The 957,039-nt window shown below is 45.4% G+C and overlaps 5 protein-coding genes and 1 pseudogene across 6 annotated transcripts; 3 read left to right on the plus strand and 3 right to left on the minus strand.

The window, feature by feature from the left end:
* Positions 1-14,296: 14,296 nt before the first annotated feature.
* On the plus strand, positions 14,297-36,533 carry CRB2 (crumbs cell polarity complex component 2). The gene is made up of 13 exons (XM_065879613.1): positions 14,297-14,390; positions 20,715-21,038; positions 23,415-23,610; positions 23,741-23,880; positions 24,376-24,561; positions 24,736-24,849; positions 28,924-29,796; positions 29,886-30,394; positions 30,973-31,138; positions 31,921-32,704; positions 33,489-33,605; positions 34,234-34,351; positions 36,309-36,533. The coding sequence occupies exons 1-13, from the start codon at positions 14,297-14,299 to the stop codon at positions 36,531-36,533; spliced, it is 3,846 nt and encodes a 1,281-aa protein (XP_065735685.1).
* Positions 36,534-40,822: 4,289 nt separating this feature from the next.
* On the minus strand, positions 40,823-529,160 carry DENND1A (DENN domain containing 1A). The gene is made up of 23 exons (XM_065879948.1): positions 529,043-529,160; positions 432,715-432,758; positions 409,341-409,390; positions 398,464-398,583; positions 320,843-320,912; positions 300,727-300,807; positions 296,734-296,787; positions 281,408-281,518; positions 261,568-261,668; positions 244,748-244,793; positions 221,109-221,210; positions 189,854-189,979; positions 107,258-107,362; positions 106,798-106,885; positions 104,833-104,873; positions 102,399-102,470; positions 101,121-101,177; positions 92,444-92,575; positions 66,521-66,577; positions 60,141-60,229; positions 46,117-46,245; positions 43,124-43,379; positions 40,823-42,013 (listed from the first exon to the last, which is right to left on the minus strand). Exons 1-23 carry the CDS (start codon positions 529,158-529,160, stop codon positions 40,823-40,825), a joined length of 3,240 nt encoding a protein of 1,079 aa, XP_065736020.1.
* On the minus strand, positions 209,575-210,417 carry LOC136124859 (mitochondrial fission regulator 1-like pseudogene; annotated as a pseudogene).
* Positions 529,161-635,388: 106,228 nt separating the features above from the next.
* Positions 635,389-654,780, plus strand: LHX2 (LIM homeobox 2). The gene is made up of 5 exons (XM_065879026.1): positions 635,389-635,602; positions 637,139-637,341; positions 638,309-638,712; positions 644,352-644,557; positions 653,907-654,780. The coding sequence occupies exons 1-5, from the start codon at positions 635,483-635,485 to the stop codon at positions 654,192-654,194; spliced, it is 1,221 nt and encodes a 406-aa protein (XP_065735098.1). The 5' UTR covers positions 635,389-635,482; the 3' UTR covers positions 654,195-654,780.
* A 144,911-nt stretch (positions 654,781-799,691) lies between these two features.
* On the plus strand, positions 799,692-885,172 carry NEK6 (NIMA related kinase 6). Of its 2 annotated transcripts, none has more exons than XM_065878449.1 (10): positions 799,692-799,801; positions 842,684-842,802; positions 852,472-852,612; positions 854,047-854,109; positions 857,234-857,344; positions 861,760-861,868; positions 862,916-863,023; positions 873,668-873,762; positions 880,222-880,335; positions 883,598-885,172. In XM_065878449.1, the coding sequence occupies exons 2-10, from the start codon at positions 842,713-842,715 to the stop codon at positions 883,706-883,708; spliced, it is 942 nt and encodes a 313-aa protein (XP_065734521.1). In that variant the 5' UTR covers positions 799,692-799,801; positions 842,684-842,712; the 3' UTR covers positions 883,709-885,172. The 2 variants fall into 2 exon arrangements, with proteins under 2 accessions (XP_065734521.1, XP_065734522.1); XM_065878450.1 differs by lacking the exon at positions 799,692-799,801 and adding an exon at positions 833,986-834,046.
* A 1,280-nt stretch (positions 885,173-886,452) lies between these two features.
* Positions 886,453-945,103, minus strand: PSMB7 (proteasome 20S subunit beta 7). The gene is made up of 8 exons (XM_065878619.1): positions 945,030-945,103; positions 944,504-944,597; positions 943,414-943,511; positions 941,830-941,970; positions 936,184-936,299; positions 916,722-916,780; positions 889,263-889,414; positions 886,453-886,679 (listed from the first exon to the last, which is right to left on the minus strand). Exons 1-8 carry the CDS (start codon positions 945,089-945,091, stop codon positions 886,568-886,570), a joined length of 834 nt encoding a protein of 277 aa, XP_065734691.1. The 5' UTR covers positions 945,092-945,103; the 3' UTR covers positions 886,453-886,567.
* Positions 945,104-957,039: the final 11,936 nt, after the last annotated feature.

The following is a 957,039-nucleotide window of genomic DNA, read 5'->3' on the forward strand; positions in this document are numbered from 1 at the left end:
GAAGCTGGCTCTCTCTTCTTCAGAAAGTTGGCCCTTTTGCAGGACTTGTTGGAATCCCAGCTCCACTGCTTCCCAAGGTCCACTGCTGTGTGACCTTGGCCAGATGACGTACCTCTCTGCGCTTCAGTTTCCTTATCTGTGAATCGGGGTGACAGTGGTGATTCTCTGAGACGGTTTTTGTGAAGACCGAGAGATGTGCCGCTTGTGAAGCGCTTGGCACAAAGTAGGTCCACACGTGGTTGTCCGCTTTCCCGTTCCCTCCCCTGAGTTCCCACCCCACCTGTCAAACTCCATGCCCCCGCTCCTCAGGCAGCAGGAAGCAGGATTGCAGGAACGTTTCCGCGCCCGTCAGAGTATTTATAGCTGTGTTCTGTCAGCTCTTTGTTTTTCGGTTGCATATATATTTTTACATTCTCCTCCGTCACACATGGTTTCTCAACGTGGCTGAGAAACAGTGTGGGTGGATGGATACACAGGGTGGAGGTGTAGGAGGTGGAGACAGATGGCCTGGACAGCACCTGGGCACCTGAGGACCTAGCCTGGGTCATTTCTCTCCAGCTTAGAAACCATCAATGGCTCCCCAGCACCCTCTGCACAGAGTCAGCCCCTTCCCTGTGGCATGAGGAGGCCCCCGGGCCCCACGGCATTTCTCTCCCCTTGCCCTCTTTGCTCCACTCCTCTGAGCCGCTTGCTTCCCTGGAAGTGCACAATGCAGGAGAAAGTGCGCTGGACTTAGCTCTGCCATTCACCGGCTGTGCCACCTGGAGCAAGTGCCTTACCCTCTCTGAGCCAAGTTTCCTGTCCTGTGAAATGGGAGCAGTACTCCCAGCCTCATGGAGTTGCTGTGAGGGTTAAAGGCAAACGTGAATGAACAGTAGCTGTCGTTGAATGGGCTCCAGTCTCGTGCCTCCAGGCCTTTGCACGGGCTGTTCCCCCGCCCCGCTCCCTGCCAGGAATTCTCTCCTCCTTCTGACCCCCATCTCCACTTGGAAAAGTCTTTCAGGGCCCACCTCTTCAGGGAGCCCTCCAGGGTTCCCACAGGGCAACCCATCCTCTCTTGGAGAGGAACTCTGAGAGTTCTTTGCCCCAGTATTCTTTGTCCTCTAGAGCTAGTTTACACACTCCTTGCTTATAAAAATAACCCGTCCCCTCCCAGTGCAAAGCCTTCCCGTGCCGGTCCTATCCTCGTACCATCCCTCTGGGAAGCAGGCACCGTATCCCCATTCTGCAGATGAGGAAGTGGATTCAGGAGGGAAAGTGAGTCATCCAAGATCTCCTCCAATCAGGACTTCCAACTCAAGGTGCGTGGTCATTGCCATGAGCAGTCTTGGGCATCTCCACCTGCCCTGTGCCAGGCAGATGCCCTCAGAATAAAGGTTGGTCTAAACAGCCCTTCCCCACGGGACTCAGGGCTCTTCTCCCAGTCTTGAAGCCCACCCAGGCCCACCTCTCCGGCCTCTGAGCTTCCTTTCCCCAGCCCGGGACCCCACCTGCCAGGGCCCCAGCCCCACAGCTCTGGCTGACTGAAGTGGGGTGGGGCTGGGGGCGGGGGGGTGGGGCGTGGGGCGGTAACGAGGGCACCGTTGCTGGGCAACAGCGCGGAAAGGCTTCAAGCCTCCCTGAGAGGAGGGGAATGGGGCCTTTTCCTGGAAGCTGGAGGTGGAACAGCGGTGATGGCCTCCACTTCTGCTCCACTCTGCAAGACCAACCTCTCACCCTGGCTACTCCGTCACTCCTTCAAAACCTCACATGCTTGCTCACCTTTTCTCTCCTTTATTCCCTCATCCTGGCTCACGCTCATTTGTTCATCAGTTAGTTCATTAATTTATGCACTTACTTGCTGCCCGGTGAATCACGGCTTCACCACTTCCCAGCTGTGTCTCAGTTTTCCTATCTGTGAAATGGGGGTAATAATAGTACCTACCTCAAAGGCTTGTGGTCACATGGTGAGCACTTTATGAGTGTCTGCTCTTAGGATGATTATTCATTCACAGTATTTTCTAAGCACCAATTCTGTTCCTCGTGTCATGTGGTGACAGAGGTAAAGAAGCTCTCTGTTTAGGGCAAGAGATGGACAAGACCACAGGTGGAGCCAGTGTGGGCCTTGCCCACCCTGTGTCTGGATTTCCTCCCTTTGTTTCCAGGGCACGACAGGTGAGGGTTAAGGGCATGGGCTAATCCTTTACTTGCTAACTCTGTGCTCTTAGGTGACAGATTGCACCCCTCCTGACCTCAGTTTTTCTTTTTTTAATTTAATTTAATTTAATTTAATTTAATTTAATTATTTATCTTTATTTTTTGGCTGTGAGGTGCGGCATGTGGGATCTTAGTTTGCCGACCAGGGATCAAAGCTGCGCCCCCTGCATTGAAAGTGCAGAGTCCTAACCACCGGATCCCCAGGGAACGCACCATGACCTCAGTTTTTCCATCTGTAAAGAGGGACCTAGCAGTAACCACCTTACTGGATCTAGTGAGGAGGAAATGAGATCCAGCGTGGCCCGCCTTGGGCACACAGTAGTCAGCTTTCAACAACAGCAACAGTTACTGTTACTGGTGTCCGGTGGGACCCGAGGCTCCCCGAGGGCCGAGACCCAGTTTCCCACCGCCTTTCCTCTCCTTGCTGCACTGTCCCAGGTCTGCCTACTGTTTCCCACCTCCGTGCCGATGTTCATGCCGTTCCTTCTTCCTGAAGTAACCTTTCTCCTGTCTCCTAAAGCTCTGATACAGTTCTTGGAGGCTTCAGGCCCCAGCTGGCATGGTTTGCAAAGCAAATCTTGGGGGGGAGATTTTCAAAAGGCCCCCACCCACCACTCACCTCCTGACTTACTTCCTGCTGCAGCCAAGCCCCCAGGACCCTACCTGCTGGAGGAGCCAGGTGGGCTGGCTACAGCCTCACCAAGCCAGCTGGCTCAGCTGGGGCATTATTCACACTTTTCTGGGAGCTTCTGTCCCCTGAGGCCAAGCCTACAGGGCCATCTCAGCAGGTTTCCTGCCTACCAGCTCCCTGAGGCCCAGGAAACACTCCCAGGAGAGATGGTCCCTGTTACACCCACTCACAGCGTCCTGGGCTGCTTCTTCCCAGCACTTAGCACAATGGTGATGCATTCGTTTTTTGTGAGTGTGTTTGTTTAATATGTGGCTCCTTTGCCAGCCTGTACATGCCACAAAGGGTAGGCCCTGCCCACCCTGTCCCCACACCCAGCCCAGACCTGGTACCTAGAGGATGCTCACTGCACAGCTGTGGATGGATGGGTGGATGCATGGATAGATGCATGGACGGAGGCATGGATGGATGCATGGATGGGTGGATAGATGGATGGAAGAATCAACAGTGTGGAACAGATGGGGAAAGTGGCTGCCTTAGCCACTTAGTCCATTCAGGCAGCTATAAAAAAATCCCACAGATTGAGTGCCTTTAAACAGCAGAACTTTTTCTCATAGTTCTGGAAGCTGAGAAGTCCAGGATCAAGGTGGTACCAGATTCAGTGTGTGGTAAGAGCTCACTTCCTGGTTCAGCCATCTTTTTGCTATAACCTCACAGGTGGAAGGAGCCAGGGATCTCTCTGGGGCTCCTTTTATAAGAGCACTAATCCCATTCTTGAGGGCTCCAGTCTTAAGACCTCATCACCTCCCAAAAGTCCCACCTCTAAATACCCTCACATTGGGGGTTAGGTTTCAGCATACGAATTTTGGAGGATCCAGACATTCACTCTGTTGGCTATGGCCTTCATTCTTCCATATAGGTGAACAGAGGATGGAAGACTGAGTATCAGGAATTCTCAAAGTGAATCCCAGCTCTGCGAACCTGGGCAGGCGGTGTCCCCTCCCTGGGCCTGTTTCCTCATCTGTGCCATACCTATAACCATCGTGCCTACCTCAAGGAGATGGGTGTGGGAACCAGAGCAGATGAATCGGAGGGCCCTGAGAGGAGCGGGGGCCTGCCTGAAGTTGGGGTTGATTGCAGTTACACAGATTCACAGACTGCCCACCACTCTGTTCCTCACTGCCCTGCTGCCCTGGGCAGGCTCGGGGATATGGGGGCCTTTCTTTGGGAGACCAGTTCCTGCCTGAGCCTAGATCCCACAGAAGCAAAGAATGGTCCAGGGTTTGAATGCTGGTTCTGCCACAGCTGAGGCTTCCTCATCTGTCAAATGGGCGACAAGAGAACCCCACGTGGTTGTCCTGAGGAGACAGCAGGGTCGTGATGTATGATTCCGTGGTGCCCAGGACACTCCCTGCTTGAGAAAGGGCAGTGATTGTGATGTTGCTTATCATTCCTGCTTCGTATTTTTGTTTCACGAAGAAGATCCTGGTTAGCTGTTTCTGAAAATACCTCTCTGGGAAGTGAGATTCTGTGACTCCGCCGTCATGGCTGACGGGGTTGTCAGTCGGTCTCCTCCGGTGAGGTTTACTCTGGTCCTACCCTCGGTCTCAGCCAGACTCCAGTCCCTTCCTACCTCCCACTTACTGTCCCGTAGTTCTGTCTTAAGTGTCCTCTGACTTCCACGGGCTACTTGGGCTCAGCCTCCGTTCAGGCTCAGGGTTGAATCTGGAACCAGGATCAGGGCTCAGCCTAGGATCAGGGCTCAGCCTGGGACCAGGTCTATGGTTAAAGTCAGGGCTCAGACTGCGACAGACAGCAGGGCTCAGTCTGGGACCAGGATCAGAGTGTGGACCGGGGCAGGACATAGGCTCAGCCTGTAAGCAGTACTGAGTATTGGTGACCTGGATTGGGTCTCATTCAATGTTGAGGTTGGGCTCTGTCTGTGACAAGTACCTTAGGCTGGGTTCCTGGAAAGCGACTCCGAGCTGGAGGACTGTGTGCAGGTTTACTGGGGCGTGTCCACCTGGAAGGAAACGGGAAGGCAGGGCCGGGCAGAGAGAGAGAGAGGCTGACCGGTGATGAGGTTACAACAGAGACCCCTGCAGGGTTCACAGTTGTCCCAGTCTCAACTGGGAGCTGGGCCTTTGTACCCTCACATCAGTCAGGCACTGGCCTCCAGCTGCCCCGGGCAGGGGGCGTAACCCCGTGAGCCATCAGCAGCTGGGGTGGGTAATCGGCCCTGAAGGGGACTCTGGAGCCTCCAGGATCCCCTACAACCCGCCTCAGGGCTCTGGGTCAGACCAGGGTCTTAGCCGGATACTGAGAGTAGAAGGATGACACATGGAGATTGGACGTCCCCACAGGACAGGATCTCTGTCCCCAGCCTCCAGCACAGGGCCTGGCTGAGCAACACAGGCCTCAGCTCACAAAAGCAGGGAGAAGAGAAAGTGTGAAGTGGGGCCAGCTGGTCAGCCTTCCCCAGAGGCTCAGAGAGGGTAGGCCACCTGCCTGAGGTCACACAGCTGCTTAGGGCAGAGCCAGGCCTGCAATCCAGGACTGCCTGAGTCCAGAGCTTCTGTTCTCTTGACAACACCAGGCTATGAGCTTATTAGAAAGCAAAGGCTGGGAATGGGAGGAGGAAAGACGCTCTGCCCAGTTCCTGGTGCAGTGCCCCGGCGTTCGCCAACTCTGGCGACCTCTGGCTGGCCCACCAGGACCCATGCCCAGAGGAGGGAGTGGCATCTTGTGGGCGGGTGGCCCTTCTTGGGTAATGAGGCCCAGCCAGCGGTTTGAAGGCCTTACAATGTGAATAATTCATTTGCAACCAAGTCTGGGAATTAGAAACTGTTACTGGATGATTTATTTACCAGGGGCTGCTGCTGGGGAGAGGGGAGGAGGACTTTGAACTACGAGAGGAAAGTGCATGCCTTGTAGACAGATTTAGAGAGGCCTACAGACCTGGCTTCCAATTCCAGTTCTGCCTCCTACCAGCTGTGTGACCTTGAATAAGTGACTTGACCTCTCTGTGCCTCAGTTTCCTCAGTTGTAAAACAGGGATGATAGAGTTGTTAGAAGGATTAAATGAGGCAGAATTTGGAGACTGCTTCAAATCATGTCTGGCTCATAGTAGGTGCTAGTAGGTGACCAAATAAAGGAAAGCTGATACATAATAATAGGAACTAACTTAATGACCACTTGTTTTGTGCCAGGCCTCATGCCAAAAATTTTACAGGCACTATCCCACAGCACTCATATAAAGTGGGCATTCTTATTATACCTATGTTACAGGTGAGAAAGTAGGAGCTCAGAGAGGTTAAGTAACCTGCTCAAGCTCACAGAGCTAGTCCTGGAAAAGCAGGGATTTGAACCCAGCCAGGCCTCTCTGACTCCAGGGCCTGTGCACTTATCCACATTCCCATATCATGGGCCTGGCACACAGCTGGTGTCTAATAAACATCCAACTCTTATTTTACTGAAACTTCCCCTTTCTCCCCACATCCACTATTGAATTTTATTCTAATAACAAATCCAACAGGTGGTCAGGGAGATCGTGGTCCCCATTTCTCCGATGAGGAATCTGAGGCTCAGAGAAGGACGTGAATCGCTCAGTGTCCCACAGCCCCAGATGGAACCCAGGTCTCTCTGGGGCCTCGCAGCCATCGTCACAATTGTAATGTAGCAACAGCTCAGCTCTGGGTGTGCCTGCTCACCCCTGGGCAGCACTCCTGGGTGCAGAGGCTACATCTTGTTTTTGCCTGATTCACAGAAGGTCCTCATTAAATATCAGATGGAGGGAGGGAGGGAAGGAATCCTAAACCCAGGTGTGGTAGATGAGCTCTCTCCTTCCACTGTTACAGTGCCCTGCCCCGCCCCCATAGAACACACTGGAACACACCCGCTCACGCGCTCCTTTGGGGTGAGGAGGGGGTGGGGGCGGAGCCGGAGCTGGGGGCAGAGCTGCCTGCGCGCTTGCAGTGAACCACCCTGGCTCTTCCGAAGGGTGTGGTCCTTGGGCTCCCCCAGCGGGCAGCAGTTTGCCCATCTCAGTTTCCCAGGCCCTTGCCCAGGCAAGGCGTGGTCTCTGGACACTCCACGTTGACCCTGATGTGAGCATGGGATATGGCTGTTTAGCCCAGAGTGTCGGCCTGTGGCCATAGGACTGTGTGTGTCTGTGGACGAATGGGAGTCTGTGTGTCTGTTATGTGTGAGTGGTGTGTTTGTAGATGTGCGTTGAAGGATAGTTCTGAATCTTGTGTCTATCTGTAGCTATCTGCAGGGGGCGGTGTGTGTTCCATGTGGGTGTCTATACATATCTGAGCTTTAGATTTGGAATGATCAGAGGTAAATGTGTGAGCACCTGTGTATGAAGGTGAGCATGTTCCTGTATATTTTGGGGTGCCCTTGGGGGGCACTATGGGGACGTCTGCACACTTCTATCCAGGCAGGTGTAGGTCTATGTGAGTGAATCTGTGAGCTTGTGGGATCTTGCATCCGTCCAGGTATTTGCGTATCTGAGTTTGTAGAGCATTTCCTGTGGGGGGTGTGTGTGTGTGTGTTTGGTGTGTGATGTGTGCAGACACACAGGAGTGTACAGAGAGAGACCCAAGCTTGGGAGTCAGGAGTCTTTGTTCCAGGTCCAGCTCTGTTGTGTGACCTCATATAGACCCCGCCCCATCTAAGCCTCAGTCTCCCCTTGGGAAGCTTTGTTGCTCATGAGGCCTCGGATTCCGGATTCCAGGCTCCTGGCTCAGCCCACGAGGCAGCTGGAAGTGAGCTCTGATGGTGTTGTGGGCAGGTTTTGTTACAGGTTATTAAAATCCTGTTAGCGTTATTTTGGGCTTCGATTTGCTCTTTCCATCAGATTCAAAAGTAAATGGATTTCCTGTTTCAGTGTCTCCATTTGTTATTCATTCTTTGTTTTCATAAAAGTTTAAAAGATTGTACTATTTAGACTCAACTGGAGAGGCTGATCACTTTTCCAAAAATTGTAATTCTGCCACTCCCTTGCCTGCAGCCGGAGCGATCCTTTCACCCATCGCAAATGCCCAGCTGTCCTGGCATTGCCACCGAGGCTCCCTCCTGCTCCCTGGCGGCACCCAGCCTCCCTAATGGTGACCCATCCTCCCGGTCGCCTCTGGGCCACCCCTGCTCCCTGCAATTCTGCTACATTGCCTTCTGCCCTACTCCTGGAAACTGCAGCCTCCCCCTTCCTCCGTGCCTCTGCCCACGGACCCCCTCTGCCTGGAATGCTGTCTCCCCTGCCTCTGGGGGTCCCAGGTGATGTGGGAGGTGGCTCACGGGACCCTTCTCCAACCCCAGGATTTTGTAGGAAGGGTGGGGGGTAGACAAGTGGCTTGTACTCTTCTAGTTCCCGAGCTGCTCTGACCTGGGGAGCTCTGGTCCATTCCCATCCTCTAACTGCTGTGACAGTGGTGTGACCTTGGATGGGTCGCTCCCCTACTCCCATGGGGAGAAGGAGATGGGGCACAGAGTGCGACCGGGACGGGCTGTCAGTCCTTCTTGCTTGCAATCCCCAACCTCTGTCTCCACCTGCCCACCCTTGCAAGATGGCCCCCCACCCCTGCAAGCCAGTGGCTGGAGGACGAGGCAGGCCCGAGACTGTGAGCCACTGGGCTTGGTCCAGGCCCTGGCAGGAACCCCAGAGGCTACATCTGGGCCGTGGGGCGGGTCCCGTGCCCCTCTGAGAAGCGGGTGGAGGCTGGCGGCTGGTGGGAGAGGGGCCTGGCCTATCCTGGAGCTCCCTCTAGTGTCTCCAGAGGGGCCTGCAGCCTGTCCTTTAGAGTGGAGAGAGGACGGGGGTCTGGATCCCCCTCCCCGAGGCATCCTGCACACTCCAGCCTTCTCCCTCTTTCTCAGCCCCGGAAGACACCATATTCTGTTTTCTTCTGCCACTCAAATGCCCACTCTCATCCCTGTCCTCTACTTTCCTCCCTGTCCTAATTCAGACCCTGTGACCTTTCCCTGGAATATTTCTACTCTTGCCCTCCTGCAGTGCGTCTGCCACACTCCTCCCAGAGGACACTCTGCCACATGCAAACCTGATCATGTCACCCCCCTTCTTTAACCCCTTCTATGGCTCCCCAGTACCCCCGGCACAAAACCCAACCTCCTTGGTACCTCACAAGCTCTTCATGAGCTGTCCTCTGCTGACTCACCAGCCTCACCTCTGATCACAGCCCCTCCACATCTGACCTCGGGCAATATTCACCCGTCTGCTGTCCTGAAGGTACGATGGCACAATGCCTTCTCCCACACCTGACCTTTGCCCACGCTGGGTCTCCAGCCAGATATGTCTTCTGCCTCCCCTCTACCTGGAAAACTCCTGCCTCCTCTGGGAAGTTGCCCTCCGACATCTGGCCTCTCTGTCCTTAGGGCTCTCACCAGGCTCTGAGCAACCACCTTCCAGCATTGTCTGTGCGTCTGTCTCTCTACTAGATGTGAGCTCCCCAAGGGCAAGGGCTCAATGGACCTTGCTTGTGTATTAACCACCTACTACGTGCCCTTGCTCAGGAGGGTACAGACGTCTATACTGGCAACTAGAACACGGCATGGTCAATCAGTCCTGGGGGCTTCGATCAAAGCCGTGGGGTCTGTGGGAGCACAGAAGAGGCCCTAACCAAGCTTGAGGGTAACCAAGACTGCTCTGAGGAAGTGATGCCAGGTCTTAAAGGATCAGCCAGATGTCAGCACAGCATTCAACCAGGGTGGGCTTTCCAGGGAGCAGAGCCCAAGAGCAAAGACTAGTCAACCAAAAGCCAGCCAGGGAGTGAGTGTGTGTGCGCGTGTGCGTGTGTGTGCGCGCGTGTGCGTGCGTGTGTGTGTGTTCAGTTGGGGTTGGGGACATGGCACAGCTGGGTGTAGGGTGGTATGCTGGTGGTATGGGGTCCGCATCTGTGGAGGTAAGCCGGCAGCTGCATGATGAGGATTTGGGCATCGGGTTCAGGAATTTGGACTTGGCCTGAGGGTAACTGGGAGTCGACAGTCTGGGATTTGGAAAAGTCCCTCTGGCAGCTGGTGTAGAACCCAGGAGCCTCCTGAGCGCCATTTGGGGAATTTGTGGGGGGTGCATTCAGTTTTCATGACTGGGGGCCCCACTGGCATTTAGTGGGTGGGCCCTGGATGCTGGCTGCCCTGCAACGTGCAGGACATTCCACACCATGGAGAAAGTTCCACGTGCCTTTTGACTTTTGAATGTCCTGCCAGACGTTCACATGAAGGAAAAACACTTGTGTCTGAGCCCAGAACCCAGCTCTGGCTTGCACAGAAATAAGAGCACTTTTGCATGAATGCTCTGAGCTTTAACATACACTGAATTTGCCAGAAATACAGCTTCCATGTAAATTGAAGGAAGATTGCTCTTTATTTTGTTCAGAACCTTACCCAGGGTTGCCACCATTTGGGAAAATTACCTACTTAATTTCAACAGTGCTTGTGGTACTTGAGTTGCCAACACCTCACTCTGCATAGGTCTGCATTTGGGGCTGTTGCATTCAGGGGGGTTCTATGAATAGGTGCAAGCTTCTCATTATTTTATCATGTCTTCTAGTGTAGTCAGTAAGAGTATTTACAACTTGAAAGACCTATCATCTTAAATTTAACCAACACTCATTCAGCTTGTAACATACACCAGGCACTGTTCTAAATGCTTCGTGAATAATTACTCATTTAATCCTGATAACAAGTCTATGCAGTAAAGTGCTGCACAGAGAAAAAAAAAAAACAAAAAACTTTTTGACTGGGGAGGTAACTGAGCACAGAGAAGTTAGGTAACTTACCTAAGGTCACACAGCTGGGAAGTGGAGAAGCCAGGATTTGAACCAGTGTCTGTGCACTTCACCGCTAGCCTACAATGGCTCGCTCTGATATTTCAGTCCGGGCATTGGGATCATTTTCTGTTGGGGAATTGTATGCATACGCACGTCATTTCATTTCGGGGTAATAAGGAGTGATACAAGATATTTGTTACCAAGGGGGAGTGGAAACAGGGTTAAGAACCACAGGTAGAGGGCTCGTGAGAGAGCTGGGTTGGTCAGGAAGTTCACCCGGGGAGGGTCGTTTGAGAAGGGTAGGGGGCTGGGAGCAGACCCAGACACACCCCAACATTCTGGGGGGAAAGCGAGCAAGGAACAGCCAGGCAGGTAGGAGGGAAGCCAGGGGAGAGGGTTCCCAGAAGGAGGGAGTGGTTGACAGTGGAGAAGGAAGGCTTCGGAGAGACCCGGCCAGGTCAGGGCTGAAGGTGGCCCCGCGGCTGGCCACAGAGAGAACAGCATTACCTGAGCAGTGAGAGCTGAAGCAACAGAGGGGCCTCAGCTGCAGCTGTAGTCAGCGGTGCACCCAGTGCAGGAAGAAAGAGCGGCGGGAGCCCTCCCTGCTCCTGCTGCCTCCCCCTCCCGGGGAAGGGAGCCGTGAGGAAGGCCAGAGGATCAGCAGGGCAGAGAGGGAAGAGGGTGGATCTGGCTGGGGAGCGGGGGACAGACAGAATAATCACACAGGCCCTGAGAAGGGAGATGCAGGACCCTGGTGGGGGCATCCAGGGCAGAGGTCACCTTGGAAGGGTCTGGAGGCTTCTCCTGAGTGGGAAGCAGCCCCGCGTCACCATCCTCTCCCCCACCTGGGCCCTGCGGGCAGCAGCCCACTCATCACAGAACTCTGAGGTTGATACTGGTATTACCCCAATTTACAGATGGGGAAGCTAAGGTTCAGAAAAGTAAAGACAGACCAACAAAACCTCTGTGCCTAAGGGCACAGAGCAGAATCAGGATTCAAATCAAGGGGACTGATGCCAAAGCAGGCATTACCAAACCACTAAACTTTACTGTCACATCTCCATAAGGCTGGTGGGCACCTGCCCCAGGGCTGGCTGCCCTTGACCAGGGAGCAGGCAGCAAATAATTCCTGAGTTGAATGGAGCACAGTTAGTCAACCTACAGTCAGAGGCTGGGGAGGGAAAAGGGGTGGCATTGGGCAGCCCCCAGGTCGAATCCCACCCCTGCACTGATTAGCTGTGGGACCCTGAGCAGCCAATCTCACCTCCCCCAACCTCAGTTTCCTCATCTGTAAAATGGGGTCAATGCTGACCTTGCAGCGTCGTTGAGGAGGTAAGATGAGATTATGCTGGCTTCCTTTCCACTTCCTCAGCCCCACCCCCAGGTCGGGAGGACGGGGGAAGTGGACTCTCCTGAGGGACCACCTTCTCAGAGGGGCTGGCCCACTCTTACTGTCTCTTCTCCAGATCCAGGCTGGGAGGTGCGTCAGGATGATCGGCCCTGTCTAACCTCAGTCCTGCCTGCCGCCCACCTGACTCCCGGGCCCCTCCTTCCCGCTCACTTGTTTCCTCCTGCGGATGCAGTTTAGTTCCCGCATCCCTCCCTCAGTGTCCTCATCGCTCGCCTGGGTGCCCCACAGACCTCGCAGGACACTCCCAGTTCTGGCCACAAGGTGGCGCGTGGCGGCTGCAGGACCCGGGCAGGGGGCAGGGGGCGGGGCTTGGAAGGAGAGCTCAGGCGCCCTTCTGACCTCGGAGCTCATTGTAAAAACGTGGGTGTTTGTGTCTGTGTATCCAGAGACCCAGGGGGCTGTGGGAGCCTCGTGGTCCTCCTGTTTTCCGCTTGGGGCTGCCTGGATCTCTGAGAAGCAGAATAAAGAGAACTTGCACTGCTGCTTAAACTCATCATCACCCCCACGTTACAGATGAGGAAAGTGAGGCCCAGAAAAGGGATTCACGTGCTGGAGTCACTCCCTAGTCAGTGGTGGAGCTGGGCTCAAACCTGGATCTATTCGGCTGATGAGACTGTGCTTTTCCCAACAGAGTGGCGAGGGGCCGCCACGTGGAGGGGGATGGGCTCCTGGTATATGTGAGAGGCAGGGAATTAAAGGTGATTTGGGAGTATGGGGAGCTCCAGAAACCAAGAAGCAACTCCTACCCCAGAAGGACCAAGACTGGAGGGTGGAGATGGAGCAGGGATGTGGACAAGGGGTCCACCCAGGCCTTTGGTGTCCTCTCTGAGCACTTCCCCAGCATTGGAGAACCAGCGCCGCTGCCTATGCCCTGTGTGACGCCCACTCTTCCCTTCCTGGAAGTTCCACGGGCCGTTGCCCATCCCTCAAGCTCAGCCTGGAGCTCCACCAATTTACTCAGTTCTGTCTCTCCAGACTGTGCCCTCGAGGTGTCAGGGACACATCCAGAGCCCAGCATAGGGCCTGGGTGGCCTGAGTCCATGGTCACTGAATTGTGCCAAACAGGCACAGGGGCCAGCTGCTCATTTCAGGAAGTCCTTTCAGCAAGGGGATTCTCCTTTCACTGGAGCTGAGGGCAGTGGAAGAATGGGCTGTTTTTTGATGTTGTAGTGCCTTTGAGATGACCTAGATTCCTGGGCCCAGGTCCCCGCAAGAACTCCTCCTCTCCGCCCAAACAACATTTCCCTCTCCAGCCTGGAGCAAGCAAACATCAAGTGCAGCAGGAGACTGTAAGGTTAGACAACAAGAAGGACTTCCCAGCCAGCGGAGAGGGAAAGCTTGCTGCTTAGTGAGAGCTGCCAGTTCCATAGAATGGGCTGCCTTGGATCGTTATGAGGTTTTTGGAGTTGTAAACAGCAAAGGCAGAAGATCTAGGCCAAAGGGGAGAAGTAGAAGAGACTCAGTTTGGCGGTTGAAGGGATGGTGAGGGTCGGGGGAGCCGGGGGGCCTCATCCTGAGGGCGGGGGTGAGAGGGGCTGTGTGGGGCAGTGTGGGGCCCGTGGGAGTGAAGAGGTGGGGTGGGACTGAGGGACATGGAGGTGAGGAGCAGCCAGGAGCTCGCAGTGGATTGAACGTGGGGAGTGGGGAGCGAGGCGTCAGCTGCAGGGGGTGCTGGAGGGGGTTTGCGGGGGAGGCGGGATGCCTTCTCAGGTGGGCAGCCCTGGGAGGGAGCAGGCAGGGAGGAACAAGCTGAGTGGGAGGGGCTGGGGCTTCCAGTAGAGAGGAGGTGGGAGGGGAGCTCGGGCTGGGCTGGGGAGGGAGGCCTGGGCTAAGAGAAGATGGGGGTGGGCAGGGTGGGATCACGGACGACTTGGGAGTGGCTGGTATCATCTGGTGAGAAGAACAGCCCCCAGAACAGAAATGTCTATGAGGAGGCTGAGGCAGCAGGACCTGAGAGGTGGGAGGAAAAGGGGGGGAGGTCAGGAGGGAGAGAAGGGTGGGCCCTTGGACAAGGTCAGACACATGGGGGCCCCCAAGGCCTCATCTGGAGTCTGGAGCCCTGGGCTTGGGGAGCGGGCTGGGTCAGACCCCTCCTCTAGACCCTACTCAAGGTGGAGCCGCCTGGGAGGGCGGGGTGGGGAGGGGGAGGGGAGGGGGAGGGGCAGGCGGGAGGGGCCGGGCCTCTGTCCACGGCATTAGTGCTGGTTGGAGGGAGACGGGGGTGTGGAGCCAGCCAGGCCGCCCGTTCCCACAGCCGCCGAGCAAAGCGCTGCCATGGCGCTGGCCCGGCCTGGGACCCGGGACCCCAGGCCCCCGGCCCCTCTCCTGCTGCTGCTGCTCGGGGGCTCTGCCCTCGCCCTCCCGGTCGGTGAGTTGGGGGCCGAGCCTTGGGGGACCCAGGGCAGCACCCCAGGCCGTGGGGTGTCCGTGTGGGTGCCGGGCCCGACTGCAGGGTGCAGGGGGGTGCGCATCTGGGGGCCACTGGAGCTTGCGTGGTCACGGGGGACTTTGTGGGGGGACCGCCACCGGCCGGGGTCCGGGTAATGGGTGGGCCGTGTGTCTTGGAGGGGTGTTGGGCTGGGCTGTTCTGGCCTGTGAGGCCCGAGTCTGGGGGCTCTCATGTGAGTTGTGGGCAGGTTATGGGCTGTGGGCTGTAGGCACGTCTAAGCTGTGAGGCTGGGCAGCTGTCCCGCGCGAGCCAGGGGTTGTGTCTGAGGCTCTGTGCGTGTGGTGGGCTATATCCCAGCGCGAGTTGCGGGGTGCAACTTACTGAGTGGGTTGAACTGTGTCCTTGCTCTCGACACGGGGACGTGGGGTGGGGGCAGCAGACCCCAGCCCAGTGGATTGGGGTGGAGAAGAGGGAAGGAGACCCAGGGCTTCTGCCTGCATCCCCTCCGTTTGGCGATCACCCTGCCTGCACTGCGGGGCTGGGGGTGCTCTGGCGCCCCTGGGGAGTGGCTGGGCATCTGGGAACACATGTGTCCACCGCTGCCCCCTCCCCGCCCCCCAGCGTTCCCAGATCAAGCTGAAAGGGCTTCGTGAAGCCAGACCCCGTTCACCAAGAGGTTTTTGCTTTTGTCCAAGTGGATTCACGTGTGCGCCGGCCTGGAATTCTTCCTGGGGGGTCTGGGGATGCTTTGTCTTGGTCACTATAGCTACGGGGCCAGGCCTGGGAAGTCCTGTGCAGGAGGGCGGCCTGGGCCCCGCTGCAGCGGGGGAGCCCCCACCTCCTCAGAGTCCCAGGATGTGGGTCCAACCTCTCAGGCCCCTCCCTGGGGCCTTCCTCAGCCTCTCGCGTGGCCCGGCTCACAAAACCTTCGTCTCCTCTCCGCAGGGCCCTTGTGGAGGACAAGGCCCCTGTTTTGCAAGGGAGGAAACTGAGGCTCAGGGAAGGATGGGGGCTTACAAGCTGGGCCCCTGAGGCAAACCAAAGAGGAGCTGGGGGCCTGCTCTCTGCACAAGGGGCATGAAACCCTTGTGCAGCGCTGTCCCCTACTGTACAGTGCACACACACGTGCACTGCCCCCACACCAGCACAGTGGTGTGGCCTGTACAAGGGCACACAGAGGCGCGTGTAGACCCGCCACACACGCACTCGAGCACACACACCTAGCTGTACGTGACACGGGCCTGCACACAGGTGTGCACTCACACTCAGATGTACCTTCACATGAACCTGTGGCAAAGTGAACACCAAGTAGACGGATGCTACCGAAGGGAGCGGACGCTGATGTACACACTCACCCGCCCGCAGCCCTGCTGGGATTCCCAGGACCAGCCTTTCCCCCTGCAATGTTGGCACAGGGAGCCCCCTCCCTGGGGATCCCCGAAAGCTGGGGTGCGGTGCTATGGGTATGAACATTTCTGGATGCCAGGACCCAAGCCCTGACTGCCCAGAGGAGTTGGGCCAGGGATGATGTCACTTGAAAAGTAATTTCCATTCCAGAGGGGATGGGGGTTCTGGATGCCCTGGGCCCCTGGCTCTGCTGCCCACCCCTGCCAGGCCCTGAGCGGGGCCCCTCCCTCCTGGGCCTAGTCTGCCACAAAGGCCCGGCTGGTTGCTAGGAGAGCGCCAAGCATCTTGGAGCACAATGGGGCACTTCGGGGCTCTCACATCCTTCCCGGCCGCCTGCACACCAGGGAGCCCAGCTGACAAAGGGGCAGCAAGTCCAGCCCCCAAGTCCGGCCCCTCCTCCAGCCAGAGCTGGGTGGGGGCTTGCAGGACAGAGGCAGGGAGCAGGGAGCCACACACAAATGCTCTAACGTCAGGATTTGTTGGATAGTCAGTGTTTGCCCCAAGTAAAGATCTGTTGGCAAGTGAATAATACCATCAGCCTGTACGTGCTGCTCCTGGACTAACATGGTCGAACTTAATTCTCACAACAGCCCTATGAAGTCGACTCTGATACCCCCAGCTTACAGAGGAGGAAAGCGAGGCCCAGAGAGGGTCAGTAACTTGCCCAGAGTCACAGCTTGTGTGTGGCAGGGCCAGGATTTCACAGGCGCCTATGGGACCAGCCTATGTAAAGTCACATCTCCTCTCTGTGCTTCTGTCTAAAGGGGGCAAACCAGCTCACTCTGAGGGCTGCTACAAGAATCCGATACGAAAATGCAGCAGTTCTCCAACTTAGGTTTGGCATGGAATCCCGTTTCAAAGGAAATTTTAGAAAGGAGCCGGAAGCCACTAATAGTTAAAAGTGGCCTGCTGGGGTGGCAGGCCTGGGAACCCATCTGCCCGGTCTCACGCCCATTCCAGGAAGTGCCTCCATGGCCCCAGCCCTCTGAGACCATGGTCTGGAAACATTGGAATTTGCCAACGCCAGGCAAAGGGTAGGCAGTGGATCCGCGACAGCTATTGTGGGGCTTACCAAAATTATGTCTTTTAACCTCAGGTGATAAACATTTTTGTGAAAGACTATTCCAAACTCTGCTGCCTTATTAGAGGCATGTTAGCCCCTTCCCGATGGCTCTGCCCCAGCTGTGCTGCATTGATATTCAGTCCTACCCTTGGGGCCTCGTGCTATTAGGTGGGCAGTTTTTTCCCTATGCCAGAAGCACATCTTATGGGATCTTGGGTGGCTTCTCAGATGTATTCTCTTTTTTGCCTTGTCAAGATGAGAAGCTTTACAAAATCCACCCTCAGCAAACACTTCTCATTAGTCGTTGGCAGTTCTCATTAGGCCTGTTACAAGTGCAAATAAAGTAGGAGTAACTAGGCACGGAGTGAAGCCTGAAGCACCGTGCAACTGCTAGCAGCTGGATCTGGATAGACATAGAAGACTGCCCGCTCTGCCCAGGCTGACATTGGAACCTTCACTCTCAGGCAAGCCTTCTGAGAGACTCATTCAGTGCCTGGGGGAGGCTGGGCTAGAATGCTCTAAAATGACAATACATGGGTGGCAATTTAGAGTTTGCAAAGTGGGAATTTCACATGCATTGGGAGATGTGGACTTCACAGAAGTCTGGAAATGATCTGCTTCTTAGTTTTTTGAGGAATGATCCTGGGCAAGTTTATCAACCTCTCTGAGTTAGAGAAACAGTTTTCTTACTGGCACCCACCTTTTCCAGTTTGAATCAAACACAATAATGTAATAATAGATGCAAGATGTGTAGCACAGCTACACGTGCACTCACGAAATGGTTCCTGTTATTATAATCCTGTCCTTTCCATGAAGAAAATTCTCTTGCCGGAGGTGGGTTCTGGGCCTTCCCAGGGCAGGGCAGCAGGTCCAAGGGGAGGGGCGGGTGTCCGTTAATCCTTCCCCCGCCAGGTCGTCCCAGGCAGCCTGAGAGGTCAGGAGGGATTTGTAAAGATAAGCACAGGCCCCTCGTCACCCTGGCAACAGGCCACGCCCCTCCAGCCAGGCTGGGAAGGCCCCTTCTCCATCCTGCCATCTTCACCTCTCCTCCCCTCAGCCCTGGGCTAGCCAGGCCTCCTGGGCTCGCTCCCTGGAGGCAGAGAGCCCAAGGTCAGTGCTTGTTCCCAGGCCTCAACGTGCAAAGGAGTCCCCAGGGAGCATGTTGCAATGCAGATTCTTGGGCCCCACGCCCAAGTGTTCTGCATCTCTGGGTCTGGAGTGGGGCCCAGGAATCCGTATCCTTTATATAGGTCCTGGGGTGATTCTGGAACCCCCAGAGTGGAGGCTCTGGAGCAGTGAGACCTGGGTTTGGATTCCAGCCCCTCCTAGGGAACTGTGAAGTCGCTTATCTCTGAGCCTCACTTTCCTCAACTGTAAAAAATGAATGATAGCTCTATCCACCCCCTAAGGTAACTGTGAAGACAGAGATTACACAAGAGAGACGGCTGTGCCTCCCATGCAGGCTTCTGGCACCACTGCAGGCCTCCTAGGGCAGACAGCTCCCTCCCTCTCTGCCTGCAGGAACTCCTTCCTCCAATGGGGCTGGGCTCGGCCTCCTGGGGCTCCATCCTACAGGGTCATGGCCCACCTGCTCCCACAGTGATGAAGCACCTTCCCCTGTCCCCACAAGTGCTGCCTCCTCAGCCTGCTCTGAATCAGGGGCAAAGCTCCAGACTGGGGTGGGGTCCCTCGGGTCACACAGATGAGGGGTGGCGCTTGCTGGGATTAAACGAAGGGCCTGTTGGCATAGGACCCAACAGCCAGGGCCCTTCAAGTGGGAGCTGTGGCCACTGTGCTGCCCCTCCCGAGTGTGCTGGGTCCAGGGACCCTGACTGTAATGGCCAGAGCCCTCACTGAAGGCCCGCTGGTGCCAGGGCTTCACTCACGTTCCCTCAGTGGCCCCTCACAACACTCACAAGGCGGGCACTGTTCACACCCCAGATACAAGCCGGGTCTGATGCCCAAAACTGTGTCCTTTCCCAAGGAAGCCTGATCCACTCACCCCCATCAGAGCATCTCCCCCTCCCAATCAGACCATCTTCCCACCCACATCGGACTATTTAGCCCTGGAGGACCAGGCTCTATACTGGTCCGCCACCATGGCTCAGGGTGGGAAGAAGAAAGACAAGCTGCCCATAAGCCCCTCAGAGAGGCCCAGATGGCCCCTGCCCTCACTGATGAGACCAGGCTTGGGGGAGGGGAGCTGTGGGCAGAGAGGGTCTGTGGAGCCCAGAGCCCTAGAAGGTTATCTTGGCCTGACAGTGTTTCAGACCCTCTGTCCCCTTGCCACACACCTGGCCCTGGGTGGGTGCTTGCCCCGACCCCCTCTTGGTGAGAATCTTGGAGAGTGAGCCCATGTTGAGCTGTACCAGGTGCTTTGGGAGCTGAGTGGTGGGGCTGACAGCTGGGCTCTCTCCCTGGGTCCATCGGTCGGTCGGTACCTCTGTCTCCCTGTCCCCCATCCTGCTTGGCCCTGGCTGGCAAGGGTGGGGGCTGGCTGGTGGACAGCCCTGCCTGGTGGAATGTGGATGACGCCTGAGAGGCTGTCGAGCCTTATCTGGGGGGGGGGTCTTCGCTGGGTGGGGGAGGGGAGGCACAGGGCCCGAAGCTGTTCCGGGGCCTGGTTAGTGTCTGGTTGACAACCTGGGTGGGGGAGGGGCACCTCTCGGAGCCCCAGGTCCGTCTGAGGTGCCTCCTTCTCGCGGGCGGCTCCCGTTCCTCCATCACTTACTGAGTTCCTACCCCGAGTGGGCACTTGACTGCCGTCCCTGAGGCTCTCAATCCTTCCGTATCCTACGAGGCACATACTATTATTAACCCTCTTCAGATTGGGGAACGAAGCCTCAGTAGGAGAAATGACTTGCCCAAGGTCTCATAGCTTGTTGGCCGAGTGGGGATTTGAACCCAGGGCTGTCTGACTTCAAGGCTTCAAAAGTTCTTACGCTGGCATGACACTGACAGGCTCTTAACAAGGGAGGGTGGGAGGGAGGTGGGCTCCAGATCAGGAGATGACCCTTTAAGTGAGGGAGCTCTGCCTTGTGGAGATGTCGCAGTGGCTGGAGCCGGGAGTTCAGTCGGCTGGTCTCAATACCTGCCCTGAACCCTGTGACCCCGGCCAGTCTGGCCACTCACACTTGCTGATGGCGGCGGATACTGTGAGGGCCAGGGATCCTCTGAGAAGTTCCCAGGCCAGCAGGGCCAGGAGGGGAGGAGGGGTGGAGGGGAGAGAGGGGCCTTTGAAGTCCTCCATCTCCAGTTTCACGCAGGGATGGAGTTACCAGACCCCCAGCGGAAGCAGTGGAGTGGGCAGTGGGAGGAGACACCCTCCTGGGAGGGAGCAGGCCGGGGATCCCCTCCCCAGGTGGGGCTGGAGCACACAGACAGACCCTGAGGGCTAAGCCAGCACGAACTTGCTGTGTGACCTCAGGCAAGTCCTCACTTTCACTCTGGAGCCTGGATCCGCTCTCTTGTAAAATGGGCCTGACAGGGCCTGCTTCCGAGGGGCGCTGCGCGGGGCTGCACTGACACCGTGGAGCGAAAAGCTCACAGGGTTAGTGGGCGTCTGCTCACTAATCCCTCCCCGGGGAGCCAGGCATCCCGGGTCCTATTTCCCTGCTTTGGAGGCACCCCTGAAACCATTCCCAGTTCTGGGTGCAGATGCATGCAGCCTGCTGGCACCTGGTGTGTAGACCCCCTGGCGCTCCCTGCGTCCTCCTGAGTACTGACGGAGCCCTGCTGCTGACTCTGGGGTCTGGGGATGGGCCTGGGTGTGGGGAGGCGAGTGTCCTGGTAGCCCCCGTCCACCCTGCCCAGCCAGTTTCCTCTCTCTACAGGAACGGCGCCTTCGGACCCCCCGGGTGCCTGTGCCTCAGACCCATGTGCTCCAGGGACCGAGTGCCAGGCTACAGAGAACGGTGGCTACACCTGCGGGCCCCTGGAGCCCCGGGGCTGTGCCAGTCAGCCATGCCACCACGGCGCTCTGTGTGTGCCCCAGGCTCCAGACCCCAGTGGCTTCCGCTGCTACTGCGTGCCCGGATTCCAGGGCCCACGCTGTGAGCTGGACATCGATGAGTGTGCGTCCCGGCCCTGCCACCACGGGGCCACCTGCCACAACCTGGCCGATCGCTACGAGTGCCACTGCCCCCTCGGCTATGCGGGTAATGGCCCCAGCTCTTCCCAGAAGCGTGTGTGATGTCGACCCCATCAGTGGCTCAGAGTTGTCAAATCACGAATTCAGCTTTGACCTTAGAGGAGAGACACCCCCAGGCATCCTGGCAGCTCTAGGGTGTACCCACTCTTGGGCATGCTGCGGAATTAATGCTTCTCGGGCTAACCTGGCAGCTCTGGATAAGAGTGTGATGAGCGAGCGCTGGCACGGCGCCTGGCACACTACAGACACTGGACAAGTGTCATTTCAGTCCCTTGTAGGGTTCAGGTGGTGCTGGTAGTGGAGACACCCCTCAGGCATCTCTGGGACTAGAGTGTAGATATGCCTGGCTTGGCTTTAACGAGGACACATCTAGATAGACAGTACTTCTAGCATCGACTCACTCCAGACCCGTCAGGCTGTAGCACAGACATCCTCTGGTGGCTCGTCTGATGGTTCTGGAGCACGATACCCCGGTATGGTTCAGGTTGTCAGGTGGACCCTCTCCCCTGGGGGGCGGGAGCCCCCAGAGTTCCTGCATAGAGACACTGGTGGACTTGCTCAAATTGTAACGTAGATGTACCCCCAGGGATCTCTGCTGTCTTGAGGGGGACAGTTCCCTCCTCCAGGGTATGGCCCTGTCCCAGTCCCATCCACCCTCCAAGGCGAGAGCATCCTGGAGCAACTGCCTGGAAGTCAGGAAGGAGGGCGCAGCTAGGGACAGGTCTGGGAGCGAGGCTAGGTCTAGGGCAGCTGGGAGCCTGCAGTGTGGACACTCCAGGTTCTATTCAACCCTGAATTCAGATGACTCTCTCTGAGGGCAGAGGGCAGTCTGAGGTCACCTCAGAGTAAGAGGTACAGACTTGGGGGCTGGGCTCCAGGAGAGGGGGCATAGAGTGGAGAGATGGATCTCAGCACACAGATGAAAATGAACTTTGGAAACGGGTTCCATGTACCTTTCTCATCATTTGAGAGTTCAGGTGTCTGGATAGATTAGTTGTGGATGTGTGAGTAGGTCACGTAAAGGCCTCTGTGTCTGCCAGTATCCACGGGTGTCTGGGATCCCTGAATGCGTTTGTGGGAAAGTCTGTGTGTGGGTGCCAGCAGGTGTGTGCGTGCCCAGATGTGCGGTGCTCAGACACTTTGGGTAATGCTTTCTGGGTGAGTTGTGGATGTGAGTGGGGGCAGCGTCTGCTGTGATTCATTTCCTCCTCCTTCCCTTCCTAGCCAGGCGGGGGAGGTTGGGATTCCAGGCGGCCTGGGCCTGGCTCCCCCTGGCACAGAGGGTGGGAGTGGGGCTGGGTCACAGGAAGGAGGGCCCCTGTTTTGTGCTCACTGAGCCAGGAAGGGGGGAAGGTTCCAGCTGGAGCCAGCTGGGTCCCCAGACCCCCACGACCAATCCCACTTAGGGGGTAGAGGCAGGGCCACTGGAGTGTACAATGACAAGCGGGCTCCACGATGTGCTCGGGCAGTACATTTCCAAACCCTGAGATCCTCCATCTTCCTTCATCTCCACAGCCCCTCCCCTGAGAGCCTTCCAACCGTCTTAGTTTTACCCAGGACTGAGAGGGTTCCCAAGACACAGGACTTCCAGTTGTAAAAGCAAGACAGTGCAGGGAAAGCCTGAAGGAGTTGGCTACCTTGGTCCAGCATCTCCCACCGGGTATGCCCCTCCTTGCTGGGGTCCCTCCTTACACCCTCCACAAAAAGCCAGCAGAGAGAAATGTAGAGAGGACTATATATCAGCTGCTTAAAACTTTTAGGATAAGCTCGGATTGTGTTACTTGGCCCCCAAGGCTTGACACTCCCCACTCCTGACCCACCTACTTCACTCTCCCCTTTGCTCCCGGACCCTCCATGCACCCCTGCCCTAGGGCATCATGCCCCTGCCCCAAGCAGGTCTTCACCAATAGTCTCTCTGGAGAGACTTACAGTCTCTCTGGAATCCAACTGCCCACACAGCCCCCTATCCTAGTCTAGCGAATGCCCCCTCATCCTTCAAGTCTCTTCTTCCAAGAAGCCTTCCCTGACTCTCAATACCCCAGGCTAAGACCCTGCCTCTTGCTGTCACAGCATCTAGCACGTACCCACTGCTGAGCTTATCAAAAGTAAAAATCAGTCCTCATTTACGTAATATTGACCTAATCCCCATCTCCTGGGCTAGACTGGTATGAGCTCAAGGGGGCAGGGATGTCTGTGTTGTTTCAACCCCACTGTTATTGCTGGCGCAAGAAACACCTGCTCTGGATGAATGGAACAACGGATTCTCTCTTTGGATCCTGACGTTCCGCTTCTGGTCAGTCTGGAGCAGGTTTCGGGTCAGCCTGGCTCGGCCTCATTCGCGCTCCCTCTGGGCGGCCATCTCTCTGTCTCGGTCCCTGTCCAGGCGTGACCTGCGAGGCGGAGGTGGACGAGTGTGCCTCGGCGCCCTGCCTGCACGGGGGCTCGTGCTTGGACGGCTTGGGCTCCTACCGCTGCGTGTGCGCGCCGGGCTTCGGGGGCGCCAGCTGCCAGCTGGACCTGGACGAGTGCCAGAGCCAGCCGTGCGTGCACGGGGGCGTATGCCACGACCTGGTCAACGGGTGAGCGGGCGCCCGGGTGCCGTCAAGCGGTGAGGCTGCGCGGTGGGCGGCGGGGTGGGGGGCGCGATGGAGACAGAGGGAGCTGGAGGTTCGGGCACGTGCTCAGCTCCGGTCGCGCGCCCCCCTGCAGGTTCCGGTGCGACTGCGCGGACACGGGCTACGAGGGCGCGCGCTGCGAGCAGGAGGTGCTGGAGTGCGCGTCGGCGCCCTGCGCGAACAACGCGTCCTGCCTCGAGGGCCTCGGGAGCTTCCGCTGCCTCTGCTGGCCAGGTGTGTGTGCGCGTGCGCGAGAGCGTGTGCGCGTGCGCGCCCGCACGCCCAGGGGGGCGGGGGCTCAGGCTAAGGAGGGCTGCCCTGGGACAACCTGGCCGTGGGCACACACCCTGAGTGGACTAAGCCAAGTGTGTGCCTGTGACTGCAACTTCTCTGAGCCTCAGTTTCCTGATCTGCTAAACAGGGCTAATCACAGCACCTGCTCCTGGGCTGTTCTGAGGAGAGTAAGAAGGTGTAGCGCCCATCAAGCCTTGGTACAGGGCCCCGCACGTGCAGAGCGCTCAGTAATGCTAGTAATAACAGTAACACGATGCTGACGCTGGTGAAGCCTGCACTGGTCGTTCCTACCCCCTCAGTGTGTCCCTCCCTCGGAATATCCGTGACCATATCTGAGCTGTTGTCCCCGCCTGGCCCTGGGTTGGCCTGGCAGCAGTGGAGGGGTGCTGCTTGGTGACCCCCTGTGACCTGACGCCCACCTGTGTGCGTCCCCAGGCTACAGCGGCGAGCGGTGCGAGGTGGATGAGGATGAATGTGCGGTGGGCCCCTGTCAGCACGGGGGCCAGTGCCTGCAGCGCTCCGACCCAACCCTCTATGGGGGCATCCAGGCCGCCTTCCCAGGAGCCTTCAGCTTCCGCCATGCTGCTGGCTTCCTGTGCCGCTGCCCTCTGGGCTTTGAGGGTGAGCTCCCTTCCCGGGAAGCAGGTCTGTAGTGTCCAGATGCGCGGGAGGGATGCCGAAGCTGGGTTCAAGCACCTCTCTCTGGCCTCAGTCTCCCTAGCTATAAGATGGGCCCTTTCCAGTTCCAGTCTGGCTCTGAGGGAGCTGTGGGAACCACAGCTGGGCTTCTTGCAGGGGACGACTGCAGTGTGGACGTGGACGAGTGTGCCTCACGGCCATGCCTCAGTGGAGGCCTCTGCCAGGACCTGCCCAATGGCTTCCAGTGCCACTGTTCAGATGGCTACACAGGTGCCTGGGGTGCGGTGGGCACTGGGGCAGGGCAAGGTCAGATGTGGTGGACCTGGGGCGAGAAGGTTCCTTCTGGCTGATGTGTGGAGGCTGGATTGATGGGGTCAAGGACATTAGGGAGGAGGTGGGTGTAGTGGCCAGGTGACAGGTAAGAGGACTGAGCTGGGACCTGGGCTTTGGAGGTGGGAGTGGGGGGAAAACCTTCTGGAGTGGAGGTTGAGAAATATTTATGAGGGGCACGCTACAGGCCCTGAGGGTTTTTCCAGGTGTGAGTGGGAGGTGTCAGGGATGCTGGCCGAGTTTCTGCCCTGGGTGACATTGGGTAGAGGATGGTGAGCTCAGCCTTGTCCATACTGAGCCTGACTGCCTGTGGAGCACCTACAGGGAGGAGCCTGGGTAGGGGCTGGTGATCTGGGGTCTGTGGCCCAGGAGAGGGGCCTGAGACTGGGGGTCCTGCAGCTGGAGTCTCAGGCAGCCAAGGTTATCCAGGAGAAAGTGTGGAGTGTTGGGCAGAGAGAGCCCTAGACACCTGACATCAAAGGGCTGGGCAGAGGCCGAGGGGCCTGCAGGGAGGACAGGGCAATTCGGCCAGGACAGAGGAGGTAAAAACGGTGGGTGTGTGGTGGAGGGAGTGTGATGGGGGTGTGTGTGGTGGAGGTGGAGGAAGTGTGGGGGGGGTGTGTGTAGTGGAGGTGGAGGGAGTATGGTTGGGGGTGTGTGGTGGAGGTGGAGGGAGTGTGGTGGGGGGTGGGGGGTGTGTGGTGGAGGGAGTGTGGTGGGGTGTGTGTGGTGGAGGTGGGGGGAGTGTGGTGGGGGGTGTGTGGTGGAGGTGGGGGGTGAGGTGGAGGGAGTGTAGTGGGGGGTGTGTGGTGTGTGGTGGAGGGAGTGTGGTGGGGGGAGTGTGGTGGAGGTGGGGGGAGTGTGGTGGTGGGGGCTGTGGTGGAGGTGGGGGGTGTGTGGTGGATTATGGGGGAGTGTGGTGGGGGGGTGTGGTGGAGGTGGAGGGAGTGTGGTGGGGGGTGTGTGGTGGAGGTGGGGGGTGAGGTGGAGGGAGTGTGGTAGGGGGTGTGTGGTGGAGGTGGGGGCAGTGTGGTTGGGGGTGTGTGGTGGAGGTGGGGGGAGTGTGGTGGGGGGGTGCAGTGGAGGTGGAGGAAGTGTGGTGGGGGGTGTGTAGTGGAGGTGGAGGGAGTATGGTTGGGGGTGTGTGGTGGAGGTGGGGGGTGAGGTGGAGGGAGTGTAGTGGGGGGTGTGTGGTGTGTGGTGGAGGGAGTGTGGTGGGGGGAGTGTGGTGGAGGTGGGGGGAGTGTGGTGGTGGGGGCTGTGGTGGAGGTGGGGGGTGTGTGGTGGATTATGGGGGAGTGTGGTGGGGGGTGTGGTGGAGGTGGAGGGAGTGTGGTGGGGGGTGTGTGGTGGAGGTGGGGGGTGAGGTGGAGGGAGTGTGGTGGGGGGTGTGTGGTGGAGGTGGGGGGAGTGTGGTTGGGGGTGTGTGGTGGAGGTGGAGGGAGTGTGGTCGGGGGTGTGTGGTGTGTGGTGGAGGGAGTGTGGTGGAGGTGGGGGGAGTGTGGTGGGGGGTGTGTGGTGTGTGGTGGAGGGAGTGTGGTGGGGGGTGTGTGGTGGAGGTTGGGGGTGTGTGTGGTGGGGTGTGTGGTGGAGGTGGAGGGAGTGTGGTAGGGGGAGTGTGGTGGAGGTAGGGGGAGTGTGGTGGTGGGGGCTGTGGTGGAGGTGGGGGGAGTGTGGTGGGGGGGAGTGTGGTGGAGGTGGGGGGAGTGTGGTGGAGGTGGGGGGAGTGTGGTGGTGGGGGCTGTGGTGGAGGTGGGGGGGTGTGGTGGATTATGGGGGAGTGTGGTGGACGGCGGGGGCTGTTATGGAAACCTGTGGGCAGTGTCTGGAGAAGGATGAGCTTGACCTTTGGAGAGCTGGGCACACCTTTGGGGTGTGCTGGGCAGGAGCTGGGCCTGTAGAAAGCCTCTCCCTGCCTTGGGTACAGAGGATGCGGAGACACACAGACACCCTTCCCTGCGGATACTGATGAACCCGAGGACCTCCTCACACAGCACGTAGTGTCCCTGCCCCCGCTGGAATGCCTGTGACGCTTCCCCCACACCCGCCCGCATTCCTGCTCCGACAAGCTGCCTCCTCTCCCTGGCACGGCTGCTGGGCACAGGCTCCCCTGCCTGGGGGAAGGAGGTGGTGATCACCACCGTCCCTTCCACGCTCACCCCCCAAAGGTGCTGGGGGCTCAGCATCCCACTTCTGGGTGGCCAAAACCTCTGGGCACCCTGAAAACCCATCTCCTGCCCCCATGGGCTGAGGTTCCTTGAGTCCTTGCCCACTCCCAGGCACAGTGCCCCAGAAACAGTGGCCTCGTGGGTGCCTGGCACACACTGGGCCCACTGCAGCATGCCCTGCATCTGCAGAGTATTCTCTGCATTGTTTTCCTCCTCACCAAAGCCCCACGAGGTAGGGTTCTAAATCCCCATCTTACAGATGAAGCCATAGAGGCTTTAGAGAGGGCGTGTCATCCCCCCAGGTTCGACAGTGTTGGCGGGAGCCCAGCTCCTCTCCAAGCTGAGCTCAGCTGATGGGTGGCAGGGAGGTCAGACCTCTGAGGTCAAGGACCTGGAGGGGGAACCCCGGCTGTGGGGCTGGTCCGCCCCCATCCTCCCTTGGGGTTGTGCTGGGCGAGGGGGAGGCCAGTGCCTGGCATTCCTGAGCCAGCTCTGAAGGAGGCGGCTGGCCAGGCGGGGAGCTCTGCTCCCCAGCCTTGGTGCCTGCCCACCACTCTCAGCCTGTCTGTGGGGAAATGCAATGGGGCTGCGGGCTCTGCGGACCTTCCTGGGGGTGTTGTGGCTCCTGGCAGGTATGCAGGGCTGGGGCCTTGGGCAGGGGGAGGTGGGACTGGCCGTTGGCAGGGGGAGGTGGGACTGGCCATCCCCAGAAGGAGGCGGTGGTGTTTGTGGGCTGACTGGGGCCAGGATTCAAATCCTGGTGGCTTCTCTGGGCTTGGGTTCCCCTGGCTGGGTTACATGGGCAGGGCTGGCCTCAGTGGTCTTGTGGAGGCTCTGGCTGAGCAGGGGTTGGGCTGTAGCCTCTTGACCCATGCTGGGGCCAGAGCACCTGGCGTGGGAGCCCCTGGAGGGGAGGGTGACCTCACAGCCAGTGCCAGGGCCCCAGGGCAGAGGGATGGGGGTGGGGGGTTAGAACCAGGGGCTACTCGAGTGCCACAGATGCATACATCCATCCCCACTCCCTCCTCCATTTCATCTCTCTGTCCACAAAGGCCATGCCAAGTCCTTTTCTGGGCACCAATGACATATCCAGGCCCCTGGAGGAGATCTCAGCTGAGTAAACAGATATTTTCAATACTGGGTTCTGGGGAGCTGTGCCTGGGAGTGGGCAAGGAGTTGGGAGTGACACAGCAGCTTGGAGTTGGGAGTCAGAGAAAGCCTTCTAGGGTACTGGCCATTTGAAGTTGGGCTTTGCAGGATGAGTCGGAGTTTGAAAGGCAGGATTAGGGAGAAGGAGGCATTCCAGAGAGAGCACTGAGAGCAAAGCCCCAGAGGCAGGACTTCCCAGGAAATGTCTGGAGGAACAGGCAGCTCAAGGTTTGCAGGGAGCAGGGCTGACATATGAACTCCTGGTAGGACCCAGGCCACGAGGAATCTCGAGTGCCAGGGTTAGTGATCGGACCTTAAGTAGCAGAGGAACCTGGCCAGGTGATGCTTTAGAAAGAGATCTCTGGCTACTTGTAGAGATGGATGATGGGGGCTGGTGAACTAGAGGACACTAGACTATGGCCTAGAGAGCTGGTGAGGCAGGGGAGGTGAGGTGGGAGGAAAGGGGGCATTGGAGAGTATTTAGGGGATTGAATCGACTCACAAGATATGGTAAAGGAAGGAGTACCTTGGATTCCAGCCTCTGGGGACTTCAGGGGACCTTGAGAAATCCTTTGGAAATTGGGAATGGGTTTGGTTGATAGATACTGAGGTCCCCGTCCCAAGAGGCAGCTAAGCTCTGGGTCAAGACTGTGCTTTTGGCCTTGGGTGCTGAGCCTTGGCCTGGTTTCTCCTGAAGGCCTGACATGTCAGGAAGATGTGGACGAATGCCTGTCGGAGCCCTGCCTCCATGGCGGGACCTGCGAAGACACCGTGGCGGGCTACATCTGTTGGTGCCCAGAGGCCTGGGGTGGACGTGACTGTTCCGTGCAGCTCATTGGCTGCCAAGGCCACACTTGTCCGCTGGCTGCCACCTGCATCCCCACCTTCCGGTCAGGGGTCCACAGTTACGCTTGCCGCTGCCCACCTGGTACCCATGGACCTTTCTGTGGCCAGAATACCACCTTCTCCGTTGTGGCTGGGAACCCTGTGCGGGCTTCGGTGCCAGCTGGTGGCTCCCCGAGTCTGGCACTGAGGTTTCGTACTACGATACCTGCTGGTGCTTTGGCCACTCGCTCTGATACTCAGGGCAGCTTGGAGCTGGCACTGGTGGAGACCACGCTTCAGGCCACACTCTGGAGCCACGGCAACAATGTGTGCATCTTGAGGCTGCTGGACCTGCCCCTAAACGACGGCCACTGGCACCGAGTGGAGGTGATGCTCCGCTCTGGGGTCCTGGAGATGCGGCTCTGGCACGAGGGCTGCCCTGCCCACCTCTGTGTGGCCTCCAGTCCTGTGGCCCCGCCTCCTACGGCTTCCCTGGCCCCGACGCCTGCTGGGTTCTGCTCCACGCAGCTGGGTGGTGTGGCCTTTACGGGCTGCCTCCAGGACGTGCACGTGGACGGGCACCTCCTCCTGCCCGAGGATCTCGGCGAGAATGTCCTCCTGGGCTGCGGGCGCCAGGAGCAGTGTCAGCCTCCGCCTTGTGCCCACGCAGGGGTCTGCGTGGACCTGTGGACTCACTTCCACTGTGACTGCCCCCGGCCCTATAGCGGTCCCACATGTGCTGATGGTGAGGAACGAGCCAGGTGGGCCCCAGGGCAGGGGCTGTGCCTGCACCCAGCCCACAGGCCTCATGCCCGGCACCCTCTCTCCCTGCAGAGGTTCCTGCTGCCACCTTTGGCTTGGGGGGCACCCTGAGCTCTGCCTCCTTCCTGCTCGACCAGCTGCCAGGCCCCAACCTCACCATGTCCTTCCTCCTCCGCACCCGAGAACGTGCTGGCCTTCTGCTCCAACTTGCCAACGATTCAGTAGCTGGCCTGACAGTGTTCCTGCGTGAGGGCCAGATCCGGGCTGAGGTGCTGGGCAGTCCTGCCCTGGTGCTTCCCGGGCGCTGGGATGATGGGCTCCGCCACCTGGTGACGCTCAGCTTTGGGCCTGATCAGCTGCAGGGCTTGGGGCAGCAGGTGCATGTGGGCGGGAGGCTCCTCCCTGCTGACGCCCAGCCCTGGGGTGGGCCCTTCCGAGGCTGCATTCAGGACCTGCGACTCAACAGCCTCCACCTCCCCTTCTTTCCACCGTTGCTGGAGAACTCCAGCCTGCCCAGTGTGCCGGGCAGCAGGCGGTCCTGGAACCTCACCATGGGCTGTGTCTCCGAGGACACGTGCAGTGTGAGTGCCACGGGGAAAGGGTGGGTCCTTTTTCCGGGATCCATCCTGCTTCGCTGGAGGTTAGCATGTCCTTCTACTGGTCAGGTCGGCACCAGGAGGTAGAGTGCCCACCCAAGGTCCCAGTGCTGGAAAGAGACAGAGCAGGGTTCACTTTCATCTCCTCTCTGGCCAGCTGCTCTTGCCCTATGGTAGTCTCCATACCTCTCCTCTCAGTCCTAATCTGAGACAGACACCCTGACCCAGGCAGAGGGCTGCCCAAGCCTTTCTGCGGGAGTTGCTTGGGGCACAGGGACACCCAGGTTCATGAACAAAGCACCAACCAGCTCTAGGATTGGAATAGCCTGGGTGTGAACTCTGGCTCCTCTATTTACTGGCTAGGTGACTCAGCAAGTGATTTCTCCTCTCTGAGCCTCAGTTTCCTCATCTGTAAAATGGGAACGCTAGTTACTTTTCTGTTTGTTTGTGAGGAGGTAATGTATCTGTACTAGGTGCTCAGTGAAGAACCGCTGCAAGGATGGTTATGGTGGGGCGATGCTAGCCCCAGGCCTGAGCCAGTCCCTGCCCTGATTCTCCTGCAGCCTCAGCCCTGTCTCAATGGTGGGACTTGCCTTGTCTCCTGGAATGACTTCCACTGCACCTGCCCTGTTAACTTCACTGGGCCCACATGTGCCCAGCAGCTGTGGTGTCCTGGCCAGCCCTGTCTCCCGCCTGCCACCTGTGAGGAGGTCCCTGATGGCTTTGTCTGTGAGTGCCTGCCCTGGAAAGCCCACATGCTGGGTGCTGGACACTCAAGCTGGGTTAGATCCCACCCCTGCCTTCAGGACTCAGAGACAGTGGACCAGGATGCCAACAGCCCCAGCCCAGTGTGGTTGGGCCACCGCATCCAGAAGGACAGGCTTTTTGGAGGAAGAGAGCACTTGCTAGGTTTTCAAGGACAAATAAGACTCTGACAGGGCACAGGGAAGGACATTTCAGGAAGGGGGCAAAGCATGTGCAAAGGCATAAGGTTTATAAGAACTGAAACACAAGTAGAGGTATCAGCGTTGCTAGGGTCCTTGAATGCTAGGCCAGGCAGCTTGGGACTTTTTGCCAAGGGCAATGGGGAGCCATGGGAGGACCAGCAGGAGAAGACCATGGTCAGCAGTTTTAAAAGATGACTGTGTTATAATATTAAATTGATTGCAGTGAAGAGTGAGCCACGGTGATGACACAGGGCCACTTCACTAAGGAGAGAAGGAGGCAGATTTTCCAAGGTGTTATCATTGCCTGGTCTGTGACCTGGAGGGCAGGGTGGGCACAGGAGGGTAGGTCTCCCCAGCCTGGAGCTGGTTCTTTGGCGGTAGAGAGTTATGAGGTGGGGGGAACGGTTCCTGGGATTAGATGATAGGTGGGTGTGTGTGCCCCCGCCCCCAGACCGCGGAGGTGGGGGGAACGGGGGTTGGCAGGCTGGTCCCCGCATCACCCAGGTGTGCTTGGGCTGGGCTGGGTACCGATAGGCCGTCCTCTGACTCTCTCTCTCCCTGCAGGTGTGGCTGAGGCCACGTTCCGCGAGGGACCCCCGGCGGAATTCAGCGGGCACAACGCGTCATCCGGGCGCGCGCTCAGCGGCCTCTCTCTGGCCTTCCGCACGCGCGACCCCGAGGCCGCGCTATTGCGCGCCGCGGGCGCCCCCAACACCGTCTGGCTGGCCGTACGCAACGGCTCGCTGGCGGCCGGCGTGCGCAGTGGCCCCGGCCTGCCCGGGGCGGTGCTGCCGGCGCCCGGGCCGCGCGTGGCCGACGGCGCCTGGCACCGCGTGCGCCTGGCCATGGAGCGCCCCGCGGCCTCCGCGTCGCGCTGGCTGCTGTGGCTGGACGGCGCGGCGACGCCCGTGGCGCTGCGGGGCCTGGCCAGCGACCTGGACTTCCTGCGCGGCCCGGGCGGCGCGCGCGTCCTGCTGGCCGAGAACTTCACGGGCTGCCTGGGCCGCGTGGCGCTCGGCGGCCTCCCGCTGCCCCTGGCAGGCCCGCGGCCCGACGCGGCCCCCGGCTTCCGGGAGCCCTTCTCGGCCTGGCCCGGAGCGCCGGTTCCGCGCCTTGGCTGCCGCGGTGCGCCCGTGTGTGTCCCCTCGCCCTGCCTGCATGGCGGCGTCTGCCGCGACCTCTTCGACGCCTTCGCCTGCGCCTGCGGCCTGGGCTGGGAGGGTCCGCGCTGCGAGGCCCGCGCCGACCCGTGTCGCTCAGCGCCCTGTGCCCGCGGCCGCTGCCTCACGCGCCCAGACGGCCGCTTCGAGTGCCGCTGCCCGCCTGGCTTCGCGGGCCCGCGCTGCCGGTGCGCACGGCCGGCCGGGGGGCGGCCTGGGTCCGAGGGGTCCGGCGTTTACGGGGCAGGGGTGGGGATCCCAGGGGCGGGGGGTGGGTCAGACTAGTCCGGAAGCCCGGGTGCGGATGTGCTGGTTCCGTGGGCCAGCCACGTCCCTTCTCTGAGCCACCGCGCTGTTATCTGTAACTTCGGAACAGCAGCCCCCTAGACTTGCCAGAAAAAATACAGGACACCCGGGTAAATTTGAATTTGAGATAACGCTGTCGTCTGGGGGTCGGGGTGGGGGAACCCCGAGCTAGTGTCGGAAGAAAGCCTAGAGGCTCTCCTGCTGAGCTGCCCACCACGGATGCCCTCCTTCGTCAGTCCCGTGGGATGGGGACAGGCAGAGATGGTCCGCGTCTTGACTGCTTCCCTTATTCAGTCTGGTCATGACTCCCCACTCCTTTCGGAGCCAAGCTTACGGAGTGGCAGAGGCCTGAATCCCCCTCTCTACGCAAAGAATGTCAGAATGTCAGGCTGCTCTTGCCCCCGGGGAGACTACTTACATTTCATCAGCTCCTCGGAGGACTCAGCCTCGAGGGTAGGGCTGGAGTCACAGAGTGGCAGCCCTATGTCCCACCCCTTCCACCCTAGAAACGGCTTCCAGGACTGACGGCAGGGTCTCCAGGAAGTGGCTCTTAATTCCTTGGATGACAATGCAGAGGCTCAGGTCACCTGAGTGACCCACGGGCGTGGGGGTGGGCCAGGTCCTAGGTGTCCTGTCCCCAGGCCAGCCTCTGTGCTTTCTCCTCAGGTTGCCTGTCCTGCCAGAGGAGTGCAGCCTGAATGTCACCTGCCTCAATGGTGGCCCGTGTGAGGGTGGGCCCCAGGGTGCCAACTGCAGCTGCCAGGAGAGCTTTGCTGGCCAGAGGTGGGTCTGGGGTCCAGGGGCCTGGGAGGTGGGCTGCTGAGTGTGGAGAGTCGGGCAGGGCGGGCCTCTGGATCCCCTCCAGCCAGGGCAGGTGAAGTGGGGTATGGATCCTTGCTCACCTTCTCAGCCCTCACTGTCGTCACAGTGCCAGACAGTGCACCTCTCTTGCTTAAATTCTTTCCCTTTGGGGCTTCCAAGACCATCCTGTGTTATGCAGACACCTGCTGGGAAGTAGTTGCCTGGTGGTGTTTCTTAGAGCTCCGTGCTCAGCCCACCTCGCACTCCTCCACCTGGGGAGACTGTAAAAATGCAGGTTCTGGGCCCACTCCAGACAGAGTCAGCATCCCTGGGCAGGTGGCTTTACACAGGCTCCCCCCGTGCTTCTGGTGGAGTGACAGTCATTCTGTCATGAATGCTGGGGTGAAGGGGCGTGGTAGGTGATGGAGATCGCTTTCAGCATCAGTCACCTGGCAGGGCCCAGCCAGGTAGGGACAGTGGATGAATGAGCTTTGATGCCAGTGTGTGTAGGGGGTGGGGGAGGGTTTGAGGAAGTAAACGAGCTGGGGGAACAAGAGGCAGCCTGGGAGGGAGCAGCTTTCTCAGCCCCACCCTTGTCCCTGCCTCCCAGGTGTCAGATCCCCTGTGAAGCCAACCCCTGCTTGAATGGCGGCACCTGCAGGACAGCTGGTGGGGTATATGAATGTATCTGCAGTGCAAGCTTCTCAGGCCAGTTCTGCGAAGTGGTGGTGAGTGATGCCCGAGGGGGTGGGTGCCCTGTTTTGGACTTTAGTGAGATGATGTTACGGGGGAGCGTATACAGCACCTGTGGAGCTGTTCCTGGGCCAGGCCTGTCACGGGGTCGGGGGGAGCAGGGAAAGGAGACTCAGGCTGCTTCCACACTCTCACACAGGAGGGGCCCCCAGCATTCCTCTGGGGGCTGCAGTGAAACAGCTGGGCTTTGCCAAGTCTGATCTGGGCCAGGATTCAGGGCCCACAGGATCTTGGAATTCTGGGATTTACGTTGGTGAATACGAGAGCCTGTAATTTCTCTTCTCTGGTGGTTTCTGAGCCACCAGAGAAGGAAGGAAGCTCCTAGAAGGAAGGATTCTAGAGTAGGAAGATGTGGGGAGCCCGGGATTCTGAGCCAGAGAAGGCTTGGGAAGGCTTGGCTGCCGTGAACGTAGCCCCTGACCCCAGGGAAGCTCAGCTGAGGAGGGGTCCGAATAGATGGGGGCCAGCCGGAAGCTTAAGCTTGAACCTCCCTCTGGCCCCCTCCCCACTAAGGGGCAGAACAGACTCTGCAGGCCCAGCGGGAAGTGAGCCCAGAGTGGGCGCAGCAGCAAGGAACGAAGCCTGGGGAGGAGCCTTGATCTCCACAGGCTTCTGGCGGCCTGGGTCATAAACCCTAAACCTCTCTGCTTCTGGGGAATGTTTCCTTTCAAGTTGAACTTTACAGCCGCTGGCACACATCACCCCCCCCCCGCCCCCCACCCCGTCCCCCGCCACCCTCCTCCTAGGGAGGAAATGACTTTACAGCTCCTCCTGAAGTGCCCAGGGCCGGAGCCTGGGGAGGGCCCATTCAGGGCTGGGATGAATTTTTCTCTACAGTCTTGGGCACCTTCCTCAGGGCTGGGGGCTGAGACTTGGGACCCAGGTCACAGTGGGCTGAGAAGTCTCATGGGACAGAGGGAGGGCCAGTGAATCTGAGGCCCTGGGCCTCTGCCCCCTGGAAGTCTATGATTCTGGAGCTTCAGAACTCCAGGTCTGTAGAAGCTTTGATGGGGGCATCCCGGTGTCTGTGACGAGCCAGAGAGGTGGTTTCCTGGGCCCCCAGAGCCTGGTCTGAGTGTCCGGGGTGGGTGGGGGCCCGCCCTGGTGGATTCTGAGCTCGCCAGCAGCCAGGTCGGCCTGCTGCAGCTCATGCCCTGCACGGGCCCCCTGGCTGGGGAGCCTCTCCTGCTACTGCCTGAGATGCCTCCCACTTGGGGGTTGAGCATGGTCTCCACAGACACTTAAAAACCCAGACTGCCCTTTGAGTTTGGGAGGGATCAGGTCCCATCACTTCAGATTGGGTGTTTATTGAGAGAGGCAGGGTGGCAGGGCTGGGCACTGAGGCCCACCTTGGCCAGTTGAAGGAAGGACCTTCAGCTGGAATTTGGGACTGAAGAATGGTGGTGTGAGCTGGGCATGGGCATGGCGTTGGGGGCGGACAGAGGGCAGTGCCAGTCCCGGCTTGACACCCACTAGTCATGTGTCTGGGGGGATCTGGGCAAAGCCTCTGTTTTCTCCTCTAATATTTATCGAGCGCCTACTGAACAGGCTCTGCTGTGCGTTTTGGGATACACGGGCAAACAAAATAAACCAAAGGTTCCTGTCCTCACGGAAGAAAGGGGGTGTCCTCGCTTCCGCTTCATCAGGTCATGTAAGGTTTACATGAATCCCACACTCGGTGCTGAGCTCCTAGTAGGCATTCAATAAATGTGTTTTCTCTCCTCCTAGCCAGAACCCCTTTGCTGTACAGGAATCCCCTTGTGGTGCCTCTAATAGGTAGCTCCCAGGCACTTGCTTGCATACCTCTGGGGCCAGGTCTCTCACTACCTCACAGGGAAGCCTCTGCTCAGCGATGCTTTTTCCTCTCCTCTGAAGGAACTGGGGGGTCTCCCCGCCCCCATGGTCTTAGGCGTGTTACTGCATCTCTTCCAGAAGGGCCTATCGCTGCCGCCGCCGTTCCCGCTGCTGGAGGTGGCAGTGCCTGCGGCCTGCGCCTGCCTCCTCCTCCTCCTCTTGGGGCTCCTCTCAGGGATCCTGGCGGCCAGAAAGCGCCGCCAGTCAGAGGGCACCTACAGCCCGAGCCAGCAGGAGGTGGCCGGAGCCCGGCTGGAGATGGACAGTGTCCTCAAGGTGCCACCCGAGGAGAGACTCATCTAGGCCCACCTGGCTGTGGCTCCAGCACCTGGGAGGTCCTCACCTTCTACCTGGAGACCGAAGGAGGCCACCTTCGGGAGCCTCCCGGGCCTCGGGGAGCTGCTGCCGGGCCCAGGATACCTGCTGGGGAAGTGGCCCCTTTGCTGGGGGCCCTTGCCCCGTCCTGGACTGAGGGGAAGGGGCGCGCTCAGGGAAGCAGAGAGAGGCCTGGCGAGGTTGTGGACATGCTCCATCCAACCGCCCGGTCTTAACCTTGGCAGGCACACGGCTGTGCCGGGAGGAGCACCTGCGGGTGCACACGTGTTCAGGAGTGTGTGAGTGCGCGCGTGCACGTGTGTTTGTACCTGGGCCTGTTGATCTGCAGGGACCAGTGAGTGTTGCGGATGGGGCTCACGGGCACGCCCACGTCTTTGCTGTTTGTGCACGTCACTGTGTAGTGAGTGCAGGTGACCCCGCGGAGGGGCAGCTGGGCAGTGGAGACCACCTTCTCAGCCCCGGGGCAGGGGCAGCCCAGGGCCACGAGTTCTCCTGGAGGCCAGGCCAGGGCTTGCCCAACGACCAAAGCCCCGGCTCCCGCAACTTCTCCCACCTCCGAAGGCTGCCCTGGCCCTGGAGGCAGCTGGAAATCAGTGGGGTGGGGGGCATGAGCCAGAGGTTAATGTGTGAGCTCCTGGCTCCCCAAACAAGTGCTCCCTGAGGCAGGTCTGTCTCTGCCCTCTGCGGCAGCCAGGCACCCGCTGGGATGCAGGACTGAGGGGCAGACCTGCAGGAGCGGAGGGGTGGGGGGAGGGTGTCTGGGCCACTGCAGTCTTCCTCCTGCAGGCCTGTCACTTACAGAATGGGGAAAGCAGCCCTTGCCTACCTCACGGGGCTGCTGTGAGGATGGGCAGGGCAACAGTGGGGAAGGAGCTCTGGAATTCGTTAAAGTCCAGTCCGCTGTGAGGGCTGCCCGGGTCATCCCAAGGTGTCGGGAAGGGAGAGGGTGAGAGCGGGGAAGGGGCCTCCCTGAGGGGTAGCAAGGGGGCCAGAGGGCGATGATGACAGAGGAGCAACCCTCCCTGCCCACCTTGTGGTTCTCCAGCCCCTCCGGCATCAGCGCTCTCCTCTCCAGGCTGCCTGGCGAGTCCGCTCTTTCACCTGCAGACCAGTCACCTCTCTAATGGCCGCTGGGAGGACTCGAGGAGGGCCTCGCAGGAAGCCCTCAGGGTTGTTTGCTGAGGCAGGTGCTTGGCAAATGTTGGCACTGTCTCTGGGTCGGGGCTGGTCCTGCGGACAGACACAGATGAAGGGAAGAACTGGCCGCTTTGCTTCCAGTCCCTTCCCTGGTGATGCCATCACACTGGGATCTCTGATCTCTTCTCTGAGGGGCACTTGCCTGAGGGCCTGGCCTCTGAGCTTCAGAGTCCCTTGGTCCCTGACCTGGAGATGTGCCCTTCGGTCCTTCCCATTTCCCAGGCCAGCACCCGCTGTGCCAAGGCCAGGAGACCCCTTTCCACTTCTCGACTGGAGGTGGACTTTACCCATCTCCCCTAGGGGTCTCAGCCAGCTTCCAGAGGCACAGGAGTCAAATGTGAGGTGGAGGCACGTGGTGATGGAGGCAAGGGAAGGGGTGAGCGGGCTGAGACTGGGATGGGAAGGGCCCTGAACACTAGGTTACGGGGCTTGCTTGGTCCTTATCCTGTAGGAGGTGGGACCACCTTTTCCCCCATCTTTCTCCCTGACTCCTGGAAAAGTGGGGGAGAAAACATCTGGTAGCAACAACTTAGCCCCAGCTGGTGCCTTGGTTAGTTTTTTAAGTCAGAGATTTGGCAAACCTGTGTTCTTGCAGACTCCTAAGACAAGACATTCTGGGTGGAACCCCAATATATAAAAGCTGGGCTGTTCTTCTTTGTCCTTCTCTTGCTTCTAAGCGTTCTGGGTACCTGTCATTTTCAAGCGCAGCCCAGGGAGGGGGACACAGCCCAGGGAGCCGAGTGAAGGGCAGATAGGGGAACGGGGTGTGTCTAACACCCTCTCTGGGTGCTTGGTCCAGGTGTCCCTCCCCAGCACAGCCAATAGAGGTGCAGACTCCAGGCTCTCCCCTTGTTACTGAGAGGTCTGTGGGAGTAAAGCTCCAGGTGTCCCCTTGAACTTCCTTCCTGGAGCCTGGGTGCCTTAAACATCGTTGGTGACCTGCAGCCCTGCTCCGTGGACCCGGCAGGCCTGTGCACACCTGTAACCAGTCCAGCCCCTGGGTCCTGCTTGTAAGAAGAAGGGGCTAAGCTGAGCTCAGAGGCCCGAATGGTAACAGGCTTAGGAGTGGGCCGGGCGTCAAAGCCTCCCCTGACTGCTCCAAGCCCCGCCTCTACCTCTACAAACAGGGATGCTGAAGACGCCTGAGGCCTGGCCTCCCCGCAGAGCTTCCTCAGGACACAGGGATACCAGCCTTCTCCCCAAGAAGATTTTATTGAACGCACACACACAATTCATCCTTGGATTTTCACATTCAATCCAGCAAGTGGAGAGACAGCAGTGCTCATGTGAACATGGAGCACTTGCCACCAGGCCCCAGCAAGCCAGGGAGACCAGGGGGTGGGCTCCGCTTCCCTGGGGCCACCTGGTACCTCTTGCCTTAGACTCTGCCCACTGGGTGGGCTACCCTATACCTGATGGGGCTCAGGGGTCCGCCCAGGGTGGGTGGATCTGGAATCTCTACTGAAACACCTGAGTGTCCTAGAGGTGCCCACATGGCCCAGACATGACACGGCTCCCCCTCTTCCAGAAGCCAGAGGACACTGCCGAGATTTAGACAGAAGACTTGCCCGAGGGGCTATGACTGACGGAGGAAGGGGCTGCGTGCTGGGCCAGCAGCTCTTCACACCCCACGTCAGAGCAAACCTGAGGGGGTGGTCTCCTAGCCCCTCAGATGCTGACCAGGCTCCCCGGGGTTACGAGGTCTCCAGGAACTCCCCTGCCCCGCCAGACACCCGAGACTGTATGTCTGACCATTCACAAATAGGAAATGAGAAATGAGGTCAAAATGCTCACAATTTCCTGCATGTCTCAGATGGTTGTTTTCTTAAATGGTTGGGCCACATTTTAACTTGGTTTATTGAAACTAGTCAATTTCAAGATTCATCAAATCAATAAAGTAAAAAGGAAAAGAAAGATAAAAGAAACAATAACAAAACGTTTCAACTTAGCTTTGGGGATGCTGGCCTCCGGGGAAATAGGGAGGGGCGGCTCCAAGCCCTTCTCCTGCCTCCAGGCTGCAACAAGTGCAAGAGGCCAGGCCCGCCCACTCCCCAGGGGCCTGGAGAGGGGCTCGGTGCCCTCCTGCCCCAAGCTGCCAGGCAGCTGGGACTCCTGCACCTCTGTGGTGCTAATCCTGGTCTTCCAGTGGGAATGTGGGTGTCTGCTCCTCAGCTCTGCCCCCTTAGACCCACTCAGCAAGAGGCCGAGTCCCACTTGAGAGTAACTCAAGACCAGGAGAACCTGTGGGGACCAGAGGGAGAGTGCGGGGCGGCAGCCTGACCCCTCCTGGTGCTCTCAGATTTACCTGTTGCCGTTTTTGTCGTCTACAGATCAGAGTTGCTGGTGCTCTCGGGCCCCACGCAGGCCTGTCTGGGGCTTGCTTTGGCTACCGGGAGGGATTGCAAGGATGCCTCAGCCCCCAAATCCCTACCAAGCCAGAAAAACGAAGTTTGGGGGTTGGGGTGAAGACTCAGGAAAGAACGAGTGTGCATATTGCTAGAGAGGATTTGGAAATGCCTTGCCAGGTAGCTCCTCCAGCCTGGGACGGGGGTTCCTTACTGCAAACTCCAAACCATGTGCGTCTCGTGCAGACGAGCTCATGCCGAGGGTACTGCCAACGCCTGCGCCCATCAAGGTGGGGTGTGCAGGGCTGGGCTGCAGTTGGGGCAGGAGAACAGGGCTCAGGAGGACACATCCTGAGGTGGCGTGGGGCTCCTGGTGGGCAGTTTCCAGAGGGAAGCTAGGTAGGATGGGGTCTGGGGCAATCATCGGCCCAGATGACCTCTCTAGTGCAAAACCCAATCAGGGGTGCAGGGGACGGGTGGTGGCAGGGCGGGACAAGTGCCCAGGAGCTGGGTTGATTCCCAGGCTGGAACTGGTGCCATTCTCCAGAGATGGGCAGTGTGGAGAGGAGGAGGGGCAGCAGAGAGGGCTCCCAACCCTTCCCACCAGTAGAACCTGGACAGAAACAGAGCAGCAGGGGAAGCAGGGCCGGCCAGCCGCAGAGCTGCCGCGGTGGGCAGCCGGGCCTCAGCTCGCCCCCAGCACTCAGCGCCCGCTCACTCGAAGGTCTCCCACTGCTTCCTGAGCTGCTCCACTGAGCCAGGGGCTGGGGCCGGGCTCACATCTTGCTTGGTTTTCCGTAACAAATCCTCAAAGGGGTCTCTGGCCTCTCGTGGAGCAGATGGCTGCAGCGCTGGCTCCAGGCCCTGGGGGGCTCTGGGAGGAAGGAGTGGGGTGTCTCCAGGCCTTAGCGCCAGCCCTTGCTTGGCCTCGGCGGCCCTGGCACTTGAGCGGGCCAGGGGCAATGTTCGGATCCTTGAAGGGGCGACTGCTGGGGGACCCAGGGGCTGCAGGGAGTGGGCACCCATGGGCATCTGGCCAAAGAGGTTGGGCATGGAGAGGGCAGACAGGTTGGGCTGAGATCTCTGTGGGGCACAGAAGCCAGAACTGGACAGCAGGAGGCTGGGGGCAAAAGCAGGCCCCAGGGAAGCAGGAGGGGCCCCAAAAGGCCCAGCTGGTGTGGAGACCAGGGGCATGGCAGGCAGTGTCGCTGGCACAGATGGGACAAAGGGGTTGAGTGATGGCTGTGGAAATGGGGTGGGGGTCCCCATGGGGGGGAAGCTAAACTGGGGAGTAAATGGGGTGGCTACATTTGGGGCTGTAGGACCTGGTGGAAGGGTACTGCCTGACCAGGCTGTGCTAAGTGGGTCCAGGAGGGCCAGCAGAGCATCACTGCCTGTGCCCGCAGCCCCCGGGGCCAGGCTGAGTGGCTGGAGCAGTTCGGTGGGGTCTTGGGGGGCAGCGCTGGGGTGGAGCCCGGGGATCGCGGCTGAGCCCAGGGCAGCCCACCTTTCCCGCTCCGCCTGCAGCCGCTCTGAGGAGAAGTCGCCGAGGGCAGTGCCGGCAGCCTGGAGCTTGGCCGGGCGGGCAGTGGGGGGCGGGGGCACGATGCCCAGCTCTGGGGTCTTCCTGCCCTGGGGCCGGGGGATGGTGATGCTGCCCAGAGTGGGGGTGGGCACCTCCTCCTTGTCGGTGGGGTTCAGGATGCCGTCCCGGTTCTGGGGCCTGCTGGGCAGGGCCGGGGATTTCCCAAGCAGGGCCGAGGGCTTCTCGGGGGAGGTGGCAGGAGGCTTGCTGGGGACGGCCATGTCGTCCTGGCCCAGGCTCCAGAGCTTGCTGTGTGGGTGGGCGAGCTTCAAGGCTCCTGGCATTCCACGGCTCCTCTCACTCCTGCCTAGGTCCAGCCTCTGTTAGAGGGAATGAGGGAGGCAATGACCACAGGCTGACCTGAGACAGACTGGCAGGCAGCATGTGCCCCTCCCCCCCGCCCTCCTGTGTGCCAGGTGGACAGACACTGGGACTGTGGTCCCGGGAGTGTGGCTGACTAGTCCCTGGGACCCAGAGCAGTTGGGGGCTCGGCCCAGGTCAGCGGCAGAAAGCAAGCCCAGGTCTGTCTGCACTCGAGGCCGGGATTCTCTCACTGGGTGGCACAAAGGGCCTCCAGAGAAAGCTCTGTCTTTTCAAACCAGTGCTGCCAAGTAATTTTAGGAAAAGGACTCCACCTACTAACCCTCTACTGGGGTGGCCCATTTTACTTTTCAAAGCGTGCGGGCACTTTCAACCACCCATTAGCCCAAGAGGGCAAGTGAGGCTTGGGGCCTGGGTGAAGGCACACTGGCTGGGAAGGAAATAGGAGGGCTGGGCTCAAGTCCCAGCTCTGCCACCTATAGGGCCCACGACCTGGGCGTCACATCCCTTCTCCTGGCCTGAGCTCCCTCGTGGTCAGCCTGGGAATAGCAATTTCCTGCAGAGGGGCAAGCGTGAATCATCAGATACGTGGGAGCTTTGTGAATTCCACACTGTGACCCAAGGACTGCAGAGTCAGCAGCCCCCAGTCACAAGTGAGGAAACCGAGGCACAGAGAGGAGGTGTGCCTGACTGAAAGTCACAAGGAAGGTCAGGGGTCACACGCTAATGTCCAGAGCCCAGGAACTTTGATTCACAGGCTCTCCAAGGAGCCTTGGTGGGGTTGGGATCATTAATCCCAGTTCCACCAGGGGTCATAGCCCTGCCCACCTCTGATGCATAAGCAGAAGTGGGGGGGCAGATTTCCATCAGGCTCCAGCATCTTCTCCAGTGATCCCTGTGAGCGGGGTGGGGGGTGGGGGGGGCGGGTCTGGCCATTGGCCGGCCTGGCAGGATTTGCAGTCAGAGTGACTCTGAGTGTTGGCTGAGGACCTCAGAAAAGTCGCTGTTTCTCCCTTGGTGTCTTTGACTGTCACATGGGGAAATCTACCTCATGTGCAGAAAGTGCCCCCAGCCAGCGCCCCCCGCACCCCGCCCCCGCCACAGCATACCTGATAGTCAAAGGTCCCCGGCTGCTCCCTCAGGTCTTTGGGGGGCCGAAGGTCCTCCAAGCTTTTGGCCTGGCCCAGCGGCTGCAGTGGGACCTCCATGTCGAGGCTGCTGAAGACGTCCTCCAGGAGGTCGATGCTGGCAGCCCGGTCGGGCGGAGCTGGGGTGGGGCCCACAGGCTCCCGCGCTCGCTGCTCAGGGCTCTCCGCCTCGTCTCCGGCGCTGTCTGACTCCTTGAGTGTCCGATATGGCTGCGGCCTGGGAGGAGGCAGAGCAGGCTGGATTCTCCTACTCAGAGCCTCCCCGGGAGGAGCAAGCAGCCCTCACCCCCGAGAACTTCCAGGCCTCGGGGAGCACACCCGGGAGCCTTGGGAGAGGAGAGCTGTCCTGGGTCCCTGAGAGTGTAGGCGTCTGGGCAGCGGCACTCTGACAGACCTGGGCTGAACATGGCTTCTGTTCGCTCAGGGACCTTGGGCAAGTTGCTCTGGCTCTAGCTTGCACTGGGGGGCCCACTTAGTTTCCTCCAAACCACAGGACCCACCGCAGAACTGGCTAGTGGGCTCACACGCCATTCACACAAGGCGTGAGGAATAGGACACGTCTGGAGAGGGAACAGGCAGGAAGACTCAATCCTGAGCCCACTGTCTGCACTCCCACCCCTGCAGCAGGTCCTGGGAACAGCTTGTGGGAACTGAGCTGGGAGAACTCTCCCCAGTGCACCCTAGGATCCTCAGTGGGGAACCATCTGGGCCTCAGCCTGTGCAGACCTCAGTTCCAGACCTGGTGCCATCTCTTCCTGTGGGACCTTGGGTAAATCACAACCTCTCTGAGCCTCATACGCTCCCCCATTCCAGACTGCACTCCCCTGCAGCTGGTGGTGGAGACTACATGAGCAAATACAGTGCCTGGTGCCCAGCAGGCATGCTGAGGCTGTTAGCAGCATTCATGCACCAAAACCTTGCAGTCAACCAGGTGCAGGTGACACAGGGTACCTCTTGCTATCCCTTCTCACAAGCCTGAGCCCCGGAGTACCTGGAGAACGGTGCCCAGACCTCTAGTGGAGCACGGGCCAGAGCAGCATCCCACCTCCTCCAACCATGAGGCTCTGGCTCCTGGGTCAGGCAGAAACTGCCCACGGCTCTGGTAAAGTGGGGGAAGGGTGCCACCTGCTGGTCCCGGAGGCCCACTTGCACGGACCTGGGCAGGGGACAGTTGGCAGAGGGAAGGGGCTCAACTAACAGCCCTGACTCTTGGCAAGGACTGCATCAGACTGTACTAACTCCCTGAAGCCACACAGGCAGCCCACGAAGTAGGACTCACACCCCCCACTTTATAGATGAGGAAACTGAAGCTCAGAGAGGCTAAGTAATGGAACGTATGTCACACAGCACCTGGCAAGAGATGGAAATGGAAGCCAAGTATGAGAGACTTCTAAAGCCCCTCACTTGTTCTGACTAAGCCATCTGACCAAGCTCCTTTAACCAAGTTTGAACACAGTGAAGGAGATAAAGAAAAGCCAGTGTGCTTCGTAGTTAAGGAAGTAGAGTTCTTTAGAAGGAACCCATTTTGCTTTAAGATGGCCACTTCCCTTTTAAACACACAAAGCCTATGCTTTTCATAGATCATGGCTCAGGAAGTGAGCATTATTTTAAATAATTAAGGCATCAATTAATTTAAAAAGAACGTGACCTGCTGGACTCCTTGGTGGGAGAGTCCATGGACATTACCTGTGTGGGTGCCTTTACCTGCAAGGTGATTTTAAGTTGATACATGGATGAACTTTTCTTATTCCAATGATGCTATCTTTACTTTAATTAATAATAGAAATAACATATATTAAGCCTATGATACCCTGAATATTATTGCTTAGGACAAGGCTTCTCTTCTAGTTTTAAAGAATAAGATTCACTGTACAGACCAGGTGGCATTCCAAGCTTGGGCAACACTGGCTTAGGCCACTGCTCTAGGTGAGGACATCAGGAGGGGACTGACTTGCCCATGGTCACAGGTGAGCTGGTGGCAGAAAGGGCCAGGACCCTCCTCCCCTGGGGGGCGGGCAGTGGCAGGAGCAGAGCTGTTGGGTTTATCAGGTGCCCCGAGGAACTCACAGGCCCAGCCTCGGGGGAGAGACTGGGAGCAGGGAGATGGTGAAGGGGGCTGGGAGGGGGAAGGTGGGGGAAGAGTCCTTCTATAATCTGGCTGTAACGGTTTACTCCCCGAAGGGTCGCTGTGTGTGTTCAGCAATGGGCAGTTCCCTTCCCCTAGAGGCTTCCATTAAAAACACCATGCAAACAAATACACACAGAACCAAAGCTGTCCCTTTGCTCAGTCCCAGCCCTGAAAAGCCTGTGCGTGGAGAGGCAGGAATTGCAAAGAAAGGGCGGCCACCAAAGCCCAATTCCAGGGGCGGCTGGATCGTGGTGAACCTTCTTTTTCTTTCTTTCTTTATTGCAATTTGTAATTAGAAGAAGGCTTAGGCTATAAATAACAATGATAAAAATTATCTTAAAGTCAGGCAGGTCAGTAAAATCTTTGGACATGCCAGCATTAATATATACATTCCTCATCGGTAACGTTGTTTGAAAACTTAAAATCTGACGCTCCATCTCCATGGCTTTCCAAGATGTGCTGAGATAAAGGAAGACTCGGGCAGCAACAACCAGGCCAACTGTAGCTGAAACCGCAGCCACCAATTCCGTTAACAGCCAAGTGCATTTTCCCCAAAGGAATGAGACCCATGCTCCTGTCTCACACCTCTAGAGCCCAGTCACTCTTGTCACCTCACCCCATGGTCACAGCCCCCATGGGGCTGGCACAATGACGCCCTGAGAGGAGGCACACAGAGGGGGCGTCCGTCCTGCAAGCTGGCACCGGAAGGCAGCAGCCCCAGACCCCCTCCCCACACACAAGCGCAAGCTGGCCACCCCCAGCCCTCCAAGTGGCCCCGGAGAGTCACCAAGCCGAGCTCAGGGAAATGGAAGAAGGAAGGAGAGACCATTCAAAGGGAGCGGAGAAGAAAAAGCTTTCGGTGAAGCCAGAGCTCGGGCCCTCTTCCCGCTGGCATTCATCGTCAGAGGAGTCTTCGGAGAGGAAGACAGCATAGTGTCGCAAGGGCTTTACGAGGCTGGGGCGGAGGAAGACAAGAGAGAAAACAGTTAGGAGGCACCTCGGGACTCCATGTGGCGGGGTGGGAAGGAGGCCTGAGGCTCCGCACCTGACCCTGGCCTCCCTCTGCCGGCCGGGGAGGAGGCTGCCTGGAGAAGGCCTGACGGGCCCCACACTGAGGAAGCTGGTCCCAAACAGAAAAGAAACTGTGGGTTTGCCACCTGTGTCAAGAGCCTTAAATACATCTATGACCTTGTGATTCCATTTCCATTTAGATAACCCCAATGTAGCAACAAATTATGCACAAAGATGTTCATTACTGCTATGTTTATAAAACATGAGACAACCTGAACTTCCGCGGTAGGAATCTGGTGAGGTGAATTATGGCATGGTTGGCTGAAGAGTATCCTCCCATTAACTATAATGTTTATAAAGAAAAATCTAGAAGCCAGTGTGCAGAATTGCAGTTATACTGCATTCTCTCTCATCTGCTTATGGAAAAATGCACAGAAAAAAGACTGGAAAGGTATGTGTCTAAATGTCAACAAAAGCTAGGGGACCCATGTCCCCTGCATTGGAGAAGCCACTGCAGTGAGAAGCCCACGCACCACAACGAAGAGTAGCCCCCGCTCGCCGCAACTAGGGAAAGCCCACTCGCAGCAACGAAGACCCAAAGCAGCCCCCAAAAATAAATAAATAAATTTAAAAAGCTAGTGGATTATGGATTTTTTCCCCTCTGCCAAATTTTATTTTTGTGTCTTCTCCGTTTTCTGCAATGTGCATATCTACTTCAATAATCAGGAAAAAATAAAAAATAAAAAAGGTAAAGAAGAAAGTGAGCCACGTGGAAGTGCACTCGCGAGAAGGCCCTTTTCTGATTAGCGGCCGCTCTCTGGAGTCTCCCTCAGATGCCTCTTCAGAGAGTCTTTTTCATCTGTGATGTGGAAATTAAATATTCATTGTTATAAAAAATACATCTCCCTTGTCAGCCACCTGTGAGCTCTACCTCTATAAACACAAACACATACACAGCCCAGAGAAACTCCACGCCAGCTTTTATGAATTATACACTGACCAGGGCCCGCGAGAGGTGTGTGCTTGGGAGAGGGGAGCTGGACCCCACAGCCCCTGGTTCAAATCCCGGCCCCACGGCTGCTGCTCCGGCACGCGGCTGGGGAGCAGGCAGCCCACGCCTCTGCCCTGTACAGCGGGCTGGACGCACACCGAGGATCCCAGGGGCAATGGTGGACTTTGGGGAGGTGGGTGGGGTAGGAGACACAGGGGTACCTGATGGGGGTCTATCTCCTCTCCCCTCCACCCCCAACCAGAGCAGTCTCCTTTCTTTGCCTTATATGATGCAATTCCTTTCCGGTTTCATTTCAGGAAGAGGGAACATGTCCAAAAAAGTGCATGGGAACCAGGGCTGGAGAGTAAGTGAGGGACAGCAGCTATCCCTGTGGGGATTGGGAGAGTGGATTGTGATCGGCTGCTGCTATGGTCCACCATCACCAGTCATAAGCCAGTTGTTACCCAAATATATGCTGCCCTTTTAAAAGTGGAACCAAAGCTGGCGCCCAGGGCTGTGAGTTCCCCAGCACTGTCACACCTGAACCCTTCATTTCCTCGCATTGTCCCTGGAAGTTAGCCAGGCAAAGACTTTTGTCCTCTTACTGAAGGGGAGGTTGAGGCTCAGAGAGGGGAAGCCACTTGCCCGGGGGCTGCACAGGGAGGTCACAGCGTTCCTCTCCTCTCCCAGGCTGCCTTGCTGCGTGTCAGGGACAAGACGTATCTCACCCTGTCCTGGACTGGTGGGAGCATGGCCTAGGAGGCTCATTCTCCTCTGAACTCAGGAGAGAGGGTGGGAGGATCTGACTTGCAGAAATGTGCCCTGGCCAGCACAGGGGCTAGGCTGCCCAGTTCCTGCCTCGTCCACTGGAGGGCCACTGGAATCCTGTTCTGAATCACAGGCCTGACCTCGTCACTCTCCCGCTTCACACCTGCAAGCCTGCTGCTCTGAACTGCGGCTCCATGCGGTGGGTAAAATGTCAGCGACACTAATGTTCAGGTGTGTCTGGAACGACTTACGCGTCTGTTTAAAAGTTTGGGGGACCCGCTCTCACTCGCCAGCACTGCACTGTTCTCCCGAGCAGGGGGGCAGGCACCCCGCCTCAGGCTGCATTCTGGGGAGCTCGTGGAACACACTGGGTGGGCGGGGTGAGGGCCGCCAAGTCCAAGCTCCAAGCAGGGCAGACACCGTGCTTTGCGCCTGGCCCCGCCCACCTCTGTGTTCCTTCCCTGCCACCTCCTGCCACCTGCCCTTGCCTTTGCCTGGTGCACTGATTGCCCTTGGCCCGCAAGACTCAGCTCAAACCGCACTCCTACAAAGCTTTCCTGGAGCTCCCAGCAGAGTTTTCTCCCTAGACAGAGCTGGCTTCTCCCTGGGCTGCGTGGTTTAGCGCTTCGTTAATACAGTTGAACCTCTCGCAATTCTACTTCTGAGTGAAGGTCCTCGAGGGCAGGGGCCCTGGCACGTTCTTCTTTCTCTCCCCACCCATAGCACAGCGTTAGTGCAGAGGAAAGTTTGCTAAGGGAATGACTGGAAGCCAGCGTACTGGAGAGACTAGACCCCGCACACACCAGCTTCACCCCTCTTCTGGATCCCCCGCCAGGCACATGCCCCTTTCCTCAGCTCGTGGCTGCAGTATAAGAGGGTCCCCTCTCTGGTGTGGAGAAAAGGGAACCCTCCTACACTGTTGGTGGGAACGTAAATTGGTGCAGCCATTATGGAGAATGTTATGGAGGTTCCTTAAAAAACTAGAGTTGTCAAAAAAAACCACAAAAAAACTAGAGTTGTCATGTGATCCTGCAATCCCACTCCTGGGTATACATCCAGAGAAAACTCTAATGTGAAAGGACACATGCACCCCAATGTACATAGCAGCACTATTCACAATAGCCCAAGACATGGAAGCAACCTAAATGTCCATCGATAAATGAATGGATAAAGAAGATGTGATACATATATACAATGGAATATTACTCAGCCATACGAAGGAATGAAATGATGCCATTTGCAGCAACATGGATGGGCCTAGAGATTATCGTACTAAGTGAAGTAAATCAGACAGAGAAAGACAAATATCACATGATATCACTTATATGTGGAACCTAAAATATGATACAAATGAACTTATTTACAAAACAGAAACAGACTCACAGACATAGAAAAACTTATGGTTACCAAAGGGGAAAGGGGGGTATAAATCAGGAGTTTGGGATCAGCAGATACAAACTACTACATATAAAACAGATAAACAACAAGGTCCTACTGTAGAGCACAGGGAACTATATTTAATATCTTGTAATAAACCATAATGGAATAGAACATGAAAAAGAATATAGACCTGTAGAACGGGACCACGTCTGGGGGTGAGCGTGTTAGGTATATTGGGGCAGGTGGGAGTCTCAGAAAAATGCTTAATATCCACAAGTAGGCACTGTGCCACGGGCTTTACACAGGTTATGTCTACCACTCCCCCCAGCAGGAAGCAGAAAGGCGTCGCTGTACAGATTTTACAGAGGATGAGGCTGTCATTAGTCCATCCATCCACCTGTCCGTCTGTTCATCCACGCACCCAACCGAGAGGCACCTCCCGCGTGCTTGCAGTGAGCACTTCATGGTGAAGAGGAGAGGTGTGACCAAGCCACCCAGCCAGGAAGTGATGAGCAGGGATTCCAGTCCAGGGCCCTCTCTTTCCTGTCCTCTGGGCTGGTCGTAGATGTGTATGAGGGGGACCCACACCTCTGCTTGGGTCAAACTGAATGAGGCTTTGGGTGGCCCTCAAATCCATCTTGAATGCCTTTCCAACACCCATCCAAGCACAGCCCCCTCCTCCGGCTTTGACAAGTAAGCAGAGAGCACAGCGTGGCACATTAGCCGAATGCCAGGAATGTCTGGATTCACACAAGGGCAAAGAGCCTTTGTGCTGGACTGGACCTTGGCTTCATCAGCTCAGGCTGCTGTACCTCCCATCACTTTCAAAATCCAGTGCCTCCCACATGCGAGATCACGGAGGGCGCTTGTGGGTGAGGTGGGGGGAGACAGGGAGCCTCACTTTACAGCGCACCATTTTCCTCTCCAGACAGCTCTTCTGGCCAGGCCAGGCTGGTCGGGCAGTCTTGACTTCAAGAAGAGGTCCAGGGTGTCTCCTGGATACACCATCTGTCTCTCAAGAGTGATGGAACACCCAGATGAGAACTCTGCCATGTGGTTTGATCAGAGTTTCTTCAGGTCCAGGCTTTGGACCACACGGATAAGGATGATGACACCAGCAGTATTTCCAAGTGTTGGGCTAAATGCTCTCCGTACAGTTTCTGATTAATTACTCATCACATCCTCATTTTTCAGATAAAGCAGCCAAGGCTCAGAGAGGGGGAGTCACTTGCCCAGTGTCACACAGAAGTTAAGGGTAGAGCATGGAATCCAGATATGCCTAACTCTGAACCACTCTGCGATCCTGCCTCTTCAGTTCTGTGGACCCGAAACGGTGAAATAGGGTGTTTCCTCTTCCGCTTTTGATAAAAGGTGAGATTTCAAAATAAACTTATTTAAATTCAGCTGCTCATGTTCTCCCGTGAAACATACAGTCAGATATTTGTCAGAGATAAAGGACGAACCATCGAATATGTCCAGGTTTAAATTCTTTATTACTTAAGGCAGAATATGAAAAAAAAAAAGCGCGTACCTCTTCCCTCATTAACCCAATTCAGCTACTACCCTGCAGTCTGCCACCCACCACTTGCCTGGATTTTATTATACACAAAGAGCTGTGAAAAGGCAGGTCGTGGCGAACTTGGCTACCCAGCAAGGACTGCCGGAGTCTCGGCGAGAAAGAAAGGCCCGCTGTCCATCACATTCAGACCCCATCACCTCCCACGGCTGCTCCCGCCTCTGCCCACCTCATCTCGGCACGGAGTTCCCATGCAGATGACTCCCCGAACCCTTTCTAATGTTTGGTTTAACGTGTCGCCGGCTAGCGTGCGCGTGTGACAGTGGTGACAGGCGCGGCTGTTCCTTTTTAAATACCATGTCAGAGACACGGCGTCAGGAAGCGGGGACGTGCTCTGTGGCTCTCTGCCGTGCCGGGATCGCACAGGCTTATTTTTTAATGAGGAAGATCTGCATCTCGAGAGTTTTTTTCATGTGTCACATCGCGTGGACAAATCAGCAGCACGTCACGCTGGCCCAAAATGAAATGCTGACAAATGTAGATATTTCAAATTTAATTGACATTTAAATGTACTTGAGATAAAGAAGGGGAAAAAGTCAGCAGGGACTTGGTCTCCAGAGGTAACGAGGGGAGCTGGCGATCCTTTTTGAAAGGATCATTTCACCCCTGCACAAAGGATCTTTACTTTTAAATGTCTTGGCCGCTCGGCATCCCTTGATTACAGGGCTCCTGTGGGGCTGACAGGCAGGAACAGGCCCCTGGACGAGGCCCGTCTGTCCAGCCTTCCACCAATCCCCACGTGCCAGCCAGATGACCTCAGGAAAGTCATTGTACCTCCCTGAACCTTAGTTTCTTAGCTGCAAAATGGGGATTCTATAGCCCTCCAGTTAGTCTTACCACAAAAGTTGGATGAAAATATTCGTAAAGGGCTTTGCACAGTGCCCAGTGCCTGTTCAGTTACTACCCAGATGCCACAGTCACCTGCCAACAAAAAAATTCTGGGCCTCTTCACCCTGAGCAGAGTCTCCCCTAGGTGTTCAAGGACAAATAGGGTGGTCCCTGCTTTCAAAGACCTTCCCAGTCAAAGTCACCGGTCCCCAGCTGGGCATGTCACAGCACATCAGAATGATCTGCGAGCACCCCCCGCCTAGCGACGCCGCCATGCCTCACCTCCAGCACCATTACACAGGGCTGACACTCTAGAGCACACCTTAGCATGTGCATGGGTTAAAAACAGAGAAAAAGCCTCTGAAGCAAGTCAGAGGGGTCTCTGGGGGAAACAAGCTTGGTGCAGGACCCACGGGGGACGCTCCGGAACTTGCACTGGAGCTATTCCCTGTGTGGCCTGGGGCCAGGCTGGGACTGTTCCCAGGGAGGAAGGACTGATGACAGATATGGGAACCTGTTGGACATGGGATCTTTGTACTCAGCAGTATGTGAATATCTACTTAAGAACAGTAATGAGAGAGTCACGGCTGTAATGAGTCGTGATCACCAATGAGAAGGCGTCTTCCTGTCACATGGACTGGTCCAGAGGGGACGGGTGAGTATGAGGCCAGGTCCTGCCCACCCTGTTAGGGACTTGCTCTGCCAGAGTGCAGTGGTGGGCGTGCCTGGCTCAGGGGCTGCTGGACAAGCCTCCATTTGGGAGGTGACACGAGGCTTTTAATGTGAGTCCAGTAGAGGCCGCACAATGGCCTGGAGGTGTCTCTGTGGAGGAGGGGGCACAGGGGCTTGAGGCTGGGGTGGGGTTTCAAGAGAAGAGGCAGGCAGGGTTGGCAGGGACCAGCTGGAGGAGGGCCTCCCCCCAGCGTGAGGGCTGAAGGCCACGTGCGAGGTCAGGGGGTGATGGGGGGCTCAGCTGCCCTGATCTCTGTCTCTTGGATTGGTGGTGCCCTTTGCCTTTGCAACCTTCGTTCATCTATCCATTTATTTATCAACCCATCTCTGTCTGTCTATCTTCCTTCCTTCCACAGAGATCACTAGTGTCGACTCTCCCTGTCCACACCCACGCCCAGCAGGCTGAGAAGCCTTTCCCAGGCGCTGGGTGGACACTCACGTAGGCGCAGAGGTCTGGCTTCACTTTCCCACCCTTCATGCCCTTTGCTGGAGGGAAGACGGGGAAGGGGACACCTTGGGGGCACTTTCCCTACCTGGAAGAGCAATTGTGTAGATTGTGAGGAACTGCCCCTCACCCCGAGGACAGCCTCTGCCTGCTGAGAGCCAAAGTCTTTTCTAGGGACCGTGGCAGCAGTCGGTGGGGGCGGCTGGTGAGAAAGCAGTAGACACGGACATGGGACCCAGCAGACCCTGGTATCTGTGCTGGACCCAGGGCAGGTCACGGCACCTGTCAGAGCCTTGGTTCCCCCGTGGCTGAATGGGCTAACAGTGCCTTCACTATGAAGACTTTTGGGGAGCAGGGGGAGGTTCACCAAGATGACATATATTGAAGTACCGGGCCTGAAACAGGCACTTGGGAAATGGTGACGTGAAATCTGGAATGGGGAGGGTGCTTGTTGGGGTGGCGAAGCCTTTCGGAGGAGAATGAGCTCAATGACACCTTGAGGATGGGGCACCTCTTCTGAGGGCTTCCTAAAGGCTTGGCTTTTCAGCTGGAACTAACTCGCCCTACTGTGACAGCTCCTGGGAGAGTCCCTCCTTCCAAGCGGCAGGCAGAAGTGGTGGAGACGAGGAGGTCCTGTGTTTTCCTGGGCGGCTGCACATCCCCGGAGGCTCTGCGGCAGCTCCTGCTTTTCCAGTCTGAGCTCAGGCTCCACGCCTGGCCTCTGGCTTGGCTTTGTCTCCGGGGCCCGAACCCCACCGTTGGAGAGGGGAGGGGGCCCGAGTCAGGTCAGGAGCCTCTCACCTTGTTAACTGGGTCTGCGCCCTTCTGCTTGGTGTCCTGGCGGCTTGCCAGGGGGTAGTGCCCAGACAGCTGCCCCTACCCCCTGGGGCTCAGGGCCCAGCTGGCATCTTGGAGATTTGCTCCCGGGGCTGATCACAGTTTCTGGCTCTCACAGGGCCAGGCTGGGCAGGTGCTGGTAGCTTCAGATTCACATCCTGATCACACTTGGCTCATAGTAGGTGCTCTTTACATACTTGCGGTTGTTAACTGATACCCTCCCCCAACTCCAGGACGCTGGGCTGTAAGCTGCTCTCAGTGATTCCTTTGTTCACTCATTCAATAAATATCCCTGAGCAGAGCTGGGCCAGGCTCTGGTCGGGGAGTCGAAGAGTCAAAGCTGAAGGTCACACAACCCTGCCCTGCTCATAGGCTAGCGGGGTGGGCAAGCGTGTGTGGGTGCATGCGGGTGACTCACAACACGGCAGGTCACGGTTATGCCAGAAGTCCCAGGCACGGTGACCCTGTGAGGAGGGAGCGTGCGGCTCGTGGGGGAGGTGCTGGGGGGAGGGTCAGACTGGTGAGGCCGCCGCACCCACTGCTGCTGGGGATGCCAGCGTGGCTCCTGTGGGCAGTTTCCCAAATTGTGTTCTTCGAGATGTTAACAGGCATTGCGTTAAAAAAAAAAAAAAAAAAAAAAAGGAAGGCAAAGAGACTTGCCCACGGTCTCAGACTGGCATCTGGTGGGCCAGGGTGCTGCCCAGATCTGCGGACGCCCAGCCAGGCCTGCGCACCAGGCCCCCACCCTCGGGCAGCTCTGGGTCTGTGCAGGAGGGAGAGGGGTCCGGCTGTGACCCCCCAGCCAGGGGGCTGTGCTGAGCGCAGGTCTCGAGGAGGTACCACTGCAAAGTGTTCTGAGACCTGGTCTCTGGGCAGAGCTCCCACTAAGTGCTTCTGGCAGCTCCTTCTGATCTTATTTTAATCTTCTGGGGCTCTGGGTGCTGGGGTCACGCAGTGCAATTCAGATGCAGAGCCGATTCTCCAATTCCTGAGGAGCGTGGGCTGGCCGTTTGGTGCGCACACAGCCTGCCCAGGCAGTGCAACCTGCAGGCGTTCTCCTGGGCCAGAAGGATTTCTAATGCCAGCCACACGTTCCTCTGGGTCTCCCAGACCCAGATTCCCAGGGAGTCCACAGTTCTGATGGGAGTGTGAAGTGGTACAATTCTTTCAGAAAGTTATTTAGTAACACGGAGCAGAAATCTGCCTATAAGACGTTAAGGGTTGGCCTTTGGCGTTAGAGGCGTTGGAAGCTCAGCTCTGCCACTAACTAGTTGTGTGACCAAGGGCGGTGACCACCTCTCAGAGTGGCAGCTGCTTCTATAAAATAGAGCTAATGACACCTACCCCCGCCCTCAGAGTTCTTGTGAGGATTTAATGAAACAACATACGTAAAGTGCTCAGTTAATGGTAGTTGTTCTTACAGTAATATAAAACTAGAAAAAACTTGGAGAACAAGGACATTCACTTTGGCATTCTTCACATTTGTGAAAACCTGGAACAATCTACAAATCCCATAAGAGGAGCGTGGTCAGGCAGACCACACACATACACACAGTGAGATCTTCCGTGGTCACCACCAATGGGGCTTAGAGGGACATGAGGCAAGTCTGTACTGTGGGATATTGCAAGGAAGCTGGCAGCTCTGCAAAATATATCTAGAAAGAAGACTGGACAGGAATCTGCAGAAATGCTCGTACATTGTTGAGCTGAAGTAGTGGGATTCAGAATGAACTTGTCTCTTCTCCCTAACTTCCAGCCTGCCTATAAGGCTATTGGGTTATTTTTAAAAACAAACAAAATTACTGGAAAAGAGCATGTTTTTGCGTGGATCTGGCCAATGAGGTGACAGGGCAGTGGCTTACGGGCCCCTGGTGGCTGAATCTGGACCTTTCTCACTTAGTACAACGGACTCCAAATAACCAGCCCGCAGCCAGTCAGGACGCGGGTGACTGGAGGGTGTTCTGTGCGCCACCTTTAGAGGACGAGGTGTGCATTGCAAGAGCTTGGGCTCTGCAGCGGGCTGGGACTGGGCAACGTCTCAGATCCACACTGAGTACAAGCCCCGTCACCATTAGGACTTGGAAGACAGCCCTACCCTTCTGGGTTATTGCGAAGATTAAAGAAGGTGGAGGCTGCTTGTGACTATCTCCCTCCCAACTCTCACGGCAGTGAAAGAGTGAAAGAGAGAGGCACCTGGGGACCAGTAGGTCACCCCCCACCCCCCGCCCCCGCCTTTGGCCTCTGTCTGCTCGCTGTGTGTGGTCCTGAGGGGCGGGCAGTACTTAGCACAGCACTGCCTTTTAGGGCTTGCTGTCGGCTCTTTCAAAGTCTCACATTCGATGAAATATAGGGAAATTGCCCTATATCTAGCAAGCCGAAGGGAAGATAAGCTAGGGCCTGGCAGCCATGCACGCTCCCGCTGAAATAACCAAAGCCCACCTTTAACAGGTGGGGAGCTGTGACCTCATCGTGCCTGCTGCAGCCGCCATCATCCTCACCACTCAGAGTAGCTCATAGTCATGATTAGGTTCTTAACAAAAAGCCTGGATGCTGAAGAAGAAAGGGCCAGGCCCTCCCCACTTTCCAGTCCTGAGACCTTGGGCAAGTTATGGAAAGTCTCTCTCTGAGCCTCAGTTTCCCCATCTGTTAAATGGTAAAGCTACCACCTACCCTTCATGATCTTAAGCGATGTTCAGTAAATGTTACTTCTCTTTCCTTCCCCAGATAGGAACACTCAGGCACCAGGGAACACTGCCTCCTTGGCAGGAAGAGGACTGAACAGCTCTGGTTCCCGACCCCAGGGAACCTTCCCCAGAGAGGAAGGTGGTGTGCGGGGCAAGTCATCTCAGGACACAAAGCTGTCTCCCTGGGCAAAGCCAGGAGAACAACGGACCCCCATGGACAGCAGAGTGCAATGGAGAGAATGAAACTGAGCAGCATTTGGAGTCCTGGCCATGCCGCTTTCTAACTGGATGACCCTGGAACACTGGTCAATACATTTTCTGAGCCAGCGTTCCTGTTCTGTGGAAGGGACGCCTAAGAGGACCTAGGACACATGAGGTGCTCCACTGAACTCACTGCTACCTGGCTTCTGACCCACAGCCCGAGCTGTCTGATTCCTCCTAACCCCAACTCTTACCCCAGGGGATCCTCGGGGCGTACCATCAGCCCTGTTCTGAATAATAATGTAAGTAGCTAACACTTCTTGAGGAGAAGTAGTCACTGAATATTAATTAGCTAATGTTAACAGAAAAACAGAGGGAATGTTTTCCCCAGAAGTCTTTGTAAATTGTTCTTCCGATTGCTATCACATGGTTTTGAGGGGCTAGGACACCTACCGTCCACTGGGGAAGAAAATTTGACATGGGAAAAATTTCTTTCTGGGAAAATGCAAGTCAAAAGAAGTGGGCACTGGGATTCCCTTTGGGGCCTCCTTTAAAAGTCCTAAGAAGCTCACACCTAGTAGGTTTTAGAAGATATTTGCTGAATGAATGGATGCAAGAATGGACGTGAGCTAGAAAGCAAAAAACGGACCTCAATGGGTGGAGTGGTCTTAGAGCTGCTGGCGACGCTACTGGGCTTCGACGAACTCCAGATGCTGAGCTGCTGCAGGAGGCCGTGGAGACTGTCTAATTCTTAATCAGCTCCGTTTTGCTGTCCACAAAGTTAATTACTTAATGTGCTTCTTTGGAAGTGAGAGCTGGGGCAAGAAGTCGGGAGGACTGAATCCTTCCCTCAACTTCAAAGATCCTGTGTCTCTTTCTGCCGCCCAAATCCTCTAAGTTTCCGATGCACTTTGATATTCCCAGTGGAGACAAAGATCTGTGATTCAAGAAAATCCAGGCCAGATTAAAGGGCCAGGCACCGAGTCCGTGTGCCCAACACTGAACCACCAGCAACAAAGGCCCATTAGGATGTGGCTCCTGCCCGCCAGCTTGTCTTCTTGTGTCTCCCGACACAATGCTGACAGATTGGTGGGGCTGGTTTCTTCCTCCCCAAAACAATATTTTATGAGGAGTCTGTTTTATTAAAATATTTTCCGCTGGATGCTTCCTGTGTTTCAAGAAGTTGGTCTTGCCAGCTGGAGCTGATGACAGTTGAGAAAAACACATCCAAGTGCTGTTGTGACATGGCATTTGGAAGTGGAGGAGCACAACGGGGGATGGGCGGGGGGAGAAGGCAGCATGGGAAGAGACGCAGGAAAACATCGGGGTTGCACCAGAAATGTCACTGGCATTATGGGAGAACAGCTCTGCCGGCCCCCCATGCCCCCCCCATCACATTAAAAAAATGTGAACAGAAACTCTCGGAATGATGTTCTAAAACATACCTCCCTATCTCCTGGTGGACCCGGGTCACTGTTAGGTACGATCACAGAGAACCTGTCATTTGTTTTCTATCACTGCCAATTTGCAAACCCACTAAACTAGCCACCGCTGCTCCCTCTGGTTCATTTCAACCCCAAATGTTTCCCAAAAAGAAATCTAAAACAAGGTGTACTGCAAAAAAAAAAAAAAAAAACCCAAAACAAAAAAACCCACAAAAAGTGGTACTGACATAGTTCTGGTAATCTCCAGAATGATGGGGTTACCAGACACTGTCTCTCTGCATATACTGATGAAGCAATTCCCTATCACTGGGCTGGAAAAGCAACAGTGTAAATAAACGTGGTGAGGGAGTCGGAGCTCTAATTGGGAACCGGCCACAAAATGGGTAATGCTTTTCTGTAGAATGGGAAGTATTGTTGGTCCAGGGTGTTTTTGGTGCAAAGCAAGGATATTCTGGATTTGCATTTCAATGTCTACAGGACCATGACCCTGTATCCCAGTACAGTGTCTAAAATATTTAGTCCAGTTTTAAAGAGATGGCTCTAAAGAAAAGTGACTAAATTCATTCCCCTAAGGAGAAATCTTTGGGGTCTGAGGCACTCTGAAGACATGCAGCATTTTCTCCACAAGGGGGCAATCATAATCCATGGCAGGGAAATAGTCCTCAAGATTCCCACCGTCCTATTGTGCACAGCAAAAGTTAAGCCTACACCCAACTTCTGGAGTCCGACTTCCAAATTCTGCATCACCAAGCATCTCCCAAGACACGCGGACACACACAGGTTTGAGGGCTGTCTAGGTAGGCTGGTTCTGTAACAACGTGACAGTCTCAAGTGATACCATCCTATAAACCAGAGAACCCGGGAAGAGCTGAAGTGGACTGCAACCCGAGCTAGGCCACAGGCTGACATTTGGGAATTATTTCTTCCTTTTGGCTCCTTTTCTGGCTAGGACGTGCCATCTCCCATCTCCCTTAACTTCCTTCCCTGAGAACTTTTCTGAAAATAAGGCAGACACGAGGAGCATTCCCCTCTTCACCCAAGGGACCTCAGGGTCCCAGGGGCAAATTTTTTTTGGTTCCCCCAACAACCCCAGACCAAGACGGTTTCATGCACTTTTTCAAGGCATCACTGGAAGCCAGTGTGTAGCTGCTGAGCTGTCTGGGCAGAAACCACCGGCCGTTTGCCTTGGGGATGGAGGCACATTCCTCTGATGGAAGCAGTGCTACCTTCTCCAGCTGGCTCTGAAGTCGGGGCCGTAAGCAGCTTTAAGCCTCCCACATTCAGACAGCTCCGCCTCTGGCCACTGCTTGCCCACCTGCCTCGTCATTCCCCTCATCTACCCAATGTCTACCCAGCAAGTGATTCTAAGCTGGGCCCTATGCTTGGTACTGGGCATAAAACCCAGCACCTGTCCCGTGGAGCTCTGGGCCCAAGGGGTGGTAGGAAAGCAGAGTCATAATAAAATAAATGCTAAGGCACAGGTGAGCAAAGGTACTGGTGGGGGAGGGGCAGTGGATGAGGATAGTCCTGTGTATAAATCTGAGCTCTGGAGACCCGGAGCAGCCCAGGCCTAGGAAGGTGATGGCCCTCGTTAAGTAGGTTGCCTCCTCGACCAGGTTCCTAACTCTCTTTTTCTGACCAGCTATCTTCAGCATAATAAAAGGCCTAGAATCTTTTTCTGAGCTTGTTTGAGTACCCCTTGGGCGTCACCACTCAAAACCCAGCCCGGGTGCCCGGCTCCCTGGCCTCTGGGGCCTCCTGCTGGCTGTGACAACTGCTAGCAGAACTGACACTGAAGATCAAGCCGTGTTCCCCGACCGACCTCTTTGTGAAACACCCGCTCGGGGCTCCAGGGAAGCCTTTCAAAGGCCGGGGCTGCCACATGGTCTCCACAAAGCGCTGGCCCCGCTGGGCTCCTGCAGACACAGGGGAGGGGAGAACAGGGTACTCACTGTTCGGGGCTCGAGACGGACGTCCTCCGGCCTTCCACTGCGATGTTGCTCTTTGGTCTCTTAATGACGTGTGGCCGGGGAGGGCGCACCTAGAATGGGCACAGGGGGAAATCCCCAAGAAGGGCTCAGTTGGAAAAGCCACATAGGAACATTCTCAAGATGCAGATAAGTGGCCCTAAAACAAACGCTGAGGAATTTTCACAGCATAGGTTCAAAGGCTCTGCTTATCACGGAGACACGGCCGTTGAATTTGCAGCCGACCTGGGAACTGGAATTCTGTGACCTACTCAAAGGGGAAATGTTCTTCTGAAGGGCTGGGTGCCTCATCTGCAGGTCGGGGGTGGTACCACCTGCCTCCTCTCAGGGCTGCCGCGAGGGTTCAGTGAGACACTGTCTGTGCAGGACCCGGAACAAAGAGGCTCTCATTAATGACGAGCCCCTCTTGCCTTCTCCTGGAACCCGGAAACCAGTTTGGTAGAACAAAAAGGTTTCACTTAGACTTTGTTTTTGGGGTACATATGCCTATTTTGTTCTTTTTACAACTGAATTACAGGAGGCCTATTTTCCTCTCTAAGTGGGAGTGGGGAGACGCAAATACTAACAGCTTTAGAGCGCCAATAAAAGTCCCTGGGCATCCCTGCGTAGTCCTCCTGAGCAGGGCTCGGCCTGGAAGCCACACAGCCTGTGTGGGCACTGCACTCACCACGCGGACCTAGCTCAAGGGCTGGAGGTGGGCGTATTGACAGTGAAGTACACAGCTTCCCTGTCCACAACCAGGCTGCAGCGGCAAGGTAGTTTTTTTCTGACCTGAGGCCTCCGAAAGCCAAGATGAGGGATCATATAAAAAGACACTCCCTTCTCCCACCAGAGCCCATGATGAGAGTTAGGCTAAGAATTTCTAGGCGTCCTTAGAAGGAAACTCATTTGGTCCAGTCAACATTAGCTGGCTTTAACTCCGGCACCATCATCTGAACACCAACCGGAGAAGGACTGGAGAAAGCGAAGAAAGCCTGTCTGTGAATTTTGCTGCCAATAAGTAAGAATGAGCAGCCCAGTGCGGGGGCCGCTTTCTCTCTGCAGATGAGGGACCACGGCGGGAAACGCCACGGACGCTGAGCTTAGCAGGCAAGACAGGGAACAGGAGCACATACTCACTCCAATCCCTGCCGCCCTCTTCCCTGAACCCACCCTCCCACCAGCCCCCAACCCAGCACTGGTGGGCGACACAACACAATGGCTTCGGAACACAGATCACAGAAGTTGGCTGTGTAAGAGACACGTCTTTAATAATCTCATCAAGCCCTCACGTCTCCACGTGTCTGACCTAACCAGAGTTTTTCCTGTGGAACGGCCAGTCTGATCTCAGCCTGGTCTGGCAAATCAGAGACGTGGTAAGAGCCAAGTGCGTTCCACCAAACTTGCTGTCTGCTCTGGGATTACTGTGAAGATCCAATGAGGGGATGCGGGGAAAGTGCCGGCACGGGGCCTGGCACACAGTGGGGGCTCAATAAACGCTCACCTTGTTTCTCTGTGACCTTATCAGTAACAAAAAGAAGACGGGGTGTGGGTGTCTCCAAATTAGAAGATGGATCTATGGTGGCCTACCCTTGCCTAGCACGGTGCTCACTGCCTGGTTTACAGTGACCCCTCAGCAAGATTTTTAGAAATGGATGTTGCTGCCTGGAACCTAAGAAGTGCGTAATAATGTTGCTATTATGATAACTGTTATTAGAACAGTGCCTGCCACAAAGCAGACATCCAGTCACTGGCTGCTGAATAAACGAATGGATCCGTCCCCGACTCGTGCGAACCCTGAACCGGTTTCCCGGCCTAGAGCCGGACTCCTCTTGCAGCTGGTAAACAGGATCACCTGGTTTGCACCTGACTTTGCACCACAAAGGCGGGGTGCGGTCAGGGCAGCGCTGCCCTGTCCCGGAGGTCCCGGGGTGGGGCTTTGGGAAGGTCAGACATTAAGGCCCATTCGCCTGTCCTCGCCCACAGCTGCTCCTTGTACAATAGAGGCAGGTTAGGAATGTGAACTTGTGGCTGAAATGGGGGGATTAAGTTTGTGGCAACTTCAACTGAACTTGCAACGTGGTGAAACATGGGGAAAAAGAACAACAGAGCTAATTAGACGAGCTGAGCTGTCAGAGCGCCGCTGAATGGCTCAGCGCCAACAAACAAAAGGAATGGGTTGGCAATCAGCAGGATCGATGGAGAAGACTGCTTCATTAGGGATGATAAACCAGACAGAGCAGGAAGGGGGGGCCGGAGGGGGAGGGAGGCGGCAAAGCAGGGGAGGGAGAAAGGCACGGCGGACCCAGAGACAGTCGCCCGCGTGGCTGCAGACACACCCAGAGTCACACACACATCTGACTGGTGTGGACAAAGCAGACACAAAATAGCAGACACAAAATTATACTCATGGACAGACAACCACCCAGAGACACGCACAGGCCTCGAGATACCAACATGCCCAGTTTCACAAATACACACTCACAGAGGCACACACAGGAGGAGAAGGCACACGCACAAATCTCTCTCTCTTTCACACACACACACACACACACACACACACACACACACACGGCCGCAGACGTACAGCTAGAGCCGTAACCAGGCACAGACACACACAGACAAAATGGTTTAATTAAGCCCGAATCACAAGACGATACAGACAACTGGCCTGTCATATTTCAGCGATCACATCCGTCTTTCCGGGGTGCTTAGGAAGGGCGGGGGCTGGGGATGAGGGAAGAAACCACATGCACACACAACTACGACCGGCCCCACCAGTGCTAGGATCCCAGCAGCGCTGGGGGAGAAAATGCTAAACAGGGATTTGGAGCTCTGTTCAAGGGGGACTTGAGGGGAAAGTTGGGAAACCAGCCAATTCCCCACTGGATTTAAAACCTGAGAAATCTAAGTCGGCAGGGTTAAATGTGTATTGAATACAAAAGCACCGAGTACATTTGATTTTAATGGTGAGCAAGAAATAATAAATACAGAGCTTATAAAGCGCTTCACATGCAGCCGACCACAGCCTGCCTCTCCCCTGCACGCCCCGGCCCACTCCCCTGGGCCCACCAGACACTGGCAAGGCTTTCTTCTGCTTTTTCCTTTTTCTTCTTTTTAAAAAGAAAATGTAAATCCTCTGGTCACATCTGAACTCCAGCCACAGGTGCCAGGCTACAAGGCTCCTTCCAGAAAGGCTGAATGGCTAGCCCCCATGCTCCCACTACCCTGGGCCGATGGCCACACTTCTGCCCAGAATGTCTGCAGCTAAGTGACCCGGCAAAGCCTGGCTATGGGCCAGTGGCTCCTGACATGGGAGCTTGTCAGGCCATCTTCTTTGAGGCCCTTGAGGGGTTCCATAGCCCACGGGCCCCAGGTTCACCCCTAGTGTGCAGTGGTGCCCACTGGAAATGCTTGCGTGAATGCACTCGGAGTGAACAGACCCTGGCGCACTGGGGAACGCAAGGCCGAGAAAGCACAGAACTTCTACGGCTCCCAAATTAGTCCCATAGTGACCCTGCTTGGCAGAAGGTGTTTGGGTTGGCAGAACTGGGGTACGTGTACCCACCTCTTGCCAGGGACTGTGCTAGGTGCTACACATATATGACCTCATACCCCACCAGGTAGGTGTAGCAAGCCATTCTACAGATCATGAAACTACAGCTCAGAGAAGGTATGCGTCTGGCCTAACATCACACAGTCAAGAAGTGTCCAAGCTGTGATTCAAACCAGGACAGGCCTCTCTGACTTCCAGGCCCAGGAGAATCAGTTCTGCTAGGTACCTGCCTCTTCAAAGTCTCACAACCCAAGGGGGGTGCAGCCCTGCGTGCCGGGCTGGTCACCTCCTGCACCAGGGCGGTGGCAGAGGTAGCTGCTGCTCAGGCTTTGCTCAGGGCAATACTTGCCTTTCCAAGTCCTCAGTCGCCAACGGATATGGCTGAATTCCAGCCCCCTCGCCTCCCAGTCTATACGAGTCCCCACACTGGTGACACAACGTGAGCCCACAGTAGCTGTCTCCAGTACCTGAGTTCTTCCAAGGGGAGCAATCCTGCCCTGGATCACACTTTCTAAGGGACTCCCTGCCTGTCTTGGATCCTAGGTCTCTCCAAGGACTTCTGAGAGCTACCCTCTGGATGACTTTGGCTTGGGAGAAGCTGCTTGGTGAGGAGTGGGGAGAGGCAGGGCAGAGAGGCAGGCCTGGGCTCAAGGGCCAGCGTGGGCTCTCATCATCTCTGTGGTCTCGGCTGCCACTTGGGGAAACAGCATCTACCTCCTCCAGGCTGTTGTGAGGACGAAGGAGCAGTCTAGGCACGTAAAAGGTGCTCAGGAAATGCCAATCCCCTTCACCTCTGCATGCCTGCCAGGATCTAACGCTGCCGTAGAGATTCCACAGGAAGCCCCAGCCGGCTGCTGATGAACTTTTTCTCACCTGAAGGCTCTGCCCCAGTCCTTTCTACTCCGTGGAGATGGAGATGAAGGGTCTGGGGAGCTTGGTATGCTGAAAAGACCATGTGTTCTAGAGTGTGGTGACCCCTTTGTGTAGTTGAGGGACTTGGGGTAAGTCACTGGGCTTCGGTTTTCTCATCTCTAAAACAGGTGGAGGCAATGCCTACTTCATAGCGTTACTGTGAGGCTCAGCTGGGTTGATGTGGCCAAGAATGATTTGCTGACTATGAAAATCCTAGGTGAATGATGATTATTAAGAAACTGGATCATTCCTTAGAAGCTGTAAGATTTAGAAACCTGTTAAGAAGAGTAAGAACTGCTACTGTGTGCCAGGCACTGTGCTAGGTGCTTTACAAATGTCATCTATATCATGCTCACTAAAACCTCCATGAATGAGGGTGTATTCGAGAGAGAGGAGAGAGGCTCAGAGAGCTTCAGGACCTGCCCAGAGTCACACAACTTTGGTCTCAGGCCTGGCTCTGTCTACTCTCCAAAGCCATGTTGCTAATGACTGTACTGAAATTCTCACTAAATCACACAAGTTTTGACCCAGTAGCTGGCTTCCTGTCCCCCAAAGCACTTTCTTTTTGCTGTTTGTGACTTCCTTCCAATGACAGCGAGCAGAAACATTCCAGCCCCTCGACAGCAGTGCTGATCACGGTTGGACTGGGGTACAGGATGGATCTGTCACACGTGGTTGGAACTGCAGTGTCACGGCTGCCTCCACCCCAGCCCTCTAACTCCCACATGCGGTAGGGAAGGGAAGGGAAACAGTGCCACAGAACTTTCCAATATCCGTGCAGAGAGCGGCCGCCCAACCGATGCTGGGTACGTGCGCCTAGGATTCAAAACAGACACAGTTCGAGAGCGCTCCTAACCACTTCCGGTTTGGTGCTGCCTGATTCGAATCAATTTTTGCTCAAATAAACTCTTAAATTAAAAAAAAAAAAAAAGCAACAGATACAGTTCCGCCTAGTCAGCTGCACCCCTGGGCCACCACACCTTTCGAGATGGACGCGGACACCGCAGTGGGGCGGCGGGAGGGAGTGGGACTCGGGCTCATGGGGAAGTCTGAGGGCCGCTTTTGCTGGACTGCAAGAGTGGTGGCCGCTTTGAACAAGAAACAGAAACTCTTCTCTTGGTAAACAGCCCTCACTCAGTGGTCCCGGCAAGTTTCCTTCCCACTTTAAGGGAACCTGCTAGAGTTATCAGGTCTCTCAGCACGACCAAAGTCAGCCCACAAGAAAAAGGACGTCACCGATGCTGAACATGGGACCCACACCCCGTATGTTCCCAAGGTATGTTCTCTTGAGAAAACACGGGTGGGTCTCTTTCCCTTGCCCACCCAATCCCAGGCGTTGGTGGGTTTATCACATCTCATCCTGCTTTTCTGCCCTTACTTGGAGCTTCGCGTGGGAGGGTGGAGGCCCACGTGAGGCCCAGGAGATGAGGCGACCCGGTCTCCATCTGAGCCGGTTCAATATTCTCTGGGCGTAGCCTCTACCCCCCAGGAAGGGATATCAAATGCATCTGCAAACCGAGATCTGGCGGAACAGACCCCTGCTGCCAGATTTCTGCTTCCTTTGTGAGGAAGAGGCAGCTGCAGCCTTTAAAGCTCATTGGCTAGCAACGTGGCTCAACCCAGGAGATGCGCTCGAACGATGCACACACGGCAAAAACACCACACAGCGACCCTGCTGCCTACAGCTCTGACCTGCGAGTCACCAAACTGATTCAGAAAAAGGAGAGAGAAGCCCAGAAAGTGCAAGTCCAGGGACATGCCACACAGAGGGAAGCTGAATAACCCACTTCATGGCTTTCTTTGGCAAGGCAGCTGAGTTCAGACCCCCGAGGTTTAGTCAGGCGGGGAGACGGCTCAGGCAGTGTTAGGCGGGAGGGCAGTACCACCGGCTACTCACGGGCCTCGAGCGCTGTATCTTGGGAGGCGGCGGGCGAGTGGGATGGAGTCTCTGCGGCTGCATTAAAGTGGAAACTTAAGGAATCAGTACACACGGAGATGATCTGATGCATTTCCCCACACGGCTCCAAGCATTCAGCCCCCAAGGCGGGAGCCCAAGGGCCGTCCTCGACGCCTCCTGCTGTCTCGGCCGGTCACCGGCTCCTGCACATCCCGTGTCCGAGGCCCTCCTCTCCACTTTGAGCCTGGATCACTGTAATCACCTCCAAACAGGCCCCCCGCCGCCGGATCTCCTCAGCCATTCTCCACACAGGCCAAGGGGGATCTCCTAAAACGCAATGTGACCCCGCCGCACCCCAGCTTCGAGACCTCTGCTGTCCCCTCCTGTCCTGGGGCCACACACAGTTCAACAAGGCCCTGGGCCCTGCCTTCGCGCAGGTCAGATGCTGCCTTCAGTGCTCTGACTCGTCGCTCACTACCACCACGTATCTTCCCCTCCCCACCCCCCATTCTCCTTCAGATGTTCATTTCCTTAAGGGATTCATCCCTGTGCCTCGGGAAAAAATATCTGCTCAGTAAATGTCTGAGGAACAAATAAAATTTTTGCACAAAATGCTTGACTTTTGAACTCAGGACTTGAATAAAAATCAACAGAGCACAGACCTCTTAGCTCGCTCCTCAAACCCTTTATCTCGAAAGTCAAGCTTTGTTCTGTCAATGGCCTGCCCATCTAGATGCCCTGGACAGTGGGGCGGATGGGCAGACAGAGTAAGGAGAGGAAAGGTCCACACTAGACCAAGGTCACAGACGCTCGGTGAGCCCTGGGAGGCTTCCAGTTGGGTCCTCTGTGACCCTCGCGGTTCACAGAGGTCCATCAGTACGCCACAAAGTCCAGACCTGCGCCGCCCACTACAGGAGCCAGTGGCCACACCTGACGAGTCCAAATTAAGACGCGCTGTAAGTGTAAAATGCACGCTGGATTTCAGAGACTTAGTTTGAAAAGAGAATGCAAAATACCTCAATAATTTTTTATATTGATTATATGTTGACATGAAAATGTTTTGGATATTTCAGTTAAATATATTATTAAAATTAATCTCATCTGTTTCTTTTTACTTTTTAAATGCAGTTACTAAAAAATTTAGAATTCCGTATGTGGCTTGCATGTGTGGCTCCTGTTACGTTTCTCGTGGACAGCACTTCAGAGCTTCACTTGGTTGGAGTGGTCCTCCAGGTAGTAAACTTGGCTCAGAACTCATTCTCTACAACCGGCTCCCGGAGAGACGGGCCGTGTTTCAGGCGTCCCTGGATCCCTGGTGTCAGCAAAGGGCCTGTCAGAGCGGCCTATGGAGAAAATTGGCCGACTGACTTGGTGGAGAATTGGGGTCCCTCATGGCACATCGAGAGCATATGTGGATGGAAATAAAGTCTGGCTTCCCAGATCCTGTGCCGTTAGGAGTGTAGGCCAACCCGTGCTCGGTGACCCTTCTTCATCTGGAGGCTATCTGGGGTTAGGATGCCACCCAACGAGATGAGCATGGCCACCCACAAGTGCATAGGCTGCTGCCCTTGTCCCAACCCCCCGACTCTCACACACAAGCCCCACTTCCCCCATCACCCTCAGCTTCCCTTGTCCTCGGCCACTCTGCTTCTGGGTGACCTCCTTCTCTAGCCCCAGAGCCCTCACCACTAGTCACCTCTGACCTGCATTTCTGTCCCTGCTGGCGGGGGTGGCAGCGTTCAGGAGGTGACCTCTGGGGTCAATCTCAGACTGAACCCCATCCCTCCACTCATCCTGTGGCCCAAGATTTAACCATCAAGCCTTACTTTCCTCATTTGTAAATGCAGGTAATGGCACTACCTACCCAAGGGGGCTGTTAGGAAGTTTCAATGAGAAGATGTTCGCCAAGATCTTTAGCCCGTAGACGCCAGCAACTATCATCATTATCAGGTTTGCCTGCCTCCAGCCTCTCCCCTTCCCAATCTATCTTCCATGCTTATTCCAGAGTGGACTTAAAAAAATACACGCCCAATTATGTCATTTGCTAGCCTAAAGCATCTCAGTGGAAGGCTGGCATCTCCCAAGGTGTCTTCTGAGAAACCATCCTGGGAGATGCATTGTATGAAAGAAGAAGAGGGGGTTCTCCAGCCAGACAAGTCTGGGAAGTGCTGTGTCTTGCTCCATTTGGGGATTCACAATGCTGGTTAGCACAGCAAAGGCTGCCAACCCTTACAATAAAACACCTTACCGTGAACAGGCAAAACACTATTAACTCCTTTTTTTTTTTGTAAAAGACCCATTTCCCACATTTATTTGGATATAGACTCACTTCTCCTATAACACCCGTTAATATCCCCTGGAAAATGTTAACTGAAGTGCTCAAAGCCCTCCGGATTCTGGGCCCCACCCATAAGCCTCTGCAATCTCATCTCTGGTGCATCTCCCCCACCAACCCCGCCCCTCTCTCAGCCCCTTGCTCTCCCTGAAAGCTCAGGTGTTTTTTAAATTTTTATTTACTTTTGGCTGTGCTGCGTCTTCGTTGCTGTGCACGGGCTTTCTCTAGTTGTGGCGAGCGGGGGCTACTCTTTGTTGCGGTGCGTGGGCTTCTCATCGCAGTGGCTTCTCTTGCTGCGGAGCACCGGCTCTAGGCGCAAGGGCTTCAGTAGTTGCAGCACGCGAGCCCTAGAGCGTGCGGGCTTCAGTAGTTGTGGCGTGTGGGCTCAGTAGTTGTGGTGCGTGGGCTCAGTAGTTGTGGCTCGCGGGCTCTAGAGCACAGGCTCAGTAGTTGTGGCGCATGGTCTTAGATGCTCCGCGGCGTGTGGGATCTTCCCGGACCAGGGCTCGAACCCGTGTCCCCTGCATTGGCAGGCGGATTCTTAAACACCTTGCATCTCCTTTTGTCACACTCTTGGTGCCTCTTATTTGTCCTTCACTGTCTGGCTCAAGCACTGCCTCCCCCAGGAGGCCCTCCCTGCCCTTCCCTGAGGAGCATGGGTCAGGTGCTCTGCCCCCCATGTATTCACAGAACAAAGGTTGTAATTATCAGCTCACTCATTGCATTTCTCTGTTTATCTAGTATGGTACTGGCTAAATAGGTGCTCAGCAAAGATTTTTGGCTGAAGCTTCCTGGCACATGTAGAAACTCAACACGTTAGTTCTCTAGATTCTGTGATTAATTTATTTTGCTTTGATTGTCATCAGGAAGTGCTAGTTCTTTTGCAACTGAATTTATAAACGGTGGAAGGAAAGCAGCCTCTTGACCACATCTAACCTAGAAGCTAGTAAACCAGGGGAGTTTATAGACACTAAGAAATGGTAACGTGGTACAACTGTCCTGAGTGTGGCTGTGAGGACCCACTGCAGGGATGCCGGGTATATCACGGCAGCTCCCTCAGGGCAAGGCACACAGTGGATACGCTGCTAAGAAGCTTCTGCTTCTTGGAGGGGAGGAAGTAGTAGGGCCGTTGGGTCATGGTGGTTGCAGTTTCCCAAATGTGCTGGGTGGCATGAGAGTGGGGGACACAGCTTGCGGAGAGCTGAGTACTCTGGGCACAGTTAGAACAGCCCATAAGGGTGGAATGGTGGTAACTTGGACGGGAGGAGGGGGTGAAGAGAGAAGCTAGGGGAGAATCAACTCAACATACCGTTTTCTAGAACGTGGCTCCAGTGCTGGGGAAGCTGAATCAGGGAGTAACTGAATATGGGGCTGTAACAGGGTGAGGTGAGGTCCGACACGACTGCAGAGCTGGCCAGATACAGTGAAAGTCACTTCCGTGAGCCGGGGTCCCCACCCCCGGCCGCACTCCTTGAGGGCCAGGGCCAGTGCGCGCTTGTCTGTCTCTTTCCACGGCTCTGGTGCCAGGAGCTTATCCTTCCACGGACAAGGAGACAGACTGGAGGGGGGGAAAGTGACCTGCTCCCAGGCCACCTGACTGCCAACCCAGGGCTCCTCCCACTGCTGGAGGAAGAGGAGACAAAACCAGAGGAGCCTTGGAGCTGACAATCAAGAGGTCTGGGCACTTTTGCAGAGAAATCATGTCACGTGTGATCCTCAGTACCCTAGATACGCTGACTGCTGATTCTTAAGCGAGCTCAGAAAGGCTGAGCCTTTGGCCATCTTTGGCTAATAAGGGTTCTGTTCAACAATTCATCTGGCACTTCGTGAGCTGAGCTGTGGCAGGAGGGATGGGGCGCCGGCACATGCCTTCCTGAGGGTCACGTGTAGTCGGGAAGAAGACTCACTCTCCCATGCAGAGTGAGGGAAAAACTACCTGGGGCCAGGCCCTGGGGATTCAGGAGACTAAGACAGACACAGCCTGTCCTTAAGGGGTGTATGGTCTAATGGAATCTGACCCACATCACGGAAAAATACCCTTCTTAGAGTACAAAGAGCATTTGGGCTAAAACCCCAAGACACATACTTTGGTGGAAAGACTCACGTGCGTGTCTTGACTCTGTCATTTTCTAGTTGAGTTCAATACTGGCTCTGCCATTTGGCAAGTTATTTAATCTAAGCCTCAGTTAACCCTTCTGTAAAATGGAAATAACTCCTGAGTCACAAGCACTGGTGTGAGGGTGCTACAGGAGTGCATTACAGCTGTGGGAGGCTCTGGTCTGGCAACCTGCTGATGAAACAAGACCATCCAATCCTCTGTCCTTCCCTTAAACCCACCAGTCTTCCCAGAAGAGTCCTGTGAATGTGAGGACCTTGGTTTTTCAAGGGAGTGTGCTGTGAGCAGGGCGCTGTTGAAAGGGACTGGATTTTACTAATCTCTTCTATTTACATGATGCGTTTTCCTTTCAAAGCATTTCTACTTCCCTTCTTTCCTTTGAGCCTCACATTCCCTGGTGAGGCAAGTTAGAGGAGCGTTATTTCCCTGTAACAGAGGCAAGAAACAGGAGGCCCAGAGAGGCTAAGTGACTAGTATGAGGTCACAGAGCTAGTAGCAGGAACTAAAACAAGCAGGCATCCTTAGTCCATTGTGCTATCCTTGTCAACCAAAATTTCCAAAGTCATCTGGAATCCTTTCTGACTCGGTTCTTCTAACCCATATCCCTTCTGAAGTTGCACTATGTTGTTAAGAGATCTGTGCCTTAGAGAAAAGGCTGGTGAAAGAATGACTGACATCCTCCCTTTCCTTCCTTACTTGAGCATCTCTTTCCAGTGCTTTCCAAAGGAGATTCACGTGTTGATTCATTGAACAAACAATGCAGTATGCTTCGTACAGGCAAGAGGCACACCAGTGAATAAGACCCAGTCCTGCCCTCAGAGGGCTCCCACTCTGATGGTGGGGTTATAATACAGGTGGAAAGAGGTCTGTGGAGGCACCAAGGAGGGGCTCTTCTACCCGATGGGGGTGGTACAGAATTTAGGTGCGTGAGATAGGAACCCCAGTGATCCAACAAAACCAAGTGAGGGTGAATATGAGGATGGGGCAGGCCAGGAGGAACGGCTGGTGGGTGGGGTCACATAATACAAGGCCTTGACTGTCAGCCTAAGAAGTGTGGATTTCCTCCTGAGTGTAGTGGGAGGGATTTAGGCAGGGAGGGACATATCAGAGGCCTTGGAGTCAAAGATGGATGGGCTCCTGAGGACAGACACTCCCTTCCGGCCAAGGGGGCCCGCCCAGACCTCCATGCTGTCAACTCGCCAGCTGGCATGTGACTGCTGGGAGATGTGAACGTGAGAGGGTAAGCCCCAAAGTGTGATTGACGTGGAAGTCCCAGAGAAGAGAGGAACTCTTCTGGCCTCTGACGGTCTCTGCCTGACCCTCGGCGTTTGTATCTGTCAGCCGTGTGGACCAGGTGAGTATGCTCATTGGATATGAAACCCACATTTATGAGGACAGCATCTGATTTGCAGTTAATTTGTTGATGCAGCAAAACACATTGTTTCCAAAAGGTCAGGGGGGGAAGCCGTGTTGGAATATCAACTTAATTACCTGGGTGGCATGAATGAACGGGCGCCCTACACGGGGCTGCAGGGCGGAAAATGCTTCACGGCCAGGCGTGGACGTGGGGCAGAGTGAAGCGGGGTTACAGGTGGGGGCAGCCTGCGAGGTGGGCAGAACCGAAGCTCCGGTGGCCCGCTGTCTTCTAACGCCTAACCAGCGCATTTGCTGTCCCGGGAATGAGGGTTATTATTCCATTTCACAGATGCGGGGAGGCAAAGACTTGCCCAGGGTCACACCAAGCAGTGGATGACAGGCCTTCAGAAGAGGGTCGAAGAGCTCCTCTCAAGTTAATTGTGCACTGGGGCAGGAGTCCTGTGATGGACGTGGGAGGGGCCGGCTGTTTGGGAACCAGTGCACGGATTTCCTCAGTCCCCATGGAGGACACACCTCGGACTATCCCTTTAACATCCCTTTAAGGTCAGAATCAGCCTCCCCTTTTCACGGCTGGTAAAGCAGACTCAGGGAGGGCAAACAGGCGCTACCTAAGGCCACACAGAAAGTGAAATGTCAAAGTCAGTGGGCGGACAGGCCAGACCCCAAGCGGGGACTGGTGGTGAGGGGAAGGGGGCAGAAGATGGGAGATGCCCGAGGCCACAGGGATCAAGCAGCTTCATTGAAGGCCGAGGTCTATGCATGCAAAGCTTGGGGTGGGGAGGCAACCTGCTTGAGGTGGCAGCCAGAGCCCCTGCCATTACCCTTTCTGAGGGCCAGAGAAGGTGGGGCATGCCCGATGGCGGCTGGAGGCATGAGAACGGTGGCCTCCAAGGTCAGCCTCAAAGGGGGTCTCAGGTCCTTTGGGTCTGAATGGTATTCTGAACTGTCCCTTTTCTGTCAGACTCCCATCTAGCTCACCTGGAAGAGGCCCTGGCATCCCCAAACGGGAGGCTGGGTAGATGCTGCGGGCTTTTCTGTGCCAGGGATGTGCCCCAACCAGATACGCTTCCAGGAATGGAGAGGGTAAAAGAGAAAATTCACAATTAAACCCTGTTACTGTTTAACGAGGGAAGAGTTCACCTGGTTAATTTTCCTGGCTAGTAGCCACATCAATGCTCTGACCTGTGCATGAAACGGCCCTGGTTGGGAGAGGAAGACAAAGCTTTCTGTGGCTCTACAAAGGGCCTCTGGGCTGAGAGCAAGGCTCCTCTACTCCTCGGGAAGGGAGAGCCGCTATTATGCAAGGTATGAAAATAAAAGAGGGCTTCTTTTGATAGGCCTCCAAAAAGGAGTGTATTGAAGCTATATTTGTGTGGAGTGTCTCCTTTGAAATGCCCAACCAGCTCTCTCAGGCACAGCTCTCGCCTGTCCCCCAACTCCTGTCATTATCTTGAATCCTCCCGTCCACACTTGATAGAGCTGATCCTGCTTGTTGGGGAGGATCAAATGCTTGCCTCCGCTTCAGAGTGTCAGCAAGGATGCTGGAGAAGACTGAGTGCTGGTGTCCTACAGCACTCGCTCTGTGCCAACAGCACTGGGCAGGCCCTGGGCCCCCACAGGGGACCCTGGGGTCCTCGGGCCCTGCAGCATCCGCAGAGGTAACTCTCAGCTCCAGGCTGTCATCTGGGAGGGATGCTCATGGAAAGACACTGCAGGATGGACTTCTGCATCAGAGCTGAGGAAGAAGTTTCCATCCTGCCCGTACACGATGACAAGGTGCTTCTTATTGGGAAAGGGAGGCTGGGAGGGGCCTCATCCTGGAGCACCCTCAACGGGCCAGGTGTTACCCAGTATATCTCAGTCAGTCCTAAACCTCTGGATAGAAGCCCTGCCATAATCCCTCCAGCCCAAATTCGCACAATACATTAGGAAGCTGGCTGTCAGACTCCGGGGAGAGGTTCCCACATGCCTGCAACTCGCCTTCCTGAGGCACCCTCTGCAGGGGTGCTGGGGACTGAAGGTGGCCCTTGAAGAAAAGCTGTAGCACCTGCTGTCGGCTCTGTACGCCGTTGTCTCTGGAGAGGGGCTGCCGGGGACTCAGCCCCCTCAACAAGTCACCTTTCGAGGCCACTCTCCCTGCTGGGCCCAGGCACTCTTTGCGGCAGTGAGAGCTGAGCCGAGAGACGGTTCCTCCCGGTCCTGGGAGCAGTGCATTCTTCCCCGATGTTGACAGGAGTAGTATTTTGTAGCGGTGCTGGTTAATTTGTAGTGGCATTTGTGGTTTGAAGCCTTGTCAAGATCCCTGATTACTTCCCGTGCAAGGAGCTCGGCTGATGGGGAAGTTCACATGCTGAACAAAAGCAGCAAGGCAGCTGTGAGGGAAGGCTGCGAGGGGGCCGGGTGACCCCAGGCCGCTTGGGGGACAGAGGCGGGGGGAGGGAGGGGGACAGCAGTGGGGCGGGGGAGGGGAGCCCTTTGTTTTTAGTCAGGTGCAGCTGCTCGGTCTGAATAGGTGGCATCCCATTGGCGGCCCGAGGTCAGGCAGCAGATGCGGGCCGTGGCTGGGCAGGGGCAGGGAGCCTTGCTGACGCGTGCCATTCTCTGCCCAGACAGAAACAGGAGGCGGGGGCTTCGCTGCTACCTACATGGGGGCAGCCATCTGGGATGCCATCAAGGGTGCCTGGATGACATTCCCAGGAGGTGGGGGATGCCAGGAGGGGCTTCCAGATGTTGGGAGAGAGAATCCCCCTCTGACAGAGGCAGGGGAGCTGTTTTGAGGCACTTGCTATGTTCCAGGTTCTGTACTAGAAGCTCTACCTGTAAGGTCTCTAATGATCCCAACAACCCTGCAGAGAAGGTAAAACCCCCATTTGGGAGTTGAAGAAACTGAGTCTGCATGGCTCAGTGACTTGCCCAGGCCTCACCGCTAACAGGTGGCCGAACCAGGCTCCAGACCCAGGTAAGTCTGACCCCAAAGAAGCCCACACTCCTTCCATCAGACCCGATACACAAACGGCAGAAGGAAGATGCTGAATCTTATCCCCTTGAGAATGAGGGTGCTCCCCTCTCCCTGGGGAGTTCCTCCCCCCAATATCCTCTGAGTTTTTTGTCTTGCTAAGTCCATTCTGACCACACAGAAAGGTTTGTCTTTGCAGCCGCCTACATTTCACCAGGCCTGTGTCCTGACTTGGGGAGGGTTTGCTCGGTGCATTTAAGGGCTGGGGCCAGCTCAGCAAAACCAAGGCTAATTTATCATCTCTGGAATGGTGTCCACCCCAAGCAGTACTACCACTAGGAAATTAAAATAAAGATCTTCTCCCGATTTTGCAGTTGTACAGATAGGATCGCACAGCACCTTCCAGAAAGGGAGTCTGGTGATTACGACAGCTTCCACGCTGCTCTCCCTGCCACCAGCTCCCCCCACTCCGGTCCACCCGCAGCTCGGGGAGCTGGTCGTGTCCTGCAGACAGTTCTCGGCAGGCCATTCGAGACCCAGTCTCTGGCCCACCCACCCCATATTCCACCCTACCACAAGCAGCCCATTTTTCCAGCCCTGCAAAGACATGCCCTGCCACTCATGTGCCACAGCCCTTCACGATGCATGTGCTCGTCCTGGCTGCCCTTCCTGCACCTGCCTACCTGGTGGGTTCAGCTCATCCCTCAAGCCTCTGTCCCTTCCCTGGAAGCTACCCCTCTCTTCCTGGCTGGATAGAGCCCGGCTTCTCTCTTCTGTCCCTCCCCTAAAGACGAGGGGTTCCTCGAGAGTGCTGTGGCGTCTTGGTCACATCTGAATCCTGGGCTCTAGGCACAAGGCCTGCACGCAGTCAGTTCAAAGTAAATGCTCGCCCAAGACTGTGGGACTAGACTCAAATGATCAGTAAGGCCGTTGCCCAGCATTCGACTAATGTGAACCAACTAGCTGTCATCCTATCACTGAGTCGCACTGTCCACAAGGCTGGCAATATTTCTGATCAGGAATGGCATGCTTCTGAACAGGAAAAAACTCCCAACCTAGAGATATCCTGGTCTAACAGGTTGAGCCCAAGGCCACCCTGAAGAGCAAGAGACTTTTCGAGGAGAATGCAAAGGTGGGAAGCTTAGATGTGAAATATCCCCAAATTTCCCCAGTGTCTGTTAAAGACAGTCAGGTTCGCCAGACAGAGGCTTTTTTTTTTTTTCCTTCCCTCAGAACAAATGGATGGAGAACCTGTTTTTAAAATTCCTGGACCCTGGCATACATTTCTATCTGTGTCAAAGTCTAGCCCTCCACCGCCTCAGCAGAGTTTAAAATCCTAGCTAATAGGTTAACAACTGTTTTTCTTCAGCTTCAAATGAAGAATATCAGAAGGCTGGGGGGGAATGCAGCTCTCCAATTTGTACGGACTGCACACAGCTCCCTGCAACGTGTGTTTGACAGGACTGACATTCTGTACCGCTGTGAGATGGGAAAACGTGTGACATTTTTATTCATGGTGGCGTACGCCCTTGTAATGATCAGCTCTGGTCGATGTGCTTACCGCAGCAGCCCCAGAGCCCTCCGAGAACAAACAGGAACCCAAGGTGCCAGCAGTTCGACTGCCTTATTAAACACCGCCAGGATCCTAACGAAGACCAACTGCTGGAAAATCTCACTGTCAAATCCTCAAGGACGTTGTCAGTGCACAGCTAACTGCATATATTTTTCATTTAAAATACTGAAATCCAGCATTGTGCCATTACAACCGAGGGGAGGGGCACCCACTCCAGCGGCCATTCTGTCGGCTGCCTCTTCGGAGCTCCAGATGCCCAGTGGGGTTCAGGGCTGAAAAAGGGGTGGTGGAGATGGGAAACTGACTTTCTGAAAACCCAGCCCAACCTTCAGGGTGAAAGGCTGAAAGTTACAGGGCTCTGGTGAGAGTCATTTTAACTTGGAAAGTCGATCCACTGGCTCCCTCCTAAGTCTGAGAGAATCTGCATAATGAGAAAATCCGTTTCCCCCAGCGGCCCTCTTCCTGTAGGTGCAACCCATCGCATCCTGCACCTCGGTGCTAATCAGCCTGCTGCTTGGCGGCAGACCTTCAGACATCTGCAGGAACACATGGCCGTGGTAGGTTTCACACCTTGGCAGCAAAGCTCTGGGTCAGGGTGCCCACCTGCAATCTCACCACTCGCCTCGATTCCAAGGCCTCAAGGTCAGTGTGCAGGAGGACCCCTCCCTTCGGCGGTCATTTTGAATCCGCATGCACACTGATGGATGGAAGCCAATCACATGGTAGACCCTGGAGCTTATCGTGGTTGTTACGTGGGGTGGTTTGGTTATGGCTGCACATGCTAACGTACTGTGTATTTACCTTGTAAACATGTATTATTTATGCAGTGCCTCTATTTCCATACTCCAGCCCTGATGCACCAAGACATACTCTGCTATTTATTTATGGGGTCCTTGGCATAACGGGCCTAACAAGATGCCCATGTGTGGTTCTTGCAGGTTTGCAACAAACCGTAAGTGGTTGGCTAAACAACTGGATGTTCTCCATCCATCACAGACAGAGGCTTGCATTTTAAGGGGCTGTCCGTAAAGCTGGTTTAGCATAATACTGTACATCATCCTTGGCAGAAATGCCCTGGGACGCTGAAGAGCTGGCAACCCAGCGAGAAGGAGCCCTAACCTTTCCTACCCTGGGATGGGGCATGGGGTAGATTAAGCCGTGGTTACCCTGGTTACAGGTCCCAGAGCAAGGGGGGAAAGGAAGGAGGATGGTAGACAGCCCCAGGGCAAAAGCAGGACAACGAGGGTAGAGGTGCCCTGTTCCTCTCAGCTGGCCATTCTGTCCTTCTGCAGAGCCTTTCCGCATTGACCCCGTATATCCCAACAGACACTCCTTTCATCACGGGCTGTGCCTCAAATCTCATTAAAGCATGCTGGTTAGAGGAAGAGAAATTCAGCCTGCGTCCAGCCCTGTGCCATTCCAAGGTGAACCTCAACAGTTCCCACGGAGGGCATCCGGCGGACCACGGCGTCCTGTCCCTTTGGTCCCCTGGACCTCTCTCCCATCGTTCCCTCATCCTCACATCCCACGAGCTCTCGTCTGAATGCTGGCAGCATTGTTAGTGGTCTCCTGGCCTCACCTGCTTCCACCCCTTCTAGCAGTGGCCCAGAGTGAATGTTCCCAGATGCCATTCTCTTGAATATAATCCCTCACTGGCTCCTGACACCCACAAGATATGATTCAAGCTCCCCCAGGGCCTGGCCCCTGTCTACCTCCGCCTACCTCACCAGCTGCCTCTACTAGCATTTCTCTTTCTGTATGGTTTGTTCACTGTGTCTCCCAGACAAAGAGTGCCATGAAGGCAGGACACACATCTCATTCCTTCGCGACCCTGGGGACTTGGACAGGGCTTGGAGTTCAACGTGCCTCCTAATATGTTGGATAAGTGAAGGAAGAATTAATGAAGGCATAAAAAAGTAACTCAGAGTTCTGCCTGGCAAAATACTCCAAGGCATCAGGATTTTTAATCACAAAAAGCAGGGGAAGAATTCTTAGCTGGTCATCATGGTTTGGACAATGGAAAGTGTTTGGTAGATAGCTCTGGGGTGAAAGTGGCCCTCTGTCCCACCCTGTCTCTGTGGAGAGAACCATCCCCTGGTCAGCACACCTGGAGAGCCACCATCTCTGCTGATCGCTTCACTCCACCTGGCCTCCCGAGGCGCCGTCTTGCCAAGGCTCTATCTACTGCCCCTCTGGAAACATTCTCTATCAACCTCTCCAGAAAGTGCAAACAGGGATCCATCTAGAAGGCGTTAGGGAGTAGGGCATCCCTAGGAGGGCTGAGAGGTAGCTGTAACCATGGAACCATACCATGGTTATGGGCAGTAACATCTCAGAAATTCAGTTTAGACTGCTGCCAGGCAATGTTAATCGCCCATCACATTTTGCATGTTAAGTGGGATATAATCAGCGATCCCTTGGGAGAAGTCCCTTTTATACATTCTCTTTCAGTACTTTTATTACATTTTAAAATTCTTTGCAGTATGAACTAAATGTGATTCAATATTCTAGAAGACATGGAACTAAGCACACTGACAATAAAACTAAGCTGGCAAAAACAGTGACCCAAATTAGGGACACGGTCAGTGCCATCTCAGATCCAGTGTGCAGGAGGCTGGCAAGACAGCCTTTGCTGCCAGCGAGCTGCCGTCACCACCAAGCTGCCCCAGGTCAGCTGAGCTGGGCGGTATGATGGGAGAAGCCAGGGTTTTGAACCTGAATCCATCCTACCAGCCAGAGGATTAGGGCTGGACCCTAGTGAAAAGTGGGGCACTCGTGGTCCCTCCTGCATCAGCCTGGGGAAGATAACGTGAGAAAATGCAAACACCTGCTGAGCATTCTGCACAGCCCCCAGCAGGCGCTCAGAAGGGTAGCACCACTGTTGTTCTTACCCCTGGGTTAAGGAATCCAGAGCTCTGTTAGGCTTACTCTGGGGAGGAAGCAAAGTCTCAAATCCAGGAAGTAGCCATCAACCTTAGCCAGGAGTGGGGGAGAAGCAGAACAGTGACCTTGACCTCCCTAGCCACCCTAAGCCGTACTGCTGGAGTCGAAGCGTGCCCCAAACCACTGGCAGCCACAACCAGATACCCCAGGAACCAGAAGGAACTGAGGCAGAAGGCTCGATGAGAGGGGTACAGTGAGGGGAGGGCCTGGGGTCCAGCATCAGGTAGACCTGGTATGGAAATCTTGCTCTGCCACTTACTGTGTGACCTTGGGCAAGTTGCTTAACTTCTCTGATCATCAGCTTTCTCGGGAAAATAATAACTGTATCAGTCTCACAGGGTTGTTGGGAAGATGCAGTGAGATGATACTTGTGGAGGGGTTTGCATGAGAATGAAAACTGACCCGACCCATCCGATGCCTCCTCAGCCTGCCACTTCTCAGGTAGTCCTTGACACCCCTTCCCCCAGGCACGGCCAGGTTAATCATTTACCTCGTCCACAGCAGGGCTCAGGGACTGATGGGGGACAATGTGACAGGCAGCTCCGGGCACAGCGCTCCCGTGGCCACAGGGCGGGGACTCCCCACACCGGCAGCGACACTGAGTTGATTCTCCCGGAGGATTGTGCTTGTGGGATAGAATTTATTTTCAATATTTTATGTTTTATTTCCCCTTCCCTACTGGGATAAACTCTCCACCTTTGGCACATAGAATTCTAATCTGAGAAAATGCCTCCTCTGGTCTCGCTGAATCAGATTTCCTGCTCTTGTCCCGCTGGGCTCAATCTCTCCCTGGCAGGGAGCTGCATTCCGAGCTGCTCCAGCACAGACCTTAAAAGAAATGCTGTTTTTAGGCTCTGGTCAGTCCTCTGGCAAAGAGACCCTGCTGTCACACTGCTGAACGTAGACAGGCTTGGGGGACGCAGGAGGCCTGTCACGCACACACGGCACCGCACGCAGGGGTCCTCAAGTGAACTCAGGCCTGCAGACCAAGAGCCACCTCCCTTTTTTGATTTCTCCTGCTCTGAACTGACTGGTGGCTCAAGGGCAAGGGGAGTGCACAGAGCTGCCCTCACCCCCCACGACCCACCGCCTTCCGTGTATTCACCGCTCACCACTCGGTCGCTCCCCAGACTCACTGGGCAACTCATCTGCACCAGGCCCTGCAAGGGTGCTAAGGTCACGGAGATGAGGCCGACACGCTCCCTGTCTGGGGACAGTGCGTCAGGTGCGGGACGGTGCTGGCCCAGAGCGGGGACGGATGGCTCTGCTTGGAGGAGTCGGGGAGGGCTCGTGGGGCAAGAGGCGCTTGAGCGGGCCCTGAAAGGTTGACGGCATTTTGTCAGCTGGAGCAGAAGAGGAAGGCCATTCCTGGCACTGGAGACAGTAGGAGCCCATTCATCTCTGGGTTCCCCCAGCGCCCAGCACGAGGCCTGGCCTGGTGCAGACGCCCATGAGGAGCTGGTGAAGGAGTGAACACGGAATTGTGCTGGGCACTAGAGGAGAGGAAGGGACTCTGCCTGGGGTGGGGACACTTAGCAGAGTCTCACAGGGTGAGAAGGAACTGGCCAGATGTCAAGGACTGCAGGTAGCTCCAGCCCAGCAGGCCCAGCCGTGGGCAGGGGGCTGGGAGGGGGCCCTGGTGGCTGGGTAAATTCTCCTGATCATCCAGCAAGTCTGCGCCCCGGGGAGAGAATCCTGGAGAGGGACCCACATTGTGGAGGGCTGACGGGCCCTGCTATCTCACTACTTGCTGATGTCTTCTGATGCCCCTTGTGCCTCACAGACCAGTGGAGGAGAGCGACGGGTGACCCGAGGAATTTGAGGGATGTACGGGTGCGGTGCGGCGGACATCCAAGGGCAACTGGGGTGGGGCAAGTCTGGGGAAGGCCAAGGACAGACTAAGACATTGCAGCAAGTGGAGCTCATGAGGCAGGGCTGGATGAAAAGCGGACACTGGAGCTGCCAGAGCAAAGGTGGTGCTGGAAACCACAGGGGTAGCCGAGCTCCCCACTGAGTGGAGAGTCAGAGGGGACAGGCCAGAGCTGGGGAAGAGCTCTGTCCAAGGGAAGGAGGACCAAAGACAGCTCCCTTGGTGCAAAGTCCAGTTCAGACCTCCTGCCCTGCTGGACTCGACACTTCATCCATCCACCAGGCTCCCGCCGGCCAGCCCAATTTCCATGCCTTGATGTATTTTACTTGGACCTTTCTGGAGACTCTACCTTGGGCCAAAGGAGTGATTTAGAAGGCAAGAATTCTCTACTGCAACCAGCCAGAGAAAGCCATGGGGCAAGGTGCAGGGAATTCCACCTGAAGTCAGTTGCCACCCCATCCTAGAACAGGCTAGAACAGCAGCTCTGTTTGGTCTCTCAGGTTCAGAACCATCATCAGGTATCTGAGACACAGCCTGGAGAGGCTGCTCCCACCTGAACGAGGACAATGGGCTCTCTACCTAGTCCCTGAAGCTGACGGAGAGCAAGGGCAATAATTAAACATTGCATCTACTCTGCAGTGATCTCCAGCAAGTCAGCAGTGACGAGGTGACGGGCACCTCCTGAGCATGCTGGTGGGGAATCACCCCGAGGACCAAACTGGTTGGAGTTTAAAACAAACGAAAAGGGACTTTGAGATGCTCTGTGGCATGGTCATACAGCACAGGTCTGTACCTTTCAAAACCACCAGAGGGATCCTGTCCACCAGGATTAAGCTGAACCACTCACTGTGACACCGTGGTCTCCCTGAAGGCAGGGGCCTTGCGATCGTCACCGTTTTCACAGATGTGGCACAGAACAGGTATCCGTGATTATCTGCTGAACAAGTGACCTAGGTTCTTGGCTCTTTCTCCACCTCTGGGCCCTGGGTTGCAGCTGACTTGGCACACTCCACTCCCCAGAAGCTGTCACAGGCAACTGTGCCCATCTCTGTAACCTGCAAGCCCTGATTCGTACCTCCCTGCCATGCACTCACCTGTCCCCTCTCTATCTGGTGCCCTGGGTGACCTCTGACCTTGGCCCTCCACCATGTATACTCTTGATTTCAAGATCCCCACCACTCTGGGTGTGAACCTTTCTCTGCCATCAGACAAGAGGACAAGGGCCTGGGGCAATGTCTCCTGTTTGGCTTCTGTGCACATTTATCTGTTTTCCCTTCTTTTGATAATAGCCCCCTTATTTCCCTTCCAGGAACTACCCCTCCTGTGCTTCTTAGGTATGTGTTTCAGGTAGAGCCTTACTCGTGGCCAACAGAAAACCCTTGGCCACAATGATGGGTTCTAAGACAGGCAATATGATCAAAGTTGGTTCAATGAGTGAACCCATGTGGCAGTCACTAGGAAGCGACACCCTCCTGCTGGTCTCACCCCTGGAAGGATACAGTCTGGAGTTGCTGCAGCCAGGGAAAGCCTCCCTGAGAATGGTACCAGCAGAGGAGGCCAAGCCGGGAGAATGCAACAAAAAACTGGGTCTGACTGACATGATTTAATGCCTGGATCAAGTCATACTTGAAGCTGGTATGAGTGAACAATTGTTTTTTTTTTGGTCTCTTGCAATCCAAAGTAACCTAATTGATGGAGACTCCTAGTATAAGCCCTGCCCCTGGTCTCTGGGGGCTGGGCTGGCCCCTGACACCCCCAATACTAACTCCTACACATGCCCAGTTTCTATCCTGCATTCTAATCCCTCACACATACGAAGAGAGCACCCAGCGTGCCTCTGGTGTCTAGTGGTGGGTTTGGTGGGCAGAGTCTACGCTGGGAGCAGAGTACTAACTTTCTTGTCTTGGTGCCAAACCGAGGCCCAGAAATGTTAAGGGAGGCCTGGGATCTGGAGGGAAGCCAGAAACAAGGCCTTACCTGTGCTCCAACATCCTGGGACCCTGGGCCACCTGCCAAGGCGCTGCACTGGCCCCATCACTGCGAGCTCAGCAGGGAACTGCCATGTTCTTAGCACAGAGCTGGAGCGTGAAGCTGGGGTCTAGTAACAGACAACATGGCTTTGAATCCTGACTGTTGCTCCTGAGCTGTAAACCTTGGCTAAGCCCCCAATCTCTCTCAGCCTGTCTCCTCTGCAAGAGGAGGTGATACCTGAGACCCAGTAGGCTGGTTAAAAGGACTCAGTGGACTCACTCGTGGGAACTGGCGTTGGAACACAGACCCCCTTTTCCAGGTCTCAGCACGGTGCCTGGCATGTGGTGAGCAATTCAGCCTCATGGCCCCCCTCCCCTCCCTCACTGCTCTTCGACCATAAGACGTGCTCAAACTGCTGTGAAGGTGCCCAAGACCTAGCAGGAGGGGGCTGGACTATGGTCCTTGGCCCTTTGCAGTCCTCCTTAACTTGTGCTGAATGGAGGTCAGGTGGTGGAGCTTAGAAAGCAAATTGCTATTTTGAACCTGGATTTTCATTTGGCCGCTGACATTTCTCAGCCCTTCCATGGCACATCAGGAGCCCCTGAGCTACCTGTGGCATCCTAGCTGAGAAGGCAACAACACACGCTTAATCAGAAATCGCCTGGATTTTTCAACCCAATCCTTATAACTTCCAGAATCTGATTTCTCTGTTTTTGACTGGCAAGTTTTTCCTCTTGAAATCGAACATGTCTGCTCTGCGGAGCAAAGCCTGGCCTTGTTAACCTGGCATCAGAAAGCTGTCTCTGGGCTACTTGGGCTATGAGAAAGTGAGGTCACCTGGAAAGACAGGATCAGCCAGCCACGCCCGCCAGAAGACCTGACAAACCCACTACCAGTTAGGGACCACACTGCTTCGGTATCAGCAGGGCACGAGTCAGAACAACTCTGCACAGCCACCAGCCTGCACTGAAGGCGGAGCTGCCTGCTGGCCACCCTGTAGGCGCACGCGGGAGCTGGAGGGAATGGAGCGGGAGGCCACCCCTGTCGTGCTCACTTTCTCACGCAAAAATCTGGTTGAAAGAGTGGAAAAAGGGGCAATGGAAAAGGGGGCAATACGGTTTGAAAACAACAGGGCTTGAAGGAGCATCGTGCAGAGAGCTCTGCCTTGTGGCCTGTGAAGGCACAGCTGATAAGTTAGGCCAAGAAAACGACTTCGGATGGCAGACCACGACACTCACCTGCTCACTCACGCCTGGTGCCCCAACCTGCCCCCTGGCCCCTTCCCCTCACGTGTGTGAGTCAGACTTGGGCACCATCTCCCTGCCATACCCCCAGTGCCTCTCCCCCTGCCCCACGATGCCAGCCCTCCTCGGTTCAGGTGTTGACTTTCCCACAAGAGCTGTAGGCATGAGGGTCAGTTACACGTGTGCACGTGCAGGGGGGCTGCCACTGAGGGGTGTGTGTTCCGAGAGCCGCGGCGTGATGGGCGCTGGGAAGACAGGCTGACTGGGAGGCCATGTCAGTGGGTGACCGACATCTGGCTCTGCTTTTGCTCCACTGGAGAAAGAGACTGATGTTTACCGAGCGCCCATGTGTAGCGCTGATCCAGACAGACAGTACCTCACTCAATCCTTATAAAGACCTATGACGTGAGTATTATTATCCCCACCCTAAAGCTGAGAGAACTGATTTCACTAAGGTTAAGTTACGTAGTGAAGGTTACCAGCTTGTTAGTGCCAGAACTGAAATTTAAGGCCACGGCTGCCTGATGCTAAAAGCTGTGCTTTACCCTCAACCACACTGCTTTCATCAGCTGATCAGCCTCTGCCTTTCAGCAGCTCCATACTTGGGGGGATGGGGGCTGTATTTGCTTCCTCTCTCTGTGAATGGCTGTTACATATGTGCGTGCCTGTGCATGTGTGTAGTTTTTTGGCCATACCATTTGAAAGCAAGTTTCAGACATCACCTAAATACTGCAGTGTGTACCCCTGAGGCATAAAGATAAGCCCCTAAAAGCCATGACATACATCAACAATAGCTCTAACATATCACCTAACACCCCAGCCCATCTTCAGATCTTCCAACTTTCCCAAGGATATCTTGGAAGCTTTTAAAAAAAAAAAAATCCAAGTTCATACCTTGCATTTGGTTATATAGCTCAGTCTCTTTTACAGATAAAATCTTTACTTTTTTGATAGAATTCAAGGGACACCGGGCCTTTCCTTCCCTTGCCTGCTCTCTTCCCAACTTTCTTCCTTTCCAGGTCGACCCATCCTGGAAGTCTGGGGGTGTCCCAGTGCTCGCCTCTCTCCCCTCCCCTCCGTTCCTGGGGCATTTAGGACTAGACCTTAGGAGCTCATAAAAACACAGAATAAGACAGGATCTAAATTCCTATAATACAAATCTGTTTCTACTCGGAAACAGAACCCTTATTTATGGAAAGTGATTTGGAAGTAGATTTTGACCACTAATGGAATATTCATTTTCCTTTTTCAAATGAATGGAATTACAAGCATAGCAATGGAAATAAAACCAAGTAACCTGGACACACAACAAGTACTTAAACAATAATCAATTAATTATTAAGCAATTTGAAAATCCACATCAATAATGAAACCCCAAGACATCTACTGACTGCCAGGTCAGTGCCAAGCCCTATGGTGGATGTTCCAGGCTCACATTCTCATGGGCCTAAAGGTATAATTACAAGGCTGCGTGAGATGCACTGCATGTGCCAAGTTCTGGGGCAGCACAAACACAGGAGCGACCAAATCAGTCGGGAAGATTTACCAAAGGGACATGCTCTGAGGGTGGACAGGCAGATCACCCCGGGCCTCGCGGGCTCTGCCAAGGGTGAAGGTGGAATCTTCGGGGGAGACGGGAAGCAGGGAGGTGGCACGGCCACTTGTGTGTGAGGCTGTGTGGGGAATGCAGTGTGGGGGAGTCTGGAGGCCCGGAGGCCAGTTAGGAAGCTCTGAAGCGGTCCAGGTGAGTGATAATGCAGCCTGAACCAAAGCTGTCAGAGGCGCTGGAGAGGAGAGGGACTGGGCGGTGGCAGAGGGCAGAAGGGAGAGGCTCTGGGGCGTGGGGAGTGGACCTGAGCTTGTGGATGGACCTCGCTGTGGTGGGAGATGGAGGAGGGGGGTGAATGTGGCGCGAGTGCACATTCAGACTGCAGGCCTGTGGTGTGAGGTGTCTGGAAACATGTGAACATCTGTCTGAGGTGTTTGGGAGGCAACGGCTGAGTTGAAGGGAATCGTGTGTGACTTCCAGACTCTTTGGGACAGAAGGGGTTTCTCAGGTCGCTCAGAGCTGAGGGTGCTGAGAAGGCATTCGCTGGTTGGGCAGCTTCTCCAAAGCAGCACGAGACTGGCACTAAGTGACCCAGCTCACGCTTATAAAGCAGAACTCTCCGTATGCACAGATAAGCAGGCAACCGTATTCCAAGAGCTGCTTCTGGGGGTGTATCCAAACCACTCTGCCCCAGGTCCTGGAAGCCTGGTAGCGCTTAGTTTGAGCTTTGGTTTAACTGGCTTTTCAAACTTTATGTTAAAGAGGTTTAGAGAGCTTTGCTTAACCGGGAGAATAGACACCTTTCAATGCACACTTTTTGGAATCTAGCAGATTGGAAGACAGGCAATTACTTTGCTTGTAGGATCAACTCGGGGGGAACACAACGAAGGGGGTCTTGGAGTGGGTTTGCCCTGTCCTCCCACCTCCTGAGAAGGCCCAGCCCCTGGCCGAGGCCCACAGCATGTGGCAGCACGTGTGCAGGACTAGAATCCAGTGTCACTGGGTGCCACTGCCAGTCCAGTACCTCAAGCCAGGGAGGGAGAGCTGCACTCAGCCGAGAGAAGCAGGGGTGCTGCTGGTGGTAGAGTATGAATTAGCTCCTAAATCAAGTAAATGTCTTCTGGGCCTGTTTCCCCAGCCGTACAATGGATATGAGGCCTTCTTCCTTACCAGCTAATGTCGATTCGATTAAACGAGTACAGAAGTGAAAGCGCCTGTCCTGTCCACTTATTAAACGCAGGGAGCAGAGCAGTTTCCATGGGGGTGCTGCCTCTTCTGATTTCTCACATGGGGAAGGGTCAAGCCAAGACATCTGGCTGAGGGGCGCCCAGACCCTGCTGGGGAGGGCAGGGCTTCCTCACTCCTTCCCCAGCCACAGACTAGAGAGAATGTCCACTTCCCTGCCCAGGAGAGAAAAGTGTGGGGGGAGCCCTTAGCTTCTCTCTGTGCCCTCTTGCTCTCGGCTGCCCAGGGGAGGAGGAGTGCTTCCCTCTGACTTTGGGAGAAGGAACTGAGCAGGCTCTGTGCTCCCGGTGGTCCCGCCCCCACCCATCAGTCAGTCCACAGGCACCCTGGGCGCTGCCTGCAATTGTCCACGTCTCCTGTGGGGAGTAGCTCAGTCTTTTCAATTTGGAGGTGAGGTTTCAGCAAGCCCATTTGGCCTCAGGTCTAAAGCAGTATTCTCCTTTTAGCCTATTGGTAAAAAAGCTGGCATTTTTATTTCATTTGACTGTCTCCTGGGCCTTATTTCTCATTTGATTCTGAATTTGGGAGAATAAAAAAAGTTATTTATAGGGGGCTTCCCTGGTGGCGCGGTGGTTAAGAATCCGCCTGCCAACGCAGGGGACACGGGTTCGATCCCTGGTCCGGGAAGATCCCACATAACCGCGGAGCAACTAAGCCCGTGAGCCACAACAACTGAGCCTGCGCTCTAGAGCCCGAGAGCGCCGCAGCTGCTGAAGCTCGTGCACCTAGAGCCCGTGCTCCACAAGAGAAGCCACCGCGATGAGAAGCCCAAACACATTAGCAACCAAGAGTAGCCCTGCTCGCTGCAACTAGAGAAAGCCCGCGTGCAGCAACGAAGACCCAACGCACCCAAAAATAAATAAAAATTTAAAAATACCAAAAACACTGCTTAAAAAAAATAACAAAGAAAGCTATTTACAGCCTCCTAAACATTTTCCAAGGTAGGAACAGGTATTCTCAAGTCAGAGACTTTTTTTAAAAAAATTATTTATTTATTTATTTATTTATTTGTCTGCACCGGGTCTTAGCTGCAGCATGCAGTATCTTTTAGTTGTAGCATGTGGGATCTTTAGTTGTGACATGTGGGATCTAGTTCTCTGACCAGGGATCAAACCCGGGCCCCCTGCACTGGTAGTGCAGAATCTTAACCACTGGACCACCAGGGAAGTCCCTCAAGTCAGAGACTTTTGAACTCTTTAAAGAAATCAGACATGATAAGGATGTAGAGGCCAACTAAAAATCCCTTTATTTGCCCTTGTCTGGAACTATTGACATGGCTCACGATGAGGTCTGAGGGGCGTTACGTATGTCTGCTTTAGAAAACAAATGAAATGCTAGTGAGTTCAGTTTGTTGACAAAATATCTTTCAGTTATAGGGTTCAGCTTAGGTCTACAGACAGTGGTCCTGCAGGTGAAGAGGCTGCCCCTGTGGGGCCCTCAGAGTGCCCTGAGCTTACCTCTCTCACTGTTGTCATCACTCTGAGTTGGGCTGTCCACTTGCTATTCTGTCCCCCTTATAATGCCCCACAAGTACTTTTTTTTTTTTTTTTAAGCACATGGTAGGTCTCAATACATGGATGAATAGATGCAGAATTAAAGGGAGGAATGGTCATAGCCTTGAAAGAGGAAGCTCTGGTGCAGTAGAGGCAAGAGAGCACCTTTTCTCCCCCAGGGGGTCTGAAAAGGCCTCCCCTGGGCTCCCTGCCACCCTGCCAAACGTCTTCATGGAGTCCCCTGGCTGGCTCCATGGGCACTAGCTTTGCAAGGTGGAGGGATTAATGTAATAAAGACCTCAACAGTCTCTGCCCCGGTGGAAAGCTAACCGTTCTTAGGGAATGAAATCCATGGGAGCACAGACTCAAGGCGAGGGTCTTTCTGAGGGATTAATGTAATAAAGATCTCAACAGTCTCTGCCCCGGTGGAAAGCTAACCGTTCTTAGAGAATGAAATCCGTGGGCACACAGACTCAAGGCGAGGGTCCTTCTGAGGTTAGTGTGCACTGTCTGGCTGGCTGAAATTATTTTTCCAGGACACATTAGTTTTACTAGACATTTCAAACAGAAGCTGATGTCTCTGCTTGGTGACGGACCTGAAATGGGTTCTGAAGGTGAACTGTCCTGGGTTTCTGTGCTGGCAATGTGGCCCTGGGAAGGTCCCTGAGCTCTGGCTCTGGGTCCATAAAATACAGCTAATGATTCCTTCCTCAAAGGACTATGGCAGAGATGACACATGTTTTCCAAGAGGAGAATATGTACTGCTGGGGCTACATGAGTAGTTTAGGTGATACATGGATGGACACTTAAAAAAGTTGTTTTGGATACACCTTTGGAAAAAACTGGACCAGTACATCAAACTATGGTTTTACCAACAATCATTGCATAAGATGAGGGTAAAGTTGGTATAAATGTCAGGTTGGAGTCTGTTTAAAGAAAAATATCAAGTAAAAAAAATGGTACAGTTGGAGTACAGAGGAGAGTGTGGCAAAAAATTCTGAAATGGAACTCGAAGGACTTCTTTGAGAATACCTAGCCCCTAAAACTCATGTCTGCCGGTAGTAGGTGCTCTAGAAACGCTGCGTGTTCCGGTCAATGGCCCATCAAAGCAGGCGCCCAGGGAAGGACTGAAGGACAAGCTAGTACCAGGGCAAAGCTGGAAAGAGTTAAAAGAAAGAGGTCTGCGGTTTCTGTGGCCCATCCCCCCTGCAGCTAATCTGTCACCTAATGAAGAAGCGGCCGGCACAAGTGAGCTGGCTGGCAGTTCACTTACAGCAAACTGATTAAGAATGTTCAACCAACAGCAGACTGTAGACCTTTCCAGAGAAAATAAATAGAGTGTAGACTGTATGCAAATGTGTTTGTCACTTTGACAGCACGTCTCAATTAAGGCATCTCGCGGCTGTGGGTAGGCTCTGCGGCTGCAGCTGTAAGGGAGAGCCCGCTGCATGGCTGATACTTGGGGCTTGACCTTAATCCACATGCATGCATTAAAAAAAACCCTGCCTTCCTGTACACTTGCATAATGCTGGCAGCCACGTGAGGGAAGTGACAAACTGGGGAAAAAAAGCCACTTTCATCCTCTCCAGTTTACAGACCTGTGAAGGCACAGACAGCTCTTATTTCAACAGAGTTTGGGGTGGCTTTTTTAATTGTTTATCCCCCACCCGTGCGCACACACGCTCTTATTCTGCATTTAGCTGGGAATGACATTAAAGCATCTCTACTTCTCGCTGAAATGGAAAGAAGGTCTTTCTCCATTTCAAATAGGGCCTCCTTTTTTGTGTTTCGAAAACGGAATGTTTAACACCATGAAATCCCTCCCCCCCCCCGCCCCCTCTTTCTCTGTAATGGGCTCCAAACTCCAGAGAGGGGCTCTTTTCATGGGAAGGTTAGTGTGTGCAGGAATGAGGACAAAGGAAAGCAGGAAGCTGGCTCTGGAATGCCATGCTGGCGACGACCGAGGCTGTGCTTTCAGCAAACACAGCCAGGGAACTGGGGCGCAGATTTCTCCAGCCAGGCCTGAGCCCCAGGAGAAGGCAGCTCCTCAGGGGTGCAAACACTGACGCAATTTGAAGATAATCATTAATCAGATGAGCACTGCCCTGTGGACGTTTCTTTCTTGGGCTACATTTCAATTTTTATAACATCCCTTTTAAGTGTAAAATCAGAAAAGGGGGATGGATGTCCCCAAGTTTAAGACGTATGAATGTATTATCTAAAAATATCGATTACAGAGGAAGATTCTAATGTTTCAACAAACTCATCCCTCACAATAATAACCCACAGCAACAATTTCATTAGTTCCCTTCATTTCTAAATAGCTCAAAGCCTGGTACATAGCAGGCACTTGATAAATGTCTGCTAAAAGCAGGAACGTTTTAAATGCATGCTTCTAGATCATTTAGGTGATAAAATAGCATCATATTTAAGATAAAACCATGAAGATTATTTTAATCATGGGGATGGAATTCATCATCTAATAAATGGTTAAAGAATCAGGTGATTTAAGAATGAATAACCTTGCAAATTCTTGTTACAGTCATAGCTTGCTAACAGAGCCATTTCTCACAAATAAAAAAATTATGACTTTTGCTAATCAAGAGAGTTAATTCAAGAGTAGAGGAGGGTATACAACCTTTTTCAACCAAAAATATAACCACTGATAGGAAATGGATAAGAAAATTTTCAGTTTCTATATGTTTTACTTAAGAGCAAAAAATCAAACAACTGGACAATTTTTAAACGCTCAGGTCGAAAACAGTTGGTTACAGAATCGGATCATGAGAATCGTAGCGTGAGTGTTTACTCTGAGAAGCACGACACCCAGAATTGATTTTCAGGAAGTACATTAATAAAGAACTCCTAATTGATTTTTTTTAAGACTTTGCTTGTTACCTTTTATTTGAAGGTGCAAAGAAGGGCCTGGGATGCTAAAGTGTTCTAATGAGATGCTTAGCTAACAGAGGCACCTTAAACGGAGTATCTTGGAGTGGGGAGGCAGCAGCTGCATTTAATGACTTCATTCAACAGTTCAGCTGGTTTACGACCAGAGCCATGCTGTCTCCTCAAAATTTCTGAAAATTCACCTTTTTGAAACATGTTTGCACCAAGCGAACTTTTGAGATGTGCAAAACTCCATGGAGTTGTTTTGTTTTGCCAGAGAGAGCCGAAATGAAAAACTGTTACATGTGCTATATCGTCTGCTGAAACATAACAAAAAGCCCAGATGGAAGGGCCAGGGTACATACCTGTCCAAAGTGGACTGTGATTGGCCTCCGGTCTTCTCGGAACTTGGGGTCCTTGGCCTCCACCAGTGGGGACGGCGCAGTCTTTGGCAGCTGCTCTTCTGTGGTGGGGACACAGCCATTCTCGGTGATGTCCTGCAGGGAGAAGCCCGGTCAGGGGGTTGGTGTCAGGGTCATGACCCCTGCCATGAGCACAGGGGCTCCATCCAACCCCATCGCTAAGAGGCCAGCCAGGGAACTCCCTCTGGGACATTCTGAGCCTATCCCCCCCCCCGCTAAAGATGAAGGAAACGGAAGGCTAACTTGGCCCTTTGACTTTTAAGGAGTAGAGAAACCAAAATCATGCATATTAAATTACAAAGATAACAATTCACAATAGTGTGTGGGGGGGAATGTTTCATCCTACTACCTTACATGGTTATTTTAATTTTTAAATATTCACTCTGTCCACATGCAGACATTTAAAAATTACTTGCAATCATAGCTCGTGCATAGTTTTACATTCTGTTTTTTTCTACTATAAGCATCTCCACGGTGCTCCATAGTCATTAGAATGATAATTAATGGATGCATAATATTTCACTGAGCAGATACTCAATAATTTAATAAACCATTCTTACTACTATTGGGCATTTAGATTGTTCCTAATTTTTTTTTAACTTTCTAAACATCTAAACATCACAGTGATAAACACTGCAGTCTTTCTTTCTTTTGTATTATTTCTCTTACAGAAATCCCTAGGAATGAAACTGCTTGATCAAAAGATATAAACATTTTTAAGGCTTTTTATTCATTCTACCAAACTGCTTTCCAATTTACACCAACCACCAGCAATGGATGTGTTATCCGTTTCACCGTGCGTGTTAGCCTCATCGTTTTAAAAATGTATTGCTAATTTAAGAGGTGAAAAATCAGACCTCATTGTTGTTTTAATTTGCATTACTTTGATTATTTGTGAGTGTGGACATTTTCTCCACATTTGTTTACTGATGATGTTACTGTTTGTGAAAACGATGTGTTTCTGCTCCCTCTTTCTTAGCCCTAGTCTTTCTGGCAGAGAATGAAGAAAGAGACCGAAGTCTAAGTTAGGATTCTATGACCTGGAGAGTATTTAGGGAGCCAATGTCATTTTTTTTAAATCAGAAATTTACATTTAATCTGTCCTTGTGATGAATGACATCAAATTTTAAGGTAAAGAAAAATCCCAATGTGCCAAAGGCAGGTAATGGCTCCTTTGCCTAACGCTGGCAGCTGACTATACCCATGGGTTCTCTGGGACATGGATGATGCCGAGTTGTGCAATATGGATCATATGGCTTTATTCAAGTCATGAAACTTGCTTAAATCTTCATTTAAGCAAGGCAGAGATTAAATGTACACGTAAAAAACATTTAAATCATTGTTTTTTTCTAAGTGAAAATAACAGCTAGAATAAAATAATAAATACAGTTTCCAATTATTTTCATTGCAAAAACAAATACACACTTTGGTCAACAAAACACACACCCTTAGTACTCATTAAATTCTGCACATAAAAGACAATTGGCTGTTCTTACTTAGTCAAATAGAGAGAACTGTGACACATGGATGAAAGTGATCCCTTACTAAATAATAATGCATTAAGGAAGAAACACATGTAACATCTTTGAGCCTCAGTCTCCTCATCTGTAAAATGGAGCTATGGCAGCTATGGGGAGTAAAGGAGATTAAACAACAGACGTGTCTTGAACATTTTTACTCAGTAGTGTCCTATATACAGGACTCAATAATAATAACTGAGTACCTACTAATAAGGGATTCAATAAACTATAGGGAGTAAATCAACTACACTTTAATAATAAAAATAAATAAACGATAGGGATCCCTCCCCCACCCCTCTTCTCTATATGTTCAACTCCACACACCCAGCTGAGTCTCTGCACTGCTTGGTAACAACACAGGGAAATGGTGACCTCTTGGTTGTGCGGGGAGGGCTTGCATCAAGTGGCCCACCGAGTCTTAGCCTGGCTGAGGCTCAGTGATGAGAGAAGTTGCCGCCAGCCAATTAGAAACAGCTTTCTTGGAAAGGGGCTGCCCTAAGGTGCTCAGGTCAAGTGGAACAAAGACGGGGAGGGGCTCCTTCTGTGTCAGAAAATAACAAAGGGCAAAAGAGGCATTTTGGATCCAGTGGGGTTACCGAGAGGACAGACATAAGAGGTTGAGTAAAGCCAAACAGAAAAAAAAATTAAAAAAATAAAAAAAATTCACTTTTAGTTCAGGGAAAGTATTGCATGTGTGTATGATTGGTTGGGGGAAAAAATAAAGATGTGAAGCAGTAGGGTAATCTAGAAAGAAAATATTGATAGTAATGAAAACTATAAGATGATAACTATTTTTAAAAATGTCTGTGGTAGTTTTGGGAAAAATGTCTTAGTTTAAGTTTTTAAGTTAAAATTTTAAGTAAAAATTTCTTAGGTTTTGTTTTTATCATTTAACTACCTGTCTGATCTTTCCAATTCACTCAACCTCTCTGCACCTATTTCTTTATTTTTGCAATGGACACCATCTGCTTGGCGAACTTCAAAGCTACTAAGAGAATGGGTTAAATGAGATGAGATGTGAGGAAGCGTTGAAAAATGTCGAAGTCCTGCACAAACTGAACGTTAGAGCCTTATTCCCTGCAAAATGGAAAAAGCACCATCTAAAAGGAAGAGCTTCCCTGTGCTGAGTGTCTACTACTTGAAGTCACTTTTCCAGACCCTTGACCTTCACTATCACACTTAGTTTCCAGAAGAACCACAAGGTAAATAGGATTATCGCTCTTTTATAGGTGACGAAACAGGGCTCAGAGAGGGCAAGTTACCCAAGGCTACACGGCTAGAAAGTGGAGGAACCCAGAGCAATGTGATTTCTGGCATTTATACCTTATCGACCCATGACCATAGCACAAGAGAAGGTGCTCAACAAATCATCAGGTGTGACCTCGTCCTCAGAAACCCCTTTGTCACACTGACCCCAAGCTGCCGTGCTGTGTGCTATCTGCACACTTATCTTATCCCTATAGACTGAATGCCTTGGGGTTCGGGTTCTCTGCCCCAGCGCCTGGAATATAGTACATGCTTTCTGACGAATCTTTGTTGAATTGAACATTTGGAGGGCAAATGTGTCCAATATACACACGTGCTTGTGCATCAGTAAGCAGCGCTGCATGCTAATTTTCTTTAGTTACAAGAGCCAAAGGTGCCCAAGGCTTCTTACAAAGTCCTGTAGCTCGCCCCACCAGTCTGTTAACTTCTTCACTATTTCCTCCACCTGGGGAAGGATGGCTGCTTCTTCCCAGGGTCCTAGAGAGCAGGGTGGGAGGAGCCCTAGTCAGGAAAGAAATAGGGCCCGTTTACGCCCTCTACTGTAGGTACCAGTAGAGACCTTACACACTGTAGGGATCCAAAACCACAACTCCTGGCGCTCACGATTAAAGAAATTGTGTTCCAAGAATTAACTAAGATGCCATCAGCAAAGAGTATGGGAGAACGGGCACTCTCATACCCTTCTGGTAGGAACACAAACTGCAATTCCTATCAAAACCCTAAAAGAGGTAAAGGGCCTTCGGCCCACTAATTCCACTTCCAGAAATTTATCTGGATGAAATAATTAAGAATTCCCGCATGGATTTACCTATGAAGACGTTTGCCTAGAAAAAATGGGAACTAAAGTGTCCAATAATGGGATTAATGAATGTATGTATGTCCATCAGATAAAATTATATGTAGCCATTTAAAACAACAACATGTGCAGGAAACATTTAGTGGTCTGAGAAATGGTCAGGATACAGTTAGTGAAAATGCAGGTTATAAAATGAGGTTATTTTATTTTTACTTGCCGGATTTGTTGAATTTTCTCCAACAAACACGTTTTTCATTTGTAAATGTTCAAAGTGTCATTAAAAAAAAAAAACCAAGGGCTTCCCTGGTGGCGCAGTGGTTGAGAATCTGCCTGCCAATGCAGGGGACACGGGTTCGAGCCCGGGTCTGGGAAGATCCCACATGCCACGGAGCAACTAGGCCCGTGAGCCACAACTACTGAGCCTGCGCATCTGGAGCTTGTGCTCTGCAACAAGAGAGGCCGCAACAGTGAGAGGCCCGCACACCGCGATGAAGAGTGGCCCCCGCTCGCCGCAACTAGAGAAAGCCCTCGCACAGAAACGAAGACCCAACACAGCCAAAAATAAATAACTTAATTAAATTAAATTAAAATTAAAACAAAAAACAAAAAGAAACAAAAGCATGAATCTGGTGGGAAGTGTAAATCTGTTCCTTCCTGAAGAGTCACACAGGAGGAAGACACTAGACAGAGCTGCAGATCAGAGGCCACTGCAGGGCGGCCGATTTCTTCCCAGGAGCCTCCACAGCTCGGCTCAGAGCTGGGACACTATTAGTTCCCATCCCTCGGTAAAGCAAAGGAGTCAGAAAATAATCTGATTCGTATCACCTTCCCCAAGCTGGAATAAAAAATCATGACTGGGATCTAATTTCCACCTGTCTGCGGAGAAGGCAGGGCCAGAGTCCCCAGGAGAAGCCTGGAGGCAGGAACCCAGAGAAGGAAGGGGGCTCTGTGTGGCCTTGGGTGGGAGCTGGGGTGAAGGAGCTGAGGATGTGACTTCATGAGGCAGAGGTTCCAAGAGAATATTCCTGGCCCAGGGGAGGTAGGGAGCAGGGTGCCTGGAAGACTACTCTGTGTGTGGAGGACCAAAAGGGAGAGGATCCCACGCCAGCCATGTTCTCAAGGTTTGTGCCCACAGGTGTGTGGACAGATTGGTTGCTCCAGGTGTGGGATGTGAGAGGACAGATTGGATGGTAACTCCCACTTGCCGAGTGGCTACTACGTGTTGCTGTTTAAATCCATTACCTCTTCTAATCCTTACAACAATCCAGTAAAAATCTGTATTTCCCCTACTTACAAATGAGAAAAACTAAGTTCAGAGAGGTCTAGTAACTTACTCAATGTCACACAGTTAATATCCTACACAACCAGCACTGAACTCGGTTCATCCATCTGCCTCAGAAGCCTAAACACTACTCCACATTGCAGGGGGGAGCTTTAAAGCCTCCTGGGAGGCCGAGGCCTCCCATCTCTGACTCAGCTTGCTGGTCTCCATGTTCGGATTTGTGCAGTGCCCTTCTTTTCCAGTCTACTTCACACGACAGCAAATGCAAATTACAATATGAATATTGATATCGAAATAGTATCCAGAGTTGGAATGTCTGTGATTGAGGTTGCAGCGGAGACAGGGAGCTGACAGTTGTGTGATACGGTGTGAAAACGTCTGTTCTACAAGAGTCTACCAGGATCTCCCTGCCCCACACGTGCTTCCTCACTCTCTTCAATACACTAAGAAATGTTTAGCCGGAAACTCAAGCCTTCACTAACCCAACTGTGAGTTTGCTCCTTTCAATCACACAGACTCTAAATCAACAAGCTCAATTTATCTTTAAAAGATCAAAGATTTAAAGAGGGCTGTGAGGGAATTGCCTGGTGGTCCAATGGTTAAGACTTCGTCGGCCCTTTCACTGCTGTGGCCCGGGTTCAATCCCTGGTCTGGCAACTGAGATACTGCAAGCTGTGTGGTGCGGCCAAAAAAAAAAATGGGGGGCTGTGAAATGGACACAGTTGATTCAGTCATTTTGATTTTGATACTGAAGAAAAGAGATAATTTTTTAGGGGTTCCCCGACAGGCAAAAGAATGACATCCTTATGTAAATATCTTAACCTTTCCTGTAGGTGAGAAAGAATGTGTGTGCAGCCACTGCTTTTAAAACAGGGCATTCTGGTGCCAGCTGCGTACGGCGCTGCAATAGAATGCGATTTGTTGAGAGCCGCAAGCCCAGCCACACAGCATCCTCCTGCAGGCCAGCTCTGGCAGGGAGGTGCTCTGGACAAAAGCACTGCATTCTCCCTTTAGAAAGCGACGGCTGGGTAGCATTCTTTGCCATTTCTTCTTCTTCCTAATTTTGAGCAAGTTAAACTTCAAAGAAGGCCAAGCTATAGAAGAACTTGACCACCTTGTTCCATTTATCCAGAGAAATGTGTTATCCCTCCTTCTTTTTTTGTTGTTGGGCCGAAGCAGAGCAGGTATGGAATAAAGCCACACTACAGTCTCTATTAACAATTATTTGCCAATGGTCACACGGATACCCTGAAAGCGCCTCTTTCAGACGCTTTGAAAGTCTGCAGCACAAATGAACGAGGGATGGAGAAGGGGCCCTGCTCAGTCGTATTAGAGATGGACCCTCCACACACCATGGTGACCTCTCCACAGGTCAGCCCCACATTTTCTATTTGCAATTCAAACCCAAGGCGAGAGTGAAGAGGGCAAGGTTGGGTTCTTGATTATACCTGAGGGGTCACCATTGCTATGCAGAGTGAGAGGAGGCCAGGCGGCAACCCAGTACATTTGAAAATTGGGTCTTTGTTGGAAATTGCCTCAATTTCATAGCAGAAACCAAACTTGAGATGTCTGTATTGGACGCATCTAGGGAGCCACACAGATATGTTGCCACGTAAAGGGGAAGGGGCAGAGGAGAGGAACAAAAAAGCCAAGGAAATATTTTCTACCGCACTGAGAGAGGTCAGACAAAGCCAAATCCTAAATTAGCTCAGGAAGGGGAGCTGCAGCACTGTGGAAGACCTGGTCCCATCTGTCCCAAACAATGCTAGAGTTTCAATTACAAAATAGCTCTTCCAAGAACAACTGCAAAATATCAAGTCTGAAGAAATCTGTAAAACCGAAGGGGGGGAAAAGTGAAAATTGAAAAGGGTGCACTAATAGATCTGTCAACAGTCCGATGGTGACAAGCCACATTTCTATGAAATGCCTTCACCATTTGTGTCACCTGAAATGTACTGACACTCTCTATAGAACATTATCTCCTGAAGCTATTCTTGAAAAGACTGGCAGGGGGAAGAGGAGAAGGGGGGAAAAGGCTCTGCCTCAGATACCATCAAGGAAAGGAAAGGGGGATGGCGTGAAGGAGAGTGATCTAGATTGTTTAAGTGAACCTTTGAACAACATCAAAAACCTGAGCTTAACTGGTTATCTGCAGAAATGTTACACATCATAAAAAGGGGATTTTCTTAAGGCCCGATGCTTACTCATACGAGGAGGGAGGCAATGGCCTGCAGAGAGTGGATCTGACCAAGGAGGCACACGTGTCCTCTGCTTGAGGAGGGACCCTTTCTTTGCTTACTTTAGGTAATATTCTAATACTAGCCCGATGCAGTTATCAAGGAGGGAAAACCTGGTGAGAGCTCCGCCCTCCCTGCCCCTCCATTTTATATCAGCAGTCCAATTCAGTTACATGTGACTGGGATAGGAGATAAAAAGGTATATTTAGGGACTTAAATAACATCCAAGTAAAGAATTCCACCTGCCAGTCTCTGGCAGGGTGCAACAGATCACAGTTAAGGTCTATGTGAATTTACATTAGCAAGATTTTAATTTCAGGACTTGAATCTCAGCTGCTAAAAATTCACTCTCAGCTGAAACTAAGCATTTGAAGCTTAGTCAGAACAAATTATTTTGCAATTAAAGTTAAGGAATCAATTCCTTTGACCATTTCAAGTTAATGAGAGGTCCTTTCTGACTTCCTAAAATTAAAACTGCTTTCAATTTTTAAAAAACTGCCGAGGCAGACGAAGGCCCTTATTAGCCTGGTAAATTTCGGGGGTGTGGGAATAATGAAATAAGTGATCTCAAACACCTTTTGGAAAACAAAACACTTGTTTCAGGAAGGCAGTATGAAATACTATAGTGGTAAGAGCAAACACTGAGGTAGATGGATCTGGAATCGAATCCCGGCTCTGCCAGGCTCGAACAGCATGACCTTGGGCAAATTACTCCACCTTTGAACCGTGGTCCCCTTACACATGAAATGAGAATAAGACCCCCCAGTGTTGTTCTATGGATTAAATGTGAAAGCTCCTGGCCTGGACCATCCTTAGAAAGTGCTTAACGAAGGCTGGCAATGCTATTAATGACGATGATATTCATAACAATATAAAGATGCCCTCTCTGTTGTATGAACCTCTCTGTACAAGTCCAGAGAATCAGGTAGGGGGACTCTTAGTCAGGATGTAGTTTGTATGATTTTATACGATTTTACTGATGGTCCGAGAAGACAATCAGAGCCTCTCCCTGCCCCTCTGAGTCTCACACATGAACTGTGAGTAGAGCCCGAAGTGTCCTCCTCAAACCCACCCTCTGTGCCCTGTTCTGTGTGGCGGCCACGTGCATGCCAGAACCACAGCAGTCATTTCCTGGAGATGCTTCTTGGTTTTGGTTACAGTCAGCCCCAGAGCAGAGGTCAGCTGTAGGAGGTGGTGGTGCCGGGATGGGGAGGCCGAGCCAATTTGTATGGACCCTGGTGAAGCTCAGGCCCGGTGGGGCGGGCAGGGGACAGACTGACAGTGGTAACTCTGAACTTGCTTGCCTTTATGGGTTTAAGCCAGTCTTAATGTTATTTGAAGACAGTTTTTTGTCTGTGAATATTTATAACAGTGTGAAAACTCCCGGACAGCTGGTAATGCATTTTGAAGTGTGCTAACAACACTGTATCAAACAGCCTCTATTGATCACATCGTACTTTTTTGTGGCCACGCATTTCATACATGGTGCTTATACATTTTGAATAAGAACTTCAAGTACCTTTTGCTTCAAGCGGTTTTTCACCTCTTTTATTCCCATTTTTGCATGATCTTTTGCCTGCATGAAAAATTAATTTAAGTTAAGATTCCCTCTCTGTTTCCAGCAGGGACTATGCTTGATTTCAGTCCATCGTGAATCACCTTCTCTGATTACTAGAAAAAGGAAGGAAAAATGGGATCATCAAGTTGAAAACATAATGGCTATGAAAACAAATACAGTGTTGAAAGGTTAAAAAAAAAAATCCCTTAAAGAGGCTACAGAGATTTTATTTTCTGCATTTTGATGGGACTGATTTTTTTTCCCCTCCGAAGCCCTTCTTCTGCTCTCTGTAATTATTTATCTCCGCAGCCTGGTGACAGCTACCAGTAAGAGGAGAGCAGAAGCTTCTTCAGCTGCAAGATTCAGAATAGCTATTACACTTCACCAGGGCAGGGCCTCAGGACCAATTTTCTGTCCAGGCTGAACAGACACATCGCTGGGTTTCTCTGGTGCCATTTCTTAAATCTCATTTCGGCAGACACCCTGGCTTTTATTTTCTGTCATTCTAAGACCTGTGTGGTTCTCTTGGCAGCCACCCGCCCCATTAAAATAGCTACAATTTAAGCACAGAAAGGACTAACAAAATTAAAAATGGAAATAAAACAAAACCACCCCAGTTAAGTGGCTCAGAGTCAAATTAGCAAGCAAGAGAAATCATGAGAAAAAATACTTGAGGCCCGTAAAAGATGGAGCACCGGGAACTGGTGTGTTCTCTTATTTTCACTCTGCTGTGGGCACGAGTTTCACAAACAATGCATTTCCTATATAGGGCAGTGATGAGAGAGATGATGAAGAATTTGGGACAAAAATTCGGGGGTGTGTCCCACCAGGAGCACTCTTCAGTAACCTGTAAAGGAGCTGCTTTATTCTACCATTCTAACAAGGATACGTGTAGGAAAGGTCTGCCAGAACACCTGAGAGACCACACCTCTGGTTCTCAGGGATGCAGGCGTGGAGCAGCCTGAACTTTAGCCACCCTGTCTACATTTTAAAAGCTAAAACCAGTAGCCTCCCTTTTCTCTATTGCAGCAACTGTGTGTAGAAACATTTTAAATTAAAAATGTCACTGACCTGGTCATAAAACATCAATGCCAAATAATTCTAAGAGCATTGAGAGCTTTAGGAAATTACACAGCAGCCCCCGAATCATCTCTGCAACATAGGATCAGGTCTATTGAAGAGTTTCGTCATGCGAAGGAACAGATTTGTTGGGATCCTGAGACCAAGACCAGTACTTACGAACTTATAGACAGTCTTCATGGCTGGGTTTGCTTTCGTTTTTACAGTATTCAGAATTGCTCCACTTCCTTTCTATAATAAAAACGCCAGTTAGCAATTTGGACTGAAGATATAGTAGGCCAACACCAACAAAGACCTCTTCTCTTTAATCAAGTTAAGCCACATTTTGTAAGTGTGTAACTTAATTAGAGAAACAGCCCTAGATGGTGACTGGTCCCGGGCAATTAAGTTACGGCCACGGCGGAATCCCTCTGGGGGGGTATGGGAGCGGGTGGCGAATGAGGATGGAGATAAACTAGCTGAGTGGGGAGACCCCAGGCTCAGTAGTTTGCTTGGCGCCTGTCTGCTGGCTGGGAGGAAAGCTCGTCACAGGCTCTCTGAGGCAAGGGTTTCCTCAGAGTGATCTACAGCTTCTCAAGAAGTTCCAGTTACCACGGACAACATTAAGGGAAGTTTAATAACAATGGACTCTAACTAACACCGAGCCAGGGCAGGAAACTGGGGGCCCACTTGGGCAAGATTATCTGGCTACTGTGGCTACCTTAAGCCATGAACCCTTCTTTCCTCACCCTGGTTTTCTGTGTTGTTTTTTAAAAATCACTCTGGTAGGCTGCCTCCCTAACACGCACATCTTGACAAAGGGAAAGAATGAATAGCCACAGATGTTCATTGTTTATACTTTAGTATAAATCCAACACACCGATTCTTTGGCTCTGTTTTTTCAGGAGAGCAGGGGAGCAAAAGGAGGAGGGAAGGCTTTCCCAGTACACAGAGGAGGCAACGAATGTGTATGAAGCGCACAGGCTCTAGACGTTTTGTGAGGGCTCACTGTGGGGACGTCCTGGCTTAGGCTCTGAGGGTACCGAGCCACCAGAGGACCGGTCTCTGCCTTCAAAGACCTCCAGTCTGGGGGGTAAACAAGTGCAACCCAAGATGGTGAGAGCCGCACTGGCCGAGTGCACAAGGAGGGTGGTGGCAGCTCACTGTGTGGAAGGGCGGAGAAGGCTTTCGAGGATGAAATATTTGGTCCATGAAGGATGAGTAGGAGCTCATGGTGGGGAGAGGAAGGATAAGAACATTCTAGGGACAGGAAACAGCACATAAATAAGTGCAGAAGCTGCAAAGCCATGGTGTGTTCTGTGAGTAACAAGGGCCGTGCATCACGGGAGGACTGGCAAGTGGGGCCGAGAGCCAGACAGGGTCAGCCCACAGAGGGCCAGCACAAGGAGTCCACACTCCAGAAGATTTTTAACCAGATGCATCACACGATCAGATCTGTGGTAATTCCAACTGATTTGAATGGAGAGAGAGACCTGATCCAGTGCGTATACAACAGAGTAAGATACGCTATGTAATTATTAGGATTAACTTTTAGCACAATTTTTGGTAACTGCCTGCATTAGAAAATTTGAGCTTTAATTAAGAACTTCAAAATCTGACCTAGAAAGCATTCTCTGTTGTAGGATAATAGGAAATTTTCACCCACTCACATATTCCACACTGCTTTCCAAAATTACTCAGTATCCTATTTCAATGGTCCTTTAGAGTATTAAAACTCCCTTTATCAATCAATCAACAAGTCCTTATTGCTTGTCTGTGATTTGCCAAGTGCCATGTTTGGCCATATGAGAGGAACAAAAGAAGCCTTTCATTGAGGAATTGCTTACTCTCGGCCCACTGCAGACACTTCCAAGGAACCTGCCTTGGCAGTAGCACACTTGGCCCACAAGCAGGAGAGAATACTCGTCACACTATGTCGGAGCTGCCCGTCTACGTGCCTGCCTCCCCAGTAAGGCCGGGAGCTCCCCCAGGGCAGGGCCTGCGTCCTGCTCTCCACTGTCTCCCCAGCACCCAGCGTGGCGCCCAGCACGGCGCCCAGCACACAGCAAGCCCTTTGGTACACACTCACTAATGAACCCACGTAAAGGAAAGGCAAGCATCTGAATTCTTTAGTGGCTTCTGAAGCCCTAAGCACCTGGCTTCCAACACAATAAAAAACTGTTCACAACAACAGCGAGGGGATGAAAACTCTCAGGGATGCGCTTTCCATCCTCTCAGGAGCCTTTGCGGTGAAACACATTCAGAGCATCAAGAGGGACGAATTTTTGGTTTTCCCATGAAGAGTTCCCAATTGGTCTGGCCCTAGAAGGAGACCCCGCAAAATGCTCTAAGATGGCAACATCCTTTCAACACGCCTTGGCCTGCTTCCTGAGACACGGAAGCTTCTCCTGGCTCTCATCATCCTCACCGAGGGATGGCTTTGGACAGTCTCATCCTTGGCCCCAGAACGGCCTGGCTTTACAAACAAAAGCATGTTCAGCTGGGAGAACAGAGTGCCCTGGGCCGAATGACAGCCTGGCGGGTGGCAGGGGAAGAGGAGGGCTGCCAGGAGGCTAAGGAGGGGCCCAGGTGGCTCTGCGGGGGTGACACTTACCCGGACTGTGGAGAGCCACTGGTGGTACAGTTTATCGCTCCCTGGGGAAGGAAGAAGCAGAGAAGCTGGTATTTAAGGAAGTCATGTGTATGCCCTCAGGAGTTCCTCAAGTTGCTTTCAGCATGCAGGACTTGGAAAGTTCAAAATCTAGAGAATCACGTGGAGGCTCCCATGTACCACTCCCCGAAGGAGTTGCTGCCACAGGTTTTCTTTCTCAAAGTGAGATCTGATCCTATCAGTGCCCCGAGTACAAACCCAAATCCTCCTCCTTGCCTACTGGATAGAGGTCGGGCCCCTTAGCAACCCTGCTCTCTTCCCCTGTCCTGTCTTGGCACTACCCACCCTCTGCCTCTCCATCCTGTGCTTCCATCCTGCACAACCTCAGGCTCCCTGGCCATACCTCCTCCAAGCCGTCCATGCCCTCGCAAATGCTGTTCCCCTTGCCTGGCCACCGTTCCCTGCTCTCTCTGCTGCAGGGACCAGCTCAGTCATTTCTTCTGTAAGTTTCTCTTACTCCTTCCTCTCAACAGCCCTCTAGAATAGGTAACACCCATTCAGAGGTCCACGTTCTCTAAAGTTCTGTGAGCCACGCCAGGGCAGGAACCACAGGGCCGTGTGTCCAGTGTAAGCACACTGCTGGACACACACTCGGCCCTTCTCATGCTTAAGCAGTGACAGGGAAAGAAAAAGGAGGTGCTGTGAGGAACTGATTCATTTTATCTGGTGGGATAAGTAGGTCTTATCAGCAGACAGCTTTTCTAGGAGTCCGAACGACTAGACTTAGTTTAGCAACACATAAAGCCTGTCTTCTCCCCAGAACCCACATTCAACTGTTAGAATGCTACTCAAAACCCGCCTCCTTTGTGAAGCCCTCATGTTACAGAGTGAGCATTAATAGAGCCCTACTCTACCTGCACAAAACCCCGTGTCTGCTCCTTTTCCTGCAGTGGCTTAGTCTGTATTTGTCTTTAGTTATGAGCTCTCCCCCATCAGTCTAAAAGTTCCCTGAAGGCAGAACTGGGCCCCCCGTTCTTACTGTACAGGACTGTGGACACAGTAGATGTCCAGGAAATGCTCATCAACGACTCACACACCAGTTTTATTGATTACTGTGCTCTCCATGCAGCACAGGCTGGTAGGGCCTGACAAAGGGGTCTGTAGGTGAGATCACCCCTGGCTCTATGAGTTTATGGACTGCCAGTTGGATTATCAGCACAGTCGAGACCAGACACACGCCCAGCAGTAAGAGGGGGCTAGTACTGTGATTATTATTGCTTTGCATTTAGTTTTACTTTGCTGACAGAGACTGAGGCTTTGGGTCTTGGAAAGGCAGCCAGATTGGGATTCAGGAGGCAGGGTCAGCCACTAACATTTCTCTGGGCCTCAGATGCCTCCTTTGAAAAATGAGAGGATGATTCCTCTGGTTCTAAAGGCCTGCAGAGACAGGACACCCGCCATGATCTTCACATTTTAAAGAAACATCTTCTAAGCCGCGATCCTCTGCCAGGGTCTGTCCTGGGCGACTGCACAAACCTTTCCTTGGGGGTCTCTGATTTAATCTCAACAGGACTCCTGTGAGGTAGGCACTGTCACACTCCGTGCACAGATAAGAACACTTCAGCTGAAAGAGGTGAAGTGACTCGACCAAGTTCTCACTGCTGGGCAGTGAATCCTGGTCTCCTAATTCGATTCCTCATGTGCTTTCCACTGCATCGTGCAGGCCACTACGTTACCTAGACTTCGCCCACCCAGGAGAAGCAAGTGACCCCAGAACAGAGGACTTCAGATGGGCCAATGTGCCTCTCATCAGAACATGAAGAGGAATTCCAACACTTCAAGGCCAAGGTTGCAATCAGTCTCTCTAATCCCCGGTGAAGGAAAAAAGAAGTCATTGCCACTCCTAGCGAACACACCCCAATCCCACAGACAGCCCACAGCTCAGAAAGAAAAACGAAATGCCCTCACCAGCATACTCGCCCATGTTGATCTCCTCTTCAAAAACATCACTGAAGCCCTCACCGGAATTGAGAAGGTCTAATCTACCATCGATAAACTATACAAAGAAAGAACAAAAGCATAACAGCTAGTGCAAAGGAACGGGGAAAGGACGTTCAGCTGGGCTCCTCAGTAGATGACCAAAGAACCAAGATAGGAAAGGGTCTTTGGAATTGTGAGCTTAAAAAGGCGAGTTTCTGAAAAACTCGCTGCGTGTTTATGATAACTTATAAACCTGCACGGCATATTTGCAAAGGCTCCGTCTGGTGGCTGAGCTCCCTTCTCACCCGATCTCCCTCCCCAGACTCTGGGCCTCTCTGGGCTGAGGCCTGCGTTCCCCCCATGCCTGCAGCCTCAGTGCTTAGAGTGGAGGCAGCTGCAGAAACCCCACCAGGGACCCAGGTGCAGAACAGGCGAGGGTGCCGGGCACCTGTTTGAAGAGCTGCAGCTGTGTGGCGTTCTGCAGGAACTGCCTCATGGCTCCGGAGCGATAGTGGGACACGAAGGCTTCCTCGCAAAAGGTGATTGGCTCCTCCTGGGAGACAGAGATGAGACGGGGAGAGGAGGGTTAGAGGGATGGAGTGAGAGAGATCAGTGCTTGAACTCTGTTAGGTGGCACTTCTATATCTGCTGATTTATCTAATTCTCACTTACCTGTGAAGTGGCTGTTATGCTCGATGGCATTCTACTCTGGATGAGGAAGTTATTTCAGAGAGGAAAAGACATCTCCCAAGGTCGTAGGGTAAGAGGCAGGGTGGGAACCAAGGGCAGTATTCCAAACCCTGCCCTGCCCCTTCCATATTACCCACAGGCACACTCCAACAGCAAGTTAGTGGGATGTGCCCTTCGCGGGGGGCGGGGGATGATTTCCAAACTCTTCTTTTCACTTTTAGGAGAGGAACTCTTTCTCTGGACAGCACCTTAGGCAGAAGGAGACCTGCCGCATTCAACAGCCCAGCTGCTCTGGGAGGGCTGGGGGCAGGAATGGAGGCTCAGCTCTCCTTGCTGGATGGTACCCCGCCCCCCACTTGCCCCTTTGCAGTCCCTGAGGCACCAGCCGTGGAACGCGGTGTGGAAACTATTTACAGAGTGAGCTTAACCAGTAGCGAGTTATAATTTTAAAATAATTAATTATATTAAAAACCAGGGATGATCAAAAATAAGAGTTATCATCCAGTCAACTTTGTGCTTATGCTGCTTGATGAGGACTACATTTTATGAGTCAAGAAGAGACACCCTAAGCTTAAAAAACCACCCATCTTTGTAGTCAGCACCTCACTCCTTCTTTGAAGGTATGTGGAGTACTCATCTACACAGACAAGTCTTTAATTTCAACAGTGTATTCTCAATTCTGAAAGATCAGACTTTTACATGTTGAACTAAATTAAAGGTACCTCTCCCTTCACAGACTTGGTGGCAAACACAGATGTTTGAAGCTCTACTTTTATCCTGCTTTAATGAGTTAGGTGAGTGTTAAAGTTACTGTGTAGCGGCTGTAAATTCCAAGAGTCCCTCCTGCTTAAATCCAGCCAATATTAGCTCAGCAACTGGGCAGACCTACTGCTCAAGGGTGATAAGGATGACCCTAAAATACTAGGGTGAGGGGAATGTTTATTTTTATACAGTTACACCTCACCTAATTTTACAAAGAATCTGAGGCAGCTTACATGAGCACCTAAAACAAAGAAAAAAAATCAGCACTGGAGAATACATAAATATGTAAAACGTATTTATTTGGGAAAATAGTATCTGGATATGCAGATCCTATATGGTTTCTAAAATTCAGCTACAAAATTAGCTCTGAGCTTCCTGGCGGCCACCGAAGCAAGAAGGGAACAATGCAAATGTTATATTGTCTGTGAGGAAAAAACACATACCAGTTCCTCAGGAAAAAGGGTTTTCATGACATTTATTACTTTGGCATGGATTTATACCTTCCTTGCTGAACAGTGGAAAGATCAGCTGGTGAGAACCAACAGAAGCCCACCTGGAATTCCATTCCTGTGGCCTGGAAGTGTCGCTCCTCACCCTTGGAACCACAGCAGGGCAATTAATTCTCTCTCCAGGAGGCCTCATCCACGAGCACAGTGTCACCCATACACTGATCACTCCTGATAAACACTGTCAGCTCAGACGTCTCTTGTTCCAAACCCATAGGTCTCAATCCCCACCTGAATGGCCCACCAGAACCTCAAACTCAGAATGGCCAAAACTCCCAATTACTATCCCATCTGGACTGCACTCTAAATCTTTTTTTCTTTCTGAAGTTATCATTATCCATAGCTACTCACAGCAGACCTATCAATTCCCTAGTCTTTCCCATTTCCCCACTGCAACGTCTCATCTGTCTGTCCCCTGCTCTCTATCCCTTGGCAGGGGCCTGACTGCCATGGTGGACGTTCAGCTTCATGTCCCTCTCTTGTTTCGTTCCTCCCCGTCCACTTCAATCCTTCTGGCCAGAGTGATTTCTAAAATGCATATTGGATCACGTCACTATCCTATTCAAGAACTTTGATGGTGGAGATGTTACATTTGTGTGATTATTTAATTCTTGCACTAGACTATCAGCTTCATGGGGGCAGGAAACAGTCCCCGTTTGTCTAACAGCAAGTGTCACACACGCGAGCTCCTGTGCGGGGGAGGAAAGAACAAGTCCTTGCTCCTTAGTCAGGCAAACAAACCTTTCCTAAGCTGAGAGAGTCCTTGCTTTTCCAGAGTCCTTTTGTGTCACTTTCCTATGCTCCCCCGTACACCTTACGCTTCAGAGGTATCTCCTAATCACAGGCCATGTCCTTTCCCACTTTCTTCCGTGCTTCTGCCAGTTCTACTCCTTCCACCTGGACTGTCATGCTTTAAACACAGGCCTGTGTGCGGCAGTCACTTACCCATGCTCAGTGCTCCCACAGTGCCTTGTGCACCCTGGGTGCTGGGTAATCTTCACTGGTGTCCCTGTGACCAGAAGCTCGAGAGGGCAGAGGCCCTGCTGGATGCATCACTATACCCCCTGGGGACAGTGCAGCAGCCAGCCCCCAGGGAGAAGCTCGAGGATGTTGGTTAAAGAGCTGCAGAACGTGCTTGGCCTGGCTCCTGTCACATGAGCCCTGTGATCTCTGTGTGGCTGAGACACCGCTTAGTCTGATGGTGGAGAGGTCTCAGAGTACGAGGCCAGGCTGAGTGACGCTTATGTCCAGGGAGTTTAGAGCTGCTCAGAGGAAGTGCTCATTGGAGCTGTTAGCATTCACTCCTGGAGCTTTGGCCCAGTGTTGCCAGGAAGGAGAAATCTGCCGAGGGACCAATAAATTCAAGAGAGTTTGCAACCAAATTTGCATGGAAGAGTAGCCTGAGGCAGGCTTTAGCTGTAGGAGAGCAGAAAGAATCTCATCTTTGGGGAGACAAGAACATTTTGGGGCCTGTTGTCTACTTAATGGAGATGACATCCCCTGGTCAGATGTCTGCGCCATAAAAACGAACAGAAGGACATGGGCACGGATGGGAAAGACTCAGGGGAAACGTCGACAAGGGGGGCTCTTTCCACAGAGAGCTTAAAGAACAACATCAGCAGTGTCAGTTGGACATGGAAACGAGTACTGGCTACAGTGTTGTGCTGCTGGGCTGGGTGGCAAAATACGCACTGGAGTCAGAGAGGAAAAGGCTGGTCCTTGCAGGGCAGCAGGTGCGGACATATGACGAGAAGTCGGCACGTTCAGTGGAGTCTGGAAGGGTGAGTCAGTTAGGAGAGCCATTCCCACCCATTCAGGGCAACTGCTCTACCCTAACCCTGCACTGTCACTCAGAGTCACGTATAAAGGTCTGACCAGCAGCAGGCACAGAGGGCGCGTTCCCCTGCAGTACTCACCTTCTAAGGAAATGACAATGATCACGGCTCACCTGATCCTTACAGAACAGCAGGTAGGGTACCTTGCCTGAGGTCACATGACCCGCACATGGCAGAGTCGGGGTTTAATACGAGGTGGCCTCCAAAGCTCAGCCGTCTCATGCATGGTCTGCTATAGACTTGGGTTTTCTCTGAGGCCTCAGCTTTGTTTGCTCTTGGACACCTGCTGGGGAGCACAAGCGTTCTCTTTAAAGTGGGAGCCCCTCATGTTCTCCTAGTGGACACTCAAGAGTACCAGCCCCTCAGAGACAAACAACTCCCGGGAGGGAGCAGGCGAGGCGTCGTGAAGGAGGTGCTCCTTCTGTCATGGAACCAACTGGACACCTAACCATCTGCACCCACTTGTCCACCTCCTCCTGCGGTTGAAATGGCTGCCCGCACTCTGCTCTCTGCAGCGGAGGGGAGAAGGCAAGGTGTCTCGTTAATTCCCTCCTTTACAAGAAGTGCTGATTTAGTTCTCCTGTTAGGCTCCTGTTAGGATTAAACCTTTTGTCTTCTTGGGCGACACTCTAGGCGCTGGGGTTACTGACTGATAGCGACATTAATTCAGGCAAGTCAGGCCGTGAGCGTTCAAGCTCAGATCGCATTAGTAGAGTTTTCCATCTATGACCCGAAGGACAGTTAAACACAGCTGCTTAACCCTATCAAGGACTTTGTTACGGAAAGACAAGTTTTACTCTTGGTTTATCCTCTTGACACATGGAATCAATTGGAAATTCCATTATTAATGAGTCCATCTACGTTAACAGGTGAAGTTGGTGATTCCAAAGGTTTTTGATACTTCCAGAAATAAACGGCTTTTATCCACAGCATTGTGGGTACTGGCATAAAAATAAAATCTCCCATCAGATTCCTTGGCATCTTTCCTTGTTCTGCTGATCCATACTCAAAGTATCAAATTCTTATTTTCCTTCACAAATTTAATTTTTATCAAAAATTTATGTGCACATTTACCCGGAAATTCTAAGGAAAAAAGGAGGTGTCCACTCTTTATGGACCTTGCTTAAATTTAAAAAAAATGATAATTTTGGAAGATTCATCCATCCAAACATTTTTAAAACACCTATTGTGTGCCAGGCTCTGAGTTAGGGGAATACAAAGATGAATAAAATACAGTTCCTACAAGTAATACCAATAATCAAATAACGGGTGGGAGTAGATGAAGGTATGTAGAGATGATACGAGAATGGCAGAATGTTATGTTTACAGCAGCATTATTCACAAAAGCCAAATGATGGATGCAATCCGAATGTCTACAGATGAATGGATAAACAAAATATACATAAAATGAAATATTATTCAGCCTTCAAAAGGAAGGAATTTATGGCACAGGCCACAATATGAATGAAACTTGAAGGCATTACGCTAAGTGAAATAAGCCAGCAACAAAAGGGCAAATACTGTCTGATTCCACTTATCTCTAGAGTTGTCAACTTCATAGGGACCGAAAGTAGAATGGTGGTTGCCAGGGGCTGGCGGGAGAGACAGGGAGCTGTTGCTTAAAGGGTACACACTTCCAGTTTTGCAAGATGAAAAAAGTTCTAGAGATGGATGGTGGTGATGGTTGTACAACAGTGCGAATGTACTTCATGCCACTGAGCTGTCCACCTAAAAATGGTTGAAGTGGTAAAATTTATGTTACGTATATTTTACCATAATTAAAAAATTTTTAAATGATAGAATGTTTATGGTTGTAGAAGCTGGGCAGTGGATACATAGTTTATTTATTTTGTATATATTTGAATTTTCCGTAACAAAAATAAAAAAGAAAAGCTCCTGTTACCAAGGAACCTTGCTTAATTCAGGGAACAAATAAGTACAGTACAGCGTGACAACTGGCACACCAGAGAGCTGGTTTTGGTTTTTTTGGGGTAAAGTCATCTTTAAAAAATTTAAAAAAGAACTCTGATCCATCTGAGGTAACACAACATGGTGGGGAGAGAACATGTCTTGGGGTGAGAAAGACCTGGACTTGAACCTGGACTCTGATGATACTGGCCACGTGGTCTCAAGTGACTTGTTTTCCCTCATCTGCAACAATTACTCAAGGCTGGCCCACCTCTTAGGGTTGCTTAGAAGATTAAGACAGATGACAGCAAATAAATTTTGCACAAATAACCATTTCTTGAGGGCAGAGATTGAGTTTTACTGAGGCTGGTAACATAATTTAGGGGACCCAGTGCAAAATGAATATGCAGGAAAAAAGCACTGTTGAGTACTAAAATATGAAGCTTTCTTCTTTTTTTATGGTCTCTTTCTAGACCCTTTATGGTGTTTTTTAAGTTTGCTATTTAATGTCATTCCATGTAAAGAAAAAATAAGAATTTAAATTATTAGCATAGCTTTTATTGTTCAGCTTTTATCGTGCAATGCCAGTTCTGAATGCTAACATATGTGGAATCGTATTTTGTAAATCATATATGCATTTGTATTTTGTTCTTACCAGACAGTGGAAATGCTGCGCAAAACTAACTCAACTGTTTTAATTTCAGTTCTTGATATACGCACATTTTATTAACACTCTCTGTCTTCGGCTTACTGATGAGAAAGGAAAAGGGACCACGGTTTCTCCACCTTTTCCTCTCCTTCCATGTCATCATTTTCGCAAGAAGCGGTTGGCTAACACAAGGATGAGTAAGGAATGTGATAGATTTCCGTGGTCATTGGTGCTTCCTAGAACACCACTGCCTTCTCTCAGTGTGAAGAAGTTCTGGTTCTGACGCAGAGTGAGGCCTCTGGGGGCTGTCAGTGCCCCGTGCCTCGGCCACAGACACTGATGCACTTACCCTGCAAGTGAGCTCCACTCACACTGGGTGGGCTGGAGCAGCTCTGTGAGAGGAGGAAGGCAAGGCTCCTAGGAGGGTGTCTGTGCAGATCTCTGCTCCTGCACATGCTCTACTGTTCCATCGGACTTCATTCACAAAGCACGAGTTTGAAGGTAAAATTACTAAAAATTTCGAGACAGTGATGGCAGAGCATAAACCAGGCACGGGCCTTTCTGAGCGTGGGGCCCCAGTCGCACACCATACACCAGTGAGGCCCACCTGGCCTCACATTTCTCTTCTCCCCTCTCCCTTCAGAGGCTAATACTCCCTAGGAGCTCTGGTTATTGACTCTGTTTGCCATCTGATTGCGCAGGATAGAACAGCTTCAGGCAAGTTTGTGGGCTGATGGAGGTGGGGTTTCTACACTCCTGAGCATGACACTCAAGGTTCTTTGTGACCTTCCCCAGCTGATGTTTTTTTTGCTTACGACGCTGTCCACCTTTCTCCACATAACTCATTCCCTTCCAGAAATTCTGGACTGTCGATCACCCCCCAACCACTTTACACACTCTCACTCCTCTGGCTTCCTTCTTCACGTTACTTCCTGTGAGAACCTTACCTGATGCCCTCAGGTGAAGAGGGCCCCCGCCCCCCGTTCCTCCTCCAAGCCTCCACACCAACACCACCTGTGCCTGTTGGCCACTCCCAGCCCACTGCAGACTCCTGGAGGCTCTGATCTACTCCCCATGGCTGGCATGCAACGGACAACAGCTGAGTCACTCCAGGAAGAGGCAGATGGGGGAGTGGGACACAGAGCTGGGTTCCAGTCCCAGCTCTGCCCCTGTGTGCAAACAGCTGCACCTCTCAGATCCCCATTCTCACCACTTGTCACATGGGAATAGCTGGGGGGGTTAAACAGGGATGAATGTGATAGTGTATTTAGCAATGCTCAACCTTGGCCATGCATTAGAATCACCCGGGGCACTTTTTCAGTAGTTTCTAAAACTCCCCAGGTGACTCTAATGTAGCCAAGGTTGAGAACCACGGGTGTAGGTGAAAGTGACCTGCACAGCACCCAGACCAATCAACACTCATATTTTAAGAATAAAGAAATATTATAAAGAAAGCCAGAGAATCTGGCCCCATTTATCACCAGCAGTCCCAACCCAACTGCATTTTATTTTTTTATACAGCAGGTTCTTATTAGTTATCCATTTTATACGCATCAGTGTATACATGTCAATCCCAATCGCCCAATTCATCACACCCCCATCCCCCCCAGCCACTCTCCCCGCTTGGTGTCCATATGTTTGTTCTCTACATCTGTGTCTCTATTTCTGCCCTGCAAACTGGTTCATCTGTACCATTTTTCTAGGTTCCACATATATGCGTTAATATACGATATTTGTTTTTCTCTTTCTGACTTACTTCACTCTGAATGATAGTCTCTAGATCCATCCACGTCTCTACAAATGACCCAATTTCGTTCTTTTTTATGGCTGAGTAATATTCCATTGTATATATGTACCACATCTTCTTTATACATTTGTCTGTCGATGGGCATTTAGGTTGCTTGCAGGACCTGGCTATTGTAAATAGTGCTGCAGTGAACGCTGGGGTGCACGGGTCTTTCTGAATTACGGTTTTCTCTGGGTATATGCCCAGTAGTGGGATTGCAGGGTCATATGGTAATTCTACTTTTAGTTTTTTAAGGAATCTCCATACTGTTCTCCATAGTGGCTGTATCAATTTACATTCCATCACCAACAGTGCAAGAGGGTTCCCTTTTCTCCACACCCTCTCCAGTATTTGTTGTTTGTAGATTTTCTGATGATGCCCATTCTAACTGGTGTGAGGTGATACCTCACTGTAGTTTTGATCTGCATTTCTCTAATAATTAGTGATGTTGAGCCACTTCTCATGTGCTTCTTGGCCATCTGTATGTCTTCTTTGGAGAAATGTCCATTTTTCCATTGGGTTGTTTGTTTTTTTAGTATTGAGCTGCATGAGCTATTTGTATATTTTGGAGATTAATCCTTTGCCCATTGATTTGTTTGCAAATATTTTCTCGCATTCTGAGGGCTATCTTTTCGTCTTATTTGTAGTTTCCTTTGCTTTGCAAAGGCTTTTAAGTTTCATTAGGTCCCATTTGTTTATTTTTGTTCTTATTTTCATTACTCTAGGAGGTGGGTCAAAAAAGATCCTGCTGTGATTTATGTCAAAGAGTGTTCTTCCTATGTTTTCCTCTAAGAGTTTTATAGTGTCCGGTCTTACATTTAGGTCTCTAATCCATTTTGAGTTTGTGTATGCTGTTAGGGAGTGTTCTAATTTCATTCTTTTACATGTAGCTGCCCAGTTTTCCCAGCACCCACTTATTGAAGAGACTGTCTTTTCTCCATTGCATATGCTTGCCTCCTTTGTCACAGATTAGTTGACCATAGGTGTGTGGGTTTATCTCTGGGCTTTCTATCCTGTCCCATTGATCTATACTTCTGTTTCTGTGCCAGTACCATATTGTCTTGATTACTGTAGCTTTGTAGTATAGTCTGAAGTCAGGGAGTCTGATTCCTCCAGCTCCATTTTTTTCCCTCAAGACTGCTTTGGCTATTCGGGGTCTTTTGTGTCTCCATACAAATTTTAAGATTTTGTTTTTGTAGGTCCTTTTCTTCTCTTGTGTTTCGCACTTAGAGAACTTCCTTTAGCATTTGTTGTAGAGCTGGTTTGGTGGTGCTGAATTCTTTTAGCTTTTGCTTGTCTGTAAAGCTTTTGATTTTTCCATCAAATCTGAATGAGATCCTTGCCGGGTAGAGTAATCTTGGTTGTGCGTTCTTCCCTTTCATCACTTTTAATATATCATGCCACTCCCTTCTGGCTTGTAGAGTTTCTGCTGAGAAATCAGCTGTTAACCTTATGGGAGTTCCCTTGTATGTTACTTGTCGTTTTTCCCTTGTTGCTTTCAATAATTTTTCTTTGCCTTTATTTTTTGTCAATTTGATTACTATGTGTCTCGGTGTGTTTCTCCTTGGGTTTATCCTGCCTGGGACTCTCTGCACTTCCTGGACTTGGGTGGCTATTTCCTTTCCCATGTTAGGGAAGTTTTCGACTATAATCTCTTCAAATATTTTCTCAGGTCCTTCCTCTCTCTCTTCTTCTGGGACCCCTATAATGCGAATGTTGTGTGTTTAATGTTGTCCCAGCGGTCTCTTAGGCTGTCTTCATTTCTTTTCATTCTTTTTTCTTTATTCTGTTCTGCGGCAGTGAATTCCACCCCTCTGTCTTCCAGATCACTTATCCGTTCATCTGCCTCAATTATTCTGCTATTGATTCCTTCTAGTGTATTTTTCATTTCACAGTTATTGTATTGTTCATCTCTCTTTGTTTGTTCTTTAATTCTTCTAGGTGTTTGTTCTTTAATTCTTCTAGGTCCTTGTTAAACATTTCTTGCATCTTCTCGATCTTTGCCTCCATTCTTTCTCCAAGGTCCTGGATCATCTTCACTATCATTGTTCTGAATTCTTTTTCTGGAAGGTTGCCTATCTCCACTTCATTTAGTTGTTTTTCTGGGGTTTTATCTTGTTCCTTCATCTGGTACATTGTCCTCTGTCTTTTCATCTTGTCTATATTTCTGTGAATGTGGTTTTTGTTCCACAGGCTGCAGGATTGTAGTTCTTCTTGCTTCTGCTGTCTGCCCTCTCTGCATTTTGTTTAAATACCTCCAAATTCCTAATAAAATACCCAAGTCATTGGCCAAAGTGCGGCATAGCCAAAACCTTGCTCTGAAGTCTGAAGGGTGCTTCTGTAGCCTCCCCTGGGCAGCCAGTACGTCCCTACTGGCTCCTCCTCATGGGGTCAGCTGTGGTGGGGGCCAAGGAACCTGGGTGAGCTCCCAGGCAATAAGGAAAAGGCTTAGTGCGATATCCAGCCTAAAGAATGCCAAATTCTTACTTACTGGAAGGCAGGGAAGGAGGGTGGGAGAGCTGGGACAGCAGGATTAGCAGGATCCAATCACTTCAAGTTAGCCAGAAGCAGGCACGAGTTTAGGGAGAGGGAGCCGATGCCAGCTGAGCACTTGCTCTGGACCAATGTGTACCTTCCCCTCCCTGAACCCTCACCAGAGCTGGGGGCGTCCATAAGTGACTCCCATTTTATAGATGAGGAAAGGACGCTCATGCAAGTGAAATGTTTTGCCCACGGTTCCAGAGCTGGTGGTCTGAATGACTCCCAAGTGCAAGCACGCTCTTCCCCAGCTTCAGAGGCACGCTGTGGTATGTGCTTGAGGGCCGCCAGGGGTACTGGAAGGTGGTCCCTGCATAGCCACGGTCATGGCTCTGGCTGGGTTGCGCTGAGCCACGTTTGGGGATGACAGGGCCAATCTGGCCTTCTGAACCATGGGTGTGGTAGTCCAGGTACACTGGGGATAGCCCCTCAGCCAGGGCCCCTGTGACTATATAATAAGCCCTAAACAAAAAATCAATGTGTCACTGTGAAGGCAGCTCACTATTGGGATGATTTAAGTCGGGGGAAATGTGGGTGCCCGACGAGGGCTGCTCGGATGATTTGCAGGGGCAGGAACAGCCGGGCTGACAGCATTCGCCCATTCAGGCGGGCCAGCCGCTCGGTACTGACAGAAGCCCCCCCACACACTCGCTAGATTACAGTAAAGACATTCAAATCACAGGCGCGGCGGCCCACGCCTGGCTCCTCTGTGCCAGCAGCCCCTTCCTTCTGCATTAACAGAGACAAACGGGGGGAAGTCAGGAAATCCTGATTAGCGCGGGATGGCAGACGAGCGGGGAGGCCGGCAGAAGCCAGCTGAGGAGACACAATGAAGCAGGTTCTCGTGCATACCCGTGGAAGATTTCCTTCCCATAAGAATGCAGATGGAGGCGGCTCGACGGGGAAAGCAAGTGCGGCGATTAAAACAGAGGCTGCTCACTGAGCACCACCTGCCCTGGGTGTTGTCATGTGCATTATCTCGCTGACTCAAGGCAACCTGTGAGGTAGGTATCGCCGCGACCTCCATTTTACAGATACGCTACTGAGGCTCAGAAAGGGGAAGTCACCAGCCTTAGGCTGCAGAGCTGGCCACTGACAGAGCCAGACTTTGAAGCCAAGTCTGACTGGCCCCTGAGGCTCATGTGACACAATGTTATTTAAAAGAAATAACCACGCGATAGTATTTGACCTATCAGCCGCCCCTGGGACTGTCCTAGCAATTCGGAGATGGAGCAGAAGGTGGCGATGAAGAGAGCAGGCTCTGGAGAGATGAGTGGGTTTGGGCTCCACTCCTTGCACGCAGGGGCCACCCATCCTGGAGCCTCCGTTTTCTTACCAATATGCCAGAAATAATCCCTATCGTCATCCTCTGAGCATTCACATCGTTATGTTGGCAGGTCCAGGGAGCAGCGGCTGGCTCAGTGAGAACTGGTGACCACCCCTCACTGCAGCAGAGCGCCGTGCTCTCCCCAGCAGGACACCAAACAGGGACAGGTCGAGATCTCTGTGTCAAACAACCTTTTGCTTGGCCACCAGAGCGTGCCTTGCTGTCACTGAGAGCCAGATTCTGGGTTTTAACACAATGACCCGTGCATTCCAAATCCCAGGAAAGGATGTGCCAAACTGACTAGAGAAGAGGATTTCGTTTCCTGAGAGTGAGGCGAAGACAGTTCGAGAGCGTGTACGGGAGAGCAGGTGGGTTTGGAGGGCCTGGTGGGCCCCTTTGAGAAATGTAAATCAATCTGAAGAGTGACCAGCACGAGAACCAATGTTAGCTGTGGCCATGGGAACACGGGACTCATGGATCGAAAGGTTTTTAAAGGACATGGAGATAAAACTGGAGGAACACAAATTAGTGTGTAGAGAGGAAAAATCCCAACCCCCTAGCTGAGTTAAGTGAGGGGAAAACAGACGGACCTCACGTAAGATACGCAGTCTGCCAGTGCTTGGCGACACGGCTCCGAGGGAGCTCAGCCACAGCACTGTCCACACGCTGGATTATTGAGCTCACTTACTGGGTCACTGATTTATGACCAGCCCTCTCCCGAATGTCACTTATTCAGGGCCAACCTCCAGTGTCTGGATGGGGTGTGTTGCCCAGAAGGCTTTGGCAGCAAGTTTTTAGTCATGAATAAATGGCAGCATTGTGAAGGGGAAAGGGCACAAAGAGAAGAGTTGAAACACTCGACTTGGCCTTGATTCCTTTTCCTTGTCTGGGCCTCAATTTCCTCATCTGTAAGATGGGAAGGTGCTGAGCTAACATGTGCTGTTTCTAGACACCCAACTAGGCCTTTCTAAAAAGGGCCTTTCTCTATGAGGTCACCGACAGCCCCTCACAGAGAATGTGTGCAGAGCCCTCGGTGCAGAGTTGGGAACAGGAAATGAACTCGAGTGGGAATGACCGCTCTGCCACTTACTACCTTGAGAGCACAGTGGAAGGCCCTAAGCCCTCTGAGACAGTTTTCTTATTCCCAAAATGTAAGATATGCTTCTTACCTCCTGGGGCTATGTGGGGATCAATAGGTGATTCATGTACAACAGTTAGCTCAGGGCTTGACTCCTAGAGGGGTAAGAAAAACCTGGTGTTCTACCCCAAATAGTTCTCTGCCCAGAGCATGCTTTCTGTGATTCACATCAAGGCACGTGACGTGCACTACCTGCCCAGGACATGTGTTGGGTCAGTGGAGTCAGGACCATGACGTGGAGCGAGGAGAAAAGGGATCACCGCCGCCCCGCCGCCCCCCCCGCCCCGCCCGCCCAGCTGCCTTCTGTGGATGGCGCCCCTGCCTGGCCGAAGGCTGGATCTGCATAATAACCCTATTAAGAGAAGCTCTTTATCCTCATCTTACAGAGGGACATGACTTGCCCAAGGCCACAGTGCTGCAAAGTGCCAGAGCTGTACTTGAAGCCCCTTCTACCTGCCCCCAAAGCCCAGGCAGGCTCTTCCTACAACACCCCAGGGCACTCTGAGCATGCTCAGTTGCCTGAACTTTTTTTTTTTCCCCTCTGGGTTTCTGGGGGAATTTGAGATACAGAATATGATTTCTCACACAACAAAAATCCTTTCCCACGTACTGCAGCCCCAGCCCAAGGAGTCTGGAGTCTCTAGGTGGGGATTATGTACTGCCCGGGGATTCAAAAGAGGCTCAGTGTAGCCCAGAGCTCCATGAATGGGGAAGCAAGTGAGCCTCTTTGAGCCCCGCTTCCTCATCTGTGAATTGGGGATATTACCTACTCTATATCAGGAGGTTTGAAATGGTATAATATTTGTCCAGGTGCCAATTCTGAGGGGCACACAGCAGGTGCACAATGGCAGTTCAGGTCCTAATAGCACTTTTCAGATGCCCTTTGAGAGCTAGGTGTTTCGTCTTGTGCGGGACCTTCTACCTCTTTCCCTCAACAAATACCTTTGACGGGGTGCTGGGAGAGCACAGACAGGGTGCCTATGCTGTGGCTGGGCGGGCTCCGGGGTGTGGAGTGGGGCGCGGCGCTGATATAAAAACCAAGCTCCAAGGAGGAACAGGCACTAGGTAGATGGAAAAGCGGAGGAGGCCACGAGCAGGGGAGCGGGGCCGTGACGAGGCGGTGCACATTGAGGAGGTGAAGTCCCTGGGGCTCAAGGGGCACGTCACAGATGGGGTGAGTGAGAGAGGTGCTGACTCTCTCCTTCCTTATTTGGGGGCATCTTCCCTGAGAGCCAGAGATCTGAGGAGTGGTGAATGCTGGACCCCTAGAATACACAACTGCCAAGAAAGGTGCAAAAAATAATTACTCAGCACATGCTGGTGGCTCGCCCCTGAGCAACCCACCCAGCCCTGAGCTGAGCTTCCCATGTCCGAGGAGCAGACTTCATTCACAGGGATGAAGGCCTTCATTTTCTCAGAGCCTCATCTTCGAATCTACCCCCTACACGCCAGGCTGCGGAAGTTCCCCCCTCGCCCTTCAAGGATTAACTGGGGGACAGCTGCCCTGGGACACTCCCCCTCGCCTTCCTTCTTCCTGCCTTGGTTGGGTTAGGTGTCCCTGCTCGGGGTTCCGCAGCTCCTGTGCTCGCCTCTGCTATAGCCCTTCCTGCCATTTTTGCACTCCTGGCTGCCCGGGCGTTCCCTCGCTAGATGTGGACTCCGCGTGGGTACAGGCTGAGTCTTACTTGGCTCTGCATCTCCAGTTCCTAGCACAGTGCCTGGGTCAGCTCAGACACTGTCAGGCTTGTTGAATGAATTATTCACTGCAGATAAGGCAACAGGAACATTTCTGAGAAAGACGCCAACGGGGTGGAGAGCAAGACAAACAGACTGAGGATGCGAGGATGAGGGTTAGCAGGAGGAAGGGAAGAGAGAATGCGGTGTGTATGCTGGGAGGGGTAGTGGAGGGAGGCGGGAGGCCGGGAACACCATCTAATTAGACCACATGTGCAGAGCAGCATCTGGCTCAAAGCGCAGCAGTTTACACCGCTCCTGGAGTTGTCGTGGAGACAAGCACATGACCAGCCTGGAGCTGAGACTCAGGGGCAGCGATCCAGATGCACTCCTAACATATTCTGACAGAGAGCAGATGGGCAGCTATTTGCAGGGCCAAAAAATGCCAACTCCGCTCCCCTCCAGACCTGTGTGCCCTCACTGATCATTTTCATCTTGTAAAGTCATTCTTATCTGCCCTGGAACCACCAGTTCCTCCCGTGTAGGAATCAGTGTGAAAGCTGCTATTTCTGTAGTTCTCTGACCATCACAACTTCCAGCCTGCTCCTGTGGGTGAGGAAATGTCGCCACCTTTAATGAAGGGGTCCTCTACGCTGGGCTCCACTGCCGCAAGGCTCCTCCCCCTTCCAATCTCTTTCTTAGTGAAAAGTGTCTAAATTCCTCACTCTTTAGGCCCCACTAGACAGATCCTGGCTCGGGAGCAATGCTGAGCAAGTGTGGGGAGAACACAGGCTTTGTGGCTGAGCTCCTGCTGGGCCGGTACTCACCTGGGGAAGCACTGGGCCTCTCCAAGCTCCGTTTACTTCTCTGTAAAGTGGGCTTTGTAACACCTACTTTCACAGGGTTATTTCAAGGATTAAATTAAATAATCATGGAAGATCCCTGAAAATAATAAAACCTTATATAAAATTTTTACCAGGATAAAAGTTCTTTATAAACTTCATTTTAGGCAGAAAGCTCATTATCATCTGAGGAGCAGAAAAATGACAAAACCTTAGGTTCTATATGACGCTTCATTACCCACGTATACGGCAAATTTCTCATTTATGTCTTTGGCGAGGTGGGAAAGCATCTAGTGTTGGAGAATCAGGTTGGGTTTGAATTCTGGCTCTGATGCTTACTAGCAGTGTGGTCTTTAGGAAGCAACTGAGAATTCTCTAGAGGCTCGGTTTCTTTATCCATTAAATGGGAATCATCATTTTTACCTCCTATGAGCTAATTCCAGTTGGGACAATATATGTAGGCACATAGTAGGCACTCAATAAACGTTTCCCTTCTTCCTGATCATTTAGCAGCATCAAGTAAGACTGAGGGTGAGAAAGAGTGTAGTGAAAAGCGTGGGTTCAGTTAGAGCAGGCTGGAGTCCCACCCCCTGGCTGTGTGGCCTTGGGGAAGCAGTCATCTTTTCTGAGCCTCAGTTTCCTCTTCTGGAAAAGGAGGAGAACAGGACATACCTGTCACGCTGTTGTGTGGTTTAACGGGAACAATGAACTTAAAGCAGTTAGTATCCAATAAAGGTAGTCATGATCCTCTCACTCTTACTGGAGAAATTCTCAACCCTTTTGGGAAAAATTACACCTTTCATGTGGGTCTAGCCTGGGGCCCATATTGCCATGCTATCTCAGGAGAAATGAGTTTCCTTTTCGGTGGACGGGGCATAAAGTGTAGTGAGGACCCGGACTGGAGGTGTTGGCTGCTTCGGGCTCCCATCAGGACGCGTCCCGGCCCAGCCTGCCGCCTGAGTGGCGTGTGGGGAGGGCTTGTCAGGTGCGTGGAGGCTTATTTATAAAGCACCGCAGGGCTTCCTGCTGCCTCACTTGCCTGCCATCGCAGGTGTGGGGAAGACCCGGCTAAAAATATTGCTAACGTGGGTTTAATGTCGCCCAGCAGAGACTAATGATTGTTTTAAGTAAATATTAATTATAAGAGTCACCCAGATAGAGTGCTGGAGTGGCATGAATATTTCTGCATCTACATATGCAGGTGAAGAGCCCATGTGGGGAGATAACTTCTCACACACCTCCTCCAAGGAGTTATTGAATGATGGGAGGACTCTAAATATTTGGGCGATTCCTGGTTAAAAGAGTTGGGAAATGTCTTAATGTGTGAGATATAGGGATTTTCCTATTTGAGAGATGATCTTCTCCAGACCAAATAGCTGATTCAGTTCTACTGGACCCTCTACCATGAAGAATTGTCACAGTGGTGTGGAGAACCCAGATTTGGTTCAAGGCCCAGCACACTGGCCACCCGATCTGGGGCAAGTATCTGCCCAAGAGCCTGGAGGTGGGGGTCACCAGTCTGAGACGGTGTTCTGGTTCTAGTGCTTTACTACCTGTGTCCCCTTGGGCATGCTCCTTCCCTCTCTGAGTCTCAGTTTCATCACCTGTATGGGGAGCTAACATTTGTTGATCACTTTGATCAATGGTTCCTACATCCGGTATTGCAAGAAGACTCACCTAGGGAGGGTCTTTTTAATGCATATTCCTGGGCTGTGGCTCAGACCTTTACAAAGCTGCTCAGATGATTATAACGCATTTGGGAACCTGGGTGGGGAGTGTAGCAGTTAACAAGAGTAGTAGACACTTACACTTGCTTACCAGGTGCCAGGTACCTTTGTAAGCGTTTTACATGTATGCACTTATTTAATCCTCATAACAACCCCGTGAGGTAGATATTGCTGCTGTCCCTGTTTTACAGTTGGGAAATGGAGGCACAGAAATGTGAGTTAACTTTTCTAGGTTCACACAGGCAGGATTTGACCCAGGTGGTCTGGCTCGGGTCTGTGCTTGACCTAGACTGTAAGCGCTAAGGGAACAGCAGCTCTGCTTCTCTTCATCACCACCCTGTCCTCAGTGCCCAGTCTCAACCTCCATTGTCTCAGTTGGGTTATTAAGTCTTTCAAAGGCTTTTGGAGGTTGTCAAGGGGATGAGCATCCAGGGGATGGGCTGAAGTCTGTGCCAGGGGCACCATGGTGGCTGTGACTTCCAGCCATTTCCCTGCCTGAGACCAGTCCACAAAATAAGGACAGTTTGGTTCCCAGGAAATGGCAGGCCCCTCCCAACATGTGGCTAGCAGGTGTCTTACCTTTGGGAATATCAAATCACCATGACTGTCTTTCTTTCCTGAATAATAATAATAATTATAATAATAGTAATAGCAGTAACCATTTACTGAGTGTCTGCTCTTCACAAACAGTATTATTCTAGTTAGCGATTAACAGGCTGAATTGTTTAGGGGAAACTGTACTGATATCCGCAACTTACTCTGAAAATGCATCAAAAAACAGATGCAGGGCTTCCCTGGTGGTGCAGTGGTTGAGAGTCTGCCTGCTGATGCAGGGGACACGGGTTCGTGCCCTGGTCCGGGAAGATCCCACATGCCGCGGAGCAGCTGGGCCCATGAGCCACGGCCGCTGAGCCTGCGCGTCCGGAGCCTGTGCTCCGCAACGGGAGAGGCCACAACAGTGAGAGGCCCGCGTACCGCAAAAAACCCCCCCCCAAAACAAACAAACAAAAAAGATGCAGTGATAGATGGACAGATACGTGATAAAGCAAGCATAGTAGAATGTTAATGGTACAACCTAGTTGGTAGGTATGTAGGTATTCACGGTAAAATTCTTTTGATTTTTCTGTATGCTTGAAACATTTTGCAACAAAATGTTGGGGAAAAAAACCCCACAGGGGGACATGAAATATCAGACTTCAGAGGGGCAAGGGTGGTGGCAGGCAGGATGTATTATTCCACAATCAACTAGTCTTGAGGGGACACCAAACATGACATTGGGTTATCCAATTTACTGCTGACCTAGTGACAGGGAAGTCTTTATTTATTTTGTGCGGTACGCGGGCCTCTCACTGTTGTGGCCTCTCCCGTTGTGGAGCACAGGCTCCGGACGCGCAGGCTCAATGGCCATGGCTCACGGGCCCAGCCGCTCCGTGGCATGTGGGATCTTCCCGGATTGGGGCACGAACCCGTGTCCCCTGCATCGGCAGGTGGATTCTCAACCACTGCGCCGACAGGGAAGCCCGACAGGGAAGTATTAAAAGTGAGTTATAAATGAAAAACAAACTATTTATTGCACATCTACTATGAGCCAGGCACTGGAAGAGTAATGATTAAACTGGTCCGTCTCTCTCCCCTCGGAGAGTGTGGGGAGATTACCTCCCTCCCCGCCCCACTCCCCACCCCGCACACAGACGTGTACGTGACAGGCACGTGAAGGCACCCATCCTCTTTTTACAGATCTGGAAATAAAGCTCTGAAAGGTCAAGTGACTTGCCCAAGACCATGTAACAAGTAGGTGGCGGGTGAGGATTCACATCTAGGCACGTCTAAGTGTAAAGGCTCGGTTCCTTCTGCCACCTTTCAAAAGGTCGCTAACATCATCGAATCTCATCTGCTCTTGATGAGAGGAGCTACACAGAAAACTGACATTCCAAGATCACTTACAAGTTTCATTCCAATTATTCTTTTCAACCCTGCCCCTCATCAGACTGGGTCCCAGATTACCAGCAACCAACTTTTAATTCTCTTCACTTGGGAATTCTTTCGGCTTTTAAGGTGGCTTCCCAATCGTTACCTTATTTAATGCTTATGTGACCCCGAAAGATGACTCTGGAATTCCATTTGACCTGCGACAGGCTGTCTGCTTAGCCCTCCCTTCCCTCTGTCCCAGGGTTAGTGGGGGTCGGTGAGTTTGGCAGAAGGAAAAGAGAAGCTGCCCAAAGAGAGCACGTGGATGACAGAGTTTTGACTGGACAGTTCCAGGCCTTTCACTGCCCACTGGCCTGTCTGCCCCTTCAGGACCCCTAAGGCCTTTTGCCAATAACCTCTTCACAGGGACCAAACAATTCTCCCTCTTGCTCTGGTGGTACACTGGGCGCCTCTCACTTCTTGCTTCCTTTAGAAGATAACTGCAGGGTCATGTGTGGTTCCAGCCAGGGGGACTGTTAAAAGACTATCCCAAGAACCCCTGGAAAGAGCTTTTATTTGGTAATGATGAATGGGGAAAGCAAGTGTCAGCTAAGTTCATTTTACTAGCAATACATTCCCCGTGTCAGGATAGACAGGGAGAAAAGAAAAAAAAAAAAAAAAAAAAAGAGAGCTGGTAATCTGAGGTGCTTATGAACAAAGTTGTGTTAAGAGAAACACAAGATAACAGACTTTCTGCTGCAGGGCTTTACTTCCTAAACATCCCATCCTGCTGACCACCACCCGGAGGTGCACCACTCCCACCATCTGATCACATCACACCCGCTGAAAGCACTGCCCTGCTCCGGCTGCTTCTGTGAGGGCTCCGAGGCTCCTCTCAATCGGGCACGTGCCCAAAGGCACCTCCAGCCACACCTCCTGATACTTCCCCCTGCAGACCAGAAGTCTCAATCACTGCAAGCTGCCCGCAGCTCCCCTGCACCGACCATACTGTTTCGGACCTTCCCGCTCTTCTCTTTCCTCCCTTCTTCATCAGGCTAACTGCTACTCATCCTACAAGGCCAAACTCAGGTGTCATGGTCCGCAGGAGCGGCCCCTGTCCCCAGGGCCCCCCTCTCTGGAACTTCCATGGGCTCCCATGGCACCCTAAGCCGACCTCTATCACCTCATACAGTTCCCTGCTCACCCACCGGCCTCCCCTTTGGGGACGTGAGCTCCTTATGGGTAGGCAGTGAACCGCCTTATTGGCCCACAGTTCCCTTAGAGAGCACACAGCCTGGCACACAAGTGGCACTGAATACCTGTGTGTTAAATGAATGAATAAATGAATGAACCGTCTACAATCATATATGGGAGTGAGTCCCATGAAATGAAGCCGCTTTCTGAAAAGTAAAAGAATACCAAGATAGTTCGAAACAGACCCACACCATCCCAGAATTCTTCCTGGAGCAGACGGCTGCACAGCAAGGCTGCAATTATAGACACGCACACACACACACGAGCACACATTGTTTAAAAAAATTCATAGAATGCACTTAACACTGACTTTTTTTTTCTTATTGGAAACCTGTTTACAATCTTGTCCACTGTCAGTCTTAAATGTCACTTTTCAGAAAGATGGCTGCTGCCAGGAGAAATTTATTTTCAAATGGAATCACAGCATGTTCATGCAGAGAAGCACCTCTTTTGAATCTCTAAATTGGAGGGAATTCAGGGAAGAGAACGCGAGGTGATTAGAATCTGCACAGGCTGATTCAGGAAGAAAAATTATGAGGCTAAAATATGCACGGGTGAGCTAAACAGCAGCTATTAGTTGGTGGAAATGGTGAAGGCAGGACAGCAACTACCTAGAAACCTACCAGAACAGCGAGGATGCACAGGAAGAAGTGGAAATAGGGCTGAGGGAGTGGGAGAATGAAATGGTGGGGGAAGTCTAAGCTTCCTTCAGGAAGGAAGCGCACGTTTACTGATGCCCACCCGTGCCAGGTACTGTGCCAGGTGGCCTTGCTTGTTCAGCCTTTGCCCACTAGCTACGTTATTCCTGTTGTAAAGGTGAAGAGACTGAGCTTCCGAGAGAGGAAGAAACCCAAATAAGGAAGCGGGGGTGTGTGTGTCAGTGTCTACCAGCCACTCTGCCACCAGCTAGTGACTAAGACAAGTTTGCAGTAGGCATCACTGTCCCTGCTATTTGCCAGAGGAGGGTGATCAGGGAGGGCTTCCTGAAGGGGGAACACTTTAGCTGAAGCTGATTATGCTTCTTTGTTGCTGCTCAGAAGAGAGTTGTCAGCTTAGGAAAGTGAGCCGGACCTCAGCAAAGCCTCTTGAGCAGACCCCCACCCTGGGGTGTGTGAAGTACCTGTCCTCCACGGCAGATTCTGTGCCCCTGCTGAGCCAGCCAGCAGGTACTCTGCATCCTGGCTCTTGTACCTTTAAGCCAACTGAACTTGGGCCAATCTGAGCCCAGCTACCTCCCCAAGAAGATGGAGCTGATGCCACCAGCCTCATGGGGATGCTGTGAGGATGAAAGCACTAGCACGTGGTTGGAATCCACTGTGAACACTATTCTTCCTTTTTTTTTTTTTTTTTAAATTTTATTTATTTATGGCTGTGTTGGGTCTTCGTTTCTACTAGAGAAAGCGAGGGCTTTCTCTAGTTGCGGCGAGCGGGGGCCACTCTTCATCGCGGTGCGCGGGCCTCTCACTGTCGCGGCCTCTCTTGTTGCGGAGCACAGGCTCCAGACGCGCAGGCTCAGTAGTTGTGGCTCACGGGCTTAGTTGCTCCGCGGCATGTGGGATCTTCCCAGACCAGGGCTCGAACCCATGGCCCCTGCATTGGCAGGCAGATTCTCAACCACTGCGCCATCAGGGAAGCCCCTATTCTTCCTTTTTAACACAAACATTATACACGTTTTCGATTGTTCCCTTGACCTGGCAATTGTGTACTCATCCATCAGGACCCAGCTCAGAAAACTATGCCTTTAAGAAGCCTGTCCCACACCACTGTAAAGCAATTATACTCCAATAAAGATATTAAAAAAAAAAAAAAGAAGCCTGTCCCAAATTTGCACGGTGCCCCCGCCATTCTGAGAGTCCCGCAGAGGCCTTGAGTCAGGACTATGTTTTGTTCACCACTGAATCCCCAACCCCAAGGGCAGGGCCTGGCACACGGAAGGTGCTCCAGAGCTGCCGGTGAATGCCTGGCTGAGGGGCTCCTCAGCCCCTCCACCTGGCTGCTGATGACCCCCCAAGGCGGCCTCCAGGAACTCAGCGAGCAAAGCCTGGGCCTTGCAATGCCTGCTTCTGCGTGCAGACTCTCTATCTGGAAAGCTGAGGATTCCCAGCCCAGACTCGGGGCTCTGTGGGTTCCCCAGCTTTTAGCTGACCCGATACTTGAAAACTGGTGTTTGTCAGGGTCTGTCCTGCGCTCCATCTGTCGTGAAGGAAGTGCCCTGTATTGACTATGTTCCACTCTGATGGCCTCTGAGGGAGGGTGTGCTCTGGCGGTTCAGGCTCCACAGGGGGCTGGGCGGGGCATCCCGGCTCTGTCACTCACTCTCCATGTGGCTGCAGGAACATTTTTAAGCTAACCAAGCCTCAGTTTGTAAAACGGAAACAATGCAACCTACCTCACAGCGTTGTCATGGGGAACAGACAGTTCCCCAAAGTACTTGACTCAGGGCCAGACATGTAATGGAGACTCATGGTTGGTAGTTGTTATTAATGTCCTATTCATTCCCAGTCTCCTAGGACTGCACAGTAAACGGGTCATCTCCTAGTAATTGTGGTCAACCAATATAAGCTATTAAATATTACTTTATTCATTTAAAAATCTGTCTAAATCTGGTCAGAGTGACTTGGTTGAGTTGGCAGCTCTGGTCTTTGGGAAGCCCGAGTGTCTATCCTAAAAGTTCCCTATTCAGAATCCAGGGAGCCCACGCCAGGAAACTCTTCGTGTCCCCATTCATTTAGTAAACGTCTATCTAGCAGGCCACACGGTGAAGGGAGTGGGCTTGGTTTCTGGAGACAGATGGATCTAGGTTTGAATCCCACCTCGACTCCCTAGCACCTGGGCAGCTTAGAGCAAACCTCTCATGTGGAGGCAAAGGGCAGTGATGAGGCCTTGACCCTCGGATCCCAGTGTCATCTGACCCATCAGAGCATGTGCAGACAGTGCCACCCAGGGATTCTTCCAGCCAGCCCTCTGATACTGTCCCTCCCCTGTCGTTTTTTTTTTTTTTTTTGCTGTGTGTGGGCCTCTCGCTGTTGTGGCCTCTCCCGCTGCGGAGCACAGGCTCCGGACGCGCAGGCTCAGCGGCCATGGCTCACGGGCCCAGCCGCTCCGCGGCATGTGGGATCCTCCCAGACCGGGGCACGAACCCGTGTCCCCTGCATCGGCAGGCGGACTCTCAACCACTGCGCCACCAGGGAAGCCCCCTACCCTGTCTTTAACTTTCAGTGATTGTCCCGCCTTCATGGTGACTGTCCCTCCATTCACCAACACTGATTGACAACCTACTATGTACTGGGTGCTACCTAGGTCCCAGGGAGGGTGCAGTGTCATGAAGTCCGAAGTCTTCACCCTGCATCTGAGGGCTTCCCGCTCTGGCCCCTGCCTGCCCTTCCTGCCTCGCTGCCCCTCGTTCCCTGCTCCGCGGCCGTACTAAGTGCCTTCGGGTCTGTGAATGCGCACAGGGTTGCTCTCACCACTGAGTCTCTGCCCAGGTTCCTTCTGCTTGGATGGTCCTTGCACACATCATCCACCTGCCTGCCTGACTCCTGCCCCCTCTGGGGCCCTCAGTGAATGGTATGGCACGAAAGGGAGACCCTGGGCAAGCGTGGGGAGTCCACCGGCCATAGCGGCCAGCAGACCTGGCCCTGCTCAGCTCCACACCTTCCCACCTGTGGCACCTGGGGCATGTGACATCACCACTCTGCCCCCAATCTCCTCTTCTGTAACACAGAGGTGGTAATGTCTGCCTCAAAGTTTCATTTCAAGGATCACAGGAGACCCGTGCTAGGGGTGTGGTAAATGGCAGCCACTGTTAAGTGTCTCCGTAGTTTCTTGCCTGTCACTCTAAACCCTGAGCTTCCTGAGGGCAGGAGCTGTGCCTCTGCCATCTTGGGACACTCCATGTGAGGGGCAGAGTCTGGCACACTTGAAATGAGCAAGTGACAAGCCTTGGGGAAATGTGTCTCTTGACATCAAAAGCCTCTTTGGTGTTGAAGGAGTTAAGATCTGCTCATGCTTATAAACAAGCCCCACTTCAGCTCAGCACTATCACTGGGTGTGAGTCACAAGGCTTAGCAGGTGTGGGCAATAATTAAAGGCTTCAGCAATCTACCTGGGCAAGGTATTTTTGCCTCTTATTCCAAAGAGGAAACTCTCTCTATGGAGAGCAGAGGAGCTCATTAATGAGACTAATTAGGTGTAAAGGGGGTAGAGGCTGGCATCAGCTGCAGCTTGAAGGAGCTAATCATTAAGCTCTGTAATCTCCTCCACTGAGCACAAGCAGATCAGGCTCAGGGGCTGTGAGCAGGCTCCCACACCTGAGTACCTGACCACGGCCTTTGGAGAGGCTGGAAGGCCTTACCTCTCCCCCTGCCATGCTCCACCAGGAGATCACACACAGACACAGACACAGACACACACACAGATACACACAGACACACACACACCCTGCCCCCGTGGGGTCAGCTTCCAGGGAAAGGGGCCAGCTCATCCAAGAAGAGGCTTTTCTTTCAGTGTTCCCTCACCCCTGAGGAGCATGTGCTGAGAAGTTGTGCCTTGGGTTTTACAAGTTTTCCTGGATATAAGGAATGGATCAAAGAATCTCCTTCTTGGCCTCCACATGTGGAAGATGAAACTCTCATGCCTAGAATTCCAGATTTTCCAGCCACCATGAATGTTTAGCTGGCACTGGGAGGATTTCTCTTTCTGTATCCTTCTCCTCGCTGGCCTGTGAGCTCAGTGATCTGTGGGCCGGGGGCTGCTTCCCTGGGATCTTCAGTGGCTGGCACCCCAAGGTGTCATGGATACATTGGATGCGTGGTGGGATGGACGGCAGGGAGGGCAGTGGGGAGAGAACAGATGGATGGATTGTGGCACTGCCACTTTTCTCAGCTCTGTGGCTTTCGTCAGGTCACAGCCCTGAGCCCTAATTCCCTCATCTGTGAAAGGAGTGTAAGAAGATCATGGGCACAAGAGCATTTTCGAAAGTATAAACCACGTATAAAAGTAGTTCACAGGGCTTCCCTGGTGGCACAGTGGTTGAGAGTCCGCCTAACGATGCAGGGGACATGGGTTCGTGCCCTGGTCGGGGAAGATCCCACATGCCGCGTGGAGTGACTGGGCCCGTGAGCCATGGCCGCTGAGCCTGGGCGTCTGGAGCCTGTGCTCCGCAACGGGAGAGGCCACAACAGTGAGAGGCCCGAGTACTGCAAAAAAAAAAAAAGTAGTTCACGTATAATTATTGTGTGTTTAAAATTTCGGTAAAAGAAGAGAGAGGCTGATCATCAGGGGAGTGGGAAAATAATTCCAATAAAGTCCCCACTCTGGGCTTGAGCTTGCCAAAGGGCAGGGCATCCCTGGGCAGGGCCATAGGGGCACAGAGGCTCTCACCTGGAAAACTGGGCTCTTGGATGCTGGTGCCGAGGAGTGTCTGCACTGTTTACAGAGCTCTCACCGGCTTCGGCCCGGCTGCCAGCCTCCCAGGAGGCTCTCCATCTCAGTGACATGCCCTCAGAGACTCCTGAGAAGCAGGGAAGGAAGCAGCTTGGCTCCTTGTCTCCCCCATGAGACCCACTCCACACAGCCCCCCTTCAACCTTCTACACCTGCAGCCATGTCCAACAGGAGCCCTCAAAGCCAGCGCCAACCAAGCAGCAAGTGTCCAGCCAACACACCCTGAGGGTCAGTTTGCTGGTGACACCCTCCTGGCCCTTAGAACCTCAGTTCTGCTATGAGCACCTTGGTGAAGTCTCCCCTGATATCCAACTCCATCCCTCTCCCAACCAATCTTCTGTAGTCCTTCCATCTTCTGGGCACCCTCCACCCCACCACTGACCACTTGTTCCCATGTTTTTCTCTCCCATTCCATCGTGAATGGGAAGTAAGAAAACTCCTTCTGGGGGCTTCTCTGGTGGTGCAGTGGTTGAGAGTCCACCTGCCGATGCAGGGGACACAGGTTCGTGCCCCGGTCCGGGAAGATCCCACGTGCCGCGGAGCGGCTGGGCCCGTGAGCCATGGCCGCTGAGCCTGCGCTCCGCAACGGGAGAGGCCGCAATAGTGAGAGGCCCGCGTACCGCAAAAAAAAAAAAAAAAAAAAAAAAAAAAAGAAAAGAAAACTCCTTCTTCCTAATGGAGCTGATCTTGCCAACCCCCAACCAGCCAAGGGGCAGGCATGTGACCTGTGTCTGGCCAACTGGAGGCCCCCATCCCCTGGTCAGTGATTGGCTCAGGGTGGCCCAGATGTAGCCAAGCTGGGCTAAGCAGTCTCCTCTGAGAGTTGATGCACAGACACAAGGGGGGAGACTCATTTCAAGCTCTAAGGACCACACAGGCCCTCATGCCTCTACTGCAAAGCAAGAGAACGTCTGAAATAAAAACTAACAGGCAAAGCCAAGCTAGGCCAAGCCAAGCCAAAGAGTGATCGATGAGAGATGAGATAACATCATCTGAGCTCCTGAGTCCAGCCATGGCTGTAGCAAGGGAAGACTTGGGGTTCTCAGCTATGTGAGCCAAGAAATTCTCCCTCCTGACTTTTTTGCCCAAGTTAAAGTTCTACCGTCTACAACCAAGAGAGGCCAAGCCAGGGTTTAACCAGGTCTAGGGCCGTTTTAGTCAGCCTGCAGGGTTTTTTTCCTCCCCAATATTATTGCTGCTATTGTCGTAACTAGAACAGACTCCATATACATTTCTCCCCCTCTTGCCTTTTAGTTATGAGGCAAGATCACAGTTCTAGACCAGAGACAAGCAAAGACATGGCAGGACCCGAGGCTGCTCTCAGACCAACGCCTGCGGCCTCCAAATAGCTCTCCTGGTTGTAGCTATCCTGTGGACATTTTCTGGCTCCACATGCTCCTTACAAAAACCACTGTTTGTTTCTCAGAGTTTTTCCCTGAGATCCCTTAGAATGTTTTCCACCATTTTCTCGGTCTGAACAACAAGTCACGAAAATATCAATAGACACAATGTCCCGTAAAATCAACAGCTTTAAAATAATTGGAATTAAAAAGGGGAGCAGAGGAGCCCAAAACCTGTTCCCAGTAACAGTATATGAAGCACTCTGAAAGGGGTGCTGGTATGTCTGGAGCTCTGGTGCTTTATGTACATATTATAATCCCCATTTCACAGATGAAGAAACTGAGGCTCAGAGAGGGTGAAGTAAGTTGCTTCCCATCACACAGCTTGGCAAATGCCTACTTTTCCCCGTTTATGGCCCAGCTCGAGTGTCGTCTCCCCTGTGACCTGAAGCATTCTTCCTGGCGTCTCCAGCAGAGCTCCCACAGCCCTCCATCCAGCAGTTACCACGGGGTGTCCTCCTCATGGTTACAGGTGGGCCTCCACAGTAGGTAAGATCACGAGGCAGAGACCTTTTCATTCATCTCTACACTCTGTCCATCAGCACAGGCCCTGGCCCTGGGCACGGCTGAAATAAATCTTTGCTGGAGTAAATGAATGGCTGAAAGAGTCGTGATTTGAACCCTGCCTGTTCAACTGTAAGCCAGACAGAGCTTTCCCTCCCCCAGCTGCCTCCGTGACTGCCTCTTGTTCTCCCTGGAGGGAGTCAGGCTGGGTAGGAGAAGTGGTTACAAGACTAGAGGGAGCATGGACAATGGTAATAAATATGTAAAACCCGGAATTCATTACATCCAGCTAATTCCAAATGCAAAAGACACCACATCCTCTGAGACAGACCCAAATGAAGGAGTCTGGTTTCTGGCTGGAGGAGTGGACCAGAATTGTTTGGTCCGACTTAAGAAATCATTCTCTTCTTGATGGGCAAGGTATCCACAAGGCTCTCCATCCTCCACTAATTCTGTGCCCAAGGGATCATGCCCCACCCCATCTCAGTTTCAGTTCTGTAAAAGACCCTCCTTTTGGTCCCTGAGAGGTCTCGCCACCTTATGGCTGTGAACTAGAGACTCTCTGGTCAGGAATCTCAAAATCTGCAAAGTGGAGGATGTTAATTCTCTTAAAGAGACAGTGTTACAGCAAGATGTTAACATTACACAAAGTAAACTCTGTCCTCTGGGGGGAAAATGCTCCATAAACCAGAAATAAAGTGAATATCCCTCATGCAGTGCACTTGAAAATAGGCACCTTCGTGTGGTGCCTGCCTTCATCTGTGAGCCCAAAGAAAGGGAGAAAGGGCCTGGCGAGCCACCCAGGAAAGACAGCTAATGCTTACAATTCAGGCAGGCAGGAGGTCTGCAAACGCTCCCCTCTAGCCTCCCACACTCAAAACATTTCCTATAGTGAGGGCTTCAAAGGTAGAAAGGGGAAAAAAGATTTCCCCTCTGCCCTACGCCAGCCAAGAGAATATCTTTCTGTTCCCTCTGACACACACACACACACACACACACGCACACGCACACGCACACGCACACGCACAGACACAGCTACAGGAGAAAACCAAAACTACACACCTTGCTAGAAAGGAGGGGATTGGGTTTGAGACCACAGATGAAAGTCATGCCCAAAGCACGTGATCTAGAGTGAGAGGTTCAATTCCTATTTCTGAAACTTACTAGGACTAAAGGAGATTAAGCGAGAGTGTGGGAAGAGGCACTCCACGTGAACTGCTAGCACAGCAGTGGGCATACACACCTACAGATCCTGGCACTCACTAGATTGCATTGACTGGGTCTTCACTACCAACTGTAGGAAAGACCATTCTTCAGTAACAACTAATGAGGAAAGTCTTGAGGGGCACTGGACAAGGCCCCATTCCTCCTCCCCTAAGGCCCCAAACTTCTTCCCTATTGACTCTGCCTCAGTGGTATGGCTCCAAATAAAGTTCTCTGTCTGCCTGTAGTACTGAAGGTCCCAGTTAAATGTTGTATGCTCTCTTTTAAGAGACAAAAGTCATGTTCAGCCCCTATTAGTCGCTAACACTTTAGTGAAAATTAGTTAATCCATTTGGTGTCTAAAAGCAGGAGAATAAGTCATATCAGATTTTGTGTTTCTTTTCCTAATAGGTGGTGAGGTAGCTTGGGGGTAAGGCTGGGGCAGAAGGGGAGGCGGCTACTTTAGGTACAATACAGGCTGCAGTTAGTGAGACATTTGGAGAAAATCACGTCTCCATGTGGGCAAAATGGAGAAACATGGGCTGAACAACCACAGCTAAATGGTGGGTTTGTAGCTGTTATCAAAACTGTTGGCCAATGAGCTTTGTGTGTGGTAGAACTCTCTACTTTGTTCTGATGCCAACCAACATCATCAATAGTGACTTAGATAGAAGCACAGAAAACGCTGATCAAATCTGTAAAGGACATGGTGACAGCAAGGATTGAAAAAAATTCTCAGGAGACAGGAACAATGGGCTGAAACTAATAAGTTGAGATGTATTTGGGACAAATGTCATTTCCTACACTTAAGTTCAAAAAATCAACTCTACAAGTACCAGTCAAGGCTGACCCGTTTTAAAAGAAATTTGTATGGCAGGTGTAAAAGTGGCAGAATTTTATGTTCAATACATGTTCAGCAATGGCCGACAGCGTGATATGGTTCAAAAAAAGAATAATGCAACCTGCTACATTCACGGAAGTAGAAAATCTAGAGCTGCACTCAGGGCAATAGAGTCCAATAGAGATACAATGTCAGTCACACATGCAATTTAAAATCCTCTAATTTGGTTCTGGGGCAAATTTCTACCTCATCCTGCGACAAGAGAAATAAACAATTGAAAAGAAAAAAAAAATTCTCTAGTAGCATATTTAAAGAGTAAAAAAAGAAACAGGGGAAATTAATTCTAATAGTGTGTTATATTTTACCCAATAAATAAAGTAATTATAATTTCAACATGTAACTAATATGGAAAATCGAGTTTTACATTCTTTTTTCTTACTAAGTCTCAGAAATCTGTTGTATATTTTGCTCTTACAGCCCATCTCCTTTCGGCTAGTCACATTTCAAGTGTCCGAGGGCCGCCTGTAGCCAGTGGCTACTGTATTGGACACCACACGTCTTGAGTAAGAGTGGGGACAGGCCCACCAAGTTCTCTTCTCAGCAGACTGCATGTGGAATATCTGGTATTTTAGGCATTTAGGAGGGACAACGACAAACTAGAGCCCTCCAGAGACTAGCTGAAGAACTGGGATCAGAAGGCTGAGTGCAGAAGGACTTTTAGGACTGGTAGGAAAATCACAACCAAGTGATACTAGTGTTATGTGGCTACAGAGCATAAAACTAGGACTAGAGGATGAAAACTGTGATCAGAAGATCTGGCTCTTTAAGAGCGAGTTTTTCTGACACCAGGAGTGTGTAAGCACAAGCCAGCTGACCTGCAGAAGAGGATGTACATAGAAGTGGGTATCCTCTAAGGTCCCTGTCAACTCCGAGATCTAAGTGTGACCGTCAAGTAGAATGGCTGGCTGTCTAGCTGACAACCCAGAACGTACACTGCCAAAGCTGTTTTCTCTGGCGAGCAGTCTTCTTGGGGGTATATATTTATTCTGGCTGACCCTCACGGGCTGCCCGTGTGGTTCTGGTTGTCAGATGAAGGCACTGGCGGGCCTGAATTCGCATGGTCCCTGCCATCAAGGAGCTTACAAGTGAGGGTGTGCAGTGAACATTCCTCGTTAATGTTGTCAACTTGCTGGCTCCCAGCTGACTATGGTGAACAGAAGTACCGCCAGAAGGGTCTCTGTGTGAGCACTCCATCTGCCATGTCATGGGAAAAGGACACCTCCAGTTCCCCATGGACACCAAGGCTAGAGAGGCCTCCAGCCCATGGAAGATCCTGGAAAGCCCAGAGCTCTGCTCTGGACGTCTCACTACCCACCGGTCGCCTCTACCTGCATGTACCGTGGACACCCCAACATCAACATGTCCCCAACTCAACGCTTTATCTCCTACCCCCACCCACACCCTATTCCTCTGTGAGCCCAGATTTGGCTGAGTTCTCTGCTGAGCCAGTCGGCTGTCTCTGACCTGGGTACTGGCTCTCACAACCTGGTGGGAGAGGCACACGTAACTCTAATATAAAGCAAACTGGCTGGAAGAGAGGGCTTCCTTTCCTTCCCCTGACGTTCATAGGGGAACGTCTGTCAGCTTTGTACTGGACACTGGGCGCCGCCAAGGACTCTGATGGGGCTTCTGCCCTTGAGGTGACTGCAGCCTCCTGGGAGAGACAGGCACACAAATAAGGGTGCTAAAGGGTTTAGGTGAGGGGACACAGGCTTGCCTGGGCATAGAGAAGGCCTGGAAGAGGAAGGGATGGATCCCACTGGGGCTGTCATGGAAAAGCGACACAGAGGAACAGAGGGTGGGATGTTCATGCTGAGCCTTGAACCTGGTCGGAGGGAGTCTGGAGGGCGTTCCGGGCAAAGAGTGCACGAGCCAGAGCATGGAGCAGAGTAGCCCGGGGCCCAGGGCCCCAAAGAGCAAGTCCCTCCACAAGAGGATATGCGGGAGAGAGGAGAATGTGAAGGGAAGTGAAAAGAGGCAATCACCGGCCAGATCGTGAAGGTCTTAGATGCCAGGCCAAGGAGTTGAGATGCTATCCTCTACAGACTGGGGGGCACAGGAGGGTTTTAAGATCAGATCTGTCAGGAGTAAGTGTACATTTTTTTAATGCAAGAATTTTTTTTGCTCTGCCTTCATTTTAGTAAAAATGAAGCATTATGGAGCTGGCAAATCATCTCTGCATCCCAAAGACAGTGCGACATGTGATAATGACTGTGAAGCGAGGCTGGGCCTGTTAGCAAGAATGACCAGGGAGTGAGAGGCAGGGGTGGTGCATTACCCTCCGCCATAGTCTCTTTGTTTGAGCATCATTAGGAAAGGAGCCATTAGAAAAATACCAGCCAGGTAATAGGAGGGAAATAGGTCTTGGCAGGGCTGTGTTACCCATGGAGAAATTAGCAAATAAAATTCAGAGAAGGCAGGGGCTTCTGTGCTTGCCCATTGAGTTTCTTGGGGAATAACAGCACTGCCACCCGACGAACTCTTGATGAGACCGAGGACTTGCCCGGCATTCTGCAGCAGGCTTCAGGTGGGCAGAAGCAGACTTCCCAGGCAGGGCCGCGAGCCCCAGGGCCCTCCTAAGGGTTGGCCTTTCACCCCCGAACCACTCTCCCAGCCACCAGGTGATGCACCAGGGATGGTGTGATGACCCAGGAAGCTAACACTCCTCGATATGGTGGCATTTGAGCCTTGAGGGAGGCAGGGCGGGCCTGTCATCCCCATTCCACCACTGTGGGCAGTAGGGAGGGAGGGACTCGGGTTAGTCATGCATCCGTTCCCTGTCACTTCGCTGAGCCCCAAGTTCCTCTTGTTGAAGCGATCACTCAGAATACCAAGAGCGTAAAAAAGGGGAGGTGACTCACTGGTCAGAATGAAAACTGAGGGTTGGAGCTGCCAACCCTGTTTGCACGGCAAAGAGGGGTGACCCAGAGGGTGGAGCCATCACAGTGATAACTCTCTTCCCTTCCTAATTCTCTTAAGTTTCAGATACTCCTTCACCCAAGATTTCATGGAGTGCCTGTGTGACAAGCCAGGAGCCAGAGAAGAGTCACAGCCTCTGCCCTACGCCGTACAGTCCAGTGTGGCGCTTCTAACAGGGGTATGCATCCCTGAAGGAATTCAGCGGGGGCCAGGGGCCTGAGTTCTGGGGGTCAAAGTTGGGCATTCTGCCTTAGGGATGCACTGCCTTCTGAGAAGCACTGCTGGGTGATGAGGAACTGCTTAAGGGTTACAGGTGGGAGGAGGACAGGGTGTGGAGAACAGCTTGTGGGGAGAGAGCGGAGGCCGGGGGACTGGAGGGTGACTGCTTCATGAACAGCTTCTGGTTCTCTCTCCTGACAGCAGTTTGAAAGAGAAGCAGACATCTTGGCGGGGGGTGGGGGTGGGGCGGGTAGTTGGGATAATCTGTCTCTGGGACTTTAAAAACATTCTGCAAAGGTTGCTGGGGAAATCCCCTCCACTAAGGGTGCTATATCCCGGGAAAATGAGGATCTTGACATGCAGCCAGGCGCTCTTCCCCTTTCCTGGTGGGATGGTAGAGCGCATTTCTGAGTGGGCCAGGCCTGAGAGTCTCTTAGCTGACAGCTGCTTCAGTGCCAGGAATTTTCGTGTCACCTTGTACTACCTGAAGCAGTTCCAAATATGAGGTTAGGTACCCTAAAGCTTCCTACTTAGCCAATAATACCAACTTTTTACCGCTGCTTCAAAGGAAGCTGGAGCCGCATGGTGGAGGTGGGCCCTGCAGCTGGCCTCATCTGAGTGTGGCTCTTGGCTCTGACACTCCCCAGCAGCTGGGGGAGCCTGGGCAGATAACTGCACCCTCCTTAATCAAACCTGATCCACCCATGAGGCTGGCAGAGTTGGTGGTATCTCAGTTTCATTGATGAGAAAACAGGCCAAGTGACTTTTGGGGGATATACACAGCTTTTAGGGGTAGATTTAGGGCTAGAATCCAAGACTCTTGATACTGAGTTCAAGATTTTTCCATAGCCTCTGGGGAGCCTTGGCAAAGGTGACTCAAGGTTGAAGAACACACCCTCAAGAGAGCAGCTAAGAATACTATTTCAGTTTGGTCCTTGGACAGGTCATCAAGCCAGATCCTCTCTATTAAGGACACACAATCTGACAATCCCATTTCCTAGCCTCTGCATAGCTGCCCTCTCTCTAGAAGCTCCACCTCACCTCCTAACTTGTTAGCAAACGTCTACTTAACTTTTAAGGCCCGCCTCATATGTTACCTTCTCTTCAGACTTCCTTTTTTTTTTTTTTTTATACTTCTTCTATACATCCATCTACTCCAACCCATCACTGGTTTACTCATGTATTTTTTAAAAATGTCTGTTTCCCTCACAGGACTTGAACTCAGGGACAAGGTGCTGCACCCTATTCATCTTTTTACTGCCAACAGCCAGCAGTGCTGACACACAGTAGGAGTCAGCTGAGTGCTTCTCGAATGGACGGTCTTAGTTAGGCTGGGGTTCAGGGAGCTGTAAATAGCCCTAGGAGGACATACTTTCATTAATACCCCGCAGCTCTTCCCTCCACGGGTAGACATTTGAATGGCCCATGTGGCTAAGTCACAACCCCCCAAGACAAGGCCCCTTTTTCTCCTCAAAGGAATAATTTAATAAACTATGGGTGTTCCAAACGGTCACTTTCTCCACTTTATGAGAGACACCTTGAGGAGGGGTGTTGGGGAGGAGGCAAAGGGGAGGGGCAAAATATCAGGTCTGTGTGGTCAAAGACCATGATTTTTACTTACCCTGAAAGAAGCCCGGGCCAATATTAAGCAAGCAGTGTCCCAAGAAAAGGACAATAGGTTAGACTTTTGGATTCTTTCAAAGACAAGCAAAAGTCATGCTATCAGAGACCCCTCCAGTTCCCATCCATTTCTTTCCTTCTAACTTCCCCCTCTGAGCCATCTTGCTGGCCCATGACAAGTATGGAAAGTAACTCTCTGAGAGTTTTTAAGCACTATGTTTCTATTGTTTTAATGGCCCCACTAAGGGCACCATTGTTCCTTAGCGGTATACACGCTTCATTCTATAATTAGCTGTCAGAGAGGACCCAACAGCAGCCTAGTGTTGTCCCCTCAAATCATATTAATGAAATGCAATCCACTCAAATGTCCTGAATGCATATCTGTAATTGCATTAAGCAGAGAGACTGGGGACATCAGGATCAAACTTCAGTCTCTGAACAGACCGCTACGATCAAGCACATTAATCCAATATTTCTTTAGAATCTGACAGCCAATTAATATACCAGGCCTTCATACACCAGGCAAAGGATTGATGTCCCTGTCATGATTTTGTTTTTTAAAAAAATCATTAAAATGACTGTTTGTACTCTGGGATGTCAAAGTAAATGCTGGGTGTAATGTTTCTAATCAAAATCAATTGTTCAAAGGTGGAAAGGTAAGAAACAAACTTTAGAGAAGCACTGTCATCTCTCCCAGAAAAGGAAATTTAAAGATCTGAGAGCCTCACTGCTTTCCCTGGTGTTTTTAACAAAAAAGTAGCTAAAATTAAGTACTAGTCAGAGTTCAAAAAGCTCAGCTTCATCAAGTGATTTTGAACAGGACAAGTTTGGCATGGACTCTTTTTTACTTTTAACGCAAACAGGTCTTCATTTTAAGGATTTCACTAGTATTCACAGCTTAAATGCATAAGTACACAGTGCGAGATGGCCCAGTCCTGAGTTTTCCTGCTTCAGTCCCCACAACACACTTTGTTAATTATCAAAGCTGCCTTACACACATTAGAACTTCTGCCGGACTGGGAAGGCAAAAATGAGAATAAATACCTCTTCAAATCTGCAGAATTGCACAAATGTCCTATGAATCAGACCTACTTGGAAGAGTGTGCAGGTCACTGGTGCATTCAGGACTGTGATAAAATTTAATTAGAAGCTGCTATTAGGACACTGTTACTGATGTGCTAGAGCAAGCAGAGATAAAACTGCAGCCTGTGTATTGCCTGTGCCCTTGGCGAGAACCGTCTTGCTGGGGCTGACTGCACCACGCTGAAATCAAACTCATTCTGGGTTGAGGACCAGAACGTGCACACCCCGCACGCCCCCGCCTCCTCTGGTATGTTCCAGACACACAGCAACCAGTGCTGCTCAGCTCCATGCTGGGTCCCTCTACCAATTTTCTTTGAGCGACAACCTTCAACACTGAGCCCGGCATCCCTTTCTCGAGCCGGGGTTGGTAAGCTTTCTGTGGGGCTCCGTGACCCCATGCTTCCCGCTAGCGCAGCACCTGCCAACACTGTTGTGGGAAGTGCCTGCTCCCAGGCTGACCTCCTTTACCTGAGCGTGCGCAGCTACAGCGTAGAGATGACCACCTAGTGTAGGGCCCCGCATGCAGCAGTGACTCAAGAAAAGCTTGCTGAATCCAACAGAGCCTGAGTATCTTTAAAGCTCTTGATGTAAACTGCCACGCTGCTTCCATGCTCCTCTCAGCAGCACAGCAGGGTGCCTTGTGGGAATTATTTCAATTGTTAAAAACTGGGTGTGCTGACTCTATCTTCTATGGCTCACCTCACAAATACTGGCTGTTTCTAGTTTTATTTCCATAGACCCATCTCCCTTCCACCTAAAACAAACAAACACACAAACACCTCCCCCCCCCCACCAACTCCACCTCTCAAGTTAAGTCTCACCCAAACCTTGGGGAATGGGACACTGGTTTTATAAGCAACACCAAAAAAGTAGCAGTTGCCTCATCAACCCAGACCCCGCGCTGGGAGAGGGAAAGGTGGTAATTACTGTGCAAGGAGCCGTAAGAGTGGACGTGGTATGAAACAGGGTATGAAACAAGATGTGTGCAATTTTAGGGTTCATGTCAGAAAGACACTTTTAATAGAAGAATTTAAATGCTGACAACTAAGAGATGGTTTAAATATGCAAAGCCTTGGGTGAAATAACTGCTGGGAAGTTCTGATTATAAAGAAGAGTTCTGTACAACACAGGAGGGTGGGGAAGGAGAACACACCATTTACGTAGTGGCCACTAGGTGATTTTGCACAGGCTCACGTTACATGCATCTCTCAGTCAGTCTCCACGACCATCCCTGTGAGGCAGGAATGACTGTCCCTGTTTTACTGAGGAGGCTCAAGGAAGTAAAATACCTTGTTTAAGATCCCCAGTGTGCTAGTCAGGGGCAGAGCTGGGATCTGACTTCAGGTCTCCCTTGTTCTAGCCCATCCTTTCTCTCCATGCCACGTCTTAGCAAAGGTCAACGATTTTTCTTTTGTGAAAAGAGTTTTAACCACCATTAAAGCAAAACTACTACTCAAAATATCCAGGAGCTTGGAAGAAGAAGCTACACAGTAAAGATGTGAGCAGAAGCTGTAACGAAGGGGGCCAGGGCTTTGAGGCCCAACAGGTTGGCGTTCAATTCCCAGCTCAGTCACTTACTAGATGCATGGTCTTGGGCAAATCACTTAGCTGTTTCCAGTACTTCGTTTCCTCACCTGAGTTATGGGCATAAAACCACGTGTCATAAGGGGATCCCTATAATTTTATCCAACCACTTTCTCCTGCTTACAGGTTGATGGACGGTGGTAATTCATCCTTCAAGGCTCAGCTCTGTCACCTCCTCAGGAAAATGCCTCAGGGCACTTCTTGCCCACAGTAAACACCTCTGACTCCTCTACTCATCTCTGAGCACCAGGCAAGCATGACCTGGGTCCTCCCTTCTCTGCACCCTCAAAGCCCAGCATAGAGCAAGCATCCTCCCTTCACACCTGGGCAAACAAAAGCCCCACGCTTATATCAGCCACGTAGCCTACATGGGAGGGGAAAGTTTAATTAAAAAGCAGAAAGCCTGAAAATTTACTTATTTTTCCCCTTAGGTTTCATCATTTGTATGATTTTAAATGAAGCAGGTCACCTGGATACACCATGGTCTCTGAATGAATAAACATTTGTAAATGCCACTCAGAGAAGACAGAGGCAGAAGGCCTCTGCAGGTTCCTACATCTCAGGATTCCAATCATGTCAGGTTGGCAGGCAGGGTGGGACTAGATTTTCTTAAAAGCAAATCAAGACACCAAGAGCACCAAGAGTACCAGTTTCAAGCTCTCCATGAATTCTGCTGTTGTTCCTAAGTGGATCATCAACATTCAATCCAAGAGAGAAAAATAAGCTCAGACACGTTCCCCCTTCACAGTTTTGCAAACTCTATTTATCCTTTAAAACCCACTGTAGACACACCTCCTGTGAAACCTACCCTAACCCCTCTTCTGGGTTCCCTGAACAGCCTTCAATAACCACACTTAACATGCCGCGCTGAGAGTCCTCCACGTCTCTCCCACATGACAGTGAGGGCAAAGGCAGGGTTCTGCTCGTGTCCGAGTCTCCAGCTCTGAGCTCAGTGGCAGGACTAGAGTAGGGGCTTGATAACATGTGCTGAATTTAATGTAAAAAGTCTTCACTCAAATCTGGGTTTCTCATCTCCAGCATCAAGGTCAGGATCTAACCATTGGGCTCAACTCAGCTCAGAGCCAGAGTACTGCTGCACCAAAAATAAAGCCTACCAACTTTCTAATATGTCTACAGAGAAATATTTCCGAGCAATTTCTTGAACAACCTCCTCAGAATTATTAAGGAGGAGTAGTGAGCTTTGCAACATCTAGTTGTGACCTTGGCTACTAAGCAAAGCCTTAGTTTGCTCATCGATTAAGCAGGGATAACACCACTTACCTTGTGGCGCTGCTGGGGAGAGTAAATTAAATAGTGCATGCAAGGTGATTTGCACAGTGCCTGGCAGTTGGTCAGGGCTCTTACATGGAGGCTTTCTGGGGCAGGCAGTACAGTTCAGTGTTAAGATCATGGACTTGGGAGTCAATTGGATGGGTTCGAGGCCTATCAGCCACGTGACTTCGGGACAGTCAACCACCCTCTCTCTGCCTCTTTCTCCTTATTCATCAAAGTGGAACAACAGCAATACCTGTCAGATGGTTTCAAGGAATAGTCGGGGAGTGTATGTAAAAGTACCTGGCACAGTCCCTGGCACACAGCAGGCCCCCAACAGATGGCTTCAGGGGACCAGGGAAACCTTCAGCATCAGTCTTTAGCAGAAGTCTTCATCTTCTGCCTCCAACCTCCTAACCCTGAGCCCATCCTGTGTCAGTCACCAATTCTATCTGCGGGCTCTGGCAAGGCTGCTAGGCAGATGACTTTGACTATCACCATCTGGCCAGCCTCCTGCCTGTAGGACTCCCGGAAGGCCCACATCCGTGGAGAAGGTGTGGATTGTATCCAAAGGGGGCTCTCCTTGAAATGCACCTTGAACACCTCCAGGTGTAACCAGGTGTCTAATCAGATACTGGTGATGCTCCCCTGCCATTCTCCCCCAGCTCCAGTCCCTCCTCCAGGTCAGAGTGATCTTTCTAAAATGCTGACCAGATCTTGTATTTCTACCAGCTGCAGCTCTCCGGTGGGACTTCCCATCTCAAGCTCTATGTCCTAAAGTTAGCTCCGCAGCATCAATAGGACTTCTGCCTCAGAAGGGTTTGATGGTTAAAAGTTTGAGAAATACTGGGTTAAACCAAATTCAGTATGGGTCATTGCTGAGCACACATAGAGTCCTTATTGTACACGGTGTACTTCCAAGAGGTGAATCAAGTCAACTGTATTCCCAGAGTCTGATGGTCACAGAACCCTTTTTATTGCAAGAACACCCATTACCACCAGTTTGAAAAACACTGGGCATACTCCTTGGAATGGAACTGCTAAGAGTCTGAGACTTTTCACAAACCTTCCTTTCTATTTTTATCCCTCCCTCTGGCCCTTCCTCAGCCCACCGCCATGTTTCAATACTGCAGAACTCATTGCTTTGCTCCAATATGTTGCACCCTCCCTTCCCTCCTAGAAAGAGTACCCCTTCCCCATTTGGTAAAACTGCACTTGCCTTTCAAGGTCCAGCCCAAATATCCCCCCCTCTGTAACCCGTGCCCCTCCCCACCGAGTATGCTATAGGGATCCCTTTTAACAAAGGGATGACCTCTTTACTTGCTTTTCATACAACCCCCAGCCCCCCACCACAGGAGATAAGCTCCTGCAGGGCAGGGCCATGAATGATACAGCTTTGAACACCTGGCGCCAGGCCTACACAGGATAGGTGCTCAATTATGCTGAGTAAATACTTGCTATTCAGTCAGAAGGAGCCATTGCATGCAAAGTAACAGAATTTTTTTAATGTGGTTTAAGTGCCTTAGGTTTTATAGACTTAGACTTTTTATTTCTCAGAACATAAATCCTTAGCATCTGACTATAAATTCTTAGTGGATTTAAAAGCATCATGTACTTTCTGCTCTACTGAATACAGAATCTGAGAAAGGCAGAGCCAAGGGGCCTTCAGAGATCTGCTGACTCTGCTCTGTCATTTTAAAGATGAAGAAACCGAAGCCCAGAGAAGGGAGGGGCTCTCCCAGGGGCAGCTCTCCTGATGCCCATGCCAGCCCTCTTTCCCTGCAGCTCCGTGGACTATACAGGCAATTCCTTGGGGGTATGGAGGTGACCAATCAGGGTCTCGCAATCCAACTGCCTCCTCATGCCTAGCTGAGCTGAACTTCTCTGTAATGACACCAAAATGTGCTGCCTGGTAATTACGGACTCAACAGTTATGATAAGCTGTGGCACACATAGAAATGGCTACAAAAAAGCAGTGACAGCACGACACAAGAAAAGCCAACCCCCACCCCCGACTCCGCACCTCCAGAAAAGTTGGCTGGTGTTCACTCTTAATGTTAAATGATGGCAGTCACATATTTCTTCAATGTAACTCTGAAGGAACTTTGTGATAATTTGGCATCAATATCCAACTTATGTTACCTAACATATTTTAAGAGCTACAACTCCTTGCATGAGATATTCTATATGGACAGATGTATGGTGATTGGTAAATTACAATATGTACAAGTACAAATGCCTCTAAGGAAACAGAACTTTATGTAAATATGTGATATTTTATACAGAATCCATGCTACCTACATACACAGGTTGCTGTAATAGATGTGTAAACAGACATATGTTGGAGAAGATAATGTTTGTCTTCACCATGACTTGGGATTATTTCTTTAAACAATGGATTGTGAAGTGGGATTTACAAGTACCCTCTACATCGTGAGGCATGTAAGCGACACAGCTTTAAAAGAGTTAACATGTCTCTACCAGAAGTCTTAACAAATTGAATCTTATTTAATTAGATAATGTATTTGGGAGGGGGGGAATGAAAAAATTCTTTCATTAACTAAACCAAACTCCCTTAAAGGCAACAATATGTTCCTCTTTGTCAGGACAGAATGGAATGAAATCTTTATTTTAATTGGGGTCAGATGAGGAGCCATTTGGATTCAGATGCTTTGTTTATCAGCCCTGAGCTTTATGGCTGAACCGGAATGTGAAATATTCCATTACACAACCGTTCCACTTAAAAGCCCACTTTCCCAACGATTTTTCATATGTTAAATGCTGTAAATATAGCCTAAGCTTGCTTTGAAATTTAGAAATAGAATACTTAAAGATTCCCCAGCAACATGATGATCCCAGATGGCCCTGGGTCAGAGGTGCTAGTTCTTCTATCTAGCAATGTGGCTTCCCTTAGACAAGGGCCCTGTGGTGGAGAAGAGTAGGCTAGGAAGCCGTCACTGTGCCACTGCCCCTCAGCGTGCATGAGTGTGTGCCCTTCAGGCACCTGAGCTGACAGGTTCCAGATTTATCAACGAGCATTTACTAAACACGTACTACATGCCAGGCTCTGAGAGACAGCACAGTATGGTGATTAAGAGCTAGGACTCTGGAGCTAGACACTAACACTGTGTGACCTTGGGCAAGTCATTTAGTTAGGCTTTCCACGCTTCAGTTCTCTCATCCGTACAAAAGGAAAAAGAACAGTATTCACCTCACAGGGTTGTTGTGAGGATAAATGATAACATGTGTCAAGTGCTTTAAGAGTGCCTGACACACACACACACACAAAAAAAAAAAAAAAAAAAAAAGAGTGCCTGACACAGAGTAAGTGCTATTATTATGATTACTGTTAATAGATATTTGCCCTCATAACAACTTACTGAGGTAAGGGTAAGCAAGGCCCTTTCACAAATGAGGAAACAGGCTCAGAGAGGGTAAGTTATTTGTCCAGGGTCACATAGCCACTTCAACCCAGGCTTGTCTTAAGTTCAAGGCTCTTTCCACAAAGAGATGTTGCTTTCAGGACAAAGAGAATAAACACACATTCGAACTTTAGAACCCAGAGGTGGCTCGAAATTTCTATATACTCTCTGAAAAGAAACACATACATTTCTGCATGGGTAACTGGGAAGAGGAGAACAAATTTGTAACCACTACGATTTTTTCTTATAACTTGTGTCTCAAAGGGAATTCTAAATAGATATTATTATCTACAAATGATGACCTACGTCATCTAATACAGTAAATGATTCAAATTTAAAAATTGGCATCTTTATTATAACTGAGGATAACATTAGTTATGATTAAGTGTATTAACTCATTCATTATGTGTTTATGTGCAAGGTTCTAGGCTGAGAGCCATTCAAGTTGATTATGTGAGATTATGATTTCCCTCCCCCCAAACAGAGTAAGGCAGGAAAATATTAATATAGAAATACTACTTCTTGTCTTAAAGTAACTTAAAATAATAGTGTTCAGAGAGTCAAAAGACAGTTTCCATTTCCCCTGTGAAGTTTCATTTGGCTTTACTCAGTTCCCCATAAAATGTATTCACTCAGAAAACAACTTGCTTTTCATCTTTTAACTTCTAGCATAGAAATCCAGCTAGAGTTTCAGGATTCTTTTTCAAGCACATTGGCAATGGGTTAATGATGACATTATCTGACAGCTCCCAAATAACACAGGCAGAGAGATGGAACTAATCAAGAAAATACTGCCTCAGCTAGACTTGCCAAGTCCAGAGCCAATGTTACACTCGACAAGGCTCCTAAAATGAAAGTAGCAAAGTTTGGCAAAAGGCACATTTTAAACTTTCATTTTCAGTGTCTGCACCTGATAGGAGCGAGTCAAATTCCAGTATGTCTTTGAAATTTGCATTCATACATGCTTACAGAAAATACAGCTATTTCAAATTAAATGCATCATTCATGGTTCATAAATTCTAAGACGACACCTACGAAGTTCTCTCTCTACATTTTCCCATCTTCTGTGAAATGCTCTGCTGTGGAAAATGAAATAAAATGAGCTGTTTCTGCAACTTCACAGCAGGTAATTTAATTTGATGGCAAATCACTTTCCTTTACTATTTTCATATAATTGTGCCACAATCTTTGGACAAATAAAAAAGATAAGTGGACATCCACATGTATGTAATTCACTAATTGCACATCTTCAGTGAGGGAAAATGTTTATTTTAAAAGTTACTGATTCTCTTAACCAGAGTTCAAAGCGAAGGTGCCATGAACATCTAAATAAATGTCAAGGAAGGGTCAAAGGCAACGAAGGTGGAACCAGGTGAAGTGTGAAGTGCTAAACTGTATCTAAAAAAGTATAAAAGAATAGAGAAAAAAGACTGAATTTCCAATTATCATAATGTTGTCTTATTCCTAGCACATTCTCAAACTTGAAGAAAACACTGAAACCAGAAGAATTCAGAGGAGGGTGCCCCCGGCTGCAACCGACTACTGTAGCGGTAGTAGCAGTGCAGGAGAATGAGGCCCGGCTTCAGCGCAGACCTGGGTCTGGTCCCTGCTTGGCTGCTTACTAGCTCTGAACACTGGGAAAGTCACCTCTTACGTCCAATCCCCAGTTTCTTCAATTGAGGATGTGACCAATACTGGTACTTGCGCCTCCTCCCTGACAGTCGGCTGCATGTGTTAGGAGGGCTTTGTGAACCACAGAGCCCAAGCCAACACCAGTGATGGGTGCTGCAGGGTGAGGCTGGGATGGGGACAGGAGAGGCAGAAGAGCTGCAGTGCAGCTGGGCTGGGGGGCTGGGGGCTGGCTGTGGTTTGGGGTCCTTGGCTCTCACAACAAAACCCAGCAGTTATTGGGGCCTTGTGACTCGAGGGTCTCTGCTTTGCTCGTATGTGGAAGCTGTGTGCGGTCAATCACACGGGAAACCAAAATCAGAGAGGAAAATGACAAAGGGAGAGAGAGAGAAGAATACAGAAGATCGAGGAGGTCAAAGTGTTCCTGGAAAATAAAAGCTCCAAACAAGAGCCAGCAGAATAGCAAAAAGGCAAACAGACGATCAAAAGCAAGAGAACAAAATGCAGGCCGGGAAGTCAGTGCCAAAGAATTGATTAGTCAAACATATGAATCTCTCACGCTGAAGCAGAAATATCACAGCCCTGGCTCCTCACTGTGGAGCCCTCTCGGCATAATGGGAGCTATGAAGAAACCGGGGAATAAAGCAACTTTCATTTTTCCTCTGTGAACGCAGAGGGCCCGGCCCCATGAGGACCTCGCCTTGTGCTGGCTTCGAGGGGGAGCGTGGCCCCTGGCCACGGGAGTGGGGTGCGAGTGAATGGGCCAGCACTCGGCTCACTTCACTTGAAAGCTCGGAGGCCTCTATAGACGCAGATCTCGGGCAAGAACAGCATCCTGGGACGTGGACTTATAGATTCAAATGAGGAAAGGTGAGTGTCCTTCTTAGCACCATGGGGACTAGAGTTCCTTCGCTTCTCTTTTCAGTGCTCCTTCCTTGCTGCACGGGCCCACTGGTTACTCCAGCAGCCGGCAATGACAGAGCGCTGCAGATCTCTACAAAGCAGAAGCCAGAAACGTAGCAGAAATGATGCAACTGGAAGACTCCCAAATGTGTGGGGTGGCCCCAGAAAGGGTGTATATAAGTTTGGTTGGCAACAATAAAGAACTGTAGGCAGCTTGGAACAGTGGAAGGAGCAGCAGATTTGGAGCCAGCAGATGTTGGTTCTAATACTAGCTTTGCCATTAATGGTTATGTGATCTTGGCCAAATTACCTCATCTCTCTGAGACTCGGTTTCCTAAACTGGAAAATGGGGATAACGAATGATACATACCCTAAGGGATGCTGTGAGGATTAAATTAAACGAGATGTGAAGATGCCTCGAAGTGTGTTTGCCTCACTGCTGTGCAATTTACGTAATCTGAAGAAGACTTGCTGCCATATTTTAAAACATTTCTGGTGTTCTGGAAACTAGAGAATGAGCTACATATAACTTGTGGCTCTTCACTGAATGGGCTACAGGAACTTGGATCATTCAAGTTTACATCCATTGAAATGTCACTCTGAGGCCTGTTTACCTTTGGCCTTTCTTCTCTGGTGACCTGTGAGGCGGCCTGGCCTGAACTCTGGGATTGGAAGAGCTCAGGGCTCGCTTCTCTGTTGACTCTGATTCTCATTGCAGCCCAGGCCTCCTTGTTTACTCCACACCCAGAATGAGCCTGGCACAGGGGAAAAAGCTCAGGCTTTGGGGTCAGAGACTCAGGTGGGAAGCCCAAGTCTATCACTGACTCAGTGGTAAAGGTGTTTCTAAGTTGTCTATACACCTTGTATGCATGTGTTACTGGAAAGTTCAAGAAGGAAATACATTTTTTTTTTAGGGTCAGTCCCAATGGGACAAGTGAGATTCAACAGGACTGATGCAAGTGGAAGATTCTTTATACACCTCAGTGCTACACTGTAATTTTCTGTCAAGATCTCCACGTTTTTCCCTGCTTGCCAGGAAGCCAGCTAAGGCCCAGGGTCTGAGGACATCAGAGCTGGAAGAGTCTCTGGACTACATCCAGTCCATCTCTTCCTTTTACTGTTGGAGAAACGGAGGCCCAAAAGGACTAGGCAATTTGCACCCAGGTTACACAAGGAACTGCAAGTACTGCTTTCGGTTGGTGCCGCCCTGAGCTGGCTCCGAAGTCAACACATAGAGCGTTGCCCTTGACCACTGGTAGGAAGGGACTAGCTGGCTGCTTCATGGACAGGATGGGTTGGTCAGTACAGCTGAGCTTGCTGCTGCCTGGAAGGCAAATGACTACAGAGTAGTGGGACACACCCCTGTTGATAATTGCCTGCACTACCCACTAGGGTGTCTGCTTGAGATATATCTTAGATGAAAACTCAAAACCTTCCTCATCTCATTGCAGCCTTGCCCAACACCTACTCCCAAAGCCTCTATTCTCTAGGATGAAAAAGATAGGAAGGAATCAGCTGGGGACAAAGAGTATATATGACACTCAAGAAACTAAATGTCAAGAATCATCTAAAAGATTCCCCGACTGAAAAAAATATTTGTAAACTATATCATAAACAAAAGGCTTATTCAACCCAATACATAAAATGTTCCTAAAAAATCAAGAAGAAAACGAATAATTACCCAATAGAAAATAGACATATAGTTTATAGAACCCCCCCCCCACAAATTACTCTTAAATGTAAGAAAAGATATTCAACCTCACTTGTATAATAGGGATGTATATAAAATTTCACTGAGATATCACTTCTTACCCACCAGATTGGAAATAATCCATAAGTTAGCAATATAGTCTACTGGTGAAGCTGTGGGATAACAGGATAGGAATGGAAAAAAATTACAACCCCTATGGAGGGGAATTTGGCAATATCTAGCAAAATTACATGCGCAATTACCATTTGACCCAACAACCTCACTTCTAGGACCTAACCCAAAGATATACTTAGAAAAATACAAAATGGTATATGTACAAGGTAATTCACTGTGACATCTAATAGCAACGTCCAAACAACATCAACGTGGTACTGGCTGAAAAATACTGTGACACATCCATTCTATGGAGCATTAGGTAGCTGTGAAAAAAGAATGATGACGATCCTTATACACTGTGATGGACTGATTTCCAGAAAAGATTAAGTGCAAAAAAGGTAAGATGCAGAACAATGTATGCAGCAGTTACTTTTTTTAAAGTAACAAATAGAAGTTATGGGGGAGGGAAGTATAAGGGTAGAAGGAATGGGGATGAAAGCCTGATTTCTCTGAATGAATCTTGTTATATATTCTAAATTATGTAAAGAGTTCCTAAGATTAAAAAAAAATTAAATTTAAAAGAATTCCTAAGAATTGAAAAGATACTGAAACAAATGAACCTAACTATATATTACATTGGTGACATAACCACTTGGAGAAAAGAATTACTGCAACAGACCCTACAGATAATATTCTAACTGTATATCCTCAAGGGGCATTCTTTTTTTTTTTTTGCGATATGCGGGCATCTCACTGTTGTGGCCTCTCCCGTTGCAGAGCACAGGCTCCGGATGCACAGGCTCAGCGGCCATGGCTCACGGGCCCAGCTGCTCCGCGGCATGTGGGATCTTCCCAGACCGGGGCATGAACCCATGTCCCCTGCATCGGCAGGTGGACTCTCAACCACTGTGCCACCAGGGAAGCCCAAGGGGCATTCTTTAATGACAATAAGAACCAAAAAAAAAAAAAAAAAAAAAAAAATCATAATTTGAAAATTATTGGCAGCAATAAATTTTATGTTTTAGTTTTAAAACTATTATCTAAATATTGATAAAACAAATAATTACATTGTATGAACATTTTTTAGGAATGAATAATTTCAAGACAGAATAATCATATAAGTATAAAATTTAAAAAGTAAAAATTATGAAATTTTAAATTTGAAAAGAAAATCAGTATGAACTCATTTTTTTCCTTCTTTTAAAAATATACATCTAGGGACTTCCCTGGCAGTCCAGTGGTTAAGACTTCGCCTTCTGGTGCAGGGGATGCGGGTTTGATCTCTGGTTGAGGAGCTAAGATCCCACATGCCTCACGGCCAAAAAACCAAAAGGAAAACAAACATAAATATATATATATATATATATATATATATATATATATATATATATATATACATCTAGACTCTGTCCACTGAAAAGCTCTAGAAGTAATGACAGACCAGTAGCAATGACTACCCCCAGTATTCAGAAAATAGTCTCTAAATGCCACTCCCCACTAATAAGAACCAGGGCTCACTGAAGAAAGGACTGATTCCAGATCTGGGACAGGACATTTACAAGGTGAACCCGAGGCATCCTGTCATGCTGGAATATAGTCATGAGTTAACAATCAGAAAATCCACATTATGGGACATTCTATAAGACAAGTGGCCTGGAATCTTCAAAAATGTCAATGTCACTGAAGACCAAAACAAAACAAACAAAAAGCAAGGGGACCCTACTAGATTCAAGGTCACTAAAGAGACAATAACAACCAAATACAGTTTTGAGCTCAGGTATATAAAAAAAGAAAGACAGTTATAAAAGATTTTGGTGCCAACTGGGAAAACTGAATATAGACTGTATATTTGATAATATTTTTATATCGATGTCACATTTCTTGAGAGTAATAATGACTGTGTAGTTATGGTACAGAATGTACTGCTTCTGAGGAGACAAAGGCTGAAATATTTAGGAGTGAAGTATCATGACATCTGCAACTTACTTTCAAATGATTCAGCAAAAAAATAAACAAGAAGTGAGGTGTGTATACATATTTAGAAAGGTTATGTAAATGTGTAAAACATTAAGTGTTGGTGAACTTAGGTGAAGGGTTAAATGGGTATTCATTGTACTGTTCTTTCAGCTTTCCCACAGGATTGAATTTCTTTTAAATAAAAAAGTTGAGGGAAAAAGAAAATGCCAAATTCTTATTTTTTTTTACAGTGCTTACTAATATAACTTAAAATGAAATACAATACCTGAATTTGTCTTAAAATAGTTCAGCAAAAAGAGTGGGCAGAATAAAAGAGGAAATAAGTGAAAAAAATAAGACAAAATGATGGCTGTTGAAGCTGTGTGATGGATAGATAGATGAGGGATCTGTACTCTGTACTTTTGGGTATATTTGGAAATCTTTACATAAAGAGCTCACGTAAATAAAAAATACAAAACAATGAGAGCTCAGCAGATAAATGGGCAAAAGGCAGGTTTCGTAGCAGAAAAATAAGTATCTGGCTCATACACATGAGCAGAAGTTCAATGTCACTCGTAATCAAAAGAAATGAAAATTAAAACAGAATTCAATTATTTTCACACATTAAATTAACAAAGATAAAAAATAAAGACTCCTAGTTGTAGCCCAGGGTACAGTGTAGATAAGAATGGACAACAGTAAAACATTTATGAAAAGTAATTTGACAAGTATATCAAGAACCTTAAAAATATGCATATCCTTTAATCTGGCATTGAAATTGCTGGGAATTTAGTTTAAGGAAAAACTCAAATGCCAATGAATCTCTCTATATAAAGTTGTTCACATCAAACCACCAACAACAAAGATTTAAATTTCCCTCCAGAGGGGCACAGTTAAGTAAACTGTGGCAAATCTAAGCAAAGGAATTATATAGCCATTTATAAAGACACTATCTCATGGCCTGAGGAAAATCGGTATGATGAGGATCACACGAAAAAAGAAGAAAAAAAATGTACTGACTATATGAGCTCAATTATGTAAAAAGGCATAAAGACATTTGGAAAGAAATGCACCAAAATTTAACGCTGGTTGCCTTAGGGTGGTGGGAATGTGAGTGACATTTTTCCCTCATGTTTTTCTGTTTTTTCCAAATTTTCTAAAATGAAAATACATTACATTGACAATCAGAAAAAACAATATACATTACTATTTTTTGGATGTTGTTTCAACCTGGCCCTTTGCCCTGGTGTAAATTTTTATGGTTGCTACTGTTATTATAACAAGAAGAGAAACATCGTGACATGGGTAGCTCTGAGTGGCATTAGGGATTCACCTTCGTGGGTTGGATTTTATCTAGCACAAAGGACCCTATAAGTAGGAACATTCAAAGTCAATTAGCTGGTAACAATATTATAAATAGAAAAGCAGGCAAATAAATGTTTGCTGGATATCATTAATTTAGTTGTAAAATAGATTCAGTTACTCTGATAACCCCATATAAAGAAGGCACTCATTATAAAGACAGCCATGGGTTAAACAAGAAAATGTTAGATGCAGAGATGGCTCTGCTGTACACAGCTAAGATATTCCCACGGAGACAGCAGTTCTCAAAATATCACCCTCAAAAACAAAAGCTTCATCTAGGAAAACAATCCCAGTGCAATGCTAATTCAGTTGGTCCTGCCTACTTCTCTCAGAATCCAGCTCTCTTCCTCCTCGCTCTGGCTCTGTCTGAATGCTATGACCCAGTGCAGGCCACTTTTTGGAACTTTCTTATTTATAAAGTGGGTATAATAATCTACTTTACAAAAAAAATTTTATTGTATAGGAGTACAGAGAAGACTGGACAGGAGGCATGGGGACGCACCTAGCACATTGCCTGGTAAATAACATTGATCCCATCTCAAAAGAACTCATTCCCCTCCATTCCTACTGCCACCATGCAAGTCCAAGTCACCCCCATCTCCTGCGTGGGCGATCACAGTGACCTTCTAATTGCTCTCTGTGCTTCCGTTAAGGTCCCCCTCCCAGCAGCCAGCATGATTTAAAAAAAAAAAAAAAAAAAAAAGATTGGTTGTGTCACACCTATCTTAAAAACCCTTCACTGGATTTCCACTGACTTTAAATAAAATCCAAACTCCTTTCCATGGCCTCCAAAACCTGTGTGATCTGGCCCTGCCTAAATCTCCAGCTTCAACTCAGGCCACGTGCCTCCTCCACTGCTACATCCTGGGCTCCCTAGTTCCTTCTGGTTCAGTGCAGTGTTAACCCCTTCACTGTGCCTGGAACATTTTCTTGCCCCTACTCAACCTGGTTGGCTGATTCTTACCCTTCACCTCTCAGGTGAAAGGTCAGCTCCAAGAAGACTTCCTCAGCTACTCCATGTGAAGTAGAAGCACTGAAGTACAACTCAGAGGAAACATTTTAAATGATATAGATGTCCATCTCCTTGTTTACTGTGTCCATTTCACTAGACTGTAAGCTTCTTGAGGACATCTATCTCTAGTCACTACTATTGGTTGCCTCACTCCCTCCTCTTCTAACACAAACCCAATTTGTTCATGCCCCCATCCTCCTCCATGAGGACAAGTGTTTCAGGCCCCATCCCAGAGGCAGGGGGTGGGTCCTCACATTTAAGCCAATCCCAGTGGTCTCAATTTCCTTATCAGTGATTGGTTAGGGCATGGGCATATGACTCAATTCTGTTCAATGATGCATGAGAAGTCACCAGGAGAGCTCTGGCAAAGGTTTTCTGAATCTTAAGAGATGCCAGGAAGAGAAGGTCCTTTTGCTGCCTTTTGAGATTGTTGTGAGGATGTAACGCCTGCAAGTGACACAGTCATCTTGAGACCATGAGGGAAGCCATCTGGTGGCATGGCCAGTAGGCTGGAATCAGCAGCCTCAAGAATGAAAGAATGGGGTACTTGATATCATCAATGAGTTGCTCAATTAGCCAGTCACAGAACTGCCTACCTCTGAGCTTTCTATGATCGATAATAAATTTCTTATTATTTCAGCCAGATTTCTGTCACCAGCAGCTGAAAACTTCCTGGTACATCAATCTGTTCTCTCCCGCCCACAATCCAGTGTAGTGTTTAGCACATAGTAGGCCCTCAATAAAACTTATTTGAATGAACGAATGAGAGTGTTTGTTGTAAAGTATTACCAAAAAAAACTCACTTCTCGAGTAGGATTCATACCATTTCTATGAGAAAAGTGTTGTTTTTGTTTTTTCCCTCTCCCACTTTTTTTTTTTAATTAAACAAACTACATTAAAAGAAAAAAGAGACAAAGAAAAAATTTTAAATACAATTCTACCATCCTAATGTAGTATAGGATTGAGCCGTTATAGTAAAGGGTTCCTACCGTAAACATGGACTCCTTGCACCGAGGCAGCTCGCAGAGATGCAGTTCCCCAGTTCCTTTAGGCACTAGTGCAGTGGGAGTTAAAATTTTTTTTACATTTCTCAGGAATAGAAAGAAAGATTTCCATTGGCTATTAAGCTTCCTGGAATATTCACAGGAAAAGTTTTTAATGTATATGGAACATCCATTTCCAAATAAGCAGCCCAGTGGTTAAGAGGCTTTGGAGTGAGACCTGGATTTGAATCCTGGCTCTGCCACCCCAAGTTGTGTGACCTTGTGCAAGTCACTTACCGTCTCTGAGCTTCAACTTCCCCATCTATAAAGTGGGAATAATACCTAATTCATAGTTTGTTTGATTTTTGGTAAGATTAAGTATGATACTCATATAGACCTTAGCTTGGAGTTTAATATATTGTTAGTGCTCAAAATTAGTTATAGTTATGATGAAATTGTTCCTATGATCGTCCTTAAGTTTCATGATTCCTTAAAAGAAGCGCCTTTCATGTTGACACAGGTGTTGCCTAAATGCCATGTGCCACAAGTCAATTGAGATCTGGCTTTCCAGGGTTGCCAAAGGCTGGCCACCTTCCTGGGAGACAGTGTGGCCCACTGAAAAGAGCACAGGCCTTGGAATCAGTGAGAACTGGGCTCCAGTCCTAGCCAAGAACTCAATGGCTATAACCTTAGGTCTGACATGAAATCTCCACTCTTCAGTTTCCTCATCTGTAACTGGGGTCCTACTATTCCCATCCGTACCTCCTGCCCAATGTCTTTGTGGACTGAGTGACAGAGCACATAGAAATTGTCCTGTACCTGGCACACAGGAGGGACACAACACACACTAACTCCCTTCATGTCTTTCAGTATCAGCTCTTCCTAATCAAATTCAGGTTGAAACCAGAAGTTCTCACTACACAATGAACTGGGCCCCCCAGGCAGGAGGGCGCGGGACTGGTAAGTTGGCTTTAAAAAGATGACTAAATTGCCCAACAATGGCACATACGTATAATAAACCTATCCCACAAATGTTTTGTTTGGTTTTAAGGCCCTGCTGTGCCTGCATCCTACTACCCCCTTGAACACAGGGGTCTCTACGGCTCACTCACACAGGGAAAATTGGCAGACTGCTCTCCCCCACCCAGAGCTGCTTCTTGTGCCCTCTACCCGAGGATGGCAATGTCACAGGAGCAAGGGAGCTGCACAATGCTCAGAGATTTATGAAAATACGCATCTGAAAAAGGGAATGCTGTGCAGAGAGTGGTCGTGTGGGCAGGCCTGGTGCATGGGAACAATTAGAGCAGGTCTGCAACAACTCAGGGCTGTTCTATTCGACTGCTTAAAGAATTGCCATAGCAACAGCAGGCACACATAGTAAAGGAGCAGCAAGATGGAGCAAACACTTGAAAAAGACTCTCTTGTTAACCCTCCTCCCCTCCCCAAAATGAGGAAAGGGCCATCCTGTTTCTCTAAAATAGTCCTCCAATCGATGTCCATACTTCATGCCAAAGTGGGTGACTAGGTGCCCATCTTTCTTCTTCTTCTTTCTTTTTTTTGTGTGTGTTAATAACAGCAGCTACCTTTTAATGATCTCCTACTACGTCCTGGGCCCTGGGCTGATGAAAACTTCACCTAATAATTCTAGCAACTGGCATTTACTGAGTGTACACTATATCTGCACTGGGGACGTGAGACGTCCTGGACATTGTCCCCGCCTGCAAGTGAGATGGAGCCATATGCAAATCTGTTTATGAGTTGGGGTGGCATCTGAGCCAAGTCTTGAATGAACACTCAGTGGCCACTCTATGTGCTAGGGATATAGAGATGAATAAGAAACTCTCTTTTTCTTCAAAAACCTCACAATCTAGCGTGGGGGAGAAATATGGAGGTAAAGCATTAATGTGAGGCCACATCTAATTGCTTACATATGGAGTTAGGAGATCACATTCAGTAATTGACAAAACAAAACAGATTTCAGGAGGGGTGTGTGGGGAAGGTTGAGCATTTAGGGAGAGCTGCCTCCTGACAGCTGATGGGCTAGGTCCCTTAGCTACGTTACACATGGACAATATTATAACCCCTTACATGACCGGCAGATCCCCAACTGCAGGCCACGTGCTCTTCCTCGCCCTGTTGATGAGATGCTCCTCACCCAACAAGAACCACGGGAAGCGGTAATTCCAACTTCATGTGTACAATAAGATGTGGAACCAGAGCTCAACTAGCTGTGACTTGCTTTTAGGCTCATACAGCTAGTAAGTTAGAGATTTGAACCCAAGCCATCCTGATTAAAAAACCTGTCCTGTTTACTTGGTATGCTGAATAGATTCAGATTGACAGGTCACTAGTTGGAAAGTTCACAGCTAGTTCTTGGAATAGTAGAGGTTGGTACTGGAACCTAGACAAGTGGAGCAGTCTCTCTGGAGAGATTCTATGTAGAAAGGGGTTCTTTCCCCTGCTCTCAGGGCCGCTGTTAGGCACAACCTGGCCTGCTGGGTTCAATTCACCCTCACTGGTGACTGGGAAGGTGACTAAAGGAAGGAGCATAGCAAGAATTCCAGCCTCATTTTTTGAGGCCTTCCCTGAAATACGTGCTAACCGTCTAAATTCCACGAGAGAAGACACTGTTTGAGAGTTTGCCTCAGTCACCTGTGTACGTAGGTGGGTGGCAGACAAATGCCACAAGCCAGGGGGCAGAGAGAAGACTGCTTTCACCGGATCCTTCTCTTTCCGATCGATAACTCACTGGACAATAATCAGCTGGCATTATGACCCTTCTCCACAGGAGTCACAGAGGAAAAGCATTTAGGAACATCCTCCAAACACAGGACAAAACAGGCAGACCGTGGAAAGTCCACTTCCTCCTCACTAATGGGCAAACCCCCCAGCATTAGGTCAAAGAAAACCATACGCCTTCCAGGTTCACCCAGTGAGTGCTCTCCATCATTCTCTGGTCAAACCTTCTCTCCTCTCTCCAGCTGCTGATCTGTCCCTCTTGTCCCCAACCACTGCCCAACACACACACACACACACACACACACACACACACACGCCTGCCTGAACACTGCAGAGAGAACATCGTAGAGAACGTTAAAACCATCAGATGGACCCCCTTCCCCTCCCCCTCTTCCTTCGCCAGAATCCCCACCCCTCAGGCTTCCTTCCCCACTGATACTCAGGCAGAGGGCCTGTTCTCTGCTCCAAGGCCAACCTAACCACCCTGCTTTGCCAAATTCCTTCCTTTTCAGGGCCTTGGTTCTGTCAAATCCCCTTACCTCCCCTTCCTTTCTCATCAGCATTTCAATGTGCTCATGTTTCTTCCAGTGTTAAAACAAACAAACACTCTCCTCCTTGTCCCCAGTTTTCCCTCCTTCCTATAAAGCCATCTGGCTACCATGATCCCCTCTCTCCACTTCCTACCGGCCAAACTGTCCAGAGGAGTTGTCTAATCTCACCCAAGACTCCCAAGACCTTCTTGTGGCTAAAACCCACAGGAGACTCTCTGTCTTTATCTAATTAACTTCTCTTCAGTGGCTAGACACGTTTACTAAGCACTCTCATCTCTGGGCTTTGCTGTGTTAGCCTGGTTTTATTCTCATCTCTCTGGATGTGCCTTCTCTGGCTCCTTCACTGGCTCCCCTTTTTTTGTTAGCCTCTTACATACAGACGTTCTTTGCCTCATGCTTTCTTTATCTCTTATGCCATATACTTCCCCTGGTTAAATATTTACCACCCACATATTGACATCTCTCAAATCTCTATCTCTATCCCACCCCTCACTTCTCATCTCATGGACGTTTCTTGGATGGATGTCCACTGACAAGTCAAACTCAACATGTATAGAATTAAACTCATTTTCCTTCCCAAACTGGTTCTTCCTTCATCCGAGGGAACAGGAATAGCCATACCCAGTCACCTGGCTCAGCCTTGCTTTTCTTCTCTCTTCTCTCCATTCACTCAATTACCGAGACCTGGGGATTCTACCTCATCATGTTTCTCAAGCCCATCCACTTCTCTCCACCCCTTCAGTCCCTTCCCCAGTCCAGGTCGCCATCATCTTTCCCCTGGGTTATGGTAACAGCCTCCTGGGTGGTCTCTGCCTTTAAGCTTGCCTTCCTATTAATCGGTTCTCTTCTCACACTACCACCACAGTTGCCTTTAAAAAATGCCTGCATAGGGCTTCCCTGGTGGTGCAGTGGTTGAGAGTCCGCCTGCCGAAGCAGGGGACACAGGTTCGTGCCCCGGTCCAGGAAGATCCCACATGCTGTGGAGCGGCTGGGCCCGTGAGCCATGGCCGCTGAGCCTGCGCGTCTGGAGCCTGTGCTCCGCAACGGGAGAGGCCACAACAGTGAGAGGCCCGCGTACCGCAAAAAAAAAAAAAAAAAGCCTGCATATTCATGCAGCTTCCTTGCTTTAACAACTCTTCCATCGCTGCCCCAGTGATACCAGAATTCATTTTAAGCTTCCTGACATGGCTTATAAGGTCCTCCCTGATCTGGCCCAAACCTGCCTTTAAATTTCACTTCTCACCACGCCGCTCCCTGTGCCAGTGTCTGTTACCCTCAGAGGATGCCTCCCTCTCTCCTTTCCCTGGCTAACTCTCACATCTCAAGTCTCAGCTTGGATATCACTTCTCCTGGGGCACCTTCACTGAGCCCTAGTTCCTAGCTGGGTGCCTCTCCTAGGGTCCAACCTCATCCTCTACTTCCCCTTTGGAGCACCCATTAAACTGTATTATAATTGCCTATTTGCTTGTCATTCTTGCCACTCGTCTGTCTCATTCCCTGTTGCTAACCCAGTGCCCAGTGTGATTACTGAGGCATAGGAGGGGCTATTTGTGGTTAAAACAACGAACGGATGAGTGAATAGAGAGCTCAAAGAAAGGTGCATTTGTTTTTTTTTTTGCAGTACGCGGGCCTCTCACTGCTGTGGCCTCTCCCGTTGCGGAGCGCAGGCTCCAGACGCGCAGGCTCAACGGCCATGGCTCACGGGCCCAGCCTCTCCGCAGCATGTGGGATCTTCCCGGACCGGGGCACGAACCCACATCCCCTACATCGGCAGGCGGACTCTCAACCACTGCGCCACCAGGGAAGCCCGCATTTGTTTTTAAAAAAAAAGTTCATGCTGGGGGCTTCCCTGGTGGCGCAGTGGTTGAGAGTCCGCCTGCCGATGCAGGGGACACGGGTTCGTGCCCCGGTCCGGGAAGATCCCACATGCCGCAGAGTGGCTGGGCCTGTGAGCCGTGGCCGCTGAGCCTGCGTGTCCGGAGCCTGTGCTCCGGAATGGGAGAGGCCACAACAGTGAGAGGCCCGCATACCGCAAAAAAAAAAAAAAAAAAAAAAAAAAAAAAAAAAAAAAAAAAAAAAAAAAAAAAAAAGTTCATGCTGTTAAGAGTGGACGGGGCTTCCCTGGTGGCGCAGTGGTTAAGAATCTGCCCGCCAATGCAGGAGACACGGGTTCGAGCCCTGGTCCGGGAAGATCCCACATGCCGTGGAACAACTAAGCCCCTGTGCCACAACTAATAAGCCTGCACTCTAGAGCCCACGAACCACAACTACTGAGCCTGCATGCCACTACTGAAGCCCGCGTGCCTAGAGCCCCTGCTCCGCAACAAGAAGCCACCACAATGAGAAGCCCACGCACCTCAATGAAGAGTAGTCCCTGCTCGCCGCAACTAGAGAGAAAGGCTGTGTGCAGCAACGAAGACCCCATGCAGCCAAAAATAAATAAATAAAAATTTAAAAATAAATTAAAAAAAAAAAAGAGTGGACGGCCATAGGATGGTAGGGAAAAAAACACCAGATTTCTGGTATGAATCAGCTTCTAACCTTGATTCTGCAAGTGACTTGCTTTGTGACCTGGATTGATCGTTTAATGTCTTGGAATCTCAGTTCCTCATCTGTAAAACTGATGTTACCACCTATCTCTCAGGTTGCTGTATTAAATGAGATGACATGTAAAAGCACCTGCCACCACGCAGGGTGCATAACAGGCATCAGAAATGTTTTTTAAAATTAAGTGAATCAGTCTAATTATTCAAAAAGAACATTTCGAGGTACATGACAATAGAGCTGGCTGGTAAGACACATGACCAGCACTCTATCTGCAATGATGAAAGAGAGCTAAAGGCAGGAGTCACGAACCCAATATCAAAGCTATTCTGTGCAAAGGAGTGGATTCCTCCAAAGACGTTAAATTAGAACTAAGCTTCCACACGTTGTTCTCATTACTTTCCTAGCAAGCTGCTGAGAACGTGAAGCCACTTTTCTTGGGCAGCTTCTCTAGTACACTGTTCTTGCAGAAAACCAACGTTGGTGATTTCCTCCAGGATTGGGGGTTGCTTGACAGAAACCAAGATGAAAAGAAATATTTGCCATATTCATTGCTGGAGCCTGATGGTGTGAAAAAACTCTCCATACAGGCTCCCAAGCTGGGAGCCTAGAAGTCACCCTAGATCACTCCCTTTCCAGCTAGCCCTACATTTTTTTTTAAGTCTTTATTGAATTTGTTACAATATTGCTTCTTTTTCGTGTGTGTTTTGGTTATTTGATCACAAGGCATGTGGGATTTTAGCTTCCCGAACAGGGATCGAACCCACATCCCCTGCATTGGAAGGCGAAGTCTTAACCACTGGACTGCCAGGGAAGTCCCCAGCCCTACATTTTTTTGACTGACTGATTCTATCCCTTAACTCTCTCTCAGATTTGTTCTCTTTGCTCCATTTCCACTGCTTTAGAGTTCTGAGTTCAGTTTTTCTTCCCAGAACTATTAACAGCCTTCTCACTAGCCTCTGCTTTGGTCTCATTTCCTTCCAGCCAACTTTCTTGATGCCTTCAGAAATGCAAATATTCCCTGCTTCAAATCCTTAAGTGGCTCCACTGACTGACTGACTGCAGGAGGACACCCAAACCTCAAATGAAGCAGTTAAAGGATTCCACAAACTGGCCCCCGCCTCCTAGCGTTATCATTCAGAGACACACCCTACAACCCAGCCTATGCGCCACGGTGAACCCATGCGTTCCCATGGGTCATGTGGAACAAATAAGTCTTTTCTAAAGGGTTACTACTCTCGCTGTTCCATCTATTTAAAGTAATCTTTTGCTTTCTGGAAAACTCTTTCAAGACCCATTTCAAGTGAGTAATCTACTCCCCTGGGAAGCCACCCTTAACGTATCCTGGCAGAGTTAATCACATCTTCTTTTGTGCCATTCCCTTATCTAGAACTTTCCTTCATGTTACTGCATTACAACTGTTTTTCATGTTTGTTTCCTCATGGGCCTTTGAGTTCCCCTGTCAAATAACATGATTAATATAATATTTTTAAAATGAATGAATGAATGACAAAATAATGTATGTGTCACCCTCATCTTTGGCTGTAATGCCCAAACTGGGTGATTGTGAGCTCCTACAAAATGTTACTGAGCTACTCGAGATAAACAGCAGATACAATATTACAAAGAAATTACAAGTGATGTGATTTGCACATAAAAGAATCTGTGTGAGTTTGGATTCTTCCTTCCCCCACTATAGTGATACTCAACACCCAGCATTCTGTGGGTGCTTAAAAAATGTTGAAAAATAACAATAGACTTTTCTTATTTATAGAATAACATTGTAAACATTTCAGCACTTTCCAGTGGCTGAAAAATTCTAAGTTTAACAACATCTGCCCAATAAAACAAAACCAAAATTCTGCTACTGAGAAGAGATAAGTGGTACACAAACAAACCTTGGTGAACAGTCTATGTAGACAGCCAAAAGAATGGGAAAGATGGAAAATTTTGTGCACCATGAAAGATAAAAAGGAACTAAAGTTTCCTTTCTCAGAAACAACATAGGATGAAAATGGAAAAGAGGCCAAATATAACTCCTGACACTTCTCAGGTCTTCTAGCATGTGGTATCCTGCACAGGCTGAGGCTGAAGTCATATTCATCCTCCCAGTTACATCCACCCACATGACAGGAATAATGCAGTGATCTGAAGCTATTTCACTGTTTTGGGGTTTTAACTTCTGGGATGAACTCATTAATTCACAAATGATTGGACCCAGGTCAGAAGTTACGCAGATCTGGGTTCAAATCCAGACTCTTACCTCTTATTAGTTATTTTACCTAGGGTAAATTCCAATCTCAGTTTTTTAAAAAAAATCCATAAAATTAGGAGAATATCACCTATTCTGGAGATAATACTGAGGAGTTCAGTAGAATAAAGCAGAGAGAGATCAAGAGTAAAAGAAGATGAAAGAGTAGTTGGATAATAGATTGAAAAGTACCAACATATTTATATAGGAGTTTCGAGAATAAAAACCAAAACCAACCAAACAAAAGAAACTCTTGGTTTGGCAGAGAAGTAATATTTAAAAAGATAAGGGCTGAGAATATTCCAGAATTGAAGAAAGATGAGCCCTCAGACTGAAAACTGTGAGTACCAAGGGACATGAATAAACCCATCCCTAGATACGTGATAGTAAAACTGCAGAATATAAGGTGAAAGAAGTTCCCAGAGAGAAAAGATGGATTTTTATAAAAGAATGACAAGTGATTGATCACAGACATTTCACCAATAAAAACAGATGAGAAAAGACAAATTTTTCAAAGGAAGAAGGAAAATTGTCAATGTACAGTTCCATATCCAGATAAACTATCCTTTAAGAGTCACAGCAAAATAAAGATACTTCAGACATACAAAGATGAAAGGGGTTTGAAGATCCTCACTGAACAAAACATTAAAGATACAATTCAGCAAGAAGAAAAGTGAACCCACAGGGAAACAATGGTAAACACAGATGTTGATAAATTGTAAAACTACAGTCTGTTTTACTGTTAATGTTTTTTTTTAAAAAGTTAATATTCTAATAATGTTAAGATTTGTAGATATAGGTGCACGAGTAGTTAGAGTATATTAAAATCCTTATATTGTTTAGGAAGAGAAAAAGGATGCTAAATAATTTAGAATTGTTAATTTATGTAACTTCCATATATGTAGGTTTTTCAGTATTCTGGGCTAGACTCCCAAAAAAATCTTCCTGGAAAAGCAAAATGTCTCCCTTTTCCATTTTGTAGATGTAGTCTTCCTATCATATTTTATAAACAGCTTGCCTTAAACTAAGCTCATGTTTCAAGCTACTCTGTAGAAGTTTTGTTTAGGATCTCTCTCCCCCTCTGCTTTGGTCTTTTTCCCAGCTGAGTCATTTCCCTTCCCTTTTAACTTCCTTCATTTTTCACATTTGAACTTCAATTAAAAAAATAGCTTCCCCAACCCTCTACTCTTTTTTTCTTTTTCAACTTTTTATTTTGACATAATTTCAGATTTACAGAAAAGTTGCAAGAATAGTATAAAGAACTCCTATTTACCCATCACCTAGATTCCCCAAATGTCAATATTTTACCACAATGGCTTCACCTTCTCTCTCTTCCCACACACATCTTATTATATTACATGTATGTTTTATCTGTATAAAATGTTTTTCTGAACCATTTGAGAATAAATTTAAGACATGATGTCCCTTTACCCCTACATACTTAAGTATAGTCAGTTCTGCTATAATGTGACATATATCTTCCTAAAACTCACCATACTTGGGGCACAATGCTCAAAAACTTCATCAGTGATATGTTAGAAATAAGACAGAAACCTGATAAAAACAGTACACCATTTTATACATGTTCAGTGGGTAAGAAATATATAAATACTACAATAAATGTCATCTTTACCTTTAAAAAACCTGAAATTTGCTGTGGAAGTGGGCATCAGAAGGACTACAGCACATGGGTAGATTCTGAAGTGGTGGAAGAAGGATAAAGAACTGAAAGACCACTGTGGACAGAAAGCGTGTGGCTCATCACACACATGGTGAACTGAGGTAGCTGTTAGAGGTGTGTACATGTGTGCATTCTGTGTACTGCTACATGTCTTGGTTAATTTGAAATTTTGGTTAATTTGGGTGCAGTTTTCTGCATTCACCTAGTATTTCTCATGGATATCATGCATAATCAAACATAATTGAACACGTTATGCTCAAATTGTTCCCTAATATATCAACTGCATTCGAACAACCTTGTGTTGTTAAAACAGGCATTACAGGGCTTCCCTGGTGGCGCAGTGGTTAAGAATCCGCCTGCCAATGCAGGGGACACATGTTCGAGCCCTGGTCTGGGAAGATCCCACATGCCGCGGAGCAACTAAGCCCGTGTGCCACAACTACTGAGACTGCGAGCCACAACTACTGAAGCCTGCGAACCTAGAGTCCATGCTCCGCAACGAAAGAAGCCATCGCGATGAGGAGCCCACACACCACAAAGAAGAGTAACCCCCACTCACCGCAACTAGAGAAAGCCCGTGCGCAGCAACGAAGACCCAATGCAGCCAAAAATAAAATAAAAGTGAAAAAATAAATTTATAATAAAAACAGACAAGCATTACAGCAAACTGTATTTCCTAAAATCGAGAACAGTGTCTTATATAACCACAGTATAATGATCAAAATCAGGAAATTAACAATGGTACAGTAAAAATCTAATCTACAGACTTTACTCGGAATTCACCAATTGTCTCAATAATGTCTTTTTACAGCAAAAGAAAATCCTGGCTCATATATTGCATGCAGTTGTCCTGTCTCTTAGTCTCCTTTAATCTAGAATAGTTCTTGGGTCTTTCTTTGTTGCAAGACATTAACATTTTTGAAGAGTACAGGCCAGCTATTTTGTAGAATGTTCCTCAATTCAGGTCAAACCCTCTACTCTAACTTCAATCTATCACTGTTAGCTGAAGCACTATTAACGTCTGAAATCTTCCTGAATGCAATTCAAGTGCGGAGGTAGGGTCTGCGTCTTTTATCGTAGCTCCCTTTGAAAAGTCAAGTAAAATCTGCATTGGGAAACCTAGACAATGGCAGTTATCTAACTGTCCTTAAAATAAAAATCCTTTCTTTTAAGAGAATTAAAAACTAAAAGACACATAGAAAGCCCATCTACCACAGAAGGTAATTGGCTTACCATAATCCGAAGTACAGAAGTACATGTCACTCACCGAACAGTCATTTTTAGAAGTCTGACATTCACACTAATATTTTAAGAAGGCTATTGTGACTGGAGGAGGAAGGTTGGGAACTAACATTTTTTTGAGCATCTACAATGTGGTAATTATACACATTATGGTAATATGCATTTAATCCTCATAACAGCTCTGTAAAATTGGTATTAATGTTCCAGTTTTACCGATAAGGAAACTGAGCCTAGATATGAACTCTTGCCTAAAGGCAGGAGGTATTGACATAAAATCCTACATAAAGGCATTGAGGTAACATCCTCCCCAAAGTTATAAGAAAAATAGGGGAAAGATATGTCCACAAAAATATATACTGAAAGATATGCCCACAAATAGATTAAAACTGCAAAAAATAGATTAAAAGATTTGCAAATGAATCAACAAAGGATTACTCTCCAAAATATATAAACAGCTCATGCAGCTCAATATTAAATAAACAAACAACCCAATCCAAAAATGGGCAGAAGACCTAAATAGACATTTCTCCAAAGAAGACATGCAGATGGCAATGAAGCACATGAAAAGCTGCTCAACATCACTAATTATTAAAGAAATGCACATCAAAACTACAATGAGGTATCACCTCATGCCAGTTAGAATGGGCATCATCAGAAAATCTACAAACAACGGATGCTGGAGAGGGTGTGAAGAAAAGGGAACCCTGTTGCACTGTTGGTGGGAATGTAAATTGATACAGTCACTATGGAGAACAGTATGGAGGTTCCTTAAAAAGCTAAAAATAGAATTACCATATGATCCAGCAATCCCACTACTGGGCATATACACAGAGAAAACCATAATTCAAAAAGACACACGCGGGCTTCCCTGGTGGCACAATGGTTGAGAGTCCGCCTGCTGATGCAGGGGACACGGGTTCGTTCCCCGGTCCGGGAGGATCCCACATGTCACGGAGCGGCTGGGCTCGTGAGCCATGGCCACTGAGCCTGCGCGTCCGGAGCCTGTGCTCCACAGCGGGAGAGGCCACAACAGTGAGAGGCCCACATACAGCAAGAAAAAAAAAAAAAGACACATGCACCCCAATGTTCATTGCAGCACTATTTACAATAGCCAGGTCATGGAAGCAACCTAAATGCCCATCGACAGACGAATGGTTAAAGAAAATGTGGTACATATATACAGTGGAATATTACTCAGCCATAAAAAGGAACGAAATTAAGTCATTTGTAGAGACGTGGATGGATCCAGAGACTGTCACACAGAGTGAAGTAAGTCAGAAAGAGAAAAACAAATATCGTATATTAACGCATATATGTGCAACCTAGAAAAATGGTACAGGTGAACCGGTTTGCAGGGCAGAAATTGAGACACAGATGTAGAGAACAAACATATGGACACCAAGGTGGGAAAGTGGTGTGGGGTGGGGGGGTGGTGGTGTGATGAATTGGGAAATTGGGATTGACATGTATACACTAATGTGTGTAAAATTGATGACTAATAAGAACCTGCTGTATAAGAAAAAAAATTAAATAAAATTCAAAAATTAAAAATAAAATAAAAATTGAGCTATGAAAAACCCCCCTGCAATCTACTATTTCAAAATGAGCTGAAGATGCTAAGAAGATTATACAAAGTATGAAAGAACAACATACATACAAATTATAAAAACTTAGAAATGAGGGGATAGAACTCAGGAAAGAATTAGAAACAAAAGAAAAACTTTTCTGAAATGAAGACTAAACTAGAGGGAATACAAGAGCATATCAACTCAAAAGATGATGCTTTAAGAAAAACAAAAGAAAAAGAGAAAAACTTCAAAAATCAAAAAGAAAGATGAGGGGCTTCCCTGGTGGCACAGTGGTTGAGAGTCCGCCTGCCGATGCGGGGGACGTGGGTTCGTGCCCTGGTCCGGGAGGATCCCACATGCCGCGGAGCGGCTTCGTCCGTGAGCCGCGGCTGCTGGGCCTGCACGTCTGGAGCCTGTGCTCCGCAACGGGAGAGGCCACCGCAGTGAGAGGCCCGCGTACCGCAAAAAAAAAAAATAATAAATAAAATAAAGATGAATTCCATCTCAATAATAATATAAAGTTTAAAAAGCAATTGAGATAAAGAGATTTTAAAGAAAGTGAAAAATATTGAAGATAGGCAAAGAAGATCAAATACACAAATAATTGGAGCCCCTGAAGAAGAAAAATAAAGCAAAAGAATGGAACCAATGCTAGAACCTATCATTCAAGAAAATTTTCTTGGTATTAAAAAAAAGACTTGAAATTGTATGTTTCATATATGTTGAAAGACCACATTATATACCTGAGATGACAGACCCAAAATGACCACCCAAGACAGTCTAATAAAATTACTGGACTTCAGAAGAGAAAAAAATACTTAGGCTCTAATATAAAAAAGAACATGTGATTTATTAAAGAAAGAAAATTAAGGTTATCATCAGACTTTGACAGCAACACTTTTTGCCAAAAGAAAATGTAGTAACACATTTAAGATATTCAAGGAGAGAAAGTATAAGTCAAGGATTTTATATCCAGCAAAACTGGCTCATCTAGAAAGGGCACAGAAAAATTGTTATCAACCTTTAACTACAGAGGGAATATTGTTCTCCTGAGCCTTCCTGAGGAATCTACTAGGGAGCCAGCTTCACACAACCAGAAATGGCCAAAGAGTTATCACCATTAGAACTGGTTACAGTCACCTGAAGCCTGAGACTAAATGAGGGCTGAGAGGGAGACAGTCTAGTGTGTAATGGCTGTGTGTTCTAGCAAAGTAAATACAGTTCAACTAGCCAAAATCTACTGGGAGAATAGGGAGAAAATATGCAAAACAAAGTTAAAAGATAATCTGTAATCATGCTGGTGGTAACATTTGCAGTGTTTACTGAAGCTGCTGTATATGAAAATAAATGAGTAATTATGGGTTATTGTAATTCTATTATCCCCTGTGCCCTTTAGAACCAGAATCCTCAGCACAGAAGAAAGGAAGTACCAATGTAATAGGGAAGAGGTTAAGCAAAAGGTATGTAATTTTGAATTTGGACTGGAGGTAACTATATATATATATATACACATATGCACATGTATACATGTATATGTGTGTGTATCTCCCTCCTCTGTCCATTGAAAACGCCTGGAAACAATGACCAACCCAGTAGCAGTGAGTATCCTAAGCACCCAGGTTTTGGTCTCGAGACATTACTTCTCACTAAAAGAAACCAGTGCTTCCTAAAGAATTGTCTGATTCTAGGTTTGAGGGCAGGAAAGGTACAAGATGGGCCTGGAGCATCTTGTAATTTCAGATAACAAGGGAGCTAGGGTCACGTTAAAAAAAAAAACAACTCAGGGCCAACCTGAAGAAATTCTCACTGACCAAAATGGTACAGTGTGAGTTTCAATAACAATAATAATTGCAATGAACCCAAACCCATAAAATATGTTTAAATCCACCAGGTTATAATAATACACATACAAAAGAACTGTCATGTTTTGAGGGTGTTAGGGAACTAATTCTTATACTAAAAACTGGTAAATATAGGAAAGAATCAAGCATTTATCTTGTCTTTGCTATATGAACTGTGACACTGGGTAAGAACATATATAATAGTAAATGAAGGAAAGTGTCTCTTTATAAAAATATTCCAACCAATAGATGAAAAATAAACAATAAACTGAGAACATCATCATTTTACAACTCCCAATGAATAAAGAGATGTAGGTATCAAGCATCACTGGCTACTAAAAATCACCAAAAAAAAAAAAAAAAAATGCAACCAGACTTAATATGTCTCACATAGACGTACCAAATACCACTTGCAATCTCACCAAAAAGACTGAACCTTAGTCTATCCAATCTCAAAACCCAGTCGCCAATTAGCAGGAAATATAGAGGACAGAGGAACATGGTGAAGAGCACCATGATCACGCAATCAGCATGAAAGGGTGGAGGAGGAACCTATAAGTTAAAAGAGAATTTTAAAAGCCATATACTTTTTCTTAAATGGATAAGGCTAAACTATAGCATCTAGGGATACACATTTGGGTAATAAAACTATTTTTAAAAAATTCTAAAGTCAGGATGGTGGTTACTTTTGGCAGGAGGAAAAGGATTTTGATTGAAGGGGTTTCCGGAGAGGGTGGTAAAACTCCACTTCTGTCCTGGGTAGTGTTGGTCTTTAGTCGTTTAACTGATTAAGGCAGTTTTCTTTATCTGTTTTACAATTTGTTGTACAATAGAAAGATTTTTTAAAATGTATAATGATACCTATCTAGTGGGAAATATTGTAATGATTGAATGTCAACATTTCTTTGTAAATATTGTCGCCATGATGAGAATTCTTACTATCTTTTTCATTAAAATACGCTATCTTGACTTTGAAAAAGAAACTTTCATATCAACTCCACTGTTTTCTCATAGGATAGAATGTAGAGAAAACTCAGCTATAAATTAAAGAGTTATTTTTGTCTACTTAAAAACTATTGTTGATAATGGAGGAAGCTCTGCATGAGTGGGGACAGGAGTTTATATGGGAAATCTCTGTACCTTCCACTTAATTTTTCTGTGAACTAAAACTGCTCTAAAATACAAAGTTTTTTTTAAAAACATGCCTAATATTAAGCTCTTTCCACGTGTGAGGCCCCATGCTGTATTATCTCATTTAATCTTCACAACAATCCTATGAGACAGATTACATTTGTACTCCCCCTTTTACAGATAAGGAAACTAAAGCACAAAGGGGTTAATAAACTTGCTCAGAATTACATCAATAGAAAAGTAGAACCCAGGTCTATATGACTCCTGTGGGCAGGTTCCATATTTGATCCATCTCTTGGTGCCCAGTCTCAACTTTTGGAATTAAACTGACTTACTGAATACTAAAGATCAGGAAACAGATATTAAGGTTACATAGGCTACTACCTATAGCATCACCTCTTGGAAGTGGAGAGAAAAGAGGCATGGGCTCCTTTGAGCCCGGTAGTCACAGAGAACCTCTTCTAGGACAGACTGATCTCCCCAGCACGAGGGCTTGAGTCCAAGCTGGCAAGATGCTTTCTGCATCAAGATTAAATGTGTTTGGGAAACCAGAGAGATGAAAGAAACAGCTCCGTGCTGCTGACAGCAGGGAGTGCAGCGAAAATGTTTTCTGTACCCTAGGAATGCAAAGTCACCACCCTGAGACATTGAATTATCAACTCCAGACTAAGAGGCGAGATGTTAGAGCTCACGTTTCTTCACTAGATGCTGTAAACCATCACCAAAGAGGATCAGAAGCAGCATGGGACCAGTGGAGAAAATGTTGAGTTCTAGAGGCAGACAGCCAGGGCCCCCAATCCTGGCTCCATCTCCTACCAGCATCTACCTCACCTGGGAGCTCTCTTTATCCCTTTCCTTGGCTTTCTTTTTCTGAACAACACTTATCACCACCTGATACAGTATATATTGACTTTCACCTTTGTTTCCTGTCTGTGTCTGCCTAGAATATAAGAGATGTGAGGGCTGGAACTTTATTTTGTTCACTGCTGTGTCTCCGAGCACCCAGAACAGTGTCTGGCATAGTAGGGTCTTGTTAAATGTCTGTTCAAAGTTGTTGGTTTAAATTATTTCAACTCTCTATGCTTTAAGTTCCCTATCAAACCGGGGATACATACCATGCACATTTAACCAAGAAAATATAAGTAAAGGGCAAGAAGTAGGGGCTCAGTAGATAGCGGGTATTCCCTCCCATATTTCTTTTGCCTAACATTCCAAAACGGAGGATAAAACTAATCAACTCAGGAGAAAAGTTCCCTTCAAAGGAATAGATAATGACCTTTTAAGCTGGCAACTGACTTGCTCAGGACACCCTCAAACCCACAGACCATTTTTAATGCTGTGAAGATGAGAGTAAAAGTGCATCACAGTAGGAATATGGGCAGAGAAAAGTCTCAAGCAAATGGCTCATGAATAATGCCAATGAGCTGTGACTGAGGAGAGCAGGGTGAGTGGAGATCTGCCAGGTCACATCACTAACAGGGACCAGCAAACCAAACATAAATAATCTCCAGTTAAAGGCTTTCCAAAATTCCTGCCACACTTCCATGGAATGTGACTGCTGGTGAATTGGGCATTCACTGGATAAAAGGGAAGCTGCCTCCGTAGTCTGTTGTGGATGGTGTGTGGGGGGGGATTAATAGAGAACAAGTGCTTTACATCCACCATCTCATTTAATTCTGAAAGTAATTTTAGGAGGGTGGCATTTTTATCCCCATAAAACAAATTAAAAACCTGTGGTTCAGCAGGGAAGGGCTTCCAGAGGTTTCACATCTCTTAAGTGGTGGCTTTCCTGGAATCGCAACTTTCTTTAGCCTGTACTGAACTGATAACTAACTACAACATATGCGGGGTACCTGGCCAACACTGGAATATTCCACTGCACACTTTAGAAGCTGCCCCCCACTCCAAAGCCCCTAGGAAGTGAATATATTAAGAAATTAGACATCTACGAGATAATAGTTGCTAGCTAACAAAACACCAGCCAATTCACTGAAGTCTGGAGTAGTCAATCAACATGTGCGGATTTCTAATACTCCTGTTAGTTCCAGGCTAAATCCCAAAAGTTTTAAATACCTTGTTCTTGTTTCATTGTAAAATAGGAACCAGCCAGACATATGTCAAAGATGCCCTGTGAAGGTATCATTTATGTAGAGATTCTCCTTCCTATTTTACAATTCAGGAACTAAGCTTCTTGAAAGTATAGTAACTTGCCTAGAGTCACACGGCTGGGAAGAGGCAGAGTCCAGGTTGGCACCAGGTCTAACTAGAAACCAGGTTTTTCTTTAACTTCACCATGTTGTTTATTATTTGCCAGGGGTGGGGGGTGTCACTAAATAGCCTTAATATCCAGGATCTGGGAGTGCTGATTCTGAGCCCGTCTGACCTCAGACCCACTCTCCACTTCTCTCTATTCTGTACAGAGAGCAGGCTGAGTTCCCTGGGCTCCCGAGTCAGCTGGCTTCCTGACTGGTTTGGCACGTGTGAGGTGCTGGTGGGAGATGAAGAGGAGGAGAAGAGGGAGAGGCTGAGTGTTTCTCCTCTCTACCCTGCTGGGGTGGGCTGTCCAGCAGTGGTTCACCTCCTCTCTGACCCAAGCGCCCACAACACGGACCCACAGGTCCCAGCTTTCATCAGGTGACCCTGGCCCTGGACACAGGCCACCACCTCTGCTGTTGCTAATCTCTGGATTACCTCTCTGCTCCCCTGTCAGCTGGATAACCATTTCCTTGTTTTCCCTCCTGTAAACATATGAAGGGGTTCCTGTTGTCCTGGTTAGATCCTGACTGATACACGGATCAAGTAGCTGAACTGAGGGGACAGGGACTGGTGGCCTGCGGCCCTGCGCTGAGAAAGCTGAGTGATGGCTAGGCTCTACGTCGCAAGACCACCTGTTGTCCACAGTCCTCTGTCTGACTAGACAAGAAATGCTTTGGAAAAGGAACATGCATTTTTTCCCTGAGGCTCATGGCAATGAGACTGGGGTGAAATGAATGCATTTGGTATCCTAATTCCATGGCCTAATAGCAAGAAAAATTCATCATCAATCTTTAGCTACAGCAGTGTTTTCCAAACTGTGGTGAGAAGTAGTAGATGCATGGAATGTTAATAGGTAGTCTGTGGGGAAAAGGGTTTTGAAAAATGCTGGGTTAAGCAAAGTTAACCTGATTTCTTTACAGCAGGGCTGTAGTAATGTACATTGTAAATATCTTAAAAAAAAAGTTATAGTATGCAATATGTGACGATCACAAATTTTATGTGATCAGAAAACATATCAATATCTTGTGGATCTAATATTTCAAGGACCACTCTTCTAGAAATGCTGGTTTACGGTATTAATGCTAAACCCCTTTGTGGCCTTCGACAAGGTCTTTCACGGACGACCATGCCATGTAGTTTCAACGCCCCTTGCCTTTGCAAGGGCTACTTTCTGCCCCTGCTCCTGGGGAACTGCTATGCCTCCTGCAAGGCACCATCCCAGGTGCATCCTTCCCTGGGAAGCCTGCCTTCAGCATCCAGGTGGAAGAGACTGGTCGTGCCTTTGGATGTTTACCACCTTGTACAACGTTCCACTATAGCAGTTACCACACTTGGCGCAACTCTCTGCTTACCTTCTATCTCTGCCCCTCACGGCCCTTAAGAACAGAACCGAGTCTTACTTGTCAGTGTGCGCTAGCCAGTGCCCTGGGCAGGTGGTCTCCAGGTCAGGTTTGTGGGGTGAACAAGTACACCAAGATTTTAAATACTTGTAACCACTTCCCGCTAAGGTTTGCTTATAATTGACTTAAAATTCATGTTAAATCAAATAAAAGTTCCATTGTTATGATGACCCATAAAAAATTAACCTTATATTAGTGTAGCCTTTATTATGATGAAAATAATTGATTTTCTTAAAAATCCTAATATCAATTGAAAAACTACCACCATCAGGAATATTTAGCACCTGGATTAACACTGCTACCAGAAAGCTCGCCACTAGGTGTCAGCCAAGGAAAAGAGGAGGAAGGGCTGTACCTAAAAATGTTACTTTTTCATCCAATTATCGCCGTAAATATCAAATATTTAAACAACAAAATATTAGGCAACTAAAATTATCTATTAAAGCGATGTTTTTAAGAATACATCTAAAATTTTGAAATTTCCCCTTTGTAAAATTGTTTATAAATGGTTTTAGTTTACCTGTATTTTCAAGAAACATTTGCACAGATTAGAGACATTGACTCCTAAGAGGAGACCAGCTCAGTATTCTTCTGAAATGACCTCAAATTGTACATAACACAGACTATATGGTAATCACCATTGGGGTGAGCGGCCAGAGGAAAGAGCATGGTTGCTAGAATCAGACAGATGGGAGACAGCCAAATCTTGGCTCTGCCACTTCTTAAAAAAGTGACATAACCTTTCCTAGCCTTGGTTTCTCATCAGTAAAATGGGACCACACCACTTCCTCCATATGAGGACTGTAAAAATCAAATAAGGGAACATATATATAAAGAATGTAGCATAGAACAGATGCTTCATATTGTTTTCTTTTTCTTAGTATTTCAAGTCTCAATGATTTATTTAACAAAACTGTATTTTAGCTCCCAAACTACTAAGGACACTGTAACTAGGGACTATTCTAATTTCATTCACTCCACAGAGAGTTATCAAGCACCTTCTATGTACCAGGCTCCGTGCCAGGGATACATGAGTAATCACGACACTCCACTGTGGCTTCCATTCCTTTGTGAAAGGGTAGCATAAGGCTGAGTGTGACTGTCTATTTCTGAGACTATACCCACACCTCATAGAAGATCAGTGTGGATGCATGTCTGAGGGGTTGCGTGGTGGGGGAAGGAAATCTACAATTTTATCCCCTAATCACCATAAATACCATAATGTCCTCCACAGAAAAAACCCACTATCACTCCTCCTTACGTTACTGAACCTCTACTGTGTGCTGGGCGTATAAGAAGGAATAAGACAAAATCTTGTTCTCAAGAAGCTCACAGTCTAGCTATGCACATGAAGTCATGTAACAGTGCTTCAGGCTCTAAATTGTCAAATGTTGTAACTGCCTGAAAATGGATCAGAAAGGTTTCTTTTTCAGAGTCTCACTGAAAAAGTAAGAGACCCTAAAGCGAGATCATTTGACTTAAAACACTGGTAACAATAACCATTTCTCTTTGCCACTGCTTCCACAGAGATACAGTATTTAAAACTGTAGCTGGCGCAGTGGTTAAGACTCCGGGCTCCCGATGCAGGGGGCCTGGGTTCGATCCCTGGTCAGGGAATTAGATCCCACATGCATGCCACAACTAAGAGTTCGCATGCCGCAACTAAGGAGCCCGCCTGCCGCAACTAAGACCTGGCGCAATCAACCAACCAAATAAATAAATATAAAAACTATGTTAACAAAAATAAAACTGCCAGGATGGATTCAGCTTACTCCATTAATATACTCGCCTTGTGTATTTTCCTAACTAGAACTGAATATTTACTGCACGTGGTGATTTCACAGAGGATGATCCTCTCCAGATCCTAACTGCCTGGGGTTAGCTACCATGCAGATGCTGGTTGTGCTCGTTTTACATTTACATGTTCACGGTGTGGCGTTTGTGTCAGATTCTTCTTCTCATGCTCTACGATGAAGCTGTGGATGGATGATTTTTTAAAACTAAGTATCTATATTGTGCAACACTGAAATATGACCACCAGTCTTTCTGATGCATAGTATGAGGAAAAAGGGTATTATTCATTCATCTGTTCATCCATTTATTCAACAAACATTTAATGAGCACTTACTAAATATTAGACTATGTAAAGGACACCAAGGAGTACCAAACATGGTCCCATCCTATAGGAACAAAGTAAGGAAGGAGCCAGGATTATTAAATGAGATCAAGTTAAAGCCTGGAATTCCTCCTGGATAGTCTAAGATACACTAGCTGTGTTTTATTTTTCAAGTATTTTAGAACATATGGGGATTTCATTTTGATCATATTCAGTGATGCTCTTTGAAATCATACAGTTAAGCTTGATCATTGTGTTGAAGCGGATTTCCTGCCAGTTCTCATCTTCTCTCACCTAAGGACCGACTTCTTACTTGGGCAGTCTACTTCTAGAACAACAGCTCTTAGTTCAGTGAGCATTCACTCTGGGGCTCAGGGTGCCAGGACTCCCAAACTGTGTTCCCAAGCCACATCAGTGTCCCTGGGAAGTAGACAGTGGAGATTTCGTGCCAATATCGAACAAGGGTCATCTCCCAATAGGCAAAAAAGGTTTTGATGAAATAGGAAAAAAGATTCTCAATTATATTTTCTCTTATGCATTTTAGAAATTAATGCATTTCTGAATTTTAAAACCTTGGTACCACCCCTCCCATTTGCCTGTAAGTGCTGGTGAGTAGTATCATGAATTAATAAATATAAAATAAATGCTGAAGGAAATAATTAAACGGGATTTCTTATAAATCCTTTATGCGTTATTTGAGATAAAAGCTGAACTTTCATAGTTAATTCAAAAGACAGGAATAAACGGGCCAGAATCTCGTGTTTCCACTGGTTCCAGGTAGCCTGACACCTGCTGAACAACTATGGCCACCACCACTGTTCTAGAATGTGGCAGTCTCATCTCCTCCCCTTCCTCCTTTACCTTATTGTCACCCAGGAAAGGTCATCCTCATTTAGTTAAAATCTCCTATCAGCAAAAAGCTACATTATTGCTATTTTTCTCAAGAGTCCTACAAGGTAGGCATTATTTCCATTTTACAGATGAGAAAATTGAGACTCAGGTCATCTTCGGGCAGATGACTGAGCCAGGATTAAAACTCAGGTGACTCCAAAGACCACACTCTTTCCATCACACTCAGGAGCCTTCTTAGCCACTCGGAGGCACAGAGCTACAGTGCTGCTCCCCGGAGCCCTGGTGTTGGGAGCCCATCCCCTTAACCCTGCTTCACTCCCAGGACATGATCTTGACTTGGGATGAACACTGAAATGAGAAAAAATGGTAACCAGTAATTCACCAGCCCCTTCTCTAGTCTACCATATACTCCTGTGTCAATGCATCTATTTAGCTGAGGCCTGTAGGTTTTGGCTATAATACCCTACCTACTTGCCTAAAACAAACTGGGAAATAAGAAAATCTTTCACCAACTTTTCCTACAGAACATTCATGGATGGGTACCTATCCATGCTTCACAAGCATACCACTGTCCACTTAAAAATAGCATGGGCTCTGCGTGGAAACAGTTTGGTGGTTCCTCAAAAAGGTAAACATAAAATTACTATATTACCCAGCAATTCCACTCCTAAGTATATACCCCAAAGAATGGAAACCAGGGATTCAGACACTTGTACAGGAATATTCATAGTGGCATTATTCTGAATAGCCAAAAGGTGAAAACAATCCAGTGTCCATTAACAGAAGAATGCATACACAAAGTGTGGTATATACACACTTATGGTGGAATATTATTCAGCTGTAAGAGGGGATGTAGTTCTGACAGATGCTACAATGTGGATGAACCTTGAAAACATTATGCTAGCTGAAATAAGCCAGACACAGAAGGACAAATATGATATAATTTCCTTTATATGAAAATATCTAGAATAGGCAAATTCAGAGAGACAGAAAGTAGATTAGAGGTTACCAAGGGCTGGTGGAATGGGGGAATTGAGAGTTATTGCTTAACGATTCAGAGTTTCTGTTTGCGGTGATAAAAAATTTTGAAAATACATAGTGATTGGTGGATGTACAACATTGTGAATGTAATTAATGCCACTGAATTGTAACTTAACAGTGGTTAAAATGGCAAATTTTGTGTTATTTATGTTTTACCACAGTTTAAAAAAAGAAGAAAAGCAAGGGCTCTGGAGAGACAGACATGGATTTGACTCCCAGTTCGACCATTGCCAAGCTGTGTGGAGAATCTCAGAGCCAGCCCAGGGGCGTGCATATCAGCCCCTTCCAGGCTTCATCTAATTTCTCCTTTCCCTTGGTCACTTCCTTATCTCATCTTGTTTTACTGTACATATTGCTTTAAGGTTCCTCAAGCTTTTTCTTTTTTAGCACAAGATAGAGGCACAGACAAATTAGTAATATCCTTTATATGTGTTCTGGGTATACTCTGCTTGCCTCTGTGGAGGGCAGGGAGCGCACACCATGAAGCATTCTTAATTCTTTCCATTTTGAGCTGCTCCTAGGCTGAGTCAACAGAAATCTGCTTCCTAACCATGTTGTGACAAGTTAGCACCCAAAGTCAGGCTCTTGCATGCAGACTTGTATTTCTTCTACTCAGAAGACATCGAAATAAAGCATATCAAAGCTTTATTCACAAAGATGTTTGGTGGAAATATTAATGATAATCTCAAAAAACTGGGAACGATCTAAAGGTCCGACGTGAGAGAGTGTTTACAGAAATTAAGGCAGCTGTACTTGATAGACTATTCTGCAGCCGTGTAAAAAAGCCTAGGATGTAATAATGTTAAATGGAGGAGAAAAAAACTTTTAACTTAGATTTGAAAGCAACTTTGTAAAAACTTGACATAATGAAAAATAATAAGAATACACAAACTGCAGTTGAGGTAGTTGTGTTAGTTCAGTGGAACTACAGTGATATTTTAATTTTTCTAGTTTGTACATATTTTTCTACTTCTGTTACACTAAAAACATATAAATACAGTTTGGGTTTTTTTTTTTTTTTTTTTAACCATGAGATCAATGGTGTTACTCAACCAGGAGAGAGATATATATAGTATTTTTCTGACCTGCCCCAACATAACCCTGTCCATTCATGCTTGCAAGCCAGGCTATCAATCTGCTTTTATCTTAACTTCTCTCTCTTCAAGGGTTTTGGGTGGATAAATATGACTCAGCAGAATCATGTGACAAATCAGGGGCTGTATGGTGGATGAGGCCAGTGTACCCACAGCTGAATCTGGAAGCCGGGCCTCTTGGGAAGGACTAAGCAAGCAGCACTGGAGAAGCTGGCTGCTGCCTTCACAGCCTCCTTCGCGGTACTGATGTTGACTGCCAGTTTACTGTCCCCACCTCGGCCATCGCCCCCTGTGGGAAGGGCTGGGCTCCATGCATCCTGGGGAAGCCCAGCCAGCACACTGGCCCAGAGAGAGCCACACGAGCTTGTTGAATAAGCAACCCTCACAGTGCTCCATCTATACTGGCCTTTCCACAGCTACTGGCACAGAAGAGGATGCATCTTAAAGCACCAATTCCCATCAGTTTTGCTCTTTGATCTAACATTCACCAGGGACCTGCAATGGGCCAGACATGGGAAAAGCACCTTCACAGGCACTGCCTTAAGATGATTCCACGTAGCCATGAGCTATGAAATAAGAAACTATGGACAGAAAAAAGGATGCAATTAAAGCACACAGTTCTATTTTTGAAAGTTCTTTAAAACTGAGGGCACTGTGTCTTCCAAAGAGAGGGTGGTGGTTTAGTTTTATTCAGATTTCAAGATGATATAATTTTAAACAAAGGAGTGAGGTAAAGTAAGATTCTTTTTAAAATTCATTCGTTCTCCCTAGGAGGGAGAAAGGGGACTCGAGGCAAATTCAAGACCCACACTGCTATACACATCCTCCCAAAGTTGCAATCTTCTACCCAGCAGAGAAAGGATGCTTGGCCTAGCAATTAAAATCATTTGTCTTTTATCCCCTTCCTGCCAAAAAGGACCCCAGCCCTAACTAGTTAATCCCTAACACACACTGCTACTCCCAGAGTTGCCTGGCAACTGCTAGGAGGCGTGTCAGAGAGCAAGAAAGGCCTAAATAAATGAGCTGGAGCCTGGGCTGTCGCTTGACATGGATAAAGGGGGTTTTTCCAAATGGAGCTGCCTGGCTGCTTGTGGTTCTGTCATTTAAGTGGAGAAGAACAAGTTGGCTTGGCCGATATTGTTAAATACCTTGGGCTTTGCACCTGATATTCTCTGAGTGATTGAAAAATGGGTCACATGCCCTTCTGATTTGCCTACACTCTCCCCTCTGCCAGGCAGGACCAATCTCCAAAGCCTAAAGACAGGGCAGGAGCAATGTGTATGTACTGAACAGGGGTCAAGGGCCAAACCCGGCCCCACACACTTCTCTGTTCTTCCATTTCTTTCACTCATCCTTCCAACCACTGTTCCAAAATACATACATTGATGCCTCTGCTATGCTATGACCCATGCCCGGCGCTGGAAATGCAGAGAGAGAGTTGTTAACGTGGAACACCAGGAAACCAGAACAAAGGCAGGCAAGAGGGTGGGGTGGAAGAAACCTGGGTTTTTGAGTCAGGCTGACCTGAGTCCTATTCCTGGCCTCTGCTACTTGCCAGGAAGTCAAGGCAACCTCAGGCCCTCTCCCAAATCTGTAACGCGGACAGCAAGGGGCAGTCACGGGGAATTACTGAGACTACGGATGCAAAGCAACTCAGGGGTGAAGCCTGTTGGAGGCCGCCGAGCAGGTAGGAGACTCGGCTGTGGTTGGACACCCTGGCGTCTCACTTTCTGATCCTCGGGAGGAATAGGTCACTTGGCCCTGAAGAGAGACCCTACCGGGGAGCCCACAAAGGTCCTCTGGCTCTGGGACAGGCACATGGCAGAAGGCACGGACGGAGAAGAGAGCAGCCTGGCACATGGCCGGGCCTCAGCAAGGGGGCCACCTTCCTCTTCTCTTCCAGGCAGGGGAAAGAAAATAAAGCTTGAGACTCCCCAGCCAGCTGCGTTTTAAATTTTTTCCAGTAGGAGAGAAGAAAAAGGCCAAGGAGTTGAAAATCCCAAGTAAGCTCTGGGCCGCGGAGGAGCTGTGGCCCATCTCTGCTTCTTGGGCTGGGGCTGGCTCCTCCTGAGGGGTCCTGCGGGAGCCGAGCAGAAATGAGCACCGTCGAGTCTGCGATGTTTCATGTTTTAAAAAACCCAAACCCTGTGACTTTTCAGTGACCCAGGTCCCATGATGGCAGCCGCTGGCCCAGGTGGGAAAAGCCCCCAGGCTGCACTGTGCGGTGCCCCTGCAGGCAGTCTTCGTCCTCAGCCACGGACTGTTCTCCACTTGACCTGTCCCAGAGTCTCCCCTCAAGGCTACCAACCACTTCTGGCCACCAGCTTTCTCCTTTACTTTATGAATCGAAGGCCTTAAGTGTACTCAGGTCCTTTGACCCAGTAAAACCACGTTGGGGATGCCACCAAGGGAAATAATTCAGACCATGGAATGAAGGTTTATATAAAGATGTTCACCACAGTGTGGTTTAAGATGGTGAAAGGTTACTGACAATCAAAAGGACCAGTGCTGGGATAATGTGGTGGGTCTCGGCACTGGTTTCAGATGGCAAGAACCTGATAAAAATCTCTGTGAGTAGGGCCCAGACATCTGCCTTTTTAAGAGCCCCACAGGTGATTCTGATCCACAGCCAGAGTTGAGACTCACTGGGGTCACCTATGGGAGATGTGCAGCCAATGTTTAAGAAGAGTTTTTAGGGCTTCCCCGGTGGCACAGTGGTTGAGCGTCCGCCTGCCGATGCAGCGGACGTGGGTTCGTGCCCCGGTCCGGGAAGATCCCACATGCCGTGGAGTGGCTGGGCCCGTGAGCCACGGCCGCTGAGCCTGCACTCCGCAACGGGAGAGGCCACAACAGTGAGAGGCCCGCGTACCGCAAAAAAAAAAAAAAAAAAAAAAAGAAGAGTTTTTATATGATATGAAAAAATGCTTACGATACACTAAAAGACAAAACTAAATAACAGGGAACTGGATTTCTTTGCCAGGAATATCTCAACTAACTAAAAGTAAAAAATTAAAACCCCAAACCAAAATGAAACAAAAACAACCCCAATCTTCCAACTTATCCCCCCTCCCCCTTGTATATAGAAGAGATAATAAGGACCTACTGTATAGCACAGGGAATTCTACACAATACTCTGTAATGGCCTATATGGGAAAAGAATCTAAAAAGAGTGGATATATGTATATGTATAACTGAGTCACTTTGCTGTACACCTGAAACTAACACATTATAAATCAACTATACACCAATAAAAATTTTTTAAAAAAGATGAGGAAAACAGGCTCAAAAACAAACAGACAAAACAAAACAAAATAAAACCCCCCCCAAACCCTAGAAGCTTGGTAGAAACAGGTTAACATGTTATCTCAACTCCAGATGGTAGGATTATGGGTATTTTCTCATTTCTAGGCCTGTTGCTTTATTTTATTTTTTAAAAGATTTAATTTAATTTAATTTTTGGCTGCGTTGGGTCTTCATTGCTGCATGCAGGCTTTCTCTAGTTGTGGCGAGCGGGGGCTACTCTTCGTTGCGGTGCACGGACTTCTCATTGTGGTGGCTCCTCTTGTGGAGCGCAGGCTCTAGGCGCGTGGGCTTCAGTAGTTGTGGCACACGGGCTCAGTAGTTGTGGCTTGCGGGCTCTACAGTGCAGGCTCAATAGTTGTTACTGCTCTGTGGCATGTGGGATCTTCCCGGACCAGGGCTTGAACCCGTGTCCCCTGCACTGCAGGTGGATTCTTATCCACTGTGCCACCAGGGAAGTCCCTAGTCCTGTTACTTTAAACCTTTTTTTTTTTTTTTAAAACCAAGAGCAGGGTTTTTTTTTGGTTTTTGGTTTTTTTTAAATAATCAGAGAAACAACTAAAGACAATGTGGTCCCTATGCCCTCAGCACTGTGCTGCCTGTCACCCCAGCAGGCTCACCCAGTCACCGTTCCCCAGGCACCACCCCCACCATGTGGCCTGACTCTAAAACCCCTGACCCCTTCTTGAGCTCACATGCACTGTGCAGTCATTATTTTAATTAATCTCACAATCTGGCATTGGAAGTGTTGTTATTCCATTTTTTAGATGAGGAAAATTGGCTATAATTAAATCTATGGTTTAAAAACCATCTAGATAACATGGTGAGGCTTGGTCAGAAACTTTCAGGCCCTCTGGCTTCCCTCTTGGCCTTACAGAAAAAAGCCATTCTAGTACAGATAAATCAGACCAAAGCACGACAAGTCTGCCTTATTTCACTAATTCTAAGACACAAATTTCTTCACATTTTGACATCTCTGAAATCTGGATGTCTTACAATTGACGGCATCCTTCAATTATAATTGGCAGCACCCTTTCTTAATGATACATGCAATAGTGGTACATCTTATGATGGAATGACAGCTAAAATTCAATGAAATGTACCATGTTTACAACCAAACTCATCAGCCTATCCTCAAAATGCTACTTTTAATGGCTATATAATATTCTATCATATGGATATACTTTAATTTACTTAACCAGTTGTCTATCATTATGGACACTTAGTCCATTCCATGTTTTTATCATTATAAATCTGCTACTGGGGACACCTTTACTTCAAGCTTTCCCTTTTTCTACTATGGGCATCATCATTCTCTTCCTGATCCAAATCTTGGGAGATATTTTGACATTTCTTGCCCCTCATCTCCCATATTTTTTCTATTTCTAGACTCATCTAGCCATTTATTCTTCGTGGTACCTTTTCCTGATGTAACCACTGGAGGGCTTTCTTCTGAGTTCCCCAGCCGTCCCCCAGTCTCTGCTTCCAGTTTCCTTTTCAGTCCAGCACTGGATTACTGGTCAAACATGACTTCAGTCACACGTCATCTCTGCCCACACTCCTAGCCCACCATCCAAAGCTCTGTCAAATCTGGCTCCAACCTTTCCTGCAGCCCCACCTCCCCACCCAAACCCATGACTCCAGACAAAGGGGCCATGAAGGGTCCTGCCTCCAAGCCTTTGCTCACTCAGATAACCCCATGCCCACCACAGGAAGGGATGCTGCTGTCTTTCTTTCTCCAAGTTTCAGCTTTCCTATGAGAGGTTCTATGGCTCACTAGCTCCTTATAACCATCTGGAAATGCAGAATGATAGGTATGCTTATTCTCATTTCACAGTGAAGAAGCTGAAGTTTAGGGAGATTAAGTGCCCAAGTACAGAGCCAGGCTTTAAACTCCAGGACTTCCATCCTTAAATCCGATGCCTTTGAGAGCCAAGTGCAAGTACAACCATAAACGTCTCTGGAGGAGCAACTTTTGCCCGGATCACATACCCAGCAATATGTACCAGACTCAACAGCCTCTGGATTCTAGACGTATACATGACAACAATGATGTCATTGTAAGAGTGGAAATACTTCATGTCTATCAGTTCCCAGCAGCCTAAGGAAAGGACTGGGCCAGTTGTCCCATTCTCACTTTAAAGATGGGAAGAAGACAGAATTTTCCTTGAATTATACCAGCTCTCAAAACAGCACTGAACCTGACTGGTTTGGATGGGCCCAAGGTCAGGACAAAGAATCAGAGCCACCTGTCTTGGAGACAAGCAGGATGTGAGAAACTTGCTTTAAGCTGAAGGGCTTTTTAGGACCTAAGGGAAGTATTTCTTAGGAAGCAAAGAGAGTGCATCCCTTCTATTATGTGACCATGACATTGCCTGAAGCTGAGGCAGCCTAGCGAGTCAGGCCCAAGTGTTGGATGGAAGACAAGGAACAAGGGGGCATTAGGCTGCTGCTCCCTGAGCAGCCACTGCCCCAGCCACTTCACAGAGCATGCGCCCTGGGTGAAGGGAAAACAAGGTGTTTGCTATCACTCTGTGCTTCACTTACACACGCAATGGACTCAAAATAGTGAAAAAGTACTTAGCAAGGTATAACTGTGGCTTATGAGGAAGCATGGTCAAGATTCACTGTCAGAGTCTGCACATGAAATGCACTGCCTGATATCTACTCATCTTCTGTCATTTAATCTAATAAAATGCTATGGGTTAAAACAAAAACAAACATCCTGACCTACAGGCAGTGTGACCTGGGCTGGTCCCTCACAGCCACTGTGACTAGGCTGGGTGTGGCTGCCATCTCCGCCTGTTCAGGATGAATGGAGCTCCGTGCTCCCTAGAGAAAAGGGCTGTCAGCAAGGTCCCCTCCAATGTCCTCTCCTATGCAGCGACCCAGGTCCCTGGGCCAATTTCTCCATTCTCCTTGGCCAAGAGGCTACGAGGAGGCAGATATCCGATGAAAGCTTCTCACTGAAGCTGGGAGAGCTGGTAGCTTCTTTGGTTTTAGGGATGACCTGGTGTCTTCATATCCACACTATAACTAATCACCTCACGGATGAGGCAACAGAGGCTCAGAAAGGTTGACGGGCCATGGAGGCAGAAGACATTTTTCCCCAGTCCTCAGTATACTTTGTAGTCAATACATCAAGACCACTCTGGGAACCTCTAAGAAGTGAGCCCCCTGGATGCCTTGCTTTCTCAAGTGTGGAGTAGAGGTCCCCGTGCAGGAAAAGGGAGCTGAGGCACAGTGGGAAAGCATGGGCACTGGGCCAACCTACCTGGCCCCTCCACTGGTCAGCAAGTCATTGCTTCTGTGAGCCTTGGTTTCCCCATTTGTCAAGTGGAGATGATCACTGCTACCTCAAAGGCTTACTGGACTCCTCAGTGAGAGCAGGTGTGTGTGCAGTGCTGAGCACTGTGACCCACAGAGGGTGCTGCTGACCAGGGAGGGGAGGGGCCCTAACGTTCACAGGAGCAGAGTGCGCTTCACACAGGGCAGCTCGGCTTCCTTGTGCTAAGAGGTAGCTCGAGGGGAGGCCACTCCCCCAGCCCTCCAATACACACACACACACACAGAAACCTCTTTTGGTGAATTCAACAACCAGATGAATAGCAGGTTTCCTGTGGCCCTGACCAAACACGGATTTGTGACATGCCAAGAAGCTACTCACCGGCTCTATTTTCAGAGCGTTTCGGTAGCTGCCGAAGAAAGCGGCCTGGGCCTTGAGGAAGGCTCTGGCCACACCATCGCCAGTTGTTGTGGAGACCTTCTTCAGCCGGTTCTTCAGTGAAGAGATCTGGTGACACAAAGGAGAGAGAGGCTGAGGGCAGGGTCGGAGGAGGATGGCTGGCTACACCCAGCACACACAGAGCTCTAGAGAACCCCCAGGATGGGGATGGATTTGACACATCAACTGCTGGGAGAACAAACACACATTCAGTATTGGGGCAGGTTTTTGAAATTTAAATAAATCTTGCTCCTATTAGGGAGTATCTAATAAAAACAAAAACAAAACCACTTTCTAAGCAGTTTCAATGTGCCAGGTTAATTGCTTTCACATAAATTTTCTTACTTAATTCTTTCAACAATCCTGTAGGAAAGGGATTGTGCTCCCATCTTACAAGGGTGAAACAGTCTCAGAGAGGTAATATTACATGCCTAGTAACAAACCCAAGAAGTGACCAAGTTGGAATATTAATTGAAGTCTTATAATCTGAGCCCAAACTACACAAATTTTTTTAGTTCCAATTCCATTTCCTCTTCAGATTACTGACAAATATTAGAAATAAATGGCTTATTTATAACAGATTATAATATACCTCATACTCTAAATATGTATTTATTAAATGTACTATAAATTATATATTTATTAAATATATAAAGTATATATAATATGTATAATATATTATTTTAAACCTCATATTCTAAAGGAATAGTCATTATATAGACTTACAGAAACACACTTATATAGCTTACAGATATGCCACCCAACAGATTAAAACAAAATAGACAAGAAAGTCACGGCAAAGCAAAAAGGGAAACATGAGAAGTTGTGAGATTCTTTGGGTCCAAAGCAGTTGCACACATGGAAACAAAATTTCCTGAAAGTGAGAATGAAAAGAGATTTTTTCCTGTGAGTCCTCAACGTAGGAAAGACTGTGTGACATGACGGTTGTTGCCCTCAACGTCAGAGACTACATTAAGCTTCCTGGTCTGTTTCCAATATGCCACCCATCTCAGGAAGCCATATTGCACAACTTCTGGGCACACCACTCACACTATGTTCCATGTGAAAAGTGTCCCTGGAATTGTGCAACTTGGTAGCCTTGAGTCAATGGTGATACAATGGTGAGCAAAACCAGACAAGGGTCCTCCCCTCATTAAACTTATATTCTCGTGAAGAAAATACCAATACATATGACATTGCTACCATGACAAGCCTGTGACAGAGCTCACCAAGGAGGTCAAGGAAGGCTCCCCGGAGAGAAACAGGCTTAGACTGAGATCTGAAGGATGAGCTGAAGTAATTAACTTGCAAAGAGGGGAAGGAACAGTGTACCAAACACGGGGATCAGCATTTGCAAAGACACTGTAGTGAGGAGGAGTTCAGAGACTAGGGAGAACTGTGGCTTCAGTGGAGAGAATGGAGAATATGGCTTAAAATGAAGACAGAGGGAAAGGCAGGGGTCAAGAGCTGTGAATACATTAAGAAATTCTTTCCTTCATTTTGAGATAAAGGTAAAGCTAATGACTGTTTTTAAGCATGTAGGTGACATATGAAGAGAACATTTCAGGAATCTGTATGGGGCTTAGATATAGGACTACCGAACGGGCCTGATATTATTTAAGGATAAAATTTAGGGTAAAATTTAAAGATGAAATAGGAAATTAGATGCAGGTGGTCCATGAATCATCTACAAATTTTTAATATGAATGAGTAATGATCATTTTTCTGGGTATAGGCTGTATAGCTATCCTCAGGTTCCTAAAAGTGCCTGCGAACCTAAAAATATTAAGAATCTGGGATGGATTACATATACTCTTTTTTTTTTTTTTTGCGGTATGCGGGCCTCTCACTGTTATGGCCTCTCCCGTTGCGGAGCACAGGCTCCGGACGTGCAGGCTCAGCGGCCATGGCTCACGGGCCCAGCCGCTCCACGGCATGTGGGATCTTCCCAGACCGGGGCACGAACCCGTGTCCCGTGCATCGGTAGGCGGACTCTCAACCACTGCGCCACCAGGGAAGCCCGGATTACATATACTCTTGAAATGCTCCATGGACATTATTTCTTATTACCAAGCTTCTGATAAGGGAGGGGTTTGTGATAGCTTATTAAGATATATTTTACATATCATAAAATTCATTCATTTAAAATCTATAATTCAGTAGTTTTAGTATAGTGACGATGTTGTAGAACTATCACTATAATCTAATTCCAGAACACTTTCATCACCCCAAAAAGAAAACCCATCTTACTGGCAGGTACTTCTCACTCCCCACGAATCCTGCTCCCCTCCTTCCTCACCCCAGTCCTAGGTAACCACTGATCCACTTTCTGTCTCTATGAATTTGCCTATTCTGGACATTTCTTACAAATGGAATCATACAATAGGTGGTCTTTTTTTTGTGACTGGCTTCTTTCACTTAGCATACTGCTCATTATAAACATGTTTCATCCACATTGTAGCACTTATTAGTACTTCCTTCTTTTCCACAGTTGAATAATATTTCATCCTATGGAAAGACCACATTTTATCTCTTCATCAGCTTCATTATTAATAATATTAATTAATAATAATAATTAACGCTGCTAAAAACATTCATGTATATGCTTTTATGTGGAGACAGCAGAGATTCTGAGGCAAGAAACCAAATGGCAAGAATCCTCTGTTACCAGATCTTTTAAAATGAAAATAATCCGTGTTTACTGAGCGTAGGGGAAGAAACCCTGTGCTGCTGCTCAGGGGCGCGCCACATGCTTGGACAATCTAGTGAGTGAAGGTGTGATGATCTACTTCTTGGCTAAGTCAGAAGGGACGGGAACATGCGTTGAGGGGGCAGCCACCCCATCTTCACTCAGACGTGGGCCAAGGAAAACAATTTTCCTCTGGAAGCAGCCTGGAGTCCCGCCCCCCGATTCTGGCACACATGCGCCCCAGCACCACAGTGGTGAGAGCTCACGAGAAGCAGCACAGGCCACTCAGTGCCCTGGCAGTCTGTCACGGACCTCCAACTTGAAATAGCAATGTGAAAAAGAAAATGCTTTATTAAAATGTTAAAAATATTGCCCACTTCCCACCCTCCAAATAATAAAAGTCCTGCCTTTCCCAGGACGAGGGTGACATTTCCATCCTTTGAAACAGTACAAGCCAGTGTCTCTCTTTTGTCTCCTCAAAGCCCTTGGGCCACCTGTGCCGCAGATTATTCCTCACTTAACCTTCCTTGGCCTTTTGCTTTCTTTCGGGAGGTGTTTAATTACCTTGGACTCACAAGGCTGCACTTCAGGTGAGCCTCTCCTAATGGCCTCATTACCATTTTACACAAAGAAGTCGCTGCTGATTGTAACTAAGCAAATAGGAGTGTGTGCCTTCCGGCCTGCCCCAGCTGCTCTGAAACCAGCCAAGTGGTCCTGGGCTCTTGGTGCCCCTGTGACCACTCAGGCCAAGACTTCTGAAGACCTCTCCTCACCCTACAACAAGGAGAAGCTTTTGTCAGCACTTCAAACTTTGAAACTTCAAGTATATGCACAACTGATAACTGGTGATAGCATACTGTCCTTTAAATAAAAGTGAGGAAGGAAAATCTAAGGCTTAAATAACCCACAGTCATACATCTAAAACCCAACTTGCTCTGAGTGCTCCTGGGGGTGCTGGTCAAGTCATTAACATCAGGGATCATCAGGCATAATTTGAGGGGATAGAAAAGCCAGCAAGGGTGGTTTCCTCCTTTAACGAGGTATCAGGAGGGAGACAGAAAACAAAGGGAAGAGAGTACAAAATTGAACCTGTCAGCGTCTTAACTTCCCTCCTCCTCCTCTTTTCCCATCTTGGATACCACAGCATCATCCAGCCAGTCTCCTAGGCTAGATTCAGATGTTAGATTCCATTCTTCTCCTTCCCTTCCTACAACCATTCTCCACATCTTACCACCCTCCTGCCAATATATCCTGAATCTCTCAGTGCCCATGACCTTGGCCCTGTGCTGCTCAGCTCTACCCATCTTCTCTGGCCCAGATCAGTGGAGTAGTTTCCCAGATCAGATAGGCTCTCTGTCTTTAGTTTTCCTTCAATGCCATCTACCCACAGCTGTCCCAGTATTCTTGGAAATATATGAATCTGATCTCTATCAAAATCCTTCAGTGCCCCTACCCTTGGCCATCACCACCTGCAGGAAAACATCCCAACTCCTCCGAGTAGTCTGTGACGCTTTCCTCAGCTGGCCTCGCTTCCCTTGGCCCCCCGTAATGGGTATTTGATTGATACTGAATTGCTATCTAGAAGCATATACTACCCTCCAGGCCAAACACATGCTGACAACTCAGATGGAGTTGTCCCTTGTCCCTTTCTGCCCTACTTGTGAACATCTATTTACCCTTTGAAAGACCATCCAAGTGTCCATGAGTAGGTGCCTATTAAGTAAATTATACCACATCCTTGAAATATTGCATAGCTGCTAAAAAAAAAAAAAAAAGTGGCAGTACTCTGTGAACTAACATGAAAAGATGTCCACACACTACACCCAAATGGGGAGAAAACACAAGTTACAGAGCAATATATATAACGTGAATCATTTAAAAAAATATATATGTATAAAAATCATTTATATATATACGTAGTAAGAATCTAAAATGCCACATATCAAACTTTAACCATGTAGGGATGCTTTCACTTTCTATTTTATGCACTTCTGATTGTTTTGATTATGCTTTATAAAAAAACATGTTACTTTTATAATAAAGAATTTAAATGAGGTATTTTTCTTTAATAGTCAAATTAAACATTGCCTTGGGTGAAGGGAAAGAGGGAATCCAAATGACCCCTCCTTTGTGAAGCATTCCCTGACCACTAAGACAGGCTTAATGACGCCCGGCCTGGGCCGCCTTGGACTGCAAGTTGTCAGTGAATTGTAGTGTCTACTACCTTTCCTGCTAGACTGTGAGTTCCTAGAAGGGCCAGCAGTGGTCTAGCAGTACTTGGCCCAGTGTCATCATTCAGCACTTTTTGCTAAATAAAAGAACAGATGAGTGAGTGTTCTGACATCTTAAAAGGCATTTCCAATGGCCGAGCCTCCGTGCTTGGAGGAAAGTCTAGGATTACATTCTTCAGTGAATGATCATTGGAAGAAACAGTCTCAGCTGGGAAGGACTGGGGGAGAAATTGATACTCATCCATTTCCCTTTTGCAGAGGGTCATCACTAAGATGCAACCAAAACTGCAAGGAAAATGAAGCTCTGGTGGCTGAATGAATTAAAGTGGACAACGGGGCCAGTCTTACACAACACTGCACGTGCCACATGTCCAGTAACATATGCAGCGTTCCCCACCCCGTCCCGCACCCTCTTCCTGTTTGCCCTGGTCACTACAGGCTCTACCTCTGGGGTCTCTTGGCTTCACTTGCTCCTCTATCCCCGCGCACTCCTCAGGCAGTAGAGTGTAGAGCTTGAGTCATAAGCGCCAAGTCTAAGATTAGAAATCAGTCTTCCTTACTTTCTTAACCTTTCTGAGCTTCAGCTTCCTTTGCTGTAAAATGAGGTATTTGTAACATACATACACTGTGAGGATTAAAATATAATGGATGTAAATGGAGAACTGACATAACAAACTGCCTGGCTTTGTGTTTTGTTTAATTAGTACCTGGACTACTGCACCCGTCTTTCAACTGGTGGCCCTTCTCCTGTTTTCTTCCTGGTCTAATCCATCCTTTGCACTTTGAATTATCTTTCTAAAACAAGAGGTTGAATCATATCACTTCCTTCTCCTAAAATTTTCAGTGACTCCATGTTGCTAACATATAAAGTCCAAGTTCCTTAGCACAATATTCAAGGCCTTCTATGGGTCTGGCTCCAGCTCTGTTTCCAACTTTATCTTCTACTCAATCTCAGAGGCCTCAAAACTATCCCTAAGCCTGGGATATTCTTTATCTCATTCTCTAAAAAAACTCTTCTATTAAAAATTTTTTAAAAAGCCGCTGACTTTCTGTGATGCCCTGTCAGAACAAACAGTTCTTTCTCCGGGCACATTAGTTCTGTTACTTTTGTTCATGCCTAATCTTTGCAAGCCCCATGCTGGAGATGTGCTGGGAACAGAGCTGCATATGTTCAGGGCCCAGCTCCTGAGGGCTTGCAGTCAAGCTCCCCCAGACCAGCCACAAGTTAGCTTATTACTACTTCAGAAGGGGCTCTCCCATTGTATTCATCATCATATTTAGCTTTTTTTGTATAACCAGCAGCTTACATATCTTCCTTCCCGCTACGGTGAAGATAACCCTTGCAATTTATACCACTCAACAAGTATAAGATTATTTCTTCATCACTTGGTTGCAACTTGTAGGGGGAGAGGAGAATAAGGACGGCACGCTATTCACCTAGTCACCTCTGAGACACTCCTATCCACCTCTTTCCATCAGTGCTGGCACCTTAAGATCTTTCAGCAGCTTCCCTGTTGCTCTGAGGATAAAGACAGTCCTAGCCTGGCCTGCAAGGCTCCAGCCTTTTTCAGATCCGAGGCTCCTGTACCCCCTCCATGGCGTCAGCCACACCAACCGGGTTCCAGTTGCCCTGGCCTCTCTTATACTCCAGGACCTTTGGATAGGCTAACTCCTCTGTCTGGAGTGCTCTCTCCACCGTCGCCCGCTTGCCTAGCATTCAGCACCGTGCAACAGGCCTTTCCACAGATAATCGGTCACCTGTGTTGTCCAGTGTGGTAGCTGCTATTGAGCACTTGAAATGTAGCTGCTTCGACTGAGGAACTGAATTTTATTTCATTTTAATCAATTTAAATTTAAATAGCCACATGTGGATAGTAGCTACCATACTGGACAACCCAAGGCCCTAGATCAACTACTATTCATCCTTTAGATCTCAGCTCAAATACCACTGCCTCGGCCTGACCCCCTCAGATTAGGCCAAGGTTCCCTTGTCATATACTCTCCCTGTACCTTTCCTTCAGGGACAAACAGCAAAGTGATGATGTATTATGTGGCAGTCCATTAACGTCTGTCTCCTCCATTAGACTGAAGGTTCTAGGGAGGCAGGGACCATGGCCACCCTCAGTGCTGGCACAACACTGCAAGTAGAGGTACAGTTCTTCTCAAAATCTGACTCAAGTCATCCTGGGCAGGGGGTCCACTTGCATTAACTGCTCAGTGTCAGAACTGAAGTTAAAAGTTTTTTTTTTTTTTTGATAAATCAGACACCTGCAGCAGCTGGAAGGGGGGCAATAGAATTACTTTCTCTCCCCCTTTATAAAATAGCCCTTAAGGACTAAGGCAGATTGATTCTTCCTTTCGTGAATAAACTAGACATCAAGGCTTTGTTATAAGATCTCCTGGGGAACGTCTGGGTCTGGAGAGGGGAGGAGGAACTTGCCTTGTTTTCCCATCCTCAGGGGCATGTGTATATTGGCTCCTCTGCTACCTTCACGTGGGCAATGAAATGGCACGGTGCATCTCTCTGTGCCTTAGTTAGTTCTTGCCTAAATTTGAAGCAAAAAGTCTTGATATGTAAGGGCAATCTCACCCCACTCTCTTTCCCAGTAATAGTTTCTGAGAAAACCAGGAATTCATCAGGAAAAAGGAACAGGAACTAGTATTTATCAAGCACTCTACTAGGTACCAATAGCCATGGTAGGTGTTTTCATGCCCAGCACTGTATTAAAATTTCAGAACAAGTGGGCCAGGCAGAGACAGTTATCCCCACTATACAGATGAGAAAAGTGAGCCTCAGCCCCATCTCACACAGATAGTACAGCAAGGGGCAGAGGCTAAAGCCAAGCACAAGTCGGTCTTACTCCAAAGTCTGTGCTATTCCATTAATTCTTACTGCTGCCAGGATTTCTCAGACCAGCAAATTAGATTTGTCCACGATACTGGTTTATTTTTTTCCACAACTTAATATATCTCCATTATTGCCTCCTTTCATTCCTTGCTTTTCTGTTTCTTACTTGAGAACATGGTTGTACCTTGACCTCGGTTGGCTTTAATTGCTTCTTCTGCATCCGATTTTCCCCTCAAAGAGCCTGGTTCTCCATGGGGGAGTGGGGACTGTGCTAGTTACGCGGAGCTCCAAGCTGGGGCCGGCTATGACCCCAGCGGCCCAGGTCTTTGCTCCCTCTGTCTCTCCTGACATCTTATGGGCCGAGTATTAAGTCGGAAAGTTAAGAGGTGAGCATTACAATTCTAAGCAGCTTTTTGTCAGACAAAAGGATCAATTTTCATTATGTGAGTGGCTACTTAACTACATGCTATAATGGCTTTGTTGAGCATCCTGAGAACAAACTATCAAGTCCTCAGGATGACATTCTTGGAGTAAAAAAGTACAATTTAAAAACAAAAAGGTCCATTTCTACTATCTGCCAAATAAAGCTCAGGAGGAGTCTTGCACTCACAGTGCACTCCAGCCCCCTCCCTGCCTGGTTAATCCCAGTACCTCCGCATTGTGAATGGAAACACACAGGAGCAAAGATTTTTGCATTTTCCTATCTATTTGTAATACTCATCTTCCTCCAAACACATTTTTTTTTTTTTGCCCGAAGTGAAACTGTCTTTGTTTTCCCTAAAAAACAATTAGTTTTAACACACCACACACACACACACACACACACACACGCAATTAATGCAGCTGAACACTAAAGAAGGTTACAAGATTTGAGCTCAAAGTAAATGTGTATTTATAATATTAGGTGGTCATTCAATAAAGATTATTGCTATCCATATATGTTCATGCACGTATGCCTGTATATGTATGTTTCCATAGAGTATTTTCAAAGAAGGGTTTTCTCCCCCATACTTCTGGCAGTTTAGGTTTAAAGGTCAGATTTAAACTATCATCATGTTTCACAATGCAATCTGTGCAGTGCTGGGTAATGAAATGGTTCAGTAAAGGTGCTCGTGGAAATTCTTTTAATTAGGTCTAAGGCTTTTCAGTTGTCAACATGAATAAACCAAGAACCAGTCTCTTGCAAACACAAGGCACAAAATACAAATGTAAGTTACCTTTGAAAAGAGAGATACACTCTTGTAAAAGGAAAGTTATAAAGCATGTTTTTTACAACATATACTTCAATTAAAAAAAAAAAAATACCAGCATCTTTCAACAACAAAATGGACTGCAGATCAACAATAAAGCAGTTACTCTATTGCTAATGAACCAGGACACTAATGCTTGCTTCTAATGAAAAGTATTTGGAGGAAGACTAAAATTTTTCATACCTAAAAATTTTTATCAGGAGACTGACTTTCTTCATGAGCAAAAGCCACCTCTCCATTTAACTATCATTAATCCTACAGATCAGCGGTCTTTCACTCAGACATGTGAATGTCCCATAATGACTCCTGCAAATTGAATGATATCAATGAAAAATGCACTAGAATGCACTTTTGCCTTTAGCATTATCTGAGGCCCAAAAGATGAGCATATCACAGTAGGAACATCATCAAGACTCCTGCTTTTCAAAGCTGTGTTGACACACTAAACTATTTAGATTTGGAATTTTCAGCTGTCAGCTCAAAGCTGAATCTAGGGATTGAAATTCACAAGATGAAAACTGCAAGAAAATGGTAGGTTGCTTTGGGAAGTTGGATTGTATTTGCATTGAGCTTGATGGAAAAAGCAAAACTAAATAAATGATTTCAATCACCACCAATAGTTCATATTCAGATGGATACAAAGGTGTTCATAAAAGCCGATCAGCTGGCCTGAGACCTGACGTGGAATGGGACAACCCAAATGGAGCAATGGCTGCATGTAACGAACATGTATAATAAATCCATGCATCGATCAACCAATGAATGTATGTCTAGCAAACCCTGAGTTCAGATTCTGACTCAGCTACTTGCTATTAGCTGGATGTCTTTAGGCATCTTATTTTCTTCTCTTCATTTAACAAAAAAGGGGTAAAGTACCTCCCCTTCCCCTCAGGATTATTATGTAGATTGAATGTCAAGATTTTCAAAGCCTCTCACACAGTACCTGGCACACAGCAGGAGCCTAATAGATGCTGATTATTCTTCCACATTAACCCAACTCCAAAGCCAAAACTACCCAAGCCATTATTTTAGCATAAAAAAGAATAATGGGCTCACAATTAACATTTTCTGGGGCATCAATGACTGAAATGTCACTCATTATGCTAAGCCTAGTGGGTTTATCTAGTGACCCAAACTTATGTGTATTTGGGAGTTAATGAAGTGCTTGGTGTTTACAAAGATAAAAGCAGGATTCGGCTCAGCAACAATCCTGGGCTGAATGGATATAGATTTCCAGGCTTAGGGATGTAGCCAGGCCGGATCCATGGTGGATCACATGGATACATCCACACAGAGTGAGATATCTCCCAAGGGGATCTGGGCATCTCCACCTCCTCAGGGGAGAAAAAAAAAACAAAACAAAACAGGAAGGGGGGTGGTGGGAAGTGTGTATAATAGATGTGTTTCACAGTGTCCCTGCTGTGATGAACAACTTGATCCACTTACAGTTCCAAACACATGATGCATAAAAGAGCTGACAGAAATTCAATTCTTGCAAAGAAAAGCATCTGCTCTCTAGTGGGAACGGCCAAATATTAAGCAGTTTTAAGGCAGGGCAAAGACCTAGAGGAGCACACTTCATTATCTAGATAGCCAGAGTCAAAAACGCAGATCACAAATGAATGAAGAAGTAGCCGAGATTCCAAGCATTAATTACCCAGAGTAAAACGATTCAAGTTAAATCTTTGTTACGACAAATATTAAACCCAGCTGTGTTTATGTAGCAGTTGTGAAAAAGAAGGAAAAAAAGAAATCCGTGTATAATATCTGTGAGCTCTGCCAGTTAATTGAATTCGCTGGCAGCACTTCCTCTATCAGGAGCCAAACATCCTCAAGGATAAAATGTAGCTTTTAAACAGACCTGGGGAAAACGGAATCAAGAAATTTCAACCAATAAAACACAACTCTTAACTGGTATAAAAGTAAAGTAAAATTCAGTAATGAATGGAAGGAAGTCTCTTAAACATTTACTGCATTCCAGAGCTTGGAGTTGCGGTTTATTGCTGAGGTCTCTTCTGATGTCCCACAGTGCTTCTGCTCCAGCATCTTTAATGAAGTCCCATAAACTCCCATAAAATACTCGATTGTTGACAAATCCTACACACACACACTCAGGGCAAGGCACACTGGATCATGATGCTCCTTTCCTTCCTACATGAAATTTAGAAGTCACGGAGTGGACACTGTCATGGAGAGTGGTCCAACACAGAAGAGAGACCTACAGACAATCCCCTAAAGCATGAGGGACGAATGACTGGATAATGGTGATAGGTGATACTGAAAAGAATTCTCTTCAGCAAACTGTCCCCTGACCCAAGTCCAATATCAGATTTGGGGTGGGGAGAGCTTGGCTAGATTCTAGGAACCAGAGAAGCAACAAGAGGTTGGGTCCAACATTCCACCCTTAGTCTAGTCATTACCTGACCTAACTACCTTAGTTGATTCCCCACTGCCCAAAATATGAAGTCCAGACTTGTTTTTATGACAGAAGACCATTTCCCACCTGGTCCTTCCCATCTACTTCTTTGGTCTCATCTTTTGTCCCTCCCAAATACACACCCTGTGCTCCAGCTGGACTAAACTATTTTTCCCTGACCAAACGCATTATACTTTTTTTGTTCACACCTCCAGCCTCAATGCATTCCATTCCCGCTCCCAGTATGCTCATCTCTCCTTTTCCAGGAACAGTGACTGTTTCTTGTACATCTTTATGTTCCTATGGTCCAAGACACTGAGCACACCTCCAGAAAACTTTGGCTGGATAAATAACCTCCAATCCTGAACTGGCTACTGATCTGCCCTTTGGGGACACTCTGAATGGTTCCTGTGGATGGAAACAAAGCTGCTGGTATAAGTGGGTAGGAGAGCGGCAAGAGATGTGCCAGGAGAGGCAGGCAGAGACTAGATTATAAAAGGCCATATTATGGAGCTTGAATTTTACTCAGAAGAAAATGAGGAACCATTAAAGGGTTTTAAGTTGAACAGTGACATTCATGTTCCAGATTATGCCTTCATTTACAGCAACAGAGAATGGTCTGGGATTGCAGAAGTGGGGGCAATACTGGCAGCCCAGCCTTCTGTTACTTCTTTTACTAACCAGCCAGTGACCTCACTGGGAATAAGGTGCATGTCTTAATCATCTCTGCATCCATTATACCCAAAACAAAGCCTGACACATAGTAGGTGCTCAGGGAATGCCTGTTTTGGTTTCTTTTGTCTTTTCTGGCTTTACTGAGGTCTAATTGACAAATAAAATTATACATATTTGAAGTGCACAAGGTGATGATTTGATAAATGTATATATTTTGAAATAATCATCACAATTAAGTTAATTAACATATTCATCACTTCACATAGTTACTTTTTCTTTGTATGTGATAAGGACACTTAAGATCTACTCTCTTAGCAAATTTCAAGCATGCAATAGAGTATTACTAACTACAGTCACCATAATGTACATTAGATCCTTGGAACTTATTCATGTTATAGTTTGTAACCTTTGACCAACATTTCCCCATAGGAAATACCTGTTGAATGAATAAACATTCTATTAGAGAATACTAACAATACATGTTTTACCGTGGCAGAAGGATCAATTCCACAAGGGTACTAAGTCTACAAGGCCTATACACATAAAGAGTTACATAAGATACTCAAGACAATCAGAGCCCGCCCATCTCCCCACTCGGCATTTTTCTTCCTATTGGGATTTTAAGAATGGGTTTTTTGCAAGGTTTACTATTAGTTCAGACATTTCCCGGGCCAGACTACTAAGCCAGACAGCCTGTGATGTCTGCTCCCTTGCTTCTGGGATTAAATGCATTGTTGACTCACAAGGTAGGATGGCACATCAGCACCTAGGAGGCCCTGTAGCAGCATCCCTAGGGTCTGAAGTTTCCGGGCCTTTGGAAAAAATCATGGCATAGAGAAGCTCCAGCCAACAAAGCTGTTAGCAATGGCCTAACAAAGCAAGGCCATCTCTGAGCAGACTGCTCTCTCTCCAACCAGCATTCTAAGCGGGGGTACTCCAGAGAAGAGGCAGCAAGCAGACTCCGGGCTTATTTTTTGTTTTTTGGTTTTTTTTGCGGTACACGGGCCTCTCACTGTTGTGGCCTCTTCCACTGCGGAGCACAGGCTCCGGACACGCAGGCTCAGCGGCCATGGCTCACGGGCCCAGCCGCTCCGCAGCACGTGGGATCTCCCCGGACCGGGGCACAAACCCGTGTCCCCTGCATCAGCAGGCGGACTCTCAACCACTGCGCCACCAGGGAAGCCCTAGACTCCGGGCTTATTTGAATCTGGGCCCTCCTGAACCAAAGTTTTGCCTTTGGACTCCCACAGACAGTCACCTACATGGCATAGCCCAATTTTAATGTGATTTGAACCAGTCCTGAGGTCACAATTAAACAAGATGCTGTCATTCACTCAGTGAAAATTTACTGAGTACATGCTATATATTTAACTCAGGGGTAGATACAAACGTAAAGAAGGAAGAGTTTTTAGTCCCTACCCTAGAGGGGTTGGAAGAGAGGACACAAGAAGCCAAAAATAATTCCGATATAACATGACGAGCGCTGTAACAGAAGGATGTACCATGTGCTTTGAGAATACAAAAGATAGAGCAATCAACTACTGAGGGAGGGTCAAGGAAGACTTTACTCTAGAAAGACCAGAAAACTGATTGGAGTTAGAAGAGACTGAAGACAGGAATGTAATTAGGAAGCCATTGTCCATTTTCCAGTTTCACAGCACAGAAGAGAAGTACAGGGTCCAAGTGACTGCTGGGCCTCACACAGGTGACTGGGATAGCTACACATGCATATAGTTTCCACCAAAAAAAAAATTATATGAATTTTAAACAATTTTTCAAGAATAAGTGTTAACTTTCATGTTACTGATAAAAGTGAAAACTGGTATAATCTTTTGGGGGAGGTGGTGGTATTTAAAAGTATGTATCAAAAGCCTTAAATTTTTATATGATTCAGAAATTCTATTTCCAGCAATTCATGGAATTCAAGTAAATGATATAGAGATTTAGTTACAAATATGTCCATCATACTGCTGTTTAAAAGAATGCAAGGGCTTCCCTGGTGGCGCAGTGGTTGAGAGTCCGCCTGCCCATGCAGGGGACACGGGTTTGTGCCCCGGTCTGGGAGGATCCCACATGCCGCGGAGCGGCTGGGCCTGTGAGCCATGGCTGCTGAGCCTACGTGTCCGGAGCCTGTGCTCCGCAACGGGAGAGGCCACAACAGTGAGAGGCCCGTGTACCGCAAAAAAAAAAAGAAAAAAAAAAAAGAATGCAAAACTTGAGGGACTTCCCTGGTGGCTCAGTGGTTAAGAATCTGCCTGCTAATGCAGGGGACATGGGTTCGAGCCCTGGTCTGGGAAGATCCCACATGCCGCAGAGAAACTAAGCCTGATGCGCCACAACTACTGAGCCTGTGCTCTGGAGCCTGTGAGCCACAACTACTGAAGCCCAAGTGCCTAGAGCTGTGCTCCGCAACAAGAGAAGCCACTGCAATGAGAAGCCCGCACACCGCAACAAAGAGTAGCCCCCGCTCGCTGCAACTAGAGAAAGCCCGTGCGCAGCAACGAAGGCCCAACACAGCCAAAAACAAATAAATAAAGAAATTTATTTTTAAAAAAAAGAATGCAAAACTTGAAATTATCAGGCCGAATATATTATGGTGTATTATCCATACAATGAAATGGTAGCTCACACATTAAAAGGTATGAATTTTAATGATTAAAATGGTCACAATATATCAATAGTTTTCCTTTTTTTTTTTTACTGTGTTGCAGAGTAATGAACGTATTATATTTTGTAAACCAGTATGATATGTATATTACGTATATTTAAGAGTTTCATGAATTGATGCTTACCCATATTATTTGAGATATACTCTGATATTCCTTGTTCAACTCCATTAAAAAAAAAAGCTTGCTGTGACCCACTAAGTTGATTTTATGGTTTCACTAATGGGTGACTACTTGCAATTTGAAGAAATCCATTTTTAGGGTGTAAAGTAAAATCCCAATGGCATTTAGTAATCATGACCAAAGAGTCAAAATGCTTGGCACTCAATTTACCCAGTAAATTGTAGCTGTAATGTACACTGAATTTCTCCTGTCTCTTTTAAAAAGGGAACTCTGATCTTTGCAGATCTTTGCTCTTCCAGATACCTGTACAAAGTGAAGAGTCAAATGTTGAATAAATGAGTTTTCCAAGATCTAGAGTTCAAAGCAGATTGCATATTTTGCTCACTCTTTCATTCATTCACTCATTCCACAAACACTCATTGAATGCCCCAGTGAGTCATGCATTGTGCCAGGGCTGTGTTCACAACCATGTAAAGCCCAAATGCTTAGGAGGGGAAAGAGTTATTATATAGTACATGGTATAAAAGTAGTATGGGAAAAATGTTATGAAATCCCAGTGCCGAGCTGTGGAAGCATCACAGAAGTGACAGGTGAGGAGTGCCCTATAGAGCAAATAGGTTTAGCCAAGTAGAGAAGGAACGGTATCCTAACCAGAGGGAATAGCACGGAAAGAAGCAGAGAGATGTGAAAGAGCATGAGGCCTTGGGGAATGGGATCACTCTCCTAGTGGCTGGGAAACGGGGTATGAGTACTGAAGTGATGCAAGATGAGGCTGAGAGGTTGCCTGGGGTCAGCGTCCAGCTTGTGAAGAAGCTTGGATGCAGCATAGAAGGACTGGAAACTACTCTGGCCTGGGGCACTGCAGGTGCTCTGTAAACAGTATCTTTCTTCCCTTGCCTTCTCCCCCTTCTCACACCAAGGAAGACTGCTCAAGATGGTTTCTCTCTCTTCACATGGTTAGAAACCTCTTGGATATCCCTCAAAAATTCCACCAAGGAAGAACAAGAAGTTTAAGTGATTTAAAACGCATCATTAAGTCATTTGTGATCTTTTTAAAACCAAAGTATATGGAGAAGAAAGAGAAACTACAGTCCTGAAGACATACAAACCATAAAGCCAAAAGCCAAGATTCAAGTGCTTCAGGAAAGAGGAGGAAAGATGAGTTTTCCATCATAAAACTAGTAATAATCGTATCACAGAAAATTTAGAAAATGAGAGAAAAAAATGTTAACTCATAACTTTACTATCCTAATATACCACTGTTGATAATTTGGAAGTTCTTTTAAAAATCTTACTTCTGAGTATCTGGCTGTTTTTCTTAATTGTAGTCATGGTAGATATATCATTCAATATTCTGCTTTTTCCACTGAATTGTATCCTTAGCATTTCCTGTGTTGCCCACATTCTTCATAGCAATCATTTTTAGTGACTGTGTATGGTACACTCCATTGAATAGCAGTGGAATAGATCACCTTAAACAGTCCCCTTAATTTTGGATATTAAGGTTGTTCCCAACTTCAGTTAACATAAACAATGCTATTTGGTTAGGTGGCTTTCTCCATTTAGAAGGATTTGCCAGAAAAAAACCCTTAAAAGTAGAATTATTGAGTCAAAAGGTAATACGTATTTTAAGGTCCTATTACATATATCACCACATAAGAAAGTCTGATTTAGAAGAGCATTGATCAGGTTACAGAAAGCACGAAGTAAAAGAAAGGAGAGTGTAAGCAGATGGTAAAGATCTCCACATACACGTGCATACACAAAAACCTGTGAGTTTCAGGCCAAAGAATATTAGAAAGGGCCCCGACTGAGCTCTGGGAAATCAGTGGTGAGGTGTGGTATGTTCACCTCACTGGAAGCCTGGAAGCGTCTGAGCTCTCTTTTGCCAAGCTTTTAAAAAGCTCTACAAATTTTACCCGTTGGCTAAACAGTGTATACTTAACACTCTTGAAGGAACAAGAGATGTTCTTTAAATTTTAAGAGAGAAACAGATGAAGAGTGCTTGGTTAAATGGCTGTGGAGGAAGGGACATTATGTTTCTGTTCAAAGCATCCACATGGGCTTGAGATAAACATCAGCAACGAAGACCCAATGCAGCCAAAAATAAATAAATAATAAATTTATTTAAAAAAAATGAAGTCTGTAAACAGGCCTTTACACCAATAAAAGATGGACTATTCTTGCCATATTCCTTCCCCCAAATCCACAGCTAGGGAACAATACAATATTGTCAGTGAAAGCAGTACATTGCAAGTTTCATGGAACCCAGCAAAGTACAACAGTATTAACCTTGCCAACTCTTTTTTTTTTTAATGGTACAAAAAGCTAACTAAGATTACAAAATTTAAGACTAAATTGTCTAGGTAACTAGTAGAAAGCCAGAGCCACCCTGCCTCCAAAGTTACCCCTTAACCCATGTTCATAAATCATGTGAAAATCAGCAGAGTTGTTCTGAAAGCTAATCAATATTAGAACTTCCTTTTTAAAATTAATTTCCAAGTCCTCTTCCTTTTTAAAATTTACTTTATCAAGTCATAATTAATATACAATAGAATGCATATATTTTAAAAGTACAGTTCAATGAGTTTTGACAAATATATACATCTGTGTAACCATCACCACAATCAAGAAATAGAACATTTCCTTCACCTCAGAATGTTCCTTCCTGCCCTTTTCAATCAGTTCCTGCCTTCTCCATCCCAGGCCGAGGCAACCACTGGCCTGCTTTCACCCACTCTCTTTTAGATTTTAAGTACATGAAATCATATAGTACATTCTCATGTGTCTGGCTTTTTTTGCTCAGTGTAATATATTCAAGATTCATCCATGTTGTTTTGTGTATCACAAGTATGTTACAATGAATAATGACTCATGTAGTAAAAAGTAGGGATAAAATATAGTGTTTCTCCATCTATCAGCTGATGGACATTAGGTATTGTTTACTGTGAATAAAGCTGCTATAAACACTCGTGTACAAACCTGTTTGGATATATATTTTCATTTCTCTTGGATAAATACCCAGGAGTGGGGTTATTGGGTTATATTGCTGGTGTACATTTAACTTCAGAGAAAACTGCCCAACTGTTTTCCAAAGTGGTTTTCTGTTTTATGCTCCCAATACCAGTGATGAAAGTTTCAGATCAGTTGTTCCACATCCTTCCTAACACTTGTTATTGTCAGTCTTTAAAAAAAATTTTTTTTAAGTCAGGTATGACTTACATATAGTAAAATTTACCACTTTTGGTGGCTAGTTTTATGAATTTTGAAAGATGCACATAGCCATGTAACCATCCCCACAATCAAGATACAGAACAGCTCCGTCACCCCAAATCCCCTCACACCCCTTGATAGTCAGCTGCTCCTCCCAGCCCTGCTCCGGACAACCGCTCATCCGAGTTCTCGCTCAACAGTCTTGCCTATTCCAAAACGTCAAATAAATGGATTATTTCACTTAGCATAATGTGAGATTCATCCATTTTGTTGGATAGATCAGTACTTAGTTTCTTTTGATTGCCAAGTAGTATTCCATTTTACAGGCACACCACTGTCCCTCACCAGTTGAAGGACATCTGGAATGTTTCCAGTTTTTGGCAATTATGAACAAAGCTGCTAAAAACATTCACGTACATGTGTCTGCGCGTACATAAGTTTTCATCTTCTTGCGTGTATACCTAAGACTGAAATTACTTGGTCACAGAGTAAACATTTGTTTAAGATACTCATTTATAAGAAATGCAGTCTTTTTATTTTAGCCATACCAGTGGGTATACAGCAGTACCTTCCTTGTGGTATCAATTTACACCCTCATGGAACATCTTTCCCTGTGCTTACTGGCTATTGTTTTTCTTTTTTCTCTCCAAATCCTTCCTTTAATGTCAGGTAGTGCTTCAACCTAAACACACACAGGATACATACCGTAGAGAAAACGGACCTGAGGGCATCCGAGTCATGGACGGTGTGGTAGGTAAAAACCTTGGCCCAATGCAAAGGAGCAGTCAAGGGCCTGGAAGAAGGATGGTACTCTCTTTCCCCTCTCCATTTCTCTTTCCTACTGGGCTTAAACTAAAGTTTGTGGAAGAGAAAGAGCTTTCAATTAGTGGAACCAATGAGGCCCCAGGGCCTTGGAGGGTAGATTTGGTTGTACAGTATTACAAAATATATTTAAGAAAAAAAAAGCCCAGGCCTCCCAGCAGCCCAAGTGTCAGCTGGTCCAGTGGCCCGACCTCTATATGTAGGTGTTGGACCGGGAAGGGGGAGAGAGTGATTGCTGGACACTGGTGCCAGTTCATGATGGAGCAGCATAAGATTTTCCCTGCTCTGTGAACGTGCACATAAACATAGCCCCCTGCCCTCAGCCCTGCTCTGCTGCAAGGAAGCCACTCAGAGTAAGTGACAGCTGGGCACAAAGCGTTCAGTAAGACCAGTTATGGGGTCTAGTGCAGTGAAGTCAGTCATTCATTTAGGACCTATTTTCACACAGGGGCAAGGAAAAACCAGAAACTTCTATCTCACCCTTTAAACTGGGACATTCCAACCTACACAATTACCTGTAACGTGTCTCAGCTCAAAACAGGCCTTAGTGTCTGCTGAGGTCTGAAGCATGGAAAACATACAGTGCAGCTCTTCTCTTGGTCCAAGATCTAGCTTTCGGCAAGAGTGTTGCCGAAGATTTCTAACTGAGAGGCAGAAGCATCTGTGGTGAGGAAGGCAGCTATTGAAGGAATTCCAGGAGCCTGAGGCTGAGTTTGCAGAGCTGAGTGCTATCAGTTTCCTTTTCTACTGGTATCTTCTTCCTTCAGAGCAAACTTCCTCCTTAGGACCTCAGAGGTAAGCATGGCAGGGTCTTCCTCCTTCAATAAACTCCAGTTCAGGTCTTGGCTCTGCTTCACTTGGTGGAAGTCCTTTAGGATACCCATCATATCTGCAAAGCTGCTGGCCTTGGACAGAGAGACGCAGTCATCTTCTTCAGACGAGCTGCAGGTAGCTTTGTGTTCTGGTTTGCAACATTCAGGGCTGGCAGAACAAAGCAGGGGGACTGATGGAAGCTCAGGGACCTGTACCTTGGTCTCCTTGGTGATGTCACTAATGACAAAGGAAGTTGTAGAGTGGAATGAGGATCCAAAACAAGGTAAGGGAGAAGAGACATTTGAACTTCCTGCATCAGCTGACACTATTTTAGCAATCTGGCTGCGCAGGTGGCTCAGCTCATCCTGCAGCTCTTTGGTGCAGCCAAGGGCGGGCAGGGCTGGCTTCTTCAAGGCCAGAAGCCTCTCCTGCGACCCACGCAGTTTGGGCACTGAGGCATTGTGCTGAATGACGATCAGAGGGCTGGGCTTGCAGGTGTGCCTCAGGGGGCGTGTATGGCTCCTGACCAGGACATAAGTCTCCTCTACATCTGCAGGAATCCAGACGATGTCAGCCAGAGTAGGGACTGGCAGTACATGCCTCAGACACAGGTCAGAGATGTTGGGCAGGGTCTCAAAGGATGCCCGGGGACATGGCTTCAGGGGTAGGTCGGTCCCGATTCTTCTCACTATACTTTGAGCAGCCCCACGCGGCTTGTTTTGTCAGATTGGGATGGTCACATTGGCCTCCATTCCTGACATTTCAACTGGCTCCTGCACTTGAAGCACAAGGCAGCCACAGGGCAGCTCTGGAGGCTTGGAATGGCAGGAGGCGTGAAGCCTTCCTATCAGGCCATTTTAAGAAACATCAGACTTATCTTCCTCAGGGCCCCTCCTGCCACAGCCTTATTGGCCATTTGAATATCTTTTATTGTTGAGTGTCTCTTCAAGTCTTTTGCCTACTTTTTAATTGGGCTGCTGTCTTATTATTCAGTTTAAGGGTTCTTTATATATTCTGGGGAAAAAGTCCTTTTGCAGATATAAGTATCAAGAATATTTTCTCTCAGTCTGTGGCTTGCCCCTTCATTTGTAAAACGGTGACTTTTTATTTTTTTGGCTGCATTGGGTATTCGTTGCTGCGCGCGGGCTTTCTCTAGTTGTGGTGAGTGGGGGCTACTCTCTGTTGCGGTGTGCGGGCTTCATTGCAGTGGCTTCTCTTCTGGCGGAGCACAGGCTCTAGGCGCGCGAGCTTCAGTAGTTGTGGCACATGGGCTCAGTAGTTGTGGCTCGAGGGCTCTAGAGCTTAGGCTCAGTAGTTGTGGTGCATGCGCTTAGTTGCTCCGTGGCATGTGGGATCTTCCAGGACCAGGGCTCGAACCCATGCCCCCTGCACTGGCAGGCAGATTCTTAACCACTGCGCCACCAGGTAAGTCCCTGTGCTTTATGTCTTAACTAAGAAAACTATGCTTACCTTAAGTTCATGAAGATTTTCTCCTATCTTTTCTTCTATTCATTTTATAGTCTTTGCCTCTAAGTTCAGGTCTATAATCCATTTTGGGCTAATACTTGAAAGAGGTAAAAGTCAACACTCATTTTTTTTCCATATAGATATCCAGTTCTTCCAGTAGCATTTGTTGAAGAAAACTATCCTTCCTCAATTGAATTACTTTGGCATGTTTGTTGAAGGTCAATTAACCATTTATGTGTGGGCCTAATTCTGAACTATTTATTCTGTTCTATTGAACTCTATGTTTACCTACAATGTTGATCTACATTTACTAAACTTTACTGGAAGTCTTAAAAGTAGGTAATACAAGTCCTACAACTTTGTTCTTTTTCAACATTGTTTTGGCTATTCTAGATCTTTCGCATATTCATGTGCATGTTAGAATCAGCTCAAGTTGTTTTTTTTTTTAAGCCATCTGGAATTTGGGCTGGGATTATATTGAATCTATAGATCAATTTAGGAAAAATTAACATCTTAAAAATATTGAGTCTTCCAATCCAAAAAGTGGAGTATCTCTCCATTTGTTTAGGTCTTTTAAATTATTTTCTGAGAAATGTTTTATAGCTTTCAGTATACAAATCTTGCACATATTTTGTTAAATGTATTCCTAAGTATTCTGTGTTTTGTATGCTATTTAAAATGGTACTTTAAAATATTTCATTTTTCAATTGCTCATTACTAGTATATAGAAGTACATTTGGTTTTTATATACTAACCTTATCCTGTACCTTTGCTAAATTTGTTTATGCAAATTTATGCAAATGTTTATGAGACCCCCTTTGGATTTTCCATATACATGATCATGTTGTCTGAATAAAGACAATTTTTCTTCCTTCTTTCTAACCTTTAGGGCTTTTATTTCTTTTCCTTGTCTTAGTGAGTGGTTAGAACCTCCAGTACAATGCTGAATAGAAATGGGAAGAGCTAACGTCCGTCCTTTTTTTGTTCTCATTCTCAAGGGGAAAGCATTCAGTCTTTCACCACGAAGTATGTTGGCTGTAAGTTCTTCCTAGATGCTCTTTATCACTATGAGGATACCTAGGTTTGCTAAGAGCTTTTATCAAGGACAGATGTTGAATTTTTCCTAAAATACTTTTTTGGCTTATGTTTTGATATAGTTTTCCTTTTTTAGTCTGTTGATATGGTAAATTACACTGATTTTCAAATATTTAACCAACCTGTACACATTTGATCATGATGTATTATCCTTTCTATATTGCTGGATTCAATTTGCTAATATTTTGTTAAAGGTTTTTACATCTATATTTATTAGCTATATTGATCAATATTTTTTTTTCTTGTAAATTCTTTGTTTGATTTTCATGTCAGGGTAATGCTGACCTCATAAAATAAGGTGGAAGGTGTTCCTTTCCTCTCTATTTTCTTAAAAAGTTAGTGTAAGATGTACCCTAAAATATATGATAGAACTAATCCGTGAAGCTATCTGGGTCTGGAGTTTTCTTTGTGGGAAAGTTTTAATTAATTACAAATTCAAATTTCTTTAATAGAAACAGTACTATTTTTCAACTTTCTATTCCTTCTTCAGAAACCTTATGTTATCTGTGTATTTCAAGGCATTTGTTCATTTCAATCAATTTGTCAAAATTATAGGCATCAAATTGTTCCTAATACTCCCTTAATTCCTTTTTTCTGTTTCTCTTTTTCAAAAATTATACATTTTGGAATATTCTTAGATTCACGGAAAAGTTGCAAAGATAGTAGAGAGAGCGCCCAGATACTCCTCAACGCAGTTTCAGTTTCCCATATCTTACATTACCATGGTGCATTTGTCAAAACTAAGAAACGGACACTGGTACATTATTATTAACTAAACTCCAAACTTTATTGTGATTTCACCCGTTTTTCCATTAATGCGTCTTTTCTATCCTAGAATTCAACCCAGAATTCCAATTAAAAAAAAAATTTTTTGGGGGGGCGGGGCTGCACTGCGCGGCATGCAGTATCTTAGTTCCCCGACCAGGGATTGAATCCGTGCCCCCTGCAGTGGAAGCACCGAGTCTTAACCACTGGACTGCCAATGAAGTCCCTGACCTTGATAGTTTTGAGAAGTACTGGTCAGGTATTTGATAGAACATCCCTAAATTTGAGTTTATCTGAAGGTTCTGTCATGATTTTACTGGGTTTCTGGAAAGAATAACACAAAAGTGACATATCCTCCTCATCACGTCATATCAAGTTTACAGTGATATTCACATGACATCACTTGGTTAAGGTAGTTTCTGCCATTTCTCCACTAAAGTTACTCTTTTTCCCTTTATATACATTAGTTTTGGAAGTGAGACACTAAGTCCAGCCCACACTCAAGTGGTGTGTGTGTGTGTGTGGGGCTGCGGACACAGAGATTAAGCTCCTTCTCCTAGACAGGACAATATCTACAGATATTAATTTGAAATTCTTTTATAAGGAAGATTTGTCTCTTCTCCCCTACCAATTCTCTTCATTAGTGTTTGTATGGTATATCTTCTCTACCCTTTTACTTTTCATCTGACTCTTTAAAGTGGAATTCTTGTAGACAGCATATAATTGGGTCTTACTTTTAAAATATAATTTAATAATCTCCAATAAGTGGAGTATTTAGACCATGTACATTTAATGTAATAATCACTATAGTTGGGTAAATCTATCATCTTGCTAACTTTTCTATTTGTTCCATCTGTGTTTGGTTCCTTTATCCTTCCCGCCTCCAAAATCTTTTGGATCTTCAATCTTGGTTTATTAGCTATATACCACTTTTTTTTTTTCCTTAGCAGCTCTTCTAAGGTTTACAATATACATTTTAAAAAATTTTATTTATTTTTGGCTGCGTTGGATCTTCATTGCTGTGCACGGGCTTTCTCTAGTTGTGTCGAGCGGGGGCTGTTCTTCGTTGCAGTGTGCAGGCTTCTTCTCACTGTGGTGGCTTCTCTTGTTGCGGAGCACAGGCTCTAGGCGCACAGGCTCAGTAGTTGTGGCTCATGGGCTCTAGAGCACAGGCTAAGTAGTCGTGGCACACGGGCTTAGTTGCTCTGTGGCATGTGGTATCTTCCCAGACCAGGGCTCGAACCTGTGTCCCCTGCACTGGCAGGCGGATTCTTAACCACTGTGACACGAGGGAAATCCTACAATATACATTTTTAACTTAATAGTCTACTTTCAAATAATATTATAACAGTTTACATATAATTTAAGAACCTTAAAACAGTATACTTCCATTCTCCCCCTGTCCTTTGTCCTACTGTTGTCATACATTTTACTTCTACGTATAGCACATAATACACTGATATTATTTACTTTAAATACTCATTTATCTTTTTTTTTTTTGCGGTACGCAGGCCTCTCACTGTTGTGGCCTCTCCCGTCGCGGAGCACAGGCTCCGGGCGCGCAGGCTCAGCGGCCATGGCTCACGGGCCCAGCCGCTCCGTGGCATGTGGGATCTTCCCTGACTGGGGCACGAACCCGTGTCCCCTGCATCGGCAGGCGGACTCTCAACCACTGCGCCACCAGGGAAGCCCTTGCCTTTATTTTTGAAGGATATTTACACTGGATATAGATTTCGAGGTTGAAGAAAATTTTCCTTCATTACTTTAAAAGTGTCATTCCATTATCTTCTGGTTCATGTTGTTTCTTACAAGAAGTCTTCCATAATCGCTTTTTTCTTTTACATAATGTGTCTTTCTTCTTTAGCTAATTTTAAACTTTTCTTTGTATCACTTGTTTTGAGTAATTATCATGATGCACCTTTGTGTGGTTTTGTTTGCGTCTATTATGCTCGAGGTTCATTCAGCTTCCTGGAACTGAGTTGATTGTTTTCATCAAAACTGAAAAAAAATTGTCTATAATCTCATTAAATATTTTTTCTGTCTCTCTCTACCCTCCTCTCCTTCTAGGATTCTAATTACATGTATGTTAGTCCTCTTGATATTGTGCTATGGGTCCTCGAGGTTCTGTCAACCTTTTTCAGTCTTTTTCCTTTCTATGCTTCATAATGGATAGTTTTTATTGCTATGTCTTCGAGTTCATTGATCATTTGTGCTGTAGTGTCTAATATCCTTTTAATCCTATCAGTGAAATTTTCATTCCAGGTATTGCATCTTTCACCTCTAGATATTCCTTTTCATTCATTCTTTTTATATCTTCCATTTCTCTCCTCATTTAGTTCAAGTCTTCCTTTAAATTCATGAGCATACTGATAACTTTTATAATGTCTATCTTAAGGTTCTCATCTGCTAATTCCATCATATTGTCATTTTTGAGTTTGTTTCTGTTAACTAATTTTTCTCTTGGTTACGGGTTACATTTTTCCTGATTCTCAACATGTCTAGTATTTTTTTTAACATCTTTATTAGAGTATAATTGCTTTACAATGGTGTGTTAGTTTCTGCTTTATAACAAAGTGAATCAGTTATACATATGTCCCCATATCTCTTCCCTATTGCATCTCCCTCCCTCCCACACTCCCTATCCCACCCCTCTAGGTGGTCACAAAGCACTGAACTGACCTCCCGCTGCTATGCAGCTGCTTCCCACTAGCTAGCTACTTTACGTTTGGTAGTGTATATATGTCCATGCCACTCTCTCACTTTGTCACAGCTTACCCTTCCCCTTCCCCGTATCCTCCGGTCCATTCTCTAGTAGGTCTGCATCTTTATTCCCGTCTTGCCCCTAGGTTTTTCTGACCTGTTTTTTTAGATTCCATATATATGTGTTAGCATACGGTATTTGTTTTTCTTTCTGACTTACTTCATTCTGTATGACAGTCTCTAGGTCCATCCACCTCACTACAAATAACTCAGTTTCATTCTTTTTTATGGCTGAGTAATAGTCTGTTGTATATGTGTGCCACATCTTCTTTATCCAGTCATCTGTTGATGGACACTTAGGTTGCTTCCATGTCCTGGCTATTGTAAATAGAGCTGCAATGAACATTTTGGTACATGACTCTTTTTGAATTATGGTTTTCTCAGGGTATATGCCCAGTAGTGGGTTTGCTGGGTTGTATGGTAGTTCTATTTTTAGTTTTTTAAGGAACCTCCATACTGTTCTCCAAAGTGGCTGTATCAATTTACATTCCCACCTGTCTAGTATTTTTTTTGATAGGATGCTAGATATTGTGAACGTTACATTGTTGGGTGTCAGATTTTTTGTCTTTTTTAAAAGAGGGTTGAAGTTTACTTTGACAGGTTAATTTTCCTGTATATCAGGTTGATCCTGATAAGGCTTAAAAAGAAATGGTTTTGTTTAAAAGTTTTTACTGAAGTTTAACATACATACATAAAAGTACACATATCATTTGTGTACAGCTTGATAAATTCTTGCCCACGTACTTGGCACTCAGATCAAAAGCCAGCACATTACCAGTATCACAGAAGATCTGTCTTGTGTTCCTCAAGGCTTGATTTTAAGCTGTGTTAGGGCAGGGCTAAAATCATCTTTACCCTAGAGCTAATTTAGACTACTACACCAAGGCATGGCCTCTGTGGGTCTCTAACGACTGCCTGAGTGATCAACAAGGTCTTACTCTGGCCAGCTGGAGCTTGCATGGCTCCTACCCTTAGGAGCTCCCCTCTACACACGGGCAGATCAGCCTACAGACTCAATTCAGATTTTTGCTGAGTAGCTCCCTCCTATCTGGTACTCTGACCGACACATTTAAACCACCTCACCCTCAAACTCAGATCTCTACCCCCTTGATTCAGCAAGATGGTGTGCTTTGCTGGGGAGTCCCCTCTGGCAACAGGGTCCAGAAAATGCCTCAAGGCAGAAAGCCAGGGGGATCACAGGCCTCATCTCAATTGCTTCCTTTCTCTCAGGGATTATATTCCTGCACTGCTTGTTGTCCAATACGTGAAAACAGCTGTTTTCATATTTGCCCAGAGTTTTATTTGTAAATGGAGGGAGGAGAAATTCAGTTCCAATTATTCCATCATGGCTAGAAGCAGAACAAAGGCCTCTTTTAATAAAATTTCCAGCATGGATGCCATGTTTTGCAAGATTTCATCTACCAAAATAACCCAATCCACATGTCCCTTCCATCCTTCCATCTATCTATTCAGTGGCTGCTACATCCCTCGGAAACAAAGATGAATAAAACTTGATTCCTGCTCTCAAAGAACTCACAATTAAAAGAGAAAGCCAGAAATGTGTAATAAATTATACCGCTGGATGGTAAGTATAATTTTATAAGCAATATAAGGGTTTGAGAGGACAAAGAGAAAGGTACGGTCAAATCTACTTGGAGAGGTCAGGGAAGGTTTTTACAGACTTAGGTTTAGCCTAAGTTTTGAAAAATGAGTTTCATTTTTCATTAGTGATTGACAGATGGGGTAGGACATTTGGGACAAAAGAAACTGTATGCAAAGTATAAAGTCATGAAACAACATGTAAGCTTGGGAGAACTACTAATTCCAAACACCTATAACATAGGGTTTGAAGCAGGGACAGGAAAGAGCTGAAGTTATGGGGAAAAAATGGGAGGATCCTATCATAAAGGAGGGCCCTGCATGCCACGCTAACCATCATCTGCATCCGTAATTCATCATCATTGACTACCACCTACAGAGCTCATAGGATAACTGCTTTATACATATTATATTCATTACATTTAATTCACACAACCACATATTATAAGGAAACTAAGGCTCAGAGAGCTTACATAATTTTGCCCAAGATCACATGATTAGTAAGTGAAGAAGCCAGAATTTAAACAAAGGTCTGATTCCAAAGCCAACAAAAGGAACTTGCCTCTAATCTGTAGGCACTGGGAAGTTATAGAAGGATGTTTTTGTCTTCAGAACTTGTTTTTCGTTTTAAAAATTATATTGATTGATGAAATGGTTTTCAGTAGGAAGAAATAAAGTTAAATTTATGTTTTGGAAAGGGCTCTCTAGTACATGAGGAAGAAGGGCTGGAGTCTGAAGAACCAGTTCAGAGGCTGCTGGAAACAGTACAGGAGAGAAATAAGAGCTTGGACTAGGTGGTGTTTAGGAGGGATGGAGACAAGGATTTGGGAAAGTTTAAGAAGCAGAATCTGTCAGATGCAGTAAACAAGTAGCTTTGGCAAAAGGGGAGATTGTGAGGTCAACAGTGGACATGCTGATACACTGAAAGGACCTGGTTCTGTACCACGAGCAGAGGATGCAAAGGTGTACCGGACAAGATTTCCCCTCTCAAGGACTTGACAGCTCATGTAGCCTCAATGAAGGCAAGCACCTTTCAACACTAGATGGTGTGGACATCATCAGCGCCCCCTGCTTCAGCCCCAACAGACACTGGCTCTGCTGCCACAGGCCCAGCATCCAGATCTGGGACTTGAAGGGCAAGGTCATGGTAGATGAACTGAAGCAACGAGTTATCAGTACCAGCAGCAAGGCACGGCTGCCCCAGTGTGACTCTCTGGCTTCGTCTGCTGTTGGCCAGACTCTGTTTGCTGGCTACACGGACAATCTGGAACGAGTGTGGCAGGTGACCATAGACACCCACTAGAGATATATGGCAGAGCTTTAAAAATAAAAGACTGGCTTTCTGAGTTAAAAAAAAAAAATCAAATCTATGAATTCCACTGAAACACAGTAAGTACTATATGGACCATATTCCCTCCTCACTACTATCTTGGAATCTTTGATGAGTCTAAAGCCCCAGTCTGGAAACAACTGCTGTGGAACATTCTCAACCCTCCACAAACCAGCTTGCAAATGGGAGGTCCTTTTCATGTGGGCTGAGAACTGTTCGGACATGGAGGGAACCAACTGTCCTCTAACTCTGGCTGTAATTATTGACAATGATTTTATTAAGAACAAATGCAGCACCATTTATCCAACACTGACAAGTGAGCACGGTGTCAAGCACCTGATGAACACCCCCATCTCATTTATCTGCCACAACGATCTAATGACAGGCCTAGCAGTCCTCTTTTGAGGATGGGAAACTGAAGCTCAGAGAGGGAAAATAACTTGCTCAAGTTTCCTTGGTTCCCTGAGGCTACCTCACTGATCACCTGAAAGGCATCTTGGAATGTGCCATCTTCAGGAAGCCTTCATTACCCTCTCCCTGGGCTCCTCTGTGCCTGATTCTTTGTGGCCCCTGTTATGCTATACCCTGAGATATATGTGATTCACATGTCTGTTTCCGCCACTGGAATATGCTCTTTGAAGGAAAAGGACTAGATCTGCTTCATCTTTGCTATTTGATGCCCAGCCCTGGCTCAGAGCACTGCATATGGGATAGTCAGTCCACTCCATGGTTTCTGCGCCATCAGTCACTCATCTTGGGCTGCCTGGGGCCCCTGGCCATTCCTTGTACTTCAAATACCCCAGGCTCACTTGCCACATTTATTCAGCACTTGCAAGGTCCATACCTAAGACACCCATAACTTAAAGGGAGAACTTTTCCACTGAAAGGGAACCGGAATAGAAAGCTCAAATTCCTTGGACCAAAAAGAACTCAAATTACAGCCTAGAGGCCCTGAGACACCAACCACGTACCCTGTCCTGACATGATCAACAGCAAACCTCATAGGGTCTGGCACTTTTATTTTTCCTACGCTGTCATCTCTCTCTGCCTCAGAGTGGGACCGTGTACACGGATTGGAGGCAGCACGGGCTGGGTGTCATCCAGACTAGGCTCCAATCACAGCTCTGCCCCCACCAGCCTTATGATCTGTGGCAAGACACGTGCTCCCTGAGGTTCTTTTCTCCCTCACCTACTCCATGGGGCTAGGATGCCAACTGAGTGAGACCCTGAATGCCGAAGGCACCTAGGGGGTGGCGGGGCTCGGGGGTCTGTGGAGTGACAGAGCTGGGTTCACTTCTTGGCTCCCCCTCTTTTTAGCTCTGTGAGGTAAAGTGAGGATAAGAGAAATACCTTCCTCAGAGTTGTGTGAAGAGTAAATGGGAAGTCAGTGATGAGTGTTTAACACATAGAAGTCAATGAATTGTAGCCACTGTTTAATTATGGCACAAAGGACACATCCTTACAGAACACAAAGGATCCCCCAAAATCTCAGTGAGTTAAGAGCAGAGGAGTCTGAAACCCTGCTGCAAACCATTCACCAACAAGCAGCAATCTCTCCCAGACAGCTAACCCCCAAGTGCCACTGGGACTCCTGGCAGTAATGCAGCGGCAGTGGCCACCTGCCACCACGCAAGCCCAGCCACGCATCAGCACACACGGCCAGGAACACCCACTCCTTCCAGTCTGTAAGCCAGTGTGACTTTACAGACTTTCTCGCAAGCAGAGTTTTGGAGGCCAAACCACAAACATCAGAACTGTACTGCCCAGGGAGCCCCGACCCTCCTCATCCGTGTGAACAATGGGGGAGGCTGGGTCTACGTCGCACAGCCACCCACAAGGCAGCTCTGAGTGGCAACATGAGGCAGGTGTGTGGTCAGATGGCAGTGTGGCAAATGTGGCAGCCAGCTGCTTTTCGCTAAATAGGCCCACCTTCTGTCTAGACCTGAGGTAACTAAGAAAGATTTAGGGCACGTGGAGCCACATTCAGAGCGCTGGCAGTAGACACCCTGCTGCGTGGGAAACAGCTGCGTTTGATGATGGCACAGGAAAAAAAACGTAGGTCTGAAGTGCCCCAAATTGCTCACACTGAAGCCCTTCCACCCGCCTTCAGTGGGGTTACCCCGGGAGGCTGTCCTGCTCTCTGGACACGGCAATGGCAATGAGGATGGCAAGACCCCCAGGCTCCACAGAAAGAGGGGCCGTCTAGACCCTGGAGTCACTTCAGATGAGGGTTATGAGAGCAAAACAAGACTAAAAAAATGAACCACCTCCCAACTTCCTTCACTGAGACAAAGGTTCCAGAGGTAACAGAAACCAACCGCGGTTCTTAGGCTACAGGAAAACCACAGCTGTATCCATCCCTTCTCCTCCCCAAAGGCATGTTCACGTCCACTGCATGAGCTCCCGGGAGTCAGAACTCAAGGGCTCATTACCCACCACGTCATTTGGGAGGCTCTGGAGGTCATCAAAGGGGGTTTCCAGGGTGTTGGTGTCCACATTCAGAATCACGACATCATCCAGGGCCATGTTTCTGACTTTCTGCAAGTAAGAAAAAAATCCAGAAGAGAAAATCATTGAAGCCCCAGACATTTCTCTGGCTTTCTCTGGGAAAGGGGAGTAGGGAAGAAAAGTGACATTTGACAAAGGTATACTCCGTGGCAGGCTCAGTGCCAGGCAGTTCACATGTGTGAGGCCATTTAACTGTGACAAAAACTCTGTGAGCTTGTATGGTCATCCCCAAGCCCCAGGAGTGGAAAGGGTTTCAGAGACTAAGTTAACATGCCCTAGGTCACACAGCTAGGGGGAGAGATCTTTACACCCCAACATGATTTCTTTTCCTATATTTTCAAATTAAAAAAGAAGAAGAAGAAGAAGCTGAAGTCTAAACCTCTGGCTCCAGGAACTCTGATATACAGCTAAGGTCTTATGACAGCCCCATTCAATCCATCCCCTCTCATTTACCAAAGACTACTTGCCCATCTCTGTCGGCTCTTGGCGTTTTGGGGTATGGAATACGTTGTACAGCCTAGTGTTAACACATTAACATTTCTCTTTAACATTAAGTAGAAAGGTCACACTTTCAAACTGGTTCCATTTTCCATAGAAATCCAGCTAGTGAATCACGGCTCCGAGGCTCTGGCCGTAACTCGTTATTCTACTGGTACAGTAGGAGGAAGGGTAAGGGAGACTTGTGCCTACTAGGTGCTCGTGTTTGGTGAGAGGATGAAGGTCCAGTATGGAGAAAAGAAGAGCCCACCATCTGGGAGCAACTGTCCATCGTCTGTAGAAGTATAAGACTGTATGTAAGCTAGTTTTCAATCACACTGTTTACCCACCACTAGAATCCATCTCTACTTCCCTCCTGCCTACCTACCACTTCCAATCTCATTCAATCCTCTTACCCCATCATATATCAAAGCTCATTTCTTTAGAGTCTAGAACTTTCATTTTGTCCTGATTAAGCAGAAATACCCATTTGCTAATGCCCTGGAAATGGACAACAATTAAAGTGTAGTAGATGCCTACTAGTGCTTGCTCTATGTTTTACTTACTAATTCTCATTTAATTCTTATCAAATCCTGCAAAGTGCACACTATTACCTTCATTTTAGGTAACTTGAGGAAAATGAGGTTCAGAGAGGTGAGGTGAGGTGAGTGGCAGAGGTAACGCAGCACCGGCCACCTCCACAGCTCATATTCTTGCACTACACCTCAACCTCTTCGTCATCAGACACCCCCAGTGAAACTGACCTCTGCCATCCTTGTTGCTCTGAGCCCTAGTACCCCTTTGCCTGCCTGCCTCCCCCTGCTGGCTCCAGGAGCCCCCTCCCTCAGGGGCTCATCAGTTTGGTTCAGCACCGCATAATAACCAGCACCCAACAAAATGATTGGCACGGGCTTCCCTGGTGGCGCAGTGGTTGAGAGTCTGCCTGCCCATGCAGGGGGCACGGGTTCGTGTCCCGGTCCGGGAAGATCCCACATGCCGCAGAGCGGCTGGGCCTGTGAGCCATGGCCGCTGAGCCTGCGCGTCCGGAGCCTGTGCTCCGCAACGGGAGAGGCCACAACAGTGAGAGGCCCGCGTACCGCAAAAGAAAAAAAGAAAAAATGATTGGCACTTGGTAAGGGCTCATTAATATTGGTTGATGTTTGTTGTCTCAAATCCCAGCCTCTAGGACAGAATTTTCATACCTAAGTAAACATTTTGAGATTCTTGCCAGCAGGAGGGTTGGAACCATGCTGGTCAGAAGCCTCCTAGGGTTGAAATAACACTCCCAGAGGGCAGGATCCTGGAACCCTTCCGCTCAACAAGACCAGGAGCCTCAAATTTCTTCTGCTGTTGACTTTTCCAGCGGCTAGTCAGTCCACAAACCTATCAATCAATGCATACATTTACTAAATGCTTCCTGTGGGCTGAGAGCCACAGGGGAGGGACAGGTTTGCCTACTTAGAAGTTTATTCTTTCCTCCAAACCCCAAAACTGATATTACCTGACTGCTTTATTCACAGGGTTAAAAAGCTATCAGCAAACAGCATTGATAGCTAGTGTTTCACAAAGCACAATCCCATTTTACAGTTGAGAGCATTAAGCCTCATGGTGAATTGTCCAGGGTTCCTTAGCTGCCTCACTTTGCAGTCCAACAGGTTAAATACTTCGCAGTGCACGAGCAGGAAGTTACAAAACAGCCTCAACAAGAACCTTTTTCACTTACATCACACTTCAGAGCTCTCAGAGTACTTTCACACAGATTCTTTCATTTTCAACAGTAGCTGGAGGTGAGGAATCACCATTTCAGAGACGAAAAACTGAGGCTCAGAGAGGTGAAGTGGCTTGCCCAAGGTTATGTGGCTACTAACTGGCTTCTTCATCTGTAAAATCGAGAAGATAACTGTGACTGCTCACCCCACCCCAGCCCTCTTCCCCGGGGCTGCTGTGCAAATTAGAGGTGGTGTTTGCACAGCACAGGGCACACAGTAGGCCTTACAGTCGCTATTATTATTGCTTTTATAATATACACGTCACCCACGGCCAGTCTGGAAACTGTAGTGGCAGTGGCCTAAGGGCAAAAATCCTCTGGCCCCTCTTGGTAACTGCTGGGCTCTCACTTCAAAGGCTGAGACTGGCACTGGACACGGAATCGGAGAAGGGGCCACGAGGGACTCCGGAACTCAGCCGGTGACTCCAGGCCTTGAGGACTGAGCTGAGGGTCGCTGCACCTCACAATCGCCAATTTTGCCTCATCCGACCTCCAAAGAGCTCCAGAGAGCCCCAAACAGATGGAGGCAAGGGGCCCGGCCATTGGAGAGAAGCCTCGGTCTGAAAGGCCCAGAGACAGGGCTGTTGATTCTGGACCAGAATTGGGTGTTGTTTCTGCGTTCCCAGTGGGGGCCCAGTGACACAGACCAGCCCTTGTGGGCTCTCCACGGCTGGGCTGGAATGGGCTTTTGATTTCTTCCCACTCCTGGTTGGAGGACTTGCCGCTTAAGCTGTGTGGAGTGTTTACTTTTTGAACAATGGCAGCAGGCTGAAGAAGAGGAAAAAACCTGGCTCTTTCTTCTGACTTAGCAGGCCAGGGTCCCCTTAGTAACCAAAATGCCCGTGCACCAGGCTCCAGGAGGAGCTGGGTCAGCACAGTTTCCTCTCATAGGACAATGCTGCCCTCCTGGTGGTAAGGCCTCTTCCAAAGGGGCTGGCGTGGACTCAAGGGCCTTCCTGAAGCTCATGTTCCCAAGGAAAGAATCGGAGGCCAGCTTGGCCGGATGGTGCCCTATCCCTGAAAGGCTCAAGGAAACAAGAGGAATGAAGAAAGGCAAAAAACAAAACAAAACCCCTCAAACTGGGGGATGGAGTGGGCGGTGCTGATGGAGAAGGAAACTGGGCCATTACTGGGTGACCGCATTTAACCCTGACCATGCTATGAGGGAGGTATCACCAGCTCTGTGGTAAGGAGGAGGCTCAGAGAGGTCAAAGAAACTGGTCCAAATCACACAGCTAGGGAGTAGCAGAGTTGACTTCTGAACCCAGTCTGACTCTTCTGAAGATGTCCTCAAACCAGCTGCTCAGACTTCAGAACAAGTGTCTACGTAGGGAGTGCAGCTACACCAGCACCCTGAGGGCTTGCTTTCTCTCACGCAATATGACACGTCTTTTGTACCATAAAAATTACATATGTAAAAAAAAAATGGGAAAGACAAAAAAGTTCAAAGAAGAAAATTGTGGTTATCCTAATCCCTCTACCTGGAGATAATGTTTTGGTGTATTTCCTTCCACAACCCTCTGCCCCAATACCTACTTTTTAAAACACAGTTGAAACAATTCGTAATGTTTCTTTCTGATTTTCTCATTTATTACAATATAAGCAATATTTCACTTCACTAAAAGCTTTGTAAAGATCATTGCTAATTGCTACAAAATGTTCCACTTCATAGAAACAAACCCAATTAAGCCCCTTTTGTTGGCTATTTCCAGTTTTTAAGAAATTATTATAAATAATATTGTTGTGAAATCTGTAGGCATAAAGCCTTGTGCTTTAGCATGGATTCCTAGAAGTGGAATTTCCTTTCCACTTCTTAAAGAAATGTCCCTCTCAAATTCGACTTTGAGAGAGATATCTTTACTTCCAATTATTTTAAAGTCATTTTATCCACAGCTTGTGTTTCCTACTCTAAGTGAAGAAAAATCAGCAAAGACACGAGCAGATGTCAAAATAGTCCTCCAAAAACCCTACCCAATTAAAACACTTACTAGTACCGCAGCACACCGAGACAGCTCTCCGGTAGCTCGTCCCACCAACACATTCCCTCTCTTTTTAGTTACAACATATGCCAAAGCTCCTGCCAGCTGCAAACCCTCCCCCCACCAGACTCTATAGGCTTTTTCTCAGAATGAAAAAAAAAAAAAAAATGATACTGACATGCACACCGGCTTTCCAAATGGCATTTCTTACACAGAGAAACACACAAAAATGGCATCTTCCCATAAATATTATTAATCAAAAATGTCTTTCCCTTTATACTTTGTCACGGACAGACTTAGTCTGACCTCTGCCTTTCGGGACAAGAAAGGGAAAAATCAGAATATGGGAGGTGGTCAGGGCGGCTGAGTGGATACAGGCTCAACCTCATAAATTCTCCAGGTTTTCATCTGTAAAATGGGGATCACGATAGTACCCACCTCATAGAGTTGTCGTGAGGATTAGATAAGTGAATGTACATAGAAGAGTTAGCAAGACTGCCAGGACATCCATAAGAGGCGTTCAACCAACAGCGGCTCTCTTGCCCGTCCGTCCCGTCTCCCTCAATGTTTCTCGGAACCTCAGTGGAGCCTGGCTAACCTTACCCCAAAGGGCCCGAGGGAGCAGAAAGTTTGCCTTTCCCCATGGTAGCCTATGGTTTACTCCCACGACCAGAAAAATACATCAATCTAGAGTCATTAATACAGGCATTTGACTCCTTCCCTGGTCTGTGGGCTTCTTGGGGCCACCAAGACAGATCTCTGTATTCTCAGCTCCCACCTCAATATTTGGCCCACAGCAGGCAATTTATGAATGAATGCATGAATGAACGACAGGAAGTAGAGCCTAGAGAGGGAGCCCACAGGATCCGGAAGCCAGTCTGCCTGAGTTCTCACTTAGCTCCACCACTCACCAGCCGTGTAAACTTGGGTATTTCACTGCATCTCTCTGTGCCTCAGCTTTCTCCTCTGTACACAGTGCTTACACCTCATGCGTGTGATGAGGATTACATGGGTTAACATTTTTAAATCATGTAGACTAGTGATTGGCACACGAGGAGCTCAAGATAAAATAAAATTTAAACGAAAGTGAATGGGGCTTCCGTGGTGGCGCAGTGGTTAAGAATCTGCCTGCCAATGCAGGGGACACGGGTTCAAGCCCTGGCCCGGGAAGATCTCACATGCTGCGGAGCACCTAAGCCCGTGCGCCACAGCTACTGAGCCTGCGCTCTAGAGCCCTTGAGTCACAACTACTGAAGCCCACTCGCCTAGAGCCCGTGCTCCGCAACAAGAGAAGCCACCACAATGAGAAGCCCGCGCACCGCAATGAAGAGTAGCTCCCACTCGCTGCAACTAGAGAAAGCCCGTGTGCAGCGACGAAGACCCAACGCAGCCATAAATAAAATAAATTTATTTTTAAAACCCCAAAACACTGCAACAAAATATTTTTTTTAAAAAAAGGATGGGGCCTCCCTGGTGGCGCAGTGGTTGAGAGTCCACCTGCCGATGCAGGGGACACGGGTTCATGCCCCAGTCTGGGAAGATCCCACATGCCGTGGAGTGGCTGGGCCCGTGAGCCATGGCCACTGAGCCTGCGCATCTGGAGCCTGTGCTCCGCAAGGGGAGAGGCCACAACAGTGAGAGGCCCGCGTACCGCAAAAAAAAAAAAAAAGGTCGTTTGAGGGTGATGGAAATATTCTATATCATTATTGGTAATGGTTTCACGAATGTATAAAACTCAGAATTCATTGAATCGTACTTTAAATGGATGGTTTGCTGTGTATAAATTACAGCACAATGAGTTGATAAACATATTAGTGTTATGTCCAGAACACAAAATAAAGTCATAACAGACAGTGAAAAATAACAACGCATGAATGATGGTGACCAAATGCCACACGACAAGGTAATTCTGCCCTGAACCAACACCAATGTAAATTCTGATTTGCAGCTGTGTTTGGCTCCCTGCTTCCTTCCTTTTTTGTCTAGCCTAAGGTTTTTAAAACTTTTTTTTCTACTCATACCCTTCTAGGATAAATATAGAATCCAATGCCCATGATATACATCCCTATGTAAAAGTGGGGTCCACTTGAGGATCACTATACCTTCGGTGTATCTTCTCGAGTCAAGAAGATTCTACTGAACCTTACTTTCTAAAGTTGGTTGTATGAAAACAATGGGTCCCCTCAACTCCTGCGCTAAAATATAAAGTATCAGCTGTACTTTTTCAAACCACACCAGTCCTCTGCACAGATGGGGCTCACCCTGCCTATCTAGGGAGGGGATTGGGCAGCTAGTGACAAAAGACAGGATTTAGAACCAGGTCATAAAATGAAGAGCAAGGACTCGTGCTGGTGATGCAATCCAGGGGATCCAAAGAATGGTCAGAAGCATGTGCTGTCTCCCTGGCTGAGGAAGCCGGGGGCTGCAGGTGGAGGAAAGAAGCTGGTGCTGGACCTTGAGGAGCAGGGGCCCAGATCCACCTCCGCTGCCTCAGCTGAGAACGGGGGTCCTTATCTTGTATGGGAGTTGTTGGGGGGGGGTTGTCAGTGAGGTGGCATGCATGGAATAAATGAGCCAGCACACGGTGAATCTTTTCTGTTGTCCTTTCACCAGGACCATCGTGAGGGCAGAGCTATGTCTTATTTGTCTCTGCATCCCTAGTGCCCAGCACAGTGCCTGACACAGGGCAAATGCTCATTAATTGGAGAATGAATTAAATATTGTGGCCTCTCACTCTACTGGGAGGCAGGCCTGGCACAGATGTCAATGTGAGCCCAAATGGACAATGTAAGCCCAATGTAAGAGTCTGCACAAGGAAGTGTGATGGGAGTAACAATAATAATGACAATAATCACATAAAATTATCATGATTAACGTGTGTAGAATTAATTCACAGTTGACACAGAAAGTAAGATAGGCATTACCATGGTAGCTTAAGACGTGGGTTCTGGAATGAGACAGCCAGATTCAAGCCTTGCCTCTGCCACAGGGTATCCTTCAGTTAGTTCTTCACTTTTGAGCCTCAGTTTTATCATCTATAAAATGGGGATAATACTACCTACTGTCCAGCTGTGTTTGGAGGTTTAAGCGGGATAATACATGTAAAGAATTTAACACCGTACCTGACTGCAGTAAGTACAATGAATGGGAGGCTCTGAAAAGCGAGTTTCTATCCTTGCGATTTGAAAGTAGGATTAGAGTTCCAAGACTATACGAATTTGAACAACTGATTTTCAGACTAAAGGCAAAGGCTAATGACTCCACTATTATGATTCTGTGCCACTGAAAACTACCACCAACCTATTGTTTTTTCCTGGCTATGTCTCAGGGACATGAGCACATTCTCTGGAGCCAGACTGCCCGAGTCCGAATCCCAACTCCGCCAGTTATAATTGTGTCATTTTGGGCAAACCCTTTAACCTCTTTGTGCCTCAGTTTCTGCATGTGTCTGATGAGATTAAAATAGTACTGACACCCAGGATAATGGTTACTCTTGGGTCAGAGGGAGAATGACTACAAGGAGGCACAAGAGGGGCTTCTGGGGGCTGGTAACATTTTGTTCCTTGATCTGGTGGTGGTTACATGGCATGCCTGCCTTGTAAAAACTCACCCTGTTCTATACTTTGGATGAGTGTACCCTTCCCATAAATCTCATATTTCAGTGAAATGTTTAGGAAAAGCAAATAATGTAGATTTCACTGGATTGTTATGGTGGTTAAATGAGTTAATATATGTATAGTACTTAGAATAGTGTCTGGCATATAATAAGCACTGGGTATTGACTATTATTATTATGAAAACAACATAGCAATAATTCTATGGATAAAAAGGATTCAATCTAGAATATATCTCACTGTCAGAAAATTTGTTTGCAAAGGTAGACCCTTCCTGGACACCTACTGTTTCTCCAATCAGTCCTGTCCCCTTCTCCAGTTGAGGAGCAAAGCAGCAATATTACTGGGTACCTTCCGAGGAACATTTGCAGTCCTGAGTCAGCCTGCTTTGGGAGAGCAGCAGAACTGAGTAGGAGTCAGATTGGGCTTTGAGTTTTATCTTCTTTAATGCCTACTTACAGGACCCAGGGCAGGTTATTTAAACACAGCTGAACCTCAGTTTCTTCCTCTATAAAATGGGGCTATGACCACGTGCTACATAGGGTTGTGACAGGACTAAGTAAAAAGAAAAAAAATGAAAAAATTCATTTTATACCTATGTGGCCATGTTCCCATCTGCCCAGGGTACTGTTCTTGGCTACAGGCAGGCCCGTGCTCAGTCAGGGAGACAGCACATGCTCCTGACCATTCTTTGGATCCCCTGGATTACATCACCAGCCCAAATCCTTGCTCTTCATTTTATACAGGCAGGCCTTCTCCTTGCTGGAGTGACCCCTGAGGCCTGTAAGGAGTCTCCTCTCCTATGGCCGCGCCAGCACCTAAGGCAGCACCTCTGACACCAGCATCTAGACCACCAAGCAAAGGGCACGGGTCTACAATGACTTCCTGCAAAGACACTTTGCTTCAAGAGGAGCATTACGAAGTCCACAGAGTGCTTTGCTTTGGCCCAGAGAAAGTCCAGTGTTTGTTTCTCTCTGAAAAAGGCACACTAATATGGCTCCTGGCATTATAGTTTATGTCTCACTTAAGTATGACTTCTTGGCAGGTTTTTTTTTTTTTAAGTTTTGAAAGGTAGGGAATATGGTTAAAACAAAACCAAAAATTACATCTTCATAGTTTGTCCATTTAAACTTTACCCTAAACGACTATTGCTGGCCTTCACACAGTCACCTCTTAGGCTGCCTATACTCCTGGTTACATGTGGGCTGAGGCACAGCTAACTTCCCAGGGGCCTGCACGGCCCGGAACTGTGTTACACGCTCCGCATCCATCACGTGCCTGACGCCCACAGTAAGAAAATGAGAGCTGCTAGCTGATGTGCTCCTCCCGCAGCCCAGCCCTTACATGCCATACCATTTAACGCAATCCTCACGACACCCTTGTGAAGAGACAAGGAAATGCAGGGGCAGAGAGGTGAAATAACTTGTCCAAAGTCCTATGGCTTAGCAGCAGTGGAGCCATAGCAGTTGAACCCAGATGGACACCAAAAACTGTATTACCCAACGCACCTTACTAATTGCTCTGACACGTTGTTTCCATCACAAACATACTGAGCAACTGTAATTTAATAGATGTTTGTCAGGGACACACCAAGTGGCTTGATGGTTGGTCCGGACTCCATTAAAATTCTCAAGGGAGAGGGTTTCCTATGGAATACTGTACCCATTGGATGGATGAGGACACTGAGGCTAAAGAGATTAAACAGTTTGCCCATGTTCTCACATGCTTGTGAGAGAAAGGATTTGAATCTGGGTTCTCTCCATGTCAACGTTCTTTCTTTCCACTATACAGCCCACATCAAATGTACTCAAATGCATGCGCATGTATATGAGAACATAACAAAGAACAGCACGGGGAGCTGCTGGCCTCCTAGGAGGAAGGGAAAGAGAAATCAGAAGGAAAGTGGAAAGGACAAGAAGAGGAAAGGCAAATATGCAGGTAGTCTAAACTCTCTATTCCCTCTTGAAATCTCAGATACACACAGAGGGAAGAGTGACATTTTCCTTCCCCTCCTCTGGCCCCAAAGGTCACTGAGCTGCCAAGCAGTTGATAAACGTAGTGGCTTTTCTTTGGAGCCAGGAGTCACTGATTTGCTCCTTCCTGCTCTGCAAAATTAAAAATCTAAGCCTGACAGTTCAGAGGACCCCTGAAAACACTGCTGGAATTTCCCAGTGTGCTTTAAACAGAAACAGAAGCTTGGCAGGGGAGGGAAGTGGTGTAAGCGCCTCACAGGTCAGGCCAAATCCACTCCTCACAAGGTAGTAAGCACTGACTCTCATTAACAAGTCCAGAGATTTTCAACCCAGGTCAGCAAAGGGGCTATTTCTTCAATAGTGCTTTCCCTCCTTTCCTGACCATCCATCCATTGGACATTCATTCATTCACCCATTTAGTTAGTCATGTCAAACTGATGGATGACTAAAACATGATCTCTAAACTCAAGGGGCTCCCGGTCCACTTGTGTGTGGGAGTGTGGGTAGGGGTAAATTATAATCAATAAGAAATTATAAATCAATAAGAAAAGGCACAGTCATATGGAGTGGAAAAGATCTCAATCTGGTGGAACATCTCCATTCACACAGAGCTTGCCCAGCTGCCTCCTCAGGATGGTCATGGCCCAGAGCTGCAGAGTCCCAAGGTTGGTGTCCTGGCTCACTCACTCACTAGCCAGGCAGCTTTAGGCAAGGCCCTTTGCCTCCTCTAGCATCAGTTTCCTTCTCTGTGAGACTGGGTCTTGATCCCCACCTTCAGGATTGTTGAGAAGATTAAAAGGAGTTACGGTAGGACATGTGCTTCCTAAAGGGCCAGCCACAGGGCAGAAGCTCAGTCAGTGCCAGCCAGCCTCCCTCTGAGATTTTGGTTCTGCCAGCTCGGCCAGCTCTGGGGCTCACTCTACAAGTCCACCCAACACAGCACCACCATCCACTCTGGCCTCCACTCTGGCCCCCAAAATGGAGGGGTGAGCCCATGTACATGCCTGACACTGCTGGGGTTTTGCCCCAAATTGAAACACCCTTCCTGCTGCTAGAGATTCAGTTTCCTCATGTGTAAAAAGAGGACAAGGAAGGTGTCAACACCTTTCACCACTGCTGCAAAATGCAAACGAGAGATGAGGTGGCAGAGCACTTGGTAAGCTGTGAAGATGGCCCAGACATGGATCACCATGATTATCTCCATCCTGCAAAACCCTGCTCTTCTACGAAACCTTCCTGACTATTCCTGCTCCCACAGCAAGTGGCCTTCTTTGGTTCTAAGCAAGTACAGTGGGCAACACATACTTGGATCCTCAATTAAAACCTGATTAGTGATGTTTCTAATTGGTTCATGTGTACCTGTCACTTTTCCCTTAAAGTAACTGGTTTAGCCATACTATATTTACACACACTGCAGTAACACTCACCACTGTCATCTATAAAATATCGAGTTTGAAAACACTATATTTTTAAATACCTGATTTCATTTGATCCTCATGGAATAGGCGTTATTATTCTCATTTCACAGAAGAGAAAAATGAAGTTCTTGTTCCAGGTCCAGAGTAATAACAGAGCCAGGACTTGAGCTTTGGACTGCCACTCCCCAAAGCCTGGGCCCCTTCTCTCTGTGGAGCCCCGTCTACATTCCTGGTTTAGCAAATACTGAGGACAGTGACCAGATCACATATTTCTTCTGTAACCTCCATACAGAGACTTATCATAGGCTAGATATATAATAACAAAAAGACCCTAAAGGCAGGGTCTTATTATTATTATTTGTACACACTAAAATATTTCATACAACAAAATAATTGGGTTTGAATCCTGGTCCTGCTAATTATTAGCTGTGTGACTTTGGACAAGTTACTTAACCTTTCTGTGCCCAAATTTCATCATCTGTAAAGCAAAGCCACCACTTCTATAGCACAGACTTGTTGTGAAAATTAAATGATGAGTGTAGTGCGTCCAGCAGTATTTCAAAAATAGTATCCATCCAATTTGAAATGACGGAACTTGAATTTAAGAGTTTCACTTGGGGTTTAAGGGGATGTTGATTCCCTAGTCCCAAAATGGTTTGGAGTCACCCTCTCATAAAATAGGGCCTTCCTTCCTCCCCCACAACTGCCACTTGCCATCATTCATTCATCACAAGCACAGCAAACCTGGACTCCCATCTCCACCTGCCTTTTATTTGAAATGTCAACTTTTAAAGAGTGGAGAGGTTGGAAACCCAATTTAACAAGCATGCTGAAACATTGTTTATTGCCCCCATAAACATGGCTTAGTGAGAATTACGGACTTAATCAGAGTGAACTTATCTCCCAGTGAAAAGGAACACTTTAAATTTCAGAAATGGCACCTTCACTGTGAAAATCTCTTAACTTTTCAAACAAACTACAGGGGGTCTTAAACATATGGGCAGTAAAGGGGCAGCCATTACTGTGATTTGTCTTGCCCGAGAGCCAAGGAGCCCTAAAGGTCCATAACAACTTTAAGATCTAGGAAAAATATTTGGAAAATCATATTCAGGAGACATGTCTCTCAAAACACCTGAAAGGTCTGCTGAGTGGGAAGTAATATCTGTATAGTTGCTTGGGGCTGCCTAAAAGAAAGGGCCCTGTGGTCATTAGAACAGGGCCTGTTTAATAAGCAGCAGCACTGGGAAAGCTCACCTCTCATCCTGTTTGTACGATTAAGCATTTAGCAATAGGCAATATTTGGGGACCAGCTTTTCAGAAGAGAGGTGCTACATAAATCCCAAAGGCTGCTAAACAGTTTGTGTGATTTTTTTTTTTCTTTTTAAAAAACATGAGGATGAGGTCCTAGGAACCCCAACTTCCTAATTTGAGGGAGGCTTCATTAAGGCTGCTCTGATCCTTCCAGGAAAGGTTTTCATAAAGATGCCCCATTTTGCAGAGAATGTATCAGCCTGGCTGCCAGAGGCAGGAAAGGCAACAGATATAAAATTTTATTATTTCAATGCCCCAGTAGCAGCCAGGAGGACTTAATGAAATCGCCAAGATTTACAATCTGAAATAGCTATTGCACAGACAGATATGGTTAAGGAAGCTGTGCCTTCTGACCTTTCAACCCTTTGATCCTCACACAGCAGGTGGCCTGGAGCCCCCTCCTGGGCATCTTCCTTCTCTTCCGACACTGCTGAACCTTGATGTGCAATAAGCCTGACCCTACACAGGTGACTCTCACAGTGCTTATCACCAGCAGCTGCTGCTAATGGAATGGCCCAAATCACTTGGCCTCGAGATTCTAACTCAGAGATGAGGGGGAGAGGGATCTGCTGTGCAGTGTCCAAACCGTGCTGAAATGATGCCCAATAGTTCAGCCCCAAGTCCAGTTGTTTGGAAATGCTTAACGATGTCATTACCAAAAACTGTCCTAGAAATGGAACTCTGGTCTCCTCCGATTTATACTTTGAGTTAGAAAAAAAAATCACCTTTTAAAAATAAATCGCAAAGCTCAAAAAAAAAAAAAAAAAAATCAACCCCGAAGTCCCAAATGCATCTCTCAGAACTTCCCTAAAACCATGTGCAGCAAATTTATACCAATGAAAATCAAAACAATTTTTGGAAACCTAAAATTGACTGTTTTCAGTTCCATGAAATTTCATTTAAAAAACCCCATATGCCAAAATGTCCAAATTCTCTTATTTTTAAAAATTGGGATGACTTCCAAAATCATAGCTATCTTTTTCTTCCTTTTTTTTTCTTCTAAAGCTAAGGATGGGTAATGTGCATATGTACTTATCAAGCTTCATAATTTAACCCGTTCGGTCAGTACAAAATACTTTCAATAAAATGCTGAAGAGGCAGGATATAAATTTATTACCACTGCATCTTTTAAAACAATTGACTCCCAGGCACCAGGGTTTAACAGATATTCTGTTTGGTTAAGGACATGTCCAGGAGTCTAGGCAGCCCTAGTTTGAAGCTTTTAGTTTTTGTCAGGTATTTGGGTTTATGGAGGAAAGGATTTTAGGCAGGGCACACAAACCATTCTGTGGGATGTTGATAACGTCCAACTTAACTGCCACTGTTGATCATACTTAGGAAAAGCCCTGAGCCCATGCCTTTGTTTCTAAACAAAAATAGTACGGTGGCCCCATTCCTTACCTGCAATGGCCTGAGCTTAGGTCAAAAATGTCTGAACCCAATGGGCAAAGAAAAAACCCACTTCTTTTGTAGCCTAAATGGCATATATTTTAAATATTCAACTTTAAATTCATTTTGAAATCAGCTGAGAATCAGACAGTATGTAGAGAGAGGTTTATAGGCTCCAATTTTAGTCACATTTTTCTCTATGGATGTTTAAGTTTAGTACGGAGAGCAGTTTATGGAGAAATCAGTTTAGTAAAGGGAAAAAAAAGGAATAGTTACTATATCACAGTTTGACCACTTTGTATAAAATTATTATAAAGTGCTCTTCTTCAGAGATGCTTATTGGAAATACTTTATTAATAATAATAGCTACCATTGGGTGAGGGCCTACTAATGTGCCTGGAACTTTAGCCATATTATTTCTAATTGTCATCACTTTGAGGCAGGTGACCCCATTTTGCAGATGGAGATGTTAAGCATACAGTCACAGATGCTCGGCGACTTGCCCAAGTTACAGAGGGACAGATAGTGGAGCTCGAATTCAAACTCAGGATCACTGCCTGCCTTCTCAGCCCTTGGTCCAGCCACATTTTTCCCAACAAAAGCAAAACAAACAAAACAACAATATGCAATACCTTGTGCAGAAAATGCCAGGTTTCAGCGTGCTTACACATCGCCATGGCCCATTTAAAGGCCTTCCGAATCAATTATTTTAGGTCATTAAGAGGAAGTTTAATTTGGTTGACAAACACCCCTACTGTGGTGACCTCACATATCAACAACAAATGTCTCATGGTCACAAACCTGTACCATGAGTCTGCTGAGCATGGTGTTAAACAAAACCACATGTGCCCTGATTCCAAGTGGGATTTGACTAGGCCAAGGGCACTGCTTTTCAATCATCATGCTGCTGGTCTCTGAGCGCCCACAATGGCCCCACCCCTAATCACTTGCAAGGAGTTTGAAAAGAAGTCACCAGTCCCATGTGGCTGTATTCAGTTGAGAGTGTCTTTAAGCTAATGTTGATTTAGAAAAAGTCACTCAATAAAAACTACAAAAGGAGGCTGAAAAAAAGGGCAGGGCCAATTTTAGGTAGATGTCTCAGCTTATTTTAAAGAAAATTTACCAGTTCTAGACACACATAATACTGATAATCACTTCCAATTACTTGGCGCCTACAACGTGTCAGGTACCGATTTTCTCATTTACTCCTCATTAAAAAACCCCTATGAAGTGGAGAATCTACCCAAGGAGTCTGAAGCTCAGAGACACCTTTACATCCCCATCTGCAAAACAGGAGCACCCCTCACAAAGGCGTGACAATGAAAAATTATACAGCTGAAGTGCCATGTATATTGGTAGAAGCTCATTCAATGGTTGATATTATTATTAAATATTTCCAATAGGCATCTCTTCAGAGGATAACATAATAGTAGTTTTGTACGGAGTGGTCGAACTGTGAGATTTAGTAGCCGTACTTCTCCCGCTGCTAAACTGATTTCTCCTTTAAACAAAGGAGCTTGTTTAAAGTCTCCCAGTAGCGGCGGACCTAGAATTCGAATCCAGGTCCCCACGATTCTAGAGCTCAAGAGCTCTTCCGCTCTGCTCCACAGCCTCCTGCATGCTGCTCCTTGTGTTAATCTGACAGGAATTTGGTTAGTTTAAGCTCCTCTTAGTAACAATTTAGAAACTTTGGGTCTTCTTTGAAGTCAGTTTTAACGTTGCTAAATTGACTGGCTAAGTGATGATAGGAAAATTGGAAAACAAAAGCATCAATGATGGTTTCACATTTTCTACTGGGACTCTCCCTCATAAATTACTCAATTTTTCTAATCTATAACAGAGGGCTATCTCATCTCACAAGAGAACATTTCAGTCACGACAAATTAGACTGAAAATGTACTGACTGCAAGAGATACTTAAATCAGCCAGAAGTACTTGTTCCCTTTGATAACATAAATTACTACTAGGGCTTTAAGTTGTTTCATATTAACTAATTCCAACATTAGGCTAAGTGGCATTTAAGAACCACACATTTTAAAAGCAGACGCCACATGAGGAGGAGAGAGCTTCCAGGGGGAATCCATCAGGCGAAATCCAGAACATTCTTCAGGCCCTAAGTTGAACAGAGCTGCTGAATTTTCACTCTGAATGCACTGGATGTGACAGATTCACATGTGATGATATCGCTTGATAACAGCACGCTAAGGAAATTCCAGCAAGACCAAGCTACTGTCCAAGTACTTTTCTCTTTATATAATTAAGCAGGCGTCAGGGTTTCATTGATCTAAACTTTGTCTCTTGTTTTTACTACTCACTATGAAGAATAATGTTTGGTAGAATTTTTTAAAAAGCTCTTCACATCCATTATATCCGTTAGTATATTATCTGAGATGGATAATATTACCTTAATTTCACTGATTAGAGAATGGAGCCTCGGAGAGGCTAAGTAACCCAGCCCCAGTCGCAAGTGTACTCAGAGCTTTCCTCTGGAGAAATATGAGGCTGCCAGACGTGAGCCCTCCGTCCCCTCACCACAGTGCTCAAGGCATGGCCTGGAGGCCGCGCCGAGAAGGAAGAGCTCAGGCAAAGGTCCTGGGAACCTCTGCCGGGACTGCGGCAGGGTTAGGCGTAACCCACACAGCCTGATCCAGGCTGGGGTCTGACAAACCCAGCACAGCGGAGGGACAGGATGCAAATTACTTTCTCTCTCTGAGCCTCAGCTTCCCCATTTGCAAATATGGATGTCTCCTCCTTGGCAGAGAGATTCTTAGGATGTGCAAAAGTGAGAACAGGTACAGCACTGGGCACTGTGTCTGGCATGGAACAAGGACACAGAAGACGGCAGTTTCTTCCCAACCTTCTCCCTTTCTTGCTAAATCTCTCCCCATGAACCTATGACTGAAACTACCAGGTGGAATTTTTCATGCAAATATCACCGTCTTACAAAGCAGGACTTTGATTACTTATCACTAACAAAGAGATCTCACATGGAGTTTCTCAATTCTCGTGAGAACACATGCACAAGTCACCACCTATACCTGCATATAATTATGGCTGAGAGTTTTGCATGAATCACAGTATTAACAAAGGCAAACTACATCTTATACTGTCTACCTGTGGAGTCCTGTGAAGAAGCAAAATGGTACAATGGTAAACAGGAAACACTCTTCTACACTGACCGTGAAACTTAAAAAAAATAAACATAAAAAAATGAACAAGGGATTAAAGACTTCCTATGCCAGAGAAAAATGAAAAGAAAAAACTAGTTAAAATGGCACCAGTTCAGCTGACAGCAATTCAAGTTCTTTTAGAGGTAAAGGGGAAAAAAAAAAGTTATTTTTCTTTGTCTGTAAATAAGTCAATGCTGTTATTTTGTGTAAAAGCTCCACAGTTAAACCACTGCAGACACAGACAAATATGGCCTCTGGATCCCAGAGACGGAGAGGTGCTTCAGTGTGGACAGGGATGTGTCCCTGGAGTGGTGGCTCAGCGCTGCCCCCAAGCACTTGGTGCATCTGTAAAACCAGGCTTCCATGCGCTCCAGCTGAGCCTTCCTACATAAAGGATGGTGAGGAAGAGAGGAAAGCTGTGAGCTGGGCCTGTCTCCTCATGCCCCCATCACATGTCTCTTGAAATTGCATTGGTGGGAGAGGTAGGTAGACCCCTGTGGTACCTGGATCTCACTCCCCTGTTCCTACTGCCTGGAACTTAGCACTTAGTATATAACCTAAATTTATCCTCTCAAACTGCACTGTAAAAAGATTATCTAATTCATAAAAAGTACTTGGAAACAGAGAGGAAACAAAAATCTAGTTAAAATGGTGCTTGAAACCTCAAAGTAAGTCATCACTACAAACACCTCTGCCACAGTTTGGTAGTTTGGTAGCAAGGAAACCATTCGGAAGCTTGGGTTTGGGACGTTAACACATCTGAATTTTATGTACATGGTTGTGGTGTGTAATTTTTTTTTTTTTTTTTTTGTGGTATGCGGGCCTCTCACTGCTGTGGCCTCTCCCGCCGTGGAGCACAGGCTCCGGACGCGCAGGCCCAGCGGCTATGGCTCACGGGCCCAGCCGCTCCGCGGCATGTGGGATCTTCCCGGACCGGGGCACGAACCTGTGTCCCCTGCATCGGCAGGCGGACTCTCAACCACTGCGCCACCAGGGAAGCCCCTTGTGGTGTGTAATTTTACTTAAGGATTACCTTGATCCTTACAAACAACAATTTATGAACATGGTTAAGCCGTTTCCAAGCATTTTATATGGAAGGACCGTGTTTCTAACGGCCCAGGAGGAGGAGGCCTGACCCTCCCCTATTTACACCCTTCAACGGCTCTCCATTGCCCTGTAAAGTTGAAACTCTTTAACACGGCTTACAAGGCCCTGGATGGCCTGGCCCTTGCCTGCCTGCCTCAGTGCTCCTCTCCCCTTCAGCTCCACGTTCCTGTCAGACACTGAACTGCTCATACTTCCTGGGAAACACCATGGTCTACACTCTAAGTCTTTGTAGATGCTGTTCCCTGTCCTCCTGGTGGAACTCAAATTTATCTGCTAGGTTTCCATTTAGGCATTCCTCTCCTCTGAGAAGCAGAGCCCACAAGGCTCAGTTCACTGTCTTCCCTACCAGAGCCTATAGCCTCTCAAATTCCCTGCAATTACTTTCTCCTTGTCTGCATATGTTCTAGACAGAACTCTGAAGGCACAGATTATGTCACATTCACCATTTTATATAGAATGCCTAGTGTGATACAATGCCTGGTACACAGAAGGCTACCAAAACATTACTATAGAAGGGGATGTGTATTGTGTACCGACCACAGGTCAGACACTGGTATATGCTGGACATATACAGGACTCATTTATTTAATCTTTACCACAATCTTAAGAGATGGGGACTAACCACTCCTATAGATGAAGAAAGTAAGATACAGAGACAAAGTACCACACCTGAAATTACTACTGCAAGGGAGTGGTCAAGCAGGGAACTGGAAGTGCATTTATCAAGTTCCTTAAAAACGCCACTCCCATCCCTGACACACTGCCCCCAGCATTGTCAACCAGAAGAAAACAGCAGGCACAAGCCAATTCTAGTGAAATTCTTTCCCTAGGGAATGAAGGTGATGAGCCCTGGAACCCAAGAGTCCCTAAAACACAATTTCAAAGGCATCAACTTAACAATGTAAACGGCTTTAAGGCCACTGAGGAAATAAAAATGGCAATGGTTGCTGACCTCTGTTGAACTCTTTATGTGCCAGGCACTGTGCTGAGTACCTGATAAGCATTATCTCACTAGATCCCTCAATGATACTATAGGGGGGAGCTATGGCCATTGCCCTTATTTTACAGGTGAGAAAACAGAGGTGCAGAGGTCCATCACCTTGCCCAAGATGAAACAAGCAGGAAGTAGGGGAGCCAGAACCCAGAGCCCACATTCTAACCACCACACTTTACTGCCTCTGTATATAGGTGGAGCTTCATTTGCAGTCTAACCTGAGCCTCTGTCTGCACTGTGTCACTGCTATAACCTTTCCTTCCTCCTTCCTGACCATTCCATCACCAGGAATGATACAAAACACCTTCTGCATGCATCCCTCATGTGGCTCTGAGGTCTGTACACAAAGCATTATTTGTGAGGCTTGGAGAGGAAGGTCTTCATTTATCAAAAAGGAAAAGGAACCCATCTACCAGAACTGACCTGGCACCTGCTACCAGACGTGGCACAGAGGAGGAGCTGCAGAGCATCTCCTGAACTCAACTGAGGTGGAGGGAATGAAAGGAAACAGTCACTGTGTAATCTGGCCGTGTTTTGGTGTTTCCTAGCTGCCAGCTAACATGATCATTCTCTCCAAGAAGAAACTAGGTCTATGCCAAAACCCTTGGCTATCCTGCTAACTTACCACCAGCCTCAAATTAGTGTTTGCTTAAATGAGAGAAAGGATATAAAAAGGCAGTGGAGGTCTAAGAATGACGATCAGCTAGAAACTTGTCACTTTAGAAGGAAGGTATACTCTTTTAGGTGACTAGGTTACCACTTAACAAATAGGACAGCCTATAAGAGCTTGAAGGCTAGAATTAGATCTTCCCCCCAAATAACCTTCTTTCAAATGAGAACAGTAGGTTATAATTTATATTTCTTTTTGTGCAACAAATTTGAGTGTCATAAAAATGGTTAAAAAGTCTTCCTATGGTAGCTTTTTCTAAACTTTTATGAACATCTGCCACATTCATTTGAAGTTTAAAAAATTCTGGCACATATGCAAAGGCATAATAAGGTGCCTATAGCTTTCAAGAAAAAATAACAAGACAGTCAAAAATAAGCCTTTTGCTGAATTGCCAGTAAGAAAACTAGTGTGCGAGAGGAGATGGGCCTTCCCAATCTCCTTCCCTAAAGAGTTTTCCTTTGGCCCCAGGTATGAGCTCCACCCCCAAGCATTATAGCCCATGGTTCCTGGAAGAAATCTTAGGGAACCATCTCTCTCACTTGAAGGTCTAATAGAACCAGATAAGCCCAATCAAAAAGCATGACCGGAGGACTCCGAGTCTGAGATGAAATCCATGGGAGGAGATCAGGAGACTGTACTTCATGACTTGGTAGTTCACAGCTGCCTCACACATGCAGGAAACGCTATTTTGTTTGGAAAGTGTCTTAGCTGGCTTCAAGAGTGGGGTAACTAGTATTTTTGTTTTTCTTTTAGTGCTGACCACATAGTAGTTCAGCATGGCAAACCCTCCCTAATTTAAATCAGCAGGGCTAAGATTTATCTTGGCCAGTGCTTCCCAAACCTTCTCATTTAAAACCCTTCAAAGGCCAAGGAGAGTGGACTTGCACCCATTCACGTAAGTGCAAAACTCTGTCTCAAGTTTTAGCTTCAAAATTTATGCCTGTTGTGCACGGCATGTTTTACTACAAAAAACCCTTGTTTTAAATTACTTACAGTCACATAAAAAGTAAAAAAATTTACTCCCTCCACCTTTAAGTAAAATTATGGTGCTGGGTTCCCTGACAACAGCAATGCCTACTGGAGGGCTCTAAATGTGTTCCAAATTCCAGCTTTCCAAGCACTCACTCAATCCTTCTTTTCAGAACGCACCTGCTGGGTATCCTGCTAGGTGCTGAGGACACCACAGTGAATGAAGCACAGTCCTTGTTCCCAAAGAGCTCCTGCTCCTAGGGCTGAAGGAGAGGGCAGGGAAGCAAACAGCTGTCATCCTGAGCAAGAGGTACATCAAGCAAAGACAACGGCCAACGGGAGGACTTCCTCCAACAGCTGGGGAAGAGAAGGTTTAGCCATGCAGGGGCGTGGGGATGGGGGTGTTTTAGAGACCAGCCAGAGCACTGGCTAACAAGGGACAGCGAGAGGACAGGAGGCTTGACAGCAGCGGGGAGCCTGAGCAGGACTCGGGGGTAGGGCAGAGGAGGCTGGAAGGCAGGCTATTAAAGGCAGAGTGACCAGAATTTCATACTCATCTTCATACCTCCATGACCTAGCAAAACGTTCGGAAAACAAGAGGCCTTGATCCTGCTTCTCGAATGAACGAATAAGGCTTTGCAAAAATCTAAGAAAGCAAGGTAAAATGTCAACAAAGGCAGCGAGGAAGGAACAGGGCGAGAGACATGTCAGAGACTTGGTGACTATTTAGAGAGAAAGAAATGAGAAAGAGGACACTCAGCCATGCTCAGCGTGACCCACTTTGGTGCCTTTTCAGGCAGTGGTGCCACTCACGGGGACCGGGAACAGTGGAAGGGGAGTGGAGTAACTCGACGGGTGTGTGTGTACAGATAATAAGGGGTTTGGGGAAGACTGAGTTTGAGACATCGACAGTACATCTTGGTGACCTTCCACTGGCATTTGCAACTCTGGGCCTTAAGTTCAGAGAGAGGCATGCCAGTGTTAGAATCACAGTTGGGAGTCACTGACATTACCCTGGTGGCAAAAGCAAAAAGCCTTATAAAAGATGGCCAGAGGGCATATGGAAAAGAAAAGCAAGCCAAGACTAGAAACCTGGACAATCCTCAAGGTAAAGGGCTGTGAAACGGAGGCTGAAAAAACCCGTGCTGGAACAGCCTGGAAGGCAGAAGAGGCAGGGAAGAGCCGTGGATGCCGATAGACCAAATGGTCTTTAGATTAGAGTTTCCAACTGTACAACAATTGACACGAAAGTTCTATTAGCAAGTACTCACTTTCAATTTTTCACACAGGAGCTTTGAATACACCCCCAAACTTGACAAACAAAGGTAAAACACAGAAGAAATCTCTTCAAGCTGATCTAAATACACCATCCAAGATAGTCCATAAACTGTGTACTGTATGTGCTCAGGGCTGGGTGATGACAAGGAGGAACTGTTAACAGAATGTAGGAGCCACATGGCCGTCCTGTCAAATTAGAAATTTGAGCAGATTTCTGTGGTCTATTTTGATCAAGATTCTCAATGTCAAACAAACAGGTTTTTCGATAACCAACTTGTTTCATTTTCGTAAGCACAATAGCACAGTGTGCAACAGTGAAGAAGCAGGTGGTCCTCGTCGACGTGAAATGAAGGCAACAGAAGAAGAGAAGTAGCACTTCCTTTAAGACATGCAAAGCATCATCACAGACGGACATGGCTTTAGCTTTTCCCTCTGAGAGCTTATCTCCTGTGCAAAACAGGCAAGCCCCCTACCTCCTGCCCCATTTTGCTCTAGTGCAAATTTCAGCTCTCTCCTGAGGAGGGAAAAGCTTAGGGTTCATGTCTACAAACCAGTGGCACTTACAAAAGCACAGAAAAGTCCCTTAAAAGAACTGCTATCTAACCGGTACAGCCATGCAGAAAGCAATCTGGCCTTAGATTCATAGCTTTGACCAAGCATTTCTACTTTAGGGGTTCTACGCTAAGGAAGTTAAGTCAAGATGCAGACTAAGCCTTATGCATAAAGATGTTCACTGACATGCTATTTATAATAGTGAAATATTATAAACAGCTTTAAGTGTCCAACAGTAATAGGAAAATGGCTAAGTTGTGGCATATCCAAACAGTGGAAGGACCGGTAGCAAATTAAAAATTATTACTGAGAGTAGACAAAAGCATGTAGAAATCCCCATGCCATAATATTAAATGAAATAAAGACATAAAATTCTATACCATATCAGTGAAGTACATTTATACAAAATATATATTCACAGAATAAAGACAAGGGTGAAGAAAAATAAAATGCTAACAGTGGTTGAATCTGGAATAATGGTATTGTGGATAATTTTAATCTTCCTACTTATACTTCTGTATATTTTCTATACCACATTTTCTACAGAGAAAAAATGTAATATAATATTGTTGCAGTGTTTTAGAATAAACATCATTTTGAAAAGTGAATCATTTTCCTTCCCTCGTTCAAACCCTTAAAGAACCCTTTCCTCCTGCCTCTTTGAACCTCACTCCCTCACCCATGAAAATTGACAATCTCCAAACAAAGTGGAAAAACACTGGAAACAAGAGCCCAGTGGAAAGGGTCTAAGCTGAACGCTCCGCTCTGTGCACGAGGCATTGCTCTGACACGCTCCCGTGTGTAGAGCTGTGAATCCAGAGACTGCGTCTTTTCCACTGCCACATAGCAAAACACAACCGCAAACAGAGGTATCTGGGGAGGAGAGGAGCCCACTTACCTCCATTAAACTTAAATGGATTCCTATGAGGTAGGGCATGGGAGCGCTGTGAAGAGAAACAGAGACACACAGCTGCTTTAATGTCTGTTGCTTCTGACAGAAAATTACACATGGTTCACTATTTGGAGAAAAACTGTTTTAATAAACGTATGCACAGTTACATTTCCTTTCACAACAAAAATCCTAATGTGACATTTTGTTCCCAAGCCTAGAAACTTCGGAAGAATTTCAACATGTGGGCAGCCTTAAAAGCATGGGTGGCAGGAAGAGTACTGACCCTGGCGTTAGTCCCTAAGTAGCAGCCATGCGATTGCACAGCCTCAGTTGCCGTATCTTTAAAATGGCACTTTGGAATCTAACTGGCAGCTTGCCATCAGAATGGGAAGATATATGTCGAGTGATTAGCACAGTTCCTGGTACAAATGGGAACCACTGTTGCCATGATTACAACAGAAAAAGCAGTTAACAATGTCAGATGGAGGGCATGATGTGCTTCAAAGAGGAATGATTTTTTATTTGCTGTTTCCTCCTGCCATCAAGAGATGTGATCTAACTGTTCATTCTGATTGGACAAAGTGCATCAAAGCCAGCAAGCATCTCCACCCCAATTGCACACATGCCATCTGATGACACTGTAATTCAAAAAGCCCCTTCCAACTGCTTCATTCCCAGAGCAATGGGCTCCCTTAGTTAGTGACTGAGCAGGAGATGAGAACCCAACTCCAGGGGCTTTAAAACCTGGGCATTATGGATTGACTTCCTTTGGTTTCAGGGGCACACATATAAATTATCATTATGATGCTACTTACCAACGATAAATGGGCTGGCCATTATACAAGGAACTTGAAATTCATCTTTCCTAACCCACACAACCTCACAAGGTAGGTATTATACCCATTTTACAGAGGAGGAAATAGGCCCAGAGAGCTTAAATCACTTCTCTAATGCCATAAAACAAGCGGCAACCCTAGGATTTGACTCCAAACCTTCTTCCTCCGTGCCACACTGAGTTTGTAATATTGGACTTAAAATCCCCAGGCCCGCCTCCCACCCAGTGTTTTTCCTTCAGGTAGGGAGGTCAACGAGTAGAGAGGAAGCAAGACATTGACAATGTTTCCATCTGTCTCTCCAGCACGTGATACATCCTGAGAAAGGTACAAAAAGGTATTTTATGAGCCCAGTGGAAAGATACCTGGCTCAGACTTGAGGTGCCCAGGTACCTTTCCTCTGGGGCAGCTGGTGGCGTGGAAGCGGACCTAGGAGGGTGGCTTTCTTGGGAACAGGGTAGGGAAATGAGGAGTGGTAAGAAATGAAAAAGGAGAGGTTTGCTTTCCACTGAATGCTGAGGAGTTTAGGCTTTATCCTGAAAGCAATGGATGGGCAACGAAGGTTTTTTAAACATCATATGTGCATTTTAAAATTGCTCAAACATTTAAAAATAAGAAAGAGCACAATTCCCTCATTACCATTCAACAAATAAAATTCTTCAAGCAAAAATCCTTCCCCAGAATATAAAATGTTCTCCTTACTACAGACCTCTGCAGTAATATATCTTGGGAGCCTGTAAAACAGTCTTGAATATTAGCAGCACAGTTTGGCAACTATTCTTCTAGAAGATTTTTGTATTTGATAATAGCCAAAGAAAGAATTAGACACAAAACTGCAGTGAAAGTGGAGTTGTCTTTCCTTTCTTCTTCTTCTTCTCTCCTTTTTAAAAAAGGTATCTGCTGTGCACATTCAGCTTCCCTTCGCTTCCAGGGGCAAGGAAATGCCCTATGATATTCTTTCCCCTTAAACTGTAAACCATTAGTTTAGCTGCCAGCTACACAAATGCTCAAACTTCCCAGTGTGCCTGGCTCTGCTGTCCAAGCTTTCTCCAGTGTACATTGAAATGAATGTGTTTCTAATTAAGTAGCTTCAGGAACACGACAGCTTCAATGTCAAAAATACAAAGTCTGAACCCTGGCAGGAAGTCTTAAGACTGCAAATGCCTCATCTAGTGGAACCTTGCCTAATGTAATGAAAGGAAGCAGGAAGAGTGCAGAATTCCAGAAAAATGGCCACTTATTAATGTGTCCAGAAGTACAGCCAAACACATAGAAGGGAGAAAACTCAAATCCATAATATTTAACCAAATCTTATAAACTTTCCCAGCTCCTACCAGCACTGTCATGCAAGTGACAAATGACCCTGAGTTTTAATTAGAATTTCTGAACTGAAACTCCAACAAATGAATTAATGTATAGAAAAGGACATTCAAACAACTGTGAGAAAAAGGTAAAAATAAATACCTACAGCAAAAGCCTCTGTATAATTTAGGCTCTTATCTGAGACTATAGGCTCTTATCTGAAAAAAAAAAATTTCTAGAATTTTAAATATCTAGGTTTTAATGCCATGCCCTTTTGTCCTGCAATAAAAATCAATGAAAGAGAGTAAAAAGGAGTCTTAGAAGTGATGGCAGATGTAGAAAGGGACAAAGTGAGACTCACTCTTCAGGTACCATTAGGTAGGCTATTTTTTCTTTTATTTAAGCCCAATAATTTACCAAAGGGTAATTATGGCCTGTCATAGAAATGTAGTTTCTTAGCCAACTTAGGGCGGCAACAGCTCTGTATTTAGAAAATATTTAAAACACATTTATTCTGAAATCACAGCACACCATGTTTTGTATGAATGCAAATTTGGACAAATACCTTTTACTGTGTCATCATTTGCTTACAAAACCTCAAATGTGTCCCTGAATCTATTGCATTTTTGCTCTGCAAATACAATGATTACAAATTTCAAGTGGGGAGAGGGAGAGAGGAAAAAAAGAAACCCCAGAGACTCCTTAACATCTGAATGTAGCAAATATGTAACTGGGTAATTCTACCTGCATTCTGAAAACAATTTGTATTCTCAATATACCTCAATAGTTTTTGCAGCTACTGAATCATTCTCTATTGTTTGTTTTTTCTTGTTATTGTAAAGAGAAATTTGGGGGGAGGGGACACTCACCCACGATCAAGTCATCTTATCACAACTACTTTTATTTTTGTATTATTCTCCTCCAATATTAACATTAATATTTAAAAATATCTTTGAAATTATAGAGTGCATATATTTTATTGTTTTCTCACTGGCTACATTAACATTTCCCATATTATACTGTAAACTTTGTGATTATTTTAAAGACTATGTAATATTCAACCAAGTATGGATGTCCCTTAATTTGCTGAAGCCTATTGCTAGAGTTAGACATTAAGCCACTTCCAACTTTTCACTGTAAGCAACATCGTAATGAAAATGAACAACTTCATGTGCGTGAATTCCCAAATACGGAATTACCAAGTCAAAGGGCAGGACTGTTTTTAATATCTTTTGTTATATCTTGGCAAAGTGTCTTTTAAAAGGGCAGTACCAGCCCCAGTGGAAATCTTTCAAGATTGTTGCAAGGATTAGAGAGAACCCATGAAGTGCCTAGCACAGGAACAGCACATGGTAGGCTCAGTAAGCTATTATGTCCAAGTGGGTTCTCTTCACAGCCCTGGCGTGGCTGGTATGACTGGACCCATTCTCTTAGTGCCCAAAGAATGGTTTCTTGTTCCTTCCCTGGTTCTGAAGGATACCTGGCAAAGTGTTGGTGAGGACAGTCGAGACTCCGTGATGAGCGTGAGGTGTTTGACATGCATCACCTCTATACATGAGTTTCTGACCCCAAGCACACTCCCTTGTCACTTGTCTACTTACCGAGCTCAGTAGGGTTGTTTATCACTTTCTTCAGAGGGTAACATTTAAACTTGATTTTATGTACCACCCAAAATGCAAAAACCACCAAGTAAACTATGACTCATTACTTGCTTATCACACAGAATGACAAATTTGTAAAACCACTCATCACGCTTTCTTAAAAAGAAAATATAGCAAAAAATTGGTTAAGCTAGTCCTAAAAAACTTCACATTCAGAACCTGACTCTTCTGAATCATTTTCTGATTCAGAGTCATCAATGCCCTTGTTTTATCCAAGGTATGTCAGTAACAAAACATAATACTTTATCTAGATGCTATCTTCATTTGTTAGGTCCCAGAAAGAACCTGTTTATTGCTTATCAAGAAAATATCAACGCAAATACCTGTTTCACCAATAGTAAATGAACACCATGCTTCTCTGCTCTGGTGCCTTTCACCATTCACACTGACTTTACATTTCAGTGCTGAATCTGACTGCAATTTGGAAGACATTTTAAATGGCAATTAGATACAACATGTGCAGAACCAACAGTGCACATGATTAAATTAAAGGGGTGATAATATTAACAGCTACGACCAAGTTCATGCATAGGTGGGCCATCACAACCGTGTCACAACTGCCCTATGGCTGACGGCGATTGTGGGATGCCACTGTACATCTCTGAGTAGCGGGACAGGGTGTATCTGCCCTAGGCCTTTGTTCTCTGGGAATTACGGCACTATCTGACTTCATCACTGTCATCTTGGAAGAGTAAAAGCTATTCTTTCTTCCTTCTCCCCTGAAAAGGAGAGGGGTTATATTGCTAGTGTCAAGGCAGTGACAACATAATGACCTTTACCTGAAAGGTATGTTTACTTTGAATCCTCTTAAGGGGAAAAGGAACTAATATCAATTGAGTTACTATAACCCAGGTGCTTTCGTGCATCACTCATACATAATTCTTAAGGCAACTCTGCAAGGTATCACTGCTATCCACATTTTCAGATTGGGAAACAGGCTTGCTTGGAAAGGTGAAGTAACTTGCCCCAGGGTCACAAAGCTAGAGTGAAGCTGTAATTCAAAGTCAGGGCTGTTGGACTGAAAGCCTATACTGTCCCACAGCACATACTCAGAACTTAAGCCAAAAGAAAAGGCGTGCTGGAAAACCAAGGGGGCTATTCACCCAATCCTCTCACCAACTCCAGACCTGCAATGCAGAGCACTGCTCTTATAGGTAAGTCCTGCAGCATGAGCTCATTCCTAGCAATGGACAGGCATGAATATGGATACTGCAGACTTATTAATGATCCTAGAGTCCCCGTTCATTATTACTGCACTTTCTCAATTTGTTAATTCCTTTCCCCCAGATAACTAGAGCCCTTTTAATTATGTTCCCCTGAGGTGAGCGGCTACTAATTGGAAAAGAGTCAGGTGAAATAAAGGAACACTGGCTGCTCAAATATATAAAAGGCAGCTTCCCAAGACAAAGAGGGAGAGGAGGGGAGGGGAGGTGAGATGAGATGTGAAGAGAGGTAGGAGGGCCCCCACCCCCCCCCCTCCCCAGGAGCAACACCTCTTTGACCTTAGTAAGGATACAGCGTAGAGCTACCCAGGGGTTTGGAAGGTCTACTCTTTTTCTTTTCCCATATTAAAGCATAGTGAGCATTACAGTGTACACATCACAGCACCCATCTCGCCTCTCAGAGGCACTCAACCTTTTTAGCCAAATACCCAGATCTGCAAAGGGAGCCCACAAGTCTTTCCTCAGCTCACTGTCTTTAAAGGAAAGGAAAACTCTTGGTCTTACTCATTTGAGCTTTCCTTCCTTCCTTCCTTCCTTCCTTCCTTCCTTCCTTCCTTCCTTCCTTCCTTCCTTCCTCCCTCCCTCCCTCCCTCCTCTCTCCCTCCCTCCCTCCCCTCCTTCTTTTTTGAAAAGAAACAAACGTGTAAACACAGTTTGTCTTACAGTTTAAAATTCTGCTCTGAAATAACAAAGCCTGGCATTGCTAGAGAGGTTAAAGGACAACAGAATGGGGGAAAGAAAGCGAACAAAGACCATACAACACACCTTGCTGGAGAACACAGATAATCCTAGTCTTCATCTTCCTGAAAGTGGCCAGACAGATGGGCCGCAGGCTAATGCGATGGCCAGTGTCGCACAGGGAGCCAGGAAGAGCCAGTGCCGTTCATGGTGCACTTGCCATAGCCAGCACTAGGCTAAGGGCTTGACAGGCACTTTCTCACTGGACCCTCAGGACAACGGTATGAGGTAGGTACCAGCACCGCCCCCCATACAGATGAGGAAACGAGGGCTGGGAAGCTAAACAACTCACTGAGGTCACACAGCAGCCCTGAGGCTAGAACCCAAGTCTGTCACACTGAGAGAGAGCAAGCTCACTGCTTCCCAGGAGCCCAGCACGTGCCCGGCTGTGGAAGAAAAGTGGAAGGAGGTTCGGAGGTTTGCTCTAACCTGCTCCCTGGGGACCCGCCAGCGGCTGTGCCAAGTCCCGGGCCCCTCCACGTTCTGTCCGAGACTCCGGCCAGCCCCTCACCACAGGAACCCCAACTTGCCTCTGAGCTGAGCCACGAGTGTCCCCGTGGGCCCCAGTCCCCGCCTCCTCTAAGTCCTACTGAACCTGTGCTGTCCGCCAAGCACCACTTCTCAGATCACGCCGGGCTTGCTAACACCTCCCTATTCAGAGGCTTTTGTCTGGGTTGCCCATTTGGCATAAAGCACACGCTGATTTGTATGGTTGTTCCAGACTGTCAGTCACAGGAGAACCAAACTTTGTTTCTGATTCCCTAGAGTCCATGGCGGGGCTGTGTGCAGAGCAGGAGAATAAAGAGGCGGGTATGTGCCGATTGCTCACCAAATACCAAGGGCTGTGTGGGAGCCCTTATCTCATTTAATCCTCAAATAATACAATTTATACCATCCATTTTATAGATTAAAAAAGGGATTCTCAGAAATTTGCCCATGGTCACAGTTAATGGTGATTCCAGCCCATATCCTCCTACTTCAAGAGTCTCTTATACTACTGTTGCTTTACAATAACTTTTTTTTAACCGTTATGTTACACTTAAAAAAAAAATGGGTATTTGATAATTACAGCTGAAAAATAAAATAGCAAGTGGACATTTTGTAGCCAGAATAGAACTACATTTGCCAACTAGCTTAAATGAATTGACACCCTTTCTTGTTCTAAATAGAATTTACGGCAGTTTATAGAAATATGTTCAATACAGCAGCAAAAATAGGAAAAAAAAAATAGGGGCAAAGGGAAAAAGCATAAGCCGGAGTGAGTGAGCACTTCTATGTGTGCCATGAGGTGCTGCACACCTGCTGGGGCGGCCACAGGTTTGGCTCTGAGTCCTCCAGCTGCCAACCCAAAGAGGGAAACAGGGTTGTAATGTGATTCACGGTGTCCATAGAGAAAAATAAACTAGTCTCTCAGGAGCTTCCATTTTAAAAAGGCAAGCGGGGAGGGGAAAGAGAGAAAACGAACAACTTATGGTGCATTTACTATGTGCTCAGTGTTTTCCGTGTGCTGGTCAGTCAGTCAGTAAATATTACTCAGTCAGTAAATATTACTATATGTTGGGCACCACCTTGGGCTGAGGATAGAGGAGAGAAAAAAATAGTTCTGATCCCTACCTATTTGGAGCTTAACAATTAATAGCAGACAGCCAATAAGCATATTCTTGTATGTGTGTAGGCTGCCGTGAGGAGACTTACAAAGTGCTGTGGGGCGGACCTAAGATGACCTCATCTCGTTCCCACAGCAATCTTGAAAGGCTGATCTCCGTAATTCACAGAGGAACCCATGGCTCCAAGAGGTTAAGTGACTTGACAAAGGTCACAGCTGGTGAGAGGCAGAAAATATGACTTGAAAGGTAGAAGGGGTGCGAATGCCATTAGTTAATCGAGGTTTTCTTAGGGGAAAAAGTATTTAACTTCTTGCCTGGTTTCCAACCGGCCCTCCCTGATTTATGAGCAATAGCAGAGGAGGAGGATCCCTACGTACGAGGACAGGAGCAACCCCAGATAAGGAGAGGCGGCACAGACTGCCTCATTTCCATCCGTGGTTTCGGCAGCCAGAGCATGGGGCTCACAGCAGTGGAGGAGCTGGGCGCGCTGGTCACTGGAAATGGCCTGCTAATGCGAGACACGTGTGTATCTGAGCTGAGGGTGAAAGTGGGGAGTGGGGGACGATGCCCTCCTAAGTGTGGCCCTGTGGCTTCCTGGGGTAACCTTGGGGGTTGGGAAAGCGCTCCAAGCCACCAAACCCAACCGAAACAAACACAAAAGTTATAAAGATAACGCCTGGATGAAAACCCAGAGAGGTCAACATCAAAGCCTAGAGTAGTCCGCCCTTCTATGCCTCCTCAGTCCACCGGAAGGAGACAGACTTGGAAAACATCAGGAAGGGCTCCATGGCTAAGACCACTGCAGCAGGAGAAGTTAATCACAGAGGAAAGGTCAGGAGACAGGGCTCTCTATCGCCCCAGAGAGTTCAGTGAGAACCGTTAACAGCCAGAGCCAGGTCGCAAAAGGAAGTCTCAGGTTTGAGCCACCAGCAACCCATGAGACCCTCGTAGAAATCCAGGAAAGAATGATGTACAGAAGAAATAAGAAGAGAAAAAGAGGTTTATGGATAAATAAACCAAGAGAAAGTAACCCCCCAAAAGAGTGTAAACGTTGAAAACCCAAGTGGTAACAAGGGGGAAAAAAATCTCTTCTTGTTTTTCCAGGACTAAGATACGTCACATGCCAAGGTGCGCAGCGTCCAATTACCTTCTTAGCCTAGTCTCTCATTCTTTCAAATATTCACAGGGAAGACAAACCCACATTTGTTGAGAGATAACCCTGAGCCTAGCACTACGCTGGTGCTTCATGGATTCTCACTGTGGGAGAGGTAGCGACACAACCGCAAATCCCTGCCGCAAGGTAATCTCCTCCACAGCTGAAGCTTCTCTGAGGATGACATTACATGGTCTGTGGCTCCCGCTCTACTGGTGACCATGAACATGTGTAGAATGTCTTTGCTGCAGAGACCACTACACTATCTCTTAGAAGTTCCAGAGTTTTCTAAGTGTTGGATTCAAGGCAGGCTCCAGGTCAGGGAGGAGTGAGGAATTACATACAGGATGTATCACAAGAAATGGAAAACCAGGCCAAGGCTTGGTCATACAAGAACAGATAAGAGCCAGCTATGTCCCATGGAGGCCAGGCAGAAACTGGGGCAAGGGAGGCAGGCTGCTGCCCCTTACCACATCAGGCAGCAGAAAGGGGACTGGCAGGGTGGGACTGGCAGGGTGGGTCCAGACACTCAGATGTAGATGCTGCGGCAAAGGATGTGAAGGACCATGGGGCGGTGGGCTGCAGTCAGGAGAGCGCCCGGAAGGGTGGGTGGGCAAGCCAACAACCACCATCCCCGACTGCGGAAGGGTCACTTCCATGGTAAAGGGACACTATGTCTTCTCTAACCCTGCAAGCCTCAGCACCCTCACAGGAATGTCAACGCTGAGGCCGAATGAGCATCGTCACACACTGTACTCTTAGCATCTGTGCCAGCAGGGGCACCTTGGAGGGATCAGATTAAGGGTCTGATGCCAACCATCTACACAGACTACTCATTTTTATAGAACATTTGCTTTTTGCTTCTGAAAGGTTAAAAAGTATTATTTTAACTAATAAGGGTGGATTATTTTAACTAATAAGGGTGGATTACTTTACTAACAACGATAAAAATTAGGTATTAAAAACCTAATGGATCTGGAATTAGTGGTGATGGCTGCACAACCTTGTGAATACACTAAAAACCACTGAAATGTACACTTTTAAAAGGATGAATTTTATGGTATATGAATTACATTTCAGTTTTTTTTTTTCCCGGTACGTGGGCCTCTCACTGTTGTGGCCTCTCCCGTTGTGGAGCACAGGCTCCAGACACGCAGGCTCAGCGGCCATGGCTCACGGGCCCAGCCGCTCCACGGCATGTGGGATCTTCCCAGACCGGGGCATGAACCCGTGTCCCCTGCATCGGCAGGCGGACTCTCAACCACTGCGCCACCAGGGAAGCCCTACATTTCAATCTTTAAAAATCAAATGGAGAACTTGAAAAGGCAGTTTTCCTATAGAACCTATATAGTATAGATATAGATTCCTACAGAATCCACAGCGTAGATAATGCAAAGAGCCATCTCTTCTCTCTCCCATTTTTCCACCAGAGAGACAGTTTACTCAGAAATTGTCCAAAGCTTCCTCCAAAGGCTCCTGGCATTTTCAGTTTTAGGTGCTGCTGAAGAAAATGAAGGTGCATCTCAATATAGGGCTCAGTGACTGTCATCACCTAACAACTTCCTTTTAGGTGCCTACTTGATGCCAGGCTCTTTACGGAGAACTATATTTTTACCTATATTCTGTGGATGAGGAAAGAGAGACTGTGTGATTCACCCACCCAAAGACATAAATTCAGTAGGACCAGAGCCAGGATTTGGACCCAGAGCTTTGACTTCCAAGCCCGAATTATTTTCTACTCCTTACCCTCTCTGCTCAAATCTCAAGATCAAGTTCAGCCAAATCTTACTAAGGGATTTACCCAGGAATCTATAATTTCACTTTGTTCAACCAGCACACATTGTACACTTTCTAACCATCAGGCCCAGCACAGACCCACCTTACCTCCTCCTTCTGTTTCAAACTGAAATCCTGGTCCTTATCCCCTCCTGCCTTCCCAGATGAGTTCCTGTTGCAGTGGTTGTACCCCCAGAGCAATGGATCTATCATGGCCCCTTGATGCCTCTTAGCTTAAAAAAAAAAAAAAAAACCTCCCAACTCTTGCCTGGACACCTGAGTTCTTTTGTGAAGCAGTGCTTCCTCAGATCCGGAACCATCTATAAGTTCCTATTTCCCTATGTCCAATGCCAGGGACATAAAAGGCACTCATAAATACTTGCTGCAAAATGGAAACGACACAGTTTTTACTTATGTGTTAGAATTCAATCTTGAACAAAACTTGCACAGCCCAGAGTTTGATAAATAGAAAAGAATTTCGGTCATACCTGTCTACCTAATCCACTTCCACCCTACCTGGGTCTTGTGAACTTGAATTGGATTGTTGGCTCATTTTTATATATACACATATACAAACACATACACGTTAATATATATTGACTACAAATACATACACATAGTCAGTAATAACAAAAATAGTACCTACTATTTATGGAACACCTGCTTTTTATCAGTAGCTTATTACTATTCACATTCAACAGAAGAGAAAACAGGCTCAGGGGTGTTCAGAGACCTCAAAACCATTAAATGGGGAAGCCAGAACCGAAGCCGGGTTTTCCTGTTTCTACCACACCACACTTTGTTGATTTCTATCACTGCCACCAAGAATATCAACAATCCCACTTACTTTAGCATCAATCTATTCCCTGCGCAAAATTTCATGGCATCAGTGAAGACAGAGATTAGAATGGACCCAGCTCTGATCATCCAGCTGTCACTTCACAGCTGTGTCTGGACTGATGCCCCATCACCCACATGGACTACGCACCCTGTGAAAAGGCATATTAAGACTGTTTGCTAAAAATCCTAGGTGGAATATATGATGCAGCCTGTGGGGGTTGATTCAGAACCCCACATACAGCACAGATAAAGAGGCTAGAACTAGTACGTCTTACAGAGAATCTTCCACTCTGGGTGGAAGAATGGACTCCAGAGGCACCTAGAAATGTCAGAAAATATGAGGTGTTTTACAAAGTCGAATACAAAATCCAAACCTTAATTGTACACACTTGATTTAACTTTTCGGTTCAACCATGCCCTCAGAGAACATCAGGAGTTCGCTACTAACTTGGCTCTTGGCCTGGCTGCCTTTTTTGGGGTAAAATATGAACCTGTCCTGATCTGCTTTGGAAATATTTTATCACATACTTGAAAATATGTTAACAGGTGTCCAGAATAACCCAAATGTACAATTCAATTTGGGAACTGATTTGTGGTCCTCATTTAGGACTACTTCTGAAGGAGCAGGGAGAAAAAAGTATTTACATGGGAAATACCATATGGCTTCTACTGGGACCTTTTATTAGCAACATTTAATTAGCATAGCACAGCATAGTGCCTGGTACATATTAAGTGCTCTATAAATATTTGTTGAACGAATGAATAATGAATGATAACGTAAGTCCGCAATTATTAGCAAGTCATCAAAAAGCCTATGTAAAGGATTTTTTTCACAAAATCTTGGTGATAGGTACAACTTATTCCATAACTCTTTAAAGGATATTACTAAGGAACACTTTAACATGAGATGGCCTTGGATTTCAAGCAGAGGCTCTACCATTTCTTAGTTGTGTCATGGTGGGTAAGTCACTAAACCCCTCTGAGCTTCAATTTTCTAACCTATACAATGGAGCTAGTATTTACCTTACAGTTTGATTTTAAAGATTTGCAATCATGTTTATAAAGAGCTTGACTTGCACGCTGTACTCGATAGATGGTGATTATTATTATGAAAGGGAACACTGATTTTCATCAGCAAGTTAATCCTTTTGTCCCAGAAATGGGAAAGCTCTTCCAACACTGGCCAAGGTCAGGGCTGCCATCAGCCAAGGTAGGGAACATTCTCATTTTCACTTTCAAAATCAAGAGAACGGCACAGATCTAAGTAGAAAGGAACCAGCAGCACATGTTTTTAAATATTCATAAGGGCTGGAAATGTCTTACTCCTTTCGTTTTCTCTGCCATCTGCTTTTGTTTCTTTTCTTTTCATTCTTATGCCACAGCTGCAAATGAAAACAACCATACAATAACCCAAGTTAAATAAAAAAAAAATCAAAATAAAAACAATCTGATGGGTAAAAAGAGAAGATGAATTATAAAGTTTTCCCTTGAGTTCACAAGGCAGCAGAAGCAAGAAGAACGTTTGATGTGAGTTAGACCTTCTGGAAACCAAAATCCATGCCCCATGTTTATAATAACCATAGTAAGAGCAACCACCATTTATTAAATGGCCCCTATGTGCCACTTGATGATCAGTATCTCTAATTCCTAAAGCCACTCTTCAAAGTAGGTAAAGCGAACCCATTTCACAGAAAACGAAATGGCAGATCAGAGAGGTAAAACAGACTTTTAATGGTTACACAGCTAGTAAGAGATGAAACAGATTTGAACTTCGGTGTGTCTGAATACAAAGCCCAGGCACTTTCTTGACCACCCTCTCCAAAAATGGGAAGGAACATGAAAAAAAATTAATTTGGGAAATATTTAGGGCAGACTATTTGTATTTAATGGATTTATTCAGATAGTTAAAATCTGTGATTATAGCTCTAATTAAAGTTAACTTAAATAATTGGTTGTTGTATTTGTGAATGTGCAATTAGTCTTCCACATAATTGCAGGGTTTCAGCATCATACTTTCTATTTATTCACTGCATCCCAGAGCTTTGCTACACTGACTTCTGTTCTACCAAAGGCCGCATTACAGCTCTCGGGGTCTCTGGGTCCAAGGACCACGACCTACGATACCAATAGTAGGGTCTAGGCTCAGCCCCATTTAGCATGTCTTTGTCCAAAAGTCAATGAACACCTCATCTTCAATTGCAATGTAAAAAGCTCTTACAACCTACACTGTTGTCCTGAAAACTCCTAGCACCATGTACCTGAAGAAAAACTGGCAGCAGTGGTCTTCATGTGTTAATTACACTTGCGAAGTCTATTATGCATAGAAAGGGCACCTGCTGGCAGTGAAAATGACTAGAATCTGCCCTTCCTGTGCAGTGAGTAAATTGAGAGTTCATTTCTACAGGAGATAATAGTTTTCAGATTCCATTTCGTGTATCCCCTGCATGGGGACGTACTTAACATTTAAATCATCTGCAGAGGAACAAACCTCCTTCAAATCTACATGTTTCAGGCTCCTAGCACATTATTTAAAATGCTAGTTATCCCTGCTGGCTCTTACCACCAAAGATTAAACTCAACGGTGGTGAAAGTCACCGAGCACAACAGAATAAAGTTATTAGCATTGACTCAAATTTCATGACATTTGTAGTTTCTGACCAAAGCAGTGGTAGTAGGCTGAAGGTGATCAAATCAAGCCTTGAACAGAGGATCTGTTTTTTCTCTTGGGGTCTTTTATTTCATCATTCCTACATCTTGCAGTTAATAAACAGATACCAATCTCCACAGGCCTGTAATCATCCTTATGTCAGATGTCAAAAAGTCCTTTCATGAAAACAAGAGATCAGGAGAGAGACTGCTATCACACAAACAGAAACTGCCAATATGGAGCCTAATCACAAACCCCACTCAGGCTCCAAAAATTACCAGCCTTAACTCTGAGTTTCTGGAGTGAAAGTTTGGGGTGACAAGGGCTTCGCAGCCGTCCTTGCCAAGTCTCCCCTTCTCGGTTAGAGCTGTCAGCACCGTTGCTCTCGGTCAGGCTGGTGACAGTTCTTGAAAGGGTTAGAGTTTGAGAGGAAGTTGAAAAGAGGATCTTGGGTCAGCTTTCACGGGAAAGAGTGAAACAGCTAATAAATCCTCTAAGCAAACAAGAAAGGAGGGCTGCGACCCGAGATGGCAGCTGGAAAGAACAACTGGCCAGAATAAACACTGATTTTTTTTCTTAAATGAAACTTTTCAATTATAAAAAAACTATACTTTTTCATTGTGTCGATAGAAATATTTGAAAGCATGGAAAATAAAGATCGTGTGGAATTCCTCTCCTCCTCCCCAACACAAACCACTGTTAACATTTTGGTGTATTTCCTTTCAGATTTCTGCCTCTCTATATGTATGTATGTATGTATGTGTGTGTGTGTATCTAATTTTTGTGTCATATATACACATACTTTTTGTTTGTTTTTGTAAAAATGGAATCATACATATATAACATCTATTTTAGGGTAAGTTATTAAGCCTCTAGGGGCCTTGGTTTACTGACCTATGAAATGGAACTAACAATACCTGCCTTACAGGGTTGCTGGAAAAATTAAATGAGATCACAGATGTAAGGAGATGGTCCAACGAGTGGGGGCCAAAGGAGAGATTCAGCAGTGGCAACTATTGTTATCACTGATGTTACCGACAGAGCATTTTCTTCTCCATAGTTCTGGGGCTCTAAGCTGCTGGTTTTCAACTAGCTAACAATTTGGCAACTGAAACCTTCCAAATAATGGAAAGTGAAAGCTGTACCATTAGGGAGGCAGAGGGACTCCAATGACTTTCTCAGCTCCACCAATCCCTGCACACAAAAGCCCCTGGGTGTTCCTACCTGAAGCATCAAGACACACAGGTGAGTCTCTTCCAGGGAGAACTCTAAGGTTTCCCTGTAGAGCACATGTCTGGGGTGAGGTGTGTGGGGAACCCTGAGGCACATGTCTGTAGGGAAGGGACCTCTGTCTGTGTGTGTAAGTATGGGGCCATGTATTGCGGAGGCGGGGGGGGGTGGTGCCTGTGAAGGGTGCTGTATGTCAGGGCTGGGGCACTGTGTCAGCAGATCCTCTGTGCTTAAGGGGACTGGGTGTCACTGTGTGAGTCTGTCTTAGGGGACATATGTCCACTTTCCCACCTCTTCTTTCTATCTCCCTTCTACCTTCCCTGGGTATGCTTGTTCTTTCTCTCCCCTTGCCTCTTTCCTCCTCTCTGGCGGCTGTGTCTACCTCTGCCCAGCCCCCCAATCTTTCATTCAAACAGAGAACTGGATAGAGAACACGGTCCTTTCCTTTGAGATACGTGACAGCAGAAAAAACCAATAGAGTTGGTTCAGAAGCTCAAAAGAAGCAACAAATCTATACAGAGAAATTGCCCTTTAATCTCATGAGAGGTAGGAGAAAGGCATGGATAAAGAGAACCACCTTGATAAGAAAGATACACACTAAAGAGAGAAATGAGCCAATTCACTTAGTGCTATGCACTAGAGAGGGCCGCTGATCTTCACTTCACGGCCCTGAGCTACAACTTTGCTGAACCCATGGCTTCTTGGGATGAGGATGAGCCCAACACATAACATGAGAAGGACTCTTGAATACCTTTAAATTCCCAGGATAATTTGGCTACCTGGGTGAACCTTTTCACTGAGAGGACTGCAAAATGGGCTAGAGATCCTGGCAAAAATTATGCCTGACCTGGACTCAGTCTCTCTGAACCAATGGTAAATGTCCTGAATCATCTGTTCTTAAGTAACAGGGCTGTGACCCCTCAAATGGGGCCCTTTCTCCTGAAGCTCTCAATTTCTGGCAGACAGTGCAGAGCCTTTTCTATACATGTGTATCGCTCCCTTATCAACTTCTGCTGACTTGAGCTGTACGGAGATAACGTCTTTAATCATAATACACTGGGGAAAGAAATTATTTATAAGGACATTAGATCACACAGTCTTTTTTGTTAATCTATTGGAGACAGATAGTGATGAAGATGATGATTCTGCAGAAACATTTACTGAGCATCTACTACGAGACAGCTTTTCTACATGGTATCCTTTCACGTTATTTCATTTCATCTTCACATAATTATGTATAGAACAACTTTATTTTGCAGATGAGAAAACAAAGCTTTTAGCCAAGTGACTTACCCAAGTGGTTAGCTGACTCTAAAGCAAGTCAGCCTCCCTCCCTCCCTCCTCCCCTCTCTCCTTCCACTAAAACACATTTCACTGAATAGTGAAATTCCCCTCAAAAGACTTCAGAGAGTTTTGAAGGCTGGTTTGTGCTCTCAAAGCACAGCTGAGGGCAAGTCTTACAAAACATGCCACGGCACGGCTGAAACTTGAAGACCTTGGGGATCTCAATTGTTCTTGACACCAGTTTCCAATGTGTCTTAGGAAAAAAAAGAATCACACAACTCCTTGGTTTCCCTACACTGAGGAATGCAGAAGGTATTATCTATCCACTTGAACTCTTAAGAATGCCATGACATATATGAAAAGCTGTTTGGAAACAAAGAGGCCATGCAATCAGGTGACCTAAAATTCAGATCACTTTGAAGTTAGTATTTTTAATTTAGAGTCACCAACTGCCTTACAAGTTATAGACCTAACTTGCCTGGTCATTCTCTGGAGAAGGAAAAGCAGAGGACAGGGTAAGCAGTGGCCTTACCAGCAGTAGTCCAGCAGATGTGGAGGCAGGACGGGGATGTACACGTGCTGCCAGAACATGGGGTAGAGCATCGCAGCAGACCCATGGATGCAGGCAGTCAACTGCAACGGAAACAAATTAGAGATTCAGAGCTAAACAATTAAAGTCAGGAGACACTGTCATTTGAGTTCAGCAATAAAACTAAATACATACTTATCAATATATTTAAAATTATAAGTTAACTCAATGACCCTAATTCAAATTTAATAAGAGCTTCCTTTTCCAAAAAATGTATTTTTTTCATGATTATGAAGCTAATTCACAATGACGGTAGAAAAATCTAGAAAATGGAGAAAGGGATAAAAGTAAAGTCTTCACCATCTGAAAATAATTTAACATTTTGGGGTATTACATGCATATGGATTTTTCTAATAAAAATCAGGATTACTGTAAAGACAGTGTTGATTTGCCCTTAAGTTAACATTATTTGCCAGCATTTTCCCCATATCTTTAAACATTCTTAGAAAACATGTTTTCATGCCACTCAATGAATTTCCCATACTATATTTAACCACTCTTCCATCATTAATTCATATAATCGGATCAGGTCAATAATTTTTATATATGGTTCCTAGATGCAGAATTTAAAGACAAAGGTTATAAATATTTTAAGGCACTTAATAAATATAATAATTGTATTAGTATAATAAATAGAGAAGGACTGAGGCTCCTTCTACCCCCCCATCCATGTACTGGAATGCTGGCCTCCCTGCACCTCACTGTACCTATCTTCATTTTATTTTTATTTCTCTGATCATGACTGAAGCTGAACATCTTGTTATATGTTCTAAACTATATTTCTTAAGTAAATGGTCTGTTCATATTCTTAGTCCACTTTTTCTAATGAGAACTAGCATTTTTTAATTGATTTAAAAGCAAATACTGGATATGCAAAGCATAGTAATCCTTTGCAATGTTTTTGAAAATAATTTATCCTTATTTAATTTTCTTTGAATTTTTGGCTAAAGAGAAGGCTTAAATAATTACATGGGCAAATATTTTCCTTCTTGATGGTGTCCACTGCTTTTATACTAAGAAAGTCCTCCAAATTTTTCCTCAGCATTTAACTCTTTAATCCAGCTGGAATTAATTTAGGTTTAAGGACTGAGGTGAGAATTTATTTTTTCCATTTAGTTAATCAAGTGCTCCAGCACCGTTTACTGACTAATCCTTCCACTCCCTCCTCTTTTGACTTGTCCCTATTTCATATTTCTTTATTTTCTTAAGAGCTAGACACTTCATACAATCAGTATTTTATATAACAGAAAAATTAGGAAACAAAGATACGATGGAATAAAATTGCTACAAAATTCAATATAGTGAAAGAAGGAAAAAAACCAACACCTTTGGAGATAGGACTATGAAGTGACAAAAGTCAACAGCAAATGTTTCTTTCTGCCTTTTTTCTTTAATGTTTCTTTGGTTTCTGGGAAGCCTGTTCCCCTGAGGACTTTGCTTCTTTTGGAAGCTGTTAACTGGCCTTTGCTGACAGAAGGACATTTACGTGGCAAAAGAGTGACGCGCCAAGGCCCAGTTAAAAGAATCCCAGAGGTTAGTGTAACATGAACAGCTTTAAACTGGATATTCTGCTGACGGTTCACAGTTGTGAGAACTGTGTATTAAATCCAGGGCCTAAATTTCCCCCTCCTTTTCCCTCCAGACCCTGTTCTTTAAATCAGGTACATGCCATGAACAGGAGCTTATCCAACAAGCTCGCAAGAGCAATTCCCAGTGACTCTGCCAAGGCTTGTAGGTTTAATACATTTTTTCTCAACCCATTTCGGTAGGTTACAACATAACGGAGGCTGTCTGTCATAGTATACATGACTAATCTCTTTGGGCTTAGAAGAGATAAAAAATCTTTGCTGGTATTGAGTGAATGGAAAATGAACCAACTTTACTCCAACTCCACCCTCAAGTCAGGCTGGAGGGTTACCCTGGCCTTTGGCCCCAGCTCTTCCTCCCCATCCATTAACCAACTGCCAAAGTACTCTTACTAAAGTGCAGGTCCAGTCATGTAACATCCTGCTCGGAAATGTACTTGGGGGCACACCTGGAACAGGCATGTCTTCATGTCTTCACCAGTTCCCTGTCTACCTGTAGAGAAGCATCTCCAGCCACAATCTCTACTACTTCCTCCAAGTTTATCCTTGGAATAAATCATTTGCAGATTTAGGAGTAGTTATGTACTCCTTTTCCTCCCTTCTGTATTCCCACTGGCCCAGATCTGTGCCCCTAGCAAACTCCTCCTGCCCCGGGTCTCTGTGCACTACCTTCCTCTGCAAAGCCTTGCGTGGCTCCACTGGGCATGTGCCCCCATTATTAATGGGACTATGACTCTATGTTTGTCCTCTCACTGTAAAGTACAGAAAGACCCTGTCTCTCTTTTGCTCAGTGGCACAATATATATATACATATGCATGTATGTATATGTGCTAGATAATGCAATGTTTCTTGAGTAAATAAAAAACAATTCACACTTAGAATATATTCACAATATAAAGATAGTCAGTGGCTTGGCTTTTCATAGTACTGGACCAACATTTTCATTGAGTCTCACAGAGTAGGGTATATATATATATGACTCAAATTCCAAAACGATAACAGCAAGCTTAGAAATACAAATATGCCACTTCTGGAAAATCAAGTCAACGGATTCATCCATCCATTTATTCAATAATATGCCTACTCTGTAACTCTACAACACAATAAATAAATAAATAAAAGCACTTAAAAATCTATATGGTGCCATACAAATGTAAGGTATCATCATCACATGTATTCATTGGTAATTCTCTTTGAAAAAGTCATTCAATAGAATGTTCCTGGTTGAGAGAGAACTTGAATACCTGCCCCTTTTTAGCTTAAATTGGTTTGAGTCAAAATCCTATTTCAAGCGACACAGTGGCAGAGATCTTATCTTCAGACAATGTTCTTTTCATGTCTCCTTAGCCTCAAAAAAAAACCCTAGCAAGCTAAATGACAAGGTTTTAAAATTACTTATCCCTCATAAAAATCAAACTTTTAAGATGACTGATCATCATTTCCATTGTGGGGTTTCTGAGGGCCAAAGCTCTGCAATTGGAGTAAAATGCTTTTACCCATTTGATTAAGAAAACAAACAAGGAGTTGTTTGGCTCTTTTCCAAAATACTAAATAGCACAAACAACGTGCATCATTTCTTGGAAATAGTGGCTAAGTGGACCACAGAAAAGTGTTATGACATACCTATGCTTAATCAGAAATAACATACATCCCATAAATTATCATTAGCCACTTACTTAAAAAAAACACAACAAAACTCTAAAACCAACCCCATTAAGAAAAAAGAAGGCTCCTAAAGGCCTATGCTCATTCCTTACAGAATACAAAATTTAAAAGTAATGAAAGTATACAATTTGGATTGTAGTCAACAAAGGAGTATTGTGAATATTTAACTGAAGTGCAAGTTGAGGAAAATGATCCTATCAAAATCTCACTCAGTGGGAGAATAGAAAGATAGTATGTGTAAAATTTGCCCAAAGTCATTAGTCACAATGAATATTCATCAGAAGCCAATTATCAATCCCATTTAATGACACCCCAAAAGATTTTGCCCTGAAGCAGCTGAATAGTCTAAGACTCCAGACAAAACTAGACAAATTACACAGCCAACAGCCAGTCTAGCCAGGACACAAATTGTAAAGTAAACCACTGGTGGGTTTTTGGACTCACTTTTCGCAAATTCTGTCCTCAATTAAAGGTACATAAGGTCAGTCTGATTTTGGAACTTTCTATATGGCTCCATAGTTTCCTCTGAGGCAAAGGGAGAGAAAGGAGAAGGCAGTGGAGGTAGGACATGAATGGAGAGCCATCAATGATAGGGTTTGAAAAATCACAAAGACACATTTTTTTTTTCAGTTTGAGGTATTACTTAGGGATAATGCCCAGACTGTCACAATCTTACATACCAATTCAGCTGATTCCTCAGAGTAACTCTGCAATTAACATGGGAAAAGAAAAAAAAAAAAGGAATTTCAACAGAGCATGTGCCACGCACCACGCTGGGGGTTAGGATCTTGCAAAGTACTATTTTAGAGTTAGGCGTGTGTGTGTGTGTGTGTGTGTGTGTGTGTGTGTGTGTGTGTGTACGCACATATACACTCAACACCACATTTCACAGATAAGGAAACAGTTTCAGAGGTGAAATAACTTGCCCAAGGCCACACAGCTAGTAAGTGACAGAACTGGGACTCATATCCAGGTCTATCAGACTATAATGGCCATCTCCACAATGCATAAGTTAACTACTGTGTTGAGTGCCTATGCTGTGCCAATACATTATGCCCAGGATTCTGAGCTAAGTGAAATATTGTCCCTGTTCGCATGGCCAAATTATGTAGAAAATTATGTAGAATTTGCCTTGCTGTTAGATGACCAAATATCTAAAGCAAAATGCCAATTAACAGAAAATAATCATTTTAAAACAAACACAGAGCTGATCACTTCCTGAGGATTAGTTACATTTAAGTAAGGTGGTATAGTATCTTTAATCCATAGGAAATTCTAGACAATGAGGTAACGAGTGTTAAAAGGTTTAGATTCCAATGTGGGTGCACCTACTGGAAAGTCTGGCTTTCTGTCATGTTCCTTTTCACATACTTTCATGGAGCTTCCACTAAATCTCTTTTTTTTTTTTTTTTTGTGGTATGTGGGCCTCTCACCGTTGTGGCCTCTCCCATTGCGGAGCACAGGCTCCGGACGCGCAGGCTCAGCGGCCATGGCTCATGGGCCCAGCCGCTCCGTGGCACGTGGGATCTTCCCTGACCGGGGCACGAACCCGTGTCCCCTGCTTCGGCAGGCGGACTCTCAACCACTGAGCCACCAGGGAAGCCCTAAATCTCTTTTTGATCTGAGCAGGTCACTTCCTCTCCTGGGTCTCAATATGGAAAACAAGAGACTGGACTACATGATCCCTGTCCCCCCTTCCAGCTTTGACAACTTTGATCTACAGCAATTGCCATCCTTTGACATAAAGAATTCTCCTCCCCTGCCCCAGCTCCCTTCCTCAGCCATACTTGACTAAGCGTAAGTACAACAGACTCAGTCTCAAAGTTGGTCTTGCTTTCTCATCTCTGCAGTCACAGGGGCGCACCTGAAATTCACGTGCTATCCAGGAACCACCACTGTTCAGCCACCCCATCTCCATCACCTGACTGTGGAGAGCACAGCCTTCCTCCATGCTTGGTCCCTGACACTCTAAGGATCTCAGAGGTAGATAATCTCAGGAGACCAAGGGCATGAGACTAAAGATGTGAGCTCCACAAGGACAGAGACCACATTTGATTCTCTCCTTATCTCTAACTATGCTTGACACAAAGCAGGTGCCGAGTAAATGTTTGGGGAATGCTAGAATGCCTCCAGCCTAACATCATGAGGAATGGTAGACAAGATTATCAGACATTTAACAAATCGCAATTGCTTAACAGATCACAACTAGAAGCTGTAAATTCCGAAGAGGTATGAGATTCCAGGTTCCAAAAGTTGAAAGAGGAAAAAAAAAAAAAAAATCAGAGGTCAGAGTCACTATTCACATCCAAGAACTCAGAATGTTAAAAGATTAAACTGACACCTGCTTCATCACAGGGTTAGAGCCATTTGGATTTCTCCTCTGAAAATAAACATCAGGAAACTGATAAAACAAAGAATATAGAAAGAGTACCACATTATTAACCTTAAAGACGGGTCACTTTTCAATCTACCCATTTCAACAAAAAATAATCTTATGTAGAACAATTGTAGAAAACCATATGTGTCTTAGAGAAGTTGTTAGCTTTCTCAATTTGAGAACTAGATTCTTCTATTTAATCATAAACCACCCTTGTAGTCATAAGGAAATAAATGGTGCCATGATTCAGACAAGTGATTCAAACAGTGTTTTGATTTTTATTTATTCGTACATGTAAAACCCACTATAAGATCAGCAAAAAGTTTTAAGTAAAACCTTCAGGGACTCTGAAAGTTAATGTACTCAACCCTTTGAAGAGTATGAGAAAAACCTTTAATTATAAATGGTTAAAATTGTGTTTACTATAGTTAGTGAGGGAAGAGTTGGCTTTTTAAGAAACTACCAAAGATGCTTTAGCAGAAAGAGAAATTAGAAAGCCTCAGAAATCAAAGGCCTTCAGCTCTTCTAGACAGATGCCGGACATGTGAGTAGAAAGAAGGAATGTCCTGCTTTTTTTAGAAGTTGAAATGTAATGCTTTCTGTATTTATTTTTTGTAGGGTGGGAAGGGCAATCTATCTTCAAGTAGTTTTTCATTCAGTTGGGTGGAACTCATCATACCTCTTGCTTCTCCACTATTCTCTGGGGAAAGGGAAGGAAAAATTCCCACAAAAACCAACACAGCAACATGGAGTCAGTCGAGTGCCCTACACTAAGAGAAAGGTCATCCAGGCAAGAAGGAAGCTTTTCCAGGCAATCACCTGCCTACTCAATCACTTCTCTTTCCGCCTTCTCTTCTTTTTTCTTAAAGCTACCTACTAACTAGAGTAATCAGAGTAAGTTATTAACAAGGGTAACAAGTTTCGTGCCAAGATCTGACACTTCAAAACATCAAAGCAAATAAAACTGCCAGAGAAAAGCTTTAGCTACCAAAGCAGAGGCAGATACTGTGGTATAGTAAACTACAGTGTAAATAAGCCTATAGCACCATACATGAGGAAACTGCAGACTTTTTTTTTTTAAGATGAAAAAGAAAAAGGTAAAATTACATTGGGATTGATAACAATTCATTTAAATACATGGACAGCTACTTCTCCATTCTGTGCCTATGACAGATACTCTGACTGTGGAGTGAGGACATGGCCTGCGGATCCCTCTGAAAGTGCAACCATTGGCAGTGGATCCAAGCTGGCACTCAAGAAGAAATCTATTTTCATCCCCAAGTCTAGTATAAGTGGATATTTACATTTCTTTGAAAATATTTCTAAGATCATAATTTATGTTTAGCTAATTTATATATTGCTTTAATAAAGAATCTCATTTTTTAAAAGAAAGCAAGCATAACTGAACATAGAATCATGAGAACCTATCTGTCAGGCATCCACATGTGAAAAAGAAACTAAGAAACCTTCAAGTGGTAGGAGTTACTAAATTTGAAGGCATAGGGAAAAAAAAAATTTCCCCTGCATAGTTTTGTCAGACAAATCCAACCTCAGAAAGTGACAGTAAACTCAGAAAGATTGAAGCTATAAACAGACACCACCATGACCACTTACTCAGCATTTACTATCTGCCGAGCACTGTTCTAAGTGCTTTACATGTACTATTTAACTCACTTAATCTTCACAGCAACCCTATAAGGTAGGTAGCATTATTGTTCCCATTTACAGATGAGGAAACTAAGATTCCTAGATGTTAAGGACTTTGTGTAAGGTCACAGTAGTGGCAGAAGTAGGCTCTAAACCTAGGGAGTCTAGCTCTGGAGTTCGTGCTCTTAGCTCATAGGAAACTGCCTCAGTGCTATGATCTGTATTAATCCGACAATTACTGAGTATCCACTATGTGTACATGCCACGCCCTCAAGCAATTTAAAATAGAAAAAGATCAAAATGCGAATAATCGATTTCAACACAAACGCATTAGGAAAGAGGTGCTGTAACAGAGGTTCAACTGTGCTAGTGTATAAAGAAGGAATCGTTAATTCTGCCTGGGGCAAGAATCAGGCCTGCTTCCCAGAGAGAGAGGCAGGAGAGCAGAGCCTGGAAAGATGAAGACAGGAAGCGGTTAGTCTTCCTCTCTGGGAGGCTGGTCAGGTGGTAATGCTAGGTCAAGTGAACATAGCAGCTTCTTAGGCCACTCCAGCTCTACGTAGTGATGACTGGAGACTTGAAGAAGAAATGACAATTTAGTCAATGACTATGTGACTAGTGAGAAGTGGGTGGATATGGAAAATCTCATACGAGTTGCCATGACTATTCTCTGTTTTTTGGATTCATTCACCATCCACTCTCACCAGTTGTACTAATTAAATCTTCAGAGCTCTTCCAGGATCTCTATTGCCTTCTTTGCTTCTGAAAGTCAAATCAGACCTTACTGCCCTGACAAGGTAGGATTCAGAGTCAACATTTACTAAATGAGTAGTATGTGCCAGCAGTGGGCTACCTGCTTTCATATCTATGGCCACTGAATCCTTTCAACAACCCTGAGGCGCGTATTACTACTAACCTCTTTTTACAGAAGAGGACAGAGAGTCTCAGAAGGATTAAGTAAATTGCCCAAGGCGACGTGGCTAGGGAGGATTAAGTTACACAGGTAGAAATTGAACAAAACCATCCTGACTTGAAGTCTGGTGCTCTCTCCTTCAGCTCTGCTGTCCTTTTTCTTGGGAAAACACAGCAGAAGCAGGGCTGTCTGAATCATCTAGCTGGGAGAACACACAGATATCGAGATAGCAGAAGAGAAAAAATGTGAACTTTCACAAGGTCTATACTAGCCCCTAACTACCTAGTCTAACCTCACATCACACGACACTTGCTCACCAGTGACCACACTTTCAGTTTGCAGAAGCCATAGGAAATTACGAGTTCTTGTTCTCACTGACTCAGCACATAGTACAGCACAGCTCCAATTCCTTTAACGAAATCCACACAGATGCCTGCCAATGTGAGTGCCATTTAGGGCTTTTGCAAGTATATTAAGATGTCAGTGACTTGAATATTACCTGTTAGTGTTTTTTAGTAGAGATTTGATTCATAAGAGTCATATAAAAAAGCTATCAGTCTTATAATCTGAAGAACATACCATTTGTTTTACAAATTGACCACACTACTAAAATAATAAACAAGATACCCTGCCAATGTTCTCAATGCAATGGCTAAAAAGAAACATCACCTCTCTAGATCTATTTATACACATGTATCTAAAATTACACTGGTGGACTACATCAGCACCCAACATTACTGAGACCTTAAATAGGATATACTTAGCTCTGTCCTGTTCTAGACCTGCCAATGTCAAAACCAGAGGTCTCTCAAAGAGAAATATGGAAACAAAGGATTTTTTAGTGCTAATCTGTACTCACAAATATTTTCTAAACAAACTTAATCAGCCTCTATTACATAGTCTCAAAATGAAAAGAACTCTAATGATGCAAAATAATCAAAGAATAAATACTGTCTTAGAGAACTGTCTATTCACTGGTTCTGAATCTGCTTGTGTATCAATCATTTGGGGAACCTTAAAAAGATAGACATCCCACGGTCCCATGTTAGATCTTTTGAATCAGAATGTCTGGAGGTGGTGCCCAAGAACTTGAATTTTTAACAAATTCTCTGAGTGATTTCTAACACAACTAGCCCATGGATCAGAACTTGGGAATCACTAACAATCTGAATCCTCTGGCTAGTCCAAAACATGTGCTCAATGTGTTGAAGCAAGAGGCAGGAGAGGAAGGTAAGAACTAGTAGGGAGACCATGGCTGGTTGATGTCACAACAATTTTTAAAGTATTGCAAATTAAACTGTTGTTACTCTATATATTACATAGTTTATATAGTCTCCATAACATCAAGGTTCTTCATTCTAGTTACAGTTCAACATGAACAAGAGAAAACGAACTCACACATAATTACGTGGAGAACATAGTTCAAAAAGCAGTTAATTGTATTTACATTTAAAAACCACATAAATAAAACATACCAATCTTTACTCCTATTTCCTGCCAATGGAAGTTCCTTTCATCCATTTCTAAGTTTTTAATATTCTCTGAGCCACAATAAAATTTTATGTGATGGAGATTAGACAGGCTATGCTATTTGAAAGTTTGGCTGCAGAGTCTGTGTTTCATGCCACTTCATTACATTTTGTTAAGGATTTCCCTCTTCACCAAAAGGGATTAGTTTTCTTCTCACTTCTTTGAATACTCTTCTTAGGTTGTTAGTGTGAACTAGGTTAATCTCTCTCTTTTTTAACATATAAAAGATGAACAGACAAAATGTTCGATTTATTTTATTTTTTAAATGGAACACTAAATTTAGTCTTAGAATTCTCTGTTTGGTAAGTTTCCAGTTACAAGGTCTTGGCTTCCCTTGAGCACAGTTTGAAACAAAATAATGCAGTTTGTTCCTACGGCTGGAACATGCAGAGTGGAGTGCACAGGCAAAGAGGCCCTGGCTCTAGTCCAGTATTTCAAACCTTCTTAAACTGCCACTCTCATCTAGGCTTCAAGGGCTGCAGATAAGCAAACAGGATTAGTTACTTCTAGCCCAGAAGAGCTAGGAAAGCCTTACCCACATCATTTAGATACCCAACCCACTACACAGGCTGGGGTAGTCACGGCCAGGTGGAGTTCATCAGGAAAGAAGTAAAGATGAAGCTAAATCTGAAAAACTCCCTAGCCCACAAATTGGCCCTTCTTAGGTCACAAGACCAGGTGGTGATAAGATAGTGGATGCTGTCAGTGGAAGTGGATGGGACATGACTGGAGCAAGGCTGGGAAGTTACTCATCCCTTCACGCCAACACTGAAGTGTCTACTAAGGGTCAGACCTGAGGGCGCGGAGGGTGGGGTGGGTGGGGGAGAGACAAGTATCACCCACCACTCTCCAGGCCACCAATGTCCAAGACCTGCCCAAAGCCCACATTCTCTCGGACTAACAGGAAGACACTGACAGGGAGAAGATATTAGGTTTTTTTTTTTCCTTCTCTACATGACGTACTATCAGAAAAGTAGTAATTATTTTCACAGTTATGGGTACCACACAAATAATTAGGTGTGGAGGCTCAATTAATTAGGTAACAGTCTTGCCACTAAACTGTGCTTCCTTCCTAAGAACTTGTTTTAAAAAGCACCTGCTGAATAAAACAAATACACGTTCCTTTGTAAAGTAAATATGCTTTTGTCATCATTTAACTGGATATTCTTAGTTTTCACTTCTTGCAGCACCCCTATGTCATAGAGGGAGAGATTAGGGCCAAGACACACAGGGGCTGAAAGGAACTGCAGTACACAAAACCTGAAGCCACAGTGAGCTGGGGGAGACATGCCCCAGGGACGCACCAACGCTGGGCTCACAGCAGAGGAGCGGCACAGGTGGGGCTGGGAGAGTCTAACAACATGCAGACAGAGTGGACTGAATCTGAATGGTGCTCATGGAAATGGGGCTTTGGCCAATAGGGTCAGTATGCCAGTTAGAAATTCACATATTGGCCTTCTGCTTCCCTGGTGCCAGGCACATAGAAAATGTTCACTAAATCTGAAGTGAAAAGCTTAGGTGTGCATTCCAAGGCAATATCCAGACTGAAATTCTTTCTGTGATTTCAGATCCATGGTCAACAGAATCATACCAAAAATGTTTCTCTCGGTACAAGTGTCAAAGGGAACTCATGACAAACGAGCTACCAAGGGGGCAGTATGAGATAGTAAGAAGGGGGTTGGCTTGGAGCCAAGAGAAGGGGGTTTTAATCCCATCTCCGCTGCTCATCTTAGACAAGGCACTTCAACTTTCCAACTGCCAATATTCTCATCTGAAAAAGGAAAATAAAACCAACTAGTTCTTAGGGTTCCTGCAAGAACAAATGGGGGGAAAAAAAAAGATTAGCACAGTAACTGGCACATAGTAGGTGGCTCAAAAAGGTTAAGAGAATTTTTAAAGAGTGTGGGGGATAATTGGGGACCTGCCATATAAAATATAGAGCAAATCTAAAGAAGGGTGTCCTACATGCTTAATCTACAGATGCTGTCAATACGCCTTTGGTAGTCTTGGAGCTATGTACAGGCTACATAAGAAGCTTCCCTAAATACTACACAATCAGGATATACCTTTTACCCAAACCAGCCTTACCAGCTCCACCAGCCACATTATCCACCAGCTTTGACTCAGAGTATCTTTTTGGCTGTTTATGAGAACTTTCAGATTCCCTCAAGTGTGACAGATATTCTTAACAATGTGTCTCTGGTTCTTGTGACAGTTCCCACACAAGGATTCTGATGTTCGTTTGAGAGGTGGCACCTGATAAACATAACCTGGTCTCCACAGCAAGCACTTTGAAGGGGCTAAGAGTCATTTGTACATGTAATTATTGCTTGCTTCTCCCTTTCCTGAAGCCGAAGGCTCCCTTCCCCTGACACTGCATCATAATGACCCACCTGCATATCTGTCTCTTCTATGACTAGGACGTGACCTTGGGCAAGTTAACCCATCTCTCTGAGTGGATGGGCCAGTCTGTAAAATGGGATAATATTGCTCTTCTAGGACTTCTGTTGCAATTAGATGATATTATCGCTACAAAGGTCTTATTTTAGACCTACTTGCTATCCAGAAGAGTTATCAAAAAAGCAATATGAGTTAAACTCAGATATGAAAATCTGTAAGAAAAATAGGACCTTTGTGTTAGAAGAAATCTCACTGAAGTATTTACATTAGAGAACAAGATGTAGTTAAGCCTTCCCTATTTATCATTTATAAAGGAAAACGATCAATATACATTAACTGCACAAAAAGAACAAAAACTTAACATTTTTCTTATACAGAATATGACAACATTATTGACCGAGAAAGCCTGAAATGAATATTACCTGACTCTGGACTAAATATGGCTGGGTTTGTCTCTATTGATGCACAGTCATTTTTATGGAAGACGGCACTCTGGGGTGTTCAACAGCTTTTATCTTTCAGATTCTTGATGGCTCTGAGAAGCATTAAGCCTACATCTTATCAAACAAAACTGAGAAAAATCTGGTTTGTCAAGGTATGACAGGCCACATCTGGATCTGTCAAGAGAGGGTCATCAGAAACTTCAGGCTAAAGTAGCCTTTGCATTCTCCTTCATCGAGAAGATAATAAAAAGCCACTATTAAGGAAGTAAAAGACAACAATTAGAAAACTTCTTAATTCTGAAGTTGAAAGGGTCCAGAGGCTTGGATAAAACTGATGTCTGAAAAAAACCAAAAAAAACACAACAACAACAAAAAAACCCTGATGTCTGCTCAGCTACTTATCCCCAGAGAAACTGCACGTAACTGGTCAGGATGCTAATGATCCCATGTGAGGTACAAGGAGACCCCTCCCCTTCCCTAAAGAGATTTCTACCATCAATTAGTAAAACTCAGAACTCAGTTAAGAATCAACTGTTTGTTAAAAAAAATTTTTTTGAGTCAAAGTAATGTGTTTATAGTCTGAAAAACAAAACAAAAACTGCTAAAGGCTTATACTACTGGCAAATAGCAGTCCATCTCATGATTTCTTGATTTAAACTTTTAAACATTAGGGCTTCCGTGGTGACACAGTGGTTAAGAATCTGCCTGCCAATGCAGGGGACACGGGTTCGGGCCCTGGTCCGGGAATATCCCACATGCCGCGGAGCAACTAAGCCTGTGTGCCACGACTACTGAAGCCCGCGTGCCTAGAGCCTGTGCTCCGCAACAAGAGAAGCCACGGCAATGAGAAGTCCGCACACTGCAACAAAGAGTAGCCCCCGCCTGCCGCCACTAGACAAAGCCGCGGGCAGCAATTAAGACCCAATGCAGCCAAAAATAAATAAATTTATTACAAAAAAATGTTTACACATTAACATTTGACTTCCCATTACAGATGTTAATAATTTGTCAAAAACATACACATACACCTTATGCCAGACTCTGTTCTAAGAGTTTTGCAAGTATTAATATCTACTCGTTTTATTTGACATGAGGTCACTGGTGACTGAACAAAAGCCGTTTCAGTGGAGGTGGGGGCTAAATCCTAACACAAGACAGAGGAAAGAATGAGAGGAGAGGAATTAGACAGGAAACAGAAATATCTCTCGAGGAATTTTGTTCTAAAAGGAAGAAAACAAATGGGATAAAAGGAACGTGGTTAAGGATGTTTTGTTTTGAAGTTTGGGAGACACTATACCGTGTTAGCAAGTGCCTAAGAATGTACCAGTAGAGAAGAAAAAAATAATGATGCAGGAGAGAGGAGCTCAGTGCTGGAGGAATTTCCGTTAAGGTAACAGGAAGGACGCTGAAGTGTTACTTTCTCTATGAGGCACTCCTTGGCCATCTATCTGAACTGCAATCCCTGCCACCTCACCAGTCCCTATCCACTCTCCTCCTCTGCTTTACTGTACTCCTTGTACTTAGAACTAGCTACTGTACCATATATTTAATTCACCTCAGTTATTGAAGATCTACCCTACTAGAATGTAAGCTTTATATGAGGACAGGGATTTTTGCCTATTTTGTTCACTGTTGCATCACCAGTACCTATGAAAGTGCCACAAAAAATATTTGTTGAATGAAGTCAGGTGGACAAGCAGAGTGGCTGGCCTAGAAAGGATGGACAGTACATCCACAATAGAGAAGGTGAGTGGAGGACTAGTGACGACAGGAGGTTGACAGGTGTGGTAGGGGCTGGTGCCACTCTCTCCTGAGCACTTCCATTAGATAAGGAGAGAGTTTCAGGTTAGAAATAATTTTCCCTTAGAAGTTTAGACACTGTTTCACTATCTTCTGGTTTCTACAATTGCCATTGCAAAATCTTGTGCAAGTTTGATTCTTAACCTTTGTACAAGAACTATTTTGTCTCTATCCCTGTATTGTAAAATTTCATGATAAAATGGCTTGGTTGGGCTTCCCTGGTGGCGCAGTGGTTGAGCGTCCGCCTGCTGATGTAGGGGACACGAGTTCGTGCCCCGGTCCGGGAAGATCCTACATGCCGCAGAGCGGCTAGGCCCGTGAGCCATGGCCGCTGAGCCTGCGCGTCCGGAGCCTGTGCTCCGCAATGGGAGAGGCCACAACAGTGAGAGGCCCGCGTACTGCAAAAAAACAAAAAAACAAAAAAACAAAAAAAAAATGGGCTTGGTATCTTTTTTAACTTTTCAAGAATTCTAAAAACTATATACATATGAAAGTATGTAGATCATATAAGTGACATTTAAAGGAGAAAAAGTTAACATGCCAAAACCCAGCACCTAGTTCAGGGTTGGCCAACTACAGCCCAAAGGCTAAGTCTGGTGTGCCTCCTATTTTTGTAAATAAAGCTTCTTGGAACACAGTCACACTCACTAGTTTACTGATTGTAAATTACAAGGTCAGAGTCCAGTAGTTGCAATATTGGACCCTTTACAGAAAGGTTTGCTGATCCCTAACCTAGCTCAAGACAGAAAATAATACTTCTGATGTCCCACATATGCCTCTTCCCAACTATACTCCTTTCACTCCCTTTGAGGAAACTACTACCTAAATTTTCTGTTAATCATTTCCCCCCTCCGTAGTTTGTATGCATCCCTAAATAACATACCATTTAGTTTTTCTTACTTGAATTTTATATTGATGCAATCATACTGTATATTCTTCTGTAGCTTGTTTCTTTTACTCAGAGTTCTGTATCAGAGACCCCACCATGCTGACAGTGTAGTTCACCTTCACTTACACAGTGTTCTACTCTATGACTATGTGACAATGAGTTCTCTGTTGATGGTCATGTGGGCTCTTTCCAGGTTTAAAAAACAAAACCCAAAACAATGCTGCTATGAACATGCTCGCACATGTATCCCACTATACATGACCAAAAAGAGCGTGTAGGTATGTGTATGTACACACACACACACACACACACACACACACACACAATTCCACCCAGGAGTGGAACTGCTGAGTGTTGGGCATATGCAAATAGTTCTATGCCACATACTCTTCAAAGAGTAGTACATGAAATTCTCCAATACATCTGCAATATAACACTTGGCTTTATCAGACATCTAATTTTTGCAAACCTAGTGTTTTAATTACTGTAGTTTTAATTTGCTTTTCTGTGGTTACTAATGTGGTTGAGCATCTTTCCATATATTTATTAGCCATTTAGGTTTCTTCTGTGAAATTCCTATTTGTGCTTTTTGCCAATGTTTCTATTGATAGATTTGTCTTCTGCTTTTTTTTTTTTACTGTAGTAGTTCTTTATATATTTCAGATATTAATCCTCTGTCAGTTTTATATATAGCAAATACCTCATCTCAGCCTGTGCCTTGTCTTTCCATTCTCTGAATGGTTTTTTTTTTTTTTTAAGATGTTGGGGGTAGGAGTTTATTAATTAATTTATTTATTTTTGCTGTGTTGGGTCTTCATTTCTGTGCCAGGGCTTTCTCTAGTTGTGGCAAGTGGGGGCCACTCTTCATCGCGGTGCGTGGGCCTCTCACTATTGCGGTCTCTCGTTGCGGAGCACAGGCTCCAGACGTGCAGGCTCAGTAGTTGTGGCTCTGTTGCTAGTTGGGGGCCTAGTTGCTCCGTGGCATATGGGATCCTCCCAGACCAGGGCTCGAACCCGTGTCCCCTGCATTAGCAGGCAGATTCTCAACCACTGCACCACCAGGGAAGCCCCTGAATGGTATTTTTTAATGAACAAAATTCACAATTTTAATCTTTTCCTTTATATGATGCATATTTTGGATTATTTAACTGAATCCATTTCCACTCCAAGATCACAGAGATTATTCTCCTATTTTGTCTTCTAAAGTTTAAAAATTTTGCCTTTGACATTTAAGTCCTTGATCCATTTGGAATTCAGTTTTGCAAGTTGTGTAAGATATAAATTATCTCCCTTTTCTTCCCCATGTGGATTATCAATTATTGAAAAGTCCACCATTCCCCCAGATTTTACAATGCCACCTCTGTTGTATATGAAGAACCCCCACACATGGTCCGTTTTTGCAATCTCTATTCCATTCCATCAGTCTATTTGTGTATCCCTATGCCGTTACTAGCATCTTAGTTACTAGAGGTCTATAAAAAGTCTTGATGTCTGGTAAAGCAAGCTTTATCACCCATTCTTTTTCTTCAAGTATATCTTGGCTCTCCCTTTGGCTTTCCATATTAATTTTAGAATCAGGTTGCTAAGTACTATGTAAAACCCTACTGGGATTTTGAATGGAATTATATATAATCTATAATATACATCATTTATACCTTTAATATAATGAGTCTTCCTATTCATGAACATGGTCATGCTTTTTCTCTATTGAAAATTCATATTGAACATTTGAATTTTCCCTTTCAATATGTTAATGTGGTGAGCTATAGTACCAGATTTTCTGGTATTATCAGCCTTACATTTCTGGAATAAAGTCAACTCAGTTATTATGAATTATATATATATATTTTTTTTGCGGTACGCAGCCACTGCTGTGGCCTCTCCCGTTGTGGAGCACAGGCTCCAGACGCACAGGCTCAGCAGCCAAGGCTCACGGGCCCAGCAGCTCCGTGGCATGTGGGATCTTCCCGGACCGGGGCACGAACCCGTGTCCCCTGCATCAGCAGGCGGACTCTCAACCACTGCGCCACTAGGGAAGCCCTATGAATTATATTTTTTATGTATTTGCTACTGTTTTGTTTAAGATTTTTACAGCTATGTTACTGAGTGAGATTGGCTGATAACTTTTCTTTCTTGTAGTGTCTCTTTGTGTAGTTGAATGTCAAAATTATGTAAGTGTCACAAGAAAAGCTCAGGGGGTATTCCTTCTTTTTTCTGGACTCTTAAGGAGTTTGTCTAAGATTGAAATTACCTGTTCCTTGAGATATTTGATAAAACATACCTGTAAAACCATCCGGGCTGAGTGTTTTGGAAAAAAAAATTATATATCGATTCAATTTCTATAAGTTAAATGACCTATTCAATTTTTATATTTCTTCTTAATTCAATTTTGGTAAATTATATTTTTCTGTTCATTTCACCTTAGTTTTTGAATGTTGGCATAACATTGATAACAGCATTTTCTTAATATCTAAGATTTCTGCTACATCTGCTCTTTGTGCTTGTTGATTTACTCCTTTATTTCATTTTTGTTTTGGGAAGGAGCAGAAATAACTGTGTGTGTTTAATCCCCTACATTTATCTAAACAAAATCACGCAGAAGATACATTCTTCCTTATCTATTACATGGAGAAATAACAGAACCTACTACAAACTGTCGTAGTGACAATTAAATGAGTTAATAGATGAAGAGGGCTTAGCACATTGCCTGGCACATATTAAAGGCTCAAAAACACCATGGGAATTCAATTCCACTGTTATGATGTCCTACTTTTGTTCTACTTAAGTTTAATTCTTCAAAGCAACAGTAACTGGTTAGGGACTAGACTCTTTCAAATGTACTCTTAATCTATCCAGCCTCATAAAGAGGCAATGATAAATCTGGTTGGCAATATTCTCATTCTGAACCTCAGTCTGGGTGTTCAGGCCCTGAGATTACCAACTACACTTCCGAGTTTAAAACCAAATGCAAAACAAAGCAAGAGGTCTATTATGTGCTGTTTTTCCCTTGAGGGCAAGGGCCATGCTTTTATCACCTAGTATGCGTCGTAAGCCTAGCACCTAGCAGGCAATTAAAAAATTGTGCATTCTTGACAAGGAAACAATACCAAAAAAATAATAAAATTACAATGAAAACCATAAAGAAAACTCTAATGGTCTCACTAAGTTTGCATTATTAGGTGCCTTGAATTCATAGGTAAACACATTGGTAAATCATAGGCCTATGATTCTATCCATAGGAACTTCAATAGGGAAATTTCCACCATAAGAAGGTCTTTCTACCCTCTCAAACAGTCAACTTTTCCTAGTCAATATCTTTATGTAAGTTTTACCTCAAAAAGAAAAAAAAAAAAAAAAAAGAAAGAAAAAAAATACTGTAAACAGATATTGAACTTTAGTTAATAACAAGTTAATAACAAACATACGCAATTATTGGGGGGAAGCATAGTGATGTCTGTGATTTACTTTGAAATGCATCAAAAAATAAAATGGCTTGATGGATGGTATGAGGGATGGATAGATGGATAAAGATGTGCCAAAGCAAGCATAGAAATATGTTAATGGCAGAATCTAGATGGAATTACGTGGATGTTCACTGCAAACTGATTTCAATTTTCTGTGTTTGAGAATTTTCATAATAGATACTGGGAAAAATATAAACTCCTATACTTAGCAAGTTAAAAAAACTAACATAAAAAGAATAAGAAAAGTATTTATATTATATAGTAAAAGTTTTTACAATATAAAAAGAGCTCATTCCAATTTATTTTTTTTAAATCAAGAGCCCTATAAGATAAATGAGAAAAGACATTAACAAAATGCAAATGGGGGGGGTGGAAACGCATGGAAAATGCTGTTACCTTTAACCAAAGAAATTAAAAATAAAGCAAACCTGCAATACCATTTTATGCCTATTTTGTTAGGTAAATTAAAGCACATGTCCACGAGCACACACACACAATTCTGGCAAGGTTGCAGTGCAAATGGTACACTCATGCACAGCTGGCAGAATCCACTATAAAAAAGCACAGCCTGTTTGGGAAGCAATTTGGCATCCATAAGTCATAGCACTTATTCAGTCCTTTGACCCAGTGGTCCCAATGCTTAGAATACAAACTGTATCAGTCAAATGCAGCTGAAAGATGTTCACTGCAGTGTTAGCTACTAAAGGATTAAACTACGAACTACCTAAATGGCCATGAAGAGAAAAAAGATTTAGCAAGCGATGACACATCAGTATAATGGAATATGATACAGACATATGACAAATGACAATAATGGAAGAATGTGGAAATATGTAAAGTGTTCATAACACACGATCAAATGGGAAACTATTTATAATTGATTGTGAAACTACAAGAATAAATGAAATGTGCATTGACACTGTGAAGGAACATGAATAATTAATGAAATGACATGTTACTACCTGAGAGGATTGTGGCTGATTTCTTCTTCTAAACTCTCCTTTAATCTTTACGATACATCTTTCAATTGAAGTAAAATTCAAAAGCCCGCCTCGACTGTCTACTCACAGTGCTGAGCTTGCTGCAGATGATGAGGATCCGGCGCTCGCAGAGCATGCTCGCGTACAGATGCAGCATGTTGTTTACATCCACAGCCACGAAGTACTCTGTCAGATTTCTCTAGGAGAAAGAAGAAGGGAGGTTTGGGGATTACTTTGTTTGTTCTTATTAAAAACGGTATCTAACAGAAGCACCCGAAACAGAAAATGATCAGAAAGTATACTCCCCTCTTCCCCAGTCCTATGTTTTCTCCCTGGGAGGCCAAATCTCACTCACATGTAAAGCATGAAACGTAAAGCTGGAAGAGACCTTAGAGATGAAGGAGTCTGAGCAATCACACCTCTGGGTGGTGATTACAGTTTGCAACGTGAAGTCACATGCAGCACTGTGCTTGCTCTTCAGGTCAGCTCCGAAAGGTGAGCTGGACAAGAAGTCTGCGATCTTAAAAATGAGGACACCAAGGCAAGAGAGAGATGCCAAGATCAAAAAACCTAATGAGCAGTGAAGATGAGACCGCAGCTCATATCCTCTGACCCTGGGTCCTAGAACTTTCCCAATGCACTGTGCCATACGTCTAAGCAAAAGAAAGTACCCAGGGACCAAAATGCTTCTGGCACAGAGCCCGTTTCTGTCCAACAGGTCCCACCTGCAAAGGCCAGGCATGCTCCTCTCCTGTCATCACTGCTGGGGTCCCCTCCTCCACAGTTTACATTCTCTAAAATACCTCGGCTGGAAGTAAAGCAATTTCCAAGATCTACAATTTCCAGGTATTTCACTCAAAAGGGGGAAAAAGCCATTGAAGACAAGCAGTAGCAAGTCGTGACAAAGCAGTGTTTTAAACTAGCTTTTGTGTGTAATCCTTTTATTAGTACTGTAGATCGGTACTCTTCAGATTTCAGAAAAAATGTAATGTGTTTCATTTCTGCAACCTTTTCTATACCCACCTGACTTTAACAATACACATGAATATGCTAATTTCTTCAATGCTACAGGTTTTCAATGCCATACAATATAATCCTCTGAAAATGAAGGGGGTTGGAGAGGGAAGGATGGCTATCGCCAGGGGTTGCAGTTTATAATGATGAAAGATCCATAACCCATAAATTCAAGTAAACCAGGTGGATTTTATATGCAAAGTAGCATAAAGTGCTTTTTGACAATATTATGGGTTGGGAATAAGAATGAGCACTTATGATTTATTATTGCTTGATTTGAGTACCAGGTTAACTATCGACCTTTATAAATAAAGCATGAGTGAATTAATAGGTCTGCATACTGACTACCTACCAAGTCCCAGGCACTGGACCAGGTACTCTTAAACGTGTAATTTTAAGCAATCTTCACAAAAATCCGATGAGCTATTATTCTTTCCAACATATAGGTAAACTAAGTTTGGGAGAGATTCAGTAACTGGTACAGTCAGATTTTGGACACAGATGCAACACCATAGCCCTATACGTTCCCTTATATTACATTCTCCCTCTTAAATACTTTTAAATATCTACAATATATGAGGCTTTACATATATTATTTCACTCATCTTGAAGCCACTCCTTGAACAAACATTATCATCTCTATATATAGATAAGAAAACAGAGGCACAGAGAAGTAACTTGACCAAGGTCATATAGTAAGCAGATAAGGCATTGCTCAGTCTTGGGTGGGTTTGTCTTTAAACCTGTGTTGTTGTCGTTGTTGTTTTTCTTTTTTTTAACCACCACTAAAAATAGTAGATAAAACTTGTATTTGGAAAGAACATGCAGGATCAAAGTATGGCAAAAGAAAAAGTGTTTCTGTTAAAAATTGTTATTCCATTTATTGAGTAATCCTTGTGGGCCAGAAAATAGGTACTTTACCTGCGTTCTCTCTAATCTTCTCAACAACCCTGAGGAAGGCATTATCATCTCCATTTTATAGATGGGAAAACTGAGGCTCAGGAAGGTTAAACAGTCTTCCAAAGGTCACCCAGCTGGACAGGGCCAAGTTTCAAAACCAGGTTTCCTGAACCCCAAACTCTTGCTCTAACCGCCACACAAACTTGAAAAACAAAACTGAGCAAACAAGAAAGGCAGTATAAATTAGTCAACAAGTGTACCTCTGGCCCAGTGGGCTGAGGAGTGCTGAGCTAATGAAGTCAGGGTGGGGTTTGTTCTGAAGACAGTGACATGGCAGAGTTATTCTCGCAAACAAAAATACAAGGCCCTCAGCTGAGCATTTCAGTAAAATGCTTAACTGCTGATGAATTACATGAATTTTTCTTTTAGGAGAGGATGGAAGTAAAAAGAAAATAGAAATGAGGAGCTTAAAGAAGGCCAGAAAGCCCATTAGCACTTTTGACAGATCCAAAGATAACTCTGAAGCCACCAAAACGTGGCCTCAAGAGTCTGCCAAGAAGCTTCACGCTGGGTAGAAATATGTTACACAGCTTGCCGTCCAAATAGGGAGACACAGCGTCAGAGACAAATCCTGCGCCTTATTTTGGTGGGAGAAAAAAAAAATCACAAGGATACTTTTGTGGATGGGAAAGGGAACATTTCTGAAATAAAAACACCACTTGGTTGAGGCATAACCCCCAGGCCAACCAGGTTCTGAAGGATTCAGGTGCTTGGTCCAAAAACTCTACACAGGTATGTTAAAAATATGTAACATTTAACCAAATTCTCTCTAAACTGTCATGTACTTTTTTTGGTATTTCTCATCCCATCTGTGCTGATTACCAAGATATTTGTGTCTAAACAGAAGCTGTCTTTCTTATCTGCTTCCTCCCTGCCTCTTTCCTTCTGGGACGCCACCCGCCTAGGCAGTGGGAGTGGGTGGGAATGGACTGGAAACCTCGATCAGCCACAGGAGCACCTGTGGGGCAGAACGGACCCTGGGAACACCTGGAGGGAGCCCCTGCAGCTCCCATCAAGCCTTATCTCAGAAGAAAAGCCCTCAGAGAGAGGGGCCTCCTTCCCCCTGCCTTTAAGAATCTGGTAGCTTAAGCTACAACCACCCTCAATTTCTCAGACCTGCCATGCTTTTCACACCCCCAGGCCTTTACTTCCTCTGTTTCCTCTGCCTAGAAGGCTCTTCTCTTCCTTGAGGACACCCATTTACTTTTCATGACTCAGCTCAAATGTCACCTTCTCCTGAAAGGCTTCCTCAACTCCTCATTTGTCAAGCTGCCCTTTGTGATTCCATGACAATTTGTCTCTATCTTATAATCACTCAGTTACAAGTATGTTTTTGCCACCAGACTGAGATCCCTTTGGGTAAAATGATGTATCCCATCATCTTAGCAGTTTGATGAAAGAGAGAATCAATGAGTGGAGAAAGCAACTGACTGAAGACTACTGCTCGTTAGCGCAGGCGTGAGCAGGGTGGTATAAGAGAAACACGAGGGCCTCGAAGGGGGACAACGTGGTATGTTAGGAAGAATGGACCACTTGACTTCAGAAAACCTGGGTCTGAGTTGGATGAAGTGATTAATTACTTAGTAATGATGAAGGGCCCACAGGAAAAGAACTGACATTGGAGACTCACAAAGTCAGGTAAGGTAGCTGGAGGAGGGAGAGCTTTTAAAGGTATCAGTGGCTACATTCATTTTTGTTTGTTTATTTATTTATTTATTTGGTTGTGTTGGGTCTTAGTTGCAGCAAGCGGGCTCCTTAGTTGCAGCATTCAAACTCTCAGTTGTGGCACGCATATGGGATCTAGTTCCTGGACCAGGGATCGAACCCGGGCCCCCTGCATTGGGAGTGCAGAGTCTTAACCACTGTGCCACCAGGGAAGTCCCTACATGCATTTAAAATGTAAAGAAATAGGTGGTTTGTTCTTCAGGTAACTGGGGCAGGGGGGCAGGGAGAACTGTACACAGAGGCAGGTGTACATTTCACAGAGAGGTCAGGGGACGAGGAATAAGAAGAGAAGGCTTCCATGGCAAGTTGTCCTAAGTTAAGACTGTAGCCAGAACACATTGTGAGCTTATTATTTGTTAAAAAACACAGGTATGCCACTTTCTCCCAGCACTTGGCTTCAGTGGAACTAAGTCTTCAATTTTCCATTTCTGTCTCCTATAATCAGCCAGTCAACAAACACCTGTTTGACTCCTACTAAGTGCTTAGTACCACCCTGGGAGCTAGGCCTGCAGAGATTAACTAAACATGACCCCCATTTTCTAGGAGCAGCGTTAGACCCAGAAACCTCATATGCCAAGAACTGTGATCCAGGCTAGACATGCGCCAGGGCTGGCTGAGAAGGGAAGATTCAACTCTGCCAGATGGATATGGGGGGAAGGCTGGGGAAGACTTGACAGAGGAGAAGATACTTCTCTGGGCCTCCCAACAGGGGCTTCACTTAGGGGACAGGGGGAGAAGCGTGTTCCAGCCAGAGGCAAGGCGGAGAGAGCAGCTCTATGCAGGTCAGTGGAGTGAAGGGCAGGGTGCAGGGGCAGGGGAGCTGAGTTCAGATCCTGTGGGAGCCTAGACTTGATAATAACAGGGAGGTAACAAGGAGCTGCTGAAGAATCAGGATGGTCCTATCGTGTTGCGGAAAGATCTTCCTAGAGGTCCTGTAGAGGATGCACAAGAGAGGGCAAGCAGGAGGCAGGGCAAGCAGCTAATAGGCTATTGCCACATTCAGGGAAAGAATGAGTACAAGCTATTCAGACAAAAGCTTTGAATATGAATGTCACAGATCTCTGTAAAGTGGAATCACAGGACTTGACAATGGATCAGACTCTGAAAGGGGGCAGGAAGCATCTGGGACAGGGCCCAGACTTCCAGGTTCCTGTGCTCCACATCTGTCCACCTGCCCAACAAGTTTTTTTTAAAGGGAGAGTCCAGTCTTTTAATGAAGGATCAATCCTCCTTCTAAAGAACCATCAATCCTGTCAGACATGGTATTGCTGTCCACCTAGTCTTAGGCCCAGTGTCCTGGGTTATAATGCCATCATGGCGAAGCCTAAATAACCATAACCACCCTCTATTCCCTGACAATTACTCCTCCATGTGACTCACTTGCTAAAAAGGAAAACCTTGCTTAGACGGACTACTTCCCAGTGTCCATGCTCAAAAGGGCTCAGTTTTCTCAGTGCTAGTAAGTTTTTAGGCTTAAGGAAGAACATTCCTTTTCTATTCATGGAGTTTAAGCATATTTTCAGTTACATATAGTTATGTGCCTCTGAGCATCCTCCTATATGCCTAGTAATTATTATTTGGGCCCACTCTGTAGGGCTGGGTAGCAGGGACACAAAGCTGACCACTTTCCAGGCCGAACAGGGCTCAAGTCCGAGAAAGGTCTCTGGTTAACAGAGAAAGAGCAGCCCGGAAGTTGAGCTTCAGAAGAGGCACGTACAAGGCTCTCCAGGCTTTTCATTTCTACAAAAGCAACAGCGCGGAAGAACACTTCCAGCTCTAACTCTCCGTGGCTCTAAATCCAGACAAAGAAGAAAGGAAGACACTTGGCAAAACCCCATTTCCCCCAGGAGAAGCCCCATAATGGCTGCTCCCTTTTAGCTGTCCCTGCTGGCTCCTGTGCCGATCCAGGTGGCTGGGGACTTCAGGCTCACTGCGATCCACGCCCCGGGTGAGGAAGCAGGTGGGGGTGGGGGTGGTGATGGGAGGTGGAATGGGCCTCGGAAGGGAGGGGATACAGTGGGGCTCAGAGAAAAAGGGTCTTAGGTTCAGTACCTTAGGGAAATGAGATAATCCCCAAACTAAAGAACTGACTCTAAGCTGGGTACTCCTTGGAGCCTTCGAAACAGATGCTAGTCCGCCCCACGGTCTGTCATTTTATTAGTCTTTGTCACTCTCAGCTTTATACACAGTATAGATGATAAAGACTTACTGTACTGTGTCTGGAGGAGGTTTCTAAGGCAAGAGGCTGGTTTTGTCCATGGGCCTTATTTCCTGAAATAACTCTTGCTCAGATTATTTTACCATAAAGTAAACCTTTAAAATCCTCAATTAATTTTTTAAAATAAGAATTTAGGTCATTTTAGTTGTGTAGGATTCTTAAAAAGAAATTATAAATTTGGATTCTAAAATAATCTGTTTGAGAAAGAATCCCACAAACTCACATAAGCAATCAAATCAGAGAAGTATCTTATAGGAAAGAAAGCAGAGTTTACCCGGAGGTCAACTTCTATCCCTCTGTATGAATGGAAAAACCATTAGAATAAACAATTACCTGACAACTCTTAACAGCAACAATGGAATTCTCTATAATCTCAGTACTTGAAAATAGGTCTTCTACTGCCACTTCAACTTTGTTTATTTTTGAAAGTCATGATGAGTTCATAAATCTTTTCTATATCATGGTGCATCTTTTGACAAAGTGGAGTCTGGGCAATGTTATATGTAACTGTCCATTCTAAATGCTTTCTTCGCATCATTAACCACTTGGTATGACACAGGCCAGATAATTAAGACAGGTTTGTTTAATATTCTAAAAGAAGGTCTATATGATTATCCATTAATCAAAAGTAAACTTCAAACCCTGGACACTAAAGAAAATTCCTTATAGAGCCAGTTTACAATGTAATTATGAATACATATCTGTTCATGATCTGTGACTTTTTTTCTAAATGCAGGTCAACTGTTTATAAAGATTTATGCTCATTTAATTATTGCCTGTATAAAATTCACTCCTACATGTGTTAACTTGATAGACAGAAAAAACCCTGAAGAGCAATTACATAGTGATAGTTTTTCAGTGAAAAAGAAGAAAATATTTTTACACAGAAATTGTAGAAATAATAAGAATTAAGTTCAACAGGGATCTGAAAGTGGAAAGACTTAATTTTCTCCATTTGCTTTTCATTAACATCTTGCAGACCCACTGGCTCAAAAGCCAAGTGAAAGGAACTGTTATTTTTCCTTCTCCTGAGAGTGAGTGCATTGCTAATTCATTCATTCATTCATTCATTCATTCAATCATTCAGTCATTCCGTAAATACATACTGAACATCTACTCTGTTCTAGGTACAGTGCTAATTACGGAGATGCAGTGATGAAAAAATCTGATCCCTATCCTTATGGAAGGAGAACTGATAAAAACAGTCACACAATTAATTCTATAATTTACACTTAGGATGAGTGATTTCTTAGGAAGGTACTGGGAGCCAAGGAGCAGAGGGCCAGGACCCAGCAGCGTCCTGGTGATGGAATCAGACTGACCTGAGCGTGAATGCTGGTTTAGCATTTACTGGCTGGGTGGCTAGGGGTAAGTTACTTCATGTCTCTGGGCTCTATCTCCTCTTCAGATCAGGGATAACAACCATACTGTAAGGCTGCTGTGAAGATTTCATGATATAGCAAATAGTACCTGATCTGATCCACGGTGGGTGTTGAATCAATACCACCTCCTTTCTCTCTCCCACATTAACCCTTCTCTGAAGCTGTCCAGAAGAACGTAATTATCTGCTGACAGAATCAAGTTCCATATCCCAAAGTCCTTTTACCCTTTTCTTTGCTTATTCTCTTAGTTCAGAAGTCCTTAAGAGGAGATAATCAATAAATGTGTACACAACATCTCCCACATGACAGGCACTAGAGTCCTGGACTCTATTTCTTGTACCATTTCCAGTCAATGGTGGCTGCTAAGAGACTTCTGTGGCCAAACATACACTCCATGAAAAGTGTTGCTCTTCACAACCAAAAATGTCAGCAAAAACCAAGAAAAGATAAGCTCCAAGAAGTAATGCTCCCTAGCCCTTGGCCACATCTCAAGAGAGGTTAAGACTAGAATTTTAGGAAAGCTGAAGGACAAAGCGAAAGAAAGGACCATCAAAAGCAGTATCTCTGTGGCACCAGGCATTGAACTTGGAACTTTACATGTAACAGTTCACTTGTTCCTCCCACTTTCCTTTATTAGATAAGGAGGCTTGAGAATATAAGTAAGTATCCCAAGGTCCCAGAGTGGTAGAGCCCAGTGTCTGGCTGTCTCCAAAACTCATGTTCTCTCCACTACAGCAGACTATATCATATTAACAACCCCTTCGTTATTGCTTGTTTCAATTTGCAATGCAGCAATTTAGTCATTTTAAATTAATCCTTGAAAAACTGCCAAGAGATTAAAATGCAAATTTCAACATGGCTAGAGCTCAATAGCGATTCTATGTCAAAAATCACACAAATTGGTCCTACAAAAGTTCAGATTCTCCTTAGAGGAAAAGCTTTCCTGCTTCCTTTCATACTTGAAATATGAAAAATCATTTCTTTTCCTTTTTCCATTCCTCATGAATATCAAAAGTCAACTGTAGGGACGCAGGGGGTTATAATGGAAACAAAATGTTTCGGTTCCTTACAAACCTGGGTCACTACACCCCATTTGGAAGCAGACCTTGTGCTATAACCTCAGGCCTGTGAGCCCTGGGTCCCAACATGTAAAATGAGGCTCACGTCTACCTCTCACAGAATAGCTGTAAGGATTTAAATGGAACCATGTATGTTAGGAGTCTGGCAGATTGTTTTTATTATTCTCACTTAGAAACAAACAAGGCCAGCCTTTTACTGGTCTGCAAAGGAAGATTTAGGGGACAATGGGTCATACACAGGGAATTGGTTCATTAGTGGCAAAACCAGCAGAGGGAATGCAGATTTTTTTTAAATGGCAGGGGCAGGGGAGGTGGCTTACAGTGCAAACAGGAATTGGAGGTGGGGTTATGAAGAAGATACATTTTTTTTTTCCTACACTATTTCTAATCTCAGTAATTGTGGTATTGAAAATTGAGAAACTGTCAGGACTTTCAGGTACCTTAAAGTTCTTGAGTAATCCTCAGTCCTTAAAATTAAAAAATAGAAAGATGGGGCTTCCCTGGTGGCGCAGTGGTTGAGAGTCCGCCTGCCGATGCAGGGGACGCGGGTTCGTGCCCCGGTCTGGGAAGATCCCACGTGCCGCGGAGCGGCTGGGCCCGTGAGCCATGGCTGCTGAGCCTGCGCGTCCGGAGCCTGTCCTCCGCAACGGGAGAGGCCACAACAGTGAGAGGCCCGCGTAACGCATAAAAAAAAAAAAAAAATAGAAAGATGAACTTAACCTAGGCAATAATTGTTATTATAACATTATTATAATAGCAAAACATTAGAGACAATCTAAATGTCTGTTAGTAGGTGAAACACAGTTAAAATATGTGGGGATTTCCAGTAAAATATGGTGGATTAAACATATGTATTTGTTTAATACATATTTTCTCTCTCTTGATACCATGCAATCCTCACCATCCCCTGCCAGGAAAAGTCACAATGAAATAATTTTAAAAGATGTAAACCTCAAAGAACAGGAGAAAAGATAGTAATGGCAGAGAGATGTCAAATTTTTTGGAAGCCAGATGTTATTAAAGAAGTGGTTCTCAACCTGGGTCATTCGCCCCAGTGGACTTCTGGCAATGTCTGAAGAGATTTTTGGTTGTCACGCCTGGGGGGTGGGGGTGGGTACCATCTTACAGTGGGTAGAGAGAGCCCAGGGATGCTGTTAAACACCCCACAACGTACAAAACGATCCTGCACAACAAAGAATGATCTGGTCCCAGGTATCAAGAGTGTCAACCGAAACTTTAGTTGAGAAACTAAAGAAGAATGACTTGGCAGCCCAGAAAAGGCTGGGCCCAGGGCACAGGGCAGCAAGCATCCAACCCAACGCACACCACAGAGCTCCAAAAAAGTTCAGGAACTGGAGACACCGAGCACCTCTAAAGGCTAGGGGAAGGGTGCTAATAAAAAGAAGAGTAATTCGACCCCAAGATTCTCCTCTCCTAGCTTACTCAGCTAGTCAACTGGCCTTTTGGCACCCCTCCTGAGGAAAAACTGTTTACATTCTAGTAACCAGAAAGGTTTGGGAACACTAGGTACAGCTGAGGGCAGGGGATAAAGAATTAAACAAAAAATGGGAGGGGAGCTTAAAGTATACATGCTAAATGTTCATATCCTATAACTTACCAGCCACTCAGCTTCCAGAACACGTGTTATGAAGCTTACAGTCACTGGCAAGAGAAAATTGACTAATCCAAAAGAAAAGATTCTGATATTGACATTTAAAATCCTCCCCTCATCCCCAGTAGCCAGGCCTCTAAGCCATGATCTACAGTAAAGCCCACCAGGTAACAAGCCCCATTCATGAACACAGAGCTTCCAATTAGCTTTTTAAGGCCTAACACAGATAGGATTGGGCAGCTATTTGAGGAAAGGCCTCTACAATCAAAGATACAGAACAAAACAAACAGAAGAGAGGACCTCTAAGGAAGAAAACAATGCAAAGAGAAGAAAAATTTTTTTAATTTATGAATAACAGTGTCAAAGAAATAAGAAGAAATGTTGCACCCATGAAACAAGATGCCATTAAAAAATGAATAATCTATTGTATAACACCAAAAAGCTCTTGGATATTAACAGTGATGGCAGAAGTAAAGAATTCAAAAAGGTGGAAAGATTAGTTGAAGAAAGTAGAAAGAAGACCAAAAGAGACATGGAAAATACAAAAGTTATGAAAATTAAAGGATCAACACTAGGAAGCTTAACATGCCACCATAGAGACCCCAGAGAAAGAAAAGAGAAAAAAATAAAGAATTTTTTCAAAGAAATAATGTGAGAACACTTCCCAGCTCTAAAGGACATGAATTTTCAGACTGTACGGGTCCACCAAATATCCAGCACAGTAGATGAAAATGGACCCATAGCAAGGCAAATCACTGTACAATTTCAAGATACTAGAGACAAATAAAGGATCCAAAAAAAACCCCACCCAAAATAAAAAACAAAAAAAGACCCCAGCAATCAGAATGGATCAAGACTTCTAAGCTTCAACGTGAAATCTAGAAGTCAATGGAGCTATGTCTTCAAAGCTCTGAGGGTAATGCCCAACCCTATCAAGAGTAGAACAAAGTCATTCGCAGTCATGCAAGGTCTAAACATGTTGACCCAACACTGTCAGGAAACTACTGGAAAATGTTTCACCAAAATAAAGGAATAAGATAAGCAGTAAGATGTGAAATCCAGGAACTCTTATTTGACAAATGTATAAGAAAGAAAACATATCATAATCTATCGTATGATTCAGCTTGCTCATTGAAATGTAAACATTAACTTTTGATTTAAATTTTTTCCTGAAGACAGAGAAAGGATGGCGGAGGGGAAACGTGAGTGAGAAAAGGATACTTTATGTATATGTGTGTTTCTGGGGGAGAGGGGATCAGAGGTAATAAAGACCTAAATTCATCTTCCATGAGAAAGTCAATAACTGTTATCTGAAACAGAAAAATTAAGAACAGCAATATGAGCATGTCAGGAAAAAACATGGAGAGAAATACTACAACTGCCAAAAACCTGAAGGTAGCTGCCTCTGGGGAACGGGAATAAAGGAGAATTTGGAAATTTCATCAACAATTATGTGATATTACGTGTTTGTTTAAGCCGTTAATATGTATTACTTTCATAAGAATAAAATACCACTAAACAAAAATATCACTTAACATAGATGAAAGATACGAACAGTTTTGAGAGTACAGTAAAAAAATAAGTTGCCAAACAGTATGAATAGTACTGTTTTATGTCTAAAAAATGTCTACAACACACAAGGATTTATACATTTAACATGTAAATTCATAGAGAAAGGTCTGAAATGACACTCATCAAACTCTGGATGGAGAATGGGATTAGGGCTGGGGGAGGGATGGTGGGGCTGGGATGGTGGTAATGTGGGACCTTTCACTTTTTTTAATATGTACTTCTGAATTGTTTGATTTTTTTTACAACAAAGATATTTGTAAAGAATTTTTCACAGGTAAATGTTCGTAATACATTGTCATAGAAAAAGCAGGTATAAAGGTATATAATTGATATGATCCTCCCCCATTGTGTTTTTTAAAATGTAGCTTCCAAGCTTTAAAAAAATCAAAAGAACCCTTTTATCTCAAACAAAATATTACCGAATTCCCAATTTAAGTAGATAGAAATGAACCTGCTCTGAATAAAGCAGAAGCATCCATGTCCTGGTGGGTCAGCCGTTTAGCTCCCTCAGTCCTTCCCATGTCCCAAAGAACCTCAGGCAGGGCTCCAGGCAGAACAATTTGAAAACTACTACTATCACAGAAATGAAGAAAAGAAAAACTCAGAACATGACTTTCTCAGGGATTACAACGATTTTTTCTTTTGCTTCTTTTTTTTTTTTTTTTTGCGGTACGCAGGTCTCTCACTGCTGTGGCCTCTCCCGTTGCGGAGCACAGGCTCCGGACGCGCAGGCCCAGCGGCCATCGCTCACGGGCCCAGCTGCTCTGCAGCACATAGGATCCTCCCGGACCGGGGCACGAACCCGCGTCCCCTTCATCGGCAGGCGGACTCTCAACCACTGCGCCACCAGGGAAGCCCTCTTTTGCTGCTTATAATACACATATATACATACCATTCCTATGACTTGGAACAGTTTAAACAGTAATAATATCTGTTCCTTACCATGCCTATATAACCAACTAAACCTGACACATTCATAGCAGCGAGGGGTGGAGAAGGTCAATAGAACTCCATTAACCTTTCCAAGTTATGATTCTATACTCATATTTCCTATTTCTTAGGGTGACTTTGATCAGTTACATTTTTCTAGAAAATTTTATATTATCACAATTTTCAAATTTCAAATTGGCTACGTCCAAGATTATTTTGTTGTTTTTAGAAATTTAGTTTTTAAAAAGTCTTTTTTTCAATTTTACTTTAACAATATTTTCTAACTAATTACATTGTAACTTATTGTTCAAGTTTGGATTTTTTTTATTGCTATCCTTCTTCTGGCTTCTTGAATTGCAAGTCAAGTTCATGATTTTCTAAAGTTATTATTTATAATGAAAGCATCCAAAGCTATGAATTTTCACAAGAGTAGTTTTGGCCAAATCTGTTAGGTTTTTGTTGTTCAGTATTCTAATTATTAGATAATTATTATTATCTAAATAATATCCAATTTCAATGTTTTATCTTCTTTGACCCAACCACTCCTTCAAGTAGATGAATCTTTTAAAAATCTTCATTCATCATTAATTTCTAGGTTTATTTCATTGTAATAAAAGACAGTGGCCTGTAAGAGTTTGAATTTTCCTATTTTGAATTCTTCAGTGCAATCTAGCACATAATCAATTTTTTTTTTTTTTTTTTTGTGGTATGCGGGCCTCTCACTGCTGTGGCCTCTCCCATTGCGGAGCACAGGCTCCGGACGCTCAGGGTCAGCAGCCATGGCTCACGGGCCCAGCCGCTCCACAGCATGTGGGATCTTCCCGGACCAGGGCACGAACCTGTGTCCCCTGCATCGGCAGGCGGACTCTCAACCACTGCGCCACCAGGGAAGCCCCATAATCAATTTTTATAAATGTTCCATGCCACAGCCCTGGCTTCTGCTCTTTCTGCAGGACTTTTCCAGTTCTTTTTGGGTTCCTTCATTGTCTACACCTTCTTGACTGCTCAATAACCATCTCCTTTACGTTGCAGAAATTCCTCAAATTTTCTAGCTCATGGTGGCTCCTTCTGCCATTACGTGGACATTTTTCTCCTTAATTTTATAGTTCTCTTATCATTTCAATGGAATTTTTTGAGAGATGAAAGGTAAAATTATGGGCTCAAAGTGTAGCACAATATACGAGAACTCAGTTTCTAGTATCAGAAAGATCAATGTTTGAATTCCAGTTCTACCATTTCTGTGCTGTAGGACCTTGAATATGTTACTTAAGTTTTCAGGACCTCTGTTTCCTTATATAAAATAATAATTAGGGTACTGACTACCTAAGCTTATTACGAGAGGTAAACGAGAAAATACAGGTAAAGCACTGAATACCTTATTTGAAAAGCACTAGTACTCAATGAACATTAGCTATTGTTGTTAAAATGGTAACTGTGGTGTGGATTTTTTTATTACTTAATGTCAAACAAAAAAAAAGCAATATTTTCCACCAGAGCCTAATCACGTAGATAGTAAACTTTGTGAATATCTTCGACAATCCCAGTTTATTAAGACTGTTACCTAATCACAACACTATAGCCTAACTTCATTAATTAAATGTGATTACCTGACTTATTCCAGTACTTTAAAAAAGTAATCAAGTACATACCCAAAAGAATCAAAAGGATTGAACACAAAGTTCAATCTGTACACCAAAGTTCAAAGCAGCATTATTCACAATAGCCTAAAGGTGGAAGCAACCCAAGCGTCCATCGACCGATAAGTGAAATGTAGTATGTTACGTATATATAATGAAATATTATTCAGCCTTAAAAAAAGAAGGAAATTCTGACACATGCTACAACATGGATGAACCACAAAGGCATTATGCTAAGTGAAGTACACCAAACACAAAAGGACAAATATTGTATGATTCTACTTAAATGAGGTGCCTAGAGTAATCAAATTCATAGAGACAGAAAGAATAGTGGTTGCCAGGTGATGATGGGAGGAGGAGGGAAATGAGTTGTTGTTTAAAGGGTTACTTAATGGCCACAGAGTTTCAGTTGGGAAAGATGAAAAAATGGAGATGGGTGTTGGTGACAGTTGCACAACAATGTGAATGTGTTTACCAATGAAATATATACTTAAAGATGGTTAAAACAGTAAATGTTACATTATGTACATTTTGCCACAATTTAAAGAGCAACCAAGTGCCTTAGTGGTGGTGATTCTATATTTAATTCTACGTAGTACTATTTACAATCCGAGTAAAACATTTTGAAAATACGCCTTAAGCCTAGGCTAGATAACGTCATTCGGCTTGTTCAGAGGGCAAATATTACCCTCTGCTCCCTCAGACTCAAGTTCACTGCTAAGTCTTTAAGAGGTGGGGATGGGGGTCCTCACACTTCTACCCACAATTACTTTTACTTTCTTAAAAGTCAATACAGAAATGTAGTAGGAGCATAATTTTACTTGAGTATATCTACCCTAATAAAGAAATCTTTACATGGCAAGTTCTTTACATAGAAGCATTTTATTTACAACAGCAAAAACTAAAAACCCCTAAATTCACAACAGCGAGGAAATAGCTAAATAAGCTACATAGCAAATTGAATATTATGCAGCCAACAAAAATGACTGTGAATGAAATGGCAAAATGCTTATGTAATAGGTGATTCTAACTATGTAAATAATACATTCTCAAAAGACTACAATCAGACATCAATATGTTAATAGGTGATTACCTTTGAAAAGTATGAATAATGATCTTTCCTTGTCTTTATACTTTCTATATTTTTAAAATATTCTCTATTTGGTTTTACTTTCATAATGCATTATTTTTATAATGGGAAAATATATCCTTTTATTTTCTTTCAAAATTAGTAAAAAAAACAAAGAGGAATAAAAATTTAATCCACCCCTGCCCAAGTACTCACATTCTCAGGGATGCTGGGAAGTTCTCTGGTGTCAGGCACAGTAAAATAAGAATGCTGGAAAAGAAAAACAAAAGCTATTTATTTCTGCAAAAGCATGCAACAAGCACATTATTCAGAAATCAGGTAAATGATCTGAAGATAATTCCTCACTCAGATGAAGAAACAGGGTTTCACTCATAGAGAACAGTCTATGGAATATTTCCTTAGGATAATGTTGGATTAAAGCCAGATGCATTAAATCATTCATTTGGTAGATGGAGTTCTTTTCTATGAAAGAGGAACTTCTTTGAGATACAAAAGAACAGCTCAAGGAAGTTAAAGGCCAAATTCTTTTACGATGTTTGCAGGTTTCTGAACACATGAAAGCTACAGACGTCATAATTTACTGTTCAGTGAGGCAAGTGGACACTAGGGACCAAATATCACTAGGTTCACTCAGGAATGGTCTTTACCAACCAAACCTGCCATTTCATTTCAGCACCTGAGATTATATCCATCTACAAGCTGCGGACCAAATCTGCCCCGAAGGCCCAAGGGATGTTAAGGACAGCTCCAGCGGAAGGACTGCTGCCCTGAGACACTGCAGATGGCTAACAGCGGAGAAAGTCTCTCCACTATGCATGCTCTGCAAATAAGCCTCCTGACTTCCAGTGCAAATTCCAGTGAAGGGAGCTGGAGACTCAGTGGAGTCGAAAACCTGACCTGTTCAGAGAACTTTCAAGGAGGCATCTCCATGTTTGTAACAAGCATGTGTCTCTGAGTTAAATGAAAACAGGCTGAACTGATGACACCTCCTCCGTGCTACTAAAGACTCAGAGAACAATGGCAAGCAGGAATGGAAAGAGCCTGGTGCTGCCCAATTAAAGAAGGGATTGTGCAAAGGCCAGGAAGGGTCACATACAGAGAAAGTCAGCTTAGCCATGGCCAAAGTTCAAACCTAGACCCCCAAGTGACATTTCAGGAAGTTCTCCCCACTCCCCATTCTTGGATAATTGCAAAATAAGTAGGTCTCTGGAAAAATGAGTTGTACAGGCTTCCTGAAATGAAAGGCCTGGAGGACAACTGCAATAACGAAAATAGCAACAATAACAGTATAAGCTATTTGTCTAATATTCGGCAGATATTTATGAACACCTGCTGCATGAAAGGCTTTATATCAGGTACTTTATAAATAGTATCTCTAATTTCCACAGCAAAATTTAAGATAGATATTATGTCCATATTACAAATGGGTAAATTAAGGCTTAGAGAGGTAAAGTGACTTAAGGTCATACAGCTAGTAGGTGACAGAACTAGGATTGAAACCAGGTCTGCATAACTAGAGCTATGCTCTTTCCATGATAACAGACTGTTATACCTGTGCTTTTTAATGAGCAAATTATAGCTAAAGCCATTTGAATTAAACTAATAAAACTGAAAAGTAAAAAGAAAAAAAAATTAAAAGATAACTTAAAAAACACCCCCTGCAGTACACTATTCCAAAATCTGTGGGTTTGTGTCAAAACATTATCTATGAAGAATTATGACAGAGATTATGTAGCATATTAGTTATGGGAAACTAACTGGAAACTAGTTAATTAATTCAAGTCAACAATGAGGATTAAAATAATAAAAGCAAAATACAGGTTAAATTTGATGCCATGAGATACCAAATTCTATACCAAATGGCTAGAAGGGAGTCCCAGGAAATGTTCAGTAATGGAAGTCCACATGGTGATGGAGTCACAGAATAAGGATCGGCACAGTGAGGGAGAAAGGACAGGGACCACAGAGTCAGACACTTAATAGTTATGTGATCTTAGGCCACTTCACTTAATAGCTCAGAACCTCAATTTTTTAACCTGTAAATGGGAATTGTAATATCTACTTCAGAACTGTTGTGAAGAATAAATGTTATATATGTGAAGTGCCTAGCATTCCATAAATGGTATTTTAAAAGAAAATTATTATTACTCTCTCAACTGTTAGTTTATATTCCTATTTTTCTCAATCACCTATAGAAGACACACAGAAACATTCTCTCGTGACTCAAGACAGAAAGTCCAAGACTGCATTTTATCAATTTTTCAGGCTCTATAATACAGTTGAGACTAACCCTTCAGAAATGCAACATGGAGAGAGGAATTCCTTGTGAAGAGGAAAGAAGAAAATATCTGCCTTTACAAATGCAACAGATTGTAAATAGTGAGCCTACTCAATCCCAAAACCAACTACTCCCCGGGCTGTCCTTTGAGATTCTGTCTTGCTCCATCGCCCATGAAATGCTGGGACCAGAGGAGGTCAGAAACATTCCTAGAAACCACTGGCATGAAACAGCTGCACGTCCCCCCCCCCCCCCCCCCCCCCGCAACAGTTCTTCCTGCCCCTGCGATGGCTTGTCCTTGAGGCCTGGCAGCCACTCAAAGGAAGGAGAGGCCCTTCCTCCCCAGTAGCTGGTGACCCACCCAGGCTACTCCCCAGCTACCTGTCAGATGTCATTACAGACTGAAACGGTGAGATCAAGCTGCTTAGGAAAAGGGACAGAGACAAAGGCAAAGTTGCTTCGCTATGAGGCAATGACTGGGGCAGGTTTAAAGCTCATTTCTTCATCTTTTCCAGACACTCTTCCTTACACAAATTTCTGGAAAAAGGTTTCTTTCCTTCCTATGCTCCATTAAAATGAGCAAAAACCTCTACCAGTTCCTTCTTTCCTCCCTTTCTTTCAACACTCATGGCCTAGTGGAAAGAACATAGGCTTGGAAGTCAGCCCTGGGTTTAAAAGCCCCGATCTCACTTATTAACCACACGACCTTAGATGGGCAAGAATCTTTTTCTCTCTAAGCCTCAACTATGAAATGAGAATGCTAATATCTATTTGTAGAGTTGTTTTGAACACTAGAGATGCATACTTGGCATAAATTAGGAACTTAGTATATAACAGATCTATTATTAGTTATTGGCAGTAATATTGCTTTCAATGTGATCATCATGAAAAAAAACCCCTATATGTTCATTTTCTTTAAGAGGGAAAATACCAAGTTAATTACCACTGAATACCAACACTGTACCTGGTTCTACTGAAGCTGAAAGACAAAACTTCTTAAACATTCAGACCCCACAACATGGGGGAAATAGCCCCTGGATAATCAATAGCTGGTCAGAGGGGATCCATCTGAGAATTCTGATGAAGGTGGTGACAAGGGTTTGACCTAGAGAATTGCAGTAACTGAAATATGGAAAAGAACTCCTTATCTGATGCCTTATCTGACAGATGAGGAAATTGAGACCCACGAAGTTAAAGGTTTTGATTAAGATCACTCAGGTCATTGGCAAAACTATGACTTGGGGATTGAAATCTCCCAATTTGTAATTCAGAGGCTTTTCCACCCTGGCACACTACAGACCACATAGCACGTACATAGAAGAGTTCAAGGAAACGATCTGGCCAGGAACTGTGCTAGACAGTCTCTATCCCTGTCCCTGAGGGCGTACAGTCCAGTGGCGGAGACAGGAAAACAGGTTGTTCCAACGTGTTTTGTGACTAAGTACTGCAAAGTGTACAAGCTGCTTGGGGCAAAAAAAGAAAACCTTAGCTAAGGGGGGTTACCCTGGTAAACAGGGGAAAGGCGGTGTTGAAGGTTCGGGGGTGGCAGGATGGGCTTCAGTGAAGGGGCAGACACAGCAGTGCTAGGGGGCTAAGCATGAGGCAAGGAGCCCCACAGGGGCTGAGGAGGCAGGGGTCAGCCATCCCATTCCAAGCCCAGCATCTGCCATTCAGGAGATGATAGCGATGGGCTGACAGCCAGGAAGAGAGGAGCCTGGGGGCATTTGGGATCCATTTCTCATGGAATCCCAGAGAAAGAAAGAAATACATCTCCCTGGCCTGTCTTGAGGTCTCAGAGTACTTGGAGGTGGGGAAGGTACGGATGACAGAAGACAATCCCATTTGGCTCTTTCTTACTGTTAATTATGGAAAGGTTTCTCAGTGATTGCTAATATTCTGCCGCCACTTACCACGCTGAGATGAACAGATACTCCTGGGTCAGGGATAGGAAGTTTGTGCAGAGTTTCAAGAAGCTCATTCCACTGACTCTCCTGAAAGAAATAAAAGGCCTAAGTAACAAAGGCAGGGCTGAGCCCTTAGTCAGAGACCTGCAGGGAGGTCTGGGCACACAACAGAAATAGGTTTGATATTCAAGTAGGGTTGGACAAAAGACACTGCTTAGGCTCAATAAAAGAGCCAAACAGATCCACCCACACCAAGTTTGACATTTTCTACCTAGTGAGACACCTACCATGACCGCCTTTTATGGATCATATACCATAAGTTCTCAGCAAATCTATCCTCTCAACTCCATAGCAACAACTTTTAAATGCAAACAACCCCAGCTTACAGGGCGGGGGTGGTAGGGAGAAATAACGATGACACTATAGATCTTGTCTTCATCATCATTACCCTCAATTAATTTTATTGAGTGTTCACTGGATACACAGCAGCCTCCAATTATGGAAAGTTAAAAATGAACTACTACAACAGCATGGAATACAGAATGGTGGCTGTGCATTTTAATTAGTGAAACTGAGCCACAAAGTGAAATGCAAAGCAGTACAAATTCTTCGACGGAAAACAGGTTCACCTTTAAAATGCTCAAAAGAACACTGTTTACGGAATTATCCAAAAGCTATTTCTCCCACCCTGTGGAATTCTCTGTGCTGATAAAACAGTAATAAGCTTACATTTGTACCCATTTGGTAGGTGTTTGAGCCTCACAACTACCTCACTTTACAGGTTGAAAACTAAGGCTCCGAAGGATAAAGGAACTTGACTCAAATCATCCAGCTGGTAAGTTGCACAGCCAGGAGCTAATCACAGGTTTTCTGTGTTCAAACCCAGAGCCCTCTCCGCTCTTCCACAGCTGTCTTTGTTAGTGAATTTAAAGGAGAGGGAAAAGAGGATGGGCCCAAAGTAAAATCCTGTTTCAATCTGAATTCATAAGTTACTCAAATTTCTCAGGGGGTAGAAATGAACGTGTGCAGGTACACAAGTTTAATTTTGCTCTGAAACAATCTCAAATTTACAGAATAATCACACGACAGTACAAAAAAACTTTATTTCCATTTGAGAGTGAGTTACCAACATTATGTCCCAACATCCATAAATAAAAAGGACATTCTCCTACGTAACAACAATTAATCATCAAAATCAGGAAATTAACACTGAAACAACATTACCATCTAATCCTCAGATCCCACCAAGTGTTGCCAACTGTGCCAATAATGTCCTTGAATAGCAAAATTATCCAGTTCAGAAACACATGTTGCCTTCAAATGCTGTGACTCTCTAGTTTTCATCAGTCAGGAACAGTTCCTAAGTCCTGGATTTGTATGAACCTGACAGTGAGACCAACCATTTTGTAAAATAACACTCACTTCTTTGATGTTTTCTATTGATTCAGATTTCAATTCATCCCATTTCTGATGATGTTCACTTTAATCATTTGATTAATTCACCTGAGGTCTCTATTGTGCGATCACTCATTCTCCCTAAAGTGAACCAGCTATACATATACATATATCCCCACTTTTTTGGATTTCCCTCCCATTTAGGTCACCACAGAGCATTGAGTAGAGTTCCCTGTGCATAGGTTCTCATTAGTTATCTATTTTGTACACAGCAGTGTATATATGTCAATCCCAATCTCTCAGTTCATCCCACCATCCCTTCCCCCGCTGGTATCCATTTGTTTGTTCTCTTCATCTGTGTATCTATATTTGCTTTACAAATAAGTTCATCTGTACCATTTTTCTAGATTCCACATATAAGTGATATTATATAATATTTGTTTTTCTATTTCTGACTTACTTCACTCTGTATGAGTCTCTAGGTCCATCCACGTCTCTGCAAATGGCACGATTTCATTCCTTTTTATGGCTAATATTCCACTGTATAAATGTGCCACATCTTCTTTATCCATTCCTCTGTTGATGAACATTTAGGTTGCTTCCATGTCCTGGCTATTGTAAATAGTGCTGCAATGAACACGGGGGTGCATGTATCTATTTTTAGTTTTTTAAGGAACCTCCATACTGTTCTCCATAGTGGCTGTACCAATTTACATTCCCAACAACACTGTAGGAGAGTCCCCTTTTCTCCAAACCCTCTCCAGCACTTACTGTTTGTAGATTTTTTGATGATGGCCATTCTGAATGGTGTGAGGTGATACCTCATTGTAGTATGTATGTATTTATGGCTGTGTTGGGTCTTCGTTGCTGTGCGCGGGCTTTCTCTAGTTGCGGCGAGCAGGGGCTACTCTTCGTTGCGGTGTGCGGGCTTCAGCAGCTGTGGCTCAAAGGCTCTAGAGGGCAGGCTCAGTAGTTGTGGTGCACGGGCTTAGTTGCTCTGTGGCATGTGGGATCTTCTCGGACCAGGGCTCGAACCCATGTCTCCTGCATTGGCAGGGGGATTCTTAACCACTGCGCCACCAGGGAAGCCCCCTCATTGTAGTTTTGACTTGCATTTCTCTAATAATTAGTGATGTCGAGCATCTTTTCATGTGTTTGTTGGCCATCTCTATATCTTCTTTGGAGAAATGTCTATTTAGTTAGGTCTTCTGCCTATTTTTTGATTGGGTTGTTTGTTTTTTTGATATTGAGCTGCATGAGCTGTTTGTAAATTTTGGAGATTAATCCCTGTCAGCTGATTCGTTGGCAAATATCTTCTCCTATTCTGAGGGTTGTCTTTTCGTCTTGTTCATAGTTTTGTGTGCTGTGCAAAAGCTTTTAAGTTTAATTAGGTCCCATTTGTTTATAATTGTTTTTATTTTCATTACTCTAGGAGGTGGGTTGAGAAAGATCTTGCTGTGATTTATGTCAGTGTTCTGCCTATGTTTTCCTCTAAAAGTTTTATAGTTTCTGGCCTTACATTTAGGTCTTTAATCCATTTTGGGTTTATTTTTGTGTATGGAGTTAGGGATCGTTCTAATTACATTCTTTTACATGTAGCTGTCCAGTTTTCCCAGCACCACTTATTGAAGAGGCTGCCTTTGCTCCACTGTTTATTCTGGCCTCCTCTGTCATAGATTGGGTGACCATAAGTATGTGAGTTTATCTCTGGGCTTTCTATCCTGTTCCATTGATCTTTCTTTCTGTTTTTGTGCCAGTTCCATACTGTCTTGATTACTGTAGCTTTGTAGTATAAAGTCGGGGAGCCTGATTCCTCCAGCTCCATTTTTCTTTCTCAAGATTGCTATAGCTATTCGGGGTCTTTTGTGTTTCCATACAAATTGTAAAATTTTTTGTTCTAATTCTGTAAAAAATGGCCTTGGTAATTTGATAGGGATGGTACTGAATCTGTTGATTGCTTTGGGTAGTATAGTCATTTTCACAATATTGATCGTTCCAATCCAAGAACATGGTATATCTCTCCATCTGTTGGTATCATCTTTAATTTCTTTCACAGTGTCTTATACTTTTCTGCATACAGGTCTTTTGTCTCCCTAGGTAGGTTTATTCCTAGATACTTTATTCTTTTTGTTGCAGTGGAAAATGGGAGTGTTTCCTTAACTTCTCTTTCAGATTTTTCATCATTAGTGGATAGGAATGCAAGAGATTTCTGTGCATTAATTTTGTATCCTGCAACTTTACCTAATTCATTGATTAGCTGTAGTAATTTTCTGGTGGCATGTTGAGGATTCTCTATGTATAGTATCATGTCATCTGCAAACAGTGACAGTTTTACTTCTTTTCCAATTTGTAATCCTTTTATTTCTTTTTCTTCCCTGATTGCCGTGGCTAGGACTTCCAAAACTACATTGAATAAGAGTGGCAAGAGTGGACATCCTTGTCTTGTTCCTGATCTAAGAGGAGATGCTTTCAGTTTTTCACCACTGAGAATGATGTTTGCTATGGGTTTGTCATATACGGCCTTTATTATGCTGAGGTAGGTTCCCTTTATGCCCACTTTCTGGAGAGTTTTTATCATAAATGGGTGTTGAATTTTGGCAAAAGATTTTTCTGTATCTATTGAGATGATCATATGGCTTTTATTCTTCACTTTAATATCATGTATCACACTGATTGATTTGTGTATATTGAAGAATCCTTGCAGCCCTTGGATAAATCTCACTTGATCATGGTGCACGATCCTTTTAATGTGTTATTGGATTCTGTTTGCTAGTATTGTGTTGAGGATTTTTGCCTCTATGTTCACCAGAAAATTATGGTCTGTGATTTTCTTTTTGTGTGTGTGATATCTTTGTCTGGTTTTGGTATCAGGGTGATGGTGGCCTCATAGAATGAGCTTGGGAGTGTTCCTCCCTCTGCAATTGTTTGAAAGAGTTTGAGAAGGAAAGGTGTCAGCTCTTTAAATGTTTGATAGAATTCACCAGTGAAGCCATATGGTCCTGGACTTTTGTTTGTTGGAAGATTTTTAAATCACAGTTTCAATTTCATTACTTGTGATTGGTCTGTTCATATTTTCTATTTTGTCCTGGTTCAGCCTTGGAAAGTTGTACCTTTCTAAAAATTTGTCTATTTCTTCCAGGTTATCCATTTCATTGGCGTAGAGTTGCTTGTAGTACTCTCTTATGATACTTTGTATTTCTGTGGTGTCAGTTGTAACTTCTCCTTTTTCACTTCTAATTTTACTGATTTGAGTCCTCTCCCTTTTTTGCTTGATGAGTCTGGCTAACGGTTTATCAATTTTGTTTATCTTCTCAAAGAACAGCTTTTAGTTTCATTGATCTTTGCTATTGCTTTCTTCGTTTCCATTTCATTTATTTCTGTTCTGATCTTTATGATTTCTTTCCTTCTACTACCTTTGGGTTTTGTTTGTTCTTCTTTCTCTAGTTGCTTTAGGTGTAAGGTTAGGTTGTTTGAGATGTTTCTTGTTTCTTGAGGTGGTATTGTATTGCTATAAACTTCTGTCTTAGAACTGCTTTTCCTGCATCCCATAGGTTTTGGGTCATCATGTTTTCACTGTCATTTGTTTCTTTATTTCCTCTTTGATTTCAACAGTGATCCACTGGTTATTTAGTAGCATGTTGTTTAGCATCCATGTGTTTGTATTTTTTACAGTTTTTCTTTTTCCTGTAACTGATTTCTGATCTCACAGTGTTGTGGTCAGAAAAAATGCTTGATACAATTTCAATTTTCTTAAATTTACTGAGGCTTGATTTGTGACCCAAGACGTGATCGATCCTTGAGAATGTCCCATGTGCACTTGAGAAGAATGTGTATTCTGTTGCTTTTGGATGGAATGTGCTATAAATATCAAGTAAGTCTATCTTAATTGGTCTACTGTGTCATTTAAGGCTTGTGTTTCCTTATTAATTTTCTGTCTGGATGATCTGTCCATTGGTGTTAAGTGGGGTGTTAAAGTCCCCCACTATTACTGAGTTACTGTCGATTTCACCTTTTATGACTGTTAGCATCTGCCTTATGTATTGAGGTGCTCCTATGTTGGGTGCATTAATATTTACAATTGTTATATCTTCTTGGATTGATCCCTTGATCACTGCAGAGTGTCCTGCCTCAGCTCTTGTAACAGTCTTTATTTTAAAGTCTATTTTGTCAGATATGAGTATTGCTACTCCAGCTTTCTTTTGATTTCCATGTGCATGGAATATCTTTTTCCATCCCCTCACTTTGTCTGTATGTGTCCCTAGGTCTGAAGTGGGTCTCTTGTAGACAACATATATATGCATCTTGTATTTTTTATCCATTCAGCCAGTCTGTGTCTTTCGGTTGGAGCATTTAATCCATTTACATAATTATCAATATGTACGTTCCTGTTGCCATTTTCTTAATTGTTTTGGGTTTGTTTTTGTAGGTCTTTTTCTTCTCTTGTGTTTCCTGCCTAGAGAAGTTCCTTTACCATTTGTTGTAAAGCTGGTTTGGTGGTGCTGAATTCTTGTAGCTTTTGCTTGTCTGTAAAGCTTTTGATTTCTCTGTCGAATCTGAATGAGAACCTTGCTGGGTAGAGTCATCTAGGTTGTAGGTTTTTCCCTTTCATCACTTTAAATATATCCTGCCACTCCCTTCTGGCCTGCAGAGTTTCTGCTGAAAAATCAGCTGATAACCTTATGGGGATTCCCTTGTACATTATTTTTTGCTTTTCCCTTGTTGCTTTTAGTTTTTCTTTGTATTTAATTTTCGTTAGTTTGAATAATATGTGTCTTGGCGTGTTTCTTCTTGGGTTTATCCTGTTTGGGACTCTCTGTGCTTCCTGGATTTGGGTGACTATTTCCCTTCCCATGTTAGGGAAGTTTTCAACTATAATCTCTTCAAATATTTTCTCAGACCCTCTCTCTTTCTCTTCTTCTCCTGGGATACGTATAATCTGAATGTTCGTTTGTTTAATGTTGTCTCAGAGGTCTCTGAGACTGTCCTCATTTCTTTTCATTCTTTTTTCTTTATTCTGCTCCGTGGCAGTTATTTTCACTACTCTATCTTCCAGTTCACTTACCCATTCTTCTGCCTCAGTTATTCTGCTACTGATTCCTTGTAGTCTGTTTTTCATTTTAGTTATTGTGCTGTTCATCACTGTTTGTTTGTTCTTTAGTTCTTCTAGGTACTTGTTAAGTATTTCTTGTATCATCTCGATCTCTGCCTCCATTCTATTTCTGAGATCTTGGATCATCTTTACTATCATCACTCTGAATTCTTTTTTGGATAGATTGCCTATTTCCTCTTCATTTATTTGGTCCTGTGGGTTTTTACCTTGCTCCTTTGTCTGAAACATATTTCTCTGTCGTCTCATTTTGTCTAACTTACTATGTTTGTGGTCTGCTTTCTACAGGCTGCAGGGTCTTAGCTCTTCTTGTTTCTGTTGTCTGCCCTCTGGTGGGTGAGGTTGGTCCAAGGGCTTGTGTAGGCTTCCTCGAGGGAGGGACTGGTGTCTGAGCTCTGGTGGGTGGAGCTGAGTCTTGTCCCTCTGATGGGCAGGGCTGCGTCAGGGGGTATTTTTTGGGGTGTCTGTGAGCTTAGTACGACTTTAAGCAGGCTGTCTGCTGATGGGTGGGGCTGTGCTCCTGTCTTGGTGGTTGTTTGGCCTGAGGCATCCAGCAGTGGAGCCTGCAGGCAGTTGTGAGATCTTAGATCTTCGTGGAGACCTCGTGAGAGCTCACCCCAATTAATAGTCCCTGGGGCCGGGAATTTTCTGGCAGTCCTGGACTTGGCGCTCCCACCCTAGGGGCTCAGGCCTGACCCCTGGCAGGGAAACTAAGACCCTGCAAGTTGCATGGCGTGGCCCCCCCAAAAAAAAAGGAAAGAAAAAAAGGAAAAGAAGAGAAACAGACAAACAAAACCCAAGACAAATGATAAGCACAAAACCAAACAAAAACAAGCAAAAAAAAAAAAAAGGCCAAAAACCCCCCCAAAACAGGAAAACAACTGAACCCCAAAATGAAAACAATGAAAAAAAAACCTAATAAAAACAGAAAACAAAGAAAAACAAAACCAAAGAAACACAAAAGAGTAAAATATAGAAAAATAAAAAATATATTTTAAAACGTTTTTCTTAAAGAACATATAAAAATAAAAACAGGGAGAGACCTTCAAGATGGCAGAGATGTAAGAGTGGAGATCACCTTCCTCCCCACAAATACAACAGAAATACATCTACACGTGGAACAACTCCTATGGAACACCTACTGAACGCTGGCAGAACACCTCAGACTTCCCAAAAGGCAAGAAACTCTCCACGTATCTGGGTAGGGCAAAAGAAAGAAGAAAAAACAGAGACAGAAGAATAGAGACAGGACCTGCAACTCTGGGAGGGAGCTGTGAAGGAGGAAAAGTTTCCATACACTGGGAAGCCCCTTCACTGGCAGAGACAGGTGGTGGACAGGGGGGAAGCTTCAAAGCCACAGGGGAGAGTGCAGCAATAGGTGTGCACAGGGCAAAGCGAGAAATTCCTGCACAGAGGATTGGTGCTGACCAGCACTCATCAGCCAGACAGGCTTGTCTGTTCACTGGCCAGGGCGGGCGGGGGCTGGGAGCTGAGGCTCTGGCTTCAAAGATCAGATCCCAGGGAGAGGACTGGGGTTGGCTACATGAACACAGCCTGAAGGGGGCTAGTGTGCCACAGCTAGCTCGGAGGGAGTCCGGGAAAAAGTCTGGAACTCCCTAAGAGGCAAGAGACCATTGTTTTGGGGTGGGCTAGGAGAGGGGATACAAAGCACCGCCTAAAGGAGCTCCAGAAATGGGCGCGAGCTGCGGCTATCAGCGCAGACACCAGAGACAGGCATGAAACGCTAAGGCTAGTGCTGCAGCCACCAAGAAGCCTGTGTGCAAGCACAGGTCTCTATCCACACCTCCCCGCCCAGAAGCCTGTGCTCCCTGCCACTGCCAGGGTCGCATGATCTGGGGACAAGTTCCCCGGGAAAACACACAGCATGCCTCAGGCTGTTGCAACATCACGTCGGCCTCTGCTGCCGCACGCTCAGCCCGCGTTCCATACCCCTCCCTCGTTCTGGCCTGAGTGAGCCAGAGCCCCCTAATCGGCTGCTACTTTAACCCTCGCCTGTCTGAGCAAAGAACAGATATGCCCTCAGGTGACCTACATGCAGAGGTGGGGCCAAATCCAAAACTGAACCCCAGAAGCTGTGTGAACAAAGAAGAGAAAGGGAAATTTCTCCCAGAAGCCTCAGGAGCATCAGATTAAATCTCCACAATCAACTTGATGTACCCTGCATCTCTGGAATACCTGAATAGACAAAGAATCATCCCCAAATTGAGGTGGTGGATATTGGGAGCAAATGTAGACTTGGGGTTTGCTTTCTGCATCTAATTTATTTCTGGTTTTATGTTTATCTTAGTTTAGTATTTAGAGTTTATTATCTTTGGTAGATTTGTTTATTGATTTGGTTGCTCTCTTCCTTTTTTTTAATATATATTTTTTCCTTTTTCTCTTTTTGTGAGTATGTGTATGCTTCTTTGTGTGATTTTGTCTGTATCGCTTTGCTTTTAACATTTGTCCTAGGGTTTTTTTTCTGTTTTTTTTTTAGTATAGTTTTTAGCGCTTGTTATCATTGGTGGATTTACTTTTTGATTTGGTTGCTCTCTTCTTTCTGTTTTCTCTTTTCTTTTTTATTACTTTTTAATAATTTTTTAAATTTTAATAATTTAATTTTAATTTTTTTCTTTCTTTCTTTCTCCCTTTTCTTCAGAGCCATGTGGCTGACAGGGTCTTGGTGCTCCAGCCAGGTGTCAGGCCTGTGCCTCTGAGCTGGTAGAGCTGAGTTCAGGACATTGGTCCACCAGAGACCTCCCGGCCCCACATAATATCAAATGGCGAAAGCTCTCCCAGAGATCTCCATCTCAATGCTAAGACCCAGCTCCACTCAAAAACCAGCAAGCTACAGTGCTGGACATCCTATGCCAAACAACTAGCAAGACAGGAACACAACCCCACCTATTAGCAGAGAGACTGCCTAAAATCATAGTAAGGTCACAGACACCCCCAGAACACACCACCGGACACGGTCCTGCCCACCAGAAAGACAAGATCCAGCCTCATCCACCAGAACACAGGCACCAGTCCCCTCCACCAGGAAGCCTACACAACCCACTGAACCAACCTTAGCCACTGGGAGCAGACACCAAAAACAACAGGAACTATGAACCTGCAGCCTGCTAAAAGGAGACCCCAAACACAGTAAGTTAAGCAAAATGAGAAGAGACAGAAACACACAGCAGATGAAGAAGCAAGGTAAAAACCCAGACCAAAGAAATGAAGAGGAAACAGGCAGTCTACCTGAAAAAGAATTTAGAGTAATGATAGTAAAAATGCTCCAAAATCTTGGAAACATAATGGAGAAAATAGACGAAACGTTTAACAAGGACCTAGAAGAACTAAAGAGCAAACAAACAATGATGAATAACATAATAAATGAAATTTAAAATTCTCTAGAAGGAATCAATAGCAGAATAACTGAGTCAGAACGGATAAGTGACCTGGAAGATAACATAGTGGAAATAAGTACTGCAGAGCAGAATAAAGAAAAAACAATGAAAAGAATTGAGGACAATCTCAGAGACCTCTAGGACAATATTAAATGCACCAACATTCAAATTATAAGGGTCCCAGAAGAAGAAGAGAAAAAGAAAGGGACTGAGAAAATATTTCAACAGATTATAGTTCAAAACTTCCCTAATATGGGAAAGGAAACAGTCAAGTCCAGGAAGTATAGCGTCCCATACAGGATAAATCCAAGGAGAAACAGACCAAAACAGATATTAATCAAACTATCAAAAATTAAATTCAAAGAAAAAATATTAAAAGTAGCAAGGGAAAAACAACAAGTAACATACAAGGGAATCCCCATAAGGTTAAAAGCTGATCTTTCAGCAGAAACTCTGCAAGCCAGAAGGGAGTAGCAGGACATATTTAAAGTGACGAAAGGGAAAAACCTACAACCAAGATGACTCTACCCAGCAAGGATCTCATTCATATTCAACGGATAAATCAAAACCTTTACAGACAAGCACAGGCTAAGAGAATTCAGCACTACCAAACCAGCTTTACATCAAATGCTAAAGGAACTTCTCTAGGCAGGAAACACAAGAGGAGGAAATGACCTACAATAACAAACCCAAAACAATTAAGAAAATGGTAATAGGAACATACATATCGATAACTACCTTAAATGTGAATGGATTAAACGCTCCAACCAAGAGCTACAGACTGGCTGAATGGATCAAAAACAAGACCCGTATATATGCTGTCTACAAGAGACCCACTGCAGACCTAGGGACACACACAGACTGAAAGTGAGGGGATGGAAAAAGATATTCCATGCACATGGAAATCAAAAGAAAGCTGGAGTAGCAATTCTCATATCAGACAATATAGGTTTTAAAATAAAGACTATCACAAGAGACAAAGAAGGACACTACATATTGATCAAGGGATCAATCCAAGAAGAAGATATAACAATTGTAAATATTTATGCACCGAACACAGGAGCACCTCAATACATAAGGCAAATGCTAACAGCCATAAAAGGGGAAATTGATAGTAACACAATCATTGTAGGGGACTTTAACACCCCACTTTCACCAATGGACAGATCATGCAAAATGAAAATAAATAAGGAAACACAAGCTTTAAATGATGCATTAAACAAGATGGACTTAGTTGATATTTATAGGACATTTCATCCAAAAGCAACAGAATACACTTTCTTCTCAAGTGCTCATGGGACATTCTCCAGGATAGATCATACCTTGCGTCACAAATCAAGCCTTGGTAAATTTAAGAAAATCGAAACCGTTATCAAGTATCTTTTCCGACCACAATGCTATGAGAGTAGACATCAACTACAGGAAAAAAGAAATCTGTAAAAAAATACAAACACATGAAGGCTAAACAATACACTACTAAATAACCAAGAGATCACTGAAGAAATCAAAGAGGAAATCAAAAAATACCTAGAAACAAATGACAGTGGAAACACGATGACCCAAAACCTATGGGATGCAGCAAAAGCAGTTCTAAGAGGGAAGTTTATAGCAATACAATCCTACCTCAAGAAACAAGAAACCTCTCAAATAAACAACCTAACCTTAAACCTAAAGCAATTAGAGAAAGAAGAAAAAACCCCAAAGTTAGGAGAAGGAAAGAGATCATAAAGATCAGATCAGAAATAAATGAAAAAGAAATGAAGGAAACAATAGCAAAGATCAATAAAACTAAAAGATGGTTCTTTGAGAAGATAAACAAAATTGATAAACCATTAGCCAGACTCATCAAGAAAAAAAGGGAGAAGACTCAAATCAATAGAATTAGAAATGAAGAAGGAAAAGTAACAACTGACACTGCAGAAATACAAAGGATCGTGAGAGATTACTACACGTAACTATATGCCAATAAAATGGAGAACGTGGAAGAAATGGACAAATTCTTAGAAAAGCACAACCTTCTGAGACTGAACCAGTAAGAAATAGAAAATGTGAACAGACCAATCACAAGCACTGAAATTGAGACTGTGATTAAAAATCTTCCAACAAACAAAAGCCCAGGACCAGATGGCTTCACAGGCGAATTCTATCAAACCTTTAGAGAAGAGCTAACACCCATTCTTCTCAAACTCTTGCAAAATATAGTAGAGGGAGGAACACTCCCAAACTCATTCTACGAGGCCACCATCACCCTGATACCAAAACCAGGCAAAGATGTCACAAAGAAAGAAAACTACAGGCCAGTATCACTGATGAACATAGATGCAAAAATCCTCAACAAAATACTAGCAAACAGAATCCAAGAGCACATTAAAAGGATCATATACCGTGATCAAGTGGAGTTTATCCCAGGAATGAAAGGATTCTTCAATATATGCAAATCAATCGATGTGATAAACCATATTAACAAATTGAAGGAGAAAAACCATATGATCATCTCAATAGATGGAGAAAAAGCTTTCGACAAAAATCAACACCAATTTATGATAAAAACCCTCCAGAAAGCAGGCACAGAGGGAAGTCACCTCAACATAATAAAGGCCATATATGACAAACCCACAGCAAACATCATTCTCAATGGTGAAAAACTGAAACCATTTCCTCAGAAACAGGACAAGGTTGTCCACTCTCACCACTATTATTCAACATAGTTTTGGAAGTTTTAGCCACAGCAATCAGAGAAGAAAAAGAAATAAAAGGAATCCAAATCGGAAAAGAAGGTAAAGCTATCACTGTTTGCAGATGACATGATACTATACATAGAGAATCCTAAAGATGCCACCAGAAAATACTAGAGCTAATCAATGAATTTGGTAAAGTAACAGGATACAAAATTAATGCACAGAAATCTCTGGCATTCCTATACACTAATGATGAAAAATCTGAAAGAGAAATTAAGGCAACAATTCCATTTACCACTGCAACAAAAAGAATAAAATACCAGGAATACACCTACCTAAGGAGACAAAAGACCTGTATGCAGAAAACTGTAAGACACTTATGAAAGAAATTAAAGATAATACAAACAGATGGAGAGATATACCATGTTCTTGGATTGCAAGAATCAACATTGTGAAAGTGACTATACTACCCAAAGCAATCTACAGATTCAATGCAATCCCTATCAAACTACCAATGGCATTTTTCACAGAACTAGAACAAAAAATTTCACAATTTGTATGGAAACACAAAAGCCCCCGAATAGCCAAAGCAGTCTTGAGAAAGAAAAATGGAGCTGGAGGAATCAGGCTCCCTGACTTCAGACTATACTACAAAGCTACAGTAATCAAGACAGTATTGTACTGGCACAAAAACAGAAATACAGATCAATGGAACAGGATAGAAAGCCCAGAAATAAACCCACGCACATATGGTCACCTTATTTTTGATAAAGGAGGCAAAAATATACAATGGAGAAAAGACAGCCTCTTCAGTAAGTGGTGCTGGGAAAACTGGACAGCTACATGTAAAAGAATGAAATTAGAACACTCCCTAACACCATACACAAAGATAAACTCAAAATGGATTAAAGACCTAAATGTAAAGCCAGACACTATAAAACTCTTGGAGGAAAACATAGGCAGAACACGCTATGACATAAATCACAGCAAGATCTTTTTTGACCCACCTCCTAGAGAAATGGAAATAAAAACAAAAATAAACAAATGGGACCTAATGAAACTTAAAAGCTTTTTGCACAGCACACGAAACCATAAACAAGATGAAAAGACAGCCCTCAGAATGGGAGAAAATATTTGCAAATGAAGCAACTGACAAAGGATTAATCTCCAAATTTACAAGCAGCTCATGCAGCTCAATATCAAAAAAAAACAAACAAACAACCCAATCCAAAAATGGGCAGAAGACCTAAATAGACATTTCTCCAAAGAAGACATACAGATTGCCAACAAACGCATGAAAGGATGCTCAACATCATTAATCATTAGAGAAATGCAAATCAAAACTACAATGAGGTATCACCTCACACCAGTCAGAATGGCCATCATCAAAAAATCTACAAACAATAGGGGCTTCCCTGGTGGCGCAGTGGTTGGGAGTCTGCCTGCTGATGCAGGGGACACGGGTTCGTGCCCCGGTCTGGGAAGATCCCACATGCCGCGGAGCGGCTGGGCCCATGAGCCCGCGTACCGCAAAAAAAAAAAAAAAAAAAAAAAAAAAATCTACAAACAATAAATGCTGGAGAGGGTGTAGAGAAAAGGGAACCCTCCTGCACTGTTGGTGGGAATGTACATTGATACTGCCACTATGGAGAACAATATGGAGGTTCCTTAAAAAACTAAAAATAGAACTACCATATGACCCAGCAATCCCACTACTGAGCATATACCCTGAGAAAACCATAATTCAAAAAGAGTCATGTACCACAATGTTCATTGCAGCTCTATTTACAATAGCCAGGACATGGAAGCAACCTAACTGTCCACCGACAGATGAATGGATTTGGCACATATATACAATGGAATATTGCTCAGCCATAAAAAGAAACAAAATTGAGTTATCTGTAGTGAGGTGGATGGACCTCGTGTCTGTCATACAGAGTGAAGTAAGTCAAAAAGAGAAAAACAAATACCGTATGCTAACACATAAAAATGGAATCTAAAAAAAAAAAAAAAAAAAAGGTTCTGACTAATCTAGGGGCAGGACAAGAATAAAGACGCAGACCTACTAGAGAATGGACTTGAGGACACGGGGAGGGGGAATGGTAAGCTGGGACAAAGTGAGAGAGTGGCATGGACATATATACACTACCAAATGTAAAAGAGATAGCTAGTGGGAAGCAGCCGCATAGCACAGGGAGATCAGCTCGGTGCTTTGCGACCACCTAGAGGGGTGGGATAGGGAGGGTGGGAGGGAGACGCAAGAGGGAGGTGATATGGGGATATATGTATAAGTATAGCTGATACACTTTGTTATAAAGCAGAAACTAACACACCACTGTAAAGCAGTTATACTCCAATAAAGATGTTAAAAAGATAAAAATAAATAAAATAACAGAACAAAATGAAACCAAAACCACATATTTTCCTGGGGCCTCCGCGGTCAGTGTCTTTGCCCCCACAGTGAGCCACAGTACCCCGCGCCTCTCCAGGAGGCCCTCCAATACCTTTAGGCAGGTCTCTGGGCCCGCTTTGGGCACAGTGGGGGCAGCTGAGACTCTGACCTGGTCCAACTCCCGCGTGTACTTGCCCCCAAAGTCCACAGCTGCTAAAGCTAGACCAGTCTTAGCTGTGGGAGCACTCGTTGTCCCTTCAGATATTCCACAGACGCAGGGTATACCAAGCCGATCGCGGGGATTTAATCTGCAGCTTGTGCACTTGCAGAGAGAGATTTCTGTTTCTCTGCCTTCGTTGCACAGCCCCTGGGAGTCAGCTTTGGTTTTGGTCCCACCTGTGCCTCTGCATGTGGGCTACCCTCAGTCATCTGGTCCTCGCCCAGGTGAGAGGGGGAAAAAGCGGCAGCTGACTGAGGCACACTTGCTTGGCTCAGGCCGCGGAGGGATAAGGCGGCCACAAGTGGGATGCAGGCGCTTCCTCCAATGGGATCCTCTTCTAGTGCCTGCAGGGGCGGGACTGGCAGGAAGTTGCAACAGACTGGGGCATGCTTGCTGCGGTGGGAGTCCCTCCCAGTTCCTGCAGAGGCAGGGGCTGCCGTGTGGGGAGAGAGTCCGAAGATGGCGGCGCCGCCCATTGTGTGCCAGTCAACAATGGCGCCTCGCTTCCAAGGCAGCCCACTCTTCCTCCAGAAGTGCTCCTGGCCGCGGAGCCCCTCACTGCCATCCCCTCAGGTTGTCTCCACACAGCTGAGCTCCTCACTCCAGTCCCTTCCGCCTGTCTCCACTCAGCCAATTGCCGTTCTCACCCTGGGTCCGCTCTCCTAACCCCACGCTTTAGGACTCAGCCCCTGCCTGCCTTGGCCGATTCCTGTCTCAGGCTGGGGCGCCCAGGGCTGATTCCCGAGGCGGCTTTGGTGGGGGCAGCGCTCAGGATCCCGGAGCCTGCGCGAGCAGAGGTGACCTTGGCTTGAAGGAAGGGCAATCCTGCTCAGATGGGTGACCCTCCCAGTGCCCGTGGAGGCAGGGGCCGATGGGTGGGGAAGGGGGTTGCCCTGGCCGCCCCGCCCCTTGTGCACCACTCAACAGTGGCGCCTTGCTTCTACGGTGGTCTGGGCTTCCGCGAACTTGCCCGGTTGTGGAGTTCCTTACTCCCGTCCCTTCAGGCTGTCTCTTCACAGACAACAGCTGTTCCCTCCGTGGGTCCGCTCTCCAAACCCCACTTTCCAGCACCCAGCACCCCTCCATACCAGGAGACACACGACTCAGGCTGGGGTGCGCAGGGCTGCAGCACAGACCACGCACGCACATCTTACTCTCTCCTGCCTTCCACAGACCGGTTGCTGCATTCCCCTCCGATGCCCTGAAGCTCCTTCTCTGTCCCACCTGATTTACCTCCCTGAGGGGGTTTCTCTGAGTGCAGGAACCTCTCCTCACCTTCAGCTCCCCACCAGGGGTGCTGGTCCCTTTCTGTTTCCTCTTTTCTTTTTTTCTTTCTTTGGTCCTACCCGGTTGCGTGGGGATTTTTCTGGTCCTTTTAGGTGTCCGAAGTCTTCCACTAGTGTTCAGCAGGTGCTCTGTGAGAACTGCTCCATTTGTAGATGTATTCTTGATGTCCTTATGAGGAGAGGTGAATCTACGTCCTCCTCTTGCGCTATCTTGATTCCTCCCCTCTCTCCATCATGTTTTGAGCACTACATTACTTTTAGCACAAAAAGATATTACAGACTCATACTTTTCCCTGCCTCAGCTCCGGAACTAGACATTTCTTCAGGGAGTCCTGGCTCCTTTTAGTAGGAAATGAATTTAGAAACCAAGATTTGGGCACTTTGGTGTGCCCATTGCTACTTGTGTATAGTTGACCCCAGACCCTTTCCGTGGATAGAGACAGGGAATATATCACACACACACACACACACACACACACACACACACAGACCTACAATACACAGTTACATCTCCGTTTTCTATATCACATATGTTGAAAGCCATGGGTTCATACCCATGGCTCTAATTCTATTCCAACATGGGAATCATTCTAGTTTCCTCCCTTCACATATTTGTAACAATAATCTAACAAAAGTGAAAAATCCTGCCCCTGTTTTCTTAATATATCTACTTGCTTGTATGTAAGCAATCTTTTTTCACTGCCCCTACCTCCCTCTCCATCTAGATGCCCTCCTTGCCCTGCTCGAACATTGACATCCAATGCTAGGCCACCAATGTCTGCCTCCCTCCCTCAGACCTCCCACCAATAAAAAATACCCTCCTCACCCCAGGCTCCAACACCCTAGTGCTGGGCCACTGCTGCTGTCTTCTTTCCCACGTGGCTCATCTAGATCCCATTGAAGTTCTGATATCTGGTGCCCAGATGATGCCAAGCCACTGACACCACTGTTCCACAAAAATAAATGCCTCACTCCTCAGCCTCCAACACCCTCAGCCAGGTTGCTCTCTGGCTTAGATGCCCTCCTCACCCTCTGCCATCCCTTCCACAGGGATGCCATCATTGCCTTACTCAGGGCCTGACAACCCTGTTGTGTCAGTGAATTAAACAGACACTCTCATAATGTAGCTTAGGCTCAGGTACTCCATGCTGAGCCATCATGGTCACTCCCCACACCTCCAGCTGAAGCCTACCTACCCTGCCCAACTTTCCCAGTGACTTCTGGACTTGGGGAAGGGATTCTGTTTTTTTTAATGAAAGCTCTTTCCTCATGTTCTAATCTGATAACCCACACCTTGCAAACAATTAAGCCAGTTGTAGGCAGACTACCTATCATGTGTGTCATAATTCCTTTAACCAGAAGAAATTTAATAAAAAGAGTCCTTTGTAGAAGGGAAACAGACTTCACTAAAACGCATCACTAATCTCAGTCTTTAACACTCCAACAGGCAGGGTCCTTATCTGGGGCAACAGCGCAGAGTATGGATACACCAATTTTACAGGGTAATAATCCTATCTCTCCTATGCATAGTTTGTACCTACCCAATCTTTCCTGTATCCCAAGACATATTTTCCAAAGTCTAGTAAGTTGTTTTTTTTTTTAACTGACTGGAGCTTATATATGGGAGAAAAAAAATGTGAGTTAACTTCCAATTCTAAGACTGTTAAGAGCCTACATGCTATATAATTTTATTTACTAAAGACCTCTTTTAATTTTGAATGAAAAACTGAATGTCTGACAAAAGTGAACTGTGAATCAGCGATCAATGAACAGACCCAAGGTGGCCTCTTGACTCATTCATCAAAGAGTACATCACTTCTTTTAGGACAGAATTCCCTGGTATCTAAGAATCCTTTCAGAGTGAGTGTAGTGATCTAGGGAGCCATTTCTATTAGTTATTCCTCACATTTACTGTGGTCTCTGGAATACATTTGCCAGTAAGTCAATCTAACTTAAAGATTTATCCATTATTCACACAATTTCCAGCTTTTCTCCAAAATTAGCATTTCCCAAAGTGTGTTCCAGGAAACACTGGCATCTCAGAATGTTAATACTTGTCATGGAATTAAAAGTATATGGGGCCAAATAAGTTGGGAATATTTGGGTGACACAGATTTCTCCACTGTAGGACTTTTCAGAGCCTATATTACATGAATCTTAAGGAGACAAAGATGAGACACAGCTTTCCCTTTCCCTGACCCAATATCACTCAACTATAGTAACCTTTTCTTTTTTTTTTTGCGGTACGCAGGCCTCTCACTGTTGTGGCCTCTCCCATTGCGGAGCACAGGCTCCGGACACGCAGGCTCAGCGGCCATGGCTCACGGGCCCAGCCGCTCCGCGGCACGTGGGATCTTCCTGGACCGGGGCACGAACCTGTGTCCCTTACATTGGCAGGCGGACTCTCAACCACTGTGCCACCAGGGAAGCCCTGGTAACCCTTTTTGAGTGGAGCATTTCTTAGAACTAATGTTCTGTAGAAGATATGATGAAAAAAATTCTCTTAACAGTTAATAATAATATATCTCTTTAATTAAAAATCTTAGGCCATTTACAAAAAAAGGAAAATATAAGAAGTTAGATATATGGACAAATATTCAACTTACTAATAATCAAAGGAATGCAATTAAAACAATGAGAACTGTTCACTTGTCAAGAACACAATGAATTCAACAAATGATACTGGTGAGAGTATGGTGACCCAGGCACTCTTGTACATTGCCAGTAAAGGGTATCTGTCTTTTAAGAAAACAGTACAATTCTTTTGGAAAGCAGTTTGGCAAATGTTTTTGAAATGTTTATGTCCACTAACCTTAAAATGGCCCATCTGAGATTCTCTTCTTAAGGAAACATTCCAAAATGAAGAAAATGTTTTATGCTCAAAGATGCTAATAGCTATACTTATAATAGTGAAAAAAAACCCCAAATAATGAAAATTTCCAGTAATAGGAAATGTCTCAGTAAACCAAGGTACATGGTATGCAGCTGTGAAAAAGATTTACAACGTTTTTATTAGCATGGGGGAAATGCTTCTATTATTATGGTACCTAAAAACTGTGGGCGTCAAAAGTCTAAATACAGATCCAGTTGCCCCTTGACGCCCATGGAGGATACTTCAACATACCATTTCTTCCAAAAGTACAGTGAGGTAGAGCTGAACTTTTAAAGTGATTTTCAGACCCTTAAAAAAACTACTGTAAAAGCACAAGAAAGCCCTACTGAAATGGGAAGTGGGACAGCTGGTTAGGTCACTTGCCAGTTAAGTGCTTTACTCACAAATCCCAGCAATTCAAATGTGCACCTCAGCAAAATCCTTATTTAATACATACGGTGAACTCGTGGAGCTGCCTGGGATGTGAGACGGTGACTATTAACTCCGAATGCGAAGGGTCTATTTATTACTTATGTAATTCAAAAAGTAAAGGAAGAGAACATCCCAAAATGCTAGCAATATTTATCTGGTCGGGGGGAGGGGGCGGGGGAGGGACACGTATTAGGAGTGATTTTTCTCTTCCTTCCTACTGCTTTCTGAATTTCCCAAATTTTCTGTAACGGGAATGCATTACTTTTTTAGTAAATGTTTTAGTGAAATACAAGGCAGGAAAGTTAAAGTTCAGTTGTTAGAAAGAATACAATAAAAGGCAAATACCTGTCCTTTTGTCCTGTAATCTGCCAAGATGTTAAGCAGCTTATAAAATACTTCGAACCAGGGGAGATAGCTGGGGAGGAAGAGGAAACACACGCAATATTAGTACGCAGGGCAAAAACTTTAACCAGGAGCTAACTGAAGATGGTACATTTTGGTTTCTCTCTACATCGTGAAGAGCCTTCCTGTCGTAGGCTGTGCTGGAAACGCAGACTGGTAAAATGTTAATTATTTCTGAGATTTAAAAAAATTGCCTGTGTAAGGCAGAAGATTGAATGTCCATTATAAATTATTCCCATGCCTCAGAGCTAGAACAGGTTCACAGAGAAGAAATTCAAAGCAGACTCTGCAATCAGGAACCATCTCTGAATAGCCCCCCAGGCCCCACACCCACCCCTTCCAGGAAAGCTTCTGTTCAAGTTTCTCATCATTGGACACACACAGCCACACACACATACAGCACTTCCACTGCTGCCATGTGCAAGGTGTCCCAAAGGCCCCATGAGCCTGTAACCACTCATTAAACCTTCTATTACAATGCACACTTCCCTGTACTTACTGCAGAAAGAGCTCTAACTCTGCACCCCACCCTGCCCTCCACCGGGTTCTGACCATCATGTCCCTTAACTCTGATGACAGCCTGGTCCTGACCTTACTCCACCCTCTGTGTGGCTCACAGAATGGTCTTTCTAAAGTGCGAATCTAAGCAGCACATTGGATTGAATTCCTGCAGTGGTGCCCCATCACTACGGGACTTCTTAGGACAGTGTTTAAGGCTCCTCTGTCAGGTCCTTGACTATGTCTCCGGCTGTCCTCGCCCTGCAGCCCCACATACATACTCCTCTCACTGCAGCCACGCTCCGAGGAATGTCCAGGCATCCTCAAGCCTGCCAGAGCTTGCACTGCATACACTCGGCACTTTTCTCCCTTTGACCTTCATGATCTAGTCTAGCTGATTTCTACTCATCCTCCTAACAGTTCCCCACCTCCTCCCCATCCCCACCTCTCATGCCCTAATTCCCTTTTTTCTGTGCTGCCCTGTCACGTGCAAACTCCTGTTAGAACAGTCCACACACCATGTGGCCCTCAATGGCGTGTCTGTCTTCCCAGCAGACTGAGCATGACGAAGAGGAAGGATCACATCTTTCTTTACTTTGTCTTCCTAGGACCAAGCATGGAGCCTAGCAGACCCTCAGTGCTCAGTGTTGATAGAACAAACAAAACCAAAGACTAACAACGAAGGCGCATTGTTGCTACAGAATTATTGTTGAAACATACCCCTACTCCCAAGAAGTTTTTTCACTTAAAATTTAAATGGCTTTGTTCTCCATAAGAAACTTTTCCAAAGCAATATCAAATACTCATGTGGGAAGAGCGTCATACCAAGCGCCTGCCGACCTGCTCACATCTGCCCTGCTGCGCTAACAGTATCCGTTACTGATAGAGTGGAGCACTGACTCCATCCTGCCAAGCAGAGGGAAATCAGCGCCCTGGACAGATTACCAGCTGTACCGTTGAGGGTAATAAATGAAGTGAGAGGCAATTGAGAGGACAGATAAAGCGCACAGTTCTCTGTCATTAACGTCTGTCTGAAGCCAGCACATGCTACTGTAAAATTTAAGTAGCTTATCACAACATACTGATAAGCAACTTAACTTTTCACTTCTATGACAGTATTATCACTTATGTTAATATGTTTCAATCAGCTCTGGCAGCTGCATATTGATTATTACAGAGCAAAGGACTGCTGCCACTTTACACAGCATTTACTTTGGCAAAGTAATGTAAACATTCAAGAGGGATTAGGGAGGAGATAAGTTTCTCCCTTCCTATTCTGTTAAATAAACCTCGGCTGAGTTAAAAGCCATTATAGAAGGAACAGTAAATCCCCTCAGAAGAAAACTCCTGCCCAGATTAGAGGACTGGTAGCAAACAAATTCAACCAAGGATTACAAATATCTTTTTTTTTTTCCCTGAAAGAAAAAAATACCACTAGTTAAATCCAGCAGGAAGGGGTCGAGGGGAAGCAAGAAGAGAAAATATTTTCTTGTAAGGAAACCATGGCTTCAAGTAAATGAGAGAAAACCTGAAGTTATTTTAGGAAGTCCTGATCAAGTGACTTGGGACAGGCTGGCTTCTCTGATAACTTAGGACTGTGGTATATAGGAAGCAGTTTTGGCCACTAGGTTCAACTGACCAACATAGTTTGGGCCCAGAACCTCACACCTCCGCGTCCTGCCGGGCTGTGAGGATGCAGGAGGTTGACATGGTACGGCCACCCAGCCCACAGCAGACTGTGCCCAGGTTCTCACACTCAGCCTCGACCTCACCAAATCGATTCTTTTTGGCTACGCTAAGCAGAACCCTCAGCCATGGGCGGTTTTGTAGTTACCCTGGAAATCAGCCATCTCTTTCTTCCTTCAGCCTGACTGGACACAACTGTTCCCCACATGTTGTCCCCTGTGCACTGACAGATGAATATCTAGTGATGGCAGTGTTAAGGTCTTGAAACCAAAACCCAGCTGTCTTCTTCAAAGGATCCCTCTCTTCCCCTGTTGGGAGGCCAGGGTTCACAGCTGAACTTTATCCAGTGGCGTTTCCTGTACTGCTTCATTAGTGCGGACACAACAGCTTCACGCTGCCTGCAAGGGTGCAGGTGAGGATATGGAGACCCTCCACTCCATTTTGTACTTGTCTGTCAGCATGGAGTAAACACTACTTCCCAATCCAGAGACAGGAAACAAACACTCCATTACACTGCTCCTCCCGGGACGGCTAAAGGACGGCGCCTGCTCCACTTGCTACCTTAATGCAACTGCTCGAGTTTGCAATGCAAAGCATCAATATGTGCTGGGCTCAGTCCAAGGCTGGGGCCAAAAATCCCAATCACAAAGGGTCCCTGCACTCAAGAAGGCCACGGTCCCACGTGGTAAAAAGACATATACAACAAGGAGTAATAGTTTAGGTGGGGGGTTGGAACTCTTTCCCAAGTGTTTTATTTAGCGTAGGCTTTTGCATCAAATTATTAAACCAAAAGGAGCATTATCATGACCCAATCAGCAGAGACTTGATGGGAAAAAGCCAAAATGGGAAAAGTCTGCTTCCCCGGCACCGGCCTTGATCCAAGCTTCTCTTGCCAAATCATAGGTCAGGTAACTTTGTCCCAGGGTCTGTCCTTACTCCCTGACCTGACAGTCAAATGAAGAGGCTTTTGTTTTGTGTGAGGCAATATAAATTCTTAAACTTGAGAAGAGCTCAGGCAGCACTCAAGTATTCCTACACACATGACCTCACTAATGTGGGCTATCACAAGCCTTTGTGTGAAGTGCAGGGGCAGGTCCCAGAGATTGCACATAGAGTCAAATGGCTCACAGTCAAAATCACCTGTAAAATTCCCTTAAGATGACTCCAATGTACAGCAGACTTGGTTTGTATAGAAACAAAGCAGATGGCCCAAGTATAGGGGACCTATTGAATGAAAACTGCCTCTGTTCAAATCTGTCAGCTTGGTGAGCTGCTTACCCTCCAGGTGAACTTAGGAACTGAGTCCAACAGAGGATAGATAGATGACTCACTTTTCTAATCTCACTCCACTGAATGGACTTTCAGTATAATCATTCCCACACATGTACGAGTGACCTGGAATAGTGTGTATATGATGGGATTCCACTCCAGTGTCTTAAGTACTAAAATAGAAAACCATTACAAATTTTAAAAAGCTCTCCCACTTCACTTGCTAATAGTTCAGTTCAAAGCCATTAAATGAGCCCAAGCAAGGTAGAGGTGTGTGTGTGTGTGTGTGTGTGTGTGTGTGTGTGTGAGAGAGAGAGAGAGAGACAAAGAGAGACAGAGAGAGAGAGATGGGGTGCAATGGTGGCAGAAGCGGACCAAGTTGAGAAAGGTGACCACCTGCAAGAAGAGTAGTCGTGAGCAGGACGTCACAGCACAAGCATGGAGAGGACGATATTCCCCAGATGGAACAAACTGGCACAGAGTTTTGGAGCCCAAGTGGGGGGAGGAGGGTTCCACGGTAAGGGAAAATCAGGGCTCCAGGAGGATAAGGAGGGTGTCTACACAGGAGGTGGCCTGGCTTGGAGGGTCAGAACTCAAAAGGGGTAAGAAGGGTGTATAAGTAGGGGAAAGGCCTGGCACTGGGTAACGAAAGCATCTATGTCAGTAGAAAGAAGTTGACTAGAGTAGTATTAGAACCCAAGAGGATTAAAAAAGAGCATCTGGAAGGCAGTCCAGTGTGGGATGCCAGAGCCTAAGTGGACAGGAGGGCTTCTATGAAGGATGGCCAGGCAGAGTTCAAGCAGTTGAGAAGGATGTCTATGGCAGGAGGAGACAGCAGTGACTGCCTTGCCTACAATGTCAGAGTTCAAATGGGGTGAGAACAGCAGCCACAGAGGAGGGGGGCTACAAAAGAGGGAGACTGGTTACACACAGGGGAATAGATCAAGACTGATCAAGTAAGTAAATATATAATGAAAACCAAGCTTATTACTATTAGAGAAGAGAGTTACTAATATGAATAGGGAGAAAATAAGAATGAACCCTACCACACTGCACTGGAATTAGATGTAACTATGTGAAATCATGGAGAGAGATAAAAGAAATACAAATGTATGTATGTACATTATTACAGATATTACAGATACATATATTCTCTAGCTGTAGCCACTGAAGGGCCTGGCACAGACATCCCAATTATAATAAGCACACTTAATGCCCAAATCCTGGCTTCTAAGTACCATTCTCCACTAGAAGGAACCAGGGCTCCTGGAAGAAATGTCTGATTCCAGGGCCAGGGCTGGGAAATACCTTGTGCTAGAAAAAAGGCAGTGCTCAACATATGCTTAGGGCATACCAATGGGACACAAAAGCTAGTATGGATGGGTTCCTACTGACCGTATCTGTGACAATTTGAGCATCAAAACAAATAAGGAGAGAAAGAGGTCATTTAATAATAACTAAAAAAGGAAATCATGAGTCTATGCTGGAATAAATGAGCAAATTAAAAGTTTGGTAAGGATAGGATGAGGATATTCCTAGTATACCTTTTAATTAAAAAGGGAAAAAGAATGGAGAATCCTAGGAGATATGTCCTCAATCAAGTAGTAGGACAAATTGAAATAGTGTACCACCTGGAAGAATGCAATGAAAAGAACGCAGAATACTATTATATTCCTGCCACAGAGTAGAACTTAATTCCTACGGAAACATCAGATAAATCCAAACTGAAGAAGCTTTTACAAATTAATAGCCTAAGTGTCAAGTTCATAAAAGTCTAGGAAACACTGAGGAGCTATTTCAGAATAAGAAGACTAAAGAGACATGACAACAAAATGCAACATGTGATCCTGAACTATATCCTTTATATACACTCACACTTACACACAAATGGGAGGTCCAAGTATTACATGGTAGTACTGCATCAAAATTAATACTAATTTTCTGATTTTGATGATTGTAATGTAGCTATGTAAAAAAAAAAATCTTTTATAACACATACTAAAGTATTCGAGAGTTACTGGGTATTATTTTGGCAACATCTCCCAAATGAGGCATTTGTATTATACTCACACTTTTCTGTATGTTTGTTATTGTTTCAAAATTAAAAATAAAATGGGGAGGAGAGAATCTAAAGAGTCATTCTTCTATAAAAACTACCATAAGTAGGAACTTCCCTGGTGGTTAAGACTCTGCACTCCCAATGCAGGGGGCCTGGGTTCGACCCCTGGTCAGGGAACTAGATCCCACATGCCACAACAAAGATCCCGCATGCTGCAAAAAAAAAAAAAAATTCGCATGCCGCAAAGAAGATCCCATGTGCCACAACTAAGGCCCAGCGCAGCCAAATAAATAAATAAACGGTAGACCAACTAGAGTATACAGAATAATGACATGAGTTGGGAAAATAAAATAAAAAATTTTAAACCATGGCTATAGGGAGGGGCATGCAATGGAGAGAAGAGCTGGTTGCAACTGTGAGTGGGAGTCAATACGCATCACAGAGAGAAGGTTGGGCTTCAGCTAAGTCTTGAAAGAGGTTGTTCTCTGCCTAAGGGAAGAAGGTTGGAATGGGTGGGGATAAAGAGCATTAGAGGCAGGGAAAACTCATGAGCAAGGGCGTGTAGGCACAAACCACTGGTGCAGTTGGAATAGCCAGAGAGTAGGGTGTGCAGGCTGCAGGAGGACAAAGATGAGGCAGGGGGCAGAAAGGCCAGGCTCTGGAGGGGCTCTCATATGCCAAATGCACGGGCCTCCCTTTTATTCTTGAATCGGTGGGGAACCAAAGGGCCAGTTAAAGAGAAGTAACATTCTGAAGATGAGTATTTAGAGCCAGGCAGAAAGTGATTATCTCCCCCTCACCACAGCCCAGTGGGTCATCTCAGCCTTACCAGAACCACTGTCCACTTTGCTACCCTAAAAAGAAAAACTTCGATAATATGATCTAGTTATGGGCTTCCCTGGTGGCGCAGTGGTTGAGAATCCGCCTGCCAATGGAGGGGACACAGGTTCGGTCCCTGGTCTGGGAAGATCCCACATGCCAAGGAGCAACTAAGCCCATGCGCCACAACTACTGGGCCTGCACTCTAGAGCCCGTGAGCCACAACTACTGAAGCCCTCATGCCACAACTACTGAAGCCCACGCGCCTAGAGCCTGTGCTCCACAACAAGAGAAGCCACCATAATGAGAAGTCCGCAAGGAAGAGTAGCCCCCGCTTGCCACAACTAGAGAAAGCCCGTGCACAGCAATGAAGACCCAACAAAGCCCAAAAAAAAAAAAATATATATATATATATATACATATATATATGTATATATATATATACACATATATATGATCTAGTTATACACATAATTTGAAAAAGATCAACAAAATGCCCTGGCTGTAGTATGAAAGTGAAATGAAAAAGTACTTTATAACAAAGAGTTTAACATTTAAACACTCAGGCACCATTATATTAGAAGATATAATGAAATAGTACCTCCCTGAGGGCTTGCCACAGATGTGCATCTACTCATGTTTGGAATGATGAGTTTAAACTAAGAAGAGTGACATGCAATACAGTCTTTCAACTTTTCTTTGTGATCTCCACTGCCTAAGAAGCTCTTAAAACTTCATTGCAGGTACTCTAAAAGAGGTATCCCTTCTTTTCTTACTTCCTGCCAGCAGATTTTGCCAAGATTCATTGGATGACAAAGCATCCCTTGGCTAAGGCTACTTGGCATATTACCAACCCCCAACCCCCAAATTTAAACAAGCAGAGCAGCATGGGACATCAGGAGAACACAGACTTGAGTCGAATAACCTTGTATGAATCTCAGTTCTGATACTTAGTAGTTGTGACACCTCAGGGAAGCAATCTCTCAAAGACTCAGTTTCCTCTTCTACAAAAAGATACACACCATCTAACTAATGTAACTGATGTATACAGAGACACCCAACCCCGAGCCTGGAATACTCTTCCTGTCCCTCTCTGCCTAACATTCCTGGTGTCTGCTTCAGAGGTTCCTCCAGGACTCTGTATAGGAATTCATCAGGCCCCGCAGTCACCAGAGCAGACAGGAAATTACAACCTGTTATAAGAGGAAGATACTCACAAATGATATGACCGCTTAAACCAGTAAGTCCCCACTTAGCCCTTCCAGTTTGACTAGCATCTATACCTACTCCTCTGTCAGTGTCTCGTTGGTCAAATGTCTACAATAAAATGCAAATAAAGGACTTCCCTGGTGGCGCAGTGGTTAAGAATCCTCCTGCCAATGCAGGTCGGGACACGGATTCGAGCCCTGGCCCGGGAAGACCCCACATGCCGTGAAGCAACTAAGCCTGTGCGCCCCAACTACTGAGCTGCACTCTACAGCCCACGAGCCACAACTACTGAGCCCGTGTGCCACAACTACTGAAGCCTGTGTGCCTAGAGCCTGTGCTGCACAAGAAAAGCCATGACAATGAGAAGCCCGTGCACCATAACGAAGACCCAACACAGCCAAAAATATAAATAATAAATAAATTTATTTTTAAAAATGCAAATAAAAGTTCAACCTTTGCAACGATGCAGGATTTTATGAAGCCCTTGTTAGAGATGCTGGACAACCGCTCAGAGCTAAGGAAAAGTGACTGATAAATAAAGATCTGGCAGAATTAGACCAGGTAACAAGAGACGAAGAGAAAAATCAAGAAAAACAAGGATGGTGGCACATCAAAAGAAAATGAATTCAATATCAAACGGTTAAGAGAGGCCTTGGGGAAATTGATGACGTCCTCAAAAACTTTTGGAAAAATGACTCCTTTTATGATTATGCTATGAAAGTCAAACATGAAGTGTTATTATGTCTGAAAAATCATACCACCACCGACAAAAATTCACTTGACTCATTATTCTAAGAATTAATGTGTTGTTGGAATAAAGGCTAGATTTTGTCAAAATGAATTGATTTTCAAAGTTTGTTTCATTTTTTCTAGATAAAAATTCTAAACAACTCCCCCATTTTTACTATAAAATTTTGGTCCCACTTAAATAAATGCATTTTAGCCCCAGCATATGAGGCCGTCCTGGGCTTACCCTATATGAAGACTCACCTCAGTTCTTGACTAGTATCAACTCCATGAGAGCAAGGATCATGACCGTATATTGACTGTTTAATCTCTAATGTGTGCCTGGCACATGTTAGACATCCACTAAGTCAGAACTTCCCTTGACAGATGTAACTCATCCCTATAGTTTCTACTAAGGCCATTACCACTAGAGCCACAGAGAAACAGTCAACCAACTCTTATTGGGAGGTGGGGCTCCAAATTTAGGAGGCAGCATTTTGATTAGAAAAATGATCCAGAACCAAAAACAATTCCTATCAATGGACTGCTGGAGTGACAAATAATTTAAAATAGAGTGAGCAAATAAATATTCTAAGCAGATCAAGAAGTACCCACAAACTTAAGATTTCTTGCTCCTTGTCTATCCCTTCAACGCAAGTAAACCCTGCTATCTACTTTTTTTGTTTCTACTTCAAGTACTATGGGAAGATGTAATATGGGAAAATGTCAAAAACCGAGCTCATTATTGTAGTTTGGCAACTTAATTTTTCAAGCACAGGTGAACCTCTAAAACTGCTCAAGAATCCTCTAATCCGTTAGTGTATCAGGCCCCATGTTCCCACAGAGTCTGCTCTAAACTTACTCTTTTTCTCCCATCTCTAATCCATCTCTCCTGCTCTTCAGAAGATTTTCTTCTCTCCAAACTTACTGAAGAGAATAGCTCTAACATGAGCGTCCCTTTCTCCTACTCCTACACCTCTCATGCCCTCCCCTTTCCCTCCCAGTTGGAGATGGAAAGTGGGAAGACCCTAGTCTCCAACCACACTGCCTTCTATAAGACTCATCTTCTCTCTCATTACACTCAGCCAACAAGCATTCCCATCTTTAAGGCCAACAAAAACCACCCTTGTGTGCTAGTCTACAGTTCTCAAACTACAGCCTTGGCACCAAGGTGCACACATTCCTCCCTGTGAGAAAAACATACCACAACCTCCTGAGCTAACCACACTAAACTTCAACGAACATACTCTGGAATTTAAAATTGAGGTGACGCTTACAGTCCAAACATCACACATTTCCAGATCATTCACTTTTCAAATGTTGCAGTCAATCATCCATGAAATCACATATTCCTCCACATTTATTAAGCCGCATCCAATATATGGCTGGCACTGTGCAAGGTGCATGGGGAATGAGACCCAGGACCCAGCATTTGGAGAGCTCACTGTCTCAGGAAGGAAGCAGACACACTGGCAAATACTGTCGACAGCACTGGGTCAGTGCTATGACAGAGGTTCATAGAGGGAACAGAGGAGAGGTTCTGGAAAGTCTTCCCACAAGAAATGACGCTTCGCTGATCAACTTCACACAGACTGCAAAGTCAGGAGACCCACTGTTCTGTCACTAGCTGTGGCCTGAACTGTGTTTCTTCTGCCCCACGTGTGAAATGGGAATATACTATCTACACTCACATGGCTGTTGTTAGGGGGAAACATGCACCCACCATTGAGCCTGGAAGAGAATAAACAATGGTTTTCCCTGATGAAATTGTACTCTTTTGCCATTAAGTTTAAAAGTTGGAGGAACCTAAATAAGAAAAAACGAACAATCCCCTTTGGGAGATCAGAGCAAGTCTCACTCAATCTGAGCATTCTGCTTTGCTCACAGTTGCTGATCTCAAATTGTAAATTTATTATGGCATCTGGTTAAGCTCAAGAATCTCTGACTTGTGTCCATAATTAACATCCCATTGTGATACCTATTACATCTATGCAGGAAAATATGTTATATGCACTGCATGAGCAGAAATATTAATTTGCATTAGGAAAAAAACCAACAAGCTCCCATAAAACATCTGTGCTTACATAAATCTACCCAAACATACACTTGGATTTGATTTTGGAAACAAGGCTCTTTTCCCTCTTGATGGGTATTCAATAATTGTTGCTTTTAGACAGCGGATGTGTCGTCTTCTTTTCTATGACAGTATTACTATGATTGAGGGAGATTGCTCAGGAGGAAAGCAAGGAGGCACTTTTCTGTTATCACCAGTGAAGTGTTGGTAACAGAAGATCTGTGGAGTAATGACACCTGCACTGACAATTCAGTGTAATTCTCTGATATTTTCCATTGAGCCTAGAGAGGATGAGCACATAGGCCTTTCATCATTTTCCTAAGAGAGTTTATGATGCAGCCCACTCCTGTATTCACACACCTGCAAGTTTTTTCCCCATTCAGAGCATCTTATTTTATGGTTTAAATTACTACTGTAATATAATATAATGGGTTAGGGAGGGTCTAACCATGGCCTACCTTACAGGAGCTTTCACAGACTAAAAGAGAAACACATTGTCTCTACTGAAAATGAAAAACACAACAAAAGGAAGAAATGGCTACACAAGAAGTCCTGTCCTACTTTCAGTAGTAAACAACAAAATTAATTATCCCACTGAGACACCATTTGATATTATTCTCATTTCAGAGCTAGGAAGTGGAAGCTAATGGAGAAAAGTGGGAAATTTAACAAGCAATAGGTGCTTTGAACTATTATTCTTTACAACAACTCTATGAGATGAATTATCATTCCATTTTACAGATGAGAAAACTGAGTCTCAGAGAAGTGAAGTAACTTACCTAGGACAGCACAGTTACTAAAAGCACAGCTCAGACACAAAACTAGTCCAACGTGATTTCTATCCTACTCACTCTATACAACACAGTATCAGTTGTACAACCTGATCAAGTACAATAGTCAATCCTGAGATTAGGATTTTAAATCCTTACCTTGCAGTTCTTACTGTAATGCCCTGATAAAATGAAAGCTTGCCTCCAAAGGTCCCTCAGCTCGAAGCGTTCTGAGCAATCCAACTTTGGCTGCCTCCCAACAGTTCAGCATGTTTTCTTACTTTGCCAGCTCCAGGGACACTAGTCATGTGTCAGCTCTTTATTGCTTTAGGAATTAGCGTACATGTTATATTCGGAAACACAAATATAAATAGCTCAATTTAAAATGTTTTAATCAAGCATGGCAAAAGAGATATTTCAAGTTTCCAGTGCTGCGTGTCAAAACCCAATGCCTCTGCTACCTTAGAGGTGTATTTTTAAGAACTTATCTAAAAAAACAATGGCCTGTGTCATAGATTCTTAAACAGACTGTTGCCTTTTTTAAAATTTAAAGCATAAAGCTTTAAATGTATGCTTATGGTGACAATTAAGGAAATGCTAGATTAGACAGGGCATCAGTTTTCCACGAATAGCACTCATTTAAGTTCATTTCCACCCCAGATCTCTGCAGATCTCTGTTACGTCATTCAATCACAAATCTCTCTATAAAAGTGTCTGGCTGTCTCTTAAAACCATTTATGCTCTATGCTTCAATGCCTTTCCTTGGCAACTTTTTCCATATGCTTAACTTCTTTCAGGAAAGCAGTTCTGTCTCAATTCACAGGACAGCACGCCAATCAACACAAGCAAGCAGGCAGGTAAAGAAAGGAAAAAGGAGAGACGGGCACATAGAGAGAAGGTAGAATATAAATGTAGCTGGTCCAATAAAAGTAATGTTTTAGAAGGCAAAGAGTTTTAGGCCAAAAGAAAACTAACCAACCACCTACCCGCAAGCAATCAGAGAGCCCTGAACTTGAATTTATAACCCAAACACCCTGTACCATATGCAACTTGAGACACAACTGGTAGCACTACTGGGGATTTATGACTTATGACTTGTTCATATTTAATTTGTAACCAAACACTTCCCCTTCCTCTCTGCTACCTTAGAACTCTTGATTAACTCTTGTTTTCACAGGTCAGAGGTTAAATAAAGGAAGGGAAGCATTCTGGGGTGAGATTGCCCAGAGCACCACATCCAAGAGTGACCTGTGCAAGGAACATTAAAATAAGTGATAAGACTAGAGATTGTTCAAGACAGCTGATGTTCAAAGACTCCTTTGGGTACAAAGCAGGATCTTGTGACTAGAGAGCTGGCAAGAAAGGTGGACAGGAAACTGCTCTCAAGTTACCTTTCGTGACAGAGCAACTCTCTCACCAAGAGGTTTCTCCCAAAATGTTTTTGGAAATGAGACTGAGGTTTTAAGGGAAGGTAAAACAGGAATTTGTATAAGCCAAACAACCCTTCTCCTCGCTTCATTCTGCCACAGGCATCTGTCTTGCCCAGCAGATTCTCCTACTCCCAAAGAAAACCTCCATGGCTAACACAAGGGAAGCAAATTTCTTGTACACACAGAGGCACAGCTACCCTGCTGAACAGGGTATAATCTGTCCAACTGCAAGATCCACCTTGTACCAAGTACCTTTACCACTCATCATGTTCCAAACTGATTAAAAAAAAATAATAGTAGAGACCACCATTTATTCTGGAATACCAAATGCCAGGAGCTTTACATGCATTTGTTTATTTACTCCTCATAGTAATTTATTACGTAGGTACCATTACATCCCCAGATAACATATGAGGAAACTGAAGCACAGAAAAAGTAATTTGCTCAGACTCACACAGCCACAGAGTAGATCAGGGCTGGATCCAGGTCTATGTGACTTGCTATACCAGTAGGTACTTTTCTGAAAAAAATCTTCCTCAGGGAACAGTATCAGTGAAGTACACACTAGACAGCACACACACTTTACATGTGATCAGGTGTTTTCAAATTGTCAAAATGGGACAATGCTCATTTGTTTTATAGCTAGCTCTCGTTTGTTCGTTCGTTCGTTCCTTCTTTCCTTCATTCATTCATTGCCTGATATAAGCCAGGCACTGGACAGAGAGTTGACTAAGGCATAGCTTCCACTAAAGTAGGTCCCTGATTTAAATTTGTATGTGAAACCATTATGGCATTAGGAATGATCTGATAGAGGCAACAAAAACAAAACTTGGAAAATGTGGGAAGCAATGGCTGGGCCTCCATGCAAGGAGCTAAGGCATGCGTTTTCTCTGCACCATAATCACAGAACACAGCCAGAGCCTGGAGCAGTTTCCTCAGCTGAGCCCTTCAACAGGATGGAGGAACCCAATCCTGAGCAACCTGAGAAGGTGGGCGTCCACTACTGGGTGATCAGATTTGAAATATAAAGTGCCGTTAGTCACTCTCTGTTGTTTCCCTGACAAAAAATCCTGCCCCTCAGCCACGCCTTAGTTTTAAAACAATCTTTGTGCTTATGGCTTATGTTTTATTATAATCCAGGAGGAGTCCGTAATGCTAAAAAAGTCTAAAATTGGTGTTATTAACTCTCTTAAAGTATGGTAGGTTAGAGGAAGGTCAAGTGTTTGGTTAAACAAGTCATAAGTCAGCAGTCCCCAGCAGCACCACCAGTTGTGTGTCTCCCTCAAAAGAAACCCTAAAAACTAATTTTTAGAAAAAGGAAGCTTGGCCAGCAAAGCTGGCAGAAACAGGTTTCTCTGACATAAATTCTTAAACTCATATAATATGAAAGAGAGCAGGAAAATTATCTTTCAGTAACCATTAAAAGCAGAATATGGGGACTTCCCTGGTGGCGCAGTGGTTAAGAATCCGCCTGCCAATGCAGGGGACACGGGTTCGAGCCCTGGTCCGGGAAGATCCCACATGCCGCAGAGCAACTAAGCCCGTGAGCCACAACTACTGAGCCTGTGCTCTAGAGCCCATGCTCTGCAACAAGAGAAGCCACTGCAATGAGAAGCCTGTGCACCACAACAAAGAGTAGCCCCCGCTCGCCACAACTAGAGAAAGCCCACGCACAGCAACGAAGACCCAATGCAGCCAAAGATTAATTAATTAATTTTTTTAAAAAAGCAGAATATGAAGGTTAAAAAAATGTATGCAGGAATTATTTTTACTTTATTTCCACCAGCATTAAATGCTGTAACAATTTTTTGGTACTATATTGTAAATGGAAGTTCTTTACCATGTATATAATAGCGAAACATATGTACTCACATCTAAGTATGTACTAAGGGAATGGCTAAATAAATTATGATAAATCCAGGCAACAGAAAATTAGGGTTTAGAATATTTTTAGTAATATTATAGGAAAATGCCCTTGAAATAATATGAAATTGACTCAACTGTGCAGGTCCATTTATACATGAATTTTTTCCAATAAATACAGTACCTGTATTTTCATTTTACAGATCTTTAACTAACTGAAGGGAGAAGTGTGCATTCAATTACTGATCATAGTATGTGGAATCAAAAGAACTAGGGTTTGAACCCTGCTTCTAACCAAACTGTTTCAGCTTCCTGCCCTTGGGTGAGTCTGTTATCATTTCCTCTGTTTTTGAGGCAGTATGTGGATCTTCAACTTGCGATGGGGGTTGCACCCCTAACCCCATGTTGTTCAAGGGTCAAATGTAGATTGAAAAGAAGCAATGTTCGCAATTATAGAAAGATTAGAAGATGAAAAATTAATAGTGGTTATCTCTAGGTTGTGGGATTACAGATAATCTTTGTTTCCTTCTACATTCTTCTCTACATTTTCTAAGGCTTATGTATTGAGCATGCAGTGCCTTAAAAATTAGAAAAAGGTTGTGTTGCATTTTAAGTACTTTATCTTATTCATGGTTGCAAATACTTGGAACCAAGCTAAATGTACAATAATAGTTCACAAATTTGGACTATCAAAATAATGGAATATTTTTTAAAACTTTCAGGTGTAAAATTTATTTTTTTTAAAGTTTGAGATTATTAGAAAAAATCACAAGCTTATAATTATAAGCATAAAATTTTATTTTTTATTTGTTTTTTATTGAAGTATAGTTAATATACAATATAAGTTCCAGGTGTACAATATAGTGATTCACAGCTTTTTAAGGTTATGCTCCATTTATAGTTATTATAAAGTACTGGCTATATTCCCTGTGTTGTACAATATATCCTTGTAGTTTTGTATATAATAGTTTGTACCTCTTAATCCTCTATCCCTATACTGCCCCTCCCCCCTTGGAATATTATATATTCATTAAAATCAGACTACAGAAAAGTATTTCAACACAGAAAACTATTTACTATATATTTAGATATAAAAGCAGGCTCTATAATATATATAGATGATTTTTCATTTTGTGTGTTTTCCTTTATTTTCCAAACTTTCTACAATAAATATGCATTATTTTTAAGCACTTTTAAGTTTAAAAAAAAGCAACATGCGTGATCCTCCCTGCCTACCAACTTCCAAGTCATCTTGTTTGGTGGTAGGGAGGTGGACTGGATAGGGAGAGCAGAGTCGAAAGCCTATCCTCTTGTTTCCTTAAGTGTGCTTAATAACTGTGATGACTCAGTTCCCAAAGAGGTTCTCTAGCTGAAATGGAAGTTTGCACTCTTTAACAAACTGATCACACCGGTCTCATGCTCTTTCCACTGCACCACGCTTAACATGGATCTCAGCTCCAGGTTGGTTAATAAGGGTTTCAGTGACCTTCCTCACTGTGGGAGCAGTCAGTTTCCATAAACCCTGGTGGATCTCAGAAAGGAGGCACACTCACTTGTGCAAGGCCACCCTAAGTTGAGAGGGGGAAGAAAAAAGGGTCAGAGTCTTTTTTATCCCTGTTAGATTTTGAGGCCAAATCCTCAAGGCTGGATGGTTCATATAAACATTTAGCAAGCATCAATACACACCAGCCTGTGCTAGACAGCCAGGATAAATACATGAGCGAAACACAGCACTGTCTGTCCTCAAGGAACCTAGGTCTCTCAGGGTAAGACAAACATGTAAACGGTTAATCTCAATGCAATGTGAGGCTGCTGTGATACAACGAGGCATTGACAGCTGTGGGAATACTGAGGAAAAGCGTCTCAACCAGACCGGGGTATTAGCTAAATGAGGAAGAGTAGTTAGATGAAAGAAAAGTGCACTTCCATCTGGAGGGGACAAAATATTCCAGAGGCATAGAGACAATGGACTACAAATGGCTTGGGGTGGCTGGTTTCCACTTAAAGGTAAGGGCAAGATGTTTCTCTGTGTGATTTTGGGGCGGGGGGAGGTTCTGTTGGGGGTGCAGATGGGATTCTTGGCAGAAGAAGCTGAGACTAGAGAAATCCAAAAAGACCGGCCTGTGAGGAGTTTTATGTGCAAGACTAGGGAGTTTAGCTCTTTTCCTAAAAGCAAAGAAGACTTTTAAGCAGAGGAGGGATTTGATCAGCTTTGTCTTTTTAGAAGCACACTTTAATGGCAGAGTGGGAGGTGAACTGAAAGGGGAAGTCTGGAAGCAGATAAACTCAAAGGTTCTAAGACCCAGGTAGCTGGCAAAGTCCTCTAGGAAGAAGGTTCTAATAGTGAAGGCTTATGTCAATGCTCTTTTAATCACTTAAAGAGACTACTGAATGCAATTAAAAAGAGGGTTTGGCTCCAAGAGAAGAACTAAAAAATGAGTTCCTATTAGGCAAAGGCTGGCCTGAAGAGCGAGACTCTTGCAGAAGCAGCATCCACTGTGTGATATGGTAGGAGAGGAGGATAGCCCGGAGCAACAGGTGTGCTTCCCCAACTTATCAGAGGGCTCCCCCGAGCTGTGACTTCATCTCTCCAAGCCCACTTTCCTCTGCCAAAGGGCAATACTTCCTATTTACCTAACAAGGCCATTGGTATGGAACGAATTAGGCAACTTAATACAAATTTACTAATAACTTTCTAATACAAATAATACAGAGTGCCCATCAGAGTTCACAGACCATACCAGGCACTCACAAACAGACGGCTTCTGTTATGATTGTTAGGTAGGAGATGTCTACCTGCTCTCTCAGGAGAACGAGTGGTTCTAAGCCATATTTTGGATTATTTTAAATGCCTTTAAAATGCTGAGCACCACAGGCATATGTATATTCCTTACAATTACTTTTCACACTGTATTTGTCATAAAAGAGGGAACTAGGGTCAATAGAAATTTTATTAATATTTACCCACTTGAAATACTACTCAGCCATGAAAAAGAATGAAATTTTGCCACTTGCAGCAACGTGGACGGACATGGAAGTCATTATGCTAAGTGAAATAAGTCAGACAGAGAAAGACAAATACTGTATGATATCACTTCTATGTGGAATCTAAAAAAATACAACAAACTAGTGAATATAACAAAAAAGAAGTAGACTCACAGATATAGAGAACAAACCAGTGGTCACCACTGGGGAGAGGGAAGGGAGGGCAATAACGGGAGAGGGGATTAAGAGGTACAAATTACTAGGTATAAAGTAAGCTACAAGGACATACTGTACAACATGGGGAATATAACTATAAATGGAGTATAACCTTTAAAATTGTGAATCACTATATTGTATACCTATAAATTATATAGTATTATACAGCAACTATACTTCAATAAAAATACACTATCCCTCCCCCCAAAAAAAGGAAAAAAATATTTATCCACTTGATACAAGATGATTTCATTTCAAAGACAGAATGAAAACAAAGGAAAAAAGATAGGGATCATAAATGTGTCACCAGTATTTTTCCAATCATTCCTCAATGAATGACTCTTTTCAAGATAACACTGTAAATAGTTCCTTAGGCTTTCCTGACTGAAGGAATATTACGTATTGTTCTTGACTAATTAAATAAGACTTAAGCCTAGAAGATTTAGTATGCTATAATGATATAAAAGACAGCAACAGTAATAAGACTCTAAGAGCTGTCGTTAAACATATGGATGTTAACATTTTTACCTTTCACAAATGTTTGAACTTAACTTCTATTCTAAAATAGAGCAACTTCAGCTAATTTAAAGATCAGTTCTCCACATTGAGCCATTCACAGGATGAAAATATCTAGTCCCTCAGCTATGGCAGGCAGTGACCCAGCAGTTCAAGGGCATTATCTCTACTCCCCATCTCTACTCCTTACCTGAGCTACATGACATGGGGAATCTTCAGCTATAACTAATAGATGAAGAAATGGAGGCTCAAAGATGTACAGCGACTTGCTCAAGATCACCAAGCTAGTAAAGCAGCAGTCAGGATTTGAAGTAAGGTCTTCTGGTTCCAAAGCTCATGGTCCTTTTTCTTTCTCATAAACCAACTTTAAATTATAATTTACATACAATAAAGCCCACCCATTCTATGTGTACGTTTAGAGGAGTTCTTTTTTTTTCCCCCGTACATGGGCCTCTCCCTGTTGTGGCCTCTCCCGTTGTGGAGCACAGGCTCTGTATGCGCAGGCTCAGCGGCCGTGGCTCACGAGCCCAGCCGCCCCGCGACACGCGGGATCCTCCCGGGCCGGGGCACGAACCCGCGTCCCCTGCATCAGCAGGCGGACTCTCAACCACTGCGCCACCAGGGAAGCCCTAGAGGAGTTGTGATAACCATATACATCTGTTTAACCACCACCACAATCAGTATATACAACATTTCCAGGACCCCAAAATGCTCCCTTGTACCCCCATCAATCCCCCTCACCCGCTGCAGGGTGTCTACCACACTATACTGAGATCACCTCTTTACCACCTGTTTTTCCCACCATTACCATTTTAAAATTTACTTCCTTTTAACATCAATTAAAATTCACTCTTTTGGTTGTATAGTTCTATGAATTTTGACAAATGCACACAGTTGTGTAACAGCCACAGACAATCAAGACACAGAACACCTCTATCCCACACCACCCAATTTGCTTATGCTGCCCTTTTCTAGTCAACACTTCCCCACTCCCAGCACCTGATCTGTTTCCTATTCCTATAATTGTGCCTTTTTCAGAATGCCATATAAATGAAGTAATACAGTATGTAGCCACTATCATGATCTATCATGGCTTCTGTCATGACTTTTAAGTCACACTGTATACTTTAGCCTTTTCCCCACTGCTGACCCATGAAAGACAAATTTTTATAGTGACATATTCCCATGGACATTCCGATATATCACAACACCAAGGCACTAGCTATTGCTCTGCCCCAAGTGAGGAAATGTTACAGGAATACCTTCAGTCCACCTAATGCATTGAAACAGTATGTTATTTACAAACTTCATTAGCTATGTTATTTAATACTAATAAATTACTTAAGACACATCTCACATGTGAATGAAAGAAACTAATCTGTCTACACTGGGGTTGTAGTACATCCTACCTCTGTAGCACCATGCTTTCTCCTATAGCTATGAAACCATGCCCAGCCTGGAGGTCTGACCATAATACTATGGGTAGTGCCAAGGGTTTGCTCCATGACCAGAAAAAGCAGAACCCAAGCTCTCTGCCACCTGCCCAACCAGATGAGGCAAAGGGGGTGTGAGAGCAGCCAGTTGCTCTAAACTGTTCAACCTTCTCATTTTGTAGCAGAAGGAAAGGAAGTCCAGAGAGTGGAAGGGATTTACCCAGAGCCACCCATTTGCAGAATCAAAAGGGTATCTCAACAAACCCAGAATGTTATCCTCACTGAACGGATTAGCAATCCCTCAGTATTACTCTCTCGTTTCTTTTTCTGCTATACTTTCTTACCAACTAGGGTGCAAAAGAACATGGCTTCTCTTGTGTGAGAGAATCTAGTGTAGTTGCGGTCTTCAATATCTAGAATTGTCCTGAAACATCAAAATTTCAATCGGATTCCACAGAGAAGTCCCAAAGTCTCTTACTAACCAGGATTTGAAATAATGTCTGTTTAGCTCCAAACCTGATGATCTTTCTGTCTACTGTATATTTTGATATCTGTTCTGACACACATCTGGTTTTAGTATTCTATGGCTCATATCGACATCAAAAATGTATTGACTGTGAGGCCCTTTGCTGGGTCCTGGGGCTAACAGGTGAATCAGATGTAGTTTCTAGTTTTAAGGAGCTCAGTGTCTAGAGGGGAAATAAGACATATAAATCAACAAGGGTAATTACTGAGATAAGTGCTATGAGAGAAGTGTGCATAGGCACCGATTATCTGTTACACGAGCTTGCGTGCGTGCGTGTACATACACACACACACACACACACACACACACACACACACAGCAGATGACCAGCCCCATCATATGTGACAGAATTTCTTTAAATCCTAACAGGGCTTAATAATTCTAAAATCAAATAGAAATGGTCACATTATAAGAAACTTTATTTTACAGAGAACAGTTGAACAAAGGCTACTGGAGCTCAGGATCCAATAGTGATCGCCAAACAGGGCCACTTGATTTTTATGAACAATTTTCTTCTTCCTTTTCCTGTTAATACAGAAAAACTGGCACCTTTGTCTGGGTCCAGAATGTAAAATCAGGAAATAAAATGGCAAGTCTTACAACTGGGAACTTCAATCAGCTCATTACAAACCAAAGGGACATATTTGAATGCATGTTGCTACATTCATTTACCTATTCTGCCAAGCCATTCAATTACACGATTTCAGATTTTGTATAAAAAATACAGCCGTGTTTCTTTCAAAAGCTGGTATTTAGAGAAAAGTGATTAGAACAGCATGCTATGATACGTTAATACAGTGGTTTCATTTAATGGACAATGGCAGTTTCTGAAATGCTCCCTGTACTTTAAATTATTACACTTAGAATTCATGACTACAACGTGTCTCAACTTTTTTCTTACTGCTGTACAATACACTCCATTGCCACTGTGAATGCAAAAAAACCCACATTATCAGAAGAGTTTTATTAGCATTTATAATCTTAACGAAAGTCATTTTTAAGGGTGGGGGGTGGGTATAGTGGGTTGTGAACACTGAGGAGGATAAGGCATCATAATTGAGAAAGAGTGAAAAAAGGGAGAAGAAAAGCTAAAGCAGGAGAAAAATCTTAAACCAAAATTTAACTTCTCCTTGGAGAGAGAGGGCACAAAAGAGACGGAGTTTATTCTAACCAGAAGCAGCTGTTGCTGTTCAAATTAGGAAGCATTCCTAATGAATCAGCAGTTCTTATAATAAATATACTCCCCTTTGAAATGTGAGGATTCGCTATGAGAATTTCTTTTGATATATTTTTTACACGAACTCATTAGACGGAGAAGAGGCAAGGATCGAGTATGTTCCTTTCTAAATTATGACGGAGATCTTATCCATATCATATCCTCCCAAGGTTAGTTAGGCGGGGCACAAGAAAACAAAAAATAAAAAACACAAATTTAAAACAGTTTCTACTGACCAGCACCCTGTTGTCACTCACTCCAAACAAACCTTGTAAGATGCTATGTTAACAGCACGCCTTACAAAATACCTGCTACTACACTAACTTAACAAGTGCCAGTTAAAGTTTAAAATGAAATCAGAGCTATACAAACAATGAAAGAGGCATGTCTTTTGCATTCATTAAAAGGAATCCCCAAATTCCATCATAGTGAAGAGCTGCTTGCAGAGTATATCCTGTTCCCCAGATATCCCTCTTGGCATTTTAAGAAGAGAAAAGGAAAAAAATTATGCATATTTATAAATACGTACACATACATATTTATTTCATCTCCACCTAGGTTCCATATTACTTTTTTTTTTCTTGCATTTAAAAACAGCCATTTTAACAGAGGTTTCTCCAAGCAAAACTCACTGTGTTCCTATCAATACAGACAGAAAATTTAAAGGGACATCTTCCCATTAGCAGAGGTGAGAGAAACTGGATGGACATTATTCTACCCACCAGTTTTCTCCAACTTTTAATCTATCAGTCTTCCTCCTCTTCTTCGATGGTGGGTTTCCAGGATTCTTGGAGCCTCAGTACTCAGTATAAAAACCAAGAACCACCGGAGTTGTAGAGTGACACAAGGAATAACATAGAGACTATTAAAGCTGCTTCGTCTTTCTCCCCTAACACCAATGGTACTTAAGCCTTAAACTTGGAGATGAAAATGAAAGGACATTCTAAACATAAACACCATCTTTAGGCTGCTTAAAAACAACCCTTTCACAAACTTAGGCATGACTTCCTATCTCAGGTCACTTGTGCTCTCAACAACAGGTTAAGAGAACGCAACGGATAGGTAGACCTGCAGAAGACAGAAATTAAGGACCAAGATGATTTAACTCTATCATTACCAAGTCATACAGAAGAGGTAGAACTCAGTAACTCCTTAGAGGAAAGAAGACTTGAATCATATGAGTGGGAGTGGTAGATTACCCTGCTTCTTCTACAGAATCAAAGCCCTAATAAGGATGAATCCAGGGAACAAACAGAGGAGTTTTGAGAAAAGATCCCTTTGCTAAAAGATCACTGTGCGCGCACGCTACATTCTAAGTAATTAGAACAGGGGGGCTCAGCAAGGCTCAGATCACTTGATAAATGTTAAATATTTGAACCCAAGTCCCTCCAAAGCCACAAGACCTTTTTGCCTCCCTAGTGACTTCTAAATCACAGAGAAGAGTCTGTCCACTGGGCTACACTACCTCTTTAGAACATTTCACTTGGCCATAAACTTAGTGGCCTTCTCTGCGGTGGAGAAAACAAGGTAGAGAGAGAGGGGTTGAGTGACTTGACCAACATTACGTAATTCCATTTTAAAGTGGGACTAAATGTCCTAGGGGGCAGACTACTAAAAATTATTCCCCCTTTGTTTTCCAAAACGAGTAACCACCAGAGAGTTAGTTCCAAATATTTAGTTAGATCCGTTCCCCTGCAGATTTGTATTCCTACAGAAATGCCTGTCCTGGCCTGGTGCTTATTTGGCCTCGGCCTTCATCAACCAAAAGGACAGCTCTGCAGTTTGTACACTGTTTCGCCTTGCGTGCTATGTTGGAAACCACACTGGCTTTGAAAATATTTCATTAGATGAGGATGGATAAACTAGATGAAGGATTGGCAGGGGAAAAGAAGTTCAGATGTCTGAAATGCAGACAATGATTTTTACACAATGATATCTACCTCAGAGCTACTTATGACAGCAAAAAAATGTAAAGAGCTTAAAAATTAGCAGTGTGTTTTTCTTAGGGACTGGAATAAAAGACATGTGATTATAAAACCAAGCTTCACACATTAGAGATATGCAAGTTACTTAAAAACCCTTGGTTTCCTTTTCTTTAAAATGGAACTAACTGCCGGAAAGAGTTGTCATAAGGATTCAACAGTATCATTCATGTGACGCTCAGCACAGTTTCCACACGGAAAGTAATCAATAAATGGCAGCTACTATTACTATAATTATTAATTCCAATAGTAAAGATAATGAGATTAAGTATGGGCCTCCTTTGCGATTTAGTTTTATGTGGCCATTAAAATGTCCTTCAGGGAGAAAATCTTAATGTTACAAAAATAGGTAAAAAGAATATCAAATAAAAACTGTATATGATCTCAAATATGTAAATTTTAGAATATGTGGAGGAAGGGGCAAGTTAGGCGTAGAGGATTAAGAGGTACAAACTACTATGTATAAAATAAATAACAAACAAGGATGTATTGTACAACACAGGAATACAGCCAATATCTTATAATAACTTTAAATGGAGAATCTATAAAAATATTGAATCACTATGTTGTACAACCTGAAACGAATATATTATAAATCAACTATTATGTCACTTAAAATTTACTAGTAGCCACATAAAAGAAAGTGGAAAAAAGTTTATTATGTGCATATGCATTATATGCGTATTACATATATTATTAGTAAAAGACTAAAAGGAAATGCACCACAATTTCTACTTTTGGATGGTGGAATTAAAGATATTTTCTTCTTCTGTACTGAAAAACACAGACATTCAGAAGTCAGCTGCGTTTTTTTCCTGTGGATATCCAACTGTTCCATCAACATTTTTTCCTAATAGACGATCCTACCCCATCCCTTTCAATCATCCTGGCACCTTCATTAAAAAAAAAAAAAAAAATCAATTGATTCTCTATTCTGTTCCATCGGTCTATACATCTATCCTTGTGCCAATACCACAATGTCTACTATTGATTACTATAGCTTTACAATAAGACTTGAAATCAGGCAATATCGTTCTTCCAAACTTATTCTATTTTTTCAAACTTAATTTGGCTAAGTCCTTTGCCATATGAATTTCCATACAAATTTTAAAATCCAGCTTGTCAAATTCTATTTAAAAAGCCTAGTGGTATTGCACTGACCCTGTAGATCAATTTGGGGGAACTGACATCTATACCATTAACGGTCTTCCACAGAAACAGAATCAATAGGACATATATAAATAAAGACATTTATTTTAAGGAATTGGTTCAAGCAAGTCAAAAATATGCTGGGCAAGTCGGCAAGCTAGAAACTGAGGCAGGATTTCTTTTTTTTTAATTAATTTATTTATTTATTTATTTTTGGCTGTATTGGGTCTTAATTGCTGCACATGGGCTTTCTCTAGTTGCAGCGAGTGGGGGCTACTCTTCACTGCAGTGTGTGGGCTTCTCACTGCGGTGGCTTCTCTTGTTGCGGAGCGCGGGCTCAGCAGTTGTGGCTCGCAGGCTCTAGAGCACAGGCTCAGTAGTTGTGGTGCATGGGCTTAGCTGCTCCGCGGCATGTGGGATCTTTCTGGACTAGGGATCAAACCCATGTCCCGTGCATTGGCAGGCAGATTCTTAACCAATGTGCCACCAGGGAAGTCCCTCAGGCAGGATTTCTCTTACAATTGTGAGGCAGAATTCGTTCTTCTTTGGGAAACCTGTTTTTGGCTCGTAGGCCTTCAACTGATTGGTTGAAGCCCACCCACATTCTGGAGGGGTTTCTCCTTTATTTAAAGTCAACTGATTATAAACGTTAATCACAGCGTCATCTATACTAGTATTAGACCAAACAACTGGGCACCAGAGCCTAGCCAAATTAGGCATCACAACATCCTGACAACAGTGAGTCTTTGAATCCAGGAGCATGGTTTATCTCTTTACTTATTTAGATCTTCTTTTAACATATCTCAGCAATGTTTTATACTTTTTGGTGTCCAGGTCATGAAAATATTTTGTTCAGTTTACCCCTAAGTATTTACTATTTTGATGCTATTATAAAAGCACTGTTTTATTAATTATAATTTATACTTTTAATACCAATTTCCTTAACTCACATCATATACAAAATTAATAGAAATGGATCAAAGACCTAAATATGAGATAAATCTATAAAGTGTCTAGAAGAAAATATAGGAGAAAATCTTTGTGCTCTTGTATTATGCAAAGATTTCACAGGACACAAAAAGCATGAACCATAAAAGAAAAAAAATCAATAAACTGGACTTTGAAATTAAAACCTTATGACACGTGAAAGATGCTGTTAAGAAAATGAAAGGGCAAGCCACAGACTGGAGAAATATTTGCAAAGCACATATCTAATAAAAGACTTATAGCCAGAACATATTAAAAAAAAACTATCCTAGTTCAGTAATCATAAGGCAAAGAACCCAATCTTAAAAATGATCAACAGATTTAAACAGATGCTTTACCAAAGATGATATGCAACATCTTCTAGTAAATAAGCACATGAAAAGACTTTCAACATAACAAGTCATCAGGGAAATGCAAATTAAAGCCACAATGAGATACTGCCATAATTCAGTAGGAAGACTAAACTGAAAAAAAATGACAGTGTCAACAGTTGGTGAGGAAGAGGAGTAATTGAAACTCTGTATATTGTTGGAAAACAATTCTGCAGTTTCCTATAAAGTTATCATACCATAACACCCAGAAAAATCATATGTCCGTACAAAAACTTAAACGTGAATGTTTCCATCAGTCTTATTCACAGAAACCAAAACCTGGAAACAACACAAATGTCTATCAAGAAGTAAATAAACTGGGATACATCCATACAACAGAATACTACTCAGCAATGAAAAAGAACAAACTACTCATAAATGTAACATGGATGAACCACAAAATGTTACGCTGAGCAAAAGAAGCTAGACCTGAAAGAGAACATAATGTATGATTCCATTTATGTGAAATCCTAGGAAAGACTAAGCAAATCTATAGTGAAGGAAAACAGATCCGTGGTTGCATAGGGTTGCTGGGGGTGACTAAAAGGGGAACAAGGAACTTCTGAGGGAACAAAAATGTTGTATATCTTGACTATAGTCGTGGTTACACATTTGTATACATTTGTCAAACTCGCTAAAGTATACACTTAAAACTGGTAAGAGAGAGAGAGAAAGAGCGTGTGTGTGTGTGTGTGTGTGTGTGTGTGTGTGTGTGTGTTTACATTTCTTTAGATCTTCCATTTTGGCATATGGAGATATTTTGAAAAACCGTCCCAATCAATACAATTGAAATCACAGATTATATATTTATACCGACACAGACACAGTACAGACACACACACACACACACACACACACACACACACACACAAACTTTAAACACACTGCTAATCTGGCAAAAAGTAAAGGCTCCAGAGAGCAAAATAAATGAAATGGAAACTTGAACTCAGAGACGAAAATTAGCAACAAAGTTGGCTTTTACCCTGAAGCTCTTTGCCAAACTATGGGCACTCTGAGCTCCCAAATAATACAGATAGAAGGCAGAATTGAAACGAGGTAAAGCCTAGAAACCTCCTAAGGACACTACAACCTAAAGCTTGTGGACTACATCTTTAGTGGAAGGATAAAAAATTTGAATGCATTCTGCCAGTAGAGAATTTTTCATTCTTGATGCTCCCACAGGGTGGAAGGCAAACATCTCCACTGATGGGCTTCCACTGATGGTGGTGCAGTGGTTGAGAGTCCGCCTGCCGATGCAGGGGACACGGGTTCATGCCCTTGTCCGGGAAGATCCCACATGCCGCAGAGCGGCTGGGCCTGTGAGCCACGGCCACTGAGCCTGCGCGTCCAGAGACTGTGCTCCACAACAGGAGAGGCCACAGCAGTGAGAGGCCCACGTATCACCAAAAAAAAAAAAAAAAAAAAAAAACAGCATGAGAGAATAAGTGATTTCATTTAAGAACAACAATTAGATATAACATTTGTAGCAAGTAAATTAAACAAACAAGTAAAAGCAAATTAGAAACACCAATGGACCTCCATAATCTAATAAAGAATAATATTTAAGACCCATCCTACTGGAAAAATGTTAAAATACTTCCTTTAAAATCAGGCACAATAAAAGGATATTCACTATCTGTTTCTCCTCAACAATGCCCTGGAGATACAGGGCACCACAACTGAACATAAAAATAAAATAAAGGGTATAAAGAATACAAAAGAAAAACAAGACAAAACAGTCATTTATAAGTTACATGATTTTCTATCAGAAAACCAAAAGAAACTATAATAAATTACTAGAATTAATTAGGTAGCTGGGCAAAAAGATCAATATTCAAAAATCAATTGAATTTCTAAACAACAGAAGACGCCACTTATAAAAGCTATTAAAAAGTTCTTAGGGGAAAAATGATACAAAGATATGCAGGATCATTATGGAAGTTTTTTTTTTTTTTTTTTTCGGGTGCCGCGCAGCTTACAGGATCTTAGTTCCCCAACCAGGGATGGAACCCGGGCCACAGCAGTGAAAGCGCCAAGTCCTAACCACTGGACTGCCAGGGTAGTCCCAAGAAACTTTTAAATGTTACTAAACGATATTAAAATAAGACCTAAAGAATCTTACATCATGTTCAAAAATTGGGTAGGAAGACTCAATTACAAACGATGTCAATTCACCTCAGACTTACCTCTGTATTCAACAAAAAGTCCAATCAAAATATCACTGTGGGGCTTCCCTGGTGGCGCAGTGGTTGAGAGTCCGCCTGCCGAGGCAGGGGACACGGGTTCGTGCCCCGGTCCGGGAGGATCCCGCGTGCCGCGGAGCAGCTGGGCCCGTGAGTGGTGGCCGCTGGGCCTGCGCATCCGGAGCCTGTGCCCCGCAGCAGGAGAGGCCACAGCAGTGAGAGGCCCACGTACCACAAAAAAAAAAAAAAAAAAAAAAAAAAAATCACTGTGATTTTTTATGAAACTTGATAATATCAGTCTAAAATTTACATGGAAGAATAGAGGAACAAGAAAACCAGGACATTTTTTGAGAAAAGTGAGGAAACTTTCCTGACAGGTACTAGTTAAGACTATCATAATCAACACAGCAAGTTATTGGCACAAGGATAGACAAATTAACTAATAAAACAGAATGAAAAGCCGGAAATAAGACCATGCATGTAGGAAAACTTGACCTATGACAGGACACTGCAAATCACTAGGGGAAAGACGGGATATTGAAGACATGTTACAGGGAAAACTGGATATCCAAACTGCGCACACGGTGGGGAGAAGAAAATGGATCCCAACTGTACAGTATCCGTAAAAAGCAATTCCAGGTGGATTAAAGGTTTAAAAGTGAAAGGAAGAAATGTCAAACTTTTGGAAGAAAAATAACTCTGATAACAACAAAGAACAAAGACATTATAAAATAACATATAATGTAATATCTCTCATGAACACAGACACAAAAATTCTAAATCAAATATTAGCCAACCAAGACAAGTAATATATAAAAAGAACAAAATATAGTTACCAAGTGGATTGGTAGAACATTAAAAAATGAACGATAAGTTACCATTTTAAAAGAATAAAGGCAAAAAAGATATGTTTATAGCAATAGATGCAGAATAAACAACAAAACTCAACATCCATTCATGACAGAAACCATCAGTAAACTAGGAACAGAAGGAAACCTCCTCAATTTAATGGCATCTCTAAAATAATCTACAGCTCTTACTTGATGGTAAAACACTGTTCCCCACTAAGACTGAGAACAAGACAAAGGTATTCTCTCTTACCACTTCTGTTTAACGTTCCACATGGCACTGGAGGTCCCAGCCAGTGTAATAAAGAAAGATATAGAAATGGAAGACATAAAATCCAACAGGAAGAAGTAAAACTGTTGCTATATGTAGATGACATGATTGTTTACTTTACCTAGAGAATCTATAAAAGAACTATAAGAACTAATAACTGAAATTAGCAAGGTCAAAGGATATAAGGATACAGGCTCAATATACAAAAAGTCAATTGTGTATTATATACAGCAATTGGCAAATACAATAAAATAAACAATTCTATTTGTAGCATTGTAATAAAAACATAAAATACATAGGAATAAGTGTAACAAAAGACAAACAAGCCCTTTAAACTGAAAAATAAAAACACTGCTGACAGAAATTACAGACATAAATAAATGGAAAGATATGCCATGTTCAAGGATTAAAAGATTCAATACTGTTATAATGTTTTCTCTCTAAATTGGGCTACAGATTCAACACATTTCCAATCAAAATCCCACCAGATGTTTTTATAGAAACTGGCAAGCTGATTCTATAACATACATGGAAATGCAAAGGATCTAAAATAGCTAAAGCAATCTAGAAAAAGACCACAGAAGTTGGAGCATATTTACTACCAAACTTTAATACTCACGTTAAAGGTATAATAATAATCAACATTCACAGAAAGATAGACAAGACGAAAAGGCAAAGGGCTATGTACCAGACGAAGGAAAAAGATAAAACACCAGAAAAACAACTAAACGAAGTGGAGATAGGCAACCTTCCAGAAAAAGAATTCAGAATAATGATAGTGAAGATGATCCAGGACCTCAGAAAAAGAATGGAGGCTAAGATCAAGAAGATGCAAGAAATGTTTAACAAAGACCTAGAAGAATTAAAGAGTAAACAAACAGAGATGAACAATACAATAACTGAAATGAAAACTACACTAGAAGGAATCAATAGCAGAATAACTGAGGCAGAAGAATGGATAAGTGACCTGGAAGACAGAATGGTGGAATCCACTGCTGTGGAACAGAATAAAGAAAAAAACAATGAAAAGAAACGAAGACAGCCTAAGAGACCTCTGGGACAACATTAAACGCAACAACATTCACATTATAGTGGTCCCAGAAGGAGAAGAGAGAGAGAAAGTACCCAAGAAAATATTTGAAGAGATTATAGTTGAAAACTTCCCTAACATGGGAAAGGAAATAGCCACCCAAGTCCAGGAAGAGCAGAGAGTCCCATACAGGATAAACCCAAGGAGAAACACTTCGAGACACATAGTAATCAAATTGGCAAAAATTAAAGACAAAGAAAAATTACTGAAAGCAGCAAGGGAAAAACGACAAATAACATACAAGGGAACTCCCATAAGGTTAACAGCTGACTTCTCAGAAGAAACTCTACAAGCCAGAAGGGAGTGGCATGATATATTTAAAGTGAAGAAAGGGAAGAAGCTACAACCAAGATTATTCTACCGGGCAAGGATCTCATTCAGATTCCATGGAGAAATCAAAAGCTTTACAAACAAGAAAAAGCTAAGAGAATTCAGCACCACCAAACTAGCTCTACAACAAATGCTAAAGGAACTTCTCTAAGTAGGAAACACAAAAGAAGAAAAGGACCTACAAAAACAAACCCAAAACAATTAAGAAAAAGGTCACAGGAACATACATATCAATAATTACCTTAAACATGATGGATTAAATGCTCCAACCAAAAGACACAGCCTTGCTGAATGGATACAAAAACAAGACCCATATATATGCTGTCCACAAGGGACCCACTTCAGACCAAGGGACACATACAGACTGAAAGTAAGGGGCTGGAAAAAGATATTCCATGCAAATGGAAATCAAAAGAAAGCTGGAGTAGCAATACTCATATCAGATAAAATAGACATTAAAATAAAGAATGTTATGAGAGACAAGGAAGGACACTACATAATGATCAAGGGGTCAATCCAAGAAGAAGATATAACAATTATAAATATATATGCACCCAACATAGGAGCACCTCAATACATAAGGCAACTGCTAACAGCTATAAAATAGGAAATCAACAGTAACACAATAATAGTGGGGGACTTTAACACCTCACTTGCACCAATGGACAGATCATCCAAACAGAAAACTAAGGAAATACAAGCTTTAAATGACACAATAGACCAGATAGATTTAATTGATATTTATAGGACATTCCATCCAAAAACAGCAGATTACACTTTCTTCTCAAGTGCGCATGGAACGTCCTCCAGGATAGAGCACATCTTGGGTCACAAATCAAGCCTCAGTAAATTTAAGAAAATTGAAATAATATCAAGCATCTTTTCTGAGCAAAACACTATGAGATTAGAAGTGAATTACAAGGAAAAAAACGTAAAGAACACAAACACATGGAAGCTAAACAATACGTTACTAAATAACCAAGAGATCACTGAAGAAATCAAAGAGGAAATCAAAAAATACCTAAAGAAAAAAGTTAATGAAAACACGACAATCCAAAACCTATGGGATGCAGCAAAATCAGTTCTAAGAGGGAAGTTTATAGCTACACAAGCCTACCTCAAGAAACAAGAAAAATCTCAAGTAAACAATCTAACTTTACATCTAAAGGAACTAGAGAAAGAAGAACAAACAAAACCCGAAGTTAGCAGAAGGAAAGAAATCATAAAGATCAGAGCAGAAATAAATGAAATAGAAACAAAGAAAACAATAGCAAAGATCAAAACTAAAAGCTGGTTCTTTGAGAAGATAAACAAAATTGATAAACCATTAGCCAGACTCATCAAGAAAAAGAGAGAACTCAAATCAATAAAATTAAAAATGAAAAAGGAGAAGTTACAACAGACACTGCAGAAATACAAAGCATCCTAAGAGGCTACTACAAGCAACTCTATGCCAATAAAATGGACAACCTGGAAGAAATGGACAAATTCTTAGAAAGGTATAACCTTCCAAGACTGAACCAGGAAGAAAGAGAAAATATGAACAGACCAATCACAAGTAATGAAATTGAAACTGTGATTAAAAATCTTATAAAAAACAAAAGTCCAGGACCAGATGGCTTCACAGGTGAATTCTATCAAACATTTAGAGAAGAGCTAACACCCATCCTTATCAAACTCTTGCAAAAAATTGCAGAGGAAGGAACACTCCCAAACTCATTCTATGAAGCCACCATCACCCTGATACCAAAACCAGACAAAGATAGTACAAAAAAAGAAAATAACAGACCAATATCACTGATGAATATAGATGCAAAAATCCTCAACAAAATATTAGCAAACAGAATCCAACAACACATTCAAAGGATCATACACCATGATCAAGTGGGATTTATCCCACGGATGCAAGGATTCTTCAATATATGCAAATCAATCAATGTGATACACCATATTAACAAATTAAACAATAAAAACCATATGATCATCTCAATAGATGCAGAAAAAGCTTTTGACAAAATTCAACGCCCATTTATGATAAAAACTCTCCAGAAAGTGGGCATAGAGGGAACCTACCTCAACATAATAAAGGCCATATATGACAAACCCACAGCAAACATCATTCTCTATGGTGAAAAACTGAAAGCATTTCCTCTAAGATCAGGAAAAAGACAAAGATGTCCACTCTCACCACTAGTATTCAACATAGTTTTGGAAGTCCTAGCCACAGCAATCAGAGAAGAAAAAGTAATAAAAGGAATACAAATTGGAAAAGAAGAAGTAAAACTGTCACTGTCTGCAGATGACATGATACTATACATAGAGAATCCTAAAGATGCCACCAGAAAACTACTAGAGCTAATCAATGAATTTGGTAAAGTTGCAGGATACAAAATTAATGCACAGAAATCTCTTGCATTCCTATATACTAATGATGAAAAATGTGAAAGAGAAATTAAGGAAACACTCCCAATTACCATTGCAATAAAAAGAATAAAATACCTAGGAATAAACCTACCTAGGGAGACACAAGACCTGTATGCAGAAAACTATAAGACACTGCTGAAAGAAATGAAAGATGATATCAACAGATGGACAGATATACCATGTTCTTGGATTGGAAGAATCAATATTGTGAAAATGACTATACTACCCAAAGCAATCTACAGGTTCAATGCAATCCCTATCAAATTACCAATGGCATTTTTTATGGAACTAGAACAAAAAATTTTTTTAATTTGTATGGAGATACAAAAGACCCCAAATAGCGAAAGCAGTCTTGAGGGGAAAAAGCGGAGCTGGAGGAATCAGACTCCCTGACTTCAGACTATACTACAAAGACAATATAGTACTGGCACAAAAACAGAAGTATAGATCAATGGAACAGGATAGAAAGCCCAGAGATAAACCCACGCACCTCGTCAACTAATGTATGACAAAGGAGGCAAGGATATACAATGGAGAAAAGACAGTCTCTTCAATAAGTGGTGCTGGGAAAACTGGACAGCTACATGTAAAAGAATGAAATTAGAACACTCCCTAAAACCATACACAAAAATAAACTCAAAATGGTTTAGAAGCCTAAATGTAAGACTGGACACTGTAAAACTCTTGGAGGAAACATAGGAAGAACACTCTTTGACATAAATCACAGCAAGATCATTTTTGATCCACCTCCTAGAGTAATGGAAATAAAAACAAAACTAAACAAATGGGACCTAATGAAGCTTCAAAGCTTTTGCACAGCAAAGGAAACCATAATCAAGATGAAAGGACAACCTTCAGAACGGGAGAAAATATGTGCAAACGAATCAACGGACAAAGGATTAACCTCCAAAATATATAAATAGCTCATGCAGCTCAGTATTAAAACACCAAACAACCTAATCCAAAAATGGGCAGAAGACCTAATTAGACATTTCTCCAAAGAAGACATGCCGATGGCCAAGAAGCACATGAAAAGCTGCTCAGCATCACTAATTATTAGAGGAATGCAAATCAAAACTACAATGAGGTATCACCTCACACCAGTTAGAATGGGCATCATCAGAAAATCTACAAACAACAAATGCTGGAGAGGGTGTGGAGAAAAGGGAACTCTCTTGCACCGTTGGTGGGAATGGAAATTGATACAGCCACTATGGAGAACAGTATGGAGGTTCCTTAAAAAACTAAAAATAGAGTTACCATATGACCCAGCAATCCCACTACTGGGCATATACCCAGAGAAAACCATAATTCAAAAAGACACATGCACCCCGTTGTTCACTGCAGCAGTATTTACAATAGCCAGGTCATGGAAGCAACCTAAATGCCCATTGACAGACTAATGGATAAAGAAGATGTGGTACATTATATACAATGGAATATTACTCAGCCATAAAAAGGAACGAAATTGGGTCGTTTGTAGAGAAGTGGATGGATGTAGAGACCATGATATAGTGAAGTAAGTCAGAAAGAGAAAAACAAATATCGTATATTAACACATATATGTGGAACCTAGAAAAATGGTACAGATGAACCAGTTTGCAGGGCAGAATAGAGACACAGATACAGAGAAGCAGCATATGGAAACCAAGGCGGGAAAGCAGCGGTGGGGTGGGTGTGGTGGGGTGATGAATTGGGCGATTGGGATTGACATGTATACAGTAATATTTATAAAATGGATAACTACTAAGGACCTGCTGTATAATAAAATAAAGTTCAAAAAACCGCTATAATAATCAAGACAGCATGGCATAAGGATAAATAAATATATCAATGGCATAGAATAGATTCATACTTAACACAATCACTACAAAGGCACCGAAGTAATCCAACAGGGGAAAGAAAGTCTTCACAATGAATGGTGCTAAAATGACTGGATAACCACGTGGGAAAAAAATGAACATTGACCCCATACCTTGCACCATGTACAAAAGTGAATTGCATATAGACCACAGACTTAAATGTAAAAGGTAAAATTATAAAGTTTCTAGATGAAAACATAAAAGAACATATGTTCTAAATGAGAACATAAGAATAAACATAGGAGTATGACTTGGGGGTAAGCAAAAGTTTCTTAGGACAGTGAAAGCATTAAGCATAAAAGGAAAATATTGGTAAATAAACTTCATCAACATAAAAAACTTCTGCTCCCCAAAAGGCAGTATTAAGAAAACAGGCAAGGGACTTCCCTGGTGGTCCAGTGGTTAAGAATCCACCTTTCAATGCAGAGGATGTGGGTTTGATCCCTGGTCAGGGAACTAAGATCCCACATGCCACAGGTCAACTAAACCCGTGCGCCGCTACTACTGAGCCTGCGCACCACAACTAGAGAGCCCACATACCGTAACTACAGAGCCTGCACACCACAACTAAAGAAAAGCCCACGTGCCACAGCTAAGACCCAACACAGCCAACAAACAGATAGATAAATATGTTTTTTGAAAAAAGAAAGAAAATAGGCAAGCTCTAGAATGGGAGAAAATATTTGCAAGACGTATATCTGACAAAGGATCAGTATCATTAAAATATATAAAGAATTGCTACAACTCAAAAAAACAAATCAAAGATTTAAACATTTTCTTCATGTGCCAATAAACACATTAAAAAATGCTCATTAGGACTTCCCTGGTGGCGCAATGGTTAAGAATCTGCCTGCCCTCTCCCATCCAAGTACTAACCAGGCCTGACCCTGCTTAGCTTCCGAGCAGAAACTAACACACTATTGTAAAGCAATTATACTCCAATAAAGATGTTTAAAAAAAAAAGAAAAGAATCCGCCTGCCAATGCAGGGGAGTCCTGGCCCAGGAAGATCCCACATGCGTGGAGCAGCTAAGTCCGTGTGCCACAACTACTGAGCCTGCGCTCTAGAGCCCACGAGCTACAACTACTGAGCCAGCATGCCACAATTACTGAAGCCTGCGTGCCTAAAGCCCATGCTCCGCAACAAGAGAAGCCACCACAATGAGAAGCCCGCAATCTACAACGAAGAGTAGCCCCCGCTCGCCACAACTAGAGAAAGCCCACGTGCAGCAATGAAGACCCAACGCAGCCAAAAATGAAAATAAATAAATAAATAAATTTTAAAAACTGTTCATAAGTTACCAGGGAAATGCAAATTAAAACCACAATGAGCTACACCCACCAGAATGGCTAAAAATAAACAGACTGACAACATGAAATATTGGTGAAGATGTAGAACAACTGGACCTCTCATACGTAGTTGGTGACAGTGCAAAATGGCACAATCATTTAGGGAAAAGATCTGGCAACTTCTTATAAAACTAAATATACAACTATCTTATGATCCAGCATTTTTACTCCTGCGTTTACCTAAGAGAATGAAAATTTGTGGTCACAGAAAGATTTGTACAAGAATGTTCATAGCAGCTTTCTTCATGATAGCCAAAAACTGGAACTGCCCAGCTGTCCATTAAATAGGAGAAAGGGTAAACAAACTGTGATATAATCATACAATGGATGGATATTCATCAACAAAAAGCAAAGAACTATTAATAAACCAACAACCTGCATAAATCTCAAAAACATAACACTGAGTAAAAGAAGTCTTGCACCAAAGAGTACATACGATTTCAGTTATATGAAGTTCTAGAACAGGGAAAACACCTACTGAATAAAAATCATAGAAGTAGCTTCCTTTAGGGGACAGGCATAGGGACTGACTGTGAAAGACCATATAGGAACTTTCTGGGGTGATGGTAATGTTCTATGTCTTGATAAGGATTTGGATCACACAAGTGTATGCAATTGTCAACTCACCAAATATATAACTTTTCTCTAGGAAGGGAAAGAAAAAAGAATGGGAAACAAATACTGAATTCTAGTTAATAACATTCAAGTAGAAGTGTTTAGAGGTGAAGTGTACTAATGTCTGCAACTTACTTTTAAATGCATTAAAAAGGATATATTGATGGATAGATAGACATGTGATGGAGCAAGTATAATAAAATGTCAATTGTAAAATCTAGGTGATAGACATGAGTGTTAAATACTGGAAGGAGAAAGACAACGCTAAGTGAAGAGGTAAGTGGTAACAGGGAAATAAAATTTCCTAGGATAATGAGAGCAAATGAAAGGAAAAGAAAAAGAGAAAATAAAGATACCATTAAACAAATAAATCGGGGCAAGGGGATAGGGGCATTTGTATAAAGAGGTAATTTTAAACAGGTGGGTCAGAGAAGGCCTCACTAAGAAGGTGGCATTTTCAGTACCCAAAACTGAAGAAGAGGAGAGAGCGAGTAATGTATCCGGAAGAGTATCCAAGCAGATGGAACAACACAGAGGTCAGTATGGCTGGAGCAGAATGGGTGAGATGAAGAATAATAGAAATGAAGTAAGGAGAGGTAAATAGGCAGCCAGATCGCCTAGGGCCTTGTAATGGGAAGACTTTTCCTTCAGAAGGAAACCACTGGAGGACATGGGGCCAAGGAGTGGCCTAGTTTTGACAGCCTTTTCAAAGGCCCCCTCTAGATGCTATGCCAAATACAGACATTATCATTCTTTCTCAACCAGGATTTTAGGAAAAGAATTACGCCTCAATGCACTGTGATAATCATTTCACAATACACACATATGTCCAATCATTATGTATGTCGTACACCTTAAACCAATACAGTGTCACAAGTCAATTACATCTCAGTAAGACTGGGGTGGGGGGGTGATAAGCTTAACGCCTTAAGTATTCCTTTGTATGTAATGAACTAACTACTCTCTTATACATCAAGAATAATACAAGTTATGACCAGCCTTGGGAGAACTGAGAAAACAGTCATTTAAATCCTTTTCTGTGTTCTGGGATCAAATGAGGAACGCTGTTTGAGAAAAGTCGCATCTGGGAGGTTAAGACTGGAGTCAGGGAGAATAGCTGTAGCAATCCAGCAAGAAACGGTGGTGACTTGGACTAGGGTGGTAGCAGTGGAGGTGAAGAGAGTGATCAGGTCCTAGATATACTTGAATATAAGCTAAAGCTGACTCTGCCAAAGGATTTGATACACAGCATATTGAAGAGAAGTCAAGGACAGCTCAAGGTTTTTGGCATGACTGAATGCAAAGATGGCATTGCCATTAACTGAGATGGTGAAGACTGAGAAAATGAGATGCTCAACTTTGTTATGTAAAACTGCCTTTCGGACAGCCAAGAGCTGCTGCAGACAACTGGAGATCAAGGGAAAGCCTAGGTTTGAGGTTGTTATTTAATTCGGGGAGTTGTCAGATGGTATTGATAGCCATGACACCACACTGTATGTAATCAAGGGAGTAAATATATTTTAAGAAAAGACGACAAGGACTGAGCCCTGGAGCACACCACTGTTAAAAGATTTGGGGACCTAGAGAAGAACCGGAAAAAGGGACAGAAAGAAAAGGCTGGGAGATAGTAGGAAAACAGGAAAGTAGAGTTCCCTGGAGATGATATGATGAAATGCATCAAAAATTGGTTCAACAGAGTGGTTTCCTACTTCCCCCTCTAAGATGGGAGAAACAGCCACATGCTTGAACAATGATGGGAAAGATACAGGAGAGAGGGGGTAAAATGACAATCCAGAATAGAAAGAGAGGAGTTAATGGAATCATATCTTGAGTAGGTAAGAGGGGATGGGATCTAGTATACAGATGCAGGGTTTTGTTCTTGCTGAGAATCTGGAAAGTACATCTGATAACAGGAGAGAAAGCAGAAAATATGGACAAACTTGCAGACAGGTCAGAAGATGTGGTAGCAGGAGCTCGCAGAATTTATCTTCTGATTGTTCATAACAGCAGTGTTTATTCTAGTAAACATACACACATACACACACACACACACACACACACGGAAATGACACGTGTCCATCAACAGGAGTACTTTTAATGCCATTGGTCATGTTCTCAAGTAAGGCAGTAGATTCTCAGGTGTTCATTTGATCATTCCTTATATATATATATGTTTTATTCTTTCTTGTGCATCAAATAATACATACAATAACTATGTAGTTCTGTTCTGGATAGGGCACTGGAATCGAAGGGCAGTCAAAGGAGACTTGCATTATGTCTATATTATTTAAATATTGATGCATGATTTAAATGATTTACAAAGAAAACGCTGATATATTGCTTGTATAACATTTCTGAACACCTAAGTTTTCTGGGTAGATGACATTATGGGTCATTTTCTTCAATTTTCTGGTATGCTGTACATTTGCATCAGAGCCTAAATATATTCATGGCTGGAAAAATAAAATTTCAATAACCCTATATAAAATATTGTAAGTATGTATATGAAAAAACCCTAAAAGAATAATATGCCATAATTGTTACACACAGTAGAGGGTTATGTGGGCGGGGGGGGGTTCCCTTCTATTTTCTTATAGTACCTTCACTTTGGCAGGTGCAGTAGGATGAGCAATCAGCATGTACTGATTACATAATTGGGAATAAAATTTTAAAAAAGAAAAACTCCTGGAGACTTCTGTTTTCCATCTCTTTTAGCATTCTCAGTATCCAAAATTGAATTTTGTTTTTAACTGGATTCTAACCTCTTAACAAATGATCACTCAATTTCCTCATGATGTCACTGGCTCCAGCACTCCACTTTCAGGTATTACCTACTAAATGGGTGACCCTGGGTTAAACACATGACTTGAATTTCATTTACAGCATTGGGATAACCACTCCTGCCTCAGGCCCTTTTGGCTATCGGTAGGTTGCCTTCTGTTCCTCTGGAATCGACCTTAAGCCACCTGATTAGCATGTCAAGAGCTATCACTCCACAAACCAGCAGGTTTTAAATGGTCAGGTCTGTTCTGTCTAAAAGTGAAGATGCCAAGCATTTATGCAACCAGACCAGGGAGAAGGCCTAAATGGTGCAGACAAGTCTCCTGGTGGCTCAGTGGGCCCTCTATATCGGCCTCCTCAATTCCTGGGACTTCTCTTCCCCAGCCCTATCCCCGCCTCTGGCCCCTCTCTGAGCACTAGTGCCCCAGTTTCCAGGTGAGAAGGTATGCTCTTTGTTCTGGTGCCTTTGGGATGGATTTCTTGTATTCATCAAGCATCAATTCTCATATAGGGATCAGCTCTGCTCTGAAGGCTTTGCTGCCTCATTCTCCCCAGACTAGATTACCCTCAGGTCTCTATGATTGGCTGGCACTGATTCTGCTTTGCTAAACTTCTGAACTTGACCTCAGAAAGCCAGAGGCCTCTTCCGCCCCACCCTCCTCCCCCTACCTCCAGGCACTTTCCCATATCCCATTAAGTTTTCTGCAAAGGCCCGCCTTCCGCTAGCATCAAAACTTACTATGTCCTTGGTACATGACCTACTGCTCAACAATGGCTACTGTCCACCCACCAACTCTGCAGGAGCCAGTTCTGCCAGATATAATGTACCTACATTGTGGACTGTATTTCTGATAGTACCTACTGAAGTTTCCCCTAAAACTTGGCCATACTCAAGAGAGCTAGAAAATGTATGGCAAATTTTCCACCTAGAATCTAAGGAACCTGAAACCAAGGTTTCCTCAAGCCAAACGATCTAAAATTCAATGGAATATGGGGAGAGAGGTATTTTAAAGGGAAAATTAGCATTTGTTCAGCAACTACTATGTGCCAGACATTTACCTATACAAGCCATTTAATCCTTGCCACAATTCAGTGAATTAAGAATTACCACTAGGGATAAAGAAGCCAACACTCAGAAAGGTTTAATAACTTTCTCAAACTTACCAGCAACTGGTAGACAATGTTTTGAACTCAGGTCTTTCTGATTTCAAAGTCCAAATTCCTTAACTATATAAATAATTCCTTAGCTATATAAATAATATTCAGATTCGTACATTTATTTTTGCTAAAAAGCATTCATCTAAAATTATAAAAACGGAGGAAAGGTAATTACAGAACAATATAATGAAAGAGTTTGTTCTGTTTTGTTTTTTATACTGCTAAACAGATTTCGTAACAGGGTACCATGTATTAAGAGTTTTGAGGGCCTTTTGTTTGGTTACAGGTAACAAGCAATTCGGAAATCACTATCAGAGTTTGAATGGCAAATTCTGAAGGCTGAGTTCAACAAAACTATCACTCTAGGCAATCCTTTCTGATCACTCACCAGGCAAGGAATGATAACCCAAGTGCAGTTTGACTGTCAAGTCATGTAAAGGTGATTTATCTAAAGAAAATTCAGCATCATACAAATTTGGTTTGTGCTTTTAAGAAATTCTGATAACTTAAAAATGTTGCTAGGGTCCTCACACCCCCTAAAAATTATAATGTAACTAAAAAATCTTGAAAGAGATCATTTCAATTTATCTCTCCCATCTACCTTGGATGAGTAACAGGTATTTGAGAATGTTTATACAAAAAGGAATAAACAAATATCCATCAATATTTGTACGTGAATTAAAAAAAATTATGTCTTCCAACTCCACTGCTACTGTGAAATACCGCCAAAACGCAGAAATACCATTTGTACATCTGACAAAAACAGACATCCAGCACCCTGGCCTTTCAGGTATTTCAGTGACCTGTCATCTTTCTGACCACCTTCTTTACTGCACCTCAGCCATCTCTTCCTTTGGTCTCCCCTTGACCTTCTCATTGCCAAATTAAGACTTCCCAGTTCTAAACCTACTTTCCTATCCTTGGTGTTTGTTCACCTTACAACTCCTGCTATACTCATTCTTAACCCTCATCACTGATAGTCTCTTCATTCTCTCCCTTTATCAGACCCTATCTTCTTCACTCCTGCCATATCCAGGAGGTCCATCACATCAACACCCTAAAGGTCCACGTCTCCTGTCCTTTCATCACGTATGCATGGAAATGCCTTATCCCTGAATGAATCCAACTATCTACCTTCTCTGTACCTATCTACATTTAGGCTGATATGCACAGCTGGGAAAAAATTCTCCACCAATGTTATACCTCTAAAAATTCTACAGCATCAACTAAGCCTTCAACACCACCCAGCAATTCTTTTTTCACTAGTCAGCCTACATTTTTTTTTTTTTTCCCGGTACGCGGGCCTCTCACTGCTGTGGCCTCTCCCGTCGCGGAGCACAGGCTCCGGGCGCGCAGGCTCAGCGGCCATGGCTCACGGGCCCAGCCGCTCCGCAGCATGTGGGATCCTCCCGGACCGGGGCACGAACCTGTGTCCCCTGCCTCGGCAGGCGGACTCTCAACCACTGCGCCACCAGGGAAGCCCCCTACACAACTATTTTAAATCTTCTCCATTATCTACTCAAACATCTACTCTCCATATACTCTCCTCCTTACTCTCAGTATCTGAGCTCACGATCTGCTTCATCAAGAAAGTAGAAACTAACAGACAGGAGTTGCCTCAACTTTCCAACAATAGTCATTCATTCACTCATTATTTATTAAACACCACTGGATATCTGGGCTCTGGAACCAGATCACCTACATTCTTATTCCAGTTTTGTCCTTTGGAGAAGTCACTTAACCTCTCTGTGTTTCCGTTTATTCATTTCTAAATTGGAGATAAGAATAGTACCAACTTCACAGGGTAGTCGTGAAAGTTAAATAAGAAGCATGTTTAGAGCTTTTAGAATGGTGCCTGGCACAGAGTAAGTACACCATAAATTTTAGCCATTACTACCACCATGATGACAACTACATGGGCCAGGCACCAGATGTATACAAATCTATACCCAATCTTTCCTCTTCCTCTTCTGTTACAACATAAGAAATGTCTGTGCCTCCTCTATCTAAGGCCAATACCTCCACTCTCTTTCTTTCAACTGGGTTTAGAATAGGATAAAAACCAAAATAAATACAGCCTAACGTGAGAAGACTTGAAAGGCAAAGTAACTAGCCCAAGGTCATAAGGCTATTAAAATGTAGAGCTGGGATTAGAAATCAAGTTCAACTCTGTGACTACATCATTCTGCCTTCCATATTTCCTTCAGATTTGACAGAAAGTTCTCCCTAAATACTTCAGCTCCTGCTACAGAAGTGAAGCTCAGATCCGACAAATGAGTATTTCCTCCAAAGTAAATATGGGCCTTTAAAGGCCTGAAACTACAAGTATGCATAAAACACTCTAAATTATGGAAGAGGGAGTACTGAATCTGAAGGTGGTCAGAGAAGGCTTCACAGTCTACAGGATGCCAAGGGGAATACTGTGTGTTAACAGAAGTATGCAGAAAATCCCTGGCTGAGTGTTAACAAGGGGCAGGGAATGCCTTGATGGTGAGAAAAAGTTAGAGCTGCTACCAGCAGGAAATCTCCTGGACATGACAAAATCTGTTTAATAAAAAAGGAGAACATATTAAAACTATTTGGCATGTGGGCCCGAATCAAACGGTAGAGCATGAAAGTCTGGAGATCACCTGAGGACTAAAAGCGGCGTCCCTTCAAGTAGGGAGTTAGAGTTCCAACAGCTGTCAAGGAATCCCGATCCTTCAAATACTATTAAAGAGGTAATATAAAAGAACTTTAAGGAGTAACTGTGGAGGTGGCGGATAAGAGATTTCACTATGTTCAGAACACCTGGAATCACTTAAGAGACATCTGTTATCATCTGGGAATCAGAGATTAGAGCGCAGGACCACTGGTTTAGGTCAATTCAGAATAGCATTTCCATTTCTCCACAGAAACTGTTCATACGAGTAGGGCTATGGGACTTCGGGCTTTTCATCACAGCTTTACACAAATTCCTTATTGTGGCATTTAAAACTATATAGTTCTCCCACAAATCAGGGTAAATACAATGAATAAATTTTAAAATTAAGACAAAGAGTGAGAATATAAAGAAAACTAGACTATGTTAAACATCCTGATATGTCAGTAATTCTCACATATAGTATATTTAATTCTCACAATGAGAGGATAATAATTATTTAGTTGATTAATTAATAATGGTATTATCTCTGAACTGACATTCGGAAGTGAAACATCTTGCCCAGAGACATATAGTTCATAAAAGATGAGCTGAGATTTGACCCTTGATCTATCTGGCTTTGCCACTATACCTTTCCATATAGGGAGAGGAGGGGGAAAAAAAAGTCACAAAATGATGTCCCTTTATAAAGCTGAACCAATGGCTTACAGACAAAAGTCATCTAAAGACTGGAATTTACTTTTAAAATTACTTAAAAAGTAATGTGTTTAATTAGAAGCATTCTTGCCTAGCAGGCATTTTGGAATTGATCAAATAAAGGAAAGACAAAGTAGTGGCATTTTATGCTGGACAATGTACAGCTGGCTGGATCAGCCTGGGTGGTGGTGACCAGCACTCTCACCCTCAGCACTGTTTCATTAGAACACTCCCAAAAGTGATTCTGATGGGCTGGGACTGGTGTTCTCTTCTATACGATGCTTCAGTCACAGATACTAGCACCAGTGGTGGGGGAGGCTGAGAAAGTGTTCAAGTGGCTCCCTCCAGGCCACCTTGTTCCTGCCTTGGCGGGACAAAAACCCTCAGAGCCAGCACTCTTATAAGAGAGCACCATAAGTGCGCTGGTATGAAAAAAGCAGCACAGTTTCACACACTTTTACATGCCTGTATATTACCATAACTATAAAACAATGGGGGAAATTGTGGAGAACAGATAAATTGAAATGGATTCCACTCTAGGCTCTCTCTTCTTAATTAGAGTCCACAGGTTGGTTGCCAGGAACAAACATTTCTCAGTAACAGATTTCACTGACTTCTTAAAAATTATTTTTTACTGACTTCCAATATATGTTTTGTTCACAGCTTAACTTTTCTGGATTAGCAAGAGAAATGAGAATACAACATTGTTGCAAAAAGTAACTCTTTGAGGTTCAGAGACCCTGGGTCAGCAGTATATCACTGGCATGAGGTTCTAAAATTCACTCATATAACACCTGCCTTGGTCAGATGATCCTATCAGAGACGGAGCTGCCTGAAGACAGAAAGCACAGCTCCTCCATTCTTCATTCACCCTTATACTAACTTACTTCCTTCCCCTACAGAGACACCTGAACAAAAGAGGTGTTCAACACACGCTTGGTTAGTGGGTGAGTGAGGAGAATTCTTTAGCAAACTACCTAGGGTTGGTTTTCAGAGGTTAAGCAGCATTTCTCTGGATTTAAACTCAGCTGATTCTAACCCAAGGTATCCAGATTCTAGGGCCATCAACTTCAGGACTGGAGCGCAGGGAAATTAATGCTCCAACAACTGGATTTTTTTTAAAATTTATTTATTTTATTATTATCATTATTATTTATTTTTGGCTGCACTGCGTCTTCGTTGCTGCACGTGGGCTTTCTCTAGTTGCAGTGAGTGGGGGCTACTCTTTGTTGCGGTGCGCAGGCTTCTCATTGCAGTGGCCTCTCTTGTTGCGGAGCACAGGCTCCAGAGCGCAGGCTCAGTAGTTGTGGCTCGCGGGCTTAGCTGCTCCGCGGCATGTGGGATCTTCCCGGACCAGGGCTCGAACCCGTGTCCCCTGCATTGGCATGTGGATTCTTAAACCACTGCGCCACCAGGGAAGCCTGACCAACACTGGATTTTAAAGCCACAACAACTGTCCCTTAAGAGCATGCCTTCTGCTGCCCTGGACCACTCTAGGGAGAAGCCTCTTTCAGGATATATGTGATCTTGGTCACTACCAAAAGCACCGCAGAGAAAAGCATATTTTCATGTATTCCCTTAACAAAGACACCGTAAGAAATTCTAGCAAGTGATGGAAAGGCACAGCATAAGAACAAGGGAAATTACCTTTCCTGCAATCATTGTTTCTCAGTTAGCATCTTCACAGATCTCTACTCCTAGGTCAAATTAGATCTGATCAAGTAGAGAGTGGACCCATGGACAACACTTACCTTCAAAGAGGAAAGAACACTTACGATGCCCATTTGTGTTTTAAAGGTTCCCATACGGTAACAGTATTAAGCTCTCATTTTCAGCATTAGACGAAAGAGTGTTCAAAGCCTTAAAAGGGAGAAGGGCGGAAGGAAGGGAGCCTGCCGAGGCATCACAGCTGTTTTGAAAGCTGGAAGACCACTGTAGTCACAGTCCATCAGTTTCATGCCTGTGGTTTCCTTTCATTCTCAGAGTCAATTTAAATTACTAATAATCAGAAAACGCACATGACAAGACATCTATTAAAGACAACTACTAATAAAATCAAAACTAAATATCAAATCGGATCATGGTATGGCTGGCTCCTGGGTTATAATTTAAGCTTGCATGAAGTGCAAACTAAGTCAGTGGAGGCACTGCTCTGAAGAACAAAATTAATTGCCTTTGTGAGTTCTCCCAACTCACAAAACTCCTTCAGGGAAGTTACTGCTTTGTTACAAACAGTAGCCACTTAAAATCCCAGATGCTGTTAGTATCACATATATTCTTGGTGGGACAGAGGAATAAGGAATAAATTTCTGTTCTCAATAAACTATGCCAAGATTTTAAAGTGGGGACCACCTTACCATAATCACATGAACCATAAATACAAATACATAATCTAGTTTTTTGCTTTTTTTTTTTGTTGTTTTTTGGCTGTGTTGGGTCTTCACTGCAGTGCGCGGGCTTCTCATTGCAGTGGCTTCTCTTGTTGCAGAGCACAGGCTCTAGGTGTGTGGGCTTCAGTAGTTGTGGCTCGCAGGCTCTAGAGCACAGGCTCAGTAGTTGTGGTACACGGGCTTAGTTGCTCCGCGGCATGTGGGATCTTCCCGGACCAGAGATCGAACCCGTGTCTCCTGAATTGGCAGGCGGATTCTTAAGCACTTACCACCAGGGAAGCCCCCATAATCTAGTTTTTAAGTCTGATACAAATAACTCTGTCTTGGTGAGTGAATATGCTACTTCCTATTTTACTTTTCCTTTTGCCTGCTAAGGTTACTATGTAAAATATACCGAGAAAGAATAAATATGCAGTTACATTACAGCCCAAGAAACTTGGCAGTGGTTGGTGGCAGTCTACATAAGATTTAATTGAGAGACCACCAGATGAGTCAGGTGACCCAGATACCACTCTCAGCTCTTATCAAACAACCTTGGACAAGTAACACCTTCTCTGGGTCTCTTTGGGAAACTGAAGGACAAAGAGGCTCTGATACTAAGTGCGGCTCTAAATTTTACGAGCGTGGAGATTTTCTTGATTACCACTGTAGCCCCAATAGTCATTTGTTGAAAAAACGAAGAGTCCATACCATGGGCCAAATCCTGACTACAAGATGTATATAGTGTAACTCATTTAATCCCTATAACAACACCATGAAGGGAAATGATTATCCCCATTTCACAGATAAAGAAATGGATTTTAAAAAGCAAGCCAACTGTGCAAGATCACACAGCCACTGAGCGGAGTGGGGGTTTGTCTAACACCAAAACCTAACTTCCCATTTTTTTTTTCCCACTAAGAGAAAAATAAGTATTTCTGTGAACTTGAATTATTTCGCCTATACCACACACGTCCCATATCATTTTAGTCCACTCAAGAAAACAGGATATGCATCATTTTTAACTCCTAAACCCCATTTTAATTTAGGACTTTTACACTTTGCTTACATTTATGGCGTTGTGAGTAACCTAATGGACAGAGCATTGCAAGAGCCTTTCACACTCTCCCACAGGTTGCCCTCTGGCCACTTCATTTCCTCCAGCTTTTGCCAGAGTGCATAGTTTCTTTCCTACCATTCTAATCCATTGCTGAAATGCCAAACACTGTGCTGTTGGAATGGCCCTATCGCTCTAGCATGCACGGTCCAAATTTTTGCAAAGCAGCTACAAAAGCAAATTTGGAAACATACAACTCTTAACAACTCTCCCATCTGGTTTTCACACCGGCTCCTTCCTCCATAAGCCCGCAGAAGTCACAGGCAGCTCCTGTTTTCTGGGAAACTAGCTGTCTTTTCATCTTGCTGGGTGTCTGCTATGTCTGTCTGTCAGCAAATTGGGAGATGGCCTCCATCCTGACAGATACATTTCGCAAAGCCTTAAAAGCACATACACTAATGTGAAGAAAAAAAAGAAAAATTTTCTGTTTTTGGAATCTGGCTATTTGCTCTTTACAGCTTATGTGTCAAGGGAATGGGATTTCCCAGGTAGATGTACTAATGTAAAATGCATTAGTGTTAAGGTGGGGGCTCCCAATCCACCCAGGGCCAAAGGGTTAATACAAAATGACAGAATTTAATGACTGCTATTACGGTTGCCAGGCAACCAAGAGAAGGTGTGCCATAAAGGCCTAATTAATGAATGAGGTAGCAAGAGTTTCTGTTAACTTGGTAAGCAGTTCACAGTTCACCACTGGTTGGCTTTGCCCAGATGGTAATACTCTTAAGCTTTCTTAGCTCCACTGAGTAGCAGCAAAATAATGTGATTATACTTGCAGCTCTGGCTAAAGTTTTGACATCCATTCCATACTCAGGGCAATTTCTCAAGTCAGTTGAAACAAGAGTCTCCTACAAAGATTCATATTGGGGATTATATGCTTGCATTTGATTCCTCATACATTCCAGGTCCAGAGGAACACTGGGATGGTTATTTTCTGAGCACTCTTCTGCTGCAGTAACATTAAAAGTAATCAAAATTTGGGGTCAAAATTGAATGCCACTGAAATTAGAGGCTTTGTTGGGAAAATGTTCTTTTCAGATGACAGTAACAAAGGACTACAATGGGAGTGTCCACGACTTGCCGAGGGTCTGTACTAGTGCTTTACATTCATTATCTCTACTTTCCACAGCCCTGTAAGGTAGAGATCGCCACTCTCACTTTATAAGCTAAGGCTCTGAGACACTAAGTACCTTGCTCAGTATCACACACACTGCCAGAATGTGGCTGAGCCAGGATTCAAACCCTGTCCTGACTCCCAAGCCCATTCTCTCCACAGCATGCTATCCTGCTAGTGCTATGGATGACATCATGATGGCAACTGCCCTCCTGAGAGTACTCGCTTGGTGTCAAACACAGAACTAGTACTTAACATCTATTATTTTATCTGATCTTCATCCTTATAGCAACGGAGATTCTGCTGGAATTATTAATCTCCATTTTAAAGAGAAGGAAAATGAAACTCAGGTATCCGCCCAAAGTCACAAATCTGGTAAATGGGGAAGCCAACACTTGAACTCAAGTCTGCGGGTTCAAAGCCGCTCTGCTTTCACTGTGCCACACTACCTCAGCTCTTAATTAAGGGCTGGCTCTAATTTCCATCCTGAAAGTGGACAGTATACTCAATTACTCTGTTCCCTCCATGCCATGATCATCAATTAAATATGTGAACGTTTCTTTAAAGAGTATACCTTCTACACCAGAATGTAGCTCAAAATCACCACCTATTCAGACAGGGGAAGGTCCCTGAAAGCAGGTGTAATGGATTGGCACGAGAGAAAAAAAGGTTTTTCTCCCCGCAACCCACAACTAAGTCTTGAAGGAAACAGAGGAAACAAGAGGGGTTGGTGGGGGGGGGAACAGAAGAGGCAGCAATCTCCGATGGCCTGAGCTCCTAGAGGAAATGCTCTTATTCTTTAAGGGAGGAAGGTTTGTGCATGCTGAGGGGCCAAGGTAGTGTTGGGAGGGGTTGGGGGGCAGATGGACAAAGGTGAAAAGAGGAGGAAGAAAGGCTGAGACCAGTTACTCTCATTAATGGGCCTGCAACTTCAAATGTCATCAAAGTAGAGGACCAGCTCAGTCTAGCAAAAGATCAGAAGAATTGCCCCTCCAATCCTTTCAGTCACCAAAATACAGTCTTTTCACCTGGCCCACAACTAGTACAAACGTTTTGCTTTTCTAACTATCAGGGCTATTTAAAATACATTCAAACCTTTTCGGACTAATCACAGCAGAGTTAATTTCACTTTTTTTTGAAATGGTTTGGTCCGTGGTTATTTACAACTAACTCGTGCTTATCTATGGCAAGTTTTAAAATCCAAGACTGGCTTCCTGGGGCCACTCAGTATCCATGTGGAATGCCTCAGCCCTGCTGTTTGTGAGTGTACACTTGGGGAAGACAAACAATACTAGTTCAAGCAAGATGGAATCAGAAGACTGAATTAATCGCCTTTGCCCAAAAGAAACGGCATTCATTCATTCATTCAACAAAACATCCCATGAGCATTTAAAGGCAAATGCTAGGGATTTAAGTACAAAAAATAGGCCTTTTAGATTACAAGCCTTCAAGATTGAGATTATAAATGACAGTCCTTCCAACTGTATAACTAAGTGAGAACTATCTTCTGCCTTAGACTGCAAAGCTCACTCACTTGCTCACTTACTCTGCCCTAATGCAGGCCCCCAGAGCTTCCCTTCTGCCCTATCAACTAATTCCTCTAAAATGGAGCCAAAAGAATTTCCAACACACACGTCTGATTTTGCCACTGCCCCAAGATTCTCCGGGTCATGCTTCACTGACGTCAGGTTCAAGTCCAAAGCCACACATGGCATGTGAGGTCCTTGTTCTCTGTTCCTCCCCACCCTGGGCCACTCTGCTGCAGGCACACTGAGTGACTTGCTGCTCTGCAGTAGCACTGTGGTCCCCTGGTTCCGGTCCTCTGCTTGCTCTTTCTAATCTCTGTTCCTACCCCAATCCCCACCTACCTGGGTAACACTCTCACTTGCCCTTTTCATGTCATCTCACTTCCTGACTTCATCAAGTTAAATGCCCTTCCCTAGGGCTTGGTTGTTTTATACATTTATGACACTCAAATTGTTAGCTTTACCATCTTCTCCCACAAGAACACCCCATCTTTGCATTGCCCCGTTCATAGTAGAATGCAGTAAATATTTATTGAACTGATATTTATTGAATGAACGAAAGGACTATAGCTAACTACAGCATATGTAACTATAATATACTATCAATTTTATACAGCAATAACAGACTACTCTAGTTAGACCTTTGCTTGCTGCCCAGATTGTTAAAAAAGAAAATTCCAAATTTTCCTTCCTTCCTTCATTCTTCTTCCTTCCTTGAACGGGTCCAACCTTTGTAGTCTTAGCAGTGGTGCTCACTCTCATCTTTAAAGTCATTTGAGATCTTCCACTGAACCTGCATTTCTCATCCTTACCCCTGGAGTTGGAAATTGAGAGCCACAATATAAAACAAGCACCACCCCTCAGAAGAGAGGAAGGATCCCAGAGATCACACATGTGGAACATCTAATCAACTTCTAAAATCATACATACCTAAACTTTCCTAACGAGACATTAGTATGAACTTCATCCTTTGGAAGTACTGAAAAATAAACACTGCATTCTCAATGCTGGCTCCAGGCCAAATCTGTCCTCAACTTTGGCACTGAGAGTTCACCACTTGAAGTGAGGAGGAAGAAAGGGGAGGAGAAGAGAAAAGGAAAAGAAGCAGAGGACCATAAAATTGCAAAACTATCCACTGAGCACATTTGAGAAGAAAAGCCTGGTTGATTTAAAATGAAAGCTAGGATGCAGACAGGAGGTGGCAGCATGGACTTGAGGTCTGAGCAGCAAAATGCCTGGCCAGGCCTCTCTAGCCTTTTCTTCAAGGCTGTGCCACTGAAGCCAGAGCATAACCTCTCTGAGCACAGGTCTGTCCTCTAAAAAAGGGAAGAGCAACTCATTTTTCTTAGTCTAAAGGATGTTCTAAGAATAAAATGACAAAAGATCGTTAGTAATTCCTGTAAGAATCAAGCTGTAAAAATACAAATCAACTCCCAGTGCTCTCACAGCTGATACAAAATTGTCAAAATCTGAACTTGCATTCTAATTTTGACTAATATTCTAAATTGATTTCTAATGACTCAAAAACATGAAATTGGCTTTATTGTATACCATTTCAATCTGGCTCAAAAGCCGTTAACAAATCTATCTACAAGAAAATTCTTAGCAAAGAGAAATCCAAAAGCAACTCTTAGTCATTTTTGAGATCTCAGTTTCAATGAGTTCTCTAAGTCTATAGTAAAACATCCCTGCAATTGTAATACCATTCAGAGAGCAATGACACCAATTAAGTATGCCCCAAGCCTCAGTAATTGTTAAAGATTTTGATATGGCTTAAAATTTAGAAGTTGAATATAAAACTCTCTCATGACCCTCATTATATTTTTCTTCAGAAAGTTTCAATATTAGTAGCATAATTGTGAGTTAAATGCTAAAATTCAGCGACATTCAGAGACAGAATTTACAAAGCCTTTTAAGACACTTAAAAGCTGAGTGGCTCAGGTCTTTGATGTGACTGAATGCTTTGCAAACCAACTGGAGAAAAGTTTCCTTCTCTCCAGTATGCAAAGGCAGCTGCCCATGACTACAGGTTCTAGAGTGTGATTTGGAAGCATTTTAGCATCACACTCCTCATAATTCAAACCCTGGTTTGTGTCTGTCTTTATAGGTCATGGTTGGCCAGATAGAAAATATTAAGGACAAGATATTACAACAAAACCAGAGGCTGTGGTACACAGTTGCAAGCCCCCAGTTAACCACAAGCAGACCTGCAGGTGGGCTCTGCTCAGCTACAAGCAGAGCTCTGGCGCATCCTCTCTGCCCAGCAGCAGGAGGGCCCCAGGCCAGCTGAGAGCAGCCACTGTGCCAAACAGACTGTGCGAGTCTCACTGCTCGGATGCTTCCAGAGAAAGAGGGAGAATCGATGGGCTCCTTTGTAAACAACTTCTTGTGCTTTCAGGCTGTGACTGACTTCAAAGGTGGCATAACTTAATCCTGTCACAAATTATGCCATGGAAATCCTGAGGCGGTTTTCCTCCTGAGGAAATAAATACCTATGCGGTCGCTTATAAACTGGATTCTAACAGGTAAACAGCAAACAACAAAAGAAAAACAAGCACAACCTTTGGCAAGGAAGAAAAACTGCACAGCCAAGTATAATTTCTACTCACTATTTAAACCAATTTTAAGTAAAATCTTGCTGGATATTTTTATTAGACCTCAAATTTAAAAAGTTTCGGTTGCACTATGACATTTCTTTCTATGTCTGTCTCCATTAACAGGTCCCGACTCACAGCATTCACTCACCCTCAAATATTTGTTGAATAATAAGTTTTAATTGCTAATAATGACTAAACTTTATTAAAGGCTTAGATTTCAACAGGCATTCTTCTGAAGTCTTTATGTGTATTAAATTTCTGGAAAAAGTCATTTTACCAAGAAAAGCTCTCATTTAGAAATGATGTAAGACAGGTGTTAATATCATTATTCCCTCTACACAAAGGCCTAGGATAATTCAATAATAACTAGCCTGAGATTTAATCTAAGTCTGACTACGAATCCAGATTGTTCCACCACTCCGTGCTGCCACTCTACATCATTTGAACGAACTTTAGCCATTCCGAGCATGGCTATTTCCGAAATGCACTGGACCGTGAAGCCCTTGAGGACAGGGATAGGGCTTTATTCATAGCTGAATCCCCAGTACCCAGCATGAAAGGATGAAAAGAATGAATGAAGAGTAGTAGAAGGAAGAGCCTCAGGCTTTTACCAGTTGCCCATATGCAAGCACCCAGGATAGGTAGTGTTGACTCCAAGTGTCAAAGGAGAGAATACAGTACTGGGTGGTTCTGATAACTTGGGGGAAAAAAATTAGTGCATAAAAAAGAGGTCTTGGGCTTCCCTGGTGGCACAGTGGTTGAGAGTCCGCCTGCCGATGCAGGGGACACGGGTTCGTGCCCCGGTCCGGGAAGATCCCACATGCCGCGGAGCAGCTGGGCTCGTGAGCCATGGCCGCTGAGCCTGTGCTCCGCAACGGGAGAGGCCACAACAGTGAGAGGTCCGCATAGAGCGCAAAAAAAAAAAAAAAAAAAAAAAAAAAAGGAGGTCTTGAGTATGGATTTTTTTAACCTGGGCTCCAGAGACCATAGAAAGGGTTTTGTGAAAAGCCTTAATGTCTATAAAACTTTATAAGGACATCCAAAAACTTTTTTTTAAGATAGTTGCTGGAGCTTTCAGCAGATTTTCAAAGGATACCCATCACTCAAAAAAGTTAGCCCTGTGAGGTAATAAAAATGGAGAGGGGGCTTCCGTGGTGGTGCAGTGGTTGGGAATCTGCTTGCCAGCACAGGGGACACGGGTTCGAGCCCTGGTCTGGAAGGATCCCATATGCTGCGGAGCAACTGGGCCCGTGAGCCACAACTACTGAGCCTGCGCGTCTGGAGCCTGTGCTCCGCAACAAGAGAGGCCGCGATAGTGAGAGACCCACACACCGCGATGAAGAGTGGCCCCCACTTGCCACAACTAGAGAAAGCCCTGGCACAGAAACGAAGACCCAACACAGCAAAAATAAATAAAATAAATTAATAAACTCCTACCCCCAACATCTTCTTTTTTTTTTTTTTTGCGGTACGCGGGCCTCTCACTCTTTTGGCCTCTCCCGTATGCGGAGCGCAGGCTCCGCGGCATGTGGGATCTTCCCGGACCAGGGCACGAACCCGCGTCCCCTGCATCGGCAGGCGGACTCTCAACCACTGCGCCACCAGGGAAGCCCCCAACATCTTCTTTAAAAAAAAAAAAAAAGAATCTTTTACTTGCTAAAGACCCTAAATGATGGGAAAATACCTTCAGAAAACAAAGACTATAAATTAGTGGGAAAGTCATGAAAAATTAGTATTTAATTTTTTCACTGTATCATTTACATTAACAACAACAACAAACAGGAAGGAAACATTTAGGTATAAAGCTAACAATATATTGTGGGAGTTGTACACTGAAAACTATAAAACACAAAAGAAAGAAATTAAAGAAGTCCTAAAGAGAAAAATGTACTGTTTCATGGATTGAAAGACCTGAAAATTTTGTTAAGATGTCAACTTTCCCCAAACTGATTTACATATTCAACCCAGTATTAATCCAAATCCCAGTAGGATTTTCTGTAGATATCAAAAGCCAAGGAGCTAAAAGAGCAAAATTTATGTAGTAAGGCAGAGGAGCTAGAATGGCAAACACAATTTTGAAAAGAACACAGCTGGAAGACTCACGCTGATTTCAAGAGTTACTGCAAGGCTAAAGTAATCAAGACAGTCTGGTGTTGATAGACACTTAGACAGGATTGAGTTCAGAAACAGATCCCACAAATACAGTCAATTTTTGACAAAGGTGCAAAGGTAATTCAATGGAGAAAAGATGGACTTTTCAACAAATGTTGCTGGTACAACTAGACATCTGTATGCAAAGAAGAAGAAAAAAAAACCTCAACCTCATACCTTGAAAAAAATAACTCAAAATGGATCATAGACCTAAATGTAAAATATAAAACTATAAAATTTCCAAAAAAGAAAAATAGGAGAAAATCTTGTAGCCTTAAGTTAGGCAATACATACGACACCTAAAGCATGATCCATAAAAGACTGATGTATGAAGACTTAATCAAAATTAAAATCTTTGAATAGACAAGCCACAGACTCAGAGAAAACATATGCAAATCGCATATCTGACAAAAGGTTTGTTATCAAGAATACTTTAAAAACTTTTAAAACTCAACAGACACTTTACCAAAGATGATACACAGATGGCAAATAAGCACCTGAATAGATGCTTAAAATAAACCACTCATTAGGGAAATGCAAATTAAAACCACAATGGATCCCACTAACACCTAAGAGAATAGCCAAAATTTTAAAATAGTGATAATACCAAATACTAGTGAAAATGAGGAGCAACTGGAACTCTCATCATAAAAACTAGGACAACCCAAACATCCTTTGTGAATAGATAAATAAACTGTTGTAACAGCCATACAATGGAATACCTACTCAACAATAAAAAGAATGAGTCACTGATACACACAACATGGGTGAAACTTAATCGCATTTAGCTATGTGAAAGGGCCAGTCCCCAAAAGATACAGATCATATGATTACATTTTGTGGCATTTTATAAAAGACAAAACTCTAGGGATGGAGAACAGATCAGTCATTGTCCAGGGCTGGGAATAGGAGGAGGGTTTAACTACAAAGGGAATTTGCAAGGACTTAACGGAACTCTAGTTTGATTACAGTAGTAGATATGTGACCCTGCATTTGTCAAAACTCATAAAACCGTATGTTACAAAAAGTGAATTTTCTGTAAACTAAAAATGACAAAATAGGATTAAAAGTCATGGTATCTCTTAATTTTGAAAAAGAAATAGATTTAAACTTTTCTAATACATACACTTATCTAATTGAATTTGTTTAGGAATGTAGGCTCTGGAATCAGAAGATTTCTGCCACTTTTTAGTTGTATCACTTTAGGCAAGCAACTTAATTTCTGCAAGCCTCAGTTTCTTCATCTGTACCATGGGGACCATAGTGCCCTCTCCCAAGGTTATTATGAGGATTTAATGAGAGCATGCATGGAAAGCACTCAGCAAATTGTAAGCATTTAATAAATATGAGCTGTTACTTACTTTTATGCATATTTTAGCAAGTTTTTTTAAAATTATGGAAATAAACGATGTTACATTCACCCCCAAGGCAGAACTACTTTAAGATTATAATGTGGTAAGATTATATCGTGATACCTGAAACCAAGAGAAGTCAACTATTCAGAGGAAAGTGTTCAATATACACAGATGATGAACCATTTACATAGCCATCTAATATCCTGTGTTTTCTTTAGCAGGGCTCAATATTACAACTTATTGTTTAATTATGTGTCTGCCTTCAGACCCTGGGCCATGTGAAGATGGTTAATGTGAGTGTCTTGTATAATACTGCATCACCAGTGCCTACAGTGCAATACTCAGCACGTATAGACACCCAATAAATGTCTCCGTAACCTAAGTCAGATAAGGCAGAAAGTATGTGATGGAAGCAGCACATAAAAGTAGGAGGAATATGGATTTTAGAATCAGATGAGCTAACTTCAAATACTGACAATATAATATTAATAACTAATATTAACTTATTAGCTAGTAACTATTTGCCAAGGCTCCCTTTCCTCTTCTATAAAATAAAGATAATGTTTCCCTTGCAGAACTGTTGTAAAGGCTGAATAAGATAATGTATGTGAATATACAGAGCACTCAGTTCCCTAAACTCGATGGGCTTCTACTATGGCAAATCTCTGTCTCATTCTCTTATGTTAACACATCCCAAGAAAGGGAAGGGCTTGGGAACAAAGCTTGAGAAAGTTTAAAAAAAAAAAAAAAAAAGCCCTATTAGGTTTCAAGTTGGTCACCAGGTAAAACTTGTATAGAGATCAATTCAATTCTTACAAAGAAGTGTCATGTGTTATTTATCTGATACCCATAATACTTTGAAGGACTTATGATTGCCCTCATTATATAGATGGAGGAAAAGAAGTCCAGAAAAGTTAGGATATACTCACTCATCGAGATGTAGCTGGAAAAATAAGAGCTGGGACTTGAACCTTCTGAGTTTATATTCTGGGCTTTTTTCCCCAGGAGGATCAAGGGACAAATCAAAGGACACATTCATTTAAGGGCTCAGTGACCTTCACAATATTAACCAGTTGATGAAAATTAAAATACTCCAATCCTACTATAACTGTTTCTAGATGCTCTAAACCTGTTCATCCAGGGAGGAATGAGTAATTACCACTCACAGAGAGCCCCTACTGTTTACCAGGACTCTGCTGATTTGCAAACACTATCTCATACAACAACACTTCGAGGTGGGTTCTTATATCTGAATTTCAGAGATGAAAAAAAAACTTAGTTTCAAGAAGCGAGGTAACTTAACAAAGATCATAAGCTGGCAAGTGGGCAGCTGGCAAGCAAACCCAAACCTGTCTGATCCCAAAGCTCCTCTGTTTCTACTCTATCACAGCACTCACTGCCAGAAGCTTTAAGATGCTGCAGACTTTTGAGAAGCTGGCTTCCTGATCTCCTCTCATCACCCTCACTGCATACATAGCACTCGGTATTTACCTGAACTTCTATAAATTATCCTTTCAAAATGGTAAGTGTTGAGGTATATTTCCTTTTAATAAGTTTTATTATTAACCAAGAATTCTGAATTCCCAAAACAACCTTTTAGAAAAATCACTGAAGACAGTTAGAACACACTTTTTCTACAATTATACATACTCATAGCCGCACATGTAGTTCTGATGAGAAATAAAATTCCTTACAATAATTATACATACTAATAGCAATTTTGTCTTTATTGAGGCTAAAAGCACAAAGAAAAAAAATGAAAAGGATGTCTCAGTAAATATTTGAGAAAAGATGATCTGTAAGAGCTGTACCGTGAGCTTGGAAGGGCTAACATTATCATTTACCATTTTAAACAGGGAGAAAACCCCAGCACCTTACCCAAAGGCACATAGTGCATGAGTCTCAGAGTGGGGTCCAGATCCAAGGTCTTTCCTCTCCTGATCCAGTGGTTATTCTCTTACTACGCCAGGGTTCCAGGCTAGGTCATTCTACAACATTGCAAGAAAAAAGTGCCCTGCCCTCTTAGTTTCCCCAGGGAGAGCTATTAGGGGAAAGACAGTAATAGCGTAGATCCACTGTCCCTACCTACTTTAAGAATGAAAGAGGTTTCATATTTAATGTTCCATCTAGAAGTGACAAAAATGCTAAGAATCAAAAGCAATTTAAAAAAATTTTAAATACGTCCATGCATTGGCAAGACCATACTAAAACTTCTAGAATCCCTCTGATCATGCATCTCAAAAGCATTCAGGGGAATAAGGAAAGAATCATCCAAGAAACATGAATTATAGCAATAAAGCCCTAATGAACTCCCTGGAATTTAATAAGATGACTTGAATTTTTAAAAAAAAAGGTCACATAAAATTTGAGTCTCAAGGGACATTGACCACTATCTAGTCCAACTCCCTCATTTTATAGATGGGGTTGATACAGGTCAGACACCTTGCCCAATGTCACCTGGCCTAGCAGAAGTACATACAAAACTTGAACCCAAGTCCTAAAACTAATCTTTCCTATAGACTACACTGCTGCCAATGAAGACTCTCTTAATTAACTACCAATGCTGTGATGCTATTGATCTTAAAGTTATAGAATGTCAATGTAATTTATTGGCATTTTTAAGACAGACAAAAATTTCATTAAAGCCAGTGAGGTGAGCTAAGGGAGTATAGTAGTTAATCCTGCCTGAGTTAGAATTATTATTATACTAGGTTAGAATTACTGTTGGCATCAATATGGAAAATATTTAAAAATTTAACCTTGAATTGAAATCAGTCACTATGTAATTGTGTAGTTTGAATTAAATTTACTAAGAAAACCTAGTTGTGTTTGGAAAAAACATAACAGAAGCAAAGATTTTTCATGTGCATCCCTTGATCTTTAAAATAGTATTATGATAACAGGATGTCCCAGGAAGAGATTTCAAACTCCATTTTCTTCAGGGGATTTAGCAGCCATCATAGCACTTCAAAGGGGGCAAACAGTGGATTGAGCAACTCCCATCCTTTGGAAATATTTTGAAAACAATACTCTTAAAACAAATACACCTGAAATCCAAGTGACTAAATGGACTGCTATTTGGTAACTGTTACTGAAGTTTTGCCATTTACATTCTAAGCTATTATGTAACCAGAAAATACAAATATCCTGGGAAATTAACATTCTGAGAAAATTTTTTCCAAGACCATTTAAAAGAGCCCACTAGGGCTTCCCTGGTGGCACAGTGGTTGAGAGTCCGCCTGCCGATGCAGGGGACACGGGTTCGTGCCCCGGTCTGGGAAGATCCCACATGCCGCGGAGCGGCTGGGCCCGTGGGCCATGGCCGCTGAGCCTGCGCTCCGCAATGGGAGAGGCCACAACAGTGAGAGGCCCGAAAAAGAGCCCGCTACTTTGACGGTCTTACCTGAGAAAACTTCCTAGAAGAACGAGAAACTGAAATAAGAGGAACAATATCCAGAATGCAAAGCGCTAAACATACTAACATTTATCAGGGGACTCGTAACCAGCATTTGTTACAGAGGATTTTAAGATTAATAGCTAAAATGAAATTACATTTAAAGCATATTTAAACTAATCTACGTTAGTTTGTACACACACACAGAATCTCAAAAACAGTCACTGAATAAAACTTATGATGCTAAACAACTGTTTGCTGATTCTCCTTTTACAAAGTAAACACCTGAAGATAAATAATCATCACAAAGCTGCACACTGCTGACATCTGGGCCAGATTACATCAAACACTGCCTTCCGGTTCAACACAGCACAAGAGAATAAAAAAAAAATAAAATAAAAAATAAATAAATAAATCCCAATTTAAACCTGTCCCTAGAGCCATAAAGAATGAAAAACTGCCAAGTCAACAGCTTCTGGGGTTGTGCGTGCGTGTGTACGTGTGTTGGGGGGGCGGGGGGGAGGTGATGTTTTTGTTTGCTTGCTTTTCAGTTTTTACTTCATGCATGTTCAATCCATCTATATACTTTTCTGTCCACCCCCCGCCCCTCCATTCACTGGCTTTGTAACGCTCTGAAAACTTGCACTCCAAATTATTAATGGAACAAACCTCATATCCTAAAGTGCCAAAAGAATTGGCTACTGGTACAGAAACAATTTGAAGGACACCAGCAACTTTTGTTAAGGCTATTGTTTTATAGTTAAATGCCATTCAGAGCAACTTGAACTAGACCCTTCTACTATCAAAGAGAGTAATTCACTGGGTTGCCTAGGATTTGGCAGGCAGGCCATCCTAATATTTATCTGAGGACAACTCTCACCTTTGGCTAGAAAATACTAACACAGAGCTTGAAAATGACCAAAGTAAGGAAAGTAAATACTATGGAAAAAACATAATCTGGATTTGCTGTGGCTATTACTCAAATGATGAAACCTGCAATATTTTGTTATAACACATTCACATGTATGCTTGTGCACATATAAATATAAAAGAAGCTGAAAACATTTAGTATGTCTTTTAGCTAGAGTATAACATTCCAGCCTTCACCCTAATCTAGAAATGCTTTCAAAAATAAAATCTGAAGGACATAACCAGTTTTCTGCCATATTCTCAAGAAATCTGTTGAATAACTCTGATTTCAGTGTTGCTTTTCATTAGCAAAAGGTAGGAAAAGAGGGATTTGCAGAATTTTCAGAGCTGACTTAAGTTTCAAATTAATTCCCTTATAGACCCTAGAGCAGTTAGTGCAGTGAGGGACTCTTTAAGAAGGCCTAGCACAAAACACATGTAGGAGAGGAGGGAGAGAAAATAACAAGCAAACTTCGGGCTTCCTTCCTAAGTGTGAGGATTCTTTATTTTCTTGTTAAAAATAAATTTTAAAGCATTTATCTTTCCTAAGCCCTATAACTAAGTTCCTAGTCTGAATAAGGATAATCTTCAGATATAATAAAACCAAGAGAGAAAACCAGACTTTCAAGCATCTGGGAGTGACAAATTGAGAAAAGAAATGTGGTAAACCACGGAAAAATCTCACTCCAGCTTAGATAGGACCTGTAGCTGAAAGTTATCTTAGGTTTTTAGGTCCCACTCTTCTGAGATGATGAACTCATAGTATCTTTTAATGAGAGGCTCATATCTGCCTTTGATGTGTGAGAGACACTCCCAGCTGGAGGAGAGTACAAGAAAGATCTAAAATATTTGCTTCAGCTGCAAAGAGCTATTAATGAAAGTTTGGAAAATGAGGTAGCATTAGGGGGAAAATCTTTAGAAGAAAAGATGACATACTCTCATTTTATGAACTCTTAGGGGAAAATATTCCCTTAAAATAAAACCTGACAAATAATCTTCCCTCTTCTACACATGAGAGTTGTTCACCCTCCTCCACCTTGTTCAGAGCACATTCTTAAACGCCTGGGATGTAGGAGACAGAGAAAAGGGCTTCATATAATTTGCTATTCACACAAAACACCAAGGTTGAGACTCACATAATAAATAGAGAGGTTATAAAAACCAACGGTTTCATCAGCTCAAATGGGGGAGAGCTTCAGAATTAATACTTGTAAAACAACCTTTAAGTGTGGTATAAGAATGAGAGCACTTACAGTGAAATCCTGTGTGAAACGGAACTCAACACAAGTTCAAAGAATTCTATGTAATTCTCTGTACTGTGTAACGTTCTAAAATTACTAGCAATTTCTTAACTGACAAAAAGCAAGGAAAAATAGAATCTGGCTTTCTTAATCATCTATTTATCTAAATATATTTTCTAACAATCTAATCTACTCTTAGTATAGCGCATAGGCACAGAAAACAACCATCATTTCCATAGGCTAATAAAGATTTTCTATTGTATTTAGAGTTTGGGTCTTCAGAGTAACTACGTTCCCTGTATGAGCAGGGAGAGTCTTAGACTCAGCAAAGTATCTGAGACCTTTTCTTGCGACTCCCTCTGATAGAGGGTAGGAGAGAAACAAATGATGAAAATAAGTTCCTTTCTGAAAAACAATTCTGTGTTTCTAACGCCTAAATCAGGTGTTTCAGCTAACATTTTTACCTATATGTTAACAACTTTACAAAGTAGATCTCATTATCTTTATTTTATAGATGTGGGAAATGAGGATCAGAAAAAGTTAAGTGATTTGATTTGTCATGTGGCTAATTTGAATCTAGTTGTGACTAAATCTAAAAGCTTTGTGTTAGAACTTTAGGTAATTAAAATATGAGGGCATCATCTACCTTCTGTGGGAGTAATAAATGCTCTAAGGTAAGGGTTTTGAGGAAGAGATATTATATGTGTGTGAACGGGCAAATACTGAGACTGGGAAATAAGTTTCCTTTACCAATTTTATTCAGTCAACAAATACTTATGGAGCACCTACGATAGATCAGGTTCTCTCATGAGTTCTCTTTTAATCATATCTAAATTCTTATAAAGTCTCTAGGAAATTATATAATTTCTCTTCGTAGAGTTTCCATATTCCTAGCCTATGTGCCATCGATTCTTAGGCCAATGTGACATTCCTTTTTCTCCTCACACATGCCTGATTGAAATCACACCGAACCTCAGCAGCTTTTAGAAGTGATAAGTTTGCTGGAGTATTTATGTTAAAAATAACAACTTCAACAGCATAACTGGAAATAAATATTATATTCCAACAACCAAAATTTTACAAGTAGTCAAGTAGACAGAAATATAGACTGATATGATTGTATATCTCAGGATGACAACTGATAACCAAGATAGCTTTCCTAGCCACCATCAACATGTTACAGTATTAAAATAAATCAACTTTGTAAGCAGAATAACTGCTTTCTCTTTCTAGTCTGATTAACTTATTCATTTTTTTCTAAACATTCTGTTTGCCTCCCTGTCTTTAAATTCACATAATGTAGTCTTTGGATTAAAGATGAAAACCAGAGAAAATATTAGTCTCTAGTCTCAATTACTATGCTGCTTTGCAGGGGCAGCAAGTCATTTAAGGACTTTTCTTAAGATTCCTTTCGATAGAGAGCAAGGGAGAAGAAAGTGCTTAACATCCTCATGCCTCAGTTTCCTCAACCAGTAAAATGAAGAGATATCCTGACTATCCCTTCAGCTTGATAGAAACTGAAATTTGTTAAGTAAAACTCCAGAGTGGATGCTGAGTACCATCCAAAAATGTGTTGTTCTATATTTGAGCAACACAACACCGATGAAAAGATTAAAACAAGGGTTTTGAGGAAAGAAGGGAAAGGCCAGAATCATCGCCATCAAAAAGAAAGTGCAGGGCTTCCCTGGTGGCGCAGCGGTTGAGAATCCGCCTGCCGATGCAGGGGACACGGGTTCGTGCCCGGTCCGGGAAGATCCCACATGCCACGGAGCGGCTGGGCCCGTGAGCCATGGCCGCTGAGCCTGCGCGTCCGGAGCCTGTGCTCCGCAACGGGAGAGGCCACAACAGTGAGAGGCCCGCGTACCACAAAAAAAAAAAAAAAGAAAGAAAGAAAGTGCAGTCATTTTCTCTTTTTCCTTATGCTGAGAAAGAATTCTGAATTGTCTACCCCAGCCAGAACACTAGGAAGATGTGTCCAATTCAGGCCACAGTGTTGCTTTTGGAGTGAAGGGGTATCGCAGTGCTCTGGAGTTCAGTTTCCTCTGCACATACACAAACACAAGTGCACAGCGCCCCAACGCTGTTTGTCCCCTCGGCTTCACAGCCCTGCCAGTTGGCAAACCCAAGCCAGGAAGTTGTCAATTCCAATTGCGTTTAAGGCCATGTAGTCTTATTAAAGAAGCCTTGCTGGTTAAGGGGCGTCCTCTGTTTCCAAAGCATGGGAAAAAAAAAAAAAAAGGGCTCTGCTTAGATTGGAGCTGGCAACTTTCACTGACTAGAGTTTTCAAAGAGCTATGAATGAGTTTAACAAAGGAGGTCTGTGGCTAGTTTCTGGCTGAAGTCCATGTCAACAGTTTTTAAGGTCACAGGCCACACTAACTAACATTTATTCCCAGCAGACCCTGTTCTAAACACAAGCTGTAAGTAGTACAAATTTGGAATTTTTCTGTAATCCCTTGAGATATTCCTGATCCTTCCACATGTTTCTGCTCAATTAGAAACAATTCTCACTTTGCACCACAAGAGAGGCCGTGCTCAGCAATCTCAGTCCATCCTTAGGGTAGATGAACAAAAACCTGGCAAATCAAAGGGCTCAAGTGGGGAAGGGAAGGAATTCAGCTGGATCACACTGAAAAGTGCAGACAGCTCCCCAGGGGCTCAGTTTGTGAAAGCATAAAACGGGTTATGACAGAGATCCTGAGGCCATAAAAAGCAGGTTTGAGGCACGAATTGGGAATAGGTTCCTAGTCCTTTCACACAAATACGACAGAAATTTCTGAGAAAATTAAAAGGTCAACTAGGTGAGTGTAAAACAATGATAATCTATAGGATAGGTGCTAAATATCCCACTGTGAAATTAATGCAATCATTTCTCAATTAAGATGAACTCTTACTCATTTTTAATGTTTCTAAAATCAAGATGCTTCGTGAAATCAATCTGAAAATTCAATACAGCCCCTTTTTTCCCCCTGAAATCTGTTTTTACCTCTATGGTACACTTTATAGCTGATAGCATTTTTAAATCTTGCAAGGCAACATGGGAATAATTACTTGGAATTGAGCACCAAAAATCTCATTTAATCTTCACGGCTACTGTGGGAAGTATTTTCTGTTTTACGGATGAGGAAACTGAGGCTCAGAAAGATGAAGTGACTTTCTTCCATTCCTATGGCTAGTAAGTAGTAGAACGAAAATTTGAAACACAGGTCTTATTCCAGAGCTCAAGTCCATTCTGCAAACTTAGGAGGAGAAAAACACATACTAGAGCATCAGTGGTCATTTTGGTAGTTAAAGTACTACCATTTGTGGCATCCTATACTGGGAATCATGTTCTATATGAAGGTAGTTATCATTTTTCCAAATTAAAAACACATAAACTGTGGTGCAATAAATATTTGGATTGAACTTGACAGGATAAAACTGCAAGAACTACTTCATTAAAAAATACAAAGAAGAAAATTTAAAACACCCGTGATCCCATTACCTAACTAGTCTCATTGTTAATGCTTTGATATTCAACCACCAGGTTTTTTTTCTATAAATTTCTTACAAAATAGAGATATCATATATGAAAATTCATCTCTTGCTTTTTTTGCATAACACTATGTCCTAGATATTTTCCATGTCATTAATCACCGAAAACATAATTTTAATGGTATTAACCTAGCTATCTCCCTCCATTAATTGTTTCTAATTTTTCATTCTATGTGCTATAATAGACATCCGCATACATGTATCTATACATATATTTGAGTTTTCCTTAGGAGATTCCAAAAATGGGAATAATTTTAAAAGTTTTGAATATACATTGCCAATTGTTTTCCAGGAATGTTGCATCATTTTCCACCCTGACCCACAGTGTGTAAGTGCCCACCTCACGGTCACCAAGTATCATCTTCAAGTTGATGTGACCAGGCTCACATAGATTTGGTTATGTACATGCCCACACAAATCACATCTATGACAATGACATGTGTATGTTACAACTGGTCTATCCTTCTTTTGATAACTCCTGCACTATGTAATGTTGTAAGGTACCAGTGACTACCTTACCAAGATTTTTTGCCTATATTATCTCTAGTCCTCACCCCAAAAAAAGCAGATATGAGGAAATTAAGGCTCAAAAAGAGTAAATGGAGCACCTAAAAGCATACTTCTTCATCAGCTGGACTAGGATTCAAGTCCTGCTCTGACTCCAGACCATGCTCTTCATGCCATGCCACCTTACAGCTCATTTTACGTCAGAGATGATCAACTTGCCTCTTCCAACCCCAGCACTGTCTCTTTCTCCAGCAATGCCTCTTCAGACAATGAGGCCAGACTAATCTTTAGGGAAATAAAGAGGGACAACACCTAGATCTCAGACTTTGTGAAAGGAAAATAGCAAGCTGCATGTCTTCTTTAAAAAGCAAGATGGGGAAGCAGTGTAGGACTAGAAGCATGCTTATACACAGCTGGCAGAACCATAAAATGGCAGAGCCACTTTAGAAAACAATGTGGCATTATCCAATAAAGTTGAAGATGTATGTACCCAAGACATTTGGCTATTCAACTCCTAGGTCCATACACCAAAGAACCTAGTGCCTTTGTGTACCAGGATATCTGTTCAAAAATGTTCATTAAAGCCATGAACTGGAAACAGCCCAAATGGCCACCTACAGTTGAATGTATGAACAAACTGTAGTATGGTCATATAATATGGAACACCTATATAGCAAAGAAAAGAAACAGCATAGATAAATCTCAAAAATTAAGCAAAAGAAGACTTAAAATAACAATTCCAAATTGTATAATTCAATTCATACAGGTTCCAAGCCAGACAAAACCATACCATATTACTCAGGGATACATACATAGGCGAAAATATTATTCTGGGTGCTGGAAATTTCTTAACTTAGTGATTACTTGAGTATTTGCTACGTAAGTCTGTACTTATGTGAGTACATATAATATATATGTACACTTATGTATACATACTTATGTGTGTACATATAGTTAAAATCAGTGCTCTTTCTCTTTTCAGGTTACAGTTCACAGTTTACAAAAGAAAGACACAGGGTTGTAGTTAAACACTTACACAGTAGATGTAACACACAAAGAACTTTATCAAGTGCTGTTTTATTAGTCATCACAACAAAATTCTCAGTTAATACTATCCTCAATTCACCATTGAAATAACTGAGACAAAGATGAATGATGGGGGGACTCCCCTAGTGGTGCGGTGGTTAAGAATCCGCCTGCCAATGCAGGGGATGCGGGTTCCATCCCTGGTCCGGGAAGATCCCACATGCTGCGGAGCAACTAAGCCCATGTGCCACAACTACTAAGCCTGTGCTCTAGAGCCCGCCAGCCACAACTACTGAGCCCACGTGCCACAACTACTGAAGCCCACGCACCTTGAGCCCGTGCTCCGCAACAAGAAGCCCGCGCACCACAACAAAGAGTAGCCCCCGCTCACTCAAGCTAGAGAAAGCCCGCGCGCAGCAACAAAGACCCAACACAGACAATAAATAAATAAATAAATAGATAGATATTCCTTTAAAAAAAGAAAAAAGATGAATGATGGGTAAGTGAAAATATATTATTAATCCAATTTTTAAGAAGATAAAAAGAAATCAAATATAGTACCAATGTTCATTCCAATTTAAGTACTAAATCTGAGGAGAGGACAAAGTCAGGGAGTCCCATTGTATGAAAGTTAAACTATCTCTTCAAATAAAAAGACCTGGAATTATAATCTCTGGGAAATTTTAATAAAGAGAAAAACGATAAAAACAAGTATTGTTTCCAGTAGTTAGGGAACAATGGCTACCTGTACTTAATGAGGATAATCAACATTTAGTATATTTCCACATACTAATAAAAAAGAAAAAGTACAAATTAAAAATTTCTTTAAAATGATAATGAAAATTACTATATATGTTTTTTTTTTTAAACAGATGATGATAAAAATCCTAGCTCAGCAGAAAACTGGACACTAGCAAATATAGTTTCTTTAGAGTCTTTTTGACTTGGGTTTTTTGTGTGTGTGTGTGTGGCTTTTAGTTTTTTATCCCCCCAAAAAACTTGTCATTTTCTTATAGGACTAGAATTTAAAAAATAAAAAATAATTTTTTAAAGGAAACCAGTCATTAGGAGCTCAGGCAAAAAAACTACAGGACACTGAATTTCACTCAACTTCTTTTTTCACCACACATTTAAATAAGTTTTAAAATGTCAAGTTTTTTTAGAGCCCAGCATTTTTGCTGCATTTTGGGCTCATTAATACACATAAAGAGCTAGTTAAAATACCAGACTGAATAAATGAACAATGGGACAATTAACCCCACATACAAAGCTCCACCCACCTTACTTCAAAGACATCTGAAATACAATGGATTAGAAACCATAAATAATGCCTCTCAGAATTAATTTTGTAATAAATATTGTTTTATATTATAGATAAGGGATTAAAAGTCTCCATAGTGGCAGTCTAACTCTTGTGAATTGAGTTAGAGGACAATTGCCTTTAGTTTTGCTGAAGGTTACTGGTAGTTCCATGTCCCATGAATGAGAAATAAACACCTATTCAATTTCCATTGCATACTACAGCACAGAACTTAATTTTACCTACAACGTTTAAAAATTCCCTAAGTTATCTCTACATAAAGTTTTAAGATGCATATACTTTGTTTTCATTCAGAATGTAATATATTAAAAATCAAAATTTATATTGCTATGTAACTTTAAAAGTATTCCCTATATGCTACATTATTTTTGCAATTTACAACACAACTCACACTAATAAAAAGGATTACTTTGAAGATATGTCAAAGTGAAAATAGGAAAAGGAAAAGTGAACTAAATACATTATTTGTCATTTGATTTAAATAAGACTTTTGATACTATTTCCATACTTTTATGTTCACTTTTCATAAGTTAATAATTATTCTTCATTGTCAAGAATTGGGTAACAGCTCACACGTTAAGACAAAAAGTAGTTGAGCTTTTCTTTTAAACAAAAATACCAAAGTAATTAGCTGAATGACAAATTCACTGGAACAAATGCATTTTTTAAAAGCATGTTAAGTCTTAGCAAGAAATTTTTTTTTAAGATAACTAAGAGCTTCTTCCCTTATAAATCAATCTCACAAAAATAAGTTATACAGTCAAAAAGATTCTCAGGAAAGAATATTTAATGATATGGAAAGATGCTTGCTTACAATATAAATGGAAAAGCTAGGTAGAAAACTATATCTACAGCATGATCCCAATCCAAGGAAAGAAACACATCTAGTCATTATTAGAGTCATAAGATGATAGACTGCTTTTCTTACTTTTCTGAAATTTTCTAAAGTCTTCTAATGAGGAAGTATATCTTCATAATCTCAAAAAAATTACAGCTTAAAAATAAGTGACTCATAATTGATTGTAAGAGTTGTGGGCTCTTCAAACTTCAGATGGCACAATGAGTTTTCTGTTTGAAATGATGTAAAGAGGTACACTATTATCTCAGTCTTCCGGGGCCTTTCCACGAGGGATAAATGTTAGGCCTCCTACTGCTTCTAAAACTGATCATTGGAAGGGCCAGAAAACCTAAATTCAGACTCTTCTTTGTATTCACAAATCTACCTGCTCTTAAAATAAGAGTGCAGCTTAGATCCAAAGGGCAATTTTAGGTGTGAAGCGTACTGAGTTACTCTCCTTCCTGCCCCTGCCCAGTGAAAAGCAAAGATAAGGCTCAAATAAATACATTCTGCTTATTGTTGCTGTTGTAGGAAAGTGGTTTGCTTGCAGGGAGGTCCAATAAAAATTGCTGACACTCAGACTCAACCAAAAAGCACCAACTGGCCTCTCCTATAGAATGTTTTCCCTGTCTCCCAAAAAGCGTCCCTCATATGGAATTCTTAAGACTCTCTTTCTCTCAGAAAGCAGGATCAGTTTTACTGGTTTTCCATTCAAACATACCCTGCGTCGGATTTAAACAAAACTGTATCATTTTCTTTATAATAGTATGGTTGGATTGTCCACACAGACTGCAATGACGCTGGCCAAAAGCGGATGTGACTTTTTGATGCTAACTGGAGGTTACTGAGTCCTGAAAAACCTTAGTCACAGGTGGTCTCGGGCTTATTCTCCTGAGTTGGAAAAATCATTGCCATATCCTGGACAAGACTCTGGATTGGGGGTCAGAAGATTGCTATTAGCCAGCTAAAGAACTTGGAACAGGTCTCAATTTCATCATATATAAAATGAGGATGGGCTGTAGTACATTATTCTTAAGAGCTCTTTAAACTCACCTCTGAGATCATTCTGCAAAGGCAAACAACTGATCATGGCTCTTTTATCTAAATATATATGAAGAGAAACAAACTTTTTTCTTTTTGCGGTACGCGGGTCTCTCACTGTTGTGGCCTCTCTCGTTGCGGAGCACAGGCTCCGGACGCGCAGGCTCAGCGGCCATGGTTCACGGGTCCAGCCGCTCCGCGGCATGTGGGATCCTCCCGGACCGGGGCACAAACCCGTGTCCCCTGCATCGGCAGGAGGACTCAACCACTGCGCCACCAGCGAAGCCCGAGAAACAAACTTTTGAAACCCGTAGAGCTTGCTTGGTGGCAAGAAAATAAAACTTGAAGTTTTGAATCAGACACAAAATAAAGGTATGGCAATAAGCCCAAAGCAGTTGAGAGTATGAGCTCTGGGTTGGATTTTAGGTTCCGAACCAAATTCCTTCACTTACTCTTTGTGAGATCTTGGCCAAGTCACTGTATCTCTTTCAGTCTCCAGCCCTTTATCTCTACAAGGGAGATAATTTCATAAGGTTGCAATAAGAATAAATGAGAATTATATAAACCACCTGGCATATTAAATAAATGCTGATTCCTCCCTTCCCTTCCAAATCCTCTATAGTGAGCTCTCCTGACTTAACTCTATCCATCTACAAAACGGTATAACATTAGCCATCAGCAGCAGTTGCTAGAGGCAGCAAGATGAATAAGCTATGGAGGGGAAACAACAAAAAAGTGCACTCCTGGAGTTCCTAGGGCGGTTTCACTTCCTGCCCTACACTAAGCTTCGTGAGCATTAGGAAAAGGAAGTGCTCCGCCTTCAAAACAGAGTGAGAAGATACCATGTCTATTGTAATGCCCAACTCATTCAATCTCAAAATGAAAATTTTCTTTTAGCCAAAGTCTTGGATTTGCAAATACTCACAACTCACAGGCTGGTTTCCTTTGTAAAGGACCAGGAGGAGAAAAGAAGCTTTCTCCTATGGTGGGTGGCCCTGAGGCTGGCTGCTGGTGCAGAAGACACACCTGTCCTTCCAACTGTCCAGCTTCCCAGCCCCTCAAACAGCAGGCTGCTAGGAGAGCAAGGGCAATTTTATTTATCTTCCTTTCTCCTCTTTAAAGGTGATTTTCTTAAAACTGTACAGCTTGTTACTATTGTTGAGTTGTGACTCCCTAGAGGATTATACATTTCTAAGCATGAAAGCATCTGTGTGGCAGTAAAACATGCAACATTCCCCAACCACTTCATTTTTTTTAATTAAGAAAGAAAAAGTTACAGCCTCCCACAAAGTGATGTTCTGATGAGCACATCCCCCTGCAAGCCTTTCAAAATACTCTGAGAAAGGGCCCTGGGCCTAGTAAACCATAGCCTCTGCAAGCCCCATCCCGTGGGTTCAGTTTCTGACAGAGCCATGTGCCAGGACCCACAATGAGTGGAGTTATAATCTGCGTAGCAATCAGGCCTTCTCCCAGTTGACCATCCAGAAAACAACATTGTACCCATTGTACTTTTAAGGGAAGGAATTAAAAAGAAACCAAACAGCCCCAGAGAGATGGAAACACTTGAAAACCAGAGGAAAGTCTTCTGTTAAATAGTATGAAAGATCCAGGTTTCCCAAATGGCATTTAAGGCATTGGGAAGAAAGGCTGATTTCTCCCAGAGGGGCCCCAGCTTTGATGCCCAAACTGCCCTCAAACATCAGGCTGTGCATTGTTGTATAGCAGGATACCCTCAGGCGAGACAACCATAAATAGCTTAAAACAAGAATAGGAGGTTCCATCTGTTTCTGGAGTATTTCAGCAGCACCTGCTTTCAAGGTAAAAATCTGGGAGCTGTCCCCACAGCCTTCCTTCCCAACTCGCTTCCCCATCCCCCATAGACTTATTTTAAACCAAAGCAGCTAAAACACAATCCAAAAGGGCTTCTGCCACTGCACCTGCCTAAGGAAAGAGTCCTTTGATTTTTCTCCTAAACTGTATGTGTTGGAACAGTTAGAGAAGCCAAAGTTCTCAAAACCAGACTCTATTACTTCTAGCTTCTTTTTCTCTGTGAAAACTGAGCTTTCCTGTTTATAGGAGAAATGAGCACAATACAGATGAAAAAAGGATGCAACAGTTGTTCCTGCCATTAAGACAGAAAGTGTTCCAGAAGGAGGATGGTTCTCACTTAACACAATTAACGTTTAAACATAAGCCCACATGCCAATTTGCCTGGGAAGAAGGACAATAACTCCCCAACGAGGGCCAAGGAACATATTTCATTAAGGTATAATTTTTAAAAAAAACCACTAAAGTTGAGGCTTGAAAATTCCATCTAAATCAGGTGTTACTCCCAAAGTGATGTGCAGCATCCCTCTAACAATAACCAGGAAATCCCAAGCCTGTGTAGATAGCAATTTCATGTACAAAAGCCACTTTACCCTTGGTGTAAAAACAATATTTCTAACGCCTGCCCCAGACCATCGCATGGCACACCATTTCCTATGGGATAAATCCAAAATCTTGAGCATGTCCCACAAGGGCTTTCACAGACTGGCCCCAAGACTTTTATGGCATCATCTCTTGCTATCAGCCTCTCATCAGAATTCTCATCATTCTTTCACCTTGCTATACCTTTCATTTCTCTGAGCCTTTGTGTACCAGTTCTCACTGCCCAGAGAGCTTTTCTCCCTTTCTCCTCTAGGCCAGCCCCCATTGATTCTCTAAGACCCAGTTTAACTGGAACCCATCAGCAACACTTTCTCTAATTCTCCAAGTCAGACATGGGCACTGCCTAATCTGTGACCCCAAAGAACCCTACCCATACATATTTTTTAAAATAGCACTTATCACATTATATTTTAATTACCTGTTTACAGAGTCCCTTCCCAAAGATTAAGTGGCTCCTAAGACAGTAAGGGTAGTAGAAGTGAAATGGGAAGTGGGTATCAAAATTAGAGGTGGCCTGGGAACAGTGCACCCAGAAATATATTCAATTTTATATTTGGTAAAGGACAAAAAGTATACATTGTTTTCAGTTTGTAATACCAAGTTCAGAAAATTCAGCTCACCAAAATCTTGGATGAATATGACATCTGAAAGGTTCTCATATGGAGAGCTGGGGCTAGATCTCTGTGTCTATTTTATGGGACCCCGAGGTAAATAAAGGCCAAAGACCACGTGTTATACGTTGCTCATTCCTGGTATATACTAGATACAAAGATACTAATTGAATAAAAACTTTAAATGTTAAACTAAAAAAATTTTAGATACCATCTTGATGAAACAAGTTATTTCTTCCCGAAATGTATAATAGGTTCTGAACAATCCTATTTGGGTATAAAGATAGTTACTCAAGCTTTCTCAAGAGCTGAAATAAGATCCCTATATATACAGGGGAAAATTGTAGAACACAAATATTTTTAAAGTTCCTTTATAAAGAGTAAAGAAATTTAATATTGTATGGCTTATCTTCCATAATCTACTCCCCCCAACCCCAAGCAATACAGTTATGGGTTTGAACTCTGGCGTTCCTTCTGTTCATCCAAAACCAGAAGTTGGCTATAAATAGCATATTTCATTACAGTTTAAGCCTTGATGGGGCATGTGTTATTTGGGCAATAGAAGCCACGAAAAAAGTGATCTAGGTCACTCTGTCTTACAATATTTGAAAGATTTCAGAGGTAAATACTTATTATATCTTAGACTCAGATGGTGCTATCTAAAAATGCTAAAATACTTTCTCAGATTCCTGGGTTTATAATGAAGAACAACTAACTTACCCGTAACTCCTGTTCTCCTAGCTGGTGCTTTTAATCTAGTATTAACTAGATTATTTAACTAGCAGTTAGTTAAATAATATAATGGTGACTCTCAAGGTAAATTAAAATGCTTTAATAGAAAGAACCAGTCAATTGTGGGAAGAAATAGTGCATTTGACTTTATATACCACGGTACTTTCATTAACAAGACTTATACTTCAGTACAACTACATCTCTGTCAAGGTTAGCTGGTGACAAGAGTTCAAACCAACTTTGAAAAAATGTTTAAAAATAAACTCAGAGGGCTTCCCTGGTGGTGCAGTGGTTGAGAGTCCGCCTGCCAACGCTAGGGGACGCGGGTTTGTGCCCCGGTCCGGGAGGATCCCACATGCCACAGAGCGGCTGGGCCCGTGAGCCATGGCCACTGAGCCTGTGCGTCCGGAGCCTGTGCTCCACAACAGGAGAGGCCACAACAGTGAGAGGCCCGCCTACAGCAAAAAAAGAAAACAAAAAAATTCAGAGATTCAATCTTTCATAAAACAAGTATTACTAAGTGTCTACTATGTGCAGACATTCTTAAATAAATACACTTTGGGTGTATTTGTGAACAAAACAAACAAAGGTAAGAATTCCAAGCCTTCGTGGAGCTTACATTCTAGGGGGGAAGGACAATGCCCCTCACAATGAACCTAATAAGTTATATTGAATAAAGGATGACTAAGAACCTTTCATTGTGAAATTAAGTTCAAATTTTGTAAATACTGATGACCTAGTCCTTTATGGACATAATGTCTGTCCACTGTGTCGCTGAATCTCCACTGTGACCCTCAAAGGTGCACCTCTTATGACTAACATGAATTGTTTGGTAATATGAACCAATAACTGGATTTCATATTTTCTCTTTGAACTAGTGTCCAATGTGGCCTGTCCTCTCACTCAGAGCCCTCAGTATCCGTTTCCTGTTCTTCCAACCGAATGGAACGGATCTCCCTGTCTCTGAAGGCCATGCACACAATATCTTGGTCGAGCACTACACTAAGTGCTGAGGATACAGAGTTGTTTAAGACACAATCTTTACCCCTAAAGAGTTAACTGTTCAATAGGAGAAAGACAAAGGAAGATCAAGGCTTATGAGTGTGTAACTGAAGTGTGCAAAGCATGCTGGGTGCATCTAGAGGATGGGATGATTACCTCTGCCTGGAGAAGGCTACTCTGAGAAGTGCCCAAGCTGAGTCTGGGAGGATAGGTAAATGTGTGAAGGCAGAAAGGTCCAGTCGTTCATATGGGCCAGGAAGCATATGAGCTTGGGACAGCAGCCAGAGAGAAAGTGACCCTAAGAAGCTAAATCCTAGAACAGTGGAGGCTATGTCTGCATGGATGCCATCACTAGGAACTACATCCCTCATGGGAAAAAAATGGAAAACAAAAGTAAAGGTGGCTTCCGAGCAGACTTGAGCTATAGTACTAGGCACACTGAGAAAGATGACTGGACCTCAAGACACAGGTTAACTAAAGGAAGGAGACCAAACAGCAAAAGAGGATGATACTTATAATGTAACCCAGACCCAAATCCCACCCATGTTCTCTTGGCAGACTTCTCCACTCTCCACTGGACATGTCACCAACCAGTCATCCAGGGTTAACAGAAACCATTCCACTCATATGCTAGTCTCGGCCCAGCAATGTTTCCAAACCAAGCACAGGGGAAGTGCCATTTTGTGTGCCCTGTATATAAGCAAAAGGTGGATAAGATAAAGAGAGCCTTCCGCCCTCATGTTAAATACCCATGAAATGCATGTCTCAGAATTCACAGAAGACTATTTTTAACTACAGCCACTATCCTCTGGCACTAGATTATCAACAGTAAGAAGACATTATGCCATGGGATCGTTCTATGTGTTATATATAGCATATTATAGCATAATCATCTGTCTCCCCAGCTCGTCTTGGGAACTCTTCAAGGACAGGGACTAGCTAATAGTAGGCATTCAATTAAGGGCTGACAAACAAATGAATGAATTAACCCACCAAGTTTTTTTCCATAGTTCCAAGCTAGTATAACAGACAGAAAACACACAAATTGCTGTTATTTTTCATTCTAAATGATGACAGCAAGAGGCTATTCAACTAGCTTCTCGCAAACATGAAGTCCATGGCCCTACATGTAGACACAGAGTCAAACGCCAGAATCGGATGCGAGCAATCTTTAAACTTAAATGTTTAAATAAACAGATTTCCACTCTCTGAAATTTGCTGAGAGAATGCAATAATGGCAATTCAAGAGTCCCCTTTCCCCCAACACACACATCCAAGCTTTGAAAGAAACATCATAACCCAAAACACCATGGGACAAAAACCTTTCTGCAAAACTTCAAGAACGTGGTTTAAACCCTCACCTCCTCTGAATGACTACATAAATATGCAGTGTCCTAGCCGAGGCTGAAACATACCATTAGACAAAAATGGAAGAGAAAATTTTCTTGAAAAAAACACTGTTAAATAAAAAGTAAGTAGTAATTTACATCAGAGTCTAATACCCTGGGCAGGCAATCCTTGGGCCTAGACTACTGAGGTGTGCGTGAACACAGCAGCCTCACAAGCAGCCGGCTTTGTCCCTTCTTCTTAAGGTCTTTCCAGCAGTTGTTCTCTAGGGCCCAAATTAGATGCTATGCTTGATGAAGAAGAAAGTTGATTTCACTGATTAAAAATAATAATGATAATAAGATTTGCGTAGAGAAACGCAGAAGTAGCAGTCCCGACTGACAGTTTTCGAGCTCAGCCCTCACCCCCTCATGGTGTGAGGGTGTGTGTGTTTGGGGGGCGGGGGGGGGGTCTTTTCCTAGTGAGGAGGAGAAGAAAGTGCAGAGACTAGTACACCAGAGAACTACCCTTTCTGGAATTCATAGAGGGTCTGGCCCAAGCCTGGGGACCCGGGTTTTGTCAGGGGCGCCTCCCTGCTGTCCTGCTCTGAGCTGTTGCACATGAGCAGAGAGAGACAGGAGGCAGGCCCCTCTGACACCTACTTAACCGAGGCAGATGGGGAGGAGGGTGTGTGGGATGCCTTTACTTCCCCCTCAGGAGGCTCCCAGCAGGAGCCCAGAGCCAGCAGCTCCAAAATCAGATTTCCACACATCCTCCCACCCCAGAACATGCCTTACATCTCTGGCAGGAGGAAACGGAGCAGTAAGCAAGTATGATTCTAGTGTATGAAGGGGGTTTTAGAAGACCTAAAGAAGCCTTCTTACAGGATTCTGCACTTTTTTCAAACCTCTACAGAGGGAGCCAAGTTGGGAAACAGTTACTCACTCATTGACCCAAAGGGGGCAGGGGTGTTACTCTGAGAAGGACACAATCAGTGTCTGCAAGACGTCCTGAGCTACAGACACATACTTTATTAATAATCTTACATACACAAAATGTCGAAGGGAAAGCCTAACAGGCTAATTTCTGACAGCTCCAGATAACAGCAGGAGGAACTGAAGCCATGCTGATTCTCCAGCTTCTACACACTCCCCAGAAGCACTGATCCCTTTTCCCACCCAAGGGATGTGATACAAATAAATAAATACAATTATCTGTAGAACTTAAAGTGCAAGGACAACACTGTGAAGTCCTTCGCCCCAAGTGCAGTGACTTTTGGGAAACAGATAGGAAAATAAAAAGAACAGCTGGAAAATTTAATTACAGAAGAACAACGCAAATGCTGACATTGCTTCACAGAACTAGCCAATAGCCAAAGCCATTTTCCTTACCTTAAGATACAGAAGCAACTCTTGGCTCCTGAAGATAAGCGGCAGAACCCGAATCTCTGTTTGCTGTCAATGTCAGTGAGCACAAATGTGAAGTTCTGGCCAACTTGGCTAACTGAGAGGCTGCGGCAGAGACAGAACAAAGGGGAAAATGAATGTGCAGTAAGTTTCCTGATAAAGTATCTAATCACAACAAGTCGTTGAACCTGTAACATTTCCTTTCTCAGTGGAATTCTTTATAAATGAACTTAAAATTTACACACTTCAAGGGAACAGACTGTGAGCTAGTATTTAAAAACAAAAAATGACAGCAAGCAGTGACCACGTCATCACAGCTACCAAACCTCCTACTTGCTGAGCTCAGGCAGGTGTCCCTGTTGATCACTGCATCCAGTTCTGAAAGGTGGATTCTATTAACCTCATTTTATAGATGAAGAAATAACCTACAGTGGCACTGCCTAAGGTGCCAGCTGGTAAACTGCAAAAAGCTGAATTTTAAACCCAGACCCATCTGACGCCAAAGCCCTCTCTGCCAGCTCGCTGGTAATGATGCTCACTTGATCATTCCTCTAGTTCAGAAAATAACAGGGATTGCAACAGCAGAACTGAAGTACCAGCCACAAAGTTAGACACTTGATATTATACCATCTCATTGACTCTCCCAGCAACCCCGGAATTTAGAAGATGTTCCCATTTTACAGAAAAGGAAACTATAGAACTGAATAGGTAAATAACTGAATCAAGTTCACAGAGCTACTAAGGGGAGGACCTGGAATTCAAAAGAGGGCAAGGTTAGCTGTTATCTTCCTAAATTCCTGTATCTCTCATAATTTCTGAATTTATGAGGAATATATTTTATATCTTACAGGACAGAAATAGCAAATGTCTTATCAATGCAAGGTATTTTTTAAGAAATGGAAACAAGGTTTTAAAGAAAAACATTTAAGATAAAAGCTAAAAATTCCTGCATCAACACAAAAATCAGCAAACCACACATAAAATAGAAAACATCTGCTTCAAAAAATTAAAAAGCATATTACTAATCACATTAATCTAGAAACTCTTTTGTAAAGTTACAAAATGTTTAAAAAATCCACTTTTTAAAATCAGTTTACCAGTTAGCTTAGATTCCTTTTTAAAAAGAAGCTAAATATTACAAATACTAATACACAAATTTATGCTAACATAATATTTTAGAATGTGACATTGAATTATTCAAAGGAACTCATTAACTAGTATTGTATCTTATACAGAACATATTTTACAAAATATACTCAAATTGATAAAATATTCAAATTGATGCTCTCACCTATAATCTGTTATAAATTGTCAGTAGAAATGAAAAATCATGGTTCACCAGGCCTTTTCCAAAGGCAGACTGATTGAGTTTTTTGATAGGATGTGAATTAAGTTTTCAAATATGGATAGCCTTTTTTCCCCTAAAACTCCCTTATACAGGCCACATAAGAAAATTAAAGAGACTTTCAAGGTATTCCAGAACAAAAGGTCAATGGACCCTACTGGTCATATTAAAGGAAACAATTCCAGCCCTCAAGGAGTGGTTAGAGAGTACAAGAAAATAATTCAGAAAGAAAAGAATGTTCCAACACTCCTTTTTTAACTAGGAAGGTGAACAAAAACAAGGTAGCAATTTAAAAGCAATGTGGTAATAAAACAGGTGTAAGTAAGTAATGCTATCCCTCCACCTTACACAAGCCAGGAGAAGGAACATATTTCTATAAAAGTTATAGAGCTGTCAAGGGGACACCAAACTACCTTCTTACGGCTGTTATGTTTTATCTATAAAGCTTGGATACTGTGTTACTATGGTGATTTAATACTATGTTTTAAAGGGGGATTATATGATTAATTTTAACAAGGTTGAGAACTAAAGATGTGTGAGAAACAGGATTCTAGCTCACATAATTAAAGTGATTGGGGAAAAAAGTGGGCCTCATTGCGGGAGGGGGAAAACCTGTATTATTGAAATATTTAAACCAACAGGTCAGGATGATTCTAAGTTACAAATAAGGTCATGCTTTTATGAAATACTATCATGTGATCATGTAAAATATGACTGTTCATTATTTTAACTCATGGTTTGATTTCACTTCTAGACTGTTTAAAAAGAAGCATCCTAGAAGGAAAGGGTATTGATAGGACTAGATGAAAAGAAAACACCCAGGATTTCTAGGAAAAGGACACAGAAGGAACACAACTTGGTTTGTGATTTGAATGTCATTAATTTCTCTATTATCTTTTCACTACCTTTAAAAAGGCTGAAAATTCTTTCAGCTACATTGTAGGCTCAAAGAAAGATTCATTACTCATTTACTTCGTTCAAATCCCAATTCAATCACTTGCTAACTGGGCCTTAATTTAGCAAGTTACTTAACCTCTAAGTAGCTCAGTTTCTTCTCCTGGAAACTACCAACCAACCCAAAGCATATTTGAGGAATAAGTGAGATAAGCATTTGGTATAAAGGCTAGACCATTGTAGGAACAATTAATAAAAGAGATACAAGCTGCTACCATCTGAATGAAAACTAAAATTCATGTTAAAATCATCCATTTGCTTAGAATCTTCCTGACTGACTCAGCTTTGTAATACTTGTAAATGGAGGAAGGAAGCCTGCCTTTCAGCAAGGGGGAGTCCTCTGGGTGACCAAGTGAGTTACTCATTCTTGCATTAAAGTGAAAAAGATTCTTTTTGGGGTGCCACAACTTAGAAGGGGACACATTATTCTCAGTTGATTCACCTTTTAAATTCCTAGTAGGGTGAAGTACAAGTCATTAAAAGCCCCAGACCATTAAACTCTAAAATATTTTTTCCTTGGACACTCAAATTAACAGTCAAATTGAGTTCAGATTAACTCAAAGGAGTCTGAATGTTCAAGGAATTTGTCATTCCCTCTCTACCATTTCTCCATAAAAAATGACTTTGGGGAAAGAAAGGGTTGGTTTCCTTAAAGGCTGCAGTTTTTGTGATTACCTCCAGGATCAGAATCCGTGCATTTTTTACAGGAATCAGAGATTTCATGATGATTAAAGGTAGTGGGAATCTTAGAAACCATCTCGTCCAATTCTCTTGTTTCATAGATGGGGAAACTGAGGCTCAGGGTGTTTTGTTGTGATGGTGGTTTGGGTTTGCTTTTTTCAAAGTAACCAGGACCAAAATAAAAACCCAAGCCCAATTCTTGTTCAAAGTCCTTTCCATTCTGCCATGCTGCACCAAACACGATGAAAACCCTCCAAAGAAGTTGTCAACTCGGTTTAAGGAAATCAGGTATGTGAGGAATTCAAATAGTTGTCTCATCAAACAGACTAATTATACTTCCCACTAAGCAAGAGAAACCAAATTTGAGTATTTCCAGAATTAAGCCAGGTGACCAGGACCAAAATCACCCTTAGCTGTGCTTCCCATGCCTAGGTGAATACGGAAAACAGAGGAGAAAAGTAATGACCATTCCAACCAGACTTTAAAATTCATGCTGCCTCTTAAATGCCTGTCAGCCACTCAAGACCCCTCCTACAACACTGTGCCTAATATTCAAGTTATTTATAGGTTCAGTGTATAAATGGCATGAAGCAAGTGGATGGATAGTTTGATTCCAATCTTCCAGTGAGAAATCAGATTTTCTATATCAGCCTCACTTTTTTCTTTTTCTTTTGTTTTTTGTTTTGTTTTGTTTTTGTTTTTGCGGTACGCAGGCCTCTCACTGTTGTGGCCTCTCCCGTTGCGGAGCACAGGCTCCGGACGTGCAGGCTCAGCAGCCATGGTTCATGGGCCCAGCCGCTCCGTGGCACGTGGGATCTTCCCGGACCAGGGCACGAACCCGTGTCCCCTGCATCAGCAGGCGGACTCCCAACCACTGCGCCACCAGGGAAGCCCTATCAGCCTCACTTTTAAGGTTAGTTACCCATCTTACAAACTGAGCAACTACATTGGGCACCGTAACAAGTGCTGGATATACAACATCCATCCTGCTGTGGAGCTTCCTGTCTAGTTGAAGAAAGCATAATAAACTCAAAGCACACAGCTTGTGTTAGTGTTATATGAAACGAAAGAAAGAACAAAGACAGAAGAAAATGGAAGAGAAGGAAAAGCCCTACTGAGACAATGTGGTCAGAGACAGCTTCTCAAAAATGCTGACAATACTGACCTAAAGGATGGGATGGAGCAGCCACTCCACAAGCAGGGCACTGGGTGTTTCAGGCAGAGAAAGAGCTGCACAGAGATTCTTCAGCTGGAAAGAGCTGGGTATGTTCAAGGTACTAAAAGGTCACCAATACAGTTAAGGCCCCAGAGACAAGGAGGAAGTGGCTTAAGAAGGTGCAAGATAAAGCAAGCACCAGATCATGCAGAGAGCCCCATAGAGCATGGTAAAGAATTAGGATTGGCTGATTGATTGATTAATAAGGGCAATGGAAAGGTATTGAATGATTTTAATCAGGAGAATAACAGTCTGGCCTACAGTTCTAAAATTTTTAGCTGACTCTTACGTGAAGAACAGTTTGGAAGAAGGCAAAAGTAGGAGCAGAGAAAACAGTCAGGAGGCTAGAGCAATAGTCCAGGTGAGATTGGATGGTGGCTTAACTCTTGTAGTGAGAGTGAAAATGGATCAGGTGGATAGATCCAAGTTAGAGCCACAGCAGATGGACTGAGATGGAGTAAGAAGGCAGCATATTACCATTTAATGGTAGGAAAGTCTAACGTGTTTGGGAAGAGTTCCAAGAGTTTTATCTGGGACATGTTAAGTCTAAGAAACCTGTAAATAGAAATGTCCAGTACATAGCTGAACATACTACGTAGGAAATCAGGGGAAAAGTTTGGGCTGGAGCTATAAATTTGGAAATCATCTATACAAAGATGGTATTTAACACCATGGTAAAGGATAAGATCACTTAGGAAGAGAACTGAGAGAAACAGAAGAGGATCTAGGACTAAGTTACAGAAATACCAATTTAGAGGATGGGTAGAGAAGAGATCATCAAAGAAGAAAAGAAGAACCACCAGGCAGAACAAGCAGGAGGGAGTGGTCGACCAAATCCACAGGCATCAAGATAAGAGGAAAAAATGTCGATTGAATTGAGCAACATGGAGGTTTTAGACAGTCTTGATAAGAAAAGCTCTAGTAGAATGACAAGCTGAAGAGGGCTGAGCGATAAATTAAAATGTGCAGGTAACTCTTCCAAGAAGTGGAGAATTAAGCAGTAATTGAATGGGAATGAAGAGTCAAAGATGGGTATTATTTTTAGGATGGAGGAATACCAGAGCTTGTTTTTAAGCTGTTGGGAATGATTCAATAGAGGCAGAGACTTATGATGTAGGAGAAAGAAGATGAAACAGTAAGGTTTGGATTTTGGATTAGAATCCCAGATATGCCACTCACTATGGATGTGAGCACAGGCAAGTTACTGCACCTCTCTGAGCCTCATCTCTAAAATGGGAATAATACTTACCTTGCAAAGTGGTTTTGAGGATTAGAAATAATGTATACAAAGTAACTGGCATCTAATAGGTACACAGTGAAAATAATTACTATTGCTATGAAATTATAAAATTTGAGAGATGGAATAGAAATATTTTGCTGTTCTGTTCATTACAGCTTCCTAGCAATTACCTGTTGGGCCATCTACTGCAAGGCATCCATAAGAGCTGCTTCTCCTTTCCTTCACTGTATATGAGACATCAGGCGGGAATCAAGTTTTATCAAACTACCACATCTCCCAACCTTTAGGTACATGAGCCTCAAAGTTTCTTTCCATAAACACAACTTCCATCTGCCTAAGACTCGAGTTTTTCACATTCCCTGCTCAAAGATCCCAGTGGCAAAAATGGCATTGACCCAAAATGCCTGGGGACCAAGAGTACGTCACACACTCTGCTCGAGAAACTCACTGGATAATTCTAAGAAGAGAGATCCCTCCACTCCCTCATCTACATGAGCCCGACAATGTAAAAATGAATCATAACTGGAGAATGAAAAAGTATCAAAACAAAACAAAGAATCAAAACTAGAAGGAACAGCAGAGACCTCGTTCAATTCCCTCATTTCATCCATGAAGAAACGAAGGTACTCATGGGAGGGGCCACTTGCCTCACGGCACAGAGCAAGTCAACGGCAGAACCAAAACCGTAACCTAGGTCTCCTCGTTGACACCCCCAATGCTTTGTCCACTAAAGCCCAATTGCTTCATGGTTCTCAAATGCTACAGAAAATGACCATGGGGCACAGCTTAACCAAGAGCTTAAGCTAAATCAAGGGACTAAACCAAGGGTGAAAAACAAGGGATGCAAGTGGCCAAATGGATTCAGTTTTGAAAAGCACAGCAGGATGAATGCATAGAAGTGGAAGCGAGAGGAGAGATCTGGGCAGACGTATACTAATGCACTAATCATGCGCCTTAGTTTCATTTTCTTTCAATTATCTGAATAAAAATGGGTTTCATTGTCTTCAGTTATCTGAATTTTCTACTTTTTTACAATAACTACATATTGCCTTTGAAATAAATGTTAAGAGTTTGCTTGGTGACTTTCTTTGTGGTGTGATGGATCTAACAACGGCAGTATGATATAGAACAAGTATGATGGAACTGGAAGTCAGACAAACGTGGGTTCCCACAGCAGCTCCGCCACTTACCAATGGTGGGACCTTCGGCACATTAGTGGACCTAGCTGAGCCTCTGTTTCCTCATATGTGGCATTATGATAATGGCAACCTTGCAAATGTGTAAGATTTTAATGCAGGAAAAGAACACAACAGAATGCGTGGCACATAACAGATACATAATAAAATGGTAAATAGCATTTGAACCACATTTGCATCTGTGATTACATCCTAAACCATTAAACTGTGCCTCTGCCCTTGAAAAGATCACTTCATGCTCATGTCACTTGTGTGTACTAGTATAATTAACAGGACAACTGAATAGTACCTGGTTTTCTGGGTTCTGAAAGAAGATAAGCACAAACATGGAGAATAGCTTTGCCACCATCCAGTGAGTCTCTTGAGTGCTTTGACTAACTGAAGCAGGTTGCCAGCTATCAAGAGCAAGTAAGTAGCACCACAATATGAAATGGGATTCAAATCTTTTTTATTTTTTTGAAGAGCCTGCTTTCATCAAGAATAAAAACTTTTTGAGAGTGATACAGGGATCTCAGCACTGTCGTTTCACTGCTCCTTTCCACCAAGTGCTTCAAGTGCAGGGTAGGGTAGAAATAACTCTGGCTTGGGAATAAGATTATCCGTCCCCCCGCCCCCCGGCTCTGTAATTACATAGCTGTGACATAAGGAAGTCATTTCACCTCTATGGATCTTACTTTCCCTTCTGTAAAATGGGATGCTTACGCCAGATGAATTTCAGCTTTAAAATCCTGTGGTCTTATTCCCACACATTTTCAAGGCCTCCTGTAGTCAGAGCCCAAGCTCTTACGGCACACATTACCCTCTCAGCAGGAGGCTCCATCTGCTCTGGCCAAATGATCTCTAGGCTCATTCGCAGTTTCTCCTCTACCTTGCTCTTCAGCGCATGTGGGGTGTTGGGCTCTCCCTTCCACTTACCCCATTCTTGCTGTCCTTGCAGTCTCAACACAAGCCTCACCCACTATATGATGTTTTCTCTGACCATCTCAGTCTTTCCCAACCTCATTATCCTTTTGGATAGATATTGTTTACTGTGTCTTTACAATACATTCTGGACTAGACTGAGAAATGCATGGACAGCAGAGCTCCAAGTCTGATACCATTTCCATACCACCCAACATAATGCTACACATTCTGAACCTTCCTTTGCCCTTTTGTAAAAGAGATACCACCGCCACCTATCTCCTAAAGTTGCTGGGAAGAATAAATGAGGTATTACTGTAAAAATGTCCAGCATGTTGACTAGAATCAATTAAGAACTGAAATATTAATTTCCTCCTTACCTCCCTCTATCTGGTGACTAGTCTTCCCACAAGGTGGTCTACTGAGAAATGTACTCATTTGGGAGATGGATGTCTAGACTGTGCTAGCAGCCTAAGCGGACCTTGGGCAAGTCAGGATTTCTCTACAGCTTAGATTTCTTCCAATGATGATAACAGCACTTGTTCTCATCTTTTATGACAGAAGGATAAAATGAGATAACACATGAGAAAGCACTTTCTTTTGAAGAGCTACCAGCATTATTATTTTTCATAAGTCCTAGTTTCAGAAAAAAAACCTTAAAACAACAGAAGAGACAGCAAGATGCCAATGTTAATGGGTGATTTGATGACGACTGTGAAAATCCCACTCTTGATATAGACTAGAAATGTCAGAAAGTTGTATTTACTGTTCCTTGAGGTAGAAAAGCACAGATACTGAAAAGATTAGGTAGCTTTCTTTTTTGAACATAATCACCCGGGGCATTACTCATCTCCCATGCCGACATATTTTCTAAGTCAAACAATATCATAAATACCTCTGCGGGGCATTGTGGGCCTCAGAATCTGGGCATATCCATTTGACAGTGCTAACTGCGAGCTAATAAAAAGCAGTGACGTTAGAACCTTTGTATTTTTTTGTAAACAAACTTAATTATTATTATCTCTTCTGCAGTGAAGTATGCCACAGTTAGAAGTGGGGCAACAGAAGAGAAAAAATATAGTCCCCCAACTAAGTTGATTTTTTTGTATCAATAAAAGTTATCAATGCCTACAGGGTGCATAATACAACACAATGTAAGAAAGAACCATTGTATACAATAAAGATTAAAATGTATCCATAAAGAGATATTTCTGTCCCAAATTGTTTTGTAGAAAAAAAAAAAAATGAGAAACACGATTAGGGGAGGGTAATTTGGAGAGAAGCATTTTAGAAGAAAGATGTTTTTCTAACAAAATAAAGACATCAGCCGTTACTGGTGACAAAACAGATTTTAGCACTATAACTTAAGGACTCTGTTTTTCTTCCATTTCAGAATGTAATCACCCAGACAGGTAGGTAAGTAAAGATGTGTGTGGGGCATGAGATAGGGAGGGTGTGTGTGTGTGTGTGTGTGTGTGTGTGTGTGTGTGTGAGAGAGAGAGAGAGAGAGAGAGGGTGTGTGTGTGTGTGTATGTCTTGGGAGGGATTTAATCTCATTGCTTATTTCTTCTAATATTAGTTTACAAAGTCAATTAAGGAATACCTATCCAAAACAGATCACCACTCTTATCAAGAAGTCATGTAAAGATATATTCTTATTTTTTTTTGTTAAATACCTAGCGACATTTTAAAAACATTTCACCTTTATTAATTTGTATAAATATGCCCTTGCCATAATTTGTAATACATTTTATAAGCAACTGGAGGAGATTTCATGCATCACTAATTCATACATATAAATGTGAAGTTTGCATTAAACGTCTCTAAACAAAACCCTACTTCCTTGCTATTTTTAGAAGGAACAGGATAAAGAAGAGACAAGAAGACTCTCATTACAAAGGCTGACCCTCTTAAAATTAAGTCTATTCTGTTTTGAGCATCAACCTGCTACTAAAACAGCCCTGGTACCAGGATTTTAAAAGGCCTGAGTCTGGAAATACTACGATGGTTGATTGGCTTCAAAAAATAACATGTTAGAACCACAGAAAACAGTGATTATAAGTGGCTGGCAACATTCCAAAGCTGCTTTTTAGTACTCCTTTGCTTTTTAGTATTCTTTTAAACTCCTTTGGCTACCAGTTCTCATCTCACACCATTTTTAGGTTTATGCCAAATAAACCAGGACACTGCTACTACAGAGTGTAGAAAAGATCCAAGCAGTACACTACCCACACGCACTCTAAATCACTATACTCTTTCAGGTCTGCCTCGTCTGGGTATACTAAAATATATGATAGAACCTTCCTGAAGATGGGCACATTGCATAGCTTTCTTGGAACAGATTATGCCACTTATTATTTATAATGATATTTTCTAAAACCTCTGTCGCTAAAAGTGGAATTTAACATTTATACAGTCTAATAGTTCAATTTTCCATGAAGACAACATTACGAATGGGCAGCAATCAAGTGAAAAAATAAATGATTGCAAAATCAATGCTTAAACTGTAATGAAAAATACAGTAGACCTTCCTTGAAAATAAGATTAAGATGACTGTTTTGTCATTTTATTAACATTATTAGTAAATTATAGTTTTATAAGTTAAAAAAGCTCTTCTAAAATTGTTTTTAAAAATAAGCTATTGGCTTATTTAAAAATAAAAAAAAGACCCTCAGACTATTTTAATTATCTTCAAGTTCTGATATTCATACCACTTCAAGAAACAGTTAATCATAATGCAAATACTAAGGAAATGTTTAGATGATTTTTATTTTTTAGTCTAGAAATCTACTGAAAATGCTTATTTCCCCAGAGATACCATTCTTAGACACCTAAACAAAATGCAAGACACTATTTGGCAATGTGCTTTTTAAATAGCTGAACACCTTTAAACAAGTTGGGCCTATGCTGATTTAAATTTTAAGTTGAAGTTTAAGAAAAACAAAGTCTACATAATACTCATAAGGCCATGGAGTTACACAATACTACTTGGTTAAGTCAAATATATTCCTATTTCAATAAAAATTAAATAGCACTGGATTAAATACCAACCATTCTTAATCATGGTTTGAGTCTGATAACCAAAATAAAAAATTTAATGTCATGCAAAATATATCTCACAAACTAACCAATGCAAAGCTCTAGGCTTTAAACTTTTTGATAGTGTCAATAAAATCCCCGGGAAAGGAGAATACTGCAACTCTCCTTGGAACATAGGTGTTTTAAATCATGGTTAAACAGACAGAATGTTAAGAATGGTATGGTTTTTATTTTCCATAGCAGGTTTATTGACACTTTTTTTTCTAGTAAAGTTTGAAAAGCTGACACTACCTGTCCACATAGAAGGGGAAACAAAACTTGGTCAAAGTCTGTAGAACTTCCTGTGGAGAGAAAGAGAGATAATTTATACATCTAATGGGACCAATAAATCTAACATTAACCATGGCACACAATCTAGCAACTTTACCCTAAAGAAAGAGGAGACAGATGAAGAAATATGGGCTTTATCAATTACATGGGAGGAGTACCAGGCAGTCAATCATGAGAAATAATAAACATGATCAAACTTCATTAAAAATGAAAAATTAATCAAGAATCACACATGGGCAAGCAGCAGGAGCCGTGCAGGAAAGCTCTGAAGGGAGGGAGGCGGGTGGGTTGCTGAGTGTTAACACCCCTCCAGGGACCATCTCCAGCCTGACCATATGGATCAGAGTGAATAACACCGAGCCACATGGGTTTGGCCTGGCAGGGCCGCTGTTGCTGGCACCGTTTTTGCCTGTTACCTAGGAACAGAGGGGGCCAGGATTAGACAACGCTTCCCAACATCAATAGGCCAAATCACAAGCAAAATAGAAAACCAACTGGAAGATAATTGTCCCCGAACATTGTCAACTACATATTTTTAGAGTTTAAAACTTTATTTACTTACTTTATAAAGAAGTTGCCATTTCTGGCATCAATTTATTTTGTAATCAAACTATAACAATTTTAAGTGTGCAGTATTTTTAGTCATTATCATTAAACGTCATTATCAAAATGGAACACACTTACCTGCTTGTAATTTATAAAAATCCAAAGCAAACTACCAGTTTAAATGTCTTTTTACAAATATGTAGGTACATAAAACCAAGCACATTACTCAGGGGAAGTATACAAAAAGGGTACAAAAAAAACCCCAGAGTGACATTTCAAAGACTTATTCATAAAAGAGAAACTTCTAACATTAAGAATACTATATGAGACACAACATACAGTGGTGTGTGACTTTTCCCAATAGATACATTTCACGTACACAGAATATATACAAACAGCAACACACAGACCCAAGTAATTAATCATTACTTCCTTCACAGAATTTTCTCTAACTTGACTTAATTTTAACTGCAGACTTGGACAGACCACAGTTGGTGCTTATCATAAGTTCATAGACCAATGTTATAAATTTTAAAAAAGTATTCCTTTCATGCATTTGATTTACTTTTTAACTATTTAAAATCCAACTTCAAGACAAAATGAAGAACACATTTTTCGGTCACTGAGAAGCTGGTTCAAATTAAAACAAACCTGCCCATTGCAAATCCTAATCCAAGTGATAAATTAAAGATCAGTTTACAAATGTAGCACTTTTCTAACCAATAATAATGAATTATCAATGCTAACTGAATTGATGCTTCTCGCTTCATTTATTTTTAAAACCAGTTCTATCACTCAAGAAATAAACCACATCAATCTAATAACCCACTCAATGAAGCAGAAAGCACACTGACTTTCTCTGCCAGAGCATGTTCTGCCTACATAATTCAATTGAGCATATCCTATTTTTTTAATATCATTTTGGGCTGGGTGTATATCACAGCACTGTTAAGGCATGTCATGATACAGTAAAGGAATAGAAAAGTGAAAAATGAAAAAGGGTGGGTAAGAATACTTCAGCATAGCCTGAGGCATTACTGATACATTAATTAATTTCATAATGTGGCATATTCATAAGACCGTACACATACTGTTTTAAAACTCATAGTAAAATAAATTGCAATAGGTAATGGGGAATCAGAAGAACAATAGCAATTTTTCAATGCATAATGTTATTATCAGGCAAATATTGGCAAAGAGATCATACAACACATTCATTTTAATGTCTGCAGTTTTCATTATAAAATATATTATAAGCCCCATAAACAAAACTCTTAGGATTTACACAAAAAAAGAAATTCCTTACAAATTCCTTTCACATCAAGTTTCAAATACCACAGAGCATTGCTTGACTTTAGTTTATGTACCAAGCATTCTCTAAAACTCAGTCCCCAGTGCTCACTCATTGTGAACACCAGCTACAAAGACATTTATCCTTTACCCTTCAAAAGTTACAGGTGCAGACGTACTCCTCTACTCTATGCTGGAGTTGAGCTGACAAAAGCCCTCAAGATTTTTGAAAGAAAGGACCCCCATGGCTACAGCAGAGTCAGAGAAATCTAATATGCCCAACTTATTACTCACTACAATACAGAAACTACTTACCACTTTCTAATGTCAAGAGTAATAAGCAACCATGAACTTGTCTGTCAGATAATATTAGGACAAATATCAAAATACCCAATGTAGGCTGAGTACAACCCACCTCCCAAGAGCTTTCCTTTTTACCCAAGAAAGCAGTGATAAGTCTAATTAAGCAATGGGGCAGGGGGATGGGGGGGAGGGAAGGGAATATAGGCAAATGTAGGCACATGTTTGTGCATTACAATATGTTTCCTCATGTTTGTGATATTGCAAGAGTTTGATATTCCAGTTTAAGTCAAACAGCACAGCAGTGTGCTGTCAGAGGAGAAAACAAAAATGAGCATTGCTCTGTGTTAGGCAAACTCACACATTATCTCAATCAGAACTGAAAAATCAAACTTCTCAGTTTGGGAAGGGGAGGACAGGAACAGGGAGGGGAAAACAAGTAATGTTTCCTGTAAATAAAAACTGCTGAAATAAACCAATTTTTCTTAATACTGATGTTTTCCCCATATATAAACAGGTAACTACCTTAACCTCTCTTTCCAAAGAAAAACACAATTACTTCAATATGAAAAGTACCACTCTCTGAGAGAGGGGACTTTAAAACACTGATCTAAACATATGTTGAGCATCACGCTTATAGCAGAGTGTCCCACAGTCTTTCAATATTAACTTTACTGGGAAAACAGTCACTAGCCAGTTACCAACCCATTTTTCTCTCTTGAACCTGTGTCTTTGGCTAGGGAACTTTCTTTGTAGAAAGTAATTCTCCTGTTTTCTTCTCTCTCTCTCTCTCTCTCTCTCTCTCCTCTCTCTCTCTCTCTTTCTCCCTCCCTCCCTCCCTTGCCTACACAAGCTCTTTCAGACAACCAGCCTCAGTACAACCTCAACTGCCACGTAAATCATAAATCGGATCTTGGAGATGCAATACAGCTGATGAAATGTAAATGACCTCGTTGCTAAGGCAGGGGGTGGGGAAGATTGTGCCAGCTCTCCAGATCAATTCCCAAGTTTATATTTTCACAAATCTTTTTATGTACAGTTTGATTTTTTAACATTTTAATGAGCAAAAAGTGCATCTATAGTAGCCAGTCACCACAGTTAAAGTGCAGGGCATGAACTAGATCCCAGGAGGGAACCAGTCCACCATGTCACCACTGGCTTTAGGACATTTGCCACCTGGTTCCATGTCCCCAGGTTCCAACTCTTTTCATAATCAAAACACTGCTGACATTATAAACCCCAGACGGGTTTTCTAAAATCCCTCCCAATCAATATATCCAACACATAACTTATTGGAGACAACACTGAGCTCATTGATTAAGGTGAGTTCAGTAGCAAAGTTTTCAAAATAAATGAGACAAGAATACAGAATTCAACCCCTTTGTGTCACCAGACAATTTATGAAATAGGCAATTTCCAAAAGGGCTTTTCTTCCCAACACAATATACAATACTTCATGTGGGAATAAGTAAGAGCAGAAGGGGCAGGGGGGGGAGCGTGGAGGGCAGGCAGTTGCACTAACCTTTCAGTTATGGGTATATTAAGCAGCAGATCGCACAGTGCAGTAGAAACGCAACAACATCTACAAAGCTCTGCCCACAAGGAGATACCAAATCTCAGAGTGTGAACCAAAATATGAAATCAACAACCCTAACACTGGATTCATTTGCAAGTGAAAATCAGAAATGAATTCAAGTTTCGTCTCAGTCTTCTTTGGATTCATTTCACCCAGTTTGAATTCTCATACAGTCAGAAGGCCCATCAAGGGACCTTATTCCAATCCGGACAAAGCTGACTATGTTCTAATGAAACCGAGCTATTCCCTTAAAAACCTGGTAAAATTTTACATTTATAATATTATCCATAATAGAATCCTATCTGGAGGCAAAACTTCGAAGACTAAATTTGATGTAGTTAAAAAGGATTATTAATAATGAGAGGCTAAACCAATTCCCCCTGAATTTGGAGTGCGGGGTGGGAAGGTGTATGAGATACTGCAACAGCCATCAGTTCAGATGTCAAATACTTTGTTTTCATTACTTCATTGAAACCCATAAACAAAAATTAGTTGCATTTGGCAGATGAAAACAAATGACAGTCAAACACAGACATACGCACCCCACAAATAAATGCCATCTGAAAGACAAAAGTGCAGGCTGATTATAATGTCCACTGGGGTTACAGAATGTTGGGAGATGAGGCACATTCTCAGTAGTCCAAAAGGAAAAAGAAAATGTGTGCAGGAAAACATTTAAATAGAGCAAAGAGACTGCTTGAATAAATTAATGTATTTTAAAATATGTAAAGCTACAATCACCCTCTTTGGAAATTGCTGGTATAGTGGTCGATAATTCACCTTTGTCCAAAAAGGAGTGAAGGAGGAAGAAGCAGGAAGACAGTAGGAGAGCATTTCCTGAGTCTCTCATATCTAATTTATTTGTTCATTTCAGAATGTAGATGTGTGATGAAAAGATCTGTGGAGCCCAAATTCCTAAAATACTCTATTTCTATGTTTAAAAAAAAATTTTTAATAGCATGAGGTAAATGCTGACCCTCTAAGTCCTGCAAGTGAGATCAGTGCAACTGACTTGAAAGAAAAGGCTTTGATTGATGATCTCAAAACTCAAGTTGAAAGTTAAAAACAGAACACACACAAAATCCAAACATACAAAAAAGCTAGCAAAATTTCTACCTTAAGCCATTTCAAGTTAAAACCAGGGACTCCAAGTGAAAGCTAACAGAGGTTTTAATGCTTATGATTCAGAAGAGTAAAACAGAATGGTAAGAAGTTCTTAGAAGCTTAATTAGCACCAAGTTCAACAATGTTGACCAGAAATTTCCTAAATATGAAAACAGGAAATACAATTTTTCTCCTTCCCTATAAATGTCAACTTAAACCCAAGATCCATAGTATAGTTACAACCAAACTTTTATTTTTTTCCAATGAGAAAAGGCTTTGAATAAGGAATTTTACAGAAAGGCCTTTCAACACCCAAACAGAAAAGCCGGGTCAAATTTCTAACAACGCTGCTCAAATGCTACAGAGTCTGCTTCTTTTCTTTGGTATACTTCAATATTTACCCTCAGCTCACTTTTTATAAACTTTAATCTTGAGTCATACATATGTTATCATTATGCTAACTTGTGTAATATCTAATATGCATAGTCAATGTTGTAATTCAAAAATTAAATTACAATAAGATATAGAAATTCACCATTTTCTGTACCATGTATCATGTAAACTTTATATCTAAATTATCAAGGACACTAAGTATATAGGTGGAATGCTTACAACAGCAGAAGAGCCACCTCTAGAACTACTTTTAAGTGTAAATCTTCATGACCTTTGAAGTCTAAAGTAAAAATACTGAATCTTATACAAAAATTTTTTTAATTTAACACAATCACTTTATCCTTTTGTATCCTTCCCTTTCTTCAAAAATTACTTAAAGTTGTCCCCAAATTACGATATTATATAACATTCTATATTCTCGGATTTCATTTTATTAACTTTAAACCTTACAGCAAAAGGTTTGAAAATGAGAGCTATATTTATAAGGTCAATGTTAAACACCAATAAACTTTGTGACACTGTTTCAAATACTTCGAAAATGAATAAATGATTTGGTTTGAATCTCTTGCAATTAGCATTCAGTGGTATCGGTAATATAATTCCTTGCACTTAATAGTATTACTCTACAATATTTTGCTTTGTTCATTTCCTTAGACATTTGAAATCCTATTATCTGAACATTTATGTTATGAATTTATCTAAAAGAAAGAAAGGTTGGGGAAGATGCGGGGGCGGGGGGGGGGAGGAATGGTTGGTGGGGGACACACAAGTCAGCACATACCAAAGGAACAGAGTCCCAACAGTGAAACTACAAACATGGTTTCACTGAAGAAGCAACTTGCCCTCAGGAAGATACTATTAAAAAAAAAAAAAAGAACACTAATAGAAATACTACTTTATAAGCATTTAAAATCTGTCAGCTTTTAAATATTTTAAATGCACACAAAAATGTGCACAGATGGGCAACTTTTTTACTTACATTTGTCTAGAAAAAAATCTTTCATTATCAAGCTCAAAGTCCTTGAATTTTTTAAACTTAATTGTGCCTCTATTTCTTAGAATTCATACCCCAAGGCCAAAGCTTTCCTGCCACCAGTCCTTCAAATCTGACTTGGACATTACACGGGAGGAGGCTCCAAGCCTCCCTGAGGTCTCACTGCTTTTACAACACGCGAAAAAGCAGTCGATAATGGGCCCATGCTGAATTCACTGCTCTCCACGTCTCCTCTTGGGACACAAGCCTAGCAGATGTGATAAAAACTGTGTCAGAGAAGTGGCTCTAGTTTGTGCCTTAATGACAACTTAAACCTCTAAACCAATACAACCAAAGGACTAAGAGAACTGGCTGTTACCTCTCTCTCCTGCCAATCTTCGAATATCTCTGAACTAAATTAGCACCTCTACCCACAACATCCCTTGCCACCCCACAAAATCCATTCTAATTTTAAAAAATAAATGAATTCAGCAAACACATCGGCGGCATGAGTATCTGGGCTCTGTGTGTGTGTGTGTGTGTGTGTGTGTGTGTGTGTGTGTGTTTCCTATAATTAAGCCTTAACACATATTCCATGTAGTTTATATTTTCTCAAGGTATGACTGTACATTCAGATATCTTAAAGGACTGCCTGGTATATTTCCTCTGATTACCATCCCAATAACCATATTAACACGTACAACTGGTAGCCTTACAGTTTCCCAAAAGCCCCTAAAGGTCTAACAGTTATTTTTAAATATGTTCAACCATAGGAAAGAAAAGTGACATTCTGAGTTACTGAAACATTCTAACTATTAAAATTTATACAGTGGATTTTTAAAACCGTGGGTATACTTTAACTTGTAAGAACCCTTTGTCTAACCTAATGATATGGTACCGAAAAAATAGATTTAAATGTGTACTTCTGATAACATTTTCTAAATTCTATAATTCAGCCTTCAGATGATAGGCCTTTTTACCCAGTATCTTGAAAGCCTATTCAATCACAATTGCATACCCACTTAATCAGCAATCATTGTTCTGGGATGCAGGACTTTGTTGTCAAGACAAGCACCAAAACCTTAAAAAAATTTTTTTCAGAACTGGCATAAGAAAAAAGTGATCTTTGTCAGACAAGGACAAATTTATGCAAATCTTTTATAAACATTCACAAACATTTATTTAGCTTTTGAAATGTTGGCCTCATTTGAGAGCATGAAAATGAGGGGGAAGTAGGAAAACGCAAAGGACAGCTTAGAAGCTGGCACGCTACATAAATATTCAGAAGGAAGATTATAGGATTCATGTTAGGCTGTCTTAGGCTTCTCCAAAGTCCACACAGAATAGCAAAGAACAAAACTAACGAGAAGTACAGCAGATGTTAGACAATGCATCAGCCTCTTTTCCTCTCTCACTTGGCTATACTTGGACGCTTTTATATTTCCTTTCAATATGGTTAGGTCATTCAAGGATTCTCCTATAGACTATGTATTGTGGCTACAGATCTATAAGCTGGAGGTCTGTCAGCCTTCCAAAAGTTTCCAATGAAAAGGCATTATGCAAATTCTACCTCTCTTACCCTCTTTCAGGGGGGAAAAAAGCCTCCAGTATGCAGTCATCAGAGTATTGGAAGCCCCAGCCTTCATTTCTGTATAGCTGTGTTTGCCTCAGGGCCACGCTGCTTGTTTTGACAGTGGATTCCCCTAGATAGTTGGGATTAGTCGAGCTTGTTTAGATAAACTTGAAATCAAGGCCTTCTCTAGGTAGACAGCTAGATGCAGCTACCAAGTTTCCAGCTGCCTCCTCCTTTCATCCCCAAACAACTGGAGATTCACAGTAGCTATCACAGCCACAGGCTATGTCACATACAAAGGTACAAAATTAAAGGCTGGTAAAAGAAGGCTTTGTAAGTCTTAGTGCTAAAATAAGGAATCTGTACTGCTTGGTTTATACAAATTATTCTAGCACTACCAGTATGGAACTGAAATCATCAGTTAACAAGGCATATTAATCAAGATTCCCAGCTTCTTCAAATAGACAGGATGATAGCTTGATAATATACTTAACCTTAGCTCTTGTATGAGAGTAATCACTTAAAATGTTAAAAAGGAAATAATAGGCTTTATTTATCCAGTGGCAGGGGATGTCAGACACTGTCAACAAACACTGTGAGCAGAATATGAAAATCAAAATGTAAATATCAAATCCACTTTTGAGAGGGAATTATTTAGCAATTGATTAGATAAGGCCTCGGTTCACAGTCATTTCCAATTACAGAACTGTTTCATAATCAACTTTTATTTCCCACAACTTGCAAATTCTGATGGAACAATATCAGGAGGATTCAAGAACTGAGGAAATTTATACTCAGAACAGAATAGATCGACGACATCTCATTACAAAGACAGAAGGCAAGTGATATGAAACACTATTGATATAAAAAAGTATACAATTCAAATAGTTTTCTAAAATCTAATACTCAAAGATTTTACTCTTTTGCAGCTAGAAAATGTCTCTTCAGAGGGCCAGCAAAATACAAAGAAAATAATTCAATTCCACATATATGTTTTATTTCACTTTACATATCTTGCTCCAACACGTCAATGCTAGTGTTTACCTGAGGCTGCCTGGGATAAACTAAACACAACCGAAATAGGTTTAAACATTTTCCAGAACTATTCTGTGATAAACCATATAGTACGAAGGCCTCTGACCATACTGTCAAGTCACATAAGGCAGTCTTCAATCAATCAAGTTCATATATCACCAAAGAAAATGTGCTCTCATAATTTAACAGCTAAGTCACTATTTAAAAGAAAAGCCTTAAGACATGTAAGACATTCTGGAACTGTAGTCATCATTTGAGGTTTTCTTATGAAATTTTTGGTTTATTTCATACACAACTTACAAACTAAAGAAAGACTCAGCAAACTTTTTCTATAAAGGATCAGGTAGTAAATATTTTAGGCTTTGTGGGCCACTTATGGTCTCTGTCACAGATTCTTCTGGTTTGTTTTTTTTTTCCCAACTCTTCAAAAAAGATAAAAATCACCTTAGCTCAAAGGCCACAAAAAACCAGCCCCAACCTCTGATCTAGAGTGTCAAGGAGCTGGTCACACACCGTTACCCAAACAAACTCACGAACACCCCAAAACTCAAATTTAGAAATTCCTGAAAGGTAAAATGACAATGTCAATCATGTTGGTTCTCTGGTGATCCAACAATTCACACATGATTATTGCTAAATGGCCAAATGTCTATTGCATACTCTCTTTTGGAAAAATTACTTAAAATACAAAATAATACAAAGAATTAAAAAGAAAACATATTTCCACTACTCAGAATTCACAGCTGTTTTGTGGCATGGACTCTTCAGAGAAACAATTCCTTCTTATAGTAACAGTTCACTACTACAGTTTAGGTCCAGGAGTTTTCTTGACAGATAAATCATGCTCTCTGGATTCTCAAGAGCTCTTCAATTTGAGAGTTATTTTGTTTATAATATTTTTAAATTTTATTTTACTGAAGTATAGTTGATTTACAATGTTGTGTTAATTCCTGCTGTACAGCAAAGTGATTCCATTGTTTACAATATTTTAAAAAGCAATATTAAAAGAGAAGAAAGCTTTTTCTGGTGCTTTCCTCACCACATTCACTCAAATACGTTGTATGTACACCCAACGTTCTGTTAGATGTAGAAGGGCCTCTTCCTGTCTCTCTCACTCCTCAATTTCTGCCCCCCCCAACTCCTTTCCCTTATATGTATTCCCAGGAATTTATCTTCCTTCCTCTCTCTCTGTATCCTCCTCCATTAACATAGTCTACTTATACTTTAATTTCAATTACCATCACTGTGTAAATGACTCAAATTCAAATCTTCATTTATAAACTACCTCTCCAGCTCCGGGCGCCCATTCCAACTGCCTTTTGACAGTTCTGCCCCATGTCCCATAGTTACTTCAAGCGCAACATGTCGAAAATCCAGATGTACCATCTAGGTCCTGGTAAGCTGGTGCCTGCTAATCTCTTTCACCCCATCAGAACAAGAAAGAATCTCACTACTAACACTTGCTGGGGGACAGATGATCCATTCATGTGACTTTGATTCAAATATTTGCTGTGGTTGTTGAATTTCAAAATAACTCTGGAGAAACCTTCCCAAGTGTCAATTAACAAGGAAGGAGACAAGGGAGCCCCAGAAATCAAGAATATTTCCAAGTCATCTTAGAAAAGAAAACCGATACATTTCCCTAGGCAAAATAATATATTTAGTACCAGACAATGTGCTAAAGACCCTGTCTGCATGGAGTTTTTGATCTAGTTGAAAGACAGATGCTATGCAAAGGAATACACTAATACATTGTTGGAACTGTGACAGAAGCTGTGAAAGAACAGAAGAAAGTGCTCTAAGACAAAAAGACAGGGGCCTGAATTTAGATGGAAGGGTCAAGAAAGGCATCTCAGGAAGCGACATTTTGAGCTGAGACTTGAGGAATGAGCAGGTGTTTACCAGCCAAAGATTGCAAGAGGGATAGGGAGAAGAAGGCCAAAAATAAGTAAATAAATAACAGCATGAGCAAGGGCCACTGAACAACAGCCCTTGGCACATTCAAAGAACTAAAATAAGCCTGGCATGTTGGATCAGAGGAGGCAAGGGAGAGAGTGGCATAAGATGGGGTTAGACAGGTTGGCAGAGGCCAAATCACATGTGGCCTTAGAGGGCATGTTAAGGAGTCTGGACTTGATTCTTGTGCACTGGAAGTCACTAGGAGGGTTTGAATCTTTTGCATCCCACTTGCATGTCATTTCCTAACCCCGCTATCTACTCCCAAGTCTTCTAGATTCCAGGGGGATTCAGAAGCTATTCTCACTGAGCTCCTCTTGTCTCCTGAATTCCCATGCTACTCCTATTGCCGTCATTCCTATCATCAGACTGTCCATAGATCTCAAGACCCTCCGTTTCCACAGGAAGGGACAGACACACAACTGGATGCCTGTCAGACCACTGAGATGGAGGAGGAGCCTCACACAGGAGCCTTAATAATAACCCTGGCAGCAGGGAGAGGGGTTGTGGTTGAAGACAGCAACATAGGGACTGTAATAGATTTGAATAGGACCAGCTTAAATCTCTCTTCAGAACCTAACAGTCTACATGTCTTCTTGCTTAATCTTCATAGGAAAGCAGTGAGACCACATGGACCAAAGGAGAATTGAGTTTGTCAGAGAATCAATATTTATTCTTGATGTAGAAAATGAAAGGAATAGAGAAAACTATTAAAGTCTGTATAAATGTAATATTAGTCATTCCTGTCAAGGGTTTACCATTTATGACTTAAAAGCTAAGAATTATGTGTACAATTTAAGGTATCTAATTGATTTACCTACGTTTCTTCTGTTTCAGCCTATATTTTGTTTCCCAAATACTCTGGAGGGGCTTAAGTGACAAGTGGAAGGAGACTGACAAAGCAGCTAATAAGTGTCACATCCTGTGCTAGAAGCTTTACATATATTCAGTGATCCTACCAGTAATCTGATGTTGATATTATCACCCTCTTACACATGAACTGAGGCCTTGAAAGCCAAGTAAAATTACTTTCAGGTAGAATGGTGAAGTAGCTTGCCTAACTGGAAATAGATAGTGATGGAAAAGCTAAGATTCAAACCCAACTTCATTCTCCTAGGAGCTCAAGCTCTTCCCACCTTGCTTTCCAATTGCAGCAGTGGAGTAAAAGATTTTTGTTGTATCAAAAGGTCTTAGGTTAGGGTAACGTTATGTGCCAGCTTGCCCAGAACATCCTGGTTATGCTCATTATCTCTGTGTAATCATGGTGCCTCCTTTTGCTCTCACAAGTGTCCTGGATTGGATACTATGGTCATTAGTCTTAGAGAGAGGGAAAACCATGGCTTGTCTGAAGGGTACTGAAAGAACAAATAGATGTTCCATCTGCCTTGTAATGGGAAACTGGGGAGTGGTGTTAGAAGAGTTAGTTTTTATCTCTTGACTCTAGGCTCTTTATCCACATTAAGGAGTTATCTACATTCTAGGGCTTAGTGCAATACTAGACATCAACAATGACATGGAAACGGCAAAAATCTTCCGTTTGCTTCATTTTCCTCACGCTACATTAGAAAACATTTATTAAACTAGACTAATGCAGGTATTGTGTACACATCATGCCTAATTCTCCTACAAAATCCTCATTACTTCCTTGTTTTATAGGTGAAAAAAAATGATGCTGAAAAAGTAAAGCCTTTGCCCAAAGTAACATTTCCAAAGCCAAATCTCATATAACATGGGGATACTTGCCTTCTACTATTCTTTGGGCCAAACATACCCAAAAAAAGGCACTTAAAATTTTTAGAGGGGATGATATTTGTTAAGAAATAAGTGAATAATGAAAAGTATTTTAGCTGCCATTAAATGTTTATTATAACAGATACATTTTAAAAATGCAAAAATATTTCTCAATTTACCAGGGGTTTAGATTTCTAGGAATGATAAGTATCTGGCAGGTTGGTAGAGTTCTCTAATAAAAATAATGTTCTTATCAATTACTGCTGACACTTCTAAAACTAGATGTTACTAACGAGGCATCATGTTTGAAATATACTCAAATATAAGAATCTTAAATTCCTCTCTGTTAGGCAAGGTGAGATTTAATAAAGGCATGTTTTGGTTTGTCCTACTTTGTTCAAATTCTGAGCCCAAAGATCACAGTGTGAACACTATTTGGTTGTTTATTATTATATATCAAATATTTGGCCTATTAGCATCCATGTACAGTACCAGGTCCTACAGATGTGGACATGTAGCTGGAAAGAATCCCTGACTTTCTGCCTGGGAGAGAGAAAGGATACATAAACAAGTATGTGTAATAACGGGTTTTAAGGTTTCTGAAAGCATGGTCAAGGAAAAAAGGCAGGCACTGTCAGGTCTACCCGGGAGATATCAAAGACTCCTCAGAGCTGGTGACATTTGAGCTGACTTTTGAGAGTTGGGTCAGCATTTACTAGACAAGCAGACTAGACATTTAAAATATTATATAAATATCTAATATTTAATAATACTTAGAATATTATATAAATAAAAGTATAAAATATTACATAAAAATATTCCAGGAATAAAAGCAATGTGAAACAATATTATATATTTCACAAGGTTGATATGAAAGTAAATGATTTTTGGTAAGCTCAATTTTATTTAAAAACAATCTTAATTATCTTTTCCATTTCTACCCCCCCCCACACACACATATACATACATAGTTCAAAGTCTGGGCTTCATGTTATCTCACATTTGAAATCTGAAACTGACAGTTTCAGTCAGACAGTTTGAAATTATGGTAGCTAGAGGAATCTTAACTCTACTGCATATATTTTTAAAATGAAAGTTAACACAATAATAAAAAGTACTACATGCAACCAAAAAGGCTAATTTACAAGGACAGTGGGACCCATTACTAAATTCTGAGGTTTTGAAAATGGAAAGTCTCAATACAGCTTTCACAACAGAAATAAACGTAATTAGTTATTTAAAATCCCTTCATCACCATTTGAAGAGTTTCCATATTTTCCGTACATTATAGAACATAAATATTGAGAAACTGTTTCTGGTTATCTCTTCATCTTTACTTGACAAATTTCTCTTACCTATGTGACTTCTCTAAATTTTGCTGTAGAACAGTGTGGGCTTAGAAAGAAAAGATTTTTCAGAATTCTTCCTAGGATCAGTCTGAAATTCTAGAGGCAAATTTATCACACATAATCCTAATACCTGATAAAACAAAAGCACCAAAGCCAGGTTACCCTGCTACCTTGAATCTACCCCCTAAAAATAGTAGGCACTCTATAATAATTGGTTATTATTAAATGCCAGGTATTATTCTGAGCACTCTACACATTTAAAATCACTTAAACCTCACAAGAATCCTATGATATCTTTACTATGATTATCTCTAGTTTACAGGTGAGAAAATGAAACTCCAAAGAGGTAAATCCCAGTAAATGACAGAGCTGGAATTCAAACCCAGCCTGGCTCCAAAGGCCATGCTCTGTACTATCCTTTCTGGAATCTGAACTCCTTAGCAATTATGTCTGTGTATTACATACTTTATATTCACAATCATTCACTGGCCCCTAATTTATCCTAGCTGCTGAGAAGAGCCAGTAACACTGATTATAGTCATTCCTGTACTTGAAGAGTTCATAGTAAATAAACAATACAATGTAAGGAGTCAATGCTCCAAGTGCGCTCCAAGTGCTCTCCAAGTGCTGAGGATAGGGTGACTAATTCAGTCAGGGCAAGTTTCACAGAGGAAGTGATATAAGCAGGGCATTTAATGCTGAAAAGAAGTATATTGGGTGGGAGGGGGAACTGAGGAAGGCATTTTAACCATAAAAACATCTTGGACTTGCTGGGTCATATGGTAGTTCTATTTTTAGTTTTTTAAGGAATCTCCACACTGGTCTCCATAGTGGTTGTATCAATTTACATTCCCACCAAGAGTGCAGGATGGGCCCCTTTTCTCCACTCCCTCTCCAGCATTTATCGTTTATCGATTTTTTGATGATGGCTATTCTGACTGGTGTGAGGTGATACCTCATTGTGGTTTTGATTTGCATTTCTCTAATGATTAGTGATGACTAACACAACATTGTAGAGCATTTATACTCCAATAAACATGTGAAAAATAAATAAATAAATAAATAGTAGCAACACCCAAAAAAAAAACAAAAAGAAAAAAACCATCTTGGGCAAAAATATAGAGGTGGGAGAGAGCTAATCATGCTGGGAAATAGACATTCTATGTCTGGTTATGAAGGGAAGTGGTAGGAAACCAGGCTGGAGGTTGGGGCAAGGACAGACTGTGATGGGCCTCAAATCCAAGTAAAGAAATTTGCAGTAGATCTTGGGAACCATCAGGAGTTTTGACTTAAGAGAAATGGTGTGATTTGATTTAGGTTTTAGAAAGACATCTCTGGCCATCTTATAGAATGTAGTGATTACAAGGTCATTAGGCTGCAGGTCATTAGGAAAACTCCACAGGAGAGAAGCTGAGAGTGTGAATGCAGAGGGAAATAGCAGACTAGGACAGACTAGAGAGCAATTTAGGAGGGATAATGAACAGGGCAAGGGCTTGATGACTGCAGACTTGCAGATCCATCCAAACAAGCAACAGAGACTGATTAAATGAGGTTAAAGTTAAGACTCAGACTACAGCTCTCAAAAGCAGCCACAGTCCACTTAGTTATCATCACTGAGTAACTCACCAGAAATAAGACCATCCAGTAGTATTTAGAGATGTCTAAAATTTACCAGGGCTTTTTTGGAGCCAGAATAAAACCAGGAGAACACTTCTAATAAGAATGTATAAATAGGGATTGCCTACTTCCATTTCCTAGAGTCAGATTCAAGTAAGTAGTAGTACAACATAGCTCTATAGCCTGGCATGCCTTCAGAAAGAATAGCTCAAAAAGAATATGTCTTTTTAATGCGTTCCTTCTATATAACTGTAACAGCTGGGAAGTGACCAAATTGGGAAGAAATCTTCAACTCAAAAGAAGAGCCTTAAATCAGAAAATTTATCACTTTTTCAACTGAGTTTGGCTAAATGTTTAACGTTTTGAAATACAGTTTCATTAAGAAGCCAGTCCAGGGCTTCCCTGGTGGCGCAGTGGTTGAGAGTCCGCCTGCCGATAAGGCAAAAAAAAAAAAAAAAAAAAAAAAAAGAAGCCAGTCCAACCCCATCCCATTCTTTTTTTTTTTTTTTTTTTTTTTTTGCAGTAGGCAGGCCTCTCACTGCTGTGGCACAGGCTCCGGACACGCAGGCTCAGCAGCCATGGCTCACGGGCCCAGCCGCTCCGCGGCATGTGGGATCTTCCCGGACCGGGGCACGAACCCGCGTCCCCTGCATCGGCAGGCGGACTCTCAACCACTGCGCCACCAGGGAAGCCCCCCATCTCATTCTTAAATTCACCCTTTTCTGGAAATGGGGGTGGGGGGGAATGAAAGATATAGATATGACAGAATAGCATCTATTATATACAAAGTGGTTTTTCTTCAGCAAACACTTGAAAAGCATTCATCCAACGTGATAAATTTGACTTGTAACAGCACAGGGAGAAATAAGAGGCAACCCATGATAGATTATTTTTTAGGATTATTTTTCCCCATCCATGAGCCTGTAACTTAAAAAACATTTAAACAAGCCAATCATCAAGAATGGGACACTTTTAAACATATAAAAAGAAGTAGACATTTAATCTGGGATGCATTTATACATCTGCAATCTATCAATGAAAATCTTTGAATCTGTAATGTGGTCCGTCAAAATGGCTACATTTGGTGGCAATTGTGGATACTGACCCACTACTTGAAGAAAGCGGCTTCAGCAGGGTGCTTTGTTGCCATTACACTAAACAGTCACCTCCCAGGTTTTAGGGTCTGAAGAAATTAAAGAGTTTCTATCTGTGGATGAGAAAACTACATTTCTACCTACAATCCCAGACTGACAAGTTACTAAGAAATATGGAAACTGACCTTTTTGAGCAAGAGGTTTCAAAAAAATCCATGAATCAACAGTGACTTTTAGAAAAGCACACATCTAAAACAGACTTAAAAGATGATCTTCTTTAAAGGCAGTCCCAAGACTTTCCACTTGGGTTTCTCTGTACCACTCTGGCTAACTTACTAACTTCTATGGCTTCACAACAAAAAAAAACAAGAAATTGCAGAAATGTGATTACATTGTGGTATCACTACCCAAAGGTCCTAGTTTTCAAAGAGATATCCCCAATTTCTGGCCTTGCCATTGTTCTTCAAGCTACTGAAACAACCTGAACATGTATTACCTTTGTAGCCTAGCAGACAGTAAGGTCTTTCAAGGGGGAGATGAAATCTTCTACATCTTCCTTCATCTTTATCTGGTATGGTATCCAGCTCATACTCTGCAGACACTACACTTATTAAACTCTCACGCAATTAATGCACAAAATCGTATCTAGTCTCCAACAGTTTCTGCCACCAAAAACAGACATGAGGGGGAATAAAACCCAGAAAGTTTAGCCACTTATAAGTTAGTCTCTTTAAGGCTGGGTTGTGGAGCCATTTTAAATGGTGACCCATTTGAACCTTATATAAATAAATCCTTTGGATAATATTCAAATGAAATGACAAATTCTGTTCCATGTCATATGGTGTCATGAAAAGTTTCCAGAACCAAACTTGACTTCACCATTTAAAGTGGATCAAATCTGAACGGATTGCATGAGTAGGCTGGAAGCATGACAGCACCTACTTTGGAGAAGAATGGGGAAAAAAAAGAAAGCTCAAAAGTTTCCAAGAGGAACAGGATACACCCAGGTCCAATTCCATTCTTTGTGAGCTTGGTGAATGCATGGCCCAAAAACCCACAAACCCAAATTTTCAATTCCAACTTGAAGATTCTATGGCTTAGACAAGTCACTATAGAAAGACTGGTGGAACCTTTGTGGAATCAATGTCACACTTTATACAGACCAGGTACACTGCTGCTTATGTTTCTCTGCCTGACAATAATGGGAAAATCAAATTTTATCATTTGTTTTCCATTTTGTGCAAATATTGTACATGTACGTCATATTACACAATGTTGGTGCAATGAAGCTTCCTTTCACAGTAACAAAAAAATGTATGAGCTGTGGATTATATCTATAATTTTCCTATTAGATAGTATTCTTTCAATGCATCAGGACATGAACAAGTTTTGAATAGAAATGTTTAGTCTCTGGATTATCAAGATTTTGAAGAAAGTAACTTGCAAGTTTCCATACACAGCTGCTCACTAAAAGAAGGAGGCAATCACCAACAAGCAAATAGGGAGCCTTGATTAAATATTATCTCCGTTGTCTTTCAAATCAGAATCTTTCAATCCACTTACATAGGTTACACTGTGAATAACTGAGTTTAAATGTTTTTTTTAGAGCATACCTGAAGCATGAACAAATGAAAACTCCATATTTAAGCAATTACATGCAACTCAGAAATGCCGATTTCCATCATAATTAGCCTAAGTTATGCAACATATTTTTGTTCCTTTTTAGTATATAGGTGATGCATGTTTTTCCACTTTGCTTAACTGCCTATAGTGAAATTTTAAAAATCACACAGACCATATATAACCATAAAAGAAAGGGCACCTTTTTATTTTTCCCAATGTACCATGTTTCTACATTGCTTATAGAGCTTAAACAAGAAACACTGTTGGTTTCTATATAAAGATTTCCATAAAATTTTTATAGTTTCTATAAATGCATAAAGACTGTTGGTTTCATTATAACCTCTGTTTCAGTGCCAGTGGAAAGAAAAATTACCTGCAGCTCTGAACAGTGATCTACATGTACAGGGATGGGTGGGTATGTTCAGACCTCTAGTTAAAGAGCTCTAAGACACTTGCTATATTTCATCAAAATATAGATGAGCACAGTGGAGAAGCAACTTCTAGCACACTAAACTCTAATCGCCACTCTTAGAACAAACAGGCTATAAAAAGTGCAATTGTGAGAACAAATTATTAATTCTTAATGTTTTAGTACAAGAAGTAAATCATATAATAAATAATGCATTTTTTTTATTTTTTATTTTTATTTTTTGCGGTACGAGGGCCTCTCACTGTTGTGGCCTCTCCCGTTGCGGAGCACAGGCTCCGGACGCGCAGCCCCAGCGGCCATGGCTCACGGGCCCAGCCGCTCCGCGGCATGTGAGATCTTCCCGGACCGGGGCACGAACCTGTGTCCCCTGCATCGGCAGGCGGACTCTCAACCACTGCGCCACCAGGGAAGCTCAATAATGCATTTTTAAATGGTAGGTGTAATGCCTATTGTACTTGACACATTACAAGGCTATTTATGGAAATCTCTGTGATATGTTATTATATCTTTATTCTAAAGTATCCCATACTACATGTTATAATTACTAAAGGCTCTTTTTTAATCTGAAAAATCATATGTTTTGAAACCAAAGATGAGGTTTTGATGAGAGTGGTGACCATAATTTGCTAACACGTTAATTTATCCTTTTCTCCTTTAATTCAATTAATATTCATTAAAACTGCACTAATCACAATGAATAAAGTTTTACCATTTATTTCCATAATTATGAATGAATACAGTAAACATAATAGAATAATTATAAATCCACTTAATTAATTACAAGGCTGTTTCCAGCAGGGAAAGATATTCATGTTTTGTTTTCTTATTTTTAATGCTAGATTGACATGTTGGTATCTTTGAGAAACCATTTCTAGAAATGAAAGAAACACATTATTGTGATTCTGTTCTTTAACAAAAATTTCCTATTAGACAGGCTTTATTAAGAGCCACATTATCTAAACTTGTAGTAAGAGAATGAAAAGAATCTGGTTTAAGCTACCAAACTCAAAGTAACTTGAAAATTGTGTCTGTAATTTAGTAATCTTAACGTTAAAAAAATGATTTAGACTAATTCGGATTACGCTTATGAGAGATACAATTTTTTAAATTTCACAAGTAAGTTGTTAGAGGTGTTTTTTTTTCAAATGCGGGATCCTTTCCAAGTCAGGATCCTACCAATGTTAATGTTTTAGTATTTAAACTAGGTAAACATTAAACAAAAGCAGATGAATAAATAATATGAACTATGAAAAGACCTTGCTTTTGCCTTTGTTGTTGTTTGTTTTTCCCTTTTAGAAAACATAGGCATTGCATATCTTTCAGGAATTAACAAAGCCTGTACTTTCAGGTTTTAAGATAGCAGGCCTACTAGATTTTAAATGAAATATTGAGTGCTACAGTGATTTAATGCTTTTAAACCATAGATGTCATCGCAGTCTGAGGGTGTCACAGACAACTTAAGGAAGAAAAAAAAAATGGGGCACAGAGAAATCACTTTGTCAGTAATTACAATCAAGAGTCCGAAAATGTGGCTCAGGCTGCTCATTACTTCTTCCTTCTGTATCAAGACCCTTATTTACATTTCAGATTACATTTTTTATGAAACAGTAAGATCTATCAGAGCTGAGAGGACTGAAATAATGAGGGAAAAACATTTTAATAAAACGTGTTGGGTCTGCATTACTTCCGTGTCAGAAAGAAAGGCTACTTCTGTAGTGATGGATCATTTATTCTGCTTCTAAACGAGAAGCAAAAAGATGAAACTGATGAACTTTTACTGCCCATTTGTCTTTAGCAGACAATTAAGACAGAGAAGATCAAAATGGATTATCATACCACACAGACAACTGGCCCAACAGTAATACATCTCTGGGACCACAGATTTGTAACTCTCTTTTATCCCTCCCCTTTCTTCTTACTTCTTTTTCCACTCTAAAGGCAGTGCTAGCTTTGTGGCTCAAGGAGAGCCAAAAGGCTGGTCATCATTATTCAGTCACAGATGTCAATCTAACCTCCCTTTTTTCTCAGTTTCTAAAGCAGTGAGCCACAATAATTTGTGACAGATTCTTTTACTGTAAGGTACAAAGAACACACAGAATAAAACATCTAGCAGCAGCAAGCGTCTCTGATCAAGTGTGCTGGTACATGGGAAATACACTATATGTAAAAACAAGCACTAGTAGTTTAAGCGAATGGGGAGAAAAACTGGGGAGGCGGGGGGGTTGTGTGTGTGTGTAGTAATAAGTGCTATATTTTGTGGTAAATTATCTCAAATATTCCTTATGGATTGCATCATAAACGTTTTAATACTAGAAATGTTGTCTAGATTAAGTACACATTCAGCATTTAAAGCTTGTTTTAATAGAAATATTTCTAAGAATCCCTTTATAATAGCACACCAAAGGGAAAGATAATTTGGCATAATCCAACAAATGCTAAAAAGAAAACACATAAGATCAGAATCCAAATTATAAAAATGTAAGTAAGAAATATGCAGGTCTCATTTCCTTTACTAATAGATCAACTCTTAAATTTCTTGGAATTTTGAGGTAACTTCTCCAAACAAAGTAGAGCTTTCATTCATCCTTCATTCTTGAGTTGTATGTGGTAAAGAAGGGAAACTGTGTGTCAAGTTGGAAGAGATGCTAAATAAGGCAGTGATGTGCATATCCTCCTAAGTCTACATCCAGCCTATGAGCATCAACCTCCAAATTTCAAAACTAAGTCACTGATCCAGACAAAGAAAACAAATGCCTATCCTAAGAGCACTTTAAGATAGCTAAAAGTTATTTTTTAGATTCCTACTATAATTGAATTCCAACTTCAGTATATAAAATACTTGTAAGATCATCCATTAACTAAAGTGAAGAGAACTAAGTTCACAACACAACAATACTTAATCAGTAAACTGGGCTCTATATGCAGTGACAAAATTGATGATAATCTATATTTCTATTTCTACCTCATATTTCACGTGTTTGTATGTGGAGTACCTGTATATATACATACTCTACCCAAACATAAACACATATATATACTCAAAGAACTAAACATGAAAAAATAAACACCAAATTGTCACAGTAGTTATCTGAGTAGTAAACTTTCAATGACTTGTAGTTTCTTTCTTTTCATTCTTTCTTTTATTTTTGCTTTATTTTTATTTCCTAAATTGCTTTTTGCTAATGAACATATTACCATGCAATTTTTTTAAAGTTACACCGAAAAAAAAAAAAAGATCATGGTGCTCACAAATTTTCAGATATAGCAAGAAACTATGTTTAAAGGAATAAACCCAGATGTTAACTATGTTATTTTAAGTTTTCTCCTACATAATTTTTTCTCATTGGGTAATTCAGATCATGGGACCACAAAGGTTATTTACCTAGACAACAATATTTTAAAAGAATGATTTTCTTAAGAGCTATGGCCTCAAGTCTATTCTAAGTAATACTTTAAGATCTTCCACCATTTAAACATTGTCAAAAGAAAAAAAAATTAATAAAAAGGTCCTATAATCTTTGGACTGTGTAAATTAAATCCAAAGGGCTCAATTCCATACCAACTTAGGGTAAGATAAAAATCTAACTCTCCTGTTGGAAGATGAGGCAAGGGGTAGAGTGAGAAAATTACTATTTTTGTTAAATCTCATTTTAAAGTCTTGAGATCACATGCAAAGCAATCCATACCAGTTTTCTTGGGCTCTTGTACAGTAAAATCTCATGACAAAGCATCTCATTATCCTGATTATCCACTTATATTCCTAAAGATGTATCAGATACCTTGCCCTCTATACAGCAAGCCACATTGCAAAGGTGTACTACTGTACTGGATATTTATATTCCATTGTACTTATCCTCATTCAAGGACATTCTTTTAATATACAAAATTAAATGAATGTACTTCAGAAAAATGTTTTTATTATGTACAATATCCCACATGTGAAAGGCTTTAAAAAGTTGTTTTATTGTATAATCAAGAATGCTTTTATTTCAAAACTGCTTTAAAAAAGCATACCAAATTGCATGTTTGAACTAAAAATGTAAGGTTCCCCAAAAAGCTACAAAACATTACTAATATTTCTCAAGATAGAAACTGGAATCCAGAATGTATAACCTGGATCTAATTATAAAGAGTAGAGCAGCTCTGGAACTTCAGCAGTATTTTGTGAGTACAATAGTTCCTTCTACTCCATTCATTCCATGTTTGCAGAATGCAGGAAATTCAAGATGGCAAGACCAATTGGCCAAACAACTTTCACTACCATCATTAGAACCACCCTCACCCTAAAGACCATTCCCGTATGTGTATCTTCTCCTTCAAGGACTACCATAACACAGTTTCATAATCTATTTCCAATTCCAGGAGATGTTATAAACTTCCATCCTTACCTTTTTGTTACGCTGGCTCTTGCCTGCTTAAATAGCATAAAAAAAAAAGTTCACAGGCAATCCAAAAAAGATTTGCTAATGAACTGCAGACTGTAGCAAAATAAAAAGTAAAATTTGTGATAGGTTTTCTTCCTTACTTTCTGTGCATTTTTCCCCTGAAGGTAACACCCCAAATCTAGCACCAATATTTTCGATCCTACTTCAATATGTTTTACTTTTTGTCTTGGGTTCCTAATTACTGTTTCTCTTCCGTTCTAAAAATTCATTTATCTCTTTCAGTAAAAAGAACAGTAATAATATGTTGAACGACTCTGAAATAAATTTTGTCATGTAAAAAATTAATTACGCATTCCGAACCTGGTCACTGTAGTCCTCCGGGAATTGCCTCTGCACCTCAGGATCTGTAAATAATTGACAGATAATATTAATTGGCTTTGGATTAGTGAGCAAGCAGAGGATCACACATTAATATTTGATCAGAAGATGATAGCAGCCCTGGCAGGGGATCCAAGGGGGGCAGCTGAGGCTGCTATGTTGATGAGCACAAGGAAGGACTCGGCAAGGCACTCCCATTACCCTCCTCCAGAAATATAAAAAAGAAAAATTTTAAAGACCTGATACTACTGTTAACTTTAGACTATTACCTAATGCAAAAAATTCTGCCAGCTGCAAATTGCCCTCGATATATTTTTCCAGAGAAAGTCAATCGGAAACCTGCCTGGCTTTTCTTATCAGAGGCCTCCTTTTCCTAGTTACAGATGTGGGCTTGATAAACCACCTTAAAGGCCAGTTTCAGATCTTGTGTGTGTTTGGGCGGGGTGGGGTGGGGGAGAGGGCAGGGTGGAGGGAAGGATCAGATAAGAATTCTTTCAAGGAACAAATGCAAAACTCCCTGCTTTTAAAAATAAAATATATCCTTCTCAAAATACTTATGGTCTCTTGAAAATAGATGAAGTTTTCTTCAAAAGAAAACAATACACTTTTAGCTTGTCAGAGTTAACAAAATATCATGATATGAGATATTATGTTCTAACATAATTAGACTTGCTCAGAAACTATAAAAATACATAGGTGAAGATATCTTTCATGACCATCTGTTTAAAATAGAATTAGGAAAGGGGTCACTTGATTCTTCAATCATAATTGCAAGATAATCCAATGGCATCGTCTGTAAGTCAATACAGAAGTGTACTAATTAAAAGCTATTAGCACTCCACTTGCTATTGATTAGGAAAACATTCAATCTTTTCTAATAAGAGAGAGATCTGGTTCCTCAGAGACACATTAAGAAGAGTGATCAGAATAATATCTATTTGAGAAATCATGTATCAATGCAAAAGGCTGTGGAAAAGCACAATATTTGAAGGTCCCCAACCACAGTGATCACAATATATACTACTCAGTTTTCATATATATCCTTTGAAATACCAGTTTACTTCTCCATGAAAGTGAATCCATGTAAAAGTTAAAGCCCTCCATGCCACAAGATAAAAATGCGGTTAATTGTTCTGCAGTTAAAGAATCAAAAAGGGAGAAAATAATGGGCCTATTCACAAACTACATTTAAATCTTAGAAATACCAGTTTTCAAGTCATTGAAGTCAATGGATATTATTTTTCAAAACTCAAGACTAATAACAAAAGTAGAAATATTCAAAAGGTCACACCAAATGAAGAGCTTCCCAAAATGGGTGGTGCAGAAAAGTTGAAACTATTTGTAGATTACTTCGGCTCTTGAAGTGTCTTCTGGTTGACTTTCTTTACCCTCATCTTCAAATACTAGGAAGAGACCAATCACATGTCTAGACTGGGACTAGTAGAATTCTGGCATAATCCCTCCTGCAGTATCTTGCAGGGTTACCCTGGTAAGTCAGAGGAAGTAGCTGTTGCTTCTATTCTCTCTGGCCTAAAGGGCTGAAACCACACAAAGACTTGGCCCTCTTGTGACAGGAGGCCAGAGGGCGCTAATGGTGTGGCATGAAAAGCACTAGGTCTAGGCGGGGGAATTGGGGGTGGGCCAGCAGGATGCAAAGAGACAGCTACGAGCCCAGCAAACCTCTAAAAGTGTACTGTGGGGTTGGGGTAGAGGATCCAAAAAGAGGGCAGTGGCTGTGATTCCTAACATATATGTAAATGACTTTGTCCAGCAAAATAACTGGTATTTTAGGATTTAAAATTTGGTACTGAGACCTGCCCCCACCCCCCACAAAAATGCAGCTCTAAGTCCCTGAAGGACACAGTAAAACAGAGGCTGGAAAAGCCGCAAAATCATCTAAGGCTTATTTTTTTTTTCTTCCAGTTGTCATGTGGTTAACAATTACTCTTTACCCAGAAAACTTCACACAGAAATGACTCACATATAAATCTTTAATATCAGGTCCTCTTTCCTGCAATAGTTTGCTTCTTGGGAACTACAAAATACCAATGGAAATAAAGAGGGAATAAAACCAAAGACTATTTTTTATCACCATTTTCTGAGGGGATGAATATCAGAAACCAAAATTTGTGGTATATTCTCCAATTTAAAAAAATGTTTCTTGCTTGTAAGTGGGAAAGGAAAGGTCTTTAAATCTCTTTAACGAACTAAACCAACTGTTAACAAGAAACTACATTAATAATTAACTTGTCATTTTAAAAATGTATTTTATTCATATATATAACATAGAATTGAAAAAAGAGAAGGAAAATAGGTGACAAGAAAAATCAACTTGTTTTAATACACTGAAGGTAAAGATGACCATGGAACCCCAAGATGGGGGTCATTCAAACCATCATGATTATCATCCTAAACACTGCCTCAGTGGTAGGCCACATCAACTAAACACCTTCATCAACTAAATCCCTTCAACTGCCCTAAGACTACCCCTAGAGTGAGATTCCCAGATTTTAACAAAATCATGTTCCAAGATAATACATGGATTATTATTTACTATGATTCAAGCATAAAGCTTTTGATTCCCTTTCTTTAAGGCCCTGAGATTTACAAAAGCAAACTTCATGGGTGTTTAACACTCTCAAAAGAAACATCAAAAAAAAAAAAAAGGCAATGCTTTTTAAAACCAAAGCCCAACCTATATAAAGTTCCATTCAATTAGCTCAAAGATCCAGTCTGATAATTAACAAAACTATGAAAGCCATTTTGTAAAAATTAACACAAAAACTAAAAATAATTTGCATGAATTTTCTTAAACTGTCTATTTTGCACAGGAGGCTGAAATCATGTTTCACATTGAGTCGATCATAATGCCATAATGTCACCAAAATATCGACATTGGAAACATCTGAGTTAAAAAGGTCCAAATACAATCTGCTTTTCTCAAGCAACACAACACCCGCCTTACTAACAGTTTCAGCATGGCACATGTACAAAACCTAGCACCCTGCAGTTCAGCAAACCGCCTTTAAATTTTCTGTCTGGCAGCAATCCACTTTCGTGTCTGTATGTTTTTACAAGTACTCTATGTATTTCATTGCATCAGCTGCATTTCTTTGAGTTTTAAATGGTCTGGTAACATTTTATGAAATGTTCTATATCTTTATATGGAAAATAACATACACTGGAAAACTGTGCATCGATCTAATATTTATATATCTATTTCTTTACCCACTATCCAATACTATAATTGCTAATGCTCCAAAACTTCTTCTCACATTCATACCCTCACTGCCAAATACAGTGTCACCAAACAGCTAACTTTCAACACAAAAATCTGCAGATGAGAGTACTACCATGGAAAAAAGTAACATAACAATTTGTTTAGGCAATTGGCAGTAAGAATACAGTTATCAGCATATGTCAAGCTTTCTCTCTAAGAACTGTCCCTCTGACAGAAAACTAAGAACATATAGTAATGCATTACCCTTCTTTCTCAGAAACTTTCTCCAGGTTCAAGTAATAGATTCTTACAAAATTAAAAATCAACTTCATCATCTCCCAGGAAAATACAATCTTTTTGTTGAAAAGTATTTAAAATATCTTGCTAGCAAGATGTATGGTACAGAAAAGTCCACACATGACTTAACCACATAAGGCTAAAAGAGACAGCTGGCTCTAGAACAAGGTTTCACATTATGTCAATCTGACCAGCCAGTACCTTCTCCCAGCACTGCAACCATGCAAGAGGCTGACCCCACACAGACACATGTGCACCACTTCCACTGGAGGTCACAAAAGCATTTCTATACTTAAAACAGACATTTCACAGTACAGGACTCCCAACAGCACAGTCTCATTCAGGTGCAGAACATGACCATGCTTAAAAGCCTATGTCTTGACAACAAAAAAAACAAAAACCAAAAAAAAAACTGATCTCAGAACAAACGCCTTAGTTTTTTTTAAAGAAAAGCTAATTTTCTTCAATCTCAAGAGTCCATGTTTTCTAGTCTTTTACTATAACATACTTTTAAATCTTTAAGATATACCAGATTGCCACAGGATGTTTAATTAATAGAATAAGAGTTTGGGCAAGACTTACTGGAAAGGCACTATAAATTATTTTACACAGGATCCAAAAAACCTTGAGTTCTGCCTTAGGCTTAAAGTTTCTAGAAAACGTGGTAGACAGATCTTTTACAACAGAAATGCAAAATAATTCATAAAAGTACTGTGCTTATGTATGAGGACTCATTTGTAAATTGGTAACTAATAAGCATACACACACACAAACACACACACCTTACCAAATTATTTTCCTGTTTTTCTCTGTCACACCAATGACTGACTCCATTTGAAGGGTCAAGGCATGACACTTTAACTGATTATTGAAAAATACACTGACTTCATTTTCTGTGAAAGCTGTCAAATGTTACAGTCTTATATAACTGGAGCTCTTTTAAGAAATATAAGGGAAACTGCAAATATAGCCATTAACACGGGAATCTATACTGCTTTCACTTTTAGCATGCTAGGTATCAAGGCAGAAAACATTACGTTTAATGCCTACTAAATTTATCCAGTCATTATCGCTAGGATATTTCAGTCAATAAGAGACAAAATACTGAACATATTTAAAGCTTACAATGATAAAAATCTGCTCCTTAAAAGTGAGACTTTAAAATTAGCTATAGGACTTCCCTGGTGGCCCAGTGGTTAAGAATCCTCCTGCCAATGCAGGGGACACGGGTTTGAGCCCTGGTTTGGGAAAATACCTCATGCCGCGGAGCAACTAAGTCCGTGGGTCACAACTACTGAGCCTGTGCTCTAGAGCCCACAAGCCACAACTACTGAGCCCACGTGCTGCAACTACTGAAGACCGTGCACCACAACAAAGAGAAGCCACCGCAATGAGAAGCCCACTCACTGCAATGAAGAGTAGCCCCTGCTCGCCACAACTAGAGAAAGCCCACACGCAGCAACGAAGACCCAATGCAGCCAAAAATAAATAAATAAATGTATAAAAAATAAAATAAAATGGTTATGATAAATGTTATGATAGTAAATTTTTTAAAAATAAAAAAACTTTTAAAAATAAAATTAGCTATAAACAACATAATCTCATTGTTCAATTTCATGGAGTTTAAGATACTATCTTCCTCTCCCTAAAAACCATAAATGTTAATCCCAGCTGTAATCAGATTTAATTTTCCAGATGAGAAGATGGGAATATGCTGCAAACGGGTAATAGTCCATTACACTGCTCTTTCCCTAACGACATTTTAACTTTTATATATTAAAAATGTAGACCCTCAGAAAATAGTCCGAGAAGTTGTACATTTTGAGGACAAACTCAATCTTCCTCCAAACACACTTAAAAATAAACTTTCTTTTAATCTTCAAGAAGAAAAGTTAATTTTTTGTATAATGTAGAATTAAAGTTTCTTGACAGTACGATTGCAAACTGGACTGCACTAAACTAATAAAGAGCTTCAAGGACACTACCTATTAAATGTTATAGCTATAAAAAGTCAGCTTCGCTTACTTTATATTATAAAATACTTGAACCATTAATACAATTATTCTAGTAAATTATTTCATTTATGATAGTTAAAATTCACTTATTAAAAAAATATTTTTGGAAAGAATATTTCACATAGTAAAAAAAAAACAAAACAAACAAAAAAACACATTTTCCTTTTCCATGACAATAAAACAAAATGGTTTATGTTGTCTTTTTTTTTAATTTTTTTAAATTGAAAATTACTCTTTTCAAAAAAAATTACTGATTCCAAAATGCAGGTTTTATTCTGAAATTACAAAGGAGTATACTTCACTAATTTTAAAAAAATCATCTCAAAGTACTTTAAATGAAGTACTGCATGCACAAATGGAATTTCTTACTTTAAAAATCTATTCTAGGTATAACCTTTTTGCTATAAAACATGAAGACTGTAAGACATAAAAACTTTGAGTCATCACCAATTTTAAACCATGTTTCTATTCCAGCCTTTCCCCTCAACACTGGCATTTAAAATACATTCAAATACTACTTCACAGCAATCAGCCTGACAAACACAGGAACAGTTCACCATCTACAGCTATAATGAAAATCCAAACAGCATTATTCAGTAAAGGAGAGCACAACCCACCACAGTATGGCAAGCAATGGAACCAGATTCCTCCACAAACTAACATATTCTGCCTTTCAGATACATCCTGCTCTGATGTGACTATTTATGAATAAACAGAGGACACTGACCTATTGTTTTCAGTGGTTGGAGTTATGAATATAGTACAGTTACCAGTTAAGTGAACCAACAAGTACTAAATGCATCGGCTGTTCTACAAATAATGAGTTCATTGACTTTACGCAGTAAAATCTACAGAGTTTCATCTTTCTTCCTAGAGAATGCTGATAGCTTTTGACCAGTAAATAAATGCCACTACTTACTGATAATCTGAAATATTTCTCATAACCAGTTTCACCTACAGGAAATATACATCTGATCGTTAACCAAACCTTTGCTGCATAAACCCAAAAATCAAACCTAAGTCAAATTCCAAAGGGAGCTTTTAAATGGAAAAGAGAGGGTGTGCTGGAAGGGAAAAAAAAAAATCAAAAGAACATGCTCACTTACACTTACCTTTTTCCCTACTGAATATACTAGTTTTCAACTTTCATTATTATTTAAGTATTTAGGGTTTCTTACATTGGTTCAAAGTTTGGAACACTAATCCATAAAAATCTATCAAACTGATAAATACTGATGAAGGTTTTTAATGGTTATAATCTCAGGCTTCCATTTAATTTCTCTATGAGTTAAGATTAGTTTTATTCCACCTTTTTGAATAAGTACTGTAAGTATAAAATTTTTATTCCAATGTGAATAATTACTTCAGACTTAACCTGAAGAACAGCTGTGCCCTTTATGTACTACAAAAGTGATATCACTGCATATGGTCTTCATTAATAGATATATCACATTTGTCAAATTTGGTGAAAAGAGATAATTAACCTACTCAAATACAACTACTGACTGAGTACCCACTATGTGCCAGGCACTATAATAGGCATTTTACATAAAATATCTACATGACAAACCTATGATATTGGGACTATCACAATCAATTTTATCATAGTTAAAGAAAGCAATAGGTTATCACTAGTCCAAAGTTAGAATGTTAGTTATTTATACACAGTACGAATACTCTGATGTGACTGGCCCAGTTGATGAATACGCCATAGTCTTTGCTCTCTGGGAGTTTACAGTCTAACTCTAATAGAGAATACAAAGAATTAAACAAGCAATCATCACAGGGCCTGGTAAGGATTAGCAGAGGGGCACTGAGCCTAGTCCTGGCCGAGACAGAAAAAGCTTCAGGGAAGAAGTGGCAGAGCCAGGTGTAGAGTCCAGGACTACACCAGGGTTCATGTCATACCACCACACGCCCATTCTGAACAGCCTAGTGAATAAGTATTTTGTGAGTCCAGGGCCCATGTTTTACTTAGCTTTGTCTCCTACAAAATGTCTTGCCGATTATATATACCCAACAGATACACTGGCATAATAGAATAAATAGAATAGAATAAAATAAATTCATTAAATACCCTGTCTCTCCAAATGAATGAAAGGCCAATTTCAAAACATCCAATTGAAAAGAAGCCTTTGAATGCTACAGGCTTCCTAAAGATACACTGGCTTATAGTAGGCACACAATAAATATTAGTTGTTATTATATTATTTAACTCCAGTGGAGAAATAAGCAAGCACTATAAATTAGATGGCTACAGATGTATAGGTGTGCCTCAAATTGGAAATACATGTGTTCCTGAAATAAACTTTTAAAAGCCCAATTAAAAATTTCCCGTGGCCTGCTACTAGTTACTTAGAAATGTTATAACTTTATCAGAAACTGATTTTCTCTCCATCATCAATGGTTCAAAAATCCTTTAGATACAGTTTATTTGCCTCCTGGCATCTGTTTGCTAATGATGTGTAAACATCAAACGCACTAGGGACTCTCCCAGACTTACCGAAACCCTGAGGTGAATCTTTGTATAAATTGAAGGACCTTTCTGCTAATTCCTTTGCTTTCTAAACTTGCATTCTGGATTTCAGAAACAGAGTTTCATTAAAGATTTTTGCAGTAATAATTATAATGCTATCAGCTACCACTTACTGAATGCCTAGATATACCAGTCGTTGCGCCAAAGGTAGTTTATCATCTTATTTAATCCTAACAACAACTCCACCAGGTAAGTAGATGAATCCTTATTTTTTTTTTTTTTTTTTTTTTTTTTTTTTTTTTGCGGTACGCGGGCCTCTCACTGTTGTGGTCTCTCCCGTTGCGGAGCACAGGCTCCGGATGCGCAGGCTCAGCGGCCACGGCTCACGGGCCCAGCCGCTCCGCGGCATGTGGGATCTTCCCAGATCGAGGCACGAACCCGTGTCCCCTGCATCGGCAGGCGGACTCTCAACCACTGTGCCACCAGGGAAGCCCCCTGAATCCTTATTTTATAAATAGGAAAAGTGAGGCTCACTACGAACAAATTCAGAGTTAAGTAACAGAGCTGGGATTCAGCCTAGAATTATCAGACTCCTAAGAATCCAACACTGGGTTTCCTTTTCGGCTTTATTTATTTATGTCCTCCTGTTGATCTGTCTTCTAGTCATTATTGTGACTCAACAATAGGAATACATCTGGACAAATAACTAAAACATGTTGTCATGAAACAGGCCTAACAGATTATGAATGAGAGCTTTCCAATTTCTCTATTTAAATTTCTTTGCCAAGTTCAAGATATAAATAAAATGACTCCAAAGTAACTAGCACTCAATTCAACTAGTAAATACAGTATTTCAAAGATAAATTCATATTAAAAAACTTAAGAGTAATTTTGAAAGCTAGAGGTTATCCTTGTATCATCTATGAAAAAAAATCATTGGCTAAACAGAATGAATAAGAACACAGAAAAAATGTTTTCCTGTGTAAGAAAATGCGTTTCCAAGTACCTCTAAACCACACTGAAAACTAAGGCCAAACTAGTACATACAGCATAGATAAAGCTGACACCCCAGCAAGGGAAACATACTATGCCCGTCAACCAGAAGACTCTTATACCAAACTTCCACCTCTCTTCCCCGGAGAAACAAGCCATTGTTGGCTAGTTGTTATCTGTATCATTAGAGAAGCAATACCTACATCCTTTATCACTTTTGTGTGTGTGCATGGTAAAATATACATAACATAAAATTTGCCATTTTAACCATTAAGAGTATATTTCAGGGACTTCCCTGGTGTCCCAGTGGTTAAGAATCCGCCTGCCAATGCAGGCGAAACGGGTTCAATCCCTGGTCCAGGAAGCAACTAAGCCTCGGGGCAACTAAGCCCATGCGGCACAATTACTGAAGCCAGCGCTCTAGAGCCCATGCTCCGCAACAAGAGAAGCCACCGCAATGAGAAGCTCGTGCACCGCAAAGAAGAGTAGCCCCCGCTCACTGCAACTAGAGAAAGACCGTGCGTAGCAACGAAGACCCAATGCGGCCAAAAATAAACAAACAAACAAACAAATAGAGTACACTTCAGTGGCATTAAGCATATTCACACTATTGTACAACCATCACCACCATCCATTTCCAAAACTTTTTCATCTTCCCCAGCTGAAACTCTGACCCCATTAAAAAACTCCCCGTTGTTCCCTCCCTCCCCACAGCCCCTGGTAACCACCATGCTTCTTTCTGCCTCTATGAATTTAACTACTTGAAGTACATCATGCTAGTGGAGTCACACAATATTTGTCCTTCTGTGACTGGCTTATTTCACTTGGCTCATCACTTGGCTTCAAGGCTCATCCATGTTGTAGAATGTGTCAGAATTTCCTTTCTTTTTAAGGCTGAATAATATTCCATTATATGTACATGTCACATCTTGTTTATCCATTCATCTATCTATGGGCACAAGTTTCTTTTATCTTCTTGCTATTGTGAATAATGCTGCTATGAACATGGGTATACAAATATTTGTTCGAATTCCTGCATTCACTTCTTTTGGATATTTATCCAGATGTGGAAGTGCTGGATCAGATGGCAATTCTGCATTTAATTCTTCTGAGGACCTATATCACCTCTGATATGTTTTAAGACCTTTATGTTATTAAAAAGCTAGAATCCTTAGCCTGGCCGTTAAGACCAACCCACCCCATTTCATCTCTATCTCTTAAAAATAAATCCCCAAATCTAGACTGCCTGATCATTCACTTTCCCACAAAACTTGACATGCTTTGCTCATCTTTCTCCTCTTTTCACATCTAAATCAGATGCTTCCAAAACATGCTGTTAGGCATCAGAATTTATAAATGTGGCCAAATATATATTCTTATATGAATTAACATTCAATCACCCTAGTACTTAAAAAAAATTAAAAAACAAGGAACCATGTCCTCTGTCAAAAGTGCAATGCATTTTACATGTAGCTGGTAAAGGAACAGCAAAACTGGCACATTCACTGACACTGCTCCCCGACTCAAGAAGCTCCTTTACTTGCTTTCTAGCACTCGTGCTCAGCCGGCAGCAAAATTCTCAACCTCTTCGAAGTTCCCTTCACATTATCATACTCTTACTGTGGCCAAAAGCTGGCTTCCTCTGCAGCCCTCTCAAGTGGTGAAACGTTTCCTCTCCACCCCTCCTCAGACTGGCCTGGAGGTGGGGTAGGTGGCCTCTGCTCCTTGCTGACACTTCCAGAACTTTCTCCCTCATTTTCCAAAACCCCAGATTTCAGCCTCAAGTCACCAAACTACACCCCACTCCCCACTCTGCTGTCATCTACTGATCCCAGGGTCACTCCTCATTCCTTGAATCTTACGGATCCTGGTGCACTGCCTGCCCTCACTCTACCACTACTCCCACCACAATCCTACCGATTTTACTACATATTCACATAGATGATCTTTCTAAATCCTGGAATTCTTGATTCCTTGGCCTCCTCCCCACCAAGGAATTTGCCCTCTACCCAGTCTCAGCTACTCACTACCATGGTCATACCCAAACTCTACAGTTACCAATAACTGAAACCCCCTCAATAATCACAATTTCAAGTACCTCAGTCTCCAACCATGATCTACCTCCTTTCCTTCTAGTTCATTCCCTAATAGCATCCCAACTTCATTCTTCAGTCCCACAGAGACATTCACTCTATCAATCTTTTCTCTGCCCTTCATCCGCCTCGGGTCTACACTAGCCTCCTTACCTAGCTTAAATTCTATTTTGTAACTGTTCCTTTACATACATCCTTGACTCCTTCACGCCTCTCTTACTTTGTCATCCTCCCTTGGCAAAACCACAATCCTTGTTAAATCCAGCTATCTACCTGCACCGCAACAAGAGAAGCCACCGCAATGTGCCTGACTGTGGCTGAAGAAAACCACACAACTGTGCTGACTAATCTAACTTTAAGTCTGGATTACTCACTGTAAGAGAGCTTTAATGCAACTTAGTAATTATACCACATTTTCCTTAAGTCATTACTCTCTCACTCTCCTTAGTGACTATTTCATACTTTCTCCTCTCCCATCAGACCTCCAACTTTCCCCAACCTCAACTGCCACCATTTATCTTACTTGCCCCTTCACTGAGAAAACCGAGCAATCAGAAGAGAGCTCTCACAAGCTCCCTCCACCACTCTACCACTAGTTATCTCCAACCCCACAGACCTGCCTTCATCCCATTACCATGAAGAACTGTTCATGTCCCTTGCAAAGGCCCCTCCTCCACTTGTGAGCTAGGATCCCATCTCCTCTCAGCAACTCAGTCATTGCTCTACCAATTCTCTTGTTCTATTAATTTTATCTCTCTGCTAGATCTTTCCCATCAGCATGCAAACAAACTGTTATTTCTACAAATATTTTTTAAAAGGTCAAGCCCACCTCCCCACCACGGCTACCACCCCATTTCTCTCATTCTCTTTAAAGCTATATTCCTCAAAATAGTATCTATATTCACTGTCACCAATTCCTGTCCTCCTACTCTCTGGAACCCATGCCAACCAAGCTTTCAACTCACCACTTCTCTGAAACGACTCATATACCAATGACCTTCTTACTGTTGACATCAACTATTACTCCTCAGTCCTCATCTTACTTGACCTTTAGCACCACTGACACCCTTGATTGCTTCCCCCTCCTTGAACCACTTTCATTTATTTATTTATTTATTTATTTATCTATGGCTGTGTTGGGTCTTCGTTGCTGCGCCCGGGCTTTCTCTAGTTGTGGCAAGCGAGGGCTACTCTTCTTTATGGTGTGCAGGCTTCTCATTGTGATGGCTTCTCTTGTTGCAGAGCATGGGCTCTACGCACGCAGGCTTCAGTAGTTGTGGCATGTGGGCTCAGTAGTTGTGGCTCACAGGCTCTAGAGCGTAGGCTCAGTAGTTGTGGTGCACGGGCTTAGTTGCTCTGCGGCATGCGGGATCTTCCTGGACCAGGGCTTGAACCCGAGTCCCCTGCATTGGCAGGCGGATTGAACCACTTTCTTCATGTGGCTTCCAGAGCATCCCACTTCCCTATCTCACTGCTGCTCCTTGGGCTTCTTGTTGACCTCTTCCTATTGAAGAGCCCCAGAGTTTAGTCCTTGGACTTCTTCACTTTTTCTTCTTGATGTCCTCCTTTGCTGGTCTCTTTCAGTTTCATCACTTCAAATACAAATATGCACTGTCAACTTTATATTTCTCCAGCTCAGACCTCTCCCAACTCCAGACTCATTTAACTGTCTACTCAACACCTCCACTCGGATGTCTAACAGACATCTCAAATTTAACATGTCCATAACTGAACTCCTGATCTTTCCTTCACATTCAGATCCAATCTGTCAGCCAATCCTGTCAACTAAATTTTCAAAATATATTCAAATTCTGACCATTTCTCTCTACCTCCTTCACTACCACTCTGGTTTAAGTCACCATCATTTCCCTCTTGGATTACCACAACAGTCTCCTGAAAGGTTTCCCTGCTTCTGCTTCTGATTCCTTATAGACTCTTCTTGAAACAGCAGCCACAGTAATTCTGTTAAACTTAAGCCAGGTCCTCTTATGTCTTCCCTTCACCAGCAATTCTCTGACCTCACTTCCTAATATTCTCCCCATCCTAATTCTGTTCCAGCCAGGCTGGTCTATTTGTTGTCCTCAAACATGCAAGCCATGCTTGCACTTCATGACCTTTGCCCTTGCCATTCACTCTGTCAGATAAACATCAAGGAATGAGGCATGTCCTATGAGTCTTCATTCACAAGTTACTTTCCCAGTGTGGTCTTCCCCAATCACCTTATTTAAAATTATAATTTTTCCCTACCCCCGCCATGCCATAGTCTCTTTTCCTGAGTTATTTTTCTCCTTAGCACATTTTACCACCCAACATACTATATACTGTCTTATTATGTTTTGCCTTACTGCTACGTATGATTTAAAATGGAAGGGATTTTTGCCTTTTTTGTTCACTACTTTATCCCCAGCACCTGGAATAAAGCCTAGCAAATAAACACTGAATGAATGAAAGAGGGAATGAAGGAAGGGAACAAAAATTCAACTACTCCTTCTGGCAAATAATTTGGTAATATATTTCCAAAGCATGTGTGTGTATATATATACACATAATGTATTATTTACATCATATATGTTCTATATATTATATATATGTTATTATTACATAATGTTACTGTTACTATTATTACTACTACTTTTACATTACTATTTTGACACCTCTTATAATCTCCCTCTATGGGCCCTCCAGTATTAGAGAGGTGTTGGGCTAAAAATTATCTCTTACAGGATCCTGCAACTAGGATACCAGGTGCGAATCAGGTTCTGCCCATCAGATCCACCTGGTGAGACTTGAAATCAGCACAGGCAAGTGGGGAGCCAGGAGGTAACACGAAGAATCTACTTTTCTGATGCAGAACTAGCAGGAATGGCATGATGGCTCTGGAAGCACAACCCTGATGGAGACTTCCTGAGCCCAGAGGGCAAAGGTGGGAATATCCTGGGGCTGACATTTAGGATGACAGATTCCAGATTCCCCCAGCTTCCTGATGTGGCAGAGGTAGTAGTTCTCTTGGTGTGTTACTTCTGTAGTGTTTCTCTGCAAGTTATTCCTGGAGATTCAGCCTAAAGCCTGTTCTTCCACCCTTTCCAATTATTCTGTAAGAATTCTCTGTATTCAATCCTTTTTCTGATAGGGTAGTTTCTCTTATTTTCAACTGGACTTTGACTGATACACATCTCGTGTATACCTCTGTCCTGTATTTATCACACTGGACTGTAATCTTCCATTTACTACTGACCTTCTCTACCTAACCCTAGCTTTCTTGACGGAACCACTTTTAACTATCCTTGAATCCTCTATACCTAGAACAATATCTGACTCATAGCACACAGTCATTTTTTAAGTAAGCTTTTAGACAGTTCCAATAGCCATTATAACATGTGAAAGATCTGGCATGAATATTAAAGTGCTGGACTGGGAATCAGCAGGCCTAGATTCTGCCACTATGTGATCATTAATAAGTCTCTGAACCTGAATTCTCTCAAATACAAACTGAAATTTTTTACTAAACGATGTTTCTTGACTCTTAAATTCTACGATTCTATGATCTAAAATCCTTAGACAACTCATTGCTTTGGTAAGACATCCATGCCTTTAAGTAACCTTTAAAGCAGAGTGGCCCTGAGGAAAGCACTTCTTTCTGGTTTTCCCTGTGGCCAACCACCCTACAGAGTAAATAAGACTCTCACAAGCGACAGAAAACAATTCTAAAGTCCTTTCAATGAAGCAAAATTCTAAATTTAAGCAGCATGGCTACTTTAATATCATTCTACTTATGATTTTTAAATTAAGGATTTAGGAAATCTGAACACTAAAATAAATATTCCCCATTAAGAAGCCATTAACTCAATAATTATCCTAAACCAGACCTACACACTTGACACAACAATGAGAATTTTGAAGACTCCACTCATCCTCTCTGCCTGGCTCCACAACTTTGCTTCCATGCTTTCAGTTCATAAAGTGGAGGGGTTTCCTCCTTCTTGCCATTACTATGAAACTTGGATTCTGTAAAGGCCCAGCCTCCATTTCAAGAACCAGTAAAACCTGGTAGGAGATAACAGGATTCTTGGTTTGGAGTAATTCTATGATACCTCTCCTCCGCAATTTGCATTTCCACAGTAGTCTTATAAACACCATCACCTGTGTGCTTTCAGGTTACAAGGCAGTTCTTCCTGGGTTGAATTCATCAAGGTTTCCCTAGCTTCTGGGCTCTACAATGACGCTAAGGGTGTGATGACTCAGTGGAGCCAGGTGAGGAACCAGGGCTTGATAAGCAGGGCGTACAGGATGTGTGGGTTGTTGGAGGTTGGGGGTAGAAGGGCAGTTAAGTGGGCAGCAGAGACTGGTACACAAGGGGAAAGGGAGGGAAGAAAAACAATCCAAACCCCACGGTGCCTAAAGCTAACCACTGTCAAAGTTTCAGTAACTTTTTCCAGCTCTTCTCCAAGCCCGAATAAACTAGGATTCTCAGAGAACTAGCCTGTGCTCAAGGTGCACTGAGACAATGGTATAGCAGCAAAAGCTGTCATCTTATTGCCTCTCAAAGACTTGCTCACACAGTCCCTCACACAGATACCTTTGAATAAACAAACAACTCATCCCTGAGAATAGGAATGAGGCTTTGTCTGGGTTGGTTCTTCCCAGCTGCAGTCTGTGGGTGACTGAATTCACAGGAATGCAGCAAACACAGATTGAAGAATGCTTTCCCAAGACACTGACCACACATTCTCCCTACACATCCTAGTAGGGACAAACCAGCCCTGCACCCCACTGTACCACCACAGCCCTGTTCTACGTCCAGGCAGTATCTCACCCTATGAAGACAACCCATGTACTGCTGCCACAGTAGCTCAACATACAAGACCAAGTTCAGCTACACTCCTTTCTGGGGCCCCCTGGCACTTACAGGATTAAGTAAAATAATGGGTGTGAAGCACTTTGAACACTGACTGGCATCTAGTAGATGCATAACACTCTTTTTCCTCTCAAGGCCACTCACATGTAGAAAGCGTTAAAAACTATAAACAACTTCGAGGTAACCAACTATACAGTTCCTCTCACTGTGACTTTCTGTTTACGTAGCACTGGAGTTTTTACCAAAGCTTTCTTTCCAAGCTGTACTGGAAATCCTGACCTTTCCCAGTCAACCCTGCTCTATTGTTGGCTCCCATTCCTTTCCAAGTGAGATGTCTGATCTTCTACATTTGTCCTATTATCCTGGTTACGCCCAACAGGAGCCCTTACTAATTCATCCTGGGCTCCTACCCTGTCCTTGCCCTCGGTTGCCCATCATTGGCCCTCTCCAAGAAGGTCCAGTCTTGAGAACCAGCAATGTGAGGCTGTCAAACTGTCCTGACAACATTTCCCTTCCCAAGTGAAAAAAAGGGGTCCAGTGCACTAGTGGGTCATTCACTGCAAGATTATTTTTATGCACTCACTACTAGTGGTGTGTTAGGCATTAAGAGGGCATCAAGAGACATGATATTGTAGTCTCTCCTTGATAAAACACAACAAATACTCTCCTAAAAGGGCCCAGGTACAACAGAAATTAAAGTTTGGAAAGGAAGGGTAAGTAGGTGAATTATAAGAAAGTAGTAGCCTCTACTAGAGAACTGTATCCACTCTCCTTTCACATCAACATAATCTGGAGTTACCTAGGTAACCAACATTTCAATTTGAACTTGAATTCTTTCACCCTTCTTGCCTTAAGCCTTGACCAGATGCTGTTAAACAATCAACTGGGCCTCTCCTTCCCCTCACATCTTCCAAAATTGAAAGCATTTCCCAAAGAGATGGGACACCAAACCCCATACCTTACCATGCTGAAAGATGCCAGAAAAGGGTGGCAAAGAGATGCTGAAGTTTTACAATCTCCTAACTGCTGTCTTTTCCCCCCACCCCCTCAGCAGATTAGCAAAGGTTCAAAGTATGGGAAACATCTGGAAGTTGAAAATCTGGGGAAATAATCACTCTCATATACTTGGTAATTAAGAGTGTGGTTGGATGGAAAGTAATTTAGTATAATTTTCACCAGCACAAATACAATTTTAAACGTCTATGCCTTTTAAACCACCAATTTTACTTCTAGGAAAGCAACCACAGAATTCAGGGAGATCACTGGCATATAGCCAAGAGAGATAAGTGTACATGTTTACCAAAAGACATATACGAGAATATTCATGGTAGCTTTATTGCTAATGGTAAAACAAAAGTGTCAATCAACAGAAGGATGGATAAATTGTGGTATATTCCTACAGTGGAATACTACATAGCAATCAGAAAGAATGCACTACATGCAACAACATGGATGAATTTTGATCAAAAGACACAAGATGATCCCATTTATATGAAATTCAAAACCAAGACTAATATAGAGTGATAACAATCAAAACAGTAGTTGCCTCTGGGGGCAGGAGGAGAAGGGAAGATACTGACTAGGAGGACACACAAAGGAACCTTCTAGGGTGCCACAACCGGTGTTTTCCCCAGCTTTACTGAGGTATAATTGACAAATAAAAATTGTATATATTTAAGGTACAACTTGATGTTTTGATATATGTAAACGCTGTGAAATAATCAATCAAGCTAAATAATCTATCCATTAACTGACACAGTTACCTTTTTTGTGTGTGGTAAGAACACTTAAGATCTACCCTCTCAGCAAATTTCAACTAGGTATACAATTCAGTACTGTTAACTATAGTCACACTGCTGTACCATAACTGAACTTGATCTTGGTAAGGGTTACACAAGTATATACATACATCAAGCTGTACACTTAACTTCGTGGATTTACCTCTTTGTAAACTGCAATACCTTTTTTAAAATAATGAAGTGATCAGAACACGTATAAGTGAAATGAAAAGGTGTCCTTTTTAATAATTTTTAATTGAACCTCTGAAATACTCTTAAATTGACTGCCACAGAGATTTAACAAATATTAACTTTTCTATAACTTGACTTTGGTATATTTCATATATCACATAATTCAACCATTTTAAGTATATAATTCAATGATTATTAGTAAATTTACCAAGTTGTACAATCATCATCATTAAGTCAGTTTTAGAACATTTTCATCAACCTAATGAAGTCTCTCATGTCCCTTTATTGTTAATCAATTTTCCTACTCCTGTTCCAAGCAACCATTAATCTATCTGCCCCTCTAGATTTGCTTTTTCTGGACATTCATCTAAATGGGATCATACAATGTGTGGTCTCTGCATCTTGCTTCTTTCCCTTAGCATAATGTTTTTCAAGTTTGTCCACGTCATGGCATATATCAGCAGTTTGTTCCTTTTTATAGTTGAATAGTTTCCCATTATATGAATATACCACATTTTGTCTATTAACTCACCAGTTGATGGACACAAATATTAACTTTTGCAACATTCCTATTTACAAATATAGCTAAAGCACCACCTCCCACCCTCATCCCATTCTCCTCCTCCTCCCCTTCCCAGAAGTCACCATTGTCTCGAGGTTGGTATGCAGCCTTCCCCTTCACTCTTTTATACTTTTAATACATACGAATGTACCCATGACAAAAAATAGAGTTGTTTTGTGTTTTTAACATCTGGTTTACTATATGTAATATTTTTAAACTCGCTTTTTTTACTCACAATTATATTTTTGAGGTTTGTTCGTTTTGTCTCAAGTAGATTGGATTCATTCATTTTAACTGCTATAATATTCTCCAACTATGAATAAGTCATAATTTATCCATTCCCCCTACTGATGGCCATTTAAGTTTTCAATATTTTTCTACTACAAAAAAAATGCTATAAACATTTGATTATGTCTTCTTGTGCACATGTGAGAATACCTCTACATTATATATATATAAGTGACACTGCTGGTTCCTAGTATATGAAAACCCTCCACTTACTTTTACTAGGTATTGCCAAAGCATTTAAGAGTTTTTGTTCCCCAACATGCTCACTGATACTTGGTATTATTCAACTTTTAAATTTTTCTGCCAGTCTCACATATGAAATAGTATCTCATGGTTCTGATTTGTATTTTTCCTTGATTTTTCATGATGTAATCTTTTCATATGATTATTAACCATTTGAATTTCTTCTTTTGTGACTTGCTATTTAATATTTTTGCCTATTTTTCTACTTATTTCTTTCAAATTTCTTATATATTCTGGATCCCAAGCCTTGCAAAATTTTTCCTTCAGTCTGATCATTTTCTTTTTGTTTCATTTATAGTTACTTTTGCCATACCAAAATTTTAAATTTTAGTGTAGTCAAGTCTTTTACATCATGATTTGTGCTTTTCCATATCTTATTTAAGAAATCCTTTGCTATCCATACCTTTAAAAATATCCTCACATTTTCTTTCAAAAGTTATGAACTTTTGCTTTTAAAATAGTTCTTTAATCCAGCTGCAATTTATTTTTATGAATGGTATGAGCAGGCAGGAAACTTGTTTCAAATGGACAGCCAAGTGTCTCTCAAATAGAACTGCCTGGTGACAGCCATTTTGCTCCTTAACTCCTAAGAGCAGCTGGCAAAGCCCTCCTCATCCAAAAAATGCTTAGAGAGTTTCATATGTCTTAATTCCTTTATATATGATAAGTCATAGCTAGTGATATTTGGTAGGACAGAATATACCAGAATACATTGGGTCAATTTTTCTTAGACCAAAAGAAAGACCTGTTTCACCTTTATCCAACAAAAGCACAATGAATCCAAACAGATAATTGGACCACCTAGCAAGTGAAAATACTAAGCAACAGCAAAGTGGTCAGATGCTTCTACCAGCTTTCTTTCATGAATCATGAAATACCAAGTTTTAAGAGCATTTCATGGGGACACAAATCCAAACTTTTACCTAGCCCTCAAACTTCACAATCTCAAAGCTTCCTTCTCCTTTCCAAAGCTTAGGTTTAGAAAAAGGCCACAAGGTAAATGCTTACTTCAATAATTACAATATTAAGAGAAAAGAAATGGCTCATTTAACACTGCTTCAATCATCTCTAAACTTCATACACAGAGATACTTACATAAACAAAAATTATTTCACCGATATAAATCCTCATGTAACTACTTTGGAGATTTTTACATAATGTTACATTTACCACAATAATTTACATAATGTAGCTAGTTTCAAGCAGCTAAATTTGAATACTTTGTTCTCTTGAAAAAGGGAAAGAACACCATCTTAGTTAATGATATGTTTCTGAATGTGACGCTATACGGCATTCTTCAGGAGGTATGTAATACGAACATTGATAATTTACTAAATAAATTCACTGTGATGAATTCTTTTATAAAAATTCACAGGAACTGTTAATGAACGCAAATGTTAATTCAATATTTTTACCCCTTCCTTCTCCTGCCATCTATTAAAACCTAGCTTATTGAGAATATAATTTTTTATGGCATTTCTTTGCAAATGCTAAACTGCAACTGCTGTATAATTACCTTTTAGGCTGCAAATTCTCATTCTACATACTTTATAGTATATTTTATATCCACTTAAAAATGTAAATGCAATGGTCAAGAAAACAAAAAAGGTACTCTTTGGTTTAAAAAATTCATTAAGCATAATAAATTCAATTAGACACAGTATGAGGTTCTCCTCAAAGCCATACAATAATAATACAAGTATTGTATTGTTCAAATATTCTCATTGTTATGCAGGTTGTCACATGTCACTTTTAATAGGAACTGACTCAAAGAGACCTTGAAACAAAAGTATCCTAACCAAGTAGCAGTTCCCAAAGTGTCATGCTAAAAAAAATTACTCTCCAATTCACACAATTCAAACAATCAAATCAGAGAACAACCATTTCTTTATTAATAGAACAATGCACACTAGTTTCCTGTGTCCACGTGATGCTACCTAAAAAATATTTAAAGAAAAACTAAAGAGGCAATAATTGGAATAATATTAATACTAACAAAATATTTTTTAAACTGATCAGTTAGATCTCATTCACTGAGTGATATTTTTGTGAGTCTAGCAATGATTCCAACTTTAGCTGAAAACAAATGAATTCCAATTCCTTAAAGGAATTCCTAATGCTGACAATCTTTTTCATTAAAAATATAAAACTGAAAATGATTCAATCTATAAAGGCCAAACCCCACTAGAAAAGAAGTGTTGTGGTTGGGTAGGAAATTAAATGTTATTAAAACTAAGACGATGGAAATGAAACAGTACTTTCACAACAAAGATATCACAAACAGCTTTATTCTTTAAAATTACTCATTCAAGATATAATTTGCTCTCCTGCAGGGTCAGATGCCAACACAACCAATTTTATACAATCTAAGCACTGTCAACATATGCACCTTCTGTTTTTAAATCAGCAGGAACCATTGACCAGCATAAGCAGTATTCCTAAATAGATATTCAGCAAACGTATAAAGTCTGACACCTCCCTCAAATATACATTTGACCATATAACTACTTTAATAAATTCACATGACTACAGACAGTTGCAACACACTGAACAAGTCTAATCAAAAAAAGGATCAGAAAGTCACTTACTGCAAATAGCCATTGTACTGTAGATCAGGGATAACCTCTAATAACTGCCACCACCACAAAAGGGGGAAATGGTTTTAATTTATTAAAAACAAGTTTTCTAAGAGAATTCCTTAAGATATACAATGTTATGGCCTATCTAACTTCCAAACTGACTTTATTCTCCTTTATTACCTAATATCTAACATATGGGGAGGCTAAAACATATCTATAATTTAGTCTTTTGGGACAATCTAGCACTCTGAGCAACAACAACAAAAAAAAACTGGTGTAATAATTCAAAAGGAAAACTTACAGCAATATATCCAGAGGATAAAGAGAATGGAAACAATTATTGAGGACCTATTTGGCAACAGGTCCCAAACTGACTTAACATTTTCGTTTCTAATCTTCACAATAATCCCATGAGATAGGCACTATCATTCTTAATTTACAGATGAAGAAACCAAATTTTAGAGGTTAACTGATTTCCCCAAGGTTATGCAGCTATTAAGTGACAGAGTCAAGATTTAATCTCAAATTTGTATGACTTCGAAGTCCAAACTTTCATCTGCACCAAGCTCTCCCCATTAAAAAAAAAAAAAAAAAAGGAAGAAGAAGGTGAAATAGGCTTCATGGGCTAGGCTGAAAAGTTAAATGCTGGGATGAAGTTCTTTCTAAGGAGATTTATAATTTCAAGTAAGTATTTTACGAACTTATTCAACATAACCCTTTGTTAACTGGGAACGTAATTTGGAAATCAAAAATCTATGACAAATATCTGTAAAATCTATAACAAATATCAGAAGACAATTTGGAGGAATATAAATAACTACCTGTCTCTCTAAAACTACCCTTGGGGGCCACGGAGTGAGTCATTTCAATAGTTCCTTGAACAGAGAAAAAAAATCACGTTACTTTGAATTCACAAAGGACTGGACAGTTTTCAAAGAGCTTTCACAAGCTTTAGAATTCATAAAATCCTCAAAACAGGGGCTTCCCTGGTGGCGCAGTGGTTGAGAGTCCACCTGCCGATGCAGGGGACACGGGTTCATGCCCCGGTCCGGGAAGATCCCACATGCCGCGGAGCGGCTGGGCCCGTGAGTCATGGCCGTTGAGCCTGCACATCCGGAGCCTGTGCTCCGCAACGGGAGGGGCCACAGCAGTGAGAGGCCCACGTACCGCAAAAAAAAAAAAAAAAAAAAAAAAAATCCTCAAAACAATCCAGTGAAAAAGTTAAAGGAGTATAGTAGATACGTAAAAGAGGAAAATAAAGAGAGGTATTCTAAATTCAGACAGTAGTACTCATCAGTCCCACTAACTCTATCCCCACACCTTCTCAGAGGCAAAAACACGGCCACTGGGATGGAAAGAGCTGTTGATGGCTAACTGGTCTCTTGCCTGTGATCCTCCCTCAAGGCTGAGGGAGCAGGTCACTTCTGGCAGAACTCCATGGGCTACAGCAAGAGAATACTGCCCTGTTCTAAAAATATCCAAACTCTCTATATAAACAACTCCAGGTGTTACTATCATCCTTTCAGAAATGACAAGGTTGAGGTTTAGAGCTCAGATTATTAATGAGGTCACAAACTAAGTGGCAGGGACAAGATTCAGAACCAATCTTTGGCCTTCAAGATCAGAAATTATTACCATCTCTAGTACTGCTTTGAAAGATAACATCATTATACCAAATTATAAAAGGAAATGTAAAATTACAGAGATTTCACTGTAGGAGATTATAAATAATAAATAGCATGTTGGTCCACATGTTGGGAGGCTTGAGGAAGAACAGATCCTTTTATCTGAAGACATACACTTAAAAATGCTAATCATCCATATGTAAGGTGTAATTGTAATATAAGTTGATCAACTTTCTAATATACTGGAATTTTTACATCCAAATGACTATTACCCTCACAAAATAATAACAAGGCTACACATTTATTTCAATGCTAAATTATTTGGGGAGTAACTTTCCTCAGAGACTTTAGAATGTTCATTTAAATCACTCATATCTTCGTAGATGGAATATAATGGATACAGTCGGAATATGATTAGGCATTATATAATAAAGGCCTTAAGAATGTGCCAACTCTTTGACTAGGTAATTCAACTTCTAGAAACATATTAAAAGGAAATGTTAATAAATGTACACAATGATGGTCATTATCATATTGTTTACAACAGCAAAACTATAGACAACCTGTCTTACAAGGGATTGACTAAATAATGATACATTTATGTGATGAACTAAAATACATCCATCAAAAATCATATGGTAGAATAGAAGTTCTCAAAGTGTGGTCCCTGGGCCAGCAGAATCATCATCACTTAAGAACTTACTGGGACTTCCCAGGTGGTCCAGTGGTAAAGAATCCGCCTTACAGTGCAGGGGACATGGGCTCAATCCCTGGTCAGGGAACTAAGATCCCACATGCCGCGGGCAACTAAGCCCATGCGCCACAACTACTGAGCTCACACACCTCAACTAGAGAGCCTGCATGCAGCAAACTACAGAGCCCATGCACCCTGGAGCCTGCACACCACAACTAGAGAGAAGCCCGCGCACTGCAGCAAAGAACCTGCGACAGTGAACACATGCCTCAACAAAGATCCCGCATGCTGCAACTAAGAGACCCAATGCAGCCAAAAATAAATTTAAAAAAAGAAAAAGAAAAAGAAACATTAAAAATACAAGTTCTCAGGCCTACACCAGACCTACTTAATCAAACCCTGGGCATGGGTTCCAGCAAGCTGTGCTTTCACAGTCTCTCCAGGTGATCATCATGCACACTAGAGTTTGAGAACTGTGGCAGAGTAGCATTTAACAACTATCTACTGAGACCATTTCTCATTCTAAATTTTAAAGAGCAGCATTACTATACACTCGATCCTTTGCCTCCTTTGCTTAAAATTACACACCATTTAACCACATGCACACATACGTACACATACAGAGGTGGCCTTCACTATCCAAACTCTAACCATCTTAACAGTCAAATAAATGTCTGGATGAGTCTCTCGAAAATCCAAGTTCTTACTATTTGTCATCCAAAATTCAGGAACCAAATATTATAGATTCAGATAATGCAGTAGCCTTGCCATCCAAACTCAAGAAAAAAGAAATTCAGAGAACAAGAAATATTTGATATAAATGGGGGGGGGGGGGGGGCGGTGTACATGTATGTTAACATATCCCAGAATCTTACCAATGATTATACCTAGGAATTGAGATTGGAAACTATTTTAGTTTTTTCCTTTTGCTTTTCTGAGTTTCATAAATAATCTTCAATGTAGGTATTCTAAATTAAAACTTAAAAGATTATCTTAAGAAATAAATTCATATCAACAAGCAAACTAAATAATACATTATTTAGAGATACCTACATACCTGGTAAACTAATCATGAAAAGCAAGAAAATGTGAAAAAATATGGGGGAGTGGTTATCTGAGGGTGGGAATGAGGGACAATAGGAGGGCAGATTCAGGGAAGGAGCAAACAGAGGGCTTCAAGGCCTTAGCAATGTTCTATTTAAGCTAATGTGGTAGTTTGTCTCCAAAGATGTCACCAACAATTACTACCATCCCTTTGGCACATGCCACTCTTCCACCAAGTCATGGAGTCAGTTTGCCCTCTCCTTCAATTGGGCTGACTTCGTGACTTGCTTTGAACAACAGGATGCAGTGGAAATTATGCAGCCATTTTGGGGCCTAGGCTTTTAGAAGCTTGGCAGGTTCTGCTTTCCTCCTTTTGGGATCTGGCTTCCATGTTATCTCGGGCTGGACTTCTGAATGAAGAGAGGCCACATGGACAGAGAAAGGCTCAGCCAGGATGCAGCTGCTCCAGCCACCCAGGTGAAGCATGAGACACATGAGTGAAGCCATCTTGGACATCTGAGCTCCTGGCTGCATGAGCAACTCCAGCTGATACCTTGTGGAGCAGCAGAACTGCCTAGGGGAGCCCAGCCAATTCACAGAAACATGAGAAACAATAAATCAGTGTTGTGTTAAGTAGCTAAATTTTGGGGTGATTTTTCTAGGTAGCAATAGATAACCAAAAATAAAAAAATGTTTACTGCTGTTTTATATATCTTACAAGTAATACATAATCTTTTGTAGGATTAAAGTTTTAATTCATAAGTTGTTTATATTCAGAGTGAATAATGTAATAGCATTTTATATTCAAAATATATTAAATTGATTTTCTTGTGGGATTTCAAAAAATAGAAGAATAGCATTATCCCTGATTATCCATGTCAGTTTCCTTGTCATAAATAAGATTAGTCTGTACTTTTCTTTTGTCTTATCTTTTTGTCCTAATATTTTTGTGTTTGGGTTACAACAATGTAGTAAGATGAAGAAGCATGCCATTGAAAAACATTTATAACAGTTTAAATAGCACAGGCATCTGTGCAAAGATGTGAATAGTGACTAGCCAAACCATCTGGAACTAGCAACTTTTTAGGAGTAGTATTTTGACAACTTTATCAAATTCCTCCATGAATGTTGTTCCAGGTAAGTTTTCTATCTCTTCTTCTTCTTTTACTTTGGTAATATGTAATTTCCTCTAAAATACTCATTTCATCTCAAATTCATTTAAAAAAAACACAGTATTCTCATGTATAAACCGAAAATAGACTGCATATATATATAATAAAATAACAGGAATTATCTCTCTGAGTGTTGGAAAATTTTTATATTGCACTTTAAATTTATCTCCCAAATTTGCCAAAATAAATGTCACCATTTTAAAATGAAAAAGAATGTAAAGAATAAACAAGAAACCATTGTACAGCTCCTGTCCTAAGAGTAGGACAGCATCTAGCTCCCCAGTCTGCAACAGCTGACAGAAATTCGTAACAAGAAAATGTGAAAACTGAACTTTGTAACTTGACCACAGTCTTTCCTTATGGTGGATTACAGGAAAAAATTTGTATTATTTGAGCATTTGCCCCTAATACCTACAAAACAGATTAACTGTAAGGAAGGGGGTAATCTGTGCTTGCATGAGATTTTACAAGATCCTGAAGGGGATCAGATATGGAGAATGAACTAGAATTAGGCAAAGTTGAACCTAAGTTTAGTTAGGTGGCCATAACAGTAGTCTGATCATACTGTTTCTCACTTTGACACAGGTCACGGCAATGGAGGTGAAGAGAAGTTAGCAGACTTGAGATAAGAGGTAGAATTGGAGAGATAAAAGTGAGTGAGCGAGTGAGTGAAACAGAGAGACCAAGACAGAGAGACAGGGAGAGAATGACTCCCAGGTTTCTAGTACAAACAACTCTAAGATGGGCAAGCTACAGAATGAACAAAACTTGGGGGAAAGATCCTAAGTTCAGTATGAGATGCCTATAAGGAGAAATTCAAGAGGAGCCATTCAACAGACAGTGTGATATCACACACCTAAAATGTCAGAGACAGACTGGAATCCTGCCAGGGCTATTTAACACCAAAATCAAAATTCTTTCACTACATCCAAATAAAGATGAGAATTATGATTATGACAATGATGACTATGATACAGCATCAGCTAACAGTTATTAAACTTCTACTATGTTCTAGGTACTCACAACCACTCTGTTGAAGCTGCTGAGGGCTAGAAAGGTGAAGTACTTCGCAGAAGTTGACAAAGGAGCAACACCAAGATTTAAACTCAGATCTAGAAAGACTCTAAAATTTAAGCTCTTGAACTCTAAACCACAGTGCCTCTCAAACCCAGAATGGGGATACCAATACCTTTAACTCCCAATCACTTGCCAACAAGAGAATGAAAGTTCTTTGAAGGCAGAGCAGTGCTGATTCATCTTTGTAAACTCTACCACAATGCCTCATTAGTGGTTTGCTGAATGCAATATGAAAAGTATGTACTCAATTTGCTGTTAAATGTATTTTTTTTTTAGATTTGGAAAATCACCAAGAGGTTACATATTATTAACTTTTTTTCTAATGTGTATAATTTAAATTAAAAACACTTAGGTAACTTCAAAACTGAGAGGGTCACATAGTAAGTGAAAGATGTCAAAATGGCAAAAATACTCTTCCAGACAAGTTAGATATTCTATGCAATTTTTTCCTGACACCAGCACACCTTACAATCTATATCTAAGGTACTACTATAAGCTGTTATTTTGTTTTAAAAGTGAAGGTTTTAGCCATCTACTCTAGTATAAGATTAAATACTTAGAAAATAAAACAAAACTCTCCTTACCAAAATTTTACCATTTGGAGAAAAAGGTTAACTTCACTGTGTAGTCCCAAACAATGGAGTGAAATTTCAGTTCAAGAACACTGGTATAACTTACACATCTTATATAAATCTTATTTACAATTAGAATGCATAAAATTAGTTCAAAGTTAATTTCAAGGTATGTATTATAAGAAGGCCTTCTAAGAAAGAAACCTTGGCTCCATTTACCCAATAAATATTGAGCATTTTTTTTAATGTGCAGGAAGCATTTTTACCACATTCCATAGACTTTAATAAGCCACTGAGAGTAAGATGCACCACCAGTCTATTACTATCCAAAAATAAAAAGGTAGGGGGAATTAAATTACAGTGTAATGGTTTCTTACCATGTAAAATTAACTTATTTCTTCAGAACAGATTTTTTTCATCTAACACTATTATACATACATAATAAGTAAAATATAACCACAGTAAATCAATAAATTAGTGACAGTATTTCTAAAAGTTCTTCACATTCAGAGAGCAACTCTTCTGAATCACTTCAACTCAAAGTCCTCAATCCAGACTTTTTCTAACAGTATCATCCCCTGTGCTACCAGAAGCACTCGGTGATGCAGCTTTTCAAAAAAAAAAATTTTTTTTAATGTTCCACTACTGCCTCCAAGATTTTTTTCCAAGCTGCTGACACCCATACCACAATGGATGCTATCTCACTAGAGGATGTCAATAGACAGTTTTCAGATGAAAATCTAGATTCATATTCCTTTGTCAAATGGTTCTGAAATGTCAGTAGTTGCAGGTGTCCAACCATATCACCAGGACTAAGAGCTAAGTTCTTCCATGCTTCAGCAATGACATCATGACAGCTGCCTGGCTTGCAGTGATTATAAGACCCCATCTATTGTAAGACGCATAGTGATTTCAGACATTAAACTATGGGAGAAAATGTGTTCCAGAAGTGATGAAATAAGGTAAATTGGCTCTAATTCTACAAGACGGCACACTTATCACACAAAAGTCTCACCTGGAAAGGAAGATGTGGCTGATTGTAATTTTGTACCCAATTTTTCACTGCTCCTCCCTGGAGAGATTATACATCCCTGCCTGTTGGCACATGACTTGCAGTGCCCTTCTCTGTGGAAGTAGTGGCCAAAGAAATGTGAATGCAAGTGACCTGTGCCAAATCGAAGCCAAAGCTGTACAGGCCATTACAACTGCATTGTTTCTCTTTTCCTTTCACCATGAGAAAGGCATGTCTCAGTTGAACGTTGCTCCTTCAGTCTGGGTCCCTGACTGAGATACAAAGCTGACCCTGGAGCAGAGCTACAACCAAAACATACTGTGGGAAAGTAATAAACTTGTTTTTCTCAGCTACTGAGATTTCTGGGGTCCTTTCTGTTAATTTGTTAAGGCAGCAGAACCTAGGGAAAGTTTATTAGAACAGAAGATTCCTGATATGAACTATGGACTCTAAAAACTTATTTCCAAGTGTCTGGGCCAGAAAGCCTCCTCTAGGCCACCGTGTTCTCCCCTGTGATCCTCCAGTCACCGCTGCGGCACACACTTCCCCTTCATCACCTTACTTCCAGACTACTTGAATCAAACCACTCCTCACACCACATTCCTTGATTCTCTTGGCTAAGCTTCTCATTACTAGCTCTCCTCTTTTCATTTTCTTCTTGCTCCTCAGGCTTGATTCAAGATACCATCTTCCCTTGGATCCCCATCTAATCTATTTCTGTTCTCTGCCATGGCCTGCCATCCCATCTGTCATGTCCCAGAACCCACCAACTTTGGCACATATTCTGTGGACAACCATCTCATTCATCAGACGTGAGGCTCAAACACCAACTAGATTCTCTTAGTTGGAGGTCTATCAAGAAGTACTTTAAAAATTCCTCTTTCAAACTGAATATGATCCAAAGCAAAATGAAAATTTTTAAAAAGTGTAAAGTATGACTCTAGAAATAATAATTTAAACCTAACTTAAAGCTGGAAAATAACTTCTAAAATTCTAACAAACCCCTAATCAATCATACATTATGGATTGAAAATTATACATACATAGATATTTAACAGGAAATCAAAGCTTGTAATGTATGGCAAATACTTGGAAAGTATTTTTCCATTGAAAAATAGAGAACTACAACTCAACTAATTGTGTGGGTGGATTCACATCCAATTATTCATGCATACAAAATTAATTATAGGTTTCTATAGTCTACATTACATATATACACCCACATAATACTGATTCTATTTGGACTTGTTTCTCTATCACTTAGATTTCCTGTGTACCTGCCATTTAATACCAAGGTACTTGTTATCCTTAAGTCCAAAGTCTGAAAGAGAAGGTGGACTAGAACAGGATTATTTACTGCCTCAAGGGAAAGATTTTGTTGTGATCTTGGACAACTTCATTAGCCTATTCAAACATCTATTTCCTCATAAGGAAAACGGGGATAGTACCATCTTCCTCAAGGAATGAATGTTATGATTATGAAACATTATAACCAACTTAAACCAGTGCCTGAATAAAGGGCTCCTTTTTAAAAAGCTAGCTGAATTTCCACTCCAGTTAAAGAGAACTAGGATTTAGATCTATGTTTCTATTCAGAAAAAATAGAACAGATGAATAAAATATAAAAAAGAGCAACCGTTCAAAGGCATCAAAGAATTACCCAAAAAGTATCAAATTACATTGAGCCAAGATCCCAGAGATCCTTTAAAAAAAAAAAATTATTCTACCTTTGAGGCCACATTTCTCCTAAAGATGTGGGCTGATTCCAGGAAAGGCAAGTAAGAGGCTAAAAGGTGATCAGAGTTTTTAAATCACCAACAGGTTAACAGGATGAAACTGGAATTCAAGGCCCATAAAAGGGAGGTCATCTCAGGAAGCACCTCAGGCTTCGGGCATGAACCCCAAATAATTATACCCCATGATAAAACTGAAAAGGAAATAAATAAATCCTCAGAGACTGAAGCCCATCTTCAAATGATCTAAATCCCTGACTAGGAGACAAGAAGGAGGAGGTGTTATGCAGAAAATCAGAGATGATAAAGAACTGAAATTTCAGAACTGGAAATATAATTAAGTAATAACTCAATAGACAGGTTTAACAGAAAACTCAGTTAGTTGAAAAGAAAAATCAGTAAAATGGTAGATAGGCCAGAAGAAAATATTCAGATTAAGTCCAAAAAGACAATATAAATATGGAATATAGAAAAAAAAGAATAAGAAATATATGACCTACTGTGAATAGGTCTAACTTATATGTAATTGGATTCCCAGGGCAGGGGGGTGGGGGCAATAGGGTTACAGGCAATAGATAAATAACGGTAAGAATTGTGTGAAAATTAATGTGAAAAATCAAATCCTAGATTCAAGAAACACCCTAAACCTCAAGCAGGACAAATACAAATACAACACAGTACAAGTGTTGAAAACGAAAAATGAAGAGCAAAACCTTAAAACCAGCCAGAAAAAAAGAAGAAAAATCACCATCAAAGGAATAACAATAAGACTTATAACTGACTTTCCAGTACAAGAAATGGAAGCCAGAAGATAATGAGATAATACTGTTAAGATTCTGGAAAAAATTAGCTGCCAAACTAGACTTTTCCACCCAAGGAAAATATCAAAGATGAAAGTGATATTCTGGAGCTTCCCTGGTGGCGCAGTGGTTAAGAATCTGCCTGCCGGGCTTCCCTGTTTGAGAGTCCACCTGCCGATGCAGGGGACACGGGTTCGTGCCCCGGTCGGTCCGGGAAGATCCCACATGCCGTGGAGCGGCTGGGCCTGTGAGCCATGGCCGCTGAGCCTGCGCGTCCAGAGCCTGTGCTCCGCAACAGGAGAGGCCACAACAGTGAGAGGCCCGCGTACCGCAAAAAAAAAAAAAAAAAAAAAAAAAAAAAAAGAACCTGCCTGCCAATGCAAGGGACACAGGTTCGAGCCCTGGCCCGGGAAGATCCCACATACCGCGGAGCAACTAAGTCCATGCGCCACAACTACTGAGCCTGAGCTCTAGAGCCTGCAAGCCACAACTACTGAGCCCACGTGTCACAACTACTGAAGCCTGCGCACCTAGAGCCCGTGTTCTGCAACAAGAGAAGCCATGACAATGAGAAGCCCATGCACCGCAATGCAGAGTAGCCCCTACTCACCACAACTAAAGGAAGCCCACGCACAGCAACGAAGACTCAACACGGCCATAAATAAATAAATAAATTTATTTATTTAAAAAAAAGAAAGAAAGTGATATTGTGGGAAGAAGGCTGGGGGGCAGCGGCACAGTTTTTGAAACTCTGAATACTCATCTAGGGCCTTCTTCCAGGATAAGGCCCTACACTGAAGGGAAACTTGGGGGTGAAATTAAAATTGAACAGAAAAACTAGAGAGGAAGCAAAGAGAAGTGACAGAGAAGAACAGAGCCAGGAAAGATTAGGTAGAAAATCATTACATGCTTTTAACTACCAAATGCAAACACCAGAAGACAGAGCTTAGTGAAGTTATAAAAGCTCCCTAACCACTCGTCCTTCTACAAGTTCAGTAAAATTAACTTCACATATAACTAGAAGAAAGCCCGCGTGCAGCAACAAAGACCCAACGCAGCCAAAAATAAATAAAGTTTAAAAACAACATTAAAAAAAAAGAAAATTGTACAAGACACAAAAGAATGGAAGTCAGAGCTATAGAAGTGTACAAATGAGGTAATGAACTCAGGAAAGAATTAGAGTTAAAAGAAAAAAATCATTTCAGATATGAAAACTAATTAGAGGAAACATGAAAACAAACTCAAACAACAGGTAACACATGAAGAGAAACATAAGGTGGGAGAGTCCAAAAGAAATGAGAAAATAGAAAGAATTCAAAATAAAGTAGCAAATGTTGAAGAGAGAGACAAAGAAAATCAAACAGATGCATAATAAAGGACAAAAAGAAAACAAAAGCAAGAGAAAAAATACCAAAAATATTTAATTCAAGAAAACTTCTTAAAATGTACATACAATAAATAAATAAATTAAATATCTGAAATTACATATTGAATAAACACAAGTACCTGAGAATATTGACCTAGAACATCTAACACCAAGACATAGTCTAGTAAAATTACTTGGCTTTGGGTCAAGATGGAATAATTACAAAGACAAGATTTACTTCCAGCCTGAACCAAAAAAAAAAAAAACAAAAACAAGCCAAAAAGAATGAAATGACAGTTTTCAAGACACTAGACATCAGGAAGTGAAGGACAGTGGTCCCTGAGAATGAGAGACAAAGTAAGCCTACAGTTGTACCAGCCTACAGTTGTACCAGCTTGCTGCCTAAAGAAAGTTTCCAGGCCAAGGCACTGGAAGGTAAAGCCAGGAGAATCCCAGCAGACTCCTTCAGTTGAAGAGACACAGCTGAGGAAGTCAAGGAAAATCAAGGTGGCTACAGTTAGCAGGGCAGAGTACCAAAGAGGAAAGAAATGCACAGAAAACTCTGGAAATCTTCAGAGGGTCCCCCTTGAGTATTCAGGACAGTGCTGATCTGCACATGCATGTGAGGAAATTATCCAAGGATGGGGAAAAATCATCCAAGAGGTTTAAAGGGAAGAATGCCCACACTTATACAAGGGCAAAAACAGTGACTGTTCCTCCCAGCTAGACTGGAAAAACACTCATAATCCACTGGACACTAGGTGGAGTACAAAGAAGGGTCTTACCTCAGTAATGGGGAATAATCAGTCCCAGACTAAATGTTGCTTTTGGCACTAACAAATCTCAAAAGCAAGACCCCAAAGTATCAAATTGTTTCCAAGTAAATTAACTATGTCTCAGAAAAAAGCTCAAGAATATTTATAGGAATACAAAAATATCCAGCACCCAACAAGGTAAAATTCACTATCTCCAGCATGCAATCAAAGGTCACCAGGCATACAAAGAAGCAGGAAAATACAAACTAATTCATTATCCTGAAAATTGGTAAACAAAGGTGAAGAAACCACCATTTACCTTGCCTTTAATTATGAACAGTAACACATTGACCAAATAGTAGACAAATAGTATCTCTTTGTACAAGTATTCCTACTAACAAATTAATGGATCTAGGCAGTGAACAACAACAGCTGTTAACATAAAGGGAGACAACTGGACATTCTGTGCCTCCACACACACCACCACCTATGTCTTGACAAAGAGATCAAACATGATTCTAATCAAGCCTTTGGACCCAGGAGCCAATTTGCAGAAAATACAAAGGAGAGAGGAACATTTTAAAGTGCACCATGAGTATGCAATCAGCAAAACACAGACTATGGGAAACTAATAAGTCACATGCCTGGTGTCCTTCAGCAGATAAATTTCAATAAAAAGAACAGGGTGTAAGGTAAGCTTCTAGTTTAAAAGAAATTTAAAGGGACACATTAAAAAACTTTAAATGTATGAGACTAAACTACACTGCCTAGTAAGGCACACCTGAGTGATAAAATTGTAAAGAAACACAAGAAAGTGATTACTATAAAGTTAGGATAGTGGTTATTTTAAGGGAGGAGAGAGTTAAGATTGGGATGGGCCACATGGAATATTATTTCAACCATTAAAAAGGAATGTGGTAGTGATACATTCTATAATATTGATGAAACTTGAAAACATTATGCTAAGTAAAAGAAGCCAGGCACAAAAAGCCATATCCTGTATAATTCCATTTATATGAAATGTTCAGAATAAGCAAATCCATAGAGACAAAAGTAGATTAATGGTTGCCAGGGGATGGGGAGAAAGGTGAATGGGGAGTGACTGCTAATGGGCATGAGGTTCCTTTTTTTTTTTTTTTTGCGGTACGCGGGCCTCTCACTGCTGTGGCCTCTCCCATTGCGGAGCACAGACTCAGCGGCCATGGCTCACGGGCCCAGCCGCTCCGCGGCATGTGGGATCTTCCCAGACCGGGGCACGAACCCATGTCCCCTGCATCGGCAGGCGGACTCTCAACCACTGCGCCACCAGGGAAGCCCGAGGTTCCTTTTTAAGGGTGATAAAAACGTTCTAGAATTAGATAGTGGTGATGATTGCACAACCTTGTGAATACACTCCCCCCCCCCGCAAAAAATCACTGAATAGTACACTTTAAAATGGTGAATTTCATGGTATGTGAATTAAATCTCAATTTTTAAAATATCAGATGATGTAAACTTTAAGACAAAAATCATTACTAGATATGAAAATGGTCCTTTCATAATGACGAAAAGTTCAATTTTCAAGAAATAATTCTCAATTAGTATGCACCCCTAATAACACCACCTAAAATGTATAAAGCAAAAGTTGATAGAACTACGAAGATAAATGAAATAACAAAATATCATTTCATGATTATGGTTAATATACATTTCTCCTTCAACTAAAAGAACAAGACAACAAAAAATTAGTAAGGGCACAGATGAATTGAAAAGATCTTGACCTAGTTAACATAGATAAAACACTGCAACCACAACCGCACAATACATATATTTTAAAGGACACATGGAACATTTACAAAAAATGACCAAATTCTGGGCCATAAACCAGGTCGCAACAAATTTCACATGATTAAAATCATAAAGAACAGGGGATCAGTAACATTTTTCTTAAAGGGCCACACAGTTAATTATTTTAGGCTCATGGACTAAATGGCCTATGTCATAACTATCCATTCTGCTGTTGTAGCAAGAAAGCAGTCATAGATAATACATAAACAAATGAGTATGGCTGTATTCCAATAAAATGTCACTTATAAAAACAGATGTCTGACCCCCTGGGCCATAGTTTGCCAACCCCCAACAGACTATGTACTCTGACCAAATTGAAATCAAGCTAAAAAATAAATAATAATTAGAAAAATCTCTAGATGGTTGGAAATTGAACAATACACTTCTAAATAACATGTGGGTTAAAGTCAAAATAAAAATTAGAAGATATACTGAATTTTAAAATTAAAACATTATTAAATCTTGTGTGATACAACCAAAATCATGATTATAGGGGAAAATGTAGACTTTATTTTTTAAAAGATTTACCAGAAAGCAAGAAAGGCTGGAAATCAATGATGTAAGGCAGGATAGGCAAATTATAGCTTCAGAATCAAATCCAGCCCACCATCTGTTGTTGTAAATAAAGTTTTATTGGAACACAGCCCTGTCCTTTGTTCACATATTGTCTATGGTTGCTTCCCTTTTACAGCAGCAGAGGTGAAGAGTTGTAAGGGAATTGTAATAGAACCCATAAAGTCAAAAATTCTAATTAAAAGACACCATTTAGAATAGCAGAGAATACCAAATACCCAGGAACAGGTCTAATGAAAGATGAACAAGACCCCTATGCAGATAGCTGTAATAATTGAGAGAAATTACAAAAGACTTAAATAGAGAAATATGTCATGTTCATTACATATTCTCCATGTGAAAACTAAATATGTAAATAATCAACCTGCTCCAAATTTACCAATTCAATAAAATCCTAATCAAAATTCTAGCAGGGTGATTTAAGGAAATTAACAAGCCAATTCAAAACTTATATGAAACTACAAAGACCAACAATAACCAAGAAAAATGTTTAACAATAACAGAATGGAAGAACTTACTCTACTAGATAACACAACTTATTTTAAAACTTCAGTACTCATTCAGTTGATATTCATACGAGCAAAGATGACTACATCAGGAAGAGACTCATCCATATATGGACTTTTGATTAATGAAAAGTAGGGGAGACGGGGGGGAGGGAAAGGTGGCATAGGCAGTAGAACAGCTGCCCTACACCTCATACCATACTCCCCTCCCCCCCAACAAAAAAATCAATTCCAGGTGCATTACAGACTATATATGAAAGGTAAAATTGAATGTTAAAACTTCTAGTATAAATATAGAAGAAAATCTTTTAAATCTTGGAATAGGGAAAGAGTTTTAAAATAGGACACAAAAAGCACAAATCATAAAGAAAATATTAATAAATTGGACTACATGAAAAGTAAAAATTTCTACTCAGCAAAAGACCCCGTCAAGAGTAGAAAGACAGCCCACTCTTTCCATTCTTATTCAACATAACACTGGAAGTCCTAGCCAGAGCAGTTAGGCAAGAAGAAATAAAAGGCAAATTGTAAAGGAAGAAGTAAAACTGTCCTATCCACAGATGACATAATTTTATAAATAGAAAACCCTGAAGACTCCACCAAAAATATTAGAATAACTGAATACACTAAAGTCGCAGGGTACAAAATCAACATACAAAAATCTATATTTGCATTTCTATATGCCAACAATGAGCTAGCAGAGAAAGAATTAAGTACACAATTACTTATACTCATATCAAGAGAATAAAATACTCAGGAAATAAATTTAACCAAAGAGATGAAAGACCAATACACTGAAAACTGTAAGACATTATTGAAGGAAATTGAAGATGACACACACAACCAGAAAGGTATTCCATGCTCATGGATTGTAAGAATTAATATTGTTAAAATGTCCATATTACCTAAAGCAATCTACAGATTCAATGCAATTCCTATCAAAATCCCAAGGACATTTTTCACAGAAATAGAACAAAAAATTCTAGAATTTAGATGAAAACACAAAAGACCTCAAACAGCCAAAGCAATACTGAGAAAAAAGAACAAAGCTGGAGGTATCACACTCCCTGATTTCAAACTGTATTACAAAACCACAGTAATCAAAACAGCATGGTATTGGCAGAAAAACAGATACATAGATCAATGAGCAGAACTGAGAGCCCAGAAATAAACCCATACACATATGGACAATTAATTTACAAAAAAGGAGCAAAAAACATACAATGAAGAAAGGATAATCTCTTCAATAAATGGTGTTGGGAAAACTGGACAGCCACATGCAAAAAAATGAAACTAGACCACTATCTCACACTATACACAAAAATCAATTCAAAATAGACTAGACACTTGAATGTAAGACCTGAAACTATAAAACTCCTAGAAGAAAACATAGACAATATGCTCACTGATATCAGTTTTATCAATATATTTCTAGATATGTCTCCTCAGGCAAGGGAAACAAAAGCAAAAATAAACAAATGGGACTGCATCAAACTAAAAAGCTTCTGTACAGCAAGGGAAACCATCAACAAAGTGAAAAGACAACCTACCAAATGGGAGAAGATATTTGCAAATGATATATCTGATAAAGGGGTAATATACAAAATATATAAAGAACTCATACAACTCAAAAACAAAACAAAAACCCCAATTTAAAAAATGGGCAGAGAAACTGAATAGACATTTTCTCAAAGAAGACATACAGATGGCCAACAGGCACATGAAAAGATGTTCAACAGCACTAATTATTAGAAAAATGCAAATCACAATCACAATTGCCTCACACCTGCTACAATGCCTATTATCAGAAAGGCAAGAAATAACAAGTGTAGGCAAGGATATGGAGAAAAGAGAACCCTCATGCACTGTTGACAGCAATGTAAATTGGTGCAGCCACCCATAGAAACTAGTATGGAGATTCCTCAAAAAATTAAGAATAGAAGTACCATACAATCCAGCAATTCCACTTCTGGGTATTTATCCAAAGAATACAAATACACTAATTCAAAAAGATATATGCACCCCTATTTTCATTGCAGCATTATTTATAATAGCCAAGATATGGAAACAACCTACGTGTCCATCAATGGATGGATAGATAAAAAAGGATGTGGTAGATGTATACGAGAGAATACTACTCGGTCATAAAAATAAAAAAAGATGAAATCTTGCTGTTTTTGACAATATGGATGGACCTTGAGGGTATTAAGCTAAGTGAAATAAGTCAGGTGGAGAAAGACAAAAACCATATGATCTCTCTCATATGTAGAATATTAAAAACAAAGAAACAAAGTTAATGAACAAACCAAACCAAACAAAAACACGTAGATACAAAAAACAGAGTAGTGGTTACCAGAGGGAAAAGGTGTGGGGGGTATGAAATGGGTAAAGGGGATCAACTGTAGTGATGAATGGAAACCAAATTTTTGATGATGAGCACACTCTAGGGTATAAAGAAGTAGAAATATAATGTTATACACATGAAACTTAATGTTATAAACCAATATTACCTCAATTTTTTAAAAAAGAGTGGAAAGATAAGCCACAGAATAGAAGATAACTGTAACAAATACAACCATCAAAGGACTTATAAACAGAATATACAAAAAACTCCTAAAAGAAAAAAAAAATAGCCAGATAACCAATAAATATATTAAAAGATGGACAACTTCATTACTAATCAGGAAAATGCAAACTATAATGAAATACACTAAACAACCACCCAGAATGGCTAAAATTGAAAAGACTTCTTTTTTTTTTTTTTTGCGGTACCCGGGCCTCTTACTGTTGTGGCCTCTCCCATTGCGGAGCACGGGCTCTGGACACGCAGACTCAGTGGCCATGGCTCACAGGCCCAGCCGCTCCACGGCATGTGGGATCTTCCCGGACCGGGGCACGAACCCGTGTCCCCTGCATCAGCAGGCGGGACTCTCAACCACTGCGCCACTAGGGAAGCCCGAAAAAACTTTTGATATTAAGTGCTGGTGAAGATGTGGAGCAACAGAAACTCCCACACATAGTTAGATGAGAAGCAAACTGGTTTAACCACTTTGGGAAAACTGCTCGGCATTTTATGCTAAAGTTAAATATGCACAGACTCTATGACCTAGCAATTTCACTCCTAAGTATATTAAAAGAACAGAAATGTGAGTACGTAAGCACCAAATATATTCAAAATGATGACATATGGGGCTTCCCTGGTGGCACAGTGGTTAAGAATCCGCCTGCCAAGGCAGGGGACACGGGTTCGAGCCCTGGTCGGGGAAGATCCCACATGCCACGGACCAACTAAGCCCCTGCACCACAACTACTGAAGCCTGCGCACCTAGAGCCTGTGCTCCTCAACGAGAAGCCACCGCAGTGAGAAGCCCGTACACTGCAACAAAGAGCAGCCCCCGCTCGCTGCAACTAGAGAATGCCCGCGTGCAACAAGGAAGACCCAACACAGCCAAAAATAAATAATAAATAAATAAATAAATTTTTAAAGAAAAAAAATGATGACATATGCTTCATTATTTGAAATAGCCAAAAACAAGGGGGAAGTGTTAATGTCTATAGACAATAGAATAGATCAATTATGGCATATTCATATAATGGAATACTGTATAGCAAGGAAAGAAATGAGCAAACTATAGTACCACACAACAAGGATAATCTCATAAATGTAATGGTGAGCAAAAGAAGTCAAGTGAAGAAATAAATACACTCATGACTCTATTTATATGATTTCACTTATATATGTTCAAAAACAGGCAAAAATGATCAATGTTATTAGAAGTTAAGATAATGGTTCTCTTTAGGGAAAATGGAAGGGGTGATGATTGGAAGGACACATACGGATGGCTTGCAAGATGCTGGTAAATGTTCTCTTTCTTTACCTGGGTGGGAGTAACACGGATGGTTTAACTTTGTTATAATTAATCAAGTTTTTAACTTATAATTTTTTACTTTCCTGCCTGTGTGCTTAAATAAACTTTTTCTAAACATAAAAACAAAAATGATCAGCTGGAAAAAAATTAGAATGTAACATGTTTTGTCAGCCAATTTTCTTCTCTAAAATCCTTGAGGGTCAGGGAGGGAATGTGAAATTTCCTATAATGATCAAATGAGGACCCTATTAATTCTGAATCAACAGGATATAGTCTGAGCTTAAAAGGCATAATATTTGGATTTCAGAAATGGGTTATTTGGACTTCAGAAAGTCATCATCAGCTTCACCAGCAGTAAAGGTTCCTGCATTTGCCTCCATGTTTGATTTAACTGGGGGTAAAAAACAGCCCATATATTTTTCCGCACATAAGCTTTCCGGTAGGAAAATGAGAGAAATTCATCTTTTAAACTTTAAAAAGATAATTTGTATTGATAACACACAACAGTGGGTCTCAAAACCACAGTTTAAGCAGAATACAGTTGCTTATTTCTTATTATTACTACTGTTAAAAGAATGTGTGTTTGATTCTTATATCCTTGACACAAATTAAGACATTTGAAATTCCTTTGCCAAAAGAAAAACAGATGAAAGGTATCTACCTACTCCAAAATTTAGCAAGCACCAAAATAATTTATTCAATACATAAGGATCACAGCATAATAATAAAAAATAAATCAGTATCATTTACTGAGTTTTATTATGTGCTGGGCACTTGCTAAGCATTTAAGATACTTATTTTATCATAACAACACCACTATGAGAAAGATAGGATTACTTTTCCCATTTTATAGATGAGGAAATTGAGGCTTAGAAAAGTCAAATAATTTGTACACAGTAAGTAGCAGAGGGGGCATTTAATCAGTTCTTTAGTTTGGTGTGAAAGATCAGTTTTCTATTTTATATCATTCTTTTTATCTTGAAATTTTGAGCCTAAGTATTATGTAGGGCAGGAAACGTGCAAATATATGTACATACATACACACTCAAAAGGGTTTTAAAGACAAAAAACTACTCACATCTGCAAGCCCGCTGTGTAGCACTGCGCCAGAACAGAGCTTAGGTTTGCTCCAAGAAACAAAATGGACTTCTCAATTATAGACGAACAAGCCAAAGCACTGCATATAGTAAGTCTACAAAGCATTAACTGGATTAATTAGCAAGGGATTTGAGGAGAAGCTTGGAGCTAGGAAACCAAAACACTAAATTGTTTAAATACTTTGGCAAAAGATCAAGGTTTCTAAGCAGCACTGGATCTCCTTCCATCCTTTTCGTTCCGTGTTTTAACACATTTAACCTGTCTGAGGTACTTGTTCATTAAATACAAATGACATTGTCAAAATACCAAAAAGAAAAGTGAATTTAAAAAAATGCTGCAAGCTGTTGCCAATTCTGCCAACATGCGAGAGCCCAGGCAATATTAATTACAAATCAATCGCTTAGGACAAAAACAGCTCTTATCACTGGTAAACTCTCCCTCTAAAATAACTTGCTTTAGAGAAAAAAACAAAGCAAATGTCTCTTCTATTATACTTGGTGACCTAATGAGGACAAAGAAACAAAATAAAACGGGAGAAAATGCACCAAAGAGCAAATGTGAAAAAGGAATCCTAGCTAGATGAACGCCTGGAATGCTACAAGAACAGCACTATCATTTAGAAATAACGAAGAGGAAGTGGTCAGGGTAGGGACATTTACTGAATGGGTTTCTGGTTTCCAGGAAGTAAGAATTTTTACAACGCAACTGATTTTCACAAACACATATGGCAGCAAAATGATAAAAGAAAGCTTTCAACGACACAATCATGGAGGGAAAAAAAATTCTAGTTTTATGAGGACCAAGCACATACATCACAATTCCAACTCCACCACACACAAATACCCAATCAAAATAATAAACTCAAAAATCAAAGGGTCCTTCCACAAGTCTAGTTAATCTAGACTCTGCCCACAAACTATTAATTGCCCTCACTCTATCTTGGATATCTCTGAATTTTCCTCTTAATTTCCCTAAAGGGTTAGAGAAATCTAAGTACCTTTCTACAGCAAAAACTCAAAATTCCCTACTCCACAATGCACTTCATTTATTCCAATGGGGGGGAAAAATAAGTAGAAGGTAATTACTAACTTTCCATCAAAATACATTCTGATTTCCATTATCTACAGTAGGGTTTCTATGAATATAGGGTATAAAACTGGGGAAGAGCTCCAGCTATGAAGCTTGGCAAAAGCAGTATGGTTGGAGGCAGTTTTCTTAGCCTCCATCAATTAAATGATGAATATGCTCCATCTTGAAGCAGTATAAGGATTAAAGATACTATTTGTAAAGTATCCAAAAGTGTGTCTGACACAAAGTAGGTGTTTAACAGTTACTATTATTATTTCTTCTTGGCTCTAGGCATATGGTATGTAAAGTTTCAAGGATAATACAGATTCTTTGCTGAATCTGAAATTTTATTGACAATTACATAAACAAGGCACTGGCAGATTATTAGGTCATTCTGGTCATGAACAAAATTTATCCCAGTATGTCCAAGACACTGTGTTTCCAAAGAGTTCACAGCACTCTCACACCAATCGTGCACTTTTACAAAATAACTGTGAGGAAAGGCTAATAGGCAATGATACCCCTGGCATATCAATTCAATTCACATATGAATTAACAAGACTTGAGGAAATGAGAGTTAACAGTGCATCCAAGCTCATGTAAATTTCCTGACTATAGGTGTTTTATTCACTAAACTTGGCTGCCTGTAAGAGGAGGAAAAAAAAAACAACACACAAATTTATTTTTTCAAATAAAATTATAATGAAGAAAAATATGGTTAAAAAAAGAATACAGTTTTCAAAAAAATGAGAGGATATATCATAAAATTTCCAAAAGAAAAGTGGCCCAAAAGGTAGGTAGGTAGGTAAAATGTATTATACTTTGGGTTTAAGTTTTTTAATATTTCATATTCTAGAATTCTTTCGAAGTGACAATATCATACACTATTTATTTCAAGTTTGAGGAAATACTAAAATACTACTGCATTATAACAATTTTCCATACAGGTATACAAAGCTTTTTTTAAAATAATATTTAATGCTGTCTTTAAAATAGTTGTTTATTCACATTACAGAATTCACTACTTTTTCAAAAGAAGTTCTGTTTCATTTAACAGTGGCTAGTTTACAAAAAACACTAATACTACAAAATGTTTTGGGATATTTATTGCACAAAACAGGCTACAACTATATTTCTATTATCTTCTATAGTTCCCTTACTAAACATTTGTTGAATACCTACAGTAAGTGAGGTGCTCTGAATACCGTATATCATTAAAGGTCTTATGACATTAAATTCTCAAAATAACCTTAGGAGGCAGATGGCAATAATTCTGTATTACTGATGAGAAAACTGAGATCCAAAAAGATTAAGTGCCTCACCCACATTATACTGACCATTGAAGGGCCAGGATTTAAACTCTAAACTGAGCATAAAAACCCGTGCATCTTAGACTATGCAGGCTGCTTTCCCATATTCCTACCTTCTCTGTTATTAAAATAATCAAAGAGATACACCATCCCACTGCCTTCACAGACACCAGTGTCTCATCACTCAACAAAGATACTGCACAATTAGCCCCCTTTGCCTGCTCCCAAAAGGACTGAGCATCTTTCAACAAACCAGGTCAAGTTAAAGGAGAAGAAAACACAACTTTAAAAGTCTTGTTGTATCAGCACAACCCAGAAGCAACCAGATTCTTCTATCCAGGATTAAAAATATGGATACAAACATACAGACATATATAGCTTTTCTGAAAATTGAAAAACTAAACTATTTTAAAATTATCTTTCAAGACTATATAATTTCTATCGGGAAAGGCTGCAAGCACAACTCAAGAGTCCTTGACTCTATCTTTGCCAATCTCACCCCAAACCTCCCGGTCAGAATCTCTCTTCCTAAAGATCTCCAAGAAAAGGCAAAAATAAAGAAAGTGAAAATGTGCTCAAATGTAAAGACCAAGAGAAACTGTTGGTCTACTTTGAATTCAGCTAATGTAAGTTGGAGGCATAAAACATACAAACCAATGCAACTTCTACATTATTCCAACACTCACACATTCCTCTTTCCAATTGCCTACGAGTGAATTTTCATTACAGAAACACATGTTGTAAAAAAAACCACACTAGCTCCTTTATTCCTCATACCAAGCCTCTAGGATGGGCCCCATTAATAATCCCATTTTACATATTAAAAAATAAAAAGCTAACTCACCCAGCCTATCATCGCACAGCTTATAAATGGTAGTAACTGAACTAGAACTTATGTTTTTAACTGAACCATACTAAAGCCAAACCTTGTTCCAACAGAGAAGTTCAGAACACACCTGAACCATTATCTTTAAACAGAGATATCGTAGACATAGGCATATTCTTTTGGAAGCAGCATGGTATAGTGGGAAGAAGCAGGCCTAGAATCAAATCACCAATCTACTACCTACTAACTATATTATCTTAGGGTAAGTTAATTTCTCTGTGCCTTGGTTTGGAACAAATATAAAAATAAAGACAATAATTCATATCTTATGGGCTCCAGGAAGAATACACACATGTGTGCATATACATGTGTGTACACATATGTGTGTATATAAATATATTTATATTTATAAAAATATAAATATATGTATGTATATAAATATATGTATGTGTATATGTGTATATAAATATTTATATTTATAAAAATATAAATATATATATGTATATACATATATGTATATATATGTATATACATATCAAATAGAAGCTCAACAAATGCTGTCATATCCACACTCTTACCTACCTCTTAAGTTTGCTCCATTTCAGTACTCAGAAGAAAAATGATGATGACTGTTAAAGAGCAAATGCAGAACCTACCAGCACTTTTAACCAGGTCATCAGAAAATTGAAATGTTGACAAGGAAGTAGCCATATCAAGAGTCATTAGCCACAATGGACCAAACCCAAACACTGCAAAAACTTCCTTAAACTGCAATTCCTTAAATCTGCCAATCACTCTATGTGGCACCTGGAAAGAAAACCCAACTAAGAAAATTTATTTTTCTTTCTAAACTCAGTTTCCTTGCATAGTGGCAAGCAGGAACCAATTACAGCTATGGACTCTTGGGGAGTCCTAACTTAGAAATCTAATTCCAAAAGAAAATCACATCACCTGTCCTCAATGGTAAACCCCAAAACCTCCAACCATTTCCTCAGTTTCCAAACACTGCAAATGACTGAGAGAGTTCAAACACCTATTTACAGGGAAGTCCTCAGCACATTAAGTAGAAATTATCTTTACGTGTATATCATCTCCACAAAAGGCACACATGGGCAAGAGTCATGCCTTATCAATCCAGCCATGTTTCACTCTCTGCTCACCTATGGCCCCCAGAAAAGGCAGTGTAGCATAACACACCTGGGTGACCACAGGTATCATCCCAGGCCTGGGCTGAGCCACATGCTCTACGCTGGGAACAGACACAGAAAATGTCTGTTAGCCATGGGAAGCCAAGCTTGAAAGATCATATAGTCTGAGGATGCCAATTTGAACCATTATCAAGATAAGTAGTGAACCAAGGAAGCCAGTAGCGAAAGAAAGGAGAATGAGCGAAGCCATGATGAAAGAGATGGAATCACCCCAGTCCACGACTTTCCAGTTCTAGTTCGTCCTCATGAAGCCCAGCTACATTTTGCTTCCTGTTCTTCCCTGTACAATAGACTCCTCTACTTCCATCCCTTCCTTCTTGAGCTAGTTTTAGCGAAATTCCACTCCTTGCATTCAAAAAAGCCTTAACAAGGAAATTAGCCCATTGCCTGGCACACAAAAAGGATTCAATTAAACATTTAAAAACAGGAGTACAAACCTTATAAAATACCTGATGTTAGATGGGCAGTCCCGTAATTACAGTTCCCTCAACAGACAGGCCAATTTCCCTTAATCCACTTACCAAATAATTGTTGAGGAAATAAACAGTATTTGACACAACATGACAATTTATTCTAATTTATCATCCAATAATAATTAAGCAGTCGAAGCTTACAATGAAAGCACAGGTCTGCAGTTCATATTGTTCTTTTAAATTAAATAATTTGGAATCCTGTGAAGAGTTCCACCTTACAGCATATTCCCTCATTCTTGTGCAAATACAATCTGTCTATCAACATATTAGCATTTCAATCACCTTTGCTTTTTTCATAACTGGGAGAAGCTGTCTTCATTTATTCCTGTTGAGCATATACCACCTATGAATTATTTCTAAAGCTAAGCAGTAAAATTCAATTTAAATCCAAGTAAATGAGAAACTGGAACTATTTTTGAAAATAAATGTAGGACACTGGTTCCATATACATGCTCCTGAGTATTATAAATATGCTTTTCAATGATTAATTTACCTTAAGCTGCAAATAATTTCGTCTGAATTAAGTTGTTAGGATAGTCGGAAATGGAAAACCAACCCCACATTTCAAGAATTTTTTGTCTATTTTCTTAAGAATTCTGCATCAATTTATATTCCTGGAGTAAATACATCCACCATTCAAAAAAATTTTTTTTCTAAGTCCCCTTTAAGCATCCCTTTATGGCACTGACCATAAATGGTGTAATTTGCCTTGAACATCATTAAAATGTAAAGTTAATGAGGATTCTGAAAACAGAAGGAATGTAACCTATTTTCAGGCAAAAGTTCTAACACAGCAATCAGAGGAAAAAGCTCTTTGATGTTTCTTTGTCTCTTCTCATTAATCTTTTTTGTCTCAGAAAAAAAAAAAAGACGACTATTTAAACTAAAAAAAAAATTTATATATATACATACATACCAAAGTTTAAATACGATAATTATGACAGAACTCCAGTGAGGTCATTAGAATTTCTTTATGAGATAAACAAGAGTCAGTCATGTACACACGGGGATAACACCACCTACCTGGCAGAATTGTTATAAGGTTTAGAGATATTGTAAGTAAACTGTATAGCACAGTAACTGACACATGGAAGGTACTCACTGATATTAATTCTCTCCCCTTTTGTCCCTCCCTGGTCTCCAAAGGCCCAGTACAGTGCTGGCACAAAAACAGTGCTCAAAGAGTAGCCATTATTATTATCACACACGATGTATTCCTTTTTCTTGCTGAAAAATTCACTAAATTAACCCTAACCTTCTTTTCAAGATTTATGCAAGACTCAGCACCTCCTGTCTCTAGGCAGGTGGGGCATTATCCAAATAACCGGCATGGAGTAAACAGTCCCGTGTGACATTTTATCATGTGAAGTGCCTGCACAGGTATAAATATTATATCCTCTCCGGTTTTATTGCCTCATTCTACAATTATACTACTAAAGAGCAAAATAGCATGCAGAATGTTAAGTGGCATTCTGCTGCTTGGAATTTTATCCCAAGGCTCCATTCAGAATAACAAATGTGGGAGCTATTTCATCTCTGCTGTATTGTGAAGAAAGTCATCACCTTTACTTGAATATATACGAGGATTTGGCTTTCTGCAACCCATTTTGTGCTAAGTGAAATCTTAAACCAAATATGCTAATTACCAAGAAGGTGTTATTTAAGAAGTATTATAGTGCTTTCCAGAGAGACTTTACCATATACTTTGTAACAGCTATACCAATTCCATAATCCCAGTAAACAAAACCTAATCAGCAATAAGTGGATCTATCAAAGATGATCCACCCTTAAATAACACTAAAATTTAGAATTTCTCTACATCCAAACAAAGAAATTGTAAATTCAATAAACTAATCAGTTTTCTAAATGTTAAGAGATCAAAACAATGTTTCCTTAGCAAATTTCACTTTAAAAGCATTTCCATATAACTTGTCTCATTGTCCCTGATTCATTCATTCCAGAAGCATTTATTAAATCTTAGTACTGAGCACTGGCCATACAGTGGTAAAGAAAACAGCAGGGAATCCTACCCTCACAGAGTTTTAGCTCCAGTGGAGAAGCTCAAACAAACTAATAACCACACAAGTAACTTAATTACAAGCTGTGATAAATGCTACAAGAGGATACAGTATATGCCACAAGTTTACTTTGGTGATCTCAAAAGGGTTCCGTTAGGAAGTAATGTCTGAGGTAAGAGCTAAAGGAATGGGAGTTGCCTAGTTTAAAAAAATAAAAGGTGAGAAAGTTTTAGGACAGTGATGCTTCAGATGGAAAGAACAAGTTTTTAAAGACATTTAGGTAAATCAATCAAATATCTGTGATACACTGAACAGGCTGAGTGGGAAGGTAGGTGACCAGCATAAACGCAGTAGGTTTCTAGCATGCAGAACTGGATTACAATTTTTTAAAGTGTTGCTCACTGGAAGTAGACCAGATGTTCAACAGGGTTAGTGGGGAGATCATGAGTTAGGATTTAGACATTTTGAATTTCAGATGCCTCTGAGGCATCCAAATGGAATCGGAGCTCAGAGGAAGAATTTCATACCTCATTCATTTATTCGACATGCAATTCCTAAGAAACAATTATGTATCAGGCCCCATGCTCCTCATGAAGGAAAAGGAGATGAACAAGATGCTGAGCTGCTCTTTGAAAGAAACAAACACAATAACAAAGGTGCAGAAGTGCACTGAAGTTCAAAGGAAGGAGAAACAAAGTCTGCCTGGACAATCAGGGAAGATTACATGAAGAAAATTATCTTGAAAGATAAACAACAATCCCTCAAATGGAGAAAGGCAAAAGGCATTTTAGACAGAGGAAAAGCATCTGAAAATGATAATTAGTTTGCAGTGGCTGCAAGTACAAACTGTGTGAGTAGTAAAAGGAAAAAACATAAGGACCAAATTTGCACAAATAAAAGGATTTTAAGTGAATCCTATGAACAAATGTATGAAAACAAATTAGATAATTTAGATGAAATGGACAAATTCCTAGAAAATCATAAATTACCAAAACTCAGGAAGAAACAGATTATCAGAATAGACCTATAACAAGACAATGAATTACTAATTTTAAAACGTCCACCAAACAAACAAACCAAAAAAGCCCAGACTCACATTACTTCACTGATGAATCCTACCATACATTTAAAGAATAATTCATACAAATTCTTCACAAAGTCTTTCAAAAAACAGAATAGGAAGAAAAACTTTCCAACTCTTCTAAGAGGACAGAATTAATGCTGATATCAGAACCAAACAAACATATCACAAGAAAAGTATAGAAATGCAAAAATCAATCAACAAGGTATCAGCAAACCAAATCTAGCAACACATAAAAAAAGAATTAAGCCAGGGCTGAGCAGCTCCATCTCCACCCAGCAGAGGGCTAACAGACTCAGTGATACAGCAGGACCACCACACCTGCAGGTATAGCAGCCACAGCCAAACTGCTGATTTAAAAAAAAAAAAAAAAAAAAGAATTATACACAGGGTGGGCAGAATAGGTGAAAGGGATTAAGAGGTACAAGCCTCCAGTTATAAAATAAAAAAATAAATAAGCTGTGGGGATGTAATATACAGCATAAGGAATATGGTCAATAATATTGTAATAACTTTGTATGGGGACAAATTGTTACTAGACTGATCATGGTAATCATAAGGCAAATCACTATGTAGTGAAACTGAAACTAACATAGTATTGTATGTCAACTACATTCCAGTTAAAGAAACGATGGGGGAAAAAAAAAAAGACCCATACACCATGACCAACTGATATTTATCCCAAAAATGCAAGGTTGGTTTAACATCCAAAAACAGATGAATGTAATAAATCATATCAAGAGAATAAAGAACAAAATAACATGACCACCTCAACAGACACAGGAAACACATTTAATAAAACCCAACATCATTTCATGATAAAAAAGCATTCAACAAACTAGGAATAGAAAAGAACTTCATCAAACTGATGAAAGGCATCTACAAAAACCTACATCTAATACCATACTTAAGAGTGAAACACTAAATATTTCCCCTCAAGGTAAGGAACAAGACAAGGATATTCACTCCTACAACTTCTATTCAAAATTGTATTGGAGGTGCTAGCCAGGGCAATTAGGCAGGAAAAAGAAGTCATCCAGATTGGAATGAAAGAAGTAAAACTGTATTTGCATGTGACATGATCTTTATATAAAGAAAATCGTAAGAAATCCATTAAAAAACTATTAGAACTAGTAAATTAGTTCAGCAAAGTTGCAGCAGGATAAAAAAAAAACCACTACACAATAATAAATTCTTATTTCTATTCACTACAAATAAACAATATGAAAATGAAATTAAGAAAGTTCCACTCAGGGCTTCCCTGGTGGCGCAGTGGTTGAGAGTCCGCCTGCCGATGCAGCGGACACGGGTTCGTGCCCCGGTCCGGGAAGATCCCACGTGCCGCGGAGTAGCTGGGCCCGTGAGCCATGGCCGCTGAGCCTGCACATCCAGAGCCTGTGCTCCGCAATGGGAGAGGCCACAACAGTGAGAGGCCCGTGTACCGCAAAAAAACAAAACAAAACAAAAAAACAAAAAAAAAGAAAGTTCCACTCAGAGTAACATCAAAAAGAATAAGATACATAGGAATAAATATAACAAGAGAATTGCAAAACTTGTACTCTGAAAACTATAAAACATTATAGGAAGAAAATAAGACCTAAATAAATTGAAATCACTCCACGTTCATGGATTGTAAGCCTTCATATTGCTAAGGTGTCAATGCTCCCCAAATGGATCTACAAATTCAACTCACTCCCTATCAAAAGCTCAGCTGGCTTACTTGCAGAAATTAATAAGCTGATCCTAAAATTCATATGGAAATGCAACAGACCCAGAAGGGCCAAAACGATTTCAAAAAAAGAACAAAATTGGGAGACTCACACTTCTCAATTTCAAAATTTGCTACAAAGCTACAGTAATCAAGACAGTGCAAAGAAAAAAAAAAGAAAGAAAGAAAGAAAACAGCACAGTACTACCAGAGGATAAGAATAGAATTAAAGAGTCCAGAAATAGAGGAGATTGGTTCAAGATGGCACAGAGTAGAAGGACGTGCACTCACTCCCTCTTGTGAGAGCACCGGAATCACAAATAACTGCTGAACAATCATCAACAGGAAGACACTGGAACTAACCAAAAAAGATAACCCACATCCAAAGACAAAGGAAAAGCCACAATGAAACAGTATGAGGGGCGCAACCACAATAAAATCAAATCCAATAACTGCTGGGTGGGTGACTCACAAACTGGAGAACACTTATACCACAGAAGTTCACCCACAGGAGTGAAGGTTCTGAGCCCCATGTCAGGCTTCCCAACCCAGGGGTCCAGCAATGGGACGAGGAATTCCTACAGAATCAGACTTTGAAAGCTAGCGGGATTTGACTGCAGGACTTCGACAGGAATGGGGGAAACAGAGACTCCATTCTTGGAAGACACACACAAAGTAGTGTACGCATCGGGACCCAGAGGATGGAACAGTGACTCCAACGGAGACTAAACTAGACCTATCTGCTGCTGTTGGAGGGTCTCCTGCAGAGGCGGGGGATGGCTGTGGCTCATGTGAGGAGAAGGACACTGGCAGCAGAAGTTCTAGGAGGTATGCCTTGGCATGAGCCCTCCCAGAATCCGCCATTAACCCCAACAAAGAGCCTGGTAGGCTCCAGTGTGGTGTGGCCTCAGGTCAAACAACCAACAGGGAGGGAACCCAGCCCCACCCATCAGCAAACAAGTGGATTAAAGTTTTACTGAGATCTGCCCACCAAAGCAACACCCAGCTCTACCCATCATGAGTCCCTCCCATCAGGAAACTTGCACAAGCCTCTTAGATAGCCTCGTCCACCAGAGGGCAGACAGCAGAAGAAAGAGCAACTACAATTCTGCAGCCTGTGGAACAAAAACGACATTTACAGAAAGACATACAAGATGAAAAGGCAGAGGGCTATGCACCAGATGAAGGAACAAGATAAAAGCCCAGAAAAACAACTAAATGAAGTGGAGATAGGCAACCTTCCAGAAAAAGAATTCAGAATACTGACAATGAAGATGATACAAGACCTCGGAAAAAGAATGGAGGAAAAACTATGTGACAAGCACTGTTGTGAATGGTTTACATGTATTAGCTTATTTAATTCACACAGCACCTTCTCAGGTAAATACTGTTTTTAACCACATTTTACACATGAGAAAATAAATAACTTGATTGAGGGCACACAGCCAGTAATTGGTTGTGCCCACACTTAAACCCTGGTGGTCTGGTTTCATGCCTGTATAATACTTTTTAAAACTTTTGTTTTGGGCTTCCCTAGTGGCGCAGCGGTTGAGAGTCCGCCTGCCGATGAAGGAAACACAGGTTCGTGCCCCGGTCCGGGAGGATCCCACATGCGGCGGAGCGGCTAGGCCCGCAAGCCATGGCTACTGAGCCTGCCTGTCCGGAGCCTGTGCTCCGCAACGGGAGAGGCCCGCAAACCGCAAAAAAACGAAACAAACAAAACAAAACTTTTGTGTTGAAATAAAAGACTCTCAGAAAGTTGCAAAAATACTACAAGGAGTTCCATGTACCCATCACCCAGCTGTCTCCATTAGTAACATCTTATATAATGATAGTCACAGCCTGCACTTTTAACTGCTACACATCCTGCCTCTTGTGCAGCAGTCATATATACATTCATTCATTTTTTCAAATGAAGAGACTGAGGCCTAGATAAACTAATTTCATCAATGATTATTCTGAGCATTCCATTTCTAACTCCATAATCCTGATACCGCACAGGAAATCACCGACATTACTGAAATTGCTTAGGTAGGGGAGGATTTCTGCCAAGAATAGTTTATTCCACTGCCAATTTTGTCCATGTTGATTTCGTATGGTTACAATTTCTGCTTGTTTACTGTTATCTGCCCAACACGGATTTCCATTCTTGTTCCTTTGATATCTTGTACCAACTCTTTTGACAGTCTTTCCATGACATACCTTTACCTACCTTTATCTATTATCTTCAGTGTTATTTGAATCGTGAGCACTCTAAAGTAGAAAAAAATTACTTCTAAAAGCCAAAAGTAGTGGCTTGGAAAGTTGTTTAGAAATGCAGTACCATCATCATCTTCTATATTTTTTAAGTTTATTGATGCTATGCAGGGGAAAAAAGTGGTGAATAGCTTTTAAATAAATTAAATCAGTAAATTCATTTCCCTAAAAAAAAAAAAAAGAAGAAGCAAAGATCAAGAAGATGCAAGAAATGTTTAACAGAGACCTAGAAAAATTACAGAACAAACACGAAGAAAAATTAAAGAACAAACAGAGATGCACAATACAATAACTGAAATGAAAAATACACTAGAAGGAATCATTACCACAATAACTAAGGCCGAAGAACAGATAAGTAGCCTGGAAGATAGAACGGTAGAATTCACTGCCGAGGAACAGAATAAACAAAAAAGGATGAAAAGAAATGAAGACAACCTAAGAGACTTCTGGGACAACATAAAACACAACAAAATTCGCATCACAGGGGTCCCAGAAGGAGAAGACACAGAGAAAGGACCCGAGAAAATATCTGAAGAGATTACAGTCAAAAACTTCCCTAACATGGGAAAGGAAATAGCCACCCAAGTCCAGGAAGGGCAGAGAGTCCCAAGCAACAAAAACCCAAGGAGAAACACACCGAGACACATAGTAATCAAATTGACAAAAATGAAGACAGAAAAGTTACTGAAAGCAACAAGGAAAAAACGACAAATAACATAGAAGGGAACTCCCATAAGGTTAACAGCTGACTTCTCAGAAGAAACTCTACAAGCCAGAAGGGAGTGGCATGATACATTTAAAGTGATTAAAGGGAAGAACCTACAACAAAGATTGCTCTACCTGGCAAGGATCTCATTCAGATTTGATGGAGAAATCAAAAGCTTTACAGACAAGCAAAGGCTAAGAGAATTCAGCACCACCAAACCAGCTCTACAACAAATGCTAAAGGAACTTCTCTAAGTGGGAAATACAGGAGAAGAAAAGGACCTACAAAAACAAACCCATAACAATTAACAAAATGGTAATAGGAACACACATATTGATAATTACCTTAAACGTGAATGGATTAAATACTCCAACCAAAAGACACAGATTTGCTAAATGGATACAAAAACAAGACCCATATATATGCTGTCTACAAGGACCCACTTCAGACCTAGGGACACATACAGACTGAAAGCGAGGGGACGGAAAAAGATATTTCATGCAAATGGAAATCAAAAGAAAGCAGGAGGAGCAATACTCATATCAGATAAAATGGACTATAAAATAAAAAATGTTGGGCTTCCCTGGTGGCGCAGTGGTTGAGACTCCACCTGTCGATGCAGGGGACACAGGTTCGTGCCCCGGTCTGGGAAGATCCCACATGCCGCAGAGCGGCTGGGCCTGTGAGCCATGGCTGCTAAGCCTGCGCGTCCGGAGCCTGTGCTCCGCAACGGGAGAGGCCACAACAGTGAGGGGCCCGCGTACCGCAAAAATAAAATAAAATAAAGAATGTTACAAGAGACAAGGAAGGACACTACATAATGATCAAGAGAACAATGCAAGAAGAAGATATAACAATTATAAATATCTATACACCCAACACAGGAGCACCTCAATACATAAAGCAACTGCTAATAGCTATAAAAGAGGAAATCGACAGTAACACAGTAATGGTGGGGGACTTTAAGACCTTACTTATACGAATGCACAGATCACACAGAAAGAAAATTAATTAGGAAACACAAGCTTTAAATGACACAAAAGACCAGATAGATTTAACCGATATTTATAGGACATTCCATCCAAAAACAACAGATTACACTTTCTTCTCAAGTGTACAGGGAACATTCCCCAGGATAGATCACATCTTGGGTCACAAATCAAGCCTCAGTAAATGTACGAAAACTGAAATCATATCAAGCATCATTTGTGACCACAACACTATGAGATTAGAAATGAATTATGGGGGAAAAAACATAAAAAACACAAACACATGGGGGCTAAACAACATGTTACTAAATAACCAAGAGATCACTGAAGAAATCAAAGAGGAAATCAGAAAATACCTAGATACAAATGACAACGAAACCACAACAATCCAAAACCTATGGGACGCAGCAAAGGCAATTCTAAGAAGGATTTACAGCAATACAAGCCTACCTCAATAAACAAGAAAAATCTCAAGGAAACAATCTAACCTTACACCTAAAGAAACTAGAGAAAAAAGAACAAACAAAACCCAAAGTTAGTGGAAGGAAACAGATCATAGAGATCAGATCAGAAATAAATGAAAAAGAAACAAAGAAAACAATAGCAAAGATCAATAAAACTAAACGCTGGTTCTTTGAGAAGATAAACAAAATTGATAAACCATTAGCCAGACTCATCAAGAAAAAGAGAGGACTCAAATCAATAAAATTAAAAATGAAAAAGGAGAAGTTACAACAGACACTGCAGAAACACGGTCCTAAGAGACTACTACAAGCAACTCTATGCCAATAAAATGGACAACCTGGAAGAAATGGACAAATTCTTACAAAGATATAACCTTCTAAGACTGAACCAGGAAGAAATAGAATATATGAACACAACAATCACAAGCAATGAAATTGAAACTGTGATTAAATATCTTACAAAAAAAACAAAAGTCCGGGCTTCCTTGGTGGCGCAGTGGTTGTGAGTCCGCCTGCCGGATGCAGGGGACACAAGTTCATGCCCCGGTCCAGGAGGATCCCACATGCCACGGAGCAGCTGGACCCGTGAGCCATGGCCGCTGAGCCTGCGCGTCCAGAGCCTGTGCTCCGCAATGGGAGAGGCCACGACAGTGAGAGGCCCGCATACCACACACACACACACAAAGAAAAACAAAAGTCCAGGACCAGATGGCTTCACTGGTGAACTCTATCAAACTTTTAGAGAAGAGCTAACACCCATCCTTATCAAACTCTTGCAAAAAATTGCAGACGGAGGAACAATCCCAAACTCATTCTATGAGGCCACCATCACCTTGACACCAAAACCAGACAAAGATACTACAGAAAAAGAAAATTACAGACCAATATCACTGATGAATATAGATGCAAAAATCCTCAACAAAATACTAGCAAACAGAATCCAACAACACATTCAAAGGATCATATACCATGACCACATGGGATTTATCCCAGGGATGCAAGGATTCTTCAGTATATGCAAATCAATCAATGTGATACACCATATTAACAAACTGACTAAAAACCATATGACCGTCTCAACAGATGCAGAAAAAGCTTTTGACAAAATTCAACACCAGTTTATGACAAAAACTCTCCAGAAAGTGGGCATAGAGGGAACCTACCTCAACATAATAAAGGCCATATACGACAAACCCACAGCAAACATCATTCTCAATGGTGAAAAAGTGAAAGCATTTTCTCTAAGATCAGGAACAAGACAAGGATGTCCACTCTCACCACTAGTATTCAACATAGTTTTGGAAGTCCTAGCCATGGCAATCAGAGAAGAAAAACAAATAAAAGGAATACAAATTGGAAAAGAAGAAGTAAAACTGTCACTGTTTGCAGATGACATGATACTATACATAGAGAATCCTAAACATCACCAGAAGACTACTAGAGCTAATCAATGAATTTGGTAAAGTTTCAGGATACAAAATTAATGCAGACAAATCTCTTGCATTCCTCTAAACTAATGATGAAAAATCTGAAGGAGAAATTAAGGATACAATTCCATTCACCGCTGCAACAAAAAGAATAAAATATCTAGCAATAAACCTACCTAAGGAGGTAAAAGACCTGTACTCAGAAAACTATAAGACACTGATGAAAGAAATGAAAGATGACACAAACAGATGGAGAGATACACCATGTCCTTGGATTGGAAAAATCAATATTGTGAAAATGACTATACTACCCAAAGCAATCTACAGATTCAATGTAATCTCTATCAAATAACCAATGGCATTTTTTACAGAACTAGACAAAAAAAAAATCTTAAAATTTGTAGGGAGACACAAAAGACCCTAAATAGCCAAAGCAATCTTGAGAAAGAAAAACGGAGCTGGAGAAATCAGGTCTGGTGAGTTTAGACTATACTACAAAGCTACCATAATCAAGACAGTATGGTACAGGTACAAAAACAGATATATAGATCAATGGAACAAGATACAAAGATAAACCAACGCACCTACGGTCAACTAATCTATGACAAAGGAGGCAAGCATATACAGTGGAGAAAAGACAGTCTCTTCAATAAGTGGTGCTGGGAAAACTGGACAGCTACATGTAAAAGAATGAAATTAGGGCTTCCCTGGTGGCACCGTGGCTGAGAGTCCGCCTGCCGATGCAGGGGACACGGGTTCGTGCTCCGGTCTGGGAAGATCCCACATGCCGCGGAGCAGCTAGGCCCGTGAGCCATGGCCACTCGGCCTGCACGTCCGGAGGCTGTGCTCCGCAAAGGGAGAGTCCACAACAGTGAGAGGCCCGCATACCGCAAAAAAAAAAAAATTGAAATTAGAACACTCCCTAACACCATGCACAAAAATAAACTCAAGATGGATTCAAGAACTAAATGTAGGACCAGACACTATAAAACTCTTAGAGGAAAACAGAGGAAGAACACCCTTTGACGTAAATCACAGCAAGATTTTTTTTGATCCACCTCCTAGAGTAATGGAAATAAAAGCAATAATAAACAAGCGGGACCTAACGAAACTTGAAAGCTTTTGCAAAGCTAAGGTAACTACAAACAAGACAAAAATACAACCCTCAGAATGGAAGAAGATATTTGCAAATGAATCAACAGACAAAGGATTAACCTCCAAAATATATAAACAGCTCATGAAGCTAAATATTAAAAAACCAAGCAACCCAATCCAAAAATGGGCAGAAGACCTAATAGACATTTCTCCAAAGAAGACATACGGCCAAGAAGCACATGAAAAGCTGCTCAACATCACTAATTATTAGAGAAATGCAAATCAGAACTACAATGAGGTATCACCTCACACCAGTTAGAATGGGCATCATCAGAAAATCTACGAACAACAAATGCTCGAGAGGGTGTGAAGAAAAGGGAACCCTCTTGCACTGTTGGTGGGAATGGAAACTGTTACAGCCACTATGGAGAACAGTATGGAGGTTCCTTAAAAAACTAAAAATAGAATTACCATATGACCCAGCAATCCCACTACTGAGCATATACCCAGAGAAAACCATAATTCAAAAAGACACATGTACCCCAATGTTCACTGCAGCACTGTTTACAATAGCCAGGTCATGGAAGCAACCTAAATGCCCATCAACAGACAAATGGATAAAGATGATGTGGTACATATACACAATGGAATATTACTCAGCCATAAAAAGGAACGAAACTGGGTCATTTGTAGAGATGTGGATGGATCTAGGGACTATCATAGAGAGTTAAGTAAATCCGAAGGAGAAAAACAAATGTCGTATATTAATGCATATAGTGGAACCTAGAAAAATGGTACACATGAACCAGTTTGCAGGGCAGAAATAGAGACACAGATGTAGAGCACAAATGTATGGACACCAAGGGGAGAAAGTGGCAGGGTGAGGGTGTGGTGGTGTCATGAATTGGGAGACTGGGATTGACATATATACACTAATATGTATAAAATGGATAACTAATAAGAACCTGCTTATAAAAACAAATTAAATTAAAAATTAAAAAAAAAGTAATCCAATTGCTCATCAGTAGTCAATGCATTAAATAAATGATGGCATAGTCATATATGATAATCTGATGGAATCAACATGATAAAATAAATCTCTAATTGACCAAAAAAAAAAAAGAGTCAGAAATAAACATTTACAATTGTAATTGTCAATTGATTTTAAACAAAGGAGGCAAGACAATTCAATGGGGAAAGAATAGTCTTTTCAACAAATGGTGCTAGGACAACTGGATATCTACATGCAAAAAAAATGAAGTTAGACTCCTTCCTTATACCATATACAAAAATTAACTCAAAATGGATCACAGAACCAAATATGTAAAATAAAACTATTAAAATCTTAGAAGAAAACATGAGTAAATCTTCTCACCCTTTGGATGGACACTGACTATTTTACATACAACACCTAAAGCACAAACAACAAAAATAAATAGGACTTTGAAATCAAAAACTTTTGTGCTTCAGAGGACACTGTCAAGAAAGGTAAAAAGTAACCTACAAAATGAAAGAAAGTATTTGAAAATCATACACCTGACTGGGGACTTGTATCCAAAATTTACAAAGAACTCTTAGAACAACAACAACAAAAGTAACCCAATACATAGGCAAAGGTTTTAAAGAACAAAGAACATAAGAACATATACAACTGCCCAATAAGCACATGAAAAGATGCTTTTCATCATTAGTCAGTAGACAACGCAAATAAAAACCACAATGAAATACCACTTCACATCCATTAGTATGACTATATAATAAGACACACAGACAATAGCAAGTATTGACGAGGATGTAAAGAAACTGGAACTCTTGTACATTGCTGGTGGGAATGTGCTTAGGAAAAACCCGTTCTTCCTATGTCTCTCTCCTTTATTCTCACACTATTACCACACTCACAGCACTACTGTCACCAAATGTGTGTGTTTTTTCCCCCATGCCAAGCAATTCTCTACAATATCAGCTACAATTTAACTCAATTCTGACACTATCTCCCGGGAGATAGCATGAGAGCCCACAGGTTAAGGACTCAGCCCAAAAAGACTGCCACCCACCTCATTTGCCAATCACAAGTAGTAGGTCCCCAGATTATCCACAACATCTGTCCAACTTGGCTGCAAATTAGAGGTTCCCATAACCTCTTCCACTTGGATTCAGTTATTTGCCAGAACAGCTCACAGAACTCAGGGAAACACTTAGGTTTACCAATTTATTATTTAATAACGGATGTGATAAATGATACAGCTGAACAGCCAGATGTAGGTCTGGGAGGGTCCCAAGCGCAGGAGCTTCTGTCCCCATGGAGTTCGGTTACATCATGTTCCTGGTACACAGGTGTGCTCACCAACCTGGAAGTTCTCTGATCCCATCCATAGTAAGGGGACTTCTATGGAGGCCTCATCACGTAGGCATGATCAGTTATTAACTCCATTTCTAGTCCCTCTCCCCTCTCTGGTGAATGGGCTGAAAATTCTAAGCTTCTAATCATACCTTGGTCTTTCTGATGGCCAGGAGCCACCCAGGAGCACACTCAGAGTTGCCTCATTAGAACAAAAGATACTCCTGTCTCCCAGGAAATTCCAAGGAGCCCTGTGTCAAAAACTGGGAGCAGAGACATATATTTCTTTTTATTTCATAGAATGTAAAATGCTGCATCTGCTTTGGAAACAACTTGGCAGTTCCTCAAAAAATCTAAAAACAGAATTACCATATGATCCAGAAATTCCACTTCTAGGTATATACCCAAAGAAATTGAAAGCAGATACTTGGATGCCACTATTCACTGCAGCATTATTCAAAATAGCCAAAGGTAGAAAAAACCCAAATGTCCATCAATGGATAAACATACAGTATATACATACAATGGAATATTATTCACTCACAAAAAGGTACGAAGTTCTGCTACATACTGCAACACAGACAAACAATGAAAATACCATAAGTGAAATAAGCCAAACACAAAAGAATATTGTATTATTCCAATAATATGAGGAAACTAGATTAGGCAAATTCACAGAAACAGAACGTATATCAGGCTCTTAGATAGCCTCATCCACCAGAGGGAAGACAAAAGAAGCAAGAAGAACTACAGTTCAGCAGCCTGTGGAAGGAAAACCACATTCACAGAAATATAATATGGTTATCTTTTTATCTTTTTAAAATCTAACAATTTTGGCTGTGATAATTTTGTTCATAGACAAAATGAAAAGGCAGATGACTTTGTACCAGATGAAGGAACAAGATAATACCCCAGAAAAACAACTAAATGAAGTGGAAATAGACAACATTCCAGAAAAAGAATTCAGAATAATGATAGTGAAGCTGATACAGGACCTCAGAAAAAGAATGGAGGCAAAGATCGAGAAGATGCAAGAAATGCTGAACAAAGACCTAGAAGAATTAAAAAACAAACACCTAGAAGAATTAAAGAACAAACAAACAAAGATGGACAATACAATAACTGAAATGAAAAATACGCTAGAAAGAATCAATGGCACAATAACTGAGGCAGAAGAACAGATAAGTAGCCTGGAAGATAGAATGGTGGAATTCACTGCCATGGAACAGAATAAAGAAAAAAGGATGAAAAGAAATGAAAACAACCTAAGAGACCTCTGGGACAACATTAAACGCAACAACATTCATATCACAGGGGTCCCAGAAGGAGAAGACACAAAGAAAGGACCCGAGAAAACATCTGAAGAGATTACAGTCAAAACCTTCCTTAACATGGGAAAGGAAATAGCCACCCAAGTCCAGGAAGGGCAGAGAGTCCCAGGCAGCATAAACCCAAGGAGAAACACACCAATACACAGTAATCAAACTGACAAAAATGAAAGACAAAGAAAAAATATTGAAAGCAACAAGGGAAAAACGACAAATAACATAGAAGGGAACTCCCATAAGGTTAACAGCTGACTTCTCAGAAGAAACTCTACAAGCCAGAAGGGAGTGGCATGATATATTTAAAGTGAAGAACGGGAAGAACCTACAACAAAGATTGCTCTACCCGGCAAGGATCTCATTCAGATTTGATGGAAAAATCAAAAGCTTTACAGACAAGCAAAGGCTAAGAGAATTCAGCACCACCAAACCAGCTCTACAACAAATGCTAAAGGAACTTCTCTAAGTGGGAAATACAGGAGAAGAAAAGGACCTACAAAAACAAACCCATAACAATTAACAAAATGGTAACAGGAACATACATATTGATAATTACCTTAAACGTGAATGGATTAAGTGCTCCAACCAAAAGACACAGATTTGCTAAATGGATACAAAAACAAGACTCATATATATGCTGTCTACAAGGACCCACTTCAGACCTAGGGACACATACAGACTGAAAGGGAGGGGATGGAAAAAGATATTCCATGCAAATGGAAACCAAAAGAAAGCTAGAGGAGCAATATTCATATCAGATAAAATGGAATTTAAAATAAAGAATGTTACAAGAGACAAGGAAGGACACTACATAATGATCAAGGGATCAATCCAAGAAGAAAATATAACAATTATAAATAACTATGCACCCAAAAAAGGAGCACCTCAATACATAAAGCAACTGCTAACAGCTATAAAAGAGGAAATCAACAGTAACACCATAATAGTGAGGGACTTTAAGACCTTACTTACACCAATGGACAGATCACACAGACAGAAAATTAATAAGGAAACACAAGTTTTAAATGACACAATAGACCAGATAGATTTAATTCATATTTATAGGACATTCCATCCAGAAACAGCAGATTACACTTTCTTCTCAAGTGCGCATGGAACATTCTCCAGGATAAATCACATCTTCGGTCACAAATCAAGCCTCAGTATATTTAAGAAAACTGAAATCATATTAAGCATCTTTTATGACAACAACACTATGAGATTAGCAATTAATTACAGGGGAAAAAATGTAAAAAACACAAACACATGGGGGCTAAACAACACATCACTAAATAACCAAGAGATCACTGAAGAAATCAAATAGGAAATCAAAAAATTCCTAAAGACAAATGACAATGAAAACACAACAATCAAAAAGCTACGGGATGCAGCAAAAGCAGTTCTAAGAGGGAAGTTTATAACTATACAAGTCTACCTCAAGAAACAAGAAAAATCTCAAGGAAACAATCTAACTTTACATCTAAAGGAACTAGACAACGAAGAACAAACAAAACCTAAAGTTAGCAGAAGGAAAGAAATCATAAAAATCAGAGCAGAAATAAATGAAATAGAAACAAAGAAAACAATAGCAAAGATCAATAAAACTAAAAGCTGGTTCTTGGAGAAGATAAACAAAATTGATAAACCATTAGCCAGACTCATCAAGAAAAAGAGGGAGGGGCTTCCCTGGTGGCGCAGTGGTTGAGAGTCCGCCTGCCCATGCAGGGGACACGGGTTCGTGCCCCGGTCTGGGAGGATCCCACATGCCGCGGAGCGGCTGGGCCCGTGAGCCATGGCTGCTGAGCCTGCGCGTCCGGAGCCTGTGCTCCGCGGCGGGAGGGGCCACAGCGGTGAGAGGCCCGCGTACCATAAAAAAAAAAAAAAAAAAAAAAAGAAAAAGAGGGAGAGGACTCAAATCAATAAAATTCGAAATGAAAAAGAAGAAGTTACAATAGATATCGCAGAAATACAAAGTATCCTAAGAGACTACTACAAGCAACTCTATGCCAATAAAATGGACAACCTGGAAGAAATGAACAAATTCTTAGAAAAGTGTAACCTTCCAAGACTGAAGCAGGAAGAAATAAAAAATATGAACACACCAATCACAAGCAATGAAATTGAAACTGTGATTAAAAATCTTACAAAAAACAAAAGTCCAGGACCAGATGGCTTCACAGGTGAACTCTCTCAAACATTTAGAGAAGAGCTAACACCCATCCTTCTCAAACCCTTGTAAAAAATTGCAGAGGAAGGAACACTCCCAAACTCATTCTATGAAGCCACCATCACCCTGATACCAAAACCAGACAAAGATACTACAAAAAAAAGAAAATTACAGACCAATATCACTGATGAATATAGATGCAAAAATCCTCAACAAAATACTAGCAAACAGAATCCAACAACACATTCAAAGGATCATACACCATGACCACATGGGAATTATCCCAAGGATGCAAGGATTCTTCAATGTATGCAAATCAATCAATGTGATACACCATATTAACAAATTGAAGACTAAAAACCATATGACCGTCTCAACAGATGCAGAAAAAGCTTTTGACAAAATTCAACACCCGTTTATGACAAAATCTCTCCAGAAAGTGGGCAATGAGGGATCCTACCTGAACATAATAAAGGCCATATATGACAAACCCACAGCAAACATCAATCTCTATGGTGAAAAACTGAAAACATTTCCTCTAAGATCAGGAACATGACAAGGATGTCCACTCTCACCACTATTATTCAACATAGTTTTGGAAGTCCTAGCCACAGCAATCAGAGAAGAAAAACAAATAAAAGGAATACAAATTGGAAAAGAAGGAGTAAAACTGTCACTGTTTGCAGATGACATGATACTATACATAGAGAATCCTAAACATGCCACCAGAAAACTACTAGAGCTAATCAATGAATTTGGTAAAGTTGCAGGATACAAAATTAATGCACAGAAATCTCTTGCACTCCTCTACACTAATGATGAAAAATCTGAAAGAGAAATTAAGGAAACACTCCCATTTACCACTGCAACAAAAAGAATAAAGTATCTAGGAATAAACCTACCTAGGGAGACAAAAGACCTATATGCAGAAAACTATAAGACACTGATGAAAGAAATTAAAGATGATACCAACAGATGGAGAGATATACCATGTTCTTGGATTGGAAGAATCAATACTGTGAAAATGACTATACTACCCAATCTACAGATTCAATGCAATCCCTATCAGATTACCAATGGCATTTTTTACAGAACTAGAACAAAACATCTTAAAATTTGTATGGAGACACAAAAGACCCAGAATAGCCAAAGCAATCTTGAGGGAAAAAATCAGAGCTGGAGGAATCAGACTCCCTGACTTCAGACTATACTACAAAGCTACAGTAATCAAGACAATATGGTACTGGCACAAAAACAGAAACAAAGATCAATGGAGCAAGACATAAAGCCCAGAGATAAACTGACGCACCTGTCGTCAACTTATCTATGACAAAGGAGCCAAGGATATACAATGGAGAAAAGACAGTCTCTTCAGTAAGTGGTGCTGGGAAAACTGGACAGCTACATGTAAAAGAATGAAATTAGAACACTCCCTAACAGCAAACACAAAAATAAACTCAAAATGGATTAGAGACCTAAATGTAAGACCGGACACTATAAAACTCTTAGAGGAAAACAGAGGAAGAACACTCTTTGACATAAATCACAGCAAGATTTTTTTTGATCCACCACCTAGAGTAAGGGAGATAAAAACAAAAATAAACAAATGGGACCTTATGAAACTTCAAAGCTTTTGCTAAGCAAAGGAAACTACAAACAAGACAAAAAGACAACCCTCAGAATGGGAGAAAATATTTGCAAATCAATCAACGGACAAAGGATTAATCTCCAAAATATATAAACAGCTCATGCAGATCAATACTATAAAAACAAACAACCCTATCCAAAAATGGGCAGAAGACCTAATAGACATTTCTCCAAAGAAGACATACGGCCAAAAAGCACATGAAAAGCTGCTCAACATCACTAATTATTAGAGAAATGCAAATCAAAACTACAATGAGGTATCACCTCACACCGGTTAGAATGGGCATCATCAGAAAATCTACAAACAACAAATGCTGGAGAGGGTGTGGAGAAAACGGAACCTTCTTGCACTGTTGGTAGGAATGTAAATTGATACAGTCACTATGGAGAACAGTATGGAGGTTCCTTAAAAAACTAAAATCAGAATTATCATATGACCCAGCAATCCCACTACTGGGCATATACCCAGAGAAAACCATAATTCAAAAAGACACATGCACCCCAATATTCATTGCAGCACTATTTACAATAGCCAGGTCATGGAAGCAACCTAAAGGCCCACTGACAGACAGATGGATAAAGAAGATGTGGTACATATATACAATGGAATATCACTCAGCCATAAAAAAGAACAAAATTCGGTCATTTGTAGAGACGTGGATGGATCTAGAGACTGTCATACAGAGTGAAGTAAGTCAGAAAGAGAAAAACAAATATCGTAGATTAATGCATATATATGGAACCTAGAAAGATGGTACAGTTTGCAGGGCAGAAATAGAGACACAGATGCAGAGAACAAATGTATGGACACCAAGGGGACGGTGGTGGGACGAATTGGGAGATTGGGATTGACTTATTTACAGTAATACGTATAAAATAGATGACTAATAAGAACCTGTTATATAAAAAATAAATAAAATTCAAAAAAGAAAAAAAAAAAGGAATGTATATCAGTTTACCAGGGGCTGGAGAGAAGGGAAATGGGGAGTTAGTGCGTAATGCTTACAGAGTTTCTGTTTCAGTGATGAAAACGTTTTGGTAATAAATAGTGGTGATGGTTGCTTAATAGTGTGAATGTAGTCAGTGCCACTGAATTGTAAGCTTAAAATGGTTAATATGGCAAATTTTATGAGATATGTATCTCACAACTTAAATAAATTAATGTAATATACCAAGCACCATAAAACTGTACTCTTTTTTTTTTTTTTTTTTTTTTTTTTTTTTTTTTTTGCGGTATGCGGGCCCCCCACCGCTGTGGCCTCTCCCGTTGCGGCTCCGGACGCGCAGGCTCAGCGGCCACGGCCCACAGGCCCAGCCGCTCCGCGGCACGTGGGATCTTCCCGGACCGGGGCACGAACCCGCGTCCTCTGCATCGGCAGGCGGACTCTCAACCACTGCGCCACCAGGGAAGCCCAAACTGTACTCTTTAAATGGGAGAACTGTATGGTATGTGAATTATATCTCAATAAAGCTGTAAAGAATTTATTTAAATTAAACATTAAATTGGTGTTTTAACAGCAATTTGACACAGCTATGGAGAAAACTAGTAAACTGGTAGAAAGATTTGAAGAATTTATTGAAATGCAGCAGACAGACAGACGGAAAATACAAAAATATATGGTTAAAAATTGTGATGGACAAAGTGGGAAGGTCCAATCCACGTCTAGTCAAAGTTCCAGAAGAAGGAAGGAAATAATGGTGGGGAGAAACAATAACCAGAGATATAAAAAAGAGATCCCAATCTCAAAGAGTTAAATCCTAATCCGGATATATAAGAAAAATCCACCAGTAGACATATGTCATTGCTACACTGAAGAACAAGAGAGCCTGTCTACATAAAAATAATAATTAGAATGGAAAGTGATTTTTCAACAGCAACATAGAAGCTGGAAGATAAATAAATGACATCTCCAATGTGGTTTAAAAAAGTACCAATCCAGGAAAAAATAGAAAACTTTCATATAAACAAAAACAGACATTTGCCAGCAGCAAAGGACTATTCAAGAAAGAATGAAATTATCCCAGATGGAAAAAGTCTGAGATGCAAGAAGACACCTAAGACAAAGAAAGTAGAATATATGTGGGTCAATCTAAATAACTGGCTATATTAAAAAATAATAATAATGTCTTACATGTTTAAAGTAAAATACACAACAATAAAAGCATTTAAACTGGGAGAGGAGTGATTAAAGTTAAACTATATAAAGTATTATTCAGGAGGAGGGTAAAGATGCCAATTAACTTTGCTAGGTTACATAAGCATGCTAAAATTTCTCAGAGAGACTGTATATTTCTATCAGTTAATATCACAGACTCTGAAAGCACACTACCTCAGTAGTGTAGTAGTAAAGTAGTGCCTCTACTACTTAATAGTCATGTGGCCTTGGCAGTTAAATAATGTCTCCATCCCACAGTTTTCCCATCCGTAAAACTGAGACAAAAATAGTATCTCCGGGACTTCCCTGGTGGCATAGTGGTTAAGAATCCGCCTGCCAATGCAGGAGACACGGGTTAGCTCTCTCGTCTGGGAAGATCCCACATGCCACGGAGCAACTAAGCCTGCATGCCACAACTACTGAAGCCCGCACGCCTAGAGCCCGTGCTCTGCAACAAGAGAAGCCACCGAAATGAGAAGCCCACGCACCGCAACAAAGAGTAGTCCCCACTCGCCGCAACTAGAGAAAGCGCAGCAACGAGGACCCAAGGCAGCCAAAACTTAATTTTTAAAACATTGTATCTCCTAGGGTTTTTGTGAGGATTAAATGAGTTACAGGTAAAGCATAGAGAACAACATCTGGTTACATAGTGAGCTCTATGTAGGTCATAGCCACCATGATTTTTAGTTTAACTATTAAAAGCATAGAAAAAGCATCTAAATTCTCATTATAAGAGGAAAAAAATAGAATAAAAATGCTTGACTAATCCAAAGAGGGGAAGAAAACTTAAAAAGCATTCCCAGTGAAAGACACAGATATCAGACTGCATTTTAAAAGATCCAGTTATGTGCTGCTTACAAGAGACATACTTAATAACAAGACTGAAAAAGTAAGAAAATAGAACAATGGAAATGTATAATTTTGACATATGTATTAACACATGAAACCATGACTACTGTCAGCCGCCCCCAAAAGTTTCCTCCTGCTCCTCTGAAATCTATCCCTCCCTCTCCACTCTCGACCACCCATCCCTAGGAAATCACTGATGGGCTTGCTGTCACAAACTATAGATTAGTTTTCACTTTCTAGGATTTTATATAAACGGAATCAGAAGTGCTTTCTGTCACAAACTATAGATTAGTTTTCACTTTCTAGGATTTTATATAAACGGAATCAGAGAGTATGTACTCTTTTGTATTCTGGCTTCTTTCACTCAGCATAATAATGTTGAGATCCATCCAAGTTGCTCAACAATTTGTTCCTTTTTATTACTTACTAGGATTCTATTGTATGCACATAACGCAATTTGTTTATCCATTCCCAGCTTCTCCCAACAACAAATGATGTAAAACTTAAGAAATAGCTTCTGGATAAAGATCAAACCCAGGACACTCTTAGGATACCACTGTCTCAAGATGAAGCTGAGGGCATAATTTTAAAATTCTTTCTAAGACCTCCAAAAGATCCAATGTGGTACTGTAGAGAATCATTCAGTCAAAAACAGGGCTTTTAGGAAGTCGAAGAGTATAGCTCGTCAGTGGTCTAATTAGAAACCCAAAGTAGAAAGGGGCTCAACTCATTTGTAGATATGAATATTATACAAAGGAGTAATTCCAATAGATTCACAAGAGAACCAAGGATTTTTAAAGAGAATTGTATTGGCAGAAAAACTGCCAGCTTGCACTAAAAGGAACAGAGAAAATACAAAATGGAAAAAAAATGCATTTGAATCACCAAACTCTACAGGCCTGAAGCAGGCTGAGAAAATTACTGAGTTGCTAGCACAGGTTCCCTTTTATTGAAAAAGAAAAGATGACTCAAAACCCAAGTGCCTAGAAGGTGGAACTAAGAGCCACGGATAATTGTTTTCAGGCAGGGAGAGTACTGAGTGAGTCTCCATCAAGAAACTTCCACCATGTGCCCAGCTGTATTTCAGAACTGCTATGGAGCACAGTCTCCTGTGTACTCCTATGTACTTCCCACTGCCCCCTTTCATTAGATGGGTGTCTCCAGTAGTTGTCTTATGCCTGTCCCACCATTATATGTTGGGGAAGGAATAAAGGAGGAAGTGGGGGTGATGGGGACAAATAACTTCTCTCTTTAGTTCACAAATTAAGAGGACCTGTGCTTGAGAAGCTGTAGTTAAGGAACTATATCTAAGGCGCCTCATTCTCATCTAGGCCTGATATATAGTTCAGGAGACTGAGGGGTATAAGCTGATGCTGTAATGGGATTAAATTTTGGGGGTGCCTTGGGGGAGATTGAGTGTACATTTATTTCCATAGCAACTGGGTACAAAATTGCTTGCTACTCCTCTACTGAGCTCCCACAGCACCTTGTGCCTATCTTTAATATATTTATCCCAAATATTTATAGTTGCTGGTTTACAATTTGTTTCCCTCACCAAATTTAAACTCCTTAAGAAACAAAGTGTTTATTTTATTTATAGCCATAACATTGAATAATCCCTCAAATTACTTGTTTGTATGAATCAGTATATGAAGCAAGCCCAGTATGTCAGGGACTCAGGTCATGTAGATCCACACTGATAGAGACAAGGCCACATTTCCAGGGCACTTGCGAGACAGCCCTCAAAGAAACAGTCAGGAACACTAAGCAGTTAAAAACGAGAATGGGGGGGGTTCCCGGGGGTTCCCTGGTAGCGCAGTGGTTGAGAGTCCGCCTGCCGATGCTGGGGACGCGGGTTCTGTGCCCCGGTCCGGGAAGATCGCACATGCCGTGGAGCGGCTGGGCCCGTGAGCCATGGCCGCTGAGCCTGCGCGTCCCGAGCCTGTGCTCCGCAACGGGAGAGGGCACAGCAGTGAGAGGCCTGCGTACCGCACACACACAAAAAAACAAAAAACAAGAATGATCACTTTATCGACCATAACAGCGTATGGAATACTGAAAATTAGAACTGATTCACAAGAACATCCTGAAAACATCACCCTTTTCTTTTTTTTTGCAGTACGCGGGCCTCTCACTGCTGTGCCCTCTCACATCACCCTTTTTTTTTTTTTTTGCAGTACGCGGGCCTCTCACTGCTGTGCCCTCTCCCGTTTCGGAGCACAGGCTCGGGACGCGCAGGCTCAGCGGCCATGGCTCACGGGCCCAGCCGCTCCACGGCATGTGCGATCTTCCCGGACCGGGGCACAGAACCCGCGTCCCCAGCATCGGCAGGCGGACTCTCAACCACTGCGCCACCAGGGAAGCCCAAACATCACCCTTTAAACCTGTATTTTAGTAGCCTGACACAGCTCAAAAGCATTATCTGATCAGAGTACAACTGGTTAAAGAAAAAAAACCTTCAGAAGGTGATTTTTTTTTCATTTTTAATTTTACTGTAAATAATAAGTGATAGGTTATCAACAGGGAAGAGTAGAGTTGACTCCCCAGCTGTTGTGTAAAAGAGGAGGAGGAAGGGAAAAAAGGAGGGAAGGAAAGGGGAAGGAAATATTTCACTTAAAACAACACTTTCGTAAAAGGCTCCTGAATGGAAGACACTGAAATTATGAGCTCCAGGTAGTTTATTCTGCTAACACTCTGGTTTCAGGGAACAAATCCTTCCATGAGGGTTTTCAGGAGATTTCTTTTTTGACACAATAAGAGCTCAATGACAGAGTAAAGAAACCATTCAGCACCACTCCAGGGCAGCACTTAGAGACATCTTTCTGTCTTGAGGATGCTAGCTTCTCAGTAAGACTACTGCTCCTTTCACTGGCCTGGAAGATTTCTCAGAAGCAGCAGAACCTCTTTTAGATAATTACTGCAGTACACCTAAAAGAGCAACTTCTAAGATATCTTTCTGGGGAAATAAAGTATATACCTTCACCTTCAAAAAGTCACTTCTATTGTCTGAGCATGTAATTTGCAAGAAAAGGGAAACCTTGGGTGAAACAAATATTGGGCAGCAATAACTGAATCAGATGAAAGTATTTATAAATCAGTTTTGAATTTGTTGCAGTACCTCATTTTAAGCCTGATCATTCTTAGTACTTTTCTTCTGGCAAATCAACCCTCCTGGTCTCTCTTAAACAAATGGCACGTAGTGAACATTCATTCCAGCCCTCAGCTAACTCTTCTGCCCAGGAACCTAAGACTGTTGCTTGACCCCAATCACAGCTTTCCTGAAGAACTACTGAGACCCTTGAGGTTTAATACTTTGCCTCATATCAAAAAAATAAAATTCAAACTGACCCAGAAAGCAAACCAAAAACCAAATAAATTGAGTGATTTAATCAATTTAGGCAAATGGTTAACAATCCAAATGAAGTCTGTCTCTCCTCTTCTGTCTCTTGGTCAAGCATATCTTTATCAGTTACCTGGATAATATCAGACACTGGACAGCCTACTGCATACATAGTGGCAATAAATGCAGTGGATGGGAAAGAGAAGATAATGAACCAATGCTTGATACATACTAAATCTCTTTTCCACCCTGCTAGGAAAAACAAGGGTAAGTCCCTGGAGATATTCTAGAAGTAAATGTAACTACAGGTAAAATCCCACTCTAAAAAACACAATTATAATGTCTAGTTCAGAGTAAATGGGGCCATTTCAAAAGCCTCACAAACAACTGATACTAACATTGCCTTGCTTATTTGGACAAAATAACTTCTACAGAATGAGAAATTCTCTAAAACAAATATTTTTAAATGTCTCTTCATTTAGGTAGCTACCTACTGAATAGGGTTACCCTTTGGAAAGAATTTAAGCAACTTCGTTCCTGACCTAAAGAATAAAAGAAAAGACAGTTATGATACAATATGCAGGGTATCAAAAGGAAAGTCATCTAACCAAGTTTGAATGGGGTCAGGGAGAGGAAGAGGTAAGGGTAGACAGAGAAAATGGATGATTAAAGAAGGTCTTCTGGAAGAGGGGGCACCTGATCTGAGTCTTAAATGCAAGTAAACCAGCAGGAAAGGAGAAAGAAGATGGTACAGAAAAAGGAGGAAGCAGAAGAGATTTAAGTGATTCAGCTAGAGCACAAGGTCAATGACAGGTGGTGAGAGAAGACAGAAGAGTGGGCACCAAGTCATGAAGGGCCTTGTATGATCCTAAGGATTTGAGTATTACCATATAGGTTATGGAAAGGCATCACAGAGTTTAAGCAAGATATGATCGTGATTACATCTGTTTAACATACACATCTCACTGACAGCAGGACAGAAGATGGGTTAGAAGGGGGAAGACTCCAGCCTAGGAAACCAATTAAGTGGCAATAATTCAAGGAAGAATAAGGAGAGCCAGAACTAAGACAAAGGCAAAGCTGGATGATGACAAAGAATGATAGGAAAGAGGTCAAGAAATTAGACTTCCCCTTTCTCTCCCCCTCTTCCTAATCAACAGTTTAATCCTAAAGCCAAGGTACACATCCACAGTTGGTGAGAAGTAACCACAGTGGTCCAGGGTAGTGTCCACATAGAAGGGCACCCAACACAGAGAGAGTGAGTCCAAGCATATGAGAAGTGTCCATACTCTAAGGGGCAATCCAGTATATGGTGTCAGAACCCAAGAAGAATAACGAGGGTATACACACAGGGGAGTTGCCCAGCATTGGAAGTCAAAGCCCAACCAGGGAGAAGAAGGAATCCACGGAGAGCAGCTGGCTGGTATGGGTTATCAGAGCCAAAACAGTTTGAAAAGAGTTTCCATGTAAAAAGGTGAACTGATGGGGTGTCAGAGCACCTAAGCAGGGTGAAGGGACTTCCAAGCAGAGGCCGCCTAATATAGGGGATCAGATCCTGAGCAGGAGGAGGAGGGCATCAACATGGAAGAAGGTGGCAGTCATGTAGGGTGTGTCCAAACCCAAGGTGAATAAGGCCTCCACAATGAAGGACCAGCCTGTCATGCATTATGAAAGCCCAAGCTGGATGAGGTAGGCATTCATATGGCAGAGGCAGAGTGGCAATGTGGTATCAGAACCCTAGTGGAGTAAGGAGGGCATCCATGCTGGGAAGGAGGTGGTGGCATCCATGATGAGAGATTGGTCATGTACAAGAGAATAATAAAATAAGTTAGTGTATTAAGAATAATGGGAACCAGGCTGCTTGCTGCCAAAAAAAAGAAGTTAATAATATGGAAAGGGAGAAAACCAGAATGAATCTTGTGGTGTTGGATTGAAATCGGAAGTACTGGAAGTACATTAATATTCACAGATGGATACAGAAATACACTTAGATGTAAATGTATGTGTGTTCACAGACACATCACATACTCTCTAGTTCTGTCCACCAGGAAGGCCTAGGGGCAGCAACACCTCAAGAGCAATGAGCACACCCAGCATCCAGATTTTGGCTTTTTTTTTGGCTGTGCCTCGTGGCATGTGGGATCTTAGTTCCCCGACCAGGGATCAAACCCATGTCCCCTGCAGTGGAAGCACAGAGACTTAACCACTGGACCGCCAGGGAAGTCCGAGATTTTGGCTTTTAAATAGCATTCTCCACTAAAAGGAACCAAAGCTCCTTGGAAATATGGCAGATTTCAGAGCTAAGAAAAGAAAAGTAAAAGATGAGCATGGAACATCTTGTGCCAGAAAGCAAAGAAGTACTCAAGGAATGGTGAGGATGTGTCAAAAGAGCATAGGTGCCCCTTCAAGCTGGTTCTTACTGATCAAAGCTGGAACAAACTGAATAATGCAATTTATTAAAATAGTCTGGGTAATTCAATAATAACCTTGCATAAAAAAGGAAATGATGAGTCCAAAGTCAAATATACAAATAAACTGAAAGTGTAATGAGGAATGGAATATTTATATCATTTCAAAATACTTTCCCCAAAAAACACTTATTACAAGGAGGTAAAGAGTAACTTTTCAATAGAGAAGCCTGGCAAACACTACCCTAATCAAGTGATCAAGTAATCATCCTCAGCAATGGTACAAGTCGCAACTGTGCACTACCTGACGTAATGAGATCACAGCATTACTTCTATGATTTTCCTGCCAAAGACAGATACTTAACTTAAATCTAATCATAAGGAAACATCAGACAAACACAAATTGAGGCCTACATTCCTCAAATATCAAGATAATGCAAATCAAGAAAAGACTGAGAACTGTTCTAGACTGAGGGAGACTAAAGAGACATAAAACGAAATGCAATTTGTGATTCTGAATTGAATCCTATTGCTTTAAAGACCATTACTGGGAAAACTGGCAAAACTGGGAATTAGATGGCAGGACTATATCAAGGTTAATTTCCTCATTTTGATGTGTATATCGTGGTTATATACAGGAGAATCGCCCTGTTTGCAGCAAATACTGAATTATTTGAGGGGGAGGTCTGCAACTTATTCTCAAATGGCTCAGGTTGGAGGGAGGGAGGGACTTGCTTGAAGTGTAATTACAACTTTTCTATAACTCTGAGATTGTTTAAAATATTTTCAAAGCTTTTTAAAAACATGGGGAAAAAATACTGTGGTTCAAATGGATGTAAGGAGAGTCTAGTATGACTTTCAGGCTTCTGGAAGTGAGCAAATGAACGAGTACTATTCAGCAAGACCTTAGAATAGATGGAACAGTTTTAGGACTGGCTTTTCAGTTTTTCTTTGCTGAGTGGCCATGATTGAGTGTAGAAGACTGGGGGGAAGGGCTGCTATATTCAATTTGAGGAACCTGTGGGACATTGAGAAGCAGCAGCTGCTGGCAGAGGAGCCAAGTCTGGCACTCAGGAGTCTGGGTCAAAGACACAGACAGAAACTATCCGTCTGTAGGTGATAGCAGAAACCAAGGTGTGACTGAGATCACACTGGGAGAGTTTAAACTCCACCACATTCCAGAAACAATCTGAGATGACTTTAAAAAAATACATGAAGTTAAAAGGATTAAAAAAATACACATGTAAACTGAGGGACGAAGGACAAAGGGAAGATTAAAAGGGGGAAAAGTAAAGCCAGAGAAAATAATAGCATACAAAAACGCATAATAAAAAATGCATATAAAAATAATAGCTTACTGGGCTTCCCTGGTGGCGCAGTGGTTGAGAGTCTGCCTGCCGATGCAGGGGACACGGGTTCGTGCCCCGGTCCGGGAAGATCCCACATGCCGCGGAGCGGCTGGGCCCATGAGCCATGGCCGCTGAGCCTGTGAGTCCAGAGCCTGTGCTCCGCAACGGGAGAGGCCACAACAGTGAGAGGCCCGCGTACCGCAAAAAAAAAAAAATAGCTTACTAAGAAAGTTGCATATAGCTCACAGAGCTAGAAGGCAAATATAGCCCTAAGGTTCCTGAGAGGCCAAAGAGAACATACAGCAAAGAGACCACAAACGCTGCATGGACACTCATTTACAATACAGTATGCACTTCCTTTGTTAGCATTTACCAACAGTATAAATCTGACATTTTCCTTTTGAAAGAAAACTACAGTATACCATTTACTGTTTGCTATGAAAATAGGCTTACACTTTAACATGATATGAATAAAACAGTTCTGATGTTTTTTCAGTCATTAAAACACAGATCTGGACTTCCCTGGTGGTGCAGTTGTTAAGAATCCGCCTGCCAGCGCAGGGGACACAGGTTCGAGCCCTGGTCCGGGAAGATCCCACATGCCACGGGGCAACTAAGCCCGTGCGCCACAGCTACTGAGCCCACGCTCTAGAGCCCACGAGCCTCGATTACTGAGCCCACGTGCCACAACTACTGAAGCCTTCGCACCTAGAGCCCGTGCTCCGCAACAAAGAGAAGCCACTTCTCATCACAACTAGAGAAAGCCCACGTGCAGCAACGAAGACTCAATGCAGCGATAAATAAATAAATTCATTAATTAAAAAAAAAAACACGCACAAATCTACCTACGACCATGAATGCTTTCTCTTCATTTATAGGGCCTGGAATAAATTAAGAAGATTAACAACAGTAACAAACACTTGCATGGGGTTTACAGTTTGAAAAGCATTTGTATTTACTGTACATTATTTCATTCAGTCCACATACCATTTACTGTGACAATCAAGACTGGTGTAGACTTAATTTCACAGATTAGCAAATAGGTTCAAAGAGGTCAAATTACATATCCAAAATTACATGGCTAATAAGAGAATTTGGAATATAATTCCAGTTTTCTGACTCCATAGTTCACTCATTCATTTATTCATCCATCCAAATGTTTATGAAGCACCTCTCAGAGAGCACTGCCTATTCCGTACTGTTGCTGTGAAGATCAAATAAAAGAACATGGTACTGTTTACAAAGCATGAAGCCTAAAAAATGTTAGCTATTTTCAAAGCATCATCATTAGATCCCCCTTTTAAAGATATCAGCCCTTCATACATTTTTGGGAAACTAAATATGATGTGGAAATAGAAAACATGCATGAAATTTGGTTGGGACATATAGGAAAATGCATATCTAGAAGTAGAGGAGTGTGCCAAGATGAAGCTGGGATAGGTAGAGGATAGATCACGCAAGACCTCATTTGCCCTGCTAATAAGCTTGACTTTAGCTTGTGGTGAAAAGAGGACACAGAAAAATATAAGAAGGGGAGTGCTGTGGTCTCAGCTGTGCTTTTGAAAGATCCCTCAGATGACAACATTAAATATGGATGTGAAGGAAAGCATAAAGGCCAGTTAGGAGGCTATAGTAATGAGCTAGGAAAAAGAGGGTGAGCTAATTGAAGGTAACCACTTAACTTTCAGCTAATTTTAATCTGTAACATTAAGTTGTCTCTGGCCTCTAAAGATCTAAGGGAAACTGAGACAGCCCAATAGGCCCTTACAACAAGTTTTAAACAAGCTGCAAGTCATACTATGGACAACTGAAAAACTAAAACAGAATCATCCCTGGGACTTTGTTTCTGCAATGGAGTTACACAGTATAATTACTATTCTTATTAATCTACAGGGAGCCTACTTTAAGGCCATTAGTTTATTGTTTCTTTTTAATCTGAATGATTCTCAGTCATTAAAGTTTTTATCAGTTACAGAATTCTCTATAGTGAAATACAACAGCTGACTTCGGATGCATTAATGCTTTAAGCAAAAACTAACACTCATTAACAAGATTACCTGTTGTGATTAAATAAATACAAACTGTTTGCAAAGTTTGTAAATGAGTACAACAGCATAAAAGTAAAACTTAGCACAAACCTTATTTTCTTAACTCTTCAAGTCCATGTAGGAAACAGGGCAAGCCTTCATTTTTCAGTTTCCCACTTCCCCACTGCACTGCCTAATAAACACCTATACTCCACTTTCTGCTGCTTTAACTTCCTCAATTTTATCTGCTAATAATGCCTAAGCATGTTGAACAAAACAGCAGCACATGAAAGAAAGCCTGCTTCCTCCGCTTTACAGTGCTCCACATGGCACAATAGAGTTTCTAATAGTGCATCAGGTCGTAAAAGTTGTACATACTATGAAATCTCAAGACGGCTATTTTGCGGAAAACATTAATTATATTTACAAAAAGTTCTTAACAAATCTTTAGTAAAGGCTGCAATTAATTTATGGAGCCATGAACAGTCTGCAAAGGGTATCAGTGATAATACTAGAAAAGAGAAAGAGTTTCATCTGGCCTTAAACTGCAAAGTTCATGTCTAATTTGACTGGTAAGAGTCAGACCACAGACTATTAAACTTGGAAGGGATCTTAAAGGTAGTCCAGTCCATGCCTATGCCCCCACTTCAAGGATAAAAATCCTATGTAAGACCTGACCAATGCTTATGCAGCCTATTCTGACATCCCAATTTATTTAAGAAAAATTCTGCTTCAAATATTCAAGTTTCAATTTGGCAGTTAATTTCAGTCTGCAGTTAAAAGGCACTAGCTGTCAGTCAGATCTCTCACCCAGTTCCCTCCTGAAAAGAAAAACTGACAGATCACAGGAGCTTTCTTTTGTAAACCAATTCTGGAACTTTCATGCTTCTTATTTGTTAGGTTAAAGGTTAAATTGCTGACCTGTGCCCTCCTGCTTAGCGGCCTTCCCCTTTTTCTGTAAAGCTTTATTTTGGGGCTGTATTTACATGGATTAGTCCCTTTTCACGCTAAGAAGGAATCTGTTCACAGCCAAAGCCTTAGTTCTGGTTGTACAAAAAGCAGCCACAATTATTCACCACCAGACAATGACCATATTGTGGATTTACAAAAAACCCACCCCAGCCATGGAAAGATCTGTTCTTGCTGCACAAAACAATAGAAGAAAAATCTTATCAAGCATTCAAGAGAAAGCAAACAAAGCAGGCCCACTGTGAACTTGATGAAGATGTCAAGCTCCTTTAAAATATATATATATAAATCAACAAAGAGGGGTTTTCTTGTAAAGTCTTGGGAGTGAGACTTTTTCTACTCTGAGTTTCCCTTTCTGGTTAAACACAGCCCATAGCAGCAAGACATTGACAGCCAAGACCAGCAAATGCTGCCATTTTCTAAGCACGCTTACAGACACTTTTTTAAGCGCACAATGCAAAGAGCCTTTCCTTTCCAAATATGCCCAGTGCAAATGCCAGGCAAATCATTTTCAGGCTAGTCCCTTACCACACAAGCTCTTTCAGCAAAGGCAAAATTCTTGTCCCAATCTCTAAGGAACAAGCATAGGCTACCTCCCCAACCCCTAACTTACTAATTCCTCTGAAAAAGAGAGAGAGAAAAAAAAAAAAAAACATTGGATTTAATTAAACCATAGCTCCAACAAGATTTCCTCATCTGACACCCATGAAGTATTATACACACCCTGTTTCTTTGGGGTGGGTTTGAATGACAGTCCCAAGTCACAGCAACAAACTTTCACTGGGAACATTTTAGGTAAGGTGAGGACTCCACAGCTGCTACAAAAGCTAACTCCAGTCCAGGACACAGCTGTCTAACAATTTATGAGAGCAAATACAAAGAATTTCTCCCAACAACAAGTCTTTTAGGTAGATGATTTCTATTCTTTTTAGGCTAAAATGACCTAAATCCACCATCAGAAGAATGCCCTTCAAGTAAAATAAGAAAGTAAAATAATCACTGTCAGAAAAAAGCACTAAAAGCACACCTAAGAATCCCTAAAATATAGCTAATTTTTTAAAAGAAATGGTACTTTAATTCATCATAGAGCAAAATACTAAGATAATAATACTTTATTTTGATCTCAGAAAATGGTTCAATTTAAGGGTTCTTACAAATTTTGGACTTAGAAGAAAAAAACATTTCCATCTGTAACAGTTTATCTTTGACACAGCCTTTCTCAGCCCTCTCTCTATTCCTCTATCTGCCTCTCCATCTCCCTGATCTCTCCCTGTCCCCCCACCCCAAAAACAAAAAAAAATTTTTTTAAGGTAATACCAAAATTTTGGTCACAAATGTTTATAACTCGGGAGTGATATAATTTGTCTTGTTTTAAAAGGGGCTGAATTTATATGTATAATAACAGACAACTGGTTAATCAAACTATAAGACTCTGATGGAACCTTCAAAAATTAATTGAAATGTTGAAGATAACCATCTTTTTTTTGGCCACGTCCCACGACATGCAGGATCTTAGTTCCCCCCAACCAGCGATGGAATCTGTGCCCCCTGCAGTGGAGGCTCGAAGTCTTAACCACTGGACAGTCAGGAAAGCCCCTATGATAACCATCTTAAGGTCTTACTTTCTCTCATTTAAAAATGTACACCAAAAAATAAATAAAATAAAATTTTTAAATTAAAATGTACACCAACTGCAAGGTTGTCAAATGGGAGTATTCGAAACTTGAAAGTGGGATTGCAATGGAGGTGATTTTATTCTCTCTCTTTCAAACTTCCTGTAATATTTTGTCTTTTTTATAGTATTTTTAGTGCGATCATCAATGCTGTGAAAATGAGACAATTCTGGCCAATGGCCCTACTTAGATGACTACGACAACTACAGAAAGTACTTCCATACAAAGCCAAAGCACAGTGTCTCAGAAGTTTGCTTACTTTGAATTAGGAAATTTATGATCCCTGAGAAAATTAGGATGGCGCTACAAGGACCAGAACACAAAGTAGGAAGTACTTAAACTCCTCACCAACTTCTAGGACGAACGAGATTAGGGCACAAACTACACTCAGAGTCGATTCAAATGTAAATGCTCTGCTTCCTCTCAAACAATGATAAACTCCCTCGGAGTTAATAGTTTCTCCCTAAGAGATTCATCTCTCTTTTCAGCTTAGAGGTATGTTTTGGAGAAAGGGAAGAAACACATGGTGGGGCTTAGAGCAAAACCTTTTAAATTCTTTGTCATAAAAGCTGCAGAGTAAACTACATTTCCTTTACTAATCCTTCGAACACTTGTTAAACTTGAGCGCGCTGACAACTTTGCCACTGCAATCACATTTTGGTTTCTAACAAGTTAAAAAAAAATACTGTGGTTGTACTAAATTGTATTACCATCTTCCTTGAACACCAAGTGAGAATTTATGCTGCCTTCACAAACTGTTGAAAGAGACACTCCCTAGGGAGAAATAACTTTTGGCACATTGCATAGCAAAGCTAAAGTTACAAAAGCAGGCTAAAATATCTCTTTCACCACATATATATTTTCATTCTCTTTTCCTCTCTCTCTTCCTCCCCACTCCCTCTCTCACTCACACACTCACCAACATGTAAACATGAAACCATGCTATGCCCTCCATAGGCAAAGGAGGACCCTTGGAAGACCCTTAATTTAAGTTTATATCTCGAAAACTTTTAAATTATGTATATAAGTTTTTTAAATTAAGTACGTAAGTCTTTTTGTGAAGTAGTTTTTCCATGTCTTTGGAAATACATTAACAAAACTCCACATTGCTCATCAAAAGAAAAAGAAAAGAAAAGAAAAACACAGAGGGGGCTTCCCTGGTGGCGCAGCGGTTGAGAGTCCGCCTGCCAATGCAGGGGACATGGGTTAGTGCCCCGGTCCGGGAGGATCCCACATGCTGCGGAGCGGCTGGGCCCGTGAGCCATGGCTGCTGAGCCTGCGCATCCAGAGCCTGTGCTCCACAATGGGAGAGGCCCCAACAGTGAGAGGCTCGCGTACCACAAAAAAAAAAAAAAAAAAAAAAAAAACACACAGAAAATCGTTATCAAGCATTTCAAAGACTCTATAGTCCTCCAAGCTATGAAAAATAATATAGGTGTTCTTTCATGTCAGGAGGCTGAAAGAGTAGAAAACAATGACTTGACAGAAGAAAACAAACTAGGCACTGTTAATTATTTTATAGTGGTTTACTTAATCTTCACAGCAACTCTAAAAGATAAGCATTAACAAACTCATATTTGCAAGTGCAAAAACAAAAAAGATGAGTAACTTCCCCAAGGTCAGATCGCTATTAGTTGCGGAGCCATAATTCAGACCCAACTCCAAAGCTCCTTCCACTGCACCCACGGCTTCTGCTAGAGGAGAGCATGGGCAGCTTTTAGTAAGACAACTTCTCATGATGCTGGACCACCAGGCAGTTTCCCAGGGGTGGCAGAAAAAGCCTAAAATGCAAAAAGTATGGGCTGTCACCAAGGCCTGGAGTAAATGCCTCATTGTACTCTGGGAAGTCTGATGGACACGTACTAAATGGAGAGGAAAAGGCATTCCTCGCCTAGTGGGACAAATGTAAGCGCGCCTTCCTTTAAACTTCTCATCCTGAGCACATCTGCTCGTAGAAAAGGCAGAATAACATCTTCCAGAAAAATCACTAGAGAGAAAACTGCAAGATAACTCTTGCTTCTAAAATAAATGCCCTCCCCCTAGTTCTACCCAAAGATTTCCATTAAAAAGCAAAATATAGCAAATTGAGCAGCCATTCAACCTACTGGAAATGAGATATTTACCAACAATAAAACTGCAGAGACTAATCAAAATATCAAGGTTCACTGTAAACAGCTGGAATTGTGTCAGTTCATTTATTTGTCCAAAAAATATGTACTGAGTGCCTACCACGTCCCACTCACTGTTCTAGGTGCTGGGCGCACATCAATGAACTGAATAAACAAAGACCTCTGCCCTCAAGGAACTGACAGACTGAGTGTGATCACACAGGGTCCCTCAAGCTGATCAGAATCTGCTTAAAAGTCAGATTCCTTATTAATAAAAAGAAATAAACTATTCCTCCATGGCTTTGCAAATGCTTTGCCTTCTGTCTGAAAAGCCTCCTCTCCTCCCCAGTGCCTATCACACAGCAAGTTTTAATAAACATTGCTGAGGGACTTCCCTGGTGGCTCAGTGGTTAAGAATCCGCCTGCTAATGCAGGGGACATGGGTTCGAGCCCTGGTCTGGGAAGATCCCACATGCCGTGGAGCAACTAAGCCCGTGTGCCACAACTACTGAGCCTGCGCCCTAGAGCCTGCAAGCCACAACTACTGAGCGCACGTGCCTAGAGCCTGTGTTCCCCAACAAGAGAAGCCACTGCAATGAGAAGCCCGTGCACCACAACAAAGACCCAACACAGCCAAAAATTTTAAAAACCCAAATAAATAAATTTTAAAAATAAAATAAAATTTAAAAATAAACATTGCTGAACGGGTGAAGTATGATACAAAAACACCCTTCTAAACAAAATGGGGAAAATGTAGTAGTGGACAGACCTAAATCTCAATTTAAATTGGGTCTAGACCTGAACTTTTATCCTACAGCAGACCCAGAGAAGCCCAAATAAAACCTCAGTAAATTCAATCTCCATTCAGCAAACCCAAGAAAAATTAGGTCGGCTTGTTCCAGGGTCCAACCCCCAGGATTAAGAATTTTTTCAAAACCTAATCCGGACTTGCTAGAGCTACTAGAGGCAAGAAAGGGCCTAGTGAAGGCTTCCAAATGCCCTGGGCCTAGAACTGCCTTAGATCTGGTCCCAGTGCCCTGCTATCACAGTGTAGAAGAAATGAGCCTTCAGTAGGAACAGATGACATTTCCCCAGTTCAGACCCCCGATGACCCTCAACTTCTAGTTTGAAGAATCAAAACAAATGAGTCCAACTTTTTTTTAATAATAGTTCAAACTGAGGGGTGCTCTGTGCTGTGTCCTGTGCTTAATTCTTTAATATTTTTTTTCTCATTTAATCTTTACAATAACACTATGAGGTACTACCATCATCATCCCCATTTTACAATTTAGGAAACTAAATAAGACAAGGATAGGACTAAGTAATTTGCCCAAAATCACACAGGGAATTAAGGCATAGGTGGAGTTGGAATTTGAACCCAGATCATCTGATCCTAGAAACCATGCTCTTAACTAGACTTTTGCTAGTTATACTTTTGAAGTTTTAGGGGGAAGAGGAGCAGGAACTCCTATTAACCAAAATATTTAGCAGAAAGAGGGAATAAATTACATGTTCTGCTGAGCTGATTTTCTACTTCATTGAGAGCCATGATGAAAATATTTTTCATTTCAGTCTTTGTAGAAAATCTTTCCCATATACTTCTGTCAATTTTCCTTTCATACTAAGTACAACCTAACAAACTAATGGAACCCTTTTCCTGTGATGTTCTAGAAGTCAGCTGCAACATTCTGAGTATCAGTGATGCTTACCATTGAGGACAGAAATCTGAGCTAAATATACACTAATTATAGACCATATTCCAGAAATGGGCTCTTTTAGTAAATCTCTGATACCAGCTTACTTTCTTGGCATTTGGCTCTTCTCACAACTAGACAGTTAAAACAAAAAAAGAAAAAACTCTGGTAACTGAGGACTGATCATTGGGTTCTTGTTAAAGTTGAACTGTGACATGAGGGAAAAAATATATAGGTTAATCATTTGAAATTATCCATGTGTCCAAAGTGTGCTTTTCTGGAAAGAATTCAGAATTGATCCTACATTTTCTGAAAGAGAAAACTGGTTATTCAGACAGTTTTCTTTTCATCAAGTGAGTTCAGTATCTTCACCTCACTACTGTTCTAGTATCTGAACCATTTCAAAAGGAATTTAAATTAATTATATCAGAAGGAAAATTTAATCTCTTAACAAAATCACAATTGCAGGAAGTTTTATTGTTTGGAGTTTGTTTGTTTGAAGTTTGGGCTTTTGGTTTTATTTTTCATTTAAGGATGATGTTGAATTAAGTCACCACAAGAATGCCTAATTTGTACTTGTTTGTGTGTTCGACATTTTAATCCATATTGTCTCTAATTCACAAATAGATATAAGTCCCATTTAAACAAGAAGCAAACTAGAATCAGTTTAAATAACTTTCCCAAGGTCAAACAATTAGTTGGTGGCAGAAGAAATCTAACTTCAAAGCCTACAGTCTTTCCATTACGTTGTTTCTATTACAAATTATCCATGAAGATACTTACTGACATTGTTATAATCTAGACAGCAATTCATCTGCATCTATTTTCTCTTCAAATAAGGCTTTGTGATAACATAAAATTCTAATGCCTAAGAACACATTAAAGGTTAAAAAAAAAAACTGTCTTAAATCAAGCGACTTATTAAAGTTTCCTGCTGGGCAAAGCAAGCTTATAGCAATAGCTTCTCTGAAGATTTCTTTTTCTAATGAAAGCCTTTGAGGAGACTGCATGTTTTCAATGCAACATAAAGAAGGAAATGCAAAACGTGTTGTGAAATAATGCCAAAATAAATGCAAAAACTAGAATATAATTTCTTAAAGGTTAAAAAAAAAAGTGTCCTAAGCATTTAAAACATGAGGTTCAGTTCCTGTCTTACAGAGCTCATATTCCACTTTCTATGGTCTAGCACAGTGCTGAACCTAAAGTGAGTGCTCAAAGAATAAGTGATTAAAGAACTCTAACCAAAAATTAGACGTATGATAATAAGACCTCAGTCATGTAGACTCCTGGGGAAATGAGGCTTATGTGGCAGTTTGAGAAAGCTGAAGACCCACATTTTTCAGCACTGAAACTTTAACTTTTTGGTTGTAATTCCAAACTACATTATATATCTCACTGCTTTTTTGAAAAGAATATTTTGAACAAAACATTTTCTTGATGACTGCAATGTATATTTATTTTGCCTGCCTAGCATCCATTCTCCCTTCCTCTGGTAATAGCACCAGATTTTCCTCTGAGTAACTACCCTGCCCCATTCTCAGGCTAGAGAATCCAAGTGGCACTGAATAGGCCTCCCACATACATACTCCCTCATTCCCCAATCAGCATCTGAGTCACCTACCCAAAACCATCATGAGTGGTTCATAGATCAGTCTATGACCCAAATGAGGCCTATTAGAATGGTCCTTGGGTTAATGGCTCAGAAAAACATAAAACACTCTTCTTCTACTTGGGTGACTAAATTGGTAGAATATAATCTTCAATTTGCTAGTAGCCATTTTTGCCATTATATAGGGAGCACTTGACCAGAAATGAACCAAACACAGACGACAGAAAACCAAGAGATAAAGATATGACAAATCTATGAAAATATATGTAGAACACCTAGATCCAGTAAAACCCAAAACCAGTTTTACCACTGCAACTTCTCAGTATTGAGAGCCAACAAATTCCATTTTTTGCTCAAGCCAGATTTCGTTGGGTTTCTGCCACTTACAACAAAGAGCCCTAATACAATGATTTAATGTCATCAGCATAATCAATAACTGTGCTGATCAACATAATACAGAAGAATCCTCAGGGCAAAGCAAAGCACATAGGGCATAAGCTAAGTGCTTTCCCATGAATAAAAGATTTAAGTTTGAATGCATGGATTCTGAGAAATCTATTTTGGCTAGTTACTTTTACTTACTTCCCATTTTTCAGCTGTGTTAGACTGATAACAATTGTTGGACAGCAGAGTTCTTCACAGATAGGAACTCTTGCCTTAAATAAAAATAACATTGTAATTTAAAATAACAGCTACTCTGGAATAAATCTAACAAAAATACATACAAGAAGGCTTCCCTGGTGGCGCAGTGGTTGAGAGTCCGCCTGCCGATGCAGGGGAAACGGGTTCGTGCCCCGGTCTGGGAGGATCCCACGTGCCACGGAGCGGCTGGGCCCGTGAGCCATGGCCGCTGAGACTGCGCGTCCGGAGCCTGTGCTCCGCAGCAGGAGAGGCCACAACAGTGAGAGGCCCGCGTACCACAAAAAAAAAAAAAAAAACATACAAGAACTGTATGAGGGGAACTACAAAAAACTCTGATGAACGAAATCATAGAATTAAATAAATGGAGATATATTCCATGTTCACAGATCAGAAGATTCAATATTGCCAAGATGTCAGTTCTTCCCAACTTGATCTAAAGATTCAATACAAAAACGAACAAAATACCAGCAAGTTACTTTATGGATATCAACAAACTAATTCTAAAGTTTACAGAGAAAGGCAAAAGGCCCAGAATAGCCAACACAATATGAAAGAAAAGAACAAAGTTCAAAGACTGACACTAACTGACTTCAAGACTGACCATAAAGCTATAGAAACCAACACAGGATGGCATTGGTGAAAGAATAGACAAATGGATCAATGGATCAACAGACAGCCCAGAAATAGACCCAAAGAAATTAGTCAACTGATCTTTGCCGAAGCAACAAAGGCAATACAATGGAGCAAAAATGGTCTCTTCAACAAACAGTGCTGGAACAGCTGGACATCCACACTCAAAATACTGAATCTAGCCACAGACCTTTCTTACATCTCTCACAAAAATTCTCTCAAAATGGATCATGACCTAAATGTAAAACACAAAACTATAGAACTCCTAGAAGATAACATAGGAGAAAACCTACATGATCTTGGTTATGGTGATGACCACAAACATGACCCATGAAAGAAATAATTGATAGGCCAGATTTCATTAAAATTAAAAACTTCTGCTCTGCCGAAGACAAAATATCTGGACAATGAGAAAACAAGCTATAGACTGGAAGAAAATATTTACAAAAGACATATTTGATAAAGGACTGTTATCCAAAATATACCATGAACTCTTAAAGCTCAAAAATAAGAAAACAAACAACCCAATTTTAAAAATGGGCCAGGGCTTCCCTGGTGGCGCAGTGGTTGAGAGTCCCCCTGTGGATGCAGGGGACGCGGGTTCGTGCCCCGGTCCAGGAAGATCCGACATGCCGCGGAGCGGCTGGGCGCGTGAGCCATGGCCGCTGGGCCTGCACGTCCGGAGCCTGTGCTCCGCAACGGGAGAGGCCACAGCAGTGAGAGGCCCACGTACCGCAAAAATAAATAAATAAAATAAATAAAAATGGGCCAAAGGTCTTAACAGAAACCCCCTCACGGGACTTCCCTGGTGGATGAGTGGTTAAGAATCTGCCTGCCAATGCACGGGACACGGGTTCGAGCCCTGGTCCGCGAAGATCCCACATGCCGCGGAGCAACTAAGCCCGTGCACCACCACTACTGAGCCTGTGCTCTAGAGCCCGTGAGCCACAACTACTGAGCCCGTGTGCCACAACTACTGAAGCCTACGCGCCTAGAGCCCGTGCTCCGCAACAAGAGAAGCCACCGCAATGAGAAGCCCATGCACCGCAACAAAGAGTAGCCCCTGCTCACCGCAACTAGAGAAAGCCGGCACGCAGCAACAAAGACCCAACACAGCCAAAAATAAATAAATAAATAAATTTATTTTTTAAAAAAAGAAACCCCCTCACCAAAGAAGATACACAGATGGTAAATAAACATATGAAAAGATGCTCCACATCATACGTAATCAGGGAGATGCAAATCAAAACAATGTTATACTACCATAAACCTATTAGAATGGCCAAAGTCCAGAACTCAGACAACACCAAGCGCTGATGAGGATATGAAGCAGTAGGAACTCTCATTCATTGCTGGCGGGAGTGTAAAATGGTACAACCACCTTGGAAGACAGTTTGGTGGTTTCTTACAAAACTAAACATACTCTTGCCATACAATCCAGCAATCAGGCTTCTTGGTGTTTACCCAAAGGAGTTGCAAACTTATGTCCACATGAAAACCAGCACGTGGATGTTTATTAGCAGCTTTCTTCATAATTGTCAATACCTGGAAGCAACCAAGATGCCCTTTAGTAAGAAAATGGATACATAAACTGTGGCACATGCAGGCAATGGAATATTATTCAGCACTAAAAAGAAATGAGGCATCAAGCCATGAAAAGACATGGAGGGACATTAAATGCATATGACTAAGTGAAAGAAACCCATCTGAAAAGGCTACATACAAGTATGATTCCAACTATATGACATTCTGGAAAAGGCAAAACTGGAGACAGTAAAAAGATCAGTGGTTGGTGGGAAGGGGACAGTGTGTGGAGGGCAAGGGGGGCTAAACAGGTAGAGCACAGAGAATTTTTAGAGCAGTGAAAATACTCTGTATACTATAATGATGGATACATGTCATTATACATTCATCCAAACCCACGGAATATACAACACCAAGAGTGAACCATGACATAAACAACGGACTTTGGGTGATTATGACGTGTCAGTGTAGGTTCATCAATTGTAACAAACATACCACTCTCGTGCGGAATATTGATAATAGGGGTGCATGTGTGGGACAGGCATATACAGGAAATCTCTGTATCACCCTCTCAATTTTGCTGTGAACCTAAATCTTCTCCTAAAAAAATTAAATCTTTCAAAACAAATGATAAATAACAACAGCTCCCATTAATTAAGAACTTCCCATGTCCGACGCACTGTGCATTGTACTTTAATCCTTTCAACTGAATAAAGTAGATACTACCAGGGCCCCAATTTTACAGCCGAGAAAAATAACGCTCTGAGATTGGCATTTTGTGGCAATTAAAAAAAAAAAAAATCAAAGGCTTCCCTAGTAGCGCAGTGGTTGAGAGTCCGCCTGCCGATGCAGGGGACACGGGTTCGTGCCCCAGTCCGGGAAGATCCCACATGCCACGGAGCGGCTAGGCCCGTGAGCCATGGCCGCTGAGCCTGCGCGTCCAGAGCCTGTGCTCCGCAACGGGAGAGGCCACAACAGTGAGAGGCCCGCATACCGCAAAAAAAAAGAAACGAAATTGAATTATTTGTAGTGAGGTGGATGGACCTAGAGTCTGTCATACAGTGAAGTAAGTCAGAAAGAGAAAAACAAATACCGTATGCTAACACATATATATGGAATCTAAGAAAAAAAAAAAAAAGGTCATGAAGAACCTAGGGGTAAGACGGGAATAAAGACACAGACCTACTAGAGAATGGACTTGAGGATATGGGGATGTGGAAGGGTAAGCTGGGACAAAGTGAGAGAGTGGCATGGACATATATACACTACCAAACATAAAATAGATAGCTAGTGGGAAGCAGCCGTATAGCACAGGGAGATCAGCTAGGTGCTTTGAGACCACCTAGAGGGGTGGGATATGGAGGGTGGTAGGGAGGGAGATGCAAGATGGAAGAGATATGGGAACATATGTATATGTATAACTGATTCACTTTGTTATAAAGCAGAAACTAACACACCATTGTAAAGTAATTATACTCCAATAAAGATGTTAAAAAATATATATTTTAAGAACAACAAAAAAAAGAGTGCCTGCAGCAGGCTCAGAGATGCCAGCTGTAATGAGACACTTGTATTTGAAATGCATTCCAGAGTTTCAGCATGCCAGTACCATCTGATCATTGGACTGGGCAAGCTCATCCCTCTTGCAAGAGCACCCTCTTTCCAGACCTTCAGTCAGACAGGCTGAACTCAGCTCTGGGAGCTTTCACAACTGGAGGTGACTGTATTCATTTTCTGGTGGGTTCCTGAACAAACATATAAATTAGAGTACACAAAATGAAACTGGCAAAAAAAAAAAAAGAAAGCACTAAAAAAGTAAGAACAAGATAGATCAAAGATCTACTCAAAATGATCCTACTTCTTTTTAAAACATTAAACTCACATACCTAAATAACAAGATTATACACAAAAGATGTTCACTGGCATTATTTACAAGAGAAATACCCTGGAAAAAATCTAAAGATGTAATTACAAGTAAATATAGCACATAAACATGATGTCATAATTTATAGCAACTAAAATGATTTTTACAAAGCTATATTAATAATTTTAGGAAAAGTTTAATGATTTGAGGGAGAACATGGAAAACACACATGTAGCAGAAGTTGGGGGGGAAGTTTATATATTTACACACACACACATACACACACAAAAGAAGGCTACAAGGAAATAAATCAAAACATTAACAGTAGTTATTACTGAGTAATAATTTTTCTCTTCTTTGTGATTTTTAAAAATTTCTAAAAATTTATACATAGTCAAAAACTAGTAAGAAAACAAGCTACTAAAAATTTAAAGATGAATATGGGCTTCCCTGGTGGCTCAGTGGTTAAGAATCCGCCTGCCAATGCAGGGCACATGGGTTCGAGCCCTGGTCCAGGAAGATCCCACATGCCGCGGAGCAACTAAGTCCGTGTGCCACAACTACTGAGCCTGCGCTCTAGAGCCCGCGAGCCGCAACTACTGAGCCCACGTGCCACAACTACTGAAGCCCATGCGCCTAGAGCCCGTGCTCTGCAACAAGAGAAGCCACCGCAATGAGAAGCCCGCGCACCACAACGAAGAGTAGCCCCCCCTCACCTCAATTAGAGAAAGCCCACGGGAAGCAATGAAGACCCAACACAGCCAAAAAATAAATAAATTAAATAAATAAATTTTTTAAAAAATTTAAAGATGAATAAAAAATAATACACACCAGGGATGATCTGTACTCAAATAATTGGAAAATTTTTAGTATTTTTTTTAATTTACAATGAGAACATACTATACCACAGTATAAGAAAAAATCATAAGAATGAAACTCCCACAGAAATTCATAGAACAAAATGTATACTAAATCCTCCAATTAAAGACCTATAAAGTAGTTTCAGTGCTTTCTAACCCACCTTCTCACAGCAGGGAATTAAGCCCTCTGGGGGATGCAAACAAACTTCAAAGAGAAGATTATGCCCAGACACTAGTACTGTATAGCATAAGGTTTATATTTAAGTTCGCTCAGATATTTTGGCAGAGATCAGAGATGCAGATCCAATGAACAAAGACTAATTTTAAGACACATTCTTTGCAATCATCTAAATGGCAAAAATAAGGCTTAAATAGTATCAGAAAAAGAAAGATATAATAAGTTGTATTAAAAAAAAAAGGTTGTAGAAGTAGACAAAAGTTACCTAAAATCAAATACTAAGTGACAGCTTATTCACTGGTATTAGGAACTAGGAAATCTTACGAATTCCCAAAGAAAGTAAGCAGCACCATGAGTTCAGTTTGTGTACCCAAATTTTATTTGCACAATCTTTGGAAGATGTCCCACTCAGTGCCACAGGTCTGGATGCAATATCTAAGTAGAACTGACAGAATACATGTCCCTTCCATGGATGTCATGGAATGCTTTCAGAGCAAAGAACACGTGAGAGTTGACAATACCTTCACTAGTTCAGACATTAAAAGTAATCGATGGGAAAAAGAACTGTCTTTAATTAACGTCTAGTAGTATTTCTTACCAGCCTTTCTCACATTTGTCACCCTTTCATTGTGAGGTAATTTTTTAGGTATTATTTAGAAGTACCTGACCATTTTATAAAAACACATTTTATGTAGAGGAATAGTGCATCTTAGTAATTTGGCTTTATTTAGTTTCCCAATTTTTAAAAATCATGGATAAGGAATCAAATTTAAGTTTAGCTTTTCTGGATATTAATCATCTAATAGAAAATTAAAATCCTTGATATATTAAAGAATGTGAAAGACAAAACTATAAATTTCTCAGAAGAAAATATAGGATAATAGTTTCTTATCTGTAGGGTAGGAAAACACTGATAAACTGTAGATATGAAAATCAAGAAGTTTTGATCAAAGATACCAGAAAGAGAGGGAAAGACAAATCATAGAGTAGGAGACAATATCTACAACACACTTGACCAGATAATTAATAGTAGCAGGACAAACAATTTCTTATAAATCAACAAGGTAAAGATAGAAAACAATTAAAAAATGAGTAAGCCTTGAACAGGCACTTTAAAAAGAAAGGTATTCACGAGGTCAATAAGTGTATGAAAAGGTGCTCAATCTCATTAGTCACCAGGAAAATGCAAATAAAAGCAACAAGGAGATACTACCACACAACTATCAGGTTGGCCAAACCCAACAAATTTAATTGTATTAAGAACTAATGAAGATGTTCAACAATAAAGACTATCAAACACTGCTGAAGGGAGTGTAGACAAGCACAATCAACTTTGAAAAACAGTTTAGCATTATCTAGTTATCAAATATGGTATATATCCTATGTAAAAGTATGTTTACATGCTCCAGGATTTATGTATAAAGATCACAGCAGCCTTGCTTGTAACACCCAAAAACTGCAAACAACTTCAAGTGCTTTCAACAGAATGAATAAACTGTGATATAATCTTAAAGTGTATTACACTGCAATGAAAATAAATGACACGCAACAACACAGAGGACCCTCACAGACTTGAGCAAACAAGCAGCAAAACTACACACAGAATAATTCTATAAAATTCAGATACAGGCACTACTAAATTAAATTTTTCAAGGAACTATACTTATGTGGTAAAGCTACAAAGAAAAACAAAGAAATGAGTATCATAAAAGTCAGGATAGTAGTTACCTCTGGAGAAGGGGAGTGGAGGGACTTCTGGGGCACTGGCCAGCCCCACCTCTAACATTTACAGGGCCTTGGCAAGAGTACAAACAGAGGCCCACAAACCATATGTCTAAATATTTACAAGATATGAAATAAGCTAACAAACTATTAAATAAAATATGTTCCATCCTCCTATCATAACTACTTGAAAGGACAGATTCACACTGAAAATTCTTGGATTCCTTAGAGTTCCATGTAGAAACATGGTTCAGGGAAAACTGGCCACTAGCCCACTGTCCATCTCCCCCTTTTCCATCCCATACTGCCAGGAACCTCACACACAGGGATGCAATCACCTCCACTCACAAGCCCAAGCTCCATCGCATACCCTACTCCCCACAAACAGATACCCTTAGGCCACCCCCTTGGGCCTAGGGGTGTGTACACCAGTAGCCAGTCTACCCTCAGAAGGACAAACCCTAGGGAAGACTCACACATACTCTGGAAAAAAACCTGGGGCCACTGGGTCAAGAAATTCTTAGATCCTAGGTATTCAAAGTTTGTCTAGGATGGAAGGGTTTGGGCTCTAAATGGGCATGTCCCATAGGCCCCACAGACTCCTTGCCTGAAAGGGGCACTTCAGAAGAGGGCCAAAGCAGGGCCCTCTAAAGCACAGGGCTAGGGCAGGGGTCTTCTTGCCAGGACCAGAATTTCCTTAGAACCAGGCAATATTCTTTGTCTTAACCTGAATAGTAGTAACATGGGTACTCACTTTATAATTATTAAACTGTATACAAAAGGTTTATGCACATTTTCCCACAAATAATGGGACGGACATCATGTCCCTGCTGATATGATACACTGAGAAGGATACAATATCACGTTTGAAATATTCCCACCCAAAATCCATAACCTAATCTAATCATGAGGATACAATCAGATTCAAACCCAGGGACTTTCTACAAAACAAGAGACCTAATTTCTTCAAAAACATTTCACAAAGGGTTTAAAAAAAAACAAGGTTGCAAAACTGTTCCAGACTAAAAAAAACTAAATAGATGTGAAAACTAAATGGATTACATGATCCTGAATTCTGGATCAGAGGCGAAAGCGCTATAAAGGATATTACTGGGACAACTGATTGAACATGGACAAATGACATTAACTTTCTTATTCTGGTAACTGTACTGGAGTTATTTAAGAAAATGTCCTTATTCTTAGGAGATACATCCTGAAGTATTTAGGGATGAAGGATCACAATGTCTGCAACTTATTCTCAAAAGGTTCAGCAAAAAATACACACAGAGTAATAAAGCAAATGTGGCAAAATAGTAACAACTGATGAATCTAAGGAAAAGGGAGTATGCATGTAACTATTCTTGTAACTTTTATCTTTTAAAATATTTTCAGGGCTTCTCTGGTGGCACAGTGGTTGAGAGTCCGCCTGCCAGGGCAGGGGACACGGGTTCGTGCCCCAGTCCGGGAAGATCCCGTGGGCCGCGGAGCGGCTGGGCCTGTGAGCCATGGCTGTTGAGCCTGCGCATCTGTAGCCTGTGCTCCGCAACGGGAGAGGCCACAACAGTGAGAGGACTACATACCACAAAAAAAAAAAAAAAAAAACTTGAAATAAAATATTTTCAAAATTTAAAGTTTTTAAAAAGTAAACTAAAGCGTTAAACAAGAAAAGAGTTGTCTACGGGGAGAGGAATTAGATGACTTAAAGAAGAGGATAAGGTAAAGACTCCATTTCGTTCCTTTTTCTTATTTGTACTCAACAAACTTTGTTCACATTCCCCAAGAAAATTCATTTTAACTTTGGGGGAAAAAAATCCTACAGCATTGAAAGGGGGAACATTAGCAACTGTAGAAATAAGAAAAGTTTTTGTCCTTAAATCTGTCAAATCACAGCCATCACCAACTGGTTACTCTGACGAGTCAGCTCACAGAGGTACTGCTGCACGAACACACCTAATATCAGCTACTTCCCTTCCCAATCCAATGGTTTGCACAATTAGAGGTATAACTTAAGATGAATATTAACATTCTACTTCTAGAATGACCATAAGTTTATATAACATGTTTCACAGCCTTCATGAAATAATCCAGAAAAGTGGAGCACACGCAATTCTCACTTTTCATATTGAGAAATGCATTCATTTTAACAAATATTGGTGACATTGTACAAAGCCCTGCAGATGACAGGGAGAGATGTGTACAACATGGTCACTGCCCTCAAGAAGGCAACTTAGCAGAGTGAAGAGGACTTGAACCTAAAACCCTGGCTATTCCACACAGTAGCTGTATAATCTTGGTAAGTTATTTGACCTCTCAGATTCTGTTTTCTCATAGGCATAATGGAGACACCATCCAACTATCTTTAAGGGTTGTATTGTAAGGACTGACTATGTATGTCAAGCATGTAGGACAACAGAACAACAGATACTCAATAAAAGGTAACTATTTTATGAGTATTACAATCTAATTAAAATAACGAAGTAGAAAATATGTCCGAGGTTTGTATAGCCAATTACAGGCATAACTACCATTGGAATCCTGATTACTCCAAGTTTCTAATCCAAATAAATTCATCCTCCATAAACACCAAATAATACATGCAACTGTTGGTGTGCGGACCGAGAGCCGCTCCCTAACAGACCTTTGGCAAATGCATCACTCTCTTAAGCACCAGGAAAAAGAACACTAGGTCAGAAGGTTATTCTTTCTCATTAACCAAGAAGGATTTTAGGTCAAGAAGTGATTTACTCAGCCTGCACAAGATACTCTAACCTTATTCAAGACCCTGTTGCTCAGGAATACATGTCCAAATTAGTCCAAAAGCTAAAGCCAGAGGAGGTGTTTCCTTCAACTAAGTTCCAACCTTTCTTTAACCAGCTGACAAAATTTACTGAACTAAATCCATTTCAAACATCTCCTTCCAGTTTACTGGCAGAGATTTCCCTTTATATTATTTTGTAACCTAATTCTAAACCTTCCTTATTAGCAAGGTGACAATATTTCATACTAAACAGTTGACTTCCAGGCATCTCCGAAAGCTACAAACCAAAACCCAATGATTACAATGAATAAAGCCATATTTCAAGGCTGTTATAGTAAAACTCTTAATTTAAATTGTTCACTGCAATTATTCTCCATTCCCTAGGATGATGTGGGCACAGATAAAAGGGAAAGACACATAAACATACTTAAAGATAAGTAACAGTTTAGAATATTCACATATTATCTGATGTGCATGGCTAGCTCATACAATAAACAAACACGCCATATCATAATGGAACATGCAAATACCTGAAACAGTGCCACCTGTCCTAGGATAGGCCACTTCAACATACACTTCAAACATGGTCTCTGGGTTTTGCCTATAAAAGAAACAGATTGTGATTACTGACAAGTATTGAGGGAGCATGGTATAGAATATGCAGGCTGTGGTATAGGGCAGACCTTGATTAAAATCATTAGCTCCGCAACTTAATGGCTGTGGAACTTTGGACAAGTTACTCAACTTCTCTGAGCCACGCCCTCCTAATCTATAAAATGAAAATAGCTAACCAGAAGAATTATTGTGAAATGTAAAGAAAACACACAAAAATTGCCTAGATACAATGTTTGGCATATAATAGCTTAGCCATTATTATGATTTTACAGATGTCATATTTCCAGTTTACACAGCTGGATCTCCAAAACCATAAATAGAATTTTGAGGAAACTCAAACCAAGGCAACACTAGCACAAAGTAATCTTCTCCCTCATACGCCAGGATAAAATATTCAGATGAAGTTAACTTGCTTATTTACAGGTTTTAAAGACTCAAATAAGAGAAACAGTATCCTATCTCATTAGGCTATAATAAAGACAGGATGCTAATAGGGGGCTTTGCCTAAATTGTCAATGGCAAGTATATGAATGTTCATTATTATATCCTTTTACCTTTTTATGCCATAAATATTTTATATTAAGTTTTTAAAAGATCATAGCACTAAGAGAATGTTAACAGTTGCTCATTCTGAGTGATAAGAACATCGGAGTCATAGTATCTTCAGATTTTCTCTTTGATTCTAAAACTACAATAAAAAGATTCTTTCCAGATTGCATGAAAATCATTTAGTAGAAGAAAATGTTACACATTCAAACATCTATGACTGAATTCTATTTTAAACCTGACAACAAAGCTCAGAGAAGAAGCTTTCTGAGTTGCCTAATCAGATCTAAGGCTTAATTTCAATCAACTAAATACCCTGAATTTGCCCAGTAGATTCCACTTTTCAAAATAACTATCTCATTTATCTCATTTCATCCTCATTATAATCCTATGAGGTATGTGGATCAGTCATCACCCTCACCATACAGGTGAGAAACCTGAAGCAAAGAGATTCTAAGTGACTTGGCGGTAGTCTCACAACTAGTTAGAAACACAGTCAGAGCTGCAACTCAGACCTCCAGGCGCTCAAATTGTGTTTCATTGATTCTAAGATGAAATTTTTTCCCCACATTTTCCCAAGTCTTACAATCTATTGCATCTTACAATTCTAAATGGCAACATTTTTTTCTTTCTTAGTAGTACATATAGTAACAGTGCATCTTATAAATAATGGCATCTTAGACTCAGTAAAATACCGTAATACTCCCTCTACTTCCTCAGGGGTAGTTGTCTGTCGATCAGGGATCTACTTATTTCTCATGTGAAGGATCATTACTTCCTCACTGAGGAGAAATTTGGGCTTGTGCTTTAAATAAGTACCTAGAGCGAAAAGAGTTGGCTGCTCTAAAAGTCAAGGAATTTAAATATACCTTTGTCAAATATAATTTTTAAATTAGACATTAAATCAGAGTATCTTACTTAACTAAATAAAAGTAAACTCAAGTTTTAAGAAAGCTGTTTAAAAATGTTTCGTGCCTTTTTTTTCCTGCAAGAGAGTACAAAAAGACCTACAAGGTCAGCATCCTTTGGTCACCAAAACATCTGTGGAAAATACCATATGGAACATCCCCTTCATTCAAATAATCTCAAAGTAGAGGGTTTGTTGAAAGAAAGGAATGTTCTAAGGTCATCTGAAGAGTACGAGGAAGATTCCCTCTAAAATCTAAAAATATCTTTAAGCCTATTTTGCAACTGGCTGAACTTCATCTCAGAATTTCATTCCTCGGGATTAAGATAATGGCTTTCAAAATGTATTCTGCAGGACCCTAGGACTCCATGGAGATTCCTTGGAGATTCCACGCATTTTTTACCCAAATGCCCACTTTTAAGCTTATTTTTCCCCGTTTAAAAAATTGAAAGGAAAAAACATGAGCATACAAAGGTGTTACACACCAAATTTTTTAACACTGGAGCTCCGACATGTTAACCTGTGCCACTAAGTGAAGGTGGTTTGTACAGATCTGCTATCTCTCTAAGCGAAGAACATCCTAATGTTGTCTAAACTCATTATATCTCTGCTGCTTCTCCTCCCTTTCTCTTTAACACACTTCAACCAGGCTTCTGAACCCACCACACCACTGAAACAACTCGTCATGATCACCAATGACCTCCACATTGCTAAAATGTGCCAAAATGGTAAATTCTCGATGCTTGTCTTAACCTCTCAGCAGCATTTGACACAGCTGATTGATCTGCCCTCCTTCTCCAAACACCTTCTTCACTTGCCTGCCAGGACACCACTCTCAACTGGTATTCTTCCTGCCTTACTGGCTGCTCCTTTGCTGATTCCTTCTCACATAAGCTCTCCTACCCTTGAACTTAGTGCTGGACCTCTCCCTGTCTACACTCATTACTTAAATGATCTCATTCAGTCTCACAGCATTAATTACCAGGCAAATGCTGATGAGCCCCAAAGTCCTGTCTCCAACCCGACTTCTTCCCTGACCCCAGATTCCCTTAGCAACTGCCTGCTCAACTTCCCCATCTGGATTTCTAAGAAGCACTTCTAACTTAACAAATGGCACTTTTCTTCCTCAGACTTGCATTTCCTGATATCTACCAGTTAAGCGGGGAAAAAAAAAAAAAAAAGCCCACCAAACTCAGTTCTGGAGATGGATGGTGGCGATGGTTGCACAAGAATATGAGTGTACTTAATATCACTGAACCATACACTGAAAAGTGGTTAGGCTGATAAATTTTATGTTATGTGCATTTTATTATAATTTAAAAAATGAGAAGGAAAAAAGTCCTTACAAGGTCCTACATTATCTGGCCTCTGCCTGTCTCTCCAATTTCATTTCATACCTCTCTCTCCTTGCCCACTGCACTCTAGCCATACTGGCCTTCTGTCTGCTCCTCAACACACCTAATTCATTCCTATCTTATAGCCTTTTGTATTGATCTTCATATAGGTGGTCCTTCCTGTCATTCAAAATAAAGCTTATACCTGACCTCGGAAAGGCCTTCCCCAACACACTCGATACCATCGAATTTTAATTCTCCACATCACACCAATCACAACCTGTTTCCCTCCTCTAAATGTAAACTGCAGGAGAGCAGGGATTTTTTTTTTTTTTTTTTTTTTTTTTTTTTTTTTTTTTTCCGGTATGCAGGCCTCTCACTGTTGTGGCCTCTCCCGTTTCAGAGCACAGGCTCCGGACACGCAGGCTCAGCGGCCATGGCTCACGGGCCTAGCCGCTCCGCAGCATGTGGGATCTTCCCGGACCAGGGTGCGAACCCGCGTCCCCTGCATTGGCAGGCGGACTCTCAACCACTGCGCCACCAGGGAAGCCCGAGAGCAGGGATTTTTGTCTGTCATACCCACTAGTTTTTCCCAGGCACCTAAACAGTGCCTGGCACATAGCCAGAATCAAATAAATATTGAGAAGGAATAAAGGAAGTACAGACTAGCTTTCCTGGGGTCTAAAGGATTTCAATAAATGACTGGAGTGATTATACACTTTTATGACTCAAACTTTACCATGTTAAAAGATAGATTTGAAGCCCCACCTCCAGGGTTTCTGGGGTAGGACCCAAGAATTAGCATTTCCAATAAGTACCCAGGTAATAGTGATGCTGCTGGACTAGTGATCACGCTTTAAGAACCACTGATCTAGTTAAATGGAATTCTTCTTCCAAATAATTTGTACATATAACATAAAATAAACATAAGGTATACCTCAATAATCCATCATTTCAACAGTGCTTTTGCAATAAAAGATTTCAAAGAAAATAAGCATTTGTGGAAGCAATGAAGCTAACTTTTCTTCTAGTGTTACCCATAGTTACTGCCTCACTGAAATGCATAATAAAACTACCTAAGTTTCTTACTCAGTTCAAATAGCTGCCAGAGCTCTACATGGAGCCAAAGATTATGACAGTCTCTTTAGGAAAAAAAAAGAAAAAAGCTGACTACAACCCTAAAAACAAACTAAACTGGACTATACAAGTTATAGTCATGCTCATGCATGATCATTTACATGTTACATTACAGAAGAAGTAGTGAGAGAACAGAGCCCGCGTTTCCGCAGAGCTGGAACTCCTGGCTCGGGGTCTCTTCCCTCCGCCGTCACGGAACTGCCCCGGAGCCCGAGGGGAGGGTGGCCTCACTGAGGCTGCCGGCTCTGGAGGTGCCCCGGCAGCCAAAGCCACGACAGTCGTGGGGACGGCGGGCCGGTTGGTTCAACAAGTAACTTAAAGACAAAATGGAAAAACAAGGAGGTTTGTGCCTGAGATCATGTTGATGTGAAACCAGGGATGGCCACCTTGTGCCAGCCGTGTGGATGAAAGGCTCTTGGTGCTCCAGCCAGGAGTCAGTGCTGTGCCTCTGAGGTGGGAGAGCCAACTTCAGGACACTGGTCCACAGCTGGGATATTACCTCCCAGCTCCACGTAATATCAAACAGCGAAAATCTCCCAGAGATCTCCATCTCAACACCAGCACCCAGCTTCACTCAACGACCAGCAGACTACAGTGCTGGACGTCCTATGCCAAACAACTAGCAAGGCAGGAACACAGCCCCATCCATTAGCTGAGAGGCTGCCTAAAATCATAATAAGGCTACAGATACCCCAAAACACACCACCAGATGTGGACCTGCCACCCAGAAAGACAAGATCCAGCCTCATCCACCAGAACACAGGCACTAGTCCCCTCCACCAGGAAACCTACACAACCCACTGAACCAACCTTAGCCACTGGGGACAGACACCAAAAACAACGGGAACTACGAACCTGCAGCCTGCAAAAAGGAGACCCCAAATACAGTAAGATAAGCAAAATGAAAAGACAGAAAAACACACAGCAGATGAAGGAGCAAGGTAAAAACCCACCAGACTTAACAAATAAAGAGGAAATAGGCAGTCTACCTGAAAAAGAATTCAGAATAATCATAGTAAAGATGATAAAAATCTTGGAAATAGAATAGAGAAAATGCAAGAAACATTTAACAAGGACCTAGAAGAACTAAAGAGGAAACAAGCAACGATGAACAACACAATAAATGAATTTTAAAATACTCTAGAAGGGATCAATAGCAGAACAACTGAGGCAGAAGAACAGATAAGTGACCTGGAAGATAAAATAGTGGAAATAACTACTGCAGAGCAGAATCAAGAAAAAAGAATGAAAAGAACTGAGGACAGTCTCAGAGACCTCTGGGACAACATTAAACGCACCAACATTCGAATTATAGGGGTCCCAGAAGAAGAGAAAAAGAAAGGGACTCAGAAGAAGTAGTGACTAATGTTGTGACATTGTGACAAGTTATATAACATACCGACAAATATACATAAGGGCCAATGAAGCCAATGCAGATGGAAGCATTTTCTATTTCTCTGCACATCAAAAAATAAGTTTTAAAGTGTCTCCTCTAAATGTAAATGGCCAAGCAACTCTTACTTAATATTTTTATTAAACCACTAATACTGTAATAATTTCCAGAGAATCTCTACCTTGAGACTACTTATTTCCTCCATTACTCTTTAAGATGCTTAATATTTTTAACTACTTGGCTAAAGGAACTGAAAATCCTATTTCTGTCCTATTAACACTCCTGCTAATTCAGTATATGCAATGAAGTTAAAAATACTATATTCTGAGCCATTTTCCAATACAGACCCAAGCTTTCCCAGAGCACATCATATCTTAACATATTACCATGGAAATGTCCTGGTTCTGCCATGATATCCCATCATTAGTTGCCTTATACTCTTATACCTCCATGATCTGGAACTCTGCCCATCTGCCAAGCTATTTTTTGCCACCCACCCTTACCTCGTGCAGTCTTGCACCCTAAGATCCAGCTATAGAGAACTACTTGTAGCTCTCTGAACAATCCATGCTCTGATTCTCTAATGATAACATCATTACCATACCACAGCCCGTATCTGTTTCCTAGGTGCCAGGCATGATCCTAAGCACTGTACATGCATTATCTCAGATAATCTTCAACAACCCTGTAAGTATTATTACCCCCAGTTTAGAGATGAGGACACTGAAACTCAGAGGATAAACTAGCCAAAGTCAAAGCAAAGTAGTGGCAGAATCAGCATGGATCATCCAAAGGCACTAACCACTTTACTGTTCTACCTTATTCAGCTGCTCTTCTGGAAGGAGCTATCTGTCCAGTCTTTTTCGTCAAGCCTTAGCTCAGGCATTTCCTCCTCTCTGGGAAGTCTTCTCAGTCCCCCAACACTCACATCCTAGACTGGGTTAAGTGCCCCTCCTCCGTCCTCCCAAGGCACCCTGTACTTCCCCACTTTTGCAGCTCTTACCACATTCGACCCTGACACAATCACAACTACCTGGGGAGCTTTTAAAAGTCCTGACGCCCAGGCCACACCTCAGAACAATTAAATCAGAATCTCTAGGCATTGTTTGTTTGTTTTTTTAAAACCTCCCCAACATATTCCAATGTGCAGCCAAGGTGGAGAACCACCCGTGTGCCTCTAATTAAATATCTGTCTTCCCCACTAGACTGGCAGCTCCTTGAGGGCACCAAATGTCTTCTCATATCCTAGTCCCACACCTGGCACAATAAATGTCTGATGAATGAGTTTTCCTCCAACATCTGACACATAGTTTCCAGTTCCCAGTAACTGTTTCTCTAACAAGAGGTAACTTACTGAATATACACTGCTTACACCTGTTATTCTTTAAGATGTTTTCCTTTGGAGTCAAAGGTATCAATAAGTCACACCTGCTGACAACAGCCTTGGCTCTTAAATATGAAAAACGACACACAAGCAGTTAAAATGTGTTTGAAAGAAAGGAGGTCTGGTAGGTTCTTGCCTCTGGGAGAATGAAGCCTGAGAGTAAGGCAAGAGAGCATTTCTATTCAATACCACACTCTTCTGAACACAATTCTCAGTGATTGACTGGAAGGGCCATGCTCTGTGCTCAGGGCCATGTTCTCAAAATGATTAAGTACACTCAGCTTGAAGTCATGAAACAAAGGCTTTGACAATATTCAGGCAGCGGGAAAGCTAATTTTTTTAAAAGAGCATCATGCTATTGATCACTCTGCTGGATCATCAGCTTTCAATTAGGACCTACTTTTCTTCAATTACAACATATTATGAGATTAGGAGAAAAATGTAACACTAACTCCTCACAAAATGTATCTGCTGCATATGATAACTATGCCATCATGCTAGGCCCTCAACCCTTTGTTATTTAGAAGTACAAACTGAGACACACACAGTACTGGGATCCCTTACTCATTTCACAGCTATCAAATCTTCACACCAGCTAGTATTCTAAAGCAAAATAGCTATTCTCTATGGACTAGGGTAAAACTTCAGCACTATCTCCTTAGTTACAAATTTATATGCCGAGGGGGCCGAGGTATAGTATTTCAAAATTCATACCAACTGAACTGTCTTAAAGTTGACAACATGGGGCTTCCCTGGTGGCGCAGTGGTTGAGAGTCCGCCTGCCGATGCAGGGGACACGGGTTCGCGCCCCGGTCCAGGAAGATCCCACATGCCGCGGAGCGGCTGGGCCCGTGAGCCATGGCAGCTGAGCCTGCGCGTCTGGAGCCTGTGCTCCGCAACGGGAGGGGCCACAACAGTGGGAGGCCCACGTACCGCAAGGAAAAAAAAAAAAGTTGACAACACGGTCAAAAGTAACTGTATACACTTCAGAAAGTGCTAGCAAACATCACCTAATAAACACTGATTCCTTTAAGCTAGATATACAAGCAAAAAAGGTAGTCTTAATATTTCCAACAAGTCTCCATTTGTTTCAGTAGACTCTGAAATGAAAGCCGCTCTTCCAGGCTGAAAATGCTGTATCAAAGGGTGCTTTCTAACCCATAACAAGTTAACACCTCCATAGAAGAATGCTTTCACTGTTGAGACTTGTCAGAAAATGATTAACTTAGTTGTGTAATTATACAGACAAGTCATTTCAAGATTTTGCACTTAACTTTTCATTTCTAATACTGTTCTCAGGATCAGATTAATAAAGATACATAGATACTACTATGAGAGGAGTTACAAAGTTTTACCTTACCATAGATTCCTATGGAAAGATTCTTACGCCACAATGAGCAAAGCAAGTTAACTGGAAGCAGCAGAGCTGGATCCCAAGCAGAAGGACAGAGCCTGCACATCCCTCCACAATGTGCAGTACCCCATGCGCTTTTAATAAATTCTCTCCTGTGCTGAGCAGCACTGTAAAATCTAGACTCTCCAATCGTATTAATGGCATTTGCAAAGATGGCATCCATTTCCTTGTCAATAAATATTTTTGTCCTTAAAAAAATTTTAAGAGCCTCCCCTTCCCTAAGTTTTCCTCTGCTCTTTCTGAACAATTTACTCCTAAAACTATCATGTGGGCAGAGCAGGGTAGATGCCCACATCGGCGATGGCTCAGCGTGAGATGTCAAAGCCTGAGCAGGGTGAGGAAAATGTCCCTCAGAGGGGGTGACCTAACAAGAGGCATCAGATCATGAGCGAGGTAGGAGAACGTCCACGGTAAGAGGTGGCCTGGCCAATATGATGTTAAATCAGAGTGAATGAGGAAGGCATCCACTGAGGGGAACCACCCTGGCACGTGGAGCCAGAACCTGAGTGGGCTGGAAAAAGCATTCATGCTCAAGGGCAGCCACGACCAGGATGTTGAAACACAAGGAGTGTGAAAGGTGCCCCATGGAGGGACAGCCCAACACGGGTATCAGAGCCCAAGAGGGTGAGGAGCATGTCCAAGCACGAGGGACCCTAGAGTTGGGTGGGGAGCCAGGGCAGGTATGAGGAGGCTATGTGGGGTGAGAGGAGACTTGCCTAGCATAATGGGGAATCAGAGGGCAAGCAGGGCATCCACAGGGCAGTGGGAGAGCAGGGGCATGTCAAACCACTGTAATCCCAGGAAAGCAAGGTAAATGAGTAGAGCATCCACATGGGGTGGAAGGTGATGGGGGAGCATGCCTAACGCAAGCCCAAGACCAGTAAGGAAGGCCTGCTTTCTCACAGTTGAGGTTAGCAGAAAACCATAATAGAATGAGTTCTACAGAGTTGAATTTGAATTGGAGATACTAATGTGATTTCAAGGTTTTCAGTAAATATATAATAGAGAACTGTAAGTATGACCTGACTTTTAACACACACATACTTCCTGGCTCTGTCTACTGAAAGGGCCTTGGCAGGAGTAACACCCCAATAGCAATGAGCATATCTAGGACCCAGACCTTGGCTTCTAAATACAACCATCCTCTAAAAGGAACCGGGGGTCCTTGGAGAAATACCTGATTCCAGGGCTGGGGCAGAGAAAGTACAAGATGAGACTGAAACATCCCCTTGTGCCAGAAAGCAAAGAAGTGCTCAAAGAATGATGGGGACATGTCAAAAAAGGATACAGGAGACAGCTTAAAAAGGCTCCCACTGCCAATCTGGGTAATGTGAGCATCAAAATCAATAATGATATTAACAGATTATTAACCAATCAAATAAACAGAAAACTGTGAGCACACACTGATATAAATGAATAAATTGACAACGTAATGAGAAATGGAATATTTACGAGGTTTTAAAGTATCTTCCCACAAAATCTTTACTAACTGCAATGACGAAGAGTAACTCTTCAGTGTAGAAGTTTGGCAAAAACTACCTTAATCAAGTCATTAAAGTGATCACCGTCAGGAATGGACAAACTACTAGAATGCAATGAGAAGAGCACAGCATCATGCCCATGATAGTCCTGTCCAAGGTGCTTAACCTGAATCTAATCTTGAGGAAACATCAGACAAACTCAAATTGAGGGACCATCTAAAAAATATCTGACCTGCAATTTTCAAAAGTGTCAATGCCATGAAAATCAACGAAAGACTGAAGATCTTTCCAGACTGAAGGAAACAAAAGAGACATGACAAATAAATGCAATGTATAATTCTGAACTGGATTGTTTTGCTCTAAAGAATGTTATTGAGACAACGACTGAAATATGAACAAGGTCTAATGACTAGAGATAGTAATGAATCAATGTTAATTTCCTGATTTTGATGGTTGTATTGTGGTTATACAGGAGAATGTCCTTGTTTGTAGGAAAAGCACACTGAAGTATTCAGGTGTGATGGGGTATCAGGTCAGCACCTCACTTAAAACTGGTTTTTAGAAAAGTTCTCTATATTGCCAACTTTTCTGTAAGATTCTGGTTTTTAAAAAAATTTAATAAAACAAAAACAACCATTAATAGCAATTTCCCTGAGCTGTTTTTTACCAAGATATTCTCACAAAAATAATATGTGGTTCTATGGAAAGAGACCCAGACTAAATATCAGAGAGTCTGGGTTCCAATCCCAGGTAAATCCCTTACTCACTACGGGATTAGAACAAGCCATTTACCCTTTCACACATCAGCTTCCTCCTCCATCAAGAGATAACATCTGCCCTGCTCATCTCAAAAGTTGTTTTAGGGATCAAATGAAAGAAAAACAAGCAAGTGCTTTCTGAACTAAAAGATACTAAACCAAGGTAAAGAGTACTATTTATTATAAAAAAATAAAATTGCTTCACCTTACAAATCACAGGCTTTGTAAGTAATCCAGACATTATTGTGTATTTCAAAGATTCAAAACTCTTAAGCTTTCAAACACTGTTACTAAAAGCAATCCAGAAAATAAGGAACTATCCAAATAGAAACATTAATCTAGGGAATAAATGAATTTTAAGAACAAGGGGTAAGAGTTCACACTTAACAAAAAGTGAATAAAAAAAATATCTCCTCTACAGGGAAAAATTCCTGAACAAATGCAATATATGAAAATCAAAAGAGTCTCTGGTATACAACTTTACTTCTCAATCGGTAATACTGTGACTGTCTGTATACTTTTATGGTTAATGTGGAACTCTCACCTACATTTCTAAACTTGCCTGTCAAAACCCTGTCAAGGTAGTGGGATAGTATTACTCTCCCTGTTTAACAGAAAAAGAAACTGAGGCTAGGATGTGGTAATACTCCAGCTGATTCCTGGTTTTCAGATTACAAAGCCCATAACTTTTCCATGACTTTTCAAAAATTACTCTCAGGTTGTGTAAAGTAGCAACTCTTAATCCTAGATTAGGGGTGGGGGGTGACAGACCATTCCAAAGAGCTCATGAAAAGCTTCACTAACTTCCCAGGGAAAATTACATATAATTTTCAGGGAGCTCATGAGGCTACATATGGAAATAAATAGCTTATATTACTGATGATTTGTTTTTATGTTCTTTCTCATTTAATCCTCAAGCCAAGCCTATGAGAGGAAGGTTAATATCATTACCCCATTTAAAAAGAGCAGATACTCTGCACAATAGCAAGCAGCTTCTAAACCTTGTTAATACTTGCTAAACACTTAACTCTGTGTCATATACTGTTCTAAGCACTTTTTTACGTATTATCTCATTTAATCTTCCCAACAACCTGTGAAACAGCTACTATTATCATTCCTATTTTACAGGTGAGGAAACTGAAATAAAATAAAAATAAAAGCTTAACTTCCCAAGGTCAACAGCTTGTAAGAGACAAAGCTGGGATATGAACTCAGTGTGGCTAGAGTTCCTATTTTTTAAACCAACTCTACATATATAATATACAATCGTATCTATATTAATATATACACACTAAAATGCACCCATTTAAGTGTACAGTTCTAGGAGTTTTTGCAACTGTATACATTCATGTAACTTAATACTCCATTGATTTCTTTTAAATAAAGTATTTATTTATTTATTGGCTGTGTTGGGTCTTCGTTGCTGCACACGGGCTTTCTCTAGTTGCAGCAAGCGGGGGCTACTGTTCCTTGCGGTGCGTGGGCTTCTCACTGCGGTGGCTTCTCTTGTTGTGGAGCACGGGCTCTAGGCATGCAGGTTTTAGTAGTTGTGGCTCACAAGCTTTAGAGCACAGGCTCAGTAGTTGTGGCGCACAGGCTTAGTTCCTCCACGGCATGTGGGATCTTCCTGGACCAGGGCTCAAATCTGTGTCCCCTGCACTGGCAGGCAGATTCTTAACCACTGTGCCACCAGGGAAGTCCCTATTCCACTGATTTTTTAAGACTTTTTTTTTAAAGAGAAGTTTTAGGTTTGTAGCAAAGTTGAAAGGAAAATTTAAAAATTTCCTACATACTTACTGCCTTCACACACGCACAGTCGTGTGCACTATCAACATCTCCCACCAGAGTGGTACATTCATAACAGTTGATGAACCTACATTGATACATCATTATCTCCCAAAGTCCATTGTTTTACATTACAGTTCACTCTAGGGGTTGTATATTCTATGGGTTTGGACAAATGTCTAATGACATGTATCCATCTTTATAGTATACAGAGTATTTTCACTGCCCTAAAAATCCTCTGTGCTCCACCTATTCATCCCTCCATGTACCACCACCACCCCCAACCCCTGGCAAACAGTGATCTTTTTACTGTCTCCATAATTTTGCCTTTTCCAGAATGTCATAGTTGGAATGATACAGTATGTAGCCTTTTCAGATGGGTTTCTTTCAGTTAGTAGTATGCGTTTCAAATTCCTGTGTCTTTTCATGGCTTGAGAGTTCATTTCCTATTAGTGCTGAATCATATTCCATTGCCTGGACATGTCATAGCTTATCCATTCACCCACAGAAGGACATCTTGGTTGCTCCCAAGTATTAACTATTATGAATAAAGCTGCTATAAACATCCACATGCAGGTGTTTGTGTGGACATAAGTTTGCAACTCCTTTGGGTAAATACCAAGGAGCCTGATTGCTGGATTGTATGGCAAGAGTATGTTTAGTTTTGAAAGAAACCACCAAAATGGCTGTACTGGGACTTCCCTGGTGGCACAGTGGTTAAGACTCCGTGGTCCCAATGCAGGGGGCCTGGGTTTGTTCCCTGGTCAGGGAACTAGATCCCACATGCATGCTGCAACTAAGGGTTTGCATGCCACAACTAAGGAGCCCCCCTGCCACAACTAAGACCCAGTGCAACCAAATAAAAATATATATAAAAAAAAGAAAGCAAAAAACAAAGTGGCTGTACCATTTTGCACTCACACCAGCAACGAATGAGAGTTCCTACTGCTCCATATCCTCACCAGCATTTGGTGTTGTCAGTATTCTGGATTTTGGCCATTCTAATAGGTATACAGTGGTATATCATTGCTTTAATTTGCATCTCCCTGATTACATATGATGTGGAGCATCTTTTCATATGTTTATTTGCCATCTGTGTATCTTCTTTGGTGAGGTGTCTGTTAAGACCTTTGGCCCAGTTTTTTAATTGGGTTGTTTTCTTATTTTTGAGTTTTAAGAGTTCTTGGTATATTTTGGATAGTGGTCCTTTATCAAATGTATCTTTTGTAAGTATTTTCTTCCAGTCTACAGCTTGTTCCCTCATTCTCTTGATATTGTCTTTGGCAGAGCAGAAGTTTTTAATTTTAATGAAGTCCAGCTTATCAATTCTTTCTTTCATGGATCATGTTTCATTTTGTATCTAAAAAGTCATCATCATACTCAAGATCATGTAGATTTTCTCCTATGTTATTTTCCAGGAGTTCTATAGTTTTGTGTTTTACATTTAGGTCATGACCCATTTTGAGTTAATTTTTGTGAGGGATGTAAGAAAGGTCTGTGTCTAGCCTCAGTATTTTGCATGTGGATATCCAGTTGTTCCAGCACTGTTTGTTGGAAAGATCATTTTTGCTCCGTTGTATTGCCTTTGCTCCTTTGGCAAACATCAGTTGCCTATATTCTGTGGATCTATTTCTGGGCTCTCTGTTGATCCACTGATCCATCTGCCTATTCTTTCACTTTGCTGTTTTCTATAGCTTTACAGTAAGTCTTGAAGTCAGCTGGTGTCAGTCATATGACCTTGTTCTTTTCCTTCTATATTATGATTGGCTATTCTGAGTCTTCTGCCTCTCCATATAAACTTAAGAATGAGTCTGTCAATATCCACATAATAACTTGCTGGCATTTTGATTGCAACTGCATTGAATCTATAGATCAAGTTGGGAAAAACTGACATTTTTGACAATATTGAATCTTCCTACCCACGAAATTTCTCTCCATTTATTTAGTTCTTTGATTTCATTCAGGGTTTTGAAATATTCCTCATACAGATCTGGTACATATTTTGTTAGATTAACACCTATTTCATTTTGGGGGGGTCCTAACGTAAATGGTATTGTGTTTTTAATTTCAAATTCCACTTGCTCATTTCTAGTATATAGGAAAGCAATTAGCTTTTGTATATTAACCTTGTATCCTGCAATTTTGCTATAATACTTACCAGTTCTATGCAGTTTTTTTTTTTTTTTTGGTAAATTCTTTCAGATTTTCTACATAGATGACTACGTCATCTGCAAAGACAGTTTTATTTCTTCCTTCCCATTCTGTATACATTTTATATCCTTTTCTTGTCTTATTGCATTAGCTAGTACTTCCAGTACAATGTTGAAAAGGAGTGATGAGAGGGGATATCCTTGTCTTGTTCTTGCTCTTAATGGGAAAGCTTCTATTGTCTCAACATTAAGTATGATGTTAGCTGTAGATTTTTCATAGATATTCTTTATCAAGTTGAGGAAGTTCCCCTCTATTCCTCATTTACTAAGAGTTTTTATAATAAAAGGATGTTGAATTTTATCAAATGCTTTTTCTGCATCTATTGATATGATCATGTGTTATTTTTTCTTTAACCTGTTGATGTGATGGATTACATTAACTGATTTTCAAATGTTAAGCAAGCTTTGCATAACTGGGATAAACCCCACTTGACTGTGGTGTATAATTCTTTTCATACGTTGCTGAATTTTGTTGTTGTTTTTTAATGAAACTTACTATAGCCAATTTATTTTCCTCCTCCACCCCCTTCAAAAAGCAATCCAGGTGCACTGCTAACACCTAAGGACAACTGAAAAGGTCTTCAGAACACTGGGCTCAAGGCCCTGAGCACTCCATGGGCAGTCCTTTGGGCCTCCCTGAGAGCTGATTACCAAAGTTCCAGGGTATTCAGGAATGACAGAGTAGATCTGCTTTTTCTCAGCACAGAGTACTGGAGAGGAGACAGCTACATAGAAAGAGAACCCCAGAGATCTGCAAAAGGCCCCCTTTGAGTATATGGCTTAAGTTTTGATTAGTACATGTGTGTGAGGAAATTACTGTGGCTAGAAGAAAAATCATCAGAAAAGATTAGAGGTAACAGTGCCTAGTACTCACAAAGGGCCAGAAATAATGCCTGTTCCCACCAACCAACGTTAAAAAACAAAAACAATAACGACAAAAAACCCTCATGATTCATAATGCATGGGGCAGAGTACCTAGTAGGGTATTACCTTAGAAATGGGCAATAATTATCCCCAGACTAAGTACTGCTTCAGTCCCACCTAACAAATCTTAAAAGCAAGACTCAGAAGGATCAAACTCTTTAAAAGTAACTTAACTGACAAAATATATGAAACAGTGGTTTTCAAAACATTAGGCAACATAGCACAACAATCCCTTAAGATATGGAAAACAAATAAGATGAGCCTATGGTTGCCTCACATTACTATACTGAGGAAGCCCAAGAATATTTATAAGAATACAAAAATACCCAGCACCTTACAAGGTACAATACACAATGTCTGGCAGTCAATAAAAAATTACCAGGCATGCAAAGAATCAGGAAAATACAACCCAAAGTGAAGAGAAAAAAGTTAATTGAAGTCAACCTAGAACTATATAGATGTTACAATTAGCAGTCGGGACATTTAAAGTTGTTATAACTGTATTCTATGTGTTCAAAAAGTCAGAGACATGGGAGATTTTAAAAAGACCCAAATGAATTTCTAGAGATAAAAACTACAACATACTAGGTGGAAAATGCACTAAATGGGACTAACTACAGAGTAAACACTGCAGAAGACTAGTAAACTTGAAGACATTGTTTTAAAAATTATCCAAGATGAATCTGAAAAAAAACCTTCAAGAACAAAACAAAAAAAGAGCATCATGACCTGTAGGGCAACTTAAAGCAGCCTCAAATATCAGTAACTGGAATCCCCAAAGGGGGAAAGGAGCAGAAAAGATATTTGAAAAAAAAATAATGGTCAAAAACTTTCTAAATTTGATGAACACTATAAATGCACAAATCCAAAAAGCTCAGCAAACCCCAAGCACAAGAAACATGAAGAAATCTAAGACAGATGATAAGCAAATTGCTCAAAACCAGTAATAAAGAGAAAATCTTAAAAGCAGAACAAAAAACACGTGTTACATTCAGAGGAACAAAGAATAGAATGACAGCAGATTTCTTGTCAGAAACAAGGCAAATGAGAAGACAGCAGAGAAACATCTTTTAAGCACTGAAAGAAAAAACTGACAATGTTGAATTCTATTCCCAGAGAATATTTCAAAAGAGAAGGCAAAATAAAGATTTTTCAGACATTACAAATGCTGAAAGAATTCATCACCAACAAACCTGCACGAGAAATGTTAGAAGTCCTTCAAGTGGAAAGAAGAGATGCTAGATGGAAATACAAACCTGTACCAAGGAATAAAGAATATCAGAAATGTAACAACATGAACTAAAGTCAAGTGATCATCTCATAGATGCAGACAGTTTCACTGGAGAATTCTACTAAACATTTAAAGAATTAATACCAATTCTATACAATATCTTCCAGAAAACAAGAGGAAGAAACACTTCCCAACTCATTTTACAAGGCCTGTACTACTCTGATACCAAAACCAGACAAAGACAGTACCATAAAATAAATTCTACACACACACACACACACACTATAGACCAATATCCTTCCCAAATATAGACATGCAAATCCTTAACAAAATTTTAGCAAATTCAATAATATACAACATGATCAAGTGAAGTTTACTCCTGGAATGGAAGGCTGGCTCAATATTGAAAAAATCAATGAAGTCTACACCATATTAATAAGCTAAAGAATAAAAATCATAATTATATCAATTTATGCAACCAAAGCACTTAATAAAATTCAACACATTCACGATTTAAAAAAAAGTTCAGAAAACTAGCTTCCTCAACCTAATAAAGGACCTCCACAAAAAAAACTACCACTGACATTATACTTAATGGTGAAAGACTAACTATATTCCCTCTAGGATTGGGAACAGGGCAAGGATGTCCATCCTCACCACTTCTTTATCACACTAGAGAGCCTAGCCAGGGCAATAAAGAAAGAAAAAGAAAAGTCATAAGAACTGGAAAGGAAAAAATTAAATTGCTCCTATTTGAAGAAGACAACACAACCACCTACGTAGAAGAGAATCTGGAATTTAGATTGAGGTAATCTCATTCTCCCTTTTCTATCTACAATTTTTCCATTTCCAGCTGACCTCCTTCTAGGAATTTCTCTCTGTAATCGCTCCCTAATGGTGTCCAAAGTGAAAGCCAGAGACTTGGATAGCTAAGGATTTGAGACTTCAAAAGCACAAACCATAATGTGAAAATTTGATGGATTCGATTACATCAAATTAAGAATTCCTATTCAAAAAAGGAAAATTTTGCTTAAAATTGAAGTATTCTCTCCAGTTAGTTATTTTTTTCTGTGACTTGGGGGAAAACATCTAGCAACATTCAATTTTAACAGCAACCTTGAAAACTGCTATTAATTCATCCATCACTAAGAAGTGGATATATACATGCTATATCCGTGTGTGTGTATGTGTGTGTATGTGTGTGTATGTGTGTATATATATATACATATATATACATACACACACACATACATACATACACACACACCTCCCCTTTTAAAAAGGCGGGTGGGGGGACGGACCAGGATTGATACCTGACATGCTGAGTCAGTCAGATTCTCTTCCCTGGAATCCAGCACTGAGTCACAGAGCTGGAGTCAGTTATATGACTTGTTCTAGAACTTAGGTCTATTAACTGACCAAAATCACCTGAGGAAACTTTTTGAAAATACAGATTCCCAGGTTCCAGAGACTGTCATTCACAGGGTCCATGATGGGGTCCCTGAAAAAAGTGTTAAGTTCCCCCAGGTGATTCTAGTACATAGCCAGCGGGTTTGGGACCTACTTAAATAATAGTGCCAACACTTATCACAAGTAGGAAGAGCCCACAGAGAGGAGGGAGATAGAGAAAACCCAATACAAGAGTCTATTTGGTCCTTGAGAGAGTAGAAGAGCCTAGAGGCTGTGGGAGTGCCTGAGAGACTGACTGTGGAACCTCAGCTCCCCCAAGTGTTCAGGTCCAGGCTCTATGTGACCTCCCAAGGACACCTATTCAAGTGTCTGCTACTCCCTTAATATAGAGATCACTAACAGACAGGAAAACTTTAATTTTCCATAAGATTTTCAGCTACAGTTGGTCTGCTTACTCACCCAGGTAAATAATAAAATGTCCATTTTTAATTTAAAACATCTTTACTTTTCATACAGTTTGCCTATGCTCTAGATTTATTGATAGATGGCACTTAATCACAGACATAAAAACTTATCGATATAAGGAAAGGCATCTTGGAATACCTAAGCAGCCCAAGTCCAAGGTCCTTCAGAGAACTTCAAGACCAACTAGAAGAACAGAAAACAATCCACAGACCACCAAATAACCCTTCAGAGCAAAGTCAACATTAAAGCAAAGAAAATCTCTTGCTGTTCTACAGTAGGTAAAGAAACATGAGTCCTAGAGTGACGAAAACTCTCTGCTTGCCCTGGTTTTGGCCATGAACTTACTGTGCATCTTTGAGCAAGAAATGAGAGAAAACAGTGGGCCAGGAGGACTAACACATGAGCACACGTGGACTGGCTGTAACATATCTTTAAAGACTTCTCTCTCTAGAATTCAATTTCCCCATCTCGAAACAGATCCCTAAGAATCAACTCTTCCAATTCTGACATCTTGTAGCTCTATTATTCTAAATCAAAAAGATTTGCAATCTTCTTTGCAAAATACAGTCATATTTTAGTTGTTAATATGAAGTTACATGATTTCTGTATAAAAATATTGATTTAGATTAATACAAATGATAATTTCCCAAGTTCCCAACTTATAAAAGTTCTTTGCCCTGAATATCAATTCAACAAATACTTAAGTGGAAGACATTAGGTCACTTGCTCTGGGGCAGTGGTTTTCACTGGGTAGGGCAGATATGTCTTACCGGGAAAGGGAGAGAAATGAAAGGGACCCACTACACAGAACTACTTTTACTGTTTTAGATGTCTAATTTTCAAATAAGATTGCCTCTGACAAAGACTTCCATAGCTTTAAAAACAAAAGTGGCTCAAAGAGAATACATGCAAACAAAACAAACATATAAGATAGGTATGTTTATTATCCAGTTTACCAATGAAGCTAAGGCACAGATAGGTTAAAGTACTTGCCTGAGGTCAGGCATGTAGGAAATGAAGACACTGCGACTACAACCCAGGCATTTTAGCTGAACTCCACGCTCTTAACTACTATGCTACAGCTCAGCATGCCACGACACAGTTTAGAAAATAAAGACAAAAATATAAACTCCAAAGCTCCCAAATGCATTCAGGAATAAAAAGATACTCATTAGTATGACATGCAAGGTTGTTTGCAATTCAGCCTTGGCTAGACCCTGCAGCCTCATCTGCCACCACCCCCTACCAACACACACACACAAGTATTACAGTCACAACTGCGCTTCTCATCAGGCCTTAATCACCCCGCATGCCGTGTATGTGCATTTTACCATTTATTGAGCTATTTCAGAAGGGCTGGGCACTGAACAAAGCACTTTATACACCACACCTCATTTTATCCACATGACAATGCTGTGAGGTAGGGAGTATTTCTGAATTTTACAAAATTGTCTTAGAGAAGTTAAATAGCTTGCCCAAGGACAAGTATCTTGAGTATATGAACTTAAACCCAGGCCTGTTCTTACCTCAAAGGACATGTTCTGGATCCCAATTTCCCTGCCTAAATTTGCTCTATTCCCAAACAATGTCCAATTCATTCAAGATGCATCTAGAACAGTGGTTGGCAAGTAGCTGGCATTTCAGAGATATGTGCTGAATGAATGAATGAATGAATGCGTCCTCTCTGGAGGCTCCTCTGACTCCCTTACAAAACTCAGTTGCTCTCTCTACATTGTCACAAGACTTGTTTCAAAGCTCTATTATAAGGCTTCCCAGGAGGTAGGCTACACTTTCTACTTTTATGTACATATTATCCACTAGACTGAGAACCTTGTTGCACTTCAGTTCTATTCTCAGCCCTTAACAAAAGGCTTGGCTTTTAACAAGCACTAAGTTTCTTAACTGAACTAATTTCCCTGAGGAGGCAAAGAGAGATGAGTAAGAGATTCACAATTCCTATTAAAACTTCTTTTTTCTTGGGAAATAAACAACAGAGCTGTGATACACTCGAATGTGTGCTCTGTACATATTTCTAGGTTTCAGCTATCATCTGTGGCATCTAAATTTAACTCATTCAACACATTTATGAGTAATTTAAATACATACATATAATGGCTCTTAAGAAGCTTACAATCTAGTCGAGACAAAACAAAATATAAAGGCAAACAGTCAAACATGAGCTACCATGAGGAAATACATGACTAGATGTCACATAAAAGGTACAACAAAATGCTGTGGGTTTGCAAGTTGAAGACCACATTCTGGGCTAAGGCTGTGGGTCTGATTATCTGTGGACAGTCGGCACTGAGGCTATTTCCAGTCAGCTACAAAATGAGGGGAGAAATGAGACACTGCAGTGTGTTTTCCATAGAAAGGTATTTAATTGAATTTTTTAAACTGTCTCTAATCTGACATCATGTTCCTCCTGCTCTCTTGATGTAAAAATGTAATTTCTTTTCAAAAATAATGGTGAGAGGAGATGACCAATTTTATGCAGTTCCACAAAACTTTGTTTTAAAATTTTTATTGGTATAAACATCCCAAGCATTTGGGAACTGCTGAGCTAAAGCATTCAAGAGAAGCATCAGAAAGAGGGAGAACCTGAAGCAAACACTCCAGGATGAACAGGATTTAGCTAGTTGGGGAAGAGAGAGAGATTTTAAGCAGGGGGAAACAGCCTGCATAAAGTACAGAGGTATGAATGTTCATGTAAAGTTTGAATAATAGCAACCAAATCTGCCTGATTAAAACTTGGAAAAATTGCAGCTGCAAATTCCATTTCTGGCAATATGACAAGCTAAGTACCTTTCTCAACTTCCACTGAAAACAAGTATAAATAATGGATTTTTTCATCTCCTCAAATAAACACACTGATGAGCTTACAAGAAAATAAGGAAGATTCAGATAAAGAACTAAGTGAAGACTGAAACCCAAGAAAGCAATCAAAACACACAAACTAGCTTTCTCCTTGAGGGCATTTACATAGACCAATGCAAGCTTCATTCTCCCAATCTAATGGGGTTCAAGGAATGCAATAAAAAACTAAGGTTCAACCTAAGGTGGAAAGTGTAATAGATACCCCTCCCTTATAATTTAAACGGGAACTACAAAGGTGATCAAGATAGAAACCCATCCACACATGTACACATTCAGGAACTATAGTGAAAACCACTAGTCTCAAAACTTGGTATTGAAAAAAAGGAAAATCTTTCTGCATGTTCAACCACAAGGTGTCTCTCACAAGGGATTCCTACTGAATGGTCAAAAAAAAAAAAAAAAACCTCAACCCAGGAATTTAAGTTGAAATGGTCACAAACTAAAAGTGGCCATAGGACACTAACAAAAGAATTACATAATCTGTGGAAAAATTCACTTCAACCTTGGCCTCAAAATAATTTTCACAAAAAGTTCCAGGAATAATGAGCTCATGAGCAAAACTTTGAAAACCCTCAGGGAAACAAAGCCCATAAATAAGAACTTCAGAAATAAAAAATGGCAGAATCAGACTTTCAAAGACTTCAGATACTTGAATTATAAGTCTGGATATGCAATGTGTTTAATAAGCTTAAAGAAAAAAAAGGGATTGAAAATTAATAAAGAGTAAGACACTATGACATGATCAAGCAAAATTGAAAAAGAACAAAAAATTTCTCAAAATATGAGAGAGTAACACAGTGGATTTAGGAGTAGAAAAGATACAACCAAAGAGAATTAGTGAATATACAGAAACTACATAGAATAGTACTCAGAAAGAGAGAAAAAATTTTTTTTTTTTTTTTTTTGCGGTACGCAGGCCTTTCACTGTTGTGGCCTCTCCCGTTGCAGAGCACAGGCTCCGGACGCGCAGGCTCAGCGGCCATGGCTCACGGGCCCAGCCGCTCCGCGGCATGTGGGATCTTCCCGGACCGGGGCACGAACCCGTGTCCCCTGCATCAGCAGGCGGACTCTCAACCACTGCGCCACCACAGAAGCCCGAGAAAATATTTTTTTAATAAAAGCTAAAGACACAGAAGATAGGCACAGAAAATATAATATAAAACTAGTTAATATTCTAGAAGAGGAGAAAAGAATGGGTTATAACCAATAGCAGGTTTTAGAAAGCTGGTTTTAATACTCTGTTTACCCTTTTGGGTTCCCCTCTTCACTTAGTACTGGGTCTGAAAATAGCTGAAAATTTTCCAGAACTGACAACAGATACACATTCACACATTCAAGAAGCCCAATTAATGTAATTAATCCTCTCAGTCCTCCCACTGCTAGGTCCGGACTATAGATGCAGTCATGGGAAGAGCAAAGCAGAACAGGGTTAATAAAGCCCCTACTTTCTGACCAGCAGAACAAAAAGGGAGCCCTAGGGAACTGGGGAGATAGTAGAGAGAGGAAAGCTCAGAAAAATGACCCCATAAAGTTAGCTTTGAACTTCAAGGCTCACCTCTGAGTCCACCAGCAATGTATGAGGGTTCCAGTTGATCCAAATCCTCACCAACACTTGATACTGTCAGTCTTTTTAATTTTAGCCATTCTGTTGGGTGTGTTAGGGCATTCTCAATATTGTTTTAATTTGCATTTTCCTAATGATTAATGATGCTAAGCATTTTTCACAAGTATTCACCATCTGTGTATCTTCTTTGATAAAGTGTTCAAATCTTTTGTCCATTTTTCTCTATTGGATTCTGTCTTACTAAGTTGTAAAAGTCTATATACTGAGTTTATATATAAATATATATGTTAGACAAATGTTTTATATGAAGGCAGCAGTGGAAATAGAAAGAACTGGTCAAATGTGTGAGTTTTTAGAAGTCTGTGGCCTGTCTTTTCATTTTCTTAAAGTGTCTTTTGACAAGTAAAAGATTTTAAATTTGATAAAGTCCAATTTATCAACTATTCTTTTTTTTTTGTATTTCAATAAAATACCTTAAACACTGGTGGTTTGGGAAATAGACTAAGGTGCCATATATGGCCTTTTCCCAATTTGCATGAAAAAACCAAGGTAATATAATTTTAAGTTTTCCTACTATAAATTTTTCTTAAACCTCTTTCACCTGCTATTCCCTGTCTATTTTAGAATATGATATAAAGTAGTATCTGACTTAGGGAAAAAAAATGTAGTTTGAAATTTAATATATAAATATTTCATAGTATTCCTCAGAATACCATTACTTTTAGGTACACCATCACCTGAACATGTTTGAGCACCACTGAACTAATAATGTGCAACTCATATTCCTGCTAAATTGTTCTTTCCTGTGCAATATGGAACTTTTCCTATGAGGAAGTCAGACCAAGGTGGGAAAGGTCAGACCAATTTGCCTGAGAAAAGATTAAGAAGGGGCTTCCCTGGTGGCGCAGTGGTTGGGAGTCTGCCTGCCTATGCAGGGGACACGGGTTCGTGCACCGGTCCAGGAAGATCCCACATGCCACGGAGCGGCTGGGCCCATGAGCCATGGCCGCTGAGCCTGCACATCCGGGGCCTGTGCTCCGCAACGGGACAGGCACAATGGTGAGAGGCCTGCGTACCGCAAAAAAAAAAAAAAAAAAAAAAAAGATTAAGAAGTAGGCTGCAACCATACTCCAATAAAAATTAATTTAAAAAAAAGAAGAAGAAGAAGTAGGCCATCAGAACACTCTATAATTTCTTCCTTCTTAATTCCAGGCTATGACTACCTATTCTCTGGCACCAAAGAGAATAACCAGCTAATAGGCAGAGGAGAAACAACTTTCATTGATCAGTGTTAGAAAGACTAACTTTATATACTAGTCACAGCAAATGAGACACCCCAGGCTGCATCCTTCAGTTAAACCAGCACATTCTGAATTGTCTTTCTCTGCTGATAATCAGTATTTACTACCTCAGTAGTGCAAACACCTGCTAGTTACTAGGAATTCAACTGGGAGCAATGAACATGAACGACTTCTTCAACTACAGATCTGAGAAGGGGATCTCACTGTCACCCGTGGGAATAAAGAACAGTGCCCATGGTACCCCATTCATCCCACCTGTGGCAAACAGCAAATCTAGACAGAGCCCCCCTTGTTCAAGAGCATATGGAAAATAAAAGACCTGTTAAAAATATTGCAAATGGGGGAAAGAGAATATCATCTCTTGGTGAACAAACATACTTCTGAAAAACATTATGTCAGGAAAGTGGCATACTTAAATAGAACAGAAACATGACTTCAACAAAACAGCAACAGAAAGCTACAAGGGAGAGAAAAGAAGAGGATAAAAAGACAACAAATGAGAGCCTTTTAAATAAGGATGAAAGAAAAACTGGTGACTTCCAAGCAGAATACAAATGCATAGTATTAGACACATTACCTATGGTATGTGGTATTCCTGCCAAAATATTTAAACATGAACTTAAGCATGAGGAAACGATGAGACAAATCCTAAATGTAGAACATTATCCAAAACAATGGTCAGGATTCTTTAAAAAGTCAATGTCAGAGACCAAAAAAAAAGGCATAACTATTATAGCTGAAAGGAAACTAGAAACACGACAGTTAAAAGCAACATATGATCCCTAACTGGACTCAGACTCAAAAGCCAACAGCTACAAAGGACAGCATTGGCACTAGGAAATTTTAAATATGAATTTTGTTAGATAACATTATTGTATGTATGTAAAATCTCTTTATGGTGATAAAAGAATTGTAGTTATATAGAAAAATATACTTGTTCTTAGGAGATATATGCTAAAATACTAAGAGATAAAACATCATGATGACCATAACTTGATACTGAATTGCTCAGCCAAAAAAAGTAAAATAAATCTGTGTAAATAACACTGAGAAGGGAGAGTGAGTGTGAATGTGGAAGGGGGAAGGGAGGGATTACCTAACCCCTCATATTTTAGGGAAACACATATAAGCAGTTTCCTATTCTCATTACTTATGAGTAATACTTAGTTTTCTTAAATTCAATATAGACACCTCCCTTGTCTACCCAAAAAATCAATAACCACTGATAACTTCTTTTTACACTAAAAATCATACCACTTCTTGAATAGTTTTTTAATATAGTCCTCTTTCTCATGAGGCCAGTATGACCTTGATACCAAAATCGAAAAAGAACATTACAAAAAAGAAAAATTATAGCCAAAATATCCTATGACTACAGATGCAAACAAAAAAATAAAATATTAGTTAATTGAATCCAGCAATATGTATAAAAAGGATATCATAACCAAATGGGTTTATCGCGGCAATGCAAAGTTAAACATTTGAAAATAAATGTAATTCACTACATTAACAAAGGGAGAAATCATACGATCATCTCAATAGATGTAGAAAAAGCATTTGATAAAACTGAACATCCATTCGTGACTACAGCAGCTGGCAACCTGAAACACCAATCGATGAAGACCAAAAAGAGCTCCAACAAAAGTCAGCTCTCTCTAACTAAATAACCTTAAAAGGGGCAGCCTAACAAGTCAGAAAACTTTCAGAAAATAAGCACCAAACAATACAGCCAAAAACCACAGACAAACCTGTGTGGTCTCACACCACTGAAGTCAGCAAAGGACGAGCAGGGAGGGAACTTAGATTTCTACCCTTGCCAGGCTGTACTGTATCCCATCCACCCACCCCCTGCCCTGTTGGTGTTAGAGGAAGCCAAGTAGGGAGCCTGGGCTTTCATTATCCCCACTGCACATTAACGAAGACTCTCTCAACGTGGTTTCAGTGGAGGCTGTGGAGAGGCTGCCACTCTCATGTGGCAGTAAATGAGGCCATGGAGGGAACAGCAACAAGGCACCACTGCACCCAGCCAGGGAGATATCGGTGGAGGTCTCCTGGGAACCAGAACTCCCATCCCAACCCTGCAGTAAAGGGGAATTCTGCATCCTGGGTGTGAAGGAAGGCTTAACAGGGAACCTAGTCATATACCCCAACCTGGCAATATGAAGGCGGAGTGCCCCCTTCCCCTTCCAGAGCAGTGTCACAGGAAGCCAGCTAAAGGACAGTGGGAAAATGCCTTCAAAGTTCTGCAGGAAATTTTTCCAACCTAGAACTCAATGACCATATAAACTACTGATCAAGTGTGAGAAAGGAGACATTTTTCAGACATGAAAAGACTTGCAAGAACTCAAATGCACCCTTTAGGAAAGTCCACTGATGTGACTGTCTCCTACAAGAACTTAAATCTGTCCTCCAGCAAACAAATTAAAATAACACAGGGGCCAGGAAATAATGAAATGGGAGAGTGGTGAAGGGACATTTCAGAATTACAAGAATATAGCTGACTTTACACAGATCAGAACAGGAAGTTAGGAAGAAATCATCAGGAAAAAGGAAAAAACAAAGTCCCAATAAAACTGCAAGTATGACTGCAAGTTTGGAAAAAATTAAGGATATGGTGAAGCAACTAATGCAAGGGAGAAAAAAGGGATTTAAAAACTAGGGGAGGGAGGAGGGAGAGAATACGATTTTTAAAAATCCAAATTTAGATATGACTCTTTTCCAGTCTCAAGCACTTTCTGCGCTACAAACAGCAGTGCACATATGGCCAAGTCCAAGAACCACGCCACATATAACTAGTTCCAAAATGGCATCAATAAACCCTAATCATAAAGGCATCTTTTAAGGAGGAGGAACCTAAGTTCCTAAGGATCTTGAACTTTTTCAAGAAACACAAGAACGGTCTACAGAAGATGCAAACCAATAAAACGAAGACCATCAAGGCCTCTGTCAAGCTCAAGGTCCTGAAAGCTTGGGAGACATGCTTCTAATGACACTCCTCTGCTGATCTAAGGCTTCCACGAAGGCCAAAGTCGAAGCCAGAGCTCAGGCTCCCAAAGGTGTCCCAGCCCCCACAAAGGCTGCAAAGTAGAGGTTTCAGTTTACCAACATGAGGATGGAAGTACTCTTGTAGTGCCCTGGGCTGCTCTTTACACAAGGCTATTGTCCGGTGCTATTTTGTGCATATAAATGTAAAATATATATACATATCCAGATACAGGACAAAAGAAATTTAGCATAATTTAAAATTCGGAATGGATTATAAGAAGTTATATGACCCTGATGTTAAGAACATGCTCCTTCAAATGGGATCATGACAATGCACCAAAAAGGAAGAAAATGTTATTCTAGCACCCTACATGACCTATATTAAACAATATTTAAATATTCATAATAACACAATTTTCAGAGTTAACCTAAGGATAAATAAAGGAAAACTTGGTCCTGGTCTTGGATGAGAATGAAAATGACCACATAAAAGTAAAAGTATAAGCTAAGAGAAATTAGAAGAGCTATCCTTCCCTTAGAAAGTGGGGCATCAAAGACACTATTGAAAGTTAATGAGGGGCTTCCCTGGTGGCACAGTAGTCAAGAATCCGCCTGCCAAGGCAGGGGACAAAGGTTTGAGGCCTGGTCCAGGAAGATCCCACATGCTGCAGAGCAATTAAGCCCATGCACCACAACTACTGAGCCTGTGCTCTAGAGCCCATGAGCCACAACTACTGAGCCCATGTGCCACAACTACTGAGCCTGCACTCTAGAGCCCATGTTCCGCAACAACAGAAGTCACTGCAATGAGAAGCCTGCGCACCACAACAAAGAGTGGCCCCGGCTCTCCGCAACGAGAGAAAGCCCACATGCAGAAACGAAGACCAAATGCAGCCAAAAATAAATAAATAAAATAAAATTATAAAACAAGAAGGTGAATGAAATAGAGGATTAAGTATATTACATTAAAATGTAACCATTATAAAAATTAGAAATAATATAAATATATAAAACAGTGGAGAGGGCAGACAGCAGAAGCAAGAAAAACTACAATCCTGCAGCCTGTGGAACAAAAACCACATTCACAGAAAGAAAAACAAGATGAAAAGGCAGAGGGCTATGTACCAGATGAAGGAACAAGATAAAACACCATAAAAACAACTAAATTAAGCGGAGATACGCAACCTTCCAGAAAAAGAATTCAGAATAATGACAGTGAAGATGATCCAGGACCTCGGAAAAAGAATGGAGGCAAAGATCGAGAAGATGCAAGAAATGCTGAACAAAGACCTAGAAGAATTAAAAAACAAACAAACAGAGATGAACAATAACTGAAATGAAAAACACACTACAAGGAATCAATAGCAGAATAACTGAGGCAGATTAACAGATAAGTGACCTGGAAGACAGAATGGTAGAATTCACTGCCGTGGAACAGAATAAAGAAAAAAAATGAAAAGAAATGAAGACAGCCTAAGAGACCTCTGGGACACATTAAATGCAACAACGTTCACATTATAGGGGTCCCAGAAGGAGAAGAGAGAGAGAAAGGACCAGAGAAAATATGTGAAGAGACTATAGTCGAAAACTTCCCTAACATGGGAAAGAAAATAGCCACCCAAGTCCAGGAAGCACAGAGAGTCCCATACAGGATAAACCCAAGGAGAAACACGCCGAGACACATAATAATCAAATTGGCAAAAATTAAAGACAAAGAAAAATCACGGAAAGCAGCAAGGGAAAAACGACAAATAACATACAAGGGAACTCCCATAAGGTTAACAGCTCATTTCTCAGCAGAACCTCTACAAGCCAGAACGGAGTGGCATGATATACTTAAAGTGATGAAAGGGAAGAACATACAACCAAGATTACTCTACCCAGCAAGGATCTCATTCAGATTCGATGGAAAAATCAAAAGCTTTACAGACAAGCAAAAGCTAAGAGAATTCAGCACCACCAAACCAGCTCTACAACAAATGCTAAAGGAACTTCTCTAAGTGGGAAACACAAGAGAAGAAAAGGACCTACAAAAACAAACCCAAAACAGTGAAGAAAATCGTCATAGGTACATACATATCGATAATTACCTTAAACATGAATGGATTAAATGCTCCAACCAAAAGACACAGGCTTGCTAAATGGATACAAAAACAAGACCCATCTATGTGCTGTCTGCAGGAGACCCACGTCAGACCTAGGGACACATACGACTGAAAGTGAGGGGCTGGAAAAAGATATTCCATGCAAATGGAAATCAAAAGAAAGCTGGAGTGGCAATACTCATATCAGATAAAACAAACTTTAAAATAAAGAATGTTACAAGAGACAAGGAAGGACACTACATAATGATCAAGGGATCAATCCAAGAAGAAGATATAACAATTATAAATATATATGCAGCCAACATAGGAGCACCTCAATATAAGGCAACTGCTAACAGCTATAAAAGAGGAAATCAACAGCAACACAGTAATAGTGGGGGACTTTAACACCTCACTTACACCAACGGACAGATCATCCAAAATGAATATAAATAAGGAAACAGAAGCTTTAAATGACACAACAGACCAGATAGATTTAACTGATATTTATAAGCCATTCCATCCAGAAACAGCAGATTACACTTTCTTCTCAAGTGTGCATGGAACATTCTCCAGGATAGATCACATCTTCAGTCACAAATCAAGCCACAGTAAATTTAAGAAAACTGAAATCATATCAAGCATCTTTTCTGACCACAATGCTATGATATTAGAAATGAATTACAGGGAGAAAAACATAATAAACACAAGCACATGGAGGCTAAACAAAACATTACTAAATAACCAAGAGATCACTGAAGAAATCAAAGAGGAAATCAAAAAACACCTGGAAACAAATGACCATGAAAACACGACGATCCAAAACCTATGGGATGCAGCAAAAGCAGTTCTAAGAGGGAAGTTTATAGCTACACAAGCCTACCTCAAGAAACAAGAAAAATCTCAAATAAACAATCTAAACTTACACCTAAGTGAACTAGAGAAAGAAGAACAAACAAAACCCAAAGTTAGCAGAAGGAAAGAAATCATAAAGATCAGAGCAGAAATAAATGAAATAGAAACAAAGAAAACAATAGCAAAGATCAATAAAACTAAAAGCTGGTTCTTGGAGAAGATAAACAAAATTGATAAACCATTAGCCAGATTCATCAAGAAAAAGAGGGAGAGGACTCAAATCAATAAAATTCGAAATGAAAAAGGAGAAGTTACAACAGATATCGCAGAAATACAAAGCATCCTAAGAGACTACTACAAGCAACTCTATGACAATAAAATGGACAACCTGGAAGAAATGGACAAATTCTTAGAAAAGTGTAACCTTCCAAGACTGAACCAGGAAGAAATAAAAAATATGAACACACCAACCACAAGCAATGAAATTGAAACTGTGATTTAAAATCTTACAAAAAACAAAAGTCCAGGACCAGATGGCTTCACAGGTGAACTCTATCAAACATTTAGAGAAGAGCTAACACCCATCCTTCTCAAACTCTTGCAAAAAATTACAGAGGAAGGAACACTCCCAAACTCATTCTATGAGGCCACCATCACCCTGATACCAAAACCAGACAAAGATACTACAAAAAAAGAAAATTACAGACCAATATCACTGATGAATATAGATGCAAAAATCCTCAACAAAATACTAGCAAACAGAATCCAACAATACATTCAAAGGATCAAAGACCATGATCAAGTGGGATTTATCCCAGAGATGCAAGGCTTCTTCAATATACATAAATCAATCAATGGGATAAACCATATTAACAAACTTAAGACTAAAAACCATATGACCGTCTCAACAGATGCAGAAAAAGCTTTTGACAAAATTCTACACCCATTTATGATAAAAACTCTGCAGAAAGTGGACATAGAGGGAACCTACCTGAACATAATAAAGGCCATATATGACAAACCCACAGCAAACGTCATTCTCAATGGTGAAAAACTGAAAACATTTCCACTAAGATCAGGAACACGACAAGGATGTCCACTCTCACCACTATTATTCAACATAGTTTTGCAAGTCCTAGCCATGGCAATCAGAGAAGAAAAAGAAATAAAAGGAATACAAGTTGGAAAAGAAGAAGTAAAACTGTCACTGTTTGCAGATGACATGATACTATACATAGAGAATCCTAAAGATGCCACCAGAAAACTACTAGAGCTAATCAATGAATTTGGTAAAGTTGCAGGACACAAAATTAATGCACAGAAATCTCTTGCATTCCTCTACACTAATGATGAAAAATCTGAAAGAGAAATTTAGGAAACACTCCCATTTACCATTGCAACAAAAAGAATAAAATATGTAGGAATAAACCTACCTAGGGAGACAAAAGACCTGTATGTAGAAAACTATAAGGTACTCATGAATGAAATTAAAGATGATACCAACAGATGGAGAGATATACCATGTTCTTAGCTTGGAAGAATCAATATTGTGAAAATGACTATACTACCCAAAGCAATCTACAGATTCAATGCAATCCCTATCAAATTACCAATGGCATTTTTTATGGAACTAGAACAAAAAATCTTAAAACTTGTATGGAGACACAAAAGCCCCCAATTAGCCAAAGCAGTCTTGAGGGAAAAAAACAGAGCTGGAGGAATCAGACTCCCTGACTTCAGACTATACTACAAAGCTACAGTAATCAAGACAATATGGTACTGGCACAGAAACAGCAATATAGATCAAGGGAACAAGATAGAAAGCCCAGAGATAAATTGACGCACCTATAGTCAACTAATCTACGACAAAGGAGGCAAGCATATAAAATGGAGAAAAGACAGCCTCTTCAATAAGTGGTGCTGAGAAAACTGGACAGCTACATGTAAAAGAATGAAATTGGAATACTCCCTAACACCAAACATAAAAATAAACTCAAAATGGATTAGAGACCTAAATGTAAGACCGGACACTATAAAACTCAGAGGAAAACATAGGAAGAACACTCTTTGACATAAATCACTGCAAGATCTTTTTTGATCCACCTCTTAGAGTAATGGAAATAAAGACAAAAATAAACAAATGGGACCTAATGAAACTTCAAAGCTTTTGTACAGCAAAGGAAACCATAAACAAGACGAAAAGACAACCCTCACAATGGGAGAAAATATTTGCAAACGAATCAACGGACAAAGGATTAATCTCCAAAATATATAAACAGCTCATGCAGCTCAATACTATAAAAAAAAAAACCCAATCAAAAAATGGGCAGAAAGCCTAAACAGACATTTCTCCAAAGAAGACATACAGATGGCCGAGAAGCACATGAAAAGCTGCTCAACATTACTAATTATTAGAGAAATGCAGATCAAAACTACAGTGAGGTATCACTTCACACCAGGTAGAATGGGCATCATCAGAAAATCTACAAACAACAAATACTGGAGAGGGTGTGGAGAAATTGCATTGTTGGTGCGAATGTAAATTGATACAGCCACTATGGAGAACAGTATGGAGGTTCCTTAAAAAAACTAAAATCAGAATTACCATATGACCCAGCAATTCCACTACTGGGCATATATCCAGAGAAAACCATAATTCAAAAAGACACATGCACCCCAATGTTCACTGCAGCACTATTTACAATAGCCAGGTCATGGAAGCAACATAAATGCCCATCAACAGACAAATGGATAAAGATGTGGTACATATATACAATGGAATATTACTCAGCCATAGAAAGGAACGAAATTGGGTCATTTGTAGAGAAGTGGATGGATCTAGAGACCGTCATATAGTGAAGTAAGTCAGAAAGAGAAAAACAAATATCGTATATTAGCACATATATGTGGAACCTAGAAAAATGGTACAGGTGAACTGGTTTGCAGGGAGAAATAGAGACACAGATGTAGAGAACAAGCGTATGGACACCAAGGGGGGAAAGCGGCAGGGAGGTGGTGGTGGTGTTGTGATGAATTGGGAGATTGAGATTGACATGTATACACTAATATGTATAAAATGGATAATAAGAACCTGCTGTATAAAAAAATAAATAAAATAAAATTCAAAATAAAACAGTGGAAGAGGAAGGAGAGAAGTATTATAAAGGTACTCATCATCTTTCATTTCAGGGTATCAACAAATACTGTCTAAAGTTAATTAAATTAAGAGACAGAGATGTATCTAAGCGTTATAGGTTAACCACCAGAAGAACTGAAAATAAAATCAGTTAGTAGAGGCTGTTCCTGAAGGAGTGTGGGGTAGGGTAGAGAATTACTGCTCTTCATCATGAGCTCTTACAACTATTTGATTTGTTAACACGTGCATTTATAGCTTTGACTAAAATAATTTTTAACGTTCGACAAACACATTCTGTTGGTGAAGCTGTAAGGCAACCAGGCACTATCATATATGGGTATATGAACTGGCTCAACCTGTGTGGAGGAGAATCTGACACTTTTCACTATAGTAAAATTTTACTTTACTATTTTACAATTTTACTAAAGTGAAATTACATATAAATTTACTCTATGACCCAGCAATCCCACTTCTAAAAATCTATCCCAATGGTATAATGGTATAAATACAAAAAAGACAGATACACAAGACTATTCATTATAGCATCATATAACACTGGAAGCAACCTAAATGACCATCAGCATGAGACTGGTTGAATAACCAACCCATGGACCATCCATCCAATGGAGTACTATGCTGTCGCTACAGAGAATAAGGATGACCTATATGTACTACTACAAGTGATCTCTTTAGAGGGTATAAAATGAGAAAAGTAAAGGAGAAAAGTGCACACAAAATGCTATCATTTCTCTGAAGGGTTGGTGAGGGGAAGTATGAATATACTTACATGTTTACTTTTTTCTAATGAAATTAAAAATGAAAAAAAAATTTTAAACTAGTTACCTACAGAGGAGGGAAGAAACAGGGTGGTGTGGGAAGGATAGAAGTTAGACTTTTCTGAATATACCTTTTTTGTAGATTTGGCTTTGAAACCATAGAAGTTTTTTATATAATTATAAAACAAAATTATTTTTAAAAAGAAATCCCAAAAGATTGAGAGAAAAAAAAAAAAAACACTATGAATTGAGTTGGTGACACAACCACAGAGAAACTATTTCTAGTTTTAAAACAGTAACTACCATATATTCCTAATGTGATATACTCTAAGGACAAAAAGAATCGCCAAATTGAAAAAAAAAAACCAAAAACCTGTTTTCAGTACATATTATTGGTGGTAATGTTGGTATTGCTGTTGAGTTTTTGGATATTGTGGGATAAAGCAAAAAGAGTACTTCTGTTGGTGTCACTGGAAATCAGGACTTTCGACATGAGTGATAAGAGATTCAGATGTAAGAATAATGAGGTTAAATTAAAATGCTATGGTCTTGAATTGTAAATACCAATGTGAACATGTGATGTAGTTACCTTAAATACACAGACACACACACACACACACACACACACACACACACACACTCTTCCTAGTTCTGACCCCTGGAGAAGCCTAGAAATAATGCTACTAGGTTATTTCTAGTAGCAAATAATAATATTTGCTACTAGAAATAACCTAGTAGCAAATAATAATATTTGCTACTAGAAATAACCTAGTAGCAAATAATAATATTTGCTACTAGAAATAACCTAGTAGCAAATAATAATATTTGCTACTAGAAATAACCTAGTAGCAAAAAAAAAAAAAAAAAAAAGTTCTAAAACCCAGACTCTAATCTCTAACACCATTTCCCACCAAAAGGAAGCAAGACTCCTTAGAGGAACAGCAGAAAACAGGTCTGGAGCAGGAAACATGCAAGATGAGTCTGCAACATCTCATCATACCAAAAGGCAAGGGAGCTACTAAAAACTACTGAGATTCTGCCAAAAGGACTCTAGAAATTAACTTAAAGAAGCTTCCACTAGACAAAGACAGGGCAAATTAACATCAATGAGGATAACTACAACAGAGTGAAATATAGCAAACAGGTTTAAATCTATGCGTTTCACGTGACAGAAAGAAAAGAATCAGTCACCTTGGGAAAATGCTAGGAAACTAACTCGGTCTGAAAAATGAATAAACTGAATCAAATATTTATTCTGCCTTTCCTATATGAACTGCACCTTAGGGTAACCAAACAGTTGATATGAAGAAGTTTTTCTTTATAGAAGTATTCTAGCTAATATCAAGAAGAAATGATGGAAATAAAATATCACCATTTTATAGCCCCTAATAAATTAATGGATCAAAAAGAGATAACCAGACATACTTTACTTCAAAATAATCTAGGACTAGGAGGCAGAGGAGCATTATGGTCAGTTATCTATAAATGGAACTAAGAAAGCCATAAATTAGTAAGTGCTGAAACTGAGTGATGGGCATTTGGGGGCTCATTATACTATTCTCTCTACTATTATAATGTTTAAATTTTTCCAAAATAAAAAATTTGAATAATTTTAGCACTCAGAAAAGAAGGAATGAAGTTATATTAAAAAGACAAGAAGTGAACACTGATACCAGCTAAACAGATAAATATAAATGGGGTAAATCTTTTCTAAAACTGAATAAAATTTTTAGTTATTGGTGAAAGAGGAGGCATAAAATATTCTTAAATGCTATTATTTTAATTATTTACATGCTCATCTTATCTCTCTTAGTAGACTTTAAGCTTCTTTTCTCCCAACCAGTAAGAGAAATAGTGCTTTGCACATACCAGGATCACAAACCTTCCAATAAATTCAGTAAAATATACAACACATCATCCTAACATACTCACAGAGAAAAAGCAAATACTTTGTCTTTTAAAAAAAAAAAAAAACTATAAAAAGGAACACTTGCTTTCTTTTGACTTTTTTTTTTAACCCTAGGTTCTTCAGATAAGAGTGTCCCATCCACTCCAAACAATATTAATGACAGCTGCCATTTACTAAACGGTCATTTTTCTGCTGAGGGCTAGACATATAAGGTTGCTTTTAATCCTCACAACAACACTAGAGGTGAATTTATTAGCTTCCTTTTATAAATTAAAAAACTGAGGCTCAGGGGCTTCCCTGGTGGCGCAGTGGTTGAGAGTCCGCCTGCCGATGCAGGGGACACGGGTTCGTGCCCCGGTCAGGGGGGATCCCACATGCCGCAGAGCGGCTGGGACTGTGGGCCATGGCCGCTGGGCCTGCGCGTCCGGAGCCTGTGCTCCGCGACGGGAGAGGCTGCGGTGGTGAGAGGCCCGCGTACCGCAAAAAAAAAAAAAAAAACTGAGGCTCAGAAACTTAGAACTCAGATGGGGATCGTGCGTGTTTGTGGGGACTCAAAGCCTAGCGTCTGCGAGGCCCACATCCCCCTCGCTCCTCTCACGCCCTGGAGTACAAGAACTGTTTGCTTGAAGTCAAACAGCATCTTTCTCTAGATTGGCTTCCTTCCTCCTATTTATTCATAGTCTAGGCGAGATCAATGCAACATCCCTGAAACCTTTCCTGTGGCTAAAGTGAGTTCAGAAGTTTATTTTTTCTCTTCCTAAATCTAACGTGGACAAATTTCCCCTCAGCAACTTGGCCCAGCCCACTAGAAATCTTACTCATCTAACCAAGCACACACGTTCACTACGGCGCCCATAAAGATTTCTTCCTTTCTCACCACAGACTAAAATGCCTTCTCCCAATTATAACTTTTCACTTCTCCTCAGAAAAGCAAACACATTATATAACCAGTCCTCACCTTCCAAACACTCATTTATAATATAACTTTGCTAACCTTGGCAAGTGATCTTTGATTCTTCTCTCACCTCTTACATGTAAGTTGTCACCAGGTCTTGTTAATTCTCCCTAAAATCTCTCTCAAAGTCGTCCCTTTTCTTTTGAAAACTAAAACCTCACTTTGGACCTTGATCTTCTGCAGTATAAACACTTCCATAAACCAGTGGTCTCCAACTTTTTGCACACATTCCTCCCTATCAGTAAAAAAATTTGAGCATACATCTGATATATGTATTTTTATTTATAAATTATAAGAATGTCTTACTACACTCATCTATAGTATATTAGAAAACACAAAAACAAATTTTGAAGATTGATATAGAAACAAATATAGGTTCTAATATATTTTTTTCACACCCCCACGGATCATGCTGCACAACCCAGAGACATCACTATCCTAAACTACTGCTGCCCGAGTAATCTTCCTAAAAACCCAAGTCTCATCATACTACATTCCCAACTCAATCCTTCAATGCCATGAGATCCCAGTAGCACAAACCTGCTTTTTCAACTTCAACACCTATAATCTTTTCCCACATATTCTGTATTTCAGCTATACCTGTAATCTCCCTATCTCTTTTACACACACAGTTCCTTTCATCTGGAATGTCCTCATGGCTGACATACATAACAGTATCTCTAAGAGAAAAATACATTTTGTTTGTTTGGTTTGGTTTGGTTTTGGCTGCACCGTGCTGCATGTGGTGTCTTAGTTCCCCAACCAGGGATCGAAACTGTGCCCCCTGCATTAGAAGCGTGGAGTCTTAACCACTGGACCACCAAGGAAATCCCAAAAATACATTCTAACTGCCATAACCAAATTACAAATAAACTTTTGGGATGTAACCTACCTTTTCTATAAGAACTCATATATTTTGAACATTTATTTTGTTACTTCCTTTATTTGGCTCCTTTTCAAGTCCATACTTAGAAATACTTAGAAAGAATGGGTATGGATTTCAATTAAAGTAGAGGAGACCAACTTTGCTTTGTTTCCTTTGGTTTACTTCCTTGTTTATCTTTCCATTTTAGAACAAAATCCTTTTAAGCAGAAAGGATGTTTCAAATCCAGAGATTAGTTCCCCCTAGGGCCAGGTAAAAGGCTGAACCTTTGCAACTCACAAGAATTCCAGCCGGGAACTTACACACAGATTTAACAGTGTGAATAAAAACATGTTTTCCTACAGCAATACTACAGGTTTTTATCTTCCCTGTTTCAACCTTCCTATCTGCTGTGCAAACCCCTCCAAGTTGACTGCAATGACTCAAATTAGAATGATGGAGTTGCAGCAAAACATTTTCCAGAAAAGTCATGAAAATTCAAGGGACTCCTTCTGGGTACTAATAATGGGGAGCTCAGTCTCCAGCAAGACTTCTGTTCTACCACCCCAAGTCTTTGTACTCTCTTCTATGGAGACTGGGAGGGGAGCACCGTGGTGGAAAGAGGAAAAAGAGGCAGGGGACGGCCCTGGAGAGGAAGTCACATTTCAACTCCCTAGTCTTATCCCACAGAAGGAAGATATGTCAGTTGTGCTACACAACAGGCCCCAAGAAGAAGCCAGCCTGTGGTGCATTTTGGTAATGGAATCTTTTAATGGGCTATCCAGAAAAAGCCTGGAGCAGAGCAATCTTAAAAAGCCAAGGCTGCTTCTCTGTATCAGAAAACAATGATGGGCTTATCCCCATTTCCAAGTCATAAAACTTCCGCTGTTCTTCCCCCAGAAATCCCTCCTCCCTTCTCGAAATCTCACTTTTCTTTCAGTTCCAGTTTCACCCTCTTCTGAGAGCCTATCTCTGTCTACTCTGATCTTTCGTTTTCTACACAACTCATGTGGACCAAATCATAACCACAATGAGATATCACTTTACACAAAGTGGTGCAATTGCTTTGGAAAACAGTTTAACAGTTCCTTAAAAAGGGTTACCATATGATCTAGCAATTCCACTCCTAGGTATATACCCAAGAGAAATGAAAACATATGTCCAAACAAAATGTTCACATCAACATTATTCCTAACAGTGAAAAAGTGGAAACAACCCAAATACCTAACAACTGATGAATGGATGAATAAAATGTGGTTTAACCATACAATGAAATATTATTCAATGATAAAAAGTAATGAAATGCTCATATATGCTATATCATTAATAAACTTGGGAACCATTACGTTCAGGGAAAGACAAAGGATTATATTTTATATGATTCCATTTATATGAAATGCCCAGAATTGACAAATCTATAGCAACAATAAGTAGGTTAGTGCTTGCCTATGGGTGAGAAGGTTTGGGGGGAATGGGGAGTGACCACTAATGGGTATGGGGTTTCTTTCTGGAGTGATGAAAATGTTCTGGATTTGGATAGTGGTATTTGGAGTATACTGAAAACCATTTAATTATATACTGTAAAAGAATAAGTGTTATACTACGGTTTATTTAATAAAGTTGTTTGCAGATTACCACAGCCTACAAGGCCCTGCTCAGGGCCCCAGTCTCTCTCTGACCTCACCCCAGCCCCCCAGTCATCAGTCACTACCCAAACCCACTAACAGTTCCTGGAACCCCTCCAGGGTTTTCTTGCCTCAGGTAAGCCCCACCCTGCCTGGAATGAAGTCTTGTGAGTTTCTTTACATGGCAAAGGACTTCTCATCCTTTAAGTCTCAGCTCAAATGTCATCTCCACAGTAAGCCCTCCCTCACTACTTTTATCTAAAATAGGACAGCCACTCTCACCATCCTCTCTCAGCATCTTGTGTTTATAGCACATCCAGGTAGCTTTACGTGAACTGATTTTTTTTAATCTGTCAGGTCCACCAGATTGTAAACTCCATGAAAGTAGGAATAAATATTATTCCCATTAACTCCGAGTGTCTAACAATTCCTGGCATTTTAGTGTCTTATTAGGTGGTAATTAACATTTTTATTTCCCTAATGTGTCCTGTCTTCACACATACTGCACCCTCTATTGAGACTACTACCACTACTGCCACCACCACTGTCACTACCATGATCACCACAGCCATCACCATGGCTTCTACTCCCTCTGCCACCATTCTTACCCCTTTCACACCCTTACTCATCTCTCCTGTCTCAACTGAAACATCATCTTGATGAAGCATTCTTTCTTTGGAAGCCCTCCTTAGGAGACAGTCTCTCCTTCACTTATTCACCTATTCATCACGGGCTCCATCTCCACTATAGCAATGATCTTACCGTCTGACACTCAGGTTTCCTGGTGGGGAGGGGACTTGGAGGGAGTTGGTTTTGTTCTACACTCCTGTCTCACTACTACTTTGGAGAGCCTTAAAGCAAAATCTTTTCATTTTTGTGTCCCTAGTACTTAGCATACTACCGGGCAGAATAAACACCACCACAAAGCCCAATCAGCGGCCCTGTCCTGTCTGTATGCCTTCATATCTTTGAGTATGCTTCTTTCCAAGCCCATAAATGTCGGGTTTCTTCAAACTTACTTAGAATACTTCCTTCAATTACTTACAATCCACTTCCTGCCCTTGGTGCCTGGAAACAATTTCTAGGATGTCACCACAAGCAATATTCAACTGCCACAGTTTCCTGCTGTGTGTCTACATTATCAGTTAAATTGCTTCATATTAACCACATTCCAGTCCACTGGGATCACTCAAACACTAAATAAGATTTAAACATACCTGTTGAAGACTGGCAGTTACCATTGCTCCTTTTATCTCTAGACAAATAAATGTCTGCTCAGGTTTAAGGTTTAGGAGCTTTCCAGAGTGCTACCTGCATTCTGGTGACCTTTTCTTTCCTTTGTCAAGTAGATGTTTGGTCTGAGGCAAGACAAGTTTCCTTTATTAAAATGAACATGAACTAAACACTCTTCAGAAAAAAATAAGGAACTGCTGCCTAGACCAGGGCAATTTGGCTTAAAAACTTAACACTTAAACACTCTTCCTCCTCAAGAGTTCAAATAGCAAACTTATTTTTTAGCTCTATGTACATTCAACCCAGAGCCTTTAGTTAGGAACTTAATTCAGATCCTAACATATTTCTTAAAAGCATTCCATAAACTCTTCCTAAACAGCATTATGTGTCAGGTACTGGGTTTGACACAGGGAACTCAAAAGACAAATAAGATGGTCCCTGCTCTCAAGAAGTTTATGTTGGGCTTAGTATAGGAGACACACAAGGAACTGGATTTAGTGCTACGACAGTGATAAACACAGGGAGCCACAGAAACAGACGAAGGACACCTGGCCTAGGTGGGGGGAGAGGGTCCACAGATGAAGGACACCTGGCCTAGGCTGGGGACGAGGGGGCACGGATGAAGAACACCTGGCCTAGGTGGGGGAAGAGGGGGCACGGATGAAGGACACCTGGCCTCGGCTGAGGAGGGGTGAGGGCAGGGCACTGTCATCAGGGTAGGATTCCTCGGGATGGCATCTGATCTAAGGCCTATAAACCCCCATTCTCTCATTTGAAAAATGTAGCCAACAGTAGCTACATCACAGGACAGTTGTGAGGATTTGATGAAATGGTTCACATAAAGCACTACTACCATGCCTGACCCAGAGACTGTGTTCAACCAGCCTTAGCTTAAAAGGAAAGTCTGAACAAGCACTGAACCTCAACACCTGTGCCTAGCAACTCACCTGCTTTACTACTGATCACATAACAGACCAGCTTCACAATTATGCAGAGTACTGTTTTTAATCAATTTTTATGTTTTAATGAGAGAATGTTGAGTCCTGCTCTGCATGTTCAGTCTAATTCCTGGATCATCAAAACCTTTTTCTCCATTACCTGAAACTCACAGTTCTCTGACATTTCTGGTATAAAATATAACAGTTTTCTTAGTCTTTTGATAGAGAAGGTGTAAAAGAAACTAACAATTACCGACTTTTTAATATGGGCCCAGCAGTCACGCTGATACTGTGTTTATTGCGCATAATGACCCTGCAACAGAGTCTTCCCCATTTTACCCTCAGAGCAAGTGAGGCAGAAAGAGGTATTTGTACAAAGTCTGTACAAAGTTTCCGAGTCAGCAGACAAAAGAACCGGAATAGGAATCCAAATCTGATTCCACATTGTTAGCGTGACTGGACCACACAATATCAGAGATGAGGAGAGACAGCACAGGCGGCCAGAGCGCTCTCCTGCTCAGAGGGGCACCCCATGCTCTCCTCCCCCACCCCCAAGACTGTCCTACAAAATAGAGCCTGCACACTTCGACTACACCTCAGCCGGGTGAACACCTTGAGCTCAGTCTGTTCTTTCCTATCAGGATGGAACAGACGGTCCGTAGTAATCAAAGCCCTGTTTCCCCCCAAAATTAAGGCAGCGCCTAAGAAGAAGATGGCTTCCTCACCACCTGTCCATCCTCATTCCTACCTGCAGGCAGAAGCTACATAGTCAAAAGTCACCATAAATCACAACTACTTCTCATAATTTCTCTCTTCATACTCTTTCAGCCTCACCACAAGCTAACATAATTCCCATGTCTAAGTTTTTATCACTGAGCAGTCCAGTTTCAAGATCAAAAGGGCTATTCCTTATACTAATTTGCTTAACAGAATTTCACGCATTAGTATAAGTTCTCTTGCCCAAGCGCTGAGATAAATAGATGGACTCCACAAAACACTCTTAAGGTATGTATTTGCCAACCTGCAACGTTCAAAAGCAAGACAGAGACCTGATGCCTAGTCGTCTGAACTTCCACTTGAATTTTCATGCTGATTCTGACACGGACTTGCCCCACATCTGGCAAGTTTCTGAACTTCTCTGTAACAAGAAAGGTAAGCATCCTCACAAGTATACTGTGCAACTCTATGGTGGCTTTTGTGAAGCGTTTCTAAGTGCTATTGAAATCCCAAGTTTACAACTCTTACTTGGAAGCAGGAGCTAAACGTGGAGTGCCTCTTTAATCCCAATGCTTCACACACTACGTCTTTTTACCTCCCAAGCTTCTTAAGCTCTTATTTGGAGCATGCTTCTTTTTCCTCTCATTTCCACAAAAATTAAGAATTAACAGTGTACTCATCCAACTCTTCCATTTTCATTATCATCAGCAAACTTTTCTAGTCTCCAGGCTGCTGCAGCCTGTTAAAATACATTTTGTGAATGGAGGCCTAAGCCGGTCAGGGGTCTACAAGGCTGGGCAAAGGAAACACTGCATGGACATTGTCGGGACAAGAGACGCAATGCTCGAATAATTATTAGATTTCACTCATAAGGCCCCTCCCCTTTCAAACTTCCCTAGCATAATTCTCAAAATGCTGAAGTAAACACATGTCTCAGACTTTCTTACAAGCGGGTTTAAAGTATCCTACGAAAGCTGTTTTAAGGAAAAGCCTGTGCTGCTAACAGGGTTTTTAAGTGCCGTTAAACAATTCTATTACTCATAGAGAAAAAGTGAACATTTGTTAGTGATTAGAGATAAGGCATCTCATGTTCTGGAACTGAGGAAGGGAGAGGCCAAAAGAGGACCTGGCTGGGAGGGGAGATAGAGTCCAAACCAACACACCCAAATGGGACTGCATAAAAGTTGCACTTTCCAAAGTCAACTTCTAGGTCTAGAAAGAGGGCAACAGTGTTTCAATGGGTTCCCAAGTCAGATGTATCAACATTTTCCGGAGAAAACTAACCCCTCACCAGGGACTCCAGATGAATGAATGAGTGAGGGAATTTGCCAGATTGAATTACAAAACCTTTCCAACGATTATCAAGATCAGGTGCTCGGTTACAGCACAGAGGTATCTTCCCTCACAGCTTTTGGCACTCGCTGTGGGGAGACTTGCATAGATAGAAGGGGCACACAGGAGCAGAGAGAAAAGGGCCTTCCTCCCCGGGATATCCAGACCTTCAGTCCTTGAGTGGCCCCTCCCTCTGAAAAATCTCACGCGACTTTTATGGGGGCCCGCAGGCCTTAAGCAGCCAGGACCTGCCCGACTCTCAGGGGCGCCCCAAACACCCATTTGGGGAGTTGCTTCTAGAGATTTCTCGCCCTCCCCCCAACAGTTGTGTGACCATTTTCAGAGGCTCTCTGTAACCCCGGGGAGGGGGCCACCTAGTAATCTCAGCTGTTCCCGCCCTCAGGTGAGGAAGGGACAACTGACCACCAGCGCCCTTCCACCCCGCCCCCGCGCCTCCCTGGATCGTCATGGCAACCGTCCCCCTCCCCGCGTGACGCCGGCACGGGGGGAGCCCCTTGGGCCCCGGCAACAAGTCCCCCGCGCGGCCTGAGGCCTGCAGCCCTTGCCCTGCAGCCCTTGCCCGGCCTCGCCGCCCCTCGCCCGGCCCGGCTCCGCCCGGCCCGGCCGCACTCACTTGATCCTGGAGCCCATGGTCCCCGGGCCTCCTCATGGGCCCGCGGGCCCCGCTCGGCGCTGCGCTGCCCGCCCGCCCGCGGCCGACCGGCCTCCCTCCGGCGCTCTCCCCGCCCCTTCCTCCCTTCCCTCAGGCTGGGGCCCGCCCGCTCGAGGCTCGCTCCCCCGCCGCCGCCGCCGCCGCCGCCGCCGCCTCCCGGGCTTAATGCACTCGCTTCAGCCCGGCGAACGCCATGGTCGCCGGCGCGCGCGTGCCCGGCGCGCGCCGCCCCCTCCGCCTCTCACACCGCCGCCCCCTCCCGCCCGCACCGCTGCCGCCCGTGGGGGCTGCCGGGAAGTGTAGTCCGCTAGCGGGAGGCAGTGCCGCGTGACGGCGTTGGACTCATGGAGCTCGGTGAGTGGTGCTCTCCGGGCGCAGGACCCTAAAGACCTCCCCTCCCACTGTTCTCCTATAGAAACCAACACCTACAACCCCTCTGAAAAGATCTTCATCCCACAGAGACCCCCCCCCAAGCTCACCTGAAGAAACCTTTACCCATTCCTCTCCTGTGGAGTCCTCCCAGCCAGTGGCTCTGGCTTAGAGATAATCTGTCCCCCATTCAGGCTTCCAGGAAGAGACAACTTTTTCCTTTGAAAATCCCATACCTTGCAGTAAGTTCCTTAAGGGAGCCATAGCCCCTCTTCTCTGTCACACCAGCCACTTCCCCAACATGGTTCTTGATGGAGATCCCCTTAGACCTTAAACCTCTTAGACCTTTAAGGAGACCTCACATCCCCACAGGAAAGCCACCTGAGGGCTTCATAGGACCCATTTAGTCGCTCTGCTCTGCCCTACCCTTGAGGATCTCTGCCTCCCTTTGTTAGCCATCTGGGGGCCTCCAGTAGAGAAATCTCATGTCACCCTAACAGTCCCTGATAGAGACTAAGTCAAGGCAAATGAAGGTATTTGAGAGCCAAGATCACCAACCTGCTCCCCCTTGGGGCTCATTTTAATGAATGCCCCAATATCATCCCCTCTAGGCCTGGAGGAATCACAAAGCCAGTAATGATCACTACCATTAGCTACTGTTCAGTGCATGGGTGAGTAAGTGCTTCTCTGAAGCAGGCACTCTTATTTCCCCTACGTGGTTAGCACCAATGCTCACAATAATCTTATGAGTTTACCCCCTCTTTTCACAAAGAGGAAACTGAGGCATGTGTTGAAGGTTACATAGCAACTGGTGGAGTGGAGATTAGCATCCGGGCTGAATAATTCCAGACACGTGACATAGTTATGCTTTAGGATGGCACCTTTGGCCACAAGTCAGAAGACACTGTAGGTTCATGGTTCACTTTTGAAATTAGGCTTTTCTTCTCTTTTTTACACTTTTCCGTTCTGAAATTCCATTCATCTCTTCTAACATTTTAGCTCTTATAAAATCATGGAGTGGCTCCCCACCCCACAGTCACTACAGTAACTAGTCCCAGCCAGGCAGGGAACAGAGAAAGCAAGAACTCCTTTTGGAGTTACATTCTGGATAAAGATAATATCTCTCTTTTGCCTATGCCCTGAGGCTATTGAAGGCACAGAATGAAGTTTTTTGAATTCAGACAAACAAACAAAAATTTTAAATGTCCAAACTGCCATTTTGAATTCAAATCTTTTGCATCCAGACACCAACACTGACTTATAAACAACCCCAGGAGCAAAGCTCTGCTAGACAGGCAGGGCTTCTGTGGTGTTTATTCACCTAGTTTCCTATGAACCCTGTCCAAGGAACAGTTGTTATCAAGATCTTGCCTGGAATGAGCAGCCAGTTCAAAAGCTCTGAGCAGGAGACTATAAATAAAACAGAGTTACTTGGTAGAGGGCAAAGCTGGCTGCTTTTCAAAGGAGGTTGTAGCCATCCTGGCCACAAAAATGTCTGAGTGCCTGCTGGGTGGTGGTGGTGGTGGTGGTGTGTGTGTGTATGACAGAGGGGGAGACTGGATGGGGAGGGCTATATATCTGTCCAGGTGGCCTCTGAGACTGCAGGGTGGTCTGGGGAGAATGCATTGAACTGGGAGTTAGGAGCCTGGCTTCTAATCCTAGCTCCATCACTGACTAGCAGAGAGATTTTAAGCAAATGGTTAGACAATCAACTGCTTCAGTTTCCTTCTCAGTAGAATGGGTAGAGAGCTCAAGGAGGAGCTCACATCATAAAAGAGAGTGTGATGGAGGAATTAAGAGGGCAGGCTCTGGAGCCAAATCACAGCTCTGTCTCTTACTAAATATATGCCTTCGGGTAAGTTATTCCTTTTCTTTGTGCCTCAGGTTCTTTGTCTGTAAAATGCAAATTATGGTAATGGCTCTATCTTACTGAGGTGGCATGGGAATTAAATGAGTTAATGACACTTACAAAGTACGTAAACAGTGACTAATATATAGTAAGCACTCAAAAATTATCAGCAACTATTATATGCAAGACGCTTAGCACAGTTTGGCTTCTATTATTAATAGTAATAATCTTCATAATAAATAGTCCTGTACTTGAATTCAGTAGACCTGAGTTCCCAGCCCAGGATGTAATTGTTTACATTCTAAAACAATTAGAAGTCAGTTCAACTGTGAATGATAGAAGACTGAAATAACAGTGGCTGAAAAAAATAGAAGTTTATTTCTCTTTCACATAAGGTCAGGAGATGAACGTTCCAGAGCTGGTATGGCAATTCCATAAATCATACTCTAAGATTTGAAGGCATATCAACAGGACAGGGCAGCTGATTTGGTCTTGGGTTGGTGTTTATTCTGCATTAGGTTGTAAACGTGTCTTCTGTTCCTCAGACTGTGACCTCTTTGAGGTTGGTTAGCCAGAATTCTACTTTCTTGCTCCCCTATTCTCCAGATGCAGCTTCCACCTCATGGTCCAAGATGGCTACTTGAACTACCTCGCCATCTAATCTGTGACCAAGCCAAAGGAAAGGAAGACGGTCATGCCCCACCCCAAGCCCTAATCTTTAAGTACATTCCCCTGGAGTTGCACCTACTGCTCCATTTACATTCCATGGGTCAGAACTTAGTTATACAACCACATCTCACTAGGAAATATAGCCTTTATTTCAGAAATCATGTGCACAGCTGAAGCCGGGGTGGGTGGTGTATTTCCAGGGAAGAAGGGGAGTACAGACATTGCAATCTCAGCCAAGCCATGCCTGGCTATGTGACCTTGGACAAGCCCCTGACTTTCTCTGGCCCTCAGTTTCCCTATATCCAAAGTAAGAGATTCAAGCCAGATGACCTCTCTCCAAAGTCCTTTTCAGTTCCAAAATTCTCTAATCAGTAGCTTACTGTTTTATAATTCCTTTACACCTAGGTGAATCTGATGTCATTCAGACAGAAGGAGACCTCTCTGCCAAGTACGTAGCAGAATCAACTGTTGGAATTAAAACCTGCTGGTAATGAGAAGGGGTTTAGGAACTTTACCTTCTAGACTATTGTCAGGATAGGCTAACTAAGCACATCTAGCAGATAAAAAGTCCAACAGTGTGTGTGATACCACCCATGCAGACACTGATGCTCCTGGGTTTCCAAGCTGGCTCTCACTCCTCTGTACCTGTTTGCTTTTTCTGCTCAGGATTTAAAGGATTGTGTCTATTGAGGGGAGAAGAGCAACCCCAAGGAGTTTTAATACCCCACTAATGATACGGTATGAAACGGCAGGACTGCTGGGCCAGTGGTCTATTATTCCTAGTATACTTAGTTATGATTATATATATTTTTTAATTGAGATATAATTTACACGTCATAAAATTCACCATTTTAATGTGTACAATTCAGTGGTTGTTAGCATAGTCACAAAGTTGTGCAACTACCACCAATGTCTAATTCTAGAACACTTCATCCCCCAAAGATACCCTGCACCCATTAACAGTCACTCACCGTTCCTGCCCTCCCCCGAGCCCCTGGCAGCCATGTGGATTTGCCTATTCATACAAGTGAAATCATTTAATAATATGGCCTTTCTGTCTGGCTTCTTGTACTTAATATAATATTTTCAAAGTTCATCCATGTACCATCTATCAGTACTTCATTCTTTTTTATTGTGTAATAATATTCTGTTGTATGGATAGGCCACAATTTGTTTGTGCACAGTTGTTATTGATGGATATTGGGGTTGTTTCCACTTTTTGGCGATTATGATTCTTATGATTATTTTTGTGTGGACATCTGTTTTTAATTCTCTTGGGTGTTGTGGTTATATTCTGCAGGAAGAATCCACAGCTCAATTAAATAGGGGAGCTGCTCCCCTCACCCAAAAAAGGAGGGTTATGTAATGAGGTAAATTTGGGATATGCAGAATCATACCAAGTTAAATGGGTTTCTTTACTGAACTTCTCAGGAACTTTCAGGTTGGCAAAGTGCATTGTGGATCACCTAAGAGGTGAATGTAGGCAATACGTACCAGTCGTTAAGAGAACCAACTCTGGAATTAGGCAGACCCAACTTGCTAGTTGAGTGAACTTGGAGAAAGTTAAACTCTCTGAGCCTTAGTTTCCTCATCTTTAATAAGGGGATTATAATACCCACCTCGTGAAGATGAAATGAAATAAAGAATATAAGATTCCTGCTTTATATTTGGTATTTAATAAATGAGATTATTGTTCTTGTTTTGTTTTTTTGTTTGTTTCTTTTTGGCCTTGCCATGCGGCTTGCAGGATCTTAGTTCACTGACCAGGGATTGAACCAGGGCCCACAGCAGTGAAAGTGCTGAGTCCTAGCCACTGGACCGCCAGGGAATTCCTGAGATTATTATTCTTCTAAACTGTCATATTGATAAAGACAGGGAAAATATCAGCTTGTCCATATCTAGACCTCACCATCTAGTACAGAGCCTGGCATGCAGGCAGTGACTAATAAATATTGAATTATTTACTCATTTGAGACACATTTCCTAAGAATAATAAGCCTCAGAACAAGATTTGGTACTAATTTTTTTCTTAAGTTTGAACTTAGTAAACTGAATTAGTACATCTTTACCTTCTGTTTTTCGTATTTTCTTTTTTACATTGTGGTAAAATATGCATACCATAAAATTTACCACTTTAACCATTTTTAAGTGTACGGTTCAGTGGTAGTATGTATATTCACATTATTATGCAACTATCACCATTGCCCATCTCCAGAACTTTTTCCAAAATCGTCCTAAACTGAAACTTACCTATTAAACAATATATCCCATTCCTCCCACCCCCAGCCTCTGGCAGTCACATCCTACTTTCTGTCTCTATGAACTTGACTACTGTACCTCATATAAGTGGAATCATACAGTATTTGTCCTTCTGTGATTGGCTTATCACACTTAGCATAATGTCTTCAAGGTTCATTCATGGTGAAACATATATCAGAATCTCCTTCCTTTCCATTGTTTATCCAATCATCCGTCACTTGGGTTGCTTCCACATTTTGGCTATTGTGAACAATGCTGCTATGAACATGGGTGTACAGATAACTGTTTGTGTCCATGCTTTCAGTTCTTTTGAGTATATACTCAGAAGTGAAATTGCTGGATCATGGCGTAATTCTATTTTTAATTTTTTTGAGGAACCACCATACTGTCTTACATTCCCACCAGCAGGGCATAAGGGTTCCAATTTCTCCACCTCCTCACCAACACTTGTTATTTTCTGTGTGTGTGTGTGTTTTGTTTTGTTTTAATATTTTTATTTTGGCTGCGTTGGGCCTTCGTTACTGCGCACAGGCTTTCTCTAGTTGCGGCGAGCCGGGGCTACTCTTCATTGTGGTGCGCAGGCTTCTCTTGCTGTGGAGCACGGGCTCTAGGCATGCGGGCTTCAGTAGTTGTGGCATGCAGGCTTCAGTAGTTGTGACTCCAGGGCTCTAGAGCGCAAGCTCAGTAGTCGTGGCGCATGGGCTTAGTTGCTCCGCGGCATGTGGGATCTTCCCGTACCAGAGATCGAACCCATGTCACCTGCATTGGCAGGCAGATTCTTAACCACTGTGCCACCAGGGAAGTCCAGTTCTTTGTTTTTTGTTAATAGTAGCCATCCTAATGGGTGTGAGGTGGTTTTGATTTGCATTTCCCTAATTAGTGATGCTGAGCATCTTTTCATGTGCTTATTGGCCATTTGTACACCTTATCTGGAGAAATGTCTAAGTCCTTTGCTCATTTTTTAATCAGGTTGTTTTGTTGTTGTTGTTGAGTTGTAGGAGTTATTTATGTATTCTGGATATTGACCTCTTATCATTTACATGATTTGTAAATACATTCCCCCATTCTGTGGGTTCCCTTTTCATTCTGAAGTGTCCTTTGACAGAAAAATTTTAAATTTTGATGTAGTCCAATTTATCTATTTTTTCTCTTGTAACCCGTGCATTTGGTGTCATATCCAAGAAATCACTGCTGAATCTAATGTCGTAAAGATTTCCCCCTATGTTTTCTTCTAAGAGTTTTTATAATTTTCGGCTCTTACATCTAGGTTTTTAGTTAACTTGAGTTCATTTTTCTATAGGGAAAGGTCTTTGTTTTCTTTGGGAGCTAAAGGTGTGCTTGAGCCCTTCCCCTTACTGGTTAGTAACCCCAGCCAGGGTGCTCACCTGCTCTCTGATTATATGATTCATTATTCCATTATTGTTAACAATACTATTCAATACCTTGCAATACTTATTCGTTTATATTTTTCCAACTGCTCAATAATCAAGGAGAGCTATCGTCCTTGCTTTAAAAATGAAGATGCTGATACACAGCAGGCATAAGCGACTTACCTGAGGTGACACAGCCAGAAAGTGATGGAACCAGGACTCAGCCCAGATGCCCTAACTACTATTGTGGGTTTATTTGTTCGTTCCCTAAGATAGAATGTTTTATTTTACTATGGTTTTCTTTCACCAATTTATTCATTAATTCATCAGATATTTTCTTTAGTGATAATAATAACTTCATATTGTTAAAAAATAAAAAAACAAGAATAAATAGCACATGTAATTCCTTTGTAGTCCTCTCCTGGCCATACACGAATGGAGATTGATGTATTTAAGTCTTTTGTTATAGAAGCTAAGAGCATGGGCTCTGTGTGCATGACCATGGGCAAATTAGTAACCTCTCTCAGACTCAGTGCCTTCATTTGTAAAATGAGGATAATAGTGCCTTCCTCACAGGGTCATTGTGAGAATTAAATGTGTTAACTCATGTGAAGCACACAGATTTACCTTGCTTTTAGTAAGGGCTCAATGTGAACTATTGTCTTCTTAACAACAAACTACCAATAAAAGCCAAATGCTAAGAAAGGCCAGTGAGAATTGATGATTTAAGGCCTTGGTTCCCATAATTAGCCATGTGTATCAGCATCACCTGTGATGCTTGTTAGCCATATGGAGTCCAGGGTTCTGATCCTGAATATTCTGATTTAGAAACAAGATCAGAAACTCTGTGGGTTTAACAAGTTCCTCAGGTGATACAGCTCCATAATCACTGGATCTGTGGGAACCACTGATTTAAGCTTTACCCAGATGCCAACATGAATTGAATTCCCATTAGAACCTACAGGGCCTCAACAGGCCACCGGCTCCTCGACCAAGTGTCACCAGCCTCCAGCTCTGGATCCTGCATTCCTCCTGCTGTCTTCCTAAAACAATCAGTGCATCTGGCTTAACATTGTTAGTACTTAGAGACCCAAGGTAGGTGTCATCAACAATCCATTCACTCACGTACCGAATCCCTCCTATGTGCCGGGTCCCGTGCTTAGAACTCTTCTTTTGCTCCCAGCGGAGGCCCATTCCTCTCCCCAGCCCCTCAGTGTAGCACTGAGCAAACACTTTCAGTGGCCTTACTGTGTGCTTGGTGCCTAACGCTTGTTGCCGGGTATACCTCCATAAATAAGAGGGTCTGCGGGTTAGACACAGTACAGAGTGGACACCCTGGAAAAGGATCTCTGTGTTCCTGAACTTGCTTCTGACCCCCTTGCCTTGCCCCTGGTGCCCAGATCTCTGGGTTTTCCAGCTCACTACCTTGCAATTTGTTCTTCCACATTCCTTCTCTCTGCACCTCTATTTTTACCTCTATTTTAAATTTTATACGTGCATTGTCTACCCAGCGCTGACCTTGGCTCTTCTCAAACCACCTTGGGTATTAATTCTGCTTGTCAGGACTTCTAGGGCCCCCTGCTCTAGAGCTGCTTCCACTTCCACCTGATTTACCAGTATTTTAGGCAAGACTCAGGCCTAAACTCCAGAGGTCCTGTTCTCCTCTTCCATGTTGAAAATGGTCACCATGTACCCCCACCCTTTTGGGAGTGAGCTGGAGAGTTTGTAGGATTCTGCTCCGTTGTACTCTTGGACTCTTTTGCCAGTTTTCCTTTATTTTATACCTTTCCCCCTATGTATTTATATATATCACTAATATATATAATGTAAATTATTTTCCCTACTTACTTCAACTGCCCCTTTTCCTAAGGCTCACATAACCATTTTAGTATTTTGGTTATGAGCAGAAAATATAGTTGATGGAGTTCTAAAGTTTCAATCCTAATATATCTCCCACTTCACAAATCAAGGAACACAAAGTGAGTGATGGTAACATACTTGCCTTAGCATCTGAGTGGAGATTAATACCACAGTTCTTTGACCTCTTGGCCTGGGCAGGGTTTTTGTTGGTCAGTCAGAGTGGCCATGACACTGGGGAGGAGATCCTCTGATCCAGTTCAATGACAGAGTTGTTCTTAATTTGTAGGTAACTTACTGAGGTCCTCAAAGGTGGCTCTACCTCCTGAAAATAATGACCCAACCTCTTGTGAGCTCTGCTTCCAGTGGCGAAAGTCAAATCTCTTTAGGAACAATAGAGACAGTATGTGTGATGGTTAGGGCACAGGCTGCCTGGGGTTGAATCCTGGCCCTACTAGAGCAAATTACTTAACCTTAACTTAGTTTTCTCATTTGGGAAACGGAGGTATTGTTAGTACTTGTTTCATGGGTAGGTAACAAGAATAAAATTATTATATCCATAAACACTGAAGACTCAGCAGTAAGTATTTGAAAAAAGAATTATCATAGGTGCAATTGGTGACCATTGACCACATACTTTACTCACATTATCTTCAATCTTTCAACACCCCTGAAAGTTTGGTACTCAGATATAACATTTTCAGAGAGGAGAGGTGATTTGCCCACAGTCACCCAGCCAAAAGCAATTTAGGAGCTGAGAGCTGTGCTAAAGGGCTGTCTGATTCCCAAGCTGCCTCTTCTTCCAAAACAACTTCCTACCAATTCTCATTCTCTTCTCTCTGTCTCTCTCAGCTCAGCTAAAAATATCCTGAGCAGCATCCTCATTAGCTAATATGCATACATTATTTTTTGCTTTCTGAACATAATTGGCTCATTCAAAGGGAAGTCTTTCACCTACATGAAGGAAGGAGCTGAGCTGCTCTGTGAAAACCCATCTGAATTCAGAAAAGTCAGCTGCCTGGGGAAGCCCCTCTGCTTCCAGGCTTGTGTCCCTAGCTGGATGGCAGCATGGCAGAGTGGAAAACAAAACTTCCATTCACACATTCCCGCCACATTAGAGCTGAGTGACTTTGGGCAAGTCCCTTCCCATTTCCCAAGAGTCAGTCTCCTCAGCTGTTAAATGGAGCTCTTAGAAGCACTTGCCTTAGAGTTGTGGTGAAGATTAAATGAGATAATACGTGGGGCCTGACATTTAGTATACAGCCCCTCAAAATCTGGGAGCTTCTACGACATAGGCATCCTGTATAGAATAAACAACCAACACTTGCAGGAGAGGCAGGATGGCTTAGTGATGAAATGCCCAGGGTCTGGAGTCTGGGGGATGATGGATCAAACCCCAGCATGTACCAGGCTCTTGTTCTGTGACACAGTTTCTTTCTCTCCCCAAGCCTCAGTTTTCCTGTAGTAAAAAAGATATAATATATATAAAGAGCTCAATAATGAACAGTGGCTGCATTCACAGCAAGCCTCCCCAACCAGATCATCTCTCTAACAGCAGTGGGAGTAATTGATTTCTGCTTTTAGGGCAGCGCACACACGGACACCACAGAGTACTCATCCTGGGGCAGAGCATGTGTGCTCCGGGCTGCTAAAGCCAAACTGTCTGCCCTGACTTCTCCTGCTGGTAATGTGGCTGATGACAGCTTAATGGACTCTTTACCCTTGAATGCTAAGGGGGAAATAACTCATGGTATTATAACATATGAATGTAATGTGGGGGTTTTTTTCTTCTTCTTCTTGAGCAATGTAGAGAGAGAGAGTCAGAAACATATGCAGACTTGAGCCAGCAATCTGAACCTCCCTCTTCCTGGTCCTGTCTGTATGGGGGGACAGATTTAGCCATTGTAATTAACCAAATCATTCAGGTTTGTAAAATATAGCCATAGCCATGTGTGTGTGTGTGTGTGTGTGTGTGTGTGTGTGTGTTTCCCTGAATGGTCTAGACGCAGGACGCAGTCAGTTTATGATGAGAGGATGTGAATGCCCCTAAATTATTGATTTTCCAGGGACAAGCCACATGGGTTGTCCTTGGAATAGATGGGTAAACATCCACACGCACACACAGACACACACACACACACACACTGTTATGGAGAAGCTGGTCAAAGATCCACCTGCACGACTTTCAGAAATCCATGCCCTCCTGACCAGTCAGGTAGGGAATCCCCGCTGTGGGAAGTTAACATTTTCCTCAACCTCACAGTCTGAGGGAGGAAGTAGTTCATGGCAGCCACAGACACCTCCATCAGATTGAGAGGGGCCAGGGAGGCAGGGCTGAGGGCAGAGAACTGTGTGGAAAGGTGGGGAGACCACAGACTTGAAGAGTCAGGTTGACCTGGTTTCAAATCCACCATCCTGACTTTGGGCAAGCTTCTTCCTCATCTCGAAGCCTCGGTTTCCCCAGCTGTAAAATGGATTTCATAACAACCCCTGGCATGGTGCTATGAGAACTAATGATGAAACAGGTAAAGCCTTAACAGGACGGGAGGGCTGGTGCCAGGCTCAGGGTAGTGCAGGGTACAAGGTGTCTCTGCTCCCTTGGGAGGAAATCCAGGCCAGGCAGGAGGTGCGCAGAGTCCCAGCTCCCGTGCAGTGCAGGGGGCGTCCTTTCCAGCCACCCAGAGCCTTTCTGAAAAGGAAGCGTGTAGAAGCGTGCAGCTCTCCATCTGGCTAATGTTCACTTGTGTTTTCTACTGGAGAGCATCACTTTTTTCACCTCACCTGGTTTGTTTACCCAAACAAGCTGCTCATTAACAACACGAATTGCATTTTCTGCAATTCTGTTGACAGCACAAATGTCTGCAGTCAGCTTGGGAGTTTGGAGGGAACTGTTGCCGGATCCCAACCAGCCCAGCCAGCACAGCTTCTGAGGAAAGAAGTCAAGGCCGTGCGGGGGGTCTGAGTGGCTGGGGCCTGCTGGCAAGTCCAGCCCCAGGTCTCCAGGCCCTGAGTGGAGACAAGGCCCTGGGCCCTCCTGGGAGAAATGAGGCACTTACCCAAAAACAAAGGTAGACAGAAAAAGATTTTCAAGCAGCGGGGAGGCGGGTGGGGGAAGGAGCCAGACACGAAAGAGTAGATGAAACCCCAGACAGAGGTACAGGCCTGGCAGTGGGGAGGCCCAGCCTCAACAGGGAGACCTTTAGGGGCTTCCCTTGTGGACCGAGCAAAGCCTACATTCAGCTGCCTTTGGCGCATCCGGCAGCAAGAAGCAGATGAGAAAAATAAAAAATAATTCTCTCTCTTCTTGTTTTGGCCCCAAAAGGCCGAGCTCAACCGGGTTTGCCAAAGCTCTAGTCTCTCATCTCTGTTGCTCAAGTGGGAAGAAAGATGAGGTTTTTTGTTTTGTTTTGTTTTTTTGAAAGATGAGGTTTTTAATGTGTATGTTCATTTATTTTAAAGGATTGCCCTCAGAATGCTTTCGTTTCCGTCCATTTCCTCATTCAATAAGTTTCTATTGACGGTTTCCCGATTGCCGGACAATTGTTGCTGAGGGGTATGGAAGTGAGAAAAGGCACAGCCCCTGCCCTCTTGGAGTTGGTAGTCTAGTGGAGGGAGTGATATTAAATTATAAGACACATAATGGCAATTCGTGATGAGTTGGATGAGGGAGAAGTCCAGGATGGAAACATGTAACAGGGAGACTTGACCTCTGGCAGGGACCATCAGTGGCATCTTCTAGAAAAAGTGAGATTGAAGCTGACACCCCGATTAAGAGAAGAAGTTATCTAACCGAAGAGTGGCAAGGAGCGATGGGTCTGTGTGTTTGGTTTCAGATTTTATCAAGACACCAAAGAAAGTCTTTGGGTTCCTCCTCTGTCTGAGGGAAATCTTACATGGAACCTGAGAAGTAGATGGTACCTGCCTGACTATCTGAGATAAGCTCTAGGAGGCAAAGCCCCGGTCAATACCATGGTCTGGCGTATAGTACACATACACACATATTTGTTAATTAAAAAAGAAAATAGGAGGGGGTGCGGGTAGGAATTTCATGCAGGGAACAGCATAGGCAGAGCCTCAATATGTGCCCAGCCCCCCACCTGTTAATGTTAACAATAAATCAGTAAGCAATCCTGTTAAACATGGACCTGCAGTGGCTCTCTGTATATAATCAGAGTTCAAATTCGCAGCCTCCATGAGGTTAGGTCACCATCCTCACAGTTAGGGAAATTCCCAATTCAGGGTTCTTCTGCTCCTTTATGATGATAACTCACAATTTGCTCATGCCCCCTCCTCACCCTGGCAGACCAGGTTCTTAACACAGCTCTTATCTCAAGAATGGGTGATGCCAATTATCCATCCAGACCCCAATGCCCAGAGCCCAGAGGTAGGACAGAAAACACTGGGGCCTAAGAGCCAGAACATCCTTCCCCTCCTTGCTAGGGGATCAAACATTCCTCACTGTGGCTTTTACTTTCCCCACCCGCTCCTAACAAATGATTTATTCTGTAGGGCCTCCTGATCCAACCCAAAGTCAAGAGGGTTAGGAAAATAATAGCAGAGATGTGTTGAGTGATTATCCCACACCAGGCACTGTTTTAAGTGCAGTTACTTGTATTAATGCATTTAATTCTCCCACTCACCCTGTGAGGAAGACACTTGATCATTCCCATTTAACAGATGAGGAAACTGAGGCATCAAGCTATTAAGTGACTTGTGGATAACAGCACCCATTGTACTTCCCCCACCCCTTGTCCCTCCTCAACTCTTTCTGGTGGTGGATCAACAATTGTTGATCTCTTCTATGTACCACACACTGTACATACATGGTTTCATTTAATCTTCACATGAACCACCAGGTAGAAATGGTTCTTATCCCCATTTTACAGAGAAGAAAACTGAAGCTCAGAAAGAGAAGTGACTCATCCCATGTTCCTGGGTTGGAGAAAATCTTAAACCCTGGTCTGTTTGATTCCAAAGCCCACATGCTCACCCCAACTTCCAAGTCAGGCAGGATTCTAGGGCATGCTACTGTCTCCTGCAGTCCTCACCCAGGAAATGTATCCACAGTGGTACCATCACACCTGACACAGTTGGGAAAAAGAGCATCCAGCCTAGACTTCAATCTCCTCACTTGATAATGGAGATAAAAACCCTTAAATCCTAGAATTATTTAGCAGATTAAATGAGATCATGTCTGCTAAGTACTGGGCACATAGAGGCACTTGAGAAATCCTTTTTTGCTCCCTTCCTCCAGCTCTTCCCAGTCATTCAGACAGTCTTGGTTTGTGTGAGTCTGTCCAGTTCCAATGGGCGCCCATCCTCACCATCAGGCAAGGCAGGATGTACCTTGAGGGTGGAAACATTGCCCTCTGTTCCGGTTTCCTCTGGGCATTGTAAGGTGCTGTGTACACCTACAGCCCCACACAAATAATCACTAGTAGCAGTAATAAACCACTAAGCTTTCATTTAATGCCAAGCACAACGCATTCTGACACGAATAGAAAGGCAAGTCCATGGCTGCACAGACATGGGAAGTCATTTTCCAAATGGGCATTTTCTTTGGAAGAACTAATTTAGCCTCATTTCCGGAAGGCTGCATTCCTAAGGCCTCTAAGTACAGAGATTCGAACTGGCCGGGGTATATCCTGGGCTCAAGCTGGGGCCAGTGCTCAAGAGAAAGAAGACCGTCGACTCCAAGAAGCACATGTTGGCTGGAGTGCATCATACAGGTGGGGAAACTGAGATCCAGAGATGAGAAAAACAAAGTAACACTAATAATCATCCCAGCTACCATTCACCTAGCTAGAGGTGATGGTAGAGACAGTTCCAGAAGAAAGTCTCCTCCAACAGGAAGCAATCAGCCACCAGTTAGAACAATCTAAATGAGCCCAAACACTCTCCAGATTGGTCATGAAAAAATTTGAGCCTTTTCAGTAAGCAATTTGGTGGATGTGTCAAAAGACTTTTAAAAGTTTATGCTCTTTGATATAGTCATTTCCCTTCTCAAAAATCTGACATCAACAATCAATGATGGAGACAAAATAAATGCACAAAAATGGTCTCTGCAGCATTACTTATATATATGGCTCAGTATTTTACTGAGCACTTACTATGTGCCAGTCAGTGCATGGCACTGTCCTGCGGTAGATAAGACCTCAGGTTACCCAGGGGCCATTAAGTCCCCTTCATTCCCTAGGGAGGTAATGTGACAGAATAGAGGGAGCCTGGGAGTTGGAAAGACCTGGATATTTTTTTTCATTCTTTCTTTCATTCACTCACTCGCTGATTCATTCTACAAATATTTATTTAAAACCTTTATATGTAAACATAGAATTATCTTATGACCTAGCAGTTCTACTCCTAGGTATACAACCAAAATAACTGAAAACAGGTATTCAAGCAAATACTTGTTCATGAATGTTCTTATCAGCATAATAGCCAAAAGGTGGAAACAGCCCAAATGTCCATCAACCAACAAATGAATGAACAAAATGTGGCATATTCGTACAATGGACTATTATTCAGCCATGGAAAGGAATGAGGCACTGATACACGCTACAACATGGATGATCCTTGGAAACATTATGCAAAGTGAAAGAAGCTAGACACAAAGGTCACACATTGTATGATTCCACTGATATGAGATGTCCAGAATAGGCAAATCCATAGAGACAAAAAGCAGATTGTTGATTGCCAGGGGCTGAAGGGAAGAGGAAATGAGGAGAAACTACTTAATGGGTGCAGGGTATCCTTTTGGCGGGATGAAAATGTTTTGGAACTAGTTGAAGGTGATGACTGCACAACATTGTCACTATACCAAATGCCACTGAATGGTACATTTTTAAATGTTAATTTTATGTTACGTGAGTTTCACCTAAAAAAAATCCTTATGTGGGCTTCCCTGGTGGCGCAATTGTTGAGAGTCTGCCTGCCGATGCAGGGGAAACGGGTTTGTGCCCCGGTCTGGGCAGATCCCACATGCCGCGGAGCGGCTGGGCCCGTGAGCCGTGGCCGCTGAGCCTGCGCGTCCGGAGCCTGTGCTCCGCAACAGGAGAGGCCACAACAGTGAGAGGCCCGCGTACCGCAAAAAAAAAAAAATCCTTATGTGATTTTTAGGGAATTAGGCAGTTGTTCTAAGAATGAGACAAAATCCCTGCCTCCATGGAGCCTGGGGCAGGCAGTCAACAAATGAGTAAACAAAACAAAACAAAAACTAGACGATTGCAGCTTGTGATACAGCTAAAGCAGGGTAGGGAGAAAAACTGGGTGGGAAGGGGAATTTTTTTCGTCATGTGCTCGGGGAAGGGCTCTCTGAAGAGATGACATTTAACAAAGAGCTAAGTGAGGTGAAGGAGTGAATGATGTGGATACCTGGGGGAGAAGAATGTTCCAGGCAGAGGGAAGGGCAGGTGCAAAGGTGCCGGAGGAAGGAAGGATGAGCTTGGCAAGTTGTAGCCCAGCAAGGAGGCTGGTGTGACAGAAGCAGAGGGAACGAGGGAGTGTCCGGAAGGGGGCAGCCCATGACCTCCTCTGAACCAAATCCTCATTTCTAAAAATGGGCCAGAATCCCTACCTTGAAGGTCAGCCATAAGGATGGGAAAAGGTCCCAGGCTTCGTCAGCCTGTGAGAACAAGTGCATTAGTACAAAGTCTTCTCTTTCTGGGTTCTAGAAAACCAGGCTTTCACAGTTCCAAGCAGGTCTGGGATTCACAGGGGTGCTTACATTTGTCCACATCCCAGACCTGGACATCGCACACTGTCTCATCTGGACAGACTAGGACTGGTGGGGCCCTGTACAGAGGGCATTTCTGGTACCTCTGGGCCTGCAGCTCGAGCCACCATCCAGGGATGCTCATCACCCTGTGAAATGAGGAGAACGCTCCCCTCTGTGTGCTCAGTTGGTGAGGGCGGGTCCGCACAGCAAGGCTGTTTGAGGCCTGAGTGTCACAGAATTCAGTGAAGTATTTAGGTTCTTTCAATTCAAGGATGTAGCCCTTTGTTCTCTGGGGCACACGACAGAATGGGTTTCATTAGTGCCTGTTCTCACCTTCCTTTTAAAGTCTCTCTCATTATACCAAACAACTTGATGGGAAGTTCTCTCAGAGCTCTCATCCTTCCCCTGCCATGTAGCAGGGTCTCCACCACCCCAACTCTGGGTAAGTCCAAACCTCTGTGGGGGGCAGGGCTCAGTGCCTACTGGGTATTCTCCACGTGCTCCCCAGATCCACTCTCCCCTCTCCATAACTCTGCTCTGTGCCCCCGGCTCCGCTACTCTCTGGCTTCTGGTTGGGTTCAGCCAATGGGGAACACCAGCAGAAGATTGGAGGGCAGGAGCGGAGAAGGATGGAGCCTCACACCCCGTACACTGTGATTTGGCAGAGGCTGCCTCTTCTCTCCATGGCCACGACTCCACATCAGTGGCACCTGTCCGCAGCTACAGCTCTCATCAAGTTCAGGAAGCCCCCCCTCTCCTTGCCTCTCACACCAAGGATAGTAATGGCTCCCTTCTCTTGCTAATCCTGAGATGCTTCAGCAACCCATAGCCCTGCCTACCCATGCAAATAGTCTCTTCATTGAACTCCTTTTCAGTACCCCCTCTTGAACATGTCCCCTCTCTCCATCTCAGACCCTGAGTGATACAAAGTCTTTTCCCCCCTAGAGCTCCTCAGCACCTACGCAATCAGTGAATGAAGCAAAGAACATCATCAACTCAAGCGCCCTTCTCAGTCCAGACAATCAGCCTTGTTACTTGTAGAAATAAAGAGTGAGCTCTTCCAGATCTAGGTTAGAGATGAAGAAAGGATAAGGATAAGCACTTGGAAAGACATCTGAGGATGAACTCCTTTCAAAGCAAACAGAGCTTTGGAACAGTGGCAAGTTCTGTTATGACTGGTGAAAGCAGGGATAGACTACAGCTTCTCAGTCCCATAGTTCCAAAATATACAGACATTCTGGAATGAGACGGAGAAGGACTGCAGCTAAAATCCCAGATCTGATTGGGGGAAAAGATGACAGGATGCGAGGGTGTTGGAAAGGCCCAAGTTAATAGTTTGATTTCTCTGAGCTTTTCACAGAGAAAAAGAAGCAAAGGCGAGATGTTTATTTTCAAAGCAAGCAACGTATTTCTTATGTTCTTATATTTCTTATGACAATATCTCCGCTTAATAGCCTTATCATGTCTAATAACTTAGGAGATAAAATACGTTTCTTTGATCTGAGCTAGTCAAGAAGAGTGACAGCTGGCATTCTGTACACAAATTTAGTGCCTTGTCTAATTGTGTTGACTTCTCATTATTGGAAAGTCTCACAACCATGAGAGAATTTTTTTTTTTTTACTTTATCAAACTGTTAACCATTTCCTGGCTCCTACCCCACTCCACCCTGGACACACACAGCCTCTTGGAACTGACACCCATTCAAGAGTGGAGTCAAAGCTGAGCATGACTCGGCTCTGGGCTACAACTTGTATGAGGGGCTCTCGGGATATTTGCTGATCAAGAGGTGCGCCCTCCCCATCCTCATGTGTATCTCCTTTTCCAACCTGGGGCTGTTATGCCCATTTGAACCCGATGAGAGCATACACCTGGGTTGATTTTTAATGGATGTGTATGATTTTTATCCAGCCATCGGAGGTCACAGAGCACTTGTAGCTCAGGCTCACTTGTATATAAAGTCTGGAAAATAGAAATGTATCAGTATTGGCCTCTGCCAGGAAGGACTCAGTATCTAGTGGGAGGGATGGGCTCATGAACAATTGTCCTACCTTGTGGGGACTGCATTGGAATCCTGATTTGGTCGTTTCCTCCCTGGGTGATCTTGGGGACGTCATTTCCTGTTTCTGAGCCTCAGTTTCCCCAAAGGCGACACAGTTCCCTCACTAGGCAGTGGCTTGCCAACTTTAGGTTACATCGGAATCACCTGGAGTTCTTTGTAAAACACAGGTTGCTGAGCCCCAGAGTTTCTGATTCAGCCTGAGAATTTGCATTTCTAACAAGCTCCCAGGGGACCACACTTTGAGAGCCACTTTCACGCCTGGTGGGGCAGATTACACGAGCTAAGGTGTGTGAAAGACCCAGTGCAATGCCTGTCTGAGCTTTGCTCAGTGATTCTCTGTATAAACCATAGACCTACATATGCAGCACTGGGCAAGCACATGGGGCATGGAGAAGAGGAGTGAAATCTTCCTAGAGGTCGTTTGGCCACAGAGGCCAGGAGGAAGCGAATAGCGAAGCTCATCTGAGGGCTAGCCATCCCTCTTCTCTGCTGAGGAAGACCATTTAGCATTTCCCTTCTGAGGTAATGGCTTTCAGACTTTCTACTGTGACCCACTGGAAGAAATTCATTTTACATCACCACCCTGAACACATACATGCATATGTGTTACAACGGAAACACAAAACAGGGATTCTCCCTGCTCTGTGTGATGCACTCTAAGATTTTTGGTTTTATTGAGCATTAAAAACATTCATTGCACAATCGCTAATATTAGCTGACTTAAATAGATACTGTAATAGATTACACACAGGGTGCCTCTAAGTCAGGTTTAGAGGGGCATTTAAATTAGAATTGGGCTGGGGGGAGAGAGGCGGCAGGGAAGGTTTCTTATGATAGCTAACCCTGTGAAGTGCTGACAATGTGTCAGGCTCAGTTATAAAATTGAGCTAAGTTCCAGATGAACAGATTAAAACACACACACACACACACACACATTTGGGGATGTGTGTGTGTGTGTGTGTGTGTGTGTGTGTGTGTGTTTTGACTCACTTAATCCTCATACCAGCTCTCTGAAGTAGATAATATTATCACCATCTTCATCCCTCATTTTACAGACAGATAAGGCTAAGTGACCTGCCCAAGGTCAGACAGTTGGTAGGTGGCAGAGCTGGGACTCAACCCTAAGAGCCCTAGCCCTAGATTCTGTATTCACAGCCACTCTGGCCCACTGCATCTCTTTGCTAACGGATTGCAATCTACAGACGAGACATCTATCCCCGGAGACATTAATCATGGCCCATCCATTGGGTCAACAAACATTTAAAGGATTTCAAGTGCCAATTCGAATCCTGCATGTTGGCACAGATCTAAATAAATTGATTAATTTCTTTTTTTTTTTCCACGAGTCGCTACTAGGTGCCATGTTTTGTACCAGGTACTGGAGTACATGTGAGTTAGTTAGTTCACTTGCTCACATGCTCAACATGTAGTCACTGGCACCTGCTGTTTGCCCAGCCCTGTGTTGGAGCAGCCATACCTGGGCCTGACACCCAGGGCTTGGGGGTCCAGGAAGGATCAGAGAGCCCTCCCTTGGATTTCCATGCACTGACTGTTCCAACTGGTTCCCTTCTTTCCCCCTAAAGAAACGAAAGACCAGGACTCTCCTCTTGTTTCTTCCTCCCTGCAGCTTAAAGACCTAAAATGCCGGACAAGCCGAGGTGATTTATGGGAGGTATTAATAAGGCCGCATTTGCGGTGGCTGGTTTGGGTGCAGCCACTCCTTTCTGTGCTCTGGGCAGTGAGAGCCACCACAGAACACCTGTTAAATGAATTCTGTGGTCCTGTCTTTGGCCCCCATCCTGCTGACCTCCTGCCTCTATCAGGATGCTCTGCAGCAGGCTTTGCTGCCAGGAAGTGGGCAGCCTGGCCCTTTGGGGAACCCCCTCTGCTAGTGGCTAAGCCGGAGCTTAGCTTGATTCATTCGCATAGCTCCTGAGGTGCACACTCACCAGCCTGAGGCTCTTCCTCACTGAACATTTTGCCCGGAGTTTGGCTGTGGCTTGAGGAGATCATGCTGAGTTCGTATTCCAAAGCTGTGAAGCCAGTTCTCTATGCTTTAGTCTTTTTTCTCCCTCTGAGCTTCACATTCTCTGTGTGCTGATCTGATTCAGAACATTGGATTTCTTTCTGATAATTTCTTTATGAATGGTAAAGACTTGGACTTTGAATCAGACAGGCCTGGGCTTGAATTCTAATTCCACCACTTAGGGGCTCTGTGACCTTGACCAGTGACTTTATCACCTGAGCCTCAGTTTCCTCAACAGAAAATGAGGATGAAAGAACACATGTAAAGATGAGCAGAGACTAAGGAGACATGACTAAATGCAGTGTTTTATCCTGGACTGAATCATGAGACAGAAAAAGGACAACAGTGGGAAAACTGATGAAAAGTGAGTAAAGTCTGTAGTTTAGTTAATAGTGTCATACCGATATTAATTTCTCAGTTTTGACAAATGTACTTTGGTTATGTTAAGATATTAACATTAGGAGTAAGGTGAGTGAAGATGATACAGGAGCACTTTGCAACTTTTCTGTAAATCTAAAATTATTCCCAAATAAAAAGTTGAAAAGGAGTGTCTGTAAAGCACAGAGCACAGTATCTAGACCCAGTAAATTCTTGAAAAATATTAGTTATTACTATCGTCATGATGACAATCTCATTTATTCCTTGCAACTCCATGAAGTAGGTATGATTATTAGTCCCATGTTACAGATTTGGAAACTGAGACCCAGAGAGGTGACAGACTTACCCAGGGTCACACAGCTAGGAAGTGGCAGAACCCAAGTTCAATCTAGCTGTGCCATCCATGCCCTTACAAGCTCTGCCTCCCACTCCAGAGTGCTATCATTACTATAATAAACAATAAGTAATGATCATTACTATGATTAATAATAAGGAGGAGTGGGGCAGAGGGGTGTAAAACAAGCTCAGATTTTAGACCCAGAAAGACTTGGGTTCAAGAGCTACCTCTGCTGTGGACCCTGGGCAAGTTGTTTAACCGCTCTGAGCCTCAGATTCTTTGTCATTAACATGGAAATGAACTCTCAGGCATAACTAAGATGCCAGTAAATAGACTAATACATAGGAGAGGCTCAGTTAATACTAGTTCTTGCTCCAGCAACATGTCTGACCACCTGGTTCGGATAACTGCCTCTCACTCAGGGGATCGAGCAGGGGTTCTTACCTAGCTGTCAACTCTGATGCTGCTAGTTACTCACTGTGCACCTTTGAACAAGCTACTTCGCATCTTTGAGTGCCAGGTTGCCCAAGTAGTAACTGAAGACAAAAGTCCCTGCTTTGGAGGATTGCTGAGGGAATTTAGAGGTGTATCTGAAAAACCCTCAGCACCAGATAAATGCATCCTGGCACGAGATAAATGCTCAGTGAATGGTAGATACCATTTAACAAGTATTTCTGATTCTCTCCCCTTATAGGCACACAGTAGAGTTGCACCTCTTGAACCCCTGATGACTGGGTAGGACCATGTGAAATGTTCTGGCCAATGAATTGTGAGTAAAAAGTGATATGTGTCATTTCCAGGCCAGGACACCTGATTATCCAGGGGAAAACCTCCAAATCCCCTTTTCCCCTTAGAGACAATAATCATAAACAAGAAGATGGCTGCTCCTCAACCTGAGTCCCTTTGTAACCAGATGAACAGCATCCTCATTTTGACCCATGACGGACATGGAACATGAGTGAGAAAAAATCATTTATTGCGTTAAGCCACTGAAGGTTTAGGCTTGCTTATTATTATTGTAACAAAATGTAGTTTAACCTATATAGCAGTTATATTAAACTATTAATATATTAATAGTTTATTATAAACTATAGTTTATTAATTAAATAAACTAATTGATTAGTTTATTAATAAATTAATAATATTAATATATTAAACTATTATATATATATACATATACACGTGACATGTTCATTTATAAAGCACACTCATCATCCCAGCAAGCCACAATTTATCTCCATTTTACAGACTCACACATAGAGGTCAAGGATGCTTGTCCAAGGTCACATAGCTGGAAAGTAACTGAGTTTGGACTTGAACACGGCTTCAAATCTTCAAATCTGCCTGTTTATAGCATGGTTTCCAGCCACACGCTGTACTATTCAAGATGAATTTGGGTCAGAAACTTGGATCCTTGAGAGGTTTCTAGGAGGTGGTGACAAGGTTAAACTTTACTTTGTTCTCTTTCCATCTCAGCCTCTCACATCTTGCTTTGCTCTTTCATAGTTTTAATATCCGAAACCTCACACCAACCATGTTAGTGATGTGAATGTTTTCAGAAAACATGTGCTGGGCATATGATTTCAGCTTAAGCTCATATGATTTCAGCTTAAGCTCTAGTGCTTTGTAATTTCCATATTTTTCAACCAGATTGATACTTCTCTGCTCTGCAGCTCCATTGCGTGCTGTGTCTTCACTGTGAGTTTGTTTGAGTCGAATCCAAGCTCCAGCCTCTTATCTATTCATGGCCCTGAAATGCGTTATTTACCCTGCAAACTGCATCTATAAAGCGGGGTCATGAAACCGACCTTCCCTGTGAAAAGCAGTTTGCAAACTGTAGAGCATCATACAAGTGTTAGTGATCACCCAGCACTTCAGGTATATATTCAACAGCAAGCAATTATTGAGCACCTACTGTATACGGCACTATGGGCCTGGTGCTAAGAAATGAATGAGATGCTGGCTTGCCCTCAAGAAGGCAGTATGATGTCATGGTTAAGAGCACACTCGGTGAAGTCAGAGAAACCTGGGGTCCATTCCTTACTTTGACACTCACTTGTGCCCTTGAGTCTTTTTTCTTCAACTGCAGAATGGTGATGATAGTAACATTTACCTCAAAGCACTCTTGTAAGGTTTAAATGAGATGATGCCTAAAAAGTGCAGTGCCTGACAGGTGGGAAACACTGAACAGGGTGACCAAGCAGTGTTTCGGGACGTAGTAGGAGCTCTATAAATGTCTGTTGAAAGAAAGAAGGAAGACCAGTGCATGGACACGAATGAAAGTGAGCTTGCATGAGGGATCTGGCCAAGCTGACTTCAATCTGAGCTAAAATGAGGCCCCCGGGCCTAGACTGAGGGGAAGGTTCAGCAGCCTTGAGACCCTCCACTGTAGGAGCACCCCTCAGTGTCAGGAGCCCTCAAAGCCTCCAGGATGTTATAGCCACCGTGGTATGTGAGAAAACATGCTTCTAGTCAGCACTTCTCACCTGGGCAAGCAAGTGTTAACAGGATAGTGAGAAATGAGGAGTGAACATATGGAATGCCATTATAATGCAGAAACCTGGGATTAAACAACTCAGTGGCATGGAGCCGCCACCCTCCAGGCTTCAGTGGCTCCACTGGGCTCCCTCTTTCTGTCTCTGCTGGGGTTGGCATATACTGCCGGCTTTGGTTTTAGGAAACAAACTTGCATCCAGGGAACGAGGCCACTGGTGGGTGACCAGGGCTTTGGGGTCAGGCAGAGCAAGTTTGAATCCTGGCACCCCACTTTCCCTCTGCAAGATGATGGCAAGGCGCCTCACCCCTCTGAGCTCGGATTCCATATCTGTCAAGTGGGGTTGATACCACCTTTCTCACCATGTTTGCCTGTGTTGTTATTAATGGCTCACATTTGTTGCATGAACTCTGCTTGCATTTCCTACATCCACTCAATTACTGCTGGCAATAACCCTAATATGAGTTATTACAGACCCCATTTGACATATTGGGAAACTGAAGTTCAAAAAGGTTACAAAACTTGCCCACAGCAAGCTGGGATCTGACACTAACACCTATGCTTTCTCCACCTCATCATTGGAAGACATTTGGCCCACATTTCCTCCACTTCAAATATATTTAAATCTGGGAAGACATGGGGAGAAGGAACCCAATTTTTTTAAACCAATTTGAATAATTAAATTTGGAAGCAAAAAGCTCAGTATTGGAAATACTTTTCACCACCCCATTGCTGAATCTGTTTAATGTATTTTGAACCAGCTTAGTTCGGCTACTTAGGAAACAGAGCAGGAGTTTAAATTTTAAAACTAGCAGCGAGGGGTCACATCTATATGTTGTTTGCAGAAGTCTATACTCAAAGTCGGCTTCCCACAGGAGTCGTGGGGAGGTTACCCTTACCTCTGAACTCATCCAGGGCTCTTTAAAGGCAAGAACAGCAAGAGAGGAGGCGTGAAGGAAGACTTGAAGAAAGCTTTGCCTCTCAAGGCGTTTATTTCCATAACAAGTGTGTTTCATCTTCAAAGCCCTTTACGAACCATAATTAATCTTCAGAACACCTTAGTGAAGTGGGTGCATGGCATTACCTGGGTTTTATAGGCCAAAGTGGCCCAGGGGAGGCCTTTGGATGGTCTGGCAGGCCAGTCTAGGATTTCCCAGTCCCAAACCAGGCCCATTTGATTAATCTTCAGAAACTGTTTCCGGATGTGAAGAAAGGTGGGTAGGAAGAAGAGGCAGAAGAACTCGGGACACCTGCAGAATGTAAACCCTGGTAGTGGTGTTATTTAAATATGTTTTAATTTATTGGAATTATACGTGGATTGTTAATTTTATTCACAGAACTGTTAATAAAACTAACTCATATTTGTATAGGTATATTTAGCATTTCCAAGGCGCTTTCATACGTAGTATGTCAGGTGATCCTCACAACACTCATTTTATTCAATGCATATTTATTGAGCACTTACTTGATGCCAGGCTCTGAGAGGCCTGTGGCTGGAGCAGTAAAGAAGGCATGTAAGGGGCTGTTCTCACTGGGAATGTGGCCTGGTGTGAGAAGTCACTATTATTCTCCCTCTCCTTTTTTTTAACGGATGATGGAACTGCGGCTAAAGGTCACACAATGAAGGGGCAGTGGAAGCAGAATTCAATCCAGGTTTGGTTGATTGTGAAACTTGTGTTCTAGCCAAGTACAAAGATGCTCATGGCAATGGTGCTTAAAGTGACAAAGAACTGGAAGCAACCTGTACGTCCCTTGGTTAGGAAATGGATAAATAAAATGTGGGAAATACATGAGATGAAATATTACACCAGTTGAAGGGAATGACTTAAGTTGACTTACGGATAATATCAAAAGGAAAACGTAAGAAACAGAATTAGATGTATAACATATCACTTCCTTAAAAATTTAAAGGCACACTCAAAGCAATGCGATATGTTTACACATATGTGAATAAAGATATAGAAGATGGGTTGAAAGGTCACATTAAATACACAAGCATGGATGCCTTGGGGGGTAGGAGCAGGGCTATGAATTAAGGGTAGGGGACTGAAAAACTAGGGGTGAGTGGTCACGCTAGATGAAGACAGTGGGGTGCCACAAACCAGGGGACCTGGCTGACAGACTCGATTTGTGTAAGGGCCCTCCTAGGGCCCCTCTAAAATTAATAACATCACAAGACACACACATCATCTGCTCTTTTACAGGCGATATTCTCTCCCCTCAATCTCAGTGTCGAAATTGCCTGTCGAACTTGAACCAGCCAAAAATCTAAATGAAAAACAGGAACAAAAAGAGCAAAATTTGAAACCAAATTGAGAAGTGAACAGTGTCTGTTTGGGCTGCAAATGGGTGCTGTCGAGCGTGTGTGACAGCCGTCACAGAGCAGAGACCAGGAGCAACTGAGCTGTGAGCCCTTCCGGGGCTGGGCCTGTCCTGTGGGGTCAGCCACGATGCCACAGAAGCCGTGGGGTGGCAGGGGAATCAGGGTTGGAGACTGCCCGCAGAACCTTGCTTCCCCACTCCCCAGAGCCACACTTGCCTGCTTACTTGTTGGTTTCCTGCCATGGCATGATCGATTCTTACAGATACGTTTTCTAGAAGTTGAGTTGTGCCAGGCAAACCATGCCAAAGAAGCCTCATTTCCATGTGTGGTCTGGGTGGATTGGGGGAGGCTGGAGGCAGAGTGATTCTGAGTTCTAGCAAGACACTTGGAGGAGTATTTTGCTCACCTGGATCTTCCTAAAATGCAACTCTGACCTGGCCCTTCCGCTGCTGAAACTGGATAGGGTGGAAACCCCTCGGCTCTGCACACGAGGCCTTCAGTGCTCTGGTGGTCTCTGCCAAACTCCAATCCTGGTGCTCTCCCCTCGCCCTCTCCCCGCCAGCCCTTCCCTGCCTTGTTCCCATGGTTGATCTGCACCCAACTTTGAGACTCAGCTGAACTGTCACCTCCTCGCAAAACTTCCCAGACCTTTCCCCTTCTCCGGCAAAATACATACCGACTACATCAGTTACTCTGTGTGGAATGCTGAGGACAGTAAGCCTTAGGGCTAGATGTGCCTCAAAATTCAGGATTTTTCGGATTTTATCAAATAGCTAAATTTCATATAACATACCTTACCAAAAAAAAAAATCTTGGGCAGAATATGGAGCAGGCCACCATTAAAACTCATTACTGTTTCTGCAGGACATTCGTGAATATTCACACACTAAATGAAGATTATAAATAGTTTCATGTCAGGTCAGGCAAGGTTTTGTCACTAAACTTCTGGGAAAAAAATGTTGGTGTTCTTTTTCAGAGCATTTAGGATTTTGAAATTGTGGACCTATATTATTATGATTCCATCTTTTGTTCTACCTTTGTAACAACAATCCTGAGGACCAATGCGAGCACTTACTACTCACTAAGAATTATGCAAAGCAATAGACATAAATAATCTCATCCGTATGCCACCATGAGGTACAAGAAGTTCAGTAACTTGCCCAAGTAAATGACAGAGCTGAGACTTGAACTCACAGCTTTTACTGACACCAAAGGCCACACTCTTAGCCACTACCCCATACTGCAATTCCTCGCTGCTCTTTACACATCACGGTACTTACCTCATTTCACTGCAATCTATTCTCTATGAGTGTCTCTCTCCAACTTGGCCATGAGCTCCTCAGCTGTGGGCACTTGGAGCTGCTCCATCCCTGCCTGTGAATGAATGGATGAAACTCATATGCATGGGATGGTTACTGCTGTGAGCTTGATGAGACTGTCCTGACTGGCTGTTAATGAGTGGACTGATGCCACCCATGTGTTCGCACACCAACATTAGTTGCCTACCTGCCTGCTAAGGGCCCCAGAGTCAGGCAAAAACATCAAGCCAGATTCCCTGCCCTCAAGAGGTTCACAGTCTAGGAGGAGAGTTAGGATGCATCTCCCTGCCACTGCAACGTGAGATCAAGGTAACACAGATGTCTGCATAGTGCTTGGGAACTTGAGGAAGGAGAGGCCATTCCGCTGGAGCTCATACAGGGCCTTGTGGATATATCCATTAGCTATTTTTGCATTAAAAACCATCCCAGGGTTTCCCTGGTGGTGCAGTGGTTAAGAATCCGTCTGCCAATGCAGGGGACACGGGTTCGAGCCCTGGTCCAGGAAGATTCCACATGCCGTGGAGCAACTAAGCCCGTGCGCCACAACTACTGAGCCTGCACTCTAGATCCTGCAAGCCACAACTACCGAGCTGAGCGCCACAACTACTGAAGCCCGCACACCTAGAGCCCATGCTCCACAACAATATAAGCCACTGAAATGAGAAGCCCGCGCACTGAGATGAAGAGTAGCCCCCGTCCACTGCAACTAGAGAAAGCCCGCATGCAGCAACAAAGACCCAACGCAGCCAAAAATAAATAAATTATTTTTTTAAAAAATCCCCAAACTTAATGGCTTAAAACAATCATTTCTTTAGCTCTTCAGAGAGACACCCCTTCCCCACTCCAACCTGGCTGATCTGAAGGTGCCACCAGGGCTCCTCCTAGAGTGTGCAAGGCACTGGGAAAATACCTTTTGCAGGCCTCCTGTCTGTACAAACAATTTGAGTCACTCAAAATCAGCAAGTCAGCACTATTCTGGTGGCCCAATCTCACAAGATTTTGCAAAATTCCACATGGGCCACCAGGAAAGAGTTATCTACTCACCGGACTGTCTTCCTAGAACTGGAGTATGTCTGGTCCATGTGGGCACAAGTCTGGAAGCTCGTCAGTCATCTGATAAAGGGGAGAGATGAATCCTAGGGTCCATGAAGGCCTTAAGCTCAGAGTACCACACCCAGATGGCACAGCCAGCTTAGCCAGTGTCAGCCACCAGAAGGGGGCTTAGAAAATTTCAAGGCACTTCAAGCAGGAGGATCCTCTGAGAAGCAGGTGTGGAGGAGGGTCTAAGGGTAATTCTGGATGCAGTGACACCAGAGTGAGGTCAGGGGACCCTGGGAGACCTTCCCTAATCAAACCTTCACAGTCCAGTTTCCTGTCTTCTTCTCCTTGTTTGGATTCTGTGTTTCCCGAGAGTCCCATTATCTACTGGCTTTCAAGCTCATAGGAAGTCACAGCTTCATTTCCATTTCTCCTTTGGGTAAGTGGTATACAGTCAGCTCCCCTTCCCTCATCTCCCCTCCCCGCTCCTCTCATCTCCATCTAACTTTCTCTGCCTTCTCTGTTTCTTTCATTCTCCATCACTTTCTCTTTCTCCTCTCTTCTTTCCCTCCTCATTTATCTCTCTGCTTCCCCTCTGTTCTCCTCCTCCTCCCCTATCAGACACACACACACACACACACACACACACACACACACACAAACACAACACAACACAACACACTCTGAGCTCTGCAGCCCCCAGACTCCTCTGGGCTCAGCCCCTCTCCTGGGCAGGCGTATAGACCGTATGTGATGCCAGGAACAAGCAGGAGCCTGGTGGACGTGGCGTGGCAGCCTGGTAACCATTTGTTTTCACCTGGTCCTCACGCTGCTAATACTTTGGAGCATCTCCATGCTTTAACCGTCTTGGGGCGGGTTACACAGTCTTGAAAGAAGAGACAGAAAGGAGAAGAGTATGGGAAAGCGTTTGGGGTTCCCTCATTGGTTTATTCATCCACCCAGCAATGACTGGTCCAGCCCTAACCTGCCCTCCATGGGACCTGGCTGGGCTCAGGGGAAGTAGAGGTGAAGCAGGCAGGCTGGTCCTGCCAGAGAGGAGCTCATAATATAAGGAGGGAGACACACAGCAAAACAGTTCATATCCAGCCTGATAAACACAATGATGGGGGAGGGGGGGTGCTAGAGTACCAAGTGGGGCACCTAACACAGCTTTGGGGTCCCTGAGGCTTGCTGGAGGAAGTGTTGCCAGAGCTGAATTGTGAAGATCAACATCAAGGTCAGGTAGGTGTTACCTGGGCAAGGAAGGAGGACAGAACATTCTACACAAAAGGAACAACAGGTAGAAAGATACAGAAGCTTAGAGAGCCTGGTACCTCCAGGACACTACGTTCAGAATGACAATGTGTGTGTGTGTGTGTGTGTGTGTGTGTGTGTGTGTGTGTGTGTGTGTGTGTAGGGGGGGTGGAAGATATGTAGAAGATGAGGCTAGAGAGGAAGGCAAAGGCCAGGTCATACTCTGAGGACCTTGGAAGCCAAGCTAAATAGCCAGGACCTTATTCCAAAGGTCATTAACAGAGAGTGGTAGAGTCACATTTGGGTTTTCAAAAGATCCCTGTGGTTTCAGGGTAGAAGAGGAATAGGAAAAGGGGTAGTGGGACGCAGGGAGACTAAAGAGGAGTCCCCGCCTCTCTCTGGTGCCTCTGTCCCCTGCACTGGGGACAATGGGCCCCCCTTCCATCAGCATCTGTCTCCACCTTGGGCTTGTGTGCCAGGGCAGCTTGTTCCTGGGTAGCTACATTCCCTTCTCCATGAAGGCCTTCAGGACTGGGCCAGGACAGGCAGCCCCAAGCTGGGTTTTCCTGGCCTCAGCCTGCCAGGCTTCTGGACTGATCCTGACCTCAGTGGGGTGGGGAGGGGAGGGACACAGAAGCCCAACCCCTCGGGCAGGTGGGGCCTGGGATCAGTCTGACCATTACCCATCTGGTACCCATGTGTCTGTGTGAAGCTCTGAGGCCCCAGGTGCCCCCCTAGTTTCGGTTTTTAACCACCCACCTGCTGACTGGGAGTCAGCTTTGTAGAAAAGCCTCAAAATCTAGATTCAGACTGCCAGAAGGACCTGGGCTCCTGTCTGTGTGTGCTTGGGCAAGGCTCTGCACCTCTGGGCCACTTTCCTCACTCCAAAATGAGAGTCTGGTCTTCACCCTTGGAGACTTGGGAGATTTGCATGAGATGTTGGAAGCATTGTGCCCAAAGTCAGACACGTGTGGGTACTAAATGCATGGGACAGTGATTGTCATCCTTGTATTCTCTGATGACCCTGGCTGGGGTCCTTACTAGTCGTGTGACCTTGGGCAAATTACCCTCAGCAGAACTCTGTTTCTTCGCCTGTAAAATGGGAATAATACCAGTATGTATTGTAGGGAACTGTGAGTTAATCCAGGTAAAGGGCTTACGACAACGCCTAGCATGTAGTAAAAATAAAATGGTATCTTATTTGAGCTTCTCATAAGAATTCTATTTTTTTCTCTGATTTGGAGATCACCACTGAAGCCAGAACCCCTTGAATAGTGCCCTGAGACACAGCTTAGGTCCAAGCAGCCCCCAGACTCCATATAATACAACAAAGTATTAGCTGTGGAAGTGTGCCTGGCGTGATTATGCTTAAGACATTTCACAGACAATTTTACAAAGACTATCTGGGGAGTGAGGTGTGGATTTCGTTCAGTGACTTGTTCAGCTGAGTTTCACACTGGCTGAGCCGTAAGTCACTTCTAGGTTGGAGTAGGTCGTTCATTTATTCAGTCAGCAAACTCTGATACTTCCTCTGTGCCAGAGAGGGATGCCGAGGGAAGCACACTGAAATCACTGCTTCTTATCAACGAGCAGGCATGTTACTGAAATTTCCTAGGTGGATGATGTAAGCAAACTCCACTTCCCTGCAAGAAGAGCCAAGAACAAAATTATTTTTTTTCTTCCAACAATTCCATATGATGCTTCCAGGTCTGGCAAAGGCATTCCCTCTATTTAGAATCACCGAGTTGTAGCTTTCCAAGAAAATTCTAATGTAGCATTCCATTTAATCTGCAAACAACCCAGTGAGGAAGAGATTATTCTAACCTTCCTGCAGGAGAGGAGACCGAAACCCAGTGACCTACCCAGATCAACCAGCTAGAGAACTGAAGAGCCAGGATAAGAACCCAGTTCTCCCCAACTCTGAAGTTCACATTCCATTCACTGCATGATGCTGACCTGTAAAGTGCCCTCAATGCCCCCAGTTACTGTGATTCTTTCTTTAAAGTTAATCCTAGGTGGAAGGAAATTTGTCTTCAAGAAGGAAGATTTTACTCTCTGAATGCCCTTGATTCTGGTTGGTTGGATCATCTCAAGAATGATCAGCAAAAAAAAAAAAAAGAAAAGAAAAAGTGATCAGCGTCAGTTTTTGCCTCAAATCTTTATTTTTTCTCTTTATGAAGGTACTTCATGCCTATTTTTTTTTTTTTTTTTTTTTTTTTGCGGTACGCGGGCCTCTCACTGTTGTGGCCTATCCCGTTGCAGAGCACAGGCTCCGGATGCACAGGCTCAGCGGCCATGGCTCAAGGGCCTAGCCGCTCCGCGGCATGTGGGATCTTCCCGGACCGGGGCACGAACCCGTGTCCCCTGCATCGGCAGGCGGACTCTCAACCACTGCGCCACCAGGGAAGCCCCTTCATACCTATTTTTAACAATTCAAATATCACTGGAACATTTAAAAAGTGTGAGTCACAGGTATTCCTCTCCCCCGAAATAACAGCTGTTAACAATATGGAACATATTCTTCCAGTCCTTCCCCATGCAAATATTAATAACACACACAAATAATTGTTAGCACTTCAGAAATAAAGCATACCATACACCTTTAAAAAATGTTAACACTGTACTGAGAACATTGTTCACTGTCAGTTCATATAACCGGCCTCATTCTTTCTTTTTTTAAATAAATTTATTTATTTATTTATATTTTTTATTTTTGGCTGCACTTGGTCTGCGTTGCTGTGCGCTGGCTTTTTCTAGTTGTGGTGAGCAGGGGCTACTCTTCGTTGCGGTGAGTGGGCTTCTCATTGTGGTGGCTTCTCTCTTTTTTTTTTTTTTAAAGAAGATGTTGGGGGTAGGAGTTTATTAATTAATTATTTTTGCTGTGTTGGGTCTTCATTTCTGTGCGAGGGCTTTCTCTAGTTGTGGCAAGCAGAGGCCACTCTTCATCGCGGTGTGCGGGCCTCTCACTATCGCGGCCTCTCTTGTTGCAGAGCACAGGCTCCAGACGCGCAGGCTCGGTAGTTGTGGCTCATGGGCCTAGTTGCTCCGCAGCATGTGGGATCCTTCCAGACCAGGGCTCGAACCCGTGTCCCCTGCATTAGCAGGCAGATTCTCAACCACTGTGCCACCAGGGAAGCCCACGGTGGCTTCTCTTGTTGAGGAGCACAGGCTCTAGGTGCACAGGCTTCAGCAGTTGTGGCTCGTGGGCTCTAGAGTGAAGGCTCAGTAGATGTGGGATCTTCCTGGGCCAGGGCTCGAACCTGTGTCCTCTGCATTGGCAGGTGGATTCTTAATCACTGCGCCACCAGGGAAATCCCTCATTCTTTTTAATAGGTTGCTATAGACTGAATGTTTGTGTCCCCCAAAATTCAAATGTTGAAACAGAATCTCCATCATGAGGGTATTTGGAGGTGGGCCTTTGAGAAGTGATTATATCATGAGGATGGAGCCCTAATGAATGGGACTAGTGCCCTTATAAAAGATACTCTAGAGAGCACCCTCCCCGCTTCCTTCTGTCATGTGAGGTTATAGTGAGAAGATGGCCATCTGTGAACCAGAAGGTAGGCCCTCACCAGACACCAAATCTGTCAGCACCTTGATCTTGGACTTCTCAGCTTCCAGAACTGTGAGAAACAAATTTCTATAAAATTATTTTTGTAAGTCACCCGTCACCCAGTCTATGGTATTTTTGCTATAGCAGACCAAACTGACCAAGACATAGGTGCATGGTAATTCAAAGTATAGATCTACAGTTTTTCTCACCACTCCCCTATGGATGCATATTTCGCTTGCTGCCTTTTTTCACTTACAAAAAACATTGCTGGAAGGATTTTTTTTTGAATTTTATTTTATTTTATTTTTTTTATACAGCAGGTTCTTATTAGTCTGGAAGGATTCTTGAACCTTTTCCCACCGTGCCCTGCACTTCTCACTTGCAGTACTTAGTATAATCTCAACTAAGGATTACTGTGAATAGCTTATTCAATGTTTCTCTCCCTTACTAAGCTCTGAGATTTTTTAAGGGAAACTAAAGGGATCATGTCTGTGTGTTCATGAGAATGTCTCAGTGCCTAGTTCAGTGCCTGGTACATAGTGGAACCTCAATAAATCATTTTGTGTGAACAACTAAAGGAGCACATTACTAAGTGGATCTATGCATACTTGTGTTTGTGCCTGTAGGGCACATTACAGATCACGGGGTGTGCGGCTTTGAAGTGTGTTTACAGGCTGCAAAGTTGTCCTCTGGAAAAAAAAAATGAACCAATGTGAACTTAGGAAAGGGCTGGTTTCCCCACACTGCAAGGAAGACACACTTTGGGAGGACGTGAGAGTATAGTTGTACTCCATTTTGTCCCATATAGGGTGCAGAGAACCCAGTGATGAATCTTCCCCAGGCTGCCCTTCAGGAGCTCTCACCTGTCACCTGCTACCGAGAGAAGAAAGGAAATATGAAGCCGCTTTGCCTCAGCAGGGGAGACAGCCCCCTCCCCAAACTCAGCACGTGTGGGTACTGCCTGCTCCCAGCTGCGCCCCACCCTGCCTCGAGCCCCTTGGTCTCCCAGCTACCTGGCCACCGGCAGTTAAAGACGCAGCCTTTGAAGTCTCTGTCTGCCCTGCCAGCTTTGCTATGGCTGCCCCGTGCCCTCTCCTCAAAGGCAGAATAGGAGCAACACCCAAGCCTGCTTTAAAACTGGGGATTATGCCACAGCTGCATGGGGTTGGGAGCTCAGGCAGTGGGCAGAAATGCGGCCTGGAGCCAAGAATTAGGTGAGCAAGGAGAAGGCCTGCAGGACCTCTCTGCTCCAGACCAAGTACTTTCTTCTGACCTAAGGGGTGGCTGCACGGGGTTCATGTGTATGTGTGCATCATGAGTGTGAGTGTCCTAACTACTGTATATAAAATAGCTAACTAATAAGGACCTACTGTAGAGTGCAGGGAACTCTACTCAGTGACCTACCTGGGAAAAGAATCTAAAAAAGAGTGGCTATATGTATGTGTATAACGGATTCACTCTGCTGTACAGCAGAAACTAACACAACATTGTAAATCAACTATACTCCAATAAAAATCAATTTTAAAAAAAAGAGTGTAAGTGTCCTAGAAGCACAGGTGCAGGCATCCGCCCCCAACATCTAAGGAAGCAATGGAAGGCCAAGGGATTCAAGACTTCTGGCTTGGTTGGCAGGCAGGAAACAGCTGAATCCCCCCATTTAGGCTGCACCCCTCTTAGATAATATGTCACATTTACCTTTCACTCATTCTTTCCACAAATATGAATTGAGCAGCTGCTCTGTGCCAGGCACTCCTCAGGGCTCCGGCGACAGCACTGTCAACAGACCAGATGAGATCCCTGAACTTCATATTTTAAGAGGGAGCCGACTATAGGAACACAAGCAAATAAATGAACTAAATAACTTCAGATGGAGAGTGTTCTGAACAGAATAAAACAGGCAATGTGCTCAAGAGAACAGTGCGGACTGCCTTTAGACTGGGTGGTCAGGGAAGGCCTCCCCAAGGAGGTAGCATTTGAGCTGGGGCTAGAATGAGGCCACGGAGCCAGCCCAGTGATTAACTGGAAACAGAGCATTCCTGGAGGAAGGCATGACAGGTGCAAAGGCCCTGATCCAAGAATGAACTTGGCGTTTGATGGTCTGAAAGATGATCAGAACTGGAAGATGGTAGGCCGGGGTCAGATCAGGCAGGACCTGGTAGGCTGTGGGAAAGGGTTTGGATTTTGTTCTACATGCAGTGGGAAATCATTTCCTACTTTGTATGCAAGTTATTGTTGAACATCCATTCATTCATTCAATCAGCTGGTTGGCCAGTCAGTTAACAATATTTCTCTGAGCAAAAGCACAGGGGCTGGGGAGATAGATGAATGAGAGACAGGCCTTGCCCTTGCAAAACTCATAGCCTAATGAGCAGACAGTGTGGACACAGATACTTACAAGCCAAAGGGACACGCAGAGGGACGATGTTCAAGGTGCTAGGAACCCAGGGCATTTGTTTCTGAAGTGCGAGGATTGGGGAAGACCTCCAAGAACACATGATATACTTGAGCTGGATCTTGGAAACACGAAGCACCATGCTGGCACATCGAGGTGCTCAGTATATATTTATTTAAGTGAAAGAAGGAAGGGAGGGAGGAAGAGAAGGAAGAAGAAAGGGTGGGAATTTGCCAAGTGCTGAAGAGAGAAAGGGCATTTGAAGCAGAAGAAACTATGTGTGCAGAGTTTTGGCGACATGAAACAGCATGGAAACGGGTCATAGGTGACATCCCAGAGGTAACAGGTGAGCAGAACACTCTCCCCCTCCAGTTCTGGAACTCCTGCCATGTATGCCATGCAGTAGTAGGTGCACAGTAAAAGGTGATGGGTGGAGTGGTACTTAATGTAATTTGCTAAATATTTCAGTCTCTCAGCTTCCAAGGCACATGCAAGGATTGCAGCTCTCTGCCTTATGTAGAATTAGGTGTGGTTATGTGACTTGCCTTGGCCAGTAAAGTATGAGCAGAAGTGATGTAAGTCACTTCTGAACAGAAGCTTTAAGAGCCGGTGAGTGATTTACGGTGCTCACTTTTCCCTGCCTCAGCAATCACAGAAGCCCAGAAAAAGAGCCTCGCTCAGCGTGGGTCCCTGAGGGGAACAATTTAGAGCAGAGGTCTCCAGCCGACCTGCAGTGTACCTACAGGATGAACCACGAAGACTCTTGGTGGGGGGGGGGGTTGTTACTGCAGCAGAACCCAACCTCTCCTGACTTACAGAATGGAGTGAGTGAGTGAGTGGAGCTGAGGGAAGATTTCTGAGTTAAGGCAGTGGCATGAGGCCCCTTTGGAAGTTATGGGTGGGGTGAGGCTGTCAAGGAATGAGTCATCTGAAGCCCATTAAAAATATTTCTTGAGACAAAAATCTTGGAGTCTCTTAATTTAGCCAGTCAAAGGTAACCGGACTAACCCTCCAGCCACCCTGACCTCTCCCATGGGCTTTCACTTCTTTTCTTTCCCAGGGACAGCATTTTGAGCTTCCTATGAGCATAGCTGTAGCCTTGGTCCATTCCACTGGCTCATTAGTTGTTTCCCAAACATTTCTTGTGACCTAGTCTCTGCTAGAGATAGAGAAACACAGAGAGACACAGAGAGTCTCTCTCTCTCTCGCTCTCTCTCTCTCTCTCTCTCTCTCTCTCTCTCACACACACACACACACACACACACACACACACACACACAGAAGTACCAAGTAGGAGAGATTGACTTGGCTTCCCTGACGTGAATGGGCCAGGGTTCATCAAATGGAAAAGGCAGGAAGAATCAACATGTGTGAAAGCATAGGATTGTGAAAGAGAAGTGAGGCTCTCCTGTGGGCTGAGGGGCAGTGGTGGAGCCAGAGGGTTAGGCATGGAAGCTTGTGAAGGGCCTTGAGTGCCAGACTGAGGGATTTGGACTTTGCCCTAACATCAATGGAGAGCCAGAAAACGTGTTTGGGCAAAAGATGGGTTAGATGAGAGATGAGTTTGGGCTGTAAGAAGCATCAGTCAGGGGTCCCCCAGCCCCCTCTTCCCACTTTGGTGTCTGGCAGTACAGCCCCAGTGAGACAAGTCCCTGCTCTGTTTCTAGTCTATCCATCATGTTGCTTAGCAACCTCCCACAGACCCCCTTACCTGCCTCCCAGATGCCAACTGAGCCCACCCTTTGCCCAGCTGATAGCATCTTTTCCTCCATCTCCTCATCTAGACAGGGGCTTTTTTTTTTTTTTTAAGAAGGATGATTTATTTATTTATTCATTCATTTATTTATTTGCCATCCCACACGGCACGTGGGATATTTGTTCCCCAACCAGGGATTGAAGCTGCACCCCCTGAAGTGGAAGCACGGAGTCTTAACCACTGGACCACCAGGGAATTTCCTAGACAGGGGATTTTTATTTATTTATTTATTTGTTTGTTTATTTTTATTTATTTATTTTTTTTGCGGTACGCGGGCCTCTCACTGCTGTGGCCTCCCCCATTGCGGAGCACAGGCTCCGGACCCGCAGGCTCAGTGGCCACGGCTCACAGGCCTAGCCGCTCCGTAGCATATGGGATCTTCCTGGCTGGGGCATGAACCCACGTCCCCTGCATCGGCAGGCAGACTCTCAACCACTGCGCCACCAGGGAAGCCCCTAGACAGGGGCTTTTTAAACAAACAGTTTGGGACCTGGATTCACGTCCCAGTCAACCAATTTCCAGATGGCTGATTTGGCACGTGACGTAACCTCTGTGAGCCTCAGTTTCTTCATCTGTGAAATGGGACTGACAACTGTATATAGTTCACAATGTTTAAAGAGGAACAGTCCAAGGAAAAACTTAGCAAGATGCCTGGAACGTAGTAAGGCTCGGCGAATGGTCGACATGATTATTATTAACAAAACATATGACCTCTTAGGGGAAAAGAGCAATGTTTAATGTGTTTACAGTGCTGGGAGGGAGGGAACGTTACATATTCCCAGCTACTCTGTAAACTCTTTGGACTCGTAGCTTGTGCCCAGTATGCCTTGAATTTCCTTGAAGGCCCTCATCTCCCTGCATCCTGGAGGGTGTGCTAGCCAGGTGGATGGAAGGTTTGCACCAAGGACGTCTCCCTGAGCACAAGGGTCTGTGTCACTCGGTCTCTAAACCCTGGGATCAGGGGTGGGCAGCTTTGATGTGCAGCTACAAAGGTCCACCTGCCTCTGCCTGAGACGGCTAGGTCTACACAGGTGATGGCACCCCACCCGCTTTGGAGGATGTCTTTTTTTTTTTTTTTTTTGCGGTACGCGGGCCTCTCACTGTTGTGGCCTCTCCCGTTGCGGAGCACAGGCTCCGGACGCGCAGGCTCAGCGGCCATGGCTCACGGGCCCAGCCGCTCCGCGGCACGTGGGATCTTCCCGGACCAGGGCACGAACCTGTGTCCCCTGCATCGGCAGGTGGACTCAACCACTGCGCCACCAGGGAAGCCCTGGAGGATGTCTTTAATAAGGGGTATGCTCTGGAAAGTCCCAGAGGCTGCTTCTGGAATGAGCCTGGCTAATGGGCATAAAACAGACCTGGAGCTTTGGTCATACCCAAGTCCTTGGGATAATTGGGGTAAATTTTTCCTTGGACCCAAAGAGGAAGGAGCCAGACTTGGTTGTGTGACTGCTTTGTGGGGCACTTGCACCCCCAGAATCTCGCCAAATCCTCTCAGCCACACTTGCAAGTCACCTTTCTTGTCCCTGACTTACAGATGGGGACTCCAGGCTCAGGAAGGGCCAGCCACTTACCACAAAGCCCTAAAGCGAGGAGCCAGAGGAAGCAAGGTCTACCTGACCCCCAATCCCATTGACTTTTATTTCTATGAACTTAGGGGGAACATGTTCTAAGGAATCTCTTCTGCCAGGCTAAGCCCTGTTCACACTCTTTCCAGAGAGCAAATCTGATGATGTCACCCTCTAATATTCACCCCCAGTCTGCTTGGAACTTTGCCATGGCTCCCTTTGGCCTACTGGTCAGAGCTCTCTTAGCATGGAGGCTCCCTTACATCCCCTCACTGGCTGGCCTCAGCCTTCCCCTGAGCCCCCTCCAGCCCGCAGCGGGCACTTTGTCCTGATTGATTCACCGTTCTCAGTAATACCTTCAGGCCTTTGCCCATGTTCTTCCCTCTGCAGACAGGACTTCCCTCCACCTAAATCTCTGCCTGGAAAACGTACTTTTCCTTCCGGCAAAGCTCCAGCCTCACATCGTCTGAGAAGCCATCCTTGGGGCTCCCATGAGAACCCCTCTACCACAGCCCGCTGACACTCTGCTGTTTATTTAAGGTCCTTCTCCTCCACTGAATCACAAAGTCCTTGAAGGCCAAGGTGCTTGTGTGCCTCAAACTTCCAGTTCAAGAGCTCACAGATTTCGGAAGCAGATATTGATTTCTGCACATATGATTTTTCTCCTCAACAGAGGGTACTTGAGGGCTATGGTGAGGGCACAAGCTTCAAGGCACAGCAGTGCATAAGGTTCACTAAGGCCCGGCTATGACCTAGGTCATGGCCGAGCACTTTACATAGAATCCCTCACTGACTCCACACACCTTTGTGAGGAAGGTTCTTTTTTATACCCATTTTACTCATGAGAAAACTGAGTCCTGGAGAGCTTAAACATCTTGCCCAAGGCCTCTTCATTTGCTTGGTGACAGATCCAGGATTGTTAAATGAGTCTGATGGCATTCTTCTCGTGTATGTATTCAATCTGTCAAAATTTACTGAGGGCCTGCTCTGTGCCGGGTGGCGTTTTAGGCACTGGGGACACAGCCATGAACACTAGATAAGGTGTGTGTGTGTGTGTGTGTGTGTGTGTGCGTGTCTGAGTGTGAGTGGGTATGTGTGTGTGTGAGAGTGAGTATATATGTATGAGTGTGTAGGCACATGTGTGGTAGTGGGTGCAGGTGCTGACAGGGTAAAGATCAGGGGAAGCTTCCCAGAAGACATTCAAGCTTAGACCTGAGAATGAGCTGTGGTTAGGTCAGCAAAGTAGGGGGTTGGGTAGCCTCTAGAAGGGGGAGCAGCAGAGATGAAGGCCTGGAGTGAGAAAGAAGACAGTGGTTTGGAGGAACTGGGCGAGGAGGGAGGGCAGAGGCTGGTGGGAGATGGGGCTGGAGAAGGAGGCAGAAGGTCCCACCAGGGAGGGCCTTCCCAAGAAAAGTCACCATCATAGATTTTTGATGACTTGGCGATTCAGTGGCCACAGGCTGCTGAGTGTTCCTCCATTAGAAGAACAGAGAAGGGAGACCCGGAGGCTGAGACGGAGGCAGCCCCAACTCTCAGACAGCTCTGGAGTGGAGTATAGTATATGCTGGGTCCTGGGCCAGAAGCCAGGCACCCTGGGTTTAGATCTTGGGGGCTGATCTGCTGTGTGGGCCTGGGCAAGCTGCTTTACCTCTCTGAGCTGGTTATTCTGTGTGAAATAATGAGACCATTCCCTATGTAGTTGCCCTAGAAATGCTTGCCCCTTCATTTCCACCTGGAGAAAGGAGCTTATTTTGCCCAAGAGGAGGGCCAGCTCAGGATGGAATAAAACATTTATTGGACATGCTCTGATTCCTTGCAACTCCCAGCAGGCAGTAAAACACAGGGTGGAAAAGCTGTCCCAGGGACTTTCTAAGATGAAAGATATCTGCTGTAAGGCTGGGCTCCCTACTGGCCTCTTATAGACCCTCTCTGCCAGTCTCCAGGCTGCTTTTCCACTCTGCCCAGAGGTTAAACATGCCAAAGTCTTCTGTGTTTTCCCATTTTTTTTCACTCTGCCCCTGCACCAAGGCAAGTGTGACAAGCCTGGAGCTGCCACTTTCTGGATGTGTGCTCCTGGTCTAGTCGATTTCCCCCTCTGAGCATAGTAGTTTAAGGGCATGGGTTCAAGGTCCTTCCTAGCTGTAAGGCCTGGGGTGAGTCTCTGGGAGACTCAGTTTCCTCATGTGGAAACTAGGAGAAATAATTACCACTGTGATTGTCGCAAAGGGCTAAATAGATGATGAATGGAAGGCATTCAGTATAATGCCTGACACATAGCACTCAATAAGGATTATATTTTTGGGGGGGTTGCCTTTGCCCTTTACTTTAGGAAGTTTTTTATTAGAAGTAAGGGAAATGTCAGCTTTGTGGGTTTTTTTTAACTATTTTAAAAATTATTTTATTTTATTTTATTTTCTGGCTGCACTGTGTGGCTTGTGGGATCCTACTTCCCCAACCAGGGATCGAACCCCGGGCTCTTGGCAGTAAAAGCACGGATTCCTAACAACTGGACTACCAGGGAATTCCCAGCTTTGTTTTTTTTTAATTGTGGTAAAGTATGCATAAAATAAAATTGATCATTTTAACCATTTTTAAGTATACAGTTCAATGGCACTAAGGACATTCACGTTATTGTGGCGTCATTCCTGTCATCCATCCCCACTTTCTCATCTGCCCTCATTAAACAGTAACTCCCAATTCCCCCTCTCCCCAGCCCCTGGCAACCACCATTCTATTTTCTGTCTTTAGGAATTTGACTACTCTAGGTGCCTCATACAAGTGGAATCATACAGTATTTGTCCCTTTGTAAGTGGCTTACATATATCATTTAGCATAATGTCCTCAAGGTTCTTCCATGTTGTAGCATTTGTCAGCATTTCCTTCCATTTAAAGACTGAATAACATTCCACTGTATATATATATATATATATATATATATACCGTATTTTGCTTATCCATTCATCTATCTCAGACACTTGGGTTGCTTCTACCTTTTGGCCATTATGAATAATGCTGCTATGAACATGAGTGTACAGATACCTGTTTGAATCTCTGCTTTCAATTCTTTTGGATGTATACCTAGGAGTGGAATGGCCAGATCATGCGGTAATTCTGTGTTTAATTTTCATATAGTGGGTTTTAAGGCCTCCATTTCTTCAGCTTAAACAGGTCCTCCCTCTGCCCACCACCAGGCTTTGGTGCCCAACTCAAGGCTCCTCTGAGTTATGCTGACTTCTACTGTGGTGGCTGTAGCTGGTGTGTTTCTGGCCCTCCATTGACACGTGGCATCCGGCCATCCCTTGTAGGGCAGCTCTTGCCTCTGGCTCCCACTTCAAAGAGGAATTTAGGGGCCCCCTCCTGGTTGATAGAGCTCCCTAGATGACGCTAAAGTACTGCCGCCTTGGCTTGACACCATTAGAGGGATTGCCTCTTCCTGCTGCCAGCCTGGGAGACCCCAGACCCACTGGCCCTGCAGAGTCTGCACCCCAGCAGGTTAGTGCCCTAGTCACAAGCGTGGGCTTTGGCACCAGACAGATCTGGGCTGGAGATCTGGCGCTAGCAGTTACTGGCTGTGTGACTTTGAGAAAGCCACTTCCCCCTCTGAGCCTCAGTCTCCTCTTCTATAAAAAGGGGATGGTAATAGACTCCGTTAATAGGAAAACTGAGCTAATGCATGGAAATCCCTGAGTCTTCTGCCTGGCACAGAGCAAATGGTCAGTAAATGGAGCTGTCATGACCATGCTGTTCACCTGGTCAGGCAGGAGACTGAAGGAGGCAGAGCTTCCAGATGGAGAGGAGCTGAGATGGGGAAGCACTTCTGAGCAGGGTCCTCAAGGTCCCAGCTGAGGACACTTGGAAGGAGATTCCAGGTTGGTGAAACCCAACTCCTCTCCTCCCCATGGGTCTATCTTAATTTGAATTCCCTTTCCTTATTATGAGTTGAAGGTGGGGAAGGGAGCGCACATTTATGGAATATCATTGTTGTGCCTCATTGTGTCTCAGGGAAAAGGTGGCAGTCCTTACAACTTCATCTTTCTTTAACTGAATAGAAGAATTTTTATGAGAAAATTGGTCCTGTTTTTTGCCATCAAAATACTCCTCAAAGGGCATGAACAGGAGGCAGCAGTATGGAAGTTGCTTTCTCATTTCTCTTTAAATCCCTGTATTTGAACTGGATGTTAGTGTTCACACAATTCTGTCACCTAGTGTGTTGGTCATCTTGACCCACTTTACAGATGGTGACACTGAGGCTCTGAGAGGTGAAATGGTCTCCACAGAGAACTGGAGTTGGAAACACTTCTTTCTGTTTTAGGCAGTCCTCACTAAGGATGCTGTAATGGGTTGAATGGTGACCTCCAAAATGATATGTACATGTCCAGGAACCTATGAATGTGACCTTATTTGGAAAAAAGGGTCTTTGCAGATGTAATTAAGTTAAAGAACTTGAGATGAAGTCATCTTGGATTACACAGGTGGACCCTAAGTCCAATGGCAAGTGTCCTTAGAAGAGGCAGAAGAGGAAAACACACAGACACAGAGGAGAAGAAAGCAATGTGAAGACGGAGATAGAGGTGGGAATAAGCAGCCACAAACCAAGGAATGCCTGGAGCCAGCAGCAGCTGGAAGAGGCAAAGAAGAATTCTCCCCTACAGTCTTCAGAGGGAGTTCAGCCCTGCTGACACCTTAATTTGAGACTTCCAGTCTCCAGAACTGTAAGAGGATAATTCTCTGCTGTTTTAAGCCACCCAGTTTGCGGTGATTTGTTACGGCGGCAGTAAGAACCTAACACACTGGTGGTGACAGAAGTCCCTAGCTCGGCCTGCTCTTCATCATAAGCCCTCTTTGGGATGACCACTCCAGCCTCCCCTCTGGCCTCCTTGCCTCCAAGCTCACTCCCTTCAGTCCCTCTGCTGCACTGGGACTGCCAGAGTGACGTTACTTAAACACACGACAGCATCGCACTCCTGTTTGAAGCCTATCAGCTAGAACTGTCTGTTCCAAGTGACAGAAAACCCAACCCAAACTGGCTTACACAAAAAGGAATTTATTGGCTCATGAAACCAAAAAGGCCAAGAGCTAGGGCTAGATTCATCTTGGCTGGATTCAGGGCTCAAACGATGTCACTGGGACACATTTTGCTCTGTCATGCTGCCTTCTGTTCTCTTGGCTTTGGTTTCAAGCTCCACATGACGGTAAGATGGTGGCAGCAGCCCTAAACCCTGCATCCTGTTAGATTAGAGACCAGCAGAAAGGGTCAAAGACCTCTGTCAGGTCCTCAGGCCAAAGTCCTAGATTGGCTCCCATTGGGCCCGCTTAGCCTTCCCTCAACCAATCACTGTGGCCACAGGAATGGAATGTGCTGACTGGCTTAGGTCTAGGTCCTTCCCCTGGAGTCACGGTGGTGTTGCCTCTACTAGAACCACATGGACTGGGAGGGACGAAGGGGTAAAAAGGGGGAAGATGCAATCCCAAAAGAAAAGTCCCACTCCAAGTATAGCAAACGACCGCTGAGCAGCCAAAACAACAACGAACAAACGGCAACAATGAAAAAGAATAAATGTCCACTAAGATGCTCTTCACTGGTTCTGCAAAGACACATCAAGATCTCAGTCCCTGGTCTCCAGCCTCACCTCAATTCCAATCTGCTTGACATCTCCAGGTACATCCTGTCATTTCTTGTCCACATGCTTTTGTTCACATGGCCCATTTACCCAGAATATTCTTTTCCCTATCCCCATGCCGTTCATCTGACTGATTCCTACTCCTCCTTCAAGATTGCTCTGCTGGGGGCTTCATCTCCACTCTGGACCCCCAAGAGCATCCTGAAGTGTATCTGTAATGGCTGTTACCCCACTGGACTGAACTTGAATGCTAATGAGTCTGTCTCCTCCACTGAACTCTGCACTCCCTGAGGGCAGGGATTTATTATATTTCTATTTAACAAACACAAAGTCCTTTCCAAGGGTCAGCCACCGTTCCGAGCTCTTCACATATGTTAAGTCATTTAATCTTATAACAAACACATAAAGAAGGCTCTATTATTAATCCTACTTTAAAGATGGGGAAATTGAGATAGGGAGGCTATATCTGATTCAACTCTGTATTTGTTGGGCCCAGCTCAGGGCTAGGCACATGGCAGGTATTCAAAACACATGTGTCTTTCAGGTTGTCTCTCCTGGTTGTCCAATCTTACCACGATGGCCACGTCCTCGGATTTTCCCATTTCCCAAAGTTGCCCACGTTCTTGGTTTTCCCAGCCTGGAAAGTGTTGCCGCTTGGACAGCCTCAGCCAGAGCAGCCTGGGCTGGCATCTCTCTGGCTCTGCATCAGGAGCCGGGCTAGTGACCCAAGGGCTGGCACAGAAACCTGTGACATGAGGAAGGGACTGTTTAGGTTCATAAAATCCCTGCAGTTTGAGGATGAGCCCAGGAGACCACCCCAGGTGTTCTCCTGTCTCTCCCACCTCAGTGCCACCCTCCTCCTCTGTGTTCTCAGAGCCCAGTACAGGGGTTCTGTCCTGATAGTCACTTACCTGGACAGACTCCTGAAGACCACTCTGTCCAGAATCCTAACCCGAAACCTCCTGAGCTTTAACTGGATTGAAATTAACATGTGTTTATGTCTTGTCCTCACAGGAAAGATGATTTCCTTCAGGCCAGTGAGCCTCCACTTCTGCAGACCCACCTGATTCTGTCTCTTCTGTCTCCCTTCTGCCACCGGGGCTCAGTCCCCATCCCTCCTCCATCACTCTGTTTAAGCTGCCTCTTCCTCGCAGACTCTTTACTCTATCCATCCTGTCCGTCTGTCCATCCCTGGACTTGCTCTCCCTCTATCTCCCTGTCTCTCGTCCTGGTCTCTTTCTGTCTGCCTGTCTCTCTTTCTCCTTGTCTCTTTCTGCTGGACTCATCTCTTCTGTGTCCCCTGGCATGTGTCTGACTGTGTCTCTTGTATATCTGTCTGTTTCTCTCCTGGCCTCTCTCCCCATCCTTGGTTATTTGCAACGTCCAGAAATGGGCCTGGAACCTCTAGTTTTCTCATCAGTTTGAGAGAACCCTTGTGTAGCAGGGCAGCCTCGGGGCTTCCCAGCCAGGACTCTCTCCTGTTCTCTGAGCCTCCTCCCTGCTGCCCTCGCTCCTCAGGGCTCCTCTGCCCAGCCGAGGGGGGCAGGAACTCTCAGGGCCACCTGGGCAGGATGGCTGTCTGCTGCCCCGAGGACCCAGGCCGCTGTGGCTTTCCTTAATGAATGTGTCTTTGGTGACACATTCATTATTCCTATTTGGTCGCTTGGAGTCAAAACTGATTAGTTACACTTACCGCCGCAAAGATGTAATGATTTTATTGTTTATCTTCAATTTACTTTGATTAACATCTCCATTCTCTTCCTTGCAAGCGCAATTAGGTGCAATCTAACAGCGACTACTTTAATTTTGTTGAAATTAAGATGAATAAGTGATGGCTTATGGTGCTTTGTTTAACAAATAAATCATAGTTAAGAGGAGTGTATTCGTAATAAATGAAAAAAGACAGCTTAATTAAAATGCATGGAGCCAGCCTCTTGATGTACATCCAAAATCCAAATCTGAATTCCAAAAATCAGAAGGAGCTGAGGGTTAGGAAGACCCTTGCCACCTCTCACAATGGTGATCAGATGACAGACGGTGTGTTGTGGTTTGGAGCCTGCTGGGCAGAGAAGAGCCAGGCACACATATGACCCTTGTGAGCCAGTCACACCTGTCAGCAAACACCACCAGGAACCCAGTGAGAAACCAGGCTTGGAAGGACACAGGAAGAGAAGCCTCATCCCCGCCCCCCCCCGCCCCAGGAGGGATCAGCTGCCAAGCCCACACCCTGAATTCTCCCTGGGAACCCACTGAGGGCAGGGGACAGGTTCCCCCTTGCCCCACCCTCCAGGTTCCCTTGGGAGGTGGGGGAGCTTGATGCCAAGCCTGGAAACCCAGAGCCAGACTCTCAGTGAGATCTCCTCCCTGCTGGGCTGACAGGGACTTCCCCATCTCTTGATTTGGAAACAAAGTGCAAAAAGTCAACCCTGGAAAGTTTCCCGTGTGAAGTTTAAAAGCGCCTGTACTGAAGAGGCCGGCTTTGAAGCAGCTCGCTGGGGCCCCTCCGCAGGCTCCTGCAAGTCAGAGGGCCGGCTCGCCTCAGATCGACCCGCACCAGCCTCTGCAGAGTTAGGAAATGGGAATTGTTTTTAAGCTGAAAAATTCCTTGTAGAGTTCATTCCTTTGCCACTGCTCTTCTTTTGTTCTCAGTCATCTCCTTCCTCCTCCCTTTCCTCCTCTTTTGCTTCCTCTTTTTAGTGGAGAGGAGCAGGCAGACCTGGGTTCAAATTCAGATGCAGGCTCTTACTAGCTGTGTGACCTCAGACCAGTGACCTAACCTCTCTGGACCCCAATGCTTATTCAGAAAAGGGAGAGCAACAGGGCCTCCAAGGCAGGGGTGCTGTGAAGGTTAGTCAAGATAACTGCACAAAAGTGCCCAGATCCTGCCTGGCCCAGAGGAAGAGCTCAATAAGCATTCGCTCCCTCCCTCTCTACAGATCCTCCTCTCTCCTCCTGTCTGTGTATTGCTCTTAGCTAGATTTTCACAGACAAGTTTCCCCATCCTTTCTCCTGGCTCACTTAACTCCGATTTATCCTTAGTCCTTCTGCATTTAAACTTCACTTTTCTTTTTCATCCTCTCAATGCATGTTACTGAGTGCCCATCTTGTCCCAGGCCCTGTGCCACACCCTGAAGACTGTACAAGGTGAACAGACCAGGACAGGCTTCCCCTCAAACAGCTTCCATTCCCACACCTCAAGACCCCTTCATAATGGCCATTACCATCCTGTGTGTTCAAAAGTGTCTTCCCCATGAAACAAGCACTTTGGGAAGGCAGGGACAATGCCCAGCACAGAACCTGGCACACAGCTGGCACTCAATGGCTCCCGACTGTTCGGACCAACAACAAATGCCGGCTGAAGACACTCCTGTGCGGCTGACTGTAGGGGCACAGAGAGGAAGGAACCAAGCCTGGATGTGTGGTCTGGGGGAGGTCACACTCATGGGGCGACACAGATGCCAAGGCAAGCAATGACACTGCGGGTGGACAGGGCTGGGACGGAGCAGAGGAAAGGACAAGAGATGACAACCCCAAAGACAGACGACAGGCAGAGGACATGTATGGGGACTGAATCTGGCTTCCCCCTTCCAGTCAAGAAAAGGGAAATCAGGACTCATGCGGTTAGCATGTACTGAGGTGCAGGCTCCTCCTCAATCTATAAGCCCCTCCCCCTCTAGGCCTGGCCCTGCCCACCTCTCCAGCCTCACACACGCTGGTCACTCTTCCAGGAAGTGTTCCCTTTAGCAGCACCTTCCCACTTCCTGCCAACTGCAAGCCCCACACCTGACTTCAGGTCTCACCTTGAGAAAGCCCTTCCAGAGCCTCCAGCCCAGGTCAGCTTCCCTGGATGTTGGGTCTCAATTGCACTCTCTACTTGGCACTTGTCATGAAAGAATAATGGAATTGCTTTTCATAGTCTGTCTCCCCAGCTAGACTGCAAATTGCATGAAGGCAGACAGATGTGGGTTCAAGGCCGCTTAGTGTGTGGCCTTGGGCAAGTCACATCACTCTAAGTTTTGGTTTCATCATCTGTGAAATGAGAACAATAACCACCTCCCTTTTAGGATTGTGGTTGGGATCTTCCATGGTATCCATCATGTGCCTGTAGAAGGTTATTTCTTCTGTCTAGCTTTTATTCAACAAATTCATAATGAGGATTACACTTAGGGTACAGCAATTCACAAGGCAGGCTGTCTGACTCTGAAGCTGCACTCTACCCAGGAAACGTCTTTGAAGCTTAAAAGTCATTCATTTTGTGTGTGTGTGTGTGTGTGTGTGAAGGCAGGGAGGAATAATCTTTCTCCTGCTTGGGTTTAAGGACAGGAAAGAGTATTGCCCTTCTGCTTGGTGTCAGTGAAGGAGGAACCAGCAGGTAACAGGGCCTGAGATGTCAGATCCAGCTCTGGGATCGGCCCTGGGGACCACAGATGCTCCTCAGGAGAGGCTTTCGAGACCCCAGAAGAAACCACCCTTGACTTTCCCTGCTGAACTGGCCTTTTGGTACTTGTCCTGGCCCAGGAAGCTAGCGACAGAGGTTTTGTGGGGCCCATTTGGCACCTGGTGAGCCCTGGTGGTAGGCGGCTGCCACAGTGGCTGCTGCACTTGGGTAAGTATGAACTCCAAGAGGGAGAACCAGAGTCCTTGAGCACTTCCCGCATGCCCTGCCTGCGGCGCCCCTCCCAACCACATCACCAAGAGCAGCGTATTAACTTCTTTCAACACGGAAACTGCAGCTGGCAGGGAGGAAGTGACTTGTCCGAGGTCTCAGAGCAGAGAAAATGCATTAAGTTGGATTCTGGGGCTGGGGCTGCTGTTCCAAGGAGGGAGAGAGAAATAGTCCTCCTGAGCAAAGGGAGCAAGGGGTGGAGAGTGAGCGTAGGTAGCAAGCAAGAAAGAAGAGAGAGTGGGAGAAAATGGTGAGAGCGACCGAGGAGAGAGGGTAAGAGAGCACCACGGCTGCAAAGAGAGAATACAGAGGCGCAGTGAGCAAGAGAGCTGGGGACATCGGGAGGGACCGAGAGAGGAAGGGAGACAGAGAAACGCGACAGAGACCGGGAGATGGAGAGAGACAGAGGGAGGCGGGCAGAGACGGACAGACGGAACGGCCAGAGCTAGTGACAGTGACGGGGGAGCGGGGGTGAGGGGGAGCGCGCAGCGGGCCCGGGCCAGCGGCGGGCGGGGGTGGAGGCCGGGATGCGGCGCCGCTCGGCCCCCGCCCCCGCCCGGGCCGCACGCGCCCGCAGCCTAATGACCACCGCCCCGCCCGCGACGCCGGCCCGAGCGGACCCGAGGCATCCGGCAGCTGGCGGCGCCGGGCCGGCCGGGGAGCCGCGAGCACCGCAGCGCCGGTGGCAGTGCCCCGGCTCGGCGGGCCCTGATTGATTTGTCAGCCGAGGCGACAAAACCGTCCCCCGACCCCGATCCGCGCGCCTGGTCCTCGGCTTCCCCGGGGTCGGGGTCTCCCTCCCGCGCCTCGCCCGGCTCCCTGGCCGGTCCCGCAGGCTGGAGCTCCCCGCCCGCCGGCCAGGGCCCTGGCGCCCCTCCTCGGGCCCCCGCCCCCCGCCCCTCCTCCGGCTCGGCCGGGCTCGCCCGCGGGACCTGGGGCAGCCCGCTGCCCCCTCGCCCCCCTTGGGCACCGTGCCAGCCCCCCCAGCCCTCACCCTGCCGCTCCCCCCCAGCCCGGCGCCCCTGCCCCCCGCCCCCCGGCCCTGGCCCGGGGCCGCCCGCCGAGCCGGCCACACCCGCGGCGGAGGACTCGGAAAGGTAAGAAGGCGCCCAGGCCGCCCGAGGGGCAGGGGGCTGCGCTGGGGGCGCGTGCGGATGGGGGCGCGTGCGGACGGGGGCACGGCGGGCACCCGTGGGCCGGGGACCGGGAGCCGCCGCTGCCACGGAGCGGGGACACGCGAGTCCCGCCGGGCCGGGAGGGCCGTGGGAGAGTTAGAATCTCATCGGGAGGACCCGGTGGGAATTGGGTGAGATAGTTACCCATCTTTCTGTCCCGGGACTCGGGGAGTCTCTCTCTCAGCTACGGACATCTCGGTCTGTATCTTCTCTTTTAAGGAATTCTCCTCCTCTCTCACCTTCATCTCGGAGTCTCAACATTTACGGGACCATTTTCCTATGTCTCTTTTGAGGAATCACCTCTTTACCTCTCTCTTTCTCAGTCAGAAGGAGTCTCTTCTCATCCCTTTCCCCAAATAAGCATAGTCTCTCCTTGCCCCATTGAGAAGGATTTTCTTTCTCTTCCTCACTGCCCAGTTGAGAAGCAAATTCTGTCTGCTCACAGTTTGCCACCGTCTTCTCTCTTACCCATTTTGAAGGCTAGACCCCCTTCTCTGTCACCCTTTTACGCCTTACGCCGTGTAATTCTGAGGGTGCTGACTCCATTTGAGTTTTCAACTAGGGGGTGGACCTTCTGTTTTTCTAGTGCAGGGGCCAATTATGGGGACTCCTCATCCAAAGCAGGGTACCAGCCATCCCTGTTAGCCTCCAGGCAAAGGGCAGCTGCCCAGGTGAATGGGGCACTTGTTTCCAGGGGTGAGCGGGGAAGACTTCACCCAGAAACAAAGAATTGAGATCGACTGAGACTGTCCCAGCCTCTTCCAAGGCTGAAGAACCCCAGCTTCCAGGCTGAGGGCCCACCTGGAGCCACCCTCCCCCATCCCTTTAACTTTAAAATAGTTTAATGAACACAGAGAGAGAAATCTTTTTTTTTTTTTTTCTACGTGGTGAGCAGTCTACAAAGAGAAAGGGGAAAGGAGGGAGAGGGCTTTAACTCTGATCCCCGCAATTAGTTCCCTGGGAGTGGGAAGGGGGGGCAACCGGAGCCTCAGTTCTTCAGATACAAAAGCATTTAGATCGCTTTAGACCGGTTAATCCTGAGTCTGGCTCGGGTCTCTTTTGTTTCCCAACTCCATTGTGGGTTTTGTGCAGTTTCTCTCTGTTCGAGTGATTGACTAGCCAATGGATGGTAATTATCCAAATGTCCCCTCTGTCCTTTGACTGACTTCTCCGTATTATGGGCAACCGTCATGCATTCTGTCATTCTATATCATATTACATGTATTATCATATGAAGTCTCCCACACACACACACATAAAGGAGGGAGCCTCAGCCCAGATGCTGCTGCTTTTAGAAGGAAGGGCCCTGAGAAATTTGTCCTGGGCACGATTTGGAATACAGAGCAGGGGAGTCCAGAAATGGGAGGTTCTGCAGGTAATTTGTTTTGCTGGCTGGGGGTGGGGTGGGAGGTCTCTGGGGTTGCGGTTAGAAAGGCTGTGCTGCAGGCTTGGAGCGGGCCTGCCAGCTGGTAGTCCTCCGGCCAGATGACTGGAGCGGTTTGGACAGATCTGGCATACTTTATGGAGAAACTTAGAACCAGCCTTTTGACCCCAGACTATCAGAAAAGTCTGCAGGGCTGAGTCTTTTTTTGGATACTGGAACTTAGTGGCATGTGCTCAGGACATCAACCTTTGAGATCCCAAAATACCCCTCTTCTACTTGTGGCTCTTCGTAGGACAAGCCCTGTGGACTCTTGTCCCTGTTTGCTGCCAAGGAGACTAGGGACAGAGGAGCCAGCCATGTCTATTCCAAACCCCCAGTAGCTGATGCTGAAGGTCTGAGAAGGGACAAGCTTTTCCAACTATGCCTTTTATTACAGATAAACTGAGTGCCCCTTGGTGCAATTGTGCATGCCATCACTTAAGAGGGAGGCAGGATTTATAAAAAGAAGGCTTTGCAGACGGAGATGCTGGGGTCCTCTGAATCTGTGGGCAGGACTAGCCTTTCTTCTGCTGAAATGGGAAAAATTTTTTTATTATTACAATGGATATGAAGTGCTGCCCAGATGTACAGCCTTGCAGTTAATTACCTTGTTCTTCATCAAATATATGAGCAATAAACTCTCCAGGAAGGGAGGGGTGTATGTGTGTGTGTATGTGTGTGTGTGTGTATGTGTAAATAGATAGATAGATAGATGGATAAATGCAAGGGAGAGAGAAACCGGCACTCTTTTTAAGACCACAGAAAAAGACTATTTTATGGGAAGCTTGATACACTCTGCAAGATGCTTTGAATTTTTCGATGATCAAATATACATGATCAAGCTGTGCATGTTCGGGTGTGAGGTGCGCTGCCAGTCAATGGCTATTGATCAGGCTGCTAAGTGTTTCTGCTCAGTTTTATAAATATAGATGGATCCCAGATGATTTAAAGAATTGGATAGTTAAGAAACTGGCATTCTACATTTCTTTGGAGAAGGGGAAATGGCTGATTGGTTACAAAAAACACAAACCATTGTTTACTCCCACATACACAAACACACACACGCCTTGGAAAAGGTGAACTTCATTTGCAGGGGTGTTCACGAATAGAGTAAAAATATTCCAAGTGTTTTGTTTGGAATAGTCACTTTACTTGAGCATTATTCACAGGCTGGGAGTTTACTTCCCTCTCTGTCTCTGTCTGTGTGCCTCTCTGTCTCTCTCTGTCTTTCTATCTCTGTCTCTCTCTCTGTCTCTCTCTCTCTTTCACACACACACACACACACACACACACACACACACAGAGGCAACCACAATTTTCACCCAGACTGGCATGCTGCTGAAGAGATGGGGAGAGTGTCATTTTGGGGAGTAGGGTCTAAGGTCCTTAAAACCCTTCTGGTTAAGAATAGGGTGAACTGGCCACATAGCCTTTCCTGATTAGCTAATTTCTCACTAATCTAAAGATTTTTTAGAAAGGTGTGGGGTGTATGGGGGTGGTGGTGAAGATTTAAAGATAACCTCTAATTGGTCTGGAAAAATTCAGCGGACACATTAGAAAACCTCTCTATTTCTCTTTCATTCTCTCTTTCATCCTCTCCTCTTTTTCCTGTCTCTTTCTTTCAGTTTGCCTTCTAGAAATTAAAAGTGGACTTTGAAAGGAAGGGGCATGAGAAATAGTTGGGAAGGGGGAGAAGAGAAAGCGGACTTTTAATTTTTTTTTATTGTGTTGCATGACAATCTTATTTGTAATCATCCAATTAGCTATTTTGTAGAAAGATCATGTTCAAGAAAATCAGCCTTCACCCAGATCAGCGAAACTTAAGCATACAGACAATTTATAGTTATGTTTTAGTTTCACATCTGAAAAAGACAGAGAGTGTGGATTTTAGATTTTTCTGTCTGGAAATACCTTTTCCAGCTGAGAGCCCCTCACTGGGGGAGCTCAGGCATTCCTATTGATAAATCCTCCCTGGAAATGGAACTGAAATTGGCATCCCTCAACAAAGTTGATTCACCTAGAAATGGATGAATCAGTCCTGATTGGGTGGACATGCCCCTTCACCTCATTGTGTCTGACCTATCACTTAATTAATCTCTCCCAGATGCAGAGCTGTTGACAATGCCAAAGATAAGCAGTATTTTGAACAAAGCAGAAAGCTTTATAAGAACAATGCACAGTGAGGTTTCAAGCTCCTAAAAATGTGTAAATCATCAACATTTTGATGGAGTTTGTTATAGCTGAGGCTCAGAGATGGTCCCATCTTTGCTACAAACTTTCTGTGCTTTTCTTTAACCACTGGTATCTATCTACATTCATTTTCTGCCTCTCCTTTCTGTCTCTGGTTCCCTTCCTCCTGCCACTCCCTCTCTCTGGATTCAGATTATTCATGGCTAGTTTTCTGAAAATTGTCCTCTGTTTCCCAGCTTTGTCCCTGGCTCTTCAGATCCTTTTGATAGTATTAGGGCTATCGAGGTGGTCAGCTTCGAAGGCTTTGGGTGACAAAATATTGACTGCATTTTCTAGTACCTTATGAAGGAGGACGTTTGTGCTGGAGGCACCTTGGTGACATACAGGGAATAGTTCATTAATTAAAAGACTTGCTAATTGCTGCTTGAGTTACTGTACAGAGAGAATGAAATGAGTTTGTAAAAAACGACAATTTGGGGAATTTTTTTTTTTTAGCTTAAAACATTCTTATAAGCAGGTCCTAGAAAATCTGTTACTTTTACTCATGCCTCTATCGTCAACTATTCAATTGAGCTTCAATTAATGATAATATATGGTCTTGGATCCTTACTGGGCTGACTGATGGAAGAGCTTTGTTGAATTTGGTGCAGGTGGCACTGTTTAATAAGCACAGGAAAGAGTGAATAATGTAGTGCTTGCAAAGAGAAGTAAATGCAAAATAGATCGCTCTAATTATGGCAGCCCCCAGAAATGGAGATGCAAGCTGAAATGGCCAACTAGCTGGGAAATTCCAAATAGAGCTGATTGTCCCCTGCCTCTTTACTTTTGAGGACTGATGGTAGCTTAAAAGTAAATTTGGATGAGCTCATCTGATTCAACACAAGCACAAATTCAAAACCTAGGTCTGATGACCTATCAATGTTTTCCTTAACTGTCTAGAAGCCTTTACCAGATAGTATAATTCAGTTCTAAAATGGGGCCATCTGAACATTTCTTCCTGCAAGAGATCGGCACAAACTCATTACTACTGGTCTTCGTGCTTTACTGCAAAGTATCAGGAGATTGTTTTTGTTTTGTTTTGTTTGAATTTCTTTATGCCTGAGAAAATGAGTCTATTGGAAATCAAAGTGTGAATACTTAAGCAAACAGAATTTCCCATATACCTGCAAGGACCCGTAACGATTTTCATTCATGCAAAGATAATCGATGGAACATTAGTTGTTTTAATTAATGGAAGAATAAAAATGGGGGAGGGGGCAAGAGGTTGGGCTAAGGCTGAAGCTTATGTGGGAAATGACTCACTCCTCACCTAAGGAGACAATGCCAGCTCCCCAAATAGCAGTAGAGATTTGCTAATCAAGCCAGTGGAAAGTTGGGCTGGGGTAGAGAAAGGGCTCTGCTGAAAGTGCAGGGTGAGAGAAGGTGGTGATCACGCTGAGCATTTTCCCTTCCCTGCAACCTCACTGTTCCCCTTGGAAATGGACCACGTCCTACATCACCTCATAGGAGAGGATCCTTCTTACTTCCCAAGAAGGTGCGATTTGTGCTCGGAGCGAGTATGTTTTTGTGATGGTAAAACAGTGCCAGTGGCTGGGAAACCAAAATCAACATTCTTTAGCCTGGATTAAGGAAAGGCTGGGGCTGAATACTTGTGAGCTTCGTGAAATGGGCTGACAGACGTATGGAGTGTGCTAGGTATGGGGTGATCCATATCCTGCGAGTGTGCAGAGATCCTCTGGTTGGGGACTCAGGGGAGAGCCAAGTCCAGCATCTTTAGCCAAAACCCCCTCTTTTTGTTCTGTGGAAATGTTTACCAAATCCTCCTCCAGTCTAGTCAGCGCTGGCTGGGTACCCCTGTCGATTAGTGTAAGTGAAGCTCATAAAATGTTTATGAGGAAACCTTGCTTGGAAATAGAGTTTAGGGGTGCCCTGCTGTCAGAAAGGGGTGGCAGAGATGCCTTTGAATGGAGAAAGACCGTGGTAGGAATTTTTCCAGTCTCAAATGCATGTCAATACAAGAGTTGTCAGTTAGTCAAGAGTTCAGCTGCTTCCTCCCCCATCCCCACTTTTTTTCCACACAATCTTCCTGATTCTCCTGTTAGCAAAATGCGGTTCCCAGTGTGAGGAAATTTACAGCTGTTAGCTGTGCTTCTATCTAAAAAACAACCAGATTAACAAAATGGGCAGAATTCTAGGACTGGGGCTCTTCTAGGACTGGGTAGTATTCTGGGTTAGATTAAGAAGAATTACCCTCAAGGAATGGTGGTAGTTACACCCGTTGAAAAAAAAATGACATCTTGTTGCAATATTTACTTTTTTTTTTTTCCAGAATAGTTTACATCTTTGCATGGAAATTAGTAGGTGGAGAGATGCAATTAGCTATTGTGTATTTTGTTACAATTGTTCTTTAAGAATAATCTGATCTGACAGATTTACATTGTTGACAATGTAATGTGATTCAAGCAGACCCAGATACAAATTTTCCCCACCCTAATCAATAATGGTAAATCCTTTTGCTGAGATGAACAATCTCCGACTTAGTATATTCATGTTTCTTTTGCCGATTCCCTGTAATAAAATTGAACGTTTTGTCACCACTTTGAGAAACATTGCCAAACACCTTAAAACACATGTCACACGCCAGCAGCCCCTCATTTCCCTCCTCCGGGAGTTTCTACATCTGGAATCATAATCACAGATAAAAACCTTGACAAAATTGCATCTGAGTACATTCCTCTCCGCAGCCCTTACTTTCTCATAACATTTAATACAATATTAATACCTGCTACCGAAAGGCAGGAGGGAGGAAAGGGCTGCCAACCTCCACGTTTCCTGATGCATCATGTTCAAGCCTGAAATTCACACTTCGTGTTTCATTTTAAGTTCAGTGCATTTAACAGGGCCCTAGAGAGAGGGCCCTGGTTAGTTCCCCCAACCTGCTCAGCTGACGCTCTGGGAGGCAGTTTCAGAACTGTTCAGATCGCTGCAGGGAGAAGAGGAGGAGGAATTGGGCTCCTCCATGCCTGAGTCGGGCCAAGCCACTTATCTATCCACAGACACTGGGGTTCTTCTTCGAAACAGCTAAGGCCCCACTAATTTGTATTGTCAATAGTGGTAACCAGCAGATTTTCTGTAAGGTGTGACCAAGGCAATGAGTTGATATCATCAAGAGGTGGCCATGCCTGAGCTGATTTGCTGACTGACAGCCTCTCACATAATATAAAACACTCTCCCCTTCACCTCCTCCCCCAGGCCTGGGAAGGGGGGTCCTTGTTGAAGATATGGGGCTTTTCTGCCATCCTTGTGACTCAGCTTCACCCCATCTCTTCTTGGAGAGGTCCACAACCCCACATTCCTGCGTGGTGGCAAGGCATCACCATTCCTCTGCTATACAAATGAGAGACAGAGGTTAGAGAGAAGGGGGAAATGCAGGGCGCTTACCCCCCTGGGGGGTTCCTGGGGGCATGTGTGATACACTGGAAGTGGACTTTCAGATATTGGTGGCTTTGTTCAGTCCTTGCCATTCTCTAACCAGAATTAGGGTTGAGACAGACCACAGCAGTTCTAGAGAGCCCAACCAGGAATGCTCCCTCCCTTTTAAAGATTTAAACCACCAGGTTTCTGAAATGAATAACCAGCACCTCCAGTAGCAGCCTCACTGTAGAGGGACACACCCCCATACACACACACACACACACACACACACAGAGTTCCCTAAGCAAGACCCACTTTGCAGCTGAGCAAGGAGTACAATTTGCTGAAGGGTGCGACCCTGAGAGCGGGAGACATTACACTTTACTCAGGGAACCGAGGCAGGCAACTGGCCCTGTGACTGCAGCCAACAGCTTTAAGAACACAGTTCTTCCTGCTGCAAGGCAGAGAAGAAACAGTTGTCTTTGCTTCTTTCTTCTTTGCAGTTATTATCCAAGAGGCTTTCCCCACCCCAGTCCACGGCACCATCCTCAGTGTTTCAGATAATCCATTGGCGGTGCCCAAAGGGGGTCCCCAGGCAGGCAGGTCTGGGGCCAAAGAGGGCGGCTCTCCCTGCGCGGAATCCTTCCCTGGTGGCTCCCAAATCAGGCGTTTTCTCTGCCTGCATTTCCCTCGGGGGAGACTCGAGAGGCTGCAAAAATCTGGGCGCCCGTTCGCTCGCTTGTCAAGAAGCAAACTGTCTTCACATTCTCCAAGAGCAACATCCCTGCCTAGGAAAAGGAAAGAAGAGGCAAAATAAATAAAACCAGTTAATGTTGTAGTTAACTTGCAAATCAAGTAAATCTGTTGGTGCCGTATTTGAGAAATAAACCATCAGAGCGTCACAGCAAACACACACTTCTGAACGTCTTCATTTTGATTTAATGGTATATCAGCGTCAACTATCGCTTCCTCTGCTGGTACACACGGCCTGATGCCGCGGGAGGAGGGTGCCCATGTTTATCACCGAGTGAGATGACTAATTACACCTTGTCAATCACCGGCTATGAAGACATAAAACCAGCGCGCACAATGAAGTAGTTGCCTGCAGCGTCAATTAGTTGGCGATTCGGCGGTTATTGCGTGGCCCTGGTTTGGCCGCCTCTAATAACGGGACGGAGCTCCGGGAACAGCGCACTGATCAATCACCCTCCTTCCGCGGCTGCCGGGCTCCCGCCCCCTCTTCCCCCGCCAGGCCCGGCCTCACTTTCTCTGGGCGGCTTGTGCTTCCTCCCTCCGCGGCCCCGGCTCTGTGGCGCCGGCAGCCCCGGGAGCCCCGGGAAGTTTGCGCGCCCGCAGCACCGCAGCCGGCAGCCGGGAGCCCCGCAGCCTTCGGGGAGCGCCGGGGCTGGTGGCCCCTTTGTTGGAAGAGGCGTGGAGGGAGCGCTTTTGTTCTGAGTTAGTCACGGTGGCCGGCTGGAGGCTGCTACCTCATTATGCGCCCGGTCTGTCTGTCTGCGAGGAAGCAGATGGTGGGGAGGTAGGCAGCGGCGAGAGTAGCCAGACCTGAATTCCGTTCACCTGTCACCTCCCACAAAAGGCAGGTTCAAGGGACGTAGGGAGTTTCTTCCCCTACCTGGGGGAGGGCGTCGAGGGGCCGCTGTTTCCGGCGCCCCAGAAGGTTCCATTTACCCGCGGTTGCCTGCGCCCCCCACCCCCTGCCATCCCCTCGGCTGCGGCTTCTCGCACCGCGTAAATGTCACTCACGTGTCAGGGTGTGTGTTTACAGCCTGTTCCTCTCCTTGTTTAGTCTCCGCGGACAGGGCTCAGCGGTTGTACCACGTCCCTCCGCCGCTGGGGGAGATTAGCAAAGTTACCGGCCTCTGAACCCGGGGGCGGGGAGGGGTCCCCAGATCCCGTGGCGGGAAATGGGTTTGAGCCTTTTGCAGACCGGAGCCCGTCCCAGCCTGCCACGGAGGGATAAATAGGCGGGCGCTCCCGGCGGGAATCCTGACTGCCAGGGAATTTGGGGTAGGTCAGCGATGGGTGTGGGCTGCTGGTCAGTGAGGTGTCGAAGAAAGCGTGCGCTTACAGATACGGGGGAAGTGAAGAGACGCAGGGTGTGTTTCCACGTTTCTTGGGAAGCCCGCGGCAAGAGTTACCGAGTGCTCCTCCCCCCGCCCCGCAGCTCCTAAGGCAGCCCCTCGAGTTCTCGAAAACGTATTGCAACCACCAGCCTGGGCGCAGAGCTGCACCAAGGACAAACACTCCAGCGTTGTTAACAATTTTTTTCCTACACGTTGGGCGACCTCCCAATGAACCCCACTGACTCCCAGATTAGATTTTCACTCCCTACGTTCTTTGAAAGAAAGTACCCCAGATGCGTCAGTTAGACATGCTTGTGTTTTAGGCATCCGTGTGGCTGGGCGCTGGCCGTGTGCAGGCGCCAGAGCACACGTCTGTGTGAACACTCGCGCACGCGCACCTTTGGGATTATGGTCCTTTCCTTGCCTCGCCTTGGGGCATCTGTGCATGTGCAGCATGAACACACATACTTGTAACTTCAAGAGTTTTGCCAATATGCAAAACATGGCCTCAGAGAATCGTGTGGCCTCGGAGAATCTTTCGCAGGGACCTAGGTAGAGTCGCCTGAGTGTGCAACTGTACACTAACTGTGCAAGTTTCCAGTTTATATATGCACCCTCCTGCCTGGCACTGTACACTTCTACTGGAAGCGCACGCGCTAGCTCTACATTCCTGCTGGCCGTGTTTTTGCCAACAAAGATGAACGTGTGCATTTGCACACATGAGCATGACTGTGCTTGGACATTACAAGCACACGTACATTTATGTCTGAAACTTATATAAGATTTGTGTAAAGTATGATTTTGTGCTGCCTCAATTCTATGCCCTGTAAGATAAACTACACAGATCCTGGCTAGCCCCTTACCTCCTGTTGGCAATCAAGTCACTTCACACTAACCCGCCTCCAAAGCAGAGCCAGGAGACGGGACTCTATAACTGACTAGCTCATTCAGTTTTTCTCTACAATCACCTTTTATTTCCTAAATCCCGCTTCACCACACACCCGGGTATCGCTCCCAAGAGATTCTTGGTTGAGCCTGAAGTCTGGGGGGTGGGGTGGCAGTTGGGATTTAGGCGGCAGGCCAGGTTGGTGGAGAAGTGGTGCTGCCAGGAGGCAGGATGGATGCCCTTCAGTAACTGGGTCTGTGGCATGAGGCACCCAGCGGACAGAGAATGGGCCTGTGGTTTTTAAGAACCTCACTGATGCCTAATGTAGCTCGGAGTGGGAAAGTTTTTGAAAGGGGGGAGAGGGAAAAGGAAGTGATGAAAGAATCTGCTTAGTGCCTACTATGTTCCAGGCATTTTACAGCCGTGATCTCTTTCACTCATCACATCCAAGTGGAGAGGGCTTTCCTGTCCCTCACTTAAAGATCAGAAACAGGCTTAGGGAAGTTAAGTCACTTGCCTAAGGTTACACTGCAAGTGAATGGCAGAACTAGGATCCGAACCCATGCCTTTCCTAGTTCCTACAGCCATGCTCGCACCCACTCTTCCAGGCTGGAGAGAGACAGGGAAGAGCGAGGAGCTGCATGCTGGACCATTAATTGGGCCCTAGCTCACTTGAAGGGAGGATAAGCTGGCTGGCCCCACTCCCCAGGAGCCACAGCTCCCACCGGTTCTTGCCTCTCTGGCTCAGCCGGGTCCGCGGGAGTCCTGCGCGGCAGTCCGCAGCCCGCGGCGCGGAGCCTGGGCCGAAGGCAGAACTCGGCGGGAAGCGGCCCAAGGCTCTCCCAGCTCTGCTCCAAGGCCTGCCTTCCCAGGCCTCCCCAGCCGGTGCCCGAGGGGCGGCTCCGGGCCGAAGGGAGACCAGAGTGAGACCTCCTCAAGCATCCTCTGGCGGCTGCGCCTTCATAGGATGGAGACGGCGGGGAAAGAGGGTTTAAATTTCCTTCCCGAAGCAATCGCAGGAAACTGTTTGTAGCTTAAAACTCTAAACCCCGCGCTCTCCCTCCTCCCTCCCGCCCCCGCCCTCCAGCCTCGCCCACCAGCTCCCACCATCTCGTCGCTCCTCTCCTCCTCTAGCTGCTCCCCTCCCTCTCGGGTCTCCCGCCTTCCCGGAGCACGCGCTGCCAGGGCCCGGGGTGCCGGGCGGCCAATGGCGCGGCAGCAGGACGTGATGTCAGGCGCGGCTGTAGAAAAGGCGCGGACGCTTGGCTGGCGCGGACTGCAGAGCCGGGGCTGGGCTCGGCGCGCTCTTGGAGAGCATTGCGCGCGGCTGGGCCCGCGGCCGGCGGCTCCTCCTCCCACTCTGCTCCTCCTCCTTTTTTCTCCTCCTCCACCTCCTCCTCCTCTACCTCCTCCACCTCCTCCTCCTCCTCCTCCACCTCCTCCTCCTCCTCCTCCTCCACCTCCTCCTCCTCCTCCTCCTCCATCCTCCTCCTCCTCTTCCTCCTCCTCCTCTTCTTCAATTCTCCCGGTGTCTCTGCTCCGCTCGCCGGCTTCCGAGAAACCCCTACTTCAGTAGCCGACCCAGCGCCTAGGCGGGTTGCCTTGGGCTGGGGGCACATCCCGGGGAGGGGAGCGGTCCAGGCAGCTGGGCGGCCGCGGGCACCTAGTCGCTCCCGGGTGAGCCCCGACCGCAGCCGTCGCAGCCTCGGGCAGAGTTTGCGCTCCTGCTTTGCGCCGGGGGCGCCGAAGACGGGCGGGCGATGCCCGCGGCGTGAAAGCGCCCGCGGCGGGCGCTGACCTCTGCCCTGGTCTCTCGCCCCCTCCCGCACCCACCCCCCCACCCGCCCCGTGCCCTTGTGACCCTGGCTTTGGCGCCGCCGACCAGGCGCCCCGCGATGTAGCTGCCCCCGCTCCTCGGCGGGAGGCGTCCTGGCCCGCGGGCGCCCGGGGCCCGGAGCCCGGCCTGGGGGCACAGCCGAGCTCGGGCGGGGCCGGGGCCGCGGTGGCTATGCACCGGGCCCGTTAGCGCGGGGAGCGCCAGGCAGCTGAGGCGGGGGGCAAGCCCTCCCGCGGAGGAGCCGCGCCCCCGGCCCCGCCGGTCCCGCCGCGATGCTGTTCCACAGTCTGTCGGGCCCCGAGGTGCACGGGGTCATCGACGAGATGGACCGCAGGGCCAAGAGCGAGGCTCCCGCCATCAGCTCCGCCATCGACCGCGGCGACACGGAGACGGTAGGCGCACAGCTGCGGGGTCGGGGCCAAAAGCTGGGACGGGACCGGCTCGGTCTGCTCCTCTGCTCTCCTAAGTTTGGGGGCAATTTGGGGAGCGTCCTTCGTGCCGCACGGGACTGGACGCTGGGGCTCCGCGGACAGGATGCAAGGCCCGTAGCTCCCGGCTCAGGGGAAACCCGGCTGCTGGCGGAGGAGGGAAACAAGGTTGAAACCGAAATTTCAGACACTGAGGGTGGAAGAGAGCATTTCTCCCGAAGTGGGAGCGAAGTCCTACCCGCGGCCCGATGGCTCTCTTCTCACTTCAACGGGCTTTTTGGTCGCCAGCCCTGCGCTCTCCTCCACCACTCGGCTCTGGCTGCTGGCGGCGCCGCCTGCGGCGCGGGGAAGGCGAACAAACCGGCAGCACTGGGGCTCCAGCCGACTTGGGCCTCTCCCCGCCTCCTGGCAATCGGGGTTCCCGTCCCAGCGCAGTTTCAGGGGTCGAAGTCTTCTAGGCTAGGGCTTTTCGTTGTTCGCATCTTGGGCCTCCTGGCTGGCCCGACTTGGCTCGGTTAGGGCCGGGAGTTCAGGCTCTGGCCTGGCTCTTGTGGAAGGAGAGTCCGTTCGGATCTCCACACCTGGCTCCACCAGCCCAGCCCCAAATAGCCAGTTCCTTGCCTCAGACCTCCCTGGGGGCCCGATGAGCAGACGCTGCCCAAGCCAGGCCCAGAAGTGACCTTTAGAGGCCAAGGAGGTGGGGAGCACAAGCGAAGCTTCTCTGCTTGGAAAGCAAGAGCAGCAGCCCCAGTGCTTCTGCTTCTGAGCTCTTCTTCCCCAGTTAAACCCTCTCAGCCTGTCAGTTTGGTTAGGAGAGGATTTGGATTGGGCCTATCCTGCGCTCAGAGACTTTGAGGGTGCCCATGCACCCCACTCACCATCTCCCAGGACCCAAGAGGGCCCCAGACAATGTGGCAGAGGTGGTGGAGGGGCAGAGGTTGCCCCGCGATTTGCCCTGGCCTGAACCTTCGGCTTAAGGATCCAGAGATCACTGGGATTAGGGGCCAGGAGCTCCACCGAGTCTCTGGAGAGGAGTCTGTGTGGAGGGTGACTTTTAATGGTCATCTTGCCCCTTTTCCTGGGACCCAGCAGAGTGGCTCCTTTAAGAAACAGTTTGGGGGAAGCTTTTGGAGGGCTTGGCTGAAGTAGCCACTGCTGCCCCCAGTCCCCAAACACAGCATGAGCCTTTCTGGGAAAAGAGCAGAGGGGACAGGAAGGGGGAGAAGTAAGGAGGAAGATCTATCCAGGCCAGCAGCCGGTCCTGGGCCTGTGGCCGGCTTGGGCTGCATGGGCGGGCCTGGGTCCTGAGGCCCCTGGATATGGGCCTTTTGGGGTGCAGGAAGAGCACCGCACACCCTGGCAGGCACCCCACCCCCACCCCCGCGTTTAGGGCTAGCTGGAGCCTCGGAGGGAGCTGCAGGTGCCCGGTTCCCCGTGGCGTGGCGGCGGGGTCGCAGGCTGACGCAGGCGCTGCGGACTCGCGCCTCCCTCCCTCCGCAGACCATGCCGTCCATCAGCAGTGACCGCGCTGCGCTCTGCGCCGGCTGCGGGGGCAAGATCTCCGACCGCTACTACCTGCTGGCGGTGGACAAACAGTGGCACATGCGCTGCCTCAAGTGCTGCGAGTGCAAGCTCAACCTGGAGTCGGAGCTCACCTGTTTCAGCAAGGATGGAAGCATCTACTGCAAGGAAGACTACTACAGGTAGCCCCCACCTCGGGACCCACTGCCCTGGGCACCCAGGACCCCTCATCTCAGATGCAATCTTCTCCGGTTGCCTTCCCTCCAGTCCCAAGGGAGGGTTCCCTACCTAGGTCCTCCCTTCTCCAAGCCAGTACAAATTGGATGACATCCTTTTTAAACAGCAATTTGAGGGAAATCTTGGAAAGATCTGCGAAGTGTAGGGACCCAGAGAAAAGCAGAAAGTGTCCTCTTCTTAGCTTAGACCAAAAATAAGCTCGAGTTGGGGGTCCTTGCACCCTTCTCCCTTTGAAGTTTCTTGGGTCAACTAGAGGGAACAGAAACAGGCACCCCCCTCCGCCCAAACCCAGGCAGTCTAGGCTGGTGTGGAACAAAGTTGGAGGGAGAGCTGGGGGATTGGATTGGGTGCATTTCTGGGTCTTTCCTGGAGATGGGAGTGAAAACTGGCCAGGACTGAAGAACGGGAATCACTAACAGACTCCGGGTTCCTTGGTTCTCCTCTCTGGGTTTAGGGTTAGGTCTGCTTATTCTCTCTCCCTCTTTCTTTCTTTCTTCCTCTCCCTTTCTCTCTGTCTGTCTGTCTGTCTGTCTCTCTTTCTCTCTCTCTCCCTCTCTATGTTTCTTACAAATTACAAACGTCTGTAGGATGCCCAGGCACTGCTGTGGAGGTTGAGGAAGGGGTAACTGGGAAGTTCCCCTTACTGCCGAGCAAAGGCTTTCCTAGGGCTTGCTCAGACTCTGGGTAAAGTCTTTGTAGGCATGAAAATGGTTAAGGGAAACTATATTTCAGGGTAGGACCAGACCTGGGCCGAAATCTAGTTCCCTCTTCCCCCCATCCTCCAAGTTAAGACCTGGTTGCCAGTCTTGAGGAGTGGAGTTCCGCCAGTGGCAGCAATGGTACTTGGAGGAGGGATATGGGGGGGTACCCAACCGTGTGTCCCCACAGTCCCTCCCTCGATGGTCCCTACAGGCGGTTCTCTGTGCAGCGCTGCGCCCGCTGCCACCTAGGCATCTCGGCCTCGGAGATGGTGATGCGAGCTCGGGACTTGGTTTATCACCTCAACTGCTTCACGTGCACTACGTGTAACAAGATGCTGACCACGGGAGACCACTTCGGCATGAAGGACAGCCTGGTCTACTGCCGCTTGCACTTCGAGGCGCTGCTGCAGGGCGAGTACACCGCGCACTTCAACCACGCGGATGTGGCAGCCGCAGCGGCGGCAGCTGCCGCGGCCAAGAGCGCGGGGTTGGGTGCAGCCGGGGCCAACCCTCTGGGTCTTCCCTACTACAATGGCGTGGGCACGGTGCAGAAGGGGCGGCCGAGGAAGCGCAAGAGCCCCGGGCCCGGGGCGGACCTGGCGGCCTACAACGCTGGTGAGTGTGAGGCGCCCCGAGCGCCCCGACGGGTTGAGGGAAAGTGCACTGCGTCAGTGGCCAAGAGCCGAGTGAATTTCAGTGTCTTATACATGTATACTTATAGCACTCTGGGTACTCCAGCCTTTAGCTTCCCCAGGCCCACCGGACGACCTGGCAGAAGGGACATTAGCTCCCTGGTCTCCAGCCCTTGCGCTCTCGGCTGGAGCGGGAGGAGAGGGTGCATTAATGGTCCTGATGCTCTGGGTGCAGGACCATGTCGCTGAGAAATTTTTTAGAAACAGCTTTTTGGTTTGGGCCTTTTACCCACTTTGCTGTGCAGAAAGTGCAAGGATAGAGAAAACAAGGCAGAGCCGACACCAAACAGGCTCTAGGTTGGCGTGGCTGAGGGAGAGGATCTGGGGCGATGGATGAGCGAAGCAGAGTGGCGGGGGTCCCAAGAGAAAGCACTGGCTGTGGCCTCGGGCACCGAGCTTGGCCTGGCCTGCAGCCAGGGTCATGCGAAGTGTCCTGAGTGCGGCAGGCTCGGGAAACTTGGGCCCAGGAGCCTTTGAGAAAAAGTGGGTCGTAGTGTCCCACCCAATCCTCCTGCTCTGCCAGGTCTCGGTTTCCCCCGGGGGCTCTTACTCTGAGTTCCGGGTGACAGTGGGGCGCTGGGATGAGATCCGCGACCCTCCAAAGTCGGCGCCCCGGGTTGGGACCCAGTAGGCCTGGCCTTGAGCCGGCGGGGTAGGGTGGAGGACTTGTTTCGCATTTCCGGCATCTTTGAACCCCGGGTTGTTCCGGGAGAGGTTCTGCCCCCTCCCGCGTCCCTCCGCGCTCAGGACAGCTGCGGGGGTTCTGAGGCCCAGCAAATTGAACCATTAACATCTGCCCGAAGTCTGCACGGCCGGGAAAGGTTTATGACTCCCTGGGCTTCTGAACTTGATAGAGTTTATTTGCAATTACTTTCTTTATTTCGTCTGCGACAGGATTGGATTCGGAGACTTTGTTTTCTTTCTCCTTTTCCCCTTAGTCCAATGCACAAGTGGAAACAAAACAAAACAAAAACCCTGAACTGTGCGGAGAGGGCTGTGGTGGGGAAGAAGTCAGGATTATTTTGATTTTTAAAAATCTGAGCTGGCTCGGGGCGGGGAGGGGGGCGGGGGGTGGGATGGGAGGCGGGTGGGGATCCCCTGTTCGCTCCAACGAAGTTGCTTGTTGGGTGATCGTGGGGCATGTGTGTCTTGGTGTGCGGAGCTGGGAGGAAAATACAGCCCCCAGTCTGGTAAATGGTGAGGGGGCTGCGGCCAGGTCTGCGAGGCGGATTTAATATTTGTTGAAGGCTCTACCAGAGATGCGGCTCTGCAAAACTTCCATCCCTCGTCACCCACCACCCTGAATAGACCACACGGAGTCCAGATCAGGTCCCCCAAAACAAAGCCGGTCTATTTATCAAGTGGGGTCGGCCTCCAGTAGGAACAGCAGGCGGGCTGGGCCACAGGGCGCGTGGTGGTTGGGAGCGGGATTGTGTTTTCCCGGGCAGAGAGGTTCGCAACCGGGTTTGCAACTGAAAGGTAGGAGGTACCGAGGTGTATTTGTGCTTTTTGCTGCTCCGCCGCCCTGCCTGGCGAGGCCGCGCCGCACGGAGCAAGATGTGGCTGGAGGCTGAGTTTCAGAGGAGCTGGCACCTCTACGAGACTTCCCCACGCATGCCATCTCGTCATTTTCTCTTTGGTCCCTCTCTTCCTTTTTTTTTCCTTTCGGCTCTCTAGGCGCCACTTTCTCTCTCTGCGTGCGTCTCCCGTTTCTCTGTTCCTGTCTCTTTCTCTCCCGACGCTCACGTCTCTGGCCTTGGCCCGGGCTTAACCGCGCACTGCGTGCCGCCGGTGGCTTTGCGGCTCGCTTACTCGGGGCTCCCGGGACTAGGTTGGGAAAAGGGGGAGCCTCCTTCGCCGCTCCAGCCCGGCCAGGCCTCCCCCGGTCTGGCTGCTGTCCCCCTCCCTCCCCTCCCGGCGCTGGCAGGAGAGAAATGGCCGCAGTGTGGGCCGCGGGGCCTCTGGGACTGGAAAGAGGGCCCCGTGGAGGGTGAGATTTCGGAGGTGTGTCCGGGCAAGTGTGTGTGTGCGTGTGTCCGTGATTCTGACTGTGAGGACTCGAGCTTGTTTGTGTGTGTCCCGCACCCAGGGGCCCAGCCACACGGACCCCCTGCAAAGCCCATCGCTGTGGGGGACAGTCCGGTGGAGGAGCGGCGGCATCTAACTACAGCGCGGTGAGCTCGGGCAGTGTGGCGAGGGGGCGCCGTCGGTGCGCCCGGCGCTTCGCTCAGGGAAGGGCAGTCAGAGCGGCGGGGCCGCAGGGTCGGAAAGTCCTTCCGGGGCGATGGCCGCGGCGGTCCTTCTCTGGCTGCCCCTCTGGTCCGAGAGCGCAGCCCAGGTCCCAGAGGCGGAACTGAAACCTACCCCACCCCAGAGCGTGGCTGCCTGCCGGCCGGGGTCGCGAACAAGGCTGCCGGAGCCCGTGAGGGGCCCGGGCCGCACGCTTTGCGCCCGGGTTTGCGCGCCGCGGCCACGGGAGTCCCGCGCGGACCGGCCGGATGCCCGGGCCTCCCCCAGCCCCAGCTTTCTGTGTGTGTGTGTGTGTGCCTGGCGGCGTAATTACTGATTTGATTCCAATCCATTATTTAGACAATTGAACCTACAATCTAGTCTTTAGTAAAATGAGGCGAAGTCAGATTTGATTACAGGTTCAGTCCCAGCGACAAGAGCTCGAAACCCGATGGGTTAATAACAGATCACGAGTAAATTATTCATGATTTTACGAGCTCTTTAGCTCCATTGAATCGGCCTAATTGAGAGGAAAAAAAAAAAAGAGAGAAAGCTTGGTCCTCCACCTTCCCTCATCCCCTTGCTCCTCCCTGGACCCAATCCTGGGGAACCGCGATCCTTCTGGGGAGCTGGGGGCGAGAGTGCGGGGCCTGGGGCACCGACCAAATCTGGGCTCAACAGCCTCTTTGCCCCCAGCGCAGCCCCCTGCCCCAGCCGCTGGCCGGCCTCGGCCTCCCTGCCTTGGGCCGACTCCTTTTCTGCCCTCCTCTCCTTTTCTCCCTTTCCCCTTTTCACCACTCCCCAGCCTGTAACAGCTTCGAAAAAGCCACCCCGCAGGGACCCAGTCTCCCTGAGACCTGGGATTCAGTTCCTTGGCCTGGACCCTCCACCACACAACATCCCTGCTATTTCCGGGCCTTGCTGTCCCCTCAGGCTCTCTCTGTGTCTCTCCTGGTTTCTTTCTGTCTTTGTAGCTGTCTCTCTCTGGTTCTCTCCATATCCACTGCTTTCTTTTCCTCTGCTCTTCTCTCTTTTTTCCTGGCTCTGTCCATTTTCCCTCCCTACCATCTCTCCTTTTCTCTCCATTCTCTCTGTCTTTCTACATCTGTCCCTTTCTTTCCTTTCTCTGCCCTTTCTTTCTCCCTCCCCCAACCACCTCCCCCCATCTAGGCCTCACTCAGGGCACGTCCCTTGGGTTCGTGGGGCGCCAGGGTCCCCATGGAGCTCATTAACAGCAGCAAGGCCCAGGCAGGGGCTGGGCGGAGGAATGGGCCCAGAGATCCCCTGTGGGGAGGCCTGCCCCCCCCTCCCGTGGAGCTGGGGACTAGGGGCAAGAAGAGGGTTGCTCCCCACAGTGGGGGCAGGGCAGTTTCCATGGATCCCATTTGGAGTCATTCTGTGATCCCCTTTAAATTGCTGGATCCTTGTTGTTCACCCTGAGCACTCTCAGTGGGAGTAGCCTGGCTGGAGGACTTGGGTGCCTGGGTGCCTATGGGAGGAGCCCTTAGGAGGTGTAGCCACTTGCTGACAACTCCTAGGTTAGGGACAAGACCAGCATCTTGTGAAATTTTTCTGCAAGGGACCACTCCTCACTTGGACAGGGGAGGAGTAGGTCACCAGGAAAGCAGGAGTACTTCTGAGGTAGTATTGCCAGATAAAATGCAGGACTCGCAGTTAAATCTGAATTTTGGGTAAACGACAAGTAAATTTTTTTAGTGTAAGTGTATCCCATACAACATTTGAATTTTAAATAAACAATGAATAATTTTTTAGTATGAGTGTATACCATGCAATATTTGAATTTTAGGCAAACAACAAAGCAGTTTTCAGTATAGGTATGTCCCATGCAATATTTGAGACATCATACTAAAAAAATTTTTATTGTTTATCTGAAATTCAAATTTAACTGGACAATCTGTATTTTTATTTGCTAAATCTGCAGCTCTATTATGGGCATGTGATGAGACAGGAGATATATTCCCAGTTGCCCACTTTAGGGGGAATGAATTAATCTCTTATGAGGCATTCCCCAAAGTAAGACCTTATGTGTGGAATGGCTCAGGATGTATTGAGGGGATCTTGGAGAGGGGTCCTGCGTGTCCCCATCAGCCACCAGGTTGCTAAGCAACTTTCTGAGGCCCAAGTTTTCCATCCCTGTCCCCCACTCCAGTGCCTTCCAGGCATTGGCAGGCCCAGCTGGGCCCCTTCTGGATGGGGACGGGCTCCCCAAAGAGTCATGCTTCATCTTTGCCTGCCTTTATGGTGTAGGGGAAAGAAACAGCAAGGAGGCAAGCACTGCAGTGTTGAATCTAGGCTCAGCCATAACCAATGGTGTGGCTTTATTTTCCTTAGCATTAGTTTCCTCATCTCTAAAGTGGGGTGAATAGCAGTAGCCACCCCTTGGAGCAGTAGTGAAGCCCCCCTCCCCCCATGTATGTAGAGCCAAAGGCATACCCTGGGTGTGGCATACATGTTAATATTTTCCTCCAGCTTCCTTCCCTTTTGGTTAGAACTCTGCCACTCCATGAGATTTCCAAAGATAGCTTAACCTCCCTGCCTCATTCACCTCATTTGTCAAACTGGGAAACAACTGCCTCATAGGGCAGTGGTGAGGATTAAGCTACAAAATACAATTTCCAACCTTCGACCCAGTGCCTGTGGCCCAGGGCTAAGGGATCGTGCAGTACCTTTGGTTGTAGGAACTGATGAGGGAGAACTGAAAGTGAGTGGAGAGTATGGAAAGTGAGTTGAAGCCTGTGACTTCCAGGTGCCTGCCCCAGACACTGTGTGGGGGGAAGGGGCAGGGGAGACTGGAGACTGCATTCCTCCTTAGGGAGTGCAGGGAGAAATGGGGAGATCATGGGCCTGCGTCTGCAGTCAAGTGACTTCCCTTTCGGAGCCTCAGTTTCAATATCTGTAAAAAGGGGGAAATAATGCTTGGCTCAAAGGGTTGTTTTGAGGATGAAAATGTGCATGTAAAGCCCTTTAGCACATCTTGTGGAGTTGAATGTCATTGACAAGTTGTAGCTGTTGTTATTATTACTATTATTATTGTAACATGATGGCTCAGAATGGTTTTTGGATTCTCCTAGAGCTGGGTTTGAATCCAGCATTTCCTAGCTGAATGACCCTGGGTAGATGGCTCTCTCAACCTCAAACTCCCCTATAAATCTATAAAATGGGATAATACCTCCACCTCACCGGGGTGCAGCACCCACCGTGTGGTTCTGAGGCTAGAAACATTTGGCGAAGCGTGGGGTGGGTGTGGACTTGGCAGTGTTGTGGGGGTCCGGGCCAGGAGGTTCACCTGCTGCCTCTGCGTTCCTTCCCCAGCCCTGAGCTGCAACGAGAACGATGCGGAGCACCTGGACCGCGACCAGCCGTACCCGAGCAGCCAGAAGACGAAGCGCATGCGCACCTCCTTCAAGCACCACCAGCTTCGGACCATGAAGTCTTACTTTGCCATTAACCACAACCCGGACGCCAAGGACTTGAAGCAGCTCGCGCAAAAGACGGGCCTCACCAAGCGGGTCCTCCAGGTCAGCCAGGCCGGGGCTAGGGGTGGGGGCATCTGTGGCGTCAGGACCTGGGGTGGAATCCCACAGTGGCCGTGGGCCTTGGAAGGACCTTCCGCTCTACGTCCGCCTATCTCTTTATCTTTCTCTGTTCTCTTTCTCCATCTCTTCAGTCTATCTCTAGCTGTATTTCAATCTTTTTTTTTTTTCCATTCTAACTTTGTCTTCTCTCCTTCAAGTTTTGTCCCTCAGTGTTTCTGTTTTGTGTCTGTGTGTCCCTCTGTCCTCTTTGTCTACACAGTCTCTTTTCTTGCTTGTAAGCAATTCTTAGTTGCTATTTATTACCCAAGTGACACTCAAATATGCTCATGTTGTAAAAGGTTCAAGCATTTCAGTTAAACCAGAGCTTCCCCCCACATCCCCACTGGCAACCTTGGCCCCTTAAACCAGGATGCCCGTCCAAGGCACCTGCTGTTAGCCATTTGCTCCTTCTGCTTCTTGTTCCTCACTTGCTCTCTCTAGTTTCTCTCTCTCTCTCTCTCTCTCTCTCTCTCTCTCTCTCTTTCCTGTCTCTCTCTAGATTTACCTTCTGTTTCTTTGTTGCTTCTCAGACTCTCCCAGAAGCAAGGTTTGTAAGGGAGAGGGATTAGGGCAGATCCCCTGGGTGGAAGTAGATGGGTGCCTCTGAAAACAAGCAGCATTGCACTTGTATGTGAGGGTGCTTTCTTGATAGAGAGGATCCAGAGCTTTCACCAGATACCCTAAGGGTCTGTCCACCACCCCCAAAATGTTAAGAACCCCATTTGGGGATACAGGTATCCCAGCTGCCTGTATGACCCAAACTTGTGGCAGAGCCTTGGGTCACCACTTTTTAAATCTTCAGCTCCTCCTCTTACTCGTTTCATGGTCCTGGGCAAGTCACCTAACTCCTCTGAGCCTCAGTTTCCTTGTATGTGAAATGGGCACAAGAAATTACACTGAAGGCTTATTGGAGGAGCAATTGAGATAATGTAAGTGCCCATCACAGTAGCTGACAACCGCTCAGTGGATGGTAGCTAGGATAACATTAACTAGAATAATCAATTAACTGATATTAACTAGTATAAACAATTATTCTGGTGGCTGGACTTCAGTTTCCACATCTGTACAATGATAAGGTGGGAGAATATCTCCCTTTATAGTTAGTTTAACCAATTTATTCCTCAGAACGTGTGACGGTAGGGATAACAATGCACATTTTTGGGTAAGAAAATTGAGAGATGAAGTGAGTTGACTATGGTCCCACAGCAGGAGGAGTGGTGCTGGAATCTGAGGGCAGGCCAGTCCGACCGACCCCCTAGCCCTAAGTCTTTGAGGACTGAGGGCCCGGGGGTGGGTGGCGACACCGAGTGGGTGAGGGTGATGGTGACGACACCGAAGGCTGTGAAGCCACCCTAAGCTTTCTTGCGAGTCTGTTAGAACTTTTAAGAAAGCATTTTGGAGGTGACATTGGTGGCGGGATGGGACTGTGACGCGGGCGAGGGTCCGCAGATCTCCGGGAAGCCTGGAGTCCAGGCGCCCAGGCCCCCGGCTGCCAGCCAGGCGCACCGCGACGAGTCTGGCGCAGTTTGGTCTCGCGCGGTCTCAGTGACGTAGCGGAGGGAGCTGAGGACCCGCCAATGAGATGCCGATGCGCCTCTCTGGGCCCGCCCCCCGCCCTGGAGCTCCCCGCAGGCCCCGCCCCTCCTGTTTGGGATCCGTTTTGCCCAAGGTCCCTCTGACTAGGGCTCTAGAAGAGGCGGCCCCTTGGGGTCTCAGATCCCGCTGGTCCGTTTGCCTTCGACTTTTCCTTTTGGGGATTAGGTAGGGCGACTCTTCTTGGCGCCCCCTCTGTTCCTCAGCCCTGGGCGAATTTGGACGCAGGATCTGTGGTTGCTGCCTTTTCTCTGGTTAGTAGTCCTTCCTCTCTCTAGATGCCCTTATGGTGAGTTGGTGGGGGAAAAGGGACCCGTGAAAAAAGCCCTAAGAGCAGGCAGGGGCAGGAACAGGGACTTGAAGTCAGGCAGAGCTGGGTTCCGTTCTGCCCGTCTACTCACTGGCAGTGTGTCTTGCACAAATTAGTTACCCTCTCTGAGCCATAGCTTTCTCATCTGTAAAATGGGCACCATTAGGGCACATACCTCGCCAATTATCCAGATTAAGTGAAATAAAGAGTAAATGTCCATGGTTGGGTCTGAATCTGGAGTGGGGAGCTGATCTCTGCTGGCCTTGGTAAGGCAGGAAGCTTGATTTAGGAACACATTGGATTTCCAGCATAGTTATCTCTCATTCTTTCATCTGACCAAATAGCTATTGGCACCAGGCCCTGGGGACACAGAGGTGAATGAACCACAGTCCTGGCCCTGAAGAAGTTCACCTATTAGGTGTCGAGACAGACCCACAACCAGTTTCCCCATAGTGTGATCAGTCGGGAGGGAGTTTCTGTGGGAGACCAGGGGAGAGACCAATTACCTACCCTGTATGTGAGGAAGGGTTTATCTGTGTGACCTGGGTCTAGACTTGCTCTTCCTCCCCTAGACTCCTGAGCCAGGGCTGTTCACACCTGCATGCCCTCTCCACCATGGGGACTCAGAAAAGCCAGGGCATGGGACTAGTTGAGAGAGAGAATCACTGATAGAAGCACTAATCAATAAATGTTTGAGCGCTCTACTATGTGTCTACTATGTGTTGAAAGACTCATGAAGTACACTTGCTCATTGAGTCCTCACTATCAGGCATCATGCTCCCTTCTCCTCCACTGTACAGATGAGAGAACATTGAGGCCCAAATGATTTCCACTTGCCCCAAGTCACACTTTGCTGGTAGGTAGCAGAGCTGGATCCACATCCAGGCGCGTCTGATCAGTGGGCATTGCCCTTTCTCCTCTAAGCCAACCCAGCAGTGACAGCCTCTGAGTGTGAGTATCGTTTATGGCCTGTACGTTGTTGGGGTGAGGGCAGTCATATCCACAGGACACATCAGACCCCTGTTCTCCCTCCTCCCAGACCTCCCAATCTCCTGCACAAATGCTTAGTATTCCCTAACAGCACAGCAGCTCATGACTATGCAGCAGTTTGCAAAGCTTTGTCTTTCCGGCCACTTGTCTTCCTTACCTTAATATTTTCCTGCCCATTTTACAGATGAGGAGCTTAAGAACTAGTGAGGTGAAGTGATTTACTTGAGGACACAGGAGCCAGGCATTGACAGGGTGGGGCTCTCTCCCAGGTGTTCTGACTACTGATGGGCCAACTGGGGGAGATGGGATGGGGGCAGTTTGGGGCGAGGCAGCTGGTGGTGTGGCTTTGGAAGGTAACATATAGATTAAAGTCCTTTCTGACATAACGACAATGTGATTTGGGCACTTTAACTTCTCCTCTCAGAGCCCAGTTCCTTGTCTTTGAAGTGGAGATAATAATAGCTTGTACCTTGAGGATTCCTGAGGATTGAGACAATGAATGGGAAGGCTCCAGCATGGTGCCTGCTGGTACAAAGTAGACAAAGTAGGTGCCCATGAAATGGCTTCTCATCACTGGCTACACAAACTTAATTGTGCTAGGCCTTGGGTGCCCCCTGCAGGTTGTGGTCCACCGCGACCCTGTGGAGAGAGTCTGCAGGGCAGGGCAGGTTGAGGTTGAGGCTGTGTTCCCAGAAGTGGATGATGTAGGGCGTGTGTGTGTGTGTGTGTGTGTGTCTGTCTGTCTGTCTGTGTGTGTCTGTGTGTGTGTGTGTAGGGATTCTAGGCTGTTACTGAATCTGTAATGCATAAGCATCAACATGGCAGGCCCGGGATGCAGTATCCCTGCTGGAATTTGGAGCTGATACGAGGCCCAGACTCGGCCCTCCCACTTACTCTCTGAATGGTTATGAGGGAGTGACTTAACCTCTCTAAGCTTCAGCTATAAAATGAGGATGGTAACCATGCTTCACTAGGTGGTTGCAAGGCGTAAATAAGATGACATAAAGCGTAATTTATAAAGTATATGTGAGGGACTCAAAAATATTAATTTCATACACATTTACCTAGTAAGGTTCAGTCTACCATCCCCTTTTGCACACATTTAAAAATTTTAATTATCTTCATTTTGCAGATGAGGAAACTGAGGTTCAGAGAGGCTAAAACCCTTAGCACTGAGTCTCACAGCTAATAAGTGATGGGAGGGGTCAAGCCCAGATTGGTTTGATTCCACAGCTCTTTCCAATACGGCACAGTGTAGGGACTGTGATTCTCAGCACCACCCCCCCCTTGGATGTAGCTGCCGAATGCAGCAGGACAGATGGGGGACAAGGGGAGGAGTGAGTCATAGATGCCATGTCTTGGTAGGAAAGCAGGAATTCTGTTGTAAAGCCCTAGGGGTGTAAAAAGTGCTCAGAATTGTCACCAGCAGCAGCAGCATGACAATCACAGTACTCACTTGTCACCAGCGGGCAAGGTGACCGGGAGACAGAATGGCTCCTCGGACCGAAGTCCATTAAGACATTAAGCTTTACCAGTTCTTGGAGAGCATTGCTCAGCACATCCATGCGCCTCTGCATTGCCTCTCTTCCTTCCTGGGGAAGGATTAGGAAGGCAGAATATTAAGGTGCCCTAGGCTGGGGAAGGGGCTGGTGAGCTGATGGATTTGGATGGGTGAACGTCTCCTTAGGGGTTCCCAGTGTGACTTTGAAGGAAAATACATTTTAACAACCAGCAGTTTAAAAGCATTCTTCAGATGACCAGTTAGTCATCATTAACCTATGTGAGAACTCAAGAACTGAGGACACTAGCTTTCCTCCATTCGCTCACTTCAACAAATACACTGACCTGCTGTGTTCTGGGCGGGGCATGAGGTACTGAGGATTCAGTGATGACCCTGGCAATGAACAGGCGCGGCTGGAATGTACAGTCCACAGGGGAGACAATGTCCAGCAAGGTACTGTATAAATAATTAAAATGGTGATAAGATTGACCTCTATATTTTTCTGTATATTTGAAATATCTCATAGTAAAGATATCTTTAAATGATTCCAGGGCCAAATAAGTTTGGGAAATGCCAAAGATTGACTGCATCCTTCTCTTCGAGATCAGAGCACACTGGCATTAATACAGGCATTGAGAAATCTTGAAGAGATTCAACTTTGTCTAGTCCAACATTTCCCAAGTGTATTTGGCCACAGAACCCTTATTTAGCTCTTGACAAAAATAAAATAGAAGAAGTGCTAGGGTGGAAAAATATAGGGGTACAACGAGAGCATAAACACGGGGACCTGACCTGGGGAGGGAGATGGTCAGGAGTGGCTTCCCTGAGGAGGTGAGGTTTAAACTAGGACTTCAGTTCATTGAGCCTCAGCTTCCCCACCTGTAAAATGGGGAGAGTGAGCATTGTTCTGCATGTCATTTGCACAGGGCTGTACAGAGTGTTTGATCTAGTCACAGATGGTTGAAGTTGGATGGAATTTCATAGGTGATTTGGCCCAAATCTCTCCGTTTAGAAGAGAGGAAACTGAAGCCCAGAGAGGTGGAGTGACTTGTTCAAAGCCCCAGAACAATGTAGTTGTAGCCCTGGAACTGGACCTAAGGGGTCCTGATATCCAGTCCACTGCTCATTATTTTTTATTCTTTAAAGAAAACTTTCTTTAAAGTTTATAAAATAATAGAACCACCATACAGGCAGGTTAGAAAACTAGGGGCGAAAGTTACCCATATGAAGACACAGGAAACCAGTAATCCAGGTGTGCAGTTGGGAGTTAAGTAGTGGGTAGGGACGTGGGCCCAGCTTGCTGGGATGCACATCTCATCTCTGCGTCTTTGGCTGGGCTCTGGGCCTCAGTCTCCTCACCTGATGATAATATATCAGTGCTGACCTTGTAAGGCACTAACAGGAGTTCATATGTGTAAAATCCTTAGAACTTTGCTTAGACGTTGCCTTCTGAGTGAATAATATTCGTCGTTATTATTTGCTTTATGAAGTTGCAATACCAGAGGATGTCATTTTGTTATCCTTTTTTTTCTCACATAACATTCGTCACAAGACATTTCCTCTGCGACTGCGTGGAGTGGCTGTGTGGTGACTTCCACTTGTCCCATCTGGTCAGATGCTTTGGATGCAGCCATTGGTTTTGATGTCATAAAAAGAAACCGCCAGTGGACACTTTTGGTCTTGAAGCGTTGGTATTTTGGCTGGTTTCCTTAGTGGCCCTGGAGGGGATCTGTGGGGCAGAGTGGGTTTCCCACTGACCCTCCTGGTCTCCTTGATGAAAGAATCCTGGGGAAGGGGATTTGCGAGGCAAAGCTCAGCCTTCAGGGCCAGGGGGTGTCTGAGGAGGAGCCATGTAACCATGTGGGCTTCCTCCTCCACCCAGGACCTACTGGGGATCCCCTGGGCACCTGACTGAGGCACTCCCTGGAGATGAAGAGAGAGGGCTGTCAGTTCAAGAAGACGGGTGGGTAGAGCAGATCATCTTCCTTGTTGCAGCTGCCAGAGAATCGCAGCCTGTCAGCACTCCAAGAGGCCATAGAGATCATATGGTGTGGTCCAACTCCCTTGTTGTACAGGTGGGGAAACTGAGGCAGACCCAGAGGTAAGGGACTAGCAGGGGTCACTTGATTGGTCAGTGGCAGAACCAGAGCTGGAAGCTACAGCCTGTGCTCTTTCCACTACATCATAGTTGCTTCTGAGTTTATTCACTCATTCATTCATTCATTCATTCACTGACTCACTCCGGATCATGTGGTAGGGAAAGCATGGACTTTTTATGGCAGATAATCCTGGATCTTAATCTCAGTTTGGCCTCTGTGTGACCTTGGGCAAGTGACTTTGCCTCTCCAAGCCTCTCTGGTTTTAAATCTGTAAAGTGGGGATAATGATAGTACCTCCCTACTTGGCCTATCATGGAGATAACCTGTGACCGTGCATGTTAGAGGATGGCTGGGTGCCCGGCATGAAGAGGTCTGTAAATGTTATCTGTTAGTATTACTATTAACTCAATGCATGTGACTGATTCTTAATCTTTGCCAGTCCCTCTGCCATATCCCCAGGGATATAAAGATGACTTAGACAAGGTCCCTGTCCCAACAACCTCTTGGGAGGAGATTTTTTTTGAAATACCCAGGAGAATTCTGGTGAAGCCTGGCTTAAGGTGAGAAACAAACTCCACACAAACCCCCGCAGCAGCTGGCTTTTAGTTGAGTTGTTGACTTTTATCCACCAGATTCCCAGCGCCTCAGATTCGGTAAAGCAGAGAAGGCAGTTGTGGAAGATGGTGTCATTGTTTACAAACCTCTGTTAGGGGCAACGCCAGAGAAATAGCAAACAGCCAGCAATTAACTGTTCCCGCCCTTCCCAAGGGCTTGGAGCCCCGGACCGATGGGCGATGCACTGCCCCTGGGGCTTCCCGCTCCTGCTACCACTTGGAGAGTCAGGCCCACGGGGACGCTCACAGGGCCACACATGCTCAGGACAGGACGGTGGCAAGAGAGTCACAGCTCCAGGCTTCCTCATCCCCAATCTGCAGTGTTACTTTGGGGAAGTCGCCTCTTCTCTCTGAGGGTGTCTGGGGGCTTTCTCCATCATTTTCTCCATCGGTCATTCTCTGGGCAGACGGACACAGAGTCCCACCTCTGTAGATTTCTGTAGGCCGGGCAGGGAAGGAGCCCCCATCACAAGAAGTGCCTATCGAGGCTGGTCTTAGAAGCGCTGTACTTATTTGCAAGCCCCCAGAAGAGGTGATGGGCTTGCTTTGGGCAAAGGCCAGGGAAAATGTGCTTTCTTCCTGGAAAGATCCAGCGGGAGAGAGCTTTGTTTCCCGACTTCACAGGGTCTGCATCTCCCTCCTTACTCCAGGATTTTAAAGGCTGTGCTTTTAAATTGAGCCCAAGTTGTATCGGGCCACCAAAAAGAGGGTTTGAGGCCACAGGCCCCTGGAGCTGGGGTGGTCCCCAGGGGAGGGTGGGGCCGAGGGCTGGCCCTTCTGATCCCTGTCTGAGACACTGGGAAGACAGGAGATGCAGGCGCACCTGGAAGGACGCAGCTGGACACCCTAGAATCTGTTCAGTTCTCCAAGGCCCTCTGTTTTACCGGGAGGCTTCCGGCGAGTGTTTTCTTCACGCGAAGGGAAGGGAAGGGGCCCTGCCCTTTGGGCTTTTTTCTCTGGGAGATACAACCTCCCACCCCATCCCCCAACCCTCCTCCCCCCAGATTTTCTTGGCTTCTCCCAAAGTACTTTGAGGACCTTGGGGTACAGCGGGATCTCTCTGTGCACTTCGATGGGTGGGCATACTGGCTGGGAGGTGCTGTGTAGATAAGTATCGATGCTTTGTGTGTACAGGCTTGTGTGCAGTGGTGTGGGTGCGAATGTGTGCATGTGTCGGTGCTCAAGGGAAAATGAAAGCAAACCCTTATTCTCTCTCTTGGGCATTCTTTTCACGCGGAGCTCAGTAACTGGGCCCCCCACCCCACCTCCCTCGTAAAGGATACTGGGACATGGCAGGTCGGGAGAGGGAATCTTTCATCGGGCAGCTCTTCCCATTCTGTCCACTCCGCCCTGAGACCTGAAACCCAGTGGTCCAGGATGCTGGCGGCTTCTCCAGCAGATAGCGGCAGGGATTAGGAGCTGCGTCTTTTTCTTCCTCATAGTAACTCTTTATTGACTGCTTCCTGTATGTTCTTTACATCGTTCTGGTATTTCCCAGACTTGCCATGAAAAACTTGAAAAATGGTACCCACAAGAATTTGTGGGATCTCTTGCCCGCTTAAAGGCGACTGCCAAAAAAACAAACCTCTCAACCATGGTGAAAAATGATCGAGATTTGGTTTGTGTGAATCTCCCAGAACAGAATAGAAATGCTATGTGAGCCACATATGTAATTTTACATTGAAAACTTTCCAGTAGCCACATTAAAAAAGCAAAAAGAAACCTGTAAAATTAATTTTAAGGATATATCCTGTTTGGCCCAATATGTCCAATATATTGTCATTTCAACGTGTAATCAAAATAAAAATTACCATCGAGATATTCTACTTCCTTCAGATCTGATGTGGTTCTCACCTATAGACCAGCCGTCTTGGGGCTACTAGCCACATGTCAAGTGCTGGGTGGCCACATGTGGCTAGTGGCTACAATATTTGAGAAACTTCTAACAGAAGGGGAAACCCAGTAACAGGCAATTCGAGGAAAGGACATTTTTATTGTATTAACAATAAAAATACAAAACAAAATATTGCCAGCCCAACTTTTTAATACACAGCTCCCCCACCCCCCATTCCGTCAGAACACCGATTGGCATCTCTGAGTTAAGCAGTCCGGAGGCATGCTCTGCCCTTCTTCTCCTCGTCCTGCCTGCCTTCCTCTGACCAGCCCTTCCCTCTCCCCGACGCAGGTCTGGTTTCAGAACGCCCGGGCCAAGTTCAGGCGCAACCTTTTACGGCAGGAAAACACTGGCGTGGACAAGTCGACGGAGGCGGCGCTGCAGACGGGGACGCCGTCGGGACCGGCCTCAGAGCTGTCCAACGCCTCGCTCAGCCCCTCCAGCACGCCCACCACCCTCACAGACTTGACTAGCCCCACCCTGCCGACTGTGACGTCCGTCTTAACTTCTGTGCCTGGCAACCTGGAGGGCCGCGAGCCTCACAGCCCCTCGCAAACGACTCTTACCAACCTTTTCTAATGATTCTTGGCCCCCCGCCCCCGCCCCACAATTTCTTTAAAAAAGAAATTATCTTTAGTTGAATTCCAAGTGTATTTTAAAATAGAGGCTTTGAGCAACTAACTAACCACATTTTAGGATCTCGCCTGGAAAATGAGGAAGAAAATAACTACGCCCCTTGCAGACACAGCGGTGTGGACTGGAATTACTTGGAAGATCTATCTGCAACACAACATTTGTGTCACTGTACAGTTTTGTGGACTGAGCGAGGAAAAACAACAAATAATTTAAGTTGGCTAGAGCTTCTGTATTTTCAAAGACTGCCACGTGCCTTAGGAATACTGTTTTATCTCCATACTTTGGATGACTTGTTCATTTTTCTCTCCCTCTTTTTCTCTCTGTATATTTATGACCAGAGCAAAAATGTAAAAAAAAAAAAAAAAAAAAAAGTTTGTTACTTTGAATAGTCCTAAAAAAGAAAAAAAAAAGGAAAAAAATCAAACCCCCTCCAACAGTCGCTTTGTTGTTTTAGAATTTTAAGGTGGAAGTCTGTTCAAATATCAGAATTTGTAAAATCTAACCAGTAATAAAACCACTTACTGAAACTAGCTGGTGCCACTGCTGTTTAGAGGTGTGCCAAATTCACAGGACTTAAGAGTCTTACTGAAGCCCAGGGATCAATTCCAAGGTCTTCCCCTATTTATAATATTTATTTATAATAATGTGTAATATTTGCGGGGACCCTCTTTTGTGCCAGACTTCGGGCTGCTTGTTGGGATCCAGAGATGAAGTAGACACAGTCCCTGCCCTTAAGGAATTTAGAGTGGAGGCAGAGACAGACAAGAGATCATCTTAACACGTGTGCTATGTGCTAAGTGGGGAGCATGTAAGCAAAATACCATTCATTCATGCATGTGTTCTTTCAAATATTAAATAAGCACGCCCTGCTGGATCCTTTGACAAAGCTCAAAGGTCATTACACCTGCCTCTTCTGCTCTTCTCTGGGCTGGAAGGGTATGTCAGGCAATGAGGGAGGCCTTTCCCCATGAGGAGTGAACGCTGTCACCAAAGGGCGGCATAAGCTCGAGTTTTCCTAATATAAGACACAAAATTTCAAAATCTTCCAAGAGGGCAAAACCAAATGAATTTGGTTCCTTTACTAAAGCTTCAGGTAACCTCAGAAACCCAGAGAAAAGATGCATCCAGAGAGGATGGAGGTTGAGAGCCAGGCAGAATGAGGTTGGAATCTCTACTGTTGAGCTGAAGGAAGTCATTTCACCTCTCCAGGCCCCAGTTTCCTCAGCTGGAAGGTGACAGTCATGACCTTTATATGACAGTTGTAATGAGGGTGAAGTGAGGTGTGTTGAGGGGCCCAGCGGAGGGCCTGGCATGTAGGAGCTCAATATATTTTATGGAATGACAAGTGACAGGTCAGGACCTTGCAGGTGGAGAGCAGGAATGTGTGTATCCAGGCACTGCCTGTCATTGCTGGATGCATCAAGCAGGTGTGACGTCTGTCCACTGAGCATCTTATGCCCCTTGTTTCTTGCCCTGAGCCCTACTGCAGAGTACTCTGTTACCAGCTTGATCGAATGCCAGCCGTCGTCTAGCAAAATGCCCCACAGTGCCCACCAATTTGAAAACCCAGAGGGAAGATCATAGCTGCTTTGAGGAGAACACAGCCAGGCAAGGTTGGGCAGGGCAGCAGTCCAGCCCAGGACTGTGGTCCCTCTCCCTTCCTCCTCCTGCCATCATGATTGGGACCATGTGGGGAAAGGGAGTAGGGCAGGAATGGGTTGAAAGTATGTAAAGCCTGAAGCGACTCACTTTCTGAAATGTTAAACACACACACACACACACACACACACACACACACAAAGCACTATTGTTTCTCTTGCAATTTAATGCCTGGCAAATAGTAGGAGCTCAATAAATTTTTTGTAAACTTTTATATTGATGTATAATGTGCATAAAGGGCACATTTCTGAAATGAACAGCTTGATTGCTGTTTTCCAAATGAACACACCCATGTAACCACCACCCAGATCAAGATACAGGACATTTACAGCACCCCGAAGTCTCCCTTGGGCCCCCTCCCTGTCAACCCCTCCCAAGGTAGCTCCTATTCTGACTTGTAGCACCATGGATTAGTTTTATCTGGTTTTGATTGATACATTTTTGCTGAATGAAGTCAGGATTGCCCAAGATTAACCACCTTGCCTGGGGTCAGGCAGCTAGTGGTGGAGGAGCCAGGGTTTGAACCAGGTCTGTCTCCAGATGCCAAGTTCTCAACCTCAAGCAGACACATTCGTAGTCACACATCCAAGCATGTGGGTTAAGAGCCTCAACTTTTCTATCTGTCAAATAGGGTAACAGAATCTACACCTCCTTGATGACTAGGTAAGAGAAGGCAAGCAGAGGGCCTGGCCCGTGGTCAGCCACACAGATACAGCCCGACTCCAGGTACTCCCAGGGACCCACAGACACAGGCACACTCTTGAGGCTCTAATGGATGGATAGACCCACAGGCTAATGTGCTCACACTCAGACAGCTCCACACAAAGAGGTACGTGCACAAATCTAGCAGATAAACAGGCCCAGACGCTCCCAGACACCCACAGCACCCCACACAGGGAGACCCGCATACAAACCCAGATGGCACACGTGCAAACATTTGCAGGCACCCAGATGCCCCCACGTAACCCGGCTGTGCTCCTTGCTCAGGCCTGGACAGACCTGAGTCCGATCCCTATCTTGTCTGTCAGCACTGCCACCCAGAGGGAGCAGGCCCTGGAATGATGCCCAGGGGTCCCCTGCCCTCTACGCGGAGCAACTTTGGAAGCAGGGCCTGCTGTTGGGCCAGGGATGGGGGGTGCTGTGGAGAAGGCACTGCTCTCCCCTGAGTCCAGACTGAGAGCACCACACACAGAGTGAGACACTCAGAGAGAGTGACGGAGACGGGGAGATGGGGAGAGAGGCAGAGAAAGCGTGAGACACAGAGGCAGAAAGGGACAATGGCAAAGATGTGCACAGACGCAGAGACAGAGAGAGATGACAATGGGGACAAAGATACAGGGCAGAGAGGCGGATCCGCAGTGGACTGGGAAAGAGAGATGGAAAGAGAGAGAACAGCCACAGAGCAGTGAAGAGGCAGAGAGACAAGAGACAGGGATCCAGGTTAAGAGACAGAGTCAAAGTCACAGGTGGAGAGATGACAAGATGGAGAGAAAAGCAGATGGAGATTGAGAAGACCCAGAGAGAAAGGGAGCTCCTGGGACAGACTCAGAGGCTGACAGAGACCTTGACAGAGAGACAGAGCGAGAGGAATAGAGATGGTCGTTTTGAACTGGTGAAGAGTGACACTCAGAGAGGGAGAAGGTGGCACCAAAAGGGCAGCAGAAATAAACAGAGACTCAGACTGGAAAGCAGGCGCTCGCTGGGGCAGGGGATGAGGCTGGGCTTAGGCTGCCAGCCCAGCGCTGTCCCCTGGTGATGGGAGGGAGGGAGAAGACGCCGTCATCACTGCTACCTGAGACTCTGGGGCAGTGTTGCCACCTCCCTGCATGCGGGCTCCAGAGGGGACCAAGGGACCGTCACCAAAACCTTTTGGTCTCCAACCTGCTGTGAACATGGAGAGCCTCCTCGTTCTGGGGACCTATACCCGGGCCTGGCATTAGGCAGTTTGCAGGGGCTGAGGTTTTGACAATGACTGTCCCCTGCCCTGTCTCATCCTATGAAGTCTCCTTTTCCCTAGAGAGGGGAGGCCTGGGGCAGATGGAAGAGACCTTCCACAGTCTTCTCTGCCTTGCAGGAATTTTGGCAAGGTACTTAGCCACTCTGAACCTCAGTATCTTAATCTGTAAAATGGGGCCAACGCTATCCGCCTTGTAGGAGAATTGTTAGGATTCCGTGAGAGAATGTATGCATGCTATATTCATGTTTGACTAAATATGAGAGGAGCTACAGGGGAGGGGTGAGGAGTTGTCTCAAGAAGTTGGGAGAGACTCCAAGGAGATGTTATGTGAGTTGGGATCTTGGATGAACCAAAGGTGACCGGGTGGAGGAGGGGAGCAGGGTGAGAATTCCTGGCAAGGACACAGCCTGGGCACAGGCAAGAGGATACAGAGAACAGTGGGGAGTGGAGAGTAATTTAATGGCCGGGGTTGCCCCTGTGGAGGTGGGTCAGGTTCAGCTCATGGACAGCCTTGAATACCAGCTGGAGCTTGGCCCTGGGGGCCTTGGGGAGATGCCTCTGATTCCCCTGTTCTTTCCTGGGCTGCAGACCCAGGATACAACCAAGCAGGTCCCCTTGCCACCCCTGTACTCAGGTCAGAGTCCCACATGGCAGAACCAGCTTCCTGGAGAGGAAGTGTTGGCCGCTATGGCTTGTGTGTTCTGCTGGCAAGAGTGAACACCTCCAGGCTTCATCTGCCAGCTGAGGCCCCAGGGAGGGGCCGCCCTGGCCCCTCTGGCCCCTGGGGACTCTAGGAGGGCCAGTGGGCCCTTCACACCTTCCTTTCCATCTTCCCCCTCCTCTCTTCCTCCCTTTCTCCAGGGCCCAGTGCTGGGCATCGAGGTCTGGGGAAGTGGAGATAATTTGGCCAACGGCCCCTCCCTATGGCTCCCAGGCTTTCTGGGAGACAGACACGTCAACAGCCAGACACTGTCAGCATGAGGGAAGCCCGGGGGCTTACAGGAGCCCCAGGGAAGGAGAGTCCCGCTCTGCGTGGGATGGAAGCCCTACACAACTTGCCACGCCTTTATGCTCATTATCTCACTGAGCCCCTCCCACAGCATCAGGAGGCAGGGAGTGTCATTCCATTTCACGGAGAAGGAAGCCAAGGAGGGGTCATTTGCTCAGGATCACACAGCTTGGGGGCCACAAAGAGATTTTCATTGCAGTTCTAGAAATTCAGCTAGCACCTATCAATCCATCCATCCACCGTGCCAGGCACTGTGGCTGGGGGCACTTAGACAATTCCGGCCCATCCTGGGGTCTTGTGCACCTGGACTGGAGGTTCAAGAGGCAGAGGGAGCCCAGAAGAGGGTCCTAACAGGGGTGGATGTTTGGGGAAACTTTTTGAGTTGGAAGATCAGGCGACTGACCTGGAAGTGTTTGAGGCCACAGGGGGATCCAGGGAGAGGGCAGAAGGGTGCTCAGGTTGTAGGATTTTTCCACCAGTGAGCAGCACTCATGTGGGCAGGAGAGAATCACCGAAAATCTGGAGATGGAAGCTGCCTTGGAGAGCCTCTAGCCAGACCTGTGCTTCAGACCTAGCTTCCTCAGAACCAGCAGCTAATCTAAAATACCCACACTGCGGGGGAGCCCAGGTTGGTGTATCTTACACAAAGCTTTTTTTTTTTTTTTTCGGTACACGGGCCTCTCACTGCTGTGGCCTCTCCCGTTGCGGAGCACAGGCTCCGGACACGCAGGCTCAGCGGCCATGGCCCACGGGCCCAGCCGCTCCGCGGCATGTGGGATCTTCCCGGACCGGGGCACGAACCCGTGTCCCCTGCATCGGCAGGCGGACTCTCAACCACTGCGCCACCAGGGAAGCCCACACAAAGCTTTTTATTATGGAAAATTTCAAACATCGATGAAGTAAACAGAAAAGTATAATGAACCCCTATGTACTCATGGCCCAGCTTCTGTAGGTATCAGTGTTCACTCATTCTTGTAACATCCATACCTCCACCCACTCTCCACTCCCAATTCGATGATGATGATTACCTGTGCATCTTTTAAAAATCAGGGATTCTGATAGGCAGCCTGAGTTGGGGACTACCCACCTGGCCCCTTCATTTTAGGGATGAGCAGTGTAAGCTCAGAGAGGGAAAGGGACTAACCTAAGGGTGCCCAGCCAGTAAGCAGCAGAAGTTCATCTTGCTAAAGGGCATTTATTGAGAGCCATGTCCTGTGCTGGTCACTGGGTATACCAGTGAATAAGACGGTACCTTATGGAACTCGGAGTCTTGTGGGGGATACAAATGTCAAATAGCCTCAAAAGTAACTAATGATGTATGTGATAAGGTGTATGTGAGACCGTACACACAGGTGAGGGAAAGGACAACTTCCTGGAGGAAGGTGTCACTGAGAGATCAGATAAGTGAGTGGGAATTAACTCAGCAAGTGGGAGGGGGAGGGGGAGAAGAAAGAGTAACAGCATGTGCAAAGGCCCTGAGCCCAGTAGGTCCAAGGCACTCAAAGGTAGCTAGTATGACTGGAGATTTCAGGGCAAGGGCCAGAATGGTGGGAGCTGGGGCTGGAGACATGGCCATGGGCTTTCCAGGCAGCTTGCCTGTATCTTTATTCCAAGAGCACCAGGAAACTGGAAAAGATGAATCAGGGCAGTTGGGGACAGAGACAAAGGTGCGGTCACTCAAATGATGGGGCACCCGACTGCATGGGAGCAGAAGAGGTGGGCTGGCTATGGGGAGGGAGAGCGAAGAGGGGGCAGCCACAACTGGGCAGCTGGTGGGACCCTTCGATGCAGTGGGAAAAGTCACTGGCAAGAGGATGGGGGGAAATGACCAGGGATTTGGGGTTTGGACTTGTCAAGTTTTCGATGCCTCTAAGACATCAAAGTGCTGGCCCATCCTTCCCATCAGGGGCCTCTGAGTCACATGACGGAGGCATGAAAGGGATCTGGGACATTTACTCATTGCTTTGGGTTTCCCATCCCTCCTGAGCAAGTTGGTCCTTAAGCTGGTGTGTGAGACTCAGTCACAATCTGGTCTCTCTCCTCTGGTGCAGGACTCGGGACCATCTCTGGGCTTAATGCTAGCCAAGCACACCAAACTCATCCATGATTTATATGCTGGATGGGCCCTCTGCATGGGGGTCCTACCCCCCTTCTCTCCTCAAAAACTGCTGCTCAGAAGCCCCTTCCTTTTTGGAGCCTTAGCCTTCTTCCCTCCTGACTGTGCTGTAACTGTGTCCTTCAGAGTGAACTCACCACACAGGGCAGTAATTGTCTGTTTGTCCCCACTCACCTCCACCCTGCAACAGGGGCACTCGAGGCTGGCCTCTTCCTGCCTAGGTCAACACTGCCAGCACACTGCTGGGCACAGGGTCCCTAGTAACATATCTTTAGCAATTGAGCAAATCAATGATGAATCTATTTTATTCTCTTTCCCGCCACTGTAAGCTCTATGACTCAGTATCCCCGTGTTCTTTATATTGCATCCAGCACAGTGCCTGGCAGATGGTGGGTCCTTAAAAAATATTTCCTAGGTCCTGGAGAGAATAAATGTCAGCACGAACCTTCACTGTGGCTGAGAATCTTGCCTTTAGAGCTTTGGCCCTAGACTCTGCTGCTACTTAACCTCTCTGAAGGTAATGGTAACGCCTACTTCATAGAGTTTTGCGGACTCTGAAGCATGTAACTCAGAGTGCCTGGCCCACAGGATGCTCTGCTCGGCCCGAGGGAGCTGTTGCTCTTTATTCAATTCAGTTCAGTCTTTCACTTCAGGCACCTTTATGAGTCTTTGCTCCAAGAGAAGAGGCGAGGGAGGAGGCTCCACTGTGGGACGGCCTCAGAAGTTCTCAGACAGCCTGGGGTGGGGCTGGGCTTGGGGGGCGGCTCCGGCTCCGGGCACAGGGGGCGGCTGCGAGCCCGGAGCTGTCCGAGGAGGCCCCTGGGGACTGGGGAGGGGCGGAAGCCGGAGCTGAGGTCAGATCCGGCAGGGTGAGGAGCCGAGACATCCTGCGGGGGCGCCCGCGGGGACCTAGCGAAGCTCCCGGGGGAGCCGCCCTGGCACAGCGGGAACTGGCAGAGGGACGCCAGAGCCCCCGCAGGGGCCGGGCGGAGGGCGCCGCCTGGCGGTGCACCGCGACATTGTCCCGGTGGGGTCTGCGCTGTTGAAATGCCCCGCAGGGAGGTCAGAGACCTATCTCTATTCTATTCGGGGCTCTGGACGCTTTCCTCAGCTTCTGCTTTGGAGTCCCTAACGTGTGCCAGGCACTGCGTTAGGCAGAGTCAAGGGGCTGTGACAGCATGGAAGCACACAGCACAGGGATCGGCACACAATAGGTCCCCCCAAATACCCTCCTTTCCTTTAGGCTCATTCCTGCGGGCCTCTGGGCAGAGGTGCTGGGCTCAAGCCTGAGGGACTCCCCAAGTATGGGAAGAGAAGAGAAGGTGCAATTCCAGGCACCCATCCTGGGCTCCCTGGGGGGCTCACTCTGCCCCCTGCCGACCCCGCCAGTGGCCTCCACGAATGAGGACTGAAGCCCATCTGCCTGGTGTATGATGGGTAGGCAGGGTGTGAGGTGTGCACTGAGGTGTGGTGGGTGTGGGTTGGAGGGAGGTGTGTTTGGATGTCAGTGTATCTGTGTGTGTAGTCGTGTTGGTGTGTATGTTAATTTGGGGCTGTCTATGTCTTTGTTGAGATGTGTGTGTCTGTGATCAGGTGTGTGTGTCCGTGTGTGAGTCTGTTTTCAGGGGTGTTTGTCCATGTGTGTCTATGACTAGGAGTGTGTGTCTGTATATGTCTGTGATCAAGGGTGTGTGTGTGTGTGTGTGTGAGTGATCAGGCGTGTGTGTCTTTGTTCAGGGGTGTGTTTAAGTCTGTGTGCTTGCACAGGGATGAGAGCTCAGGTGAACACAGGTGTTCAAGGTGGTGTGTGTGTGTGCTGCAGATTGCGGCGGGGAGCTGAGGGTGATCTGGGCCTGTCTGAGGAGGGGGTGAAAAACTAATCACGTTTGCACCCAACAGAGGGGTGGCCAGGCCCCTGCCCTGTTCCCTTACTGCAGCCCCTCAGGACCACTACTTTCCTTTCCTCCCCCTTCCCTAAGCCCTACCTGTACTGAGTCCAGCTCTCTATGCCTCCCCTTGGAGATGAGGAAACCAGGCCTAGAGCAGGGAGGGACTGGACCAAGGACCTCAGCCAGAAGGCAGTGGAGCCAGGGTACTGGCTGGACTCCCAACTCCATCCTGAATTCTTTCCTCTTCCAGGAGGGCACTGCACACCTTGTGCCCAGCCTGGGGCAGGGGTGGGGATGGGTTTCTGGGCTGGGCTGCGTGGGGAGTAGGACACAAAAGGCCCAGTGTCTGCCCCGGCTTCTCCAGCCCGGCCCCGCCCTGTTCCAGGAGCCAGGTGGGTGTCCAGCACCAGGCTGGGCAAAGGGGGCCATCTGTGACATCCATGCTCACCGGGGGCCAGCCCCAGTGCCGGACCCACCTGCCCCACCGCCCCATGCACTGACAAGGAAAGAAAGCTTTGCCCACTTTTTGGGCTCATGGTGCCAGCTCTCAGCTGGCACCCACTCAGGCCCAAAGCGCTTCAGCTTGCCCTGTTCTGAGGAGGGATTGATGAGTAATTAAGATCGTAATGATATCAACACATATATTAATAGAATCATAATAATGTGTACTGTTTGCTGAGGCCTGACTGTGTGGCATTTCTAAGCTCTTTAAACAGGTTCCCGGGAGGCAGTGAGGCAGGGTTGTTAGGACCTTGGGCTCCAGTGACAGCCAGACTGCCAGGATTATAGGACCTTGGGCTCCAGTGACAGCCAGACTGCCAGGATTATTTCCCAGCTGTGTGACCTTGGGCAAGACCTTAAAATCTCCCTGCCTCAATTTTCCCAGCTGTAAAATGACGGTAGATGAGTTAACGTACAAAAATCACTTAAAAACCCTGTCTGGCATTGATTAAATGTGCAACAAATATTAACTCTTATCATTGTGATCTCCTCAGCTCCTCACGGCATCCTAGGAGGTACACACTGCTATCCTTGCTTTACAGATGAGGAAACTGAGGCTGAGCCGTTAGCCATAGGTTGCAAAACAAGGGGGTGTCCAGGCTGGGTCCTGAAACCAAAGCCTTTGTCCGAGGCTGTATTCCCCATACTGGCCTTGACAGGATAGTTTGTAGCTGATAAGGTTAACCTCTGATAGAAAGTGCTTCCACATGCATCAACTTGTTTGAATTCCACCAGGGCCTTAAGGTGGGGATTTAATGTTAGCATCTCCCCTGATAAATGGAGAAATTGTGGTCCAGAGAAAGTGCCTTGCCCAAGGTTTACACAGCAAGCAAATGGTAGAGCCAGCATTCGACTCCAGGTCTTTCCACTGTTAAACAGCATCATTTTATGTAATTATGGTTTCGGGGTGAACCTACTGTGTGTCAGGTAGCATGCCAGCACTGTGCCCACATAAGCCTTTGTAATTCTTATAATATTCTCATAGTGATTCCTTGCTCTCTGTAGACATCTATCTCTACCCTCCAGGCGGAGTCCCCTTAGAAGACAGGGCTAGAATGTGAGTTACCTCTGGGTGCCCAGGGCCAGCACAGAGCCTGGCACAAAATGAGTGAACAGTCTGACGGGGAAGACACACATCTGGGTGGTGACATGGGTGGGGAGGGCTGCCAGAAGGAGTGGATGAAGGGGGACTTGGAAGGGAATGTAACTGGGGCACCTGACCCATGGTGGGGATCAGGAAAGCCCACCTTGAAAGGCAGATATCTGTGTTGAGATGGAAAGGGCAGGTAGGCATAATATATTTATATCTATAGTGACATGTTTCTGTGTGATATTTTGTGCCTGACGTTACGATAGTTATGATTTTAAAGTTTTAGGGAGCTCCCTGGTGGCCTAGTGGTTAGGATTCTGGGTTTTCACTGCTGAGACCCAGATTTTTTTTTAATTTTAACATCTTTATTGGAGTATAATTGCTTTACAATGGTGTGCTAGTTTCTGCTGTATGACAAAGTGAATTAGCTATACGTATACATATATCCCCATATGCCCTCCCTCTTGTGTCTCCCTACCTCCCACCCTCCCTATCCCACCCCTCTAGGTGGTCACAAAGTGAGACCCAGATTTAATCCCTGGTAGGGGAACTGAGATCCTGCAAGCCGTGCAGCATGGCCAAAAGAAAGGTTTTATAGTCATTACCACATTTAATCCTCAAAATGTCTCATTTAATTCTCAATACTTGAGGTTGGCACAAGAATTAGCCCTATTTCATAGATAAAGAGACTTGGGCATAAGGTGGTGAGATCATGGAGCTGGGATTTGAAACTTGGTCGTTTGCCTCCCTCCAGGCAAAGATGGGGATGGGATGGGGAGTGGGTAAAAGACCCCCTCAGCAGTCTCATTTCTTTTTTCCAACAGTTTGTGAAGGTCTGCCTTAGCTCTCCTTACTTTTAAAAGCAAGGGAGGAGGCACCATGTATAGATGAGATTTCCCCCCTAATTTCCTGCTAGCTATGCCCATTCTCAGTTCTTTCCTGGTTCCCATACCTCCGTCACCCGCGCTGCCCCAGAACAGGGCCAGGCATGCAACGAGCACTCAACCGAGTGGTGCCGATGGATGCCTGGATGGGCCCCACCTGGGCTCCAGGCTGGGGCGGGGACAGGGCTGGAGTTGGGTCCTCAGGAGGCCCAGGCTGATGCTAGGGCCCGCACGCAGGAGAAAGGTTAAGAACAAGCATTAATTAAACGCCCCCTGCATGTTGGGCTCATGTGCAGGGTAGCTTGGGCTTTGGGGCAGGAGCTATGGGTGGCCCCCTGAGATCCGGGCTTCCAGCATATTGGACCCCCAGAGTTTCGCCCGAGGCCCCAGGGGAGCTGTCAGGACGGAGCCGCTCTGGGGTGAGCCAGCGTCTGGGGCCGCCGCGGCTCTGAGCAGGCCAGGAAATGCCCGTTTGTGCGTTTGTTTTCCATCAACAACAGGCTTACGTAAACTTCTCGAGGGCTCCGAGGGCTGCCAGCGCGGGGGAGGCGGCCTTATCTGATAGGGGCTCTGCCAGGGCCAGGGTTCCCTGCGTGTCCCGGCGCAGGCCACGCGGAGAGAGCCCTGGCGGTGGGTGGGAAGCGGGGCTTGGCACTGGGCTCCCCTCCTCTCCCCCAATCCCAGAGCAGGAAAGTGCAGGGCTCCCTTCCCCCAAGATAACGAGGGGGAGCTAGTGTCTGCCCCCAGACCCCGATTCCCAGTTCCCAGTCCTGCACGTGCCCACCTTACCTGCGCCCCACGGAGGAGGAAAGCAGCCTGCAGTGAGTTGCTGGGGTGCCCCAGTCACCCCAGGTTTGGGCTGGTCCAGTGGTTCTCAGAATACAGCTGGCTTGGGAGAAAAGGTTGGCTCACCAGCTTTACCTCTAAAGATTCTGATTTAATAGAGTCTGGGGTGGGACACACTATCAGCAAAAAATAAAAACAAAAAACTTTTTATTTTGAAAAAAGTTCAAAATCACGGGGAAAAGTAGTAATACAATAATACAATGAACACCCATATAACCTTCCTGGAGTCACCAGTTGCTAACCTTTTTTTTTGTTTGCTTTTGTTTTGCGATACGCGGGCCTCTCACTGTTGTGGCCTCTCCCGTTGCGGAGCACAGGCTCCGGACGCGCAGGCTCAGCAGCCATGGCTCACGGGCCTAGCCGCTCCGGGGCATGTGGGATCCTCCGGGACCGGGACATGAACCCGTGTCCCCTGCATCGGCAGGCAGACTTTCAACCACTGCGCCACCAGGCAAGCCCTCCATTCTTTTAAAACAGTCCAGGTAATTCTCTGGCAGTCCAGTGTTTAGGACTCGGCACTTTCACTGCCAGAGCCCGGGCTCCATCCCTGGTTGGGGAGTTAAGATCCTGAAAGCCTCTGTGAAAAACAAGCAACAAACAAAAAACCCCACAAAAAACAGTCCATAGTATTTCACCAAATAGATGTTCCATAATTCATTTCACTAGTGCCCTACTGATGGGAAATTAGGCTGTTTCCAATCTATTGTTATTATAAGCAAACCTGCAATAAATAGCCACATCCATACATCAACTTGCACATATACAAGTGTACCTGTATGGTAAATTCCTAGAAATGGAATGGCTGGGTTAAAGGTTATGTAGATTTCTAATTTACTTACATATTGCCAAATCACTCTTCACGGAGGTTGTACCATTTTGCCCTCCCACTTGCAATGAATGAGAATGCCTGTTTCCCACACCCTTGCCAATACAGCATGTTATCAGACTTTGATCTTTGTCAATCTGTTAGATATAAAATGATATCTAGTAGCTGTAACTTCATTTTTCCTGCTACAAGGGAGGTTGACCGTGTTTTTATAAGACTAAGAATCATTTACATTTCTTTTCCTGGGAGCTGTTTGTTTATACACTTTTCCTCTTTTTAATTAGGTGTTTATTTTTTTTCTCCCTGATAAGTAAGAACTCTTAAAATAGCAAGAATATCAGGCCCTTGTCAATAGCATATGATATGTCTATAATATATATATATATTTTTTGACTTTGTTTATATTATTTTTCATGAAGAATTAAAATTTTTTGTGTGGCCGAATTTATCAAGTTTGTCATTTATGGATTCATTTTTTCAAATTATACTTTTAAAGGCTTTCCTTACTCTAAGAATCCTTTTGAAATTACTCCCAGGTTTTATTCATTCTAGAATTTGCCTTGGTGTATGGTGTGAGGTAGGGTTTCAGCTGTTTCTCTGGCAGGCTATCTTTTTGTCCCAGTGCTATTTCTTGAATAATTCATCTTTTTGTTATTGATTAGCAATGTTACATTTGTCATATACTAAATTCCTGTAGGCATTTAGCTACTGTATTAGTTTCCCAGGGCTGCTGTAACAAATTAGCACAAACTGGGTAACTTAAAGCAGCAGAAACTTTTTCTCTCAAAGTTCTGAAGGCTAGAAGTCTAAAATCAAGATGTTGGCAGGGGGTTTCCCTGGTGGCACAGTGGTTAAGAATCCGCCTGTCAATGCAGAGGACACAGGTTCGAGCCCTGGTCCGGGAAGATCCCACATGCCGCGGAGGAACTAAGCCCATGCGCCACAACTACTGAGCCTGTGCTCTAGAGCCCGCATGCCACAACTACTGAAGCCCACGTGCCTAGAGCCCACAAGAGAAGCCACCTCCATGAAAAGCCCATGCACTGCAATGAAGAGTAGCCCCCGCTTGCCGCAACTAAAGAAAGCCCGCGTGCAGCAATGAAGACCCAATGCAGCCAAAAATAAATAAACAAACACATAAATAAATAAATAAAAGATGTTAGCAGGGCCAGGCTCCTTCTGGTGACTCTGGTGGAACAAACCATCCAGTTGGTCTGTCCTAGCTTCTGGTAGTTGCCACCAACCCTTGGCATTCCTAGGGTTGTGGCAGCATAACTCCAATCTCTACTTTGGTCTTTACATGACCTCTCCTCTCAGTGTTTATGTCCAAATTTCCTTCTTCTTATAATGATACCAGCCATTGGATTAAGGCCTAATCCAATATGACCCTAATTCAGTATGACCTCATCTTAACTTGATTACATCTGCAAAGACCCTATTTCCAATAAGATCATACTCCCACTACTAGGGGTTAGGAGTTGAGCATATCTTTTGAGGGGACACACTTTTACCCACTACAAATATGCTTTCAAATTTCCTATTCTGTTCTATTGATCCATCTGTCTAAAATGCACCAATAGCACACTGTTTAAAATATTGTAGGTTTATACTATGTTCTAATATCTATTAAGACTAGTCCCCACTCATTACTCTTCTTTTTCAGAATTCTCAGAATTTCCTTACTTATGTTGCCATAAGGAGTTCAGAATCAGCTTGCTTCTTTTAAAATTCCTATTGGTATTTTACCAGAATATATATATATGACAATAATGTTCAAGTCTTCTTCTGTTCCCCTCAGCAATTTATTAAAGTATGTTTCTAATAAATCTTATACATTTTATTTTTGTGAAATTCATTTCTAAATAGTCTATCTTTTTGCTGCTATTGTACAGGGACTTCTCTTTCATTATCTCTTCTAACTGGCTGTTTTGTATTTATAAAGGCTATTAATTTCAGGTATTAAATTTTGCACCCACTACCTCACTGAGTTCTCTTATTATTTATAATGGTTTTTAAGTTGATTTTGTAAGTAATGATCAATTTTCCTCCTTTTTTCTGATTTTTATACTTCTCATTTCTTTTTCTTGTCTATTGTGTGGGCTGGTACCTCCAGAACTATATTGAATAATAGTGTTGATAATAGACACACTTCTCCTATTTTTCATTTTAATGGGAATACCTTCAATGTTTTCCCTTAAAGCATGATGCTGGCTTTTGCATTGAAATAAGTATATTCTATTGTATTTAAATATTTTCCTATTTTATTAAGAAAAAAATTCTTTCTCAACTGCCTAATTCTCTAGCCTCCTCTACATACAGCCTAGACTCTGCATTACTGAATTATTTGTTACTCCCTGACAGGAATTCTGTACTTTTTGTGTTTTTTTCAGCTTGTATGTACTTTAAATTTTTGAATGTGGCATAACATACATAAAGTGTGTATATAAGTGTATTTTTGATAACTTTTTTACATATGTATGTATACCCACATAACCACACCCAGATCAAGGTGTAGACATCTCCAGCATCCCAGGAAGTTCCCTTCTGCCCCTTCCCAGTTTTCCCAGTTACCTCCAGAGGTAGTCACTATCTTATCTTCCATCATCTCAAATAGTTTTATTTGTTCTTGAACTTCATATACATGAAGTAAGTACTCTTTGTGTCTGGCTTCCTTGGTACAACATAATAAACATGAGATTCATCCATGTTGCACGTGCCGGTCGTTCATTCCCTTCTCATTGCTGTGTAGTACCCTGTCACAGAAATGCACCACAGCTCATTGATCCAGTCTCCTGTTGAAGGCATTTAGTTGTTTCTAGTTTGGGCCTGTTATGAACACATGTATCAGGTCTTTTGGTGGATATATGCACTCACGTCTCAGGCATACACCCAGGAGTGGAATTGCTGGGTCATAGGGTAGGTGTATATTTAGCAAAGCATATACTACCTTTGTTATAAATTTGGAAAGATTGACAAGTGATTTGTTATCACTTTAAAAGTACATAGAGAGTGTTGTGTGGGAAGTGAATCCGGAGTTCTCTGGGGCCCCAGTTCTAGCATCTGGGATGTGTGGTTCGATTCCAGAGGGGAAGGTCAAGCACAGGCATTGGGGGTGGGGCATGGAGGGCATAAGCTGTGTCTGGACCCTCTCAGGCCCCCTCCCAGGGAGGACAGGGCAAGGTCTGCTAATATATGTCTCCAAGGGCAGATCCTATAAGATTTCTGTAAAGAGGCTGATTTGGGACTTCACTCTCCCCACCTGTGCAATGGGTTAGAGTGGTAGACTCAATGGCTTCTGAGGCTTTGGGGTCTTTGAGCATCTGCCTGGCAGTTCACTCTTTCAGTCCCTTTCCTCTGATCGCCAAGGCTGCTGTCTGTGGCAATATTGACTCTGGCAGATTTTAAAGGGGTGGGGGAAGGTCTCTGAGCCCCAAAGCTTCTGCCAGGGTGAACTCTGTGATCAGGGCCCCAGAGGCCTCTTTCTACCTCAACCCAGGCCTCAGCTGTGTCTCAGTCTCCCTGGGAACCCAGGGAAAGAAGGGATGAGGTGTGCCAGCCTCAGCTATTTCCAAGAAGTCAGAGCAGCTGCCGTGCAGAGTTTGGGAAGTTGTTGTTCTGCCAGGGGGCACCCCAAGGGAAATGCTAGAGCCAGGGCCCTGGCCATGGCTGGGCGATCAGATCACCCCCCAGATGAGCTCAGGACTTGCCCCTATACCCAGCAGCTGAGCAGAAGTACTCATCAGCTCAATCAAATACTCTTCAGTCTGGTGAAAACAGTCAGCAGTGCAGAAAACTCCACAGCCCGGCGGCCCTACTTACAGGGCCAGCTGAAGGCACTCGCTAAACTTGGAATGATACTTTGCAGTCCATGATAGCAATCACTCATTTGGAAAAAAACAAAAACTAAACTAAGAATCTCAGAGTGGCTCTGGGATTCACATCCTAGCCCTGGCCCTTCCTGAGGTATGCTTTCTCTACAGGGATATTCACTTCCTTTGTGGTTTGTTGGGAGGATTAAATGGATAATGTCTACAAAGTGCTTCTCTTAGTGCCATCAGCAATGATACACCAGATCCTATTGTTGCAATTCCCACAGCCCTTGGGGGGTAGTCCTGGGAGCTGGGGCTTTGGTCAGGGTAGGATTTTATGAACAAAGCGCACGAATGTTATCCACAGCTTGAAACAGTATGGGACTTTCTGGAGTCCTTTTTGGGTGTACTCTCTGGTTCTCCTTTGACTGTGTTTACCGAGCCCTTCCTCACACCCAGATGCATTTCTCTTGCTTTGTCAACCATACCCAATGTCCAGCTCTCTTCTGGGCATTGGGCTTCGTAGATGTTGGACTTGAACCCTGTGTAAATAGTCGATTAGAGTGTCTTAGGAAGAGCAGTGGTACTACTAATAATATCAGTAAAATTAATATTATTGCATGTCTGCCCATTTGTCTGTTTCCACATTATGAAGAAATAGCTACATGAATTGTTTGAAGGGTATATTGGGGATGGTCTGAGTTGGTCTCTTAGCTCACTTGGGCTGTTATAACAAAAATGACATATACGAAGCTAACAAACAACAGAAATTTATTTCTCACAGTTCTGGAAATCTGTAAGTCCAAGATCAAGGAGCTGGAAGATGCTGTGTCAGGTGAAGACCTCTTCCTGAGTCAAAGATAGCCATCTTCTCACTGTGTCATCTCATGGCAGAAGGGGTGAGGGAGCTCTCTGGAAAGCTCTTTTATAAGGGCACTAATCCCATTCACGAAGACTTCACCCTTTTGGCCTAATCACCTCCCAAAGGCCCCACCTTCAAATACCATCACATTGGGGTTAGGATTTCAGCATATGAATTCGGGGCGGGGGGCACATTCAGTCTATAGCACTTGATGTTCACCAAATTACTCAGAGTGGTTCAGGATGTGGGGGCATGGGGCAGGGTCAGAAAGATGGGCAGGTGTCCTCCAGGCTTCTCATATCGACGGTCAATGACAGGCCATTTGCTGTCTGAATGGGAGGCCATGTATTAAAATGGCACAGACAGAGAAAGCAAATGGGTTTCAAATGTGAGCTCCAAATCAGCAGTAACTAGGGCCATCACTGATTATGGGGGATAATTTGTGATCAAGCTGCTTTAAACACTGGCAACTCAGTGTAGCTTCTCCATGATGAATAGAGTCAAGAATTGATTTATTTTACTATGGGTAATTATCTCCCTGGTTATGCAGGAGAAGCTGGTTAGTAATAATTACGAGAACCAGCATCAGTTCTTTCTCTGTGCTAGGCACTTTTATGCATTTTATCTGCCTTATTCCTTGAAATAACCCAGGGAATGGGTGTGATCATTAGTCCAGAGAGATTAAGTAACTCACCCAATTAGTAAGTGGCAGATCTAGGATTCAAACCCCATTCACCTGTCAGATGGCCGAGTCCATACTCTAAACACCTAGCCTAGGGACTTCCCTGGCAGCCAGGTGGTTAAGACTCTGCACGGGGTGTGGGTTCGATCCCTGATCGGGGAAGTAAGATCCCACATGCCATGCAGCACGGCCAAGAAAACAAAAAACAAAAACAAAGCAAAACACCTAGCCTGCACTGCATCCTGCCTTGGGCCCTGCAAATTACCAAGTCCAAAGCTCCCCATCTTTCTGGTTGGAACTGGAAAGGAATTGAAGTTGCTGGATATGAGATCAACATAGAAAATCCATAGTGTGCTTCTCCATCAGCAATAACCAATTAAAATGTAAATGTAACAGAAAAAAGATAGGTGTGAAACTATAAACACTACTAATCAACTAACAAAAGATGTTTCTCAATGGAGAAAATGCAAAATATTATTGAAGAAAACACACATGCACATAAGAAATAAATGAAGATATGTATTAAGTTTATGGAAAGGAAGACTCGATATCATAAATACTTTAATTTTCAAATTAATTAATAAAATCAATGTAATTTTAATTAAAATTTCAATAGGATTTCTCATTAAACTTGTTAAACTGATTCTAAAATTCACACAGAAATGTAAAAGGGCACAAATAGCTAAGACAAATCTGAGATAGAGTGAGGTAGGGGTCCTACCCTAACAAGTACCCTGATTTACAGAACAGCATGGTATTGGCAGAAAAACAGATATATAGGTCAATGGAACAGAATTGAGAGCTCAGAAACAAGCCCATGCACATATGGCCAATTAATTTACAATAAAGGAGAAAAAAACATACAATGAAGAAAGTATTGTCTCTTCAATAAATGGTGTTGGGAAAACTGGACAGCTACATGCAAAAAAATGAAACTTGACCACTATCTCGTACCATACACAAAAATCAACTCAAAATGGATTAGAGGCTTGAATGTAAGACTCCTAGAAGAAAACATAGACAGTATGCTCTTTGACATTCGTCTTAGCAATATCCCTCTAGATATGTCTCCTCAGGCAAGCGAAGCAAAAGCGAAAATAAACAAATGGGACTACATCAAACTAAAAAGCTTCTACACAGCAAAGCAAACTCTCAACAAAATGAAAAGACAACCTATTGAATGAGAAAAGATATTTGCAAATGATATATTTGACCAGGAGTAAATATCCAAACTACAATATATGAAGAACTTATACAACTCAACAATAGCAACAACAAAACCCAATTAAAAAATAGGCAAAGGAACTGGATAGACATTTTCCCAAAGACACACAGATGGCCAATAGGCACATGAAAAGATGTCCAACATCACTAATTATTAGGGAGATGCAAGTCAAAACCACAGTGAGATGTTACCTCATGCCTTTTAGAATGGCTATTATCAAAAAGGCAAGAAACGACAAGTGTTGGCAAGGATGTAGAGAAATGAGACCCCGCAGGCACTGTTGGTGGGAATGTAAATTGGTGCTGCTGCTATGGAAAACAGTCTGGACATTTCTCATAAAACTAAGACCACAGCTACCGTATGATCCAGCTATCTCACTTCTGGGTATTTATCCAAAGAATAGGAAAACACTAATTTGAAAAGATATATGCACCCCTATTTTCACTATTTATAATAGCCAAGATATGGAAGCAACCTAAGTTTCCATCAGCGGGTGAATGGATAAAGAAGATGTGGTATATCTATACAGTGGAATACTACTCAATCATAAAAAAGATGAAATCTTGCCATTTGTGACAAAATGGATGGACCTTTAGGGTATTATGCTAAGTGAAATAAGTCAGATGGAGAAAGACAAATACCATATGATTTCACTCATGTGTGGAGTTAAAAAAAAAACAACACAAAAATAAATGAACAAACCTAACCAAACAAAAACCAACACAGGGATACAGAGAACAGAGTAGGGGTTATTAGAGGGGAAGGGGTGAGGGGGAGGGTGAAATGGGTAAAGAGGATCAACTGTGATGATGAAAACTAAATTTTGGGGAATGAGCACACTTTTGGGTATACAGAAACAAATATACAATGTAACATTGTACACGTGAAACATATTACAAACCAATGTTACCTCAATAAAAATAAATCATTAAAAATCCCGATTTATTATAAAGCTTTGATAATGAACACATCTTAGTTATTAGCACAGAGGTAGACAAATAAATCTATGGAACAGAAAAGAGAGTCCAGAAACAGACCCAAGTTATATGGGACCTTGGTGTATGATCAAAAAGCATTACAAATTTGTGAGGGAAAAGGATGGACTATTCATAATTAGGGTTTGGAGAAGCTTTCCAAATGGAAAAAAAATAAAATTAGACCCTATCTCACACCATACAGAAAAATAAATGAGACGAATTAATGAATTATTAATACATATGGCATCACTTATGTAAAAATTTAAAAGACAATCATATTATGTATTATTTGTGGATTTAAAAAACCGACTGTGGGGGCTTCCCTGGTGGCGCAGTGGTTGAGAGTCCGCCTGCCGATGCAGGGGACACGGGTTCGTGCCCCGGTCTGGGAAGATCCCACATGCCGCGGAGCGGCTGGGCCCGTGAGCCATGGCCGCTGAGCCTGCGCGTCCGGAGCCTGTCCTCCGCAACGGGAGAGGCCACGACAGTGAGAGGCCCGCGTAACGCATAAAAAAAAAAAAAAAAAAAAAAAAAAAAAAAAAACCGACTGTGGGACTTCCCTGGTGACGAAGTGGTTAAGACTCCGCGCTCCCAACGCAGGGCCCGGGTTTGATCCCTGGTCAGGCGACTAGATCCCACACGCATGTCGCAACCAAGAGTTCACAGGCCACAACTAAGAAGCCCGCCTGCTGCAGCTAAGACCTGGCGCAACCAAATTAAAAAAAAAAAAAAAAGGACTGGGAGGGTGCATACCAAATTCTTGGTGGTCGTTGCTTCTGTGTAAGGAAGGGAATGGTACCGGAGAGGGGTATAAAAAAGGGCTTCAATTTAAAAATCTTCAACACCTGTTCTTTTATTTAAAATGTCTAAAGCAAAAATGTTGAATCATCTACATTTGTTAACTCAGAGTGGTAGGTGTGTGTGGGTATTTGTTACTTTATATTCTCCGGGTTCTCTGTTATTGAGTATCTGTGACTATATACGTATCTGTGTACACAGATGAATTTCAAATCTTTGCTTAAGGGTGTGTGCATTTCCGTGCATTTCCCGTGTTCCTGCTTGCTCTAGCTGCCTGGCCAACATCTTCTGCTGTACACATTTGCATCGTGCTTGTACAACGGTGGGAGCAACCCTGTTGGGTCACCCAGTGACCCTGGGTGATGAATACAGCTGGATGGTGTACCAGAGACCTGCTTTCTTCATAAGTCTCCTTGGGGGCAGCTCCTGACTTTTCTGGATAACAAATACCTCCAGAGTGGTAGCCCATAGGGGCACACGAGGCACCTCTGGACCTGGCAGGAGCAGCGGCAGAGGCAGGGGCTGCCACCCACTGGCTCCTCAGTCCACTCTGAATTCCTTGATTCCTATAAGCCAGGACCACAGAGGGTAGAAGCACCAAGTAAATATCTCCCCAAGAAAGCGGAAATGATGCAGTGCCAGGCAGGGGACAGATCCTGGGCTGGGCAGCTCCACTGTGCACTGTCTTCTTTGAGACCATGGGCAAGTGCCTCCCATCTCTAAGCCATACACTAAGTAGGGGGGATGGATGAGAACAGGTTGACCAAGGGTGCGCATCTCCACATAACACGCCTGCCTCCTTGGAAGACATCACTAATCAATCACAGCACTTTCTGTCTCAGGTCCCATCTAGCCTCCAAATCCTTCTCAAGCAGGCCTCTGAGACCAGTCAGCCCCAGCTGCATGGGAGATGAAACCACCCCTGCGGTGGATGAGCCCTCAGGGTCTTTCTGACTTGAATGTTCTGGGATCCTAACTTCTGGGTGGCAGTAAAACACCCTGGAAACTTTCTCAGTTACCTCATCTGGAAAATGGGAATGAGGAAAATCTGGAAAATCCTTCTGAGGTCTGCTATTAAACTAAATGAGGGAGAAGACATGGAATGAGCTCACAGCAGACAGTACAGAGCATGGGAAGGATATCTATGCCCTAGAAAGTACAGTAGAGTCTGGTTCAGGGGCTGGGCAGCTCCCAGGTCTATCACCATTGTGTCTTCCCCACCTTCTCCCTAGGCTGGGAGGGGTAGCCGAGATGTCCTGGCTCCTGTGGGCATCATGTTGGATCCATTTAATTTCCTGCTTACCCACAAGGTTAAAAATTATTATAATGATGGTAATGCAGACAGATATAACTCTATGTGTCTTGCATCCTTATTCTAAGTTTTGTACACGTATTAATTCATTTTATGTTCACAACTGCCCAACAGACTGGTACTGTTATCATCCCCACTTTATAAAGGAGAAAAACTAAAGCACAGGGTGGTTAAGTCACCTGCCCAAGCTTACACAGCTGGCAAGTGTTAGAACGCGAGTTTGGACCTAGATAGTCTGAGTGTGAGACTTTCCTGCCTGTCGTAAGGTGGGTGCTGCCACCCCCATTTAACAGATGAGAAGACAGCCTTGGGGAGGACACATGCCCACGTTGCCCAGGCCTCCCTGAGTGGTGGGTTCAGCCCAGTCTGCCTGGTTTTCTTCCTGCACCATCCCAATTTGCCGTGGGGCCTGCATGCTCTCAGGAAGAATAGCAGAGTATAGGGGCTCCAAATTGGGGTCCTTTGAGCCTGGAGGTATCCCATACAGAAGCTACGTCCACCACCTTCGGGAAAGGGTGAGGCTGCCACCTGGGAAGGTGTTGGTCCCTAGTGGGCCCATGTGGGCAGCCTCATCATGGTTGAGGAGGGGGTGGGGTTCGAGATTGCCAACATGGCTGGGCCCCTCCTTAGGGTGTAGGAGTTCGTAGGGCTGACCACCTTCTGCCTTCATTGGACCAGGAGGACAGGCAAGCTGGGGGCCTTTCTGGACTGTGTCCTGATTGCTTATGTGCAAGCCTGCTCCTCAGAGCCTAGATCCCTTAGGCTCTTCCCTTGGGTTGTCTAGACCTGCCTCTGCATGGAGGTCACACAGGCGGGACCAGGGCTGGTGTCTGAGCACAATTGTAAAAGGAAACTTCAGGTGGGCCAGGCAGGCACTGAGCCCGTGTCAGAAACACGTGCATGTGCATACACACACACACACACACACATACAAACAGACACTCATTCTCACACCCACACCCTCACACTCAGTTTCCAGTTCACACTCAATAGACTCGCCCACCAGAGGATCCTGGCTGGGAAGCCACTCAGCCTGGTTTCCAATACCAGGACCTCTTGGCTGTGTGACCTAGAACAAGACACTTTGTCTCTCCCAGCCTTACTCTCCTTATCTGTAGAATGGGCATAATAGTCCAGTAGAAAACTCTCAGGTAACCTGATTGATCCAAGTAGTTGTTTAGATAATCAAAATGTTGGCTAAGAAAGGCAGTTATTAAAAATGCAGTCATAAATACTTTAAACATTTTGTTCTAACATAGAACAATCAGTATAGGCCAAAGCTACTGCTTTGAGTTCAAGTCCTCTGGCTGGAGTGCTGCTTTGCCTGTTTTGCCTGTACCCACAGAGCAGCACTAAAAATATCCAGTTCTTTTTTTCTTTTTAAATGGAATGCAAGGACACTTATGAAGCAATCTGAATTTGTAATTCCACATTGTTATTATCCCCTCCCTCCCAGAAACTCTCCCACACGAAATCAACAGATTTATTTTTAGCAATTCATCTTTATTGCATATTTCCAAAGCATTGGACTTAGTTTTTCTCAAAACATTACTTTTTCTCTCTCTCTTTCTTGCAGTCAGATTTCATGATTTTTGTTTTATTTAGCTAAATTATATGATCACAACAATAAATACAAATTGGCCGAACCTTCTGGGGATCAGACTCTCCTGATTCAGCCAGTGGGAGCAGAGCTTGGGTAAGGTGAACAATGCTATGGAAGCTTGAGCCACCAGCGCTGGTAGGCTGCGTCAGTGTCTTCTGACCTGGGATTGGAAGGCAGCCAATAGCCTGGTAAGCTGGTTACATGCAGGTCAGTTAAGATAACTTTTACTGAACACGTGTCACAAGGCTGTTGGGAGCATAAGAAATAATTCAGGTCCAGCCCATGGGGGCACTCAGTGACCTGTGGCTCTGGCTGCTGCCCTTGTGTATCTTGTCATAGCACGTGTCACCCTGACTTGTCAGGGCCCGTGACTGACACCCTGCACTGTGGGGACGTCTTGAGGGCGTGGTCTTCTTCTCTGTCTCTTCAGAGCCCAGTGCCAGGACTTGATATGGTGTCTTGTTCCAAAGCCCGTGCTCTTTACCACTGAACACACATGCATAAGTACTGGAGGCACAACGGCACTGCCTAGGGCCAGACATCCTTCTGAAAACCGGAGAAAGACCCTGCCTTTTACACCCAGTTTCCAGGTCCCTTGTGAGTGCCCCATGGAAGTTCCCACAGCCCAGGTGGGCCCAGGCAGTGGTGGGCTGAGCTGACCTCACGTCTAGAGCTATGTTCCCAGGTCCTGAGTGGAAGGAAGGAAGCAGTTGGGGCAAACAATTCCACCTGGGTACCCCCATGGTGGTCCCTGAGGTTTGTGACCTTCTAAGATGGCATGCCCTAGGCTCCCATTAGATGAATTCCCAGAATGAATTTAACCCCCTAATGAGGGATGTTTAAGTTGTCTCTAGTCTTGTCAAATTACAAGCTATAGTACAATGAACATCCTTCTATACACATATTTTCGGTCACTGTTGTATTTCTGTCGGTTAAATTTAAAAGTGGCACTGCTGGCTCAAAGAGCATATGCATTTTTCTTTTAAATAACTATCTTTAGAGTAGAACTGTAGTGGCAGCCTGGCCACCCCAGACTTCACCAGCCTGTAAATACAAATGCTGCCCCACCGACATTAGCCCCCAATCCCCAACTGGTCCTGGTCTCTGCTAGCCGCCTGCAAGACTTCAGCCATGCCACCAGTCTCCCCAGATGTTTGGTTTGTCCCCAGCAGTGGAAGGACCGGTAAGTGCTTAGAACACATCCTCCCACTCCAGGCACCACATGGCCATTCACCAGCCCGCAAGGGAGAAACAGCCACCTGTGCTGCAGGTGCCCCTCGTGGTCCCTGTCAGGCACAGCAAGACGTCCTTTGCTGTCCCCTGCTGCCAGGAGCCCTCAAGATAGCCAAGTTGCATTCTGGTTTGTGGAGGAGAAATGGGGGCTGTGGGCAGGGGAGCAGGATTCTCCTTTCTCCACCTCTGGGTCTCTGGGTCACTTTTTGTCTGCTGGGCCCGGAAGCAGCATTACCTGGGCTGGGGGCCTCATTGGATCTATCCCAAACCCAGTTCCTTCAGTCTCTTCGGCTGATCCTTCTGGCACAGAGGCCTAGAGAAGACTGGATTATAAGCTCTTCGTTGCTTCTGTGAAATACACAGTCACACGCTTTCCCGTCCAACTTTGCAGTGCCTCCCAGTAGAGCACGTGGTGTATTTTCCAGCTTGCTTTGGGGTTGGGCCTCCTGGTAACATGCTTCAGCCAATGAAGAGTTAGCAGTCATGGTGCCAGCAGAGATTTAAAGGTACTCCTGTTGTTTGCTTGGCCTCCTGGTCTTAGCCATCCGTCATGAGAGGAGTATGCCCTGGGTAGCTGCTGCTCCCAGAATGCGAAGCACACAGAGCAGACTTAAACTTGACCTGCAGCCTGGAGCCAAACCCAGCCAGCAACAGGAGAGCCCAGCAGAGCTGGCACAGCCACAGGCTCATGAGTAAAAAGTAAATACTTATTGTTACTTGCCATTGAGTTTGGGGGCTGTTTGTTTTACAGCTTTATTATAGCAATAGCTGACTAATAGAAGGCTGAAAACCATCCCTTTTGCTACAAGGTCTTTGAACATCCACACTCTTTTTTCTAGGATCCTCTGCATCAAAGTAATTTATTCTTATTCAACAATCACAATACTAAAACTTCCATGATGTCAACCCTCGCTAAGGATGACTAGTTTAGCAGTTCCATGATCAACCAGACTCTAATTTCTGGTTTGGACTTAGCTGCTACATAATAACAGCAATAGCTATTCTTCTTCAGGAATTTCTAGCATAAAAAACCGTTTCCCAGCCATGATCTTCATTGATGTTCACAAACAGACTCGTGATGCAGGTATCCCCATCTCCATCTTGCAGGAAACAACTGGGATGACTTGGTCAAAGTTCCAAGACCTTATGAGGTCTCTAAGGAGTGATGGATCCTATGTCCTCTCTATCAAGACATGTTCCTGTGCCTGCATCCTGTCAGTTCCATCCAAGCCCTCTTTCTGCCACCTGCCCGGGTCCTTGAGGAAGCTGCGTCTTAGCCATGCCTCTTTCTTCTTGTCTATGCTGAAGGTAAAATGAATGTTTCTCTGCCTTCAGGTTTCGTCTCGTACCTCCAGGGTTTTCTCAACATTATCTCTGCCTAGAATTTCCTTCTTCCCTATCTCCATATGTCTAAATCCTACCCATTCTTTTTTTTTTTTTTTAAATGTGGTTAAATATACGTAACATAAAATTTACTGTCCTGATCATTTTAAGCGTACAGTCCAACAGTATTACATACAGCCACAGTGTTGTGCAACCAACCTTCTGAACTCTCTTCAACTTGTACATCTAAAACTCTATACCCATAAATGACTTACTGTCCCCCTCCCCCTCCCTCTCCCCTGACAACCACCGTTCTACCTTCTGTCTCTAAGAATTTAACTGCTCTAGGTTCCTCATATAAGTGGAATCATACAGTATTTGTCCCTTTGTGGCTGGCTTATTTCACTCAGCACAATGTCCTCAAGATTCACTCGTTCTGTAGCATGCATCAGAATTTCCTTCCTTTCTAAGGCTAAATACTATTTCATTGTATGTGCATACGGTATTGTATTTTTTATTCATTCATTCGTCAGTGGACCCTTGGGTAGCTTCTGCCTTTTGGCTGTTGTCAATAATCCTGCTATAAACACGAGTGTAAAAATATCTTTTTGAGACCCTGCTCTCAATTAATTTGAGTGAAATTGCTGGATCATGTGGTAATTCTATTTTTAATATTTTGAGGCTCCTCTGTACTGTTTCCCACAGCGACCGTGCCATCTTACATTCCTACAAACAGTGTACAAGAGTTCCAATTTCTCCACATCCTCTCCAACACCTGTTACTGTATGTTTTTTTTAGTAGTCGCTATCATAATAGGTGTGAGGTGGCATCTCACTGTGGTTTTGATTTACATTTCCCTAATAAATCCTACCCATTCTTCAAAGCTTAAACCAGATGTTGTTACCTCCTCCATGTAGTTTTCCCATATCTTCCTGTCTCCACACAGTTCCTCTTAGACTGTGATCTCTCTCTCCCTCTCTCTCTCTCTCTCGCTCCCTCTCTTTGAAGGCCCTGAAGACTTGCATTCTTGACTACCTCTGTCTCCCTTCAGACTTAAGGTGGGCAGGGACCTTGACTGAGTCACCTCTGGGCCCCCAGAATCCAACTGAGACATTTTCACAGAGTGGGTTCCAAGGGTTTTTGGAGTGACTGAACAATGAAAGGATGGGTGCACGGATGGTGGGAAGGAGACGGAAGCACAACGAGTTTGTGGATGGTGGGTAGATGAATAAGATGGATGGGAGATGGAAGTGTGGATGAGAAAAGGTTCCTCTCCATCAAATGCTCTCCTGTCACTTCTGGACACTGAACATCTTCATGATTCTACTTGAGGGACCTCCAAAGACAACCCCTCTTGGGAGCTCTCCTACTTCTCTTGAACCCATTCACACTGGAACTTTTTTCTCTTCTGATTCACCTCCCTCAGTATCGCCAAACAAGGGACAAAGAATGTCTGAAATCCAGCCTTCATTCTGCTTGCCAAGCTGCATGCCTTGGTAAGAGTTTCATCCATCAACAGGAAGAGGCATCATTTTCTTTACACACAATGTGTTCCTCCCAGCCAAGCTTGTAGGGCTGTGACGGCTCAGAGGGGTGCCTCTTCCTAATTTAGATGAAGACAACTGTTAGGTGACAGGTGGTTCTGTTCCCACGGGTTCTCCTTCTTCTGCCTTGTTCCTCTCCTTTTCTTCTTCCTCTTCGCCCCTCCTCCCCCTTCCCCATCTCTTACCCATTTCTTCTCCTTTCTTTACTCTTTCCTTCACCACATGGCTGGGGAAGAGTCAGGACTTTGGATTTAGATCAACTTTGGTCTTAAGCTGCTATATCTTTGGTCAAGTTACTGCACCTCTCTGAGCCTCAGTTTCCTAATCTGTAAAATGGAGCTAACAGTTTCCAACCATCAGGGTTGTTGTGTGAATTAAATGACAAAATGTGTGCAAAGTGTCTCATAACAGGGACAGCAAAATTGTAGTTATTGCTTTTATCAATACAATTGTCACCATCAGCCTCTCTTACATTTACAAGAATATCACCCTAACTACCAAAAAAAAAAAAAAAGAGCTGCCATTAGTATCATGACACACTCTAAATATCCATCTGTTGCATTCTTTCTACCCTTTCCCTGGAGCTCTTCTTCTTCTTTTTCAATTGAACCTTTAATCTTTTACAAGTGTGTCTTTTAAACAAAATGCCCAGGCACAGGTTCACAGAAGCATCATTTAAATTAATTAATTAAATAAATAAAGTCTGCTTCTAAAGTGTTTGTTATCCATTAACTCAACCCAACATCTGTTGCTATTGTGAAAGCAGCATGATCTACTCTTCTGTTTCAATGAAGTACAGTCATGAGAGCCCGCCCATGTGCAACTTCATGAGGGCGGGGCTTGAGGTGGTCAATCACCTCTGTAGCTCCAGCGCCCAGGACAGGACCTGGCACAGAGGAGGCTCCTATATGGATTTGTTGAATAAAGGAATGAACGGTGTGGCTATTAGGAACATGTTGCCAGTGCCCTACCCATGTCCCATCAGCCTATCCCAAGGTCACCTGCAGACAATTCCCTACAAGCTGGAGACCTACCTTATCTCTCCACCTGAGGGCGTCTCTGGTCATTCTCAGCCCACCTGTGGGTAGTCACAAGTGATGGAGAGTTACTGCCCTAGCAGAAATCCTCAACAACAAGGGAAGGGAACTAGTGGATAAATACCCCAGCTTGGGATTTCCCTGGTGGTCCAGTGGTTAAGACTCAGTGCTTCCTTTGCAGGGGGCATGGGTTAGATCCCTGGTGGGGGAACTAAAATCCCACGTGCAGCACCGTGCGGACAAAAAAACCCAAAACTCCAGCTTCCTTGCCCCTCAGCCGGACACTTTTAAGGCATGCATGTTCCATACAGCCTCTTGAGGATCCTCGGTGAGATTAAGACCCAGTTGCCCACAGTGGTCACCCCTGCATAAATGGACCCTTCCTTTATCAGCTTTTTCCTTTCTCTCTGTCACTTCTCTACCCCCTCACCACGTTTCCTGGGATCACGTCCCAAATAAATTATTTGCACCCAAATCATTGTCTTGAGGGATCCAAGCTAAGACAAATGATATGAAAATTTTGTCTTTCAGCACATGAATCACTCAATGTAAGAAAGTTAATTTAGGGCTTCCCTGGTGGCGCAGTGGTTGAGAGTCCGCCTGCCGATGCAGGGGACATGGGTTCGTGCCCCGGTCCGGGAAGATCCCACATGCCGCGGAGCGGCTGGGGCCCGGAGCGGCTGGGGCCCGTGAGCCATGGCCGCTGAGCCTGCGCGTCCAGAGCCTGTGCTCCACAACGGGAGGGGACAAAACAGTGAGAGGCCCGCGTACCGCAAAAAAAAAAAAGAAAGTTAATTTATTTGAGTAGTTATGAATCAACGCATTGTTCTAGGGAACAAAAATAGTTACGGTGTTTTATCCTGGCGTTATAATCTCCCCCCATCTTCCAAATGTACTAACTTTCCCGTATGTGAGAAACATGAACCAGCCTAATTCCAAATTATAAAGTACTTTTAAAGTAAATATCACATGCAAACTATTATATACAGGGTGGATAAAGAGCAAGGTCCTGTTATATAACACAGGGAACTATATTCAATATCCTGTGATAAACCATAATGGAAAAGAATATTAAAGAGAATGTATATAGATATGTTTAACTGAATCACTTTGCTCTACAGCAGAAATTAACACAACGTTGTAAATCAACTATACTTCAATAAAAATAAAGTAAATATCACAGAACGACTTCAAATAGTCAAAGTGTTTCCAACAAGTGATTGTATGAGAACCTGTGTAGATGGACACATACACTGGCTCACCTGAGAGTAGTGAAAAGAAGGCAAATTCTACGATTGGAAAGTCCTGGCTCAAATCCCAGCCCTGCACCTTCCAGCTGGGGCCTTGGGCAAAGTCATTACAACGCTCTGAGCCTCAGTATTCCTTTCTTTCAGAGAAGATATAAATAATCCCAGTCTTGCCAAGATGTTGTGATAATGAAAACAGATAACGAAAGTAAAAGCTCTTTGAAAGCTGAAGAGCAGGATTTCTGTGCTTGTGGAGATGTTTTTTGAATGTCAAGGCAATCAAGTAGAGAACGATGAAGAATGTGGGCTTTGCAATCAGATGAGCTCAAATCTTGGTTCATCACCCAGTAGTTGGGTGACTGTTGAGAAGTCCCTTTACCTCCCTGGACCTCAGTTTCCTGTTCTATAAAGTGGAGATAATAATTCTATGCAGTGGATCTCATTTTGGTCTCTGGATTACTTTACACTCTGAAAAATTATTGTTTTTGTAAACAAGAAGAGTTTTAATTTATGTTAGTTATATTTATTGATATTTACTATATTAATATTAAAAGTAAAAAGTTAAGAATATTCATGAATTTATTGAAAAAGAACAACACAAAATCCATTACCTAGTAACATAGATAGCACATTTTAATGAAAAATAAATATATTTTAAAAAATATTTGTTAAAAGTGTGGCATTCTTTTACATTTTGCAAGTCTCTTTAATGTTTGGCTTAATAGAAGAAAACTAGATTCATATTTGCTTTGGCATTCAGTCTGTTGTGATATGTTGTTTTGGCTGAATTATATGAAAAAAAAATCTGATCTCATGCAGGTATGTAGTTGAAAAAGGGAGGAGTATTTTAATAGACTTTTCAGATGGTTATGGCTATTCTTCTTTGATACTACACCAAAACTTGACAAGTAGTAGTTTTTAAAAGGTTAGTTGCAGGGACTTCCCTGGTGGCGCAATGGTTAAGAATCTGCCAGCCAATGCAGGGGATACGGGTTTCAGCCCTGGTCCAGAACGACCCCACATGCCGTGGAGCAACGAAGCCCGTGTGCCACAACTACTGAAGCACACACGCATAGAGCCTGTGCTCCATAACAAGAGAAGCCACTGCAATGAGAAGCTCACACCGTGCGACGAAGAGTAGCCCCCGCCCACAGCAGAGAAGACCCAACGCAGCCATAAATAAATATTTTTTAAAAAGGTGAGTTGCAATGTAGACTCTGAATCATATCAGTAAACATTTTGTATTCTGTTTCATAAAAATATATTGGCCTGTCTTGCATTTTGAATGGATCTTTTACGTACACATGCATCACTTGGAAAATATTGGTTGACTGTACTAGGCATATCTTCCAAATAGTGACACATCTCAATACATAATATCAAAAAATAATACTTGACAACACCTCATTAGTCTTTAAGTGTAAGGAAGCAAACTCAGTTTTCCCTTGAAAGCTCAAATTTTATCATTGGCAAAAAACACCAAGAGTTGTTTTCCTTCTTTCATTTTTGAAGAAATGTCTGTCAAATGCCCAAGTCTGATTAATCAAAATTTATACAGCACGTGAAAGAACTTTCAGTGAAAATCGTATTCCGTGAAAAAGAAGTGGGTAGTTGAGCTCGCAATTCAAACGGTCACACAGTGCTTTTCCTTGAGACAAATGTTGTATTGAAATATGCAGCAGAAGGGCTTCCTGTGTACTTCCCATTTTTTTTACACAGCATATTAAAAAGATATTTACTCCAGGGTTGAAACTTAATAATAGTAATTTTTACCGATTCATCAGGGACATTTTTTATACTGCAGCTTGTGGTGATAAAGAATATAATGATCACTAGTACAGCTTGATGACACTGTCTCGATTCACCTTTGCTTGTTCACCATCAGCACTGATGTCAGACTGCAGGAAAGAGAGGCAAATAACTTCCAAGTACTGCTATGAAAATGTTTGACTTGCAAAGCCTCCAAAAGAGTCTTGGGGATGTCTAGGATCTGCAAATCACACCTTGAAAATTGCTGACCCTATTTAGTGAGATGTTGTAATAACTGTGATCATATATTTAAATGGCATCATGTAGGTAGGTTCTCAACTCAAGTCGTTTCCTTTTCTTCTCCAGCTATGCCCCTATGACCGCTTCTTTAAGAGGGCTGTTCATCAACGCCTTCCTTTACTCTATTAATTAGAAACGATAGGATCAGGCCTCCCGCCCATCCACTCTCCCACATCTGGGAGACCTAGGGAGACCTAAGTCTCAGGCTGTTTGACTCACAGATCTACAGAGAATTCATTGATAGTTGGAGCTGACTGATGTCTGAGTCCTAACCTGATTCTGAGATACTTTGACAGATATTTTATAGCCTCAATCTTATATTCTTTAGTCTTCTCCTGATTCTGCCCTTTTGTGACCATGATAATTGACTTCAAAAGAGGCAGGAGGAGAGATTTCTATTCCTATCTTGTCCAAAAGCATTGCCTATGTTGTACTCTCAGTAAGTTAAAAGAAAAATAAGAAACATAATAAGTTTTCCATAAGTTAAAAGTAAGCACTTTTGAAGATTCCAAAGATTATCTGAACTTTACATATCAATGAGACTGGTGTCTATCAGAAGGATGCCAATATCAGCAATATTCTAAAGTAGTTAGGGGGCTTCCCTGGTGGCGCAGTGGTTGAGAGTCCGCCTGCCGATGCAGGGGACACGGTCCGGGAAGATCCCACATGTCACAGAGCGGCTAGGCCCGTGAGCCATGGCTGCTGAGCCGGCACGTCCGGAGCCTGTGCTCCGCAACGCGAGATGCCACGACAGTAAGAGGCCCGCATACCGCAAAAAATAAATAAATAAATAAATAAATAAAGTAGTTAGACGGGGTGATAGAGAAAGCAAAGGAACCATAGAGAATCTATTGTGTAAATTTCTGCCATTCAAAGCTTTTGTAAACATTAGGAAAGTGCTTTTTGTCTGAGTTCACTTCCAATTCTGTTTTATTGATAAATCCCTTTATTACTAATATTTCTCAACTCCTTTCTTCTCCTTTGCAGAGATCTCTAAGAAAGTTGAATGAGGTCCTACTCCTTTACACATTTTTATGAGTCAGATTGCTTTCCCAACATCCAAGACAGTCTGTCTCAATGAGAGTAATGGAACTTTTCTGGAGATTAAGGTTGAAATAAGTTATTTTAGAGCTTTAGGCCACAAAAAGAAAGCAAGCCTGGTGGATGCTTTAGGTATCAGTGAGTTAGCAGGATTGGGTGTGAGAGTGGAGCTGTCAGACAGTGGGAGGGGTGGGCCAGAAAGGACTGAGCTAAGATCTTAAAGACACATTTGACTGAATTTTATGAATTGCTTGAGGGTGACTTCTTAATTTGGCCTGGAATTCAATGCCATGCTGGTACCATTCTTTCTTTCACTTCTCCAGGGACAGGTTGGCCTTCCGGACCAGGGTTTCTGCCATGGCCTATCAGCAAGTCACTGTGCAGGGCATTCATTCAATGAACATTTCTTCAGAACATTTTTTATTTCAGGCTCTGAGTTAGATGTTGGGGATATAGACATCGCTCAGTCTCTATTCTTGCCCTTGATTGCTCTTGATGTTTTAGGGGAGTCAGATCATCAGCTTCAACTCATTGTGGTAAGATTTATGACCAAGGGATGTCCAAGAGGCTGTGAGCCCAAGATCAGCTACTCTGCCTGTTCTGTGATATTAGAGTAGGGTCTTGAAGGATGAGTAGGAGTTTGACAGGCAGAGAAAGGTCTTTCCAGAGAAAAGCACGTATGGAGGTGTGAAAGGACATGGCTTACTCAGGGAGAAAGAGAAATTACAGGATCACTGGTTAATGGGAAGAGAAGGGGATGAGCATGGGAAGGTGGAAAGAGATCAGGTGGTGAAAAACCTTGAATGCCACTATTAGGAGTTTGGATAAGGAGGAGTCAGGGAAGTGTCAGACTCAAACCTGGGTTTGCTGAATACTCAAGGCACCAACTTAAAAGAGTGAGAGTCAGCCTGACCAGGAGCATCTTATATGCTTCCTGCTGCAGTAGAAACCAATTCCAGGATATTAGAGGTTCCAGAGTAGCTGGATATTCTTTGTTGTGAAAGGCAGGGATGAGACAAGAATAATCCAATGCATTTCTAAGCCGTCCAAAGCAATGCAAATCTCATTTAACAAATATTTGTTTAGCTCCTACTATATGCAAGACAGAGATGATCAGTGTGTTCAAGTCAAAGCTCAAATACTCATGCCTGAGAGCTGGGTTCTAGCCACAGCTCTGCCATTGATTTGCTGTGTGAACTTGGGCAAACTGCTTGTCCTTTCTGGGCCAAAGTTTCCCCATTGGTACAATGTGGGAGTTAGATTGGGAATTTTGACTATGACTTATAGCTCTCATGCTCTGTGACTCTGACTTGCTCTCTGATCTTTGACAGGCCCCTTCCCCTTTCTAGGCCTCAGTTTCCTCATCTGTAAAATGGGAGGTAGGGCGATACTTAGCCCAAGATACATAGAGCCTGTGTGATATGGGCACCCAAGTTTCCCCCTCCTCCCAGCCCAGGGTCCTGAGCCATCCCTCCAGCACACTTTAGCTTCCTCTACATTTCTCATCAAGATGCAACATACTTTAAATAGCATCTGCATGACTGGTTGGTTTTTTTCTTCCCGGAGAAGCTCTCTACAAAGTGTGCCAAGTGGCAGCTGTCAGGGCCGAGGTGGCATTTCCCTCAGTGATGCTGACAGCAGCTGTCCCAGTGCAGGCTGAATGGAATGGAAATGACATCATGTTTATTCAGGAAGGATGTTCCCAGACCCAGATCAGTGTCAGCAAGATGCTGGGATGCTCGAGGATGGAAAACACGCCCGAGACCAGTCGCTGGATCTCCTCTGCTGGAGTACACACTGCGCCACTCATCCCCCACGTCTCTCCCCCACATGCACACAGCACAACATGCCTTGAAGACCCATACCACCCCATACAAACGGATCTCCACACATGCCACACCACCCACACACCAACACACACCACACACCACACACACTCCCCCCATACATCACAGACACATGCCAACACACACCACACACCAGACACATACCAACACACACCACACACACTCCCCCCATACATCACACAGACACATGCCAACACACACCACACACACTCACCCCCATACATCACACAGACACATGCCAACACACACCACACACCAGACACATACCAACACACGCCACACACCACACACCTCACACAGACACATGCCAACACACGCCACACACCACACACATCACACAGACACATACCAACACACACCACACACCAGACACATACCAACACACGCCACACACCACACACACTCCCCCCATACATCACACAGACACATACCAACCACGCCACACACCACACAGACACATACCAACACACACCACACACACTCACCCCCATACATCACGCAGACACATACCAACCACGCCACACGCCACACAGACACATACCAACACACGCCACACACCACACACACTCCCCCCATACATCACAGACACATGCCAACACACACCACACACCAGACACATACCAACACACGCCACACACCACACACATCACACAGACACATGCCAACACACACCACACACCAGACACATACCAACACACGCCACACACCACACACCTCACACAGACACATACCAACACACACCACACACACTCACCCCCATACATCACACAGACACATACCAACACACACCACACACCACACACACTCCCCCCATACATCACACAGACACATGCCAACACACACCACACACCAGACACATACCAACACACGCCACACACCACACACATCACACAGACACATGCCAACACACACCACACACCAGACACATACCAACACACGCCACACACCACACACCTCACACAGACACATACCAACACACACCACACACCAGACACATACCAACACACGCCACACACCACACACATCACACAGACACATACCAACACACACCACACACACTCACCCCCATACATCACGCAGACACATACCAACCACGCCACACACCACACACATCACACAGACACATACCAACACACACCACACACACTCACCCCATACATCACACAGACACATACCAACCACGCCACACACCACACACATCACACAGACACATACCAACACACACCACACACACTCCCCCCATACATCACACAGACACATGCCAACACACACCACACACCAGACACATACCAACACACGCCACACACCACACACATCACACAGACACATGCCAACACACACCACACACCAGACACATACCAACACACGCCACACACCACACACATCACACAGACACATACCAACACACACCACACACACTCACCCCCATACATCACGCAGACACATACCAACCACGCCACACACCACACAGACACATACCAACACACGCCACACACACTCACCCCCATACATCACGCAGACACATACCAACCACGCCACACACCACACAGACACATACCAACACACGCCACACACACTCACCCCCATACATCACACAGACACATACCAACCACGCCACACACCACACACATCACACAGACACATACCAACACACGCCACACACACTCACCCCCATACATCACACAGACACATACCAACCACGCCACACACCACACACATCACACAGACACATACCAACACACGCCACAGACACTCCCCCAACATACATCACACAGACATATATCAACACATGCCACAATGGGAGCACACACATATGCACCACACGTTCACAGATACACAAACACCCAGAGGCATATACAGATGCACACGGTCACTCCCAATCTCTGTATAGACAGCCACTCCTCACATATGCATTCAGGTAGTGGCAGAGCAGTTGGGACGGGGAAGAAGCTACAGGTATTGAGGTGCATAATCTGAACTTTCTCCTTCTCTGTTAATTCTCAAAAATGGGTGTTACACCATCTAGTCCTTCGTACTGTCTCAAGGACTGAACAGCAGAGGCAATATCTTGTGTTAGGAAGACTTTGGAGTTAGGCAGACTTTGAAATGAGTCAGGACCATGAGTTCTAGCTGTGACTCTGGGCATGTTCTTTAACTACTCTGAGCCTCAGTTTCCACATCATTAAAATGGGTTGTTTAGAACAATTGGGATGTGTAGAAAGCCCTAAAGACTCCACCAAAAAAACTGTTAGAACTAATAAACAAATTCAGTAGAGTTGCAGGATACAAAAACAACATACAAACATCAGTTGCATTTCTATACACTAACAATGAGCTATCTGAAAAATAAAGAAAATAATCCCATTCATAATAGCATCAAAAACAATAAAATGCTTAGGAATAAATTAAACCACAAAGGTGAAAGATCTATATAATAAAAACTGTAAGACATTGATGAAAGAAATTGAAGACACCCATGGAAAGATATCCTGTGTTCATGGATTGGAAGAATTAATATTGTTAAAAATGTCCATACTACCCAAAGCAACCTAAAGATACAATGCAATCCCTATCAAGATTCCAATGGTATTTTTTACAGAAATAGAAAAAAATCCTAAAATTTGTGTGGAACCATAAAAGATCCCAAATAGCCAAAAGCAATCCTGAGAAAGAAGAACAAAGCTGGAGGCATCACACTTCCTGATTTCAAACTATACTACAAAGCTGTAATCAAAACAGTATGGTACTGGCATAAAAATAGACACATAGATCAATGGAACAGAATCAAGCACCCAGAAACATACGCACATATATATGGTCAACTAATATTTGACAAGGGAGCCAAGAATCATACTTTTCTTCAATAAGAAAAGACAATCTCTTCAATAAATGGTGTTGGGGAAACTGGATATTCACATGCAAAAGAATGAAACTAGACCCCTTACCTTCCACCAGTCACAAAATGAACTCGAAATGGATTAAAGACCTGAAACCATAAAACTCCTAGAAGAAAACACAGAGAAAAAGCTCCTGATTTCTACAGAGGCTCCACTCCAACCAAAAAGCGATACCCCAGATGGGTTTGGCCCTCCTTCTGCTTGCCTGACACCCCAGATCCCCAGCTTAGACTAGCCTGTAGATTGTACTGCCCACCCTCTCTTCCATATGACTTTCCTGCTGCTAAAAAAAATAATGAATGACTGCTATTTGTAGAGCACCTACTATATGCTGGGCATTTTTATTATATGTGTCAGTGAAAACTGACAACAATTCTATGAAGTAGGGAGTCTTATTCCCATTTGAAACACGAGGGACCTGAGGTCAAGAGAGGGACAGTGACTTACCCAAGGTCACAGAGTCAGCTATAGCAGAGCTCCTGCTTCTGATTCTGCTATTTCTACTCTGGCACTGACAGCACTTAACCTCCCTGGGTCAACACTCATTCCAAGATGGGTCCAAGATGGCAGGAAGTGTTGAGATTGGGCGTTGCTTGCAGGGAGATGGGGGCATCCTCCTCTACTCCTCTTTTGCACACAGCTGGGGTTAATATAAAGCACAGGGTCTGGAATCATGTGGTCCTGGGTTCAAATCCTAGCATTGCCACTTCCTTGGGCAAGTGACTTCACCTCTCTGAGCCTCAGTTTCCTCATCTAAAAATTGGGGATGATCAGAGTATCGACGTCATGGGCTTGTTGTGAGAATTCAACAAGATGATCTATGTATAAACAGAGAGTTTAGAACATGCTGGTGGGGGATGCATAAATGGGGCAAGATTAGCAAAACATCGATAGCTGTTGAAGCTAGGGCATGAGGACGTGGGAGTTCATCCTATTTTTATGTATGTTTTAAATTTTCTGTCATAAAAGATTGTAAAAGAGTTTTTTATACCAGTGCCTGCCACTAAAGTTAACTGTGATTATAAGTGGAGCCTGTTATTGGAAGGCGGGGGGAGGACAGGAGTGGGTGAGGGGAGGGGGAACCCTCCCAGCAGGAGACTACACCCTATAACACAGGATTACTGTCACCTTAAAACAGGTGAAGCCACCCAAAGGGTCAGGAGTAACTGTTAAAAATGTTCACTGACCTGCCCTGTTTGTCTCTTTTCCTTCTTGTGCCACCTACCCCCCTACTCCTAATTAGGTCTCACTTGTCCCCCACCCTTACCTCAGCTGGCCTGGGTCCTTCCTGCTTTGTCCTGGCACTGCACCACAAATTAAACGATGATATTCTGGTTTCATTCCATCATTTTTTCCCCATCTGTTTTCCCTCTTATTTTTAAACATCTCTATTGAGATATAATTCACACATCGGCCATTGTATATCTTCCCTGAAGAAATGTCTATTCAGATCCTTTGCCCAATGTGTAATTTTTAAAATTTGTCTTTTTATTATTGAGTTGTAAGCATTCTTTATATCTTCTGAATACAAATCCCTTACCAGATATATGATTTGCAAATATTTTTTCCCGTTTGTGGGTTCATTCTCTCTTAAACTGGAGTTTCTCCTTCCAGATTCCACCTGATCTCAGCTTTGCTAAATCCTGGAAACTTCTCTGGGGGATGCTGCTTCCTGACTGTGTGGTCATGAGCAAGTAACTCAATTCCTCTCAGCTTCAGTTCCTTCATCTGCAAAGGGTGGACCATGATGCCTGCTTCACAGGGTCATTGTGAGAAACAACGTGGTAAGGAAATGAAAGCTACCTGGTTAAATGTAGTTCCTGACAGCCTTTACAGTTGGAATCTACCTGAAATCTACTTCAAATGTGTAAAGACATCATCATTGTGGTGGGTGGTCATTTACTTAATGTAATCTCTACAATATTAAATAATCTTATTATACAAAATAACTTTAATGTAAAGTCATTAATATTTAGAACCTGTAAAATATGGTACTTATCAGTCACTCCTGGTAGAATCCAGGCATTCAGCTCTTCCACTCCAAGATGCACAACTGAGTCCATGCCTTTGTCTCCCATCTCCTATCCTGACAAAATAAAAATAAAAGGAGAAAAGTTAAGTTAAACAAAGAATAAGTCCACAGGAGCAAATGTTGAGAGGGAGAGGGTTCACCATCTTTCTCTGGAAACAAGGAATTTCAACAAATGTGTGAAAGGTAGAAAACAGATGGGAGTGGGCTGATGGATGGAATGGGCACAGCCTAGAATACACTCCAAGAGGGTTACAGAGGAGGTGGCAGTGGACGCCAAGGGAGAGATTCTGCCCTAGAGTCAAGGCAGAAGAGGTGCTGAAGGCAGTGCACTACCTGTAGGTCTGGACCTGGGATTACAGCTGTGTGCCTCTCCAGCTCTGTCTTTAACCTTGTGTAGAAAGTAGCCTGCAGCATTTACCCCAGGCTGAAAAGCAGAAAGCTCTGTGTAAAGAGAGTAAGCATGTTGTCTGGGAAAGCTCCTGGTATGCATTTTGGTGATCTAGAGTGAAGGTGTCCTCATTCTGACATCTGGGGGGCCTTCCAGCTGGCTCTCAACATATTTGCCTTAAAACAAAGCCCACAAGTCACATGCCCCACCTTACCCCACCAGACCACACAGTCAAAATCTTCAGTTGGTGAGAGGCCTCAGAGAAAACTAATCTCCTTGCAAGACAGCAGAGGAAACCCAGTTACCCATTCCTTTTATAAATATGAACAGACACCCAAAGAGCAGCAGGCATATAAAGAAAGCCAGCATCATGAAAGAGAAAGATGAAGCTCAACAGAAAAGTTGACCTGGAGTTCATTGCAGCACTGTTTACAATAGCCAAGACGTGGAAGCAACCTAAACGTCCATCGACAGAGGAATGGATTAAGAAGATGTGGTACATATATACAATGGAATATTACTCAGCCATTAAAAAGAATGAAATAATGCCATTTGCAGCAACATGGATGGACCTAGAGATTGTCATACTGAGTGAAGTAAGTCAGACAGAAAAAGAGAAATATCGTATGATATCCCTTATATGCGGGATCTAAACAGAAATGATACAAATGAACTCATTTACAGAACAGAAACAGACCCATAGACTTAGAGAATGAACTTATGCTTACCAGCAGGGAAAGGTAGGAGGAAGGGATAGTTAGGGAGTTTGGGATCGACATGTACACACTGCTATATTTAAGATGGACAACCAACAAGGACCTACTGTATAGCACAGGGAACCCTGCTCAGTGTTATGTGGCAGCCTGGATGGGAAGGGAGTCTGGGGGAGAATGGATACACGTATATGTATGGCTGAGTCCCTTTGCTGTGCACCTGAAACTGTCACAACATTGTCAATTGGCTATACTCCAATATAAAGTTAAGAAAAAATAAAGTCCTCAACTATTTAAAAGAATAGATCTGGAGAAAATAGAACTAATTCAGAGAATGGAAGAGAACTTTTAAAGATCCTTAATTAATATACTCAGGTTAGAAAATATTATAGCCATGAAACCAAGTCAGGTTGTCATGAAAAAACGAATAATCAGAGGACAAGAAATAACTCTGAAGAACTAAAATTATGACTGTAGAGAAAAACTTCACCAGAAAGCCTGGAACATAAGGTTGAAGATACATTCCAGAATACAGAGCAGAAGTTCAAAGAGTTTAATTTATATAATATATAATATATATTATAAAGATGAGTTCTATATGGACCATCTTGAGCCCTAGAAAGAGTGAACAGAAAACAGAAGGGAGGAAATAGCCAAAGAAATAGAGAATTTCCTAAAGAGAATCTTTATAGTGAGAGGACCCACAAGGTACCTAGCACAATGAATGAGAAAATACCCATACCTAGGCACATATTCATGAAATATCAAGGTAAAGGAGAAATCTTAAAAAATTTCAGAGAGAAAAAGCAGTCCAACAACATAAGAATGGAATCAGACGAGCACTAGCCATTCCATCAGCAACACGGGGTTCTAAGACAAAGGAGAAATACTTTTAACATTCTGAAAGAAAATTATTCTCAACTTAGATTCTAAATCCATTCTTATTGTCAGTCAAACACAAGGGAGAGGATTTTTTAGACACACAGCAATTCATAATTCCATGTACCCCTTTTTAGGATGTATTCTAGCAATAAAAAGTAAATACACCCAGAAAGAGGAAGACATGAGACTCGGGAAGAGTGGGCCCTACCCAAGGCAGCAGGATGACCATGAGTTTGCAGGGTTAGAAAGCAACCTGTCCAGAAGGAAGAAGAAGAATGGATGGGTCAGAAAGAGGACATGGGGAATTTGATAGACTCTTAGTAATTTGAAAAAAAAAAAAAAAAAAAGGAAGATAAAGCGTATGAAAGAAAACAATGCAATTAAAAACTCCAGGAAAAGCAAAAATTTGTAAGAAAATCATGGTCCAAATACAAAGCAAACTAAAATGTGGCAATGTTTTGAGTGTTTGTTAGAGCTTAGAAAAGAGAATCAGTTTGACTGTGATGCTAGGAAACGTCTCCTACCAGTGACCCAGGGGTCCTGACACTGGATTTTAAGAGAAGAAATGGAATCCTAAGATATTACTTGACTCATTAATGGATAATATTTACACAGTCACAATAATATAAATGTCCTTTCTTGAATATCAGTTTTTAGAGTCAAACTGTGGCCAAAGCACAGAGGTATTGGCTGTGACTGAAGATCAGAATATAAATACTAGCAACCTTGACAATGTGGAAATAAAAGTGTAGCTGGAAGAAAGGAGGAACAAAGGGCAGGGGTGCAAAGTCCTCGCTTTCAAAGTAGGGAGCCAAGAAATATTCTTTAAAATAAATGATGGTTTAACAGTAGTGAACAAGAAATGGTTTAAAGTAAATTATTACGTACCATTTAAAGTTTCAAAGGTTAACATTTGGAAGATTTAAAAATAATTATTTAAGTTCCAAACATTGGAAGAATAAGAGGAAAAGAGGTAGACTAAGAAAGCTAAATTTCCATCTTTCAGATCATGGGGCTGATGTTGTGTAAAGATGAGAAACCAAGAAACAGAAAGAAAAGCAAATTAGCTAGACATATCGAGTTACCCACCAGAGAGTCAGAAAGACAAACTATTTTTTTAAAAAGTTGTTTTTCCCAGGTGGAATGGGTGGCTGGGGTCGGGTGGAAAAGGTAGAAGCCTTGCTTTTTATCACAGCCTCTTCTGTACCATTTGTTACTATGTAGGCACAGTGTTGTTTAATAGGAAAAAGAAGGGTTCCAGGTATTCTAAAAAGAAACGACTCAGGTGGGTTCAAGGCTCCCTGGCTGCCATCTGGCTGCCATTTAAACAATTTCCCTTTGTGTTGAAATCCCAGCTTTGCTTCCTGGCAGTTCTATGATTTAGGCATGTCACTTCTCTCAGCCTTAGTTTTATCTCCTGTAAAAGGGGAACAATACCCCTGCCTAGTCAGGTAGTGTAGACTACATCATGACGTACAACTATCCCTGTGCCTTCCTTCTTCCCTCCCTGCCTCCCCTCCTCCCTCCTGACATCCTAGGGGCCTGTTTGGAACCTGAGGTGTAAGACTACTTTAAACATTCAATAGAAAAAAAAAAAAAAGGCCTCAGTCCCTGAGAAACATTCTTTCCTGCACAGCGGTGAATGGACGTTTTGCCTCGGTGTTGCTCTTGCCTTCCAAGGAATGGTCTGGACCAGCTGGTGTGTGCGCTCATACCTCTGTGTGTGTGTGTGTGTGTGTGTGTGTATCACAGCCTAGTGGTCCCTATTTAATACTTGGGAAGGGGTGTCAGCTGGAGGCTGACGCACTGCAAGCTTCTCACTGAAAACGAAGGGCAAGGGGGTGACTGCTTAATGACTAGATGTTAAATGTTCCAAACAATTTATACATTTAGAATCCTAAGTTTTCAAAACTCAGCCCGCCGCGCGGTTCTGCAGATCTTGTTTATAACACATTTGGCTAAAATTATCTCAGTGCATACTGCACCTCCTATAGCACAGATGCTCCGGAACCTGCAGCTCTGTTTTGATCCCAGATATTCGTGCTGAAGCTATTTGTGTTCGCCGTAAATGAAACACGAAACCGAGGAACAGTGGCTCTGGTGGTTTTTATAAATATATGCCTCATCTTCACGGCGGGCACTGAGGTTCAAGTTTTATTTATGTGTGTTTTTGCCTCCTGGTGCCCTCAGGGGCTTGTTTTCCCATGTGCCTACAGGGGCTGCTGCCTGTGTGGGGAGAACAGGCAGGACGGAACGGAGCCTCCTTCCTGAGGACCGTCCTCGTCCTTGTCCTGGAAGGCAGCTCAGAGGAGGACAAAGATCATGGGCTTTGGACTCTGCCACTACTTTTGGCAATTCTTCCCCCCTGCCTGAGCGTTACCTTCCTCATCTATGAAATGGGGACAGTATTATTTCCTACCCACAGGGTTGTTGTGAGGAGTCTATGAAATGCTCATTAGATGTTAGTTCATTCATTCAGGGCTATTTACTGAGCAGATCAGGGATGCTTAAGCCCTGCTCTATATTAGATCACGTGAAGAGCTTTAAACAGGCCAGACGTGCAAGGCCCCCCTCAGATCAAATATGTCAGAATCTCAGGGCAAGGGGACCCTGGCATCAGCTTTTTAAATTCCCCAGTGTTTGAGAATCACTGACCTAGATAAGTGCTTCCCAAACTTTCATGTGCACACAAGTTCCCTGGGATTTGTTAAAATACAGATTGTGGTAGAGTAGGTTGGGGGACCGGGGCAGGGCCAGTAAGAGCCGCATTTCCAACAAGTGCATGGGTGATACTGTTGCTGCCACACTTGAATAGCAAGGTTTAGGCACTGTCAGGTCCTGTGGGTACCAAGTTAGGCTGGGCAGAGGTAGTTACTGCCTACGTAGATCTTACAAGGATTACAGACAATTAAATAGGCGATGACCACGATGAAGGTTACAACAAGAGAAATACAGGGCCCTGTGGGAGTGCATAGGGGACCATCAGATCAGTCTCTGGGAGTGGGGGTGGGAGGGCAGCAGGAATGACTTCTTGGAGCAAGCTACGTGTTAGCCAGAAGAAAGAGGAGGGTTGCTGGGGAGACTGATGCAGGCAGACAGAATAGCGTGTGCAAAGGGTCAGAGGCAAGAGAGGGGAGCAAGGGCTAGTGGTTCAGCGTGACTGGAATTTCCAGGTGAAGCTGGATCTGTAAACAGGGCCCAGATCAGGAAGCAGCTTACTGACTCCTAAGGTTAAAGCGCTTGACCTTTATCCAAAAGGAATGGATGGGGAAAACAGTGAAAAGCTTAAGGTGGGGAGAGAGCAATCAGCTTTGCCTTGTAGAATTATCAGTCATACCACTGGCTCCAGCTTCTCACCAAACCCCATCAGCAAAGCATCTCTGCAGAATACAACTGGATTACCAGCAATCAATGAGGAGGACAATCAAAGCCCCTGCTATACGCACAGCTCAGGGCTAGCTGCTGTTCTGCGAGGTGAAGATAAGCCTGACCTCATCTCCATCTGCTGAAAGCTCTCGACCTGTGTGTGTTTAGGGTGAGGGGTGGTAGAGACAGACACCCAGAGGACATGAATATAAAGTGAATTCCAATAGATTCAGGGAGAGGAGTATGAAGAGTGATGGGAATAAAAGGGACAGAGGGAGGTTCTGAGAGGTCTTCTGAGAGGATAAGCTTTGGAGGCTGTTAAGAGGTCAGGGAAGAAAGGAAAGGGACTGCTGTGCGGCATGCTGACAGAATGGTGACCATCAGTAGAGGGCAGGGACCAACTACTGATTCCCAGCACCTGGCACTCAATAAATGTTTGTTGAGTGAATGTTGAAGGTAGGGTGGTGTCATGGACTGAATATTTGTGTCTCCCCAATATTCATATGTTGAAATTCCTATCCCCAATGTATTTGGAGGTGGGGCCTTTGGGTGGTAATTGAGGTTAGATGAGGTCATGAGGGTGGGGTTCTCATAAAGGGATTAGTGTCTTTATAAGAAGAGACACCAGAGGGCTCTCTCTCTCTCCCTCTCCCTCCCCTCCCCTCCTCCCTGCCTACCCTTCCCTGGCTATACGAGGCCACAGTGAGAAGGCCATCTGTAAGCCAGGAAGAGAGCTCTCGCAAGGAATCAAATCAACTGGCACCTTGATCTTGGGCTTCCCGGCCTCCGGAACAGCGAAAAAGTAATTTCTGTTGTTTGAGCCACCCAGTTTGCGGTCTTTTGTTATGGCCACTCAGGCTGACTAAGGGGCAGTCTGAGTGTGAAGGGTCTGGCTGTATTGGTCTGGTTTGTTCTGCTGCCATTTTCTTCAGATACTGTAACACTTCTGTTTGGTTGGTAAATCGTTGCTGGCCCAAATCCCTGGACAGCAACCACTGCCACTTCTGACACCAGGCCACCCTGGCTCTCCCTGGAACAGCTGGATCTTTCCATCCTCAAGCAACAAAAGGGTTAATGTCCTGAATACCAGGTGATCTTTGAGACCAATGTCACTGATTGTTAGGGCCACATGGTCCAACTGTTATGTATTTGGAATCTCACTTTTGGCTGCTAGCAATAGAAGGCACCTCTGGGAGACTCAAGTCCAAGTGAAGGTGAGTTGGAGGACCTGGCTTGCTCCCTGAGGGCAAGGGTTGGGTGCAGACAGAACCAGGACCTGAAGCCCCTAGTAGCCAGCCCAGGAAATGAGCTCTGTCTCATGCCCCACTTCTCTCTGTGCTTCTCTGTCTGCTCTCTCTGACACCTGACTTTTCCTTCTCCTGGGTCCACATGGCAGGGGATGACCAACAAGGCCTCTTAAGTTTATGTGTCCTAAGGTTCAGCCATCCAAAGAGCCTGACCTCTCATCCATTTCAGGGCCCAAATTCCAGGGACGGCCTCTGATTGATCCAGCTTGAGTCACGTGCCCACCACTGGGCCAATCAACTGTGGCTCAGGGTGGGGTCATGCTGCCTAATATAGTTGCTTATGCTGTAATCCTCTGGATGAAATGTACATTTGTGTTGGGAACGCGAGATCAAGGGGAGGTTTCCAAAAGAGGACAGGGGTCCCCGAAATGGGAAGAGGCTGGGCAGCCAAATAATAAGTGTCCACTAGACTAAACTAAGGAATGTGGGCTTTGTAAATAGGCCATGGGAAGCCATGGAAGGTTTTAGAGGCATAGCACCATCTGAATGAGGAAAGATTATTCTCATAGGTATGTAGAAGAAGGAGTAGAGAGGGACCAGTGGAGGCCACTACAGTTTTCCAGGACAGAAGTGATGAGGACCTGCATTAAAGGGTAACAAAGCAGGAAGAGGAGGTGTGGGATGCAGGAAATCAATGGGGAATGAGTGACAGGAAGGAGTCAGGATGAATCCTGTCTGTGGTCTCGGTGACTTAGGGCCCATCCACTGTTTGGGAGTCATTCCTGTGGTGGGTGATGGGTCTGAACCCTGGTGAAGGCCAATATTTCACACTTGGAATCCACCTGAATCCCTTCCCAGGGTAGTTAAAGAGAAGAGGAGATCTGAGATTAATCCTCAATACAAGGAGAAAGCAGTTGGTGTGATCTTATTAATCTTGTGAAGGGAATATGGGCCTGACGTTTTCACAGCCAAGAGGCTCAAGGAAGTTCTCAAAGGCTGCATATCTTCTGTATCAAGAGCTGGAAAACTACTCTTGTAAATACAGTCGGGTTTCTTGTTTGTTTGTCTTTGTTACTGCTAGATTTTTTTTTTCTTTTAAAAAAGTTATTTATTTATTTGTATTTAGTTTTGGCTGCATTGGGTCTTCGTTGAGGTGTGCGGGCTTCGCATTGTGTTGACTTCTCTCGTGGCGGAGCACGGGCTCTAGGTGCGTGGGCTTCAGTAGTCGTGGTGCACGGGCTTAGTTGCTCTGTGGCACGTGGAATCTTCCCGGACCAGGGATCAAACCCGTGTCCTCTGCATTGGCAGGCGGATTCTTAACCACTGCATCACCAGGGAAGTCCAATACAGCTTTATTTGAACACAACCCCACTCATTCATTTACAGACTGTTTTGCCTGCAAAGCCCCAGATATTTACTCCCTGCTCGTTACAGAGAAGGTTTTCTGACTCCTGTTCCATAGCAGTTGATCCTAGCTCCCTCTCGTTGCCACTGTCACGCAGCCCCAGAGACCAAGGACCACAAATCCCTTGCCCCACAGCGAGACCCAGACAGCCTCCGAGATGCACAGGTTAAAATCTGTTTTTAATTCAGAAGTGTGAGTCCTGGTTTACCAGGGCCCACCTGTCAGTTCTGAAGTCACTACTGGGCTGTATCCCTGGAGGCCTGGGGAGTCCTCGCACAAATAGGATGCCCGGTGTCCCCAGCTGTGCCAGCATTCCAGCAGCGCCTAGATCAGACTGCTCCCTGAGCTTTCTCTGCCCTTGGAGAGTAGATGTCAAAGAATTCACAGGGAAGCTGAGGCTGATTATGAAGTTGCAGAATGAGATGGCAGAGAGGAAACGCTGACAATCCGACTGTGAGGGCCGGGTGAGGAGGGGAGGAGCAGCCAGAGACATCAGCGCGAACACCCTGGGCGCGCTACCCAGCCCAGACAGGACAGAAGGAGGAGAGTAATTAAGGAGGACCCGGGGGAGCACGACAGGGTAGGAACAAGGGTTTGAAGGTCTGAAGGCTGGGGGGAAAGGTCAAAGCTTGTGAAAAATGTTTAGAACAGAACCGAAGGGTTTAGGTTCAGGGTTGGGTCTGGGGAGAGAGACATGAGGTAGAGACTCACTGCTGGGTGAGAGTATAATGCTAACGGAAAACAGAACATTCTGTTTTTTTTCCCTCCCCCTCATGAAGGAGAATGTTCTCAGAGAGAAGGAAGAGCTCATCCGAACGGGAGTGGCTCTTATGAACCAGGCGCGCATCAGGCATCCAGCATCAGTCTTCTGTTATTTTAGAGTTTTTGTTGCTGTAACACATCCGTACAGAAAACTGCACAAATAGTAAGTGTACAGCTCAGCGGCTTCTCACAAATTGAACACACCCCTGTGATCCGCCCCCGTTTTGTCCCCTTTCCAGTCACTGTCTCCCCCAAGGGTAGTCACTACCCTGACTTCTAATGCCCTAGATTGGTTTCTGCTTCTTTTTGAACTTCCTGTAAATGGAATCACAAAGTATGTTCACTTTTGTGTCAGGCTTCTTTCACTTGATTTTGCGAGACTCATACACGCTGGTGCCTGCAATTCTAGACGGTTCTTTTCCATTGCTGTATTGTGTGAATACACCACAATGTGTGTATCCAATCTAGTCTTTTTTCCCCTTCTATTCTACAGTCCATGTTCAATCGGGATTAAATTTTTTTGAGTAAGAAAAAGGTATGAAAGAGAATGTCCTTGTGTTAGTTCAGAAAAAAAGTATGTATGTGTGTGTGTATATCGAGAAAGAGAAAGAGAAGGAGAAAAAGGGGAGAGAGAGGGAATCCATTCTATTCTGATGGACGTTTGTGTAGTTTCCAGTTTGGGCTGTTATGAATAGCTGTGCTGTGGACATTCTATAATTGTGCTTTGATGGAAACGTGTATGCATTTCTGTGGGAGATACTTAGAAGTGGAGTTGCTGGACATGGGGTGGGTGTAGGCTTAGCTTTAATTGATACTGATTAGGAAAAATTCTTATTCACATTTTATAAACAAGGGGACTGAGGCTCAGAGAGAAGTGATTCACCCGAGGATGCCCAGGTTCCTGTGGCTGCAAAATCTCTGTCATCTCCTCCCATGCTATCAGCCTTTGGAGAGGTCTCTAGTGATGTGCTATAGGGCTCTACATTGTTAACTAACGTTTTCAGACAATTGAATAGACTTGTCAAAGACACCAAAAAAATGGATCTGTGCTGACGCGAAGCTGGAGGGGATGGTGCAAGTGCTGGGACTTTAAAAAGTGTCACGGATTTTACTTGAAAAGGAGCTGCCAGTCACACTGGGTGGAGTCTAGGCTGTGACAAGACCAAGGCTGGGGGAAGGGGTGGTGGGTGTCCATCTGGGGGTGGAGTCAAGGGATCAGGCCTGTGCAGTTGCTGGGAGTATGAACAGAGGGTGGAGAAGAGGTGGGACCAGGAACCAGGAAACCAGAAAAGGCCACAAGAGGCAGTGACGTGGGGAGCAGGTGCTGGGCAGTGGGTTTGCTTCTCGTTTCTGAGGGTGTCTGGCCACCAGGGTGGCTTTAGTGTCAAGGGCTCATCTGTCTGACCAGCCTATGTGGGACCTTCCAAGGTGGCCTGGATGTGGCTGTGGGCGTGTACAGGGTTGGTAAAGGGGTTGGTGGATGGTCTTATGCGGTGTGTGATCTCTGAGTGTGTGCATCCAGGGTGGGTAAGTATACGCGAGCAAGCGACGTGGGACTTCTGACTTTCTCCTAACCGATAGAACATGGCAAAGGTAATGGGATGTCGCTCCTATGATTAGGTACATACACATAATACACCACACACACACACACACACACACTGCTCCATCTTGCTAACACAAGCCTGTGCTGGCTGGATGAGGTAAGTGGACATGTTGAGGGAGCCCATGAGACAAGGAGCTGCAGGCAGCTTTCAGCCAACAGACAGCAAACAGCTGGGGCCCTCCATCACAGGCCGCAAAGAAATGCATTCTGCCAACAGCCTGAGTGAGTTTGGAGAGGGATTTCCACCCGCTCCACCCACCTCCTCTGCTGCCTTCTGAGACCTGGAGTTAAGCCACGCCAGACTCCCAACTCACAGAAACTGTGGGATGATAAATATGCATTGTTTCGGGCAACTGTTTGTGGGCATTTGTTATGTGGCGAGAGAACACCGATGCAGCTGAGTGTGTTTGAGGTGTGGGTCACTCAGGGGCTTTGTGGCTTGGGTGTGGATTTGGATGGCATGTGTTGGAAAGCGCGTTTGTGTGTTTGGGTGTGCACCTCGGTGTGTGGATGTTTGGGTCTGTGTGTGGGAGTGGCAAAGGGGTGTGCCTGTGTGTGCTAGTACATGTATGTGTCTATGAGTGAGCAAGCATGTGCGTGCACACACGTGTGTGCAGTGCCCCTCCCCAAGCCTCTTTTATTACTTCCTCCATGGGTTTGATGTTGGGGGTGAATAAAATTTAAAGAGCTCTAAAATTTTTTAGAAGAGCCCTAAAGGGAGTGGAGCTTTCCGTGCCTGGGTCATTACCAGGAACACCTGTGAACTGTTGATTTTAACTGAGCCACAGCTGTCAGTCTGCAAGGGAAGGGATTTGTCCCTTGGCTGGTCTGTCTCAGCCACTACCTCCTGTCAGATCTTTGGGTAGGTACAGAGGCAGGAGGGCAGGGTGGCCCCTTGAACCCTTGTCTGGCCAGGCCCTCGGTCCTCCCAGGAGGCAGCGGGAAAGGGCTCAGTGCCTTTGGGACACTAGCTGAGCCTGGGTCTGGCCTCTCGGGCTTTAGCTAGTGCCTCACCTAGGCCTCGGGTCTCCCATCCCTCTGTCTTCCGTTTTCCTGCGCCAGGAATCACGCACCTGAGACCTGGGCACCTCCACCCCTTCACATCCACACACCCACTCACACATGCGGATGTTAATCCGCATGTGCAAACCACACCTGCAATAATAGTAGCAAGTGCTGGTAGAGCCCCACTGCGTGCCGGACACTCTGCTAAGTCTCTGTACACACCATCTCATCAGACCCTTGAAACAAACCGGGAGGTGGGTGCTCACCACCCCCAGTTCACCCACCAGGAGACTAAGGCACAGAGGGCTCACAGTGAGTAATGCATGGTCACCGGTGCACTGATATGCACACACACACACACACACACAGATGTGAACACGCCTGCCCCTCCAATCACACCACACACGCTCCCACTTACAGATATTCACAAACATTTGACGAAAACACCCAAATTCTTGCCTGCCTTCCCAACCAATGCTCACACGCACACACACGTGATCACACATGCAAATGTGGCCCCCTCAAGCACACAGGTGTACCCACCACCTCCATGCATTCCCCCTCAGACGCGAATACACCACATCCCCCCTTACACAGCCACTTGCACCAACCTCAAGCATGGTAAAGCACGATCCCAACCTCAAAACCCCTCACAGGCTCACCTCTTACAATTCTGAACACAGACCAGGCACAGTCCCTACAGATCTGCTCGCTCAGGGCAGGGCTGTGTTGGCCTCTTTGGGGCCTGCGGTGGGGCCGGCGAGCTCCTGGCGTTCTCACCACTGCCCGGCTGCAAGGGCTGGAGGAGGCAGTGTCCCGCACAGCCCCCCCCCGAGATGGCCAAACCTGCCCACCGTCCACCACCAATCTGGTCGTTTGTCTACGTGCACGCCAGCGAGACGCGACATTTTCTCCACTGTCGCACACATGACATGTGACATTCACATGAGCCATCTGCTCACACCCTGGCATCTGCAGGCATAGGCTGATAGGCCCACCCTCTCTCTCACACTCAAGAAGTCGTGACAGAAGGCCAGTGAGCGGAAGCGATGTCATCCTAGCGGTGACCCTAAACCGTTGGGCACGTGACTCATTATTAGTGTTGCCCGTGGGCCTACGAGGCCTTCAGGATCCTGGAGTCACCTTTAACCTTAGTATCTAGACAAAACGACCACCCTGACTCCTTGAAGAGCAGGACCTAGTTCCCCCTCCTGCCTCTGCCCCCTCACGGTCACCTTGTCACTTTCCTTCAGTCTACTGGGGGGGGGGGGCTTGTCTCAAGCCCACACTGCAGCCTGTTTCTCCAACGGCTCCACATTTTCGTGCCCAGCTCCCTCACGGGCCATGGTTTCCCCGGCTGCTGGGCACAGCAAGGCATCCTGGCGCTGCCAGCTCTCTTCCTTCATTCCCCAAAGAGTGACCCATGCAAAGCTGTTGCGTGTAGAGGAAGCAATTTTGCATGGGCGTCAGGTGGTCCCTGCTGGCAGGCATCAAACCCTCCCACCTCCCACCTATGCCATCTCCCCCCATCACAGTGGGGGCCCCCTCTAGACTCTTCTCTTCCCCAGCCCCTCCTTCTCAGTGCCCCTGAGCAATTCTGAACTCCTTTCCAGGCAGAGCTGTTTGACCCTTCACTGTCTGACCTCCTCCACCTGAGTGGGCCCTGTCCAGAGGCCTGGCCTGACCAAATGGGCTCACGGGGGTGCCTCCTTAATAAAGGAGCAGAGTTCCCCAAGAAGGGTTTCCGCACCCTCCCAGGCCAGCCAGCTCACAGCACTGCCACCTTTCATAAAAGCAATTTCTGCCATCTCATTGCATCAGGACACAGGACTTGCCACCCGTCACACAACAATGCTGATCTAACTCACCTGGCTGAGGCCACGTCTGAGTTGGAGAAGAAACTGAGACATGAACCCACACCCCCACCTGCAGTGGGGGGCAAGCAGGTCTGTGTTCAGTGAGAGACTCAGCCGTTTCAAGAAGGAAATTTCATGCTGCCGTAGAGAGAAGGGCTTGCCTCTTCCTCTCCAGCAATGATCCACTCATTCAACAGACCTCCAGAGACTCCTCTGGACTGGGAGATGTGGGCAGAAAAGAATCAGAAGCAGGGAGCCGGTGGGTTAGCGACACACAGCCGACCTCAGTGCAGCGACGGAGAGAGGAGACGGAGGCTTTATGCAAAGTTCCTGCCACTTTTCCTAAAGCCGCTTCTTCTTCTTCCTTTTTTTTTTTTTTTCAGTGAAAGAGCCGAGTCCTAACCACTGGACCACCAGGGAATTCCCACTTCTTCCTCTTTTGCTCAAGATATCATTTAGAAGCAAGTGAGAGGGAAGCTTCGACCCTGGGACTCCTGCACCCTACGGCAAAGCAAACTTCTCCACCCACCAGTCGCATAGCACCTGGGTCCCCCGCAGCCAACACTGAATCCATTGTCCTCCCCAAAGCCCGCTTGTCTCTCTGGCTGCCCCATTTGTGTGCAAGGTATTTTGGGGTAATGCCAGGTGCCGCCTTGTGCCTTAGTGCCTTGTGCCTTAGTGAGTGTAACTCGTGGCTCCCTCGCTCCCATCACCCTCCTGCCCCAGAGGAGGCAGAGTAACTTTTCTGATTGATGAGTTTGGGAAGAGTCAACTGGGCTCAGGGCTTCCCTTTTATCCCTGGGAGCGAGCTGCCCACAGGAAACAGGGCTTCTCCTCTGCTCCTCTATGCCCCCAGAACTTCCTGGGCAGGCTCCCCAGTTCAGCACTTCCCAGGGGTACATGGACCTTATTCTGAGGCTCGGCTTGCAGGCCTGTTTGGCTCTCAGCCACAAATATGCTTTCGTCAGGAACTAAGGTGACAGCTGACCTTCATCAGCCTTGGCCTTATTTCTTAATTTGATCAGAACTGAGATGGGGAAGAATGTCGTTCTTTATTGGACTTCATCCAGACCTCCAGCAAAAGGCACCACCGTCCATCCTTCCCTTAAATAAAAAGTCCCCTTTACCTCTTCCCTCACCTTCATGCCTCGAGTTTAACCAATGCTTGTCAACACAATGCTTGCCAGACTCAACCACTTCACTCCACCACCACGCTTCTCCCTTGTCGAGGACGCCACCATGTCCCAAGCAATCACAGCTTCCTCACTGTTCTCCCTGCTGGCACCCTCTCTGTCCACTGTCCTCTTCTCTCCTGGCCACGTGACAGGTGCCCAGAGTCTGCCTCCGTCCCATGTACTCACTCACTACTTGAGGCATCCACATTCTATTCAGAGAGGACCACTCCTCATGTCTCCCCCTTTGTTTCTCACTTTCCCTCTGGACAGGGAGTCTATTTTTATTTCATTCCATGGATTTTGCCTTTTGAAATAATTAACCACCTTCTTGCAGCAATTTTTCTTCACCCAGGAATGCAAAAATCACATAACACATTGGAATATTTTTTAACACCCACTTTAAATTATGCAGTTGCTGTATTGTGATAAATATGTAGATCAGGGGAAGTTGGGGTAACATGTTCTGAGCCTGAAGCTGGACTCCATCCATCCCAATCCATGGAGGAGGTTGGCTGGGGGAGGGGCATCAGGCACCCTCCTTGAATAGCCAAAAGCAAGAGACGTCCTCAGCCTTTCTTTCTTTTGCAAACCCAAGATCCAGAACATGGCCCATTCAGCCAGTACATTGTCCCCTTCTCTGGCAGGATGCTTCATGTGCCTGACCTCAACTCATGCTTCCAATAACCTTGGAATCAGAACTCCGATTTTACAGATGTGTAAAGTGAGGCTCAGAGTGGCCAAGCGAATTGCCCAGGGGCGTGAGGCTAGGGAATGGGCTCCCAGCACTGCTGTACAAGCCATAGAGTTTCCTGGTCGACATGACTTTTCCATGACTCCAAGACGACTGTCATACATCTCTCTCTTTCTCCTCAAATCTCTAACACCCCTCCCCCTTCCTCATGCTCAGCTCACTGTCTTGCTTTCCAGGCTCACTGATACATTGAGGCAACTGGAAGAGAACCATCTCTTTGGATTGGATGTGTTGGAAAATGTTAGACAATAGCTCTCTGGATGAGGAGGCATTGATCTGTAGAACTTGCCAATTTCCATGGTGTAAATGTTCCCACTGTAGCCTACTTCAAGCTGCCAATGGTTTACTAACCAGCTCACAAAACGTTCCTGAAAATGCAACCGTCAGCTCTTCCAAGCCAGCTCCGGGGCACCACCAGGCTGAATCTACCTGCCCCAGGCCCTCCAACCTTCTTGCACCAATGAATTTGCACTTTCTCCACCTTCCCTGCTCTCACAGAGTGTTCCCCACTGCCCCTGCTCCTTCGTGAGGCAGGTGCCTGCTTGGGAATGCCCCAGAACCCTCCCCCTCACCCAGCAAGGATTGGACCCCTGCAAGTATTGCCTCTCCTTCTTGAGCCAGCAATTTCCCGCTCCACTCAATCCATCCCACCATCACACAAACATGTTGTGATATCTCCTGGAAGAAAACCTTCCCATGACCCTGCATCCTCCTCCAGGCACCACCCCATTTGGCTGATCTCTTTTTGAGCAAAAAGTCTTGCAAGAGTTGTCTGGAGCTGCTGTTTCTGCCCCTTCCTCTTCCATTCACTCCTCAGCCTACCTGATTAGACCTTCATCCCTACCACTCCTGAGGACGCTCTGGTCAAGGCACACCAGCCCAGGAACTGTGGCCTTTGGCTCTTTGGCTTCTGCATATTCCTAGAAGTGTTGGAAAGCAGCTACGAGTCTGTCTGCCACACCTGCCGAGACTTTGCCCCTCAGTCCCACCGCCTGGGATACTCTTAGAAACCCCAGATCTTTGTATGACGCAATCCCTCACTTCCTCCAGGTTTCTGCTCCAATGACCGCCTGGTTGAAAAAAGTGTCCCTCTTCCCCTCTGTGTCCTTTCCCTGCTTTGTTCTCCCCACAGCTCTTGTCACGGCCTGACATATTACACATTTACTGACGAACTTGTTTATTGCGTATGGCAGAATGTAAGCTCTCTGAAGGCAAGGGCTTCATATTTTAGTCATGGATACATTCCCAGTGCCTAGAACACATAGTAGGTGCTCAGTTAATATTTGTGAGCCAAGTGAATCAATGAATGCATGAACAAAATAGTGGAACTGAAATTCAAATCCAGATCTGTCTGATTTCATAGCCTGTGGCCTTCGCTCTCTGCTGCAAGGCCTTCTTTGTAGTCATCTCCATGAGCCAGAAGCCTCAGGGGGCCACTCCTAAGATTTCTTTGTTCTGTTATGGTCTTGTTGGGTTTTTTCCCCCCTTTTGGGTACTGATAGTTAGAGACCTATTTCTCTCTAGCTTAAAAATTTTCATGGTACCACATGGCCTTTAGGAAAAATCTAAAATCTTGAGCCTGGCATACACAATGCCCCGATCTTCTGATCCTGGAGTCCTTCTCTAGTCTTACTCTTACCCCCACCAACCGTGCTCCACAGCCAGCTGAGCGCGCGCAGCTCCCCTCACATGACAGATTCTGTCCTCGTGTATTAGTTTGCTCAGGCTGCCACAACACAGTATCACAGACTGGATGGCTTAATCAACGGAGATGTATTTTCCCATGATCCTGGCAGTTAGAAGTCCAAGATCAAGTGTTGGCAGGGTTAAGGGAAGGAACTGTTCCAGGCCTCTCTCCTTGGCTTGTGAACAGCTGTCTTCTCCCTGTGTCTTCACGTTGTCTTCCCTCTGTACATGTCTGTGTCCTAATTTCCTCTTCTTTTTTTTTTTTTTTTTTCCAGACGCGCAGGCTCAGTGGCCATGGCTCACGGCGTGGCATGTGGGATCTTCCCGGACCGGGGCACGAACCCGCGTCCCCTGCATCGGCAGGCGGACTCTCAACCACTGCACCACCAGGGAAGCCCTAATTTCCTCTTCTTATAAGGACATCAGTCATATTGGATTAGGGTCCATCCTTAGGACCTCATTTTACCTTCATCACCTCTTCAAAGGCCCTGTCTCCAAATACAGTCACATTGTGAGATAGTGGGGCTTAGGATTTCAATATGAATTCCTGGGGAACACAGTTCAGCCCCTGACACCTGGTCTGGCTAACTCAACTCCCTATCCCTCCCCTTCCCCGACTCCACACCCCGAAAGGGTGGCGTCTGCCACCCTATTCTGCGATCCCTTGAACTGCCTGCCCTGCCCCCGCAGGGCATGCTAGGTTGGAGTAACTGTTTTTTATGCCTCCACCTCCCCTCATTAGACTGTGAGGTCCTTGGGTCCAGCTGACAGACCCACTTGGGAGCCTGCCTTTGACCTTAGCACAAGGCCAGCACACAGTAGGTGTTTAGGAGACGGCTGAACATAGGCAGAAAAAATGGAAGGAGGCACAGAGGAACAGGTTTTTGAGGAATTCCTTCCTGTTGCTAAAATTTCTGCTTCTTACTATTTCCTGAAACAATGCCTTGGGGCAGATGAAATGACAAACTGCTGAGAACTACATCTTTCCTGCTCCCACAGTCAAGGGTGAGAGTTCCTTCTGAATTTTTGGGGGGTCAACTCACTGTGTTTTGAGAAACTGAGTCCACTGAGACTCCTTGGATTTAATTCTGACTGCCTTCACTAACTGACTTTGTGAGCCTGGTTTGCAGCTCACTTCACCACCGTGAGCATCCATTTCCCTCCGACAAACAGGCATCATCACCCCGACCTGTTATGAGAATCAGAGAAAACAATAGGTGGCTAAGCGCCTTGAAAGAATTCAGCTCTACTCAGATGAAGATCTTATGTTATTGTTATTGAATTCTAAATAGTGACATAGAAATTATTTCCCTTGAGTATTGTATATATTGCTATTAAATAATAGAACTTTCCTGATTTGGAATAATTGGGGGGAAGGTGTTTGTGAATTAGTGATAAGTCTGAATTATGGGACACTGTGAAATTTTTATTACTTTCAAATTAATGCGAATTAATGACTAACCCTGTATTGTCAAGACACGGTCCCTTAGGAGCATTGCTTTAATGAACAGATAAGAATCATGGGTAATTAAGCGTTCACTATAAACAAGAGGGTACAAACTGAGTGATGTTTAAAGCACTGGAAAAATTTCTTTAAAAAGCTAACCATCCTCCCAGTATACCATTGGTGTGTTTGGCAAATATTTTCATGATACCCCACTTAGGTTGGATGATGAAAAATTCCGAGTAAGCAGGATTGTGAGTCATTGAAGCGTGCTATTCCAAAACGACAGGCTTGAGATGGTGCTCAGAGTGGCAGGTGCTGGCAACCGGCAACCTTGTGAATTGCCCAGGACCCCTCAAGCCTGCAGATGGCTGAAGAGCTGGCATTACATCCAACAGCTGCACCCCTGTTACACACATACACGTAACCTTACACACACAACCATTTCTCATTTTCACATGTTCTTCCATACCCAATTACATGTGCACTTCCATAAAAGTCACACACAATCACATGACACACCTATTCCTACACTCACAGATATACATGCACATAATCTGACGTGTGCACGCATACACACACAACATAACAAAGACAACCACAAAGGCTGAGTATTCCACTTAGGATCCCAACCCTAAGTAAGTCCCAGAGGACTCAGGCTGTGCTCCATGCATGTCTTTCCTGAAGAGATGAGAGTACACAAGATGGGCTCCAAATACAGTGTTCACTCTGCTTCCAAAGAGCTTGAGGTAAGACTCTCTACTCTCCGACTTGTCAGGGAGAAAGCAGAGCATCCCTTGAAAAGAATGATGGAAACAAAAATCAGGAACCCAAGAAGAGCAACAATAATGGCTAATAGGCATTTGGCACTTGCCATGTGCATCTGTGCTAAGAACTTTAATGCATTTCCTCCTTTGCTCCTTGTAAGAATCTCATGAGGAAAGAGATATTATCGTCACCATTTTACAGATGAGGAAACTGAGGCTAGAGAGGCTAAGTGACTTGTCTAAAGTACCACATCTAGCATGTGCTGAGCCAGGATTCAAGCCCAAGTTTGCCTGTCTGTCTCCAATAGATATTAACCAAACTCTGTATGAGATTCAGAAGAGGTGGACTTGTACTAAATAAAAATTGACAAGATGGGCAGTATGCGTGTGTGGGGAGGTGGGGGTGTTATACTGAACAGGGAAAGAAAGAGGAGTAAACTGGTGCTCTGGGAGGTACAACAGCCCATGAGAGTGGGAGGAAAGCCAAGCCCCCAGGACAGCCTCCAACATTAAGGAGTCTAAAGCTGACTTCACTAGAAGGGACTCATGGTGATGGGTGTCTCCTCTTTGAGTCTCAGAGTCAGATACCTGAAGTAATTATAGTTACCAATTAATGGAGCATTTATTGAGATACTACTAAACACTTTAGGAGCAACATCTCCTTTGATCCTCCCAATAACCCTATGGAGGAGGTGCAGTTACTAACTTCACTTTATAGATAAGAAAACTGAGGCTCAAAAAAAAAAAAAAAAAAAAAAAAGAAAGAAAGAAGAAAAGAAAAGAAAACTGAGGCTCAGAGAAGTTACCAAGTCAGGGAGCTAGTGAGTAACAGAGCTCGGACTCAAACCCAGATCTGGCGTACTCCAAATCCCATGCTCTTTTCTTGCTTTGTCTGTATCTGACTCGCCCTGCTGGAAGATGTGCTGAGAATCATCATGGCTTTGACCACACCCCTGAATGGAGAAATGGGTAGTAACAGAGATTTGGGAGACTTGGTGCTTTTTTCTACAGAGTATCAGTACTGGAAAGGAAGAGAGGAGGCAAGCATTATTAGGTGCTGTTGAAAATGTTTGGATTTCTGGACAGTGGTTTATGAGATTGGAGTAATGAGAAGACTTGATTAACAATCCGTGGTCAACAACCAGTATTGTGCTTTGTTCTTGTTTTTATTATAATTCTACTTATTAAGCTGGAGCTCTTGGACCCAACACAATGGGCATTCAATGGAATGTACAGGAGGAAAAAGACACACATCTGCCCACTGTGGCAATGAGAGCTTTCATTCTACAGCTGTGTTTTAAGCCTGGTGATAATGGTTTGAGAGAAAATTGTGAAAGCACTACCCTTGATCTCTAAGACCTGTGAGAATATCACAGAGGTCAATGGACGAGGAGCGAGGGGGAGAGAATGGAAAAGACTGTTATCTTTTATCAGCACCGTGGACAGCAGCCAAGAGGGCAAAGATGGGGAGCTGTCCTGGGTACTAGTGCTAACAGCTGGGAGAAGAGGACATTTATCAAGTCGGCTATGTGCCAGGCACTATTCCAATGCTGTACATATGTCATCTCATTTAATATGCCCAATGGGGACTTCCCTTGTGGCACAGTGGTTGGGAGTCCGCCTGCCAATGCACGGGGCACGGGTTCGATCCCTGGTCCCGGAAGATCCCACATGCCGCGGAGCGGCTGGGCCCGTGAGCCACAACTACTGAGCCTGCTCTCTAGAGCCCATGAGCCACAACTACTGAAGTCCGTGCACCACAACTACGGAGCCTGTGCTCTAGAGCCCGTGTGCCTCAACTACTGAAGCCCGTGAGCCTAGAGCCTGAGCTCTGCAACAAGAGAAGCCACCGCAATGAGAAGCCCGAGCACCTCAACGAAGAATAGCCCCTGCTCACCACAACTAGAGAAAGCTGCGCACAGCAATGAAGACACAATGCAGCCAAAAAGTAAAAAATAATAAATAAATAAGTAAATAAATAATATGCCCAATGGGTCTGCAATGTAGATGTCATTTCTCCCATTTTACAAATGCAAATATTGAAGATCAGTGACAGAGAGCATCTTGTCCACATGCATACAGCAAATAATAGAGCTGGGATCTGAATCTACAAGTATCTGGCTATTGCTCTAGCCCCTTTTCCTTGCTGCCTCCACAGATACTAAAGGCCTCCCACTCTCCATTCTCACTAGAATGGGGAGTCCACCTTGGATCTCTCTAGGGCAATCATCAAACATAAGTGATCTTGAGCTCAGGCTGGTGAGGGCCTGATTTGTGAGTCTTTTAGTACTGGGAACAGGGCCACTGGGAAATGAAGTGTCTTATTCACTCCCAGGCACACACCTGTCTTCCAACCATGGCCAAAACTTTGATCAGCGGGAGATAGTGGCAGCCCTAGCTGATAAAGGTGAAGAGGTGTCATGCAGACACCTCTCATGAAATGGAGGCACAGAGATCTCCACCCACAGGCTCAGATACCCCATCTCAGAGCCCTTCCAGACTAGCAGAGGTTATAAGGCTGCATTAGCAGTCTCAGCCCCTCTCCCCCAGGGGGTGCTGCCCAGTGGACAGCTAGAGCCTCCTGCCCCCCGAGTCCCACTGCTGAGTCCCACTGCTGAGCCCCACTGCTTTCTGTGGGAAAGATAAGTCTGAAGGGCTGGGCTGAGGTCTGATTTAGAAGAGATTTGAATTCTGAGCTACAGAATTTAGATTCTTTTTTTTTTTGCGGTTCGCGGGCCTCTCACTGCTGTGGCCTCTCCCGTTGTGGAGCACAGGTTCTGGACACGCAGGCCCAGCGGCCATGGCTCACGGGCCCAGCAGCTCCGCGCAATGTGGGATCTTCCCAGACCAGGGCACGAACCCGTGTCCCCTGCATCAGCAGGCGGACTCTCAACCACTGCGCCACCAGGGAAGCCCCAGAATTTAGATTCTTTTACACAGAAAATATGGAGCCCTCTAAAAATCACCATCCAATTTTAAAGTCTTTACTAAGAGCCAGGCATGGTGCTTGGCCATTTCTATACATTTTACCATTAAATCATCACTACAGTATTGCAATAAACTACCGTGAAACAGTTAACAATCATCCCGATTCTTACAGTTGATGGAATTGGGGTCCAGAGAGGGGAAGGGACTTGTTGAAGTCACAGAGCTGATTGTGGGGCAGAATCAGGATGAAAACTCTGGCCTGTGTAACTCCTAATTCTGTGCTTACTCTCTCATGGCCAAGGTACATTGATCTGCTGAGGACCAAGGACCCAGGGCTCAGGAGAAAGCTTGAGCTGGAGGCTGGACAGAAAGGGATTTAGGGTCTCTCTCATGAGGGGTGGAGTCACCACAGTTGCAGCCATAAACCTACTTCACAGGGAAATTACTTGGGAACCATACAAATTAATGGCATTTTCTAGGATTCTTAAAAAGATTTATTTGGGGCTGTCTATATGGCAATGGGGGGCTGGTCTCCGGACTCTCAGGGAAGGGGCTAAAGCTGGGAGTGGCGTGAGAGGTCACTCCAAAGACCAGAGACCCACTCCCATCCAAGGGAATCCAGCCTCAGTCTTTGAGTCTCTGTTCCCAGGCCTCCCAGCCCCACTAATTCTCTCCCGCCCCTCCCAGATGAAAGAACAGTCCTTCCAGGCCACGCCCAGAGGGATCTTTCTGCTCATGGCCAGCTCTAGACAGATCAATCTCTTGCTTTAAAAAGATGTCTCTGCAAGACTCAGTTTCCTCACTTGTAAAGTGGGAATAGTAATATCCACCCAGAAGTGTCACTGGCCTGGCTCATGAGGGTGAGACACGGCCACCGGCTTGGCTGGGCAAGCCCTGGGCTGCCAAGTGGCCCCAGGACAGTGAGTCAGTGCTCTGGGTCCGAGAGCGTCAGTGGCCGTGCTCTGTGGTCTGGTGGCCAAAGAAGGGAGGCCTAAATTAGTGGCCACTCTGGCAGCTGCCCAAGGACTTTGTGGTTCTGAGCTCACCCCTACCCGCCCTGGGAGGGTTCAGTCTCATAAGACTCAAAGCACCCCATAGCCAAGGCCTTTGATCACTCTGCAGTCCTCTTTGTTCTGCTTCGGGCGTGACAAATCAATTGCAAGTCCCCAGAGGTGTCATTTCCTCTCACTTCTGGGACTTGGCATGTGCTGCCCTCTGGCTAAAGCTCTCCTCCACTCTGACTCACCGGTTAATTCCGGTTACACCTTCAGGTTAAGACCTCAGCTTAGACCCCTCTTCCTTGACTCCTAGCTGGGGTAGGTATCACTGCTCTGTGCCCCATGTGCACTGGGGCGTGGGGTGACTTGGGGGCTGAATGGAAAGTGAGGCAGGAGAGGTGGGGGTCATTGCCTCCATAATCCACACCTGTGGCCGGAGAGGGAGCTGCAAGCAGCAGGAGGCGTGGGCTGGGGCCGGGGTGCGCCACCGTGGCAGCCGCCTGGAAGGTTTCCTGAGCTCAGCCTCTCCTGGGAGGCTCCCGGGGGTGGCGCTTTGTGAAGCTGGCCCCAAGGGTGGCGGATTGGAGTGGGAGGCGTCCTCAGAGGATCGGGACCACCAGCTGGCAGGGCTCAACGCAGCACTGCCCAACCCCGGAGCTCCTACCTGCCAAGAGGGGGCAGGCAGGGAGGAAATCTATGCGAGGACCCAGATCTGAGTCTGGACTTAGCTCTGCCCAAACTCAAGTCAGTAAACTCAGCGTGTGCCGCTGCAAGTGGCCTACATTAAAACGTGTGGCTGTGAGCCTACCGGGAACTGACTGCGTGTCTATGTGCCTGTGTGTGTCTTTGCACACAAGTATGCCATAGGTGGGGGTCCACGGGCATGTGTGTGCCTACAGGTGTGCGTCAGTGTGTCAGTACCTGTGGTCTGTGTGTGAACTTGTGGGTTTGTGACATATGCAGCTGTGCGTTAGCAAACTGTCTAACGATGGTGCACGCTGGCCTTGGACTTTCACCCACTGGGATTCAAATCCCACTTCAACCACTTCCAAGCTCTGTGACCTTAAGCAAGTCACTTCACCTCTCTGAGCCTTGTTTTCCTCATCTGTAAAATGGGGGTGAAAATTATAATGCTCATCCTGACTGATTTTTGCAAAGGGATTAGGTAGCAGTATGTGTAAAGTACTTCACACCGTGCTTGGTTCACTGGAAATAATAAATATTGGCAATTGGCCTTTGTATCATGTGTGGTTGTCTGTGAGTTCATGTGTATATCTAAGCATGCGCTTATGGGCCAGTCTGGGGTTAGTCATACAGTATTGTGTGTTTATGTGTAAGCACATACATCAGTGTGGACATACGTCTATATTTCACCTTAAAAAAAACTCTCTATGGTCCCCTGGAAGCTCAGGTGCCAGGGCAACCACTAGGAATGAGATTTATATTCCTAACATGCCTTAAAACCACCTTCCCTGACCCCTAGTCTTTGAAAGGAGATGATTGTTCTTTCAAAAAATCAAAATTTGAGTTATCTGGAACTCACACACATATCAAACCCCCATACCTAGGAAACATGTATGTAGTGCACACGTGTGTACGCATATTAACGTCCATGATCGTCCATGGCTCACCTGTGTAGCCCAGCCCGCAGCTCAGGGGCCAACACAAGGTGGGCAAAAACTGGTACTCCTTGACTGAGTGATTCCATCTTGAGCTTGGAAGGGAGCAGAAGCGCCTGCAAGCGGGAAGAGTCCTGAGCATGGCGGCTAGAGAGGGGCAGGCCTTGAACGCTGCCTCCAACTCAGGGCCAGTGTCACCGCATGTACCTTCCAACAACGTCAGATAGACACGAGTTGAAGCCTTGCTCCTGCATCGGCCCCCAGACACGGGAGTGTTCACCTGGCTGCAGTTTCTCTGAGCCCTTTGCCTGGGCCTGACCCCAGCCCCAAGGGGTCAGCTAGAGAAGACTCAGACCTAGTCTTACCTCAGGAGGCTCTGGATCCCAAACAGACCATCCCAGCAGGTGTGACACACCCAGGGGATTGTGAGGGATGACTGGGAGCTCAGGAAAGGTAGAGTCCAGCCAGTCCAGGGACCAGGCTGGCTTTGCTACTCCAAAGGCAGACTAGGGAGATGGATAATGAGACTGAGAGAAAATGGACAGAGTAATTTTATGTCTGTTGAATCTGATACATTTTTAAATGGGGCTTGTATTTGTACATCAATGTTTGTAACAGTCTGACTATCCACAATGGCCAAAAGGCAGAAACAACAAAAATATCTGTTGACGGATGAATGGGTAAACAAAATGTGGTCTATACATACAATGAGAAAGAAGTAGAATGGTGATTGCCAAGAGCCGGAGGGAGAGGGAATGGGGAGCTGTTGTCTAATGGGGACAGAGTTTCAGTTTTGTAAGCTGAAAAACGTTCTGAAGGTAGAGGGCGATGACGGTTATGTAACACGGTTGTACATGCACAAGTACTTAATGCTACTCAATTGTACACTCAAAAAGGGTTCAAATGATAAATTTTACATTATGTAGATTTTACCACAATAAGCAAATGGAGTTTGTATTTACATTTTTTTAAAGTCAGATTTATTGGAGGTATAACTTACACTAAAATACACCCTTTTGAATGTATCCTTCTATGAATTTTGACAAACACTGTCATGTAACTACCACCTCAATCAAGATACGGAACATTTCCATCACTCAAAAGTTCCTTCATGGGGCTTCCCTGGTGGCGCAGTGGTTGAGAGTCTGCCTGCCGATGCAGGGGACACGGGTTCGTGCCCTGGTCCAGGAGGATCCCATATGCCGCGGAGCGGCTGGGCCCGTGAGCCATGGCCGCTGAGCCTGCGCATCCGGAGCCTGTGCTCCGCAACGGGAGAGGCCACAACAGTGAGAGGCCCACGTACCGCAAAAAAAAAAAAAAAAAAAAGTTCCTTCATGATCCTTTATCATCAGTGCCCTCCCCTCCCCAAAACGCAGCCCCTGGCAACCACTGATCTGTTTTCTGTCACCATAGTTTTGCTTTTCTTTAATGTCACGTAAATGGAATCATACAGAATGTAGGCTTTTGAGTCTGGATCCTTTCACTTAGCATAAGGCATCTGAAATTCACCCGTACTGTGGGTATCAATAGTTCTTTCCTTTTTATTGCTGAATAGTATTCCAGTGCATAGATGTACCATAGTTTATCTGTTCACCATTGAGGGACATTTGAGTTGTTTTCAGTTTACAATGATTGTAAATAAAACCACTGTGAATATTATCATATAGGTTTTGTGTGGACATAGGTTTTCATTTCTCTTGGGTACATATTTAGGAGTGGGATTGCTGGGTCATATGGTAAGTGACTATTTAACTTTATGTAAAACTACTATTTTCCAAGGTGGTTATACCTCACTTTGTTTTTAAGTTTTTTAAAGTAACTTATTTTATTGTATTCTACAAAAACATCTCTCCATCATGGGATGGAAAGAGAAAAAAAAAACCCAGCTTGGTTCCACCTCATAGTTAGTTTGAGAAGCTCTAGTTTGGGAGAAGTCAGTAGATGAAGTATTGGGGTAAAGGCTTTTAAGCAGAGAGAACAGCACGTGCAAAGGCCCAGGGGAAGGAGAGGGCTTGGCACACCTAGAGAACTGGGAGCATGGGGTGGGGCAGGGGGCAGCTGGTGAGCCTTGACGCTGGGAATGGAGTCAGGGACCAGATGGTGCAAGAAGAGGCTGAGTTGGGACTTTATCTGGCATGGGGTGTGGGAGAGCCTTTGAAGGATCTTAAGCAAGAGAGGAAAATGATTTGATTTACATTTCAGGGAAGTTCCTCTGGCTGGGAGTGGCATGGATGTCCATGTGGGTATACACGTATGCATTTTTTATTGTGTTTCTGCATGGCCGTGCGTATGTCATTTGTGTTTGGTGTTTTGGGGTGGGAATGACTGTGAGTGGCTATGAATGTGGGCTGCCAGAGCCACAGCGGGAAGGAGGCCTGACAGTGGCTGGCACAGGCTCCTCCTGCAGGCTCCCAGGCAGCTGAGGATCAACAAGTGGCTCCTCCCAGGGTCCCCCTTGGGGCCTCTTAAGAAGCCATGCCCTTCCAAAGGGACCAGCTCCCAAGAGTTCAGCTTGTTTTGTTCAACAAACATCACTGGGGGCCCTCAGTGCCTCCATTGCTACCCTCTGGGATGCCCCCTCCCCCATGCCAGGCTGGGGGTAGGTGACTTCCTTTGGCTGCAGTCTCAGGACCTCAAATCAGGTGCAGCATCAGACAATGTTCAGAGAGCAAGACCCCTTCTTACTGAAAGGGTTAATATCTTTACTCCATAAAAGGCTTGTGCAAGAAAGACATGAAACCCAGGAGTTATAAAGAAAATGATAAGCAGATCCAACTCCACAAAAATAAAATATTTTATGCAGTGAAAGGCACCAAAGAAATTTAAAAGACAAACAAATTGACTGGGAGTTAGTATCTGTAATTTATATTGCAGACAAAGAGTAATATCTACAATATATAAAGAGTTCCCACAAACAAATAAGAAAACAACAGCAATCCAATAGTAAAATGGGCTAGATATATGGTCAAGTATTTCAGAAAGAAATATTACAAATGGTCAGTAAATAGATGAAGAAAATTTGAGCTCATTAGTAACAATGAAAATTAAAACATGTGAGGAAACCACTTTTTGCCCAACAGATTTACTAAACTAAAAAACTGGTGATATTCAGTGATGGAGTGGGGTGGGGAAATGAGCACATTCACATGCTGTTAGAGGAAATGTAAATTAATTTTACATTAATTGTAATTAATTAAGGGGGCAATTTAGTAATATCTATCAAAATGAAAAGTATGTATATTCTATCTGTCAGCAATTCCACTGTAAAAATTTATCCTACAAAATTACTAGCACATGCATGCAAGGATCAGGTTACTCCCTACAGCATTGCCAGTAATACAAAAATATTTGAAACAACTTAAATGTCCTTCAGAAGAATTATGGTTGGATAAATTGTGGTATATCTACAACTCTGGAATACTATAGCACTATCAAAAAAGAATAAAGTAGATGTATATTACTGATATAGAATCTCTAATATGTTTTCTAATATGAAAAGCAAAATTTACAACAATATGTGTTAGATGATTCTACTTGTGCCTCTGAACAATTCTGTGTGTAAATGGGCTTAATAGTTTGAAAATTATTAATGTACTTTAAAAATAAAATTCTGATCTTTGCAACAGTTGGTCAGGGAACATCCATTGGCCTGGGGGGAATTGGGAACATTATAGAAGAAGTAAAAAGAGAAAGGCACATTCAACTTCAGACATTCAAAAATAGGATTTTGTAGCTAGACGATAGTCAACTACCTGTAGCTCCTATTTATCAATTAAAGATTTAGCCATGTGGTTAGAGTTGGGAAAGAGGAGGTGACACTGGGGAAATCCTACCCCAAAGATGGAGCAGTGAGAGAAAGGCAGGAAGGCAGTGAGGCAGCGAGACAGGAGGGCCCCAGTTTCCACCTTTTGGGGCCTGGCTTAGAGGGATGGCAGTGGGTTAAGGGGGTAAGTGAAGGGATGTTATAATTAATAACAAAGAGGCTATGGCCTCCACTCCCCATTTTCACCTCAGGAACAGATCATCTGAGGATGCCACCTTAAAACCTGGGCTGTGGTACCCAGGCTCTGAGATGACCCTCATGGTCACCTTCTGGCTAATCCCTGTTGGGACCAACTCTCCTGGAACTTGTTATGGACTGAATTGTGTCCCTCCAAAATTCATACGTTAGAGCCCTAACCCACAATGTGACTGTATGTGGAGACAGGGAGATAAGGATTAAGGTTAACCAAAGTCATAAGGAGATTCTGAAATTTCCTGAAATCCCATGTGGTGTGGAAGTTGAGGTGAGAGCTGGCAGAACTGCCAGAGGGCCTCTGAGCCTCAGTTTCCCCATCTATAAAATGGGGGATGCTAAGAGTACCTTCCTCCTAGGACTGTAGTAAATATTCAATAAGATAATCTATGTAAAGCATGTAGCACAGTGCCTGACATGAAGTCAGTGTTAACTTTTGTGTATAACAAACTCCATCATGAGCATGTATTGCTTTTAATGATTTTGAGAGGCTAAAAGTTCAGAAAACCCCAAAGGACAGTACAATAACCACTCAGAATTACACCACCTAGATTAATAACAAATAACTTTTTGGTCACATCTGCTTCAAACCTTTTTAAAATTAGACAGTGATATATGCATATATTCTTCTTTCGAGAAATGAACCCAAACGTTGCAGATGGAGCTGGGACCCTCCTGACCACTTCCCAAGTCCCACTCTTCCCCCCTTTCCCCTGGACAAGCTTCAGCAGGAATGTGGTGTGTTTACCTCTGGCCCAGTTTTTTTTCCCCAATGCCATTTGCGATGTCACCCGCACAGTTAGCCCCACCTCCAGGGTCAGCAATACAGAGTCACACACAGTGTCACCTGTAGAGTCAGCCGCATCACCCCGTGTCAAACCACACACACCAACTATGCATCACCTGTGTGTAGTGAGGCTCACAGCCACGCAGTGTCCCCAGCTCAGTGACACACAACCCCACAGTCACCTGCCCACAAAGAGCCACACACAACGATTTGCAGTCCCATACTCCATCCGTTGCGCCGCGTGGTGTGACATCACACACGATGTCAGGGGACACAGGCAGACCCCTCCCTCCGCGGAGCCCCGCCCACAGGCCTCACTACACCTTGGGCACTGCCGCAGGCCAGCCTGGGGCCCGGGTCTTCCGGCTCGGAGGCCTGGACCCAGGCCCTGCCTCCGCCAGCAGGACCACTATTCAGGCTGCATCTCAGTGGGCTGAGGAGGCCCGGGCGCTGCTGCGGAAGCAGAGCGGATGCAGAGAAAAGGCTTTGTTCTTCGTGGGCAGGTCATTAAGAGGAGCTGGAGCCCCTCTGCCTGCCCCTTCCTTCCAACAGAGGAACAAAACATTGGCTATTTGTAGATTCGTGTCAAACTCCCTCAGACCCTGGGGTGGGGAGTCCCGTGAGAGAGGCATTTGTGAGGACTCTAATGGCCAGCCGGTGCGGCCCGGCTCTCCGGGCAGCTGGCCCCCATCTCCGCCAGGGGAGGAGCCAGCCCCGGAGGTTCCTGAGACAAAGAGAGGGCCGAGACAATGAGAACAATGCCTGGGCTCTAGGGAGCATCCCACTTGTGCGAGGAGGTCCCACTGGGCACAGGGCGTGGGCATCAGGACACTCCCTCCCCCCCTGTGGGACCCCCAGGCACCTCACAGGCCCCATTTCCCGAAGGAGGCTACCCGGGATGAGTCGTTTGCCTGGCAGCACGTGGGCTCTTCCTACTACACACACATCATGTGATGGGCAGCTTGGGGATCATCCAGACCTAGGAATGAATCCCAGCTCTGCCCCTTAGAGCTGTGTGGCCTCGGACATAGGTTTCCTCACCTGTAAAATGGGAACGATCATTCTCACCTCCCAGGAGTCTTGTGAGGAGTCCAGGAGATAAGAACTGGACACATAGTAGGTCCTCAGCCCGCCGAGCTGTGAGCTCCTCGCAGAGCAATGCCTCACTTTCAACACTGGGCTGGAGAGCCCAACATGCTGCCTGGCACACAGTAGGTGCCATTGAAGAGGTTACTTAAGGGTTCTTACTAGCCTTCCGCCCTATAGGCTTGCCCCAACTTGGGTCACCCTCTTTCCAAGCCCTGCTACCAGTATTCTCTTGGAAAGAAATTTGCCAGAACCAAGCCACTGGTCAGCGAGTGTCACCTCCCCGGACTGGGAGCCCTATACTGCAACGACAGCGCCTGGCCACCAGGGGGCGCAGTCTCTTAAGGTTTCCACACCAGCCGGAGTCGTTCCCACTCCTCAGGGGCCTGGAGGGCTGGAGACGGTACCGGATGAGGTACCTGTCCACCCCGTCAGCCAGAAATCTTGGGGCCGTTCTCCTAGAACGCTGTGGAGGAGCAGCATTATAACCAAGACTGTAATCTCACAATGGTTAGAAAGAAGCACTTTTCAGGTCTGACCTGCTTCTCCCACTTTGCAGTGTCCTGTCCTCACAGACTATGGTGACCCACTGCTACCCATGCTTACCCCACCAGACTTCAGGATTCCCTGTTCTGTCACCCTCCCCTCCCCAGAGAAGCCCAGACCATCAGAGCCAGAAGGTCCTCAAGTTGATCTGAGTGTCTCCAACCCCATTTAACAGATGGGAAAGCTGAGGTCCACAGAAAAGACCCCAGGAGTACACAGTGGGGAGGTAGCTGGACCAAGACCAAAACCTGGGTTCTCTTTTTCAACTTGTGCCATCTCATGCATGGGCTATTTTACTCTTGTTCTAGGGGAAGGAAAAAAGGAGAAGGAAGATTTTCGAGGCCTTCTTATGCTGTTCAGATCGTTGGCCTTACTCTGTACCTGCATTATTTCATTGAATCCTCTACCAACCCCTTAGATAAGAAGTTGTTATCTCCAATTATGGATGAGGAAAGTGAGGTCACACGAGGTTGCCCAAAGTTTCACAGCTAAGAAATAGCAGCGCTGGTATTTGTCCCTGGGGCTGTCTCATTCCCACATTCTTTCTGCTCCATTAGGTAGAACCGTATAACATTGCCATTCCCATAGGTCAGAGTTTTTAAAATATCTGCTATTATATGCTTAAGCTCAATACTGTGCCAAAGAGACTCTCTTTTCCTGAAGGAAGGGGTCATCAGTTGGAATATTCTGGTGGCAGCGGGGGATGGGAGAAAGATTTCTTTGGGAGCAAAACACCCTAAGGAGATGACTGTTGCTGGAGAGATTGTCTCCTGCAACCCCAAAGCCCAGATCAGGATTCTGGAATGGCCAGTTGGCTCTATAGGCCCTAGTTCAAGGACCTCTGACCACAGAAGGGTCATGCATCTTGGGCAGGAGGAAAACTGAGGAGGGTCTTGAGGGGAGATATGGTCTCTCCGGCTCTGTCAGGGAGACCCCTTGGAAGAGAGATAAACCCACATGATATAAATTTAGGATGTCACATAATGTCACAGAATATCATGGCTAGAATGCCATAGAGTGCTGTTGAATGTCAAGGAATGTCGTAAAATGCTCTGGAATGTCAGAGAATGTCACAGGATATCGTGAATTCTTGTAAATGTCATAAATTGTTGTAAATGTCAAAAGATGTCATAGAATGCTGTAGATGGTTGTAAATGTCATCGGATGTCAAGGACTGCCTTCCAATGTCATCTTAGAATGCTGTAGATGGCTGTAAATGTCATGGAATGACTTAGAACGTCATCCTAGATCTCCTAGACTGTGGTAGGCTGTTACAGAATGTCAGCATCAGAGAATGTCAGCATCACAAAATGTCATGGAAAGTTCCAGTCAGTTGGAAAAGACTTTGGGTTCCAGGTTCACCTGCTCATTTTGCAGATGGTAAAACTGAAGCCCAGAGGAGAAAAGGGGCTTGTCTAATGAAGCTCACCCAGATAGTCAGTAGCAGATGCAGACTTAGCATCTGGGTCTCTGGACTCCCGGCCCAAGCAGCCTCCCTTGGCTGAGGCTCCTGGGGACTAATTAACCCTGTGATGGAAACAGTGGTGTCCAGTGGGTATTCAGCAAATTTCCCAATTCTGGCTGGCCCTAGCCCTATGTCAGGATGGGAAATTAACTCCACGTGTGGGGCTTTCTGGTCTGGAAAGCAAAATAATGAGGTCTCTACACTGAAATCAACAACATCCCCTCTCTGCAGCAGAGAGAGGGTGGGTGTGTTGGGGGAGCTCTCAGAGACCTCTCCCAGGCCCTGGGCCCGAAAAGGTGCCCTCAGGCTGTCCTGGGAGCCGCTCCTTGACAGCCAAGGACTCAGAGGTGCCCAACTTTGTAGACAACTCTTGGCGGAGGCTCTGGACCCAGGAGCCTGCGTGTGTGTCTCAGAGGTGGGAGAGCAAGGAAGGGACCCTGGGAGGGTCTTTCCAGCCAGATGTCAGGCTGGTAGGAAGGACATCACTTTGGCTAAACTGATTGCCCTGAGTGGAATAGAAGTTATCAATATGAATCCAAAAAGTCATTCTACTGTCTCGGCAGGCTGATGGGTGAGGGGTCATGGAGGTGGGTGCGAGATGGCAAGATGAAAGTGTCTTCAGGAGGTGGTCTTCCCTGGTCTCTGCATCCAACAGGAGACTCCACCCATGATGGGACACACTCTGCTTCCCTCCTTTTGTCCCCAAGCCCCAAGTCTCTCCCTCTCCTTCTCCCCGACTCTCTCCTTCCCTCTTGTGAAGATCCCCACCCAGAAATAGCTTGCCCCCCTCCAGGCTCCTGGGTGGGCCCCTTGGTCCTACGAACCACCCTGCAGTTTCTCTGATCCACACAAATGGACAGAGCCCTGAAGCTCTCTGCCCTCAAAGGGGAAGTGAATCAGGGAGATTCCAGGGATCTGCCTCCACCCTCACCGATGCAGAATCCCCTTCCCCTGGCTGCTGGTCTAGGGACGTTTCCAGGCCCAGAGCCAACCCAGGGTGTCCCCAGCCCCGAGGGGAGAGTTGGCAGGAGCACTGAGTCAGCTTGCCAGGGAAGGTCCCTGTAGCAGACACTGGAGCTGGTCCAGGCTGACCACAGCCTCATCTCAGCTGAGCTGGGGAAACTTCGCCCTGCGGGGCTAGGCTGGCAGTGACTCAGAGCCTTAGGCACCCGACCTCTTAGCAAAGCCTTCCCTTCTCTCTAAGGGTTTGCTCCCTGCAGCTGCAAAAATAACAAGGTCCCAGCAGAGTCTGGTGGCAGAGCTGAGTTCAGGAAGGGGCACAAAGAACGTACAGGAGGAAGAGGGTGCAGAGGGGCTCAGGCAGGGCAGGCCATGGTACTGGGGGATCCAGGAGTGATCAACAGTGATACAGGACCACAGGGGGAGCTGTGGGGTTGGCCCCGCTCTCGTCCATACTAATGAAACTTTCTAGTGGTGCACACACGTGTGTTGCCTGAGACTGTACATTTGCATGCGGACACGTGTACCCAAGTTTGTGTCCTCACTCCTGCGGGGTTCTGTGTATGTATGTACCAGTGGGTGTCTGCAAGTCATTTTTCGCGTTGGAGTGTATGTGTGTGTAAACCTGGGTGCATTTCCATGTGGGTGGATGTGACTGTGCACGTGTGTGTATCTTAATATAAAGATGGTGGTCTCAGCATCACAGCTGTTGAGAGGATTGCATTTAAAAGACAGTGGAGAGCAGTGTTGAAGAGCTCTACCCTGGACTCAGGAAGGCCTGGGTTCAAATTCTGCCGGTGGCACCTTGGGCAGGTGATTTAGTGTCTGTGAACTTTAGTTTTCCATCTGTAAAATGGGGACAATACTAGTAGCACCCTCATAGGGTTACCGTGGAGTTCTAGGGAAACAGGGAATGTAAAAGGGCTTTGTGAACTATGAAAGGCTGACAGGGTGTGGGAAAAGACAGGTGATACGAGGCTTGCGGTGAGTCCTGAGGATAAATACGGTAATACTATTCAAATCGCATGTGAGACTCGTATCAGGAATAAGAGAATAATAGAAGGAAGTGCGAGGCCCTAATATGCCCGGTCTCTGGTGTACATGTTGGGGACAGTATTTATTAATGTGCCAGTGTCAAGTGCATTACATACCCTGCCCGGGCCCTCCATCCGCCATTTGCCAACCTGGTTCCCAGATCTTGAGTCTTGAAGAGTCAGAAGAATGGATATAGGAGACAGGAGCAGAGAGAAGGAAGGAGAGGCAAGAGGCTGAGATGATGTACATGATAAAGAACTGGGAGGAAGGGAGAAGAAGGAGAGGGAAACTGGAGGGGGCATCATGGGGAGTGGGTGTGGAAAAGGCAGTGTGAGAGACTGGGGAGAACAGAGGGGTTGGTGAGAAGTTGCAGTGTGAGCTTTAACCTGGATCCCCTTTAATGTTCTTGAAATTCAGGTACAGGCTGGAATTCTTAATATCCTGTTGGACGGCTGTTTCTTGTGTCTTTGAATGTGATTCTGGGCTGAGATTGGACCATTTGGGGTCACCACCTATAGTCTAATCAGCTATGTCCAAGTCTGCCTCTGGTGGGAGAAAAGTTTGGGGAGAAGGGGATCATTGTGAGCTAGGCAGATCCCTCCAAAGGTGTCTTCCAACGAGGGGCACTCCCAATCCTTGGTGCCAGAGCATCCTCCCTGGGCAGGTGCTTCTCTATCTCCCCAGGGAAAGAGATGGAAAGCTTGCTTGGAAGTCCCAAGTGGCCCTCGGAACCCTGGGGGCAGGGCCACTTGGGACTCCCAACCTCAAGCCAGGCATGCTTCATCTGCATACGGTCTCTGCCTCAAAGAGCTTATATTCTAGTAGCAGAGACAGAAACCACAACTCCATAAGACATGGCAAGAGTAACAATAAAGGCGTTACAAGGCTGGGTGGAGGGGAAAGTGTTGGCCAATTTACCCAGGAAAAGAAAGGGAGCCACAGGGGTGGTGAACTTCAACTTGAGTCTTGAGGTCTGAGGCAGAGAGTGCCAAGAGGACATGGAGGGGAAATGTGCCCTGGGGAGGCTGGAACAGGCTGTGCAGAGGGAGGGGCGTGAGGAGTCTGGCACGTAAGGGAAAAGGCGGGGGGATGAAGCGTGGGACATGAAAGGGAGGGTCCAGATCAGGAGGGGCTGGAGGAGGAGAGGATTTGGGGAAAGAACATCAGAGGCCAGATCAGGGAGCACTTGAATTCCAGGGTAAAGGGAGAGGATTGTATCTTGAAGCAATGAGGAGCCTTGGAGAGATGTGGAAGGTTTTAATCAGGGAATAATGGAATCAAGATGGCATTTTAGAAAGATTACTCAGCCTGCTGGGTGGGACACAGAAGAGAAGATGGGAGGCAGGAAGGCTGTCAGTGATGAAATAATAGAGAACATCCATTGATTTATGTGTGTTATTTCACCTTACCTTTTCTACAACTCAAGGTAAGATCAATATCCTGGTTTTATAGATGAAGAAACCGGGACTCGAGAGATGAAGTGAATTTCCTAAGGTCACACAGCTTGCAACCCAGACACGTCTGATGCCACAGCCCTCGTTCCAGTCTCTGAGCCTGGGGTGAAGTGCATGGGCTCTGGGTCCAGGCTGCCTGGGTTCTAGTCTTCACTAGAACATGTGACTCTGACATCATGCTGGCAACTGACAGAGCTCTGGGCTTCAGTCCCCTCATCTGTAAAGTGAGGTTAGTAATAGCGTCCACCTCACGGGGGCTTGAGAATCAAGCGAGCTGATGCATGTAAAGGGCTCGTCACAGAGCCTGGCAGACAGTGATCACGCACTGTGTCACGTGCTGTCCATCACAGAGCCACAGCCATGAGCTATTCGGCCTGGGCAGGCAAAGTGGCTCTGGGCAGGAGAGAAGGGGGAGGACTTGAGAGATGTAGGGGGCGTAGTGGGTGGGACATGGCGGGAGGGCAAGGAAGGAGGAGTGGAGGATGTGTCCTGACTATCTTGGGGGCTCTGGGCAGTTGGCAGGGCTCTTCACTCACTTGGGGGACTGGAGGATGAGCTCAACCTGGGGATACTGCATCTCCAGCTCCTGTGAGAATCCCGCACCCACCCACCAGTACCCACCTGCCTCTGCAGCCTAGGAGAAGACCCATGAGCTTCCTCCTGGTCCTGACCCTCACTCAGACAATGGTCTCCCAGGAGAGCCCCATGTCCTTGGCAGAGTCTAGGGACAGACCTGGTCTCACCAAGGCCAGCCAGAGGCTGTCTCCTCGCCAGATCTGGGGTCCCCCATCCAGCCTCAGAGACACTCCCAGCCCCCTGCTGGACTCCCAGCAGAAATCCATGCTGAGTGGGCCTGGCGGCCCTGCAGGGCAGGTGCACTTAGAGGCCTTGGATCTTTTCCTTGTGTGATTCCAGTGTTCTCCCTGAGTCAACATGAATACCACTACGAGAAAAGTAAGAGCTTCTTTAAAAATGTAAGATTTCCTCCTAGTATGTCATTTGGGGAGTGTTTTCAGTGTTTTAGAAAGAATAGATATATTTGTGAAAAAGCCTGGCCACACATGTTTCTTTCTTCTGAGCCTTCTACTATAAATGCCATTACAAAAAATTTAAAAGAAAAAAATCAGGCAAAAGGTACCAAATAAGAGTCCCTGTGGGTGGGGTTGTGTAAATTAGGGATGAAGGACCCACTTTTGAATTCGGACAGCCCCGGTTGTGAATTCCTGCTAGGTCTTTCCACATCTTGAACAATAGGCAAGTTATTTTCATCTGTTGGAGCCTCAGTTTGTTTATCCTCTAAATGGGCATGGGAATTCTGCAGTATTTTCTGAACCCAACAACCAATTCTTCAGTTCTCCAGACACCCACTGGTGTCCAATAATTCAACTCAATTCTTTTTTTAAATATTTATTTATTTATTTGGTTGCGTGGGGTCTTAAGTGCAGTAGGTGGGCTCCTTAGTTGTGGCTCACAGGCTCCTTAGTTGCAGAAGGCAGGCTCCTTAGTTGTGGCATGAGAACTCTTAGTTGTGGCATGCATGTGGGATCTACTTCCCAGACCAGGGATCGAACCCGGGCCGCCTGCATTGGGAGCGCGGAGTCTTAACCACTTTGCCACCAGGGAAGTCCCAATTCAACTCAGTTCTGACACTACCTACCTGGAATTAGCATCAGGTCCCACAAGTTAAAGGTCTGATAAGACTGCCCCCACCTCCGATGCCAGATGCTTCTGTATTTCTGACCGACTGGCTATAAATTGGTGGTCTCACGACCCCTATTTCAGTTCAATAATTTGCTAGAACAGCTCACAGAACTCAGGAGAATACTTTACTTGCATTTTCTAGTTTATCATAAAGGCTATAACCCCAGAACAGCCAAATGAAAGAGATGCATAAGGGTATGGGGATGGGGGTAGCCCAGAGCTTCCATGCTCTCTCCAGGACCCTCCCAGCACCCTGATGTTCCTGACAAGTGTAGACAAGAGGAATAAAGAAGCCAACGCCAGAGGGTGAGGCCCAGAGTGAGGGCTCGAGAAACGCGGGCCTCTGTGAAATGCTGTGCCTGCTGGAACCACAGAGTCAGCAGAGGGAAGGGCAGGAGGGCTGGGCCGGTCAGGGACAGGTGGCATGGGGTTGGCCTGGTGTCTGGTATGTGCCTTATTCTCTTCTTTCCCCCGAAAATTAAATCATCTTTAAATAAAAGTAGTCTATTTAAAAGATTCCTTGGAAACAAAAAGATTCACTGGACAAGGTTCAGATTGTACAGAAACATGAAAGAAAACAAAAGTCAGAAAAAGCCCATGTCTAGATATTAACTAATAACAATATTTTGGTATAGTTTCATCCATAATCATTTCTTTCACTGTATTTATCTATCCATCTGTCATCTGTCTATTCATCTGTCTTATCTACCAACCTACCTATCTATCCACCTATCATTTATCCACCCATCCATCCATCCATCCATCTATCTACCTACAAAAAGGCATCACTCGATAAGTTCAGTCTGCCTTTTCACGTTATGTGTGAGCATTTCCCATGTTATCTAACATTCTCCTATAACACCTTTCCCTATTTTTAGGGAAACATAGTTTCTTTTGTAAAAACCTTCTTATTATAAGATAAAATAGAGAGATAGAATCTGCACAGCACAATGTATAGCTTAATGAAATAATAAACAGACACCCTTGTGGCCACCACCTGGTTCAAGAAAGAGAACTTAGCCAGCTTCCCAAATGCCGCCCGGTGCCCTGCCCAGTCACAGCTGCTTCCTTCCCTGCAAAAGAGCCACTACCCTCATTTTTATGTCAGTTACTCCTTTGCATTTCTTTGTAGTTTTATCACTCTAGTGGATACACTTAGATACTATAGTTTAGTTGGACATTTAAAAAAATTCAATATGCCTAAATTCTTTAATCTACAGCTTCCCCCTTCAACTTGTTCTTTTCCTTAAAATCTATGTGTTGAGGAAAGCTGCCCGTTTGGCCTGTAGGGTTTTCACAGTCTGGATTTTGTTCAGTACAATTCACCACGTCCTCTGTCTGCTGTAGTTCCTGCAAACTGTCTTCATTTTTAATGGTCGTGCCATGATTTGTAATCAATGCCTTTGGATTGCCCAGCTTATTTATTTATTTATTTTTGCCGTACGCGGGCCTCTCACTGCTGTGGCCTCTCCCGTTGCGGAGCACAGGCTCCGGACGCACAGACTTAGTGGCCATGGCTCACGGGCCTAGCCGCTCTGCGGCATGTGGGATCTTCCCGGACCGGGACACGAACCCGTATGCCCTGCATCGGCAGGCGGACTCTCAACCACTGCACCACCAGGGAAGCCCTATGCAGACTTCTTAATTGCAGCATGCAGACTCTTAGTTGTGGCATGCATACGGGATTCCCCGACCAGGGATCGAACCAGGGCCCCCCTGCATTGGGAGCACAGAGTCTTACCCACTGGACCACCAGGGAAGTCCCTTTTTAGGGATTTTTTTTTTTAAGGATATTTATTTATGGCTGTGTTGGGTCTTCATTGCTGCGTGCAGGCTTTCTCTAGTTGTGGCGAGCAGAGGCTACTCTTCCTTGTGGTGCTTGGGCTTCTCATTGAGGTGGCTTCTCTTGTTGTGACACGTGGGCTTCAGTAGCTGTGACACATGGGCTCAGTATTTGTGGCACATGGGCTTAGTTGCTCCGCAGCATGTGGGATCTTCCCAGACCAGGGATCGAACACATGTTCCCTGCATTGGCAGGTGGATTCTTAACCACTGCTCCACCAGGGAAGTCCCCCTTTTTTGTGATTTTTATATTTACTTTCTTCATTTCAGTTTTCAACTAGGTTTGTTGTTTTTTTTAAGTCCCTTTGACAAAAAAGGGTTATTATTTTTAAACCTAAAAGAGCTCATTTGATCAGTAAAACTCTCTAAAAAGTCAGTGGAAAAGTAGACCAAAGAGCCTAAAAGATAAATCACATTAAAATAAAGGCAAATGGCCAGTAAAAAGTGAAAATGTGGTCTTCCTTTTTAGTGAGCAAAAAAAAAAAAGCAAATTAAAATGACAAAATACCTTTCTAACTTCAATAAAATAAATTTTTAAAAAAGACAAAATATCGTCTTTTGTCTATCAAATTGGCAAGGATTTTAAGATGTTAAAAATGCCTAGACAGGGCTTCCCTGGTGGTGCAGTGGTTGAGAGTCCGCCTGCCGATGCAGGGGACACGGGTTCGTGCCCCAGTCCGGGAGGATCCCACATGCCGTGGAGCGGCTGGGCCCGTGAGCCATGGCCTCTGGGCCTGTGGGTCCGGAGCTTGTGCTCCACAATGGGAGAGGCCACAACACTGAGAGGCCTGTGTACCACAAAAAAAACCAAAAACAAAACAAAACAAAAAACCCAAAAATGCTTAGACAGGGACTTCCCTGGTGGCACAGTGGTTAAGAATCTGCCTGCAGGGGCTTCCCTGGTGGCACAGTGGTTGAGAGTCCGCCTGCTGAGGCAGGGGACGTGGGTTCGTGCCCCCGTTCGGGAGGATCCCACATGCCGCGGAGCGGCTGGGCCCATAAGCCGCGGAGCAGCTGGGCCTGTGGGCCATGGCCGCTGAGCCTGTGCGTCCAGAGCCTGTGCTCCACGACGGGAGGGGCCTCGGTGGTGAGAGGCCCGCGTACCGCAAAAACAAACAAAACAAAACAAAACAGAAAAAAGAATCCGCCTGCCAATGCAGGGAACACGGGTTCGAGTCCTGGTTTGGGAAGATCCCACATGCCGCAGAGCAACTGTGCACCACAACTACTGAGCCTGCACTCTAGAGAGCCCACAAGCCACAACTACTGAGCCCACATGTCACAACTACTGAAGTCTGCAAGCCTAGAGCCCGTGCTCCACAACAAGAGAAGCCACTGCAATAAGAAGCCCGTGCACCACAACGAAGACCCAATGCAGCCAAAAAATTAAAAATAAATAAATTTATTTTTAAAAAAATGCCTAGACAGTGTGACAGGCTGCCATTTATTCCCTCAAAAACATCCTTTCTTTCTTCCATCACAGCAGAGTTGTAGGTGGGCACATGCACACCCACCTAGAGACTATATTTCCATGCTCCTTTGCAACTAGGTATGGCCATGTGACTAAATTCTTGTCAAAGGAAGTGCTAGAAGTGATGTGTTTCATTTTAGTTTCACTTGTACTAGTCAGGGTCCCAGCAGGAAAGAGACGGCATGCTCAAATTGGGTAAACTGGGGAGAGCTAAACATAGGGACAATTTATGAAGGTATGGGCAGTGTGTAATAAAGAACTTTGCTGGCCTTTATCTCTGGTTCCCAGAAGGTAACCACCAAATCCTTCTCATTTCCTGAGTGATAGGAATATCTTTGTTATTCATGATGGCCTCCTCAGACCACATATGATAGTTTATGCTAGTAAGGTGACTTGTGGTGGGCCCTTAGAAAGTTTATGCTAATGGGATGACTCAGGATGGAGGCTGACCATGCCAGAAAGTCAACCATGTGATTAGAGGGTTGAGGCTTTGAGCCACATGATAAAAAAGTATCCATGAAGAAATAAGTATCAATTAGCCAGCAAGAGTCTGTCCACTTGAATTTAATCAATGTCCACATAATTATTTCTAACTCCCCTTTCCCACTGCTTGAACTTGGGTCTGATTTCCTGTCTCTAAGACCTGCCCCATCTTCACTCTGTCCCAGGTGTGATACCTAGGTTGATATTATTGGATTCCCATCCCCTACCCACACTTTCACTCATGATTTACAGGGTGCTCTAATGTTCATCACAGCTTCTCTGATTCTGACTCCCACAATTGCCTGGGTTCTGGTCTTGTTAGATCCTACCTCATAACAAATTCTAACACTTCCCTTTCAGAATTATTTACTTTCAAGCTATTCTTTTCTCATCCCTTAGCATAGTCTGGGTCCTGTTTATTTACAAGGTGCATCTCTGGTAGCGTTGGGAAATTTGGTCCTAATGAACAGTGGTGGCAGCGTGAGAAGTGGCAGGATCCATCGCAGGGAAATTCAGACCAAGTTTCAGCACCAAGGAGAGCTCTGAGGGAACAGGATGATCTCGTACTGACAAAAGTTTTTTATCTTGGGAAGCTCATGAATACCTCTATAGGTCACATCTACAGGAAAGAATTGTATACCACTGGAGTGTCAAAGTGTTTCACCTTTTATGCTAAGTATGATGGACTGGTAGTGTCTGTCCAAAGTGTCCTATTGGAGAGAACTGTAAAACCTTGTATAATTTCAACAGCATATTGTTCTAAGATTGATTAATGATGTCTGCCACAGGTGGAAAATGAGTAAGCTACGGAACGTTTGTTATTCGTTTGTTATTCTTTTGTCTAGTCTAGCTCTTAAGGTACATATAGAAATTTTATATATGTTTTGCTATATCTGTCTATATTTTCCTTTTAGGTACTGTTTGCTTTTTACTTTATTTTATTTTTTTGTAATGAAGGTTTTCCTGCCATGAGATTATGAAAATATTCTTTTACTATTTTTTCGTAAAACTTTTATAGTTTTTTTATTTTCATTTTTGGCTACATTGGGTCTTTGTTGCTGCACGTGGGCTTCCTCTAGTTGCGTCCAGCAGGGGTTACTCTTCATTGCAGTGCCTAGGCTTCTCATTGCAGTGGCTTCTCTTGTTGTGGAACACCGGCTCTAGATGTGCGGGCTTCATTAGTTGTGGCACGTGGGCTCAGTAGTTGTGGCTCGTGGGCTCTAGAGCACAGGCTCAGTAGTTGTGGTGCATGGGCTTAGTTGCCCTGCAGCATGTGGGATCTTCCTGGACCAGGGATTGAGCCCATGTCCCCTGTGTTGGCAGGTGGATTCTTAACCACTGCACCACCAGGGAAGTGCCTATAGTTATTTTTTTAAATCCCATATGTTTTGGTGGTCCACTGATATCTTCCCTCATCAATACCACAAAGCTTTCATAGATATAGCTTTGCATTTGGATAGATTATAGTGGTCTCTTTTTTTTTTTTTTTTTTTTGCGGTACGCAGGCCTCTCACTGTTGTGCTGTCTCCCGTTGCGGAGCACAGGCTCCGGACACACAGGCTCAGCAGCCATGGCTCATGGGCCTAGCCGCTCCGTGGCATGTGGGATCTTCCTGGACCGGGGCACAAACCCATGTCCCCTGCATCGGCAGGCGGACTCTCAACCACTGCGCCACCAGGGAAGCCCCATGAAGTCTCTTTAAAAAGTCTCTTTTTAAGGTTTCTTGTATATATTGCCTCCTCCAATAAACTTTAGAATCAGCTTGAAAATTCCCATTAGAATTTTAATTGGGATTGCATTGAATTTATAAATTAATCTGGGGAGAACAGAATTTTTGTGGTTTAAAAATCTTCTTCAGGAACACTGTATATCTTTCTTTAAGTATTCTTTTACTTACATCAATAAAGTTGTGCCCTTTTCTTTATAGAGGCTAGACACCTTTCTTATTAGTCTATTCCTGAGTACTCTACACTTTTTGATACTATTGTGAGTGAGATTTTCTGTGTAAAATGTTATAATTGGTTAGTACTAATGGTTTGGAAAGTCATTGATTTTTGTACGTTGTTCTAATATCCAGACTCTTTACTAAATTCTCCTACTAGTTTATCACAGGTTTTCGTCATTTTCCCTCTTGGATTTTCTACGCTTATTGCCTTCAAACAGTGATAGTTGGTCTTTGCTTTTCAATATTAATACCGAATCATCAATCTATCTTATATTTTATGTCTTTAAAGGTAAGTTTCAGGCATCAGTACACCTCATCCTTAAGCACTTTAGCATGCATATTTTTAATTAGTATTCAATATTTGTTTATGAGTCTTTTTCCTTTTGAATATTATACTGTTTCATGCATAGTGTAAGGATCATACAACAGTATGTTTCTAATTTCTCTCTCCCATCCATTGTGCTATTTAGTCATACATTTTATTTTTTATATGCTATAAACACACAATACATTGAATTTTGTATTTAACTTAGGCTATTTTCTTTGTTCTTCATTTATTAGCGTAGATCCAAGCTCTTGTCTGGTATTTTGTTCCTTCTACCTAAAAAAATCTTCCAACATGTCTTTAGTGTGGATCTGCTGATTGTGAATTTTCTCAGTTTTTGTTCATCTAAAAATTTTTAATTTCTCCTAAATTTTTGTTTGTTTGTTTTATGGTACGTGGGCCTCTCACCACTGTGGCCTCTCCTGCTGTGGAGCAAAGATATTCTCGTTAAGTAGATAATACTTGGTTGACATGTTTTTTTTTCTTTTAAAACCTTATTGATGTCATTCTAAGGGCTTTTGCTTATGTAGTTTCTGTGAGAAGTCTGTTATAATTCCCATCTTTGTTCCTCTGTATGCAATGTGCCTTTTATCTCTGGCACCTATAAGATTTAAGATTTTTTTTATCTTTAATTTTTAGCAGTTTGAATATGTTGTAACTCTCTCTTAAAAAAAAAAGTATCCTCCTTGGTGTGCTCTGAGCTTCTTGGATCTGTGATTTGGTGTCTTTCATTAATTTTGGGAAATTCTCAGTTCTTATCTCTTCAAATATTTCTTCTGACCTTATTTTTCTCTCTTTTCTACTCCTGGAATTCCAGTTACATGTATATTAGACCATTTGATATTGTACCACAGCTGCAGGTCCTTTTACCATCTTCTGAAGGATGCAAGCATCTTACAGCTATTTAACCCCATTTATCACTTCCAAACCTTTGTAGTATTGTTGTCATATATTTTACTTTAATATATTTTATAAGCTCCACAACACATTTGTATCACTGTTGTTATAAACAGCGTTTACCCTTATATTTATCCATTTTCTTCATTCTCCATTTGTTCCTACAGTTCCATATGCCCATCTGGGCTCATTTTCCTAATCTGAAAAAGCTTTCTGTAGTCTGAAATTTTTTCTTTAGTATTTCTTATAGCACCAATGTGCTGACAATGAATTTTTCAACCTATATTTATATGAAATATCATTATCTCACTTTCAGTTTTGAAAGCTATTTTTGTTGTGTATAACGTTCTATGTTGCCAGATTTTTTCTTTCTACACTTTAAGGATTTCATTCCACTGTCTCTGGCTCCTGTGGTTTCCATTGAAAAGTCAGCTGTAAGTCTTACTGTAATTCTTTGAAGGTAATGTGGTAACGTGTCTCTTCCTCTTCAGTGTCTCTTTTCCCTTTTAAGATGATCTTTCTTTTTTGTTTTCAATATTTTGCCTATACTGCCCTCAGATGTGTTTTTTCTTGGTTTTATATGTTTGCAGTTTGCTGGACTTCCTGTATTTTGGGGTTACTGCCTTTCTAGCTTTGAAAAATTCTCAGATATTATCTCTCCAAAATACCTTTTCTGCCACGTTACCACTCTTCCCTGCTTCGTGAACAACAATTACACAATTATAACAGGGAAAAGAGAGGAAGACTCCCTGTTCTTGTTGTATCCCATAGCTCTTTGCCACTTTTCTATATATTGCCATCTTTGCCTCTTTCCATGCTGCTGACTTATCTGAATATTTTCTTCTGACATATTTTCCACTTCACTAATTACCTGTTCAGCTGTGTCTAAACTGCTGTTAAGCCCATTTAATGAGTTCTAATTTTTGTTTTCATAATTTTGTTTTAGAATGCTTTTTTGATTGTTTTTATAAATTTCAAATATCTTGAAATTCTCCATCTTATCATTCATTTTGTCCTTCTTTTCCATGATTCAATTTAACATATTACTCATAGTTATTAAGTCCTTGTCTGATAATTCCAATATTTCATTTATCTGAGTGTTTGCTTCTATTTAAAAAAATTGATTATTGGTCACATTTCCCTGCCCTTATACATGTTTAGCAATTAAAAAAAAATATGTCACACATTGTATATAAAAGAATCATAGAGGCTCCAGATGAAGGTTTCCCCAATCCTCTGTTAGGCAGATAGAATGGAGGAACTGATCACTTCAATACAATGAGGGATTGAGCTGAGTCAGGGCTGAGTTGCACTTTTAGTAAGTCTCAGCCTACCTCTGATTTTTCCAAACCCCTGGGGGCTTTTGATTAAGAGACTGGAATGTCTTTGACTCCTCAGCTCTAAATGACTATGAGAGATTCAGTTTTTCTCTTTGGAGTTTTGAGCCTCTTGATGATGAGAGCACCAGTGTTTGTGGCAGTCTCCTCCTTCTAGTGTAATAAAGCACTGTTAAAGCACATATTTCACTCCACTTTTTAGAAGTTTTGGGCTCAGCCACTCATCCTCCCACATAACCCAGAACTCAAAAAATGTTCTGTGGGCACATTGCATTGTGTACTCCTATAGATTCCACCCATTCCACTGGCTCTACAGGATCATCGAAAGTTTTGTTCTCTTCTCTTTCCTTATGTAGTCCTCAGCCTGAGCTAAATAAGATCCTCAGGTCCAGCTTAGAATTGGAAAATTCTCTTGAGGCTGATCAGCAACTCGTCTGGGAAGGGCTCTTACTCCTCTAGATTTTAGTTCATCTAGTCCTCATTACCATAGTTCTGTGATATTTTTAATAATACGATTTTGCAATTTATCTCTTTTATTCCTAGTTAATGTAGTGAGAGGCCTGGCCTGCCATAGCCTACTACATCCTACTCAGAAAGAGAAATCTCCTTCTCTTAAATGTTTAACATATATTTAAACTTACATTTTTCTATATGTGTCTAGGGTTCCTCAGTATCTACATTCTCTCCTTGAACAAGTTAAGAACACTTTCACTTCCCATCCCCACTCCTGAATACACCCCACATTGAGATCATCTGGGGTTTTAGTTCCTGGGTGGTTGTTGCCATTGCCACTGCTGCTGTTTTATTATCTATTAAAAATTAGACTTAGCCACAAAGTTTTATGATTCTTTTTTATTTTGTTTTACTTTAAAAACTTTTTATTTTATTGACATATAGTTGTGTTAGTTTCAAATATACAGCAAGATGATTCAGTTATACCTATATATACATTACTTTTTTCATATTCTTTTCCATTATGGTGTATCACAAGATATTGAATATAGTTCCCTGTGCTAAACAGTAAGACCTTGTTGTTTGTCCATTCTTTTTTTGGAATTTTTGAATTTTATTTATTTTTTTATACAGCAGGTTCTTATTGGTCATCAGTTTCATACATATCAGTGTATACATGTCAATCCCAATCTCCCAATTCATCACACCGCCGCCCCACTCCCCTACTGCTTTCCGCACTTGGTGTCCATACGTTTGTTCTCTACATCTGTGTCTCAATTTCTGCCCTGCAAACCAGGTCATCTGTACCATTTTTCTAGGTTCCACATATATGTGTTAATATAGGATATTTGTTTTTCTCTTTCTGACGTAATTCACTCTGTATGACATTCTCTAGATCCATCCATGCCTCAACAAATGATCCAATTGTGTTCCTTTTCATGGCTCAGTAATATTCCATTGTATTTATGTACCACATCTTCTTTATCCATTCATCTGTCAATGGGCATTTAGGTTTCTTCCATGACCTGGCTATTGTAAATAGTGCTGCAATGAATGTTGGGGTGCATGTGTCTTTTTGAATTATGTTTTTCTCTGGGTATGTGCCCAGTAGTGGGGTTTCTGGGTCATATGGTAATTCTGTTTGTAGTTGTTTTTTTTTTCTTTTTGGCTTTTTTTTGTGGTACGAGGGCCTCTCACTGTTGTGGCCTCTCCCGTTGTGGAGCACAGGCTCCAGATGCGCAGGCTCAGCGGCCATGGCTCACGGGCCTAGCCGGTCTGCGGCATGTGGGATCTTCCCAGACTGGGGCATGAACCCATGTCCCCTGCATCGACAAGCAGACTCTCAACAACTGCGCCACCAAGGAAGCCCCCTATTTGTAGTTTTTTAAGGAACCTCCATACTGTTATCCATAGTGGCTGTATCAATTTACATTCTCACCAACAGTGCAAGAGGGTTCCCTTTTCTCCACACCCTCTCCAACATTTGTTGTTTGTAGATTTTCTGATGATGCCCATTCTAACTGGTGTGAGGTGATACCTCATTGTAGTTTTGATTTGCATTTCTCTAATAAGTAGTGATATTGAGCAGCTTTTCATGTGCTTTTTGGCCATCTGTATGTCTTCTTCAGAGAAATGTCTATTTAGGTCTTCTGCCCATTTGTGGATTGGGTTATTTTTTTTTTAGTATTGAGCTGTATGAGCTGTTTATGTATTTTGGAGATTAATCCTTTGTCCATTGATTTGTTTGCAAATATTTTCTCCCATTCTGAGGGTTGTCTTTTGATCCTGTTTATGGTTTCCTTTGCTGTGCAAAAGTTTGAAGTTTCATTACGTCCCATTTGTTTATTTTTGTTTTTATTTCCATTACTCTAGGAGTTGGATCAAAAATGATCTTGCTGTGACTTATGTCAAACAGTGTTCTTCCTATGTTTTCCTCTAGGAGTTTTATAGTGTCCGGTCTTACATTTAGGTCCCTAATCCATTTTGAGTTTATTTTTGTGTATGGTATTAGGGAGTGTTCTAATTTCATTCTTTTACATGTAGCTGTCCAGTTTTCCCAGCACCACTTATTGAAGAGACTGTCTTTTCTCCATTGTATAACCTTGCCTCCTTTTTCATAGATTAGTTGACCATAGGTGCGTGGGTTTATTTCTGGACTTTCTATCTTGTTGCATCGATCTATATTTCTGTTTTTGTGCCAGTACCATACTGTCTTGATTACTGTAGCTTTGTAGTACAGTCTGAGGTCAGGGAGTCTGATTCCTCCAGCTCCGCTTTTTTCCCTCAAGACTGCTTTGGCTATTTGGGGGCTTTTGTGTCTCCATACAAATTTTAAGATTTTTTTTTCTAGTTCTGTAAAAACTGCCATTGGTAATTTGATAGGGATTGCATTGAATCTGTAGATTGCTTTGGATAGTATAGTCATTTTCACAATACTGATTCTTCCAATCCAAGAACATGGTATATCTCTCCATCTGTTGATATCATCTTTAATTTCTTTCATCAGTGTCTTATAGTTTTCTGCATACAGGTCTTTTGTCTCCCTAGGTAGGTTTATTCCTAGGTATTTTATTCTTTCTGTTGCAATGGTAAATGGGAGTGTTTCCTTAATTTCTCTTTCAGATTTTTCATCATTAGTATATAGGAATGCAAGAGATTTCTGTGCATTAATTTTGTGTCCTGAAACTTTACCAAATTTATTGATTAGCTCTAGTAGTTTTATGGTGGCATCTTTGGGATTCTCTATGTATAGTATCATGTCATCTGCAAACAGTGACAGTTTTACTCCTTCTTTTCCAATTTGTATTCCTTTTATTTCTTTTTCTTCTCTGATTGCCATGACTAGGACTTCCAAAACTATGTTGAGTAATAGTGGTGAGAGTGGACATCCTTGTCTTGTTCCTGATTTTAGAGGAAATGCTTTCAGTTTTTCACCATTGAGAATGATGTTTACTGTGGGTTTGTCAAATACAGCCTTATTATGTTGAGGTAGGGTCCCTGTATGCCCACTTTATGGAGAGTTTTTGTCATAAACGGGTGTTGAATTATGTCAAAAGCTTTTTCTGCATCTATTGAGATGATCATATGGTTTTTATTCTTTAATTTGTTAATATGGTGTATCACATTGATTGATTTGCATATACTGAAGAATCCTTGCATCCCTGAGATAAATCCCACTTGATCATGGTGTATGATCCTTTGAATGTGCTGTTGGATTCTGCTTGCTAGTATTGTGTTGAGGATTTTTGCATCTATATTCATCAGTGATACTGGTCTGTAATTTTCTTTTTTTGTAGTATCTTTGTCTGGTTCTGGTATCAGGGTGATGGTGGCCTCATAGAATGAGTTTGGGAGTGTTCCTTCCTCTGCAATTTTTTGCAAGAGTTTGAGAAGTATGGGTGTTAGCTCTTCTCTAAATGTCTGATAGAATTCACCTGTGAAGCCATCTGGTCCTGGACTTTTGTTTTTTGTAAGATTTTTAATCACAGTTTTAATTTCATTACTTGTTATTGGTCTGTTCATATTTTCTATTTCTTCCTGACTCAGTCTTGGAAGGTTATACCTTTCTAAGAATTTGTCCATTTCTTCCAGGTTGTCCATTTATTGGCATAGAGTTGCTTGTAGTGGTCTCTTAGGATGCTTTGTATATCTGCGGTGTCTGTTGTAACTTCTCCTTTTTCATTTCTAATTTTGTTGATTTGAGTCTTCTCCCTCTTTTTCTTGATGAGTCTGACTAATGGTTTATCAATTTTATCTTCTCAAAGAACCAGCTTTTAGTTTTATTGATCTTTGCTATTGTTTTCTTTGTTTCTATTTCATTTATTTCTGCTCTGATGTTTATGATTTCTTTCCTCCTGCTAACTTTGGGTTTTGTTTGTTCTTCTTTCTCTATTTCCTTTAGGTGTAAGGTTAGATTTTTTATTTGCGAGATTGTTTATTTGTGATTTTTCTTGTTTCTTGAGGTAGCCTTGTATAGCTATAAACTTCCCTCTTAGAACTGCTTTTGCTGCATCCCATAGGTTTTGGATTGTCGTGTTTTCATTGTCCTTTGTCTCTAGGTATTTTTTGATTTCCTCATTGACTTCTTCAGTGATCTCTTGGTTATTTAGTAACGTACTGTTTAGCCTCCATGTGTTTGTGTTTTTTACGTTTTTTCCCCTGTAAATCATTTCTAATCTCATAGCGTTGTGGTCAGAAAAAATGCTTGATATGATTTCAATTTTCTTAAATTTACTGAGGCTTGATTTGTGACCCAAGATGTTATCTATCCTAGAGAATGTTCTGTGTGCACTTGAGAAGAAAGTGTAATCTGCTGTTTTTGAATGGAATGTCCTATAAATATCAATTAAATCTATCTGGTCTATTGTGTCATTTAAAGCTTCTGTTTCCTTATTAATTTTCTGTTTGGATGATCTGTCCATTGGTGTAAGTGAAGTGTTAAAGTGCCCCACTATTACTGTGTTACTGTCGATTTCCTCTTTTATAGCTGTTAGCAGTTGCCTTATGTATTGAGGTGCTCCTATGTCGGGTGCATATATATTTATAATTGTTATATCTTCTTCTTGGATTGATCCCTTGATCATTATATAGTGTTCTTCCTTGTCTCTTGTAACATTCATTATTTTAAAGTCCATTTTATCGTATATGAGTATTGCTACTCCAGCTTTCTTTTGATTTCCATTTGCATGGAATATCTTTTTCCATCCCCTCACTTTCAGTCTTTATGTGTCCCTAGGTCTGAAGTGGGTCTCTTGTAGACAGCATATATATGGGTCTTGTTTTTGTATCCATTCAGCAAGCCTGTGTCTTTTGGTTGTAGCATTTAATCCATTCACATTTAAGGTAGTTATTGATATGCATGTTCCTATTACCATTTTCTTAATTGTTTTGGGTTTGTTCTTGTAGGCCCTTTCCTTTTCTTGTATTTCCCAATTAGAGAAGTTCCTTTAGCATTTGTTGTAGAGCTGGTTTGGTGGGGCTGAATTCTCTGAGTTTTTGCCTGTCTGTAAAGGTTTTGATTTCTCCATTGAATCTGAATGAGATCCTTGCTGTGTAGAGTAGTTTTGGTTGTAGGTTCTTCCCTTTCATCACTTTAAGTATATCATGCCACTCCCTTCTGGTTTGTAGAGTTTCTCCTGAGAAATCAGCTGTTAACCTCATGGGAGTTCCCTTGTAAGTTATTTGTTATTTTTCCCTTGCTGCTTTCAATAATTTTTCTTTGTCTTTAATTTTTGCCAATTTGATTACTATTTGTCTCAGTGTGTTTTTCCTTGGGTTTATCCTGTATGGGACTCTCTGTGCTTCCTGGACTTGGGTGCCTATTTCCTTTCCCATGTTAGGGAAGTTTTCAACTATAACCTCTTCAGATATTTTTTCAGGTCCTTTCTTTCTCTCTTCTCCTTCTGGGACCCCTATAATGAGAATGTTGTTGCGCTTAATATTGTCCCAGAGGTCTCTTAGGCTGTCTTCATTTCTTTTCATTCTTTTTCCTTTATTCTGTTCCACAGCAGTGAATTTCACCATTCTGTCTTCCAGGTCACTTATCTGTTCTTCTGCCTCAGTTATTCTGCTATTGATTCCTTCTAGTGTAGTTTTTATTTCATTTATTGTATTGCTCATCTCTGTTTGTTTGTTCTTTAATTCTTCTAGGTCTTTGTTAAACATTTCTTGCGTCTTCTCGATCTTTAGCTCCATTCTTTTTCCGAGGTCCTGGATCATGTTCACTATCACTATTCTGAATTCTTTTTCTGGAAGTTTGCCTATCTCCACTTTATTTAGTTGTTTTTCTGGGGTTTTATCTTGTTCCTTCATCTGGTACATAGCCCTCTGCCTTTTCATCTTGTCTATCTTTCTGTGAATGTGGTTTTCATTCCACAGGCTGCAGGAGGGTAGTTCTTGCTTCTGCTCTACTATTCTTTTTTAAAATCAGTGTTTCCTGTATCCCATGTCTTTTATGGCCTTGTGTTCATTTTTGTTTTCTGTTATGACTGTGCAATCTTGAGTAGTTCCTTCACAGATTCTGTGAATAATAAATTTTGTTCAGAGCATCTGTCCCAAACATTTTCATTTTCCTCTCACTCTTGAAGGCTAGTTGGGTTGGGTATAGGATCTTAAGATCAAAACAATTTTCTCCAGAAATTTGAAGCTCTTTTTCCATTGTCTTCCAAAGAGAAATTATTTGCCAATTGCATGAGCCGTTCTCTCTCTCTTTATCTCTCTAACTTTAGCTTTTAAGACTTTTCTCCATGAAATTTTACCACAGTGTGCCCAAGGGATGAGCCCCCCTCCTCCATTTATCTGTTTAGCACTTGATTGATCCTCTCACCCTGAAGACTCTTGCCTTTCTTCAATGGAAATGTTCTCTTATTGATTAATTAATTGTTTTCTTTTCTCCATCTCCTGCTTACGGAACACCTACAAAGTACTGGATGAATCTTGAAACTTCTGTGTCTAGTCTCTATGTCATTTCACTATTTTTGTCATTGTCTTTATCTCAGTCATTTTGCACAACAGTTTGAGAGAATCTCTCAGCTTTTTTTTTTTTTTTTGCAGTACGTGGGCCTCTCACTGTTGTAGCCTCTCCCGTCACAGAGCACAGGCTCCGGACGCACAGGCTCAGTGGCCGTGGCTCACAGGCCCAGCCACTCTATGGCATGTGGGATCTTCCTGGACCGGGGCACGAACCCACATCCCCTGCATCTGCAGGTGGACTCTCAACCACTGCGCCACCAGGGAAGCCCCCCTCAGCTTATTTTTAACTCACTGATTTTTTCTTTTCTTTCTTTCCATCTTTCTTTCATTTTTTCTTTCTCTCTTTCTTTTCATACTGTGTGGCTTGCAGGATCTCATTTTTCCAACCAGGGATTGAACCTGGGCCATGGCAGTGAAAGTGCTGAATCCTAACCACTGGACCAACATGGAATTCCCACTAATTTGTTCTTTTGACAACAACTTTGAAGTATTTCAATAATACAGAAAGGTATAAAGAATTAATAATACAACAAACATACTGGTACACACCACCCAACTTTGTCAGTTATTACAATTTTGCCTTATTTTTTACATATTTATATTTTTAAGAAGTAAAACATTGCCGATACAGTTGAAGCTCTTTTTGTTCTCTTACCAATTCCATTCCCTTCCTTCATTGTCTAGGGATAACAGTTATGTTGAATTTGGTCTTTATAACTTTTAAATAGCTTTTATGTAGGTATTATTTCTATAGTATATAATTCACTTATTTTAAGTGTGCCATTTGATAAATTTTGGCATTTGTGTGAAATTGTGTAACCACCAACACAATCAAGATGTAAAACAATTCCAGAACCCCCAAAAGTATCCTTGTGCCCCCCTTTTTTCTATATTAATTAAGTAATTTATTTATTTTTGGCTGTGTTGGGTCTTCGTTGCTGCGCACGGGGCTTTCTCTAGTTGAGGCACGTGGGGGCTATTCTTCCTTGCGGTACACAGACTTCTCATTGAAGTGGCTTGTCTTTGTTGCAGATGCCCTTTTTGGCCAACCAGACATGCAGGAAATGCAAATCAAAACTACAAAGAGGTATCACTTTGTACCAGTCAGAATGACCGTCCTCACAAAGTGTAAAAACAAGAAATGCAGGAGAGGGCGTGGAGAAAAGGGAACACTGTTACGCTGATGCTGGGAATGTAAACTGCTAACAGCCACTGTGGGCTCTAGGTGAGCGGGCTTCAATAGTTGTGGCATGCAGGCTCAATAGATGTGGCTCATGGGCCCTAGAGCACAGGCTCAGTAGTTGTGGTGCATGGGCTTAGTTGCTCTGCGGCATGTGGGATATTCCAGGACCAGAGCTCAAACCTGTGTCCCCTGCACTGGCAGACAGATTCTTAACCACTGTGCCACCAGGGAAGTCCCTCCTTGTGACCCTTTGCAGTTGATCCTCTTTGCCAACCCTGGTCCTAGACAACAATTGCTTTCTGTCCTCATAGCTTTGCCTTTTCTATAATTTCATATAAATTGAATTATACAATGAATGGTCTTTCAAGTTTGGTCTCTCGCTTAGCATAATATTTTTGAGATTCAGCCATGTTTTTGCATGCCTTATTTAATGTTTAATTACTTTTTATTGCTGGGTAGTATTCCCAAGTATGGCTATACAATAATTCATTTATCCATTACCCAGTTGATAAACATTTAGATTACTTCCCGTTTGGGTCTGGTCTGAGTAATATTCAACTATGAACATTTATGTACAAATCTTTGTGTGGATATATGTTTTAATTTGCCTTCGGTAAATAACTGGAAGTCGAATTGCTATGTTATATGTTAAGTGTGTGTTTAACTTTATAAGATGCTAACATACTGTTCTCCAAAGTGGCTGTGCCATTTTGCATTCCTGCCAGCAGTATATGAGAATTCCAGTTGCTCTATATCCTTGCCAACACTTGGTATTGCCAGTCTTTTTAACTTTAGTATGTAATGGTACCTCATTATTATTTTAATTTGTATTTCTCTAATGACTAGTGAAGCTGAGCATGTTTTCATGTAACTATTTCCATTCTCATATACTTTTTGTGGAATTTCTGTTAAAATCTTTTGTTAAAATCTATATAAAGAACTCTCACATCATAAGAGTTCTTTACGTACTTTGGATACACACTTTTCATGTATGTTTTTTAATGTAAATTTTATGGAGTATAATCATCCGTGTTGCAGCGAATGCATCAAAAATATACACTATTATATTCATGTTTTAACTTTATATAATAGGTATTATACCAATTTATCATTCTGCATTGCTTTTTTATTTCACTCAGCATTATATTTCTGAAATTTATCCCTTTGGATACATATAGCTCTAGATGATTCATTTTGTCTGTTGTATAGGATTCTATAATGTGACCAGACCACAAGGTGTTTATCCAGTCTGTTGGATTATTGGCTGTTTCCAATTTTTTGCTATTACAAACAGTTCTGCAGTGAACACTCATACATGTTTCCTTACACACAGAGTTTCTCTGAGCATACACCTAGAAGTGGCATAGGGGCTGCATATATTTAAATTTATTCCAATTTCTCTTTGGCTATATTCATTCTACTATTCAGCCAACCTACTGAGTTTTAAATTTGAACAATTATTTTAAAATTTCAAGATCTCTTAGTGAGTCATTTTAGTAACAGCCTGTTCTCAATTTATGGGTATGATATCTTCTCCAATCTCCCTAGGGATGGTAATTATACTACTTTAAAGTCTTCTTTTTGTTTGTGTTGGCTCTCTTGGGTCTATTCCCTTTGGTCTTAGGTCTTCTTTTTGCTAAGTTTGATGCCTCTCTTGCAGAGTGTTGATTTTCCTCAAATGCTTGGGTATTCTTGGCTTTCTGTTCACCTTTGCTTTGAGAATCTCTTTTTGCCTGTCTCTGAAGGATGGTTTCAATCACAAAAGCTTGTCTCTGACCATCACTGTGAAGGAGTTCCGCCAATGGTATGTGATAGAAGTTGGTCTTCTTCCTACTTCCTAGTGTGTCACTGGATTCCCCAGGGCATGTCCTTCACTCTCAGACCCAAATATATCCACTCACTGCTCTGACTTGTGGGTAAAGTCCCTTGCTGTCAGCTGCTCACATGAGCAATGGTGGGGGGGGTGGAGTAGTGGGGGGCAGTTGGGCAGAGGTGGGTCAGCCTGGCTGCTCTAAATGCAGCTTCTCAATTGCTCAGTCTCATGATTTCCCAGGTCCCCCTGCTGCTCTGGGTACCCCGAAGTCCTGTTGTCTCTGAGCTGGGTGCATTCCTGGAGCCAACCCTCACCCCCTGCCTCCTTGCACAGTGATGCTTTCCTCATGTGTTTTAGGCTATGCGCTCCTCTGTCAGTCCAAGCCTGTCTACCTTCCATCTTCCTGGAATTCCACAAAGTTTCTGTTCACTGAGGACTTTCTTTCTTGATTTATACAACTATTACAATAGAACACATTTACATCAATACATATATATTTTTTCTGTTATAACTAGAGATTTGAGGGGATAGGACTGGACGCAACCTGTCATTTTAATCCAACCTCTCATGCTTCTTATCTTCTTTAAATTCTGTCTTCTCTGTCTTCCTTGGAACTCTCTGTCCTTCGGACTCTCTGTCTCTCTCTGTGTCTCTGTCTCTGACTGTGGTTCTGTTTCTATGTCTTTCTCTGGCTCCATCTCAGTTCTGCCTCTCTCTATTTACATCTTTCTCCTTGGTTTCTCTAAGCCTTTCTGCCTCACCGTCCCCTAATCTCAGTGGCTGCTCCGCATCAGTGGGAGGCTCCGGCCCCCACGGCTGGCTGGCTCTGGAGCAGTTTGTGGGTGGGGGAGCCCCAGATTGCTGCAACGTGGAACAAGGATTTCCAACACATGCTCCCTCTGGCAGCCTGCCACCACAGCTCACTGCCTGCCAACATCACACTTCAACTTAAAGAGGGAAAACTGCCAGACCAATGTTTTAGCTACAGCCCCGTGTCAGGGTTGCACGGGGAATCTCACAGCAGCCTCTGCCAGAAGCTAGAGCTGTGAGGGGATTGGGAAGGGGCTCAGAGCTGCTTGGTATTGGTGGGGGGTCCTGGCTGCCACCCTCTCGGGTCTCTTTCTGAGTATCAGAAAGTTTGCTTGGAATACACTCTGGGCATCTCCCAGGATGGGGGCTCTTCCTTTCCTAGTTTGTGCCTGGGCAAGTAGACAGCTCGTGGTCCTGCTTTGTCTCCTGCCCCATGCCATCCACAGCATGGCTGTCTCCTCCATCTCTGGGCAGAGGACCTCTGTGTTGTGAGCTGAGACACCGTAAGCTCAGGGAATGGTCTGGGACTGAGGAAGTCAGAGGAATCACTCTGGTTTTACTGGTCAAGAGTTAGGAAATATCAGAGACCAGTGTAGAAGCGCTCATTCTCACCAGTGAAGAGAATCCCCTCCCTCTCAGTGCAAAAACGTTATTCTTTTCTAGGACCATACCCCTGCCAGCATAGAAGTGCCCATCCTTGCTAGTACAGACGTGTCCATCATTCTAGCAAATTTAGGGATTCCTACTCAGGTAGAAATGCCCATCTCTACTTGTGTGATGCACCCTTCCCCGCCAGTACAGATTCACCCGTTCTTTCTGATGATCATTCCCAGCTCAACCACTGCAGATGATTTTGTTCTGATCAGTGTAGAAGCATCCACAGCTGTGCCCTCTATTCTCATCAATACAGCAGTACCCTCTTGCTAACTCCCACCAGGACTTAATTTAGATGTCTCTTCTTCCAGGCAGCCTTCCCATTCTTCCCTGCATGTGCAGAGGCTCTCATTCAGGGCAAAGGAGAAACATGCTCATCTCTATAGTATAGAATTTCCTAGCACGGTCAATTCACTATTTATTATTCCTCCCAATATGGATTTGCCAAGGGTTCCAGCAGGAGTGAGCCCATCCCAGACCTGGGGCAACGCCTCCTCTTAAGAGTACAGTGGTTCTTAGAGCTTCAAATATAAAAACATATATGCATATAAGCACAGAAGTACCCATTCTAACTTGTGTAGAAACAGTGATCCTTGAGAATACAGAGGTTCCCAATCCTACCAGTGCAGAAGTGCCCATCAGTATGGAAGCATTTCCTGGTGGGAGTGTAGAGGCTCCCAGCCTTGCCAATGTGGATGCACCCCTCTGCCACCAGAGGCAGGCAGGTCCCTTGAGACACCTGGCAGACCCAGAAGGAGCATGTACCAATGAGGGAAGGCAGCGTGGAGAGGCGGGGTGGGGAGAGGGAGCCACTTGATCAAATCGACAGCCTGGTGGAAGTGCCGGCTGCCAATACAAACAGATAAGCACTAATAATCACTCTTTCTTAAAAGCCCCACTTGCATGTCCCATTTTCCTGAAGATGCCACCTGCACAGCTGCTCCTAATCAAGGACCATTTAATTCGTTCCCAGATCATTGTCTGCACTAATTGTCTTAAACAAACCGAAGTTCATTTCACCTTATTCCCCAAGAGCCTGGAGGGCTTCTAATTACCTGTAGGTGGTTCTCCACACAGCCCAGCTTCATTAAAGATCACAATATGTTCCTCTAATAGGTTTCCCATTAAAATCCAATGGGTTCCCATCAAAATGAGTTATGCCACAGGAAAAAAAATCCACTAAAATATATTTTAATTAAAGTGAATTAGACATTGCATATGTCTGTTTCTGCCAACAGGTTGCACTTGGGACCGATTCTGGCAGAAAGCTGAGGGGAGAGATGGGAAAGAGAGGGAAGGGGAAGAGGGAAGAAAGCTCAGTTGTGGGGTGAAGAGCTTTGGAATTAGACAGTGGCTCTGCCAGTCCTAGCAGTGTGACTTTAGGCGGTCACCTCACCTCTTTGAGCTTCAGTTTCCTCATATCTAAAATGGAGATAATAATCCTTAAGCTAGCAGTTTACTTTTGCTAGGAATAGAGATCATTTATATATATATAGTGCTTCATACATAAAAGCACTCAATAGAGGCCACTATTATTATATAATATTATAAATAAATATTGTATTAGTCAGCTGTGCTGTGTAACAAACAACCCCCCAAATCTCAAAGGCTTACAGCAACAAATTGTTATTTCTCACAAGAAGGACTGCAGGTTAGCCCTGCCCCATGTGTCTTCTTGTGCTGCAACCTAGGCAGAAGGATCAGTTCCTCCCTGGGATATGTCATTCCCATGGCAGAGGGCAAAGGGCAAGAGAGCAAGGTGAATCATGCAGCTGTGTTCAAGTCTTGTGCTAGACATTTGGGTGTCACATCACTCACTTTGCAAAGGTCAGAGAAACTCACACAGCTGAGCCTGGCAGTGGTGCTGAGAACTCTATCCACCTACTAGGAGGCATGGCAAGGGTGGGGCTTATAATCCTCTTACAGGGAAGGGAATGAATAATTGTCAACAATAAAATAATATGCCACAACCCTATCACTAATTATTATAGCAGTGTTTCTCAAGTTTGCCTGGTAATAAAAATCTCCTGGGGATCAAAATATAGAGACCTGAGTTACTAAATCAGAGCTAATAAATTAATTATCAGGAGGAAGGTCCTAGGAATCTGTATTTTAATGTGTCTCAGATCATCTTTATCATGAGAAACACTTGAGAAACACAGCTTTATAGAATAATGGATAAAAATTTTGATTCAGAGAGATCTGAGATTGCAAAATGTCTCCGCTGTGTATTAGCTGTGTCATCATGGGAAAGATTCTTAACCTCTCTGAACCTCTTCATTTGTGATATACGATAACACATGCAAACCACATAGCATGGTATCTGGTACAGGGCAATCCTTCAATAAACATCAGCACTTCCTATTTTTAAAATAACAATAATAATGATAATCGATGGTGATAATCAATGCACTGCAATAAATAGTAATGCTAAGAACAATAGTATTAAATAATGATAATAATAAATATACATAATATAAAAATAATATACATGTAAGAATTCAACAGGAAGAACTATCTACAGCCACTGGCTTTTGCTCTGAACTCCTTAGTAAGAGTCCTTGACTCCAGCTACACATTAGAATCACCAGTGGAAATTTAAAACATCCCAGTGCCTTGGCCCCATCCCTAGAGATTCTGATTTAATTAGTCCCAGATGTGCTCCATGCTGGTCAAGCTCCCCAGGTGTTGCTACCATGCAGCCAAAGGTGAAAACCACTGCCCTAGGGTCTTGCTACTCAAAATGTGGTCCGAGGACCAGCAGCGTCAGCATCCCCTGGGAGCTTGTTAGAAATGTGGAATCTCTGGTCCCACTCTGGACCTGAGGAATCGGAATTCAAAGGTGGAAAAGACCCCTAGGTGATTTTGTGCATATTATAATTTAAGAAGCGCTGCCCCCGAGGACCTCATCCCTCATCCCCAGCCCCACTCCTGGCCCAGTGGTTGCATCGCTCACCCTCTTGGCAGCACTCAAGGCTGAGGAATGGTTCCATCTTGAAAACCCCTCTCCCCCATCACCTTCCATCATACCACACACTTCTGGTTTTCTACATTTTTGCCTCCTCATTTTTTTCCTCACAAACACATCTGTCTGCCTTTCTCTTCCTCTCACTGTCTTTCTGTCTCACTTTCTTTTCTCTGTCTCTCTCCTTGTCTCATGATCTCTCCTGTATGGCTGTATCTCTCCCATCTTTCTCTCTCTCTCTCATCTCTCTGTCTTGTAAGCACATTTCAGCCTCTCTATGATCGAGTCCTTTCTCAGCTATTTTATGAACAGGTGGCCAAATATGGCCCCCAACTCAGCCTTATGACTCATTTCAAATAACCAGCCAAAAAGGAAGCCAAGAATTTCGGAATCTCAATGCCAAAGTCACAAGAGAGAGAAGCTGGTTGGCTCAGCTTGAGTCAGCATCCAACCCTAGTCTAGCCAGCTGTTGTCACGGGAGCAGAGAGATGGGGTACTAACAGGATCTGTGGGACTCTGCCCTGCGGTGGGGGGCGGGGGCAGGTCTCAGAGAAGAGAGATGGGAGGCTGGAGGAGCACAAAGGATGCTCACCACACCTGCCTGCCCAGGTGGACCCTCTTGCCGATCAGTTTTGACTTGAATCAATCTTGAATCCCCCGGCCCTTTGGCCATTGCCATCTGAGCTGCTGGTGGGTCCCCATTCTCTTCATTCCAGCACAAGCTACTTCCTGTCTTGGAGCCTCAGCTCCTTCATCTGTGAAATGGTGACAATGACCCCTCCCAGCAAGGCAGTTGCAAGATCTTATGTGACATCCTGTGGGCACAGTACCCATGGCCCTGTTGGTCACATTGACCATGACACATTTGAGTTCCCTAAAGTCCCAGAAGTTCCTCTGGGCTTCATCCGCCTACCCTCTCCTCCTTTTTCCTCTCCTGCCATCACCATCCTCCCCCACTGCCAGTGTGGTCCCTGGATGCCTTGTGGTCATGCTCAGTGAGACACACCGGCCCCCCTCACCACACACGTATAACTAATTTGGGACACACACCAGGGTGCCTGTGTTCAGCTACTGAAACCACAAACTCTGACCATCGTTTTGGTCACTGAGCCTCATGGCCAGCCTGGATGGGCTCCTTGTGGACCAGCCTTTGCCACCCAGCCCCCCTGCCTGAAATCGGGTAGGGGGTACCAGACATCAAAGGGAGGGAGGCAGGAAACCCCAGTGTCTATAGGACATCAAACGCCCCGGGTGTCTCTAAAGTCCTCCTGGGACACCCTCCACAGCCCCTGGATAGAAGCAGCTATTGCTTTATGTTTCTCGTTGTTGTTGCCGTTCTTTCCTCATCCATTGAGCAAATGTTCCCCATTGTCTTCTGGCTGGGGGCTGGGCACTGGAGTTTTGGAGGTACAGCCGAGTGGGTGCTGAACTTGAGAACCTCAGCCAATGACCTAAGGCTGTCCAGGTCTCACCAGCCTATGGGTGCAAAAATATCCCATGAAGATGCACACCAGTCCCCGGCCCACCTCCTCGCCCCAGAATGCCAGTCCACCTCAAACCCCCTCTCTGCCACCCCCATGAGATAGTTCCGGTTGTCCCCCAGTGGAGTCTTGCATGGGCCCATGAACCTGACTGGGCTGTGTTGGCCTCTGTTGCCTCTGTCTCTCTCACCGGGCCGTGGACCTCTCCGGCCCTGCGGGCACCTCGGCTGGCCTCTGAGACACTGCACGCAGCGCCTGCTCCACCCAGACCCTGCCTCTGCCTTGGCCCAGCCTCAGACCCTATTGAAGTCTCCCAGCCCAAAGCCCAGGCAGCTCCTAGGTCTGCGACAAATCGCTGTATGCTCAGTCAGGAGGTGCCTACAGTGGAGGTGCTTAAGCCCCAGCGTGATACAGATGTTGATGAAGATGCTCTTTCAGTTAAAACCACAAGACAGCTTTCTCCCTGTCCTTGTGTGACACACACCTCACTGGGATAGTAGAATTAGGGGGGCTTCAAATCTGGAATGCTCCGTTTTGCTCAGGCCCTGTTGCTTACTCCAGAATCCATGTTTTCTAAAGATTAATTCTCCCTATGAGGCCCTGCAGCCCCTCCCTGTACCCCAGCTTCTGCTGGCCATTCCCATCTGCAAGCAGCAGAAACCCCAACTCTGCTGGCAGAATGTCCTGTCTCACAGATGAGAAAGCTGAAGGGGGGCGGGGCTGCCCCCAGGTCCACGGCTCTGTGCTAGGCTGCAGTGTGTCAGTCAGCAGATATTTGCTGGCCCCCTTTCCCCTGGCGGGCAGGGTGTATATCCCGACCCGCTGTGCTGGGTGGGGCTGTGTAGCTCTCTGGCCATTGGAATGTGAGCCAAGTCTCTAATAAAAGTGCTTGTGTGAGTTGCTTTGTCTTCAAGTCCCTGTGATCTGCCAGGAGAGGAGCTGTCTTCTGCTCACTGCGGCCCCTTCAGCCCGGACCCCAGAATAAACACACGCTGAGTAGACCGGAACCCAATGCAGCCTGCAGTGGAGTGCCCAGCCCAGCCTGAATTAGCTGAACCGCAGTAAACCTGCCGACCCGTGACCTTGAGGTGTCACTCACTGCGTTTGGGGGACGGTTGTTTTGTGGCATTATCATAGCAACAGCTGACGAGTCCGGGCACTCTGGGCAGTGGCGTCAGTTTCCTCAGGCCTGTCCCCTCAGGTCTCAGATGGCTGCTGGAGGGGCAGGAGTCATGTCTTCACGCAGCCACGAGGAGAGGCAGGAGAAGGAAGCAGCTTTTCTTCATGTATCTTTTGGTTTTCATCAAAGGGGACACATTCCCCAGAAGCCTCCTCCCCCATACATGTCTCCTCCTGTCTAATGGGCAAAGTCACGTCACGGGCCTGTCACCTGTGCTCTAACCGATCGCTGGCACGAGGGATGAAATCACGGAGATTGGTTCATTAGAGAACATCTCCTCCCTCCTCGCGGTGAGAAAAGGGCTCTGTGAATCATAGCAGTGTCCAGTGGTCAACCAAACTGAGAGGGTTCCATTAGCCAGGGAGGAAGTAGCCCACAGCAACTGAGTGGGAACCCACAGATGCAGCCACAGTCTCCTGTGGCCCCAGGAAACCGACAATCAAATGTAATATTTCTTAACGCGTATGTCAAACGCGTAACAAATGCATGTGTTAAAACAGCACCGTGATTCTTATTTCTCTGTAATCCCAGTAGGTCCTCTCTATGTTTGCAACCTGAAGGCAGAGGTGGACTGCTAGAGTTTTAGCAGAACCATTAAAAAAAATTAAGCAGAACTCCAAAACGTAAGACAGATAAAGACAGAAATACTCTGGTCTCTAGGGGATATGTGTGTGTGGCAGTGGGGGCAAGGGAGAATGGCGGGGAGCCCCAAGCCCCATTTTCTCGGCCTCCTTCTTCACCCCCTCCCACCCAGGATCACTGAGATATGGTTAGAGAGCCCAGGATTCTGCCAAAGTCAGTTAGGAAATCATTGTACAGCAAAAACAAAAGCCACGTTTATTGAGTATCTACTATGTTCTAGGCAATTGTGTACACATTTGCACATTTAATCTGACAATATCCTTTACGCAGTGCCCTATTCCCTCCCCTCCCCGCCAGGGGAACTGGTTGCCGGACAGTGCCCCAGGCTGGCAGTGAGGTATTTGGGAAGGGCACTCATTCTGGAGGCAAGTGGTAGCTTTCGGGGAAGCCTGGGTTTGAGTTCCAGCTGCGACTTTGACTTGCTGTGTGGCCTCAAGCAAGTCTCCTGACCTCACTTGGTCTCAGTATCCTCACCTGCAAAATGACACTTTGGGTTCTCAAGCTTTGACGTCCTGGGACCTACATTTAGGCCACGCCAGCTGGCCTGGATTGACACGTGCTGGGCAAGTCCTGCCCACCGATGAGGCAGAAGTAGCATCCAGGGGCCTGGGCCTCTGAGAGAGGAAGTGGCTCTGGAGCCTCTGCACCTCCACCCGCCCTCACGCCCTGCCACCATCTGACCTGATTAAAACCCAGCTGGTGGGGCCCGCCAGTGACTCAGCCCCTTGCCCTATCTGATTGTCAAAGCTGATTCCTAGAAGTTGAAAGTCACTTCTCTTCTGCAGCCATCGCCACCCCCTCCCCCATGAGGCAGGTTCTAATTCTGTCCTTTCACCACAGAGCCAGGACAAAGGCAGTGACAGCATAAGGGGCTTTCAGGGGAAAGTCTGGGTTGGAAATCTAGAGGCCAGGCGAGGCTGAATGGGGTGAGAGAGGCGGGCGACCGCGTCCTAGCCAGGGAGGAAATGGGATGTGTAAGCCGGAGCGGCACAAGGCCTCAGCTCTGCCGCTCAACAACTGTCTGATCCTGGGCACATGACATAATTTCTCTTTGCCTCGGTTGTATGTAAAATAAACAGGAAAACTCTCCTTCCCTATTTTACTTCTCAGAGATAACCGCTGCTAATGGTTCAGAGTGTGTTCTTCTGGATACAAACCCAGAAGAGAGAGATAGAAACAAAGATGGAAATAGAGAGAGATGGGAAGATGAATGGCCTTGACTGTTGTAACCACAACAATGGGATCACACCGTACAGGGAAGTGGTTGAGGATACAGGCTTGCTGTGAAGAACCGGTTTTGGAAGCATTTTCTGGGCCCCTCACTGACCTCCAAGAGAGTTATAAGCATGATAAAAAGCAGGAACTTGGCCTGTCTTGCCACATCCCGGCACCTGGGGTAGTGCCTGGTGCACAGAAGAGGCAGGAGGCGGAGAAGCCGCGGACCCGGCTGCTGCCCTGGACAGGCGGCCCGGGAGTCAGCAGCTCAGTGACGCCGCTCGTGGGCCGCCCCAGCGCCCCATCCCGTGCACCCGCCTTCCAGGCGTGAAATGAACGTGGCTGCTGTTCACTTCCATCTTCCATATCTCCCTCTGCAAGTCCTGTGACCCACTACCCCAGAGTTACACAGTGAAAGAAATTCTGGGAAATGCAGTTTCGCTTAATTAAGGTGACACAGTGCAAAACCACCCCAGTTCAGATGCTCAAGATCCCTTCAGATGACACTGTGACAGGGAGCACGAGAGTTAACGTCATCTGGGGTAAATCAGTGAAAATGTACTGCCCTCTGCCCAGGTGGATATGAACTGCTTCTGAGCCTCCTCTCCAGTGGGGATGGAAAACGGCATTCTACAGATCAATAGCCACGCTAGGTGCCAGCGGCTATGGCACTCTGATGCAGCACTGTGATGGGGCCTACCGCGCTCTTGAGTTTGTGGTGATTCACTGTCATCTCTGATCCGTTGGGTTTTTACAGGGGCTCCACTTGCTGAACCAAATGGGGATATAATAGGAGCCACCACTCTTGTATCCTTCCCATCTTTTTTTTTTTTTTTTTTTTTTTTTTTTTTGCTGTACGTGGGCCTCTCACTGTTGTGGCCTCTCCCATTGCGGAGCACAGGCTGCGGACAGGCAGGCTCAGCAGCCATGGCTCACAGGCCCAGCTGCTCCGTGGCATGTGGGATCTTCCTGGACCGGGGCATGAACCCGTGTCCCCTGCATCAGCAGGCGGACTCTCGACCACTGCGCCACCGGGGAAGCCCTATCCTTCCCATCTTTGAGGGTGGTGCTAATCTCTGCCATTCCTGGCTCTGATTTACTATCTTGGCTGGGGTGGGGGCAGTTTAGGGCCCTCCCCTCCACCTTCCCTATTATGAAGTCTTTTACACCACAGGGCACGGAGCCAAGTGAGGGTTCTGCCAACTGTTAGGTACATCCGTCCCAATTACACGCTCAGGGACTGGAGAGATGACCATGGGAGGGTCCGTGGACCCATTAGACCCACTGTGAGATGGACTTAAGCCGGCACTCATCTGTGGCCTCTGTCCACCCTAGGATGGCATGTTGGTGATTCTCTGGTCTTACATGATGCATCCATTCCCACATGTCCACCCTCTGAGCCTCCTGGCCCCTTCCCCAGGGCTCTGCCAAGGTGGTTTTGTCATTTCCATCTCCCTGTAGACCAACTAAGCCTCATGTCTACATGTCTCAGCCTCATGGAGCCATCCCAGCAGTGTCAGGAGTGGCTCAGGGCTCCTGAGTCATTAGACAGTGCCCCCTGTCAATCCTCTCCCCAGACAGCCTCTATCCTCCCTGCCCTGATATAGAACATTCGAGACCCCCTCCCGGGGGTGTTCTACACATGAGCCAGGTCCTGAAGTTCTTTGGGTAGATAAGTTGTTCCCTCCTACTAAAGAGGAAATGCTAACCCCCCTCAGACCACATTGAGAACTGATTTCAGTTACCAGTCTGCATAGCCATTAGGAGAAGTAGGGGATGCTGTGGAGGAACCCACATCATTCTGAGAGGCAGCCACCCCAGGTGTGGCCTTTGCATTACCTCCCACCACCGGGAGGCTGTAGCAAAGAGGAGGAATCATTTCTACCATCCAGAGGTTCAGGGGACGTTGGGGCTCAGGTTCCCATCCCAGGTCTCGGGGTCCCAGCCTTTCTATACCAGCCCTTCTATCATTGGGGCTGTGAATTTAGCCCCCTGTTCCTCCACTACTCTTTCAGTTAGGTCTTGGGTCTGATTTTCAGCACAGTCTGCCCTCCAGCTTCAGGAATTAAAAGGCTATTAGTTAAGTGCTGCCCTGGCAGCCTTCTGGCTTTCTCACTGGGCCCCATGTCGATAGTGGGCTGACCTGAGCCTGTCATTTTCGTCCTTCAGGGCTGTCATGGCAGTTGCAAAACAACTGCAGTCCTTTGAGTTACCATTGCCCCCTCATCTCTCAAGCGCTGGAGCTACTGGATAAATCAGCACCTTCTCTTTCACCTGCACCTCTAACCCAGTAAGATGAGAGTCTCAGCAAAGGTGAGGCTACAGCACTCCAGGGGTTAGCACCACTCCACTCACCACCAACAATACGGTCATTGTTGCCATCTGGCTGGTCAGTGATTCCATTCCCGAAGCCCATTCTGAGAGTCTATTCCTAGGACCATTTGAATTACCAACTGTCTTTGGTTGGGTGTCCCCGGAAGCAAATCCTGAGACGAGGGTGGAGTCTAAGCAGCTAGTTTATTTTAAAGTTTATCCCAGGAAAACAGAAGTAGGGAAATGGAGAAGGAACACGGAGAAGGAAAGGCAATAAAGTGTGTATTAATAAGGAGATTCCCACTATGGACAACTGAGGCTCAGTCTCCCTGGGAGACCGACAGAGTAGAACATGCCCTAGAGTTGTCCTGCCTGAAGGGCAAGGAAGCTGGGGTATTTATCTTCCCACTGCTATGCACCCTTGGCTGACTGCTGCCCCTTGATGTGCGAACAGCTCAGTGCTTCTGGCCTCTGATAATCAACTCCGCGGCAGGGTAAAGAGGAAGCACTCGGGCAGAAAATCACAGGTGCCTGCATCAGACACCATCAGCAAGTGCTTAGGGGATGTAGGTGGGGCACCCACAATGGCTGCTGCAACCAGTCTATTGAGAATCAAGATACACATGCATTGAAATTACTAAAGCATACAAACAGTTGACAGGAACTTATTGAATAAATGAGTGAATGACTTAGGAAGAGACCAAGAGCTAGGAGCTTCTCCCTCAGCTACCAATAACTGTGTGACTTTGGAAAAGTCTCCTTCCTGGCGTGGCCTCAATTTCCCACCCTATGAACACCCCACACAAACCCACGTCTCCTAGCCATCCAGCCCCTTGCTCAAGTGCCACCACTACAGTCGTTTCCAGATTTTCGTAGAGCCTTCTCCAGGGAGGTTCTCCAGGGGGTGAGGCAGAGCCGAGCGGCCTGTGTCCCCCACTCTCTCTCCAGCTTCAGCAGCAATGTGCTCATGTCTCCACTGGTCTGACCCAGCTTGAGCCATCCAGACTCCCTGTTTGATCTCCCAAATGGAATCTCAGCTTCTCTTCCCTTTGGGGCTCCATCTGGGGACACACCCCTTGACTCTAGATCTGGGCCTAATTTCAGCCAGTTCAGAGTGGTTTGAGCTAGTTTAGGACAAATGCAACCAGCGAGGGCCAGCTCCAAAAGGTTGGAATCAGATGCATCTGTTTATGTAGCTCAGAAAAATTCCGCTGATCCAGCAGGGCTGAAGCAGGCCAACCCAGGGAGCTGTGGACAGGTAGAGTCAGGGAGCCCCGCCCCCCATAACATGTAGCTTGAGCCAGTCCAAACCTGTTTGCTGGTCCCATCCGGTTTGCTCTGGTCGTAGTAAACTTTTTAAGTATACTGGGAACCCCATACATTTTTGCTTGGAAACAAAAAAAGAGTTTGGAAACCACCAGGGGAACACTTGCTTAAGATGCCTTCCAGTCTTGCTCTTTTTTTAAAAAAACTAATTTTTATTGGGGTAGAGTTGATTAACAATGCTGTGTTAGTTTCTGCTATGCAGCAAAGTGAATCAGTTATACATGTACATATATCCACTCTTTTTTAGCCCTGCTCTTTATGGCATCTAAGGAAAAGGCCAGTGCTGACCTCTGCCCAGTGTTTTTTTATTATTTTTATTTATTTATTTATTTTTTATTTTGTGGTACGCGGGCCTCTCACTGTTGTGGCCCCTCCCGTTGCGGAGCACAGGCTCCGGACGCACAGGCTCAGTGGCCACGGCCCACAGGCCCAGCTGCTCCGCGGCATGTGGGATCTTCCCGGACCGGGGCACGAACCCGCGTCCCCTGCATCGGCAGGCAGACTCTCAACCACCGCACCACCAGGGAAGCCCTATTACTAATTTTTAGACCTTTTTTTTTTTTTTTAAAGGGAACTTTACTTTTTTTATTTATTTATCTTTGGCTGCGTTGGGTCTTCGTTGCTGCATGGGCTTTCTTTAGCTGCGGCGAGTGGGGGCTACTCTTCGTTGAGGGCACTGGCTTATCACCGCGGTAGTTTCTCTTGTTGCAGAGCACAGGCTCTAGGCTCGCGGGCTTCAGAAGTTGTGGCTCGAGGACTCTAGAGCACAGGCTCAGTAGTTGTGGCTCGAGGACTCTAGAGCACGGGCTCAGTAGTCGTGGTGCACGGGCTTAGTTGCTCTGCGGCATGTCGGATCTTCCCGGACCAGGGCTCGAACCTGTGTCCCCTGAATTGGCAGGCAGATTCTTAACCACTGCACCACCAGGGAAGCCCTAGACGTTTTGTTTTAATTTTTCACTATTAGAGACTTTGATTTTCTGAGCAGTTTTAGGTTTACAAAGAAACAGAAAGTACACAGAATTCGTATATAACCCCCCATTTTCCCTATCTTGCATTACTGTGGTTTATTTGTTACAACTGATGAACCAATATCAATACATTATTATTATCAACTAATGTCCGTAGTTCACATTAGGGTTCACTCATTGTGCTGTGCATTCTGTGGGTTCTGGAAAACATGATACGACATGTATCCACCATTATAGTATTACGTGGAATAGTTTCACTGCCCTAAAAATCCTCTGTATTTCATCTACTCATCCCTCCCTCCCCTCCCCCACTCCCCACCCCTGGCAACCACTGATCTTTTTTACTGTCTCCACAGTTTTGCATTTTCCAGAATGTCATATGGTTGGAATCATACAGTACGTAGCCTTTTCAGTCTGGCTTCTTTCATTTAGCAATATGCATTTGTTTCCTCCAAGTCTTCTCATGGCTTAATAGCTCTTCTTTTTTTTTGGTAGTAAAATATACATAACATGAAAGTTTTCCATTTTAACCACGTTTAAGTGTACAGTTCCCTGGCCTCAAGTTGTGCAGTCATCCCCACTAGCCCTCTCCAGAACTTTTTTCCTTCTCCCGAACTGAAACTCCATCCCCACTAAACAATAACTTCCCGTTCCTACAACTCATTTCAGTTTGTTTATCCATTAACTTATTGAAAGACATCTTGGTTGCTTCCAAGTCTTGACAATCATGCATAAAGCAACTATAAACATTTGCTTGCAGGTTTCTGTGTGGACCTAAATTTTCAGCTCACTTGGATAAATACCAAGGAGCATGCATGATTGCTGGACCCCTGTTCGACTTTATTTCATCAACGTGATTGAGCACCTGGAGTGCGGCAAGAGCCAATCCCAACTCTCTACAGATGTTATCTTCTTTAACTGCCACGGTAACCCTGGAAATGGGCACTGTTATCCCCAGTTTATAGATGAGCAAACTGAGGCTCAAGGAAGTGAAAAAAAAACTTGCCCCCGGTCATGTATCTGTGAACTGGCAGTCACCAATCCAAGCTTCCAGGACACCAATCCAAGCTTCCAGGACACCAATCCAAGCTTTCAGGTTTAAAGAAACATGGAAGACACAGGAGGAAGGGCAAAGAGATGATTTCCAGTTTTCTTTTGCACCCAGCTCTGATTTGCTCCTTTTCTCTTTTTGACAAAACAAATATATGTTTTCCAATCTGGTCGTTCTTGGAAGAGCGTCCTTCCCTTCCTAGTGGCTCTCTCTCTGGAATAGCTCTCTGACTCAAAGCCAGCAACCCACGCCCCTATCCATATACACACTTCCTTGTGAATCCCCCTTTCTCACCCAGCCACAGCTCTGGACTCAATTGGAACCAACAACTCCTGGTTGTGGAAAAACAAACATCTTCTAGTTGATGAACCCCTTTCTCTTACAGACCCCTTTTCCCTGGGCGTCCCATGACTGTGGACTCCCTGGGGAGGCCAGGAGGGGGCAGGCCCATAGGGAGACGTTGCAGACAGCAACTGCTGTGGGTGGTTTTCCCGCTATGCTTGGAGGTGGACTCGGGCAACAGAGCCGAGTTTCCTGAGGTCATGTCGTTCTGGATTCAAAGGATTCTCGAACAGAAAATGGACTGGGCCCGTCCACACCCACAGCTCAGCTTCCGGGCCCAGTCGGTACCCCGCAAATGGCCTCCCTTCTTTTCCCCACGCCCTGCCCGTTCCCTCCATCCCCAAGCCCCCTTAAGTACCAATAATGGAAGTGCTTACCAGACCCCACAACAATTCACCCTTATATTTTATTTATAGCTGACAAAGCTCCAAGCAGGAAAAATATAATCACACTTTAAATAATGGAAGTTGTAGGTATTAGAGCTACACGGGCAGTTACCGGAGTTGCTGCGATGTCTCCCTGCAGACCTGACGGGGCACATGCCGACTGCATTTTTAATTTTGAAAACATATTTCTTCCCAAATTATTCCACGTTACAGAGGAGCCACATTTATGGGGGTGATAAATTACTGCAATAAAGTGCCTCTCTCTCAAATGCACGGGATGAAGCCACGCTGAGCCCAGCCTAGTGTAGGCGGCCCCGAGAGAGTGGCGGGAAGTCCCACTGCCACGCTCCTCACTTTAATTATTTGGCTAATGTGTCCTACATTTTTAATACAGTCACAACTTTTCTTTAAGCAAAGAATTCGAACCGGCCACTGATTTGTATTTGTGTGTGTCGTTGTGCACAGGGGTCCACGGATGCGGCTACCTGTGTGTGTGCCCATGGATGGTGAGACATTCATGGGTGCAAATAAAGGTGTACGGTGCACGCGTGTGCATCTGTCTGTGCATATGCACGTGTGCTGATGCCTGTTCGCACATGCAGACGTGTGTTTGTGTGGCAGCCTCTGGACGCCCCGATGCATGCACCTATGTATAAACACATCCCCGAGTGCGTGAAGCATGTGTGTATTTGCACACTTATGTGATACATCTGCATTGGCAAAACACACATGCCTGTATAGACTTGTCTTTGTGTACACATGGCACACTGGTGTGGAAGTGTGGGTTCAGGCATGTTATTCTAAGCTGACCTGCCTTCTCCTCCCAGACCCTCGTGTGTATTTGAATCATTTCTTCTGCATCAAATCAGTTCCCCTCCTGTCTTCCCTCCTTCTTCAAACAGTAAAACACAGATGCTAAACCACAGGCTCTGAGGTCAGACTGCCTGGGTTGAAATGCCTCATTACCTAGCCACTTTGGGCAAGACCCTTGGTACCTTACTTTCCCCATCTGTAAAATGGTGTTCGGATTAAGAGTACCTACTGCCTAGGGCTGCTGGGAAGACGAATGCATTTTAATATGTGTCAAGCAGCTCGTGTGCAGGGGGTACAAGTGTTAATTATTGTTCTTCCTTCCTTCCTTTCGGCCATGGCACAGGCTGCTGGAAACTTCCTTGGAAAGTTACACGCAGGAGAAAGCCAAGGGTGGGGAACCACGAGTCGCTGAGGAAGTGGCTTAGCGTGGCACGTGTTCGCCTCTTGCCCCAGCTCATCCTGTGGGGGTTGTGGTGCTCAGGAGTACCCCTCGGGAGGCCACGTCGACCTGCACAAGCCTGTGGGCCCTGAGGGCAAGGCTGTGCCCATTTCATCTCTCAAAGCGTCCAGCAGAGCAGACACCGTGAGCGTGTGCTGCCTGGGCAAACACGTGAACAGATGAGCGGGAGGGGGATGGGGTGGCCAAGGGGTGCAGGTGGATTGTTTGGGAGACAGTGATCTCGGGAAGTAGAGGTATGCAAGTGAACAGGTTACTGGGTGGGTCCTTGGAGCTCAGTCCCGTGGGGATCCTGCAGGATGGTTTATGAAATGTGCCCAGACTCGGCGATGGGCAAGCTGGAGTGCTTTGCCAGTGTCCTCTGTTCCTCACTGGGCGAGGGCTCCCTCTGGGGACATTTCCAGCCCTGGTATTTCTGAGTGCCCTGCAAGAAAATGGTCAGGTTCCTGTGGTACCAGAGAAAGTTCCAGGCAGGGAAGTGGAGATGTGGGAGCTGGGGATGGGAAGATGCCTCTGTGGTGGGGACACCATCACTGCAGAGCAGGGACCTCAAAGGTGGACCAAGGGGATACGGGCAGTGCATGAAGAGCATCTGCTCTGGGTAAGCACTGCAAGTATGGACTCACAGATGGACATGAGGGTGGACAGACACATGGATGGACATGTGGAGGTCGGTGAGCTTTCTCTGACTGGGGAGGAGAGAAGCTGGTCATTGGGGTAACCAGGGGCCCACATCTTCCCCTGCAGGACTGGCGAAGACCCCTGAATTGTCAAAGCTAGAAAAGCAGGAGGGGAGGCAGCAAAGGGCCATTCTATTGGATTGGCCCAAAAGTTCTTTCGGGTTTTTCCATAAGACGTTATGGAAAAACCTGAATGAACTTTTGGGCCAATCCAATAGACTGGTGTCAGGGACTGCCTCTAGCTGAGGCGCCAGGTCCTGCCCTTGATCATCACACAGCAGGCCTTTCCCTCATGGACATTTCTTCCACCGTATTGAACCTGCTGCTTGGGCGTGGAACCCAAGAAGGAAAGCAGAAGTCAAAAAGCTAATTCTTCAGCCTCATCTGTGCTACTCCTGGCTGCACCCCCAGATCCGTAACCTCCTGGTTCCTTCCCTTCCCCACAAGCTCTCTTCTGCCTCCTTGTCTTTGCGTCTGCTCTTCCCTTTACCTGGAACGTCTTTCCACTGTGATCAACCTGGAAAATTCCTCTAGGCATCCATCAGGGCTATCCTCGAATGCCATCTTCTGCACCAAGCCATCTGGTCAAAAGGAATCCCTCCCTCCCCTCTGCTCCCTGAGGATTTTCCTGGGACCCCAAACCAGCATCCGTCTGGGGTTCTAATAATACACACGCTGACACCTCTGTCCCCACCAGTTTTGGGCTCCTCAAGAACACAGACCGCGTCTGTGTCACATCTGTAGTCCTGGTGCCCAACTCGGAGCCCAGCATGGATCTGAGGCCTCAGTTTCCTCATCTGGAACATGGGGTTGATTATCTTACGCACTTCATCATATTGTTGTGAGGGTTAGGTGACTGAGGGTTTAAGACGCTGTACTTAGAACAGTGCCCGGCACGAGGTAAGCGCTAGGTAAGTGTTAGCCTTTACTATCATCAGCGTGGTTTGGAATGAACTTAGAAGCCCTGAATGGAAGGAGAAACAGAACTGCCACGTGCCAGCTGCCCTACATCACCCCATCTTACGATGAGGACACCAAGGCTCAGGAAGGGTCACACAGCTAGAAAGGGGCAGAGCCTGTGTTCTCTCTGTGCTGTGCTGCCCTGGCTCCCTGTCTGCCCATCACTCTTCCCTCCTCCCTAATGCCCTCCTCACCCCGGTGAGGCTACGAGGGTAATGGGTAAAACATGGGCATTGATTTTTAACAAATCTGGGTTCAAATCCCAGTCTGCCACTCACCAACTGTGTGACTCCGTTGGGCTGGTGACGCCCTCTCCCTTTGCCTCAGTTTCCCCATTGTCTCCCAAGGACTTTGGGGGCCCTGTCCAGAGGCAGTTTTGCCACTATGCTGGAAAAGCTGAAGCTTCATGGTTCCTCGGTTGCACTGGTTCTTTCTAAATAAAAATTCACTTACGTAAGTTAATTTGTATTTGTGATTCTTTTCTTTTTATTAAAGATGGACTTTCAAAGTACTTTTCAAAGCTTCAGGTCCTCCGAATCTGATCTTCCCCAAGACACTCTCTCAAGCCTTTCCAGCCAAACGCCAGACCGGCTTGCAGTACATCCACCCCTACCCAACCCCATTCTCTGCCCAGAGGTCAGTTCCTGCCTAGTGTCAGGTCCTGTAGCACAGATGGGGACATGGGGGCTTGGAAGATGAACTTGGAGAGCGTACTGTAAGTTAGCGTCAGGGCTGGGCTTGAGTCGTGTCTCCCAGCTCCAAGATCAGGCTGGTTCAGCTGAAGGGAGGCAGGTAGAATATTCCTCACCCCTGAGTGCTCTGAGCTGAGGCTCAGAGAATAACTTGGTGCCTCTAAAGGGGCCCGGGCACAGGGGCAGCTGTGGGTGGGAGGGTCCAGGGATCACTGCTAAAATAAGTAGCAGCTTCCTCTGAAGGGCTTCTGCGGTCTGTGCAGGGGAAGGAAGTGGGGGCCTGGAAACGGGAGGGGGCAGAAAGGTGAGAGGCCTGAAACTGCTGCCAGCACCTCAGACACCAAGCTGGGGCGGCCCCCACCCACCCAGACACAACAGGGGCCCTCAGCCAGCCTGCAGCCTTGGGGCCTGGGGAGCTCAGGCCCAGCCCTAACTCAGCCCAGAAGCTGGAGAACACCTCAGGCCACTCTTGGGATCCCCCAAAGCCTCCTCACTCCCCAATCATGTCTGCCCTTTTCTCTTTGCTTGGAAAGCTTTTCCCCACTTTTTCCTTTAACACCCAACACCAATGTCACCTCTTCTGGGAAGCCTTCCCTGATCACCCCCTAGACATACACACACACACACACACACACACACACACACACTCGCAAGCACGCAGGATCAGGTACTCACAGACCCTCATCATAAATAGTAGCATGCATTGTGACAGCAGGTATTTCATGTTTAGAGGGCCAGGAGCTCTGCCTGGATGATCTACTGACTTCTTAAGAAACACAATGCTGGGCTTCCCGGGTGGCGCAGTGGTTGAGAGTCTGCCTGCCGATGCAGGGGACACAGGTTCGTGACCCGGTCCGGGAGGATCCCACATGCCGCGGAGCGGCTGGGCCCGTGAGCCATGGCCGCTGGGCCTGTGCATCCGGAGCCTGTGCTCTGCAACGGGAGAGGCCACAACAGTGAGAGGCCTGCATAACGCAAAAAAAAAAAAAAAAAAAAAAAAAAGAAACACAATGCTGTGTTTCTATCAATAGCTTCATTTTACAGATGAGTAAACCAAGACTCAGAGAAGATGACCAACTTCCTTGAGATCGCACGGTCAGACAACGGCCGAGCCAAGAGCGTAACCTCCACAACTGGGTCATTTCACCAGGTGCCATCCACTTAGACTAGGATGGGAATGTTGCCCCCAGTGTAGTAGAGCACACCTGCACCCGGGAGGCTGGGCTGAGATGTTAAGGAGGCTGAACTTTCAGCCGTGCCCCTGCCTGCTTGCTGGAGTAGCTGGGAGCTATCGTGTGCTCTAAGGGGAGAAAGGAAGCCAGGTTGTAATCAGGAAGCACTTCGGTATAAACATTTCTGATAAACTGTGTGACGAGATCTCAGAAATAGCTCCAAGGCTTTCCTACTGAGTTGGGTTTTCTGTTTATGGATCTGCCCCCCGGCCAACCCCACCCACCACCCTGCCAACTGTGAGCTCCTCACGGGCAGAGACCAAGCCTTGGGTTCTTGGTCCGCTGGAGCCTGCCTGGTACACAGGAGGCTAGGATGGATTTGTTAAATGAGGGAATGAACGAACGAAGGAAGATGGGTCCCTCCAGTGTCATCAATAAATACGAGTGGCATCATTCCAGCTTCAAAATGCTAGGATGGGAACTTCGCTGGTGGTCCAGGGGTTAAGACTCTGCAATTCCACAGCAGGGGGCATGGGTTTGATCCCTGGTCAGGGAAGTAAGATCCCCCATGCCGTGTGGCGCAGCCAAAATATATAAATAAATAAATAATTTAAAAAAAATGCTAAGTTGACCTCCCTGTGTGCCAGCCTGCGTAGGTGCTGGGGGTGACTGACCATTTGGACAGAGTCCAGCTCAGGTCAGTGTCTGGCCAGGAGGCCCAGGAAGTCTCTCACCACCCTGCCCCCAGCAGAGGCGGCACTCCAGCCCCTCAGGCCTGGGCCCACGGACACCCCTCATGGCCTTTCAAGCCCCCAGTGAGGAGGCCTCCTTGCTGCAGCTGCGGCAGGTCAAAAACCTATTCCAGAGAAGGAGGAAGTGAAAGTGCTGTGCGGGTGAGTCATCGAGGGTCCTGGGAGTGTCCAGGGGCAGCGTGGAGGGAAAGGCTGGACGGGAAAAGACGCCAGAGCGGGAGGTCTTCCCGGGACCCTGGAGGAAGACCTGGGAGCGTGCCTGGAAGGGAAGGGCCTGAAATCACCTCCTGTCCCTCCCCAGACCCTGGGGTCTTCAGCTTGGAGAAGAGAACATGTGGGAGACACCATCCTGTTGTATCTCTGAGCACTGTTGCAGGGCGTTTGGGGCTAGACAGGGAAGTCACAGAGGCCACTGTCCACCATTGGGACAGGGTTCTGAGGCTGAGCGGTCCCCTGGCAGTCACGATGGCTGACAGCAAGTGAGGCAGTACCGTGCAGTGGTCACGGCGTGGGCTCTGGGTTTGAACCTCCTGACTTGGAGCCCCAGCTCTGCCCCTCGTGAGCTTCACGACCTCAGGCAGATGCTTCCCCTCTGCGTACCCCTACTTCCTCTCCTGTAGAGTGGGGTAACGGCACCCAACCTAGGCTTAGTGCAACATGATTAAATACATGAACACATGGAAAGTGTGCAGAGAGGGCCTGGTCCAAGGAAACCCGCAATGGGGGTGGTGACTGTATCAGACAGGGTCTCCTCAGGGAAACTGAAACACTCTAAGTTCTCAAACGAAGGAAGTTAATACAGGGACTAGTTAGTCGAGTGTAGAAGAGCCGAGACACTATACTAGGGATGCTGCCACCACCCAGAGATCAGCGACAGCAGGAAGCGTGGAGGCCGGCAGGAGGAGGTGGCTTATCAGGGTGGAGTATGAAAGGAGTGGAGAGAATCCACATGACAGTGGTGAGGGGGTGTGGGCTTGTGGGCCAAAGAGGAAAGAGTCTGGGGGGCCAGGCAGAGAATGAAGGGATGCAAGAGAGTGCCACAGATTCAGTACAGACTTCAGTCATACATCCTCGTAGTGCCATCTTCATTTGTTTGCTTTACCTCTCAGAGCTTTCATTTCCTCACTTGCAAAAATAAAAATAAAAATAACACATAATGGTGAAAACAGACCCGTGAAGCAGGTACTACTATCACTATTACACCCATTTTACAGGTGAAGGAATGAGGCGCAAAGAGATCCCGTCATACAGCTGGGAAGTGGCAGAGCAGATGTGACCCAGTCTGTTGGGCTCCAAGGTCCCGCTCTTCACCGCTACGCCACGCTCCCAGATTTTACCATCAACGGCTCTCTTCCTAGCTGGCCTCACCCGGTTCAATTCCTCTCTCCGTCTCAGAATTTTACCCGGAGCCCCCAACCCAGATTGATAATCAGCATCGGCTCCCAACGGTAGCACCTGACACCTGACATAACTTTTCTCCCAGGCTCCGGTCCCTGAAGTCCCCGCGATGTGGGCGTGAGCCCTGGTTCTGCCTTTTCAGCTGTGGGGCCTGGGAGAAGCCACTTCCCTTCCGAAAGCCTCCGTTTCCTCACCTATGGCCCAGGGAGTCTTGTCCTGGGTTTGCTGGACTGTGGTGGGGACGGCATGAAGCTCCACTCAGGGAGCCTGTGGCACTGGGAAGGGTGTGCGGTCCATCAAACTCTTATCAAAAGTTAATCATATCCACAGTCCTGGGGATGGTGGCAGGTATTGCTTTGCTTTTCCCGACAAGTCTTCAGAGTACATCATGAGAAAGCATGCTGGCCACTGCCCGTTTGCTTTCAAATGCAACTGCCCATCTCCTGCAAACTGCTTTTCCCCGGCTCCTTTGCCAGGGTGAGCCAATGGGAAGTTCTGGTGGGAGACTGGGGAGTGGGAGAAGCCAGGGTATTCCCCCCTACCTTCTCTGCTTAGTGGGGGCCGGGGTGGGGGGGCCGCGTGTCATTTTTCCAGCACTGGCTGCTGTCTTTTGTGCCTTTAGCGCCTGCAGAACCACCCATTCCTCGGCGGTTCAGGTGGGTGGTGGCTCCTGCCATGATTCAAACTACTGCTTGGCAGTATCATTACCTCCCCCATTTGTCCCTCCAGCCCACGAGCGGTAGCCGCTTCTGCCATTGCCCGAATGGGATTGCTTCACCGTTTGCTGTCTGACTTTTCAGCCCTTCCCTCTCCTGTGTAATCAATTCCCTGTATTAAACTTCTTCTGTTTCAAATACTTAGAGAGGCTTCTGACTGGCCCTGACTCTTATAGCAGGCGTCTATCTATCTATCTATCTATCTATCTATCTATATATATATATAGAGAGAGAGAGAGAGAGAGAGAGAGAGGCATCCTCCCTCTTCTCCAAGCCCAGAGTCTTTATACTGGAGGGCTGGAGTTAGACCCCCGAGGGCACACGACAGGGCGGCTGGACAGGGCTCTAGCTCCTTCTAGCTCTCTGCAGTGAACCTGCTCCAAGGCGAACAAAGCTGTCTGGTGCTAACACCGTCTCCTGCAGCTGGAGTGTGTCATGTGCGGCGAGGCTGTCTCTTCACTATGGCTTCCCAAAGGCTCGCTTGCACAAAGTCAGGGGTAGAGAAGAAAGCAGTGAAAGAGGCAAAGGAAGCCCCATCTGGCCACACTTGCAGAGGACCTGGACAGAGCAGCCGTTCAGCAAGCCTACCTTGTCCTCCCCCTTCAGGATCGTCCCTGGGACTCAGGCCAAAGCCTTGAATGTTAAAACCAGCCCTAAGGGGAATGAAGGCTTTCTCCAAGCCAGGACAGCTGCCCCAGGGCCCCACTCCCCAAAGAGCAAAGGAGTCAGGGACAGACTCGTTTGAGTGAGTAGAGGGGTGGAGCCCTGCCTCCCAACCATACCTCTGGGACTCCTACTGGGGGCTGCTCACAGAGGTCCTCCCCTCCCTTCTTCCCTTCCAGAGCCCTGGGTAGAGGTCACTTTGGCCAGCCCCCTGCCTCTAGGCCACAGCAGAGGCTGGTCAGATGGGAGGCTCTGGTGGGTCTCACAGGCCCTTCCTGGGTGTGTCCCATCTGAGGCTCTGGGTTCCTGGCTTCATCTGTCACTTTGAAGCCTCTTGCCCCTCACCCAGGGACCACTGTAAATCCTAGGATTTCTGGGCTCTCAATTTTCCCCTATTTGCATGTTTCTGGGGTGCTTGCACAGGCTCCCACAAGGTAGGAGGAGCCTGAAAACTCCCCCAGGCTAACCTCACCCTCCGTGGTAAGTGGGGAAATGAAGGCTCAGAACAGAGACTTGCTGGAAGTCTGCAGATTGATTGGCAGGTTGTGGGGAGCCATAGGGGTGAAGCATGTGAAAAGCTGGACCAAGGCCCAAAGGACACGTGTCCTGCACCAGCACTTGGAGGAACATCTATACTTCACGTCACTCACAGGTACCAAAGAGGCCACACAAGGCCACACACTGTCATACTCCCACAGAGGCCACAGGCTCAGCAATCTGGGGACTCACACATGCATAAGTGCAAGCACACACGTGCACCCCAGTGGGCAGACACACCCACCCCCAATGCACACACACACATGGATTTGCACACGCATGCGCACTCATCAGCACACACAGCCTCACACCTACACAAACCCCCAGGGAACCACATCCACATGCACAACCTCACATGTATGCAATCTGCTACACGTCCCATAACATGTGTGCATGCAAAGAGCTCACACACACACACACACATCAGCTCGCCAAGGTGCCCTCAAACACCAGGATACGCTTCCCACCGTGCAGGCTGTTGCGTTCATCCCTGTCCCCAACGCGAGCAGACAGACAACCCTCCAGGACTGCGCCCATGCAGGTGACCGCGGGGATAACCACAGCCGCAGGCACAGCGCAGCTGCCCACGTGCACACAGACAGTCACAAGGAGCCTCCTCCACTTTCCCTGCGGCAGGTGTTCTGACACCTCTTGGTGGGACCCTCCTCGAGGAACCAGTAGCCACCTGACTGCCCTTGGGACTAAGAAAGCACCTTGTCCGCTCCCCAGCCCTGTCCCCTAAGCTGGGTGGCCCGGGTCCTGGGGGAAGGGGAAGGGCTGCCCAGCTCAAAGTCTGGGGCCAAAGTCTTGTTTGCAGGCGCGGGGCGGAAGTTGCATAAACCTGCCCCAGCGCCCAGTGACCCGGCTCATTGTCTCCAGGTTCCCCTTGGCTGCAGGCCCAGGCCCAGCCGGCTGACCTGTTTCTCTGGGGAGGATGCGGAAGGTGGCTCCTGTCTCCCTTGCCCTGGGAACTGACGGCCAAAGAGGACTCTACTGGTCCCCAGCTCTATGTGTCACCCACCTGAAGCAGAGATGCACAGAACTTAGAACCTAATCTCTTCTTTGCCAGCTGGAGAGCTGAAGCCCAGGGAAGGCAGGAGGCTGGCCCAGGGTCACAGCAAGCTGGAGGCACAGCAGGGCTTGCATCCAAGCTCAATTTTCTCTCTAAACCTAAGAAAGATCACTCAGAATCTCAGTAGTTCTAATGCAAATGAGCAGAGCCACTCTGAGTTTAGATGCAGGGACCCCAGAGTCTGTGAGTAGAGGCTACCCTTCACCCCTCAGCCTCCACCATGACTGAGTTAGTTCATCAAAGGATCAGTTTGCCATATCACCAACTCATTGAGCTAACCAAATTTACCCCAACTTAAAAAAATTTGTTTTTAATTTGTAACGTTTCTAGCAAGGTGTATGAGATGAATTGGCAAGGCCTTTGAGGGCCATGGGAAGCCAGACCCCTCTCCACCTCCGGGAGCTGCAGCTCAGGCTGGGGTGCCACCTCTTTTCCCTCCTGTCTTTATTCCAAGTCCCTCCAACGGCAGCATCAGGGAGGTGGGGTAGAGACAAACTGAATATTCCTGAAAATCCCTGAAATCTACAGCTATTCAAAACCATCCCATCTCCGGCAGCCTATCTTCTCCCCTTCCCTCCCTCCTTCCCCTCCCCCTTTCCTTTTTTCCTCCTGCCTGGGTGCATTCCTCATCTCATCCAGCTGAAATTCACAAGGCAGTTCCTAATGGGGCGGTATGGTGGCCGTTATGGTCAGAGTTAAAGTCGGGTGGGCAGCAGCCCGGTAGCTCAGAGAACGGGTCTATACAGGGGATGGAGAAGATGCATAACCCACTGAGGATTAAAGGAGCCAGGTTTCTCATGGACAAGGGAGGTACAAGTATGGAAAGGAGGACCCTGAAGAACCTTATCGCATTGGACTACCAGTGGACCTATGAGTGACAGACATGGTTTAACGTGTGTGTGTGCTTGTGTTTTCTCGGCTCTGTTCACTGAGAAGGACCGAGAGCAACAATGCTTCAGTAGCAATGAGCACACCTAGTACTGAGGTCATATTTTCAAAACACCATTCTCCCCTAAAAACGAATCCAGTACCAATCATAGTACTCTACATGGCTGGGCTGTCAACAATATTTACGTTGTCACAAACTAAACCCAGAATATTTATCTAACCAAAATGTATAATATGATCATATAAGGAAGATGGACCAGGAGAAGCAGGGAAAGGGATTGTATGGGAAGAAAATTCTTATCTTCCAAAGTAGGAAGACAATAGATTATGTCTAAAACTGAAAATCAAGAAATAACACTAGGACTTCCCTGGTGGCACAGTGGTTATGAATCCGCCTGCCAATGCAGGAGACACAGGTTCAATCCCCGGTCCGGGAATATCCCAGATGCCACGGAGCAACAAAGCCTGAGTGCCACAACTACTGAGCCTGCACTCTAGGGCCCGCAAGCCACAACTACGGAGCCCACATGCTGCAACTACTGAAGCCCGCCCGCCTAGAGCCCATGCTCCGCAATAAGAGAAGCCACTGCAGTGAGAAGCCCGCGTACCGCAATGAAGAGTGGCCCCTGCTCGCCGCAACTAGAGAAAGCCCGCGCACAGCAAGGAAGACCTAAAGCAGCCAAAAATAAATAAATAAATAAATTTAATTTTTTTACAAAAAAAGAAATAACTCTATATGTGGGATAGAAAAGAACTTTTTATCACAACTTGCATCCTGACTTTTTAAAGATAATTGTATATATTATGTGTTAAATCCTTCTATGTATACATTGCTATTTTATACATTTAACTCAATAAAGAAAATAAGTCAGAGTAAACAATAAATTCATGTAAAAATTTTAAAAAGAAAGAGCCATGCAAGCCTGTTATTTAGAAGTATAAAGGTAAAGGAAAAAGAAACTGCTCTATCTTGCTAAAAGCAGCTGCCTCTGGTGGTTGGGAATTGGGGGCAAAGACAGATTACACAGGAGACTGCATCCAGAACAAAGTGCATGTATAATTTTAATAAAAGTTGAAATCAAAATAGAAAAATATAATTAAAAGAAATATATTTTGAGCAAAGCAGTAAATGTGGACAATTGGTGGAGTTAACTCTTTAGCAAAATCTACAAAAGAATCTGCCAGATGCTAAAGTGCTGATGAAACAGAAAACGACTTTTGAAGGGATTTAAAAAAAAATCAGTCTCTAATGAAAATTTTCCACGTGAAACTATGAAAAGCTATTCATAGGGTATTATTTAAGAAGAATAAATGCACTGAAAGAGTAAATATGACCCTTAGCTTTGGCCTCATTGAATAGTCCTTGAAACACTGCTAGGTGTTCCGTTAGAAAAATGTACATTGAACATAAAAAGAATATTTCTTAAACAGATTTTTGGAAAATCAGTCAATTTAGTAATATGGGGCAGTGGTCCTTCAATGAGCCTTTGGAGAACTAACTTTGGCCAAATTGGCCTTTGGAGGTTTGGTGGTTTCCCCTGCATCCAAAGACCCTCCCCAGGACCCAGGCCATTCTCAACCAGGTCCAGCTCCAATCCGATTGGCAGCCTCCCTGAAGGAGAGGACCCACACTCTTCACGACAGCACTGCGCGGTGTAAATTTATAGCCCTATTTTACAGATGAGAAAATGAAAGCTTGGAGAAATGAACCGACTTGTCCAAAGACTCACAGTCAGAAAGTAGCCTAACTGGACTTGGCACGTGGGCTGATGAACTCTAAGGCCGGGGTTCTCTTGCTCCCTCGCCTTTTGGCTGCCCCACCTGCTGACGCCAGACCTAATTAGAGCCTCGCTGGCCCCGGAGATGAGCTGGGAAGCAGATGTGTCATTAGAGCATGAGATGCTGGGAGCTCACACCATGTGTCATTATGTTTAATTACATGAGTTGAGGCTTCTGCGTGGGCTGGTGGAGCCAGAGTGTCTCTGTGCCCAGGTGGCCAGGGAATTTCTGTAGCTGAGTGTTGGGGCAGGGGCTGCCAAAGGTCCTTACAACAGCCCTGGGAGCTAGGCCCATGTTCCCTGCATCTGCTGGAGAAAGCCAACCTCCAGGCTTCTTTCTGAGGCTGTGGGGAAGGTCTTGGTGGAAAGGTGCTGTCCTTCATGCCTTGCTGGATGTTCTTAGCCAGACTCCCACCTGGGCAGACAAAGGAGTAGAAGGAGATGGCTACACAAAGAGAACAGCCCCCAGTTCCCCTCATTCCATCCCCAGACAGACAGACAGGCACACACACACACACACACACACACACACACACACACACACACACTTTACACCAAAACATGGTTTTGGAACTTGTATCTGAACCTTTGAGTAAAGAGATGCTTACACTTTTATCAACTGCATTGTGTGTTTGCTCTGGTGGAAGGGTAGGTCAGAAGGAATGTGGAACAGGAAGAAGATGGAGTTTTTTCCTCTCTGAGAAGAGATGGCCAGTGAAAGCAACCTTTTGCATGTGTTCATTTAATAAACAGGTATTAAATTGCTTCTGCGTGTCGGGCATTGTTCTAAGCACTGGTGTTATGAAATAAAGTCCCTGATCTTAAGGAGTTTACCTCTAAGGGATGAAGGACAATAAACATACAATAAATATATAATGTACCAGATGGTGACAAGTGGTATAAAGAAGTAGGGCTAGGAGCACCTGTTCATAGATGATGATCCGGCTGGAGAAACAGTCAAGCCTCTCTCCCCTGATTTACCCAACCAAATCCAAAGGATAGATGGAGAAAAATGTGGGTTGTAGAACAAAGGAATTCATCTCCCCCGTCGCTTCTTCCTCTTCAACCTCCTCTCTTCCTCTAATATTTCTTTTCTTTAGAAAATTAAATATTTGAAACGCACAGAAGTTATAGAAAATTTTGTAACAAATACTCATGTACCAACTACCCATGTTAAAAAAATGAATTTTTAGATTTGTAAAAATCCAAAACCAAAACGTAACAAATACAATCAAAGCTCCCTATATTAGTCAGGAAAGACTAGGTTATGTAGTAATAACAAACAATCCCCAAATCGCAGAAGCTTTAAATAAGAAAGGTCTATTTCCCTCTCATTCTCTGTATCCAATGAGGGCTGACTAGAGAGAGCTGTATTCACTGTAGTCATTCAGGAGCCCAGGCTGATGAATGCCCCACCATTTATGATGCTGTGATCTCAGCAGGAGACTTCAGGATTCACCATGTAGGAAAAGGAGCACGAAGACTCACACATTTGCTCTTAAATGTTTACAAATGGCAGTGGCGTAAGTCAGTTCTATGCATGTTTCACTGGCTAAAGCAAGTCATGTGTCTATGTCCAACTTCAAAGGAGCAGTGAAGTGTAATCCTCTCGTGCTTAGAAGAAGAGAAGAACTGACATGTTGGTGAGCATTGTTAATATCTACCACTTTCCCCTCCCATTTCCATCTATCCCTCACTCCCAGGGATAAGCCCCATCTGGAAGTTGTTGTGTATAATTTTCATCTATGGATTTTGTTTTAACTTTTAATATACCTGTATGCATCAGTAAATAATACGTGGAGAGAAATCACAAAGAAAATTAGAAAGTATTTTGAACTCAATGACAATGAAAACACAACATATCAAAGTCTGTGTGATGAAGCTAAAGCCGTATAATAGAGGAAAACTTATAGTATTAAATGATACATTTAAAAAAGAAGAATGTTCCCAAACTAATTATCTAAGCCTCTAGCTTAAGAAACTAAACAGTGCAGAGCAAATTAAACCCAAAGCAAGCAGAAATTTTAAAATAATGCAGATAAGAGTAGAAATCAGTGAATAGAAAACAGAAAAACAAAAGAGAAAATAAATGAATACATAAGCTGGCTCTTTGAAAATGTCAACAAAATTGATAAATCTCTAGCCAGACTGAACAGGAAAAAAATGAAGACACAAATTACCAATATCAAAAATGAAAAGGAACATCCCTGCAGATCCTAGGAACATTAAAAAGCTGTAAGGGGAATGTTTATGCCCAACTTTATGGCCATAAATTTGACAACTTAAATGAAACAGGGAAAGGAATTCCCTGGCTGTCCAGTGGTTAAGACTCACCGCTTTCATTGCCAGCTCCCCGAGTTCGGTCCCTGGTTGGGAAACTAAGATCCCACAAGCCACGCGGTGTGGGCCAAAAAGAAAAAAAAAATGAAACAGGCAAATTCCTTGAAAGACACAAACTATCAAAGCACATTCAGGAAAAAATAGATAACCCAAATAGTTCTATATCTATTAAGGAATAGGAATGAATGGCTAATAAAAGATTTCCCATGAAAAAAATTCCAGGGCTTCACTGGAATTTCACTTCACTGGAAATTCACAGTGAATTTTTCACTGGTAAATTCTCCAAGTTAAATTAACTTAAGAAAAAAATATTATTATACATAAACTCTTTCAGAAAATAGAAGGGGATGGTACCTCTCAACTAATTCTCTGAGTTCAGAATTACTCTGATAACCAAAACATGACAAAGACATAAGAAAGATAACTATAAATCTATATCCCTCATGAATATAGGTACAAAAATCTCTAACAAAATACTAGAAAACAAAATCCAGCAATATCTAAAAAGAATAATGCATCAAGACCAAGTGGGGTTTATCTCAGGAACATAAGGTTGGTTTAACACTAAATAATCAATCAAAATAATTCATCATATCAACAGATTTAGAAAGAAAAAAACATATTATCATCTTAATAGATGCAGAAAAAACATTTGACAAAATTTGAAACCCACTCATGATAGAAAAATGAAATTCTCAGCAAACTTGGAATAGAAGGGAACTTCTACAGCCTAATGAAGAGCATCCATGAAAAGACCTGCAGCTGACACCACACTTAACGGTGAAAGACTGAATGCTTTCCTCCTGAGACGGGGAACAATGCAAGGATATCCACTGTCACCACTTGTCAGCATTGTACTGAATGTCCCAGCCTGTCCAATAAAACAACAAACAAATAAACAAATAAATGGCAAAGAGATAGGAAAAGAATAACTAAAACTCTGATTATCCATAGATAACATAGTCATCTGTGTAGAAAAATCCCCCAAATCTACTAAAAATCTAACAGAAATAATAAGTAAGTTTATCAAGGTTGCAGCCTACAGGACTGATATGCAAAAATCAATTTCATTCCTATGTACTAGGAATAAATTCTTTGAAATTAAAATTAAAAATCAATACCACTTACAATAGCATTAAAAAAAACCACGAGGGCTTCCCTGGTGGCGCAGTGGTTGAGAGTCCGCCTGCCGATGCAGGGGACACGGGTTCATGCCCCGGTCCGGGAAGATCCCACATGCCACGGAGTGGCTAGGCCTGTGAGCTGTGGCCGCTGAGCCTGCACGTCCGGAGCATGTGCTCCGCAATGGGGGAGGCCACAACAGTGAGAGGTCCGCGTACTGCAAAAAAAAAAGAAAAAAAAAAGAAAAGAAAAAATTAAGGGTAAATCTAATGAAGTAAGATTTGTACACTGAAAACTGAAAATCATGGCCAAGAGAAAACAAAGGTGACTAAATCAATGGAGAAATATACGATGTTCGTGGATCAGAAGACTCAGTACTTTAAGATGTCAATTCTACCTCAATTATTTATAGACTCAACACAATCCCAGTCAAAATCCCAGAGGACTTTTTTGTAGATACTGACAAACTGATTCTAAACTATACACAGAAAAGCAAAGGACTTAGAATAGCCAAAACAATTTTGAAAAAGATGAAGTTGAGGGACTCACTCTACATTATTTCAAGACAGTATAAAGCAACAGTAAGAAAGACAGTGTAATAGTGGCCTAAGTTTGGACCTATGAATCAATGGGACAGAATAGAAAGTCCTGAAATAGATCCATACACATGTAGTCAGTTGATTTTTGACAAAGGGACCAAGGTAATGCAATGGAGAAAGAATAGTCTTTTTACTTTTCAAGAAATGATGCTGAAACAATGACATCTATTTAAAAAAAAAACAAACCCTCAACCTTTACCTTTCACAAGATATAAAAATTCAAAAATGGATCTTAGACGTAATGTAAAATATAATACTATGAAAACTATAGAAGAAAATATAGGAAAATATATTTGTGACCTCGACAGGTAAAGATTTGTTAGGATGCGAATAACACAAACCATAAAAAACAAAAAATTGATAAACTGGACTTCCTCAAAATGAAAAACTTCTGCTTTATGAAAGTCGCTGTTAAGAAAATGAAGAGACAAACCAAAGACTGGGAGCAAATGTCTGATAAAGAACTAGGATCCAGGGACTTCCCTGGTGGTCCAGCAGTTAAGACTCCATGCTCCCAATGCAGGGAGCCTGGGTTCAATCCCTGGTCAGGTAACTGGATCCCACATGCCGTAACTAAAGATTCCTCATGCTGCCACTAAGACCTGACGCAGCAAAATAAATAAATAAATATTAAAAAAAAAAAAAAGAACTAGGATCCAGAATTTAAAATTTTTAATGTTCTTTTATTTGTTTCTTTGTTTGTTTCTTTAGGCCATGCTGCACAGCTTGTGGGATCTTAGTTTCCCGACCAGGGGATTGAACCCAGGCCCTTGGCAGTGAAAAGTGCCAAGTCCTAACCACTTGGCAGCCAGGAAATTCCCTTAAAGTTCTTTTAAGTTAGACAAACGACCCAATAATAAAATGAGCAACAGCTTTGAAGAGACACTTCTCCAAAGAAGACATATGGATGGGCGGCAGATAAGTGCATGAAATACTCAACACCATTATTCGTTAGTCAGTGCAAATTACAGCCACAGTGAGTCAGCACTACACACCTACAGAATGGCTAAGATTTTAAATCCTGACAACATCAACTCCTGGTAAGGGTGTGGAGCAACTAAAACATACATTGCTGGCAGATCCCTGCAGTTGTACAACCACATTGGAAAATAGTTTGGTGGTTTCATTTAGTTAACTGTATGACCCAATGATCCTACTCCTGGGTATTTACTCAAGAGAAACAAAAACACATGTCCATACAAAGACTTGTACATGAATATTCAGAGCAGCTTTATTCATAATAGTCAAAAACTGGAAACAACCCAAATGCTCGACAACTGGTGGATGGATAAGCAAAACTTGGTCATTCCCACAGTGGAATACCACTCAGCAATTAAACACAATGAACTACTGAAACATGGGACAATCTCTACATGGATAAATCTCGAAAGCGTGATAATAATTAAAGTCAGATAGTAAAGACTCACACTCTGTGGTTCCATTTATATAATGGGCTGGAAATCACAAAACTAAAGGAGCTGAAACCAGATCACTGGTTTCCAGGAACTTGGAGATGGGGTGAAGATTGACTACAAGGGGGCACGAAGAACTTCTGCAGTAATGGAAGTGTTCTGTATCTCAATTGCGGTCGTGGTTACAAGACTGTATTCAATTTCCAAGACTCATCAAAGTCTATACTTAGAAAGGATGAATCTACCATATGTAACTCATTCCTCAATAAACCTGACTTTCAAATGGCTCAGAGAAAAATGATGTCTTATGTATATGTGGGTATATATACACACACAAACATGCCTCTCACATGCATATGTATGTATGTGTATATATGTATGTGTGTATATATCTATATCTATAACTATATCTATATGCCTACCGAGTGAGATTGGAGGGGAAAGAATGATAAATCAGATATACATACGAATATATATGTATAGATACACATGTATATGTATATAGATATATTTTTAATATGGGGGAGAGGATGATAAGGCAAACGTGGTACAATGCTAACATTTGGGGAAACTGAAAGTATACAGAAATTCTTTGTTCCGTTTTTCAACTCTAATCTGAAATTGTTTCAAAATAAGAAGTTAGAAATTATATATGATTGCTTTTGTATGATAAAAATTTGCATATATGGCATTAGACAACATCCGTTCTTTTACAACTTGATTTTTTTCATACCACATCACGGTCTCAAAACATGTCCATGTTGAAACATGCACGTGTAGTCATTCATTTTCACGGTCATGGGATCGCCTACTGTGTGCATGTTTCAAACTATAGTTATTCTTTTCCTTGTTGAGGGACACTTAGGTTGTGTCCTTTTTCCCACCCCATCGCAAACTGCTGCAGCCAATGCCCTTACTCAGTTTTCTTGGGCACAAATACAAAAGTTTCTCAAGGGTTTCAATCAGGAGTGGAATTGCTGGGTCATTAGGCATGCGAATCTTTGCCTTTACTAGGGACCGTGAGGTTGCTCTCTTCAGCGGTCCAACCAAACACCCCTCCACCCATGACTGCACAGGGCCTTTTGCTGCCATGCTGCTTCCTGGTTTAGGCTCACCCCCTCCTTCCAGAAATTCCTCATCCCTGTAGGCATGAACACTGAGTCACTGATGCAGAGGCCAAGGGCTTGGGGAGGGGAGGATGGTTTCTCTTTTGGTGATTAAAAATGTCCTAAAATTGACTGTGCTGATAAGTTTACATATCTGTGACTATACTAAAAGCCAGATTTTAAATGTGTTTCATTTCCAGCTTTATTGAGATATAATTGACATATAACATTATGTAAGTTTAAAGTACAATGAGATGACTTGATATACGTATATGTTGTGAAATGATTACCACAACAAAGTTAGTTAACACACCCATCACTACACCTAGTTATCATGTGTGTGTGTTTGTGGTGAAAACTTTTAAGATCTATTCTTTTAGCAACTTTCAAGTATACAATACAGTATTATTAACTACAGTCACCATGCTGTACTTTAGATCCACAGAATTTACTCTTCATATAACCGGAAGTTGGTACCCTTTGAATACTCAAAACCACTGGCTTGTACACTTTTTATAAATTTATTTATGTACTTATTTATTTTTGGCTGTGTTGGGTCTTCGTTGTTGTGCGCGGGCTTTCTCTAGTTGCAGCGACCGGGGGCTACTCTTCGTGGCAGTGCGTGGGCTTCTCACTGCAGTGGCTTCTCTTGTTGCAGAGCACGGGCTCTAGGTACGCGGGCTTCAGTAGTTGTGGCTCGTGGGCTCTAGAGTGCAGGCTCAGTAGTTGTGGCTCACAGACTTAGTTGCTCTGGGCATGTGGGATCTTCCCGGACCAGGGCTCGAACTCATGTCCCCTGCATTGGCAGGCGGATTCTTAACCACTGCACCACCAGGGAAGTTCCTGCCTTGTACACTTTGAATGGGTGAGTTGTATGGTATGAGAATTGTATCTCAATAAAGCCGTTTAAAAAACTGAGCCTGGTGAGTTTTCTCTTCCGTCTCCACTTCCTTTCTCTATAATTTTTCTTCTCTTCATTAAGTATTTCTTGGCTGTTCCCAAACAATTCCTTTTCTTAATTCTCTGTCTCTGCCTCTTTTTACCAAATGTCCTTATTCTGCATCAGCCCATGAACTGAACTGCCAAACAAAAGGATTCTCCAGGGAAGTGGTGGGCAGAGGAGAAGTTACAAGCAAACAGAATTCTCTCATCCATGGGGGAGGCTGTGGACACCAGGACCAGGCTTAGAGTGAGGCAACCAGGGCACAAAATGTGAGAAGGCAGTCACCCTCGGGGCTTGCAAGCGCAGGCTGGCACCCAAGAGTGATCCTTCCTTACATACAATTTACCATTAAAACCATTTTAAAGCGTACAATTCAGTGGTTTTTAGTACCTTCACAATGTTGTGGAACCATCACCACTATCTAGTTCCAGAACATTCTCATCACTCCAAAAGGGAACCCCATATCTATTAGTAATCCTTCCCCATTTCTCCATTGTATAGCCTCTTGCAACCACCAATTTGTTTTTTGTCTCTATGGATTTCCCTATTCTGGACATTTTACATAAATGGAATCATACAGTATGTGGCCACCTGTGACTGGCTTCTTTTATTTAGCGTAATGTTTTCAAGGTTCAACCACATTGTAGCATATACCATTACTCTATTCCTTTTTATGGCCATGGCCACATAATATTCCACTATGTGGATGTATCACATTTTGCTTACCCACTCACCCGTTGATGAGCATTTTAATGGTTTCCACCTTTTGCTATTGTGAATACTGCTGCTATAAACAGTCACGGACAAGTTTTTGTTTGGACCCCTGTTTTCAATACTTCTGGGTTTACACCTAGGAGAGGAATTTGCTGGGCCATATGCTAATCTATGTTGAACTTATTGAGGAACCATCTCCTTACATTTTGCACCTCGAGCGTCTAGGGTGCTTCATCCTAGCGCAGCCCTAAGTGCACACTCACCCATTTATGACTTTCATCCCTATGTCCCCGCCATCCCCATGCGCATCAGCAGCTTTGAGGCAGAGGGGTTGACATGGGCAACAATTCTGAGTCACATGCAGGGCCAGAAGGATGTCCTGTGAAGCTAGAACACAAAGGGAGCACCGGAAGTGGGGCTGGAGAGGTCAGTAGATGCCAGGACACGAGGCTGTCATCCTCAGAAACTGGGACTTCACGTTGTTGGTTACAGGGAGCCGGGAAGAGAGAAATCACCAGGGAAGGAGAGGTTACAAACTCTGCCTTAAGATTGGAGAGTGCTCAGGGACACCGGGAAAGGTCACTGTAGTCCTCACCGGCCCTGGCTCCATCGGTCCTGACAGGAATTGAGGTGAACCCCTTCCACCCTGTGGGCCTCTACTTCTCAGACTGGAAAATGGACGCAGTAAGCTTCTGCTGTCTGTTATAGGTGAGATTCTGGATGTGAGCTGGCTTCGTGATCTATGAAGCTCAGGGTAGAAGCTTCCAGTTGAAATGCCTGCTCAGGTGACTTCTAGAACGTGGAACAGGTAGACCCAACTTGATCTGGCTCCATGGAAGCATCTGAGAAGTCGTGTGGAGATTGAAATTCTATCAAGGGAGACCCATTTACAGCACGGGGGAACTGACTACTTAAATGAACCCGGCAGTGGATCCTCAGGCATGACTTCTGTGTTCAGTAAATTGGAACTTTCATATATTGGGTTTGCAGCTCAGCCGAATTCTGAAAAATTATTAATAGTTCAAACCACTTGGAGGTGGAGGTGGCAAGATTCCGATTTCTATGATTTTCATAGTACAGGGACTTTCTTCGGAGCAATAATCTCATCTAAAAGAGGCCCAGGGCCTCCCTAGGCGGACTCAAAAGGAGAGAGCTCTGGACAGAAGAGGAAAGCGGAGACTGTGCTTTCCCCACCCACAGAGCATGAAGGTCAAACTAGATTAGTTAAGGCAAGGAGGCGTGCTGATCATATCTGGGGAATTTGTAGATTACCAAGACTGGCAGGGAAGGAAACAAGGGACTTTCTCTGGAGGAACAGGGATATTTCAGACTCCAATTCAATCCCCATTTGTAGAGGGAACTTCAGCCCCACGCTAGGCGCTTGGTACGTATTATTCCATTTAATTTTTCCAACAATCCCTTTATTTACAAAGCCAGCAAGGATCAAAAAGGTCAAGTGGCTTGCCAAGGTCACAGGGCAAGTTCAGCCCTGAGGCCAAGATTTGAACCCAGATCTCATGACTCCAGGCTTGGGGCTGGTTCCACCAAGCCACCTTCAAGTCCCCTTGAGAGTTACAAAGAGTGGGACATGTGGGTGATATCTGGGACAGAGAGGACCTAAGCGGTCAGGGCTAATGTGACCCTGTGGGAGGGTCATTCGTGTCTTCTCTTTTCGGTTTGTCCTGGAAAGTCCCACACCTTTTGCAGAACTGCTTCCTAGTATCCTTATCTGGAATGGCTGCCAAGGGCAGCCAAAGACCAGGCTTGCCCTTGGAGGCCTGAGAAGGGAGGCTGAGGGCAAAGGTTCAGTCCATCTCATGTGGCCCTCCCGGCCAGGGGCCCCGCAGGTGGGTGGAGTAAGCCTGCGTTTGTCAGCACCCTCCTCACTCTCCCGAGCAGGGGTCTGGCAGGCGGGGGCGGAGTCCCCCAAGCTGAGACTGCCCTTCCCCAAACAGGGCTGCCTGGGATTCAGAGACTGCATGGAGAGAGCAGAGACTGTAGATTGAAACCTGGGTTCAAATTCCAGTCCCCAACTTACCTGGCAGGAAAGAAACCATGGTCACGAAGGTGGCTTTCCCAGGGTGAGGCTCATCCATTGCACTCCGGATGTGCTGAACCCTGTGACTTCCCCTGACCCTCCCCCAAAAGTCCCAGTCCCATCACTTACTTGGCTAAGTTTCTTCATCTCACTGTGCTTTGGTTTCTCCATCTGGGACCAATACTCATCAGATGGAAGGGGTGAGCCCATAGGAAGCGCTTCGCATCAAGGAATGAAAGCTGTTTAAGGTTTCCTGGTGCCCCTCCAGCTCCAAGGAGCAGAACCTGTGTCCAAACAGTTAGCACACCTGCCTGGGTACTGGTGTAGCCCTGGGGAGATACCGTGATGGACCAGTCATGGCTCCTGCTTGGCAGAACCAAGCCAGCCAGTGGGACAAGGGCTGCAGCAGAGGGATGCAGAGGGATGCACAATACAGCCAGGAGGTGGAAAGGAGAGACTTCACAGGGGAGAGTCTAAATATTTAACAACCTGCTTGCCATGGTCACTGGCCAATCAGAAAGGACACTGGCTGTAAACAATCCATAGACCCATCAGTGTGATTTTGATGCCCTGGGAAGGGACATTTGATTTGTGTCCTGATGGATAAGAATTCTTCAGACATGTGGGAAAAAAGGGCACTCCCAGCAGTGGGAACAGCATGTGCTAAGGCCTGAGGACCAGAAAAAGCAGGGTATGCCTAGAACCATATGGTTGGAGCGTAAGATGCACATGGCGGGTGGGGAGAAGAGAAGGTCTTGAATACCAAACTAAGTTTGGGTGCCACAGTTAGGATACTTCTTTCTTTTTCTTCTTTTCATTTAGGATACTTCTGCGGTGGCATTCCATGCCTGTGACCCTGACGAACGGGCACAGGGTTTCCAGGGTCTGTACACTCCTCCCATCCCAGGCCCATGACATCTACCTGGGGCAGCAGCGTTGCTTGGGGTCTGGCTCCATTCTCCTGGGAGAGGGTCCAACAAGCGTGGGCTAGGAGGAGAGGCTCAGTCAAGGGCCCCAGAGTGTCACTGAGGCCCCCTGTCTGCTCAGGAAAATCTCAGGGATGCTTTGGGAATAAAGGACCTGGTTCTAGCACAACCTCTGCTGCTTATGTACTGTGTGATCTTGAGTAAGGCACAAACCCTCTCTGGGCCTCAGGGTCTCCATAGCCAGCATGAGGAAGCCTGTTGATTTCTCCCTCGGAAATGAAAAGAGTGCCAAGCTGATCCTCTCCGACCAGCCACGCTACCTGACCTTGTGGGAAACGTGAGGGATTTGAACTCGGGCAGAGCCAAGTTTGAGTCTCAATTTTGGGATGTCCTGGATCTTTGACTTTGAGCAAGTGTTAAGTTCCGGGCCTTCATTTCCTCATCTCTAGAACGTGGACTTGATTGGCGAGGTCGATATGGTGTAGAATAAACGAGAACACTTCGGGTAAGAGTTTCGCTCCCTCCCTCGCCTTCTATGGGTGTCCTTTGCTCAGCGGCAGGGCCTTTGCTGAAGCTGGAGGTCAGTGGGGCGTGGGGAGGAAGGCCGTACCCTTTACTGCTCTGCCAGGACACTTTCAGGCACGGAAGAGGGCACTATTAGTAATAAACAGCCACGAGCCTGGTGTGTCCTACGGAAACTGGAATCTATGACCCTGGAGATGAGAGGAGAGGCAGAAATGGAGAATGAGCTACAGAGGGGAGGGGAGGCGGGAGCAGGCACCGTGAGAAGAGGGCGTGAGGTCTCACGCTGGCTTTAGGACGTTCTCCCGCAGGACGTGCTTATTAGAACCCTTGCCAGTGTTCCAGAAGAGCTTCAGTAAAGAGCTGCTCCTCTTGCAGCGGTTTGGGAATTGGATTTGAGTTGGATGGTTTTTTTTTTAATCTCATGCATTTGCTTTGCTGGTTGGTTGCTTCGTTTTCCTCTTGGCTGTGACTCCCTGCTAAGCCTGCTCTCGGGCTGGGGGCAGGAAGGCCCAGTTACAGCTGGGCTCTGCAGGTAAAGAGCTTTACGATGCTCAGAAAACAATCATTGCTCAGAGAATATCCTTCCCCTTCCATCATCCTCAGCAACAGCGCCCTTGCACCGGGACCCTGTCCACGGTCATCGCAACCCCCCAGACTCACCAGTGCCTTCATACTCTGCAAGTAGTCTGGGCCCTCCAGACTCCCCACCCCTCCCCATGCAAGAATCCTGAACTCCTCTGAGAGCCTGCTGTACTGCTGTCCTTTCCGCTTCCTCTCTCTTCCTCTCTGGTGGGGGCTGGGATGCAGCTGGCGGGGCTGGGGGCGGGCTCTCCCCCAGACTGCTTCTCTCACAGCCCCCTCAGCGCGGCACACCCGGGTCTGCATTCCTCCATCCTTAATGCCTCCTCTGGGAACATAGGCTTTCAGAAATCTGAGAAGACCAACCAGCCGGTGCAGGCCAGAGGGAGGTGGGCCCAGACGGGGGTGTGTGGGGGGGTGGGAGGTGGGGCTTGGCTTCTGCCTTCGCTGGAAAGAGAAACCTCGGGCTTTCCCATCCCCTTTCAGCTGCTCTGGGCTTCCAGGCCAGGGAGAAAAGAGGGTTGGCTTTTGCTCAATCCACTTGGGGAGATGAGGGCCAGCAAAGGAAAGAAGTTGTGATGGTTTGTAAAGGTAGAGGGACGTTGCCACATCTACCTGGTGCAGAAGTTTGCACATCGGGGACCCTTCATTGCCCCTTAGGCTTCCAGAACAACAGGAAGATCCTACTTGCAGGACCAATCAGAGAGGTGAAGCTAGTAGCCCACGGTCACACAGCCAGGAAGTGGAGGTGCTAGAGTTCAAATCCAGGCTGGTTCTGCAGCACCACACCACCTCCAAGTACATGTGTCCCAGGCACAGTTGGAAATATGCCCTTCCTGCACACCTCTCCCCTGTTAACAAGCAAACCCCTTCCCTTTAGGGATTTGTTCTTTCCATTGATGTAAGCCCTCACCCTCACCCCGCTCTGCTCTTGGAATCTTAAAATGATGACTCATTTAGTCCAGAAAGGATGGTTAGAAATTGATTTGTCCAACTCCTTCTTACAGATGGGGAAACTGAAGCCCAGAAAGGGCCAGGGCTTGCCCACATCAGACCCGGAGCTCCCAAGACGCAGCCCACTTAGGTGGAGTCTTGTCAGGCAGACTGACTCTGCCATTTACTGTTTTTTTTCTTTTTTAACATTTTTTATTGGAGTATAGTTGCTTTACAATGTTGTGTTAGTTCCTACTGTACAGCAAAGTGAATCAGCTATACATACACATATATCCCCCTTTTTTTGGATTTCCTTCCCATTTAGGTCACCACAGAGCATTGAGTAGAGTTCCCTGTGCTCTACAGAAGGTTCTCATCTATTTTATACATAGTATCAATAGTGTATACATGTCAATCTGCCATTTACTTTCTGCATTACCTTTGTGAGCCTCAGTTTTCTCACCTATTAAATGGGGATCACTGAAGGGTTGTAGAGATTAAAGAAAGTTCTAGGTTTGGATGCAGTGCCATAGCTCCTGGCACACGGTAGGTACTCAGTACAGTCTGGCTGCCTTCCTTCTTTCCTAGCAAAGGAAAATGGAACCTTAAAGCACTGAGACTAGGGCCACCCCTTTACAGGGCCTAAGGGGAGGATAATAGGACCCAGTGACGTATGAGAGCTGGTTTGCACTGGCTGGTGAGAGCTAACTGTTGAATAAGAGCAGATTGTTAAATATTTGGGAATTCCAGAGCAGTTGTTGATAGGTTTAAATCGGCTGTGCTGGGAGTACTTTACACCATGGAAATTGGCAAACACTACTAAGGGATTTTTTTTTTTTTTCTAGTAAAGGCATATAGTATGGGATTTGCTGGAAGTAGGAAGTGACTCATGGTATCATTATGCTTATTTTACAGATGAGACCCTGGAGCTAGCTGTGCCAGTGAAATGTATCTGCATATCACATAAATTACAGCTTCACTATTTCCCCACTGTGTGAGCTTGGGCGAGCCATTTGACCTCTCTGAGCCTGTTTTGTCAGGCAGAGAAACTGAGGCAAACGCCCAGCTGGCTGGGTGGTGCAAAGGGAGGTCACCCTGGCGCCCATCTCACTGGCTTGTTGGGATGATTTTAAAAAATGACAATTGTAAAATGTAAAGCGCTAGTTTCTGAGCCTGACAAACAGTTGATACTGATACGCTTTTCAGCCAGGAGCTGGCCTGGTATCTTCATCTCATCCTAACCTGGTGAGAAGGTTTCCCAGTGAGGACTCTGAGGCTCTGGTCGGTGAGGTAGCTTCATCCAGGGCTGTGCTGCCAATAGGTGGCAAAGCAGACTTTGAAGCCTGGTCTGATTGGCTCCAGGGCTGAGCTTCTGCCGAGGGCCTTGGCCCCAGCCCAGCTCTGGGGGGCTGATTGCAGAGCTTGGGTTGTGGTATTTGGCAACTGGCTTCAGGCAGAACGCGTGGGGTCAAAGTGGCTGCCTTGCCCAGGTCGGCCTGAGCAACTCGGCTCAGACCCCAAAGCCTGCAGCTCTGAGCTGAGCAGTGCCCAAACACAGCTCCTTATTCAGGGGCTCTGGAGCCCCCAGAACCCACTGCCTCTCCTCCGATGCACCTCTCTACCCATACACCCTGCCTCAGGGGAATCACCCCGAAACAGCAATGGCCACCCTGGACCAAATCCCTCAGACTATCACTGAATGAGGGGAAATGCATTTTCTTTCCCAACAATGGGTTAGACCTTCTCTGCTCCCACTTCTGGCACAGGGGGCTGCTTTGGGGCTGGGGGGAGGGAGTGGCAGCACAAGCCCCTCCTCAGGGAAACCTAATGAAGCCTCTTCTGATTCCCGCCACAGCCATCTTCCTCCTTTTGCTCCCGTGCCCGTTTTGCCAGCCTCCAGCCTCCATCTGGTCCCTCCACCCCGTTGCCCCCAGCACAATCCTGGCATGTCTTGATGCCTGGAAAAATTACACCCATTCCCAGAAAGCCAGGGGCAGGGCTGGGAAACCTAGCAACCAAAGGCCCATCTCCTCCTTCAGAGCACTTCCCTCATTTGGGGTATCTGGGGTCGATGGATGGATGGTGTCATCAGCCCCAAATCCAGAGGTCTCCCAGCCTCCATCTGCTCTGAGAGCATCCAGCCCCGTGGTGGGCACAGGGGAGGCCTCAGGCCCAGAGGAGACTCACTTTAGCCCCATGTCCCAGGAATTTCAGGAAGGGCAGTTGGACCCCTCACTTGGCCCCCAAAGCCAGGTAGACACCTGGATGCCTGGGAGAGAAATATGGCCAGCATGGGACCCTGCTAACTCAGCTCAAAGCAGAATTCTGGACTCATCAGATGCCCCCTTAAATTGTGTTTTAGACAGACTGGTTAACCACGTTAATTTTCTCATCTGTAAACTTTCTCATCCGAACGTTGACACCCATGTCACACACAGAGCCAATGAGTGGACCGCACAAGGGCATGTCTCAGTGCCCGACTGAGATGATCAGTTATTTATTCACCTGGCAAGTTATTGTTTTATTTGACATGAATAACAGGGTGGCCATATAACTTATTGTCCAATCCAGGACACTTTTGAGAGTGAAAGGGATGCTGAGACAGTAGGCATAGCCCAGAACTGTCCTGGGCACGCACAAGAACTTCCAGTCACACCACGAATCTCATGTCTCCCCTGTGTCAGGCTCCGGGCAGCTGCATGAGGCCCAGGCGAATCCATCACCACCCCTCCCCCAGGGAGGAGAGAAAAGAAGCCACAGCCAGACAGTCTCACTCAGCTCAATATCAGGAGAGAACAGGCATCCAGAAAGCAAAGCAGGGCCAAAGTCCCAGTGTTTTGTGAGCTTATGAAAATCCTTCGGAGGCCAAAATAACATTTCCACAGTCCCCCATCTCCACATCTGGTGCCTCTCGGCAGCCACAAATGCCAACCCTTTTACATAGGGGCGCAGTGGTTTTGAGTGTTCCTAGCAGGGACTGACAGAGCACCCACTCCTTTGTTAATTTAGTATCAACAGTCTCTGAGTCTCAGTTTGCTCATCTACAAAACGGGCAAATGGGCATCACTACCTCAAACTGTAGTTGAGGAGGTCAGTCAAGAGAACATACATGAAAGGCACAGTTCTTGGTGCTCATTACGAGTCAGGGTTTGAATCTGTTTGTTGAAACACCAAGTATTGGAGGTTTGGTGGCAGGACCTGCAGGGATGTAGCAACATCACTGGGTGCATCTCTGCCTCTTCCTGTCTGCATGCCCTTGAGCCAGTCCCACCTGGAATGATAACCCCCAAAGTCCCCCTCCACCACCACCTTAACTGTAGACAGTTAACTTGTGTTGTTCCCACATCCCGGGGCCTCCTGGGTGGGTGGGGGGGGGGTCTACCAGGTCAAGCCTCTAACAAACTCAAAGTTGGCGACTAAGGCTGCCAAAGCCTGGAGGAGATAACAGTTTAGCAGTTATCACAGGATCAGCAAAGCGTGAAAAGCTTACAAGATGATTCCCTCTGGGCAGAAGAGCGCTGACACCTTGCACTTAATGTACCATTTCTTAGGGCATCGTCTTAGCCTCCCCAGATCTTCCAGCCTAGGAGCACAGCACTTAACTCTTCACCAAGCATTTTCAGGAATACAATTTCATGTGACCACTGTTGTCCTGTGATAGAGGCTGACTGTCCCCATTTTACAGATGAGCAAACTGAGGCCCAGAATGAAGAAGTGGATTGCCTGAACGCACACAGCTGAGTTTTCAAGTTTCAAAAGAACCCATGTCTGGGCTCGTTCATCCACCCAACGCATCTCTGGAGCTGAGAATAATAAAAAAGAAAAATTAGCCCCAAAGCCAAACCTCACAATGAACATGGGGGCCATTGGAGAAACTGCTCTTCTATGCCCCTCCAATGTTTTCTGTTTTTCTTGTTCCCCAAACATACCATAAGTCCCTGAGGGCAGGGACCATGGCTGAAACTTCTGTCATATCCCACAGTGCTTAGAACAGTATACAGAGAAGGTGCTTGCTAAATGTGGATTAAATGCAAATATTTTGAAATACTACACAGTCATAGAAAAGGAAATAGTTCTTTTTTTTTTTTTTTTTGCGGTACGCGGGCCTCTCACTGTTGTGGCCTCTCCCGCCGCAGAGCACAGGCTCCGGACACGCAGGCTCAGCGGCCATGGCTCACAGGCCCCGCCGCTCCGCGGCATGTGGGATCTTTCCCGACCAGGACACGAACCCGTGTCCCCTGTATCGGCAGGCGGACCCTCAACCACTGCGCCACCAGGGAAGCCCAAGGAAATAGTTCTTTATGGAGTGAGAGGAAGTAGTCTCCAAGAAGTGAAGGAAACACAAGTTGTATAGCATTGTAGATCAGATGTTATCATTTGCATGGAAAAGAAGAGAAGAAAAAATACACACACGTGTGTATACACACACACACACACACAAAACACACTGTCTGGGAACAGAGTGTGTTTGGCAACACTCGCTCCCTCCAGGGAAAAGAAGGAGGTAGCTGGGGATTGGGGTGGAAAGGAAATTTTCACCATTTTTTTCCTGCACCTTTGAACTTTGAACTGTGGGCAACTGTGGGCATTTATTTATTCAAAAAAATAAATCTTTAAAAAATTAAACTAGCTAAAAATAAGATTTGCTATTTTAAAAAGTCAGCCATATGATGGCATGGAGGGCAGTGATTCTTTCTGCATTCCCAGCCCTTACCAAAATGTTCAATTGGTTTTCCAGCTTGCACTGAGCAATGGGAAATCCTAAAAGGTCAAGGTCGCATTTTGCCAGTCAAGAAACTGACCCAGGGTCACACAGGGAGCGAAGGGCAGAGCTGGGGTGGAAGGGAGCCCTGACTCCAGTCCTGACTCCCTTCCCAGCCAGCTGGGTTTGCTGCTCCTGAAAATCCCCATAAACTCTTGTGAAAGTTCTTGGTCAGATACACAGACAGACATCAAGAGGTGGAGAGGAGCCCAGCAGACAAGAGGCCTCTATTTCATAAAGTAAAATCTGAATTAAATTAAATTAAACTTTAATTAAATTAAAGTTTATCAAATAAACCAAGACACTTTTGAAGTGAAAAGGAGTGCTATTAATAATCACACTCAGATGATAAGAACAAACAAGAGTTCCTGGAAAACCCAGACCATCCCCCCAAAATGCCCACCATCGGGAAGCTGGCAAGAGGACATTTGGGACAATGGGGCTTCAAAGAACATGGTGTGATCCTAGTACTTTATGGCTTCCTCTCCCCCCACTACCACTCCCCCAAAATACTGACAACAACATAAGCTTTTGGTAAACCCAGGTCCAAACCAGCTTCCTTCTCTGAGCCTCAGCTTCTTTATCTGTAAAACAGAAATCCTGATCCCCACCTCGAGGGATGCTGGGAAAATGCAGAGCCCGGCATGGAGAAGGTGTCCAGCAAGAGTAGTTTCTCTTCCCCTAATGCAGAGAGATAATGAAACGACACAGGCTTAATCCTGAAACCCTTGGGGGTGAACAGAGAGCCTTTCTCCTAGACAAGATTCACAGATGCCGTGGGAGGGAGTGTCAGGCACTGTGTGTGGGGAGATGTTGACTCTAATTCTGGGAGTCGTTTTGCAAAGCACCTCTTAACAGTGACTCATTTGGGGACTCACAGAAAAATGCTTTGCGTTAAAAACAAAAGTTGAGTGGGGCTCAGGTTGCATTGTACCATTTCTCTCTACCTACCCCTGCCATGGCCAGGGTAGTGAGGGTAGTGCAGGGCACTTGGAGGGTCTCTGGGCAGAGTTTAACCTGATTTTTCCCCCAGCATGTCACCAGGGGCTGGGACCAGGCCAGAGGGAAGTAAGTAGGAGGTGAGGAAGAGGAAGGCCAGGAAAACAGGGTGGGGATGACTCCCCCGCAACCCCTCAAGTCCTGCTGCTGCACCCTCCTGTCTCTAGAAGCCTACAGCAGATGCCCTAGGCCCTCCTGTTCCTGAATTATAGTCCCAGAGGGAGGGAAGGGGGCGGCCAGGACTTCTTCAGTCCCCTAACACTCGGCAGCAGCCAACAGCTGGCCTGCAGCCAGACCCATCTGTGCTGATGGTGGTTGGCTGTGTGACCTGTGACACACTTCTTGACCTCTCTGAGCCTCAGTTTCCTAAATGGCAAATGAGGACACTGGGAGTACCTGTTACAGGGGCTCTGTGAGGCTGGGAACAGGCTTTACAAATGGTAGATTCTTATACAGACACGCGTGGGGGTCCCAGTGCTGCTTTCCTCGGTGGTCTGGTACTGCTCCCAAAGTTCCCTTCAAAGAGGAATTTCAGGTTCTTGCTCTGTAGCGTACTAGGATGGTTCTTGGAGCACGAACCTGTCCTATACACAGAGGACCTCTTCCCTCACTCCCTCATACGGCCCTCTGTTCAAATGGCACCTCATCAGAGAGGCCTTCTCCCAGCACTCTCTATGAAAAAGCACCCCTGGGGGGCTTTCCTCCCCACTCCTTGCTTTATCTTCTCCACCAAACCTATTTTCCTTGCCATGCCAGATACTTTTCTTTTCCCCCAGCTCCCACCCCCAGATTGAAGCCCCAAGAGAGTCTGGGCTGTATTTTGTTCATGACTGTAACCCAGTGCCTAGAATAGCATCTGACCCATAGAAGGTGCTGTATGTGTCGAGTGAATGAATGAATGAATGAATGAATGTTTCCTGCACAAATATAGTCAATATCACTCACCTACTAGTAAGACTGTCACACAATCTCAGGACTTCTATTACTTCCTCTTGTTTTCTGCAATGCTTATGTTTTATATTTAACTGTTCAATCTATCTGGCCTTTATTGTGAAGTATATCATGTGAGGTGAGGCTGTAATCAGATCCCCAACTAACGGCTAACCAATTTGCAAAATGATCCATTTCATCCCTGTCGCTTTGTAGAAGGGCTGGCTCCTCTGGATGGGCTGCTGCCCCGTCTGCCCCTTCTTGTATCAGCAGCACAGAACCATTACTGTTCACATCCTAAATTAAGCACACAGGCACAGGAATCAGATCATCTGTGGTCCAGTTTCTAGCTCAACCACTTACCAGCTGGGTGACTTTGGGCAAGAGAATTTGTTTCTCTAAGCTTCAGTTCTAGGCCTCATTTACCCCATCTGTAAAATGGGCACGAAAGCAGCATAAAGTCTCCTTCAAATAATGGCTGTGGGACTGAACAGCACCAGGCAGGCAGAGTGTGCAGCCGTGAGCCTGGCACACAGTGGGTGTTCAGTTGGTGTCATCATTGTCAGACATCCGAGCCAGCTGAAACATGTCCATTCACTGGGCAAACAGGCCCAGTGGGTATCCCCCTGTGCAGAGCACGGTGACCAAGCTGGCAGGCAGCCAGCGTCAGTCCCTGGTTCCTGCCCTCCTGCAGGACACAGCACAGTTTTGCATGTAGAGGAAAAGCAGCGAGTGTGGAAACAGGAACTGTCTGGGCCAGGAGCATCCCCTTTTGGGGGGTGGGGTCCCCCTAGGAAGTGAAGCAGGGAACTGAGCTGCTGCCTTTGGGCCCCCATACAGACTCTGTCTCCTTCGAGGGGGTGTTAAGCATTCATTAGCAGAGTCTTACTTCTTCCAGAAACCTCTGCACGTTGATTCTTCCTGGTCTTGGGGTGTACAGGAAGTGGGGAGCTCCAGATAAGGAGACGTTGGCCCTCCGAGGGCAGAGAGCAGTGCCTTCACCACAGCGAGATACTCTTGGAGCCTACTTCAGTGCCCGCATTCAGCAGGCGCAAAATAAGCGCTTGTTGATTAACCGATTTTAGTATCTCCAGGGTTGTGACAGGAGCAAAGTTAGGTGATGGGTATGCAAAGATGCGTGGGAGGGGTCCACGGGGTTGACTGACTGCAGACCCGAAGCGTCTAGAGCCCGAGAAGAAGGGGAGATGCTGGACCTGACTCGCTGTGTGATCTGGGCCTCAGTTTCCCCAGCTTTGAAATGGGGAGGGTCCTCGGCTAAGTGGGCTTGGGAGAGTGAGGGGATCCGGCCTCGGTGAGGGCGCCGCCCGGGCGCCCCCCAAGCTTGCGTGGCGGCAGCGCGCACGAGCGCAGGGGGCGGCGCGGCCCCGCGGCGGGGAGGGGCGGGAGCGCGCGCGCGGGCCCGCGCAGGCGGCGGCGGAACCCAGCGGACGAGCGTGCAGCTGCGGCGCCGCCAACTCGTGTGGGACCCACCGCTCCCGCCGACCGTGCGCCGGTCCTCCCTACGGCAGCCGAGCCCGCCCGCGAGCCGGTGAGTGGCCTGGGGCCGGGGCCCGACCGGATCGGGCCGGCGCGGGCCGGGGAAGGGGCGGAGGCCGGGCCGCGGGGCAGCCACCCACTCTCGGGCCGAGCGGGACGCGCGTGCCCGCGCACGCGCCCGAGGCTCCGCGGGGGACAGCGGGCGGGTGTGCATGCGGGAGGTCGGGACGCGCGTGAGCGTGCGTGTCTGAGTGTGTCCCCGGCCGTGCGTCCGAGCGTGCGTGGGCGGCGTGTCCATCTGTCCCTCCTGGTGTGTTCGCAGGAGTGCGCGCGTGCCTGTGGCCGAGTTGGTGCGTGTGCACCTCGGAGCGTCGGCGTGGTGGGGTGGTGGAGTTTGGTGTGAGTGAGTACGGGGCAAGCGGGCATGGCTCCCACTTAGCCATTTATTGAGTGTTTACTATGCGCCAGGCGCTTCATGTGGGATCTCATTTTTGTGACCGAGAATGTGTGGATTCTGGGTGTATGTGTGCGCGCGCACACGTGGGAGCGTTCACAAGTGATTTTTGTGTGTATTTATGAGCCCTTGAGGGCAAAAGTGTACATATGTGGATGTGAGTGTGTAATTTGTGTACAGGAGCATGCGAGTATGTTTGCTGTGGAGGCTGAGGGCCCCCCTTTGCGCCCACCAGGCCTACTGCGTGATGTGCCCGCCGCTGGCCCGGATGTCAGGGGAGCCCGTGGAGAGAAGCAGGCCTGGTGTGGGCACCCCGTGGGTGCTGGGTTTTCTTTGGTGAATGAGAGGCCAGAGGTCAGATCGCAGAGCCCAGCCGGGCCTGGGCAGGACCACTGGCAGGACCCTCCAAGGGGCTCCAGACTGGGCTGGGGCTGCGCTGGGCCTGGTGGAGCCTCTTGGCCTGGCACTGGAGGACCTGTATTCAGTTTTCCCAAAAACTCTTCTGTGTCCCCTGGCTTTGTTCTTGCCCCTCTCTGGCCCTGGTGAATTTTAACCCTTTCTCCAGGCCCAGGGTGGGGCTGACCCTGGGGAGACCAGGGGTCCAGGGACACTTGTCTGTGTATCTGGGGGTGTCTCTCTGCCTGCCTTACTAAGTAGATAGATATTCATCTGATTTATTTGTATCGAGCCTGGGCTCCAAGTGTGAGCCCCCAAGACGGTAACAAATTGATCACAGCAGGCTTTGGACACTGTCTTCCGACGTCTGTCCTTGATGTTTTAACTGACAGTTTTTGGTGTGCTTTATAAATGCTGAAAATCTCTGCAGTCGAAAGTCTTAATTGCTTTAAGGCAAACTTTAGAGTCTCTGGAGCTCCCTAGTTCCTCTGGATTGTCAAAATCTGGCTTGCCTTTCTGAGGGGAACATGTCGTCTTAGGAGCTCAGTGTGTGCGCAGGCGAACCTTGGAGGGACATTTTAAAAACCGTGGCGTTAATGGAAGAAGAATTTCATTGAAAGGGCTGCAGAGCCGGCTGAAAGCGCCTGTTCTCCACGCAGCAGCTTACTGAGTGAACTCTGGATGTCTTCTTTTAGCAAACAAAACCTGGAAGGAAACAAAAAAGACCCACATTCTTTTTCTTTTTTGTCCTAAAAAATGAAAAACAAAAAAACCCAAACCCACCTCTGGGTGTGCTGGAAATGCTGCCTCTCCTCCCCCAGCAAGGCCAGGCCCTCCCTCAATCCCCCACCCCCAAATAAAATATGCCTGTGGGGAGCTGTGGATGAGTCACTCCCTGGCAGAGAGCCCCACGGGCAAACATTTGGGAAGGTTCTTGCCTAACTTCCCAGAAGAAAGGCCCAGGATTTAAAATGGTCCCTGCGGTTTGTCAGCCTCTGCCGTCCCGTCTGCTTCGGAAATGACTAAAAAGTAGTTTCTACCTCCGCAAAATAAAGTCTCCGACTTAAGCAGCAGCCCAGGTTGGTCTGGGTAGAGGGCCGTTCAGGGTTCAAGAAACAGAGCTCCTGGCTTTGCCAGATGGCACTTCTGGAGGCTTCAAGCAAGGAAGGAGCAGGGGAGGGGAATTCACATTTATGGAGCACCCACTGTGTGCCGGGCACTGTTCTGGGCGCCACAATCCTCCCAAAAGTCAGGCTGTGGAGCGTGGCTTCTGGTTTTATACGCACAAGGAAATTAAGGCTCAGAGAGTTCGAGCAGTGTCCTGGGACCACAGAGAGGAGGTGGCAGCAGAATCCTATCACCTGCCTGACTTCAAGCCCATCCTCTTTCCATTGCACCAGGATTTGCCTTCTGAAGGTGCACAGACTGGGTGCTGAGTGCTTTAAACGTACATACACTTAGTTAATTTTCACTGTGAGGTAGGGGTTATTATCTCCATTTTACAGATGAGAAAAGTGAGGCTCAGCGATGAAATGTGCACAATTTTATGAAAGTTATGCACCATGGCTAATGGCCACCATTTATGGAGGGTATTCCATGTGCCAGGCACGGTACTAAAAGCTTTAATTGCCTTATTTCACTCAGTCCACTCACCAACATCATGAGATGGGAACGATCACGAGGCCCGTTTTACAGGTGAGGGCACCAGGGCACAGAGAGATTAAATCACGTGCTGAAGATCACATGATAATATACAGTTGATCTTGGATTTGAACCCAGGCTTGACTGAGCAGAGCCCATAGTCTCTCCACCGAACCTGGAAGGTCACAGCGGCTGTGTACCATGTGTCTGGCACAGTGCGAATGTTCGGGGTTGTTATCCTGATCTTAACAGAGAGGAAGATGAAGTTAAGTAACTTGGGCAGGGTCATAAACTGGCACATGGCAAAGTCAGGATCCAAACCCACATCTCTGATTCCAGAGTTGAAGTTCTTAACTTTAAACCAGGTCTGTCTGCCTTTGTCCTGCTGTGGATTAAGACACGCTGGGTTCTCTGCTGGGCTCCAGACTTCTGGGAGAGGTCTTCCTGAAGGCACTACCATCCTTCCTCGTCCACACTTGCCCCTCTGGTACAGAGGAGCCAGAGCTGTCAGATAGAAAGGGCCACAGTTCACATTTTTTCTTTCCTCTCAAAGTGCCAAAAATTGGTTTCAGAAGGGGAGTGTCAAAAACAGTTGTCAAAAAGAGAAGAATATTCCCTTCACCTTCTTGGGTCAGACCAAGCCAGGGAGGTAGAGGGTGGAGAGTGGAGGGCCCTGGTGAGTCATCCGAGATTGAATACGGGTTGGCACCTCCAGGCTTGTGTGGGGTGGAAGCAACCTAGGACACTGCCCTCAGGAAGAGCCCGGCGTCCTGACCCCTGATGACGGCGAGTTACCTCCCCGGGCCCGGACCCTCAGTTCTGAATATCTGACAACAGCATCATTTCTACGTAGGCTTCTTGTCACTTCCTTACCATTTCAGTCCCGTGCCTGTCTCTCTTCCCCGTTCATTTCCATTTACATCACGGTTTATACTACACTGTACTGGAAAGGAATGTTGTGTGTGAAGACCTGTGTGGTTTTGGGTGTGGGGTGCTCCTGCGAGCGTCCTTTGGTGTTGAAAAGATAAAGGTATTTCTCTCCCTTGCAAGTATGTTCTGCAAATTGATGAACATTTGCAAATTGCTTTGAGATGCGTTAATTTAAGGTGTAAAATAATAGATCTTGTGCGAAGGCCCAGCCGCATTTCTGGCATTGATGGATTTCTCTCCCGTCTGGCCTGTGATTTGGGGAGGTAAAAATAGTCCTTGTTTCTACATTTTTATCTCTCTCTCTCTCTCTTTTTTTTTTTTTTTTTTTTTTTTTTGCTGACATCATTCTTAGGAAACTGTTTTGCCCATGGGCCTTTCCTTGGCCATCGCCTCAGATGGTGGTCAGAACTTGGAGCTCTGGGGAAAGGGTGCTTGTGGAGTGAGGGGTTGTCTGGGTGGTCTGAGCACCCCTGGGTGTCTGTGAATTTGCTTTGAAAGGTGAAGGATGGCCACGCTTGGCCAAAGACCCTCGGTGGCTTTTGGTAGTTGCCTGTTTTCTCACTTCTGATTCTTGGGTAGTGACAAGATAGCCTTTTGGGAAAATGTTAACTTAAAGAGAAAAAAAGCAGGCCAGTGGCTTCATCCATCCCTATCTGAGATGGGTGGCATACACACTGCCCCTTCCTTTGGCCCAAACTGAAATAGACCAACGGCCTCCTCAGACAGGAGCTGACATTGGGCAAATCAGTTGGTGGTGTAATTTCCTGTGACGTTTAATTCGGGAACTTGAACTTGGAGAGTGATCTAGCGTTTTGACATCTGCCCCTCTAACAAGACTTACTTGTGTGGAAACAAACCCTCATACATAACCTCTGCCGTTGTCTCCAATTCTGGATTTTTCCACAGACAACTTCTCGGGTGGTCTGGTGGCAAAGGCCGGGTCTTCTAGCCAGGCCTTCTCGGCATCTACCAGCAGGATCACTGCACCCCAAACCCGACTCAACACTGTAGCTGGCTCTGTTTTGGGGGGTGAGGGGGGCTGAATGAGGGGCCTACAGAATTGAAAGGTGGCCAGCTGGGATCTGAAACGCATTCAGTTCCAACGGCCTTGATCCATGTGGAGCCAGTCTTTCTTTCTCTTAGACATCTGCATGATGGTGACCTCACAGAAAAGAAAAAGGGGCTTTATGTAAGAATTCCATAGAGTGTGAAGGAATTCCGACAAGGGAAGGGGGAGGGAGGCTGCCACTGAGAGCCTGCAGGGCCTGCGTCTCCCGGAGTTGTTTAACCCTCACACTTCAAAATTAGGCTGGGGGAGGGGGCAGTGCTTGATCCTAGTGAATGGAGAGCCGAGAGCTGTTTAAGGAGAATGTTCCGAGGTCCCTGAGTTGTAGTTGAGGCCACAGGGTTTAGTCCCTCAGACCTGTTCTCACAGCAAGTGGGCAGTGGAGGTGGAATTTGTACTCGACCCCTTTCCCCAAGGCCTGCCCTCTCTTGTTCCTTATTGTCCCCAAAGTCTTTGAAATTGGGGATTGTCGGGAAGAGACCTGCAAAGGGAGGGAGTTACCATACAAACCACCCTCAGCTCTGATCAGTCCAAGCTGCAGGTGAGGAATTCGGCAGGCTCGCCATCCAGAGAAGAGCTGCACGCCCATTTTACAGGACGGAAACTGAGGCCCAGAGGGGGAAGGCACTCACCCACAATCCAAATGAGTGAGGTGCGAGGCCCAGACCTGCCGCTTGTGAAAAAGTCCTTCACCTCTGGGAGGCTGTTTCCTCATCCAGAAGACAGGAGCAGTATTATGACCTCATAAAGTGCGAGGGAAGAACTAAATAAAATAATGCATACAAAATGCTCAGCACCTGGGTGCTTGGTGAGAGACTAGGAACTATTTAATTACTGAGGACACGCCCAGGGTCACAGGGCTGGGAAGGTCATCTCTTTGTCAGCAGCATTTTCAGTGCCCCTGTATCTTGAGGCCCGAAACAAGGTTAAAAGGGGGGTGTCGGGGGCCCCTCCAGGTAGGTGCCACTGAAGCACTTTTTGATGACCATGACCCTCAAAATAGAGTGGAGGAGACAATGACAATTTGGAAAGAGGCAGGATTTTTTTTTTTTAATCAATTTATTTATTTGTTTTTGGCTGCATTGGGTCTTCATTGCTGCTCGCGGGCATTCTCTAGCTGCAGCAAGCGGGAGCTACTCTTCGTTGTGGAGCACGGCCTCTAGGCGCGCGGGCTTCAGTAGTTGTGGCACACGGGCTCAGTAGTCGCGGCGCACGGGCTTAGTGGCTCCGCGGCATGTGGGATCTTTCCAGACCAGGGCTCGAACCCGTGTCCCTTTCATTGGCAGGCCAATTCTTAACCACTGCGCCACCAGGGAAGTCCCAAGAGGCAAGATTTAAATGTCAGGGTAGCCCTGGGCATCTCAGGGAAATGTTTAGAAATCAGTATTTTGCTTTCCTGTCTACCCTGCCCCCCCGCCAGCCCCACGGAAAGGAAAGTGAGCCTTATAAGTTTTTGGTGCGTCGTCTTGGAGTTGAAGGGTCTTGGGAGGCCCCGAGAGCTGTGTCAGCCACGGTGTTTTATTAAGCAAGGCAGATGTTTTGTTAATTATTTACACAGCACTGGCCCCATCAGAGGTCTGTGCTGACGGAGCGGCTGTCGCAGACCTGGGCCGGGGGCAGGCAGTTCTTGGTTGGAAGTGAGCAGGTGACCCTCTCCACCAACAGGGTCGTCACAGAGAGTCTGCACAGCGAGGGCTGAGGGAGACTGTGCGTGTTTGGCGCCCCCTAAGCTACTGGGGCTCCCTCAGGCTGGCTTGTCTTCCCCGAGGGAGAGGAGTGACCTTTGTCCCCCGGGACTGGCTGCCCTCGTGAGGTAGCTTCTGTGGGCTTTTGGCCAGCTCTTCACATCTGAGACCCCACCTTGGTGTGTGTGGTGAGGGGAGAGCATCAGCGGGCTCTGGAGATCTTTGAATCCAGCACCTCCCCAGCAGTCAGCTCAGGCTAGGGCTTCATGTGGGCCCAGCCTCTACTTCCTCATCTGGCAAGTGGGCCAGGAATGCCAGGCTCAAGGCCCTTGATTCTCGGGCACCGTTTGGGGTGATTTGCCTTAGAAACCCAAGTTTAGGATTAGAACTCTGAAAAGAAAGGGTCTGGGATCAGAGCCTTCCCTGAAAGGCCACTAAGGATGGGGGATGTCAGCTCCCCGAAGGGGGAGGGGAAGAGATAAACCTACCGTCTTCAGCCTCGGCCCTTCTCCTCCTTCCTGTTTTATATAAGGAGGTTTTGCTCAGGTGTCATTTTAAGAAAGGTTCTTATACGAAATGTTCAGAGTCTATAAATCCTTAGAGACAGAAAGGAGATTGGTGGTTATCGGGGGTGTGGGGGAGGGGAGAATGGGGAGACACTGCTTAACGGGTACAGGGTTTCCTTCTGGGATGATGGAAACGTTTTGGAACCAGGTAGAGGTTGTGGTTCCACAACATTGGGAATGTACTAAATGCCCCTTAATTTTTACTTTAAAATGGTTAATTTTATTTGGAAAAAAAATTTTTATAAGAAAAGTTTCTGGGCTTCCCTGGTGGTGCACTGGTTAGGAACCCGCCTGCCAATGCAGCAGACACACGTTCGAGCCCTGGTCCAGGAAGATCCCACATACCACGGAGCAACTAAGCCCGTGCTCCACAACTACTGAGCCCGCGCTCTAGAGCCCACGAGCCACAACTACTGAAGCCAGCGCATGTAGAGCCCGTGCTCCTCAAAGAGAGAAGCCACTGCAATGAGAAGCCTGTGCACCGCAACAAAGAGTAGCCCCCGCTCACCGCAACTAGAGAAAGCCCGCGCACAGCAAGGAAGACCCAACACAGCCAAAAATAAAAAAGAAATTAAAAAAAAAAGAAAAGTTTCTGATGCTTAAAAATAAAAGCTTAAAAGCCTCCCATTTTACAGATAGGAAGAATGAGGCCCACAGAAAGACTGTGACCAGCCTAAGGTCTCCCACGCAGGCTGTGGCTGTTCTGTGTCTGAAATCAGATCGTTCTCCCAACTTTCAGGCCAAGGCTTGGGTTCGTGGCACCTGGGCCCAGAACGTGGGTGAACAGTTCAGTGCGGAAACACAGACCATTTACTGTTGTTTGGGTTAAGTGGACTCCATTTTGTTAACCAGATATGCCCTTGCTGGCTGCTATGTGGTCATCTGTCCGCTCATTCACTCAAGAAATACGTCCTGACATTCTGAGTCAGGCATTATGCTGGGTGCTGTCACAGAGACCCTCTAATGGTCCCACCCACCACCTGTAGCTGCAGAAGTTGTGTCATGACCCCGTTGTAGGTGCTTGTGAACAGTTTGCAGCAGGCACCTTTTGGGATTCACTCTCTGGGGAAGTGGGAGGGCTTCCAGGAGGGAGGGACTCCTCAGCCTTGAGGGAGACATGAGATTTGCCAGGCAAGGTGCTGGAGGCCTGGAGGCCCGAAAAGGCTGGAGTGAAGGGCAGGTAGCCCACAGCGTGAGTGGGTAGGTGGGGCCGTGGGATGGGAAGCTGGGAGCCAGACTGCGGTCCTGTGCTGCAGGCAGACCCCAAGCAGTGCGAAGCCAGGAACTTCCTACCACTTTCTCAGCCTTTGGACCCTTCAATAGAGCCTTTGTACCAGGCACTCACCACATGTTACATTCTGTTCTAACCCTTTACATGGATTAACTCACTCCATCCTCCTGCAGTTCTGTGACACAGGTACCATTATGCCCATTTAATGGACAGAGAAACAGACATAAAGAATCCAGGCTATATGGAGCTATTCACCATAAGCCTTAGGGTTGTGAGAAACCTGTGTCCTGGGGTCCGGTCTGAAGGCTGCCCTCCGGAAGTGCCCGTTGTGTGGGCTGTCGTTGGTGGCCAGGCCAGGCCGAGGGCCTCCTAGGCAGCTGGGAGAAAAAGTATGAACCAAGGGGGCAAATAGTGGGAGAGGAGGCTGCCAAGGCCCCCCAGGATCTGTGAGCTTTGGTCTTTATTGCAAGAGCAGTGGGGCCTCTGCTACTTCTGCAGCCTTACTTTTCAGCAGTCTCCCCCTCACTCACTCCACCCCAGCCTCCTTACCTTTCCTCAAACATGCCAAGCATACTCCCACCTCAGGGCCTTTGTACTTGCTGTTCCCTGAAATCCTTTTCCTCCTAATCTTCCCATGACTTGTTCCTAGCCTTCATAGGGACACTGCAAAAGTCACTTCTCCAAAGAGACCCCACCATCCCCACTCTGTCAAAATTAATCCCACGTCCTTCACTCCCCATTCCCTGGCCCAGCTTTATTTTTCTTCAGGGCCCTTATCCATCCCTGACGTCGTGTGTTTGTTATCTGCCTCCCAGACTGGAATGTGAGCTCCATGAGGGTAAGAGTTGGTCTGTGGACCACAGCTATACCTCAGTGTCCAGTACCGTGCCTGGCACACAGGTGCTCAATTAATAGTTGTTGAATGAATGGAAAGTTTTAAGTGGGTAAGTGACAGGATCCTTGAAGAATGTTTCTATGGACTTACTGAAGCTGGTGGCAAACTCGACTGGCTGCAAGCACCCCCTCTTCATTCCTCCCAGTGGCCAGCAAAAGGCTGAGTTGTGCCCGACGGACCCTCCCCTGTGTAGAGAAGTTTTCTGAGAGAAAGACTTGTCCTTGGATTATTCCAAGTAGGAGGAACCTAAACACGGAGGTTACCTCCCAGAGTTACAGGGGTCTCCCTCCTTTGCCCCTTTTCTGCAGAGGTACCTCCTGAAGTCTGTAGAGGAGGGGCTTTGGGTAGGATTTGGTGGGTGCCATGTCTTAATGCTGCATTGTCTGTAAACCACGCTTATTTTTTAGAGGGCATATCTTTGGGGGGGTTGCTCAGGGAAGGGGAAGGGGTTAAGTCTCCCACGCCACCTCTGGGGACAGACATTTGCTAAGCAGCAAATGAACAAGAGCCCAGATTCTGCCCCAGCCCAGAAAACAGGGAATCCTGGGTTGAAAGAGGAAACGATTCCCTAGCTGGTGTGGCCTTGGTGGACCACCAGTGTGGGTGCCCAGGTGGCAGGACCACTGGGCAGCACATGGCAGACAGACAGGGAGCCCACCCCATGCATTTGGCGGGTCCAGCCAAGTCCAGCCGGATTTAGTTACACCGGGATCTCAAGCATGGACTTGGCGTGCCTGACTCAGTGCGTGTGCATTTCCTTTGTTCGTCTCCCTCAGGAATTTTAGTGGCCTTTTGTGTTTGTTTTAAATGCCAGCCTCAGCCAACCCAAGAGGAAATGAAGACTGGATTTTTTATGCAGAGGCTGGGGACAAAGGTGGGGCATGCCAGCTCTTGACGGTGACAGCATGGCATTTGGGGAACACACAAAGAAAATACTTTTACTCCAAGCTAATAACTTTAATTTGCGAATACTTTTGTGACCTCCCAGGATGTCAGATGTCGATCATCTCTAGGTTGGACACACGATGACCACTGTTTCCAAACACCCAAAACAGCAGTGGTCTGTAAAAGCATTTTAGTGACATTTGGGGACAGGAGAGGCAGTTTTGGAAGAAGCTGTTTCGTCGCTGGTGTGTGAGAAGTTCCTGGATGCTCGAATGGCTTAGGGGGTGGCATCTTTGAAACTGCATAGTACTGAAAATTCCAGGACATATGGTCACTGTGATGTGCTAATGTTAGCAATCGAGATATTTAATTACCCAGGAAAACCCCTTTGCCTACCCACTACGGGTTACTGGAGAGCCTTTGTTTCTCTGGAGGAGGGTCTTACACAGTATAATTCCGACCAGCAGACATGACCAGAGTCATTATCCCGCATTCATTTATTAGCTAATTAAGTGATTTATCTGGTCACGCGTTTATTCCTTCAATTGCCGTTCATCCAGCAACATTCACTGGATCCCACTCCGGGCCAGGCCTGGTGCTGGGCAGTGGGGATGGAATGAAACAGGGGAGCAAATGTGACTGAATCCCTGCTGGACGCCAGCCCATTGGGTGGTGCTGTGGGCTGCAGGTGAATTAACTTGTTTTCCAGTAGACGTTTAAGAGCACCTACTATGCGCAGATCTATGGCGATACAGAAAGGAAAATGACAGAGCCCAAGTGATTTGAACTGTTGCCCCGTCTTATGGGGTTTTTTTAGTCCCGGCCCTCTGCTTGCTGCGATAAACCCGGCCAGCCACCGTTCACGGGCCACACAATGACGTCCCCGGAATGAACCAGAAACAATCCAGATGCCCCAGGAACCGACGTGAGAACAAGGCATCCCCTTCACACGTTGCCTCTCAGTTCAGCGTCTTGCCACCACCCAGCATTTTGAGACAGAATGTGAGATCTCGTGGTTGGCTAAATATATAAATATTTTATGTCTCGATATTCCGAAAACGAAGCCCAAATGCGCAGAACTGCAGCACATCAGTGCTATAGATCATATGTTATAATAATCTGATGACATGTTGTTTAAATATTTATGGACTGATGTGACATGACAATGGGGGGAGAGAGCAGTCTCGGAGCAGAGCTGTGGCAGATGCTAGGAAGGAGGGAGCAGGCTCGCACGGTCCCGGGAAGTGCCACGCGATGCTCGGGTTTCTCATTGGATGTTTTGGGGCTTCACGGCAGTAAGCGCTGGCTGACGTTAGTCAAGCACTGGCCGTGTGCTGCATCCTTCACTGACGTCACCTCACTTACTCATCACAGCAACCCCTCCAGGATGGGACTCTTGTTAACCCCAAGTTACAAATGGGAAACTGAGGCCCAGGGCAGGTCTGATCTGCCCCAGAACCCACAGCTGGGCGGTGGTCCAAGATCACACCCAGGTTGGCCCAACTGTGCAGTCTGAGCTCTTAGTCAGTGTGAATTCTTCTCTATCCGTGACGAGTCATATCAGAAAAGCATGGTTGACCCCGTGCTCGGTACCAACTGGACTTTTTAAACCACAGAAAGTAAGGTGATGTTTGTAAAATGTCAAGTGGGAAATAGAAGCCACAGGAATAAATATCTACGGTGAGATCAAGCCACCTTAGCCAGGTGCCGGGCATGTGGTCGGGGCTCAGGATATGGCGGTGCTGCGCCTCCGATTTTTTTTCATTGTTGGCTTTGCAGTCATTTGGGGAGTCCGCTGCTGACTGCCCTGCATTAGTGCCCTGTGCCTGTGCCGTCCCCTCTCTCTGCCGTGCCTGCCCCGGCCGGCTGGAGACACCCCTCAGGCACGATAGCCCCTTCAGTCTCCGTCAGCCCCCGGAGGTGAGTCAGGGTGGCCCCACCTTACTGATGGAGGAGCTCCTGCCCGTCTCCCAGAGCCGACCCCCACGTCCCTGCTTTCGAGAGGCAGCCTGCACGTGCCAGCTCTTCCCACCTCGCCCCCCCTGCTGCTCTGCGGGACCGCCTGGCTATGCTACCAGCGTTCCTGCCCGTTTCCGTCAGTGCTCTGTGATCTGGTTTACCGGCACCGGAAAACCAGACCTGGCCCACAAGACAGCAATAAGTGACCAATGATAGGGGTTCAAAGAACAAGCCTGGCAGGCGGCGGGGGGGGGGGGGGGGCTTGTTCTGAGGAGCTTCTTAGGCAGTGATGGCCTCAGACCCGAGAGCGGGTGTCTTCTAGCTCTGCAGAGGTGCAGGGGTTCCCCAAGGATCAATAAATAAATGGAAGGCAGGGCCAGCCACATAATTTGGGGGGCCCAGTACAAAATGAAAATGTAGGTCCCCTGTTCAAAAAGCAGGCAGAAATCTTCTTCCTTCCTTTCACAGTCTCCCTCCCCACCTGTCGTGATGTTTTTAATTTGTTATTGTGCCCATGATCCCTTGGGCACAGGGACACTCACAGGGTGAGTACAGACCCTCGCAGGTGCCCACGGCTCCACCCTGTGGCTCGGTGGGCAGGCACACCTGACCCCAGCCCTCGCCATGTCTGCAGCCAGCCCCTTGCCAAGGGTGGAGAACAGCAGAGGTTGCTGGGGGCAGGGAGGTGGGCAGCTGAGACCCGCCCTGGGCAAGGCAGGACCACTCGTGAGCTGAGACTTCACACCCCCAGCACGTGCACCGTTGTTCCACCAACTTCGCTTAGAAAACACAAGTTCAAAGATAAGGTGAAGACTCTCAAGAGAGTGCACACAGAGCATGAAACTCCAAGCGAGGGGCTCCCTCCTGAGGACGGGGCACACACTTGCCCGTGAAGCTGCCCCTGCTGGGAGAACTACAGCCCTTCAAAAAGAGCAAGGTCCCGGTATCGGGTCTCGACATGTGGTCGAGGCCAGTCTTATTGGAAGGGAAAGTTCTGCTGTGAGGTACCGTCTACAGACTGCTGGCCCGGAACGTGACTGCTATCAGGTGGCCCGCTGGCCTCCCTCCTCACCCTGGGCGTCTCGTGCAAAGGACACACCGTGATCATGGGCCTCCTTGGAAATGCCCTCCCTGCTTTAATCCCTTACGTTGTTGCCAGATGTTATTGTGTTGACAGACCCATCGCCTCTGACTTCCTGAGTGACAAGGGTCAGAAATCGAATGATAAGGTTGCTGGCCTGTTTCCTCGGGAACAACGCCAAGCAGGTGGCGCCCTGGAGATCAGAGAGGGCTGGGCACTCGGATTCCACCAGCCACCCACGCTGTTCCCAGCCCTGGAACTGGGGAGCCAGGCAGCCGCAGGATGTACGATGGATGAGGGAGCCTTGGGAAAGTTCACTAATGCTTATTATTTAGTACCTACTGTGTACCAGCGATCTGACCAAGTGCTTTATCTGTGTTCCCTTAGTTAACCCTTGCAACAATTTTAGGCTGACCCCATTTTCCAGATGAGGATACCTGAAATTCAGAGAAAGAAGCCATCGGTCCAAAGCCATAAGCCACGTGGTTGGAAAACTGAGGTTTGAACCCAGGCCCGGGCGATCCCCAAAGCCACTGCTCTTCGAAGACTCCCAGGTGTGGCTGGATGGCTGGGGTCACTGCCCGGCTGAGCCACTGCCCCCACCGCCGCGTGTGCGTGGAACGGGAAGGGAGCTGGACCGCAGCCTCTGCTATCTGCCGGCTCCTGCCTCTGGGCAGTCACCCTTCTTGGCAGGGAGCGGTCCCGAGGCTCCAACTCCAGCTTTCCTCCTCCAAGATCCAGCCAGCCCTGGGGCTACTCTTCGGATCAGAGAGGAAGGAGGGTGATGGTGGGTCAGACACACCTGGATGCAAGTCACACTTCTGCCTCTTGCTCACCGTGTCTCCTTGGCTTGTCACTTCGCACTGGGGCCTCAGTTTTCTCACTGCAAAGCAAGGGGTAATTTCAGTTCCTGTCTCTGGGGGAGTTTTCATGATCCAGTGAGGTGAGCGTGTACGTAACAGGCATTCAGCAGTTGGCGGCTGTTGTCGTATTGATAATTCATGACATTGTGGGGCGAGGACTGCAGCGTGGTGGCACCTGTGACGCTCAGGAACACCTCTCCACGCTGGGACACGCTGGAAATCACTCAGCCCAGGACCGCCCTCCCCAGGGAGTTCATCCCTTCCTTGCTTTGCTTGGTCGTTCACTGATCCCACACATCCAGGCACTGTCGTAAGACGCGTCATGAGCAAAACAGACAAAATGGAGCTGGCGCTCCTGCGGGGAGACCAACCGGAAACAAGAAATGGGGAAAGTCGGTTCAGCGTCCCTGGTCCAGGTGTCAGAGACAGATGACCAGGGGCTGTGATGTGGGGGGCTTGGTGTCCCCAGTCTGCTTCATGGGCTGAGGCTCTCCGAAGTCTCTTAACGCCCTGGGAAGGTTGTTGGGGATTTAACATGCTGCCTGTTGTTCAAGGTCCCGGCTCTCCCAGAGGGCCCGAGATGGCCTCGTTGGGTTGCTTTGCCTCCAGTGTCTTTGAGAAAGTGGTTTTCCCAGTTAGGAGGTAGGAGTTTTTCTCAGGCTCCCCCAGGACTCTCAACCACTCCCTCTCAGGGCTGCTGGCCCCCCGGGGCCACCCCAGGCAGGCCCTGGCCATGTATTATGGCACTGACTCCCCTCAGTGACCCTGTGTGATGCAGGTTCTATTAGTCCCATTTTACAGACGAAGGAAGGGAGGCTGAGTCCTTTGCCCAAGGGCACACGGTGGGTCTGTGGCTGAGCCAGGATTTGAACCCAGGCCTTTGGCTCTCAAAGCATATGTCCTAAACCAGTCTGCTCTAGTGTGAATGGCCTACTATGTGTCTGGGTGATGCTGGGTACTATGGGAGGGTGCGCTGAGAACAGAAAGACCATCAGTGCTCAAAGTGGCCTGGGAAGTGACCATTGCCCAGTGAGCTGGGATTGCATTTACTCCTTGCTCCAGGGCTGGGAGGTGGGTGGGGTTAGCCCTGTGTTACGGATGAGGAGGCCAGGGCCCAGAGGAATTCCACGGCTTGCCAAGGTCACACAGCCCCGGGCAGCCTGACTTCATGTCCACTTGCTCTGCCTGTCATTTGCCTTGGCTATGTCCGTCCCAGCTTTGGCCTCCACCCGCATTTTGCATTTGGACACACTGAAGCCCCCAAAACAGTTCAGCAGCTTGACCCCCAACTGGGGGGAGGGGTGAGCCCTTTGGGTCATTGTGGAAACGGACGCCCCTTCTGCAGTGAAGTTGCTTTTGAGATGCCACTGATTCTCAGGGCAGGAGAAGCCGGGAGAGACGATGGTGTGTTATGAGGGCCTGGGGGTGTGACTTGGGGGAAGAGAGCTGTGTCAGGGATTCCTCCTGGGACTGATGAAAGGGCCATAGGGTTTTATGGCATCTGGGACAAACAAGCCTTTTAAAAGACAGTGTTCCCAAAGCTGTCCCATCCCACCATTGGCAAACAGTCCTTAAATGGCAAAGAAACATCCATGTTCTGTGTTCACAAAATGGTGAGCTGGCGTTCAGGCTCATTTATTTAAACCCGGAGTCGTCGAGGCTAAAGACTTCAGCTTTGAGTGGCAGCTCGCCGCCTCGCTGCAGCAGGGGAGCGTAATCTTCGGGGTTTGCTTCCCATTTACGGGTTTTTGTGGTGTTGTATGTTTGTAAAATGAAGCTTCTGCTGTGGCAAAAGCAGGTTTTAGAGAGTACGGCAGCTCTTTCAAGACCTAATAAGGCCCCAAAGGAGGTTGTGTTCCGGCAACACTTTCCTCCAACTCCGGCTGGCTTCGTACACTTTGGGCACCAGGTACCATTCGTCTTGCTTCCCATTAACAGAATTACCGCCATCACTTCTGCGGGACAACATGGGCCCTTAGGAGCTGCCTTGGGAACAGAGGCAGGAGCAGCCGCCAAGCAGTTCTGCTTAGAGGGGAAAGGAGAGAAAAAGAGAGAGAGACCAAATTCTTACAAATAGATGGGTCCTTGGGTCCTAAGAAACTGGGCCAAGGAGGAAGGGGGCAGCAGGCCACACTGGGACACCTCTCGGAGGATAGTGGACAGGACCTGGATGGCTCCTACCCCCAACGCATAAGGAAAGGGCTTGTCACCCTGAGCTCACACCTTGAGTTCGGAGGAAGGGAAGGAGGGGGACCCAGTATTTATGGGGTCGTCACATATGCCTGACCCTGTGCCAGCCGCTTTGGGTATGTCATGGGGAGTGGGTGTCATTGGCTCTGTTTTCAGATGAAACAGAAGCTCAGAGAATCCAGAAACTTGCTTCAGATCATATATTTCATACGTGGTAGCTCTGGGGGTGGTTCGTTTTCCTGGGCCGCCCTCTGGAGAACAGCAGTGCCCCTCCAAGAGGTGATAGGGAATAGCAGAGCGAGGACTCCCAAGTCCAGATGCCCATCACCAGCCTGCCCTGCTTCAGCCCCTGATTCCACACGACTGAGCCAGCATCTAGGGGTCTTTGCTGTTATACAATGATGCTGGCTGAGGGCAGTGCTGAACACTATCTGATGGTGAGTTCAGGCATCTGGGCCCCTGAGAATGGAGGAGGGAAGTGGGGAGGGACTTTCTTTACTCACTCTGCCTAACGTCCTGTGTGCCCCTTGGCAACAGGGATGGCAATAATTGTCACCTCCAGTGCCAGTTCTGATAGATTGGTAATGGCTGCCTGAGAGGGCATGTTGAGAAGGCTTTGGGATTGATTAGCAATGTCTGCTGTGTGCACAAGAATGAAGAGAGGAGGTCTGAGAGGGACCAGACTCAAGTTAATACAATTCTTAACCTGAGCTCTGACCCCAGGGGTCATTGTTCTCATTATGAGTTAGTTGTGTGCTTCATCACATTGTAAACTTGGGGAGGGCGAGACTGTGTGCCTGACACACGCTGGGAATTCCACAAATACCGGAAGGAAGGATAAATGAAGGCTCTGCCATCTCTGAAAGAACTGTTAATTGGGATTCTCTCATAGTGAATGTTTTTAAAAATACATATTTTAACTTCTAGGGGTGAGATTTAGGTGCCCACATATTTAAATCAAGACCCTCCCCTCCATGTCACTAATTTGCTGGCTGCCTTTGAATAAATAACCTTTCCAAGCCTCAGTTTCTTCATCTTTGAAATGAAGCTCCTCATGGGACTGTGGTGAGGGGTGGCCAAGGAGGTAGCAATCAGGGAACCCAGAGCCCATAGGTGGGCAGATTGGCATTCAGAAATGTCCAGTCCAGCTGCACCCCTTCTCCACCAGACGGGCCCCATCCCTCTGCTGTGCTGAACTCGAGGCTCTCTTGGGCTGTAATGCCTTTCTTCTTGTTTCTCAAACCTCACCACCTCCTCACCACCACCAGTCTCCTCTGACCTCAGGACACTACTTAGGACTCTGCTTTGAGCCCCACAGCCCCCTGTGCTTACCCTCTTGGCGTGCCCCTATCCCTTGGGCCCACTGATGGGTCAGTCCCCTGGACTTGGAGCCTCTCCAGGGCTGGGACAAGCCGACTTTCCTCTGTGATCCCAAGGCCCAGCCCAGGGCCTGGCCCCATGAAGGCCTTGGTGACAATGATGAGGGGGAAGGAGTGATGCACCCTCAGTTTGCTCCTCAAGCGTCGTTATCATGGAGACAGCCGAAACTCAGAGACTTAGACACTGTGTCCAAAGCCCAGGCCTCTGTTGGGGGCAAATGGGTTGGCTGGAGGGATAGAACCTGTTCCAAGGGGAGGAATATCGTGACTCACACACCTTGTGAGCCTGCTACACCTATGGGTGATGATCCAGTGATCCCGTGGTGATCCAGGGTTTGATTCTATGGGCGATGATCCAGTGATCCCGTGGTGATCCAGGGTTTGATTCTATGGGCGATGATCCAGTGATCCTGTGATGATCCAGGGTTTGAGCCTATGGGTGATGATTCTGTGATCCTGTGATGATCCAGAGTTTGATCCTATGGGCGATGGGCGTTTGGAAGGGTCTTGAGTTGGGGAGTGGCTCCCTGAAGCACATGCGTGGCCTGTGTGGAGGCTGGTGGTGGCGATGTGGGAGGGCGCTGCAGGTGTTAGGGTGGATGAGAGGGGATGGGGGCTGGCCTGGTGAGTGGGGGAGAGATGGGCAGCCTGGAGCAGAGATGAGGAGGGGCCCAGTGTCAGCAGTCTGGGCTCCTACCTGGAGACACCTGTGTCAGGGGGCGAAGTCGAGGCTGCAAGTTGAAAGAATATTCCGCTGTGGCTTAAACTGCTTCAGGGCCTCGGGAGTGACTCCTTATGGGCCCGTCTCAGTGTCCTCATCAGTAAAGAAGGGGTGATGGGCTCTTTGCCCTTTGACTTGATGCCTGGACTTGGGGTGGGGGTGGGGATGGAGTGAGGCCAAGGCGCATAGGGTCAGACTAAGAGTGAGGGGGGAACAGGAGGAATCAGGAAGCAACAAGGAATTCCTGCAAGAGACTGAAGGGGCTGTTGACTCCCCAGTGGCTCATTGTGAGCAGGGGGCTTGCGTGTGGCTGGGGTGTGTTGAGAGGGGAAAGGCCTGGCTGGGGTGGAGGCTCCATGCCCCATGCCCGGTGCCTCCTCCACAAATGCCAGCTCTTTTCTCTTAACAGTATGGAATTATTTATATAGAATTATCAGCTATCTTTTTTTAAACAACTCCTCCTCCTACTGCTATTATTTCCTTTCTAACAGAGCATCCATCAGGGGTTTGCATGTGCTATCATCTAGTTTTCACCTTTGCATGGCTTCATTTTATAAGTAAACTCAAGGCCCAGAGACATGAAGTGGCTTATCCAAGATCACACAGCAAGGATTTGAACCCAGATCTGTCTCCCCTGGAAGCACCTGAGGATCAGTAGGGTTAGCCAGGTGGGGGGAGGGGGGAGCTAGGTGGAGGGCACAGGATGTGCAGGGGCCAGAGGTGTGAAGCAGTGGGCTGCAGGAAATAGGAAGAGGCTCTGTGGAGCTGATGTGGTGGATGACCGGTGTCAGCTGGGATTGGGGTCAGGAGGAAGGAGGCCTTGGATGCTGTGCTCTAGAGTCACGACTACCTGGAAGCCTTGAAGGTTGATAAGGGAGGGAGGTGTGGCCAGGATGGCGTTTTTGGTGGCGTGTGTGGCAAACAGTTTGGTGTTATGGAGGGTGTTCAGCCCAGGAGGCTGGTGTGGTTGTCGTTGTGGGCTCCCCCAGAGCCTCTCAGTTGCCTGAGGCTGAAATTCCACCCAAAAAGAACCTTTGGGGCTTCCCTGGTGGCGCAGTGGTTGAGAGTCCGCCTGCCGATGCAGGGGACACGGGTTCGTGCCCCGGTCCAGGAAGATCCCACATGCCGCAGAGTGGCTGGACCCGTGAGCCATGGCTGCTGAGCCTGCGCGTCCGGAGCCTGTGCTCCGCAATGGGAGAGGCCACAACAGTGAGAGGCCCGCGTACAGCAAAAAAAAAAAAAAAAAAGAACCTTTGGCTTTCTCCCACCCACTGCCCCAGCCCGTTGTCAGCTGGGTGTTGGGGCGGGAGGCCCCTCACCTCCACATCCCCAGCCTCTCTCACAGCTTTCTTGTGAAAAACAAGGCCGGCGCCTACCAACTTGCTGGGGACAGTGTGTGAATAAATGATAAAATATGTAAAGCTCACAGCAGCCGCTTTGCGAAGGGAAAAAAAAGTGCCAGAGATGTGTTATTTTCCCTAAATCTGAATTTCTGCGTGTTGTCTTCTTGGGATGAGAAGCCGGAGTTAATGGGAGTGCGTCCGCCCCGGGAATACATTTATTTTCCCAGATTTCCAGGCAGTCTCATTAATCTGCAAGAGCCCGGTTTTCTAACTCGCTTCCTGGGGAGCCCATTGTATTGTCACCATGATTGAATTCCGATTCTCGCCTTATCGACTGATTGATTGATTGATTGGTTGGTTGGTCTGGAGGAGTCAGAGGGGAAGCTGTTCAGACGAGCAGCTCTGAGCTTTAATGTTTGTCTGTGGCACGTTGTTGCGGAGTGTTGCAGGGAGCGGGCTGGGGTCAGAGGTTCCCCTGGCCTACCCGGTCATTGGCCTGTCTTACAGCTGATGTGTGGCACGCAGCGAGGGGCTCACAGTGTCAGGTTTGGTGTGAGGCCGTGTTATGGGGTCAGTGGCACCCAGGGGGTGAGCCGGCTGTTCCCAGGATCTGTCCGGTCATCGTTTCCCACAGAGGGTGAGCCTAGCTTAACCCAGGACCCCCTTTGTGCCCCCTCTCAGAGCCAGGGTGGTTCTAGAGGAGACGGGTCTGCCCACCAACAAGGGGCTGGGCCGCACCCCTCCCACCCTGGCCCCCCACAGCGTCCAGCACCCACTTGGGATGCAGCCCAGACATTTTAGAATGGATGAATGAGGGCGAGTGGACTGATGTGCCACATACTATCTGGGTGACTTCACATACCTGGGTGAGGTCTCATTGCATCATCACCAGAACCCATTTTTCTGCCGGGGAGACTGAGACTCAGAGAGGTGAGGGTCGTGGCCAAGACACCCAGCAAAGAAGGCGCGGGGCCGCTCTTCACACGTGTCTGACCCTCCACTCCGGTTAGAGCGCCAGCCCCTCTGCTTAGCGTTTCCCTCCTGATGCCAAGCTCCCCTAGGGCTGGACCCGGCTGCCCAGACCAGGTCCACACTCCCCCTTCCCTTGGTGCAGGTGGAGGCAGGGCAGGTGGGCCTCCTGTGTGCCAGGCACACCCTGGGCACTTTGCTTCCATGATTTTACTGAACGTGTCAAGCAAGCTTTTTAGGGAGGGCTCCCCGTTTTCAGATCATGAAAAGTGAGGCTCAGAGAGGTGATGAAAGTTGGCCAAGATTTCCTAGCAAATAGGCGAAGGACCCCAGATTGAAATTCAGGGAGGACATTCACCTGCTGGAACCGTCTTGCTGGTGGAGAACGGGTGGTTTTTGTGGGCTGGCCGGGGGCGTGATGATTTAGAAGGATAGACTTTTTCAGTGGTCTAGCCTGGGGCATGATATCAGAGGCTTTCCCACCAAGAAAGAGCAGGGAGTCCAGCAGGGTCAGGTGGGACCGGTGGGGCCTCTCTTGGCTGCCCAGGAAACGTGGGGCAGTAAGGCCCCCAAAGCACCCCAGTCCTTCGATTGCTGCAGCCCTTCTCTTTCTGGCTTCAGCCGCCCCGCCTGTGCAGTGGGATGAAGGGAGGACACCGCTTATCTGCTGAGTGCTGATTATTTGCTAAGAGGTTTGCTACACCATCTGATTTCATTGTCCCAGCGGCCCGTGAAGCCTTCTTTGTGCCCGCCGGCCCACTCCTCGGCTGCATTTCCCTCGTAGTACTTATCGTGTCAGAAATGACCGTGTCCGTTTGCTGCCATGTCTGGATCCACCTCTTGACCACACACCTCTGGAGGGACAAGGCCCCTCTCTGCCTTGTGCCACAGACAGTGCTTGGTTCCGCGAGCCTCTCAAGAAAAGCCTGGCAAATGATGACGGAAAGAAGGAACCTCGTTTTCTTGGAAAGGAAACAGAGGCCCACAAGAGCACAGCTCTGAGCCCTCAGTCACCCACCGGGGCAGGATGGAGCCCCTGCCCATCCGGGGCCAGCTGGGGCCTCTCTCGCTGACCGGCCTTCAGCCTGGAATTCCAGGTGTGCCTGGGTCCCCGCAGGTTCATGCCGCCCAAAGAAGCTTCCAGTCCGTGCCTGTGGCTTTGGATCAGCTCAGAAAAAGCGTGTCCTATGACTGCTCAAGGAATCTGGGCATTTAGCCCAGAAAAGAGTGTGTTTCCTGGCTTCCTGAGAACTGGGGCCCACCCTGCCCCTGGCCTGGGCGTGCAGAAGGGGAGGGAGGGAGAGATGGACTCCAGCCCTGGAAGGCGAGGGCATCCGGCCTTATCATCTGAGGTTCTTGAGACTGTCCCGGCGAGGCCACCCCGGCACGGCCAGGCCAGAGTTTCCCCAGTGTTGGGGGGCATCTCTGAGAAGGGATTAGAGCTCTCGAGTTACTGGAAAAGAAACATTCCTTGAGCTCAGACAGCTTTTTATCCCCAGCGGCTCTGCCGGCACACCTCTGGTCACCACGAGGCAGACGTGGGTTCAGCGGTCACGGAGCACAGGGTGACTGGCTTCCATTGGGTCATCAGGCCGCCGGGGCCAGATGTTTCGAAAGCTCCTCCCCACAGCGCCAGGCATCTGGCCTCTCCCTCCGAGGCTGGGGCTGGGCGTGGGTTTACGAGGTGTCTTTGAAGAGGGCTGGAGTCATGCGGACCGTGATGTCTGCTTGTTGCATAATTTCACAATTTGATTTTCTTTTCACAAGAAGGGTTAGTGCTTCTCTCGCCCTCTCCCTCCTCCTTTTCCTTTTTCTTTTCTTTTCTTCTTGATCCTCCCTCATTGACTGGCCTGGAACGCCTCCCTCGGGCTGGGAGATCACCCAGTCCTCAGAGGGGATTAACTGGAGTTACCCACAGGTTAACTGGAATATGCTTGCCAAGTTTCTGAGATGGAGAAAACCTCCTTTTTGTACTCAGAGGAGAGTGGAGGAGGCTAGCCTCCCTTCTCCTCGGCGAGGATTGAAAAAAGTCACCCAGCAGGGCACAGCAGCTGGAGTTTGGTTCCCAAACTGTGTGACATTCTCACTGATCCATGGTGACATGAGAAAACGTAAGGACAGGCCTGGCATCAGCTGCTTTCTTATGTCGGGTGTCCTTCTTTTATGCAGGATGGTGATCACAGATAGAAATTTTATTTAGATGTCAGAAAACGTTGGCAACCTTACGTTTGTCTTCAGAATTTGGGGAACGCTTTACAGGCCTGTGAAATCCCCAGACCTGGGAACCACTGATTTACTTCCTCTGCAGCACCCAAAACAGAAGTTGAGGCTGAGGGACTCTTCGATAAGTCTGCAGTGCCTGGAGAACCTGGGAAACTGTGGCTGCACGTGAAAGCCAGCTGTGCTGGGGTTGGTGGGCCGGGGTGGGGAGTGTATTCGTTTTCTAGGGCTGCCATAACAAATCAGCACAAACGGGGTGGGTTAAAACAACAGAAATTTATCCTCTCACAGTCCTGGAGGCCAGAAGTCCAAATTCAAGGTGTTGGCAGGGTTGGTTCCTTCTGGAGGCTCTGAGGGCAAGTCTGTTCCATGCCTCACTCCTGGCTTCTGGTGGTTACCAGCAGTCCTTGGCGTTCCCTGGCTTGTAGACACATCGCTGCAATCTCTGTCTCTGTTGTCACATGGCCTTCTCCCTGTGCATCTCTGAGTTCACGTTTCCCTCTGCTTTTAAAGATGCCAGCCATTGGATTAGGGCCACCCTAATCTTGTGTGACCTTATCTTAATTTGATTCCATCTGCAAAGACCTTATTTCCAGTTAAGGCCGCATTTCCGGGTTCCAGGTAGACGTGAGTTTTGTAGGGATGCTGTTCGACCTGGTACAGGAGGGGTGAGGAGGCAACCCTGTCTGGATAGGGCGTAGCTGAGCCTTAGTACTTTGGAGTGTCTGCAGCCATTTGGGTTGGGTTAACTAGGGTACCCAGGGGCCCCACCAACATTCCCACAGAGGAGACGGATGGCGCACAGGGACCCCGGTCCAGGGAGGGAGAGCTGTCACCATAGCCAGGGCCGGGTCATGTCACCCCCGCTGAATAGACTCAGAGACTCGGGAGGTGACCTGGCCAGGGGGTTGCTGACCCCAGTGTCCGTGCTCTGCGTCCTAGCCTCACTGGCCACAAGCACTTAGTCCTTCGGTGGCACCGGCCTGGGCACCTTAGAGCCGAGAGCCTCTCCTCTCCCTGCATGAGCCGCCAACCCTGGCTGTGCTCCCTGAGCTGGGGGAGGGGCCCCTCCCCATAATGACAGTGCCCCGCCCTTGTGGGTGGCGCCTGCCAGTGCAGCCTCTGCCTGCTTTGTGGGTAAAGGGCAGCCTGCAGGGCGGGAAGGAGGGATCCAGGCTCTTCTATTTCCCCAGGGACGCTTATCTCTTTTGGCAAAGGCCTTGTAACCAGACGTTTCCGGGGGAGCGTCCCAGCCCGACCCGTCCTGGCCCAGTGATCTTGAGCAAGGAAGTCCCAGGCCTCTCTGAGCCTCACGTCTCCTCTCCCGGGTGATAGGAGTAGGGATTTCTGCCCATCTCGGGATTAGGGGATGGCTGAGTGAGTTAGAGGTTGTAACCACCTTTTATGAATCCTTCCGGTGCCTAGCACGGAGGCTGGCACACATTGGATGCTCAATAAATACCAAATAGGAGAGTGTCTTGGAGCCCAGAATGTAAACTTTATGGCCCTCCTGAGATAGGGCTCCAGCAGGGTCTCTTGAGAGGGAGACTCTGTAGGCATTTCCTTCCTCCTGTCCGTGGACAGTTACCTGGGATGACCAGGGAAGCGGTGGGGAGGTCAGTGTGCACGTAGCAGAGGTGGAGGCTGGATGCTGCTAAACTGTGACTGGGGCTTTAATTCATCACGTAACCCATTGGGTAAAATCATACCTAGATTTGGTACCACAGGAGGCAGAGTGTGCAAAAGAGCCCTGGAAGGGGGGTCTGGAAACCCGAGTTCTGGCCCTAGCTTTGCACCCCTTACCAGCTCTGTGTGCAGATGTTCGGTCCCTCCCCTCTGCAGACCTGAGGCTACTGCTGTCCTTAGCGCCTCTGTCCCGCAGCTGATGCTGGGCTCGCCTAGCCTCCACGCCTTTGCACAGGCTGTGCCTTCCGCCGGGAGTGGCCTCCCCCTGCTCCTCTGCTCAGAGCAGCTTCCTATTACGAGGAAACACCCCCGCCTGCACAGGTGGACTGCACAGAGCTTTCCCTGTGTTTCCACACCCTGGGTGTACAAAGCACCCATCACATGGGGTTGTAGGTGTCGGCTTATGAGACTCCTGTCTCTCTCTAAACAAGGAGCCTCGCTGAGGACGGAGGTTGGTCCCACTATGTGTTGGCCGATTGAACAAATGGTTTAATGTCCTTGGACACATCACTCCTCTGCTCTGAGCCTCGGTTTCCTGTCTTCCTGCTTTCAAGTATAGGAAGTAGACTGGTGGATTCTTCGGGGGTTTTTCTGAGGTCTCTGGTGAGACATGAGACCTCAGATGAGTGGATTCAGGGTCTCTCCCGCTCCCAGGAATAAAACAGTGGCGTGGCAGCGACTGCACGTGTGTTTAATGATCACCTGCCATTGATGCAATGATACGAACGCAGCGTGGGAGATTTTCTGGGCGCTCAGCTCAGCATTCCCAGTGAGTGGATTCCAGCGTCTTTGGAAAGGCGGGACTGAGGCAGCCTCGACGGGGTGATTTTAATTGCTGTTGGGCCAACCCTCCCAACCCGTCCCTCTGCAGGGATTCTTCCCACGTGCGGAGGGAAGCCTGTGTGCGTCTAGGGTCCGAGACTCCGTGTGCACCCGCCCCACAGAACTCTCCCTACGCTTCCATGTCCGGCTGGAGCTCCCCTTCACGATGCAGACAGCAGGCTCCACTGGGGTTCATCCCCAACCCCCTACGCTCCAAACCGGCACCAGATTTCAAACCCCACCTTTGCCGTCTCCCAGCTGTGGGAGTCAGCACCTCTCTGAGCCTCAGTCTCCCCATCTGCAAAATGGAGATAGTAACACGCACCCTGGGGAATGACCGGGTGGACCCCAGCACGTGGCACAGTGCGTGGCATGGGGTGGGAGCATGTTCTCACCGTGGGGTTCCTTACTCTAGATAGAGATCAGAGTGAAACAGAAATCAGCAGCCTGTTCGTTGAAGCCAAAAAATGTCCGCTGTCTGAAGAATTCTGTTTTGGAAGACAAGCCCAGGTTTTGGGTCAGAACCTTATGCCCTCAGGAATTTCATGGTTGAGCATCCAGGCAGATTTTATAAGCTTGGTGACCACCCAAGCCTTTGAGCCTTCCACGTGGATGTTCCCAGGTCAGGCTCTTCGGGAATCTCTTGCACAGCTGGGCTGCTTGTTGCGTCGGTAGTGTGATTTCCATAGAGCAGGTTCTGTCTGGCTGTGAATAGATGTTTTTTTTCTCTCTTTCTTGGATGCCTGAATGGCAGTCTCCCTCCTGCGGTCCCAGAGGCCGACCTGAGTGTAAAACTCCAAAATGGACATCAGAGCAGGGTCGTCCATTCCTGCTTGGACTCTCGGCTCCCAGAGAGGCTCAAAGAGGTGGGTCGTTGGCTGCCGTGACCTGGGAGTTTCCCGAGGGTCTCCCAAGCTAAAATAGTTATAAAGACTGCTGGACAAAGTGAAGGAATCAGAGTTCACGGATAAGGTAGCAGCTCAGAGCAGCAGGCGAGTTAAGGAGGATGGTTTAATGTCTTTAGAAACCTGCCTGCTGGCATCCAGGCCACAGATGGGCAAAGCCCCTGAGGGCAGGAAGGACTCTGGAGATATGCCTGCTGCAGGCCGGAGGGCCTTGTGGCTCAGTGGTTGGAGTGTGGGTTCTGGAGCCACGCTAGCTGGCTTCAAACCCCAGCTGTGTTATATAAGGGGTAAGTAGGTTAACCTCACTTAAGTGCGTTAGAGTAAGGCTTGGTGCATAGTAAATAAATCAGGGTAAACTGAGGCCCAGAGAGGGCAAGGCACTCGACCGTGGTCACCCAGAAAGTCATCAGAGCAGCCAGACAGAAACGCATGATTCCTAGTCTTGTGGACACTTCTCTCCTCCCCCTGGCCCCCTCAGTCAGACTGTTTCAACTCTGCCTTCTGAAGAGGAAATCGCGTGACCCCTCACCCCGTAAGAATTCAGACTGTACAGAATTTCGGAAACCTCTTCGGGCTGGCTGGGGGCCTTGTTGCAATTCCATTCAGCTGCTGGTTCTTTTTTCTTCCCTTTTTTCCTTTGAAAGCTCGAGAGAGTCTCCTTTTCTATCTCCCCAAAGAGAAAAATTAACCTTTTGGCAAAGGAGTTTGAAGACTTAAGTCCCCGTTGTGCATCCCTGAACCAACCCCTGCCCTCTTTCTGGGCCTCAGTTTCCCCATCTGTAAAATGAGAAGAGTTCCCCCCCACCCCCGACAACAGGCTGGGTGACTCCCACCTGCCAGCCTGTAATTTCTTTGGCGACAAGCGAGCTGAGACGTGCCGCCCAGAGCACAGGTCTACGTTGACGGTCGGGGGAGTGTTGACTAAACTGAAGCTGGTGATACATCCTTCTAGGAAGTGAGGTGAAACCCATCAGAAATGCCGCCCGCTTCCGCCCACCTCCTAGTTTCAAAGGTTATCTGAGTCATCAGAGTTGCCAGTACTTTTCTTGTTCTCCTGTTTCAGCGAAACGCTCCTCGACCACTCTGGGCTGAGGCCGGGTGGCCAGGACGGTCTTATCTGCAGGCCGCCAAGGCGTCAGAACCGAGGGGCTCGGTGGGCACTGCAGCCACGAGCTCTGGAAGCTGCCAGCCTAGGAGATGAATCCTGCTCCCAGGCTGGTGATACCACCCCTCTCTGAGCGTCAGTCTCCTCATCTGTGAAATGGGTGGGTGAGCCCTGCCAGCAGGGTGAGATGGCAAGCCCAGAATAGGGGGATGGGAGCCCCAGCTCACGGCTCTCTTCCTTCCTGCTTAAGAGGCCCTGGCTCTCCTGGGCTCTGGCTGGGGCTCAGGAGATGTTTATATGCCCAAGGCCTCCCTGGCTCTGGGGGGACAGAGGGACATTTGGCCAAGCCAGGAAGCCTAGAGGCAGACCCTCACCCATCAGGGCCAACAGCGTCCTGAGCGCAGTCCTCTTAGCCTTCCGATGGGGAGCTGAGGGCCCAGGAGGGGAAGGACCCAGAGCAGGGAAGCCGTGGAGCCAAGGCTAGAGCCGAGGATCCTACACCCGGAGTCCCCTCGCCCTGGGTTCTCCGGGCACCATCAGGGGGGCCAGCCCGGCTGGGCCTGGGAATTCAGAGATGGGTGCCATGGTGGGCCTGGAGTGGACTTGGAGCTGAGCCCTATCTGGATAGGCCCTGGCAGGGGCCTCGGGCAAGTCATGCCCAGCTCTGAGCCCCCATTTCCTCATCTCAAAATTGGGCACCATTCCTGCTGTGCCCACCTATCAAAGTCGTCATGAGGCTTCGTAAGATGGTGTGGGTAAAAATTCCTCTGCAGAAAATCAAGATCCGTCCGGATGTGGAGGATTTGATATTTGTCATCCCCTGGGGCATTTCTGTATCCCTATCACTCAGACAGTGTCTGGTACGGAGTAGGTGCTCAGTAAGTGTTGCGTTAGTGAATGACAATAGGTATCATTTATTAAGCACCTGCTATATATCCAGCATCACCCAGGGAACTTGCCATGAGGTGCTGTAATCCTGACAGCAGCCTGGGAGTTTAGGTGTGTCACCCTTTTACAGAAAAGAAATCTGAGGCTCAAAAAGTGAAGTCACTTTACCTAAGTTCACACACAAGTGGTATGTGAGGAAGTCAGGATTCACACCTGACTCCTAAGTCCACGTGTCCTTCCAGGTGCTCACGAGGGCCTGCTGGGCCACCCGCTCCCTGGGATATGCTGGTGTTTAACAAACAGGTCCCTGGGCAGAGGGGTGGCGGGGAGGGAGGGAGAGGGATTTGTACAAAGCCTTGATTTGTAGCATTTGGCAATTTCCAGGGTGTAAGTATTCCTAGCGTGCCTGATTGCAAGCCACCAACATGATAACTGTCTCACGAAGTCCCTGAGAATTTAGCAAGCAGCCCCCGCAAGCCATTAGTCGCGGCTCCAGTGCACCTGTGCACCCCTGCTTTGTACAGCCCCCTCCTATGCCCAAGGAAGGCCACGGAGTTAGCAGTGTCCGCTGGTCTGGGACAGCAGACTGGAACCAAGCAGATGGCTTGGGTGGGCCTACCTGTGCTTCTAGACCCCTCAACCCTCTCCCTCCAGGGCCCCTGGAGCTGCCTGGGGTCTCGGTATCACACAAAGACTCGGGGGGTGGCATGGATGAGATGCGAAAACTGATCCGCAACACTGAGACTGGAATATTAAGGCCTGCCAGCCCCACCGTGTGCGATATTCCTGCCAGGCCCGGAGCAGAGCCCTGTAAACGCCGGGATATAATGGACAATAAAAGTCGCCGGAAAATAGTGAGTCTCCTAGGACCACTGTCATCCCTGCCACACGCTGCTTGCTGGAATCACGAGCCCTGTGATCGTGAGGCCCGATCGTCATGTAAATATATAGGGTCTCTCGCCAGCCAGCACCGGCCAAGATTTATTTTATTGAGGCAGTGGGGGGAGGGGCATGACTCAGGTTCATCGTCCTGGTAACTTTGTAAAATGCTTTGCCATCACTTCCAGCTTCTGGGAGAATGCAGCAGGAGCCAGTGTGGCCTCTCCCATCCTCCCTAAAAGGGGGAGATCCCCAGAGGCCGTGGGCCCCGCCTGCCACATTCACAGGCCCAGGGGCCTGGTTGGCCACGAGACTGGGGTCCCCTGGGGAAGGAAGACCGGCCTTATTGTGACACTTGGTTCACAGAGTGGGTTGCCAGAAATATTTGTTGCAGGGATATCGCTGTTGAATGAGCACTGTTTTTTTTTTTTAAGGGAATTCCTTTATTTTTATTATTTATTTATTTATTTATTTTTGGCTGCGTTGGGTCTTCGTTTCTGTGCAAGGGCTTTCTCGAGTTGCGGCGAGCGGGGGCCACTCTCACTGTCGCGGCCTCTCTTGTTGCGGAGCACAGGCTCCAGACACGCAGGCTCAGTAGTTGTGGCTCACGGGCCTAGTTGCTCCGCGGCATGTGGGATCTTCCCAGACCAGGGCTCAAACCTGTGTCCCCTGCATTGGCAGGCAGATTCTCAACCACTGCGCCACCAGGGAAGCCCAGCACTGGTTTTTAATGGTGATAACGGTAAGCATAATAGTAGCAACAGCTGCATTGATTGAGCTCTTGTGTATACCTAGTCCTGATAGCCCTGAGCTGCTGGCATTCCGCCGGCGTGTCCTCCACGCGGTCCTCATAACCAGCCCCACGAGGTCGGTCCTACATAGCCCCCAGTTTACAGAGGAGGGAACTGCAGAGACACGGCTACAGGCCTGACCCGAGCTCCTGCGGCTGGACAGAGGCAGTGCAGGATTTGAACGTCAGACTCCAGAGCCTGTGCTGGGCGGCCTTACCTCACTTCCTGGCCCTTGGGTCCCAGATCCAGTGCCACTACCTCCCTGCAGCCCCCTTGACTGGCCCAAGTTGGAATCAGTGGCCCCTACTTTGATTCTGCAACACAGTTAAGCACTTGGGTCTGGTTCCCCCACGACCATGAGGACTCAGACCTACATTTCCATCCAGGCTCTGCCTCTCTCCAGCTGGGACACCTCCAGCGAGTCATGTGACCTCACTAGCCTCACTTTCCTCATCTGTCAAATGGACGCACTGTCTGCCTTACAGGGTCATTTTGTAAGCACATGAGCTGCCAACACCCCTCAAGGGTCTGGCCCTGCACCTGGCAGTTAAGGGGTGCTCTGTGTGTGGACCGCACTGTGTACACATCGCCACTTCCATGGCTGTGTGTCTGGGAGCTGGGAGGCCTCTGAGCCAACCCCCCATATGGCTGTGGCTTGTTGCGAGTGGGGAGGGCAGTGTGCAGGGGGCTGGGGGGCTCACAAAATCTTCCAAGGTCAGAGAGAGTGTCCCTTAGCAATTCCAGACCCAGAAGGTCTGGTTTTCCTCCCAGACATGAGCACAGGATTAGATAACAAGCTCCTGGAGCTCGGTTTCAGGGCACGCCAGCGAGTTGCAAATTCTCCATCAGCCTCATAAAAAGTATTGGCACAAGAAGAGCCCTCCCAAGACTGCAGAGCCCGACCCACCCATGTTGTAGGTGGCGAAACCAAGACCCAGAGACAAGCCATGACTTTCCCAAGGCCATGCGGCCCTTTGAGAGTCCCAGACCCTGTGAGTCCTGAGCCACCATGCCACATGCCGTGGCTCAGAGCGGGATTCACCCTCGAGGGGTTAAAAATGGCCTCATAATTTCCCAGGCCCGACGCGGAGTCCACGAGGATCCCGTGGGGAATGTGACACAGGAAGGTCCAGGGCCACTGTGGTGTGGCCCTGGAAGCTGAGATAGTGTGCTGGCCCGTAACTCTGCGTGGGGTGGCAGGGCTAGATGGAGGAGACACTGTCACCCACAGACCGAGCCACGCTGAGCTGCATGGAGGTCGTGCTGGAGGCTCCCAGTGACCCAGGTGGCCCTGAGAGTCTGGGCACTGATAGGACTGCGAGCCCGTCTGTGCCCCTCAGCACAGCTCCACCCTCTCTTCTGTGTCCCAGGTGGACAGGCGGGGAGTGACTGGCAGTGCGTGTGTGCCCACGGGCATGGAGGCTGATCAGAGCCAAGGTAAACTTCAGGAAGGTTCTTGCCATCCTGGCCCAGGAGGAAGAGGAAGGCTCCAGGAATCTGTGTTTTCCCTGGGTGCTACCGTGTCCTAGATGGGAGCCCTGGAGGGAATTCCTCTCAGCAGAAAGGAGGCTGGAAGCAGAAGAAAAACAATGGTTAGGCAGAAAGTGCCCAACTTGGGGGCCCGACCGGCCCGTCTGGAGCCTCTGCTGTGTGTGCAGGCTGATGCCGCCCACCTCGCCGGGTCGTGGAGGACGGTCCTCCAGGGGTGTCCCGTGAGCTGGGGCCTGGGCGGGGAGTCCACCCAGGCCTGTGGACGGCTGGCCTGGGCCCGGCTGCAGTCACCCAGGGGCCGGCACCTGGCATATGCCTGACAGTTGGGCCCGGCTGGCGGGGAAGGTGTGCTGGCAGGTGGCCGAGTCCCGGTGCCAGGATCTGGCTCCGCGTGTCCTCTGGGGCCTCAGCTGCCATATGCCCTCGTCGGTCCCCGCAGTCGAGCTGCAGATGGGGCGCGGGGGGTGGGGGTGGGTTTTGCCCAGGGTGGAGCTGGCTCTCGTTCTGGAGAGGAAGGCGTGTTCCGACCATGGGAGCTCTTTTCGGAGATGGAGGGCTGGCCCTGGCCTGGAGGCATCCCTGCCTTCTCCCACATGCCCACAGGTCCGCCAGCCTCCGTGCCTTTGACCCCACTGCGTTCTCGGCTGGAATTCCCGTCCCTCTGGTGCTCCCCCTGCTTCTCCTTCCAGGCTACCCCAGACTCCAACTCTTGTAAGAAGGTGTCCGTGATCTTGCCTGGGTCACGAAGTGAGGGTCTCTCAGTCCTTTTCTTGGGGACACTTTTCATGCTCTTTCTGGCTTGCGGTTATCTGTCCCTGTGTTTCTGGGTTCTCTCCTGTGACCCCGTAAGAGCAAGGGGGTTTCCATCCGTGCGATCTTGGGGTCACCCGTGGTCAGCACAGGCCCTCAACGGAGCCGGCAGCTGGAAGGATGTGTAGAAGGAAGGGAAGGTGGGAACACTCAGATCCTGGATCCACAGCCTGGTGTGCGAGAGCACGGGGCCAGAATAAGGATTAATAATCAACAGTAACTCCAGTGATTGGGGCTCTATTCGGTGTCAGGCCTGGGGCTAAGCACTTTTGAGGCCCCTGATGTTATGGAGCCCTCCACAGCCCGGGGCGATGCATACTATTTGTGTCCCAGTTTTACCTGCGAGAACCCTGGGGCCCACATAGCTGGGGTGCGCCAGAGCCAGGACTTGAACCCAGGGCTGCTGCCTACCAAGGCTGTCATCTCTTAGGCAGCAAATATTTTTGGTTCAGCTCACAAAAGAGAGATTAGAAAGGGTTAAGCTTTTTTTTTTTTCTTTCTTTCTTTCTTTTTTTTTTTTTTGCAGTACGCGGGCCTCTCACTGTTGTGGCCTCTCCCGTTGCGGAGCACAGGCTCCGGACGCGCAGGCTCAGCGGCCATGGCTCACGGGCCCAGCCGCTCCGCGGCATGTGGGATCTTCCCGGACCGGGGCACGAACCCGTGTCCCCTGCATCGGCAGGCGGACTCTCAACCACTGCGCCACCAGGGAAGCCCCCAGGGTTAAGCTTTTAAAGGGACAGCAAGAACATTTATGATTCTTAGCGTTGGCTGGCCCCCATGGGGGTGGGTGGGAATGGAGCCCTGTGGGTGAGGGAAGCACCCCTCATCCCTCCCAGGCTGGTTGGACCTCGGCGTTTGCTGTCAGTGTTCTGGGTTCTGGGGTGGCGGTGAGGGGTTGGTAGAGCCTACAGGGCAAGTTCCTTTGCCTGACCATGTGGGTATGGGGTGGGTTTAGGAGGCCGGGTCCTAGCCAGGCGCTGCCACTGCTGTGCCCATGGCCCGGGGCCAGTCTCTTGCCCTCCTGCCGCAGTTTCCTGGAGGGTAAAATGGGGGAGCAGGATTGGGCAATCCCAGAGTGGACTGTAATTGCATGCCAAGCCCCCTGGCTTCTGGCACACTTGCGCTCTCTCCAGGACTGACCCCACGGCCACTGCCATCAGATTCCAGTCCCTGGTGAGCAGTGGGCTCCCTGGTGGCAGTGACAAGTCCCTTTCACCACAGAGGTGGCAACCAGAGCTATTTTTGGAGCAGCTCATGGTGGGGGAGTTCCCTTTTGGCAGTGGCCGGGGACAGGAGTCTTGGGCAGGCGAAGTCCCATACGGAGACAGGGCTGGCCTCCCCTCCTTCACCAGCCCTGGCACGGGGAGGCCACCCAGATCCCCAGAGGTCCCGGTACCGTGCTCACATCTACTTCAACCCTGAGCCGAGACCTTCCCCGGAGCTTCTCAGGATCCACTTTGCAAGGTACCGGCCTTTGCCCTGCCTCTGCTGGGGGGAGCCCCTCACCCTTTCCTGCCACCTGGGGCTACAGCCTTTGCCCTTGAGGGTATGCCTAGCAAGTGACAGGGAGGCAGACCCTGGCGACCTCCGGGGCCTGGGCTCACAGAGCACCTGACCTCGGCTGCCCCCTTGACCACCCACCTGGTGGGAGCTGCCCGTGGGCCAATGCCATCAGCCTGGCATGACCTTTGTCACTGCTCAGGTTAATGGGGGGAAGTTTCACGCTGGGTGATCCCGGGCTTTGCCAGAACTCCCGAGGTGACGAGGGAAACAGGAAAAGGAATTCTTATGTCTCCCGCGTGGGTCTTGGCTACCTGGGCCCCTTCCTGATGTCTGAGCAGTGAGTTCTCCACAGAAGTTTCTCTTGCCAGGAATAGCCACCCTTTCAAACCTTAAAAAGAGAGCAGGAGAGGAAATTAGGGGAGGCCAGGGATTGAAGAACTTCCCCTGTGTAGAGGCCACTGGTGGGATTATGGATGTCCTCCTGGGCCCGGGGCAAGCTTTTTACAAACCCTGAGCCTCCATCTGCCTGAGGGCTGCTCTGCTGGGTTTCCCCCTTCGGCTGTTGGTTGGCAGGGCAGGAGCCGTGGTCTGAGACAGGATATGGGAGAAGAGGAATTTCTGCTCTCCCCAGGCTTCTCCCTCCTGGCTTCTGGTGTTTACATACTGGGTCACCCTCCCTCTGCAGCCTGCTGGGGCCACAAGGAGAGTGATTTGGTCTCTGCCCTTGAGGAAATCTCCATTTGAGGGAGAAGAAGACATGTGTGCAGGCAGTGACGGCACAGAGACCAGGTCAGTGGAACCTGGGAGTAACTGACTAGAGGAGTCCAGGAAGGCTGCCTAGAGCGGGTGCCCTGGGTTGGGCCTGGAAGGAGGATCCAGGTTTGCTGGGAGGCAGTTCATTCCAGGCAAGGGAGGCAGAGCCTGCCAAGGCCTCGAGGAGAGAGCAAGTTCCTTTCCCTGGAGGGCAGGGGTCCTTGGGATGGTGGACCTACCTAAGGGGTCTGAGGCTCCTCGCAGAGTGAGACCCCCTAGCTTCCCCCAGCTCCATAGTGGTCTCCAAGGATGTCCCCAGGCAGATGAGATTAAAACCCAGACTTTGGAGAGAGTCAGACCTGGGTTCTAACACGGGTGCATGCCGTTTGCCAGCAGCAAGGCCTTGGCAAGTCACTTAACCTCTCGGCACCTATCCTCCCTCATCTGTAAGAGGGCAGCGCAGACACTCTGGAGTGTGCCGAGGTGCCGCGTGTCACTCCCTGGTGCAGAGCAAGTGCTCAGCAGATCTTCCTTCACCAGGTCCTGGAGCCAAAGGCCTTCCCGGGTAGAAACCAAATGCCTCAGTGCTCCTTGAACTGAGAGATGTTTACAGCTCCTACATTTTTTTCCTTCCAGAATTGGGTTTTATTACCGAGAAGGAGAAAGTGAAAGGTGATCTGGAGCCGCCTCAATTGTAAAAAGGCTCAGGGAAGCCCTGCAGTGTGGGTGTGACGTGTTTTGAATTGCCTGGTGATCTCTGCCTGCTCTGAGACCTCGGGGATCCTGAGCGTGGAGACAGATGTTTCTTGCTTGGGGCATCAGGAGGGTGGAGGAGCCCGCCCCCCCCCCCCACTGACTGGGAGATTGCAGGCTGCTTGGTACCACCCGACTGCCCCTGGGAGTCCACCCTGCGGGGTCCAGCTGTTTCCTCTTTATGGATGAGGTAGGGGGCGGGTCTTTCCCAGGATCCCACGAGAAGTGCTGAGCCTGATTACGACCCAGGACCCGGTCCTGACGCAGGAGGGGGACTTCACCCCATGAGAGGTCATAGGTTCCCGGCAGAGGCTGGTGTGTGGAAGGTCCAGGGTGCTGTGTAGTTGGGAAGGGGAGGCCCCCACGTGCAGGGGTCTGGGGCGGGGTAGACTTTAAGGAGGGCAGGCCAGTGCCAGCTGGACGGAGTTTGGGACGCCTTGCTCAGGCGTGTGGACCTTTTTCTGCGCGGTTTTGGGTGGGGAGAAGCAGGTTGAGATTTGTGTCTTGGTGGGGGGACCCTCCTTTGGTGGGCTGGAGGTCAGGTCATCAGGCAGGAGGCAACTACAGGGACCCCACAGAGAAGGGGCCAGGCCAGCAGAGGGCAGGGGCTCTGGGTAAGTGGAGACTTGTTTGGGGAAAGAATCAGCAGCGCTGGATGAAGACCAGGTGTGGGCTGTGAGGGAGGGCGAGGCGTCCGGAGGAGGAGCCTGGGTTCCTGCCGGGTTCCTGGGCAGACAGGAGACCCCGTCGCTGAGATGAAGACCCGGGGAAGGGCAGGTGAGTCTTCAGTGCCTGGAACTTTTGGTGGCTGGCGTCTGGAGCTCTGGAGGGAGGCCCCAGGCTGGAGAGAGATGGGGGTGGGTGGTGGGTGAGGAGAGGGGAGCCGGAAGAAAAGGATGGGGTAGGGTGCTGGGGAGGTGAGCTGGGTGGGTGCTGCATTGCCCCTCAGCCGCTGACCTCTGGGTTCTGCAGACCCACCCCGTGAGAGGCCCCACTGCCCTGAGGAGGGAGCTCAGGGACCTCTCTGCACAGGCTGCACCACCCTTCCCAGGGCTGCACGTGGTCCCGTGTCTCAGAGAAGCCAGGCTCCTGCTGGTCGTGGAGCTGCAGAATCTGAGTGGCAAGTGTGGCTTTCGGTGGGGGGGGGGGGTGGCGGGTGGTGAGGGCTCCCAGGCCCAGTCAGGAAACCAGACACCATCTGTGGCTCATCCCCTACAGCTCCCAAGGCCCCCGTGACTCTGGCCTGAGATCGAGCTGCTTCCTGTCAAGTGATGAATGGGCAACGTCTGCTTATCCCAAGACCAGAAGGGAAGTGGGGCCGGGGTGGGGGAAGGACACAGTAGCCAGAGCCACACCTCTGGGCCAGAATTCATTCATTCATTCACTCACTCAGTCCCTCACTCTCCAAGGAGGTGTGGACTACGGGAGTCAGGCCGATGTGGTTTCAAGTGTCAGCTCTGCCCAACGCCTGCTGTGTGACCTTGGGCCCGTTGCTTAACCAGTCTGAACTTTCATTTCCTCCTCTGCACTACGTGGATTATAGCGACCCCACCTAGGGTGGCTGTGAGGTGGAACGAGGCGTGCACGGCCCTTGGCGCGTGCCTGGCGCACCCACAGTGCGGGCTCTGCTAGCGATGCGCTGTCATTACAGCCGGGCTGCGTGGGTAGGGCGTTCCTTACTGCCCAGGCCTCGTGTGGGGACACGAAGTCGGTGGCATCCCTTTCTCTCGTTACTCACAGGCTCCCTGGTCTGAGGAGCAGGTTCAAATGGTAGCTCTCTCCTCTGTGTGGACTGACGTTGGCAAGTCACGTTTTCCCTTGGAGCCTTGGTTTCCTCATCTGCGAAAGTGGGGTGATGGCACCGCTTGGGTTTCTTGGGAGATGTCAAATTACTCAGCTCAGGGGAGGTGTTGCCGTGGATGCTGGCTGATGCTGAAGCTGGTCCGGCCTTGACCTCACCAGTGGCCAGCCTGTGAGCTGCCTGGTCTCCCGCTGGGCCTCAGAGCGCCATCTGTGTAGGGGTGTGCTGGGCCGTACTGGTCTGTGGCACTTCTCCTCTCCCAGCTGGCTGAAGGCCCCCAGCAGTGGGCATCTATCCTAAGCTTCTGTTGCCAGGAGCCTGCTGGACAAGCAGAGATAGCCCCTGGTGCCTGCACTGGCGTTGGGCCACTCATTCCGTGTGTGTAGGAGGGTGTGAAGTCACCAGGATGGTTTCCTCCTTTGGGAAAACAACGTGTGAAGCTGTTCATTGAGCAGGAAGGACTGAACAGGGGCCTCTTCCCCAGAGAAACGGCACAGGGTCCGGGTCCGGCCGAAGCTGAGTCTCCAAGGTTGTCTTTGTGATTCTCCCTGTCAGCCTGGGAGCCACGTGGGCCTTTACCAGCCCCACCCAAACCAGGAGCAGTGACGCCTCTACCCCAGTGGACAGACCGAGAGCATGGCTGGGCTCAAAGCCTTGTGGCCTGACCGTACACGCATACATACACATACAGCATGCAGAAAAGGGCAGGCAGACACTCGCTGCTTCCACCTCAGGTTTGGGGAGCAAGGTGAGGTGTAGACAGATACTTGCACCCACACGACCCTATCCACTCAGGCCCCCAAACCTGCCGCAAGCTGGGTCTTTGGCCTGAGCCTTCTGGTGTCTTGGGTCGTCTTTTACTGTGAGGGTAAGGCCTCGATGAGCCTCCACGAAGTGTGGTATTTGGCAGGAGACAAAGGAGGGATGTGACTTTCCCCTAGACGAAGTTTTAGAAATTGGGAAGCAAGCGTCCCAGGTGACAGTCATGGTCAGAAAGGCCTCTCGGGGGCTTCCCTGGTGGCGCAGTGGTTGAGCGTCCGCCTGCCGATGCAGGGGACACAGGTTCGTGCCCCGGTCCAGGAAGATCCCACATGCCGCCGAGTGGCTGGGCCCGTGAGCCATGGCCGCTGAGCCTGCGCGTCTGGAGCCTGTGCTCCGCAGCGGGAGAGGCCACAGCAGGAAGAGGCCTGCGTACCGCAAAAAAAAAAAAAAAAAGAAAGGCCTCTCGGCAAGCCTCAGAGCCCAGCCCGGTGTGGGAACCGCTCGTTTCCAGGAAGTGCCTGGATTAAACCCAAGCCCCCACGTCTCCCTGGGACACACCCCACGTTAGTAAGAGGCTTGCCGAAGGCCAGGGCGGGAGGAGCATGTCGGGGGGCTTTGCAAAGGCAGCCCCAGAGCTCGTAAGTGACGAGGAGGGTATTTGCTCCAGAGCCATTCCAGAGAGGCCGTGCAATGCGGTAGACAGAATGATCTGGGGGTCCAGCAGCCCCAGCTCTATCTTTTACCAGCTGTGTGACCCTGGGCAAGTCCCTGCCCCTCTCTGAGCCCCAGTTCCCGTGTCTGTCACATGGAGACAATTCGTCCTCCACTGCCCAGGGATGGTCGGTGGTAATGACGCTGGTAACAGCTAAAGCCTCAGAGGGCCCTTCACATGTGCCAGGCTCTGTCCTGAGGAGTTTACATCTGTTAACACATTTAATTCTCAATGACCCTGAAAGGTAGATCTTACTGTTAGCCCCATTTTCCAGATGAGGAAACAGACACTGTGTGGTTAAAGGAAGCCGGGCCAGGATTTGAACCCAGGCAAGTCAGGCTCCCAAACAGACCCGCGGCCTTACCCTGCCACTCATCCTCAAACAGGCCCCGGGTGCCTGGTAGACGGGCACATGTGTGGAACCCAGGCTGGGAAGCACTCTGCCACCCCAGCACCCGCTCCCGGCAGAAGAAAGGCCCTCTTTGAGGTGGCAGCTCTGTGTGGCCTGGGGCTCCGGGTCTCACATTCCACGGATTTTTGGCCCCTGACTTGGGCTTGGCAGCCTAGGCCCCATTGTTCTGCAACTTGGCAGGAGCCGCAGGGCACAGGCAGCTCCCGGAGGTGCCCTGTGCACAGAGGGGCTTTTCCCGGGCTTTTCCCTGCTCTCCGGTCTCATCCCTCCGGATCCCTTTGGTCTTTCTGCATCTGAACCCCCTAAGAAGGAGTTTCTGGCAGGAATGTCCAGGGTAAAGGGGTTGGGCTTCTGTTGGGGTGTAGACAAACAGAATGCAAATCCTCTGAAATCCAACACCCTGGAGAGCCTCAAGAGGCCGTGGCTGTCTTGGACCCGGGAGGCGCGTTGGAATCAGAGCTGGGTTCAGATCTGCCCTCTGTATCCTACTCACAACACGACCTTGAGTCTCCCCTCTCTGAGCCTGATTCCCCATCTGTAAAATGGGTTTGTCAACAGCCCAGGCTAAGTGGAAGAGGTCTGGCCACTGGACGCCTCAGAGAACCTTCACTTCCTTCCTCCCTCCTCCTCCCTCTCTCCTCCCCCTTCCTTCCCCCTCTGCCTCCTTGCCCTTTATCTGGCCCTCTCTGGCACTGGGGGGCAGGGTGCGGGGGTGGGCTGTGACTTGCAGACTCCTTTCCTGGAGCAAAGGCCCTTCCTCCTCGCGGGGACATGAGGTATAGCCGCTTCTATTAGGTTCCGGGCAGAACTGCTCTTAGGCACAGCAGTTTACCCCAGGGGGTTGGCACACCAGGCGTGTGGACAGCACTGCTGCATCTGCTCGCTGCCATCCCGAAGGGAGAGGGCTCTGGGCCCCCTGTCGGGGGAATGGCTCCTCGTGGCCCACCGGCCCTGGGATCACCCCTACCCACTCAGCACTGACCTATTCTTGAGTGGAGGGGACTTGTTCCTTGGGGAGCCACTGGAAAGGAAGTGATGTATTGCTGGTAAGAGCCTGTGAGGGGTGCAGTGCAGGGGTTATGGGCAAAGGTGCCATCACAGGTTTGAGTCCTGGCTTCACCACCTGTGATCCGTGTGATCTGGGCAAATCTCTCCACCTCCCTGTGCCTCAGTTTCCTCATCTGTAAAGTGGAACAGTAACAGAAGCTGTCTCGTGGAGGTGGTGTTAGTGAGATGGTGGTGAGATGGGCTAACAGGTGAAATGTATAAAGAAAGGGCCCAGCATAATAAGGACACACAGTTGTTGGCTTACCATCATTATTACTATTATTTCTGATGAGGCCAGAGCCCCTTACTTTGCTCCTGGAGCTCTGTGTGAGGAGCAAGGTGAGCTCCTGAGAGCCTGCAGACCGCCTCTGGGTGCAGGTGCTAGATCGCCACGTGGGGAATGATATTCACAAATACCTCCTAGGTCTCTGCCCAGTGTGACTTGCCCAGGGTCCCAGCTGGGGAGTGACAGGGTGGAGATACAAACCCAGGCCCGCTGGCCCTAGGAGGCTGGGTGAGGCGGGACGTTGGAGCCCGAGATGGATGCACCGTGGTTTCCAGCCTGCGTGGTCTGTGAGCAGGTGGGCAGGTGAGCCAGTCACGTGTGGGCCTGGCCTTTGGGCCACACCTGGTGCCTTCTGAGATAAAGACAGAACCTTTTTGCTGAAGACAGCTCTCCTCCAGCCTTCCGCTGGAGGCCTCCCTAAGGGCAGAGGACGGTGAACATGTCACCCCCAGGGGTCTGGGGCTGCAGCCCGAAGCAGCTGCAGAGCCTGCAGGAGTCTCCGGTTTTATCTTAAAATTCATGCGCATTTTACATTTTGTTCCCTCTGTATCCGGTTTATTGCCGCACACATTTCCCTCCTGAGTAACAGCACTGCCTTGGGAAGCTGCTCGTGTTTATCTGTTTATCCTGGGGCTTTTCGTACCCAGGTCCTCACTGTGTCACCCGGGGGGTGTGCACTCCAGTGCGGAAGCTCGGGCGCAGATGGTGGGGAGGTGCTGTGGCCCCATCTGCATTGCAGGAAGCCACCTTGGTGGCCCATCTGGAGGAGGAGGGCTTGGCGGAAAGGGCACCAGGCACTGGTGGAGACCCAGGAGTCCAGGCGGAGGCGAGGCCTGGGCTGGGGCAGAGGTGGGAGTATGGGGCTGGGGAGAGGCCTCAGAAGTACAGGCACACCCCTTAATACCCTCCACATGACACCCGTTTGAGATAAGAGCAAAGAGACGACAGCACGAGATCTACCTCTTTATATGTACACATTAGGATGAAGCACATAAGATGCCGTGCGTGAGGAGCAAAACCGGCAACTGCACAGGCAGGACGCAGCACAGGCCGGGCTGGGTTTGACGGGTTGCTCTCAGCCACCAGGGCCTCCCTGCTAGGCTGAGGCGGGTGCCATCTGCAGACCGTGCCCCTGCTCCATGTGTCCTTGCTTTCTGCCATCTACTTTGTATGCTAGAGAGCAGTTTTACCCCAAAATGCTGAGATAAGGGGTGTGAGGGAGGAGCTGGGCCTGCCCTGAGGACACAGAGGAAGGATGGGTGCTGGACGCCAGTGTGCAGATTCTAGAGAGGCTTGGGGTGCCTTCAAGGGCAGAGGCGGGGAGACCGAAGGTCCAGCTCAGCAGGCAATTCAGGGCTTGGTGGCCAGACTCTGACAGGTGCCATAGACATCTCTAAGCCCGGGAGGGCTGGCCCATCAGCTACCAGAAAGAGCTACAGTGGGGAGGAAGGAAGTGTGATCTGTGACCAGATCTCAGTGGCACTGACCGTAACAGCCCCATTGGTGTGGGTTCCTTTCCCACTGCCCAGATCACCCGGTTCACGCAGCAGGACCTGCCAACCCACTGGACCAGGTGACGCCTATCAGCTTGGGCTTTGGCTGGTGGGGACGGCTGGGGGTGCAGGTGACCAGGTGACTTACAGGTGGCGAGAGGCAGAGTCCGTCTAGAAAGACGATGTCCTAGGTTGGGTTCTCCAGAAGCAGACCCTGAGACGAGACCGTATAGGGGAAACCACAAGGGAGTGGGGGAGGCAGACAAGCAGGGTGTGATCTCAGACCAAATCACTACCCCACTCGGGTCTCTGGAGTGACTTACCCCCAGAGCATCCGGACCGGAGGCAGGGGAACGGGCTTGCACACTCGCCCCCTGGGTCATTGATTCCTAGGGACTCCAGCGCTCCAGAGGGTATAGACGAAGCTGCTTTGATAGCCTGGCCAGCCCTTCGGGGTTCTGTTTGGGGAGGGTCAAGTGAGAGGTGCCCGTGGGAATGCCAGGGCGGGGTCTGGTGGAAGGAACAGCAGCCTGATTAGGGGGCCCTCACCACATGCCCGCCCTGCACCCCATGTCTTCCAGGCATCCTGGGGGAGCCCAGGCCTGGCCCTGGACACCGAGATTTAGGTGTTGTAGAAATGCTTATGGGTGAACGGAGGGCTTTCCTCCCGAGGAGGAACGCTTTCCCTCTTGCGTCCAGGAGCACCGCGAGCCATACAGCGTCTTCTGTGTGCCTGAGCCTGGGTCCTGCCCTGGAGGTGCTTGTCTGCTGGGGAGGCCAGCAGAGGCTGCCTGTGACACCAGCAGTGGAAGCGATCTTGGGAGTGGTACTGAGATGGCCTTTAGCTCAGGCCTGGGCACATGGTGGGCAATTGATCAGGACAGCTACTGCGGTTACTATGGCCGCTGGTGAGTGGCATCCTTGACTCTCCTGGGGGCCTTTGATGTGGCAGCCCAAGCCCTGGAGGTTGAGGGGGCTGTTCCCTGTGCAGAGGGCTCTGCCCCTGCCTGGAGGTTTGTGCAGGACTTGAGTAGGACCCATGGCCTCGGCCTTCCCAGTGTCGGGTGCACCAGGTCCCAGCACCTGGTGGGTGTCCTTCCTGCAGCTGCTACTTGCAGTCTGACTCAAGGTCTCTCTCTTCTGGCCACTAGGCTGCCAGCCTGGGTTTGTATGGGGGTGAGGCACGGAGGACAGTAACGGGGCAAGAACAGGCTTTGGAGTCCGGCACGCGTGGCATTGAATCTGGCGCCTCCCTTGCTGGATGGTGGGGGCACCTTTAGACTTTTCCCTGCACAGAATCTGTGTTCCCCTCTATCCAACGGGGATAGCCCTAGCAACCTAGTCGGGCCAGCGTGATGGAGGGAGGTGTGTCCCATGGGCCGTCGAGCTAGTTCTGCCACTTCCAAGCCGCAAAACCAAGGACAAGTTACCTAGCAGCTTGGCAGCTCAGCCTGAGCATCTGTAAAATGGGACGAGTGAAATTACTTCCTCGATCCGAGGGCCGTCGAGAAGAGAAAGTGCACAGGCCTGTGTGTAAGAAAGCCCTTCTTTTCTGTTGCAGCCCGTGTCCTCGTGAGGCTGGCATGCAGGATGGCAGGACAGCCTAGCCACCTGCCCCATGGAGGGAGCCCAAGCAACCTCTGCCACAGCCCGGGGCCCGCGCACCCTCCCGACCCACAGGTAAGCCCTCCTCCTTCACCTGCAGTGCACTGGAGAGTCTTGGAGGAACACAGATCCCTGAGGCTGCTTTGTCCCGGCCACAGAAGGATGCCCCTTGGCAGCCCCCAGGCACCTTGAATGCTTCTAGTGATGGGAGCAGAGTCACTACCTAACCATTCTGCCCTCCATCCCAGTCAGCCACACTCACAGATGCCTCGCTGTTCCACACTCTGGGCTGGGATGCCAGGCCCTGGTCCTGTCCCTGGGGTTTCCGTGTGAATGGAACAGCTTTATCTCGGAGGGGTCAGCACTGCTTAGAAGGACAGACATAGAGGGAGTCGTGGAGGCCCCAAGGAGAGTGAGGGGCGCAGGCGAGCGGACGGGGTGCGCTTCCTGGCTCTGAGCTGGTCTGCCTCCTTTCTGGGCCTCTTTAGCCTCTTTGTCTAGGACCCGCAGAGCTTCGGGGACGCTGCTTTCCTTACACTGGCCCCACCCTCTCAGCCAGGCAGCCTTTGGCAGCTTTTCGGAAAGTGGCTTCTGGGGTTGTGAGCTGCTCGCACACCCCATGCCTTTGCGCATGCCATTCCCTGGGCCTGGGGTGCCCCCCTCGACATCTCCAGGCCTCAGTCCAAATGCCGCTGCTTCTGGGGAGCCTTCTTGTTCCACGGCACTCCCGTCTGCGCTGTCTCCACACCTGCGCACAGGCACTAGGTCATGGCCGTGATCGCATCCGCTGGGGCACTGGCGCCTGGGTCTGCCTCCCTTCCTGGACAGAAGCCTCTGGGGTGGGGCTTCGCCTGCCAAGTTCATGAACTGCAGATCCATGGAGTGCACCACCCAGGACACCGCCGTGTGTGAACAGACCCAGGTCTGCTCTTAGGGAGCACACAGCCTCACAGGAGAGAAAGACAAGAAAGAAAGCAGAAGAAACTGGGGGTCAGTGGAACTCCAGCAAGGAACGTGGTCTGAACTAGGGGACCAGAGAGGCCTCCTACAGGAAGTGGCTTGCAAAGAACTAGAGGGGACAGAGAGCTTGGCTGGGCAGATTGGCGAGGGCCAGGTGCTGTAGCATCCTGTGGGCAGCCTGGAATGATGAAAAGTAATTGTCCAGAGTTGGCTTGTGTCCCAGGCCTGTGAGACCTAAGTCAGGAGGAAACTCAGAGTCAGCCACCTTCCTGAGCCATGGAAGGATTGTCACAGCTTCTAACTGCCTAGTCCTGTTGGAGGACTTCAGGTGGACTGGTGTTTGACCTGCTTGGGCAGGGTTGCCATGTACAGTTGTATAGGTTCTACACTGCCCAAAGGTGCCTGGCCAAGGAGGCAGGTGGGTCTGAAATCCTCCTCCTGCGCCTGAGCTGTCATCAAACGGTGCTTCCTGGTGTGGCACTGCATGAGCCCAAGGGAAGGGGCGCATCTAGAGATTCACACAGAGGTGACACGTTCAGTAGGAGAAGCTGTGTATGTGCGTGCACACACGCACGGGGGGTCCAAAGGCATCTATGCTCCCCATTCCAGTTACTGGCTGGGATGCAGGGGCCCATTTCCTAGGTGGAATTTGGGGAGAAAGCTGGGAAGCCCATAGACACTGCTGGTCCAGGGTCCACCAGAACACCTCCCCGATGGCTGGGGGCAGCGGGGCTTCCTCGGGTAATGTAGCAATTTGTCATATTAAGTCATTCACTAACAATTGAGTCCCCCTTGATTAATCTCCCAGAATTAGCCAGTTGCATTGTGAGCAATTAGGGTTAATTACAGCCTCATTTGGCATAGCAGAGAGTCCCATAATTATGTCACAAACAAGGCGAGGAGGTGGTGGGCTGCCGTGGCAGTGGCATCTTCTGGGTGTCTCCTCGCACATGTTGGAGTGGGTAATGACATAGTTAAGTGTAATTAGATACGATTACTCAGCGTTGGCTAGCGGCTGGTGGGAAAGATGCCCCTGGTTCGCCAGCATCTGGCCGGGTCTGCAGAACTGGGGCACAGCCACATTGACGCTGGGGCTGCTGCAGGTCAGGGCTGGAATGAAAACAGTCAGGCGCTTTCTCTCTCCTCGTCTCATAGAGCACTGGTATTTAAACACTGTCTGGGGAGAGATCACGGCTGGAATCTTGCCTGTTTTCAGGACATAGAAACACCTCAAAGTGACGACACAGGCATTTTCCTTTACGGCAGGAGGCACTGCTGTTTCCCTGAAATCACCCTGAGAGAAAAGAGCTGGGCTGCATGATGGCAAAATGCTGTGCTCTGGACCAGGCTGGGTTTGGTTCCCAATTCCATCCCTCACCAGCCAGGTGACAATGGGTAAATACCTCTCTGAGCCTCAATTTCCTCTTCTGTAAAATGGGGCCATGAAGAAAGTGAGATGGTATATTTTAAACACCCAACATGGTACCTAGCATTGTTGGGGTTAAGGAAATGGTATGTCATTGATCTTATTCTTATATTTGAAAAATCATTTTGGTTTTCACAGCTAAAGAGCCCAGGGCTGGAAATACCCCAGTGTAGAAAGAACAATTTAGCGAATACTCAAACTCTGGCTTTTGTGAACCTTCTGTGTCCAAGGCTAGTGGTTTGTTCATTTCAAGGAACTTTCTAGCTCTGGGTGCTGTCAGCCTATGAAAATATGTTTGCTGAACTGGGTTGAATCATATGTGAAATTCATATATATTTGGGAAAGCTGAACATGCTTGCTTTTATTGAGGTTTCTAATGAATGAATGAGTGGAGTTGAGAAGAAGAGCTTAAAACGCCCCCATGGTTTTACCAATTTGCTTCAGAGCATTTTTCATCAGGAAAGAAACACAGGGCTCAGCTGACCCACTAAGAAACACATGAATTTCCAAGAAGGAGAAAGGTGTTCTTGTCTGAGAAATCCCTGGCTAATGTGTCTTCCATCTGGAAAGTCTTTGCAAACCTGCTTGGGACGTGCCAAGTTCAGTTATATTCGGCACTGTTCAGAGACAGAGGAATGTACATAACTTTGCAGGGGATGGGGACAGCTGTCATTAGTTCTGCATTGCACCAAAATCTTTATGAAAATCTTCCCAAAACAATGATGATAGATAAGATTTAATGACCAAATATTAACGGCCATTAAAATTCAAGAAGTGTTTGCTAAGTGTTGTAAATTCAGCAAGTGCTTGTCTCATTTCTGCCTTGGCTCTGCGGGCGAGCCCTACACATAAGTAAATAAAGATGATGCAGAGGTGAGGCTCCCAGGGAGGGATGGACCGATGCAGGGGGAGCCCAGAGAATGGGGTGGCTTGTTCTGCCCGGGGCATCAGGGTCGACAAGGAAAGCTCTCTCTAGAAAGAAGATGACACGTGGGCTGACAATGAGCAGGAGTTTGGGGCAAAACACGGAGAGGAGGATGTTCCAGGAAGAGGAAAGAGCCAGACCTGAAGGTGCAGGACCAGTCAGGCTGGATAAGGATTTAAATACTTGTGCTTAGAAAAGGTAACAGCTGGTGTTTATGAAAAGCCTGGAATCCACATTGTCATTTGGAATTGAATCTGTAGCAAATGGGGAGCCCATTTGGGGTTTAAATCGACAAGGGGCTTGGGTTTTAGGTCACTGGTAGCTGGGGCCCGAGGCACAAGTTAGGTGAAAATAGGAGGTCACATGACGCTTTGGCCTTAAATGGGCCCGACACAGGGAGGGAAGACGCCAGAGACTTCCAGGGGGAAAATCCAACTGCCCTTGGTAACTGAAGGGATTCGGGAGAGGGAGGTAGAGGACGTGGCCAGCCTGCTGGCATGGGGGCCGACGCTCTTTATGGTTTGTTTCCCTTCAAGTCTTTGTTAGTGGTTGGAGCTGGTTCCAGATTCTCTCGTCCGTATGTTTAAGCTCAGCTTTCTCTGAGCTGGGTTAGTGAGGCTTGTCCTGGGGGAGGCACCACAACTGAGGTGACCTTAGGTTTTGTCATCAGGCGTCTCCCATGTTCCGGCGTCTTGCTCGCTGCTCCCATGAGCTGATGGCACAAAGCTGAGTGTAGACAGACTTCCAAGCTGAGACAGTCACAGTGGTGGCTGTACCTGCGTTACGATGCCTGGCAGTTACCTCATTTCGTCCTCCTACCAGCTCAAGAGAAGGAGACCTTATTCAGAGCTCCATTTTGCAGGGGAGGAAACCAAGATGAGTGGTAACTTGTCCTTTTCGCTGTTGAGGGGCAGAGCCCAGAGCCAGGGGTGGATCCAGGCCCTGTGGCCCCGCAGAGCATTTTCTTGCCACGAGGGCTGCAGGAGGGGAGACTGGCTTCGGGGACAGAATTAGCCAGATCGTGAAGAGCTGAGTGGGGCTGGCCTCGTAAAGAGTCTGACAATATGGACTCTTTGTAAATCGCACCCTTGTTTCGTGCCACACAGATTTAAAGCACATTGCTCTACACGCATGTACCGCATCCATGAGAAGTTCCCTGCACACGATGTCAGATGTCTTTAAAGGTGAAACTCGTTTACAGGAAATGTCATTCTGATGAAGCGTGCTTTTTAAAATCATAGAAGCGGTTGCCTTAAAATTAATGATGCATTGCAAATATCAGGGAAAAAAGACCCATCCAGTGTAAAAATGATTAAAATTCAGGTCAGAAGTCTGACTTAGTCAGGCTAAATTTTTTAATGAGATTTCAGAAAATTAATTGGGCGAATGCATTTTTATTCTTTTAACATGTAATTTTATGCTCCTGTTTTAAAAAAAAAAAGGATTTGTCGATGGCTGAGGCTTATTGTGGTTCAAACATTTTAAACTCAAATTAGCGCAGGGTGGGGAGCATTTGTGGCCTAATTTGATCTGACTTGGGGAAGAGAGCTGGGTCTCTCCGAGCTTTCTGGGGTGGTCCAAGACACTCCCTCCCCCTGCTGTATATCTGGTTGTGTCCTCCATTTCTTGGGAGGGTGCGATTGGGACTGCAGGTGACTCAGGACCTCGGCCGCGTCATCGACTCCTGATCCCACCAAATTCCTCCTGCTGCCCAGGGAGTTGCTCCCAGAGGCTCCTCCTCTCTGAGATCGTGAGTCCTCCCCAGGCCTACCGCCACCTCCTCCCTGCCCCTCCACCCATCTCTTCTACCTTTTCGGGAGAACTAAGGGGCTCCCACCCTGGGGAAGGGGGATGAGTAGGTCAGAAATGGCCTCTGGTGCCCACAGCACAGCCTAGAAAGGGAGGCGAGCCTGTTGTCTAGCACAGGCCCTGGGTGAGTGGCACAAGGTCAGTAAAGTCAGAAGCTGCAGGTACATTCACCTCACCACTTTCCTGTAGCCAGAGGATGTTGGGTAAATGACCTCTCTGAGCCTCAGTTTCCTCATATGTGAAATGGGGCTGGGGAGACCTAAGTGAGATGGTGTACTTTAAACATCCAGCATGGTACCCAGCATCAGGGGTGTTAAGGAAATGGGATGTCGTTGATCTTATTCTTGTATTTTAAAATTCATTTCAGGGAATTCCCTGGTGGTCCAGTGGCTGGGACCCCACGCTTTCACTGCTGTGGCCTGGGTTCGATATCTGGTCAGGGAACTAAGATCCCACAGGCCACACGGCGCAGCCAAAAAAAAAAAAAAGAAGAAGAAGAAGAAGAAGAAACATTCATTTTAGTTTTTATAGCTAAAGAGCCTGGGGCTAGAAATATGCCCGGCGCAGACCCTTGGTGGGGTGTGGACGGGGGTGATGATAATGACAGCTGACAACTCCCTGTGCTTGGGTCCCTGGGCCAGGCTCCCGCCAGGCCAGGCACACCCTGCCTCAGCTCACCCCCAGCCCCTGGGAAATAGGTGCTGCCATCCTCCAGACGTTCTACAATGCCAACCCAATAGTAATAATAACAAGAAACACGCGGCATTTCCTAAGTGCTGGGCCCTCTTCTAAGTGTTCACTCATTAACTTATTTAACCGCCAACAGCCCTCTGCAGGGCGCGCTGATTATCTCAGTTGCGCAGATGAGGAAACCGAGGCCCAGAGGGCTCACCGGGAAGTGGCAGAGCCAGGACTTGAACCCAGGCCTCCAGGCCCCAGCGTTAGTGTCTCAACCAACAGAGCCAGAGTGGCGGTCACCTCTCTGCCAACCTGGGCCCAGGGATTGTGTTTTTTTCCCCCGGGAGGCAGCATGGGGTCCCAGACGTAACAGGGAACAGTAAGCGTTGCATGAGCCATTTGCAGAAAGGCCATCAGGAGGATGTGTTGGAGCCGCCATCATGGGAGTTGTTCGGGGTCAGCCCCGTGTTTGCCCAGCAGTTTAGAGCTCCCCAGACCCTCTTGTCCTGGAATCCTCCGGGAAATCCTGGGCTGGTGTTTCTAACGTCCCCCATCATGGGTGACCCCTCTCTGATGCAGGAACAAGAGTGGAACTTGCCAGGGCCCACCCAGGAGGTGGGTGGCAGCAGGGAGAGGCCTGGCCTTTGGGGGCAAGAGCTCAGTTCAGCTTTTCTCCGAACCCCTGAGTTAAATCGGGGTCAGGACTCTGCTGGCTCAGGCAGCTGCGCCCAGGAGCCCCGTGTCCCGTGGTGACCCCCACCTGAGCAGAGGCCCCTCTGGGGACAGGGCCCGGTCCTAACCCCTGTAAGGGCAGCAGAGGCCCCTGAGCCCCCTCACCGCTGTGCTGCTGCCCGGGTAACCTGCCCCCTCCTCAGAGCTTTCCTCTAATTAGGTCGAATGGGCTGTGACAGGAAATGCAAATCTGGGTCATCGCATATGCAGATGTGCAGGGGAGTCTCAGCGATGGTGGCTGGGAAGTCGCCCGCATCCTCTGGGAGCTTCCAGTGGCTGTGGAGCTGGGCCACGTGGCCTCTGGGGAACATCCTTGGGGTGGGTGGAGAGCACTGGGGACTGACCACTCGCCACGGAGGGAAGCAGCCCCACGTTGGCAGAGCCAGGATCCTTAGTGAGCACATCCCCCAGACTCTTCACTGCCCCACGTCACCTGGCAGCGCAGCTGGGTCTCTATCGTCAGGGAGTTCAAGTCCCAGCTCCCCACTGCCTGTGCCTCAGTGTCCTTATTCATAAAGTGGGATTAATAAGTCTTGTTTGGGATTCCCTGGTGGCGCAGCGGTTGGGAGTCCACCTGCCGATGCAGGGGACGCGGGTTCGTACCCCGGTCCGGGAAGATCCCGCATGCTCCGGAGCGGCTGGGCCCGTGAGCCATGGCCGCTGAGCCTGCGCGTCCGGAGCCTGTGCTCCACAACGGGAGAGGCCACAACAGTGAGAGGCCCGCGTACCACAAAAAAAAAAAAAGTCTTGTTTTACAAGGCCGTTAGGAGACTTTAGTCCTGAGACCTGTCTAAGCATCTAGTACAGCAACAGACGCATAGTAGGTGCCTAATACATGAAAGCTTGTCGTCGTTATTTTCATGACCATGTGTGATCCCTCCAAGTGCCAAGAAAGCTACCTTTTTCTAGGGTGTGTGATTTCAGCTGTGCCCATAGAAGTGACAGTGGCTGGGTCACAGAGTCCCTTCTGCACCAGGCTGTTTCGGGTGCATTTCGTTGTGTCATTAGACAAACATGCCCTGAGCACTTGCCTCGAGTGGGTCAGAGCCTTAGTTCAAGGGGCAGAAAGGGGACTAACACAGGGGCCCACTTGGTGAGGCCCATGGTGGGGGGATGGGTGGCACCCAGGTGGCTGAAGCAGGAAGTGTAGGCCTGGCTAGTCACAGGGTCTCAGAGGAAACGCAGAAGTGGCATCTGAGTTGGGAGGCCACACAGCACAGGGTGAAGGGTATAGGTGAAGGGTGAAGGCTCTGGAGTACCCAACCCCGGGTTCAAATCCCCGCCGTTACTCGTGGTGGGGTCTGGAGCCTCCCCTCCGAGCCTCCGCTCGGTTTCCTTGAAATGGAGATTGCGATGATGTCTGCTCACAGGGTCCTGGGAAGCATTCTGCACGGCGCCTGGCATGTAGTCCGTGCTCAGTAAATGCATGCTTGCTCGTCTGAGGTGGACACGCAGTGTATAGGTAGGTCAGTTGCTGTGACTAAAGAAGGTACCTGACAGAGACCAGCAGGTGCTGGTGAGAGCGTCATCTTCTTCCTCCGCCAGCCCTCCCTCCCGCTCGGGTCCCCGGGTGGAGCATCTTCAAATCTCTGGAGTCCTGGAGACTTCAGAGTCGGGGTGGGCCCAGCTGTCATCTTGCTGAGGGAAGGAGGCAGCAGAATTGCAGGCTGCGAGGCTGAGTTCCATTTCTCACTCCTGGCAAGAGGGTGCCCGTTAGGGTCTCCTTGGCCCACGGCTGAGCCTCAACCGGTGCAGAGGCGGTGGGTAGTTGCTCGGGGCCCCCCTGGCTTCCTCACTCCTGCCCTGCCCACGCCTGCCAGTAACATGACTGCAACCACTAAGCACCTACTATGTGCAGGGCTCAGCGATCTCACGGGACCCTCACGGCCACCCTACTTCTCCCTTATAGACGAGGAGACCGAGGCACAGGGTGGCTTGTGTAACCGCCAAGGTCACCAGCCAGCGACCCAGGCTGATTGGCTCCACTGTCAGGGTTCCCAAGGCTCTTCCAGGGCCTACTGGTCTATCGTTGGCATTCCTAGTAGGGAGAATTCCAGAACACGGCCCAGGGAAGTACTTGGTCTTCCACACTCTCAGATGGTCCGGCCCAAGTCTGGAAGAGACATTTTTCACTTCAGGAAATTCAGCGGCTTATTCTTGCTGCGGTGGGGCTTTCAGGGTTCCTTGCCCCACCCCTGCTCCCCAGACTGAATCCTGCACACATTTCTGCACACCTACTATATGGAAGTCATCTGGCAACAACAGAGAGCCTTTCTTCATGCCACCATCCAGCCGGGGAGGGTCCCCAGTGTCAGCGATCCCCCGCCTGAGAGTAGCAGGAGGGAGGGCACCTCCCGCCAGGCTGACGTGGGGCATTCTCTCCCCACCTTCCCCTCCCAGGGCCCAGCGTTGGCGCCCCCTCCTCTCCTTTTCCCGAGAGTACCTTTGCATGTATGTTTGTGTGTGTGTCGGCGGAGGGGGGGGAGGTACCTGGCCACTGCTGCCTCACCTGTTGGCTCCATCCCTGGGCAGGTCCTACAGCTTAATCATGGCTTTCAATGCTGGCCCCTAGAGTGTCATCACGAAGTCTCCAGATTCTTCACGTTGCCATAAAGGAGGCAGTGTATCCAAAAAATGGGCTCAGAGCGTCAGGCTGCAAGTTTAACCTTCGTGTTCTCGTCTCTGTGATGGGACTGGCTACCCCGGGAAGGGAAGTTGCCGCTTTTAGGATGACTTGCAGGGTTAGGGTTGAGGTTGCACGTGGAGGGCCCACAGGGCCTCCCCGTGGTTGTGTGACTTCGGTGAGTTGCTTCCTTAGACATTTATTGCACCTACTCTGCTGCCAGTCTCCACCGGGACAGAAAGGATTCAGGAGTGACAAAGGCAGGCAAGGCGCTGGCCCACAGAGCCAGCCTTCAGGGGGCGGAGACAGAAATGAGCAAAGGAAAAAGTGATCACATACTGAGGGCTGGTGATAAATGCTGTGGAAGAGATCACATCTGCAGAGTGGGGTCCTTGGCATCAAATGGAGCTGGTGTGGAGAGCGCCAGGGGGCGAGGGGGGCTCTGATAGTGGGGTTGGCAACCAGGGTCCCTCCTTCACCTTGTAGGGGCACTGCTGGGGCTCAGGAAGGGGCAGCAGCCCCCCGCCCCCACGGCTCCTGCCCTCCGCTCTGCCTGGCTGGTCACCGATGCCCTCTGTCCCTCCCCTCCAGAGGCACCCGAACGCCCTGTCTTTTCGCTGCTCGCTGGCTGACTTCCAGATTGAGAAGAAGATCGGCCGGGGGCAGTTCAGCGAGGTGTACAAGGCCACCTGCCTGCTGGACAGGAAGACAGTGGCTCTGAAGAAGGTGCAGGTGAGCCAACAGCCCCACGGGGTCAAGACCACATGGCAGGAGTGGCTTGTGTCCGAACATTGTAGCTCTGGTCTAGTCCCATCTCTGCCCTTCCCTCTCTCCCTCCCTGTCTCCCTCCCTCTCTCCCTCCCTCTCTCCCTCCCTTCCCCTCCCCCTCCCCCTTCCTCTGTAAATGAGGGAAACTACGCATCTCACTCGCGGGGCTGTGGGAGAATCAGGGCGACTTGTCTCTGTGGAAGCTCACTGTAAGCCATAAAGGAAAGCAATGAGCATGTGCTGAGCACCTGCTGTATACTGGATCATGCTGGAGCTCTCGGAACTTTGACAGCACCCCTGTGGGTAGGGATTATCATCCTCCCAGAGGTGGAAAACTGCAGACACGCGGATAACTCACCAGGGCTGGAGGGAGCTGAGACTCAGATCTGCGGCCACTGACGCTTGTGGTCAGCTCTGGGCTTGAGTGCCCCGCCCAACCTCTGAGTCCCTCCTGAACGGAGGAGTGGGGTCGGACAGATGGGCTTTAGGCAGCAAAGCCCAGGCAGGAGGCGTTTCCATGAGAGCCACTGGGCCCGTCAGAACGCTGCTTTGCTGCAGGAACGGTCCTGAATCCTCCAGCAGAGCTTCCAGGGCCCCTCTGTTTGCTCATTTACCTTCAAGAGTGAGATTAGCAGCCTGGGCAGAGGAAGCCCAGGAGAGAGAAGGTAGCTGAGACACAGTCACGAGGTGGGGAGACAAGACGAAGACCTCCTGCCTGGAGCCGGCCAGCGTGATTGCCTCCTTGTTGATCTGTGAGCTGTACGTGAGGCCTCTGGTGGCCGGAGGAGAGACGGGCTCCTCGGTTCAGAAAAGGCCTGTGTTCTGCTCTTTGTCTGCCAAGGAAGGGCTTACCTGGGTTCTCTTGGTGTTGGTTTTTAGTGCCAGGATGGGTTCTGTGGTGGGGCTGCTGCAGTGTCGCCCTCCTGTTTGTTCCTGTGAGTTAGAAGATGCTGGGAGGACCCACACAGTGAACACTAGGGGGGCTGGGGGTCAGGGGGTGCATGCTGTACCCCCTCTTCTTACTCGGTCCACATGACGGTCCTGTGAGGTCAGGCTGTTGGCCCCATTTACAGACGTGAAGACTGAGGCCCCAAGCATGTTTCCTGCCACTCACCAGTGCACGACCTCAGCAAGTCACTGGACTTCTCTGGACCTCAGTCTCCTCCTCTGTGAGTCGGCAACAGTAACTCCTGCCTCACGGGAGTTGCCCTGATGATTTGGTGGAAATTGGTCAGCACAGTACCTGGCACGTGGTGGGCACCCAGTAATACGAACTGTTGTCCTTACAGGGTTCCCTCGGCGAGGAGGTGGGAGAACCCGGACTGGGGTCCTGGGCCTCGTGCCCCCTCTGGGGGTGCTGGGTTTTAACCACTCTTTCTCTGTTTCCTCTCACCCAAGATATTTGAGATGATGGACGCCAAGGCCCGGCAGGACTGTGTCAAGGAGATCGGCCTCCTGAAGGTGAGTGCCCTGGGCTGAGCGGGGGTCCCTCACTTCCTTGGGCCAGTCTGGGCCGCATCATGTCCATCACAGCCCTCAGCCCGTTAGATTCAGAAACAACATACCTGCGGGGGACAGCAGCTTGTTTGCTTTCTTGTGGCCTAGCAGGGACCCCGCCTCACCTCTGCCCAGTCCTCATGCCGCCCCCGGACTGGCTGTCCTTGTCCCACGTGGATCCTGGATGTGGCGGCCCGTGGACCAGGCTACTGGGGAAGGAGCAAGGGTGGGCGTTGGGTTGAACTTCAGTTTGTCTGTCTCTGTCTCCCTCTCTGTCTCATCCTGTCTTTCCTCTCAGTCTCGTATTCTTGTATTTCCACGTGGTGACACGCACATCTGAAAGTTCAGCCGCAGTGCGTTCTCTTTTCTTCTCTCCCATCCTCTTACTCCCACCAGGAGATGCTCTGTTGGGAAGACTCAGCAAAGCCAGCCTGGGGCACTGGGTAGAGTGAACAGCCAAGCACATGGCCCTGGGTTCTGGCTGCTGGAGGGCCCCAGGGCCCCTGAGTCGTCAGCCTGTTGGGCTCTTGCTAGGTCTCCCACAGGGAGGAGGCACAGTTGGAGATGGGTCTCCCCAGGGGGTAGCTGGTATGCCCGCTCCTCTGTGGGCGGAAGTCCTTGGTTCAGCCAGAGCTGGGCTGACTGGACAGGGTCGTGTGAAGGACAGACGTGCAGGGGCCCATCTAAGGCGACGGATGGTGGTGGTGTCTGTAGTCGTTCCTTTCCCCCTCCCCGCTGGCTTCCCCACTGGCCTCCTGAGAGTCAGAGATGACAGAACTTTCTGGACTAGACCAAGCCTGGTCTAAGGGCTGCTCTCTCCTGGGGATCCCGCCCTACTCCCCAGGCTTAAGGTTCAGTGTGGAAGGAGGGGGGCAGATTGTAGTGGCCTTGAATGCCACACTCAGGATGTGAGACTTGAACATGGGAACAAGAGGGGGGGCCCTGTAGTGGCTGTAGTGGCCAGATGGGAGTTGTGAGCACTCGCTGGGGTGGCCCCTGGCCACGATGGGTCCTGGGGGCAAGGCTGGAGGCGGGAGGCTTGTAGCTATCACAGGTCCAAAAATACCCTTCAGATAACATTTTTAAAGTTTTACGAAATGGTCAAATTCGGGACCTGCTTGTGATGCTGGGAACTGATTACCCAGCCCTGCGGAACAGCTGTCATGATCCCCCTCCCCTGTCTTCCCACTTGTGGCCAAGAACATGTGTACTACTCACACGGGTGAGGAGCTGTATGCGCGCGCACACTGAGCCAGGCTGTTCGGTTCCTGGGCGCAGAAGTGTGTGACCACAGCCCCTTCGGTGAGGCCGCCCCAGGTGGCGTGAACCCAGCCTTTCTGGGGGAGGGCGTTCTGACCCTCCCCCAGGCTGCAGTGCCACCAGGTGCGGTCGGCCGTGGGCTTCCGAGGCAGACCCACCCCTTGCTCATTAGCTGTGGGGCTGTGGGCAGGCTACTGACCCCTTGGGGCCTCAGTTTCCTCATTTGTCAAAGGGGGTGATTGACAGCAGTGCTGTGTCTTCAGAGGTGTTGGTGGAATTAGTGAGAAGATGCATTGGAAGGACTCAGTGTAGCGTCCGGTCAGAGGCAGCCCTCGTTGCCATGGTTATAACCTCTGCCCCAAGGCCAGCCCCTTTCCAGAACTTGACGCACCTCCCCGGCCTGCCCGTGGAAGTCAACAGGATGTTCCAGGGCACGAGGTGTTTCCTACAAAACAGAGGGAAACACGGTTCTCGGAGGGGCCACTGGGCGACATCGTTCATACCGTTCATGCCAGGACCATTGAGAAGCTGCCAGGCGTGGGGCAGGAAGGCGAGCCCTGTAGGAGCCTCCAGGGCTGGCTTAGGGAGAGAACAAGAGGCGGATGTGTGGCTGTGTGATGTCTGCCGACGTTCCCCTCATTTCAGAATCCAAGACTGGGTGCAGGGCGGCATGCAGCATAGATGCACGTCCCTTGCCCAGCCACCTTCTGGGCCTTTGGGAAAATGTGCTTTCAAGTGGCCTCTGGAGGGGAGCCCCTGTGGGCAGGCGACCATACTGTGGCAGAATATTTGCGTCCCCTGTGCCTTCCCCAGATCCTGGAATCATTTTGGTGTAAACAGTTTCAGTTATAAGCAGTTGCCAGGGTCTCCTGTTAGCCAGCCAGGGACTGACTTCCAGTCAGTGGGGTGCTGTCCTGTCTGGAGAACACACGGGCGATGGTGATCGGGCCAGAGGCAGGGCTCTGGCACTGAGCACCGCACTCAGGGCAGCTCTCACACCAGGAATGATTTTTTTTTCCAAGATTTCACAAAGAGTGGGTCAGGGGCTTCCCTGGTGGCACAGTGGTTGAGAATCTGCCTGCTAATGCAGGGGACACGGGTTCGAGCCCTGGTCTGGGAAGATCCCACATGCCGCGGAGCAACTGGGCCCGTGAGCCACAACTACTGAGCCTGCGCTCTAGAGCCCGCGAGCCACAACTACTGAGCCTGCGCTCTAGAGCCCGTGAGCCACAACTACTGAGCCTGCGCGTCTGGAGCCTGTGCTCCGCAACGAGAGAGGCCGCGATAGTGAGAGGCCCGCGCACCACGATGAAGAGTGGCCCCCGTTCGCCACAACTAGAGAGAAAGCCCTCGCACAGAAACGAAGACCCAACACAGCCAAAAATAAATAAATTAATTAATTAATTAAAAAAAAAAAAGTGGGTCAGAAATTGAGGAAGTGGGAAGGAAGAAGGAAGGAGACGGACACTTCTAAGTGCTCTGCGGAGTGCAGCGACGGAGCAGTGGGGGTCTGGCCCCGCCCCAGAGGGGCCTGGGTGGTGAAGAGGGGGGTCATTTCCACAGTGTCTAGTGAGTCTTAGCTTTGTGCAGTCACCATGTCAGACATTTCAAGGGTGTCAGCCCCTGTAATCTTCACAACTTCTCTCCAAAACATTATGTCCATTCTGCAGAGGAGGAAACTGAGGCTCGGGGATGCAAAATGGCTTTCCCAGTGTCACCCAGGTCTGCCTGACTCCCAAGCGCAGGGCTTTCCCCCCAGATACCGCACCTCTCCAGCTGTACCGCCTCTCAGGGGCTCCCTACTCCCTCTTTTTCTCTCTTCGGACAGCAACTGAACCATCCAAACATCATCAAGTATTTGGACTCGTTCATTGAGGACAGCGAGCTGAACATTGTGCTGGAGCTGGCAGACGCGGGCGACCTCTCGCAGATGATCAAGGTGAGGGCGCCTGGTGGGGGCCGGGTCGGGGGCCCCTCCTCCGACCGGGTTCCTCACTGCTCTGGCCTCAGGCAGAGGTGGCCGCTGCGGGACACTCAGCCCCCCTTGCCGATGCTCACAGGCCTCAGCTGTGGCCTCTCTCGGGTCCCACCCGCACTTGCTGGGAGAAGGCCAGCTATGGGCAGTGGCTCGTGGGCCACTTCTGCCTTGCAGAAGGATGGGGACAGAGCCCCACGGAGGTCGGACCCCAGCTCATGGAATCTGGGAAAGTGTCTGTTGGGGCCAACTGGCTCATTTTATAGAAGGGAGAACTGAGCCCAGAGAGGCTGAAAGACTTGCCTGAGGATCCCACACGTGGGGACAGACCGGTACCTCTGGCCCAGGTCTCTACTTCCTGGCCTAGGGCCCTCCAGTGGACATCATCCCCCAGGTGACCTTCCTGAGGCCCCTCCAGCCCTGGAGAGGCATCTTCCTTCCCATATAATGGCTGAGGCTGGGGGGTCTCGGAGAGGTTGGGCAACTTGCCAAGTCCCACAAGCAGTCCCCAAACTGCCCCGCCCCCCCTTGCCCCACCTCCTTGGGCCCAGGACCAGGTCCGCCTGAGTCTGCACTCGGGGACCATCACGACTCCACTGATGGGCACCTACTGCGGGCCACAGCCCTGCTGAGCACATGCATCACTCACCAAGTCCACATCGTCCTTAGATAGCGAAGCTCAGAGAGGTTTAGTAACCTGCTTGAGGCAGCACAGCCTCTAAATGGGACCCCCGGGCCTGGGCTCTCAGCTTCACTCATTGCTCCTTCCTCAAGGTTCTCACTCCCCTGCTGGCTATACCCTCATCCACAGAGCGCTGCTGTGGGGTTGCATCGCCTCCCTCCCAGGAGCCCAGTCTGTCCGTGAGCCAGGCTGGGCCACGGTCAAGCCCACACCCTGCTCTCAGCCACACTTGCAAATGGGGCCAGACGTGGATCCTCTGCCTTTCCCACCAGGCACTGGGGATTGAGCAGTTAATTGCCTGGCGCCTGCTCTTCTGAAATTTGGCTCCTAGGAATACAGGCGTCTCTGGGAAGCGGCATTACTTGAGCTGTTATCACCTGTTTTTATATTTTCGTTGACATATTAATGCATTTGCAAGGATGTTAATCTCCACACAGATCCCTGGTGGAAACAGATGTGCTATATCACGTCTTACTTCTTCCTCTCCCCCCCCACCCCCGCCCCACTTTGTTTCTCCTTCCCGTGCCATTCTCTCACAGAACACGCATACATCCAGCATCCACCGTGTGCCCACCCCCATGCTGAGACCTAGGGATGCTGCTGGCGGGGCAGTGCTCTCAGGGAGCTCACCTTCTAATGGGAGGGCAGGGCTGTGAACGAGCAGTCATGAGCTGCCATGAACAAGCCAAGTTCAGGGTCTGTGGGAGTCAGGGAAGGCTTCCTGGAGGAGGTGACACATGAGCAGAGACCCATGAGGGGATACCCGCAGCCCAGAGGCAGAACAGCTTGTGCCAGAGCCCAGAGGGATGGAAACCCAGGGGTCCACAAAGTACTTTGGTCCAGGAGAGCACTGGGCAAGGGGAGGGGTGGAGAGCGTGAGGTGGAGGGTGGTCAGACCAACCAGGGCCTCATGTGCAGGCTTAGGATTTGGAACCTTGCTCCGAGGTCAGCAAGAAGCTTCTTGAGACTCGTGGTGCAGAGTAAACATGATCAGCTTTGTGTTCTGGAAGAAGGACTGGGTGCCCAGTGGAGGGAGGGGCGGGGCTGGGGGGAGAACAGCGGGAGGAAAGACCCTGGAATATGGCCTGTGGTGAGGGTGCTGCAGCCTGTCAGCCCCAGTGGACCCCAGACCCCCTCACAGCCTCTCAGTCCATGGAGTGGGGCTGGAGTCAGACAGTGGGGTAGGGGGTGCTGGGCAAATTACAAATCCCTCCCCTCCCTGAACCTCAGTCTCCACCCCTGTCCCGGGGGCCTCACAGGGGACGGCCGTGTGGGAGCTGCAGGACCCGGATGCAAGCTTCTTCCAGCCAGGAGAGACAGGAGGGAGGCCCGTGGGTGTCCAGCACCCTTTGTGCCTGGCCTGGGGTGGGGTGCCTTCCCTCCACCACGTGCCCCTTCCCAGGCTTCCCTGGGGCCAACCCTAGCTCAGGGTTCAAGTCGGTCACTCACCCCCTGGGTTTCTGGGGCAGTGGCCGGGCACCTCAGGCCCTCCTGTCCCGGGAGTCCTTCTCCTCACCTGGCCTGGCACCTCCCCTCCCTCGGTCACGGGGCCCCTCACCCTGCCTTGCCCCTCCCTGAGCCTGTTCCCCCTGCTGTGGCCCTTCACCTGCAGAGCCTGGCTGGGTGCTGTCCCCAGCAGGCAGGACAGGCAGGGCAGGGCAGTAGAAAGACCCTGGGCCCAGAGTCAGATACACCTGCTGGATGACCTTGGACGGGTCCCTGTGCCTCAGTTTCCCTCTCTGTAATGCACCCAGCACAGTGCCTGGGGCCTGGTAGCAGCTCGGTTTCTCTGGCCTTTCCCACTCTCTAGCCACCTCTGGATTTTGAGGGGAACAGGGGCCTTGCCAGGGCTCAGTCTGGGGCCATACCAAGGTCTGGCCTGGGAGGCCACTGGCCAGCAGACCCTGAGTCCCTAGGGCCCCCAGCCTCAGGGGCCAAGCAACACCACCAGGGCCATGGTGCCGGCATTATTTACGGTGGATGGTGAAGCCGGGAGCTGCTGCCACCCCAGAACCCACCAGAGACTCTGCGCCTTCCTGCTAAATGTCACACACACCAATAGGACGTGACATTTAGAAAGTCACGGCTCACAGCCGTGCACATCCCCACTTAAATGCTCTAATGAGGATAAGCTAACATCATGGCATAAGTAACACCCCAGCCCGGCCCACCGCAGAGGTCTGGGGTGGCCCGGGAGGGATGGGGGTCCTGTGCTGGGGGGTCCGTGCCAGGAGCCTGGGGCAGATCACACATGAGGCCTCCTCCGAGAATGGAGCCTCTTGGGGCTGTAGTGCCAGGCCAGGGGCTTTCCGCTGTAACTGTCCCAATGTTGGAGGTGCCCACATCAAATCCCAGCTCTGCCGCCCCTGCTGGGTGACCCTTGGCAAGTTCCTGAACCTCTCTGATCTTGATCCTTCATCAGGTGGTTACTGGTGTCCTTAGAAGTGTGTTAAGAACTTGGGTTTCCTGAGTGGAAGGCCTGGGGTTGAGCTGTTGTGACTCTGCCCCTTACTAGCTCCCATGTGGCCCTCAGTTTCCTCATCTGTGAGATGGGTGCAGTCATCCCTGTGTGGGGCCCAGCACAGACACTGCATGTGACATGTGCCTAGCAGAGGTTAGCTCGGGTCCCACCTTCTACCCCATGCCCCATCCCAGGCTGGGAGTGTGTCCTGGGTCCCCACCTTCCCTGTGCCAGCTCAGCTGCCCTGACAAAGGGGCCAAGGCTTCTCCCCTGGCTGCTTTGGAAAAAGATGGTTGCTCTGAAGGGAACAAAAACCTGGTTCCAAGGTACCGGTGTGTGAGTCGTGCCCCCCGACCCCACACAGGCCTGGCTCACAGGAGATCCCCCAGAGGGATGCTGATCTGAACAGTGGACGAGGGCATGTTCCCAGTTTACTTCTTCCAGGACCTTTGGTTACTTACAGCTCCCTCAGTGCAGCCCGGGTGGCTTTTGGTTTTTTGGTTTGTTTTTTTTTCTGGAGCATTATGTATGGTTTTCCAGGCAACAAAGTAGGTTTTGCCTGTCGAAACTGAGGGGGTCCATTTGAGAATGTCAGGCCCACTTCCTTGAGGTTCTTGCCATGCTTGTTAATGGTTATGTGTGCTGGGGTTTGCTGGCTCCAAGGAGGGGAGCTGTGATTTAACCACCAAGCATGTCTTGGGTGCCCCCATCCTGGGCTAGACCAGGGCCAGGGCAGAGAGTCCACACCAGTCACTCCTGCAAGGAACTCCCTGTCGGGCAGTGGGAGGAGATGGATGCGTGTCCAGGAGATTCCAGGGAAAGGGTGATTGAGAGTAGCCTTCAAAATGTGGTCCAGGGGGACTTCCCTGGTGGTCCAGTGGGTAAGACTCCGCGCTCCCAATGCAGGGGGCTCAGGTTCAATCTTTGGTCAGGAAACTAGATCCCATATGCATGCCGCAACGAAGATTCTGCGTGCCACAACTAAGACCTGGCACAGCCTAAATAAATAAATATTTTTTTTAAAAAAAGAAAAAAATGTGGTCTAGGCATTCCTTCAGCAAAGCCGTCCAGGACATCCGCTCTGGGTAAGGTCTGCCCTGCCCTTAGGGGGCCCGATGCTGGTGCTGGCGGCGGACCAATGACCGCTGGGGATAGGACGGGGCCAGTACCCTACAGCTGCCCTTCCTCTCGGCCCATCACCCAGGCCTGCCCATGTGTCTGTCTCCCCCACTGCAGTATTTCAAGAAGCAGAAGCGGCTCATTCCTGAGAGGACAGTGTGGAAGTACTTCGTGCAGCTGTGCAGCGCCGTGGAACACATGCACTCCCGCCGGGTGATGCACCGAGGTACGTGCTGGCCCGCCGGGGCCTCGGGGCCCAGAGCCAGCAGGGAGGCTGGACCCCAGGACGCAGCTTTCCCCTCGGCTCCGGGCTTCTTAAGGGACAGCCGTGTGGAAGTTGGACCACTTTGTATTCCCCATCCCATGGGTGTCCAGCATCTCACCTGTCCTTATGGGGTCAGAGAATGGGCATGTGAGGCCCCAGGCTCGAATGTACACCTGTGCCTCGTGGCTCTTGCCCCTGTCAGGGGCCCCCCATGGTGGGAGCACCAAATACCATGTAGTTACATGGACCCCAAGGACAGGGACCATGCTCGGTACATACTCTCCAGCCCCCAACACCAGCCTGGAGCCAGCACAGAGGGGGCTGCAGCAAGGGTAGGGTGGAGAGACTGGGAGGGAGGTGACCGGTTCATGGCCAGTTCCAGTATTGCCACCAGCTCTGCCTGGGAGGGCAAGGAAAGCATCCTGGAAACGGGAACTTTAATATGGGCTTTGAAGTCTTAGTAGGAGTTGGCTGGCCAGAGGAGGTAAGTGTTTCTGAAAGTTGACATCATCCTGAACTGTGAGGAAGGAGCCTGCTGGAAGGAGTCACGTAGATGACTTCACTGATTCCTCCATACATTCATTCCACCTGCATTTATCAGTGTCTGCCGTGTGCGAGGCATTGCCCTAGTCACTGGGGAACAGCACAGGTTACCTCCCTGAGCGCCTCCTTCATCTGTTACACAAATTTTCTCAGAGTGCCTGCTCTAGCTGTAAAAGAGGAAGCGAGCGCAAAAATCCCTGCCCTCCTAGACCTCACAGCAGCCCTGTGACGTAGTGAAGTTAGACCCATTTCACAGATGAGGAAACTGAGGCTACGTTTCTCAAGGTCCACAGCTGGGCAGAGGCAGGGCTGGGGCCTCGCCCTGAGGGAGCAGGACTGGCGGCTAAGCCCCCATCACCTGAAGGGCCCTCCCCTCCACCCACCCCCAGGCCGCCTCCTCCATCCTGCCCCTCCCCAGCCATCTCCACCTCTGATCCCACACCAACCCCTGTCCTTCCCCTGCAGACATCAAGCCTGCCAACGTGTTCATTACAGCCACAGGCATCGTGAAGCTTGGTGACCTCGGCCTGGGCCGCTTCTTCAGCTCCGAGACCACCGCGGCCCACTCCCTAGGTAAGGGGCCTGTCCACGCCCAACCCCCCGCAGGGTCCTGGATGACATGGGAAGATGCGGACCCTGTCCCCATGGTGCCTTTGGTTGGTTAGCACAGCAAAATGCCTTGTTGTACCCCAGACATTCCTCTTCAGAACAGTGACCAGAGGGGAGTAAACCAAGGCCCCGAGGAGCCCAGGATGGGGCTCCCCTGCATCCTCACGTGCTCACGCTCTAGGGGGTGGGGAGATGTGGCTCTCTGGTCGCACTGGCAGCCACTCCGTCTTTCTCGTTGCTGCGTGGTATCCCATCATGTGTGAGTGTGTGCGTCTGGTTGTTTTGAAACCCTCGTCCCCATCTGACCCCGGAGGACCCCTGGCCCGGCCTCCTTAGCAGCTGGTGCGTCGTGGTTCTTGTGTTAGGTCAGAATGAAAGGATGTTCAAGGACCTGCCAACCCGTGAGTTCTCAACACTTCATTCACCTACGCAGGCTGTTCCTCCTGCTGGGGGACGTTTGAGCTGTTCCCGTTTTGGGCTTTTAAATAGACAGTTTCAAAGCTGTGGGGGCCAAGTGCTCACCCGGTAGAGGTGACTTTCTAGCTGAGCTGTGGGGAGTGAATAGGAGCTGGCGGGGCATGGGGGAAGGGATGAGGTGATCAGGGTCGAGGGACCTTGGGTGGCAAGGAAGGAGGGCGGGGCCTTGAATGCTAAGCTCAGTGGGTAGGCACCACCCCAGGAGTGCCGGAGCGCTGAGGGCCGGACGCCGGTGGAGACTTGGAGGTCACATGTGTGTTTTGGGTCACATTAAGCACTGCCCAGCTTCGGAATCCGGATACGTGAGTGAATGCAAAACTTGGACCCATGGAGAATTTTACGTTTAATTAGAATGACATTTAATTAGAAACCAGCAAAGTCCCCAGTGGAACACAGAAGTAGGGTCCCCTATGTGCTATGACCAGGGCCATAGGGGAACGTTTCATGATAGGGAGGGGTGTAGGGGCACCTCCCCTTTCCCTGAGCAATTCCTGGCTCTTTGGGGTGGCGTTTGAGGGGACGGTGCCTGAGGCTCACCTCCCCGTGCGCTGCCGCGTCCACAGGCCTGGCCCCTTGAAAACCACTCTGTTCTGCCCTCATCTGCCCCGCACTCCACAGCCCAGCCAGTACATCTCGTGTCTCCCTGTCCCCGAGAGCCTGCGGCATGCCGGGAGACACACAGCGTCTTCTGGTGACGGCGGAGGTGCTTTCTGGAAGACACACTTTCCTGGTGGAAACTGTCACTGTTCATACAGGTCCTGTAGCACACAATCTGGAGAAGCATGCTAACTCAGAGATCAGCAGCTCCCAGCTGGGAACATGTGTGTGTGTGTGTGTGTGTGTGTGTGTGTGTGTGTGTGTGTGTGCGCGTCGTTTTCAAACCCTCGTCCCCACCTGACCCCGGAGGACCCCTGGCCCGGCCTCCTTAGCAGCTGGCGTGTCATGGCTCTTCCGTTAGGTCAGAATGAAAGGATGTTCAAGGACCCGCCAACCCGTGAGTTCGTGACACTTCACTCATGCCTCAAACAGATGTGAGGGTCTGTGGGATCCTTCCTTTGTGCTGACGAGGAATCTAAAACCCAAGGAACTTGAGTGATTCTTCTGAGTCGTGTGGCAGCAGAGCCAGGACCCAAATGCAGGCCTCCCGGTACAGGGCCCATGCTTCTTCCAGGGGACCAGGCTCAGGGGTCCTGGAAGGATCTCCCTCGGGAACTCAGCCACCACCCCCACCCCGTTCCTGGGAGGAAACTGTCTTTCCCGCTCCCCTCAGACCCTTCTCTTTGGGAAAATCAGTGTGTCTTGTCAGTTTGGGACCGTTTACCCCTCTGGTTTAAGAGCTTCAAAACGGCCAGAAATTCAAGGGGAACCGTCAAAGAGCAGAGTTAAAGCCACTGTCTCCCGTCCCCTGTCAGTCAGGCCCCAGCCCTCCTGCGTCCCGCTGGGGAAGAGACTGCGGCACTCGTCAGAGCTGGTTAGGATCACATCATTAGGAACGGGCAGGACTTCGGGCTCGTCCGACGGTGTGAGTTTATTGACTTGGACTGGTGCACTTATTATATTAATGAGAAGGAATTGGAACTTGGGAAAAGGCCGCCCGGGAAAGCCTGGCTCTTCCCGAGGCCTCTGAGTGGCTGACAGGCTGCGTGGTGGGTGGAAGGAGCCCTCCTGGGGCCGTTTGCCCACCGAGCTGAGAAGCATGGGCTCGGCTGCCAGAACCGAGAACTGAGGACCAGGCCCCATGACGGCATCAGTGCAGAGCCAAAGCCCAGGGCCTGAGGTCTCCAAGACACAGGAGAAAGAGCCCCTTTCCATAGCGAGGCTCTGCACACAGCTAAGTCTTGTGCACACGTTTGGTGATGCAGGAGATTGAACTAACTGCAGTTGCGTCGTGACGCGGGAAGGACTTGGGGGGCGGAGGCTCCTCCAGACCCTGTGCGTGGGTAGGAATTATGCATCCATTGCATCTCTGCGCACCTACTATGTGGGGATGCCCTGGTGGCAGCCATGTTGCCCCGGCAGCCACCTGTCTCCGGAGGCTGCTGACCCACGTCAGGGCTTATGCACATCCCATCTCCTCCTGCCTCCTCCTCCCCCAGCCCCCTCCCCGCCTCCGTATTTGCTAACACGAGGCTGGCATGAAAGGGCATTAGTCATGCCATGGCCGGGCTGACAGGTGCGGTACCCAGCGGTGGCAGAGCGGCTGCTTCGGTGTCAGGAATAGGAGCCGTAATTAGAGCGCAGAACAGAATGAGCGTCAGACGAATTACCAGGCAGTAGACCATATTTGTCAGGAAGGATTGCATACATAAAAATTAAGTGACAGTACACGCCGGCATAATGAAAGAAAAATGAAAGATTTGCCTACACACAGCTCACAAGCTACAAGCGAGAGTCTCGCTCCAAGCATCGGCAGCAGCTGCAAGACAAATTGTGGGGCTGGGAGAGCAAGGCCCTTCCCACTCCGCAGACGAGACAGGGCAGCCTCGGGCTGGGATCAGGGGTGGGAGGTAAGGCAGGCTCACACCCAGGCCGGTGCAGGGCTCCACACTGCCTCTCGGGGGGATGGGGGAACAGGTCCGGTTGAGGGCAACCCCTGTCAGGTACCTGCGGTCAGGGCATGCTGGCTTTCCCAGGCCGCTGAGCCCCGGCCTGGCCGTGGGGCATAAATCCCTCCTTCTCGCGTCCCCGAGCCGAACGCCCTGGCCCTGGGCTGGGCCTGAGACGTGAGGTTATGGGGACATGAGAGGATGCAGCCTTCCCTGCTCTCAGGGGGCCCCCAGACTGGTGGGGAGACCGACAGTCGCAGGGTGGTGTTGGGTGAGGGCAGGCGGAACCGTCTCCTGCGGGCCCACTGTGTGCAGGCACAGTGCTGGGCTCCGTGACTCGGCTGTGCATGAGGAGCCCGGGGTCCACTGGGGACCTGGAGCTGCCTCACCCCATCCCAGGGCTGCTCTTTACTTCCGTTTTCTGTAGTCACTGAACTTGCCAAGGAGGTGGGTTAACAAAGAAGACAAGGCTTAAAGGATGTTTGAAAAACACGTTGCTTCTTAAAACGTTATCCCCATGAGGCTTATACCTTCATTTGACAGATGACGGAACTGAGGCTCAGAGAGGTGCTACCACATCCCTGTGGTCCCTGGGCAGGCAGGGACTGGAGCCCTTGGGGGGTCAGCAGCTCTCCACGGCACCAGCCGGGAAGTGGGCCTGGGGCCCAGTGAGCTCTCTGGCTGGGGAACACTGACAGCGCCCTGCGGGGAAGCCCACCCAGCCTCATAGCTGTGGGCCGTGTGGGACCTGGGGCTTGTCCTGGGCCCCAGGGAAGGAGGATTGAGCCTCTGCTGTCACGACAGCGCCCCCGTGAGTGTGCCCACGGCCAGGAGCCCCGGGGGCCCCATCAGTGTGGGCTCAGAGCGTCATGCAGATGTGTCCCTGGAGACCTCCTGCTTCGTCCTGGCAGCCCAGGACACCTGGGAACAACTGGCCCAGAAAAACCTGCTTCGGCAGGTGGAGCCCAGGTTCTAAGTGCTGACACCTGGCGGGGGGGAGCTCACCTATGGCTGGTGAGTGGCTCCTGGCTTGTCTGCCGCATCCCTGGCATTTTCAGGGACACAAACCGTTAGAACAAGATGAGCTGGTGGCAGGGAGGGAAGGGAAGGGAAGGGCTCAAGGGGACGGCCAATGAGGAATCGACCCGGACCTAGGATGCAAACCCCAGCTTGTTCATTCACTCACTCAGAGGTTTGGGCCGCTCACCTGGGAGGCCCCTGCCCGCTGGAGCTTACACCCTGGGGGGAAGCACTGCTCTAGTAACCATGTCCCAGGTGGTGTCTTATTTAGTGCTCCAGCCGCCCTGGGGGTGGGAATCATCACAGCCGGTTACCAGGGGAGGAATTCCAGGTGCAGTGAGGCGAGCACCTTTGTGATGCCAGGTGGGTGGTGCTCCAGTCAGAGCCACGTGGCGGGCAAGGCATGGCCACGCCAGGGTTTCCGTCCGAGGCTCCCTGAGCCACCTTGGATGAGCCCCTGATACCTGGAAAACACAGGGTCCTGCGTAGAATCGCAGAATCGTTCTACCTGACTCTTATATCTGTTAGAGATGTTCCATGTGGGAACTAAAAATAGGCAGATACAACAGTCTGGAATCGAGTCAACGCTGATAAAAGTGCAGTGTTTTCTCAACATCGCTGCTTCTCCAGAGGGCCCAGTGTAGCCTGGCATGTGGTCAGCTGGTAATTAATTTAAGGAGAACTTGATAACAAGTGGCGGCACAGGTGAGCCTGTAGGGGTGTGGGTGTGCGTGTATGTGTGTGTGTTGCTGCCCAGAGATCCAGCGTTGGGGGGAGTGGGGAGAGTTTGGAGTCTGGAGTCGAATGCCAGGCTGAGGACCCGGCTTTTCTCTCTTGAGGGATGAGCCAGTCGGCCTTAGGGGCAGGGACATGGCCCCTGCCTTGGGGTGTAGGACGTGTGGGAAGGGGCAGGACAGCGGGAGGCTAAGCCACCAGTCGTCCAGGTGAGGCGGAGCTGCTAGGGCAGTGGCCAGAGGGCCAGATGGGAGGGGAGCCCCCTCAGGATGTGAGGCCTGATTGATGTTGGGGGCAGCGGGGAGGGAGTTTCATAGGCCGGGGTCTCATGCAGCACAGAGGAGGAATCTGGTCCTCACCTGCTCCTTTGTTCTGCCCCCTTGGCCACCCCCAGCCCTCCTTTCCTCAGTCCACTCCCCTCACCGCCCCCAGCTCCACCCCCCGGGGTCTGTGGTAGCAGCAGAGCCTTCCCAGAGCCCTTCTGCCTGCATGTCTGTGTGCCAGGAGGTTGAACTATCCCCATTTTCCAGAGAGGGAGACCGAGGCTCCGAAGTGTGGCAGAGAGGACCCCGAGGACCATGAGTTCACCCCGTGTTCCACCGATGGGGAGACAAGGCTGAGCCAGCCGTTCAGTTCTCTGCCCACCAGGGGTTGCAGTGGGTTCAGACCTGGCTAGGGTGCAGCTCCTTTGCCGTCAGGATGGTGCCCAGGCCTCCCGGCCCGCCCAGCGGATGCATGTCAGCACCCACACCCCGTTTCCCAGCCATTTTCAAAACCACCATTCGGGGAAGAAGTGTAGCCCACAGATGCAGCCTCCCCTTCATGTGAAATCTTTGCCTTTTTCGTATCTAATGAACATGTTTCAAACACCGTGAGCATTTCAAAACACGGCAGAGTTTGTTTTGACAGGAGTGGCGCATCTTGGGAAGCGGGGCCCTTTAATCAGCCTCTGCTTTGAGGTCCCGCGTTCTCCTCTGATATCTGCCCGGTTTGAAATCTGGGAGTTCCAGGTGAAGACGCGGGGAAGGTCAGTGTTTGTGAGGCTCCTCTTTCATATGCAGAGCTCCATTCCCAGAGGGGAGGCTGGGGGCGGGGCTGGGAGCCTGCAGGTCTGACGGGGAGATGCTGGAAGGGGATTTGAGACCCTGGCTGTGTTCGCTCTGCGTCTAAGCATCTCCGTGGGACTGTGCTGCTGCTTTGCCGGCTGGAAGGGCCCACAGGGGCACCCCCCACCCCACCCCTAGGGCAGCACAGGGAGCCGGACCTTCAGGGCCACTGTCTGTGGAGGCTCCTCCCCATGCCAGCTTCTCCCTCTCTTCCCCAGAATCACCGCTCCCCCGGGGTTCAGGGTCACATCCTCCAGGGCCCGCTGCAAGCTTGGAACTTCTTTGAAGTCTCTCATTTTTATCTTTAAAACTCACGCAGGTTGTGCATTATCCTTTATAATGTTTGAGCATTTTTTACAGGGGTTTTACAGGCTTATTCCCGGGGAAAGCTGGCAAAACAGGACGAGGTGCTGTGTCCGCCCCCTGCAGCTCGGTGTGCCTCTAGCACAAGTTGAGAACCCCTCTGATGAGGCAGAGCACAGACCAAGGGGGAGCAGCCCCTCCCCTGGGGTCAGGGGACAAGAGGAGCTGCCCAGAGGCAGGAACATGAGGACCCAGTGGCCGGCCAAACTTCCCTCAGTTAATGCTTCGCGAATTCATTTGTTCCACGGATGTTTCTGCGCATCTGAAAGGAGGGCAGGTCTGGGAGGCTTTGCACGGCCCCTCTCAGGTTGTGACACGTATCAGACACTCTGGGAGCTTGTGGGAGATGCAGGTTTCCAAGTTCCAGCACTGGAGGTTCTGGTTCCACAGGCCTGGGGTTGGGCTGGGGGTTCAGGTGTTTGACAACTTCTTCCAGGTGATTTGGCTGCAGCCACTGATCGGTCCAGTCTTTCCTGGCTCCTTCTGGACACTTGCTGGGCCAGGCAACTCACCACCTCCTGATGGACCCACTCCTGGGAGGGCCCAGCACAGCGTCAATGGGCAGTTAACATTGAATACAGATGGGTGGGTGGATGGATGGATGGACAGACAGATGGATGGATGATGGATGGATGGATGGATGGATGGATGGATGGATGGAATGGCGTATGCAGCAGTGGCATCTTTGAAGAAAGTACAAATCACATTTGGGCGTTTGCCTTTCCCCCCTTAACACCAGTGGAAACTGGGGTACAAGCAGAAGGAGCAATGAAGAGGTAGAAGGTTGGGGTGGAGAGTGGTGGGAAGGGGTGGTGAAGCCCCCGACCTTTCTCTCCCTGGTGCCCCCAGGCTTTTACCCCAAGCAGGACTGACGCAGGGATCTGGAGGCCCAGCAGAGGGACAGGGGAACAAACCAAATGTCCAGACCTCACCAAGCAGCTAGCTCTCTGTGGCCAGGGGAGGGGGCAGTTTAACTTGACCTTGAGGAGCTCACCAGGAGGCAGAGGCACAGAGGTGAACTGGAGGGCAGGCCGGGGTTGGAGCAGGGGGAACAGCTGCTCAGAGACTTCATTTTTGGATGGGTCTGGCCAAGGCAGCCCTAGACCAAAGCCTGGCCACTCATCTAGAATGAGCAGAGGATAAGACTGAGGGTGGTGAGAGGTGTCAGGGCCAGCCCACACTCCCAGCCTGGCCAGGTCGGGGGCAGGGGTTGGCCAGGGGTCTTAAGGATGTGGTGCAGCCAGACGGTGGGCACTGCTGTCCCTCACTGAGGACAGGGCCTCTGACCTCTGCCCCTCCCCTGCTGTCTCTGCACCCCATCAGCCCCCTGTGGTTGTTCTCTGCAGGAGACTGTTCTCACCTCATAAGCATGTCCCCCCACAGCACCCTGAGTGCTAGAAACACTTATAGTTTGGTCTGAGGTTCCCGCTGTTAAGTGAGAACTGTTTGGATTTCATCCTGTGGTTTGGCTATGATAAGTCATCCATTTCACACTTGCCCGTTCATTTTCATTTTGCTCCCCTGTGGCTGAAATATACAAGGGGTTGCTACTGGAAGTCGCAGTTTGCTTATAGAATCCCACATGGGTTCATGTGTTGACTGACAGCTCTTTCTGCTGAATAGCAATTAGCCCCCTGATTTCAGCCATTAAGTATGCATATAGGATGACACAGTTCGCAAAACATGTATTTAAGTGATGTCTGCTCTCCTGGGATTATTGCCATCAAAGGATGCTTGGTACCCTGATAAAGCACTAATCAGGTAGTCCCTCTTGGGCAGACATCAGTTAAGTAAATAGTGCGTTAGACTACAAGAAAAAAAGTGTTAACCCTGCTACATACTATCTGATGACATGCAGATGGGTTCATCGATTCAGTGAGTATATGCTTAGAAGGTGCCTGCTATGACCCAGTCCTGGGCAGGGCACTGGGACACTTTGGTAACAAGGTCCTGCCGCCAGCGTGCCCATGCCAGGAGCGTGGGTTTCCAACACTGTTCACAGCCTCTACAAGTCAGGCATGATAGAATTTCTCACCCATCTCCAATGAGGTGAGAAAAGCAAGATGATAAAGTTTTCAAACAGCTAAACTTTTTCAATGTGAAGTACTGTCCTTGATCTTGAGATGGAGTCTCTATTTGGGTTGGCCAAAAAGTTCATTTGGGTTTTCTGTTAAGATCTTACGGAAAAACCCAAACAAACTTTTTGGCCAACCCAAATACTTGTTCCAGTGTTAAACTGAATAGTAGTGACACGAAATGGTAGTTGGGATTTTGTGTTTTATTTAAACACCTTTACTTGGCAAACATAAGTTGCTCTGAAACATCTTTGGCCCATGACAGCCTGAAGTCTGGGCCCCTGGTTTGGGGCACCCGTCACTTTCCTAGTCTAGCTCATCAAAAGGCCTCTTCCCCTCCCAGGGTCCCCTGTGTTCCCACATGTGGTGCTGGACATCCCTCCTTCCTAGGGTCATCAGCCCACATCTCAGGCTCAGCCTCTGCCACACTGGACTCCAGCTCCCTTCACAGACTCGGGCCAAAACAGCAGCAGCCACTGTCACATTCACATGGTGACTCCAGGCCAGTGAAAATGTCCTCTGTGTAGCAACCTTTAAAATCTGGTCCTAAAGCCTCCAGAACAGTCATCCTCCAAATGGACTGATATCAGAATCTCAGGTTACAAATCTGTGGTTACAAATCCAGATTCCTGGGCCCCTCCTCAGCCATGCCAATTCAGCCCCTGTGCTGCAGCTTGCACACCTCTGGTGATGGGGAGCTCACCACCTGTCAGGAAATCCTCCCATCTTTGCCCAGCTCCAGATATTCAAGTGTGACTCCTCTGCTTTTTAATTAAGACATGATATGCGTACAGTAAAGCTCTCTCAAGCCCTTTCCTGATCACTTCCCCCATAAAGTAATTTTTCCCGTTTTTGATAAAAATGGAATCAAATAGTGGGTGCTCTTTTGTGCCTGGCTACTTTCCCTCAACATTGCGTCTGTGCAGTTGATCCATTTTGTGGCGCATACCTGAGATTTGCTCTTGTTCGTTGCTGTTTAGTATTCCATGGTGTGAGTAGACCACATTTTCAGTTTATCTCTTCTACTGGTGATTACCATTTGTTTCCAGTTTCCAGCTATTATGAATAAAGCCACTCTGCACGTTCTTGATCATGTCTCTTGATGGACAGAGCACTCATTTCTCTTGGGCGTGTACCTAGGAGTGGAATTGCTGGGTTATAGTGTAGGCAGTGTTCAGCTGTAGTAGATGCTGCCAAATGGTTTTCCAAAGTGATCGTGCCATTTTATGGCCCCGTCAGCAATGCATGAGGGTTCCAGTTGCTCCGCACATCACCACCTTGGTTTATCTCAGTCTTTTTAACTTTAACCATTCAGGTGGGTAGGTGGTAGGTAGTACCTCATTGTGCTATTAATTTGCATTGCCCTGATGAGTAATGAGAAACACAATATCGTTTCATGTGCTTATTGGCCATTTGGATATTCTCCTTTGTGAAATACCCCTTCAAGTCTTTTGCTAATTTGAGGGAGGGGGACGTTTGTCTTTTGTATATTGATTTATAGAAGTTTTAAAATATATTCTGTATATGAGGCCATTGTTGGGTATATGTTTTGAGACGACTTTCTCCCACTCTGTGGCTTGCCTTTTAACTCTCTGAATGGTTTTTTGGTGAACTGAAGTTCCTAATTTTAATGAAGTCCAGTTAATCGATCTTTTCTTTAATGGTTAGTATCTTTTCTATTCTGGCTAAGAAATCTCAGGCAACCCCAAGTCTGGACATGCTGATTGGTGCTAGTAGCCAAGGGTGGTGGCTAAGAGTTCAGTTTCTGGAGCCTGAAGATCTGCGTTTGAACCTCAGTCCTGCCACTTTTCGGAGCCTCGGTTTCCCCATCTGTAAAATGGGCTAACACACACACCATGGTTGGTTCACATTCACAGTGGTTGTTTTCACTGTTGAGAGCCTTATCTGGACTCTTCTGGGATTCAAACAGTCACCTTAGAGGATATTTTTGTCCGTTGCTTCCCAGAGCCTGGCCACTGTGTCCCACTCCCCCCGGGCAGTTGGCAGAAACACCAGTCTTGAGCCACTCAGCCCCCAGACCGATTGTCAGGTCTGGATGGGTCCCTATCTCCAGGGGCTTTTAGGGCCCTGCCAGCGTGGGAACTTCCAGTCTGTCCCAGCCCTCTCATTTGACAGAGGAGGGGACAGGAAGAGAGGGCAAGGGGGCTGCCCAGGATCCTGGTGAGGCTGAGGCCAGGCCTCTCCCCAGCCCTCACCCTCCCCACCTCTCCCTCCTGTGCTGCCCCTGCACAGAGGATAAGCACCCATCCTTTTGCTGTGTTTCAGTGGGGACACCATACTACATGTCACCGGAGAGGATCCATGAGAACGGCTACAACTTCAAGTCTGACATCTGGTCTCTGGGCTGTTTGCTGTACGAGGTGAGTGTCTGGCCTGCAGCTCAGTGGCATTTGGTGGGGCGTGCATGGTGGGCACCCAGCTGAGGCAGGCCTGGTACCATCTGGGTCCTGTCCTTCACCCCACTCGGTCCAACGTCTGCCTGATTAGCAGCGTCAGGCTGGAAGAGGTTAGAGGGGTGGTCACTTGCAGGCTAGGTGCCACTCACCCTTGGGATGCTCAGATCTGGGAAGGGAGATGAACTAGAACCAGACGGAGAGTCCAGTGTCTGCTTGCTGATGGAAGGAGCACAGGCAGGGGGATCTGGCTGCCCCGGTTTCCCTGGTAACCAGGGTGGTTCTGTTCACTATTTGGCATTTATCCATGGATCAGGCCCCACGCCTCTGAAATGCTCCCCAGTGAGGGGCGGTCACGTTCTTCCAAGCTCAGCAACGTGGGTCTCACTAGAGACCACCACTGTCTCCCCTGGGCTGTGAGATGGAGCCACCAGATGGCCATTTCCAGATCTGGTGGCCACCCTGGACGGAGGGACAGGAATATTTCTGAGTCTTGGTAGGCTCAGACATGAGACAACATGAACTCGTAAAGCCCCCATCCATTTTGGCCAGCCACGGGGGACCCTGGATAACCGGGGGTCTAGGGAGCACAAGCCACACTTGGCCATGAAGCTGTCGCAGCTGCCGGTGAGAGGCGGGGAAGCCTGAGCCCTTTAGTATCTCCAAGTTGGCGGCCACACCCTCCCACCGCCCTGGCCCATCCCGTGCTGGGCGGGATTCCATTGGTCTCCTCATCTGTAAAATGGCAATAGTAGCTGTCCTGCATTGTCATAGGCCAGATGAATGAAATAACAGTTATGAAAGACTTTGAGGACCCTCTAGGGCTGTGAGACACCAAGCATGGTTTGGGTTTAAAGTTGGAACCTTGATTATTTTTCTGCTCTCCCTGGGGTGGACTTGAGCATCCCTGGAATCTGGCTTGGAACTGATAAGCTGAAGAGTCTCCTAGGGCAGCGATGCACAGGATAATGTTGCGGGACCACTAGGAGTGTCTTGGAGTTGCAGAGACTGACTTCTTTGCTTCCTTGGGAGTATCGATGGTGGGAGTTGACCTCATGGCCCGTGGGTATAAACTTCGGGACTCAGCTGCCCACTGCTGATGCACAGGGACCGGGGCAGCTATGCGGTCGGGGTCTCTTGGCACTGGGATTCCCCGCTCCCTGCATTACAGACGGAGACCATGAAATCAAAACTCTGATCCCTCTGCAAGGTTTACACTTCACAGCATCTTTCTTTGTAAGCCAGTGGCCTCCTATTAATAGCAGACATTTCATTTTAAAAGAGTGGCCTTGTGGGTAAAGATGAAGCCAATTGGAGATGTGGCCCTTGTGGCGTTTGTACCTGAGCCCCCTTCTTCTGGAGGTCCGTAGTGTGGGCGCTCCACAGAGTCATCTTGAAGGTTTATGGGTGAGTCAGGCCCTGGCAGTCAGAGGTGGGGAGCAGACCGTGCTTTCTGGGACTCACAGGGGCGTCTGTTGTAGGAGGACTTCTTTTAATGAGCACCAAACGGGAGCAGCTGCATCCAGGCGGTGCCCCCAGTGGGGCCGCAGTGGATGAGGGTGCAGAGTGGCTTCTGGCCCCTGGGGATGAGGAGGAGGGCAAAGCTGTGAATCCTTCCCTCGTGGGGAGCACGCAGCTCCCATAGCTGTGGTAGTTTGGGTGGGAGAGAGGCGGGGCCTGGTGTGGCCCAGACCTCAGTCAGAAGGACCAACCCGAGGTCAGAGCTCAGCACCCGCTCACCCCCTGAAGGCCCTGGAGCTCCAGGAGCTTCAGTTGCCCAAGTGTAATGGGAGTCACACCTGCCTCATGAGGTGTGGACGGCACCTGACTCAGACGGCCCTCCGGCAGTGCGGGGCAGGTCTTTGCAGCGCTCTTAGTGCCCACCTCGCTGCCCAAGAGCCCCCTGAGCTGGTGGCGGCGAGCAGCTGGCCACATTTCCCTTTTCGCTTCGGCCAGCGGGGAGCCAGAGTCCAGCCGTTGTCTGTCCCCTCGGAGACTCGGCTTTGTCCTCCTGCCCTCGTGGATACTGTCCCTAGTCCAGGGTTCTTTACTCTTCCATTCTGCGTTCAGGATTTCTGTAAGCCACTTCCTGCCTCTGTGAATCATGTGAGTCTTCAAACGTAGACAAACAGTAGACGAGGGTGTGACTGGGCCCTGCTCCTGTGCTCAGGGCTCCCGAGCTGGTGGCACCAGCTCCCTAGAGGCAGACTGCAGTCCTGAGTCCCTGCCTTGGGCGCCTAAACACACTTCTAAACAGGCAGCATCTGTTAGCAGTGCCCCAGCCTGGAGGTGCCGGTTTATTTCATCACTGAGGCTCGCAGCCAGGGAGGGGCGTGTCAGCAGTAGCAAGTCAATGAAATCAGTCAAGTCCTATGTCCGCGGGGACAGCTGACCTGAACCCAGTGGCCCTAGGCCTCCCACAGAAGAGGGCTGGCGTGGCGGCCCCTCTAAGGGCAAAAGGCGGTGGGGGCCCTTCCCCAGGCTGCCACCCCCGAGCCCTGTGGGAAGACAGAACCAGACGTTTTCCCAGCAGACAAGAAGGGCCGTGGTAATTGGGAGGCAACGACCCCCAGGCACGACCAGAGCCCCCGCTGCACAGCCTGTGATGCGTCCTGAGGGCGCCAGCTGTAGATCTGCGACTGGCTCCCCACCTCACCCGCACACCCAGATCACATCCGAGGATTCTGGGCAGAGCCAGGGGAACACACCTGGGCCAGGGCGGCAGGTGACAGCACAGAGCCAGAGAAAACCTGCCCACAGTGGGGACAGGCCTGCCCTTTCCCACAAGCCCCGGTGAGGGCTGGAAGTCTCAGGAGCCCCCTGGGTTAGGTTCCTACGGCTGCTGTAACAGATTACCGATTGGCTTCATACAACATAAAATTATTCTCTTACGTTCTGGAAGCCAGAAGTCCAAAATCGATTTCAGTGGACTAAAGGCAAGGAAAAGGAAAAGACCACCCACATGCCTTGGCTTGTGGCCTCTTCCTCATATCACTTAAGTCAACACACCTCCTTCTCCTGTACTCAAAAATATCCCTCTGCTCCTTCTTATAAAGATACTGTGATTACACTTAGGGCCCACCTGGATCACCTGGGACACTCCCCCGATCCGGGGATCCTTAATTTCATCACATCTGCCGAATTTATTTTGCCATATAAGGCAGCGCATTCGCAGGCTCCAAGGATTAGGACATGAACATCTTTGGGGGCCTTTATTAAGCCCACCACACCCCCTTCCACCTGGGCGTCCAGATGTCCACTGAGGACCTCCCGAGGTCACCTTAAGATGCTGATGTTGACCCGTGGCTAGTGAGGAGCCGCCACAAAGCACGATACCTGGCCTGAGCTCCTCAGGGTGGGTGCCAAGTGGGATCTGTCTTGAAGAGGTCAGCATAGGAGAAACGGGCCAGACAGCTCAGCCTCCGGGAGCAGCACTGCCCTGGACACTGTAGTGAATCACAAGAATCACACCAGGCCAGTCCCAGCTTTGCTGTAAGGCAGAAAGCGGGCTCAGAGATGCGGAGAGACCTCCCAGGGTCACACAGCAAGGAAGTGACCTAGATGGGCACTGGTACCCAGGTTGTCGATGCCTGCCCTCCACTGAGCGGGAGCCAGGAAGGGACCAGTGGTCCTTGTGGAGCCAGGGCCTCTCCCCTTCTCTCCAGCCACCAGGGAAGGCGTGACTGGTGGAGAAAGATGGAGGGCCTCTGCTCAGAGCCCCTTTGAGGGGAAGGCCCAGTTGTGAGGATCCCCCAGCAACTTCAGTGGCCCCTCCAGGAGCTCCCAGCAGGGATGCCCAAGCTTGGCCTGTTGGAAGACCTGGCGCTTTATTTTCATTACCCGGCACACCCCGTGGAGGCACTCAGCAGGCTGCCTGGGCTCTGCAGGATTTATTTATTTTTCTATGGGAGCTCAGCTCTGAGCACAGAGCTGAAGGAATCAGGATCCTCAGTGGAGGGCCTTCTTACAGCAGCCTCAGCCTGAGGAGGCTGAGACCAGCAAGAAGGTGGGCCAGGGGACAGGTGCAGCCATGCCTTGTATGGAATCCTGCTTTGGAATTCTGGCTTGAGCCAGAGAATGGTCTGGATTCCCCCTACCTCGTGGGGAAACAGGGCTGCAGACTGCTTGGCAACTAACCTCTGGGTTCAACCTTCACTCCTGGAAGAGCTCGGGAGATACTGGTGATGAGATGGATGTCCGAGGCCCTGACAGGGTCAGAGTCAAAGGCAGTCGCTATCCACTCTGAGTCAGAATCCCCTTCTTCTGACATCTTAAGTCACACACCAGTTTCCCTGAGCCCTCCCAGCGGGGGCAAGTGGCCACACTCTCCCATTTCCCCGGCTATGTGTCATCCCAGTAACGCCAGGCAGGAAAAGTTCTGCGTTTGAGGAGCAGCGCTGAGAGCCGTGGCTTTGGCAGTTCTAACGAGGCCCCAAACAGCAATTCCTCCTCTGCTTCAACCAGTCAGAGGTGGGTGGTCGCCGGTACGAGATCTCGCCATCCGGGGTAACCGTTCTAATCCCAGTGTCTCAAGCAGCCCCAGAGGTTCCTTCACAGCCCAGTGCTCTGATCTGGGTGGAAGGCCCGTGGCCGGCAGCTGGAGGGCAGCAGGCAGGGACGCTGCTTCCCCTAGAATCTGCATTTATGGATGCAGAAGCCACTGGGAGCCAGGGAGGCAGAGAGGGCTCCTCTGGCATAGCTCGCTGCTGACCCTGTTCAGAAAGCTTTTCTGAAACAGTGTGGGGAAGGTGCCAGGAAGGATGGAGAGATTCTCTGAAGGGAACGGCAGATACGGGGCTCATGCCTCGCCATTCTGGGGCTCTTCTGGAGTCCCACACAGCAAGTTGTGCAAATCAGATCAGGCTGGCTTGTCGAAAGGATCACCCAGTCCCTCTCCCAGGTCAGACACGTGAAAAACCAGAGCCTGTGTTAGTGGGGCCGACATCCTTTCTACTCTGAACAGACACGCTTTCCAGGAAAATCCATCTTAATCCTCCTGCCATGACTTGAAGGGCACCACATCACCCCGAACGACTGCCCTGGAGCCTCAGCTGCTCTCTACTGTAGCAACAGATGTCCTTTTGAAACTGCCCAATTAACCCTTTGCACCCGAGGTTCTCATTTTAATTATTGGAAATGCATCACCCAAGATGCCATTTTGCATGCTAGATGGTAAAGCCAGTTCAGTCAGGCTGCCTGAGCCCACAGGGGGCAGAGGCTCTGCATACTCATCCTGCCCCGCCAAGTGCCAGGGCCTTCCCGCAGGGGTGGGTTTCACCGTCCAGGTGGGTTCCCAGCCCTCCTCAGAGGGGCCCAAGCCCCTGGTCAGGAGGAGGAGACACCCACGTGAAAGCACTCGGTCAGGGCCCAGGCACCTGGCCCCCCCAAGTCTCCAGGCCACACTGCCTCTCCCAAGGCCATCTGGACGCCCAAGGGCACTGCCTGGGCTCTGCAGGCCCCTGTGCACTTCTGGAGGAGAAGCCCTGCTCTTCCTCTTGGGATCACCTGACCTGTTCACAGGGGTGAACAGAGCGTGGGGCAGACCAGGAAACTAAAGCTGGTGGGCTACCACGGGTTCCCCCAGCCCGGAGACAGGGTTCGCCCACCCACCTCCCGGAGCCTTAAGGGGAGTGAGGATTCCTCAGGTGTCCCACAGGCCCCGGCTGTGGAGTCTGTGCCTAGTGGCCCTGGCAGCCCGGCTCCTTGAAGGGAACCAGGGCCAAACGGACAGGCGGGCACAATTACCCAACGGCACTTCATTAGCAGGTGTCGTCGGGCCGTCATTTGGAGGCAGGCAACAGTGAGCGGGAGTGACGGGCAGCTTGAATCCCGTTGCGAAGTCATCAGCAGATGGGGCTGGCGGGCGCCGTGCTGGGCTGCCTCACGGGCAGCACGGCTCCTGTGTGCCCCTGTTGAAGACATCCCCCGTCGTGCTCTGAATGGTGGGGTGGGAAGTCCGGGTAGTTCCCTGACTGGGTGAGAACCCGTTGGGGCCTCCACGGTCCCCCAGCAGAGGGCCTGCTTTCGGGGTGGAGCCAGATGATGTCCACTCAGGTTGTGCTGCCTCCTGTGCCAGCCAAGCCTCACCACAGCCCTGCAGGTGGAGCTGCGTCCATTTTAGATGAGGAAACCAGAGGCCAGGCGTGTGCCTGCTCACGGCTGGCCCTCAGGACTCAGCTGCCCCTTCTTTACTGACTTTACAGTTTTGTCAGTGAAACGTTTGTCCTGTTTAATTTGCTTATATAACAAGGATTGTGTAAAAACTGCCACTTTCTGTTGAACCCCAGCTTCGTCAGGACACAGGGGAGTCTGGCTGGACAGCCGCTGCAGTGAGGACCCGGAAGCACCACACCCCCATCTGGAGCGGCCCCTTTTGCCCTGGACCTCAAGGCTGAAAACTCATCTCTCATCCCCCTCTCCTTGCAGATGGCAGCTCTTCAGAGCCCCTTCTATGGAGATAAAATGAACCTCTTCTCCCTCTGCCAGAAGATTGAGCAGTGTGACTACCCGCCTCTCCCCGGAGAACATTACTCTGAGAAGGTGAGTTTGCTGCCGCCGAGGCTGGGCCTGGTGAGCTCCAGGCGACCCGCAGGGCTCGAAGAGGGACAGCTCCAAGATCCCAGGGCTGTGGGGCTGAGCTTGGGTTCACTTAACAGAGCCAGAGAAGGAAGATTTCTGGGGAAGTGACTCAGAAGGGGAAACAAGCAGGCTGATTTTACCGGAGATCTCAGGGACCAGTGTGGGCCCCCCGACAGCAGGGCTGCAGGCCACCCACTGGCAGGAACCAGCAGGAGCTGCCCCGTCAGCACCCTCCTGCCCGTTTGGCTCCCAACCCAGCGCTCGAGTGGGAGGCTTGCTGCTGCGGGGCCCGGAGACAGGCTCCCGGCGTCCAGCAACAGGAGCCAGACGCAGGGGGTAGCAGGGCCTGGCCGGCCCCACACCACTGCTGGCGGCCCCTCCGCTCCCATGACAGGGAACCAAAGCAAGCAGCCTGGTCTCCTTGCCACCACAGACCTAGGTCAGACCCCTTGGCCTTTTATTTTCAATACTTTACACTGAGCGCAGGACAGCCTGACAGGTCTGGCCATCAGGCTGGGACAGGTGAGGCTGCGGGAGCGCATCATCTGCCTCAGTTCCCTCATCTTGGAAACAGGCCCAATACTTTGCCCTCATGGATAAAAGGTGAGGATGAGATGACAGGCTTACAGCACAGCGTGGTTAAGAGTGTAAACAGGGCTTCCCTGGTGGTGCAGTGGTTGAGAAGTCCGCCTGCCGATGCAGGGGACACGGGTTCGTGCCCCGGTCCGGGAAGATCCCACATGCCGTGGAGCGGCTGGGCCTGTGAGCCATGGCCGCTGAGCCTGCGCTCCGCAACGGGAGAGGCCACAACAGTGAGAGGCCCGCGTACCGCAAAAAAAAAAAAAAAAAGTGTAAACAGATGCATAGGTTTACACACTCCCCTCACCTTTCTTGGGCAAATCACTGAACTGAGTCTCAGTTTCCTCATCTGTAAAATGGGATAATCCTGGAATCTACTTTACTGGATTAAGGATTAAGGCAATGCATTTACAACCATCATCATCTGGCCGTAGCACAGGGCCTGGCTCAGAGTAAATGCTCAATATGGGTTATTTTTGTTCAAGGTCAATGCTAGTGTGTGTAATCGGGAGCCTGAGTCCTCCATGGGACCACCCTGCAGGACCACAGGCCACTGCCTCACAATAATAACAGCTCACATTTATGATTTACTGTGTTGAATCCCCGCCTACCCCACCCCACTAATGCCATTTTACCAGGAAGGAAACTGAGATACAGACTGGTTAAGTAACTTGCCCAAGTCACATAACTTGCTCGTGGTGAAGGCAGGGTTTGACCCAGGTGACCTGCACCTAGCCACTGCGCTATCCTGTTTCTTGAGGGCACCCGCCCCTCTTCTATAGCCAGTTGTCCAGCCAGAGTGAGGAGCCGTCCATGCTGCTCACTTCACAATCCTGGAAGCTCTGGAAGGAGCAGCCCTTGCCCACCAGGGCCCTGGGTCTGGGCCGGCCAAGCTGTAGCAACCAGGTGCCCCAGTGTGCACTAACCCTGTATCCCGGCAGGCCAGCTAGAAGGGTCATCAGCCACCTTTCTCCTGGCACCCTCTGCTCCCAGTGCCATGCCTGCGGCTCTGCGGACTCCCAGCAGCCAGAGTGAGGGTCAGGAGCGCAGATTCCTACAGAGTTCTTATGAGTACCTCTGGAGGAAGTATTTATGCTCCGGAGTGGAAGTTGGCAGGAAAGGAAAAACTAGTTAGAGCTCTTCACCAAGTTAATAGTTGCATTTGGTTTTTCTTCCCCATCTTTCGTTAGAATTTGGAATTTTGTTTGTTGGAATTTGTTAAGAAGCTAGGAGCCATGCCACCTGGAGCAAATGACAACTTCTCTGTGCCTCAGTTTCCCCATCTATAAATGGGAACCATAACATCTGCCTCATGGTTATGAAGCTGAAATGAACGAGTCCACATAAAGCCCTCAGCCCTCTTCCCTCCCAAGTCAGTCCTTCAGCATCCAGAGCTCCTACTCCCCAGAGCACCTGGCTTTCACTGGTTACGTGCAACTTCTGGAGGTGCTAATTCTTAGCACTGGAGCTCCTCGGCACACCTCACTTTTGAAGTTATATGTCCTCTTAGAAATGGAAATAAGACACTTTCTCTTGTGAACTTTACAAACATGCACTTATTGCCAACTGTGTGGTTTACAAATGAGCAATTCGGGCCACAGAGACTTTACCTTAATGTGGTTCTCTTGGGCACTTTAACCTGTCAGAGGCCAACCACAGCTACCTTCCCCTGAATACTGTAAGGTTCTGAAGTGTATGGTCTCATCGTGGGCAACCTCAGACTCCAGGAGTGTCCAAGCCGGCTGCAGGCGCAGCTGCATCTGCCCAGGGGCTTCCGAGTGTTTATAAAGCAGTGAAATCCCCAGAAAGGCAGCAGGCAGTTTGGAGCATCTCCTGGGGGAGCAACCCCAGGCCCCTCGGCCTAGAACACCTCAGGAGTGAAACAGGGAGTGTACACCGTAGCCCGGGCCTCCGCATGACCCTCGTGCCCACCCCAGACTTGCTGACCATGGCCGCAGAGTCCCCGTGAGCCCCCTTAGTCAGGATCTCCCCTCTCCCTGCTGCGGCCCTGGCCAGCCCCTCCAGCAGCAGGTATTTAAATGAAAAAATTGCAGTGAGCCCAGTGATGCAAGTTAAGATGTAGGCTTTTTAAGGTCATTATTTTAATTACCATTAAAATAATTGGCACTCTGGCTATCAGAAGAATGGAGGTGATCAGAGGATCAAGGTGCCCCTCCCCCACCCCGAGGCAGGAGCAGCCTTCAGTGTCTGTATAATTAAAAGCTCCGTCTTTCATGAGCACAATAAAGAGGCCAGGGGGTAGGCAGACTGCAGCTCTGCTGCATGTTAATACATTTACTATGATCAATAAGCCCTTGCCTTGAGTCTTGTCCTCTGGTTTGGGCATCTGCCATGACTGACAGCAGACACACACACTGTACACACATATCTAGCCAGTAGTGTAGGCAGTTGAAAGTTCAAAATTATTTGGAGATACCACTCTCAGGGTCTCCAGGCACGGCCTTTGGGGCCAGACAGGCCTGGTGCGGGTCCTGCTCTCCCCTGGTGACTGTGACTCCTCGCCCACCACTCACCTGTCTTGAGCGCCATTCCTCATCTTCTAGTTGCCCTGAGGGTTCATGAGTTAATGCAGAGCCTCGACAAGGCTGCTTACGAATAATACGTATCATTCTCTCCCTTGCAGTTACGAGAATTGGTCAGTATGTGCATCCACCCCGACCCCAACCAGAGACCCGACATCAGCTACGTGCACCAGGTTGCCAAACAGATGCACGTGTGGACTTCGAGCACCTGAGTGTGGATGCAGCGCGCCTTCTCAGAAGCCACACCGCTCTGCCTTACCTGAGTCTTCTCTCCAAAGTGGCCACCTGGTAGCCGAGACCAACTAAGACAAGAGGGTTCAGCAGGTTCCCCAAAGAGGGGCTGGGCTTTACAGCAGATGGTGAATACAGGGCTGCTGGGGGGAGGGGCACTGGTCACGTGTTACTGGTGGTCAAATTTGAAAGTCCTTTCTTTAAACTGTTGTGAACACTCTCAGCTGGGTTGTTAACAATGGTGGATGGTTCGGTGAGCCACTGAGGCACCTCTTATATCTGGATTGTAATGTGAATCTTTCGGATAATTCCTTCAGTGACCTGTCAAGGTTTGAACTAACAGGAGAATCCAGGAGACTGTGTGATTTGTAGTGAGCCTTTTAAAATGGTTAGTAGTAAGTTTGGTTTAGCTCTTAGAATCTTTTCAAACAATCAAGCTGTGTGCTTAATTTACTCCCTTGTAAGGGGGGAAAGTGGAAATAATTTTTTAAGTAGAGTGGAGATTTTCCTAATATTTTTATCTACGTTTATAACTTGATGAATGACGATGAGGCGAACCCAGCATCTGGTATAGAGGCAAATAGTATTTGAAAGCCATGAGTGTTTTCTGTGCAGCCCGGCTCAGCCATCCTCTCCTGAACACCTGCTAGTACTAGGCACCTCACCTGCTTGAATGCTGGCAGTTCATTTAATGATCAGTGTTAAGTGTTTTCCTCCATGAGAAGGAAGCACAGGATACGAAAAATATGCGGGCTTTGCCCTCAGGCTATTCTCTGTACAAGTTCTGGTTCTGCACCTTCCTAGCATGACCCTGGGCAAGTTTCTTAGCCTCTCTGAACCTGTTGCCTCATCTGTAAAATGGGACTAATAACATCTACCTTCAGGGTTGCTGACAGAATCTGAAATAAAATATGTAAGTTACCTTACAGTACATTGTAGACGATCCAAAAATGGTAGCCACTCACCCCTTCACAAAGCTCAAGTCCATGGACCATGTAAGTCAAGAGTTAATGTACAACTGTATTATTTGTAGGAAACCAGAAATGTGTTCATTTATTTCTTGTTCCCAAATAGGATTAACTGTGAAGACTAATTTATAAATGTGAACTTAAGGAAAACTCAAGCTCTGAAGGAAATAGTTTGAATTTTGTTTTTACACTCAAGTTAATCCTCAAATGGTCTAAGTTGTCACCCACGACTTAGTGACAGTTCAGCCCTCCAGAAAGAGTACACGCCTGTCCACTCCACTGGTGTCCTGATCAGGAGCTCTGACCAGGCCTCCCTGGGGATAAAGGATTTGGGCTGGGCCACTGCGCTGTTTCCACGTGTGAACTCTGTTCTACTGTAACACTGTCGGGTTTGAGAAATTTTCTTCAGATGCAGCCTCTGCTTTGTACTCATTCTCCATGGTTGAAATAAAATGGGGTAAGTGGGGTTCCTTCTGTGAATGAGTACGATTCATGAGTAATTTTACAACAGCTTCACACCGCAGCACCATTTCTAGAGCCTCCTTTAAAAACACAATTTCTGGGCTTCCCCGGTGGTGCAGTGGTTGAGAGTCCGCCTGCCGATGCAGGGGACGTGGGTTCGTGCCCCGGTCCGGGAGGATCCCACATGCCGCGGAGCGGCTGGGCCCGTGAGCCATGGCCGCTGAGCCTGCGCGTCCGGAGCCTGTCCTCCGCAATGGGAGGGGCCACAACAGTGAGAGGCCCGCGTAACGCATAAAAAAAAAAAAAAAAAAAAAAAAACACAATTTCTCAGGCCCCAGACATTCTAAGTAATCTGGGAATTTTTTTAAGCTCCCCAGATAATTTTGATGATAAATGGTCAGCCAAGTGGCTATCCTAAATAATTCCATTGTTCTCCCCACCCACTCCTGGCAGTTTAACGAGGGAGGCTGGCCCAAGAGTGGGCTCACTCTGGAAGACCATGGCACCAGGCCTCTTTCTCTTGTCCCCCCAGCCATGCTCGCTCTGGGGGACAGTCAGGCACTCACCACTGAAAGTTTTTCTGATTCCAGACAGATTTTTTGCAAACACTCTGCTAACGGCTCTCAGAATCCCTACTGTGTCTGTCTCCCTTGGCAGTATCAGCGTTGGACACAGATGAACTTGCTTTCTGCATGCCATCCGCTTTTGACACCATGAGAACAATTCTGCCTACTACTTGGACCCTCTGGAGGTATACAATTTCAACCATTCACCAGGCTTGAGTGTTTGAGAAACGATCATATCCTAATTATTACAGATAGTAAGGCTCAAAGCATTCTTTTGACTTCGTGAAACTGGCCGAACGAAGTGGAGTTCACCCAGGTTCATGCAGCTATAGCAAAGCAAAACTGTCCACCTGCCTGCTTTTTCTTGGTACTCAGAACTGATCATCTCTATTTCTTTCCTACTTGGCTTTTGGGGTAAAAGGCTGTGCTGCACTCATCCTAAAGAAACAAAAACAAAAACAAAAACCTGGGACTACCCTGAACAAAAAGAAAGTAAGTTAGCACAAGGACTGCGTGTAATAAATGTTCAACTGAAGAATCAGAGCAACCCAGCCTGACTTCCTGCAACAAATGAGGCCTCGTCTGTTTTTAGAAGGGTTAAACTGCTCTTAACACCCACCTGAACGCAGAGTAGTATTCAGGGAGGGATTAACATCCTGAAGGAGAGGCCAGGTCGATGGGCCTTAGCAGCCCAAAAAACCACACAGCCCCGAGACTTCAGCCACTTAACTTGGTTTTCATTTTTAATGGGTTCATTCAGCAAACACTGGCCGAATGTCTTACAGGGGGAGCCTCCATTGCCCCCAGTCTTCTAGAGCAATAACCAGACATCCACCAACACCATTCAAGAAGTGTCCATTGTTTGGACTGTTTCTTCCAGCACCTCAATTTCCAAAGTAGTGACTTTTTCGGTGAGGACTGCAGTGGTCCCTTTCTCACACCTGTACCGGCCAAACCTAATGAGAGAAAAACAAACGCAGAGAGTTAGGATCCCCCCAAGGGGCCTGATGGAGGGCTGGAGAGAGGGACAAGTATGCAGGCAGCAAGCAGGCCTGGACTGGAATCCTGGCTCTCCTGACTCCCAGTTCTGCGACCTTGGGAGGATTCAGCTCCCGCAAGGTTCACTTTCCTCGGCTTTCAAGTGCTACAAAATGGGGATACCTCGTAGACATGATGCACATGAAAAGAGATAATACAGAGCACCTGGCACTAGGTGGACATTCAAATCTCCTTCCCCACCTCACCATCCCCAGAAGATGCTGGAAAGCATTTGGGCCTCTGCCTTCAAGCTTCAACCTCCCTAAAGTACCTTTCAGTAACCAGGAGGAAGCGAATCCTTTCATTAAGCTGCCATGGCCACTCTCTTGAAGTAACAAGAATGACATAACTGTTACCTTAAACACTTTAAAAATATTTGGAAGCATAAACAGTATAAAAATGACCCGCAGCCAGACGCTGGGCTTGTCACCTTTTTTTTTTTTTTTTTTTGCGGTACGTGGGCCTCTCACTGCTGTGGCCTCTCCCGTTGCGGAGCACAGACTCCGGACGCGCAGGCCCAGCGGCCATGGCTCACGGGCCCAACCGCTCCGCGGCATGTGGGATCCTCCCGGACCGGGGCACGAACCCACGTCCCCTGCATCGGCAGGCGGACTCTCAACCACTGCACCACCGGGGAAGCCCTGGGCTTGTCACTTTTGACCACACTCTTGAGACTCAAGAAGGGAGAGTTAACTGTCCCCACAGGGACATGGTAGATCAGCACGAGGACACACCCAACACCACCCTTCTCAAGGTGAATCTGACAGAGGTTTCTCTGAGCACAAGGCAGTCTAGAAGATAAAAATCTCAACGGCTGATTTTACAGTGGGGCCAGGAATTACAACACTGTCAAGCAGCAGCACAAGTCCAGCTGTCTCTTATCTGTCCCCAGCTGGGACACTATTTCTGTCAGCCTGACATGGACTAAGAGGAGGCGGCTGGCTGTGCCACGACTACGTGCTCCCTGAAAAGCCAGCCTCTCAAATGGGAGCTTGTGCTCGAAGAGGGCGACACAACAGAGCTCTCTACAAAACCAGGAGTAGGCACAGCCAAGAAAAGCTGGCCTTTATTTCTGCGAAACCTTCCCACAGTCCCCACAAAGTTCTCTGAAAGGATCTGAGCAGCAGCACCTTTTTAAGATGTGCCCCGCCCCTCCCCTGCTGGTGTGAAGACGCTGTTCCTTCCCCCACACTGGATGGACCCGTGGCAGCTTGTGGCCTTGGAGCCAGAGCCCCATGTGACTTCCGTGCGCCTGACTCATCTGAACCACAACGTCTGTGGGAGGTCTGGACACAACAAGAGCCTCCTCACCATCCTGGCTTACAGCACCTATTTCAGCAGCACGAAGGGAGGGCTTCTACCTGAAGCAACAGTGGGTTGCAAAACAGGGCTGCAGAGGAGCCAATGGGAACTTGCAAGGCCAGGTCCAACACAGCCCCAGGCCTGAAAGGTTGCTTCCCTCCCCACCTAGGGCCCGAGAATTCCATGGGCTCATTAGCGATCACCTGGTCTAGCCCCATCATTTCCAAGACACGTGCCCAAAGTCACCACACCAGGCCATGACAGGTCCCCACCCCGAGCCAGAGCTCTTTGCTGCTGTGCTGCCTTACCCCATCGTGAACACGTCTTCACAATGCCGAGCGCACACTGCGGTGAATACCTGCTGGTTCTCAATGTCCTATTTGTTCCTTGTGAATTACTCCTGACTTGGAGTTGAGTACATGTGGTGGGAGTTAAAGCACCATCGCGGCTGGTGATGTGCTTGCTCTCCTCCAGCGGAGCTTGGGGCTCAGTTTATAAATGCTGCTGTGTGCATTCAGATGAAGACGCTGGAGCAGAGCTCAGAAGCCACATTTTGAGCAGCTCAGCCTCCAGGAAGAGGTCAGGCAGCTGGACGGCCATACAGGACTGGTGATGAGCAGCTCACCCGCCACCAGGGCTGGACATCTTCCAGTTCCGCCAGCAAATCAACTATAAGCTCGCCCCTGACTCCGAGCTGGACTGCACCACGGAGAGCAGTGCCTGCTCGGCATATGCCATGGGCTAAATGGCATGGCTCCCTCCAGAGCAGGAAGCAACAGTTAGCTCCCAAGGCTAACTTTCAGAGACTGTTAACCAATGGTTGATAACCATCTAGGGAATGAAAACCACTCTGAGGAAAAGCTATGGGTCAGATGCCCTGGAGAATGTACCTTCTTACAGAATTTCATACGGAATTCTGAGGCATCTTTAAGAGACTAGAGAAAGGACAGCACGTGATTCAAAGCTCTCCCCGCAATCCCCAGTCTAGGAGTCTGTCCATCAACATTTTACAAATTGTATCACTTTTCTACACCTGACAGCAGCCCACAATCATAAAACAAATAATGATTCAAAGGTCTCTTGAATAAAGCTGGCTTGGGGACTCTGGCTTTACTTAACGTGGGTAAGAATCAAGAAAACCCTGTCCGGATGCCATGAATATAACAAGGGTGGCCACAGGAAGCATCTCCTTCACTCACCTGGTCCCCTTCTTGTTAGGCACTGAGTACGGGCGGAGAAAATCCAGCTTGGTCTTGCTGATGACACAGAGATCAATGTTACTTCCAGACCCCAGGTCATTGAAGATGCCAGCTGCTATGGCTTCACTCACCAGTTTCTTGGCATCCTCCTCCTGAGAAAGAAAAGAGCAACAATAGTGTCCACAGTCAAACGGAGGCCTGTTCTGACGTCCACAGAGTGCTTTCACACGCAGTAAGAGAAAAGGAAAAGGAAAAAAAGAGAAAGCCAACCTGTGAGGTAGGCATTGTTTTCAGTGCCTGTTTTATAAATGAAGGAAAGGTCTCAAAGTACCTCAATATCTGCCCAAGGTTTATCAGCTGGTAAGTGAGAGACCCAGGCCTTTCAAGCTCCTTACGCGCACACTCCCTCTTAAACAAACTGCTTCACGTCAGACGCTCACCACATAACTGAGAACTGTGGGCTGACAGGGCAATTTATCATCTAACAGGGGTTGGGAAACTTTTAACAAAGGGCGAGGTAGTAAATATTTTAGACTTTGTAGATACACAGTCTCCGTCATAACTACTCAACTCAGTCATGGTAGCAAAAAACAGCCACAGACAATATACAAACAAGTGGGCGTGGCTTGTACCAATAAAACTTCGTAAAACAAAAATGGGCACTGGGCTGGATTTGGCCCGTGGGGTGTAGTTTGCAGGCCCCTGATCAAAAATGTCCAAAAATGGCTGGAATCTGCTTCCTGGTAACATAATGAAGAAAGTCAATATCATGGGGAAAAAACTAACACCAAAACACAGCCCTGGGGAAATGTCGGCAGAGCCAAGGGTGGGACCTCTTGCCCAAAAGAATCTATCCCCTCCCACTAATGAGTCTGCATGTTCACTGAAGTGATTCCTTTCTTTGAATCACTCTCTTACTTTTCCTTTAAGAGCAAGTCTAAGTCTCCAACAATTACTGGTGGAAAAGTAGATTAATCTATTTCTTACCAAGAAGCATCAGACTCGGGTTAACTACAATGCAGTGTAATAAGGGCTAACGGATAACTGAGAAGAAGCTGTGAGAACACTGGCTGGGGTCCGTAAAGCTTCAGGGAGGGCTGAAGGACAGGTTGCACACCAGGCACTCAGAAAACAGGGCAGTGAAACAGAAGGCAGGCGCCAGAGGCAGCAGGGCAGGACCTGGGGAACACCAAGTTCAAGCTCTCTATGTAACAAGGACAAAAAATGAACCAATCTCCCAAAGAAGAGACTTTAACTTGAGCTGTAGCCCACTTTCCCCGTATACCAGGGCATGAGAGTCCATAAACATGCAAGGTGAAGTAAAGAGCTCATCCAAGTAACATCCTTGGAGAAACACGGATGCCCTGCCCCAAATTCCAGCCTGAGATCAAAGAGCAGGTCCACTGTCTTCAAGCCCTGAGAAGATGGGAGAGAGCTCTCAGAGCTCCTGCTCCTCTGCCGGCCCTAAGCCAGTAAGTGGGATTCCAGTGACATGAGCGCCCTCTTCAGACTCAGAGAAGGATAGAGAAGGCCCTGTTGGAAATGGGATCCTCAGCAACCCAGCAGCAGGGGCGGGGGGGGGGGGGGGGGGGGGGTTATTCTGACCTTTATCCCACCAGGTTTTTCCACTTCCTGAGTAGCACCTATGTGGGGTCAACGGAACCAGTTATTCTCTTGTGCACATACAGCCCCACAGAATTCATTCAAACATGATCCTCTAATCAGAAGTTCTCTCCTGGGATTCTCAAGCCTAAGGAGGCCAAAAGCCTTACCAGAACCAGTGAAGGTGGTAGCAAATAAAGCACCTTAGAGCAGGAGATGGCCGCTGCCGCTGCTGCTGCTACCACAGAGACGGCAAAAACCAACCACTAACTTAACAAATGCAAAACCATTCCAACTTGCGCCTGTTAGTAAATAACCCGTGGGGCGGGGTTGGGGGGGGGGCATCCTGTGTATCAGAGCATCTTGCTTATACCTCTGCTCCTGACCTACATCGCCTCTTCTCTTCTCTGCTGTTTTATTATTTTGCTTTGTCATCACTGCTGCTGATGCCTTGAGCCAGCCAATAGTACCAAGTGGATGTCACAAATGCTACTGGCAGCACTGAGTACTGCAGATTTAAATTTCCCAAATTATTTTATATTTGGGAACGGAGATGGGGGAAGACTTACAAGAAACTGAAATATACACATTATATTAGGCGTGCATACCTGACATCAATCCATTACAATCCACTGATACCAGGATGCTGACAATGCTGAGATTACAGGTGAATCTTCCTCTATTTTGAAAATATTCTTTAATGTGAGTAGATAAACGTATAAAACTTAAAAATGTGTAAAATATATTACATATAGCCTGAGTTACTCATAAAATTATCATGTGTGCTATTATTTAAGTGTAATGCTTTTAAAAATTGGAGAAGGGGCTTCCCGGGTGGCTCAGTGGTTGAGAATCTGCCTGCCAATGCAGGGGACACGGGTTCGAGCCCTCGTCTGGGAAGATCCCACATGCCGTGGAGCAACTGGGCCCGTGAGCCACAATTACTGAGCCTGTGTGTCTGGAGCCTGTGCTCTGCAACAAGAGAGGCTGCGATAGTGAGAGGCCCGCGCGCCGCGATGAAGAGTGGCCCCCGCTTGCCACAACTAGAGAAAGCCCTCGCACAGAAACGAAGACCCAACACAGCCATAAATAATAAATTTAATAATAATAAAATAAAAATAAATAAAAATTGGATAAATATACCGTTTAAATTCCTCCCACCCCAATTCCAGGGAAGATAATTCATTAAGGAAGGAAATATCACAAGTCTCTGATTTTCTTTCCCCAGTCCTACCCACCTCTCATACACACAGGACTGAAGATGTTATGAAATGGAATAAAGCTTACATTTTATTAAGCACCTACTATAATGTGCCAAATACTGAGTTAGGCACTTTGATGATCATCATCATTTTTACCCCTGCCCTTGACCATCTTCTGAGGTTGGTACTGTCAAAAACTAAGGCTGAGAGAGTGTCAATGACTTGCCCAAGGTCACATAGCTAATAAATAGTTAAAACAGGCCCACTGGGCTCCAGAGCCAGAATGCCACAGCACCACACCAGCTCATAAGTAATCTGTCTCAGCTCTGAGCTGGGGGCTCCTGAGCAAGTTGGGGACAGTGGACAGCAGTCCCTTGATTCAGGGTGTCATTCCCCCATCAGCAAGGATCTTCAGAACCTGAGCAAGTTTAAGAGAAAGATGGTGGTTGCCAACTTCTCTTTGAGCCAGCTAGCAGTCCCTCTGATGGTCATTTCCATGGCAGGGGGAAGCACTGTTTCCCAAACTGCCCACAGACCACCACTTAAACATTTCTACAATGTGATATGGCAGAAATCAATATTAAGATCCAAAGTCTTATTTCACATATTCCTCACCTCCACCAAAAACCCTCAAAAGGCAGAGTGAAAATTACCAAGGCTCTTTTGTCTGCCCATTACTTACATAGTTAATGTCTTCAACAAATATTTACAGACACCTACTATGTGCCAGGAATTGTATCATATGACAAATATGGTCTTTTACCACAGTATTTCCATACCCAGAATTCTAGACACATATGCAAATATGCTACTGGGCATATTCATACTGTGTTTTCTTTATAGTGAATTTCATAATTAAACAAGTCTTGTCTTTAACACGTGCTACAAAATATTTAGGAAAACTACTGAGAAAAACCATAAACTAAAAGCAAGAGGTGGGGAAAACACCACATTTTTATCTGTCTCTGGCTTACAATAAATGCAGAAGCATTGTTTCTTCCTTTAGGATTCATTCTTCATGAGGAAATTGCATCTCCCTTTTCTGGAAGAGGCAAAGTGACCTAATAAGTTCTGAGCAGCATCCGCCTGGGGACAGCTGCTACAGAGGGGCTCTGACGAGGGCCCTGCAGAGCCTGTGACCCCAGCTGTAAGGCTTTCTCCCACTGCCGGGCCAGCATGCTCCCCTGGCCAGCTGCTCATGGATTTACGTTGCTAGTCACAAGGGAACTTGGATTCAATGTGTAGACAGAGCAGCCAGACTCACCCAGGCTATTAAAATAAATAAATTAATGAATTTTTTTTAAAAAAGGCTCTCCACGCCAATGGCAGCTTCCTTTTACTTTGAGCTGCTCAGCCAAAAGATCACCATGATCCTGGTGCTCGAAAGTTAATTGGGCAACCCAGGTTCAAGGTCATCTGGCAGATGTGGAAGCAGACAGACTGGGTTTGAATCTCCAGTTTCCTACTTACTTACAGCTGTGCAACCTTGGGCAAGTCATTTCACCTCTCTGAGTTCATGCTCTTCCTCTGTAATATAGAAATGCAGTATAGAAAGCACCTACTATAGGGTCTGGCATACAGCTATTACTTAAAAAATGGTAACTTATTTATTAATACAGCAATCCAGAGGGCTCCTAGAAACACAATTTATCTCTAAGGAGTGACTGCCTGTACCAAACCCCAGGCCAGGAGAAGGAGGTCCCAACAAACCTGCTGACAAATCTTCACACAGTGCTGTGGAGAAGCTCCTATAATAATTAATCCAAGCAAAGAGCACACCCCCTAAAAGTTCAGAGAATATAAAAGGAGCACTTCCTGCTTTATGGCTACGAAGACCAAACTAACTGGGAATATCAGTCCCCCGGGCCGCCCCTGCTTCTTAAATGAGATTACAATAAGAGTGATGTACTACTTGTACTACAAGTCAGCTGTGACAAGCAGCACTTTATAGAGCTATCTGTTTGTCTCCATCACTGCATCGCACAATGTGTCCCTGGACTCCAATGTGCAGCTCCGTTTACCGCTACATGACAAATGGGCAGCACTTGTAAAAGGCAAAAAGCGGTCCATGTCGGCCATGTAATGGTCACCCCAGCTGTACCCAAGTGCTTGAGGGGACAAAACAGACCCCCAAGTTCATTAAACTGACCAGTAATGGATCTTTCAAAAAGTGCCTTAGGAATCGTACAGAAAAGGCTAAAATAAATAACTCAGCATGGAAGGCTAATCTGAAATGGTGTTTGATAAATTATTTATAACACAGGCGATTGTCTGCATTTAATATTGCAGCTACTAGTAGCATCTTTAAAAGATGATTTATGTGTTGTAATGCTATTAAACTTTATATTGGCCCACTGCTAGCTATAAAGTCTGCTGAGATTCAGAGAATGAGTTTTAAACTGTCACTGCAACATCACAGGAGATGGAGGCTGTATTAAATCTTTACTTTAAACCTGTTATCTAGAGAGTTGCATTTTGTAGGCACTCACAAACTGATAGATTACCTCAGCATCCGCTATGGTGCAGGTCCAAAGTAGTGCTGCAAAGAAACTCTTCCACATTATTCTTGTCTACAGCTACAATCAAATTTCTCTTCTCACTTAAGTGATTTTTAGATTGGGAATGTCACCAGAGTAAAATGCAGGTGCTCCAGCCAATGGGCACCCTGGACAGTTCAGCATCAAATTAACACTCTTTAAATAAACCCTCGACATTCTACTGTTCAGTTCTACTTTCTGAACAGTGCTTTACTTACATTGGGGGCAGGCGAAATATTAAATATGCATTTGACTAAAAACCTAACATACTATTTAAAATACAGCTTTGGAATCTGAAAATACACATATATGGCAAGTCGTTTGAAACAATAGATTTGTAACTAAAATTTTTTAAGGAAGTTAAAATAAAATTGGTTATTTGCTGGAAAATACATTCCATTTATGTGGCTGAGGCGCTAACGTTAAGGCGGTTGAAAAAGAAAGAAATATTCAGCCTTCTTCATAAAGAAGGGAGCTCCCCTGGCTCTATTGTTCTTCAGGGCATTTCAGAGGCACCCCTTTGCTTTCTGTCCCACCGGCAAGGCAAGAGTCAGGGGACAGTGGCTCTCCTACCTTTGCTCGAGGGGAATAAGGATGTGGGTGGCATCACAGCTGAACTCTCTCACAATTTTCAACAACTTTCCTATTTGCAGTTAAATCTACAAGGATCATTTAGTTCACAACAGTTTGCTCCTTTACTAAAAACTAACGATCTTACTCAATAAGAATTGAAGCAGTCCAAATTCATCTTGGGAAAATCTGCATAATCTTTTGTCACTCTGATTTGAAACAGCAAAAAACAGCTATTGCTCTGATGATCTGCAGCAGAACAGATTAAAGTCTGGGTGTGACAAGAGTCTGGACTCTAAAAAGAGGACCAAAATCATGCCATTTCCATCCCAGGCAGCTAGCACAGTGCTTGGCATGAATGTCGACAAATGAAAAAAATGAAACATCAACTTCAAATGCATTCACGGCTTTGCCAAACTAAAGCATGAAATTAATTATGAAACAGATCAATACCAAAATGGGCTAATTCCCTAACTGCACCAGTCCCAACTGGGGACCAGGGAGCAAGAGGATTCAAAGACAGTTAAACACACAAAAGGAAGAGGTTTAAACACAATGTTCTGCAGGGGCCTGTTGACAAGCTGAGGTTCTGACTATGCCACTGATGTGGCCTGAAGGAGTCATTCCTGGCTGATGGTTGAATAAAATTTAAACAGCTCGAAAAAGTGTTTAAAACAGTCCCCCCAAAAGCAGTGTGCTTCCTGTACCATGCAACAGACCTGATGTATCCCCTGTATAGCCACATATTTTACAGTGGAAAAAGTTAATTTAATTTTTTTTTCAGAGTGGACTGTGTGACAAAAGCAAAGGTGTCTGAGTTTTGTTTTTGGCTTGAGCTGTTTGGGTTAACGCGGTCTACCTGTGTAAACACCTGAATTGTCAGGTGTAACTGAGCTGCAGCGGGTGCTAAGTGTGTCCAGAGTCGGGGGTGAGTTAGTGACTGTGTCTTTAAGGTCTAGATGGTGCTGCCATTTCTTCCCTCAGAAGCTTTTGTGGCATCCAAGATCTGGATGATGCAAATAATGAAGGACAAGCCGGCTGAGGGTGCAGGAGTGATTTAAGAGGTTTGCAGCCGGGATGGGAAGGGGAGTTCATATTCAAGGAACTGCCAACCAAGTCCCTGCCAACTCGGCCTGTCCCAGATCACTGAATGATGCAAAAGCCTGAGCACAACCCAGGCTAGGAGAGATATGAAAGGCTGCACAACCACAATGGGCCAGGAAAGGCCATCCCAGAACAAGAGAAGCCTGGAAGAACTGGGTCACTAATGAACACAGTGCTTAACTCTCTCTGAGCCATAGGGGGCCATCAGAATGGGGATAATGCCTCTGTCCAAGGGCTGTTGGGAGGAATAAAGGGAAGGGAATGCCCCTGACACACAGACTTACAAAGAGACGTGGCAGCGAGTTCAAGGGTTAGAAGGAAAGAGGTAAGGGTGTGAGAGAACTAACATGGCACCCACCACATCCCTGGGTCTGAGCCAAACACTTATGTTACTTATTTAATCCTCATTATCTCCACCTGTACCACAGAGGCAACTAAGGGGCAAGAATGGTTGGCTGGTGCAATCAAGGCACACAGCTGTGTGTAAGTGGGACTCAAGGATCTGTGCCAAGTTAGTGCCTGGCACCACCAAAGCCTATGTCTTCCTATCCCACCACAGGAAAAAAGGTGGTGGGCAAGAGGTTTTGCTGGATTCTGAGACAGCAAATGGAAGGAAAAACACCTAGTCTTCCAGAGGGAAAAGGACCAAGAGAGATGGGAACATATTGCTTTCCACAAGGAGAAGAAATCAGCATTCACAGCATATGTGTATACAAATATATATTTCCAAGGCTGCACTGAATCAAATATAATCAGAGAAAAAAACAAAATACAAGAAAGACTGGGTTTAAAGAAAGAGTGAGAAATATGTTCAACAATCCTCCGAATGAAAACCAAGCCGCCCCAGGTAGTAATAAGATCTTAATAATATTTCTCTCTCCATAAAACAATGCGGTCAGTGATAACTCTGCCGATAAACTCCTGGAGATGTTGCAAGGGCTATGGCCTGAAAAGAGGTGGGCGGGGGAGAAATGAAGTAAATTGGTCACAACAAAGGTAAAAAATAGCCACGTTCACATCGAGCCTATCTACCTCCAAAGCCTGTAGGGTAGGAAACCTGTGCCGAGTGTAGGGTGCATGGGGAGGCTACAGGGGCTGTTACACTGTATGATCCTGCTTCTACAGCCCCACAGGGATCAGGAAGGACTGGAAGGAGATCCAAGGAAGTACAGAGCACCCTTGTTCTAGGACATTTAAAGATGGCTAAAAAAAAAAAAAGATGGCTAAATATGAGGCAAATTTCAAATGATGCAAAACCCATGAAACAAATGTACAGGTCAGCTTAGTTCAGCAAACATTTACTAATGCTCTGCTCTGATACTAATACACTCCACGGACACTATGACAAACACTGGCAATAAGTCCTGAACAGATACAGATCCTGCCCACAAAGAGTGTAGAGTCCAGAGGGAAACAAGTACAATATGGTAAGAGTCCTTAAGAAGCAAGGCTGACAATGGAACTACGAGCGTACAGAGGTCTCACGGGGCTCGGGTGATAAAAGACTGGGCTGAATCTTGACACTCACGTAAATGGCAGCCAAGCCAAGGCGCAGAAGTGATGGCAGAAATAAAGCTATGAAAATGGGAAGGAGAAAGGGTGTGGTCAGGTAGCTAGTTCGGCATGGTTGAATCCCAGACAGCCTCACAGGCCATGCAGAGAGCTGACCCTTCACACTAATGGGAAGACATGGAAAATTTTAAGTTGGCAAATGATGTAGTTAGATGTGTGCTTTTTGAAAGTGCAGCCTGGAAGCAGTGGGGGAGGAGAGGCCAAAGGCAGGCGACAGGAAAGCAGGAGATAGTATTCCCAGCGAGTGCCGGTGATGGTGGGAGTGCCAGTGATGGTGGGCCTGGGCTGGCGGGGGAGGACCAACAGCAGGACTGGGAGGTGAATGTGGGAGAGGAGGAAGCAGCAGGCAGGGGGGCATGCAGGAGAGGGAGAAGCAGAGAGTGCCACCTGGACTTTCAGCATCAGTCATGAACACTGACCAAACTCTAAACAAACTCAGCCTTCATAGAAAGGCCTTTTGTAACTTCTTGGCAGCTGTTTTTCTGGCGGGTTGATGGGAGACAATGATTAGCTTAATTATATATTCTGCAGCAGGAACTCTAAAGGGTGTCACCAAAAAGGCACAAGATAAAGGCAAAGCCAATGAAAGTATACTGAGGTTGTTCTGAAGCCAACCTGTAAATGCCACTGGTGGCAGGGCTTTCAAAATACTCCTGTCTGGCCTCTGGAGTATGGTAGAAAGAGTATAAGGGAGTAGTTACCTACAGGGGCAAGAGCCAAAAGACTGTAAAGAAGGAAGCTCTAAGGGAGATTCATGGTCACGAGGGTTTGCCCATGTGCAAGGTACAGTTCTGAGGAAGCGGAAGCAGACAGGCCTAAGTAAAGCAGACAAGCAGAGACAGGATGGGGCAGGTGAGTCCGATCATGAGGTGCTTCCAACTCAGATACCGTTCCATGAGGCCTCTGCAACCGCCTTTTCCTGGGACCCCAGGTACACATGGCCTTCAGATACACTGTTACTTAAGGTTCTTTGGGGGAAGAGGGAGCCTTCCAAAAGGGCATAAGGAAACTTCTGGAGCCGATGGATATATCTGCCATATTGATCATGGTGATGGGGGCTGGGGAGAAGGAGGGAAGAGGCAGAGGCAAGAGAATTAAGATCCAGGAGATCCAGGTATGAATCTAGTCTTGTTACTTACAGCTATGTTACCCTAGTGGTAAAGTCACTCAACATTTTTAAGTCCCAATTTCCTCATCTGCAAAAAAGGCCTAAAACCATCTAGCACTAGGGCAGTTTTGAGGATTAAAAGACTCTTTGCACAGGAGAAACTGCTAGCACAGTGCCTGGTATGCAGGAAACCCATGATGAATGTTAACCTGATTGGATTCTACCCCTCTTTCTAACTTACACAAACAGTTATCAAAAGCTTAACCCTGGGATTCCCTGGTGGCACAATGGTTGAGAGTCTGCCTGCCGATGCAGGGGACACGGGTTTGTGCCCCGGTCCGGGAGGAACCCACATGCCGCGGAGCGGCTGGGCCCATGAGCCATGACCGCTGAGCCTGAGCGTCCGGAGGCTGTGCTCCACAACGGAACAGGCCACAACAGTGAGAGGCCCGGGTATCGCAAAAAAAAGCTTAACCCTTTCAGAACTACCAATGCAGTGGGCAACCAATAATAACTCAGTACTTTGTTTTTTCAACCTCTAGTTCAAAGCAAATCAATTATGAAACAAGCAATTATACTGCAAATAAAATTCAAAATGACGCCATAAAACTGTTCACATGAGCATCTTCCATAAACTTCACTGCTGTGTCAATAAGAAGTGTACTAAGTAGCACATTTTCACTCATTATACTTCACTAGAAATTCTATTCTAAAAGAAGGAGAAAAGGTAACTTACATTTACTGTTTGCAGGCACTGTGCCGAGTACATTCTTCCACTTACTCTTCCAAATTACCCTTTAAGGTAGGTACCACCCCTTACACCCATTTTACAAATCCAGGAAACCAAGGCTCAGAGAGGGAAAATGACTAACCCAAAGGCATATGGCCAACAGCTAGAAGGCCTGAGGTTCAACATAGTTTTGTCTAACTCCAGAGCCCATGGATTTTTCACTCAAGACAGCAGAACCTCCAAACGATTAGCATCCAAAAACAGTAATGATACTTGTCTAGTCCTTAGATATAACTGGTTAATCACTCAAGGGTTTATCTTTTTAAAGTACCTCTAAAATTCTTCAAAGTTGCAAACATATTGCTTAAATAATGCTACTCTATCATTCCATTATTCATCTGGCTTGTCAAGAACATCCTGATGAATTTTTCTAATACAGAATGTACATTCATCAAATCCCAAAGCAAAAAGCCTATCAAATTCACTGTATCAGTACTACATTCAAATGTTTATATTGGGGGCTTCCCTGGTGGCGCAGTGGTTGGGAGTCCGCCTGCCGATGCAGGGGACACGGGTTCATGTCCTGGTCCGGGAAGATCCCACATGCCGCGGAGCGGCTGGGCCCGTGAGCCATGGCTGCTGGGCCTGCGCGTATGGAGCCTGTGCTCCACAACGGGAGAGGTCACAGCAGTGAGAGGCCCGCGTACCACAAAAAAAAATGTTTATATCTCCCTAAAATACATGCATAGGACTTCCCTGGTGGCGCAGTGGTTGAGAGTCCACCTGTCGATGCAGGGGACACAGGTTCGTGCCCCGGTCCAGGAAGATCCCCCATGCCTCAGAGCAGCTAGGCCCGTGAGCCACGGCCGCTGAGCCTGGGCATCCGGAGCCTGTGCTCCGCAACGGGAGAGGCCACAACAGTGAGAGGCCCGCGTACCGGAAAAAAAACAAAAAAAAAAAACATGCATAAACCTCTCAGCAAACAGAATGAGTCAAATTGTTTTTTAACCACCTTGTATGTCAATAAAAAAGATACCATTTAACTTAATTTTCCCATCAGGCCATTTGTTGATTGTAAATCTTAACTGAAACAGACTAAGAAAAGGCATTTTAATTTTCTTTTAACATTTTGGGGCAAGAAGTAGTCAGAGGATAAGAGAGCAAACTTTTGTTAAGCCTGACTGCAATTTACAAATATGGTCCTCCTAACAATTCCTTCAGGTACTGACTTTAAGCCCATTTTACAAATGAGTTTTATATTTTACAAACTGGGGCTACAGGTGTTACAGAAGAAGCAAAAATCAATCTTCAACCTAAACCACTTCCAAGTCCATGCATACACTTTCCACCATGCCCTGTTCTTATTCCTCTACCACCCCAATTCAATTTATCTGAGTTAAAAGAAACTAATATATTTGTCAAGGAATCAAGGTTAATGAGTCCTTAAGTCTTTTCAGCATTCCAATATCACCACAGTTCTGATTTTAGAAAAAAACGTATTCCAACATTATGACAGGGTGACAATGACTGTAAGTGTGATTGTGTTCTACAGATACAATGTTCATTGCAAATATTTTCAAAAATCTGTACTACTAGGTGGAATTTTAAAGCATCTATTTAGCACAACTTCATATCATTTTTTAAAAATTTTGTTTCTGCACAATTTCAGGGTTAGGGGAGAGTGGTATAAATTACCTCACAGAAACCAGCAAGTAACATTATCTGTTAAGGTTAAAACTTTAACTACCTTCCTGAGGTATGCTGCTGGGGTCTCATTACAGCAGGTAATCTCACATTCTGCCATGCACAACACACTAAGTACCAGCATCTCCCAATTACATTGTAACGTAAATCTCAAAGGACATTTGAAAAGTCTACACAGCTCCTGCACCCACTGCCGAAACACAACCACCTCTAATGGAACGTGGCAGCTTTCTAAACTAATATTCACACGCCGGGACAGGGATGCTAAGCGTGGCCTTATCCCACACTGAAGAGCGGATGCTAATTAAAAGCCCACACTGACTTGGGAAATGACCACTCAGACAACTTTAGACACTGTCTGGAGTTCTGTTTTCCTATTTCCAAACATGTTCAGCTGCCCAAACTTCCAGGATTACACAACTGAGAGAAAGTTAGAGCAGGAGTCCTCACACCTTTGTATGTGGTGATGCCCCTCTTCTGGAATAGCTTCCTCTCCTCTTCAGTCTCCCTACCCCACCCCTTCATCAAACCCCAAGACAAAAAGAATTTCAAGTGAGGAGTCACATACTCTTTGAGGCCACCTTAAAGTTCCCCAGACAGATTTCACCAATTCCTCTGATCGTGACCACTACACCCCCCTTATATGCACCATTCTCGTACTTTCAGTACTGTTTGTGGGCCTGTCCACCATCCCCTTAGGCTGTAAATGTCACTAAGAAAGGGCCCTGCCTCATAATCACAGAGCTTGGCACCTGGTTGGAGGTAAATAGAACTCAGGTGAATGGATCTCAAGGCCGCCCTTCACATCTCAGAATGACCACCATCTCTCAATAGTTTACAGAAGCCTTAATGGCGACTCTAATGGGGATATAGAAGATGTTCTTCCGGTGGTGTAGGTACCAAGAAACTTCTGGTTTCTTTGCCCACTGCTTTTGCCTTTGCCAACTTTTATGTGTCTCAGAAGTCTTTGAGAAAGCACCTTTTTAAAAAAGCCTTCAAAACAGCAGAGGTATCCAAGGTACATTTGTTCTTACTGTAATCATTTGGCTATTTCTGGAACTGTTTTTACTTCGGTTAGCAAAACCTAGACTTGATACAGGCTGAGATGCAAAAAAAATAACTGTCCTAATAGTAGTAATGGCTTTGAAATATCTCATCTAAGCCAACTTTCTCATACCTCTTAAGAATTGCCAATCCCTTCAAATATTGGCAGCTCCATTTATTCAGGTCTTCCGATACATAAAATTTGCTGACTTTTCCCCCCTTGAGTTGATGCAGATATATGAAAACCTTATAAAAGCTTTTTTTTTTTTTGGCTAGAAATGAAACTTCTCTGCCTGTGAAAATTATAGGGGCATTTTAAAATTACCATATGTTTTAGATCAGAAGGTAAAAACAGTACAGCAGCCCATGAAAGCTTACAATTAACTCATTAAAATACAGTTCAAGCCCTCAAGTTCCCCTACTCTTGTGGGCAGTGGTCCCATTTAACATTTAAATATCCTGTGTCAGTAAGTTTACCATATTTATGTTCATTTACATGTACAATGTAAACATACATAGGTACCACATTTAAATATTTAGCCCCAAATGTTATTTTAAACTTAATTTTTCCACAGAGCTATTTGATTTTTTAAAAAGAAGACAAAACTTCCGAAAATCGTTAATCACACTTCAGTGTACATTAGCGAATGTATAATGTGTGGCTGCTTTGCACACCCACATGCCCACTACCTCCCCCTTTCTAATACTGCACACCACACAAGTATAATAAACCATGTTAATATTTCATACCACTGTGAAATATGCTGGAGTATCAATTCAACATCTGCTGTCTTTAGGGTCCGGGAGTCCCGCAGAGACACTTTCAATTTGTAATTGAGTTCTATGCTGAATTAATCAGCAGTTTATCTTTCTTACTAAAATAACGTCTTCACCACTAACCCAGATTTACATTAACAATTTATGCCAAATTACCTGCCAAGGCAAAACTTATAAGATTCTAAGCTACCATCCAGTAACACTCAGTCCTATATTTCATTTCTTATATTTCTCTAACCTATACACAAGAAAAGTAGAAATCCATTGTTCAAGAGCTTGCCAGTCTCTACCCACAGATGACCTCCTGGATTTGAGACACAGAGCCTCACTTCTGACAGTGAAATTCAAGCAGCCAGGGTGGAAGGTGTGGGTTCCCATCTTCTCCTGAAAGCCACCGTTCAATGTTTTTATGATTCAAAATTTTTACAAAATACGATTTCTAGAATGGAATGAAATCAGTAAGTAATAAAAGAGCTTCTTTTATTTCTTTTCCCAAGGAGCTATGACATTCCAAGTCTTGGCTTGGCTTGAGTAACAAAAAAGACAACCTACATAAAGGAAGCATTTTTCAGTACCTTAAATTATGTCCCTGAGTCCCAAGTTAGCAAAGGCAATTCAATTTGATAAGAGATAAAGAAGTCTATTTTTCTCTTTGATATCATGATGCCGAATATATCAGCAATAACACCTTCCTTTTAATTCCACCTGTATAGTTGAAAGTCACCAAACATTTATTTCTATCCAGCATTATCCCTAGCTCTTACCTCTCTCTGATTCAAGAGTCTCTGGTCACGAAGAAGTTACATTCTGTCTGCTGAATCCTTGCCACAGGTGCAGCAAGCAACATACTTTGTGAAATATTTCTCCTATATAGTATATTTTCCCCTACCTTTCCACAGTTATAGTAAATATGTAAAGCAAAAACATCTCAAATGGAACACCCGCTCCAAAGAAATGCATCATAAATAATCACCTATCTACTACCGAGTAAAATAATCCCTTGTTTTCAAGCTACTTTGCCCATAGCTGTTTAAGCAATTTCCACCATCATACAGAATGGTCTCTTTCAATACTACCTCTGAATTACAGCACCAAGTGTATGCATTCAGCTGGTATCCAATTAGCACCTGCTGATCGATTACATATTATTGATTATATAAGAAAATGAAGTTCAGTGTATACACAGCAGGGCAGAAGACCTGGAAAAATTTTTGCACAGAAATATTTTTGGTGGAAATATCAACAACGAGTTTTCAAAGTCAGTAACTATGGCAGTATACCATTTGCAGTGTTCTCATTACTCTTCAAAGAATTCAAAATGGAGAACTTCAAATTTTACAGAGGGTCAATTCCCTTAGATTTGTTGATTCTTGAATTCCAGAGGCCTGGCCCCAAGTGGCCATTTCTAAGTCAAGGAAGACGAAGGAATCCAAAGGGAGAGAAGCAATTATGTATCTGTGACATTCCAAACTCTGTATGATAGGGAGCAAAGTCCTGCTCTTGAATCATCAGGTGAAACAGCAGAGAGAACTTGCATCTGCCTTACAAAACACCACAAAATGAAAATGTGAGCAAGAAGATCCAAGGGAGTAAACTTAACTCAAGAAGTCCTTTTCTCTTTTCTGCCTCTCCAAAGCTGGCCCACCAGTGGGTTCAAATTCAGGAGAACAAACTCACTCTTTCAAAAGGGGGCAACTCAAAACATCTGATGCTGGTGAGAAGCTTTAAACCATCAACAGTGTCTTATCATCTATTCTAAAGGTTGAATGGTAATTCTCCAAATCACTCACTGAACCATAAGGCCAACTTTAGTATCTGTTCATTTCTAAAATTAAGTCTTTAACTCCACTGGAAATCACTACCAGGAATAATTCTATACAGGGCCCCAGGGATTATATCGGGTTCTGACACCTCTAAAAACTTGTTTTTAACGTTAAATACAACGAGAGAAAATTACTGGAGAAAAATTAATACATTTTTGATCTAACAAAAAAGACACACTTTACTATGTCTAATGTTTCAGGTTTTAAGGAAAACAAATAAGCAGGAATTAGGACCAAAAGCAAATGACAGAAACAGCCTCAGGGAGAGCCTCTAAAAGGGACCTTCCAATAGTTAAACACACAACTATCCCAATTACTGCCCAAATCCAGTGCATAAAGAAGTGTGTCAAATGTTTCAATAGTTACATTTAAACATTTCTGTAGTTGCATTAGTTCTTAACCAATAAGGAATCCATCAGTTAAGACAATGAGACACCAACTCACACCCACCAGGATGGCTATAATCAAAAAGCCAAATGATAAATGTTGGCAAGGGTGTGCAGAAACTAAAATCTTTATACACTACTAGTGACCCAGCCACTTTGTAAACCGGTCTGGCAGTTCCTCAAAAAGTTAAACATAGAGAGTTACCACATGACTCAGCAATTCTACTCCTAGGTATATATATACCCAAGAGAAATGACAATATATGTCCACACAAAAACCTGTACACAAATGTTCACAGCAGCACTATTCATAATGGTCAAAAAGTGAAAACAATCCAAATGTCCATTAACTAATGAATGGGTAAATAAAATGTGATATATTCATACAATGGAATACTATTCAACCATAAAAAAATGAAGTATCAGTACATGCTACAAGGATGAAATATTATGAAAATACTGTAAGTTAAAGAAGCCAGTCACAACAGACATATTGTATGATTCCTATTGTATGAAATGTCCAGAACATGCATATCTGTAGAGACAGAAAGCAGATGAGCTGTTACCTAGGGCTGGGAGGGCTGAGGGGAAATGGGGAGTGACTGCTAATGGATACGGCATTTCTTTTGAGGGGGATGAAAATGGTCTAAAATGGATTATGGTGATAGCTGCACAGCTCTGTGAATATACTAAAAACCACAGAATTGTACACTTAAAATAAGTGAGCTGTATGCATGTAAACTATATCTCAATGAAGCTGTTATTAAAATAATAAGGCATCCAACATTTTTAGAACAGAGGACCTAAAAAAAACTCAAAACATCTAGTGACATGTCACCCATCAATCAAAGAATTCACATTCTGATAGTAATTTTTTTAAAGCTAGAGATCACAAGAAACAAAAATGTCAGCATAGATTCTTAGGAACATTTCATAAGAATTAATTTTGGCTTTAAGTATATATATTTTTTCCCAGATATACAAGATACCTAAACAGATGTAGTACCAGACAAACATAACCTTAAAATCTAAAAATCTGGAAAAGTGAGTCAAGTTCAGCTTATCAAGCTGACACCTATTAAACTGCTACAAGAAAAACAGTCTTAAACACCATCAATATCAATACAGACAGGAAAATCATTGTTTATGATAGCTATCGAGGGCAAGTTTTTTGTTTTGTTTTTAATTTTGCATTTACTTAAAACTCTGTTTGATGCTAGCAGGGTTCAAGTCACACAGGAAGGTGCTCGGCTAAACACTGATCATCTTCCTTGATCTCCATTGTCTGCTGTGTGGGTTCCGCCAGCAAAACCTCCCAGCGAGTGGTCACCTTCCTATGGAGTCATTAAACCTCTGAATGTCAGCTGGTGGGATTAGCCAGCAGCTTCCACACCTGAGCCCCCGTGGCAGGGACAGAGGCATTTGGATCAAGATCACTAATGAATACAGAATTCATATGCCGCTTGTCAGGGCTCCTGAGCTGAGTCGTACAGATGCAACCTAAATAAGACGGAGGACAGAACAATTGTTGACGAAGATTAAAAAGTTTTGGCAGTTGGGGTAAAAAGAACACCTCATTATTCAAATATGATAGTCTTGCTTATTTATTTATTTTTGGTTCAAGTTATTTATGATTTGCCTCAAATGGACAAATGCCATTCACCAATATTTAAAGGCTTATTGGTCTCACTAAATTTGAAGAAGGCTATGCCATCTAAACATTAGCTATATAGAGAAAAACAGCTCCCCTGAAAACTCTGAGGGAAAAAACAACCTCAGGATATTTGTGGGGGAGGACAATTAAAAGATGAAAATAAATTCTGATGAATTCAAAGAGAAGAAAAAAATAACCTTCCATAGCCAAATGACTTACTTATATTTCCCAATATCTCTGTATTTCTAACTTTGCATCTTTCCATCCCTGGGTTCCTTCCAGTCACTGAGCTCACCAAAGAGGTTTATACACCTCCTCTGACATTCGTCTGGCTTCGTGCCATCTTCACAAGACCTCATCAGAGAAAAGGAATAGCCCAAGCAGCCCACACCTCTGCTCACCTGGAATAAGATGTCTTCCCCACTCTGTTTTCAAAGAACTACAGGCCTAGCAAAGAGGCAGAAGAGCAGGGTGATCGATCACATCGGAGGGCCAGACTGACAAGGGTTCAAACCATGATTCCATCACTGCCCGGCTGTGTGACCTCGGGTAAGATATGTGACCTCCCTACACCCTATTTTTCTTCTCAACAAAACAGGGATAACAAAGTACAGACCCCACACGACTGTTGAAAAGTAAATAAGATGATGCAGACAAAGCTGTTAGAAAAGAGCTTGGCACAGCATAAGCACTCAAAAAGCATCAGCTACTATGACTGCTGTGTTTTCAATACCTTCGCCCCATAGCAAAAAGGCAAATATTTCCATAGCCTGTGCTGTGTGTTAAACAGGCTTCTTCTACTGTCATGACCACTAGCTAGGCCTGTCTCCGATTTTAAGCTTTCAGATAAGAAAGAAGAATCATACCTAGGACTTCCCTGGTGGCGCAATGGTTAAGAATCCTCCTGCCAATGCAGGGGACATGGGTTCGAGCCCTGGTCCAGGAAGATCCCACATGCCACGGAGCAACTAAGCCTGTGTGCCACAACTACTGAGCCCACGAACCTAGAGCCCATGCTCCGCAACAGGAGAAGCCACCACAATGAGAAGGCCGCGCACCGCAACAAAGAGTAGCCCCTGCTCGACACAATTAGAGAAAGCCTGGGTGCAGCAACGAAGACCCAACACAGCCAAAAATAAATAAAATATAAAAATTTTTTTAAAAAGAATCATATCTATCATCAAGCCTGACACAAGTACAAATAATGTTAGTCGTTGCTATGTGATGTTTGTATACTACTGAATTACTAAAACACAGAAGCAGCTGCCATATTTTAGAGCCAATTTCGTGTGAGCCATCATATGAAGTGCTTTACAGACCACATCTAATCCTGACAGCAGCCCACAGGCAGGTCTCTGGATCCCCGTCTTCTGGATGAACAGTGCCGGGCTGTGGCTTGCCCACAGTCGTGCCGTGCGTACAGTGGAAACACACTCACAGGCCAATCCTCTAGCTCCTAAGCTCCTGTGCCCTTTTCCATCTGACCACATTGAACTCATGCTCTATGCTTCCCCTTGGGACCTGTCTATGTGCCAAACTGAATAGATTCTTTTTTTTTAATCAAAATAATGCACATCTCTTACACTATTGTCCATCTGCATGGCACAAATAAATCTGAAACTTCAGTGTCTTTCTACTATTAGACTTAAACAAACAAAAAACTACAGTCACTTCTAAAATTTGCTATAGAACACCATATTGGTATCAACTCTTTCACTATGTAAAGTGGATCTATAGCTGCCTGCAATGACAGATTAATTCTGTTTCCTCCGTAGCTACGTGTTTGGCATCACGTTTGTGAGGTAAACACAAGCCTTTAGGGCGATAGCTGCTCACATCTTTAGCAATAAGGGCTTCTCTAGAGGCCAGCACTTGCCAAGTGATAAAATATGACTCCATAAATCAGACGGCTGAAGTGGCACTTGTATACGTCACCATCTATCTTTGCAGCTTCTCTCTAAAGGGTATAGGGTAAGAGCTCATCCCTCGGTATTGTGACCAGAAAAAGGACCATCACAGTTGGCACTGACTAAGCATGTGCTACTTAAAACTGAAGACACACTAAGACTGGGGGGGGGGGGAAAGATCCTGCTGGTGTTAGCACGCCTCAGGCAGTGGTAGAAGCTTCAGCAACTCATCTTCAAAAGGCAGAGAGCCAGAGCTCTAGAAACCTGCAAAAATTGGCTAAGCCTGCAGTCTTCATTTCTTTAAGTTGAGCATCTTCAAAGTCTAGAATTCTAACTGTAGGGCACAGCAGCTGCCACTGCAGATCTGATCCTCTCAGCTTTTGGCAGCTCTCAACTTGAGATTCTAGCAAAAGAATTTTTCAAGTTGCTATTATTGCCTGTCATGGATTTATAAATATTGTGCGCTATCTGCTGTGGCATGGCTCTCATGGGACGCCAAAGCATGCCAAATGCGTAACAGAATGAAAAACAGTTTCTATTCTTCAAATAAATGCTAATTTTTTTAACTGTGCTCACATGATGTGTTTGTTGACCAACTTCAATAGTACAGAGTATGTATCAGAGAGGGGAAAAAAGCTGATTGTCTTTTCCAGCAGTATTCAGCTGCTACTTTCATTAAGCTTGTTTAATTAGATTCCAGATGCTAATTTGCAAGTCGATACCAGAGGGTGCAGGACAGTTTGCCTTTGAATCATCTCCCTGTGATGTGAGGGTCCTGCCGCACACCGCTACCCTTCAGCAGCCCTCACACGCTTTCTGACAATTAGTGCAAAGAGGGGACAGTACTGATCTTGACAGACTAAATATTAATCTTCTACCCATTTTTATGAATTATAATCTTCAAGAGTTTAAATTTCTCACTGGGCCAAATGGAAACATTCCTTCTTACAAAGAAACAGGATGGAAGGAAAACTAACCTAAGCTATCAGATTCATTTCCTTAACCCTCCCCACCCTAAAATAAAAGTTTTTATTTCAGCAATTTTCAAGATACATACTCGCACAAAGCTAACACCATATTTCCAGGTACAATGGTCAAATTCCTCATAACGTAACTGGAAAATGGACTCAGAAGGCCACAGTGTGTTTATCACTAATTTCCTGTCCAGCTAGCCTGTGGATAATAACCAGGATAAGGGGCTTAGTTCTTATGCCAGCCTTAACAATAGGAAAAAAAAAAAAAATTCTAGGGGAATGGCTCCACACAATTCATCGTCACCAAAAAACCCTCTAATACAACTGACCCCTTGTCATTAGGTTAACTCACACATTTCAAAATCCACTATTCTACTAATACATAGGTACAGTGTCCAAATATGCACCTTTGCTGATAAAAACAAAGCATGAGATTTATCAGCAGTAATACAATTTTTTAATGCCTTCATTTTTATCCATCTGAGAACTATGAACACTAAAGGTGAAGTTATCAAACTGTTTCAAAGGAATGTAAATCTGGGACCAACTAAGAAAGGTTGCTTCTGACACCTTTTTATCCACTCATTCAACAAATACTGGCTGACTACCTACTATGCATCATTTTAGGTGTGAGGAAATAGAAACAAATAAGCACAGTTCCTGCCCTCAGAGAACTTCCAGGCTAACAGCAAGGAGAAAAGAAAATGAGCATCCCAAGACTAGGACAGGCAGTGTTAGGGCCACAACTGGATGAGAATTTTAAAAGATTTTTAATGGGCCTTAAACTCAGTTAGCCGGCAGTTTCTCTGAAACCTTGAGTCAGAGCTTTTACCTGAAGCAAATCACTGGTTCAGATTACTTCTAAAGGCAGAAGTCCATCTTAGGCATTTATGAATCCCAGCTAGGTTTCACTGTTCTGCTTTTTGGCCTGTAATTTCCCGATGAGCACCTGCCCTTTGGCCCATCTTCATTTCGGCTGTGTACTCAATGGGGTGTTTGGTGTGTTGACTCTGGCCCAATACTGTGTATTATATGAGAAATGTACTAGTTATCTTCTTCTGTTATCTCAAAAAAAAAAAAAAAAAAGAAAAAGAAAAAAGTTCAGCACTTTCCAGATGGGAAGAAGAGAAAGTCCCCTCCATTTCCCAGGTGGTTTTTGATGACTCAGATTTTGCTTTAGCTCCGGGTTATCCTGTCTCAACTCTACAAACATGTACTGAACATCAGGAGCTGAAGAGGAGAGATGATTTCATGGTCCCTGCCCTCAAGGGTCTCCCCTCTCTCGGCAAGTAGCGGAGATGCCCCTGAAAACAGCCATAAAACAATGGGACAGGTGTGTACAATGCAGTATGGAAACACAAATAAATGAGGAAGCAGGTGAGAGCATTGCTGGCAGGCACCGGCAGAGAGCAGGATTCGACAGCAAGCAAGTACACACTGTATTCAAAGAACAGCAAGCAGGCGAGACGGGTTGAAGTGAAGCAGGAATGCAGACCTATGTTTCCTAAAGTTTAATATTAATACCCCTGGGCTTACATGATGGTGATACACGAATACATTTTTTATTTATATTAATAGTATGCACTTATTTTCATGTCTTGGGGCGAAAAATAACCATCACATCAAACCCAGGATTTCATAGATGCACACTGTATTTTAAAAATAAATTTAAATTAAATAGGTGAACTAGAGTGGCTGTAGGGAAGAGAGGAAAGGGAACTGACTTGCAAGGAGAACTTCTGCAGTGAAGGAAATGTTCTGTCTTGATCTGACTGACGGTTACTTGCGCAATTACAAATGCCAAAACCTATCGCACTATACAGTTCAGATCTGTGCATTTTATTTTATGTAAATGATAACTCAATTTATAAAACAGTGACCTGATGTAAAAGAAAATTTTCAAGAAAAATAACAGTAGAGGTGGCATCCAGACATGGCAGAATCCTTAAATGTAGTATGCAAATGACAAGTTCAAGACGAGTCCTGTCCAATAGAAATATGTGAACCACATATTTAGTTTTAAATTCTCTAGTAGCCACATATAAAAAAGTAAAAATAGGTGAAAAAAATTTAATAATATTTTTATTTAACCCAATATACTTAAAATAGTATCGTTACAACATGTAACCATATTACTAATGAGATATGTTTTTAAACTTTTGGACCCAGTCTCTGAAATCTGGGATGTGTTTTCTACTTACAGCACCTCTCAATGCAGACTAGCTACACTCAAGTGCTCAACAGCTACATGTGGTTGGTGGCTACCATACCAGACTGTGCAGCCAAAGACAATGAGAAAACATTAAAGGTTTTTAAGGAGGCAGGGACTTTCATTCCATAAATACTACAGTCTAGGCCCAGCACTGTCCAAGGCACAGGTTTGCAGTTTAAAAAAAAAAGACTATGGGCTTTTCCTAATTTATTTGTTTTAACAATAAAGCCAAGAGTTTGTTTCATGAGTCTGGCCTAAAAATCACTGTTTGGCAAACGATTTGTAATTATGAGAGCCTGAAACTTCCCCTCCCCATGCAATTCTCTATGAAGTGAGCAGCAGTTACTGTCCTGGAGATCCATGCAAGACCTGACAGGCAGGTCTCCTGGGTTTGTTTGAGACATGTCCAGAATCCTTTCCCCTACTGAAGGGAAATAAGCAGACTTAGTCATTCCAACCCTTCAGTCTCAAAATAGGCAAGAAAGAAAAGTTATGGAGGGCTTCTTGCCACAGAAAGACAGAAAGCCTCCATGGAAAGAAGAAAACTAAAGTTTGGAAATTTGAAACCAAATGTTTCCATGAGTTCTATACAAATGCAGAGCCAGAAATGACACCCTGGCCGAATTCTCTTTCACAGCAAAGTCACTAAAACAGGGTTCTCTCAACTTTCCTAAGCAGTCTCGGCCTTCCACTGAAACCACATCACTTAATCGTCACCAGAAGAAAGCAGGGTGGCCAGCAGTTAGTTGCTTGTTCTTCACAATAATTTTATTATCTATTAATATCCCTTTAGATTTTTTTTTTTGGCAGTACGTGGGCCTTCACTGTTGTGGCCTCTCCCGTTGCGGAGCACAGGCTCCAGACGCGCAGGCTCAGCGGCCATGGCTCACGGGCCCAGCCACTCCGCGGCACGTGGGATCTTCCCGGACTGGGGCACAAACTCGTGTCCCCAGCATCGGCAGGCGGACTCTCAACCACTGCGCCACCAGGGAAGCCCTCCCTTTAGATTTTTAAAAGTATTACCATTGCCTTCTATTTACTTTTAAACTCACTTCACTGGAGAAGCAAGTACTACCTTCTCCTTAATCAACTGACTTTTTTTGATTGTCAGGCTGTGTCAAGTGTCAATAAGTTCAGTGAATAAAAACCACTCACCTGAAATTGTAAATTTAATTAACAATCTGAAATGGGAATTCAGTCAACCTGTTTCAAGCTCTCGCAGCTAATACAAAACAACAAGTGCTCTGAATTATAGATAAAATTGATCTAAGGAACACAACTCTTCAGACTGATAATATCAGAAATTTTATTGAAGGGATGATTCACATTTCCCTTTGCTTCCCTAAATCAGCAATATTAAGTTCATGGCCTTTGAATCATTTCAAATCCAAAGTCTAAATAAATAATATAAAATTACTTTAGCAGTGTTAAAATCACTTTTTTTTTACATCTTTATTAGAGTATAATTGCTTCACAGTGGTGTGTTAGTTTCTGCTTTATAACAAAGTTAATCAGTTATACATATACATACGTTCCCGTATCTCTTCCCTCTGGCGTCTCCCTCCCTCCCACCCTCCCTATCCCACCCCTAGAGGCGGTCACAAAGCACCCAACTGATCTCCCTGTGCCATGCGGCTGCTTCCCCCTAGCTTACGTTTGGTAGTGTATATATGTCCATGCCACTCTCTCACTTTGTCACAGCTTACCCTTCCCCCTCCCCATATCCTCAAGTCCATTCTCTAGTAGGTCTGTGTCTTTATTCCTGTCTTACCCCTAGGTTCTTCATGACATTTTTTTCCCTTAAATTCCATATATATGTGTTAGCATACGGTATTTGTCTTTCTCTTTCTGACTTACTTCACTCTGTATGACAGACTCTAGGTCTATCCACCTCACTACAAATAGCTCAATTTTGCTTCTTTTTAAGGCTGAGTAATATTCCATTGTACATATGTGCCACATCTTCTTTATCCATTCATCTGATGATGGACACTTAGGTTGTTTCCATCTCCGGGCTATTGTAAATAGAGCTGCAATTAACATTTTGGTACATGACTCTTTTTGAATTATGGTTTTCTCAGGGTATATGCCCAGTAGTGGGATTGCTGGGTCATATGGTAGTTCTATTTGTAGTTTTTTAAGGAACCTCCATACTGTTCTCTATAGTGGCTGTACCAATTCACATTCCCACCAGCAGTGCAAGAGTGTTCCCTTTTCTCCACACCCTCTCCAGCATTTATTGTTTCTTGATTTTTTGATGATGGCCATTCTGACTGGTGTGAGATGATATCTCATTGTAGTTTTGATTTGCATTTCTCTAATGATTAATGATGCTGAGCATTCTTTCATGTGTTTGTTGGCAGTCTGTATATCTTCTTTGGAGAAATGTCTATTTAGGTCTTCTGCCCATTTTTGGATTGGGTTGTTTGTTTTTTTGTTATTGAGCTGCATGAGCTACTTATAAAAATTTTGGAGATTAATCCTTTGTCAGTTGCTTCATTTGCAAATATTTTCTCCCATTCTGAGGGTTGTCTTTTGGTCTTGTTTATGGTTTCCTTTGCTGTGCAAAAGCTTTGAAGTTTCATTAGGTCCCATTTGTTTATTTTTGTTTTTATTTCCATTTCTCTAGGAGGTGGGTCAAAAAGGATCTTGCTGTGATTTATGTCATAGAGTGTTCTGCCTATGTTTTCCTCTAAGAGTTTGATAGTTTCTGGCCTTACATTTAGGTCTTTAATCCATTTTCAGCTTATTTTTGTAAAATCACTTTTAATGTACCTCATGCTTTCAACTTTCTATGCAATTCTCATTTTTCTTTAACATATGGAAGTCCCAATCAATTGGAAACAGACACAGCTTTCAAGAAAATTTGAAAAGATTAATGTGGTTTAAAGGAGGGCCTGACACTACTGAGGTGATTTTCTAAATGAAAATCATCAGTCTTTCTCTCTATACCTGCATTAGTTCTAATGGATTTGTGGAGCATTAGGAATTCCTCTCCTTTAGTTTGAAAACTGGGAGATCGTTTTTAATTTTTCTTTTTAAGTGACCTAGTATATCTTATTTTTCCTCTGTACTTAAGAACCCCAAACAGAAAATAATGCTGATATGGGAATAAATGTTCACATTGAGAAATGAGAACAGAATTCTAATCTCATTTACAGTTGATACTTGGACCTGTTTACTATTCTTAATTGGAGCAAGACTATTGTTTCTAGTACAAAACACCTATAGCTAAATTCTATCTTTAGTCACATGTTTTAATTCCTGCAGATAATTCAAGAAAGGGGAGAAAACTAGCCATCAGTGACCAAGTCCCTTACATGTGCTATCCTCAAATATCAAGGATGTAGTGGCTTCTGGCAGGAGACCCCTTTTCTGGCTGAGCAGCATCCACGACCCTACATTCTCTGCTCTCCTGGCACTTGGCCCAAACCTGAAGATCAGAGAGCTTCAGAGCTCCAATGACACTTGATGCTCTAATGACAATGAGCTAGAGAAGAACAAAAACTTTTAAACATGCAATCTTTTCCAAAGATGATTAGGCATAAAGCATTGTCTAAAAGTAATTCCCAGAAACACCCGCTGGTATCTACACAAAACACTACTGCAAAAGCAGGAAGAGCAGAAACCTACATATTAAGGAATAGGGCAAACCACTCATAAACAGCCTAATAACTGTTGAAAACAAGTTGATACTACCCATGAAAAAATTAACATCTATCAAAAAAACAAGGGCAGATGATGAGGGCTGCCTTCAGGACGTAATGTGCCTACAAGCTAGTTCAGCAGCGAGGATAAAGCACAGTGGAGGAATAACATGGTACCATAAAGTATCCAAGCATACTGAACACTCCTTCCAAAGCGACAATGAAAGACCTGTGGCTTGTTCTTGGAGATTTTGGGGTCCTAGGGGGTTGCTTAATGGAGGTACATCTATCATTAAAGCAGACACAGGTGGAATGTCATTCAGAAGATACCACCCTCCCCACTACCAAAGAAAATATAATAAAAGAATCTCTTATAAATATATGTGAGACACCAGATACATACATCATGCTCTGATAACAGGCCACTACACACATGGTATTGTCCCCATCTTCCGCCAAATGCAGAACAACCTATAGGGATTTTTCAAACTGCCCGCATTTTCAGGCCAGGTCTGTGTGACATGCAAAGACATACATAGTTTCTCTATTCTTAGTGAAAAAACAAAACACCTGTCATTTTGAGATATTGTGATAACGCATAAGAAAACATGCTACACTGCAGCAGCATTTACAGCCAAGAAGATTCCCAGACAGCCCAAAGGCCAGAGCAAAAAGCTGAACAGTACAGGCTCCTCAAGCCTGAGGGAGGGCATAGCAGGCCACTCCAAAGTGAAGCTTTCCCAAGTAACCAGTCTTCTCAGCAAACATAGTACCTGTGCCAAAGAGCATTCCAACTAACAGCAGTGCTGTTCAAACTTCGGAGGAATCAGCAATCAATTTGTAAATGTCCAACATACAACTAGAAAGATAATGTGAAAGAGAATAAAACTGTAGGAACTTACATACCTCCATATCTGGCCTAAATTTATCTTCAAACACGGCCATTGCTGCTAAGGAGCCAGAACCTGTAGGAAAAAAGATGCATTTTTAGCATATTTACCAACTCCCAGCTTCTCCATCTCAAGTTTACCTCGGGGCAGCAAAAATGGCAAAACACACCCAATGTCACATTCAAGTACAATGTAAATATTAACACTACAGGGCCACAAAAACCAGGTAAACACTGCTCTTCAAAAGCCTGGAGTCACACTTACCACTATCTCGGGTAAACCTGCAACTGGCCCTACTTCTACTATTGACAGGAGTAACTGTAAATTATTCACAATAAAATCCTGAAGCATGAAAATGAGGTTATGGATAATTTGTATTTGTTCAAAACGTGAATGCCACATAATTTCATATATCCTGTGCTGTGACTCTTGTGCTCCAAAGCTGTGCCTTGGCAGGCTGCTGGGTATAGCGCTAAATACCAAGCCAGTTAGAAAGAATAGATTGTTTTAATGAGCTGGCCCCGGTAGAGTCACCTTGACACACGGGGAAGAAACTACAGCACCAGCAATGGTAATAGGACTGTGAGCTACGGCCACCAGGTTATTCCAGCTACAACTGTAAAACACTTTATTATGTGGCATTTATTTGGAGCTATTATTTTTAGCTCGTACGTTGAGGAGTAACAGCTGAGTAGACAAAATGACAGACAAAGAAACAAAAATTTATTATCACAATAGCAAATGGCTGAAAGGTTATGCTACACAGATATTAACAGACAGCAAATTTCTCCCTACAAAAGCAGGATGTAAAGGCATTACAAATAAGTATGGGCTCCCTTTGAATGGATATAAAAGGCAGCTCAGCACTATGAAAATTTAAACTTGTTTTGTTCAGAAACCAGAGAATGTTTAGAAAACCATCATCTTGTCTTTACAGGGTCCTGGCAATATTTTAGGATACTCTACTTTTGGAGAGAGGATAGAGTTGCCCACAATTTTTTACTCCAATTAGAAGATTTTTTTGGCATTTATTACTTTTTAACTTGTTTTGCGTAACACTATCTATTTAGCTGGGTCACAGAGAAAACCATATTTTCTATTTAAAATGATTTGTGTACATCGCTTGACCACCTCAATGGTTTAGCAAAGGAAAAAGGCAGCGATTAAACAGTTTCAAATGAGGTGTCCTGCTGATTTTATCAAGTCTGCTGAATGTATAATGAAAAAGGAGAAGCTGACAGCATCGCTGCATTGAGAAAATACAGACTACCTTATCTGAACCATTTAAGGAGGTCCAATTATAGATCAAATTTAAAGGGTAGAAACAGCAGATTTACAGACACAAATCAATGAACATGGTAATCCCAATGAATATGACAGATACTCCTGTTAGGGGATATTGCTGTGGTTGAGGATCATTACCTTCACAGCACCGGATACATTGCATCTAAAGCAGGGGGAAGCTATGAGCGTAGACGGCATTACGGGCAATGACTATTCATTTAAGCTTTGGGAGCAAAAGGCAACCCCATTTTCCCCTCTCACAATTTTTTCTCCACACACACACAAAAAAAACAAAAGGAACCTAAAGAGATATTAAAAGCCCTTTAGAAAGGAAACAGAAATTAAACAGATATAAAACTAGTGTACCCAAATAAAACTAGATATATATACACAAATTCACCAAAATCAAACCTTGCAATTTCATAGTTTATGTGTCCTGGAAATAGAGTCAAAGTTCACCAATGTTTTGTGACTCACATTTACTCTGAGTTTCAGGGATCAAGGGGGGAAAGTAACCTGTTTTAAGGCATTGGTGAGAACCAGTCTCAGACTTCGTAGTAAAAAAACGAGCTGGTTTTGTATGGAAAACAAAGGACAACTGTCACGAAGAAACAAGAAAATTGCAAATCAGGAAACCTCAGGAAAAAAATACTTCTTTTCCAACCTGGTCCAAGAATGTCTCTGCAAAGAGCCCAAGGGTAAACGCACCAGAGGCCAGAAATACACATTAGAAAAGGACAGGGGAAGGACGGCTATTTACCTAAGAGCTAACAATTTTATGGAAAACTGTAATCAATTACTGTAAAAGGGGAAACACAACTTACCTTAAAGACATCTTTCCCTAAAGACTACTAGGCCTGTATTTTCTCCTGGGCCATCCTTTCTTTCGCAGTTTCACAAGAAATTAATTTTACTCTAATTTTTCCCAGGCACATATATTTCCTTCTACTTAGCTTCACCTAATACTTTAAGAAATGAAAAATATTTCCCTCCTAATAATTCTTCCGTTATCAAAAGCTTTTTTTCATGAGAAACACCACCACAGAAAAAATTTCCATAAGTGGAAGTACATGCTAAATCTAAATTCTTAGAACAAAAAGTGTCTATCAATGTAGTGATGCTTCTCATCACAGTGATTTTTTTTTTTTTTTAGAGTGGAAGGTGTAGAAGAGTTAAACATAGAAAGGACACAGGGATCCCTATTACACTGTATTTCTGCTTCCCCATTTACATCACACCCCCCCAAAACACACACACCAACTTACACACATACACACACATACATGCAGGCACACATGCACGTGCACAGAGTTGAGATGTTTTCAGGAAAACAGGAGCTTGCTAAACTGCCTGATTCTGCCTGAGATCAAAGATAAGTGGACTCCAAATAAACTTGAAAAGAAGGGGAAATTCAACATTAAAAACAATTTCTAAATCACTTTCAAATTACTCCTGCTCCTAGCATTTTTAGGAAAGGAGGACTTTGGCGCCCCCTTTTCAGAAGTACACAGAAGTGCTAGGAAATGGAGTGCAATTGACTTTGTCAACAGGTTTCTAGGAAACTCTGAATGTGTGTCTGCTGCTTAGAAAAGAGAAGACAGAATTTCAAATATGACTGCAAATGCCCAAAATGGCAAGAGAACAACATGCAAATCCTCACATAATTTCAAGGCAATGCAAACGGGGGAAGGAACAAGGCGTTTGCCGTTAAAAAGAAAAAAGATGGTAAACTCAATGAGACAGGTCTTTTTAAATAATTTCAATTCAAGTTTCCCAGATTTTATTTCAATGCCACTTAAAACTATATATAATAAATCATCAAATTCCATAGTAATAGAGCAGCCATTTGACTCACAAAATGTTTAAATATTATATCCCATTTTCCCCATAAACCATAATAATGTCCACAGACATTCCATGATTTCAGCATCAACCTATTAACCTGGCACTCTCATACCCAAAACCAAGGCAAAAATCCTCTGAAGGATTTACCCTGATTTTTTATTCCAAAAACAAGGCCACCTTAGACAATCAGTCAGAACGGCCTGGTTTCCCATTAAGGAATAAACAAACAGAAAAGCCAGGGGACAGTGTACCGGGTATAGGGGGCTCTGCTTTAGACAGTGGGCGTGTCAGGTGAAGGAAATGGATGTCAGAGGGAATATGCTTTCCACAAACGCAGGACGAGCTCTAAGAGCAAGGGGTACAAGACCTGCCCTCAATTTCTCTTATAGGAGAGAGGAGGAAGCCAAGAGGGAAGAACAAGAGCATTCTGTTTGGGCACCCACCGTGGGCCACACATCGTATGTTGTCATTTGGTCATCCTCACAGCAACCCAGTGAAGTGATAAAGCTTCTTGTCTAGGATTACAGGACTAACAAGCACAGGGCAGGATTCCTGTCTCAGGTGTGACCCTATGTCACTCTCTCAAACAGAAAGTTCTACAGGCCACAATATAGTTCAGAGCAGACACACATGACCTTCCATGACCAGGTCTCTGGCTCGCTCAGCCCCTCCTCCTCCCCAATGTACACACACACTTGACACTCTACCAACATTAAACCGACAAGAATTTCCTAAATGCCCAGACCATTTCAAGCCTATCCCACCTTGGCACGTGCTATTCCCTCTGCCCCCTTGACAGTCCACAGAACTCCGAGGCACCCATCCAACCCCAACTGTGAGATGACTTCCTCCTAGAAGCCTTCCTTGACCACCACACCCCCATGAGAGTTTATCACTCTCATCTCTGCCAGCTGTCCATCCCTTCGCAGCTGCATCCGCCATACCTAGCAGTCTCTGGCACACAGTGAGCACTAAATAGAATTTGCTACATTAGGCTGGGCTGATTTGAGTACAACGGTTCAAATGGAGGAGCCGGGGAAACGGAGCTGGCCCTGAAGGAGTGACAGCAATAAATGCCTTGATAAAGTGTAAAAGAACATTTATTACCTAATTTATCATACCGGGGTGAATATAAGACAAACTCAAATGTAAAGCAAGTCAATTTTCAAAAGAAAAGAAGCCTTTAAACCCACAAAACCATGTCCTATTATACGTCCCAGTCTGGTCTGAACTCTATGATATCACAGGAATGAAACGCCCTCCTTGGATTTCTGCATTTTTCTACCAAAGCTCTGTCTCATCAGTAGTTTCCAGGTAGCTGCTCCTTAGCAACCTCCACCAAGTCTGCCTTTCTCAGCCCACCCACAGTTACTAGAAGCCAGCTTCCAGAACAAAGCTCTTCAAAACAGCAATACGAGGTACAATCCAGTGACCAGCATTTAGAGAGAGGGTGTGCACGACACTGTGACGGCTACCTAGTTACCCACTGACTTGCCTCTGCACCCACCGTCCTTCCCCAAGCTCACCCACGCCATCCACACACACCCATCTGCTCAACCACCAACTCCCAAACCGCCCAGCACGCAGGCTGTGGGGAGAGACAGGGATGGGGGGAAGGGTACGCAACTCAGCCCTCTTTCATCCACGAGGGACAGAAACTGCTCTGCACCCCCTGATCCACTGCAGCCACCTGGGTGGGCACCGCCTTACCCAGGCTGTCCAGGTTTGATGCTTATTAAAAGAATTCAACAGACGCCCCTGTGAGTCCCAGAAAGCACAGTCTTGCTCCCCATCTCTGACTGCCAGGGCCTGACTCACCCTCAGACCTTCAAGATGACTCCATGGGGCACCCACACTGCAGACTTCCAGGAGAAGAGGGCTCAGGCATAAACGCCACAAGGGTCACATCTCCAACCATGCTTTTCTTTTTTTCTTTTTTTTTTATATGTTGGGGGTAGGAGTTTATTAGTTTATTTATTTATTTTTGCTGTGTTGGGTCTTCGTTTCTGTGTGAGGGCTTTCTGTAGTTGTGGCAAGCGGGGGCCCCTCTTCATCAGGGTGCGTGGGCCTCTCACTATCGCGGCCTCTCGTTGCAGAGCACAGGCTCCAGACGCACAGGCTCAGTAGTTGTGACCAGCCATGCTTTTAAAATGAAGTATCTGTCTTATTAATAATAAGCGACTGGCTTAAAAAAAAAAGACTAACACCTGTAAACAATGAAAAATATAAGCCCTGAAACTCAGAGAAATATGTGCAACACACAGGGCATTAATAAGTAAAAAGAGCTCACAGATAAATAACATCAATACACCAACAGAGAAAAGGACACTGCAGTTTACAGAAAAGAAAAAAAGCAGAGGCCTATACACATTTAGAGACACTGTTCAAGTTCACTAGTAATCAAAGAAATATAAATTGAAACTAAATAGCCATTTTTTGGCTTTTAGATTAGCAAAAATTAAAAAGAATAATACCCAGTGCTGACAAAGATGTAGTAAAAAGGGCAATCTAACATTCTTGTAGAAGCACAAATGGATAGAACTTTTCTAACACACAATTTAGAAACATCAATCAGAAAGCATAAAGCTATATACACACCCACCAAACCTGCAATTCTGCTAGAAACATATTCTAAAGAAATAAATGGATAAGTACCCAAATGACATTATGATCGCTGTTTAAATTAGAAAAAAGCAAAAGTAACAACAGCAACAGTAACAAAAACTGGAGGTAAATGTAAAGGTCCAACACCAACAATCAGGAGATAGGGAAAATAAAAAAATACTATATACATGGTGATTAAATATAATATTTTTTGGCAATGTCCATGATACAATATTTACTGAGGGAAAAACATGTTCCCAAGCAAAATTAACAGATATGTTTACATAATACATATTATACACATCTGGAAGAAAATTTTTTAAAATTATGCTTATTTCTGGGTGGTGCTACATTCTTTTGTTTATTTGTGTTTTCTTATTTTTTTTCAAAGACAATGCATTACTTACAATTTTTTAAGATATACACTTGGAAAAAATAAGAATTCAACTTTGTTAAGGGATTAAAAAAAAAAAAAGCCAAAAGACCAAGACCTTGCCAGCTGTCACAGTCTTGCTATGTAACAGCAGCAGCAGGCAGCTTAGTCCTGAAATCTGTACACAGGGGCCTGAAGGTCAACCCACGCATGCGTCAACAGTCCCAAGGAACAACAGCAGTCAATCATCACAAATAAACACACCAGGTCTCTCCACCACAGTCCTTAGGAGGGCTTCCTTAAAACAGGCACCAAAATTTTTTAAAAAGAGATAAAATCATCTTAACAATGAAGTACTTTGAGCATATCAGCGCCAAGCCAGATCTCACTTATCCAGGAGTATACTATGTGGCAAACAAATTACTAAACAGACCACAACAGACACAGTCCACGTGGTGTTTTATGAAATTTCAAAGCACAGTCACATGAGTTTTGTCTGCTCCTCAGACATGGCAGGTAAATGCAGTCCCATTTCACAGGAGGGAAGACTGAATTTTGGAGATAAGGAACTTGCCCAGATCACACAGCTAGTGATTAGCAAATCTGGGAATGTGAGCCCCAATCATCCTAAATTTAAAGTGTCCAACACTGCTTCTGTTCCACGTGCTGCCTCTTAAATTACAAAGCCAAATGCTTGAAATTAAGATTAGCAAGTAAGCATGGAAGCAGCTCTATTTTCTTAACTCTCCACCCCCAAAAGCATGCTTTCTAACTTACTTTTTGCTCAGATTACAGCAGAATGATTTCCACACATCTGGATACAGTTAATTTGTGTTGTTTTGCTTGGAAATTCAAATGAGACTGGGATTTCAGTTAAATGTTTTAAATGATTAAACAGATGCCATTCACTATTTAGCAATGCTGTTCAAGTATCTAAGCATTTATTTTTAAATAGCCCCATTCAAAAAAAATAAAATAAAACAATGAAATTAGTCTCCATTTTCTAAACCCTCTGAGAGTGTTTCTGATTTTAGTTTATCAGCATTAGTATTAGTAGTTCAATTTGAATCCTAACTTTTTCTGAGAGAACAATCCAACTCAGGACAAAATTTGAAATGTATCAAGAAAATTTTACTAAGATATTGCTTTTACTTGCTCTATATATTTTAAAAAATACCTCCATTAATATGCCTTAAGGATAGTGGGAATTTTTTTAAACCATGAAACGTGTTATTTTTATACATGTCAGGGTTCACTCAAGTATGAAATCAAACTTGGCAATTCTAGAACCTATTTTATCAGACATGCTGAAGAAACTATAAAAGACAAATAATTTTCTAAAACATGCTGCTCTAAGTCAAGCTCTAGGAAGGATCTGAAAGCCAGCAGGTAGAAATCTACTTTTTCTAATAAGGTCTAGGCTCACAAATTCTCACACCGGGGAAGGGAAAATATTTACCCTTAGGACCTTATCGGTCCCAGACCCTAACTCATGTGATGCAGGTATTTCCTCATTTTACAGACACGGAAACTGAGGCTCAGCTGATTTAAAGGCAATAAGGGGAGCCAAGATTCAAATCTAGGTCTTGTGGCTCTTTAGCCCATGCACTTTTCAGAAGGGCAACTCTCCACTCATTCTTTCAAACCAACCACCCCAGGTGCCCACTGAGCGGCAGGCTCTGGAACACGGATGCAAAAGATGCGGCACAGCTGAGCTTCCTGCCTGTTTTCCCACAGCACACCACTGAGGCCCTCCCAGCCCTGCACGACTGCCAAGCTGCTCCAGGCGGCACCACCACAGCAAGCACAAGGTGAACGGTGCCCCAGAAACTACAGGACAGCAGCCCTACTGCCCTGGCTGCCTCCCTGCACAAAGGGGAAGATGATAGAATGCGTCTTCCTCATAGGTCGGCTGAGACCTGAATGAGACGGCACAAGTAAAACAGAATGCCTGGCACATAGTAAAAGCTCAATAAAAGTCAGCTGTTACAAATACTCTAACACAAGGTCCCCGTCCTCCAGGGGCTCTTTTTTTTTTTTTTTTTTTTTTTTTAGGGGCTCTTTTATACAATCATTCTCAACAAGTCTCAGGTCTTTAACAGAAATGGAGGTCTTTAAAATTTCTTCTCTCAAAGTCATGAAGTTCTGAGAGGCAGCAGGAAATGGATTTCTAACTGCTTTTCCCCCAAATCAATTCAACCAGATCTTTTCAGGAAAAGAGCTGCTCCTTCTGCTAAGAAGTGGTCCATTTTAAGCACCCAAGGACCTGTTTGCCACCGTGGCCTGCCAAGGTGTAAGATGTATGCAGCGATAAAAGAGTAACACCAAGAACTTTCTCATCCATCAGTGTCAGCTCTCCCTGACAGAGTGCTTATTCACACTTGCTCATTGTTAGTCAACTGGCCACTCATCCTGGACAAAATTTGGTGCTCTCCACAGACCCACAGATGGGGATCATTTTTCAGTCTGTTTCTGTCTACAAGGTCTGGTCTCCTGGTGTTGGTGCCTGCTCTGGAAGCCAATACTGCCAATGTGTGAAGAGCTGATTCATGAAAATAAAACAATGTTGGTGTCGGGGGACCACATTCAGCCACTAGAGAGCAGTGGAACTCCTCTTAGAGCTTGGGAAAACTCAGACACTGACTTGAAATGGTTTAAATGTATGCATGCATTTCATTTTAAGTCTTGGCCAAAAGCTTCCAGGAGAGGCAGGCCAAGCAATCAGACAATCTTGCATGGGTTGCTGAAATCCAGATTTGCCCTTTGTCAGCATAAGCAGTTTAATTTGATGTTTTCACTCCTGAGTAGGCACTGAGTATTACATTTAAACCCCTCGTGAGGGGAAAGAATGCTTCCTTTTCATCAGCAAATGTACCTCAATGTCATTTTATCCCCAATGAAAATATACATATATAAATATTCCATTTAATATGCTAAGAAATAGATTTTAAAGCATCCAACAACATTTCATTCAGAAACTAATTTCTCAAAAAATGCAGTTCCTTTTCTAAATGTAATGTAGTCAAAAAGGAGTTAAATTTCACTCTACGTAAATAATGTAAAACACCACTCAAAGAGAACAGGGATTTTTCTTATAATTGCAACTGCAATGTCTCATTGACCTGACAGGTTATAAACACTTATTCTTAAGAAAAGACTAACATTTGGGGCATTCAGGCCTAAAAAGTGAAAGGCTGTGTTTTATTAATGTATTTTAATGAAATGCCACAAGGTATGAGGACAGAAAACTGTTCTCCTTCAAACAGAGGAGTCATCACCTAACCCTATGTGTAAAGGATAAGATGGAGGATGAAAATTACCTTAAAATTACCTCTCCTAATCATCAGGCTCCCACAATCATCAGGCCCCACCAGGAAACTAGCTCTCACTCAGCACTGCAGAGCGCGGGGCACACACTTCTCTCCTGCTGCAGGAGTTCGAGGCAGTTAGAGCTGACAGGTCTTTCAAAGGCACCCTTTACTCTGGCCCGCATTTCAAAATATCTTCCCAAACTGCAAGTTAATCCCTTTGCGGGCCTTTTCCAAGTTTTCCTGTCCCTTAGAACCCTCTAGGACAAAGGACTACAGAGTTTAATAATTTATAAAAACACACTTAGTCTTAATTGTAAGTAAAGGTTTATCTGTCCATAGAGCCTTGTGCAAACAATAAGTCCTATTTACCGGAAAAATGTGCAAAACACTGTTACATATATTTTTTCACTTTATTCATCTGTGGACTAGATGGCATTATCTCCACTTTATAGATGCAAAAAAACAAAACAAAAAAAACTAAGGTCAGAGAGGTAAAGGAACCTAACCAAAAACACACAGCTAGTAATGGCAGATCTGGTTGCCAACAAATCCCTAGTTACATGACCTCCACATGAAAAGTCTTCTGATGTATAAAATGACTTTCCACTTGGTCTGTCCAACAAGAAAGTAAAAGATCATCAAGCACCAGGTTACGAGAATGTAAAGGCACTTTTTGTAGTAGGGCCAATTCTGAAACAAAAGCAGGTAAAGATGAACTAATTAACCCCACTCTCTCTGAAATGGGGTTTAAAAAGCAAAGGACTGGGCTTCCCTGGTGGCGCAGTGGTTGGGAGTCCGCCTGCCGATGCAGGGGACATGGGTTCGTGCCCCGGTCCGGGAAGATCCCATATGCCGCGGAGCGGCTAGGCCCGTGAGCCATGGCCGCTGAGCCTGCGCATCCGGAGCCGCAACGGGAGAGGCCACAACAGTGAGAGGCCGGCGTACCGCAAAAAAAAAAAAAAAAAAAAAAAAAAAAGCAAAGGACTTAAAACTGTGTGCATTGCATTTAAGTTCTGAAATGTACTCCTAGCAAGGGCTTTTATTTGGTTATAGACTAAGGACTGAACTCAAATCACAAAAGACTTCATGGTGAAATGTCAGAGCAGAAAAAACAGGAGGAAGAGCACCCTAACATTAATTCAATATCTCACTATTTTACCTACGAGACATTTAATATTTTCTACACAGAATCAAGAACAAAGTCTACTCTAATTAGAACAGATAAAGAACCAGCAAGGACTGGCTCTGTTACATTCCCTGAAACAACATGATGACTTGCAGAAGTAAATATTTTCTCATCTCCTAACATAATGGCACCATCTATTGGCTTAGTACCACCATTGCAGCAACCAGGAATCAAGATGCATAACCCAACTTTCTTGGGCTTTTGGTTCCCAGCTGCTTAATTCCTGGCATTCCATAGTGGTACAAATTTTAAGATATAACATCCATGCATCACACATTTTAAATCTTCTGAAATTCATTTTATATATATTAATCAAAGCAGGAAAAACTGCCAGAAAAATCTCAGAACACAGAACTGCACACAGAATGTGTTAGCACTAAAATTATCAGGACACCATGCATCAAACATCAATGATGTTCTACACACAAAGATTTTTACATGTGGTTATCTCACTTAATCCTCACACATTACCCATGGAACAGATCCTCTAACCCCCATTTTCCTGAAGGAGAAATCAACACTCACAGTCAAACAACTAATAAATGTTGGACTTAGATCTGAACCCAGTATGACTACAAAGCCCAGCTCTTTTCACTATCTCACCCTACTTCAGAAAATTAAAAACAACTCCAGAGCAACAGATGCAGGGGAAAAGCATATAGTGCTTTACAGAGCGTGTTCACACACGTGACATGGCAGCATCCCAATAACCCAGTGACCTTCAAGTCAAAAAAAAATCAGCTTCTTTTTAGAAATGAGGGGTTTGAGGTTCAGAGAGGTTAGGTGATGACTAGCTCTGGTCAATCAGGGCTGTGACTGAAGCCAGGGCTTCCATCTCTTTCTCTAGCATTCTAGGTAATACCTCAGCTGGCTACAGAAAAGCCGGCTCTGGATGGTCACTGGCTGTATAGACAAAGCTCCCACCAGGATGGGGTTCCCGCCACCGCATAGTCCTTGACCCACAGAGATCAGGGGACAAGACTCACTCCAGTCCTGATGGAGACCCATGCTTACAGAACGCCTGCACAGTCACCTGGCCCACACTAGTCAGGAGAAAGAATTTCCAGCAACACTAGAGCTACAAGGTCACGTGCCCTCTGAGGCTTTTATGTGGGCCTACAAACTAAACACAGTGCTGCTGAGTTCACATCTGACTTCGGCACTGAAAATGAATGTGGAAGAAATACTTGCCACCTTATAGTGCACTGATTTGATACAGCGCAGGACAATCTTTCAAATCGAGTCATGTGGAGATAACAAAATGTCTGCACAAAGGTTGCACTTCAGTGTAAAAGTATGGAGAAATGGCAGGTCTGAATTCCCTACTGATGTTCCTAAGTTCCAACTTAATTCTAAGACTCTTCTTTGCCCACAAGGTGAGACATCTGGTATGTTTACTACTCTGTCCCGAATCTTTTTAATTGCTAGGGGGCTCAGTAAACTGGGACTTGAGGTACATTCCAGTAATTAGGAAATTGTATAACCAGTTTATCTAGAGATAGAATTTTACCTGGACGGCCCTGGCAGTGACCCAAAGTCTTCCCCAATGGTGCATATCAATGTTTATTCCTTAAGTTAGTATTCCTAAATTGTCCAAGGGCCTCATTTCCAGGAATGTCGTGCTTTAAATTTCATTCATATTAATTCTCTATGTGAATAAGTGGGCAAAATAAAAATTTTATATTATGTTGCCAATGCAGCTACAAGGAACACTGCCAAACTAACAGCAAAAGATGGTCCCCAAGCTTCTCCTGACAGTACTTCAGTTTGCTTAATAAAGAAAAGCTGGCAAGTTAAAAGAAAAAGCTAATTAATCTGAGAATTAAAAGAACCCGTATTTTGTCTATAAAAAAAACTATAACCCTTTTCCCTTTCTTACTAAAGAAAAGTCAAAAATCTTGCCTGGTTTTCCACAATCACACTAATCAACCACCTGCAGTCTCTTACAAATTATTTTCTTAAAAAATAAATAATTTAATGAAACCTAAGGGGTCCTTTCTTCTTTTCTGAGAATGGACCAAAACACATTTCGTCTGGACCACATGCCACACACTACTCACAGCAATAACAAAGCCAAGGGGGAAAAGTCACAGAGACCAGGGCTCTCATGCCAGATCATTCACCTCCAGGCTGTGTGACCCCAGCATACCTCTCTGAGCCTCAATTTCCTCACCCTCAAGACAGGGATGATAGTACCCACTTCACAGCGGTGCAAAGACTAAATCAGTCAAGTGTCTCACAACAGTTGCTGGCGATGCAGCTGGCAAGCTGCTGGACGAACACTGCTATCATTATGGCCAACACCCCGTTCACAGAAAAGGTTTTAGGGAGGGCCACACCACGAGGAGTTTGATACCCTCTTCTCTTAAGCAAACCCTTGGGAAAGCAAGCCCTCAGCGAGGAGGCTCCTGGACCCTGTGCTCAAGGAGCTGTGCCAGCATGTTAGAGATGCGCAGGACAAGACAGGTGTCTTCTATTCGATATAAATTAGTAGGAGTAGCCTTCAGGCACCTGGCTAGTCGCCAATACAGGCCCATGGGTAGACAAAACGTAGACACCCTTGTCTTACAGGTAATTTGTAGCTTCCAGCTCTTACTGTCAAATCACTCAGGAAAAAGAAAAGATTCATTACAAAGTTGTATTTTTATTTCTTATAATAAAAAACTCCTACTTTCACTAAAACATGAGAATTTACATGAAATATTCATTTTCTCACTTACACCACACTTACGGAAAGCCTCAATCCCACAGGGAATGTTAACGTTCTGTGGGCACATTTCAGTTAGGAGGGCCTTCTATTTTATCTGTAGTTGGAGGTTTGGTTTGCAGCTCACCCAAAATAAGTCACATGAATTAAAACAAAACCACCAAATTTTGGCACTTCTGGGGTTCTCTCAATATCCAGCTCCCCATCCCCTCAAAAAATAAAAAAAAAAAAGAAAGAAAAACCACCACCACCTCCACAGAAGCCAGAACTCCATCAGGAGGAAAGGCAGTGCAGCACACCTCGCACAGCAGGCAGAGGCATCAAGCCCTGCTCAAAAGTGAACAATGGCCGAAAGAAACTAAAAGAATGGCAAAGACAAAACCTGGACAGCACAAAAACTGTATTTTATTTCACATTCTCCGATAAAAGGCGCCTCTTCACAATGGACTTGGATCAGAAAGAAACGAAATATAAAATTCATATTGTCTTCGGATGGTAGAATTGTGTATAATTTTTTTAAATTTCCTTTGATACTATAAAGCTGTTTCAGTAAATACTGTTTTTAATATGCAGGAAAGAAAATCCACACAAAGAACAGTCCAAAATATGCCAAACAAATAAATGCCCCTTGGGAATTTGTATAAATATTTTTAGTATTCAGGAGCAAGACTTAATAGCTTAATGAAAGAACATCTGTAAGATGATAAAATCAAAGCAGCTGTGATGAGCTCAGGCTTGCTTGAGCTGAAAGACAAATCCCAGCTTTGCTGCTTACAGGCAGGGCAGCAATGGGCAGGTTAGTAAATCTAAGTTTCAGGTTTCTCATCAATAAGCAGGTAATGATAGCATCCCTTGCACAGAATTTTAACTGAAAATAATGCGATGGCACCAGCAGACACTGGCACAGAGACACTTCCAAATGTTTTAAATTTAAAATAATACTAAGCTTTAAAAAAAAAAAGGGCTTCCCTGGTGGCACAGTGGTTGAGAGTCCGCCTGCCAATGTAGGGGACACGGGTTTGTGCCCCGGTCCAGGAAGATCCCATGTGCCGCGGAGTGGCTGGGCCTGTGAGCCATGGCCGCTGAGCCTGCGCTCCGCAACGGGAGAGGCCACAACAGTGAGGCCCGCGAACCGCAAAAAAAAAAAAAAGACCTATCACATATGCAGTGCTTTGTGCTGTTCCCTTACAGCTCAACTGGAGCCACACAAATGCAACACAATCTAAACCAACTCTACTCCAGGGGTCCTGTAAACTGTTCACAAACAATAAACAGCAGTTAAGGTTTCTAACACTAGGTTTTACACATGCTTTGGCACAAGCAAGTTAGAGAATCAGAAAATTAATTCACCATCAAATATTCACTGAGTCACACAGGACTCCGTGAGACTCTGGGAGTGAGACAGATTCTACTGACAGAGATCTCAGATTCTTATAGGGGCAGGAAGGACAAGAGCTGGGGAAAGTAGAGTCTGGACACGGCTGAAATCCTGGAATCAAGCTGCACACCAAATTACCGGAGAGGGACTTGCTAACAGCCTGGGGCAGTCACGAGGGAATGGCCTCTGGGCTAGACCTTGGATGAGGAGCAGGAGCACTCCAGGCAGAAAACGCATTCCTGAAAGAAGGCAGCACAGCAGCAGCGGGGTGGGAAAGGCAGTTCAGAGAGGGGCAAGGGGCCTATTGCCACAGACACCTAAGGTACATGTGGAGGAGGAAGAAGAAAAAGGGTCTAAAGCCAGACTGGAAGGAAGATGACCCCGGTGGAGGAGTTACTGCAACACTGTGGTCAAGAGCCAGGAAGGAACTGGCACTGAGGAAGACAGGAAAGGATGGTCAGAGACCCGGCATGTGGCCTAATGGCTGGCTGGTTTCTGAGTGCTCTCTGTGACCATCCCTGTGCCACTGGACCCATGCACACATAAACATTTCTGGCCAGGTGTAATCTCTGTCTCTGCCTCTAGACTTCCCACATGCCAATCCTCCTTCCGACAGCTGTCAGGCTGCTCTAACAAGCAAATCTTATCCTATCATCCCCTGGCTTGAAAAGAGTAGACGGGAACCTCCAGGACAAAAACAAACAACTCAGCCTGTACCGTCGGGACTCTCTCCGGCCTAGCTTTCCAGCCTTGCCTCTGCCCCACCCTCCTGAACGTCAGTACATCTTCATCCCTCTACCTCTTCCGCTGTGCCCCCAGCATGGAACACTCCCCACACCCACTGCACTTGCCTCACCCATCCAGCAAACTCGGGCCTTTCAGTTCTTTGACCATACTGGTCCCTTGTGCACTGCAGGGCCTAAAAAGTCTTTCCCTTGGGGGTAGGGAGTAGGGTGGCAAATTCCTGGCTAATTCCTACTTATCATACAGGTCTCAGCTTAAGTGATTCTTTTCCCCATCTTTCACCTACCAGACTGGCAAGAATATCCAAAGTGGGAGAGTTTATAAGAGAAAGGCATTCTCATATTCTCTTGGTGGAATACAAACTAGTACAATCTTTTTGGAGGGCAATTTGGCAACAGCTCTCAAAAGGTAAAATGCACTGTATGACCAGCCATCTGTCACTTTTGGGGGCTGCCCAGTAGCTATACTTCCTTTCTATGTCTGGGGAACCCCCCCACCTTATAAACAGACGACTGAGCCTCACCAATCATCACCAACCAAGCACCCACCCTTCCCTATAAGGAACTCTCGGACAGTGAATGAGATGGCAGGAAGCCTCAGTTCCAGATGAGGCAGCCAGGGCAGCAGAGTGAGCAGCGAGCCAGGGCCTGCGCCAGCTGGGCCAGCAGTGTAGTCTGCAGCATTCTGCCTTTGCCTGCAATGGCCCACTCTGCAGCATTATTTCTGAAACTGTTCTTGGCCCCAAACCCAGTTCTTGCCCTCCTAGCTATTCTGTGAGCCACCTACTATCCTTTAAAAAATAAAAATTCCTCCTTTCCTAAATCATCCAGTGATTCTAATGATTACAACAGAGAATTCTGAGCAATACATGCACACACCCTAATCCAGAACTCCACTACTAGGAATTTGTCAGATGTACTTACACAAGTACACCACGACATATACTCATCAATAGGAGAATGGGTCACTAAATCATGGTAGAGACATGTAATACAATTCTATGAAGTTGTTGTAGTAGATCTGATATAGATCTACAAGCACTGATACAAAAACTTATTCAAAACAAGTTAATAGTAATGGAACAGCATCTATAGCATGACCTCAGCTGTGTATTTTTAATAGGGATTGACAGATAGATGACAGATGATAGAGATATATATAGATGGATCATAAAACATTTTTTGAGAAAAAAACACAATAAACCCTTAACAGTGGTTACTTTGGGGAAATATGAAAGAGACTTATTTTTCATGTAATATTTTTCCCCACTTGAATGTTTTGTCATGTTCATAAATTACTTTCATTAGAAAATGTTTTCATGTCACTTGCCCAGTAAGGACTTCCCAAACACCCATTATCCACATGCTCCTTCCTGTATTCTCTCTTATTACTGCTTTTTTCCTCCAGGGCACGTAGCACAGTGCATTTTTTTAGATTAATGTGTATTTACTTAATTCCTATCTCCCGCAGAGGCTATAAGCTCTGAGGATAGGTGCTGTGTTGACCACTATATTCCCAGTGCCTAGCACATAGCAGATGCTAAATAAATATCTGATAAATGAATGAAAGTAACTTATCCTTCTTTTAAGATTCAGCTCAAGTGAAGGGAAGCTTTCCGTGAAATCTTCCAGTTTAGACCCTTTCTCCCTTGGGCCTCCAATGGCCTTTGTACCTACTGCCCTTGTCAGTTTATACAGCTATCTCCCCCATTACACTGGGAATATGTTGAGGGTAAGGATCCAGACATTCAACCTCTCTCTGTGGAGCCTGCTACAGTGCTTTTACACAGAAGGCACTCAAGAAATAGTTGATAAATGAACAGATGAACAAACAAACTAAACCTCAAAGTAACAACTTACTTGTGTATCTAAAATCAGGTGTTACTGATGTCTTGCTCTTCTTAATCTTCTTAATCTCTTATGAAAGCAAAACCAGACTGTGGAGTGATGATTTCTGAGCAGAAGTATGCCATAAAATCAAAGCTGTGGAGCCATCACCCTGGACTCACATTGGACTTGGAGGGAAGCAAGATCACTGTCAGCCAGGACAGAGCACAAAGTGGAGTTGCAGGAATGAAATGAGCAGACACAAATCTGCTTTACTCACTTTCAACAACTTTTCCTAAATTCAGGATTATGCTCGTAAGACAAATTACTAGTTCAAAAGCAACAGAAACCAGTTCAATTTTTCCATCTTAAAAATGAAAAGGCTTTGTATCAATATTAAATTTCCTGATTTTGATGACTTTATCAAGGTGATGTAAGAGAACATCCTAAAGGATTTTGAGATAGAGGGTTATGGTGTCTGCTATTTACTCTCGAATGGTTCCATACACCAAAAAATAACAATAATATATGAGAGAGTGAGCAAAAATGTGGTAAAATGTTAACAATTGACAAACACGAGAAAGGGTATATATGACTATTCATTGTACATTTTTGTTACTTTCCTGCAAGTGTGAAATTTTTTTTAAATAAAAAAAAGAAGAAATGAAACTACTTAACAGAAAAGGCTATTCCACCTTTACTACCATTTAAAGGCATCAAATGGAGGGAAATAAAAACACTACTTTGATGGAAATAACAAATAAAATGGAACAGAGCAATTCTAAAATTACTGTAAGTATCTTCATTTAAAAATAATTATTCCATACGGTATCTGGGGACAAATCATTCTTCTCACAAACATGGAACATCTGTTGCATACAAATCTTATAAGAGGCTTGTGCATTACATGGAATGGAATAGCAAAGTCCCAAGCTAGCAATTTCCAAACTATTCAAGGCAGCCATTATTCCTGGCTCTGCAGAGCCAAGATACCAAGACAAAAAATGCAAAAGGTAAACAACAGCTGGAAAAACGCCAGCTACAAATGACCTGTTCAAGTTACTGGACATATGCAATTTCTTTCTTTTTTTTTTTTTAAAGATTTATTTTTGATATGGACCATTTTTAAAGTCTTTATTCAATCTGTTACAACATTGTTTCTGTTTTTGTGTTTTGGCCGCGAGGCATGTGGGATCTTAGCTCCCTGACCAGGGATAGAACCCGCACCCGCTGCATTGGAAGGTGAAGTCTTAACCACTGGACCACCAGGGAAGTCCCTGGACATATGCAACTTCACTCAGAAATTTAGCATGAAAGTTAAATTCAAAAATCCCAACTCTTCTAAATATAATTTTATCACTTTTTTAGTCATTTAAAAAAAAGTACTCTTATCTAGCATTTAGAGCTAAAATACAAATATACAAGGCTGATCTAAAAGGCGTAGCTACTATTTATAGGCCAGGCACTGGACCAGATGCTTTATACACATTATTTCTAATCATTATAAATAACCTGGTATGCATGGTAGGTATTACTGATACCATTTCACAAGTAAGGAAATCAAGGTTCAGAGAGGAATTACATGCCCAGGATCCCTCAGAGATTAAGTGGCAAAGAGGAACTCTGGTCACTCTAGCTTAAAAATAAATCTCTGCGTGGGCCTATTCCCCCAGTGAGGCCTCCACTCTAGCCTTCCCTCTGCCCAGGAGGCCCATCCACTCAGACCTCACCTTCTTCATGAACCTACTTTAACCTTCTCAAGTCCCCTTGCACTGCATTAACATTTTTTAACTTTTTGTTTTGAGATAATTGTAAATTCACATGCAGATGTTAGAAATAATACATCACATTTTTGTACACTCTTGACTCAGTTTCCCCTAAAGGTAATATCTTGCATAACTGAAGTATAATATCACTGCATTGTTTTTTTCTCTACGATTTATCTCTTTCTAATATATATTTATAACTGTTGCTGTTATTGTCTGTCCACCCCCACTAAAATATAAACTCCCTGCAGGCAAGAATCTGTACCTAAATTTTGTTCACTGCTATATCCCAAGCACATAAGACAGGGCCTAATCCCTAGGAGGAACTCAATACTTGTAGAAGGAATCAAAGCACTGTACTGCACTGCCTCCTCCATCCAGAAATAAACCAACTTTAAGAGACCACCTTAGTAAATAAGACGATTCTGAAACATCAGGGAAACATTACACTCACCCATGGTGACATAAGGCAACTTATCAGTTGATCCATGAGGATAGATGCTGTAGAGGTGAGGTCCAGTAACATCTACTCCCCCCAAAACTAGGGCTGCACCAATGTAACCTTGATACCTGGTGATCAGAGTATGCATAAGAAAAAACAAAAATGAGTCTACATTGCATCACTATAACTTAACTGAAAGTTGTATTTGAAGTCAGACAATAAAAAGCTTTTCTTACACTACTACTGCTTCATTAAATAATTACTGTTTTGAAGGGAAAAAAATAGGGAATGGAGCCAACATACTTGAACATCTACTATCAGCCAATAAAAACTGTAAATTGTGTGAGGCATTCCATGTGCCTTACATAATCTTAGTCTCACAACCCCCTTTAAAAGAAAACACTATAATTCTCATGGTAGAGAAGAGAAAACCAACCCAAAGACATTTTTAAGCCTCAGAGCCAAGCTTGGCTTACTCCAAAGATCATCAGCACCCCTCCCATCATACCTCTCTGTGTTTAGCAGATAAGCTCCCTTCCAAGTCAACAGTGAGTTGTTGCTCAACTAAAGCTGTTCAAATTATCAACCTCACCATAGTCTCATAGGAAAATAGCTAATGTCAAAACAACTTTCCCCTCGGGCTTCCCTGGAGGCGCAGTGGTTGAGAGTCAGCCTACCGATGCAAGGGACGTGGGTTCGTGCCCCAGCCCGGGAGGATCCCACATGCCAGCTGGGCTGGGCCCCTGAGCCATGGCCACTGAGCCTGCACGTCCAGAGCCTGTGCTCCGCAACGGGAGAGGCCACAACAGTGAGAGGCCCGCGTACCGCAAAAAAAAAAAAAAAAAAACAAAAACCTTTCCCTTGAATAAATCCACAAAATTATGACAGATACGAGCTCATACTGAGTAAACGAAAGAAGTATTTCATCATGCAGGGAAGTGAATGAAGTAACTCCATGACAGCCTATATAAAACCCATTGCTCCTGCCCACAGTTTAAAACTGTATCTCTCAGGAACATGGGCAAGAATACATTTTCCGCCTCACCCCCACCTCTGTTTAATTCTGCACGTATTTGTTCCTTTGGACCCTCTACTTAGTTGGTTTTCCGCTTCTACAGATTGCTTTCCTTGTAACTGGTTCAATTTTTTACCATTAGAACTGCTATGCTAGATAAACATGCTGGATTTAAAGTTCTCCACTGTGAGCCTTTAAATCCCTGGGAAGAAAAATGAAACCAACACATGCTGAATTTGCCTAATGATACAATCATTAAAACTGATATAAATAACACAAGAACCAATCAAAGTCATCATTTTAGACTGTCTGAGACATAGCTACCCACCAGAAAGCGCTCTAGGTCGAGTCCAGTATTTCCCGTGTCCCTTGATTACCAATTTATTATTTCAAATCTTCCATTTATAAGTGAAAAAATAAAGAGCAGGAAAGGATTTTAAAAGCAGCCTCAAGAGGGAACAGAGGCCCAGAAAAGGGAAGAAACTGGTCCTAAGCCACATGAGCTAGCAGAAGGGTCAAGACTAGATCCCAGCGCTCTGGGATGAGAAGCCAGAATCACCAGATCCACCACTCCCCGCCCAGCCCAGTGCTTGATCCACTATATCAACTGCCTGCCAAACACGCTGCTTAGTTAAAGTCAATTAATAACCAGCTAGTTCCCTTCCAAGCTAAAACATAATCTGTTCGATAACTTTAGAAGAGTCTGAGATATTTTGGCAAGTCAATGAAATCCTTAAAAATGGATCCAGAAATTCTGTTTCCAGGAATCTAATTCTATTGATATAAAAGGACAAATACGCAGAAATGAATGCATAAGAATGTTTTTTGTGGTAACTGCTTATGATGCTAAAAAAGTGGAAACAGAATTAGCTAAACTAATACAGCTATACAATGGAACACTACACAATCGTTAAAAACCATGCTGCATTTTTCATGCACTACCGATGGTAATCTTTCTCAAGGACAATTTTGGCAATATATATTAAAATGTTAAATGTGCCTACCTTTGACCCAGCAATTCTACTTCTAGGAATTTATTTTAGAATATAGCTTAAAGAATTAATAACACAAGTACCTAAAGATTCTATATTCCAAAGGATCGGCAGAATACCTTACAATACCTTAAACACTTTAAAGCAAGCAATATTGTTAATCTTCAAAAATTGGTTAATAAAATAGATTACTGTGATCCAACAAAAATTAGGATACCGATCTATGGTTCTTAAAATTTTGGGGGCACAGACCCCACGGAAAAAATGATTAAAATTGTGGAACCCTCGCCCATAACAAGTGTACACACACAAATTTTTCACTATTTCAGGAGTTACAGATCTCCAGAAGTCCTCCATGGGCTCAAGGTAAAATCTGTGGATGCCGAGCTCGTCTACTGATGGGAACAATATACTGTTACGTGAACAGAGTCAGTTACAAAACAACACATATAGCGGGATTCCATTTTTGCAAATACATACATGAGTATACATGGCTAGTATAAAGGTCTAAGAAAATAGATCTCAAAGATTCACAGTGTATGTGCTTAAGTGGCAGAGTGTCAGCTGAAATCTACTTGCTTCTTTTCACATTTCTATAGTGTCTGAATTTTTTACAATGATCATACATTACTTTTATAATAATTTATAAAAAGGTTTTCTTTTTGAAATACCCCAACATGGAAACTACTGAAGAGGCACCGGTAGGTGAAAAGATTAGGTTACATTATGGGATAGAAAGCACAACTATGATCCCATTTTTATAGAACAAAATATGTATTATTTAACATAGGAAAAACCTTGAAGAGTGTACCATAATCTGTTAGCACCGACTGCTTATAGGTGGTAGAAATTCAGATAATTTCTATAATTTTTTAACTATATCTTCTAGCTTTTTTACTGTGAACATGCACTTATAATACGGAAGGAAGGGAGGAAGGGATGATCAAGTGAATGAACGAATGAATAAATAAATTTAAAAGTCTAGGAGTATATACAACCAGCCAAAATGTGATTCTCGCCTATTTTTTCTTTGGGCTTTACAGTATTTTCAGAATTTTCTACAATGAATATATAGTACTTTTTTGTAAGGAAAAAAAAATTACAATATAATAAAATAAAATTTTAAAGCCTCTACATATTCAAATAGTTTCCAGAATACAGAATAGTATATCAAAGATTTCTGCTAGACTCAACAAGAAGCCTCCATGTTCAGAAGGAACAAGTATCACAGATATCTTCTACATACAGCCACCACAGAAGTTAAATAAAAGTAACTTAAGTAAGCTTAAGTAAGGAAAAAGACGTCCACTTCTGTTTATCAAACCCTCTTTTCTCACTTATTCACATACAAGGAAACATTATTCAGGGGGAAGAAAACAGCAAGAGTACACCTTGTATTCTTTTTTCAGCCTCTGAATGAATATCTAACTATGTATCAGGCCCTATACCAGGCATTGCATAAGCCTTGTTTCTTTATTCATTTCTTCCCCAAAAGTTAGAGAGACAGAACTATTATCCCCATTTTATTGAGGAAGAAACTGAGGATAAGAAGGGTGAGGTGAACAGCCCAAAGTTACACAAATGTGAGCACTGTAGACAGGACCTGAGGCAAAGTTCTAAAGTCAAATCCTATGATTTTTCTCTTATACTAGTGACCCACTTTACGTAACTCAACAAAAATGTCCAAAGACATAAAGAACCATAATCATCCGGGTTTAAATTTTTGTGTTCTTCCCAAAACTTTGATAAAATTTAACTTTTACAAAGTATGTTAAACTAAAGATAATAAAACACTGAAAAAAGAGAATTTAGAATTCCTGAAACATTCTAAAGAGATTAACAGAAACATCTGCTAGATTTAGCTAAATGCTAAATGACACTGCAAGCAATCTTGAAATATTTACTGCAATTTTACAAGTTTAAAAATTGTTTTAAATGTAATGCACCACACAAACCACCAGAGGGAGCTTTACATTTAAAATCAAAATCACAAATGTCTTCAGTTATCTTGACAACAGATGTGCTTTAACAAGTTCTCACACTGCACTGGAAGAATTTATTTGATAGGTGGTAATTCTCCAGGATTAGGATGATGATTATGTACATAAATAAATGGAAATCACTGACATAAAGGCTCAGTACAGCCAGAGTAGGAATTGGGTAGATACGGACTAGGCTTCCTGCCCATATGACTCATAAACCCTGGTATCCTCTGCTGTAAAATGGGTACTATTCTACCGGCCTTGCTGCGTAGCTATATTAAACCTCATATCCACTTCCTGAGAGCCCAGGGGCCATGCTACACTTGTAGACGAAGACCTGCAAGTTCACAGGAAGGCAAGGGCCAGGCAGGAAACAGAGAAGTGAGCCATGCAAGGTCTGACAGGCCAGAACACATGCTCCCACTTCCAAAGGCAACAACGGCCACTCAGTCCCACATCACCGCCCGCTTTATGAGCTTTTATCAGAAGAAGATGGAAATCCATATTTTAAATTCAAAGCTCCCAATTTATAATTATTTGCCACTATTTTTTTTAAAAACACTATGTGACCCAAATGAAATTTCTTTACAAGCTGAAGACGGCCTGTGAGCTGCCGGCTTACAACCTTTGCCTTCTGTTCCTGCTCCCCTTTAACTCTCACAGGCCTGGATGCAGCTGCTACGACTTGGGACAGAGATAAAGAAAATGTCTTATGCAGGGTGCTTAATGAATGATGAGGACCAGAATATAGGCCTCTGACCAACTTTTTAAAAAATTTTAAAAAGGTATCATGATACACATTCTATAAAGAGGAGAGAATTTGTTAAAGCTAAGGTAGGTCACAAAAGGAGAAGCCAGGATTCCAACCCAAGACTAAATGTCCAGGCTATTTCCACTATACTACATTGCTTCTCTTCTCTTTATGAGGAGCAAGTGAGAAAATGGACTTAAAATTTGAAAACTGTCTAGACCTATACAAACACAAAGTGATGATGTGATCGTTAAGGACTAAAGAGAAACAAAACTACTAAGAGGAACTCTGTGGGAGTCAGCAGGGAGTGAACGTCAGGTCAGGCAAATGAATGCATCTCTTTAAGCCTCTGTTTGTTCACTTACAAATTAGACATGTTAATAGCCCCTAACTCAGAGTTAAAGGGATAAAGTGAGATCATGCATAAAGCACTTACTTAGCACAGGGCCTGGCACAAACAAATAAATGTTGGTTAATAGTAACGCTATCCTACCCACTTACAGCCAACTACAAATAATCACTTTTCATTTCACTGTTACCTTGCCCCTAAAAAAGAGAGAAAAAACAATCATTTGTGTTTGTGTGTGTTCACAAGAAGAACTCAAAGGTTCCTTCCAGCTCTTTCTTACTATGAACAAAAAAGGTTTTTTTATCCAGCAATACCCTAAGCCTCAGGAAATGACTCAATTGGTCACATGTGATTCATTCATGAAAAAAAAAAAAAAAAACCCAGACCCTGTAAATTCAAATACATTATCAAAAGCCTTATGAAATTAAAGTGTCTTTATAGTAACAATTGATTTCTGGAATAAAATGTGTATTTCTTAATGCCTTTCCTCGAGCTTCCAGGCTTCCCTTGGCTGAAACTCTAAGACATGAGAAAAAAATACTACAGAAATCCCCATCCTGGAACCTTACCTGAAAAGCATCTGCTTCAGCATCCGATTGGCCGTCACGACTCTGGGAAGGCGGCCAGTGGAAAGAGAGTGGAGCTCCAAGTTGGAAGAAATGAGCTGGGTTGTCATGTCTGTGTCCGCAGCTGTCCCAGCACCACAACAACTAAAAAATACAATTAGAATCGTAGCTGAAATTCAATTACCAAAGGGCTCAATTAGAAGTGGAGCTTCTTGGAAAACTTCCACAAAGTTCAGGGACATAGATATTTTTGAGTATACCTGCACTGTAACTGCTCTAACCAAGTTTAAATAAACATAAAATTAAGAATGCACATCTAATTATATGCAAATATATTTTCTGTAGCCCAGTGGAATATTTCAAATCATTAGTTTCTATGTTCTGAACAGAGTGTGCATTTTACTGATCCTAGGAAATATCCAAGTTGTACAAAAGAGCAAGGAATGTCAAAAGCCTTGCAATTTACATTTACCAAGTATTTAGTACTAGATACCAGTCATTCCAAGTGCTGAGAATAAAGAAAATATGACACAGTAATAGCACTTGATTTCAAACTTGAGTGGAGGAGACATATAATACAATATAGTAGCATAGGTAGAAAATGCTGTAGGAAATTGGAGGAGAGAGCAGTTAACTCTGATCTTTGAGAAGAGGTTTCATGTGAGCTGGATTTTGAAGGACAGAATAAAAACACTATACAGAGAAGAAGAAAGGGCATTTCTAAGCAGAGGGGCTAGCAAGAGCAAGGGTAAAACAGCTTGGACATGCGGAGAACAGGGACATGAGGGAAATAGGGACAGCCCAGGTATAACTGGAACATAGAGTGATAGCAGCTAAATAGGATGAAAAGGTAAGCTTTCTGTGAAATTGTACAAGACCTTGAATATCATGCTAGAGTTTCGATTTTATCCTGAAAGCAGTGTGGAAATGTGAAAAATCTCTTGAAAAGTTTTTAAACAGGAAAGGGACATAATTAGATCCATGTTTTACAAAACCCAACATGGCAGAAGAGTGAACAATACAGATAAAGGAAAGGCCAAAGGCAGAGAGACCATTTAAATGACAACTGCAATGATCCAGCTGAGAAAAGAGAACCCGAGCTAAGGCCTTAGTAGAGGGAAGGAGAGAAGGGAGTGGATTCAAAAGGCACACAGAAGGCAGAACTGGGTACCAAATGAACTGAAGACTAAAGCAAAAAGAGGACTTGAGGGACTTCCCTAGTGGTCCAGCAGTTAAGACTCTGTGCTCCCAATGCAGGGGGCCCGGGTTTGATCCCTGGTCGGGAAACTAGATCTCGCATGCCGAAACTAAGAGCCTGCATGCCGCAACTAAAAGATCCCGCGCACTGCAGCTAAAGACCCCGCACGCGTCAGGGTGCCACAACTAAGACCCAGCACAGCCAAATAAATAAATATTTTTAAAAATAAAAAAGAGGACTTGGGGATGGCTAGCTCAGATGGATGGAAATGCCATTTAAGGGAAACAAAGAAAATACAGGCTGAACAACAGGTTTTAGAGAGAAAGAGTAAATTCAATTTTACCCCTGACATGTTTAAAAATGAGTCATTCAAACTAATCAATACTTACTAAATGTTAGGAGATATGAAGTGTATTTTTGAACAGTTCTTGTCAGCAACAACCATTCCTTCAGTTGCCCTTGTATCTGCTCCAAGAACTATGCCATCCTATTTTTAAGAAATATATACTTTAAAACAACTTCACATATACAAACCACAGTTCTCTACTCTAGTTTAGGAAAAACAACGTTGACCATCCCCTGCTCCCCCAACCACCCCGCCACGCGCTGAAATATTGTGCTATACTTTCGGCATTCAACGAAAAGCTTATCAATAAACATTATTGGGTGAACCCTCAGTAGGCAGTAGGAACTATCATTCCTGTTTTCAAATGAGGCTCAGAGATCCAGTGAATTCCTTACAAATCACAGAGCCAATATCAGAAAAGTCTGAATTAAGATGAAGAAATCTTTCCATTAAAATAGCCATGTCTGGGCTTCCCTGGTGGCGCAGTGGTTGAGAGTCTGCCTGCCGATGCAGGGGACACGGGTTCGTGCCCCAGTCCGGGAAGATCCCACATGCCGCGGAACGGCTGGGCTCGTGAGCCATGGCCACTGGGCCTGCGCATCCAGAGCCTGCGCTCCGCAACGGGAGAGGCCACAACAGTGAGAGGCCCGTGTACCAAAAAAAAAAAAAAGCCACGCCTGTCAATTTCTTTTTAAAAGATGTCATTTCTTACCTTTAACAATAACCAGTTATCTCTTTTGACCCTTACAACAATTTAAGTCAGGAGTTATTATGTCCACCTGATGGATTAGAAAGTGAGGCTGTGAGAAGGAAAATGACCTGCCCAAAGTTAGAGGCAGCAAAAAAGCTAAATGGTTAAACATTTTTGTTTTCTCCCATTACATCATCCTGCTTCCTAAAGTAGTAACTTAAGACAGAAAACTGGCTTCCTGTCGAAAACTGCAGAGTGAGCAAAGAATATAAACTGCCGATAAGTACACAAAACTGACATAGTCTCTCCTAATGGAGCTTTTCCTGACATAGTACTCTGTAAGATGTGCCCTTCCTCACACAGCCCAGAGAAGTAAAAGAGGCCAAGGGGCCTGGTTCCTGAAATTAGTTGACACTGCTGCTCTCAGCCTGTCCCGCCTTACCTTATAAACCACTCCTGCGATAGTCGTCCCAGTTTTCCGGGCCATTGGAAGCTTGGATCCTTTCTTTGCAAAATCGGCTTCCAAGATGGCATTTCTGAGAGCAAATGAGAGAATAAAGGGTTGAAGGGCAGGACCACATTGCGCCGCACTGGCACGAAGAGTTTCTAACAGGGAACTCGGGAGAAGCAAAAACTACTAGCATTTGCTTTCAAGCCCATCTGTTTCACTGGCTCCTCCCAACAGCAAGACTACTGTCCCGCTTTTCTGCGAAGGGAGCGTCTGAGTGGGTCCGCACCACCACCCCGGAGATGGAGGGTGTCCCGGTGCGCTGGGGAAGTGGAAGAGCCGACCCGGCCTCAGGAGAAACACGCTCAGGCCCTAATTCCCCTGAGTCACAGGTGCCGCGGGCCGCGGGCCCCGCCCTCCACCATTCGTTCGGACTTCCCGGCTCAGAGCGCAACCCAACTCCAACCCCGGCACCGCATTCCCACTCCCGCCCTAAACCCTGCCCGGTACATGGCCACACCTGCGGCAATTTTCGAAAGAGAAACCTCCAACCGGTGGCTCATACACTGACACGGCCGCCATCTTTCCCGAAAAAATACTTCCGGGCCGGGGGCGGGAGCAAACGAAAATAGCCATGCACTTCCGGCGCCGCCGGCAACCTAAGGCTGAAGGGGCGGAGGAAACTCCGCGCTCGGGTGATGTATCTTAGAGTTAGGGGCTCCTAGAGGAGCCTGGAGATGTTTGGAGTATAGCACCCCACGTGGCGCGGAGGAGAAACTGACACCCGGAGAAGTCGGGGGGAAAGGACTTACCCAAGGTGGGCACACCAGAGACTAGGCCTCCTGCCCACCAGACCAGAGCGGTTTCTACTGCTAATTCGACTACATGGAGCTTCAGAGACAGAGACACTGAAGTTCCAGGCACAGCTCCACCACCTCCTTGCAATGAGCAAGTCCTCTCAACTGTCTGAATTTGTTTCCTCTGCTGTCAAATGGGGATAATAGCTGCCTCAAAAGGCTGCTGTGAAATGAACAAGAAGCCTGTAAAAAAAGCTGTTCACCATCATTAGTCGTTAGAGACATGCAAATCAAAACCACAGTGCAATACCATTGCACGCCCACTAAAATGTCTATAATCAAAAAGACAGAAAATAACAAGTGTTGGCTGGGATGTGGAGAAATTGGAACCCTCAAACGTGGCTGCTGGGAATGTGAAATGGTGCAGCTGCTCCAGAAAATAATTTGGCAGTTCCTCCCAAAATTAAACATAGACGCAGCAATTGTCTTTTCCGTATATACCGAACAGAACTGGAAACAGTTGTTCACAAAAGCTTGTACACAAATATTTATAGCAGCATTACTCATAATAGCCAAATAATGGAAACAACCCAAATGTCCATCAACTTGAGGAATGGATAAGCAAAATGTGGTACATCCATGCAACAGAATACCATTCAGCCGTAAAAAGGAATGAAGCATTGACACATGCTACAACAGGGATGAACTTAGAACACTGTGCTAAGTGAAAGAAGCCAGGGACAAAAAGCCACAAATAGTATGGTTCCATGTCTATGAAATGTCCTTACTAAACCAATCCATACAGCCAGAAAGTAGATTAGTGGTTATTGGGAGATTGGGGAGAAGGAGAGAATGGGGAGTGACTAATGGATACAGAGTCTCTTTTTGGGATGATGAAAATGTTCTGAAATTAGGTAGTTGTAATGGTCACACAACATTGTGAATATACTAAAAGCCACTGCCCCACACATTTTTAAATGGTGAAATTTTTGTTGTGTTAATTTCAGTTTTTAAAAAGCTGCTGTGAAAATTGAAAATTGTATGTGGAGGGCTTCCCTGGTGGCACAGTGGTTAAGAATCCACCAGCCAGTGCATGGGAGACGGGATCGATCCCTGGTCCAGGAAGATCCCACATGCCACAGAGCAACTAAGCCCGTGCGCCACAACTACTGAAGCCTGTGCACCTAGAGCCCATGCTCCGCAACAAGAGAAGTCACCACAATGAGAAGCCCGCGCACCGCAACGAAGAGTAGCCCCTGCTCACCACAACTAGAGAAAGCCCGCACACAGCAGCGAAGACCCAACATAGCCAAAAATAAATTAATTAATTAAATTTAAAAAGAAAAAAAGAAAATTGTATGTAGAGAGCATTTATCCTGGCATGTAGAACTTCTCCATAAATAGCTATTATTGTTAATAGCACATTCATTTCATCCTGCCAACAAGCCTCAAAGGTAACTATGTAATTCAACTCACTTTACTGATGGAAATTAAGGTTCATTGATGTAAAGTAACTTGCTCAAATTTACATAGCAAGTAGATCACAGCAGCAATAATTGTGGGCTGAATTAATTTATTCACTCAGCAAATATTTAAATGATTCAATTATGTAATGAAATTATTTGCTCAGCACCTACTATGTGTCAAGCTTGTTTCTAGGAATGAATGAATGAATGAATGAATGGCATCCCAATCACCCAGAACCGTGCCTGTCACAACTATGTGTTCAATAAATATTTGTCAAAGGTTCAATTCCTTTTCATTACTTCTTTGGGTCTTCGGTGCAACATAGGAAAATGAGGCCTCACCACCCACCCCCACAGGAATCTACTGATGAAGAGGTTTGAGTGTCTCCAGTGTCACCAAGTTTCTGCTTTGGTGAATGTGAAAAGTAAAAAGACGGGCTCTGTTGTAGAGATGTCCACTTCCTGATGAGAGAGGCTCGACTCCATAAGACCTAGACAGGACAGGTCATAATTCAATGTGCCCCGGATGCCGTGAGGGTCAGTAAATAAAGACAGAATGAAGGACTGCTTTCACAATGTTCATTGCACTCTCTCACACCTGCTCTGGGCTCAGCTTTGAGGGAATGAACACATAGGTGAACCAGATGGAGCTCCTCTTCTCATGTTGTGGATTGAATTGTGTCCCCCCTCCCAAAGCTGACATGTTGAAGTCTCAAACCCCAATACCTCAGGACGTGACCTTATTTGAAGATAGGGCCTTGACAGAGGTAATCAAGTGAAAATGAGGTCATTAGGGTAGATCTTAATCCAGCACGATTGAGGTCTTTTTCAAAGGGGAAATTTACAGACAGACGTTCACACAGGGAGAACACCATGTGAACGTGACTTAAGCCAAGGAATGTCAGAGATTGGCAGCAAACTACCAGAAGCTAGGCCGGGGGCCTGGAACAGCCCTCAGAAGGAACCTCCCTGACAACACCAGCACCTTGCTTTCAGACTTCTAGCCTTCATAACTGTGAGACAATAAGTTTCTTTTTTTTTCTTTTTTTTGCCATGCTGTGCAGCTTGCAGCATCTTAGTTCCCCAACCAGGGACTGAACCTGGACCCTCAGCGGTAAAAGTGCGAAGTCCTAACCACTGGACCGCCGGGGAATTCCTGACAATAAGTCTCTGTTATTTCTGTTATTTAAGCCACCCAGTTTGTGGTACTTTGTTACAGCAGCTCTAAGAAATGAATACACCTCGTGAGTTCACAGTCCGAGGGAGGAGAGAAGACCAGAGAAAGACTCACAGCCTGGCATGCTAAGGGCTGGGTGGAGGAGGGTTGCTGCAGAAGCCAAGAGGCTCAGAAGGACAGAGTGTGAGCTCGTGGGGTGAGAAGACAGGAGGGATGGACACACAAGCGAAGTCCTGGGGTATGAAGCAAACAAAACCAAACAAAAAGCCCTGGCGTGATGTGTTTTCAGGAAACAGTGATGAATCTGATGCGGCTGTAGCAAAGGGAAGCACGGCAGCCTGCAGCCCCCCAGAGGACAGTGGCAAGGCATCTGTGTCCAGCTGGAGGAGCCAGGGAAGGATGTGGAAATGATTTGTGATCTCAGTTTGTCCCGGGGCATTTCTCTTCCTAACTGGGTCTCTTTGGTATGGTTTTCACACCCAGATGAGCTGAGGTGGTGGCACTGTCTTGTCTTGTGGCTTCTAGAGGTGGCCCAGCAGAGGCAGCTGGAGCCAGCAGAGGGCGACAGAGAGTTTCCAGGCAGCCTGACTCGGCCCCTGAGGCGCGCAGTCCAAGGCCCCAGAAACTCCGCTCAGCCTGGGTCAGGGCTGTAGGGAGGGCAGCCCTAGATCCCCAGCACCCAGAGACCCTGCTTCGGCCTCCCTGTCCAACATGACTGCTGCCCCCTGGGACTGCAGCCCCCTGGACTGCAGCCCAGTCTAGAACCTGGACCCGGACACAGTCCCACTTAATCCCTGGCAGTGCCACCAAAACTGACTGACTAGTAAAGCTACAACTTCTGCTCTGGATCTGGCTGTGTGACCTCAGGGGAGCCATCAGACTCTCTGGGCCTCAGTTTCCTAATAATATAGTAACAACCAACATTCCCTGCATGCCCCCCACAACCTGTTCTAACCACTTTATATACAGGGCCTCATGGTCACCCTAAGCACCTAGAATGTGCCAACACAGAAAACAGATGATCAAGAGACAGACACAGTGCTGCCCTCGGGGAGCTGGCAGTCCCTGAGGACCAAGTATCACTGCCCCACTTTACAGATGAGGCAACTGCGGCCCAGAGGAGTGAAGTCACTGGCTCAAGGTGATAAATGGCACACAGCTAAGTGGCAGAGCCACAATTCAAACCACATGCCTCCCAGCCCCAGACCAGACACAGCTCCACTTCCCTGACCCCTGGCAATTATAGTCCAGCCGGAACCCAAGCTCCCATGTTCCCGGGAGTTTGCCAGAACAAAAGCAAGGCAAACTCAGCTAGTTCCCAGCTGTGTGATTGGAGGCTGGTCTCTTCATCTCTCATCTGTTTCCTCTTCTATAAAATGAGAGCACATTACAATTTTTCTCTTGCCTTGGGCATACCAAGTAAGAACATGCAGTGTAAACTGTAGAGCATTTTATTCCTTCATTCGTTCATCCATTCATTCATTATTTATTAAACCCTTCCTTGGTGCCAGGCTCTGTGCCACATCATAGTCTTGAGGGGCGCTGGTCTGGGAACTGCACCTCCAGTTCACTGTGCTAAGTGCCCTAAGTGACACATACCAGAGCACAGCCAGGAAATGGCTCCCAAGAGAGCCTGAGGCTGCAGGGTAGACACCCGGAGGACAGGAGTTAGCACTGAGGCCAGGAGACCAGAGGGTGCATCCCATACGGAGGGTTCAGCTGTGCATGGCCCCTGCGCCAGCCTGGATTTTCCAAGGCCCTGGCAAGCACCCTCCCCCAACCTGCAGGCTGCTAGGAGCCCAGTGTGGGATGGGCCCTGGAAGGCTCACCCCCATCCTCTATCAGGATACACACACATCCGGGGGTGCCCCCACAAGGAGACTTGGCCATCTTCCCATTGCAGGGAAAGCAGCCCATGATGCTCCCAGTTGCTAAGGCAACTGGGCCCTTGTTTTTCCTTCTTCATAAATAAGCTATAAATAGACAAGGGCAAACCTGGGCGCCTTCCTTTGCATGAATTAGAGCAGCTGCTCCCGGCTCCAGGGCGCTGGCACAGCATCCAAGTGCCAAGTCTTGCTGCACAGGCCACAGAAACACAGCTCTGGTGGGAGGGCATGGCAGACACATGACAGCATCGAATGTGAATTCCCCCCACCCACTCCAGACTCTCCTGGGGCACTTAGTAGATTCTGGGACCCTGTCGAGACCCACTGAATCACAATCATTGCAAGTGGGGCCTGAGATGGGAGTTTAACTACTTAACCCCAGCAGATGAGATGAGCCATGAGTTTGCCCCCAGCTAATGGTGAGCAGGAATGGGCATCCTTCCCTTCTTCCCATCTGGGACGTATGCAAGTCACAAGGAAATCACGAGAATACGTCCCATTATGAAGGGCTTTGTAGGCTGGCTCAGAATCTGGGCCTGTCCCGAGGGCACTGGGGAGCCGTGGGAGGCGTGTAGGCAGAGAAGCAATGTGACCTCTCTTGGAAGAATGGGATTCCCACTTGACAAAGGGAGTTTGAGAAGAGTGTGTCACCCAAAACAAGGTGCCCTGAAGGTTGCTGGACCACAGCTGACAGATGCTTCCTCAAGCCAAGCCTCTGAATGTGGACCCCGGATGCCTCCCAGGCACATCTAGCTCCACATCTTCACCATGGGCTAGACCTGCCACACCCTCCCACAGTGAGGCAAATGCTATCCCATTCATTCATTCATTCATCCAGGCATCCTTTAAACAAACTCCAGTTCTGTGTCTGGCACTGTGCTGGGCTCGGTAACACAAAGACTCTGCCCTCAAGGGAAACGGATGCAGGAATAAACGTAAGAAAGCTAAAGGACCAGAGGTTCTGATGGAAATTGCACAGGGTACAAAGAGGCTCAAAGGAGAGAAAGAGGACAGCTCCCCAAGGGGAGCTTTTAAGGAAACATGGGATTGTAAACAAAACTAAAAAGATGAGTAGGAGTTGGCTGGCTGGAGTTGCAGGAGGAATGGGTGCTCCAGAAGGAGAGTCTGAGCAGACACGTGGAAGCATGTTGGACAGCATTAAATGGGAGGGAGTGGGAAGCTGGAAACTCGGCAGGGACCAAGGCAGGCAGGACCTCACATCAGTGCATTGTGAAAATCAACCTGGCAGCTGGCCAAGGGTGGAATGGACAGGGAGACTCTGGAAACATGCAATCCGGGAGGGAACTACAGACACGGACCAGGGAGGAGGGAAAGAGGGTGGTGTTACTCAAGAAGTATTACAGGAGGTCAAACAGGATGTGGTCAGAGGTTAGATTCAAGGAGCAGGGAAAAGAAGGAGTTGATGTTCTTGGGGGTCTGACTTGGGCGGCAGGATGGATGGTGGTGGGAAGGTCCACGTGGGTCCCTGTGGGATATGTTGCATTGGAGGTGTGGGCTGGGGAGAGAGGTGCAGGACAGCAGGGAGAAGGCCATGTAAGTCCCGAGTGTGAATGAGATGCTTCAGGAGAGTGGGCAGAGGGAGAGAAAGGAGCCAGGGACAGAGGCCAGGAACGGTAATGTTTGTCATGCAGGTAAGGATGAGGAATGGGCAAAGGATGGAGAGACACAGTGGGCTGGGAGGCAGGCACTGAGGAGAATGATGTCATAGCCGCCAAGATGGGGAAAGGGGGCTGGAGACGGAGGGAGAATGGCCCAAGTCCCAACAGCCCAGCAAGAGGAGGACGGAAACTCGTCCACAAGACCATCAGATCAAGCAAAGATTTTTTTTCTAATAATAATGCTCAGTGTTACTGATGATGTGACAGGATGAGCACTTTCACATTTGCTTGTGGGAGTGTAAAGTGGTACAAACTTTCCGCAAAGCCATTGGCCAAGATAGTTCAAGATCCCGTACAACAGAGGACCTGGACTAACAACACCATATTGTGCACTTCAGAATTTGTCATGAGGGCAGCTCTCATGCTAAGCAGTGTAGTTTTTTGTATATCAACTATACCCCGGTAAAGCCGTTCTTAAAAAAGGAGTTCAAGATCCTTGAAAAAGCTCAGAATATTTAACTCAAAAATTCCCCTCTGGGGACTTCCCTGGGGGCGCAGTAGTTAAGAATCCACCTGCCAATGCAGGGGACACGGGTTCAAGCCCTGGTCTGGGAAGATCCCACATGCCGCGGAGCAACTAAGTCCGTGCGCCACAACTACTGAGCCCGTGCGCCACAACTACTGAGCCTGTGCTCTGGAGCCTGTGAGCCACAGCTACTGAGCCTGAGCTCTGGAGCCTGTGAGCCACAGCTACTGAGCCCGCGTGCCACAGCTACTGAAGTCCGTGTGCCTAGAGCCCAGGCTCCGCAACAAGAGAAGCCATCGCAATGAGAAGCCCGTGCACCGCAACCAAGAGTAGCCCCCGCTCGCCGCAACTAGAGAAAGCCCACGCACAGCAACGAAGACCCAACGCAGCCAAAAATAAAACTAAATTAAAAACAGAAAAAAATTCCCCTCTATGGCTCTATCCTCAGGCAAAGATAGGTGTGTGAAGATATTCATTGTAACTTTATTTATGATAAACCGTATTGGACTTTATAGTGAACTGTATATTGGATGTATATTGGATAATGGATTATATACATTGCATATTATAAGAATAGATTCTATATTATAATGAAAATCTGGAAACTGCTTTAATATCAAACAACAGGTGAATGGCTAAATAGTTTACGATGGAGGGTGAGAAACAGGCAGAATACATAAGGTTCCAACTTTACAGTGTATGTGGGTGTACATTATGTATGTAAAAAAGCCAAGCATATTAATAATAGGCATAATTCCTTGCTGGTAGGTTATCAGGTCATTCTTATTTTCCTCTTTGAGCCTCTGCTTTTTTTTTTTTTAATTCTCTATCTATGCATTATTTTTTTCTCAGCTTTTTTAATATTTTGAAGTTTCTCAAGTCTTCAGAAAGTTGCAAGAGTAGTACAATGAACCATCCTCCCTCCCTCCCTCTCTCTCTTTCTCTCTCTCTCCACTGAATCAATTGAAAGTCACACAACACTCCCCCCTAAATGCTAGAGGACGAATCTCCTGAAAACAAGGACATTCTCCTACATAAACACAATACCAATATGAGGATTCAGTATTACTATCTAATATTCACTCCACTTTCAATTCCCCCAGTTATCCCAATAAAACCTTTATGATTTTTGTGATCCAGGATCTCATCAAGGATCACACACTGAATTTAGTTGCCTGATAACTACTCCAGCAAAAGTCCCCTAATAACCAGGGCATTCTCCTACAAAACCACAATACAATTGTCACATTCCGGAAATGTAATATGGGTTCAGGATTATTACCTAATACTCTGTCCACATGTAAATCTCCCCAGTATCACCTTTATGATTTTTGTGATCAGCATCCAGTCAGGGAGCCCCACTGAACTCAATCTCCATGACTCTTTAGCCTCCTTCCAGCTGGAATAGTCTCCAGCCTTGTTTTACGTCTTTCACGAAGAGGCCAGGCCCGTTCTGAAGAACTGTCTTCAATGTGGACTTGTCTGATGATCTTGGCAGGTAAGCGTTTTTGGCAGGAGGTCCTCATAAGTGATGTGTCCTTTCTTGGGGCACCACATCAGGGGGCACTGATATTGGCTTGTCCCATTATTAGGGGTGTTAAGTTTGATCATTTGGGTAAGGTGGGGCCTGCCGGGTTTCTCTATTTGTAAAGCTAACATTTTCCCTTTGTAATTAAAAAGTAATTTGCAGGGGATTCTTTAAGACCGTGCACACAGCCTATTCCCAATGGCGTGGCACCCACTGATGATTTTTACCCAAATCCATTTTTACAATGTTGATTATAAGATGCCATTTTCTGTTTCTATTACCCCTCCTCAGCTGGCACTCTTCTGAGGAAGAGCTTTCCCTTAACCTGACTTCTCTGGGTCTTTTTTTTTTTTAAATCAAGGATATTTTTTCAATTTTATGCATTATGATCCATTCTTGTTACTAATCATTTTGATCTCCAGTTGTCCCAAATGTAGCCATTGGAGCCGTTTCAAATGGGCTCCCCACAAGTTTGAGATCATCTTTGCTTTCTGGCACAATGACATATTCCAGGCATGGAGTGGAGCACTTGCTGGGTCCATCCAGCCCTCTGGGCCACAGAAACAGTCACTCACCTCTGGATTCAGGGGGGACTTGAAGGAGGTCAGCGGGCAGCAAGTGAAGCGGCGGGGGCTGGGTGGACATTCGGGGTTAATTCTCTCAGAACATCAACAGCCGGTGCTTTAATTAATGGCCCCACTCCAGGGGCCCAGGGCCAGGTGACTTGAGCTTAGAAACAGGGCGCCAGCCCGCTCAGGCATCTCGCTTCACATCCCATTCATTTACTCCTTGCATGCAGAAAGATATTAGTTATAGTACAAAGATGAAGAAAACCTGTGTGTTCTTTCATAACTTCACTGAGGAAAGGAAAAGGCAGGGAATAAATGTCCTGATTTTAGGAGGGAAAAGCACGTGTGCCTGCAAGTGTGTGTGTGTGTGTGTGTGTGTGTGTCTGTTTGTCTGTCCCCAGGTTCTCCAGGCCTCTGCATCCCCTTTTTTCTTCTTTATCTTATTTCTTTTCTGGTGGAGGTAGAGTTTGCATACAGTAAAATGAACAGATTTGAAGGATGGGTGTGTTTCAATAAATGTGTAATCAGCACCCAACCGAATTACAGAACATTTCCACCAACCCCAGAAAGATCCCTCGTGTGTCCTCCAGTCAATCCCTCATAAAGGCAACCACTTTCTAATATCTCAAGATTCCAGAACGTCACACAGACGAAATCATGCAGCAAGCACACCTCCTGCAACTGCCAAGTAAACTGGTGGTGGAAAGCCTGGCAGTGCCACCATTGCCCCCAAAATATTTCCAAGGCTTTCCTGGGGGGGAAAGAGGCGGGACACTGATGGCCCTCTGTGGGTTCTCTCCCCAGATCCCTGCTCCCAGGCTGGTGACCAAGAAGGGGACCCAGACCAAGCTCATTCCCCCACCCAGAAAGAAAATCATCTTCCGTGGCCCAGAAACGATGGCCTAGAAACCCCACTGGACACGGCAGGAGGCTCTCTACCCAGCAGTGAGGCCCAGACACGCTGACGGCCCCCGGTCCCCTGACCGTGGGGACCCCAGGGGGACTGTGGTCCTGTCCATCTGCCAGCAGGAGCAGCGAACAGCACCACTGGCCAGCCGGCCGGCCTCCTGCATTTCTGCTGTCAATCTGCCCACTGCCCTGGGTTGTTTACTGGAAGCTGGCCTCCCTGCCAGGGTTCAAAGCCCTGGCCCTGGGCACGTCCGTGGCAGGAAGCAGACCGGGCAGTAATTGGCAGCGCGGCTGTGCTCAGAGGCCAGCACTGACCCGGCATCCTCCTCCAGCGTTGCCTTTGAGTCGCTCCATACTGACCTTCCAGGCCTGCAGGGACTTCCTGCTGAATGCCGAGCCCGCACCAGCAACAAATTACTCGTTCCGCAAGAAATCTATTAAAAGGTGGCAGCAGCTTGGGGGCCGGGTGACCAGGGGCCCCCACCACAGAAAGCCTAATGTCTTCTGTTCCCAAGAGCCACCAGCCGACTCTGGCTGAACTCAGAGGGAGCTGAGCTAGAACTCGAAATTTGGGGGCCAAGGGAAAATGACTCAGACACGAGAAGAGGCCACCATCCTTGAGGCCCGTCTATGGCTTCACGAAGGGGGAACAGGTGGGATATGGAGTCCCCTCGACCTCAGATCCTATCTGCCACTTCCACTCTGTGTGACCTTGGGCAAGCCACTTGGCCTCTCTGAGCCTTCCATGCCCATAAAGGAGAGAGAAGCCCACCCCATGGGTTGGCAAAAAGCCAGTGAAGTGCCAGGCACATAACAGATGCTATTCTCTGTGAGTGTTGCTAGATCAGAAGCAGACTGTATTTATTTCATTCTCCAGCTCAGAGAGAAATAAGCTCAGAGTGACCTGCACATGTGTGCCCACGTCCTGAGAAAGCCAGTGGCCGAGCCATGGGATCACGTGGGGTGGAGCTGCAGCTGGAGGCTCTAGGGGGTGGGGGCAGGACATCTGAGAATGGGGGCTCTTACCACCTCCAGCAAGGCTCTGGCTGATCACTGAGCCATTGGATGGATGAATGGAACCGGAACCAATGGGTGAATGCCCGCATCATCGGTAGATGCTGTAGGCTAAATAATGACCCCCCAAAGATGTTGACGGCCCAGTCCCTGCAACCTGTGAAGATGTTACCTTACATGGTAAAAGGGACTTTGCAGTTTCAATTAAGTTAAGGCTCTTGAATGGGAAGATCATCCTGGATTATCCAGATGGGCCCAGTGTAATCACAGGGGTCCTTGTAAGAGGGAAGCGGCAGGCTCAGAGTTGAGGCCTGAGGTGTGAGCTGAGGGAGAGGCATCTGCAATGGACCAAGGTGACATCGAGGCTGCAGTCACATAAATTCTGTTCTCTGGGCCTGGTTGGGCCCAAACTCCAATGTACTATTTTCACCATAGGATGAAGTGCTGCTGGGCCCACTGACCTTATGATTTGGAGGATCAAAGAACACCAGCTCACGAGGGACAGCTCAGATCTCATAGCTACACGACGTCCTATGGTCATCAGTCTCTACTAGGGTCCAGCAGAGTACCAGGCACCAATTTTCTAAGGGTGAGTAGCTCTCTGCAGCAGAAGTCATGGACTTGCTTCTAAACCGTAGTTAAAAGAAATAATTTTTAATAGATACTTTCGATTAATTTGGCAAATTGCCCATTTCGTAAGTGACAATCATTTTAAATTGAACTGGCTTTTGGAGAATTGGTTTTTAGCAAAATGGGTCAGTGCTGGCTTCAGAGCTGGCTGGATTCCGGTACACAAAGGATGACCTCAGGAACTCTTTCCTGTTCTTGGATTTGCTCTCTTCTGGGCTGGCTTTGCTTTCACTTGACTTTTCCCTAAATTGTGGCAGAGATGGCCACCATTCGTCTGGTTTGGCTTCCCCAGTTGGAAGAGAATGATTTTCCCAGCAATTCCAGTAGAAGACCACCTGTCTCGTGTGCCCACTCTAGAATGACTCTCCATGGCCAGGAGATGAAATACCCTGACTGGGTAAGCCTGGGC

Source organism: Phocoena phocoena, chromosome 6 (genome assembly GCF_963924675.1).
Source record: "Phocoena phocoena chromosome 6, mPhoPho1.1, whole genome shotgun sequence".
Classification (NCBI taxonomy): domain Eukaryota; kingdom Metazoa; phylum Chordata; class Mammalia; order Artiodactyla; family Phocoenidae; genus Phocoena; species Phocoena phocoena.

Bases quoted from the DNA above. Each gene is read 5' to 3' on its own strand.
- CRB2 (XM_065879613.1), top strand. From the start codon at position 14,297: ATGGCGCTGGCCCGGCCTGGGACCCGGGACCCCAGGCCCCCGGCCCCT. The intron at 21,039-23,414 runs GTAATGGCCCCA...GTCCCTGTCCAG, and splicing joins CTGCCCCCTCGGCTATGCGG to GCGTGACCTGCGAGGCGGAG. The intron at 24,562-24,735 runs GTGAGCTCCCTT...GGCTTCTTGCAG, and splicing joins CTGCCCTCTGGGCTTTGAGG to GGGACGACTGCAGTGTGGAC.
- DENND1A (XM_065879948.1), bottom strand. From the start codon at position 529,160: ATGCTCCCTCAATACTTGTCAGTAATCACAATCTGTTTCTTTTATAGG. The intron at 296,788-300,726 runs GTAAGTGGCGGC...TTTCTTTTCCAG, and splicing joins TATCTGTTCATCTCAGCGTG to CATTCTTATTTTACTGTGCC. The intron at 261,669-281,407 runs GTGAGTAGACAG...TTTCCGTTGCAG, and splicing joins TCTGCAGCAAGCTCAGCACT to TTGACTGCCTGCATCCATGG.
- LHX2 (XM_065879026.1), top strand. From the start codon at position 635,483: ATGCTGTTCCACAGTCTGTCGGGCCCCGAGGTGCACGGGGTCATCGAC. The intron at 637,342-638,308 runs GTAGCCCCCACC...TGGTCCCTACAG, and splicing joins TGCAAGGAAGACTACTACAG to GCGGTTCTCTGTGCAGCGCT. The intron at 638,713-644,351 runs GTGAGTGTGAGG...TTCCTTCCCCAG, and splicing joins CCTGGCGGCCTACAACGCTG to CCCTGAGCTGCAACGAGAAC.
- NEK6 (XM_065878449.1), top strand. From the start codon at position 842,713: ATGGCAGGACAGCCTAGCCACCTGCCCCATGGAGGGAGCCCAAGCAAC. The intron at 852,613-854,046 runs GTGAGCCAACAG...CTCTCACCCAAG, and splicing joins TGGCTCTGAAGAAGGTGCAG to ATATTTGAGATGATGGACGC. The intron at 873,763-880,221 runs GTGAGTGTCTGG...CTCTCCTTGCAG, and splicing joins TGGGCTGTTTGCTGTACGAG to ATGGCAGCTCTTCAGAGCCC.
- PSMB7 (XM_065878619.1), bottom strand. From the start codon at position 945,091: ATGGCGGCCGTGTCAGTGTATGAGCCACCGGTTGGAGGTTTCTCTTTC. The intron at 944,598-945,029 runs GTGTGGCCATGT...ATTTGCTCTCAG, and splicing joins TCTTTCGAAAATTGCCGCAG to AAATGCCATCTTGGAAGCCG. The intron at 916,781-936,183 runs GTGAGTGTAATG...TTTTTCCTACAG, and splicing joins GTTGCCTTATGTCACCATGG to GTTCTGGCTCCTTAGCAGCA.